This window comes from Rhinatrema bivittatum, chromosome 4, assembly GCF_901001135.1.
Source record: "Rhinatrema bivittatum chromosome 4, aRhiBiv1.1, whole genome shotgun sequence".
In the NCBI taxonomy this organism is placed as follows: Eukaryota; Metazoa; Chordata; class Amphibia; order Gymnophiona; family Rhinatrematidae; genus Rhinatrema; species Rhinatrema bivittatum.
This window is the reverse complement of record NC_042618.1, coordinates 184,312,146-185,361,416: the sequence shown is the minus strand read 5'-3', so window position 1 is coordinate 185,361,416 and position 1,049,271 is coordinate 184,312,146. Positions and strand designations below refer to the sequence as shown.

The 1,049,271-nt window shown below is 43.5% G+C and overlaps 4 protein-coding genes across 4 annotated transcripts; 2 read left to right on the top strand and 2 right to left on the bottom strand.

Moving 5' to 3' along the window:
- Nucleotides 1-15,090: 15,090 nt before the first annotated feature.
- PSMD12 (proteasome 26S subunit, non-ATPase 12) lies at nt 15,091-63,626 on the top strand. The gene is made up of 11 exons (XM_029599345.1): nt 15,091-15,324; nt 27,437-27,496; nt 41,623-41,751; nt 42,610-42,717; nt 43,959-44,063; nt 44,861-45,010; nt 45,162-45,296; nt 52,188-52,300; nt 52,586-52,760; nt 53,942-54,019; nt 63,012-63,626. Exons 1-11 carry the CDS (start codon nt 15,220-15,222, stop codon nt 63,219-63,221), a joined length of 1,368 nt encoding a protein of 455 aa, XP_029455205.1. The 5' UTR covers nt 15,091-15,219; the 3' UTR covers nt 63,222-63,626.
- Nucleotides 63,627-137,258: 73,632 nt separating this feature from the next.
- HELZ (helicase with zinc finger) lies at nt 137,259-776,574 on the top strand. Its single transcript, XM_029599344.1, is given in 32 exon segments — nt 137,259-137,671; nt 235,633-235,860; nt 250,824-250,860; nt 261,535-261,659; nt 272,150-272,206; nt 287,435-287,486; nt 288,188-288,257; nt 291,422-291,427; nt 294,215-294,413; nt 299,004-299,111; nt 319,719-320,016; nt 359,191-359,458; nt 384,293-384,626; nt 422,487-422,617; nt 424,261-424,440; nt 434,039-434,143; nt 476,134-476,312; nt 498,056-498,174; nt 504,867-505,012; nt 531,820-531,967; nt 564,588-564,771; nt 566,181-566,409; nt 579,876-580,080; nt 592,644-592,695; nt 593,492-593,679; nt 609,174-609,390; nt 610,219-610,295; nt 623,785-624,349; nt 644,757-644,994; nt 645,660-646,173; nt 744,556-744,808; nt 764,793-776,574. Coding segments are annotated over 31 exon segments (5,841 nt in total). The 5' UTR covers nt 137,259-137,671; nt 235,633-235,650; the 3' UTR covers nt 765,140-776,574.
- A 9,187-nt stretch (nt 776,575-785,761) lies between these two features.
- CACNG1 (calcium voltage-gated channel auxiliary subunit gamma 1) lies at nt 785,762-885,025 on the bottom strand. The gene is made up of 4 exons (XM_029599343.1): nt 884,698-885,025; nt 799,991-800,065; nt 795,659-795,796; nt 785,762-786,708 (listed from the first exon to the last, which is right to left on the bottom strand). Exons 1-4 carry the CDS (start codon nt 884,933-884,935, stop codon nt 786,482-786,484), a joined length of 678 nt encoding a protein of 225 aa, XP_029455203.1. The 5' UTR covers nt 884,936-885,025; the 3' UTR covers nt 785,762-786,481.
- A 35,741-nt stretch (nt 885,026-920,766) lies between these two features.
- CACNG4 (calcium voltage-gated channel auxiliary subunit gamma 4) lies at nt 920,767-1,031,151 on the bottom strand. The gene is made up of 4 exons (XM_029599342.1): nt 1,030,579-1,031,151; nt 934,516-934,599; nt 926,235-926,375; nt 920,767-923,172 (listed from the first exon to the last, which is right to left on the bottom strand). Exons 1-4 carry the CDS (start codon nt 1,030,799-1,030,801, stop codon nt 922,643-922,645), a joined length of 978 nt encoding a protein of 325 aa, XP_029455202.1. The 5' UTR covers nt 1,030,802-1,031,151; the 3' UTR covers nt 920,767-922,642.
- Between the last annotated feature and the right edge of the window lie 18,120 nt (nt 1,031,152-1,049,271).

Here is a 1,049,271-nt window from a genome sequence, read left to right as displayed (position 1 = left end):
CAACTGGCAGGCAGGGTTATAAGGACACACCCAGAGCACAGAGTGGACAGATAAGATGGACTGGGCCTGTCCGGAAAGCCAGCACTAGAGGGACCCCTGGTGGTGAGGCGGTTGCACTGCAGCCAAAACTGTAACAGTACCCCCTCCTCAAGGCCTCCCCCTCCTCCTGGGTCCCATCTTAGCAGGGGGTACTCAAAGATGAGATCTGGCCCCTCCGAGGGCAACAACAGCTGGAGCCATTCAACAGGCTCAGATGGCTGAGTTAGAAAGTCTGTTAATGGTACCGGTTTGAGCCCCTCCGGGGGTGGCAGCAGGACCGGTTTAGCAGGCTCTTCTCGGGGTAGTGCAGCAGGTTCAGGCCCCTCTCGGGATAAAACAGCAGGCTGGAACACCTCTCCGGGCGTTGTAGCAGGATCGGACCCCTCTCGGGGCGTTGTAGCAGGCTTGGCCCCCTCTTGGGGCGATGAAGCAGGCTTGGCCCCCTCTTGGGGCGATGTAGCAGGCTTGGCCCCCTCCTGGGGCGATGCAGCAGGCTTGGCCCCCTCCTGGGGCGAGGCAGCAGGCTTGGCCCCCTCCTGGGGCGAGGCAGCAGGCTTGGCCCCCTCTTGGGGCGAGGCAGCAGGCTTGGCCCCCTCCTGGGGTGATGCAGCAGGCTTGGCCCCCTCCTGGGGTGATGCAGCAGGCTTGACCCCCTCTTGGGGCGATGTAGCAGGCTTGGCCCCCTCTTGGGGCGATGCAGCAGGCTTGGCCCCCTTCTGGGGTGATGCAGCAGGCTTGGCCCCCTTCTGGGGTGATGCAGCAGGCTTGGCCCCCTCTTGGGGCGAGGCAGCAGGCTTGGCCCCCTCTTGGGGCGAGGCAGCAGGCTTGGTCCCCTCTTGGGGCGAGGCAGCAGGCTTGGCCCCCTCCTGGGGTGATGAAACAGGCTCAGATGGCAGAGCAGCAAGGTTTGAAGCAGTGCACATAGAAGACTCAAGTAGCACTGCTGTGGGCTTGATACCTCGAGCCACACTCTGAGGCTCCTTATTTTGTTTCTGGAGGAGCAGTTTAGAGAAGGCACAGGCAGTTCTAGGACGTCTAGGGAATGTGCTTGTTAGTGTCTCAACAGCAGCTGTGGGCAGCAGAGCCCTGCTAGAGTTAATCAACTCTCTCCGTTTGAGAGAAACTTGTTCCTGAGGCTCTAGCTCTGGTGTCACAGAAGCCTTCTTGGCCAGGTAAGTCCTGGGTTTTTCTATCCACAAACTGCCAGCAAAAATGTCTGTTTTAGTTGAGCCAAAAACAGAATACTGGTTAGGAGAGCTGATAGCTTTTTTTAATGGCACAGCTGGTCCTAGAGCAGAACACCGGGGGCAGGGTTTGCCTGGTGGTAACAAACACGGAAGACAGGAGCATTTCCACCACCCTGGTTTAGGAGCCAGACAGTTCAAACATTCCTGATAGACAGAGACATTTTTCTTGTTGCAATTATTGCATGACCAGTGTTCCTGACCAACAAGTTCACAGGCTAGACAGTTCTGATAGCTTGGATAATTCAAAGTCTGACAGGAATTGCAGGTATAAAACTTTAAAGAAGGAGGCATCTTGAATTAGTGAAAAAGTTGACTCACCGGCAGGACACAGACCATCTCTTCCCCTGGAAATTTGATGGCTTCGGCATACTGTTACGCTTGGGCTCCGGTCAGGAGGCGTGAACACCACCTAGCAGGGTGGCTCCAGGTGGAGAGAGACAGGAAGCTAGAAACAGTGTCTGGTTCCAGGCTGGGTCAAGGCAGGCAGCAATAAGCAGTGTCTAGTTCAGGCTGGGTCAGGGCAGGCGGCAATGAGCAGAGTCTAAGTTCAGGCTGGGTCGGGGCAGGCGGCAATGAGCAGAGTCTAAGTTCAGGCTGGGTCAGGGCAGGCGGCAATGAGCAGAGTCTAAGTTCAGGCTGGGTCAGGGCACAGTAAGCAGGGCAAGGCAGGTCAGAAGGCCCGTAGGCCACACACACACAGAAGACCCGTAGGCCACACACCATAAGCGGGGCAAGGCAGGTCAGAAGGCCCGTAGGCCACACACACACAGAAGGCCCGTAGGCCACACACCATAAGCGGGGCAAGGCAGGTCAGAAGGCCCGTAGGCTCCACACACACAGACAGAAGGCCCGTAGGCCACACACCATAAGCAGAGCAGGGCAGGTCAGAAGGCCCGTAGGCCACACACACACAGAAGGCCCGTAGGCCACACACCATAAGCAGGGCAGGTCAGAAGGCCCGTAGGCCACACACACACAGAAGGCCCGTAGGCCACACACCATAAGCAGAGCAGGCAGGTCAGAAGGCCCGTAGGCCACACATACACAGAAGGCCCGTAGGCCACACACCGTAGTCAGGGCAAGCAGGTCAGAAGGCCCATAGGCCACACATACACAGAAGGCCCGTAGGCCACACACCGTAAGCAGAGCAGGCAGGTCAGAAGGCCCGTAGGCCAGGTGAGAACAGCGAGGAAGGAGGCCCGAAGGCCGCGCAAGGAAAGGCCCGAAGGCCGCGCAAGGCTAGAGCAGGGAGCCCAGGTGAGCTCGATGCCGAAGCACCGAGGCAACTGGCAGGCAGGGTTATAAGGACACACCCAGAGCACAGAGTGGACAGATAAGATGGACTGGGCCTGTCCGGAAAGCCAGCACTAGAGGGACCCCTGGTGGTGAGGCGGTTGCACTGCAGCCAAAACTGTAACAGTTGGTTTGGAAACGCTGAGGCCCTCAGCACTCGGCACCGGAGGCAGCCATCTTGCCCAAAGAGAGTGAAAGGGGAGAAAAAGAGGTAAGGCAGAGCAGTCGCAGCCATCTGCGACCGACGGACGCAACTCCTACAAGAATTATTTTTTATTTTGTTTCATGATTTAAGCACCTCTTCCCAGCAAGTCCAAACTTAACACCAGTAGATGAAAGTTCTGCTGTCAGCACGCCCTCTGGACTGAGCATGCCTCCTATTCCTTTATTGCAATTCAGATCCTCTCGAGCTTGGATTCTATTCCCCAGAACCCACCTACCTCACTGTCCAGTTCTCTCTGCTTCTCTTATACGCTTCCCTCTTCTTTCCTTTCCTCTTTCCCATTTTAAGGTGTTCTTTATATTATCTATACTGTGAGACTGGGAAGTAAGGCAAGGCAGGGCAAGGCAAGAGCAAGGAGAGACAAGGCAGGAACATACCTAAGTGGGAACAGGGTAAGACAGGGATGCAGGGCAGGGTACAAACAGACTAGGTAGACCACTTGAATGCCTAAACAAGACACGGACCAGAAAGAAGGAACAAGCAGACATAAAACAGAGTAGAACCAGAACAGGATGGCTGCTGAGAGGCACAGACTGGACAGGACAAGGACAGGACAGGGATACCAGAACCAAGCAAGGAATACATAAACAAAGGCAAAGGACTAAAAGTAAACAAGGTACAGATAAGACAGACAACAGACAAGGAGACCTAACCAGATCACAAGACAAGACTAGAAGGCCCAAAGGCCATGAAGGAATGCAAGGAGGATGGAGGACAAGGCAAGAAGACCAAGGAGGCCACAAGGCAAGGCAAAATTAGAAGGCCCAAAGGCCACAAGGGATGGCAAGACCACAGGACAAGGTAAGAAGGCCATGGAGACTACAAGGCAAAGCAAGACAAAACTAGAAGGATCAAAGGCCATGCAGCAAGGTAAGAAGACCAATGAGGCTGCAGGACAAGGCAAGAAGGCCAAGGAGGCCACAAGGCAAAGGGAGGCAAGAAGGCCAAGGAGGCCACAGGACAAGGCTATAAGGCCAAGAGGGCCACAAGGCAAGGCAGGACAAGAGGCCACGAGGGAGTAACAAGGCAAAGAATCGAGTTGATTCGATGAGGCATTGAGTTGTGGGAGAGACAGGATTAAATAGGGCTGGCCTTGCTGCATCATGGAGCCACCAAGGATGTGGCTAGAGGGAGAGAACATGGCTGAGTGAGGACTTCTGCTGGTGTGTAGGAGGGGGTTGCCTAGCAGTCAGGAACATTTGCAGTTAGGAACCATTTTAGTCCCAAAGTTTTGCATTCCGAGTGGATTCCTAAACTGATTCATAGTATATCCAATTCAAAAAATCTAGCTTCTATGGTATCTATTTGGTATGACACCTTGACACAGGTGCTTGTTAATACTGCCCCAATTAAAGCTAAGCCTATGTTATGAATGCAATATGCTCCTTGTTTTAATGAATCCAGTAGGTAAAAAAAAAAAAAAGCATTAATTGTGCATGGCTAAACATTGAAACACACATTCTGCTTCTAATTTATCTTATTCTTCTATGATTACTGATTATCAAGAAGCTGTGATAGTGCAAAGAAGGATTCCTTTGCTGCAAAGATCAAAGCAACCTTTTCTTATTGTTCATACATTGTTCATACATTGATTCAGATACCTAGTAACTTTTATCATATCTCTTTGATTGCTACATGTGAAACATTTTGTTGCGCGTCCCGGCCGTGCTGGTGCCACGACCGGGCCTGCTCACCTTGGACGTCCCTCCACGGGCTCCGTTCCGTCCTCCCCAGCAGAAGCAGCTAGCTCTCGGCGTCCCCAGCACCTACCCCGAACGCCTCCGTCATCGCAGGCCTCTCAGCGGAGCTCACGCAGGGGCTCCGTGTCCTCAGTGTCCTTGGCCCCGACCCTAAGCACGCGCAGGGCCGGCGCTCCCTTATTTAAAGGGTCCAGGGAGGGAACCTCGGTGCGGACGCCCCCCGATGACATCACATAAGCGTCCTATATAAGGCGAGGGCCTTCCTCCAGTTCCTCGCCTTGGCAAATGGGTCATCACACTTGTGTGAAGCTAGTTGCCATCTTGTGGTCCTGTGGTTCTGCGTTCCCTGTGTCCTGCGTTCCTTGTTCCTGTGCTTGTTCTAGTGTTCCTGTGTTCCTTGTTCCAGTGCTTGTTCCAGTGTTCCTTGTTCCAGTGCTTATTCCAGTGTTCCTGTGTTCTTTGTTCCTGTGCTTGTTCCAGTGTTCCTGCGTTCCTGTGTTCCCATGGTCCTTCCTGTGTTCCAGCATCTGTTCCTGTTTCCTGTTCCACGCTCCGATACCCAGATTGTACCTTCTCAGACTGATACACGGTACTGACTTCAGCTTGCCTCTGACCACGTTTGGACCGCTGCCTGGAACTGACCTCTGCTTGCCACTGACCATGCTCGGACTGATACCTGGAACTGACCTCTACTTGCTTTGGTTGGCCACCCTCGGACGGATACCCTGGCTTTGACCCTTGCACTTCATTTGGACACTCTTTGCTTCTCCTGTGACTACCAGGTCTGCCTGCTCTGATGCTGCCCGTGGCCTTCTTCAAGATAGACCACTAGGTGCTGCCTATCCTGACCGGAGGACTTTCAGTTTCTGTCTCGTTCCAGTGGTCTCCGATACACTCTGTTCAGGTCTAGCTCATCTGTTCTCCACTAGCAGCGCACCCTTGCTCTTGGTGGGCACACCCCTCCGCTACCTCTCTGGGAGACCCTCAGAGGCCCACCTAAGCCCAGGTGGTCCGGGAATCCAAGGGCTCAACCCACGGACCCCCCCAGACTGTTATTGATGAAGCTCCAGCTAGCCTGTCTCCTCGTGTGCTCCGCCTCCTGGTGGCAGGCACCTTCTGGGAACCCTCAGAGGGCCATACCAATCCTGCGCCAGGCCAAAGGTCTACCTCCACCGCAACAGGTTGCCAAGGCCACGGACGCGGCGGAGTTCCCTGCCTTGCGGGCCATTCTGGGCCTGGTTACTCGTGTCCAGGAGCAGCAACAATTCACTGAGTCATTGGCCACCTCGGTAGAGAGACTACGATCACAACTCAAAGAGTCTGCCATGGCCAACCCCGGGACTCTAGCTAACAGCACTTCCTCTGCCTCATTGCCCTCATGGGCACTGCTGGCCCTCCCAGCTCCTACCCATTTCAATGGGGATTCTCATCTCTGCCAGGGTTTTATCAACCAGTGCTAAATGCAGTTTGCATTACAGCCTTCTTTATTCCCAGATGAAGTGACAAAGATCACCTTTATCTTATCTCGTTTGGAAGGGAAAGCCCTGGCATGGGCCTCCCCGCTGTGGGAGCGTTCTGACTCTGTACTCCAGCAGCTCCCACAATTCATTTCCACGTTCCGATGCACCTTCGATGATCCAGGCCGACAGGCACTCGCCAGCCACATCTCCTCCACCTCCGCCAGGGGTCCCACTCCCTCTCTGAATACACCATGGAGTTCCGAACCCTGGCTACGGAATTGGGATGACAGGAAGACTGCCTGAGGGCACTCTAACTCGAGGGCCTGTCACTCACTCTGAAAGACAAATTGGCAGCCCGAGAGATTCCCATGTTGGAGGACCTCATTGCTTTAGTTGGGCGGATTGACCATTGCCTCCGGGAATGGCACCAGGAAGTAAAAGCCAGCCGATGACCAGCCCTGGAACCACCTCGATCCGTTAGCCCCAGATCAAGGGCATCATCGGCAGTTTCCCCGCCAAAGGAAGAACCGATGCAAATAAAAACCGCGGTCTCTGCCTCTACTGTGGGGGTCCAGGTCACCTTATCCAGACTAGTCCGGTGTGTCCGGGAAACTCCAGAGCCTAAGCCCGGCGGGGGTCCCGAGCTTGGGCACTACAGTTACCGGCCCTCAACTTCTGCTGCCTGTCTCCCTCCTCAGGGAGGCACACTCCTTCTCCACCACCGCCCTCGTGGATACTGGGGCTGGTGGGAATTTCATTCTCGAGGAACTAGTTACACTACTCCAAATTCCTACACAACCCCTTGAGGTACCTTTGCGAATTGCCTCCATCCATGGAGAACCTCTACCTGTTCGCATCACCCATTGCACCCTTGCCATCTGACTGACCATAGGGGCTCTCCATGAAGAAGAGATAACCCTTCTGATCCTCAAGCGGTAAGTATACCCCATTGTCCTCGGTCTGCCATGGCTACAGTTGCACTCCCCACATTTCGATTGGGAGTCGCTCCAGCTTACCCAGTGGGGCCCCCGGTGCCAAACCCATTGTCTACGGCGGGTGTCCCTATCCGTTCCAGTGCTAACATCCACACCCCTTCCTGGGCTACCTCACCCTACATTGACTATCAAGACATCTTCTCCAAGCAACAAGCTGACATCTTACCCCCACTCTGGAAGTTCAACTGCCTGATCGAACTATTACCCGGCAGCACACCTCCCAAGGGCAGAACTTACCCGCTCTCACTTCCAGAGACCCAGGCTATGTCCGCCTATATTAAGGAAAACCTAGCCAAAGGTTTCATTAGACCCTCTACATCCCCAGCGGGTGCCGGGTTCTTTTTTGTGAAAAAGAAGAATGGTACATTAAGGCCGTGTATTGACTACCGAAGCCTGAACGCCGTCACCCGCAAAGATTGGTACCCACTGCCACTCATCAGTGAGCTGTTCGATCGGCTCCAGGGGGTTCAAATCTTTACCAAGTTGGGCCTACGTGGGGCCTATAATTTGGTCCGCATTCAACCCGAGGATATATGGAAAACCACGTTTAATACGCGGGATGGACACTACGAGTATGTAGTCCCTTTGGGCTATGCAACGCCCCTGACATCTTCCAGAGGATGATGAATTAGATCTTCCGAGACCTCCTATACTCCTTCGTTGTAGTCTATTTAGTTGACATCTTGATCTTTTCCAAAGATCTGGAATCCCATCGTTCTCATGTCCAGACCGTTCTTCAATGACTTAGGGACCACCATCTCTACGCCAAACTTGAAAAATGCCTTTTTGAACAGTCTAGTCTCCCATTCTTGGGGTACATCATTTCTAGTCAAGGATTCACTATGGACTCGGACAGACTCCAAGGTATTCATGACTGGCCTCAGTCAGTTGGTCTACGGGCCCTACAAAGGTTCTTAGGATTCACAAACTATAACTGTCACTTTATCGCAGACTACTCCATGCTGGCAGCTCCATTCACTGCCATGACTAAGAAGGGATGTGACCTCCGGGAGTGGAGTCCCATTCCGCATTCCAGGCACTTAAGGAGGCCTTCTGTACCAGCCCATGTCTCCGCCATCCAGATCCGAACTGCCCCTTCATCGTTGAGGTAGACGTGTCCGCCATTGGCGCCAGGGCGGTCCTCAGTCAATACTCCATGTTCTTTTTACTCCCACAAGTTTTCACCTGCAGAGCGCAACTATACAATTGGGGACAGTGAACTCCTGGCCGTGAAGTTGGCTCTCCAGGAGTGGCGTCCCTGGCTCGAGGGGGTCCAGCACAAGTTCACCATCTACACCGATCAAATCATTTAGAACATCTGAAAGAGGCTCAACTACTGAACGCAAGACCGGCCCGCTGGGCTCTCTTCTTCGCATGCTTCAACTTTGAACTACACTACCACCCGGCTGAAAAGAATCTCCATGCCAATGAACTCTCACGCTCTGTAGAGCCGGAGGATACCCCCGAAACTCCAGCTCATATCATAGATCCCACGTACATCTCCATCACAGTGACTACTACCATGCCTGCTGGTAAGACGGTGGTGCCTCGCCGCCTCTGAGAGCGAGTGCTTCGTTAGGCCCATGATTCCCATCTCGTTGGCCATCCCAGCCAGGCCCGAACCCTTGAGATGCTTCGCAGACAATACTAGTGGGCTACTATGACAAAGGACTCCCGTAACTACGTAGACTCTTGTCCTGTCTGCGCTCAACAAAAACCGCCTATCCCCAAGGCTTGGAAAGGTGCGAGGGTAAGACCGATTCTGAAAATTCTTCATTAAATCCTGATAATCTTATGAACTACCAGTCTGTTTTTTCATTACCTTTTCTTTCAAAGGTTATGGAAAGTGTTTTAAAACAACTGAGTTATTATTTGACCAGACATCAGTTATTAGATAATCTCCAGTTTGGTTTTAGTGCCGGTCACAGCTTCGTATTGTTCCGACGGTTATGCCCCTATCTATGGCCTTCAAATTTTAATCTGTAGTCCAAACCTTGGTACTAAATGTTGGGCTGAGGTGGGGTTGATGCAACTCGTAGGCGAAGTCCTACGGGTCCCCACCATCAGCAGGTGGAGTGGGCTAAAGCTAGAGGCCGCTGGAACTTCACCTATACCAGCCCTTGTTCCCCTTGTGTTGAGCTTTGGAGGCGCTAAAGCAAAGGAAGGGCTAATCCTTGAAAGTCCACGTCCAGAGGATAGGCGAGAGGAGGCATCACAGACAGGCGAGGATCAGATCCGGTGGCAAGTGGAAGTCGTGGCAAGCAACGTAGAACTCTCGACACAGGAAAGTCCATAGCGTAGTCGTTCAAAGCAAGGGTGAGGACACGGAGAAGGCAGGCATGGTCAATCAAAGCAATGGTCAGAGCACGGAGAAGGCAAGCGTGGTCAAGTGTAGCGGAGGTCCGGGGCTGGAGAGAAGCGGAAGAGTAGTCAGGCGTAGCGGAGGTCTGGGGCTGGAGAGAAGCTGAAGAGTAGTCAGGTGTAGCAAAGGTCTGGGGCTGGAGAGAAGCTGAAGAGTAGTCAGGTGTAACGGTGGTTAAATCCAAAGGGTCAGTCCAACACATAGACGAACAGGAACATGAAGAACAGGAACCGGGAGCCACAGGGAAACAGGAACACAACAAAGGACGATTCTCAGATCAGCAACAAGTACTCGGAATACAAGGAGACCTGTTGCAAAGGCAACGCTATGGAGCGAGTCCTGAGCTTTTATACGCTGAAGAGTCTGACGTCAGCGTCCGGGTCCGTGGCCTGATTCCCGCCACGAGCCCTTTAAAAGAACTAGTGATGCGCGCGCGCCTAGGGAGGGGAGCGGTGCTGATGGCGGCGTCTCTCCGCGGACCACGCGGAGAGGCCTGACAAACAGGGACATCTTAGCTAGCAACACTGGGTAGCGTGGCAGGGCCAGAGGCACTGGAGGGAACCCGAGGTCGGAGCTGGCGACCCACCACCGCCAGTGAAGAGGAGCCAGGAGCTGGAGTCCATCTGAAAAGGTGAGAGTGCCGCACCGCGGGTGGCATGCGTAACACTAAACAATTTTGATAATTGTAACTCTGTTTCTTTAAGTTTCCCAAATTCTACGAGAGCCCTTCAAATTGATCAAAATACTGCAGCCCGACACATTACCCTAATTTTGAAATCATTGCATTGGCTGCCTATTTTTTGGCAGGTAATGTTCAAAATATTGGTGTTAATTTTCAGTGTTCTACTTGTAGTCCCTGTTCCTATTAGAGTGCTACTGAAAAAAAAAAAAAAAAGGCATGGCTTGACACTAAGATCTCTTAGTCTTAACCTTATTCACTACATTTATGCGGACGATGTCCAGATTTTGATTCCCATAACAGAATCTATTAACAAATCCATCGCACTCTGGAACAACAGCTTACAAGCCATCACTAATCTCCTCAACAGTCTAAACCTGGTCATCAATGCCTCTAAGACTGAACTCCTCCTCATTTCCTCCAACCAAGAAAACCCCTCGTCACAGATCCATCACAAACACCTTCTCACCCACACTCATGTGAGAGACCTTGGAGTAATTATAGACAACCGTCTTAACCTAAAGAATATGATCAAAACCACAACTAAAGAGTGCTTCTACAGACTTCAAGTGTTAAAAAGACTCAAACCCCTCCTATTTTTTCATGACTTTAGGACTGTTCTTCAATCCCTAATATTTGCCAAAATTGACTACTGCAGCTCTCTCCTCATTGGCCTCCCCAACTCAACAACCAAGCCCTTACAGATGATACAAAACGCTGCAGCGAGAATTTTAACAAGCACCAACCAGAGAGACCACATTACGCCCGTCCTCCGTAATTTACATTGGTTACCAGTCAGTCACAGGGCTCTGCACAAAGCTTTATCTCTAATTCACAAATCAATTCATAGCTTCCTCCATCTTGACCTCGAATTCCCACTCAAACTCCACACTTCCAACAGACCAATGAGAGAAACCTACAAAGGAGCACTACAACCCCCACCTTCTAAAGCTACACGACTCATCTCTACCAGAGACCGAGCTTTTTCCACAGCAGGTCCAGCCATCTGGAACAACCTACCTGCAGAACTCAGAATGGAACCGATGCCTGTTATCGCCGCGGTCGCCGCGTCAGCGACCGGGCTCCTACCTACTCAGCTGGGTCCGGGGGTCTGCCGCAAGCCGCGGGAGCCAGGGCCGGCCTGGCCGCATGGCGGTGATCCTCCCTCGTGGAGGACGCTGCCGAGCTCGGGAGATGGCTCCGCCCCCGAAGGGGAACGCGCTGCGCGCGAGGGGCCGGCTTTTGACGGTCCAGCACCCGGATGTGCTGAACCGCCCCCTCTCTGACGTCAGCACCGGCGGGGAATTTAAGTCGCCTTCACTCCTTCCTACTTTGCCTTGCAACGAGTTCACTTCGGTGGATTAGTTGCTGCTCCAGGTGCCCCTGTTTCTGCTTGTCAGTCTCAGCATTCCAGTTTCCAGTTTCCTGTTGCCTGCTTTGATCCCGGATTGTCTTCTCGCTTCTGATTCCTGCTGCCTGCCTTGACCACGGATTGTTTCCTCGCTTCTGATTCCTGCTGCCTGCCTTGACCACGGATAGTTTTCTCGCTCCAGACTCCAGCTGCCTGCCTTGTTCACGGTGCGTCTCTCTCTCCTGCCTTCACGCCTGTTCCAGTTCCGGTCCGGGCCTTCCACGCCAGTCCTCGCCTAAGTCCCAGCGGTCCGGGTCCCTACGGGCTCCTCCTGGGGGGGCCTCGGACTTCCAGGGTGAAGCCACCTAAGTCCTAGCGACCCGGGCGTTCACAGCTCCTCTGGGGGCGTCACGGGTTTCCAGGCGAAGGTTCATCTACGGCTGTGCGTGTCTGCCTCCCGACCACTTCCCAGCAGGGGTCGGCCCAAGGATCCACTTTCGGATTTCAACAGTGCCTACCAACATTTAAAAAAAAACTCAAAACTTGGCTCTTCTTACAAGCCTTCCCTGATCCTTCAAACTTTCACTAGACAACTACAACTACTCAGCATTGAATTTGGAACTTCGCCCCTTCAATATTCTCATCAGTTACTAGTCTCCTAGTATTTTAATTTAATACATTCTTAAGGTTTCTCTTTTTCCAGCTGAATTCAGCTTCCTAGTTCATGGTCCTTGTTATTATGTAACTTTCTTACTTTTCTGCTTTACCTCCACTAATTATAAAAAGTTGTTCCTTTGTTATGTTATGTTACACTGATCTACCCCTGTTCGATGTAAACCGACCTGATATGGTATTTAACCTTGAAGGTCGGTATAGAAAAATGTTAAATAAATAAATAAATCTCAGGGCAAAAATGTATTAGAGATCCTATCTGTTAAACTATTTTGTTTACGTGAAACCTGTGATTGTACCTTTGTCGTTACCAGCCCTGAATTATGGAATAGTTTGCCTGATGATATTAGGTCTGAAATGCAAAAAATCTTTCAGAAAAAAGGTAAAGGCTTTTTTATTCAAACAGGAATTTAATAGACTAGTTGATTATGTGATTAATTGAACCCAGTATATATGTTGTCATTTTAGCAGGATATCCTGCTGTGCAAGTTTAACATTTTTATTTTATTGGTTTTTTTGTTTTTATGTAGATGTATTTTATATGATTATTAGTGCATAATTGTTCATTGCCTATGCATGTTTCACAGATGATTTATAAATCTTGTAAATAAGTAAATAAACACAGTAGTGTTATACTTAACGTGACCTGACCAGGCTTGAACTAATGCTTCAGAGAAATATTGCACAATTAGGATGCTCATAGATTCACTGTTTCTGATGTAAGGGTACTTGAGAAGGTTTTCTATGAAGCCAGACTAGTTTGGTGGTAGTGAAGAAAAGGATAATTCCAGCACAATGAGATTGCACTGATCAGACTTGTAAAAATAGCCAAGGGAAATAGCCAGGACTGTTGAAATGCTAAAATGTATGCTAAAGGTTAAAAAGTGTATTAAAGGTCAGCACTGAGTTTCATTTCTGCCTTCTGAGCTCAATTTACAAGAAATCATATGACTTACAAGAATCTAGTCTTATTAACATATATGAGATAAAATTATAATGCTAACTAGTTGGAAAATGTTATGTAAACAAAGTAACCTATCAGTGTGTAAATTTAGGGGAGGTGACATATTTAACTGACTGGAATGGCTAGAGAGCTGAGTCAGGGTTTTACTTTGCATTCGGGCCGATACAGTAAAATCGCGGGAGATCCACTCTCCTGTGCGCGCGATACAGTATTTTAATTTATTTGAATTAGGCTCGGCGGTAAAAAGAGGCTCTAGGGACACTAGCGCGTCCCTAGCGTCTCTTTTTTGATGGAAGTGGCGGCTGTCAGCAGGTTTGACAGCCGACGCTCAATTTTGCTGGCGTTGGTTCTCGAGCCCGCTGACAGCCACGGGTTCGGAAACTGGACGCTGGCTTAATTGAGCATCCGGTTTTCGACCCGCCAGCCGCAGGCCCATTTTAAATTTTTTTTTTTTTTTTTTTACTTTTTTAAACTTTCGGGACCTCTGACTTAATATCGCCATGATATTAAGTCGGAGGGTGCACAGAAAAGCAGTTTTTACTGCTTTTCTGTGCACTTTCCCAGTGCCCAGAGAAACTAGCGCCTACCCTTGGGTAGGCGCTAATTTCTAAAAGTAAAATGTGCGGCTTGGCTGCACATTTTGCTTTCTGAATTGCGCGGGAATACCTAATAGGGCCATCAACATGCATTTGCATGTTGCGGGCGCTATTAGGTTCGGGGGGGTTGGATGCGCATTTTGGATAAGGGGTAAAGCTAGTGCGTCCAAAACTCGTGTCTAAATGCCGGCTAACAGTGCGCTCTGTCCGAGTGCACTGTACTGTATTGGCCCAATTGTTTGGTAAGCTGCACTATTTTCCTATTATGAGATAGCTTATAATAAATGACTAAAGATTTTTCTCTTACTAACTGTTGGTATTCAGTGTTTACTAAAGCCCACAACACTAGTTTTAGTAAGAAGCATTGGCCTATTTGATAAAACATTGATATATCTCTAAAAGAACATCTATATGCTAAAAAGCTGACACTTTCAGGGCCACACACACAAACAAAACCTCTTCTCTCTCTCTACTATACAGTTATTTTGTAATGTGTTCAAAAATGCAGGACATATCCACATGTCTATGGCCCTGGTGTGCACAATGGGCACACAAACCACCTTACAATACTGACTCCACTGCCTAACATCATTTATTTATGTTTTGCACCTAAATTTTGAGAATATACATACACAGACCCACATAAATATATAGAACAACCCTAAAGTAGCATCTGTAATCTACATAATAGCAGATTGCTGTTTTTGTTTTGTAAATCCAGCAAAAAGCTGAATCCATGCCAAGCAGCAGGAAATAAAGCTCCTCTGTAAAAACATGCAGACCCCCAACCCCAGGCACGCCCTGTGTCTGCATCTTTCACGCAAATGTTTTTTTAAAATAACTTTATTTGTGGCCAGAAGGGCTGCATCACCGTAACCTGTATTTATTGTTCTTTTTTGGGTTTTTTTCTCGATAGAAGGCACAATAGCAGAAGGACTGCTTTTGCTCACAATAGGAAAGGAGGCAAGAGGGTTATACCAAGCAGCGTGTTTTTGTTTTTAAATAGTTATACACCAGTGCTGCCGTTTTGAAGCTTCAGCTAAATGTAAACACGGGAATGGCTAACGAAATAGGCCAAAGCTCCAAGACAAGCAAGGGAAAACTGAACAAGTGCTAAGCCAGCGTTCAGTGCTCGGCTTCTTAAGCCCACCTAGATGTCCCAACCTAGCCCTGTCCCCCAGTATGGCTATTGGCCACCACAATCAGCCTGATCTCAGCTGATCCTAAACTAGGGACCCTGGGCCAGGGCCAGATAGCTACGGTATTTTAAACTGGGGGGTGCCATGCCACACGGAAGCAGGAGGCATATTGGGTCCCCGGCTGCATTAGATTGCAGCAGCCGGAGATCTGTCACTCACCGCTCCATTACCATGGAGACCTACGCAACCGCAATCTCCTCCAATCGAGTCAGAGACCGGGCTCTAGAGTCATCATCTCTTAAGGTGTCCAACTCCCTGCCTGATTTATTTTTACCATAAAAAAAGGTATGGAGGAGGGTCCTTAGGAAAGACCCCAGTTTTGAAGGTAGCCTGCGACATTGCCTGACTGCAAATAGTGCTAGGAAGGCATCTGCAGCGGCTATCAGTGTGACTGGCTTCTTTTTATTATTTATTAGATTGAAAATAGCTATCTGAAGACATGGCCGACGACGCGGAAAGAGCGGACGGCAGGATTGTGAAAATGGAAGTGGATTACTGTTCGACGGTGGATCAGCAGTTGCCGGAGTGCGAGAAATTAGCCAGAGTAAGTGAATGGAAGGGCATGGGCTGAGTCATGGCGCCGGTCTAGGCCTTACTGCACGGATGCTCGTGGAAATAGAAGAACGGAGAGTGGTGTGCTTTCTGTTCTGGCAAAAGTCAAACGGAAGATTAACACATAGGAGGCTAAGAAACGTCCTTGTTCTGCATGCAACCCCGCAGATTCTTTTAGAAAAGGCGTTGCTTTGGCAGACCGGTTGCCTATGTTCTCTGGTAGGGTGACAAACCAGCCTGTGTGGGAGGAGTAATCTCATTTTTAGTTAAAATCGCTTTATTTTTTTTTAGGGCAGTTTTGAGTTCTGTTTATTTATTAAAACATTTATATGCCGTGGCTTACAGCGTCACATACATAGTTAAACATTAAAACGAACAAATGGGAAAGTAAAAACAAAATTTAATTTAAAAATTATAGCATAACCATTAGATGGTTCGGGAGTAGATTTAACATCCGTTTCACTGAAGGTTATTGAAAGGCCTGACCAAAATGAGAGGTTTTCCACTTCTGCCTAAAGTTTTTAAAGCCCGCCACCGCCTGCAAAACTTCAGGAAGATTGTTCCAAATCAAAAGACCAGCAACGGCAAACCATAGTCCCTTGATTCAGCTAGCCGAACAGACCTCCTCTATTCTAGGGAACATCCAACAAATACCATCCACGCGATCTTAATTTCCACTCAAGCCTGTGAATCAGGAGCAGTTAGCTAATGCATACCTGGGCATCATTATTTAATGCTCTATGGATCAAAGATAGAACCTTAAAAACTACTTGCCATTCACTTGGTAGCCCATGTAATGTGAAGAGTACAGGAATAATATGCTCAAAGGAACAGATACTAGTGAGAAAATGAGCCATTGAGTTCTGGACAACTGGTAAAGCTTGAATAGTGGAGGCAGGTGGTCCTAGAAAGGCTAGGTTAAAATTTAATACATGCAGCATAGCACAAAAGACATTAAGTTCCAAAAAAGGTTTCAAATAGTGAAGCAGTTGCAGTTTGAAAGAAAAGCTTGGTATTAAAGATTTTACATGGGCTTTAAAGAAAAGACCTTGATCAGAGAGAATTTATAGATTCCTAATCTCATCCACAAGAGGGATGTTAAAACCATCAAACTGTATGCTTAAAGGGCCCACCAGCTTAGACGACCTACTAAGCCTACTGATTTGTCTTATATTTAGGGCCAAACTGTTGTTTGCAAGCCAGCTTTTAATAGCCTAAAGATTTATTTATTTAGCCATTTTATATACCGTCGTTCCAAGTGAAGATCACAATGGTTTACATCATGACAAATATTATAGGTAAACAGTTACATTCACTTGATGTGTTCATATATCATACATTGACTGACGGAGGTGGTCAGGAGAGGAAGGATAAGAAGGGGGGGTAGCAGGATGAGGTAGCACTTTTAACACAGGGTGCAGGAGGGATATAAAGTAGGAAGAAGATGTATCAAATATATATATTTGGGCTGGGTTGGAAAGTAATGAGGTATTGAGTTCTTTAGTTAGGTTCATGATAAATTTGGCCATGAAGGAGCAAGTACTGATTGCAGAAAAGCTTTAGTTAGGTTGTAGGCATTTTGAAATAACAACATTTTAAGGTCACGTTTGAATATATTGATATAACACCCAAAGTAGTTTTCATGTCAGCAATTATAGAAAAAAAGATCTGTATGTGAGCATAAATTCTAGCAGAAAAAAATGCATTTCAATGGTTTTCTGACACATTTGTTGTTCTTGAGTTCTTGATGCTTATCCTGAAATGTTCTTTAGAATAGCATTGAAATATATACTTTTGTGGGGCGTTTTTTAATGTTTCTCTTTTTTTTTTTTTTTTTTTTTTACAAATGTGATATCTCTCACACGCCTCCACCCTCGGGAAAAAAATGAAGATGTGTGAAATCTGAGGAGCCCAGAACTGCTGCTTAGCTGGCTTTAAGGAATTGAGAACAGCATTTTGAATTTATAAGGAAAAAAATTATTTTTGTGTATCTTCTCTGGTAAACTGAGCACTCCCCTGGTGAGAGTAGGGTTGATGTTGGGCCTTGTATTATGTAAATCACTTTGTTAGTTTAGTATATCAACTGCTTTGGGTCCCTTTTAGTAAAAAGGTTATATAGAAATATGGCAGAAAAAGATCAGTCTGCCCATATATAAACATTAAGTACAATATAAAAATGTTAATTTATTCCCATGCATCTTGGTTGCAGTGAAAAAAAACATTCTCATTGTTGTAAAAAGTTGGAAAATATGGGTGTGTGCATTTTATCATTAGGATACATAGAAATAAAGGTCACGAGACAGGTTGTAGTTGAGGCCAGCTTTTGAGAACACTGTTTCTGACATTGGTTTATTGCAGAATAAGTCTGTTTCAGCAAAAATAACAGAGGCTGGTGGCACCTTATAGACTGATTTATTGAAGCATGAGCTTTCAAGGACAAGAGCCTTTGGATGATGCTTGACTATGCAAGTAAATAACACAGGTTACATTACAATGTTTAGGATAATGGTATTTATTTTTAAAACTGTAGAGAGATGGGAAGGAAAGAGACTGTGATGTGTTTGCAGCAGGTAAGAAAACCAGGGATGACAAACAGCAAAATTGATTTATTCCATTTTTATATTCTTCTATATTGCCAAATTCAAGGTGGATTACACTAGTATATATGTAATTGCATCAATAAAAACAGTACAATAAAACATAAAAAATCACATGACAAAAACAACAAACATTTATAAAAAAAAATAGGTATAACATCTTCACTGCATTTACCACTTAAAATACCAGGGAACCCACATACACTTTAGAAAAGAAAAAAAACCAAAACCTTCACTTTCTTCCTAAACCTTAAATAGTTGTCATCCTGATGCATAGATAAAGGCAACATATTCCATAGTGCTGGAACAGCTAAGGAAAAAGCAAGACGAGTAGTTTGTATTCAAAAGCAATTGCCTGGTGAGATAGTAAGCTGATTTTGTCGTTAAGTACACAAGTTGACACACACACTTTAAACTTATCTGCAAGACAATAATCTGCCACAGGAAAAGACAGGTATATATAATATGAGTTTGATCAATTTTTTAAATTTTGAATCTCTTGCATTGTTTGCTAGTTTTGAAGTTCCTTTTAGTATCTAGATTACAAAGTTATGGATGCAATGGCTTGGCCTGGAAAAAAGTTTCCCCACAAGAGCATCTGCTTTCTCTTTTTTTCTGTGGTGTTATCCTGTGAAGGATTATTCTATAATCTCTGACCCATTTTACCAACGTAGCATCCCTGTTCACATTTTTTAAACTTTCAGCTCATATAAGATGTGCATCCTAAATTGTATCCTTTTTTGAATAGTTTTTCCATATTGGTAGCTGTAGGGTCCTGTGGTATGTGCCAGCACAACTTGCAGCATGGTATCTTTCAGAGTTTTGTCCTATTTTCTTCTTTTTGACTGAGACTTGCTTCGTACTAGTTTTTGTTTTAGGGAATATTTCTTCATTGATTCATCCTCAGTTGTAGTGGCTATAGGTGTCTCTACATTTTCTTAGCTTTTCTTGCTCTAGGTTTTACGTTACTATGAGTATGAGGTACCTGCTCTGTGGCTTCCTTGTTCTTGAATTGCATTAATTTTTTCTCCTGTGATTTTAGTGGTGGTGCTTTTTTATTTGAAGGCTTCAGTTAAGGTTACACTTCTCAGAACTCTTGAGGAGTTTGGGTTTTTTTTGGGCCAGAACATATAGGATGGTGCTGTGTATAATGGACTTTTTATATACAAAGCTGGAGCTGTGAAAGTAGCTGCATCTGTGGGCTGGGTATCTATATACAAATATGTCGATGGTAATTGATTGAGATTTTGGTATTCAAAATTATTTTTCTCCATGGTGTAGTTTGTGTATTTTGAATCTGATTTGAAGGATGTAATGTTATAAAGTTGTAAATTGTTTAAAGTTTGTTTCTCCCCTCAGTCAAAATCATAACAATATCAGTGTATCTATAGCTAAAAGGTCTGTCATCCTGTCATTGATTTGAGTTCCTTGAAAAGGTTGGCATATTCTTGTTGTGCAATCAGGTTGAATTTAATTCTTTAATAGTTCTTGCTGTGTACTAGTTTTCCAGGGCAAAAATTGTTATATACAGCTACATCATTTGCATGGGACTGTTGCTGTATCATGATACTATATCTATTGTGACCAGGAAAGTGTTGGGCTATAGCTGTTTTGATGGTGGTTTTTTTTAATTTTTTTTTTATGCTGTTGGATTTTGATATAAAGGTTTGAACATCCTTCTAGTTCAGTTGTTTCCTGTACCAAAACCAGATTTGATTGGTTTGCAGGTTTTAGGTAGCATGTAAAAGGTACGAGAAGGATGGATTGGTATTAGATTTTTCGGTTGAGAATGTAACAGTTTCAGAACTGGAATACCTGATATATCCATCCATGTCAATGGGAGGAGGTGAATAAGTGCTGCCACTTCCCAAACAGAAAGGTTCATCCTATCCTAGTGAAACTGCTGGAGTGGGGTATATGCTGGTATCATAATCTAAGCATTAAGTTAGTGTAGGACTTAAGGCTCAGTGTAGCTTCCAGATGGTAGACCTAGGTACTAGCTAGCTAGGCCACTTCTGCAGCAAGTTATCAGTCAAAAGTGTTTGTTTTTCTTTGAGGACAAGGATGGCTAACTCTGGTCCTCGAGAGTCACAAACAGGCCAGGTTTTCAGGATATTCACAATGAATATGCATAAGATAGATTTGCATTCACTGCTCTCATATAGTAAGAGGCTGGGAATATGGTGCATGGTGCTAGATGGAGTCTGATTGGTCCAGAAGACACACAAGTTGTGTGCTCATTTAAATCAGAGCAGATTTTACTAAACTCAGTGGTTAGTAGCTTAATTACCTTTGTCAGATTCTCCCTTCATGGGAATCGGGCAGGATTACTCTGAAGGATTTTTTTGCAGAATTAGTCTGCAAGCACTGCCAAAAACTGACCACATGACTACTTATTTCATTAAACTCTAGGCACTGTACTGCAGTGCTGAAAGACAAGCTAACCAGAATTTAAACTTAATTCCTGTACCAGCCCAGCACTGAAGTTTTGATTAGTGGTTCTGTGAACACTACACATGCCAGTACAGTAGGGGGCATGCTAATTTTGAAAGTATTTATTTAACAAGGCCTAACCGTTAGTACCTTAACAGGCACGTGAGTTTATTTATTAATTGTGAAGTAGTTGCTTGAACAAACAATGTTTTTTCGAAACCACTTTAGTAAAGTGTTTGCAGATAGGCGTAGTTTAATGAGCACTGTAGGGGTATAAACCAAATCTGAGCCTTTGTATGTGTTGGTGAACAGTTGTAGCTTATGACATGCAGCAATCATCACATGAATTCGTAAGGAATTCTATTATTTTAATGTATGCGTGGTAACTTGGCTCAAATACAGGTATATTTTTTTTTCAGTTTGGGATAAATTCAGTGAGTGCTTCCACAAAGCAGGCCAGTGAAATATATTGGTCTGACTGCTGAAACAGTCAAGCAAGTCTGCAGTCCTAAGCAACTTGGGTGGGGAGGGTAGGTGCAGAGAGTCTCTCTTGATATTCATAAAACAAGATTTCTTTGGTCAGTCAGCCCTTGTTGCAGATCTTTTTTTTATTATTTTTTTTAGAGCAGCTCTAGCCAAAGCCCATGGACATTATCCACCAATCTGTGTTCTCTTCCTGAACATTCATGGAGGAGTCTTGCCATCAAGTAAACATTCTTTAAAGAGCTATTGGTTAATTTCAGTAGAAATTGGTTGAAAATGTAACTTGGTAGGTGTGTCCATGCAGGAAAAACTAGCAGTTTATTTTTTCTTTTCTCTGTTTTAGTTTGAGAGAGCTCTTTATTCTGTGATGGTAAAGGCCTTAGCTTGGGTGTCTTCTAGGTGAACATTTTATGTACTGAAGGATTGTCTAATAGGTTCTTACTAACAGAGCTCTTGAAGGTTTGTATATCTATAATAGTGAGCTAATATAAACTGAGGTCTTGCCACTTTGAGCTATGGACTTATTGTTAAAAGTCTATTTACATCTTTAGGCTATTGGAAGCCAATGTAGAGTGGGGCATACTGGATACATATGATCCTGACTGTCCCTTGCAGTGGCATTTTGTACTATTTGGAGGGCCCTTAAGGTGGTCCTAGGTATAAGGCATTACAGTAATCAGGCCATTTAGTATGTGTGTCGCAGTATGTTGTGAAGTCAGGTTGAAGATAAATAACGTTTTGCACAGGATTTACCTGAAGATTTAAGGATAGATTGAGTTCAAGCATAACACCAAGATACATACATGGTCAAGAAAGGAATAACCCAGTAAAATCTTTAAAGGGCTGGGAAGTGCACTCTGACAGTGATTATAAAATCAGCCCCCATCATGATATTAAGGCTCAATTGATATCAGAGAGCCATTGATTTTAAATCTTCCTGCATGCAGTTAGTAATTATGCAGTAGGCATTTCATGTCAGAACTAACTGGAGAAAAAAATTGAATATAATCTGCATACAGTCTGTAGTTTACCCCTATGTTTGCAAGGAGGCTGCAGCTTGGGATGTAGAAAGTGGTTAAAAAGAGTCCCAGATATTGAACATTGTGGAACTGTTTTGGATGGCATGAACCTTTGAAGATAATCGACCAAGTCTCACCTGGTACGTATTTCGGCTAGTAAGAAATAACAACATAAACCATTTTTTAAGGACATCTGCTGTTGTTGTTATACCCATGCATTGTAGTCTAGATAGCATGAGTTGATGGTTAATGGTTTCAAATGTGGCTGATAGATCTAATAGGATAAAAATTAAATTTGCACTTGTTTCAAAACTTTGAATGTCTAGGTTTGAAAAGTCGTGTTTTGGGTGTTGTGTGCCGATCTAAAGTCAAACTGGAATTGATTTAACTATTCTGTTCAGTATATTGCTGCCAGCGGTTTATAAACATCCTCTTTGATAACCTTTTGTTAAAAGTTTTTGTTTCTTTAGTAATACTGTGAAAGATTTACGAGTCATATCTGTTAGTGAAAATCATGATATTTTTAGACTTGGTGGTAACTTGAGTTAGATGTTTAACAGTATGAAGAGTTATTTGCATTATGAATCATTTTAGCAAAATGAATTTTCTTTTATGGTCAGAAAAGGTATTATATTTCTGCAAGATGGTCATGATAGCATGCAGCATTATGGGTGGAAGGGTCACTATACCATTTTCTTTCTGCACATCATAGTGCTCTTTTTACTTGTCTTGGCTCAGTATTAAACCCATAGGGCAGAATGAGCTCTGCAAAGGACAAAATCCTTTTAATATGGCAACTATATTCAAAGACCAAATTAATGAATCATACCAACCGCAACAAGGCTGTTGGTATTTTGATTCTCTAAATTTGTAAGTTCCAGAAAGCCACTGCTTTTTTTAGAGTTAATCAGGATCTATATCTCTTACACATCAGCCAACGGATTAGAGCATTCCCTTTCAGTATAGTGCCAGGAAGTTGTAAATTCACATGGATTAATTAATTGATCGGACCAGAGAACTTGCTTGAATAGCAAATTAGAGTATCCATTTAGAGGCAAAACCAGATCTTATGCAACATGTGGTCCAAGCAATGGGTCTGTTGATTAACAATTTTTAAAAATTCCGAAGCGTTCGTGATCTTCAAGAAGCCACTGCAATATGTGAATAATGGAATTTCATTCATGTGCAAATTAAAATTAAAACTATCTCATTCATATCTCCTAACCTGTCCGTACTGTCTCCAAATCTTTAATTTTCATCACTAGCAACACTAATTCAGTCTTGATTACAATCCTTTTCTCTTTGCTGACAACATCTAAATCATTGCTAGCTTTAACCCCAAGCCTTTTGTCTCCGACTGAATTCAGCACTTGTTTAACCAGGATTGCCAGGTGGCTCGTTTCCTTTAAATTAAAGGCAAACACCAATAAGTCCGAAGCAATCTGGTTTTCTCATAATGTGGATGGATCCAAAGACTCTCCCTTTTCCTATCTTGTTGGGCACCATCATCCAGCCCAAGGATTTCAGTTTACTATCTTAGGAATAAAGTTGGATTCCGTTCTCAATTTTTCTAGTGAGGTTTCAATCCCAGGTCAAAAATCCTGTTTTCTGTGACTGATCCACAGGGTAAGAAGACCCTATTTAAATGACCATGATCTCAAGACTTTAACATTTTGCCTTGACTATTGCAAGTCTTTATACCACAATCTTCCCTCATTTACTTCACAAGCTTCATGTCAGTACTGCTGCCAACCTAATTTATGGTAAAAACAAGTTTGATTGTGTTTCTCCTCTGTTGCAAGATTTACACTGGTTCCCAATTTCCAGTCATATCTTATTCAAACTAGGCTGTCTTACCTTCAGAGCCCTTCCCTGGGGCATTCCACTTTACTTAGCAAAAGTCTTAGCGCCCCATAAACCAGCCAGAACATTACGTTCTTCGCAACTAGAACTTCTTAGGCTTATTTATTTTAACAATTTATATTCCACTGATCCAGAAAGTACTCGCGAAACGTGATTTTCCTACCTAGCCTTCCATTAGCGCTGCAGTTGGGGAAAGCGACTTCCTAAAGTTCAGAAGAAGCAAACATCTGCTTTTTCTCAGGAGTTTATGAATCCCAATGGTCCACTGTTCTCTCTTCCTGATTCATTGTGCTTACTAACTGCAGGCAGTACTTTTTTGTGTGGTGGTAATTTTTTTTTATTTGTTTGTAATGAAGTGAAATACAGTTTTATTTTCCTTAATGTCAGCATTTTATTATCCATTTTATTTGGTTATCCTACTTTTTTTTTATTTTGTATTGCTTTGTGTTTAACTTGTAGTATTACTGTATTGATTATCTACCTTATAATGGGCCTCTGACCGACGGCCCGCAAATGCGCAGTAGAGAGCAGCTCTACCCCGCGCATGTGCGGGCCAGCACGTTGGTCAGAGCCGTGCGTGCCCGAAACAAAAAACATGGCGGTGGGGGCCGCAGGAGGCGGCGGCGGCCGCGAAGCAGGGATGAGGAGCAGAGGCGCCGCGCGTCGAGTGACACCCCCCCCCCCCCCCCCACCGGATCTGCCGGCAGGAGCAGCGCCGGCGCGCACGAGTGAACACCCCCCCCCCCCCCCCGAGATCTGCCAGCAGGAGAAGCAGCGGCGCCGTGCGCGAGGGACACCCCCCCCCCCCCGAGATCTGCCGGCGGGAGGAGAAGGTGGTGAGAGGGAAGGTGAGAGAGAGGGAGGTGACAGTGGAGGTGAGAGGGAGGGAGGGAGGGGGGGTGAGAGTGAAGGAGGAGGGAGAGGGAAGGAAACTGACCGAGCCCGTTGTTATGGGCTTAACGGCTAGTACTATATATTGTAATACTATATTACTCTGTCCATCACCTTGATTTTTACCAGAAGGGCAATTCATTGAATATAATAAACTGAACTAAACCTAAAATAATAATTATTCATGTTGACTCTAGCTGATGACAGAAACTCTTATCAAAGGAGAAACATTTTGTATAAAGCAAGCCATATATACCAAAGGCATATATACCAAACAAATACCCCAACCGGAGGCTTTCAGCAATAAAACTTGATTATGAGGATCAATCATGACCTCAACAAGGGATAGTGATGATTTCCTAAATAAAATTATTAGGCTATCACCTGGCTTAGGCAGGCGAAGTTAGTTTAACAGTACTTACTTGGTCAGTAGCATATAGCCACGAGTCGGTTATACTAACACATCAGCTTTGATTTAATTAGCATGTAAAAGATAGCTGGAACTTTTCCATGCATAGACCTTGCATTATTGGGTTGCGGACAGGTTGTGGTAGGTACTTCTTTTGTAATTTTAATATGTATTAATTGATTTATATTGTTATGCTCTTCGGGCCTGATGCAATAAATGTGCGCAGAAAACGGGCGCGCTGTGTTGAGCGCCCGCTTTCCCAACGAGCGCCCAGGCACCTCTCCTGGGTGCACAATGCAATGTTTAAATGAGGAGTTGCACTGCCAAGGAGGTGCTATGGACAGTTGTGTGCCCTTAGTGCCTCTTTGGCAGTGGGCACCCAGGAGAGGTGGCTGTCAGCGGGTTAGGAAGACAGACGCTCAATTTTACGAGCGTCCATTTTCCCTAACGAGTGCACAGCCATGGGTTAGGAAAATGGACGCTGGTTTTAATTGAGCGTCCATTACCCTAACCTGACTGCTGGCACTTTTTTTTTTGTTTTTTAAACCTTTTGGCTCCTCCGACTTAATATCGCCATGATATTGAGTCAGAGGATGTACAGAAAAGCAGTATTTTCTGCTTTTTTGTACAACTTTTTGGGCTCCTCAGAAATTAATGCCTTCTTGGCCCCTTTGTGTTGTAAAACCCATTGTAGCATGTGTTCCATGTAGGTTTGCCCAAAAAACGGCAGGAGTAAACCAACATTACATCCTTCTAATGCGAACCTACTATGTACTACCTAAAAATCCATAATTCTGGTGGAGATGTTTATTTTAATACTTTTTGGAGGGACTACAAAAATATTTTCTATTTTTAAAAGGGATGGACTGTAATCACTATTCCACTTGCTTAGTGGAGAGTGATTTTAAACTAATTTTTGATGCATTTTGCTTCTATTTTTCTTTGTGGATCGGTTTCTCAGTTAATGAAAGACTTTCACCTCATAATATCCAGAATTACAGGGTTTAAGGGTGCCATTGAACAAGAATTTTATACCAAAAGATAAAAGTAACATTTCATTACCATATTACCACCACTACTGCATGAAGGAAAAACATTGATGTGTAGCTATGAGTGAAATAGCAAGTTCCACTTTGCTTTCTCTGTAACTGTGATAACTTTGTAGTATTTGCCCTTGTCATCGGAGGGACTACAGCAGAAAATACTTAAGGAAAATGTTGAGACAGGAGGCCTTGCAGGAGAAAACAGACAGAAAATTAAAAAAAATAGGTGTGATTTGTACTTTTAATCTCAGCATTGGTGAAGGAAATGTCATTCAACAAATGAAGTGGATACAAAGGAGAATGATATTTAAAATTATTCCTAACAACATAATGTAGAATAGGGTTTTCTAGCATTGGCAAGGATATTTACTAACAGGCTAATTTTAAAACTCACGCACGTGCATCCATACACTTGTGTATCAGTGTGTAAGCGGAGATAGGCTTAAATTATAAATTATGTGTGCTTTTGGGCGCATATGATCTAAAATATGCCTACTATGTGTAAGTATGCTCCTAATTTTAAGAGGTTACTCAAGCAAACCTACTTTGTCTCTTCCATAGGACTTTGCTGGCTTTAACGTGCAAATGTAAACAGATTTTAAAACAAGCTTGCGCAAGGGACATTCCCATTTTTTTCAAATCAGTCCACCAGTTTGCCCAGACACTCACAAGGTCATCCAGACCCCTCTGGTTCTTCATCCTGCATCCCCCTCAGTTGACCCGGATACCCCACCTTGTTGCGTAAGCCCAAAAATGTGACATGAAGAGCAGACTTGCTCCTCATTCGGTGCGGCAGTAAAGTTACACAGCTAACAAGCTGCATGCTGCGGTTTTAAAAGACAGTCAGATGCGGAACAGTTGGGCCCCACCCTGGAACGCCCGAGCCCTGCCCCACAGCTCTGCTCCCTATTTTTGTTAAGCACAGACGTATACACGCATAACTTCAGACCTTTTAAAATACATGTTGCTCACACACAGCCCATATACGGTACTTGCATATGGGCTATTTAGCGCAAGCAACACTTTAAAAATTTGAGAGATCTTCCTGTATCTTAGCTGAGATGTAGGAGAAACCAACGTAAAAAAAAAAAAACCAGCTTCATTTAGACTTCTCTGAGTAACAGTTTGAAATAGGAGGATGAGGAAATCGTTGTAGAATTATAGAATGGTTAAACAGGATATCAGAATGTTATTGTCATGGGAAGATAAATTATTAGTGCCTGATGAGTGCGTCTGAGGCATCAGTAACAATGGTGTGAATCCTTGTTTCATTCGTATGCTCGGTGAATCCTTGCCTAACATTTTGCCCAACAGGATGTGAGACTCTTTGCTGTTCTAATATATACTTACTTGTGTGTCTCGATAGGAAGGAAGACTTCAAGAAGCAATTGAGATTCTGCTTTCTTTAGAAAAACAGACTCGAACGGTAAGCAGAACCATGCGCTGTGAAACAGGGGCAATATGTCTTGAATTTGGAAAGGGATCCGTGGCATCCCTAATATCTCCTTTTGGCGAGAAGATGAACAGACAACAGTTTGGTCCATTTTATTCATTTAGGCCGTTTCCTCCTCCTCCTCCTCGGTTAATTAGAACAAGGGCTGGGATCTGGCTCCAGGAACCTCCATTTTCAACTACTTGGGGATTGTTTGTTTTTCACCTGTTTTGTAGCCCCTCCCAACCTACTTTAGCCCAGTAATTGTAGTGATAGTCCCCGGTCGGGGGGGGCCATGCACCGGGGCTCTTTCCAGTATCCTGCAGTCATGGGCTCTAAACCTGGCCATCGGGTGTTACCACTGTGCATTGACTGGGACTCCTTTCTCTCAGAGGGATTGGAGTCGTATCCTCCTCCCCGGGCCATGCAGAGAGCGGAAGAACTAAACTTGGGTTCTCTGCATGGCAGTGCATAGCCCTACCACTGAGCCAGTCCTGTCAAAATGAATTATTTTTTATTTAAAATGTTTCTAAACAGCCTAAAGCAAACATGTACTTCTTCTCAGAAAAAGGAATGAAAAACAATTGTTATCAGACAAGTGTCTTCTTACAAAATGACTTGTAGATGAGCAGCAAAATAATTAAATAGATGTGAAATTTGACAGTGCGCTATTAAAATTAGGCCTTAATCTTCAAAGTCTGGTGAGTGGCAGTTTCATGTGCAGTAACTAGAGTTCATAAGATTGTAATGATTTCTTTCACAAGGTGACCTGACAGAACATTTTTTATTGTATTTTATTTAATGTTGGGGGTTGGTTTTTTTTTTTGGTTTTTTTTTTGCAATGCTATTTTTTTTTTTTTTTTTTGTAAACCCGCCTTGATAGTTCAAGGAAACTAAAGGCGGTATATAAGAATTTTAAAATATAATAAGAATTGCCATACTGGGTCAGACCAAGGGTCCATCAAGCCCAGTATCTTGTCTTCAACAGTGGCCAATCCAAGTCACAAGTACCTGGGAAGTACGCAAACATTAAATAAATCTCAAGCTACTATTGCTTATTAATTAATAGCAGTTTATGGATTTTTCCTCTAAGAACTTGTTCAAACCTTTTTTAAACCCAGATACACTAACTGCTGTAACCACATCCTCTGGCAATGAATTCCAGAGCTTAACTATGCGCTGAATGAAAGAATTTTGTTTTAAATGAGCTACTTGCTAACTTCATGGAGTGCCCCCTAATCCTTCTATTATCTGAGAGAGTAAATAACTGATTTATGTTAACTTTTACAAGTCCTTTCATGATTTTGTAGACTTCTATCATATCCCCCTCAGTTGTCTCTTCAAACTGAACAGCCCTAACTTCCTTAGCCTTACTTCATAAGGCAGCCATTCCATGCCACTTATCATTTAAATTCATTTAAGAGAATGTATTTTCCCTGTACGTACCCAGATCAGTTCAGACTCCTGAGTTTTGCCTCCCCTCCAGCAGATGGAGACAGAAGTTTTGACAGCCTCTGCCCTATACCCTGAGGTGTCACCAGCATTATTTGCTCTTTCATTGTAGACACTGAATCCAACTTCACTGCCCCTAATGAAGCCTTAAGAAACACGAGCCGTGTCGGGCCATGCGGTTTCAGATGGTGTTCAAGTCCTGCTATAATAAGTGTTCCATTACTGCTTAAAAAATAACAAACTAAAAAGAGTTTTCTAAAAAATGTTCCTTAATGAATGGACTAATATCTAAGTGGGGAAACCGATGATTAAAAGTTGAAAAACACAGTCATAGTTTTTCTAGTTACTGTAAAGCCTCTAAGCTGGCAACCAGCGGGCCATCACATAAAGAAGCCTGCCACACAGGCCACTCTCCTGTGCGCGCGATTCACTAAATTCATTTATTTAAATTAGGGCCCGTGGCAAAGAGAGGCGCTAGGGACACTAGCGCGTCCCTAGCGCCTCTTTTTTGACAGGAGTAGCGGCTGTCAGCGGGTTTGACAGCCGACGCTCAATTTTGCCGGCGTTGGTTCTCGAGCCCGCTGACAGCCACGGGTTCGGAAACCGGATACCGGCAAAATTGAGCGTCCGGTTTGCGAGCCGCGGGCCCATTTCAAATTTTTATTTATTTTTTTTAATTTTTTACTTTTTTTTTTTTTTTGTAAATTATCTTTATTGTGGTGACAAAATCAACAAACAAAGTCAACCATATAACTCCATTAGTCACATTTTCATATACCCACAGCTGCATGTACATTTTAGACAGAAAACAGGGTCTACAAATGCTGACGTCCAGCCACACTCTTATAGGCCAGAAAACAGCGATGGAAAAAACTCCAAAACGCTACATACATTTAAACTAGTCCCCAAACCCTCCCCCCCCCCCCCCCCCCTCGGGACATTGGTAGCAAGAAATTAAAAAAAAAAACCTAACAAGTACGGTCCGTAACCAAAAGGGAAATGCAGGAAGTCAGTCTCCCCGCAGGCTACCCCAACGGTAAGTCATTGAGGAGTAAACTGCGCACAGCAGGGGAGACAGAATTGAGATATGTTTCCCAGCGATTCACAAAATGTGCACAGGGCCGATACCACTCCACCTTAGCAATATGCTTATCCAACAGGCAAGTCTGATGTATTACATTTCGGAGTTGCGTTAAGGTGGGGGGGTCAGCTGTTATCCACTTTTGCAGAATACATTTCTTCGCTAACAAGATCACGAGACGAAACCACCACCTCGTAGTTGGTTTGGTAAAAATTATGCCTCGACTATCATCCCAAAGAAAAACATTAAAATGAAACGCAAAGCGTAGGGCACAGGTCCGTTGGAGATAGAGGTGCACCTGCTGCCAAAAGTAGCTAACCCGGGGGCAAGACCAAAACTGGTGACCCAAAGTACCTCGTGGGGTTCCACACTTTAAACAGCAACCCGTACCCCCTTTTCCCATCTTACTCGCCTGCGCTGGGGTCATATAAAATCTATGTAAAAACTTGAATTGCAGCTCCTTTAAAGGGAGTGGCACAGAGAAGAAAGCAGCACGTGAGAAACACTGGCGATAATAAGGTGTCGTAAGAAAAGTTCCCAATTCCCTATTCCATCCAGCCACCACCCTGTCCCACTTAGGAGAGTCCTGGTGGGCCTCTAACAAATTATACCAGAAAGAGAGCCTATGTCGTGTGGGGTCAGCCATATCCAGAAAGTCTGATTAAAAACTCCCAGGCGGGATGGTGTGGATCTGGCAAACGCAAGGCCTGTATATAGTGTCTGACCTGCAAATATGCATAAAAATGGGCCTTAGATAAGTCATACTGGTCTCGCAGCTGGTAAAAAGAAAACATTTGATTTGAGTCATCCACCAATTGCCAGACAGACCTGATACCTTTCTCATACCAATTACCAAAGACCCTGTCATGGATACCAGGCGGGAAATCAAAATTGCCCCGTAAGGGTAAAAAATGGGTTACTGCCCGGGGATACTTAAAACGCTGACAAGCCCATCGCCATGCCACATAAACCGGTCGAATTAACACACTTGCCCATAAATAGGCTGGGATTTGAGCCAGAGGTTTATGTAAAAGAAAAGCAAGGCTCAAAGGATGCACCCTTGCCTGCTCTACCAATAAGGGAGTATAGTAAGACGTTGTCATCAGCCAATCCGCAACATGGCGCATTTGACAGGCGACACTATAGACTTTTAAATCAGGGAGCCCCCAACCACCCCTTTTCCTGGATAAACGGAGGGCTTGCAGGGCGATCCTTGGCTTTTTACCCTGCCATAAAAATTTTCGTAGCTGAGCATCGTGGGCTTGTAAGTCCCGCTTCGCCCAAACAAGGGGAAGAAGTTGCATAGCATACAACCACTTAGGAAAGACAAGCATTTTATACAAAGCTATCCACCCAGCCAACGTGAGAGGCAGGTGAGCCCATCGAGTCAGCTGGTCCACAGTCTGCTTCATCAAGGCTTTAAAATTAAGGGGGTGTAACAAATGAGGAGTTTTGGGCAAAAGCACCCCCAGGTATTTAATATAATGAGTCGCCTGAGGGATGGGAAAATCGTCCGGTATCCATGTTTGGGAGCCAGGCATGGTCAGTAAGTACAAAGATTTGTCTAAGTTTAACTTGAGGCCAGCCAGCGAGCCATATCTGTCCATTTCCCCCATTAACGCCCTCCAGGATGTAGGTGGGGAGCTGAGATGCACAAGGAGATCATCCGCAAAGGCTACTAACTTATAAGAGGCAGACACCCCAGTGCGAGGCGGGATACTTCTAATTAATGCATTTTCCCGTATCTTATTCAACAAAGGTTCCAGGGCGAGAATAAATAAAAGCGGGGAAAGGGGGCAGCCCTGACGTGTTCCCCGGCATATAGGAAACGATTCTGTCAATGTGCCATTCAACAATATGGATGCAACCGGGCGATGATATAAGGCTTGAATCGCCAGTCGAAAATAACCAGTAATACCCAAGGCATCTAATACGGCGTACATAAAAGGCCATCCCACCCGATCGAACGCCTTTTCGGCGTCGAAACTAATAAGAATGGAGGGAATGTCTTGCCAGTGGCAAGATTCCAAAGAGGATAACACCTTCCTAACATTAGAGGAAGAACTGCGATCCTTAACAAAGCCAACCTGATCCTCATGTATTATACCAGGTAATAAAGTCGACAGGCGAGTCGCCATAACTTTCGCCAAAAGTTTCATGTCAAAATTTAGGAGAGAGATCAGCCTATAAGGCCGGCAGAGTAGGATCCCGTCCGTCCTTGGGTATGACTGTTATATACGCCTGATTGCGATATAGGGGAGAGGTCGGGTGTTCAATAAGATCATTGAGCATCCTTGCCAGTGGCAGAACAATGTGTGTAGAAAGAATTTTATAAAACTCAGCCGGGTACCCGTCAGGGCCCGGCGCTTTCAACGGCTTCGTCCTCTTTATGGCCAGCTGTAGTTCCTTTGGTTGAATCGGCTGATTTAGGATTTCTAACTGAGTGTCAAGTAAACGGGGGAGGCCAGATTGAGCAAGATAAGCTTCTATGGCCTCTGGTGGAGCGGAGTCAGCTCGGTAGAGCTGCCTATAATAATCACAGAAAAGTTCTCCCATGTCTTTGACCTTGTTTACAAGCGTACCAGTGGGCGTTTGTAACGCCACGATATGTGTTCTACTCCGCCAGGATTTAGTCATATTGGCTAAAAGCCTTCCAGATTTATTTCCCTGATGGTAATATTTTGCCCTAAAGTAAAAAGCGGATTTCCTCGCCCTGTCATAAAGTAGGGAATTTAGCTCATACATTACAGAGTGCAGCATCGATTTACAATATGGTGTGGGAGTCCTCTCATAATCACCCTTAGCTTTCCGTAAACGGCCCTCCAGCAGGCGTGTACGTGCCAGTTGAGCTTTGTGGGTATGAGCAGTATAAGCTATCACCGCCCCTCGGAGCACCGCCTTCGCGGTCTCCCAAAACAGCAACGGAGTAGTCTCGTGTTGCTTGTTATGAGTGACATAGTCAGTCCACTGCTGGAGTAGATATGTCCGAAAAGGGCCATCCCCGAGTAGTCGATGTGGGAAGCGCCAGAGCGATGGGGAGGAGTCCAAGGGCCCTACCAAAAAATCCAAAAACACAGGAGTGTGATCAGAGACCACCAATGGGCCCAGCTCCACCCTTAAAATCTGGGCAAAGTCCTTAACGCCAGCTAAGAGATAATCAAGTCTAGATCCCGTTCCATGGGCGCGGGATATATGCGTAAACTCCAAATCATAGGGGTGAAGTGTCCGCCAGGTATCAATTACATCTAAGGCTTGACAAACCAATGAAACCCCCTTCGACGAGGTATCCCCCGGGCCAGCTTTTTTAGTAGAGCGATCTAGGGTAGGATCTAAAACACAATTAAAATCCCCTCCAATCAAGAGATGCCCCTGGGAGTGAGTCGCCAACAAGGCTATCAAGCGGGTGTAGAAAGCATGCGTATAATTATTAGGAGCATACAAGTTACAAAGGGTAAAACTCTTGCCCTGCAATTGACATTGTAAAATAAGATATCTTCCCTCATCTGCTATCACTTTTTCCATATGAAAAGACAATTGCTTTCCAATCAAAATAGCTACCCCCGCCCCACGGGAAGAACTTTGAGCTGAAAAAACCTGCTGTACCCACATTCTGCGAAGATTTTGATGTTCGGAAGCGTCTAACTTCGTTTCCTGCAGAAACGCAATTTGCACCTGGTGGCGTTGTAAAGCTTGTAGCACCTTATATCTCTTAATCACAGAGCCAATCCCAGATACATTCCAGGATCCAAGTCTCATCACTGACTGAGACATCTCTAAATAGGCAAAAGGGGAGCAAAACAACGTGAACCATTATAAAGTCTCTGAGTTGGGGTCCCCCAGCCTAGACCCGAACCCAGGAGGCCACCTGCATCCCACAAGAATATGTACTGTACAGACCTAATAACGAAAAAAATTCCAATGTCCCGAGTCCCTAACCCCCCCTTCCCCTGACCCCATAACTTCCCTCGTAACAAACATTCCCATTCTCTAACCATAGAGAACCAGACTTCCTTCCGCATGGATCGCTCCCCCCCCCCCCCCCCCCCCCCCCCCCCCCATTAACCAGAGAAGAACAGGCAAACCAACATAGGAGACATGCCTTCCCACTATGAAACAGGCCCAAAAAGCAAAAGCAAAAAGGAAAATTATATAGGCGTAGGTAGGCATATAACTTTACAGGCTGAAAAGAAATAGAACCAGTCCAACAATGTGCGCGCTCCTGAAGGAGAAATAAAACAATACATAAGTCAGTAGAACTCGAGCAACCAGGAAGTCATTCAGCCCACAAAATGGTTGTCCATCTCAGTCTTCTCCACTGCTTGGAACATGGCGATCATTCAAAAAGTCACCACAGAATCAGCCACTCGGTAAATTTAAGGTATTCACGAATTGCTGAGCTGAGTCAGCCGACTCATAAAAGTGAGACTCATTCTGCCAAGTTATTCTCAGTTTGGCAGGGAATTGGAGCATAAAAGGAATTTTATGGCGCGCCAGATGAGTGCACACCGGCGAGAACGCTTTCCGCTGAGCTGCCACCAGAGCAGAGTAGTCCTGAAAAATCAAAATTGAGCTGCCCTGATATTCGATCTGCTTCTTCCTCCGATAGGCCAATAAAACATCCATCTTATGAGCAGAGTTCAAAAATTTGGCAATGACTGGGCGGGAACGCTGAGAGCCGGCTTGTCTCTGCCCTAATCGATGCGCGCGCTCTATTCTCAAAGGCCCATGAGTTTGCGGTAGTTCTAGTTCACGCAGGCCTTTCCTAACTCCAATTCCATCTAACTTCCTCCTTTCAACACGCTCCGCTAGCATTAGCGTTAATAGCCACCTCTTACAATGTTATTTATACTTATATATAACTATCTGACTTTCATTTCCCTTCTCATTCCAAGTTATTGTTTTCCTTGTTATTTGTAACTGCTTTTCTGCACTATTGTTTAAATGGTAAAGTTTATTATAATTACACCCCTGTTTCTTGTGAACCAGCATGATGGGACCACCGTCTTGAATGTTGGTATATAAAAAAGTTAAATAAAATAAAAATAGTGCCTGTGGGAGCCAAGATTCTAATAAACTCGGTAAGTCACTGTCCTTGAGAGCCTCAGGGAATCCAATAAAACGGAGATTTCCACGGCGGGAGCGATTTTCCAAATCGTCTAGTTTCTTTGCTTGTTTGTCCGCCTCCGTCCGCAGAGCCGTAACCTGAGTCTCCAGCGTTTGTAGTTGATCTTCCGCTGTCGAAATCCGGGTCTCAGCCTCAGTCAGCCGCCTCGTGGACTCCGTAAAAAGCTGGCTCATATCTTCAAATTTCTGATACAGCTTGTCAAATTTCTCGTCCAGCACAGCTACCACCACCTCAACTACCTCAGTGACCTTGCCATCCCGAACGTCTGGGGACGGGGGGGGAGCTGGTCGACGGCGCCATCTTGAGCTCAGTCTGGCGATACCTCTCCGGGCCTTTTCGTTGCGGTTTCGTCGCCATAGCCGCTCTGATATACAAGGTTCAGCTCACAAAAGCTCAGGACCAAATGTCCAAGTCCCTTTTAGCACAGATTCCAATGTCTAAAAGTGGAAAAACCGCCAAAGAGCGCCCTGAAAAATGCGCTAGGGGGGGAGGGAGGACGGAGCCCTGCAGAAACACGTCCTACTCCTCCACCATGCTACCGGAAGTCTCTTACTTTTTTTTTTAACTTTGGGGGCCTCCGACTTAATATCGCCATGATATTAAGTCGGAGGGTGCACAGAAAAGCAGTGTTTACTGCTTTTCTGTGCACTTCCCTGGCAGAAATTAACACCTCCCTTTTGGGTAGGCGCTAATTTCTTAAAGTAAAATGTGCGGCTTGGCTGCACATTTTACTTTATCGCGTGGGAATACCTAATAGGGCCATCAACAAGCATTTGCATGTTGCGGGTGCTATTAGGTTCGGGTGGGTTGGACGCGCGTTTTCGACGCGCTATTACCCCTTACTGAATAAGGGGTAAAGCTAGCGCGTCCAGTCGCGGGTTAACAGTGCGCTCTGTACTGTATCGGCCTGTTAGTTAGATTAGGTAAAAAAAAAAAATAATAATAAAAAGAAGAAATAAAGGGACATTACAGGATTTTGAGAAGAATTCCAAGTAAAAGGACTTGCAGATCCTTCAGCCTCCCAGGGGGTTGCCAGGTCCTGAGGGGACTATTCCCCCCTGGTATCTGAGGCTGCTGTGGTTGGGGGGTTGAGAACCCTATCACCAACTTAAGCAGCGCCTGGGGTGATCCTGGGGAGCCCGGATCACTCACCCCAGAGGGACCAGGACTCAGAGGAGGCAGGTTTTTTTTGTTATTTAAAAAAAAAAAAAAGAAGAATTCAAGCCGGTCGAGGTTTGTTTCTTGCACTCTCCCTTCCCTTGTTGTCCGTGGGTATTTTTGGAGCCGGCTGATTTTTCGTTCCCTGTTTCTCTGTGCCTGTGTGGGTCATGCTGCGGCGTTCGACCTGCCGCGTGTGTGGCTCTTCCGGGACGGCCTCTGCTCGGGCTGTCTGCCAGGAGGCAAGGGAACTTCTGCCGCGGCTGGGAGAATGATGCTCCGGGTGAGTTCTTCTGCGTCCCACACGTTTGGGAGCCTGCCGCCTCCATTTTCTCTCCTGTTCCCGCTGAGCACGGGAAGGGGCTCATTTTGCTGTTGCACAGGGACTTTAAGGCCCGCAGGGCTAATAAAAAGATCACTGCTGTCAAACCTGCCAGGTTGGATATGCCCCCTAAGGCCAAAAAGCGTCCCAGAGTTGAAGAGAGCAGAGGGGCCCCTAAGTCCAAGCGCCCATTACGATCAGGGGCGTCATGGGGATTTGGACACGTCCTCTGACTCCACGGACACGGATGTTCAGGATCCTTCATCTCAGCCCCGGAGGGGGATGGGGGACACGCAGAAGGGCTCAAGCCGTGAGTCGCATTGCATTGAGGGAGACTATCCAAAGGTGGTTCATCTTTTCAAGAGAGAGGAACTTGGGCTGCTTATTCCTGCTATTTTGGGGGAATTAGGGATCGAGGCTCAGCCCGAAGAGTCCAGGTTGGGCTCCATGGATCTGGTGTTGGGCCTGAGGGGTCCACCTACTTCTTTTCCCTTCCATTTTTCTGCTACGGACCTGTTTTGGGAATGGGACACCCCGGATTTGGGATTGAAGGTCTCTAAGGCGATAGATTGGCTATACCCTTTACCAGAGAAGGCTTTGGATCTCCTTAGGGTTCCAAAGGTGGATGCCACGGTGTCAGCGGTCATGAAAAAGACCACTCTCCCAGTTACAAGTTCCATGACCCTCAAGGATTTACAGGACCGGAAATTAGAACTGCAGCTCAAGAAGATTTTTGAAGTTTCGGCTCTGGGAGTCCGAGCAGCGATGTGCAGTAATTTTTCTATGAGAGCTGGCCTTCGCTGGGTACAGCAGCTGCAGGCCAATGAAGCACTGTTGGAGGAGGAAGCCCTTCAGGCGGGTCGCCTTGAGGTTGTGATAGCGTACAGTGCAAATGCCCTTTATGATCTCTTGAGAATGTCGGCCAGATCCATGGTTTCCGCGATCTCGGAGAAACTGGTCGGCGGATGTTTCTTCCAAAGCCCAGCTAGGTTCTTTGCCCTTTAAGGGCAACTTCCTGTTTGGCAAGGATCTGGAAGATATGATTCAATCCCTGGGGAGAATAAAGTTCACCGGCTTCCGTAGGATAGACCCCTGTCCAGAGGTTCCTTTTATTCTCTGTTTCGGTAGCGGGGGAGTCAGAGATCTCAGGCTCCTCGATCTGCTGCTTCCTCTTTTTAGACAAAATCCTAATAGACAGCAGTCTTGGTCGCAGTCCTTTCGAGGTCGACGCTTTGGCGGACCAGGTGGGACCCAATCGGCACAGGGAGGTAAGCCTCAGCAATGATGTGCTGCCGGTCCATTCATAGTTAGCGGTGGTAGGGGGCAGACTGTCTCTGTTTTACGAGGAGTGGACCAAACTCACATCGGACCAGTGGGTCCTCTCTGTGATAAGACACGGCTACGCTTTAGATTTTGCACGCTGGCACCGGTTTCTGGTCTCCCCATGTGGTTACACAGCAAAGCGGCGAGCAGTAAAAGGGACTTTGGCAGCGCTTTCTGCAGCTCAGCGCGATTGTACCGGTTCCTCCAAAGGAACAGCGGAAGGGGCGGTACTCCGTTTACTTTGTGGTACCAAAAAAGGAGGGTATGTTCAGGCCCATTCTCGATTTAAAGCGAGTCGACAGATGCCTTTGAATCCCTCTATTCCGCATCGAGACCTTGTGGTCCGTCATTGCCTCCGTATGAACAAGGGAGTTTCTGGCGTCCCTAGATCTGACAGAGGCATATTTACACACAGGGGTTTGGACAGATCACCAGACATTCCTCAGGTTCTCTATCCTGGGACATCATTATCAGTTCCAGGCTTTCCATTCAGGCTGGCTACTGCGCCCAGGATGTTCACCAAGATAATGGTGGTGGTGGTAGCTGCACAGCTGCGACGGGAAGGATTTCTAGTACATCCGTACTTGGACAATTGACTGATTCGGGCAAAATCGGAAGAAAGTTGCCGGTTGGCCATTCACCGTGTGCTTCAATTGTTGCAGAATCTGGGGTGGGTGGTCAACTTTGCCAAGAGTGGTCTGATCCCCTCCCAGTCATTGGAGTTCCTGGGAGCTCTCTTTGACACACAGCAGGGCAGAGTGTTCCACACGTCTGACCACATTGTCAGACTTCAAGGTGAAATTTGAGACTTGTTGTCCAAACATCCTCCACAAGTCTGGGATTACTTGCGGGTGCTGGGTTCCATGACATCTACTCTGGAGTTGGTTCTGTGGGCCTCTGCTCACATGCGCCCTTTACAGTCAGCCTTGCTTTCTCGGTGGAACCTAGTGTCCGAACAATTTTATCTGCTCCTGCCGCTGACCGGCCCCGCAAGGACCAGTCTGGATTGGTGGCTCTGCTGAGACAACTTGAGCTGAGGAGTACCTCTGGTGGTTCTCGAATGGATGGTAGATACCACGGATGCCAGTCTCTCCAGTTGGGGAGCGGTGGGTCTGAGGAAGTCTGTGCAGGGTCAATGTTCTCAAGAAGAGGCTCGGTCGATCAATCAACTGGAGACCAGAGCGGTACGCTTAGCATTGCAAGCCTTTGTGCCCTTCTCAGCGGGAAGTCCGTCAGGATCCTGTCCAACAACATTTACTCAGCATAGCGGCGTTCCACATAGCTGGGGTCGACAGTGTTCACGTGGATTTTCTCAGTTGGCACCGTCTCGATACAGGAGAATGGGAACTCACCGACGAGGCTTTTCAGTCCATCTGTGACAGAAGGGGTGCTCCCAGTATGGAACTGATGACGACGTTCAAGAATGCCAAGGCTCCCCGCTTCTTCAGTTGCCGAAGAGAGATAGACAGACAGGCACGGAGAGAGTAGATGCTCTAGTTCTTCCCTGGCCCTCAAACATCCTACTTTGTGTTTCCTCCTTAGCCTGTGATCGGCAAGTTGGTCAGGCGGGTGGAACTGCACCCGGCAGATGTGACTCTCATTGCTCCAGAGTGGCCGCGACATCCATGGTTTGCGGATCTGGTCAACCTGGCGGTGGAGAGACCATTGCGGTTTCAGGATCTCCCGAACCTTCTACATCAGGGGCCCGTCTGTTTCAACCGGGCAGATTGCTTTTGTCTAGCGGCATGGCGTTTGAGAGGCAAATTCTGAAAGGCAAAGGCTATTCGGATGTCATGGTGGCTACGCTTTTGAGATCCATTAAAACATCCACTTCCCTGTCTTATGTCCACTTATGGAAGGTCTTTGAATCCTGGTGCGTGGAACGTTAAGGTTGTTCCGACTCGGGCGTCTGTGTCAGATATTCTGTGTTTTTTGCAAGCCGGGCTAGCCAAAGGGTTGTCTTGTAGCTCCTTGAGGGTGCAAGTGGCAGCTCTTGGTTCTCTGCGCGGTACCTTACAAGGGGTGGCGGCGGCAGCAGCACATCCATATGTGGCTCATTTTCTTCGGGGAGCCAAGCACTTGCGCCCGCCGGTAAGGCATCCTTGTCCTTCATGGAGCCTAAACCTGATCCTTACTGCCTTGTGTGCTGCGCCCTTTGAGTCATTGAAAAAGGCAACGTTAAAAGACCTCACCTTAAAGGTGGTGTTTCTCATAGCTATTTCGTTGGCTCGGAGGGTGTCCGAGCTTCAGGCACTCTTGCAGAGAATCCTTCTTAAGGATTTCGGATTCGGGAGTATCGTTGTGAATGGTTCCGTCTTTCCTCCCTAAGATGGTTTCCACTTTCCATTTGAATAAATTAGTGGAACTGCCTTCTTTCTTAGACATGGACCGGTCGGATCATCTGTATAAGGATTTGAGAAAGCTGGATGTTCGCAGGGCTTTACTGCATTATTTGGAGGTCACAAACAGTTTTCACGTCTCGGATCATCTATTTGTGCTGCGGAATGGTCCGAAAAGAGGTAATATGGCATCTAAGACCACTATCGCCCACTGGCTGAAAGAGACTTACTTGCTGAGGGGTAAACCTTTACCGATTGGTATTCGGTGCTCATTCTACCCGTTCCCAGGCAGCTTCTTGGGTGGAATGTCAGCAGTTTTCACCACAAGAGATTTGCAGAGCTGCAACATGGAAGTCTCTACAAAAATTTGCGAGATGCTACAGGCTGTTGATGTACAGGCTCTGGGTTCGGGAGGCTTTAGAGAAGGTGTGCTGAGAGTGGGCCTCTCCGGATCCCATCCCAGGTAAGAAAATCTCTGGTACATCCCAGGAGTCTGGACTGATCCGGGTACATACAGGGAAAGGAAAATTGGTTCTTACCTGACTTTTCATTCCTGTAGTACCAAGGATCAGTCCAGAGTCCCTCCCGCGTAAGACATAGAGGTAATGGAGAGTCCACTCGTTCAACATTTGTTACTTCTATTCTGCAGATCAATCTTATATACCATGCTAATCGGGTTCTGTTCCCATTTGGGGTAGTGATCCATTTTAAGTTTGTTACTGTATATAGTTAGTTTGGTTTTGAACCATTCTGCTTTGTGACTGAGTAATACTGACGGACTGTGGGTGGCACCTCAGGGTGTAGGGCAGAGCCTGTCAAAACTTCTGTCTCCATCTGCTGGAGGGGAGGCAAAACCCAGGAGTCTGGACTGATCCGTGGTACTACAGGAACAAAAATTATCAGGTAAGAACCAATTTTCCTTTATTAAACTTAACTGCTCATCCCATCGATTGTGGTGGCTTACAAATTAAAACATATTGTCATAAAAGAACAAATATAGTATAAATTGTAGATCTAGGTGGCCGCATAAGAGTGAGATTATAACTCTGGCATGCACATGCTCTTACCTAGATGGATTCCTTTGCTAAATGGAAAAATGATATACTTATCCCTCTTATTTCAGTCTGTGAGCAAAACCTCTCCTCCCCAAAATGGGGATCTAGTATTGAAGAAAATGCCAAACTGCTGATTGTACAAGATATAATGCTACATGATTTACTGTAATACAGAGTGCTGGACATTCCAAACTAATTGCACAGTGAATAATATGATGATAGAACATGTACATCAACTATATCCCTACTCTCTCAACTTCCTCAGGCTTCTGACATGGTGTCTACATCTCGGATCTTGGTTGCTGTTGTAAAAATGTGCTATGAAGCTAAACAATGGGACTCTCTCAATGAAAATGTCATTCTTTTGTCAAAGAGGCGAAGTCAGCTAAAGCAAGTGAGTTTTTTTACAATTCGATCCCCCAACCTTTAGCTTTTTCTATATCACTATACTATAGTCTAATCCATGTCAATGTCGTCATCTGAGGGATGCCTCTAGATCAGACGCTTTTACACGAATCATCTACCACATCTAAATATTAAATTCATGTAGGAGGTTAGAAACAGTTTTTGTAGGTTTCCATGTAATCTGAGTCTCTCCAGTTCCTATTGTAGTTGGCTGTTTGTGTTGAAGAGATCATGCATCTGGTGTTCAGGAAAGTTGACTACTGTATTTTGGGGAGTTCTTTAGTGACTCATTGCTGCTGCTCTTAACTGCATTGCACTTTTTGCTTTTTACCTTTTTTCTTTCTGGTGCTAGTTTCTAGTATTAGTTTTGAGTCTTTACACAGATGTATTTCTTACCAAAGATGATGGTCTTTTTTCAAAGTGCAAAAAATAAAGGGCATCCTAACCAAATTTGTACACCAGTATTTTTACCCGAGCCACCATTTTAACATCACTGATGGTTCTGTCAATGACTTTGAGTGTGCAAGTTTTTGGTTTGGAGTAACAGCTATCAAGGTTTTATATTCTAAATCACTATTTTATGTCTCTTATCTTTTATATTTTCTGGACAATATCTTGAAACAACTGAAGGCCCGAGTACTAGGATATAATAGCAAGAACAGCAGACTATAGCAGAACACTATAAATATTCCTGTCTCTATCTGTTCTCAATATTATTGAAGTAAAACAAATCAAGTTACCATATTCAGTGTTTGGTTTCCTGTCTGAATCTAGATGGGAATATAACAAGCCTTGTGTCTTGACAGTTTTACTTCATTGTGTGTTTTTTACTGTTTGTATGAGGCAGGCAGTAGCTAAAATGGTCCAGCAGTGCTGTACGTATGTTGAAGAAATCACAGATCTGTCCATCAAATTACGGCTCATTGACACACTGCGCATGGTTACAGAAGGGAAGGTAAGTGTGGTAGGCAAAGGCTAGTATTCAAATGGGTTCAGTTGCCTAACTACAGAGTCAAGCGGCTGAATACCTGGGGATGCAGATTTCCCCTCATTGAGCTGCTAGATACAGCAGGGTAATGAGTGGGTATTTCTGCAGTTGGGACAAGGTTAGGAGAATGCTGATACTCAGTGTTAGCCAACTAAGTTTAGGCTCCTAACCTTGAATGCTATCATTGCTGATCTAAGCTTAGCCACATGTTGGAACATTTTCTACACAACCTATCCTACTAGGTTATGGCTGAAAATTAGTTTCTTAGTTGACTAAGTCAGGTGTTTGGCACCCACTACTGACCACTGGCTTCCCCTAGCAGTTATCTTGTTGCAGTGGTTTCTGTTCTAATTTGATTAGAGCTAAGGAATCAAAGGTTTATAAACCAACACCTTCACTAGAAATTATTTACTTTTAAAATCTCATAGGTATATGCTGCTTGTTTTAATAGCTTATGTTGAGAAGAGAAAAACAGTTTTGTTTTCAGGTTTAAAACTTTATAAAATTGTTTAAAGCCTGGTATGTTCCTTTTGTTTTTGTTTATATATTTTTTTTCCCCACTGCATAAAAGACTATCCTTTGTGTCCGAAAAGGTTTTATTTGGTAATCCGATGGGCTGATATGGAATTGTTTGGCTCACACAGCCCTTCTGTCAAATCACACATGATTGCAAGCAGGGATAGAAACCCAAGTTGCCTGGGCATCTAGAATTTGGCATCTGGTGCCTGCTGCTGTTTGGAGGTGCTGGGGAGAAGCATGGGTCCCCTGGGGCAGGAAAGAACATGGCAGAGAAGAGCAGTCATGGCTGTGTGTTGGAAGTACAGCATTTGCTGGTACAGAGAGGAAGAACCGCAGCCTGGAAGATCAGTGGCCATGAGAGCTAAGAGGAAAAGTAATAGCCCCAGGCTTAAAGGAACTACAGCCACTGGAGTGGAAAGGAAGGCCTAGGTGTGAGTAGTGGTGGCTGGAGTGGGGAATTAGTCCCCAGACTGCAGAGAAGAAAAGCCATTTGCAGTCTGCTCTTCATTTAGATTACAAGAAAGTGTATAATCTCATATGTCAAATTTTACATAGTTTCACATCATTAAAACTGTTTTGTTTTCCTGGCATATAGAAACGGTGTTTACATTCTAAAATCCTGTTAAGTTTTTTTTTTATATTTTCCATGCACTGTGAGTAAGGTTAAGTTTGCCTTTTCTTGCACGTAGATCTATGTAGAAATTGAGCGTGCTCGACTGACAAGGACATTGGCAGAGATAAAGGAACAGGACGGAAATGTGAAAGAGGCTGCTTCAATTTTGCAAGAACTTCAGGTGATCTGCCACTGACGGTAGTATGTGTGCTTGATTCTTGGATAATACTTTCCCTGCTTGGAGCAGCCCAGCTTGCAGTCTCGTGCTTGTTTTCTGCAGAGCTGATAATGTGATGAATTTTTATAAGATGGAAAGTTCCAGCAAATGGTAAAGCATGAATTACAGAAGCTAAGACAGAGATCAAACTTATTCTCTTGTCTGTTAACATTTAAATCTAATCATTGACCCATCAAACCAGTCCCAAGGCAGACTATATTAGTACTTCCATGCCACAGTCTTGGCATTGAGCAAGATTTCTTTTGTGTGACATCTTTAATCCTTAAAGCACTGCAGTTTGTTTGGTTGTTTTTTTTTCTTTTTCTTTCCTAGTCATCATAATTTAAAACTATTTTTTTATTATACATATATATAATTCATATCCATTTACTAAAAATCTGCATTTATTTTATAGCAAAACATTTTTTCAAACAATAACATGCAAAACATCAACTTAGTCATAGTACAAATAGCAAAGAACGATTGCAGGTGGTCTATTTATTTATTTTTAGAGATAAAATACTATTAACACATTTCCTTGAAGAAAGCTAACCTAAAAACCTTGAAAGTGTCTGTCAGTGCATGAGGCATGTTGATAAGCTGTGTGTGTGTGTGTGTGTGTGTGACGTTGTTGGTTTGTTCTTGAGAAACTGTTTTTAGGCTGGCACCTGTAAAATACAAGCCTCTTTATAAGTTGTATTTGCCATAAATGATTTGGGATTATACAGGAGTGACACACATTTTACCATTTCCTGTGTCAGGTTGAAACCTATGGCTCAATGGAAAAGAAAGAGAAAGTGGAATTTATCCTTGAGCAAATGAGACTGTGCCTTGCAGTTAAAGATTACATTCGAACTCAAATCATCAGCAAAAAAATCAACACCAAATTCTTTCAAGATGAAAACACTGAGGTAAAATTGAGGAAACAGTTTCAATTTTCTAAATTACTTTGGAAGAGAGATTTATTTTGAACTAATGTTTAGAGTTAAGTGCAAAATTGCTATTTTTTAAAGTTCTGTATATAGTTAGATTTTTTTTCCTTTTAAAATGTTTTGGTTTTAGAAATTGAAGCTGAAGTACTACAATTTAATGATTCAGTTGGATCAGCATGAAGGATCCTACTTATCTATTTGCAAGCACTACAGAGCTATTTATGACACTCCTTGCATCCAGGCTGAAAGTGAAAAGTGGCAACAGGTAAGTCAAAGGTTGATTATCACTAGAGACAAATATTATTTATCCAGTTTATGCAAGGTGTTCTTCTTCTGTTCTTTGTAGATGTAGAACAGTGTAATTGTCATGTTAGTCCACTTTCATACATAAAAAAATAAAGGTCCAAAAAAAAAAAAAAAAAAGCCGTAGGTGATACTTTTGTAGATGCACTAATTTAATGCATTTGACTAACTTGAGAGTTCCATCCCTTTATCAGGTTAGTGTAACATGAACTCATTTTGGTTTTCTTACCTTTTATTTCCACATACCTGTATAGAATGTTTGATATATCGGGCCCTGTGCTATCTGAAAAAATTAAATGTATAGCTGCTATTCTTAAGTCTGCAAAATAACTCTGCTTAGAGGTCTCTGTTTTAGGGGCACTTTGTTAATGGAATTGCTTTAACTTTTACTTGCATTTTTGGGCATTCTTTAGTCTGTTGCTTGTAATGTTGACTGTGCAAATGTTGCAAACATTTGCACAGTCCTGGGTGAACAGAATAAGGGATGAGGCAGTGAGAACATAAAGCGGTGCCATGTTGGGTCAGACCAGTGGTCCATGGAGCTCAGCATCCTGTCTCTGACATTGGCCAGTCCACGTCACTTGGAAGCACCCGGCAAATTCCAATAAAAGTCCATTCCACATTGCTTACTCACAGAAGAAAGAAGTGGAGACAACAAAGTCTATCTGGTTATAAATATTTATGGATCTGTCCTCAAAACTTTTCCAAACCTTTTTTAAACTCTGTTCTACTACCCTACAGTACACCTTGTGGGTGAATTAAGTAGCATTGTAACCCAAAGGAGTTTGTCTGCTCCATGTACCAACAGTAAGAAGACAAGTCCCCATTTAGTAACCATGAAAACACATTTTTTAAAAATGTGCTGCAGTAGAAGAATCTAGTGGGGGATAAGTCACAATACAATTGCTGGGGACAAAAAAAGGCTATGAAGTGTTTTGCCTCAGACTTCCCACTAATGAAAACCTACAACATGCTTTTCCAGCTAGGTACAGGAACAGGAAACAGCATAAGCACTGGCAAGTTAGATGGAAAGCATTAATAAGGAAGGCAAAGACAGAATTTGAAAAAAAGCTTGCTGTGGAAGCAAAAACTCATAAAAACATTTTCAGCCTGCGAGGGAGTCAGTTGGACCATTAGATCATCGAGGGGTAAAAAGGACATTAAGGGAGGACAAGGCCATAGCGAAGAAATTAAATTAATTCTTTGATTCAGTCTTTACTGAGGAAGATGTAAGTAGATACCCATGCCAGAAGTGTTATTTAAAGGTGAATATTCAGAGGAACTGAAATATCAATATACCTGGAAAATGTACTAGACAAACTAAAGAGTAGCAAATCACCAGGACCAGAAGGTATCCATCCCAGAGTGCTGAAAGAACTTAAAAAATGAAATTGTATTCAGTAATCTATAATCGATCATTAAAATCAGATACAGTAGCTGAAGATTGGTGGGTGGCCAATGTAAAGCCAGATATTAAGGTTTCCAGGTGCGACTGGTGAGCCTGATGTCTATACCGTGAAAAATGCATGAAATTACTGAACAAAAGATAGGCATAGTTTAATGGGACAAAGTCAACATGGGTTTAACCAAGGAGAGTCTTGCCTCACAAATTTGCTACAATTTCATTTTTGAAGATGTAAAGAAACATGGATAAATATAAGCTAGTTGATATAGAATATCTGGATTTTCAGAAAGTGTTGGACAAAGTACCTTGTGAGAGACTCTTGAGGAACTTAAGGCATGGGATAGGAGACAATGTTCTGTTGTAGGTTGAGAATTGGTTAAAAGATAGAAAAGATAGTAGGGCTAAATGGTCAGTCTTCTCAATGGAGAAATGTGAATAGTGGAGTGCCCCAGGGATCTGTGCCAGGACCACTGCTTTTTAATATATTTATAAATGACCTAGAGATGGGAACAATGAGTGAGGTGATCAAATCTGCTGATAATACGAAAGTATTCAAAGTTGTTAAATAACAAGAGGTTTGTGAAAAATTGCAAGAGGGCTTTGCAAGGCTGGGAGACTGAGCATCCAGATGGCAGATGACATTTAATGTGGACCAGTGCAAAGTGATGCATGTAGGGAAAAGCAACCCAAATTTATAGCTACACAATGCAATGTTCTACATTGGTAGTCACCACCCAGGAAAAGGATCTAGGCATCATCGTTGATATGTTGAAATCTTCTGTTCAGTGTGCAACAGCAGCCAATAAAGACAATAGAATGCTAGGAATTATTAGGAATGGAATGGAGAATAAAACAGAGAATATAATGCCTCTATATTGCGCCATGGTACGACGACAACTTGAGTATTGTGTGCAGTTCTGTCGCCATATCTCAAAATAGACATGGAGGAATTAGAAAAGGTACAGAGAATGGCAACCAAAATGATAAAGGAGATGGAACAATTTCCCTGTGAGGAAAGGCTAAAGATGTTAGGGCTCTTTAGCTTGGAGAAGAGACAGCTGAGGGGAGATAAGATTAGAGGTATTTAAAAATGAATGGAATGGAACAGGTAAATGCAATTTGATGGTTTACTCTTTCAAAAAGTACTAAGATCAATGGGACATTCAATGAAGTAGAAGTGGCCCAGACCAATTTGCTATGCGTATCTTGTCAAGCTGTCCAGCAGTGCTTCCATAACTGGGGTCAGACCCTGCTCTTCTAACACTCAGTTTTTCACTCGTCGCATAATTAAACTTTAGAATTCATTGCTGGATGATATGGCAAAAGCTGTTAGTGTAGCTGGGTTTCAGAAAGATTTAGAGAAGTTCCTGGAAGAAAAGTCCATAAACCATTATTAAGATTTCCAAGTGGTGCATTATCCTCTCACACTGAGAATGTTTCCCATGGTTGCTGCCAAAGAGGGAAGGGTTAGGTCGGCCTTCATAGTTGGTGATTCAATTATTAGGAATGTAGACAACTGGGTGGCTGGTGGGCATGAGGTCGCCTGGTGACATGCCTACCTGGTGCAAAGATGATGGACCTCACACATCACCTAGATAGGATTTTAGACAGTGCTGGGGAGGAGCTGGATGTCATGGTACATGTGGGCACCAACGACAGGAAAATGTGGGAGGGAGGTTCTGGAAGCCAAATTTAGGTTCTTAGGAAGAAAGCTGAAACCCAGAACCTCCAGGGTAGCATTCTCTGAAATGCTCCCTGTGCAGGTCACCAGAGGCAGGCAGAGCTCCAGAGTCTCAATGTGTGGATGAGACGATGGTGCAAGGAAGAGGGATTCAGTTTTGTATGGAACTGGGGAGCCTTTTGGGGAAGGGGGGAGTGTCTTCCAAAGGGATGGGCTCCACCTTAACCAGGGTGTAACCAAGCTGCTGGCGCTAAACTTTAAAAAGGAGAGAGTAGCTTTTAAACTAGAACAAAGGAGTGCATGGTTTGGGGGGAGGTATCTTCAAAGGATACTAATGAAGCATTAGAGTTGGGGCATCCCAACAGAGGTTCCAATAATAAGAAAAGTAGTCCAAGTGCCTATAATTAAAAACTCACCTGAGCTAAAAGATTCCAATTAATCCCTGTCATCTGAAAAGCAGAATGTAAATACAAACAAAAAACAAACTTTGAAATGTTTGTATGCTAATGCCAGAAGTCTAAGAAGTAAGATGGGAGAATTAGAATGTATAGCAGTGAATGATGACATAGACTTAATTGGCATCTCAGAGACATGGTAGAAGGAGGATAACCAATGGGACAGTGCTATACTGGGGTACAAATTATATCGCAATGACAGAAAGGAGCAAATTGGTAGCCGGGTGGTGCTTTATGTCCGGGATGGCATAGAGTCCAACAGGATAAACATCCTGCATGAGACTCAATAGGCAATCAATTCTTTATGGGTAGAAATCCCTTGTGTGTTGGAGAGAATAGTCCTAGGAGTATACTACCATCCACCTGGCCAAGATGGTGAGATGAACAGTGAAATGCTAAGAGAAATTAGGGAAGCTAGAGAGATAAAGATCCTGGATGGAATAAATGACAGTTTTATGAAGCAATTGGTTCAGGAACCAACGAGAGAGGGAGCAATTTTAGATCTTATTCTTAGTGCAACTCAGGAATTGATGAGAGAGGTAATGGTGGTGGGGCTGCTTAGCAATAGTGATCATAATATATGATCAAATCTGAATTAATGACTGGATGGGGGATACTAAGTAAATCCATGTCTCTAGCACTAAACTTTCAAAAGTTAGAGCTAGTAAAAAACTGAAAGATGCAGCTACAAAGGTGAAAAGTGTGCAACAGGTGTGAATATTGTAATAAATAAATAAATAAAAATAAATAACCATCTTAGAATCGCAGTCCAAATGTATTCCACTTATGAAGGAAGGCAAAACAATTACCAGCATGGTTAAAAGGTGAGGTGAAAGAGGCTATTTTAGCCAAAAGATCTTCATTCAAAAATTGCAAGAAGGATCCAACAGAAGAAAATAGGATAAAGCATAAGTATTGGCAAGTTAAATGTCAGACATTGATAAGACAGGCTAAGAGAATTTGAAAAGAAGTTGGCTATAGATGCAAAAACGCACAAGAAAAACTTTTTAAAATATATCGAAGCAGTAAGCATGCAAGGGAGTCGTTGGACCATTGGATGATGGATGATTAAACGATTTGTTTGCTTCGGTGTTTACTGAAGAGGATGCCGGAAAGATACCCATTCCGGAGAAAGTTTGCATGGGTGATTCAGATCAACTGATCCAAATCACGGGGAACCTGGAAGAAAGTGGTAGGCTTGATTAACAAACTGAGAGTAGTAAATCACCTGGACCAGATGATATACACCCCAGAGTTCTGAAAGAACTAAAAACATGAAATTTCAGACCTTTTCAATTAATTTGTAACCTGTCATTAAAATCATCTGATGTACCTGAAGATTGGAAGATGGCCAATGTAACCCTGATATTTAAAAAGGGCTTCAGGAGTGATCCGGGAAACTATAGGCTGGTGAGCCTGACTTCAGTGCCAGGAAAAATTGTGGAAACTATTATAAAAAATAAAATCACAAAACATTTTAGGTAGACATGGCTTGATGGGGTACAGCCAACATGGATTCACCCAAGGGAAGTATTGCCTCACAAATCTCCTACATTTTTTTTTGATGGGATGAATAACCGTGGACAAAGGTGAACCAGTAGATGTGGTATATTTGGATTTTCAGAAGGCGTTCGACAAAGTCCCGCACGAGAGGCTTCTAAGAAAACTAAAAAGTCATGGGATAGGAGGTGATGTCCTTTTGTGGCTTGCAAATTGGTTAAAAGGAAACAGAGTAGGATTAAATGCTCTGTTTTCACACTGGAAAAAGGTAAACAGTGGAGTGCCTCAGGGATCTGTACTTGGACCAGTGCTTTTTAATATACTTATAAATGATCTGGAAAGGGGTACAACGAGTGAGGTGATCAAATATTCGGTTGACACTAAATTATGCAGAGTAGTTAAATCTCAAACGGATTGTGATTCATTGCAGGAGGATCTTGGAAGATAGGGCTTCCAAATGGCAGATGAAATTTAATGTGGACAAGTGCAAAGCGATGCATATAAGGAAAAATAACCCTTGCTGTAATTACATTGTTAGGTTCTATCTTAGGAGGTACTACCCAAGATAGAGATCTAGGCGTCATAGTGGATAATACATTGAAATCGTCGGCTCAGTTGCTGTGATGATCAAAAAAGCAAACTTAATGTTAGGAATTATTAGGAAGGGAATGGAAAATAAAACAGAGGATGTCATAATGCCTCTGTATTGCTTCATTGTGAGACCGCACCTTGAATATTGTGTGCAATTCTGGTCACCACATCTCAAAAAGTGCAGAGAAGAGCAACCAAATTAAGGGACATGGAACAGCTTCCCTATGAGGAAAGGCTAAAGAAGTTAAGGCTGTTCAATTTGGAGAAGAGAAGGCTGGGGGGGGGGGGGGGGAAATATGATAGAAGTCTACAAAATCATGAAAGGACTTGAAAAAGTTAATGTAAATCAATTATTTACTCTGTTAATATAAGGACCAGGGGGCACTCCATGAAGTTAGCAAGTAGCTCATTTAAAACAAATCTAAGATTTTCTTTTTCACTCAGCACATAGTTAAGCTCTGGAATTCATTGCCAGAGGATGTGGTTACAGCAGTTAGTGTAACTGGGTTTAAAAGAGGTTTGGATAAGTTCCTAGAGGAAAAATCCATAAACTGCTATTACAGTAATAAATCAGAAACTACTATTGCTTATTAATCTAATGTTTGGGTACTTGGCAGTTACTTGTGACTTGGATTAGCCACTGTTGGAAACAGAATACTGGGCTTGATGGATCTTTTGATCTGACCCAGTATGGAAAATTTGATATTCTTATGTTGTTATATTGAAGGACTGCCAGTGGGCTGGCATATACACATTCTTAATATTTGGTGAAACTCTGCTGCGGGGAGGAAAAGATGCAAAAAAAAAAAAAATCAGCTGTTTATTTTCGTTAGTGGCCTGGTAGTTGCCTCTCGCTTTTTTCAGAAAAGGTCTTTGTTGGGCTATAGTACCATGAGCCCTCATTTGCAACTAATAGGGAGGGGGGGGATTTCCCTCCCCCCCCCTTTTTTTTTTTTTTTATAACCCCCTTTTAACTTAGCCCTGTCGTTACAATACCTCAACCCATGGCTCCATTTGGAATCTAGTTAATGAAGACCTAAAATCCAGCATTAGGTGTTGACATTGTGCAGTGACAGGGACTCCCTACTCCAGTGGCTGTTAATGTTGCCTCCATAGGATTCCCAATCCCAGCTGGCAACAATACTACCAGGCTTTTTTTTTTTTTTTTTTTTGTCTAACTATTCATTACCATTTTATTTCTTATTCTTTTGCTTCATTTAGGCTCTAAAGAGTGTGGTGCTTTATGTTATTCTGGCTCCCTATGACAATGAACAGTCAGATTTGGTACATAGAATAAATGGTGATAAAAAGCTGGAAGATATACCTAAATACAAGTGAGTATTTTTGCCTTTTGTGCATAGGTGTAGTTTCTTACTTTTTTTCCCCCCCTATTTTAAAAGCAGATCTGGGCTTTCTCAAGGGATGTGGGATCTGAATAAATCTGATAAATTGGGACTTTCAGCATACAGAACATTAATTTTCCTTCCTCCTCTGTAATATTTAGCAAGTAATAGTGATAAAATTGTTTTGCTTTTTGTGTTTCAATCCTTGCTGTTCATGTGTTAGAATGTATGCTTTTTTATTGGCTTACGATATTAATTTGATTTTCTGATTTACAGGGATCTCTTGAAGCTCTTCACCACTATGGAGCTGATGCGCTGGACCAACCTTGTGGAAAACTACGGAAAGGAGCTGAGGGAAGGGTCTCTTGATAGCATGGCTACAGATGTTTTTGGTTATACGGAGGAAGGGGAAAAAAGATGGAAAGATTTGAAGAACAGGGTGGTAGAGCATGTAAGTGCTTTGCAGAGACCGCAGTGAAACCTCCCAGGTTAAATGTGCCCTTTGGGTGGCAGATGTTTGAGCTGCTTGAGGCTTTTATAGTACAGATTTGCATGTGTAAGTGCGTACTAGAAATAAATTGAGCTAGCAGGTAATTGGTCAGTGCATCCGGTGGTTGTCTGTTGACAGCTGGTCCTAAGCACCAGTATTACTATCCATTCTATTGTAAGCTGTTTGGGTTTTTTTTTTTTTAAAGGGGGGCCCTGCACTTTACTTGTTGAGAAATAAAAAGGGACAATGCTTAAGTTTTCCAACCCTTTGTTTCTCCCTGAGAGTATGATACCTTTTGGAGGGTAATTCAGACAAGATTATAAGAACCTTGTAGTATGTATGAGCTAGTATAAATGGGACATTGCTAGGGACGTTTTCAGTAAATAAATCTGTGGAAAAAGAGGACAAACTTCCTATATGCCAACTTGGAGATCAGGTCATAAACTTATAACCTGTTTGTCCTCATTTCTTGAATTGTCTAACTGAAGAACTGGCTTTTGATTCTGTCATTCTTTTTAAAAAAAAAAAAATTGCTATTTATATATAACCTTCACTATAGAGGTTTATACATTGGGCAGGAATATTGCAGTATGTATAGCTTTAAACATTTTCGTAGCTTATGAAATGTTCCTTGGAAGAGCTTGCAATCAGAGTTGAAACTAAGAGAAGGGTATTGAAGTAAAATCAATACTGTTTTTGTTTTGTTTGGTTCAGCTGTTCCTCTTCCTGGGCTTCTAGCTGAATTTGGAAGCAAGGCTGGGATCTGATGCCATAAGCCTGCCTTAGCAACTCCCTATGAATTCTTTCACCTTATTTTATATCCCCTTCTAAGTTATTTTAGTCCAGTCAGCCCTCGGGAAAGGAGGGGTTCCCATGCACCAGGACTCCTTCCAAAACCCTGCAAATATTGGGTCTTAAATTGATCCAGTTGCTAGACATCACTGTGACCATAACCCCAGGTTCCCAGGAGCTATAAACGCAGCCTCTATTCTCTGGGCTGACTGGGGATGCCACAGAAGACCTGGGCCAAGAATCCACTTCCAGACTGGTCAGCAGAACCAGTATTTTGTGCTCTACCTTTAGTTTTGGATTTCTTTAGTTTGTGTAGGATAGTCATTGTTGTCTGTATGCTTCCATTCCAGAATATTAGAATAATGGCAAAGTATTATACAAGGATTACAATGAAGAGAATGGCACAGCTCCTGGACCTATCTATTGATGTAAGTACTGAATAATTGTCTAGATAATATACTTACATGTCTTTCTGGTCACAGAAAGGGGCAAACATGGTAAAAATGACTCTTGTACATAAAATGATGGCAGCTCTAGTTATTACAACTTTTAATCAAAAAATATAAATTTCCTAGCGTGTAGCAGATGGACTCAGGACCAATGGGGTATAGTGTACTCCTGCTAGCAGTTGGAGATGGATCAGATTTCAAACTGACGTTAGCCCTAGTACATATACCCCTGCAGGAAGTGCAGCTCTTCAGTATTTTCCGTCTCCATAGCAGTTAGGGACTCTGTGCTCGCTCGCACAGCGTTAGAATAAATTTACCAAAGAAAACCAAAATAAGAAGAAATCTTACCTCTACAGAGGAGCCCCGTTCTCCTGGAGTGACACCCATTGGGTCCCTCCCCCAGTTAGGAATTCCTGAGGTGATTTCCGCAATCCTTCTGAGGTAAGCCTCGGGCCAGCAGCTGACCCTCGGCAAGGACCTAGCCCCCGACATCAGGTGAGGCTGAGAGGCAGCGGGTGCAACTTCGAGTGCGGCGGTGAAGGTATTTTCCCTCTCCCCCCGCAGCCGGAGACTGCCCGGAATGAGACCGGGAAGCACTGAGACAAGGTAAGGTAGAAATCTATTTAAAAGTCTCCGGTCTCCGAAGCGCACAGGTCGCTAGCCAGCACCAGTGCCACCAGGTTGATCTGCCCTAGCAGGGCTAGACCCCGGTCAGATCCGAGGGTCCTCCCACGTGGAGACCCTCCGAGGTGGTCGCCATATTGTCCGCGTGGTCGCCGTCACCATTTTGATCTGTTCGCCGCCCTGTCTGCTGTCCCGATTCGGGCACACAGAGGCGAGCTGTGCGCACAAATATCTTGTGCGCACAACGTCGCGTGCCCAAGTTCCGTGCGCACAAGCAACGCGCATAGCCACACACTTACTGTGCCGGGCGCATAACTTCGATCTGCGCGCACAACTTCGCACCACAGCGCACAATTGTTTCTTACACGCGCAAACCATGGCACCACCGGAACAGAAACTCAAAGCTCAGGCCTTTGCCCAGCATGCCACATTAGAGCTGCGCAGCATGAGAAGGCCACGGCCCTGTGTATACAGTGCGAAGAGGCCCTAGGGGATCCAACTCATGGCCCTCCCCAGCCGGTACCAGGTTCCAGCCTTTTGAGCAGTACGCTGGACCTAGCACTGCACAGCGGGGACTCCCCCTCAAACGGGACTCCCCAGGGACATGGCGCCCCGTAGTCTAGACCCAGCGGCTTTCTCCTGGGTGGAATTCTTCAAAGGTCTGCATACCTTCATCCACATGCAACCAGGGCCCCCTATTATTCGGCCACAGGCTCCACCAGAGGACCTTAACATCCCGGGTCCCTCTATGCCCAGGGAAGTGATCCCAGCACCCAGAAGCTCCACCTTCGGGGGGATACTGACAACTCTGAGGATTCAGAACCCCTGGAGGAAGGGGAACTCCCTCCGTGGACAGAGCCCCTCCGAACCATGAGACGCTTCTTCACCAAGGACGAGCTTCCAGACCTGGTCAAACACAGCTTAAAAGAGCTTGCTATCCCAGGCACAAGTGCCTGGGGGGAACCTAAGACGTACCCACTACTTAAGGGACTCCGTCAGACCTCCCGCCATTTCCCACTATTACACGCCATCCAGCAACTAATTGACCTGGAATGGGATGCCCCAGAAACTACGTTCAAAGGAGGCCGGGATCTGGCAACCATGTACCCTCTGGACCCAGCCGCCAAAGATCTCCTGGCATGTCCGAAAGTGGACGCCATGGTCTGCACGGTCTCGAAGCACACTACTATCCCAGTGGAGGGAGGAGCAGCACTCAAGGATGCTCAAGACAGACGTCTGGAATCTATCCTCACAGTCCTTTGACGTCTCCGCTATGACTTTACAGATTGCGGCCTGCTGTGCCATGGTGACACGCGCCTGCTTAGCACAGACCAGGAACAACGCTCCTGGGGAGGCCCTGGAACCAGCAGTATCATTCCTTGCGGACGCCACTTCTGACCTGGTACTCATCTCAGCTAGAGGAATGTCATCCACCGTGGCAGCCAGAAGACAAATCTGGCTCTGAAACTGGTTGGCCGACACATCCTCCAAAACGAGACTCACAAGGATGCCTTTCAAGGGAACACTCCTGTTCAGAAGCGAACTAGAGAAACTAGCCAACAAATGGGGCGAGTCCCCACTGCCGCGGCTACCGGAGGACAGGAATAGGAGAAACCAGCGATCCTTCCCCCGAACCTCCAGGGGCAGAGGATCACATCACTTCAACCCATATAGAAGCACATATCAAGCAGCCCACCCCGCAGGCCGGAGCCATTCTTTTTGGAACAAGCATAACAAAAGGGGAGCCAGCTCGGGCTCAGGCCCCAGCCGCACCCCACAATGAAAATCAGCTGACCCGTCCAAAGGAAGAAGCCATAGGGCCCTATTCTACCAAAGATGGGTCGAGAGAACTTCGGACAAGTGGGTCCTATCCATCATTCGAGAGGGATATTACCTGGATTTCTACCACTTCCCTCCGGACAAGTTTGTGGAATCTCCCTGCCACAACCCTTCCAAGAGGATGGCAGTGGAAGCTACACTGACCAGATTGCTAGCCTTAGAGGCAATAACACCGGTGCCTCCACAACAAATAAATACTGGACATTATTCCATCTATTTTATCGTCCCCAAAAAAGAAGGAACGTTCAGACCCATCCTGGACCTTAAGGTAGTCAACAGTCACCTGAAGATCCCTCTCTTCCGCATGGAAACCCTATGCTCGGTAATAAGGGCGATACAATTGGGAGTTCCTTACATCCCTGGATCTGTCGGAGGCCTACCTACACATTCCGATCCATCAAGAGCATCAGCGTTTTCTATGCTTCTCAATCCTGAGCCGTCACTACCAGTTCCGGGCACTACCTTTCGGGTTAGCCACTGCACCCCGGACGTTCACCAAGATCATAGTGGTGGTGGTCAGCAACACTGAGGAAGGAAGGAATCCGCGTGCACCCTTATCTAGACGATTGGCTGATCAGGGTGAAATCCCCAGACAGAAACAAACAGGCAACCAACAGAGTGAAAACTCTACTGGAGAGCCTCGGGTGGGTGGTCAGCATAAACAAGAGCTGGCTGCAGCCCTCCCAATCCCTAGAATACTTGGGAGTCTGGCTTGACACCAAACAAGACAAGGTCATCCTGACACCGACAAGGAGATAAAAAATGATGACCCAGTTACGAACCCTGTTGCGCGAACTTTGCCACACAGCATGGGATTACCTACAAGTCCTCGGCCTCATGGCATCCATACTGGAAGTAGTGCCATGGGCACGAGCTCACATGAGACTCCCACAACACTCACTACTATCACGATGGAATCCACTGTCCCAGAACTACATGGTATGTCTTCAGCTCCCGGACAGAGTTCGGGCCCAACTACGATGGTGGCTACAAGAAGGCCATCTGAGCCAGGGAACGAGACTATCCTCACCAACCTGGATCCTACTCACCACAGATGCCAGCCTACGAGGATGGGGAGCACACTGCCAGGAGCTAACCACCCAAGGGCAATGGAATGAAGAAGAGTCTGGATGGAACATCAATCACCTAGAAGACTAGCCTGCCTACGGTTCGATCACAGACTCCGAGGCAGAGTGGTCAGAGTAATGTCGGACAATGTCACAACAGTGGCCTACATCAACCGTCAGGGAGGAACCAGAAGCCAACAGGTGTCTCTGGAAATAGACATCCTAATGTCATGGGCGGAAGTGAATCTGCAAGAGATCTCAGCCGTCCACATCGCCAGGAAAGACAATGTCGCTGTGGACTACCTCAGCAGAGAAAGTCTAGGTCCAGGAGAATGGAGACTGTCTACCACAGCATTCCTATTGATAGTAAACCATTGGGGAACACCAACCATGGACCTCCTGGCAAACTGGTCCAACGCCCAAGTACCCAGTTTCTTCAGCCACAGATGGGAACCCCAGTCCCAGGGAATCGATACCCTGGTACAGACCTGGCCACAGGAGACTGTTATATGCCTTCCCGCTGTGGCCCCTATTGGGTGCAATCATCCACAAGATAGAACACCACAGGGGACCAGTACTTCTAGTGGCCCCGGACTGGCCAAGAAGACCGTGGTACGCAGACATGCGAAGATTGCTGACAGGGAGCCCCCTTCCACTACCTCCACACAGGGACCGATCCTCCACGAGGATCTAGCTCGATTCTCTCTTACGGTCTGGCCATTGAGAGGACTCGCCTAAGGAAGAGCGGATACTCGGGGACTGTAATTGACACCCTACTCCAAGCACACAAGTTCTCCACATCCCTAACATACATAAGGATTTGGAGAGTATTCGAAGCCTGGTGTGAGGACCGCGACATCATACCACGCTCAGTCAAAATTCCTGCGATTTTGGAATTCCTGCAGAACAGCCTACAGGAGTGATTATCCCTCAACTCCATCAAGGTACAGGTGGCCGCATTGTCATGCTACGGAACCAAGAGCGAGGGTGGCGGCATAGTCTCTCACCCGGATGTCTCCAGATTTCTGAAAGGAGTCAAGCAGATCCGACCACCCCTGAAGTGGCCGGTGCCTCTTTGGAACCTCAGCCTGGTCCTAGATTTCCTAGCAGGAACCTCCTTCAGACCTCTCTGTGGCCTGTCTCTCCAACTATTAACACTGAAGACAGCCTTCCTGCTGGCAGTCTGTTCGGCCTGTATATGGAGTGGAGGAGTCACTTTACCCTCCATTGCCTCAGGTACAAACTTAGATTGTAAGCCCTCTTGGGACAGGGAAATACCTACAGTACCTGAATGTAATCCACTTTGAAGCGCTAAAAAAAAAAAGTGCGAAAAGCGGAATATAAATCTAAATTAAAAAAAATGTCTGAGCAACAAGCACTTTCCTGCTGAGAGCCGTTCCTCAGACTCACCCCAGGAACCATCCAGTTACGCACAGTGCCATCATTCCTCCCCAAAGTGGTGTCTCACTTCCATCTCACTACCATCGCCGGATAAGCATAAGAATTGGGAAGAGGCTCGACGTCTACGGCCATCTCAATGTCGGCAAGCTCCGAGTCCGATATCTGGAAAGGTCGGAATCCATCTAGTTGTCCTTCACAGTGGGAAGAAGCAAGGGGAAGCGGCCTCGCGAGCAACCATAGCCCGCTGGATCAAAGAAATCATCAAGGCGGCCTACGTAGAAGCAGGCAAGCCACCTCCTTTACAAGTCAAGGCCAATTCTACTAGAGCCCAGGCAGTGTCCTGGGCGGAAGACGAGATGCTGTCACCCGCCGAGATCTGCAGGGTCCTCCATCTACACCTTCTCCTGGATGTTGAGGCTCGGGAGGACACAGCATTTGCAAGGGCAGTACTAAGTGGGTCACGGGCAGCCCCCACCCGGTTCGGGAGTAGCTTTTATATATCCCATTGGTCCTGAGTCCATCTGCTACACGCTAGGAAGTGGAGAAAGTACTTACCTGGTAATTTCGTTTTCCTTAGTGTAGACAGATGGACCCAGCATCCCACCGATGGCTGCCGTTACTCATGGAATTCTCGGGGGACATCCCCGGGAGCAAGTGATTCACGGGTAAGCCATGCTTTCCTTCCTATCTTTGTGAGCGACATTGCGGACGGGATAGAAGGTAAGGTTTGTCTTTTTGCGGATGACACTAAGATCTGCAACAGAGTGGACACGCCGGAAGGAGTGGAGAGAATGAGACGGGATCTAAGGAAACTGGAAGAGTGGTCGAAGATATGGCAGCTGAGATTCAATGCCAAGAAGTGCAAAGTCATGCATATGGGGAGCGGAAATCCGAATGAACTGTATTCGATGGGGGGGGGGGAAAGGCTGACGTGCACGGAGCAGGAGAGGGACCTTGGGGTGATAGTGTCTAATGATATGAAGTCTGCGAAACAATGCGACAAGGCGATAGCAAAAGCCAGAAGAATGCTGGGCTGCATAGAGAGAGGAATATCGAGTAAGAAAAGGGAAGTGATTATTCCCTTGTACAGGTCCTTGGTGAGGCCTCACCTGGAGTACTGTGTTCAGTTCTGGAGACCGTATCTACAAAAAGACAAAGACAAGATGGAAGCGGTACAGAGAAGGGCGACCAGGAAGGTGGAGGATCTTCATCGCATGACGTACGAGGAGAGATTGAAGAATCTAAATATGTACACCCTGGAGGAAAGGAGGAGCAGAGGTGATATGATACAGACTTTCAGATACTTGAAAGGTTTTAATGATCCAAAGGCAACGACAAACCTTTACCATAAGAAAAAAATCAGCAGAACCAGGGGTCACGATTTGAAGCTCCAGGGAGGAAGATTCAGAACCAATGTCAGGAAGTATTTCTTCACGGAGAGGGTGGTGGATGCCTGGAATGCCCTTCCGGAGGAAGTGGTGAAGACCAGAACTGTGAAGGACTTCAAAGGGGCGTGGGATAAACACTGTGGATCCATAAAGTCAAGAGGCCGCCAATGAAGAGTGGGTGACTCGCCAGAATGATGGCTACTGCCTGGAGACAATACCCTTAGTCAATAAACATACACATGGTTACTGTGACTCCAACATCACTCTAAGATTCAACAGCAAGAGGAAATGTGGAAAAAAGGATTTGCACTCACAAAGACGGGAGTAGCTGGCTTGTTACGGCGGTTACTACCCCAAACCAAATATCCAAATTACTACCTCCACCTTCCTCTATTCCTGATGCCTTTCAACTAGCTTGATCACTCCATTCTTATACTTCACTTTCAATGCATATCCAGCATAGTTCTCTGCTTCAACAGCAGGGGAAATGAAAAACAGTTACTTCACACATCCAGCAGAGCTCTCTGCTTAAACGGCAGGGGAGAAGAAAAAAGGGTTCGCACTCACAAAGCGGGGAGTAGCTGGCTTGTTACGGCGGTTACTACCCCAAACCAAATGTACCTGATACTTCACTCTCGACGCATATCCAGCATGGCTCTCTACTTCAACGGCATGGGAGAAAGACTGATACATCACGAATTTCCAGCATAGCTCTCTGCTTCAACGGCAGGGGAGAAGATAAACAACCAATAAGGGCTGTATAACATAATCTGGGTAAAAACAAATAAGCATGGGTGTAGCTTGCTTATTGCGGCGGTTACTACTCCTACTACCTCTAACTAATCAAGCTAGATATTTCACTTGGATGCAGCTCCTCCACCGCTCTCTACATTAATGGCGGGGGTGGAAGGGAATTAGAACCAAGAGCTAAGAGAAACAGATAAGTATGGGAGAAGAAAAGAGGGAAGCTTGCTGGGCAGACTGGATGGGCCATTTGGTCTTCTTCTGCCGTCATTTCTATGTTTCTATGTTTCTATCTAGGACACCCATCCTACCTGGTGTCGACATTTCTCGGTTGAGGGCACTGGCGGTCTCCAGCTATAGCCAGTTCAACCAGTTCAAATTAATTAAGTTAACCAAGTTATAAAGTTAATCAAGTTATTCAAATTATTCAGCCATGCATATATCCACAATGCTTTTCAAGGAGAATAATGAAGAGCTGCACTTACTGCAGGGGTATATGTACTAGGGCTGACGTCAAATTGAAATCTGATCCATCTCCAACTGCTATCAGGAGTATACTATACCCATTGGTCCTGAGTCCATCTGTCTGCACTAAGGAAAACGAAATTATCAGGTAAGTAATTTCTCCATTTTATTTTTTCAGCCTATATAAAATTTTCTGTGAGCACTGGATGTTGGGATGTGTCTTTTAGTATAGATTACACTTTCTTGAATTATGTGTTTTTCTTATGTTGAATTGGGCTAGAAATTTTTGAAAATGGCAGTTTTAAGAAACGCCATATTGGATCAGACCAGCATCCTGTCTCCAACATTGGCCAATCCAGTTCACTATTTACCTGTAGATCCTAAAGACTAGATCCAATCCATTTTGCTCATAACCAGGATGAGCAGCATCTTTCCTCAAGTCTACAAGGCTAATAATGGTTTATGGACTCTTTCTCCAGGAACTTGGCTATGCTAACTGCTTTCACCACCTGTTTTGGCAATAAATTCTACAGTTTCATTGAACACTGAATGAAAAAAAAATTTCTGTGGTTTTGTTTTAAATGTGCTACCTATTAGCTGCATGGTGTGCCCCTAGTTCTAGTACAGTTTGACACACCGAATAGTGTGAAGGTATTTCATCATATCTAGGATGTCATTTGGCAACAAATGCTGGCCAGGGTATGGGATCTTGTATATTTGTAAACACCAAATTGACTAGTTCAGGAGTTTTATGTGTAAATATTGCACACAGTATTGCCTGACTGGTGTGGTGCCCTTTTTTTTTTTTTCCTCCCCTGTACTGAAAAATAAATAGAACAACATGCAGGGCCTGGTTTATTAATGCTTTTTCCCATTCTTTTTGTCTTTAGAGGAAAAAGCTTGGTAAATCGGCCCCATAGTGTGCATGTCTATTTTTGCTCTGGTTGTCAGTGGTGGGTAATTTTTTATTTTTTGTTTTGATCCCACAGTTTCCTCCTCTTACTGTTGAGCCTCCAGTTCAATTGGAACAGGGGCTGAGATCTAGCACCATAAGCCTTCATTCACAACTGCCTGAGGGTTGGGGTTTTTTTTTTTTTCCTCTTTAATATCCTCCTTCAACTTATTTTGGTTCAATCATTGCAGTGATAGTGCTCGGCTCAGATCCATGCACCAGAATTCCTTCCAGAACTCTGCAGTCATGGACCCCTAAATCTGGCCATTAGGTGTTGCTATTGCACAGTGACAGACTCCCTCCTCCCAGGGCCTGTGAACACTGCATCTGCAGCATCCTGAGCCCCAGCTGAGTAAGGAATTCAACCCAGGTCACTTTGCATGACTGCACAGAATGGACATTGAGCCATTTTTGGGGAGGGGGGTTGGGTTAATGGCTATTTTTTCTTTGTAGACTATTGCAATAAAATGTTTTGTTTTACTCCCTTACAGGAGTCTGAGGAGTTCCTGTCTAACTTGGTAGTGAACAAGACCATTTTTGCTAAAGTTGACAGGTTGGCGGGAATTATCAATTTCCAGAGACCTAAGGACCCAAATGATATCCTAAATGACTGGAGTCAGAAACTGAACTCTTTGATGGCATTAGTGAACAAAACAACACATCTCATAGCCAAAGAGGAAATGATACATAATCTGCAGTAAAGGACTCCTCACCTGAGTGCTTTTAAAGAAGGCATTTAAAACTGTAGTCCTAGAAAGACTGTACAAACTAGTATACATTTTTCCCTTGTCTCAAAATTTTGTTTTTTGAAGTTTTGTTGACCTTTTGCATTTCAGTAACTACTCTTTGTTTAAAACTGATTGCTCCCCCCCATGAGAGTTACTAAATTACAACTGTATTATTGACTCTGTAACCAACAGTTGTTTTGTGACTTATCCCCACTAGATTTTTCTACTGTAGCACTTTTTTTTTTTTTAAACATTTGTTTTCATAGTTACTTCTGTTTCTGAGGACAGAATGGAAGGGTGGGGGGTTAGTCTGTAGTATTCTGGCTGGTTATTTTAACAAATAAAATGTCGGGTAATGTAAAAAACATGATTCATTGTATTGTGTAGCAAGAAAAAAAACTAATATTGGCAAGTTAATGATCCTTTTATATTTGCCATTTTATTACACTTCTTTTCTTTTCTTGTCGCACCTGAGCTATATATTGGCAATTTCAGAATCCTTTTCAGAGGAGCTTCTATACAGAGGACAGTAGCATGACTGGTTTCTCAGTTGGGATGTACATGTACTTGTGAAAGCTACTGCTGAGAGTGGCTAGTGATGTCCTTAGTAGAACATCTTGATTAGGCAAGTAATGAAAGATAATGTGGGCTTAATATTTTGCAGTGAAAAATGCTGCTAAATAATTCTCTAGTGAATATCACACAAGTTGTTGTTCTCTAAGAGCTTGAGAAACTGCCCTCTGATTTTTCCTAGAATTAGAAAAAAAAATTAAGGTAAGATTTAGACTACACATTTCATTCTTTGTAGCTTGAAGTACTTATTTGAGTTCACCTAAGACATGTAAAAGCTGTAGAACTTTGCCCTCCTTCCTCGAAACTTGGGTTTTGCACAAAAGACTTTCCAAGTCTTGTAGTTCTAAGGGACCTTAGGGGCCAAGAATATGAACATAATTCTTTGCAAATCCATTATTTTTATTTATTTATTTTGACCCCCTTCCAGTTAAAATTCAGTTCTATAAAACAAATTCAGATTGACATGTACCATAACATAGTTTGGTAAAATTAATAACAATATGGGCTACTTTTTTTGGTGCCCTAATTTTCTAGATTGTGTGTAATTATATTGTAAAAGTATTAATTTATTCTTAAAAAAAAAAAAAAAGTGATTTTTAATTAATCCATGCTAGCTAGTAGAGACTGACAAATGCATTTGGCTCAGACTTTTAGTTAACAGTCACAAATTTTACATGTTTCTTAGCATTCAGACAGTGGGTTATGCACCTCTACCAGCTTATGGAGATGGAGCAAAGCTGACGTCACATTGCATATATACCCTTGCACTGACATCAGCCCACCTGTATTCTCCATCGCCAGCAAATGGTAGTCATGCATCTCCCTAATGGGGATTGTTTTAAAGAAAAAGGAGGGAATTAATTTGCCCCGCTCTCCTGTGGTGATACCTTATGGTCCCTCCTTCAGTCGAGTTTTCCTGAGGTGATATCTGTAGATCCCTCCCTCAGAGTGCCTCGTTTATGTAGCTGGTTTTCCAGCATGGACTTAGCTGTAGAGGAAGAAACGGCTGCGAAGCTACCGGGTACAGGAAGCCAAGCACAGCGGGGGAAGGCCTTTGCAGTCTTGCCCCGCAGCTGGAGACTGACTCTATACTCTGCCGAGAAGGTCTGAGCTCAGGTAAAGAGTTTTCAATTTAAAAAAAAAAAAAGGAAAGGAATGAGGATTTCTGAGCCTCAGCGTGCCAATCCGATGTCCATTCCTGCCACCGAGGGAGCTTGGGAAGTCGTAGCAGCCTGGTGGGTTGAGCTACCTTTTGGCTAGGCCCCACTCTCAGGCTCTGCTTACACACCATGTGGTAGGCCATGATGGCGTTTGTGTGCTTTTCTGCTCACGAGTCTGCTGAAAAAGTGTCTGACGTCTGTTCATGCTTGCGTGTCTGGGTGTGCACTCAGGTGGCGCCTACTTGAACCACGTATTGTGTGCCTATATTTTGGACACTTGTTGGAACAGACCTTGTTTTTGGGTGCCCTGTCCACATTTGCTTGTGTGGGTGTGCAGCTGGGCACACCATTGTCAGACGCCTTGGGAGTGTGCTGCTAGTAGGTGCTTACCTTTGTGCTGCGAGCCATAGTCAGGCATTCCCCCTAACTTGTCAGTGCTGCTTGGAGGCTCAGGGAGTGGTATCTCCGGCTGCTTTTACTGAACTTGGCCTTCCAAGTATGGTGCAGGAATGGGACTAGAGGAAGACCCGTCAGATGTCTTTACCTGGTTTTGGAGCTCCCCTAACTGGTTCGTCAGTGGTGAAAGGCAACTCAGTGGGCGCAGGACCAATGCCCCCTGGTTTTGGTATGGACCACTGTGGTGTTCGCACGCTTTTCTACACTTTTTTCTTCTTTTGGTACTTTTCTTTTTAATTTAGCCTATTTTTAAAAGTGCTGATTTATTTTAATATTGTTGTCAATTTGTTTTATTTTATTCTATTTTACTATTATGATTTCTCACAGGACAAGCAGGATGGTTGTCCTCACAAATGGGTGACATCGAGGATGGAGCCCACCACGGAAAACTTCTGTCAAAGTTTAAACAGAACTTTGACTGGCCCCTACTGGGCATGCCCAGCAAGGCACTGACCCTGCAGCCAGCAGGGGTCTCCCTTCAGTCTTCTTTTTTCCGCGCAGCAGTTGCCATGCGGTGAAAGGAGCTCTCTAACCACGTTCCTGACAGGAATCTGGAAATTAATTTCCTAAGAAAATTTGCCCCTCAGGGGTCTCCCTTCGACAAATTTTTTAGTCATCTTTCGGAACCCGGTAAGTTTTTTGCCTTCTTCCATCGACTGCCGTCGATTTTGGCCCTTGAGGCCTGTTGGCACTTACCGATCCCCCAGCCTAAATTTTGGCTTCCAGCCATGGCAACGGGGTTCCGCCGTTGTCCGGATTGTACCCGGACTATGTCCATCACAGACCCCCATAGGGTTTGTGTAATGTGTTTGGGTAGTGAGCATGATGTCCTGACTTGCACCAAATGTGCCTTAATGACACCCAAGGGTCGCAAAGCCAGGATGGAGAAGATGGGGCTCCTCTTCCATGCACCCACCCCAACGCCATCGATAGCATCGACGTCATCGGAACCGGCACCGTCGAAGTTGTACCATCATCGCCAACCCTCCGGTGACCGTCCGCCATCGATCGCTTCTCGGCCGTCGACTCCCGTCCCTTCCCCGGATGGGCGAGGGGATCGGAAAGAAAAGCATCGCCATCGACGGCACAAGTCTCGGCCTGTCGAGGATCCACAGCCATCGACCTCTGTTCAAGCCGAGCCACCGACAAAGAAGCCGCGAACAGACCGGACACCCTCCACGTCTCGTTCGCCGGCATCGAGGAAACCCTCACCCTCCCGGGGTGCGGGGGCCGTGATCCCACTGGTTACGGTGGTCCTTCCGGCCCTGCCTCAGCCTCCCTCTCCCGTTGAGCCGGGTATAGTTACCCCTGGTCTCCGGGCAGAACTGGACCGGCTGGTCCAGGAGGCCATCGAGAAAGCGATGAAGAAATTACAACCTCCATCGGCACCGTCTCCGGCACCGGTTCCAGTGCCGCCCCCAGCACCGACACCGGCACCGGCTTCGCCACCGAGGAGGGAACCGACCACCGAGCCGTTGGTACAAGCGTTAGCACTGCTACTCAGCCGTATGGAGGCGCTCATGACGGCCCTTCCATCGGTGATTCCAGTGCCATCGACAACACCACCGTCTCCGACTGGATTCTCATCGGCAGGAGAAACACCGTTTCGGATTCCCCCTTCCGGGGTGGTTCCATCGGTACCTCATGGCATTTCTCCACCGATATATCCTTCGGCTCCATCGATTCCGCGCCAGGCACCGATTCCATCGGCAGCACCGAAGCCATCGATGCCATTTCTGATTCCACCTACGGCACCGATTCCTCCTCTGTTTCCATCGATGCCCTCAGAACCTCAGCCAGGTCCATCGGGGCTTCAAGCCCCACATGATCCCTACGATACCTGGGGTGATGATGATACATCTTCTGACACAGATTTGCCTTCGCCGCCATCTCCTACAGAGAGTAGAAAAAGATCTCCTCCTGAGGATCTCTCTTTCATTAATTTTGTAAAAGAGATGTCAGAAGTTGTACCTTTTCAGTTACAATCTGAAGCCGATGATAGACACCAGATGATGGAACTACTTCAATTTCTGGATGCTCCAAAAATCATCGCTTCCATCCCTATACACCAGGTGTTTCTGGATCTGCTCAAGAAAAACTGGGAATCTCCTTCATCGGTGTCTCCAGTTAATAAGAAAGCTGACTCCACATACCTTGTCCAGTCAGCACCAGGTTTCCAAAAGCCTCAACTGGATCATCGCTCTGTTGTAGTTGAGTCTGCGCAGAAGAAGGCCAAGCGTCTTAAGCCACACTCTTCTACCCCACCTACCAGGGACAACAAGTTCCTGGATAGTGTGGGACGAAAAGTGTACCATGGAGCTATGTTGATTTCACGCATAGCTTCATATCAGCTCTATATGACTCAATACAACAGAGCTATCCTTAAGCAGATGCAAGACTACGCTGACACGTTACCGGACCAGTACCAACCGCAACTTCAAGCCCTTCTTCACAAGGGATTTGAGGCAGGGAAGCACGAGATTAGGACTGCCTACGATATATTCGATGCTTCCACGAAGGTTTCAGCCACAGCCATCTCAGCCAGACGTTGGGCTTGGTTAAAGTCATCCAACCTTCGCCCAGAGGTCCAAGATCGTCTTGCTGATTTACCCTGCTTAGGCGACAATTTGTTTGGAGAACAAATTCAACAGATTGTGGCAGAGTTAAAAGACCACCATGAGACGTTGAAACAACTCTCGTCTATCCCACCTGAGGTGACCTCCAAGCAACCGCAAAAGAAGGACTCTAAAAAGTCGTTCTTTCGACCACGTCGCTACTACCCTCCGTCAACTAGGGCTCGTCCTGTACGGTCCTCTAACAGGCCTCAGCCTCGTCAGCCGCGAAAGCAAAGGCCTACTGTAGCCCCACCTCCTGGGCCTGCGGCGGGCCTTTGACTTCCCTGTATTGAGCACAAGCCAACTCCCTCTTCCACACATCCCTGTGGGAGGTCGTCTGTACCACTTCTTACACCATTGGAAACAGATCACCTCAGATCAGTGGGTGCTAGCAATTATCACACAGGGTTACCACCTCAACTTTATAACACTTCCGCCAGACTCCCCGCCCCTTCAGGCATGGAGTCTAACCAGCCATTTGACTCAATTACAACAAGAAGTGTTCCTTCTTCTACAATCAAATGCTATAGAACCCGTCCCTCCTTGTCAACAAGGGAAAGGATTCTATTCCAGATACTTCCTAATACCAAAGAAATCAGGGGGGCTTCGTCCAATTCTGGACCTTCGAGCCCTCAACAAGTATCTGCAAAAAGAAAAGTTCAAGATGGTAACCCTGGGCGCCTTGCTCCCTCTGTTGAAAAAGGGGGATTGGCTGTGCTCTCTCGACCTCAAGGACGCTTATACCCACATTGCGATAACACAATCTCATCGCAAGTATCTGCGTTTTCTGATAGGCCACGACCATTATCAATACCGGGTACTACCTTTCGGTCTGGCATTTGCTCCACGAGTCTTTACCAAGTGTCTCGTAGTAGTAGCAGCATTTCTCAGGAAGGAAGGTGTCCACGTCTACCCCTATCTGGACGATTGGCTCATCAGGGCCTCTACCCCTCAGTTTGCTCAATCCTCCCTAAAATTGACAATTCACACACTCCTTTCCTTAGGGTTTCTTGTCAATTACGAGAAATCTTGCTTGGTCCCATCTCAGACCTTATCCTTCATTGGGGCAGACTTGGACACCTTACAGGCAAAAGCCTACCTTCCAATTCAACGAGTCCACACTCTCATGTCCTTAGCTCGCCAGCTCCAGTCGCAACACACTGCCACGGCTCGCCAGTTCCTCATTCTCCTAGGACACATGGCATCCTCGGTTCAAGTCACTCCCATGACCCGACTAGCCATGAGAGTAACGCAATGGACTCTACGACACCAATGGATTCAAGCTTTTCAGCCTCTGTCCTCCATTATCACAGTCACACAGGCGCTACGCCTATCCTTAACCTGGTGGACGACTCGGGTCAACCTCCTTCAGGGCTTACCCTTTCTTCCACCGGATCCGCAAGTAATCCTAACCACCGACGCTTCTCACATCGGTTGGGGAGCCCATGTGGACGACTTCCAAACCCAAGGGTTATGGTCCAAAGAGGAAGCCGAACACCAGATCAATTTCCTGGAACTTCGAGCAATCCGCTATGCGCTCCGAACTTTCAAAGATCATCTATTCCATCAGATAATCTTAATCCAGACGGACAACCAAGTGGCCATGTGGTACATAAACAAGCAGGGAGGCACAGGCTCCTTCCTTCTGTGTCAGGAAGCTGCGCAGATCTGGGCAGAAGCCCTCTCCCACTCCATGTACCTCAGGGCCACTTACTTGCCGGGAGTAGACAATGTATTGGCAGACCAGCTGAGCCGTGTCTTCCAACCACACGAGTGGTCACTCGATCCTCTGGTAGCGACCTCTCTGTTTCACAAGTGGGGTTCTCCCCGCATAGATTTCTTTGCGTCCCCTCAGAACCACAAAGTGGACGATTACTGCTCTCTCATTCGGAGCCAGCACTCTCGGCCGAGGGATGCATTCTCCCTCAAGTGGACAACCGGTATACTCTATGCATTCCCTCCACTTCCTCTTGTGTCAAAGACTCTCGTGAAGCTACGCCAGGACGGAGGAACCATGATCCTGATAGCACCTTACTGGCCACGCCAAGTATGGTTTCCAATACTCCAGGATCTCTCCATCCGCAGGCACATTCCTCTGGGAATGGACCCGCATCTTCTCACTCAAAACGACGGATGCCTCCTCCATCCCAACCTCCAAGCCTTGTCCCTGACGGCATGGATGTTGAAAGGTTAGTCCTTCAACCATTTAACCTTTCAGATTCAGTTTCTCGGGTCCTGATAGCTTCACGAAAGCCTTCCACAAGAAAGTCTTACTCATACAAATGGAAAAGGTACACATCATGGTGCACTTCTCAGTCCCTTGATCCCCTTTCCTGTCCACTCTCCAAATTCTTGGACTATTTATGGCATCTCTCTGAATCAGGTCTTAAAACCTCTTCTATCAGAATGCATGTCAGTGCGGTAGCCGCCTTCCATAAAGGTATTGGGGGTACTCCTATTTCAGTACAACCCCTAGTAACACGCTTTCTTAAGGGCTTACTCCATCTGAAGCCACCCTTACGTCCTCCGGCCCCATCTTGGGACCTTAATCTGGTTCTTGGTCGTCTTATGAAACCACCTTTCGAACCTCTGCACTCCTGTGAATTGAAGTATCTCACATGGAAAGTATTATTCCTGTTGGCTATTACTTCAGCTCGCAGGGTTAGTGAATTGCAGGCCCTAGTTACCTATCCGCCTTACACTAAGCTCCTGCAGGACCGGGCGGTACTCCGCACTCACCCTAAATTTTTACCTAAGGTAGTTTCTGAGTTTCATATTAATCAATCCATCATACTACCTATCTTTTTTCCCAGGCCCCACTCCAACTCCGGGGAACAGACTCTGCATACCCTAGACTGCAAACGAGCTCTAGCTTTTTATCTAGACCGTACAGTTGCTCACAGGAAGAGCACTCAATTATTTGTCTCTTTCCATCCTAACAAGTTAGGACATCCTGTGGGTAAGCAGGCTCTTTCCTCCTGGTTGGCGGACTGCATTTCTTTTTGCTATCAGCAAGCTGGCATTCCTTTTCAAGACCGTGTGAAAGCACACTCTGTGAGGGCCATGGCGACGTCAGTGGCACACCTTCGATCGGTGCCGCTTCCTGACATCTGCAAAGCTGCAACCTGGAGTTCTCTCCATACCTTTGCAGCCCACTATTGTTTGGACAAAGCTGGAAGACAGGACTCCATCTTCGGCCAATCTGTCTTGCGTAACCTTCTTCCAACGTGATGTACCAACACCCTTCCACCTTCCCAGTAGGGTGCGGATGCCCTTTACCAAATTCCACCCCAGTTGTTGTGCCTGTTGCACGTCATTGGGTGCATTTGGTGCAAATCAGGACATCCTCAGCTCGGTACTCACCCATTTGTGAGGACAACCATCCTGCTTGTCCTGTGAGAAAGCAAATGTTGCTTACCTGATGTAACAGGTGTTCTCACAGGACAGCAGGATGTTAGTCCTCACGAAACCCGCCCGCCACCCCGCGGTGTTGGGTTTGTTTTGTTTTTACTTTTTAGGCACTGCCTGTAGCTTTCAAAATCAGACTGAAGGGAGACCCCTGCTGGCTGCAGGGTCAGTGCCTTGCTGGGCATGCCCAGTAGGGGCCAGTCAAAGTTCTGTTTAAACTTTGACAGAAGTTTTCCGTGGTGGGCTCCATCCTCGATGTCACCCATTTGTGAGGACTAACATCCTGCTGTCCTGTGAGAACACCTGTTACATCAGGTAAGCAACATTTGCTATCTGTTATGTTTATGATATAATTGCCTGATTTTTTTTTCTTGTTTATGTTTTTATGGTTTTATGATTATGAATGTTTCCTTGTTTATCGCCTAGGCCTTTTGTGTTAAGACTATCCATAAATTTTAATAAATGTGTGCAAATCTTCCGTGAAACAGCTTGGTTTGAGCAGCCTTTTGGCTAGGCCCTGCTTGCATTGCTCAGTTGCCAAAGTGGTAGGCCTAAGACTTCAGGATCGCAAACCGCACATCCCCACACACCTGGTGCCGCGGATAAGCATCTGAGTATGTCTACACCTGCTGTGGGTCACGCTGATAGGAACCCAGGTGGCATGGATGATGAAGACAACTTACTCCCTGAAGGATGGGAAATTCCTCTGGGGTTGGAGCTGTATAGAACAAAGTTGCATTTGTTTCATAGAGGTGAGTTGTTGGCTCATATCGCCCAGGCACTGAAGATGCTGGGGGTGATGGGTGCTGATTCCATGTCTGATTCAAACAAGAATCCCATTTAGATTCCTTACATAAAGCATTATGATTGCTATTCAAGAATTGATTGATCTTGAATGGGGAACCTCAGAAGCTAATTTTAAAGGGGGACGAGCCTTGGTAGTGCTATACCCCCATGGATCCAGCAGAGAGAGAGAGAGCAGTTGCGCTTTCTGAAAGTAGATGGAAGCGTTTGTTTGTGACATCACCAAGCGGACTACTATCCCTATGGAAGGGGGAGTGGCTTGAAGGAAGCGCAGGATAGGAGAATTGAAGCTATCCTTAATCAGGCCTTGAGGCGGTGGCGATGAATTGCAGATGGCCTCTTGCTGTTCCCTGGTGGATCATTCTTGCTTGTTATCTCTCAGGAAGTCGATGAGTCTGGTTTGAATTGCAGAGCACTGCCCTCCAGCCTCATCACCCTGGATGCGCCCAATCTAGTCTGATCTCAGAAGCTAAGCAGGGTTGCTTGTCAGCTATGGCTGATAAATTGGTGCTGAGACAATTTCAAAGTCTAATCTTACAAAATGGCCTTTTAAAGGATCACTCTGGTTTGGGAGTGAGTTTAAAAAAAACAATGGCCAATAAGTGGGATGAGTCGTAGGTTCCTTGGTTACTAGAAGATTAAAAGCAGGTGCCATGCTCGTTCAGCGTGAGAGGTCGTGCTAAGGGTTTTCAAACATTTTCGACCCTACAGAGGAGCGGTTTCTCAGAGGGCTCGACCTTGTGTAGGTCTCAGTACTTTGTACAAGGCAGCCCAGACAGGGTGTGGGCTCAAGTGTTGATGCCCCTGCCCCCCGACCCTCTCAGTGAGGGTGTGCCCAACCCACTTCCAGAACGGAAAGTAAGGGGTTGCCTGTCTCTCTTTGTCAGAGGTGGATCGAGATCACGTCTAGTAAGTTCTAGAGGTGAAGAGAGATGGCTATGCTCTGGAGTTTCTCGACGTTCCTCGGGACTGTTTCATGGTGTCTCCCTGCAGCTCTCCCCAGAAGAGACAGGCAGCGGCATATACATTGTTTAGTCTCCTCAGCCTGCGGGTTGTGATCCTAGTGCCCATGTCACAAGAAAATATGGGCTGATAATCAGTTATTTCATTGTACCCGAGAAGAGTTAACTTCCTTGTAACCTGGATCTCAAGGGAGTCGACCAGCTTTTACAAGTGACTCGTTCCCGCTTGGAAATCTTATGCTCACTGATAATGGCAGTAAAGTTGGGAGTTTAAGTCTCTTGATTGTTAGAGGCACATCTGCATATTCCCATCCAGCTGGAGCATCAACGGTTTTCTGCGTTTCGCTGTTTTGGGGCAACATTATCAGTTTTTGAGCGCTACCCTTCAGTTTGACACCATGCCCAGGACCTTCTCTAAGTTAATGGGGGGGGGGGGTATGGGCAGTGTTGAGAGAGGATGGCATTCTGATCCACCTATACTTAAATGATTGGCTATTTCAGGCCAAGAGCCATGAAAGAGTTTTCAGGCTTCATGCAAAGTGATCAGCCTCCTTGCTAAAGGAACTAAGTTGAGTGGTGAATTTGGCCAAGAACAATCTGCAGCCATCCAAGACACTGGAGTATTTAGTGTTCTTTTAAACGCAAAGCAAGACAGGGTGTTTCTGCCGGAGATCCACATTCAGAAGCTGATGGCTCCAAGGGCGCATATGCGTCTTTTTCAGCACATACTGTGCACGTTGGAATCCACAGTCTCAGGACTACTTGATATGACTTCAGTTGCCGGTGGAGACCAGCATCCATCTGTAGTAATGTTTGCAAGTGGACCATCTAACGAAGGACTTTCCCCTATGAACACCGGATTGACTACTATGCATGACAGATGCGAGCCTCTAGGGTCAGGGGCACTGGAGTAGAGAGGAGTATCTCTGGAGTATCAATCAGATGGAAGCCTATGCCATTCAGTTAGCATGCTTAGAGTTCGGAACAGGTTGCAGGGTCAAATGGTCCAGATAATGTGGGACAATGTGACGACAGTGGCCTACATCAATCGGCAGGGAGGAACCAAGAGCTAGCAAGTGTTGCAGGAAATAGACCAACTTATGGAATGGGCAGAAGTACAACTTCAGGAGATCTCAGCCTCACACATTGCAGGAAAAGACAGTGTAAGAGCTGACTTTATCAGAGTCTGGATCCTGGAGAATGGGAATTGTACAACGAAGCATTCCAGCTCATAGTGGGCCACTGGGACTTCCCATTTCTAAGCTTGTTGGTGACATCACACAATGCAAAGTTTCCTCATCTCTTCAGTCACAAGAGAAATCTGAAGTTTTTGGGCATTGATATCCTTGTGCAAGAATGGCAGGAAGGTAAGCTTCTATATGCCCTTTCCCCATGGCCCATGTTGGTTAGGATGATTCGGAGGTTCGAGAGACACACAGGGTTTGTATTTCTGGTGGCGCCAGATTGGCCTAGGAGGCTGTGATATGCAGATCTTTGGAGGCTTCTGGTGGAATATCCTTTCCAATTACTGATCCACACTGATCTGCTATGGCAGGGACCTATTCTTCTCAAAGCTCTGACTTGATTTTTGTCTTACGGTGTGGCCCTTGAGAGGGCTTAGTTGCTGAAACATGGATAGTCCACTGCTGTGATTTCACCTTGCTTCGAGCATGAGTTATTCACTTCCTTAGCCTGTGTTCGCATTTGGCGAGTGTTTGAGGCTTGGTGTGAGGAGCTAGGGGTTCATCCTCTTTCGGTTAAAATCCCGCTCAGTTTGGATTTTTGCAGGATGGGTTATTTTAAAGGACTTGGCCCTTAATTCCTTGAAGGTACAGGTGGCAGCTCTTGCCAGTTTCTGAGGTCATGGGAATGGTGAATCCTTGTCGGCCCATCTAGTTGTGGCTTGGTTCTTGGAAGGAGTAAAGCATCTTCATCCCCCCCTTGTGGTTGCTGGTGCCCTTGTGGAGTCTTAATCTGGTTCTGGATTTCTGACTGTCCCACCTTTTCGACCACTGCGGAGCCCCCCTTCAAGGTTGCTTGCTAGAAGGACTGTTTTGCACGTAGAGTTCAGAACTGCGAGCTCTGTCTTGCCGGGAATTGTTTCTGAGAGTGGTTCCAGGGGCAGTCCAGCCACGAAGTTTTCCATTTCTTTTTTGCCGAAGGTGGTTTCGGATTTCACTTGAATCAATTCCTTGCCCACTCTGGACAGGGAAAGAGATGTGGATGAATTTCGCACTTTTGGACCTTTTGATATCAAGTGGATTATTATGAGGTATTGGAGATTTCTAAACCTCTCAGGAAGGATGGACCAGCTGTTTTGTACTTCTGATGGGAGTAAACAGAGTGAGATGGCGTCGTGGGCTATTATAGCCCGCTGAATTAAGGAGGTTATCACGGCCACGGGTTCTACTAGTTTCTACTAGGGATGTGAATCGTGTCCTCGATCGTCTTAACGATCGATTTCGGCTGGGAGGGGGAGGGAATCGTATTGTTGCCATTTGGGGGGGTAAAATATCGTGAAAAATCGTTAAAAATCGAAAAATCGAAAAACCGGCACATTAAAACCCCCTAAAACCCACCCCCGACCCTTTAAATTAAATCCCCCACCCAAATAACTTAAATAACCTGCGGGTCCAGCGGCGGTCCGGAACGGCAGCGGTCCGGAACGGGCTCCTGCTCCTGAATCTTGTCGTCTTCAGCCGGCGCCATTTTCCAAAATGGCGCCGAAAAATGGCGGCGGCCATAGACGAAAAAGATTGGACGGCAGGAGGTCCTTCCGGACCCCCGCTGGACTTTTGGCAAGTCTCGTGGGGGTCAGGAGGCCCCCCACAAGCTGGCCAAAAGTTCCTGGAGGTCCAGCGGGGGTCAGGGAGCGATTTCCCGCCGCGAATCGTTTTCGTACGGAAAATGGCGCCGGCAGGAGATCGACTGCAGGAGGTCGTTCAGCGAGGCGCCGGAACCCTCGCTGAACGACCTCCTGCAGTCGATCTCCTGCCGGCGCCATTTTCCGTACGAAAACGATTCGCGGCGGGAAATCGCTCCCTGACCCCCGCTGGACCTCCAGGAACTTTTGGCCAGCTTGTGGGGGGCCTCCTGACCCCCACGAGACTTGCCAAAAGTCCAGCGGGGGTCCGGAAGGACCTCCTGCCGTCCAATCTTTTTCGTCTATGGCCGCCGCCATTTTTCGGCGCCATTTTGGAAAATGGCGCCGGCTGAAGACGACAAGATTGAGGAGCAGGAGCCCGTTCCGGACCGCTGCCGTTCCGGACCGCCGCTGGACCCGCAGGTTATTTAAGTTATTGGGGGGGGGGTTCGGGAGGGTGGGGGATTTAATTTAAAGGGTCGGGGGTGGGTTTTAGGGGGTTTTAGTGTGCCGGCTCACGATTCTAACGATTTATAACGATAAATCGTTAGAATCTGTATTGTATTGTGTTCCATAACGGTTTAAGACGATATTAAAATTATCGGACGATAATTTTAATCGTCCTAAAACGATTCACATCCCTAGTTTCTACTAGGGCTCAGGCAGTGTCATGAGTGGAGATTAAATGGCTGTCTTCCATCGAGATTTGCCAAGCTGCGCCATGATTTTTCTTGTACAACTTCCAGACATTATCTCTTGGATGTGCAAGCCCAGGAGGACTCAGCCTTTGTGATGCAGTGTTGATTGGACCATGGGCAGCCTCCTGCCCTGTTTGGGAGTAGCTTTGCTACATCCCACTGTTGTAGATTAACCTGTCTGAATACTAAGAAAGGAGAAACTACTACTTACTTGATAACTTCCTTTTCTTTAATGAGGATAGGTTCATCCACCTTCTTACCTTTGACTGTTGGATGGTGGTGCTATTGTCATCCTGAGTGACTGCATTTCCGGGGATTACTGGTAAGTTCAAATCCATTCCCTAAATTAGTAATATTACACCCTTTGTCTGACTTCAATGTTTTTTTTCTGTTAACTGACTGAATGATTCTCTTTAATGGTTATGATCATATATTGTTTAGTTGTCAGCGGTTGGCTTTTGCAGAGAATCCTGACAGGCTGATGTCAATGCAGGGTTATATATACCGTGACGTCAGCTTTGCTCAGTCTCCATATGCTGGTAGAAGTGCATAACCCACTATTGTGGATTTACCTGTCATTAAAGAAAAGGAAATTATCAGGTAAGTAGTAATTTCTCCTTTAGCCATATTTTAGATTTCTCCATGTAACAGTAGTATACCAGCGACTAACATCAGTACACAACCACAATAAATTAACTGGGGTAAAAGTTAAGGATGGCATAAAGCTTTAACATATAAAAGTGAAATAGCTTATGATTATTTTAATACACTATAATTAGGGCTTCTGACTTCAGCTGTTTATAAATTGTAAATTTAGGTGTTTATTTTCCAGCTAATTAGGGATTCTTTGGAGTAAACACAAATACTGATTTTTGTTTTTGCAGCGCAAGTACTATTTGTTGGTACCTTTTTCCATTTCAATCAAATGCATACACTTGTGCAGGTGAGGAGTCATTAGTGTGGAAAAGACGCACAAAACAATGTGGAAGATCCAGGGTAGGCAACAGAGAAATGAAAGTTTCTCACAGGACAAGCAGGTTGGTAGTCCTCATGTATGGGTGACATCATCAGGATGGAGCCCAATCACGGAACACTTTTGTCAAAGTTTCTAGAACTTTGACTGGCACCTACTGGGCATGCCCAGCATGGTACTAACCCTGCATCCAGCAGGGTTCCCCCTTCAGTCTCTTTTTTTTTCCGCGTAGCAGTAGCCACACGGGTTAAGGAGCTCTCTAGAGATTCCTGACAGGAATTTTCCTCACGGAACTTATTTCCAAAATTTCAAAAAAATTCTACCCCATAGGGGTCCCCCCAATCGATTCCGTGGTCGTAAGGTAAGGCTTTACCCTCATTTGCAGTCTATGCCCGTCGAGTTTTCCCTTCGGGGCCTGCTGGCCATCGACTGCACCGCGGCTAAATTTTTGTCGAAGCCATGGCATCAGGTTTTCGTTGGTGCCCCAATTGTCCTCTGAAAATGTCCATCACAGACCCACATAGAGTCTGTGTGTTTGTTTGGGGTTGAACCACAACATCTTAACTTGCACCAAATGTGCCCAAATGACACTGAAGGGCCGCAAGGCCCGTTCAGAGAAGATGAAATTTCTTTTTCAGGCAACGCCACCAACTCCATCGAGCGCTTTGACATCATCTGAGCCGGTGCCATCAACCTCTCGGTCCACCTGGCGCCAACTACTCCGAAGGCATCGACTTCTTCCTCTTCGGCTCCGGAGAAGGACCGAGGAGAACATTGTGAAAAGCGTAGACACCGTCATCAGAAGGCTCAGTCCGCTGATCCAGGCAAGCCCTCGGTATCAGCGTCAACAGAGCCACCGACAAAGAAAACCCATCCAGAGAAGGCCCCATCCTCCTCTGCGACTGGGTCACTGAGGCGTTCCCCCACCTTCATTGGTGCCGGGAGCCACGACTCCACTTTCACCGGTGGACCCTCCGGCTATGCCAATGCTGCCTCCTACTCCGGAGCTGGAGTTCCACGCCCCAGGCTTCCGCAAGGAATTGGATCACATGATCTGAGTCCATTGGAACGGCACTGCAGGGCTTCCAGCCTCCATATACGCCGGCACCAATGCCAGCTCCAGTTGCTGACACGATTTCCACGGTACTCGCACCACTACTTGCCAGGCTGGATGCGTTGATTGGTGCCCTTCCACCGGTGGAACCAAGGATACCGGTATGTTAAACGCCTTCCACCCCGATTCGTTTGACATTGGATGATGAGGAAGCACAGAGGCCGGAACCTATGCCCGGGCCGTCTTGAATCTTGCCACCGACTCGCCCATTAATGTCATCAATACCGCATCGTCCTCCATCAATGCTGTCTGTGCCTCCTCCGATGCCGTTGGTGCCTAGACCTGATCCTTCAGGAATAGCACCATTACTGCCCTCTGGAGATCCTATGGGAGCAGGTGATCACCCTTACGATCCTTGGAACAATGATTCTTCCCAGGATTCTCATGATCTACCTACAGAGCATCTCCCCCTGAGGAGAGAAGATGTTCTCCTCCAGAGATCCTGTCCTTTATTAATTTTATAAAGGAAATGTCTGAAGCCATACCATTCCAACTTCAGACAGAAGAGGACTCCAGACACAAGATGTTGCTCCAATTCATAGATGCACCCAAGGAGATCATGTCCATACCTGTTCATGAAGTCCCCCTGGACTTGTTGAAGAGGAATTGGGAGCATCCAGGATCTGTACCACCAGTGAATCGAAAAACAGATGCCACCTACCTGGTACAGATGGCCCCTGGTTTCCAAAAACCACAGCTGGATCAACAGAGGTCCCTGGATGCATTTGGCTGTTGAGTTTTCCATGGCTCAATGCTTATTTCTCACATTGCTTCCTACCAGTTATACATGACCCAGTATAACAGGGACCTATTTAAAAAGATCCAGGAATTTTCTGAGTCTTTACCTGATCAGCTTCAGGATCGACTCAATACACCGGCTCAGAAGGGTCTAGATGCTGGCAAGCATGAGGTCTGCGCTGCCTATGACATTTTTGACACTGCTTCTAGGGTGTCCAGCGGGGATTAGTGCACGAAGATGGGCCTGGCTGAAGTCCTCTGACTTAAGACCAGAAGTACAGGATCGGTTGGCTGACCTGCCCTGCACTGGAGATAATCTCTTTGGGGACAAAATCCAGGAGACAGTAACACAGCTCAAAGACCACCACGAGATGTTATGCCAACTTTCGTCTGTGCCTTCTGATTTTCCGTCCACCTCTTAAAGGACATTCCAAAGAGACTCTTAAGTGGCTGTCCTTCAAGCCACGGAGATATTTATTTATTTATTTATTTATTGGCTTTTATATACCGATGTTCACGTACTAGTACATATCGCATCGGTTTGCAGAGAACTAAAGAGAGAAATTACATCGAACATGTGGGTACAAATAAGGCGAACTTTGTATGAATAATAGATAAAGCAAGGAACTTGTCTTACAACTGTTACAAGTAATAGTCCATTAAAGATAGTTATGGATAACAAAAAAAAAACTTAGATCTACATCAGACTTAGTAAGCATGAGTGGAGCATAACGCACATCTAACAATATTATCCTCCTGCTACTTGAGGTCGCATCTCCAGACCTTACCAGAAAGGTCAGGTCAGACAATCCAGGCCTCAGAAACTCAGCCAGCTCCTCCACCGGGCCCAGCTGCTGGATTTTGACTCCTCGCTGGAGAGCATAAGCCAACCTCCTCTACCGTCCATACCCGTCGGCGGTCAGTTGTGCCACTTCACCAACATATGGCACACGATGACGTCAGATCAGTGGGTACTTGCTGTACCAGGGGTGATCCAGGTAACTATAGACCAGTGAGCCTGGCACAGTCAACATGGAATTCCCCAAGGGAAGTCTTGCCTAACATCTTTCATTTTTTTGAAGGGGTTAATAAACATGTGGATAAAGGTGAACCGGTAGATGTAGTGTATTTGGATTTTCAGAAGGCGTTTGACAAAGTTCCTCATCAGAGGCTTGTACGAAAACTAAAAAGTCATGGGTTAGGAGGCGATGTCCTTTTGGGGATTACAGACTGGTTAAAAGACAGGAAACAGAGTAGGATTAAATGGTCAATTTTCTCAGTGGAAAAGGGTAAACAGTGGAGTGCCTCGAGATCTGTTCTTGGACCAGTGATTTTCAATATATATATATATATATATATATATATATATAAATGATCTGGAAAGGAATAAAAGTGAGTTTATCAAATTTGCGGATGATATAAAATTATTCAGAGTAGTTAAACCACAAGCGGATTGTGATACATTACAGGAGGACCTTGCAAGACTGGAAGATTGGGCATCCAAATGGCAGATGAAATTTCATGTGGACAAGTGCAAGGTATTGCATATAGGGAAAAATAACCCTTGCTGTAGTTACACGATGTTAGGTTCCATATTAGGAACTACCACCCAGGAAAAATATCTAGGCATCATAGTGGATAATACTTTAAAATCATTGGCTCAGTGTGCTGCAGCAGTCAAATAAGCAAACAGAATGTTAGGAATTATTAGGAAGGGAATGGTTAATAAAACGGAAAATGTCATAATGCCTCTGTATCGCTCCATGGTGAGACCGCACCTTGAATACTGTGTACAATTCTGGTCGCCGCATCTCAAAAAAGATATAGTTGCGATGGAGAAGGTACAGAGAAGGGCAACCAAAATGATAAAGGGGATGGAACAGCTCCCCTATGAGGAAAGGCTGAAGAGGTTAGGGCTGTTCAGCTTGGAGAAGAGACGGCTGAGGGGGGATATAATAGATGTCTTTAAGATCATGAGAGGTCTTGAACGATTAGATGTGACTCGGTTATTTACACTTTCGAATAATAGAAGGACTAGGGGGCATTCCATGAAGTTAGCAAGTAACACATTTAAGATTAATCGGAGAAAATTATTTTTCACTCAACGCACAATAAAGCTCTGGAATTTGTTGCCAGAGGATGTGGTGAGTGCAGTTAGTGTAGCTGGGTTCAAAAAAGGTTTGGATAAGTTCTTGGAGGAGAGGTCCATTAACTGCTATTAATCAAGTTTACTTAGGGAATAGCCACTGCTATTAATTGCATCAGTAGCATGTTTGGTTCTTGTGGCCTGGTTTGGCCTCTGTTGGAAACAGGATGCTCGGCTTGATGGACCCTTGGTCTGACCCAGCATGGCAATTTCTTATGTTCTTACTGACTCAAGGTTACCACCTCAACTTTCTATCTGTACCAGCAGACTCCCCACCTCAGCCAACGGTGGGAATCATCCGAACACTCCTCTCTTCTGGAGGAGGAGGTTTCAACCTGAGATCCCGGGCGATAGAACTGGTGCCCCTCTCCCAGCAGGGGCAGGGGTTCTATTCCCGGTATTTCCTCATTCCAAAAAAGTCAGGAGGCATTCGTCCAATCCTGGACCTGCGTGCCTCAAACAAGTATCTACAGAAGGAAAAGTTCAGGATGGTAACCTTGGGCTCTCTACTTCCTCTTCTGCAAAGAGGAGATTGGCTTTGCTATCTGGATCTTTAGGACGCGTACACACACATCTCAGTCAACTCCGTATTACTGCAAATTCCTTTGATTCCTAGTCAGCCCCCGGCACTTCCAGTATCGGGTACTGCCCTTCGGCCTTGCATCTGCACCTTGAGTCTTTACCAAGTGCCTTGTAATGGTCACGGCCTACCTGAGGTGTAAGGGTAGCCATGTTTACCCTTATCTTGATGATTGGCTGATAAGGGCTCCAACTCAAAAGGACGCACTAGCCTCCTTACCTCTAACTCTTTGCATGCATTGCTGTCTCTCAGATTTCTGATCAACTATCCCAAGTCCAGCCTAGTTCCATCTCAAGCCCTATGCTTCATAAGAGCCGACCTGGACACCATGCAGGTGAAAGCATTTCTCCCTCGGGATCGAGCTCGTACTCTTCATGTCCCTAGCGCAATGCCTCCAGGATCGAGATTACATGACAGCTCGTCATTTCCTCATTTTGCTGGGTCACATGGCATCCTCTGTACATGTCACTCCAATGGCATGCCTCGCCATGAGAGTCATGCAATGGACTCTGAAGTCCTAGTGGCTTCAGGCTTATCATTCAATGTCCTGCATTGTCCACGTTACCAAGCATCTCCGCCTGTCACTGGCCTGGTGGATGCGGCTCTCCAAACTTCTTAAAGGCCTTCCCTTTCAAATTCCAGAACCTCAAATTATCCTGACAACGGACGCCTCCAACCTAGGTTGGGGTGCTCATGTCGACGGCCTCCAGACTCAGGGAACCTAGTCTCCAGAGGAAGCCAAACATCAGATACATTTCCTGGAACTTCGGGCGATATGCCCTCAGTCTTTCAGGATTGCCTTTCCAACAAGGCCATCCTGATTCAAACAGACAACCAAGTGGCAATGTGCTACATTAACAAGCAAAGGGGAACCGGCTTCTACCTTCTGTGTCAGGAAGCTGCACAGTTATGGGTGTGGGCTCTTTCCCACTCCATGTACCTCAGAGCAACCTACTTGGCGAGCGTAGACAATGTTCTAGCAGACAAGTTGAGTTGAACCTTCCATCCGCACGCATGGTCTCTCAACCCCATGATAGCGGACACAATCTTTCAACGTTGGGGGTATCCACAAATAGACCTCTTTGCGTCCATCCACAACCGCAAAGTAGAGAACTTCTGCTCCCTCACTTTCGCCTTCTCATGGTTTAGCGGTCTCCTGTATGCGTACCCTCCACTTCCACTCGTATCGAAGACTCTCATGAAGTTACGAAGGGACAGGGGCTTAATGATTCTGATAGCCCCTCACTGGCCATGCCAAGTCTAGTTTCCAATCCTCTGGGACCTATCTGTTTGCCAGCACATCCCTTTAGGGGAGGATCCGCTTCTGATAACTCAGAACGATGGGTGCCTATGCCACCCCAACCTCCAGGCCCTATCCCTGATGGCCTGGATGTTGAAAGGTTAATACTCCAACCCCTTAACCTTTCGGAGTCTGTATCCCGAGTCCTGGTATCTTCACGAAAGTCTTCCACGAGACGCTCTTATTGTTCTAAGCGGAAAAGGTTTACAGTCTGGTGCACGTCAATGTCCTTAGACCCCTTCACTTGTTCCACCTTGAAGTTTCTGGACTATCTCTGGCATCTGTCAGAATCAGGCCTGAAAACTTCCTCTATAAGAGTGCATGTCAGTGCGGTAGCCGCTTTCCACAATGGCATGGGAGATGTGTCTATTTCGACACGGCCCTTAGTCACACGCTTCATGAGAGGTTTGCTCCACCTGAAACCTCCATTGCGCCCTCCAGCCCCCGCTTGGGACCTTAACCATGTTAAGGTCCCAAGCGGGGGCAGCTCATGAAACCTCTGTTTGAGCCTCTCCACTCCTGAGATCTCTGCTATCTCACCTGGAAAGTAATTTTTCTTCTCGCTATAACATCCGCTCGCAGAGTTAGTGAGTTACAGGCATTAGTCACCTACCCGCCTTACACTAAAATTCTACATGACAGAGTGGTCCTCCGTACACAAAGGTAGTGTCGGAATTTCATCTTAATCAATCCATCATCTTACCTACTTTTCTTTCCAAGGCCCCATTCAAACCCAGGAGAACAGGCTCTACGTTCCCTGGACTGCAAACGTGCCCTAGCTGACATGCAAGATTCCATTTTTGGCCAGTCTATCCTACGAAACTTATTCTCAGCTTAACCACCCAACATCCTATCAGGATGCCCTCCTACCCAAATCCATCCCTGTTGTTGTGCCTGTTGCACGTCTTTGGGTGCATTTGGTGCATTGGTCGGGCAACCTCAACTCACTCCTCACCCATATGTGAGGACTACCATCCAGCTTGTCCTGTGAGAAAGCAGAGTGCTTACCTATAACGGGTGTTCTCACAGGACAGCAGGATGTTAGTCCTCACGAAACCCGCCTGCCACCCCGCGGAGTTGGGTTTGCTTGTGATTTATTTTATTTTTCACATGTACTTCTTGCTATACACGAGGCTGAAGGGGGACCCCTGCTGGATGCAGGGTTAGTGCCATGCTGGGCATGCCCAGTAGGTGCAAGTCAAAGTTCTAGAAACTTTGACAAAAGTGTTCCGTGATTGGGCTCCATCCTGATGACTGACATCCTGCTGTCCTGTCAGAACACCTGTTACAGGTAAGCAACTCTGCTGTACTAGGAAAAGTGTTTTTATAGTGTTTAATAAATGCGTCTTAATTTTCTTTTTCATCGGGGGTATTTTATTGGTTTATTAGTTAAAACCTGAAATCAGAAGCCCTAACTATCATGTCAATGCACATTTTGAAGACAGGAAATTATCTGTATAGATTGTATAACTAATCTTTTTTTTTTTTAATTTATATTTTATTAGTTTTTCAAATGCATAACATCATCCAGCATTTCATTATGCACGTAAACAGTAATACATTGAATGAAAGAGACAACAGTCATTTTTACCACAATAAACAAGATAACAATTCATTATAATTCCCTTCCCCGCCAAAGCAAATAACTATAATAAAGCAAAATACAGCATCAGATTGCAACATGGTCATATGTGCTCATGGTATAGAGATGTAACAAACATATTGAGAGTGGTAACACTCAAAAGAAAGGAGTGTGTGTGTAAGATCAAGTAATCCGTGCAATAAGATAATTTCACAGAAACAACAAAGGAGCATATAAATAAAACAAAATCACCGATCAAACCACCACTCAAGAGATTGCCGTATCTTCATATGTTTCTGGTTCGATTTTTTTTTTTTTGTGAAACTGATATCCCCATATAAATTCTCCATAACTTATATAATCTCGTCCGCACATTGTTCTGAGGGCATAGTAACAGATCTCCACAACATTGCCAACTCACACCTGGCAGCAATAATAACAGGATGAGCAAGTTTCCAATGATCTGGTGAGATATCTACAGGTAGATTCAGGAGAGCATTCTCAGGCTCTAATGAAATCTGTACTCCCAAAATTTGATTTAAAATTTGAGTAATACAGGCCCAATAAGTAACTACTTTGGGATAAGTCTACCACATATGATAAAATGTGCCTACTTGACCACATCCCTTCCAGCACAGAGGGTTGTTAGCGGCCACAAATTTGTGTAGCCAGTCTGGAGAATAGTACCACCAAAATAAAAGCTTGCAACAATTTTCTGCTAGCGGTGTATATTGGGAACCCTTCTTGGTAGCCACAAAAATAGCATCCCATATGTCTGTAGGGAGAGGTCTACCAATTTCAGCTTCCCAAGCTTTCATGTATGTCAGTTTATTAGAGGGGTCTTTGTTAAAAAAATTATAGAGCCGTGATATCACCCTCTTCAAAGAATCTGCACAGTCGCACCAATGCTCTAATTGCGATTTACCCTTCTCTAGTTCCTGACCAATCCCCTCTGTCAAGAAAAAATGGCGAACTTGAAGGTAGGCAAATACATCCGTTGGGGGCAACTAGTATTGCTCTTTTAACAGTTGGAATGATACCATTGCTCCCTGTGTCCAAAGTTGGCCCAAACCATTAATGCCTTTTGCTGCCCAAGAGCGGAAAGATTTCAGTTGAACTCTGGTAGATAAAAGGGTATTTGCAAGTATACTTCAACTATAAAAATATTTCCGGTCCCCCTCTAAATATTTCTTCCAGGCCTCCCAATTTGTGATTGTGGTTTTAACTGGAAGTGGGATATGGTTTAATAGAAACCAAGACTTGCGAGGAAGCCAGAGGAGGGCTCTAAGGGGCATTCTGCCCACCAATGATTGTTCAATGACTCCCCATTGTTTTTGCTCCCCTTTATGGTGCAAATCCAGAGCTGCTCTTAGCTGAGCTGCCGCATAGTACCACCGTAAACTGGGTACTCCCAACCCACCTCTCAACCTAGGGCGATACATAATAGTTTGGGTTACTTTAGGTGGTCTTCGCCAAATGAAGGAGAAAATCTTCTGTTGCCAGTTTTTAAGAAGCATATTAGAGATGTGAATTGGTAGAGATTGAAAGATATATCCCAATTGGGTAGGACATTCATTTTAATTGAAGATATGAGACCAAACCAAGACAGGTATAGGCCAGACCAACGATCAAGATCTTGAAAAATTTTGGAAATGAGTGGTGGGTAATTTAAATGAAACAACTCATTGGGATCCTTGCTTATGTAAACCCCTAAATATTTGATCTTCTTAGAGGCCCAATGAAAAGGAAACACAGATTTTAATCTGTGCTGTTCCCCATAGGGAGCTGAGACATTTAATATCTCTGATTTTTCTACATTTAATTTAAAGTCTGGCACTGCTAAATTTCTGCAATTCTGATAATGTTTCCCCTAAGGTGTGTGCCAGACATGTGAGAGAGAAGAAAATGTCGTTGGCAAACATGGACATTTTATATTCGAGGTCCCTAATTTTAATGCCTTGAATCTGTGTATTAGTATGAACCTTAATGGCTAGGGGTTCTAAAAATAATGTAAATAATAATGGTGATGTGGCAACCTTGCCTTGTCCCCCTTTTTATCGGAAAAGTTTCAGAATACGTGCCACTGACTTTCACACGAGCCTTAGGGTCAGTATATAATTGCTGTAGGCAGTTTAGAAAATTTGGGCCAAAATGTATTTTCTGTAGTGTGCTAAATAGAAATGGCCAATGGACCATATCGAAGGCCTTCTTTGCATCTACTGATAACAAAACTGTTGGAATATCCTGATCTCATACCCACCAAATCAAGTCTACGATCTTCTGTATGTTATCAGCTGCCATTCTGCCAAGAATAAATCCCACTTGATCCGAATGCACCAATCTAGCCAATATTTTATTTAGGCGAGTTGCCATAATTTTGGCTAATAACCCAATATTAATAAGGGAGATTGGCCAATAAGACCTGCAGTTTGATAAATCCCGCCCTGTTTTGCCCAAGATAGTGATTCCTGCTGTGTTAGCCCCTTCTCCCAGTGATTTCCCCTCCCTTAAGTGATTAAAAAACCTCTGCATTGGGGCCACTAGAACTGTGGATAGGTTTTTAATAAAATAATGGGGTATATCTATCAAGCCCTGGACTTTTATTAGAGTTGAGACCCTTTATGGCCTCTGTGATTTCATCCTGAGAAATCTCTTGCTCCAGGTAATCTCGCTTTTTCTCCATCAAGTATGGAAGATCTATGTCTTGTAAATAGGATTCAATATGCTCTGTACAAATGGAGGCATTATCATTATAGAGGTCCCCATAAAATTGTTGGAATCGTTGTCTGTCGGGAGGGGAGGTAAGCAAACTCCCGTCCAAGCTGTGAATCTCAGTAATCTGAGATTGTCTGCTTTTTTTTTTTTTTTCTCAGATATCTAGCTAAAAGTCTCCCTGACCTGTTACCCCATTCAAATTTTTCTTGAGTTATTAGGAAAGTTTAGCTCTCAATTCTGTGACAGCCATATTTTGCAACTCTTCTCTGACTTTCTGTAATTTCACATAGGTAGTCTTTGCTAATGTTCTTCTATGGATTTCCGACAGTCTTGCTATATCATTTAATAATGCTTGTTTCAGCTTTTGCTTTTGTTTTTTGACATGCGAGCCTCTTGAAATTAGATGTCCCCTCACTACAACTTTCATGCAATCCCATATAACCCTAGGGTCGCCTTCATTCATGCAGAGAAATGATGTAATCTCCTCTTCTAATTGTTTGCAGTAAGCGTCATCTAATATCAGGGAATCATTTAGTTTCCAAGGGTGAAGGTCTTTCCCTGCAGCTAAATCCCCCCAGATCAAGGCCTATTAGGGCGCATGGTCTGACCATGTTATGGGATTAATATATACCGACAAAAAACGTTATGCACTTCACTTTTTTTCTTTTCAATGTGCAATGCAATTATAACTTTTTTGCTTTTTGTTAAAGGACCATCATAACACCCGTGGGCATACAGACTCATTTATAATCATGTATTGCCTCTTCGGGTCATACTTAATCATGGGTCCATGTCCTTTATTACTAAACACTTTTTCTTAGTTTTATCTGATTTTTGGGGGGTTTTCAAACTATATTTTCTTTAAAATTAGAGTAGAATGGTACCTTCCTTTGTGTGCTATTTCTTCAGTTTTCACTCGGTGCAACCGCACTCAGTACTTTTATTCGGAAGATCATTCAGAGACAGTTTTCTCTCGGAGGGCAATTAGCCCTGCTTCCGCCCGACGTACGTTTCGCTAGTGCTGCTTCAGGGGCTGTGCTCAACGTGAGTTCTCCCGAACTTTACACCGAAAGGTTCTGCTCCTCGTGTCCACTTGCTCTGCTTTACTGCTAGAAAGTGTTTTTTTGGACAAACAGTATAATTCAATTTAATTCTTTAGCGCACACACTATGAATGTTTGTGGGTGAATGGAATTCCAGCACTGACTTACCAGACCTTACCACCCTTTCTTCACTTATCGGCGTTTTAGGCGAGGCTGTCGCGAGAGTTCTAGTGTTTTTATGTCATGTATCACTCTACAGCTGTATGTGCGATTTGACTAAGTAAATGGATTCACATGAAGTGAATCCATTCTATTTCCTTGTTCAAGCCGTGTGGAATTACAGTGTTTAATTGGAAAATCCAGCGTTGCTCGCTCCGTCTGAGACGTTGAATCCTATTGCCTCGTCTCCAATGCATTGGTACTATTTCTAAAATAGTCCAGTGGATTTTGGCAAAAGTGTGATTTTTTTTGCTAAAAAATGGGCTACCAATGGTTCCTCTCTTCTTTTTGTGTTGATACAACATTTGTGCTCCGTGAGTCTGGTGCGGATGGCACATTTGGTCATGCCCACGTAAATCAATTGGCATGGACAATAAATGGCGTAAATCACAAAAGAGGTTTTGCATGTTGCTTGCGGTAGCAAAACTGTATGTCCTGATGAAGTGCCGATTGTGGTCTGAGTAGACTTTAGGCTGCACATGCAGCCTAAAGTCTACTCCCTAGCAGTAATTTGTCTATCAAATAATAATCAATTCATGAATATGAATGATGTGGGGGAGAGAAAAAGGTAACGTTTTTAATATATGGATTCTGCTGGCACCATACATCTACAAGATCCCATTTGGAAATAAGAGATCGGAGCCTTTTCCTGGGCATCCCAGTTCCCATATTAACTCCTCCAGAATTGTCTACTTGTGGGCTGAGTGTTAGGTTAAAGTCTCCCAATATAATTAGAGTGCCTTCTCCTTCCTTACGGGTCGATACAGTAAGGCCGCGTTAGAGTGCGGCAGTGCCAGGCGCACCTTCGTTTTCCCCACGCACTGTTCTGATCACATACCGCTCGATACTCTATTTAAATTGCTTGCAAATGCAAGCCGCGTATGCGAAGCGTTAGGCCCGCGCAACCCATTTTACTATATAGGCGCTTAATACAGCACCTATACAGTATCCTGGGTGCGCTGGTACCTGTCATTTCAAATGACATTTGAAATGACAGGCACCAGGAAGTGGATCCCAACTTTAACCCAGGAAAACCTAAAAACCGAAAATCCCCTCCTCCCGAAGCGGCTCGACATGTGCCAACTTACCTTTTGTTGCTTTTCAGCCCCTTCCCTTTTCTGCCGCCCTCCGGAGGGGACAGCCGGCGGCGAAAGCGGCTCGCAGCGTTCCTCCCTCCCTCCCCCCCCCCCCCCCCCCCCCCCGTGACTTCTCTGCATCCTATTTACAATATTAAACCATACCATTTGATGATCACTAGTGCTGAGATGATCTCCCACCCAGACATTAAAGACATTATCCCCGTTAGTGAGCACCAAGTAAAGTATCGCATCTTCCCTTGGTGGTTCCATTACCATTTGTTTGAAGAGAGCCCCTTGCAGGGCATCCACTATCTCTCTACTTCTGATACATTGGAGAATCTCTTCTGCGGAATCTATGTCCGGCAGGTTAAAATCTCCCATACTCCACTTCTCCCTTCTTTCCCACCTTCTGGATATCTTTGACCAAATCTCCATCTAGCTCTTCCATTTGAGTCTGAGGCCTGTAAACCACTCCAATAAAAATGGATGCACCATCATCCTTTTTTTTTTTTTTTTTTTTGACATAAAGAGCTTCTCCTCCCCCTTTTTTCTGACCTCTCTGTCCTTCCTTATCAAGTATACCCCAGTATGGCATGAGAATCAGTTTACCATGTCTCCATGATCGCAACAATGTCCACGTCTGCCTCCACCATTAAGGCCTGCAGGTCTGGGATTTTATTGCCCAAACTGCGAGCATTTGTAGTCATTATTTTCCAATTTTTCTCTCTTGTTTTGTTGCAATTCCCAAAAGAATTTTCTGGGTTTTTTTTTGAGTTGATTGATTTTTATTTTCTTCTCCCATTTCTGTATTGCTTGGGGGTGATGTCAATTTTATGGGCCAAATCCTGCCACCCCCATTCTTAATTTAAATGTCTGATAATATATGATCTGAATTTCTCACTTAGTATCCTCCTTCCTGCTACAGACAAATGCAGGCCATTCTTTCCATAAAGCTTTTTATTGCTCCATTCATGGCCCCAGCCTCCAATGTATCCAAAGCCACTTTTTCTGTACACTAGGTTTTGAACCAGGAACTGACATTATCTATAGGGCACAGCTTCTCTTTTCCCTTTCCATGAACCGATAGTACTTCCAAAAAGGCAATAGTCTTAGCAGTGTATTTTATCATCTTTCCTAGATTTTGGAAATCTTTTTATACTTCATGGCAGCCATTTCTATCGATGTCCTTGACCCCCAGATGGATGATTATGTTGATATCAAAGTTCTTACTTTCTTCTTCAATGACTTGGACTAACTGGTTTGTATTTCTTCTAGCTGAGGATCCTGGAAGGCATTTAACTGTTGTCACCATCAAAATGTGCTCCCAAATTGGTTCCTCTGATCGAGTTTCCCAGCAGAAGCAGCTTTCTTTTTTGACGTTTGTCTGTTGAAGAGCTTCTGGGTGCATTGGGTAATTTCACTTTTAGAAATCGCTTCAAAATGTAATGCTGAGGTTTCTTCATTTTCCAATGCAGAAAAAGCATTTTGTAAGGGTAATAGTAGGGAGAGTGGGTGTCTCTTCATCACAAGCCTTATTCTGCCAGAGCTCACTGTTATCCAGTTGCTCCTGGGTTTCTTAATCCTGGGTATTTGACATTTCTGGGGGAGTGGAGGTTGATGCACAGGATGCTGTAAAGTTGGGGAAGGTGGGTGTCTGTCACATGTCTTGTTCTACCAGAGCCCACTTTAAACCATTTTTTGTCCTGGGTTTCTGTAAGCTCTGTGGGAGATGGGTGAGAAATAGTGAATGGTTCAAGGAAGGAGAGGTTAACTGAATCCTGGACAATTCCTCTCTTAGATGAATCGGCTCCATTTTAATTGCAGACAGCTGAAGGCAAAACGGACAGCCTTTGATTCTCCAAATGGTAGGCCTTGGGAAATAATCTCTAATTCCTTAAAATCAAATAGATAAGGTAAGATAAAATGTATTCTCTAGCAAAGATTTTTTTTTTCGTATAGGCATGTGAAATGAAAATTTAAATATATTAGTGTAAGCCAGTAAAGATTAATAGGAAGAATGTGAAAATCAATCAAACCCTTTCCTCCCCCAGATAATTTTCAAAAGCCAATTTACTCACCTGAAGAAGGATTTATGTGCATAAATCTAATTTGAAAATTACTCTATAATGTTATTACTGTACTTTTATGCATATTTATTCATATATAGGTGAATTTTCACAGGAGTTACCTTGTAAATGTAGCATACTATTGTAGCGGTTTTCAAAAGCCATGTACCTGTGTTAAGTGCAGTTAATGCAGATAAAACCTATTGTAATGTATGGACTGGCTACGGCATCTGGAAAAGACAACAAAGAGAGCAGACTTGGCTGTACAGGTTAGGAACAAGGTTTATTTACAAGGAAAAAACAAGCAGAACAAAACAGTAGCTCCCCTTGCTTAAAATAATTCATACATAGACTAGGCAGGCATACCATGGGCTCGAAGTAGCTCCTGGTACTGCCTAACTCCTCTGGGCCTTGATCCCTTATAGTGTTAAGCAGGGAATCTCCCGGGACACAGAATCCTTTGCTCCTCTGTGCCTTAAGGTAGACCAGGGCAGATGGCTCAAGCTCTGATTATCACTGGGCTATAAGCTTCTGCACAGTTTCCTAGTGAAGTCCCGAAGAAGCTGATTGGTGAAACATGGCCATGTCAGGGGACTCTAAGGCTTAAGAATTCTATAACCAATACAGTGATGATAATAGCATAAAACTAATAAAGATGTTATTTTGAACTTGACATTTAGAAATCTCGTGATTGCACCAGATCATCAAAAATATTACTTTTAGATTTAAATTTATTTCCTCACATTTTCTTTGTTTACATTTGTAGTTAGGCATAAACCTTCTATAGTAGCTTGTCAGGCCTAGGAACACTCTACCTTCCCTTTGGTTTGTGGGATCGGTACCTTAGTAATCATCTCAATCTTCCTGGACTGTGGGTGAACTTGACCCTTCCCCAAAGAATAGCCCAGATATTGAACAACTTGTCCTCCCAACAAGCATTTCTTTGGGTTTTCTGTCAGCCCAGACCTGCCCACCCTTCCTCAAAGTGGAAAGTGTAGCTTGCAATTAGCTTAGGTGTGTCCTTCAAAATGGACTGTAGACTACTATGTTGTCCAGGTATGCGGCAGCATAGCCTTAGTGCGGGAGGAGTATACAGTTGACCAAGCATTGGAACATTGCGGGGGTTTCCATGGAGGTCAAAATGGTAGGACCGTAAACTGGAAGAGCCTAGCCGGTATCGAGAAGGCCATCTTCTCTTTTGCCATTGGTGTGAGGGGTAGTTGCCAGTATCTTTTGGCGAGGTCCATGTTTGAGATGAACTGATCCGATCCCAGACACTCGATCAGCTCATCCACCCTAGGCAGTAGGAGTGCATCCAGTTTGGAGACTTTATTTACTTTTTTAAAGTCCATACAAAATCTTATGCTCCCGTCCTGTTTCAGTACCAGGACTATAGGTGAAGACTAGTCACTATTAGATTCTTCTACAGCTCCAAGCTGGATCATTTTCTTCACTTCTGTTTTGATAATGCGATGCCTGGCTTCTGGAATCCGGTATGGTCACTGACATGCAATTGCCCCCTGCAGTTTAATGATATCATATTTGACCAAGCAAACTGGAGAAGATATCTGTATTCTGCTCAAGCAGCAGCTTTAAATCTGCTTCCTGGGAAATCGACAGCTCCTTCCTAAACAGCACCTGGGTCTGATCTACCTCAGGTCCAAGCTCTGGGCCGAATTCCCCTTGAACCAATCCACAATCCCGTGGAACCCATTTCTTTATTAGGTTGACATAGTAAATCTGAGGGTTTTTTTCTGTTTATCTGGCTGAGCCAAACTGGCTTTTTTCCAAGACCTCATAAGGCCCTTGCCAACGGGCGAGCAACTTGCTTTCAGAAGAAGGCAAGAGAATGAGGACCTGGCCTCCCGGCTGGAAGATTCTCTGAACTGTGGAACGATTGTATGCCTAAGTCTGAGCAGTCTGAGCTTTCTCCAAGCATAAGCGGACTGCCTCCCCGGCTTTATTTATTTATTTTTTTAAGGCGCTCCTGTATCTGTATGACATAGTCCATGAAATTCTATATGGGGTTTCCTTCATCCTTCCATGATTCTTGAGCCATGTCTTATGTTTCTTGGTCTTCTCCTATATAATAACTCAAAAAGTAAAAAGTCCATCGAGCTCTGGGGCACTTTGCAGATTGTGAATAGTACATAGGGCAGTAGCAAATCCCAATTATTGCCATCTTCATCTATGAATTTCCGCAATTTGCTTAGGCATCTGATGGAAGAGTTCCACGAGGCTGTCAGTCTGTGGATGGTACACTAATGAATGTAGAGTTTTCACCTTAAGTAGGTTGCAGAGTTGCTTCATTACTTTAGAGACCAATGGGGTTCCCTGATCTGTCAGGATCTCTTTAAGGAGCACCAGCCAAGAGAGCCTCCATTAGGGCCGTTGCCACTGTTGGGGTCTTCATTTTTCTCAGGGATGGTACCTTGGGGTATCTTGTAGCATAATCTAGGCTCATGAGAATATACTTATTACCTCAAGTTTTTTTCTCTAATGGCCCCATGAGGTTCATGGCCACCCTTTCAAAAGGGGTTTCAATTATGGTCATAGGAATGAGAGGTGCTGCCAGAACACTGGCAGATTTGGTGAGTTGGCAGGTAGGGCAGGACTGGCATTGCCACTGGACTTGTTAATATATCCACAGCCAATAGAATTGGGCCAATATTTTCTCTCATGTTTTTTCCTTGCCCAGGTGGCCCCCTAGGAGGTGACTATGTGCTAGCTGCTTGACTTTCTGGCGATAACACTTGGGAAGTAGAAGTTGCTCTATCCGCTCCCCTTCCATACTCCCCTTTATTACTTGGTATAGCTTGTCTCGTTTCATTATAAAATATGGAGGCTCAGGAGTGGTCACTGGAACCCCTTTACTGTCTATCCTCTGTAGGTGCTCCCTTGCCTACTTAAAAGGACTCCTCCCTCTGGGCGCATTTGAATCCCTCTGATTTACCCTCCCTTTCCCATTAAGGGGGTCATGACCCCTCAGGTTTAGTTAGGGAAAAGATAATGTCATTGCATACAAATAAATTTTAAACTGATCTTTCCCCAACTCCAATACCTTCAATATCCTGCGTACTGTGCACTACCGCAGCCAAGGGCTCCATACTTACTGCAAAGAGGAAGGGGGAGAGAGGACACCCCTGTGAGGTGCCTCTCTTAATGGGAAAATTCTCAGTGTAGCCATTGTTTATCTTTAAGCAGCCTGTGGGTCCCCCGATTTTATAGCTCTTTTCCCAAGACAAAAAGGGTCCACCCAACCCCATCTTTTCCATTACCGCAAATAAAAAGAGCTAATGTACACTGTCGAAGGCCTTTTCCGCGTCTATAAGATAGCAGGATCCCCCTTCAACCGGGCACAATGTATCAGGTCTACGATTTTCCTGATATTGTCAGCTATTGTTTGCCTAGGCATATAAAGCCAGTCTGATCTGAATGTATTAACTTCCCAATAACTCCTCTTAATCGAAGGGCTAAAATTTTTGCTAAAATTTTCAAATCAATATTAATAAAATATTGGTCTATATGACCCGCCGAGTGTTGGGTCCTTACCTGGCTTAGGAAGTATTGTTATGCCCGCTACATTGCCACAGGGAAATAGCCTGTCCCCATCTCTCAAGCAATTAAAGAGCTGAGTCAGGGGGGCCTTGAGTACATTTTTAAATCTTTTGTAAAATAGTGGTGTGAACCCATCAATCCCGGGGGCTTTTCCTAGCTTCAAATCCTTTATTGCCCAGTCTATCTCCACCTCAGAGATATTACGCTCTATTTGTTGCTGGCACAGAAAAGGGTGTTCTATTCTTCTTTCTAGGTATGTGGAAATATCCGCCTCGGAGGCTACCGTTTCTTGCGAATACAGCTCTTCATAAAATTGGGTAAATCTGTTCTGAATTGCCTTGGCCTCATATAACATATTCCCTTCTTTGTCCTTAATATGATAAGAGTTTTGCTTTTAATTGCTTAGTTTTCAACCTATTCTCCCACAGTTTGCTGCTTTTATCTCCCTGTTCATAGTACTGCTGTTTTAGCAAATCAAGCTGGTAAGCTATTTTGTCCATATCTAGTTGTTGTAGCTCCTTCCTCTCTTTTTTTTTTTTTTTTCTAATTGTGTAGCTAAATCCGACCTCTGATGTATTTTATGTTGCTTCTCCAAGTCTTGAAGCTCCTGCACTAAAGCCTAATCCTGACCTTTTCTTTTTTTAAGAAAAGAGCCCAACCCTATCAAATAGCCTCTAGTTACCACTTTGAGGCCCTCCCACACAGAAACTGGGGAAGAATCCTTGGTCTGATTAATGGATATATATTCCTCTGTTTCCTTCCTGAGCTGCCTTGCATATTTTTCTTCTTTTCAAAGCATATCATTGAAAATTTACACAAAATTACTTTGGTTTAGGCATTTTCCATTGGGCTATTGGAATGCAATATATATTTTTCTTACGAATTCCACATGTACATACTAGTCCAAATTATGCTGGCTCAGAATTGAATTTATACAATGCTCATGGGGGGAAGGGAAGAGGGAATAAGGTTTTGGGGTTAAAATTATGTACACTATGGTAAAATTTTGATATGATGCTTCCCCGAGGGGATGGAATCTTTCCATGTTGTTATGCAATGTGATATTCAATAAAATTATAAATGATAAAAAAAAACAAAAAAAAAACATATCATTGAGCCTCCAAAATGTTTTGCCTCAATCTTTATTGGCTGGGGACATCTTTCATTATACAGGAGCATGGTCCAACCATGTAATACTTTCTATTTCTGCTCCTAAGGGGCAGGATATTAAATCTTTAGATACCAGAAAGAAATCAGTCCTCGAATATAAGGAATGAGGATGTGAGTAAAAGATATAGTTCCTGCTTGTGGGAAATAGAAGATGCAATAGGTCTATCAATTGCCATTTTTTCATTAAATTTTTTAGGGATGCTCTGTCTTTCTTTCCCCCTCCCATAAAACCCTTAGAGGTATCTAGCAAAGGTGAACTTGTAATATTGAAATCTCCCGCAACAATAACACTTCCCTCCGTGTAATATCCCAGCCTACTGTTTATCTCATCCAGTAAAGTTTTCTGAATTGTATTAGGGCAGTATAAGTTCACCAGTGTATATCTGTTACCATTTATATTTGCATTTAGAATTATATAGCGGCCATTAGGGTCTTGATAACATTGAGAAACCTGTACTACTACATGCTGGGCAAATAATATCCCCACCCCACAATATCTGTGGTGGACAGTGGATGCTGCAAAAAACTGATATGGGAATTTGGCGGAGACTGAGCTGTTCATCCCTGCGGCGTAAGTGATTCTCCTGGATGAACACCACTGTAGCTTTTAAATGGTCAAGCTCCCTGTACAGCATTTGGTGTTTTTTAAGGGGGTATTTAATCCCTTTACATTAATAGTCACAAATTTTATGCTACTCATATTCACTACCTTGTACCCCCGCCCAAGCCTTCCTTAGCTGTTCCCTCTCGTCTAACTGTATTCCCTTGACCACCCATTGTCTTGGTTCTCCCCATCCTAACCTGATTATGTAAAACCAAAAAACTTCCTGAGCTCTGACCACGCCCTCCCCCTCCACCCTCTTAGCCCCGTCCACTATACCCGTAGACCCCTAAACAAGGAGGAAGGATCCATCTGGGTACTCCCTTCCCTAGCTTATTCGTTATTTCAACATAATTCAATTTTTTTCCCAAAAACTTTTTAAAGTAAGGTAGTAAAACAACTCTAAGCACCAGAACATATAAATCAATTTTGAACCATATCTAGATGTAGGAACCCACGTTCAGACCCATAAGTTGCAAACCTACTTATTGTGTATAGTGTTAATGTCTATCCATGTCTCGTAACCAGAGTCGCGGATCGTATCTTCGCAAGAAAATATGTCAACACTCCACTCCCCTGTTCAGTTCAAGGGAGGAGTGTCCGTTATTTCAAGGTGGTATTTTTCGTACTTGGTCAGTCTGTCCTCCAGAATGTTGGGTAAGGTGTCTCCCTCCTGGCCCGGCTCTCTTCCATTTGGGTGCCACCAGTGCAACCTCTTGTACCGTTAAGAGTCTCTAGATATGGTGGTGTTACTCCTGCCACCGACAGAATTGTGAAGGCCTCTTCGTTGGTTTTAATGTTGGAGGTTATCCCCTGATTTGTAAATGCCAGACCCCAAGGATATGGCCACCAATACCTGATGCATTCTTTTTGTAGTAGCGCTGTTAATGGTTGAAGCTTTCTTCTTTGTTTTAACATTGCTGGTGAAATGGATATTGAATATGGAGAGTTCATGTTCTTCCCACCTGAAAGGTGCCAGTTTCTGGGCGCATCTCATAAGCCTTTCCTTAACGAAAGCTGTGCATGCACACTATTATGTCTCTGGGGACATTTCGCAGGGCCCGACCCAGCGCTCTGTGCACTCTCTCAATCACCACTCCTGCATGACTGGAATCTGTTCCTGATTCTTCTAAAGCAACCAGCAGTGCGGAACAAATTGTATGGGCAACTTCCATGGTATTCGCATATTCTGGATTTTCTGGTAGTCCCCTTTTTCTTATATTGAACCACCGCAATCTATTCTCTAGATCTTCTATTTTTAGAAACATGTCTTCTTGTTTCTGGTGATATTCTTCCATAGCTGCCGCCATATTTGTAAGCTTAGTCCCTTGTTCCTCCACCATTACCTCTTCATCCTCTATTCTCGTTCCGAGATCCATCAAGTCTGTACGGAGATCCGCTATGGACAAACAAACGTCTTCCCTCAACGTATGAATATATTGTTTGAGATCTTGGAACCGGTTGTCAAAATCTTGCCTTGTTAACTTGTTTTTTAGCTCATCTTCTTCTGGGCTCACTCGCTCTTTCGCCAAGATCTCCGTGGCGGCCATATTGGACAAAGCCTCATGTCTCGATCCGCTCGCATCAAACAAAAAATAAATCAAATCGACTTGCTTTTTCTTACTGGTCATTGCGTCAAGTTCGATGCAGCTATTCCTGGAGCTCTTCGACTGTAATAACCACGATTAATGGGAAAATGCTTAATTTACCAGCAGAGGAGAGCAGTGAAGGAAGCTCATGTCCATTCTCACCAGACGACGTCAGTTCCTCTGATAAATGAGTGTTTAAAAGGGTTTGTTTGGTTTTTTTTGTTTTTTTTTTTAAACATTTTAGTATCTTTAGTAAGCTGTAAACTGAGAGATAAAGCATCTCACAGAGTAGGACCAAGTATGGAAACAGAGCGTTCATGATCTCTAATCTTGCTAACTGGGGAGGGGGGACATCAAGCAGGTTCTGACTTGAGGAGTGAACAGTACGAACTGGGATGTGAACACACAAAGTGGAGCTAATCCTCGGTGGTGATACGTTATTGAGAAGATTTTGGATGATTACTGCTGTCTTATGCTAGACCCTACACTGGACAGGCAGCCAATGTAAATGTTTGAGAACTGGAGAAATATGGTCATGTAAAGATGAGCGAGTAAATTGTCGAGCTGCAGAATTTTCGATGATTTGAAGGGGGTTGTAAAGTAGTCTGCAGCAAACCAGAGGCAATTACAATAATCAAAGCCTGAAGGACAGTGCAAAAGTTAGCTGGCTGTAGGGGGGGGGGGTCTTTGAGTGTTGTAAAAGCTTCAATTTCAAGAATGAGTTCTGGACAACTGACTTTTTACTTGCAGAATCATAGATAGTTTGGGGTCCAAAATTATTAAGAACATAAGAAAATGCCATACTGGGTCAGACCAGCATCCTGTTTCCAACAGTGGCCAATCCAGGCCATAAGAACCTGGCAGTACCAAAAAACTAAGTCTATTCCATGTTACCATTGCTAATGGCAGTGGCTATTCTCTAAGGGGCGGATTTTCAGAGCCCTGCTCGCGTAAATCCGCCCGGATTTACGCGAGCAGAGCCCTGCGCGCCGGTGCGCCTATTTTACATAGGCCCACCGGCGCGCGCAGAGCCCCGGGACTCGCGTAAGTCCCGGGGTTCTCCGAGGGGGGCGTGTCGGGGGCGGTCCCTGTCGGCGCGCCGTTTTGGGGGCGTGTCGGCAGCGTTTTGGGGGCGGGGTACGGGGGCATGGCTACGGCCCTGGGCGGTCCGGGGGCGTGGCCGCGCCCTCCGTACCCGCCCCCGGGTTGCGGCCCGGCGCGGAGGAGGCCCGCTGGCGCTCGGGGATTTACGCCTCCCTCCGGGAGGCGTAAATCCCCCAACAAAGGTAAGGGGGGGGGGTTAGACAGGGCCGGGCGTGGGTGGGTTAGGTAGAGGAAGGGAGGGGAAGGTTAGGGGAGGGTGTTAGAGGATTCCCTCCGAGGCCGCTCCGATTTCGGAGCGGCCTCGGAGGGAACGGGGGTAGGCCGCGCGGCTCGGCGCGCGCCGGCTATACAAAATTGATAGCCTTGCGCGCGCCGACCCAGGTTTTTTAGTAGATACGCGCGGCTCCGCGCGTATCTACTAAAATCCAGCTTACTTTTGTTTGCGCCTGGAGCGCAAACAAAAGTAAGCTATTCGCGGAGTTTTGAAGATCCGCCCCTTAGTGAACTTAATAGCAGGTAATGGACTTCTCCTCCAAGAACTTATCCAATCCTTTTTTAAACACAGCTATACTAACTGCACTAACCACATCCTCTGGCAACAAATTCCAGAGTTTAATTGTACGTTGAGTGAAGAAGAACTTTCTCCAATTAGTTTTAAATGTGCCCCATACTAACTTCATGGAGTGCCCCCTAGTCTTTCTACTATCCGAAAGAGTAAATAACCGATTCACATCTACCCGTTCTAGACCTCTCATGATTTTAAACATCTCTATCATATCCCCCCTCAGCCATCTCTTCTCCAAGCTGAAAAGTCTTAACCTCTTTAGTCTTTCCTCATAGGGGAGCTGTTCCATTCCCCTTATCATTTTGGTAGCCCTTCTTTGTACCTTCTCCATTGCAATTATATCTTTTTTGAGATGCGGCGACCAGAATTGTACACAGTATTCAAGGTGCGGTCTCACCATGGAGCGATACAGAGGCATTATGACATTTTCCGTTTTATTCACCATTCCCTTTCTAATAATTCCCAACATTCTGTTTGCTTTTTTGACTGCCGTAGCACACTGAACCGACGATTTCAATGTGTTATCCACTATGACGCCTAGATCTTTCTTGGGTTATAGCACCTAATATGGAACTCAACATTGTGTAATTATAGCATGGGTTATTTTTCCCTATATGCATCACCTTGCACTTATCCACATTAAATTTCATCTGCCATTTGGATGCCCAATTTTCCAGTCTCACAAGCTCTTCCTGCAATTTATCACAATCTGCTTGTGATTTAACTACTCTGAACAATTTTGTGTCATCTGCAAATTTGATTATCTCACTAGTCTTATTTCTTTTCAGTTCATTTATAAATATATTGAAAAGTAAGGGTCCCAATACAGATCCCTGAGGCACTCCACTGTCCACGCCCTTCCATTGAGAAAATTGTCCATTTAATCATACTCTGTTTCCTGTCTTTTAGCCAGTTTGCAATCCACGAAAGGACATCGCCACCTATCCCATGACTTACTTTTCCTAGAAGCCTCTCATGAGGAACTTTGTCAAACGCCTTCTGAAAATCCAAGTGTACTACATCTACCGGTTCACCTTTATCCACTTGTTTATTAACTCCTTCAAAAAAGTGAAGCAGATTTGTGAGGCAAGACGTGCCCTGGGTAAAGCCATGCTGACTTTGTGCCATTAAAACATGTCTTTCTATATGTTCTGTGATTTTGATGTTTAGAACACTTTCCACTATTTTTCCTGGCACCGAAGTCAGGCTAACCGGTCTGTAGTTTCCCAGATTGCCCCTGGAGCTCTTTTTAAATATTGGGGTTACATTTGCTATCCTCCAGTCTTCAGGTACAATGGATGATTTTAATGATAGGTTACAAATTTTTACTAATAGGTCTGAAATTTCATTTTTTAGTTCCTTCAGAACTCTGGGGTGTATACCATCCGGTCCTGGTGATTTACTACTCTTCAAATCACATACCTTTTGGGATAGCTGTATGGTATGCCCATTAAATGAAAAAGAGGAAGGAATACAAGGATGTGAATTGTGGTTGAGGACTCGGAAGCAAATACAAATCTGTAAGGTTGATTAACTCTCTGTGGGTGGAATATAGGACATTAAGGAGTGTCTGATGGCTCTTCCTCCTGGGCATTTGAACTATCCTGAATAATTTATCATCACCCTGTATATATTCCAAATAGACCCTTCTATAATGGTTGCTATTTAGTAAAATGTACAAAGCCTTTTGCCCTCTGGAACCCAAAAAGAGCAGGGGTGAATTGAGCCTGAAATATTCAGTAGGGAGTATATTTAGTAGTCGAATAAAATCAAAGCTCCTTTGTGATCCTTACGCCAGTGGTTCTGAACAGGTGTTTCATGAGGTTGAGGGAGGTGTGGCATAGGGTCAGCAGGAGGCTGTTGTCATCAGCCTAGGGGGAAGACAGTTAACTTTTTTCCCTTTATTTTGCCTGACAAGAGGCTGTTCTCACTTCCTTTTCCTCTTTCTGGCCCAGTGAGAAACTAATTCCTTCACCCAGATCAGAATGAGATATTGCCAACTCTTGCTCTTCTGGGCCTGACAGGATACCAACATTATCTTCCCCTGCTGGGCATGGGGTTATGCAACTGTGATACTCTCTTCATCCTGTGGGGTTTGGGGGGAAAGGAAGTTGGGGAGGCTGAGCAGGGAGAGGTGGAAGAGAGAGGGAGTGTGGGGGCTGCTTAGTAGGAAGAAGGGGGAGGAAGGGAGCAGGGGAGAGGGAACACAGGGAAGAAAATATGAGGGAGGGGTGTCTGGAATGCTGGGTAGGAATGTGAGTGTGAGAGGATGATTGAAGGAAGAAGTGAAATACCATGCTGGAGCAATTATGGAATTTACAAGATGCAAAAGCCTTAAAAAAAAATAATTTTTTTTTTGAAAACTTGGCTGTTCAAGCAAGCATTTCATTTATAAGTAGCAGTATCACACAATTCCAGCAATTACAGGAGGTATGTAGCTAAAGTAGTTTCTTTGTTTAATGCTATTTTTTGTATTCATGTTATGGATGCTATTTTTATTGTTTTGACTGATTTTTTTTTTTTTTTAATTTGTATATGTTAACTTTGTAAACCACTGCAACCTTGTTTGGAGCAGGCGATATAAAAGTATTTTATAAATAAAGTGATGGATAATGAGGGTATGGAGGGGGAGTGATGGGGGTGCAAGATCCATAATATGTCAGTTTTAGGAATGTTCATTTTGTACTTTGCTTAGTGTAGGAGGAAATGTTTTTCTGTTTCTAGTTCTCCAGTTTTGCACTGCATGCAGAATGGCTTTTTGAGGTTTCCATTCCATTGTTTGTCTCCACATTTGTATTTGTGGTATTTTATTCTGTATTTGGTGAAGGTCAGTTTGTGTTTTGTATGTGTGATCGAGGTGAGATTTTATTAACATGTAAGCATTTGTATCAGTCTTATTTCTTGTGTGTTCTCAATAAGACATGAATTGGTGATGTACTGCTGCCTTTTCATAGTTAGGGCTATTGCTGTTTGAGTTCTTGGACTTAACCTGCCATACCGTAACAGACTTTCTTCTAATGTAATGAGGTGGGTTTTTTTCTTCAGGTTTTGTATTCAGTGCGACTGATAGTAGAAAGCATTTCTGTTGCTATTACTTTGACACCAGAATCAAAATTCTCTTTTTTTTTTTTTGAGAGCATGTGCGTACAGTGAAATATCCTAGTTCTACTTTGTACCCATTGTTGGGGGTTCCTCTGGATGCAGAGTATATGTTTACATGTAGCCCTGTGACATTCAATGAGTTACAGATGTGAGCATCACTTTTCAGGTATGTACCCACAGAAAAAAAGATTAATACCCACTGTTCTAGGCCCATCTTTCTTCCCCTCCTCCACCCTTTGAGTTGGTTAAAAGAAATTCAAGATCAGAATGGCTGAGTTACCAAGCTGGTAACCTTTTTAAAAGCACAGATAAAAACCCTGCTTCAACACACGCTTGATTTTGATGCTTTGTGTTTCACATTGCCCATGATATATTTTCAGACTTTTGTTTTTCAGCAGGAGTGATGCAGTTGTAGTTCTCTCGCTTGGAACTGAGCGAGAGCTGCTGCTGGAATACAAGCAGACGGGAACAATATCAGATCACATCAGTGGCTGCAGGGTGCTGTTCTGTTTGCATTGCTTCAAGCAGAGTCGTAGCTAAGCAATGTGGTGCTTATGGCCAAGGGAAAAAAAACAACAACTGCACCCTCGCCCATTACACAACACATGATACCACGAGTTGGGAGACTGTTAAATGTTTGCACAGCCAATGTCCACAGCTGATGCAAGGGTATTAGAGGCCCTAGGAAAACTTTACAGCCTTGCACCCCCACCCCAGCACCCCCTCCTCACACACAGTTTAAAAATGTATGTATTTATAATAGATTTTACATGAAAAGAACATTCAAAGCACAGTCTTTTGAGTTAAAAATATCACTTACATTATGTACATTTTTATACACTGCTGTGGTGCCAACCTGCAAAAAAGCAAGAGACCCTTGGAACCCATATGATATTAGGCCTACTGTAATGTGTTTTGGGCATGGGCCCAAGAGAGCCACAAGAAAACAGAATTACAATGCAATAAAGTTTCTGTATCAAAACACGAACTGCCAGCACTCAAAAAGCAACAACTTTACTTATGAAAGTTAACACTGCAAATATTACACCGGGCCTAAAACAGTAATACACCACCTATTAGGAAAACAGAATAAACCAAGCTACTATAGATCCCTACATAGAAACTACACACTATTGGAATACCTCACTTCAGTCACGCACAAAAAACTCAGATAGATCCTTAAATACAGAATAGAGAGCGAGAGAGGCCATATAGTATACATAGAAATGTACAAACAAAAACTGAACTGGAAACCACAAGCCAAATTCTGTATGCACTGCAACAATGGAAAAAGCAGAAGCATTACCGTTCCTCATAAAACCAAGTTGGTAAAACCTTACCAATAAAAAGAATAATTCAAAACTAATGAATAGAAATAACATTCAATAATTAAAAACATATAAAAATGTTCCAAACATCAATAAAATATTTCAAAACAGACACATCAAATAACACCCAACAATTAAAACTAATAAGGATTTTTTAAAAATCCCCCATTATCCATACCTAGGATACTTTTGATTTCCAGATGCTCTGAAGTTCATGGATTAGGAGGCAGAGAAGGAAGTAGGATTGTTGTGTAGAAACATGCTTTCTCTCTCACACATACTCACATGATCTCTCTCCCATACATATACTCATGTGCTCTCTGTCTCCCGCACACATGCTCTCTCACTCTAATGTACCTACATGCTCTGTCTCCCCTTGAAGCAGCAGGCAGCAGCATTCTCCTCCTTCAGCCCCCACAGCCAAGGGAAAGACTTCCAGCCATGGGGGCCGACCCAGCTCTGACCTTGGACTTCTTCCGGCAGGGCAGGGTGTGGCCCCACTGAAATTGATAGCATGGTCAGTGGGGCCTTATTAAATGGGAAAGCAACGTGGCCCTGCCAAAATCAGCAGTGTGGCCAGAGGGGCCGTGCTGCTTTTCCACTTACTAAGGCCCTGCTGATCACACTGTCTATTTTTGGTGGGGCATGCTGCTTTTTTTTTTTCTCTTACTGGGGACCCGCCGGCCACACTGCTCTCGCTGGCACATGGCGGTGCTGTGGCACCTTTTGGTAGCGATGCCTATGCCTGTGGACATATTGGCCATAGGCACGCTACAGCTCTGGCTTTAGAAGCCAGAGAGGGCAGCTCTCCTCTGCATCACAGATGTCTTGAAATATCCTATAACAGAAAGAAGCTAGAACTTTCTTTATCAAGTGTAAAACAATATAATAATTGAGTGAGGCCAAGGCCTACTGTCACTCAGCTGTTGAATATATTTATTGCCCCTGCATTTCTTCTTCAGCAGCTCCTGCTCTCCCTTTTTCTGGCAGCTTGGATGCCATATCTGATGTCACTGCTCACAATGGAAAAGAACTGCATCTTCACCTAAGCTTAGAGTATGATACAGGGAATGTACAAATAGGATGAACAAAAGAAGCAATTATTGCCAAGGAGATGCATTGGTCATTGTTAAATATACTACACTGGAATCAAGGATGCTCACAGATGAACGCTATAAGGTATTTTAAAAGTAGAGCTGGGACATTTCTTATCACCTGTAACTCTAGTAATCCTGTTATACTAATGCTACTCTGAAGGAATTGTGAAAGCTAAGACTGATCCTCCGGATCAATACAAAATGTCTTGCCAACAAAGTAGTAACACATAGAGGTACTACTAGTAATAAGCAAGAGAGAATCGATTCGTTTACAGTGGAAATGAAATCAGCTGATTGGATTTCATCATGTCATCTTTTTTGCCAAGACCATTATATCCAGTGGAAAAAAAAGCAATTGGTAGGTTCTACATCTAACAAAGCCCAATTGTTGATGGCTTTCATTGATTATTCAGGGGTGTTCTGTGGAATCTGCTACTAGAAAGCAAAGTTGCATACTTGCAGCGGGTGTTCTTCATGGACAGCAGAACAAACAGCCATACAAGATGGGTGATATAATCCGATGGTGGTAAGCAACTGTTAAGAAGCGAGCCGGACCTTGCCTGTGCCCGCCTATCCCACGGCGCAGCAATGGCCACTGATGGCAGTAGGTTCCTCAGAGAAGAAGCGCAACAGGATATGGGTTCCATTGTAGCTCCTTCCCCCCCCCCCCCCCGTCACATCCAGCATCCTCCTCGCCAGAAGTTCCCACGCTGAGAGCGGGAACTTTGGAGATTTAAACGCTGCCTCTGCAACAGGCTTGCTTGTGCTGGTGCTTTGCTATTTTGAGTCTTTTTGTATCTGCCTCGAACCCTGCCTGGACTTGGATCTGGTTTGTCTGCTGCCTGCCTCGAATCCTGCCTGGACTAGGGTTGGTTGGTCTCTTGTCTATATCAAACCCTTGCGGGATCATTGATTGGCGTGGTGTCGAGCCCCGACATTATCCTTCAGTCTCTGCTCAGTCTTCAGCCTGAAGGTAAGACTGTAACTCTATTCCATTGGATCCACACATCCTAACAGCAACTTTGCTTTCTCTGTAGACAAGCATAACAAACAGCCACATAGGATGGGATTCCCCAGCTGAAGGTTGCTTTTCAATTCGTGTGTTGTGGGGTTTTTTTTGTGTTTGTTTTTTTTTGTGAAACCTATTGTGCAGAAAGTTGGGTATTTATTTTAAACATTTCTGAGGATATATTGTCCAAATATACTGTCCATGCATGACTCCTGTTCTAAACAGTAGGGTTGGGCAAAAGTGTGTATTGACCATGTGGCTACCTTGTACATACCCTGCATGGAAGCTGAATTTAGATATGTTTAGATATGTTGTGGTGACAGCTCTTGCTTCATGGGCCTTTTATTGGCTGTGGAATCTTGTAATTCATTGCTGAATAACAATGGGATATACACTGAGTTAGTCAGCTAGACAATTTGCTTTTTAACCAAATTTGCTTTTTAATTTTCACCAAAAGAGATGAATAGTTGTGTTGACTTTTATATGATTTAGTTATTTCTAGGTAGACTGGGAGAGCTCTTCTACAAAACATTTGGGACCTGATGAGGTTCATCCCAGGATACTGAGGGAGCTCAGAGATGTGCTGGAGGGGTCCGCTGTGTGACCTGTTCAATAGATCCCTAGAAACGGGAGTGGTGCCGAGTGATTGGAGAAGAGCGGTGGTAGTCCCGCTTCACAAGAGCAGAGAGGAGGATGGAAACTACAGGCCGGTTAGCCTCACCTCGGTGGTGGGACAGGTAATGGAGTCGCTGCTGAAAGAAAGAATAGTGAACTATCTACAGTCAGAAGAATTGCTGGACCAGAGGCAGCATGGATTCACCAGGGGAAGGTCCTGTCAGCCAAATCTGAATTGACTTTTTTGATTGGGTGACTAGGGAATTAGATCGAGGAAGAGTGCTCGATGTCATCTACTTGGATTTCAGCAAAGCTTTTGATACGGTCCCGTACAGGAGGCTTGTGAATAAAATGAGAAGCTTAGGAGTGGGTGCCAAGATGGTGGCCTGGATTGCAAACTGGTTGACTGACAGAAGACAATGTGTGATGGTAAATGGAACATACTCTGAAGACAGAGCGGTGTTAAGCGGAGTGCCCCAAGGATCGGTGTTGGGACCGGTCCTGTTCAATATCTTTGTGAGTGACATTGCGGACAGAATAGAAGCTAAGGTTTGTCTTTTTGCAGATGATACTAAGATCTGCAACAGAGTGGACACGCCAGAAGGAGTGGAGAAAATGAGATGGGATATAAGGAAGCTGGAAGAGTGGTCAAAGATATGGCAGCTGAGATTCAATGCCAAGAAGTGCAGAGTCATGCATATGGGGTGTGGAAATCTGAAAGAACTGTATTTGATGGGGGGTGAAGGACTGATGTGCACGGAGCAGGAGAGAGACCTTGGGGTGATAGTGTCTAACAATCTGAAGTCGGCAAAACAATGTGACAAGGCAATAGCTAAAGCCAGAAAAATGCTGGGCTGCATAGAGAGAGGAATATCTAGTAAGAGAAAGGAAGTGATGATCCCCTTGTACAGGGCCTTGGTGACGCCCCACCTGGAGTACTGTGTTCAGTTCTGGAGACCGTATCTCCAAAGGGACAGAGACAGGATAGAGGCGGTCCAGAGAAGGGCAACCAAAAAGGTGGATGGTCTTCATAAAATGACTTATGAGGAGAGATTGAAGAACCTAAATATGTACACCGTGGAGGAGAGGAGGAGCAGAGGTGATATGATACAGACTTTCAGATACTTGAAAGGTTTTAATAATCCATGGTCAACAACAAACCTTTTACGACGGAAAAAAATCAGTAGAACTAGGGGTCACGATTTGAAGCTCCAGGGAGGAAGACTCAGAACCAATGTCGGGAAGTATTTCTTCACGGAGAGGGTGGTAGATACCTGGAATGCCCTTCCGGAGGAAGTGGTGAAGACTAAAACTGTGAAGGATTTCAAAGGGGCATGGGATAAACACTGTGGATGCATAAAGGCTAGAGAATGGGAATGAAGGGTAGAGCCATGAGGGTGGCTTGCTGGAATGTTGGCTACTACCTGGTGATTACTACCCTTACTCAAAAAGCCTTTGCACGGTTAATGCAACCCCAACATTGCTCTCTGCTTCAACAGCAAGGGGAAATGAGGGAAAAAAGGATTTGCATTCAGATAACAGCCAAAAAGGACTGAACTTCACAATCTGGGTAAACAAATAAGCATGGGGTGGCTTGCTTATCACGGCAGTTACTACCCTAAACCAGTTAAGCCTGATACATCACTTTGAATGCACGTACAGTGCTGCTCTCTGCTTCATTGATAGGGGGAAATGAGAAAAACAGGATTTACATTCAGACAACATCCAACAAGGCATCGATCTGTGCAGTCTGGGTAAACAAGCATCGGGGTAACTTGCTTGATGCGGCGGTTACTGCCCTTAACCATAAGCCTTATGCTCACCTTTTATACAACTCCAACATTACTCTCTACATCAATGACAGGGGATGGCAGTAAATTTGAATCAAACAGTTACCAACAAGGGCCCTGAACTTGGTGGTTGATGAAACAGATAAGTGTGGATGCTTGCTGGGCAGACTAGATGGGCCGATTTGGTCTTTTTCTGCCGTCATTTCTATGTTTCTATTTAAAGCTTGCTCAGCTGGTGTCAGATGCAGCTTTGGAAAAATCAGCAGTGTTATTTTTTGGTTCAGATGGAACTGTGGAATGACTTTTAGTAGAAATTTGGGATGAGTTCTGAGCACTACTCTATTTTTTTTTTAATATATGGGTGTGTGGGAGAGTATGTAACTAGAGCTTGCAACTCACTAATTCTCCAAGCTAAAAAATATGGTTATTAGGAAAAAATGTCTTCCATGTGTCAAACTTCAATTCTGTTGTTACTATAGATTCAAATGGTGTTTTCATTAATTGCTGAAGTACTCTATTCAGTTCCCATTATGATGGAGACATTTTATTGGAGGTTTTAAATTATAAAGTCCATTACATATTTTTATATCAATGGATAACTAGATAAGCCACAGTGGCACTTAAATGTACTCTTACCGAGTTAGACTTTAAGCCTGAATTTACTAGATGCATTAGATGAATAGGTAATGTTGGGAATGAGCAGGTGATGGGGTCTGTCTATTTTGTCCATGACATCGGTGCCTAAATCTCTTACATTTTATAATTGCATACTTTCTAGTGGCTGGTTTCCTTGGGATAGGTGAAGTGTTTGAATTAGTTCACTTTCAACATTCAGGTTATTAATGATAGCGATTGGAGATTGGGATAGAGGACTGAACTTTTGAACTGGGTCAGGAGGTTTGGTATTAATAATAATAATCTGACTGATGGAGCTATTGCAAATCTTTGTAGCCAAGGAAACCCATGTTGGTATGGCCAGAATGGAGTTATTAGAATAATTATTCCCTTGTCACTTCTCAGTTTTAGAATTTTCTTTGCTGTTGATGGAATTGGTGGGAAAGTAATATAGTAGGCTTTCATTCCATGTTATGAATGCATCCATAGCTAGAGCTTGGTTGGTTAGTCTCTTGAAAAAATAAAGAAATAGTATGTGGTTGAATGTTGGTGCAAAGAGGTCCATGCTTTGAGGAACACAAAGTTTTAAAGAGGTACTGCAGTGTGTTGTTGAGTGACCACTCGTGCGGTTGAAGCTGACAGCTCAGTGTATCTGCCAGAGTAACGTCCTTTTCTGAGAGACAGATGGCAGAGAGATGCATTTTCCTTATGCTGCCCATTCCATATTGTCCAGGGCTTCCTTGCAAAGCAGGAAGGATCCTGTTCCACCGTTTATATTTAAAAAAAAAAAATTTAAAATCTCTATCTGACTGTATCATCAGCATTTTGTTCTTCAGCCAAGGTGTGAATACTTGTAGGCCATTGAAGATAGCTCTCATTTCTAGGATATTGATATGAAGAGTCTATTCTTGTTTGTATACAAATCAAATCGACATATGCTCACCATCTTTGATGGGCGTATCTATTGTCAATATTTCTGTATGTCTAATGAATGTATGTTTTGACCGGAAAGAAGGGTTCTCTTTTGTCCACCAGTTTAGGGAGTCCAGCAGATCTCTGGTTATTAGGATTTTGAGATTGAGTGGTTGAATATGTTGATTCCAATTGTTTTTTAGATGCCACTGTGCATGTCTCCTTTTGAGCCTTGCTTAATGGTATGCTCCTATGAATTCTAGTTTGATTTGGAATCAAGCTGGATTTCTGGAAATGTATCAGACATCCCAGATCATGTATTGATTTTATGACTTGGCATACAGCCCTTCTAGAGTTTCTGTAGAATGTGCTTGATATTAGCTAGTTGTCTAGGTATGGAAACAGGGGCATAGTGTTCATAGTGCACAGGCACCACCATCTTTAAAAGGGGAGTGCCATGCCCCACTGACTTTACATATTGTCACCATTCCCTGCATTCTACTTTCCTCTGTGCTTCCCCAAGTCTCATTCATCCCCTGCTCTTACCCTGCCCCAGTTGGCACTTCTAAGTCATCGTGTTGCAGCTTAAATGCGGGCGCCTCCTGCACCGAAATCATCTCCTGTTCAAATCATGGGTTCTGTATCTACAGAGGACTGCATAGTTCAAACATCTGCTGTTAGAACTGTGCAGAGTCTGCTTTCTCAGGGGTTTGCATTTCAGTTTTTGTTTGCACTTTTCTATTTTAATTTGTGGTCCCTTAATTTGTATTAGCTAAGGGTCAGTTTGTATTTTGTGTGTGTGTGTGAATGAAGTGAGGGATTCTGCTGGCATCTTGTATCTGGCTTGTTTTGTTTTTTTTGTTTTTTCCCAGTAGAAGGTGTATTGGTGTTCTAGGACCATCCTTACTCTTTAATGCAGCTGCCCAGGCTAGAGCTGTTCTGAAGCAATTTCTGTTCCTAAATTTTTTTTATTTTTTTTAATATAAAGTTCGATGTACTCTTAAGATGTTTGTTTATGAATCATAAAATTTGTTAGCTGTGTGTTGCTGTTTTGATGGGAATCAGTTAGGCCAGAATTTTCCAAACGCTAATGTTGCTGAGGGAATTGAGCCTGTTGTGAGGCTCTTTCCTGGACAAGCAAATGGCTTTTATTAGTCCACTGTGCAGTGTTTTCTGATTATTTTCTAGGTGGATTTGTTTAGCATTCAGTTGTAATTTAGTATATTGATCTACATCATTTAAGACATTACATAAAACTTTATTTAGAAACGTCTTCAGGATGCCAGAGATCCTCTAAGAATCTGGACAGTCTAAGTACAGTTGAATATCTCTATCTTCACTTGCCTTGTGTTGAGTTTTATTCCATGGTCAAATATGGTAAAAAAAAACAAAACAACAAACCAAAAACAGGTTAGAGAAAGCAAGCCTGTACTTTAAAGACAAAACTATGGCTTCTATTTTGCAAACTTCCTGAGCTATGTTTTTATGGTTGTTTGGCTGTTCTGAGTATGCATTAGGTTCTTCTGTCTGGCGTGAGCAGTGCCAGAATTTCATTGCACACTTCTTGTGAATAGATGGGCCTTGGAAGTCTACTGAAGGGGAGAAAGCGTGGGACCCTTATGCCTCATGCATGAGAACATGTCGTGTGCACGTTAAGGCAAGGAATAAAAAGGAGAGTGGCAGCTCTAGCCCTTCCTTCTTATGTGTGATCCAAGTGCATTATATTGGCTCAGCACTGTAATCAGAGGGCGGAACAGATGGTGAGCCTTTTAGTGGTGCTTCCATTAAAAATAGCCCATGTTCACTGTATCAGCATTTGCTCTCTTTTGGAACATTATGACAACAAAGGGACTTCTAAAAATGTTCTTTGTCTCAGAGGAGTCTGTATAGCAGTGCTCATAACACGATGCCACATTTTAAGCAACTGAGACTGATTTTACAGCCATATTTCTCTCCATGACACTTTTTTTTTTCTTTTTTTAAATGATGGGATACTTGTAAGAATATAACCTAGTGGTTTGTTAGTTTTCTTGAGTCCATTTACAGTATTCAGTTTTGAAATATTTTACTTATCAAATTTTTAATGACTTTTTGCTTAGTTGACATATAGTACACATGACATAGTAACACAGTGAATGATAGGAAATAAAATCCATTTGGTCCATCCATGCTGCCTGGTCTTCCACTGATGATGTTCTTAGAGTCTTGAAAGCATCCAGATATCCCATACTTTCATGAGTAATGATGTCACCAAGGCTTTATGTCTCTTTGTGTACAATTCATTATAGTTGACAGTGAAACAGAAGGGAGCAACCTCTCTGAACCTTGTTTGTTAATATGTTGCAGAGCTGCCCAGTGGCCTTTTTCTGTAGGGAGACCCTGTCAAGCCTGGCTTTTCAGCCCCCCCCCCCCCTTTTTTTTTTTTTAATGCATTTTGAAGCTTGGGCTGCTGTTATCAAATGGAAGAAGCAGGACTACAAAATCCAACATGCACTGGAATGCAAAATAAAAAACTAGAAATGACCAAAATTCTCCCTCTAGAAACTGACACCTCTAACCCTATTTCAGGCATACAGTATTTAGTTTATTGTCTGACTCCATGTCATCATTTACCTACTTTTATGCAGGGAATTTTAGGTCTGCTTTGCTTAGGAAAATTAGAATTATAAAATCCATGCTTTGCAAAAATAGATTAAAGGGCACACCAGCTAGGTAAGTTCCTAGGTGACCAACCTGTAAGAGGTGCTAAATATTGAATTGAAAGGATTCTAAGATGGCTGTGTTTCTCTATTTGGGCTGCATTTTTCTCTTACCTATGGTGAAGCATAAAGATAGACTAGGGTCTTCCCCTCTGATTCCAGTAGTCCCCCTGTCTCAAGGTCTATGGATTGTTTTGTGGTTTAACTGGATGGCCAAGACATGAGCCTTGGGAGGCAGCCATTGGAGTGCCTGGACAAGACAGGAGGTCCTCCAAGTGATCCTGGACTTGATGCATCTTTGAGCCCCCAGGTTAGGGCTGCTCTGCTAGTAGGAGAGCTCCCATCTGGGGCTGAGCTGCCTTAGTACAGGAAGATGATGTTGGAGCCTTCAGTGCTGCTGGAAGGCGTGAGTTTGGGGTTGTGTTTTGAGCTTGTTGTTCCCCCTTGTCAGATGGGAGTCCTGCTGGAGGAGTGGTGGTTCTTCAAGCTCAGGGATTTGAGTGGCCTTGTGGAACTGTGGTGTGCAGTGGAGGGTCTGGAGAGATTGTACCAGGTACACATGTGCAGGAATCCTCTATGGCTGAACTTTTTACTCTGCCTTGTCCTAAACAATTTAATATTGAATCTACTGGGGAGCCTCTTGTGGTAATGGGGCAAACTCTTTCTGCTCAAATGCAAAATGTTTCTTTGAAAATCGATCGAACAATGGCCATGGAAACGGAACATGAAACTGAGTTCAAAATTGTTGAATCTCGGCTGGAGCAAGTTGAAAAAAATTTCTTGGAGCAAAAGTCTTTAGTTGGTTCTCTTAATATGGACAATTTGGCTATGTCAAGGAAAATGGAGTCTTTGGAGAATTATTCTTGATGTTGTAATTTGTGTCATAAATTTTCCTAGACTTCCTTCAGTCTCTCCTGTGGAATTTTAAGAGATTTCTTACAGAATGTTAGAAACTTCCTGTGCAGAATATTCATCTATTACAAGGCTATATTATTATGTACCTCAATTTAGAAGGATTGGCTGAGGGTCAGCATATGGATCCTCGACAAGAAATGGATTTTTTTGAACTTGACAGGTTTTTTTTTTTGTTTTTGTTTTTTTGGAGCAGTCTGAAGAAGAATCTGTCATTTGCTACTTTGTTGGTGTCTCTGGCTTTTGATTCAGATAGGGAATTGTTGCTGCAGCTTTTCTTTAAAATTAAAAATGTTTCTGTCTTACATTGTAATATTAGGATGCTTCATCATATATCCAGGAGCACCCATAAGAGATGTTGGCAGTTTTTGCAGTTTTGCAGATAGGTGCTTTGTTTTTCCCTAAAATATTCTTGCAAATGTATTGTAAAGTTTCAATCTAACAAATGTTTTTTGATCCTCTCCAATTTACTGCATTTCTAGATGCTAGGAAAGATTTGAGACCTCCATAAGTTGAGTCATCTGTTATAGAATCAGTATGCATATTTACACCCTGGGATGGTAACTTAGAAACCAGACCGCGGGTGCACATGTGCGAGTACATGCCGGCCGCGCCAAAGGATGCAGGGCTTTATCTGTGCCCATGGTATAAATAGGCTGACGCATGTACATGTGTACACAATTTTATATGGACATGTACATGGGTGCGCAAATACTGCCTCTACCGCATAAATGGGAGGATTTTAGTAGACACGCGTACTGATGCAATTGCCAGTTTTCCCAGTTTGTTCCCAGTTCACCCAGGTAAAGGACAGGACTTCCTGACCCCCCCCCCCTAGTTAATTAGCTTCCCTTTTACCCTGTTAGCCCACACCCTTAAAACACTGCTGACTATCATAGTGTTTTTGTTTTAGGACTTACACGCCATCCATAGCAGAAGTAAAGTTGCGCAGTAGGGGACTCCGGTGCTCGCTTGTGTGCATAAGTATTTACGCTCTAGTTTCATTCATTAATGCTGGAAGGCCCATGCCCCACCCAGACCACGGCCCTCGCGCTTTTTTTCAAAAATGTTGTTTTGTGCGCGTACCGGGAGAATCCATGCATACGAGGGTGCCTTTTAAAATCCGCACATTGCCCAACTTTTGTGTCTATCTCCCGGCTTTGATGTATGCTGGCTTTTAAAATTCACTCCTTATTTGTTTTATAGCTTTGGCCTGGATCATCAGAGTTTTGCTTTTTTTCTTCTAAATTTGCATGGTCAGCTATAGAATCCTGTATTGTGGACCAGGACTGCAGTGTTATGTTAGTTGGTTTATTTAATTTAAATTTTCTTTGTTATTATATTGTGTATCACTGCTTTATTGCATTTCAAGTTTTTAACCTGTCTGTCAGACCAAATGTGTGCAACCTATGCCTGATGAACATTCATTGTTGTTTAACCTGAAATCCAGGCTTGTTTGCAACCCTTTGAGCACTAGGGTTGTGCACATCTGCATTAGAATAAAATCAGGCTGGCTGTCCCTTCTGAAGTGAAGTCATCTGGTAACCTTAAAACAGTAGCCTTCAACCCAATCCTATAGTTTATCTTAATAGTTTTCAGGATATCCACAATCAGGGGCATTAGAGAGGGGCTTGAAAATGATGATGATGTAGATGATTTCACTCAAAGATTCTTGGCCAGTATATTACAATGGAAGGAGAGGGAACTGAAACTGATGAGAACATAGCGTTCTTAGGCCAGGGAGAAATACATCCATAAGAACAACAAATATCATACCTTATATGTTATTACACTGAAGGCGCCGATATTGAAGAAATTAAGGGATCAAAAAACTTTGCCTTCGAGGGAACAAAGATTGAAATATTCAGTGATATATTGGCACTATCAGCAAGAGGAAAGAGATGAGAAATTTGATCGTAAGACTTAACAAAAGTAAATATGTTCAGTGGAAAAGGGATATCCACTCTCCATTTTCTTTACTGTGATCAAGAAAACTGTCCAGGCTGACAGTATTAGCCAGGGCTGTGCTGGTGAGCTGTGATGTAAAAATTCTGGAAAGAGGGCAGATTGCACCAGAGTTGTCACTGCTCATGCTGAGCTGGCTCAGGGCCAAACAGAGAGAGATTTCAGAGTAAAAGATCTGCTGATGGTGAGGAAATCTAAGAACAGAAAGTTCAGAGTCTGGGACAGTTTGTGAGACACAGCTCAATTTTTCCTAAATTTCCCAAGAGTCTGCCTTTCAGGTCTGGTCTGTAGGTGTTTGACTGGTTTCTCAGGCCTTGAGATCTGCTACTTCCCCCGCCACCTTTTTTTTTTTTTTTCTTTTTCTTTTGGGAGATAGGGAAGAGGTGATTATGGGAGAACAGAGAGGGAATATAGAAATTTAAAAGTGGAAGGGAAAGTGCGGCATGCGTGAGATAAAGTGAATGTGTTTATGTAGCTTTTGAAAGGCCTGATTACTGCTGGGTGGATGAGGGAGAGGAAGTTGTGGTTACTCAGATGTAGTGTTGGAAGGGGGGCAAGCAAAATAATAGCAGTGCTCCCCCCCCCCCCCAGTAGTGTAATAGGGCGAGGTATGTAATTGTAAGGGAAAATTTCCCTGCATCATCTAGGGGAAAGGTGATTAAAGGTGAATCACATGAGGACACTGGAGTGTATGAAATATTAGAAGATCAGATGACGAGAAGAGTCCAAGGTATTGTTTTATTTATGTTGATATCTGGTGGAGAGGGATGTGAGTGGAGGAAGTGAGAATGTGGGGAGGGCCAGGCATGTGCTTTAAGTAATTTGTGCTTAAAGGGCCTCAAATAAGAAGAGAAATGAACTTTGATACAAGAAACACATCTTTGGAAGAGAGCTTGGAATTTAACATGCAAAATAATTTCCCTAGATTTTCTTAGTGTTTAAATGGGGATGGAAGAGTGGTGTATTATAATAGCCGATACAGGTATGCTTGGATTTCAAGATATGATCTTTTAGTGGCTAAAAATAGGAAGAGGTTTGTTTGTTACTGGAAGTACTGTTGGAACCACACTTACTGTGGCGGTCATGAATGCCTCAAATATATGCAACAAGATAATTTTTTTCGAAGAAGGTTTTCCCATTACTGCAAACATTTGGTAAGGGAAACGGCCTAGGAGGGAATATCAATACAGCTATGCAACATTTTTTTTTGTTTTTGTTTTTTTAGATTGATCAGTAAAGTATTAATAGGAAGGACAGGAAAGCCAGGATGTGTTTGAACAATTATATGAAGCATTTACAGTTTCTTGATTCTTGGAATGAGATGAATAAGCAAAATAGGAGGGCTATACATTTTTTTCTCATATTTATATATGAAAATTTATTATATTTGTATTTCTAAAGAATTAAGGGAGGGTTTGGTGAGGGTGCATATTAGACCAATTACCTGGTTAAATGGAGTGGGTGGATATTCATTTCACATTTGATTGTGGAAGGTTATCATTTTGGAAATCAAATGATAGGATTTTGTTAAATAACCAAACACAGAAGGCAAATAAAGGAATATTTTGTCCTTGGTGATAACGAGGAGGAATTGAGAGGGATTTTGTGGGAGGCTTTTAAAGCAAGAATTAGGGGGTGCTTTAATTGCACTTGCTACTAAAAGAAAAAGGCTAATGACCGCTTCAACAAATAATTTGTCTAGGCAAATACAAATTAGAGTTGGAGCATAAAAGATCAGTCAACAGGACATTTGTAAGAGCGGTAAACATAATAGTGTACAAATGCAAAAACCTCAATATGAAAAAGGAAACAAAGCCGACTGGTTATTGTCATTAAAGTTAAGGAGATGGGCAAAAATCAATAATCAATTGTCAAAGACAATAAGGTATTCCAGAGGCAGGAGAGTTGTATTGAAAGTAATATTGCTGAACAACAACAAATAGATGTCTTTAAACTATGGGGACAGAAGCTGAGCCTGGCAATTGAACCCAAGTTCTCTGCATGGTAATACAGAGTCCACACAAGGGCTGGCCTATAATTTAAAAGAAACTTTACCAAGTGAGGTTCATTCCAGAAAGCATTAAAAAAAAAAAAAAGATGCAGAAAAAGTTATCTGAATATATTTGGAATTGTGAACATCTGAAAATTTCAGTATAGATGGCCATATGTTACTATGAATTCCTGTTTGCAGATATCCAATTTCATTCAAAAACAGAGAAGTAGTGGTGAGATGGAGGGGGTCAAAGTGGGATTTAAGAGCATTTTCATTAAACTAAAGGATTAATGTCATCCATAATGTAGAAACTTTACAGGATTTTAAACCTGATTATTGGGGAAAAAAAAAAAAAGGGATATGGATTTGGGTTTTCAGTTACATGAGACTCGGTGGGCCTTGATTTGGAAAAGAGCCAAAAAAAATGAGACGTTATGTAATTCTGGCAAAAATGAAGACCACAACGGGGACATGCCGGAGAGGTTCTGGGATGGATGGTAGATATGTACACCTGATGGAATTATACAGTTTTTTTTGACAGTTCTAAAAGAAGATTTAGTATAACATTAAGAAAATAACTTACACAGAAATTCTTTCTACTCTAGAGGTCTGGCTGATGGGGTTACCAGTGGATGGATATTGTCATTTGAAGGGTAGCTGGGTTTGCTATGGCCGCTTGGATTTCTACAGCGGCTAAAGGGAAATTTGTCTGGGAGTCCTCATACAAACAAGTGGGTGAATGGATTATGGGATTAATGCAGCAATGGAGAAATTAGCCTTAAATAGACGAAGACAAAACATAAGAATGCCATGCTGAGTTAGACTAAAGGTCCATCGAGCCCGGCATCCTGTCCGACAGTGGCCAATCCAGGTCCTAAGTACTGGCAAACCCCCATCAAGTAGATCTAATTCCTCTTACTCCCTCCCAGAGACAGCAAGTGTTTTCTTTAGTCTACCTGGCTAATGATATGTTAAGGACTTTTCCTCCAGGATCTTGTCTAAACCTTTTTTACTCCTCACTGGCAGGCTGATTCAGTAAAGTCCGCGGGAGAGCGGACGAATGCCCGCTCTCCCAGCGCGCGAGATTCAGTATTCAAATTAGGTGGCACAGTAGAAACAGGCAAAAGGAGGCGCTAGGGACACTAGCGCGTCCCTAGCGCCTCCTTTTAGCCCAGAGCGGTGGCTGTCAGCGGGTTTGACAGCCGACGCTCAATTTTGCAGGCATCAATTCTCGAGCCCGCTGACAGCCACGGGCTCGGAAACCGGACGCCGGCAAAATTGAGCATCCGGTTTTCGGCCCGACAGCCGCCAGCCCATTAAAAACATTTTTTTTTAACTTTTTTTATTCTTTGGGACCTCTGACTTAATATTGCCATGATATTAAGTTGGAGGGTGCACAGAAAAGCAGTTTTTACTGCTTTTCTGTGCACTTTCCCAGTGCTGGCAGAAACTAGCGCCTACCTTTGGGTAGGCACTAATTTCTTAAAGCAAAATGTGCGGCTTGGCTGCACATTTTACTTACTGTATCGCGCGGGAATACCTAATAGGGCCCTCAACATGCATTTGCATGTTGAGGGCACTATTAGGTGCTGCGGGTTGGACGCGCGTTTTCCTCCCCTTACTGAATAAGGGGTAAGGGAAAACGCGCGTCCAAAGGCAGGTTAACAGTGTGCTCCATTGGAGCGCACTGTACTGTATCGGCCTGTATGATAATCGCCTTGCCCACAACCTCTGGCAACAGATTCCACAGCTTGATAGTACGCTGAGTGAAAAAGTACTTTCTACTATTTCTTTTGAATCTGCTGGTTGTTAGTTTCATGGAATTTCTCCTTGTATTAGTATTTGAAAAGGGTAAATGACTGTTCTTTATTTACTTGTTCCACCACTCATGATTTTATCATGTCCGTTCTCAGCTCTCTCTTTTCCAAGATGAAGAGCTTTAACCTGTGTAGTCTCTCATCTTAGCAGAGATGTTCTATCCCCTTTATCACTTTTCTTGCCCTCCTCTGCACCTTTTCTGGTTCTGCTACTTCTTTCTTGAGATGAGGTAACCAGAACTGCATACATGCACCATGGCTTTATATAGATGCAATATGACATTTTCCATTTTATTCTCCATTCCTTTTTGGATCATTCCTAACATTCTATTTGCTTTTTTGATCGCCACTGCGCACTGATCTGAGGATTTCAACAAATTGCCCACAAGGATTCCGAGGTCTTTTTCCTGGGTAGTGACTCCCAATACAAAACCCAGCCACTTGTATCTGTAGTTGGGATTATTCTTCCTTATGTGCATCACTTTGCACTTTTCCACATTAAATTTCATCTGCCATTCAGTTGCCCAGTCTTCTAGTCTCACAAGTTCCTTGCAATCCAAGTTTTAACAAATTTGAAAAATTTTGTCTCATCTGCAAATTCAATCACCTCATTTGTAATTCCCTTTTCCAGATCATTTGTGAATATGTTGAACAGCACAGGCCCCAGTACCGATTCCTGTGGTACTCCATTAATGACTTTTCTGCATTAGGAAAACTGACCATCTAATACAACCATCAGTTTCTAGTCCTTTAACTAGTTACCAATCCACAATAGAACACTACCTCTTATCCCCCAACTTGGAAATTTCCTGAGGAATCTCACACGGGGACTTTGTCAAATGCCTTCTGAAAATCCAAATTCTCTATATTAACTGGCACAACTTTATCTGCATGTGTATTTATACCTTCAGAACATTCTAAAAGATTGGTAAGACAAGACAAGGGGAATATTTTTCTTAGTCTGGCAGCATTACTTGTGTGTGATGTACCCAAAGACCTTCAAAAGAATAGCTTATTTGGCTCAATAATAAACCAATTTGAGAAGTTGTTGCTTGGTAGCATCTCCAAATGTGAGACTAGTGAGTCTTGCTTTGTAGATATCTGCAATTAGGACACTGGTTTCTTCTCCTGTCTTGGATGGGTGGCATATACTTTTCTATAATTCCCAGTTCAGGGTATGTGTAGGAACTGCATAGCAGTTGCACATCTTTTTTTCTTGTTGTTTTTAATTGAGTGCTTCATTTTCCTTTTGTTTTCTTTTTACTTAGTTGATATATGCCATTGTTATTGATATGTCCTTGATATTATGAAAACTGATATTTTTAAGTAATGCCTTGTGATGTAACTGGAAAAAGTGAAGCAAAAATCAATATTTTTTTTATAAGGGGGATTTTTGGAATGGGCATATTTATCATGGATTAGAAAAAGATCATTAAGAATATTTTTAATTTTCTCATAGAAATATGACAGCAGAAAGACTGTATGGCTCATCCAATCTTTCTATCCATCCAGTTAATTTAGCATTATAATTCTTATCACTCCCTCAGAGATCCCCTGTATTTAACTAATGCTTCTTGATTTCAGATACTGTTTTTGTCTCCACTACTTCCACTGGGATGCTATTCCCATACATATACCACCCTCTCTACAAAGAAATATTTCCTAAGATTACTCCTGAGTCTAACACCTTTCAATCTCATTTCTTAACCTCTTGTTCTAGAGCCTCCTTTCCATTGCAAAAGGCTCTGCCTCCATAACATGCAAATCTTCTCTCATGTATATTCATTGTAGATACCCTGAAAACCCAACTGGCTGGGGGGTCCCCAGGACAGGATTGAGAACCACTGCCTTAAGGAGAAGCAAAAACACCAAAAAGAACCCCTCTGCCTGTTCAGTTGGACTCACTATATAAGTCCCTCTCTCCAGGTACAGCTACACTCCTTGGCCTGCTGTAAAAATAATCTCCGGCCACAGCGGAAGTCAGATACCAGGAAAAAAAAATGTTCCTTTTCTTTTTGGTGCGGTTCTCTGCCTGTGCAAGCCTTAGCCCAGAAAACCCACTACCTATAGCATATGGGCACTATGAAAGGTCTGTGGCTAAACAGAGACTAGACCCAAGCTAGATTCTGGCTCATTTTTCATCAACTTTTATTAAAAAAAACAATAGAAAAACAGCTCTGCAGTTCTTTAAACAAGAAAGCAACATTGTAGCTTACATCTAAACAGAACTGGCCTTCCCTAGGCTTCCTTCTTGTCTGTGGGGCCTACTCTTCCCTTCCAGGCCCCAACTCTTTATTCCCTCTCCCTAGGGAACTGCCCCTGGACCAGAATTCCTTGTTGCTGCAGGGCTTAAGGTAGATTGGGCGAGATCTCTGGAGCTGGTTCTTTAAGGTGTTCTGGGGGGTTTCTTCTGTATACACCTTCACAATCAGTGTCACAAGAACAAAAATTATATTTACTCAGAAAAGTGGTGCCATTTTTTTCCACTGATTTCTCCCATTTTTGTTCTTGTTGTAATAAAAAAAATTCCCAGGAAAAATTCCCAGGAAAATCAAATAAAATTGAAAATGAAGATCCCTAATTTTCCCCCTTTCATTTAGTCCAGCCATGGCAGCAACAGGTTTCTGGTTCAGAAGTGTGGGCTGCAGTTCTTTAGCGAATCTGGCACAAGTGCACTCTTAGAAGTTTATATACTAAAGTGTGTTAATGTGCACAAAAAAATCAGCCTAATGCAAAAATTATTAAAATGAGTTGTCTAGCATGCAAACATATGCTAAGCAATGCATGAATAATTAATACAGGTAACACAAATAATGTTAAGCATTTGCAATTTTTACTAAGCCACCAGGACTATAAAAACTTTACTGGACCTCATGAAGTGTAGTTAAGTTTTTTGTTACCTTATCAGGCTATTTATTTTATTTAAATTCTTTTACTATACCGATACTCAAGACCAGGTCTTATCGTACCGGTTTACAATAGAACAGGGGGAAAACCAATTAACATCTAGGTAGAAGGTAAAGTTACATTAAACAGGGAGCGTAAAGATGGGAGATGGAAGACAAGACAGATTTTAAACTATAACAACTGGAAAGTGATAAATATAATCAATAAAAAAACAATATATTAGTGAGACATAAACAGATTTATCCTAGGCGATAATTAACATGGTATGTCCAGTGGGAAGAGGAGAGGTGGGGAGGTGAGCAGGGGGGGGGGGGGGGGGTTGGTGTCAGGGCAGGGACAGGGAAATGGGGGGGGGGGGGGGGGATTAGGGAGAGGTCGAAGGGTGAGAGTCAGTGTTGGTTGAAAAAGGTTCCTTCAACGGTAGGCTTGTGCGAACAGCCAGGTTTTCAGTTTCTTTCTGAAGGCGAGATGGCATTGTTCCTGGCGTATGTCTTGGGGAAGCGAATTCCAATGGAGCGGACCTGCTGTCGAAAGTGCTCGCTTGTGAATAGAGTTGTGGATCGAGGATTTGTTGGGGGGGGGGGCCTTGAGCGAACCTTTGTAGGCGGTTCTGATCGGCCTTGCGGAAGTATGTAATTCGAGAGGGATGGTGAGTTGGAGTGTGGATTGCTGGTAGATGGATTTGTGGATGATAGTGAGAGCCTTGAAAAGTATTCTATATTGGATGGGTAGCCAGTGTAAGATTTTTAGGATTGGTGTGATATGTTCCTTACGACGTGTGGTTTGTAAGGATCCTGGCCGCTGCGTTTTGCAGCATCTGTAGAGGTTTGGTAGAAGAGGCGGGGAGACGGAAATAGTAGAGTGTTACAATAGTCGATCTTGAAACAGTATGGCTTGAAGCACTGAACGGAAATCCTGGAAGTGTAAGAGCGGTCCTTAGTTGCTTCAGGACCTGTAGCTTGAAGAAGCATTCTTTGGTTGTAGCGTTAATGAACTTTTTGAAATTCATTCTAGAGTCAAGGGTGGCCCAAAGGTCTCTGACCTGGCTTGCTAGTGGGATAATTGCATTATTGGCGAAGGGGTTGTTATCGCTAGGGGAGATAACCAGGAGTTCCGTTTTGGACGTATTTAGGACCAGGTTGAGACTCGAGAGAAGGTTGATGGCGATGTAAGCAGTTGTTCAAAAATTAGAGTAGAAGAGATGGGGTCCGAGATGGGGATTATGATTTGCACATTGTCCGCATATATAAAATGGGTGAGGTTGAGGCTATTGAGTAGCTGGCATAAAGGGAGTAGATATATATTGAACAGGGTAGGGGAAAGTGAAGAACCTTGTGGTACTCCTTGTTTTGAAGGAATGGGGTGGGATTCTTTGTCGTTTATTTTAACTTTGTAGTGCCTGTTGTTCAGAAAGGATTTAAACCAGTGCAGAGCCAGAGATGCCTATTTCCATTAGACGGTTGATGAGGATGGAATGATTTACCGTGTCGAACGCCACGGAAATATCGAGTAGGGCTAGAAGGTATGATTGTCCCTTGTCAAGGCCCATCAGGATGTTGTCCGTTAAAGAAAGAAGGAGGGATTCTGTGTTTGGGCGTTTCCTGAATCCGAATTGAGAAGGGTATAGAATATTGTGAGAGTCAAGGTAGTCTGTGAGTCGGATGTTGACAAGCTTTTCCATTAGTTTAGCTATAAAAGGTAGGTTTGCGATGGGGTGGAAATTTACAGGGTTGGTTGCGTCCAGGTTGGGTTTTTTTAGAAGGGTTTCAGCGAAGCAATTTTTAAAGAGTCAGGGACAGATCCTTGATTGAGGGAGCAATTTATGATGTCTGCCAGAGGTTTAGCAATGGTGTTAGGAATGGTGAGAAGGAGTTTGGTCGGTATTTGGTCCAATGGGTGTGAAGAGGGTTTCATTTTCTTTTTTATCGATTCTATTTCCAGGGATGATGTAGGTTCAAGAGATTCTAGCGTCTGTTTGTGGATAGTTGGTGAAGGACTTTGGCTTGGAGGTTGCGAGGGGATTGATGAAGTGTTGGATGTTGCCAGGGGGGGCAAGTAGGTTTTTTATTTTGTTGTCAAAGAATATTGCCAACTCTGTAGATTTGTTTTGGGCTGCTTCTTCTGAGAAGGTAGGGGGAATGGGGTGGTAAGGGCTGCCCACATATGAGAACAGAGTTTTTTGGGTCGTATAAGAAGCCGTGTATTTTTTTGGCGTAGAAATCTCGTTTGGTGCAGGTAATGGATGTCCTATAGATCATTGCTGTTTTGTAAGAAGCCAGTGAGGTAGGGGAGGGATCTTTCCGCCAGTGTTGTTCTTTGTGTTGTCGGTCTTGTTTGAGTTTTCTTAATTCAGTTGAGAACCAGGGTTTTTTGTTCGTCGCGGGCCGGGTTGATAACTTTTGAGGATAAGGGGCAGATTATGTTGCTACTGAGTGTGTGATGGTTTGCCAGGAGTTGATGCGTGTATCAGCATCAGAGAGGTCCAGTTTGGTTAGGTCTTGGCAAGGCTGTTGTTGAGAGTGTCCATGGAACAAGGTTTCCTGAACTGGATAGAGGATTTAGTAGCAATGGGGGTCTGTTTTTATTTTATGGATAATATAAATCTACTACTGAAATCACCTCCCACCCCTTCCCATCCACTCCCTGAAATCACCTCCCACCCCTTCCAATCCACTCCCTGAGTGAGCAAGAAATGCCCCTGATGTCCCAATCTTGTTGCCACAAATAAATGGACTCAAAGATCTGCACTTTTCGAGATTTGGTTTTAAAAGATATTGAGACCTGGAATCGTCATCTATCAAATCTTATGTCAATATGTCTTCCACTCAAAAGTCAGCATTACGAGAGTTAGCTAATAACCCCCAAATCATTGTTAAACCTGCAGATAAAGGGGGTGGTGTTTTATTTATTTATTTAGATTCTTTTTTTTATACCAAAGTATAGCAGAGTGCCTTCACTCCGGTTTACATTGAAACAAATTCATACATAAAACATGTTTATAACGCACAAACATATAAGTATTAAATAAATAACATCTCGGCAAAGGCAGAGTAGAACAGATTATAATAGAACAATTTACAAATCGGTCTAGATGATGCTTAGTTGTAGAGGTTTAGGAGAGTATTATAATGTAATATTGGAGAGAGTTATTCACAGGGAGCTGTTTAAGTTAGAAGAGAAGTAAAGGAAGAAAAGGGTCATGGGAAAAAGGGGAGAAAAATAAAAATAAATAAAAATAAATCAAAGAGAGTAAATAAGATATTAAATAATGCGAAAAGAGGGGGTTTGAAGTGAGAGGAACTACAGGGTGGGGAGGAGATGAAAAACTTTGAAATTTACAGTGGCGGAGATTCAAAATAAAGACTTAGGTTATCCAGATCAGACTGTGAATGATTGTCTAAATAACCATGTTTCCAGTTCTTTTTTGAAAGATTTGGAGTCTCTGATTGAACTTAGGTAATTTGGTATAGAGTTCCATTCTTTAGGTCCTGCTATGGAGAAGGCTCTATTCCTGGTGATGGATAGTTTCGCAGAGGATAGGGGGGGGGGATGATTAATTGCAATTTGCCAGTGGTCCTTGTAGAGCGAGGTGATTTGTGTATTGTGATCATATGGTCCAGGGAAGAATTGTCTCCTTTGTAAATTTCGTTATGTAGAATAGTTAATTCAAAATAGGGATCAATATATACAGACTTTAAATGACCAACTTTCTGATACAAAATATGATCAGTTATTGAGTTCAGATCCCTACCATTGAACTCCAGAATCTCATTAAAGATCTTTTGGATGAGAAGATGACATATTTTCTCACATATAAAGAAAGACTGTTTCTAATGGTACAATATCCTAGAATACCAATTTTATATGGAATTCCTAAGATTCACAAATCTGTGTTCAATCCTCCACTACGTCCTATTGTCTCTAGCAATGGCTCGCTTTTGGAACCTTTGGCTATTTTCTTGAATAATTTTTACAACCCCATGTTGAAAACATGAGATCATTTGTAAAAGATACCACACAGTTTATTAAATAAATTAGCCGCTTTACATCAGGCTTTTGAAGTCAATTATTTCGGTCTCAATGGATTGTTGTATCTTTATTATACAAATTTTGCCAAGATACAGCGTTGGATGTAATAGCTGAGACATTAGGGGGTCATCAGGCTTCCAGGATACAGATTTCTTTTTTGCTTCAAGTTGCAAGATTAGTTTTGAAACATAACTATTTTCAATTTGAAGGAAAGTTTTTATTTCAAATCCATGGCATCTGCCATGGGGTCTTCGGCTGCCCCCATCCATTGCTAATTTAGTGATGGATCGGATTGAATGACGGTATATTTATACATCTCCATTTTATTGACAAATTTCTTTTTGGATACGATATATAGATGACCTTTTATTTTTTTATTCGTCGGATGAACAATCTTTGAAACAATTTTTACTGTGGGTCAATACAATAGACTCACATCTAAAATTTACAATTGAATATAGTAGCAGCCAGATTAATTTCCTGGACATTTCAATAAGTATAAAGGATAGCCAACTTCATACAACAATATATTGAAAACCTATAGAGCACAACAATTTATTGAGATTTAATAGTTGTCATCCCAAAGCTTTCAAGAGGGGTTTGCCAGTAAGCCAATTTTTTAGGCTAAGGCGAATACGTTCAAATCATCAGGAATTTAAACGACAAGCACGAGATATGGCATACAGATTTTTCGAGAGAGGATATCCGTATGATGCTGTTCAGAAGGCTTATAAATGCGCGAGATATTCAGATCGAGCGACTTTGTTGGAATATCAGTCTAGAAAAAATGTGACCTCAGACGTATGTGTTCTTCAACACTCTGATAAATCCCATTTAATAGTAAATAGTATTAAGCGCCATTGGCACATTCTACAGTTACACTCCACAGTATTTGCAGATCTTACATTATTTTCGTATTCACGGGGCAAAAATATAAAAGAACATGTAGTTCATGCGGAGACTCGTATTAGAGACACTGAATTGAAGGAAGGATATCACGCTGTGTGTGGAGAATGCGATAGTGCATCCAATCAATTACTGGAGCAGATTGGCGACATCCTAATACGGGAGTAGTATATAAAAAAAGATCAACTACTAATTGTTTATCTACTAATGTAGTTTATTTAATCCAGTGTCCTTGTCCATCTATGTGGGATGGACAAGTAGACAGATCAAGATCCGTCTAAGAGAGCACCGCAGCAGGATAAACACGCTTAATATGGAAGCTCCCATGGTAAAACGTGTTCAAAATGATCATCAGTTTCAACATTTAAAATGGACAATAGGCCAAGTAATGTGTCCTGACCGCGGAAGTGATATTCAAACCAAGTTCAACTTTTTTGAGCAAAATGGATTTTTAAATTGTCCGCCCAAAGTCCGTATGGTATGAATGAAGCAGTATATTGGGCAAAGTTGATATGAGATCATAGACGCAGCGTGTCACAGCATTGGTTATGCAGGGATGGGAAGGTACCTATTGGCTGTTTCAGTATCCGAAGGTGGGTTTAAATGCCGCCTCGGAGTAATAACATGGAGGATCATTTTTGGGAAATGCTATGATGAAAGCTTACAGAAAGGGTGACAGCACAGAAGTATGAAGCATATGTATTTTAGTTAACAGACATGAGTTTTTTAACTTTATAGTCTGTTACATTTAACCATTCTATTTCATTGTAGAAGCAAACAAAAGTTGAAACATTGCTCCTGACGAAGCATTAAAGAAACACGAGCCGTTTGTCGGGCATATGATCACTCCTTCAGCGTTTTGGTCACTCAGAATTAAAGTATAAGTGTTATTCACTACACAATTAAAAAAAGTGTAACCAGGACGATGATTATAAGAATTGAGAACCGCAGATGAAAATAATCATGTGGTAAATTTCAGCGAGAGTAATCGTGCAAAGATTTTGAAAACTCTCCCATACAATATGAGGTCCGGTTACACATTATTAATAAATAAATGAATTCCCAGTTTGTTGGTGAAACTGATGTTTATATGTTATGAGATACACTAACCGGGCAGTTTTAGGTTATAACAAATGAATAAGAAACTATGATTCTCATTTACCACTCTGTTACCATGAACTGCAGGGCAAAAGAGTGGGTGAGGTCATTGGTGCCATGTTTTAGATCAGCAGAGCAGGCCATGAGGAATGGAGTACTACCTTCTGCCTCAATATACATCTGAAGACCTCTGAAGAAGTATGTGGATGGGATGGTTCAGGGCATAGGAGAAGGGCAAATCAGGAGTATTGGAACCACTGTTTTTCTCATTCCAGGTGTAGGGATCAGATGGGGCATTGGCAGCCCCCTTGCTGACTCTGGGTAGAGGCCCTTGTTCATCACTGCTGGGGAGAGGGAGGGGTGGAACTAGGCCTTGCTTGGGATTATTAGGAGGCATATTACTTTTGGTCTGGGATGCAATCATGGTACCCAATACCATGGCCATTAATGCAGAGAGGTGCTACCAGTGGCAGAGAATTGTGAATTATTGCTGCCAGTAACATATGCATAACTGGCCATGGTAAAACCCGCAGTTAATACCAAGTATACTGAAGTCTTTATGACCTTTAGTACACTGGATGTTAAATTAGTAGATAATGCTTGCATTTCACGTTAACAGATTATTACGTGGCTTAGTACATTGGCCCCTTAGTGGGTTAATAGGAGCTGAGCAATGGTTTTGACTCCGCCAGCTTAAGTAGCAGGAATCAAACCTGGGTTTCCTGCATGTGCAACTAGGCCAGCCACAAAGTAAGCAATTATAAATCTTCACTTTGCAGTTTTCTTCTCCATGATAAATAACTCTTTGTAAGTGGTGTAGCTGCTCAAGCTCATCCAACCAGGGCTGTCTGTTGGAGTAATGCTGTTGCAGGATCCTATCCCCATGAAAGCGAAGAAGATTGCCTCAGAAGCAAGGCCGACACGGGATCCCATCCCTGTGGTGGTGAAGAGGAGGGCCTCAGAGGCAGGAAGGAAAGTAGACTAGTAGAAAAGAACAGAATGAGAGAGACCCTGAAAAGGAATTAGGAATGACAGACAAGGAAAAGTGGGGAAAAAAGAGTCTGGGACCAAACTGATTAAGAAAAATACAAAGATCAGACAGCTTTGCTCTGTGTGCCTGCCTCTGTATATCACCACATGGCTCCCAGCCTGCCTCAGTCGTATTCTTCTGCATTGCAGGCTCCTTGACTATAGCCATTTTTGGCTACTTACTTTTTTGTGACTGCTTGCTGGAAAAAGGCAAGCGAAAGATGCCGAGACCGCCCGGATTTAAGTTCCTGTCCATGTGGAAAGGTGATGTTGGCAACAGATGGCCATAGCTTCTCTATGTCTGACTAGAGCCTGACCATGACCCATCCAACTGTAGGGACAGCTGGTCGCATGACCCGAGGGCATGCAGGCAGAGAACAGAGAAGATAAAGAAGATGAAAGAGGGATCTTGTGCTCTGGGACCATCCAAAGGATCCTCTCCGGGACACAGTTGGGAATCCCTGAGTTAAAAGGGCCTCCTCAATGGACCCTTTAGCCGACCCAAGAGAACCTGCAGAAGTGTGCCCATGTCTCTTCGATGCTGGAGGAGCCAGGGAAACTGCAGGTCTCCATGGTTTCAGGCAAGTCTTGGGCAAAAATGGGAGCTTCGAAGCATCGACTCACATGCCCGACGCACCAAGGTTGTTCCATCAACGTACATGCCTCGATGCACCGAAGCATTTGACTGACACATCGATGCACAATTCTGATACCCAATGTCGGACCGACGTGCACGTGTTGAGACATAAGAGAGACTGAACAGGAATGAAGCATCGAGGAGCATTTACCAAGGCACTGACGAAGTCTATCCCCGAAACATCAGACATCGGTGAGAAGTGCGTTGAAGCAAAAGGGGCATGCGGATAATTGGGTCCTGCATACTTCACCAATGGATAAGGGCCTGTCGCCAACAACCCAAGGGCCGGCCATTGGCACAGCCTCTATCCCAGATTTGGAGCTTGTGCTCTCGGATGGAGTGCCGACGTCGGTGCATGAGTTGGCGGGTTCATCCCACTCGTCCAGGGCCTGCTCGATTTGTCTTCAGTGTCAAGACGCAAGCGAGAGGGGTCATGTCTCCAAGATCCCTTGAGGGAAAGATGCAAGAAGGGGCCCTGTGTGATACAGGTGCCCACATGACCTGCAGGCCCTGATTCAGATATTCTGCTGGGAGCACTGCCCCCCAGAGGCCGACCACAGGGAACTCTGGCCTCACAGGTGGTGGCACAAATTTCACAGTTGCTGACACAGCTCCTTTCATCAGTGGAGCAAGACCACGATGAGAAGCAGGAAAAACATCTCCGGTACAAGAGCCCACCCTCACCAGGCGAAGGGACCGATCAACTGAAACTAAGCCCCTCCAGTGATGTGTCCCAACAAGTTTTGGGGAGTGAGTCACCATACACATCGGTGGGCTCTTCAGCAGGCTATCCCTCTGACCCCTCCAGAGGAACAGCCTCAGCTCATCTCCCTGCCAGAAGACCTATCCTACTCTGTTTGTGGAGAAGGTGGGGATTGTACTCAATCTGGAAATCAAGAAAGTGCCAGATCCCCAAGTGGAAGCTCTAGGCATACTTAAGATACTGGAAATGCCGGCGGAGCCAACTGCATTACCTTCACATGCAATGTTGGATGAAGTAATGACCAGAGCATGGCAATCTCCCTTCTCGGGACTGATCACATCATGAAAAACAGAAGTGAACTTTCGTATGCGCGAATCGCTCTTCTATATGGTTCAGCTTTCCATGCATCCATAGTGGTGGAATCAGCTATGAAGAGGGCGAATAAATCGTGGCTGCATTCCAATACCCCTCCACGGAAGGATAATAGGTATCTAGACACCTTTGGAAAATGCATTTTCTAGGCAGCAATGCTTAACACCAAGATACAACATCAATTTATATCACTCAGTACTTATACGAGTGACTCTAATCTTTGAAATCTGTAGTGAAGAGCGCTGACCCGATTGACACTCTACTGGGACAGTTGCATGCAATGAAGGAAGGCCTACGCCACCTACTCCGCACTATTTATGAAGCATTCGATATATCAGCCAGAACTTCCGCGGGTACTATTGCAGCTTGGCGTGGCTATGGGCAAGCACTATAAAGGAAGACGTCCATGAGAATCTCGCCAACCTCCCCTGTTTTCCAGACAGTCTCTTTGAGAAGAATTGAAGGAAACAGACGCTCAGCTGAAAGAACAGAACATCGTGGTGCAGTCCCTCACCCTCCAGAGAGAGCAACCAGCGGGTAGAGGGAACTATTCAACTTTTTGCAAAGGATACCCTCAATCACACACAGAAAGGACCTACTCTCTTTTTCCCGCAGCCATAGCAGACCCAAAGTTGGGGCAGACAACGCAATCCGCGTCAAATACGGGGGTTTGCGGACCCAACCTCCTCCAAGACCCAGCAGGAGAGTTCTAAAAGTGCTCAAACCATGGCCACCGATGATGGCAATGGGAAAGAAGGCATATTTTTACACTTTCAACCATCGCATCTGCAGACAATACCACTACAGCCAGATCAACGAGTGTCATTTCCAGTACACAGCACACCTTTCTGGGCACTTATTCCCGAATATCCCTGCCAAACATCCGGCAGGGATAGTGACCTGGCTCAGAGGACAGAGAATATAGCTACTCTTCTACCCCAAAATATGATTGCTAGTGGCTTAGAATCCACTCCATTGGTGATGCAGCCCATATATCACAAGCCGAATAATGGCCTTAGCCCCTGCAATGTCGTATATGCGTCTGCATATGTGTCAACCACAATAAGATCTAATCGTAAAGAAAAACCTCTGATACTGGCCGCATCCTCTGACATCAAGGGGGTTGGCCTATCAGCAGCCAGCTTATCAGGTTGGCTTAAACAGGAATATCCTCAGCGAAGACTAGGACAGCGGACTGACAATGCTTTACATAACCAGAGATAGAGTCTGGTTCATGAAGAATCAGCCAAGAGACTGGGCATATTTCGAAAGAGATGAAGAGGCTCATAATACCCCACAGTCTCGCTCTCATGACTCTGGGGCAAGCCCCGTACTGGACGGGCATCCATTAAGCTCACCTACCAATTGGGAACCTGCTAGCACAGGACGAAAGGTTCCTTCTCCACCACATGTACTAGTTCCTCTGCCTCAGAATGTGGAGGTTGAAAGGACAGTACTGACATACCTAAATTTATGCCCACCAATTCAAGATATATTGGTATCATCTAGGAAGTACTCCACTAGGAAAAATCATCAAGCCAAATGGGCCAGATATTCAAGTGGTGTGAAGAGCACATATTAGATCCTTTCTCCTGCCCGGCAGAGCGCCTTTTGGCATACCTTCACACACTGTTTCAGATGGGATTGGCAACGGCTTCTGTCAGAGTACACGTCAGTGCCATTGCAGCTTATCACCTTCCCATTGAGGGCTCGCCAGTGTCATGCCACCCACTCATGTCAAGATTCATGAAAGGCATTCTACATCTGTGCCCACCAGACCAGAAGCCGCCAGTGCCGTGGGATCTCAATTTAGTCTTAGAACAGTTAAAGCTCCCACCCTTTGAACCGATGGACAGTAGCCATATGAGATATCTCTCCTGGAAAGTCTGCTTCTTGGTCGCCTTGACCTCAGCAAGGAGGGTGAGCAAACTGCAGGCATTGGTTCACTACTCAATATACTTGGAGTTCCACCATGATAAGGTGACATTAAGGACTCACCCCTCCTTCCTTCCCAAAGTGGTATCAGCATTCCACCTTAACCAATCACCTTACCAACTTTCTTCTCGAAGCCGCATAACTCCGAGGCAGAAAGACGACTTCATACATTGGACTGTAAACGTGCCTTAACTTACTACAAGTGACGTACACATTTGGAGTCCAGGGCCTCACAACTTTGTCTCCTTTAACCCGAATGCTCCTGGTTTACCTGTCTTCAAGAGAACTATATTGTCTTGGATTTCCCAATGTATCCTGTTCTGTTACAAAAGAAGAGCGGAGAACTTGGTTACTTCACCAAGAGCTCACCAAGTCAGAGCAATGGCAACCTCTATTGTCCATCTATGCGAAGTACCTTTACAGGACATATGCAAAGCCGCCACATGGGCATCATTGCATACTTTCACCTCACACTACTCCCTCAATCAGCAGGCGGCTGCAGATGCAGTGGTGAGCCAAACCATCCTCTTGGCAGGAACATCTAAAGAGTCTGTCCGCAGTGACATGCCAGGTTGAGCACACCTTCCTGGGAACCAGACAGGACTATGCACCACGTCCAGAGACTACAGGGCACTCACCCTTCCAGCTGGGGACTCTCCAGATATCATGGCTAATTCAAGCTGCTTATCTGTGGGGGAAAAAAGCAAGCTTGCTTACCGCAAAGTGTTTTCCATGGATAACAGGGTGAATTAGCCATGCTAACCTGCCTGCCTCCCCGGACAGCCTCCTAAATGTGCAACTACAAGTTTAAATAACAGACTGAGGCAGGCTGGGAGCCACATGGTGAATAACAGAGGCAGGCACACAGGGAAGAGCTTTGAGGAGCTCCGCCACCTAGAGGACCGGAGGATGTTCCCCAGATATGGCTAATTCACCCTGCTATCCATGGAAAACACTGTTTATGGTAAGCAAACTTGCTGTTTTTTTTTTTTTTTATTTTGTTCTTTCTTCAGTATTCCACTGTTCAGAGAATGGTTTCTCAAGCTTTTTATTTCAGTTTTGTCTGCATGTTTCTAATTTGTAGTCCCTTATTTCGATATTAAGTAAAGGTCAGTCTCTGTTTTGCCTGTGTGAGACTGAGGTGTAGTTTCTCTATAAGAATTTGTAGCAGTCCATCTTGTTCTGTTTCCCCCAGAATTTGGTGTACTAATATCCTAGGGCCTGGTGTAGTATTTGCATTGCTGCTTTTCATAAAGTTGCTGTTTGAGTCCTGAGAGTCAGTGCTGTGACTGTATGGTATGGCAAGATCTGGACATCTCTCTTTTTTTGCAGGAATTTGTTACTTCACAAAATGTTTAGCAGCGGAGGAATATTTTTTGCTGAGGTGACACCAGAATTTGAATATATTTTTTTTCATGTCGGTTGTAATGTGAATTGTCCTAGATCTGCTCTATATCAGTTCTGATGATTAATGCTATTTTATTGTAGTTATGATTTCTGGCTTTCTGCAAAGAGGATTAATGAAAATACATTGCTTTTTATTTTATTACATGATTGATTTGATCTTGTTTTCTTTGCTTTTTACATGACATTTGTGCATTTATAAATTGCAATAAATATAAACTAAATACAGATTAATAAGGAATTTGTAATGCTGTAAGTGCTTGAAATAATTGAGATAAAATGTTATAAGTTCACACACGATGCATAATGGCTATTGCAAACTACTTACTGCACCCTACAATGGTTTCAATGGTTTTCTATGTGGCATTTATCAATAAGAATACAACTAGTAGGTCTCGGACCTACATGCCTACAGCCCACCCATGTTAACTTTGTGCTCACCCAAAAAATCAGTTCTGGCTATGCCACTGCTCTTTGTAGGAGAAAATAAGTGTTTTACTAAATTTTAAGAAAGTATAGCTCTATCATTCTTCTGTATATTTTGTCTAGACAGAATTATCTCTGTTTTAGTTTCAGGCTAACATGCCTTAGCTAGCCTGAAAGTAAAACAGGGCAGCCAAAAGATGAGATGTTTGTTTTTCTGTTGTACAAAGCATTCGTGAGTATAATAAAACAAAAATAAATAAAATATTGTTTGCACAGGTTTTCAAACAGATCTATCCTTTTATGTGAATGTTGCTTTTATAAACCGTTGTGATCTTCTTTTGGAATGACAGTATAGAAAATGCCTAAATAAATAAATGGTAGAAAAATAAAAATGTACAGATCATTTTGGTGTACCAGGTTTCACTTCAATTATAAATAATCTTACAAGCAAACTTTTACTTTATATTTATAAACTGCTTATCACATCTAAGATGCACTCTAACCATAATACAAAGCAACAAACACAGGAACAATGGTAATGTAAAGACAAACAAAAAAGCATGTGTTACTGTAGTTAAAATAGTAGATATCCCCATCCCCTCAGCCATCCATTCACCCTCAAGCATCCTACAACCTGGGGGACAAGCCACTCCTTCAGCATTCCTCCCAATCCCTCCCTACAGTATTTAACCTATAACCTACCTAAATACCGTAAGGTTAAACCGAGATGCCCCGCCTTCCACACAACTCTTCGCCACCTCCTCTCTGAATCCAACTAATCTCCTTCAGCTAAACTGAAAAAAAAAAAAATCCATATACATTCTCCAAAGCAGGAATCTAGACTCGTTTCCTCTCTCTAGATTTATTTATCAAAAGCATGCAGTCAAGATGTTGCATTATCATTTTTTTTAATAAGATAATAAAGGTGTATGGATATAGCGATGGGCCTGATCTTTTCCCTTATTCATTGGGAATGGGAGTAAAGTTTAAAAAAAAATCAGGCCCCCCTACAAGCCTGTCTATCTGCACGTATATACATATTTACAAGACAACACGACCTTGTTTTCTGTTTCTAAACATCTGAGCGTATTTCCTACAACAAATGTAATAGGAGCCCCGGAGGAGAAAGAGATAAGCAAAGAATAATAATAAGAGGAGCCACGGCTCCCCCTCTGTGAAGACTGCCACATTCCAGCCTTCCTTTTCTTTTGCTGGCTGTATCTCTTCCTCATTATTTTCTTGCAGCCCCCTTTTTTTGCTGGAGCCAGGCTGGGGGTCCGTGGGGGTGGGAAGGGGCCTTCCGGCCATCCTGCCGCTAAGTTTTGTTGACTTTAGTTTCTCTCGTGCCCTGCCCGCAGCTTCGGGGGAACTTACGGGCTTTTCCCACAATGCTTTGTGGGACGTTGACAAGTGGATCCAAGATGGCGTAGAAAGTAATGACAGGTAAGTCTCTCGACTTCCCGTTTTCCGTTTGGCTGCGCGCTGCCGGTGGCCGGGCTGGGTTGGAGCGGAGACGGCGGCGATGGGGGAAGGGGGTTCGCCGGCTTTCTCGGGTGGTGGGAGGACGGGACCGGGAAGGGGAGCGGGGGGGTGGCGGCGGCGGCGGCGGCCGGACGGGAAGGGGAGCCGGGCAAACGCGAGGCCTAAGGGCTGAGGGAGGGAGAGTTGCGGAGTAGGAGGGGGTGTTTTCGGAGGCACTGCGCCGGGCCGACGTGCGGACCCGGGGAGGCTCTGTTTATATTGGCGGCCGAGCCTTCTGCGTGCAAATAACTTTGCTCCGCGGCAAACCCGGCCGCTACGGAGGAGGGCCCGGCCTGCACGGGAAAAATAAAAACAGAAAAGAAAGTCAGACGGCTGCATCCGGGCGCTGGACGCACCGCTTGCCTTGGCTTTGGTGGTTGTTATGGGGTTCTTCGGAATTAACGGTGACTTCGTCGGGGTGGGAAAAGTGGCTTAGCTTTTGTTTCCTCGATTTGAAGTGCCGGAGACAGGCCGGCACATTTTGCTTTATTTTTTTTTTTTCTCCTCTTAGTGCCAACTTCACCCTCTGGAAGGAAGTTTTTGTTTATTTTTGGGGGGGCAGCAGTGACCATGCAGAGCGGCTGTGGTTTGCATAGTGCGTTTACTTTGAAATCACCTGAAAGGCGATAAACACTCCCTTAGTATTTTAACGAGAGCAGCCCCGATGAAGGCTGTAATGTGACTCTGCACTTGGAGAACATCCCTTTTATGTGTTTGTTCAGGCAATTCGAGGACAAAGGGAACATATTTTATGTAATGCTAAGCATATGTTTTAAGGCCTTTTTAAATGTGTTTTGCACTTGATTTTTCTATAGTGACTGCTTTGAGCACTTTTCTAGTTTAGTATGTGTGCAGCTTGGCAAAGCAGTTATTTCTGCTGTGAGGGAGGGAAACTGATAAACAAAAATGGAGAAAATACTTGCATTGTAGCAAGCTTGGATTGAGCAGGTCCAGGCACTATAAAAATATTGTAGGTTGCCCTTCAGTCTTTCATCAGAAGTTTAAAAGTGTTAGGTTTGTCAGTTATATTTGTATAGTTTCAGAACACTAGGTGTTTACTGTGCATTCCTTTCAACTGAGGTTGACGTGTTAACCACATGTACGGTATTAAAAAAACAAACAATATTTTAGTAAAATGTTAAGTGCTGCTCCATGATTGTTTTTTTTTTTTTAATAAAAGCATTGTGAAAAGTTAGGAATTTTTATGAATAATTGATACTTTTCACATTTGTTTACAGAAATACCTACAGTACCTAAATGTAATCTGCTTTGAAGTAGTTGACCAATGAAAGGCAGTGTGTATGTGTGTTTACACACACTATCTATTTGTGTATAAATGTGTGTGTGTTTGAGAAAACAATATAGGATACGAGTTTGACTAATAAATAATGTAGATAAAATTACAGTTTTTTTGCTTATGACCAACTGTGAAAATTTGGGCAGTTGTTCATCAGGTATAAAAATGATAAATTCAGCTATTATACCATAAATTTGTGCATAAAATGAGGAAGGTTTGAGCATGGTGATAGTTATCACTTTGTTTAGTTGTTAGTTCATGTTTAGCTTGTTTTTTAAGTCATCAGCTTAGTTCTGCTTTCCTAGCCATAATTATAGATTTGATGTTTCCAAGTTAGAATCTCAACATGGTTGGTTCAGCCTTTCATTCTGTTGACAGATAAAATGAGTGCAACCTCCAGTATTGTAGTAATAATGCTTGCCCATTTATAAAATGATTTGGACAGAAGTTTTATACAACATAAACATATTATGGTCCCCATAAACCTGAATTTTTTTAAAATTTGCTTTTTAGGTGTGAATTTAAGAAAAGCCTGGGTCCTAGTTACAGTATTGTTGGGAGTATGGGGATAGTGGTATTTGTAGTGTGAACATCATTTTTTTACAGAATAATGCTATGATTAATATATAATGCTCAGTAAAAAGTACTTTACCTGAAATTGGTAAAACACCCCTGTCTAAACATGTTCCTCATCTTTAACTTTACATTTTTTTATTACAGTTTTGAAATCAAACACTGATGATGTAATACAACCTAGAATCCAATTATATATTTGGGTAACATCATCCTTACCTCATTATGCATTGATCTGGTCAAGGAAGCAGAGCTCTCAAAACTAATTGCAAGTCTTACGAAAAGGTCTCATCTACTGCTTGTTAACAGACTTTTATTTCTACTCATCTAAGTAGACTAATAGGGTCACCACACAATATATAGAGCCCAGACTATGACACAGATTGAAAGGAGCACTATTGCTTAAATTTGTACCTTGTGTCTAATACACCCTGTTACTGTTGACAGTTGGCTTTTAAAACACATATTACTAAATGGTCTAAACTTAAAAAACCCCCCCAAAACAAAACCCCAATGTATGTATGTACTGTATATATGTAACACATAAGCAATGTCATGCTGGGTCAGATCAGAGGTCATAGCGTCTAGCATCTTTCTTTGACAGAGCCTTTCCTGGTCACTTGGATATACCCAGCAGATTATAAAGAACATTGGAACCAACTTTTCAAATTGATTGGGGGTGTTAAACTCAACACAAATTAGCCTTCCCTAGACACAGTGAAGAAGTTTGCACAATATTGGTGGTGCTCAAGCACCCACAGTGTCTGCCCCTATGCCGAAGAGGAAATCATTGCCTCTTGATCACTCCTAGAAGTAAGATATGTTAATCTGCCCCCCCACCGCCCCTCAAGTCTCTGTCTACTAGTTAATGGATTAGTTCTCTAAAAACTTGTTCAAACTTTTCTTAAACCCAGCTATAGTACTAGCATTTACTCCATCTGGCAACAAAATTTCACATTTTAAATGTGCATTGGCTGAACAATGTTTTCTTAAATTTGTTTTAAATCTGCCATCATTTAGTTTCATGGGGTGTCCCCTGTGTCCTCACAGTCTGCTTGTGTTTTAATTACTTTGAATAATGTTATGTCATCTGCAGATGTGATCACCTGATTCATTGCTTCCTATTCTAGATCATTAATGATTCTATTAAACAACACTGGTCACTGAAAAGATCTTTGGAACACTCCATATTTATCTCTCTTCATTGGGGAAGCTGACAATTAAGTTGTACTCTTTGTTTACAATCCTTTAAACAATTACTTTCCACATTAGGATATTACCTTCTATCCCATTACATTTTCATTTCCTGAGGAGTCTCTCATTAGGCACATTCTCACATGCATTTTTGAAATTCCAGATGGACTTGATTGACTTGTTGGCCCTTATTTACACCTTCAAATAGATTAGTAAGGAATGACTTTCCTTGGCTAAAATCCATGTTGGTTCTTCCTCATTAAACCATGTTAATCCATATGCCCTGTAATTCTGTTCTAAGCAGTAATGTCCGACCATTTTGCCAAGCATCAGCATCAGGCTCACTGGCCTATAACTTCCTAGATGACTCCTGGATCCCTTTTTAAAAATTGGTGTGAGGTACATGGCAGACTTTAATGATAATTGCAGATTATCAGTATCAGGCCTGCAATTTCATATTTTAAGTTCTTTCAGAACTTAGGGGTGAATACCCTTGCTACTGTTTAGTTTGCTGTACTGTGTTTTCCTGTTTCATAGGGGCCGATGTAATAAAATTTGCTGTACTTTCAGGCTTCTGAAAAAGGATTGGTCCTTTCACTGACAACTGAAAGTGGAGGTACTAATCTGTCATTAAGGGAACAGCCCTGCTTGGGGTTGCCTGAGGATGGATGGATTTTGGATCACTGGAACTGCTGTGGATAGGGTGTTGCCTAGGAATGGGGGGGATTTTGGATCACTGGAGCTATTGTGGACGGGAGGTTGCCTGGGCATGGGGGGATTTTGGATCACTGGAGCTAATCAAAAAAATTTTTTTAAGTGATTGAGAGTGGGGATTGGGAAGGGAGGGAGGACTTCATCCCACAGGTCCAATCAGACCCAACCTCTTTTTCGTGCCACTTGTCTACTGTGGGAAGTTTAATGCCTGTTTCTGAGCAGACGTTAATTTCTCATGGTAAATGGACATGCACTAAGCAGCCTCCTCCATAGTGTACCTGCTTGCATTGCAGGGCAATAACTAATTAGGCTTGTACCCTGCAATTTGCATGCATTTGCATTAAGCTTGCTGTGGGTTTTTTAATGCTAAGACCCTTGTATACCTAGGCAACGATAGTGCTGGAAAACCTGTGCTAAAATTGGAGTAAAAACCTGCAGTAAGTTCATTGTTAATTACATTGGCCCCATAGTGATTTGCTTTAGTTCCTTTGAAATCTACCTTCAAAGAATGGTTCTGGTGAGCATTCTTTGCAGTAAAGACTGAAGCATAAAATTTTAGTTTTCTCCTTTAGTGTTATCTCTGAACACTCCTTTTTATCCTTTAGTTATTTAACAGTCCCACTGGTACCTTGCAGGTTTATTTGCTTTTGATATACCTGAAAACTTTTTTTTTTTTTTTAAATATATTCGTGTTTTCCTCTTTGGCTAGTTTCCCCTCAGATTCTGTCTTGGCCTTTTCTATTAACATTTAACACTTAATTTGCCAGTGTTTATGCTTATTTCTATTTTTCACATTAGGACCTCATTTCCATTTTTTAATGGATTCTTTTTTGACTCAAATAACCTCTGTTATAGCACAATTTAACTATACTAGAAGTCATTTGTTAATTTTTTGACCTTTTAAAGTAGTGGAATATATTTTGTCTGGACTTCCAAGATATTTTTATATGATCTCCATGCCTCATTCAGGCTTTAAAAATAATTCAAAAGGTGATTTTTTTTTTTTTAAGATCAGCGGGCATGAATCCGTGTAGAACATGAACTGCGTGATTACAGAGTAAGAAATAAATGCACAGATACTTTGTGTTAATGTTCTAAAGGAAGATTTTATAGTTTTACTGTTAGAAAATTAAGAACATTAGAGAGAGTTTTGCAGTATATTCATCAAAAGATTTGGCCAGTTCTGTGGTACAGTGAGTGGAAGTTGAATAATTTGGCTCATGGGTTTGTTTGATCAGTCCACATGTGTATTGAGAACATCCTTTATCAAGGGCAGGACTGTTGACTTTGTTAATACTTTTCCATATATTGGCATGTCCCTGTTTCCTTCACCCATCTTAAACCCTCAGTGGTCTCTGCTGTCCTATCTCTCCCCAGGTGGTCTGCTTGGGTGACAAAGATTAATCTTGCTAATCCTAGGGATGCTTCTTCCAATGTGTTCCTCAGCATTGCTGGTTGTCCATTAGGGACTGCTTCTGGAGCAGCAGCTGTCCTCCCTCCCTCTCTGGGCTTGATCATGTAACTTCCACAACATGACCACATGCCCAGGCCTTGCTGGAATTGCTCAAAGGTAAAATTTGTTTTCATGCAAGGAAATAGAAGAGCACCAGATAATGCTCAGAAAGAAATAATTGTAGTGGTACACATATGTATTCAAACATTTTAAAAGTATTTTTGGACACTGATGAAGGATTGACATAAGCATTGTTTTTAATAAATTGAAGAAAATGTATTTTTTTTTTTAAATGGGGGGGAAAAAACAGTTTTGACTTGGATTGGCTCCATTTCTGTTAAGTATTTTGTGACTGACCTGGCCCCATGGAAGCTGTTTTGTTATGATTATGTCTCTGTTAAGGACATAACTGGTCTTACTGATATTTGTGGCACACATAGTAAGTCACAGAAAAATAGTTAATGGGGAGACCCTCTAAAGTCTGAAACTTTCATAAGTGTTATATTCCTTCTTATGAAAGTCCCTTATGAAGGACATAATGACAAAGATCAAGCTACATCTGTGGGAGCAATCAAGGTTACAATTATTTTATATGCCGGTTTACAAATCCTGGATGAGGGCAGTGAGAGAAGAAAGGTTAAGGAAACCACATAAAAAGGTTTAATATCCTGTTTAAACCCACACAATTTGATGATATTCATATATTTTTTTTAGTTTGGTTTTTGCTGCTTTATGCTATATTCACTAGGATATATTTACAGCCTTAAAGTAAGCTGTATATTAACATCTCATGCAATTGAACTGTAAAATAAATATGACCCTTTATTCAAGCATTCACAGAAAAGCAACCATGATAGTCCTGAAAGAAATAGCTCATATCTTCTGAACTGGTTGACTGATTGATTGGTTCTTGAATTGCTAGTCCTTTTCGAATCTGAGAAAGTTGCTTTCTCGTTCTCTGTGACTAGATCCTCATAGCTTACTATTTCTGTTTTTGAGCTGAAGTGTGAAATGTGATGCTATATAATTTCCGAGGCTTGACTTTTGTGCTGGCAAGGGAAATCTCCCTGGTTTTGTATAATCTATTACTTCTGTTTAAACAGTCCATCCTAAAATATGGACCTGAACTTTTGTGTTTATCCATTTACTGTTGGCAAAATGTACTTTAAAAAAAAGAAATAGACTTTTTTTATTTACAGTTTGCTCTTTATCCCATTTTTCTCTTCCTGTTCTTCTAGTCATCCTGTTTGGGCATGCCAACCTTAAACTCACTCACCTCTACCTTAGTTTCCTGCAACACCCTGTCCCAGAGAGACTGAGGTGACTGAGGCTGCTGCCAGTTAGTTTGGAAAGGTCCCTGAAATGGTGTTTATTAAGTGCCAATATTTGCTTCTCCTGGAGATATACTTTCTGACCCGAGAGAAGGCAGTAGGTGTTGCCTGTAGAAGTACCCAGAAGGGCTGTGACGATTTGTCTCTGACATACTCATTTCTAAATATATGAGGAAATCAAATCCAAGAATCTTCTAGTTGATTTGTGGAGCTAATCAGTACATTGTTCTGCTAGCCTATGGGTAGACAACTAAAACAGAAGCATAATAGTCCGTTGGGTAAAGGAAAGGAAAGTGTATGTAATGAGCAGAACTGTAGCTAGCCTATGGCCGAGCATGTTAAAAGAGAGTGTACGAGCGTGTTTGTTTGTCTCTATGATCATGTATGTGAGAGAAAGCATGGATAAAGTTTGTGCAAAACAACCTCCTCTCCTCTCCTGCTAATCCATTGCAATTTTGAGGCATCAGGAAATCAAAAAGTTTCCAGGTATGGAGAGCAGGAGATATTTTTTCATCCTTATTAGTTTTAATTATTACATGTTTGTAACAGCTGTTTTGAAATATTTTATTGGCATTTGTAAAGATTGTATGAGTTTTTAATTGTCGGATGTTCTATTCATCAGCTTTTTGAAATATTTACTTTTTATTTGTATGGTTTTACTTTTATGATTTATATTTCTTGTTTTTGTTTGTTTTGTGAGGAATGGTGATATTTCTGTATTTCCATTGTTGCATTGCATAGAGAGTCTGGCTTGTTGCGATTTCCAGTTCAGTTTTTCTCTGCATGTTTCTGTTTACATTTTATGGCATCTCTATTCAGTATTTGGTGAGGGTCTGTCTATTGTCCTGCATGTGTGAACAAGGTGAGGTTTTTTGCTAGCCTATAGTTTCTGTGTAAGGATCTATAGCATTTTGACTTCTATTTTCCTAATAGGAAGTGGTGATATTTTAAGGCCTGCTATAAGGTTTGAAGTGTTGCCTTTTAATAGGTAGGATTGTTACTGTTTGAGTACTGGCATTTGGCACTGTTTTGGTATGGGAGGTTTACTGTATTATAATTGTAATTCAGTTTACTCATGACTTTCTGAGAGCCAAGCTTACACCCAACATAATCTTACCATAGGTCTATCTAATACCAAATGGGTGCCAAGTGCCTTCTTTTTTTATTTTTTAACTTTTTTTGCACCATTTTCTTGCTGTCACCACAGCAGTGCATGGAAATATAATATACATGTGATATTTTTATATCTGAAAGCCCTTTTTCATGTAAAATCTGTTATAAATGCATCATTTTTAATTATTTGTGGGGAGGGCATGACTGGGAGTGGGGAGTACAAGGCTGTAAGGTCCACCTATGGTGCCTAATACTCCTGGGAAGATCGAAGGTTTGATGTGTTAAAGATAACTGTAGAAAATGAGAGAGGGGAGAGGAAGTGGAGGATATGCAGTAAGGGGAGTTCGAAAGAACAAGAAACTATTGAATGGAAGGACAAGAAGCCAAATAGCTGGAAATAGTAAAAAGAGCAACACACAGAGGGGGGAGATGGAGGACGCAATAGAAGGGAAAGTTGGGAAGGTGTAGGATTGGCACAGAGAACTGGAGGAAGAGAAAGGAAGATGAAATCTAAACTAGTGGATAGAGAGGCAGAGAGAGAAGAAAAGGGAAAGATCAGTATTAGAGATCTATTTATTTATTTTTAATTTTTATATACCGAAGTTCTTGTAAGAACTACAAATCACCCCAGTTTACATGAAACAATGAATTGCCCAAAAAAGAGGAGGGGGGGCTTTACATGGAACAAAAGAACAAATTGCCAATTTAACTTAGAACTAAATAAATCTTATAAATAAAATCTTATAAATAAAATCTAAGGGAGGAACTGAAAGGGGGAGATAGATGAAATGGAACTTGAACAGGAGATCCTGTAAAGGAGTTAGATCACCAGGAGGAAAGCAGAAAAAAGAGATGAAGACCAAAGTAATTAGAAAAATAAAATGTCCAGAGAGCAAGGGTAAAAAAAGCATTTTATGTTCAGTTTAATGAATGGGATATGTGAACTTTGGGAATGTGCGGTTCATGATATCTTTATTTTGCACAATTCAGAAGGAAATGCATTCTGTTTCTCTTTCTCTGGTGTTGCATGACATGCAGAATCTGGCTTCTTGGTGTTTCCAGTTTAGTTTTTGTTTGCATATTTCTAATTTCTAGTCATTTATTCTCTTTTTGTTGATGCTCTCTGGTTGACGACATCATGGCTTAAAGGCACACAGTCCATTTTTCAATCCCTATTGCTTAACTGGGGGTGTGTAGGTTTTTAATTGTATGAGTTGAATGGCTTTATTATCTGTAATTTTATATACTATTAATGTATGTATTGATGAGTTATTGTACCTTGCTTTGAACATTTGAGGAAGCGAGTAAAAAATGTTGAAATATAAATAAGGTAGAGATTACTAATCAGTTGGATACAAGTTAATGGTCAGTACTACTAGAGGTTAAGGATCACATCCATACAGACTGGTCCTACACAGATTATAAATAAGTGTTATATTTTAAATTAAAAAAAATAAGCCAGTTGGTACGTGCTGTGCACTACTATGCATCTGGTTTGATCTCTGGATCGATCACTTCCCAGGTAGACCAGGGCTGAGGATGTTGCGGAGGTAGTGTTCCCAGCCCCTGATGAGGAAGGAATCATGGCTATTATCTATGGATGATACCTAGTAATTGGATTGGGAGTCCATGATTGCAGGGATCTGAAGAGAAACCTAGGGCATGGCCCCCAGCTCAGGACTGCCACCATAACGTCTAGAGTAAATATAAGTTAGGAGAGGATACAAAATAAGGGGAAAAAAAAAGATCCCTCGTAGTTGTGAATGAAAGTTTATGGTGCCAGGAATTCTGTACTAGTTCTGATTGAGCTGGAAGCCTAAAGGAGCAGGATGAAAATGCCGGGTGAAAATAAAAATCAAAGCCCCTAACATTTAACAATAGGTTTCTTAGCTCGTGGTGGTGTATGTTGTGTTCATGGTGTGGTGCATGTTTTTACTTGGCCATAATTGCCAAATGTCCTGGCTGTGGCTCTAGTGATAAGTTTATTGCAAAATTCAAGAAAGCGCTGTAGTGGAAAAAAAAAATCCCTATTTCATACTATATTACAGCTAATGAGGTTAGCTGTAATATAGTATGAGGTTAGCTGTAATATAGTATGAAATAGTCATGCTTTTGAAGGCCATACACTTCCAAAAGATCAGTTCAAGATCTGAGTATTATTGTACATAGTAGAAACATAGGCGTAAGTATGAGTAGAAGGAAATATGAACCTGACTGCCTGGTTGTGTTCCATTTTCATAGTTTTCTAGATTGCTCTTGCATTTTTGGATACAATTTTATTTGGTTCCTGCTGGCTCTCTAACTTTCAGCGGTTAATGTGGAAGTATAGAAATAATTATGGATATCTTGCAGGATTAAGTAAAGGAAAGATACCATGTGATATGGTATGCATTAAAATATTTAGATCTGTGCTGTTCTTCATTTCATACCTCTAGGAAGCATCATGTAAAGGGCTTGCTATTAGGTGGTAACAATAAGTGTTTGTGTGTGAACTGATAATATAGCAAAAGATTTTCATGTGTCATGTCTTTTTAGCCCACAATTACATATAGGTAATGGTCTTCATCATTTTGTATCCCTTTGAAGTCTGTCCCTCCCCCACAAACCAAAATTGCCTCTTCTTAAAAACACCCCATCTATAAATCAAACATATGAAAAATACAAAATAAGGGATGTGGATAACCCAATAGCTATAAATGTTTGGTAATTGTGAAACAGGCATATACCATAGCTAAAGTTATGCCTTTAGACACGTAATATACTATTTTTAATTTGAAGTTTTTAGAAATCATTGTTTGTGTCCTTTTAATATTTTTTTGTTTTTATAATGCAAATAAAATCAAGCTTCCTTAAGTTCTTCTAAAGTGAAGAACTTTCAGGCAAAAGACTCTCTCTGGGAAGAAAGTATCAGTGAGCAGGTCAAAACTTATCTTAAATTGAAGAAAGCCGAGGTCTCGTTATACTTTGCCTCTTGCTTTTCCCCGATACTGATTGCCTGATGTCAGCGTTTTGACACGAATGTCTGCTTCAGGGGCTAGAGAGAGCTAAAGAAATCAAAATTAAATCAAACAATATAGCTTTAGATTTTAAAACTTACTGTTTTGTTATTGTTAATCTCTTTGGTGGCTGCCATTTTCAAAGCGTCTGGCATACATTCACTAAAGCAGTTTTAAAGGGACATGGGCCAAACCTGGCACATTCATCCGGGTAATATCAAAAAATTTTATTGGCAAACAGACAGGCTGCCGAATGCTCACTGAAGTGAATAGTTAGAAATGTAATGAGACCACAAAGTATTGAACTAGTATTGGAAGGATAAAAATAAAATCAAACTTATGTTAAACTGTATTCAGCTAATTCTTTGATTACCCCCAGTCAAATAGAGGAATATCTGGCCTAAGTGGATTTACCCACTATTATTAAACTTGAAAAACAATTTTTTGACAGACTTAACTTACTTAGAGGTAAATAACGTGATACGGGAACTGAAAGTAAATAATGTACCTGGGCTGATCGGGTATATGGCTTTTTTTTTTTAATAAATTCTCGTTCCAACTAATACCCATATTATTGAAATGGTTTAACTCTCTTAGAACTGGAAACTCCCTGCTAGCTAGCGCAAATGTAGACGGTATAACAATTTTGGCGAAACCGGGACGAGAACAGTCCCATTGTGGATCTTTTCGGCCCATCTATTTTTGATAAATGTGGACCTTAAGATTTTTGCTAAAGTATTAGCCATTTGAATGAAAATTTATGGCCTGGTTAATATACCAGGACCAAGCCGGATTTATTCTGGGGCGAATAGTGGCCGACAATGTATGTAAAATCATTGATTTAACTTGGTGGACTCGGGATAAAAAAATCTCAACTGTATCTTTGTCTGTGGATTCTGAAAAAGCATTCGACTTAGTACACTGGCCCTTTCTTTTTCGAATAATGGATAAAATGAATTTCAGCCCTCAGTTCATTTCTTGGCTCAATTATATTCTAATCCAACCGTGCGAGTAAAGGTGAATGGCTTGTAATCAGATCCTTTACAAATTCAACATGGGACAAGACAGGGTTGCCCGCTTTCTCCTTTATTATTCGCCCTATTTGTGGAGCCGCTGGTGTTGTATATATGAAAATCTGCTGAAATAGCGGGGATTCGAATAGGAGCAGAGGAGCATAAAATCTCCCTTTTTGCAGGCGATATATTATTTACCTTGATGAACCCCGAATAGTCTTTGCATGCTGCCGTAGCAATGCTAGAAGCTTTTAGTCAGGTGCTGGATTTAAACTAAATTTTGATAAATCAGAAGTGCTTAATATTACAGTTTGTGAAGACCTATTGCCTAAGTTAAAAACAATCTTTCCTTTTAAGTGGGCCAAAACAAAATTAAATACTTGGGAATATGGATTAGCAATAGCTATGCTGAGCTGTTTGACCTTAATTATAAACCTCTCTGGCAAACAATCTGTCGAGATCTTGATATTTGGGCCCCTTATAATCTGTCCTGGTTAGCGCGTATAGCTTCTGTCAAGATGAATGTGCTCCCAAGATTGAATTATTTTTTTCAATCTATCCCCATTCATATACCTGTTTCGATGCTTAAGTGTTGGCAGCGCAAAATATTTGCCTTTATTTGGAAGCGTAAACCCTCCAGGATAGCGAGATCAGTGTTGTATCAATATAAGCTTCAAGGGGGGTTAGGAGTGCCCAATCTCAAATGGTATTGCGTGGCTGCACAGTTATGCACCTTGATGGATTGGCATAAACTCAGTGAAATTAAAAGCTGGGTTCAAATAGAACAGATACCAGTGGGTCTTATGCCCTTATGGGCGATGGTTTGGCAGCCATGGAACACCTGGAGACCATTAGGGCATGTTCCCCCAACTACTAAACACACCCTATTGCTTTGGAAGAGATGGGGGTACACTTTATAGGTAAACACCGATATTTCTATAGTTCGGCAATTAATCATAATATTAGGTTTCCTCCTGGGCTGTCTCAGCACCAATCAAGATTTTGGAGGGCTAAGGGAATAAGAAAATTAAAAAATATTTGGGGACAGGAGGGGCCTTTTATCATTTTTGGACTTGAAAGAGAAATACAATCTATGAGATAGAGATCTATTTTATTATTTACAATTATGTTATTTCTTAAGAACATAAGAAATTGCCATACTGGGACAGTCTGAGGGTCCACCCAGCAGTGGCCAATCCAGGTTATACAAGTACCTGGCAAGTACCCAAATATTAAGTAGATCCCATGCTACTAATACCAGTAATAGCAGTGGCAATTTCCTAAGTCAAATTGATTAATAGCAATTACTGGGCTTTTCCTCCAAGAACTTATCCAAACCTTTTTTAAACCCAGCTACACTAACTGCACTAACCACATCCTCTGGCAACAAATTCCAGAGCTTAATTGTGCATTGAGTGAAAAAGAGTTTTCTCTGATTTGTTTTAAATGTGCTACTTGCTAATTTCATAGAGTGCCCCCTAGTCCTTCTATTATCTGAAAGAGCAAATAACCAATTCACATGTACCCATCTAGACCTCTCATTATTTTATAGACCTCTATCATATCCCCCCTCAGCCATCTCTTCTCCAAGTTGAACAGACCTAACCTCTTTAGCCTTTCCTTATAGGGGAGTCGTTCTATCCCCTTTATCATTTTGATCGTCCTTCTCTGAGCCTTATCCAGTGCACGTATATCTTTTTGAGATGTGGCGACCAGAATTTTATGCATTACTCAAGGTGTGGTCTCACTATGGAGTGATAGAGGCATTATGACATTTTGTATTTTATTCACCATTCCCTTCCTAATAACTCTTAACATTGTTTGTTTTTTTGACTGCCACAGCACACTGAGCTGATGATTTAAATGTATTATCCACTATGATGCCTAGATCTTTTTCCTGGATGGTAGCTCCTAATATGGAAAAGGTGACAGAGGACTTGAGTAAGGGAAAAACTCAATCTACTATGGTGACATCTCACTCCAATCCGAATACATAAGTTTCACCCTAATACAAATGATCTATGTGGGAAATTGTGTGGGGAAAGGGGTACTTTTTGGCATTTATGGTGGGGCTGCCGTAGATAGCCCTCTTTTGGAAGGCAGTGTTTGCCTTTATAGAAGAGGTCGTAGGCCAGCAGGTACTACTTACTCCCATTCATGTTTTATTAAAATTATCACCAGACTTACCCGCTCATGAAGGGTCTCCTACTCACCAAATCATACTATCTGCTTGTTGTGAATTAGCTTTATTTTGGAAATCAAGCGATATCCCAACCGTGGACAATGTTATAGATAGAACCGATAAGACATGTTTCGTATGTAAACTTACAACAGTTAAAAATCATCAGTTAACAAAATTTCATAAGATTTGGAATCCCTTCTGTAAGTGGAAGGCAAAAAATGCTCGTAGTTCACAAATTATGTAAGCCAGTTGTGATTGTCACTGTTAATTGTATATTTCCTAGAAAAGTTATTATAGATAGATGGATAATATTTGGATTATAAACTCCCACTAGTTATAACAATTATGTTTATTTGGGTGGGGTGGGGGAGGGGATTAACTTTTTCCAATGTCTTTTTTTTTTTTTTTGTTGCATAAAAGTACATGTAAGTGATTGTGATTGTACAATAATTGTTTTATTTGCTGATGAAAATAAACATTACAATTAAAAAAAAAAAAAAAAAAAAAAAAGTCAAACCACAAATTATTGAACTTCTATTAGGCTACATAGAATTCAATAAAATATAGACCAGTCTACTTCTTTGAGACCAAAAGGAACTTTAGTGTTCCAATTATAAATGCTAATTATAGTAAACGAAGCTCAAAATCACCACCTCTAGCAGAGTGTTGCAATTGTATCAGATAGGCTGCTTTAACATCCTCTACAGTGTGTGATGCCTCAAGCCAATGTGAAACTATGGGGGCTTCTGTTATTTGGTGTCTTATACAACGTAGGGGTTGTAATCATTGCCTGTAATCAAGCTGTATTTATGAAAACGCAGCATCTGAATTTTTCCGAACGTGTCTCCACACTATATTCGGCTGAATTGGTTAAATTTGTGCAACACATTGCTTCAAGAATATGCTGACGTTGCCGCGGTTGCAGCCTTATTAAATAAGGGACTTATACTCGACTGAGACGATCAGTATTTGTACATTACAGTTAATATAATTATAAGCCCTTGATGCAGCCCTAATTTTGGGCGAAACTCAGCCAGAGTTGGGCTATTTGGGAATTTTATGTTTTGTATTGTGCAACCTTTGTCTCCTTAATAAAAATATCCATGCAACTAAGATGACTAGTCTGAGTTAGTTTCATTTGCTTCCTGTACCTAAAGTATTTAGCACCCAGAGTGGATACTTTCTTTGGCACCCCCCCCCCCCCCCCCCAAGATTTACTTCTCCCTCCCCCCCCCCCCAGTGATTTCCAGTTCCCCTCTCCTTCAAACAGGCTCCCTTTCTCACGCACAAACATGCATGCTTCCTCACTTCCATACACACACACACGGACTGTCCCAGAAAGACACATGCTCACACACAGACACCAACACTCTCTCACTTTCTACACCACTCCCCATCAGAAATGCAGTAGCAGCTTCCACCTTCAGCCCTGTGACAGACAGGGTCTCTTCATTTTTTTTTTTTGAGGCTGCGTGGGGGCTGGTACAGCTCTGCTTCCTGCTCTTGCGGTGGGGAGGGAGCAGTGCTGTTGATGTTCCACGTGCAAACGCTAATGCTGCCTCTTCATGCAACCCGGGACACGTGCTGATCTTCCTTCTGCTTCGGGCCATGACTGCATGACCTTTCCATTTTCCTGCCCGAGCCAGCCAACTTCCTCTTCCGGGCCATGCGGGTGGGTAGAAGAAAAAACTATGCAGTTGCAGGTTCCAGACCCGTAGCTTACACTGGCCCTGCTTCCATTGCTCATGGCCTGGAGGCCTCCCTCTTCTTTTGCCACAAGTGGGATGGGCTCCGCTCGTGGCTGCCGACTTCCTGGTCAGGACCTCGCTCCTCCTGACTGTCACCCGTGCGGACCGCACCCTCTCCCCCCTTTAGATTGCCACTGCTGCTGGATCGCCCTTTTGCTGGTGGGGAGTGGGAATCCCGCCAGCACTTTGCAGTTGTGTGCCACTGGGTCCTTCCTTTTGCAGGCAGGGAGTGAGAACCCTGCCAGCACGTCACAATTTCGTGCTGCCGTGCGACCTTTCTTTTGCTGGCGGGCAGTGGAAACCCTGTCAGCATGTTGCTGCTCCACGCCACCAGCACTATAGGTTTTCCTGCTGCCAGAGTTTGCCTGAATGAAGGGTGAGGCGGCTGTTGCAGGTTTCAGGGGACACTTTTGCCGCCTCAGAATCTTGTTATCTGAAGTGGCCACCTCACCCTGCCTCATTATAGAATCGCCCCTGGGCAGGAGACAAAGTCTAATGAGTCTGCAGCTTTCTTCAATTTAAGATAAGTTTTGAGTTGCTCACTGATACTTTCTTTTCAGAGAGAGCCTTTTACCTGAAAGTTTTTCATTTTAGAAGAACTTAAGGATGCTTGATTTTATTTGCATTATAAAAACAAAAAAAAATATAAAAGGACACCTAAATAATGATTCCTAAAAATTTCAAATTAAAAATGGTATATTAAGTTTCTGAAGGCATAACCATAGCTATAGTATATGCCTGTTTCACAATTACCAAAGATTTGTAGCTATTGGGTTAATCACACCCCTTATTTTGTATTTTCATATGTCCCTTTTTTTTTTTTTTTTAATACAAATAGACCATTTAAAAACGTTTTTTCACTGAATTTTATGGACTGAGTCAAACCAGTGTGAAGTTGTTATAAAATCAAGAGAACTTGTAAGTTCTGGGATTTCTCTAAACTCAAGAATATTCTGTTTTCTGAGAAGAGTGTGTGTAAGCAGTGAGAGAGTGAATGTTTGAAGTTTTTAAAATATGTTGGATTCTTGTGATGAAGTGAGAGAGGTTGTGATGAAAATTAAGGTAGCTGATTGTTTAGCAGAGTTTAAAAGAGGTTTGGACAGGTCCCTGGATGAAAATTCCATAAATTGTTATTCTTTTTCTTCCTGCTAGACCAGTATGAACTAGTGTGATTTCTTGTGCCACGGCTGCTGGTGGGAGTGGACACACGTTTTCCATTGCGATACCACCGTGGCTATATGTGTGGTGTGGTCTTAGGCAGTTGCCAGTAACCTTACACTCCAGCAGTTGTGGATACAAGCTCTTGCTACAAAAAATGCGCACTTCCTGAGCCTAGCTGGTTGGGCAACTTGTGCTCCTGGGACAACAGCCCTGAGTTGCTGATTTTCACAGTTGAGCAGGCTCCTGGGGGCTCCTAGTAGAGGCACCCTCAGGGTGAATTGCTGTGTCCCTAGGGCCTGGTTGATTACCCTTACAAGGGAGGTTCCCAGGTGTGCACATTGGGGTACCTCTCTGGCATCCCTGGCCAGGGCTCACCTGAGACTCCCTCCATGCTCTGTCTTTCCTGCCTCCTGCTGCTTTGTTCTGTTTTCCTCCTCTTGCCTTGGCTGTTAAAACTTTATTGAAACCCCCCTCCCCTGAGGAGCCCCAGCTCATGTTGCAGAGAAACATCGAGTTGTGGGACCAAATGCAGGAATCAAGCAGGCTTCACTGGAGTAGGTGAGTAGATTTGACAGTGTCACCAGGGAGGGAAATGAGCACAACAGCATGACCACAGACAGCAGAGGGGTGTGTGTGCATGTGTTGTGTAGTGTTCTCAACTCCCATTTAAACAAAAAGCTTGATGTGGACCGTGGCTATGCTGCTTGCAGCATCCAAGCGACTTCCTAGTGTTGCAGTGTCTTTCTGCCCTGCCTGCATCTGGGAGCAGGGGCTGACTCTACCAGGTAGCACTGGAGCCTCCCCCCTCCTTGAGGACCTGGAACAAGTTGAAAGTCTTGCAGTACAGGCCCCACAAGAGCAGATGTAGGAGTAAAGTAGAGTTTTATTATGTACATCCTAACTTGTAAATCGTTTTGATCAACTTTGGGTGCAGAGGCGGTATATAAACAATTTTAAATAGAGTAACTCCTAGCATGTAGTTGTCCAATCCTCCCCCTCCCTTTAGGGGGGGCAAGTTAAAAAATATTCCCTGCTTTGGGGATAGGGACATAAAGGCAACTTATGGAAATTCCTCTTAATACACAGGGGTTCTCACCTAATTTTGTATTTGTAATGCATCAAGTGTTTCATGCTATGAAGGTCCTTCCCTACCCAGGGTGCCAAGAGGCCCAGGGACGCTCAAGGAGCTGGCGGCAAAGTGGCCAAGAATCGGTCCTACGACATGAGATTCTCTGGTTATCTTGGCCCTGCCAAAATCTAGAGAAGACTCTGAAGCAGGGAGAGGACTCTGGCTATATATCAGAGATTAATTCTGAAGGGGACGGTGAACACTTCTCTGAGGAAGAACAGTTTGCGGGCAGAAGACTCTTCTGGAAGAAGAATTAGCAGTGCTTATTGCTGCTGATCTAGCTGTCCTAAACATTTCAAATACAAAGAAGGAGGGACCCAATTTTGTTGGGCACCCAGAAGCTTTAGAAAGCTTTTCCTTTACATGAAGCCCTTAGGACTATGATGTTGACCGAATGGGGCTCTTTTCAAAGTGGTCTTAAAGGTGACCGAATCCTTAGTAAATGATATACCCTACATCTAGAAGAAAAAAATAATCTGTTAAGAATTCCTAGAGTGGATGTTCCAGTGTCAGCATCACACTTAAGATCATTCTAGTAGAGGATGGGACAGCCCTCAAGAAACCTACAAGATAGAAAGATCAAAGCAGTCCAGAAGCAGTTCTTTTTTACTAATGCAATGGCAATACAGACTTCTATTTGTGGGGGATATGTGGCTCTACCTTTAGCATGCAGTTGAAGAGCAGGCTTGCCTCCTTCGCAAGTACTGCTCTGTGGATGCCTCTCTGCTTGTTCACATATGCCATTGATGTGGCATTGTCCAACAGAACCCCGAGTGTCCTTCCTCTTATCCTATGATATGGTTCAGCAGTTCCCAGAAAACTTAAATAGATTTCTTGGATTCAGGGGCAGCAGACATCTTGTGTGACTTGGTCAGTATTTCCTTCTGAGCAGGGGGTGGCAGCTAGGAGGCTTCTCTGGCTGCGTAACTGGGCGGCAGACTACCTCTAGGGCCCAACTTTGTAAACTATCCTTCAGAGGAGGGACAACACTTTGGGGAGGACCTGGAGAAGCTAGCTAAGGACTCGGGGGAATCTAAACCTCAGAGTTTCCCAAAAGACAGAGCCTGCCTTGATGCATGAGGTTGGAGGCAGCATCAAGTTGTGACTTTAATGGGTTTAGACCTGCAAAAATGTCTCCTCCTTTCTCAGCCCTGGTCCAAGCCTTATGCCTTTTGAGAGGCTAGAAAGGGCGTTAGGGCCAATTGACAGCCCTTGTTTTCAGTCTATCAACCAAACCAATTATTCTGCCATCCAGCAGCTCTGAGCTGTCTGATTCGAAAGGAGCTCCCCATTTGTGTGAGCTGGCATCTGAGGTTAGGATGATCCATTCAGGTTGTTCCACCTGCATCCCCTTTTGTAAGTTCATGAGATACAACCACCAATACAGGCTTTTTCTCATTCATCAAATATAGGAATGTGGGACTCATAGTCCTGTGAGACTGGAGACCAGTAGGAGAGGAGAAATTGTTGCAATGGGCACATGTATGCCTCAGCCCAATGGAATAACTCGAGAGTAGATGTCATGAGTTCCAGAAGATATAGATAGTCCATACTCTGAACACTTCCTGTACCTGGAAGGCATGAACACAAGTAGTTAAGAGTATCCTCTTGTGGTCACACTTCCATCCACGATACTGAATAGGGCCCTCTAGGAATTCTATGGACTGAGAGGATAAGCTGCTCTTTGCCTAATTCACCACCTACCCTAGACATTCCAGAAGCTAGACAACTGCTACTGAAGCTTGGTGGCTCCCCTGAAAAGACTTGACACTGATGAAACAATCATCCAGATACAGGTGGACCATTATTCCGTTTACACAGTGCCACTGCTCTCACTATCACCACCTTGGTGAATGTTCTTGGAACAGTCACTAGCCCGAAGGGAAGAGCTTGAAATTGAAAATGCCTGCCTGAATGAGATATTTCTGATGAGTTTTCCATATAGGAGCGTGAAAATAAGCCTCCACTAAGATCCAGAGGTGAGAAATTCTCCTTTCCTTACTGCCATAATGACAGATCAAAACGTTTCCATTTGGAAATGGGGTATATGTAGGCATTAGTTGACCTCTTTTAGGTCCAAAACGGGTCAAAAGGAGCAGTTTTCTCTGGAAAACAGAGTACATTGAGCAGACCCCTTGCCCTCATTCGAGAAGAGGTACTAGGGTTATCGCTTTTAGGTTTTGTAGCTTTTTCAGGGTAGAGTTTAATCGCCTCTCTCTTGGCTGGAGAGGTGCAGGGGGAAACCATGAAGGTGCCCGGAACTGGCATGGTAAGCTCCAGGCAATATCTTCTCCCCACAATGTTTAACATCCATTGGTCTGTGATAATGGGAGATCGCTCTTGCTAAAACTGCAAAAGACCAGTATTTGTTCTGGAGGGGCTCGCTGAGCATCACTGGGACTGGCAATCACTGGGTGCCACTATAGTGGAGTACCTTTTTGCTTTTCTAGCCTCTCAAAAGGCATAAGGCTTGGACCAGGGCTGAGAAAGGAGGAGACTTTTTTGCAGGTCTAAACCCATTAAAGTCACAACTTGATGCTGCCTCCAACCTCATGCATCAAGGCAGGCTCTGTCTTTTGGGAAACTCTGAGGTTTAGATTCCCCCGAGTCCTTAGCTAGCTTCTCCAGGTCCTCCCCAAAGTGTTGTCCCTCCTCTGAAGGATAGTTTACAAAGTTGGGCCCTAGAGGTAGTCTGCCGCCCAGTTACACAGCCAGAGAAGCCTCCTAGCTGCCACCCCCTGCTCAGAAGGAAATACTGACCAAGTCACACAAGATGTCTGCTGCCCCTGAATCCAAGAAATCTATTTAAGTTTTCTGGGAACTGCTGAACCATATCATAGGATAAGAGGAAGGACACTCGGGGTTCTGTTGGACAATGCCACATCAATGGCATATGTGAACAAGCAGAGAGGCATCCACAGAGCAGAACTTGCGAAGGAGGCAAGCCTGCTCTTCAACTGGGCAGAACAGAATCTGTTATGCCTACCAGCAGCCCACATTGCAGGAATTGAGAACATTTGGGCAGAGTTCCTCAACAGGAACAGGCTGGTACCAGGGGAATAGGAATAGCAAAGAGGCCTTTCAACAGATAGTGTTCCAGTGGGGTCCTCTGTTAAAGGATCTGATAGCCAACAGATCAAACACTAAAGCCAGCAGATTCTTCAGCAGAAAAAGAGAGCAGGGATCCAGTGGAATAGATGCCATGATCAAATCATAGCCAAAGGGCTGTGCTCTATGTATTCCCTTCCTGGCCATTCATAGAGCAATAAAGATGATTGAAATTCATCCTCCAATAGTGATTCTAGTAGTTATTGTCTAGGCAAGACTACCATGATATGTGGGCTTGATGAGGATTTTAGATGATACTTCCATGAGTTTCCCCAGAGTCCAATCAGGATGGCAGACTCTGCTCTATTCTCACTTGAATGAGCAGTTATACAGAAAAGTTATACAGAGGCAGCCTCTATAATTAGATTGATGATGCTGAGAGGCATGTAGAGCCTCTAATCCCTATCTTCTGTTGGGATCTGGTGTATATTTGAGACCACCTTTTGCAATCTCAAAACCTTGCCTTGAAAGTAGATGTTGCCTTCTTGCAAAACGGTTTGGGCAAGTGCTTAGTTCTCAACGCTCTGAAGGTATAAGTGGCCTCCATATTCTGTTACCAGAGTACTATTGGGAGACTTTACACAGCAGTGCACCTGGACATAATCCGGGTCCCCCATTCAGACCAGTGTTCCCTCCTTGGGTCTTAACTTGATGCTAGATACTCTCATAGGCTTTCCCTTCGAACTGGTAAAACATGCATCTTTGAAGGATCTCTCCCTAAAGACAGCTTTTCTTCGTCACTGTCTGTTTGACTAGACATATCTTGGAGCTATAGGCCCTTTAATGCAGATACCTGTATTTAATGATCTCAGCAGATGCTGTTATCTTCCGACCGGTACCCTCCTTTCTACTTTTCCAGCCTTCAGAAATAAAAGGATCTGGAGGGATGGCAAGAAACTCCATCTCCTAGATGTAAGGTGCATCTTGTTAATGCATTTGAGAGTCACAAATCGTTTCTGAAAAATGGATAGATGATTTGTCCTGATTGTAGGCCCCCGGAAAGAGGAGGCAGCATCCAAAGCTGTTAGCCAGGTGGATCAAAGCGATTGCATTGGCTTACCTACTCAAAGGGTTGTAGATGGCTACAAGACATCTACATTCTCCATGGGATCAGACATTATCACGGGCAGAAGCATCTGCAATACCCCTAACTGAAATTTGCATAGCAGCCAGTTGACTGTTTTTGTATTCCTTTACAAGATTTTACAGGTTTGACATGGGGGTCGGCAGACTTGGCCTTTGGGGCAGGGGTTCTTAAGGCAGCCCTGTCTCTCCTGCCTAGTCTAGTTACAGCTTAAGTACCTCCCACTAGCAGATCTAGCAGGAAGAAAAGGAATGTAAAATTTAACCTTACCTGTTAATTTCCTTTTTGTGAGTCCTGCTAGACCAGTTTAGTTTCCGCCTGGAAACACAGGGGCTGCTAGGATGTATCAGACCATCGAAGTGAGCCACATTCTTTCTATCTTTCTCTCTCCCCTTTCCTGCCTCAGTTAGAGGATGGGGTCTTGAGCTTCCTCTGTAGCCTTTACAAAAAAAAAAAAAAAAAGGGGGGTTTCATTTTTTTTTCTTTTTGACATAAATACTTGTTTTCCTTTTTAGTTCCAGATTAAGTTCCTTCAATTTTGGTGGTTGTCTCATTGTTCTGACTAAAGACTACTGGCAACTGCCCAAGACCACCACCCCCCCTTATAGCCAGGGGAAAACGTGTGCCCTCTGTCTCTAATAGCTGTAGAGCGAGTAATCCCACTGGTTTTGCAGAAATCAAGGAAAGGAAATTAACAGGTAAGGTAAAATTTTACATTAGCCAGGTAAAACTGACAAAGCCAATGCTTATCCCCGAGAATGAGCAACAAGAAATTGATCTACTCTTGGAATCGTTCAAGTTACTTGTGACCCAGTTTGGCCATTTTCAGGTCAGAATTCTGGGCTTGATTGAACTTGTGTTTGATTCAGCATGGTATATCTTATGTAGCTGTATAAAATAAGATATTTTTGTATGCGGTTAACATTAGGGATGTGCACTCGATTTAAAACAAATGGTAATCCAGACCAAATTGTGCATATTTTTTGTTTAAAATTTATTTAATTTATATTCCACACTTTGGCACTTCAGAGTGGATTGCATTCAGGTTCTGGAGGTTCACCTTTCCCTGAAACAGATGCATAATTCCCTCCTGAAAATCCCGAAAATGTTCAGGTAAATTAATTTCAGAAAATAGTGCACATTATTTGTAATTAGTGTTGAACCGTTTTCCAAAAAACAAAGCCAAAAAGCCCACAAAATGAAAAACCGAATAAAAAAACTAAATAAACTGAAATGAAAAAAGTTCCTTCCACATTCCTAGGTTAGTGTGTTACCATTTAGTCTAATGTAAAAATTCACACTTAGGTCATGACTCAACAGAAAACGTCTATGCCAAACAGAACTCTAGTATTGTGGCCATTTGATTTATAAAGATTAAGGTGCTTGGTAGTCCTATGAGCCATTTAAAATTATAATATTTGACTAGGTATTAGTATGGGGATTGGGAGAAGAAAGAAGGGAATGTATTCTTCAGTTTTACTGGTATACATGCTGTCATTTGGATGATATATTTGTGGCAAATCTGTTTCATATACTGATAAGCATGTTTATGGTGCTTGACCAGGGTTTGTTGGAAGAGACTACAATAACCAGCCATTCCATTTTTCTTAGTAGATTAGATCAGTGGTTCTGAAAAGGTGTGATGGGACACACTGGGGTAGATTTTATAAATCTATGCGCGCGCGTACTTTTGTTCGTGCACCAGGCGCGAACAAAAGTATGCCGGAATTTATAAGATACGCGTGTGGCCGCGTGTATCTTATAAAATCCGGGGTCGGCGCTCGCAAGGGGGTATACATTTGTGCAACTTGCGCGTGCTGAGCCCTGCACGCGCTGCCTGTTCCCTCCGAGGCCGCTCCGAAATCGGAGCGGCCTCGGAGGGAACTTTCCTTCTACACCCCCACACCTTCCCCTCCCTAACCCACCCCCCCTGCCCTATCTAAACCTTCCCCCTACCTTTGTTGTCAAAGTTACGCCTGCCGGAGGGCTGCTGGCGCGCCATCACCCGACCCGGGGGGCTGGTCCGGAGGCCTTGACCACGCCCCCGACACGTCCCAACATGCCCCAAATTCTCACTGCCTACCCGACACGCCCCCCTTTGCGAAGCCCCGGGACTTACGCGCATTGCCGAGCCTATGCAAAATAGGCTTGGTGTGCACAAGATTTTTTTTTAAGGGTTACGCGCATAACTCTTTTAAAATCCGTCCCACTGTGTCTCTATATCTTAGGAGGTGTGTCGCAGGGCAAGCAGGAGGCTGCTCTCTCCTCATCAGCCTGGGTGGGAGCCGATCGACTTCTTTATTAGACCTGACAGGAGGCTACTCCTGCTTTCTTCTCCTTTTTTTGACATAGTGGGAGGCTGTTTTCTCCTTCATCCAGATCAGTGTAGGACATTACTAACTCCTGCTTTTCTGGGCCTGACAGGATATCAACTTTATCTTCCTCCGCTGGGCCTGGAAGTGATGCTGCTGATGCTCTTTTCACCTTATGATGCTGGGCAGGGAGAAGTAGAAGAGAGTGGGAGTGTGGGGATTGTTGAGCAGGAAGGGGTGGGAAAGAGGGGGGTCTGACTGGGTAGGAAGGGGAAGAGGGGAGGAAGAGGGCAGGAGAGTCAAGCAGGGGAGAGAGGGATTACAGGGAAGAGGATGCGAGGAGGTGGTAATGCTGGGCAGGGATATGAGTGTGAGGGGTTGATTGAAAAGGAATAATTGGAAGAACAGAGGAATAGAGCCATGGAGGGGGAGTGACAGAGTGCAAGAGCCATAATATGTCAGTTTTGGGAATGAGCATTTCTTCTGACTTTGTAGTTTGCTTAGTATAGGAGGAAATATGAGGTATGTTTTAAAGCCTTGTGCGCGCAAAAATGGCCACATACGTGAATTTTAAATAGCTGGGACTGATGGGCATAAACCCTAATTTTCCTCAGCCAGCATGTGTATGTTATACATATAATGGACCAAGAACAGGCTCTTGGGGTGATATTTTCTGGCGATCTGAAAATGGCGATGCAATATGACAAGGTGATAGCTAAAGCTAGAAGTCTGCCCAGCATCATAAGGTGAAATAGAGAAAGGAATAACCAGTAAGAAAAAGGAGGTGGGTAATGCCTTTGTACAGATCCTTGGTGAAGCCTCACTTGGAGTACTGTGTTCAGTTCTGGAGCCCTTATCTCAAAAGGGATAAAGTTAGGATGGAGGTGGTCCAGAGAAGGGTTACCAAAATAGTGTGAGGTCTGTTTCAGAAAACCTATGAGGAGAGACTGAAAGATATGAATATGTATACCCTGGAAGAGAGGAGGCGCAGGGGTGATATGATGCAGACCTTCAGATACCTAAAAGGGTTTAATGATGTGCAAACGTCAAACCTTTTCCGTTGGAAAGAAATCAGTAGAACAAGGGGTCACAAAATGAAACTCCAAGAAGACTGCCTCAGATCCAATATCAGAAAATATTTCTTCACAGAAAGGGTGGTGGATGCCTGGAATGCCCTTCCGGAGGATGTCGTGAAAACCAAAACAGTGAAGGAATTCAAAAGGGCATGGGATAAATACTGTGGAATCCTAAAAGTTAAAGGATGGAAATAAAGAAAAGAGTGCATTCAGTAACTTGATGGTGTGGTGGTTATTACCCTTAACCAAATAAGCCTTGCTACTGTAGATGCATTACTCCATCATTGCTCTCTGCTTCAGTGACATGGGGAGAAGGGGAACTGGATTTGTTCAGCAACCGAGGACCTGACTTTTATGGACTGGGGAAACACATAAGCATTGGGTAACCTACACGGCACAGGCTTACTGAGCACACTGGATGGACCATTTGTCCTTTTCTGCTGTCATTTCTACATTTCTATATTTCTCTGTGTTTGAATCTACTCTTGCATGAGGCAAACAGGGCTCATATGTTTCATAGAAAACTTGCTGGATACACAGCTACCACTATTAAGGTGACCTGTGCTGGCCATATTGTTGCTCTGAGGGTTAGTCTTGTAGAAAACCTTCCCCAGTCCTCAGGAATGGTGAGGGCTCATGAGTCACCCAGGCATGCAATCTAGGGTAGGAAGTTGCTTAAGGAAGGAAAATTGGGGTAGACAAAAATCGTGGGTCTTTTTTTTTTTTTTTAAAGTAATGACAGACTCTTAAGTCAGATTGGAAGTTTGGCTAGGAAGTGAAACAAATTATTACACAGCAGACAAGTGTTTCTTCTGTGGTAGAAGTCACTTTGTAAACATGAAACCTGATTACTTGTCTTATGAAGTAAACAGACATAACTTACCTTTTGCAAAATCCTAATGAGAGAATCTGTCAATTCAACATGAATTTCTGTAAATTTGAATAGATTTACCGTCCAAATTAAAAAAAATTCCATCCATGCAGAAAAGATTTCACAAATTCACCCACTTTTTAAACAATACAGTTTTCAGTAAAATATGATTTTTTTTTTTTAAATATTAAAATCTATTAAGCACAGGAGCAAGTCTGTCTTTTGTGTATCTCCAAGATGTCAGAATACGAACAAAATGGTGCAAATAAAGTTTAACAAGGGTACTTTGGAAGATGTCATCTTTAAAAATCTTATTAAATTTATCAGTTCTGTATAAAGTCAGCTCTGAACCACTAGTGATTAAAGATATTTTGCAAAATCATGCCCCACTGTTGCTACAACTGCTGATTGGTGTGAGAACTCCTCTAAAAGGTTTACAGCTGAGCACTGGCAAGTTAGCATTGGTTGAGAACAGAAGAAAAATTAATTATAATGAAGGGGTCATATAAAATTTCTTCATGGCCATGACCACAACACACAATTTTTCTGAAAACATTTTTGAAGAGAATTATTAGTACATGTTATAGACGTGGCTGCAGAGATTAATATAATAAGATAAGCCCATCCTGCAGAGGGAGTGGATAATAACCAATAATTTAAGATGAGAAAATTATTATTTTTTTTTTAATTTAAAAGTATTTCCCATGCTCTCCAAAGTTCAGGGTGGGGTACATAACTGGGCTGTATGATATAAAAAGGCAGAAGTCTGAATATTTGACATCACTTTTATATCTCTTTCACTTCTTTTTTTTTTTTTTGGCTTATTTGTTTCTTCCTGCTCCATTGGGCTTCCAACTCAATCAGAATCGACCTCTTGACCTTGGTGGCACAAGCCTTTATTCATAACTACCTGGGGTTTTTTCCTCTATTATATAACCTTGCCCCTACCTAGCCTGGTCATTGCAGTGACAGACTTAAGCCAGGGGTCCCAGACCGCTGCACCCTCTGCAACCTGGTATGCATGCATTTTAAGTCTGGCCACTAGGTCTCACTGTTGAGTGATGGCGATGACACCCTCCCCTTAGGGTCTGTAGAATCCTTATCTCCAGCCAGCCTAGGAAACTGAAGGTTTGTCTTTGGAGTTTATCCCAGGTCCTCCACATGGCATGGCCACTCACCTACTGAGCCAAACCTATCTTTTCAAATTTAGAACATAAGATATGCCATACTGGGTCAGACCAAGGGTCCATCAAGCCTAATATCCTGTCTTCAACAGTGGCCAATCAAAGTCACAAGTACCTGGCAAGTACCCAAACATTAAACAAGTCTCAAGCTACTATTGCTTATTAGTTAATAGCAGTTTATGGATTTTTCCTCTAGGAACTTATCCAAACCTTTTTTAAACCCAGCTACACTAATGCTGTAACCACATTCTCTGGCAATGAATTCCAGAGCTTAACTATGTGCTGAGTAAAAAAAAGAATTTTCTTCAATTTGTTTTAAGTGAGCTACTTGCAAACTTCATGGAATATCCCTTAGTCCTTCTATTATCTGAGAGAGTAAATAACCGATTTACATTAACTTATTAAAGTCCTTTCATAATTTTGTAGACCTCTTATCATATCCCCACCTCAGTCGTCTCTTCTCCAAACTGAACAGCTCTAACTTCTTTACCCTTACCTCATAGGGCAGCTGTTCCATGCCCCTAATCATTTTGGACACCCTTCTCTGCACTTCCTCCAGTGTAACTATATCGTTTTTTGAGATGTGGCGACCAGAATTGCACACAGTATTCAAGATGCGGTCTCACCATGGAGCATTGCAGAGGCATTATGACATCCATAATTTTATTTGCCATTCTGTTCTTAATAGTTCCTAATATACAGGCCGATACAGTACAGTGCGCTCTGGAGCGTACTGTTAACCTGTCATTGGAGGCACGTTTTCCCTTACCCCTTATTCGGTAAGGGGCGGAAAACGCACGTCCAACCCGCCAAACCTAATAGCGCCCTCGACATGCAGATGCATGTTGATGGCCCTATTAGGTATGCCCGCGTGATTCAGAAAGTAAAATGTGCAGCCAAGTCGCACATTTTACTTTCAGAAATTAGCGCCTACCCAAAGGTAGGCGCTAATTTCTTCGGGCACCGGGAAAGTGCACATAAAAAGCAGTAAAAACTGCTTTTCTGTGCACCCTCCGACTTAATATCATGGCGATATTAAGTCGGAGGTCCCAAAGGGTAAAAAAAAATTGAAGTCGGCCGGCGGCTGTCGGGTCGAAAACCGGACACTCAATTTTGCTGGCGTCCGGTTTCCGAGCCCGTAGCTGTCAGTGGGCTCGAGAATCGACGCCGGCAAAATAGAGCGTCGGCTGTCAAACCCGCTGACAGCCGCCGCTCCAGGCCAAAAGGAGGCGCAAGGGACACGCTAGTGTCCCTAGCGCCTCTTTTTGCCCATTTCTACCACCGGACCTAATTTAAATACTGCATCGTGCTCACAGGCGAGTGGCCTGTGCGTGCGCCGGGAGAGCGGGCATTTGCCTTGAGTGAAGACATTAAACCATGTCTATCTAAATATTTTGTGATTTTAAACAGTTTTGTGATTTTTCCTGGCACTGAAGTGAGGCTCACCAGACTGTAGTTTCCCGGATCACTCCTGGAGCCTTTTTTAAATATTGGGGTTAGACTGGCCATCTTCCAATCTTCAGGAACAACGGATGATTTTAATGATAGGTTACAAATTAACTGAAATAAGTCTGAAATTTCATTTTTTAGTTCTTTCAGAACCCTAGGGTATATGCCAACCGATCCAGGTGATTTATTACTCTTCAGTTAGTTAATCTGGCCTACCACATCTTCCAGGTTCACTATGGTTTGTTGCAGTTCAACTAAGTTATCACCCTTGAATACCATCTCCGGAACGGATATCTCCCCAATGTCCTCTTCAGTAAACACCGAAGCAAAGAGATCATTTAATCTTTCCATGATGGCCTTATCTTCCCTAAGTGCCCCTTTAACCCCTTGATCATCTAACGGTCCAACTGACTTCCTGGCAGGCTTTCTGCTTCGGATGTATTTAAAAAAGTTTTTATTGTTAGTTTCTGTTTCTACGACCAACTTCTTTTCAAATTCTCTCTTAGCCTGTGTTATCAATGTCTTACATTTAACTTGCCAGTGATTAAGCTTAATCCTATTTTCTTCTGATGGATCCTTCTTCCAATTTTTGAATGAAGATCTTTTAGCTAAAATAGCCTGTTGCACACTTTTTATCTTTGTAGCTGCACCTTTCAATTTTTTTTAAAACTATTTTTCTCATTTTATCAAGTTTCCATTTTGAAAGTTTAGTGCTACAGCTGTGGATTTACTTACTGTGCCCCTTCCAGTCATTAATTCAAATTTGATTATGTTATGATCACTATTGCCAAGCGGCCTTACCACCATTACCTCTCTCACCAAATCCTGCGCTCCACTGAGAATTAGATCTAAAACTGCTCCCCCTCTTGTCTGTTCCTGAACCAATTGCTCCGTAAAACTATTATTTATTCCATCCAGGAACTTTTTCTCTCTAGCATGTCCTGATGTTTCACTTACCCAGTCAATATTGGGGTAATTGAAATCTCCAATTATTACTGCACTACCAATTTGATTAGCTTCCCTAATTTCTCTTAATATTTCACTGTCCATCTCACTATCTTGGCCAGGTGGATGGTAGTTTACTCCTATGACTACACTCTTCCCCCAACACGCAAGGTATTTCTACCCATAAAGATTCTATTGTGCATTTAGTCTCATGCAGGATCTTTATTCTGTTGGACTCTGTCATCCTGGACATAAAGCGCCACCCTGCCACCAAGATGCTCCTCTCTGTCATTGCAATATAATTTGTACCCTAGTATAGCATTGTCCCATTGGTTATCCTCCTTCCACCATGTCTCTGAGATGCCAATTAAGTCTTTGTCATCATTCCCTGTTATACACTCTAATTCTCCCATCTTACTTCTTAGACTTCTGGCATTAGCATACAAACATTTCAAAGCGTGTTTTTTGTTTGCATTTACATTCTGGTTTTCAGTTGACAGGGATAAATTGGAATCTTTTAGCTCAGGTGAGTTTTTAATTATAGGCACTTGGACTACTTTTCTTATTAGTGGAACCTCTCTTTGGGATGCCCTAACTCTAATTAGTATCCTTTGAAGATACCTCCCTCTGAACAATGTGCTGCTGAGCGACTGTCTGCTTTCCCCTTTGATTTAGTTTAAAAGCTGCTCTATCTCCTTTTTAAAGGTTAGCACCAGGAGCCTAGTTAAGGTGGAGTCCATCACTTCAGAAAAGACTTCCCCTTTCCCAAAAGGTTCCTTACAAAACTGAATCCCTCTTCCTTGCACCATTGTCTCATCCACGCATTGAGATTCTGGAGCTCAGCCTGCTTCTGGGGACCTGCGTTGGAACAGGGAGTATTTCAGAGAATGCTACCCTGGAGGTTCTGGTTTTCAGCTTTCTACCTAAGAGCCTAAATTTGGCTTCCAGAATCTCCCTCCCACATTTTCCTATGTCGTTGGAGCCCAAGTGTACCACAACAGCCGGCTCCTCCCCAGCACTGTCTATAGAAAGAAAACCTATTTGGTGCCTTTATCAGTTTTCAGATAGTTTCTACATTCTCCTTAGATAAGAGAAATTTGAAGTGTTGGGTTAAGATATCCTAAAAATGAATGTGTGATTATTCTTAACAGTAAAAGTGTCTCTCAGTTACCAGTTTTGTAAGCCAGTAGGAATGAAACAGTAAGCACTTAAATAAAAGTTTTGTGGCTTCTCATATTGCTTTGTGAAGCTGGTATGGTTGTATTGTGACATCCTTGAAGAGTACCTCAAAGTCTTAGTCACAGATCAATTTATTCGTATTGTCTTTATTTAAAGATGGTTAGACCTATTCTTTTCCTTATTGAAATATTAAGTAATTATTTTCAAAGTAGGCTATCTAGTGGTGACATTTTGTGCACAGCTTAAAAGTCAGTTTTGGGGAGGCGAAAAATGAAGGAGCAAGAGACCTGCAGCAGAGGAATTCCAGGGGTGAGACTTGGTTCCGGCTCCGGCACTCTGCCGCGCTCCCTGTGACATCATCGAGGAGGGACCGACAGGAACTTTAAAAGTCGGCCCTCCTGCGGCGCGCAGCCGATGCCGGCGTGCCGCCCAAGCCGCGCGCGCCTAAGGGGCGCCTGTCAGGCCCATGAGACTTGAATGTTGTCCTTTCTCAGCTCATGAAGCCTCCTTTTGAACTGTTAGCTTTGATTAAGTTCTTGGTAGCAGTTACATTAGTCAGAAGAGTCAGTGTACTCCAAGTGCTCATTCACTATCCACCACATGTGCAATTCTTCTCCAACTGGGTTGTCCTCCATACTTGCCTGAAGTTTCTGCTGAAGGTCATCTCTACTTTTCATATTAATCAATCCATTGCACTGCCTACCTATCTTTCCAAGACTTCATGCTCATGAAGGGGATAAAACCAATGATACCTTGGACTGCAAAAGAGCCTTGGCTTACTACAAGTAACTAATTCATTTGCTTTGTTAGTCTTCTCAATTGTTCATGTCATTTGACTCTAACATTCGCCAAGCGTACATTGTCCAACTGGATAGCAGAATGCATTCAGCATTACTACACCTTAGCAGGTTTACAGATCACAGACTCTGTCAAAACTCATCAAGTAAAAGCTATGGCCTCTTCTGTTTCTCAGCTACAAGAAGTCCCCCTTGAAGACATCTGCAAAGCTGCAACCTGGTCATCAGTTCACACCTTTACATCCTATTATTGTCTGGGCAATCTCTCAAGGACTGACAGTAAATTCGGACAGGCAGTTTTGCATAACCTGTCTTCGCAGTAGTCTACTCTCCTCAGTGTGGAGTCCAGTTGCTTAATCAGTATGTGCTCTGCTGCAACCCTCAGTTTGGGATTCCCCACTTGTAATGGCTAATCCAGCCTGCTTATTGAAATAAAAAGCAAGTTTGCTTACCTACAGTGTTTTGTGTAGATAGGATTAATTAGTCATGAAATACCTGCCCGCTTCCCTGGAGAGTTGACTACATAGCTAGATTTAGCTCTGATATAGACTGAGAAGGCTCAAGAGGCAATGCTCATGTGGGAACTCCTGCACATGCTCATTAGGTGTTGTCAGATGACATCACCCAGATGTACTAGATAATTCATCCTGCCATCTACAGAAAACACTGTTAACAGCAAGCAATCTTGCATACATTTTTACTTATCTAAAATAGAATATGTAGATAGTGTTAGGCTAGTAGGAATCTAAACTGCTTACACTTAACCTGATTACTGTTTGGTGACTTGATGTTTATGTATGGGATGATGATGCTGCGTTAAAAGCTTTCATTTTTAATTATGTTGTTTAATCTTGGACATGCAATTTTTAAGCTGAACATGGATGCCCAGCTAGGATCTGTGGGGATTAAGCCCCATACCAATTATAGAAAAAATGCTGGAGAAGGAAAAAAAATGAGATCGCATGAAATATAGAATAGAAAACAAATTCTTTATTCTTATAAGAAATGTATTTTTTAAATTTTAGAAATTGTCGCATTTATTTGTATTTGATTTTTCATCTTTAATTTGAAGCCAAATCACAAAGCAGTTTACTCAATTCATATGTCAACTTTATGTGGAATATATCTTATAAATGAGATCATCTGATGCACTACCATCTTGCCTCCAATTTCTTTAAAGTCATGCAGAATTAAATTTAGTGCTTCTTGAAGAGAGGATTTTCAGAAACTGTTTAGATGTTGCAAAATTGTTTTAAATATTCTGTCACTCTACCATGTTTTTTGTGTATTGTCTATCCTGTCTTTTAGAATTGGACTTATTGCCTTAAGATTTTCAAACATGAGCTAGTGTAGGAAAGTGAAGCCGAAAGGGAAAAATATCTTAATTTGATGTTGTATATTCACTTTGATTTGAATTCCTGTTTGGGGAGAAGAATATTGAGTTTGAACTCTTTCAGTTAAATTATTCTTTAACTTGCAGTTATGCCTTAGCTCTTAACACATCTTTACATAATGAATTTTGTAATTTCTGATCAAGCATTTTATGTATGATAAAATTTTACAGTGATTAAGGGCTCTTGCTCTGACTTTTGATGGCCATTCTTTTGTGGATAACACAGAATGAGGGAGAAGAGAGACCTCGTTGTTATGATCCTGGACTGTTGAATCACTTTCTTAATGCTGTCCCAACTCTCTGTTCTTTATCTTTTGGTATGAATTTTTATCAATCTTTTTATCAATCTTATTTCTATTTCTATCTTATTTTGAAGGGCTATAACTGGGGGCATATAGGGCCTGATTTTAAAAAGCATTTACTCGAGTAAAACTGGGTTTTGCTCAAGTAAATGCACTTTGTGCGAGTAAGTTGTCTTTTGAAAATTGCTACAATATATGCCATTGAATTTTCCATAGGGTTTACTTGCATAAGTGTCCTTTACTTGAGTAAATGGCTTTTGGAAATTGCTACAAAAGTAGTTACATTTATGTGTGTAACTCCTTTTGAAAATTACCCCCATGTTGTTTTGAGGTTAACATATCTTTTATAGAATGGATACATCTTGCTCCATTTAATTAAGATACTGCACTGAAAATACATATGTGATAAAACAGGAAAGGAGTATAAGTAAAAACATTAGGGTCTAAAGAATTTTAGTGAAAGATGTGGAAAACTGAATGCATTATCTTCATGCTGCCTAGGACAGGGTTTTCACAAATAGTGTAGTGTCTTTTGATTTTATAAACCTACTTTTTTTTTTTTCCCTGAATGCGAACTAAAACTATCCATTAGAGTCGGGCTTTCCTCTTTAAATTGATTTGTTCATGATCTTATGGGAAAGACCCATGGGGAAGAAAACTGTTATATTTATCAGAAACTGCATGTTTCGGAGCCAGAAGGAAACTGTGAGTGAGAGAGTGGCAGCAGAGGGATACTTGAGTTTAGCCCGGAATGGTAAGGTAGGTTACCATTTCAGGTATGAACAATGCCATGTCTTGAGAGATTGAAAAATATATGCTAGCAGATCGCTTCTTGGTAAATTAAATAGTACCTGTGGGCCGGATTTTAAAAGGGTTACGCGCATAAGGTACACGCATAACCCTTTTAAAACCCCCCTGTGCGCGCCGAGCCTAAGTTCCGGGGCTTCGCAAGGGGGGCGTTCAGGGGGGGGGGGGGGCGTGTTGGCGTGGCGCCGGCCCGGGGGTGTGGTCGAGGCCTCCGGACCAGCCTCTAGGTCGGGTGATGGCGCACCAGCAGCCCGCTGGCGCGCGCAGAGTTACACCTGTTAAAGGCAGGCGTAACTTTAACAACAAAGGTAGGGGGAAGGTTTAGATAGGGCTGGGGGGGGTGGGTTAGGTAGGTGAAGGGAGGGGAAGGTGCGGGGGGGTAGAAGGAAAGTTCCCTCTGAGGCCGCTCCAATTTCGGAGCGGCCTCGGAGGGAACGGGCAGCACGTGCAGGGCTCGACGCACGAAAGTTGCACAAATGTGCACCCCCTTGTGCACGCTTATCTTATACGCTACGCGCGTATCTTATAAAATCCGGCATATTTTTGTTCGCGCGCACGTGTAGATTTATAAAATCTACCCCTGTGTGTTTAAATGATCAGTGAACATACATTCAGTGTATAGTGAAGTTGAGAGTTGATGGGTACTGAGTGCATGTCTTTTTTTTTTTTTTTTTTTTTTATTCTTTAATACTTAGGGCTCAGTTAATACGAGATTCTGATGTGGATGAAAAGGCCATAGCTTTATTTGAAGTTTCTCTGAGGACAAGCAGGATGGCAATTCTCACACATGAGTGATATCATCCTATGGAGCCCGGCATGGAAAACTTAAGTCAAATTTTCTAGAACTTTGACTAAGCCTCACTAAGCAGGCCCATAGAATGCATTATAAGAACATAAGAAATTGCCATGCTGGGTCAGGTCCATCAAGCCCAGCATCCTGTTTCCAACAGAGGCCAAACCAGGCCACAAGAACCTGGCACGTACCCAAACACCAAGTAGATCCCATGCTACTGATGCAATTAATAGTAGTGGCAATTCCCTAAGTAAACTTTATTAATAGCAGTTAATGGACTTCTCCAAGAACTTATCCAAACCTTTTTTGAACCCAGCTACGCTAACTACACTAACCACATCCTCTAGCAATAAATTCCAGAGCTTAATTGTGCGTTGAGTGAAAAAGAATTTTCTCCGATTAGTCTTAAATGTGCTACTTGCTAACTTCATGGAATACCCCCTAGTCCTTCTATTATCCGAAAATGTAAATAATCGCTTCACATCTACTCGTTCAAGAACTTTCATGATCTTTAAGACCTCTATCATATCCACACGGAATCCCTTCAGTCTTTTTTTCCATGAAACCTGGTGGTCACAGTTTGTGAGTCTCCTGTATCAGGACTTTATTTTCTCATTTTTGAGTTCCTATAAGAAATGATTCACTTCACTATTCATTGTGGGGTCCCATAATCTTCCCATAGTACCTCTAGATAGGTTTTTTGATGCTTCTTATGCTTCTTTATTTTCTTTTGCAGTTGGTTCCCTTCCAGGGTGGTGGTGCCTGTGGGCCCTCGATCCTTGCTGCCATTGAGTTCGACTTAGCATCCCTTTTATTTCATGTTGGCATGTCTTCGAGGTTCCAGCGATGCCCTCAATACATGAAGAACATGTCTATCATGGATCCCCATGATAGATGTGTTATCTGCTTGGGGGCATTACATGATACAAGTGCACACAGATGATCACCAAAAGGACGCCCGTCCTGCCTGGATCTGATTAAACATGTGTTTGGGCGTCAGAAGAACAACCCATCAGAATCTGAGGCATTGAAGGACCACAGAGCCACACCAATGCACCTCAAGTTATTGGCATCTGGGGGGCCATTGGCTCCCTCGAGTTCGAAAGCTGGTAGGGACGCTGGAGACAGGTCATCGCCCAGCTCCTCCCAGTTGAAGAAGGTATCTGGTTTCTCTTTATCTATTTCGGCACTGGGGATGAGCGATGCAGAGACTAAAGGAAAGCCGAAGAATCATCAACATCAATCAGTCCCCGTCGATGCACAGTGTTGAGTGCAGGGACTATCCAGATGTGGCTGAGAATCCCCTGAAGCGACCCCGCCATGAGGAGAGCTCATCCTTCAAGTTACCGGGGGGGGGGGGGGGGTTTAACCATGGTCTTCAGCGGTCTTGATGGTCAACTACTGATCCTCTTCTCTGTTTGAATAGTATGTGGCCATTCCTTCTGCCTCTCAGTTGGTCTTGGCATCGGTGATATTTGAGGAGGAGTTGGAGAGATGAGTGCAGCTAGCCATGGAAAAGGTGCTGCAGGTGTTCAGTGTTGGATCACAGATGGCACGGACACCAGCACAGTCTTTCCTCAAGCCGCTGCTCAGTTCACTGCAGGCACTCACTGGTATGCTACTGACACCTCTATCAGTGTCAGTGCTCGTTGCCTCTCCGATTCCCAGAAGAGCAATGGAGCCTAGTGCCAGCTGACCTGTTGGTCTTCCTGGGTTCCTAAGAGGAGGAAGCTCCCCTGAGGAAGCCATTGGCCTAGGAGTCCAGGCCCCACTACAAGTCACACTGGTCACTGAACTGCTGGCCACACTTGGGTACCTTGGGATCCCTCCCCTGGCAGTTGCAGTAGGTCAGAATCCATCTATTCCTGGTAGTGCATAGGCTCTGATGGTGATTTGGATTATGAGGCATCGGATGGTTTCCTCTATGATCCCTCTCCTCCCCTGGGCAGAAGGAAGTCTCCACTGGAGGACCTCTCTTTCGCAGGATTTGTGAGGTTGATGGCAAAGGCCATCTCATTTACTTTACAAATGGAGGACAACTCTAGATACAAGATGCTGGATATCCTCCAGTACATGGAGTCTCCTAAGGAGATCTTGGCAGTCCCGGTGCATGAGATCCTATAGGAGTTACTATTGAAGATGTGGGAGAACCCACTATCAGTGGCTTCTGTTAACAAGAAGGCAGACATTATTTATCTCGTCCAGAAGTCTCCTGGATTTGACAAACATCAGCACCCCCACCAGTCTGTGGTGGTCGAATCCTCTCTTGAGAAGGCCAAATGCTCTAGGAGCCAGTCAATGCCTTTGAGGAGGGGGACCCTAGAGCCTTGGAGACTCTTGGGAGAAAGGATTTTTTGTGTACCATGCCCTTTGCCCACATAGCGGCCTACTAGTTTTTTATAAGCCAATACATGCGGGACATTTTGAAGCAGGCGCAGGAGGTGGCCAACCAGTTTCCATAGAAGCGCAAGACTTCCTCCAGTTACTGGTGACCAAAGATCTAGAGTGATGTTTTTGAGGAGGCATTGAGTCTTTCCATAGGGATAGGGGCCCACAGATTGTGCGCCTCTGTTCTTTGTCTGGAAGTGCAGGAGTGACTTAATGACGTGCCGTATACAGGAGAAGATCTCTTCGGAGATCGGGTTAAGGATGTAGTGGCACAGAATCGTGATCACTGTACGATGTTCCAACAGCTCTCCACTTCTACTCTGGGCCCAATCTCCTTCTCTAGGAGTACCCGAGATCAGGAGAGAGGAAGTCTTTCTTCCATCTGAGGAGATACTATCCTCCGCCCTCTCGGTCCCTTGCTCAGCAGGCCCCTTGCAGCTGTCTCAGGTAGCAGAGGATGCCTAAGCCCCATTTTTCTTGTATTTAATTAAGTTTGAGAATGTTAGGTATATTTTCTATGAGCTTTTGCTTGACTATTAAGTTGACATTTAATGTGTGAAGGTGGGGGAAGCAATTCTTACTGATGTACCTGGCCTTGAGCTACCAATAAAAAGATGTGAACTAAATCTAAATAATGTGCTTCCAATGTATGTTGGATATATTGTGCAGGAGATATGGCGCTTGGTGGATGGATGTCATGCATTCTTGTTTAGTTTACTCTGCCAGTAGTTATACTTTTGTATTAGTTTTATTTTTTGGTTTATTTTATCTGCCTCATGGGCCGCCTTTTCAGTGGATTGCCTTATCTAGGGAGAATATATAAGAAGTATATGGATGGATTTTTCTTCTGTGTTTTTGTTTTCTGTTTAATTGCATTTACCATGTTTATTATGCTGTGTCAAGTTAGTCTTAATCTATCTTTTTTAGATCCTTAGGATATAGGCTACTACTCATACCTTTGGCTGGTGAGACTAGATTAGTTTGTTCTAATCAGATAGATAGTCTTTTAAATTCCTATTCTTTGGAATAGCCTACCAAAGACTTGGTTTGATTTCAGATTATCAAGTATATAGGAAATGGTTTAAATCTTGGTTATTTGGCCAGGTTTTTAGAGACATTTATTTGGGCAAAATGTCTATTTGTAATAATAGTTTTATGAGGCTGCTCCCAGGTGGATGTTTAATTTAAGTGCTATAATTTTGTTGAGGGTGTCTTGGTTTTTTGCATTGAGTAAATTGTGTTTTTATATTACTGAGCATGTTGTGTTTTGTAGTTTTATTTTTATGTTGGGGTGTTTTGTAACATTTTTATTATATTCTGCTTTCTAATTTTGTTACATTATTCTATTCACTTAGGGGTAGATTTTAAAAGGTGCGCGCGCTACCCGGCGCGCACACATGTATGCCCAATTTTATAAAATGCACGTGCAGGCACGCGCATTTTATAAAATTGGGGGTCGGCACGCGCGCGGGGGTGCACAATTGTTCACCTTGTGTGAGCCGAGCCACACTGCCTTCCCCCGTTCCCTTCCCCCCTAGCCTGACTTTCCCACCCCTTCCCCTAACCTTTCCTCCCCTAGCCCTACTCTAACCCCCCCTCCCTGACCTTTGTCTTACCTTTTGCGCCTGCCAGCAGCCTGCTGGCACGCAATCCTCCGACACAGCGGCAAATGGCTGCTCTGTCGGAGCCCTCTGATCCCGCCCCGGACCGCCCTGCCCCTTTAGTAAAGCCCCGGGACTTACATGCGTCCTGAGGCTTTACGCGCGTCGCCGGGCCTTTTGAAAATAGGCCTAGCGCGCGTAACTTTTTTAAAATCCAGCCCTTAAGGTATTTTGACAATTTATAAATAAAATAATTGGTTTAAAAAGAGGGCATGACCACTTTTGATATTGGGCATGTTGTTTTACAATACATCTCTGCATCTGAAAGAAAACATGTAAGATTTCTGAATGTAAATTACATTATTGTATTTAGAACATAAGGTATGCCATACTGGGTCAGACCAAGGGACCATCAAGCCTAGTATCCTGTCTCCAAAAGTGGCCAATCCAAGTCGCAAGTACCCAGACATTAAATATATCCTTTGTTACTAATACCGGCAATAAGCAGTGGCTATTCCCTATTGATTAATAGTGGTTTATGGACTTCTCCAGTAACTTATCCAAATCTTTTTTTAAACTCAGCTATACTAGATATCTCAACCACATCCTCTGGCAATGAAGTCCAGAGCTTAATTGTGAGTTTAGTGATAAAGATTTTTCTCTGATTTGTTTTAAATTTGCTACTTGCAAACTTCATGGAGTGCCCCCTAGTCCTTGTATTATCTGAAAAAGTAAATAACCATTTCACATTAACCTGTTCACGACCTTTCATGATTTAGACGTCTATCATATTCTCCCCCCCCCCCCCCCCCCCCCCATCCTCAGCTATCTCTTCTCCAAGCTGAACAGCCCTAACCTCTTTAGCCTTTCCTCATAAAGGAGCCATTCCATGCCCTTCATCATTTTGGTTGCCCTGCTCTGTACCTTCTCCATTGCAACTATATCTTTTTTGAGATGCGGCGACCAGAATTGCACACAGTATTCAAGGTGCGGTCTCACCATGGAGCGATATAGAGGCATTATGGCATCCTCCATTTTATTTGTCATTCCCTTCCTAATAATTCCTAACATTGTTTGCTTTTTTGACCACCACAGCACAATGAGACGATGATTTCAATGTAATATGAACTATGATGCCCAGATCTTTTTCCTGGGTGGTAATTCCTAAAATGGAACCTAACATAGTATAGCTACAGCATGGGTTATTTTTCCCTATATGTATCACCTTGCACTTGTCCACGTTATATTTCATCGTCATATGGACAACCGATCTTCCAGTCTTGCAAGATCCTCCTGCAATTTATCACAAACCATTTGTGATTTAACTACTCTGAATAATTTCGTGTCATCTGCAAATTTGATCTCCTCACTTACCTTACCTCTTTCCAGATCATTTATATAGATATATTAAAAAGCACCAGTCCAAGTACAGATCCCTGAGGCACTCCACTGTTTAACTTTTTCCACTGTGAAAACAGAGCATTTAATCCTACTCTCTTTTCCTGTCTTTTAACCAGTTTGCAATCCACAAAAGGATATCTCCTACTTTCCCATGAATTTTTGCAGTGCCAGGTTCTTCTCTGTGTCATGTAATTTTATATTTATTATTATCACTGTTGTGTGTGTGTGTGTGTATATATATATATATATATATATATATATGTATGTATATACACATTTATAATTCTCTCTCCCTTTTATTTCAGCATTTTAACCAACTTTATGTATCACCTTGGTAACACATGTACATATTTGCCTGAATTTTAAAAGCCCTGCGCACGGTAAAATTGGGGGTTAGGCGTGTGGTCAGGCCTTGTGCGTGCCACGTGCATTTTAGTACAGGCCCGGCCATGTGCGTAATTCCCGTTATGCGTCGAAGTGCCGGGCCAATTAAAAGGGGAGGGGCAGAGCAGGGGCTGGCCAGGACAGCGGTTATTAGGTCCTGTCCTGGGGAAGCGCGCGCTGGCAGCCGGCCAGCGCACGGAAGATACTTCTGCTCCTGAGAAGCAATAAGTATGAAAATAAAAAATTTGGGGATAGTTAGGGTAGGTTTAGGGGGCGGGGAGGAAGGTTAGGGAAGTTTCCTCCCAGTCCACTCCTTTATTGGAGTGGACTGGAAGGGAACTGGAGAAAAAAGCAAATCGCGTCGCCGCGTGTAATTAAAAAAAAATCCCCACCCGTGTGTGGAAGAGGCCACCCAACCGCACATGTGCGTGCGGGAATCCTATGTTATAAAATATCCGCGTCTATGTGCGTGTGCCTGGTACCGTGCGCACATGGATGTGTGCGAGGGCCTTTTAAAAACTACCCTTTGTCATGCTTATAAAGTTACCTTAATCTGAGAATTGAGGGTAGTGTTAGGTAGAAATGGAAAGTGTTTTTTTTTTTTTTTTTTAGAGCGAGCACCAGAGCAGTTAGCACATTCTGAAGATACTGAGTTCATTAAATATTCATTTATGCATTTTTCTTGTTCTGTAGTTTATAAATAGGATAACCTGAATTTAAAAAGGAAGGATCCAATATTAAAGAAAGTGGAATAGATCTATGGGCAATTCCAGTAATGGTTCTCATTTGGTCAGAGTACTCTTTATGTAAACATCATGTTTAATATCAGCACTTTGCAGAAGCTTATAAACATAAAAGAATGATATGACAAAGGTGGTTTTTTTTTCTTTTTTTGGGGGTGGGGTGGGGGAGGAGTCCTGGTAGTTTCCTCGGGCTTCCGTACAATTGGAACTGGCTTCTACTGTGTCTATGACATCTGAGTCTTCATTCATAACATCACTGGCATTTTCCCTCATTTTTAACCTCTTCCAGCTGTCACAGTGGCAATCTTAGGCTTTGGGTCATAGACTATAGCTCTCTCCAGGACTTAAATGTGCATGTGGCCTAAGAAGCCTATGCACTAAGCTGTGCTAAGCTTTAGCACATACACTAATTAACTTTTAGCACATACATTAAAACTATGTATGAACTCTTCAGTACAGACACATTTTCAATTATGCAAATAGCCATGGAAATGTAATGAAAACAAACAAAAGGAGACCTAAAAAGTCTTATAAGCTTATTCTGAAACTAACATAGTAGCTTTTAGTTTAAGTATATCACAAAAATATTTACAATTGTTTATGCCAAAATAAGCAATTTTTCAATGGTAATGGACAGAGAAACAATACATGCACATGACTGTGCTGAAGCTAAACAGAAAAATATACAGATGTATAGAAATAAATAAAAAAAACAATATAATAATTTTTATGTAGTTGGAAAATGTATGAGACTAATGGATATCAAAATCCCTGAAACAGGAAGCAAACATAACTCAAAAACGTCCTTGTGTCAATGTAATAGTGCTTGTATTGGGGAAATGGTTTCACAGAACTGATGATGTATAAATAAAGGAATTGGATAAATTTAAACATTGGGAAAAAAAGATGTGAACAAGGCTAATGAGAACTCTGATAGAAAATACAGGAGCTGGGTAAACAGATAGTGAAGGAAGTACTGCATTAGCCCCTAAGTGTGGTAAATGTGATATCTTAAACTTTCTCCGTCATCCACAGCAGTCTCAGCCCTGGTCAACCCCAAGAATAGAAGCTGGATTCAGAAATACCACTGAACCATTGGGCTAGCCATATTGCTCATTTGTAAGCTGTAGGTTATACAGGAAAAAAATATTCCTATAAACTGCCTTTCCACCTTCATAGGGTTATCTAAGGCTGTGTTCAAGCTTATAAATTCCATTATAATAAAAATATTGCACAAATAGAAAAAAATGCAAATGCATTATATTTAAAAACATGCCAATACTACAATACCAACAGACCATACTCACCAGCTCCAGTCCTTCACAAGCCACTTGCTCTCATACTAAACAATCCTATATTCTTCAACTCCGTGAACTGCACTCTGAGAAGATGGGCAAACTACAAGAGACAACACTGCATCCTGGCTGTTTAACAATAAAAGAACCAGTCAATCCATATATATTAAATAGCCAGAAACAGGTGCACTTTGACTTTCTTGTGTAAATTAATGCAATTGGTCTACAACACAATCTCAATTAGTAGACTATTCCATCAAATGGGGGGGGCAACACTCAAAAGCTTGCACTCGAGTATGCACTCCCCCCCCAAAACAAACTTGATTGTAGGTTTCTCCAGTAATGTTTCCTGTAACAAACGCAACTTCCTCTGTGAGCCACACTATTTAAATATCTCAGCCAGATAACTTAATCCTTTACCACTTTGCCACCTGGAGCATTAAGGTTTTAAATGTAACCCTGACTGCTAGCGGGAGTCAATATAGTACCTGAAACAAGGGGATTACGTTCTGCCTTTGTGATCTCTGCAAACTGATTTTTGCTGCTAAATGAGAGGGGGTAAAAGGGGCATACAGGAAAGACAAGACAAAAAAACAAAATATTATTTGCTTAGGTCTTTACTGAAGACAGGTTTGGGAAGGGGTTCCCAAACCTGTTGTAGAGGACCCCTAGCATGCAACGGTGGCAGTGTATGCAAATTTATCTCATGTATATTCATTGTAGATATCATGAAAAGCTGACTGGTTGGAGATCCTCCAGGATAGGTTTGGAAACTACTGCTGAAAAGGATATCGTGGAGATACCTATACCACATTCTTTGAAGGTGTTGATTTAGAGGAACTGAAGTCAATCACTGTGCACTGGCAAGGTGTAATTGTTAAACTCTGCGGGCTGCTCCCTCAAATCGCTGCACTCACCCTCCATGTCTTACCTGCTGGCTCCTAATATGGCATGATTCCTCCTGGCCTCTTTGTGGCAGGCTGCCACACTCCAGCATGGCGAGACAATGCTGATGCTTCGTGTGGCAGGACGCCGCCGACTCCTGCTAACCCCACTCCTCCTAGGGCATGTGTGCACCCAGTGTTTCCCTACTTATAGGTCCCATGGCTGGAAAAGCCTCATGGTACCTCCTGAAGACCTCACTTGCTCAGGCCTATAAAAGACCCTTGCTGACACTCCTTCAGTGCCTCAGCAATATGTCCCCTGACTCTTACAGTAGAGTGTGTTGCTTCAGCATCTTGTCTTCAGTTCCAGTGTCTTGTCTTCGGTACCAGTTTTGTCTTTGGTTCTCCTTGCCTGACATTCCCTGCCAATCTGTCCCTGCTTGCTTTTTGGACGGATACTCTGACATCAGCCTGATCCCGGTTACGCTTGACTGCTACCTGCTACTGACCACTGCCTGCCATTGTATACGCTTGACTGATGCCTGCCCTGCCCATCGCTCGGATTCGTCTGACCTCTGCTTCTATTCAGCTATCCTAGGACAACCGCCTTTAGCATCAGTAGAGGCGCCCCCACCTAAGACCTGCTGGCCCTGGCATCCAAAGGTTCAACCTGAGGGGAGCGAGGGCTGGTATAGGCAAAGCTCCAGCAGTGCTTTTGCTTTGTCTGGGTTCTCCTGCTGGTGGTGGGAATCTGCGGGGCTCCTCCCTGTAGGTTGTGCCAATCATACCTCGGCCCAAGGGTCCAGTAATGCAGCAATAATAGAGCAAATTGACAGACTAAAGAGTAACAAATCACTGGGTCCAGATGGTATACACTCCAGAGTTATGAAAGAACTAAAAAATGAAATTGTAGACTTATTACTAGTAATCTCTAACTTATTTAAAGCAGTCATTGAACCTGAGGACTGGAGAGTGACCAATATAAAGCCCTTTTTTAAAAAAGAGTTCTAGGGATGATCTGGGAAACGGACCGGCGAGCTTGATATTGTTAACCAGGTACAATGATAGAAGCTATTCTGAAGAACAAAAATACTGGCCATCTGGTTAGACATAGATTAATGGAGCAGAGCCAGCATGGATTTAGCAAATGGAAGCCTTGTCTTTCAAATCTTTTGGATTTTTTGAAAGGTTGATAAACATGAACAAAGGGGAGTAGGTTGATATAGTGTATCTGGATTTTCAAAAGGCATTTGATAAAGTTCCTTATGAGACATTCGTCAGGAAATTAGAGAGTCATTGGATAGGAGGCAATGTCCTATTGTGGATTGGTAACTGGTTAAAAGATAGGAGACAGAGTAGGACTGAATGATAATGTCTTACAATGTAGAAAAGATAAATAGTGGAATGTCCCAGGGATTTGTACAGGGACAGGAGCTTTTTAATATATTTATAAATAATTTGATAAAAGCAATGGAGTGAGATCAACTTTGCAGATAACACAAAATTGTTCAAAGTAGTTATAACACAAGCAAATTGAGAACTGCAAGAGGACCTTGCAAGAATGGGGGATTGGGTATCTAAATGGCAGATGAAATTTAATGAGGACAGGTACAAAGTGATGTAAATAGGGAAGAATAATCCAAATTATAGTTACATAGTGCTGGGTTCCTGTAGGAAATATCTGGTGTAGATAACCTTACAGTAGCTTATCAGATTTAACCAGTAACCTTATGAAACAAATTCATTAATTTTAGGGAACAGATAAATTAATTGTTTACCTCACAAAAGTGTCTTATTAGCAGCATAAATAAAAAGGAGTAATACTGTATAATTATTTCTTTTGTTTATTTGGTTTTGGTTTGTTACAGTTTTAGTTTTACAGTGCAACACTGTCATGTAAGATATTCAGAATTTATAAGTGTTATCTAAGCTCAACTGTGCACTTACAAATGATTCAATTGCCAAATTAGATTAGTCCAGTGGAAAGGTAATTTAAGCCAGTATTCTTACCCTCTATAGTATTGCACAAGTCTAGGGATCTGCCTCAACACCAAGAGTTAATCCAACAAAGCCCCTTTGATGGATGATAGATAAAACCCGAAAAGTCTCACAGACATCTCTGTGAGACATGTGGGCAGAAAAAGGATAAGATTCACTAATTGGCCAAAAGTCTTTCAAGGGATGTTGGCAAGAACAGCTGTTTCTCGGTTACGGAGCAGACTGTATTGAGTACCTGAAACTCAGTTTAGCTTGCAGATTTACTACAGCAGTTCTGTTAACACAATTCTCTTGGCAGAGCTTGAGGAATCTGTGTAAAAAGCCACGGGGAAAGCCCTTAGCAAAGGCTCTTTCGGATAGTGTCCCCAGGATAATGTCTATTCAGATAATATCAGATGTCCAAATCCATTTGGGTAACTCAGAGTCTCTCTTGATATTCAGTTCCATATGGGTCCACTGTAGATCCAGATTGGATATTGCTACCTCCTGTAGACACTGGATTGAAGGGATGCAAATGATGACATCTAGGCATCAATGCATAGGAATATTCTCATACGCTTAGAGTCCATCAGCAAAGCAGATATTTTAAGACAAATGGGAGAAAATATGTTTTTGTTCAGTGCATGATTAAACTCTGGAATTCGTTGCCAGAGGATGTGGTGAAAGTTGTTGGTGTTGCTGGGTTTAAAAACGGTTTGGACAAGTTCCTAGAAGAAAAGTCCATAAACCAATATGAAGGTGAACTTGAGGAAATCCACTTCTTATACCTGGGATAAGCAGCATGGAATCTTTCAAACTTTTGAGATCTTGTCAGGTTCTTGTGACCTGGTTTGGCCACTGTTAGAAACAGGATGCTGGCTGGACTTGATGGACCTTTGGTGTGACCCAGAATGGCAAATCTTATGTTCTTATATCAGTTGAACATGGAAATGCATGGAGAGCGAATTAGAGGATCTCGCTCTCTCCAGTGCATGCTTGGTTTTTGTATTTGATTATCTCAAATTGATATGGAGTGGTTGTCTTGTTTCTGCTGTGGCAGGAGGTACCTAAGGCCACACCCTCCTTATAGCTACTAGGTGTACCAGCAAACACGTTGAGACCCCCTACATCTGTTGCAAAATTCATAAGCTCAAGTATTGACCAGAATTCCAAAATATGAGCATATTGGAAAACTGCACTGGCTGCCTATTCAGTTTAGAATACACTATAAAGTATTAACACTGATTCATAAAATCATTTATGATACCAACACTACTTGGCTAGGAATGAGACTACATCTTTCTACCCCTCAACGTAGTCTATTCTCTACAAACAAAGCCTTGTTACATATTTCTTTTGTTCAGCAGGCTCATTTGGGCGAACTAAGGAACAGAGCTATTTCTGTTGTCAGTCTGCTTTTATGGAATTCAGTGCCTGAAGCCTTGGAGCTACAAGTTGAAATGAAAAAATTTAAAAAAGATTTAAAAACTTGGCTATTTAGGCAAGCATTTTATATTATTACAGGTTAATGATCATTAAATTGAGGGTTTTAAATGGTTTTAATATGCTGTTTTATTGTTTTAAGTGACATTTAGCTATGAATACTTTTTGTAGTTCTTGATCTATTTTACTAGGCATTTTTGGCTTGTACAAAGGTTTCTTAATTGATGGGGTCTGAAAGGATTGCATGTTTGTTTTTTATATTTTTATTTTAATAATATATTGTTATGGTCTTTATTATGGATGTTCTAACCGCTTTGATCATTTGAATATGCGATCTAAATGAAATTTTAAAATAAATACATGTAAGGTCACAAGGGAAAAAGGTGTATCTTCTGTCAGGCAGTACCCTTTGAATAACACCGCAGTTCTTTCTAAGCAGTCAGATTGAATCTGTTCATACCCTGGAGATATGAACAAAGAATTGTGATCAAAATTTTTCAAGCTGGATATTGTATTGACACTGTCCGAACCACAAAGGCAGCTGCAATATTGAGTCTTTCAAGTTGGAACAAATTGAGCATTAATGTCATAATCACACAGCTCAATAGACAGAGTGGGAGTAATACTTCGCACTATCTATTCTGCAGATAAACAAAGCCCCTGAGGCAGCTCTTGACAAAGAGCGAAACTCGGCCGGAGTTGGGCAATTTTCAATAAAGGTCTTTCTTACACACCGATCTCCACTTTTTTTTACTGCTACACAGCAACCTTGGATCGGCTTCCGATTTGTTTTCTGGATCCAAAAAAGATGTAACATAGTATATGACAGCAAATAAATACCAAAAAGGACTAACTAGTTTTCCCAATGTAAATTGGGAAAGCATCACTTTCTAAATAAATTTTTATTTATTTATTTATTTAACTTCTTTTTCTATACCGACACTCAAGACCAGGTCTTATCGTACCGGTTTACATTAGAACAAGGGGAAAAAACCAATTAACGTATAAGTGGAAATGAGAAGTTACATTAAAACAGGGAGAGTAAAAACATGGATGTCGGAAGATAGGACAGAATTAAGTAATCAAACAATAAGTTAACAAAAATTCCAAACTATAAATTAACATAAAACAATAAATTAGTAGTACAGACACAAAAAATTTGACACAAAAGGTAAATTAGACAGGTCTATAATTAACACGCAGACTTAGCTACAGTTCAGATTGTTTAAATACTGGCCAAATCACTGATTACCTTGAAGAGTTCCTTCTTAAAGTGACCCATTTGTAATATTTCTCACTCATATTAAAATATCAGAGAATTGCTTCATAATAAAAGTCAGACGTGGATTAAGACAACTCAAAGTAGCTCAAATTTTATTTTATTTTTTACAAATGGGATTTTATTTCAAGCAGTGGTACTGGGTGAAATGATCTAACCTGCATTCCTTCTACCCATATATTTGACTGGACGTATGGTAACAGATACAGAAAGGGTTTGAATTAGCACCAGATCTGCTTTAACCACTTAAGAGGCCCTGGTCAAACCTTTGTGGATGGGCCCCCTTAATTTTTTTTTTTCCATTTTTGGCTTTGCATTTTTAATTTAATTAATCGCCTTTTTCCTAATCCAACCTCAAGACAAGTCAGGTACAGTAGGTGGTTCCCTTCCTAAGAAGATTTACAATCTAAGAACCTGATTTGTTAAGGCTTTTACTCTCATTCTGTGTCTATGTGGAGAAAAACGCCTTGTAAATGAGGGCCTTAAATTTGTACCTGAGATAATGGAGGGTTAAGTGACTTCAAATAGTCAAAAGAAGCATCAGTGGGAGAAGAGGGATTTGAATCCCGGCTTCCCTGGTTCTTAGCCCTCTGCTGTAACCACTTGGCTACTAATGACCACCACAGCTCTAGTATTCGCCTTCTCTTCTTGCTGTCACCCCCTCCCCCTCCTCCAATCTGGTGCTGCCACCCGCTCAGGTTCTGTAATGGCAGGATGAGGCATCCACTTTAGGTGGCAACATTTTGGGAGCAGCAATAAGTATCTCCCCCACCTCAAAAAAAAAAAAAAAAAAAAAGCCCCTGCGGTGGCCGCCTTGCTCTTTTTTAAAATTTTCACGCCACTGTAGAGGCCCCCTTCAGCAGCATGAGATCACATGCTGGTGGAGTTCCCTCTCTCCTTCAGCATTAAGAAGGCCTCCATGGCAGAAGAAAAAGTCCTATGAGACCGCCAGCATATCTCCTGCAGCTGATGAATGAAGAAGAGTGAGAAGTCCAGAGTTTGTCTGTGTGTTTGAGAGACTGTTCATGAGAGAATGCCTCTGTGTGTGAGAAAGTGACTGCTTGTGTGTGTGTGTGTGTGTGTGTGTGTGAGAGAGAGAGTGACTTTGTGTAGGAAAGGTTGACTGCCTGTGTGAGTGCACCTTGGGGTAAATTTTACAAATTTGCGCACATGCATACTTTTTTTCGTGCACCAGGCGCAAACAAGAGTACGCGGGATTTTAATAGATCGGCGTATCGGCGACACATCGTGGCCTTTTCCAGTTTCCTCCCAGTCCTCTCTAAGGAGCGGACTGGGAGGGAACTTCCCTACCCCCTACCCTAACCTCTCTTCTCCTTCCCCTATCCTCCCTGCCCCTTATCCCCACCCCTTATCCCTAGCTAATCCCATTTCTGTTTTACCTTTTGCTCCTCAACAGGAGCAGTAGCAAGTTGCGTACACTGGCACATCAGGAAATGGCCGCTGTACCGGCGCCTCAAGCCCCACCCCCTGGACTGCCCCTTTCCTTCTGCCCAGCACTTCTGCACGTAACGGGAGTTATGCATGCAGCTGGGCCCCTTCTAAAATACGTGCAGCATGCACAAGGCCCAACCACACACATAAACCCCAAATTTTATGTGCGCAATGGATTAAAAATTAGCCCATTAGTGTTAGAATTCAGTTAGAGTCCAGTACCAGTAGTTGTTTATAAACCATAATGAGTTTATTTTTTTCCAAGTGCAAAGACAATCCACATGTTAATTCCTCAATTTTTCCTTTCTTCAGAGGGTCTGACAATGTCCCCCAAGACAGGAATTAAAATTCACTTGGTATAGCCTTTATACTAAAATAAAATAAACCAAACATGCCACATTTCCAGCTCTTCAGGGTTAGTGCAGTAGTTACTCATTCAGTTGTTGAAGATGATGTTAGCCTAGCTCACTGGGAACTTCAGCATTCATCCCAATCTTCTACCAGGCTTCTTAGAGACATTCATAGCTCAGGCATTCTATAAGTACAGATTGCTGCTGTTAGCATAACTCCCCAAAGTTTCAGCAATCATAAAGCAGTAAACCAAGGCACTCAGAAGCATCCAATTGAGCAATGATTCCCTTATTCCACTACTGACCAAGTAGAGAATCAGAAAATCTAGCACTTCTGTGATGAAATTTGGGCTCTCCTTTAACTTCTCTCTTCCTTGGCTCATAGGGAGTATACAGTTAAGTTTCATGCATGTCTTAGAGCAGCCCCTTAAAGCCAGTTCTAAATCAACCAAAATACAGAACATCTCTTAGGAGCTTTCTGGCTTCCCTGTAGCCTCTCTCTTAATTAACTTGGTTTGTAGAGGAGTATGCAGCTCAGTACATGGACAGCTCAAGACAGTCCTTTAAAGCAAGTTTTTTTTTTTTAATCCCAGAAGGTAAGAATAGTTTGTATTAAGGCTCTGGCTTTTCCTGCAGCTTGCTTCTCTCTCTCTCTCTCTCTTACGCATGTTGATGGCCTTATTAGTTAATTCCCGCGCGATACAGAAAGTAAAATGTGCAGCCAAGCCGCACATTTTACTTTCAGAAATTAATGCGTTAATTTCGGCCGGCACCGGGGAAGTGTACAGAAGAGCAGAAAAAAACTGCTTTTCTGTTCACCCTCCGACTTAATATCATAGCGATATTAAGTCGGAGGCCCCAAAATTTAAAAAAATTTAAAAAAAAAAAATTTAAATCGGCCGGCAGCCCATGGGTCGGAAGACAGACGCTCAATTTAGCCGGTGTCCGTTTTCCGAACCCGTAGCAGTCAGCGGGCTCGAGAACCGACGCAGGAAAAATTGAGCATCGGCTGTCAAACCCGCTGACAGCCGCCGCTCCTGTCAAAAAGGAGGCGCTAGTGTCCCTAGCGCCTCTTTTTACCACGGGCCCTAATTTGCATGTTCTTCCCCCCCCTGAATCGCACGCACAGGAGAGCGGGCGCTTGCCCGCTCTCCTGCGACTTTTACTGAATCAGCCTGTTAATTAGTCTGCAGGTGAGTATGTAGTGTGGCACAAGCACAAGTCAGGACAGTTTATTAAGCCAGTGTTTTAAACAAACCAAATAAACAGTTTTTGGAAATACTCTGGCTTGCAGTTTCCTTCTCTCACTCTCTCTTTCTTAATTAGCCTGCAGGTGAATAGTGCAGCACAAATGTCGCTTAAGATAGTCTTTTTTCCTTAAGCCAGGGTTTCAACAAAAGAAAAAATAACTTCCCAAAAGTTTCAGCTTTTACTTTTCCCCCCTTGGTACTTTCGATTAAAGCAGGTCCTCCTTTTTTCTTTTTTTTTTTTTTTAAATACTCCTTAACAACATATCATGACTTCTTGTAATACAGTTTAAAAGAAAAAAAAACACTTAAGTTTATCTTTTGGGCTAGAGTTACCCCATTTCCCATCTGGCTCTTCCTCATCATAGCCTCCTCCATGCTGAAGAGTCTCCAACCTGATTGTCTCCCTTCTGCGCTCTCCTTTTTTTATTCAGAGGCCAGCCTATTACTTCCAAGCAGGGGATGCTCCACCCCCTTCCCTTCCCTACTGTCAGTACTTCCAGGGGCAGAGTGCTAAGGCTCCTGGGGAATGTAGTTTCATTTGGCAGCCTTTGCCGCTGCTTATGTTTTCCTTTGCCTCGCCCCAAAGAGCTTTCATAAAAGTCTCAAAGCTTCCCTTTTATTACTCAAAGCGTAGGGACTTGCAATTAAGTAAATCACTATAGTATGAGAGTGTGGAGCATGGAATGATGACATGCTGGCAAAGTTTCCTCTCCAAACCCCAGCAATAGGAAGACCCCCTGCGGCAGAAGAAGTGGTCTTGCAGGTCACTGGCTTTTCCCCTGCAGCTGGCGGTCAAAGAGAGTGAAAGGTCCAGAGACTGTATGGTTCTTGCCCCAATATACCAGACACGAGACTCAGAGAAATTTTAATAATTTAGTAAAATGTTTATTATGGTAAATAAATGATTGGCAATCACAATATGTGTGTCTGGGAAAGAGAAATACAGTGTCAACAAGAAACATTAGAAGCCTTAAGATTCCTTCTTCTCTATGTCACAATCTTACAAGGCTTATATACATTTTTCTGGTTTCCTTTGCCAAGAATTGATCATTTCTAAATACATCATTCTGGCCTGGCTTCCTTTCCCTAGACCACCTGCATCCAGCATTCATTCTTTTTCTTTCGTGTCCAAATGTTTGTTATCTTTCTGTACTATCTCCCCACAGCTTGTAGGAAGACATCTATCATCTCTTATAAATGTCTGCGCTTTCCTTTTTAGTGGGTTTCCACACGGACCATAAATGTATCCTATGTGGGCCATTCCCATGTCCTTCACTTTCCGCTGACTTAGCCCACATCCTGCATTTGTCCTTACTGCTCAGGTGTACTGTCACATATTGGCACACAAGCTTAGTAGGACAAAGTTCAGCACTCAGCATTATCATTTCCCTCTTGAACCTTGGTGAACAAGGGCAGCATGAGAGAATGTAGCAGAGACTGGAGGGCATCATCAGACATCTGGCAGCAGTAACAGAGCTTAGGCCATAGCAGTTGAAAGGGAATCAATGCTATCCACAACCACCCTCCTATCAGTGACTCCTGCCTAATAAAATGTGGGATATAACACAGGGTAAGAAATCCAAACCTTTAGTCCATTGGTGTGTCTGTGTAATTGGTCATCACATGACCATCATCAATATTACCTAAGCCCCATCTAAGCTCGAGCACACCTGAAGTTTACCTGGCCTAGAAGTCTGGCCAATTTAAATCTTTAGCAAGTGCACCTCTGGGCTGCTGGAGCATCCACAGCAATTAATCTTAGTATCTTCTGTATATATATATATATATATATATATATATATCTAAAACTGTGAACGACTTCAAAGGGGCGTGGGATAAACACTGTGGATCCATCAGGTCTAGAGGGCGTGAATAAAGTGGAGGCAGCAAAACACTGCACGGAGCGGCAGTAGCCACAGAGGCATTCACGGAGCGGGATGCCAGTGGCCAGTAGTTGGTGTTCCACCTTCACGGAGCGGAAGGATGGAGGGCTGCTATCTCCAAAAAAAAAAAAATAAAAAAACAAAAAAATAAAAACAGGGGTGGGTAAGAGTATGGGGCAGGGGGGTGGCCTGCTTGTTACAGCGGTTGCTACCCCTAATTGAGCTGGATGTCACTTGGATGCAGATACGGAGCTGCTCTCTAAATTGGTGGTAGGGTGGAGGGGAATTAGGGCTGGAGGGTACTGGAAGCCAATAGTAACAGGTGGGAGAGAGAAAAAGGGAAAAAAATGGATAAAGTGCGTAGCTTGCTGGGCAGACTTGATGGGCCGTTTGCTCTTCTTCTGCCGTCATTTCTATGTTTCTATATATATATCTCCTGATGAGTTGGCTGTCCCCAAAAAGTCAGAGAAGTCAACTATGAGCACAGCTACCAGCATGGAGATCGCAATGGATAACACAAGATACTGAGATCAATCGCCATGTATGCTCGATCAGCCCACAGATGTACTTGCTAAAGATTTAAATTGGCCAGATGCCTATATATCTATATATATATATATATATATATAGATATATATATATACGCCACCTTTCATTGTGTGTTCAATGTCAAGCTTACTGCGCTCAGTATAGCCTGTGAAACAAAAGTTCCACATGTGCAGTTACTTGAGTGTCTCTCCACCCTACAATGAAGTATTGGCTTAGTTCCTTGTTTCTTAGCCGCTCTCACTGTGCACAGCTTACTACTCATATTTTAGGTATCCGGAACAGTTAAACTCAGGTGCATTAAATATATTCCCCTATCTGCTGGGGGTGCAATGCAAAAACAAAAAGCTCTGTGTCAAAAATCTATTGTAATTCTTTCTAAAAAGAAAAATTATCTGAATATTGAATGGGCATAGAGACAGAATATGTTGTTGACCATGAAGACAAAGATGCAGTGTCACCAGGACTAATAAAACTGCATTAATTCAGACATATTAACATGAAAATATAAATAATGACGTCTGCAAGTAGGCACATAACTAGATATTAACTTGGTATATCATAAAATATTTCGTTATGGCAATCAGTTATTACATATAAAATAAAGGTATATTGCTTCATAAAACAAAGAAAAACAGTATCTAAGTAAGGCCACCCCCCATTAGAACAAGAAAAACATGAAGACAGAACATTGGGCGTATAGTTTAGCACTTTTGTCCATAAAATGAAGGGTGCAAGATGTCTTCTGTGGCAAAGGATGGGATGATTCTTTTAGATCAATGACAAATGGTATATACAGTTCTCACAGTATGGCGCTTCTCTGACATTGAAGCATAGTCTTGTAACTCTCATTAGGCTAGATGTGTATGTTATGGATTAAGGCCCAATATAAGAGCAAACAATTCAAATTAACCAATAAGAAAATTCCATAATAAATGTCAATAACTCCCTGCATCTAATAATCCCTCCATACACTATTACTAATCTGCATAATATTCCCACTTTACTATGAGGTAACATACATTATTCAAAACCACAAACAACCTAGGTACTCAGACATTACACAGAGACACATATTTCACTTAACTGACTACATAAATTCATTCATTGCATTCTTCTAATCAAACACACAGACAACACATAAAGACAGACAACAAAAATTTGAGCTAAAAAATTAGACCAAAAATATTTGGATCGATGCAAAATGAAACAAAAGTCAGAATTAAAAAAAAAAAAAGAACGGATCTGTTTAAAATATTGGGGGAAATTCTTTAGATTCTGCATCTGGCAGAGCAGACATCATCTTGTTAACCTGTAGAAATCAAATCTCACATAGGAAGAAAAATTAATTCATCTTTTAAATCTAATCACATAGCAAGACAAAAACAGCTACAGGATACTTTTTCATTTCTAAATACTTAAAGTAGAACACTATTATGATTATTTTACACAATTTAAAAAAAGAATCCTATTCTGTTCTAATTACATGATTTTGATTTATTAAGCAAAGAAAGTAAAAAGGAAGCTTATCTAATCTCTTTTAGCAGATCTCTGTATAAACAGCTACAAACATTTGCTTTATTCAAAGATCACAGCATTGCGAAAATCAATTGTGTTTTTCAACTCATTCTGTGATACATGTTGTAACGTACAGAGTCCTTCACTAAATAACAGTATCTATAATATTTCATTACATATAATATGGATAAAAAATAAAAAAAACCTTATAAACACAATCACATAACAGGCATTCCGGTCTGTTGATTCAGGACCAAAACATACATTATATTCAGAGAAAATGGACAAGACAGCTGAACTTCCCTATTTCCTGATCAGAGCCTTTCACCTTCCTTATCTAACTCACATACAAGTATTTATCCAGTGTTTAAAGAAACCATATGTTGTTAGTTTCTATAGAAATTCAATGCTAGCCATTAAGAGAAATATAAATTCTCTGCTGTCACTTTGAGAAGTTACAGATTGCACTTCACTGCAAATGAAACTAGACTTTCTTAAACAATCTATTAAATTAAATTCATTTTCTGAAAAAAAAAAGCACCTCCCCACATTTTTAATTCCCCATCAGTCCATTCATAATTCTCAAACAGAAAAATCAGTTCATTTAAATGAGTTTTCTCTTCCATTTGTATTTGCGTGTGAGAAGCACTTTCAGTTTTACATATCCTCTGCTTCCTTTTATCTGCCAATTCAGTTAACTCTCCAGCTCCCTGTGTCCTTTCAAGTTTTAAAACTTCCATGGCAAGTGTAAATTGAGACTGAGCTGTAATTCTTGGAGTGGATTCCCACTCCAGCAATTCAGACATATTAACTTTTCAACTTCCAGGCTGACATAGAGCATTGGCCCCATTCTCCTCCCAGAGAAAGTAGCCCACCAGGCTCAGTATCAGTGCAAGGCTCCTCAATACTGATTAAGGATCCCAGTATTCCTCTCTCCTCTCACTTGGGACGCTCACCACCCTTGTCCCCATCATTTTATATCTTTATTTATTTATTTATTTTAAAACATTTCTTATCTGCCCTTCCTATGTTCAGGGTGGGTACAATATAATCATCATCGAAAGGTCTATCATCTGATGAACCGCAGGTACCTCCTGAGCACATATCTCCACCGGAGGACTTAACATACTCTAAATTTGTGGAGAAGATGGAGGAGTACATTGAAAAGTAAGATGCCAGACCCACGTGACGAGGTGTTTGGCATTCTAAAAATCCTGGATATTCCATCTGAACCTTCAGTACTACCTCCTCATGCAGTTTTGGATAAGGGACTACTGAAATCTTGGGACACCCTGCAGTCCAACCTGCCAGTAGCCAGGAAACTGGACCTAAAGTTTTGATTAAAAAAAAAATCCCAATGCTATGGAATGGTCCAACTGCCACATACATATGTAGTGGTAGAATCAGCCAAGAAGAAGGCAAAGAAGTCCAATCTTCATTTCAGTACGCTGCCGGGCAAAGACAGCAGAATCTTGGATGAGTTTAGACAGAGGGTGTTTCAAAGTTTGATATTGATATCTTGAATTGAGCAGCATCAATTCTATATGGTGCAGTACATCTATGAATCTCTTCAACAATTGAAACCCTTTGTCCGTTCGGAGTCAGGTGAACAAATATCACCTCAACCACTCCAGGATTTAGAAGAAGGTCTGAGGCATCTGTTAGGGTCGGTGTAAGAAGCGTTTGAAATGACATCACGCACATCTGCGACCTCCATTGCTGCGTGCTGTTCAGCATTACTAAGAGCCAGAGCAATAAGAGAAGATGTCCATGAAAAGCTTACTGACCTCCCTTGTTTAGGGGGCAATCTTTTTGGCAACATGCTAATGGAGACAGTAGCCCAAATGAAGGAACAGAATGTAGCAGTACAGTCCCTGACACAACAAACTGACTGACTTCCTGCATTCAGACGATACTACTCACAATATAAGAAGCCATACTTCCAGAGGAAGTCCTACAAGCAATATAGCCAATATTGCCCGCCCATGTACCAGCAACCACGTTCCCAGCAACAACAACCCTCTCAGAAAGGACGCAACATGATTGGAGACCACTGAAGCAGCAGTAGACTTCAAAGAACCAGCAGGGTTTTTAAAATCCAGCAGGCCACAGTCGCCATTTCTGGTCAGGGACAGAATTTCAAGTCATTACACAGCATGGTCCCAAATAACATCAGACTGCTAGGTAATGAACATCATTCAGTTCGGATACAACCTGGATTTCATCGCACCTCCAAATCTCCCTCACCTAGCCCTGCCCACTCAGGATATTTCTTACATTTCCCTCTTGCATCTGGAAGCAAGGAAGCTGCTGGCACAAAATGCCATCCAACATGTTCCACCAGCTTTCATTCACAGAGTTTTATTCCCAATATTTCCTCATCCTAAAACACAGGAAATCTTCACCCAATCTTAGATCTCGGTCCTCTCAATAAAACGCTGCAAAGGGAAAAATTCAAAATAACGCTCAAATCCATACTGCCTTCAATACAACCGAACTACTGGATGTGCTTACTCGATCTCAAAGATGCGTATGCACACATTCCAATACGCCCTTCATGTTGGCAGTACCTTTGCTTCCAGATATGAGGTGAGCACTACCAGTGCAAGGTGCTCCCACTCTCCTCTGCCCCGAGAATCTTTTACCAAGTGCATCTTCATTGCAAGGTACTGTGGATCTTTCTGTATCTCAGTGACTGGCTGATAGTGTCGCCAACAGCGGAAGCCCTTCAAGAGGATCTTCTTGCAAAAGTACATTGCCTAGAAGAGTTATTTATTATTTTATATTTTTTTATATACATTTTACATTCAGAGGGCTTACAATCTAAGTTTGTACCTGAGGCAATGGAGGGTAAAGTGACTTGCCCAAGGTCACAAGGAGCGACAGTGGGACTCGAACCCTGGTCTCCTGGTTCGTAGCCCACTGCTCTAACCACTAGGCTATTCCTTCTCCCGAGACAGTTGGGCTTCATAATCAATTTCAAGAAATCATTTCTTCAACAGCCTCAAATGATTCAGTTCATTGGCGCAACAATAGACTGCACCTGCACAAGAGCATTTCTCGCTCTACAAGTGATGCACCACACAGCAACGATGGTACACAAGTTCTAGTTCTGCTAGGCCATTTGGTGGCAGCCATTTATGTACTTTCGCTAACCAGACTGCAAATGAGAAGGTTGCAGTGGAGTTTGAAAGCACAATCGACGCATCGACTGCAGCCAGTGCCTACCAGAGTAATGCTAACAGACTCCATGAAACAGGACTTAGGCTTGTGGCTCAAGCCAAAAGTATTAAAAGAGGGAGCGCCCTTAAGACCAATCCCTCACCAACTGATTCTTGCAAGGAGGCTACCCTGATATGGGACTGGGCGACCAAGCATTCGATCACACTTCAAGTGACCTATTTGCCAGGTATAACGAATTTGCAGACAAGCTCAGCAGAATATTTCATCTACATGAATGGGAACTGGATCAGGAGGTGGCCGATGACTTCACGTGGTGGGGTCACCCAGACACGTACCTGTGCAACAGAACACATACAAAACTGCAGAGGTTTTGCTTCCTTCTGCCCAGTCCACAAAGACAGTTGCAAGATGTGTTTCTTTTATCATGGTCCACAGGTCTTCTGTATGCCTTTCCATCAATTCCACTCATTACACAGATAGTACAGAAGTGTATGCGGACAAGGCAGATATGATTCTGATAGTTCCAGCTTGGCCGAGACAGCCATGGTATGCTTATCTAGTACAATTCTCAATTTGACAACCAAGGTGGTTGGAGTATCGCCCAAATCTGTTAACTCAGGAAGACAGAACGCTCCTCCACCCACTTCTTCAATTGCTCCATCTCACGGCATGGAGATTGAACACGAAGTCTTAGCATACTTACATCTTCCAAGAAACACACAAAATGTTCTCCTCTCTTCTCAAACACTCTCCACTCGCTGCAACTATTCTTTTAAATGGAAACATTAAGCAGATTGGGGTAAATCACAATCAGTAGACCTTCTTGAATGCTCTCCTGAACACTTGCTAGACTACTTATACTATCTTTTCCAAAAGATAGACTCCGTCCTTAAACAGGCCTTTGAGGTATGAGAATAGTACTTCAGATGGTGGTGTGTTGCTGTATTGTGGTGAAATCTGGGCTCCATCTGGTACAGGATGCCCAGGATGAGGTCTCTTCGCTGTTGGAATCGGGAGCAGATTATTTGGTGGATACTGGCTATGATTTGGTGCATGGCATCTGGTATAACGGCTCAGCATCTTCTTTGAATGGAAGCCTGGGTGAGAGCTTGTGTCTGTAGGTGTGAATGGAAGCCTGGGTGAGAGCTTGTGTGTGTGGGTGTGAATGGATGCATGGGTAAGAGCTTGTGTGTGTGGGTGTGAATGGATGCATGGGTAAGAGCTTGTGTCTGTGGGTGTGAATGGGTGAGAGCTTGTTTGTGTGGGTGTGAATGGGCGAAAGGGTGAGAGCTGGTGTGAATGGGTGCGAAAGCTTTTGTGTGTGATTGAGAGCTTGTATATAAGAGAGCATGAGTGTGTTTGAGAGAGACTGGTCAGGAAGATGACTGATGTGAAAGAGACCGAGACTGGTCATGGGGTCTGATTGGGGATGTGTGTGTGTGTCTGAGTGACTGGTTGTGGGCGCTAAGGAAGAAGATTGAGGACAGAGCTTCAGCAGCCCTTGCTGCTTCTGGTGAGTGCTATTGGCCTGGAAGGGAAAGGAGTAGGAGAGTTGCTGGAGAGGGTAAGTAAAAGTGGCTTTTTAAATTTATTTTTCTTGATTGACTGCCATTTAAATTATTGGGTATTATACGATGTCTGCTGTTTTGAAATATTTTATTGATATTTGGACATGTTTTAATAATTTTTATGAGTTTTTAATTGTTGGATATTCTGTTCAGCAGCTGTTTTGTAACATTTTTAGTATAGCTTTACATTTCTTTCTGTGTGGGGCTCTATAGCAGCTTGGCTTATTCTGTTTTCCCAATAGGAAATGTATTAGTGTTTAGGGCCTGGTTTAATAGTTGTATTTCTTAGATAGGGTTGTTACTATTTGAGTGTGTTCCATAATATAGGCGTAACTTTGTGTGGATTAGTTTGTGTGCATTATTGCAAATCCTGAGAGTCTGTTATGTGCTATATTTCTCTTTCCATTTCTCTAGGTTCGCACTGCATGCAGAGTGGCTTTTTTGGTTTTCCATTCCAGTTTCTGTCTCCATATTTATAATTTGTGATTTTTCTGTACTTGGTGAAGGTCAGTTCTGGGTGTGTGACCGAGGTGAGGTCACACACCCAGAACTTGAAATAAGACTGTAGAGAAATTTGAAAATTTTGAAATTTGAAAATTTTCAAAACCAATCTGAAAACCTGGCTTTTTAAACAAGCTTTTTATAAAGATAAAGAGAAGGAGAAAAACAGATGAGGAATAAAGACGCACTAAAGTTAGAAGCTGTTATTTTTAACCTAACAATGCATTGTAATGGTAAAACCAAACCGCCTAAATGTTCCCAACAAACAAGCTTAACATACACACTTAGTTTATAATTATGAATTGTTACCGTACAATGATGGCACATAACCAGTTTGTAATCTATACCACCCATATGTTTCATTGCTGTGCCCTTATGTAAACCGTTGTGATGGTTAGCCAACTTAACGACGGTACAGAAAAGTTTTTAAATAAATAAATACATTTTACTAGCATGTAGGCATTTGTATCAATCTTATTTGTTGTGTTTTCTCAATAGGATATGCATTAGTGGTAAATTACTGTCTTTTCATAAGGAAGGCTATTATGCCTGGTAGTAAAGGGAGTTTGTTTTGCTTTTACTGAGATGTCATCAGAACCAGAATATCTTTTTTGTATGGCGAGTTGTACAGGGTAATGCCCTAGATCTGCTCTGCACTCATTGCTGGCTGTTGAGGGGATTCCTGTGGATGCAGAATGCATGTTTACATTTAGCCCCGTGATGGTCACATGTTCAGTGTGTCACGCATGTGAGAACAATCTGTCAGGTGTGTCCCGGCTAAAAAAAAAGTTGAGAACCACTGTCCTAAAGGACAGAGCTATGGCTCTGCCTCAAAGTTATTTTTCTCACAGTAGGTATCAAGATTCTTGAAGATTCAGGCAGAGCTGCAATTCTTCAGGAAAAAGGAACAGGTCTTTTTCCAGGTTTCAGTCCTTTCGTTCTAAGAAAGGAGAGAAGAACAGGCAGCAGGCTTTGACTTCTCCAAAACAACACAATAATTGCTTGGGAGCGCTATCTCAGGTAGCATAGATAGATGGATATCTGTCTATTCTTTCATAGATGGACCCAAATTACATTGCATTAATGGGACCTGGAGGTAATAAGAAATGGCTATGCTCTGGAAGTCACCCATCTCATTCCTGACGATTTTTTGGTGTCTCCTGACCACTCGGCTGTGAAAAGAGAGATGGTAAAAGCTACTCTGCAGAGGCTTCTTGACTTGAAGGCCATGATTCCGGTTACAAAGTCCAGGAAGGATGGGTACGCTGCTCCATTTACTTTGTTGCTCCAAAGAGGGAGGGTTATTTTCGCCCTATCCTGAACCTGAAGCTCACTTCAAGATGGAAATCTTAAGGTCCCTAATCATGGTGGTTCAGAGGGGGGAGAGTTTTTGACCTCCTTGGACCTAATGGAAGCTTATCTTCACATTCCAATCTGGAAGGATCACCAGCGTTTCTTCTAGTTTGCCGTGCTTGGTTGCTATTTTCAGTTTTAAGCATTATCCTTTGAATTAGCGACAGCCCCAACAACCTTCTCCAAAGTGATGGTGGTGCAAGCCTATGCAAGAAAGGGATTTTGGTGTATCCTTATCTGGATGATTGGCTGATAAGGGTGAAGATCTTTCAGGAGAACGTTTCTGCTTCTCAGTGGGTAGTCCAGGTGTTACAAATGGGCTGGATTGTTAATTTTTCATAAGTAATCTTCATCCTTCTCAAAATAGATTATCTGGGGCTCGTTTCAATATGAAGATAGGTCATGTACGTTTAACGAACCAAAGGATTCAGAAGTTGTGTGGACAGGTATGGGCATTGAGAGTGGCTAGAAACCCACCTGTGTTTACCTTCAGTCTCTCTGTTCCATGGCATTGGGCTTGGTCCTCATACTGTGGGCAAAGGCGCACATGCTTCCTTTTCAGAGGGCCTTACTTTGCAGGTAGAGTCCTCAAACTCAGGAATATTCGGTGAGATTGTGTTGCGTTCATGCCTATTCTCGCCCTCGCTCCACCCTCTCTACCTTTGTGGCGTCTCCCTTCGGCTCAGACGGACAGATACAGCTGCGGCTTCTCTCCGCCTCTTGGTCCCGGAATCCCCGGGCTGGCTTAATGCTACGGATCCGCCATGTTCCTGATGACGTAAAGGGTGCGCGCGCGCTCCAGACTTTGTACCAGCAAGGGCGCGAAGCTTCGGGGGCGTCCCCTCGTACTGACGTCATCCGTTTTCAATTTAAAAGGTCTTTGTTTGCTAACTACAAGCGAGTTAGCAAGGAACTCCAACGGGACTTACTTCGGCAGTCCACGCTACTTGCAACTACGTTCCGAGTCAGCAAGGGGAATTCTTCTCCACTGCTCGGCCTTTTCAAACTTACCAGGAGTACCTGCCCCTTGGGGGCTCCGCTCTCTTTATTCTTGATTTCAGATTGTTGGACGGGATCCGGTACTCGCTCCTCGAGGGCCTACGTTCCCGAAGACTCAGAAGACTCATATTGCCTGGAGGCGATCGCAGATGTGAACATAGTGAGTCCTATTACAGACAGGAACCGGTACTCGCTCCACGAGGGCCACTGTTCCTAATCGCTAAGGCTCCCTTCAGTCTAAGACGTTATCGCAGGTACGGAGATCGTGAGTTACCATTGCAGATTGCAGATAGGCCCTCGTGGAGCGAGTACTGATTCCTATGTTCCTAATTCCTTTCTCATACTCTCATCTTCCTCAGAAGATATCGCATACCTACATCTTATGGATTACTATTACAGATTAACAGATAGGAACCGGTATTCGCTCCATGAAGGCCTATGTTCCTAAATCTCTCCTAGCCTCTCTTCTATTCCAGAAGCCATCCCATACACAGTTATTGTGAGTTCTATTTCAGACTGCTTACAAGAACCAGTACTCGCCTGAGTCTCCTGTTCCTGAATACCGAAGACTCTGTTGCATATAGAAGACACTACAGAGATCTAGAATTGTGAATGTATCATCTATCACTGGTTATGCCCAGCATACCCTGTCTACTCACTATCTATAGTCTCTCCTTACAGCTCAGCAACTCAGAGATCGTTGTTCCAGTATCAGAGGGTCTTCAGCCCTGCCGGGCATATCAACTCACTTCTGCCACCTCTGGTGGTTCTAATTCCAGTCTAATAAAGAACTATCTGTGTTTATCTCAATACTCCAGCCTAGCCGGTGGTCCCTCTCAGGATCTCCACTTGAGGGCTCTGTCAACTGCCATTGACCCAAGGATTCACTATTTCTACTGAGTGTTATTCCTACACTAATAAGAGCGGTATCATCATCTACCACTCTGTGGGAGCCAACCCACATCAGACCATCACTCCTCTCTCTGCGGAAGCTGATCCATATCAGATAGCTATCTCCCCGTGGGAATCATACAGATTGCTGGTTCATCTTTCTACAGGAACAAGCATAACAGTTGCTACTCCTTCCCTCTGGAAGAGCAGAGCACTAACAGATTACTATTCCTTAGCAAGATCCGTAACAGAGTGCTACTTCGCCCCCCGGCGGGGTGATCGCTTATAGATTGTTAACTCCTCCTTCAACGGGAGTATCCAGCATCCAGATTCATAACAGATTACTAACTCCTCCCCTCTGGGGAGCTGGTCTCTAACAGATTGCCACTTCAGATTCCACAAAGCAGAGCTTGCAATGGTGACTGGATGTCAAGCACTTGGAATGGGGGGGGGGGGGGGGGGGAGGCGGGGGTGTGGACTTGGTCATCCCAGCCTGGATCATAGTGACGACGTGTTGGACTGGGAGGCGAAATGTCAGGAGCTGTTTGCTCAGGGTCAATGGACTCTTGGGGAGGTGGCCAGGGCTATTAGACTTCTCTTCTGCAAATTCATGCCTAGTCAGAGTGATGTCCGACAATGCCACAGTGGTGGTGTACATAAATCATCAAGGGGGAACTCTGAGCCCTCAGATGTTGTTGATGGACATTTTTTTCTCTTGGGCAGAAATGAATTTACAGGCCTTGTCGGCATCACGCATTGCAGGCATAGATAAATGCAAGAGGACTTCCTCAGCTACAGAATTATAGATACAGGGGAATGGTCCCTTTCTCAAGGAGCCTTCAGTCAGATTATCACAAAGTAGAATCTGCCCAACTATGATTTGATGGCAGACAGCCAGATTGCAAAGGTACAGTTGTACTTGTAAGTTTACATACCCGTGGCAGAATTTGTAAGATGTGTAGCATTTTAAGAAAACATGAGTGATCAGACAAAACACTTCTGTTAGTTTAATTTGAAACATATTAAAAATATTATGCATCACAGAATATCACAATTTTTAAACAAACTATAGCAATAAAGGAAATAATAAAATGGGCTTGTTCCAAAATAAGAACATAAGAACATAAGAAAATAAGAAAATGCCATACTGGGTCAGACCAGGTCCATCAAGCCAAGCATCCTGTTTCCAACAGTGGCCAATCCAGGCCATAAGAACCTGGCAAGTACCCAAAAACTAAGTCTATTCCATATTACCATTGCTAATGGCAGTGGCTATTCTCTAAGTGAACTTAATAGCAGGTAATGGATTTCTCCTCCATGAACTTATCCAATCCTTTTTTAAACACAGCTATACTAACTGCACTAACCACATCCTCTGGCAACAAATTCCAGAGTTTAATTGTGCGTTGAGTAAAAAAGAACTTTCTTTGATTAGTTTTAAATGTGTCCCATGCTAACTTCATGGCGTGCCCCCTAGACATTCTATTATCCGAAAGATTAAATAACCGATTCACATCTACCCATTCTAGACCTCTCATAATTTTAAACATCTCTATCATATCCCCCCTCAGCCGTCTCTTCTCCAAGCTGAAAAGTCCTAACCTCTTTAGTCTTTCCTCATAGAGGAGCTGTTCCATTCCCCTTATCATTTGGTAGCCCTTCTCTGTACCTTCTCCTTCGCAATTATATCTTTTTTGAGATGCGGCGACCAGAATTGTACACAGTATTCAAGGTGTGGTCTCACCATGGAGCGATACAGAGGCATTATGACATTTTCCGTTTTATTCATCATTCCTTTTCTAATAATTCCCAACATTCTGTTTGCTTTTTTGACTGCCGCAGCACACTGAACCAATGATTTCAACGTGTTATCCACTATGACGCCTAGATCTCTTTCTTGGGTTGTAGCACCTAATATGGAACCCAACATTGTGTAATTATAGCATGGGTTATTTTTCCCTATATGCATCACCTTGCACTTATCCACATTAAATTTCATCTGCCATTTGGATGCCCAATTTTCCAGTCTCACAAGGTCTTCCTGAAATTTATCACAATCTGCTTGTGATTTAACTACTGAACAATTTTGTGTCATCAGCAAATTTGATTATCTCACTCGTCGTATTTCTTTCCAGATCATTTATAAATATATTGAAAAGTAAGGGTCCCAATACAGATCCCCGAGGCACTCCACTGTCCACTCCCTTCCACTGAGAAAATTGTCCATTTAATCCTACTCTCTGTTTCCTGTCTTTTAGCCAGTTTGCAATCCACGAAAGGACATCGCCACCTATCCCATGACTTTTTACTTTTCCTAGAAGCCTCTCATGAGGAACTTTGTCAAACGCCTTCTGAAAATCCAAGTATACTACATCTACCGGTTCACCTTTATCCACATGTTTATTAACTCCTTCAAAAAAGTGAAGCAGATTTGTGAGGCAAGACTTGCCCTGGGTAAAGCCATGCTGACTTTGTTCCATTAAACCATGTCTTTCTATATGTTCTGTGATTTTGATGTTTAGAACACTTTCCACTTTTTTTCCTGGCACTGAAGTCAGGCTAACCGGTCTGTAGTTTCCCGGATCACCCCTGGAGCCCTTTTTAAATATTGGGGTTATATTTGCTATCCTCCAGTCTTCAGGTACAATGGATGATTTTAATGATAGGTTACAAATTTTTACTAATAGGTCTGAAATTTCATTTTTTAGTTCCTTCAGAACTCTGAGGTGTATACCATCCGGTCCAGGTGATTTACTACTCTTCAGTTTGTCAATCCGGCCTACCACATCTTCTAGGTTCACCGTGATTTGATTCAGTCCATCTGAATCATTACCCATGAAAACCTTCTCCATTACAGGTACCTCCCCAACATCCTCTTCAGTAAACACCGAAGCAAAGAAATCATTTAATCTTTCCGCGATGGCCTTATCTTCTCTAAGTGCCCCTTTAACCCCTCGATCATCTAACGGTCCAATTGACTCCCTCATAGGTTTTCTGCTTCGGATATATTTAAAAAAGTTTTTACTGTGAGTTTTTGCCTCTACAGCCAACTTCTTTTCAAATTCTCTCTTAGCCTGTCTTATCAATGTCTTACATTTAACCTGCCAATGTTTATGCTTTATCCTATTTTCTACTGTTGGATCCTTCTTCCAATTTTTGAATGAAGATCTTTTGGCTAAAATAGCTTCTTTCACCTCCCCTTTTAACCATGCCGGTAATCGTTTTGCCTTCTTTCCACCTTTCTTAATGTGTGGAATACATCTAGACTGTGCTTCTAGAATAGTATTTTTTTAACAATGACCACGCCTCTTGGACATTTTTTACTTTTGTAGCTGCTCCTTTCAGTTTTTTTCTAACAATTTTTCTCATTTTATCAAAATTTCCCTTTTGAAAGTTTAGCACGAGAGCCTTGGATTTGCACACTGTTCCTCTTCCAGTCATTAAATCAAATTTGATCATATTATGATCACTATTGCCAAGTGGCCCCACCACCGTTACCTCTCTCATCAAGTCCTGTGCTCCACTGAGAATTAGATCTAACATTGCTCCCTCTCTCGTCGGTTCCTGAACCAATTGCTCCATAAAGCTATCATTTATTCCATCCAGGAACGTTATCTCTCTAGCGAGTCCCGATGATACATTTACCCAGTCAATATTGGGGTAATTGAAGTCTCCCATTATTACTGCACTACCAATTTGGTTAGCTTCCCTGATTTCTCTTAGCATTTCACTGTCCATCTCACCATCTTGACCAAGTGGACGGTAGTATACCCCTATCACTATAGTCTTCCCCGATACACAAGGGATTTCTACCCATAAAGATTCAGTTTTGTATTTAGTCTTATGCAGGATGTTTATCCTGTTGGACTCTATGCCATCCCGGACATAAAGTGCCACACCTCCTCCCGGGTGCTCCTCTCTGTCATTGCGATATAATTTGTACCCCGGTATAGCACTGTCCCATTGGTTATCCTCTTTCCACCATGAGATGCCAATTAAGTCTATGTCATCATTCACTGTTATACATTCTAATTCTCCCATCTTACTTCTTAGACTTCTGGCATTAGCATACAAACATTTCAAAGTTTGTTTTTTGTTTGTATTTTCATTCTGCTTTTTAATTGATAGGGATAAGTTAGAATGTTTTTAGCTCAGGTGAATTTTTAGTTACAGGCACTTGGACTATTTTTCTAATTATTGGAACCTCACTGTCGGGATGCCCTAATTGTAATGCATCATTAGTATCCTTTGAAGATACCTTTCTCTGAACCATGCGCTGCTGAGGGACTGTCGGCTTTCCCCTTAGAGCAGCTTTTAAACTAGAACAATCTCCTTTTTAAAGGTTAGCGCCAGCAATCTGGTTCCACCCTGGTTAAGGTGGAGCCCATCCCTTCGGAAGAGACTCCCCCTTCCCCAAAAGGTTTCCCAGTTCCTAACAAAACTGAATCCCTCTTCCTTGCATCATCGTCTCATCCACGCATTGAGACTCCGGAGCTCTGTCTGCCTCTGGTGACCTGCGCGTGGAACAGGGAGCATTTCAGAAAATGCTACCCTGGAGGTTCTGGGTTTAAGCTTTCTACCTAAGAGCCTAAATTTGGCTTCCAGAACCTCCGTCCCACATTTTCCTATGTCGTTGGTGCCCACATGTACCACGACAGCCGGCTCCTCTCCAGCACTGTCTAAAATCCTATCTAGGTGACTCGTGAGGTCCGCCACCTTTGCACCAGGTAGGCATGTTACCAGGTGATCCTCACTTCCACCAGCCACCCAGCTATCTACATTCCTAATAATCGAATCACCAACTATGACGGCTGACCTAACCCTTCCCTCCTGGGCAGTAGGCCTTGGGGAGATATCCTCAGTGCAAAAGGACAATGCATCACCTGGAGAGCAGGTTCTTGCTACAGGATCCTTTCCTGCTGCACCTGGTTGGTGCTCTCCCATCATGAGACCTTCTTCCTCCAAGGCAGCACCAGGGCTGCCAGTCTGAAGTTGGGTCTTGACTACTATGTCCCTGAAGGTCTCATCTATATACCTCTCTGTCTGCCTCAGCTCCTCCAGGTCTGCCACTCTAGCCTCCAGAGATCGGACTCGTTCTCTGAGAGCCAGTAGCTCTTTGCATCGCAGGCACATGTACAACTTCTCACCGGTGGGTAAAAAATCATACATGTGACACTCTATGCAAAAGACTGAGAAGCCCCCCTCTTGCTGCTGGACTGCTGCCTTCATCTCAATTTTGATCAGTTCCTAGTTAAGTTTTAGTTTGCTATGGGAGTAGGAATGTGTCTAACGTCCTTTAAATGTATTAGTGAATTCACTATGTGTCTGGTAGTGGCCTTGCGGGGTCTGATCGAATTCTCAATAAAGTTTTTGTTGATGGGTGGTTTTTTTTTTTTTGTGAAAGTGGCACCTGCCTATAAATTAAGGGATGAGTTCGGGGTGGATGGGCGAGGGGTGGGAGGGTTAGGAAATCCAAACAGTCTAACTTCAGTTAGTCAGTCAGAGTGACTCACTGCTCTCTTGATTAACAAATGTTGGTCCCTATTCAAACCCAATCACACTACCTTAACACCTTTCCAAGGTGAGTAACTGAGCTGAACTATTCAACTTTTTTACTTAGGTCTCATCTATATACCTCTCTTATTTCTAGCTTCTGGCTACTTTTTTTTTTTTTTTTGTGGGGTTTTTTTTTTTAATACAAACACTGTTTATATTAAATACAAACACTCAGTTCTATAAAAGTCTGCAGAACACTCAGTTCTGCAGACTTTTAAAAATAAACACACTACCTACTGCTTACTAGCTACCTTATTGACTGACTATTTAAAAATACAGTCTAACTTGTTTATTCACTGCCTTTCTGACTATTAAAGGCACAAACACAGTAAATAATATTCCCAAATAGTTAACTTTGCCCCAATATTTTTAAAAAAGACAATGTCCTAAGCAAAAACATACTGATTCCTTTCAGCCACCAGCAAGGTGATCCTCTCCTCTCAGTGTTCCCACCAGAATGTGTTCCAAAGTTTGCATACCCTTAGTTCTTAATATTATGTATTGCCCCCTTTTGCATCAATGACAGCTTGTGATAGTTGTGAATGAGGCCCTTTATTTTCTTGTGTTATGTCGTCCATTCCTCTTGGCAAAAAGCTTTCAGATCCTGTAAATTCTTCGGTTGTCTGGCATAAACTGCATGTTTGAGTTCTCTCCAAAGTGGCTCAATGATGTTGAGGTCAAGAGACTGTGATGACTATTCTAGAACCTTCACTTCCTTCTGCTGCAGCTACTGAGGAGTTGACTTGGCCTTATTGTTTGGATCATTGTCATGTGGAAAGTACAAGTGCTTCCCACATGCAGCTTCCTGGCTGATGAATGCAAATTCTTCTCCAATATTTTCTGATAAGATGCTGCATTCAATGATATATGGATTTTTGGTAACTGCTCTGTGACAGACCTTTGTATCTTCTGACTTACAAGAGCCCACTGTTTCATGAGGATCCGGATTGATTTTGTTTCACAGTTTGGCTTTTGTCTTACTTTTCAGTTACCCATCTAAATGGCTTTTGAATTGACCTCAATATTATTAGTTGCAAGTACTTTTTTGTAGGGAATCTTTCTTATTGATTACTAAGGAAGGGGTCCAGAATTGTACAGTTCCCTCCTTCCTTTTGAAAGTCATCTCAGAGTTTCATTTGAATCAGGCATTCTCCTTGCCTTCTTTTAACAGGCAGGCTGTCTCTGAAGACTATGCACGCCTTCCCCCATTGAACGTGAGGAGGTACCTTTTGCGATATCTGAAAGTTGCTAGTGCTCTTAGGTGCTCTGATCATCTCTCTTTGCTTTGTATGGTGGAACGTGGAAGGGTGAGGCGGCCTCTCAGGCTACAGTTTCACATTGGATTATGGAGGTGATTATAACAGTTTATGTGAATGTTGGTGCTCCATTGCCAAAGCAAGTGCAGGATGTTTCCACAAAGACACAGGCTGTTTCCTGGTCAGAGTTGCGTTTGGTCTCTCCTTTGGAGATTAATAAGGTGGCGATGTGATTGTTTTTGCATACCTTCTCTAAGCATTACCACCTTGATGTCTTAGCTTGAGGGGAGGCTTCTTTTGCATTGGCACTGTTGCTATGGGCTGAAGCATCATCCTGCCTTATGAGGAAGTAGCTGGTCTGGCTGGGTCTGGATGTAGAGGAAGGTGAAATTACTACTTACCCTGATAATTTCCTTTCCTTTAATATAATTAGATCAGGCCAGCGCCCTCCCTATGCTGGTGCTGTATTTTGGAGTGTTTATATATTTTGTGCCTTCCTGAACAATTTGCTTGCAAGCAGAGTTGAAGATCAGGAGTATGAATATACCTTGCTGCAGGTAAGTGTTTTATAGTTTATTGCTGGGAGATCTCTGTCAATTCTACTTTCTTGTACTTCTGGAAGTCCACTAGTTTAAAAAAAAGAAAAAAATCCAAAGTGATGGTTTTTTGATAGTGAATGGTCTTGATCTTGTCCAAGGTTAGCTTTTTACAGGAGTACTGGCAGGCTGGTGGTAGCACTAAGTTATATAAGGGGTGACATCAGCAAGCCTATTGATCTCTGCCTCCATCTGCTGGTTGGCATGCATAACCCACTGGTCTGGCCTGGTTTGACTGTATTAAAGGAAAGGAAATGTCAGGTAAATAGTAATTTCACCTTTTATTTTGACTACAAAAAAGACATGCAGCTGTGAGAGAGCCCTCTGGAGTTTTCTATTTTACCTTTGGCTACAGTGCAAGATTTAGTTACCTCATTTGTATTTTATCTTTTTAAACATTTGAAGTTTTGTAGCTTTTTAATGTTTAATTCTGAGGCTATTGTATTAGCAGATTGTATATTTTTAACACAAAGTTATTCAACTTTGACATCAGAAAAAAATTAAATGACATTGATCTAGTAATTTAACACTTAAGATCTGAAAGGGTGTGATTTCTGTATTGGGCACTTGCCTGTAAATTGATTGTCATTGAATGCAATTGGATTTGGATAATTAGCAAGTAGTATAAATCAAAATATAATTATTTTAAATAATGGTGACTCATAGACTGCCTAACTTTGTGCCTCCATCCTAATGGGTAGAGGAGGGAGGTACAACGTGCAGGCACATGCACTTTTTTAGACATGCCTTTCTAGTCAAGCAGAGTTTTTGGCAAGAGGGATGACAGATTTCTGACAGAGAATGGGGGGGGGGGAGGAAATAGGAAGAGACTGTTTTATTTATTTTATGTGAAGATGGCAGCTGACAAAAAATGTCTTGCATAAACAAAGCAATAATCCCACTTCCTCTCTGAAGTATTTCCTTAAGAGCCTGGTTCACAAGCATGTAATAAAGTTTTTGAGGAATTTTTGATATTCAAATGAAATTTATTTTACTTTCTAGGACAAGAGTATTTACAACCTAAATATGAAGGAAAGTGGCAAAATCTTAAATAAAAGGAAAGAATTATTGTAAGGGCATGACATTTGCTTTTACCTAAGCATTGTTTTGTTCCTAGGCAACTGCTAGAATCCATAGAAATATAGGTGCCAATGATATCCCAGATACCGGGGTGTTTTTTTGTTTGCACAATATATTCTAATTGTGTATAAACATGGAAGCATAATACATAAATAGAGGCATGCTGCTATCTTGAATGTGTCATTCATGTGACTGGAAAAGTTTAAAAGTAGAGGAAGAGTAGTAGAAGTGGTGGTTGACAGAAGGAAGTGAGGGGGTAGTTGAGAAAAGAATGACTTGCATGCATTGGGTATGTATGTTTGTATTTAACTAATTCATGTTCTTCAAAGTTGACTGAATTTAAAACAGCAGTGCTACATTCAAGCTCAGTTTTTCTACAAATTTGTTTCCATTAAGAAGAACAGATGGGAATTAATACCAGGAGAAGACTCGCCACTGTTGAGCTGGTTTGGGATGTCCTTTTCTTGTTTGCTCTCTCTCTCCCCTCCTGCAGAGCAACTAGCACAGGCATCATCTGTCTGTGATAGACTGAGCCCATTTAACAGCTAGGCATGCATCGTGAGAGTGGGGGTTAACATGAAGAGTAGACATGCCACTGTTGAGCTTGTTTGGGATTTCCTTTCCTTGTTTACTCTTCCTCTCCCCTCCTGTGGTGCGACCATTGCTGACGTCATTTGCTTGCGACAGATCAGACCTATTAACAGCTAGGCTTGTGGTGCATAACTGCTGACATGCTGTTGAAGTGATATGCCAAAGGGAAGGACGCACCCCTAGGTGAAGAACTCCTGAGGAGACGAAAGAGCGATTTCTATTGATTTTGTCAGCTTCAATAGCGAAGAAAAGGAAGGGTAAGCCTTTTATTTCCTTTGATTCAAGGCTTTATAGATCAGCACTTTCAGTGGATCTTGGACCCATTGCCATTGTGACCTGATGAGGCCTCCTTTTGTTATGGGGTCTTTCTCAGTCTGGGTGTTAGTAGCCACTGCTTCAGCCCATTATATAGATGCACAGTGTGGCTTCATTGCATCCAAATCCCCCCGTATCTATTGGAAATGACCTTTAGACTAGCAAGGAAGATCCTGGGAGGAATCAGCCCAAATCACCAGATGCTATTATTCAGACTGATCAGTCTCAATTAACAGTTTGGGGGAGGGGGCTGGAGGGGACTGAGGCCTTAGAGAGCCCTTTTGTGAGGCATGGACAACATAATGTCCTTGATGTCTTAGGAACATCTTTCTGTGCTATTGATTCCACAGATTTTTCGTCCCCCTAAGGTGGATGATGATGTCTCTTCAGGGAAAGGTCTCACTTCCATTGTTTATTCTCCCTCCTAGTGTGGCATCTCCTGATATTGAAGAACCTGGGAATATATCTTTTATAGATGTACTAGCCTTTAAGCCCGTAACAACGGGCTACATTAAAAAATTTTTTTTTTCGGTCCATTTCCTTCCCACTCCCTCCCCTCTTCCTCTTCCCCCCCACCCTCCCCCTCTCCCCTTCCTCCCTCTCCCCCCCTCCCCTCTCCCCCCTCCCTCCCCCTCACTCTCTCCTCCTCTCCCTCTCTCCTCCTCTCCCTCTCTCCTCCCCCTCCCTCTCTCCTCCCTCCCTCTCCTCACTCTCTCCTCCCCTCCTCCCCCCTTCCCCTCACTCTCTCCTCCCCCTCTCCCCTTCCTCCCTCTCCCCCCTCTCCCCCCTTCCTCCCCCTCACTCTCTCCTCCTCTCCCTCTCTCCTCCCCCTCCCTCTCTCCTCCCCTCCCCTCCCCTCCCCCTCACTCTCTCCTCGCCTCTCCCCTCCCCCTCACTCTCTTCTCCCCTTCCCCTCCCCCTCCCCCTCACTCTCTCCTCCCCCTCCCCTTCCCCTCACTCTCTCCTCCCCCCTTCCCTTCCCCTCACTCTCTCCTCCCTCTCCTCAGTCACTCCCCCTCTCTCAATCCCCTCCCCTTTCAGATCATCCACAACCGGCAGACGGAACATCTCCGGGGGGGGTGGGGTCCCTCCCGCGCGCGCGGCGCCGCTACTGCTCCTCCCACTCCTGCTCCTTGCCGCCGCTCCTGCGGCCCCAGCGCCATTTTTTTCATCGCTGCTGCCGCCGCTACTGCACCTCCCGCTCCTGCTTCTCGCCGCTGCTCCTGCTCCTTGCCGCCGCTCCTGCTTCTTACCGCCGCCGCTCCTGTGGCCCCAGCGCCATTTTTTTTTTTCATGCACGCTCGGCTCTGACCGATGTGCTCGCCCGCGCATGCGCGGTAGAGCTGCTCTCTACTGCGCATTTGCGGGCCGTCGGTCAGAGCCCATTTATAAGGTAGATGACGGGTGGTTACAAGATTGGAAAAAACTTTCTCACTCTGTTTCTCAATTACATAAGTTTACTGGTGAGACACCAAGTCCAAATTAGAAGAGCATGAGTCACGATTAACTGATTTGGAGAGCTTGGTATCAGCTATAGGCCTCAGGTGCCTACTTTACAAGTCTTCAATGTAGTCCATATATTATGACCGTCGGTCACAGACAGCTGCGACCGCATCTACTCACGTCCTGCTTCCCTCTCCGGGCCTGCTCACGGTGGGGCTAGCCTCTTCCACTGCGTACCCCATGGTTCCTCGTGGTGGTTGGGACACCGCTGCCACCCACGCTGACTCTGGGTCTTTCTAGATGCGCGCGCACGTGCCACCGGGCCCTCTTTTGAAGCTTCTACAGTGGGAGCCTTGGGGTGTCCCTGTTTGATGATTTCATTGGATCAGGGTTCTTAAGCTCCACCTTCGCCCCCAGCTAGCCGACTTGGCAACGAGTTCCATCGCTATTCTACGAGCTCCTGTCTCCGTTGGACCTGTGGTGATGCTAACGGACCCTACTTGGACTCTGGACCCTGCCTGGTACCCGCTCCTCTGGGGCCAGCATGTGCACTCTACGGAGACTTGGTCTCCTGGCTTCCCCTGCTCCTCAGGCTGGCCCTGCGCCTTCCAGAAGTCCTTTATTGCTGGCTCTCCGCTCCTTGGGGCTGCCTCTGGGAATGCCTTCACCACTTGGGAGTTCTATCTCTGTGCTTCCCCGCTACTCTGGGCAGTGCCTACGTTCTACACTTGGGACTGTCAGTGCTTCCCCACTCCTCGGGGTAGTGCCTACATTCGATACCAGGGACCGTTGTGCTTCCCTGCTCCTCGAAGCAGTACCCTTGATTCAACCACTGGTCACTACCGGCACCTCCCGCTTCTCGGGCTGATCTACGTTATCATCTGGAGACCTGACTTGGGCTTCCCCGCTCCATGGATTAGCCTACGTCATCGCATCAGTACCTCCTTCGCTGTGCAGCTACGCCCCTCGGGGTTGCCTCTATGGAATACCTCCTGCACATCCTGTCTTGCACTTCCCGCTCCACGGGCCTGCCTAGCGCCAACCCCTTCAGAGTCTCTGCCCAGGTACTGATCTCCAGCCTGCTTACTTACTATGGGGATCCCTCCTTGCTGGGTCTCTTACCCCGTTCCTCGGGACCTCTCCACAGTTTCACCCGGAGCTCCCCACTGTGCCTGACCTCGTCTCCCGACGGTGTGGACCTGTGGGCTCCTCCCCACAGGTGGTAACAACTCTCACCTCGGGCCAAGGGTCCACAAACCCACTAAACATTTCACATATCAAGGATAATTTAACTCTTCATGATCAATTGGAAAGTTTGGAAAACTTTCAGAGAATGAGAAATTTATTATTTTTCAATTTTCCTTTGATTAGGCTGATGTCAGCACAGAAATTGTTTAAAAAATACTTGTGAGAAATTTTGAATATACTGAAGGAGAGGGCATCTGCCTTGTCTAAGATGTATTATATTCCTTGATTTAAGAAAGTTTCCACTGAGGTTGAAGGAGAGATGGATACTTTGCTTACAGATAGTCCTGATATTTCTGCATTCCTAGAAGCCTCTTTGGATGATATACCAGGTAGGGCTATTTTTTTTGGTATCTTTTGGTGTTGAGAAATATTTTAGAAATGAGGATTTTCTTTTTTGTGGACAGAAAATAAACTTTTCCTAATATTTATCATATAATGCAGCTTTGGAGGGAAGCAGTTCCTCCAGGTGTGGAGGAATTTGTTGACCCTTGGGACTATGATTTAATGCTAGCAGCTGCCACTTACTCCCCTGTCCGTTGACCCTTCAATTTTCTTTGTCCATACCTTCACCACCCCTCCTCAGTGTCCGTTATAATAATAACTACACATACTCTGTCTTTTGGTATAAATATGGCCGAAGCTTTTATTTTTAAACGGCATGATAACTTTTCTGGATACCTGAGCCGGTAGTATGTTTCCACCGCTGCATGAACCAAGCAAGGCAGCCTGACTCATTCGGCCCCTCGCCTTGTTCCCGAGCAAGGGGGCCATCTCCTTCTCGCCTCCTGGCGCTAACAGCTACCTCGCCATCCTGTGATGTCACCAGCAGCACTTGTAATCCTGCCCAACCGGCCTGGGTACCCTCCCCTCCCTCTCAGCTGCGACATAATCCCCAAACATTGTTAAGCATTGAATTTTGCTTACTAACATACAGGTCGATACAGTAACGTTCAGTTAAAGATTCCCCGTCTGTAACGTGCTGGGAGCGCACAATACAGACGAGTAAGGCGGTCCAGCAATACAGTCTCCAGTTTCACGCGTCCTTAGCGCTTCCTAAAATAAACACATAACCCTTTCCGCACCCAGCATGTAAATGAACGAAAAAGCTGTATATTGAAGGAATTAGCTATTCCCCTCCGATACTGTAACGGGCGCTGATATTATCTCCTCAGTAACCCGCTGTTCTGCCGCGGCCTTAACGTGCTAGTTTACCGCCTCCCCCTAGTAGGTGTTAGTGTAGTGTAAAAAAACATTGCTTACCCGCCCTGGTCCCCGGTCCAGCCGTCCGGTGTAGCCGGTCTCCAGCCCGTCCGGTCTCCTGCAGCCCCGTCCGGTCCCCTCCTCCCGAAGCAAAAAAAAAAAAAACCGAAAAAGTAGCAAGGCTCGGGCCTGCTATGGTAGTCCCTTCTCCCTTCCTCCCGATTTCGCGGGTAAGCGGCAGTGGGGGGGGGGGGGGGGGGGCAGCAGCGGCAGCGGGGGCAGCAAAGAAGCAAAAAAAGCGGCATCCGGGGGCGGCAGCGGGGGGGGGGGGCAGCGGGCTCCGGGTAGGTAGCAGCGGCAGCAGGGGGGGAGTGGCAGCGGGATCCGGGGGTTCGGCAGCAGGATCCAGGGGCGGCAGCAGCGAGAAGCAAAAAAAGCGGCATCCGGGATCCGGGGGCAGCAGCGGCAGCGGGGGGCAGCAGGATCCGGGGACAGCAGCGGCAGCGGGGGGGGGGGGGGGCAGCAAAGAAGCAAAAAAAGCGGCAGCGGGATCCGGGGGCAGCAGCGGCAGCGGGGGGGGCAGCGGGATCCGGGGGCGGCAGCGAGATCCGGCGTATTCGATCGGGCGGGTAGGTGGCAAGAAAAGATGGCCGCCTGCACGGGGGGAAGCGTGCAATTGGCCGCCAAACGTCGTGACGTCACGTCTTCAGCGGCCAATTGCACGCTTTCCCCGTGCAGGCGGCCATCTTTTCTTGCCACCTACCCGCCCGATCGAACACGCTGGATCTCGCTGCCCCCCCGCTGCCGCTGCTGCCCCCGGATCCCGGATGCCGCTTTTTTTGCTTCTTTGCTGCCCCCCCCGCTGCCCTGCTGCCCCCGGATCCCGGATGCCGCTTTTTTTGCTTCTCGCTGCTGCCGCCCCTGGATCCTGCTGCCGCTGCCGGATCCCCCGGATCCCGCTGCCGCTCCCCCCCTGCTGCCGCTGCTACCTACCCGCCGCTCCCGGATCCTGCTGCCGCCCCGGATCCCGCTGCCCCCCGCTGCCGCTGCTGCTCCCGGATGCCGCTTTTTTTACTTCTCGCCGCCGCCTGCCTGCCCGCCCACCCACCCACCGGCCGCCTGGACCCACGGCCCTCCGACAGGTATTTAAAAATTTTTTTATTTTTTATATAACACACAGGTTTTTGGTTTTTTGTTTTTTTACACTTTTTACACTTCCTGGTGCCTGTCATTTCAAATGTCATTTGAAATGACAGGTACCAGCGCACCCAGGTTACTGTATAGGCGCTGTATTAAGCGCCTATACAGTAAAATGGATTGCGCGGGCATAACCCTTCCCTAACGCTTCACAACCTCGGCATGCATTTGCATGCGATTAGGAGACAGTATCAGGCGCTAGGTCTAGAGAACTGTGCGTGCGGGGAGGAAGGGTGCGCCTGACACTGCCGCACTGTTTTTACTGCGGCCTTACTGTATCGACCTGATAGTTATACTAACTGTCAACAGTTAGTTATTGCATGTTATTGTATTCCTGCCCTTGGGCTGGGTGGGTGGGTTTTCCTCCTGCCTTGTGATCTGAAAAGGATCGCTCTTTAAAAGGGCTGCTAATGTCATCCTCAGGTGCGGCAGGCACGCCTTTACCGCGTCATAGCCTCAGGGCGGGGCTATGCTGCCGCTCTTTCTCTTCTCGTTGCGGCTCGAGGAAACGGGGAGGGGGGGCGGGGGAATTCCCCGGCTGCCCCATGCTTCCTGCGCTCCTCAGCCTCCCCCCCCTTGTGATTCTCTGTGTCGTGGGCGCGTGGCGGTCAGTGGTGGGGCTCTGGCCATGTGGCGCAGGCCCACCTATTAACGCTAGCAGCCGCCACTTACTCCCCTGTCCTTCAACCCTTCAATTTTTTTATCCATACCGTTACCACCCCTCCTCAGTGTTCGTTATAATAATAACTACACGTACTCCGTAACTACACATACTACCGAGCCGGTAGTATGTTTCTATCACTGCCCGCTACATGAACCAAACAAGGCAGCCTGACTCCTTGGGCCCCCTGCCTTGTTCCCAAGTAAGGGGGCCATCTCCTTCTCGCCTCCCAGCGCTGACCGCTACCCCGCCGTCCTGTGATGTCACCAGCACCACTTGTAATCCTGCCCAACCGGCCCGGGTATCCGCCAAGACACGAGGTAGGGAGGACCCTTGCCTCGTGTCCCCCCACTAATATATAAGCTGGGCCTTTTTACCTTACTGTCTTGTGCCTCGATGGCATCCTGTAGGGTATTATTGAATATGTCATATCTGATATCTGACAAGTGTGTTCCGTCCAGTCTGAACAACCCTGGGGACATATCGTCAGCCCATTGATGTCTTATCTGCAGCCCCTCCATTTTTTGTATCCATATCTCAATTTGGCGATTGACTTTCTTTCTTCCCTGACCCCATAATTTTGCATATTTCCATTTTGGCCTCGGTGTGATATCCGACCAGCATACCAAGTCATTCGGGTATAGATCAGTTATCTTGGCCAGGTCACTTTTTACCTTTTATACCAAGTGCTTGCATGTCCATGAACCCAAGTCATTGCCCCCCAGATGTAATATCATCACATCTGGAGCTGCCCTTGCGTGCCTTAGGTGCCATAAAAAGGACAATAACTGTTCCCATTGCATGCCCGATTTTCCCTTCCATTCGATGAGCCAACTTTTCAGTGCGATTTCAAATTCTGATGATGCAATTGCTGATAACTGTGTCCATAAAGTCCTCAGCATGTCATGTGTGATAGGATGTCTGCTATCCCTGGTGGGACCTACTCTTCTCGCCCATCCGGTCATCATCTTTTTGATGATGAATGCCTTAGTTGGGTCACCCAACTTGCGTGCTTTAGCCAAAAGCACCTGTCCCGTCAGGCATTTGATTACTGTGTTTCTTGATACTCCGTCCTCCTTTGCTGAGTCTATGTATTTGACGATCAGCTCCAGACTTATTGGGCCTTGTCGCCAACCGTTGTCTCCCAAGAACTTGGTCACTACTTTGTTTCCCCGGCAGTAAGAGTTCCAAGTAGATGGGGCGATAGATCTGCGTATTAATTCCCATGTGGTTGCAGACCAACTTTCCATAGGTGCGCTGGCATTGGTGTCCCTGTTTCGTCCGCTGTTGGTACCTGCTTACGAAACAAATGACATTTAGCACGAGATAATGCATCCACAGCGCCATTAAATATTCCCGGCACGTGCTTAGCCCACAGTGTAGTATTGTTTCTTAATGCCTCTAACACTATGTCCCTTAGCAAATTGACAACCATCGGGCACTTGGCCGATTGAGCATTTATTACCTGCACCACAGCTTGGTTGTCACACGAAAAGGTATTATGAAACCGTCCCAAAATCCTTGGGCTATCTTATGTGCCTTCTGTTGATTTGGGTATATGTCCAACCATGGCTGAATTGCTTCCAATCTGATGGGTGACGGTGCTTTGTCGAACTGTCCTTTCTCAAATTGCTTTAGGTTTACTCCCAGTCAACTGTTTTTTCGGGCATTTTGTCTTTGGGTGTGGTGCTGTACAGACGTGCTTAAATTTGCAATCCGGGAAGGTACATGCGGTCTTATTATAACGCCAGCATGTGTTATCCTGCACATGTGCCTGTCGTGCAAAGTGCCTAGTTGGCAATGTCCTTCTTGTTTTCCTTGCTCGTCCCTGATCTGTGGGTTTGTTGCATTCAGAGATTGACATCCTGGGTTCCCCATGTCATGAACTTATTCTCCTCCATTTTGTCCCGGAATTTCTCGTCATAGTTGAGCCATGCCCAACTGTTGTGTTCCTGGTACGCTTGTAAGATGGTAACTGCATAGCTCATAGCTCAACATGGGTCCATATTGCGGCTCGAGGAAATGGGGTGGGGCGGGCTGGGGGGATTCCCCTGCTGCCCTGTGCTTCCTGCGCCCCGCAGCCTCCCCGTGTCATGGGTGTGCGGCGGTCAATGGTGGGGCTCTGGCCATGCGGCGTAGGCCCACCTGTTTCCTTACATTTCCTTGAAAATGTTAATTACCTTCAAAAGAACTAGTTTATTTTTTCCGATCCATTGTATTTAGAAACTTTTCTTAGTGATAATGCTCTAGGGGATTGAAGTCTTTATTGTAATTATTCTATGGGTATTGATGTGATTGGTTTGGCTATAAGATTAGATGAAGCCTCTTTTTTTCCTTTTGTATTTTTACTTCTGAAAATGTTTTTCTCTCCTCCCCCCATTTACTTTAAGGATGGGGACTTGACACTGATTTCACATTGTTTATCTTTTTGCATTATTTTTTCTTTTTGGTTCTGGTCATTGTCATGACTTCTTGGTTTTATTTCATTTATTGTAAATGATTTACATTCCATAAAAATTAAATAAAAAAAAACCAACTAAAAGCCATGTTATAAAAAAGGTTTTGATCAATGATAAATGTTTTTGTGCATATAAATCACATTTTCCCAAAGGTGTGCAGGGCCTACACTAGCAAAATGTTAAACAACTGTAAAAAAACATATATATCATAGCATTTGACTTTTTTAGAGTGTAATCGTACTATAGTTCTTTTGGATGACAGGGAAGATATTTTGTGTTAAGTGAAAAAGAGACCTGGTGCAGTTGAAAAATTTGCTTCTTATCTGAAATCTTAAAAATGGCAATTGAATACATCTTCTGAAAAATTGGAAGGTGTTTATCTGCTTGACATTTGCTAGCATCATCAGCTGCAATCTCTTTACACACTGGAATAATTTCCTTCTGGACCAGCTTTTTGAATAGCTTCAACTTTGTTCTCAAGTGCTTTGATGTGGTTGAATGTTTGAGGCTCTCTGTGGCCTTCATTATACATTTTGACATTCAGAGCATTTCATTGCTTTTTTTTTTTTTTAATATTTGTGATGAAAGCCAAATCATATAGCTTGTTCTCCATCGTGTGCAAAGGAGACTTTCTTTTCAATTAATGAAATGTTTTAATTTCTCACTTTGAACACTTGCTGTAGATATGAAGCTCTGCTCAACCTATTTGCAGCATAAAAGTATCATCACGGTATTCTGCGTTTTGTTCCTTCAGAATGGTTAAGAACTGCCACTGGTTTATTATATAACATCAGATAACATTCAGGTTTTGCTACAAATTTTGGCATAGTGTGCATGTTTATTCTTGATTCAAAAATCACCAGGAGAATTATAGAAAGATTTTTTTCCCATATTTGTTTTTGAGTTCATACCAGCCTTACGGTTGTCATTTATTTAACTAAGTTTTGTGCCTTACCAAGCTGTAAGGCCCTTCCAACAGTAGTTAAACCACATGGTATTTCACCCAAGCCAAGCTCCAGCCCTCTGCTCTTATTTTTCAATTATTTTCCATTGATAAGCAGGTTGAATTAGTCATTATGTGTGGGTGATGTCATCTGGTGGCACCAAATGGACTCCTCTCCAAGCTAGTTGAGCTTTAAGCTCTACGCTCTACTGAGCATGTGCTCAGTCATTTTTTGTCAGAGTACAAGCATGGACATGTACTCATTTTCCTCATAATTTTTCTCTAAATTCTTAAAATTCAATAATTCTACCTTAGTATATTCCTTTTCAAGTTGCCCTGCTGCGCCTGCAGCACCCACAACAGCACTTTTCAGTGCTACTAAAAAAACCCCCAACACTTTATTTGAATCTGTTATTATTGTAGTAAGCAAACAAATTACAAGAGAGCCAATCAAATAACAACCATTACTGGTACACATTGAACTCTGATGCGCACCAGGGCAACTGAATCAAAGAACATTCGCTTACAGAATTTTCCTCACCCCCTTTCCCCCTCCCACCTCCCCTGGGTATCCCCTCCAAATCGAACTACAAAGCAAAGCAAGAGAAATCAAAAAGTTACATATTGAAAATTAGGTCCCTTACATATTGAAGAAACAGCCCTAAAAAAACAGCACCAGACTCTTAGCTTTAGGAGACAGCAATTGGATATTTTTGTCCCATATTGAGATAAATCGCAATTTACTTTTAAAAGATTTGACAGTATTCATATTTTAATTTGTATTAAAACATGTAAACTGTTTCTCCAAGCCCAATAAGCCAGACCCTCTCTGTCACACTATACAGAGAGCATAGCCTTTTTCTTCAACAACCACGCCTTCCTAAGGAAAAGACAGTGACTCCTATCAGTGATATCCAACACCTCTGTACAATCAAACAGCACTCCTCCTGGGGTGAACGAGAGGGAGCTATTTAAAATCCATTGCAAGTATCATTTCATTTTTCCTCAAAACACTTGAATAACTGAGCAAGACCAAAAATAATGACCCAAGTTTCCCCTAGCAGAAGAGCATTTAGGGCACATATCAGATTGCGACACTCCTGCTCAAAATAGTCTAGTTGGAGGTAAATACAGTCTCAGTAGGAATTTAGATTGCATTTCCCTCAAATTGGTATTCCCAACCAACTGTGGAATCCTCGCAAAGTAGGACAGTAATTGTCAGCCTACCAACTGGAATGGGAGCTCAGCCTTTCACGTTTCCAACAATAGATCTACTACAGGTGCAGTTTGGAGATCTAACAGTGCCTTATATAGGTTGGATACACTCATCCTTTTCTGCACCCCAATTTGAAAAAATTCTTCAATTTTTACCTTAAAGTCTTCCTTAAGATTATTTCTTATCAGCGATGGCCAATAATGTTGTAATTGAACACAAATTGCTGTCCTATAGACATCCCAAATTGGGTTTCCATTTCTTGAGAAGAAATGAGGTAACCTTCAAGAATCATCATTTGTGCCACATGGCATAACCCTCTCCGTGCTCATTAAATAAAAGATTTGGACTGTGACCCAGGTAAAACGTCCCCATTACCCTGAAGGGGTAGAAAAAAAAATAGATTCCTGATAGCTATGCTGAAACCCACTACAAAGAAATTGCCACGCCGTCCTGAGAGATAAAATAATCCATTTTTTAAAAATGTTATCTTTATTACTTTTTATCAAAAATTACAAAGAAAAAAACTTTGCAAATGCAATAATAGGCTGAACATGTGTTATCATAATCTAAACAGATAAAAGAAATTTTTAACTTTTCTTTTGAAATTTTTCTACACATATTCAGCACTTTTCATCATAAAGGTAATATGCAGGAGATTAAACATTGTAAATGAGGATTAATAAAAAAGAAATATTAACTAACTTACTACCACAGATATGAAAGGCTCCAACTTAATAATCTAATTACTTCCATCATTAATAGAAACTAGCATCCTAGCATTCAAGAATTCTTGTAATTGAGTGACTTCAAAGAAAAAATATATATTCCCATGCAGTTTTAATACACATTTACATGGATATTTAATAATCATTGTTGCACCTAAAGCAATAACATTAGGCTTTAACAAAAGAAAAGCCCTATGTCTAATCTATGTATTTCTAGCAAGGTAGGGGTAGATCCTAACCGAACCTCCCAGAAATAATGCACCCATATTCTAAAAATATGCCTGCATCACAGAATTCATTTCTTGTTGGGTCTGAAAAGTCACTAAAAGAGTAATACGTTCCACAATCTCAACTTGTGTTTCCTCTAAGTATCGGGTAAGATTTTGAAAATCAATGGGTTCCCTAGGAACACTATTGCTTATAGAGGTTTGTTTAAATGGTAAGTGTATTAATTTTTTTTTTAATTTCAAGAATATTGTCTAAAGGAATTTTTAAAGTTTTCTTCAGATATTTTTTAAAGGTAATCAACAAACTCTCCTCTTTCACCTTTGGAAAATTTAATATTCGAATATTTAAGTGTTTAATTGTTTTCTCAAGGAACTCCATTTTCCTAGATGTAGCAAATCTTTCTCGGGTAATAACCTCTGTTAAATCTTTTAAACCCTTTACCTCCCCTTCCAAGGATAGAATCTGTGTTCACTGTTCTGAAAGAATTCGCTGATGGTCTTGCGTTACAGAATCAAGCTTCTTAGAAACTTGCTGTAATATTTTTGATTGATCCTGAATACTATTTGCTAGTTTCTTCATTAAGGGGTAGATTTTATAAATGTACGCGCGGGCGTACTTTTGTTCGTGCACCAGGCGCGAACAAAAGTATGCTGGATTTTATAAGATACGCGCATAGCTTATAAAATCCGGGGTCGACGCGCGCAAGGGGGTGCACATTTGTGCAACCTGCGTGCGCCGAGCCCAGTGCGCGCTGCCTGTTCCCTCCGAGGCCGCTCCGAAATCGGAGCGGCCTCGGAGGGAACTTTCCTTCCACCTCCCCTCACCTTCCCCTCCCTTCCCCTACCTAACCCACCCCCCCAGTCCTATCTAAACCCCCCCTACCTTTGTTGGCAGATTTACGCCTGCGCCAGTGGGCTGCTGGTGCGCTATCACCTGACCCGGGGGCTGGTACGGAGGCCTCGACCACGCCCCCGGGCCGGCGCCACACCCCCAGGCCCGCCCCCGAAATGCCGCATCACTCGCGGCACGCCCCCGAAACGCCCGTCACTCGCGGCACGCCCCCCAACACGCCTCTCCATGCAAGCCCTGGGGCTTACGCGCGCCGCCGAGCCTATTTTGCATGTTTTATCAGATATAATGGTAATAAAAAGTTATCAGCATACAAAAAAAAAAAAATGGAGTGCCAATGGCGATACCCATTCCGCCTCCCAAATTCTGGGAGTATAAAATGATGGTCATAAAGCCAGTCTTTTAAGTGTCGCAGGACACAGACTATATTGTATCTCTCAAAATGAGGGAACCCCAGACCTCCTACTTTCCAACTACCCAATAATTGAGTAATAGCTATGTGAACCCTCTTGCCCCATCAGAGAAAAAATAAATGGCAAAACCTGTAAAACATAAAGCCACTGTGGCCATAATATCATTTTTAAAAGATTGATGTGGCTTGTCAGTGATAAAGGTAAAGATTTCCACAGCAACAACTTGTTCTTCATTTGTTTTAGTAAAGGAAGAACATTTAGATCATATAATTGAGCCAGATCCAAGGTAAGGACTATACCTAAATATATAAAAGACCCAGGTGGTCACCTTAACAGAAACATTCCCCCCCCCCCCCCCCCCCAAAGATTTAACGCACTGGGAAGATACTAAGGCTTCGGATTTTCCCATATTAAATTTAAAACCAGAAAAGGTCCCATATTGAGAAATTTCATCAAATAACCTAGCTAAGGAGTCATATGGCTTTGAAAGATGAGCCAATAGATCATCCGCAAAGGCCACAATTTTATACATCTGGTCTTTAATGAGAATTCCTACTATTCTATCATTAGCCTGTACCGATCTCAAAAGGGGCTCCAGAGCTAAAAGGAATAACAATAGAGAGAGAGGGCGGCCCTGACATGTCCTCCTTTGAATAGTAAACTCCTCTGTTAATTGGCCATTCATTAAAATTTGTGCCTTGAGAATAGAATATAACAAGTGCACAACATTAGAAAAAACCCTCGAAATCTCAAATTGTTCCAGCAGGCCCACCACCCAGCCCATCATGCTGCTAAACCAAAACAACTTTACGCTGCCTATCCTAGAACAGAGGGTGGAGAGTGTTATGTTGCCAGTAACTCCAACAAGAATTCTATTGGAGGTTCTTTTCTTGGAAATACTGGATCTGGTATGTTTCATAGTCCTATTCAAATCTAATAGTCCACCTATTCAGATGCAGGAAACCTATCCTCGTTTTGGAAGAGGATGTTCCACTTTCCATCCAGGCCAATGGAAACATTAGTTGCTTAACTAGATTGCAGGTTTGATGGGAAATCTCTTTATGTCCCTGACTAAGGAGATGGAAGGAACAATTCAACCTCACCTCTCCTTCCTCCATTACTGCGGTGCCTCCCCAGACCAGAGTCCCAATCTCGCCTATTGGCCTGAACATATCAGAACCCATATTTTGAGGTTCCTCGTCATCATCTTTTTGGTGAGAAACTCAGGGAAACGTTCATTTAGATTAAAGATCAGAACGTAGTAGGGCTATCTCTGGATTGCCTCTGAATAGCTCTCTACTTCAAGAAGTTCTTTCTTTGTGTGCAAGCGACCATACTTCTAAAGCGTCACTAATGATCTTTTCAGCAGTGCCATCTGTCAGCTCTTCCGACCCAGTGTCAGCTACTTCTAGCCAGACTTGCCAAAGGGATGTCGTCAGCCTAAAATCATGCAACAGGTCCAAACCTGGGCCAAGTTTTGATTCTTTCAAACAGTCCCCACCCCTCCATTCCAGTGGGGGGATGAATGCAGACCTTCTTACAAATGTAGTGTCAGATCACCATGGACCTCTGGGTCCTCAAAATCATGCAGTCTGGCTACTGTTTGCATTTCTCCCAGCTATTATCTCTCCCCCATTATGTACCTCGTAGTCCAGATCCTTGTCACCTATCACAGCTTTGCCTGGAGGTCCAATCCCTTCTTCAACAGCGAGTGATAGAGCTGATCACTGCATTCCAACATGGGTAGGGTTTCTACTCATGATGTTTCCTCATCCCCGGAAGTCACGAGGGTTGAGGCATATTCAGGACTTGAGACAGTTGAGTAAACATCTACTTTGAGATAAATTCAAAATGAATTCTCTCAGCATGATTCTTCTTACATACAGAAGGATGAATGGATATGTGTCCTGGATCTAAAAGATGCATATTTTCACATACCCATCCACCCTTCTACTGGTGCTAATTTCACTTTCTGGTAGATTCTTCCTACTACCAATACAAGGTACTCCCATTTGGCCTTTTGGGAGCTCCAAGAGTCTGTACAAAATCCCTCATAGTGTTAGCAGCTTATCTTTGTCATCAAGGAATACAAGTTTTCCAGTACATGGACGACTGGCTATTTATGACAAGTTCTCAAGAGGAGGTACACCGTTTTCTGCATAAGACTATTTGTCTCTTACAGTGACTGGGCTTCATAGTCAACTTCAAGAAAGGCCCACTCAGAGTCTCAAGTTCTTTGGAGTGTGAATAGACTCATTCCAGGAGAGAACCTTTTTACCTTCAGAAAGAGCAAACATTTCATCACTCATTCTCCTGTCCATACTCAACAGCCAGAGATTTTAAGACATGGTGGAGCCATCCATGTGGTCCTGCTGACTTGCCTCCATATATTTATTTCAAAAGATATTTTTTATCTGAGCACTATAAATTCATCTATATTGACAATAGTTGGGTCTATCAACTCTCTCAATGCCTGTGATTTTGTTTGATTTTTGTCATTGTTGATTGATTCTTATGTAATTTTATTATGGTTTTTGTTTGTACGCCACCCTGAACTTAGGAAGGGGTAGTAATAAATATTTTAAAATAAATCAGTCATCTTCCGTTGGGGCCTATGATTTCAGAGAGATTACTTATTCCAGCCATTACCAACTGTGGTACAAGTCACAAGGGACATGAGGTGGGAGTTGCAGTAATGGTTATGCCTCCTGATGTCTCAGAAGGAGCTCCTCTTCGGGTGCTCCCTTATCAAGTAACACTAATGACTGGCTCTTCCACCAAAGGATCCAACCAGGAATCAAGCTCTCCTGCAAGAACATAAGAAATTTCCATGCTGGGTCAGACCAAGGGTCCATCAAGCCCAGCATTCTGTTTCCATAGAGGCCAAACCAGGTCACAAGAACCTGGCAAGTACCCAAACACCAAGAAGATCCCATGCTACTGATGCAATTAATAGCAGTGGCTATTAGCTAAGTAAACTAACGCCAACATGCTGGCAGATCACCTCAGCAGAATATTTCATCCACATATCCATTCACTACAACAAACATTAGTATACATAACTGTTTGACTTATGGGAGTCTGTCATCAGTGAAATCTGTTTACCTCAGAACAGGAAACAAAATCAGTTTTGCTCAGTTTTACCCAGCAATCTCAGACTAGCTCAGGATATTTTCTTACTTGACTGGGTAACAAGCCTAATGTATGCTTTTCCACACATATCATTGATCACCAGAACAATACAGAAGTTTCTCCAAAATCACACTCATCTGATCCTTAGAGTTTCAGCATGGCTTAGATAGATATGGTTTACATATCAGCTTCAACTCTTCAGTAGTTCTGTCATACATCTGAGGATGGACCCTACATTGTTAATTCAAGACAAATGCTTTATCATAAACCTAACAACTTGGATGTTGAGCGCTTGATAATCCCAGATCGTGATCTTCCTAGAAACATACTGATCTCCTCCAAAAAACCATTGACTAGAAGAAATTATGCTTTCAAATGGAATAGATAATCCAAATGGTGCCATCAGAACTTTTTGGACTCGTTGTCTTTTGAACCTAAGTATTTGCTAAAGTACTTACTCTGTCTTTCGGATTTAGGTCTCGCCATCTCTTAAGTCCAAGTGCACCTTAGCATCATATCGACATACCGTGGACAGTAAGCCAATTTCTACTCATCCACAAATGTCTAAATTAATAAAGGGGCTATAGATTAGCAAACCTTCAGTGCAGAAACAGTGAGTCCCATGGGACCTGAATGTTGTTGTTTCTTGGCTCATGAAGCCTTCTTTCAAACTGTTAGCTTTACTTAAGTTTTCGACCTGGAAAGTACTGTTCTTCATAACGGCTATGTCAGCCAAAAGAGTCAGCAAACTGCAAGTGCTTGTTCAATATCCACCATACCTGTAATTCTTCCACAACAGGGTAGTCCTTTGTACTCAACTGAAATTTCTGCTAACAGTTGTCTCAGTTTTTCATATTAATCCATCATATTCCTACCTTTTTTCCAAGACCTCATGCCCATGAAGGGGAGAAAACCCTTCACACCTTGGACACAAAAGAGCCTTGCTTTTTATAACAAGAAACAAACTCAGCCATTTCATCAGTCTTCTCAGTTTTTCAAGTCATTCAACTCTTAACAGACTGGGCATGCCAGTCGCCAACCTTGTCCATCTGAATAGCAGAATGCATTCAACACTGCTACACTTTAGCAGGTTTACAGATCACAGACTGACAAAGCTTATCCAGTATGAGCTATGGCCTCTTCTGTTGCTCGCCTGCAAGAAGTATCCCTTGAAGACATCTGCAAAGCTGCAGCCTGATTGTTATTTCATACCTTTACATCCCATTATTGTCTGGATAATCTATCAAGAGCTGTCAGTAAATTTGGCAGTTTTGCATAACCTGTTCTCACAGTAGCCTACTGTCCACAGTAGAGTCTAGGTTAATTATTCAGTAAACACTCTATTGCAGCTCTCAGCTTGGGATTCCCCACACGTAAAAGGCTAATGCAGCCTGCTTATTGATGGAAAAAGCAAGTTTGCTTATCATTAATGGTGTTTTCCTTAGATAGGATGAATTAGCAATGGAATACTCACCCACCTTTCTGAGAGTTGACCTCATAGCTGGATTTAGTTCTTTTATAGTCTGAAGAGGCTCACAAGTCAGTGTCTGCATGGGAACTCCTGCACATGCTCAATAGAGCTTAAAGCTCTACCAGCTTGGAGAGATGAGTCCGTTCAGTGCTAGTGTATGATGTCACCCACAATTAATGGCTATTTCATCCTGATAGCTACAGAAAACACCATTTACAGTAAGCAAACTTGCTTTCTCTACTAAAAGATCGCTTTCCTTTCTTCTTCCTTCTCAGCTTTCTGCAAAGAGCCACCATGTATGCCTGTTGCATTTTTTCATTTCTCCTCTCAGATCTAAGTAACAAGCCATTTCTACACCTATTCTCTGCTATACCATTGATTGTTTCTATCACCAATTCCCTACTGGTTGGCAGTGCTTTTTCTTCAACACTTCTGGACTGCTAAGAGGTGAATTAAATAACTTAATAGGTTTTCAGTAATCCAATCTAACAAATTCCGTTAACTACTTCGGATGACCACCATTTCTCTAAAAAATTACCCTCATGACTGCATTCATGGTGGAAGATATGCTTTCACATGTTGACAACAGCATTGGAAAAATATTTCTGGCATGCAGAACTCTGATCAGCCCCTTAATTTTGGAAGTCCCTTTGTCTCATCAATAACCTTAGTGTCCATAGAAATTTTTGTTATTGTTATTTCTTAAATATTTGTTATGAAAGAGTATATCGGAATGCTATTTGAAATTGAAATACAATATCTAACATCTATATCTGGCCAGCATGGACAGACAGACAATGAAATAGTAACAGAAATTAGGGAAGCTAACAAAATTAACACAGTAATAATCATTGATTTCAATTACCTCGTTATTAACTGGGTAAATGTTACATCAGGACATGCAAAGGAGGTAAAGTTTCTAGATGAAATGTATGTGACTGCATTATGGAGCACTGGTACAGTAACCAGCAAGAGGGGGAGCTATTTTAGACCCAATCCTGAGTGGAATGCATGATTTAATGTGAGAGGTAAAATGGTGTTGGGTTCATTTGGCAATAGTGATCATAACATGATCAAATCTGACTTGATAACTGGAGGGAGGACACTAAGGAAATCTACTGCAATAGCATTTAATGTTCAAAAGGGAGACTATGGTAAAATGAGCAAAATGGTTAGGAAACAAAATGAAAGGTGCAACTGTAAAGGTTAAGAGTTTACATCAGGCATCTATGTTAAAAATTAATCTGGTCTAGACTTCCAAGATAGTATTTGTAAACACACAAACCTATTTTTTCCAGTGAAATAATCAAATTAGCCTCTAATCCAAAAGCTCACTGGTATCCAATTTCCTAATATTTTACTATTTTATTTAAGTTTTAATTTTTTTTCTAAGCTTATCATAATATGACTTTGAAATATCTCACTACTAAGAGCATTATTGTTTTCATGCTTTCAGCAGAGAGGTTTCCAAATATGTTTCTCAGAATGTTCTTACTCTTGTCTCTTAGTATATGTTGCTCCTGTCTACTGAGAGGAGATGTGCCCTATGGGCTGAGTCAGCCTCAGTGGCAACGCCTTGACGTGATCAGCAGAGGGTTTGTATAGTAGGGTGTTGCCTAACATTGATTTCTATAGCCCAGAGGCTATTTCTTTATAAATCTGCATCCATGGGGGTCTACCTCCTTGTATCCTTCATTTCTTTTGACTTTCTGTAGTTATGTCAAGGGAGAAGCCATGGTATGATTTGGTGTGTCTTAGCAACAAATATGAAATTCCTACGATTACCAAAATCAACACTCCATCAATCTCATATTAGTTCAGCTATCAACCGCACTTACTAAAACGCTGCCCTCATATGGAACCGCTTCATCACTCTTCTCATTGATCTGAAATAAATGCAGAACTTCTTAAATTGCTATAAACAAAGCTCCATCTATCTCATTTCCCATATTACCACCCTTCTTGACCACACTTACTATGCCACTAACACCATTACAAAACACTTGAGGGCATCATTCCTTCCTGACACGGAATCTTAAACACGCTTTTTGTTCTCTTCATGAACCAGCCTTACACCATCTTGTGGATACACACTCCTTCTGCGTCAATGAGCCTAACCCACCCCATACCACTATGCTTTTAAATCTCCCTAATCCAATCACGATACCCTACGAAGACTCACGTCAACGTGCTCACATCCGGGGACCGGAGCTCTCAACAAATGTTATTGCTGTCCACCTGCTCTATGCTTTTCATGCCTGTACTTATAATACTTTTTGTATAATGAACCTAACACTTCTACATTACTCTCTCTATTATCCACAATATTATACATCACATGCTGCCCCGCTGATAACCCAAACACACTCAAACCACGAATTCAATCACAATAGACTATGTGTGCACAAGAAGTGTACAACCCAAGAAATGAGGATTATTCTAAATGACACAGCTTATGAACCATAAAATGCATCCCATTCCACTGATTCATTAAGGCCCCACGGGTCTACCGTATTCCATTTATATATATATTTTTGCTCTACCTTTCTCAATATTTTCTTTTTACCCCCTTGATGCTGAATATGACATTGTTGGATCACAAAAAATTTAAGCTGTTCAATATCATGATTAGCTTCTTGCCAATGGGCTACAAGTGGTGCTCCTATTTTTCCAGTTCTTAACCTACTTTTGTGCTCAGTAATTCTAATTTTTATTTTTCTCTTGGTGTGACCTATATATAGTAGCCTGCATGGGCAGGTGATTGCATATATCAACATGCTAGAATTACATGTATATCTACCTTTAGTAATGTAGGGATACCTTATAGAAGAAACCTTAAAAGACTTGATAAGCACATTATCGCATACAGAGCATGACCCACAGGTATACTGTCCCCATAGATCTTAATCTTCATATGTTCCTCTATATGTAAGCATAGATCTTAGGTTCATGCCTTTTTTCATGGCAAAAATAGGAGGTTCTTCAAACCCGGGTAAGGTCTTAACTATGGCCCAGTGTTTAAAAATGCTTTAGAAGAGATTGGTAAACTGCATACAAGCCTTCTTAATTGGGTTACAAGATGTAACTAACAGGAAATTTTTCCTGTTTGCATATAAGGCTCTTATAAGCCTGTCTTATGCATCTATTAGGATACCCTCGCTTCTTAAATTTTTCCATTAATGTGTTAGCACATTTTTTGTACTCACCTACTGACGAACAATACGTCACGAGAAATTGACTTATGGGAATACTTTCTTTGAGCTTTTTGGGATGGAAACTTTGAAAATGTAGGGTGGTATTTCTGTCAGTTGGTTTAACATATATTGATGTATATACCTTCCTATTCCGTAATTGTATACTAATATCCAGATATGATAGTTGAGTAAAGCTAGATTGTAAAGTGAAGGTCAAATTAGAATCGCAAGAATTCATGTACTGCTCGAATCTATTCAATTCACTGGAATCCCCATTCTACACCCAGAACAGATCTATGTATTTCTTATAAAATCCCACATGTTGAAAAAATTCAGAAGCATACAAATATGTATCTTCATACAGGCCCACATATAGACAAGCCACTGAGGGGGCAAGCGGCGAACCCATCGGAATTCCTTTAATCTGTTTAAACAGCTTTCCTTGGAATTGAAAATAAAATTGTGAAATAACAATCTCAGCCAACTGTATCATAATAGATTTTCTTTGACCACTAATTTGTAATCTAGTAAGAGACATTTCTATGATGCTGAGGGCCTCCTTTTGGGGAATGTTCATATAAAGTGATGTGATATCGGCTGTAACTAGCCTACTTCCTTCTGATATATTATCCAGCTCCTCAATCATACTAATATATTCTGTAGTGTCTCTAACATAAGACTTGATGGTTTTGACTAGAGGTTGTAACATATTATCAATAAACTTGGCAGCTGCTTCGAAAACCGAAACCCTCCCTGAAACTATAGGTCTCCCTGGTGGTTTAACAAGAGATTTATGTATTTTGGGCACAAAGTAAATGTAGGGCGTACTAAATGACTCTACTTGCAAAAACCTCTTTTCCTTTTTTGATACTACAATCATGTACTGTTTTGTCTAGGATGTTAATCTGATTCATAATATCATACCCTGGATCATTATCAATTCTCTCATAAAAAGTAGGATTGTTCAGTTTTAGTAAGTGCGGTTGATAGCTGCGCTAATATGAGATTGATGGAGTGTTGATTTTGGTAATCGTAGGAATTTCATATTTGTTGCAGGTTTATGGAAAAAGGAGAGGACACGTTGAGGTGTTAAGTAGTGATATTAAAAAAAAAAAAGAGAGAAATAACCAGCCCGACGTGGGAGTACGATGGCGATTGAAATAGTCTGGATGTGAATTTTGTGAAGGAATGCATATTAATCCTTAAACCCGGTACTACTTATATAATGGGGTTGGTGGTAAATATTCACCAGTTTTGTATTAGTTAAATGTCTACTGAGATGCAGAAAGTGTGTTTATAATTAGGATTGTGTTTATTATATTGCAGACATCGCTATCACACATTGGACCACGAGTTATAATTAGAACTGTTAGCTTAAAAATTGGGTAAGAAGTTGATGCACGTTCAAGAATATGAGAGATTAATTTCCCTAAGGAAGCCCTGTGAGACAGGGTGAAACGAGACGCTTGTTGGACAGCAAGAGGATAGTATGATGTAATAACTCCTTGGAGTGCCTGTGAATATCATTGGTGTATTATGTAAGGAATATTGAATGAAAAACAGCTGGAGAACAGGGTACAATTATAGAACCAGGAGATATTGATCTTTACAAGTATTTCTGAATTGCTTGATATAATGATAAATGTACTATGAAAAACCAGCATTACAGTACAAAAATATATAGTGTGTCATCAGCAGATACAGACAAATTGAGACAACTGTGGTTGTACTTTGTAAAATACGTTTCAGTATGGATATGGTTTTATGTGAGGGATGTGTGAATGGTATGAATGGAATGATTGGAGGGTAAAGTATGGATGGGGGATATGTTATAGGATTTTAGGTACATACATAATGGGATTATATGGTAACATGGTCCATATGTGCAAAAAATTGTGTGTTTGAAACATTGTTGTAAACAGATTGTATAAAATAAAAAATACAGTATGGCATGTATATTTGCCTAGGCCCTCTGATTCAATATGTTGATGTATTCATCTTCAACATGGGAACGTAATTTCTACAAAAAGAACAGTAAACTTTGTAATCTTGAATATTTGGGATCAGCAAAATTCACATTGCTTATTGTAATCCCAAATTTCAGGAAAACGTCTGTGCCTACAATTGAACACTGGAGGGGACACATGCACGATATGGCATTGATTGAAAAACAAACCTTTCAGTTGCATGATAATATTGCAATGTATGATAAAGTGTGGGATCGTTACTGGGCATTTTATAATCATAGTCGGACTTAGATGTAGACATTACATACTATATTTTGTAGGATATATTGTTTTGAATAGGAAGATCTGAACAATATTTTACTGGACCTTCTCTGTATCGTTTGGTATGTTAATTAAAAGGTTTAAAATAAATTCTGGAAAACTAATGTATTTAAAGTGATTTTAAACATAAATATGAAATTATATGTTTGGTTTAGGTCAAAACCAATCAGAATCTATAAAGGTTAATCTTCTTTATTTGCCACTTCTTGACTATTTCCCCTGGGAAATATTAGCAAGTACTGCCCTACTATTTATTTATTTTATTTATTTAATAACTTTTATATACTGACGAACGTTGGGAACATCTCGTCGGTTTACACAGAACCGAACTTAGCAACAGCCTTTACAATTATTACATAATTATATAAGGAACATTAAAAAACATATAAATAACAGAGTAGGTTATACAAGATTATACAAATAGCAGATTAGATTATACAAGTAGAAATTATATACACTATATTTTGTCCTGATAAAATACACTTTAGAGAGGGGGGGGGGGTAGAAGGGAGGTGGAAAGTAAGTGGGGGGGAGAGGGAAGGAGAGAGGTTAGGAATTGGAGAGGGGGGGGTGAGAGAGATTGGTCTTCAGGGGGAGTGAGGGATTGTGTGAAAGTTAGGTGTAAGAGTGTTTGAAGAACCAGGTCTTAAGGTTTTGCCTGAATATTTTTGGGCAAGTCTCTTGGCGGAGGGAGGTGGGTAGCTTATTCCAAAGAAGCGGGCCTGCTAGGGATAGGGCCCTATCTGCTTAGTTTGGGTCTCAGAGTCATATATCTTATACTTGTCCACATTAAATCTCATCTGCTATATCTCTGCCCATTTGTAAATAAAGGAATTTTTGAAAGTTATGTGGAATATGTTTCCAAGTCCTGTACATCTGGCCCTTTTCTGGAAAAACAGCTGGACCTATCTGTGAAATGTTGAATTTGCTGATATGACCTTCCGGGCATTATAGTTTCATTGGTATGAAAACTTTGAACTCTTCATATGGGCAAACTATGAAATTCTAAATTATATTTTTATTGTTAAAAAAGTTTTTTTTTCTTTCTGAGTGTTATATAAAGTTATGGAAGCATTTCAGCATAGTTGGTTTTTGAGTTTGCAATTTTTAATTGATTCTTTAAGATGAGGCAAAAATAATGATCTTCCATTGTCTAGCCAGACTTAATTTTAGAATCAGAAAGATTCAACTCAATCCCGTATGGGCATTTTCATCCTGCCTGCAGTAGCATCACAGTTATGAGGTTTCTAGATAATAAACGTTTTTAGAGCTTATTCACTTCTGGTTTCTAGGATAGCAGCAAGCAAACTTTAGGCTATTCCTTGCTTCCATCCAGTCCGGACCAAGACTCCATTGATTGGGTCTCTCTTTTCCTGCAACTTGTGATCAGCTATTTGATATTGTCACTTAGAGGAGTTAATATTTTTCCATTTTCATAAGTTTCCAGAAGATTTGGTTGGGAACAAAACATGGTTTTGTCGATTTAGAAAACTGTTGTATGGAGTGAGTGTAGTTTAATATATACTGGTAATAGGCATGTGTTGCAGTAGCAAAAGTTTGTATTGAATGGCATAAGTTGATTGAGAAACATCACATTTTGCTTTGATAGATCTTGTTATATGGCTGTGGGCTGCTATTATCAGGGCTTATTGCACAGTTTGTAGTACTGTACAGTTGCAAACCTTCATAATGTTTGATTTGGTTTTTTTTGTTTTTTTTTCCTGTTAAGGATTTCTGTCCCTGAGTCATGGCAGACAGAAGACCAGAGAATTCATGTGAACAAGCATGTGAATCACTAAGAAGAAAGGAGTACGAGGTGGCAGTGAAGCACTGCACGGAGGCACTCATTTCTCTCAGCCAGTACCCTCTGACTCATTCCCCAGAAGCATGCCAGCCAGAAATTGACCGCATCAAAATTGAGAGTCGTCTTTATAGAATTGCCTCATTTTTACAGCTTGTGAGTTTGTCTGTGATAACTTTAAGCTTAAACTTATTATTGCTAGTAATGCTTTACAGTAGCATGAATCTGCTGCAGATGAAAATGTGATAAATCAATTAAAAAAAAAAATCCAAAGCATGAAAACTCCACATTTGGTTGTTTGAAAATTCTTTTTATGAGCAGGAGTTGCGCGTTGGTGTTTATTATTTAATAAATTTGATATACCACATGTAGCAAAAACATCCAAGTGGTTTACAGTTGAAAATTATGCATAATCATAAACAAAAAACAACAGTCAAGCAGTATCATAATATAAATACAAAGCACAAGTAAGCATACAAGACGCTAAGTATAACACTTGTTAGACAACTATTGACAATGTTCTATTACTACTAAAAGAAGAACTAACTAAAATTAAAACATAAAATAAATTCATACTATAAAATAAACACAAATATTTATTTATTTATATTCAGCTTGTTTAACAGTCATTCCAAGTGGATTACATACATATGACATTGACTGCAATATAAAACATATAACGTATATAAACTCATGCATAAAATAAAATAATCATTATGTAGTAATCCTATTACTGCTAAGCTAAAAGTTCTAAAAGGCCTCCAAAAATACACAGACAGTACCTCAGCATATTCTGCGAATGTCAATATAGAAAGGTCATTTCTAACAGTTGTTCACATGCTAATGTTTCTCCTTCGACAAGCAGGGCTGACTTAGCTATGTCATGTGGGTGATATCAGCAGATGGTGCCGAATGGACCCTTCTCTCTAGGTCAGTAGAGGTTTTTTACTCTGCTGAGTATGTGCAGCAGTTCCTGTGTGTTGCCTCATCATCCCCTCAGTCTTTGTTTGCACTGCTGCATGGCTGTGTACTCTTCTACCGCTTTTGGTATTTCTTCTAAGTTCTTACTAGTCTTTTTTTCAAAATGGCAGCCCCCAAAAGCAATTTTTAGTGCTAAGTTTAAAAAAAAAAAAAAAAATGGCGGCATTTTAAAATCGGAGACGCTGCACCTCTCCTGTTTCCTGTTCTTTTGTTTTGCTCCTTTTTGCTACCTTATCTACAGAGAAGAAAAGGAAGGCCAAAATTTGGGTTGTTCCATCTAGATCTGTTCTGTCACCTGTTGGTCCTATGGGATTGCTTTTTAGTTGCAGCAATGACTCCTGTTTCTATCCCTGTGGCAGGTTCACCTAGAAGGGAGATCTTCTTGGTGGGACTGGCTCTCAATTCATCGTCAAGGTTTGATCTTTCATCTTGCTCGGAATATTGTGTCATTCCTCAGACACAAACCTTGCCCAGCTACTTAAAAAAAACAAACCACCTTAAAACATGGCTATTCAGCCAAGCCTTCCCGGACACTTAATCTTCCCTCACTTGCAACCTCTCTTTCTCAAGTAAACTTTCCAATCAGACACCATTGTCCAGTTCATTATCTCCGTTGTTTTATCCAGTTTTCATCTCATTTGTTTTGAGATGATTTGCTTTGAGTTATCATGTAAGGATATGTTATGTTAGGTCCCGTTCTACTGTTAATTGCTACCTCTGTTCTTTGTATCGCCCTGAGCAAATGTTTTAGTTGCATTGTAAACCGTTGTGATATGTATATTTTACAGGAACATCAGTATAGAAAAGTTAAAAATAAATAAATAAATAAATTTCTGTGCAGCCTTTGCCAAGGCTTCAATCTCTTGGGCATTGCAGTTCAGACTGATGATGCTAGCAAGCAGATACAAAATGGAGCAGAGCAGTTTGGAGCCAGTTCGGCAGTGGCTGGAGATCAAGGCTGTTAAGTTCTTCAAGATACAGAGAAGGTTGTGCAGACAGTTATTCAGGTACCTGGAGAAGCTGAACCTATTGATGCAATTTCTTCAGACAGGGCTTCAAATTTGTTTTTTCCTGGAACTTATGTTGGGTAAACTTCCTTTAATTTTGTTAGATGAGCTTTGGTAGGCCATTTCCACAATGGGGAAACGCTAACTATCAGGTTTCTCAGTTTGTGGGGCAAGTTGATGAATTAAAGAGTAGAGGAGAGACCCATGAAAACCAGTTTAAGCAATGTCATGCCAAGATGGACGAAGTGCACAGTAATTGCATGAATGTTGAAGAATTAAAGAAAATCAGCAGTTGAGCAGGTTGAAAATTTGGTACAGTGAAAACCTTTTAAGGTTTTAAAATTTTCATCAGCTTTCCTCAGTGGCTCCTTTAAATATTTTTAGGCAGTGCTTGAATGATTGTAGTCTTTCCCTGCTGATTCTATTCCACCAGTTTATAGTGTATTCTATGACCCTTCGTATCTTAAAGCTGAAGCTCCAGTAGAGGATCTGGCTCTTCCTGAGTTTCAGATAGCATGGATTTTTATTTATTGCTTAAAAGATATAATCAAGTATTATCCCATTCAACAATGGTTGTGAATTTTGCTTTAGAATCTGATGCAGAATTGGTTTTTCAATCCTTTTTAGGTCTAGAGACAAGCTGTTTCATAATTCTAGAATCGGGGGTTTTCCTGAGGTACCTAGAGAGACTCAGAAAAAGAAACAGGCTTTTTTGCTCTGTAGGCCAAAAGTTTGCAGATTGGTATTTCTTTCTTTTTAAAAGATTTATACAAATGTCAAAAATTAGCAAGGGGTAAAATATATTTTTGAACCCTCTCAGCTTTCTATGTTCCTTTCTGATAAGTCATTTTCTATAACCCCTGATGTAACTTGAATGTGATGTTTATTGATATATTATTGTCTTTTGCTCTGCCTGTTTTCTTAGTTTTTCTTTATATATATATATATATATGTTTTTGGAAATTGGATCCCTTTATGTGAATTGTTGCATTCTTAGCTAGTATTGTCGTGCATTAACAAAAAATTGTCTGTTGGGTAAGGGCCCCACCCCAAGTGAGTTTAGGGCCTGCTTCTATGACTGCTTCATATCTTTGACATGAGGTCTGCTATAAATGCCTGAGTCCGGACCAAGACTCCATTGATTGTTACCATGGTGGACACATACCCTCGGGCACAGAAAACCTAAGCCTACAAAATGGCAGAACTCCTCAGGTCACTTAGTCAATAGAGCTGCTCTTCTTACCACTCCTCTGGTTCAAGTAAGAATTCCTTTAGGTAACTGCTTCATCAGGCCCCTCAGAATCTTCCGCTAATTCAGAGTCAAGCAAGGCATGAAAGTGTAGGGCAGCAGAGCCTGTTGTGTTTCCAATTATTGTTGCCTACAGGAGCCTTTTGAGGCTCCCAAGAGGAAGTGTTGCATTCCTTTTGGAGGACCAGGTAAAGCAATTTGCACTGCCAAAACACCTGGTGCCAACAAGGCATGACACTCTGAAGCATTCTACACTGGTGGTCCCTCCAGCATTCATAACTCTCAAAGCATTAATCCTCTGGGACTAGGTGAAGGTAACCTGGGAGATCTACAAAGGAGTTTCTTCCAGGTCCCTTCTTCATTCATGGCCTGCAAAACTTCGTTGTTACCCTCTCACCTCTTCTTCCTGTAGTTTAGACCAGCCAGGCCAGTGAAAGCTCAGAGTTCACATCCTTGCACCAGACTGGAATCCCCAGAGCCCATTGCCTTTAGTTTCTATGGGATCTGTAACAGACCAACTTTCCTTGAGTCCTTTGAGGGTCTCCAAGGAAGATGAGCTAATCCTGGTTTCAGAAGAGGATGTCTATTCCCCAGCCCAAAGGACACAGGATTCTGTGGACCAGACTGATGAGCTCCTTGATGGGAGATGACCAAGAAGACGCTCTTCAAACACTTCTGTTCAGGATGACTTGCTTATTCTCAAGAAGAGTCCCGTCACCATCTTCAGGGCCTCTACTAATGGCTCTGCCAGTGATCCCCAGCCTAGGCCTCTGATGGGACTTTCCAGCTGGCAGAGGATCTGGCAATATTTTGGAGGTTTAAGCTTGAGGTCTAGGCAATGCAGATTCCCACAGGGTTTTTCACCACTTGAGACAACAGAGACTTTTATCACGATTGCCTTCATCTTCATCGAGGTTGTGAGGCTATGTCCCTCACCCTACCTATGAGTCTGAGGAAGAGGGGTCTACTATAATCCCCTCTGACTCATTACCTGAGCACTCTTTTCCAACTGAAGAGCTCTCCTATTCCAAATCTTTGACTAAGATAGGCATGATGATAGGCGTCTGTGTTCTCAGAGATGTGTATCCTTGTGCAAAGGTGTTTTTTATTCTCCAGATATGGGAAACAACTTCAGAGCTTGCAGCCATCCCTATCCATAAGATCCTGCAAACTAAAATGTGAGACAATCTGTTATTCTGTCTACCGGTCTCTAGGAAGCTGGTCCTTAAGTACAGGGTCTAACAGACCTCAGGATTTGGGATGGTTCAGCTCCCCCATCACTCTGTGATTATGGAGTCTGCCCTGAAAAGTGCTAAGAAAACCTATCTTCCCCAACACCTGTCCTCCCACCACCCCATTCACCTCTTGGTAAGGACCCTTGGCTGTTGGACAGTTTTAGCCTTAAGGTGTTCCAAAGCTCCATGCTGAATGCTCAGATTGCAGCCCACCAGTGAGGTATATCTTAGATTTATGACAACAGAATGAGAATCTGCTATGGGAGAAGTTCAAGATGAATGCACTCCACATTATTCTTCCCGTCGTTCAACGCAGGGATGGATATGCGCATCCCAGTTCATTCTGCACATTGGAATTTCCTTTGCTTCATGGTGGTGGAGTCTCACTATCAGTACTGAGTCCTCTCCTCTAGCTTCTCAGCGGCATCAAGAGTCTTCATGAAGTGCTTAGCAGGGGTGGCGGTGGCGGCGTATCTGTCACTGAGGCATGTGTGTCTTCCCGTGTTTGTATGATTGTCTTCTCCCGGACATTTAAGACTGTCTTCTGAGACAAACCTGTCACGAGCCAGTCATCCTCTTTTAGTCCCTGGGATTCTTCATCAATTATCCCAAGTCAAATCATCCTTTCTCAACAAATCAAGTTCATTGGGGCTTGGATTGATTCTCTGTTAGAAAAAGAGTTCTTCCTTCCCGAGAGGGCCCTTTGCGGGCCTTAGCCCGTGAGCTCTCATGACATCCTCAAACTCCAGCTCAGTCCATTCTGGAGGTACTAGGCCAAATGACTGCAGCAGTTTTCAGTAGTGCCTCTCACTGTTTCAACATGAGGTCTCAACTGAAATGGGAATAGCTAACTCAGCTCCTGGCTCACCCAGTGATTAATAACCAGTGCAATGAAGCCATCTCTTGGCTGGTGGACAAATCTTGTGGAGGTGGAGTCTCCTCTGCTCCTCACATGACCACCGAGTGTTGGGGGGTACACATCAGCCCCACTCAAACTCGGAGAATGTTGTCTGTGTCAGAGCATCTGCTTCATATCAGCTTGTTGGAACTGAGAGCAATTTGACATGCTGAAAGAAGTTTTTTCGTCTTCTCCAAGGGATGAGAATTCTGATCCAAACAGTCAATTAGCGATGTTCTGTGTCAGTAAGCAGGTTGGCACGGGATCATTGATGCTTCATCAGGAAACCTGCTTCAAGCAGCCTATCTCCCAGGCATTGTGAACATGCTAGCAGACCTACTCAGTTGAATCTTTCTTTCTCATGAATGGGCACTGGATCAGTAAATGGCAAACATGCTGTTCATCCTCTGGGGCCGTCCCTCACGACCTGTTTGTGTTGGAGAGTAACAGAAAAGTCAGGAAATTTTGTTCAGTTCATTAAAGCAAGGGGAAAGGCTCTTTACACACTAGACTTCAAAAGGGCACTGGCCTATTATTTAAAGAGAACACAACCACATCATCAGGCCTTTCAGCTGTTTGTGTTGTATGATCTTTATAGACTGGGGATAGCAGTTGCTAAACGTACCATCTCCAAGTGCCTAGAAGACTGTATTGCGCATTGTTATGCACTAGCTGCCCTTCAGATTACGAACTCTGTCAAGACTTATCAAATCGGAGTCATTCTGCTTCACCTCAGACCTGCCTCTGTAGAAGACATCTGCAAAGCTGCATCTTGGTCGCCTGTTCACATCTTCACACTACTGTCTGGACGATCTTTCAAAAAATGTAATTTTGGACAAGCAGTTTTGCACAGCCTGTTCTCCCAGTAGTCCATTTTCCACAGGGCAGCTGGGTTGCTTTTTCACTAAGTGCTCTGCAATGCAACACTCAGCTTGGCACTTCCCACATGACATGGTTAATTCAGCCCTCCTTGTTGACAGAGAAAAGCATGTTTGCTTACTGTAAATGGTGTTCTCCGTAGACAGTAGGATGAATTTGCCATGCTAATACCCTCCTGCCTCTTGGAGAGTTGACTACCTCGCTAAAGTTAAGATACAAATGGACTGAAGAGCTCCTTAGTTATGTGTGTGGGAACTCCAACACATATTCAGAGTAAAAAAGCTCTACTGAGCTAGAGAGAAGGGTCCATTCGGTGCTGTTGGATGACGTCACCCAGGTGTCATAGCTATTTCATCCTGCTATCTACCATTTATGGTAAGCAAATGTGACTTTGTCATAAAAGTCCTAAAGTTATTTTGAAGGGGAAAATTTTGTTTCTGGAAATAACTAACTCAGGACATTATAACATAATTTGTTTAAACTAGCCTCAATGCCCAATAGAGCCAAAACATTGAAATTCTCTGAGGGAATTTTATAAAGATATGACGTGCTTCTTAAGTTCTCATTTAAATAAAATAGGACTAGAAAACTTATGTTTTACAGGACAGAGCTGAATGATGATTTATTACACAGCCTGAAGGGCTGATCTCTCTATTGAAGAGCAGAAGTAGTTACTTGGGCATTGATACACTAATCTACCAGATTTCCTGCAAAAGTTTACTACAGATGCAAATAAGCTCTGTAGCAAACTTTTGTAAGAAACGTAGCTGTGGGGCACAGCAGAAAAAAATAACCACACCTCAATGAGATGTAGTTATCTTTTTTGTGAAAACCGAGCTGTGAAGACATCTTTGCTCCCAAGTTTTTGCTGAATTCTGAATTAATGAGCTGCTTTGCATGATATTGGTGTGTGGTGTGTTTGCATATGAAACCCCATTTGGGAAAACAATTTGCACCTTAGTACATTGGCCTCTTGGTCTGGTTTCCTAATACCCACTCTTATCCATCTTGTAGTGATTTACCTCGTGAAAATGGAAGTAGTTACTGTACGAGTGTTGTTATTCAGTAAGGATGTGCATTTGTTTAAAACGAAACTGCAAAAATGCGACAAATAAGGCTAATTCATTTCATTTGGGGGCCCCAAAATGAATTGGGGGACCCTGCGAATGAAACAAATCTTATTTGTTTGTTTTGTTTTTAAACTAATGATTTTGCCCTAGGTCTAGGCCCGAAGCAGGGGCTTCGCCTAGGACATAGGCTGAGGCCCAAAGCAGGGGCTGTGGCCTCAGCTCAAGTGCGATGCTAGGAACTCGGCGGAGGCACAGGCTGACACTAGGCTTTGGCCAAGACCCCCAAAAATTAAACAAAAAGCACAAAAACTTAACTTATCCGTCGGATATCCGACAAAGGCTGGGTCCCAATGCTGGTGCCTAGGCCTGGTCCTGACACCGGGGCCTCGGTCTGGACCCAGGAACGATGCCGCGACCCGACCTGGTGGCCGAGTCCCGATACCGTTGCCTTGGCTGGGGCCCAAACCCAGGCCCGACGCTGGGGCCTCGACTGGGGCTCAGATCCAGGCCTGATGCCGCAGCCCGACCCGGAAGCCGGGTCCTGATTCCAGGGCCCAGACCCAGGCCTGACGCCGCAATCCGACCCAGAGGCCGGGTGCTGACGCTGGTGCCTTGACCTAAACCCAGGCCTGATGCCATGACCCGCCAGGGCTTGGAACCAGTCCTGATGCTGCAACCCGACCCGGAAACCACGTCCTGATGCCAGGGCCCGGACCCAGGCTTGATGCCATGATTTGACCTGGCAGCCGGGTCCCGATGCTGGGGGCTTCAGCCTGCACCCAGGCCCGATACTGTGGCCTCCCCTAGGGCATAGGCCGAGGCCCAAAGCAGGGGCTTTGGCCTAGGCCTGAGTGCAATGCTGGGGCCTCGGTGGAGGCTCGAGCTGACGCTGGGGCCTTGGCTGAAACCCCAAACAATTAAATAAAACAAAAATTTACATTATCCGCTGGGTATTAGACAAGGGCTGGGTCCTGACGCTGGGTCCTAGGCTGGGGTATGGACCCAGGCCTGACGTCGGGGCCTCTGCCCAGACCCGACACTGGGGCCTTGGCCAGAAGGCCGAGGCCCGATGCCTGGGCCTCAGCCCAGGGTCAGGCCTAGGCCTTAGAGCCTCTTCTTGGTCCTCTTTGTTCTTTGCACTTGCAAGCCAAATGACGCTGTCTGCTGGCGTTGTGCCCGAGTTAACTAGGCCTAGGCTGAGGCCGGGGGGGATTCTGGCCCAAGGCATTTTTTCAGATGGGAGGTCCTGGGAGGCCTTGTTTTCATTTTTTGGCTTTTTGGGGGTTTTTTTGTTTGATTTGTTTTTTTCTCATGAATGAAAATGAATTAAACAATCCACAAACCAAAATTTATGGGGAAAAAAACCTCCCAAAAACAAAACAAAAACTAATTTTTTTCTCTTGTGCATCCCTACTATTCAGCACTTCCCAGCAGATAGCTCAGCTTTCTACTGTGTCAAGATCTTTGATTGTAGTGTGTACAAAAATGGTTTTCTAGTCCTAAGAAAGATTTAACTTTTCTTAGAAATATTTTTAAGCAGACTGAATATAAAACTATGTAAGCGGAATGAAGAGAGGTTATTTGGACATTAACTTAATTGATGGCTCTTATGATAAAAGAAAAGGTATCTTACTAAAGTTGACTTTGTGGTCTGGTTATATAGTATGTCTGCTGTATAACTTCCAGTCTGGACTAAGTTTTTACTTTTTAACATTCCAAGTACTTAATGTGGGTTGTAAAACTTTAGTTACTCAATTGTTGGAGATATGGCAAGAAGGAACACAAGGAGATTTTCATAGACCAATTTTACTAGGCAGTAACTGCATCCAAAAAGATAGGTTGAGCACGTTTTGACCAGTTGGTACTGCTGTAGAAAAACACATGTTCAAATTGCAAATCTTTGTTACACAGCATGGAGAGACAGCATAAAAGGTAAAGTCCATTATGCAAATAATTATGTAGTTAAAAATGCACTGCCTATTACTCGGACAAAATGAACATAAGACAAAATCTGAAGTTAAGGCCTTGCTGAAATCAGTAGTGGTGAATGAAAAACTTGTGGTTTTGAATTACTATCATTATTCAGCTGTTCATCTGAATATTTATCATGGTGTGGAGTTTAGTGAATTGTAATCTAAGATCACGTATACAGGTTGCAAAAATCTGTTTAACTTAGTGGAGTCCACAGTTGTAATGGGGTCTGCTGTTTTTTTCCATCTCAGTTTGTATACAGTCTCAGATTATGAGCCAGTAAGCTTAACCTGACAATACTCAGATGATAGGTGGAAGTTTAGAATCATTTCTGAAATGACAGTCTTTTACTCATCTTTTAAGGAGGATCATCACAAGGATTGTTTTCTCAAGTTTCTCTCTTTAGGAGTAAAAGGTGATTAAAGCAACTAGGATCTGAAAAAGTGGTTTAAAGGCACTCAGTATTTCTTGTCCTTCTCTCCAATCACACTGCTAATCATTGGATGTCACTTGAAAACACCAGATTGGTTGCTAGGGGGGTATAAAGTAGAAGTCAGTGTGAAGGAAAGGGGAAACTGAGAGAATGTCTGTCTTTTTCATAGTGACAAGTTAATATGAATTTTTTTTTTTTTTAATGACGTGGGACTTCTTGTTTTGAAGTGTGATATTAGCAGTCCTTTATTTTAAGAATATTTCATGGCAGATATTAATTTCGTTGCACATAAAGAAATTTTAGTTTCAGGGAATAACCATCATTGCATGAGATAATTAAAGCCTGTTTAAGTTTCATTTAATTCAGTAAGAAATCAGTCTGTTCATTTGCTTAAGACTGTGGGATTGAATATCCAACACTTAACTAAACATATTGGGGCAGATATTTAAAAAAAAAAAAGCTGAGCTCCTAAATTTCGGCCTCTAAATTAGGGTCCTAAGTTAGGAACCTAGTTTCAGTCGAATGCAGGTACCTAAGTTTTCAGCTGAAAATTCACATACATTTAGAAGCTTAACAGGTAGGCTCCTAAATTTTAGGCCTGCTATTTATTTGCCTAGATTTAGCTTCCTAAATTAGGTGCCTAGTTCTGAAAATCAGTGCTAAGCTCCTAACTTTCAGGCCGATACAGTACAGTGCACTCCGATGGAGCGCACTGTTAGCCTGCCATTGAATGCGCGTTTTCCCTTACCCCTTATTCAGTAAGGGGAGGAAAACACGCCTACCCAAAGGTAGGCGCTAGTTTCTGCCGGCACCGGGAAAGTGCACAGAAAAGCAGTAAAAACTGCTTTTCTGTGCACCCTCCGACTTAATATCATAGCGATATTAAGTCGGAGGTCCCGAAGAGTAAAAAAAAGTTAAAAAAAAAAAAAAATTTAAATGGGCCGGCGGTTGTCGGGCCGAAAACCGGATGCTCAATTTTGCCGGCGTCCGGTTTCCGAGCCTGTGGCTGTCAGCGGGCTCGAGAACCGACGCCGGCAAAATTGAGCGTCGGCTGTCAAACCCGCTGACAGCCACCGCTCTGGGCTAAAAGGAGGCGCAATGGACGCGCTAGTGTCCCTAGCACCTCCTTTTGCCCCGTTTCTACCACACTACCTAATTTGAATACTGAATCGCGCGCGCCGGCGAGTGGGCGTTCGTCCGCTCTCCCGCGGACTTTACTGAATCAGCCTGTTTGTTTCCCTGCCTTAACTCCACCTATGTAGTGACCCACTTTTTAGGATCCTAAATTTAGGATCCTAATGAAACCAGGGGCCAAAATTTAGGCACTCAGCCCTAATAAATTTTGAAAAGGGCTAATTTAAGAGCCTAACTCCAAACGTTAGGAACCTAAACTCTTTGAAAATTGGCTCCTTATGTTTTCATTTCTAGTTTGGAAACTAAGATATAATGCTGAAAAATTCAGAGTTGTGCATTTAGGTTGGAAAAGCACAAGGGAGCAGTATAGTATGGTGGTGAAGATTTTCTCTGCTCAGAACGGAGAGTGGGGATCTTGGGCAACAGCAAAAGCCAGAAAGATGCTTGGATGCATAGGGAGTGGAACAGCCAGCAGGAAAAAGAGGTGGTATTGCTTTGGAGAGACCTCATTTAGAGTACTTTGGTCAATTCTGGAGACCGCATCTTCAAACGGATACAAACCAAATAGAGTCTCTCAGAGGACAGCTATTAAAATGATCCATGGTCGTCATTAAGCATATGGCAACAGACTTAAAAGTCTAAACATGTTTGCTAAGCATTCGAGTGGGATATGCAACTCTGCCAGCAAATGGAGGAGTAAAAGCTATAATAGACCCACCCCCAACATCAGCCCACCAGTATTCTCCGATGCCAGCAGATGGTGGACATGCATTTTCCTTTAGGAGATTGCCTGTGAGTAAAAAAAAAAAAAAAAAAAAAGAAAGAAGTTGGAAAGGAGCTGTATATGTAGTACTGCTTGCCTCCAGAGGTGATACCATGCGGTCCCTCCCTCAGTAGAGTGCCTCAGTCCGGTAGCCTTGACTTACAATGGACCTAAATTCCAAATAGTGGTTGCAGGCTGAGAGAGGCTCAGCGGTGAAGGCTTTAGCCCTCTCCCCCTACATCCAGGATCCCTTCTTACCTTCATCCAGATAGGGCTGAGCTCAGGTAAAACTTTTTTGACAAAAAAAAAAAAAAAATTCAGCCACAGGAAGACAGCATCAGAAGGGACTGTTTTCTTGGCATTCAGTTGTCCCGTCCATATCTCTGGGGAGTTCTGTGAGGTGAGGAGAGAGGGCAGGCATATGGTGGGTTGAGCAGCCGTTTGGCTAGGCCCCGCTTCCAGGCTTCTCCCATGTGGGCGCGCAATGGACCGTGGGGAACGTTTGCATGCTTTTTTGCTTTAGACCGTTGGCGCGTGCTTGCGCGTCCAGGTGTGCGCCTATTTTTGTTTGTGTGTGGAATTGGGCATTCTTCCTTCTGCATGCACATCTTGTGTTCCCAATTTAGGCATCGGTCCTGGGCACTCAGGCTGAGGTAGATCTTAAATAAGTACGCCAGATTTTATAAGATACGTGCGGCTGCGCAAAAAATCAGCAGCCTGTGCGTGCCGAGCCGCGCTGCCTGCCTCTGTTCCCTCCGAGGCCGCTCCGAAATCGGAGCGGCCTCAGAGGGAACTTTCCTTCCGCGTCCCCCCATCTTCCCCTATCTACCCCACCCCCCCAGCCCTACCTAAATCCCCCCCCCCCCACCTTTGTTGTGCAAGTTACGCCTGCTTGAAGCAGGCGTAACTTGCGTGTGCCACCTCGGCATCCCCCGGCACAGGCCGCAGTGCCGGGGGACTCGGGACCGCCCTCCCAGCCCGCCCCCAAACCGTCACCATGCCCCTGGACCCGCCCCGGACCGCCCCCTGACATGCCCCCGGACACGCCCCCTCCCACCCCTTTTACAAAGCCCCGGGACTTACGCACGTCCCGGGGCTTTGCGCATGCTGGCGGCCTATGCGCGAGTGCCCTGTGCGCGTAAGGCTTTTACAATCTAGCCCAATGTGTGTCCAGTAGGAGAGTGGCCTGGGTGCATCAGTTTGTACGCACATTTTTTGTGTGTACATATTAGGCATGTTTGTATGTGCAGGAAAGCTATGCTTGAGCCTTCATTGGACTGTGCGCTTATAGTATGGTGCCCACATTAGAGCCATTCAGCTGGAGCTTTATTAAACCTGTGTCAGCGCTGCCTGGATGCTTGGGAAAATGTGCCTCCTTCTGATTTTACTGACGATGGTCCATCTCCTTGGTCTGAGGGGAGTGAGGCCGAGGGAGACACTACAAGGGTGTCTCCTCCTCTGATTAGTCCACGGGTCCTCAGGATACACTGGCATGTAGGATGTCTTGTTCAGGCCTATGGGGCCTGGAATAGACCCAGCCTCCTTTTCCTGGGTGAAAGTTTTCCAAGGATTGCAGAAATTTTTACAGGGCTGGTCTGCTGAAGCAGCAGTTCCTACTAAGTTGGATCCAGGCACTCTGAGTGGTCCTCCGCTTATTTCCACAGTCAAGCGCAGTGTGGTCTGACAGAGCTTGATTGTAGGCTGATACCAATGATGACAGTGGGGGCTCCTGGTGAGGAAGGGGATATTCCCCCAGATTTGGAGCCCTATAGAACTCTTCTACGTTTCTTTCAAAGAGATGAGTTGCAGGGTCTCAGACCTTGAAGATCCTCGGAGTGGCTGGGCCTGACTCCCTGGGGACGCCGAAGAAGGACCCTATTTTGGTTACCCTGCGCAAGGCTTCTTGTTTCTTTTCCCTCTTGGATGAGATTCAGGAGTTGATTGATCTGGAATGGCATGTGCCAGAAGTGCCTTTAAAGGAGGTAGTGTCTCAGTGGGTCTGTATCCCTTTTGTTGCTGGAAAGGGATGCAAGGCAAACTAACCTCAGACGTCTTTGCCCTCATTTGGTGTGAGGGCCTGCTGTATGCATATTCTCCAGTTCCACTTGTCACGAAGACTTTGTTGAAGCTGACATAAGGACTATAATTTTCATAGTCCATTTTGGCTGAGACAGATTTGTTCCCAATTCTGCAGGAAATGTCCATCAGGGTTCTGATCAGCATGAGGAATTCCCCAAATCTCATCACTCAAGATCAAGGTCAGTTGTGCTGTTCCAACAATCAGGTCCATGGTTCTCATAACCTGGATGTTGAGAGGGTAATTGCATCCCCTGGATCTTGCAGAGGATGTGTAGGGACCTTCATTTTCATTTTGCGTGCAAATAAAAATATTAGAATCAAAAAAGGTTACTGATTTATTTTTTGTTTTAACATTGAAATTCCCAGGCAAAATAAAATAAAAACTGAAAATGAAATTCTCTAAGGATGTGTTTCGTGTTCTGTTTGCTTCAAGGAAGGAGTTCACAAGGAAGTCCTATGGACTGAAATGGAGGAGGTTTGCTTTGTGGTCTGTCTCTTTTTCTTGGTCCACACAAAAACTGCTTGATTACCTTTTACATTTGTCTGACTCACGAGTCAAGACCAACTCAGTAAGGGTTCTCCTCACTAAACTTGGCACTTTACCAACATATGGCTGGTAGAATCCTCTCTGGTTGTCTCCTCTCTGGTTCATGTGGGGCCTGCGTCATTTGAAGCCTCTCATTGATGGACTCTCTACCTGGGTAACATCAAGCTAGGTTGAGAGAACATTGTACAAATCTCATCGTTGTGTGAGTTTCCTCACTCCGAAGGATATCACATTTTCACAAGCGTGTACTGTTCTATTCGTATGTCTCACTCTGCATGTCAAAGTGGCCCCTAACCCCTACACTACTACCTGAACCTCACCTCTAGTTACTAGATGGGCCTCCTATAGTAGCATAAACAGCTGCTTACTATGGTGCCACCCCCCAGAGGTGCGCTCTCTCTCTCTCCCTCCTCCTTCCCTCTCGCCTCTCTCCTCTCCTCCCCTTCCCTCTCACATCTCAGGCCCCTCCCCAGCCTAAAAATGCCCAAAACACAATTTGTGAAAAAAATCGCAATTTGCGTTATGGGCATATTGCACAGCTTAACCCCAATGAAAAAGGCGTAGTTATTTTTGGTGTTAAAATTGTGCGATATCATGCATTATGGCTTCACAAAGTGCGAAGCCAGCCCACTTTTACAAAAATCTCGCCCCCGACTCCTCCCCTTTAAAAAATTACCATTGTACCAAGTGTTATGGTGCTTTTCGCATATGTTAAGGCATTTTTTGCATGCGAAAACACGCAATCGAAAACGCCATAAGGCGAGTTGGAAAATAACCCCCTAAATCCTATAGGCCGGCAAGCATCATGCAGACTAGCAATAAAAACTAAAATAATGACATTTGAATAACTGATGCTTTTTTTTTCATTTTCAGAAAAACTATGATCAAGCAGATGAAGACTGTAGGCATGGTATGTTGAAATTCTTAAACTTACTTGTGATTTGAAGACTAATATTGTTGATGCTACTTTTTTTTTTTTTTTTTTTAGTCCACAGTTTCCTCCTGCTTCAGTTAAGTTGGAACAAGGTTTGGATCTGGCACCATGAGCCTTGATTCGTAGTTACCCGGGGATTTATTCCTTCATTTTTATATCCGTTCACAGATCACTTTTAGTCTTGCCATTTCAGTGTCAGTCCTCAGCTGAGGGCCATGCACCAGGGCTCTTTCTAGAACCCTGCCTTCATGTACCCTAAATTCGGCCACTAGATGTCTTCATAGTGTGATGAGTATGACTCCCTCTCCTTGGGGGCACTGTGAGCATTGCCTCTGCAGCATCCCCAGCTTTCCCAAGGAGTGGAAGACTTGAGCACTGCCACCGAGCCATCAGACTAGCCTTACAGTACTAATTTTTTATGCTTTTTTGTTAAACTAAAAGGATAGTTTCCGAAACAAGTATAATTCCATTCTTGAAATCTCTTGGAAAGCACAAGATGGAATGAATCTAACTAGAAATCTGGGGTAGAGCAGTGTTTGTATTGGTCAACCATAAAATGATTGGCACAGACACTAAAGTGTCAGGATTGTGATATACTTGTGGCCTGTATGATGAGGATGTCTTATGTTCTGAACAATACACAGTTCTTGGGGAATGACCTAGTTCTGTCCTATCTAACTATTGTTCTGTGGAGAGTGAAGTTTAAGGATTATATAATTCTTGTCCTCTCACTCAATCTCTTGCATAGGGAATTAAAGGACACTGCATTTCCTATTTCCTTTGACCACCATCCTGGAGTTAGTTAAGATACTGAGCACATCATCCTTCTCTTCTGCAGGAATAAATGTTCATATGATACTCTTTAAAAGAGGCAGGCAAGTCCTTGCTTATCCATATCTTACCTCTAGCTCTCAGGTAGTTTGATTCCAGGAAGGGGGTGCAAAGGACCCTAGTACTGGAAAGGAGAGAGAAAATTGTTTTTTATTCAAGGTGGTTAGCTAATTCCTCCAAGCACTATGCATCAATAAACATTACTGTTCCTGTCTAGAGAAATGTTAACAAGTACATTATTATAGAAATTTTATACTAATAAAACACAAAACACAAAATCATTTATTTTAAACTTATAAGAACATAAGAAATTGCCATACTGGGTCAGACCAACAGTCCATCAAGCCCAGTATCATATTTCCAACAGAGGCCAATCCAGGCTACAAGAACCTGGCAAGTACCCAAACAGTAACTAGATCCCATGCTACTGATGCCAGTAATAACAGTGGCTATTCCCAGTACGTACCAGGATCAGTCCAGACAGCTGGGTTATGCCTCCCCTCCAGCAGATGGAGTCAGAGAGAAAACTGAAAGCACCCCCTAGATATACTGGTGTGCCTCCTGCGGTCCTTCAGTATATTCTCTGACTCCAGCAGATTGAGAGGCATAACCTGCGGTTCTGGTCTGGTCAGTTTCTCGGTACTGGGAAATAGAAAAAAAAAAAAAAAGGGGAGACAAGGGACAAGATCAATTGGTTCGTCTTTTCTGTCCTCTGTCTGCCTGTTTGTCTCTGTTAGTTTGTCTTGCGCTGCGAGTTTGTAGTTCAGTGTGGGGCAGGCTCGGAGGGTAATACCCTCCTCTTATTCCCGGGATAGAGTGTCCGTGTGGCTGGGGGAGAGCTTAACGGTGGGCCGGTCACCCTCCCCCCCCAATACCAGGGATTTGACCCTGAAGGGGGTTTAAAAAAAAAAAAAAAAAAAAAAGTTAAACTGAAGAGTCATTTAAGACCTGTTGGGGACAGGCAGTAAGCTCCCCTGCTTAACCCCGAATAAAAAGCCTGCCCGTGCCTTTCGGACCCCGGAGGGGGTGGCTAGTTCACCCGGCGCGCGTTCGCGTTCCGAATTTCTCCTCACCAGATTTTTGGCGCCTTTTTCGACGACAGTACAGGGCTCCCTCTTAGGATGCCGCGATCCTCGGCTTGCCGGACATGTGGGGAGGCGGGGGCGCGACTCTCCCGAGAGGGTCTCTGCCCCCGATGTATTCCCGGGGGTGAGGGACCCTCGGGGGGGCCGAGCGCTGCCCGCAGCCGCTCTCCTCGCCCCTCTGCGTCGCGGCACAGCAGCGCCTCCGGCAGCCGGTCTTCGGCCCCTCCTCCCTCGGGGAGGAGTGCGGTGGCCATCTTGGCCACGCGGCAGGATGATTTTTCAGCATCGGAGGAGGAGAACTCCCCTCCTCCCTCGCCGGACGCACGCAGCCCGCGCTCCCAGCCCGATGTGGGGTCTCCTCGAGGCCCCCCCTCGTCGGATGCCCCGAAGAAAGGTTTAAAAAGGTCAGTGCCGTTTTCGTCGGATTTTGTGCTTTTAATGCACAAGGCGTTTTTACAGGCAGAATCCGGCTAGGAGCCGGAGGTGCCCCCTCCCCCGAAGGTGCCCAAAACGACTTCCTTGCCCCGGGGGAGTCCGCCGGGGGTGGGGTCTGCCGGGGCTACGGCTCCCCGCCCGCGGGGGGGAGGAGCTGAGGACCTGAGCGATACAGGGGCCGCTCCAGAGTCCCTGGGGGCTCCGGATTTGCTGACGGCGGACGAGCAGGGGTCCGTAGAGGGGGATGACCCTCAGGTGCTCCGTTTGTTTGCTAAGGAGGAGTTAAGTGCCCTTATTCTCCACGTGCTGCAGGAGCTGGAATTAACGACGCCGCCTCAGGAGGCGGACTCGTCCACGGGGGATATCGCGATGGCAGGGCTTCGGGCCCCCCCTCAGACTTTTCCTTTCCATCACAAGGTCTTGCAGATTGTCTCGAAGGAATGGGAACTGCCAGAGGCTTCCCTGCGTGTGAATCGAGCCATGGATTCGGCCATAGATTCGGCTGTCACGGCTGTGGTCAAGCATACGACTGTCCCCGTGACGGGGGGTATAGCATTGAAGGACCTCCAAGACCGCAAGCTTGAGGTCTTATTGAAGCGTATTTTTGATGTGGCGGCACTGGGGGTCCGAGCGGCGGCTTGCAGCAGCCTTGTGCAGAGGGCCAACCTCCGCTGGGTTCAGCAGCTGCTGACCATGCAGGAGCTCCCTCCGGGCGAGGCTGAGCAGTCAAATTGTGTTGAAGCAGTGGTCGCTTATACAGCGGATGCCTTGTATGACTTGTTGCGCACATCGGCTCGCATTATGTCCTCGGCGGTCTCAGCCAGGAGGTTGCTGTGGCTCCGTCGTTGGTCGGCGGATGCCACCTCCAAGGCAAGGTTAGGTTCCTTCCCCTTCAAGGGCAAGTTGCTGTTTGGCGAGGAGCTGGATCAGCTCATTAAGGACCTGGGTGACAACAAAGTTTACAAGCTGCCGGAGGATAAGCCTCGGCAACCTCGGGCGTTTGGTAACGCCAGGGCTCGCTTTCGGGGGCAAAGGCGTTTCCGTGGGGGAAGAGGGGGTTCCTTTTCCCAGCGGCAGCAGGCGACGAGATCCCAGGCCTGGTCGTCGTCTTCCTTTCGCGGCAGGAGGCCTCTACGCGGAGGCTCCTCCCAAGGTTTTGCTGCCATCAAGCCCGCACAATGAAGGTGCGCGGGCCCACTCCTCCGTTCCCGTTATCGGAGGCCGGCTGTCCCGGTTCTGGGAGGAGTGGGTCAAAATTACTTCGGATCAATGGGTTCTCGACGTGGTTCGGTACGGCTACGAGTTGGATTTTGTACGTCCCCTCCGGGATCTCTTTATGGTATCGCTGTGCGGCCCGGTAGAAAAACAAGTAGCTATAGCCCAAACGGTCGCTCATCTACAGGCTCTGGGGGCGGTGGTTCCGGTTCCGCGGGACCAGCTTCGGACGGGTCGGTATTCCATATACTTCCTGGTTCCCAAGAAGGAGGGCACCTTCCGACCCATTCTGGATCTCAAAGGAGTAAACAAGGCGTTGCGTGTGCCTCGCTTCCGAATGGAGACCCTCCGGTCTGTTATTGCGGCCGTCCACAAGGGAGAATTTTTGGCTTCTTTGGACCTGACAGAGGCCTATCTACACATCGGAATAAGAGAACGGCATCAAAGGTACTTGAGGTTCATGGTGATGGGGGACCACTACCAGTTTTGCGCCCTCCCCTTCGGGTTGGCCACCGCGCCGAGGGTGTTCACCAAAGTTCTCGTGGTGGTAGCGGCTTCCCTCCGCCGGCAAGGCGTCCTTGTGCATCCTTATCTCGACGATTGGCTCATTCGAGCGAAGTTGCATGCGGCCTGCACCCGGGCGGTCTCCTTAGTGGTTCACCAGCTGCAGGAGTTGGGTTGGGTAGTCAACTTCGCGAAGAGCAGACTCGAACCGACCCAACAGCTGGAGTTCCTGGGAGCTCGGTTCGACACCTTGGTGGGCAAGGTTTTTCTTCCGCAGCAAAGCATGCTCAATCTCATGACTCAGGTACGGCGCCTGTTGGAGCTCGAGATTCCCACGGTCTGGGATTATTTACAAGTCATTGGTCATATGGTGTCTACTATGGAAATGGTACAATGGGCTTTTGCGCATATGCGTCCGTTACAAAGGGCACTTCTGTCTCGGTGGGATCCCCGCTCGGAGGAGTACGGGATAGAATTGCCTTTGCTGGAGCCGGCTCGCTCCAGTCTCTCTTGGTGGTTGACTCCAGATAATCTCCTACAGGGGGTGGACCTCGAACCCCCGTCTTGGTTGGTGGTGACAACGGATGCCAGCCTGTCGGGCTGGGGAGCGGTCTGCCAGTCCCGTGCAGTCCAGGGCACCTGGTCAGCACTCCAAGCGACTTGGTCCATCAACCGATTGGAGACCAGAGCGGTCCGCCTGGCCTTGCGTTGCCTCCTGCCACTGGTACGCGGACGAGCAGTAAGAGTTCTGTCGGACAATGCGACCACAGTGGCGTACATAAATCGACAAGGAGGCACGAAAAGCCGAGCAGTAGCGACAGAGGCGGCGCTGTTGATGTCCTGGGCGGAAAGGCACATAGAGCGTCTCGCGGCCACCCACATTGCCGGCGTGGACAACGTGCAGGCGGATTACCTCAGCCGGCAGCACCTAGATCCAGGAGAATGGGAGATCTCGTCGGAGGCGATGGCTCTCATCACGCGGCGTTGGGGGACCCCGCGCTTGGACCTCATGGCGACCCGTCGGAATGCAAAGGCGGTTCACTTCTTCAGCCGGAGGAGAGAGCACGCGTCAGAAGGGGTGGACGCGCTGGTCCTTCCGTGGCCTCGTCACATCCTTCTTTATGTGTTTCCTCCGTGGCCTCTGGTAGGGAAAGTGCTAAGACGCATAGAGTCCCATCACGGTCCGGTGATTCTCGTGGCTCCGGAATGGCCGCGGCGTCCGTGGTTCGCGGATCTGGTCAACTTGGCAGTCGACGGACCACTGCGTCTCGGGCATCTTCCCAATCTTCTTCGTCAGGGTCCAGTATTTTTCGATCTGGCGGATCATTTTTGTCTGGCGGCTTGGCTTATGAAAGGAAGCAGTTGAAGAAGAGAGGTTATTCGGATGCGGTGGTGTCTACTCTCCTTCAGGCGCGTCGGTCTTCCACTACACTCGCCTACACGAGGGTTTGGAAGGTCTTCCATGATTGGTGTGACACGGCGGGTGTCTCGACCAGACGTTCGTCCGTGGCGGATATCCTTATGTTTTTACAGGATGGCCTGAAGAAGGGGTTGGCGTATAATTCGCTGCGAGTTCAGGTGGCGGCTCTGGGCTGCTTGAGGGGTAAGGTCGAAGGCTCTTCCCTTGCGAGTCATCCAGATGTGGCACGGTTTTTGCGAGGGGTTAGAAACTTGCGTCCTCCCGTCAGGCTTCCCTGTCCGTCTTGGAACTTGAACTTGGTACTCCGTGGTTTGTGTGCGGCTCCATTTGAACCTATCAAGGCGGCTTCCTTAAAGGATCTGACTCTCAAGACGATTTTTCTTGTGGCCATTTCTTCGGCTCGCTGGGTTTCGGAGCTTCAGGCTCTCTCTTGTAGAGAACCTTTTTTGCGCATCTCGGCGTCGGGAGTTTCTCTACGAACTGTTCCTTCCTTCTTGCCTAAGGTGGTCTCCACGTTTCATGTCAACCAGACGGTGGAATTGCCTTCCTTTTCGGACGAGGACCTCCAGTCTTCTCAAGGTAGGGATTTGAGACGTCTCGATGTTCGACGGATTCTTTTGCGCTATTTGGAAGTTACCAACGAATTTCGAAAGTCGGATCACCTTTTCGTGTTGTGGAACGGTCCCAGGAAGGGGCTTCCAGCACGCTGGTTAAAGGGTGCTATTGCGTCTACGTATGTTGCCTGTGGTAAGCTGGTTCCCACTGGGCTAAAGGCTCATTCTCTGCGTTCTCAGGCAACTTCGTGGGCGGAGAATCACTTGGTCTCTTGTCAAGAGATTTGCAGGGCGGCCACGTGGAAATCCTGGCATACTTTTTCCAGGCATTATCGACTTGATGTCCGTGGCCCTCTTACAGAGTCCTTTGGGAGCAGTGTGATTCGAGCGGGACTCTCAGGGTCCCACCCCAGTTAAGGCGGCTCGGGTACATCCCAGCTGTCTGGACTGATCCTGGTATGTACTGGGAAAGGAAAATTAGGTTCTTACCTTTGCTAATTTTCGTTCCAGTAGTACCATGGATCAGTCCAGACGCCCGCCCTTGGTGCTTCTGGGAGTCCGCTCGTATTCTATCGTTTCCATTGCAGTTTTTTGTCTTGTGTCGGTCGCCACAGTGTCATGGGGCCGGTTGCCATTTTATAGTGTTCTTGTTGTACACTTGTGGTGTCCTGTTTGTTGTTTCTGGTTTTTACCTGTTTTCCAGGATGTGGCTACTTGATCTGGTCACTGTTTAAAAAAAAAAAAAAAAAAAATTTTGTGGGGGGACTTTGTGTGTAGTGCTTAAGTCATTCCTTCTGCTTTGATATCACATATACTGAAGGACCGCAGGAGGCACACCAGTATATCTAGGGGGTGCTTTCAGTTTTCTCTCTGACTCCATCTGCTGGAGGGGAGGCATAACCCAGCTGTCTGGACTGATCCATGGTACTACTGGAACGAAAATTAGCAAAGGTAAGAACCTAATTTTCCTTTCCCTAAGTCAGCTTGATTAATAGCAGTTAATGGACTTTTCCTCCAACAACTTATGCAAACCTTTTTTAAACCCAGCTACACTAACCACACTAACCACATCCTCTGGCAACATATTCCAAAACTTAATTGTGCGTTGAGTGAAAAATAATTTTCTCCGAATAACCAATTCACATTTACCCGTTCTAGAACACCCATGATTTTAAAGACCTCTATCATATCCACCCTCAGCTGTCTCTTCTCCAAGCTGAACAGCCCTAACCTTTCCTCATAGGGGAGCTGTTCCTTTCCCTTTATCATTTTGGTTGCCCTTCTCTGTACTTTCTCCACTGCAACTATATCTTTTTTGAGATGCATCGACCAGAATTGTAGTACTCAAGGTACTGTCTCACCGTAGAGCGATACAGAGGCATTATGACATTTTCCGTTTTATTCACCACTTCCTTCCTAATAATTCCTTACATTCTGTTTGCTTTTTTGACTGCCACAGCACATTGAGCCTACGATTTCAATGTATTATCCACTATGACGCCTAGATCTTTTTCCTGGGTGCTAGCTCTTAATATAGAACTTAACATTGTGTAACTACATCATGGAATATTTTTCTCTATATGCATCACCGTGCACTTGTCCACATTAAATTTCATCTGCCATTTGGATGCTCAATCTTCCAATCTCGCAAGGTCCTCCTACATTTTATCACAATCCGCTTGTGATTTCACTACTTTAATTAATTTTGTATCATCTGCAAATTTGATTACCTCACTTGTCGTATTCCTTTCTAGATCATTTATAAATATATTGAAAAGCACTGGTCAAAGTACAGATCCCTGAGGCACTCCACTGTTTACCCTTTTCCATTGAGAAAATTGACCATTTAATCCTACTTTCTTAACCAGTTTGTAATCCATAAAAGGACATGCCTCCTATCCCATGACTTTTTAGTTTTCTTAGAAGCCTCTCATGAGAGACTTTGTCAAACGCCTTCTGAAAATCCAAATATACTATATCTACCAGTTCACCTTTATCCACATGTTTATTAACCCCTTCAAAAAAATGAAGCAGATTTGTGAGGCAAGACTTCACTTGGGTAAATCCATGCTGACTGTGTCCATTAAACCATGTCTTTCTATATGCTCTGTGATTTTGATCTTTAGAAGTTTCCACTATTTTTTCCGGCACTGAAGTCAGGCTAACTGATCTGTAGTTTCCTGGATCACCGCTGGAGCCCTTTTTAAATATTGGGGTTACGTTGGCTACCCTCCAGTCTTCAGGTACAATGGATGATTTTAATGATAGGTTACAAATTTTAACTAATAGATCTGAAGTTTCATTTTTGAGTTCCTTCCGAACCATCCAGTCCAGCTGATTTGCTACTCTTTAGTTTGTTAATCTGGCCTACTACATCTTCCAGGTTCACAGTGATTTGGTTCAGTTCATCTGACTCATCACACTTGAAGCCATCTCCGGAACTGGTATCTCCTCAAAATTCTCATTAGTAAACACAGAAGCAAAGAATTCATTTAGTCTTTGTGCAATAGCCTTATCTTCCCTAAGAGCCCCTTTAACCCCTCGGTCATCTAACGGTCCAACCGACTTTCTCACAGGTTTCTTGCTTTGGATATTTTATGAAATTTTCAGCATTCTTCCTCATTCCTTGTATGATATGGATTCATTTGTATGCTACACTGGACTAGAATCCTATGTATCTGTCTGAGGAGGGCTTTTCATTTGTATGTTGTGTTAAAATTCAGAATCAAAACAATTTTTGAAGACAAAAGATCATTAGTCACATTAATTACAAATAGGCTTTAATTCTGGTTAACTTCCACTTCCATTTATACTCTAAAGTAGTGATTCCCAACTATTTTTGTGTTGCAGCACACCTGGCACAGGGTTCACTTCATTTTGGCACACCATCACCTTCACCATCCTCACCACCGCTTCTCTTTCCTCAGCATTGAAACCACTTTTTCTTCCCTTTCCCCTGGCTTCACCTTCTTTCCCATCCTTTTCCCTTCACCCCCCTTTGGTATGATCATCATCCCTTTCATTCTCCCTCCACACCTCCTGGCATCATTATCATCATCCTCTTTCCTCTCCCTCCACCCTTCTCTCCCCTGACGTAATCATCATCATCTCTACTCCCACTCCCTGGCAACATCATTATATTCCCTCCTCCTCTCCCTCTATTTCGCTTCTTATCCTCAACCTCCTGGCATTGTAATCACTTTCTCTTCCCTTTTCCTGGACATCATCATTCTCTTCCCTTCTCCCTCTCTCCACCTTCTTTGGCATAATCATCATTCCCTTTTTTCCCCCCTTCCTTCTCCATCCACCCCTCTCCCCCCACCTCCTAGCATCATCACTTTCCCTTTCCTTCCCTGTCTAACACTGACCTGGCATCATTACCTATCTTATCCTGTCCCTTCACCGTCCAAGGCACATTCAGCTGTTCCTTCTTCCTCCCTGCCCTGGAACTGGCAGAAGTGTGAGCAGCACTTATCTGATATTGCTTCTTCCTCCTGTGCCGGCTTCCTTCTGAAGTCCAAACTGCACAGAGCCAGTAGCTCTGGCAAGACTGCAAGGCCTTGTGCAGTTTGCATTGCAGAGTAAAGTCAGTAGAAGGGCAAGCAGGAGCAGCTGCAGATAAGCCCTGCTCTCTGACCCCCCCCCCCCCCCCACCTTCTGGCATGAGGGCATCCTGCCGGCCAGGAGGGAAAGAAAAAATGAAGACTGCAACTACGGCACACTGGTTAGGAAATGCACTAAAGTAATTTATACTCAGACATGCAAAACTAATAAATTGTATCACAAATTGTCATGATTTCGGCAGCATTATATCTTTAGATCCCCCTGTAATTAATTTTTTACAAAGGATCACTGAAGGCTCTATTCAGTTAAGGAAATTGGGAGGTTGGGAGGGAAATGTTTGCTAGTTAGGATGCAAAGAAAAAGCATTTTCCATTTTTACCTGGTGAGTACTGAGATTTGCCATGTTAACATTTGGAATGCTGCCTGGAGCACAGTAAATACAATAGCTTTATTGCTTACAAGATTTTGTGTACAATTATTGTCCAGTGTGCTCATTATGCACATTCATGCCAAATGTAAAAGCACACACCACAAAGAGAAAAAAAATGTAAAAGTTTACTTTCTTTTAGTGCAGCTTCGCCTCTTAACTGCCCAGCTGCCTTTGTTGCTCACTTATTCTTGTAACAAATTTCCAAATGATTGGAATGCATCTGTGTTATCTGTCTCCTAGCAGGTTTTTGTTAACTATTTGTAGATGTTTCCATTTTCTAGGGAGAAAACGTTTTTTTTTTGTTATTGTTTGTTGTGGTTTTGAATGACAGTGTTTCAAGAATGCTGAAGGGAAGGTGAAAATTTTCAGTCTGGCACATGCTATAGATATTCCACAGGGCTGACATACTATAGGCTTTAGAAGCTAATAAGTATTCTGGAAAGCAATGCATTTATAGTCTAAATTTAAATAGACATATAAAACCTGTCCATTATGCATTGACTGTGTATATAGTTTGTCTTGTGCGATGGTTTCTTGATTAACTTCGAAGTATTTATTTCATATAAGAGTGTCTGGCATTTTTCCAGTAGTGTTACTTTTTTTTAATTGCAGTTCTGGGAGAGGGACTGGCGAAGGGAGATGGCTCTTTCCATGCAGTGCTTTGCTGTATGCACCTGGAAGGGAAACTGAAAACTGTATCAAATGTTCTTTCTAAATCACTGGTGGGGGAATCATTGGTAAGTTGCTTTAGTTCTCTATATGCACTGAAAAAGTACAGTGTACAGTACCCATTGTGGCTTAGGATGCCTTATATTGGGGACAACTCTGGAGATCTAAAGGTCACCTGTAGCGTTTGTTTCTTGTTTCATGTTTTACTCCTTGATAAGTATGACTAAAGTAGAGGTTAGTACTCAGGAAGGGTGATGAGTGTTGGAAGGGAATTGTTGTTTGCCACATTGATGATGATATCTTATTGACTACCCACAAACCTGGATTAGAAGTAGCACTTGAGGAAACTGCATGCATCCTACTACCAGTCACAGAATGTCAGAGAGTTATCTATCCTGTACATGGTAGGAGATATGATAGTTAAACTGGGAAGACACAGGAGGTAAGTTAGAATAGTTTTATATTGAGAATTAGGTGGGGTGGGAGCAAGTAAGGAGCTGTGCCTTGTAGAAGAGGATAGAGAGAAAATAATAATTTTTTACTACAAAATAACATAAAAATAATGCAATAGAAAAAATGTGTTAGATGTTTGTAAGCATAATAATGTGTTTAGATTCTCTTCCATAAAAAGGATATTTTATAGCTTTTACCAATGTTTTGGAACCAATGCATTCATTTCAGATATCAGTATTTTGAAATCACTTGCCTGTGGGTAGTCCATTAGGAACAAAAGGCAATACCTGTGTATGGACATTTTCATTCTACATAGGTTTAAATTGTATGTGTAGACTTTCTTTCTAAACCTTGCACCCATGATTATCATAGGTGTCAGGAAACGTAGCTCAGTCTTCATTATAAAAGCATATATTTCTCTTTATTTATTTATTTGTTTATTTAAATTACTTATTCCGCTACTTCCAAAGAATATGTTCGGCATGGATTACAATTGAATATCCACAATAAAGTAATACAATAAAAACACTACATAAGCATAAAATAAACATATAAAACAAATATATATAAAACAAAATATACATGTGCAAAATTGTAAAATTTGGGTCAAGCTGCTTCACCAAAATACCTCAACAAACAACGTCTTCAAGTCCTTTCTGAATCTTTAAATCCTGTTCCTGCTGAAGCGCAACTGGCAATTTGTTCCATTCAGCAACTGCTGCTGAAGAAAACGCTCTTGCCCACATTTGAGCCCCACTAAATGTATACAGTTCTAATATTATTTTGTTTTTATTTTTGAAAGGATTAGATTAAAGTTTTAATTGTTTGTCCATTTTGTTTTTTCATTTCATAATTCTTCACATTTAGTATGTTTGTCTCTCTTATTGCTAGGCATCCTCTCTATAATATGAAATTAGTGTAAACCATGTGTTATGATCTATACCATTCTGCATTGTTCAGTGCCCAGTATTATGCTCTTATGCCTCTTCTCCACCCCTCCATACATATGTACTAAATTCACAACTTTCTTTATCTTCCTTGTGCCTTTGCAAAGAAAAAGTAGAATGTCAAAGGGAAATAAGGCATGTCAATCTTCACCAGTGGGTTTTGGACTTTTGCCATCAGATGGAGACTGAGCAAAAGCTGATGTCACGGCTACATAGTCCTGCCCCGACATCAGCTCACCAGTATTCTCTTGTCTCCAGCAGATGGTGGTCATGTATTTCCCTACAGGGAATTGCCTGTGAATAAAAGGTAAAGAAAGAAAAGAAGAACATAAAATAAGAACATAAGAAGTTGTCATACTGGGTCATACCATGGGTCCATCAAGCCCAGTATTCTATTTCCAACAGTGGCCAATCCAGGTTACAAGTACCTGGCAAGTACCTAAACATTAAATAGATCCCATGGCTACTAATTCTGGTAATAGCAGTGGCTATTCCCTAAGTCAGGTTGATTAGTAGCAGTTAATGGACTTCTCTTCTAAGAACTTGTCAAAACCTTTTTTAAACCCAGCTACACTAACTGCACTAACCACATCCTCTGACAATAAATTGTCAGTTTTCCTACTGGATCTGTTTCCTCAGCGTTTGGCCTTCCCTCTCATGTCTCTGGAGAGTTTTGTGAGGTGTGGAGGTAGTTCAGGCATGGCGAGTTGAGCAGCCTTTTGACTAGGTTCCATTCTTAGACTTCTCCCTATTTGAAACGTAGTAGGCCATGATGGTGATTTCACACATTTTTTTACTGTATGCCGTTGGCACGCGCATGGCGTCTATTGCTGACTGTGCATCCGAAATTGGGCGTCCTTTCTGGATGCACACATTGGGCGCCTAACTCGCGCGTTCCTTTGTGAGTGTGTGTACCTGGATGCCCGGTTTGTGCATCTAGTTTGGGCAGGCATACTATACGCATGTACCTGAATGCACATTTTTTGTGTGTCTCATTTTGAAACGCGGCTTTTATGCACAGGAACCTGACCGTACTTTTTTGTATGTCTAGCTGGGTGCATACCTATTCCTGACTGAGCACTTTACAACCATGGTGCCTGCGACGAAAAAGTCTAGGTGCGGATCTGTTTGTGCTACGTGCCACATCAGGGCGATACAGACAGAGATTTCTTTAAGCCTGTGACAGCACTGCCTGGATGCTTGTGGGGATTTACCTCCTTCAGATTTTGCCAACTATAGTCCATCTCCTCAGTCTGATGAGAGTGGGACCGAGGGCGACATGTTACAGGTGTCCACTTCTTCAGTTGATGCATGGGCTGACTCCTCAGGGGAAACTTGCTCTCAGGATGTCAGTTTCAGGCTTATTGGGCCTGAAATAGACTGACTTCCTTTTCCTTGGTGGAATTTTTCCAGGGATTACAGATCTTTCTGCAGGGGTTGTCATTTGAGCCGACATTACCTACTAGTTTAGGTCCGTGCACTCAGAGTTCTCCTGTACCTGTTACCATAGTCAAGTGCTGTAATGCATCATGGCCTGGCAAGACTCACATGCAGGTGGGTCAAGACACTGATGATGATAGGGTGGCTCTCCTGTTGAGGAAAGGGAGATTCCCTCAGATTTAGAGCCACATAGAACTCTTCTCCATTTCTTTCATAGAGATGAGTTGCTGAGCTTGATCTCTCAGACTTTGAAGACACTCGGAGTGGCTGGACTGACTCTTTGGGGTGCAGTAGAAGGACCCCATTTTGGTCACACTACACAAGGGTTCATGTTTCTTTCTCCTCCTGGATATGATTCAAGAGTTATTTGATCTGGAATGGAGTGCACCAGAGTCTTCCTTTAAAGCCTTGTCGGATATAAACCCCTTGGATCTGCAGGCCAGAGAGCAGTTGCATTTCCCTAAGGTGGATTCCTTGGTGTGTTCTGTCATGAAACAAACCACCATCCCGGAAGAGAGAGGTGCAGCTCTGAAGGATGCTCATGATAGAAGAACTGAGGCTGTCCCAAAGCAAGCCTTTGAGGCAGTGGCAATGAACTTACAAATTGCTTCTTGTTGTACCCTGGTAACTCAGGTTACCTTGCATCTTTTTCAAGAATCTGGCAGTGCCGATTCCAATAATGGACACATGGTAGAGCTGGGGGCTGCCTTCTTAGCTGCTGTGGGCTGTGACCTGTTTTGCACAGCTGCCAGAGTCATTGCTTCCATTATTGTGGCCAGGCGATAACTGTGACTGCACAACTGGTTGGTAGATACTATTTCAAAGTCCAATCTTACCAAGCTGCCCTTCAAGGGTTTGCTTTTATTTGCAATAAATTGGAAAAAATGGCAAGTAAATGGGGGAAAACCCTGGTCCCTCGCTTGCCAGAGGACAAGAAGCCAGTTTTCTGGACTTCTCAGGTGATTGGCTGCTCTCGAGACTACCAGTGTTTTTGACCTTATAGGAGAGGTTTTTCCCAGAGATTCTGCCCCTTCCGCAGATCTCAGTTTTTTCACCCCGAAGATCTCAAAAGGATGCAGGCTCTGGAAGTGGAGCCCCTAGATCTTCTCAATAATGATTTGCGGGCTCACTTGTTGGTGCAGGAGATGGGTGGCTGCCTATCTCATTTTTATCACGGGTGGGTCCAGATTACTTTGGATCGATGGTCCTCGAAGTGGTCCGGGACGGGGTATGCTCTAGAGATTCTTCACTTTCCTCCAGGTGCCTTTATGATAAGTTCTACTGTAAAGCCACTGTGGCTGCATTTCTGTTTAATGGTAACCGATGTGATGTTATTAATGAATGTCGGTATATAAAAACGTCGAATAAATAAATAAAATAAATGATATCTCCATGCAACTCCTCTCAGAAGAAGGTAGAAGTGGAAGCTACATTATAAAAGCTGTTGGAGCTGAAAGGTGTGATTCCCATTCCTGAATCACAGTAAAATACAGGCCATTATTCCATTTATTTTGCTGTGCCCATACTAGATCTGAAGGGCATTGACCATCTTTTACGAGTTACACATTTCAGGATGGAAATGGCAGTACGAGCGGATTCACATTGAGGCACCCCCCCCCCCCCCCCCCCCCCCCCCCGCATCTGATTGGGCTTTCCTTTCTGCAGTAGGTCTGTTAAAGGAGCAGTCAGGCTTGCGAATTGAGGAATAAATTTCCGATAATATTACGCTAAGCCCAAAAAAGCTTGGGCTTGTTTTTTTGTTCTGGGAACAGAAAATTCTATAATAGTGCCCACCTTTGGACCAGGGGTTTTATCATCCCATTCCCCACGACTTGTCCTAGGTATTTATTTATTTTATTTATTTATTTAACAACTTTTAACATACCGACGTTCGTAGGGCACATCATGCCGGTTTACAAATAACTAAAGCAGACAGAAATTACAATGAACATGGGAGGGGTGAGGGGAGCAGGCAAGAAAGGGGAAAAAGGGGGGGGGGGGGTAAGAGTATCAGAGGAAAAGTGCAGAAAGGCAAGAAGTGAGAGGAATAAACAAAAGGAATGGTTAGAAATATAGAAAAAAAACATATCTGCATTGAAATTCTTAAGTGACAAAATAAGGCGAGGTACATATTTACAAAACGTTTCGTTAGCTCAGCTGTATGGCGGAAGGCATATAGTAGAGAGGAAAGAAGGATGGGGGGCGAGAAAGGCACCTAGGGGGGCATAGGGTATAATGTTGGGGGGGGGGGGGGCAGAGGGGGTAATGCCAGGGTAAAAGGATAGAGAATGAGAGTTAGGTAAGATATATGATGGAGGATGGCAGCAGATATTTAACCTCCTGCTGTCCCAGAGTGCATTTCTTTGGATTCGCCTTCAATCCTGCTCACCTCAAGGCATCAAGGATAGCCTCTAGATACTACGTGCTTCACCCATGTTTTCGAATATTTGACCACATCATCCAGATAGGCCGTGGCATACTCCCAGTGAGGCCGCAACACAATATTCATAAGACATTGAAATACTTGAGGAGCCCCATGAACCCCAAATGAGAGTACCTTAAATTGATAGAGACCTTGGGGAGTGATAAACACTGTGCTTTCTTTAGATGTTTCTTCCAAAGGTGTCTGCCAATATTCTTTTGTTAGATCTAGGGTTGACAATTATCCAGCCCCCCCCCCCCCCCCAATTGCTCCAAAAGATTGTCGATACGTGTCATGGGGTATGCGTCAAACTGGGAGTTAGCATTAACTTGTCAAAAATCTATACAAAAACGTATGGAGCCATCTGACTTCAGTACTAACACAACCGGACTAGCCCATTCACTGGTGGACTATTCGAGTACTCCTAATTTAAGTATCTCTTCGATCTGTTCCTTTATTTCCTGTCTCTTGGCCTCGAGGATCCTATAGGGTATGGTAACAATGGTATGCTGCACCAATTTGGTCTGACCTGGTATGGAGGAAAACACATCACCAGCCCTGTTCACCAGATCCTCCAATTCTTCTTTTTGTTTGTTGGACAGGTTTTCTCCCAACCTAACCTGCTCAGAGTTCTGCAGGTTCCCCACCTCAGGGCCTAGTTCTTCCTCTTCTTCCCCATAAGTGACTAATAAAGAATCCCTTTCTTTCCAGGGTTTTAAAATGTTGACATGGTAAACTTGGGTCCGCTCTCGTCCCTGCCAGACCTCATAATCCACCTTCTCGAACCATTTCTTTATTACAAATGGCCCTTTCCATTTAGCCAATAGCTTATTTGGTGAGGTGGGCACTAAGACTAGCACTTTTTCCCCAGGTTGGAAGACCCTTTCCCTGCCCCCACCCCCCCCTTGTCATAATAAAGTCTCTGTTTTTCCTGCGCTTGCAGCAAATTAGCTTGAGCCATCTGTGCTATCTTCCGCAAATGGCTCCTTAGTTCACTAACATAACTGATTACGTTTACTTCCCAGATCTCTTTAACCATATCCAATACCCCTCTTGGTTGTCTTCCATACATTAATTCAAAGGGTGAGAACCCTGTAGAGGTTTGAGGTACCTCCCGGGCTGCGAAAAGTATGAGAGGAACTACCTTGTCCCAGTCCCGTCCCCCCCCATCCCCCTGGATGCACCATCATAGCATCGCCTTTAAGGTTTGGTTAAACTATTTCACTAGGCCATCAGTCGGGGTGGTATGCAGAAGTTCTAATATGTTTTATTCCGAACATGAAATTAGTGCCCCAGTCGGTTAGGATTTCTCAGGGGAATGCAACCTGGCAAAAGATATTCATTAGCTCTGTAGCTATTACCTGGGCTGAAGTGGGCCGTAAGAGGACTGCCCAGGGGAACCTAGTGGCATAGTCCTCCATTACCAATATGTAACCCTGTGTACTCTTTTCCAAAGGACCATCTATGTCTGTGGCTACACACCCACAAGGATCTGAAATTACTGGTAATGGAATAAGAGGGCTCTTGAGAGGCATCCAGGGAGAAACATTTTGACACTCAGGGCAAGAGGTGCAAAACTCTCGCACAGCCTGATGTATCCCTGCCCAGTAAAATCTAGCCAACAGTCAATGCAGCGTTCCCTGGCCTCCCAAATGCCCTGCGAGAGGGTGTGCGTGGGCTAGCATTAACATTTCTCCTTGAAATATCTTTGGGACCAATAACTGCCTTTGCGTTCCTTGCTCCCCGGGCCCCTTCTGTACGCTATACAATAAATCATTCTCTACCTCAAAATAAGTATATGATGCCAGAGCATTTTTATCCAACTTTTCCCTAAGACACTGTCCACTTTCTGTTTCTCTTGAAAATGAGGAAACTTCTTGAGCACCTCTACTCCCAGCCCTTCAACTCCTGCAAGTACCCCTGCTACCTCGCCCTGAAACAGTCCTGCTTTCTTTTCCCACCGCTGTTGTGCCCGGGGCTTCTGATCCTGCAAAGGGGAAACTTTGTTGTAAGTTCTTCTCCCCCTGTGCCGCCTGGGCCCTCATAGAGACCCAGGCCTCGTTGACTTGGTGTTATCCCTCTAGGCCTACCCAATCCCTTCCCATTATTAAAGGGAATGGCATCCTTTCTACCACTGTCACCCACAATGGGGTTTGTTGGTCCTCCCACTCAATCACCACTCTATAAAATGGATTAGACCGTATGTCTCCATGTACATGCTGAACTCTTACCCATCGTTTGTCCTGTTTCTGCCCATCTATTCCCTTCCAAACTCTTAAATTCTGGGCTAGGGGACCCGATATAAGGGACTGATTGCTCCCAGTATCTAGAATGGCTTTTAGCCATTGGCCTTTTATTTTTACAATCCGGTCAAAGACACTTGTTCCCACTATCCAGTATTCTTGGGTGAAGGTCCCCCTTTCGCATACGAGCAACCCATGTAGGGTCAATCTCGCTTGAAATGCCCCTCCTTCCCACAGGTAAAGCACTTGTAGATCCCTTTCCTCATGGGGGCCCCCTTCCCCTCCCAGAGCTCCATCATCCTTTTTCCGTCCATATCTTGGGGTTTATAATGACCTGACGTCCTTCCTAGTTCCAGGGTTCCTTTCCTTGGAATCACCTCTCTGGCCCCTTTTCCTCCACCTGGGGACCCTTCCCCCCCAATATGTGGGTTTAACCTTAAGAACATAAGAAAATGCCATACTGGGTCAGACCAAGGGTCCATCAAGCCCAGCATCCTGTTTCCAACAGTGGCCAATCCAGGCCATAAGAACCTGGCAAGTACCCAAAAACTAAGTCTATTCCATGTAACCATTGCTAATGGCAGTGGCTATTCTCTAAGTGAACTTAATAGCAGGTAATGGACTTCTCCTCCAAGAACTTATCCAATCCTTTTTTAAACACAGCTATACTAACTGCACTAACCACATCCTCTGGCAACAAATTCCAGAGTTTAATTGTGCGTTGAGTAAAAAAGAACTTTCTCCGATTAGTTTTAAATGTGCCCCATGCTAACTTCATGGAGTGCCCCCTAGTCTTTCTACTATCCGAAAGAGTAAATAACCGATTCACATCTACCCGTTCTAGACCTCTCATGATTTTAAACACCTCTATCATATCCCCCCCTCAGTCGTCTCTTCTCCAAGCTGAAAAGTCCTAACCTCTTTAGTCTTTCCTCATAGGGGAGTTGTTCCATTCCCCTTATCATTTTGGTAGCCCTTCTCTGTACCTTCTCCATCGCAATTATATCTTTTTTGAGATGCGGCGACCAGAAATGTACACAGTATTCAAGGTGTGGTCTCACCATGGAGCGATACAGAGGCATTATGATATTTTCTGTTTTATTCACCATTCCCTTTCTAATAATTCCCAACATTCTGTTTGCTTTTTTGACTGCCGCAGCACACTGTACCGACGATTTCAATGTGTTATCCACTATCACACCTAGATCTCTTTCTTGGGTTGTAGCAGCTAATATGGAACCCAACATTGTGTAATTATAGCATGGGTTATTTTTCCCTATATGCATCACCTTGCACTTATCCACATTAAATTTCATCTGCCATTTGGATGCCCAATTTTCCAGTCTCACAAGGTCTTCCTGCAATTTATCACAATCTGCTTGTGATTTAACTACTCTGAACAATTTTGTGTCATCTGCAAATTTGATTATATCACTTGTTGTATTTCTTTCCAGATCATTTATAAATATATTGAACAGTAAGGGTCCCAATACAGATCCCTGAGGCACTCCACTGTCCACTCCCTTCCACTGAGAAAATTGCCCATTTAATCCTACTCTCTGTTTCCTGTCTTTTAGCCAGTTTGCAATCCACGAAAGGACATCGCCACTTTTCCCATGACTTTTTACTTTTCCTAGAAGCCTCTCATGAGGAACTTTGTCAAACGCCTTCTGAAAATCCAAGTATACTATATCTACCGGTTCACCTTTATCCACATGTTTATTAACTCCTTCAAAAAAGTGAAGCAGGTTTGTGAGGCAAGACTTGCCCTGGGTAAAGCCATGCTGACTTTGTTCCATTAAACCATGTCTTTCTATATGTTCTGTGATTTTGATGTTTAGAACTTTTTAAAAACTTGTTATATAACAGGACACTGCGCAATAATAATGTTAAAATTTGCTATTTTACAAACCTGTCACATAACTGCTATAGTCCACTGGTTTGCCTTCCAGTGCTGTGCATCTGCTTTCTGTTCCATTTAAGATTGTTCTGGCAGCACCAGAAAAAAAGCAAGAGGAGGATAGCATGTGCTGGAAGTCAAGTCCACATACAGCTATGATGGACAGCTGCTTGAATCCCTTGGTCCCATGCTTATGTAAAAAAAATGGCTAATTTTAGAATAGTAATTTTTGGAGACACTTTTCCTTTCTGAAAAGGCTGCCAACTGATACATATTCTTTTTTTGGGAATGAACATGTGGAGGGTAATTGCCAGAAGATTTTTCTGTGTTAAGGGGTATTTATGTGTGAAAGCATGCCTTCTGAAAATTGCCTCCTCCTCACTCCCAGCGTTGGGGAAAGTATGCATGCAGGCCACAGCGTGTATACTTTTACCCTGCAGAGAAAAAGGGCAGGTCCAGGGTTGTCCTGATAAAGTATGCCTGGGGAGTTTATTTTTAACTCCCCATGCCTATTTCTCACATATGGACCTGGCCATGCTTATTGAAGCTTGGCTATTAACCATGGTCCATCCATATAGGTCTCCCCCAGCCTTCTTCGCAGCCCAATGCCATTGTGCCACTGATGTTTAGGGCTGTAACCACAGCTGTATGCAGTTTACCCAGTTCTTTTTCAGAGACCTGATTCTATCATACCACATGTTACCCCGTGCCTTCTTGGAAGACAATACAGTCTTATCACTGCTGGTTTGGACTGTAACAACCATTCTTTGCAAGTCATCCTAGACCTTCATTATCATCATTGCTTTAGTCATACTGACATCAGTTTATAGTAAATCACTGACTTACAGTAAGTTAGTATTCATTTGTAACCTTTAAAGAACTGGAGACATAACTTCACTTACTTATTCTAAACATTTGAAGGATGTATGCTGTGTGACTTGTATTATAGTATAGATCTCTGTAGTGGATGCAAGGAAGCAACAAAATTAGTATGATAGGAATTTTGAAATTATCTAAACAGCTAAAGTCATAAGTCTAGGCTAAAATTCCACTGAGTAACTACAAAAAAACTTGTGGAGTGACACACACCAGTAATATTGTGTTTTAGTATTTCTCTGGAACTCCAGCTATGTCCTCTTTCTCCTTCTCCTAGAACGGAATGGTAACGAAGGATCTGACAAGATTAAAAACGCTTCTTGCTGAAATAGAGGTAAGTGTTTTATGATCTATGCAATTCTATATTGGAAAAATTTAAAAACCTTGAAAATAATTGCATACATGAAAGCTCATCATATGAATTTGTAAGGTGGGGTTGGTAGGAACACAGGCAAAAATACCTGTTCTCCTAGGACAAGTAGGAAGTTGCTAGAAATTTTGACTAGCACACTGAGCATGCGTCCACACGGGGTCCCCCTTTGGTCTTGTATTTTTCTGCAAAGCTTTCATCTCGTGGTTGTGGAGCTCTGCTCTTTTCATCATTTTCTTCGTGATTACCGACTTCCTGCACCGGGGTCCCTCTTCCATCCCGGTCGGTGCCTCGGTAGGATTCCCGGCAGTGTTGCACGTCGTGGCCTCTGTTCATACACTACTTGCTGGCTCTTTTTTTATGGCATCGTCCGGTTTTCACTGATGTTCCTCGTGCCCACGGACCATGTCTATCATGCATCCACATGTGGTCTGTATCTTCTCTCTGGGTGCATCGTACGACATCCGAGTGTGTCGTCTTTGCGATCAAATGACCCCCAAAGATCGTCGAGCCCATCTGGACAAGATGAAGAAACTTTTTGGGTCCAGAAATTCTGTTTTCCCAGGACAAGCAGGATGGTAGTCCTCACATGTGGGTGACATCACTGGACGGAGCCCTATCACGGAAAACTTTTCTGTCAAAGTTTCTAGAACTTTTGACTGATACACTGAGCATGCCCAGCATGCCATAATCCCTGTAGCCACAGGGGTCTCCCTTCAATCTCTTTTTTTCCGCGCTGCAGTTTGCCTTGTGGTTAGGAGCTTTGTGAAAATTTTCTCACTACTTTTCCTCATGAATTCTTTACAAAAAGTTCCCTCATAGGGGTCTCCCATCGCAAAATTGCTTTCCTCGACGCTCAGTGAGTAATTTCCACCGTTTTTGGTCGGTTCAGACTTCCTCACCCTCGGTTTCCTGCAGGCCACCGACAGTTTTTGCGGCCCCTTTTTCCCAAAATGGCTACGGGCTTCAGGAAATGCCCAGAGTGTCTGCGTACGAAGGCAATTACAGACCCACATGATGTCTGTGTGTTGTGCCTCGGCTCAATACACGATGTTCGACGATGCCCAAGCTGTGCTCAAATGACCCCGAAGGGTAGGCGTGCCTAACTGGACCCCGAATGGTCAAGCTCCCTGCGCTTGACCATTCGGGTGCTGGAGTCCCTCGGTCTCAATCTTTTTTAAAGGTTTTGATATCTGGTTGTGTTCTTATTTCAATTGGTAATGTGTTCCAAAGGGCGGGGCTGGCTAAGGATATAGCTCTTTCACAAGTTTGTGTTCAGATGAGTGGATCTTAAATGAGGTATTTTGAGGAGGCCTTTGTTCGTTGATTCGAAGGTTCCTTTTTGGAGCGTGGGGTACAATGTATTTGCTCAGCCATAAGTTTTGTTGTCCTGTGATTATTTTATGAAGGATTGTTAGAAACTTTGTATTCTATTCTCCACAAGCATCTCGCCCCACACCTTTCCCTCCTACCTACAACAGCATCTCCCACCACCCTTTCCCTCCCTATCACTACCTTCCTCCCACACATCCCTTCCTCTCCCCTCCCCCCTCTACACTCCCTGCTCTCCTTACCATATTTATCCTCATCAACAAGCCATTATGTACATAATGTTATATACTATAGTCTAATGTTCCATGTACTCCTGTTAGTTCTGTTACAACTTGTATATTTATTACCATGTTATAATGTAAAATATTCTTGTTATATTTATTACCATGTTATAATGTAAAATATTCTTATATCTATTTAATACCATGTTTATAATGTAAAATAGGGCTGTTACCACCCTATTCCTTTAGTATCTGGAAACCGATGTGATATCTCGATCGAATGTCGGTATACAAAAGAAATAAATAAATAAATAAAATAAATATTCTGTATTTTATTGGGAGCCAGTGTAGAGAGATAAGGGTTGGCGTGATATGCTCGTGTTTCTTGTTCCTGTAATAATTCTGGCTGCTGTGTTCTGTAGTATTTGGAGCAGACGTATGGTAGTAAGGGGTAGGCCAAGGAGTAAAGCATTGCAGTAGTCGAGGTTGGAAATATAAGTTAGTTGTAGTACTGGTCTGAAATCCTTCTGTGTGAGAAAAGGTTTAAGACGCCTGAGTGTGAGTAATTTGTGGAATCCTTCTTTGATTTATTTGTTATGTGGGTTTTGTAAGATAGATCTTTGTCTACGGTTATTCCTAGGTTTTGAGCGTGGCTAACAGGAGAGATAAGAGTTTTAGGATCTTCCCATTTGGAGTGGTTGCATGGGAGCTTCACTGACTTTTTTGTCTAGGATTATTAATTCGGTTTTCTCAATGTGTATTATGAGTTTTATGGAAGATAGGCACTGTTTGATTTCTGCGAGATAGCTGGTTATACTCTTGTAAGTTCAACAAGCAGGGAGTTACGGGGTTGTTCCTCTTGTGTCAGGAGGCTGTTCAAAATTGGTCATGGGTGTATTCCCAGGGCATTCTGCTCTGAGCTGTGTACCTGGCCAGGTCGGAGAATGTAGTGGTGGACCGGCTGAGTCGAGTATTTCGTCCCCAAGCAGTTGGTGATTGCATCTTCTGTCTCTGGGGGAATCCCTGACATGGACCTCTTCGCCTCCCCCTGCAACAGCAAAGTGAGGCATTTCTGCTTCCTGTACTGGAGGGACAGCAAACCGGCCTCGGATGCCTTTGCCCGCCATTGGGACAAGGGCCTTCTATATGCATATCCTCCGCTTCCCCTGATGATGACTCTCCTGAAGCTCCAACAGGACAGGGGGACCATGATTCTCATTGCCCCTTGGCCGAGGCAATTCTAGTTCTCACTCCTACAATATCTCTCTCTCAGAGAGCTGATCAGTATGGGGACCTGATCAGGGCAGGCTGCTCCATCCAAACTTCAGGGTGATGTCTCTAACAGTTTGGATATCAAAAGACTAGTTCTGCATCACCTTGACCTCTGACAATGTATTTTGGGTCCTGGTAGCTTCCAGGAATTCTTATAGCCTGAAGTTGAAGAGGTTTTCCGTCTGGTGTGAGAGCCATGGCTTGGCTCCATTTTCCTGCTCCACTCCGAAGTTGCCTGACTTCTTGCTGCACCTTTCAGATGCTGGTTTAAAGACCAACTCAGTCAGAGTACATCTGAGTGCCATCGGTGCTTACCACCCGGGTGTTGACAGTTCGCTCGTCTCTGTGCAGCTCATAGCGGGGCAGTTTATGCGGGGTTTGCTTCAGCTGTTGTATCTGGGGACCTCAGCGTGATGTTGGCTCAGCTCATGCGAGAACCTTTTGAGCCATTGTGCTCCTGTGATCTGAAGTACCTGACCTGGAAGGTTCCTTCTTGGTTGCGGTCACTTCAGCGCGTAGTGTCGGTGAGCTTCAGGCATTGGTGATCTAAACGCTCTAAATTAAATTCTTTCATGATAGGGGTGGTATTACATACTCACCTGAAGTTCCTGCCTAAAGTGGTGACTGATTTTCATCTTAATCAGTCAATCATTCTGCCCACCTTTTTTCCCAGGTCTCACTTGCACCAGGGTGAACAGGCTCTGCACATCTTGGATTGCAAAAGAGCCTTAGCTTTCTTCTTCAAACGGACAGCAGGCCACAGGCAGTCCACGCGACTTTTTATCTCATTCAACAAGAATAGATTGGGAGTTATGGTTACCAAGAAAACACTGTCAAACTGGCTGGTGGATTATATTTCCTTTTCCTATGTGCAGCTTGAAGGCCATGGCAAGGCCTACTTGGTCAGAGCCATGGTGGCTTCGGTAGCCTACTTGTGTGCGGTTCCTGTAGCCAAATTCTGCAGAGCTTAGACTGTTCTTTCCACACCTTCACCGCCCATTACTGCTTGGACGTGGATGGCTGACACAACAGCAGTTTTGGCCAGTGTGTCCTTCGAAATCTTTTTCAGCTGTTAAACCCAACTCTTCCTGCCTAAGGCCCTTTTTTCTAGTTCAGGCTGTCTCCTTCTGTTACCACAGCACCTGTGTTGTTGTGCCCATTGGCATCTGGTTAGGTGTATGTTGGTCTTACCTGTTGTTTGGGGAGAGCCTGTAGCTATGCATTCACCCATGTGTGAGGACTACCATCCTGTATGTCCTAGGAGAAAGCAAAGTTGCTTACCTGTAATAGGTGTTCTCCTAGGACAGTAGGATGTTAGTCCTCACGAAACTCACCCACCACCCTGCGGAGTTGGGTTTCTCCTATGTTTGTTGTTTTATTTTTTCATAATTCTCTGTTACGAGACTGAAGGGGGACCCCGCTGGACGCACGGATATTGGCATGCTGGGCATGGTCAGTGTGCTAGTCAAAGTTTCTAGAAATTTTGAGATAAGTTTTCTGTGCCGGGCTCCATCCAATGATGTCACCCATGTGTGAGGACTAACATCCTGCTGTCCTGGGCGAACACCTGTTACAGGTAAGCAATTTTGCTTTCCTTGGGGGGGGGGGGGGGGCGCTGTACACATGGAACAGACTTCCTGTAAAAGTAGTTGGAGTAAGAAAAAAAAAAAAAAAAAAGGCAGAATTTAAGCATGCATGTGACAGACACAAAGGGGGACCTTAGTGGTGGGAATGGGAGAAAATCACTTTAGAAGCTGAATTGGCAGAGTGGATGACCAAGTGTGTTTTCTGTCGTCAACATCTATGTTTCTGATTAAGAGATCTGCAATGCTTCTAATCTCAATCTTAAAGCCATAAGGATTACCTATTTCTCCTATTTAAATTTAGTTACTGGTCAAATTGCTATCACTGCTATTGATTATGGAAAACAGAAAAAACATTGTAAGTAGCAATAATTGTGATGGAAATAAGTCATTTTTGTTAACTTAAGAAATGTTACATCCTCTTTCATGTATCTCATACATGACATCATGAAGTTAGATAGATAGATTCTAGGTGATTTCATCTGTTCCACAAATCTCATCATCAAGTGCATGTGTACCGGATTGAGAAAATAAGTCTTTTTATTATTCAGCTCTTTTAGTAGGATTGTATTAAAATATGTTTAATCTTTATTGGGACATGCATTTTAAATATACTTTTATTGATGATTACTCAAAGGGCAAGTAATTAAGTGTGGATAAAGATAAATATAAAAACAAAATTTGTTTTCCATTCCTTACTTGTGACAAATCTGTTTATCTTTTTTTTTTTTAATATATATTGTGGCTATGCACTAAAATGCACACTAAAGTTTAGCACATGCATGCTAAAGCAGTTCTTGTTGGGAGATGCACAATATTTTTTTGGCATATCTGTTTTAGTATTGTCTCTATAGTAAGGGCATAAAAATAGTGTAAACATTATCTCAAAAAGTATAGTGCTTACATTCTCAATGTCCCCCTCAGTGATTGACCCAATGTGAAAGACTTGGTTAGCACTGGGGATTTGATTCCTACTCTCCTTCTTCCACTTGCTTTTTCCAAAGTCCTTGCTCAGAAGATCAAAGGAGGTAGCATAAATTCCTCCTGCCTCTCTGCTGCCAAGATCCAAAATGGTGCCTGTTGGCTTAAGTGTAGAGCTCATAAGCTGGTAAAGTCTGTGATGTCATTCAGAGTGTTGATGTGCTCATGTGTACCAAAGAAAGGAGGACACAATTTACACATGAAATATTATGTAATATTTAATGGTTAATGTTTAAACAAATTTGTATCCTGTGCCCTCCAAAGTTTGGCGGATTATAATTAAAACATACATAATAAACATATAAAAGGTACTAAAACCAAAACAATACCAAGACTAACAGATTGATCAAAGTCTCCAAAGAAGTCATCTGTGTCCTCTGTCTGCCTGAGGCCATCACACAATGTCCGTGGTTGCAATCTCTGTGCCCAGATGACCCCCAAGGGCCGTCGGACATGTTTGGACAAGATGGAGAAGCTGTTTGGTCCTAAATATTCAGATCCGTCGTTGGCGTCTGGGACTTCTACCCCCGCTCAGAAAGGAAGTCCCGGCCTCGACCCTCTTGGATTCATCTCCTCTGCTGCTTCTCGGTCCCGAGGTGGGCAAGGGAGACCAGGTGCAGTCGATGTCGTCCCATTCAAGGTCAGGCCCTTTTCTGTCACTGTCGGTCTCAGGTAAAGACCGAGGTGAGCATCAGGAGAGGTCGAGGAAACATCGCCACCGTCCATCTTCCTCCAAGTTGGACTGCGGGCAGGCATCGACCGCATCAGTGCCTCCCCCGAAATGGTCTCTTGCGGAGGGAAGCGACTCCCTCCAGTCCTTCCGAGGACTCTTGGTGGCCTCCACTGGTGCCGGTGGAGGGTTCGGTGTCTCCCCATGACTCAGGGGACACTCCGATTCCGCTGCCTTTTCCTCCTCAAGCTGTTTCATCCTTGGCTGCTTTTAAAGAGGAGTTGGAGAGGCACGTGCGGTTGGTGGTTGGCTGAGCCCTGCAGGGCATCAAGCCTCCTGTTCCACCGGGACTGCCATAGGAGCTGACTCCAGTGGTGCTTGCACCTCTCCTGGAGTGGCTGGATATGCTACTTGGTATCTTGCTGACACAGCTGGCTCCGATGTCCCAAGCACCTTCGTGATTGAAGGGAGCATCGATTCTGCCACCATCGGTTCCCATTCCAGGTGAGCGATTCCTCAGACGAGGACAGGCCGTTGGAATCGGCGGTGCCTCACTTGCGCATGGCACCCTGCCAATCTCTGGCTCTACCGAGGCCATCGGGACCAATGCCCTCGGTGTCATTGGTGTCCCTGACGTTTCCAATGGATCCGATGGATCCATCGGTGCTCATACGGTCCCAAGCCCTTTCGGTACCCTTGGTTCCCTCTTCGGTTCTGACGGTGCCTGCATGGCCCCCTGGCTTAATGCTTAGGGCACAGTTGGACGCTCGGCCCCCCACGTCTCCAGACATGAAAAGTTAGGGGAAGCCCCTTAGGATCCCTGGGAAGGGGAGGTATCCGTTTCCTCCACCGAGGAATCGGAGGATTTGCCCTCGGAGCCCTCTCCTCTGGAAGAGCAACAGAAATCCCCCCCAGAGGATCTTTCCTTCGTTGGGTTCATTAAAACCATTGCGGAATCGGTGGCTTTCCAGCTGTTAACGGAGTAGGACTCTCGGCACAAGATGCTGGAGATCTTGCAGTTTTTGGATGCCCCAAAAGAGATGGTGGCTGTCCCAGTCCGTGACAACTTTAAGGAGCTGGTACCCCGACTCTGGGAGCACCCCATCTCAGTTCCTCCGGTGAACTGCAAAACGAATGCAGTTTATCTGGTCCAGCCCACCACCGGGTTCGCGCTCCGACAGCTCCCCCACCAATCGGTGGTGATGGAATTGGCCTTGAAGAAGGTGAAGAGGCTTTCCACTCATGCCTCAGCCCCCCTGGGCCAAGAGCATAGGGCTCTGGATGCTCTCGGAAGCCGGATGTTTCAAGGCACTATGTTAGTGGCCAGGATCGGTTGTTACCAACTCTATATGGGTCAGTACTCCAGGAACCTCTGGAAACAGGCCCAGGAGTTGGAGAAATGCCTCCCTCAGCAAATTCAGGAGGAATTTCAGAGGGTAGTGGAGCAGGGCCTTGAGTATGATAAACACAAGTTCTGCTCTGCGTCCAGGACCACTTAGCAAATTTGACTTGTACGGGTGAAAACCTGTTTGGGGACAGGATTAAAGAGGCGGTGGCACAACTGAAGGACTATCATGAGACCCTTCAACAGTTTTCAGCCAGTACTTCCGACACCAAGCCTCCCAAGAAGCCCCCTAGGCAGTATCTGAGGTAGCCTTTTTACTGGCTGTGGAAGTACTACCCACGGTTCCTAGAGCAAGACCTCAATGGTCTCTGGTGAGACTGAGGATGCGGCAACCTCATACGCCCCATCTGACCCCAGCCCTGCCACAGGATTTTGACTGCCGGCCAAGGAACATGAGTCAGCCTCCCCTGCCCCATGGTGTTGATTCCCCAGTGGGGGGTTGACTGCAGTTATTTGCAGACTGATGGACTTCGATTACAACAGACCTCTGGTCCTATCTATCATGCGCTAGGGGTACAGATTGCATTTCCAATGAGTTCCAGCCCACTGTCCTCCGTGTCCACGGTGGAAAGCAGTAGGGAACCTGTAGATACTTTGAGTAGAGCTCTCCGCCCTCTTAATGCTTTTAGAAAAAGCATTTTAGCACAGAAACCCTACTCTTCTCACTGTCAGTCACAGTTAAGAGAGGATTTGTTAATGGACACAGATACCTCCTCATACTACTTGATCTCTCTGCAGCATTTGAGACAGTCAACCACAAAAGTCTTATCCGAAGACTCACTGATATCAGGCTCAATGGCAAAACATTGCAATGGTTCACTTTCTATCTGAGCAATAGATCATTTCAGGTAAACATGAACAATTTTACATCCGATACAATAATGCTAGACACAGGAGTACCGCAAGGCTCCTCCCTCTCAGCTACCCTCTTTAATATATATATGCTTCCACTCTGCCACCTTCTGTCTGGACTAGGTTTAACCTACTATATTTATGCTGACGACATTCAGATTATCATACCGGATAATGACACATTAGAACAGACCTATAAAATAACTATGTACCTTAATATCATCAAACAATTACTAACTCAAATGAAACTTAGCTTAAATATTGACAAAACTGAAATCATTCTCCTTGAAAGGAAAATTTCCACATCCAGTCAAAATAGCACAATGCCGTACGAAGATTTATCAATTAAGCTAGGAGACAAAGTTCGAGATCTTGGTATGTGGATTGACCCCGAGCTCAACTTCAAAAAACACATATCAATCAAAATTAAAGAGGGATACAGTAAACTATTAATGCTAAGACGTCTGAAACCACTTTTAAATCCTAATGACTTTAGAACAGTTCTACAGTCAATCTTTACAGGCATAGATTATTGCAATCCTGCTCGGCCTGAAACAATCCACGATTTGGCCTCTGCAGATCCTTAAGAACTGAGCTGCCAGAATATTAACAGGTTTCAAAAAGAAGGAGCACATCACCCCAATACTGAAATTGCTGCATTGGCTTCCTATCGAAAACGTATCCAGTACAAAATACTTTGTATTTTACACAAAGCGATCTATGGGGAACAAGTTGAATGGTTAAATTCAGTCGTCCGGCTTCATATCCCTCAGCGGAACCTTAGATCAGCCAACAAAGGTTTATTGTCAATACAGTCTGTCTCTTCAGCTAGACTTACCACAGTTAGAGAGAGCTATATCACTGGCAGGTCCCAGATTATGGAACACCCTTCCATAATCTGAGGTTACAGGCCAATCTTGTTCAGAAAAAAATCTTAAAACCTGGTTATTCGAACAGGCATACAAAGAAGGCATTGGTTAAATTATCCCCATCTTTACTTTGCACAATCTGTTAATTTTAATTTCTTTTATGGATTGTTTTTTAGATCATGTCTTTCTCTCTATTTTATAGTTCTTAAGCTTGTTATTCACTTGTATATTATTTGTTTAATCATTAGAATATCTTGTTTTTATTCTATTATCAGTAATATATTAGGTTTATCAATTGTTGAAGACCTGTATTTTTCTCTTACTGATCCATGATTTTATCACCTGCTATTGTTTTATAATTTATTGATTTCTATGTACTATTTTAAATTTACTATAAACGTTGTGACGGCTAGCTCCAAACATCGGTATAAAAAAAAGCCAAATAAATAAATAAAGGCTTGGGCAGTCGAACCAGTTCCACCAAGCCAGCAGGGCGACGGGTTCTACTCCAGGTATTTCTTGATTCCCAAGAAAACTGGTGGCCTTTGGCCAATTCTGGACCTGAGGGCATTGAACCGGTTTCTGGTCAGAGAAAAGTTCAAAATGGTCTCACTTTGATTCCCCTCCTCAGGGCGGGAGACTGGCTCTGCTCCCTTGATCTCAAAGATGCCTGTGCCCATATCCCTGTTCTCTGGTGGATCGGCAATACTTGTGATTCCTGGTGGAAGTGAAACACTATCAGTACCGGGTGCTCCCTTCAACCTAGCAATAGTTGAGGCCTATCTTTGGAGGCGGAGGGTTCATGTCTTCTCTTACCTCGACGATTGGCTTATCAAGAGTGACTCCAGACAGGGGCCGCAGAGTGCCTTGCGAATCACAATCCGAGTCTTGGAAAATCTGGATTTTCTGATCAACTATCTGAAATCCCATCTCCAGCCATCATTACAACTGGACTTCATTGGGGCCCAGCTGGACACCGTTCAGAAAAAGGCCTTTCTATCTCAAGACAGGGTGGAGACCCTCTCTGCTCTCGCTCGGGTAGTCTCCAGTTGCTCCCATGTCTCAGCGCACCAGTTTCTTCGACTGCTGGGTCATATGGCGGTGATGGTGCACTCTACACCATTTGCTCGACTTCACATACGCCGGGCTTAGTGGACGTTATGCTCCCAGTGGTGTCAAGCCACCCAGGGTCTATGGGCTTGCGTCCTGATCACCATTCCCCTTCAGCAATCCCTCATGTGGTGGGCAACCCCATCAAATCTGGAAAAGGGGATTCCCTTCTGGAGCCTGCAGCCCCAGATTGTCCTCACCACGGATGCATCCCATATGGATTGGGGAGCCCATGTTGCAGACCTCCACACACAGAGTCTTTGGTCCTTGCAGGAGGTGCAGTCCCAGATCAACTTCCTGGAATTACGGGCGATCCAGTATGCCCTGCAGGTATTCAGAGAGCAAATGCTCAACAAAAGTGGTCCTTGTTCTGACCAGCAATCAGGTGGCTGTGTGTATCTGAACAAGCAGGGGGGAACAGGGTCGTACACCCTCTGTCTGGACGCAGTCCAAATCTGATCGTGGACCATTGTTAATGGCATTCTCAGGGCGGTGTACCTCCCCGGGGTGGACAATGTCCTTGCAGACTCCTTGAGCCAGGCTTTCTGACCTCATGAGTGGTCCCTCAATCAAGAGGCAGTGAACCACATCTTTGGCTTGTGGGGGACCCCAGACATGGACCTCTTTGCTTCCCTAGAGAACAAGAAAGTAGATTGCTTCTGCTCTCTGGACCAGATGAGCAGATGATCGATGTCCGATGCCTTTTCACTTCACTGGGGCATTGAGCTGCTATACGCTTACCCTCCCCTTCTGCTCATCTCAAAAACGCTCCAACAGGACCAGGGTACAATGATCCCGATTGCCTGGTTTCCACTTCTACGGGAGCTGGCCTTGTGCCCCCCCCCCCGATCCAGTTGAGGACTGTTCCGGATCTGATCTCTCAGGACCCAGGGCATTCTCCGCCACCCCAACCTCCAAGCCCTGTCTCTCACGGCTTGGATGTTCGCCGGGTAACTGTCCAGGCTTTAGGCCTTTCGGAGGGCGTATCGCGTGCCCTGTTGGAGTCTAGAAATCTCTCCATGAGAAAATCCTACAATCTCAAGTGGAAGTGGTTTTCGGCTTGGTGTGTGAGACACGAGCTGGATCCCTTCTCTTGTTTCCCACTGAAGCTTTTGGACTACCTATTGCACCTCTCCGAATCTGGTCTGCAGACCACATCAGTGAGGGTTCACTTTAGTGCCATTGGGGCATACCATCAGGGTAGGGATGGTACCTCCATTTCCACACATCTGCTTGTGGGGAGGTTCATGAAGGGCTTGTTACAACTTAAGCCCCCCACACAGCCGCCAGCAGTCTCCTGGGACCTCAGCGTCATCCTGTCTCAGCTCATAAAGGGTTCGTTTGAGCCATTGCCGTCCTGCGACCTGAAGAACCTATCATGGAAAGTTATCTTCTTGGTTGCGGTTGCAGCTCGCTCACCCTGTGCGATGAAGTAAGCTCTGGTGTCGTACCCGCCTTATACCAAATTTTGTCATAAGTTGGTTCTGGTACGCACCCGAAGTTGCATCCTAAGGTGGTCACAGAGTTCCATCTCAATCAGTCCATTGTGTTGCCTTCCTTTTTTCCAAGACCACACGCTCACCAGGGTGAATGGGCTTTGCACACATTGGGTTGTAAAAGGGCTCTGGTCTTTTACTTGGAACAGATGGCACCTCACCGCCTATCCACTCAGCTTTTTGTCTCCTTCGACAAAAACAGATTGGGGATCGCTGTGTCTAAGTAGACCTTATCCTGTTGGCTTGCAGATTATTTCCTTCTGCTACGCTCAGGCGGGCTTGTCTTGAAGGTCACGTCAAGGCTCATTCCATGCGAGCCGTATCAGTCTTGGTGGCTCACTTGCATGCAGTCCTCATTCACAAGATTTGTAGAGGGGCGACCTGGAGTTCTCACCACTTGTTTGCTTCATGTGGCCTGGATAAGGATGGCCGGCAGGACAGTCATTTTGGACAGTCCATCCTCCATAATCTCTTTCAGCCATAAAAATCCAACTCTCCCTCCGTGGGCCCTATCTGTGGGTGCAGGCCTGCTACTCTGGTTATTGCAGCTCTAGTTGTGCACGTTGGCGCCTGTTCTCTGCTCCGCATGTTGGGAGTGGCCTGGAGCTACATAATTACATAATCACCCATCTTGCTTGTCCTTGGAGAAATAGTTGCTTACCTATAACAGGTGTTCTCAAAGGACAGCAGGATGTTAGTCCTCACAAAACCCGCCCGCCACCCTGCAGAGTTTGGTTTCTCTCGGTTTATTTTATTTTTTCGCGAACACTGTTATAAGAGACTGAAGAAGGACCCCGCGTGGACGCGTGGTTAGTGGCATGCTGGTCGCCATCTGATGATGTCACCCATATGTGAGGACTAACATCCTTCTGTCCTTGGAGAATACCTGTTACAGGTAAGCAACTCTGCCTAGTTCTGGTAGCAAATTCCAAAGCACAGGTCTAGCCACTGAGAATGTCTGGTCATGGGTTTCAGCAAGATGCACAGATCATATTTATGGTATTTTCAATTTTCCCTGTCTAGTAGATCGTAGCACTTGAGGGAGTATATAAACCCTTAATATGGAATTAATCCATGGTGTGTCAGTATGATTGAAGAATTTATATACTAATATCAAGATCTTAAACTTCTCTCGCCACTGAAATTCGTCACTGAATTGGGAGCCAATGACGTGAGCCCAGGACAAGGGGTAATGTGTTCCTGTGGTTTTGTGCATGAATGATTTTGAAGAGACCTTAAATAACTCAATAGTAAACCAAGATAAGGTGAATTACAGTAATCGAAAGTATCAATACTTGATGAAAATCGTCTGACCTTAGGAGGACAAAGCAGTCTTAATTTATAAAAACCAGCAGAAACCACAGCTTTAAGATGAGACTGTGGTCGATGATAATATCCAGATTTTTTGCCTGAAGTTTGTGAACCTTCAAATACAAAGCCAGAAGGTGTATCTGCAATTAGAAATGTGGTTAATATGATCGCCTCAGTCTTACAAATGTTCAGCATGAGCTTGTTAGGGGACAACCAGTTTTGTTTTTTTTTATTATTATATTTATCTCTTTATTAATTTTTCCAAAACAATACAGATAAGTGTTTTATACCTTACCATAAGGTATAGCATATAAACAAATACATGCAAGAAAAGGGGACAACCTGTGTTTGATAGTGGACAGATATATAGATGCAAATTAAAATGTAGAAGCCAAAGATGATGACAGTGGGGTAAAAACCTATTATCAGCAGCGTAAATCTTATAATTTACTCCCAGCCCAGCAAGAAGGGGCAAGGTAGATGTTAAATAGCATTGCAAATAGGGTGGAGCCCTCGGGGACTCCAGTGGAAACTGAATAGCAAGCAGGGGTTTCTGAGGAAACCCTTATCTGCTGCTGCTGCTGCCATCTGTCAGGTATGAGTTGAACCACAATAGAACAATACAAGAAATCTCAATATTGGAAAACCTGGTCAGCAGTCTCTGATGATTTAAGGAGAAAAATCTTCAGAGGGACAGCCATGTTAGTCTGGTGTAGCAAAAATGACAGGAATCAAGTGGCATCTTAAGACTAACCAGTTTATTAAAGCATGAAATTTTGAGGACAGAGTCCACTTCATCAGATGCAACATAACTTAATCAAAGGATATAAATTGTGGGCCAAAAGGCCAGGGAGCAACTAAGTAGTACATAGGCTGAAATCTGAAGATGTTAAAACAATCATTTCATAGGGCTCAGATATATTTACCTCAGAAGGAGTCAATTTCAAGCCCTCTTTAAAAGCAGTTATTAAGCCACCACTTTTCCTTGCATGATGCCAGAATTAATTATGGAGTAACCAGAGGGGCAGATCTGATTATATAACACCATATCAGTCTCTGCCAACCAGGTTTCCGTAATGCTTAAGCAGTCTGCTGACTTATCTCGTAAGATATCATAGACAACAGGAAGCTTGCTTTTAATGGATTGAGCACTGACTAACATAATTATTAGTGCTGATAACATTATAGACATCATTGGAGCAGTTGAAACCAGAGCCAAATTAGTGTGGGTTGGTTGAAAGTAAAAAATGGGGCAATAGAAAGGTTGCCATACCTTCCGTATCCGACAAGTACCAGTATCATGGCTTCTGTAGGCTCCTTTGTCTCTCTTCCCCAAGAGCAGTAACAACAAAAAAGAAAGTGAAGAGTCCAGAACATTACAAAGGCTCTGTTAAGGTCACACAAAGGAACACCTTTGTGTTGTGCTCCTTCATGTACATGAAGAAATGTGTGCCTGCTGCTGGTGACCCCTGGGGCCTTTTCATCATCGCTCCTCCCAGTGACATCACCAAGGGGCCAGAAATTAAAGTGCAGGTCCTGAGAGAGAACCAAGGCCATCTAAAGAGCAGATAGCAGCAGATGGTCGGTGCTGGTCTGTGAGGTGGCTGAAGGCGACGACAGCTGTCCATTCCACGGGCTCTCTCAAAACAGCAGATGTTTATTCGATATGGGATTTGTTTCTAGAGAATGTGGTTCATACTAATATAGCTTATGGAAGTTATCAATGTGGAAATGACTTTCCTATTGGGTTCTACCAGGTACTCCCAAGTGATCTGGATTGGCTGCTGTTGGAGACAGGATGCTGGGCTTGTTGGACCATTGGTCTGACCTGGCATGACATTTCTAATGTTACCTGATATGTAGTAGTGCCATCATTTGCTGAATTGATTTTGCAGTTGGTTTAGTAGATTTTGTTTCTGTATTTAATATATATTTTTAATATTAATTTGATATTATATATACCTGATTTCCTATACAAAACTAAATTTTCACAAGACTAATAGAAGCACAGTATGTACTTGTAAAACAAGATCAAAATGTGCCTGTCTATTCCAAAGCTTGTGTTTTGTTTTGTTTTTTTTTAATTACAGGCTGCAGGCAGTAAAGTACCATCACGATACCATGTGGAAGACTTGGAAGATGGTAAGCACAAATGAATGGAATGCCAACTGAGTTGGGTGGCTTAAGTAACTTTTATTTTCCTTTCAAGATAAGATTAAGATGTTAAAATGTGCGATGTAAAACATATTTGTATACAGTATAATTTCAGATTTTAGTGGTGAAATCTATCTTTTGATGTATCCCTTTCAGTGTTCCCAAACAATTTTTTCTTCTCTCCTCATAGAAATCTTAGCTCTTTTTTAAGTGTTTTGCACTAGTGGATTTGAACCATCAGTTGGAAATATTTTGTCTAAAAATTTAGTCTTCGAGAGCCAAAATTAACCAGTCTAGATGTTCTTTATGGAATTCATTTTGAAAAAGCACTGAGTGATTTTAGGCCGGAAACCTCAAAAGTCTTAGGAAACTGCTACCTTCTAGATATAACATTAGATTATACTTTGACTAGCCCACCAGCAGAGGTACTACTGGTAACAGATTTCAAACAAATCCCCAGGTACTGATGGTAAAGGGCAAGGGAGGTGATGGAGTCTTGGTAGAAAGGGGCAGCTAGGCAGGTTCTGAGGACCCAGAAGTTATTATCAGCCAGCAGTTACCCTGTTACTGTGTATGTATATTATTGTGTTGAAGTTCAAAACTGGTCTTGCTGTTTTTTTTCCTGTTTTGGTAGATGTGAGATACCAAAAGAAAATTATTAACAGGAACTTGCCCCTTTTCATTTATAGGGTCCCAGGAAGGCTGGCAGTTCCGCCCTCCTCCTAGAGGAGTCACAGCAGTGAGGCAGTACACGATTATGTAAAACGGTAAAAAGGATGTACTTCTGTGTGCAGTGTTATGATAATCACATATTGTGTTAATTGAGTACATATGGGAGGGTGGCCATAGTTTCTCGATTACAGTCATCATGTGTTAAGTGATTAATAATTTGATAATTTAAGGGCTTTTATCATTAAAAGTATAACCTATCTTTAAAATTGTATTAGCGTATTAGTGTACTATGTGTTCAAAGACTTTGAACACAAGTACACTAATAGCTTTCACCACATCCTCTGGCAACGAATTCCAGAGTTTAATTATTCGTTGAGAAAAAATATTTTCTCTTATTAGTTTTAAATGTATTACTCAGTAACTTCATTGTATGTTCCCTGGTCTTTGTATTTGTCAAAAGAGTAAACAACTGATTAATATTTGCTTGTTCCATTCCACTCATTATTTTATAGACCTCTATCATTTCTCCCGTCAACCGTCTCTTCTCCAATCTGAAGAGTCCTAACTGCTTTAGCATTTCTTCACAGGAGAATTGTTCCAATCCCTTTATTTTGGTTGCCCTTCTTTGTACCTTGGGCATCCAAATGACAGTTGAAGTTTAATGTGGACAAGTGCAAAGTGATGCATATAGGGAAAAATAACCCTTGCTGTAGTTACACAATGTTAGGTTTCATATTAGGAATTCCCACCCAGGAAAAAGATCTAGACGTCATAGTGGATAATACATTAAAATCATCTCAGTGTGCTGCGGTGATAAAAAATCTAAACAGAATGTTAGGAATTATTAGGAAGAGAATGATGAACAAAATGGAGAAAGTCATAATGCATCTGTATCACTCTGTGGTGTGACTGGTTGCTGCATTTCAAAAAAGATATAGTTGCACTAGAGAAGATACAGAGAAGGGCGACCAAAATGGTAAAGGGGATGGAATGGCTCTACTTTGATGAAAGGCTAAATAGGTTAGGGTTGTTCAGCTTGGAGAAGAGACGTTTGAGGGGGGATATGATAGAAGTCTATAAAATCATAAAAGGACTTGAACGGGTAAATGTAAATCAGTTATTTACTCTTTTAGATAATACAAGGACTAGGGGACACTCAATGAAGTTAACAAGTAGCACAATTAAAACAAATTGAAGGAAATATTTTTCACTCAGTGCACAATTAAGCTCTGGAATTCATTGCCAGAGGATATGGTTAAAGAAGTTAGTGTAGCTGGATTTAAAAATAGGGTTGGATAAGTTCCTGGAGAAGTCCATAAACTGTTATTAATCAAGTTCATTTAGGGAATAGCCACTGCTTATTACTGGCTTTAGTAGTATGGGCTCTATTTAATGTTTGGGTACTTGCCAGGTACTTGTGAACTGGATTGGCCACTGTTGAAAACAGGATGCTGGGCTTGATGGATCCTTGGTGTGACCCAGTATGGCAGCTTCCACCCCCCCCATCAATTTATTCTTTGTCAGCTGTAGCATAATGCAAAAGCGCTTCAGCAACTGCATTCTGTCACATAGTAGTTATACTTTGCAGACAGAGTTTAAGATACTGACTTTTTTTTTCCCAAGGAATGATGTCACTTCCATTCATGATGCGAGTATTTTCTAGATGTATGTGTATTTTTACAGGATCCTCTCATGGGACTTACTCTAGTGCAAATAAATAAGTGAAGGATATCCGTTCCTCTTTTGGCAATCATTCTAAATTGTAAAAATATTTACATTTTCTTTTTTGTTGCTCTTTTTGTCCTGGCATCTTTAATATCTGCCGTAACAGTGCTAAGGAGCCATTATGATATTTCATTTTCAGCTATCTAGGTGTTTTCTCCAACTTCCATCCAATACTACTATCTCAGCAACAGTGCTTCAGCTGAAGGGCACAGACTGCTGCTCCTTCGGGAACCCGTCATATATGCACTCTAGAGCCAGCCAGTACGTGTTACTGTTAGACGATGGCTAGGAATCCCTTCTCAGATGACTTTGGTTACTGGCTCTCCAATACCATTCTTATAGTTCTTAAATGTGAAATTTAAACTTGGGGAAAATAGTTTCAATTTAATAATCAGTATATTAGAAAGTTTATTTCGACTCATGACAATATTTTTGCCTTATTTTTAATTTACTTTGTTAGGTAGCCTCTGTCTCTGTCTTGGTGATGATTTGCATTTTTAGCCATCGTATTAAAAATTAATCTTTCATTAACCATCTTTTTCTCTCTGTCATTGGATGACTGACTTGGAACTTGCTGTTCCTGCTCTTATTCAAATCATTTTGCATTCACCTTTGAGTCTGTGAGCTTTCAGATTCCAAGTAAGACATAATCCGGTACTGACCTTTTGTCTTTGATAAAAAAATATTCATCTGATTATACATACCAGATTTGAGTGTTTAAAAACCACCTTGTTATAAGCTTGTTTGAGCTGCTAAAATGGGGATTAAAAAAATCTCTGAAAGTTATCTCTTTTTGAAAGCAATTTTCAAACCTGTTTACATGGCTTCTTATATGACTAAAAGAGCTTGTTTGAAAATTGCCCACCCTATTTGTGCATAAAAGTATGCGTGGTGGTCCACAGAACGTGTAGTTTTCCTTGCATTCTCATGGAGGAGTTCCTGGGTGGGAATATGCAGGAGAGGCAACAATTTACATAGTTTTTTACATTTTGAAAACTCCTTGGTCTATGTGTGCCTGAAAAAAATATCTACAGAAAAAGCAGGTGTAAATTTCTGCGGGATGTATTTTCTTCGGCAATTTTCAAAGAGAAAAGTACACCATGTACTTTCCTTTGTGAGAAGTGGTGCAGGATCTGCGGATAAAAGCACCCGCAAACTTTGCAGCTGCCCACTCACTTTTGAAAATATCCCCTTTTATATCGCAGTGGTGTGTGTTGGCAGTTATTTTGTTGCATTTATTTTAGCACGTGGTTGTTTTCAGTTTTTATTTAACCCTAAAACGTCTGAGCCTGTTTTAGTATCACAAGGAGCGGCATTTAATTTTTAGCACTGGTGCAGCAGCAAAGATATTCAAAGAAGATCTGGTTCAGCATGATGTGAGATTCTTGTTGCTTCAGGTTGCCTGTTTGCTGCTGCACCATGATTTAGGAAGTTGTCCACAATTGTTATAGTCCCATTTTCAGGGTTTCACACTTCTGCTCAGCAGGGGGGTGAGTGGACTGTCTTGGCTGTTGAGCCCAGGGGAGAAGGCGGTGGCATCTTTTGTACTGATCAGAGAATCAGGCTTGACGGGAGAAAGCAACATCTCTGGCACCAGTCAGGGCCTGGATGTAGGGGGAGAACAAGGAGGAGGAGACCTCTTTGGTTCTGATCTGTACCTGGGAGGAGCGTAAAGGAGTTTGGATGGCATGAGGCGGGGGAGAGGGGAGAAGAAGAAGCAAGAGAGGGAAGGGGAGAAAAAATGAATATGAAAGGGGGAGGGAGGAAGGATTGGAGGAGGAGAGAGAGGGTCTGCCTCTGAGTAGAGTGGAGGACGTGGAAGGGGTGTGAAAGTAGAGGGGAGTGTGAGAGGATTGCTCCATTGGGGGAATTGAGAGGCATGTACTGGCTATGTTATAAATGCACTCACCATGTGCTCCCATTGCCTCTAACCTTCTCAAAACTCAAAGCAAATTATTGTAGGGGGTAGGAGGGAGGGCAGTAAATGTCCTTGACAAGTAAACCCTGGAGTAACTTTAGGAGCCCTGCCCACCTTACTAGTTTACAGCCTCCCTTGGGTAGTGTTGTATATCATTTGTTAGTCAATTAAATGAAAAAAAAAAAACCAAACCATTTAGTTTTAGATGGTTCTGTACACCTTAGTTGCAAGGTCAGGGTGCTGTATAAAAATTGGAAACCAGAAGTGATAGTTCAGTAGTTTATTTTTTTCATTTTCTTATTAAAATTCCCCTTTTTAACCAATTTGGGAATACTACAACACTATTACTGAGCAGTCTGCTTTTACAAAGCCTGTATCTAAACTAGTTTAACTAAGATCTTTTAGGGAGATTTGTATACAAAAAAAAAAAGTCAGTATCCTAGCAAGATGGTTTCAGTATGTAAAACAGCAAAGTACTTGACATTTTTGGTTGTGATAAATTTACCACATATTAAACTAGTCTTTTATACTTGAGAAATTAGTGTGTGCCCTCCTAGTTCCTTATGGAATGTTCTGGAAAGAAATTAGATAGCTACTTTTGGGACTAGGCGTGCAATCTAATTTTTGCATGACTAAAAGCCCTTGAAAGACATTTTTACTGCTTTGGGATTAGTAATTTGATGAGCTTCCATATTTGCAAAGGTTTTTTTTGTTTTTTTTGTGTGGAAGTTTGCCATCCCCTTTCTGAAATGAAAAGTTATCTAACATTGTTCTAAGTTTTGTCCTACCTTTCTTTTCCTGTAGTATAAAATAATTGTTCTTCTGAAAATGTGTGCAGAACACATGGCAAGGTGAAATTGAACTAGTGGCTTTTAATTGTGGTAATAATTTTTATGCAGTTTACTTGTTTATTTTCATTGTAGACAATGACCTTTAATACAGCTTACCATTAGTATTTCTTGTGTTACTATGAAGGGAAAAAGGGAAGCTTGTGGCTGTTGAATCAATTGAGTCTTTAGAAACCTTTTGCACGTTGTGTAATTTTATTTGCTTAACTCTTTTCTGTCATGTACTCTGTCGTCCAAATCACTGGAAGAGGGCCGGCTTGGTGGCTCAGTGACAATACTATGCACTACCATGCAGCGGGACTTGAGTTTGATTCCCAAACCAGGACTTTGCTTCCTAGGCCGGCTGCTGATGTTGCTGAGGCAGCTTTCACTGTCCCCAGGGGAAGGAAAACCACAGCCATCACTCAATGGTGACACCTAGTGGACATGCTCAGGCATCATGATTGCATGCTCTGGAGAGAAGCGTGATTATGTGGCCTTTGGCCATGTACTGTTGCTACAATGGCTGGTGTAAAGAGAAGGAATGCGATTATAAAATAGAGGGAGACTATCCCAGATAATTGCAAATGTTTATAGCTTTGGTTCCAGTTGAGCTGGAAGAATAGAGGAGGCAAAAACCACTATAACAAAAATAAAAATCACTGGGAGTATTCCAGCGAGTATAGCATGCAGTGCGGTTTAAAATCTGACAGGGCGATACAGTACAGTGCGCTCCGACAGAGCGCACTGTTAGCCTGCTCTTGGACGCACGTTTTCCCTTACCCCTTATTCAATAAGGGGAGGAAAACGTGCGTCCAACCCGCGGCACCTAATAGCGCCCTCAACATGCAAATGCATGTTGATAGCCCTATTAGTTATGCGCGCGGGATACAGAAAGTAAAATGTGCAGCCAAGCCGCACATTTTACTTTCAGAAATTAGCACCGACCCAAAGGTAGGCGCTAATTTCTTCCGGCACCGGGAAAGTGCACAGAAAAGCAGTAAAAACTGCTTTTCTGTGCACCCTCCGACTTAATATCATGGCGATATTAAGTCGGAGGTCCCGAAGAGTAAAAAAAAGTTTAATAAATAAATAAATAAATTAAATTTGAATTCGGCCTGCGGCTGTCGGGCCGAAAACTGGACGCACAATTTTGCCGGCGTCCGGTTTCCGAGCCCGTGGCTGTCAGCAAAATTGAGCATCGGCTGTCAAACCTGCTGACGACCGCCGCTCCGGGCTAAAAGGAGGCGCTGACGTGCTAGTGTCCCTAGCGCCTCCTTTTGCCCGATTCTACCGCACCACCTCATTTGCATACTGTATTGCGCGCACTGGCGAGTGGCCGGTGCGCGCGCCGGGAGAGCAGGCGTTCGTCCACTCTCCCGCGTTTTTACTGAATCGGTCTGTGAGTATTTTAAGTCCTCAAGTAGTGCCATTCAAATATGAGCTCGTTTGAATTTCAGTTATTATGATGCCATGATAGTGAAAGATGATATATTTTGGTGTATAGTAGATTCTTCTTTTTAAGAACGGACTTCTTATTGCACATGTATTCTTTTACAAATGTCTTTGTTTAGGTTTTTAGAACAAGGGATCTGCAGGTATGGTGCTCAGTGCACTTCCGCTCATTCTCAGGAAGAACTGACAGAATGGCAAAAACGGTATGCCTCACGGTTAATACGCTTAAAGCAACAGAAGGAGAGCAAGCAATTTTTGGGCAGTTATATGGAATCCTTGATTGAGAAATGGATGAACTCTTTATCTCCTGAGAAAGTGGTAAGGAAAGTAAATTAAAACTCTATATGATTTATAGTCCCAACTAATTAACTTGTTTTAACCCTGATAAGTATTGAATATAAAATCCAGTGCTCTTTTATTGATTTAAAAAAATCCATTAAACTATTTTCACTTTTGAATTTTAATAAAGCTTGTTTTTTAACTGACAAATTGGATATTAAGACAAACAAGATGGTAACAGGCAAAAGGGAAGGAGGAGGAAGTGGTGGAAAATGACCGATCAATTCTATGCGCTGTGTTTTCGCATGGCAGAATATTTTTTGCTTGCTTAAAGCTAAGCTGAGCACCAAGAGAGTTGGTGCCACCATTTATCAACCTTCGTATAAGAAGATGGCATTTGTTGATGACAGCTAAGGGGGTCTTTTATTGCACCGTGATATTTTATTGCTGTGGGGAGGGGAATTTTCTGAGGAGGGTGTTCCTGATATTTAGCCCTTCTCATGAAGAAAATATTATAGGGAAAGGGTAAAAACTCATGTTGGTGGCTCCCTTTGCACAGGGCCGCCATCTTCTAAAAGGCCAGCATCAGCCCAAACCTTCCTCTCCTACCTTGAAAACAGCCCCTTCCCCGGAATATTAGAAGACCCCTGCCCCACACCCTTTTGCCTCTAGAGGTGGCTTAAAAGAAAAACAATCATAAATTGCCAGTTTAAAATCACATGATGATACACTGCTCCCCTTTCCAAAAAAATCCCTCCTCCCAGCTCCACTATGAGGAAAGGCTAAAGAGGTTAGAGCTGTTCAGCTTGGAGAAGAGACGGCTGAGGGAGGATATAATAGAGGTCTTTAAAATCATGAGAGGTCTAGAGTGGGTAGATATAAATCGGTTATTAACACTTTCGGATAATAGAAGGACTAGGAGGCACTATATAAAGTTAGCAAGTAGCACATTTAAAACTAATTGGCGAAAATTCTTTTTCACTCAATGCACAATTAAGCTCTGGAATTTATTGTCAGAGGATATGGTTAGTGAAGTTAGTGTAGCTGAGTTTAAAACAGGCTTGGATAGGTTCTTGGAGGAGAAGTCCATTAACTTCTATTAATCAAGTTGACTTAGGGAATAGCCTCTGCACTACTGGCATCTGTAGCATGGGATCTTCTTGGTGTTTGGGTACTTGCCAGGCTCTTGTAGCCTGGATTGGCCACTGTTGGAAATAGGAAACTGGGCTGACTCAGTATGGCAATTTCTTAAGTTCTTATGTTCTCCCATCAAGAGCATCCTGCTCTTCTTCCCCAACCCCAGACCCCTCCCAACATTAAAAATAGGCCCTGGTAGTCTAGTGCAGTGGTTCTCAACTTTTTCCTGTCGTGATACACCTGACATACAGTGCTCACATACATGATGTGCTGCTTACAACAGTCTATGGCTGGACTATAAAAAGCCTTACTTTTATTGTTACGAATGACAGAAATTTCATAATTTTTATATAAGCTGTTGTAATGTGCCTAAGGATCAGGAAATTTTCACACTCAGTGATGGGTGAGGTTATACATGCTGATTTAGATAATAAGTTAAAGCTTTAAATCTTAGTTTAAATTTAAACAACAAATACATCACAAGTTTTACATAATTGATTATATATTATTTATATATATTTCTGTTTGGATGGATAGTTTTTAGACTTTCAGCCAGCAGAAAAGATGAAGCTTATAACAAGAAAACAAATACATTTTAACAATGAAATGAATCATTCACATTAGTAAGCAATACCACTTCTCACAGTATAAATAGAAACATGTAAACAGCATCCGAACTGGAAACTGCAACAAGCAATTAAGCAATGGAAAAACATAAACATCACCAATCTTCATAAATCCATTAAACAATAAAATTAAGAAATATAAATCAATCTAAGTGAACCATACTAATGAATGAATATTGCCAAAGAGCTGATGAATAGAATAATATCCAGTAATTAAGAACTGATATATATACAATTTAAATTTTTTTCCAAACAGCAATAAAATATTTCAAAATAGCGGACATATCAAACACCAAATAATTAAAAAACTAATAAGGATGGCAACATCTTCAGCTCTCCATACCAGAAACCTTTTGATTTCCATTCAGCTTGTTGTGGATTAGTGAGGGTAGCACAAACCTTTTTCACAGGCCAGAATCCGTGACAACCTGAATACAGGTGGAGTCAGAGTTAGGCAGTGATCAGGGCAGGCGGCGTTCAGATTGGTCAGAGTTAGGCAGCGGTCAGGGCAGGCGGTGTTCAGGTTAGTCAGGCAGGCAGCGGTCAGTGGCAAGCAGAGTTCAATCATAGATGAGATGCTCGCAGCGGTCAGAGGCAGGCAGAGTTCAATCGCAGATGAGAAACAGGCAGCGGTCAATGGCAGGCAGAGTTCATTTGTAGATGGGAAGCAGGCAGTGGTCTGTGGCAGGCGGAGTTCATTCGTAGACAAGAAGCAGGCAGTGGTTAGTGGCAGGCAGAGTTCAAACAGTTGATGTCTGGTAAGCTGCGGTCAGAGTCAAAGATCCATCCAAAGGCAGGCAGAACAGCTGGGCAGGCAGGGAGGCAAGGAAAAGAGAACTGAAGAATGGAAGAGACTGACCATTAAGACAAGACAAAGGAATTCGGGACCACAGACCAGGAAGTGACAAGACGAGGACCAGGAAGGCAGGAATGAAGATGAGGAACACACTGAGGCAACTTGCTGCTACCAATGAAGTCGACCTATTACCAAGGCACTGGAGAGGCATCTGCGGGGGCCTTTTATAGGCCTGAAAAATTTTGTTGCCTCCTGGCTTTTTCTGCCACTGGTTCTTTAAATTAGACAGGATTGGGCGCGCATGCGCCCTAGGAGGAGCAGGAACCAATGATGGCAGCGGTGTCCTGCCACATTTGTCAAGAGCAGCATCCTACTGCAACATGGTGCAACTTCCCGCCAAGTTTAGCGGAAGGGCAGTCTGGCAGAGTAGAACAGCAAGGGTCCGGATAGAGTGATAAGCACGACAGTTCAATCCGGCGAACACTGAACACGACAGTAGTCTACCATACACACACGCGCGCACACACACTCACACACAGGCTTCCATTCTCATACACACAGACATACACACTAGGCAGGCAGGCTTCCATTCTCATACACACACACACACACACACCAGGCAGGTAGGCAGGCTTCCATTCTCATACATACACACACACCAGGCAGGCAGGCAGGCAGGCTTCCATTCTCATACATACACACACACCAGGCAGGCAGGCAGGCTTCCATTCTCATACACACCCACCAGGCAGGCAGGTTTCCATTCTCATATACACACACACACACACACTCGCTCTCTCTCTCTCACTCTCACACACACACACAGGGCAGGCTTCCATTCTCTCGCTCGATCTCTCACTCTCTGTCTCACATATGCGCACGCACACACAGGCTTCCATTGTCATACACCCACACACACACACACACCAGGCAGGTTTCCATTCTCATACACACACACACCAGACAGGTTTCCATTCTTACATTCTCATACACACTCACGCACCAGGAAGGCTTCCATTCTCTTTCTCTCTCGCATGCACACACACACATACACAGGGAAGACTTCCATTCTCATACACGCACACACACGGCAGGCTTCATTCTCTCTCGTTCTCTCTCTCTCACACACACACACACACACACACACACACACACACACACACACACACACCAGGCAGGCTTCCATTCTTTCTTTCTCTCTCTCTCACACACACAAGGCAGGCTTCCTTTCTCTCTCTCTCTCTCTCACTTTCTTTCTCACACACCAGGCAGGCTTCCATTCTCATACACACGCACACAAGGCAGGCTTCCATTCTCACATGCACACACACACACATCACACACTTCCATTCTCACCATGCAAACACTACGCAGGCTTCCAGTCTATCTCTCTCTCTCTCTCTCTCACACACACCAGGCAGGCTTCCATTCTCTCAGACACACTCACACAATAGCCACGTGTTTTAAACTTGCAATTTGTGATTTTTTTTACTTCTAGGCCATCTCTAGAGGCAGCAAGGGAGTAAGAAGACCCTTGGGGGGTCTTTTCCACTTGGCTGAGGGCCCGATTTAGGGCCGCTGATGCCCTTTAAGAAACATCTTGGGGACATTGAGATGCGCATTAGCATCAAGATGCTCCTGTAAACAATTATCTACAACTACCGAGTTTTCGTTAAAATAACATTGCTTATTATTATTATTTTTTTTTTTTTGCGGAAAGCTGCTTTATTTTATTGTATAGGATTACCTATGCATTGGCTGCTTTGCACGCATTAGTAAACTTTTTGCATGTGATTGCATGGAAAGCAGCTAATTTCAATAGGGATTAGTTTTTAGGTCAAAATATCATACAGTATCACAACAATGTGATTATGATGTGATGAGCAATGTTTTATGTGCATAAATTCTGTTTTTCATTTGTTAATCACTTATTGCGGCATAGGAAATGTACCCCATAAGCCAGCTACATATTTTGTTACTGTTCAGAAACTCTTATAGGCTGATGATCAAGTTTTGTTTTGATTACAGAAATGTAATATTGCTTCCCCCCCCCCCCCTTTTGTTTTCTAGCTTAGTGAATGTGTAGAAGGAGTGAGGGTAGATCACAGTCCTGAACTATCTGTCACTGTAACCACCAAAAAATCTCATCAAATATGGATGTTTACTCTCAGTTGTAAGGTATGATTCCTAATTTACTTCCTTTTAAATTGTGTTTGTCTTATGCCCAACTTTTAGCAAGGTTATGTGTACATATGCAATAAAGAATAATAATCAGTTTGGAAGTCTCCAAAATATCAACCATTAAAAACCAATATCGAGCTGTGTTTTCTGAAGTATTTCTTTGCAGTGTTTGTATTTTTAAAATGTTATATAACATGTTTGTAGTGTAATAACTTTTTATTAGCATTTTAAATGATCCACACATTGGTGATAGTGAAGAAATTTGTTGGTTATTTTTAGTATCTGTGTTAACAGGGATAACAATAATAAAGTTAGGAGTAAAAAAAAGTGCAGTGAGCATCCATCTAGAAACAGCTTGAGTGCTGTATGATCATAAAGTATGCCTAAACCATCTTAAGGCCTGAGTTTTACAAAACAAATGTATGTTGAAATGACTTATTTTTGAAAATAGTTTGTATTCATGAATCTCAGACAGATTCTATTTCTGGAATATGATATTATATTGTTACAATATAATTTGCATACAATTCATCACAACACTGGTATTTTCTGTAATGTATCAAGTTAAAGGATCTATAGACCAGATCACTGTGCATTCCTCTGTCAAGAGGCACAAGATGCAGTTGCCTTGCTGGCTATTTGATTTTTATTTGGATTTATTTAAAAGTATTTATTATCTGCCCCCTCCTAACAATTTGGGGCGGGGTACAAGAAAACAAACACAGTAATTAAAAACAAATATAAATGAAGAAATACAACAGAGCACCGTATATACTCGTGTATAATTCATTCTCATGTATAAGTTGAGGGTGGTTTTTGGGCACCAAAATCAAGATTTACCTGTCACCTGTGGATAAGTTGAGGGTAAAACCTAGGGGACTTATGAAATGGTGACATCACACTCAGAAACAAACCGATAACGTAAGAAAATCGTTTTCAATCCCTCCCCCCCTCCCTCCCATGGCTGCCCTCCCTTTTCAATTCCTCCTCCCTCTTCCTATGGCTGCCCTCCAGTCCCTCCCTCCTTGGCTGCCCTCCCTGTTCAATCCTTCCTCCTCCCTATGGCTGCCCTCCCTGTTCAGTCCCTCCCTCTCTCGCATCATGGCTGCTCTCCCTGTTCAGTCCCTCCCTCCCTACATGGCTGCCCTCCCTATTCAATCCCTCCCTCCCTAATACTCACTGAAATTCCCTGGTGGTCCAGTGGGGGGCCCGGGAGCGATCTCCCACTCCTGGGCCATCAGCTGCCAGTAAATCCCTTGCCCCTTCCCTCCATGGCTGCCCTCCCTATTCAATCCCTCCCTCCCTCCCCCCCCCCCCCCCAAAGATGAAATCCCTGGTGGTCTAGCGGGGGGCCCAGGAGCGATCTCCCACTCCTGGGCCGTTGGCTGCCAGTAATCAAAATGGTGCCAGCCACCCTTTGCCCTTACCATGTTACAGGGGCTACCGGTGCCATTGGATGGCCCCTGTCACATGGTAAGGGCAAAAGGCCACCGGCGCCATTTTGATTACTGGCAGCCGACGGCCCAGGAGTGGGAGATCACTTCTGGGCCCCCCCCGCTAGACCACCAGGGATTTCAGTGCTTCTTTGGGGGGGGGGGGGAGTTGGGAGGGAGGGATTGAACAGGAGGGGGAGGGATTGAATAGGGAGGGCAGCCATGGAAGGAGGGGGCAAGGGATTTACTGGCAGCTGATGGCCCAGGGAGTGGGAGATCGCTCCCAGGCCCCCTGCTGGACCACCACGAACTATCAGTGAGTTTTTTTTGAGGGGAGGGCTGTATGTAATACGCATGTATAAGTCAAGCCAGCTTTTTTGTGCCTTTTTTCTGGCATAAATTTCTCGACTTATACGCGAGTATATATGGTATTTATGTCAGATGAAAAAAAACATACTTTAACCACAAGACATGGCTGCTGGATGGCTAATATTACAATGGTATGCTACAAATGAAAGTTCTTCAGAGTAATTTACAGAGGTGAATTATCAGGAAAGCCAGCTGAAATACGTGTGTCTTAAGTAGTTTAAACAATTTGGAGTCGCTAGTTAATCTTATCTTTTTTAAGAGGGAATTCCATAGAATGAAAAAGGCTGCTCCCTTGTCACCATAAGCCATGCAACGTTTGGAGAAGGGATATCAAAAAGATGTTGATCTGAGGAACGCAGGGTGCAAACTGGGGTGTGAATTGTTAATGTAGAGTGCATCCAAGGTGAAGTGATTTTATGAAGAAGATTTTGAATGATTACAGCAATTTTATATTGGATCCGATAATGAACAGGGAGCTAATGGAGTAATTAGAGAACCTGTGTTATATGAACACAAATATGTGTTCCAGTGAGTAATCGAGCAGAAGAGTTATAAGTCCCTTTACCCTCCATTGCCTCAGGTACAAATTTAGATTGTAAACCCTCTGGGGATAGGGAAATACCTACAGTCCTTGAATGTAAACCGATGTGAATAATAATAAAATAAATAAATATATTATTTGAAGCAGGCCTAATGTGGATTGTGGTAAACCTGCAAACAAGGAGTTGCAGTAATTGAGACCAGATAATATTAGAGCTTGTTCTAAATGGGGTTCAAGATAACTAAGTAGTTTCAACTTAAAGAATGAAGATCGAACAACTGATTCTATGAGGTTTCATGGAAAGTTTAGGGTCAAGGAGCACTCCAAGATTATGTTCTTTTTGAGAAAAATGAGAATCAGACCCATTATTGTAAAAAGCAGAGGATCTGGATAAGAAGCAGGTTGATCTAAGGAAAGAACTTCAGTCTTTTTGATGTTAAGGGAGAGCGTATTCTGAAAGAGCCAATCCCAGTACCTTAGACAATGAGAGAAGAACTGATTAGTTTCATGCCAGGTTGATTTCAACAGGAAGGTGAACTGGATGTCATCAGCATAAAGTTTAAATGATATACCAAGTTGGCCAAGAATCCAACATAAAGGGGCAAGATAAAAATTAAAAAGAACAGAAGAAAGAGCAACTGTGGAACACCAAACTGAATCTGATGCCATGATGACATGAAAGAATTAATCCTGATATGATAAGCTCAATTGGTCAAACAGGAAGAAAACTAATTGAGAATGGAGCCACCTATACCTAAATCATTCAGTCTTGATAACAGAATACTCTGATCTAAAGTATCAAACATGACACTGATATCCAACAATACAAGAATATATCCTGTGCTGGATTAAAATCCTCTATAAAAGATGTCAAGTAAAGAAATGAGCAATGGCTCAGTGTTATGTGCTTTATAGAAACCAAATTGTTGATCCAATAGTGAATTATCTTCCAGAAATAGTTACTTGACTAAGTACAGAGGGCTCAACCATCTTTGCGAGAAACGGAAGAGACAAAATTAGTCGATAATTGTTTAATTCTAAAATGTCAAGTGACGGCTTCTTTAGGAGTGGCCTAATAGAAGCTCTTTTTAAACAGTCAGGAAGATTAGCAGAAGATAATGAAAGATTGACAGTATCAGCAATAGCTCGACTAATTTAGTCTCGACAACACTTTAGTAATACAACTGAACATGGATCAAGAGCCCAGGTGGTACTATTCATAGAATGAATAGAATTAGCAATTTCTAATTGCGAAACTTCATCAAAATGATCCCAAATGATGGGAATATTTGCATTTACTGAAGTAAAAGCATCAGAATTGGCAAAAGGCGATGACAGTTTCAGAACCATATTGTCAAAATGTTTAGCAAAGGAATTGCATAGTGAATTAGAAACTGTAGAGATGGGAAAGCTATGAGGATTAGGAGAAACCCTGGTTAGAAATTTAACAGTATTGAAGAGTTGTTTTGCATTGTTGCATTATTTCCATTTGGCTGCAAAAGTGGCCTGTCTGTATGAATCTAAAATTTGCTTACAAAGACTAAAATTATCCACTGAAGGATATTTACATCACTTGGCTTCTGCTGTACGAATTTGTAGCTTGTGAATAGCTAATGAGTTAGTATACTAAGAGGCACAGTTAGATCTATGGAGTTTATGTACTTTTTTTGGGGTCAAGTTTGTCCATCATTATACTGATAGAGTTGTGCCATCTGTGAACAAGTTGTTCAATAGAATGTGAAACAGGAATTGACAAAAGATTATTCAGTTTTTCAGAAAATACTAAAGAATCAACATGAGAGCATCTATGAAATTCTGTAGATTCCTCAGGAGTGGAAGAGGATGCCGAATTGCGATTCAGTTACATTAATGAGCAAATGGTACAACCAAGGAATTTTGGAAATGTCTATATTGGCATTATTTATTGTGAAAAATGCACAATTAATAAAAATTAAATCTAGAGTATGACCAGCCCTATGAATAGGGCTATGAATAATTCTGCTCTCAACCACATTTATTGGGAAATGTGAGCCCTGAAAAGTGCTGGAGCACAGCTAAACAGAGTTTGTGTAAACAACAATATACTCCATTTTCTGAAAGGATAAAGTCTGTGTGAGTTTTAAAATTCAGAAGGTACTAATTGTTCAGAGGATTAAACAATGTCAGTTTGGCTCTAGGTTGGGGCTTGTATTGAATAGTTAACTCTGACTGTTTTTTTCAGTTAACCAGGCAGAATATTTGGAGCAAAGCATGAGATCAACACTATTAATTTAAATTTCTAATGAATCTGATAAAGACATTTTCTCTATAGTAAAGAGAGAGAAAATTCTTATATACTCTTCTGTGTTTTGGAAGTGACAGTTCCTTGGTTGAACGACTCAAATTCTTTTAACAAAATAATGTATGGAGTTTGTGTCAGGAATACCCCAATCCCAGATTTTAAATGCCAGTTTTATTTCCGGCTGAACTGAACATGATTAATTTAAAATACCTTTTCTTAAATGTATTTGCTGTCAAAGTATTTATGGAAGAATATATTGAAAGCAATATCATCTGATGGAGCCCGGCACAGAAAACTTACGTCAAAGTTTCTACAACTTTGGCTGAGCATCTCTGAACATGTTCATACATGCAATATTCCACGCATCCACAGGGGGGTCCCCTCAGTCTCTTCTTTTCCACATAGCCTCATGTCTCTCGGTTAGTGAGTCTCTCTACTTTTTGTGTTGTCTTCTACAGAAGTTTTTGGCGTGTTAAATTGCTTTTTTCCCGATTACTCGGGATCGCACAGTTTACATGGGATTCCACCTCCCCCCCTCCCCCCCTTGGTTCTCCGCTTATTGTCTTAGCCAGGGTTTTTTACTGTTTTGGTAAGAATCATTTTACAATTAATCCCCCTGGAGCGGCGATGCACTTGGTGCCCATTCGCCATCGAAGGCACATGCCAGCGATTTTGATATTATGTCCCTTTTCATTTGCGACACCATGTACTCATCGAGTTTTAAGTGGTGCTCTCGGTGCATTAGGACCATGTCTATCACGGATCCCCATGATAGATGTGTCCTCTGCTGGGGGCATCACATGACATCCGGGGTTGCAGCATGTGCGCCAAGATGAACTCTAAAGGGCATAAGACACGGCTCGATAAGATGGATTGCCTCTTTGGACCGGACAAAACTGATCCGTCAGCATAAGAGACATTGTCATCGAGGGACCTTGGAGCCACACCAATGGTTATTGAGCTATCGACATCTGTGGGGCCATTGGTTCCGTCGACATCGACAGCTTCCAGTGACATGGGAGATAGACCATCATCTGTCTCTTCCAGGCTGAAGACATCGTGTTTGCATTCTTCAGCCTCAGCACTGAGGATGGACCAATTTGAGCATCAAGGGAAGCTGAAGAAGCTTCGGCATTAGTATTTATTGATGCACAGTGCTGGGCACAGGGATGCATCAGCTTTAATTGTGAAGTCCCCAAAGCGACCCCGTGGTGAGGAGCGCCAGTCCTCCATCGATTCCAGGGGTTCACAGTGGTCTCCACTGGTCCCGATGCCTGCCACCGATCCTCCTCTCAGTTCTGAAGAGGATTTGGTTAACACCTCCTGGATCCCAGCCAGGTTTGGCATTGGCAATCTTTGAGGAGTTGGCTGGAGAGGCGTGTGCAGCTGGCCATGGAGAGGGCCATGCGTGGCCTCGGAGTTGCGGCACCAACGGCACCATCCATTCTCAAGCTGCTGCTCGAATCCCTGCATGCGCTCATCAGAGTGCTATCAACTCAGTCACCAGTGTTGGTACCTGGAGCTGTATCGATGCCCATTGGGACATCGGGGCAGCCACTGGCTAATCCAGTGGTTGTCCCTGATTCTTCGGAGAAGGAAGCTCCCTGGCGATAGGGGTGTTCTTGGGGTCCAGGCCCACCAGCCAGCTGAGTCAGTTTCCATACTGCTGGCTGGGGACCGAGCACCTCTGGCTCTGTCCCCTGTCTGACAGTGAGGATGAGGGGCCTTGTGACTCCTGGGGGGAATACTTTTCCAGTGTTTCAGACTGCCCCCCCCCTCAGAATTGCCGCCTCTTGACAAAAGAAAGAAATTTCCACCGGAAGACCTCTCCACAAGTTTCAGCCAGTTGATGGCAGAAGCCATCCCCTTTCAGTTACAGACAGAGGAGGATACCCGGCACAGGATGCTGGATGTTCTCCAGTAGGTAGAGCCTCCTAGCAGTCCCAGTGCATGACATCCTTTTGGAGTTATTCCTGAGAATGTGGCACACCACCTCTCGGTGCCTCTTGTCAATAGGAAGGTAAATGTGATGTATCTCCTCCAGAAGGCTTTCAGATTTAAGTGTCAGCTGCCACCCAATTGGTGGTGGTCAAATCTGCTCTCAGGAAGGCCAAGCGCATTTGGACCTATTCCTCAGCTCCCCTGGAGAAGGATCAGAGGGCCATGGATGCTCTTGGGAGAAAAGAGTTTCAGTTGCTATGCTTATCGCCCATATAACAGCCTATCAGCTTTTCATGGTCCAGCATATGCAGGACATCCTGAAGCCAGGTACAGGACGTGGCCGAGCAATTGCCTAAACAGCAGCAGGACACTCTTCAGTTGCTGTGCAGATGGACTCAGGACCAGTGGGTTTTGCTTCCCTGCCAGCAGATGGAGACAGAGCTAGCTGACCTCACAGTATATATACTCCTGCAGAGACCCCAGCCTCAGTATTCTCCATCTCCAGCAGATTGTGGACGTGCATCTCCCTACTTTGCTTTGCTTTGATGTTAAAAAAAAAAAAAGGAGAAATAAGGAAAATAATTTTGCTCTGCTCTCCTGCGGTGATACCAAAAGGTCCCTCCCCCAGTTGAGAATTCCAGAGATGATTTCCGTGGTCCCTCAAAATGAATGCCTTGGTCCAGTAGCTGGTTTTTTTCAGCCGGCATGGATTTAGCTTTTAAGCAGCTGAAAGGTAGCAGATGCAGAAAGCCAAGCCCAGCAGTGAAGGAAAATGCCCTCTCCTCCCACAGTCAGAGACCGTCTCTGTACTCAGTAAAGTAAGGCTGAGTTCAGGTAAGTTTGGGGGGAAAAAAAGAGATTGAAATACAGAGACAGTGAAGGAGGGTTTTTTTTTCCCTGTAGGGCTTCCTCTTTTTCCCGGTCTCCTTGCTCGGCGTGCCATTGTGACGTGAGCAGCCTCTATAGGCTAGGCCCCGCTCTGAGGCTTTTTTGCTGTGCCCCGCATGGTGGGCCTCAACGGCGTTTTGTATGTGTTCCTTAGGCTGCCCTCTACAGGATTGTTGGTTCGATGTGTGCGTCTAGTTGTGTGTCCAAGTTGTATATCCAAATTTTGGATGCTTAGGCAGGTCTGGTAGTGTGTGCGTCCAACTTAAGCTGCACCTTAAGTGGCCGTCTGTTTACGTGTATGCACAAGTTGAGCATTAGTGTGCGCTTAATTTTTTACAGTGCCTATGCTAGGGATGCCTAAGTCTTGGGCACCTAGGTGTTGAATGCCTAATTTTTGGATGCCTAGGTTGGACGCCTAGAATTTTTGAATGCCTCAAAAAACCCCAGAAAGCTAGATTCATGCTTCCAGCCACAATCGGCGCACTGCCTGTCTAATGGTGCCTATATCTAAGAAACCTCTTTGCACTGCCTGTCATATTCAGGCATCTCAACCAGGAGTGCCCACTGACTTGTGCTAGCACTGTTTGGAGGCTCGGGGAGGCTTATCTTTCTCTGATTTCACTAAACATGGTTCTTCCCAGCTGGATGTAGGCCTGGGCAAAGACTTTTCAGGTTTGGCACCTGATTTTGGAACTTCTCTAACTGGTTCTTCAGCAGGGGAAGACAGCTCAGTGAGTACACTTCAGGTATCTCCTGGTCTGGATACTTCTACATTTTCATGGGTAACATTTTTCCAGGGATTGTAATCCTTTCTACAAGCACAGTCCTCAGCCCCGTCCAATGCTCCCAGGTCAGAGTCGCAGGTGCAAACCTTGCCTGGACCTACTGGTAAACACCGGAGTACTCCTAGAGCAGCAGCAGGACTACCTGATAGAGATCTGGATGGCACAGATGATGACGCCGATCCGGACTCTTTGAGGATGGTGAAATTACTCCAGGATTAGAACTGTATAGGACTTCAGTGTGGGTTACATCATCCTATGGGACTTTGAAAGCTTTGAGCATGATGTACTGAGCATGTGCAGCCCCTAGCCACCTCCCTTTCTAATTTTTCTGCAGAACCTGCAAATCACGGATCTTTGCTGTCACAGCTATTGCAGTGAAAGTTTCTGGAACTTAGCTCATAGGGCCCTGTGGGTTTTGTTTTCTCCCTTGTGCATCTTTAGATACCTTTTGCTTGTTTTTTTTTTTTTTTTAATACTTCTGTCAACTGCATGGTGCGCGGACCTAGTGCCCAGTGAATCTGGTTGGAATTTTGTTTTACACTAATAAATAATGCTGCCCAGCAGCTTATGAGTTTTAATCTATCCCGCAGCCTTCGTATGTTTTTTTCTTTTGTTTATTGCCTCATGGAACCTGCAGTTCGCAGGGTCCCTGTGTGTTGGATTAGGCAGGATCGGATTTAAGATTATGGTGCACATAGGTAGAGGACCAGGTGTGGGGGGATTTTTTTCCCCCAAATTCAGACAGCAGCACATGGTGTCCCAGTTTTTGGGTGCCTTCAGAATGTGGTACCCAAGACACGTGTCTATGTTCCCTTTACCTAAATCTGGCCCTGGGGCTAGGCCACCAGCCTGGGGACTTGTCTGAGTTCTCATCCAGGCAGGAGATCTATGAGATTTAGTTTGACCCCTTGGCTTTGACAGAGGCCCAGGCTGCGAAGGATCCAGGATTGATTCCTCCCACATTGCTTTTATTCTGAGCGGGTCTGTGTGGGGTACCGGATGAAGGAACGTTTCCATGGGGGGTGAGCTCATTTTCCTCACATTCCTGGGGACTACACTAGTTTCTAAGGGCCAAGTTAATCATCACTTCTGGTGCCATGGATGATGTAGTCTTCTCTCTTGTCTGCTGATATGCTTTGGCAAGGCAGTCTCCAAGGAGGAGTGGGAGAGGCTGAGTAGAGGCAAAGGGCAAACTACTGATGGTGCCATGCCCTGACATTGGATACTCATGCATATTTAAATGCCAGAGCACCGGTGGGACTCAGCCTACTGGGCCATTGCATATCACCGACCTGAGGCACTGAGTGCCATGAAGCCCAGGGTGCTAGGGGCTGTTCAGCGTTGGTGCTACGTACCATCCAGCACCAGCCATCATAAGAGTGCAGTCAATTCTGTGGCTGCTGTAGACATGGGCACCATTAACATGGGGTGAAATAGAGCGCCATCAAGCATTGTGCAGTGCTGGGTGCCAACAAGCACTGCTGGGTGCCACCGAGTATTGCCAGTGCCAGGTGTCACTGAGTGTCACTAGGCACAGTCTGCCATGAGCACCTACCACAGCTGGGCACTAGGCGTTGATGGAATTGGCACTGGTAAAGTACACGATGAGTGCTTGTCGGTGTCATCTCAGAGCACTGACAGAGTCCCTATTTCCACAGGTGCAAAATCCTGTGGCATTACTGTTTCCATCTCTTAACAGAGAGATTCTTGGACTTATGCCTCAGGATATTCTTACCCTAGACTGGAGTCTGGGGTATTTATTAGATTTTACTTGAATCGTTCAGTTTACATGGCCATATGTATACTAAGAAGAAACTAGACCCTGTTGGTTAAGGCAGATTCAGTGTAAGCTCCCTGAGAGAACATTTATCAGGGAGTTAGTAAGATTGGGGAATTGCTCACTGTTGATCTGTACAGCTTAGGGGCTGCTTCTCTATCCCTGCAGCCCTGGAGTCTCGCTACTAATATATCTTCTACTCTGGCATCCGGAAGGGATTTCAGTGGAGAAACCGTAGTGTGAAAATAAACTGTCTTAACATATGGCTTTGAGGAAAGGTCCAAGAACTCTGTTTCGCCAGAAACCTGTTTATAGTGCTTTCTGCATTTTCATACATTGGGTAACCAATGCGATTCACTTTCACTTAAGTGAAATAGACATTTATTCTGCTGTATGGTAGATAAGTCTCAAAGAACAGTCTTGTATGTGATTTATACTGGTGGGCTTCAGTCAAAGCTCACTGCAGAGCCTTCGACTGTGTTGTGGGATCTCAGCACAATGCTTGGCTGGTGGTTAGAAGCTTTTTACATGCCTCTGTATTCTTGCATAATATCTGATCTGAGAGGTCAGGTTTTTATTAGTGATCACTCAGAAGGTGGAGTCTGCCACAGACCTTGGTGCCCTTCCAACATTATTTGACATTTTATCCAAGTAAATTGTTTCTATGCATATTTCTAGTCACTAACTATTGTCATTCATAAGTCTATAAAGGCAATCTATTGCTACTCTTCGAATACAAGTAATCCACAGTCTACCATCTGGAGGGCTCTAACGTCTATTCGTTTTCTTCCTGATATAAAAAAAACTGTAATGTCTATAGCCAAGAGCTCTATTTTTCCTGGTTAGTGAATTGTGCCCTATCTCTAGCCCAGGAGGACCTGGATCTAGTGGGGCATGTCAAAGCTCACTGTGCTGGAGCTCTGACTGCATCTGTTTTGAAGTGGCGAGGTGGGATTTTCACCACACATTCACCCCTGATTTGGCAAGGTCTCCTGATGTGAAACTGAATTTTAAACAGTCTATCCTAAGGAATGTCCGTGAGATGTAGAATCCAACTGAATACCCATCTACAGCCTGATATTGATCAGACTGCCTCCAAAAATAAATAAATAAATAAATAAAGGAGGGGGGAAAGCAAGATTATATGAGATTGGCCTATTGACTTTGAAAACAGTGCCTTTGACATTGTTTAGTTTTTCCTTTTTATTTGAGGCAGCCTGTAGCTTTGGAGTCCCCACATGAAGCCTGCTTGTCCTCTGAGAAATTGAAGTTACTTACCTTTATAGTAGTGGTTCTTCAATGACCAGCAGGATGTCAGTTCTCATAAAACCCTCTCATCTTCTCTTGGAGTTGGTTTTTCCAAATCTTAGCTTTATCATGGGTTGAAGGGGTCCTACCTAGGAGGCAGGGAGGTAGCTATGGGCTGCACATGCTCAGTAGAGCATGCTCAAATCGTCTAAAAGATTTGAATCAAAGTTCTGTGCTAGGCTTCATCGGACAATGTAACCCATATGTAAGGCCGGACATCTTACTGTCCATCAAAAAAAAACACTGTTACAGGTAAGTAACTTCACTGATTCCCCCATCCCTTCCATAAAAAGCATATTCTGATGGTTGTATGAACCCTCACTGACCTGAAAGTTGGAGGTGCACCCTGAGAACCACTTATTGACTAGCTGGGGCTGCCACTGAGGCACCCATGGTTTCCATCTATTATCCCAGGACAGGCAGGATGCTAGTCCTCACATATGGGTGACGTCACTGACGGAGCCCTATTCCGGAAAACTTTCTGTCAAAGTTTCTAGAAACTTGACTGGCATCCTGAGCCTAATGAGCATGCCCAGCATGCCATGATCCCTCGAGCCACAGGGGTCTCCCTTCAGTCTTCTTTTTCCCGCGAAGCCGTTAGCCTTGCGGTTCTAGGAGTCCCTATGTGGTGAATTTTCACCTTACAAAAAAGTTGATAAAAACTCGGAAAAACTTTAGACACCGTAGGGGTCTCCCTTTTTTCCATCGCGGTAAGTCTTAAAAACTTTTACGGTCGGTTCCGCGACCGTCAATCCGTGCCCGAAAGTAGTCGATGGCTGTCCGACTCTCATTATGGCTACGGGTTTCAAAAAGTACCCGAATTGTTGCCGCACCATGTCCATTACGGACCCACACATCGAGTGTGTACTCTGCCTCGGTGAGGGACACGACGTTTCGACGTGCCCAAGATGCACCAAGATGACGCCGAAAGGCAGAAGACTGCGGATGGAGAAAATGGAGCATTTGTTCCATCTCCAATTAATGCCATCGACATCGACGTCCACACAGTCATCTCCGGCTGGAGTGATCAGGAAGGTCGTCCTTAAAAAATTTAGATTGGATGAAGCAGGGGATCGGCCGTCACCGACCCCTTGAAAATCATCAATAAAATCTACGTCTGTCATCGAGAAGGGCGTCGAGCACAGGCAGAACCATCATCATCGGCATCTGAGGCCTTATGATCACGAAATCGATCCGATAACCGGAATTCCATTGACGGGTCTCGAATCAGCGCCGAAGAAACCTCGGAGAGAGGACGTTCCGTGTCCATTGAGGCCTTCCACTCCTAGGCGATCCCCACCGATATTGGTGCCGGGAACTGTACCTCCACAGGGCCCTGTGGAGGTACCAGTATCGCCTTCGCTGCCTCCCCCCATAGCTGCTCTGGTTTCACCAGCTATGCGGGCGGAACTGGACGGTTACTTCCGCCAGGCAGTTAGGGACGCGCTCCTGGACATGCCTCCAATGCCAGCACCGAGCACGATTCCGCCATCGAGACCAGAACCATCGCCAGTGCCGGTTCCACTCCCATCACCGGTGCCCATTCCGATGCCATTGCCGATTCCATCGCCGGTTCCACTCCATCCCCGGTTCCACTCCATCCCACACTGATGCCGATGCCGGATATGTCCTTTTTCGTGCCAATTTTAGCAAAATTGGACACACTTCTCGGTGCCATCCCGGTAAAATCACCAGATATACCGATGCCAACACCGAGGGAAGAAGAAATAGTAAAGGAAGTACCAATGCCTGAACCTCTCCCAGGTCCATCGGGAATCACATGCCCACGTCCATCGTTTTCTCCACTATTTCCGTCGAAGCCACTGGAGAAAACCATCGATGCCGTCGATGCCATCTCTTCCCATTCCATCGACGCCTCTTCGTCCACATTCACCGGACACTTGGGAGGATCCCAACACTGAATCTTCTTCAAAGGAAGTCATCTCAGGACCTTCTCCTCCAGAGGATCTTTCCTTCTCAAATTTCATTAAGGATATGGCTGACACCATCCCCTTTCAGCTTGAATCCGAAGAGGACACCAGGCAAAAAACTCTGGAAGTGTTACAGTTCGTGGACCCACCTAAAGAAGTCCTGGCAATTCCAGTTCACAAAGTCTTCATTGACTTGCAACACAAGCTATGGGAGCATCCCTGCATCATACCACCAGTGAATAAAAGAACTGATACTACATATCTCGTCCAGCATATCCCAGGCTTCCAAAAAACTCAACTACCTCATCAATCAGTAGTAGTTGAGTCAGCTCAAAAGAAGTAAAAAAGAATAAAGCCTCATTCATCTAATCCTCCTGGAAAAGACAACAGATTTTTAGATGCCATAGGCAGGAAAATGTTTCAGGGGTCCATGTTAGTTTCCAGAATTGCGTCCTACCAGCTATATATGACACACTATCAGCGTAATTTGTGGAAACAAATTCAAGAACTCTCTGAATCTCTCCCCCAGCAATTCCAAGATTCCTTCACTTCTATCATCCATAAGGGCCTGGAGGCTGGGAAACACGAAGTTCCTGCAGCTTACGATAGCTTTGAGACTTCATCAAGAATGTCTGCCACAGGTATAAGTGCATGCAGATGGGCCTGGCTCAAGGCCTCCGACCTGAGACCAGAAGTACATGAGAAACTTGCTGATCTCCCTTGCGCAGGGGACAATCTCTTTGGAGATAAAGTAAAGGAGGCAGTTTCTCAGCTAAAGGAACATTCGGAAACCTTGAGACAGCTTTCCTGTGCTCCTCAGGAGTCTCAAACATCGTCACGAAGACTCCCAAGGAAAGATTCAAAATGGCCATACTATAGGCCACGGCGGTACTATCCACCTCCTGCCCGTGGAAGGTCTTCTAGGCCAGCTCAAAGAACGCAGACCCGACAACTAAGAGCACCTAGAGCTCAACCCCCTCCGCAAACAGGGTCAACTTCTGGATTTTGAAATCACACCAGGGAACAGAAGCCTGTCTACCAATCCGACCCCAAGTTTGCCAGTAGGAGGTCGAATCACTTTCTTCCAACACAATTGGTCACACATCACCACAGACCAATGGGTACTCTCTATAACATTTCAAGGGTACCACCTGGACTTTCTCACTGTACCAAACAATACTCCACCCACCTAGTCTTGGACAGTAAACAATCAATCTACACTCTTACAAAAAGAATTATCCACCCTTCTGAGAGCCAGGGCCGTGGAACCAGTTCCCCGACCTCAGCAGGGCAGAGGATTCTACTCCCGTTATTTCCTCATTCCAAAGAAAACAGGAGGCCTATGTCCCATATTGGACCTCCGGAAACTCAACAAATACCTGAAAAAAGAGAAATTCAGGATGGTGTCATTGGGCACCATGCTACCTCTACTTCAAAAAGGAGATTGGCTCTGTTCTCTGGATCTTCAAGACGCTTACACTCACATTCCAATATTCCCTCCTCATCGCAAGTATCTGCGATTCCTCGTAGGAAGTCAACATTTCCAGTACAGGGTGCTACCATTCGGTCTTGCCTCAGCACCTCGAGTGTTCACAAAGTGCCTAGCAGTGGCAGCTGCCCACTTGCACAAGGAAGGCGTGCACGTGTTTCCTTACCTGGACGATTGGCTCATCAGAAGCCAAACAAGACAAGGAGCTCTCAACTCTCTCAAGCTCACAATAACTCTACTCCATTCGTTGGGATTCCTCATCAACTACCAGAAATCTCACTTCACACCATCTTACCTGCTACAATTCATTGGAGCAGAATTAAACATCATAACGTCAAAAGCTTGCTTTCCAAAAAACCGCACAGACACTCACCTCGTTAGCGGGCTCTCTTCGCGCACGTACTCGAATAACAGCTCATCAATGCCTCACTCTTCTGGGTCATATGGCCTCCACAGTTCACGTCACTCCTATGGCCAGACTAGCCAATGGACACTCAGAAGGCAGTAGATACAAGCCATTCAACCACTGTCTTATCCAATTCAAGTAACTCAACAACTACAGTCCTCGCTCCTATGGTGGACGAATGAGGACAACTTGCTCACAGGCCTACCTTTCCAGCAACCGATTACGCAAGTGACATTAACTACAGATGCATCCACCTTTGGCTGGGGAGCACACATTGGTCATCTGCAGACTCAAGATACTTGGACAAAACTCGAAGCTACATTTCAGATAAATTTCCTAGAGCTTCGAGCTATACGTTATGCGCTGCATGCATTCAAGGACTGCCTTTCCCACAAGACTGTTCTGATACAAACAGACAACACAGTAGCTATGTGGTACATCAACAAACAGGGAGGTACAGGCTCGTATCTCCTTTGTCAAGAGGCAGCTCAGATTTTGGACTGGGCCCTAACACACTCAATGTTTCTCTGGGCCACTTATCTAGCAGGCATCCACAACGTAGTGGCGGATCGCCTCAGTCGACACTTCCAACCTCACGAGTGGTCTCTGGATCCAAAAGTGGCGACCAAGATCTTTCAAGGTTGGGGGTCATCCAACAGTAGACCTCTTTGCATCACAAATGAATTACAAAGTGGACAATTTTTGCTCCCTCTAAGCAGAAAAACCACTTACCCAGGGACGCCTTTGCTCGCCACTGGAACTCAGGCCTTCTCTACGCATATCCCCCGATACCGCTAATAACCAAAACTCTAGTGAAGCTTCAGCAGGATAAAGGATCCATGATACTCATAGCCCCATATTGGCCTCAACAAGTATGGTTTCCAATACTTCTCAACCTCTCGATCAGCGATCCAATTCGCCTGGGCACAGAACCCACTCTCATAACTCAGGATCAGGGCAGGTTGCGACATCCCAACCTTTAATCCCTATCCCTAACAGCATGGATGTTGAAAGCTTGATCTTGCAACCACTCAATCTTTCAACTAATGTCTCTCAAGTGCTTGTAGCTTCACGTAAACCCTCCACACGAAAGAACTATCGTGCTAAATGGAAACGGTTTACCACGTGGTGCACACAAAATAGTGTCAACCCTTTTTCATGCACTACATCATCTTTATTAGACAATCTATGGCATATCTCAGACTCTGGTCTCCAGACCTCATCTGTAAGAGTACATTTAAGTGCAATCTCAGCTTATCACAACACCGTCGGAGATGCACCAATATCACTTTTACCTACATTAAATATGTGCCTACATGTAAACCGTTGCGATGGTATTTAACTTAGCAACTGTATAGAAAAGTTTTTAAATAAATAAATATCAGTGCAACCCCTCGTTAGTAGGTTTATGAGAGGTTTAATTCAACTTAAACCTCCACACCGACCACCGGTCACAGAATAGGACCTTAATGTAGTCTTAACAAGGCTCATGCTTTTTCTTTTTGAACCCATGGATTCCTGTGATGTTAAATTTCTCACTTGGAAGACTATCTTCTTAATAGCCATCACATCTGCTAGAAGGGTTAGCGAGTTACAAGCACTTGTCACATACTCACCCTACACAAAATTCTTACATGACCGAGTGGTACTCCTTACACACCCAAGATTTCTCCCCAAGGCAGTTACGGAATTCCACTTGAATCAATCCATCATCTTTCAACTTTCTTCCCAAAACCGCACTCTCACCAAGGAGAGAGGGCTTTATACACCTTGGACTATAAACGTGCGCTTGCGTACTACTTAGATCGCACTACAGCCCATAGGAAATCCACCCAGCTCTTTGTTTCTTTTGATCAAAACAAACCTGGAAAAGCGGTAGGCAAGCAAACTCTATCTAATTGGCTTGCAGATTGTATTCAATTTTGTTATGAAAAAGCAGGCCTTCCTCTCCAGGGGCGAGTAAAGGCTCACTCAGTAAGAGCAATGTCAACCTCAGTAGCACACTATCGTTCATTGTCAATAGCTGACATATGTAAAGCCGCAACATGGAGTTCTCTTCACACCTTTGCGGCTCACTACTGTCTCGACAAGGAAGGACGACAAGATTCAGCCTATGGACAATCTGTCTTAAAGAACTTGTTTCCAGCATAATCCAACTCCTTCCACATCCAAACTTTCATGATTTCAGGCTGCCTCATTCTTCCTAACAGTACACCAGTTGTTATGCCTGTTGCACAAGTTGTACGCTGTTGGTCCAATACAAAGATGACTCAACCTGTAGCTTGCAAATCACCCATATGTGAGGACTAGCATCCTGCTTGTCCTGGGATAAAGCAAAATTGCTTACCTTGTAATAGGTGTTATCCCAGGACAGCAGGATGTAGTCCTCACGAAACCCGCCCACCACCCCGCGGAGTTGGGTCCGATACGTTTTATTATTTTATTTTTGGCTAACGCTCATTGCTACAAACGAGACTGAAGGGAGACCCCTGTGGCTCGAGGGATCATGGCGTGCTGGGCATGCTCAGGATGCCAGTCAAATGTTTCTAGAAACTTTGACATAAAGTTTTCCGAAATAGGGCTCCGTCCGTGACGTCACCCGTATGTGAAGACTACATCCTGCTGTCCTGGGATAACACCTATTACAAGGTAAGCAATTTTGCTTTCTAGGGCCTGAGCACAGCACTTATGTATTACAGCCAGTCCTGATTTGAGGGAATCCAAACATAATCTGCCGCACCATGGTACTTCAGCCTGAGTTACAGGGCCAGCTCAGGCACTTTGTTTATGTATAGATTCTGCTGTGGATTATAGAAGCGGATTGCTATAGTGAAAATGTATAGCTTATGCAACCATGACACATCCAGGCCCTGCATACCTTACATTAAACACTCAGTAAACACATAGAGACAATTATTCAAATGGAAATTAAATAAGACCACAGCTTTCTTAATAATAAAACCCTGAAAATGGAGTTTAATTTGTGTACTTGAGATCTTGCATAATGTAGATGATGCTAAGACAAGGGAGAAGAGGATCGTACACCCAGCCCATACAAAGGAAGCAGAGCCAGAGCTCCATACAAGTAGAGCTGTCAACTGTCTGGACTTGTAATATAGACCAGCTGAGCATGACCGGCCTGTTGCCAAACCAAGACCTGTCTCCTAAGTGAGATGACTCCAGCCATTCTAGTGGGCCTTGTATATAAAAGTGTCCAATTATAGATGACTCTTCTCCCACTCTCCCCAACCTAAGGTTTGGGTACTTCTGCCTGACTGTACCATTTATATAACTAAATCAACAATATTAAATGGATTACAAAATGGCTTAATAACCATACTGAAATAATGATCAGACCTCATGGTCTAATACAAATACAACTAACTGTTCCTGCCCTGCATAGACTATATATATTTGGGTGAGTGTTCGGTGCAAGTGAGTGCCTGTCCCCCAGGAGGAAGGAGAAAGAAGCCGGGCCAGCCACTGTCCATGCCTCTTATCTTCCCCCAGCTTACCAACCTTGCTCTCCTCCCCCCACAACCAGCTGGCAGTAGGGTTGCTGTACCACAATGTGGGGGGGGGGGGAACCCCAAGGTAGATCCTGAGCCCGAAGAAGAAACATGCAGGCTGTGCAGGTGGCAGAGGTCATCTGTGACGGCTGGAAGTGAAGGCCTGCAAAACTGCGCAGGCAGATCTCTCCCCCCCCCCCCCCCCCCCCCCCCCCCCCCCCCCCCCCGAGACAGATAAGCAGTGGGCTGCACAGCACGGGCATCTGGTTACATGCAGCACCCATGCTCTTTGGATGGCACCAGTCTTATAGATTGTGCAGTGGAAGTTTATTAATGATCATCTAGTATAGTGCAGCTAAGAAATTCATTATTGAATATTGGTTTTAATTTTATTTTACTTGAGATGGCAGAATTTCTATATGCATTTGATACCTTTGTTTAGTTTGTACTCTGGTCATTGACTTCTATAATCTGTGAACTGGTTTACTAATCCTTTCTGATCATGTATTTCTTCTTTTTTTGTTTCGGAGGTATGCATCTTATTTTGCTTATGTTTCTGTTTATATTGGATAAGGTAAAGGAGCATCCTTTATTATTTTTCTTGAAAACAGATTAAAAAATAATTAAACATTTGAAGGGCTGTTTAAGATAGATGTTTTTATATGTTACTTAAACTCTTCCTTATTGATTTTTATTTGGATGTTGTTAAAATGTGTGTGGTATTGATTGTACATTAGTTTGAAGGCCACAGGCCAACCTCTGAGTGAACTCCTGTTTACTGTCTTGCACTGTGAAATGTTTATGAACAGGCAAGAGTCTGTTTATTTAGTTATTCCACTATGATGAGAAAACTAGCAATTAACTTATACTAAAGCCTGAGAGAGAAAGTGAAGGCCACACAGCTGTGTCTGAAATCTGATAAGAACTCAGAGAGAAGGAATGCCACTACTTTCACAAACATTTGTAGTGTATATGGAGAGACAGCAAGAAAGAGAGAGGAGAGAGAGAGAGAGGAGTTTTATAAGAGAGGTGTGCCGACACCATAGATAGTTTTCCCGGTTCATTCCCAGTTTGCCCAGTTAAGGGATAGGACTTCCCACACCACCTAGTTTAATAGTCTTCCTTTGCCCTATTAGCCCTGACCCTTAAAGGTCCACTGACTAGCCTAGAGGTTTTTATTTTATTACTTATACGTCATTCATAGCAGTAGTAAAGTTGCGCAGTAGGGGACCCTGGCACGTGCACATCTCTTGCTCTTCCTCCATCATGCCCATGCCCCACCCCCTTTTAAAAATGTTTGACTTGTGCGCATAGATACACATATATATGGGCAGCTTATAAAATCCTCTCAGCGCGTGCCAGCATGTATCTCCTAGCTTTGGCATGCATAGGGCTTTTAAAATTTGCCTTTAACATTTTGGCATGTGCGATTGATTTTAGCGTGCACTATTTTAAATAATGTGCACCAAATTAGAATGGTATGCACTAAAATCAACAGTGCTCATTAAAACAAAAAAATACAGCAGTTAGTGTAACTGGATTTAAAAAAGGTTTGGATAAGTTCCTAGAGGATAAATCCATAAACTTCTATGACTGTAATTAATAAGCAGTAGTAGTTTGTGATCTATCTAATGTTTGGTTATTTACCAGGTACTTGTGACTTGGATTGGCCACTGTTGGAAACAGGATACTGGGCTTGATGGACCCTTGGTCTGACCCAGTATGGCATTTCTTATGTTCTTATGTACATTGCTTTGAATGTTTTTTATCAGGAAAGTGGTATACATATTTTTTTAATAAATAGTATATGAACCATGGAACTGGCAATTTTTTCTCTTTTGTATAAATCTTGGAATAGGCTTGTGCAAGCTAATAATTTGTAGGATTTCAAACAAATTATTTTGATCTGTTTTGTGTAAAGAATGTTAACTTTCTTTTCATTCTAGCCTGCAAGAATGCTCTTCAGAGTAGCATTGCTGTACGATGCCCATCGCCCTCATTTCAGTATTGGTACAATATCTGCAGGAGATTGCACTACACAGGTATCTCAGGAGGTCCCAGAAAACTGTCAGGAGTGGATTGGCGGAAAAATGACTCAAAATGGAATAGATCATTGTATATATAAAATCAGTATAGCATTCAAGACTGAAATCTTTGGAACTTTTCGACAGACTGTAGTGTTCGACTTTGGGATGGAACCTGTACTCATGCAGAGAATTATGGTGGATGCTGCTTCAACAGAAGGTAATCCTTACTTTTTTTTAAATTAGTACAAAAGTGTGATATATATATATAATCAGAATAACACTCCTTCAGGAGTGGGGTACAAGCACATATTACTTCAACTCTTATTATATACTAAACAAATTTTCTTATAACAATATTCATACAAAGATATGATTCACATTTCTCAAGCATTAATTATACAAATCATCAAAAACAGTGTTTAATAATGCAATTAAAACATTATCTCTCTCACACCCATACATACTCAATCATACTTACACCACACTCATAAAATTCTCATTAAATTAATACTATCACAAATATTCAAAATGTTTCTTCTAATTATTCTCCCTATTATATCTGTCTCATGACTTAGTGGCAACAAAAACTCCCCTACTATTTACTTTTTTGATTCAAATTATATATGAACCCATATTATCCTCTTACTCAATATTTACTACCTCTGATGTCTTTAATCTCTTTAACGTATCCCCAACACAATTTTAATGCAATCTCATTGGATCCCAATGACAAAAATACCCTTTATAATTGCTCCTGCAATCTCATTGGATCCTGATGACAAAATTTATCTTTTGTAATTGCTCCCGACAGAGCCCTTGTTTCGCCTGGTGGCTTCTTCAGGGGAATCTTGAATATAATTCATATCAAAAAATAACTCTCCTCATTGGGAAGGAACTATTTCACGTTTGTTACTTGTTTCTTATGTGAATAACTTATATGTTGCGCTCGAACTTCGCAGCCACTTTACTGCATTGACACTGCAATGCTTGATGCTGTCATTCTTTCGTATATTCCAAAAGCTTCACTGGCTTTTTCATCACCTTCTTATTAGATATTCTTTCCTGCTTTTTAAATAGAAAGTGAACCTCTCATTCGAAACGCTACCAGCAGATTATTCTGTCTCCGACACACCTTCTTATTTAGCACGATATCCCCGGGCGGTTAACCTCCACACTCAAATCACTTCAACTCATAGCCATTGAACATTATTTCTCCCTCTGAGATGTTCACATCTTCAAAAAACCGGTTAAAGACATCAGAGGTATTAAATATTGAGTAAGAGGATAATATGAGTTCATATATAATTTGAATCAAAAAAGTAAATAGTGGGGGAGTTTTTGTTGCCACTAAGTCATGAGACAGATATAATAGGGAGAATAATTAGAAGAAACATTTTGAATATTTGTGATAGTATTAATTTAATGAGCATTTTATGAGTGTGGTGTAAGTATGATTGAGTATGTATGGGTGTGAGAGAGATAATGTTTTAATTGCATTATTAAACACTGTTTTTGATGATTTGTATAACTAATGCTTGAGAAATGTGAATCATATCTTTGTATTTATTTATTTATTTATTTTACAGACAGCTTTTCTATGCCGATATTAAAATACACATCATATCTGTTTACATTATAACAAAATGATGGAAAGTACAATAAACAGGGGAGGGGGAAACAGGACAACCGATAACTATGATATAGGAAGCAAGGAAGAAGCAAACTTAACAGAATGAAACCAATAAGGAGCGATAAAATAAAATAGAAAAGAGAATTTACAAAAATGCAACAGTATTACATAATTACATGATTCAGCAGGTTACTTTGGAACAATAAGGATAACATCGAAGGGCATAGGGGGGTAGAAGTCTGCGAGAATTAATCTGGGAAAGCCTGGTGGAAAAGCCATGTCTTTAGCATTTTTCGGAATTTGAAAGGGCATGGCTCCAGGTGGAGATTGAGAGGTAGAGTATTCCAGTGAGTGGGACCAGCAAATCGACAAGGCACGATCTCTTGTGGCTGTAAGTCGGGCTTTCTTAAGTGGGGGGACTTGTAATGTGCATTTGCGGTTCATTCTAGTAGGGCGGGAGGATTGTGTAAGTTTCAGTGATTCACTTAGCCATGAGGAGTTATGTTTGTGGATGGCTTTGTGTATGATGGTAATATTGTTCTAAGAAAATAAAATTTTTTAGTATATAATAAGAGTTGTTGAAGTAATATATGCTTGTACCCCATTCCTGAAGGAGTGTTATTCTGCTATTTAGTGTTAAGCACTGATTAGGTAGTAATATTGCCTAAATTTGGGGTGTTATATATATATATATATATATATATATATATATAAATTAAAATGTTTTAAATTATTTTGGGGTTTCAAAGAGAATGCCTTTACAGATTATTCCTGTCTGCTGTTTCAGACAAGTCAATGAATGGCTTCTTAATCATTTCTTTCAGTACAAGATTTTTCAGTGTGTACTTAATAACACAGTAAATGATGATAGATAAAAACCAAAGTGGCCTATTCAGTTCGACCACATGAGATTTGTCCACTTTGGGTAGTTGTGTATAAAAATTCCCTTATGAAATCCAGTGTCAACTCTTTCCCCATCCTCCCCAATATCCTTTACTTGACCTTTCAACTCTTTTCCTACCACTGCCCTCCGTTTCTATTCCAAGAGTGCCCAAAATCTGTTATAGTGATGGGCTCCAGCACTTTCGCTAGTAAACCATTTCTGGCTCTGCATCTTCTTAACTTTATTTCTTACAAAACCAATACTTGAACCAAAACAGAGTCCCCTGCTGTGTCTTATTCCCAAGTGTTGTAATAATCCCTACAGCCACTAAGTTTAGTAAAGTTGTTGTAAAATATCTGGCCTCCCTATGCTTACTGAAGTTTGGGTTCTAACTATGGACTCTCCATGCAGGGCACCTCAACCCTTTTGGTAGCCCAATATTGTTGTATCACTGTTCGATTCTCTGCAGGTTACTGCTAGTTTCACGAAGAGCTTAAATGCAGGAACCTAAATAGTGGGTGGGGAAAATATTAGGAGCCTAAATCTTGGCAAATGAATTACAGGCCTAAATTTAGGAAAATTTCATCTGAAAATAGTAAATTTAGGGTCCTAAATTTAGGAATTCAGGGTTTTGTTTTGTTTTTTTTTACTACCAGACTGTAATCTGTAGACGTTCTGATAGAACCACTTTTCTATGCCTCTGGTCACAAATCCCAGAGATAAAAGGAGCTAGTGCATTATCTTGACATCCCTGTGCTTTTTTAATTTAATTTTTGTTAACTAATTTAATTTTAAATTGTCACTGCATTCATCTGCTCCATTTGTGGTGGTGTGGTCCATGCACTCCACTGCTTGTGTGCTTTATAGGGTAATCATTGTTTTTCTAGAGTTAGAATTGTAATAAATATATTTATATACCAATTTACATACTAATTGCATATTAGCAAGGGACATCTACTATGCGGTAGATTTTTCTACTTAAATCTGTACCTGACGTTGTAACACATTTGAAATCTTAACGAGCCTAGTAAAATATCTGTAAGTTCAACAACATACATAGGCAACAAAACAAATTAATATATAAGACAGGTGAGAATGATTCTGGGATTTTCTGAGAAGGAACAACTAAAACACTAACAGGTTGCATTTACTGTTAGTATTTTAGTCATGGGCAAAGAAAGCTGCTTAAAACATTATTCTTTTAAAATTTAAAAACAAATAGTGTGGGCTGTCTTTTTTGATCACCAAACATTTTACTTTCACTAGAGAATGTTGCAGGTTTATTCACCACTTCTTATGGCCATAAAATGCTGCCAGTCCTGCTGGTGTTATGCTGAAAATGAAAATGTTGTAAAGACCATCGAAATGCTTAAAATATTACATAAAGATGATTCTCCAAGGACAAGTAGGATGGTAGTCCTCATAAATGGGTGACATCATCAGATGGAGCCCGACACGGAAAACTTCCAAGTCGGACCACGGGAAAGCATCAGCTGCATCTGTTCCTGCCCTGAAGCGGTCTCATGTGGAGGAAGCAATTCCCACTGGTCCTTCCGAGGACTCTTGTGGCCTCCACCAGTGCCGGTGGATGGTTCGGTGTCGCCCTGTGACTCAGGGGTCACTCAGATCCTGCTGCCGCCTCCTCCTCAGGCCGTTTTATCCTCAGCAGCTTTTGAGGAGGAGTTAAAGAGGCGCGGGCTGTTGGTGGTTGGCCGGGCCCTGCAGGGTATCGAGTCTCCGGTTCTACTGGGACCATCACTGCCGCAAGAGCCAACTCCAGTGGTGCTTGCGTCTCTCCTGGAGCGGCTGGATATGCTGCTCGATGTATTGCTGACGCAGCCAGCTCAGATGCCCCAAGCTTCTTCGCCGCCACTGGTACCCATTCTGGTGAGCGATTCCTCAGATGAGGAAGGGCCATCAGGGACAATGGTGCCCCGCTTGTACATGATGCCCTGACAACCTCTGGCTCTCCTGGGGCCCTTGGGACCAATATCTTTGGGACCATCGGGGTCCCCGGTGCTCTTGAAGGCGGTGGATCCATCGGCGCCCATGCGGCCCTGAGTCCTTCCAGTGCTATTGGTTCCGCCTTCGATTCCACCCGGGCCCACGCAGCCCCATGGCTTGATGCTTAAAAGCGCAGAGGAGCGCTCTACCCCCCCCCCCCCCCCCAGCACCTCCGGACGTTTGGAGCGAAGAGGAAGCTCCCTATGATCCCTGGGAAGTGGAGGCATCTTTTTCCTTCATAGAGTAATCAGAGGATTTGCCTTCAGAGCCCTCAATTTCTGAGGAGAGGCGGAAGTCCCGTCCCCCCGTCCCCCCAAGAGCTTTTCTTCATGGGGTTTGTTACAGCCATGGTGGAGTCTGTGCCTTTCCAGCTTTTAACGGCGCAGGATTCTCGGCACAAGATGTTGGAGGTTCTGCAATTTCTGGATGCTCTTAAGGAGAGGTGGTGGTAATTCCAGTTCATGACATCTCTAAGGAGCTGGTAACCCAACTTTGAATCGCAAAACGGATGCAGTCTATCTGGTCAAGCCTTCCACCGGGTTTGAACATTGACAACCCCCTCACCAATCGGTGGTGATGGAATCGGCCCTAAAGAAGGTGAAGAGGCTTCACACTCATGCCTCGGGCCCCCTGGGCCACGAGAATAGAGCACTGGATGCTCTTGGATGCCGAGTATTTCAAGGCTGTATGTTAGTGGCCAGGATCACTTGCTGTCAACTCTATATGGGTCCGTACTCCAGGAACCTCTGGAAACAAGCCCATGAGTTGGAGGAACGCCTCCAGGAACAATTTCAGGAGGAATTTTAGAAGGTTGTGCAGCAAGGCCTGGAATGTGATAAACACGAGGTCTGCTCTGCGTACGACATGTTCGAGATGGCTATGAGAATTGCCACAGCGGGAATTGGGGCTTTGTACATGGAGATGCTAGTTATTACAGATAGAGGGCATATAGCATCTCCCAGGAACACTTGTCTTTGACTCTTCTTTAAAAAGCCAAATAAACTAAATTTTAAACCTCTTGCTGAGTCGAAGTGTTCTTGTTGCCCTGGCCCTGAGTACAGAAATTATGTACATTTTGCCATATGGCTTGGCTGCACGCCTCCGATCTGCGCCCCGAAGTCCAGGACTGTCTGGCAGATCTGTCTTGTATGGGTGAGAACCTGTTCGGGGACAGGATCAAAGAGGCGATGGCACAACTGAAGGACTATCATGAAACCTTCAACAGTTGTTGGCCAGTACTTAAGACACCCAGCCATCCAGCAAAAAGGTTTCTAGACAGTATCCGAGGTGGCCTTTTTACCAGCCACGCAAGTACTACTCACTGGCCTCTAGATCGAGACCTCTGCCTCCATCAAGACCAAGGGCTCAGCAACCTTGTGTGCCCCATTTGATTCCGGCCCCAGCACAAAACGCCATCGTGGGATTTTGACTGGTGGCCAGGGAGTGTGAGCCAACTTCCCCTGCCATGTGGTGTCAACCCTCCACTGGGGGGCTGTCTGCAGTTATTCGCAAATCGATGGAAGTCGATTACATTGGACCTCTGGGTCCTGTTCATCGTATGGCCGGGGTACAAATTGTATTTCCAACGAGTTCCACCCCGCTTTCCTTTGTGTCCATGGTGGGAAGAAGTTCGGAACCAACATGTGCTTCGTGTAGAGCTCTCCACCTTCTTAATGGCTCGAGCAGTCGAACCAGTTCCGCCAAGCCAGCAAGGGGACGGGTTCTACTCCAGGTATTTCCTGATTCCCAAGAAATCTGGTGGCCTTTGCCCCATTCTAGATCTCAAGGTGTTGAACTGATTTCTGGTCAGAGGAAAATTAAAAAATGGTCTTGTTAGGCACTTTGATTCTCCTCCTTAAAGAAGGGGACTAGCTCTACTCCCTCGATCTCAAAGACGCACACGCTCATATCCCCATTTCTCCAGCGGATTGGAGATACCTATAATTCCTGGTAGAAGGGGAACACTACTAGTACCGCTTACTGCCCTTCTACCTAGCTTCAGCACCCCGGGTTTTTACAAAATGCCTGGCAGTATTGGGGGCCTATCATTGGATGTATGAGGGGTTTATGTCTTCCCTTACCTCGATGATTGGCTTATCAAAAGCAACTCCAGGCAGGGGGCTCCCTAAAACCCCTGGGAAGGGGAGGTATCATATCCTCCTCCGAGAAATTGGAAGGTTTGCCTTTCTAACCCTCTCCACTGGAGGAACGACTATGATCTCCCCGCGAGGATCTCTTCTTTGCGGGATTTGTTAAGGCAATGGCTGAATCAATGCCTTTCCAACAGATCAAGACTCCAGGCATAAAATGCTTGAGATCCTGCAATTCATAGATGCCTCGAAAGAGGTGGTGGCGGTACCAGTCCATGATATTTTCAAGGAGCTGGTACCAGTCCATGACATTTTCAAGGAGCTGGTGACGCGCCTGTGGGAGCATCCCATCTTGGTGCTGCCGGTTAACAGGAAGACGTCCACTGGGTTCGACCACTGTCAACTCCCCCCACCAGTGGGTGGTGGTAGAGTCAGCCCTGAAAAAGGCTAAAAGGATACGTACCCTTGCCTCCGCTCCTCCAGGGCGCGAGCATAAAGCTCTTGATCCATTGGGGCACCAAGTGTTTCAGGGCACCATGCTTACTGCCCTCATAGCTTGCTACAGCTTTACATGGGACAATATTCCTGGAACCTGTGGAATCAGGCCCTGAAATTTAGTGAGCATCTGCCTCAACAGTTCCTGGAGGACTTCCAATCTGTTGTCCAACAGGGCCTGGAGTGCGATAAGCACAAGGTTCGCTCGGTTTATGACATCTTCGAGGCAGCTATGAGGACTGCCATAGCGGGCATAGGAGCCCGACAGACGGCATGGCTACGGGCCTCCGACTTGAGCCCTGAGATCCAAGACTGTCTGGCGGACTTGCCATGTACGAGAGAGAACCTGTTTGGAGACAGAATTAAGGAGGCTGTGGCTGAGCCGAAAGACTACTAGGAGACCCTTCAGCAGTGGTCGGCTAGTACTTCTGACACCCAGCCTACCAGAAAACCCCCACGGCAATATCCTAAACGGCCTTTCTATCGGACTTGTAAATATTACCCACCCGCACCGAGGTCCAGGGCTCAAAGGCTTGTCCCCAAGTCAAGACAGAGACAGCCTAGGCCACCTCGGGCACTTAGAGTTCCACCTCGGAGCCCCGCCACAGGGTTTTTACTGGCGGCTAGGGAGCATGAGCCAGCCTTCTCCATGGGACCCCGCCCCCCTGTTGGGGGTCAACTCCAGCTATTCGCAGATCAGTGGATCTCGATCACATCGGACCTCTGGGAACTTTCCATCATCCTTCAGGGGTACAGGCTGCATTTCCAGCGACTTCCACCCCACTTCCCTCCATGTCCCAGGTGGGGAGTGGCAGGGGACTTATGGATACTTCGAGTGGAACTCTCCGCCCTTGTTCTTGCTCAGGCGGTCAAAACTATTCTGCCCAGCTAACGGGGTGAAAGATTCTACTCCAGGTATTTCCTAATCCCCAAGCAGACAGGTGGCCTCCAGCCCATTCTGGACCTGAGAGCTCTAAACCATTTCTTGGTAAAAGAAAAGTTCAAAATGGTCTCGCTGGGCACCTTGATTCCCTTTCTCAAGGCCGGGAGACTGGCTCTGCTCTCTCGATCTCAAAGACACGTACGCCCATATCCCCATCTTTCAGGCGGATCGGCAGTACCTGAGATTCCTGGTCGACGGGAATCACTATCGGTACCAAGTTCTGCCTTTTGGCAGGCATCTATGCCTCTGTTCTTCACAAAATGTCTGGCAGTTGTCGGTGCCCATCTTTGACGGCGGTGAATTCATGTTTTCCCCTCACTCGATGATTGGCTCATTAAGGGCAACTCCCGACAAGGGGCTCAGAGTGCCATCGCCTCATGATAGACACCCCGAAGACTCTGAGATTCTTGATCAACTATTCAAAATCCCATCTCCAGCCGTGTTTGCAACTGGACTTCATTGGGGTACGCCTGGACACTGTCCAAGCGAAGGCTTTCCTACCTCGGGACCCAGGGCAGAGACCCTCGCGGCTCTTGCCCGATTCAGCTCCAGTTTACCCCCATGACTCTGCTCACCAGCTCCTCTGACTGCTGGGCCATATGGCAGCGACGGTTCATGTTACCCCATTTGCTTGGCTACACATATGCAGGGCACAATGGGCATTGCACTCTCAATGGTGTCAAGCTATACAGTACCTGCGTGCTCATGTTCTAGTCATGACACGGTTGCAGCAGTCTCTCCAGTGGTGGACAATCCCCTTGAACCTGGAGCAGGGTTGCCCATTTTGGAGTGCTCAGCCCCAGGCCACATTCACCACCAACGCTTCTCAGATGGGGTGGTGAACACATGTTCTGGGCGTCCACACCCAAGGGTTCTGGACGGTACAGTTGCGGCTCCATATCAACTTCTTGGAGTTGCGAGCGATCCACTGTGTGTTCCAAAAGCAGCTCATGAACAAGTTGGTTCTGGTTCAGACCGACAATCAAGTGGCCATGCAGTACATGAACAAACAGGAGGGGATGGGTTCATTCCCCCTCTGTCAGGAGGCGGTCCATGTTTGGTCGTCGACCATCCAAAACAGCATCACCCTCCGAGCGGTGTACCTCCCCAGGGAGGACAACATTCTCGCCGATGCCTTGAGCCGGACATTCCAGCCGCCCGTATGGTCCCTCAGTCAGGAGGTAGAGAACCGCATCTTCTGCTCCTGGGGGACCCCAGACATAGACCTGTCTGCCACATTGGAAAACAGAAAAGTGTGCCGCTTCTGCTCCCTCGGCAGGAGGGGCAGGGGATTGATAGCGGATGCCTTCTCGATCCACTGAGGCACAGGGTTGCTATATGCTTACCCTCTCCTTCTCATATCCAAGACGCTTTAGAAGTTGCAGCAGGATCAGGGCTCCATGTTTCTGATCGCCTCCTGCTGGCCCTGGCAAGTCTGGTTCCTGACTCTTCAGGACCTGACTGGACGGCCCTGGACCTAATCACCCAGGATCAGGACAGGCTTTGCCACTCCAGCCTGCAAGCCTTGCTCTCATGGCTTGTATGTTGATCGGGTGATGGTATGGCCCCTTGGCCTATTGGAAGGGGTAGCTCATGCCATTCTGGAGTCCAGAAAACCTTCCACCAGAAAATCCTATAATCTGAAGTGGAAGCGGTTTTCAACATGGTGCAAGAGTCATGGTTTGGATCCCTTCTCTTGCTCCCCTGTGGCGCTCTTGGACTACCTGTTGTCCTTCTCTGAGTCTGGTCTACAGACCACGTCAGTGAGGGTTCACCTCAGTTCCATCGGGGCATACCATAGGGGTTCGGATGGTTCTGCAATTTCCTTCAATCCGATAGTGGGCCGATTCATGAGGGTCTTACTACAACTAAAGCCCTTCACTCGCCCCCTCCCCCAGCAGTTCCTGGATCTCAATGTAGTTCTCTTGCAACTCATGAAACCTCCATTTGAACCATTGCATTCTTGTGATATAAAGTACCTCTCCTGGAAGGTGATCTCTTGGTTGCGGTCACATCAGCTTGCAGGGTAGGTGAACTGCAAGCTCTGGTGTTGTACCTGCCTTATACGAAGTTTTGTCAAGACAAGGTGGTCCTATGGACATACCCGAAGTTCCTTCCCAAAGTGGTTTTGGAGTTCCATCTCAACCAGTCCATTGTATTGCCTTCTTTTTTCCCGAGACCTCATGCTCACCAAGGTGAATGTTCTCTACATACATTGGATTGCAAGAGGGCGCTTGCCTTTTACTTGGAACGGGACAGCGCCTCACCACATCTCCTCTCAGCTTTTTGTTTCTTTTGACAGAAACAGATTAGGAGTTGCCATCTCCAAGCAGATTCTATCCCACTGGCTACTGGATAGCATCGCTTTCTCTTACGCACAGGTGGGTTGCAGCTTGATGGCCACATCAAAGCTCACTCTGTCTGGGCCATATCGATCTCAGTGGCTCACTTGCGTGCAGTTCCCATCCACGAGATTTGCAGAGTGGCGATCTGGAGTTCCCTCCACATATTCACCTCGCATTATTGCCTGGACAAGGATGGCCGACAGGACAGTCATTTCGGACAGTCCGTCCTCCATAATCTCTTCCAACCATGAAAACCCAACTCTCCCTCCGTGGGCCCTATCTTTGGGCGCAGGCCTGCTCCTGTGGTTGTTGCAGCCCTAGTTGTCGTGCAACATGGCACCGGTTCTCTGCTGCACATGTTCGGAGAGGCTTGGAGCTACTTAACCATGTATGAGGACTACCATCCTGCTTGTCCTTGGAGAAAGCAGAGTTGCTTACCTGTAACAGGTGTTCTCCTAGGACGGCAGGGTGTTAGTCCTCACGAAACCCGGCCTGCCACCCCGCAGAGTTGTTTTTTCTCACGTTTTGTTATTTCATTTTTTTGCAAATTCTATATTATAAGACTGAAGAGGGACTCTACGTGGACACGTGGTTAACAGCATGCCTGCTGCTTATGATCGGAAAAATACTATCTCAAAAGTCACTTTTCATTTGTGTCTCATAAGATGCTCAAATTCTTTTCCTTTTCTTCCACGTACTTGAAAGTGTGCTACCGCACAAAGGGAAGCAGATCATAAGCAGCAGACACTGACATCTCTATGCAATTGTGAATGTTAAATACATTAGTAAAATCTGGACAACTGAGCCCCTGATGCAGCCGAAAAGGCGAATCTCAGCCAGAGTCGGGCATTCTCATTTCTAATCTGGATTAATTAGAATAAAATATTTTACTTTCCATGTCAACGGTCTTGTTTTGTTTGTTTTTACCCATATGTGAGGACTGACATCCTGCTGTCTTTGGCGAACACCTGTTACAGGTAAGCAACTCTGCTATCTTAGGAGTTACCACCCAGGAAAAACATTTAGGTGTCATAGTGGATAATACATTGAAATCATTGACTCAGTGTGCTGTGGCGATCATAAAGGCAAACAGAATGTTAGGAATTATTAAGAAAGGAATGGCAGCCATCAACTCCCTGATCACCAACCTCCAACTGGCACTCAATACCAGCAAAACCGAACTCATCTCCTCCAACTCTCCTCCCTCCCCCCCCCCCCCCCCGCTATCTAATGACCCCAAGCTCTCCATCACCACTGCCCAATCATCTGGTAGGGATCTTGGTGTCATCCTCGATCAACAATTAAACATGAAGAAATACGTTAACTCCATATTTAAAGATGGCTTTTTCAAACTTAATGTCTTAAAAAAACTGAAACCTCTACTATACACCCAAGATTTCCGCACAGTGATCCAAGCCACCATCCTCACCAAATTAGACTACTGTAACGCCCTTTTCCTTGGGCTCCCCTACTCCACGATAAAACCTTTACAGATGCTGCAAAATGCAACAGCTCGAATCCTCTCTAATACCCGCAAGAGTGACCATATCACCCCCATCCTCAAAGAGCTACACTGGCTCCTGATCCTCTCCCGCATCCATTACAAAACTCTGACCATTGTACATAAATCCCTCCATGTCTACAATTCTAACTGGCTCGACCTGCCTTTTAACCCCCACCAGACCTCAAGATCCATCAGAACAGCCAATAAAGGCACCCTAATCGTACCCCCACTTAAAACAGCCTGCCTCTCATCCACACGTGACCGCGCCTTCTCAATTGCTGGCCGGTCCCTCTGGAATGCTCTTCCCCTTACCCTGCACCTCGAACCATGCTCCATCAAATTTAAAAAGACGTTAAAAACCTGGTTATTTAAACGTTCCTACCCAGAATAGTATCTCCACTCCCTGCTCTGCCAGGTACGGCTATATTCTGATACTGCCTTCCTTGCGTTCCTTATGTTAAGTTTCCCTAGAGTTACTTTTTGTTGTATTTAACCTCTCCTTCAATGCTGCTCTCAAGTTACCACCTCTCCCAGTTCTTCCTCCCTGTTAACATGTAATTTCAGTTCTTTTGTTCAATTGTGAACCAGTATGATGTCCCTACTAATCCCGGTATATAAAAGCTGTTAAATAAATAAAATAAATAAAATAAAATGACAGATGTCATAATGCCTCTGTATCGCTCCATGGTGAGACTGCATTTTGAATATTGTGTGCAATTCTGATCGCCACATCTCAAAAAAGATATAGTTGCACTGGAGAAAGTGCAGAAAAGGGCGACCAAAATGATAAATGGCATGCCCTGTGAGGAAAGACTATGGAAGGTTAGGGCTGTTCAGTTTGGAGAAGAGATGGCTGAGGGGGGATATGATAGAGGTCCACAAAATCATGAAAGGACTTGAACAAGTTAATGTAAGCTGGTTATTTACTCTCAGATAATAGAAGGACTAAAGGGCACTCCTTGAAGTTAGCAAGTAACTCATTTAAAACAAATTGAAGAAAATTATTTTTCAGTCATAGTTAAGCTCTGGAATTAATTGCCTGAGGATGTGGTTATAGCAGTTAGTGTAACTGGGTTTAAAAAAGGTTTGGATGTTCCTAGAGGAAAAACTCATAAACTGCTATTAATTAATAAGCAATATTAGCTTGAGATTTATTTAATGTTTGGGTACTTGCCAGGTACTTGTGACTTGGATTGGCCACTGTTGGAAACAGGATACTGGGTTTGATGGACCCTTGGTCTGACCCAGCGTGGCATCTCTTATGTTCTTTTGTTCTTATAAGGAGGCTGTTTAGTGTCCTCTGTTTGCCATGTCCTTCTCTGTTTGGCTGAGAAGATGCACCATAGTGCAGATTTTACTATCATCCTCTGAAGGTAGAATGAACACCAAGAAACCATGGAAGGGTGATGTAGCTGTGGAAGGGCACCACTAATGTATTAATTTCAAGGAGCTTTAGACTAAGTAGTCTAATTTAATTTGGAAGTTTGAGAACTGCTGAGGTGGATCTGACTAATTTTCATAATTTAATTTCCCTCTGGTTGTTATGGTTCTGTCCATTAAAGCTGACCTTGGCAGTACAGTTAATAAGATGCAAGTATATTCTAATTTATGCATTCTTATTTATTAGAAATACATTCTGCCTCTAGGTCTTCATAGCTTTGATGTCTAGAATAATTTTGTGAAGGTAATCAGAAACTTTTGTTCAGTAATCATAGTGTCAATCATGCCATGGAGTTTTTAAGCACTACCGTCAAAACTACTGGTCTTTCAGAGCGGTGTACACCTTGTCTCTAGATCAAGGATCCCCACACTTTTCAACAGAAGGATCACATAGGACATTGCAAATCATTGTAAGGGCTAGGAGGCAGGTCCTCTTTTTAGATTTTGCTGAGCTAGGAGGGAGGAGGGGAGGAAGGGAATGAGCTCTTTGCGAGTTGTTTGCTGTAAAGGGTTGATGGGGGAGACAATGACAGGCCCTTTCAGTGATTTGAAATGTAGGAAAGGTGGGGAGGTTAGGTTGCAGGGTTCCCAGAGGTTTAGGAGTATGGCAGAGTGCTAGTAACTTTTCTAGATTTCTCAAAAGTTGGCAGTCTTGTCACATACCCAGCATCCTTGCCCCCTGCTTCTCCTTTTCCCCAGTATATGCCCGCCTAGAGAACTAGAGGGCAGAGAGGGAGGTGAATAGATGGCAGGATGGGTGTGTGTGTGTGGTGTGCTTTCTCTTGCTCCCTCTCTGCTTCCTTCCCTTTTCTCAGCCCTTCCTCCCACCCCTTCTCTGTTCCCCATTGTATTTTTTTTTTGCATTTGATGTATATTCTGCCTTTCAGACACTCCCCTCTTCCTATTCTCCTCTCACAATATGCCAGATTCATGGTTTGAGCAAAACAGCCCCCTCTGGGTATCCTAATCCAGGGAGATAGACCCAAACTTAGTATCTTGGTTTTAATAAGGATTTCTGCTCTGTACCCCTCCGTAGCAGCTTCCTTAGGGGGGGTGATGTCTAGAATACCCTCCCCCACAGTTCTAAAGAGATTGCAGCATGGTTGGGAACTCCAGGAACCACCATCCTTACCTGGCTTTTCTTGGCAGCCCCACAGAGAACCTAAGGCTTGGTACTGCCACTTCTTTCCTCCCTATGACCTTTATTGCCCTTCCCAGTGGCTGAAAACTTGTGGCTGTGCTACAGCCTCAATACCTGTCTTTGGCCCAAGAGGCTCCAACTGATCAACAAACAGCATCACCAGCAATGCAAAGCACATCCAGTCAGTGGTGGTTTTGCACTGGCATGCCCTACCTGCAGGGCTCTGACATGCTACTACCTGAACTTCCAATTTCAAGTATTTGAGCTGGCGGTAGCGGCGGAATGTGCTCTGTTGCCACCACTGCAGGCCAGATCAAACTCCTCCTGTCATCGCTGTTGCAGGCTGGATCAAGCTCTTTCTGCTGTTGCTGCTGAGGGTCGGATGGAGTTCAGCCAAGGTCTGCATCCAGCCCTTGGGCTTACTTTGGGGCCACTGATCTGGATAAATCAGTGCTAAAAATAGATCAAGAATGCAGGCATCCTAAAAGAAGACATTCATAAGACACATTGTTGGCCTAACTACATTTAACTTTTATATAGAATGCCAGTATCCATACTAAATATATAGGTGACTTTTCTACATGACTGAGCTTTATAAATAGATTAGCACAGAGGGATTGTCACCATTAAAACCCAGAATCGCTGGTGAAGCAATCCATTGTGCTATGGATTAAGCTAAAATGATTCATGGATACAACTGAAAATCAATACAAAAGTAAAGCAGGCAGGTTTTTTGAGGAAAAAAAAATATACTAAAGGGTGTGGTTAAAGAACTATATTTTAAGGCAATGTGCTAACTCATGAATTGGAATGAATCACCATATTTGTGATTGAAAGAGGGAGGGGGTATGTAATTTTTTTCGTCACTACAAATGCACAGTTCTTCTTTTTTCTTGCCTTTCCCTGGATTATCACTTAAACAGGCTGATGCAATATAGTGCGCTCAGGCTAGCGTACCGGGTAACACTTTATTGGACTTGTTTTGGATGCGCTAAAATAACTCTCGATGCACTATGGGTATTAGCGTGTCCAAAACTCACATTCAATCGAGCACATAGCTAACAGTGCTCATCACATGCAAATTCCATGTAGATGAGGCTATAGCTATTACCCCACGATGCCAAAAATTGCTGCACTGCCAAGCCCTTTTAACGTGGGAAATTTAATGCCTGCCATACAGAAAAGGTCACTGAAAAAAAAATTCCTGCTTTCTGCGATTCCTCCTGTTAGTATAGTCATGAAACTAAGTAGGAGGAACCACAAAAAGCAGAATCATACTGCACTCAAAGGCTCAATTAAAAAAAAATAATTCTGCTTTCTGTGGTTCCTCTTAGGGGGAGCCACAGAAAGCAGCATCTCCAATGTCTGGCCCAATTGGAACTCCTACCCAGCAGTAAGTGAAAGAGTGAATAAAGTAATATTAAGTGTCGGGCACGAATTATTCAGTTATGTCCTCCTTCACTTACTGCCGATTGGGCCATTCACTGTCACATGTCAGTGAAAGGACTAAAGGCTGTCCTGAAAGGGATTGGCCCCAAAAAGCACGGCGATCTATGAAAGCCATTAGGAAAAACAAAAGAGATAGATGCCTTTAGTCTTTTTCAATTCCTTTATTGAAGTGGAGACGTAAAAGAATGATATAGCCCGACTCTGGCCGAGTTTCGCCGCGTACTACGGCTGCCTCAGGGGCTTAATTGTACGTTCATGGACTCTTGATTATGGAACAGATATTAATGTCTGTCTGGTTTGTTGTTACAAGTGGAGACTCGTATCCATAAGTGGACTATAAGGAGTATTATTGATTTTCTGCTGCATTATATGACCACTGTGATGGTTTAATCCAGGAGCTATTAGATATATCGTATTCACGAGAATATGATTGACTGTACAAGCGATAAGATCTAATATTGTTGCGGATCAGACAGACATTAATATCTGTTCCATAATCAAGAGTCCATGAACGTACAATTAAGCCCCTGAGGCAGCCGTAGTACACGGCGAAACTCGGCCAGAGTCGGGCTATATCATTCTTTTACGTCTCCACTTCAATAAAGGAATTGAAAAAGACTAAAGGCATCTATCTCTTTTGTTTCTTCTGAAAGGGATCAGCTCTGCTGAGGGTGGGAGGGAACTCTGGCCAGGCAGTTGTGGATGCACAGCCATGTCTCCTGGGTGCTCGATGCAGAGTGCTAGGAATACGCAAAGTACCCATTGCATGCCCTTTTAGCACGGCAGCTCATTTGCCTAGTGTATTGAACGCCCAGGAAAGGTGGATGTGTGTGCATTCCAAAAACGTGTGCCCAGTTTGGACTTGCTTTTTACGTGATGATAGTGCATTGGCCTGAAAGAGAGCAAGATCTGTCACATAATCAGAAGAATATTAGATACCATAGACCACTAGTTGTCTTTCAACCTAATAAACTGTGTAAATGAGATGGGATGGTATGCACTAACACAAGTGGGATCAAGACATCTTAAGCAAAAACAAAATATTAGAGGCATAAACTACTTTTTGTATCTAATATGTCCCCAAAACGTCATGGACTGTCATGGCAAATAGAGCAAGCCCACATGTGTCAAACCATGAATCCAAAATCTAAAACCCAGGCACTCTGAAAGTAGATAAAATGAAGCACATTACAAACAGGAATTTTCCTTCGTTTTATCGACTCTAGCTGTGCCTGACTTTCAGATTTCAAATGCCTATTGGTCATAAATACTATAATATGCATTAGCTCCTGCTTTTGATAATGCAGAATTTGAGTCCAAAAGGATGAAATTCACACTAATTTATTTTTCACTGTTAGTTTTACTAATGAACTGCCCTAATATGTTAATATGTATTAGGGGAATTGCGGTGAAAAATGAAAGAATTCCCTTCTTCTGATGTATAAAATGCTGGGACAAGTATTTGCATTTGCTGGCAGAGAGAGCCAAAACAGGCGTGGAAGATCTCTTAAGGTTACAATGGCAAAGCACATAAATGTCTCCCCTCTCTACCACTGTCATGCTTTGCTTCATACTTCAGTTGCATTCAACCCAGCACTTCCACAGACCCAGCTCCTGCTGACTGGTGCTACTGCTGTTGCCAGAACAACTCCTATGGCTCCCAAGCTTGACTTTCTTCTTTTATCAATGCCAGTCTCAGAACAGCACCATGGCTCTTTGTATCTTAAGTTACCCCTCTTTACACATGCAGCTGTTGCCATGTTTGAGCCAACTACCGGATGTGTTCCCATTGCCACGACCTATCTCAGTTGTAGCTGACTCTCCTACAGCTCTGGCTCTCTTTTTGAGGCCCAAACTTGCTGCATACACAGATCATATTGGTGCCTCTGCCTTCTCCGTGGATAAGCATAACAAAGCAACCAATCAAGCTGGTGATGCCATCTGACTGTACCATGTCAGTTCTTTTTCTCTCCTAGCCCAGAAATTTCTTTCAGTATGTTCTGGGGATGCACGTGAGTTTCCATGTTAATATCGCCGCATGCCTCTCTGTGAGTCTTGTTTTGTCTGCATTACAAATGATAGACTATTCTCTCTCACCACTGTGATTCTTAAAGGACAACTTACAAAGAAGATCGGGAAGTCAGACTCCTCAGGATGACCTTGACAAGTGCTTCTGAATGAAAAGGGTAAACCCTTTTATATTTTGTGAGAAATGCAAGCACAAAATGGTTTTGGCAGACCATCATAGCCATTGCCTCATTGGACCATGATAGTTCAAATTGTGGCCTCTGTGAAAGAATGTTTCTGAAGGTAATTATCTACTGTGACCTTAAGCTACAGCATCAGTTTAAACTCTCATCAAAGCCAAGGGGATTGAAAAATCATTAAAAAAAAAAAAAAAAAAAAAAAAAAGAAAAAGTTGGCTTTAAAAACATATAAGAGGATCCAAGATGGCTGCAGAGGAATGAACGGCTGAACGCTGAGCTCCGGAGCGAAATACAATTTTTGGCTTTATTTCCTGGAATATTTTATCTTTCTTACCGGCTTTCGATAGCAGGATGCCCCATACAAAACGTAAAGCCAAAATTAGAGAAATTACATCTACACCGATTTCCTCCATCAGACAGCTCCGTATTGAGGAAGCTTTCGCCGGACTAGTGAGTGAACACCCCGAGGGCGGAGCTGCTGGCGGCTTAGGCAGAGAGCAGACGCCGAGCCCCCTGGCTTAAGAGACATCACTAAGCCTGGGTGCGCCTTCTACACCTGACCCACCGCTCGGGAGAATGTTTGCCGAGCAGAATTCACCTACTACGCCACAGGAAAGAACTGCTGAGGGGGCCGTGGTCCAGAGAAGGGGCGACGAAAGTTTCTCTCCTTCGGTGAGTCAGAGCATGCCTGGCTCCAGCGACCGACCAGACCCAGCATGGAGGCGAGTTGAGGAAGAAGGTGAGCCATTGGATAAGAGTAAAGGTGACAAGGGAATCCATGTTGTTTGTGGGGCTCCTGAACTTAATCCTAAAAATATAACATTAACTGAGATTATGAAAGCCATTACCTCTATGGAAAAATCTATTTTGCATTTGACTACAATGGTAAAAGAAAGTATTGAAAAGCATCAAGACACAGAAAGAAGAGTGGGAATTCTAGAGAATTCTGTTAAGGGATTTGAGCAAAAAATCATGGATGTAGAAAAAATTCAGGGGAACCTGATAAAATCTGAAAATATACAGATGGTAAAAATGGAAATTCTCGAGAATCATTTAAGAAGAAATAATATAAGGATATTGAATTTTCCCAAACTGAGGTTATTATCACATCGTGAATTATTCAAAAGTTATCTTCAGAATTTGCTAAAAATTCCAGAACAAAATTTTCCAACAATTGTCAGAATTTACTACTTGCCTCAGAGGGATAAAGAGAAAAATCCAGATCAAAAGGAAAATTCTTCGTATGATTTAACGGATATACTAGAAAAATCCCATGAGCTAACAGTGGAAGAAAGAGCTACTCTTTTTATACAATTTGCAACATCGTCTGATAGAGACTTAATTATGAAAACTTTCTTCCGTAATCAACATAAAAAATTTTATGGATATCCATTAAAGATTTTCCCGGATATAACGAAGAGTACTCAAATTAAAAGAAAAAAATTCATTGCCATGAGGGAAGAAGTTACTGCTAGAGGAGCAAAGTATATTCCCATGTTATTGTTTGTTAATTTATCAGAATTCACGATATATTTTCAGGGAACCAGAACAACTATGAGCTTACCTCGACTCCCACTCTGCTTAGTTCCAAGGGTTGAAGGTATAAATTTAGGGAAGACACTAGTTAATTTTGACGCAATCTGTAATAAATATTTGTTGATATTTCCTAAGTTGACTGCTTGTATCTGCATCTTGGATCCACAATTTCCTTTAATTGATAACACAGGGTAAAATTGTTTATACTTTTCTGTGATGTAGAATGTTCTTGAGATTATATGAGTAATTTCTTTTACTGGTGTTTAACTTCTGAACGATAAAAGTTCTGTATATTTGTTTTTGAAAAATCCAATAAATAAATAATTAAAAAAACAAAACAAAACATATAAGACCTCAGTTTAGCAAAAGTCAACATCACCTGCACTGAAAAGCCAAAGCAAGGATGGCTCTGAACAGTCAGTGCCAGGAAACATCATTGCCAAAACAGACCATGTGTGGACATTGGCACCGAAGAAGAATGGGGCAGAGACGTTAGTGCAGCAGAAACATGGCATACATGCCTCCACCCAGAGAGAATGGCATTGACTCATCTGTGTTAATAAATGATGCAGTTTGACACCAAAGAAGAATCATTTAGTGCCAAGAAAAATGGCACCAATTCACTGGCTGTGACTGAAAAAAATGCAGGAAAATTGGTGCACTAAAAAATATAGGTGCACTTTGCATATGTCTATTTCTAGAAGCTCTGGGGTAGATTTTTAAAAATGGCGCGTTCGCGTACTTTTGTTCACGCTCCAGGCGCAAACAAAAGTACGCTGGATTTTAGTAGATACGCGTGTAGCCACACGTATCTGCTAAAATCCAGGATCGGCGCGCGCAAGGCTGCCGATTTTGGGCAGCCGGCACTCGCCGAGCCGCGCAGGCTGCCTCCGTTCCCTCCGAGGCCGCTCCGAAATCGGAGCAGTCTCGAAGGGAACTCTCTTTCGCCCTCCCCTCCCCTTCCCCTCCCTTCCTCTACCTAACCCACCCCCCTGGCCCGATCTAAACCCCCCCCCCCCCATCCTTTGTCCGGGGATTTACGCCTCCCGGCGGGAGAAGTAAATCCCCGCGAGCTAGCGGGCCGCTAGCGCGCCGAGATGCGACCCGGGGGCGGTTCCGGAGGGCGCAGCCACGCCCCCGGACCGCAACCACGCCCCTGGGACCGCCCCCGAAACGCCGCGTCCCGCCCTCAAAACGCCGCATCGATTGGCCCCGCCCCCGACAAAAAACCCCGGGACTTACGCGAGTCCCGGGGCTCTGCGCGCGCCGGCAGGCCTATGGAAAATAGGCGCGCCGGCGTGCAAGGCCCTGCTCGCGTAAATCCGGGCGGATTTACGTGAGCAGGGCTCTTAAAATCTGCCCCTCTGTGTCTTCACCAATAAGGTTAGAGCTAGAATCATTACCCTCAACGAGCTGAGCAGACTCTATACTACATTACCCACTCTACCAGATTGTTATACGTTTGTTGAGAAACTGGACAGATTTTGTGAAAACTTATATGAAAGACTTGCCTGGGGTTGTTGTGCCTGGCCTGGCCCTCCTAAGCCCTTTCATCCCAGGCTCTGCTGCTAGGAGAGTGACTTTGGAAGAACTGCCCCCCCCCCCCCCCCCCCCCCGCTGGCTCCTGTATCAACAATGGTGCCCAGCCCCTCCCCCCGATGATGTCACCTTTCCGGGGGGGGGGGGGGGGTGAAGAGCCAGACTCCGGAGGCTCCATCACACGCATTAAGGAGCGCAATAAAGGAGTCCTTTGTGCACTCCTTCGTGCGCGTTGAGTGCAGCTGAGGACAGTGACTCTATTCAAAGAGCTGGACATCATGATTATTTTAATATTTCCTCTCTTATTGGCGAGGGCCGCTATGGTAACCTTGCCTCTCTTAAATACTATCACAGTTCTTGACCATCTCTTTTCTTAAAACGGTGTCCTTAGAAACACATAAAGGTTCCTCTGCTAATTCAATACTTTCTTTCAGCCTTATTAATGTGCAGTTGGTGAGGAGTAAGTTTCAGTTGGTTCACAATATTATTTTTCGTGAATGAATTGATTTTTGCTGTCTCACAGAATCCTGGTTATTGGACTCAGATGCTATTACGCTCAATCAAATTTGCCCATCTGGATATTCATTTGTGTCTTATCCTCGTCAAAAGAAAAGGAGTGGTGGTTTATTGGTGATTTACAAAGACATGGAAACTTAAAATGGAAACTTTTTGTCATGATTTTTTTCTGGAAATGCTCATAGTTTGTCAGTATTTTCTCCCTTTGTTTAATCTATGCTCTGCCCAAACTGCTCGCCAATAATCTGTCACCTCTGTTTGAACTTTTAATGCTCTCCAAGACTGATCTGAATACTATGATCATTCTTGGAGACTTTAATTTACAAATTGATATCTCACCTCCTCTACTGTATTGCTCTTTATTTCTTGAAATCATGGATTCTCTTGGTTGGCGTCAATTTCTGGACCTACTCACAAATTAGGCCATATCTTAGACCTTGTCTTTGTTAACAAGTGTATTTCTCAATCTGCCATTTCTTCTTTAACAGTTAGTCAAGTTCCATGGTCTGATCATTATTGGATTCAATTTTGCTTTCATACTCTCAATCCGTCTCAATATGGCTTTTGTTTTCATACTTTTTGTTTTCGTACTCTCAGTCCTTCTCAATATGGCTTTCGCAAATCACGCAACACAGAAACCCTCCTCAACTCCCTTACAGACCATATTATCATGGGCCTGGATAAAGGTCACTCATTTTTACTAGCCCTTCTAGACATCTCGGTAGCATTTGACACAGTCAACCACACCATCCTTCTTAATCGCCTCTTGGACATTGGACTAACAGGATCGGTTCACAGATGGTTCAGATCCTTTCTCACCAACAGAAGCTTCAAAGTCAAAATTAACAATAAAGAATCACCCATCATAAATTTTTCACTAGGTGTACCTCAAGGATCATCCTTTTCACCTACCCTTTTCAATTTTTACCTCTTCCCGCTTTGCCAGCTACTAACAGATCTAAACTTAATTCACTACCTCTACGCGGATGATGTGCAGATTCTGATTCCTGTAACTGAATCCATCTCAAAAACACTCACTTTCTGGAACAACTGCCTTCAATCCATCACCCACCTACTCACCAGCTTGAACCTGGTCCTTAATGCCGCAAAAACCGAACTCCTCTTTATCTCCTCCAACCACGACAATCTTCCCCCCACAGACCCACCCCAACACCCAGGTCACACATGTAAGAGACCTCGGAGTAATCCTCAACAACCGCCTAAACCTAAAGAAAGCTATTAACAACACGACCAAAGATTGTTTCTTTAAACTTCAAGTTTTAAAAAGGCTTAAACCCCTCCTTTATTTCCATGACTTCAGGACAGTCCTACAAACCATGCTCTTTGCCAAAATAGACTACTGCAACGCTCTCCTCCTGGGACTCTCCATCTCTACCACCAAACCTCTACGAATGCTACAGAACACTGCGGCCAGAATCTTGACTAACACCAACCGCGGAGAACACATCTCACCCATCCTCCGGAACTTACACTGGCTCCCAGTAAGCTACAGAATACTACACAAATCCCTCACCATACACAAAACCATCCACAAACAATTACAGCTAGACCTTGAAATCCCTTTCAGACTCCATACCTCTACCAGAGCCGTCAGAGAAGCATACAAAGGAACTCTGCAAGCCCCACCAACCAAAGCCACACATCTTACTATGACTAAAGACCGGGCATTCTCGACAGCAGGCCCGGCCATCTGGAATAACCTCCCCACAGACCTTAGACTGGAGTCCTGCCATTTAACATTTAGGAAAGAACTTAAGACCTGGCTATTCCGTCAAGCCTTCCAGTAATCCTCCGAAACATACAAATGGCCCTTGGCCATACCTCACCAGTTATGCTACCAGGATCCTCCTACTAAGTATTTAATACGTTTAATCGCCTAACTCCTAAGCTTATTGTTCTTTATCTGCCTCCCCTTACCCTATTTCCGGCTTTCTTAGCCTCCAAGTTATTCCACCTTGTTGATTGTAACTTTGCTCCATGTTTTTATCCCTTTGTTCTGTGTAAACTGATCTGATATGGTTATGACCATGAAGGTCGGTATAGAAAAGAGTTAAATAAAAATACTGCAACTAATTTATTTGCTAGTTCCCAGAACACTCCTAGTGTAGTTAAATGTAAAATTGATGCCAACCTGTTCTCTTCTACCATCACGTCAGCTACAACGATGTCTTTTTCTAATATTTTTAATTCAGTTGTTCAGTAGGATGACACACTTCTTTCAACTCAATAGCTCCCCTCAGATCCTTTTCTCTAAAGTCCTTTAAACCCCAGCCATGGCTTTCCACTGAAATTAAATCAGCTCGTCAGCACCTGAGAAGATCAGAACGTGCTTGGCGCAAGCGTCCTTCTTCTCATCTCACTCAGGCTTTCAGAACATCTCTTAAGATTTATCAAACCTGTATCTTGGAAGCCAAGTAAAGGTACTTCTATGCTTTAATAATGATGGTTATGACACGAAAGTTCTTTTCAATATCGTTAGACGCTTTACTAATTCAACATCGCTGAATCTGTGATTCTTTAATATTCTTTCTGCTGATTCTTTCCTCAAATTTTTCAACCTAAAGATTGAGAAACTTTGTCTCAATTTTGTCAGTATTCCAAAATGGTACTCTGAAGAAACCATCTCTCTCATACTGCCCTGGGAAAATGTTGACTATGTTTCTTCAATAGAAGTTTCCAATTTCATTACTAAATCCAATACCACAATTTGTCCACAAGCTGTTTGCTCTTCTTCATTGTTTAAAGCCGCTAAAGACACCTTGGCTCTTCTATTCACATGTTTAATTAAGCTGTCCCTAAATGAAAGTGGTGTTCCTGACAGCCTTAAACAGGCAGTAGTTCGTCCTTTGCTGAAAAAAAACTAATCTTGATCCCTCCGATCTGTCTAACTATAGGCCCATCTCATCATTACCTTTTTTCTCAAAAATTTTAGAAGCCTCATTCTTGACCCAGTTATCAGATCATGTCAAAAAATTTGAGGTTGTCGATCCCCATCAGTTTGGATTTTGCCGTGCTCTCAACACAGAACTTCTGCTTCTCTTCTTAACTGACACAATCGATGATGGCCATCAATTCATCTTAGTCTCCCTTGATATTTCTTCAGCTTTTGATACTGTGGATCATAATATTCTACTTTTTCGTCTACAGGAACCAGGTCTATCTGGCATGGTAATAAATTGGTTCCGTTCCTATTTATCGAATCGTACTCAATAAATAAAAATTCACAATGACTTTTCACCAGTTTCTCACATCAAAACCAGAGTCCCTCAAGGCTCTGCGCTCTCTTTACTACTGTTTAATATCTACTTTTTTCACTCCTATTCCCCTGCACCTCTCCGCCCCGCCCACCTGCTCCCCTCACCGCCCCTCCCCTCGCCCTCCAGGTCCTGACTTAAATCCCCCCTACTTAACTCTCTCCCCCTAGTATATTATTATTGTACATAAGCTATATTTGTATTTAACTATGTTTTTGCGTTTAATTACTTGTACAGCATAACCTTGGTTTCCCTTATCCCTCTACCCCCCCTTCCCCCCTCCCCCCCCTCCTAGTTCTTTTAGCAGTTTCATTGTAAAGCCCCTTCCCTCTACCCCCGCTCCCCCCCACCCACTAGTTCTTTTATTCAGTTTCAATGTAAAGCCCCGTTGGCCACTTTTTGTTCTATGGAAACCGATGTGATGTTTTCTTAACGAATGTCGGTATACAAAAACTTAAAAAAAATAAATAAAAAATTACTTAGCACCTCTCTGCAAAATTCTATTTTATTTGACAGATTCATACAAGTTATATGCAGATATTTAATTCCTCATTCATATTTGGTCAACTTGGGATGATACAGAAAGTCATATTAACATCTGCTTTTTCTCAATTAAGTCATGGCTGTGGAACATAAGAAATTAACACTTAACATGTCAAAAACTGAATTCCTTTCTTTATCTAGACCTTACACTTTTTTTCTCAATCAACCATTTGTATTAACTCCTCTCTTTTTACAATAAGCAACCAAGTTTAAAATCATGAGAGGTCTAGAAGGGGTAGATGTGAATTGGTTATTTACTCTTTCGGATAGTAGAAAGACTAGGGGGCACTCCATGAAGTTAGCATGGGGCACATTTAAAACTAATCGGAGAAAGTTCTTCTTCACTCAACGCACAATTAAACTCTGGAATTTGTTGTCAGAGGATGTGGTTAGTGCAGTTAATATAGCTGTGTTTAAAAAAGGATTGGATAAGTTCTTGGAGGAGAAGTCCATTACCTGCTATTAAGTTCACTTAGAGAATAGCCACTGCCATTAGCAATGGTTACATGGAATAGACTTAGTTTTTGGGTACTTGCCAGGTTCTTATGTCCTGGATTGGCCACTGTTGGAAACAGGATGCTGGGCTTGATGGACCCTTGGTCTGACCCAGTATGGCATTTTCTTATGTTCTTATGTTCTTAAGTCAAAAGTCTAGGAGTTGTTCTAGACAGCACCCTTTCATTCAAGCCTCAAATTAAACAGGTGATTAGACAAGGTTTTTTCAGACTCTGTCTACTCGCTGGTTTCAAAAAACCTTTTCCTTCAGGCCTTTATCTTTCAGGCCTTTATCTTTCCCATCATTGATTATTGTAACACACTCTATATTGGTCACCCATTCTCTACCTTATGACTCATTCAGTTACTCCTTAATTCATCTGCTCGGCTCCTGTCAGGTGCTAAGTGTTCTGATCACATAAACCTACTCTGATTAATCTTCATTGGTTATCCATTGCTGAATGCATCAAATATAAACTTGGCATGACATTGTATAAACTTATCAATGACGAATCCTGCCCCTAGACAAATTCTCTGCTCAAGTTTTATCAACCAACACATTCTCTATGCTCTTCACAGAGTAGCCTTCTTGAAGTTCCCTCACCAAAAATTTCACGCCTTCACATTACACGTGAATGCTCCTTCTTTGTAGCAGGCCCTCAATTTTGGAACTCACTTCTTTTTGAAATGCGGCAGTCCGATTCTATAAAAAATTTCAGAACTCTCATAAAAACATTTCTGTTCCCACTGGCTTATTTTTAATTTTATTTTGAAGTCCATTTTTAACGCATTTTTGTTTTATGCTGCATCATGATTTTATATTGTTCTTTTTATTACTTTTATGTGTGCTTTACTTATGTTTGGAATTTTTGTAAATCACCTAGACCACCTGTGTGTTAGGTGATTTATAAATCCAATAAAATGTAAATGCCTGTTAAAAAAAAAAAAAATCCTATATTCCAAAAGCCTATTTTAGAATGCTTAAGAGAAGAACTGGAATCTAAGCTTCCTGCCCCTTATCATTTGACCTAATTTTTATCCTGCTTAGCTTACCTGGAGGGTTATAAGCAGGATAAAAATTCTTTTAAATAAGCATATTAAAAAAATGATATACACAATATATACTATAACAAATTTACGTATCAACAATTATTTTAAATTGCATATCATTCTCATAAAATCACATAAAGCACCACACACACATTCATACTCAAACCCCCTCACACCTAAAAACAAAACATTTATCTCACATCGTGTTTCTCATATTGTAGCTTCTTCAGGGGAGAAATACCAATTACAATAAATCTGTACATCAGCGATCCATTAGACATACACAGAAAACATCAAATAAGGTGAATACATTTCAAATTTTCTAAGATGTATATAAATGTCTATAAGGACTTTTTCATTAGCCAATCAACCAATCCAAATGTTCATCATTGGGGCTTGTGTCTTCACATATTATCGAGAAACTCTCAAGCAGAAAGGCTTTACATTATCTCCTTGAGACCAAAACATCATCTCCCAGAACTCCTTCACAATGGATTTTAATACTTATCATCAAACACAGAAGAAAGACCAAATGCATCAAAATACTCACAGCTGCTAAAATGCCATCTTTATAAAGATGACACAAGCCCCAGAAGATTCTACCTATTCAGCATTCATCCAAAAAAGTCCGAGTCTCTACCCTTTAATATTAAGGAGGGAGAAGAAAACATCACTGAGTTAACAGGGGTTCTTCAATGCGTATAACCTTTAAATTAATTCAGGGTTGTCCTTATGTATCAAACCTTACAAGATGTACAGGCAAAATTATGGAAAACACCTTATTCCATAACCCTGTAAAATAGTATATGTTAGACCCTCCTTAAAAGTCCAAGACCAGGTATTTAGCCTGGTTCACCTTAAGACAGCCAGAAGAGGTATCCTGTTGCAGAATGTTTCCCTTGGGGAGAGGGATAAGATGCCAGGCCCCAGATGAGAGTTAAAGAAAGACAGAACTTTGCTGTAACTATATATCTGTAAACTGTTATATTTCTGTTGTCAGTACTTCTGAAGTAAGAAGGCTTTTGTTTAATTTGCTTAAAAATAATAAAACTCTGAAAAAAAGAATAGCCAGATTCCAGACTGCTCTGTCCTCCAGCAAGGCATTGACTGCTCATGCTGTGTTTCATATGGTGTAATTCAGTGGGATGTTCTGCTCTAAGCACCTGCACACACAGAGACCCACCTAGCAGCAAGGAAAGGAAGAATTTTTTTTCTTGGAAATCTGTCCTGCCTTAATTGTTTTCATGGAACAGGGACGTGTGCTGAAGGAGTTCTGCTCCAAAAGTGGCAGCACAGAGCAATGAACTTGTTAAAAAAAAATAATAAAAAAAAAAATAATTTCTGGGGTCTGGTTTCAGCTGCAGCCATGAGGTACAATACAGCAGGCAGAGGCAGGTATCCCCACCTGGTCAGGCAGGAAAAAAAAAAGTCAGAACCAGACAGGCTAGGATTATTATTTTTTTTTTTAACTTTTGAATAAGGCAAGGAACTGCCACAAGAAAAGTCTTTGTGGTGCCAAGGCTTAGTAGCTAACATGGAGTGATTAGTGGAGACCCTCGGTGAAAGGCAGCAGCAACTCCAGAGAGTGGTTCAAATTTTACATGAACAGGTTAACCAGCTATCCCAAGCAGTGCAAGCCACCACAATCTGGACAACCCAGATTGTGTTCTGACCATCATGCACAAATCCTTAAACAACTTAGCCCCAATTGATCTTACCTATCAGCTGCGCACCAACAAATCCACGAGACCGATTAGAAAAGCATACCAAGGCACCCTTTTTGTCCCTCAAGCCAAAACCTCGCTAAGGAATAGGGCACTATCCACTGCAGGTCCTACCCACTGGAACACACTCCCACCAGACCTCAGACAAGACCCCTGCCAGCATTCCTTCAAGAAAAAACTGAAAACATGGCTGTTCTGCCTAGCGTTTCCCTGATGGCTCACAGTTTACTTCCCTTGGCAACTATGATTTGTTCTATATGTTATCAATCCACCCTTAAACCCTCCCCTAAATCCACCAATTCTGGATCCACTGTTTCTCTTATCCTCCATCCCCGTGTCCTCCCTCCGACATCCTCCCCCCTGCACTCTAGCCCAAATTCATTCGATGCATTCAACTGCTTGTTTACTTTTAATTTTAATGGCTTTTTGCAAGGCATCTAGTATAAGATGTATACTTCAATACCATGTTACTTAAAGTTTTTTATATGTTCTTCGTTCTATGTAATGCTTTCGGGCAAGTTTAATTGTTTCACTGTAAACCGGTTTGATTTGTATCCAATGCAAGAAGATCGGTATATAAAAAAACCCATAAATAAATAAATAAATAAATAAATAACCCCATTGCCTCCGGTCTTATTTAAAATGAAGACAGAAAAAGACCCAAATCTTATCCTAAGGAATTTTGAAAGAACTGTTTGCATGGCTGGCTGGCCAGAAGCCACCAGGACAACATACCTAGCAAATTTGTTTATAGGCAAAAGTCAACCAGCTGTTCAAGCTGCTAATCCATATGAGAGAGCCAGATATTCATTCTGGAAAGGGTGGGTTACACAACTGAGACATACCAGCAACCTACAACCTGGGGAGAACCCATGGAGCCTTTTTCATCGACTAAAGGAGGTCAGATGGAAGTAGCTACAGAAAAAGGCAAAAGCAGGCCTCAAAGTAACCAACCAGGTCCTCCTGGAGCAGTTCCTGGAAGACCAACATATGTGGACGTGTGTGTGCCAGCACCCAGGGCTTATCCTGGAGAAAGCAGTGGAAGTGGCAGACATCTTCTATCAGACTTATTGATGCTAGAACTATTACGACGCTAGAAAAGCATCCTTCAATTGGTCCCCAACGCAACAGTGAGAGTGGAAGATCCCAGCAATGGTCCGCAGAGCATGACAACTCTGGTTCCATGCTCCAGTCACAGATCCCAGGCTTACCAGCTTGTTTTAAATGTGGGAAGATAGGTCAATTGGCCTAAGATGCTGCTACAGAGGGAGCAAACCTATGGACTTCAGCCTGGTGACACAGCCAGCACCAGATGTTAAAGTTCATTGCATTGTCATGACATCTCTGGAAATACTCCACAGGATATTGCAGATGTATACTGCCCAGAGGCAAAGATGGTCAGATCATGGAGACCGCACCGGAGAAGGAAATCTGAAACTTTACTGTTTCAACTGTGTATGGTGACATGTATCAGAGGGAGCTGTGGTTAGTCCAGGAACCCCCTGATTCCCCAGAAATGATGGGGGAGGGTAATCCTGGAGAATCCACTCAAAAACAGCTCCCTTGAGTTGGGCTGGAAGTATGTTATGGGTTTTGGAAGGGAAGGTACACTCAAGGGGACCCTGCACCTACTCTGCAAGGAAAAGAAATAGTCAGCCCCAGTTCAGGCGGGGAATGAGAAATAGGAATAGTGAATTACTTTACTGGGAATTAACCTGGATAGAGGCAGATGCTTGACCTGACAAGGTCAAGCTGAGGGAAAGGGTATGTAAAGGAGTGTATGTTAGACCTTTATTAAAGTCTAGGACAAGGCAGTTAGCCTGGTCTACCTTAAGATAGCCACATGGGAATCCTGGTTGCAGGGAGTTTCCCCTGTAAAGGGATAAGCAGGCGCCAGATGAGAGTAGAAGAAAGCCAGAACTTTGCTGAAATTACATATCTGTAAACTACTACATTTCTATTGCTAGTACTGCTGAGATAAGCAAGCTTTTTTGTTGGTTAGTTTGCTTAAAAATAAAATCCTAGCAAAGAATAGCTGGAGTCTAGACTGCTCTGTTCTCCGGCAAGGCAATGACTGCTCACACTGTGTTGCAAACCGCAGTAGCCATAATGTGGATATCAATTACAGGATGCAGAAACATTCGGGTCACAATAAGGTCCAGTTGCCACATGAATCGCTCATTGAGAATTGGCGATGAAGAAAGCCAAAAAGGCCAAGACATTCAAATATACTACTGGGAAAGATCTAAGAATACTTGATACCATAGGAAAGAGAGTATTCCAAGATGCAACTTTGTAGTCTAGAATAGAATCTCATCAGTTGCAGATGATTAATAGTTTAAAAAAGCTGAAGGATTATGCAAATAAACTGCCAGAAGAAGAACATAAAAAATTTGAGGTCATGGCTGATACAGAAGACTGCACAAGAATTATCACGCGCTCCATTTATGACATATTTGACACCTCTTCAAGAGTTTCAGCAACAGGCATAGTAGCCAATGGTTCCAGACATCTGGACTCAAGGAGAAGATTAATGAGACGTTAACAGACACCATAGGTGCAGAGGATAAATTGTTCGGGGACAAAATTAACAAAACAGTGCAATCCATCGAGAATCAAACCACAGCACTTCAATTGTTATCTCTTTCTCAGATGGATACATCCTCACAAAGAAGGTATTGGTAGGACATGTACAGAAAGCCTTTCTACTACATGCAAAAAAGAAGATACAACCCTTGTGTCTACTACAGGCAATATCCTTTATCATTACCACAGCCTCCGCAACCACAACAGCAAATGCAACAATTACAACCAAGGTAAAGTGTTGCGAGCATGGATGGGCACTTCAGAGCATGAGCCCCTGTCCCGCGACGGAACCTGCACAGCCCTGGGGTTGGCTATGGTCCATGCTGCTGGCAGGCGAGCGCATCTGGGAATGGGCTGGCTGAAACAGGAACCCTCTTGGCTAGGAAATAGGAACACTCTTAACTTGGACCAGGAACCCTTGGACATCCAGCACACTCCAGGAACTGAAAGCCTTTTCAGAATGCCTCTTGAAAGCGGTTTGAGCATGAGGACAGATGGAGACTGAGGACTGAGAAGATGACTCTGGAGACATGGACAAGTTGCTGAAGACTTGGACATGATGAAGGCTCAGGATGTGGAACATGACGAAGGTTCAGGACTTGGAAATATGACTAAGGCTCTGAGAGAGACCGGGACTACTGTGCACCCAACACAACCCTGGGGCTGGCCGGTACTGGACTCAAAGACTTGGAATAAGACAGAAGCTGGAACAAGAACTTCAAGGACCAGGGACAGGACTCAGGAACTCAGAACTCAGACTTTAAAACCAAAGAAGGACTTCCGAAGGCTTGAACTAGCAACAAAGACTCTGAAGACTCTAAATAGGACGAAGGCTTTGAACCAGGAACAATGCTAGGACTTGGATTCAGGAATAAGACAAAGAGACCATAGGAACCAGGAGAACTAGGAACATGAAACAGGAAACGCTGCGGTCCCTTTAAATTCTAAGCAGAGGTGCATGCACCTAGGGAGGCAGCACACTGTGACAGTGAATATCAGCAGGGTTTCAGGCCGCACAAAAAACATGGGTGTCATCGGATGGGGATAGGCTGCACAGGAAGCAAGCAGCGTTGGTGGCAGCTCCTGCCTTGGGGTGCAGTGGCAAGGCTGAAGTAGCATTGGCAGCATAGGTGGAGTTGGAAGATGAGTGAGGCTGCTCAAGGGGCCCTCCTTTGAGCAGAATCACAACAGTAAAGGGGTTGAGTCTGACAACAACAGAGGCAGGCTGAGCGGCCTATCCAGAGACTAGCACCAGGCTTTTGAATTGCAAGAACAATCCAAATCCATTTCCATACATACAAGTAGAGGGAACACTACAATTTTTCATAGAACGATAGTCACATCACTATGGATAAATTGGTATTAAAGATTATTCATCAAGAATATTACCCAAATTTCAAAAATCTACCACCACAAAAGCCCCTGCACCGTTATCAGCATTATTTAAAATTACAGCTGGAAGTATTATCCCAAGAGTTACAAGCACTTGTTCAATCAAAAGTAATTCAACCAGTCCCTTGTTGACAAGGGAAAGGATTTTTTTTTTTTAAATCTTATTTATTTATTTTATTTATTTGCAGTTTTTATATACTGACATTTGTTTAGTAACCTCACATCGGTTCACAATTAACAGAAACATTGCAGCTGTGCCAACTAGAACGAACATGTGCAACAGTATGTATACAATTGAAAAGAAAAACAGCATAGTGGTATCTTAATAATACATATTAATCCATAACAATTCACAAGAAACTTATAAATACCATCATTACTCCCTTGGCCCTCAAAGTGCAGGAGATCCACTCTAAGAAAAGACTAAATAAGGAAATAAATAATAAGCAACTATTTAATTTACAGAAAGCACTAGATAGGAATTATAAATTATTTAACAGAACAGTTTAGCATTTATGAGGTTACTCATGCACAGGGATCGGGCTACTTTCTGGTCTAGCGGTCACGCTATCATTTATAAACTTTTCTAGCTGAAACGGTTGAAAGAAAGTGTAACTTAACTCTTTAAATTTGACAAGGCACTTGCAGGGAAATCTGAGAAAAACTGCGCACCCAACTGTATTACTCTTGATTTTAACTCTAGGAATTGTTTTCGCCTTAACTGGGTTTCTTTAGAAAAATCAGGAAACATTTGAACTCTCAGACCCATATATAACTCCATTTTACTACGGAAATAAACTTTAAGGACCCAGTCCCTATCAGTGTCCAATAGGAAAGAAATTAACAATGTTGCTGGTTGAGCTTTTTCTTCAGCCAATGTTTCAAGAATTTCAGATAAGTTCAATGGGGACAATGTTTGCATTTCTCGACTTTCAGCGGGGCTTTTTCTTTTCGTAGGAAGGTAATAGATCTTTGATAGAGGGGGTAGCATAGCCTGAGACATTTTCAAATTCTCCATTGCATACTTATTCCACATTTCTACAGGAGAAACTGGAATCTTTTTTGGAAAATTGATTAACTTCAAGTTCTTACTTCTCATTTGGTTTTCCATGTTTTCAACTTTCCTCAAAAAATATAAATTATCTTTTACCATTCCAATATGTTGTTTTTTCACCTCCCCTATTTCTAGTTTTAATATATCCACTTGCTTTTTATTTTCTATAAATTCCTCTTTCAATTTTAGTATTTGCAGCTCCAATTGGGTCAGTTTTTTCACAATGGGTCTTATTTGCAGAGAAACATTTTTATTCAAAGTCTCAATCGCGATCCAAATGGATTCCAAGGAAAAAATGTCTGGTCTTACCATCGGGGCCAGGTCTGTCTCAAACTCCTGCAGTGTTCCTTCATCCATGTCTATTCCGTTCTGCCAGGCAGCAGTCCGTTCCCCAGCCTGAATCTTTCCTCGTCGGGATTCTCCTCCGTCTAACCCTGAAGTTGCTGGCTGTTCTGCGCTGGCTGGAGCTTCCTCCACTCCTTGCGGGATCTCCTCCCTGGTGTGACCCGGATACCGTTCCGGGTGGCTCAGGTTAGTCATCCGACTTGCAGCAGGGTTCTTGGGAGCTGTTCTCTCCGCTGGGGACAAAGATGTTATTGAGTCAAGGAAGGCGCCGGATGTAAGTGCCTCTCGTCGGCTATCTTCCAGCGACTCCGCTCTCAGTATATCAATTCCTCGGAGGATATGTTTGTCCATTGGCCCACGAATGATGCCTTGTGAAGAGGCCTCCAGATTCAGCCTCTCATGGGCAAGTCTTGCCACCCCCGGACCTTCCTTTAGGCACACATGTGCCCAAAGTCAGCGGTCTTGAAGAGCCTGTGGCGTCCTTGGATGACATCACAGCACTTTGCCCTGTAAAAAGGTTCCTCTAACATTCCATCCTTGCCTCAGCAAACAGGTCCCTTGCCTTGCTCCGGTCTTCAGCCTTGCTTCAGCTGCAACCCTGCTCCACGTCCACCTTCAACTTCAGCCTTAGCCTTGTCTGGGTTCTAGCCTTCGCCTGCTTCTCGGATCTGACTGTAGTCCCAGCCCTCTGGATCTAGTCATAGCCTGGCCTGTGCCAAGACTCATTCGCCGCCATTTATTTATTTTATTTATTTAGGCATTTTTATATACCGAACATATTGTATACACCTCATGTCGGTTTACATAGTTTAGTGGACAGTCTTTAACGAACTGTCCTAAAATCATTCAAGAGAGTAAAATAACAATAAATAAAATAAATATAAAAATAAACTAAAAAATACAATCACCCTGTAAAAACATATAAAATTATATCCTAATCATTCTAAAATAACCATAGGGCTTTGCTCCTGAGGTTGAGTCAATTGCACCACAGCAAGAAGGGCTCACGCTTCGTCACTCTCAACATCTAGGTGGCTTTCCCATTGTATAGCTCATTGTCATAGAAGCAAAAATCATCAAATTCCACAACCAGTAAAAACCAATCAGTTAAGAGCTGTTGCCACAACATTGCTCATTTAAACTCCTCATCCATACAGGACATTTGCAAAACAGCAACTTGGTCCATAATACATACTGCTACACAGCACTATTGTTTAAAGCAAGAATCTCGAGCAGATAGTAAATTTGGACACTGTGGGCCTGATTTACATGCTTAAGCTGGATTTACATGTGTAAATGCACTTTACCCGTGTAAGTGGGCTTTAGAAAAATGCTACAGTATATGCCATTAAATTGTCCATAGAATATTCACGTGTAAGTGCACTTCACGCACATAAATGGCTTTTGAAAACTGTTACAATAGTATCTTACATATATATGTGTAACTCTTTTGAAAATTCACCTGTTAGTGCTCAGCAGTGTTTTAAATCAATAACCAACTTCCTGCTCAATAGCTTGGGCTGCAAAAAAAAAAAAAAAAAAAAAAAAAGATTTAAAGGAGTAGCCCTTACCTGGGGAGACCTAGCTTCTGTGCCTGCTTTGTTATGCTTGTCCACAGAGAAAACGAAGTTGCTTACCTGTGACAGGTGTTCTCCATGGACAGCAGGGCAAACAGCCACACAATCTCTCCTTCCTCCCAGGGAAGTTGAATTCAAGCTTGGAAAAGGACTGAGGGAGAGGCGTGATGTGGCATTACCATGGGAACTCCCACTTATGCCAAGAATATACTCAAAGAACTTTCTGGACTAGGAATGAAAAAGAACTGTCATGGCACCGTCTGAGGACATCACCAGCTTGTGTAGCTGTTTGTTCTGCTGTCCACAGAGAACACCTTTTACAGGTAAACAACTTCACTTTCCAGCACTGCCTCAACTTGTTTCCTGCAGCTCCTTTCTGTTATTGGACCAGCTGCTATTTGTCTGACCCTGTGGTAGCCTAGTCCCTTAAAGGGTAGATTGGGTGAAGGTTGATAATACAGGATGGAGCGGAGCCCAAATTCCAGGGAGAAAGCATGTGGTCTGCTGACATAATCCAACAAGGGTTTAGTTTGACTAATAGGAAGCTTCCTTCTGCATGAGAGAGAAACAGGTTTTGACCAATAGAAAGCCCAGGGTTTGCTTTCACCCATCGGAAGCTTACTACAGTACTACAGACAGACAGACACTGGCTTTCATTATATAGGATAAAATGAAAAAATATAATGATCTTTTTAACTAAAGTATATACTCTAAACTCAAAATGTGGCATGTAGGCCCATCACATTAATAGTGTAGGTGCAAGATGTGAGCTTGATGAAGTTTTAATATTGTATTTTAGTACAAGGATTTCATAATCTTTGGATTTTAATAAACCACATTGCAGATATAAGAATATAAAACCATAAGATTTGTCATACTGGGTCAAACCAAAGGTCCATCAAGCTCAGTATCCTATTTTCAACAGTGGCCAATGCAGTGCCAGGATCCCAAAAGGTTGATAGATTCTGTATTGCTTATCCCAGGGATAAGCAGTGGATTTCCCTATCCATCTTGATAATGTTTTATGAACTTTTCTTCCAGAAACTTGTCCAAACCTTTTTTAAACCCAACTACACTAACAGCTTTTACCACATTCTCTGGCAACAAATTCCAGAGTTTAATTATGCATTTTCTCCTATTTTTAGGGACCAATTAAAACTCGCTTATCTGGAATAGTGATTGAAGCAAACTGTGCTATTAAGTAAATTTTTCCAGCAGAGATTTGCAGAACATTTGCTTGGAGTTTATCTTTTAATTTTACTACAGTTATTCTGCAGGAAGAAGATTATTTTATTTTTGGTTTATTTTGAGAAAAAGCTTCTTATGCTATTTATTTGTCAACTTATGTAAACCCCTTTAGCCCTGATTGCCCTTCTTTGGGGAAGACCTGGGGGCTATAGCTGAGGTACCATGGACTTTTATTTGTGATCACTGTGGGGCAGATTTTATAAATCTGCGTACACGCGTACTTTTGTTCGCGCACCAGGCGCGAACAAGAGTACGCGGGATTTCAGTAGATACGCGCGTATCCATTAAAATCCGGGGTCGGCGTGCGCAAGGCTGCCCAAAATCGGCAGCCTACGCGCGCCGAGCCGCGCAGCCTGCCTCCGTTCCCTCCGAGGCCGCTCCGAAATCGGAGCGGCCTCAGATGGAACTTTCCTTCGCCCACCCCTCACCTTCCCCTCCCTTCCCCTACCTAACCCACCCCCCCAGCCCTATCTAAACCTCCCCCTACCTCTATCACGAAAGTTACGCCTGCTCGAAGCAGGCGTAACTTTGCGCGCGCCGGGCTGGCTACCGCGCTCCATGTTCCGGTCCGGGGGCTGCTGTCATGCCCCCGGGCCGGAACTACACCCTGGACATGCCCCCGAAACTCCGCGTCACTCCCGGCATGCCCCCTGAAACGTCCCCCGACACGTCCCTCCATGTAAGCCCCGGGACTTACGCGCGCCGCCGAGCCTATGCAAAATAGGCTCGGCGCGCGCAGGGGGGATTTGGGGTAGGTTTTCGGGGGGTATGCGCGTACCCCTTTGAAAATCTACCCCTAAGGGTTTTGCACTGATTTTTGCCCACTTCCTCTCTGTAGTCTAGCCATTGTAATAACATGCCTTGTTAGGGAACCACAGAAAATGGCTACTTTTGAAAGCCAATATCTGTATAGACTAAACCTTACCTCTAGATTTTATTCATTTAAAAGAATTTATATCCCACATCTTCACAGTTTGAGGCAGGGAGCATACAGAAACATTCATAAAAGATGTTGCTCTTGTGCAATGGCTGGGATTTCATTTCCCTAGGGATTGTGAATGCATGGTTTTCCCCAGCATATGGGAACTTTACAGATTGTTCAGAATTTTAGCAAACACCTTGTGACCGTATAACTACAGTGCTTAAATCTCTCTGCCTTGGTTGCCTATTGAATGGTGTATAAAGTACAAAATCTCCATGATAGTTTACAAGCTACCAACAGCAATATAGCTCCTTAGATTGGTGCAATTTTATGGCTGTATGTGCCCACCCATGCTCTGCATTCTGCAGATAGTGGGCTCTTAGAGATTCCATCTTTTTGAACTGTTCACTTGACAGAGCATTTTCTGTTGAAGGTCCATTGCTCTGGAGTATTCTCCCCATCTATTTGTGGTCTATGTCTAATCCTACATTATTTAGGAAAACATTAAAACCATTTCTTTTTAAGATGGAACGTGGGGATGATTCTGTGTAGTACCAGGTATTTGTTATTTAGGAAAATGTGAAAAACCTTTTTGGTGCTCAGGGATGACTCCAGTACACAGTATCAGGTATTCTATTCATTTATGAATTCTTTGGTACTTATACTTTTGTTATGTATTTTTTTTTTTACCAGTAGGCTAATAGTGTCTGTTTCTCAGTTTTTACTTGCTTATTTTATTTTGATTTATCTGTTTGTTTTTATTATGTCTATTCTGTAATTTTTATATGTTATATTCTTTTAAGATTTTTTGTTTCTGTTTTATTAGTTTTTTATATTTTCTATGTATGTTTTGTTGTAATCCTCCTTGAACCATGGAATGTATGGAATGTAAATTATCTAAATTAAAATCTACTGCCAGGAATTTAACCCAGGAAACTTTGAATGTAAGTAAACAATACCTCTTGGTGCCACCTAAGTAATTTTAAATAATTACATCTAACATATTAAATAACCAAGATAGTGTTTACTGAATAATATATTGAGCACTAAACATGTTTTTTTTTCAGTGTTTTTAGTTGTATTATATTCTTCTGTGTGCATCTATGTATTAGTTGTGCTTGCATGTACCCAAGTATCTGGAGTTCCATAGTAGAGGTCATGGAGAATACATTTGGAAAGCTTATATTCTTACATCAGTTTGAGTAAAATATCACAAATAAGGTAGCAATCTAAATATGTATCTTCTCGCAGGAGAAAGTCATGTAATGTTGGGTGATAGGTTAGAATATGTCCCTTGTATGTATATATCTCATAGTTAACACTGTTTTGGGGCATATTCAAGTATATTAATAGATTCAAGAACTGTAGATTTCCTTATTTTATGCAACTTAACTTGGATACAACCCAGAAACCTTGCTTATGTAGGAAAATCACCTTTATTACATTTTTTTCATGCAGATCTTGAATACTTGATGTATGCACGACAACAGCTCTTAACCACAGCTAAGCGTTGGGATTCTACTTCTAAGACAATTGTAGATTTTGAGCCTAATGAAACTACTGAATTAGAGAAGAGCCTCCTTATCCGATACCAAATTCCTTTGTCAGCTGACCAACTTTTTACACAGTCTGTTCTGGATAAATCATTGACCAAGTCGAACTATCAGTCAAGATTGCATGACCTCCTGTACATTGAAGAAATAGCGCAGTATAAGGAAGTCAGCAAGTAAGTAAAGATTTTAATAGCTTTTATTGGTTTTCTTTTCAGAAAGCATGTAGTGTCTAGCTTTCTTGTTACATGAAAATGTACCTCAGTTTGGCTTAAAGTAAAAGACACAGCTATTTTTTCCATTCCATTGGCAGGATGGTAAGTTGGTGCAGAAACCTGGAAGTATGAATGTTAGTTAAAAGAAGAATAGATTGACAATGATGCATAATCAGATGAGTGGTAGCTTTTAAGATAGAAGTGAGCTAAATGCTTCAGAAACATAGGTCGAATGATGAATCCAGCGAAAACGGGGGTCGGGGGTGGGGGTGTGGGGTGTGGCGGGCCTCTGAAAGCCCACAGCCTTCGCACCACCACGGTGTGCTGGCTTTCGCACCGAATAGTGCCACCGTGAAAGGTGCTATTCGGCGTGCTACTGCCAATGATAACATTGGTAACGTTATTGCCGGCAGTGAAAACACCACCCACTCCTCCCCTCCCCCTAATTTGCATGCTATTGCCCACGAAAAGGGCCTTTTTGCGTGCGATAGAGTCTTATTGCACGCGATACAGCCATATCGCGTGCGATAAGCCTTTGATAAATGACCCCAGTAGTTGGTATGGATGGGCAGACTAGGTAGGCTGCACGGTCTTTTTCTGTCCATCATGTTTCTGTATTCCTATGATTTAAATTTCAAATGGCCCTACAAAGAAAAGCTGAATCATTTGTCTGTTAGTTATGGAAGCCAACACTGGCCCTTGGTACGAAGATTGCTAGTAAAGTAAGTTCTTGAGGTTCAGGACTGGGAGTGTGGTAGAGATTTTTATAAATGTGCTCAAACGGTGATGAAGATCAGTATCGGTGGACTTAAAGTTACCATCATCACCCTCTTCTCTTCTGAGCTTTCTGTGTAGTTGATTTCTTAGTTTCCTGCTGCTCAATTTCTTTTAGTTTGCAGCAAAAAAAAAATGGAAATGACGTAACAGCTCAGGAAGTTCAGAAGGTGTAAGAAAAGATAGAAAACTTTACAAGTTCTCTCTGGTATAAAGGGTTAATCTGTTGATGGCTGATGCTGAAATATGTTAAGATGTAAGAACTGTGCCTATTGTTTTCTTTTATTAAGGTCACGATTAAAAGGTTTTATTGCCAGCATCTCTCTACATGGTTCATTAATGGATTTAGCTGAATGCCATGTTTTTATTGCAAAATATGTCCTATGTAGTTCTTATGTCTAATGAATTAGAAACTCAGAGGTGTGTTATGATTTTTTTTTTTTGTTAAAAAAAAAATAAAATTCAGCTGTAGGGTATGGATTCCTTTTGCTATATTCAATGATCCAGCAGTCATTCCCTAGAGGAAATAGCATTGTCCACAGAATGATATATGGGCTTGGCAGCCAGTTCAACAATCCAGCAGACTACCACCTAGTGCTTTATAATAATGTTACTATACATTTTAATTTTAAAGTAAGTTATTGGAGAAATTATGTTTTCCTCTAAGGACTGATTAATCTGAAACATTTTAGATACTTCTCAGCATCTAGTTTTCATAGCATGTGAATTAGCAAAATTATTATATATAAGCCCAAGAGAGGTTTTGTTCCGCAAAAAATTAGTATTAATACAGTCACACAAAGCATGAATTATTATTATTATTATGTAACTGTCAAAAAAGTAATTATGCCTTTGTTTAGTTTATATGCAAGTGAATGGTAACTGGTACTTAGACTTATACATTAAATTAATTGAAAATGCGACCAGAACCTAATTTATAATGAAGATATTTCTATCAGTGCTTATTTATTTATTTATTAAAAGTATTTATATTCCGCTTATATCAGACTACAATTATTAAAAAACAGAAAAAAATATACATACAGACCATATTCAAAGTAAAGCAACAATAAATATAGGACAATTAAAAGCAATTGAAATTATACAGATGAAATAAAATTGAAAAAGAAAAAAAATTCTTATTGAGCAGCATAAAACATTAACTATTAAATTTCAATCCAATTGAAAGGCCTGTCTAAAAAAGTACGCTTTCACTTTTTTCTAAAAACACCGATGTCTTTGGTAACATGTAGTGTCAACGGTAATGCGTTCCAAAGGCTGGACCCTGCTACAGAGAACAACCTTTGACGTATCTCCTTTAAACGGGCGCTCTTAATGGAAAAAACTAACAATAAGGGGTCAGTTTTAAAAGGTGTGTGTCCATGTGCGAGCGGCTCCTGGCGTGCACACATGGATGCGCCAATTTTATAACATGCGTGCGCATGTGCGGGTGGGCTCCTCCACATGCGGAGGAGGGGGAGGGGTGTTTTTAATTTATTAAATTACATGTGGAAACGCGAGTAGGGCTTCCCCTAACCCTATCCTTCCTCCTTCTTTCCCTTTCCACCCTGACCCCTAAACTAACCCTACCTATCCCCAATTTTTTTATTTTTATACTTACTGCTCCTCTGGAGCAGAAGTAAACTCCGTGCGCCGGCTAGCTGCTGGCACGTGCTTCACTGGGACAGTGTCTAATTGCGCTGTCCTGGCCCACCCCCTCCCTGCCCAAAACATGCCTCCCAGCCCGTCCCTTTCAGTAGGCCCAGCACTTGTGAGCGTATTGGGGGGTTACACTTGTGGCCCGGCCCGTTCTAAAATGCGCCTGGCGATGCGTGTAACCCTCAATTTTACTGTACACAGGTCTTTGAAAATTCAGGCTTTAGTTCTGATCAGAGGAACGCAATCGATTGGGAGCATAAGATTGCAACATGTTTGTCAAATAACTTGGGCCATTCATATGCAATGCTTTAAAAATTAAAACTGCAAATTTAAATTTAATCCTATATTCAATTTGTAACCAATGTAGTTCAATAGGTTTTGGTGAAATATGTTCTCGTAACTGAGTGGCCATTATTAATCATGTAGCAGAGTTCCGCAAAGCTTTAATAGCCCATAAAGAAGTTGATGGTAACCCTAAAAAAACAGAATTACAGTAGTCAATGGTACAACCAACAAATGCCTGCACAATAGACTGAAATTCATTTATTTCTAGGATACGTTTCAAATGTATTAGAAGGCAGATTTTGAAATATCCAGATTTTAGTATTCGGGCCGTATGATCTTTGATGCTCAATCTATTATCAAATAATACATCGAGATTTCGTACAGAGTTTTTTGAATGGGACAGTGGACCCCAAAATAGCAAGCAAACTGATTTGATATCTGGATAAAAAGTCATGTTCACATGACTGATGACCTCAGTTTTATCTATATTGAGGATAAGATGGTTTATCATTAATCTCCTGAAAACACATAGAGATCCGATTCAGGATTAAACGTGGATCCCCTTTTACAATAAAATAAAGCTACAGATCATCTGCATAACATTCTAAATGGAATTCCAAGTGTATCCAGGAGTGAGCAAAGCAGTCTGAGATATACATTAAACAAGACTGCTGCCAGTACAGATCCTTGTGGTATCCTACCTTGTGGAAGAAGTATGTGAATAATTTGAAAAACTTAAAAAAATAATATTTTTTGTTTACAAAATGGATTTTAAAGACATTTTACTTGTCTTATAGTAATATTTTAATGTAAATGATAATTGTAGCAGTTACAGCAAATTATAAGCCTCATAAGGTATGAGCATTCAGATCACATATTTGTTTCCTAATTCCTAAAGGTTTTTTGCTCATTGGTAAGTGTGTTAAATATGTGCAACATTCTTATAACAAGATTTAAGCCATAGCCTTTTTAGTCAAGGGCTCTCTATGTTATTAGCTTACAACAATGATTTGGTTTATAAAAGATGAGACCTGAAGATCAAAATTTATCAAGTTGAACAGCCCTAAACTGAAAAAAAGGCATTGCTGTCAGTATATGATTGTTTTGGGGGGGGGGGGGGGGGTGTCTGGAACTGTACATTTTTATTAGTCTACTTTCCGAAGGAAGAAAAAGTAAGCATATAATTCCACCATGTCTGTGTCCATCTCTCTAATAACTTTTGTGTTTCATGTCCTATCCACACCATATTTTAGGTCATGACAGGGATCTAAGAGAATCCTGACACAGAGAGATTTTTGGAGCCACATATATGTGTTGGGACATGTGCAACCCGGAAAATAGGCTGGATTAGTTCTATGTGCAACTTATAGATTTTTTTTTTTTTTTTTAATTAAAAAAGATGTTTTAGTGTTGCTTGCCAGTGCTATCACATTAATGTTGCGCGCTGATGAATAGAAGAGTTTTTGTTTTGTAGAATGCTCATGGCATGTATCTACTGTGAGATGCCACACATTGCTTAGTGTGCTTAAGGGTGAATTTTAAAAGCTTGGCGTGCACATCAATTAGAGGATATGTGAATATGTTGGGCCGAGCGGATTTTAAAAGCCGCCCAGATATGTGCATTTCTACTGCTGCGCGCTCAAAAGTTTTTCCCAAAAAAGGGACGGGGTGTGGGCTGGTCTGGGTAGGGCATGTACGTTCCTGGATTTCACATTGAAATTAACATGTAAATACTTACATGCACCAGTATGCAAGGGTTCCCAGTCGCATAACTTTACTTCTGCTATGGATAGGGTGTAAGACATAAAACATAAAAAATAGATCAGTGGGGTTTTAAGGGCTGGGGCTAATGGGGGAAGGAGGGCTATTAAACTAGGGGGGTTTAGAAGTCCTATTCCTTAACTGAGAAAACGGGGAATGAACTGGGAAAATGGGCAATGACAGAGTGCATGACTATTAAAATGTTCCGTATGCAGTAGAAGTGGCATTTGCACGCTTACCGTATTTTTCGCACCATAAGACGCACCTAGGATTCAGAGGGGGGAAATTAAAAAAAAAATAAAATTTTTGTGCTAAACCGGCTCTGTCCCCGGGCTGGGCGTCTTATGGAGCAAATTAGGGGAGTGCATAACTTTTTTTTTTTCTCCCCATTTTGTTTTCTGGTCTGGGGAAGGCCATTTCGGTCCACTCCCCAGATCAGAAAACTTTTCTTTCTCTGGGAACCCCTCCATCCCAACCCTTTAAATTAATTAACAACCCCCCCACCCTCCTGACCCACCTCCAAGACCTGCCAAATTAATTTACCTCAACCCCCCACCCTCCTGACCCCCCCCAAGACCTGCCAAAAGTCCCTGGTGGTCCAGCGGGGGTCCAGGAGCGGTCCAGGAGCGATCTCCTGGGCTTGGGCTGTCGGCTGCCAGTAATCAAAATGGCGCCGACGGCCCTTTGCCCTTACTATGTCACTGGGGCCGACCAATGGCAGTGGTAGCCCCTGTGACATAGTAAGGGCAAAGGGCCATCGGCGCCATTTTGATTACTGGCAGCCGACGGCCCAAGCCCAGGAGATCGCTCCCGGACCGCTCCTGGACCACCCGCTGGACCACCAGGGATTTTTGGCAGGTCTTGGGGGGGTCAGGAGGGTGGGGGGTTGTAGTAAATTAAGTTGGCAGGTCTTGGTGGAGTCAGGAGGGTGGGGGAGTTTTGTTAGATTTTTAGTTTTTTTTTTTAATATTTGCTCCATAAGTCGCACATACATTTTCCCCCCACTTTTGGGGGGAAAAAAGTGCGTCTTATGGAGCGAAAAATACGGTAGTTGTGTACCCACTTAAAACTGAGCACCCGTGTGTGTGCACTCAGCCTATTTAATAACATGCGCATATACATACTTATGTTTTAAAATAGCCATGTCCCTGGGTGCGAGCCAGCAAACACGGGCATATGTGCGCCTGTGAACCGATTTAAAAGGTACTGTCCCAGGATGTATATATTTATTTAATTTGGAAAATTATCTTAGGAATTTTATAAGAGCAGGTAGGACTTCCTTATTTGTGGATGAAATAAAAATTCCCTCAGTACTTAATACTGTTGCTTCATATGGCTTACTTAGTAGATGGTTCTACAGATGCTTTGAACAGTAGCATATATTTCACTAAGTTTAATTGCATCCTCACTATTGTCAAACCTTTTACTTATTATATTTACATTTTGTTCAGGAAGAGAAGAAATAAGAATAAAACTTTTCATAATTTAGTAGACAGGTTTATTACAGGAGTTTACAGTTGACCAATTCGCCCATAGGTGTCACTGCAGCCAATGGAAATAGTATTATGATTTTTAAGTCAGTACTTGGCAAAGAGCTCAAGCTATCTTTTCAACAGTGAAGTTTGTATTATGGACAGTTTTAATTTTTCATTAGACAGGGTTTAAGCTAGTGTGCTCATCTGGAGCAGTGCTCATCTGGTGCAGTTTTTGCAGATTTGAAATCATTTGATCAGGCAATGACAGCTATAGCAACAAATCAATTGTTGCTGTATGCTCTAGAGCAGTGGTTCTCAACCTTTTTTCCATCATGACACACTTGACAGATGATGCTCATGTGCGTAACACATTGCACAATACATTTAACAGCTATACTAAAAAAGAAATCCTAGATTTTTTTTGTTGTTGAAAATGATGCAGGAAAAAGATACCATTCTTTAATTTCATTAACTACTTATAAAATCATTATTAAATGTTATTTTTTTCACAAAAGTTTTAATCTTTGCTTTCTGCATCAGTGAAAAATCTGAGACTGATATGTGTATTCAGCACACAGTTTTTCGATACAAACTCTTTCACTGTCAACCTCAGGAAGTTCTGACCTCTTCTGGAGTTTATACAGAGCAGATTTAGGAAATTTCCTCTACAACTCACCATATAAAAAATATTTTCAAATTCTGATATCCACTCACTAATAGTACTTCAAAATCCCTTTTCTGGCAGCCACTTTGTGAAATATCATGAAAACCTGCTAAAAAGACATTTAGAAATTATATAGCATACCAATCATATCATAAATATCACTAATAACCAGGACTTGAGCAGCAACACTAATATCACTAATAACCAGGACTTGAGCAGCAACAACCTTACCTATGAAAAAGCAAGACTGCAGGTATAGAACACAGTACACGTACTATTGGAAAAGCAAAGCCAGACTGTTCTAGATTCCTACACAGAATCTACATCCTAGTTAGCAGAATCTATCACCTCTGTCAAACATGCAGAATGCAGACTAACTCTTATCTAATACAGAATGAAAGACCATAAATTATAAACAAGCATACAGAGAAAAACTGAAACTCCAAGAAACGGGGAGGGGGGAGGTGCGGCGGGGTAGTGGGGCAGGATACAGCATGCCTGCAACATTTCTGGCTTGGATTGGTGGTGGCAGTGTTTGCCACGGTTGAGGGAAAAGCAGCAATAGGGAGCGGTGATGAGGAATTTTAAGTAACATCTCTTTACTCTGCACTCTCCTCAAGCAGCAAGCACATGTGGTATCTGTCATTTCAAATGTCATTTGAAATGACAGATACCAGGAAGTCGGGACCGCCAGCCCCCCTCCCCCCCCTCCCGAAGCAGGGCGCGAAAAGCAGCCTTGCTCCGGGAGGAGGGGAGAAGAGACCCCAAAAGTGATCTGTCAAGATCCCAAAAGTACAACTTACTTTTTTTTGCAGCCAGACCCGACCCGGACCCGGACCCGGACCCGACCCGACCGGCCAAGAAGGTATCGTGGCTCCCCTTTTTTTTTTTGCTTCGCCGCTGTCAGTCTGTTCTCCCTCCTCCCGGAGCAAGGCTGCTTTTCGCGCCCTGCTCCGGGAGGAGGGGAGAAGAGATGACAGCGGTGAAGCAAAAAAAAAAAAGGGGAGCAATTTTCCAAAAGCGACAATTTTGGGTTTTTTCCAAAAGCGACTTACTTTTGGGATCTGTCAAGATCCCAAAAAGTAAGTCGCTTTTGGGCACCTGCACAACTTACTTTTTTTTGCAGCCATCAGCAGGAACACATGGCGATCGTGGCTCCCGTAGCTCCCGTAGCTCCTCCCGACGAAGATGGCCGCCTGCACGGGGGAAAGCGTGCAATTGGCCGCTGAAGACGTGAAGTCACGACGTTTGGCGTCACAGGATGTGACGCCACATCTTGAGCGGCCAATTGCACGCTTTCCCCCGTGCAGGCGGCCATCATCGTCGGGAGGAGCTACGGGAGCTACGATCGCCATGTGTTCCTGCTGATGGCTGCAAAAAAAAGTAAGTTGTGCAGGCGCCCAAAAGCGACTTACTTTTTGGGATCTTGACAGATCCCAAAAGTAAGTCGCTTTTGGAAAAAACCCAAAATTGTCGCTTTTGGAAAATTGCTCCCCTTTTTTTTTTTTTGCTTCACCGCTGTCATCTCTTCTCCCCTCCTCCCGGAGCAGGGCGCGAAAAGCAGCCTTGCTGCGGGAGGAGGGAGAACAGACTGACAGCGGCGAAGCAAAAAAAAAAAAAAGGGGAGCCACGATACCTTCTTGGCCGGTCGGGTCTGGGTTCGGGGTCCGGGTCGGGTCCGGGCTGGGGGAAAGCTTGCCACCTACCCTTACCCCTCCCTCTACCGCAGGGGTCAGGGTAGGCGGTAAGTTAGCAGGTTAAACGCGCGACAAAACGGCAGGGAAAGGTAGCGATAGTCGGGGCGCGGGTTACGGGATGCTAGGGAATAGCTAATTTGCTCGTTTGCATGCAATATGTATGCCGCGTGCGGAAGGGGTTGGCTGGGGATTTTAGGACGCGGTAGGAGTAGGTTAAAGGGGATTCGGGATCGCAGGAAGGGCTAATGCGGCCGGAAAGTGAGTAGAGAGCCGGTTAGGAACGGGGAAACCGCGGACGCACTTTACAGGATAGACCTGAATGTTCTGTATGTCAAAAGTTTATATTTTGTTTTAATACCAAAAGTAGGGATGAGCTTTATTCTTAGCTCTCTTATACTTACTGCAAATACTACATACAAGCAACAAGACTTCTTTTCAAATATGCAATCTGAAGTGCGAGTCTGTAGGTCTTGGCTTCCTAAACTTTTAGCTAATGTGACCTTATTTTAGTACTTGAAAATTTATATGACCCCAGAGGATGACTCAAAATAAAAATTAGTAGGATGTGGTCCCCTTGGTCTGAACCCAGTATGGCATGTTCTTATGTTCTAATTGCTCCATTCTCTTCCTACCCACACTCCTACTTATTCCCTCTCTCAACCTCCAGTCACTCCTCTTTTAACCTCTTGTCTAGCAGAGCCCCTCTCTCAACCTCCACTCTACCAGTTGATTACCATTTTACATCCCCTAAGCCAATATAACTCCAAACTGTCATGCCATCCTCACCTATCCCCCATTCTCTCTGTCTTCTCCAGCCCTTCTCACTCACCCCTAGCTGATTCCCTCTAATTCCTCACCTTGTCTTACATCCCCCAGACAATTTTTGTATTCTTCTTCTCCTCTCATCCTTCACAGCCAATCCCTGTCCATCTGATCCATGACTCAAATCTCTCCTGCTTTTAATCCCTCCCTTCTAACAGCCCCTCTTCCAAACATCCCCCTGGCCAGGGACATTGGCAACATTTTCCTTTGGTCCCTGGATGACAGCTGGTTGGAAAAGTGCACAGGCTGATGACAGGGGCAACATTTTCTCTTGGGTAGGTTCAGTGGTGAGGGAGATAGGGACAGTAGCAGTCTTCAACAGCTCATGCACACTCAGCCCTCCACTTTGATCATAGCTGATCTGAAGCCTGCAGTAGCCTTGATTCCTCCTCATGTATGGCTTATTTTTGCCATAGAAACTATATTTGGGAAGGCCATCTCTTAGCCCTGGGAATAAAAAAAATATAGAAGGTTATACCTTTTTATTGAACTAACTTAATACATTTCTTGACTGGCTTTTGGTATGTATTAAGTTAGTCCAATGAAAAGGTATCCCCTTATACTTTTTGTTATTTGTTAACCTTTCATTTCCACATATTCAAATGGACTGACATGGCAACCACACTAATCCCTGGCAATGAGGAACAAGAAACAGATCAGCCACTGGGGATCTGCCGGGAACTTGTGACCTGAACTGACCACTGTCGGAGATGGATTGTGGTCTGATCCAGCATGGCATATCTTATGTTAGCATTTACCGCTTGGATACTCAGTCTTTGTGATTCTGTGATTAAGTATAATCCAACTATTTAATTCAGTTTCATTTTTATATATTATATTTTTTTCCATGGTATCAGGACTGTACCTTTTAGAGGGACACATGCAGCCACTCACAGAAAAGCCTACTTTGTAGAGGTTTTGTAATTTTCTCTATTCTTTTTAAGTTTGCTGCAGTTTTCCATGTGTAGCAAATTTACCTATTTGTGTTTTGTCATATTTGTTTCTTGCCTAAGTATCAAAGGTAGTTTAAGTAAGATACAGCATAAATAAGAACATCACCATGTAAATACAAAATAGCATAATAAAAGTAGCAAAAATAAATATATTGAAATGTGATTGTCATCCGCTACTAGGGGTCTCTAAACCTGATTGTAATCCACTTTGAAGTAGCTGTCCAATTGTGAAAGGCAGAATAGAAATTGAACATTAAATTAAAAATAGGGACAGGTTTTTGGTCACAGGAGACTAGATTGACGTTTGTATGATAGGGTATGCAGGACTTTAAAAAATTAATTACTAGTGTCTAATCTGCAACATTTTTGCAAATATTTGATGAAAAACCTCCGTAATTTTAAGGAAAATTGTTCACAGATATCCAGTGTCCCTGGTCTTCGTTAGTTATCATAAACTGAGAGAAAGTGCCACAAGGGGGTGCCATTGTGACGTAAAGGAAACATGTCTGTGTTCTCTCTGAAGCAGGTCAGTACCCGTGGCGTCTCTCATAGCCTTGCAAATATGGTTTCTAGAGCGCAGAGTCTCACAGAATGTCATTATTCAGTATTTTTTTTCTTGTAATTTCTAGTTTAGCAATTAAGGAAATTTAAGGTCAACAACACTATAAAAATATAAAGTGATACCTTTTTATTGGACTAACTTAATACATTTCTTGATTAGCTCTGGCAGCTGCATACCCTTCATCAGGTCAAAATAGAATGAGCTGATTAAAGGCAAAGAGTGATGTTTCTTGAATATACATGTGATCTCTGGATTACAGTAGAGTAGAGGTGTGAAGAAGGAAGAAAGGACGGGTATGAAATGTTAGGGTAGTCAGGATGACATGGAGCTAGGTTCTTATCTGATAATAAGTGAGGAAAACCATGTTTCTCTTATGTTGGATTTGAAATGCCTTATTTTAGTTTTGCATTTCTTATGTTCTTGGATAGTTCTGAATTTCCCTTTTAGTATGCTGATCATAAGGTCCTGAAAAAAATATTCCCTTACAGAGGTGTTACCTTCCTCCTCTTTGTGATGTTAGTTTCGTTACTTGTAATCATGTGTGTAACATGCCACACACAGGGGTCTTTGAGCATCTTCGTGCACAAGGGTGTAATATACAGAACGTTGGTTTGTTATCATTCAACTATACAGTGTCCAAAGCAAAATCTTATTTTTTAAAAATATTTTTGGCCTGTTAAAATAGATCTCATCCAATAAATATTTCATGAGAATTAAAATGTGTGCTTCCATCTATAAATCAAAAGCTGCCCATTTTTCCCTTTGTTTCTCAAGATTATTTGCTGTAATTATTTACATAGCTAGGAGCTCAAATGCTTTATTTAGCCTGATGTTCTCAGAGGAAGTTCTGGTTTGACCAATAGTTGCCCCTTTCAGATTGCTGTGATAAAAATGTATATGCATATTTAGCTCTTTGATAGTTCTTATTTCTATAGGGTAAAGACTCATTAAACCGCAAAGGACATCCCTGGAGACATTGCACACTATTACATCATTAATAATTTGAAAATATTTCCCCCAATGAGCAGGAAAGTTTGTAAAAGATCAAAATATTTGGAGAGTTGTCTACATTTCTCCAATGCTTGTCTGCTGTTGTTCATCTCTAGTTTTTCTTTTTGCCTAAGGTATATATCAATATTTATTAGTTTTCCAATCAGATTCTCTCTTTGAAGGTAGTATGTAGCTTGGCATGAAATTTCAGAGACTGGTTTCTCCTGTTAATTTGCAGTTTCTTTCTTTCTCTCAGATTTTTAAAAGATCATCAAATCCTTTGTCTTAGAGGAGTCACTATTATGATGTGTATTTTAGGAGATGCATTTCCTAACCTCCTGACCTGTTATGACATTCTACATTAAATTGCCTAACTCTTCTGTGAGATTTTCAACAGATTATCATTTTTCTTTTATGTTTTGTAATGTATAATTTGTAAATATATTGGAAACAAAAGTCCTTTGAAATTTTAATTGTTCTCATGTTTGCAGAAAAGATTTCACTGTGGTTCCCTGTACTGACTACTCTGTGCTTTGTAGTAATTCTGTTTAGTGTGTTAAGATTTCTTGTTGCAGCAGGTTAAATAGGAAAAGAGATGAGTATCTTCCAATTTTAAAACCTAAAAAAAACAAACTCATTATATAATTTTAATAAAAGTAGCAAGGGAAATGGATAGCTATTTCATATATTAACAGGTTGGCCTCCTCCCTTTTTTTGGGAAAAATTATATTCTGCATTATTTCCTTAAATAATTTCTATTTTTAGTTTTTCATTCTTTTTGTCCTAAAATCTGTCCAGTTGGGCCTGCCTTTGTTGTCTGGTAATGTGATGCAATTACCTGAACCATGGCAGCTGAATTTATCTTATATAATTGATGTTGCACTTGGAGGTGGACCCTTGTCCTGGAGCAGTGGAGAATGGCTCCCTGGTAGGGACCAAGAAGCACCTGCCCCCAGGGGGCGGAGTACTGGAGGAGACAGAGGCTAGGATGAGCTTCACCACTGGAAGCCCACGGTCGTTCCCCCCTCCCCCCCCGGGGTGGAGCCCGTAGGGACCTGGGCCGCTTGGACTTAGGTGGGCCTCGCAGGGTCTCCTGGAGAGGTAGTAGATAGGCATGCCCACGGACAGCAAGGGAGCAGGGTCGGACTCTAGGCTGTAGGTCTGGAGGAGCAAGGAAGACCAGAACAGCGTAGGCGTTGACAAGGCAAGGGACAGAGCCAGAATCAGGAGACGTAGTCAATGGAAGCCGAGGTCAGAATCTGAGGATCACTCCGAGAAGTAGTCAATGAGGCAGGGGTCAGATTCAGGAGGTCAGATGAGGTCAGGATTCAGGCAGCAGACAGAATGATCAAGGAGCAGGCCGAAGTCAATACCAGAGAGACAGTCCGAGGGAACTACCTGGGGAGACAGGACAGAAGTATGCTGGAACAGAAGGATGCTGTAAGGCTGGAACAGTAGAAGGCTGGGAGCAGTAGGACACTGGAACAAGGCTGGAACAAGACTGTGAACGTGGAGGCAAACTTGTACACTTACAGTGCCGACCCGATTGCCAAGGCAAGGAAGTGCAGGCAGGAACTTCCTTATGTAGTACGTTCAATCAGGGTGCACCGCGGAGCTAGGACCCGCCCCTGGGCCTAAAAGGGGCTGAGCGGTCCGAGCATGCGTGCGTAGGGATGTGGCCAACGCCACTGGAGACGTCGAATTCTGGCATGAGGCCTGGTGCGCAGTGAAAGGCCTGGGGACCGCCGCCATGGGACACCGAGGCCTGGAGGAGCTTGCGGCTGCCGCTGGGGAGGCCGACCTGTGACCTGCAGAGAAGCTAGTGAGGTGAGCAGGCCCATGCGTGGGCAGGGCGCGGACGGGGCGCGCAACAATTGATAATAGTTACTACCTTTCCACAGTAAGTACCTAGTCTTTTCTTGTTATTCCTGCTACCTTTGTTATCATATATTTATCTGCTTCCTACTCTTCATCTCCATGAACTATGCAGACTGAATTTTTATTTTTTTATAGCAAAAAAATAACTTGATGTAGTATTCATAGATAATTGTTAGCTATTCTGTATCTGATGAAACATTAAATCATAAATCATGTACAGTATAGAAATTTAATTTCTGTCCTTTCTTATAGTATGTTTAATTCTATAGTAAATCATATACTACCCAGGAAGTAAATACTTGCCAGCACAAAAAAAAATTCAAATTCAAACTTACAATATACAGTAGGCAAAATTTTTGTTTTGGCTCATTTATTTTTGTTGTAGGTCACCTCCATTTGTTTCATTAATTTCAAATGTTTTTTCATTTCCCATGAAAGTCAATGGGAGAAGCAATGCAGTTTATTTTGAGCTTCAAAATTGGGGTTTTCTAATCCGTTCTAATGAAACTTGTGATAGATAACATCAGAAGGGGGACGAGAGTTACAAGCCTCCAAGAATCTGGCAAAGTGGTACCAAAAAGTGGCATGAATAGCCTAAGGCACCATTATGGACCAAAAGGGTACAAGCAATAGCAGGAATTCTCAAAGGCATCATTAGAGGAACAGAGCAGCAGCAACATTGTCAAGAAAACTCCAGGGTTTCAAAAGAAGGCACCAATAACAGTGGCATGAACCCACAAAGGCAGCATGAGAAGCACAAAATGGCATCAAGACTGTCATGACATCCTAAGGCACCATGAAGGGGGGAGAAAAGGAACAATATTGGCAAAGAAAAAAAAACAAGCTCTGGTAGAGGGACAAAGCAGCACTAAGGATGGCATGAAGACTCAAGACTCCATGAGAGGTACAAAGCAGCCACTCATATTGGCAAGAGACCTCAAGGTGAAGAGTTTGGGGTGTGACAGCAGGACCCCAAGGTGTAAAGTTTGGGTATGGCAGAAAGACCCTTAAAGTGTAGCATGAGGAGTATGGCAGCCAGGCAGAGTGGCTGCAAGACCCCCCAAGGTGTGCATCAGGGGCATGGCAGAAAAGCAGAGTGGCAGCAAGAACCCAAAGATTAGAGTGCAGGGAATTGCAAAAGGCACAAAGGTATTAAAATACCCCAAGGATTAGAGGGCAGGACTCACAAACAGCCCAAAGGCATCACACCTCCCATGGCATAGAGTACAGGGAATTGCAAACAGTACAAAGGCATCAAAACCCCCAAGGATACATGAAAAGGGCAAAGGGAACCAACAGTAGTATGAGCAGGTAAAGATAGTAAAGGCAGCACCAACAATGGCATGAATATCCCTAAAGAAACCACAAAGTGGCAAAGTGGTATCCAAAGTGGCAGATTTTCACCATGGCACCAAGAGAATGCCAGGAGCAGGCAGGACAGGCTTATACAGCAAGGCATAAAACTAGAAAGGTGGGGGAGGGGAGAAGAAACACACATTTTTTTTCTTTTTTCTCATTTCTGTTTGGGGAACATAATATTCTATTGTGTAACCAAGAAAGGATCAGGGTAGGATAACTAGGCCAGGATTGTAGAGGGCTACAACAAAACAGGTGGAGAACCAGAAAAAAATGGGTTACAAAAAGAAACGTGTATTTTTTTTTCTTTTTTTCAAATTTTTATTTTGGGGACAAAACACCCCAGTATAATAATAATAAAAAAAGAAGTAGCATAGCAGACCTAGGCTGGGATCTAAGCAGCAAACAATATGAAGTTGATATCCAAGCATTGGTCTTCTGTCGAAATTCCTTTATTAAAGGTTGTATATTGTATGCATACCACTGTTTTGGATCCCTATGAACCATGACTCCTAGATATTTAATTTTCTCAATCGCTCACCACAGAGGAAATCCAGACCAACCTACCTCCAAATGCCTTATGTGTAACCCCTCAGATTTATTCAAATTAAATTTCAACCCTGAGAATTTCCCAAAATCTGTTATCAGTTGTAAAACCTGTGGAAGAGAGGATTTTGCCTCTGACAGGGTTATTAAAATATCATCCGCAAACATCAAGATTTTAGAGTTTAGAGGGCAAATGAAATGCCTTTAATAGATTCCTCCTGCTTGAGTCTCCTTATCGAAGGTTCCAAAGTTAAGAGAAAGCAAAGGTGATAAGGGACATCCCTGTCTGGTCCCACGGATATAAGGAGAATGCCTCCGAAAGTGCCCCATTAGCCTGAATATAGGCAAGCAAATTGGAATATAATTCCTGTATCGCTGCCAATATATATCCACTAAAACGAAATGCACCCAGTACAAATTGAAGGAGAGACCAGGAGACCCTGTCGAAGGCCATCTCCGCATCAAAGCTTACAGCCAGCAGATCTGAGACCCTATTAAACACACTCTCCTTCATCGCCAGTAACAACCGTTTAATATTAGCATTAGACTGTCTTCCAAAAACAAAACCTGACTGCTCCTAGGAAATTAAAGTACACACTTTAACCTATTTGCTAATAGTTTTGCATACATTTTTATGTCCAAGTTAAGTAAAGAAATAGGGCAGTAAGATGCAGGACAGCCTGGTTCTTTCCCTGGCTTGGGCAAAACTATCACCACTGCCTCCCGGGATGAGTCTGGCATGCTCCTAGATTGTACCATAGAATTTAAAAGACAGGAAAGTGGCTCCTGAATGTACTCAGTTAACACTTTATAAAAGAGAGCATGCAGACCATTCGGACCAGGAGACTTGAAGGATTTGAGTTCTTTGATAATGCACCCTATTTCCCCCTCTGTAATTGGTTGATTTAATTTCTGTAATCCTACTTCCCCGACCTGGGGCAAAAGTACCTTGGACATAAATGCGCCCCTTACTAAAAGATCCTCTGCCTCAGCAGAATACAAATCTTGATAAAACTCCTTGAAAACTTTCCCTATCCCCTTAGCGTCATAGCACCACTCTCCTTTGGCATCCTTTAAACCTTTGACACGTACTGAACCTCTCTGAGCTTTCACCAAGTTTGCCAGTAATCTACCAGACTTATTGCCATGCTGACACAGTTTGTGTTTTAAGGCAAACATGGAGTTTACTGCTCATTGATGAAGATGGTCATTTAATAGTTTTTGCGTAGTCAAAAACTCCACCCACTGAGCAAGCCCAGTGTTGTTAAAACGTTGCTTACAGACACTCAGACTGTGAGTGAGTTCTAAAATAATTCTATATATATATAAGGAAAAGTAACCCACACTGTAATTACATGGTGTTAGATTCCATATTAGAAGTTACAACCCATGAAAAGAATCTGAGCTTCATTGTGGACAAGACTTTTAAATCGTTGGCTCAGTATGCGGTGGTGGTCTTAAAAAAAAAAAAAAAAAAGGCAAATGCTTGGGCACGGGCTGAATGGTCCAGAGCTTGCGGGTAACCTGGTGCTGCATCCCAGTTCATCTCCTTTTCCTCCATCCCTTCCGCTATCGTGGGCTGCGGCCATTTCCCACTGCCCTATCCACGCACTTTTGTTTTGCATACCCATGCCAGGTAATGTAATTGGGTGGAGGCGACAGGTCACGGCCCAGTTACGTCGGGCTCCCTTTTTAAAGGCGAAGTCCTAGGGCAGCCCTTCTTCTTTTCAACTTCAGTGTTCGTTGCAGGAAGCAGAAGCCAAAACACCATTCCTGGGAGGTGGAGATCCCTCCCTTTCAGTTTCAGTCTTCAGATGTTGCTCAGGTCTGCCGATTTTTTTCTCCCTTGTTTCTAGCTTCAGGTTTACTGTGCTGGCCAAAGAACTGCATTTGCACCAGCCACATGGCAGTAAATTGTCCATAGAACTCTCTCTTTAGGAAGACAAACTCCTACACATGGCCCTCGATCCCCTCCTACCCCAAATCGTTCTCTATGAAGTGGATCATGCAGGTAACCTGATTTACAGCAATCTTTTCCTGCTTAAGTTCAGTGGCGGAGAGTGCCCAGTCTCACAACCTGCACTTGGGGTCAGGGGCCCATTCACTATGCCTCCAACTGGGATGTCAAATGATGAATTGACCGGGGAAATAGGTGGCAACATACAATCCACAGGGGAGGTGGTACCTGTGACAGTGACCAAAAGAAAATGCAAAACCAAGCGCAAGCACAGGGTCTCTCCCAGTTTGAGTAGCTCCAATGTCTCATCTGACTCGGACACCACATCAGAGGGTAGCCCACCACGGCCATCTGTGGAGTTAGAACAAGCATTCAGGGGCCCTCCAGCTCACATTCTTATCACAGCTATAGGAAAGTGTACCCAAAGCACTCTGGAAGAAGATAAAATGATGGAACTACATGGACATTTTCAGAGTGATGGAAGGAAGAAGTAGTTTTCAACTGTTTGGGAATTTATTTCCCATAGGTTCCTCTGATGCAGTCCCTATGGTGAAACACAGCTGTATCGGGGGACTGTATTTTATGAGATTGATTATGAAGCTTTAAATAAAATGATACCTTAGACACAATTGTAATATTATTTTTGCTTACTTGGAACAGCTCTATCTTTGGTCACGCACCTTGCTTTGTTGGATCTTCTGCAGTTCTCACTTATGTGAGAATGGACAGCCACTCATGAATCTTAAACTATCTTGTCAGATCTGCAAAGATGTCAGCAGACTGTATGGATCATAGGGCATTGATTTGTCCGCTGGGCTGCAAGGAGGGCCTGTGAACGCCTACTTGGTTCATTGAGGTGTTAACATTTTGTGGAATGGTAAGCGGGATATGCTTACCATTGCTTCATTGGCTTACCATATGCTTCATTGGCTGCCCATACACTTCAGAATAATCTACAATATATCTACATATGCATAATAAGCATATGGTAAGCATATGCTTACCATATGCTTCATTGGCTGCCCATACACTTCAGAATAATCTACAAGGCCATTCTCACCATTTTCAAAAACATCCATCAATTAGCTCCAATCGATCTCCATATCCCCCTCCGATTACACCACTCTACAAGACCGACAAGAGATGCTTACAAAGGTTCACTTCAAGTACCTCCAGCCAAAACTACCAGACACATCACGCTTAGAGATCGGGCATTCTCCACAGCCGGTCCAACTTTATGGAACTCTATTCCCCCAGATCTTAGAATGGAACCCAGCATCTCAACATTCAAGAAAAAACTCAAGACGTGGCTGTTCACGCAGGCATTTCCTAACTCCAACATTATTTAATCTCCCATCAATCAACACGTTTCGCTAGTAATAACGTTAATAAATGTTATTTATTCAATGCTATCTATACTTATATATAATTATCTGATCTTCATTTTCCTTCTCACTCCAAGTTATTGATTTCCTTGTTATATGTAACTGCTTTTTCTGCACTATTGTTCAAATTGTAAAGTTTTATTATTATTACACCCCTGTTTCTTGTGAACCAGCATGATGGGACTATCGTCCTGAATGTTGGTATATAAAAAAACTTAAATAAATAAATAAATAAAATATGCTTTGAAAGCAGCTTGTTTCTCTTTTGCACAGACAGAGTGATTTGTCGACTGTACCTGACGCTTTGGTATTACATTTTGGAGGCAATGACTTAGGCAGTCTTTTCTGTAAACAACTGTTTAAGATGATCAAGGATTTCATGTCTAAGATAGATGCTTGGTTCACAAGGACTTGCCTTTTCTTGTCTGACTTCATCCCATACCTAAAATGGTATGATGTGAAGTTTTGAGGGAGAGGGTGCAAGAGGGTAAACCACCAGATTGGTATGTGGGTGCAGAAGCTGGGAGGGCACTAGATTAGGCATGGATGGGCTGCATAAGATACATTTGACAGACATTGGTTATGATATTTTTAATATTGCGTTGCAGGAGGCTTTGGAGGACCTATTTTGTGTTACAGGAGATGGTCGCAGATGAGTGTTGGGGGGGCATGAGGGCTAGAATCCTTGTACTTCATGCCTATGGTGGGTACCCGAGCCATTGACAAGTTTCTTATTGCTGGAGATGTTTTGTTTTATTTTGGGTTTTTTTTGCCATGGTACCAGGTCAGCCATCAGCTGGCAAGAGGATGCTTTTATGGCAGAATGGTGAGGCATGGGATATACCTTGGAGGTGTGGCCCCCTTGCTTGGAAGCATGGCAAGGGGCTGGAGCAAAGATCACTGCCTTACTTGATATTCACGTTCAGTGGCAAAACTGGTGGGCATAGCCCAGTTCCTATACCACAGCTCGGATATGAATTTGTTAATATCGGTTTTTTATAATAAACTGTAGCCTGTACTTCCAATTCAAATTTTTCTTGTATGCATTCAGTATGTGTCTGGGACTTCATTCACTGAGGGATATGTAAGTGGGGGGAGGGGAGTTGTATCAGGCAGGCAGTTATTTCAGATGCCAGCTTTATGTTAGGAATTATTAGGAAAGGAATAGAGAATAAAATGGAGAAAGTCATAATACCGCAGTATCACTCCATGGTGAGACAGCACCTAGAATACTGTGTGCAATTCAGGTTGCCACATCTAAAAAAAATAATAAAATAAAAAGATATAGCTGAATGGGAAAAGATACAGAGAAGGGCAACCAACATGATAAAAGGGATGGAATGGCTTCCTTATGAGGAAAGGTTAAAGAGATTAGGACTGTTCAGCTTGGAAAGGAAATGGCTGGGGGGGGGGGGGGGGGGGGGGGTATGATAGAGGTTTATAAAATTGTGAATGGAATAGAATGGGTAAATGTGAATCAGTTATTTGCTCTTCAAATAATACAAAAATTAAGGGATGTTCCATGAAGTTAGCAAGTAGAACATTTAAAACAAATTAGAAAAAATTCTTTTGTACAATTAAGCTCTGAAATTCATTGTTGGAGGGTCTGCTAAAGGCAGCTAGTATAACTGGGTTTAAAAAAGATTTGAACAAATTCTTGGAGAAGTTCATAAACTGTTAAGCAGATAGACTTGGGAAAAGTCACTATTTTTTCTTGGGCATTAGCAACATGGGATCTCTTTACTGTTTGGAATTCTGCCAAGGTACTTGTGGCCTGGATTGGCCATTGTTGGAAACAGGATACTGGGCTTGATGGACTCTTGGTCTGACCCAGTATGGTAATTATTATATTCCTCTATGGTGAATTGCCACTGCAGAAGCATGGAAGAGGGCTTCTGGCTTGCAATCCGACTGGTGGAAGTGGCAGTGGGATCAGTTTTCAACCACTTTTCTCTGGCTTTTTCTTTGAGTAGCAGAGGGTCTCCAAGCTAATACTGCTACCCTTCCCTGATGCCAGTGCTTGTGGGTGCTGCTTCTGCAGGTGATGCATACCAGCATTTTTCATATGTCTATCATCTTCCCTTGACTGATGGCCTTATTGCAGGGAATTCACTGACCAAACAAAGGTTCTCACTCACTTTAAAATAATTCTAAAAATGGATGTCTTGCGTGATCTCTTCTCTGCATCCTTGGAGGCTGCTTCTGTCACTAGAGTTGTGCCTGAAGGTGGACTGTGAGGAAAATGGCCATGGGCATTGCTCTTGCTCTCTTTCTGCAGTGTCTGTTCTTCCTGATACTGACAGTGTTGCTCTCAACACTGTCAGTATCCTCTGTCTCCCCACCCATTACCTCACTGGAGGCTAAGACAATACTGATGAAACCTTCCAAATTTTCTTCAGTTATTAGCTCTTCAATTTTTGATTTAGGGATTCCCAGACAAGATTCTTCACCAGAATCAGTTGTTGAAAATAGCGACTTCATTGCCTGAGAAGCAGTAAGTATAGAAGACCATGCTGCTAGTTTTGGGTGTTACACCCCAAACTAGCTGCCCCTACCCCTGTCCCTGCCCTGCTAATGCTAGTCTTGGATATCTCTCCTGCCTTTTGACCATGCTGCAGAACAAGAGGGAGAGGAACAGGCGGCAGTGACACATGCTCTCCAAATTTCAAGTTCTTCTGGCTTGAGCTAGTTTCCACTGATGGTATTCTGTGGCTGAAAAAGGCTCTCAAGTTTAGGAGCAGGATTGCCTCTTTTCTTACTGTTACTAGTATTGCTTGTACCTCTTACAGGTTGGGCTGCCTCTGCAGCAAATTCTTTACACTTGCCATTCCCTCCTTTGCCCTTACACTTGCCATTCCCTCCTTTGCCCTTTCCTTGCATAATGGAATTTGCAGTGCCTACTGAGGGTTTTGATGTCACAAAAATAATTTATTTATACTGTACCACTACTCACAGTACAGCTCTAGTGTGTAGAAAATGTTTGTTTCCCACACACACACTCCTACCCTACCCCTAATAAACATACTTGTCAATTTTAAAAGCCTTACATGGGCCAAAATGGGAGATATGTGCGTGACTCAGCCTGGTGTATGCCATTCGAATTTTAAAGCCTGCGCAGTTTCGTGCGTATCTCCCAGTATGTGCATAAAAAGTTTTTCTCACCAAAAGTGGCGGGGCATGGTCTGGGCGAGGCATGGGTGGGCTGGAACTGCCCCATGAAGTCTGCTTGTGTTTACATGCTCAAGCGTGCATCGGGGTCCCGTACCACTTAACTTTATTTCTGCTATGGATGGCATGTAAGTCATGTAACAAAAAAAACTAAGCTGGTCAGCGGGGTTTTAAGGCTCGAGGCTAATAGGGTAAAGGGGAGGCAAGTTAGCTAGTTGGTTTAGGAAGTCCTCTCTTTTACCGGGCCGAACTGGAAACAAACTGGGGAAACAGGTAATTGCATTGGCGCACATAGCTACTAAAATTCCCCTCACTTACGCATTCGAGACACGCGCCAATATAAAATTGTGCTTCTATTCACTGCTATTAATCAAGTTGTCTTAGAGAATAGCCAGTGCTATTACTGGCATCAGTAGCATGGGATCTACTTAGTGTTTGGGTACTTATCAGGTACTTTGGGCCTGGATTGGCCAATGTTGGAAACAGGATGCTGGGCTTGTTGGACCCTTGGTCTGACCTAGTATGGCAATTTCTTATGTTTTATGTGTACATGCACAAATATGCACATGTTATAAAATCGCTGCGTTCATGTGCGCACGCTGGTAAATGCCTGTACATGTGCGCCCACATGTAGGTCTTAAATTTGACTTCATAGAAAGCAGTGTCACTGCCTCTATTTCTGTCACAGTGTGTGAGATACCACTGACTGCAGCAGAGAAGATCAGAAAAAATCCCTTTACCGGTGCAAAGCCTAATTTTAAACCTTTTTAATAACTCTGACCTGCTCCTGAAAAGAGATCCTTCTCAGCAAACTGCCAGAGAGCAAATAGAAAGTTTCTTGTACATGCTCAGCCCTTTTAGCAAGAGGACGTCAGTGTCACTTAATCCAGATGGCAGCTGTAGGCTAGCTAAAAAGATGTTTCACTCTAATTTGTCCTCCGATTATTCACCTTGTGAACTTGTCCCACCTTGGCTCCCAGCAGGCTCTGACATAACACAAGCAAGAATTGGTTGCTGTAGTTATCAATTAGACCCTACAGCTGTTGTTTGTTTGCTCAGCACAGCCATAGACTGAATGGGAAACATAAACAGATGAGATAAAAATTTTCATTTAAATTTGTGGGCACCCTCCATTTATTTTAGGGTTCATGAATGAAATTAAAATGGACTCGTGTATTGCATTTTATCCTTCTGTTTCAGATGAGTGCACATCCCTAGTGTACAGTCAGCTAGTTTTAAGTAATAGGATTTTTTTTGTGTGTATCTTGGAGCTCAGAGAAGAATTACTATAAGTTCTTAATAATTAAAAATATGCAACTCTATAGACCTGGGGTGACAAACTCTAGTCCTCAAGAGCAGCAAATAGATCAGGTTTTCGGGATATTCTCAGCTAATTTGAATAAGAGTCATTTTATGCACTGCCTCCATTGTATGGAAATGTATCTCATGCATATTTTTTGAGAATATCCTGAAAACCTGACCTGTATAGCTCTTGAGAGTCTGTTGGCTGTCCTTACTATTGACTGTATCAATTGAAGTTAATCAAACATTGTATGTTCTCAATAACACACTCAACTTAGTTACATGCAAAAATTGACAGGTGCCTACATCTTTAAAATCCCTCTACCCATTAGTACCATTTAACCAGTTTTCTTACAGCTGCAAAAAAAAGCATGAGGACCAGATAACTTGTAATTCCATGGGTAGGCATTTTAGGATATTATTTGCTTTTGTATGTATTTTAGACTGTTCTATTTATTGATGAGTTCTTTTAAGTATTAAGTTGATGAGTTCTTTTAAGTATTTTAGTGTATTGTTTTGTAGAAGTATTTTATATTGCTAATGTATTTTAAGTTTTAAATTGCTGTTGTGTTTATGAATGTATGATTTGTATTCTGCTTAGAATTGTAAGTAAGCGGGTTATAAGTTTTTAAAATAAAACTGTTGTATCACATTTTAGAATATTATGGGAAAGTTTGAAGTGCTGCTCAGTGTTTTCTACACAGATTACACTAGCAGAAGCCACTTTTATCATGAGAATGTTTTTCTGGTTAATGTTCTTTAAAAATACTGTAAAAATGTATAGATACTGATTCCAGTATAAAGGCAAATTCTCATTTGTGGGGGTTTGTTTTGTTTTTTTTTGGCCCTAATGATTCCTTCATATCATTAGGGCTTCCAATTCAATCAGAACCTGCCTGTAGGGGAGCCTTGGTACTATTAGCCTTAATTTGTAACTACCTAAGGTTTTTATCCTCTTCCTCTCTCCACTCTTAGTCCAACCATCCTAGCAACAATTCTCAGCCAGGGGCCACACATCATAGCATCTTTCACAACCTGATATATGTGCACCTTGAGTCTAACCAGTAGGTGTTATTGTTGGTTCCTGACTTGCGAATGCTGCCTGTAAAACATGGCACAATCTTTTTACTTACATTTCTCTTATGTTTAGGTGATCACACTTCTTTTGTACTAAAATATAACTAAATTGTTATCCAGGTAAAATTGAAGGGGGCCGGAAGGCTGAAAATTGTCTTTTCCCTTCTGTGGTTAAAAGTACCTGTGCTGCAGAAGGGCAGGACAGGGAAAGAGTGGGACCGGTAAGGAACGTGCTTGGATTTTGATTCAAAATACCCATGAATGCTTTATGGTTCAGACTTTGCACCTGCTGTAAAGTAGGTGCAAATAAGTACCCGTAATTTACTTGTGGGTATTGCTGAGGGTCTGCAAGCCCAATGTAAATTTAAAAAATTGCTCCCATAATTTTAAAGTTTGTGTAACCTTCTCTTATGTTGTACATTTAGTTCTATTGCTTCTAAAGCTAGTATAATAATTTTCATGCGCTGTCTTTGTTTTTATTTAGGTTTAACATAAAAGTGCAATTGCAGCTTGTAGCAAGCTTTATGCTCACTGGTGTGGCTGGAGGTGCAAAATATGCTCAAAATGGACAACTTTTTGGTCGCTTTAAGCTAACTGAAACACTTTCTGAAGACACTTTGGCTGGACGGCTGGTGATGACCAAAGTCAATGCTGTTTATTTATTGCCGGTCACTAAAGAAAAATCAGTACAGACACAGGGAACCAAAGAGAAGGTTTTTGAAGCAATTATTGAGGAGAAAACAAAAGACTTTATCTTTCTGCGGTTATGCAGGGATTGTTGTGAAGAACTCAAACTTCGAGCTGATCGTGAAATGCAGGTATTTATTAAATCTTGTTTTGCTTTTTACAAATCATTGTACTTTGTAACAAACTACAAATATACAAGTTTTTGTGGAAGGTGAGGTATTTACTGTGCTACTATAGCAAAGAATATAGATACAAAGGACATATGTAACATGGATAACAGGCCAGACATTTTTTCAAAGATACTTTTATATACCATCATAATGAGGTATTGCATGTTTTTTTTATATTTATTATTTAAATTTCTACTCCATTTCCTGTAGATCAGGGGCTTTCAACATCAACAAATAATACAATGCGACACAAAAATAAGACCAGATAAAAACAGTGCCTGACTATACAACACAGATTATGTACCACCTTTTATGATGCTTCAAAGTGGATTACATTCAATGAATTTATCACAATAAACATAATTGTTGTCAGGTATTAAAATATTACATATTCAGCAATTATTTCATATAGCGAACAGCTTCAAAAAGTTTCATGGACCCCCACACACTTCTCTTTAATTTTTTCATGCCATAACAAAAGAAATAATGATACACACCCCAGAATCATTCATAATGTATAAAACATTGTTATAAATTGAATACATAGGGCAATTTCCAAAGCTATTTAAAAATTGCACCCATAACTGAAGTTTGAGGTCAATGGAGAAAAGGAAGCAAGTTAAAAAAAAATTCCAGGTTGGCCACTTGGTGTGACTGACTGTAAATCAGCATCAGAACCTGCAGACCTACAATCTTAATTTTCAAATGGAAACTGCCCACAGAGTTTCCTTTTGAAAACTTGGGCTGGAGGGGGAAAGCCAGTATTTTGTTTGTGTGTACTTTTCATCTGCTTTGAAGCAGATGCAATGTACATATATGAAAATTTGCATGAGGATTTCAAAATCTCTGCACTTTCCTATCCCCAATCTAACCTTGCTTCTTTTTCCCCCTACAGTTAAAAATATGCATGCTATTCACAGTACAGGTATTTTTACCTTCAGTGGCAGAGAATAGCAATTTTCAAATTGCCTTTTTACATGAGTAAACAGGCATTTACCCACATACCCTCCCTGATAATTGACCCCCCCCCCCCCTTTAGGACCTACCTTTCTTTTATACTTTATTTTTTTTAATAATTCTTACAAATACGTACACAAAAATGATAGTTGCAAAATAATTTAGATTTTAGAAAAAGCAAAACAATAGCCTGCTTTTCAAAGGGAAGAAGGCTTATGAGTTCTCCGTATTTGTCCCCCTAAATCATTTTTGATCCTGATATTCAAAGCTATTTAGCCTGGTAAGTAGTGACTTATCCGGCGAATGGTAGCTACATTATATCCTGCTATGCTCAGTGGTCACCACTTATCCAGATAAGCCACTTATTCGGCTAAGTAGGTAGCCGAATAAGTCAGGGGTAGGCAATGGGCCTAACAGGGTGGAACTATTTAGCTGGATAAGTGTCGATGTTTGGACTTAACTGGATATGTTAGACCTGCCATAGAGCAGCTCTGACTTAGCATTTTGTACATGGATATTCAGCAGCATAGCCGCTGAACTTTCATACCCAGATAAGTCTATATATCAATATCTCTTGTATTTGTTATATCCAAATCTGGATGTTGTCCTATCTTCCCTTCTTCTTGGTCCCAGGCAGTCATCTTTCCCTTTTTCCCCTGGACCATCGTCTTCTCTCTACCTCTTCCAGCATGATTCTGAGGGTCTTCTCCTTCTCTCCCATGATAGGCTGCCATCCACTCTCACTCCCTCTAACCAGGTCAATCATGGATTCCTGTTTCCCTTTTTCCTCCACTTTTTCCTTCATTTTTCTCATTCCTTCTCTCTATCTTTCCCCTCCTACTGTCAACCCCAGTCCCATTTCCTCCTTTGAGCTATTCTAATCACTTTTCTCATGTAGCTCTCCTCATCTTTCATTTATTTATTTATTTTTTTTGCAATTAAAGTTTTTATTCATCACCAACAAACCAAATACAAAGTCTCACATAAGTTTTCCGTCGATAAGCAGGGCATTTAGCCATGCATACTGGGTGAAGTCATCCGTGATGTCACGAAGGCGGAGCTTTCTCTCTAAGCTCGAAGAGCTTTGAAGTGCACATGATCACAGCTTCCCGCGCTCCTCGAGCTTCCCCTCAGTTTTTGTTTTCCGCGGCACTGCACGGACATGTGGAACTCTCTCTCTCATCCCTCAGAAGACAAAAATTTCTTCAACTTAACGAAAAGGTGCCCAAGAGCCCGGGATTCAAATACTGTTCATGCGGTAAGATCATATTGGTGACTGACGGGCATAATTATTGTTATTTATGCCTTGGTCCCGATCATGATCAGGCCGCATGTAGAGACTGTGGAAGAATGTCCCTGCGGGCCAGAAGACAAAGGGCAGAGAAGATGGAGAGGCTGAGGCACTCATATGCCCCCTCTCCGGCAGATAAAAGGTCAACAAAGTCCTCCTCGGGTAAGCAAAAAACCCGGTCCGAGACTCCTCAATGCGCACATTCGGCTTCAGAGAGCCGTGCACCGCAGACTGCGTCGGCAACTGCGTGGATTGCATCGAGCGTCGCATTGGCAATGACGCATGCGCCGTCAAATCCAGTGTCGAGTCGCCCTTCACTGCCTTGTACAACGCCTTCAATGCATGCATCGACCCCATTGAAAATGGCAAAAGCCACGACGCATCACGACACATCTAACAAGTCTACGATGCAGTCCATTCATAAACATGACAAGACCACTCATACTCCTTCAGAGCAGCCAAAGATAGTCCCTGGACCGCCTGAAAAAACAGGAAAATCTACATCAAAAACAAAGCATGTTATACCTTACACTTACGCAAACAGGGCATAAACATTTTTCCTTATTTGGACGACTGGTTAATCATATCTTACGATATCCAGTTACTACGGAATCACATAGAATGCACACTCCTCTGTCTAGAAAAGTTAGGTTGGATAATAAACTATGAGAAATCTCAATCCAACCCAAAACATTCATTTCATAGGAGCAATCATCAAACCCCACTTTCCAGGGCCTTTCTACCTCCAGAAAGAATCCAAACTTTACGGTCCCTGGCTCAAAATCTATTGCATCGGAAAAAAGTTCCAGCTCGGCGTGTTATGGTGCTGTTAGGTCATATGGCCGCAGCAATTCATGAGGTCCAAAACACTCAACTCCACATAAGACGACTCCAGTGGGGTCTAAAATCTCAATGGAACCAACTCAACCAATGTCTTGCAAAGTTCAGGTTACAAGCTCCATGAAAAAGGATATCAGATGGTGGCTTCAACCATCTATTTTAGAGGAGGGAAGCCCACTCCAACACCCCGCTCATCAATTAATTCTCACCACAGATGCTTCAACAAAGGGATGGGGAGCACATCTCCTCCATCTGGAAACTCAGGGACTTTGGTCCACAGCCAAGAAAAAATTTCAAATAAATGTGTTAGAACTCAGAGCATTAAGAAACTCCCTACTGGCGTTCCAGACATGGATACAAGGAAAATCTCTGATGATCCATACCGACAATCAAGTAGCAATGTTTTATATAAACAAGGAGGATCCGATTCCTTGATTCTTTTTAAGGAGGCGGTTCAGATATGGAAGTGGGCGGAACACAACCAGATCTTCCTTCAAGCATGCTACCTATCGGGCCTTGCGAGTACAAGAGCAGACAAACTCAGCAGAGTTTTTCACCCACATGAGTGGTCGCTGAATCAAACAGAAGCAGACAAGATCTTCTCGTCCTGGGGAACTCCAGAGATAGATCTCTTTGCATCGGAAGAGAATCGAAAAGTAGAGAAATTTTGCTATCTGCTTCCCAGCACATACAGGACGTCGCAGGATGCATTCCTCATTTCGTGGAACAGAGGCTTGCTATACGTTTTTCCTCCCATCCCGCTAATCTCACGCACAAACCAGAAATGTATGGCAGATAAGGCAGACTTAATCCTCCTAGCCCCTGCATGGCCGAGACAGCCATGGTATGCCTATCTTCTTCATCTGTCAATAAATCCTCCAATGACACTGCCTAAGGACCCATTCCTCCTTTCGCAAGACAAGGGAACTCTAATTCACCTAATGCAATCCTCCCTCCTTTTAATGGCATGGAAATTGAATGGCAAATATTAAGCTCATTGGATCTCTCATCCAACATCACAGATGTTCTCATTGCAGTGAGAAAATCTTCCACCAGGCGTAACTATGCTTTCAAATGGAAGCGATACTCGATATGGTATGCCCTTCACAAACTCGACCCCTTTTTTTGTCCTCCAGCGTCACTATTGACTTATTTGCATAGTTTATCCCTTTCAGGACTATCAGTAACATCCATTAGAGTTCACCTTAGTGCTATAGCGGTTTACCATCTTTTGGAAAAGGGCGGCTCCATCTCATCCCATCCTTTGATTTCAAAGTTTATGAAGGGTTTGCTGCATGTACACCCGCCTATTAAGAAACCAATAGTGCCATGGGATATCAATTTAGTCCTGGAATCATTGATGAATCCACCATTTGAACCCATGTCAACCTCTTCACTAAAATTTCTAATCTGGAAAGTTCTTTTCCTGGTAGCTGTCACTTCTGCAAGAAGAGTAAGTGAACTCCAAGCACTGGTAATCAATTTTCCATATCTCCAATGTCAACACGATAAAGTGGTATTACGAACTCATCCTTCCTTTCTACAAAAGGTAGTTTCTCTTTTCACTTAAATGAAACAATCTCCTTACCAGTTTTTTGCCCGAAGCCACACTCTGACAATCGGAAAAAACTTCTTCATACCCTAGATTGTAAAAGAGCCTTAGCTTACTATAAAAATACCACTGAAGCAATCAGACGTTCATCGCAATTATTTGTTTCCTTCAACCCAAACAATCCAGGTCAACCAGTTTCGAAGCGAACTCTTTCAAACTGGCTAACAGCTTGTATCCAATACTGCTATTCTGCGAAATCTACGCCTCTTGACCGGCCCAGTTAAGACCCATCAAATCGCTTCCATTGTGCATATCCAGGGAGTGCCAATCCAAGACATTTGCAGGGCAGCGACCTGATCTTCCATTCATACATTTACTTCTCACTATTGCCTAGACCAGCAATCTGCGGCAGACTCCTCCTTAGGTTCTGCAATTCTATGTTCTGTTTCTAAATCATAACGGCTGTCCACGTTTCCACTGGTTGCAAAAAAAAAAAAAAAGCTTGGGCCTCCCAGTATGCATGGCTAAATGCCCTGCTTATCGACAGAAAAAAGCAAGTTTGCTTACCGTAAACGGTTTTTTCCGTAGATAGCAGGGAATTTAGCCATGCATTCCCTCCCACCTCCCTGGACAGCCATACTTCATTATAATACCTACACCAGCATTAGCCTGGAAAACCAACTGAGGGGAAGCTCGAGGAGCGCGGGAAGCCGTGATCATGCGCACTTCAAAGCTCTTCAAGCTTAGAGAGAAAGCTCCGCCTTCGTGACATCACGGATGACGTCACCCAGTATGCATGGCTAAATTCCCTGCCATCTACGGAAAAGACCGTTTACGGTAAGCAAACTTGCTTTACTCCAATCCACGTGTACATAGGAACATATCCCCACATGACTCAGTTAAATATTGCTATAACAGTATGCCATGTACGAATCTTAAATGTAATAAAACATAAGATACAGTACCTTTTATTCGCATGGTTTTACATCTTCTATTTTTTTTATAACTCCCACCCCACCCCACCCCAAACCAACCCCAAACCCCTTCCTAGTAACCTCTATTCCTCCCTTCTCTTATCATGCTTTATAACTCATAAAGGAGGTAACTAAACCAAATATGAATAATTCCTAACATGTGGGAAAGCAGCCTTAGCATCTTGTAACTATTCCTTCCATGCAACATAGGAATACCAGTATAATACTAAATTAGTCAACTGTTTCCTTTTCATTGCTGTTAATTTGTTCATATAATATATTTTGTTCAATCTTACACACCTTTGACAAAGAGGGAGTCCAAGGATCCTTCCAATTGCAAGCCATCTCACATCTGGCCACCAGAATAACTTGTGCTACAAATCAAATTTATTACTTTCAAAAGTAGGTACATTTAACAGAAAAAATACAGGATCTTTAGGAACCATCTTCCCCACAATATCATACATAAACTGCAAAATTGCATTTCAAAACTGCTCTATATCCAAACCCTGCCAACACACATGTAAGATGGTCCCCTTCTTGCCAGAACCTATCCAACACTTATTTCTAATTTGGGGTACAGCTTTTGTTGGCAATCTGGAGTCATGTACCACCAAAATAAAATGTTATATCCATTTTGAACAATATTAGCTGAGATAGAACTATTTTTCACAGATTGAAAACATATATCCGACTCCCTTTCACCCACTATTGATCCCAGGTCCCGTTCCCATGCCAAAATATGAGATGGTTTGTGGGCTAAATCTCCATTCATCAAAGTATATATTTTGGATATTCCTTGAGTCTCCATATGCCCTTGCCCACAAAAACCTTCAAAAAGAGATTACATTTCCTTAAAGTTTCAGATACCTCCCTTGATTTCAACCACTGCACAATCTGCATATAAAAATAATAGTCTGTATAATGTAAAAGCTTTCCAAATGGAATCAAAGTCCATAACCCGATTCCCATCTCATAATTACTGTATTCTAGAGCATCCCTTCTTTCTTCATCTAGTTGCAGCCACTGTCATCCCTTATCTTTCCACCTAGTTGCAACCGCTGTAGTATACCCTGGAGTGAATTCCCTATTATAATGAAAGGAAATTGTATGTCTCCTCTCCTTTCTGTCAGGCCAGTAGCAGAGTACATAGCAGTAGTGGGAAATGTTTTCCTCTGCTTTCCTCAGTGTGAAGAAGAGACTGCAAAGATTCTGAAAGCCACAATTGGCCCTTCTTCCCCACATCCTCAGGAAGTGCAGCTGCAGTCTATCTCTGTCTTCTCCACTTCCACTAAACATGTGGCAGTGTGGTTTGAGGCTTCTAATGGGTGCAGTCTCTTTCTGTCCCTTCTCTTCCTGATCTGCAGCAATGTGGGGTGAAGTTTTCGGGGCCATAATAGGCCCAACTCTTATTCTCCTGGCCTGTACCGAAGCCTGCTCATTTTCTCCCTAGCTGAACTTTCTTGCATCCCTTCTGGAAGACCCTCTGGGATAGTCTCACGGACCCCAAGTTAGGAACCACTGTGGTATAAGAAGTTGATGCTTCCTTTACCACAGTGCCATTCTTTTGTACAAAGATTATGGACAGATTTTGTAAAAGCATAATGAAAGAATTAAATAAGTACTTATGGTAAGTTCTACTTTTGCTTCTAATATCAGAGGTGATTTTATATTGCTATCTAATGCTGCTGAATGATTTTTCAGCCTATCCATTTCAGTAGTTTCTTTGGAAGATGCCTTGGATGATTCCTATTGATGTTTTGTGTCAGTCCCTTGTCAATATGATGTTTTATTGACAACATAACGATGCCGTGATATTTTGGTGCCACTGCTTTTTCAGCTGTATGTTTTAGCACCAACGTGTATTTGCCATGTTGATTTTTCGGCTCTGAGGTTGAAGAGAATTATGTACTATGATGTTTTGGTGCTGATGAATTTGATTGATTGCTTTTTTATTGAGCAATCCATTGAGGGGGGTTGATAATGCTTTTTCTGTGACATGATGATGCTTTTTTCTTACCATGCTCTTAATGAGCTTGAAAGCTTGTATTTGTGCCTGAGGACACGAAAAGAAAATGCCTGTGGGGACATTCTGCCACAGGGGCCACAATTTGCAATGTCAATGTCTGGTTTGAGATATCTAAGGCAAATGTTGTGTAGATTGGAAATTGCCGTTTTATGCTGACATTTCTGACAAGTCTTAAAATGACTTTTGTCCTTTTTCTTGCCAGACATCTGAAAAGTTGAAAATTTCAATGTAAAATTGTGAATTATCATGGTGGGTCATTGGAGCAGGATGTTATCTAACAGTTTGTGAAGCAGATAGAAACAGACTAAGGATAGGGCACGTGGCGATGCAAGCTAGGAACATCTGCATATGCTCAGGAACTAAAATAGAAATTTTTGAGTTATGAGAGAAGTAAAGCTCAACTCGGTGCCATAAGATGATGTCACCCATCTTGTGTGTCTGAATTGTGCTGCTTGGTCATGGAGAAGGGATATTAATAGAGATGTGCATTCATTTTCATTGGGTTTAGAAGTTTGTGCTTATATTTTTTATATGCATAAAATTTGATTTTGTATGTTGAAGTAAAGCCTTCATACATAAAATTCAATTTTAAGCATACATATAAACTACCAAAATAAATTAAATGAACCAAAAAATGAAATAAAAAATGATGGGCGAGATCATGTGATGTGGTAAGTCAGAGCAGACTTCTTTGATCTGGCTCTGGATGCCATCTCCCAGAAATTCAGTAAAATCTGCTGCATCCGGTGACAAAAACAGCTCAAGTTTGGTGAGTTTGGCTTATGTCTATAGATAAATACATGCAGAAATTGCCCTCTAAGATGCCCTTGAAAGGGGGAAAAAAAGACCAAGAAAAACCGCGGGAACTTGGTGAAAAAATGGTGGTTGAAATAGAGAAAGAAATGAGTCTTCTTTAAGCAACGAAGCGATTGCTGATCTTACTACTGCAGTAGTAGCTGCCCTAAACAGCAGATTCAATGCTATTTCAGAACAATTTACAGAACTCAAAGCCGTGATTACAGAACTCGGCCGGGAATAGACACAGTTGAAGGGAGAGTTTCCCTCCTGAAAGACGATTCATTAGCTCTTGCTAGTAAGTTGGCGGCGTTAAAAAAGAAAGTTGAGTCACAAGAGGTTAAAATAGAAGACCTAGAAAATCGATCTCGAAGGAGCAACATTAGATTAGTGGGGCTGACGGAAGGAAGTGAAGATCGAAAGCTGGTGGATTTTTTTGCAAAAATGGCTGCCTGAGGCCCTACACTTGCCAGAACTTCTGGGGGAACTTAAAATTGAAAGAGCACACAGATTGGGCAATAAATGTGTCAGGGAAGCTACACCACGTATTATAATAGCAAAAATTCTTAATTGGCACCATAAATAGCAGATTATGCAATCCTACCACAGATGCCATGCACTGGTCTATCAAGAAAAACTGATCCGTATCTTCCAGGATTATTCGCTAATAGTGTCCATGCAGCATAAAGAATTTACTCCTCTATGTGTGCAGTATTAGATCAAAAACAAATTACATTTGCACTGCAATTCCCTGCACAACTTTGCATTTGGCATGCAAGATCAGCACATATATTTGTATAAATATGTTTATTATTTATGATCATAAACAGAACAGACAATGATTGCACAATACCTAATCAACTCTACTAGACATAACAGTTCTAATTAGGGTTCCCTTCTCTTCCCCCACTCGTCCCTCCCTCCCCCCCTCATCCCCCTTGTTGTAACAAGCTATAATCGCTCATAGACAACATCCTCACTAATTCCAGAGAGATTAGAATGATACAGATGAAACAGTGCTACTATGTGATACATGCAAATAGTTACACCTCTGTTTCCAGTTTAAGAATATCCCGAGTATCTTTAGACAAGCTCTTAATATATGAGCCCCTAATAGCAAGGAACTTCTTAGTTCGATTCTGTTCCCTAACCCAGGTTCTATAATCCATCATCATTATCTTGAGCATTGATGTTGACCATGGCCCCAGTGTTGGGGCTGACGGCTGCAGCCAGTGAGTCAGAATACATTTTTTGGTATTCGCTAACACTTTATAGAGGAAGCAAACATTGTTGTCCGCCACAGATAAAGTATCAGGTAATAGCCCAAACAGACACAGCTGTACTTGCTTAGATGGAAAATCTCTCGACACTTTGCGAACCACCTGCCACACTTGATCCCAAAAAGTCTGAATTGCAGCGCAGTTCCATATGTTATGAAGTAGTGTGGCCTGTGGATGGGAGCATTTAAAACATTGGGGGGAGGTAGTAATTCCCATTTTATGGGCCCTGTACAGGAGATATCACACATCTGTGGGCCAGACATGGGTACTGATCCTGAAGATCCGCCGATACCGATAAATATCTGCAAAACACTCCCGCAAGTCAGCTACCTCCATCACCATTGAGGCCTCTCTATCCCATTTTGTGATAGTTTCTGCTAACAGCTTGGAGTCTACCGTTGTTTGTAAAAATGTATACATCATGGACAGTTTATAAGTGCTATGCTGATATATTAAGAGCAATTTTTGGAAGGCGGTAGATGTGAGCTGGCCAATCTGTTCAGTTAAAAGGGGTTTACATATATTTGATAAGCTGAAGGAAACTAAACACTTTATAAGTTGCTATGATTTTTTCTTTTTGAAACTCAGTTTCGCTCAGTTACTTTACAGCATAACCGGATTGTTCGTTTATTTAGATTGTTAATGTTGGGTCAATAAAGTTTTCACAATATTGAAGCCTAGCACTATCCCAAGAGGGCAGATGAGATTGATGTCATGGAAGTTTACTTTTTTGACTATGCCCAATGTCATTAAAGGGAAACAGGACTTGTGATGTTCCAGTTTGAGGCCAGAGAACAGCCCCCTTGGTTATCTGGTGGTGCCTGATTGATAGGAACCGCTGGAGGAGAACCTGAATCGTGTGGGCATCCAACTTGGGTTTTCGACAGAAGTGTTTCACAATCGTGATTCTGCCATAGATCGGCGAATTACACAGGCAGAAAATGCCTTTTAGAATGCGGATGGCATAAAACTTTCAAAAATCAGAAAGCTGGTACTGTCCCATGATAGTGGGAAAATCAGTGTCACTCAAAGAAAATAGAGCTTGCACTGCAGAAATCTCAGACTAACTGACAGGAAATCTGTCTATAGGCAGAGGCCTGATTAATGGGAACTGCCAGTTGAAACTCCGAACCAATTGGATACAACAGAATTTTTTGAAGGAGGAATTGTGGTCTTGAACTTCTATCTCAAGTCGGTGACTTAATCAGGCAAAACATTCTCCAAAGTTAGTACTGTGGTGCTGGCTGCATAAAACATCAATGGAGGAGAAAAAAAAAAAGTTGACTGACACAATGCTAGATTTGTGATAACGGCCCGAAACATTTTGTAGAGCCATATTGTAGACGACCCAGTGCTGTTATCGGGTGAAGATGGGGAGGACTTCTGCATTAAAATTTTGCAAATCAAGACCACCAATAAGATTTAAGACAGTCTTTGGGACAGAGCATATGTTACATTATATTTAACCTTTGCCTTTTACCAACTGTTTTCAATTATGAGTTATGTAATAGGAGGAATGAGCACTCTGATGCTAAAATATGCTCAGGAATTAAGGTAAAGTTGGAGGGATACCAGTGGAAAACGACCCTTTACGTTTTATTAGCTGTTGGGGGATGGCACCCGTACACCTCATGCTTGCTAAAGGGGAGCTTTTTGCTTTAGAGGGATGTAAAAGGAATTGGGCAAAGAGGGGAGGGGAGGCAAAAAGAAAAGGAGAGTTTGTCTGGGGAAAGTTTTAAAAAAGAAAAAAAAGAGAGGGGAATCCTAACTGGGAGAATTCTCAAGAAACTATTTGATACATCAGTATTGGCTAAAGTCCATTTTATAAATAATAATCAGATATTTATTATCCTGGTTTCTCAAAGGGGAGGGGAAAGCCTGGGTGCCCCAAATCTGTTGTTACAGGTTTTACAGTCTCATTTTAAGGTACAACTTCAAAATTAATATTACCTTGAGGTTCATCTCTTGGAATGTTAACGGGTTAGGATCACCAATTAAGAGGAAAAAAGTATTGCAAACTTTGAAAAGGCATACAGCCTCACTGGCTGTTTGCCAGTGAGAGTAAAAAATTAAAAAGGGGGTGGGTGAATGCTTGCTTTTTCTCGGCAGCCAAAGGCAGGAAAGCAGAAGTAATTATTCTAGTGAGTAAGAGTGTTCAGCTCCAAGATGATAAAGTAATACAGGATCCAGAGAGGAGATTCATAATTCTGATGGGAAAACTTAATGGGAAAAACATTACTATCTGTAATATATATGCTCCCAATGAGTGTAATCGCTTTTTTTTTTTTTTTAACAAATTTGGTAAATCTCCTAATTGGGAATATGAAGGGATCCCTGTTTCTGGTAGGAGATTTTAATTATGTAAGTGATCCCACTGTTGATAAATCTCTGTGATAAAACAGCAAAAAGGAAGGGGATCTCACATCTATGCAAAGAATTGCAATTAACAGACACCTGGCACCTATTGAACCCTGAAGTTAAAGATTATACACATGTTTCTAGGGTGCATAATTCCTTATCCTGGATTGATTATATTCTAACATTTCAGGATTTCTTCTCAAATATTATCAAAGCTATAATAGGTTTTCTTTCCATTTCAGACCACTTTCTTATCTGGCTAGATTTTTAACTATTGGGAGAGGGGAGGACAGAACAAATATGAAAGTTCCCCAGTTTCCTTCCCTCAGGGAGATACAGATTTTCAATCATTTCTTTGCAAGAAGTGGAAGGAGTTTGAGATGAATAACTCTCAACATATAAAGAATAATTGACTCATTTTTGGGAAACAAGTAAAGCTGTTCTTAGAGGGGAAATAATCTATCTGATTAGTAGGAATGCTAGATTGAATAAGTCAATTTTCCAACTTGAGGAGAAATAGAAAACAGCAAAAGAAATTTTAGTGTTGAAGAGGAGAATAATCTCTCCGTTTTGGAAATAAGGCTGGAAGATTCTTAGCTAATGCAGTAAAAGTATGGAAGGGGAAAACTTTTATCGAACAACTTCAAAATAAAGGGGGAATAACCACTAAAAGTGCAGATATTTGTAAAATTTGGAGGCAGTTCTATGAAAGGTTGTACTTTTGGTGGCTTTTGGAAGAAGATGTCTTTTTTCAAGATATATATAACTTTCCTGCATAACTGTACAATAGTTAGAATTTTTAAGTAGACCTATATAAACCTATGAGATTCTTCGGGTTATTAAGTCTAGTAAATCTGGCAAGGCCCCCAGGCTTGATGGTTTTTCTTATGCTTACTATAAGATTCTAAGCCAGCAAGTTGTGAGACCTATGAGTAATTTGTTTTTAGAAGCTCTTCAAAAAGAGGCTTCCTCTTCCCAATTTAGCAGAGCGTACATAACAGTTTTAGTTAAACTGGGGAAGGACCCACTTTCTCCGGCCTCATATAGACCCTTTCCCTATTCATTTGTGATTTAAAGATCTTCCCTAAAATTCTAGCAGAGAAGGTGAATTTGATAATACCAACCCTTATTTCTGACAATCAGGTAGGATTTATTAAAGGAAGAGTAGCTTGTTCATATATAGTAGGGTTAGTAACTGCAATGTCCAATTGTAAGACCAACAATATACAGGCAGTGGTGATAGGCTTTGACTCTGAAAAGGCCTTCGATAGGGTCTCCTGGCTGTATTTATTTTCAGTACTTGAGAGGTATGGCTTTACTGGAGACATCTTAAAATATATATCACATCTGTATAGATCTCCATTCTCAAATACTGCCAATGGTTATTAGTCAGAAGATTTTAGCATACAGAGGGGAGTGAAACAGGGCGGTCCCCTATCCCCACTACTATATATATTGGCAGTAGATCCCTTATTGAGAAAAATTGATAATGACAGGGCAATCCAGAGATTTATGAAAGAGGGTAAACCATTTAAAATAGCAGCCTTCGTAGGCGATGTTCTAGTTTTTCTCACTGAGCCTATGAAAGATGTTCCAAAAGTCCTAAAGCATCAGAATAACTTTGGGGAATTTGACTGATTGAAAATTAATCAGGAAAAGTCAGAAGGTTTAGATGTTCAGGGAGCATTGAAAGAAGCATGGGAAGGAGATTTTCCAGTATGTTGGTGGAAAAGGAAAAGAGATATTTGGGGATAAAGATCCCAACTGATATTACTAAGGTATATGAGGTAAATATGAAACCCTTGTTGAAAAATATGACAAATTCTCTGTCAGAATGGAGGAAGATGCCATTGTCTTTGATAGGTAGAATACACCAACTTAAAATGATGGAAATACGCAAGTGGCTGTATCTTATGCAAATGCTCCCTTTCTGGATTTGCAGGAAAGACCTTAGAGAAATAAATAGAAATATCAAACTTTTCCTATGGAAGGGGGAAAAGTTTAGAGTTCCGCTGTTATGTTTTGATATGGATGTGAACCCTGGGCCGAGGTGAGGCATGTCACCGCCCACAGGGAGGAGCCCTGTGGGCCTCACCATTGGTAGGCGTATTCTCAGTAGCTAGGACACAGCTGTAGTATAGACTTTATTATGGAAGAAAGAGAGAGTATAACTCGTGGAGCGGGCAATGCAGTTAAGTGCAGTTCTTGAGCAGAACCTGTGGAGCGGGTAATGCAGTCAGTTCTTGAGCTGTGGGATATACCCAGGGTGATACCTCAGATGAAACGATCCGGTAGTGGCCCGCAGCGCGGGGTACGCCAGACAGTCTTCTCAATAGAGTAGCAAATATCTCAGGTGTGCAGATCCGGTAGTGGTCCGCAGCATGGGGTACGCCGAAGATGACTGTACGAGGCAGATGGTGTTGAGGTAGTCTGAGGTCCTGGAGCTCAGAAGTACTTGAAGATGTAGAAACAATATCCCACAGCGCAGGGAAAGATGTAGCGAATCCTGCTGGTGAGAATGCGGTAGTGGCCCGAGGCAAGGGGTACAGGGAATCCCAGCAAGGCTTGGCAGAGATTAAGCTAAGTAGTACTCATGAGGCTTGGTTCCAGGAGATCAAGGCAGGAAGGCCCTCCGAGGAGCGGATAGCCTAGGAACGCGGAAGAGACCCCGAGGAGCGGGTGCTCAGAGCATTCACCACCGAGACAGGAACAGGAACCGGAAGTCCAAGGAGAAGCGGATTCAGCAACGAGAAGAACTCCTTGCTAACTCGTCTAAGCGTAGGGCCAGTCAGTTTAAATACAGCGAGGCAGTAATGTCATGTGGAGGGGATGCCCCCGCCATGACGTGTATTAAAGATGGCCCGTGCGCACGCTACGTAACTCCAGGAACAAGATGGCGGTCGGCATCGCCCAAGCTGTCCTGGGGACACCAGGGAGGTCGGCGTTCGCTGGTGGAGGCCGCCACTCTTCTGAGAATTGACAATGTAACAAGAAAAGAGGTGAGCATGAGAGGTTGCAGCCGTCTGCGACAGACAGGTGCAACAGTACCCCCCTTCTTAGGGCCCCTTCCCGGGTGTTTTGATTTCCTAGGATGGGAAACGTGGAATTGCCGGATCAACTCCTTGTCGAGGATGTTGCTTGCAGGCTCCCAACTATTCTCCTCGGGTCCAAATCCTTCCCAGGATATGAGGTACTCCCAGCGCCTTCCATGTTTTCTTACATCCAGTATATCCTCGACCTGATAGGTGATGTCCTCTTCAGCAGTAAGAGGTTGAGGCTCAGGATTCTTCCTTGAGAATTTCAAAAGGATGAGAAGTTTTAGAAGGGACATGTGGAAGGCATTGTGGATTCGCAATGAAGAAGGTAACTGTAGGCTGTAGGTGACGGAACCCAGGCGGCGGCGGACTGCAAAAGGCCCGATGTATCTAGGTGCAAATAGAGCAGAGGACAATCTTAAGCAGATGAAGTGGGTACTGAGCCATACCTAGTCTCTGGGTTGTAACTGTGGAGCTGTTCGATGGTGTGCGTCATAGAATTTCTTGGCCTTTTGTCCAGCTTTTTGCAGAAGGTCCTTGGTGTGTTGCCAGAGTTGATTCAGTTCTTGTGCTGACGCCTGGGCTGCGGGAGATGATACTGACAATGGCAGCGGTAGAGGAGGTAGAGGTTGACGTCCATAGACGAGTTGAAAGGGTGATGACCCTGTAGAAGCTGATGGATGAGAATTCAATGCAAACTCAGCCCATGGAAGTAACGGCCCAATTGCTTTGCCTGGAGTTAACATAGGTACAGAGAAACTGTTTTAGCGTGCGATTCGTTCTTTCAGTTTGTCCGTTTGCCTGAGGATGGTAAGCGCTAGTGAAATCCAGAGAGATGTCACCTTTTTTTGACAAAACTTTGCGGTGAACTGGACCCCTCTGTCGGAGAGGATATGTCTTGGCAAGCCATGGAGGTGAAAGACATGGCGGATGAATAGCTTTGCCAGTTCTGGAGCTGAAGGTAGCCCGGGTAGCACCATGAAATGGGCCATTTTAGAAAAACAGTCAACTGTGACCCAGATGGTGTTATTGCCGTCGGACTTAAGTAGGTAGACGATGAAGTCCGTCGCTATATATGTCCACGGTTCACTTGGAGTGGGTAGTGGCTGAAGAAGTCCCCAGGGATGACCAGGCAGTGGTTCTGTCTTGCACAAATAGGACATGACTCCACATAGGCCCAAACATCTTTTTTCATGGAGGGCCACCAGTAATACCTTTGTAGAGTAGCAAAGGTATGGGACTGTCCAGGATGACCTGTGAGCAGAGAGTCGTATCTTCTCCGGAGTGTCTGTGGGACCACTGTCTTCTCCTGTGAGTATCTTCTTCCGGAGTGTCTGTGGGACCACTGTCTTCCTGGCTGGAACCGTGTATGTAGCAGAGAGAGAAGTACCCTAGCAGGGTCGATGATGTGGCGTGGAGTGTCAGAGACATCTTCCATGGTTAAAGAACAGGACAGAGCATCCGCGTGAGTGTTCTTGTCCGCTGGGCGATACTTCAAGAGGAAATCGAAGCGGTTAAAAAATAATGACCAATGGGCCTGTCTGTGGTTCAGGTGCTGTGCTTATTCAGGTGGTCTGTCATTATGACATAGACTAGTATTAAGCATCATGCCTAAAATCATATAGTGTGATATAGGAAAGTACATTCTTCAGAGTTGAGCAGGCATGTTGAACAAACTTATGAGGTGTGCTTTAGTGCTTGCATTAGTCATTTGATCATTAAGATCAATAGTACTACCAGCATTAGGTATTTCTCACCTGGAAACCTCAACATGAATTGTAAGTGAGTGGGTAAAGGAGGTTTTAGTTTAACTTGACATTAAAGCATAAGGTTAAAGACTTCAGTATTGATTTTAAAAGGTTAAATCTTAATGTTTACTGCCTTGTAATGACTGAGAAAATTTATAAGACCCATAGACTGTGTGACTTTATTGCTTATGACATTTTCTTTCCTGACAATGTAACCCATATATTTATTAAAATTAATAGTAACATAGTAATGATGACAGAAAAAGACCAAAATGGTCCATCTAGTCTGCCCAGCAAGCTTCCCAAGGTAGTAACTGCCGCTCTGTGCAGGTTATCCCTATGTTTCTCTTAAGGGTAGTATCTGCTGCTCCATACAGGTTACCCCCCTATGTTTCTCTTAAGGGTAGTAACTGCCGCTCCGTGCAGGTTACCCCCATGCTTCTCTTAAGGGAAGTAACTGCCGCTCTGTGCTGGTTAAGCGTTTTTATTTATTCCCATCCTCTAGCCTTTTACGGATCCACAGTGTTTATCCCATTCCCCTTTGAAATCCTTCACAGTTTTAGTCTTCACCACTTCCTCCAGAAGGGCATTCCAGGTATCCACCACCCTCTCAGTGTAGAAATATTTCCTGTCATTGGTTCTAAGTCTTCCTCCCTGGAGTTTCAAATTGTGATCCCTAGTTATACTAAATTGTTTCCAATGGAAAAATTTTGTTGACGACCATGGGTCATTAAAACCTTTCAAGTATCTGAAGGCCTGTATCATATCACCCCCTCTCCTCCAGGGTATACATATTCAGGTTTTTCAACCTCTCCTCATAAGTCATTCGATGGAGACCACCCACCATTTTGGTCACCCTTCTCTGGACTGCCTCCATCCTGTCTCTGTCTCCTTTGAGATACAGTCTCCAGAACTGAACACAGTACTCCAGGTGAGGCCTGAGCAAGGACCTGTACAAGGGGATTATCACTTCCCTTTTCTTACTAGATATTCCTCTCTCTATGCAGCCCAGCAATCTTCTGGCTTTGTCGACTTCAGGTTGTTAGACACTATCACCCCAAGGCATCTCTCCTGCTCTGTGCGCATCGGCCCTTCACCCCCAATGCATATAGGGGTAGATTTTAAAAGGTGTGCGCGGGCGTACATGTGCACCTTGTGTGCGCCGAGCCGTGCTGCCTTCTCCCTTCTCCCTAGCCTGACCTTCCCACCCCTTCCCCATGCCTTCCCCCCCTAGCCCTACTCTAACCTCCCCTAACCTTTGTCTTACCTGCCGGCAATGGCCACTGTATCGGAGGCCTCTAGCCCTGCCCCCGGGTTGCCCCGCCCTCCCACCCTGCTCCAGGACCACCCCCTTAGTAAAGCCCCATGACTTACACTCATCCTGGGGCTTTCTGTGCGTTGCCAGGTTTACGCACTAGGGCTTTTAAAATCCGGCCCATAGTTCTTTCTTGGCATTGAATCCCAGCTGCCATATCTTCGACCACTCTTCCAGTGCTCTTCCCTGATCCAGTTCTCTAGTCACCCCATCAAAGAAATCAATTAGATTCGTCTGACAGGACCTTCCCCTGGTGAATCCATGCTGCTTCTAATTGAGAACACACTGGATTGTAGATAGTTCACTGTCTTTTCCTTCAGCAAAGTCTCTATTAATTTTCCCACCACTGAGGTGATGCTAACTGGCCTGTAGTTTCCAGCTCTTCTCTGCTCCACTCTTGTGAAGCGGGACCACCACTGCTCTTCTCCAGTCACTAGGCACTACACCCTTTTCCAAAGATCTATTGAACAGGTCACACATTGGGACCCGCCAGCACATCTCTGAGTTCCCTCAGTATTCTGGGGAGAGCCTCATCAGGCCCCATGGCTTTGTCCACTTTCAGTTTTCTTAGCTCTTCTCATACATTATCTTCCGTAAATGGAGTTTCATCTACTCCACCCCCTTCTACAGTCTTGATAACAAGTGACAGTCCTTCTCTGGGGTCTTCTTTTGTGAACACTGAACTGAAGTATTTGTTTAATATTTCTGCTAATTCATCATCTCTCTCCAGTCATTGATCCTTATCCCCTTTCAATTTCACTATACCACTATGGACCTTTCTCCTTTCTTTGATATATCTGAAAAATGTTTTGTCACCTCGCTTTATCTCCTTGGCAGTCCTTTCCTCTGCCTGACTTTTTGCTTTCTTGATTACTTTTTTCGTCTTTCTCAGTTTCACCAGGTAATCCTCCCTGTGTTCCGCTTGGGATTCTTTATATTTCTTAAAAGCTGCTTTTTTTGCTTTTATTACATCAGCCATCTCCTTTGTGAACCAGATTGGAATCTTATTTCTATTACTTTTATTTTTCTAACATACAGATTTGTTGCTTTTGTAATTGCTCCTTTTAATTTGGCCCACTGTTGTTCGACCTCTCCCATTTTCTCCCAGTCCAAGTTCTGCCTCAAGATATTTCCCCATTTCGACAAAGTCTGTTTTTTTGAAGTTTAAAACTCAGATCTTTGTGACACTTCTTCGGATCCTATTTGCAATATCAGACCATGCTGTTTGATGATCACTGGTGCTGAGGTGGGCACCCACCTGGACATTAGAGACATTATCCCTGTTAGTGAGCACTAGGTCAAGTAAAACTCCCTCCCTCATGGGTTTCATTACCATTTGTTTGAACAGAGCCCCTTGCAGGGCATCAACTATCTCTCTACTTCTGTTAGATTCTGCAGAAGGGATTCTCTAGTCCACGTCTGGCAGATTAAAGTCACCAACAATCAACACTTCCCTCTTTTTTCCCACCTTTATAATGTCTTTGCTCAGATCTCTGTCTAGTTCTTCCATTTGAGTCGGAGGCCTGTACACCACTCCAGTAAAAATGGATGTACCATCATCTTTTTTAGGACTGCCCATAATGCTTCATTACAGGGTTAAAACAAGTCCTGATCCTTGATGCATGGATCGTTTCTATAACTAATTTCCAAATACATAGCTTTTTAACCCTATTTTATGAGACAGCATCTCTCAATGAAGATCTGAGATATGAGCTGATGGGAGCTCATCATTTTCATTTTTCTTGACAAACCTCAGTTTTTTCTGTAGTTGGTTCTTCAGGTTCCATCTGTTCATCTCAGTCAAATCTATTAACCGAGCAGAAAGGACATGCTCAATTTCTCTACATATCACATTGGCAATAATGAGAAGTAGTGAAAAAAAAGCAGTTTCCTATAATTTTACTCATGATATTTTTACAGGGATATAATTACACACAGATTTTGCCATGGACAAACAGGACAAATCCAGCCACACAAGTGGCTGATGTAACTGCATAGTGCTGATTTCAGACATGCTTTTTCAGAGCTCAGAAAAAGTAAAAATCTTTTTGAACATGTATGGGAGTTCTATCCTGCCACTGCAATGCGAGTCCCCTCAGTCATTTTGCTTCTGTCTTTGTGAAAGGACCAGTCTCTCTCTCTTTCTTTTTTTATCTCTCTCTCAAGAGCTGCTGCATTTTTGCTTGTTTCAGAGTCTTTTCTTCATTTATCTTTATTTTCCTCAGCGTTAGTTTTCCTTTGGTTATTTTGCAAGTCTCACCCCAGCCACGCACCCTTATATTTTGGTTTCCCTTAAGGTCATCTACCATCAAGAGAATGTCTACTAAAAATTCAAGGTCTGATAAGACTCCATTTAAATTATGTAAGAAATTTGCCCACAAAATGGCCAGTTCAGATCTTCTAATTGTATAATTACACCAATATTTAAAGTAAAAAAAATGTAAAGTGCAAACAATAGATTGAATAAACAGCACTCACAATTATATTTCAATGAATTTCATTTGAAAAATATATTTATATAACTTGAGCCAAAAAAAAGTTTGTATATGGTGATAGGACCATTCGTAATGTCCGTACTTCTGCTTTAGATTATATGCCTCGGGTCAATTATAATCATCATAGTCCTATCTGCTGCCCTACGGCATCTGATTTTTTGAATTTTTTCAAGTATGTGCAGGTAAAAATAAAGAGCCTTACTATCCTTCAGTTCTAATCCTTGGTAGGTGCTCTTTCAAGTTGTCACATTATATGAAAATAAAGCTAGCCCGACATAGTACCATGCTTTGCTTAATGCTGCTTCAAGGGCATCTGGCTGAAGTTGTTGCTAATTTTCCAGTGCTTTCAGCTGTGAAGTTAAATGTGCATGTAAGAGAACACAAATTGCACATTGTCGTAATTCCTACTCAGTTTATAAAATATTACCTGCATGCTTAAACTGCAGCAATCCATATAGATGCTACCTCGCTCTTTCATCTAAAGGAATGGCGACATCCCTTTAATTGATTTCTCCTTTTCATATTAAATTGTGTGATGTCACAACATTACATCAAAGTTCTTATATGAAAGTGCTTAAGTAGTATCAGAGATTAATGTCTTATTGAGAATGGCAAAAGATTATTGAAACGAGTTCAATTTCTGAATTTAGCACAGCAGGGTATACTCTGTTGAGCCGAAAAATTCATGATTGTTCCCTTTGGCTCAGTGTTTTTACCCTGTCCACTTCCCGCCAATTTGCACATACATGGACCAGTATAGACCATTTAAGTTCTTCAAAGTAACATTGTTTCTCCAAGCAATTTAAAACAATTGGAGCATTCTCATGATGTGTTTTTATGCAACTTCTATGCTCAATCAAGCGGGTCTTAATTTTTCTTTTTGTTTTTCTAATATATCACAGGTTGCAAGGATAGATAATCAAAAAGATGATGAACATGGCTTGACATGACCCATTATATAGATCCTTAATTTGTTGACCATTTGATGGTATTGCATAATTGGTAGCCTATTTTTGCAAACAAATTTGGCATCAGTCACCACACTCAGGGAACTGTATCATATTGTATTTAACATAAGAAGATTGTAGGGGAGATTGAGCCATCTTTTCGCTGATGTTATATCCTCTTGAAAAAGTAAACATCAAACCTTCCCCTAGTACTGAATGATTTTGTAGTATGGGCCAATATTTAATGATATTACATATCTGGGGGGTCAGCATAGAATGTCTTACCATGCAAACTTGCTAATCTGAATCTTCTCTTGTTGCGGACGTCATTAGTAATTTGGTGTTACTTTATAGAACTCAGCGGTATGCATACTTTATTACATGACCAGAGATACCCCATTGCAATAATCGCTGAGCCATGATTTTTGCTTTGTATTTTGAATCCTGAATTTCAGAACCTAATCTTCTCAAGCAGAAGAATTGGCCCACAGATTTCTTTTTAAATAACTAGGATGAAAACTAGTGAACATGAGCAAATTGTTTCTTTTATTGGGTTTTCTGTAGAGTGTTGTGAATATATGTTATTGGTTCTTCTGGATCCATATGTCCAAAAACAGCATGGATCTTAATGGTTTATCTAATTGATTTATCCATTGATGGAATTCTTTGAATGATGTAGATCCCCCTCATTAAAAAAAAAAAAAATATCTATATATCACTTCCAACTCTGGATTGACTCCCACCATTTACTTGAATAATTATATTTTTTTTCAAAAGATAAGACATAGATGTTAGTGACATCTGGTGCCATAGCTGCTCCCATAGCTGTGCCTTGTGTTTGTAATAAATATTCAGTCTGAAATGAGAAACAATTCTTGCTTAATGCCAACTTGGCTAGGTCTGTAATGAATGATTTATGTATTTGCTATGGAAGGAGGACTCTTACTGAGAATCTCTTTTATGGTTTCCAATGCTTGTTCTTGGGGAATTACAGTATATAGTGACTCAATGTACATAGTCACTAGAATGTCATCCATTGTGACTTGTACTTGGCTTAGAAATTGCAGCATGTGGGTTGTATCTTTTATGGATGAAGTTACTGATGGCACAAATGGATTCAGAATGTGAACCAAAAAGATTACAATTAGTTCAAGAACAGATTCCTTTGCTGATACAATTGACTGTTCCAGGGAGGAAGTTACAGATTTATGTATTTTGATCTTCACCAGATTGGCCCAGAGCCCAAACACAATACAAAAAATTGTGATGCTTATAGGAAAATCCCAGAGTTCTCTCCTTCAGAGAGCTAAAATTGAAATTTCAACTCTCAGCTCTAGAGAACAAAAAGGGCTCGGTCAACCAGAATCAAAATCAGATAGAACAAAGTCCTCAAAGCAGAAGGAGAAAAATATCTTTCTTCTCCTGTGCTATATATGTGAGCAAGAAGAGATCTTCATTTGCCCCATCAATTTCCAGAAATCATTGAGCAGAATCTTATCTGGTGCTGAAGGCTTGGTGCAGAGGGCTTGGTGTAGAAAGCACTGTAACATTCTTTTGCACCGAGAACACCATTGAATGTTGGTGCAGAAGGCATTGAATCACTTTACTATGCTTGAACCATCGGCGCAGATCAGTGCTGGTAGTAGTAATTGCTTAGATGATATAAAACTTAAACATACTCTTTTGCTGTCTTCTCCACCAGTGCTAGTCCCAGAGTTGTCATAAACCTCTCATCTGTAAGAATGCCATCCATTGACACACAAGATGTGGATGGAGTTTGTGCATAAATATATGGCAAGTTTTCCATCCACTTACCAAAACAAAGGCAAAAAAATGACCATCTAATAAAAATTCAGTCAAAGAAAGATGTCAATAATTGTACAAAATTGTTTTAATTAAAACTTATACAAATTTTAAATACTTTTTACAAAACAATAAATCAATTATAATAAAACCAAAGAATAATTCACACTCAGTAATCTTAAAAAATGTACCAAATACAAAACAAGAGACTATACAGAAGTGCCCACAAAAAATACACACACAAACCAAACTCGCAAGCACATACAACGCTATAAAAAGTTTCATAGATTTTCTTCTTGCCAAGCAAATTGGTGAGGATAGAAAGGCAAAACGCCAAATGTCCACTTCAAAATCAGTAGCGACTTATAATATCCAACATGTTTCGCTATTAGCTGCTTCAGGGAGTTTACCACTACTATTGTTGGTCAGGATGCTTTTTATACTAGTTCACAAATTATAGTCCATCAAAAATCTGAGTAGGGTCTTCACTAATTCCCCATCTCCACATTTAAGGCAAGATATTCTTCAGGAACATAATATTCCAATGGGAATCATCACACATATCATCCCCTTGTCAACAGATTTCTCCTGTATCATCTCTAAAAAAAAAAAAAAACCCCCCCAAAAAACAAAACATAAAACATACAAAAAAACTACTCTCAAACAGCAAGACCTAAAAACATATCAAGACTAAATGTAATCCAAAACCTACCAAGATAAACAAGATGAATATACATAAAGAATGCCAACAAAATGGCTTCATCATTATATAGGAAGAGCAGCTTCCACTAAAAAGTCCAACCCCCTTAATTATCATTGGCTGTTAGGGAATACAAATACCTACATCTCGTTGGTTCCCATAGGAAAAAAAAATCAAAGAAACACATTTCATTTAATTTATTATTTATGTACCACAAGTACCAAACTTATATAGCAGATTAAGGCAGATCACAACAAAATAAAATAAATAAAAAGAATATTAAATCCCTCAAAACCTCTCTCCAAACCATCTATAAAATTCAATAATCTTTAACCACTATTAGCTCTGAGATCCTGCCGCCTCCCCCTTTTACTACCCCATTTCCTATACTGCCACCATTACCACAGCAACTCTTTATTGAAAAAGCCATGTTTTCACTTTCTTTCTGAAAACCAAGTAATCACTTTCTTGTCAAACCTCCTTAGGAGCAGAAATCTATAATTCCGCTTCAAACACTGAAAACATTCTTCTACGATTCTTCACTTTACCTATTTCCCTCCATGAAGGTGCTTATAAGCAATTTTCATTTCCTGACCTGAGCTTAAGAGCCTAAGAAATTGCCATGCTGGGTCAGACCAAGGGTCCATCAAGCCCAGCATCCTGTTTCCGACAGAGGCCAAATCAGGTTACAAGAACCTGGCAAGTACCCAAACACCAAGAAGATACCCAAACACACCCTCTGGAATTCCTTGCCCCCAAACCTACGCATGGAAACCTCCACACCCAAATTCAAGAAAAAACTCAAAACCTGGCTCTTCCTACAAGCCTACCCATCGCTATCTTCTCATGCTAAATCTTCCCCTTCTGTTACTTACTGTTAAAAATACCTCCTCACAATTGTCAGGCCTCCCTTTCTTCCCTAATTTTCAATCCCAATTTCAGAATCAGTAATTGTAACAAACTTATTATTTGAACCCTGTACATAACCTCTCCTATAGTGATTTTTATCCCCCTCTCCTAACGTAAGCTACCCCTAGTTGAAGTTATCAGCTAAAGTATTTGGTTTATTGATATATTCTTGTTGACTGTTCCTACTGTTCATGTAAAGGCCATGCCTATTTTATACTTTGGTTATAAGTTATATGTAAACCGATGCGATGTGCAAACGGATGTCGGTATATAAAATCATTAAAATAAAATAAATAAATAAATAAGAACCCATGTTACTGATGCCAGTAATAGCAGAGGCTATAACCCAACTTGATTAATAGCATTTAATGGACTTCTCCGCCAAGAACTTATCCAAACCTTTTTTAAACCCTAGATGGAATATACACTTTTAGCAGCTGACCCAAATAACCTTCCTCTCACTGCCTTAAAAATCAGTCATGATCTTAAACTTAATCCATTCTTTCACTGGAAGCTAACGTAACTGGTGTAACAAAGGGCCTGCACTCACTCTCCTTGAGCAGCCATAGATCAATCTAGCTGCCATATTCTGGACTATCTACAACTTAATGAATAGATCTTTCAGGCAATCCCATCAACATAGTGTTGCAGTAGTCCAGTTAAGGGGTAAAAGACACCTGTAGAACTTTATGAAAAGTAACAATAAAGATAGCAATGGTCATAACTGATGCAATTTAAAAAAACGCTCTGCAAAATTCCGGGGATGTGAGTATCCATGATAAAATCAAAATCTAAAATTACACCCAGATCCTGTACTATTTCATCTAGCCCTACTTCCTTCAGATCTACTTTTATTTTCAACAGGACTGAAGGGTCCTTAGCACTTTTATTAGCAGCATCTCCATTTTAGCTGCATTCAACAACTGATTAATGGTTGTCCAGTTTGAGATGTTCTGTAAACCCTCATTCACCTTATTCAGGGTTGTTTCCCAATCTTTCTGCAATTGTATATCATCAGCTTACAAAAAGCCCTTGAAACCTAAGGAATGAATTAACCTTCCCAATGGCCTCAAAAACAAATTAAGTAACAAAGGAGGCAATGTGGATCCCTGTGGCACTTCACACTTCATTTCAAAAGTCTCAGATAATATATCTCTCACAGTAACAACAGACATTCTTTCATTTTAAAATGAAAGAATCTATTGCACCACCTTCTTACCCACTCTTACCTGCTTCCAACAATATAGTGTGGTCCACTATATCAAAGGCACTTGACAAATCTAGCCAAAGTATCAAATTTGTTTCCCTTTTATCCCAAAGACGCAACACTTCTACATTTACTGAAGTTTATTTCTGTACTATATCCTCTTCTAAAACCTGATTGGTATTCATCAAAACCATTAATTTCCTTCAGGTCTATGGTATGTTGAACTACTACTTTCTCTGTCACTTTGGATAAAAAATATATTTGCCACTGAATGATAATTCATTCAGTTTGTCACTTGCAATGACTGTTTGTTCAACAACGGAATCAAAGAATTTTTCAACTTTGCAGGAAGTGTACTCTCCTTGCAGAGAATTTACAATCTGAACCAAAAACAAAATAAAGCAATCAACAAACATTTTAATCACAAACGATGGGCAAGGATCAAATAGACACCAAGTTGCTGTACAGCCTGATAAAATCCTATGTAACTCCATTGCATTCACTTCCTTCAATTGCAAACTAGGACCCCACTCTCCCAAAACCAAAGAAACACATTTCATTGGCTCTTAGGGGATACCAATAACTACATCTCATTGGTTCGCATACAAAGCAAAACCCAAAAAAACACATTTCATTGGCTCCCAGTTTTCCATCCATACCTTGCAGGTAGAACATAAACAATTTATTTTGGAAAAACTGGAGACATAATTGAGACCCATTGAAGATTCCAAATGAAAGTATCATGGGTTCCACTAGTGTTTAAGGAATGTCAGGAACAATTGTTAGACTCAGTCCAAGAGTCCATGTTGTTTCATATGTCTCCATCACTTATATCTCAGGAGCATTCAGTAGTTTCCATCTGATCATCCCAAAGCACGGTGCTTCTCATCAGCTTCAGTGATATGTCATACTCCCATTTTATTCAAAAAGTAGCTCATGTAGTTCTTTTCCATCTGGAGGAGGAAAAGCCTACTACAGGGAATCTTCCAGGAGTATTTGAAATTCTTGCAAGCGCCCAAACAATCCATGGTGGTACCAGTCAATGAAGCTCTACAGGGTCTGTAGTCCAAATTTGGCCGTCACATCCGAGTTCACCACCTGTAAATAGTTTAGAGGGATAAGGTGCAACCAGTCACAGGCAGAAACATCTTCCACACAGTCATAGAAGTAGCTCTGAAAAAATCAAAGAAGATGAAAATACCCTCTTCTCCTCCAGAAAAAGAGAGAAAGTTTTTGGATGTTTTAGCAAAAAAGATATTTCAAGCTACAGTTTTACAATCCAGAATATCAGCACACCAATTTCAGATGGTGCAATATCTGTACAATACTATTCTGAACATAAAAGAAACATAATCATCATTTCTGTCTGATAATTGACTACAGAATCACTCAAATTAATGAAGCAGAAGAATGCACAAAGCATCTCATAAAATCTGTCTAATGCATATATCATCTCATCATGGGCCTCAGCTACAGCTATAAGATTAAAGAGAGTAGCATGGCTTAAAGGTCTGCGGGAAGATGAGCCATGCACAGGCAAACATTTGTGCAGAGAAAAGGTTAATGAAGCGATGAACATGAGAAAGGAACAATGTACAACTTTACAAACACTGGGGAACTGTTAAAACAGAAAAAGGGGGGCAATATTAGCCTAATAGAAGGCAATTTTATTACCCATGAAGAAGATACCAGCCTTTTTCAGATTCTAGACAAAGGCCACAAATACAGCAAACCCTCCATTGCCTCAGGTACAAACTTAGATTGTAAGCCCTCTGGGGATAGGGAAATACCTACAGTACCTGAATGTAATCCAATTTGAAGTGTTGAAAAAAAGTTCAAAAAGCGGAATATAAATATCTAAATAAATAAATAAACAGCAAACAATTCTGTATCTACAACAGCAACCAAAGACATGTCTACAGGAACAGACTCAACAAAGAACCACCCAGCAGGCAATGTAGAAGTCTGGTCCTAATTTTTTACTTCTTCCATTGTGCCACATTCGATCTTTTACAAGATCTTCCAGTGGGAGGGGAAAGATTATTTTCAAACTTGGTGGTCTTTGATAATATCAGTCACCTGGGTTCTACAGGTAAATCAAACTAGTTATCTCAATTTTCAAAAGATTCTTCCAAGCAACCCATCACATATTTATATAGTACCTTTGGAGCAAATCCTGGTTTTCAAACAAGGAAATAGCCTCCTTATTGGCATGAATATAACAGAAACAACCCCAACTCCAGGGAGTGCTGATTGGAGAACCTTCATCTGATGATGGTAAGTTGGACTTGCTGGGAAAGAATGCTAAAATCTTTAAAAAAAACACCTAATTTTTTAAATAATTAAACTATTACTGGAGGTATTTATTATGTGTTAGTCTTTAAGGCTGGCTGTTTGCAAGTGTAAAAAATTGTGTGAATTTAGGGATAATAGTTTTTGGGTTAATTTTGTGAGTTTGTATGTTAGTGTTGTTGCTAGTGTTAAGAATTATAAGAGATTAAAGATAGTATTTTTTTGTAAGTATTAGTTTTGTGTGTTTGTTAAGGTCACTTACTTTATCTGAAAAGATAAGAGTACTGGTTCCTGAGCAACTAGTCACTAGTGGTTTTTGAAGGTGTAAATAAGCATGTACATAATGTGAGCCAGCTGATATAGTATATTTGGATTTTCAGAAGGCATTTGACAAATTACCCCATGAGAGACTCCTCAGGAAAATTGCTAAGTCATGGGATAGGAGGCAGTGTTCTATTATAGGTTGGTAACTGGTTAAAAAGCTTGAAACAAAGGGTAGGACTAAATGGTCAATTTTCCAAATGGAGAAAGATCATTAGTGGAACACCATAAGATCATTAGTGGAACACCATAGGACCTGTGATGTTTAACATATTCATCAAAGATTTGGAAAAGGGAATGCCAGAGTTTCTTTTTATACCTAGTCAGGTAGTCCTGGCTGCAGGACCTATAAAAGGAGTGCAGGAATTTCTAGACAGGATCCTAGGATGCAGCATGGTGCAGGAAGCTATACTGGAGGTGCTTGGACGTAGGGGGTTTTACACTTCAGATGGAAGAGGTTCTCAACTTTGTGTACTAACCACAATGCAGATTCCTTCAATTGTTCAATATTGGAAGTACTGCAATACCTTCTTGGCCTTTCGGAAGCAGCTTTGAAGACAGATCCCGTAAGAGTTTGAGTGCTATTATAGCGTATCATAATCACTGGGAAAGCCAACCAATTTTTCAACAACCTATGATATCAAGATTCATAAACAATCCGTTTCAATTAAATCCTCCTACTGGACATACTCCTACACAGTGGGACCTCTAGATATTCCTCTCTGCCTTAATGAATTCTCCCTTTGAATCTCTAGCAATAATAGACATTAAATTTTATTGCAAGATTTATTTTAATAGCAATTACTTCAGCTTGCACAGTAAGTTAGTTTCAAGAGCTAGTAATTCATTCTCCATACATGCAAATTTTCAAAAAACGAGCAGTACTGAGAATGCACCCTAAGTTTTTACCAAAGATCCCAGTTGCATTTAAACCAGTCCATAGTTTGGCCAGTTTTTCCCCCTGAAACTTTACATTTCTACAGCACAGGAAACTCTTCATTCCCTGGGCTTTATTATTTGGAAAGAGCAAAAAGTTTCAAAAATCATCCCACTTATTTGTTTCTTATGCTACAGCAACTGAAGGTTTTGCAATAAAGAAACACTGAGGTCCATATTCAGACACAGTTTGGCTAGCAAAGTTAGCTGGATAGAGTTATCTGACTAACTTTGGAGGTATATTCAATAATGTAGCAGTACTTTTGAATATAGCTGGCTAATTTAGTTAACCAGCTAACTATAGTCACCTAACTTTAGGACAGCTCTTTGGCCTGGCCAAACTTATAGGGTCATTCATCAAAATGCATTATGGCATTAACGCCATTAATGCGATAATCGTGTTACTGCATGGTGTGAATGCTCATTTTTTGAAGGGGTGGGATTGGGGAGGGGTTTGGGCCTGATTAATGAAAATGAGGGGCGATATTGCACTGTGCAATAGTATAATGCATGCTTTCGCATGGTTTTAACGCTGAAAATAACTACACCTTTTTTCCTGGCGTTAAGCTGTGTGATATGCCTGAAATGGCTGTAACGCAATTTGCGTTAAAGATTACAAATTACATTTCGGCCATTTCTGGATTGGGGGGGGTGGGGGAGAGAGCACCTCTGGGGAGGCCTTCACAGTATTCAACTATTTATATCACTATGGGAGGGCCAGCTAATAGCTCGAGGTGAGGTGTTGGTAGTGGTTTAGGGTTTAGGGGCCAATTTTACATACAGAGTGAGACATACGAACAGTATAGTACACCTTGGTGAAGATCTGACATCATATGGAGTGAGGAAAGTCTCACAAAGTTGAGATTTTGACTATGTTCTCTCGCCCTAGCTTGATAGTACCCTGTTATAGAGTCCATCAACTAGAGCGAAAGAGCATTGTAGAAATCTCAACTTTGTGAGACTTTCCTCACTCCATATGATGTCAGATCTTCACCGAGGTGTACTGTGCTGTTCGTACGTCTCACTCTGCATGTCAAACTGGCCCCTAAACCACCACCAACACCTCACCTCAAGCTATTAGCTGGCCCTCCTATAAAGATATAAATAGTTGACTGCTGTGAAGGCCTTATAAATAGTCTCTTTCTTTCTCTCTCTCTCTCATAATAGCTACCTTCCCGTCAGTTTGCGAGCTGTGAAATAGAAGTATTGCGTGGTGTGAAAACTTTACCGCACCCCGTGATACTAACTATGTGAAGTGCAGTGTTAGCACAGCTAAGTCATCTGTCTAATTCTGAATATCAGAGTTAGCTGGCTAACTTAACCAGCTAACTCAGCTCCTCCCAGTTATGTCTTTGGAAAACTTAGCCAGCTAAATTCTAGCCAGTTATCTTATTAGAAAATAGCTGGATAAATGCCTGAATATTCATTTAGCTGGCCAATTTTTGAGTTAGCCGGCTAAATGCTTTTGAATATAGACCTCTATGTTATTGAATTGCTATCCAGCTGTATTGCCCATTTTTACACACTTACAAGAAAACATCTTACTACCAAAGTAAAACCACATCAAATAAGACCATCTTCAATATCCATAGCTCATCTATATTCAGCTTCATTACCCGAAATCTGTAAAGCAGCTACTTGGTCTTCCATTCATAGTTTTACCAAACACTATTGTCTTGAGGAGATATCTCATAGATATGGTAACTTTGGTTAAGTAGTCCTAAGAAATCTCCTTCTAGTCACCATTTACCAGGTTGCAACTACTCTGCATCCATCAAGATTTTAATTTTTTCATTGCAGCCCTTAGCTTGGGAATCCCCACTTGTGTGGCTGGATTCGTCCTGTTTGTCCACAGGACAGTAAGACAAACCAGCCACGCAATCGCATCCTCCTCCCCATAGAGTTGAAACTGTTAGCTAGATATTAGATTGAGAGGGCTTGCACAGTGGAAGCAGCATGGAAACTTTCATGCATGCTCAAAGATTTTTAGTCTTTCTGAGCTCTGACAGAGCACATCTGAGATTGGCACCATGTGGTGCTGTAAGCCACTTGTCTTCAATAACTTTTATTGAACCAACATAAGAATAGTTCAAAGCTTTTCTGAGACAGGACTACTGTGGTCTCAAAAGCTGATGTAGTAATCCATTTTAGGATTATTCTTAGCTTGGTATTTAAACCTATAGAGAATCCAACCTATCCAGGGCAAAAGCAACTTCTGGGCATTTTTGTGTCTGAAAAGCTCATTTTTGTTTTGACTTAAAATGTTGTGTTAAATTTTTTGTTAAAATTGTCATTTCTGGAAGCTACAAAAGATAATAGGGCTTAGAATTCTTGCTATAGATGGGCCACTGACAATTTACTATGTCATTAATCATCGGTAAAAGTAGCACTCTTGTTTCTTTTTTCATCTTTTTTATAATTTCCTTCTTTATAGCATCAATAGGACATTTCTCACAGTGCAGTTTTAGGGATAATTGTGTTCCTTGGATAATTGAGGTAATTTGGCTTTAGACCCCAAACCCACTGTGCGCAATATTTTGTATCTCACTTCTTAACAATACTGCATGCTTTTAACATTGCCATTTATTTGGAGGCAAAAGAAGCAACTAAGAGCTTTTAAAATTAATAATCACAGTAGAACTGCACAAAAATTACAGGCTTATCTCTGTGCTATTAAATAGTATATTGTACTTTTTTATTGGTTGGAGTAACAGAGTAAGTCAAGCCTGCAGACTTTCTTGTTTGCAAATTTTAAAACTTTAAACTTGATTTTCATTATGTTCTAAACTTCCATAAATGTAAAATTACAAGTTTTGGTGAGTGTACTGATTTTGTCCTGGGAGCTTCTCTCCTTTTTGTTTTTTTCTTATCTTTTAATTCAATAGTGAATTTGTCTAAGTTCATTTATTATACAGCATTAATTCCATGTTTTAACTGTGGATAATAACTTGCTGTGTATGAAATTCATGTGTTTTAATTTTATTTTATTTATGAACATTTAATATTCTACCTTTTCCCAAATGGGTCACAAGGCAGTTTACATTAAAGATAAAGTACATTCAGCATTTGGTAGTATATACACTAGGATGGCCCTTAGTTGTATATGATTTTGTGAAATGAAATATTTTTCATCTCCCAATCCCCAAAATTGTTCCAATCCGTGTAAAGTACTCTCTGTAAAATTTCAGCTCAATCAGATAATATTAAAATGGCCCCCAAAGGCCCTGAAGATTCAGACTTTAACAAAATCGATATTTTTTATATTAAACTGGTTTTATCTTCTTTATCGTACTTTTTTCGAAAGAAGTATAGAATATGATTGAAAGAGAATTTAATTTGCAATTAAAACAATTCTTCTGGAAGCTTATAGAAGGCTGTGGAAGGTTCTAGAACCTTCTACAACCATCAAGAAAAATCTGAGATCTATATATAGATGGCTTCACTCAACAACTCTGTCAGTTCAATTCAAGTCTTATAGCCAGTGAGGCAGTTTTCGAAGTTCAGACCCAGATTTCAAGTTACAGTTCTATTCGTTAATATTTTAGTAAGTTCTCATATTAGTGAATTTGTGCTTTGCGAAGTGGTAGTTCATTTGTGTGATATAATGGCATCATCATTATCAAAGTCCACCTCGACTTTCGGGCTGCTTTCGGAAAGATTACAAATGTAGTCTCATCGGAAATGTAACAAACCACATTGTAGGAGTGAAACTACCTTCAAATTGGCAAGTACTCAGTGTTCTTTTCTTCAGTTTACGTGTTGTTAAATTATCAATCAAAGAAAGTGCAACCTTAGTTGTAAAAGAAGTTCTTGTTTTTTTGGGAAAACGGATGAATTCCCCCAAAACGAACTGAGCATTGCATTGAAAAAGTTATATCACTTCATAAAGAATAGCAAGATTTACAGAAGCAGTTGGGTAGAGACTCAGATGTGGAAGCGAAAAAACAAACGAAATTCCTGGATAAATTAGATGATTTATTCAATGTTGCTCATGAAAATGCATTAAACATCATTAAGAATGAAGAGGATAAGCAGTTATTATTGCAACGCAAGAAAGGACAACCAGGTTCCATGGCTGGCATTGATCCTAAAGCCAATGAAGAAGAAGACCAGGAACGCATAGAAAAGGAAACAGAGAGAAGAAAGAGAACTTAAGAGGAAATGGAACGATCTTATTACATTTTTATTGTTATTTCCATTTTAGATGTTATTTTGTAAAGTACTATTTTTCTTTTGGTTTCAAGTTTTGCTCAATATCTTTGCTAATTTTTATTTCATGTAAATAACTATCTGAAGAAAATAGTTATAAATAAAATTGTCTTTCGATTATGCTTGACTATTATTTTCCCAAACAATATTTGAAAATGAAATACAAAAGTTTTAAATAAGAAATACTAATTTTCAGTGAAATTTGAAACTTTAAGGCCTTTGGGGGGTCACCTTAAAATAGTTCAATTGAGTTGAAATTTGATAAGGAGCAGTTTTCATATATTGGAGCAAGATTAGGGGTTGGGAGCAAAGAATTTCAAAAGTTGAAAAATAAGGGCCACCCTAATATGCAGATATGAGGTACATTTAAGTAGTTATCTTAGGGCATAATAGTAAATATACGTAGATAAGACAGAACAAGAGAATATTTGGAGTATTGAGCAGCAATAAAATAATTAGCAATCATAAATAATGCTCACAAGGAATCCAGTTTTATAACAGCCAGCATGTACAAAGTACATATGGACTTCAGCACTAATTTTCAACATGGACTCGATCATGTAATCTGGTTTAAAAATTATTGGACTGTGTGTACCTTAGCGTGGCAATGGGGCACACATTTACACCTGCTATATGGCATACGTTTGAGAATTGACTGTACATGTGTAAATGATTTCTCCATTCCTGCTCTCACCCAGAAACACCTCTTTGCAACAGGGCAGATTTTCAAAGGGGTACGCGCGAAAACCTGCCCCAAGCTCCCCCTGTGTGCGCTGAGCCTATGTTGAATAGGCTCGGCGGCGCGCGCAAGCCCCAGGACGCGTGTAAGTCCCGGGGCTTTCCTGGGGGGCGTGTCGGGCGGCGTGTTGCAGTGGTGCTCCATCTAGGGGCGGGGCTGCGGGCGTGGTTCTGGCCCGGGGGTGTGTTGGGGGCAAGGCCGAGGCCTCTGAAACTGCTCCCGGGCCAGGGAATCGCATGCCGGCGCCCGGCGCGCGCAAGTTACGCCTGCCTCGGGCAGGCATAACTTGTCCAACAAAGGTACGGGGGGTTTAGATAGGGCTGGGCGGGTGGGTTAGGTAGGGGTAGGGAGGGAATGGAGGCAGGCTGCCGATTTTGGGCAGCCTTGTGCGCGCCAACCCCGAATTTTAAAGTATACATGTGGCTACGCGCGTATCTATTAAAATCCGGCGTACTTTTGTTTGCGCGGGCATAGTTTTTAAAAATCTACCCCAATATGCGTAAAAATACGTTCAAAATTGCGTTGGCTTAGACTTTTAAGCACACAACCCTACAACTTTCAGTAATTTTCAAAAGCCTATTTAAATGCATGTATGCTTTTGAAAATTTACCCCAAAGAATGTAAGTTGGTAGAACTTCATGGACTGCCGGTGGCAATGTGGGCACAGTTTAAGATGCTGGTGATATTATTTAAGGTATTTAGGGGTGACAGCCCACAGAATTTAAGGATTCTTGTAGAGGAGTATGTTCTGGTGCAGTCACTGCGGTCAGTTGATAAATCTCTTTTGGTTGATCTGTTTTTTTAAATTTAGCTGTTTACAGATGACTCACAATAGGGCCTTTTTGATGGATACTTCATGCTAGAATGCATTTCCTTTGGCCCTTTAAGAGGCATTTGATGAGTCCACTTTTAAAAAGAAATTAAAAGCTTTTATTTTTGTTGATTTAGTCACCTATTTGTTAGAAATTTCTGAATAGTTCAGGAACAAATATCTTGCATACTGTGTTTGCCTATATTTGATGGGTTTTTATTTAACAGTGATTTTATATGTATTTTACCGATGTATGTTTCTAGTATAATCCACCTTGAACAAGTTTTGTATTACATGGAATATGCATTTTTAAATAAATACTTTTTGCCATAAAAACACCATTAGTGGAAAAATAGACCTAGAATATGATTGCTGAGCTAGAATATGAAGGTTGCTTTTGTAAACCACGGTGATCTACTTTTGGAATGATGGTATATAAAGAACTTAAATAAACAAATAAAAATAGATCTGAACATAATCCATGTTAAATTAATTTTTTTCCAAATTCTTGATTCTTCCTGTAAGTGTACATAATGTGGTCCCAAGAATCTGGTGAATTGCAAAAAAGCTGCTTTAAAAAGCACTGTAGGTTCACAGTTTGATATACTGCGTCCTTTTTATTAAAAATTATGCATACTCTCTCAGATTATGAAAGTTTTAGCTGCTGCTGATGGCGCTAATCCCCTAATTAAATCATCTATTTATTCGCTATTCAAGGAATAGTATTGTTTCACCTACTGCTCAAATCTGGGCCTCTTTGAATCATGGTTGAAGATGCATATTCTATTACTGTTGCCAATGCTGCAAGTTGGGTGCAATTGATGGTGACCCAAGATCCATGATGGTTTTGTTTACTTTAGTTCTATAAGAACTTAAGAAATTGCCATGCTGGGTCAGACCAAGGGTCCATCAAGCCCAGCATCCTGTTTCCAACAGAGGCCAAATCAGGCCACAACAACCTGGCAATTACCCAAGCTCTATTAACTATTTTTTTTAACATTTGAGGATCAGTAGCAACTAAATCTTCTTACATTTAGGGATCCTCAGTTTAAAAAAGGAGGAGGTAAGATTTCATATTCCCTAAAGAAAATTAAAATTGATTGGGCAATAACATTTGAAATTAATATAGGTAAGATAATTGCTTGCTATGCATATGTTTTTAAATTATTTTTAAATTTATTTTAACATTATTTTAATCTGGTTTAAAAATTATTGGACTGTGTGTACCTTAGCTTGGCAATGGGGCACACATTTACACCTGCTATATGGCATACGTTTGAGAATTGACCGTACATGTGTAAATGATTTCTCCATCCCTGCTCTGCCCCAGAAACACCTCTTTGCAATGGGGCAGATTTTCAAAGGGGTACGCGTGAACCCCCCCGAAAACCTGCCCCAAGCTCCCCCTGCGCACGCCGAGCCTATGTTGAATAGGCTAGGCGGTGCGCACAAGTCCCGGGACGCGCGTATGTCCCGGGGCTTTCCTGGGGGGCATGTCAGGGGCGTGTCGCGGCAGCGTGTCATCCGGGGGCGGGGCCGCGGACGTGGTTCCAGCCCGGGGGTTTGGCCGAGGCCTCCGAAACCGCTCCTGGGCCGGGGAATCGTGCGCCGGCGGCCGGCCCGGCGTGCAAGTTACGCCTGCCTGCAGCTGCTAGCACCAACAGCCAAAATCCAGCAGCTGTTCCAATATCCTGAACTTCGCTCAAGTCAGTTAACAAAAAAAACTACTACCCATTTGGTCATTCATAGCAAAAATCAGGAAATCACTACTATGGATCCAATGAAAAAACAAAAATGTCCTGGGGTTGCAAACCACATCTGACTGGAGTGGCTATCTTGCTTTCTTGCTATGTGTAGTTTTGAAGTACTGTACAGCAATTATATTTCATGTGCATTTATCCTTATCAAATATTGTTAAAAAAAAAACAAACAAAAAAAACAACAACCCTGTACCTTGGAGGGTTATTAGGATTGACTAACTCCAGAAATTGGTACTCTAGTTAAAAGCAATTAAAATCTTGTGGAGAAAATTTTAATGTTTACTCATTTCAGGTTTACCTTTATGATTGATTACTAGTATATGCAGATACTCAAGCAAACTGTTCCGGTGGAAACTCATCTTGCTGTGACCTTAAGTATTCTGAGATCTTTACAAATATGTTGCCTAAATAGCTTGTTAGAGCTTGTTAAATTAGCAGTTCATGCATGCAGTTATGGTGGTTTTTCTGCTAAACCTGTCCATTGAATTTTTTTTTTGTTTTTTTTGTTGTTTTGGCAGGTTGAACTTCAGTTTCAATTAAATCGACTACCCCTGTGTGAAATGCATTATGCTTTGGATAGGATCAAGGATAATAGTATTCTCTTCCCAGATATCATCATGAGTCCACTCATACCGTGGAGTCCTAACAGGTATAAAAATGCAAATGATCCAACAGTTTTCTTCATGATATCCCATTATAGAGGCTCATTGTATCCTTTGTCCCATAGTCCAAGGGTAGTAGAAAGATTTTAAAGGCATGCACTGAATGTACTGTAACCAAGAAACTATACTGATGGTATTTATGATCCTATCCTGTCCCTTTCTTTACTTTATTGTTTAGAGCGTTGGTTCTCAGTCTTCCAGACACCTAGCCAGTCAGGTTTTCAGGATATCCACAATAAATATACATGAGACAGATTTTCATGCACTGCCTCCATGGTATGCAAATCTGTCCCATGCACATTCATTGTGGTATCTTGAAAACCTGGCTGGCTAGATGTGTCTTGAGGACTGGATTGAGAATCCCATTATAATATGCATTGTATTTGATTTAAAAAAAAAAAAATTTGAGTCCCTTTAAAATATGTAATCCTAGGCAAGTGTTTCCCAGACGTCTTCTTGAGGTACACCTAACTGGTCTATTTTTCATGATTGCTACAATAAATATGCATGAGATAGATTTGCATGCATTGAGTCTCCATTATATGCAAATATATTGTATGTATATTCATTATGGATGTCCTTAAAGTGTGCCTCCAGGAGAGGGTTATGAAACACTGTTCTAGACCTCATCAGCTAGGCATATATCACTTCTGCCCAAACAAGTACCATGTTTTTCCAATGACTAAACACAGTCCCAGACCTAAGTAACTCCAGTGGACTGACCCATGCAAACAGTGAGGCTTTAGTTTCCTGCTGTGAGCTATCATAAATAGTTTGGGGGTGTGTATATAATGTGTCCAACCACAGTGTTCTCTTAAATGTGATAGTTTTTATTCTGTTGACACACAGTACACTGTAGCAAGGGATATATGTTTTGTTGATAATTACTTAATAATCTAATGGAACTAGTTAACTTTAGAAACCAAATTTCTGAATCTTTTCTTCGAAAAGTACTCAGCTTAGTGAAGTATCCTTCTTAGTGTTTAAACTTTTTAAGACCATAATAAAATAAAACTTTTCCTTTTCACTGTGGAGCCACTCAGATATGTTTCTACATAATTCTGATGCAGCTTAAAGGAACAATATCTTAGAACTATTTTCATCACCAATAAATGTAACAAATCAATGCAGTGTTCTTAGACGTGTTTAGGACAGAGTTTCCAAAGGTTCCCTAAATAATAATTAAGTTTAGAAGGATAACATTATATACCTTGGGTCTGACCACATGGTTCAGACCACAACGTTCTGTGCTGCTGTGCAGGGGATCTGGGCAGATTTCATGTCCATTGGAGTCAGTCAGGTCTGGCAATGGAGGTGGTACACTCAGGTTTCAGGAGGGTGGCTTTTGTTGCAGTGATGGCCCCTATCAACTAATAAAGGTTGCACCTTGGAGGAGGTGCCCTTCCAGTCCTTGAGCCTATAAAGGATCTTAGTATTGACCTGGCATACCATTAAGGATGTGGGAGAAAGATGGAGAGAGCAAAAGGCAAAACAAAAAATAATAATAATTATATAGTACTTGCCCTGAATATAGACATTCATATTAAAAAATAAAGTGCTTTATTTGCTGTTTTATATAACTAAGAATTATGTAGCTGCATTTTAAGCAGTTTTGCTTTCTTCTGTGTAGGCAATGGGATGAGCTATTGGACCCTCGATTAAACACCAAGCAGAAGGAGGCTGTTTTGGCGATAACAACCCCACTTTCAATACAGCTACCTCCTGTTCTTATCATCGGTCCCTATGGGACAGGCAAAACATTCACTTTAGCTCAAGCAGTCAAGCACATACTCAAGCAACAGGATACCAGGTATAGAGAATACAAGATTGATTTAGAATCAGAATGTCACATTTCACTTCAAGGAGAAGTCAAAATTAAGAGCATGGAACATCCATCCAGCTTAGCAAAATCAATTGTTTTAATTGCCTTCATCAGCTTGCACACAAGGCACTATTAGTATATTGTTACGAGAAAATACTGGGTTAGCTCTTGGTATCACAATGAGCAGTAATTGCTTTTGTATTTTGGAAGTTTTTGCTACCATTATTTTTCACTCAATAAATTATAATCTATGCCAAGTGAAATTCTCTTGCTTATGATGTGGTCTTGTGTTCTTTTCAGTGACGTAGGTCTACTAGTTGTACTCTTATCGATAAAACTTTAGAGTGCGCACCTAAGTAGTTTTATCATGACTGATGCTTTAAGGTATTTAATTCAATTTCAAGCACTTACCAGCATTAAAAATACCTTATTAATCTGTATTAATTTATTTTATATTTATTGCAGTTTATAAATACACAGCATGTAAAAAGTAAACAAAGAGCATGTAACAAACATCAGATCCAATCATATAATAAACAAATATTAATGTATTCTTTTATGAATCCTCTTTCCAAAAATTCAGAAAATATAACTACAGGAAAACAGCATTAATCTTAATCATCATAATTTGCAACAAATGCAGAACAGATCTATTACATGCAAAAAAATATATTCAAATTCTGGCATCACCTTAGTATCAACAAAATAAACTGCTTCCAATGCCAAACATTTTGTGAAGTAAGACAAATCCCTACCAAAAAAAAAACAAACCCACCTAGAACCTTATCTACAAAAAGGCAGCAAAGGATTGCATTACATCAAGACCTAGAACACTAATATACCACCTAGTGAGCAAACAGAACAAGCTGAACTGCTACAAATCCCTACAGAGAAATTACATGCTAACCAAACTACTGTACTTTTGTCACACATGCACAACACAGACAGACTCTTACCCAATACATAATAAGGCAATACAAATTAAAAACAAACATGCAGACAAAACTGAAATGAAAAGCCTGAGAATCCAGACACTGTGAACACTGGAATACTGAAGAAACAGCAAAATACAAATATATAAGAAATGCATTCCCAAAGATGGCATATTTCAATCATTGAAAGTCAAAATAATTTTTTTTTACTTTTGTTGTCTGATTTTATTTTTCTAATCTGTTGGTCCCAGTCTTTTTGTTCTCTTTGTCTGTCTTTTCCTAATTCCTTTTTCAGTCTCTTTTATTCTGTTTCTTCTCTCTAATCTTGTCGTCTTTCCTTCCTCCTTCATACATACACACAGAAGCTCTCTCACACATATGCTTTCTCTCATACAAGCTCCCACTCTTGCATCCTCTCTCTCACATACACACAGGCTTCCATTCCCACACACACTGTCTCACTCAGGCAGCCACTATTATATGCTCTCTCACACATGCATGCTCCCACTCCCCCGTACACACTGGCTCTTGCTCTCACATACTGTCTTTTAAATGCAGGCTCCCATGCTCCCTCATAGACATACTCGAGCTCTCATTCGTACATTCTGTCTCACACACATGTTCACATTCCCACATAAACACACAGATTCTCACATGCAGGCTCACATACACAGGGTCTTATTCTCACAGCAGGCTGTTACTCCCACACATAGAGGCTCCCACTCTCATGCTGTCTCTTATAAGCAGGCTCCTATTTCAATACACATACGCTCCTTCACACACACACACACGGTCTCACTCCCACATGCTCTCTCTTTTAAACATACATTCTCTCGCACTCACATCCACATCCACAAAACTCTCTCTCTCTCACACACACACCTTCTCCATTCCCACGTGTTGTCTCTCATACACACATATACCCCCTACCCCCCAGGCAGGCTCCCATTTACACCTCCCATTCACACAAACACCCCCACCTCATGATAGACGTCCGTTCACATACAGGCAGGCTCCCATTCACACCTCCCCCTCCAGGCAGGCTTCCATTCACTCCACCCCCTCCAAGCAGTCTCCCATTCATACCCCCAACCCCACCCCGTGGCAGGCTTCCATTCACACTCACATACACACACGCAGGCAATCTCTCCATCAGGAGCAGAAGGGGGTCCCGTTCTGCTGCTGCTCCTTGTATGCTGACCTCTGCACTATACACAACTCTTGCAGTTAGTACTTCCTCTATTCTGATCTCAATCATCGTGAGATTCAGCATAGAGTATGTGCTAGCCGCAAGAGTCTGGAATGTTGTAGGGCTGGTATACAAGGAGGAGCGGTCAAAAGGGCTCTCTCCTGGTGGGGTTCTCTTCTCGACCTCCAGTTAGAAGGGGGTCCACTGATGGCCTCTTGGGTCTCTTCTTTCTTTGATTAGGGCCTCCCATGCCACATTTTCTTCCCGGAAGCCGGTGGGATGGGAACCACTGGTAGCCTTGCGGGACCGCCTCCTCTCATTGGGAAAAGGGTTCATCAGCGGCCTCCCGGGCCTCCTCCCCTCTTTGGCTGCTGCTCCGCTACCTCTCTTCAGTTGCCAGTAAGAAAAGTGTCCACCGACAGCTTTCCAGGCCACCTTCCCTCTTTGGCTGTAGCTCTACTGGCAGCGCCAGGCCTGTTCACAGGGGGCCCTATGATAGGGTCTCTCTTCTCGGACCACCAGACAATGCTAAATGGGTGGGTCTGAGCACAAAGTGGGTGGGCCAGGGCCCACCTAGGCCTACCCATGGTTACGCCACTGGTTCCTTCAGAAACTAAAGATCGTCTTGCGATGTTTTTTTTAGACCACGTTTTACTCATTAAATACATCCATTTGATATGAGATTGCAGTTGTGAGCTGGTAAATTTAATAGATCTGTAATATTGTTTTTGAGTTTCAACATTGGTTTATTTTAAAGAAAGCTGCAAATTTATGCTTTCTGTCAGAAGCAGCTTGTAGCTCATTGACAACAGAGTAATAAATAGCATATTTAGCTAATACATTTATCCAAAGTACTTTTCAGACAGATTGAGCAATTGTATTTTTATCCCAGGACAAGCAGGATGCTAGTCCTCACATATGGGGTGACGTCACTGATGGAGCCCTATCATGGAAAACTTTCTGTCAAAGTTTCTAGAAAATTTTAACTGGCACACTGAGCCCACTGAGCATGCCCAGCATGCCATGATCCCTCGAGCCACAGGGGTCTCCCTTCAGTCTTCATTTTTCTGTGCTGCAGTTAGCATCAAGGTGAAGGAGCCCTGAGTAAATCTCTTCTTACAAACTTGTGAATAAAAAAAGTTAAATTCTTTTTCAAATTTCATCCCCTACATAGGGGTCTTCCTCCGACCACCGGCCGGTGAGTAAAACGTTTTTCCCGCTCAATTTGAGTAACTTACTTTTTTAGTCAGAAGGCCATCAACGGCTGTTTGGCTTTCATTATGGCCACGGGCTTCAAAAAACGCCCGAACTGCACTCACACAATGTCGATCACCGACCCGCACGCTGAGTGTGTTTTGTGCCTAGGGCAATCGCATGATTTATTTATTTATTTATTAAAGGCTTTTATATACCGACTTTCTTGATACAAATCAAATCAACTCTATTTACATCGAACTAAGCAGTAACTATAACCAACCAATCAACAAGAGATATATTAAGAGGAGCATAAAGTTACATTATAACAAGGAAGCCTTAACTGGGAGTGGGAAAAAAAGAGAGGGAGAACAAGATAAAGTACTATATACAATGGAGTATGGGAAGGAGGCAAGGAGCTGACCTCATGATGACTAGTGAACGTAATTAGCGTTTGTTTATTTACATAAGAGATGGAACAGTTCTATGTTTCTTCCTGCCTGAAATGTGCAGAGATGACTGCCAAGGGCAGAAAGGCCGGACAGGAAATAATGGAACATCTTTTCCATATACAACTTATGCCTTCAACGTCGACCCAATTGTCTCCAGCTGGAGCGTCAAAACGATTAGTTATTCGTAAATGTTGCATGGATGGCTCCAGAGACCGACTATCCCCGACTCCGTCTGCGGCATCAGTAAAATCGACATCTGGGCTTGAAAAAGCCACAGAATATCGACAAAAATATTGTCATCGACATCGACGTACTTCGACGCCAGAGTCCTTGCTATTGCCAAGAGAACCATCACCAAAATGGCCTCGTTTACAAGAACTACCAAGGCCTACTACTCCGAGGCGTTCCCCACCTCCAAAGGTGTCTGGCATCAAGCCACCACAGGGCCCTGTGAAAGAGCCGATGATGCCTTCTCTGCCACCACCTATAGCTGCTCTGACTTCACCAGCTGTAAGGGAGGAACTGGATGGATTTATCCACCAGGCAGTGAGAGAAGCTCTCAGAAACCTTCGTCCATCGATAGACACCTCTGGAGCCGATGCCTGTACCGGTGCCTTCACTGATGCCGGTGCCTGTTCCAGTGCTGATGCCTACTCTGATGCCGATGCCAACTCCGATGCCGATACCGGATTTGTCAATATTCCAGCCACTGATGTCGAAGCTCGATGCCCTCATCGGAGTTCTTCCAGTGCAGCCCATTACTCCTATTCCAGTCTGTGACGATGATGCTTCCAGTACTTCTACCATCTGAACCTCAGCCGGGACCCTCCGGACTCTCCTGACCGAGAATTCTGGCCTCTCCATCAATGCCATTCTTTTCACCACAAAAACCATCAATGCCATCGAGACCTTCTCATGTTTCTCCTCCAAAGCATACTCCATTGGACTCTTGGGAAGATAGAGACACCGACACATCTTCAGAGGACTTCATGTCTGAACCGTCCCCTCCTGAAAACAGAAAAAAGTCACACCCAGAGGACCTGTCTTTTACCACTTTTGTAAAAGATATGGCTGACACTATTCCATTTAAACTAGTGTCTGAAGAGGATACTAGACAACAGACCTTAGAGGTCCTTCAGTTTGTAGAACCTCCTAAGGAAGTATTAACTATTCTGATACATGAGGTCCTGGTAGAACTACAGCACAGATTATGGGAACACCCATGCTCAGTTCCACCAGTAAATAGAAGGAATACCACCACCTGTCTGGTGCAACACATCCCCGGCTATCAGAGGGCCCAGCTTCCACATCAATCTGTGGTGGTGGAATCTGCTCAAAAACTCAAAGAGAGTACGGCCTCATTCATCGACTCCACCAGGAAAAGAACAAAAGTTCTTGGACACTCTGGGCAGGAAAGTCTTTCAAGGCTTGATGCTTACTTCCAGAATAGCGTCATATCAACTTTATATGATGCAATATCAGCATAATCTCTGGAAACAGATGCAGCAATTAGCTGAGACTCTGCCTCAACAGTATCAGGACTCAGCTAATGACATTATCCACAAAGGTTTGGAAGCAGGCAAGCATGAGGTCCGTGCTGCCTATGACAGTTTTGAAACCTCTTCATGAGTAGCGACAACTGTTATCAGTGCATGTCGTTGGGCCTGGCTCAAAGCTTCAGACCTCAGGCCTGAAGTTCAAGAAAAGCTGGTAGATTTACCTTGTGTGGGCGATAACCTTTTTGGAACAAGAGTTCAAGACGCAGTAGCCCAACTTAAAGAACACTCTGAAACTCTGCGTCAACTATATGCAGTCCCACAAGATAACTTCATCTGCCTCACGCCGCACGGCACGAAAGGATACCAGAAAACCTTACTATAGGCCACGTAGGTACTATCTACCAGCACCCCGTGATAGACCATCAAGCCCACTGCAAAGATCCCAGCCTAGACAACCCAGGGCTTCTAGGCCTCAACCTCCCCCTCAGACAGGCCCAGCATCAGGCTTTTGAAAAACAGCCAGAGGACAGCAGCCACTCCACCAACCCCAAACCAACCATACCAGTGGGAGGTCGAGTCTCTCTCTTTCACACCCATTGGTCAAATATCACAACAGATCAATGGGTACTATCAATTATAACACAAGGTTACCAACTGAATTTTCTCACAGTACCAAAAGACTCCCCACCACAGTCTCTTTGGATACACAAGGATCATATCACTCTTCTGCAAGCAGAATTATCCACCCTTCTGAGAGCCAGGGTCGTGGAACTAGTTCCCCGAACTCAGCAGGGCAGAGGATTCTACTCTTGCTATTTTCTCATTCCAGAGAAAACAGGAGGCCTACATCCCATCCGAGACCTCCGAAATCTCAACTAATTTCTATGAAAAGAGAAGTTCAGAATGATCTCCTTAGGCACTATGCTTCCCCTTCTTCAAGCAGGAGACTGGCTCTGTTCTCTGGATCTGCAAGACGCTTACGCTCACATTTTAATATTCCCTCCTCATCGCAAGTTTCTAAGTTTCCTGGTGGGTCATCAACACTACCAATACCGGATTCTGCCATTCGGACTTGCCTCAGCACCCCGAGTATTCACAAAGTGCCTAGCAGTAGCAACAGCTCATTTGCACAAGGAGAATGTACACGTTTTTCCTTACCTGGACGACTGGCTCATCAGAAGCCAGTCAAAGCAAGGAGCTCTCGTTTCTCTCAGGCACACAATCAATCTGCTACACTTGTTGGGATTTCTAATCAACTACCAAAAATCCCACCTCCTCCCATCTCGTCTACTACAGTTCATCGGAGCAGAATTGAACACCATAATATCAAGAGCCTTCCTCCCGGCCAACTGGGCAGAGACACTCTCCTCATTAGCAAACTCTCTGCGCTTAAAGAAACAGGCGACAGAACATCAATTTCTAACTCTGCTCGGCCACAAGGCCTCCACAGTTCATGTCACTCCTATGGCCAGATTGGCCATGAGAATAACACAATGGACTTTAAGATCACAGTGGACACAAGCCATTCAACCACTGTCGTCTCCAGTTCACATAACCCACCAACTAAATTCTTGTCTCCTCTGGTGGGCGAACAAGAACAACTTGCGCAAAGGCCTACCTTTCCAACAACCGGTTCCGCAAGTAACTTTAACTACAGATGCATCCACCTTAGGCTGGGGAGCTCACATACACAATCTCCAAACTCAAGGTACTTGGACAAAACTTGAAGCAACCTTTCAAATCAATTTCCTGGAGCTTCGAGCTATACTTTATGCTCTACATACGTTCAAGGACTGCCTTTCACACAAGAATGTTCTGATACAGACAACACAATTGCCATGTGGTACCTGAACAAACAGGGAGGTACGGGCTCGTATCTCCTTTGTCAAGAAGTCACACAGATTTGGGACTGGGTCCTGACACGTTCCATGTTTCTCCGGGCCACTTATCTGGCAGGCATTCACAATGTAGTGGCAGACCATCTCAGTCGGCAATTCCAACCTCACGATTGGTCCCTGGATCCCTTAGTAGCGACCAGGATATTTCAACGTTGGGGTCAACCAGCGATAGACCTCTTTGCATCCCAACTGAATCACAAAGTGGACAACTTTTGCTCCCTGCACAAACACAGAAATCAATTAGCCAGGGAAGCCTTTGCCCGCCCCTGGAATTCATGTCTTCTATACGCGTATCCCCCAATACCACTAATAACCAAGACTCTAGTAAAGCTACAACAGGACAAAGGGTCCATGATACTCATAGCCCCGTATTGGCCTCGACAAATGTGGTCCCCATACTTCTGGACCTCTCGATCAGGGAACCGATTCACCTGGGTACAGCTCCCACTCTCATAACTCAACATCAGGGCAGGCTGCGCCGTCCCAACCTTCAATCCCTATCTCTAACAGCCTGGATGCTGAAAGCTTAATCTTATAACCACTCAATCGTTCAACTAATGTCTCTCAAGTGCTTGTAGCTTCACGTAAGCCTTCCACACAAAAAAAACTATAGTTCAAAGTGTAAAAGATTCACCACGTGGTGTACACAGAAAAGTATTGACCCCCTTTTCTTGCTCCACTACATCTTTGTTAGATTATCTCTGGCACCTTTCAGACTCGGGTCTCTAGACCTTGTCAGTAAGGGTACATCTAAGTGCTATCTCAGCTTACCATCATACAATAGGGGATGCACCAATTTCAGTGCAACCCCTTGTCAGTAGATTTATGAGAGGTTTAATTCACCTTAAACCCCCATTATGGCTACCAGTCACTAACAAGACTCATGCGTTCTCCTTTCGAACCCATGGTTTCCTGCAATATTAAATTTTTTACATCTGCTAGAAGGGTTAGTGAGTTACAAGCACTTGTCACATACTCACCCTATACAAAATTCCTACATGACCGAGTAGTACCCCGTACTCATCCAAAATTCCTTCCCAAGGTAGTTACGGAATTCCACTTGAATCAGTCCATAGTCTTGCCCACATTCTTCCCAAAACCTCACTCTCACCAAGGTGAGAAGGTTTTGCACACCTTGGACTGTAAACGTGCATTTGCTTATTACCTAGATGCACTGCAGTCCATAGAAAATCCACTTAACTCTTTGTTTCTTTTGATCCAAACAAACCGGGTAAAGCAGTGGGCAAGCAAACTCTCTCCAACTGGCTTGCAGATTGTATAGAGTTCTGCTATGAAAAAGCAGGCCTTCCTCTCCAAGGGTGAGTAAAGGTGCACTCAGTAAGAGCAATGTCAACCTCAGTAGCACACTATCGTTCAGTGTCAATGGCTGACATATGTAAAGCAAAAAGAAAAGAAAGATATAAAAATTTCCTTTTATGATGTTATTCTGAACTTGATATGTAAAGCTGCAACATGGAGTTCCCTTCACACCTTGCAGCTCATTACTGTTTGGACAAAGAAGGACGACAAGATTCAGCCTACGTACAATCTGTTTTAAAAAACTTGTTTCCACCATAATCCCAACTCCTTCTACATCCAACCTGCTGTGATTTTAGGCTGCCTCAAGTTTTCCCAACGGTACTACAGTGTTGATCCACTACAAAATGACTCAGCCTATAGCTTGCTAATCACCCATAGGTGAGGACTGGCATCCTGCTTGTCCTGGGATAAAGCAAAATTGCTTACCTTGTAATAGGTGTTATCCCAGGACAGCAGGATGTCCTCATGAAACCCACCCGCCACCCCGTGGAGTTGGGTCCGATACGTTTTATTATTTTATTTTGCTAACGCTTATTGCTACACACGAGACTGAAGGGAGATCCCTGTGGCTCGAGGGATCATGGCATGCTGGGCATGCTCAGTGGGCTCAGTGTGCCAGTCAAAAGTTTCTAGAAACTTTGACAAAGTTTTCCGTGATAGGGCTGCGTCAGTGATGTCACCCCATATGTGAGGACTATAACCTGCTGTCCTGGGATAACACCTATTACAAGGTAAGCAATTTTGCTATATGCTTAAACGCATGTATGTTTTCAAGTTATTAAACACTTATTAACTGTAAAATAAAATTATTTCCATTTCAAACTGAATTTTGTGTGAACTCATGCATTTTATAGGTGTGTTCATTTCAGTCTTAATTGAAAACAATTAATTTGCCCTTCTAGGTTAACACATTAAATTCTGTATTAATTTCATGAATAAACTTAAAATATTTTTCAATTTTGATCACATCACATGAGTCTTGTAGGTTGTGCAATTTAATTCATTTAGGTAAAATTGACCAATATGTTCTTATTTTGAGCCTTCTGCTTTTGCTAATTACCATATGTTTCACTGGTTCCTTTCTTTGTGTTATGTATCCCAGCAGGATTCTTATTTGTACTCACTCTAACAGTGCTGCTGATCTCTACATAAAGGATTATCTGCATCCCTACGTAGAAGCAGGCAATCCCCAGGCAAGACCTCTCAGGTATTTCTCATGGCTAACTGAGTGAATATAATACACCTGATATGATTATGAAAATGTGTCTTTAGGGAGTTTTATGGAGCCACAAAGGAATTAAAATCTAGCTACTTAACAGCAATGGTTTTAAACAACTTTAAAGAATTCTGAATATGCAGAGTCATAAAAGTATACTATTAATATAATTTGATTTATAAAGTGATGGTACACAAGTGATTAAAGTAGGTCTTCAATGGAACATAGAAACTGAGAGCAGTTAAAGATCAAAGCAGCCCATCCAGTTGAGATTCGCCCACTTTAAATGTTCATATAAATTCCCACATGCAGTCCAACACCATTTTCTGTCGACAAGCAGGACTGAATTAGCCATTGGACGTGGGATATCTCTAGCTCAGTAAAGTGGGAGTTCCCATGCACATGCTGCCTTGTGAGTCCCTCGGTCTTTTTTTATCCAAGCTTCTGAACGGATATGTACTCTCTTAAAATTTGTTCTGTCTTCTGCATTTGCAGTCTATTTTCCGTATTTTCTTTTTGCCTCACTATCTCAACAACACCTCAGCAACACTTTTCAGTGCTACTGAAAAAATAGAAAAGAAAAGTGTAGAGATGTTTGGTTCTGAGAATGCCACAATGTGGCTTCAAAGATTGTGTCTGTGGCCACAAAATGTCCATCATTGATGGCCATAGCATCTGCTATAAGTGCCTGGGACATGATCACAAATCTGGCAGCTGGTGTGATTGTAGGAAGATGTCACCTAGATCCCAGCAAAACCAGGCATTGAAGATGGAGATGCTCTGCAGGTTGGTTAGTAGATGGAGCCATTTTTCCTCTCTGAGCAGGGCCTTCTCTGGCTCCCTTTTCACCGAGTCTAGCAAAAGTTCCTTGACCAGGGCTCCTCCCTCCTATGAAGCTGGACTCCAGTTATGCTGTAGCCCAAGGATGAAGCAAGGTGCTGAAGCTAGCATCTGCTCTCAAGCTTCATCCCTCTCAGGACCCATTGGCCCCAAAGAAGAAGTGTCATTTGCAGTCGACAGCATTAGTGTGGAAAGCAGCGCTGATGCACTTGCCCTCAGTGCAGAAATCTGTGGGGCGACCAGTGCCATTAGTGCAGATGGTGACCATAGTTCTGAGCCTCAATGAGGATTTTTCTCAGGAGCCCTCTTTGTTTTTGGAGCCTTTATCACCATCCCGCCTCCTGTTTTTAGGACCTCATCAGCATCATGTGCCTGGAGCACCCAGTCTGGGCCTCTCGCACTGCATCTGGAAATTTTAGACTCCATCTGATCCATTGTGCCCTAATGCAGGTTACCCAGGAGGAAGTGTCTGCCTTTTAAACTTTATATTTATTAAGTTTTATATCATAACAGAGTAAAACATCAAGCAAAGATACATGTAAAGATACATATTAAGAAAATAAAAAATAACAATGCAATGAATCTCAAGTTCTCATTATTAAAGGGAAACAAGAGAAAGGAAAAAAAGAGATAATAAGCAATGCTGCTAGTAGCTGTCCAAGCGAAACCTCCTGACCCAAAATATCTCAATTACCCTGAGCTTTAACCATCTGAAAAGTTTCTAAATGTAGAGGATCACAAAAGATAAACTTATTTTTCTGAAAAATCACTTCACTTCAGAAATAACAATGTACCCAAAACCAAGACTCGCTGTTTAAAATGCAAAAATTGTTGCAGTCTCATCTGAGTCTTCCTGCAAATGTTTGGAAAGATCAGGAATTTCTGACCACAGAACAAAGTATTTTTATATTTAAAATACTGTGAAAACACAATATGTTTGTCAGTATCTACAAAAGAAACAATAAGAGTACTACGAGTGGAAATATTATCTTGAGAAGATTGAAGGAAATTAGTCCTATCAGAACTATTAAAGGGAGCAAATAACTCAGAGGAGCCCTCAGCCGAATTAGGAACCTTGTGATAATATAACATGTAATAGCAATTGGAGAGCATAAAACCTTTGTCAGGAGAAAATTGCAAAATCTCAACAACATATGTCTTGAACAACTCCTGGCAGATAGAAACCTTGTTTTGGGGAAATTCAACAGGTGAAGATTCTTAGATCTCATCCAGTTTCTAAAAGGTTCTTGTCTAGAATGCAAAGCCAAACTGTCCTTAATTGCTGCAGTAGCGCTAGATTGCACTGATGTAATAGCAGCTGCATTGTATAGTGTTTGAGATTCTAGAATTTCAGTTCTCTGTTCTAAATCCAAACATTTTGCAGAAACCCCAAAAGAATATTGACATAGCTGGGGAACAAACTGGGACAAAGATGATTCCAAACTAGTGATAGCATTCAGTATATCTCATAGAGAAATTTCTGTAGATTCAGAAAGTTCATTTGAGGTTCTTCTACTATCAGAAACCTTGATGGGTAACACACGAAGAAGAAAGGAACCCCGTTGAGAGAACAGGCTTCTTCAGGATTAATGTTAAAATGAGGTATCACGTTCTCAGTTGAGGGATCCTTGAGAGAGGGCACCCTCGAAGGAGTGAGATCACCTCCAACTCCATGATCTGGGATTCCTGTTTCCTGTCCAGGAAAACCAGGTTTGGTTACATAGTTCCTCTCTTGATCCACACTTGACTGGAGATGGGTTAAACCAGGAGGTAGGTGTGTATCCAGTCTAAGAGAGGTGACTAAGCACCCAGTAGAAGAGTAAGGTAATGAAGAATCAAGATGAAAATCATTAGCGCCCATAGGACCCCTTACCAAAGTCTATGCCATCAGGGTAGTCATGATATGCCCCTTTCTTTTCCTTCCCATAACTTCAGCGAGAAATCGGAACCAAGAGGAATGCCCCTTAAATGCATGGCTTTGGTGTACTGGCTGTGTGCCTCTAGGCTGCTACTTGTGAGGGCTCTCTCATCACGCTCGATGATGTCAGTGCTTGTGGCATGCTACCATCCAGAGTTGCCATCTTCCTCCTTCCAACTGCAACAGGGAAGCACGAACTGCACAGGCAAGCTGATGTTCCTAGCTTAAAGTCACCAGGTTACCGCTTTTGAGGGCTTCCTCATCGCGCTCAATGATGTTGGCACTAGTGCCATGCTACCATCTAGGGCTACCTCCTCTTCCTTCTGACTGTAGCAGGGAAGCGCGGATGGCACAGGCAAGCCAGTGTCCCCCAGGAAGTCTCTACCTGGAGTTCAGTGCATGCGTCTCAAGGCAGAAAACCTATACTGGTTTTAGAAGGGGATATTTCTTCTCAACTCCAGTCCAGAAGACACATCAGTCCATCGACAGTGACAAGGGAGACAAGCAGATTGTGATAAATTGCAGGAAGACCTTGTGAGACTGGAAAATTGGGCATCCAAATGGCAGATGAAATTTAATGTGGATAAGTGCAAGGTGATGCATATAGGGAAAAATAACCCATGCTATAATTACACGATGTTTGGTTCCATATTAGGTGCTACAACCCAAGAAAGAGATCTAGGTGTCATAGTGGATAACACATTGAAATCGTCGGTTCAGTGTGCTGCGGCAGTCAAAAAAGCAAACAGAATGTTGGGAATTATTAGAAAAGGAATGATGAATAAAACGGAAAATGTCATAATGCCTCTGTATCGCTCCATGGTGAGACTGCACCTTGAATACTGTGTACAATTCTGGTCGCCGCATCTCAAAAAAGATATAATTGCGATGGAGAAGGTACAGAGAAGGGCTACCAAAATGATAAGGGGAATGGAACAACTCCCCTATGAGGAAAGACTAAAGAGGTTAGGACTTTTCAGCTTGGAGAAGAGACGACTGAGGGGGGATATGATAGAGGTGTTTAAAATCATGAGAGGTCTAGAACGGGTAGATGTGAATCGGTTATTTACTCTTTCGGATAGTAGAAAGACTAGGGGACACTCCATGAAGTTAGCATGGGGCACATTTAAAACTAATCGGAGAATGTTCTTTTTTACTCAACGCACAATTAAACTCTGGAATTTGTTGCCAGAGAATGTGGTTCGTGCAGTTAGTATAGCTGTGTTTAAAAAAGGATTGGATAAGTTCTTGGAGGAGAAGTCCATTACCTGCTATTAAGTTCACTTAGAGAATAGCCACTGCCATTAGCAATGGTTACATGGAATAGACTTAGTTTTTGGGTACTTGCCAGGTTCTTATGGCCTGGATTGGCCACTGTTGGAAACAGGATGCTGGGCTTGATGGACCCTTGGTCTGACCCAGTATGGCATTTTCTTATGTTCTTATGTTCTCATGTCCAGGGTGGTAGATTTGTTCTCTCAAAGGGAGTCCTTCCCACTTCCATGCCACAAGAACTCCCATCAGAAATCCCAGCTAGGAAGCTAGTCCCTCTCCATTGGGTAGGCCATCCTTCTCAGAGGAGGAATTCAGCCTTCATTCAGAGGATGAAGTGTGGGGCACAGCTAATTGGCATCTTCCCTGGGTGTTTTCCCCTCATAAACTACTGAGGTCTCCGCCCAGACTGCCATCTTCTTCATCTGGGTCATGGTTGGCATCCCTTCACCATTCGGCTCAGAAGAGGGGTCTATAGGGATTCCCTCAGACTCCTGTCATGATTTGCCAGAGCATTCATCCCCACCAGAAGACCTGTTAAACTCCAGATTCCTAGAAAAGTTGGGTAAGGCCATTAAAGTCAATGTCTGTAGGGACAAGGACCGCTATAAGGAAGTCTTCAGCCTACTTCAGATTTTGGAAACTCCTTCCTAGTCAGAAATAATCATAATTCATCAAATTCTGTGGGACCTGCAAATGAGAATGTGGGATAATCTGGCTTCCTGCTGCCCTCCCTCTTCCCAGAAGTAGCCAGGAAGCTGGATCTCAAATACAGAGGACAGCAAGCACTTGGTTTTAGCACAGTCCAACTGCCCCATCATTTGTTGGTGGTTGTGGAATCAGCTTTGAAGCTGACTAAGAAGACCTGGATATTTTCTAACACCTCACCTGGTAAGAACCTTAGGTTGCTGGAAAACTTCGGGAATAAAGTCTTCCAGAACTTGATGCTAAATGCCTGCAGTACTTAAAATGACTGCATCATTGTGTGCCTAGACAGGGAGCAAGAAGGGTTATCATAAGGCCCTTCTGGTTGCAGAAGAGTGTGAATGGCATCTTACTTCTCCTGTTGATGTATGAATCTTTTGACCCCATGGCAAGATCTTCTGCAGCAGCCATTGGATCATGTTGAATGGTCTGGTTGAGCGCCAGTAGTCTGCGGAAAGATGTTCATGACAAGTTGGTTAAAGTCCCATGTTCTGCAAAACAATCATTTTGTGGATAAGGCCAGAGAAGCTGTTGCCCAGATTAAGGAGCAGCATGCTGCCATTCAGTCCTTGTTGGCAGGAGCTGACCAACATTTTTCTTGTAGGTACACTTACATGGCGAGAGATGAAGAAATGGCAGAAATATTAAACAAATACTTCAGTTCGATGTTCATTAAAGAAGACCCTGGAAAAGGACTGTTGCTAGTTAACAAGAAAACGGAGGGGGCTGGACCAGAGGAAGGTCCTGTCAGACAAATATGATTGACTTTTTTGATTGGGTGACTAAGGAATTGGATCAAAGAAGAACACTCAATGTGATCTTCTTGGATTTGAGCACAGTTTTTGATATGGTCCCGCATAGGAGGCATTTGAATAAAATGAGAAGCTTGGGAGCGAACGCCAAGGTGATGGCCTAGATTACAAACTGGTTGACAGAAGAAATTGTGCGAAGGTAAATGGAACCTGCTCTGAAGAGAGAGCAGTGCTAAGCAGAGTATCACAAAGATCGATGTTGGGACCAGTCCTGTTCAATATCTTTGTGAGCGACATGGCAGAAGGGATAGAAGCTAAAGTTTGTCTTTTTGCGGATGATACTAAGATCTGCAACAGAGTGGACACGCCGGAAGGAGTAGAGAGAATGAGACATGATTTAAGGAATGTTGTATGGTGTTCAAAGATATGGCAGCTGGGATTCAATGCCAAGAAATACAGAGTCATGCATCTAGGATGTGGTAATCCAAAAGAGTTCATCTTGGGGGGTGAAGTCCTGTACATGGAGCAAGAGAGGGACCTTGGGGTGATTGTGTCTAGCAATCTGAAGTCAGCGAAGCAATGTGACAAGACGATAGCTGAAGCCAGAAGAATGATGGGCTGCATAGAGAGAAGAATAACCAGTAAGAAAAAGGAAGTGATAGTCCCCTTGTACAGGTCCTTGGTGAGGCCTCACCTGAAGTATTGTGATCAGTTCTGGAGACCATATTTCAAAAGGGACAGAAATGGTGGGGGTTCTCCTTCAAATGACTTATGAGGAGAGGTTGAAGGACCAAAATATGTATGCCCTGGAGGAGAGGAGATACAGGGGAGATATGATGCAGACTTTCAGATACCTGAAAGGTTTTAATGATGTACAATCGACAAACCTTTTCCACTGGAAAGAAGTCAGTAGAACTAGGGGTCACGTAATGAAACTCCAGGGAGGACAACTCAGAACCAATGTCAGGAAATATTTCTTCACAGAGAGGGTGGTGGATGCCTGGAATGCCCTGCCAGAGGAAGTGGTGAAGACAAAAACGGTGAAAGATTTCAGAGGGGCAGGGTATAAAGACTGGATCCTTAAAAACTAGAGGATGGAAATGAAGAAAAAACTGCATGTGGGTAACTTGCTGGTGTGGCGGTTACTACCCTTAATCATTAAGCCTTCATATTGTTGATGCAACTCCATTATTGCTCTCTGCTTTTACGGCATGGGGAAAAGGGGAATTAGATTCAGACAGCAACTAACAATGACATTGGATTTTATGTTTGGGGAAAACAAGCATGGGGGTAACTTGCTGATGTGTCTGTTACTACTCTTAACCATTATGCCTGATACTTTGAATGCAGCTCCAACATTGCTCTCTGCTTCAATGGCAAGAGGTAACAGGGAATTGGACTCAGAAAGCAACCAACAAAGGCCCTACTTTGACAATTTGGAAAACTAAGTAAGGGGGAGGGACTTGTATGGTGCAGCAGATGCTTCCATAAGCTTGCTGGGCAGACTGGATGGACCGGTTGGTCTTTTTCTGCCGTCATTTTCTATATATTTCTGCTTCCCTTTTAAGTGGTCCTTCTCCAGAGATGCCCCTTCTGCCAGTTTCAGCGATATTGTACCACTCCTGTGCTGCCACAGCAGCAGCTTCCAGCCTCTTGATGCCCGCATGAGAGAGGTCAGCCTAAAATGCCACTGCAGTCTCAGCCCAAAGTGGAGCCTAGCTTTTGACAAGTCTTGATTCACAGATCTCTATCCCTCCAGTAGGGGGAAGGAGTTAGCTGTTCTTCAACGAGTGGAAGAAGATTTACTTATTTATTTATTTAGGCGTTCTATATACCGTCGTTCCAAAAGAAGATCACAATGGTTTACAATATCAGCTTTCATATTCTTGGTCAACGATCACATACTGTGTCTCAACATTCACCTTCTAGATCAACACCACAGCAAATACATATTCTAGTTCATATTCATACACATCCTAGGATATCACAATAGCTAGTATATAATCTAGTTCATATTCATACATTTTCTAGGTCGACACAATAGTAAATACAAGTTCTAATTCTACTAATAATACATTTTACATCATTCATTACTTGTTGCTCATTCCACTAACATTATCTCTGGTACTGATGTTGAAGTTTTCAGCATATTGGTATTTTACGTTAAATCGTATACATTTCTAAAGAGCCATGTTTTCAGTTCATGCTTGAAACTCTTTCTTTCTGTTATCTGACGTAATTACTCTGGAAGTGAGTTCTACAACTTGGGGCCTGCTATGGAATACATTCAGTCTTATTTGCGTTAGGTGTGTGTTCTGAGTAGAAGGTACCATTAAAATTCATTTGTTTTGTGATCTTAGGTCTCTCTGTGGTGTGTAGTGTTGAACTGCACTCCTAAAAAAAAACATGGATTAATATTGTTGATGATATTGAAAATTAGAGTTAATACTTTATAATGAATTTTGGATTGTACAAGAAGCCAGCATAGTGCAATCAGCGAAGGGGTGATGTGTTAAAATTTCCTTGTCCCTAGTAAGAGTCTTGCAGAGGCATTTTGAAGTAACTGTAGTGGTTTTAGTAGACTTGAGGGTAGGCCTTTAAAGGGAGTTGCAGTAGTCTAAATTTGAAAATAGTGATTGTAAGACAGTGCGGAAGTCCTGTATTGTTAGCAAAGGTTTCAGTCGATGTAATATTCTCAGCTTGGAGTATCCTGTTTTGATTGATTTGCTTATATGCTTTTTCATAGTGAAGTTCTCGTCAATCTGAATTCCTAGGTCTCGTGCTTGATCTGAGGGAGTGTAATATTAGTAATTCCTAGGTCTAGGGATGGCGGTTTGATTATTGTGTTCTCTCCTTAACCACACAATTTCATTTTTTGGGGGGTTTAGAGTTAGTTTCAGTTGAGAAAGTTTGTTATATGGCCTTCATGTATGTTGACAGAGACGACACAGTTTTTTCAAATGTTTTGTCAAAAGGGATGTAAAATTGTATGTCATCTGCATATAGGAAGAAGTTGATTCCTAGATTTGCTAGTAATGCACATATGAGCAGCAGATAGATGTTGAATAGTGTGGCCGAGAGTACTGAACCTTGGGGTATGCCTGTATTGACTGGGAAGGTGTCTGAAATTTATTACCCAGTTTGACTTGGAATGTCCTATCTTTTAGGAAGGAAGAGAAACATTTTTTGACATTATCGTCTATTCCAATTTCTCTCAGCTGGTGGGATAGCAGGGTATGGTCAACTGTGTCAAATGCTGCTGTTAAATCTATTAGTACCAGGATATATGATTCATTTTTGTCAAAGCCTTATAGTACAGGGTCGGCTAAGGACATGAGCAGGGTTTCTGTTGAGCAATTTTTTTCTGAATCCGAAATGGTTTGGGTATAGTATATTGTTGTCTTCTAGGTAGTTCTCTAATTGTGATAAAACTGCTTTTTCTAGGACTTTCCCGATAAAATACAGGTTGGTTATTGTCGGCAATTGTCCCAATCATTGATTCTGCCAGTTTTATTTTTTAGAATTGGTTTAATCACAGCTTGTTTTGCCCTAACGGGGAACAATCCTTCTGCTAGCGAGTGGTTTATTATGGATGTGAATATTGGGGTTATTATGCTGTTTACTGTTTTCAGGGCACTTGCAGGGATAGGGTCCAGTGAGTGGGTAGCAGGCTTCACTTTTGTGATAAATTGGTTTACTTCAGATTTGATACTGGATCGAATGAGTTACATTTCACTTGATCACATTTTTCTTCAGGCTCTTTTGTTGGTATGCAGGGGGAGAATTGTGATTTAAGTGTATTGATTTTCTTTAACAATGAAGTAGCATATTCATTGCATGAGTTCTTTGTAAAGTCATAGTTGTTTGAGATGGAGGAGGTTGGGTCCTTGATTAAGTTTTTAACTATTTTTTTTTAATTATATATTTATTGATTTTTACAATAACACAGATAACTTTGTTTAGAAATACAGCAAAGGTTAACATATAAGCAAAATATTTCTTGCAATATATCGAAAAGCAATAAATTTCCTTTTACATTTTCCAAAGAAATATGGAGGGAGAGAGAAGAAACTATGAAGGAGAAATCTCAAGGAAAAATTAACAAAATTAAAGAAAGGCTCTCTGTTAGTACCCTCTTTCATACTTTACGTGACTACATTAGATAGTGGAGTGGACTTCTTGGCGTTTATGAAATCCCTTAAATGATCAGGATTATAAAACACATACACATTTCCTGAGTACCTAATTACACATCTAGCTGGATATCTTAGCAGAAACTCTGCTCCCAGTGTACGAACCTCTGGGCGCATTTTCAAGAAATCTCTCCTACGTAACTGGGTAACTCTAGACAAGTCAGGAAATATATGGACAAGCTCTCCCAAATAAGTAACGTTTAAAGCTTTAAAGTAATACTTCATAATCAATGTTTTATCATATTCTGAGTAAAGTGAAACAAACAACACCAATCTCTCTATTACTTCTAGGCCTGAGCTTTCTAAGTATTCAGACAGATTCTCAAAATCTCCTGTAGCCCCAACGGGGGATATCTGGATTGGACTCTGTCTCTGTTTTAGAAAAAGAATTTTCTTCGGGGTTGGTATCATTTCCTCCGGGATCTTTAAAATTTCCTTTAAATATCTTTTAAAAGTAATTAATGGCAATTCGCCACCTATCTTGGGAAAGTGCAAGATCCTTATATTCAATTATCTTAAATAATTCTCCACGGACTCAAGCCTCCGCATTGAGGCTACTTGTTCTTTTAAAGATGTCACAGTTCAGAAATCTGTTTCAAGTCATTTCTAACTTGTACTAAGTTACTGGTTTGTTCTTCACTCTCTCTTTTTAGCTGGTTTTCCAAAGAGGATATTTTCAGGGAGTTCTGATCCGTCTCTCGGGTATATTCATTAACTACCCGGTTCATTCCAACAATCAAGTCCCATAAGGACTCCATGGTTATAACAGCCGGTCTTATTACCTGTAGGGGATTTCTCTGACCACCTCCAGCTCCATTTCCTCCTCCATCCATCGATGTTGTTTGGGGTACTCTCCCGGTATCTTCCTCCCTCCTTACCGGGCTTTCCGGGGTCATGGGAGAAGGTGGTATGCTCCCCTGCCCAGTCACCTCGCCAGAACTTCCACCCAGTTGAGGAAAGACTGCAACTTCCTCCGCAGTCAACTCAGCATGTTCGGCAGAGGCTAGGGCGGTTGCCCTCGGCTGTTCTCGCGGTGTTGGCGGGGTCAATGATACTTCCCCAGGCGGTGACGACTCTCCTCTGCCGTTTCCGCCAGCGGGGCTCAAGACCCGAAGTGAGGGTATCGGCGTCGCATACTGCGGGATGACTCGCTGTCCAGTCGAAAGTGTGGGTTCGGGTGGATAAACCCTCACTTTGCCCTTTCTCTTGTGGGGCATTTTAGCTTCGGAAGGAAATTCTTCTACGGTAAGAGGAAATTCTGGGAGCGTCCGTAAGTGCGACCGCTCAGGGAGCCATCTTGGATCTCCAAGAAGTTTTTAACTATTTTGAAGAGTAGTTTTGAATTAAATATTACACCCGTGAATCTGTTTTGCGAAGTAGTCTTTTTTTGCTTTATTTGTTCATGGTATTTTGTTAATAGGGATTTGTATTTTTCTAGGGATCCATAGATTGGCATTTCCTCCATTGCTTTTCAGATTTTGTCAAGGTCTGTTTAGTGTGTCTTAGCTCTTCGCTATACCAATGTTTCTTTTGTTTATTTGTGTTGCTTTCATTTTGGAACTTTTTTTCTGGATTGATGATTTTATCCCAGGAGTCAAAAGATGAGAAGGCATTATCATGATTGAACTCAGTTATTTTATTTTTAATAGTTTCTTCAAGTGTTTCCAGTTCTATTTCTGTATGTGAAAGATTGATTATTATGTGAGTTTGAGGACCGCTGGGTCCTCAAAATTGTTTTCCTCAAAATAATTAGTTTGCACTTTTCTCAGGCCTCAACATTTCACTGCTATTTGGCCTTCAATCTGAATCCATCTCACTCAACCCAGCTTTGTATCAAGGTGGAGCCGCTGGTCAACCAGCAGGCAATAGAGCCAGTCCCTCTCAAAGATCATTACTTTCTTATCCCCAAGAAGTCATAGGGATTGAGACCCATCCTGGATTCACAAAGGTTGAACAGAGGGCTGTTACTGAAGAAGTTCAAAATGAATTCCTTCCACACTATCCTGTCCTTCATCCAGGGGAGAGATAGGATGTGTGCCCTGGATCTAAAGGATGTTTATATTCACATCCTCATCCTTCCGTCTCACTGAAAATTCCCCAGATTCATGGTGGAATCAGTTCACTACCAGTATGGGGTTCTCTTTTTCTGCCTTTCAACAAACCCTGGCAGTCTTCACGAAATGCCTGGCAGAGGTGGTGGCACATATTTGTTGTCAGAGAATGTTTGTTTTCCCTTACCGGGACAACTGGCTGGTGATGAGACCTTCTCAAGCAGAAGTGCTAGACTTCTTGCACAATACTGTCCAGTTCCTTCAGTTGCTGGGGTTTATCGTCAATTTCGCCAAGTTGAATCAAGTTCATTGGGGCATGGATAGACTTGTTAGAGGCGAAGGTGTTCCTCCCATCAGAAAAGGCAATCTGCCTATGTGCATTGGTCCAGAACTTGCTGTAGCGAGATCAAGTCCTGCCTGAACAGTTCTAATGGTCCTAGGACACAAGGCAGCAGCAGCAGTGAATGTTGTCCCCATGACTCCCCTGAACATGAGAATTCTTTATTGGAACCTCTGCTCCCAGTGGGCTCAGTTGCACCAATCCTTATCTTCCCCTATAAGGGTAACGTCCGAGATTAAAACATCCGTCCTTTAGAGGCAGAAACCAATGGCCCAGGAAGTAGGTTCTCCTCTTCAACTTTTACTTCATCTGGTCACACTGGCAACTGATATGTACACCAGGGGTTGGGACACGCATACATTTTCCTTACAATCTCAGGGAACTTGGTTGATGATGGAACGTCTGTTCCAAATCAACCTCTTAGAACTCTGAGCCAGTTGGCTTGCATTGAGAATATTCTCTCATCTTCTTCAGGGAAAGAGAATCTGATGCAAACCAAGAACCAAGTGGCAATTTTCCATGTGAACAAACAACGGGGCATAGGGTCTTGGATCCTGTGCCAGGAATTTTGGAGAATTTGAGAATGGGCTTTACGTCACAGGACTTTTCTGCAAGCATCATATCTTTCGGAGTTTCCAACACATTGGCAGATCTCCTCAGCTGAATTTTTTGACTCCAAGCGTAGTATCTGAACCAGGAGCAGTGTGCTGTCCCGTTATGGGCTATGGCTATTGTGCACCATGGATGACTACGATCTCAGGGGCCCTGTGCTGTTGGGATTGGGGGGCGTCTGAGTCCTGTTTATAATAGTCCCCATCTGGTTTTCTGCCCTAGTGGGGCTATTGTCAGCCATAGCTGCTGATGAGAGACACCATCGAGCTTGCCACATTGACGCCCTTGGACAAATAGATGAGCCAAGAGGGACAGTCGATGGTGCTGGTAGTCATTGGTTCCTTTGGGCATCAATGTGCTATGTTGGGGCTACAGAGTTTCTGCCTGCAGGCGCCCCTGGCATCCTTGGTACTGCCAGGCCATTGATGCCTTCAGGTACCAGTCGATCAGATCCTGATTTGGTCAAGCGCAGTCGAAGCCCTGGGTGCTGCGTCGTTTGGTGCCCTTGATGTGACCCTTCGTTGGTACATGCATCTGCGCTATGGGCCCTATGGGCACAGTCACCACTGCGGGCATCAGTGGATGTGGTTGGATGCCGCAAGACATAACCACAGGACTCCGTGGGCACAGTCGGTCGGCATGGAAATTGCTGCTATTGTTCCTTGAGGGAAACGAAGGTGAGCCTTTTCTGACACAGTTTCAAGGGTCGTGTCCAGCCTCTTGGAGCATTCTCAGAGGGTGACGCCATGACCACCCACCACCAGGCCATGTCCAGTGCACCAGTGGTCCTGGGACACCTTCGTGTCACTGTTCCTGTTCACGCCACTGTGAGATACTGTGACAGTGAAGCGCATTATGCACGGTCGGATACGACAAGGCATCTGTTCCGAGTGCCTCGGGCGTTGACAGACAGCATCTCCCTATCTGCAGTTCTGTCATTGGATTCTATCATTGTCACGTCATGGTATCTGCCTCCTCGTCAGTTCTGTACCGTAAAGTGCTGGGAAGCACTAGCGGAGAAGGCGTCATCACACACTGTTACTTGTCTTTTGGCAGCACTTAGCCACCTACTCCAGCAAGTGGATTCCACTGTATGAGTACTGGTCAGCATGTTTTTATAGCGAAGGGCTCTTTTTTTCTGGTTGCCCTCCTCTGTTTAGGTGTTTCCTTGTGTGTGTGTGTGTTTTTCCCTCATGGCGAGCACAACAGGTTGTGTGTCACAGCCACAGGACTGATCTAGGCCAGCATCCTGATTGAACCCTAAGGGTAATGGACACCGAGAGGGTAGTGTCAGGAGTCCTCTTCCTCAGAAGAGGAATATGTCTCTCGACCCCTCCTGTGTCACAAGCCACCTTCATGGGGAAGTCCTTGAGGTTTCATCCCTGGCATGTTTAGCTCTGAGCTGGAGTCTCGAATTTTGAATCGGCGCATCTCATAGGGGGCCGGGGCCAGGGCCAGGGAACAGCAGAGGCAATTGTTGGATCATTTTTGTTGGGGATCCTCCATTGATTACTGTGACCCAATCTTCTGAGAGTAGTTGCCAAGGAAGGGAGATTCCACTGAGTTCCCCTCTCGACACCCGATTGTCCACCCCTACAAAGGATGTCCCTCGTTCTTCATTCCCGGAGAAGGGATGTCACCTCTTCTACTGGTGGTTGCTCTCGGTTCTTCACGAGTGCTGAGAGCCGGTCGAGCGGTAGTGCTCTCCTTCAGTCACTCTTAAGGCACAGTGGATCTATTTAACAAGAGAGTCTCTCTGGAGTAGCTCCCAGGTAAACCTTCAGGGTTTCTCCCATCCAGGAGTCACCTTGATGCCTGCTGCAGTCAGTGGGCCGTTATGGCCGTCATTCTTACCTGTGGGACCTTGCCTCTTTGAGGTGGGTCCTAGGCCATCTACTTGGTGAGTATGCCTCTCAGTCTCTTCCCATATCTATGGCTAAGGGAGTTGGAGGATGAGGGACCCTGCAACAGAGGGTGCTGCTCTTGATTGCAGTGGCTTCCAAGCTATACTTCCCTATTTTGGAGATAACCCTGTCTATGGACAGGGGAGTCCTGGCTCATGCAACACTTGTTCCATTACGGAACCAAGTGCTTCTTTGGGGGAAGTATTTGCACTCATGGCTGGGGTATTGATACCTTTGCCATGTGCTTGGCGATCTATTCCGAGATCGTCCTGACCCTGCCTTGGTACCTTTCGGGTTTCTGGGCTGGTGGAGAAATTCTGTTTGGGTTGCATTTGGGGCAGCCTGGCTTACTGTCTCTTAGTGGAGTATTTCTGGATTTCTTCACTGGGGAATTCACTCTCAGTTCAGCTGTTCCAAGCAGGCTGAGGGCTCTGTCTCGGGGTAACTACCTGCTGGTATCAGCAGTGTGTGATTCACTTGGGGTTGGGATATACTACCTAGCGACTTGTGCTTACCCCAGCAGTCCAGTGGTCTGCCTCCTTGTGTTCTCGCTCCCTCCGACCTCCAGCTGGAATGTCAGGGGGAGGAAAAGCTAAGGCATTCGTGGTATATCTTAGTGAATACCTGCAGGGAAAGATACATCACGTTTTCCCTATATTGGCTCCGTCCAATACTGCTTTAGCTTTCTCACTTCACTAGGTTTCCCAAAGTGCCTTCCTGCTCACCTGACGAATCCTATAGACAGAATGCATGGTCCTGCCTTTGACAGGATGCAGTGTGGGTGAACTTCAGGCCTAAATTTTCTCCCTGCTCAGAAGTTTGGCTAGCGATCCATTCAGGGATTGCCGTTCATTCCCTGGAACCCCTGCCGCTATCCTGCTTGGTCTGGTGCTTCGGCACATAAGGTCTGTCTCAGACCCTGCTATTGTTGCTGATTATTCTCCAAGTGTTCCTTGGGCTTTTCTGCCCATTGTGCTTATCAGTCACACATGGGCACTCTTCTGCAGAGACATTTTGTCTTTTGGATGTCAGTGGACCACAGTTTCTTTCTGGTGAGTTCTCAGGCCCCAGCTGGGTTTTCGGTTGTCTTCTAATACCGAAGAAAACTGTGCAGTCTTCATCCAAGAGTCCTTCTCTTGTTTGCATCTCTAGGCTTTTCCTGTACCCAGGAGGTTCTAGGTCTACTTCATTGTAAGGGTTACTGTTCCAAACCCTGCTTGTTATGTTTTCCGTGATGCGGAATATGCTTCTGCTTGCACTCGTTTCACTCCTCTGCCTTAGGTGCCTCTGCTACTCATGAAGGTTTTGTGTCTCATTCATTTCTATGGTTTTTCTTTGTAGAACCCAATTCTTTTCCAGCCTGGACCCCTTGTGGGTTGGCTGCCTCACAGGCAAAAGGGAGATGGGTAGTGCTTCTGCACTGTGTGATTTCCCGCTTTGTCGTGCTCGGACAGCCAATAGCTAGGGATTCACCCATGTGTGAGGACTACCATCCTGCTTGTCCTCTGAGAAAGCAGAGTTGCTTACCTGTAGCAGATGTTCTCCAAGGACAGCAGGATGTTAGTTCTCACAAAACCTGTCCACCTCCCCTGAGAATTGGTTTTTCCATGTGTTAGCTATATCATGGACTGAGGAACTCTGCCTGGGGGCAGGGTGATGACTATAGCTGCACATTCTCAGTAGGGTATGTTGAAAGTTCTAGATTCTTTGAGATCAAAGTTCTGTGCTGGGCTTCATCTGATGATGTCACCCATGTGTGAGGACTAACATCCTGCTTTCTCGGAGAAAACCTGTTAAGGAAAGCAACTCTGCCTATTTTTTTGGTCCCATTACCAAAAACCCGCACCAAAAAATGCAAACTTTTCCTTATTTCTTTTTTTGTTTTTTTGTTATAATTATTATTTGTCAAAGAACTATAAAATAGTTCTTTGACAAAGAACTATTTACAAATTAATTAAAAAAAATATAAAATATAATAATTATAACAAAAAAACAAAAAAAGAAATAAGGAAAAGTTTGCATTTTTTGATGCGGGTTTTTGGTAATGTGATATTTGGTTTACCCCCACGTCAGTGGATAAAATTGAGATTATTTTTTTGGTCCAGCAGTTTGCTCCTGTGCCTTTAGGCTTCCAGCTGAATCAAAAGTAGACCTTTCAAAATCTACATGCCATGAGCTTTCATTCACAGTTATCTAGCACCTCCCTCCCTATTTTTAACCCCCTATCCCTCTAGCCCAGCCATAAAGCAACATTCATCTGACAGGGTCCACAACTGTGTTTCCCTCTGGAATCCAGTATGCATGAGTCTGGTCAAATAAATGTATCTTTTGAGCAGAGGTTGACATTTTTCTTTGTACTACAACACAGCATTCCTATCTTTGATCGGCCTGAGAATCAGAAGTCAAACTTGTGAATAAAACCCAAATTTCCTGCTTGGCAGTACCCCAGTGATATACACAATAACTTGAACATAGATATAAAAATATAAATGGGTCATAAATCTGTACATGCAATACCAGATTTAATGAATATATTTTTTGCCTTCTTCTGCTTGTGAATATTGAGATACTACGGTAGCTTTAGTATTACTTAAGGATTGATCAGGGGTTCTCATTTCCAGCCCTCGACAGACTGCAAGCAAGCCTGGTTTTTCAGAATGTCTTCAAAGAATATTCATTGTAACATTATCAGAATCCTAAAATATTGATAAATGGCAGCAGATAAAGATCAATTAGCTCATTCAGTCCGCTCAGTTTTTATTGGTTTACCCAGCTAAAGTTAAATCCCATTTGTCACATATAGAAGCTTAATACCATGCAGTATATTATTGCTTAATTAAATCAGTTTTTGAAGTCTTCTGCTTTGGGATGGATAAGCATAAAAGTTCCCATAATGAATCCTAGGCTCTCCCACCCTTCCATGTCTTTCTACCAAGCTTTTTAATAGTTTAAAGAGCTACCAAAATTAGCAAGTTTGTTTCCCTTTATGTCTCCATTATGTCATCATGACTGAGCTGGATGGTACCCAGCCACCACAAACCTACTGGAGTCAACCTGATTGTTTTCTGGGAGTTGTAGCTTGCTGGGTCTCACGGGCTATCCCTGAGGCTTGGAGTGTTGCTAGTTCATGCTTCCTTTATCTGCCCTTTGTTTTCTCTTTAGCAGCTCTCCCCTAGCATCTGTTCTCAAGGGAGTGAAGGGTGGGTTAGTTGCAATACTGCCCGTCCATTCAAGATACATTAGATATATTTGCATTCTCTTTGTCCAAAAACTAGTCTAATATATATTTTTGGTTCTTCTATAAATTTGACCTGTTTGGGGATCAGAGTTGAAAATCCCTAGTGTTGATACCCTCAAACCTAATTAATTCAGTGTTTTAATAACATTCTTTCTCCACGTCAAGCAGGATGGTAGTCCTCACAAGTGAGTGACATCATCCGATGCAGCTGCGAATTGTGCGCTCAAATGACCCCAAAGGCCGTCGGGCCAGGTAGGACAAGATGGAGAAAGTTTTTGGTTCAGGAAAATCCGAACCTTCCACTTCGGCATCAGTGTCATTGACGTCTAAGGACCGAGGAGAACTGTTCGTCCTCGATACCTTGATGACCACTCCTCCCCCGAGGCTTGCGGGGGAAAAAGGCTCCTGGGATCGCTCATTCTCTGTCTCCTCCAAATCACGGACTTCAGGATCGTCTTCCTCGTCCTTGGTGCCGGGGAAGGACCGGGCCGAGCACTGTGGGAGGTCTAGGAAGCACCATCACCAGTCCCCGTCTGCACGCGGTGCAGGGCTCGGGCTGACTACAGCGCTTGTCGCCTTGCCTCCAAAGCAGCCATGGTGAGAGGAGGCACCATCTTCCCTCGATGCCGGTGGCCCGAGGCCATCCACACCGGTCCTGGTGCAGGACGTCGATCCTCCTCGGGGCTCTGAGGAGGAGTTAGCCTCCTTCCTCCCTTCTCAGCCTGGCCTTTCATCGGAGGCTTTTGAGGTGGAGTTAGAACGTCGGGTGCGCCTGGCGGTGAAACATGTTTTGCACAATAGAGTGCCCCCGCCACTTGGGCTGGTGCCTTCTTCGATGCCGGTGCTGTCACCGGTACCCGCACCAATGCCACCTACGGTACCGAGGTTGTAACCGTTGTTGGACCGTCTTGCTGTCCTCCTGACCCAGTTACTGCCGGTGCCACGCGATTCCTCGGTGGGCCGTCGGGCACCAAAACGCAAGGCATCCGAGCTTGTTCTCGTAGGGGATTTCCCTGAGGAAGAGGGCCCCTCGATGTCCTCTGCTGCACAGGGCTCCCTTGTCCCCCGTTCAGCTCTACTGGGACAAGGGCCCAGGCCTTCAGGTCCCTCGATGTCCTTGGGTCCCTTGGTACCGCTACCTAGGGATGTGCCCCTATCTCTGGGTGGTTTGAGACAAGCCTGAGGGCCCGTACAACCCCTGGGGGGAGGACGCCTCTGGTGCTTCATCAGTGACTTCCGATGATCTTCCGTCAGATCCTTCCCCCTCGGAGGAGCGCTGCCATTCTCCACTAGAGATTCCAGGTCTTTCCATATCTGGACGACTGGCTGATCAAGAGTGGCACACAAGCAGGGGCATTGCGGCTCTACGCTGGAAATTTCAGATGTTGGAATTCCTGGGTTTTCTAATCAACTACCCAAAATCCAATTTCTGTCTGTGATCACGGCTGGATTTCATTGGAGCCATGTTTATGGTTTATTATTTTTATATACCGTCACATCGGCATGGCCTTCACAATGGTTCACATTCAATAACATAAAAGAAATACAAAATATTTATCAAATATAGTGGCATCTAAAATACGTTAAAAAGGACATAAAATTACATTTTAGATGCTAAAACAATAAATAATTTTAAGTAATAGTAATAATCCTAAAAAGCCGAAATACATGACAATCTACATAATATAAACACATTGCAACAAATAAAATAATAAAACTCATAAAAAAAAATCAAGGGATACATAACAATAAAGTAAAAACATTTTAAAAAACAATTTAGGCTAAAGATAGAAATAGAAAATAAAACTAAACCTTTGGATGCGACACAGGCGAAGGCCTTTTTGTTCCACATCAGGGCGCATGCACTGCTAACCCTGGTGAGGAGGTCCAAAACCACTGGCTGGTCTCTGCGCGGCGTATGCTGCCACATTTGGGGCACATGGCCGCGACGGTCCATGTTGCCCCGTTTGCCCGCTTGCATATGCGTTGGGCCAAGTGGAACCTACGCTCTCAATGGCGGCAGGCCACTCAGGGCCTTCAAGTCCACATCCAGGTTTCACCCTCTCTCAGGGCTTTCCTGGCTTGGTGGAGGTTCCTATCCAATCTGGAACAGAGGGTGCCCTTTCTGGTACGCGCTCTGGGCCTTCCTGGATTGGCTGTCCAACAAGGTGATCCTCATTCAGACAGACAATCAGGTGGCCATGTGGTATATAAACCAGCAAGGAGGGGCACCAGGTCCTTCCACCTTTGTCAGGCGGCGGTTCAGATCTGGAGCTGGGCCCTGTCTCAGGGGATATTGCTCCGGGCCGTGTCCTTGGCCGGTGCGGAGGTCACCCTAGCAGACAGGCTATGTTACACCTTCCGGCCCCACAAGTGTTCCATGAAGCAGGAGGTGGAGGACCAGATCTTCCGTCTCTGGGGAACCCTGGACATGGATTTGTTTGCCTCCCCCTGCAACAGGAAAGTTTCTCAGTACTGCTCCCTGTCTAGGTCAGACGGCCAGTCAGCCATGGATGCCTTTGCCTTCCACTGGGGGGCAGGCCTCCTGCATGCATACCCTCCAGTTCTGTTGGTGATGAAGATGCTTTTAAAGTTTCGCCAGGACCAGGGGACCATGATCCTCTTTGCCCCCCATTGGCCGAGACAGGTCTGGTTCCTGCTACTACGAGATCTTGCCCAGCGGGACCCAATCCGTCTGGGGACTGCCCCGACCTCCCTACACAGGCTCAGGACATGTTACGCCACCCCAACCTCCGGGCCCTGTCCCTCACGGCCTGGATGTTGAAAGGTTGATCCTGCAGCCTCTGAATCTCTCAGAGGACATGTCTCGGGTCCTGGTAGCCTCAAGAAAGCCTTCCACCAGGAAGTCTTATGCTTTGAAGTGGAGGAGGTTTGCAATCTGATGTGAGCAGAAGGGCCTCGATCCCTTCTCCTGTCCAACCTGGGAACTCATGGATTACCTGCTGCACCTTTCGGAGACCAGGCTTAAAACCAACTCCATTCAGGTGCACCTGAGTGCCATAGGTGCGTACCACCATGTGGTGGATGGCTCGCCCATCTCAGTCGAGCCCCTTATAGGGCGTTTCATGCGTGGATTGCTTCAACTGAGGCTTCCCCTATGGGCCCCCGCAGTGTCCTGGTACCTAAATGTGGTGCTGGCCCAATTAATGAAACCACTGTTTGAGCTGCTGCGCTCCTCTACTCTTAAGTATTTGACTTAGAAGGTCATATTCCTAAAAGCAATCATGTCGGCACACAGGTCAGTGAGCTGCATGCATTGGTGACTTATCCGCCCTACACAAGGTTTTTCCATGACCAGGTGGTCCTATGAAGTTCTTGTCAAAGGTGGTTACAGAATTGCACCTTAACCAGTCCATTGTCTTGCCCATCTTTTTTCCCCAGGCCTCATTCTAACCCAGGGAAAAGGGTGCTACACACAATGGATTGTAAAAGGGCCTTGGCCTTCTACCCGGACTAGACAGCAAGCCATAGACAATCCGTCCAGCTGTTTGTCTCTTATGACTCCAACTGGCTGGGTATGGCTGTTACCAAGCAGACACTTTCCACCTGGCTAGCTGAATGCATCGCCTTCTGCTATGACAGGCAGGGCTGCAACTGGTGGGCTACGTCACATCTCATTCTGTTAGGGCCATGGCCACTACTGTAGCCCACCTGCGTGCAGTTCCCCTGGGGGAGATCTGCAAGGCTGCGACGTAGAGTTCTCACTACACCTTCATGGCTCATTATTGTCTGATCAGGGACGCCGTCATGATAGCAGATTTGACCAGGCTGTCCTCAGAAATCTTTTTCAGCTGCGATTCCAACTCTTCCTACCTATGGCCCTATTTTGGGTTCAGGCTGTTCCTGATGTTACCAATAGCGCCTTTGTTGTTGTGCCCGTTGGCACCTAGTTTGGTGTCTATTGGTCTCGGGTCCAGCCTGTAGCTGGGGATTCACCCACATGTGAGGACTACCATCCTGCTTGTTCTTATAGAAAGTGAAGTTGCTTACCTGTAACAGGTGTTCTCCTAGGACAGCAGGATGTTAGTCCTCAGGAAACCTGGTTTGTGGCTTTATTTTTTCATGATCTACTTAAAAGACTGAAGAGACCCCGTGTGGATGCGTGGATAGTGGCATGGTTAACTTTGTCTCTCCAAATTCTTCAAAACAAAAAGTAGTTTTGATCCCACTATACTGAACTGTTATGCACTTACTTTTTATATGCATGTATTCTCCCTACACATGGATGCAATATCAGGAAAATATATTTATTACTTTTAGACAAGCATAAAAGTAAAACATTTTAAAATTTGTTGATCTTTTGGCACATATCTTTTTTCTGTCTTGGTATAAATTTCTAGGTTAAATGGAAGACTAGAAAAAGAGTCCGTTTTTTATTTATTTGATAAATGGGCATTGTAGCATTATTTCCTGATAAAGGTAATACTTAGGTAATATGCTTATGGAAAAATATATCTCATAAACAGGCCCATTCAATAATGTCCGCAGGAGAGCTGGCGCTCCGAGGTGAGCGCCCGCTTTCCCGACACATGCCTAGGCCCTTCTCCTGGGTGCGCAATTCTTGATTTAAATTCGGGCCCGCGCTAATGAGGCGCTAGGGACACTAATGCATCCCTAGCGCCTCCTTATTGGCGGAAGCGGCGGCTGTCAGCAGGTCTGAAAGCCGACACTTAATTTTACCGGCGTCGGTTGTGGAACCCGCTGACAGCCATGGGTTAGGAAAACGGACACTGGCAAAGTTGAGCATATATTTTCCAACCCGTGGGCAGATTTGTTTTTTTTTTTTTAAAATTTTTGGGGCCTCCGACTTAATATAGGAGGCATTAATTTCGGCACATTTTACTTTCTGTATTGCGGGTGACTAACTAATAGGCTCATCAACATGCATTTGCATGTGATGAGCGCTATTATTTTCGGGGGAGGGGTTGGCCAAAGCGGTTTCCACGCGCTATTACTACCCCTTACAGTATAAGGGGTAATAATAGAGCTTCAAAAACGTGCGGACAAATGGGGGCTAAACGGTGCGCTCGGCTGAGCGTACCGTTCTGTGTTGGCCTGAAAGGGAGAAAGAGGTGAAGTGATAAGCCATTGCAGAAGGGAATTAGGATCATTATAGTATGTTTTCTAATGATTTTTATTGGTTAATACATGACTCCAAGGAGGAAAAAAGAAACAGGAACTCCATGAATGACTTGTTATGAAGACTGATAACTGCCATTTACTATTTGAAGAAGGTTATGTAACATTTTGGGCTCTTAGTTTGGAAGAAGTCTCTGTCACAAGTCTGACAGCATAGTTCCCCCCCCTCCCCCCCTCCCCACTACTAGTGCTAAAAACTCTTAATATATGACAGCACCAAGGGTCCTTTCACAGTGGGACACCTGGTCAATTGCCTTCTTCCTCTCAATGATAAATATCTGAGAAATTATGTTGAAAAAAATTTGAGCAAAAGAATTGCAAAAGGTATAACTACATGAATAAAAGGGTATGGTGAATACAAAATATTTAAAAACCATAAACCAGTGTGTGCCAACCCTCTCCTAGAGGCACACCTAACCTGTTGGGTTTTCAGGATATCCATAATGAATAAGCATGAATAGCTTTATTTATTTATTTATTTAAAAACTTTTCTATACCGTTGTTAAGTTAGTTAACCATCACAACGGTTTACAGAAGGGCACAATAATGAGAAGTATGGGTGGTATAGATTACAAATTAGTCATGTGCCATCATAGTACGGTAACAATTTATAATAATAAACTAATTGTGTATGTTAAGCCTGATTGTTAGGAACATAATAGGCGATTTGGTGCGTCTATATCCATCAACTGTTTTTCTCCTCTTTATCTTTATAAAACGCTTGTTTAAAAAGCCAGGTTTTCAGATTAGTTTTGAAAATTTTCAAATTTCTCTGCAGTCTAATTTCTAGTGGCATGGTATTCCATAGTATGGGACCAGCCAGTGACAGTGCTCTTTCCCTTACTTGCGTGAGATGTGCTGATTTGACAGAGGGGATAGTTAGAAGAGCCTTATTCACAGATCTCAGGTTTCTCTGTGGAACATGTACGCGCAGTGCTGTGTTAAGCCAGTCAGCTTTTTCTTCGTGTATTAATTTATGGATTATACAAAGTGCCTTATATTGTATTCTTTGTTCAATTGGATGCCAATGAAGTTCAGCGAGTATTCCTGTAATGTGGTCACTTATTTTTTTGCCAGTCAAAATTCTAGCAACGGAATTTTGCAGTATTTGCAGAGGCCGAATCGTAGATTGAAGAAGTCCTAATAGCAGGGAATTACAATAATCTGTGCATGCGAATATCATTGCTTGTAGAACTGTGCGAAAATTGTTTATCGTTAACAGGTTTTAGTCTCCTCAGGATCATTAGTTTTGTGTATCCTTCCTTTATTTTCTGTGAGATGTGCTGTTTCATGTTTAGTTCAGGGTCAACTATTACGCCTAGATTCCTTATTTTTATTGCGAACTCAACAATTTTTTTTTTTTTATTGTGAGTGTTGGTTGTATATGGTGTGTGTTTTTACGTTCAAGGTGTAAGAACTCAGTTTTGTCAATGTTTATTACCAGTTCCATCTGGTTTAGGAGCTATTTGTTTATTTCAAGATACATATTGGCTAGTTTCATTGTTTCTTCACTGGTGTTTACAATGGGTATCAATAGATGTATATTGTCAGTGTATATGTAATGTATGATTCAGAGTCCAGCTAGTAGGTGACAAACTGGGAGGAGATAAATGTTAAAGAGTGTTGCAGACAGGGCTGATCCCTGTGGGACACCGGTTAGCAGTGTAACTTTGAGAGTGTATTTTTGATTTGTACCTGGAAACATCTGTTATTTAAGTATGACTCGAACCATTTCATTGTTTTATTAGTGAGTCCTATTTCTTTCAGTCTATTGATTAGAATTCTGTGATTTACAGTGTCAAATGCTGCGGAGAGATCTAATAGAACCAGAATGTAGTGTGTTCCTGTATCGAATCCTCTTAAGATATTATCTGATAGAGCTAATAGCAATGTTTCTGTGCTGTAGTGTTTGGGCATCCGTGTTGTGCTGGGTATAAGATGTTGTTATTTTTGAGGTGGTTTGTTAGTTGTTTTTGTACTGTTTTTTCGATTAGCTTGGCTATTGGGGTAGGTTGGAGACTGGTCTATAGTTGCTAAGATTTATGGGGTCGAGGTTCTTTTTCTTAATAATTGGTTTGATTATGGCTCCTTTCAAGGTATCTGGCATTACTCCTTCATCTAGTGAGAGGTTGATGATTTTAGTCAGTGATGGGGTTATTGTGTTGGCTAGTTTTTTTTAATTCTATAATGGGTATGGTGTCAATAACATGGGTAGCAGGGTTCAATTGATTTATCATTTTCTCGACTTCAAAATGTGATACTTCCTCAAATTCTGACCATATACTAACATCTCTAGTGGGCATCTTAATTTCTTGTTTTGTAGAGTTGGGGATTTTTTTTCTTAGGTTCTCAATTTTGTCTTTAAAGAATTGAGCTACCTCATTGCATTGGTTTTCTTGTAGAGTTAAGTGATTGTTTGTGTTGTCGCTTGTTAGGTTCTTTACTATGTTAAAAAGGGTTCTGACATTATTTGTAAATTTTTCTATTTTTGAACTGTAGTATTTCTTTTTGGTGTCTAAAATTGTTTTTTTGTAGTATGCTAGTTGTTTTCTGTATTTTGTTAAATTCTCAGTTTTGTTATTTTTCCATTTTTTTTCTTTTTTTCTAAGTATCCGTTTAACTTCTTTGATTTGTTCACTATACCATGGATTATTTAACTTTGGTTCTTTAATGCGGGCCGTTTTTAGAGGGTTTAGTTCATTAGCTAAAGCAGTGGTTCTGTTTAACCAGTAGGTTGTAGAATTGTGGGTATTTTCGTAGTTGATGTGTGTTAATCTTTCAGTTAGTTTGTCTGTAAGAATATCTGTGTTGAAAGGGGGGCGGTATGAGAATTCAGCTGGTTCAATGTTTTGTTTTTTTATTGGTCCTGTGTGCTTGATCTGAGAGTTAATGAGGAAGTGGTCTGACCAAGGGATTTGTGTGCATTCGGTTTTTATGTTTTCAAAGAGGCTACTGTTAATGAAAGTTAGGTCTAATGAGTGTCCAGCTATGCATGCATAGCCTGGATCTCCTATGCATGCAAGGCTATGCAAATCTATCTCATGCATATTCATGGTGGTTGTCCTGAAAACCTGACTGGTTAGGTACGCCTCCAAGATAAACACTAATTCCTGTGTAAAATATTTTACATTATAATGTATATGGTACTATGTGACCATTGAATCAGTTTTATCCCAGGACAAGCAGGATGGTAGTCCTCACGTATGGGTGATATCACCGGACAGAGCCCTATCACGGAAAACTTTCTGTCAAAGTTTCTAGAAACTTTTGACTGGCACACTGAGCCTACTGAGCATGCCCAGCGTGCCATTATCCCTCGAGCCACAGGGGTCTCCCTTCAGTCTCTTTTTTTTTCCGCGCTGAAGTTTGCCTTGCGGTTAGGAGCTCTGTGTGAATTCTCACATGATTTTTCCTCATGGAAAAAATATTTAGAATTTTTCAGAAAAACATCCCCTCATAGGGGTCTCCCATTTAAAATCTTTTTCTTCGACTCAGTGAGTAAAATACTCAGTTTTTGCAGTCGATACTGTTCTCACCGTCTCTCGGTGCCCACAGGCCGTCGACGGCTGTCAGGCCTCAAACTTTTGTTATTATGGCAACAGGTTTTGGAAAGTGCTCGGAGTGCCCCCGCACAGTGGGGTAGATTTTAAAAAAATGCGCGTTCGCATACTTTTGTTGGCGCACCAGTCGCAAACAAAAGTACGCTGGATTTTAGTAGATACGCGCGTATCTTCTAAAATCCAGGATCGGCGCGCGCAAGGCTGCCGATTTCGGGCGGTTCCGGAGGGCACGGCCACACCCCCGGACCGCCCCGGGCCGAAACCACGACCCCGGGCCCGCCCCCGAAACGCCGCGTCCCGCCCCCAAAATGCTGCGTCGGTCGGCCCCGCCCCCGACACGCCCCCAACAAAAACCCCGGGACTTACGTGAGTCCCGGGGCTCTGCGCGCGCCGGCAGACCTATGGAAAATAGGCGCGCCGGCGCGCAAGGCCCTGCTCGCGTAAATCCGGGCGGATTTACGCGAGCAGGGCTTTTAAAATCCGCCCCTATGTCAATAACTGATCCTCATGATGTGTGTGTCTTATGCCTTGGCCCTACACACGATGTCTCCTCATCTACTACATGTGCCGAAATGTCATCGAAAGGTAGGCTGGCTCGCCTGGAAAAAATGGAAACTCTGTTTAAACTTCAGTTGATTCCACCGACGTCGACACAATCTTCACCGGCAGGGTATCCAAAAAAGTAATAATAAAAAACCCGCCAGATACATGAAGGCAGTGGTGACCGCCTATCACTGACGCCATCAAAGACATCGACGAAATCGACCTCGGTGCTGGAAAAAGACCGGGCCGAGCACCGTGAAAAACATCGACACTGGCACTGAAGGGAATCCACACCCGGTGCTGGCACTGATTCCGGAGCGGCTTTGATGGCCATCAAGCCACCCCAAAGAGGACAAGGTTAGAGGAGCCAACTATGCCCTCGACACCAGAACATCCAAGGCGATCCTCACCGATATTGGTGCTGGGTACTGCGCCTCCACAGGGACCTGTGGAGGAGACAGTTCCGCCTAATCTGCTACCCCCTGTAGCTGCTCTGACCTCATCAGCTACACGGGAGGAACTGGATGGTTTTATCTGCCAGGCAGTCATCGATGCCCTTCGGGAACTACAACTGTCGGTGCCGGTCCTTATACCAGCACCGACGCTGGTGCTGGTTTAGGTCCTGGGATAAAACTGATTCAATGGTCACATAGTACCATATACATTATAATGTAAAATACTTACCAGGCTAGATACATTGATCGGTGCCCTACCGACACAGCCAGCGCCACCGACATCCAAACAACCGGTTCACCCTCCAAAGGACCCGATTCCTATTCCCGGATTGTTGGATGAAGAAGGCACAGACTCTGGTCCACAATCACCGATACCTCAACCGATGCCTGGACCATCAGGACTCTTGGGACCGAGACGTCCGCAAGTTTGCTCGATGCCATCGGTGCTACAACCATTTCCATTGATGCCATCAAAGCATACATCAAAACCATCGAAGGATCCATCGATGCCTTTACATCCTATAACACCAAGCTTCCTTCCTCGTCCGGTATCTCGAACAGAAACCTTCTCAGATACTTGGGAGGATGTGGACACTGACTCTTCGACAGAAGATATATTGTTAGAACCCTCTCCTCCAGAGGAAAGGAGAAAATCTCCTCCTGAAGACCTCTCCTTTTCAAATTTTATCAGAGAAATGTCAGAAACAATTCCATTTGATTTGATAATGGAAGAAGATACAAGACATAAGACATTGGAGGTACTACAATTCGTTGATGCTACAAAGGAAATCGTGGCTATTCCAGTATACGAAGTACTGGTAGACCTGCAGCATCGACTGTGGGTACATCCATGCACTGTTCCTCCAGTGAACAGAAGAACGGATGCCACTTACTTGGTGCAACACATACCCGGTTTCCAGAAACCACAACTACCACATCAGTCGGTAATTGTAGAGTCAGCACAAAAGAAGTAAAGGAGGCTTCGTCCCCATTCCTCAACACCTCCTGGAAAGGATCAAATGTTTCTGGACATTTTAGGACGCAAAATGTTCCAAGGCTCCATGCTGTTGTCAAGAATTGCCTCCTATCAGCTATGCATGACACAGTACCAAAGAAATCTGTGGAAACAAGTTCAGGAAGCAACAGAAACTCTTCCACAACAATATCAAGAATCTTTTAATACCATTATACATAAGGGCCTTGAGACTGGAAAGCACAAGGTCCGTGCAGCTTACGATTCATTTGAAACAGCCTCTCGAATGTCAGCAATGGGCATTAGTGCCAGGAGATGGGCATGGCTGAAAGCATCAGACCTCAGGCCTGAGGTTCAAGATAGGCTAGACAACTTGCCTTGCACCGTCGAAAATCAGTTTGGTGAAAAGGTTCAAGACACAGTTACACAACTTAAAGACCACAATGAAACTCTGCGTCAGTTATCGATGACCACTGCAGAAGCACTTTTTTCTGCCAGACGCTCATCTAGGAGAGACACTAAAAAACCATTCTACCGCCCATGTAGATATTACCCACCTGCTCCTCGTGGGAGAACAACTAAGCCACCTCAGAGAGGACATCCTAGGCAGCCTAAAACATCCAGAACCCAGCCTTCACCACAAACAGGCCAGACATCTGGATTTTGAAGAAATTCTAGAGAACAGCAGCCCCTCCAAAAATCCAAATCAAAATTTACCAGTAGGAGGTAGAGTCCATCATTTCATATCCAATTGGATGAACATCACCACAGATCAATGGGTAATTTCCATTATAACACATGGTTACCGTCTAAATTTTCTCATGGTACCCAAAAATTACCCACCCAACTCACTGTGGATACACAAAGATCATACAACTCTTCTAGAGTCAGAATTATCCACCCTTTTGAGCACAAGGGCTGTGGAACCTGTGCCCTGACCTCAGCAGGGCAGAGGATTCTACTCCCGCTATTTTCTCATTCCAAAGATAACAGGAGGCCTCTGCCCCATCTTAGACCTCCGCAATCTCAACAGATTTCTACGAAAAGAAAAGTTCAGAATGGTGTCCTTAGGCACCATGCTTCCCCTTTTACAAACAGGAGATTGGCTGTGTTCTCTGGATCTGCAAGACGCTTACGCTCATTCCAATTTTCCCTTCTCATCGCAAGTAGCTACGTTTCCTAGTGGGAAATCAACATTTTCAATACTGGCTCCTGGTTTTCGGACTTGCCTCAGCACCCCGTGTATTTACAAAGTGCCTAGCAGTAGCTGCAGCCCATCTACGCAAGAATCACATACACGTCTTTCCTTATCTGGACGACTGGCTCATCAAGAGCCAATCCAAGCAAGGAGCTTTCGACGCTCTCAAGTTAACTATCAATCGGCTACACTCTCTGGGATTTCTCATCAACTACAAAAAATCCCAGCTGACTCTATCTCACCTCCTCCTAACTTTCATTGGAGCAGAGTTGGATACCACCGTTGCAAAGGCCTTCTTGCCCATCGACCACGCAGACACACTCTCCAGACTAGCTATATCTCTGCGCACAAAGAAAACAGCTTCAGCCCATCAATTCCTAACACTGCTAGGACACGTCTTATTTTTTATTTATTTATTTATTTATTTATTTATTTATTTATTTATTTATAACTTTTATATACCGAGGTTCAATTAACAAGATTAATTATCACTTTGGTTTACATTACAACCAGCCAAAAAATAACAGAGACAAAGTCTTGTTTTGCAATGAACAGGGTAGAATAACCTGGAAGAAACAATGAACAGGGTAGAAATAACCTGGAAAACATAAAATGGGTGAGGCAAGTATGGAGAATAGGGTTTGTATAACTTGGGCGAACAGTGGGGAAATTAAATAGCAGAGGACTGAGAAGGCCTCAAGTTGAATAGTGTACACATGATGCGGATAAGAACCAAGGCTGAGGTGAGTAGTTATGGGAAGGCTTGTTTGAACAACAGAGTCTTAAGTCTCTTCTTAAAGGTGATTGGACATTGTTCCAGTCTTAGTTCAGGAGGGAGCAGGTTCCATTGCTTGGGGCCAGAGGCGGATAAAGCTCTTTTACTGAAGGAGTTCTTGATGGTGGGTGCTTGAAGAGAGCCTCTCTGGGCTAGTCTTATTGGACGGACTGAGGTGTGGAGTTGCAACGGTATTGTAAGATCCAGAGGAGTAATGTTGTGTATGGCTTTGTGAATGACTGTTAGTAGTTTATGAAGGATTCTAAACTTAATTGGTAGCCAATGTAGATTCTTTAAAATTGGAGTTATATGGTCCCTCTTATTGGATTTTGTGAGGATCCTGGCCGTGGCGTTCTGTAGTAGCTGGAGAGGTTTGAGTGAAATATCAGGCAGGCCGTGAAGGAGTGAATTACAATAGTCAGTTTTGGAAAATATGATGGCTTGTAAAACTGACCTAAAATCGTGGAAATGGAGGAGGGGTCTTAGTCGTTTTAGAACTTGGAGTTTAAAATAACACTCCTTTACTGTTTTGTTGATGAAGCCTGTCTTCAATGGTCCACGTCACTCCCATGGCCAGATTAGCCATGAGAATAACGCAATGGACTTTGAGATCAGTGGCTCCAAGCCATTCAACCACTGTCATCTCCAATTCAAATAACCCACCAGTTACGTCTGTCTCTTCTCTGGTGGAAGAACACGAGCAACTTGCTAGCAGGTTTACCCTTCCAACAACCAATTCCGCAAGTAACCTTAACCACAGATGCATCCACCTTAGGTTGGAGAGCTCATGTGAACAATCGTCAAACTCAAGGTACTTGGACAAAGCTCGAAGCAACATTTCAGATCAACTTCCTAGAGCTTCAAGCTATACGTTATGCTCTTTATGCATTCAAGGACTGCCTTTCTCACAAGACTGTTCTAATACAAACAGACAACACAGTTGCCATGTGGTACCTGAACAAACAAGGTGGCTTGGGCTCTTATCTCCTCTGCCAAGAAGCCGCACAGATCTGGGATTGGGCCCTAACACATTCCATGTTTCTCCGGGCCACTTATTTGGTAGGCATACACAATATAGTTGCAGATCGCCTCAGCCGTCAGTTCCATCCCCAAGAGTGGTCCCTGGATCTGGCAGTAACGACCAGAATTTTTCAACAATGTGGTCAACCAACAATAGACCTCTTTGCATCCAAACTGAATCACAAAGTGGATAGATTCTGCACCCTGCACAGGCAGAGAAACAAGTTAGCCATGGACGCCTTTGCTTGGCCCTGGAACTCAGGCCTTCTATATGCGTATCCCCCAATACCGCTGATAGCCAAAACTCTCGTGAAGCTACAACAGGACAAAGGGTCAGTGATACTCATAGCCCCGTATTGGCCTCGACAAGTATGGTTTCCCATACTTCTCGACCTCTCGATCAGAGAACCAATTCACCTGGGCACAGCGGCCACTCCCATAACTCAGAACCAAGGCATGTTACGCCATCTGAACCTTCAGACCCTATCCTTCACAGCCTGGATGTTGAAAGGTTGATCCTACAACTGCTCAGTCTTTCAACTAATGTCTCTCAAGTGCTAGTAGCTTCACGAAAGCCTTCCACACGAAAATGCTATAGTAGTGGCATAGATTCACCATATGGTGCACGCACAAAGGTATAGACCCTTTTTCCTACCCCACTCCATCTTTATTAGACTATCTCTGGCACCTTTCAGACTCTGGTCTCCAGACCTCTTCAGTGAAGGTATGCCTGAGTGCCATCTCAGCGTACCACAAAGGAGTTGGGGATGCCCCGGTAACAGCGCAACCCCTTGTGAGTAGATTTTTGAGGGGTCTATTACAACTTAAGCCTCCTTTACGGCCACCAGTTACTGAATGGGACCTAAATTTAGTACTCACAAGGCTCATGCGCTCTCCGTTTGAACCTATAGACTCCTGCGATGTTAAATTTTTACATGGAAAGGGCTCTTCCTAGTAGCCATTACATCTGCTAGAAGGGTTGTTGAGTTACAAGCACTTGTTACATGCTCACCCTATACCAGGTTCCTACATGATTGAGTGGTCCTCCGTACTCACCCTAAGTTCCTTCCCAAGGTGGTTACTGACTTCCACTTGAATCAGTCCGATAGTCTTGCCCACATTTTTCCCAAGGCCTCACTCTCACCAAGGTGGGAAGGTTTTACACACTTTGGACTGTAAACATGCACTTGCATTTTACTGGACCGCACTGCAGTCCATAGGAAATCCACCCAACTCTTTGTTTCTTTTGATAAAATCAAACCAGGAGTTGCTGTGGGCAAACAAACTCTCTCCAATTGGCTAGCAGACTGTATTACATTCTGCAATGACAAAGCAGGCCTTCCTCTTAAGGGACGAGTAAAGGCGCACTCAGTGAGAGCCATGGCAACCTCAGTAGCACACTACTGTTCAGTGCCGATTGCTGACATCTGCAAAGCTGCAACATGGAGCTCTCTTCACACATTTGCAGCCCATTACTGCTTGGACAAGGAAGGACGACAAGATTCAGCCTTTGGACAATCTGTCTTAAAGAACTTATTTCCAGTATAGTCCCAACTCCTTCCGTATCCAACCTGCTGTGATTTCAGGCTGCCTCATTTTTCCAACAGTACACCAGTTGTTATGCCTGTTGCACAAGTTGTACGCTGTTGGTCCAAAACAAATATGACGCAGCCTGTAGCTTACTAATCACCCATATGTGAGGGTTACCATCCTGCTTGTCCTGGGATAAAGCACAGTTGCTTACCTGTAACAGGTATTCTCCCAGGACAGCAGGATGTAACCCTCATGAAACCCACCTGCCATCCAGCGGAGTTGGGTCCACAACGTTTTATTGTTTTATTTTTCGCTCGCCCTTATTGCTACAAATGAGACTGAAGGGAGACCCCTGGGGCTCGAGGGATAATGGCATGCTGGGCATGCTCAGTAGGCTAGGTGTGCCAGTCAAAAGTTTCTAGAAACTTTGACAGAAAATTTTCCGTGATAGGGCTCTGTCCGGTGACGTCTCCCATATGTGAGGACTACATCCTGCTACCCTTGGATAACACCTGTTACAGGTAAGCAACACTGCTTTTCTTTTACTAGTATAGTGATAAAATCATGTACCACAAGCAGGTGTCAGATATGGTATCTTTTTTAGTTTTTAGTTGCAAATAAAACCTCAATCCAGAACTCAACCCTCAATTAATGTAGTTAAAATGGAGATATGCTTATCTCTTCATTTAGCTGAAAGAGACAATAATAAGCTCTGACTGTGTTATGAATCCTGCCCGCAATTCCCATGAGCAGGCTCCTTTCCATGTTGCTTGCTGCATTTTCCATCGCGGCACGGAGCTGCTGAAGTCGGGCCTTCACCACGGCCGGAGCCGCGGACTCTCTCCTCTTTTGGCCCGGAGGCCGCCCATCGGGTCTCCCTTCACGGCGGCAGGAACCGTGGACTTCTGCCTGCCTCCTCTTCACGGCTGGTGCCGCTGCCGCCGTCCTGGTCATCTTCGCGGCTGGAGGCCGCAAGCCTTGGTCTGGATTGGCGGCCAGAGCCGCCCTCGGGGCCTCCTGCAGTGGCAGGAGCTGCTGCCGTCGTCAGGGCCTGCCTCTAGGCCCAGCCCTGCTTCTTACGCTGACGTCGATGCAGGACCGCTGTCCATGGTCCTGCACAGCTTCCTGCTTCCTCTCTAGGCGCACGGCCGCTCCTCTCTTCAAGATTTAAAAGGCCCACGGCCGGATATGCCCTGGGTCCCACCTTCAGACTGTTTCCTGTACCAGCCCTATAAAAGGGCTGCTCCTGCATTTCGTCTTCGCCTTGCATCGGAGTTACTTCAGTCCTGGAGGCTTCTGCCTGCCAGCGCTCCATCAGGTCCTTAGTGTTCTTCGTGGAGCTCCTCGTCTCGTCTTCTTCTTGCCATGTCTTCGTTACCTGAGGCCCTCGTCCAGGTCTCCTGATGTCTCGTTGTCTGATGACTCGCTTCTTGGTGTTCCAGCCCTCCTTGGTGTTTTGCTCCTGTGCTCTTGAGCTTTCTGTTTTGCCAGCCGTGGATCTCCGGGTGACACGTCTCTATCTGTGGAGATGCTGGCAGTGGACTTCTGTCTTGTGCTCCTGAGCTGTCCTGTCCTGCCAGCCTTTGTGGTGCTCCGGATGACACCGGCTCCATAGTCGAAGTTCCGCCTCAGCTGGATTCCTTCCTGCGCTTGTTCCGCTCTCCATGTGGTCCCTGACCAGCCTCCTTGGACTGTGTAGGGCGCACAGTGGGGCAGGGTGGTCCGTGACCAGCCCATTGGGTTTGCCCATGAAGGTGGGCTAAGTAGGGCGCCCTGAGAGACAGTGCCAAGGTCTACCTTCCCAGCTTCTCGTCTCGTCTGGACTTCATCAAGTTCCTCGTCTCGTCTGTGATGCCATTGCATCAGCCCTCGTCTGTGATGTCATAGCCTCATGTCTTCGTGTCAAGGCCTCCATCTGCCCTCATCCTCAGGCCAGCCTGCTGCTCCATGCCGATTCTAAGCGGCAGGTCCGAAAGGGCTTGGAACGGTCGGAGGACTGTTCACCTTCCAACATCATCTTGTTGGCCTTGGGAGCTTGCAGGCCTGGCAGAGTGTAAGACCGTGTCTCTGCCATGCTGGGACACGCTGCCAACCCTCGGTTCGGTCCTGGATCCGTCTGGGGTCGGGCCGAGGCCCAAGGGCACACGAAAAACCCCTATGTAACAGACTGAAGTGATACAGGCTAAAAAAAAATTACTCTTCATCTGGACTTCCACACAGTAGGGAAAGATGACTCAATTCATGGTTGGTTAGCATTATTAGATAACAGAGGATTCATACTGAAGTCCATATCCTAGAGGAATCCCAACACAATGGGCAATCCGGCAGAACGAATGCCTGCTTCAGAGGCAGCAAATTACTTCAATTGAAAAAGAGTAGCAATATGTTACACTCAATGTAGTATTCTTTATAAAAGTATATACCACCAAAGACAGGAACCATATTCTGAAAATATTGCATATGTAAGTTTAAAGGGTAGCAAGCAAAGGGCCATTTTATATTAATCACTAACTGGCTGAATCTGCCCAGGAACATTTTCAGCTGGCTAAAAGTATGTGCGTACTTTCATAATGTGCGCACTTTTAGCTAAAGTAACAAGAGGCATCGCCAGGGACATAACTTGATTGGAGGAGAAAACTCCATGCTTACATTAAAGTTTTTTAAAAAAAAGTACGTACATAAAGGACACATGTACGTACATAAAGGACACATGTACTTTTAACCCCATAAGAAGTTGGAATATCAGATGGATTTGTGAGAATTAAGGAATAGGCACATAGAGTGCCAATTAGTTACCCTAATGAAAGTTTGACTCAGTCGTGCTTTACTAATTTGTGATTTCAGCCATATTTAAAGTGTCTTTTCTTAGTGTGACCTCCTGTTAAATTCTCAAAAAAAAAAAAGACAAGAGCGGATGTGGATGGGCCACTATATCCTCCTGTTAAATTCTCAAAAAAAAAAAAGACAAGAGCGGATGTGGATGGGCCACTATATCCTAAAATAATTTTCTGTTATGAGAACGGATTCTCTCCCCCCCCCCCCCCCTCCACCCACACTCAATCATGGGAAAATCTTGTAGACAGATGGACTCAGGACTAGTGGGTTTATGCTCCCCTGCCAGCAGATGGAGATGGAGCAAGCTGACGTCACAGTATATATTGTCCTGCAGTGATCCCAGTCTGCCAGTATTCTCCATCTGCAGCAGATGGTGGACATGCATCTCCCTGTGGGGATTGCTTCGATTTTTTCGGATGGAGAAATTTGAAATCTAAATTAAGGAAAAGAAAGCCCCACTCCTGCAATGATACCTAAAGGTCCCTCCCCAGTTGAGAATTCCTGAGGTGATTTCCGTGGTTCCTTAGAGGTGTGCCTTTGTCCGGTAGCTGGATTTCTCGACATGGACTTAGCTGCTACTTCAGCTGAAAGGTAGTGGGTGTAGGAGGCTGAGTGTAGTGTTGACGGCATCTTCCCCGGGAGCTGGAGACTGTCTCTGTACTCAGCCGGTAAGTACTGAGCTCAGGTAGGGTTTAAAAAGAAAAAGAGAGAGAGAAGTTTTACCTTTGAAACAGAGACAGAAGGGTTTCAGGACTTCCTCTGGTCTCCGTACTTGGCGTGCCATACTGATGTTTGTTCCTGCTCCTCTTGGGGTTGGGGAACTGGGCTGCCTAGTGGGTTGATGGTCCCCGGTGGGCTAGGCCCCTCAATTAGGCTTTTTTCTTGCACGTCGTATGGTAGGCGGTTTTTGCGTGCTCCTGAGCATGCTCTGCAGCCCTCTACAGGCTGTCAGTATGCACAGTGTGTTGGCTCTGCGCATGCGTTTTTGGGCGTGCTTTTTATGCACACATTTTAAACTGTTCACACGCTTAGTTTGGAGCACGAGTTATCGTTCGCCTTGCCACGCTTCCTTCTACGTGCTTATTTTTTGTGCGCATACCCCCTTTTGAGTGCGAGCCATTCAGATGTACGATTACTGCCACATTGGCACCAGTAAGCAAGAAGCCTAAGCATCTTCCTATTTGTATTGCCTTTCATATTAGAACTTCTTAGCTTGACCTGGCTTCTAACCTGTGTCAGCGCTGCTCAGACACTCATGGAGCGTTGTCATTGGATTTTGCTAAGCCTGGCTCCTCCCATTCTGATGATGGGTTGGTCACGTCCTTGACTGGAAGGATGCCAGACCTTGATTCTCCCTTGACTGACTCCTCCGCAGGTGAGGGCAATTCTGTGGGACCAGCTCCAGTTCTTTCTGGGCTTGGTTTGGATCAAGCTGCTTTTTCTTGGGTGGAATTTTTTCAAGGATTATAAGCCTTTCTTCAGATGCACTCTTCTGCTTCCCCCATGCCTGTCCAGTCAGACCCTCAGCTGGTGGTGGCTCCCTCTTCCAGTCCTATGCTTAAGCACTAGAGCTCGCCTCAGCTTCCTGCGAGTGTTCCCGACAGGAATCCGGATTGCACTGATGATGAAGTTGATCCTGATTCTCTGGAAGATGGGGAAATTCCTCCAGGACTGGAACCGTATTGAACCATGTTGCGGTTCTTATATATCGATGAACTGATGGTCCTGATTTCCCAGACCTTGAAACAACTGGGTGTCCCTGGTTCAGATGCCACGTCGGAGCCGAGGAAGAATCCCATTTTGGTTTTCTTATGTAAAGCCTCTTGCTTTTTCCCCATGATGGATGCCATTCAGGAATTGATTGATCTGGAATGGGATGCCCCAGAGGCAGATTTTAAAGGGGGTTGGACTTTGGAAGGCCTGTACCCCCTGGATCTGGCTGTGCGAGGGCATTTTCATTTTCCCAAACTGGATGCATTGGTATGTACTGTCTCTAAGTGGATGAGTATCCCCGTAGAGGGAGGAGTGGCCTTGAAGGATGTAGAAGGATTGAGGCTATGCTTAAGCAAGCCCTTGAGGCAGTGGCAATGACTTTACAGATTGTTTCCTGTTGTGTCCTAGTGGCACAATCTTGTCTGCTTCTCTCTCAGGGGGTTGATGAGTCTGGGGTTAATTCCAGAGTGGTTATGGAGCCTGCTGCTGCCTTTTTAGCAGATACAGGCTGTGATTTAGTCCAGACCTCAGCCAGAGGAATGGCTTTAGTGATAGCGGCCAGGCATCAGCTGACGCAGCCTCCAAAGCTAATCTTACCAAGATGTGCTTTAAAGGCTCACTTTTGTTTGGGAGTAAATGGCCAGTAAGTGGACTGAGTCTCCAGTTCCTCGTTTTCCAGAAGATAAGAAGCAGTTACAGCTCCCCTTTGGTATGAGGAGTCGTCTCTGGGGTGCCAAGCGGTTTCGTCCCTACAGAGGGTTGACCTTTCAGCAGACTTGGCCTTTCGGAAGGTCTCAGTCCTTTCATCTCTGATAGCCTAAGAGAGAAGTGGACTCGGGTGGCAGACCTTCCTGAGCTTCCCAGTGAAGGTTTGCCCCCCCCCCCCCCACCTTCCGGAACAAGTGATAGAGGAACATCTCTCTCTCTTTTATCGGAGGTGGTTCGAGATCACATCTGACCAGTGGGTTCTGGAGGTGATACGAGAAGGATATGCGCTGGAATTTCGCAGTATTCCTCGGGACGTATTCATGTTGTCCCCTTGCCCCTCCCCGCAAAAGAAGCAGGCAATGGAGTTCACGCTTCAAAGGTTGCTTAGGCTGAAGGCTGTGGTTCCGGTGACCATGTCGCAAGAAAGTATGGGACGATATTCCATTTATTTTGTTGTGCCCAAGAAGGGAGGGCTCCTTTTATCCCATCCTGGATCTCAAGAGGGTCAGCCTTCATTTGAAGGTGACTCATTTTCGCATGGAAACCTTTTGCTTTGTGATAATGGTGGTGCAGTCGGGGGAATTTCTGACCTCTCGAGATCTGTCAGAGGCTTACCTTCATATTCCTATCCGATTGGAACACCAACTCTTTCTACGCTTTGCAGTGTAGGGGCGCCATTATCAGTTTCAGGCACTGACTTTAGTCTAGCCACTGCTCCCAGAACATTTTCCAAGGTTATGGTGGTCGTAGCAGCGGCCTTGTGAAGAGAAGGGATCCTGGTGCCACCCGTATTTGGACAATTGGCTGATTTGAGCCATGTCTCAGGAAGAAAGCCACCTGATGACACACAAGGTGATCTCCTTATTGCAGGATCTCGGTTGGGTGGTGAAACTGACCAAGAGCAATCTTCAGCCATACCAGTCATTGGAGTATCTGGGGGTCCAGTTCAACATGGGACAGGACAAAGTTTTCCTACCGAAAGTTCGGATTCAGAAATTGATGTCTCAAGTGCATCAGTTGGTGAGCACCATACGCCCGACGGTGTGGTCCTACCTACAGGTGTTTGGCTTGCTGGTGGCAACCCTGGAAGTGGTGCCGTGGGCGAGGGTGCATATGTGTCCTCTTCAGTGCGCTTTGCTGTTTTGTTGGAACCCGCAGTCTCAGGACTCTGAGGTTCGGCTCCACTTGCCAATGGAAATCTGCCCCTACCTCAAGTGGTGGTTGCAGGAGGATCATCTAAGAAAGGGAGTTCCCTTGTCCTCTCCGACTTGGTTGGTACTCATGACAGATGTGAGTCTCCACGGTTGGGGAGCTCACTGTCTGGAGTTAACGGTCCAAGGGTGTTGGAATGCCGAAGAGTCCTGCTGGAACTTCAATCACCTGGAAGCCCGGGCGTACGGCTGGCATGCTTGCAGTTCAGCCACAGGCTGTGGGATCAAGCATTTCATGTGATGTTAGATAACACCACAACAGTGGCCTATATTAATTGCCAGGGAGGGACCAAGAGCCAGCAAGTGTAGCAGGAAATAGACCAGCTTATGGATTGGGCGGAAGGTGATCTGCAGATGATCTCGGCCTCTCTTATTGCAGGAAAAGACAACGTAAGAACAGATTTTCTCAGCAGGGAGGATCTGGACCCAGGAGAGTGGGTGTTGTCAGCCGAGGCATTTCAGCTGATTGTGGATTGCTAGAGCTTTCCATTCTTAGACCTGCTGGCAACTTCTCGTAGTTCAAAGGTTCCTCAGTTCTATAGTCGCAGGAGAGATCCGTGGTCAATGGGAACAGACAGTCTCATACAGGTCTGGCCGGAAGACAGATTGCTTTATGCCTTTCCTCCATAGCCCTTGCTGGGCAGGATAATTTGTAAGATCGAAGGCCACAGGGGGTTGGTACTCCTGGGGGCACCAGAATGGCCCAGTCGACCATGGTATGCAGATTTGTGAAGACTCCTGGTGGGGATCCCCCTTCCCCTTCTGCTGCACATGGATCTGTTAACAGCAGGGACCGGTATGAGGATCCAACTTGGTTCTGTCTTACAATTTAGCCCTTGAGAGGGATAAAACTCAGCTATCACTCAGCCTGTTGAAGCATGGCTATTCCTCTGCAGTGATTGCCACCTTACTCTGCGCTTGCAAGTTCTCCACTTCCATGGTTTATGTGCAGGTTTGGAGAGTTTTTGAGGCCTGGTGTGAGGAGCAGGGTCTTCTTCCTCGTTCAGTTGAGACATCACTCATTCTGGATTTTTTGCAGGATGGGTTGAATAAAGGGTTGGCCCTTAATTCCTTGAAGGTGCAGATTGTGACTCTTACTTGTTTCAGGGGCCAGATGAATGGTGGTTCATTGTCATCTCACCCTGATGTGATCTATTTTTTGACGGGAGTGAAGCATCTTAGGCCTCCCTTGAGGTTACCGGTTCCCTTGTGGAGTCTTAACTTGGTGCTGGATTTTTTGGCAGGCTCTACGTTCTGACCGCTGCGTAGCCTTTCCTTGCGGTTGTTGACCTTGAAGGCTGTGCTCCTGGTGGCTATATGTTCAGTGCGTCGAATTTCTGAGCTGCAGGCCTTGTCTTGCTGAGAGCCATTCCTTCGGGTGACTCTGGGGGCATTACAGCTGCATACTGTTACGTCCGTTTTGCCCACAGTAGTCTTGGACTTTCATTTGAATCAGTCTATCTCCTTGCCATCCCTGGATAAGGTTAGGGATGCGGAGGAATATTGCCTCTTGTGCTTCTTGGATGTCAAGCGACTTGTGCAGTATCTGGAGGTTTCTGAACCTTTTCGAAAGACGGATCGCCTGTTTGTTCTCCATGGTGGGAGTAAGCAGAGCGCTCTGGCTTTGTGGGCTACCTTAGCTCATTGGATTAAGGAGGTAGTCATGGCTGCATATGTGAATGCTGAAAAGCTGTTGCCTACTCAGGTTAGGGCTCATTCCACTAGGGCTCAGGCAGTGTCATGGGCGGAGGTTAGTTTGTTGTCTCCTATCGATGTCAGCCAAGCTGCGACATGGTCCTCCTTACATACTTTTTCCAGGTTTTATTGTCTGGATGTGCAGACCTGGGAGGATGTTGATTGGACCGTGGGCAGCCTCCCACCTTGTTGGGAAGTAGCTTTGTTACATCTCACTGGTCCTGAGTCCATCTGTCTACACGCTAGGAAATGGAGAAATTACTTGCCTGATAATTTCATTTTCCTTAATGTAGGCAGATGGACTCAGCTTACCACCCTCGGCTGCTGCGTGAGTGTGTCAATAGTCCTCCTGTGGGGATATGGATCCCAAGGGATTACTGGTAAGTGTTCATCCTGTCCCTAGCTTAGGGTACGTAGAATCATTTGTGAGTTCAGTGATTCTTGTTGGTTGAGTACAGTTCTGGTTGCCTGTTTTTAATCATGTTTTAATCAAGTATTTTGCTAGTCTGTCCACCGATCCTTTTGAAGAGAATACTGGCAGGCTGGACCCACTACAGGATTGTATGTACTGTGATGTTAGCTTGCTCCGTCTCCATTTGCTGGCTGGGGAGCATAAACCACTGGTCCTGAGTCTATCTGTCTACACCAAGGAAAACGAAATTATCAGGTAAGTAATTTCTCCATTAAAGTTTGCAATGCTAAGCTTGCCTTATCAGTCATTTGCTGGTGAATTGATCTACAAGTAGAAGCAGTACATGTTTTTTTTTTTCTTTCCAGGGTTTATTTCAGAAATCGATGGGTGAAAACTGTCCATCCAGTTGTGCATCAATACTGTTTGATTTCAAGCACGCGCTCCACCTTTCAGATGCCACAGAAAGAAGATATTGTTAGACACAGAGTAGTAGTTGTTACTTTGAGCACCTCACAGTATCTTTGTCAACTGGATCTTGAACCTGGTGAGTTATTTTTAATTAACTGTTATGATCTTGATACATCAGTGAATTTGTAGTGGTGCAAAAGATGTGGCCAAATTTTTGGCTCAGAAGAAATGACAGCAAAGTTTTTAAAATGGAACTGGCTCGGGGGCTTAGCAGCAGTAATACTCACTGCCATGCAGAGGGCCCTGCGTTTTATTCCAAGCTGACTGGGGATGAGGTTCCTGTGGAGGGAAACCTCAGCTATCACTCAGCACTGATACCTATTGACCAGACTCGGGGACCATGATTGCACAATCAGAAGGGAACATGACTTGGCTCAGGCTGTCACCATAATGGTTTAAGTGTGAGAGATGAATATAAATTAGGGGTAAAAAAATACTTCAGGTCATTGCGAATAAAGGCTCATAGAGACATTTCCCAGCCCTGGTTCTGATTAAAGTAGAAGAATAAAATAGTAGGAGAACAAAACTGGGCCAGATTAAAAAAAAAAGTGTATTGTTAGGTACCAGATTAAGTACCTGACCAGAAGTAAGGGCCTGTTGCATCCTGATAGTATTAGGATAGAAGTCTTCTATCCATAGAAGGCATTTGTTCCAAACAGTTATGGCAAAGACCTATTGCTTCTAGGGAGATAGGAATAAGAGACAGTCATATTTTATATGTGTTTTCTCTGGAGGGCCCAGCAGGTGTTTGTCAGAGCGTGCTAGAGAAACTATCAGAACACCTTAAGTACAGATCTTAGAGCTCTGGTCCTAGTCAACCTTCAGGCGAAGTGTTCTGGGTGCAGTATGTTCCTCTGAGCAGGAATACAGCTTAGACTCAGAGGAAAGCTAAGAGGGGCCCTGGGAAGATGAGAAGGCGGCTCTAGTTAAATATTGCTTTGTTGATGTTTTGTGAAGTACTGCAAGGTTAGCAGTTTCAGATTTATGTTAAATGCTGTGAAGAATAAAAGATTTGTGCAAAGAGAGGAGACAGAGTTCTGCATGTTTTTGGCCTCAGGCTAGCTTTAAACTGCTTGTGCTATACCACATATGGTGTCAGGTTGGGGATTTTCTGCACTATGTGACGGCACAGGCAGAAGCCCAAGGCCAAGAAGAGTGAGAGAGAAAAAAGTGTCAATGTTAAAAACTGTTTTCTCTAAAACAGTTCTATAGAGCAGATGCTGGTGTTACAGGAATCTGAATGATATAGCAGCCCAGAGCAGTGCTCTACCCAGAAATGAAGACGGGAAAGAGACACTTTTTTTCCCTAAGCTGAGAAATCTGGGCCTCATGAGACACTGGCCAGATTAACACAGTGTAGAAAGTGCACACAGAGAAGAGAATTTCAGAGGAGCCTGATTGCAGACACAACCTAAAGGTTTGGAGTTATAATGGGCCAAGGAAGGTATTTCTGCCCAGGTGGATAGTATACAAAAGTCAGTAAGTGCTGGACAAGCAAGACTTTTTTTTTTGTGTTGCCTTTTTCTGTTCTGGGAAGTAGATGAGAGGTTTGCTGGGATACTTTCCTGAACAGCCCTTGTGAAAACCCCTGTACTGCCTCATTGCTTCCCTGAAGGAAAAGGAAAAGTTTGTACCTATGGGAGAAAACAGGGCAGCCAAGAAAGCTGCTACCAGGATTCATGGAGGACATGGAAGCTTTTGGTCAATCTTTACTAGAGTGATACCGACAGCTGGAACACTGCTTTAAAGCCCATCAGCAGGCCTGAAAGCAGCAGATGCATACCTTGAGAGAAGAGCAGTAGAGACTACAGAGATTGTTGCAGGAGCTATCATAAGAACAGCCAATACCACAGGTGGAGAAGCAGCTGGAAACCATGGAGAAGGTGGAGAGAACTGAGGAAATAATGAAGCCAGAGAGCCCAGCCCAGGTGGAAAAACTGGAGGGGCCAACTCCAATCTGGAGAGTTCCAGAATTACTGCAGGTTGGTGGGGATCTCACCCAGTGCAGACACAATAGCCCCAGTGCAGAAGGAAGAGAAGCAGTCACCAGTTGAAAGTGAGACTGAGCAAACCTTCAGAAAGCTGGAGCAAGTTAATCAAGGCTGCAGGGATCATGAATCTCCAACAACAGTAACCTGGGTTCAGGGGATCCGGTAGCAGTTCTTTAACCTGGATGAGCCACTTTCAAAGGATCAGATGGCAGAACTCAAGGAGGATTTGTTCCTTGTTGGAGTTGACAGAGAAAACCCCAGGGCTACCAAGGAACTGGGATTGGTTATACACTCATGGGGGCAGGACCCCACAGAAGTCAAACTGTAGGAAGGGACTAATGACAAGGAGAAGACAGTTCCAGTTAAATACTGCTTTGTTGATGATGTTGTGTGAAATACTGCAAGGTAAGCAGATTTATGTTAAATGCTGTGAAGAATAAAGATTTGTGCAAAGAAGAGACAGAGTCCTGCATGTATTTGGCCTCTGGCAGGCTGTAAACTGCTTCTGCTATACCACAAGGTGTTACATAGAAACTTATTGGAAACCTCCGGCCATTGTGACCATGAGATACCATACTTTAATGTAAATGGCATGGCAAAAATAGGGAAAGATAAAGGAAAATTTAGCACTGATCTTTACACTCAAGTTAAAGAAGTTGGATTTCTGCAACTTTGGCTTCACATGAAAGAGAAAAGGCTGGTGCTGAGCAAGAATCGGGCTCTGCCTAATTGTTTGCTAATGAAAGAAAACTTGCTCTAAATCTAAAAAAAAAAAAAAAAAAGTACTGTTGGAAAGAGTTAAGAAAACCCCTTTAAACTTGTCATAAATGTATCGGCAAATAAAGCATTTATCTTCCTTACTTCAGTTCCCAGTGAACTTCATAAAGATAACTCTGTTAAGTGTATGTAGTGTGTGTTTATCAAGTAAAACTTATTACCCACTTACTGTCTAACACTCATGTCATAATGAAAAAAAAAAGAAAGCAGAATGTTACTTATCATTTACATGTCAATTATTGGAGATTGTTATAGCATATTGCAGTATGTTTTTTCACATTTTTATCGAGATTTTTAAATTTATAAGGCTGGAGCCCTAGTTTACAACTGTTCAGCAAGGTCAGAAATATTGTTACAGCAATTCTGAGGGTACGGAATTACAGCAAGAACATACAGCAAGAAGTGATTTTTCTGTTAATTTTCTCTTACCTTTATATGCCTCAGGTATTTTGTAATGCCTGAATTTTGAAAGATAGGTGACTTAAAGCCCTGGATGGCTATTGGACTAAGTGTATGCCTTGGAGAGGTTTACTGGTAACACAAAATGGATTGCTGCTCCTAATAATACATTTTTTTATAGTGTATTCTTTCTGCTTCTGGCACTTATGCCTTTAATGCTTGTATCACATAGCCAAAATATTTATTTTAAAAATGTATAATCCAAACTATCTATCATTCTAGATGGCTAACAAATCGACCATACATAATACAAAGAATATAAAATAAAAATAAAACAACAAAAACCCCCCATATAACATAACTATACATCATTTGTAGAATGTTGAGGTACTTCACTTAATTTCAAATTTTCATTTTATAAGAACATAAAAAGTGCCATGCTGGGTCAGACCAAGGTCCATCGAGCCCAGCATTCTATCTCCAATAGTGGCCAGTCCAGGTCACAAGTACCTGGCAGAGCCCCAATAGTTAAATCTGTTTTTTGTATCTCACTACCAGGAATAAGCACTGGCTTTCCCAAGTCTACTTGCCTATTCACAGTTTATAAACTATCAGGTCGATACAGTTATGCCGCGTTAGAAAGAGTGCGGCAGTGCCAGGCGCACCCTCGTTCCCCGCACGTACAGTTCTCTTCACCTACCGCTCGATATTCTCTTCAAATTGCATGCAAATGCATGTCGCGTCTGCGAAGCGTTAGGCGAAGGTTAGGCCCGCGCAACTCATTTTACTGTATAGAGCGCCTATACAGTATCCTCGGTGCGCGGGCCTAACGCTTCACGGCCACGCTGGTATCTGTCATTTCAAATGTCATTTCAAATGACATTTGAAATGACATTTGAAATGACAGGTACCAGGAAGTGGACAGTTATGTTCTCCGATGCTCGGCAAACTTTCCCCCAGCCCCCGCTCACCTGCCCTGGCCGCGTCCGGTCTCCGGTGCAGCCCCAGTCCTATCCCCTCCTCCCGAAGCAAAAAAAAAAAACCAAAAAACCGAAAAAGTAGCAAGAGAGCGAGGGGAGAGACGGGCAATCCTAGGCTCGGGCCTGCTAGTCCCTTCTCCTCTCCTCCCGAAGCAGGGCGCGAAAAGCAGCCTTGCTCCGGGAGGAGGCGGGGGGGCAGTTTAAAGCGACGAAGCGACTTACTTTTGCAGTCCCCCCCTCCGGACATCGGCGACGACCGCGGCTCCAGCCTCCAGCTGTCAGACAGACGCATCGCACGTGGGAAAGCGGCCCCTATGCGTGCAATTGGCTGCTCATGACGTGACGTCACGATGTTTGGCGTCACGGCATGTGACGTCACGTCTTGAGCAGCCAATTGCACGCATAGGGGCCGCTTTCCCACGTGCGATGCGTCTGTCTGACAGCTGGAGGCATGAGCCGCAGTCGTCGCCGATGTCCAGAGGGGGGGGGCTGCAAAAGTAAGTTGCTTCGTTGCTTTAAATTGCCCCCCCCCTCCTCCCGGAGCAAAGCTGCTTTTCGCACCCTGCTTCGGGAGGAGAGGAGAAGAGACTAGCAGGCCCGAGCCTAGGATTGCCCGGTCGTCGTCGCTGATGTCCGGAGGGGGGCTGCAAAAGTAAGTCGCTTCGTTGCTTTAAACTGCCCCCTCCTCCCGGAGCAAGGCTGCTTTTCGCGCCCTGCTTCGGGAGGAGAGGACAAGGGACTGGCAGGCCCGAGCGTAGGATTGCCCATCTCTCCCCTCGCTCTCTTGCTACTTTTTTTTCGGGGTTTTTTTTTTCTTCTTCTTCGGGAGGAGGGGACAGGACTGGGGCTGCACCGGAGACCGGACGTGCCAGGGCAGGTGAGCGGGGGCTGGGGGAAAGTTTGCCGCCTACCCTTACCCCTGCCTCTAACGCAGGGGTAAGGGTAGGCGGTAAGTTAGCAGGGTAAACGCGCGGCAAAACGGCAGGGTAAAAAAGCGATAGTCGGGGCGCGCGTTACTGTATGGGAGGGAATAGCTAATTCGCTCGTTTACATTTAATATACATGCCGCGTGTGGAAGGGGTTACCCGGGGATTTTAAGAGGCGGTAGGGATGAGTTAAAGGGGATAGTGTATCGCGGGAAGGGCTAACGCGGCCGGAAAGTGAGTAGAAGGCGAGTTAGGAGCAGGGTAACCGCGGCCGCACTTTACTTTATCGATCTGTATGTTAGCTGTTTTGACCATGTCCTCCCACAGCAGATTCCATAGCTTGATCGTATGCTAAGTGAAAAAAATACTTCCTACAATTTGTTTTAAATCTGCCCGTTGCTAGTCTCATGGAGTGTCCCCCTAATCATAGTGTTGTTTGAAAGGGTAAGTAACCGTTCCCTATTTACCCGTTCCACCTTACTCATGATTTTATAAATTTCAATCATATTCCCTCTATTTCTTTTCCAAGCTAAAGTGCCCTAATCTGTTTAGGCATTCTCCATAATGGAGCTTTTCCATCCCATGTATCATTTTCCTTGCTCTTTTCTGTACCTGTTCTATGTCTGCTGTGTCTTTTTTGAGTTGGGGTGGCCAAAAGCACACACAGCTCGAAGTGGATCTATACAAAGGTGTTATAATATTCTCAGTTTTGATCTCTTTTCCTTTCCAAATAATTCCTAACATGCTGTTTGCCTTCTTGACCTCCGCTGCACTCTGAGCCGAAGATTTCAAGGCCTCTGAGATCCTTTTCCTGGGTGGTGACTCCTAACATGGAACCCAGCATCGCGTACTTGTAGTTGGGATTATTTTTGCCTTTGTGCATTACTTTGCACTTGTCCACATTAAATTGCATCTGTCATTTAGAAGCCTAGTCTTCTAGTCTCACAAGGCCCTTCTGCAGTTCTTCACAGTTTGCTGCTGTTTTCAAAACAATTTTGTGTCATCTGCAAATTTGGTCACCTGATTCATCATTCCTTTCTCCAGATCATTTATGAATATGCTAAATAGCACATGTTCCAATACAGACCCCTGGGGCACTCCACTAATGACCTTTCTCTATTTGGAAAACTGACCATTTAGTCCTACCCTTTGTTTCCTGTCTTTTATCCAGTTACCAATCCTCAATAGGACATTGCCTTCAATCCCATGACCTCCCAATTTCCTGAGGAGTTTCTCATGAGGGACCTTGTCAAATGGCTTCTGAAAATCCAAATATACTGTATCACTAGATCAACCAGCTCACCTTTGACACATGTTTTACACCTTCAAATACTCTAGTAAATTGGTAAGGCAAGACTTCCCTCTGCAAAAACTATGTTGACTGTCCCCCATTAAACCATGTCTATTTATGTGGTCAGTAATTTTGTTTTTAAGACTAGCTTCAACCATTTTGCCTGGCACAGGCTTACTGGTTATAGTTTTCCAGATTACCCATAGAACCTTTTTTAAAAATTGATGTGTTGTTGGCCATCCTCCAGCCTTCTGGTAATATGGTTGTTTTAAATGATAGATTGCAAATCACCAGAAACAGGTCTGCAGTTTCATTTTTTTAGTTCCTTCAGTTCTCACAGGACAAGCAAGATGGTAGTCCTCACATATGGGTGACATCACAGGATGGAGCCCAATCACGGAACACTTCTGTCAAAGTTTCCAGAACTTTGACTGGCCCCTACTGGGCATGCCCAGAATGGCACTAACCCTGCAGCCAGCAGGGGTCCCCCTTCAGTCTTCTTTTTTCCACGCAGCAGTAGCCACATGGTTAAGGAGCTCTGCAGAGATTCCTGACAGGAATTTTCCTCACGGAATTACTAAAATTTAATTTACCCCACAGGGGTCCCTCCTTCAACTTTTTCAAGCCGCGGTACTCCGGTAAGTTTTACCCATTCTCCGTCGATTACTGTCGAGTTTGGCCCTCGCGGCCTACTGGCCGTCGACCGTACCACGGCTCAATTTTTTCGTTGCTATGGCGTCGGGGTTCTGCCGGTGCCCGGACTGTAATCACACCATGTCCATCACAGACCCCCACAAAGTCTGTGTAATGTGTCTCGGATGTGAGCACGATGTCCTAACCTGCACCAAATGTGCCCTAATGACACCAAAAGTTCGCAAGGCCAGAATGGAGAAAATGGAACTTCTCTTCTGTGCTCAAACCTCGACGCTGTCTATTGCATCGACGTCGTCAGAACCGGCACCGTCAACTTCGCGCCAGTATCGACCTCCAGCCGGTGACCGTCCGGCGTCGATGAAGTCTTGGCCTTTAACACCCTCTACTCCCCCTCAGGACCGTGGGAATCATAGAGATAAACATAGCCACCGGCATCGAAAGTCTTGGGCCATCGAGGGAGCGAAATCATCGACCTCACCATTGTCTGAGCCGCCGTCGAAGAAACCCCGTCCAGAAAAGGCACCGACCTTTTCGGTGACCGGGTCACCGAGTCGGCTGCCTCGGGTATTGGGAGTCGGCTGTCGGGTATTGGGAGTCAGGTATTGGGAGTCGGCTGTCGGGTATTGGGAGCCGCGACTCCTCCTTTAACGGTGGTCCCTCCGGCTATGCCTCTGCCTCCTTCTTCTGTTCCGGAGCTGGGGCTGCTTGCTCCAGGTCTCCGAGAAGAACTGGACCGGATAGTTCAGGAGGCCATCGACAAGGCGATGCATCGACTCCAGGTTCCTCCGGCACTGATACCGGTACCGATTGCGATACCGACCACTGATCCGATTCCAGCAGCGTTGACACCGCTGCTCTCGAGGATGGAAGCGCTCATGGCCGCTTTTCCACCGATGGACCCTGGGTCACCAATGGCTCCAGTGCCCTCCCCGCTTACTTTGTCATCGGGAGGAGAAACACCGTTCCGCATCCCTCCATCGGGATTTCTGCCGATGCCTCAGCCATCGATGCCGATACATCTGTCGGTGCCACCGATCCATCCATCAGTGCCGATACGTCCATCGGCGCCACCGAGCCATCCATCGATGCCTTCGATGCCTGCACCGGTGCCTTCGATGCCTTCATCGGTGCCTCCAGTTATTCCTTTGAGTCCTTCGGAGCCTAGACCAGGACCTTCAGGGATCCCACCGCCCCGTCCTCCTCTAGTCCCTAGAGGAGCAGGTGCTACCTTGACTGATAATTCTTCACCAGACACCGATGATTTGCCTTCACCACCTTCACCTACTGAAAGCAGAAAGCGTTCTCCTCCAGAGGACCTTTCCTTTATAAATTTTGTGAAGGAGATGTCTGAATTGGTTCCCTTCCAATTACAGATGGAACAGGACGATAGGCATCAAATGATGGAGTTGCTCCAATTCCTGGATGCTCCCTCGGAAATAACCTCCATCCTATCCACCAGGTTCTTCTGGATCTCCTCAAAAAGAACTGGGAACATCCTGGCTCTGTTGCTCCAGTCAACAGGAGAGCTGACACCACCTATCTCATACAGTCAGCTCCAGGCTTTCACAAACCTCAATTGGATCACCAATCTGTGGTTGTAGAATCTGCCCAGAAAATAGCAAGGAGATCAAAACCTCACACTTCTTTCCCCCAGGCAAGGAACAGAAATTTCTAGATGCCATTGGTTGCCGTGTCTTCCAGGGATCAATGCTCATCTCCAGAATTGCCGCTTATCAGCTCTATATGACCCAATATAATAGGGTCTTATTTAAGCAGATACAAGACTTGACGGACTCCCTGCCTCAGCAATTTCAAGATCAACTCCAAACCCTAGTAAACAAGGGTTTTGAGGCAGGCAAGCATGAGATCAGATCATCTTACGATATCTTTGAAAACTGCTACCAGGGTATCTGCAGCTGCTATCTCGGCAAGACGATGGGCCTGGCTCAAGTCTTCCGACCTTCGCCCTGAAGTACAAGACAGATTATCCGACCTGCCTTGTGTAGGAGATAATCTGTTTGGCGAGCAGATTCAACGATAGGTGGCGGAACTCAAGGACCATCATGAGACCCTAAGACAGCTCTCTCTGATGCCTTCTGAGTACTCTTCAAAACAGCCCTTCCGAAAGGACTCAAAGAAGTCATTCTTCCGCCCGAAGAAATCCTACCTGCCACCAGCTAGAACCCGTTCTACGAGACCGTTTCAAAAAACCCAGTCTCGTCAGACACAAAAACAAAAACCGCAAGCAACTCCTCAACCAGGTCCTGCTTCTGGTTTTTGACTCCTGCATAGAGAGCAGCTTCCATTGCCCCACATACCAGTGGGAGGTCAATTGTGCCATTTCAACAACAGGTGGCACTCGATCACCTAAGACCAGTGGGTCCTGGTGATAATTGCTCAGGGTTATCATCTGAACTTTCTCTCCATTCCACGGACTCCCCACCTCTACCAACGTGGAGAACATCCGATCACTCCATCCTTCTGGAACAGGAGGTCTCCCTCCTCCTTCAGTCCAAGGTAATAGAGCCAGTACCCTACTCTTAGCATGGCCTAGGGTTCTATTCCCGGTACTTTCTAATCCCCCAAAAACCAGGGGGGGGGGTGTTCGTCCAATTCTGGACCTAGGGGCTCTCAACAAGTACCTCCAGCGAGAGAAGTTCAAAATGGTAACCTTGGGCTCTCTTCTTCCTCTTCTACAAAGAGGAGACTGGCTCTGCTCTCTAGACCTCCAGGACGCATACACTCATATCGCGATAATTCCATCCCATTGCAAAAACCTGAGGTTTCTAGTAGGCCCCAAGCACTATCAGTACCGAATGCTTCCATTCGACCTCGCGTTTGCACCACGAGTCTTCACAAAATGCCTCGTCATAGTTGCAGCCTTCCTCAGGACTCAAGGTGTTCACGTCTACCCCTATCTAGACGATTGTTTAATCAGGGCTCCCACTCAGCAAGCTGCTCTGTCATCCCTACATCTTACCTTACACATTCTAATTTCGCTCGGATTTCTCGTCAACTATGACAAATCCTACTTTGTCCCATCTCAAACCTTATCGTTCATTGGGGCAGACTTGGACACCTTGCAGGCAAAGGCTTTTCTGCCTCGACAGCGAGCTCTCACTCTCGTGTCTCTTGCGCACCAGCTGCAGTGTGAGTACTCCACGACTGCACACCACTTGCTCATCCTCCTGGGACACATGACATCTTCAGTTCAGGTCACCTCAATTGCCTGCTTGGCCATGAGAGTCATGCAGTGGACTCTAAGGTCACAATGGACTCAATCCATTCAGCCCCTGTCGACCATTGTCCACGTAACCGACTTACTCCGTCAGTCTCTCGCCTGGTGGAGAAATCAGGTCAATCTCCTCCAAGGTTTGCCCTTTCAGGCTCCAGACCCTCAAATAACTCTCACCACCGATGCTTCCAACTTCAGCTGGGGAGCCCACGTGGCCGATCTGCAGACACAAGGATCTTGGTCTCCAGAGGAAGCCAAACACCAAATACATTTCCTGGAGCTTCGAGCAATCAGATATGCTCTCAGGGTATTTCAGGATCGCCTCTCCAATCAAGTTATCCTGATCCAGATGACAACCAGGTGGCCATGTGGTACATCAACAAACAGGGAGGGACGGGCTCCTAACTTCTGTGTCAGGAAGCTGCACGGATATGGGCGGAGGCCGTCTCCCACTCGATGTACCTCAGGGCCACCTACTTGCCGGGAGTGGACAATGTGTTGGCAGACAAGCTGAGTCGCACCTTTCAACCGCATGAGTGGTCTTTCAACCCCTCAGTAGCGAACTCGATCTTCCATCAATGGGGTTATCCTCAAATAGACCTCTTTGTGTCACCTCAAAATCGCAAAGTAGACAACTTCTGCTCTCTCACTCACAGCCAACACTATCAGCCAAGAGACGCGTTCTCCCTCTCATGGACAACCGGTCTCCTACATGCATTCCCTCAACTTCCACTTCTCTCGAAGGCCCTCATGACGTTACGTCAGGACAAGGGAACCATGATCCTGATAGCACATCACTGGCCGCGCCAAGTGTGGTTTCCAGTACTTCAGGATCTCTCCATTCGCAGGCACATTCCCTTGGGAAAGGACCTGCTTCTAATCACTCAAAACGGCGGGTGCCTACACCACCCCAATCTTCAAGCCTTGTCCCTGACAGCATGGATATTGAAAGGTTAATCCTTCAGCCACTTATCCTTTCTGAACAAGTTTCCCGTGTCCTGATTGCTTCACGGAAGCCTTCCACGAGAAAATCGTTTTCTTACAAATGGACCAGGTTTACGTCATGGTGCTCTTCTCAGTCCCTTGACCCCTTTACCTGTCCAATCACGAAGTTTCTGGACTATCTCTGGCACTTGTCAAAGTCAGGTCTAAAAACTTCCTCTATCAGGATGCATGTCAGTGCGCTAGCCGCCTTCCATAAAGGTGTCGGGGATGTTCCCATATTAGTACAACTCCTTGTAACACGTTTTTTGAAGGGCTTGCTTCACCTCAAGCCTCCTCTGCATCCTCCGGCCCCTTCTTGGGACCTCAACCTAGTTTTGGGTCGGCTCATGAAACCACCATTCGAGCCTCTTCGATCCTGGGACCTTCGATATCTCACATGGAAAGTGATTTTCCTTTTGGCAATCACTTCCTCTCGCAGAGTTAGTGAATCACAGGCTCTAGATACCTATCCGCCTTACACTAAACTTCTGAAGGACCTGGCAGTATTCCGCACTCACCCTAAATTCTTGCCTAAGGTAGTTTCGGAGTTTCATCTCAATCAATCCATTATACTACCTACCTTTTTGCCCAGGCCCCATTCCAATCCAGAGAGCAGGCTCTGCATACCCTTGACGGCAAACGGGCTCTAGCGTTCTACCTAGACCGTACAGTTGCCCACAGGGAAAGCACCCAATTGTTTGTCTCTTTCCATCCTATCAAATTGGGGCAGCCTGTGGGTAAGCAGACTCTCTTCTCCTGGTTGGCGGACTGCATATCCTTTTGCTATCAGCAAGCGGGCATTCCACTTCAAGACCGTGTTAAAGCACACTCTGTGAGGGCCATGGCAACTTCAGTAGCACACCTACGCTCTGTGCCACTTCCCTGACATTTGCAGGGCTGCCACCTGGAGTTCTCTCCATATCTTTACAGCCCATTATTGCTTAGACAAAGCTGGAAGACAAGATTCCATGTTCGGCCAGTCTGTCTTGCGCAACCTATTTACAACATGACGTACCAACACCCTTCCGCCTGCCCGGTGGGGTTCAGGATGCCCTCGGCCAAATTTCATCCCAGGCCTAGTGCCTTGCACGCCTGAGTACATTTGGTGCATACTCGGACATCCTCAGCTCGGTACTCACCCATATGTGAGGACTACCATCCTGCTTGTCCTGTGAGAAAGCAAATGTTGCTTACCTGTAACAGGTGTTTTCACAGGACAGCAGGATGTTAGTCCTCACGAAACCCGCCCGCCGCCCCGTGGTGTTGGGTTTGTAACGTTTTCTTATTTTATTTTCGGCATTACCTGAAGCTTTTTAACAAGACTCTGGAAACTTTGACAGAAGTGTTCCGTGATTGGGCTCCATCCTGTGCTGTCACCCATATGTGAGGACTAACATCCTGCTGTCCTGTGAGAACACATGTTACAGGTAAGCAACATTTGCTTTTTCGGCTCCTAATATTGCAGTTAGTGAAAGAAAAAAGAAAACACTCAGTCCTGATGATTTGTTAAGCTTTAGTCTATCAGTCTGAGGAGTTATGTCCTCTAGTTTTATGGTGATTTTATCTAGTCGCTAAAAGTTATCACTATCAAAAAATGTTTCCAGTGTGGGTATGAGTTTTACATTGTCCTCAATAAATACAGAGGCAAAGAATTTATTTAGTTTTTCTGTTCTTTGTCCTTCCTGGATGCACCCCTTTTACCATTCAGTCATCTATTGGCCCAACTGACTTCCTGACAGGCTTTTTGCTTCAAATGTGCTTGCAAAAGTTTTTATTACTTGTTTTTAATGTCTATTTCAAGCTTCTTTTCAAATTCTCTCTTAGCCTGCTTAGTTACTTTTTTACAACTGTTTTGCTGGTGCTTATTCTCGTCCCTATTTTCCTCATTTCAGCCTGCTTTCCATTCTTTGAATGATTCTCTTAGCGTTAATTACCTCTTTCACCTCACTGATAATCCACACTGGCAGTCATTTGATTTTACTTTGACCTTTTCTAATGGATGGAATTTATTTTGTGTGGGCCTTAATGATGGTCATTTTAAAGAATGCCCATGCCTCTTCCAAGTTTTTAATCTTGTAGTTTGCTTCTTTCATTTTTTTTTTTAACAAATTTCCTAATTTTATCATAGTCTCCCTTTTTATAGTTAAATGCTACTGCTGTAGTTTTCCTTAGTATTCACCCTCCAATGATTGTCAAATTTATTACATTATGATCACTCTTGCCAAGCGGATCCACCACCTTTTTCTGTTGCACCAGGTCCTGCATTACAAAGAGAACTAGGTCTAAAATAATTCTTCATTGGTTTGATGATCAACTGCTGCATGACACAGTCATTGATGATATCCAAGACCTTTACCTCACTTGCATATCCTGATGTGACACTTACCCAATCAATTCTCGGGTAATTGAAGTCTTCCATTATTATTGTGTAGCCCATTTTACTAGCCAATCTAATCTCTTTGGCACCCTGACGGAGTTGTTTTTTAAACTGGCTTCCAATAGGGAGAAGAGGTAATCAAGAAGTTTGCCAGTGGAACAAGAATATGGATCCAGACCACGTTGCTCACACCACACCGAAAACCTCTTATATTTTAGCCCATAGAACTTCCTAGTGGAAGGTTTTCGGGAAGCCACCAGGACTCAAGAGACATCATCTGAGAGGTTGAGGGGACGCAGGATCAGCCTCTCAACATCCAGGCCATGAGGGACAGGCCTGTAAGTTTGGATGCCGCAGCCGGCCCCAATCCTGAGTGATGAGATCTGGGAATGTCCCCAGTCTGATTGGTTCCCAGAAGGAAAGCATCTCGCAGAAGCAGGAACAAGACCTGCCTTGGCCAGTGCGGGGCCACCAGAATCATGGTACCCCAGTCCTGACAAAGCTTCAAGAGAGTCTTTAACACTAGCAGGATAGGAGGATACATGTATAGAAGGCCCTGGTCCCATCTGCAGGCAAAGGCATCTGAGGCTGGGGTAACCTCCACTTGAATCAGAGAGCAGAACTGAGCCACCTTGTTGTTGCTGGGGGCTGTGAACAGATCCATGTCCGGTGTTTCCCATAGACGGAAGATCCGGTTCGCTACCAACTGGCTCAGGGACCATTCGTGTGGCTGGAACGCTCGACTGAGCTGATCCGCAATCACGTTGTCTGTTCTGGCGAAGTACATGGCGTGGAACACCATCCCCAGGGACAGGGCCCAGAACCAGATCTGAACCACTTCCTTGCACAGGATGAACAATCTCGTGCTGCCCTGCTTGTTGATATATCTCATCGCGACCTGGTTGTCGATGTGGATCAAGAACATCTTGCTGGGCAACTGGTCCCGGAAAGCCCAGAGGGCGTACCTGATCGCTCGGAGCTCCAGGAAGTTGATTTAGCATTTGGTGGACCACAGGCCTTAGTTGTGGAGCTCCTGCACATGGGCTCCCAACCCCAGGTGGGAAGTGTCCATGATCAGCATGATCTGCACAGGGTGGGGGGGAGGGGGCGCTGAAATGGCAGCCCTCTCTCCAAGTCGGAGACTGTCTTCCACCACGACAGCGAGTCCCAAAGAGACTGCATTACCCAGATGCGAACTCCGAGGCTCTGAGTGGCCTGATGCCACTGAAACCTCAGATTCCACTGGGGCCTGTGCATATGAAAACATGCAAGGGGAGTAACCATGTTCCCACGCAGTCGCAACATGCGCCTGGCAGAGACCTGTTGGCTCCGCTGCACCTCCCCAGCTAGGGATGCCAAAGACAGTGCCCGGCTATGAGACAGGAAGGCTTTCGCCTGTGCCGTGTCCAGCAAGGTTCCAATGAAGTCTAGCTGCATCGACAGACTCAGGTGGGACTTTGGGTAGTTGATAATGAACCCCAAGGATTCCAGTACCTGGATGGTTAAGTGCAGGGAACGCTTTTCCCTCACCCAGGTGTTGCTCTTGACTAGCCAATCGTCCAAGTAGGGGGAAACCTGTACTCCTAATGTGCACAGGTGCGCCCCTCACCACAGCCAGCCACTTGGCAAAGACCCGTGGTACGGAGGCCAGACCGAATGGCAACACCAGATACTGAAAGTGGCGTACGCCCACCACAAACCTTAGACACTTCCTGTGTCCTTGGAAGATCTCGAGGTGGGTATTGGCATCCTTCAAGTTGAGGGAGCAAAGCCAGTCTCTTTTATGGAGGAGGGGAATCAAGGTGCCCAGAAAGATCATCTTGAACCTTTCTCTTTTTAGAAACTTGTTCAAGGCTCTCAGATCCAGGATAGGACGGAAGCCCCCAGTTTTCTTTGGAATCAGAAAATACCAGGCGTAGAACCCTCGTCCCAATCGCTCTGTTGGGACAGGCTCGACCACCCTGGCTGTTACTAGGGTGGAGAGCTCTGTCAAGAGAGTTTCCTGGCACGCTGATGGCCCTCAAAAAAGCGCTCGGAGAATCTGACAAAACACCCAGCAAATTCAGCCTGTATCCCCGGCACACCATGGACAGAACACACTGATCTGAAGTGCTGTCTGGCTATCGATCCACAAAGAATTGTAGCTGACCTCCGACTGGGGGGACCCTGGGCATGGGGATGGCCAGCTGGCTCTTGCTCCCTCCTAACCAGTCAAAACCCCATAGCAGGGCTAGGTTGGGGAGCTGGCTGTGGCTTGGGTGCTTGTTGCTGCCTGGAACGGCCTCGAGAACTCCCCCTCTGCAGGCAGAAGCAAGATGCGGGCGGATAGTACTTCTGCTGACAATAGAAGGATTGTTGTGGCCCTTGTCATGTTGACCTCCTGGCCGAAGACGGCGGGTCAGAGGTACTGGCAGAAAGATGCTGGTTGTGGTCGTCTCTCAACTGAGCCACCGCATTCCTCACCCTATCACCAAAAAGATTCTTGCCTGTACATGGTAAATCTGTGAGCCTTTCTTGTACCTCCAGCCAGAGGTCTGAGGCCTGGAGCCAAGCCACCCTGTGGGCGCCAAACCCGGGAGCCGCTACTCTTCCCGCCATTTCAAAAACATTGTACGTAGAGCGTACCTCATGCTTCTCACAGTCAAGGCCCTGATGCATGATCACCATTAGAGCATCCTGCTGCTGCTGCAGGGGAGAAGATTGGCCACTTCCTGAATCTATTTCCAGAGCTGGTAGAAGGCAATGCGGGCTATCAACATGGCACCCTGAAAAACCTTCCTACCCAGCGCATCCAGTGTCCTATGTTCTTGCCCTGGGAGAGTCGAGGCATGGGTCTGGGAGTGCTTAGCCTTTTTTAGCGCCGACTCAACGACCGACTGGTGGGGGAACTGATGCTCCTCATGTAATCCGCTTACTCTCTCCACAATCCAAGGCCTATTGAGCCTGATCTAGCTTACATAACTGTCCCAAGCTTCCTTCCCATAGAAAAAACCTTTCCTTGCCAGGTACAGAAAGGTTTCAGCTGATTACACTCTTGATGCTCTCACCCAGCTTGAATTTGATTGCTGAAGTCAGGACAGGCTCGATGTATTATTGTTGTGTCACTAGTTTGAAGATATACATGAGCCTGAAAAAAAAATAGACCCCATGACTTCTCCGATGATCTGTGCATAAATTCCTTAGGCTTACGTCTCCGGCATGAATGCTTGTGAACCCTCAGTCTCCATAACCAATATGTTGAGAATCCTGCATAAAATCCGCCACTCTCACTCTAAAATGTTTGTGTTGCGTCTGTCGGTCTCAGATGGCTTCGACCCTTGTGCCTCACCTTTTTCTCTGCTCTCCCCGCTAGCCTTGGGAAGATGGCTGCCGCCGCGTCTGCAAGCCGCGTCCTCCAGCATCGCCGGAATGGCTATGGCAAAGCCTCACGCCATGTTTCTCCTAAGGGCCTCCTGGGGTGTGCGCGCGCACGCCACCCACATCTTTATCCACGTCATGGCGGGAACCTTGGGAGCGTCCCCCTCGAGTGACATCACGCCATCCGGGTATTTAGCCTACGCTTGTTTGCTAGCTCGTTGAGTTGGCAAGGACTAGGATTGGATTGAAGGATTGGACTCGTTCGGTCTAAGCTACTCTGCCGCTTCCTTGCTGCCGCTGGAAGCCCTCTCTGCCCTTCGGGGTATACTCTAACCTGGGTACCTGCTCCTTGGGGGCCCTCTGCTTTCTTTCAGGTGCCTTACTGGGATCAGGTACTCTCTTCTCGAGGGCCTGCTCTCCCTGCCTCGGTGCCTGTTACCATCGACTTCTGCCTGGTGGAATCATCTACCTTACAGCTACCATCTAGTGAGTAATCTAATTCTCAGTCTGTCTCATCTACAGCTCTGCTGTGCTGGGAAACCTACACCTGGATATCCCTATACTATCTTGGTGAGACTGGTTCCCTCTGCCGAGGGTCCCTGGACTACTACCTCTGGTGGTATATATATGCTGTACAATAAAAGACAAAACTCTGTGTTTGTGCGACCTGAGTCTAGCCCAGTACTGTGCCTCCCCTCGGGGCTCCTCCCCGTGGGCGTGGTCATCTGCCACAGTACCCAAGAATCTACTCAAGCACCTCGAAACCATAACTTTTTGTGAACGATTAAACTGATAGTGGCCAACAAAGTAACAAAAACTCTTCCTGTCACCATGGCAAGTAGGAAACTGTATTTTTTCACATTTTTTTTTTTGCTGAATCTCCTCCTGTGCTGGGTTATTAAGGGAGCTCATAAATGTTTGCACTTCCTCCACACGGTCAAAACTCGTATGATCCCTTCATACCAAACTCGCAAATGAACCTGATACTAGAGCATAGACTGGATCTGTTTCTCTACCATTGTTTGGCAAATTGAGGTAAAATCTTTTTTTTGCAAAGAAACTTGAGAAGAGTAATCTTGAAATATTTGTACTTTTCTTGAAATATTCAAACTTTTTCTTGAAATTTCATTTCCTGACATTTTCTAAAGGCCTATAGCAAAGCTTGCTTGTGTGCAAAATTTAAAATGTTTGTCAAGAATTGGGGCCTGGTTTTCCCCTCCTTTCAAGTTCCCAGCCGGTACACCGTCTCAATCACTAGGCTGCCATGCAGATCAGTCACACCCAACGCCTCAGGCAGCCATTGTTCTAGTAACCCGGGAAGCTTACTTTCCTCTATCGATTCTGGTAAACCTACTATTCTAATATTACTTCGGTGGGAGCGATTTCCAAATCATCTAATTTTGTTTCCCTGGGTTTTGATTTTTTTCTCTAGCATTGCCACTTTTTTAGCTAGCGTCACTCTTTCATCTATGGAACTTAATTTTTCTGACAGACCGTGACAATCGCAGGAGTCAAATTGGCAATGGCGCTGCTATTGAGAACATTCCCCAAGGGCGTATCTACACTCACTGCCATTTTATCAACACCAGCTTTCGTTTTTTCCTTATCCCTTTTTGCTACTTTAGGTGGCATAACTCCTGGTGACTTGTTCATAAAACTATCAATGGACATAAGTCCGACTCACCCTGATAGTTTTCAGAAAGAGATTTTCTGTAAAACATGCTGATGGAAAGGGATTTCACAGGGAAGGTGCCCGGAGCTCAGAGTCACACATCCACCTGAGCTTAGCACATCACATGACCTCCCTATCTCCTTTTTAAAAGTTAGTGCCAGCAGCCTGGGTTCCACTCTGGATAAGGAGGAGCCTATCCCATTGGAATAGGCTTTTCCTTCCCCAGAATGTTCCCCAGTTCCTAACAAACCTAAAATCCTCTTCCCTACACCATTGTCTCATCCACGATGAGACTTTGGAGCTCAGCCTGCCTTTGAGCATGGAACACGGAGCATTTCTGAAAATGCAAGGCTGGAGGTTCTGGATTTCAATTTCCTACCTAAGAGCTTAAATTTAGCCTCCAGAAACTCCCTCCTGCACCTTCCTATGTCAGTGGTCCCCAGCTCCTCCCAAGCACTATCTAAATCTTATCTAGGTGGTGTGTGAGCTTCACTACCTTTGCACCAGACAGACATGTCACTAAGCAATCATGATGACCAACAGCTGCTCAGTTATCTACTCTCCTAATGATCGAATCACCCACAACAGCCATCCTATGTATTTATTTATTTATTCAGTTTTATATACCGATGTTTGGATTTTTACCTTCAGAATGGTTCACAATTTCTGTATATAATCAATAAATAGAAAGAATATTAAAAAGTAAATATTAAAAAGTCATAAATAGAAAAAATAGTTAAAAGATAAAAGTAATAAATTTAAATTAAGACATAACAAGAATAATAAAATAGATAAAATAATTAATAATCAGTTCATTAGTAGATTAAATTAGATTAAATAGCATTGAAATAAAATAGAATAAGAAAATAAAATTACTGGCTGACATCTGTTGCATACGCTTGTTCAAAAAGCTATGTTTTCAATGCTTTTTAAAAAAATTTCAAATCCTTCTGGAGCCTGAGCTCAACAGGTAAGGTGTTCTACAATTTTGGTCCAGCTAATGAAACAGCTCTTTCTCTGACAGATGTAAGTTTAGCAGATGCAACAGATGGTATAGTAAGGAGACCTTTATTAGCTGAACACAAGTTTCGTTGTGGAGTATGAATACGAATAACTGCGTTCATCCAATCAACGTAATCAGTATAAATCGCTTTGTGTATTAAACATAATGTTTTGTATTTAATTCTATACTCGACTGGCAACCAGTGGAGGGCAATTAAGACAGGAGTTATGTGATCTTGTTTATTGACTTCTGTAAGGATTTTTGCAGCAGAATTCTGAAGTATTTGAAGTGGACGAATTGTTGTTTGGGGGAGACCGAGAAATAATGAATTACAGTAGTCTATATTGGTGAATATTAAGGATTGAAGAACTGTTCTAAATTCATTATGGTTCAAAAGAGGTTTTACGCGTTGCAGTATTCGAAGTTTATAGTACCCTTCCTGTATTTTCATAGAGACGTTTTTTAAGACTGAGTTCTGGATCAAGCCAAATACCTAAATCCCGTACTTTACTCCCTAATGTAATAGTAGAGTTTTCTAGGACAAAAATTTTACATTGATCAGTAGGTGAAAGTTTACGTTCAAGTAGCATCCCTTCTCTTTAAAACTTGCACACATTAAAAGGATGTTTGTGGCGAGATACATTACAACATACACAGGGGTACATATTCAAAAGCTATTTAGATAGATAACTGAAAAGTTAACCATCTAAATGGACAAACCACAAATTTAAAACTCTTACCCAGCTATATTCTAGCCCGATGATGAGTTATCTGGCTAGAATATAACCGGGTAATAAGCCGGGGCGTTCCGGGAGGAGCAGAATAGCCGGTTTTCCTAACTGGCTAACTCTGGCTGCACTGTAGGGCAGGTCTAAAGTTAGCCGGGTATATTCAGCAGCGCAGCCACACTGCTAAATATCCCAATTAAGTTAGCTGGATAGGTGTATCCGGCTAACTTAACTAGCTGCTCAACTGCTGAATATCTACCCCACAGTATTTCATAAATGTAGATATCAGTCAACATGGTAGTTACATACAAAACATAAAAAAATGACTTGCAAATGCTTAATGTTACATCTGGAAAATATATGTTGCTCGAAGACATTCATACAGTCTTAAAAATTTATAGTACTCATAAAGCAGCTCATATAGTCTGAGGATGTCAATCTGCCAGTATGCTGGAAATAAAAAAAGAACAGTTTGAGGCTTCTTAAAAGTTGTTTGAAAGTCTGCCTAAATAAAAATGTTTGTAATGCTTTTTTGAAGGATTGAGTGGAAGCCATAGTTCGTAATTGTTCCAGCAAAGTGTTCCTAAAAGCTAAGGGGCAAATTTTAAAAGCCCTACGCTCGCCGAGCCTAGTTTGCATAGGCCCGGCATGCGCAAGCCCCGGGATACGCGTATGTCCCGGGGCTTGCGGGGGCGTGGCCAGAGGCCTCTGTAGGGCCTCTATGCCAGGGGATCACGTGCCGGCACTTGGCCGGCACACGCAACCTACGCCTACCCAGAGGCAGGCGCAACTTGCATAACAAAGGTATTGGGGGGGGGGGGGGGGGGTGTTTATGTAGGGTTGAGGAGCGGGTTAGGGAGGGGAAGGTGGGGGCGGAAGGAAACTTCCCTCCAAGGCTGCTCTGATTTCGGAACGGCCTCGGAAGGAACAGGGAAAGCCATCGAGGCTGCCCTAGGGCTTGGCGTGCGCAAATTGCGCGCCAACCTTGGATTTTATAACATGTGCGCGGCTGCGCACACATGTTATAAAATCGGGCGTAGATTTGTGCGCGCAGGTACTAAAATCTGGCCCTATACACACAAGATGGACTGATTTTTTTAATTTAGATTTATAACAGGATTTCTAATTGGTTCAGAGACAATGAAAGATGTAGAAACAGAAGGAGCTGTTCACTCCAGTGTAAACATTTGGTCATCCAACAGGTTCTAGTCAGTGTGATGATTTCACCTGGTTTCATTTGGCTTCTCATAACCATTTCATGAAACAGGTATAGATTAGCATTTTTGTTTCATAGCAATAAAATACCAGTGTCTTAGGAAAGTTGTCCTTTCCTCCAAATGTAATACTACTTGTAACCTTAAACTTTGTCAAATATAATTCTCTGGTAATTGCAATACATCTCCATTATAAACCCATATTTACATTTTATTGTTGTTTATTTTTAGGTTTCTTTACACACATTCTGTTAGATGAAGCTGCACAAGCCATGGAATGCGAGACCATCATGCCGCTAGCACTGGCTAATAAAAACACCAGAATTGTTTTAGCTGGAGATCACATGCAAGTAAGGCCTTGAAGAATTATGTGCATTTAATTAAACTATGTGATATCTGTATTTTAATTTAGGTGTGGGAAAAGGACAAATATTGGGATTGTAGAATGTTGCCATTGTAGCAAAAGGCACATTACTTTTACTTGATTCCTTATTTTGGTAAAGTTGCTACTATATATTTGTGTAGTTAAAGGAACCAATGTAGATATATTTTATGAGTTATGTAGATCAGTATTTCCCAACCTTTTCAAGCCCAAGTTACACATACACTAATATTGTGTGGCATACCTCCATGAAGCAGGCAGTGCAGGGAAAGAGAAGACTCATATGGCCAAAAGAAATGCCAGTGAAACCTTGAAAGATCCATCAGTCTCTTCCAAATTTTAAAGCATAGGGAGAGAGAGGGTGGAGACATGTATGAACCCATCACAATGGACCAGTTTCCTCTATATACAATGCAGTAGAAGAGAAAAAGTCTGTGTGGTGCAGGCAGCCGGTTCAGTTAGTTACCTTGACTGCCACATGTAGCTGCCACAGCTCTTCCATTCAGCTGTGCCCAACACTCAGTGAGTCACATCCAGTGCTCAGTGCACGCTCTCCCTGTCTAATTCAGCCTGGGGATTGAACAGAAGCTGGAAAAATTCAAAGGAGGAGGCTCAGGAAGAGGAGGACGAGGAGGTATTGTGTGCAGTGTGTCTGCTGCACAATGCAAGGCCATCTGTTTATGCCCCGCATGCTGCTCATTAATTACCACATGCTCATGCTGTAGTTAGAAAGAGGCATATATGATTATGCATGTTTTCAAAAAGAAGCTCCTGAAGGGTTTAAGAGACACTGCTGGTGTCTTTGTTGCTTCGAAGTACTGAGAGCAGCTTTCAGGTGCTGGTATGGATCCAAGCTTCAAGCAATGGTTTCCATGGCACACTTGATCAATTCTGAAGGCGCACAAGTATACTATAGCACACTGGCTGGTAAATACTGTTCCTGTTCATACCCATATCAGTACAGACTCCTGGTTTTGCATCCCTGCCAGCAGATGGAGACGGAGAAAGTTTCACTGACAACTGTGTATAACCTAGTGTGCTATCTGCAGTCCCCCCAGTATTTCTCTGTCTCCAGCAGATGATGTAAAACCTGCAGTCTGGAGAGGAAAAAAATATAAGGAAGAATAGAAGATTGCTGGATCCTCCCATGGGGTTGTGAGGTCCTGGTAGAGCCATCCTCCCTGGTTTAAGGTGGTGATCCTTTTTGCTGGCTCGATCATACAGTCTATGGGTTGGACATTTGATGGTCCAGATATCTCATCCCCCATGAGCCAGCATTGGGACACGCCAATAGCTCTGCACTGTCAACCCTGAGGAGCAAGGAAGCATATTTTTTATTTCCCATGAACCAGGGCTAGGTTGCTAATGTTTGTATAAAGTTTGTTTTTAAAATAAAAGAAAAGGAGCAATTGTCTCACGGTTTATTCTTGCAGTGCTGGGCTTGCGGTTATTCTTGGCAGCAACATTTAGTGCTTGAGTGGTAGGTCGGTGCAGAGCTGTTTTCCAGCTTCCCTCTGGTGAGTGCAGTGAGGTAGCAGCATGCGGCCCCAGCCACGTGATTATGGCACGCAGCAAGGCTTGCTGCACTTGCGGAGGATAGCGTTCGCATCTTAATCGAGCAGGCCTGTGCTCGGGATATGTAACCGGAGGAAAAAGGCACTTCAGGGAGGTCTGCTTCTTCTGTTGCTGCTTCTGAAGTCAACAAAGGTCTTGCGGGTGTCCAGGCTTGCCAAGGAGGGGGCCGTTGGCAGCGCGGGTACAATTTCCATATTAGCTTCTCCGGCAGGGCTGTTGGCAGGGGAGGCCAGGGGTTACCCACTGCGGCTGTCTCCCTCTGTTGCTGGTTCCAGGGAGGACCGGGGAAGTTCTAATTTTGATGATTTTTCCCTGGTTAGGGGAGACTTGGATCTGGATAGGGATTTGGATGGATCCCAGGCTTTTTCCACTGAGTTTATTTTGCTTATGCATAGGGCTTATTTAGCTGCACATCCAGCAGGAGATAATCCTAGGTCCAGGTCTCGATCCAGGGATGAAACCCGGCCCATGAAGAGCCCGTGCCAGTCAAAAGAAAGCATTTGAGAGTGTTCACAGTGTTCTAGGTCTTTCCTCGCCGGCAGGTGGAACTGAGGAGTATACTTATGACTCAGATGATCCAGAGGTTGCGACAATGGTTTCCCCAGGTGGAGGCCAGATGGTGGATGTGGCAGACCTGGTCGAAGGCACAGAGGAGGTTCCAGTGGCCGAAGGGGATGAACCCAAGGTTGTATGCCTTTTTCGTAGAGAGGAACTTTGGCCTTTGATTTCATCTGTGCTTCAGGAATTGGGTATTAAAGTTTCTCCGGAAGAATCAAAACTGGAGGGGACTTATCCCGTGTTGGATGGTTTGCATGGACCAGTGAAAGCCTTTCCCTTCCATAAGTCTTTGAAGAAGTTTGTAGTTCAGGAGTGGGACACTCCGGAAACCGGCTTAAGGGTTGGCAGAGCTATAGCGAAGCTTTATCCATTGCTGGAGGAGACATTGGAGCTTTTAGCATTCCTGAAGGTCAGTGCTTCCGTGTTGGAGATCATTAAGAAGACTACCATTCTGGTAGTGGGCTCGGCCATTCTAAGGAATGTGCAAGATCACAAGTTGGAGCTTCACCTCGAGGATTTTGATGTGTCTGACCTGGGCATAAGGGCCATAATTTGCAGCAGTTTTATGCAGAGGGCTTCTCTGCATTAGGTCCAGAAGTTGCAGGAGATGCATGCTGTGTTTGGGCTCAGCAGTGCAGCAGGCTAAACATTTAGAGGCAGCTGTGGTGTATAGGGCAGATGCCCTGTATGACCTGATCTGAACATCTTCCAGGATTACTGTGTCTGCAGTGTCGGCTAGGAGATTATGTGGTTATGGAATTGGACAATGGATGCTTAGCCAAATCTCAGCTGGGGGCTCTTCTGTTTAAGAGCAAACTATTGTTCAGAGAGGACTTGGAGCAGATCATGAAGCATCTGGGGGAGTTCAAATTTCATAAGTTGCCAGAAGATAAGCCAAGAGACAGATGATTTTTTCCTGCACGGGCATGGATTCAAGATAAGAGATTTCGCTAAGCAAAAGGTTCTTTGGGCCCTCAGAGGCAATCCATAGTCAGGCCTAGGACCTGAGTATGGATTGCCATCCCGAGACAACCCTGGTACGGGCACAGGAAACGTGAAGTCCTCACAATGAAGCAAAGATGGTCCACTCTTCGGTTCCGGCCATCGGAGGGCACTTGAAGCTCTTTTACAAGGAGTGGACCAAAATTACAGTGGACCAGTGGGTCCTAAGTGTGGTAAAAGATGGCTACATTAGAATTTGCTTGTCTGGTTCAAGACGCTTATATAGTTTCCCCTTGTACTCCTAATGCCAAATGGGTATCTTTTCAATTGACAGTGGACCGCTTGGGCATCTAGGGGCTATAGTGCCGATTTCTTGGCAGGAGCAAAGAATGGGTTCTGAAAAAGGAAGGAATATTTTGGCCAATTTTGGATTTAAAAAAGGTAAATTCTGCTCTCAAGTTCCTCATTTCTGCATGGAAACTCTGAGGTCAGTCATAGCAGAAGTACGCAAGAGGGAGTTCTTGGCGTCTCTCAACGTGACAGAGGAATATTTGCACATAGCCATCAAAACGGAGCACTGGAGGTTTCAGAGGTTCATGGTCCTAGGGGGATATTTTCAATTTTGAGTTCTTCCCTTTGGATTGGCAACGGCTCCATGTACCTTCACCAAAGTGATGGTGATGGTGGCAGCAGCCTTGCGAAGGGATGGTGTGTTGGTGCATTCATATCTAGACAACTGGCTCATTTGTGCAAAATCAGAGGAACTCTGTCAATACAGAAGGTACTGATATGGTTGAAGACTCTAGGATGGGTGGTGAATCTGTCAAAAAGCCACCTTGTCCCCTTTCAAACACTGGAGTATCTGGGAACTCGATGCAACACGAAGCAGGGAGAGTTTTTCTCATGGAGGAGCAGTTCTTGAAGTTGTAGGGTCAGATTTGACACCTGTTAGGGCCTTCAGTACCCAAGGATCGGGACCATTTACAAGTTCTAGCTCTATGGCATCAACATTGGAGTTAATGCATTGGACATTCGTGTATAGGCGGCCTCTTCTCTCCCGCTGGAATCTGTTATTGGAGGAGTTTCATCTTTCACTAGAGGGGGAAGGCAGGGACAGTCTTTCATGATGTCGTATTCACACCAATCTCGACGGTGCTGCGAAATTGGGTGGTAATCGCCACCAATGCTGCTCTCTAGGATTGGGTGGGGGGGAGTGTCAGGATCAGTCAGCGCAGGGCCAGTGGTTGAAACAGGAAGCCTCATGGTCTATCAATTGGTTAGAGTTGAGAGCCGTGCATTTCACATTACTTGCTTTTCTGCCACAGTTTTGCGACCATACAGTGCAGGCTCTATCGGATACCACAACGATGGTGGCTTACATCAACCATCAGGGCAGAACCAAGAGTCAGGCGGTAGCTCAAGAGGCCCAAAGGTTTCTCTGGGTGGAGCAGCACTTGGAGCGGCTGGCAGCATCTCATGTCACCTGGGTAGATAAAATTCAGGCAGATTTTCTCAGTCAAAGAAAACTAGACCCTGGGGAGTGGGAACTGTCAGTTGCAGCAATTCATCTTATTCACAGGAAATGGGGGTATTCCCATATGGACTTAATGGTGACCAGACAGAACACCAGTGCATGTCGGATTTACAGCTGCCGAAGAGAATATGGTGTAGAAAGAATCGATGCTCTGGTTCTGCCATGGCAGTGAGGAATTCTTTTTTGTTTTCTCTCCATGCCCACTAGTGGGCAAAGTGTTACAGTGGATAGAGAAACATCCGGGTAGCATGATTCTGTTGGCTCTGGAGTGGCCATGTCGACCATGGTTTGCAGATCTGATCAACATGGCCATAGATGGGCCGCTGAGGTTTGACCATCTGTCTAATCTTCTCCACCAGGGCCCAATATTTTCAGATAAGGCGCCTTTCTTCTGTCTTGTGGCCTGGCTTTTGAAACGAGATGACTGAGACAGAAGGGATATTCTGAAGCAGTTATTACCACTTTTTTGCAGGTCAGGTGACCTTTCACTTCCTTGGCATATGTCAGGGTTTGGAAAGTCTTTGAGTCCTGGTGTGCTGTTAACGAGGTGCAGTCTGTGCAGGCTACGGTCTTGCATATTTTGGCTTTTCCACAGGGAGGTTTGGTCAAAGAACTGGCCTTTAACTCTCTGAGAGTCCAGGTAGTGGCTTTGGACTGTCTCTGGGGTAAGGTTCATGGGTATCCTCTGTCCACATATCCAGATTTCATACAGTTTCTTCGGGGGGGCTAAGAATTTGCGTTCTCTGTGCAAAAGGTCTGTATGTCTTGGAATCTTAATCTGGTGCTTAGAGGAATGTGTGAGGCTCCGTTTGACCCACTAAGGAGAGCAACATTAAAGGACTTGACTCTTAAAGTGATTTTTCTGATAGCTATTTGTTCAGCCAGAAGAATCTCAGAGCTCCAGGCTTTGTCGTGTTGGGATCCCTTTCTGCAGATTTCTGATTCAGGGGTGTCATTCCGCATTGTGCCTTCTTTTCTGCCAAAGGTGGTTTCAGCTTTTCATCTTAGTCAGATGGTGAAACTCCCTGCTTTTCTGGGTTTGGATTTTTCCACGCCTCATGCAAGAGAGCTTAGGCTTTTGGATGTAAGGTGGGCATTAGTGAGATATTTGAAAGTTACTAATGATCTTCATAGATAAAATCACCTCTTTGAACTGTGGAGTGGTTCAGAGAAAGGAGGTAAAGCATCTAAGGTTACCATTGAGCAGTGGCTTAAGGAAGCAATTGGTCGACTTATATTTCTTAAGGTCATCCTGTACCTGAGGGTTTAAGGGCTCACTCGACACATTCTCAGTTGACCTCTTTGGTCGAGTCACAACAGGTGTCTCCGCAGGAAATTTGCAGGGCGGCTACTTGGAAGTCATTGCACACTTTTACTGGGCATTATCGCTTGAATGTCTAGGTTCTGGCTTCCATGTGCTTTGGTGAGTGTGTTCTACAAGTGGGACTCTCCAGGGCCCACCCTGTTTAAAGGAGCTTAGGTACATCCCAGGAGCCTGGACTGATCTGGATATGAACAGGAAATGAAAATTGGTTCTTATCTGCTAATTTTAATTCCTGGAATACCACAGATCAGTCCAGAGACCCGCCTACTGGCGGGGCGAGGGAGAGTTTGCCACTCATACTGATCGGTTATATATAGTGAAGAGTTGTTGGAGGTTTTCAATGCTGTTTGCTTATGTTACTGTTGAGAAACGAGTTTTCCATTTTGTTGGAATTTCATCTTCCTCCTGCTCGTTAGGGGGGAATTTTCATTTAGGATTCTTAGAGTTGCTGTCATCTTGGCTTGAGTATAGGTCAATACTGAGGGATTGCAGGTGGCACACTAGGTTATGTACAGTATCAGTGAAATTTTCTCTGTCTCCATCTGCTGTCAGGGATGGAAAACTAGGAGTCTGGATTGATCTGTGGTATTCCAGGAACGAAAATTAGCAGGTAAGAACCAGTTTTCCTATATTCACATCATTTGGAAATTCTACTATTTTAAAGCCTTGTAAAGGGCTTTTACTGCATGTATGGTTAATTAGTTTTGTCTCTGTGTGTGTATTACAGCTCAGTCCTTTCGTCTACAGCGAATTTGCCAGGGAGAGAAACCTTCATGTCTCATTACTTGATCGACTCTATGAGCACTATCCTGCAGAGTTTCCATGTAGGATCCTCCTGTGTGAAAATTATCGCTCCCATGAAGCTATCATCAAGTAGGTGTGAACTTTTCCACCATACCGCACTTGTGTTTGCCTGGTGTGAGAGAGCCTAGAATTGCAAAACTGTTATTCAAGAGGCAAATGTTATTGAAGTTGATGCTAAAAACTAATATAACATAATATGATTTATTTCCTTTTAATTTTTCTTATGTATTTTAAAATAAATTGGTGAGAAACTTACCATCCATTGATTGTAACAATAATAAAGTATGTTTTTTTTCTACAAGAAATGTTGGCCATTCCATTTTATTTGCTTATGTTTTGATCAAAAGAAAAAATAATTGTGCTTTATTTGGAGCAAGGTAGAGAAGAGCTATTGGAAGGTATTTAGTATGTCAGAGCTTTTAGTATTAAAAGAAAATTGCTTGAGACACTTGATAAGTGTACTGGCAAGAAATTGCATCCTTGCTTAATAACTTTGAAGGATTTTTCATTAATCATTTTATAGTCTTCTTTACTGTGTAGACAGTCACCTTTATAATTATGCTAGAAAGCAAAGTATTACATTAAGGATGATAGCCTTATTCAGAGCGTTTGTCTGGCTGAGTTTGGCACTTAAGAACATAAGAAATTGGCATGCTGGGTCAGACCAAGGGTCCATCAAGCACAGCATTCTGTTTCCAACAGAGGCCAAACCAGGCCACAAGAACCTGGCAATTACCCAAACACTAAGAAGATCCCATGCTACTGATGCAATTAATAGTAGTGGCTATTCCCTAAGTCAACTTGATTAATAGCCGTTAATGGACTTCTCCTCCAAGAACTTATCCAAAACTTTTTTGAACCCAGCTATACTAACTGCACTAACCACATCCTCTAGCGACAAATTCCAGAGCTTTATTGTGCGTTGAGTGAAAAAGAATTTTCTCTGATTAGTCTTAAATATGCTATTTGCTAACTTCATGGAATGCCCCCTAGTCCTTCTAATATTCGAAAGTGTAAATAACCGATTCACATCTACTCATTCAACACCTCTCGTGATCTTAAAGACCGCTATCATATCCCCCCTCAGCCGTCTCTTCTCCAAGCTGAACAGCCCTAACCTCTTCAGTCTTTCCTCATAGGGGAGCTGTTCCATCCCCTTTATCATTTTGGTTGCCCTTCTCTGTACCTTCTCCATCGCAACTATATCTTTTTTGAAATGCGGCGACTAGAATTGTACACAGTATTCAAGGTGCGGTCTCACCATGGAGCGATACAGAGGCATCATGATATTTTCTGTTTTATTAACCATTCCCTTCCTAATAATTCCTAACATTCTGTTTGCTTTTTTGACTGCTGCAGCACACTGAGCCGACAATTTTAAAGTATTATCCACTATGATGCCTAGATCTTTTTCCTGGGTGGTAGCTCCTATTATGGAACCTAACATCGTATAACTACAGCAAGAGTTATTTTTCCCTATATACAACACCTTGCACTTGTCCACATTAAATTTCATCTGCCATTTGAATGCCCAATCTTCCAGTCTTGCAAGGTCCTCCTATAATATATCAGCATCTACTCTGAATAATTTTGTATCGTCCGCAAATTTGATAACCTCACTCATCGTATTCCTTTCCAGATCATTTATATATATTATATTGAAAAGCACTGGTTCAAGTACAGATCACTGAGGCACTCCACTGTTTACACTTTTCCACTGAAAAAATTGACCATTTAATCCTACTCTCTGTTTCCTGTCTTTTAACTAGTTTGTAATCCACGAAAGGACATCGCCTCTTATCCCATGACCTTTTAGTTTTCTTAGAAGCCTCTCATGAGGGACTTTGTCAAACGCCTTCTGAAAATCCAAATATACTACATCTACCGGTTCACCTTTATCCACATGTTTATTAATCCCTTCAAAAAAATGAAGCAGATTTGTTAGGCAAGACTTCCCGTGAGTAAATCCATGTTGACTGTGTTCCATTAAACCATGTCTTTCTATATGCTCTATGATTTTGATCTTGAGAATAGTTTCCACTATTCTTCCTGGCACTGAAGTCTGGCTCACTGGTCTATAGTTACCCAGATCGCCCCTGGAGCCTTTTTTAAATATTGGGGTTACATTGGCCACCCTCCAGTCTTCAGGTACAATGGATGATTTTAATGATAGGTTACAAATTTTAACTAATAGATCAGAAATTTCATTTTTTAGTTCCTTCAGTACCTTAGGATGCATACCATCCGGTCCAGGTGATTTGCTACTTTCTAGTTTGTCAATCTGGCCTACTACATCTTCCAGGTTCACAGTGATTTCGTTCAGTTCGTCTGACTCATCACCCCTGAAAACCATCTCCGGAACTGGTATCTCTCCAACATCCTCATTAGTAAACACGGAAGCAAAGAATTAATTTAGTCTTTCTGCAATGGCCTTATCTTCCCTAAGATCCCCTTTAACCCCTCGGTCATCTAAATGTCCAACCGACTCCCTCACAGGTTTCTTGCTTCGGATATATTTTAAAACGTTTTTATTATGAGTTTTTGCTTCTGTGGCCAACTTCATTTCAAATTCTCTCTTCGCCTGTCTTATCAATTTTTTACACTTGACAGTTTTTGAAAAATGTTTGGTTTTTTTGTGGCTAAAATAGCCTCTTTTACCTCACCTTTTAACCATGCCTTCCTTCCACCTTTCTTAATGTGTGGAATACATATGGACTGCACCTCTAGGATTGTATTTTTAAACAATGTCCATGCCTGTTGAACACTTTTAACCTTTGCAGCTGCACCTTTTAGTTTTTTTCTATTTTCCTCATTTTATCAAAGTTTCCTTTTTGAAAGTTTAGTGTTAGAGCTGCAGATTTACTTATTTAGATTTATTTAGATTTATATTCCACTTTTCACAGTGCTTCAAAGTGGATTACATTCAAGTACTGTAGGTATTTCCCTATCCCCAGAGGGCTTACACTCTAAGTTTATACCTGAGGCAATGGAGGATAAAGTGACTTGCCCAAGGTCACAAGGAGTGACAGCGGGACTCAAACCCTAGTCTCCTGGTTTATAGCCCACTGCTCTAACCACTAGGCTGCTACTCCTCTCCACTGATTGTCCCCCTTCCAATTGTTAGTTTAAATTTGATCATGTTATGATCACTGTTGCCAAGTGGCCCCACCACTGTTACCTCTCTCTCCAAATCCTGCGTTCCACTAAGAATTAAATCTAAAATAGCTCCTTCTCTTCTTGGTTCCTGAACCAATTGCTCCATGAAGCAGTCATTTATTACATTCAGCAAGTTCTGATGTTACATTTACCCAGTCAATATTGAGGTAATTGAAATCTCCCATTATTATTGCAATGCCAAATTGGTTAGCTTCCCTGATTTCTCTTAGCATTTCATCATCTGTCTGACCATTTTGTCCAGGTGGACGGTAGTATACTCCTATCACTATACTCTTACCCAACACACATGGGATTTCTACCCATATAGATTCTATTGAGCATTTAGTCTCTTGTATGATCTTTATCCTGTTGGACTCTATACCCTCCCGGACATAAAGTGCCACACCCCCACCAAGTTGATCCTCCCTATCATTGCAATATAATTTGTACCCTGATATAGCACTGTCCCATTGGTTATCCTCCTTCCACCAAGTCTCTGTGATGCCAGTTATGTCAATCTCATCATTTGCTGCTATACACTCTAATTCTCCCATCTTACTTCTTAGACTTCTGGCATTGGCATACAGATATTTCAAAGTGTGTTTTTTGTTTGTATTAACAACCTGCTTTTCAGTTGTTAGGGATAATTCGGAAATCATTAGCTTCGGTGATTTTTTACATATAGGCGCATGGATTATGTTTGCTTTTAATGGAAGCTCTCTGTTGGGATGCCCTAACTCTCCTGTTTCATTAGTATCCTTCAAGGATACATTTCTCCAAACCATGCAGTACTGAGTGACTGTCTGCTTTCCCCCTTGTTCTAGTTTAAAAGCTGCTCTAGCTCCTTTTTTGAAAGTAAGTACCAGCAGTTTGGTTCCACTCTGGTTAAGGTGGAGTCCATCCTTTTGGAAAAGTCTCCCCTTTCCCCAAAGGTTTCCCCAGTTCCTTACAAAGCTGAATCCCTCTTCCCTGCACCATCGTCTCATCCACGCATTGAAACTCTGGAGCTCTGCCTGCCTCTGGGGACCTGCACGTGGAACAGGAAGCATTTCAGAGAATGCCACCCTGGAGGTTCTGGATTTCAGCTTCCTACCTAAAATCCTAAATTTTGCTTCCAGAACCTCTCTCCCACATTTTCCTATGTCGTTGGTGCCCACATGTACCACAACAGCCAGCTCCTCCCCAGCACTTAGCAGAACAAATGCTAGGATTTGAAAATCCTGCTAGTTAGACCACCCTTGACATAGCTGGATAAGATTTTAGCCAGCTGAAAACTTATTCGACAATGGCAGTTTGGTATGGGATCATTCCAGGTCGGAGTGATGCTATCTGACTAACATAGCTGGATAAATTTAGGTCTTCCGAAGAATGGCCCTAAAGTTAGCTGGGTTTATTTAGCAGTGTACCCATGTCAGTGATTGTCCCAGCTAATTTAGCTGGATAACTTGATAGTATTTTATTAGTTTGGCGCACTAGCCTTTGGGAAAACACAACATGCTGTGTGGCTAGACTAGATAATTTAAAGGAAAAATTGTGCTGATAGTTATGTAATACTTTATTATTATCTGAAGCTCTATTACAGTGGTGTTCAAAGATTGCCGCAAAGAATGTTGTGCTTCCTCTTCTTCTCCCGTAGCTATCACAGATTTCTTAGAAACAAAAAATGCTATTGTAACAACCGTTGTAATTTCTTTAGGTATCTTTAAAGATTCTAAGATATATTCCTTTAACATTTCAACTGGATTTAATCTCTTCACCACAGGGAAATTCACAAATCGAAGGTTTAAATAGCGGAGTGAGTTTTCTATATTTTCAAATTTTCTTTCAGCATTTACCTTAGCTTTTATTAAGGTCTCTTGTACTTTTCCCATTTTAGTAATCTTTTCCTCAAGTTTCTCCACTTTTTCCTTTTGAACTTTCACCACTTTTTCAATGTTTAAACCTCTTTTATTAGAGTCTAGAAAAGCCTGAGTCAAGGTAGTAACAGCAGATTTGATTGAAACCAGTGCATTCCATAAAGTGTCTAAAGTAACCATGGGAGGTTTTTGAAGAGAAAATACAGGTTTTGTTTGTAACTTTACCAGATCTTGGAGTGCTGTTTCTCCTACGTTGTCCCGCGCCGGCAAAGCTCTTTGGGGTAACGGAGTGGAGGTAGCCAATCCCTCCATTGCTCCTCTAGCTCCTCTGAACGCCATCTCCTCGCTATCTCCGTCGGGCCGATTGGGGGGGGGGGGCTTGCTCGCTCCTCTCCTCCTGCGAGTCTCGCGATGTTTCCTCCCCCTCTGCTCTTGTCTGACCTCCCGGGAGCGGTGGCGGTTCTGGAGCCCCAGGGCTGAGTGAGATTTCTTCGACCATGAGAGTCGACCCGAGCTCCTGGGTCTCTCCCTCCGCGGTCTTCACTCCCGGCGTTTTTGGGGTAAGATCAAAAAAATTCTCGATCTTTGCCTGCTGACTGCCTTCTTTTGAGATTATATTTTCTTTCAAACAAGCTTTACGCTTCATGTGAGACATTATAGAATTTCAAGAAGGGAAAAATAACCAAGGAATTATAAATTTCCAGGAACAAGTATAGAGAGAGCTCTTTATCTGCTTCTCATATGGCGGCCCCAGTGATTCCTGTGTTTTGTGGTCCTGGGGCAGCATTTCAAGTTTCAGGCTCTCCTGAAACTTGAAACTTCGTCAATGTGCACAGCGCTGTCTGGCAACAGCGCTGTGCACATTGACGAAGGTGATGGTAGTGGTAGCGGCGGCCCTCCGCAGGGAGATCTTAGTTCATCCTTACCTAGACAACTGGTTGATTTGAGGGAAATCGGAAGAAGAATGTTGACAGTTGGTGGGGAGAGTGCTGGATCAGTTGCAGGCCTTGGGCTGGGTGATCAATTGGGCAAAGAGCCACTTGTGCCCCACCCAAACAGAGTACCTGTGGGCGAGATTTGATATCTGCGTTGGAAAGGTTTTTCTCACCTCCAAGAGGATTCTGAAGTTGCAGAATCAGGTGTGACGATTTATAAGGATGGTAGTCCCCAAGGCTTGGGATTAACTTCAGGTGCTGGAGTCGATAGCGACTACCTTGGATTTGGTACCTTGGGCCTTTGCTCACATGTGTCCACTTCAGGGAGTGCTGCTCTTGCAATGGAATCCGTTATCAGAGGAGTTTCATCGATGGTTACCGTTGCTGGGAACATCCAGGTCCAGTCTCTTGTGGTGGCTGTTTTGGCCAAATTTGGAAAAGGGGATGAATCTGAAAATCCCGAGCTGGGTGGTGGTGACCACGGAGTGTCAGCCTCAAGGGTTGGGGAGCAATCTGCAGGGTTAGTCAGCCAGAGTGACTCACTGCTCTCTTGATTAACAAATGATGGTCCCTATTCAAATCCAATCACACTACCTCAACACCTTTCCAAGGTGAGTAACTGAGCTGAACTATTCAACTTTTTTACTTAGGTATACACTGCTCCTAGCTTATTTCTAGCTTCTGGATACTTTTTGTTTTTTGTTTTTTTTTTGTGGGGGTTTTTTTTTTCAATACAAACACTCAGTTTGTATTAAATACAAACACTCAGTTCTTTAAAAGTCTGCAGAACACTCAGTTCTGCAGACTTTTAAAAATAAACACACTACCTACTGCTTACTAGCTACCTTATTGACTGACTATTTAAAAATACAAACAGTCTTACTTGTATATTCACTGCCTTTCTGACTCTTAAAGGCACAAACACACTAAATAATATTCCCAAATAGTTAACTTTGCCCCAATACTTTTAAAAAAGACAATGTCCCAAGCAAAAACTTACTGATTCCTTTCAGCCACCAGCAAGGTGATCCTCTCCTCTCAGTGTTCCCACTGTGTGTGTATTTAGTCCTAGACAAACTGGTACCCAGGCTGGTACGGTAGTTGCCAGAGATCAAGCTACACCACCACTTCCACTGCCTACCATGATGAACAAGCAAGGCAGTATCGAACCCAGGCCCCCCCCTGCCTTGTCCCCAAGCAAGGGGGCCCCCGACCAGTGGCGTACAAAATGTCCCACCCTGCGCCGCCCAAGGCATCAGTCCAGTGCTAACCTGGACCGTGATGCCCACCTGCACTACATCTGAAATATCCCTTCTGACCAGGATAACTGCCACAGGTATGAGGTAGGGCATGCCCTTGCCTCATGCCTCCACCAATATCTAGCTGTGGCCAACATCAATCCCCAGCAACCATCCCTGCAGAGCCTCCTGCAGGGCGTTGTTGGATATATCCTAGCCAATGTACGAAAGATAGCTTCCATCTGACCTAAACACACCTTTAGCTTTGACATCCACCCATTCGGGCCTTACCTGGTGACCACCCAGCTTGTGGTTCCTTCATTGATCTTCTGGTTGACCTTCTTTCGTGCCCTCATCCACAATCTTGAATGCATGAACCAAGCATTTAACTTGGCCAAGTCATTCTTGATCCTCATAATTAGCTGCTCGCTTGATAGTTTGCCTCAGGTCATTGCTCCTTCAGTTGCTTTATGATGGCATTTGGGGCTTCTATTGAATCCCTCAAGTGCTGAAGAAAAGGGGCAAGAAATGGTCCCAGTGTGTACCTGGCTTACACATACATCTCTCAGCCATCCCATAGGTGCCAGTCCCAAGTGCAGTCCTTATGGGCGATTGAGTGCACTCCTGTCAGCCCCCGACATAGGTATTGACTGCTGTTGGTTTCCATCTTCCTATCTGCTGTTTGGTGTTGCTCCGAAAACCTGCTTGTGCCGCATTTGTGGTCGCTCCAATCCTAAAGCAGAGATATAGGACCCCCGCCTTGCCCCATGCAAGGAGGTCCCCTACCTGGCTTATGTAGTAAGCTGACCATGTGCAACCAGCTAACGATCCTATGAGGTCTCTGGTAGTCAGTGACAAATCCCATAGGAGGTTCGGGTCTTTAGATCCTGTCTCCTCCACTGTGTGTACCTGCTTGCGACTAATTTCCCCTTATCAGTGGGATAAGCATCTGCAATGCCCATTAGTAAGCCCCTGGTACGTGTCGCGCTCCAGTAGTGGCATTGCTGTGAAAATGGGCCATACCACCTCTAAGCAATTCTGCTAAGCACAGAGACACAGTGTATTGACGGATGAGGATGAGGAAGCCGCTAGATTTTTGCACCCGCATATGATTTGCTTATTCTGCAGATTAGCAAGTGTCTGGCTCAGGTGCGATAGCCATGCATCCAGGCGGTATCACCCAAACCTCCTCCGGAGGCGTCCTTGCGTGTATCAAGATCCCTGCTGGAAAGTGGAAGCTCCTTCCGCAAAGATACCCCATCGAATCGGCAGGGAAGGATATCCAAATGCGGATGCCATTGCGCATGGGTCGCAGTATCCTAATGAAGTGATAAGGCCTGCGTGCGCCTGGAGGCGCCGCTGCCTGCCTTCTGAGGAAAATCCTTCCCGTGGGTATCACTCTATGTGAGAAATTCAGGTTGCCCATGATGGGTTGCAAATCTTGGTAAGTCAGCTTTTCGCTCTTGCCGCTTTGCTGAACCTAACCTGCAACCTCACCATTTTTTCTTAAAGCAATCTGTATGTCATCTCTTCTGAGTCGAGCTTGATGTTGCGAAACGGATACAGTTGGTGGGGCCTTTGATCTTCTTCTGTTCTGAAGGGACTCTGAAATTGGTTGCCATAGCCTGAAAATCATGGGTGAGGTGTGAACAGCTGTTGGACTTGCTCAAGCCAATGAATAATAAACCATCAGGTAAAATATGAAGTTATGAACCCCGGAACGTTTGACCACTGCCCAATGCAAAAAGAGCTGAACAGTTCAAAATAAGCGCAAATCTTGGTAAGCTGACTTAGCAAGATTTGCAACCCATCTTGGGCAACCTGAATTTCCCATCTCGTTTTACTTATTCGCATCCGGTGCATATTCACCCTAAGGCTCTCATTACCTCCTCCCTACAGCTCAACTCTTGACCCAAACCTGAAGGAATGGCCACCCCAGCCAGTCTCTGTTGGCCTGCTGCTCAGGCCCAACCCTCTGCTCTAGGGAGGTGCCACATCACTAGCACCCACTGCACCGATGTGGCCCACCCCTAGAGAGTTCTCTGGGCCCCAACTCGGGCCCCCCCCCCCCCCCCCCCCCCCCCAAGGAGACCACAGCTCATGTCTCCACCACCTGCCCTAGGAGAGAGCCCCATGAATGCAACACCTCCTCCCCAAAACACCACCTTCTGACAATGATCCTGAGTCCACCATCCTGGAGTTCCACATGCTGTCTTTCCGCTCGGGAATCCTCCCCATATTCGAAAGGCTCATTCCCCATGCATTACCACCATCCCCCGAAAGGTGGCAAGAAGGGAAACCCCACCCCAGGTGGGACATGAACCCACAATCCTAGACTTAGAAGGCCCGTATCTTAGCCATAAGGTGATTGGGATTAAATGTACTAGCATCACTCCGCCGCACTATCCCCACAAGCCACAGACTAACTCCGAATCCAATGCCGATGGGGAAACCGCCAGAAAAGTGGCCTGTGTGAAACCAAAATGGCCCCTGCTCCACAATGCATGAAGATTATCTTCAAACAGAGAACCTGGTAGCAGTGGGATATGAAAACCCCCCCCACCCACCCCCTGAGAGACTGGAGCCTTAGACTGCTCGGCCATGCTACCTCGAAGAACAATGTGCACCTGGCTCAGATTGCAGCCGAGACATCACCAGTCTAAGTGAATAACAGTCCACCGCAGACCCTGGATTCTATAGGAGCATCAACTAGCATCCACCCATGTGAAAACCCCTTGGGTCAATCACGAAACGCCCCCCTGTTCCCCGCTCAGAACCCATACGTCCATGAGACTTCCATCCACCCAGTCTGGATGAACCCTGCCAATGAAGAGGATCCTCCAAGTGCACTCATGCCCTGTACTAACCTTTCTCCTCCTCCAGGCCACACGATCTGCCCCTGGGGTCTCCAGTGAAAAGGAATGACTGTCCTCTGTGATATGCAAGCAAAATTGGCTCCAGAGTACCTATATCGCCAGACAATAAGCAGGTTGTGGATTCCCAGCTTCCCTGTTTCAGGGCCCATCACTCTGACCACTAGGCTACTCCACTTCAAAACCCGCCCCAATAGCCTGACTAGCACCCACTTTCTACCTCCTGCTCCCTTCACCCAAGATGTATTCAAAATCACAGCCCTTGGCATCCCCGCCTAAGCCACCAGGTCAAGAACCCCTACATGAGACCCCAGTGGGGGCGGTAAAATCACCTTGATGCAGAGCCGCACCCCACTTGGCTCCGCAGCACTCCCCCACTAGGTAGAACCACCAGCCATACCAAAGGATGCAGCTCTGGTTGGAATACCAAGCCTTCCCTGAACCACCAGACAATTACTAGTTGGCCTTTATTCCTACCCGGTCTGGCACTCCGTTTCTCAAAGAAAAAAAATGGACTCTGAGACTTTCAGGTTAAAGCACCGTTCTTAAGTTTTTAACTTGTACACTCTATGGTAACAATACTTTTACCGGCCTTTCTTCTTTCCAGCTTGTTGCAAGCTTCCAAGTTCTCTCCCCCTGTTGATTGTAACTTTGACTTATTCCTACTTATTGTTATCTTTCGTTTACGTGAATTGTTACTCTAGTTTTTCCCTTTGTTAAACTGTAAACCGATCCGATATGGTAATTTACTATGAAGGTCGGTATAAAAAACTGTTAAATAAATAAATAAATAAATAAATAAATAAATACTAATCTACAAACTCCAAGAAATATGAAGCAACAATCAGAAAAATGAAGAAAGTCTACATTTCCAAATAAGTTGATAAGCTTCATTGGATGATTTTTCAACTAGTGTGAAAACTATTGAATCCCGAACCCCAAACACCATCTCCCATCTCTAATGACCTAGGAGCCCACGCACAGCAGCCTCCACCGGGGAAGACCCAGCCCCGAGTCCTGCTTTGGCCTCCCCGGCGCCAGGTCCCACCACTGTCCAGTGGTGCCGGACCCAGCCACCCAACACTTGACATGACCCTCAGCTCCCTGTCCCCAGTCCCTGGGCCTCTCATGGCCGCCCACGCCAGCTCCCGAGCGCCCCACCCAGACCCGATTCGTACCTGCAACTGCCAAGGTGCCTCTCATTCTATCGCTGGTTGGGATCTGAGAGGCCGGATACGCCTCGGTTGCAGCCTTTTAAACAGGCCATGAGGTCATTAGCCCACGACTGATCCTCCCTCTCCCTCCTCCCGGCCGCAACATTGTTGAGCCGGGCAGAGGTGGAAGGGAAGCCATGCCGCGGCTTGCCATGACACCGGAGCACCAGGGGCTGGACACAACTAGGCTGCACATGCGCAGCGCGCGGTTACAGGTGAGCTCCAGGGGCCCAGGCCCACTCATTTTCCCTTATTTACACAGTAGTTGGGGTGGTTGTTCTCTAATCTGGCTTGGGTACAGGTCAATACTGAGGGACTGTAGGTGGCACTCTAGGTTATGTAGCTGTGCCTCAAACACTTTGGTTCTCTGCATCCATCTGCTGGTAGGGATGCAAAACCCATTTATCTGGACTGATCTGTGGTACTTCAGGAACAAAATTAGCAAGCAAGAACCAATTTTCCTTTCTCTCTTCCCAGGTCAAATCTGATAAGATGAAATATTTCTTTTTATTATTTCCTTCCATTTTTATACCACATATTCTAAAACAGTTCAGTGTGATTTACAATATAGAAACATTAATATACAAAATATGCAGTACAGACTATATTTTAAAATGTTAATCTGCAAAGACAATCAATAAATTCACATCACAGTAATAAAACATCAAATAGATAATCTTACTATCCTACTGAGCAACTGCGAGCTTGTTGTGTCCGTCGCTGTCCGACATCTCTGCTACGCCCACCTTACCTCGTTGGCGACTCCCTCCAGGGTTGATGGAAGGCTAGCTGCTGCGGTGTCTCCAGGCTGTCCTCCTCCGACGTTCCTGGACTGGCTCAACGTTGCAAGCCACCATGTTGACCAGATGCCTAAGACCGTGCGCGCAGCCCGACTGATGTACCGGCATTGGCGCGAACCTCAGGGGCTTCTCCCTGAGATGATGTCATCAGCTCCAGATATTTAAGGTCTCAGTTTTTGCTAACAGGAGGAGTTAGCAAGGGTTCGCTTCCTCCAGGTCGCTGCGGATAGTATTCGCTCTCCGCAAACCTAGCTACTCTGCCTCTTCGAACTTCACTAGAAGTACCAGCTCCTCGGGGGCTTCGCTCTCTTTTTCTTTTCAGGTCGCAGTCCGGAACCAGTTCTTGCTCCTTGAGGGCCCACGTCCCGGACAAGCTCCTGAATACAACTTCTGCTAAGAAGTCATCGCTGCTTACAACATTAGTGAGTTTCCATCTATCTCTCAGAGCCTTCCCTGGGATCAGGTACTCACTCCTCGAGGGCCTACTGCATTCCAACTACTGGGCTGCCTTAAGAGACTTTGGTGTGAGTGTTATCATCAAGGACTTGTTCCAGAACTCTGCATATCCTATCTACTCACTTTCTTAGTTTCTCTACAGCTCAGCCACCTTGGGATCGCTGTTCCAATACCTGAGGGACTACAGCCCAGCTGGGCGCTTCCAACTCATTACTGCCATCTCTGGTGGTTTAATATATTGTCTAATAAAAGAACTAGTGTGTGTCTGTTTCCTATACTAAGCCTGACCAGTGGTCCCTCTCGGGAGCACCCCCGAGGGCGTGGTCACCTGCCAATGGTCCAAGGATCCACCCACAACTATTCTAAATAATAACATATTGCTATCTCCAGCAACTCCGTTAATAACAGATTGCTATCTCTCAGCTTTAACAATAGAGCTCTAATAACAGAGCTAGACAAACTAAAAATAGGATGGTATAATAAAACCTAACAAGAACAGACACCTAACATTAAATCTGATCCTATCTTACAATACTATGTAATAAAATATCAGTAATAAAGACAATTTCAGACATGGTTAAACCAGAGCAGAAGAGCCAAGCTTTACAGTGTTTCTTAAAAAAACATATAATCGGGTGATGTAGACGGTTTGTGCTGCCGCAGCTCCCATTTTGCTTTTTTCCTACTACCTATTTAAACCAAGTTTAGTCTTAGGAATTAATAAATCATACCGCGTAAGTGCAAGGGCAAGATCAGTGTATGCCCTTATACCATACGTCCACGCAGTGTCACTCTCCAGTCCCTCTGTTTTTTAGCCCTGTGGAAAACATTGTTTTTCGCGAGTTTATTCTTGTTGTTCCATCGCTGGGTTCCTCTCAGTTTCTTCCTCTAGTGACTCCTAGTCAGGGTTGCCATTTCGGCAAGACGCTGGGCCTGGCTCAAGTCTTCTGATCTTCGCCCAGAAGTACAAGACAGGCTCTCTGACCTGCCCTGTATAGGAGATAATCTATTCAGTGAACAAATTCAGCAAATTGTGGCTGAGTTAAAGGACCATCATGAGACCCTCAAACAGCTCTCATTGATGCCTTCTGACTTCCCTTCTAGACAGCCCTTCAAGAAGGACTCCAAGAAGTCATTCTTCCATCCAAGGAAGTACTATCCCCCACCAACAAGTTCCCGAGTTACGAGGCCTTATCAGAAATCTCAGCCTCGCCAGCCCCGGAAGCAAAAGCCACAAGCAGCTCCCCAGCCGGGGCCTGCTTCAGGTTTTTGACTTTCACTTGGAGAGCAGCAGCCTGATTCCTCTGCCAAGCATACCAGTGGGAGGCCGATTATGCCACTTCTATGGAATATGGCAATCAATCACAACCGACCAATGGGTGCTGGCAATCATTGCTCAAGGTTACCATCTGAATTTTCTTGCTGTTCCACCAGACTCCCCACCTCTACAAGCGTGAAGAGTAACTGACCACTCTGTCCTTCTGGAGCAGGAGGTTTCCCTTCTTCTCCAGTTAAGAGCAATAGAACCCGTTCCTCCTTTACAACAAGGCCTAGGGTTCTATTCCCGGTACTTTTTGATCCCCAAAAAATCCAGGGGGCTTCGTCCAATTTTGGACCTACGTGCCCTCAACAAGTACCTCCAGCGCGAAAAGTTCAAAATGGTAACCATGGGCTCGCTTCTACCTCTTCTACAAAGAGGAGACTGGCTCTGCTCTCTGGACCTCCAGGATGCAAACACCCACATCGCGATAGCTCCAGCTTATCGCAAGTATCTCTGGTTTTTAGTAGGCCCAAGGCACTATCAATACCGGGTGCTTCCATTCGGCCTAGCATTGGCACCACGAGTCTTTACCAAATGTCTCGTAGTTGTCGCAGCTTTTCTCAGGAAAGAAGGTGTTCACGTCTACCCCTATTTAGACGACTGGTTAATCAGGGCCCCATCCCAGCAAGCCGCTCGGTAGTCCCTGGATTTGACCCTACACACTCTAATTTCTCTAGGATTTCTTGTCAATTACGAGAAATCCTATTTAGCCCCATCTCAAACCTTGTCTTTCATTGGGGCAGACTTGGACACCTTACAGGCAAAAGCCTTTCTACCTCAACAACGAGTGCAAACCCTTGTGTTTCTCGCTCACCAGTTACAGTCTCAGTATACAGCAACGGCTCGGCAATTCCTTGTCCTTCTTGGACATATGGCGTCCTCAGTCCATCTCACTCCAATGGCCTACCTGGCCATGAGAGTCATGCATTGGACTCTGAAGTCACAATGGATTCAAGCGACTCAGCCTCTGTCAACCATTGTCCACATCACCGACGCACTCCGTCTGTCTCTCGCCTGGTGGAAAGATCAGAACAATCTCCTCCAGGGACTGCCCTTTCATCTACCAGATCCTCAACTCATTCTCACCACCGATGCTTCCAACCTCGGCTGGGGAGCTCATGTGAACGATCTACAGACACAAGGATCTTGGTCTCCAGAGGAAGCCAAACACCAGATAAATTTCCTGGAGCTTCTCAGAGCTTTTCAGGATTACCTATCAAATCACGTCATCCTAATTCAGACGGGCAATAAGGTGGCCATGTGGTACATCAACAAACAGGGAGGCACAGCTTCCTTCCTTCTGTGTCAGGAAGCTGCGCAGATTTGGGCGGAAGCGCTCTCCCGCTCGATGTACCTCAGGGCCACCTACTTGCCGGGAGTGCACAATGTCTTGGCAGACAAACTGAGTCGTGTCTTCCAACCGCACGAGTGGTCGCTCAATCCCTCGGTAGCGACCTCTCTCTTTCAGCAATGGGGTTATCCCCAAATAGACCTCTTTGCGTCCCCTCAGAACCACAAAGTAGACAATTACTGCTCCCTCATTCGGAGCGAGTGCTCTCAGCCCAGAGATGCATTCTCCCTCTCGAGGACAACCGGTCAGCTTTATGAATTCCCTCCACTTCCTCTTCTCTCGAAGACTCTCATGAAGCTCCGTCAGGACAAGGGAACCATGATTCTGATAGCACCTCACTGGCCACGCCAAGTATGGTTTCCAATACTCCAGGGTCTCTCCATCCGCAGGCATATTCACTTGGGAAAGGACCCGCTTCTGATCACTCAGAATGACGGATGTCTACGCCATCCCAATCTTCAGGCCTTGTCCCTGATGGCATGGATGTTGAAAGGCTAATCTTTCAGCCACTTAACCTTTCAGATTCGGTTTCTCATGTCCTGATTGCTTCGCGAAAGCCTTCCACAAGGAAATCTTATTCCTATAAATGGAAAAGGTACACATCATGGTGCACTTCGCAGTCCCTTGATCCCTTTTCCTGTCCAATCCCAAGGTTTTTGGACTATCTCTGGCATTTGTCTGAATCAGGTTTAAGAACCTCTTCAATCAGAATGCATGTCAGTGTGGTAGCCGCCTTCCATAAAGGTGTCGCGGATGTTCCTATATCGGTCCAACCCCTCGTAACACGTTTTCTTAAAGGTTTGCTCCATATCAAGCCACCTTTACGTCCTCCAGCCCCTTCTTGGGACCTTAATCTCATTCTCGGTTGGCTCAAGAAACCTCCGTTCGAGCCTCTTCACTCCTGTGACCTAAAATATCTCACATGGAAAGTGATTTTCCTTTTAGCTATCACTTCAGCTTGCAGGGTTAGTGAGTTACAGGCCCTAGTTACCTATCCGCCTTACACTAAACTCCTGCAGACCGGGCGGTACTCCGCACTCACCCTAAGTTTTTGCCTAAGGTAGTTTCGGAGTTTCACATTAATCAATCCATCATACTACCCACCTTCTTTCCCAGGCCCCACTCCAACCCAGGGGAACAGGCTCTGCATACCCTTGACTGTAAACGGGCTCTAGCATTCTACCTAGACCGTACAGTTGCCCACAGGAAGAGCACTCAGTTATTCGTATCTTTCCATCCCAACAAATTAGGGCAACCTGTGGGTAAACAGACTCTCTCCTCCTGGTTGGCGGACTGCATATCTTTTTGCTATCGGCAAGCAGGCATTCCTTTCCAAGATCGTGTTAAAGCACACTCTGTGAGGGCCATGGCGACTTCAGTAGCACACCTACGATCGGTGCCGCTTCCTGACATTTGCAGGGCTGCCACCTGGAGCTCACTCCACACTTTCGCAGCCCACTATTGCTTGGACAAAGCTGGAAGACAGGATTCCATCTTCGGCCAATCTGTCCTGCGTAACCTATTTCCAACGTGACGTACCAACACCCTTCCGCCTGCCCGGTGGGGTTCAGGATGCCCTCTACCAAATTCCACCCCAGTTGTTGTGCCTGTTGCATGCCGTTGGGTACATTTGGTGCATGTTCGGACATCCTCAGCTCGGTACTCACCCATATGTGAGGACTACCATCCTGTTTGTCCTGTGAGAAAGCAAATGTTGCTTACCTGTAACAGGTGTTCTCACAGGACAGCAGGATGTTAGTCCTCACGAAACCCGCCTGCCGCCCCACGGTGTTGGGTTCGTAACATTTTGTTGTTTTATTTTTCGGCACTGCCTGTAGCTATCAAATAAGACTGAAGGGGGACCCCTGCTGGCTGCAGGGTTAGTGCCATGCTGGGCATGCCCAGTAGGGGCCAGTCAAAGGTCTGGAAACTTTGACAGAAGTTTCCATGATTGGGCTCCATCCTGATGATGTCACCCATATGTGAGGACTAACATCCTGCTGTCCTGTGAGAACACCTGTTACATGTAAGCAACATTTGCTATATTTTAGATACCTTTGCACATAATAGCTATGGTTCAGTAAATTGTGATAAAATGTAGAATTTAAAGGAGCAGTTCAAGGAAAATCCTTTTAGATAGATTAGTTGTCATACTGGCAAAATCATTGTTTTCTTGTTCTGATTTATATTTCATGCCACAGGTATGCTATGTGTGTTAATTTTTGAAAAGTCCTCTTACTCAGCTATTCCCCACTATTATCAGACCGTCTACGCTGGAGTGTTTATTGTATTATATCACTGTCTCCTATTGCACGTCATTCTTCTTCCTTCTCTTTCCATTCTTACATATTTTAGATAGGGAGAAATAAAACGTTCATATTTTTCACTTTACTTTTTTTAAATTTCATATTGTATTTTTATAGACTTATTTTGTTATTGTGAAGCCATCATAAAACAGATTTGCTTCTTAACTCCACAAAGCTCCTAAAAGAAGAAAACAGTCTGTATATGTAGTGTTACTAGATTAAAACTATGCATTTTTAGTTTAACCTTCCTATTATAGATAGATATATATATATATATATATATATATATATATATATATATATATATAAAATTTATAATTGAAATAAAAGTTTTTGTATATAACCAATGAAAAAGTTTCGATTCATGGTGTTTATAATAATATAGATTGACGTGCTTTTTTCCATTCTCCATTGGGAATAATTTTTGTGTTTTATATATTTATATATATATATATATATATGTATATATATATATGTATATACATATGCATTATAACAATAAAGGTTAGAAATAAATCTAAAGCTATTTTTATTTACGGCACTAATCTGGTATGGTTTAAAAGCAGATGGGTAGGATTAGTGTAATCCATGCCCTGATCAGTTAATTAGGAATGTCATATACGCTTTCATTCTCCTTATTCCTTCTATACAACTGTTCTGTGTGTTCCACCATTCACAGTCTCCAGTAATTTCCCTGTTTTTCTTCCCACATCACTTCCCTTAGAGTGGGTATGTCAGTGCCATCCTGTGACTCAGAATGCAGCCTCCTTCAAAGCCATATCCTGTGCTTATCCAGTGTTTGCCTGTTATGTTTGGGACAAGCTGAAAACTGTTACTTCAGTAGCACTCCCAGTTCAATTCATTTTTCAAACTTTTTTTTAATAGCTACTTGACAAGAAACAAGTTTGCTTATCATAAACTATGTAATTCGTAAATAGCAGGATGAATTCGTCTTTAAAAGTGGGTAATATCCAGAGGTACCGAACAGACTCATCTCTCTAAGCTAGTAGAGCCTTGAGCACTACTAAGCATGTGCAGGAGTTCTCACGTGAGTCTCTCCAGTCTATACCAGAGCTAATCTAGCTATGTAGTCAATTCTCTAGGGTGGCGGTAAGCAAACTTGCTTTTTTTCATTGATAAGTAAGCCGAATTAGCCATTACATGTGGGGAGTCCCAAGCTGAGAGTTGCAGCGGAGTATTTACTTAGTAAACAACCCTGCCCTCATGGAGCGTGAACTACAACAAGATCAGATTTTGCAAATCTGCTTGTCCAAATTTACTGACAATCTTTTGAGAGGTTAACGAGACAGTCCGATGTAAAAGTATGACCAGAATACCAAGTTTCAGTTTTGCAAATATCTTCAATAGGTAATTCTTGAAGATGAGCAGTGGTTCTCACTTGATGAGCCTTTGTAGTCCTGCTAAGGTGTAGCAGTGAAAATAAAATACACTCAGCCAGCCAGATAGTTAAGGTATGATTGGTGATCACTACTCCTAGCCTGTTGTGATCGTTTGAGATGAATAGTTGGGAGGTTTTACAATGCGATTGAGTAAGTTTCTTTAATATGCTAAGGCCCTTTTGCAGTCTAGAGTATGTAGGGCTTTTTCATGTTCTTGCACATGGGGCCAAGGAAAGAAGGTAGGCAATACAATGGATTGATTGATACGGAAAGTCAAGATGACCTTTGCCAGAAATTAAGAATGAGTATGGAATCAGAATGCTCTTCCCTTACACAACAGGGTGAATCTCCATACTCATTCTTTTTTTTTTTTTTTTTAATTTTTTATTTAAAAAAAAAAAAAAAGAATGAGTATGGAGATTCACCCTGTTGTAGAAGAAATGCATGGATGGAGGATAGTGGACGAGAGCTTGGAGTTCTCTGTCTCTCCTAGCCAAAGTCACTGCAACAAGGAACACCACCTTCCACGTTAAATACTTCAGAGAAGCTGGCTCCAGTGACTTAAAGGGAAGATTCATTCAGGTCCCACGAAACAGGTAACCTTTGTACTTAGAGCTTGACATGCCATAGGCCTTTCATGAAACAAGAAATCTATGGATGAGTAGAGATTAGTTTGCTATCTACTCAAGTATGGTAATCTGCTATAGCACTGAGATGCACTCACACCGAAGAGATAGCAAGGCCTGAGTCAGATAGGTGGAGCAAGTATTCAGTAGGTTCTTATAATCGCAAGAAAATGTCTAAAGATTTTTGTTGACACCAACTGAATTATTTATTCCATGTGAAGGCATAGATTCTTTTATTTGAAGGTTTTCCACATAAGACTAGTATGTCCACAGTCTCTGTAGGTAAGTGAAGGTCAGCGATCACTAAACACTCAAAATTTAACTTGTGAGGTTGAGGTCCGAAAGGTGGATACAATGCCCTGTCTTCCTGAGTTAACAATACAGGTTTCATTCCAAGAGGTATGCGGGGGGACTGCTAGAAAGTTGTATGAGATATGCACACCAGATCTGTCTGGGCCTTGCTGGAGCTATAAGGATCAGACAAGCATGGTCCTGAAGAAATGGATTCACTGTTCTGGCAATCAGCAATAACTGTGGAAAAGCATACATGAGATTCTCTCCCCATTCAAGGGAGAAAGCATCTTGAGCTAGTCTGTGATGGCTTGGCAGAACTGAACAAAATTGATTTTGTTTTGTGTTCTAATGTGATGCAAAGAGGTCCACCAGTGGTAGACCCCATGAACTGAAGAGTTAGTCAGCCACTGATTGCTGTAGAGACCACTCGTGTGGTTGAAATACTCTGTTGAATTGACCTGCCATTATGTTGGAGAAGCCTGGCAGATAGGTGGCCTATAAAACACCTCGGTTTCTTTCCATCCTATTCCAGATTTTCAGGGCTTCCTGGCAGAAAGGCCGTGATTCTGTTCCTCCTTGACTGTTGACATAAAACATTACAACTTGGTTAGCTGTTTGAATCAGAATGCTCTTCCCTTGAAGATGTGCAAAGGTTGATAGTGCATATTTGCTTGCTCTCAACTCTAGAAGATTGATTTGATAGTGGCTGTCTTGAAGAGTCCAGATGCCATGTGTTTGAAGGGTTCTTATATGTGCTTCCCACACTTTGGGCAATGCATCTTGATAGGGGAGCGAGCATTCCCACACTTTGGGCAATGCACTTGATAGGGGAGCGAGCATTCCCACACTTTGGGCAATGCACTTGATAGGGGAGCGAGCATGGTTTCATGGTCGCTGTGAGTTGCACTTGAGATGACAGCGGTTGTGTTAATGCTACTGGGTATGTAGATCCCATTGGAGGTGATGGATGTGAAAATGGGTCAGTAGAACCACATGGATGGCCATTTCCTTGTGACCAAGGACTACCGGAAGCTGTCTGGTGAACGAATGTGTAGAAGAAAAAAGGATGAGCAATGTCATGTTGTTCGCTCAATCAAGAGACAGGAATGCTCTTTTCTGTATTGAGTTCATTCAGCCCCCAATGAATTTGAGTGTCTGAAAGGGCTCCATGCTTGATTTGTTGAAATTGATCAGGAAATCTAAGTGATGTAGAAGAGCTATGGTTGAGCTCAAAGAATGGAGCATTTGGTCCCTTGAGTTCGCTGTGATAAAGCCAAACATTCATGTACAGGAAGACTTGTACTTCCTGGCAACAAAGAAGAGCTGCCATTACTGTGAGGCAATTCATGAAGACCTCAAGGCTGATGAGAGGCCAAACAAGAGTACTCTGTACTGGTATTGGGAAGTATCTACCTGGAAGCAGAGGTAACACCAGTGCAAAAAATGGATGGCAATGTGAGCATATGCATAATTTAGATCAGAGTTTCCCAAACCTGTCCTGGAGGATCCCTAGCAAGTCGGGGTTTCAGGATATCCACAATGAATATGCATGAGATAAAACTTGCATGCCATGGAAGCCGTGCATGCAAATTTACCTCATGCATATTCATTATGGGTATCCTGACAACCTGACTGGCTGGAGGTCCTCCAGGATAGGTTTGGGAACCACTGCTGTAGATGTAAGGCACATATCTTCTGCATATAAGGCAGAATTGTGCTGAGGGATTCATTTTGAATTTCTCTTGGAATATGTTTTTTCAGGCATCTCAAATCTAGAATGGGCTGCAGTCCCCCCCCATCCGTCCGTCCCCCCCCCCCCCCCCCCACACACACACATTTTCTTGGAGATAAGGAAATGTCAGGAATAGAAACCCAGAGCATGTTCAGGCACTGGGATTGGTTCTATCTCTTGTTGCTGAAGTGACTGGACTTTGAATCAAAGCTGCAGTAAATGAGAGGGATGTGGATGGAGACTGGGAGAATTGCAACCAGTACCCAGACTGCTCAATTTGGAGGACCAGGGGCCCTGGTGATCCAACGCCATTTCTTCACAAAATGTTGGATTCTTTCCCCTGCTAGGAGAGTGAGAAACAGATTGTTCAGAGGGATCAAAAATTGGCCCCAGTTTGGACTGACCCTTATGCTGATGGCGTTCTTTGCAGAGGCCTCACCAGAAGGGGCAGCAAATAGTACTGTTGAAAAGACCAATAAAGCCTTCTTTGGAAGTATGGTCCTTTGTATAGGTAGAAGTGATATCAAACCATGCGGGCTGTTCAGGAGCCGTCGAGCATGACTACACTGCCACGCTCTGATCCTTTATCTGAGCAACTATCTCCTGGAGCTTTTTGCTGAAACGTTTGTCCCCCAAGCAGGAGATATCTACCAGTTTTTCATGAATGCTACTTGCTTGAAGCCACACCATATGTCTAGACCCAATAAAGGCAGAGGAGGTACCTGAAACGGAATCAAAGGAGTTACGTACTGTTCAGAGTAGATGGCGAATGCCCTCTTCCTCATACAGATGTAGTTGTAGATAATGGTCTTAGTCCATGGCTGATAAGAGAAGCTTTAACTTTTGAATGCAATCGTGAATATACTGCACCATGTAGAATTGATGGATAGTAATATGTACAGATAGTATTGCACTTTGAAAAATCTTCTTTCCAAAATTAACTTGAAGTTTATTGTCTTTTCCGAGGGAAAATTTGAGTGAATCCATGTCTTTCTTACTTTTTTCATAGCAGATTCAGCTACTATAGACTGGTGAGGCAGCTGGACGATGCTAAAATGTGTTGAGTGCCAGACCTTGCATTTCAGTTCCAACATTGTAGCTGTGGGAGTGACTGAAATGGTTTCCCACATTCTCATATGTAGAACATTGAGGATGTTATGAATTGGAAGGGCTGCTGGTTCGTCTGGAGTATCCAGTATTTGTAGAAGTTAAAGAATCTCAGAACATGACTCTTTATCTTTGTGGATATGGATACTCAGCACTGTACTCATCTTTTTGACACATTTAGAATAGGTGAGATTCTCTGGAGGCAAGGTATAGTCCAGAGGATCTTGAAGAGGACTGAAGGGTATGCAGGTAGAGTCTTCATCTGAGTCTAAAGGTATTGCACTTATCCAGTACTCCAATGATGAAGAGGGCGAGCCAGGAGATGCTTCTAGTTGACTAGGAAGGGGTGCAGACCTGGTGTAACTCCTCTGACCTAGTAGAAGCTGCTGCATTGGATGATGAAGAACCCCTGAGCAAGGGTTTTGATGATGAGTTCATCTCTATAGATTATAATGGGACTCTGGTCTCTGGTATCACCATAGCGATAATTTAAAGGAGCAGCTGGAAAGTTCCTTCTGTCTCCTTAGTCAAAGAAGTAAAGAAACTCTTCATAAAGTCTGCAGTTTGGTCAAATGACTGATTGTGTCCTCTATCCTGGTGTAAGTGGTGGGACATCCTCTTTTGAAACCAGGATAGACTCCTGCATGAGAACTGAAGCCTGTTAGAAAGTAGTGGCATTATGGAGGTGACTGGTTCTGCAGTTTCCAGACAAACTCCTGGGGGCGGCGCTAGAGCAGTACTTTCTTCCACAGATCTAGGATGGGCTATAGAGCTATGTAGGCTGAGATGGATGTTCAGTGGCTTCAGTGGGGTAGAATGTTTGGACACTTTGGATGCTTTGGTATGTCTTGACAGATCTTTTTAGACACACATCGAGGACTTTGGCGCAGGTTGACAAGATTGCATCAGTTGCATTGGAGCTGTGCCATGGGTCCTTGCACTGTGCATCTTGGGATTGTGTTATATAGGATTCTGAGCATCGTGCGACCTCAGGACAGATGCGTTGGAATGCATTGATACTGCATGCTTTTGTGGCCTCAGAGCATTGTGTCAAGTGCCCTGATGCGCCATCCGTCAGTTGGATCAATGGAAGATGCATTGGGCGAGTCGGTGCAACATATGCAGCCATTGCTGTTGGCGCTGATAATGGCCACATCTACTGTGCTGGTGCTGATTCACTGTGCTTAAAATGTTGGTGGTGGCTCCAGGGATTGATGCCTCTTTGACTTTGACACAGGGCGGCTGGTGGAACTCAACCTCAGGGCTTCGGCCTGAGTGGGTGGGGAGGTTTTGATGAGCTCTTGCTCAGTTATTTTCCTGGCAAAATGAAAAAAGCTGTACTGTGGGATGAGAGCCTACTGCGACTCTGGAGAAATGTACACAGTTCCTCGACGTGAAGCTCCCTGGATTCTTTGATTGTGGGAACATCCGTCCATATGCATAGCAGTTCTATTGGTCATGTTTGGATCGAGGCATCAGTTACCTGTTGGCGAGAAACATAATTTTGCCACAGATACAACTTTTGAAACCACAGATTTCTTCTTCTGTCCAAACATGGTAGAAGATAAGCCCACACTTTGGTGATATGGTGTATTTTTTGGTAGCACAGAATAGTGCTGTTGGGGCTGCAGAGGCAGTGAGGCAAATTAATAATAAGAAAAAGTATCAAATAGAAAAATGGTTTTAAAGATTTTTACAAGAAATTAGAGGTTAGACAAAGTTCACGTCCATGCAGAGCTTGGACAAAAAGTGACTGAGTAGACTGATGAAATAGCACATGCACAGGAACTCGACACATGCTCAAAACTTTATTAGCTTGGAGAGATGAGTCCATTTGGTGCCACCAGATGACACCCACATTTAATGGCTAATTCAGCCTGTGTATTGACATAAAATTTGCAGTTTAAGAAATAGTCTTTTACTGAATGTTGAAAAATACAGTTGTGCTCATAAGTTTACATACCCCTGGTGGAATTTGTAATATGTGTAGCATTTTAAGAAAACATGAGTGATGAAACAAAACACATCTATTATTTTTAATGTGTTTCAAATTCAACTATTTTATTCATCATAGAATAGCACAATCATTAAACAAACCATAGCAATAAAGGAAATAATAAAATGGTCCTGTTCAAAAGTTTACATACCCTTGAATGTTTGGGCTGATAATATACAAGTTAATACACAAAGGATGAGATGGCAGTGAAGGGCAGGTATCCACACCTGTGCCTTGTTTGATTGTAATTAGTATCTGTATATAAATAGTCAGTGAGTTTCTTGGCTCTTGAGAAACCCTTGTGCATTTCATCCAGGGCTGCACTGACTTTGGTGACTTTGGGAAAGCAAAAGAACTGTCAAAGGATCTGTGAACAAAAGTAATTCAACTTTATAAATCAGGAAAAGGATATAAAAAGATATCCAAAGATTTGAAAATGCCAATCAGTAATGTTCAAACTCTGATCAAAAAGTGGAAAATTATGAGTTCTGTTAATACCAAGGTAAACCAAGAAAGATTTCAGAGACAACTGCCAGAAAAATTTGTTGAGATGAAAAGAAAAACCCACAAGCAACTTCTGCTGAAGTATAGGCTTCTCTGAAACAGTGGTATGGGTGTTTCAGCATGTACATTAAGGAGATACTTGAACAAAAATAGGCTGCATAGTAGAGTCATGCTGCTCCAATGCCACAAAACAGCCTTCTTTCAATACTCCAAACAGTACCTAGAGAAGCCTCAAAATTTCTGGAACAAAATAATTTGGAGTGATGAGATCAAAATTGAACTTTATGGTCACAGCCATAAATACAATGTTTGGAGAGGAGTCAACACCATCCTTACTGTGAACCATGGAGGTGGATCTTTGCTGTTTTGAGGGTGTATGAGCTACAGTGGCACAGGGAATTTAGTCAAAATTGATGGCAGGATGAATATTGGAGGAAATTTGCATTTATCAGCCAGGAAGCTGTGCATGGGGCAAACTTGAACTTTCCAACATGAAATTGATCTGAAACATAAGGCCAGGTCGACCCTTTAGGGGCTGCAGCAGAAGAAAGTGAAAGCTCTGGAGTGGCCATCACAGACTCCTGACCTCAACATTGTTGAGCCACTTTGGGGAGAATTCAAACATGCAGTTCATGCTAGACAACCAAAGAATTTACAGGATCTGGAGGCTTTTTGTTTCACAACATGAGAAAATCAAGGGCCTCATTCACAACTACCACAAAAGACTTCATGTCGTCATTAATGCAAAAGAGAGCAATGCATGATATTAAGAACTAAGGTATGTAAACTTTTAAACTGGACCAATTTATTATTTCTTTTATTGCTATGGTTTGTTTAATGATTGTGCTATTTTGTGATGCATAAAATAGTTTAATTTGAAACACATTAAAAATAAAAGAAGGGTTTTGTCTGATCACTCATGTTTTCTTAAAATACTACACATCTTACAAACGGGCCGATACAGTAAAAAACACGGGAGAGCGCCCGCTCTCCTGTGCGCGCGATACAGTAAATACATTTATTTAAATTAGGCCCAGCGGTAAAAAGAGGCGCTAGGGACACTAGCGCGTCCCTAGTGCCTCTTTTCGGACAGGAGCGGCGGCTGTCAGCGGGTTTGACAGCCAACTCTCAATTTTGCCGGCGTCGGTTCTTGAGCCCACTGACAGCCACGGGTTCGGAAACCAGACGCCGGCAAAATTGAGCGTCCGGTTTTCAACCCGCTGTGCACTTTCCGTGCCCGGAGAAATTAGCGCCTACCTTTGGGTAGGCACTAATTTCTGAAAGTAAAATGTGCGGCTTGGCTGCACATTTTACTTACTGAATCGCACGGGAATACCTAATAGGACAATCAACATGCATTTGCATGTTGCGGGCGCTATTAGGTTCGGGGGGTTGGACGCGTGTTTTGGACGCGCTATTACCTTTATTGAATAAGGGGTAAAGCTAGCACGTTGAAAACGCGCGTCCAAATGCCGGCTAACAGTGGGCTCCGACGGCCTGAAAGTCTGCTAGAAGTATGTAAACTTATGAGCATAACTATAATTATCAGAATAGGCTTTTTTAAATAACTATTTCATTTCTTTTCATTCATTTATTAATATTTATTTATTTTTTTCCAGATAAAAATCACTCAAAGTGATCAACAACACAGTTATTTTACTTCCTTATCTGTGAATTGACATGTGTTTTTATACTGCTTTACTTTACGCAGTTACACATCAGAATTGTTCTATGAAGGTAAACTTATGGCTAGTGGGAAACAGCCCTCGCATAAAGATTTCTACCCGCTGACATTCTTCACAGCACGAGGAGAAGATGTCCAAGAAAAAAACAGTACTGCCTTTTACAATAATGCTGAGGTAAAAATTAACATTTATTTAGGTAAAATGAATTTAACTTGAAATATAAATTATAGTTTCATTTTCGTCTGCCTTGTTCCTCTTAAAAACTTAATTGTTGTAATACAGTCTACAAAATTTTCTTGTAACAAATAGCACACACTTAGTAATACTATCCATATTAGTATCCTATGTAATAATAACAGTTTCCATCTGTCATGGTCCTTCTCGTTGACCAATCAGCTTTTGAACCAGTTGCCAAGCAACCACATTATCAGTGTTGCTCAAAGCCTCCGTTTTGTTTCTCAAATTGCTGAAGAAGATTTCTGCTGCTCTCTCTGCATCCATATACACACTTGGGAATTGAGGCTGAATTGGGTGGGGGTGGGAGGAACTGAGGGTGGGGAGGAGGGAGGAGGAAAGGACTGCTGAGAATGAGGAGGAGATTAAGGGGGGGGGGGGGGGTGGCTGGGCTGTCAGTTCATCCTGCTGAGATAAGGGAGAAATTTGAAATTGGGAGCTGGGAGTGGGAGAGAACTGAGGATTGAACACACTCAGAATGCATGTGTACTATGCTGTGAAACTTTCAGTCTCTCAAATCCTGTCATTTGTGATAAGTGCTCTTCTAGTAAAATATTATTTGACCTTGTGCATATAATTTAATGCAATATCAGCAGCACAAAAAATCCTGTATATGGAACAAAACAATTTTTACAGCTTATATATGCTATAGTTTAGCTAACAGAATACAAGTCTCAAAGTTTTATATGCGGTAGAACTGAATGCCTGAAACTGTTTGGTAGATAAATGCTAAAGATCAGTGACTTGAGGACAAAAGTTATTTAGTAAAGATTGGTAATGGCATTGATTGCATCTGTAAGAGAATCAGCATATATTTCATAAATGAAAAAAGGTTGTGAGAGGTCTTAAAACAAAGAAAGTGAAGACAGCATTACAGTCATTATCGATTGAAAGTAGAGTTGTTAATGGCCAGAGTTGAAGGTTAGGGGCAAAAACATTTTGATAGTGACAAGAAAGACACGAACAGTAATGTTGTTAACATTCATCTACTATGGGGGGGGGGGGGGGGGGTCGTTTTAAAGAAGGCTGATATGCTTTCAATTGTCCAGTGTTGCAGTACTATATTCTGGCACTGTGAAGGAGTTGAAGGCTGTAACATCTGCATAAGAATAATCGAAGTGTAATTTTTTATTACTGATTTGCATTCTTGGTAAAACTAAATAGCATTTGTTAAAACATTGGGTTTCTATGCGATCAAAATGTCAATAATTAAATGTTTTAAAATTAGTTAAAAGAAAACCAACTAAGTTGTTGGATAGAAGTGATAAGCTTCATGGTGATAATTTTAGAACTGCCTGCATTTGTGCAAATTCTGTAGTTAACCACATTAATTTTCACTCTGACAATTATCCCAGAAAAACTACCTACACAGGGTTTACACCTGCTAAGTTGTGCGGATCATTTTTCCAGGAACCATTGCCTGCATACTTTTGAAAATGCAAAAGTATATTTCCTCTGCACTCAGGCAGGCCAAACCACACAAGTAGGTTGTTCACTCTACCAGCAGATGGAGACAGAGTAAAAGCTGACATCATGGACATATTGCTCTTGTTATGGGAACTGGCCGCTGTAGGCCGCAGCCTGCTCCCTCCACCTACTGCTGCGGCTGCCTGCCGCTTGCTAGCCCCAGGAGTCTCGCGGCCGCGGGGCGCCACAGTCGCCGTGCTCTCCCTGCGCCGGGCCTCTGGCACAGCTGCTCCTTCCCGGCCTTGCGCTCCTTCTGCACAGGGCCTTCGACGCTGTTGCTCCTTCCCAACTGCACGCTCCTTCCACGCAGTAACCCCGTCAGGCATCCAACACTGCTACTCCTTCTCGGCCGCACGCTCCCTCTGTACAGGGCCTAGGCCTCCGATGCTGCTGCTCCTTCTTGGCCTGGACGTGGTGGTGCCCGGTCCGGTCCCGCAGGGATGCCCCGTGCTCCTAGGCACACGCGCGGCCTCTGACATCATTTAAGGGAATCGCTAAGGGAGGTGCTAGGACTCCTCCCTCTTGACCTGGGACTATTTAAGGCAAGGCCTTCCTGCAAGCCTTCGCCTTGGCTACTCAGCTCCTGCTTGTGTTCCTAATAGTCCCATTCCTGTATTCGTGCTTCTGACCGGCTAGACCTCTGCTTGTTCCTGACCGCTGAGATTCGCTGCTTGCCAAGACCTCTGCTTGTTCCTGACCTCCGAGATTTGCTGCCTGCCAAGACCTCTGCTTGTACCTGACTTCCAAGATATTCTGCTTGCCAAGACCTCTGCTCATCCCTGACTTCTGAGACACACTGCTTGCCAAGACCTCAGCTTGTACCTGACCTCCAGCCAAGTCATCTGCCTTGCCTCACCAGCTCCTGCCTTCTACTCATCACTGCCTGCTAAGAGCTACACCTGCACCCGGACTCTGTCTCCTGAGGCCCCACATAAGTCCAGCCGGCCCCGGTACCCAAGGGCTCAACCTGAAGGGAACGTGGGCTGGTAGTGGTGAAGCATCCATGAGGTCTCGGGCTTCCCATTAGCCTCGCTTGCCAACGGTGGAGACCTGTGGGACTCCTCTTCACAGGTGGTACCAACTTCCCCTTGGCCTAAGGATCCATGTTCCGTAACAGCCCTGCCCCAACATGGCATGGCGGTCCAGAGGGAGGTCTGCGGCGCGGCTCGCCAGCCGCAACTGCCAGCTGAAGCGAGGTTCCCGGGTCTGAGGAGGCGGAGTCGGCCGAGCCGGTAGGTGGGGGGTTTGGCTACGGTCCCGTTCAGCCGACTTTCACAACAGAATGGAATGCACCAGATGCAAGCTTTAAAGGGGGGTATGCTTTGGCGAGTTTCTATCCCTTGGATCTGAAGGCAAGAGAGCAGTTGCGTTTCCTGAAGATGGATGTGCTGGTGTGTTATATTACTAAGTGGTCCATCATTCTGGTGTAAGGCGGGGCAGTTCTAAAGAATGCTCAGGTTAGAGAAAGTGAGGCTATCCTTAAGCAAGTCTTTCAGGCTTTGGCGATGAATTTGCAAATTGCTTCTTGTTGTTTCCTAGTGGCTCGAGGTAGTCTGTATCTCTCCCAGGAATCTGAGGGAGCGGGGACGGATAGCAGAGTCATAATGGAACCAGGAGCTGCCTTCTTATCTGATGCAGGCTGTGATCTTGCTCGCACTGACGCCAGAGGGGTTGCTTCTGAGATAGCGACAAGGCATCAGCTGTGGATGTTATAGGCCAGACTCCCCGAGCAACATCAGGAACATATTGCTCATTTTATATAAACAAGCAGGAAATTGTGGTGTCTGCAATGCTTTGCAGAGAAGTGCTCATGATATGGAGTTGGTCTGTCCCAAGAAACATCACATTATCTGTAGCCTATCTTCCAGGGAAATGCAATGTGTTTGCAGATGTCCTAAGCTGTCGGCTACAACTTCATGAATGGTCCCTTCATCAGTTAGTAGCTCAGAGCTATTCTAGTTCTGGGGGACACCAGAAATAACCTCTTCGCTACTCCTTGGAAACACAAGCTCCTCCTCTATTTTTCCAAACAGGCCAGTATTGGAGGCTTTGGCAATAGATGTGTTCCTCATTTACTGGTTCTCCAAAATGTAATGTATGCTTTTTCTCCAGTACCCCTCATCTAAAAAATGTTCAAGTTGAAAAGGGATGCAGGTGTAATGATGCTGGTAGTTCCATTCTGCCCTGGTCAGATTTGGCTCCTGTGGCTTCATAACTGGTCCAAGCTCCACCAGTCTTTCTTCCAATCTTTCCAGATCTCCTCACGTAGTTCAGAGGTTCTCTTCACCATCCCAATCTACAGTTGTTAGCACTCAGCTTGGATATTGAAAGCAACATAGTAATGTAGTAATACTACACAAAAGCCAACAGGTCTGTTAGAAGAGAAGTTTTTCCCAGTCCTGGGAACTGAATTCTATGATTCCCCAGGGATCAATACTTTCCACAACTTTAATATTTATCTTGCTTCTCTTGCCATCTTGATAGAGTACCAGGGTCTTTCATATGTGATATATGCTGAAAATATACAAATCTGTTGTCCTTTGGCTATTGCTCATTCTTAATTCATAGCTCATGTCAATATTTGTTTACAGGAAATCAAACAATGGCTGGCATATAGTAAGCTGAAACTAAATCATAACACCACCAAACTTTTATGGTTAAAAAGGCTGTACTGGTAATTAGATAGTCCTAAGTTCCACATAGTCACATGCCATCTCTCTAAGCAAGAAGTAAAACTTTTTGGAGTCTGGTTTAATTCAACTTTAACAGTGGGAAAACATATTAGTGTTAAAGTGAAAACTTGCTTTTTTCACCTGTGCAATATACACAATATCTTCGTCCATATCTGGATAAAGATGATCTTTGTACTTCAGTCCAGTTACTAGTCTATTCTTTGATTGGCCCTGACTAAATATCAAACCCACAGACAGATTCAAAACACAGCTGCTTGTTTGATTGCTATACAGCCAGTGCTTAAGATACTCTACCAGCTGCCTATCACTTACAGACTGGAATTCATGTTGTTGTGTATAGTTTTCCGCATTCTTCATGACCAGGCTGCATTGTATTTAGCAAAACTTATTTCTCGGTACCAGCCCAGTTGGGTCCTTTTATCTTCACAGCAAATATTACTGGCTACTCCTTGAATGCATTTAATGGAATCTAAGCACAATGCCTTTTCATGCATCGCACCCACTTTGTGGAATGCATTGCCTATTAATCTCAGATGAAAAGTAGATTATTATTTTGAAAACAATGTGAAACTTTTTTTTCTGATCTGTCTTTATGTAATTACATCGTGTTTCTGTTTTATTGTACATCTCTTTGTAAACCAATGGGAAAGATGCAGTTTATAAATCCAAAAATAAAAAAATGACTTTGCCATTTTCTGGACGAGTGAGAGAAGTTTTACTGGCTGCAAGGAAACTTGCCATAAATGCTCTTACAACTTTAAGTGGAACAGATTTTCATGTTGGTGCATTTCTATAGAAGAGAACCTCACATCTGCACTTCTACACTACCTTCTTCAATTAGCAAATACAGGTTTAAAATCAAATTCCATCAGAGTGGAGTGGAAGAGTATCCTAGTGGTTAGAGCAGTGGGCTATGAACCAGGGAAGCCAGGTTCAAATCCCACTGCTGCTTCTTGTTAACTTTGGGGAAGTCCCTTAATTTCCTAACCCCCCAATCCCCAAGCGCCCTTGCAAAGAAAACATAATGCTGTTTATGGACAGATTATGATCATAGTATATTATAATCTAGATAAGATAACATTACCAAAACAAACAGAATCCAACAGTAATATATTGGCAAACCTGAAAATGTATAAACCTGAGCTTGCCAAACCTGAAAATGTATAAACCTGAGCTTGCACTAATGCAGACGGTCATCTAAGCCATTGCAGCCTTAATTACGCTTGCTTTTACCTGGCCATAGAATCATAAGAATGAGCCTGCTGTAGGATAACACCACATCACCTAGCTAAAGGCCTGAAATACAGATTTTAGATGAGGACTGGACCACTAGCTTGCAAAGAATGCGATAGAAAGGCGCAGCAAAAAAAAAAGGCATGTCTCATAGGCGCAAAGCACACAGTTTCAAGCACCTGCATTAACAGCATCAGGGAATTGTAAGTAATGGGGCACCACCTGTCCTGGGGTGTTCCCTTAACACTTGCCTAGACCATCATTAGTCTTTTGACAGTGAAGTGGGCCATGGGGCTTTGTACATACAGTGCTTTCAAGAAGGGGCTAGACTCGGGAGTAATCTTAGAAAATATTTCTTTATAGAGAGGGTGGTGGATATGTAGAACAGCCTCCCAGTGGAAGTGGTGGAGACAAAAACAGTGTAATTACGGGGATAATTACAGGGGATCTCTAAGGAAATGATGAGAATTATATTGCTAAATTAATTGAATGGCTGGGCAGACTGGATGGCCATACGTCCTTTTTCTGCCATCATGTTTCTAAGAACGCTAAGCCTGCAGGGTGATTTGCACTGTACATATGGCTATGCTTGCTTTCTTATAGTGTAATATATGCTGTATCAGTGATTCCACCACCATAGACCAGATCACCACCCCACCCTCATTTAAAAGGAGTGTCTGAAAATAGGATAACACCTAGCAGTAACTCCTCCTTGTGTTCTCTGCCAGAGAGTCTATCATCTTCCAAACATCGGGGGACCAAGCTGCCATACCTCCACAGATACTGAATTGCTGACCTGATCTGCCTCCAGAGTAAGCACCTGAAAGAGGCCCACTTAAAGCAGGAGAGAAAATCAGCTACATTGTTTACCACACCCAAGACATGTGCTGCACAGAATGTGATTGTTATGCTGTAAGCAGGCGAGCATCAGATTCCTAAGAGGTGCATTTGCACCCAGTGACATAGCTGAGAGTCTGTTTCTGGGTTCGACCATGGACATATTGGCTGATCAGAAGATGCTGCTTGCATTGTCAAGTGATTTCCCCAGATCCTAAGGATGACTACAATTGGGAACAATTCCAGAAAGGTTAAGTTAAGTCCCTCATGATCCTGGTTTAATGTTACTCCTAGGGGCCAGTCCGTGGCACACCAGGCTCTCCTGAAGTATATGCTGAAACCTAGGTCCCTGGACACGAGTGTGCTGATGCAGTTGGGTGATTATTTGAAAAATTGTAAAGCACTTGATAAGAACATAAGAAATTGCCATGCTGGGTCAGACCAAGGGTCCATCAAGCTCAGCATCCTGTTTCCAACAGAGGCCAAACCAGTCCACAAGAACATGGCAATTACCCAAACACCAAGAAGATCCCATGCTACTGATGCAATTAATAGCAGTGGCTATTCCCTAAGTAAACTTGATTAATAGCAGTTAATGGACTTCTCCTCCAAGAACTTATCCAAACCTTTTTTGAACCCAGCACACTAACTGCACTAACCACATCCTCTGGCAACAAATTCCAGAGCTTAATTGTGCGTTGAGTGAAAAAGAATTTTCTCCGATTAGTCTTAAATATGCTACTTGCTAACTTCATGGAATGCCCCCTAGTCCTTCTATTATCCAAAAGTGTAAATAACCAATTCACGTCTACTCATTCAAGACCTCTCATGATCTTAAAGCCGTCTCTTCTCCAAGCTGAACAGCCCTAACCTCTTCAGCCTTTCCTCATAGGGGACCTGTTCCATCTCCTTTGTCATTTTGGTTGCCCTTCTCTGTACCTTCTCCATTGCAACTATATCTTTTTTGAGATGTGGCAACCAGAATTGTACACAGTATTCAAGGTGCGGTCTCACCATGGAGCGATACAGAGGCATTATGACATTTTCCGTTTTATTAACCATTCCCTTCCTAATAATTCCTAACATTCTGTTGCTTTTTTGACTGCTGCAGCACACTGAGCTGACAATTTTAAAGTATTATCCACTATGATGCCTAGATCTTTTTCTTGGGCAATAGTTCCTAATATGGAACTTAACAAGCAGGATGGTAGCCCTCACCTATGGGTGACATCACAGGATGGAGCCCAATCACGGAACACTTTTGTCAAAGTTTCCAGAACTTTGACTGGGCATGCCCAGCATGGCACTAACCCTGCAGCCAGCAGGGGTCCCCTTCAGTCTTCTTTTTTCCGCGCAGCAGTAGCCTCGTGGTTAAGGAGCTCTGCAGTGATTCCTGACAGGAATTTTCCTCACGGAATTACTAAAAGTTAATATGCCCCACAGGGATCCCTCCTTTAACTTTTTCAAGCCGCTGCACTCCGGTAAGTTTTTACCCGTTTTCCGTCGATTACCGTCAAGTTCGGCCGTCGACCGTACCGCGGCTCAATTTTTGCCATGGCTTCTGGGTTCCATTGGTGCCCAGACTGTAATCGCACCATATCCATTACAGACCCCCATAAAGTCTGTGTATTCCCTGTACGTACCAGGATCATTCCAGACTGTGGGTTATGTTCCCTGTCCAGCAGATGGAGTTAGAACCAAAAATTCCCAGGGGAGGACCTATATAGCCACGCCTCCCTCGCCTCAATCCTCAGTATAGTTCTAACTCCAGCAGATTGAGCAGGGGACATGGTGGTCCCCAGCACTTTTCTAGTTTTATTTTCTCTTTGAGGAATCAATTAAATAATATTAGATAAAGGTTTTCTTCTAAGGGATAGGTTCTGTAGTGTTCTGACAGGACCACTCCGTTCAAAGAGAGACACTGTTTTCCAGTCAGGAACTTGCTGACAGGCTGTGTTTTTTGCCTGTCACTTTATTTCTCTCTTCCTATCTCTTTGGTTTTTTTTTTCCTCATCCTTGGCTGGCTAGAGTGTGGTAAGTGTTATTTCTATTTCTTTTTCAGTCGTTGGTAGGAACAGGAATTTATGAGGGGTGAAAGTCTGTAGTGCCGACCGCTCCCCCTAGCCCCGGAGTTTTCCTTTTCCCCTCCTCCCTTTCAGGGAGTGATTGGAGTTCCCGCCCTGCAGCTCTGCGACGACCCATTCCCCGGAGCTGCTCACCGTCGGGACGGCGTTTTTCCCCGACGGTCTCTTGGGGACGGTGAGGGGTCCGGAGGCCAAAGAGTTTTATTAATTTGCCGCTTCAGTTGTTGCCGCACGCCGCAGCCGCCCCTCCCCCTCCCTCCCGCCGCGATGCAAAAATCGCCGAACGGCTCCGGAGCTCGGCACGGGCTTCAGCAGACCTCAGAGGGATTTTCTTCAGCTTTTCCTGAGGGGGGAGTATGGCTTACCTGGTAGGCAGCTTGGAGGAGAGTCGGCCCGCGCTGGCAGGAAGCGGCATGCCCCGTTTCCCCTCAGCGCGGAAACGGCGGCCATTTTCTCAGCTGACTCGGAGGCAGCTCTCTCTGAGGAGGACGTCGACGCTCCTCTCCAGGTTTCCTCTAACAGTATGGAGTTTCGGAGCGCAACGGACCAGGGCAGGCAAGGGGACGACGTCTCGGGGGGCCCCTCATCAGCACTTCCCGCTTTTTCGTTAGAATTCATTGTTTTAATGCACAAGGCATTTTTACAGAGCAGGGATCCGAATCTTGGAATTTGGGGTCCCCCTCCCCCCAAACTGGCCTGCTTGACACAGCTTTCGACGGCAGACCCTCCCTTAGGGAGGGCTTCTTTGCCCACAGGGGGTGCGGGGTCCACTCAGCCCCCCCCCCCGTGGTTCCTTTACCATTGCAACAACCGTCGGGGGATCCATGGCAAGATCCAGATGCGGATGATCCCTCCCTGGCGGCCCAGGTAGAAGGTGACGACCCGAGGGTCCTCCGTATTTTTCAAGCAGCGGAATTGGATGATCTCATCCCCCACATCCTCCAGGAAATGGACATTGACCCTCCTCCGGATCCTGTGGCTCAGGATCCGAAGATTAAGAAAGGGGATCGTCTCCTAGCGGGCTTACGACCTCTAGCGAAAGCTTTTCCCACGCATCACAACATCTTGCAATTGATTTCAAGGGAGTGGGATACTCCTGAGGCCAATCTTCGAGTCTGTCGAGCCATGGAAAAGTTATACCCTCTCCCCACTGATTTCTTGGAGATTCTTAAGGTTCCTGCTGTTGATTCAGCGGTATCCGCGGTCACGAAACATACTACCATCCCGGTCACGGGCGGGACGGCGTTGAAGGATGTCCAGGATCGCAAGCTCGAGGTTTACCTCAAGCGTATCTTCGAAGTTTCAGCGTTGGGGATGAGGGCTGCTATCTGCAGTTCCCTAGCACAGCGAGCAGCTCTGCGTTGGGTACAACAGCTTCTCACTTCCCAATCTTTGCCACAGGCAGAGACTATTCAGGCTGATAGACTTGAAGTGGTGGTTGCCTATGGAGCTGATGCTTTTTATGATCTGTTAAGGGTCCTCGCTCGTTCCATGGTGGCGGCGGTGTCCGCTCGTCGTCTTTTGTGGCTACGAAACTGGGCGGCAGATGCTTCGTCTAAGACACGCCTGAGTTCCCTTCCTTTCAAGGGTAGGTGCCTATTTGGGGAAGATTTGGATCAGATCATCAAATCTCTTAATGAGAATGCGGTGCACAAGCTACCAGAAGATCGTCCACATTCTTCTAGATCTTTTTATTCCTCCAGAAATAGGTAGCGGAATCAACGGAGGTCGCGTCCTACTAGACAGCAGACACCTCGGGCTCCTTCTACACGATCACACACCTGGAACCAGTCCTTTCGGGGGCGCCGCCACGGTAAGGATACTCAAGGGGCAGGTCCTTCCTCGAAGGCTTCACAATGATGCCAGAAGGACCCAAGAGGGGATCCCCCACCTGGGGGGTCGCCTTACTCTCTTTTACAAGGAGTGGGCCCAAATTACGTCGGATCAATGGGTGCTGGACATCTTAAGACAAGGCTACGTATTAGATTTTGTACACGAACCCCAAGATCATTTTCTGTTTTCTCCTTGCGGTTCCCGTCTCAAACAATTAGCAGTCCGACAGACTCTCGATCGTCTGCTACAGCTGGGGGCGATAGTACCGGTAGTGGCCTCCGATCTGGGAAAAGGTCATTATTCAATCTACTTCGTGGTTCCCAAGAAAGTGGGCACTTTTCGACCTATCCTGGATCTCAAGACGGTCAACAAGTTCTCAGAGTTCCTCGTTTTCGTATGGAAACGCTCCGTTCAGTGTTAGCAGCCGTGCATCCGGGAGAATTCTTGGCCTCTTTGGACCTTACAGAGGCATACCTTCACATCCCGATCCATCACCATCATCAGCACTTCTTACGCTTCAAGATTTTGGGACAGCATTTTCAGTTTCGTGCTCTCCCTTTTGGTCTGGTGACGGCTCCGCGTGTCTTCACCAAGATCATGGTAGTGGTGGCGGCGGCGCTCTGCAAGGAGGGTATCCTTGTACATCCCTATCTAGACGACTGGCTCATTCGGGCGAAGTCGAGGGCGCAGGGGTTACCGTGCTGTAGACAGGGTAGTACAGCTTCTTCAGTCTCTGGGATGGATCGTCAATTTCTCAAAGAGCAAACTGATACCATCCCAATCGCTGGATTTTCTGGGAGCACACTTCGACACCAGCCGAGCCAAGGTATTTCTGCACCCGGACAGAGCTCGGGCTCTGCGTGCTCAGGTAACACGGTTCATGGCACTAGTTGCTCCCACGGCGTGGGATTATCTCCAGGTACTGGGAACCATGGCCTCAACAATCAATTTGGTTCCGTGGGCCTTCGCTCATCTCAGGCCTCTCCAGAGGTCTCTACTTTCGCGATGGAACCCAGTGTCGAGAGATTTTCAAGCAGTACTGCCCATCCCGGATGTTGTCTTGCTCAGCTTACAGTGGTGGCTGGACCCTCAACAATTAGCTCAGGGTGTGTCTCTACAGAACCCGGATTGGGTGGTCGTCACCACGGATGCCAGTCTCACCGGCTGGGGGGTGGTCTGTCAGGACAGGTCTCTCCAAGGCCGATGGATGATGGAACAGTCCACTTGGCCCATCAATCGGCTGGAGACCAGAGCAGTCCGTCTAGCGCTGCAGGGGTTCTACCCACTGGTACGCAGTCGAGCGGTTCGGATTCTTTCGGACAATGCAACCACAGTGGCGTACATCAATCGCCAGGGGGGCACCAGAAGCCATCTAGTCTCGTTGGAGACCGACGAGTTGATGACATGGGCGGAGCTACACTTACAGCGGCTAGCGGCTTCGCACATAGCGGGCGTGGACAACGTTCAGGCAGATTTTCTCAGTCGACAACACCTGGATCCCGGAGAGTGGGAACTCTCAGAGGACGCAATGCGAAGGATAGTACAGCATTGGGGGAGACCCCATGTGGATCTAATGGCAACCGCGACAAATGCAAAGGCCGCCCGGTTCTTCAGCCGCAGGCGAGAGCGCGGCGCGGAAGGAGTCGACACGCTGGTTCTTCCCTGGCCTCGACAGTGTCTCCTGTATGTCTTTCCTCCGTGGCCTCTAGTGGGCAAGGTTATCCGACGGATAGAGACGCATCAAGGTCCGGTGATCCTAGTTGCACCAGAGTGGCCTCGTCGACCATGGTTTGCAGATCTTCTCAATCTGGCAGTAGACGGCCCTCTTCGGCTCAGTCATCTGCCACGTCTTCTTCGCCAAGGACCAATATTTTTCAAGGAGGCAGATCGCTTCTGTCTTGCGGCTTGGCTTTTGAGAGGCATCAATTGAGTCGGCTTGGATATCCAGAATCTGTCATCTCCACGCTCCTGAAAGCTAGGAAGACATCCACGTCGGTTACTTATGTCAGAGTATGGAAGGTTTTTGAGGAATGGTACGAGTCAAAATCGATTCTACCAACGCAGGCCTCGGTGACACATGTGCTTTCCTTCCTACAGGCTGGTCTGGATTTGGGCCTTGCCTATAATTCTCTTCGTGTGCAGGTGGCGGCGTTGGGAGCCTTCCTACGTAGTAATGACATGGAGCTCCTGGCCTCACATCCAGATATCCTACGTTTTCTAAAGGGGGTAAAACACTTGAAGCCTCCAATTAGGCCACCTTGTCCTTCTTGGAATCTCAATTTGGTACTCCGGGCTCTATGTGCACCGCCTTTTGAGCCTCTGACTTCGGCCACACTCAAGGATGTCACCCTTAAGACCATCTTCCTGGTGGCGATCAGCTCAGCACGTCGGATCTCTGAACTACAAGCTCTATCATGTAGGGAGCCATACCTTCGTTTCACGCCAGGGGGAGTATCCCTGCGGACAGTTCCATCTTTTCTGCCAAAGGTGGTCTCGACTTTCCATCTCAACCAATCGATAGAGCTTCCGTCATTTTTATCCTCTGATTCTTCTGACCTGCGTCGGTTGGATGTCCGACGTTCTTTGATAAATTATTTGGAGGTCACTAATGAATTTCGACTCTCCGATCATTTGTTTGTCCTTTGGTCGGGACCCAGGAAGGGTTGCATGGCATCCAAACAATCAATCGCTCGCTGGCTGAAAGGAGCGATTATAGCCGCATACATCGGAGTGGGTAAGTCTCCACCTTTAGCTGTTAAGGCGCATTCTCTCCGCGCTCAAGCGACGTCGTGGGCGGAAAGTTCTGCAGTTTCTTCTCAGGAAATCTGTAGGGCAGCCACATGGAAGTCTCTCCACACTTTCGCAAGACATTATCGTCTAAACATTCGCGCGCCGTCTCACGGTCAACTTGGAGACAGGGTCATACGGGCAGGGCTGTCCGCGACTCACCCATGATGGGGAAGCTTTGGTACATCCCACAGTCTGGAATGATCCTGGTACGTACAGGGAAAAGAAAATTATTCCTTACCTGCTAATTTTCGTTCCTGTAGTACCATGGATCATTCCAGACCCCTCCCTGGTTTTGGGGGTTCTTTGTGGGCCATCCCTGCTTTCCTGTCTTCACAATATTTTCACTCTGTATCTCTAGTTATTGTGAGCTGTGTCTTTGAACACAGTGCTGTTTGCAAGTTCTCAGTTACAGTTTTTTGAGTACAAGTTAGTTGCTGTCACTTACAGCTGTTATTTTTTCTCTATATTTTTGAGATTAATTGATTCCTCTGGTTCTGTCTCTTCTCGTCTTGGCTTTGCTAGTCCAGTTACTGAGGATTGAGGCGAGGGAGGCGTGGCTATATCGGTCCTCCCCTGGGAATTTTTGGTTCTAACTCCATCTGCTGGTCAGGGAACATAACCCACAGTCTGGAATGATCCATGGTACTACAGGAACAAAAATTAGCAGGTAAGGAATAATTTTCTTATGTGTCTTGGACAAGAGCACGATGTCTTGACCTGCACCAAATGCGCCCTAATGACACCAAAAGGTTGCAAGGCCAGAATGGAGAAGATGGAACTTCTCTTCCGTGCTCAAACCCCGACTCCGTCCATTGCATCGATGTCGTCAGAACCGGCTCCATCAACTTTGCGCCAGCATCGACCCCTGGACTGTGACCGTCTGGCGTCGACGACATCTTGGCCTTTGACACCTTCTACTCCCCCTCAGGACCGAGGGGATCGTAGAGACAAACATCGCCATCGACATCAAAAGTCTCGGACCATAGAGGGAGTGAAATCATCGACCTCGCCATTGTCCGCGCTGCCGTCGAAGAAACCCCGTCCAGAAAAGGCACCGACCTTTTCAGCAACTGGGTCACCGAGGCAACCCTCACCCGACAGGGTATCGGGAGCTGCGACTCCGCCTTTAACGATGGTCCCTCCGGCTATGCCTCTGCCTCCTTCTGTTCCGGAGCCGGGGCTGCTTGCTCCAGGTCTCCTAGAAAAACTGGACCGGATGGTTCAGGAGGCCATCGACAAGTTGATGCAATGACTCCAGGTTTCTCCGACACCGGTCCTGATTGTGGAACCGCCCACCAACCCGATTCTGGCAGCGTTGGCACCGCTACTCTCCAGGATGGAAGCGCTCATTGCTGCTTTTCCACCGATGGACCCCGGGTCGCCGATGGCTCCGGTGCCCTCCCCGCTTACTCTGTCATCGGGAGGAGAAGCACCGTTCCGCATCCCTCCATCAGGAGTTCTACCTCAGCTATCAATGCCGATACGTCCAGCACCACCGGTCCAACCATCGGTGCCGATACGCCCGTCGGTGCCACCGAGCCATCCATCAATGCCCTCAATGCCTGCGCTGGTGCCTTCGATGCCTTCATCGGTGCCTCCAATTATTCCTTCGATTCCTTCGGAGCCTAGACCAGGACCCTCGGGTATCCTACCACCCCGTCCTCCTCTAGTTTCTAGAGGGGCAGGTGCTGATCCCTATGATACCTGGACTGATGATTCCTCCCCAGACACCGATGATTTGCCTTGACCACCTTCACCCACTGAAAGTAGAAAGCGTTCACCCCCAGAGGACCTTTCCTTTATAAATTTTGTGAAGGAAATGTCTGAATTGGTTCCCTTCCAATTACAGACTGAACAGGATGATAGACATCAGATGATGGAGTTGCTACAATTCCTGGATGCTCCCAAGGAAATAACCTCCATCCCTAGCCACCAGGTTCTTCTGGATCTCCTCAAGAAGAACTGGGAACATCCTGGCTCCATTGCTCCTATCCACAGAAAAGCTGACACTGCCTATTTGGTGCTGTCAGCTCCGGGTTTTTAGAAAACTCAATTGGATCACCAATCTGTAGTGGTAGAATATGCACAGAAAAGAGCAAAGAGATCAAAGCCTCACACTTTGATCTCTTTGCTCTTTGATGTTTGTCTCTACGATTCCCCCTGGCAAGGAACAGAAGTTTCTAGATGCCACTGGTCGCCGTGTCTTCCAAGGATCAATGCTCATTTCCTGAATTGCTGCTTATCAGCTCTATATGACCCAATGTAATAGGGTCATTTTTAAGCAAATACAAGATTTCACAGACTCCCTGTCTCAGCAATTTCAAGATCAGCTCCAAACCCTAGTAAACAAGGGTTTTGAGGCAGGCAAGCATGAGATCAGATCATCTTTGACACTGCTACCTAGGGTATCTGCAGCCACTATTTCGGCAAGGAGATGGGCCTGGCTCAAATTTTCCGACCTTCGCCCTGAGGTACAAGACAGGTTATCCGACCTACCCTGTGTAGGAGATAATCTGTTTGGCGAACAGATTCAGCGGACGGTGGTGGAACTTAAGGACCATCATGAGACCCTAAGAACAGCTCTCTCTGATGCCTTCTGACTACTCTTCAAAACAGCCCTTCCAAAAGTACTCAAAGAAGTCATTCTTCCGCCCGAAGAAGTCCTACCCGCCACCAACCAGATCCCGTTCTACAAGACCTTTTCAGAATGCCCAGTCTCGTCAGACACGGAAACAAAATCCGCAAGCAGCTCCTCAACCAGGTCCTGCTTCCGGTTTTTGACTCCTGTATAGAGAGCAGCAGCCAGCTTCCATTGCCCCACATACCAGTGGGAGGTTGATTGTGCCATTTCAACAACAGGTGGCACTTGATCACCTCAGACCAGTGGGTCCTGGTGATAATTGCTCAGGGTTACCATCTGAACTTTCTCTCCGTGCCACTGGACTCCCCACCTCTACCGATGTGGAGAACATCCGATCACTCCATCCTTCTGGATCAGGAGGTCTCCCTCCTTCTCCAGTCCAAGGCAATAGAACCCATACCCTCCTCTCAGCATGGCCTAGGATTCTATTCCCGGTGCTTTCTAATCCCCAAAAAATCGGGAGGCGTTCGTCCTATTCTGGACCTACGGGCCCTCAACAAATACCTCCAGCGAGAGAAATTCTAAATGGTAACCTTAGGCTCGCTTCTTCCTCTTCTACAAAGAGGAGACTGGATCTGCTCTCTGGACCTCCAGGACGCATACACTCATATTGTGATAACTCCATCTCATCGCAAATACCTGTGGTTTCTAGTAGGCCCTAAGCACTATCAGTACCGAGTGCTTCCATTCGGCTTAGCGTCTGCGCCACGAGTCTTCACAAAATGCCTCGTAGTAGTTGCAGCCTTCCTCAGGACTCAAGGTGTTCACGTCTACCCCTATCTAGACGATTGGTTAATCAGGGCTCCCACTCAGCAAGCTGCTCTGTCGTCCCTCAATCTAACCTTACACACTCTAATCTCATTAGGATTTCTCATCAACTACAACAAATCCTACATAGTCCCATCTCAAACCTTGTCGTTCATTGGGGCAGACTTGGACACCTTGCAGGTAAAGGCTTTTCTGCCTCGACAGCGAGCTCTCACCCTCGTGTCTCTTGCGCACCGGCTGCAGTCTCAGCACTTTGCGACTGCACGCCACTTTCTCATCCTCCTGGGACACATGGCGTCCTCAGTTCAGGTCTCTCCAATGGCCCGTTTGGCCATAAGAGTCGTGCAGTGGACTCTAAGGTCCCAATGGACTCAAAGCATTCAGCCCCTGTCGACCATTGTCCACATAACCGACTTACTCCGTTAGTCTCTAGCCTGGTGGAAAAATCAGATCAATCTCCTCCAAGGCTTGCCCTTTCAGGCTCCACACCCTCAATTAACTCCCACCACCGATGCTTCCAACTTCGGCTGGGGATCCCATTTGGCCAATCTGCAGACACAAGGATCTTGGTCTCCAGAGGAAGCCAAACACCAAATAAATTTCCTGGAGCTTCGAGCAATCAGATATGCTCTCAGGGCATTTCAGGATCACCTCTCAAATCAAGTTATCCTGATCCAGATGGACAACCAGGTGGCCAGGTAGTACATCAACAAACAGGGAGGCACGGGCTCCTTCCTTCTGTGTCAGGAAGCTGCACAGATATGGGCGGAAGCTCTCTCCCATTCGATGTACCTCAGGGCCACCTACTTGCCGGGAGTGGACAATGTGTTGGCAGACAAGCTGGGTTGCATCTTTCAACCGCACGAGTGGTCTCTCAACCCCTCAGTAGCGAACTCCATCTTCCAACAATGGGGGATATCCTCAAATAGACCTCTTTGCGTCTCCTTAAAACCACAAAGTAGAGAACTTCTGCTCTCTCATTCACAGCAAACACTCTCAGTCCAGAGACGCATTTGCCCTCTTGTGGGCAACCGGTCTACTTTATGCATTCCCTCCACTTCCTCTTCTCTCGAAGACTCTCATGAAGTTACATCAGGACAAGGGAACCATGATCCTGATAGCACCTCACTGGCCACGCCAAGTGTGGTTTTCAATACTTCAGGATTTCTCCATTCGCAGGCACATTCCCTTAGGAAAGTACCCGCTTCTGATCACTCAAAACGACGGGTGCCTTCGCCACCCCAATCTTCAAGCCTTGTCCCTGACGGCATGGATGTTGACAGGTTAATCCTTCAGCCACTTAACCTTTCTGAACCAGTTTCCCGTGTCCTGATTGCTTCACGGAAGCCTTCCATGAGAAAATCTTACTCTTACAAATGGAACACGTTTATGTCATGGTGCTCTTCTCAGTCCCTTGACCCCTTTACCTGTCCTATCACGAAGTTTTTGGACTATCTCTGGCACTTATCAGAGTCAGGTCTAAAAACTTCTTCCATCAGAATGCATGTCAGTGTGTAAGCCGCCTTCCATAAATGTGTCGGGGATGTACCCATATCAGTACAACCCCTTGTAACAGGTTTTCTGAAGGGCTTGCTTCACCTCAAGCCGCCTCTGCGTCCTCCGGCCCCTTCTTGGGACCTCAATCTGGTTTTGGGTCGGCTCATGAAATCACCATTCGAGCCTCTTCAATCCTGTGACCTTCGATATCTCACATGGAAAGTGATTTTCCTTCTGGCAATCACTTCGGCTCGCAGAGTTAGTGAATTACTGGCTCCAGTTACATATCCGCCTTACACTAAACTTCTGCAGGACCGGGCAGTACTCCGCACTCACCCTAAATTTTTGCCTAAGGTAGTTTTGGACTTTCATCTCAATCAATCCATTTTACTACCTACCTTTTTTCCCAGGCCTCATTCCAATCCAGGAGAAGAGGCTCTGCATACCCTTGACTGTAAACGGGCTGTAGCATTCTATCTAGACCGTACAGCTGCCCACAGGGAAAGCACTCAACTGTTTGTCTCTTTCCATCCTAACAAGTTAGGGCAGCCTGTGGGTAAGCAGACTCTCTCCTCCTGGTTGGCGGACTGCATATCCTTTTGCTATCAGCAAGTGGGCATTCCATTTCAAGACCGTGTTAAAGCACACTCTGTGAGGGCAATGGCGACTTCAGTAGCACACCTACGATCGGTGCCGCTTCCTGACATTTGCAGGGCTGCCACTTGGAGTTCTCTCCACACCTTTGCAGCCACAAGGCCAGGAGACAAGATTCCATCTTCGGCCAGTCTGTCCTTCGTAACCTATTTCCAATGTGACATACCAACACCCTTCTGCCTGCCCGTTAGGGTTCAGGATGCCCTCGGCCAAAGTTTTATCCCAGTCCTAGTGCCTTGCACACCTGGGTACATTTGGTCCATTTATCAGACATCCTCAGCTCTGTACTCACCCATATGTGAGGACTACCATCCTGTTTGTCCTGTGAGAAAGCAAATGTTGCTTACCTGTAACAGGTGTTCTCACAGGACAGCTGGATGTTAGTCCTCACGAAACCTGCCCGCTGCCCCGCGGTGTTGGGTTTGTAACATTTTCTTATTTTATTTTTCGGTACTACCTGTAGCTTTTAAACAAGACTGAAGGAGGACCCCTGCTGGCTGCAGGGTTAGTGCCATGCTGGGCATGCCCAGTAGGGGCCAGTCAAAGTTCTGGAAAGTTTGACAAAAGTGTTCCGTGATTGGGTTCCATCCTGTGATGTCACCCATATGTGAGGACTAACATCCTGCTGTCCTGTGAGAACACCTGTTACAGATAAGCAACATTTGCTGATCATCAGTTAGGTTTTAAGACACATCATAGTACGGAGATGTTGTTATTGTTGCTTCTTGGTACTTTGTTTTATAACTTGGAGATTGGACAGTATGGGATTCTTGTCCAGTTACATATTTTGAGTGCTTTTGACACAGTCAAGCATGATATTCTTCTTATACATATCCATAGTATTGGGATATCTGGGGTGATATATAAATGATTTTGTTCCTTTTTACAAGGCAGGATGCAGAAGGTTCAGATGGGGGTACAGGTCTCTTTATAGAGGGAGTTGACCTCTGGAGTACCTCAGGGATCAGCCCTGTCTGCTATATTTCTTAGTTTATATCTTTCCCCTTTAGGGGTGATTCTCAAAGGGTTGGGACTGGTTTATTATCTGTATGCAGATGATGTACAATTTTATATTCCATGTGATGCGAATGGTATTTTTCCAGAAAATGTTTTACAGAAGTTTTTGACTGAGGTAAAAACTTGGTTAGCTAGAACTAGTTAATGCCTCATTATAATGAAAACTAAGCTTTTGTTGGTTGAAAAGAATCCCTCTGGCCAAAATTTGCCCCATTTTACGATTGAAGGAACTTTGATACTATTGTCTTCAGAGGTAAGAAACCTTGGTGTTTTATTAGATTTGCAGTTAACTATGTGCCCACAAGTAAAGCAGATGGCCAAGACATCTGCTTTACTTGTTGCACAAATCACTAAAGCAAATCACAAATCACTAAAGCAAATCACTAAAGCAAATCACAAATATGTTGCACAAATCACTAAAGCAACCCCCCCCCCCGTCTATACCAGACGAACAAGCTCTATCCAAGGCTAATGATCTCGCCTCTTTTTTCCAACAGAAGATCTCGAATACGCTAGCCCTCCTCCCTTCTATTACTACACCACTCATTTCAGACGGGAATCCTCACCCCCTCACGGGAGCCAAGTTCAATAGCTTCGAACCAATCTCCACCAAGGAGATTGAATCCCTCCTAAAAAGACAGAAACCATCTAGCCACCCAGCAGACAATATCCCGTCGAAACTCTTATTTCTCATCCCAAACACGATTTCCGGATCTCTGACAAGCATTATAAACTGCCTTCTAACTCAAGGGAGCTAAGAAACATAATTTAGACCCCAACGAATTAGTCAATTTCCGCCCCATCTCTAACCTCCCCTTCCTAGCCAAACTAACGGAGAAACTGGTAAACACCCAGCTTTGAGAGTATCTAGAAGATCACAACATCTTATACCCTTCGCAGTATGGCTTCCGCAAATCACGCAACACGGAAACCCTCCTCATCTCACTTACGGACCATATCATCATGGGATTAGACAAAGGCCACTCCTTTATACTAGTCCTGTTAGACATTTCGGCGGCATTTGACACCGTCAACCACTCCATCCTCCTGGATTGCCTAACAGACATTGGTATTTCCGGATCAGCTCATAGCTGGTTCAAGTCCTTCCTCTGCAATAGAACCTTTAAAGTCAAAATCAAAATAAAGAATCACCCTCAACAAAGTCCCCACTTGGTGTACCACAAGGATCCTCCTTATCTCCAACCCTTTTCAACATCTACCTCCTCCCCCTTTGCCATTTGCTAACTGATCTTAACCTTATTCACTACCTTTACGCAGACAACGTACAGATTCTGATCCCTATAACAGAATCTATCTCAAAAGCACTCTCCCACTGGAATAACTGCCTACTATCTATCACCAGTCTTCTCAACAGCTTAAACCTGGTATTCAATGCTTCGAAGACAGAGCTCCTCCTCATCTCTCCAAACCAAGATAACGTTCCCCCACCACACCCCCACCACACCCCGACAACACCCTTCTCACCCATACACATGTAAGAGACCTTGGGGTAATTCTCGACAATCGACTAAACTTAAAGAAAATGGTCAACACCACAACCAAAGACTGCTTCTACAGACTCCAGGTTCTAAAACGACTCAAACCACTCCTATTTTTCTACGTCTTCAGGACAGTTCTCCAATCCTTGCTATTTGCCAAAATTGACTACTGCAGTGCCCTCCTCCTAGGCCTCCCCAAATCTACCACTAAGCCACTGCAGATGATACAGAACGCCGCAGCGAGATTGCTGACCAACACTAACCATGGAGAACACATCGCACCCATCCTCAGAAACTTACATTGGTTACCAGTTAAGTTCAGAATCCTGCACAAATCTATCACCTTAATATACAAATCCATCCACAACCAACTTCACCTTGACCTCGAAATCCCCTTCAAACTTCATTCCACCAACAGACCAACTAGAGAAATTCACAAAGGAACTCTGCAATTTCCCCCAACTAAAGCCACACGCCTCACCTCGACCAAAGACCGAGCTTTCTCGACAGCAGGCCCATCCATCTGGAATAACATCCCCTCAGACCTCAGATTGGAACTCTGCCTCTTAACATTTAGGAAAAAACTCAAGACGTGGCTTTTCCGCCAAGCCTTCTCAGATCCCCCAGATACACACTAGTCTGTCCTTCTTCTCTGCCTGAACGATGGACCTTTCCTCTACCTGAACGATGGTCTCTGGTACTTCTAAGCACATGATGATTTAACCTGTTTTTCTCTATTGTATTATATTTATAATTATCGCCAGTTTCTAACCTCTCTTCCAGCTGATTAAGCTTCCAAGTTCATACCCCTTGTTTGAATGTAACTTTGCCTCTTCCACTTCACTTGATTATTTTATTTTATTCTAGTTGTCACTCCAGTTTTCTACCCTGTTCGATATAAACCGATCCGATATGGTTTTTTACTATGAAGGTCGGTATAGAAAAGTGTTAAATAAATAAATAAGACTGCTTTTTATAAATTGAAAATCTTAAGACCGCTAACATCCTGGTTACCAGCTGAACTATTTAGAACAGTGCTCCAGATTTTAGTATTAGGACATCTAGATTATTGCAGCAGTTTGTGTGTGGGGCTTCCAGATAAGTTATTGCATGTTTTACAATTGGTTCAACATGCAGCTGCACAGATACTCACGGGTTTATCAAAATATGCACTGCACTGGTTACCAGTCATATATATATCTAGATTTAAATTATTTGCACTTACATATAAATTAATATACTCAGAGAGTCCTTGCGTCCTTAAAAGAGAGGATTGGGTGGTACATATACTTCTGTCAGGTTTAAAGTCTCTAGGAATTCAAGCCACGGTTCTTTCTTGGTTTAAATCTTTTCTAACAAATCGCTACTTACAAATAAAAGTTAATAATTACACATCAGAACCCTATCCTTCTTTTTCTGGTGTTCCACAAGGTTCCTCTTTATCCCCATTACTTTTCAATATCTATTTACTTCCTCTTTGTCATATTCTCGCAGCTTTAAATGTGTAATTTCAAATTTATGCAGATGATATTCAATTGTCAGTTCCGTACTCATCTTCTTGGTCAGATACTCTTTCATCAGTTTCATTATATTTAGCTACAATAAATTCCTGGATGGACCATAATCGGTTAAAACTAAATCCTTCCAAAACTACTTTGACTTATTTATCCTTATTTATCCTCCATAAATAATTCAACATTAGGACCACCTTCTCAATTATTGTTTAAGGGCATTTCAATCCCCATTGGCTCTTCTACCAGCAGTTTAGGAGTTATAATTAACTCTGATCTTTCGATGGTTCTAGTGTCACTAGAAAATCCTTTTTTAAACTAAACTTATTAAAAAGAATCCATCCTTATTTGTTTCCTCAAGACTTTCGGACAGTTTTACAATCTTTAATTTTTTCGAGTTTAGATTACTGCAATGCTTTATTTTTAGGTTTACCGGACTCAGTCATTTTTCCATTATCAATTAATACAAAATTCAGCAGCTCGGATTTTATCTGGAGTTACTCGCCACTCACATATTTCTCCGATTCCTTTTTCCTATCATTGGTTACCAATTAAATATAGGGTTCAGTATAAAGTATTAAATATTATACATGCGCTTATCTATAATACAAACTCAGCATGGCTCTGTTCAAATTTACGTATTTACAAACCCGTAAGACAGCTCCGGTCATTCTCAAAAAATTTACTAGATATACCTACTGTTAAATTGGCTAGATTGGAACTAACCAGGAAAAGGGCCTTTTCAGTCGCCGGCCCTATTCTTTGGAATGCATTACCGGACTCTCTTCGTCTTACATCCTCTGCTTCACAATTCAAAAAAATGTTAAAAATTTATCTTTTTCAGAAAGCCTATAGTTCTTTAACCATTACATAATTTTGGTATCATTAACTTCTGGTTGTTTTTCATTATCACAACTTAATTTTACCATGCTTCCATATTTTAATAATTTTTACGGTTTCATGTTATTCATTAGTTTTTTTTCAGTTTTTAATTGTTTTTAGTGGTTTTGTTGCTGATATTGTCAATTTTTAATGATTGTTTTGGCGGTCAAAATTTTGTTATTTTATGTTATTTTTATGTATGTTTATTGTAAACCATTTTGATTAATTCTTTGAATTGTAAAGGCGGTATATAATAGGGATGTGAATCGTTTTAGGACGATTAAAATTATCGTCCGATAATTTTAATATCGTCTTAAACCGTTATGGAACACAATACAATAGAGATTCTAACGATTTATCGTTATAAATCGTTAGAATCGTGAGCCGGCACACTAAAACCCCCTAAAACCCACCCCCGACCCTTTAAATTAAATCCCCCACCCTATCGAACCCCCCCCCAAATGACTTAAATAACCTGCGGGTCCAGCGGCGGTCCGGAATGGCAGCGGTCCGGAACGGGCTCCTGCTACTGAATCTTGTTGTCTTCAGCCGGCGCCATTTTCCAAAATGGCGCCGAAAAATGGCGGCGGCCATAGACGAACACGATTGGACGGCAGGAGGTCCTTCCGGACCCCCGCTGGACTTTTGGCAAGTCTTCTGGGGGTCAGGAGGCCCCCCCCAAGCTGGCCAAAAGTTCCTGGAGGTCCAGCGGGGGTCAGGGAGCGATTTCCCGCCGCGAATCGTTTTCGTACGGAAAATGGCGCCGGCAGGAGATCGACTGCAGGAGGTCGTTCAGCGAGGCGCCGGAACCCGCGCTGAACGACCTCCTGCAGTCGATCTCCTGCCGGCACCATTTTCCGTACGAAAACGATTCGCGGCGGGAAATCGCTCCCTGACCCCCGCTGGACCTCCAGGAACTTTTGGCCAGCTTGGGGGGGGCCTCCTGACCCCCACAAGACTTGCCAAAAGTCCAGCGGGGGTCCGGAAGGACCTCCTGCCGTCCAATCGTGTTCGTCTATGGCCGCCGCCATTTTTCGGCGCCATTTTGGAAAATGGCGCCGGCTGAAGACAACAAGATTCAGTAGCAGGAGCCCGTTCCGGACCGCTGCCGTTCCGGACCGCCGCTGGACCCGCAGGTTATTTAAGTCATTTGGGGGGGGGTTCGGGAGGGTGGGGGATTTAATTTAAAGGGTCGGGGGTGGGTTTTAGGGGGTTTTAATGTGCCGGTTTTGCGATTTTACGTTTTTTTCGATTTTTCACGATATTTTACCCCCCCAAACGGCAACAATACGATTCCCTCCCCCTCCCAGCCGAAATCGATCGTTAAGACGATCGAGGACACGATTCACATCTCTAGTATATAAACATTATAAATAAATAAATAAATACATGCCCACATGCTCATTATGCTCTGAAGGTAAAAAGTTATTACAAGTTGCTGCTAATCAGGTTATATAAACATCAGTTTACGCATGCAAGGTCATTTTCTTTTATCTCACTGATGACATGGAATGAATTGCCATTGCAGCTCCGGGATATTAAGGCATTCAGAAAAGGTGTTAAGGCAATCTTGTTCAAGGAAATGCTTGATTAAAGTGTTGAGCCAGTATTAATTAATAAATTTTGTGAGTTTTTGTATGCTCCAAATATGTATATTTTAATATGTGTTTTGTATTAATGTTTTATGTTTTTACTATTGATTCACACCGAACACTTGGTGCAGGGAAGCTGTGGAATATATGATTTTAATAAATAAATACTTGTAAAGCTGCAACTGTTACTGCCTCTGGGAGAATCCTGCCATAAATGCTATCTCGTTGAATTCTTATAGGAAGTACTCCACACTTACAAATCCTGCTTAAGTGCTTTGGTATCCTTGATATGGTGATGCTTTCTCATGATATGTGCTCTAGTAACACCAACCTGCATACGAAAGCCCTCCCCATTGGGATGACATGGCAGGAGGCGATTTACATGCAAGGATGTCTCTACCAGTGAAGAAAAAGTCGTCCAAATAGTGTACCATGTTTGTGTATTCTGACTTCTGCTCAACTACCCAATGTACCAACGTGCTGAAATTCTCAAAATAGGCACATGAGATTGAGTGACCCATCGGGATACACTTGTTAAAGTAGTGTACTGGCCCTTGAATTTGAAACCTAAAAGGTGGAAGGAGTCGAGATGCAGTGGCAGGAGGCAAACGTCAGAATTGATGCCTGCCTTTGCCAAGTGTGCATGGTTGCCATCCCTCCGATGATGACTATGGCCTGGTCTAGTGATGCATAAGAGACCGCAAACAATTGCGGGTCAATCATGTTCTTCACCGATCTGCCTGCGGGATAGGACAGATTATGAATGAGATTGAACTTCCTGTGCTTCTTCTTTGGGACCATTCCCAATGGAGGCATATCACCATGTTAGTAAAGGGGGAGGGTCTGAAAGGGATCCCCACCCCTACCTAGGGCAATTTCCATATAAATTTTCTGCTTGACTGCTGCCTCTTGTGAAGCTAGCGAGAGTACATTGCTCAGGGGATATGGCTGAGCAAGAGGTTCCTGGGAGCAGGGGATGATAAAACCTTGTGTGAAGCCTGAGGCAATTTCCATGGCTCGAGCCCTTCGTGGGTATCGCTCAAGGCAGGGAGTCATGGCCTCAATGTTGACTGGAGACATTGCCAAATCCTTCAGGATTGCACAGCGGGTGAGGGGCCTGCTGCCTGCAATCTCTTGATACCCGGCACTGAGTAGCTGGTTGCGTGCCTTCAAGTTTTGCAGACATGCTTAAATTTACAATGCACCTATGAGCAGTGCCCAGCATTAAAGGCCTACATGTGTCCCCCAACCCTCCATTAAATGATGAGGCTCTGCCCTAGCGCCATTGATATCATAACTTGGCTTTTCCAAGTTCAACAACTTCTTCGTTTTCATCTCGACGAGCCAAAGTCCAAGACCCGGTGCTTCCATGAGATGGAGTTGTCCTCGGCCATGCTGCTCAGGAATTTGATGGCATAGTTCAGCCATGCCCACTCCTGAAATGCTTGTTAGTCTTCATTATGGTGTCCAAGTACCTAATCAAGTAAGGCACCTGCTCAGATTCATGTTCCACTATAACACTCATAATTTTGAGTTTTTTTGACATTGGCCTCCCTGCCAATGTCTTTGGCCTTGCTCTCACTGGCTCTACTGTCATGGTCTCTAATGAGCAAAGAAAAGATATCAACAAATTCCTGTCTCCTGATCTTACAGGCCATACCACAAACTAGTGTATTGATGCCATACAGGTTGTCCTGCTTGTGGAATACCGCTTATAATGCCTGCAAAGGTGCCAACACGAGGTTGCACATGTGTGCTGTAGCTCCCCTTTTGACTGCACACCACCACTCCGAACAACCCCCTCTGAGCCACCTTTATTAGCCTCCCTCCCAAGAAGAAGAGGGAGGCTAAAAAAATTGGCTCAGCCCTCAATTTCATGTCCTTGCAGGTGACTGCCCCAGATTGCTTCTTTGGGGGCATTGCAATGTTGCAGCTGCACTACTGAAAACAGAACACTGAGAAAAAACAAAAAGGTAATTTGAGGATCGCACTGCACTGCAAACGCATACGTGAACTGGAGTCCCACCCCATCCGGGTGTGTTAAGGCAGCTAAAGACTGTCTGCTGGCAAAGGCAATGGATTCCAGCTGCAATGGGGCTAATAGCAGGAACACCTGATCAGCCAACCCACTCTGGCAGACTGTGGGTTGTGGAAGGTGCCCACTTGCATCTAGCTGTGCTGCAAGCTATTAGTGCAATTGCCATTCTTTCTTCTTCTTCTTTTTTTTTTTTTTGCTTGTGCCATTTTGCAGGCTGAGGCAATATGCTTCCTGCCTTCATGCTTGGTACCTGACTCCCCACTCAATTTCAAGTCACAAGATGGCCAGCAAGGCCAAGATGCCACCATCCACAATACCGGAAGCCCCCAGCCATATGGCTGCCTGTTGTGAGTGATGCTCACAATGGCCTCAGTCTTTCTTGGCCCACCCAAGATGCCCTAGAGGTAAGAGACATATAATATAGCCGCAAATCCTTCCCAGAAATCACCAAGATAGCTGCCCTGCCTGCTCTAGCGACCATGCAGTTGGGACCTCTCAAGCCACGTGCTGATGCTTTCTTTTTTTTTTCTTCCTTTACCAGTCTGTCGTATATGCTCATCTTGTGATTTTTTGACCAGCTCTACACAGCCTGAGGATTCCCAATTGCCTTGAGGCTCAGCCCTCCCCAGCCCCAAGGATAGGACACCAGCATGGTGGCTGCAGATGTCTTCCTGAATGTCTGCCCCTCCTCATTGCTTTAGTCCTGCTTAGATCGGGGGGGGGGGGGAAGAAGACTACTATTAGATATTGCATATCTCCCCCATCCTAAAAGATCTCCATTGGCTCCCAGTAAACTTCAGGATCCTTCATAAATCACTGACAATTATCCACAAAAATATTCACCATCAGACTCCATTAGATCTTTCACACCCTCTCAAACTGCACTCGACGACCAGACCCTTAAGAGATGCTTACAAGGGATCCTTACATGTTCCCCCAATCAAAGTTGTACAACACGCAAACATCAGAGACAGGACATTCTCTACCACAGGACCCTCCATCTGGAACGCCATACCTCCGGACCTCAGGCAGGAAACCTGTCTACTAACTTTTAAAAAGAAATTAAAGACATGGCTATTCTGCCAAGCCTTCCCCGCCAATAGCCCAACAGCCTGATCTAGAATTATCATATCGCGTATGTAAATAAACAAACGCTAATCTTGCTCAAAAGTCATCACGAGATTCTGTCCCAGCCTCCCTCCCATACTCCATTGTATATAGTAATTTATTGTATATAGTAATTTATCTTCGTTCTCCCCCTCTTTTTTTCCTTCTCCCAGTTAAGGCAACCTTGTTAGAATGTAACTTTTATGCTCCTTCAAAATGTCACTTGTTGGAATGGTTGGTTATAGTTCTGCTTAGTTCGATGTAAACCGAGTTGATTTGATCTACATCAAGAAAGTCGGTATATAAAAGCCTTAAATAAATAAATAAACAAATAAATAAATACCTCTCACTATAGAAGGGGAACTCTTATGCACCAGCCCAGCTCTGACCTTGGCCATGACCCTTCTTCACCCTTTTATTTATTTATTTATTTTTGAGATTCATCCAACACATTGGCCCACGACACGCAGCATGTTTCCCTCCCACTGGAGAGACTGGCCTTCAGGGCTGAGCCATGCCACCCAATACCCCACAAACTAGTGGCCTCCGTGTGTTCAATCCCACCGCTAGCAGTACAGAATGCAGGCTGTACACAGGGTTCCATAGTCCCATCTTGTTCCTTCCTTCCTTTTTTTTTAAATATCTCTAACACTGCTGTCGAATTATCCTGCAATGCCGCCACCTGCCAAACAGATGGGGAAAGTCTCCCGACACCCACCCTGCACAAAAGCCGCTGCTTTGCAAAGCCAATCCCGGCCCTCTTGTTGACTAATGCCAGTAATGCCTGCCAAGGTAAAGAAGGGAGCTGGTACCATGGGAAGATAAATTCATGTGACTTAGCAAAGGAAAAATGGGCTGTTTTAATGCCAGCATGCCCTTTTAAATTCTGTGCCACCCACCGTGCTCCCAACCCCTCTTCCTTCGTATCTATCCCCCCTTCCCTGCTCCCACCCTGCAGGAACTAGGCACCCATATTGTACCTTGCTTCCTGAAGGGTGCGTCACAGGGTCTTAGTGGTCTATCCTCCATATATGCACATTTTTTTCAGATAAAGTCCTTTTGAGACTGCATTCAGTGTTCTTACCAAAGGTGGTTTCTCATTTCCAGTTAAACCAATGTGTTATCCTGCTAAGATTTATTTCCAAAACCTCACTCTTCCTCAAGGAAGCAAATGCTTCCTACTTTGGATTATTAAAGAGCCTTATTGTTTTGTAGTGACAGAACAGAGAATTGGAGGAAGTCTTCCCAGTTATTTCTTATGTTTGATGAAAATAGACAAGGATGTCCAGTTAAAAAGCAAACCCTCTCTTCCTGGCTTTTCCATTGCATCTGTTTGCTTTTCCTCTGTCACATACAGTGAAAGCACATCAGATCTGAGCTAGAGACTTCTGTAGCTCAGATGAGACCTGTTTCGGCATAGGTCTTCTGTAGAGCTGCTACATGGTCTTCAATCAGTACATTCCTGAATCATCATTGTTTAGATCAAGATTCCCACAGAGATTGCCTTGCTGGTCAGTTTTTCAAGGCAGCCTTCAGCTTGGGAATCCCCATTTGTGTGGCTGTTTATTCCACAGAGAAAACAAAGCTGCTTACCTGTACTCTGTGGACAGCAGAACAAATCAGCCACACAATCCCATTCACCTCCCAGAAGTTGAAGCTCAGCTTCCAAATAACTAAGGAGGACTCGTGCAGTAGACCAGGAATTCCTGCAATGCTTGTTCTTTTGGAGCTAGGAGAGAGAGCAAATTTTATACAATGGCGCCGTCAGACTACATCACCCACATGATAAGCAACTTTATTTATTTAGATTTTTATATTCCAATTTTCTCAGCATTTCAAAGCCCCAGAGGAATTACAATCTACGTTTGTACCTGAGGGTAAACTAACTTGCCCAAGGTCACAAGGAGCGACATTGGAACTTGAAGCTTGGTGTACTGGTTCGTAGCCCACTTCTGTAACCACTAGGCTACTCCTCCACTCCACTCCACTCTCTCTCTTTCTAGATTCCCACTATTAATATCTTTCAAGTCTGGCAGACTTAAGTATGAATGGAAATTGCCTGTCTAGCTTCCTGTAGAGCACTTGTTCTAAATCCGGTTCTCAGGACATACCTAGCCAGTCAGGTTTTCAGGATATCCACAAGGAGTTTGCACGAGATAGATTTGTGTACAATGGAGGCAGTACATCCAAATCCATCTCATGGTTTGATAACCCCTGCTGTAGAACATGCTGCACCTCAGAATGTCTCTTTAAAATAAATATTCCTTGAGAGTCAGATCTAACGCTAGGTGAAACTGGGTCATGTATTTCTGAAACTCCTCTTTTTTTTTATTCTTTTAAATTTGTTTGGGGCTTTTTAGCCCCTTCACACATCCAGTTACTTGTTACAGCTGCTTCCTTTCTTTGTTGGTTCTTTGTTCAAAAGCAGAGCATGAAGCTTTCTGTTGACTAGGTGTTGTGTATCACACGTACTCTGCACATGAAGTTAAACAAAAGTTGAATGCACTTGGTAGTGCTGTGGTTTTTTTTCTTGTATGTGTATAATGTTTGATATATACTTATTTGTGTGGCTGTGTAAAAAGAAACAAATAAAGATTTGGATGTATGTGTATATGTATGTATATATATATTAGGAATGTGCTTCTGTTTTCTTTACCAACATAAGTATTTTTGTTTCAATTTGCTTCTAAACTGAAAGGGTAAAATTCACAAAATTTCATTTTTTAATTTTTATTTTAGTGCACACTAAGTTAGTATGTAAGTTTAAAACTCAAATAGTGCACACTAAATCGAAAGTAATATGCACTAAGCAAAAAAGAAAGAGAGAAAACTTAATGAAACAAATGAAAAGGGAGGACAAACAAAACAAAATGAACCAAAAGTTTTATTGTTACAAACCTCTAACATATATAAGTATATACTGTAAACATACCCATATACATGAACACAAATATGAATAGGATATATAATTTTCTACATGTATCCAAGAAAAGGTTCAGTTGACATGCATACATCTGTATTTAATTATGTAATTGTATCCTTGCCTAATTTTTTTTTGTTTTGTTTTATTTTATAATATGTCTTGAGCAGTGCAGATCTAGAATTGTGTTTGGGTTGATGAGCAGTTAATTATGTTTATTTGCACTTTGAATAAATGCTGTAGGAAGATAACTGCAGATAATTTGCTATTCAGCTGCTGCTATGTGGCATTACATGGCCCATTTCTCAGCATAGTTATTACTTCTAAGTAAAATAAAATATGCTGTTTGAAATAGGAAAAATTAGAATATTGAGGGTTTAGTCATTGAACTAAAGTGCCTACGTTTCATATAAAATGCTTACTAATGGAACTGACTTTATGGTGTAATTTCCTAAATCTCTGTTTCCTTTCCTTTTAAGCAAAAGCAGAAATCTCAGTTGAAGGCTCTTGAATACCATTAAAAATTTGAAGACTTGTTTATCTTTCTGGTCAGGGCTGCTAGCTATAGAAATTATTTTCTGAACTTAAATGTAACTGTACAGGAAGAATTCTGTATACGTCCCATATTTGTCTACTTTCACATGGTTGAATGGAAAAGATGTGTGTTTGTGCATTTTTGGAAGGAAGTTTGAAGGGCAGAATGAACAAAAATCCAAGTCAAGAACAGGATGAGTTTGTGCTTCTGCATTATATTATAGTGCTTCTAGCTCCCAAGTGTACAGTGTTAGCCTTACTGCCTTCACTCCCAAGTGTACAGTCCCATGGCCCTGCTCCCTTTGCTCAAAGCTTCATGTTTGTGTGTGTGTGTGTGTATTTATTATTTATATAAACTTATATTCCGTTGAATTCTAATAAAATTGACCCAAGAGAATTACAATAAAAACATTCATAATTCAGTAAAAACAAACAAAACGTGTTTTATCTGTCTTGACTAGATTGTAAGCTCCAAGTATTAGGGACTGTATATTATGTGTGTCTTCCAGCATTTCATACGTCTAGTATGCGCAGTACAAATCATGATGTTTGGAGTTCTGTGTATACAGTATATTCAATAAACTGTCACATTGACACATTGGACCAGTCAGTTTTACCAGTTTGAAGAATTGTTTCTCTCATTTGTCTTGTTACAAGCTCTAACAGTGATTCTGTTTTCAGGAAGGTAAACTCCTCTGTAGAGCAAGGGGATGTCAAAAATGTATTCTTTTCTGCAGTCACAATTGGAACTTTTCTTCTTTAGCTTTCAATATAATTTTAAGGTGTTTTTTTATTTGCACTACAAAAATAAAATAAACAGTCTTTTAGAGCTAGATCTAAGTAAAAATATTTTGAGTATCTTTGATGCCAGTCTATATCTTACTCCCACTGCTGCCTAAAATGTCTGTTTGATGGGATCCTTCATAATGTTAATCAGACGTTTCCTGACCTCTTTTTTTTAAGGTGTTTGAAGTCGTAGAGCGTGTCGAAGAGCTAAGGAGGAAATGGCCTGTGGCTTGGGGAAAATTGGATGAGGGCAGTATTGGTGTAGTAACACCGTATGCTGATCAAGTGTTTCGAATTCGTGCAGAGCTTCGAAAAAAGAGGTTTATCTGATGTCAGTGTAGAAGGGTGCTGAATGTTCAGGGTGAGTATTAAATAAACCTGATATTCTGCTTGCAATTTATTGAAATTATAAGCTCTGATGGAAGTATCATCATTGCTTTCTTTTGTTTGATAGAGAAACTCAGAAAATATAGGAATATCCTTTTTAGGGAAGGAGAGAATTGTGTTTTGTGTATATCATAGAATGATTTCCAATTTACTAATAGTTATGATGTTTCACATGTGAGTTTGTTGAACTTTAGAACTGTTTATCTTTATGATGTAAGCAATGTTGATATAAAACTGCTTAACCATAAGAGAGCTGAACAAGTAACCAGTAATAGGGAAATAGTATACATTTGTTGTTTTCCTTTGCTTGGATGTTATAAAACATATGAGATGTATTTTTTGTTTGGAATTCTGTTTGTTGGAGCTCTAGTCTTGGTCACAGAGAATTAAGCTTAGCCACAGATCGAGTGTTCATTTTGCCTTATATGTAGGAAAGCCCAGCTTGGCCTTCCAGATTACATAATAACCATAAATAATGGTAGTTAAAGGCCAGTTGGTCTATCCATTCTGCTCAGTCTAGACTAAAAACATAAGTGCCATGCTGGATCAAATCAATGGTTCATTGAGCCCAGTATCCTATCTCCAACAGTGGTCAATCCAGATCTCTAGGAAGTACCCAGCAGATCCACAAAGAATAGATCTATTTCTTGTTGGCCACTTCCAGGAATAAGTGGTATATTCCTCATGTCTGGTTCTCTACCATTTTGAGTATATAAACATATAGACTCTCATCTTTAAACCAACATCCTTGCCATGTCTTTAACTTGACTGCTCAACCCTATTTTTACTGCTGCCTTTTATGTCTGTCCTAAGCTTGTTCAGATTCTATTAGAGTGTGCTGGCTTTAACCATCTCTGCCAGTAGGCTGATTTAGGCATTACCACCATTCTCTTTGATTTTTACAAGATCAATGATTAAATCAACATCCAGGGCCTTTTCCTTATGTTGGCACCCAATTTTGTAACAATCCTCACAACCATCAAAAATCTATAAGGTTGTCCAAAAACATTGGCCTCCAGTTGCTCATCAATGATTTGGTTACCCCAGCCTTGCAATTGTACCTTTGATCACTTCTGTTAGGGTTGTAACTGCTGCTTTGTGCGGGATACCTCAGATGCCTTGCAAGGCTTGATGCAGTGTATGTACTACTGTTAGAGTTGTAATCGGATTAGCTTACTTGGGGTTTTTACTAATGTAATACAAGTCTACTTACCAGAAAACTTGTGACTGGATCTGGAACTAAAGAACATTTATTGTTTAACAGATGAAGAAATGAATCAGTGTAATCAAAATTTTAAGGTTTTACGCAGTCCATTAGTGTGTGGTCATTTTTTTCAGTAGTACCTGCTAAGCTCTTAAATTATCTGTGCATTCTTTCCTTAGGAAAGCAGTTTAGAGTTTTATTTCTCAGCACGGTACGGACGCGGCATACTTGCAAACACAAGCAAACACCCATTAAAAGGAAGGAACAGTTATTGGAAGATTCCACAGAAGACCTAGATTATGGCTTTCTATCCAACTATAAACTTCTCAACACTGCCATCACCAGAGCACAGTCCCTAGTAGCTGTGGTAGGAGATCCTGTTGCTTTGTGTTCCATTGGAAGATGCAGGTAAAGTAGTTATGGTTAACAGTGTTATTAAATGCTTAAAACTGTTTTCATGTGTTTATAGAAGTTATTTATTAATTTTAATATAATTTCACTGTTCATAGTAACATAGTAGATAATGACAGAAAAAGACCACACTGCAAGGATATATCCCAGCAGTAAAAGCTTAACCCAGTTGTAGAAGATCCTCAGTGGGTTTGTACTGTTTTGGGTAAACAAAAATACAAGATCTAACAACAGACCCTTCCCCTTATGTTTTGCCACCAAGCTTTGTAATACTCTAAACAGCTACCAAAACTAGTAAGGCTATTAGCTGAATATCCAGTGTCTTAGGTCTCTGTGGCCTTCCTAGATACCTAGCCTCCACCACTTGCTAGTAATAACCTGGTTGGTTTCTGCGGTATTATAGCCTGTTTGTACCAACCCATAAAATCAAGGTAAATAAAATTGGAATAATTTTTTTTACTTTTTATTTATGCAATTTTTCAAATACACTCAAATCAAATTCTTGCTAGAAAAACATAGAATCAAACAGAAAAAAACCCCAATTCTAAACAGAAAAAAGAACAAATTTTGTTACATTAATACTTGATTCTAAATCAAGTCCTCAAAGAGGGGGATACAGTTACACAACTTCAGGATTAAACTAGAAGAAAAGAAAAAAAACCTGTGGTATTACCTCGGCACATTATACATAGCAGAACCAATATTTAACTCAGCGAGGAGGAACTGCAGGTTGACTAGTGCTCAGAAAGCTAGTTAACTGACTAGGGGCAAATAAAATATACGAATTCTCCTGAAACCTAATGTGACACTTGCACAGAAACTTAAGTAAAAATAGCACCGAGCTGCTGGACTTTAGGACTTAGTAAAAGAAATTGCCTACATTTCTTATTTGCTGTATAGCCGCATCCAGGAATACTCTAACTGTAAGTTGTAAAAATGACTCATTGCAATGTGGAAAGAAAATTCTCAAGAGCCAGTCTTGGTCTGGTTCTAAGACCAAGGAAATAGTCATGGTAGAAGGAATAACCAAAACAGAATCTGAATTTTCCAATAACTGAGTCACATTCAAATTCTCTTCAGCAGCCAGAATCGGAATCAAGTTTGTAAAACTGGAAACAGACCCTTCTTCTTTTTTCATGAAAGGAGGCAAATAGTAAATCTTAGAGACAGGAGAAATTGTTTGTTCAGGCAATTTCAAAACTTCTATGAGATAACTTTTAAACATCTCTTTTGGGGAGATTGATGAAAGTTTTGGAAAATTAATAAATCATACATTTTTGCTTTTAGCCTGATTGTCCAAATCCTTCAATTTTCTCTCAATGAAAGCCCTGTCTATAGTACACAGTCTTTCGCAAACTTTAGTTGTTTAAACTCTTCCTGTCTTGTGAAATTTGCTGTTCCAACAGTCTCAAAAGCTAATCACCGAACCCGACTGTTGAATTTTTATTTGCTACAAAAAATAATTTTAAAAATATGTTTTTGAGCATTACATTAAGGTGGATGATTGAACTGTCCAGATGGACCTTGCTTAAGTCAGCGAGACACATCAATTAGGCTTGCTAACACTTTTCTTTGTATTTTATAAAGTTACAAATTCAAAATGTATTTTTTGCAGACTATGTAAGAATCTCCCATTTTGGGCTCCCCCTTTTTTTTGTTTTAACTAGTTAAGAACGTCTCCCAGAAGCCAACTGGGTTGGTGCTGGCAGGCTGGTGGTGGCCAAGTACTGTCCAGCAAGGTGATAAGGAGAAAATAAGATAAAAAAAAAATGTGACCTAGTGACTACAGGCTTCACTTTTTCTTTTACCCATACTACTTAGTAGTATGGGTAAAAGTGCCTTTCTCCTCTGATTCCCTAAGTAAAATTTTTTCTTATGGTACAGAAATAACAGATTTTTTTTCCATTGATAAGTGTAATTGGCCATTACAATTGGGTTACGTCAACTGGTGGCACCGAATGGACTTAGTCTATCCAAGCTAGAAGAGCTTTGAGCTCCTCTAGGAAAAAGACCACAAATTTCTAGAGAACTTCAGCAGGAAAGATTTTCAAAATGCAATACTTTCAACTCACATATTTATCCACCAATTCTACATGGTACAGTATATTCATAACTACATTCAGAAACAAACCTTTCCTACCTGCTACTGAGTAAGGCAACTGCTATCCTAAACCATTCCTGGATGCAAAAGAGAGCATCTGCCATCTACTTCGATCGGTCTGCAACTCCTTTGATTCTATTTCACGTACCTCCTCAGCCTCCATTAGAGCTAGATGCATGGCATGGCTTCAAACTAGCAGCATCCGCAAGAACATCCATGAGAAACTGGCAGATCTCCCCTGCTCTGGGGATGATCTTATAAGTGAAAATCTCTTGGAAATATTTGCACAAATAAAGTACCAGAATGTGGTAATGTAATCGCTCTATATAGCTGCTGAACAGCTATATAGAGAGATTGAGACATTGAAATGTCACTTCTAGCCAAATAGATGACTATACTTCCACAGGCGGCCTTACCGGTCTTTTTAACAGTACTATCTGCTGCCCCTTCAGGCCCAGTGTCATCAACCACTTCTAGCCACGCATTGACAGAAAGAATACTGTCAGCCAAAATTCACACAGTAAGCCCAGTCCAAGCCAGGGCCTAGTTTTTAATCCCTCTAAACAGTCTTGTTTCCCTTTTTTTCAATAGGGGGGATTGGGAACAATTCAGCATTTCATGCAACAGTGGTGACAGATCATCAAGGACCTTTGGGTCCTCCAAATTGTGCAGCCTAGGTTACATTTTGAAGGGGTTAATAAACATGTGGATAAAAGTGAACCGGTAGATGTAGTGTATTTGGATTTTCAGAAGGGGTTTGACAAAGTCCCTCATGAGAGGCTTCTAAGAAAACTAAAAAGTCATGGGATAGGAGGCGATGTCCTTTTGTTGATTACAAACTGGTTAAAAGACAGGAACCAGAGAGTAGGATTAAATGGTCAATTTTTTCAGTGGAAAAGGGTAAATAGTGGAGTGCCTCAGGGATCTGTACCTGGACTGGTGCTTTTCAATATATATATAAATGATCTGGAAAGGAATACGATAAGTGAGGTTATCAAATTTGCGGATGATACAAAATTATTCAGAGTAGTTAAATCGCAAGCAGATTGTGATACATTACAGGAGGACCTTGCAAGACTGGAAGATTGGGCATCCAAATGGCAAATGAAATTTAATGTGGAAAAGTTCAAGGTGTTGCATATAGGGAAAAATAACCCTTGCTGTAGTTACACGATGTTAGGTTCCATATTAGGAGCTACCAACCAGGAAAAAGATCTAGGATAATATTTTAAAATCGTCGGCTCAGTGTGCTGCAGCAGTCAAAAAAGCAAACAGAATGTTAGGAATTATTAGGAAGGGAATGGTTAATAAAACAGAAAATGTCATAATGCCTCTATATCGCTCCATGGTGAGACCGCACCTGGAATACTGTGTACAATTCTGGTCGCCGCATCTCAAAAAAGATATAGTTGCGATGGAGAAGATACAGAGAAGGGCAACCAAAATGATAAAGGGGATGGATCAGCTCCCCTGTGAGAAAAGGCTGAAGAGGTTAGGGCTTTTCAGCTTAGAGAAGAGACAGCTGAGGGGGGATATGATAGAGGTCTTTAAGATCATGAGAGGTCTTGAACGAGTAGATGTGAATCGGTTATTTACACTTTCGAATAATAGAAGGACTAGGGGGCATTCCATGAAGTTAGCAAGTAGCACATTTAAGACTAATCGGAGAAAATTCTTTTTCACTCCGCACAATTAAGCTCTGGAATTTGTTGCCAGAGGATGTGGTTAGTGCAGTTAGTGTAGCTGGGTTCAAAAAAGGTTTGGATAAGTTCTTGGAGGAGAAGTCCATTGACAGCTATTAATCAAATTTACTTAGCGAATAGCCACTGCTATTAATTGCATCAGTGTTCACTACACAACAACCAACTGTGTTCCCTTGTGTCAACAATCTTCAACAACCGTGAATCAAGGGAACCCCTTAATGCGCGGTCTTGTAAGGTCACTATGTTTAGGGCAACCACTCTGTGGCTGTCCCCCTTTGTATAGCTCCCGATTTTATTCTTTATTTACTTAAATCAACATATTTTTTGTTTTTTTTGGTGTCGGGCAGGCGGGTCCGACCCCATAGGAGCGGTAACAATTAATTGACAATAAGAAGTATTTATGAAAACCTGAGTAGAAAAGCAGGAAAATCCCAGGCAGGTCGGACAAACAGCTGGGGAGTAGAAACAAAGCACAAAAAATCTAAAAAACAAAAAATAATATGTTGATTTAAGTAAATAAAGAATAAAATCGGGAGCTATACAAAGGGGGACAGCCACAGAGTGGTTGCCCTAAAGATAGCGACCGTACAAGACCGCGCATTAAGGGGTTCCATTAATTGCATCAGTGGCATGGGATCTTATTAGTGTTTGGGTAATTGCCAGGTTCTTGTGGCCTGGTTTGGCCTCTGTTGGAAACAGGATGCTGGGCTTGATGGACCCATGGTCTGACCCAGTATGGCAATTTCTTATGTTCTTATGTTCATTTCTCTCAGCCACTCTATCTTCCACATTGTTTGGTGCTCTATCCGGATTCATCTCATCTGCCGCTTCTTTGGAAGTCCAATCACTTATCCAACAACAAGCAATAGAGCCAATCCACACATCTCGACATACGCAGGGTTTCTATTCCTGATATTTCCTTGTCCCCAAGTAAATGGGGTATTGCGGTCCATGCTGGACTTGAGTCATTGGAACAAACGTATTTTATATAAGAACATAAATTGCTATACTGTATCAGATAAAGGGTCCCTCAAGCCCAGCATCCTGTTTCCAACAGTGACCAATCCAGGCTACAAGTACTTGGCAAGTAACCAAATACTAAGTAGATCCCATGCTACTGATGCCAGAAATAGCAGTGGCTATTTCTAAGTCACCTTGATTAATAGCAGTTAATGGACTTCTCCAAGAACTTATCCAAATATTTTTTTAAATCCAGCTACAGTAAGTGCACTAACCACTTCCTCTGGCAACAAATTCCAGAGCTTAATTGTGTGTCGAGTGAAAAATAATTTTCTCCAATTAGTTTTAAATGTGCTACTTGCTAACTTTATAGAGTACCCCCTAGTCCTCCTATTATCTGAAAGAGTAAATAACCGATTCACATTTACCCATTCTAGACCTCTCATGATTTTCAAGACCTGTATCATATCCCCATCAGCCGTCTCTTCTCCAAGCTGAACAGCCTTAAACTCTTTAGCCTTTTCTCATAGGGGAGCTGTTCCATCTCCTTTATAATTTTGGTCATCCTTCTCTGTAACTTCTCCATCACAACTATATCTTTTTTTAGATGCGGCGACCAGAATTGTACACAGTACTCAAGGTGCAGTCTCATCATGGAGCAATACAGAGGCATTATGACATTTTCTGTTTTATTCCTCATTCCCTTCCTAATAATTCATAACATTTTGTTTTCTTTTTTCACTGCCACAGCACACTGAGCCGACAATTTTAAAGTATTATCCACTATGACGCCTAGATCTTTTTCCTGGGCGGTAGCTCCTAATATGGAACCTAACATCATGTAACTACAGCATGGATTATTTTTTTCCTATATGCATCACCTTGCACTTGTCCACATTAAATTTCATCTGCCATTTGGATGCCCAATCTTCTAGTCTTGCAAGGTTGTCCTGCAATTTATCACAATCTGTTTGTGATTTAACTACTCTGAATAATTTTGTATCATCTCAAATTTGATTTCCTCACTCGTATTCTTTGCCAGATCATTTAAAAATATATTTAAAAGCACCAGTCCAAGTACAGATCCTTGAGTCACTCCACTGTTTACCCTTTTCCACTGAGAAAATTGACCATTTAATCTTACTCTCTGTTTCCTGTCTTTTAACCAGTTTGTAATCCACGAAAGGAAACCGCCTCCTATCCCATTACTTTTTAGTTTTCTTAGAAGCCTCTCATGAGGGACTTTGTCAAACACCTTCTGAAAATCCAGATACACTAATCTACTGGTTCACCTTTATTCACATGTTTATTAATTTATTTATTTGAAACATATTTGTCATCTGCCACGCCAACGATCATAGTGAGGTACGTAAAATATACATAATAAAAAAAATTATGATAACAAGACAAAAGTGACCAACCTATCAAATATGGGACGTAACTCATATAGCCAAGAAGATATTCATCAGGTTTCATAACAAAACAATAGTACATACAATTTTTAGACACTGCATAGTCAACTGGTGAAAGCTTGTTTATACAACCATATCTTTAGATTCTTTTTAAATTCTTTAATATCGACTGTAAGCCAAATATGTACTGGCATGGAATGCTACGTTAGAGGACCAGTCAAAAAGATTGTACACTCACGCACCACACCCATATGTGCTTGATGTATAGTAGGAACTACTAATAGGTCTCTGATTGTAGTGTTCATTGTGGGGCATATATATGAAGAACAGCACCCATATGGAGTTATTGTTGAAATGATTTTATGTAAAATGTTAATATTTTATTTTGAATTTTGAAGGGGATTTAACATAACTATTAACCAGTATAACATTGAGAAAGTAGGTATGATGTGATCATATCTGGAATGACCAGTTAGGACTTGGATTGCCGAGTTTTGTAGTAACTGAAGTGATCTTATTACACAATCAGATAAACGTAACAATAGTCAATCCCTGAGAATATTAATTGCAGTAACACCGTTCTGATGTCTGCAGGTTCTAGGAGAGGTTTTAATCTACATAGTATTCACAATTTGTAATATCTAGTTTTAATCAGGTTATTGATATGTATTTTCATGTTACGATTTGTATCAAGTAGTACTCCAAGTTTATGTACATAAGGAGATATGGTAATAGTATGATTACCAAACACAAACTTGGCTAAATCTTCATATATACTCTGAGAGAAATTCAAAATGAACTCCCTTGGCATGATTCTCCATTACATACAAAAGAACGAATAGATGTATGCCCTGGATCTAAAGGATGTTGGCACTATCTCTGTTTCCAGGTGGATTTTTCCTACTACCAGTACAAAGTAGCTCCCATTTGGCCTGTTGTCATCCCCGAGGGTATTTATGAAATGCCTCATGGTAGAGGTGGCTTATCTGCATTACCAAGGAGTACAAATGTTCCAGTAACTGGACAATTGGCGTATCACGGTGAAATCACGAGAGGAAGTTCTCCACTCCCTGTGCATAACAATATCTCTTCTGCATTGCTTAGGTTTTCTGATCAACTTCAGAACCCAAAGCCTGGAACCCACTCAGAGATTCAAATTCATTGGGGCTTGGATGGACTCGCTGCAGGAAAGAGCATTCCTGCCTCCTGATCGAGTGAACATCATGATATCACTCATCCAAATGCTAATGTCCTCTCAATGCACAACAGATAGAAGGCTGCTTATCCTTGATTATATAGCAGCGACAATCCATGTTGTCCTACGACCCACCTTCATATCTGTTACCTCCGGTGGGGTCTACTTACCAAGTGGGATGAACTAACTCAACCGCTATCGTCTCCAGTGCAAATAATGACAGTGTAACGGGAGTTGCGGTGGTGACTGTGCCCCTGAATTCGCTAGGAAGGAGCTCATCTTCTTTCACTCCCCTATCAAGTGGTACTGTGATAGATGTCGTCACCAAAGGATGGGGAGCGCACACTGGGAACCATTTGAACACTGGGCAAGAGAGCCATTGTCAGATCAATCTACTGGAGTTGAGAGTAATCAGACACACTCTGTCAGCATTTGTGCATCTCCTTCAAGGAAAGAGCATCCTAATTCAAAATTGGCAATCAAGTTGCCATGTTTTATGTCAACATTCAAGGAGGAAAGTGATCATGGCCTCTCTGTCAGGAAGCCCTAAAAATCTGGAATTGGGGAGAAAGAAATTGAGCTGTTCTGCCAGGCATCTCCACCACACTGTCAGATGGACTCAGCAGAGTATTTCAACAACACAAGTCAGTGGCCAACTAACTGCTTGGCTTATATGGTCCTCCAAGGATGGATCTATTTGCATCACAGCATAACACAAAACAAAATCAATTTTTCTCAGTTCTGCCTAGCGATCACAAACTACTTCAGGACATTTTCCTACCTCGACTGGGGGCAAAGCCTCATGTACAATTTTCCATTGTTACTGTTGATCACTAGAACAATCCATAAGGTTCTTCAGGACTCTGCTCAGCTGATCTTTTTTTTTTTAATAATCTAAAACTTTATTGAATTTCTTCAAAACAATTCAAGAATATTTAAGAAAAGAAATATATGGGTTATTACGGCCCCCAAAAGAAATGTAATATCTCAACATCAAATACAAAGTTCAAGCCACATTAAAGAGTAGCAGGGAGTCTAATTTAGGAAATGAAAAACAGAACATTTAAGCAAAAGAACTGGAGGGAGAGCAAAGGGTACATTATTTAAGATGCAACTATACCCACCAACCCAAAGAACCCCAATAATATATCAGCTCTTATCAGAGGTAAATGCTTCCAGATATAATGGATCGTAAAATACAAACTTATTACTCTGAAAAGTAACTAAGCATTTACATGGGAATTTAAGAAAAAAGGTCAGGCCAATTTACAGCACCTTCTCTTTTAAGGAAAGAAAATGCTTCTTTCTATTTTTGTTTCTCGTGAAACATCAGGAAATACTTGTCTTTTATTACCACAAAAGGAAAAATCATTTTTCAAACTATATTTCCGGAAGAAAATATCTTTGTCCTTTTCTAAGCTGAAAGAGACAATTAAGGTGGACATCTGGACTACCTTACACAGATGCTGTTGGTAATCCTCCACATTTTTTCTTTGCCTAGATAAATATATTTTTGAAACACAGAATTTGATCCTCAGAAAAACCCAAAACATCCTTTAAATATAATTTAAACATCTCATTAGGTGACAATAATATTGTAATAGGAACACTCAAAAATCTTACATTTTTTGACCGCATTTTATTTTCCAAAGCTTCTAAATGATAATGAATAATCAAACTATCTTTTATAGAGGATAATCCTGCATTTTGTACAGAAGTTAAAGCTACATTAAAATGTAGCATAGTAGCACCCCTAACGGCATTAACTAAGAAGGGAGCTAACACTAAGCAGTAGCCAGATGAAGCCATCCATGCCTTCAACGAATTGAAGAGGGCATTTTTGCAAGAGCCGTGTCTTCATCACCCCGATCCAGCTAGTCCATTTATCGTGGAAGTGGACGCCTCTGACTTCGCAGTAGGGGCGGTACTCAGCCAACACTCTCCTCAAGGGACTCTTCATCCCTGCTCTTTCTTCTCCTGCAAGTTTTCCCCCATGGAGAAGAATTATGGAATAGGAAACAAAGAACTGTTAGCCATCAAAATGGCTTTTGAAGAATGGAGACAATGGTTAGAGGGGGCACAACACCCCGTTACAGTTTACACCAACCATAAGAACCTTGAATTCCCTCAGTAAGGCTCAATGGCTAAACCCACGCCAGGCCCGGTGGACGCTTTTCTTCAGTCGTTTCGACTTCGTGCTACGTTACCGTCCCGCAGCTAAAAATGCACAAGCAGACGCACTTTCCAGGCTGCATGAGGCTGAAGATGCACCGGAGGTAACCCACTACATCTTGGATCCTGCCAAAGTCCAGCTAGCGGCTACTGACACTATACCACAAGGGAAGATGGTAGTTCCCCTCCGCCAGCGACCAAAAGTACTTGGTTGGGCCCATGACTCTCTTACTGCCGGCCATCCTGGCAGAACTCAAACCTTGCCGCTATTGTCCAGATACTATTGGTGGCCTCAGATGGCCCAGGATGTGAAGACCTATGTTGACTCTTGCCTGACTTGTGCGCAGCAAAAGCCCCTGCCTGGTCAGCCTTGGGGACTACTCCAGGCTCTTCCTGCCCCTCAGGAACCATGGACACATATTTCCACGGATTTTGTGGTAGACTTTCCTACCTCTTCTGGCAATCATGTGATATGGGTCGTGGTTGAAAGATTCTCTAAAATGGCACATTTTATTCCTCTACCAAAACTACCCTCCACTCCTGAATTGGCACGACTATTTCCTCTGCACATATTTCATCTGCAAGGCCTTCCCCGGCACATTGATTGCGATCAGGGCCCCCAATTTACTGCCAAATACTGGCGTGCCTTATGCAAGAAATTTGGGGTGCGCTTGGACTTCACCACAGCCTTTCACCCACAAGGGAATGGACAAGCCGAACAGCTGAATCAGGGGTTGAAGACCTTTCTCTCCGATCCTTCGTGGGAAGCCACCAAGATGATTGGTCTTCACTGTTACCTTGGGCGGAATTTTCCCACAACTCACATGTCCACTCTGCTACTGGATTGTCCCCGTTCCTAGTGGTCTATGGGAGGCATCCTAGGCCGCCATTACCATTGCCTCTGTCGGTACCCTCCCCTGCAGCACAACTCACTGCAGGCCAGATGCATGACCTATGGGAGACCACCAATGCTAAATTGCAAAAGGCTGCTGACTCTGCAAAATGCACTTCTGACAAGCATCTCCGTCCGGCTCCCCTCTTTAACTCGGAGGACCGGGTCTGGCTCAGCACTCGCCACATCCGTCTTCGGGTTCCATCCATGCGACTGGCATCCAAGTACATTGGTTCTTTTTCCATTGCTGAACGTCTGGGCCCAGTAACTTAACATCTATGACTCCCTTCCAGTCTCCGGATACACAATTCCTTCCATGTGTCTCTCTTGAAGCCGTTGGTGCTTTCTTCGTACCATACTGACCACCAAAAGCCCCGGAGGCAGTTTTGGAGGACAATCCAGTCTATCAGGTTCGGGAGGTCCTAGATGTTCGACGACACCATAGACATTGGGAGTATTTGATTGCCTGGGAAGGTTTCGGTGCTGAAGAAAACTCTTGGGAACCATCATCTAACATCCTGGACAAGTCCTTACTTCAGCACTTCCATCATACTCATCCTGGCAAGCCCGGTCCTTCCATGAGGGGGCGTAAGGGGGGATACTGTTGCGGCACCTGGCTGCGGCAGCCCCCAGCCAGGCCCCTCTACCTCTGCAGTCCGCCCGGCGTGGCGGCTCTCCCCCCATGGGAGGCCTAGAACGCTCAGCCACGTGGCTAGAGCAGCATCCTCTCAGGCAGCATCGGGGCCTCCCCTGACGTGCACGCGAGAGGCCTACGCCTCTTAAAGTGGCCGCGGCGGGAGAATCAGCCTGGCCCCGGAAGATGACGCCTATAGGAGGGGTATTTAAACTCCATTGCTGCTCACCTACTTTGCCTTTGCAATAGGTCTCCTCTGTTGCTACCTGGCTGTGCTCCTGCCTTGCCACCGAAGTTCCTGCCTTGCCTCTGAAGTTCCTGCCCTACTCCAGTTCCTGCCTTCGTTCCTATACCTGGTCCTTGGCTTGATCTCCAGGTTTGACCTCAGCTCGTCTTCTCATCTCTGCCTGTCTGCTGCCTGTCCTGACCTTTGGCCTGTGTCTTCATTCCATTGCTTCGCTGCCTGCCCCGGATCTTCTGCCTGGACTCCATTCCGTATCTTCGCTGCCTGCCCCGGATCTTCTGCCTGGACTTCACTCCGCTTCTTCATGGAGTTTCGGTTCCTGTCTCGCTGGGTGAACACTCTGAGTACCCACTCCTCGGGGCTGTCCTGCGTTCATAGGCTATCCGCTCCTCGGAGGGCCATCCTGCCTGATCCCTTGGAACCATTCCATGTGAGTTCTTCTCTTTACCAGCGCCACCTCCCGGAGACGAGTTCCATTGGGGGCAGTCCCTCGGTGGTCATCACCGCTCACTCCGGCTCAAGGGTCCACAACCGTAACAGTTTGCAAAGGCCATGGACTCAGTGGACTTGTCTAGCCTCCAGGCTATTCCGGGCCTGGCTCAATGACTATTGCAGCAGCAGCATTCCCTGGAAACCTTGTCCATCATAGTAGAGCGCCTGTCAACTCTCCTTACTGGATGATAAAGCCCTGGCCTGGGCATCTCCACTTTGGGAGTGTGGAGATTCTATTCTGGGAGACCTGCCTCGGTTCGTCCAGACATTCCATCAAGTATTCGATGAGCCGGGTCTCCAGTCTATTGCCACCTCTGAACTGCTTAACTTCCGCCAAGGCTCTCACACCCTGGCCGACTTCGCAGTAGAGTTCTGTACTTTGGCATCCGAACTGGGATGGCGTGATGACAGCCTGCGTGGTATCTTCCTAGAAGGATTGTCCACCCGCATAAAGGATGAGTTATCCGCGTGGGAGTTTCCGGGTGACCTCAAGGCACTCATTGAACAGGCAGGTTGGATCGATCGACGATTACAACAACGTGCTAAGGAATTTAAGCCAGCCCGTCGCTCAGTTCCCCTGGCCCCGACCTTTTCTCGCCCAGTGGTCGCTCCAACAACTTCTGGGACTTCGCCGGAATGCAGGGAGGAGCCTATGCAGCTAGGCCGTAGCCACCTGACAGCTGAAGAGAAACAACCGTAACATATGATGCATTGCTGTCTGTGGGTGGGTTTATCTGAGTGTGTGTCTCTCTGTTTGCCTGGTTTGTTGTGCTCTGTGTGATATGGTGTGTCTGCCTGTGTCTCTCTCTGTGACTGGGTGTATTGTGTGTCTACTGCTTAAAAAGATTGTTCCAGACAAACCAGTATGCTCTTAAAGTAAATTTCAGTCACAATTTTTTCTCCACATTTTTTGTAAAGTAAAATTAAAAACTGAAAAATGTTGCTTGCATGAGTATTCAACCCCTGTGCTGTGGAAGCTCCAAGTTTACAGAGACTAAAGATATTGCCCTAACAATTGATTTACAATTGGCCTCTACTTGTAAGTCATTTAAAAAAAAAAAAAAAAAAAAAGGGGTCAGCTTTTCTGAATAAGACCCCCTAATTCCAGAACCATGGGTCAGACTGTAAATCTGTAATGATTTACAGGTAGAGGCCAATTGTAAGTCAATTGTTAGGGCAATATATTTCATCTATGTAAACCTGGAGCTTCCACAGCGCAGGGGTGAATACTTATGCACGCAGCAGTTTTCAATTTTATTTTACAAAAAATGCAGAGAAATAATGAATTGTGGCTTTGAAATTTTATTTTAAGAGCATATTGGTTTGCAATAAACATACTGTCTGGAACAATCTGTGTGTCATTTGTAATCCCCCTTTTTAGGGGTCGAATAATTTTGCAAGCCACTGTGTGTGTGTGTGTATATATATAAATATATATAGACATACGTTTTTCTCTCTCTCTCTCTTGAGAGATATAGATAGTAGTAAGCAAAAATATGCCTTCAGGAGATCAAGAACAGCTTCCTTTAAAAAAAAAAAAAAAAAAAAAAGTTAATTTACTGTGGCACAAAATGTTCACAATTTTCTTGCAGCATATCAAAATTATTTGGCATTTGATTAACTAATTGTTCATAATGATTTTTATCTTTATATATTAGAAAATTTTGGGAGCGGTTTATCACTATATGTCATGAGAATGAAAGCCTGCATGGTATCACATTTGAACAGATCAAATCTCAGCTGGAGGCTTTGGAGTTAAAGAAAACCTATGTGCTGAATCCATTGGCTCCTGAGTTTATACCCCGGGCTTTAAGACAACAACATTCAGGAAACAGCAGCAAACAGCAGCAATCGCCACCAAAGGTAAAATTTAGCTGGTAATAAAAGTTGTCAGGCAGTGGGAGTGAGGATGGAAATGTGTGCTGAACACGACATAAAATGTCTATTCAACTATTTATTGCTTTCATTTAAATTGTTCTTGAGAGTGTGAACATAAGGGTTAGATTTAATTTCTGTTAATGTAAAATTATTTTTTTAACAGCTTTACAAAATGAGCATACAGGAAATGTATGTTACTGTAGCATAGAAGTCACTAGTCTGTGAGTGGCTGAGAATGGAATGATACAGTACTTTAATATCAAGCTTATTTAGGACTTTATTCACTCAAGTTGTCATGAAAATAAATCTTGGGCAGTGAAAAAAAAATGCATTACAGGCCTCAAATCGTCCATAAAATGAATTGAAGTCTTTGTTCTCAAGACTTTTGGAAAATCATTAAATCGACAATCAAGAAAAATGTTTGTGTGAACTAAGCTTCCTACCTTCTGGAGTGTAATCTGCACACACTGCTTTGGGAGTGGATTTATTTATTTATACATATTTATATTCTGCTTATAGCTAGAACGTGCTAAGCGTAATCTTTCTTTGTATGCGTATATAACTGTTTCCCTTATAACCAATGCAGTTTGCTCTTGGTTGCTGTGATTAAAGATCCACAGCAGTGGTACTCAAAATAGTTGATCTAGGGTGAATATAGTTACTTTGCCTGTAATTCAAGAACTGTCCAGTAATAGATATACTAGAATGATATACACCAAACATGTAAAAGCAATTTATTTTGATATTAGTTGGCAATATCAGGGAAGGTGAGTGAAACACTGAAGTGATTTAAGTGTGACTGATAACTTTTAATGGTTCAGAGCTCCGAATGGAAAAATATTTAAATTCATCCAGAGTCTTTCTTTTATTAGATTGTAAAATTTGGCATATTATGTTTCTATATATATTGCTTAAAGACTGGGAAAAATGTTTGTGTGTGTTTTTATTGGTAGTAACAAAACCACATTGTATTTATAGATAGAAAATAGATTGTGTCAACAGATTGTCTTTCCAATTATCAATTTTTGTTGACCATTCTTACCTTGAGTGCCAAATTTTGGCTGATAAAAATGATTTGAAAATGATGTCAAAATTTTGAAAGATGAAGCAAGAAAGATTTTGTATGGCATATGATGGTGGAATATATTGGATAAATATAATTAGTAACATAGTAGATGATGGCAGAAAAAGACCAATTGGTCCATCTAGTCTGTCCAGTTATTCCTAGCTACACTATAAGGATATATCTCAGCCGCAAGCTATAGAAGCTTCACTGGATATCACTCCTTATCCAATTCTTTTTTTTTTAATCCCTCATTGATTCTATACCATTCTTACTCCTGGGGGAATTCTGCTCAAAGAAATTTAAAATTCTGCAAACTTTATTTTGGTCAAAATAACTCACTTTAATGACAGTCTTTAAGTAATTACATTTTAAATTAATACAGAAAACGTTATTATTTAGAGATGCAGAATTTTAAATATTTTGAGCAGATTTTCCCTAGAAATTCACTGTAAGAGTGTCCCTTCCACTCGCTCTCCCTACTCCCCCGGCCACTTTGCCCTTTCAGGCCCCAACTCCTCCATCTGCCAGTATCTCTCCCCTCCAACTCTAGGCTCAACCCCTTCTACTCTATTGCCAGTCCCAGAGTTTGACCCCGTTCTCAGTACTGCCCCTCACACAGGCTCCCTCTCTCTAATACACATACACACACCCTCATACTGGCTCCCTCACTCTCTCGCACACACATCCCCTCATACAGGGCCCTCTCTTGCATACACACCCACACAAGCTTCCTTTCTCTCTCACGCATACATCCTCACATAGGCTACCTATGTCTCTCTCTTTATGCACACCTTCACACAGGCTCTGTCTCACACATACACAATCCCTTCACATACACACCAGCTCCCAATCTCTCACACACATACACACTCCTTTACAATCTCCTCATATAGGCTCCCACTCTCTGGCACTCATACTCAAGCATCCTCCCCTGCTCTCTCACCTCCCATGCTCTCTCTCCTTCTCTCCTTCTCACCCTCCTGCTCTTTCTCTCACCCTCCGCACCCCTCTCTCACCCTCCCCTCCCTGACCTTCCCCCTCTCTCACACCCCTCTTCCTGCTCTCTCACCCTCCCCTCTCCCATACCCCTCTCCCTGCTCTCTCACACCCCCTCCATTTCTCACACCTCTCCCCTTTCTCACACACACATTCACTCTCACCAAGGCCTTCATCTTCACCGCGTTGAGCGAATCCTGCGGCACACAGGGGCCTTCACCTTCGCAGCAAACATCGCGCTAGGGCCTTCATCTTCACACACTCCGTTCGCGGCATGCCAGGGTCTCCTCTGCCATTTTCTGCGCAGAATTTGGCAATTCTGCACAGGGGGGGAATTCTATGCAAATTCTGCACTCCACAGTAGCACAGAATTCTCCCAGGACTACATTCTGGGCAGATTAGCATACAAGATCCCATGCAGCCTAACACTCTGCCATGCTATATCTTACCACCAAGTTTTGTCATAATCTAAACAGCTACTTAAACTAGTGAGGCAGTTGCAAACATAATCGAACCTTCTAGGTCCCTATGGCCTTACTGGACAGTATCTGGCCACCACCAGACTGTTGGCACTGACCTGGTTGGTTTTGAAGTGTATTGATACCATTCTGACTACTCCATGGCCTGCAGTATGACTATATTTTACTGCTTTTATCTGCCTTTGGTTTTATTTTTATGACTTCTCCCCTTGTTTCTGTTCTTAAAAGAGTAAAGGGTGGTTTATTTACAATACTGCAACCTCCTGTTCCTACAACTGCCGTGGAATCTGACAGCAGATAATGGGCCATTAGGCACATCTAGTCTGTTCACTGTCATTCTTAGTGCACTGCCATAGACTACAGTTGATATTTGCCTTTTCCTTCACATATTTGCCTCTTGTTGTATTTGGAACTTGGTCTTAGTAGTACTCTGAACTTTGTAAGGGGCTGTATATCTCAGAATCACGAATTCTCCGAGAACAAGCTGGATGGTAGTCCTCACACATGGGTGACATAATCAGATGGAACCCTGACATGGAAAACTTATGTCAAAGTTTCTAGAATGTTGACTTGGCACACTGAGCATGCCCAGCATGCCCTGTACCACGTGTCCATGCAGAGTCCATCTTCATTCTCTCTTTTTCTGCGGAGCTGTAAGCATTGCGGTGTGAATGAGCTCACTTTGGCTTTTTGGCCTTGTGGAAAACTTTTCCCTTTTTTTTCCACTTTTTTTCACCTTTTCATGGGTTTTCCTCGCAGTGTTTGACGTCGGGTCCCTCTCATTGCTTCCCCGTAGTGTTCCTAGTCAGAGTTTGAGCCGCTTCTGGTAAGTTTCCTTTCACAGTCAATTCCCCCTCAGTGGCGGTGCCTCAGTGCCCACTGGCCATCAGCGCCCGCTGCCATTGATTTTGGTTTGTGTCCCTTTTATTGTGGCCTGTCATAGCCACATCTGGTTTTTGGCAATGCCCTTGGTTCCTGAGGACCAATTCCATTATGGACCCTCATGAGACATGTGTCCTCTGCCTGGGGCCATCACATGACATCCAGGGTTGCTGCTTATGCACCCAAATAACCCCAAAGGGAAGTCGTCTTCAGCTGAATAAGATGGAACAGCTCTTCGGGCCAAGGAAGACTGAGCCATTGGCATCAGCGGCATCGGCATCGAAGGACACAAGCACCATTAACATTGACGGGATCGTCCGTGCCATCGGCAGATAAGGGCGCCGAAGACCAACCACTGTTGATCTCCTCCAGGCCAAGGATGTCGGGTTCCTCGACATCGGCCTTATCCCCGGGGAAGGACCAGGCTGAATATCGAGGGAAACTGAAGACGCATTGGCACCGGTCCCAGTAAATGCACAGCGCCGAGATGCCCCCAAAGCGACCCCCACGGTAAGGTGTGCCAATCCTTCATTGAGTCCATGACAGTCTCCACCTCTCCACTGGTTCTGATGCCAGTCACCGTTTGCCTTGAGGGTCCAAAGAGGATCTGGCCATCCCTCCTTCCTCCCAGTGTTGGCAGCTGCTGGTTGAACAGGTGATGTAGGGCATTGGTGCTGAGGCACCAACTGCACCGGAACCTGTACCGTCCTTCCTGGAACTGCCACTGGAGAAGCTGAATGTGCTCATCGGTGTGTTACCAATACAGCTGGCATCAGTTTCCAGGATGGCATTGGTGCCTGTTGGGGCACCACAGCTCCACTTACCAATATGGTGGTCGTTGCTGATCCCTTTGAGGAGGAAGCTCCACCCAGGCTGGCAGAGGCACTGAGGCCTGTAGCATCCTGTCCAGTTATGCCACTGCTTGCATCTCTGGTTGAAGGCCGAGTGCCTAGGGCCCCATCCCCTGATACATACAGTGAGGATGAGGGTCCCTATGAGCCCTGATAGGATGATCCCTCAGTGTCCTCCTCCAAGGGCCTCTTGTCAGACCCTCCGTCTGAGGACTTAACCTTCACAGGGTTTGTGAGGGCAATGGCGGAGGCCATCCCATTTCAGTTATTAACAGAGGAGTATGCCAGGCACAAAATGCTTGAGATCCTCCAGTTCGTGAAGCCTCCTAAGGAGATAGTGGTGCATAATATCCTTAAGGAGTTGCTGCCAAGGATATGGGAACACCCACTCACACTTCCTCCTGTTAATAAGAAGGTTGACAGGGTTTACGTCGTCCAGAAGGCTGCTGGAATCGAACCTGCTCAAGAGAGACAAGTGTTTTCAGATGCATTCCTTGGCACCCCTGGGGAAGGAGCACAGGCCGATGGACACCCTTGAGAGAGAGGTTTCAAGGGGCCATGCTCATTGCCTGCATCACTTCCTATCAGCTCTACATGAGCCAGTACTCGCAGGACATCTGGAAGCAGTTGCAGGAGATGGCCAGGCAGCTGCCTTAACAGCAGCAGGGCACTCTCATGTTACTAGTGCATAAGTGCCTGGAGTGTGGAAAACATGAGGTCTGAGTGACCTATGAAGTTTTTGAGACGGTGTCGAGGGTCTCTGCAGCGGGAATTGGTGCCCACAGAATGGCATAGTTGCTGGCCTTGGATCTATAGCCGGAGGAAAAGAAACGACCTGCTCACGTGCTATGTACTGGGGAGAATCTCTTCGGAGATAGGGTGAAATGCAGTGGGCCAGCTTCAGGACTATCATGAAACCCTCCTACAACTCACCGCCAACTCTCCATTTCTGTCCTCCTCTGCTAGGAGGTCAGTGTGATCAGGGCATAGGAAGTCTTTCTTTTGCCAGAGGAGGTACTATCCTCTACCCCCTCACTTCTGCAACAGTATCAGGGCTCCTGTGGCTGTCCCAGGCAGCAGATAGTCCCTAAGTTCCAGCCAGCACCTCAGTCAACTCCAGGGATGGGGTTTTGACTGGGTTGTAGGGAGCGTAGGTCAGTCGCCTTACCTGGGACATTGGACCCTCTGGTCTGGGGCAGGCTGCTGTTCTTTGCAAACCAGTGGCCCAGTATAACCTTGGACCAGTGGGTTCTTTCCATCATCCGTCAAAGGTACCAATTGAATTTATTGGGTATCCTGCCAAATTGCCCTTTGAGCCCGTTTTGGGGGCTCGGTAGCACATCAGGAGGTGCTGCTAGTGGAGCTTTCCTCCCTCTTAACAGCCAGAGCGGTTGAGCCTGTCCCACCAGTGCAAAGAGGGCAGGAATTTTACTTCAGTAACTTCCTGATTCCAAAGAGAACAGGAGGACTCTGTCCCATCCTAGACCTAATGGCCTTGAACAGATTTTTCAAAAAAGAAAGGTTCAAGATAATTCTCTGGGCACCTTGTTCCCTCTTTTGGAAAGAGGAGACTGGGTATGCTGCTTGATTTTAAGGATGCTTACACTCACATCAAGATCTTCCCCACTCACAGGATGTATCTGCAATTTGTGGTGAGAAACAGCACTTCCAGTACCGGGTGTTGCCATTTGGGCTAGCACCAGCCCCACAAATCTTCACAAAATGCCTGGCCATAGTGGTGGCACACCTCTGTAGGCTGGGGGTACATGTTTTCCCTTATCTGGATGATTCGCTGGTCAAGAGCATAATTCAGGCAGGGACTGTCAAGTCCATGCGCTTGACCACCCGGGTGTTTGAGTCACTAGGATTCATCATCAACTACCCAAAATCCCATTTGGCGATCACCTCAATTGGACTTTATAGGAGCCCTGCTAGAGATGACTCAGGCCAAGGCCTTGCTGCCTTGTCAAAGGGCCATCACTTTAATGACCATCATGGCAGAAATTCAGCAGAGCCAGCAGATGTCAGCCCGGCACATGTTGAGACTTTTGAGCTATATGGCTGCAACCGTCCATTTCATTCCTTTGGTACAATTACATATGTGCAAATCCCAATAGACCCTGAGGTTACAGTGATACCAGGCCATGCAGAATCTCCAGGACTCATCCTGGTAGTGGGTGCTTTCAAATCTGGAATGAGGGATGGCTTTTCGAAGTTCTCCTATCAAAATGATCTGGAAAGGAATACGTTGAGTGAGGTTATCAAATTTGCGGATGATACAAAATTATTCAGAGTAGTTAAATCACAAGCGGATTGTGATACATTACAGGAAGACCTTGCAAGACTGAAAAATTGAGCATCCAAATGGCAGATGAAATTTAATGTGGACAAGTGCAAGGTGTTGCATATAGGGAAAAATAACCTTTGCTGTAGTTACACGATGTTAGGTTCCATATGTTTTTAAACTCCTTTAACTATTTTTATATGAGAGAAAATGACACTGAATAGACTTGACAATTACAAAGTGTGCTGCAGCAGTCAAAAAAGCAAACAGAATGTTAGGAATTATTAGGAAGGGAATGGTTAATAAAACGGAAAATGTCATAATGCCTCTATATCGCTCCATGGTGAGACCGCACCTGAAATACTGTGTACAATTCTGGTCGCCGCATCTCAAAAAAGATATAGTTGCTATGGAGAAGGTACAAAGAAGGGCAACCAAAATGATAAAGGGGATGGAACAGCTCCCCTATGAGGAAAGGCTGAAGAGGTTAGGGCTGATCAGCTTGGAGAAGAGACGGCTGAAGGAGGATATGATAGAGGTCTTTAAGATCATGAGAGGTCTTGAACAAGTAGATATGAATCAGTTATTTACACTTTCGAATAATAGAAGGACTAGTGGGCATTCCATGAAGTTAGCAAGTAGCACATTTAAGACTAAATGGAGAAAATTCTTTTTCACTCAACGCACAATAAAACTCTGGAATTTGTTGCCAGAGGATGTGGTTAGTGCAGTTAGTGTAGCTGGGTTCAAAAAAGGTTTGGATAAGTTCTTGGAGGAGAAGTCCATTAATGGCTATTAATCAAATTTACTTAGGGAATAGTCACTGCTATTAATTACATCAATGGCATGGGATCTTCTTAGTGTTTGGGTAATTGCCAGGTTCGGCCTCTGTTGGAAACAGGATGCTGGGCTTGATGGACCCAGCATCCTGACCCAGCAAGGCAATTTCTTATGTTCTTATGTTCTTAAAATTGTCCTTAACACAGATGCATTCACTCTGGGCTGGAAGCTCATGTAGTTGGGCTCTTCAACCAGGGTCTCTGTTCTGCTCAGGAAAGCTGTTGTCAAATCAACTTCCTGGAGCTTCAGGCAATCAGGTATGTGCTATGGGCTTGCAGAGATCGAAACAAAGTTGTCCTGATCCAAACTGACAGCCAGGTAGTGATGTGGTATGTCAACAAGCAGGGAGGTACGGGATCGAACCTCCTATGTCAGGAAGATCATGGGCCTTGTCCCACGGGATGGTGCTTAGGGCTGGGTACCTGGCCAGGAAGGACAGCATGATAGCAGACAGTCTGAGTCATGCCTTCAGACCCCATGAATGGTCCCTGAACCAGGGGGTGGCAATCGGATGTTTCGCCTCTGGGGGAGCCTGGACATAGATCTATTTGTGTCCTGTTACAACAGGAAGGTGCCTTGATTCTGCTCCCTGTACAGGTCAGATGGCAAACCAGCCTCTGACGCCCTTGCCTTTCATTGGGGCAAGGGTCTTATGTACGCGTATCCTCTGATTCCCTTAGTGGTGAAGACTCTCTTGAAGCTTCGCGAGGACAAGGGGACTATGATCCTCCTAGCCCCTTACTGGCTGAGACAGGTCTGGTTTCTACTCCTACAGGAGTTGTCCATCTGGAGACCAATCAGTTTGGGGACGTCCCTAGATCTCAACACGCAAGATGAAGGCAGGTTGCGACATCCCAATCTCCAGTTCCTGTCGCTCACAGCCTGGATGTTGAAAGGTTAATTCTGCAACCACTCTATCTTTTAGAGGAATTGTCTCAGGTCCTGGTGGCTTCTAGAAAGCCTTCCACTAGAAAGTCCTATGGACTGAAGTGGAGGAGGTTTTCCGTGTGGTGTCAACAGAAGGCCCTAGATCCATTCTCCTGCCCCACATAAAAACTGCTTGATTACCTTCTACACCTATTGGAAGTTGGCTTAAAAACCAACTCTGTTAAAGTCCATCTCAGTGCAATTGACTCGTACTACCATGTTGTAGATGGTAAGCTCATCTTTGTACAGCGTATAGTTGTACAATTGATGCGGGGCCTGCTTCAATTAAAGCCTCCCCTAAGGCCTCCTGCTATGTATTGGATCCTCATTGTGGTGTTAGCTCAGCTGGCGAAAGCTTTTTTTGAGCCACTGCGCACCTGGGACCTGAAGTACCTGACCTGGAAGGTCATATTTTTGGTGGCAGTCACCTCAGCACATAGAGTCAATGAGCTCCAGGCCTTAGTGACTTTTTTCACCTTACACTACTTTTTATCATGACTGGGTGGTCTTGGGTACATGCCTTAAGTTCCTGCCTAAGGTGGTGACAGACTTCTATCTTAACTAATCCATCGTCCTGCCAACATTCTTTCTCAGGCCCCATTCTCACCAAGGTGAATAAGCACTTCACAGTTTAGACTACAAGTGAGCCTTAGCCTTCTGTCTGGAGCGGAAGCCCATAGTCAGTCCACCCAATTTTTTATTTCTTTTCATAGGAATAGTTTGGACGTTGCCATTGCCAAACAGACACTATCCAATTGGCTAGCAGATTGCATCCACTTCTGTTATGTCCAGGCGAGACTGCATCTTGGGAGTCATGTCAAGGCTCATTCTGTCAGAGCCATGGCAGCATCATGGCCCACTTGTAAGCAGTTTCCATGGAGGAAATCTGCAAGGCTGCGACATGGAGTTCTTTCCATACATTCACATCTCACTATTGTCTGGATTTGAATGGTCAACATGACAGTAGGTTCAGCCATGCTGTCCTTTGGAATCTATTTGAGGTGTAGAACCCAACTCTCTCTGCTAGGGCACGTTGTTTGGGTTCAGGCTGTCTCCCCCCTCTATTACTTAATAGCACTGTTGTTTGCCCATTGTCATTTGATTGGGTGTCTTTTGGCCCCTTTTGTGTTGGGGAGCAGCCTGTAGCTAGGGATTCACCCATGTGGGAGGACTACCATCCTGTTTGTCCTTGGAAAAAGCAGAGTTGCTTACCCTGTAATAGATGTTTTCTGAGGACAGCAGGATGTTAGTCCTCACGAAACCCACCCACCACCCCGCAGAGTTGGGTTTCTCCTAATTTTTCATTTATATATATATATATATATATATATATATATATATATATATATATATATATATATATATATAGGTCTTTGTTATAAGACTGGAGAGGGACCCCACATGGATGCATGGTATAGGGCAGGCTGGGTATGCTTAGTGTGCCAAGTCAAAGTTCCAGAATCTTTGACTCTATTTTTTCCTTCTATATAAGTTAGGGCAAATTAGAGTATTTCTTGTGCTTATGCTTGCAAAATGCCAGTAGAAGGGCCAGCCCAGTGGTAGAGCTGCACACTATCATGTGAAGGAATCAGAATTTGATTCCTAGCCCAGGTCTTTCACTCCCTAGGTTGCTGAGGATGCTGCAGAGGAGGCTTTCGTTACCCTTGAGAGGAAGTAAATTATAATCATCGCATAATGGAAAGGTGAGTTGGGAGGAGATATAATATAGGAGAAAAATCCCTGGGTAGTTGAACATGAAGGCTAATGGTTCTAGATCCCAACCCTGGTTTCAAATTGAGCTGGAAGCCCAAAGGAGTAGGAGGAGACTGCCATGTATGTCCCCAAAGAATACTATTAGAAAATATGATTTACAGTATAGAAGGAAGACTTATTGATTCAGAAAAATGTCACCAAAGTCAGTTTTCCTCAATGATATTCCTATAAACATTGGCAGCTGGCCATTGTATGGGCTATTACCCTGACTTGTGTCACAATCTCATGTCAGCACTTTGGATGATGAATGACAGAGATGATGACCCACCATTTGACAGAAGCTAGCATTCTAAATCTGAGTTTTCATACAGTAATTATGATCCAACTGTTGTATGGTTTGTAATATCAGAATTTGCTTTCCTATATTGCTTGTCATTTTCTTAGATAAACCATGATACTTTCTACTTTGAAAGTTTATTTTTTTTCCATAGAGGTTTTGAGAAGCAGTTTAAATATTTTCATACTTAAAATATCATTTTACAGCTATGTTAAGTATAAACGTTATCTGATATGTTGTGAGAAATAATTCCTCCCTTAAAGATATTTGTACACAAAAGTCATTTGGAAAATTGAGGATAGATAAGTTTAACTCTCGGCTTCTTTGCCATAAGAAAAGGTTATTGTACCTTAATATTGAATTTAAAACTGTCTGGCAAAAATATGAAAGTGTTAGTTGCTGTCTTTTTAGTTTTACCTCACTTCTTATGGACTGTCATTAGTAAAAGAGAAGTGTTAACATTATCACTTATGAAAGATTGAAGGATTAAGCTGTAAGTCATTAAAATAATAGTTGTGATTCTCATGGGCTTTTTATGTATTTAAAAATAAAACTCTTAAGACTTAGTAGGGGGGATTTTGGTAAATACTGATTTTTGTGCAGATGTACTCTGTAATTTTGGTCCTGGAGAAACACCTGGCTATGACCGCAGATTTACAGTCCTTGAATCTTTAATGAAAAATTACACAGCTTTTACTGCCTGCCACTCTTCAAGCAGCTGCAGAATCTTGGCACAAAAACGAATTGTTCATGTATTATGCATCACACTTGATTATGCTGAAGAATATTTCCAAGTGTTGCATTCAGTGTGATACTTTAGTGTATGTTACATAACTAGTGAAAAGGATTCAGTTTAAACCAATGTTTGGCCTTTTCAGAAAAGACAGTTTCTTATTATACTGATTATGCTTTCAGCACACTATAAGCTTCTGTTTCAAAAATGCTTCAAGTTTATAGTTTAATATATTTTGATTTTGAGTTAGTTTTCTGTTCTGAACTTGAGGAATGAGCTTGGCATAGGACTTCATATTTTAATTCTGTTTCTGCAGAATATTTGAAGTTATGTTCCTTTAAATGTCATAACTATTTGATTTCATTACTTGATTTTGTTCATTTTCATTTAAAACAACACCTGAATTCTATTATTCTTAGGACATCTGTAGACAGTGGTGATAAGGGTGAAGGAAGAAGATGACCAGAGATCAAGTAGGATCTTTGGTGACCTGGCAGACTGAGTGGGCAAGAGGTTGACAACTGCTAAGTTAATAGTACATCTAGTCAAAGTCAAATATTTACCTTTTTGATTGATGTGCAATATTGTTTTAGAATAACAAGTCAGGTCTGTGTCTGCTTGTTGCTGACAACCATTAAGCATTAGTACCAACAAGGGTAGATTTTGCAATATGTTTTTTTAAGTAACCTAACTTAAAAATGTAGTATTAACTATTTATTTTCTCAAGAATATAATAAATTACTTTATTAGTTTGCAGTAAATAAATTATATTTTCCATCTAGATAATATCAAATGACTTCAAATATTGCTTTTGCAATGAACTCTCTTATCTAAAACAATACTTTTGCATGAAGTAAAAACAAAAAATATCAGTCTTCAAACTTAATCCTGAAAGCTTCTGCATGCCCAGTACTGAAAGTTACAATAGGATCTGATTGTGAGGTTTCAGAGAATCGATTATTGCTTTTCTGTATTAAAGCAGCAGTGTCTGCCTACTCATTGCAAAAATTAATTTCGCAAGTAGAAGGCTTAGACGAGAATAAGAAATGGAAGCATTTCTCCTAGTCGGATTGGTAGACATAAGAACAGTTCTTCAGGTTAGGAAAAATGATAGGCAGCTAGCTATAGCATCTCTTCCTCCGTGGCCTGTCAGACTCCCTGCCATCATGGGAAGACTATTTCAAAAACACCCAACTGATGCCTAAAATAGATGGAGCTGAGCTGAGAAGGGGCAGGAAATATGATAGCTCATTGCTCAGTCTTCTCTGAGTCTAGTTAATTGCTGTTTTTGAATTGACTGGTCAGCTTTGTTATAATAAATAAATAATAAGAAGCTTAGGTGTGGTATTTTAATTTACCCTTGCAGCAAATAGAAGGCATTGCTGTTTTAATTATGGTGATTCGATAAGTGAAATAATACTTAACTCATTTTTTTTCAAGGCTAAAGGCCATCATCATAACCAGAATGAGCACTTTCAAACTGATGGACTTGGTAAGGGTTTTTTTTGTTTGACTTTTTTTTTTTTTTTTTTAAAGTAAAAGTTATGCATATGTTAGCATTTTGTTTGGTTTATTAGCTTTTGAAGGTGTATTTTCATTTGGAAAAGGCTTTTATCCTCCTCATAAAGATCTCTGCCTGTGCTCGGAATTTGAATGTTTAAGGGCACATAAATTGAAGTTTTTGTGACACAGTATTTATTTTATTTATTGTTTAGATTAATTATCCAGTAGAACTGTAGAAAAAAATATAAACAGAGGAATTGTAATAAATTGTAAGTTCTGATGATTGTCTATGGTTCCGCATCTGATAACAGAAGAGAAACGTCCAGACTTGCACCTTCCATTTAGTTTCACTTCTGTTCCTTGGGTTGTGCTATTGATGGAATTTAATGGCCATTTGCCTAATACTAAATAATTTCCATAGCTGTCCCTCATAATTTTATGTCTTTAATCACAATATTGTGATTGCAAGCATGATCATGCTTTACACATTTGCTAGCAATTTAAAAAATAAAATTTCAAATTTTAAAAGATAAAAAAATTAAAAATTATACTTCTTAAAAAACACCTGTATCATGTAAAACTTTAGTAATTAACCTGTAGAATTTGTCTGGTCCTTGTGTAATACTTTTATTTTCTATCAAAGTAGAATTGTTTACAAAAAAACATTTTTGGAAAAAACAAGCCTTTACTTGAATTTAAAGCAATAGTTTGTAGATACTTTATATGGGTTTCCACATCCTCTTTTTTTTTTTTTTGCATTGTTTTTTTGTTGGTTTTTGTTTCAGTTCAGCAGCCTAATCCTTCTGTACTCATTGGCAATCCTATCCGAGCATATACTCCTCCCCTTGGACCTCACCCCGCCTTGGGAAAATCTCCAAGCCCCGTACAAAGGATAGATCCTCATACTGGGACAAGTATTCTTTACGTACCTGCTGTCTATGGAGGAAATATGGTTATGTCTGTGCCTTTAACTGTAAGCATTCTGTTATATTTTTTGGTCTTATAAGCTTGAACCTCTATACATAGATAAGCCACAAGGGCCGCTCTGGTGACCCGGTGTTAAATACTTTATGCTGCTGTGCAGGAGACAGGAATTCTTTCACACCACTCAGTTTCCTGCTCTTGAAAGAGAATGGGTCTGGGAGTGCTGATGAAGTAGCACTTGGAGCACCTGCAGGAGGAAGAGTCAGATACTGCTCAAATGAAACTAGTGGTAGCTTGCAAAAAAGCAGTATTGAATATAGTTCTGCAGAGTGCAACTTCCTGCCCGCTTGGTGACAGGAAGTTTCCTAGAACAAGAAACCGGTCAGAATGGTGTTTGTTTTGGAAAGGCAAGCTTACTTTGTAAAGAAATATTGTATTTACGAGTGAATATATTTCCCAACAAACATTTGCTGACAAGTATTGCATTTGTTGATGACCACTACATTTTGTTGACAGCCCACTTCTTTGCCCGCAACCATAAATTGCTGTTGTAATGCTGTTATATATTTCGTGATGGGATCAAGTTAATAGATATTGCTATTCTAATAACTATATCTCCTGATCTTATCACTGTATAACAAAATAATTTTATTATTGCAACGTAACTAGGTTTGTTGACATGCTCATTTTCTTCTTCTTATCCCCCTAAGAAACTGGTGCTACATTAAGAATGTCTCTTTAAAGTGGAATTTATATATTTTTTAATTTTTTCCAATATATTTATGTGACACATTCACTGTAGATAGATCTTTCTGGTGTCCAGACATAATATCTTTATTTTTCAAGAGTTTTTTTCTTTAAGATGTAATCTTAAGCCTATGCCCCTTTGATTGCTTGAGAGTTTATGATCCCAAAAGGAAGGTTTTATTTGGTGATTCTCACATCTTATAAAACTGCCCAAGAGTTTTTTGATACAGAACCATATTGTGGAAGTAGAAAATGAAAATTGCAGTTGTTCATGGTAAGCAATAGTGCCATCATAGGTATGACCATTTGCTGGGGGGTTTTTTTTGTTTTTGTTTGATTCAGTCTTGGGACAAAAATATCATTGCTGTGCTGACAACTACTCTCTTTTATTCTGAATTTTTTCACATTTTAAATTGTTACCTAACGCCCAGTTAGATACCAGTTAATTTATTCTGAATTCTGTTATTCCTAACTTTTCAGAACAATTAAAATAGCTATGTTTTGTGTATATGCGGTGTTAAAACATATGTTGATTTTTTAGTTAAGGTATTTGGTATGTGACAGTGAAGATGATAGGATATTACAGTGTTGCTGTAGGTGTACTGTAGGTGACTCAAGTAGGAAGTGCCATATACTACCATGCAGAAAATCTGGATTTGATTCCTGGGCCAGGATTCTTCTGCCTGGATTGGCAGAGACTAAAGTGGACTGAATATGCAAAGGGAACGGATATAAAAATAGGGAGGAATCCCCCACCAAAACAATAGTGTTGCTTTTTACTAGCGTTTGACCTAGTTGGTTAAATACCTAAAAACAATTAAATGATGAAGTTACTCCGATTGGCGAAAATATATTGGAGCTAGATTCACCTGATTTGAGGAATTTTAAATTGGTATATTCAATCAGAAATGGCGATAAATCTGGTTGAATGAGGCAAATGGCAGAATTTACAGTTACAGGAGGACTATGTCTGGTAAGAGGTGAGGAAAACAATGTACCTATTAAGTTGTTTTGTGTTTGACCATTTTAACTTTGAATATCTTATGTTACTAGATGATCAGAAATCACTATAGCTAGAAAATATACTACTAACTGCTCATTGACTACCTACATCCTCTTGTTCTGATCGAGCATATATACATAAAGCATGTAAAGAGACCCTCATGCATCGATCTTACTCCAGACACAGCCATGTGTCAATCACATCAATATCCCCATTTTAATTATAGGCCTCTGAGTCCACTTAATTTTTCAAATGTTCAAATGCAATAGCGTTTTTCACCGTCTTTATAAAACACTCATAAAGCTCCAGGTAGATACTTAAACTCTATATTTACCCAAACACATATTTCTTAAAAGCTGGTTATTCAAAGGTATTCCGTTTCTGTTGATCCAATACAGGTGCCATGCTTCAAATAATTCTGCTTGAAGGTTTTACTAAAAATGCTTCCGCCTGGATATCCAAGCTTTCTCACCCCCTTCTGAAAATATCACCCCTCACTTCCTCCATCCTTTCACTTTACAACTCTGAAAACAAATGCCAGCATGCCATCATAATAATGCAGTCTGAATTCTATATGTATATTCGGGCAACAACATCCCTAGCTCGTTCTGTACTGGTCTAATGAAGGAGGCATAGCTCTCAACATCAGTCACAAATCTATTAAGATAGTCCACTATAAGGGTATCACTTACAATTTGTTTGACCTTTATTTCTACAAATTTCAAATCCCGAAAATTGCTAGTTGGAAAAATAAGCTTCAACCATATACTGGCCTACACATTCCCTTTGACATTATCTTTTTTTCCGCAGCCTTAATCTTTTTTTAAAAATTTATTTTGATTTTTATGTAACAAATTCTATCATATCAGCAAGAAGAGAGAGTGAAGAATTTATACCACCAGCATATGATATACGAAGAAAGGAGAAAAAGATTTAATAGTTGTAGAGGGACTTATGCCTTGTTGAGCAACTAACCATGTAGATTCATCAAGTAACTATTATCAAGACATCAGCATAGACCATAAACAAGGTATAAACAAAGAATGAATCACTTAACTCAGACCACAGCTAATCATGCATTACCACTTATATTTCTTCATTGTTATCCCCCTTATCACCTTACTCTTAATAACTGTCACATAATACTCTGGAGGCTTTGTAAGCCAGGGCCTATCCAGAGGGCCCTTAGATTTTAGAGCATTAACAAAGGAAATAGCCTACTCAAGCATTACTATAAACCTCCTAACAGCCCCTGTGGGACAAGCTGTCCTAGCTATTGCTCAAGTAGAGCAGTTGCCTACTGGTTAGAGCAGTGGGGTATGAACCAGGGAAGCCACGGTTCAAATCTCACTGTCTTTCCTTGTGACTTTGGGCAAGTCACTTTATTCTCCATTGCCCCAGGTACAAAACTTAAGATTGTAAGCCCTCTAGGGATAGGGAAATACCTACAGTACCTGAATGTAATCCACTTTGAAGTGCCAAAAAAGCAGAATATAAAACATAAATACTGGCTGGAACTAGGATACATACATATCAGGATCTTTGGCTCCAGGCAAAGAACTAGCATAGCAATGTCTGGGCTAGAGAGGGTTATAAAAATAGGGGACCCCTTAGGTAGTTGTTTGTGAACGAACACTTATAACACCGTTGCCGAGTAAGGGTTGGTTTCTGCTTGAGCTAGAAGTCCAAAGGAGCAGGAGAAAATCCTCAGGCCAAAAATACAATAATAAATCTCCCAGCAAAAAAAGTTATTAATGTTAATAATACATTACTTTTAGAAATGCCATGGTGGAAGATTTTGTATCCTTGTGATATCTTTGGAATACCAAACTGCTGTAGTGAATAGAATACTGGTGGGCTGCAGGAGGCCTAGACTTGAATTGTAGGTTGTAGTTTTGTATAGAGGTTTGCAGAATGTTTTAGTTCACCATTGCTATTCTTTATTGGTAAAATCCATGGAGCCAGTTTCTATAGCCTTTTAGGACTTTATGAAGATCACAATGATGAATCAAAGAAGAATGTGCATCAAAATGGTATGCATGTCGCACACACTGGGCCAACAGAGCCTGCAATGCCATAGAGGTAGTCTGCTGGTTACCTCTATAAAACAGATGAGCAGAAATGTTCAAATGGTATATGAATAAAATGCAAGCAGAGTGTCTGATTATTAATTAACAATGAATTAGCAATGTATGGTAGTAACAGAATAAGGAAGCTTCATGTCTGTGTGGAATACAGAAAAGTTAATACATATTTCATGTAATTAAGGAGCAGAGATTTACGCCATCAGTAAGTTTATACCAAATATGAGAACTTTTGAAATTGTTTATAAAAATTACCTTAGTGTTTTATCCGTTTATTTATTGTTATGGTTAATGGTGTCTGGGTGGATCCTTGGACACTGTGGCAGCTGACCACGCCCACAGGGGGCAGCCCCATGAGGGACCATGGTGTCAGGCTAGACTCTGGACAGACAAACACAGAATTGAATCTTTCATTAAACAGTGTGAATGGCCACCAGAGGTGGCAGTAGTGAGTAGTGGTTGTAGATCCTCTGCAAGGCAATGCTGTAGTTGAAAGAGACTGAGAGTTATGAGCACACAATAAGATTAACATTGAGTCCCAATGTAGAAATTGGAGAAGCTCCGAGACAGGGAGAGCAGGCCCTCGAAGGGCGAGTACCTGATAACTTAGAGCAGAGAGACTCGGTAGCATTGTACTCACTTAGCAGTAACAGAGATTCCACTAGACGAGAGGTCTGGCACCGGAGCAGAGAGCAGGCCCTCGAGGAGCGAGTACCTAATTCCAGTGAAGCAGTACTGTGGAGAGAGATGGTTTCTGTACTCACTGATGGGAGCTGTAAGTTAGTTCTTCCAAGTAGAAGGGTAGAGGTTGCAGGCAGCGACACAAGGAACATGGGCCCTTGAGGAGCGAGTACCAGTTTCCTGATAGCACCTGAAAGAAGCAAAGAGGCCCCCGAGGAGCGGGTACCCATTATAGAGACCCCGAAGGGTAGTAAGAGTGGCAGAGTAGCTTAGGAACGGAGAGCGAATCCCATCTGTACGAATCCTTTTGCTAACTCAACGAGCTAGCAAATACTGTAGGCAGATATACCCAGAAGTCGTGACGTCAGAACAGGGGGATGTCCCTGAGGTTCGCGCCAACGTAGAGTTAAAGATGAGGGCGGCATGTGTGCGAGCACTCTAGAGGTATCTTGAAGGAGAATGGCGGGAGGCAGCACCAAAGCCGGTCCGGGGACGCTGGAGAGAACGGCAAGCAGACGCCACGGCGGCCATCAGTCCAAGGTGAGCGGGAGGAGCCGAGAGTAGAGAGAGGTAAGCGAGGCGAAGCCGTCGAAGACCGACGGACGCAACAGTACCCCCTTCAAAGGGCAGCCTGCGGTCCTTTTACCAGGTTTAGGTTTGTGTGGATGCATCTGATGAAACTGAAGAAGCATCTCCTTATCCAGGATATTTGCCATTGGCTCCCAAGAATTTTCCTCGGGGCCAAAACCTTCCCAAGACAGAAGGTATTCCCAAGTTTTGCCACATCTTCTTACATCCAGAATAGCTTCAACCTTATATTCAAGGTCGTCCTCTGTGTTAATAGAAGTTGGTGCTGGAGACTTGGATGAGAACTCACTGAGAATGAGTGGTTTCAAAAGTGAAACGTGGAATGCGTTGTGGATTTTCAATCCAGATGGTAGCTTCAGACTGTATGTAATGTTGCCAAGACGTCGGAGAATTGGAAACTGTCCAACGTAACGTGGAGCAAATAGAGTATAAAGTAACTTTAGTCTCAAATGCTTAGTTGACAGCCAGACTTTGTCACCAGGTTGAAATACAGGCGCATTAGAGTGATGAGTGTCGGATGATTTCTTTTCTCGCTCACCCGCTTTGATTAGCATGTCTTTAGTCTGAGTCCATGATTGATGGATATCATCAGCAGTGGATTGAGCTGCTGGGGATGACACTGAGAGAGTCAGTGGAAGTGGCGGTGAAGGTAGTCATCCATAAACCACTTCGAAAGCTGTTGATCAAGTGGATGACGCTGGATGTGAGTTAATGGCGAATTCTGCCCATGGCAACAGTTCGGCACAGTTATTCTGACGGCAACTCACATAGGCACGAATGAACTGTTTTAGGGTCCTATTCATCCTCTCAGTTTGGCCATTATCTTGGAGTCCAGCTGTCAAAACACTGCCTCTCACACAAACCTTTGTGCATACAGACAGCATAGTGGCAATGTGGTATTCCAACACACAAGCACGCACAGGCTCTTATCTGCTCTGCCAGGAGGCCGCGCAGCTCTAGGCCTCGGCCCTTGCACACTCCATGCATCTACGTGCCATTTATCTAATAAGCATACCGAACGCACTAGCAGACCATCTCAATAGATGTCTCCATCCTCACCAATGGTCTCTGAATCCATATGTAGCAAGCAAAATCTTCTAGCGCTGAGGTCAACCAACCTTTGACCTCTGCGTCCGAATCGAACCACAGACTCTACTCCCTACACATGCATTGAAATGTGTTCCCATGGATGCCTTTGCTCGCCCCTGCAACAAAGGCCTCCTACATGCATCTCTTCCGATACCGCTCATAGCCAAAACTCTAGTGATGCTACAGCAGGACAAGTTTCCAATGATTCTCACAACCACGTTCTGGCCTCGACAAGTATGCTCCCCATACTTCTCATCCTATCACTCTAGTACCCAATTTGCCTGCTTACAGGTCAGTTTCATAACACAGACTCACTGATATTCTCAGGTACTTGTACCTTCACAACAGCCTTCCACACGTAAATCTTACCATTCAAAGTGGGCAAGTTTTACCACATGGTGGGGTAGATTTTATAATTTAGTGCGAACGCGTACTTTTGTTCGCGCACCAGGCGTGAACAAGAGTACGCGGGATTTCAATAGATACGCGCGTAGCCATTAAAATCCGGGATCGGCCGCGCAGCCTGCCTCCGTTCCCTCCAAGGCCGCTCTGAAATCGGAGCGGCCTAGGAGGGAACTTTCTTTTGCTCTCCCCTCACCTTCCCCTCCCTTCCCCTACCTAACCCCCCCCCCCCCCCCCCCGGCCCTATCTAAACCCTCCCCTACCTTTATCGCTGGATTTACACCTGCTGGAGGCAGATGTAAATCTGCGCGCGCCAGCGGGCTGCTGGCGCGCCATCACCCGACCCGGGGGCTGTTCCGGAGGGCATGGCCACGCCCCCGGGCTGAAACCACGCCCGCGGCGCCGCCCCCAAAACGTCACGTCACCCGCGCCATGCCCCCGAAACACCGCGTCACGACCGCCGCGCCCCCGACACGCCTCTCCATGCAAGCCCCGGGACTTACGCGCGTCCTGGGGCTTGCGCGCGCCGCCGAGCCTATGCAAAATAGGCTCAGCGTGCGCAGGGGGGGCTTGGGGTAGGTTTTCGGGGGGTACGCGCGTATCCTACGCGCGTACCCCTTTGAAAATCTACCCCGGTGTGCACAAAAAGGTATTAGCCCCTTTTTCTGCACCACTCCATCTCTCTTACGCTATCTAGGATACCCCTCGTATTCTGGTCCCTAGACATCCTCCGCACGGGTACACCTCAGTTCCATTTTAGCGTACCGCCTTGGAGTAGGGGATGCCCGATTAACGGCTCAACCCCTTATGAGTCAGCTTATCATGGGTTCTCTACAGATTAAACTTCCTCTACGATCACTGGTTATGGAATGGAGCCTACATGTAATGCTTACAAGACACATACGTTCCCCGTTCGAGCCTTTACGTTCCTATAACTTTAAAATTCTAACATGGGAAATTCTTTTCCTCATAGCCATCACTTCTACTAAAAGGGTCAGTGAGTCGCAAGCCTTTGTTGCATACTCACCCGACCCTAGGTTTCTCCGTGACCGAGTGGTCCTCCATACTCACCCTAGTATTCTTCTTAAGGTAGACGCAGCCTCTCACCTTACTCAGAATATACTCTGCCACTATTTCCCAAGGCCTCTCTCTCCCCAGGGTGAGAGGGTTTTCCACACCTTGGACTGTAAGCGTGCACTTGCATTCTATCTAGACCACACCACACTCCATAAAAAATACAACCAACTCTTTCCTTCTTGACAAAGACAAGCTGCGAGTTCCAGTAGCAAACAAACACTCTCCAACTGACTAGTAGAAGGTATCGAATTCTGCTATGAGGCAGCAAGCCTTCCTCTCTAGGAATGAGTGCAGGCATATACTGTAACTGCCATGACAACATCAGTACCACACTATCATTCAGTACCAATTGCCGACATTTCCTAGGCTGCGACATGTAGCTCTCTTCACACATTCGCAGCCCTCTACTGCTTCGATATGGAAGTCTGTCAAGACTCTGCCTTTGGCCAACCTGTCTTGAAAAGCTTTCTTCCACTATAATCCCCAACTCCTTCCACAACCACCTGCTGTGATTTCAGGCTGCCTCATCATTGCCAATAGCACCCCAATTATTGTGCCTTTGCACGAGTTGTCTGCTATTGGCCTGTTGTAATTCGAGTCAGCCTGTAGCTTGCTAATCACCCATATGTGAGGACTACCATCCTGCTTGTCCTGGGAGAAAGAGTTGCTTACCTGTAACAGGTGTTCTCCCAGTACAGCAGGATGTAGTCCTCACGAAACCCACCCGCCACCCTGCGGAGTTTGGTCCGCTATCGTTTATTATTTTTTCGCTCACACTTTTTGCTACAAATGAGACTGAAGGGAGACCCCTGTGGACACAGGGATCATGGCATGCTCAGTGCACTCAGTGTGCCAGTCAAAGCTTTCTAGAAACTTTGACAGAAAAGTTTTCCATGATAGCGCTCCATCCAGTGACGTCACCCCCATATGTGAGGACTACATCCTGCTGTTCTGGGAGAACACCTGTTACAGGTAAGCAACTCTGCTGTCTAGAACGGGTAAATGTGAATCAGTTATTTACTGTTTCTGATAATAGAAAGACTATGGGGTACTCCATGAAGTTAGCATGTGGCACATTTAAAACTAATCGCACAATTAAATTCGTTGCCAGGGGATGTGCAGTTAGTGTAGCTGGGTTTAAAAAAGGATTGGATATGTTCTTGGAGGAAAAGTCCATCACCTGCTTTTAATTAAGTTGACTTAGAAAATAGACACAGCTATTACTAGCAACAGTACATGGGATAGTTTTTGGGAACTTGCCAGGTTCTTATGGCCTGGATTGGCCACTGTTGGAAACAGGATGCTGGGCTTGATGGACCCTTGGTCTGACCCAATATGGCATGTTCTTATGTTCTTAAGAGAAAATATTTTTTTACTTGACGCATAATTAAGTTCTGGAATACGTTGCTAGAGGATATGGTGAAAGCTCTTAGTTTAGCTGTGTTTTTAAAATGTTTGGACAAGTTCCTGGAGGAAAAGTCCATTAACCATTATTAAGGTAAATTTGCAGAAACCCACTGTTTATTCCTGGGATAAGCAGCTTGGAATCTATCTAACCCTTGGGATCCTGCCAAGTACTTGTGACCTGGCTTTGCCACTTTTGAAACAGGATACTGGCTTGATGGTACCCTTAATCTGACCCAGTATGGCAAGTCTTATGTTCTTGACAAATCAAAAAACAAAGAGCATAAAGTAGGTCCTGGAAATGAAAATCCACAAAACACAAAAGGCACCACCTCTCACTTGAAAATCACTTATTGGCACACTAAAAAACTAGGAAATGTGAATAAAGAAAAAAATTATTTATAAAGTAAGAGTCGCATCTGCAAGCCTGACGGCGTGTTCAGCCTAACCAGGGTGAACCATCCGGTCTATTCTTCATTTGCGGCTCTTACCCGGCCGTGAAGCCTGATAGTAAGTATTGTGGGCTATTAAGCCTGAAGGAATATATTTTGTAGATAACAAGTTTTTGTAAATTTTAAACAATGTCCCAATGTCCCGTTGATGTATACAAACAATCTCCCCGACAGCGGCCGGTGTTTCGCTGCGCAACTTGCAGCTTCATCAGGGGTAAAAATACCTTTTAAAGAAAAGAAGGCAGATAACAAACTCAATCAACTTGTATTACGGGAATGGTAAAAGATCATCACTTAACTTGTATTATCGCTGAGCCAACCTCCTCTTGTAACTGTCTGAACCAGACTGCAGGTCTCTCAATGATGTATTCTTGAATGTGGGACAGAGACCGATTACAACAGGGTAGAATGATTAAATAGCCCGCGCGAACTAAAGCATAATGATGTCATGACGCTTGATCGTCATGGTTACTGTGTCAACAAACTGGTGTCAAAGGAAAAATTGCAACTCTAAGGCTGAATTGAGACCATTTGGATGTACAGTGTCTAGCAAATGTATCCACCGCTGTTCCTCTTGTAATAGAGCTCCATTGAAATCACCCCCACGCCATGAGGGAAAAAGCTGTTTTAAGACACAGACACATAGAGATTCAAAACTATGAGCTTTCTCCAAACAATGTGTAACCAGAGGAGCTGTAGTACGTGCTTTATTCAGGCAAAGATCTATGCCTTATCATTCTGGTTTTTAGCTGTCTTCTTGTTTTGCCCACGTACCAAAGGTTACATGGACATTGAATCAGGTAAATGACTCCTGCAGATGTACAATCTGTCTTCTGTTTTAAAGACAGTGTGAAATTCAATCTGGAGAAAAAAAGAACTTCAGTGTCTTCATCACTTTGCACACAGAGCACGAGCCACAAGCGTTATGAGACCCTGTAATGCTTGTGTGTAGTGGTCTGCTTGAGTCTGAGTGCACTGACTGATCCCGTAAATTAGTGCCTCTAGTGTATGTGAACCGTGGGATGTGTTGGAACTCTGGATGAAGTTGCAAAATATGCCAATTATGCGCAATGATGTTTTTCATTTGGTGCGTCATAGAGGAAAAAGGAAGCACGCAGGTGAGATATCCGAATGTTCATCAGGTTTCTGTAGAAATAACCAATCTCTGTGTGCAAACTTGGCTTGCATGTAAGCTCGTCTGATACAGCGTGTTGGATAACCTCTCGCCGCAAATCTTGTGCTCAATAAGTGTGCTTGGACTTTAAAATCCGCTCTGGTGGTACAAAGCCGTTGGATCCGAAGAAATTGACTTACTGGCAAGTTTTCTCTGAGACTGCGAGGGTGGGCGCTAGTAGCCCACAATACTTACTATCAGGCTTCATGGCCGGGTAAGAGCTGCAAATGAAGACTAGACCGGACGGTTCACCCTGGTTAGGCTGAACATGTCGTCAGGCTTGCAGATGCGGCTCTTACTTTATAAATAATTTTTTTCTCTTTTTCTTTATTCACATTTCCTAGTTTTTTTAGTGCGCCAATAAGTGATTTTCAAGTGAGAGGTGGTGCCTTTTGTGTTTTGTGAAGTCTTATGTTCTTACATTCACAATGGCATCTGAAAGCTCAGTGGGATCAATGTATGCAGCCACTTTCCCACAAGGTGTGAACATTTCTAACAATCTCACCTAATCTCTTGCAAGATAGCCGAAAACTGTAAATCTGTTCAGGAGTCAATCCTTCCACCAACCTCAATTTCAGATTGCAGTAATGACAGATGTCTCCAGTTGGGGATGAAGAGCTCTTCTCAACAACTGTTGTTCTCAAGGAACTTATTCTTCACAGGAAAATGACTTCACATAAATCACCTAGCGCATAAAACTCCAGTGCTTTAAAAGTTTTCAATTCTTAGCTAAAAGAAAAGGTGGTTTTAACCTAGACAACCAAGTAGTATGTTCTATATCAAGAAATAAGGAAAAATGGGGTATTTCACACGAGGCATGCAAATTCTGGAAATGGGCAGTTTCCCAAGGAATTTTTCTGATAGCTGTCTAACTCCCTATAAACCAAAACCAAATATCAGACGAGCTATGTCGATACCTGCAACCATACAAGTGATCACTGAACAATGAAATAGAGCAAGAGCTTTTTCATCTTTGAGGTATTCCACAGATAGACCTCTTTACAATGCCATTAGACAGCACAGTTCCCATGTATTGTTCCAGGAGACCAGCAAGGAATTGTATGGCAATAGATGCCTTTTTGATTCCATAGAATCAAGGACTTCTTTATGCATTCCTTCCAATTCCTTTTATAGTTGAGACATGACAAAGGTCTAATGATTTTGATAGTCCTTTTTTGGCCTCATCACATTTGGTTTCCATGTCTTCAGCAGCTAGCTGTCCACAACCAATAAGATTTCATATATTCCCAGTCCTGATCACGCAATACAACGTAATATCCTTTATTCCAAATACAGTCACTAACTGCATGGATGTTGAAAGCCAATTGGCAGTTGCCTGCAGGAGTAACTAAGGATGTTTTAGCATCATGAAAACGCTTTACCAGAATATCTTACAAGTTTAAATGAAAAAGATTCTTGATCTGGTATTCTTGAATAAATCAAGATGTTTTAACTGACTTATTCCTCTCTTTCTTCAATATCTCTAAAAACTGTTTGACGCAGGTTTGAAAACTAGCTCATTCCGAGTTCATCTCAGTGCTATAGAAACATACCATAACAGTTCAAAAGGAATTCCCATCTCACAGTAGCCTATAGTTGCCAGATTCACAGAATGCTTAAAGATTCTCCCACACCTTGGGTCTAATAGTTCTTGCTCAGCTCATGGAATTGCCGTTGAACCTCTAGCCACAACAGATTTAAAATTCCTTTTGTGGAAAGTGTTGTCTTTAATAGCAGTAACTTCTTCCCACAGAGCAAGCTGATAATAATCATTAGTCTCTTCTTATAATCAAATTTACAGCAGATAGTTTTGAAAACTCACCCTAAGTTTCTACCAGAAGTGGTCTCTCAATTTCATCTAAATCAATCCATTGTATTATTGTTGTTTTTTCCAAGACTGTATCCCAGTAAGGTTGAGCAAGCTCTTCCTATCAGAGACTGCAGAAGAGCTTTATTTTATTTGACGAGAACGAAGGCTTATAGTAAGTCTTCACATCTCCTTCAGTTTAATCAAACAGGGGTATTTGGTTATGGAAAAAACTCTGTCCACTTGGATTTCAGATTTCATTTCTTATTGTTATGCTCAGCCGGGACAACAAGTTCAAAATAAGGTAAAAGCCCATCAAGTCAGGGCTGCCAACGTTTCCTTAGATCGTCTTTGCTCTGCTTCCATAAAAGATATCTGGAAGGCTGCTACAATGTCCTCTATCCAGACCTTCACAAATCATTACTGCCTGAGAATGCTTCATGTCAAGCAACAGTTTCAGTCAAGTATTCTCAAAAGCTTATTTAATCTCCCTCTGACACTAGCACAACACGAGTTGTATATTCTTTGCTGAAATACGAAAATAGCAAACAAATGCAGCCTTCAGCTTGGGAGTGCCTACTTGTGTGACTAAATATTGTCTTGCTTATTTACAGCGAAAATAAAGTTACTTATCTGGAACAGGTGTTCATCAAGGACAGCAGGACAAATCATCCATACAGTCCTACCAACTTCCCCTTAGAGCTGAAGGTTAGCTTGGTACAACTGAGGAGATTCATGCGGCAGCTGCATCAGAACCCCCTGTGCATGCTCAGAAAGACTTTCTTGGTCTTTCTGAGCTCCATCCGATAACATCACCTGTTTGCAAGGCTGATTTGTCCTGCTGCTACAGAGAAGCACACCTGTTACAGGGAAGAAACTTTGCTTTAGCCATGGACAAGTTAGGCAATAACGAAAGCCTTGATTTCTTCAGGTAAAATTCTGTTTTGTCTGTAGAAACAGCTTTCATTATTGCCCTGGCCATGTTCAACCCCCATCTTTCCAATATATTCATATGTATCTTTCTGTTTATAGAGAAAATTGCTAATTTGCACTGGCTCATGTTTCTGGCTGCTTCTGATGGACATTTAAGCTTTTACTTCTGTTAGAATTCACTCTCCAGACTAGTAGGAGCAGAATGCAAAACTTTTAATTTTCCTTTGAGATAGCCATGCAGTATATTTAGTCCTTTGTTACATCACAATTAGATTAGAGGTAATGCTAAAGTGATATCTGACTTTCCAGTTGCTTGTAGCAGTCTTTTTGGTTCAGTCACCATTAGATTCATGCTTCAGATAATCCTGTTTTGTGAACAAATATGAAAATGGTGCATTGTTAGTAGGCTTGTTTGCTTGGTGAGGTATTGCTTCCATAGATGGAAAATGATTAAAATTTGAAACATTTTAATTACAGCTACAAAGATAATTACTAACCATCCAGCATACTGAATTGTTAGTCATGTTTTTTACACATGTATTACTTTCAAATTAAACAATTCGGTTTGCAGTTTCTAATGCTAGTTGATAATGGTTCTTGGTTAAGAAAAATAGTCCAAGGAAAGGAACTGTATAGATGAATGTCCCTAGTGAGAATATTGTAATTTTGAGTACCTTTGAATCTTAAACTTTATGAATACAAGGTTCCATTGTCAAGGTGAATGTAGTTCAGTAACAGCCATAAAATACCATTTAATAAAACATAGTTAATCATTATTGCTCCTGGAACTATCAAAGGAGACTAGCTCTGTCTTCAAGATACAATAAGGCTGATGGTAGTAAACAAGCACTAAATTGTAGAATAATGTCAAGATAACAAAACAGAATTATAACTGAAAAGAGTAGGTTAATGGAAAACATCAAATGAAATGGTAAGACTAGAGTGTAGGATTAGTGTTATTTATTATTGGTTAATATCTGCTTGTAGTTTGTTTCACTCTTTTTATGGAACCTTATTTTTCTCTTCTTTCTTTACCTATCTACTGAATACCATTTTATATAAGAGATAGTATGAGTTTGTGTTGAGATAATTTATAAAATACATCTGCTAGTATCACCTGCCATATGGCATGAAACACACTGAATTTGAAGAATGGTGTGATAGTTTCACTAAAGGTCTTGTTGACAATGATGACATGGTCATTTTCCATAAATGATGATGGTGCAGTTTTTTCTTTTTACTAGTTCAGAAAAGCTTTCTTTCCAGGGTGGTATTGAAGGTCTTCATTTGCCAGGTTTCTTTAAAAGCAAGGCCAAAAGTGTTATCTTTGGAATATTTACGCATTTTATAATGTTTGCTCTGATTTTATTCTAAGTATATACAGTACTGTGATTTTATTTACAATTAACATTTAGTGCGCCATATATTTTTGATAGTTCCAAAAAGAACCAGTACTAGTTCTTCACGTTCTGGCCTTCTGGAATGACTGGAAGATAGTGCAGATATCACTAGTTGTTAATACAAGAGTGGGGATAAAAAAAAATAAAAGGAATGGTTTCACTGAGACACAGTAGGTCATTCCAACATATTTTACAGTCCCTTAAGGCAATGTGTTTCCAATTGCATTGGTTATTCTACATCTACATCACCCTTATATTCCCACCCTTATTATAGCTGCACAGTTCATATCCTTTGACACTAATCTATAATGTTGGCTTCTGTGTTATTGTTCATCTCTCCCTCTTCTCTTTATCTCTCTCTAGTCCTGCAGCATCATAGCCTCAGGCTGCATTCTCTACTGTATAGCATCAAGGCAACTCTCCCTACCCCTCAGACATCTCTCTTCCTTTATTTATTGGTTGATGTAGAATAATCAATGCAATTGAAAATGCATTTTGCCTTTAGAGATTATAAAATATGTTACAACGCACTACTGTTTTTCTAAAAAACAAAATATAAAAACCATGAACATGTTCTCTGGATTCTCTCTCTCCAAGCTCAAAGTTTTCTGTGGTTTCTTTCAACAGTGGTAGAACATGGTTTGTTTCCAATGTGCAATAGGCTATGGATTTTTAGAATTACTGTCGTTTTTAATTTTGTAGGTACCATGGGCGGGGTATCAGGGTAGGTTTGCAGTTGACCCTCGATTCGTGACTCATCCAGCTGCTATGGCATATAACATGAACCTTCTACAGGCACATGGGCGTGGTTCTCCTATACCTTATGGCCTTGGACATCATTCTCCCGTCAATATAACGCAACAGGGGCAGCAACAGCTTCAGCATCAAGACAAAGAGCAACATGAACAAAACCGAAATGGTGAGTCCTCATTTTCTGTAAATGCCTGAGTAACTGATATTTATGATTATTAAATCCAGTTTGAAGAAACAATTACATTTATATCCATGTCAACAGGATGTAAAAACACCAACTTTTGTTTTAAGAAAACTCATGCAGAAAACGTGCTTACCATTTAAATTTACTTAAAATTCTGTGTATTATTTTTCATAAAATGTTTCATTTGTATTAACTTGCTTATAGATTGAACTCATCAATAAATCATTCATATTGCTTACCAAAACTGAATGTAGAAATGAGAGAAGTAAATATGCTACTTTCTGTGACTAGGAAAGTACAAAACTTGGGTTGTTTTTTGATATACTGTTCTATATCAAGACAGAAAAAAATAGTCTGAACATTTCTGAAGAATATCAATTGAAATTAAAAAAAAGATTTGTTTTCAGTTTGAGAGACGTTGTATGGTTTTCTTCTCTAGTGGGAATAAAGTTCAAGTATCCGAGAAAGTTAATAGCCGATCATAATGTCCCATATTGTTCTCCATCAACAAGCAAGGTGACATCACCCATTTGTGTGGCTGATTCAACCTGCTGTCTATGGAGAACTCTCGTTACAGGTATGCAACTTCATTTTACTAATACTGGTAACCATACCAGAGGAGACATACTTCATATGTAATCCATGCTTGTTGTTTTCTCTTATAGTAATTGATCACATTACTTAAAAACTAATTAAGCATATTGTGAAAAATAAGGTGTGTCAAATTTTTTTAAATGAAAAATTTGAAGTTAAAGCTGTATGTTCATAACATTTTTGTAAATTCATCTAAAGCATTTGAACACATTGTAGGTAAAAATGAAAGCAATTTAGGATCAGACATGAATAAACTTCGGACCCCTGAGAAAAAACCTCCAGAACCCAAACAGGTATGCTTGTTGCTGGCTGCTAAAAGTTTAATATGTGTTGTTTATATCATTATATATATAAGGAAGAACTTGGATACAAAGAGCAATTTACCGTGTTTTTCGCTCCATAAGATGCACTTTTTTCCCCCCAAAAGTGGGGGGAAAATGTATGTGCGTCTTATGGAGCGAATATAAAAACAAACTAAAAATCTAACAAACCCCCCCACCCTCCTGACTCCCCCAAGACCTGCCACCTTAATTTTCTACAACCCTCCTGACCCCCCCCAAGACCTGCCAAAAGTCCCTGGTGGTCCAGCGGGGGTCCAGGAGTGGTCCGGGAGCGATCTCCTGGACTTGGGCCATCGGCTGCCAGTAATCAAAATGGCGCCGACGACCCTTTGCCTTTACTATATCACTGGGGCCGACCAATGGCAGCGGTAGCCCCTGTGACATAGTAAGGGCAAAGGGCCGTTGGCTGCCAGTAATCAAAATGGCACCGATGGCCCTTTGCCCTTACTTTGTCACAGGGGTTACCGCTGCCATTGGTCGGCCCCAGTGACATAGTAAGGGCAAAGGGCTGTCGGCGCCATTTTGATTACTGGCAGCCGACGCCCAAGCCCAGGAGATCGCTCCCGGTCCGCTCCTGGACCCCCGCTGGACCACCAGGGACTTTTGGCAGGTCTTGGGGGGGGTCAGGAGGGTGGGGAGTTGTTAATTAATTTAAAGGGTTGGGATGGGGTTTTTATTTGGGGGGGGGGGTGTTCCCAGAGAAAGTTTTCTGATCTGGGGAGTGGACCGAAAACAAAATGGGGAGAAAAAAAATGTTACGCACTCCCCTAATTTGCTCCATAAGACGCACAGACGCCCGGGGACAGAGCCAGTTTAGCACAAATTTTTTTTTTTTATTTTCCCCCTCTGAATCCTAGGTGCGTCTTATGGTCAGGTGCGTCTTATGGAGCGAAAAATACGGTAATTGGCTAATGAAAACTGAGGCAGATATAAAGTGGGAAGAAGCATGTTATAAACGCATTAATATACCCAATGTGTTCGTTCATGCTGGGAGAATCATTCTGATGAGGATGTTTGCAGCTTATGTGTCAATAGTTATAGTGGGAACACATTATTTTTCATTTTTTGCTTATCTGCATAGCTAACTTGGGATTTTAGCCCAAAAAAACTTGACTAGAAGAGTGATTGTTTTGCCACGTATTCACCCATTGCATACCATGCTCTAGAAATGAGTATCCTTTGATTGTATTTTGTTTGGTTTGTCAATTGTTGGAAGCTTCTGCCTTATTGGTCAGCAGTGCCTAGTAAATGTGCTTCTTATTCCTGCTGTTCCAGGAATGAGCAGTCTTGGATCTCAAATTCAGACCTGCTTGCAGCATGCCAAGATGCTGGGCTGACATGCAATTGAAATAACTTTGCTTTCATGCTGATGCTGAATAGAAACTGCTCATAGCAATTTGCTGCTGCTACTGCTGCATATCATTTCTATAGTGCTGCTAGATGTACACAAAACGACAGTCTCTAATCCCCTGCTGGATTCAAATCATAGGATCACTACTTTCTGAGCAACTCTGATACACCCTAGCAGAGTGTTCACAGGCAGCCAGTTACATAGATGAAAAATAGAATTTTAATATGACAGTGAATCTGCTGGGGTCTCTTGAATTGCTCGGATGGCATGATAAATCTTAGCAGGGCGTGGGAAAGCTACGGACAGGGTTCTTATGCACTAATATGCAAGTAGAGAATAAGTATTTTTTTCCTGTCGATAGCAGGACTGAATTAGACATGGTGTCTGGGCTGTCCTTCAGCGGCCCTTGAAGCAGAGCGTCTCTTAAAAATCACAGAGCTGTGCGTGTCTTCCTGCATGATCAAGCGCCATCTTCTCAGTCTTATTTCTTCCATGCTGCCATCCGCACACAGAGCGTTTTTCTCCTCTTCTCTGAGTTTTCCTGTGAAAAGAAGAACATCAACAGCTCTTTTCAGTGCTATCATGGTCCCCAAACTACCTAGCTTTAAGTACTGCCAGTGTGGAAAAGTTATGTGTGCCTGGGACCCAAACGTGACCAGTCTACTTGCCAAGAATGCAGTCGTATGTCACCCCGGGCACAGGGGCAGCACACCCAAAAAATTGTGCCCTTCAGAGAGGGGGGCGACAGCTCCTACGCCCCGATGTCAGAGTGCCACTCATCCCATTCCTCCCCAAGCCCAGAGTTGGACTGCCTGGAAAAGTAACGAAGTGATTCTTCCCTGGGGCCCCAGGATAAGAAAGCAACAAAGAGCCAGTTGGTGCAAGCCACCCCAGTGATCCCTCTCCTCCAGGACCCACAAGAGAGTGGGGCGTCGGGAGATGCATCGGTTGTCCAGGCCCAGGAGCTACGCCTGGCCGACACCAGCATCGAAGCACGCCAACCATGAAGGTCCTCATTAGAAGGAACCGACGCATCAATACAGGCATCGAAGCGCAAGCAACCAACTCTTCGGTGGAATGACGTCCTGGCATATGACACATTGAGCCGCCAGAGTACCACAACGCGGCAAAGTGTGCCTCCCAGAAGCCACACACACCATCGCAGGGCCAGGTTGACAGTGTTGACACATGTCCATGACGGGAAGCATCGGCCTATGAAGCATTCAACACAAGTGTCACACACATCTGCTCCGAAGCAGCAGAGTGGCGAGGCCCAGCATAAGAAGCAAAAGGATAGGCCTTCAGAGAAGAAAGGACCAGAGCAAAACTCCCAGGTTTTCTTTACACCTGAGGAACTCTGTGACCTGGAGTTTTCAGACGTAAACCTGCTCTCCAACTATCCTACCTCGGAAGCCTCCTCTGTCTCTTCAAGCCAGGTCTACTCCGACATCTCTTCTGTGTCCAAACTCAAAAGACTGTCACCCCAGATGCAAGAGCCCCTCTCAAAGCATCACAGGCCACCATATGAAGTGGTGCCTCGGCTCACTGCCCCCGCGGACCGGATTCTGATATCCTCCTAGCTGCATGCCTTGTACATCCACACAAAGAAATCTCACCATGGTTAGTGGGACAGAGTAAGCTAAGTCAGCTGCTCAGCACATCCCCACTGAAGGTGGTCTGGCTTCCCAGGTGATGTCGCAGATTTCCACAATTTTAAGTAACTTCTTCTCATCCTTGGAGTCACGCAGACTGGAGCATCCACCTACAAGCCCCTCTTCGGAGGAATTCTCCCCTGAGGATGAATCCCCTCCCCAACAGCAGGAAGAAGTTGTTCCGCAGGTAGGGAAGATGCCTCAGCCGTAGTTCTCCCCATAGCCAAGTTCATATCCGGATGTCTCTCCCCCCAGTTCTCCAGGATCATGAACCGGATTACCATCCGACCCACCCGAGGAGCCTCCAGAGCCCTCCTCACTGCCAGAAGATCTCTCCTTCTCAAATTTCATTGAGAAGGTTAATGCACATCTCAGCGTGGAGACCAGAAAGGTGCAAGACTCTAGGGCAGAGATCCTAGCCATGTTAATCATTTTGAAGGTGCTGGTTGAACCAACAGTGCTGCCTCCCCACGCAGACTAGATGTGGTCCTGGAAAAAACCTGTGAGCCCCCTTTCTCGAGTCTGGCCACATCCAGAAAGACGGATCTAAAATTTAGGATGAGAAAGTCTCCATACTACAGTGCGGTACAGCTCCCACACCCCTCCATCATGATAGTCAGCCATGAAAAAGGCAAAAAAACCTAGACTCCACTCTATTGCGCACCGCCAGGTAAGGACAATTGCTATTTCGATGACTTTGGGGGGAGGTCCTTCTAGTTTGCTATGCTGAACACAAAAATACACCAGTTTTATATCATCCAGTATCTCTATGAGTGCCTGCAGTCCATCAAGCCTCTATTTGAGGAAGGCACCTCCAGCGCAGGGCTGCCAAAACCGGTACTGGACATGAAAGAGGGGCTGTGCCACCTCCTCCACACCATCTACGAGTTGTTTGAAACATCATCCCGCACTTCATATTCAGCCATAGCGGCTCGTCAGATGGCCTGGTTAAGGGCCGGCACCATCCGGGAAGACAAACATGAGAAGTTAGATCTGCCATGTAAGGGTGACAACCTTTTTGGAGACAAGCTACGGGAGACGGTCTCACAACTAAAAGAGCAGTCTTATCCCTGGCCTCACCAAGTGCACACATCTGCAACCCAGAGGTATTATCCAAGCTACCATAAGCCAAGTTTCCAAAAGCGCCTGTTCAGGCCATACACCCCTTACAAAGCACCGTCGTTTCCACAGCCTAGACAGCAGGTGTAACAACCGCAGCCCAGGGGCATGCCTAGTGGCTAGCACCAGCAGAGACAGCCGTCAACCTCCACCCAGAAACCACCACAAAGTTTTTGAAGACAGCGGGGCCACCTCTTCCGCTCCCCATGGAGGACAGAGTAGCGCATTTCTTCAATGCTTGGGCAGCGATAACATCTGACCACTGGTGCTAGGAATTGTTCGCGGAGGCTACCATCTCAATTTCAAGGAGATTACATCTCTTCCTTGCCTAGCAGGTTTTCAGTGGGACCAGGAGCAGATGCAACTCCTGCAAACAGAGGTGTCCTCACTTCTTACTCGGCAGGCCGTACATCACACAGATGCAACAGGGGATTCTATTCCTCATACTTCCTAAGTCCCTAGAAATCAGGAGGCCTCCGCTCATTCTTATACTTACGGGCTCTCAACAAATTCCTCGGAAAGGAAAAATTCAAGATGATGTCCCTAAATTCTGTTCTCCCTTTTCTACAGCCCAGTTATTGGATGTGCTCGCTGGACTTCAAGGATGCCTACTCCCACATTCCGATGCACCATTCCTCATGGTGGTAATTGTGCTTCCAATCCAATGGGCAGCAGTACCCGTACAAGGTGCTCCCATTTGATCTATCTTCCACCCCGAGAGTCTTCACCAAGTGTTTAGCTGTGACCGACCTCAGACGAAAGGGGAGTCAGCTTTTCTCCTACCTGGACGATTGGCTTCTGGTGACTTCGGAGAAGACAACCCTCAAGTTTCACTTGAAGGACACGATCAACTGCTTGCAGTCACCGGGATTCATACTATGAGAAGTCCAGCCGACTCAGGTCCTGCAGTTCATCGGAGCGAAGATAGACACGGTGCTAGGGGAAGCTTTCTTGCCCAAAGATAGGGCCCAAACCCTGCGTGATCTGGCAGAATGATTACAGGCCTGTGCACAACCCTTTGCTCACCAGGTTTTAACCCTGCTGGGCCACATGGCAGCGGCAATATACGTGGTACCTCACACCGACTACACATGCGCTGCCTGCAATGGGGCTTGAAGTCTCAATGGATATAGTTCATTCAACAATTGTCAGACATAGTACTCCTCACCAGGGCCATGAAGACAGCCTAGTGGCTGTCCCCACTAACGCTCATAGAGGGAGCCCTGTTCCAAAGCCCAGTTCATGAATTAATTCTCACCACAGACGCTTCTAACAAGGGGTGGGGAGCCCATCTCAATCACCTAAAGATTCAGGGCTTGTGTTCGGTCTCAGAGCGTTACCGAGAGATAAACCTGCTGGAGTTACCGGTGGTTTGGAAAGCCCTTCTTATCTTTGTCAGCCAAGTTCAGGGCAAAAATGTCATGGGTCACATGGACAATCAGGTGGGCATGTTCTACATAATCAAAGAAGGAGGGTCAGGTTCCTGGATACTGTGCAAGGAGGCAATTCAATTTCTAGAATAGACAGAGAAACATTCTGTCTCCCTAAAAGCGACCTACCTTCCCGGAATTGTGAATTCTAAAGCGGACCGTCTCAGCAGAATATCTCACCCATACGAATGGTCTCTAAACAAGAGTGTGGTTGACAGGCTCTTCGACTGATGGGGTCTCCTGTGCATGGACCTCTTTGCAACAGTGGTCAACAGGAAAGTTTGCAGATTCTTCTCAGTGTTTCCAAGTCAAGAGAGATTCGCACATAATGCTTTTCTAGTCCCATGGATGGAAGACCGCCTCTATGCTTACCCTCGATACCACTCCTAAAAAATGCGTTGTGGACATCGTCAACCTGATCCTTATAGCCCCAGTGTGGCCGAGACATCCCCGGTACGCTTATCTGGTTTGGCTGTCCATTGCTCCCCCTATAGCACTGGGGGACAGAGCGGATCTGCTGACTCAGGATGGGGGAATATTGCTAACCCAATGCACTCCTCGCTTCATCTCACAGTGTGGAGGTTGAAAGGATACTATTAAACCACCTGGAAGTGTCATCAGAGGTCCAAAATGTCCTGATATCATCATGCAAGTTTTCCACTCGAAAGAACTTTCAGCTCAAGTGGCTTCGTTATGCAACCTGGTGCCATGGCAAACAGGTAGACCCATTCTCCTGTTCGCCAGAAACCCTCCTGGATTATCTTCACACGCTTTATCAGTCACCTGGTCAAGATGGTGAGACTGACAGTGAAATGCTAAGAGAAATTAGGGAAGCTAACCAAATTGGTAGTGCGGTAATAATGGGAGACTTCAATTACCCCAATATTGACTGGATAAATGTATCATCGGTACATGCTAGAGATATAAAGTTCCTGGATGGATTAAATGACATTTTTATGAAGCAGTTGGTTCAGGAACCGACAACACAGGTTGCAATTTTAGATCTAATTCTCAGTGGAGCACAGGATTTGGTGAGAGAGGTAACAGTGGTAAGGCCGCTTGGCAATAGTGATCATAATATGATCAAATTTGAATTAATGACTGGAAGGGGGACAGTAAGCAAATCCACGGCTCTTGTGCTAAACTTTCAAAAGGGAAACTTTGATAAAATGAGAAAAATTGTTAGAAGAAAACTGAAAGGAGCAGCTACAAAGGTAAAAAGTGTGCAAGAGGCATGGTCATTGTTAAAAAATACCATCCTAGAAGCACAGTCCAGATGTATTCCACACATTAAAAAAGTGGAAAGAAGGCAAAACGATTACCGGCATGATTAAAAGGGGAGGTGAAAGAAGCTATTTTAGCCAAAAGATCTTCATTCAAAAATTGGAAGAAGGATCCCACAGAAGAAAATAGGATAATGCATAAGCGTTGGCAAGTTAAATGTAAGACATTGATAAAACAGGCTAAGAGAGAATTTGAAAGGAAGTTGGCCGTAGAGGCAAAAACTCACAGTACTTTTTAAAATATATCCGAAGCAGAAAGCCTATGAAGGGAGTCAGTTGGATCGTTAGATGATCGAGGGGTTAAAGGGGCACTTAGAGAAGATAAGGCCATCGCGGAAAGATTAAATGATTTCTTTGCTTCGGTGTTTACTGAAGAGGATATTGGGGAGGTACCCGTACTGGAGAAGGTTTTCATGGGTAATGATTCAAATGGACTGAACCAAATCATGGTGAACCTAGAAGATTTGGTAGGCCTGATTGACATACTGAAGAGTAGTAAATCACCTGGACCGGATGGTATACACCCCAGGGTTCTGAAGGAACTCAAAAATGAAATGTCAGACCTATTAGTAAAAATTTGTAACCTATCATTAAAATCATCCATTGTACCTGAAGACTGGAGGATAGCTAATGTAACCCCAATATTGAAAAAGGGCTCCAGGGGCGATCCAGGAAACTACAGACCGGTTAGCCTCACATCAGTGCCAGGAAACATAGTGGAAAGTGTTCTAAACATTAAAATCACAGAACATATAGAAAGACATAGTTTAATGGAACAAAGTCAGCATGGCTGTACCCAAGGCAAGTCTTGCCTCACAAATCTGCTTCACCTTTTTGAAGGAGTTAATAAACATGTGGATAAAGGTGAACCGGTAGATGTAGTGTACTTCGATTTTCAGAAGGCGTTTGACAAAGTTCCTCATGAGAGGCTTCTAGGAAAAGTAAAAAGTCATGGGATAGGTGGCAATGTCCTTTCGTGGATTACAAACTGGCTAAAAGATAGGAAACAGAGAGTAGGATTAAATGGACAATTTTCTCAGTGGAATGAAGTGGGCAGTGGAGTGCCTCAAGGATCTGTTTTGGGACCCTTACTTTTCAATATATTTATAAATGATCTGGAAAGAAATACGACGAGTGAGGTAATCAAATTTGCAGATGATACAAAATTGTTCAGAGTAGTTAAATCACAAGCAGATTGTGATAAATTGCAGGAAGACCTTGTGAGACTGGAAAATTGGGCATCGAAATGGCAGATGAAATTTAATGTGGATAAGTGCAAGGTGATGCATATACTGAACAATAACCCATGCTATAGTTACACAATGTTAGGTTCCATATTAGGTGCTACCACCTAAGAAAGAGATCTAGGCATCATAGTGGATAACACATTGAAATCGTCGGTTCAGTGTGCTGCGGCAGTCAAAAAAGCAAACAGAATGTTGGGAATTATTAAAAAGGGAATGGTGAATAAAACGGAAAATGTCATAATGCCTCTGTATCGCTCCATGGTGAAACCACACCTTGAATACTGTGTACAATTCTGGTCGCCGCATCTCAAAAAAGATATAATTGTGATGGAGAAGGTACAGAGAAGGGCAACCAAAATGATAAGGGGAATGGAACAGCTCCCCTATGAGGAAAGACTAAAGAGGTTAGGACTTTTCAGCTTGGAGAAGAGATCGCTGAGGGGGGATATGATAGAGGTATTTAAAATCATGAGAGGTCTAGAACGGGTAGATGTGAATCGGTTTTTTACTCTTTCGGATAATAGAAATACTAGGGGGCACTCCATGAAGTTAGCATGTGGCACATTTAAAACTAATCGGAGAAAGTTCTTTTTCACTCAACGCACAATTAAACTCTGGAATTTGTTGCCAGAGGATGTGGTTAGTGCAGTTAGTATAGCTGTGTTTAAAAAAGGATTGGATAAGTTCTTGGAGGAGAAGTCCATTACCTGCTATTTATTAAGTTGATAGCCACTGCTATTACTAGCAACTGTAACATGGAATAGACTTAGTTTTTGGGTACTTGCCAGGTTCTTATGGCCTGGATTGGCCACTGTTGGAAACAGGATGCTGGGCTTGATGTACCCTTGGTCTGACCCAGTATGGCATGTTCTTAGGGTTGGCAACAGCCTCTTGTCAGGGTTCACATCAGTGCCATAGCAGCCTATCATCACCCACACAACGGCCTTCCAGTTTTGAACCACCCATTGGTCTCTCGGTTCATGAAGGGACTCTTGCGACTGAGCCCTCCGGTTCCCTGGGATCTTAATCTGGTGCTGGAACAGCTCATGCTCCCACCATTTGAACCTATGGACAGTTGCCATGTGAAGTATTTGACCTGGAAGATGGTATTCCTGGTCGCTCTGACTTCTGCAAGACAGGGTCAGTGAGCTGCAAGCCCTAGTTCACTCCCTCCAAATCTGCAGTTCAACCACGATAAGGTGACCTTGCGTACCCACCCCTCCTTCCTTCCTAAGGTAGTTTCAGCTTTCCATCTAAACCAAACCATAACATTGCCAACGTTCTTCCCAAAACCTCATGGCAGTGTTAGAGAACATCTTCTACATAATCTGGATTGCAAAAGAGCTCTGGCTTACTACAAACGTAGGACAAATGCTGACAAAAGAGCTTCACAACTCTTTGTCTCTTTCATTCCTAACGCACCTGGTCTACCAGTGGCAAAGAGAACCCTCTCAAGCTGGATAACCCAATGTATTAAATTCTGCTATTCCAAGTGTTCAGCAGAACTTCCTAGCAAAGTCAAGACATATCAAGTTCGGGCGGTTGCTGCTTTAATAGCGCACCTTTGCGTGACAGCAGGATTGCATGGCTGTGCACGGTAAGAACAGGTTGGGCAAGCAACAATCGCCTACAGTACTAAGGGAAGCCATCATAAGTCCAATAGCGTGCAAGAAGCAACCCTTTGCTGGGGACTCCCAGAGAGCATGGCTAATTCAGCCCTGCTAGCAACAGGAAAAAAGCAAGTTTGCTTACCATAATTGTTGTTTTCCATAGATAGCAGGATGAATTAGCCATGCTGATCCACCCGCCTTCCTGGTCAGCCTCCTGGACACAGCTCTGTGATTTCTAGGAAAAGCTCCGCCTCAAGGGCCGCCAGAGGACATCCCAGACAGCATGGTTAATTCATCTTGCTATTTATGGAAAACCCCATTTTCCTGTAAGCAAACTTGCTTTTCAGGTTGTTTTTTTTAATGCTGGACGATGTATAGTTTTATGAAATAGTACTGTAACATTTCAGCATGATCAATATTTACATAAACTGTCATTAGAAAGGAATTAAGACGGTCTCATAGAAAAATTGAATGTTCACAAAAGGTCCATTCACTAAATTTGATTCATTCAGATTTTGCAGAATCATTTTAAAGGTGATAGTTTACTTACTTACAGTACCTGACTCCAAATTTAGAAGTAGAAAACTATTGAGATGAGCTGTAGGAAATTGTATTGGAGCATGATGTATTTGTAACTCTGACAAGATGTTGCAAACAGTGACACAGCTGTTAACCTGTTCCAAGGGTTGCACAGATTTTATTCTGGTGAGATGTCAGAAATCATTAAACTGTATTATAGCTAAATGATTTTCTCTACTGTCTCATTCTAAAAATACGGTATATGCAAGTTGCTGCAGGTTGTTTACAGCAAGTCAGTGAAACTAGATATAACCATAAGATAATCAGTCTTTGCCATTCAATTAAGATGTATGCGTAAGAGGTTCAGCTGCCTGAGGTTGAGAGAATATATTTACAGTTACATGTTCTGAGCTGTGAAAGAAAAGTTAGCTAAAATCAGGTCAGTGAGGAGAAATTTTTTTCTATGAATACCAGGAGTAATTAGATTTAGAAAAGTCAAGTTGGAGTGTTCAGAGGGAAGACTATCTTCAAACTAACTAAGCAGTTAACTGGGTAAATTCCTCAAGCTGAAACTTGTCCTCTACTTATCAGCTAAAAATAATTTGTGCTGTTTTACAGCATCCCTACTTTTAGCTATGGAGAAAATAGGTAGGGCCGTGGGCAGAGAGGCAGATGCTACAAAGGGTTTTCATTTGTGTGATCCCCATGTGTACTTCATGAAATGTATCTTCATCATTGCAGTCCCTGCTGGCCCTAAATTTTGAAAGGAATCTCTGCCAGGCATTTTCATTTGAAAACTAGCATGTAGCTGCGCACATATAATCTACCTGCAACCTACTCCAGCAATCTCACAGTTGCCCCTTGATTGTTTAGATTAGTGATTCTCAACCTTTTTTCTGTCATAGCACCCCACTATCTTTACCATCAACACCTTCTCTTCCCTTCCATCTACCCCACTAACCTGGCATCATCCTCATCACCTTTCCACTTCCCTCTACCCCCTAGCATCATCACCACCCTTCCTTTCCTCTCTTCCCACTCCAGGCACCATCACCTTCCCTCTTCCTCCACCCCCTGGCAACATCCTCATCATCACTTGCCTTCCCTTCTCACCTGGCATCACCTTCTCTTCCTCTTTCTCCTCCACTCCCCTAGAATCATCTCCTTTTTATCCCTTCCCTCTCCCTGCACCCCTTGGCATCATCATTCCCTCTCGCTCTCCTCTCCTCCCCAACATCATCATTCCCTTTAACTCCCCTCCCAGGATTGTCATCATTCCTTCCCTCTTCCTCCACTCCCCAGCATCATCACCTTCTCCTAACTTCTATCTAGCTTCATCACATTATCTTCTTCTCTGTCATTATTAATTTCTTCCTTTTTCTTTCCCCTCACCCCTCTTCCTTAGCCCATCATCATCCCTTTCCTTTAACCCCTGGTATCATCATTCTCCCTTTCTTCTCCCCCCTCACCCCCAGCATCGCCTTCTCTTCTCTTTCCCTCCAACCCCTGGCACCATCACCTTCCCTTCCTTCTCTCTCTCTCCCTGCTATCATCATCAACCTCTTTCTCCCTCCATCCCTCTCCTTCTATCCTCTGGCATCATCACTTTTACTCTCTTTCAACCCCTGGCACCATCACCTCCCCTCCACGGCTACCTCTTTGGCATTATCACCTTCCCTTACTAGCCCCACTCCCTGGCATCATCATCTTTCATTCCTATCCTTTCCATTCCCTTCCCTCTCTCTCCACATCCTGTGGCACATTCATCTTTCCCTCCCTCTCACAATCCTTGGCACATTCAGCTCCCCCCCACACATCCATTTCCTGGAACCTGCAGAAGTTTGAGCAGTGCTTACTTTGGTGTTCCTCCTCTACCAAGGAGATTGCAAAGAAAAGCCAGCAGAGGGGGAAGCAGCAGCAGCAGCAGATACACATTGCTTTCTGACATTCTCTGCTGTTGGGAGGATATCCTGTGGCCTGGAAGAACATTTTTATCGCAGAACCTCGCCTTTTGATTGGGCTCTTTTTGCAGTGCACCTGCATTAAAGGCACATTGGGTAGGGAAACACTTCTTTAGATGGCTATAAAGAAATTGATATTTTTAAAATGCACTCTAGTATTTTTCAGAAGTGAATTTTCTGTGTACCCTTTCCCTCAGGCATTTGGAGACTGTTGTTGTCATAAATCACATAGAAATTGGAAATTTACTTGTCCCAAACACATTTATTTTTTTCGCCTTCCATTTGATATTTTGCCTTTTCCTAGGAAAGTCATAAGGTAGGTTAGAAAGAAGGATGTGAATTACAGTACATGTTTCTAGGGATGGGGAGAAGAAACAGGGAACATAAAACTGGAAATGGATTAAAGCAAAACTGTACAAGTAGCAATACATGGTGTATAGTGATTTCATAGTATAGGGAAAGATGCCTGGCAATAAAATGACACATAAAAGTAGAATACTGTTTTCATAGTTAAGGAAGGATACTTACAGGTAAGATGGATGGAAATGCAGAGTTGAGGAGAAGGCTTTGTTCCATTTTTTTGAAGAGTAACAGGTTTCCGTGCATAAGTCCTGTGGATATTATTACATAAGTTGGGAACAAAGTAACTGAGTGCATAAAGCCTTGTGCAGGCTAGCCTTGCTGTAGCTAGTGAAAGGGCGAGATAAAAGGGCCTGTCGAGAAGACCAAAGTTCTCTCATTGAGGTGTATATGGGCAACAGATGGGATAAGTACACTGGTGCTGTTTGGTTCAAGCATTTGAATACAATACAAATACATATTTTACTTATCCAGATCTAACAGAACGCAAAAGAATTGGAGACTAAAATAGCTAGACAGTATTATTTTAATGTATTATGAAAAATGTATTCTAGGAACTTTTATTAAATTGGTGCTTTGAAGCATGTTTAGATTTTTGGCAAAAAACCGAATAATATTTTAACTTACACGATTTGTGAGGGATTTTCTCTTGCATAACATCACCCAATATTAAAACATTTACTGTGTTTGCAGATGTCACGGGTTAGGGTGGCAGGCGGGAAACTGCAGAACTTTTGAGTTTCCTTGGGTCAGCTGCTGAATGGTTCATTGTAACAGGGAAGACCATACCAAGCAGTACTAGTCTAGCTAACCAATGATTTTGTAACTGGACCAAGAATCAAAATTAAACCAGTTCCTAAAAGATTTGTTTGTGCTTTGCAATTAAGAGTTTTATTTCATTTGCTCTAGGTTGATGTAGAAGGCAATTCACAGACTAGAAGCCCGGAATCTCGTTCCAGCATTGTTTTTCCTAATTCTAAATTTCATCGCAAAGATAATCTTAACCCCAGGCATTTGAACGTTCATCTTACTCCTCCACACCCACAGTATGCAGTTCCCAATCGCCACTTCCAGCACCTGTCCCAGATACCAAGACAGCCATATCCTGTGCAACAGCAACAAAATCTATTAACACCACAACAAAACCATCTGTCTGAACAGCAAAACCAAATGCCCCCTCAGCAAGGCCCAGTAGTTCAGCAGCACAACCATTTGAATCAACAGCCTCAACAACCACCATCACAGCTTTCGCCTGCCTTCCAGACAGGTCCCAACCATTCATTTTTTAACAACCCTTTGCCACATGGGCCCCAATCTCCTGGCCTAGATGCTGTAGTCCCAGAGCATCCCCCTATGCTTCAAGAAGTCAATAACCTTCTGAGGCCTGTTGCACAGCATAACTCTCTGCTGCCGTCACATTTGAACAATTTCATTGAAGAGAGCCCTTCAGGACTGGCTGTAGGGGAAGCTTTAGGTAGGTGGTTGTTTTTTTTTGTTTGTTTGTTTGTTTTTGCTTCATGAGAAGATTTAATTGGTGACTGGTAAAAATGAAAAGCTAATTTCTCAGAGGTTTCTGTGTTCTCCCAGGACAAGAAGGATGGTAGTCCTCACATGTGGGTGATGTCATCAGGCGGAGCCCTATTACAGAACACTGAGCATGCTCAGCATGCCATGATCCCTGTGTCCACAGGGGTCTCCCTTCAGTCTCTTTTTTTTCCACACTGCAGTTTGCCTCGTGTTTAGGAGTTCTGTGAGATTTTTCTCACAACTTTTCCTCACGGAAATACTTGAAGTTTTACTTCACAAATAATTTCCCTACACGGGTCTCCCTTCATGTACATTTCATCGACGCTCAGTGAGTACTATGCCCTGTTCTCCGTCGGTTCCTGTCACCTCACTATCGGTTCCCCCGGGTTACCAACCGAATTGCGGCCCTCCTTTCTCCCTAGGTCTGCCCCACGATGCCTGCGAGTGACTTTGCTGCGATCTTCCACCAGGTCCATCTGGGCTAGAGGGATTGGGGCATCCATGGTTCCCGTTGCGGTCGCCGTACATGCCCCCATCGATGCCCTCGTCAATGCCATCGATACTCCATCCATGCCTTAGTCGATGCTTCCATCTATGCCTTCGTCGATGCCTTCAATACTATTGAAACCGCCATCGATACCTTAATCGATGCCCTCAACTAAAGAAAACGCTCCATACTTCGGGTTCTCAACCAGAGCCCCGTGCAGTCCTTGGGCAAGAAACAATGCCAGGAGCAGTAGAGGCATGGTGACCGTCTGTCAGCAATGCCATCCATGACATCGGTGGCATCTTCCTCGGTGCTGGACAATGACCGGGCCGAGCACAGAGGGAAACATCATTACTGCCACAGTAACAGTCCATCACCGACGCCATTCTGGACATCGGTGGCAGTTTCCTCGCTGCTGGAGAATGACTGGGCCGAGCACTGAGGGAAACATTGTCACCGGCACCAGCATGGTTCCGCATTCGGTACCGGCACTGATACCGCACCAGCATCAATGTCCATTGAGCCAGTTGCAAAGCGGGCCCGGGTACAGGAGTCTCCATGCTCCTCTGCACCTGAGGCACCGGGGCGCTCCCCACCGACACCGGTGCCGGGTACTGAGCCAACACAGATTCATGTGGAAGTGCCAGTAACGCCTAGTCTGTTTCCCCCTGTAGCTGCACTACCTATACCAGCTTCCAGGGAGGAACTGGACATCCTCGTCCGTCAGGGGTCCTCGATGCCTTCCGGAATCTATTAACACCTGAGCCATCGATATTTGCTTCGTTGTGGCGCCTACCAACAACAGCCTAAGTCATCGACGCCAACTCGTCATCCTGAGCCTCCACGGACCCCTATACCTATCCTGGGATCCTCAAAGGGCGATGGGCACACTAATCCCACATCGTCACCAATCCCATCGAGACCTAAGTAAAGGACGTGTCTGAAATCATCGCTTTTGACCTGGTCACTAAAAAGGACCAGAAGTTTTCGGGAGGATCTAGGTCGTAACATCTTCCAAGAACCATATTAGTGTCACATATTGCTATATAGCAGCTATATTTGACACAACATCAAGGGAACCTGTCTGCCATCCACATGAAATTCAAGCAACATGTGATTGCATCGAAACGTCCTCCCATTGCCAGCAATAGGACTCCGTAGTAGATGGTAACCTGGCTTCCGGCCCCTGATTTACGGCCCGAAGTTCAAGATAAACTAGCTGATCTGCCATGCACCGCAGATAATCTCTTCGTGCACAAGGTCCAGCAGACAGTAGCTCAATTGCAAGACCATCGCGAGACCCTGCGACAGCTCTCTACATTTCTTGCACAGCAAAGAGGGATGCTAGAAGGACCTTTTACCGCTTCCGCGTGAGACCAACTGATATCCAGATCACACCAGCTCTGCCAGTCGGGCAGGCTCCTGGATTTTTCAACCTTGCCAGAGAACAGAACGCTCCATCCCACTGAGGACCAGGGCTCGGGATAATGTTTCCCAGATGCAACAAGGCAGAGGATTTTAATCCCGCTATTTCTTACTTTTAAAGAAAACAGGTGATCTCCGCCCATCCTGGACCTCAGAAATCTCAACAAATTTCTTCAGAAAGAAAAATTCAGAATGGTGTCTCGCGGCACCATGCTTCCCTTACTAAAACAAGGGGGTTGCCTCTATTCTCTGGACTTTCTATATGCTTCATAATGAGTCAACAACATTTTCAATACCAAGTTCTGCCATTCGAACTAGCTTCGACAACTTGTTAGTGATTAGAGCAGTTAGTGTAGCTGGGTTCAAAAAAGGTTTGGATAAGTTCTTGGAGGAGAAGTCTATTAACGGCTGTTAATCAAGTTTACTTAGGGAATAGCCACTGCTATTAATTGCATCAGTAGCATGGGATCTTCTTAGTGTTTGGGTAATTGCCAGGTTCTTGTGGCCTGGTTTGGCCTCTGTTGGAAACAGGATGCTGGGCTTGATGGACCCTTGGTCTGACCCAGCATGGCAAATGTCTTATGTTCTTGTGTATTTCACCAAATGCCTAGAAATGACTGCCGCTCATCTACAAAGAACAACAGCATTCACGCATTTCCTTACCTGGACGACTGCCTAATAAGGAGTCAATCCAAACAAGGAGCTCTAAATTCTCTAGGACTCACTATAAACCTACTACATTTGGCTGGGAATTCTGATCAACTACCATAAATCCCATATGGAGCAGATCTGGGCACTACAGTCGCAACGGCCTTCCTGCCCAACAACTGCGCAGACATCCTACCAAATTGTCCACATCTCTGCGCACATGCAACATAGCCTCTCTCAGCCCATCAATTCTTCCATTGCTGGGCCACATGGTTTCCATGATCCACGTCACTCCTATGGCCAGACTAGCCATGTGAAAAACTCAGTGGATTCTAAAATTTCAGTGGCTCTAAGCCATTCAACCGCTTTCATCCTTGATCCATATCACCGATCCTGTAACCAAATCCTCAGATGATCTTGGCCACGGTCTCATCCAATGGGTTGGAGAGCTCGTATCAACACCCTCCAAACCCAAAATGCATCGACTCCGCTCCATGAAAAGTCTCAAATCAACTTCCTGGAGCTTCAAGCCATGCGTTATGCCCTTTATGCCTTCAAACACTGCCTCTTACTTGTTCATACAGACAGACAACATAGTGGCAATGTGGTACTCGAACAAACAGGAATGCACAGGCTCTTATCTGCTCTGCCAGGAAGCTGCACAGTTCTGGGCCTGGGCCCTTGCACACTCCATGCATCTCTGGACCACTTATCTACAAACATACCGAACATACTAACAGACCATCTCAATCGATGTCTCCATCCCCATAAGTGGTCTCTGAATCCATGTGTAGCGAGCAAAATCTTCTAGCGCTGAGGTCAACCAACCATCAACCTCTTGCATCCGAATCAAACCACAGAGTGGACAGATTCTGCTCCCTACACAGGCTTCGAAATACGTTAGCCATGGGTGCCTTTGCTCGCCCCTGCAACAAAGGCCTCCTATATGTGTCTCTTCCAATACCGCTCATAGCCAAAACTCTCGTGAAGATACAGCAGAACAGGTTTTCAATGAATCTCATAACCCCGTACTGGCCTCGACAAGTATGCTTCCCCATACTTCTCAACCTATCACTCCAGGAACCAGTTCACCTGCCCACAGGTCAACCTCATAACAGACTCACTGATATTCTCAGGTACTTGTAACTTCACGAAAACCTTCCACACGTAAATCTTACCATTCAAAATGGGCAAGATTTACCAAATGGCGTGCACAAAAAGGTATTGGCCTCTTTTTCCTGCCCCACTCCATCTCTATTAGGCTATCTAGGATAGTTTTCGGATTCTGGTCCCCAGACATCCTCCGCACGGGTACACCTCAGTTCCATCTCAGTGTACCAACAGGGAGTAGGGGATGCCCTGTTAACGCTCAGCCCCTTATGAGTCTGCTTATCATGGGGTTTCTACAACCTAAGCCTCCTCTACGATCACTGGATATGGAATTGTGCCTAAATATATTGCTTACAAGGCTCATGTGTTCCCCGTTCGAGCCTTTGCATTCCTATAACATTAAAATTCTAACATGTAAAATTATTTTCCTCGTAACCATCACCTCTGCTAAAAGGGTCAAGTGAGTTACAAGCCCTTGTTGCATACTCACCCGACACTAGGTTCCTCCGTGACCGAGTGGTCCTCCGTACTCACCCTAAATTTCTTCTTAAAGTGGACACAGCCTCTCACCTTACTCAGTCTATAGTCTGCCCACTCTTTCCCAAGGCCTCACTCTCACCAGGGCAAGAGGGTTTTGCACACCTTGGACTGTAAGCGTATACTTGCATTCTATCTAGACTGCACTGCACTCCATAGGAAATCCACCCAACTCTTTGCTTCTTTGACAAAGACAAGCTGCGAGTTGCAGTGGGCAAACAAACTCTCTCCAACTGGCTAGCAGACCGTATTGAATTCTGCTATGAGGAAGCAGGCCTTCTTCTCCAGGGGTGAGTGCAGGCACATTTTGTAAGGGCCACGGCAACATCGGTAGCACACTATTGTTCAGTACCAATTGCCAACATCTGCTAGTCTGCAACATGTAGCTCTCTCCACACATTCGCAGCCCTCTACTGCTTAGATAAGGAAGTCTGTCAAGACTCTGCCTTTGGCCAATCTGTCTTAAAAAACTTTGTTCCAGTATAATCCCCAACTCCTTCCACAACCGTGACAGTCCAAGACAGAGTAATCTCTATCGCAGGCCCAAGCAACTGGAACACCTTGCCAGCTGAGTTGCGACTTGAACCTGAGTCAAAGAAATTCAAGAAAGCAGCTCCATCACTGCTCTCTACATTAATGGTGGGGGAGGAAGGGAAATAGAACCAAGAGCTAAAAGAAACAGATAAGTATGAGAGAAAAAATGTGTGAAGCTTGCTGGGCAGACTGGATGGGCCGTTTGGTCTTCTTCTGCCGTCATTTCTATGTTTCTATGTTTCTATGAAAATGTGGCTCTTTGAGCAAGCCTTTATAGATAATCCACAAGCATAGTTTTAAATTAAGAAGTAATTACCTCTGATTACTGTACTGTACATTTGAAGTTTTTTAATTGTGTTATATTTTGTACTGTATTTGATTATTGTTCCTTGACCGATGTATTTTAATGTTTTTTTTAAGGTCTTTTGTACACCGTTATGATGTAATTATGAATGACGGTATATAAAATCTTTTAAATAAAAATAAAAAAAATAAACAACCATCTGCTGTGATTTCAGGCTGCCTCATCATTGCCAATAGCACCCCAATTATTGTGCCTGCTGCAAGAGTTGTCTGCTATTGGCCTGTTGTAATATGAGTCAGCCTGTAGCTTGCTAATCACCCATATGGGAGAACTACCATCCTGCTTGTCCTGGGAGAAAGCAGAGTTGCTTACATGTAACAGGTGTTCTCCCAGGACAGTAGGATGTAGTCCTCATGAAACCCAACCACCACCCCACGGAGTTGGGTCCGCTTACGTTTATTATTTTATTTTTTCACTCGCGCTTTTTGCTACAAACGAGACTGAAGGGAGACCCCTGTAGACACAGGGATCATGGCATGCTAGGCATGCTCAGTGTGTTCCGTAATAGGGCTCCTCCTGATGACGTCACCCATATGTGAGGACTACATCCTGCTGTCCTGGGAGAACACCTGTTACAGGTAAGCAACTCTGCTTTCTTTCATTTTGGAGAACTGATGCAATGTATGTGTGCTAAAATAGCCTGTGGACTTTCCACACAACCTGGGCTATTGAAAATTGCCCCCCCCCCTAAGTTTCTTTAGTTTAATGCCATTAAGAATGCATTTTTATTGTGACAGAAGTCATAATTAAGTATTTGGTTATATGAATAATTTAAAATTATGCTAAAGTACATTTTTCTTAACATCTTGAAATTTGTAGCTCAGAAGTCCATTTGAATAACAGATCATGTAACCTTCTGGATGGCTTAATCTTAAAAAATTAGCTACTGTCCCCTTCTCTGGGTTCCAGCATGTTAAACTCTTACATTTGGAAGCCTCATTCAGTTCCATACTCAAGAACTTTCTTCAGACTGTAGCAAATGCTTCTGCCCTTTCCGTTCTCAGTTTCAGACCCCCTGGGCATACCTTATCCTAGAGCATATGCTGCTGCTCCTGTGACCTAAACTTTGAATTAGAGCCTATGCTGCCACCCCTTTTGTACTTGGCTTTATGCCCAACTGCCTGCCCCACCAATTAAATATTGCTGTGTCTGCTGCCACTACTACAGGTGAGTGAGTGCATCTGGAGTGTAAAATGATGGGAGTGGAAGGTCAGTAAATAGTCAAATCCTTGTGATGACACAATTTCCCAGGATAGTGTCTAAGGTGCACCGACAAAACTTTAAACTTCATAGTGTTTATCTTAAATTCATAGATTCCTTATGAGATTAGTTTAAATGTGTTTTTTCTATATCTTGAAAAACCTCTTAATATAATAGTAAAAGTGTCTTTTATTATAATGTGCCCTTTGATGTATAGTATAGAATACTTATGGACTCTTAGGACTATGTTAGAGTGTATTATGCATTTTGAGAGACCAGATGACTCCAGTAATATTTAGAGAACACAAAGAGCAAGGACTGCACTTAAACGAATCAATATGCAACACAATAGTACAGACAAATATCATAGTCCAAATCAAATTCACAAATGGGTATTTATTTTTTCAATTTTTGAACAGCAACTCCACTGGCTTAGAACATCACAAATTCAAGGGGGTCAAGTGCCACTCCCTGCCAGGTATGAATTCTATGTACTAAGTGCCTCTCCCTGCCAGGTATGAATTCTATGTACTAAGATCACAGCCTCGGCAAAACACGAATCCGTGTCAGGGTACCCCCTTGAATTTGTGATGTTCTAAGCCAGTGGAGTTGCCGTTCAAAAATTGAAAAAATAAATACCCATTTGTGAATTTGATTTGGACTATGACATTTGTCTGCACTATTGTGTTGCATATTGATCCAGTAATATTTAGACAGTTTCATCTTGCCATGTTTTGGGGACATTTTGTGTATTTACTCACATCCCAAAGCATTCTGGGATTTGTAGACCTGTATATAAAAGCTGAAAATTCCTGAAAGCTTTGAAAGACACTATACAGTGGCTTGCAAAAATGTTTGACCCTCTAAAAAGTCAGCAGATTGGTTGGAAGTGACGTCATCTGCCTAAGATGGCCGCTTGAAAATCTTCTCCGTCAATCTCCCTCATATTTTAAGATTTATCATCCGTCTTTCCACTACAAAAGCGAATAAATAGTGTGGTGAGATAGACCAACCTTAAGACAACATGTCCCTCTGGAAAAAAGCGATGGATTTGCAAAAATTCTCGTATGATGCCGGCAGATCAAGGTTTGCGGCCTTGGGGGAGTCAACACCTATGGCAGAGTTAGAGAATGAAGAGATGGCACTGGAGCTGATAATGGCAGTGCTGGAGGTTGAGGATAAACCGCTTACAAAAAAAGACTTTCAACGTGGTTTCAAGACATCAAGATGGAAATTCGGACGCTTAAGGAAGAGTTTCAAGAGACTCTGTCAGATATATGTGCTGATCTCATGGAACTTGGCAAAAGGGTTGAAGACACTGAAGGGCAACAAGAGGAACAGGCTTCTCAAATTAAATCTATACTATCAGCACAACGAGATCACCCATGTCCAAGAAGAAGTTGCATTAAAAATGGAGGATATAGAAAATAGAACACGCCGGAATAATCTGCGCATAAGAGGTCTACCTGAGGAAGCAGCTTATGCACATGTGCCACAAATTGCACAGCAAATATGTGAGGCGGTGTTGAAGGTAGTAACTTCATCGGAGGAAGAACACCTCTCCCAGATAGTAATTCAAAGAGCCCACAGGGCCCTGGGGGCCATATCAAGGAATGCACTGAGAGACATTGTTCTATTCATGAACAGCTTTCTAACTACGAAGGCGATTATGAGGGCCGCACGCAAGTTGGACAGAGTTGAATGGGAGGGACGTGAGCTTTTCTTCTATAATGATTTTTCTCTAGCTACTCTAAAAAGACGAGATATGCTACCACTAATGGCACTACTACGGAAGGAGAGAGACAAGTACCGATGGCTTTACACATGGGGCCTAGCTTTCACCACCAATGGAGAGAGTCAAAGGTGAAATCACTGGAAGAGGTGGCATCCATTATGGAGGCAGCGGGTCTCGAGCAGTTAACAGGCGAAAAGAAACGAGTGATGGAAGAGTCCCCACAGGAGCAAACGAAATGGCAGGAGGTCGCCATCTCAGAAGGAAATCAGCAGAAACGTCACTACAGTTGCCAACGGCGGAGTCACCGGGACATCAAGAACAACTCCCCACCTGAGCTACCTCCCCAGGAACTTGTGAGGCAAAACTTTAAGGTTAACATGCTTAATTTGGCAGGATTTCAGCGGTTCAGTGAGGAAACTGGGGAGTAACTATGTACAACTGAAAGACTGATTAGGATTGTGGTAGACATCATACTGAGTATATATGCTTGAAAGAAGGACGTTTAAATTCATAGCCAAGTTAAACAGGACAGCTGGGGGACGACACAAGTTATGGTATCGTTTTCTCATTTTTATCTGTTAATGATATGGGAAAAGATGGATGGTAATTATAAAAAAAAAAGGAAAACAAAAGTAAAGAACATCTTGAAATGGAGGGAGTGAAGAGGGATGAATCACTTTCTCAGGGTAGGTTTTTCCAGGGCTATGATGAATAAAAATATAGGGCAGAGAAATGGAGGAAGGGAGGTACAGGAGTTTCAAGGGAAACAAGGGGAGAAGGGAGGGAGAAGAAAGGAAAATAGAGGGAAGGGGACAGAATTTCTTAAATAGGTCATTTACAGGTTGGAGGCACTGTGATATTAAGGCAAAGGGATTTGCGAGAGAAGTTAATGGCTAAGATAAAGTTTGTGTCATTGAATTGAAAGGTCTTAACTCGCCATTTAAGCAGCAGATGCTGTTTATCCCTTCGCATCTTAGATGAAGGGATGAACGTTTGCTAATATCCAAGGGATTCCCACAACTGTTTTTCGCCTCCAATACACGCTTGAGTAAATAGTGGGATGAACATACTTTTTGCATCCTCCCTAAGAGTGCAGGTTAGAAAGGTCCGATCCAACCCCTCAGGCCGCTACTTGATGGTGCAGGCAGATATTAATAATATGAGATTTATACTAGTAAATGTTTATTGCCCAAATGTGGATCAAAGACAGGTATTGGACGAAATTGGGAAACAGCTGCTATTGCTTAATGATGGATATGTGGTGGTGGGGGGAGATTTCAATATGGTAGGAATGTCTAATCTAGACACCTCATCGGGGGTGACAGGTGTTTCAAAAAGAGACAGATTAATTGTCATTGAAACATCTAATAGAAACATGGCACTTAGTGGATATATGGAGAACAAAATACCCAGCTAGTAGAAATTATACTTTTTATTCCAGAACACATAATTCATATTCACGCCTGGATTATTTCCTTATAGATAGAGAACTGGTCCCCAAAACTAGAAAGGTGAATATAGAGAGCATAACATGGTCCGATCATGCTCCTATCTGGTGGGAAATAGAGCAGAGAGACTCGGAAGGAGGGAAAAAATACTGGAAACTTAATGATATACTACTCAAAGTTAAGGAATACAAGACAAAGATTCAAAAACAAATAGAGGAGTATATTACTACCAATGCAGGAGCAGAGCTATCCCGTATATCTGTATGGGAGGGTCTAAAAGTTACAATTAGGGGTTACTTGATTAGCCTGGGGTCCTATCACAAAAGGGAAAAGGAGAAGAAACGGAAAGAGTTGGAGCTTAAATTACACAATTTGGAGACAATCCATAAACAACACCCTGGGTCAATCCCTCTGAAAAGCTTAGAGGCAGGGAGGGCAGCTTTAAAAGATCTGGATGCAGGAGCAATAGCATATCATTTGGATTTAGTGAAACAAGAATACTATGAGTATGGAGATAAACTGAGTAAGCTATCAGCCCACAAGCTAAAAGGTCACCGTACAAAAGCATATATATATCGTATTAAAGATACTCAAGGCCAAATACAAACGGAGGCCAAGGCTACCAAGGACCATTTTGTGCAGTTTTACACGGAGCTTTATGAGAAGGAGAACACGTCATCCCAGTTGGATATAGGGAACTATTTAGAAGAGGTAAATCTCCCAGTGCTTTCCCCCAATGCGCAGGAGATGCTAGGCCGGCCAATCTCTATAGTGGAAGTAAAGGAAGCTATTAAAGGGCTGAAATCTGGAAAAGCACCAGGGCTGGATGGCTACACCCCATTATTTTATAAAACTTATGTAGAAATCTTAGCCACACCACTGATGCATATGTTTAACTCCATTAGAGAGGGGGGGCGGATATTGGCATATAGGAATATGGCTGGGATAACCGTTCTTCCTAAACCTGGCAAAGACGAGTCTAGTTGCGGATCTTACCGGTCTATTTCCTTGATCAATTTGGATCTCAAATTATTGGCAAAAATACTAGCCAATAGCCTACTTTCAGTGATAGGCACCCTTATCAAAGATGATCAGGCAGGCTTTATACCCGGGAGATTCACCTCAGATAATATACAGAAGATCCTCGATCTAATCTCTGTGGTCCAGCATAGGCACACTCCATCTTTGTTACTAACAATAGATGCAGAAAAAGCCTTCGCTAGGGTTCACTGGCCTTTTCTTTTAGCAGTAATGGATAAGATGGGGGTGGATGGGTACAAGAATTATATCGGGAACCCTTAGCATGCTTAAAAATAAATGGTAGTTACACCCAGCACTTTACCATTAAACGGAGAACAAGACAAGGGTGCCCACTATCACCTCTATTATTTGCACTTAGTGTGGAACCTCTATTTATTTATTTATTTTTATTTATTTAGAGCTTTTCTATACCGACATTCATGATACAATCATATCATGCCGGTTTACAGGTAACAGGGGGTGTAATAACCTTAAGCATTTAACAAATGGAAAGGAACAAAAGTTACAATAAAACAGGGTTGCTGGAACTGGGGGAGGAAGGAAACAAGAGTAGGAGTAACTTTACAGTAATTTTACAGTAAAAATTATTTACATTGTGCTGAAAGGTCTCTTAATAGTTTTCTTAATAGTTGTTGTTTTTGTGGTGACTAAGTTAGACTCGGGAAAGGCTTGTTTAAATAACCAAGTCTTAAGCCTCTTTCTAAAAGTTAGTAAACATGGTTCCAGTCTGAGATCAGGGGGTAAGGTATTCCATAGATATGGTCCCGCTGTAGAAAAGGCCCGATCTCTGAATGCTAGATGGTGAGTGGATTTAGATGGGGGAACAAGCAGCGGAAAGGGTTAGAAAATCTATGGAATAACAAGGAGTGGATATTGGAAAGCAACAATACAAAATTTCATTATATGCAGATGTAATTATTTTTATCTTGACTGCTCCTGATTTTTCCCTTTCAGAGGTGGCGGGAGAGTTGAAGGAATTTGGGAAGGTGTCCAGTTTTCAAGTAAACATGGACAAATAAAGATTTTGCCAATTGCCTTGACACCAACCCAATGCAGCAAGTTAAAGCAGGCTTATTCCTTTAAATGGACAAAAGGACCAGTTCACTATCTAGGGATAAATATAGTTTTAGATCAAAAGGACTTATTTAAAGTTAATTATGAGCCTCTATCCGGGGCACTTAAAGGAGATCTCAGCAAATGGGACAGACTTCAGTTTTCATGGATGGGCAGAATAGTGGTGATTAAGATGAATTATCTACCCAGGCTAAGCTACTTGTTCCAGGCGTTGCTATGTGTTCTAACAGATGCATATTTAAAAACACTGCAGCAACAGGTTTTTTCCTTTATATGGAAAAGACGCCCTCCCAGGGTTGCAAGAAAGGTTCTCTACAGAAAAAAAGCAGAAGGTGGCTTGGGTGTTCCTAATCTCCTACATTATTATATAGCTTCCCAATTACAGACAGTGGGGGAATGCCACATGGAACAGCAACAAAAGCAATGGATGACCATTGTGCAAACTATATTAAGATATACTCCAATAATTAGTTTATTTTGGAGACAAAAACTGGCAAATATAGGGGAATTAAATATCACACCTTCTCTGAGATGTACACTTGCACTTTGGACAAAATGGCGGTCAAAAGTAGTAAGGAAAGAAGGGGTGTCTTTTTCCATCCCCGATAAGATATCTGGAAGGCTTTTCCAGTGGTAGATCTTTAAAAAGTGGGAAAACAAGGAGATATGAAGGGTGGGTCAGATTTGGATGGCGGGCTCAATGATCCCTTTTGCAGAACTTCAGTCTGGGTATAGAATACCACATAAGGATTTCCTGGCATATGCACAGCTACGCCACTTTCTCAATACAAAAGAAGCTAAACAAGAACTGACTAAAGGGGCCTCTCTATTTGAGGTATTTTCATAATGACCCAAAAGCCGCCCAAATTGATCTCTAAAATCTATAAAGTATTAACAGATGAGGATCCTTACTCTGACCCTCACATTAAAGCATGGGAAGGAGATTTGAAGGCTCAATGGGACAAATCCAAGTGAGATGACGTTTTCAGAGGATAGGGAAAAATGTGGGGGCCAATTCCATGATTGAAAATAGATGGTACTTATATCCTGCCAAGCTAGCTAGGTGGTACCCTGCAATATCTGCTAAATGCTGGCATCAGTGCCAATCGATAGGTACTTTTTTCATGTGAGATAATACAGAAGTTTTGGCTTGGGGTTAGACAAATGGTTACAGAAATTCTAGGTTACGAGGTTCCCGCCCAACTAGAGGTGTGGCTACTGGAGGTATGCCAGAAAAACAACTTGACACCCCAAAGCCACCTTATTAATTTTGCTGCTACAGCCGCAAGCCAAGTGGTGGCCGCATGGTGGTCTCAGGGTGAAAAGCCTCCAAGATCTTTAGTAGTTAAAAAAATTAATGGGTATAAGAGGGATGGAAAAGATCTCAGCATTAAGACAAGACCAAGTAGCCAAATACGAGTTAATTTGGACACCTTTTGAAAAATGGCTGAAAGTACAGCAACTGTAGTATCCTTCATAAACCAATGTGCCAAATCCCAAAGGGTTTTGTAGTCCGAAAGTGGGTGATATACCCAGGGGAGAGGTTTAAAGAATCCCTGACCTGTAACAAAAAAGATGAGAAAGTGGGGGTTAAAAGGGGGGGATGGGAATGGGGAATAAACAAAAAAGAGAGGTTGGAGATTATACTATGTATATGTTGGATGTTGTTGATGTTTTGGAATTGTTCTGTATTACAACTCTCTCAATAAACAGTTAAACATAAAAAAAAAGTCAGCAGATTTGTGTGGATTACAAATGACACTTATAGAGCTTGTTCCAGACAGTATGTTTATTGCAAACCAGTATGCTCTTAAAGTAAATTTTCAAAGTGTGGCAAACTCCAGACATGTTTTGATGTGTTTTTTCTTCAGGAATGGCTTCTTTCTAGCCACCCTTCCATGCAGGCCAGTTGTATGCAGAGCTTTTGATATGGTTGACTGGTGCATCTCCAATCCAGTCTCAGTGTTTGAACTCTGTAGCTCCTTCAAAGTGATTGTTGGCTTCTCTGTGGCTTCCCTCACAAGTCTCCTTCTTGCTCTGATGCTGAGTTTTGAGGGATGGCCTTGTCTAGGCAGTGTCTGAGTGGTATGATGCAGCTTCCTTTTCTTAACAATTGATCCAGCAGTGTTCACTGGGATATCCAAGCACTTGGATATTATTTTGTAGCCTTTTCTATCTTTTGCATGTCTATAACTTTGTTAATTTCCTTAGAATGCTCCTTGATCTTCATTTTCAAAGATTTCCTTCACATTCACAGTCTGACCAGTGGTACTGGAATTGGGGAGGTCTTTTATCCATAAAAGCTGATCTTTTGTAATGATTCAGAGATAGAAACAAATTGTAAGCCAGTTGTTAGGGCAATATCTTTCATCTATGTAAACTTGGAGCTTCCACAGCACAGGGGTTGAATACCTATGCAAGCAGCATTTTTTCAGTTTTTAATTTTATTTTACAAAAAATGCAAATAATGGTGACTTTGAAAATTTACATTGAGCATACTGGTTTGCAATAAACATACTGTCTGGAGCAATGTGTGTAAATGTCATTTTCTTAGTGTCTAGTCAGATGAATCCAGAGCAAGTGGGTTATGCATTCCTACCAGCAGATGGAGATGGAGTAAACTGACGTCACAGTATATACACCCCTGCAGTTACATCAGCCTGCCAGTATTCTCTGTCTCCAGCAGATGGTGGATGTACATCTCCCCACTGGGGATTGCTTCATTTTAAAATAAAGGAGACTTAAGGATAAAATTTGCCCGCTCTCCTGAGGTGATACCAAATGGTCCCTCCCCCAGTTGAGAATTCCTGAGGTGATTTCCGTGGTCCCTCAGATGTGTGCCTTGGTCCGGTAGCTGGTTTTGCTGGCGTGGACTTAGCTGCTTGAGCAGCTGAAAGGCAGCAGGTGCAGGAAGTCGAGCACAGTGGTGACGGCACATGCCTTCTCTCCCTACAGCCGCAGACCGTCTCTGTGCTCAGCCAGGTATGGCTGAGCTCCGGTAAGTTAAAAAAAAAAAGGGATAGATACAGAGACTTAGCAGGAGGTTTTTTGTTGTACAGGGTTTCCTCCTCCCCTGGACTCCGTGCTTGGCGTACCAGTCCAACATTCATTCCGCTCTGTGGGAGGTCGAGGGACATGAGTAACCTTCTTAGGCTAGACTCCACTCCGAGGCTTTTCGCTGTACGCCATGTGGTAGGCTGCAACAGCTTTTCGCATGCTTTCTAAGGCTGCCCTCTACAGGATTGTGAGTTCAGCGTGTGCGACTTGCTGTGCATCCAGGTTGTGCGCCCAGTTTTTGGACGCATATTGGGGTTTTGTAGTCTGTGCGCCTACGTTAAGTGATGCATAGTGGCTGCCCACTTACCTATGCACACAAGTGGTACTGTGCGCTTATGTTTTTTGTGTGCTTAATTTTTGGCCGCCTAGGTAAGCGCCTAAGTGTTGGATGTATAATTTCTAGGCGTCTAGTTGAGCGCCTATCTCAATAAAACAAACAGCTAGACGCACCACTCAAGCCACCACTCAGCAAGTTGTCTGTCATCATGGCATCTGTGCCTAAGAAGCCTAAGCATCTTTCTCTTTACATTGCTTGTTATATACGGGCATCTCAGCCAGGAATGCCCGCTGATTTGTGCCAGCGCTCTTTGGAGGCACAGGGTGAATTGTCTTCCTTTGATTTCACAAAGCCTTGTTCTTCCCAGCCAGATGTGGATCTGGGTAAAGATGATTTAGGTGGTGCACCTGATTTTGGAATTCCCCTAACTGATTCCTCAGCAGGAGAAGGTAGCTCAGTGAGTACACCTCAGGTCCCTCACAGTCTGGATGCTTCTGCTTTTTCATGGGTAGAATATTTCCAGAGTGTGCAGTCCTCAGCCCTGTCCCATGCTCCTAGAGCAGAGGCGCAGGGGGAAAACCTTGCCTGGATTTTTTGTTGGGCGTCTGAGTACTCCTGGAGGGGCAGTGGGACCTCTGGATAGAGATCTGGACAGCACGGATGATGACGCCGATCCTGCCTCTCTTGAGGATGGTGAAATTCCCCTGGATTTAGAGCCGTATGGAACTATGTTGCAGTTCTTTCATGGAGATGAACTGCCAGCTCTGATTCCCAGATCTTGAAAATTGTTTGGAGTTCCTGGGGCAGATTCATTGTCTGAGCCAAAGAGAAATCCCATTTTGGTTTCCTTGCGTAAAGCCTCTGTTTTTTTTTCACCATGATAGAGGCCATTCAAGAATTGATTGAACTTGAGTGGGGCACCCCAGAGGCTATTTTCAAAGGAGGTTGGATTTTGGAAAGCCTGTACCCTCTGGATCCAGTGGTAAGAGAGCGTTTATGTTTTTCCCAAGGTGGAAATGCCCTTGTGTGTGCAGTCTCCAAGCGGACCACTGTTCCTGTGGAAGGAGAAGCGGCCTTGAAGTTTGCTCATGCTAAAAAGATTGGGACTATCCTTAAGCGAACATTTGAAGCAGTGGCATTAACCTTGCAAATCGCTTTTTGTTGTTGCTTGGTGGCTCACTCTTGTTTGCTTCTATCCCAGGAGGTTGATTACTCTGGGGTAAACGCCAGGGTAGTTGTGGAAACAGCTGCTGCCTTCTTGGCAGAGGCGGACTGTGATTTCGTCCACACTTCATTCAGCCAGAGGGGTGGCTCTGATAGTAGCGGTCAGGTGTCAGTTATGGTTGAGAAATTAGTCGACTGATGTGACCTCCAAGGCTAACCTCACCAAATTGCCCCTTAACGGCTCACTTTTGTTTGGCTGCAAGTTGGAGAAACTGGCCAGTAAGTGTGGCGAATCTCTGGTTCCTCGTTTGCCAGAGGATAAGAAGCAAGCACAGCGCTCCCTTCACATGAGAGGTTGTGCTAGAGGATCCAGTTGTTTTCAGTCTTGTAGAGGGGCGACCATCAGAGGACTCAACCCTTCAGTGGGTCTCAGTCCTTTCGTCCCTGACAACCCAGAATAGGTGCAGGCTTGGGTAGTGGAACCTCCCGAGCCTCCCAGTGAAGGTTTGCCAACCCACCCCCAGGAACAGAAGATAGGGGGATGCCTCTCTCTTTCTATCAGAGGTGGGTCGAAATCATATCTGATCAGTAGGTACTGGAGGTAATATGAGAGAAATATGTGCTGGGGTTTCTCAGTGTTCCTCGGGACGTGCTTATAGTGTCTCCCTGCCACTCACAAAAAAAAAAAAAAAACTGGCAATGGAAACTGCATTGGCAAGGCTCCTCAGTATGAAGGCTGTGGTCCCAGTGCCCACATCTCAAGAAAATACGGGACGATTTTCCATTATTTTGTTGTGACATAAAAGGAGGGAACTTTTTGTCCCATCCTCGACCTCAAAGGCATCAATTGTCATCTGTGAGTGAAGCATTTTCGCATGAAGACATTGCGCTCAGTGATAATGTCCGTGCAGTCAGGGGAATTTCTTACCTCTCTGGATCTGTCAGAGGCGTATCTCCACATTCCCATCCATCTAGAACATCAGTTCTTCCTGCGGTTCAGAGTTCTGGGAGCTACTTTCAGTTTCGGGCATTGCCCTTGGTCTGGCCACCGCTCCCAGAACCTATTCCAAGGTATTGGTGGTAGTTGTGGCAGAGTTGAGAGAGGATGGACTTCTAGTACACCTGTATTTGGATGACTCGCTGATTCGAGCCAAGTTGCTGAAAGAGAGCTGCATGGTGATTCACAAGGTGATTTCCCTGTTGCAGGAGCTCGACCGGGTGGTGAACCTACCCAAGAACAGTCTTCAACCTACTCAGTCGCTGGAATACCTGGGGTCTGTCTTGGTAGAATCTGCAGTCTTAGGTCTATTCGATTTGGCTCCACCTGCCAATGGAGGTCTTCTCCCACCTGCAGTGGTGGCTGCAGGCTGATCATCTTTGGAATGGAGTTTCGCTATCCCCTCCAGAGTGGATAGTCCTGACAGTGGATGTGAGTCTCCTTGGTTGAGGAGTTCACTATCAGGAGCTGATGGTGCAAGGACACTGGAGTGCAGAGAGTCTCTCAGGAACATCAATTGCCTGGAGGCCAGGGTGGTCCAGTTGGCATGTTTACAGTTCGGCGACAGGCTGCAAGGTCGCTCGGTCCACATAAAGTTGGACAATGCAATGATGGTGGCTTAAATCAATCGGCAGGGAGGTACCAAGAGCCAGCAAGTGTTGCAGGAAATAGCTTATCTTATAGAATGGGCAGAGGTTCATCTCCAGATGATCTCAGCCTTGCACATTGCAAGCTAAGACAATGTGAAAGCAGACTTTCTCAACAGGGAGAGTCTGGACCCAGGAGAGTAGGAATTGTCAGACGAGTTTCAGCTGATTCAGAATCACTGGGTCTCCTGTTCCTGGACCTATTGTCAACTTTGCGCACTACGTAAATTTCACAATTCTTCAGCCGCAGAAGAGACCTGAGGTCATTGGGAATCGATGCCCTAGTGCAGGAGTGGCCAGAAGACAAGTTGCTGTATGCCTTTCCTCCATGGCCCATGTTGAGCAGATTGATTCAAAGACTCGAATACCACAGAGGGATGGTGTTCATGGTTGCTCCAGATTGGCCCAGGAGACCGTGGCATGTAGATCTGCGGAAGTTTCTGGTATATTCGCCTCTTTAACTTCCGGCACACGCAGGAACCTGTTACAGCAGGGGCCTGTCCTTGACGGGGCTCGATTGCTGAAACGTGGACAATCTGCAGCAGTGATCTCTGCCTTGCTAAAAGCTAGAAAGTTCTCCACTTCCTTGGCCTATGTGTGGATTTAGAGAGTGTTTGAGGCCTGGTGTGAGGATTGCAGTTCTCTTCCTTGCTCAGTCAAGATACCATTCATTTTGGAATATTTGCAGGATGGCTTGACTAAAGGCTTGACCCTTTATTCTTTCAGGGTACAAGTAACTGCTCTTACCTGTTTCAGGGGTCCAGTCAATGGTGGATCCTTGTCGGCTCATTCTGATGTGGTCCATTTTCTGAAAGGAGTGGAACATCTTCATCCTCCTTTGCGTTTCCAGTGCCCCTATGGAGTCTCAGTTTGGTTTTGGTTTTGATAGGCCCTATGTTTCGACTGCTATGTACTCTGTCCTTGCACTTTCTGACCTTGATAACAGTATTCCTTGTGGCAAATTGTTCTGCGCATAAGGTTTTCGAGCTGCAGGCCTTGTCTTACCAGGAGCCATTTCTCCTTTTACCGAAAATGGTCTCTGAGTTTCAGCTGAACCAGTCCAACTCCCTACCATCTCTGGTCAGGGAGAGAAATGTAGAAAAGTCTCTTTGGTTGTGGCCCTTGGATGTCAAGCAGCATATTGTCTGGTATCCGGAGGTCACTGGACCTTTGCGTAGGTCAATTCACCTGTTTGTCCTCCATGGTGATACTAGACAGGGAGAGCCAGTTTCGCAGGCTACAATAGCTCGCTGGATTTAGGATGTAGTCACTACCACATACGAGGGTGCTGGGAAACTGTTAACTAGTCTGGTTCGGGCCCATTCCACTCGAGCTCAGGCAGTGTCATGGGAAGAAGTTAGATTATCTCCCATCATTTACTGAGCTGCGACATAGTTCTCCTTACACACCTTTCCAGGTATTATCGTCTGGATGTACAAGCCCAGGAGGATTCAGCCTTTGCACAATCAGTTTTATCTGGACCACAGGCAGCCCCACGCCCTATTCGGGAGAAGCTTGGGTACACCCCACTTGTTCTGGATTCATCTGACTAGACACTAAGAAATGAGAAATGACTACTTAACCTGATAATTTCTTTTTCTTTAGGACAGTCAGATGAATCCAGCTTCCTTCCCTTGGCTGCCATATGATTGTATAATGATCCTCCTGTGTGTCTACGTGTTACAGAGCTTACTGGTAAGTATTACTCTAGTCCCTAGACTAGTGTTATTACATTCTTGTCTGAGCTCAATGTTGCCTGTTGGCTGAGTATTGCAATAGTTAACTCTTTTTCATCAAGTTTTTTGCTAGTCTGTCCACAGATGCTTTTGAAGAAAATACTGGCAGGCTGATATAACTGCAGGGGGTGTATATACTGTGATGTCAGTTTACTCCGTCTCCATCTGCTGGTAGGAATGCATAACCCACTTGTTCTGGATTCATCTGACTGTCCTAAAGAAAAGGAAATAATCAGGTAAGTAGTAATTTCACATTGTAATCCACACAAATCTGCTGACTTTTTAGGGGGTCAAATAAATTTCAAGCCACTGTATCTATATTCATAGGCATTATCTGGGTACTCCACATTGTGACATGAGTGAACTCTCTTCAAAGCATAACACATATCTGGAGCAAGCAATTAGTCCCCTGTAACTTAAGCCATTAATGAGAATTTTCACATGCCAAAATGTTTCATCATTTGTTTGCAGTTAGTGCATTATCTGTAGATTATTATTCTTTATGACTGACTGAGACTGGGTGTGATGGTCCAAGCATGCCACCATTTTGGAACAGTTCTGTTTTTGTATAGTTTTAAAATTAAAAAAGTTATTGTGAAAAATAAATGGCTTATTTCCTTTTAGACCCTCAGTTTACATTAGATGTGTTTATTTTTATGTGCCACACCCAGGCATCTTATGTTTGTTTCAGCACTTCTAAGTAGTGCTACCAATTAAGAAATGCTATTCCATTTAGAAATCTAGAATAATCCTTGCAGTAATGTTGTTTATATTTTAATTTTGTCACAGTGGATACATTTGATTCCTGGTACTAGATCCTCAAACTAAGAGAGGGTATGGGTAAAATATGGCAAATTTTGCAATTGTTTACAGATCGCATACATGGGAATGTAGCCTTGGAAACATTAAGGCAACAGCAGCAAGCCAGGTTACAGCAATGGTCCGAACATAATGCCTTTCTCAACCAGGGCAATTTGCCATATCCACATCATCACCATCCTCACCTTCAACACATTTCCCAGCAACCAATGGGATTACCTCCTCAGCCAGTTAGGGCAAACTGGAAGCTTGCAAATAATGCTGAAGATGAAACTGATGCAGCATATTCAAGGTATTTGTCTTTTACATACAGAAAACATATTTTGTAAGAAAAAAATGTAACAGGTAGATTAGTTCATAATCAAATGTTTCTATTTTGTTGAGTGAAACGGCACTTCTGTTTGTCTCAAAAGTACTTAGGTTATTTTTTATACAGATATTTTAGTCTTTTTACTCTTTCTCCCCTCAGCTATCTCTGCTGTAGCCCTCTCCCACTGCACCCACAGGATAGTAGCATGTGTGTATGGCTTAAGGTGTCTTTGCAGGCATGAGAGGTGGCACCCTCAGTGCGGTTTGTGGACCAGCCAGAGCTGCCACAGTAGTAACAGCTGTCTCCCTTCCATCCCTGGGTTATGTAGAAATTTTTTTTTATTGTTTCTTACTTTCAGATTAAATGCTGAAAAATAGACAAGCTGTTAAGGGATAATCACCTCCCCCCAATTTTATCATATGTTAACACTCTAGCACATAGCATATTAGCATACAAATAAGTATCTATAAATATAAGTAAAATAATTGCAGTGAAAACTTTGATTTTGAAAAATCTGTTGGAAATTTGAAATCATGTTGAAATATTTGTAAAACTATTTACAGCAGTTCAATTTGTGAAATCGCTAAAATTGTACTGATGATCTTGTTCAGGTTGGTATCATGAGACCATTTATCTTTTTAATATAGATTTCAGGAATTCCTACGAGAATTATCCCATCGCGATCAGAGTGAAAACCGGGAACTTGCAGAAATGCCGCCTCCTCAGTCCAGACTGTTGCAATACAGACAAGTTCAGTCCAGAAGTCCACCAGCACTCCCTTCCCCATCAGCCATGTCCAACCATAGTGGTCCCTTTTCCAACTTCAGTGAAAACAACAGAGACATTGAACTGTCTGGCAATCCAGCATTTCGGCAACATCTGCCCCAAATATACAATGCCCCTTACTCCCTGCAGTCTGGACATATAACCCCACCTCCACTGAAGTACCTGCAACCCGATGGATCATGGACATATGCTAACCTACAACAGAATCACTTAATGGGGCAAGGCTTTCATTATGGTATGCCTCCGTTGCAACATAGGCCACAAAAGAACCCTTTTATACAATTACAGAATCATCAGCATCCAATTGGTCAGGAACCATTTCACCCATTGTCATCTCGAGCAGTATCTGCTTCTTCACTTCACAGCTTAGAAGAGGTATTTATTTACTTTTTAAATTTCTAGGTACAAGTTCAATGTAAATAATTAAATGCATGTGTGGCCTGATGGCCTAGTGATAATGCTGAGTGCTGCTTTGCAGCAAATTTGTTTAATTCTCAGGAGGTTCTAATCCTGTCAGATGGCAGGTGGTTGCATCTAAAAACACAGAAATTGTTGGCAAAAAATGGCCAGTTGGTTCAGGGCAAAGTGTATCATTTGCTATTCTAACAGCAGCAACCAGATGAAGGGAGACTTCCTCTAACTTGTCAGATTCAAGTGATTTAAGGAGGACTAAGGTTACACTTTAAATGCCAATAATAAAGGAAAATTACAGGATTTGGTTTAAAACAGTTCTTTGTCTTTGCTTATGATGGTAATGTAGAACAACAAATTGCTATTTAAAGCCCAAATCATATATTTTAAAGATTTTTACTTGAGAAAATTGCAAGTTATCTATTAAGGTAACAATATCTGGAAACAGTGAAGCACAGACTTTAAATGTTACTTTTTTATGCCTACTCCTAAAATTGCTGGAGAATATTTTTAGAGGGAATTTCATTTCTTTTATAAGCTTAAAGCAGCATTCTACATAATCTACTTTCTCAGTGGAGAAAAGTAAATTTTGGAGTGCCCCAGGGGCCATCACTGGGATTGTTGTTTCATTTATTCATTAACAATCTGGAAAAGGGAACAATGAGTGAAGTGATCAAGTTTTCAGGTATTACAAAAAATATTCAAATTTGTTATAACAAAGCAGACTGTGAAGAATTGCATAAGGACCTTGCCAAACTGGGGAATGGACATCTAAATGGCAGATGAAATTTAATGTAGACAAGTGCAAGTGACACACAGAGAAAATAATCCAAAATATAGGTGCATAGTGCTGGGTTCCATATTAGGTGTAACCACTCAAGATAAGGATCTTGGAGTCATTATGGATAATACATTGAAATTCTCAGCTCAGTGTGTGGCAGAGGGTAAAATAAGAAAACAGAATGTAGGTATTATTCGGTAAGGAATGGAGATTAAAACAGAATATCATAATAACTCTACCTCTATGGTACCACGTCACCCTGAGTATTGTGTATAGTTCTTGTTGCCCTTTCTCAAGAAAGATATAGCGGAACTACAAGAGGAAAGGAAAGGGCAACAAAAATAATAAATGGGATAGTAGGGGTGTGCATTCGTTTTCGCCGTATTGGCGATCCGCAACGTTGCACTATTCGTAGTATTCGTGGGGAAGCGAAACGTATTGCGATTCCCCACGAATACACGAATCTTCGCCAAATTATACAGCCACCTAAATAAAAATTTAAACAAACCCCCCACCCTCCTGAACCCCCCCAAGACTTACCAAAGCTCCCTGGTGGTCCAGCGGGGGGTCCAGGAGCCATCCCCTGCACTCACACCCTCGGTGCCGGTTTCATCATGGCGCCGATAGCCTTTGTCACAGGGGCTACCGGTGCCATTGGTCAGCCCCTGTCACATGGTCATCGGCGCCATCTTGTGCTCCTACCATGTGACAGGGGCTGACCAATGGCACCGGTAGCCTCTGTGACATTGTATGGGCAAAGGCTATCGGCGCCATTTTGAGTACTGGCATCGGACGGCCGGAGTGCAGGAGGTCGCTCCGGGACCCCCGTTGGACCCCCAGGGACTTTTGGCCAGCTTGGGGGGGGCCTCCTGACCCCCACAAGACTTGCCAAAAGTCCAGCGGGGGTCCGGGAACGACCTCCTGCATGCCGGCAGTCCGATGCCAGTACTCAAAATGGTGCCGATTGCCTTTGCCCTCACATGTCACAGGGATCGCCTGTGATTGCCTTTGCCCTCACATGTCACAGGGATCGCCTGTGACATGTGAGGGCAAAGGCAATCGGCGCCATTTTGAGTACTGGCATCGGACTGCCGGCATGCAGGAGGTCGTTCCCGGACCCCCGCTGGACTTTTGGCAAGTCTTGTGGGGGTCAGGAGGCCCCCCCAAGCTGGCCAAAAGTCCCTGGGGGTCCAACGGGGGTCCCGGAGCGACCTCCTGCACTCCGGCCGTCCGATGCCAGTACTCAAAATGGCGCCGATAGCCTTTGCCCATACAATGTCACAGGGGCTACCGGTGCCATTGGTCAGCCCCTGTCACATGGTAGGAGCACAAGATGGCGCCAATGACCATGTGACAGGGGCTGACCAATGGCACCGGTAGCCCCTGTGACAAAGGCTATCGGCGCCATGATGAAACCGGCACCAAGGGTGTGAGTGCAGGGGATGGCTCCTGGACCACCAGGGAGCTTTGGTAAGTCTTGGTGGGGGGGGGGGGTCAGGAGGGTGGGGGGTTGTAGTTAATTTTAATTTTAGCTGGGACACGAATAGAAATCGCCGTATTAACGCATCGGGGCGCCATACGGCCAAATGCAACATATCTGCTGCCCGACGAATCCGAATCACGAATGCAATGTATGGCGTCCCTCTGCACATCCCTACGGGATAGAACAGCTCCCTTATGATGAAAGGCTAAACCGGTTAGGGCTCTTTAGCTTGGAGAAAAGACTACTTAAAGGGGATATGAAAGAGGTTTATAAAATCACGAGTGAGGTGAACAGATAAATAGGGAACTGCTATTTACCCTTTTAAATAGGGAACACTCATCAAACTAGCAGATTTAAAACAAATTGTTGCAATTATTTTTTCACTTAATGCACAATTAAGCTGTAGATTTTGTTGCCAGAGGATATGATTAAAGCATCTCCCATAGCTAGGCTTAAAAGGGGTTTGGACATGTTCCTAGAAGAGAATTCCTTAAACATTAGACAGGTGTACTTGAGGGAACTCTGCTTATCCCTGGGAGTGAACAACAGCGAATTTGATCTTCTCTTTGGGTTCTGCCAAGTACTTCCTAATGACCTGGATTGGCTACTTTCTCTGCAATGGCATATTCTTATGTTCTAAAATTAATAATTATTGGAGGTACTTAAATGACATTTGTTACAAACAAACAATAAATTTACATGATTCCTTTTAATTTTCTTCTGCTATAAAACTTAAGTCTTCTCTTTAATAGATTTGAAAATATTTGGTCAGATGGCTACGATGTGTCTTTGCCACATCTTCTGCAATTTGTTTTCTCTCCAGTCTTTTAATAACCTCTAAATAAATATTCATAATGAATATTCATAAAATGTTTGCTTACATTTGGCCTAAAAACTAGGTTAATTTGCATAATAAATGAATTGTTACCCTGAAAACCAGAACTGAAGGGGCCAAGAGGACCAGATTTGAGAACAATTGCCTTGGTGCAATGGTTCTCAAATCAATCCTCGGGACCCTCTAATTGCTATAGTTTTCAGGGTATCCTTAATGAATATGCAAGAGATATATTTTCATACATTGAGTCTAAGAACCATGTTGCCATATGCAAATGCATTTCTTGCATTTTCATTAGGGATATCCTGAAAAACAAACTGGTTAGGGGGATCTTGAGAACTGTTTTGAAAACCACTGCTCTAGAACTGCCTAAAAGTTCATTCATCAGCAGGTGGCCCTAACATCTGCAGAAATCAACTATTCTCAGTTTCCTTTTAGTGCATTTAATACTTTTAGAGCACTCCTGACATCCATCCTCTTTATGGTGGTTCTTCTGGTAAAGCAAACTGATTTTGCTTTGTGGACTTCAAGGAGGCTTGCACCCACATGGACCAAGTGCAGCTCTACTCCAGTAACCAGTGATATGTCCTCCCTTTTGACTTGGTGTTGGCACCATATATCTGTAACATATTCTTAGTACGGATTGTGCCAGGGTTGTGTGTATGCATTTATTTCTCTACCTGGATAACTGGCTAATTAAGGACACCTCTTTAGCAGAGGCCAAGATATCCTTGCCAGTTCAGTCTCTTGTGTCAAGAGATTCACAGATTTGGTATTATCTAACAGATTAGTCTTAATTGCCATTCCCTCCTCATCCAGCCAGACCAGTCCAGATGCATGAGTTTTGTTCTCCAACCAGCAGATGGAGACAGAGAATGAAAGACTTGCTGACATTATCTTTTATAGGACCCTTGCTTTACTCAGCCTGCCAGTATTCCATGTCTCCAGCAGATGGTAGGCAAGCATATCCCGTGCTGTGTCTGAGACCTGGTGGTTATAGGTCATGTGTATAGAAATGTGGATTTTGACTAGCTCCTTGGGTGATTAGTCCTGGACTGATGCTCCTGGGTGAAAACCTTTTGACTTCCTCCCCTAGTGGAGCCTAGCCTTATGGCCAGGGAGCTTCCTTCTGGAACCAGGTCTGTGCAAGTGTGCTATGAGTACCTCTCCTCCCCATTTATTGGGTGACGTGGGGAGGGGGGGGGGTGATTACTCTCTTTTGTGCGATCTCTTCTGCAAGAGTTTCTTTATTTTTGCTTGTTTTTTCTCCTCCTTGTGCTGGGCAAGCTTAAAGTTTTTTTTTAAAGAAAAAGAAAGGGATCGAGCTGAGCTCTTCTTCAGTGGCAGCTTCACTGCAGGTTGCTTCCTGGAGCCATTTTTCTTTAGGAACAGGTGTTTCTGGTGTGTGTTCTTTTTCCTGAGCTCCAAGTTGAGTGGGAATGTTGGCATGGGAAAACGTCCCCACTCTGAAATGCTTGTATTGTGCATCAGGCTTGGCTGGGGGGAGGGAGGAATTGTGCAAGCTCTATATGGAGGAGAGGGAGAGATACGGGCACCCAGAATTGGTGCTTTTGGGGTAAGCCACTGCTGTGGAGGTCATCAGGCCAGCCGGTTCCCACTGGCAGGACTGCTTCTGCAACTAGACTGGCAGTCATGCTGAATCTATAGGAAGGGGGAAGCTCAGAGAAGGGCCCTTTCCCTTGCTTCCATAGCATTGAAGTTTATTTTGGTGGCTGCTTGGGATAAAGGGGCTGGTTTGAACAAGACCAGTGGGCTCTGTTTCTAAATTGCAGGAACTGTTGCCTGCATAGGCCTGGTCCCTCAGCAGCAGAAATTTTAAAATGTCTTCACCAGGCCTTTTGCCTGGGGCAGTCTGCAACTCCAGGAGCCTTGTATGCCTCTTCTTCCTCACAGGTCCCACAAGGTTCCCTCCCTTAGGAATTTGGAAAGAAGAGATCCAGGAAAGAAGTTGAAGAAGATTTGCAGGATATTTTATCCTCTGTATTTGAGCCTTCCATGGAAGATTTAGGGAAGTCTAAACTCAGTGGTCATGACAGTGAGGAAGAGGAGGAGTATGCCTCCATCAGGGGTAGCGGAACGCCTTTTTGGTTGGGAGGCCAACCAAGCTCCACCCCCTAGCTACATCCCCACTGCCAGTTTCTTATTTACATTTACAGTTAATGTCATTCTTTCTTATGTACATTATTTGCATAAATGATAGATTAGAATTATTAATTCCTAGACCTACCAATAAAATACTTGATGCTAGAAAACCACTAGGGTCTTCTTTCTACCTGCAGGCAGGGTTGGCCTGCCCCTAAGAAAAACAGCATTACTAAAGAAGTGTCAGTATTAAGTGACTATTCTGTACTATGTATTAGAAAGAAGATTATCAAGTACCAAGAGATGTAATCAGAGACCAAGAAAATGTGGCCCAAAGGTAATAAAATAGTCCTAATTTCTTGGGCACTATTCGCCTGATTAAAAAAAACTTCCAAGCTCACCTCGATATGTCACCCCAGCATTTGCCCCTGGGGAAGTGGGAGATGGTTGAATGGTGAGGGCTTGTGTGTGGTGGGCTTCTTCAGTGTCGATGCAAGAGTATTAGGCACTCTAGGTGAATCTTAAAGCCTTGTGGCCTCTCCCCTCAGCACACAATTAATAATTTTGGTTTTATAACAACAAAAGGGCATTCAAAGCATTAAAATTATCACTTACATTTACATACACTGCTGTGGTGCAAATGAGAAAATGCTGCAAAAGACATTTGGAACCCATATGGTATCAGGCCTATTGTAAAGTCTGTTGGGTTTGGCACTTGAACCTCATAAAGCCATATGTAAACTGACTACAATTACAATATACTAAACCTTCCATACAAAAAGAACACTAGCTACCAGCATTCAGACAGTAAAAACCCTACCTATAAAAATGCATTACTGCAAATATTACACCAGGCCTCAAAACACCAATACACATCCTATTAGGAAAACAGAACAAATCAGGCTACTATAAATCTCTACACAAAAATTACACAGTAACAGAATGCCTCACCTCCATCACACATGCAGAGCACAGACAGTCCCTCACCAAATATAGAATAGAGACCATAAAATATAAATAGAAACATGCAGGTAAAACTGAACCAGAAACAGGAACAAACCAGACTGTTTGCAGTGCAACAGTGGAAAAACAGAAACATTACTATTCTTCATAAAACATTAAACAATGCAATCAAGAAATATACATTTCAATCAGAATAGTAAAATCATACTGATAAAAATAGTAAATATTTCAAAACAGCTGACAAATAGAATAAAAGTCTACAAATAGCCATAAAATTGTTTAAAGAATTCATAAATATCAATAAAAATTTTCAAAACACCCAATAATTAAAGCTAATAAGGATAAAGAGATTCCTTACTCTCCATACCTGGGAACTTGATTTGCAATCACTCTGAGATTATTTTGGATTAGTGGGGGGGAGGTGGCTGTGCACAAACTTTGATGGACCCGAGAAACAAATCAGAAACCGATCCAAGATTGTTGTGTAGCGACAAAAAAGGAGGAGATCGGTGTGTAAAAAAAGAACCTTTTATGTCCATTCTCTCTCATAAACACACTCGCACTCACTATTCTCCCACTATGGAACGCACAAATAGCAGCAGGCTCCACCTTCAGCCTACAGAGCTGACTGGATGATGACTCCTTCCACCTTGGGGTATGGGTGAATGTAATTTTGCTCCTTCCTGCCATGGCGACTGCACCCTCTTTTTCCCCATCTGCACAGGCCCACAAGACACAGCTTCCTCTTCTGGGCCTATAAAGAAGGAAAAAACAAGGAGTCATAATTGTTGCAGCCTTGCCTCTGCTGTGCCACCCCCAAAATTGTGGTGCTGTAGGCAGTTGCCTAGTATTTCCACTGGCCCTGCACTCTCTCCCACTCACCCCCACCCTTTCTGTCTTACTCTCACCTCCCTCACACCACTTCCAGTTCCTCTTACTCGCATCTCCCCTTCCCTTTCCTCCCCTCATTCACATCTCTCTCCCCTCTCCTAACCTCTCTCACTCAACCTCTTTACTTCCATCCCCTCTCATTCAATCACCCCTTCTCTTTTCTCCCCTCTCACTTCCATCCCATCCCACTGACTTACTCATCTCTTCCCCTCCACTCCAGTCTCACTCACTGACTCCCTCCAGTCCCATCCCCTCTTCACACACACACACAGACATTCTCAATCTCTCTCACTCCTTCTCTTCTCTTCCCTCACACGCCATCCACCCACAGGGTCATCTTCTACCTCTTGGATGTGTCACCACCCTGTGCCGTTGTGGGTTCCTCCTGCTCACAGGGTGTGGGAACCCGCAGTCAGGTCATCATTTGGCGGTGCTGCTGTCACAACAGCTGGGATCTTTCTGCCTGCAGGTGGGGATGGCAGTCGGACAGGCGAGGACCTGGGTTGCTCACACTATTCTGACACCTATGTCGTTACTAACTTCTACTTGAAGAACATCACTAGATCTACAGTGAAAAGTCTCCAGTTTGGGTAAAATGTAGCTAAAACTATGTTGTTACATAGAGGTGTCAGCAAAACTGGTAAACATAATAGGTTGTTCATCAAGCCACGTTAGGGCCTCCTTGCACAATAAACATGGTCTAACACGCGATAGATGTGTGACGTTTATCGTGTCACACATTGGTATGTAAATATGATTATGCAAAAGCTAGAAAATTATGCAAATGAGGGATTCCTTCATTTCACAGAAAAATAACACATAGTAATGTGGAATTTAACATGGGAAATAACACCTTTTTGATTTGTGGTAGAGTGGAAAAAAGTTTTTATCACACCATAGCAGCCATTATTGTGGATCATGGCTATTATCATCTACACAGCCCTGGTGGGCCAATAAAAATAGCTTTTCTTACATACCTTGTCTTCCAAAAACTACAGTATAGGGGGAAGTGTACTAGTAGTGGGATACTGGCTGCTTCAGGTTGTTCAACAACTGCTACTACAACAGGCAAGGGAGGTTCCATAACCTCCTAGGGAAGTACCCGCACTGGAGACAGAGCTGTAAGCCCCACTGGTGGATTGTCTGGTCCCCGTCGGGGCTTGCTATGCAGGAGAACATGCAGGCAGTACATTGAGTGCATCTTTCATCCACGCACCACTTTGCTGGGGATGCCAGAGGACCACATGGTTATGAAGCATTGCCTCAGCTCTCAAGCTATCATGGAATTATATTAAGAACTCAGAGGGGATCTGGATCTGGTCACAGAAAGGTTCTGTGCTATACCATGCCTCACCAAACTATTGTGCACCCTGCATTTTATGACATCTGGCTCATTCCAAACAACAGTCAGAGTCATCAAGGGAATGTCCCAAGCATCGTTTTCCCATTGTGTGGGCCAGGTCCTAACAGCTATACATGGCCGCATTAATCATTACATTAGATTCCCTCATGAAAGGCAAGTCTTGCTGGACTTGAAGAAAGGATTTTATGCCATTGCCAACTTTTCAAATGTTCTGGGAGCTATTGTCTGTACTCATTTAGCCATCATCCCACTCCCATCAGTGTGCAAGTGGTCTATGTCGTTCAACTGCCATCCTTGACGTGGTTGCCAGGTACCCAGGAGTTGTGCACAATTCTTTTATAGTTAGGAATTCTGGCATGCTCGAACAGTTTGAAGGCAGCCTCTATGGTGACAGTTGGCTCATAGGTAGGCGCTCTTCTTTTTTCTATTGGCCCTCTCCAGCTATGTATTTACAGCAAATGGCAGAGGGGCTGTTGGGGATGTGACTGCATCAGTTACATGACAAGTGGCTTACACAGTTAGGTCAGTAAGCCATCATGCCAGGATTCAGCTTTCTGTCTCCATGCTGTAGAGGCTTACTATTTTTAGGTGTCCCTACAAAGCACTTTCCACTAAGATCAATATTTGACAGAGTACTATGGACTGTCAACTGGTCAGCTTAAAACAAGTGGCAGTTCAAATCCTCTCTCATGGAGCTTTGGAAAAGTCACTTGTTTACCCAAACCTATTTGGGCGCATGGTGCAGGGACTCTTAAGGTCAGATGTGCCCTGTTAGTGCTCTGTCGGTCCTTAGCTAATGGTGCCCATATCTGTATCCTGTCTGCAATGCTTTGGTTCTGACAGCCATGGGCCACAGTTTGTCTTCACCATCACAGGGGTATACGGGTTAAAGGGAAGCTGTGGGAGTAGCCTTTTGGGGACAGTCCTATTCAGTGTGCCATGTCTGACAATTGTGTATCTCTGCAGGACATACTGCTGAACAGCCAGGGACATGAACAATCATATCATGAGGTTGATATCTTTCTGCAATGATATATGTGACAGCTGTGATGTACAGCTTCGTGTTACAGGAATGCTAGAACTGGGTAGAGATTGCTTGCTTGTGAGTGACATGCACACATTTTGTATGCACCCTAGATGCTTTTTTCCATTTGTGAAGATCAGACACAGCATAACAAAGGGCTATAACGTACACATCGTGTTATAGTAAAAGGTGGCATGGACTAAGAGTTTGGAAATAATTTTTTATGCCTCTCATCAAACTAGAGCTTTGCTTCTAGTGTTTTATAGCATGCTGTGGGTTGGCAGCAAGATAACTAAGTCACGGATGTGAGTGATGCTGCAGTTCTCTCTTTGGCACAGGAGATACTGGCTATGGTTGCAGGACCTGAATTCTCACACCTCTCTCTCTTCTGAACATGCCAGTAGAAACGAGATACAATGAGACCTTATGTTCTACCCTTTGTTTCATAGAACACACCTTCAGAGTTCTCAAAAGTAGATTTCACTGTTTGGACAAAATGGAGGGAGCTTTAATGTATGCCCCACCCAGAGTAGTTGAGATAGTGCTGGTCTGATGTGTATTCCATAATCTGATCTACGGTGTGGCAACCCCGTAGACATTGTTTGTTTATTTATTTATTTATTTATTTATTTATAGAATCTTTTATACCGAGGTACGTATAGCTATACATCACCTCGGTTTACAGGGAACAATAAATTAGCAACAGGCTTTACATATAACAGTTTACATAGTAGAACAATAATCAGAAACAGGCTTTACATTAAACAGCAACAGTCTATACAAATAATAAAAATAATGGCATTCAAGGTAAATCTGTTCCAGATCTACCTGAGGATCACCCTTGTCACGCTACAGAAGCCAGGGAGACCGCAAGGACTAGCAGCCAGCTTCATCTTAGAAACATAGAAACATAGAAATGACGGCAGAAGAAGACCAAATGGCCCATCCAGTCTGCCCAGCAAGCTTCACTCATTTTTTCTCTCATACTTATCTGTTTCTCTTAGCTCTTGGTTCTATTTCCCTTCCACCCCCACCATAAATGTAGAGAGCGGTGATGGAGCTGCATCCAAGTGAAATATCTAGCTTGATTAGTTAGAGGTAGTAGGGGTAGTAACCGCCGCAATAAGCAAGCTACACCCATGCTTATTTGTTTTTACCCAGATTATGTTATACAGCCCTTATTGGTTGTTTATCTTCTCCCCTGCCGTTGAAGCCAGGAGCTATGCTGGATATGCGTGAAGTATCAGTTTTTTTCTTCTCCCCTGCCGTTGAAGCAGAGAGCTATGCTGGATATGCATCGAAAGTGAAGTATCAGGCACATTTGGTTTGGGGTAGTAACCGCCGTAACAAGCCAGCTACTCCCCGCTTTGTGAGTGTGAATCCTTTTTTCTTCTCCCCTGCCGTTGAAGTTATGCTGGATATGCGTGAAGTATCAGTTTTTCTTATCCCCTGCCGTTGAAGTAGAGAGCTATGCTGGAAATTCGTGATGTATCAGTCTTTCTCCCATGCCGTTGAAGCAGAGAGCCATGCTGGATATGCGTCGAGAGTGAAGTATCAGGTACGTTTGGTTTGGGGTAGTAACCACCGTAACAAGCCAGCTACTCCCCGTTTTGTGAGTTCAAACCCTTTTTTCTTCTCCCCTGCCGTTGAAGCAGAGAGCTCTGCTGGATGTGTGAAGTAACAGTTTTTCTTCTCCCCTGCCGTTGAAGCAGAGAACTATGCTGGATATGCATTGAAAGTGAAGTATAAGAATGGAGTGATCAAGCTAGTTGAAAGGCATCAGGAATAGAGGAAGGTGGAGGTAGTAATTTGGTTATTTGGTTTGGGGTAGTAACCACCGTAACAAGCCAGCTACTCCCGTCTTTGTGAGTGCAAATCCTTTTTTCCACATTTCCTCTTGCTGTTGAAGCTTAGAGTGATGTTGGAGTCACAGTAACCAGTTATACAATGCTACTTTGTTGGAGTCACAGTAATCAGTTATACAATGCTACTTTGCCTGTTAGTTCTCAGCTAGTCCTTCCCCTTCCATGGAAAGGAGTGGTTTGAGCTGGTCTCATCTCTATCTTTCTTTTACTCACAGGTCCTGTGTCTGGGTCAGTGTGTAACAGAAACCACTTAGGCCTAGTTAGGCAACAACGTGATAATGGAACAGTAGGTACAATAGACAGTAATAAACAAAGTAGATACAAACCTAACACCAAAGAGATGTGGTTGTCCTAATGTAATCAGATTGATTGTCAGTCCAAAAGAGTCATGTCTCACCATGGTGTTCATGTAGGACTGCCAGCACAATGTGCATTGCTTGCTATAACTTGTGCCTTCTTGCTTGCCTCGGTTACTCCTTTGACTCTGTCCTAGCCCTTACATGTTGGCCAGATATTTGCATAACTTTGCTAGAACTCCAGCAGGGCCTATGACATGGAGCCAAAAGCTCTATAAGTCATAGAAATCATAAGTAGCTCAGCTGCTTAAAGGCACAGCCTGATGCTACAACTTGACAGTTACAATCATCAATCACAGACTCAACATTTTACAACCAGATTCCCTAACTGACATTCATGTATATCTGAATATATCAACATGTACTTTGGATGCATAGTATCATATAGGCCTGCAAAGACACAGGTATCAGCACTGCCTCAGCTGTTTCTCAGGCAGTGCTGATATCTGAGTTCTCACATAGCAGGCCTCTTACAGCCTTTTGGGAAGCACATGTAAAAAATCATGGCAATCCCAAACTTCTCACAGGTCATTGCAAGCTATCAATCTCATAGGGGTTGCACATGACCATGTTGGGCCCTGCTGCACCTAGATAAGCAAACAGTCAACTCTCATGTACAGATGGTGAAGGCCTTTTCTCTTGGGCTGTCATGTTATGTTAGCTGTTCGGGGAGGCTATACGAGGATTCTGGTCTGATTATCTGAAGGTAGGATTGGGAATAGTATAGTGTCATGCCTTTACTTGTTGCTGAGTCATCTCTGAAATGTATAGGTCAGAGTTTATTTAGTGATGACAATAACAGCACCCACATGTTAACAAAAGGTTCATCTCATTGAGCCAAAGGCAAAGCAGTGCTAGAAGCTATTAACCTAGCCTGACATGCTCAGATAGCCATTGGGAAATATTGAGATGTCAGGGCGCAGCAAGGCCCTTTGCTTGTTCAACTCAGGACGAGTACTGTTGTCCTGCTTTATATAGGTACATAGAAAATCTGCTGAGTAGTTTGTTTGTTCTGTTTGCTAATAGCAGTTACAATCCTTATCCTAGAAGTGGGCAGCCTTAAAGCACAGGCTGAGGACTCCAGGGGAGACAAGCTAGTATAATAGTCATTTTCCAAGCAGAGTTGTGACCTTTCAGGTCTTTTCAGTTTTGAGGCCCTTGCTTGTCCACATGGCTGCCATGACTTTAGGCCAACATAGAGAGTTGCTGTCCCATCGGATGGGTCTCCTATGGTAGTTGTCCATTTTACACTTTGCGGATATAGAGACGAAGGCAGGTGTGCTGCTTGACTCTCAATTATCAGCTCTGTGCATAGCATTAAGGCAAGAGAAGGTGTCAGCTGATGGCCTCATAAACCAACAACAAGCTTCTTTCTGAAGCCTGCCACTGTGCAAAATGTATAGGCCAACTGCTCCCAGAGGTATCATGATGTCTTCAGCAGTTTGTGGTGTTATTTATTTATTTATTTATTTAAAATTTTTATATACCGGCATTCATGTTGCAAACACATCATGCCGGTTTACATATAACAGGGGTGTACAGTGAACAATTCAATAACCTATTTGTGTAGAAGGAAGCAGTTACAAATAACAAGGTAATAGAACTGGGAGGAGAGAAGAAAAGGGAGAGAATAACATTAGGTATAGGTATTTACATTAGTAATAACATTTTTACATGTGGAAGTGGTAGAATCTGGCTGAATAGAATTAATCGGTGTCCGGGAAAGCTTTTTTAAACAGCCAGGTCTTGAGTCTCTTCCTGAAGGTTGGGAGGCTGGGCTCCTGTCTAAGGTCCGGTGGGATGGAGTTCCATAGAAGGGGGCCGGCTGTTGAAAAGGCCCGATCTCTCAAGGTAATGTGTTTGGTAGTTTTGGCTGGGGGCACTTGAAGAGATCCTCTGAGTGTGTCTCTTGTTGGTCTGGAGGAGTTATAAATTTGGAATGGGGCTTGTAAGTCGAGTGGGGTGAGTTGATGGATGGTTTTGTATATTATGGAAAGAGATTTGTAGAGGATTCTAAAGTGAACAGGCAACCAGTGGAGATCTTTTAGGATTGGAGATATATGGTCCCTCCTCCTGGAGTTTGTCAGTAATCTTGCCGCAGCGTTTTGTAACATCTGGAGGGGTCTAGTATAGGAGGAAGGTAGGCCCAGAAGGATAGAGTTACAGTAATCGATCTTAGAAAAAATGATGGCTTGTAGAATGGTTCTGAAGTCCTGAGTGTGGAAGAGTGGTCTAATTCTTTTCAGAACTTGGAGTTTGTGGAAACAGTCCTTGGTGGTTCTGTTGATGGAAGCTTTAAGGTTCATCCGGTTATCAATTAATACTCCTAGATCTCTCACCTGTGTAGTAGTTGGGATAGTTGGAGGATTAGAGATGGCATTGTTATCTGGGGAGATGAGAAGCAGTTCTGTTTTAGAGGAGTTTAAAACTAGGTTTAGGTTAGCCAGGAGATGTTTAATTTCGAAGAGGCAGTTTTCCCAGTGAACCAATGTTTTTGTGTAGGATTCTTTAATGGGTATCACGATCTGGATGTCGTCGGCGTAGAGGAAATGTTTGAGGTTAAGGTTGGAGAGGAGTTGGCAGATAGGTAAAAGATAAATGTTAAAGAGTGTAGGTGACAGTGAGGAGCCCTGAGGGACTCCTATGGATGCGTCCATTCATGAAGATTCTTTGTTCTGTATCTTAACCTTGAAGCCTCTGTTGGAGAGAAAAGATTTAAACCATGAGAGAGCGGTGCCTGAGATACCTATAGAAGCCAGAATGGAAGTGAGAATGGAATGATTGACCGTATCAAAGGCGGCTGATAGGTCCAGTAGAATTAAGAGGAAGGATTGGCCTTTGTCAAGGCCCATTAATATGAAGTCAGACATGGAGATGAGGAGGGATTCTGTGTTCAGTGATTTGCGAAATCCGTATTGTGATTGGAATAGGATTTTGTTTTCTTCTATGTATTCGGAGAGTTGAGAAAGACAAGCAATTAGGGGCACATGAGGCCTGGAGGGGCCCATGTCTGTAACAGCAAAAAATCTGTGAATGTATATGCTTCTAACAAATGTCTGTCAGGCTGCCTGGGTAGACTATCTTCTGTGAGGAGTAATGACTCTGACTACCTCATTAGCAGGTAGGGACAACCTTTACACAGAATCATTGATGGCTGATGATGAACAGGCCAGGGCCAGCAGGTTTGGGCCTCAGTAGGTTACCAAAGTGCTGGAGGTAGTCTGTAAACAACAATGTACTAACTTGTGTGTCTGGGTAATGTTGCGGGAGTGGACCCTTGGCCCGAGGTGGAGTTGGTGTCAGGAAGCAGAGCTGAACAGAAAGCGGAGGCTGACTGGAGCTTCACCAATACCAGCCCTCATTTCCCTGCAGGTTGAGCCCTTGGGTATCAGGACCGGCTGGTCTTAGGTGGGCCTCTGCGTGGTTGATCCTCGAGAAGAGTGTCCAAGGCAAGGTGCCAGGAAACAGCAGAAAGGCAGGGTCCAACGGAGCGAGGTTGAAGACAAAGTCAGGTTCAAGTTGAAATCAGGACAGGCGGCTGGAGATAAGGTCAAAAGCGAGCAAGGGTCAGAGCCAGAATCTGTCCAAAGCGTGGTCAGGAACAAGCGAGGGTCAAAGCCAGGAATCCATCCAAAACGTAGTCAGGAACAGGAAACTGGTACTGGAACTCAGGAACAGGAACGCAGGACTGGAACAAACAAGCTCAGGAGCAGGAAACAGGAACACGATGGCGAAGCAACTAAGCACACGACAAGAAGCATGGAGACCTGTTGCCAAGGCAAGCTCTGTCTGTCAGAACTTTCCTTAAATAGTCCCAGAACAATGACATCATCGGGGAGGGCCAGCAGCCCTAGCCTACCTCGGGCCCTTTAGATGAGCTAGAGAGGCACACGCGCCTAGAGGAACCAGATGCGAGGGGCAGACTGCGGCGGCATCTTTGCCACGTTCCAAGGCCTGCCAGCGGCAGGCAGGGCCGCGAAGAGGAGAGCAGCACCAGAGCACCCCCTCCGCATCATCGGGGAGCTGGGGCCTGCCCCTGGCAAGGCGGAACAACGCCAGGTTAGAAAGGCCGGTCGCAGGCCCCGCGGCCGGCCGACGTAACAGGTGAGGGATGTGCTGTATTAGTCTCTATCTATATCTGTATCTAGGAGTGATGCAGGGCTCATAGCTATCGTCCTTACCTTACCAATGCATACACCAGAGCACACATTGGCTTTTGACACAAACAGTCCTGTGTTTCCATTCTCTCGAAGGATGCTACAGATATGCTAATGTCTAGGCAGGAAGAAAGTGACCTCATGCATTGTAACCAAATATTCCATCTTGACCTGATACTATGTATTCATTCAGTCGAGGGGGGGGGGGTGAAAATTGGCAGTGTAAGAGCTCAGATATGCAGTTCCTCTTTGTCGGATGAATAGATATCTGCCTGTTATTGGCAGTAAATTAGCACATTTTATTAACTCCCACAATGTAGCTTGCCCACTATGGCATACAGGCAAAGACCTACATACTTATGAGGCAAAGTGCAAGCTGATTGGGAAATGTGGTGGCATTAAATCAAGTTTAAGAATAGCATGGTGGTTATTAGTCTGCGTATGAGCGAACATTTGGTGTTGAAACAAATTTAAGAATGTTACGATGGTAATATAACCAGCCTTTTTTAAAAGGACTGATACATGGTTATTTCAGCAGATTTAACAAATGAGAACATGTAGGAGATCTTAACAGACCATTTGAATTGAATGCAAGTATCTATCCAAACTTTATAAAGAAGCTGGAAATAAGTTCAGGACACGAGATGGGCATTTGAATGAAGATCGGGACTATGTGACAAAATTTCCCTGAGGAAGCCCTGTGGTGTGGGGTGAAATGAGGCTCTCTTCGGAAGAGTGGAAGATTCATTTTGATAATGCGTCAGGTCTGAAGGGAAGAGTAAACATAGTATAAATGGTGACCCGTTAGGTTTGGAGGAGATAGATTTAAAATAACCATTTGTTAGGTCTAAAGGAAAGATTGAAAAATAAGTAGAAACATAACTTGTTAGGTTTTGGAGGACAAACAAATGCTTGTTTGGTTTAGTATCAACAATCCAAAAAGAGTCTGTTCAATGCAGCATAGAAAAGTGTTATGCGGTAATTAAAGACTTGATCGCCCATTAAGTATACTACATTTTAATATATGGGGGGTATTTTTTATATGAGGGTAATGTATGCATGAGGAGGTATGAGTGGTGTGAATGAAGGATAGTATGATTGTGGATATATGAGTATGATACTTGATGGTTTGCATTTGAAATGTTGGTATAATAGTGAACCTGTTTCTCTCATTTAAATGTTTGTATAATATTACAGTGGTCTGTGGTCTGTTTAAAAATGTTTTTCTGATCCAAATATATTTTATTTAATAAAGTAGAATTCACAGGTATAGATTGTTAGTGACCTCTGATTTTTGGTATAACATGGAAATGTGAGAGCACATTCCACCAGAGCACAGGCAACATCATGGATGGATCTTCATTTAGTTTCTTCTTCTGAGATATGTAGAGAGCACATGGTCTTCTCTGCATTCTTTTATAAAGCATTATCAGTTGGATGTCCAAGCTAGAATGGAGACTTCTTTTGGCTCAGCTGTCCTGAAAGCCGATTTTGCAGTTTTGCATCTGGTTGAAGGATAGCTTGGGTATGTCCCATGCATCTGGACCAGCCTTTCTGAAGCAGGGTTCCTTGAGAGATCATGATTGAAAAAAAATAAACATTGTTTTTTGAACTTTGCACACCATCCAGCATTTCACAGGAAAGCAATGAACATTTTGCTGTAGTTTTCAACTTCTTACATGTGGAGCAAATTTTGTCTTGTTTAACAAGCATTGAGAATAAGGACAGAAATTATCTCATTTCAGTTGAAGATGAAATCCGTGTGTGCTTATTTCAAGTTCGACACAGAATTAAGTATTTGTGCAGCAATAAACAAGCTCAGGTTTCACATTAAATAAGTCAATTTCATTCTTTATTTTTAGATTCAATAATAACACTTTTTATGCATATATAGGCCTATAAAAGAGATCAAGAGTTTTTAAAATTTATGGAGTGGGTTCTAAACAAAAAAAATAGGCTAATAAGTTGGCCAAAATAAACAGATCCACAGAAAAATATCATTCTGTACTCAAAAGAGCTTTGGCAATTATTAGATTATTATTCTACAATTTACTGATCATGCTAACTTACCATCAGCTTTAGATATAATCATTTTTATGCAGGGGTTCCCTGAAACCTAAAAATCATGTCAAGCATTCCTCCACAGTAAAAAGCTTGAGAAAGGTTGGTCTGAATGATGAGGGAAGGATAAATTTGGTCTTACCTGTTTTCCTTTCCTCGGGTCCAGTCAGACCAGTCCAGAACCTTCTCTAATTGCTAATATCCTTGTTCCTCTGGGGTTTCTAAGAGTGTTCTTTCATAGGTTTGTGCAACATGATCTGTGTGGTTTTCTTTTTGATGACCCATTCTGGGTCCATAGAGGTGAGTTCTTTATGAGTGTTGTAAAGTTCTGTTGTTATGAATGTTTTTATTTGCTGGTTTCCTGGAAGCCCTTGGTTTTCATGGCATTGGGAAATGTTGATTTCTTGATTAGCTTTTGCATAGACTACTGGCAGGCTGGGTGCACTATTGGGACCCTATAAGAGGTGATGTCAGCGAGCCTTTAATTCTCCGTCTTCATCTGCTGGCTTTCACTCCTGCCTTAACTGCATTAGTGTTAAATATATGAATTACATTTTCTTTTGTAAATAGTACTTTTGAGACTGTCTCAATATTGACCTGAATGTCTTATGATTATATATATCTGATTTTTTTAATGTGAGTAAAGACTATAAGAAAATAATCTTTCATTTTAGCAATTTAGAATGGCTAATCTTGAAAAAAGTTAAATTTCATGAAGTATTCATTTCAGATTAAACTTTAGATCTCTGCTATTACTAATGTAAATGCTAATGGTCATGCAGGACTGGGTATTTTCTCTGACCTGCCAACTTTTATATTTGATATTGTCACTAAATGTTGGCATGTTAAGACAACTATATCCCAGAATTCTCTACACCAGTTAATAATCATCTCAACAATGAACATCAGCAAAATTTCAGCATTTTGGTTGCATAACAGCAAGTCCTTTAAATTTCTTTGGATTTGTAGCTTCCAAACTGCACTGGAGCATCTCCAGTTATCAAGCTAAATAGATTTTAGTTATGATTTATAAGACATCAAAATTTATTTAGGATTTAGTATGTAGTTATGTGAGTGGGAATCAAGCTTATCTTGGTACTTTATAGATATGTGGTTACTGAATAGCCCAGAGAATCTCAGAATATCTTACAAATACAAAACGCAAAATCTTTCTTTTTTACAAGCTTTGTCTTTGCATTCCTTGAGAGCATTTTTGATAACAAAGAAACACCTGCAATTTCTTTTCTCTTCCCTTTACAGCACATGACATTTTAATTTTTTAAGATACTGATTTTTCAATGTACATAATTTTAGACTTTTTTGATGAATTTTCTGGAAAAGTTAATTTGTATTTATTTTTTACTAGTAAAATAGCAGCTGTTCCAGCATTTTTCTAAACACAGATGCCTTTTATTCGCAAGCAATGCCAGTCTATCACATTAATGTAAATGTTGGATGAGCCAGCTGGAAATATGAAGATTAGGTGCCTAGCAGCTATATTCTTCTTAATATTATTACTATGCCCATTTCTCTTGATGCTTTTATCTAGTACATCTTGTAGAGCATTTGTGCTTGAAATAATCAGAGTTTTCAACAAAGTTGCAGGTAAAGAAAGATAGAGAATGAGAGAAAAGAAATGAGCATGTCAAACTAAAGTGAGAAAGTATTTTATTATTTATTTACTTAAAAATATTTATATTCCGCCTATGCAACAAATGATATTCCAAGCAGATTACAATAAAATATTGACATCATTTGTCAGTAAAGACATAGTAGAGAACAGATGTGATTTGAGTATTGATAGAGCAGCAGAAAACTCAAGTATGGTAATCATTTGTTTGCTTACTGATGTAAACTAGTGGTCATATTTTATGGTTGCCATTAATCACTGAATACAATGTCTCTGAAGGTTTTTGGGCATGTTGCCCATGCTAAAAACTTGTAGCCACATCAGATTTTATGGTTGCTTTTCGCTATATAGTCAATCGATTTTTGCCATGAGTGTGGACCTAAATATAGCAAAGAAGAAAGTTGACCGGGTTAAAAATGGATGCTAGTTACAGAAATAAGTAGCAAATAAGTGAAAGTCACAAAGCTAACAATATAAGAAAAGTAGAGGCTGAGATTGGATAGTATGCTCAAGGAACTTGGAAAGAATAGGGAGTTGCAAACTTAGGGCTGGATTTTCTTTCTTCGCACGCCTTCCTGAATCGCAGGGTAACCGGGGGCGGTGGCGAAGTGGGGGCAGGCCTGTGAAAGCCAGCAGCGATCGCACCACTGCTGTGTTATCGCTGCCAGCTTTCGCACCCAATAGCACCACCTTTTACGAGGTGCTACTGGCGGCGATAAGGAGCCTTACCTTTTCGCCGTCTGCGAAGTTTCCGCGGCGTCCGCCCCGATGCCTCCTCTTCCAGTGCTGATGCCACCCCTACTCCGCCCCGATCTAGGTATTGCAAGCAAAAAGACCCTTTTTGCGTGCGATAGGGTTAGAAAATAACCCCCTTAGAGTGTAGTTATAAAATGAAAATGTTTGAGGAGGGTTTCTTGTCTAAGTAATTGCAGTGCTAGCCATATTTAAGATTGAAGTACTATACCACAGATCAGGGAGTAGTTTAACACAGCAAATGTGAAGAAATTGGACATAGTGAGATCCTGAAAGAATATAGCAATAAAATCCATAAACCCTAGTACAAGGCTTTCCAGAGCTGTCCTGATGACCCCACAGCCAATCAGGTTTTCAGAATATCCACAATGAGCATGCACAAGATAAAATTGTATGCATTGGTGAATCATTATTTGCACGTTTGAGAAACTCTACTCTGGCAGCAAAAATTGCTTATAGAATATCAAATGGAGATGCAGGAAAGAAATTGGGAACAGTCGAGTTTATGGAACCAGGCGAGGAAGGACGAGGGGTGGGCAAAGATGTTGGGGGAAGCGGCTGAAAATTAGTTCTTAACCTGTCAATCTTGTTGATAAAAGTTGATTAGTTCTTAACCTGTCAATCTTGTTGATAAAAGTTAACAAAATTAATAAGGGCAGATGGTAAAAGGGTGCCAGTTTTATGGATATTGAAGAAATTATCCGTGAATAACTTATGCTTAGTAGCAAGAAATCTGATTGAAAATGATGTGGTAGAATGATTGAAGAGAGATCAGTAGATATTTTCATTTTCTGATCCTGACACTTAGCAATGTGAAAGATAAACACAGGATAAGAGTGCGAGGGGATTGGGGGGAGTATCCTGAGAGTTCAGGACGAAGGAAGTGTGTATTTGGATGCCAGCAATATTTCATTCCTAGACTGGGACTAAGGACAGCCCCACCATTGGTTATTAAGATTGAATTTCCTGCATGGCACATACATTAGTAATGGCTTGCTAGTAGAATTGAAAATGCATGTATTGCTTCTTATTAAGAAAAGTTAAATTATTATTATTAAAGCTTTTACTTCACCAAATTCCAAAACCTCAGCAATGGCGGTAACAATACATAAAAATATTATCTGGACAAAAATAAAACATATGCATAATAAACATTTAGGAGCCAATAAGATAACTAAACAGCATCCTAGTTATCACAGTTCTGTGGCTTTGGTCCTAACTAAGGCACAACTAACCAAATAAAAATCATATTTAAAATGAATGTAAGTCATAATCTATAAATTAATTTTTTTTTAATTTTCTTTTTAAGTTTTCAAATAATTCCAAAGCATTTATAATCTTTGTACAGAAATTATTAGTAACTTTCCATGATATATCAACATCATTACATCAATTATCCCAGAGGAAAATATACTTTTAATTAGTCCACAAATAAAGCAGGGGCGGAGTAAGAAATATAGGAAGCCCCTTTTTACGTTAGAAATAACAAGAAAACACCAATAGCCTACTAAAGCTTTACCCATTATTACATTGCTAAGTTATAGGACTAACTAAGAGTGATGAAACATTCACCACCCTTCTCTGGGATTTAAGCCACGACTTAAGTTGTTCTGGGATCAGGAAAATATAAGTATTGTTGTTAAACTTAATAATGCATCTACACAGGTACCTGAGTTGGAAACTAGCATCCAATGCTTTTGTTTCCTGTCTTAATGACAAGAAACCTTTCCTGCACTCCTGCGTGGGTTTTGCCAGATCAGGAAAGATCTGGACAAATTGGCCCCTAAAATAGGCCCCCATATTTTGAAAATATTTCCTCATTATTAACCCCACATCATTCTCATAAATAAAGGAAATTAACAATGTGGCTCTCTCCACAATTCAGTGGTTGAAGATTCTGTCAAATTCCCAATATCTAGTTGATTATTTCTATTATCTCTCGAACGAGCATAAGGTAAAAAGTACACCTTGTTGAAGGACGGTATATCTTCAGAGGAAATATGTAATATCTCGCTCATATATTTCTTGAGCGTGACCCTCGGTAACTCTCCAATAATCTTAGGGAAATTTAACAGTCTTAAATTAAGTCTCCTGAGGCGATTTTCCAACAGCTCAGTTTTTCTGTTCAGAATGGTACAATCTTGAGTCACAACAGACTATATTTTGTGAAAGTCTTTAAGCTGATTCTCAATTAGCTGTATCTTATCTCCTTGTTCATTTTATTTACTGTTGTGGTCTTGTGTCACAATGTCCAATCTAGTAGAAATTTGGGCAATTTGTGCCATACAAGTCTGGAGGGCCACATTCTGCTGGGCCATTAATTCCCAAATTGAGTCCAATGTACCCACAGGCGATTTGGACAGCATCACAATTTCTAGTCTGCTCTCTTGCACTGACATTATTTCAGTATTAACTGGAACAGTCTTATCGCCTTCACATTGTTAGGTCCCCAAACTTCCAGCCGCACTCCGAAATGGATTGCCTCCTTGCCTCGTTGTTCCAGCTTCCGTTTCCACACTTGCCACTGCTCCCTCCATGGTTCCCTCCAGGCTCTGCATTCCCGAGGCTTCCAATGCAGTTTCTGGCGGTATAGACAAGGAGATTGCCTGAGGATTCCTTAGCATTGAAAGACTGAGTGAAAGTTCCCCAGATGAGACAGTGGCCTCCTTTCCAGTCTCGTCAGCGGGGATCAGCTTCTCCTCTTTCAGGTAAAGTTGCGCGCTCTCAATGATCGAATGCTGTCCCGCTGGGAGTGAGGGTGTTGAGGGAAAGACCCTCACTTTCCCTTTTCTTTTTGGGGGCATATTCTACTCTCAGTGAAGCTTTTCGAAGGAGAAATCAGCAGGAGCTCTGAGGCGTGCTGCTAGCGGGCGGCCATCTTGAAACTCCGCCCCCTCCATCTATAAATTCATTTAATTTGAAGTATCTAATATTAGCCTCCCAGGACCTCTGTGGAATCTGATAAATAAATCAGTCCTGTCACAACCTATTTAATCAAGATCTGAAACGGAGACCAGGTTTTATGCATAGTAGTCCATCCCTCCCATGGCCAATGCAATAAAACCCATGCTAAAATTGGATTTAAATTTAAACATGTTTTTTTAGCACTAGTATTACAAAAAATGGAGTTCTCGTGGGATGCAGTAATCTAATGGCATACAAATGCCCCATGAGTAGAAAAAAAGCATGCTATTTTGCATGCCTATTAGAACTGCAAATCTGCTGTATAGCGATAGAGGTCCAAGCAAGAGCAGAGGGGCTGGTTCGGCTGGTCCAGGCTTGGATTTGGTCACTGAGGTGAGGTCGGGCACTTAATAGTAATTCACTCCTTTCTGTCTACTGATTGGTCCCTCTACTGTCAGCTGACAGTGAAAGAACCAATCTTCTTTCAGATTGCTGTGCGTTCAGAATTCTGAAAGGGAATTGTTCCTTTTACTGACAAGTGACAGTGAAGGGACCAATCCTGTTGTCAGTGAGCGATCAGCCTTGCCGGAGGAAGTAAGACCTCTCCTGCTGGGGTTGTCTGTGGGAGGGAGTATTTTGGATGGCTGAGGCTGCTGCTATTACATGGCCTCCATAGATTGGAAGGGGTTCTGGAACTGTGAATTTCTTTTTAAAGTGAGTGAAAGTGGGGGGGGGGGGGGGCACTGAGAGGAGAGGATCATCTTGCTGGTGGCTGAAGAGGATTAGTAAGTATTGCTTTGGGAAATCTTAGAACTTAAAAAGTTTTGGGGAGAGGTAAACTATTGGGGTATATTCTTTAATGTGTCTGTGTGTGTGTGTTTGTTATAAAAAGCAAGCCAAAAGGTAAGAAATAGCTTAGAGTTTGTCTTTGTCTTTCCTCCCACCTACCCCTAGCTCATCCTTTGGTTTATAAGCAAGAAATACTTTCATATTAAAAATCAAGCAGCCTTTTATCTAAAACATAGGATTGCCCTAGCCCATAACAAAAGTTTAATTATCCCATTGCAGGTCACTACCAGATTAATAGTGAATATCCAATAAATTTAAAGGACACTAATTGTTTGTAGTCATACTCCCATAGCAACCTAAACTTAACTAGGAGCTGAACTAAATTAAGATGAAGGCAGCAGTCCAGCAATAGGAGGGGGATGGGGTCTTACTATCTTTTGCATCAAGTATGTGTGCACCCAGTGCAATGAGCTCCTGGTTCTCAGAGAACAAGTCCAATCTCTGGAGGTTAGAGTGGCAGACCTGGAGGAGCTTAGGCAGAAAGAGAGGTATATAAATGAGACCTTGAGGGATATAGTTGCCAAGTCCCAACTTCAGTCTAGCAGCTCCGGTGCTGCCTTGGAGGAGGAAGGTCTCCTGGTCAGAGAGCATCAACCTGGTGCAACAGGAAGTGATCCTGCTCTAGGTGATGCATTGTCCCCTCACACAGAGGATGTGTTTCCCAGGGCTTTTGCCCACGAGGAAAGGGTTAGGTCAGCCATCATAGTTGGTGATTCAATTATTAGAAATGTAGAGAGCTGGGTGGCTGGTGGATGTGAGGATCACCTGGTAACAATGTCTGTCTGGTGCGAAAGTGGCGGACCTTACACGTCACCTAGCTAATGTGGGCATCAATAACATAAGAAAATGTGAGAGGGATGTTCTGGAAGCTCTTGGGAAGAAAGCTGAAATCCAGAACCTCCAGGATAACATTCTCTGAAATGCTCCATGTTCCATGCGCAGGTCCTCAAGTCAGGCAGAGCTCCAGATGAGATAATGGTTCAAGGAAGAGGGATTCAGTTTTGTAAGGAATTGGGGAACCTTTTGGGGAAGGGGGAGTTTTTTCCCAAAGGAATGGGCTCTCTACCATAACCAGGGTGGAACTAGGCTTCTGATGCTAACCCTAAAAATGGAGATAAAGCAGCTTTTCAACTAGAACAAACAGAAAGCCGACAGTTGCTCAGCAGCACATGGTTCAGAGGGCGGTATTTATGAAGCAAGAGAGTTAGGGCATCCCAACATTGAGGTTCCAATAAAAGCAAAAGTAAAGAATCACCTGAGCTAAAAGATTCAAAATCATCCCTGTCAACTGAAAATCAGGCTGTTAATGCAAACAAAAAGCACACTTCGAAATGTCTGTTTGCCAATGCCAGAAGTCTAAGAGCAGCTTTTAAATTAGAACAAGGGGGAAAGCAGACAGTCACTCAGCAGTGCATGGTTCGGAGGAATGTGTCCTTGAAGGATATTATTAAAACAGGAGAGTTAGGACATCCCAATAGAGAGATTCCAATAAAAGCAAACGTAGTCAATGGGCCTATACGTAAAAAATCACCTGAGCTAAAGATTTTCAAATTAACCCTATCATCTGAAAAGCAGGTTGTTAATACAAACAAAAAACACACTTTGAAATGTCTGTAAGCCAATGCTAGAAGTCTAAGAAGTAAGACTGGAGAGTTAGAATGTATAGCAATAAATGATGAGATTGACATAATTGGCATATCACAGACCTGGCGGAAGGAAGATGACCAATGGGACAGTGCTATATCAGGGTACAAATTATATCACAATGATAGAGAGGATCAACTTGGTGGGGGTGTGGCACTTTATATCCGGGAGGATATAGAGTCTTAACAGGATAAAGATCATACAAGGGACTAAATGCTCAATAGAATCTATATGGGTAGAAATCCCATGCGTGTTGGGTAAGAGTATAGTGATAGGAGTATACTACCATCCACTGGACAAAATGGTCAGACAAATGATGAACTGTTAAGAGAAATCAGAGAAGCTAACCAATTTGGCAGGGGGGTAATAATGGGAGATTTCAATTACCCCAATATTGACTGGGTAAATGTAACATCAGGACATTCTAGAGACATAAAGTTCCTGAATGAAATAAACTACTTGTTTCATGGAGCAAATGTTTCAGGAACCAACAAGAGAAGGAACTATTTTTTATTTAATTCTTAGTGGAACGCAGAATTTGGTGAGAGATGTAACGATGGTGGGGCCACTTGGCAATAGTGATCATAACATGATCAAATTTGAACTAATAACTGGAAGGGTGACAATAACACTAAATTTTCAAAAGGGAAACTTTGATAAAATGAGGAAAATAGAAAAAAACTGAAAGGTACAGCTGCAAAGGTTAAAAGTGTTCAACAGGCATGGACATTGTTTAAAAATACTATCTTAGACACGCAGTCCAGATGTATTCCACGCATTAAGAAATGTAGAAGGAAGGCAAAATGATTACCGGTATGGTTAAAAGGTGAGGTGAAAGAGGCTATTTTAGCCAAAAAACACATCCTTCAAAAATTGGAAGAAGGATCCATCTGAAGAAAATAGGAAAAAGCATAAGCATTGTCAAGTTAAGTGTAAAACATTGATAAGACAGGCAAAGAGAAAATTTGAAATTAAGTTGGCCATAGAGGCAAAAACTCAAAATCAAAATTTTTAAAAATATATCTGAAGCAAGAAACCTGTGAGGAGTTGGTTGGACCATTAGATGACCGAGGGGTTAAAGGGGCTCTTAGGGAAGATAAGGCCATTGCAGAAAGACTAAATTAATACTTTGCTTCTGTGTTTACTAATGAGGATGTTGGGGAGATAACCAGTTCCGGAGATGGTTTTCAAGGTGATGAGTCAGATGAACTGAACCAAATCACTGTGGACCTGGAAGATGTAGTAGGCCAGATTGACAAACTAAAGAGTAGCAAATCACCTGGACCGGATGGTATGCATCCCAGGGTTTTGAAGGAACTCAAAAATGAAATTTTAGATCTATTAGTTAAAATTAGTAATCTATCCTTAAAATCATCAATTGTACCTGAAGACTGGAGGGTGGCCAATGTAACCCCAATATTTAAAAAGGGCTCCGGGGGTGATTCGGAAAACTATAGACCAGTGAGCCTGACTTCAGTGCCGGGAAAAATAGTGGAAACTATTCTAAAGATCAAAATCACAAGGCATATAGAAAGACATGGTTTAATGGAACACAGTCAACATGGATTTACCCAAGGAAAGTCTTGCCTAACAAATCTGCTTCATTTTTTTGAAGGGTTTAATAAACATGTGGATAAAGCTGAACCGGTAGATGTAGTGTATTTGGATTTTCAGAAGGCATTTGAAAAAGTGCCTCATGAGAGGCTTCTAAGAAAACTGAAAAGTATTGGGATAGGAGGAGTCCTTTTGTGGATTGCAAGCTGGTTAGAAGACAGGAAACATAGTAGGATTAAATAGTCTGTTTTCACAGTACAAAAAGGTAAATAATGTAGTGCCTCAAGGATCTGTACTTGGACCAGTGCTTTTTAATATATTTATAAAAGATCTGGAAAGAGGTACGACGAGTGAGATGATCAAATTTGCAGATGATGCAAAGTTATTCAGAGTAGTTGTCACAAGCAGATAGTGATAAATTGCATTAGGACTTTGTGAGACTGGAAGATTGGGCATTCATATGACAGAATGCATTTAATGTGGACAAGTGCAAGTTGATGCATTCAGGGAAAAATAACGCATGTTGTAGCTACGTGATGTTAGGTTCCATTTTAGGAGTTAACACCCAGGAAAAAGATCTGGGCATCCTAGTTGATATTCTCACAGGACAAGCAGGATGGTAGTCTTCACATATGGGTGACATCACAGGATGGAGCCCAATCACGGAACACTTTTGTCAAAGTTTCTAGAACTTTGACTGGCCCCTACTGGGCATGCCCAGCATGACACTAACCCTGCAGCCAGCAGGGGTCCCCCTTCAGTCTTCTTTTTTCCTCGCAGCAGTAGCCACGCGGTTAAGGAGCTCCACAGAGATTCCTGACAGGAATTTTCCTCACGGAATTACTAAAAAGTTTCATACCCCACAGGGGTCCCTCTTTCAAATTTTTGACTCCGCGGTACTCCGCTAAGTTTTTACCCGTTTTCGGTCGATTCCCGTCAAGTTTGCCCCTTGTAGCCTACTGGCCGTCGACCGTACCGCGGCTCGAGTGACCATGGCGTCGAGGTTCCGTCAGTGCCCGGACTGCAATCGCACCATGTCCATCACAGACCCTCATAAAGTCTGTGTAATGTGTCTCGGATGTGAGCACGATGTTCTGACCTGCACCAAATGTGCCCTAATGACACCCAAAGGTCGCAAGGCCAGAATGGAGAAGATGGAACTTCTCTTCCATGCTCAAACCCCGACGCTGTCCATTGCATCGACGTCGTCAGAACCGGCACCGTCGACTTCGCGACAGTATCGACCACCAGCCGGTGACCGTCCAGCCTCGACGGCTTTTCGGCCTTTAGCTCCCTCTACTCCCCCTCAGGATCAAGGGGATCGTAGAGAGCACCATCGACATCGGAAGCCTCAGACCATCGAGGGAGCGAAATCATCGACCTCGCCATCATCCTAGCCGCCGTCGAAGAAACCCCGTCCAGAAAAGGCACCGACCTTTTCGGCGACTGGGTCACCAAGGCAACCCTCACCTGAAAGGGGATTGGGAGCCGCGATTCCGCCTTTAATGGTGGTCCCTCCGGCTATGCCTCTGCCTCCTACTTCTGTTCCGGAGCCGGGGCTGCTTGCTACAGGTCTCCGAGAAGAACTGGACCGGCTGGTTCAGGAGGCCATCAACAAGGCGATGCATCGACTCCAAGTTCCTCCGGCACCAACATCGGTACCGATCATGGAACCGACCGCTGACCCGATTCCGGCAGCGTTGGCACCGCTGCTCTCGAAGATGGAAGTGCTCATCGCCGCTTTTCCACCGATGGATCTCGGTTCACCGACGGCTCTGGTGCCCTCTCCGCTTACCTTGTCATCAGGAGGAGAAACACCGTTCCGCATCCCTCCAACGGGAGTCCTACCGATTCCTCAGCCATCGATGCCGATACGTCCGTCGGCGCCACTGATCCATTTACAATATCTTTGACACTGCTACCAGGGTTTCTGCAGCTGCTATCTCTGCGAGAAGATGGGCCTGGCTCAAGTATTCGGACCTTCGCCCTGAAGTACAGGATAGATTGTCCGACCTGCCCTGTATGGGGGACAATCTGTTCGGCAAACAGATTCATCGAACGGTGGCGGAACTCAAGGACCATCATGAGACCCTGAGACAGCTCTCTCTGATGCCTTCTGATTATGCCTCCAAACAACCATTCAGGAAGGATACTAAAAAGTCATTCTTCCATCCAAAGAAGTCCTATCCACCACCGTCTAGGACTCGTTCCACGAGACCTTTCCATAAGGCCCCAATCTTGTCAGACATGAAAACAAAAGCCACAAGCAGATCCTCAGCTGGGCCCTGCTTCCGGTTTTTGACTCCTGCATAGAGAGCGGCGGCCAGCTTCCACTGCCTCAGATACCAGTGGGAGGTCAATTGTGCCATTTCCACAACAAGTGGCACACAATCACCTCAGACCAGTGGGTCCTCGCCATAATTTCTCATGGTTATCATCTGAACTTTCTCTCCATCCCACCGGACTTCCCACCTCGGCTGATGTGGGGAACATGCGACCACTCACCACTTCTGGAACAGGAGGTCTCCCTCCTCCTCCAGTCCAGAGCAATAGAATCAGTACCCTCTTCCCAATGAGGCCTAGGATTCTATTCCCGGTACTTTCTAATCCCCCAAAAATCAGGCGGCGTTCGTCCAATTCTGGACCTATATGCCCTCAGCAAGTACCTCCAATGAGAAAAGTTCAAGATGGTAACCTTGGGCTCCCTCCTTCCTCTTCTGCAAAAAGGAGACTGGCTCTGCTCTCTAGACCTCCAGGACACATTCACTCATATTGCGATAACTCCATTTCATTGGAAAATACCTGAGATTTCTGGTAGGCCCCAAGCACTATCAGTACCATGTGCTTCCATGTGCTTCCATTCAGCCTCACGTCTGCACCACAAGTCTTCACGAAATGTCTCATAGTAGTTGCAGCCTTCCTCAGGGCTCAAGGTGTTCACGTCTACCCCTATCTAGATGATTGGTTGATCAGGGCTCCCACTCAGCAAACTGCTCAGTCGTCCCTGCATCTTACCTTACACACCCTGATTTCGCTAGGATTTCTCATCAACTACGACAAATCCTACTTAGTCCCATCTCAAACCTTATCATTCATAGGGGAAGACTTGGACACCTTGCAGGCAAAGGCTTTTCTACCTCAACAAAGAGCTCTCACTCTTGTCTCTCTTGCACATCAGCTGCAGTCTCAGCGCTACACGGCTGCATGCCGATTTCTCATCCTACTGGGACACATGTCGTCCTCAGTTCAGGTCACCCCAATGGCCCGCCTAGCCATGAGTCATGCAGTGGACTCTAACGTCACAATGGACTCAATGCATTCAGCCCCTGTCGACCATTGCCCACGTCACCGACTCACTCCGTCAGTCTCTCGCCTGGTGGAAAAATCAGACCAATCTCCTCCAAGGCTTGCCCTTCCAACCTCCAGACCCTCAAATAATTCTCACCACCAATGCTTCCAATCTCGGCTGGGGAGCCCATGTGGCCAATCTGACACAAGGAAGTTGGTCTCCAGAGGAAGCCAAACACCAAATCAATTTCCTGGAGCTGCGAGCAATCAGATATGCTCTCAGGGTATTTCAGGATCGCCAACCAATCAGGTCATCCTGATTCAGACAGACAACCAGGTGGCCATGTGGTACGTCAACAAACAGGAAGGGACGGGCTCCTACCTTCTGTGTCAGGAAGCTGTGCAGATATGGCCAGAGGCCCTCTCCCACTCGATGTACCTCAGGGCCACCTACTTGCCGGGAGTGGACAATGTGTTAGTAGACAAGCTAAGTTGCTCCTTTCAACCGCACGAGTGGTCTCTAAACCTCGTAGTGGCCAAAACCGCAAAGTACAGAACTTTTGCTCTCTCACTCGCAGCCAATACTCACAACCAAGAGATGCGTTCTCCCCCTCGTGGGCGACAGGTCTCTTATATGCCTTCCCTCCACTTCCACTTCTCTCGAAGACTTTCGTGAAGTTACATCAGGACAAAGGAACCATGATCCTGATAGCACCTCACTGGCCTCGCCAAGTGTGATTTCCAATACTTCAGGATCTCTCCATTCGCAGGCACATTCCCTTGGGGAAGGACCCGCTTCTGATTATGCAAAACGACGGGTGCCTGCGCCACCCCAATCTGCAAGCCTTGTCCCTGACGGCATGGATGTTGAAAGGTTAATCCTTCAGCCACTTAACTTTTCCGAATCAGTTTCCCATGTCCTGATTGCTTCATGGAAGCCTTCTACAAGAAAATCTTATTCTTACAAATGGAACTGGTTTCAGTCATGGTGCTCTTCTCAATCCCTTGACCCCTTTACCTGTCCAATCACGAAGTTTCTGGACTATCTCTGGCACTTGTCGGAGTCAGGTTTAAAAACTTCCTCCATCAGAATGCATGTTAGTGTGGTGGCCGCCTTCCATAAAGGTGTTGGGGATGTTCCTATATCAGTACAACCCCTTGTAACATGTATTCTGAAGGGCTTGCTTCACCTCAAGCCTTCACTGCGTCCTTCGGCCCCTTCTTGGGACCTCAAACTGGTTTTAGGAAGGCTCATGAAACCACCATTCGAGCCTCTCCATTACTGTGAACTTTGCTATCTCACATGGAAAGTGATTTTCCTTTTGGCAATCACTTCGGCTCGCAGAGTTAGTGAGTTACAGGACTTAGTTACCTATCCGCCTTACACTAAACCTCTGCAAGACTGGGCAGTACTCCGCACTCACCCTAAGTTTTTGCCTAAGGTAGTGTCAGAGTTTCATCTCAATCAATCCATTATACTACCTACCTTTTTTCCCAGGCCCCATTCCAATCCAGGAGAGCAGGCTCTGCATACCCTTGACTGTAAATGGGCTCTAGCGTTCTACCTAGACCATACAGCTGCCCACAGGAAAAACATTAAATTGTTTGTCTCTTTCCATTCCACCAAATTAGGGCAGCCTGTGGGTAAGCAAACTCTCTCCTCCTGGTTAGCGGACTGCATATCCTTTTGCTATCAGCAAGCAGGCATTCCACTTCAAGACCGTGTTAAAGCACACTCTGTGAAGGGCCATGGCGACTTCAGTAGCACACCTATGATCGGTGCCACTTCCTGACATTTGCAGGGCTGCCACCTGGAGTTCTCTCCATACCTTTACAGCCCACTATTGCTTGGACAAAACCGGAAGACAAGATTCCATCTTCAGCCAATCTGTCCTGCATAACCTATTCACAACTTGACGTACCAACACCCTTTCGCCTGCCCGTTAGGGTTCAGGATGCCCTCGGCCAAATTCCACCCCAGTTGTTGTGCCTGTTGCACGTCTTGGGTACATTTCGTGCATACTCGGACATCCTCAGCTCGGACCCACTTATACATTTCCATGTGCTAAACACAAATGTGACTGTAAAAATGCAAAATTGGCTCTAGTTTTTTTGTAATATGCAATATTATAATTACATCTTGAACTGTATGCCAATAGCTCACTGGGCAACAAATTTTCACAAAAGTCATGTTACTGAAATGAAATTAGTCAATTCTTATACATTTCCATGTGCTAAACATGAATGTGACTGAGAAAATGCAAAATTGGCTCTAGTTTTTTTGTAATATGCAATAATATAATTACATCTTGAATTGTATGCCAATAGTAGGAGCCCTACGGTTAATACCATTTGAAAAATGAAGTCATAGACTACGTCTTAGATTTCTTTGCTTGTCTCTTGTACACCTGTTCGGGAGCATCTCCGCGGAGTGTCCAGCTGTAGTCAGCCAGCATGAATATTTCAAATGCTCACCCTTTCTGACTGGGCTTCATATAGTACACTGCTAACGTCAGCTTACTCAGCAGCAGCATGGCAGTAGAACTGCATTGCATCAGAAAATGATGTAATAAACTCTGGATGATGTGTGCATGATGGTATTATGCAATATGATGCAATATTACATCATTTTAGGCTTATTTATAGTCCTACTGGATAAATTTACATGACTAAACATAGAAAGTGAACTATATTAAATATCTTCAAAACGAGAGCCAATAAAAACTTTTCATGGTCATATTCGTGTTCAGCACATCAAGATACTACAGAGTAGGACCTTTTTAGGTCAGTAACACTTTCATTGTTGCCCAGTGGGCATGGTCCATCAAAGGTAATTCCACCTTCTTGGCTTGCTTAGAAGCATCATGCATGCAGAAAATGTCCAGTTTGATCCCTGAGTCAGGTCCTCTGCTGCTCAGGTCAGTTGGGTCTGGCAATGAGGATGCTGTTGAGGCAGCATTCACAGCCCCTGGTGGGAGGAAGTCATGGTCATTTTTCAAGGTGATAATTAAAGGCCAGATATATAGGGCCCATGATTGCAAAATTCTAGAAGGCTGCATTTAAAACTTGATCCTTGGTTTTCCTTAACTATGGTGGTCTTGACTGTACCATTTTTTCTAGGTAAATAAAGCTCTCAGAACTCTTTATTTATCTTATCTGTGTCTTGATCAGATTGTAAACTTCATGGAGCAGGAGCTGTCTACACACATATATGTCTATGCATGTCTTGTAGTGCTATATAAACGATTAGCACTAATAGCAGTAGTAACAACTCTAAATTTTCAGTGGCATTTCATTGTGATGCCTCTCTTTTGGCTTACAACAGTAGAGCACAGATGACTTCTGTTCTTTGATTTTCCATTTGTGCTTTTTTGCAGTCTGTTTAATTCAGTATAGCATGAATAGTGATATCAGGTGGTGGTATCTTTAGAAAAGATGAATATATATACATTCAGGGGAAAGAAACATTGTGGCTTATAATTTGAAGTGCTTGGGTTTTTGAAACTTGTGTGATCAAAAATCATTTGTGTTAGCAAGATATTATCTTTCAGTGCTCAGAGTTATGATATTCTATATCATAGCTTTTCATCGGAACATCTGGTTCCTTTGTGTTCTTAGAATTGAAGAATAACTGCTGGCAAGCTTTAGAATTTAAGGTTACAGTTTTATGCTGCGACAGGATGTGAGAAGCAGAGATAAAGGAAATGTTAAATATCATCACAAAGATAAGTTTCATTACTCGGGAGTTTTTGCAGAGCTATAAGCCCTGCTGCTTGAAATCCATGGCTCATGGTAGGAGAGGGAGGCCATTGCTAACACTGTATTAAGCTTTGCTCCCTTTTGTTAGCAAACTATGGGTATTCTGGTAACAGAAGTTGTATGGGGAATTTTAGCAAATGTATTTTTCATCTTTCATTTTGTTATTCAGAAAATGTAATTTCAGTTTCAGGTGAAGTCAGTTTTCTAAAATCACTAGTAGAGAATATCATTACTCATGACTGATGAGCTATACTATAAATTATGAGCAGGTTATTGTTCTTATGGCAACACATGCAAGTTAGAAGCTATACTAGTACTGATCAGTCTGTCCCTCAGCCATATTGGCAAGGCTACCAAAATTTATGTGTGAGACTTTTTTTTTTTAGATATACTAGCAAAAATGGGATTGTTAAAACTAGAGGTGAAATGGGGAAATAATATGTAGAGGCTGACAATGAAAAAAAAATGAAATTGCAAGTTCTTGGTGTAGGACCACAGAAAAGTGCCACAAATAGGAGTGGAAGTGAGGTAGAACTCTAACAATTTTCAGAAGATTGTGTTCATAAGGGGTAAGCAAAACTAAAAGTAGATAAAGCTATGGGGATGGATGGGATATTGCCAAAGGTATTAACAGGGCCGGTGCAAGGGTATTAGGCACCCTAGGCAAACCTTACAGTCTGGCACCCCCTCCCCATTCACAATTTTAAATTATGCATTTATAACATATTTTACATGAAAAATAACATTCTGAGGTAAAATTAATATACAAGTTGTTGTGATAATTTCATGCACTGTTGTGATGCCAACAAGAAAACTTTGCATCTTGGAATTCATATGGCATCATACCTATTATGATATATTTCAGCATGGTCCTCCCGTATCAACACAGTACTATCTGCCAACACTCAAAGAATAACAACCCTACCTATGAAAAAGAATACCAAAAATATTACACCAGAATCTAAAATATCAATACACCTCCTATCAGGAAAACAGAACAGGCCAAGCTCTACAGATCCCTACAGAAAACCACATGCTAAAAGAATGCTTCATCTCAGTCTTTGCATGCAGAACACAAACCCTCACCAAATACAGAATAAAGCCACATAAAGTATAAATAGAAATGTGCAGACAAAAACTGAACTGTAAAACGCATCACGCCAGACTCTATACAGTGTAACAATGGAAAAACAAAAATTTCACCATTCCTCGTGAAACAAATCAATAAAATCAAGATATATAAATCATTAATAATAAAATCATACAAATAAAATAATTTCAAAACAGCTGATGAATAGAATATCCAATAATTAAAGACTCATGCAAATTTTGAAAGCTTTACCAAACACCAATAAAATATTTCAAACAGCAGACACATCACATACTACCCAATAATTAAAATGGTAGTCAGAAATGAACTTAAAAAGCCACCTTTAGTTACCCTTTCCAGCAGTTCTCCTACTCCTTTCCCTTGCAGGCCATACCAGAAGCAGCAGTAGCTGCTGAAGCTGTCCTCACAGTCCTCTTCCTTAAGGACCACAACCAGTCTCTTCTCTCTCTCTCACACACACACACCAGTCACACCCTCAGGATCAGTTTCTGTCTCTCACACACCAGTCATCTCCCCAACTAGTCTCTCTCTCTCACACACACACACACACACACACACACACACACCAGTCATCTCCCTGATCAGTCTTTCTCACACATACACTCATCACCTCTCTGGCCAGTCTCTTTCAATCACACAATGCTCTCGCTCTCTCTTACTTACACACAGGCTTTCAATCACACACATGCTCTATTTCACTTACACACAAGCTGTCAATCACATACATGTTCTATCTCACTTACAAACAGGCTCACACACATGCCCTCTCTCACAGCCACAAGCCAACCAAAAACATGCTCCATCTCTCTCGCACACACACATTGACGCACAGAAGCACCCTCCCTGACTCACATATACACCACACACATACAGAAGCACCCTCCCTGACTCACATACACGAAGCACCCTCCCTGTCTCACATACACATTACACTCTCACAGAAGCACCTTGCTTTCAGACTTGCAGCATTTTTCACTTTTACTAAAAGTGAAAGTGATGCTCCCAACCGTTAAATAAGGAAACCACAAAGGAGAAATGACACCCTTCCTTCAGGTTCTGTCCTCCCAAGGGACAGCCACCCACACTGTACAGCTTCTCTTGTTTTAAGCTTTCAGGCAATAAAGCAAGTGTCTTTCTTCAAACTATCAGTCGTATGATGATTCATGTGGGAGATATGGAGCAGAAAGACATCCTTAGTCGGCTTCCCTTTTAAATGGGAAGATTCCAGTCTTAGTCATTTAAAAATATACATTTTCTAAAGGCTTAAAAAAAAAAGAAAAACAGTTTCAGATTCTATTCTAGTCTTCATGCTTAAATTATGCTTCCAAAAAAAAAAAAAAACCAAACCCCACCTGGCATCAGTATCTTAAATTTGTGATTTTGCTGAGATGAACATTTTAAATACTTTAATTTTTTTTGCTTTAGTATTTGTCTCTACCCACTTTAAGTTACATTTTATTTTCCAGAAGAGGGATGCTTAAAATTCAGTAATTTCATCTTTCATTCAACTTTTCAAAAGTTCAGGTATATGTATTATCATATTTCATTTTTTTAAACTGGCAGATTCCTTTCTCACATACACACACACTCACGGAAAGAAGATCGGCGCCAAGACTTAGGGGGCGCCGCGGCAGGCAGCCAGCTCCCGACTCGCCCTGCCTCCCCACCAGTGCCACCCTCCCGACACCCCCCTAGTGGTCCAGCAGAAGTCCCGGGAGCAATCTGCCGCTCCCGGGGCCTCGGCTGCCACTAAGCATGTAGGGGCTGAAGGCCACCGGCGCCATTTTGCTTAGTGGCAGCCGAGGCCCCGGGAGCGGCAGATCGCTCCCAAGACCTCCACTGGACCACTAGGGGGGTGTCGGGAGGGTGGCACTGGTGGGGAGGCAGGGCGAGTCGGGAGCTGGCTGCCTGCTGCGGCGCCCCCTAAGTCTCGGCGCTTGGCCTCCATCTAGGCGAGTCGGAGGCCGGCAGAATTTTGAAAGGGCACTTTTTGCCCTTTCAAAATTCTGCTGCCTGCCGCAGCACCCCTTAAGTCTCGGCACCCTAGGCATAGGCCTAGCTCGCCTAGTGGTTCCTCCGGCCCTGGGTATTAAGGGATCTTACAGAAGTTTTGGTAGCTCTGCTGTCTGACCTTGAAAATGGTTCCAAAGGACTGGAGACAGACGAGATAGTTCCTCTTCACAAAAGTGGAAGTAAGGATGAGTCTGAAAAGTGCAGGCCAGATAGTCTTCAGTGGTGTATAATTAATGGAATCTGTGCTAAAACAGAGGATAGTGCAGTTTTTGGAATGAAAGTGTTACAGGATCCAAGGCAGCATGCCTTTACCAGAGTTAGGTCTTAACAGATGCTCCTCTGTCCCTCCCTCTCTCCCACACATGCTCCCTCTCTCTAGTACACCTACACATACCCTCATACAGGCTCCCTCACTCTCTCGCACACACACGTCCCCTCATACATTGCCCCTCTCTCTTGCATACACACCCACAAAGCTCCCTTTCTCTCTCACACATACATCCTCACAGAGGCTAACTATGTCTCTCTCTCACGCACCCCTTCACACAGGCTGTGTCTCACACATACATAATCCCTTACACATACACAATCCCTTCACACAGGCTAGCACCCTCACATACACACGATCCCTTTTTCATACACACGTGCTCCCAGTCTCTCACACACATACACACTCCTTCACAATCTCCTCATATAGGCTCCCTCTCTCTGGCACCCACACTCAAGCATTCCCCCCGCCCTCACCTCCCGTGCTCTCTCTCACCCTCCCCTCCCCTCTCTCACCCTCCCCTTTCTCACACTCCTCTCCCTCACTTCTCACACACACACATTCACTCTCACCAAGACCTTCATCTTCTTCACGAGAGGCGCACACTCGCAGCACTGGGGGCCTTCATTTTCGCCGCAAGTGGCGCACATCCCATGGCACCGGGGGACCTTCATGTTTGCCGCAAACAGCGCTCGTCCCATAGCACCGGGGCCCTTCATTTTTGCCGCAAACGGTGCACATCCTGCGGCACCAGAGGCCTTCATTTTCGCGGCGAACAGCACACATCCCATGGCACCAGGGACCTTCATTTTCTCTGTGAATGGCGCACTGGGGCCTTCATCTTCGCACACTCTGTTCGTGGCATGCTAGGGTCTCCTCTGCCATTTTCTGTGCAGAATTGCCAAATTTTGCACAAATTCTGTGCTCCGCAGTAGCGCAGAATTCTCCCAGGACTAATATTCATTGCAGATATCCTGAAAACCTCACTGGCTGGGGATCCCCCAGAACTAGTATGTGAACCACTGATCTAGAATCTGGCAGCTAACATTTCATGCTAAAAGAAAATGTAAGGTCATGTATTTGATTTGCAAATACCCAAGGAAGCAGTACAGTCCTGTGCACATAAAGAGTAGGATCTGCGGGAGATCATATCTGATGAGCTTAAGGTGGCCAAATTGGTAGACAAGGCGATTCCAAAAGCCAGAAGGATGCTCGGATGCATATAGAAAGGAATAGCAAGAAAAAGGAAGTGATATTGCCTCTGTACAAGTCTCTTGTGAGACTTAATTGGAATACTATGTACAGTTAGACTACATTTTCAAACGGATATATACCAAATAGAGGTGGTCCATAGAGCAGCTACTAAAATGGTCAACAGTCTGCATCAGCATATGGGGAAAGACTTCAAATCTAAACGTGTATTCTGGATGAAAGGAGGGAAAGGGGCAATATAATAAAGATATTTAAATACTTCCAAGAAATCAATATACAGGAGGTGGGCTTCTTTCAACACAGAAGACTCTGGAACATGGGGTCGTGGGCAGAGGGTAAAAGAAGATGGACTCGAGAACTCAAAGAAAATATTTCTTTACAGAAAGGGTAGTGAATATATGGAACAGCCTTCCTTTGGAGGTTGTGGAGACAACGACAGTATCAAAATTCAAGAGAGCATGAGAGGAACAGAGGATATCTGAGGGAGAGGAAAAGACTATGGAGCCAATGCAATAATTATGCTCAGAAAACGGGTGCGCCTGTTTTCCTAACTTCCACCCAGCCACCTCTTCTGGCTGCGCGATTCAGTATTTAAATGAGGGGTTGCGCTGAAAAGGAGGTGCTAGGGGAAAATGTGCATCCCTAGCGCCTCCTCGGCATTGACCACCAGAAGAGGTGGCTGTCAAGCCAGTTGGGAAGATGGACGCTCAATCTATGAGCATCTGTTTTCTCCTGCTACTGGCATAGAAACGCACAAGGTACACGGCCTGGACCATGTATCTTGTGTGTGTATTGGGCATCCAGAATTTTTTTTTTTTTCAAAAACTTTTTTTTAAACTAAATACTGCTTTATTTGGTTCCTCCTTCTTAGTATCGCAACAATATTATTAGGAAAATCCCAGAAAGTAGGATTTTTCTTTTTTTTCAATGCTTCCTTGAGTGAGGCATACCAGGGCTGGTATAAAGTTTGCCATGTTGCAAGGGCGCATTGGTCGCGTGGAAAATCTATTGGATCAAGGGATTAGCTAATAGCCATATCTACATGAATTTACATGTGATGGACGCTATTAGCTAGGCAGTGATTTGAACATGCGTTTTGGATGCGCTAATCCCTGTATTGGATCGGGGGTTATGGACCGTGTCAAGCCGTGTGCAGCGGCTAGTACACAGTATTGCATCAGCCCCTATAAGGCTAACAGGAGCTGAGGATGGGCCCATATGGCCTTTATCTGCTGTTATTCTATGTTTTTATGAGTTAACTAATGTCTTGGATAGCCACATAGAAAATTAAAGCAAATGGCTGCTCTACCGCGCATTCAACTCAAATGCCAACATTTTAAATTGGATCAAAAATCACCTTAATCAAAAATGTTGATTTTGTTGAAGCAGTAATACGTTGTAAGTTAAGTTATAGTGAAATATCTTCACTATATCCCTAGTTCCATTGAACTTTATATTGTTACTTACCCTTGTGTTACCAGGGTACTTTGAGTCACAGTGTTTTTATTATTCAGGTAAAAACTTTACTTTTTATCTCCATAAAAAACTTTGAAAGACCTAATTCTGTGAAATACTATTTCTCTCTTATTGTTATAATGTTAATTGTGTACATATCTTGATTAATTGTAATAGCTTCTGTCAAAAATTTCATTTAGGTAGACAAAGCTAGTCCAAGAAAGGACTTTTAACTTCTTTTTAGCTGTCAAGTAGATGCTGTTTTCAACTTATTTACTATAAGAACATAAGAAGTTCCCACACTGAGTCAGACCGAGGGTCCATCAAGCCCTGCATCCTGTTTCTAACAGTGGCCAATCCAGGTTACATGGCAAGCACCCAAACATTAAACAGATCCCATACTACTAAAGTCTGTAATAAGCAGTGGTGGTTCCCTAAGTCAACCTGATTAATAGCAGTTTATGGACTTTGCCTCTAGGATCATATCCAAGCCTTTTTTTAAACCCTGCTTTACTAACTGCCTTAACCACATCCTCTGGCAATGAATTCCAGAGCTTAATTGTGTATTGAGTGAAAAATAATTTTTTCCGATTTGTTTTAAATGTGCTACTTGCTGACTTCATGGAGTGCTCCCTTGACCTTATATTCTCTGAGGACAAGCAGGATGGTAGTCCTGACACATGGGTGACGACATCAGATGGAGCCCCGACACAGAAAACATATGTCAAAGTTTCTAGAACTTAGACTTGGCATACTAAGCATGCCCTATACCAAGTATCCATGTGGGGTCTGTCTCCAGTCTCTCTTTTTTGTGGAGCTGTAAGCATCATGGTGTGAGTGAGCTCACTTTGGCTTTTGGGCCTTTTTGGAAAACTTTTTTCTCACTTTCCGCAGGTTTTTTCTTAGCGGTGTTCGATGCCGGGTCCCTCTTGGTGCTTTCCCGTAGTGTGCATAGTCAGGGTTTTCGACGCTTCTGGTAAGTTTCCTTTCACGGTCGATTCCCCCAAGGCAGAGATGCTTCAGTGCCCGCCAGCCATTGATACCCACCATTGATTTTGATTTTGTGACCCTTTTATTTCTTCCTGTCATGGCTACATCCGGTTTTCAGCGATGCCTCGGGTGCCCAATGACCATGTCCATTACATACCCCCACGTGATATGTGTCCTCTGCCTGGGGGCATCGAATGACATCCAGGGTTGCCGTTTGTGCGCACAAATGACCCCGAAGGAACGTCATCTTCGACTTGACAAGATGGAACAGCTCTTCAGGTCGAAGAATGAGCCATCGGCATCAGCATTGGCAGCATTACCATTGATGGACCCTGGAGCCACACCAATCGACACCACGCCTTCGACATTGGCAGGACTGACAGTTCCGTTGGTGCTGTTGGCAGATAGGGGCGCCAGATACCGACTACTATCGATTTTCTCCAGGCTAAGGACATCGGGTTCCTCGTCATCGGCCTCGGCACTGGGCAGAGCATTGAGGGAAGCTGAAGAAGCATCGGCACCAGTCCCAGTCGATGCACAGTGCCGGGCACAGGGATGCACCAGCTCATGCAATGCCCCCAAAGCGACCCTGTGGTGAGAAGCACCAGTCCTCCAATGGTGGTCCACGACGGTCTCCATCGGTCCTGATGCCAGTCGCCGATCCGCCTCTTTGGTCTGAAGAGGATTTGGCCACCCCTCCTCCTTCCCAGTTGGTGTTGGCATTGGCAACGTTTGAGGAGGAGCTGAAGCAGTGAGCCCAGTTGGCAGTGGAACAGATGCTGCAGGACATTGGTCCTGTGGTACCAATGGCTCTGGAGCCGGTATTATCCATCCTGGAACTGCTGCTGGAGAAGCTCAACGTACTCATCAGTGCGTTACCGACCCATCTGGCATCAGTCCCCAGGACGGCATTGGTGCCTGGCAGGGCACTGATGCCTCCCCCTACTGAAACAGTGGTCATTGCTGTTTCCTCTGAGGAGGACGCCCCACCCAGGCTGGCAGAGACACCGAGGTCTGTAGCTCCCCGTCCAGCTTTGCCGCTGCCTGCACCTCTGGACAAAGGCTAAGTGCCTAGGGCCCCATTCCCTGTGGCTTACAGTGAGGATGAGGGTCCCTATGACCCCTGAGGGGATGATACCTTGGAGTCCTCCTCGAGGGCCCTGATTGTCTCCCATCAGCCCTCCTTCAGAAGAGCAAAGGAAGTCTCCGCCTGAGGACTTATCCTTCGCAAGTTTTGCAAGGGTGATGGCGGAAGCCATCCTATTTGTTACTGATGGAGGAGGATGCCAGGCACAAAATGCCTGAGATCGTCTAGTTCGTGGAGCCTCCTAAGGAGATTGTGGAGGTTCCGGTACACGATATTCTTAAGGAGTTGCTGCTGCTGAGGATATGGGAACATTCCCTCCCAGTGCCTCTTGTTAACAAGAAGGCTGCCGAGGTCTACCTCATCCAGAAGGCTGCCGGATTTGACAAGCGTCAGATACCTCACCAGTTGGTAGTGGTTGAATCTGCTCTCAAAAGAGCCAAGTGTTCTCAGACTCATTCCTCGGCACCCCCAGAGAAGAACCACAAAGCGATGGACGCTCTTTGGAGGAAAGTGTTTTAGGGGGCCATGCTCATCAGCTCTACATGAGCCAGTATTCGCTGGACATCTGGAAGCAGGTGAAGGAAGTGATCGAGCAGCTGCTTCAACAGCAGCAGAACACCTTCATGTCACTGGTGCATAAGGGCCTGGAATGGGGGAAACATGAGGTCTGAGCGACCGATGTTTTTCAGATAACATTGAGGGTCTCTGCAGTGGGAATCAGAACCCACAGAATTGCATGGCTGCGGGCCTTGGATCTCTAACCAGAGGTACAGGAATGACTCGCCGACATGCTGTGCACTGGGGAGAATCTCTTCAGAGATACGGTGAGGGTTGCAGTGGCCCAGCTTTAAAACCACCATGAAACCCTCCAACAACTCTCTGCCAGCACTCTGGACCCATCCTCCTCTTCTAGGAGTTCGACAAGAATGGAACAGAAGAAGTCTTTCTTTCGCCAGAGAAAGTATCCTCCGCCCCCTCACTCCCGTCACCAGCATCAGGGCTCCCGTAGCCATCCCAGGCAGCAGAGAGTCCCTAAGCCCCAGCCGGCACCTCAGTCAACTCCAGGGATGGGATTTTGCCTTTCGTAGGGAGCATAGGCCAGTCGCTCATACCCAGGATATTGGAGCCTCTGGTCGGGGGCAGGCTGTGGTTCTTTGTGAACCAGTGGCCCAGTGTAACCTTCAGACCAGTGGATTCTTTCCATCATCCATCAAGGGTAGGAACTGAATCTATTGGGTGTCTCACCAAATTGCCCTCCATGCCCATTTTGGGGGCTGATAGTGCATCAGGAGGTACTGTTAGCGGAGCTCTCCTCCCTCTTAATGAGCCAGAGCGGTCGAGACTTCATAGGAGCCCTACTAGACACGGCTCAGGCCAAGGCCTTCCTGCTTCACTAAAAGGCTATCATTCTGACGACTGTTGCAGCAGAGATTCAGCAGAGCCAGCAGGTGTCAGTCTGGCACATGTTGAGGATGTTGGGCCATATGGCCGTAACCGTAGATATCACTCCTTTGGCACGATTGCATATGTGCAGAGCCCAATAGACTCTGAGGTTGCAGTGGCACCAGGCAGTGCAGAACCTCCAGGACTGCATCCGAGTCACCCCATCTCTCCAGGACTCATTGTCCTAATGGTGGGTAGTTTCAAATCTGAAATGGGGGATCTCTTTTCAAAGTTCTCCTACCCAAATTGTCCTAACCACAGATGCATCCACCCTGGACTGGGGAGCTCATGTACATGGGTCAACTTTACAATTCTTTTATAACCATCCCTAGGCTTGTGCCTTTCAACAACTTTGTCTTGGAGATCTTTGGACTGCTCCTTGGTGTTCGTGGTTAAGTCTTTACTTTGAAATATACTAGTCAGATGAGAGAATGAACAGAAACTGCTGAATTTATCATGTCGTCTTGTGAATTTAACAAGTGGGTCCAGTTATTTTGGTGTCTGTCTTTTGAAGGCAATTGGTTACACCAGAGTTTTAAGTATTTATAATTGTTACAGAATTATAAGAAGGGTGGACATTTATCCAATCATGCTATTCCATGTTTTTATTTCTACTTCTTTTTCTAAGAAATTCTGGAATATATTTTTCACTTAGCAGTTGTAAGGTAGGATGTGTGGATACATGGAACAAACACTGCTTTAATGTTTCCAGGTATAAAGCAACAAAATGTGAACATTTTGGAAGGGGCTGTAGACTTTTATAGAGTATATTTGTATTGGCTTTTATTTCTTCATGTCCAAGTGGACTAATATGGAGGTTGCACTAGTTTATCCAAACAATTTAAAAATAGTTTTGAGTTTATATAAGTTAGATGTTCATACTGACCTTGCAGTACAGAGTACTAGTATTTGTTTGTACCCCCTGTAATGGTTGAACCCGGATAACAGTTCCAAAGGCCATATTTCAAGTTAATAGTTTAGATGGACACTGTCATTGTGCATAATATTTATGTTCCGGGGTTTCCTGCACGGAGGGAAAGCTTCCTTTCAAGGCCCTCACATTGCTCTTTACTTTTCCCATAGGTAAGTCTCCTGCACACAGCACTGATAATCTCAGAGGATAACAAAGTCCCTACTCAATAAGACACATGAGAGTTGTTTGGTGGTTTCCAACATTTTGCTTTTACTGATAAGATACAATACTGAATTAAAGTCTTTACAATGGGGAATCTATTTCAAGTTGTTACAAATCATTTTAGTAAGTTTGTGGCCTCTTACAATCTTTCTTAAGTTTTAGATGTTAATTCAATTGAATCAGTTCTTTAAATTCTTTGTTACTTGATTTCTTCCCTCCCATTGGAAGGTAGGGCAAGTGTGGTACTTCCCTCCCAATGTAGATGAAGAATCATAGATTGTATTTTAAAGGTTTTAGTCTTTTATCTCATACCTCCTCTTGTAGTATCAAGGGTGATACCTTTTTCTTCTTTTCATTTTCAGTAGATATTCATGGGCCATTGATTAGGTCCATCTCCTCTCCTTCTCTCCCCTGTCTCCTTCCTCCTTCTGTCAGGATGGCTGGAAGTCATTCTCTCCTTGGATTCTGGTGATCTCAGTTCCCACTTGCAAGAAGGGAATCTCTTCCATTGGTTAGAATAGAAAACTCACAGTTTAATTGTGTCCAAAAAAATTTCAAACTCAAATAAGTTAAATGTGGCATGAGAGGGTGGAAAGAAACTCTCATCCAAAACAAAAGACTCCATGGAGCTTAAAGTTAACTTAGAAAAATGAGCGCACAGCTTAGGGCATGCTGCCTCCTTCAAAGCAAAAAGGATCCACAAGGGTAAAATGGTGATCTCTTTAGAAAACACTAAGGATACTACCATTGCTAGCTGCCACATGGGGGGATCTGTAGACTCCAATCTGTCTTTCCTCCTACCCCTATTAATAGGGGACTAACAGGATCCCTACATATATTTGTCCTGGAGAAAACTGGAGTCTTTCTAGGTTGTGATGCCTTTTCAAGGGCCAGCAGGAAAGATGATAATAGTACACGAGAGGTCTGTGAGTCTTAACCTCTCTTCTTTTTGGTGATCGTGTAAAGAGATTAGCTTCGAGTCTGACCCTGTGCCTCAGAATCTAGATTTTCCTCAGTTTGGTCCTATCAAAGATTTGTGTTGGTTAAGAACATAAGACATGCCATGCTGAGTCAGACCAAGGTCCACCAAGCCCAGCATCCTGTCTTTCACAGTGGCCAGTCCAGGTCGCAAGTACCCAATAGATCTTGAATAGTTGATCTGTTTCTTGTATCTCACTCCCAGAGATAATGCTGGCTTTCCCAAGTCTGTCTGGCTAATAAGTGTTTATGGGCTTTTCTTTCAGGAACTTGTCCAATCCTCTTTTGAACCCTGCTATGTTAGTTGCTTTGACCATGGTTTTCACTTTAATTTTTAAATTGCATCAGTAGTTTGAAAAGACTTAGCCATTCTTGTCATAATCTGTGTATTGTGCTCACATAATTCTAGTGTTTTTTGTCATCTGGTTGTTCCCTCCTGCTTCTTTGTAAATCCATCTCATTTGGAACAAGGACTGAGATCTGGTACCATGAGCCTTCATTCGCAACTGCTCAGGGATTCTCTCCCCTATTTTGTATCCCCCCCCCCCCCCCCCAGCATACCTAGTTTGGTCATTACAGCAATGGGTCCTGTGCCAGAACCCTGCAATCATGGCATCTGATTCTAGCCACTGGGTGTCACTCTTAAGCAATGACAATAATTCCCTGCTCTCCCAGGGGCCATGAATACTGCTGCCATAGTATCTCAGCCCCAGCTGATCCAGAAGCAGAATAACTGTTTCGGGGATCAAACTGGGGACTTTCTGCTTGGCTGTGTACCTCACTGCCACTGGGCTGGCCAACATGGCTCTTGTCTTGATGGAAGAGTCTTGCTTAAAATTTGCAGACTGTATTTCTTATCAACCATAATAGATAATAGAAGGACTAGGGGGCACTCCATGAAGTTAGCATGTAGCACATTTAAAACTAATTGGAGAAAGTTCTTTCTCACAGGACAAGCAGGATGGTAGTCCTCACATATGGGTGACATCATCAGGATGGAGCCCAATCACAGAAAACTTCTGTCAAAGTTTCCAGAACTTTGACTGGCCCCTACTGGGCATGCCCAGAATGGCACTAACCCTGCAGCCAGCAGGTGTCCCCCTTCAGTCTTCTTTTTTCCGCGCAGCAGTAGCGTCGCAGTTTAGGAGCTCTAAACATGTTCCTGACAGGATTTTTCCTCACGGACTTATTTAATATTATTTTGTCCCACAGGGGTCCCTCCTCTAACTTTTCTCAGGCCGCGGTACTCCGGTAAGTTTTTCACCGTTTTTCGTCGATTACCGTCGAGTTTGGCCCTCGCGGCCTACTAGCCGTCGACTGTACCGCGGCTCGATTTTTTCTATGGCCATGGCATTGGGTTTTCGTCGGTGCCCGGACTGTATTCGCACCATGTCTATCAGAGACCCTCATAGAGTCTGTGTAATGTGTTTAGGCCGTGAGCATGATGTCCTGACTGCACCAAATGTGCCCTCATGGCACCAAAAGGTCGCAAAGCCAGAATGGAGAAGATGGGACTCCTTTTCTGTGCTCACACCCCGACGCCGTCCATCGCATCGACGTCATCGGAACCGGCACCGTCGAAGTCGCACCACCATCGACAACCGTCCGGTGACCGACCGCCATCGACATCTTCACGGCCATCGACTCCTTCACGGCCATCGACTCCTGTTTCTCCCCCTCAAGATCGAGGGGATCAAAGAGAGAAACATCGGCATCGTAAGTCTCGGACCATCGAGGGAGCGAAATCATCGACCTCGCCACCGTCCAAGCCACCATCGAAGAATCCCCGTCCAGGAACGGCACGACCACTCCTGCGACCAGGACATCAAGGCCACCCTCACCCGATAGAGGTTTGGGAGTCGCGATTCCGCCTGTAAAGGTGGTCCCTCTGACTGTGCCTCAGCCTCCCTCTTCCATCACGGAGCCGGAGCTGATTGCCCCAGGTCTCCGGCAAGAACTGGACCGGCTGTTCCAGGATGCCATCGACAAAGCGATGCAACGACTCCAGGTCCCTCCGGCACCGACACCGGCACCGAGAGTGGAACCGGTCACCGACCCGATTCCAGCAGCGCTGGCACCACTGCTATCCCGGATGGAGGTGCTCATGACTGCCCTTCCACCGGTAATTCCCGGGTCTCCGATGGCCCCGGTGCGCTCCCCGATGACAGCTTCATCGGGAGGAGAAACACCGTTTCGCATTCCTCCTTCGGGGGTATTGCCTCAGCCATCGATGCCATGTCGTCCCTCGCCACCGATTCATTCATCGGGAGCGATACGCACATTGGCGCCATTGATGCCAGCACCGATGCCCCCCAGGGCATCCACGGTGCCCCCGGTGATTCCTTCGATTTTTCTCGGAGCCTCAGCCGGGCCCTTCGGGTATCCAACCCCCTTCTCGTCCTACAGGTCAGCCTACTGATCCTTATGACACCTGGGGTGATAATACTTCCACAGACACCGATGACTTACCTTCACCTTCCTCTCCTACTGAAAGTAGAAAGCTTTCTCCTCCAGAGGACCTCTCTTTCATTAATTTTGTGAAGGAAATGTCAGAATTGGTCCCTTTCCAGCTTCAGACGGAGCAAGATGATAGGCACCAGATGATGGAGCTTCTCCAATTCCTGGATGCCCCTAAAGTGATCACTTCTATTCCCATTCATCAAGTTCTTCTTGACCTCCTCAAAAAGAACTGGGAAAACCCTGGATCCATTGCCCCAGTACACAGAAAGGCTGACACTACTTATCTGGTACAGTCAGCCCCTGGCTTTCAAAAATCTCAGCTTGACCACCACTCACTTGTGGTGGAATCGGCTCAAAAGAAAGCAAAAAGGACGAAACCACACTCCTCTACCCCTCCTGTCAAGGAACACAAGTTCCTCGACAATATTGGTCGTCGAGTGTTCCAAGGGGCCATGCTTATCTCCAGGATTGCTTCTTACCAGCTGTACATGACCCAATACAACAGGGTCATTTTCAAGCAAATACAGGACTTCTCTGAAACCCTGCCTGACCAATTTCAAGAACATCTTCAAACCCTTGTCAACAAGGGGTTTGAGGCAGGAAAGCATGAGATAAGAACAGCTTACGATATCTTCGACACCTCCACTAGAGTGTCTGCAACTGCCATTTCGGCAAGACGCTGGGCCTGGCTCAAGTCTTCTGACCTTCGCCCAGAAGTACAAGACAGGCTCTCTGACCTACCCTGTATAGGAGATAATCTGTTCGGTGAACAGATTCAGCAAATAGTGGCTGAATTAAAGGACCATCATGAGACCCTCAAACAGCTCTCATCGATACCTTCTGACTTCCCTTCTAGACAGCCCTTCAAGAAGGACTCTAAGAAGTCATTCTTCCGCCCAAGGAAGTATTATCCTCCACCAACAAGGTCCCGAGTTATGAGGCCTTATCAGAAATCTCAGCCTCGCCAGCCCCGGAAGCAAAAGCCACAAGCAGCTCCCCAGCCAGGGCCTGCTTCAGGTTTTTGACGTTCCCTTGGAGAGCAGCAGCCTGGTCCCTCTTCCAGGCATACCAGTCGGAGGTCGATTGTGCCACTTTCACGGCATGTGGCAATCAATCACAACCGACCAATGGGTGCTAGCAATCATTGCTCAGGGTTACCACCTGAACTTTCTTGCTCTTCCACCGGAATCACCACCTCTATAAGCGTGGAGAGTAACCGACCTCTCTGTCCCTCTGGAGCAGGAGGTTTCTCTTCTTCTCCAGTTAAGAGCAATAGAACCCGTCCCTCTTTCACAACAAGGCCTAGGGTTCTATTCCCGGTACTTTTTGATCCCCGAGAAAATCTTATTCCTATAAATGGAAAAGGTACACATCATGGTGTTCTTCGCAATCCCTTGATCCCTTTTCCTGTCCAATCCCGAGGTTTTTGGACTATCTCTGGCATTTATCGGAATCAGGTCTAAAGACCTCTTCCATCAGAATGCATGTCAGTGCGGTAGCCGCCTTCCATAAAGGTGTCGGGGATGTCCCTATATCAGTACAACCCCTCGTAACACGTTTTCTGAAAGGCTTGCTCCATATCAAGCCACCTTTATGTCCTCCGGCCCCTTCTTGGGACCTTAACCTGGTTCTCAGGCGGCTCATGAAACCACCCTTCAAACCTCTTCACTCCTGTGACCTAAAATATCACACATGGAAAGTGATTTTCCTTTTGGCTATCACTTCAGCTCGCAGGCTTAGTGAGTTACAGGCCCTAGTTACCTGTCCGCCTTACACTAAACTCCTGCAGGACCGGGCGATACTCCACACTCACCCTAAGTTTTTGCCTAAGGTAGTTTCGGAGTTTCACATTAATCAATCCATCATACTACCTATCTTCTTTCCCAGGCCCCACTCCAACCCAGGGGAACAGGCTCTGCATACCCTTGACTGTAAACGGGCTCTAGCGTTCTACCTAGACCGTACAGTTGCCCACAGGAAGAGCACTCAGTTATTCGTCTCTTTCCATCCCAACAAACTAGGGCAACCTGTGGGTAAGCAGACTCTCTCCTCCTGGTTGGTGGACTGCATATCTTTTTGCTATCAGCAAGCAGGCATTCCTTTTCAAGACCGTGTTAAAGCACACTCTGTGAGGGCCATGGCGACTTCAGTAGCACACCTACGATCGGTGCCGCTTCCTGACATTTGCAGGGCTTCCACCTGGAGTTCTCTCCACACTTTCGCAGCCCATTATTGCCTAGACAAAGCCGGAAGACAAGATTCCATCTTCGGCCAATCTGTCCTGCATAACCTATTTCCAACGTGACGTACCAACACCCTTCCGCCTGCCCGGTGGGGTTCAGGATGCCCTCTACCAAATTCCACCTCAGTTGTTGTGCCTGTTGCACGCCGTTGGGTACATTTGGTGCGTGTTCGGACATCCTCAGCTCGGTACTCACCCATATGTGAGGACTACCATCCTGCTTGTCCTGTGAGAAAGCAAATGTTGCTTACCTGTAACAGTTGTTCTCACAGGACAGCAGGATGTTAGTCCTCACGAAACCTGCCTGCCGCCCCGCGGTGTTGGGTTCGTAACGTTTTGTTGTTTTATTTTTTCGGCACTGCCTGTAGCTATCAAATAAAACTGAAGGGGGACCCCTGCTGGCTGCAGGGTTAGTGCCATGCTGGGCATGCCCAGTAGGGGCCAGTCAAAGTTCTGAAAACTTTGACAGAAGTTTTCCGTGATTGGGCTCCATCCTGATGATGTCACCCATATGTGAGGACTAACATCCTGCTGTCCTGTGAGAACACCTGTTACAGGTAAGCAACATTTGCTTTTTCACTCAGAGCACAATTAAACTCTGGAATGGGTAAATGTGAATCAGTTATTTACTCTTTCAGATAATAGAAGTACTAGGGGGCACTCCATGAAGTTAGCAAGTGGCACATTTAAAACTAATCGGAGAAAGTTCTTTTTAACTCAACGTACAATTAAACTCTGGAATTTGTTGCTAGGGGATGTGGTTAGTGCAGTTAGTGTATCTGGGTTTAAAAAAGGATTGGATAAGTTCTTGGTGGAGAAGTCCATTTCCTGCTATTAATTAAGTTGACTTAGAAAATAGCCACTGCTATTACTAGCAACAGTAGCATGGGATAGACTTAGTTTTTGGGTACTTGCCAGGTTCTTTTGGCCTGGATTGTCCACTGTTGGAAACAGAATGCTGGGCTTGATGGACCCTTGGTCTGACCCAGTATGGCATGTTCTTATGTTTTTAGATAAATATAGTATTGATAAACAATAATAGTATCAATTTTAGTATTTAATAATTATTCCTTTTAATACATTTGTGGATAAGAACTGAAAAAAGTGGCAATTTATATAGATACTAGATTACCTAAAGGTTAAAATTCATAACTTGAGGATTAAATTTCTCCTTGTATGCTTCAACATGGCTGACAAAAAACTACCGGTAGGCCCTGACTCGTTAATGTCCTAAACTGAGAGACTGATGATCGATGCTCATTTCTGTGAAATCTAGAATCTTTTTAAAAGTGACTTGCTTTTAAAGGGCATGTCTTTGATGAATTTCTAATGAAGCTTTTTCTGCACTAGATTATTCCAACAGTATGCAACAGATTCATTAAAAGACTGTGTACTGCCTTGAAATGCTTCTTGAGTGCAACTTGTAGTGACTTATAAAGATGTGTAGGCAGACTGTTAGGTAATCTCCTACTTTGAAAATAAAGATCAAAGTCATACTTAGTGTCAGTTTTTAATGAAAGCAGGGGTACTTTGTGGATTTAGCAGCTGATTTTTAGTTCATGTTGTAATGAGCAGGGATTCATAACTAAGTTTCTAGAAGCAAAAGAAAAATAAACTTGATACATTTCGTGTCTTTACATTTTGATTCCTCAAATCAGTCTTTATGGTGATAACATGTCTTGTATATATCTTATCTCTCTCTCTCTTTCTCTCTCTCTCTCTCTCTCTATATATATATATATATATATATATATATATATATATATACACACACACGCATGTATATAAATATTTTTTAAACAATAGGGGGGATGCCAAGGTGTCCTATACTGACTGTAGGGTTGAATAAAAGGTAGTATTTGATTTTTGCCAAGAGAACTGCTTGGTTTCTCATGGAGAATAAATCAGATGGGAAAAAGAGGGCTAAGGTTACCCCTATCTGGATTGTGAGGATAAAATGTACCCCACTAGTGCTGAATCAGTATGCTTGGTCTGTGGAGTGGGGCAGAGTCGGAGAGCCAGGGGAGACTCTTGGATACTAGAGGGCAGAAGGGTGAGAAATATAGCAGAAAAAGACCATATGGCTCATCTAGTCTGCCCATCCATCTAATTTATCCTAACCCTTACAATTCTTATCACTCCTTTAGAAATCCCCTGCATTTATGCATTTCTTGAATTCAAATACTGTTGGGTTTTTTTAATCCACCTCCAGTGGGAGTCTGTTCCATGCATCTGTGACCCTCTCTGAAAATAAATATTTCCTAAGATTACTCCTGAGTCCACCCCATTTCACCCTCATCCCATGACCCCTTGTTCTAGAGTCTCCTTTCCATTGAAAAAGGGATAGCCTCCTATGCATGGAAATCTTTGAGATATTTAAATGTCTCAACCATATCTCCCCTATCTCACCTTCCCACTAGGATATACATGTTTAGATCTTTGAGTGTTTCCCCCTATGCTTTAGAACAAAAACCACTAAATGTTTTAGTAGCCACCCTCTGGACTGACTCCAACTGGTTTATATCCTATTGAAGGTGTGGTCTCCAGAATTGTACACATTATTCCAAATGAGGTCTCACCAGGGATCCATACAAGGGCATTATCACCTCCCTTTTTCTGCTGACCATTTCTCTCCCTATGCAACCAAGATTCTTTCTGGTTTTTGCTGTCACTTTAGCCATCTATTTGGCTATCTTAAGATCATCAGATACAATCATCCCCAGATCCCGTTCTTCTTTTGTGCTCAGAATATCTCCAATACTGTACCTGTCCCTTGGGTTATTTCAGACCAAATGCATTACTCTGCATTTTTTAGCATGAAATCTTAGCTACCAGTCTCTAGACCATTCCTCAAGCTTTGAAAGATCACTCCTCATGTTTTTCACATCTTCCTTCTTTCTATCTCAGGGATGACAAACTCCAGTCCTCGAGTGTGACAAACAGGCCAGGTTTTCAGGATATCTACAATGAATATGCATGAGATAGATTTGCATACAATGGAGGAAGTGCATGCAAACCTTTCTTATGCATATTCATTGCATTTATCATGAAAACCTGGCCTGTTTGTGGCACTGGAATTTGCCATCCCTGAACTACCCTGTTGCAGATTTTGGTGATATTAGCAAAAAGACAAACCATTCCCAACAATTCTTCCACTATGTTGCTCATGAAAATGTTGAAAAGAACCATTCCCAGAACTGATCCCTGAAGCACACCACTAGTAATACCCACCTACTCAGAGTAAACTCCATCTACCACCTTTTGTTGCCTCCTATTCAGCCAGTTTCTAACACAGTCAGTCCCTCTAGGTTGCATACCAAGGGTGCTCAGTATATTGAAAGAAATCCAAGTACACTATGTCAAGCACTCTCCTTTGATCCAACTCTCTGGTCACCCAATCAAAGAAATTGATCAGTTCGTCTGACAAGATTTACCTCTAGTAAACCGTGCTGCCTCAGATTTTTCAATCTATGGATTCCAGAAACTGCACTGTCCTCTGTTTTAGCAGTGATTCTATTAATTTGCTCACCATATAGGTCAGACTAATAGTTACAGTTACATTTTTTACATTTATTAAAATTTTATTTGTCACCTAACACAGAAAAGGTCTAGGCAACATACAAAAACAATCATAAATTCAAATAAAACAGACTAGATAACAAAAATAAGATGGCATACTGCAGAATGCTAAGATGGTGAGGAAGCTAAACCTAAGCCAATAGAAATAAACTTTTTTAAACAGGAAGGTTTTTAACAAACTTCTAAGCGTTTTTAAACAATTGCAGAGTCTAAGTTCCATAAAGAGAGAATTCCAAAGAACTGGACCTGCAATAGAGAATGCAGATTCCCTTATAAGGCATAGGTGAACACTTTTTAAAGATGGAACATCAAGGAGGACTCTCTAAGAAGATCTTAACTGATGTGAGAGTTGATACAATTTCAATAGAGCATTAAGCCATGGATAGGATCTCAAATTAAGGAGTTTGAACACAGCCTGATTTTGTAATCAATGTGTCGTAGCAGAGATAATCAGTGTAACTGTATAAAGATTGGAGTAACATGTTCAAAACGTTTGTTTCCAGAAATCTGATGTGCGGCTGCATTCAAAAGCAATTGCAGTGGCTGAATAGTAGAATCAAGGAGACCCAAGTAAAGTCCATTACAATAGTCAACAAGAGGAAAAATAGAAGCCTGCACAATAGTGCAAAACTCTGTAGCAGATGTTTTAAACCAGAAAGGTCTCCAAGCTTGTAGAAGCCACCCCCGACTACTGTCTTAATGTGTGTTCGAAATGTAAGATGTTGGATCGAGCAAAACATCCAAACTTTGATAGTTTGATTGATAGTGAAAGTAGAGCCATCAAGAGTGATGGAAGAATAATCAAGCATGGAATGCACTCTTTGAATAAGAAGAAATTCATTTTTATTGGTGTTGAGCGCTAATTTGTTCTGATGAAGCCTTAGTTTTATGGTGCTAATGCAGATTTGAATATGTTCAACAGTATCGTGCCAGGTGGGATGGAGACATATGAAGAACTGAATGTCATCTGCATAGATTTTATAACCATCAAAGTAGATAAAAATGTATAGATGGAGGGAAGGTAGGTATTGAAAAATGTGGAGGATAAGGCAGCCCTGAGGGATACCAGTCTTGAGGAAAGACCATTGAGAAACTTGATTTCTAATTTTAAATTGTTGAGACCGAGGAGAACCAGGCTAGAACGATCCTTCCTATACGCATGCCTGTAGGCGGTGGAGAAGAATGGAGTGGTCAATAGTATCAAAGACGGAAGAGATGTCTAGGGACACAAGGATGTAACAATGTCCATTATCTAAGCCACGTTTAAAGAAATCAGTCATGGAGAGCAATAACAGTTCAGTGCTATGATAATATCTAAAACCAAATTGATGAAGATTCAGGATTTCCTTGTTCTCAATAAATTCGGAGAGTTGTTTCAACACCACCAATTCCAATAATTTAGCCAGAAAGAGCAAGGAGGAAATCTGTCTGTAGTTATTTATATCTGACACATCCACATTAGATTTTTTTTGACAAGGGATGAACAACAGCTTTCTTCAAGGAAGCAGTAACATAACCTTGTTCAAGAGACAGATTGATAATAGAAGTGAGATGAGAAGAAATGGTGTCTTTATTAGCTTTAAATAGAGCAATAGAACAGTTGCCTACAGTGCAGGCAACATTGTTCATGGAAGACAAAACATGCTTAACTTCAAATTGAGATGTAGAAGAAAAAGTGGACCCGCACAGTGTAACATCTAAAACAGCATTACACGTGGAATTGCTAGAAAAACTTAATGTGGGGAAAAATCTTTGAAAGAGAGTCTGATGAAGAAATATCAGCAGAAAATAAAGAGTGAAAAGAGCCTCCAGTAAGGTTTTTTTTAGAGAGACCAAAAAATGCTTTTGGATTATAGCCCATCATCTTAATTTTTCTAGAGTAATAGTTCCTCTTGGCTTCTAACCAGCCTATATTTCCCATCCTCCTCCTTAGTTCCACTTTTATGAACAGGAACCACATCTGCCCCTCTCCAGTCCTCCAGAACTATTCCCAATTCTAAAGAAGCATTGAAAAGGTCACACAGTGGAGCTGCCAGAACTTAAAGATGTATCCCATTTAACACCATCGCCTTATCTACTTTGTTTAGTTAGTTTCTCACGAGCATACTGTTCTGAAAATCAGAGGTTTAATTCATTTCTAATCTTATTTGTGTTTGTTTCATGTAGTCCTACTCCAAGCCCTTCCACAGTGAACATTGAACGGAATTATTTGTTAAGCAACTTTGCTTATTCCTCATCAGCCTCTACATATACCTCCCCCTCACCTCAGAGTCTCTTAATGCCACTTTTACACTTCCTTCTGTCACTAACCTATCGAAAAATAAATGCATAAATAAGTCTTGTCCCCCTGTTTACCGTGTTTGATATTTTTTCTTTCGTTTGAATTTTTGTATTCCTGACTACTTTCCCAACTTCTCTTAGCTTTTCCAGATATTGTTGCCTATCTTCCACTTTCTGTAATCTCTTGTAGTTTATGAATACTAACCTTTTCTTCCTTACCTTTGTAGATACTTCTTTTTGAAAGCCATAGTGGCCACTTTTTCCTCTTACCTTTATTTACTTTCCTAACAAAAAGATTAGTTGACCTTTTTATATCTCCTTTTAGTTTTGCCCACTGCTCTTCTACTTCCCCTAGATTTTCCCAACCAGCTAACAACTGTTTGAGGTACTTCCCCATTTTAGCAAAATTAGTTTTCCTTGACTTAAATGAATCTTCATCTCTAATACTGAATCACACCATCCAGTGATCACTGAATCCCAGATGATCATAATTATAACATCAGAGATACTGTCCCCATTGGTAAGCACCAGGCCCAGTATCACTCCTTCCCATGTGGGTTCCGTTTAAGTTGACAAAACAATTCTCCTTGCAGAGAATCCAAGATCTCCTTGCTTCTAGAAGGCATTGCAGCTGGGATGTCCCAATCAACATCTGGCAGATTGAAATCCCCTAAATAGCACCTCCCCTTTCATAGCAATTTTGTGAATATTCTCATTAAATCTCAATCCATCTTTTTTTGTCTGTGATGAGGTCTGTATATTACACCAATATAAATAGATGTTCCATTCCCTGTTTCCAAATTAACCCATGATGCTGCCTCTTTACCTCATAAACCCTGCAATTCTGTTGCTTTAATAATATTTTTTTATATATAAATACACGCCCTCCTCCCTTCCTTCCTACTTGGTCCTTTCTGAATAGATTGTAGCCCAGTAGAACTATACCCCAGTCATGATTTTCTTTGTACAATGTCTCTGTGACAGCCACTACATCTAAGTCAACTTCTTCACTCACTGCTTCTAGATCCAGGACTTTATTTCCCATAAATGATGTAATTTTTTTAGTTGTTTTTGTTCCCTGTGAATGTTTTAATCACATAAACCACCCTGATCATGTTCGGAAGCACGGTATATAAATACTTGAAATAAATAAATACTGTGAGCTTTATTGTACATAGCTTTCCAGAAATTGCGCTTTTTTCCCTTTTTCTATAATGTTTTACTTACCTTAAGGATTTGTTCACCTCGATGATTCTTGTTATAAGTCTTTCTCAGTAGGTTTCTCAGTCTGTGCTGAAAGATGCTGTGCCCCTTCTTCAACAGGTGGACCCCATCTGCACTCAGCAGTATTTGAAACATCATCCCATGGTTCAGAGAGCCAAAATGCTCTCATCGACACCATCTATGCAGCCATTCATTTATCTCCAGAATGTGAGCTTCCCTGCCCAGGCCTTTATTCTTGACTGGGAGGATGGAGGAGAATACCACATGTGTACCTCTCTGCTTTACCCTCTCTCCCAGAGCCATGGAGTCACTTTTGATCCGATCTATGTGGTACCTGGTTATCATTCATGCCAACATGAATGAGCAACATCAGATAGTGGTCAATAGGCTTGAAAATTTAATCAATCTCTCCATTAACATCTTTGGATTGTAGCACCTGCAGACAGCACACTTCCCAGGGCAACATGTCTGGTTGCAGATGGATGCCTCCATGCCCTTCAGAAGTTAGTCACCAACCACCATTACCCTCTGCCTTCTAGATACAGTGTTGAGCCTGCAGCTTTGGGGTCTGAATGCTTTGGTTTCTCCTCATCCTGGGATGCTTTCTCCTCCTCCACATTCAGGTCTGCATACCAGTTTTTCAGCTCAAAAGAAATTAAAGTCAGGGTGCAGGGTCTAGTTGCCATAGTAATTTTGGTCCGACTGTCATCTCGTGATCCAGTTACACATTCCTCTCTGCTTGAGTTCTCTATCTTTGATGACTCATTAAGTATTTTATCGATGTAGTCCTCATTCTCTCTGATGCTTCTCAAGTCTTGCTACTTCCTCTCTGAGTTCTGCTACCTGTTTCCTGAGGGAGTCGATCTGCAGACATCTTTTACATTGACTGAGGTCCTCATGATGGATCAGGACATCTGTCTGGACAGTAATAGAAGTGATAACAGCGATGACAGCTTTGATGGTACAGTGTTTCCTGGCCATCCTTCAGTTGTTTGTAGCTTCTGGTACCATTTGAAAGAAATGAGAAAACCTGGTTACATAGCTAATTGACTCTTGTTTTGAAGTAATTCCCTGTTAGTGTATCAACTCAGTCCTCTCCTGCTGGAAGTCTGCAAGGCCTGTGGAAGCTGAAGTCTGGACTGGATTCTGGAGTCCTCTACCAAGGCTTCTGGGTGAAGTATGCAGATAAGCCTTCTGGTCCTTTCCTCCTGGAAGTGTGTGGGATCTGTGGGAGCTGAAGCCTGGACATTTCCCAATGTCTTTTGGAATCCTCTGGAGTCTTCTGCCAGGTTTCTGGGAGAAGTATACCTGTAAGGGTGTAGGTTGGACCATTAGATGACCGAGGGGTTAAATTGGCTCTTAGGGAAGATAAGGCCATTGCAGAAAGACTAAATGAATTCTTTGCTACCGTGTTTACTAATGAGGATGTTGGAGAGATACCAGTTCAGGAGATGATTTTCAAGGCTGATGAGTCAGATGAACTGAACCAAATCACTGTGAACCTGGAAGATGTAGTAGGCCAGATTGACAAACTAAAGAGTAGCAAATCACCTGAACTGGATGGTATGCATCCTAGGGTACTGAAGGAACTCAAAACTGAAATTTCTGATCTATTAATTAAAATTTGTAACCTATCATTAAAATCATCCATTGTACCTGAAGACTGGAGGGTGGCCAATGTAACCCCAGTATTTAAAAAGGGCTCCAGGGGCAATCTGGGTAACTATAGACCAGTGAGCCTGACTTCAGTGCCGGGAAAAATAGTGGAAACTATTCTAAAGATCAAAATCGTAGAGCATTGTGAAGGCTCACGGCCCGGGCTGTCCTGGTTGTCGTTCCTCTGTCTCTGGAACAGCTCTTTCCCAGAGCATAGATATCCCTGGAGTCCTTCAGCGGCCCGGAGCTCCCTGGGTTCCTGTCTCCACAGGCCCTGGTTTAGCTGGGCTTCTTGGGGGTTCTCCTTGTATGGAGTTGGGGGAGAAGCAGTCCCCAAACCCCAAAGATGACACAGAGAGAGAGAGAGAGATTCCTCAAAGCATTTTATAAAGCAAAACAGCTGAATCGTTACCTTTACATTCTTTACCTCCGTGGCTGAACAAATGACCCTGCCCCCGCCCTCCAGCACTCCTGCTCCCTAACTCACGTGCTGGAGCAAAGGTACTTTTTAAGTCCCCAAACCTCTCTGGTTCCACAGCAAACACCCCTGCCTTCCCGAGCACTTCCCCCTGTCTTCCTTTAGGGTACTCTGTATACGTTCCCCTTTTCTGTCTAGTCTGTATCCATGGGAGAGCTGGAAGATTCCTCTCCACCTGAACCTACCTCCATTTCCTCCTCCTCTTGCTCACTGGCCCTGGCCTTTTCTGGCCAGTCCCACCATGTAGGCACGCCCTCTTCCTCTAGCTCCATAGGAGCACCTGTGTCTGACTCATTAGTCCCTGCGTCTGCCACCTGCTCGCCTCCATGCTCTCCCCATGGGTCAGGTGGTGGTTCTAAGAACCTGGGACTTGTAGGTTTTCTTAACCTCCACTGCACCCCCTGCTGTCTGGTCTTAGTATTACTTGCTGCCTTATGGTGTCTTGCCTGTTCCTGACCGCGGCAGTGCTGCACTGCATCACAGCATATATAAAGACATGGTTTAATGGAACACAGTCAACATGGATTTACCCAAGGGAAGTCTTGCCTAACAAATCTGCTTCATTTTTTTGAAGGGGTTAATAAACATGTGGATAAAGTTGAACCAGTAGATGAAATGTATTTGGATTTTCAGAAGGCGTTTGACAAAGTCCCTCATAAGAGGCTTTGAAGAAAACTAAAAAGTCATGGGATAGGAGGCATTGTCCTTTTGTGGATTACAGACTGGTTAAAAGACAGGAAACAGAGTAGGATTAAATGGTCAATTTTCTCAGTGGAAAAGAGTAAACAGTGGAGTGCCTCAGGGACCGGTGCTTTTCAATCTACCATATATAAATGAGCTTGGACCGACGTGCCACAAATGCGCAGTAGAGAGGAGCCCTACTGAGCATGCGTGAGAGCACGTCGGTCAGAGGGGAGCCCAGCGGACGGCTGTCTTGGAAGCAGCGAGGAGGAGCAGCGGCGGCAGCACAGAAGGTCTCCGGGGGGGGGGGTCTCTCTCGTGTGCGGGAAGAAGCAGCGGCACAGATACAGAAATGGGAGGTTGCTGGGAGTCTCTCTCTCGCGCGCGCCTCATCACCGAGCCCGGTGGAGCGGCGCGCGCGAAAGAGAGATCCCCGGAGACCTCCCATTTCTGTGTCTGTGCCGCCGCCGCTGCTTCTCCTCGCGCGAGAGAGAGAGAGAGACACCCCCCCGGAGACCTCCAATGGAGGAGCAGCGGCGGCGGTTTAGTGTCAGGCGGGCCAGAGAGAAGAAGAGGGAGTGGAGGAGGGCTGAGGGAGAGGGACAGGGTTGTGGAGGAAGTGGGAGGGGAAGGAAGAGGATGTAAGTGGGGAGGGTAAAGTTGTGGAGTACAGAAGAAGGGAGTGGAGGATGGCTGAGGGAGAGGGAAGGGGTTGAGGTGGGAGGGGAAGGAAAGGGAAGATGAGAAGGGATGGAAGGAAGATGATGTAAGTGGGAAGGGTAAAGTGGAGTAGAGAAAAAGAGGGAGTGGAAGAGGGCTGAGGGAGAGGGAAGGGGTTGTGGAGGAGGTGGGAGGGAAAGGAAGAGGATGTGAGTAAATGGGGAGGGTAAAGTGGAGTACAGAAAAAGGGAATGGAGGAGGGCTGAGGGAGAGGGAAGGGGTTGAGGTGGGAGGGGAAGGAAAGGGAAGATGAGAAGGGATGGAAGGAAGAGGATGTGAGTAAGTGGGAAGGGTAAAGTGGAGTAGAGAAAAAGAGGACGTGGAGGAGGGCTGAGGGAGAGGGGAGAAGGGGAAGGAAAGGGAAGGTGAGTGGGGAAGGAAAAGGGAAGAGGATATGACTGAACAAGTGGGAAGGGTAAGAAGTTCTGAAGAAGAGAAAAAAGAGTGGAGGAAAGCTGGGAGAGGGAAGGAGTTGAGGTGGGAGGGGAAGGAAGAGGATGTGAGTAAGTGGGGAGGGTAAAGTTGGGGAGTACAGAAAAAGGGAGTGGAGGAGGGCTGAGGGAGAGGGTAGAAGGGGAAGGTGAGAGGGGAAGGAAAAGGGAAGAGGATATGACTGAACAAGTGGGAAGGGTAAGAAGTTCTGGAGAAGAGAAAAAAGAGTGGTGCAGGAGGGCTGGGAGAGGGAAGGGGTTGTGGAGGAGGTGAGAGGGGATGGAAGGAAAAGGGAAGTTGTGGAGAACAGAGCGGCTCTAACTGTGCCGGTCTGAACGATGGAATCTCGCCCGTTTTAAAGGGCTTAACTGCTAGTATATATATAAATGATCTGGAAAGGAATACGATGAGTGAGGTTATCAAATTTGCAGATACAAAATTATTCAAAGTAGTTAAATCACAAGCGGATAGTGATATATTACAGAGGACTTTGCAAGACTGGAAGTTTGGGCATCCAAATGGCAGATGAAATTTAATGTGGACAAGTGCAAGGTGTTACACATAGGGAAAAATAACCCTTGCTGTAGCTACACGATGTTAGGTTCCATATTAGGAGCTACCACCCAGGAAAAAGATCTAGGCACCATAGTGGATAATACTTTAAAATCGTCGGCTCAGTGTGCTGCAGCAGTCAAAAAAGCAAACAGAATGTTAGGAATTATTAGGAAGGGAATGGTTAATAAAATGGAAAATGTCATAATGACTCTATCGCTCCATGGTGAGACCGCACCTTGAATACTGTGTACAATTCTGGTCACCACATCTCAAAAAAGATATAGTTGCGATGGAGAAGGCACAGAGAAGGGCAACCAAAATAATAAAGGGGATGGAACAGCTCCCCAATGAGGAAAGGCTGAAGAGGTTAGGGCTGTTCAGCTTGGCTGAGGGGGGATATGATAGAGGTCTTTAAGATCATGAGACGTCTTGAACGAGTAGATGTGAATTGGTTATTTACACTTTCGGATAATAGAAGGACTAGGGGGGCATTCCATGAAGTTAGCAAGTAGCACATTTAAGACTAATCGGAGAAAATTCTTTTTCACTCAATGCGCAATTAAGCTCTGGAATTTGTTGCCAGAGGATGTGGTTAGTGCAGTTAGTGTAGCTGTGTTTAAAAAAGGATTGGATAAGTTCTTGGAGGAGAAGTCCATTAATGGCTATTAATCAAGTTTTCCTAGGGAATAGCCACTGCTATTAATTGCATCAGTAGCATGGGATCTTCTTGGTGTTTGGGTAATTGCCAGGTTCTTGTGGACTGGTTTGGCCTCTGTTGGAAACAGGATGCTGGGCTTGATGGGCCCTTGGTCTGACCCAGCATGGCAATTTATGTTCTTATGTTATATATTTCAGAAATACAAAATAAATTGCTGAGTTATAGAAAGCAAAATAATATTTCCAAAATGTGTAGCAAGTATTTGCAATTTGTCATTCATTTATTCTCTGAAAGCACTTGAAATCTTTACAGGAAGTGATTTGGAAACCAAATACAGTTATCTACATAGAAGTTTCTAAATTATTACCTCATAAAGTTAAAGAAGCATTTCTTAATCAGGATTACCTCTGTATAGCAAGAGTGTGTATTTTCTATACTCTTATATGTAAGATTAAGAAATGTGCCACGATTGTGTTCCCTTTTTTTCAGTGAGCTATCATCATACTTATATAATTGTTGTTTATAGAAACTATTGAAATATATAATTTATTTTATTCATGCCTCCACCCTATTCTATAGGGGATCAGAAAACATATAAGATGAACAGCTTATTCACACAGACTTCACATATGACATTACATAAACCCCCAAGTAAAATGGGAAGGAAAAACATTCAAAATAAAATGCAAAATTACTTGTGAAAAGTGAAAAGATTCATGAAAAGTTAAAAACAAAACCAAAACATCTGTTCAGAAAAGCAAAAAGCAACAAAAAAAAATAAATTTGAGATTAATTCTTTTTTTTCAAACAAGGATGGGGCAGGGAAACAAGGAATCTAATCTTTGATTTCTGGGGGGAAAAACATACAGTACAAAAAAATAAGACAGTGAATATACTTATTAGTGTACCTGATATGTGTACATACAGTTAATGTAGAAGAATAGGAACACCTTAGGGATTGGCACAAAAATAACAAAAATTCTATTAATTTTTCACAATTATATAAAATAATACAATATAGAAAAGGATTGTCTAGCACCAGATGTTGAAGATGGTAAAAGTCCAAAAATGTCTTTATGCAGAGTTGTTAGTGCTACAAAGTCTTTATAAATCCTGTGGGGGCAGGGATTTGTTCCAAATTGTAGGAGAAACTTATGTTTGAAATTATATGCAGCACAAATTTTGCTTAAGGAAGCTGTTCCATTATAAACCCATGTGAAATCAACTGTTCACTGCGTAGGCTATCATATTAAAGAGAGTGTAGAGTATTCATACATGCACTGGAAGTTCACTACTGAACATACCCCCATATTCTGTACAAACTCTCGCTTCTTTTGGACAGGTACACACGCACATACCATATTCATTTATTAGGTAACTATCTGAGAAAAAACTTAGCATGATTCTCCTCTTCCCAAGTTCTGTAAAAAGAGAAGGGGGAGGGGGGAAGATGATGGCATAAGTTTCTTAGGAGAGGGATAGAGAAGGATGGATGTTATCTTTTCTTTCTGTAATACAAATTTTTACATAAAATGTTAATTCAATTTATAAATCATATCCAAGGTAAGACAAAAATTCTTTGTTTTTAAACAAGGCAGGAAATACCTACTTCCTGTCCTGTATCTTCATCTGTGATACGTTACTTTATTAATTTATACAGAAGGGAATAAATCTTTCTGTTCTAGCTAAATAATTTTTTCTTAGGCAAATTAAATCATGTGTTTCATTCCCTCATTCTACAAAGGCCTTGCCAAGTGTAATTAAGTGAATGTTCAAAATGTTTCAAGTTAATATGTACAGGGAAAGAAGGGATGGAAAAAAATTTCAAGCAGAAAGACAGCAGAAAGAATATTTATTTTTTATGGCCAATTTAAAAGGTAGAGACCGATGCAAGCAAACGCAAGGAGAGAGAATAGTTTGCTACATAAATAATATTCTTATCTTGTACATACTTCCTACTCGTTCCAAACAAAAAGCTCAGTGCTAGTTGACTTGCCAAGCAAAAATTAGCACACAGACCATGAATTATACTTGAAAAGAAATGAAACAAAACAAACATTTACATATTGACCATCAGTTGGTACTTATCTTATAAACAACTGTTTTCTATTTATCAGTATTTCTAGCCTGTTTCTGTTTAATTTAGCTTCAAGACAGTGTAATATACTGTTTTCCATTTTCTCTGAGGTTGGCACTTTCTTTGTTCTCCTTGTCCTGTACATTTCCAAAGCAAACAAGCTTATTTTTGTTGTGAGGTGGTGTACTCTTATTCCTTAGAATAGTGTCCTCCTGTCACAGAAGGAGTGAGTACACTCTACCTATTGGTATTTGTCTGTGTGAAAGCACCCTACTGTTATACTTTTGAATTTACTGGATTCACTGCACTTACTTGAACACCAAGGTTTACTGGAATTACCGCACTTTCCCGCTAGTGACAGCGCGGACTGTTTTACCTCAGGATTTACTGGCGTTATTGGGCTGACCTATATAGCAGGATGCACTAGAATTACCAGGCTGACACTCTCACATGACATTCAATTCCCCCCCCCCCCCTTCCCCAGAGGGACCTAATGTCAGATGGTACTCATCATCCACTCATCATCAAGAAAAGCTGTCAATCTATCAATTCTTCTCTAATTTCATAGCAACAAAAATTAGTGAGAAATGAAACTAACACGCATCTTGGACAAGTTCTGAAATACACATCATTGGAATGGCAACATAAAGAGCAATCTCAAAATGATTGTTTAATTTAGACATGAAAATTGACTTTGTATCCAGTCTGCCAATGTGCCCTTGTAGTAACTGCTCATCTTCAATTTGCACATCTGAAGAAATAGAAATAAAGGTGTAAACACCAATAAACACAGTAGTATGGTCTGAAGCCAGCAACAATTTTCTCAAAACCAGTGGAAGTTATTCGAAGCTTAATGGATTGCTTAGCTCAGTCAGACTAAACACAAAACAGAACACTGACTGACACCACAAAGGACAACAAATATTACTTCTCACTTTCTCCTTCTGGAGCAAAACCCCTTTCAGTCACAACAGACTTAAAAATGACTTTCATACGGTACTATTCAGAGATGCTAAACAATTGCAGTTAGTCAACTTAAACATATCAGTAGTTTCAAGAAAAAAAAAAGAGCTTGACAGGGGGAAGAAATTAGCAAGTAGTTTCAGAGATGAGACACTTGGGAAAAGGAGACATGATTAAGAAGAAAACCTGGAATGGCTCATTACAATAACACTGGAATCTTGGGAGCCACGAATCCTGCTCACAGTGCCAAATTTGTTACAGGTTTGCTCAGTGGGTGTGGTAAAAATACATGGACACAAAGTGCTTGTATTATGCAGTCCCCTCTGACAAGATCTGCTATCCAAAGCACTATATGCCACACTCATACTGAGTCAATACAACTGGATGCCAGGATATGAGGTATTTTATTACTAATGCTAGATTATACTCCAGAAAGGCATGCAGTAAAGGTTAAATGCAGATAATAGCAAAAACAATAGTTGCAATAATGTAAAACAAATACTTTTCTTACAATTATTAGGAGGCTGAAGATTCCGTTTTATTTCTCCGTCTTTCCCTCTGCCATCTCCTCCCCTGCCTCTGTTAGTCTTTTCATCTGCACATCAGGAAGCATATTTTGAAAGACATATATAATTTCCCAGAGCATACTGGCTTTATTTATTTATTTATTTATTTTAAACTTTTCTATACTGACATTCATGTGCAAAAGAACATATCAGATCGGTTTACAGCGAACGAGAAACACATTAAACGAATGCATTACATCGAACAAGGGATAATTAAACTGGTATCAAAGGGGTTGCAAATGAGAAATAAGCATACATAAAGGGTATAAAACATACTTAAAGGGTATAAAACATACTTTAAGTGTACAGATAACAATAAGTTTAAATTTAAATTTAAACTCTTCTGATTCTAACTCCCTCACCATGGAGCCTGCACATCTGGTGTTTACTCTTGTTCTCACAATTGTTTTGCAGTCATGTAATGGGGGGTTGGTATGAGATAACAGTTCAATGAGGCCTACCTTCTAGATATATCCTAAACCAAGCTTATCAGACTTAGGCCAAGTAATACCATTACATGCCAATGACCAAGTTCTAGCAGACACAGTTTACAGCAATGTCAACAAAGGCAAGGGAATGAGTCTCTGTTAAGAAAAGGCCTCGAGCTAAAGCAGTGGTCAGGTGACTTTCTTCTAGGGTTCTATAACGGGATTAGCCTTTGAAAGTAAACAATTGTTTGATAGATAGTTAGAATCTGAAGAAGCAATTTGTATAGTCTCAAAAGCTATCACATCCTACTAAAGATTACATATAGGCAAGATTGAAAAAGATACTATAGAGTAAAAAGACTTGTCTGCCACTGGATGCCCAAGTAAGCAGCAGGAGGCTATCAGGCAAGAAACAGAATGATTTAAAAAAATAATGATTTTATCAGAATGGAACTCACCAGAGACTGTTGCGTCTGTCGGTCTCAGACGGCTTTCACCTCTGTGCCTTCCTTCTCTCTCCTCCTTGGGAAGATGGCTGCTGCCACATCTTCATACCGCTCTCTCCGGTGTCCCTGGATTGGCAACAGCGACGGTGTTCGCCATTATTTTCCTGAGGGCCTCCTAGGGTGCGCGCGCGCATGCCACCCACGTCTTTATCCACGTCATGGCGGGAACCTCGGGGGTGTCCCCTCCGAGTGACGTCATCACATTCTGGTATTTAGCCTGCCCTTCGTTTGCTAACAAACTGAGTTAGCAAGGATTGGATTGCCTCTGGTCTAAGCTGCTCTGCCACTTCCCAGCTGCCGCAGGAAGGTCTCTCTGCCCTTCGGGGCATTTCTTCACTAACCTGGGTACCCACTCCTCGGGGGCCCTTCTGCTCTATTTCAGGTACCTATCTTGGGATACTGGGTACTCGCTCCTCGAGAGCCTGCTGTCCCTAATCTGGTGCCTGCCATTGAACTTACTTCTGCCTGCCAGGACCTTCAAAAATACAGCTTTCTGCTTCAGTGAGTACTAACTCTTTCAGTCTGTCTCATCTTCAGCTTCAGTGCTCTGTGTCTACATCCAGGACCTGTCCCTGCTACGCCGTGCTGCCTATCACCTTCTTGAGTGAGAGACTGGTCTCTTCTGCTGAAGACTCCTGGATTACTTCACTGGGTTACCTTCACTGCTGCCCGCTTCTCGGGCAGTACCACCGAGCTGTACAATAATACAAATTCTCTGTGTCTGCGTGTATAGAGTCTAGCCTAGTACTGCGGTTCCTCACGGGGCTCCTCCCTGTGGGAGTGGCCATCACCGCAGTGCCCAAGAATCCACTCCAACACCTCATAATCATAACAGAGACTGATTTTAGATGTAAACAAAATTATTGAAAACTATACCCTCTACCTATAAAGGTACAAGAGCATTTATTTCAAATACCATGGGTTGATGCAATGGTCACAGCAGTGACCAGAAAAACAACTATTTCTATGGAAGGGGACACTGCAGTAAAGGACCCACAAGATAGAAAAATAGAACTCTTACAAAAATATGTGTTCACATCAAATGCCTTAGCTATTCTGATGACAATCTGTACAAGTTATGCATCTAGTACCCTACTAAGATGGATAGAGCAATTAAATGATGATGAGGAAGTTGCACAGCTTGAATCTGCAGCAGCTTATCTTTCTGATAGTTTTATAAGTGTCATCAAGATCTTCAACTTGTTGCACTTGGCAAATAAGACTACTATGTCCGTCTGATAAATTCTTACATCCAACCCTCACCGTCTCTTTGCCAACATTCAATTCCCTCCTCAAATTTTCCTCACCTCCCTCCTCCCCTTCACTCTCTGCCAGACTATGGCTGACTATTTCCATGACAAGATTCACAAAATTAGTCTTGAGTTCTCAACTAATTCACCTTTACCTTCCTCTCCCTCACTTCTTTCCTCTATCCTTCCCCTAGCTTCCGCCACTCTCTCCTACTTTACTGAAGAGTCAGTGGAGGGAACTGCTCATCTTCTTTCTTCCTCCAAACTCACTACTTGTTACTCTGACCCTGTCCCCAACCAGTTTCTCAGCTCCATTTCCAATGTATTCATCCTTTCCATCTGTCACATCCTCAATCTGTCACTCTCCACTTCTGCTGATCCTGCTGCCTTCAAACATGCTGTGATCATATCACTCCTTAAAAAATACATCACTGGATCCTACCTGTCCTGCCAACTATTATCCCAGCTCTCTTCTCCCTTTTTCCTCCAAACTACTTGGCTTTTCACTGCTGCTGTCTTGACTTTCTTAATCTCAAGCTATTCTTGATCTTCTCTAATCTGGTTTTTGCTCTCTACATTCAACTGAAACAGCCCTTGCCAAAATTTACAATAACCTGTTTATAGCTAAAGCCAAAGACTTCACTCGGTCTGCTGTTTTTGACACTGTTGATCACCACCTACTGCTTGATACTCTGTCCTTGCTTGGATTTTGGGACTCCATCCTGTCTTGGTTATCTTCTTACCTCTCCCATCACAATTTTAGCATTTCCTCTGGTATTTCCACCTCTACTCCCATTCCACTATCAATTGGTATGCATCAGGGTTCTGTCCTGGGCCCTCTTCTCTTCTCTCTGTATACTAATTCCTATGGTGCTTTGATTTCCTCTCATGGCTTTCAATACCATATTTATGCTAATGACTCCCAAAATAGCTTTCCTCACCAGAAATCCAGTCCTGAATCTCAGCCTGCTTGTCTGACATTGCTGCTTGTGTATCCCGCCACCACCTTAAACTCAACATGGCCAAGATGGAGCTCCAAATCTTTCCCCCCAAGCCCACCTCCCCTCTTCCTCCTTTCTCTGTTTCTGTGGATAACATAGTCATCATCCTAGACCTATCAGCCCATAACCTTGGAGTCCTGTTCAACTCCTCTTTCTCCTCCTCTACACATATCCAAAACATTGCTAAAATGTGCTGTTTCTTTCTCTATAACATTGCCAAAATGCATCCTTTCCTTTCTGAACACTCTACCAGAACATAAGAAATTGCCATGCTGGGTCAGACCAAGGGTCCATCAAGCCCAGCATCCTGTTTCCAACAGAGGCCAAAACCAGGCCACAAGAACCTGGCAATTACCCAAACACTAAGAAGATCCCATGCTACTGATGCAATTAATAGCAGTGGCTATTCCCTAAGTAAACTTGATTAATAGCCATTAATGGACTTCTCCTCCAAGAACTTATCCAAACCTTTTTTGAACCCAGCTACACTAACTGCACTAACCACATCCTCTGGCAACAAATTCCAGAGCTTTATTGTGCGTTGAGTGAAAAAGAATTTTCTCCAGAACCCTTATCTACTCTCTCATCTCTTCCTGCTTAGACTATTGCAACCTGTACCTCACAGGTCTCCTAGCAAGCCATCTCTCTCCACTGCAATCTGCCCTAAATTCAGCTGTGCAACTTACGTTTCACCAAAGTCACTATGCTCACATAACCCCTCTTCTAAAGTCGCTGCATTGACTCCCTGTCCTCTCACACATACAATTCAAACTCCTCTTTCTCACCTACAAATGCCTTCACCCTGCAGCACCTTCACTACCTCTCCTTTCTTATCTCTCTCTACATCCCTCCTCATGCACTTCACTCATTGGACAAGTCACTCCTCTCTATGCCCTTCTCTACTGCCAATTTCCGATTCCGTGCTTTCCACCTGACTGTGCCGTGTGCTTGGAATAGTCTTCCTGAGCTAATGTGTCATGCTTCCTCTATTGCCATGTTTAAATCCCATCTAAAGATTCACCTTTTTGAAACTGCTTTTAAATCTTATGCCTGATTGTATGCTTTTAGTCTTGTTAACTAACTGTCTTTCCTTTACTTTTTAATCATTGCCTTGCTTTATGAAATACCCCAAATCACTTGTCCTTAATGTTTGTCTTATTAGATTGTAAGCTGCATTGAGCAAGAACTGTCTTTTTGTATGTTTGTACAGCACTGAGTATGTTGTGTAACGCTATAGAAATATTTAGTAGTAATAGTAGAAGATTACTAAGGCTCCAACATTGCATCACTGATTCCTGGTCCAAATTGCATCTTTCTAGATTGCCTTTCAAATGAAGGCTTCTGTTTGGGGATGAGCTGGAAAAACTAATTAAAAGCCTAAGATAATCAAGGCCACAAAAACTACTAGAAGATAGAGTAAGACCTTATTATAGATTTAACAGAGGTCACGGTTAATTCTGTGATTCTAGAAGGCAGAGAAGTGGTAGTCAATTTTCTAGTCACCCTTTAAGATCTAGAAGAAGATTTCAGTCCTTTCGAGGAGCAAGAAAAACAAGACCTGATATAACCATAAGAACATGCCATACTGGGTCAGACCAAGGGTCCATCAAGCCCAGCATCCTGTTTCCAACAGTGGCCAATCCAGGCCATTAAGAACCTGGCAAGTACCCAAAAACTAAGTCTATCCCATGCTACTGATGCTAGTAATAGCAATGGCTATTTTCTAAGTCACCTTAATTAATAGCAGATAATGGACTTCTCCTCCAAGAACTTATCCAATCCTTTTTTAAACCCAGCTACACTAAATGCATTAACCACATCCCCTGGCAACAAATTCCAGAATTTGTGTGTTGAGTGACAAAGAACTTTCTCCAATTAGTTTTAAATGCCTCCTAGTCCTTCTATTATCTGAAAGAGTAAATAACCAATTCACATTTACCTGTTCTAGACCTCTCATGATTTTATATCATATCCCCACTCAGCCGTCTCTTCTCCAAGCTTGAACAGTCCTAACTTCTTTAGTCTTTCCTCATAGAGGAGCTGTTCCATCCCCTTTATCATTTTGGTCATCCTTCTCTGTGCCTTCTCCATTGCAATTATAACTTTTTTGAGATGTGGCAACCAGAATTGTACACAGTATTCAAGGTGTGGTCTCACCATGGAGAGATACAGAGGCTAAATTTTCCGTTTTATTCACCATTCCCTTTCTACTAATTCCCAACATTCTGTTTGCTTTTTTGACTGCCGCAGCACACTGAACCGACGATTTCAATGTGTTATCCACTATGATGCCTAGATCTCTTTCTTGGGTGGTAGCTCCTAATATGGAACCTAACATTGTGTAACTATAGAATGGGTTATTTTTCATTATGCATCACCTTGCATTTATCCACATTAAATTTCATCTGCCATTTGGATGCCCAATTTTCCAGTCTGACAAGGTCTTCCTGCAATTTATCACAATCTACTTGTGATGTAACCACTCTAAGTAATTTTGTATCATCTGCAAATTTGATTACCTCACTCGTCGTCTTCCTTTCCAGATCCTTTATAAATATATTGAAAAGCACGGGTCACAGTACAGATCCCTGAGGCACTCCACTGCCCACTCCATTTAATCCTACTCTCTGTTTAAGAACACAAGAACATGCCATACTGGGTCAGACCAAGGGAACATTAAGCCCAGCATCCTGTTTCCAACAGTGGCCAATCCAGGCCATAAGAACCTGGCAAGTACCCAAAAACTAAATCTATTCCATGTTACCATTGCTAGTAATAGCGGTGGTTATTATCTAAGTCAGCTTAATTAATAGCAGGTAATGGACTTCTCGTCCAAGAACTTATCCAATCCTTTTTTAAACACAACTATACTAACTGCACAACCCACATCTTCTGGCAACAAATTCCAGAGTTTAATTGTGCGTTGAGTGAAAAAAACTTTCTCCGATTAGTTTTAAATGTGCCCCATGCTAACTTCATGGAGTGCCCCCTAGACTTTCTATTATCTGAAAGAGTAAAAAACCGATTCACATCTACCCGTTCTAGACCTCTCATGATTTTAAACACCTCTATCATATCCCCCCTCAGCCGTCTCTTCTCCAAGCTGAAAAGTCCTAACCTCTTTAGTCTTTCCTCATAGGGGAGCTGTTCCATTCCCCTTATCATTTTGGTAGCCCTTCTCTGTACCTTCTCTATCGCAATTATATCTTTTTTGAGATGCGGCGACCAGAATTGTACACAGTATTCAAGGTGCGGTCTCACCATGGAGCGATACAGAGGCATTATGACATTTTCCGTTTTATTCACCATTCCCTTTCTAATAATTCCCAACATTCTGTTTGCTTTTTTGACTGCCGCAGCACACTGAACTGACGATTTCAATGTATTATCCACTATGACGCCTAGATCTCTTTCTTGGGTAGTAGCACCTAATATGGAACCTAACATTGTGTAACTATAGCATGGGTTATTTTTTCCTATATGCATCACCTTGCAATTTGTAATCCATAAAAGGACATCCCCACCTATCCCATGACTTTTTACTTTTCCTAGAAGCCTCTCATGAGAAACCTTTTCAAACGTCTTCTGAAAATCCAAATGCACTACATCTACCGGTTCATCTTTATCTACATGTTTATTAACCCCTTCAAAAAAGTAAAGCAGATTTGTGAGGAAAGACTTGCTTTGGGTAAAGCCATGCTGACTTTGTTCCATTAAGCCATGTCTTTCTATATGTTCTGTGATTTTGATATTTAGAACATTTTCCACCATTTTTCCTGGCACTGAAGTCAGGCTAACTGGTCTGTAGTTTCCCGGATCACCCCTGGAGCCCTTTTTAAATATTGGCGTTACATTAGCCACCCTCCAGTCTTCGGGTACAATGGATGATTTTAATGATAGGTTACAGCGCAGTTTTAACTCAGTACAATTCCTAATGAAGTCTCATGGATCCACTCTGTGATAAAGCCACTAGGTGGACACCTTCAACTATTTTACAAAGAGTAGATCCACATTACTACAACTAAGGGGTCTTAAATATATTCCAAAAACGATATTCCTTAGAGTTAGCAACAGCAGTGCTTCATGCTTTCATGGTTTCATCATGTACAATGCCAGCAAAGAAAGCTGCAGTTCAGGCAACATTTTCCAAATTACTAATGCTAGAGGCAATATGTCCTGTTCCTTAACAGGAGTGGGGATAAAGTTGTTCTCCTAGGACAAGCAGGATGGTAGTCCTCACAGATGGGTGACATCATCAGATGGAGCCCAACACGGAAACCTTTTGTCAAAGTTTCTAGAAACTAACTAGCAAACTGAGCATGCCTAGCATGCCACTATCCGCGTGTCCACGCAGGGTCCCCTTTCAGTCTCTTTTTTGTTCCACGGTGTTAATTGCCTTGCAGTTTTTGGAGCTCTGCTCTTCAAAATTTTCTTCTTCAGAATTTCTTGTTTTTTCAGCATCGGGTTCCCCATCTACGATCGGTGCCCCTTGGCAGCATCGATCGTAGGTTTTCTCTTTTTTGTCTCCTAGCGGTCGATTCCCGACATGTTGCTTCTCGGTGGCCGCTGGCCATCAACCACTCACCGGTTATTTTTTCATGGCGGTTTTCGGTTGTGCCCACGGACCATGTAGATTACTGATCTGCATGAGATCTGCATCCTCTGCCTGGGGGCATCGCATGACGTCCGAGGATGTCAGCTGTGTGATCAGATGACCCCACAAGACCGTTGTGTTTAGCTGGACAAAATAGAGAAGCTTTTTGATTCTAAAAAATCTACTCCATCCACGCAGGCATCAGGGACGTCGACACCTCGGGGCCAAGGGGAGCCCTTAGATATCTTGTCCCTCTCTGCACCCCCGACAGGATCGTCCCAAGAAAGAGGAGATGGTGATAGGCCCTCTCTGTCGCCGATGCTATCAAAAGCATCGGGATCTTGAGCATCCTCGCCAGGGAAGGACCAGGCCGAGCATCGAGGGAAATCTCGAAAGCACTGTCGCCGGTCACCGTTGGTGCATGGCTCTGGTGCAGCATCGGCAGCTGCAGTGCCACCACCAAAGCGACCCCAAGGTACAGAGGCCCCATCCTCTGATAAACCCAGGAGTCCCAGGCATTCCCCACCGATATCGGTGCAAGGCACCAAGCCTCCTCGGGGCTCCAAGGAGGCTCCGGTGATGCTTCATCCCCCTCCATCAGTCCTGGCTTCCCCAGACTTCCAGGAGGAGTTGGGCCACAGGGTACAGAGTGCGGTGCTCCAAGCTCTACAGGGTATCCAACCGCCCCCGGCCCCCATACCAGTGCCAGAGCCTGCGCCTTCTCTCTTGGGTGCCCCTGCTAGAGCATCTGGATGTCCTCCTCGGTATCCTTCTGACTTAACCAATGCCCAGGGGACCTTCAGTTCCCCAGTGGCCATCAATACCCTCTTCTGGAGTGATTCCCATTATCAGGTCCTCCGAGGAGGAAGATATGCCGCAGCCACCTGCACCATCAGGTCCTTTGATCCCGAACCAAGCCCATGCTTGGGGCTTCAGGAACCTCCCTAACATCTGTGCCTTTGCTGCCCTCGAGGCTACCGGTGCCATCACTGCCCAAGCCGAGTGGCTTTTACAGGGCTTCCCGAGCAGGCCCCCTATGACCCCTGAGGAGATAATATTTCAGACTCCTCTTCTGTGGACTCTGGTGACCTCCTCTCAGAGCCTTCACCACTGGATGAGAGATGTAGGTCTCCGGCCAGAGGACCTCTTCTTTGCGTGATTCGTCTGGGCCATGACCGAAGCCATTCCCTTCCAACTCCTCACCGAGGAGGATGCTTGTCACAAGATGCTGGAAGTTCTCGGTTTGTTGATGCGCCAAAGGAGGTAGTGGCTGTCCCAGTCCATGAGATCTTCAAGGAACTTTACCTGAGAATTTGAGAACATCCGGTGTCAGTTCCTCCTGTCAATAGGAAGGCAGATGCCATCTATTTGGTTCAACAGGCATTGGGATTTGAGAAGTGCCACCTCCCTCACCAATCAGTGGTGGTGGAGTCCACTCTCAAGAAAGCCAAGCAGTCCCGCATCCATGCCTCCACTCTCTGGGCTGAGATCACAGAGAGCTAGTATTCCTGGTGGCGCTGGACTGGCCCAGGCTTCTGTGGTATGCAGATCTGCGAAGACTCCTGGTGGAGACCCCCCTTCGTCTTCTGCCACACATGGATCTGTTTCAGCAGGGACCTGTTCTTCACGAGGATCCTACTCGGTTCTGTCTAACAGTTTGGCCCTTGAGAGGGCTCACCTGTTGAAGCGTGGATATTCTTCTGCAGTGATTGCCACCTTACTCCAGACTCAAAGTTCTCCAATTACTTAGCCTATTTGAGGTCTGGTGTGACGAGCATGGTATTCTTTCTCATTCAGTTAACATCCCACTCATTCTGGACTTTTTGCAGAATGGGTTGAATAAAGGATTGGCCCTTAATTCCTTGAAGGTTCAGGTTGTGGCTCTTGCTTGTTTCAGAGACTGGTGAATGGTGATTCCTTGTCGTCTCATCCTAATGTGGCTTGTTTTTTTAAGGGAATGAAGCATCTTAGGCCTCCCTTGAGGTTACCAGTTCCATTGTGGAATCTTAACTTGGTGCTTGACTTTTTTGTTGGGCCCTACGTTCTGACCACTGCGTCAGACCTTGAAGGAAGTGTTCCTGGTGGCTATATGTTCTGCGTGTCGAATTTCTGAGCTGCAGGCCTTGTCTTGCCAGGATCAGTTCCTTCAAGTGACTCCAAGGACATTGCAGCTGTGTACTATTCCATCCTTCTTGCCTAAGGTGGTCTCTGAATTTCATTTAAATCTATCCATTTCCATGCCATACCTGGATAAGGTCAGGTATGCAGAGGAGTATCAACTCCTGCGCCGCCCCCCCCCTCCCCCCTTGAATGTCAAGAGACTTGTCGTGCAGTATCTGGAGGTTTCTGAACCTTTCTGGAAGACGTATCGCCTGTTTGTCTTCCATGGTGGAAGTAAACAAGGTGCTCTGGCTTCGCGGGGTACCATAGATCATTGGATTAAGAAGGTGGTCACAGCTGCGTATGTGAAGGCTAAAAAGCCGTTGCCTACTCAGGTTCGGGCTCATTCCTCTAGGGCTCAGGCAGTGTCATGAGTGGAGGTTAGATTGTTGTCTCCCGTCGATATCTGCCGAGCTGCAACGTGGTCCTCCTTACATACTTTTTCCAGGTTTTATCATCTGGATGTGCAGGTCTGAGAGGATGCAGCCTTTGCACATGCAGTGTTGACTGGACCGTGGGCAGCTTCCCACCTTGTTCGGGAGTAGCTTTGCTACATCCCACTCGTCCTGAGTCCAACTGTCTGATTCTGAGACCCGCCCCCTCCCCTGACATCATCGCAAACAGAGCCGGGCAGTTTGAAAGGCACCAAGCAAGCACCCCTTCGTGCAACCCTTTGTGTTATTTCTTTAATATGCTCCTTGTTATACCTTTTGCTTAATTGTTAAGAACTTTGATTTTGATGGTTTTATTTTTGCAATCTCTTAGCCTCAGGTACAAAAATTTTAGATTGTAAGCCCTTTTAGGGGATAGTGAATTACCTATTGTACCTTATTGTAAACCGATGTGATATCTCTTTTTGAAATGAACATCGGTATATAAAAATCATAAATAAAAAAAAAACAAAACTGTCTACACGCTAGGCAATGGAGAAATTACTTATCTGATAATTTCATTTTCCTTAGTATAGACAGATGGATTCAGCTTCCCACCCTCTGCTGCCGAATGAGTGTGCCAGTAGTTCTCCTGTGGGCTCCAGGTCCCAAGGGATTACTGCCAAGTGTTCATCCAATCACTAGATTGGGGTACCTAGTTTCTTATGTGAGTTCAGTGTTTCTTGTTGGTTAAGTACAGTTATTACTCCTGGGGGAATTCTGCGCAAAATATTTTAAAATTCTGCGCACAAAAACTGAAAATTCTGCAAAATTCTGCAAACTTTATATAGATCAAAATAACACAATTTACATGACAGTCTTTAAGTAATTACAATATAAATTATTACAGAAAAAAGTTGTTACTTAAAGTTGCAGAATTTTAAATATTTTGAGCAGAATTTCCCTAGACATTCACTGTAAGAGTGTCCCTTCCTCTCGCTCTCCCTACTCCCGTGGTCAATTTGCCCTCTCAGGCCCCAACTCCTCCACCTGCCAATATCTCTCCCCTTCACCTCTAGGCTCAACCCCTTCCACTCTATTGCCAGTCCCAGACTTTGACCCTGTTCTCTGTACTGCCCCTCACACAGGCTCCCTCTGTCCCTCCATCTCTCACACACATGCTCCCTCTCTCTAATACACATACATACACCCTCATACAAGCTCCCTCACATACACAATCCCTTCACACAGGCTAGCACCCTCACATACACTCAATGGCTTTTTCAGACAAATGAGCTCCCAATCTCTCACACACATACACACTCCTTCACAATCTCCTCATATAGGCTCCCTCTCTCTGAAACCCACACTCAAGCATCCCCCCAGCCCCCCTCTCTTACCTCCCATGCTCTCTCTCACCCTCCTGCTCTCTGACACACCCTCCCCTCCCCCACACCCCTCCTCTCATATAGGCTCCCTCTCTGAAACCGACAAGCATCCCCCCACTCCCCCTCTTACCAACCCAGCCGTCTTTCACCCTCCCCCACAGACCCTCGTCTCTCTCACACACACATTCTCTCTCACCAGCATCCCCTTCCCCTCTCTCTGAAACTCACACTCAAGCATCCCCCCCCACCTACCCTCTCTTACCTCCCATGCTCTCTCTCACACCCTCCTGCTCTCCCCACCCCCTCTTACCAACCATGCTCTCTGTCACCCTCCCCTCTCTCACACACACATTCTCTCTCACCGGCATGCCGCGGGACGCCCTCCATTCACAGCATGCCAGGGTCTCCTCTGCTATTTTCTGCCTTGCTGCAATGCCCCCACTCTCCGTGTGCCACCTGTGCCCGCGATGACTTCGCTGTCCCGCGATGGTCGCTGTCCATGTGCTTCCGGTTTTGAATCCTCTTCCGGTGAGGGAGGAAATTGGCAAAGCAATGAGGGAGGAAATCTGCGAGGTGAGGGAGGAAATCTGCGGAAAGGTGGAGTTCTGCGCAAATTCTGCATTCCACAGTAACGCAGAATTCCCTCAGGAGTAAGTTATGGTTGTCTGTTTTTAATCAAGTTTTTTGCTAGTCTGTCCACATTTGCTTTTGAAGAGAATACTGGCAGGCTGGGGTCACTGCAGGGCTATATATACTGTGACGTCAGCTTGCTCCATCTCCATCTGCTGGCAGGGAAGCATAACCCACTGGTCCTGAGTCCAACAGTCTACACTAAGGAAAATGAAATTATCAGGTAAGTAATTTCTCCATTTTCTTCTTTCCCCTCTGTTGTTCAAAGGCAATCCTTAGCTAAGGATTCCTTCTTACAGGGACTGCTATCCTGCTTGTCCTCTGAGCAAGAAATGTTGTTTGTCTGTAACAGGTAGATAGCAGGATACTAATCCACCTAAAACCACCCATTGATCACTCGTGGGATTTGTTTTCTACCAAATAAGTTTTGGATAAGACTGAGAGAGGTGCCTTGCATAGTGGTAATGATGCAGATTGTCTCATTCACGCTCAATAAGAGCGTGGAAAAAGCTCTTGAAACTTCTAAAGAGTTCCAATCCTTGACACCATCGGGTAATGTCACGCACATATGTGGACTGTTATCTTGCTGTTCATGGAGAACACCTGTTATAAGTAAACAACTTTTCTTTGCCATCTTTGACTATTTTTCTCTTTCAGATGGAGCCTGTAGTTAGAAAGTGTGGTCTGTAGGATATAAAGCCTCATTTATATTATCACTGAGGTCCTGTATTCTTGACATTTGTGAAACTTAAATACTAGATTTACTAAAGTTCATTTACACGGTCATTAAAATGAATATTGACTTTTTTTGTACATAGAATCTCAGTCCCGTACAATACAAAGGATATAAGTGTCACTAAAAATTGGTGACAGTGCTTACCCACTTTTCAGTTAACTAAAGATTTTGAAAAAGTGACTTTTGGCAGCCATTTTTTTTTTATAATGCCTCTTTGTATTATTCCCTGTAGTAAAAAAAAAAAAAAAAAGTCCTGCATGAATAGTATTGCTTCCCCTAATATATGTCTAGCCATTAAGAGGGTAATTTTATAACTCACAGCATAGCAGTGAAGTCTACATTTGAACAATGCACATATTTTCACTTTGAAAATCCTTTCTTAATTGACCCGGTATGTGTGAAATTCTCCATACACCTACGGCTCCAGGCAGAGCATAACTTGTTTGTGGTAACTTACATGCTTACTTTCAAAAATATAAAAATATGTGCATAAGTCATATCCCCACCCCAACTCAGTCCTCTGAAACACCTACTCTCATTTCGGGTAAAAGTATGAGCAAAACCTGGCAACATGCATAAATTTATGCACACTGAGCATGGGGCTAATTTGTAAAGGCCATTTACCTGCACCAAACTGGGTTTTACGTATGTAAATGGCTTTGAAAACCCAGCCCTATGTGGCTGGGTTTTCAAAGCCACTCTGAAGCTTCCTCTGAGTCGTAGATCTACCTTGCAACACTCCAGTTCCTTGCCAGCACAATGTTAAAAAGTCCATGACAGCTTTAACTAGAATCTGTACCACAGTTCTATAATTATATTATCACAGGCACAATCTCTTGCATTTGTTATATACCAATAATATCTTTTCTGATGTCATCAAATAAAACAGCTTTCAAGCTGCTGTGGAACTTGAGAGTTACCCCTGTAAAATTATCAGCAGATAACTGTGAATTGAATATTGAGCAAGTAATCTTTTCATGGTTTCCTATCAAATTGACATTTTCATGTAAGCCTCTTTTCTGGGATAGTTCTTGTTCATGCATTAAGGGTATGTGAAAGCAGCTTGATAACTCTTACATCAAGCTACAAATCACAATTTTTGTACTGTTTTTGTTGCACTGTATCATATGTCAAAAATCCTTTTTTATTAGTTTTCCTAAGCTACAGTTCAAAGGAAATGCAACATTTAAAAGATAGTGAGTAGTATTAACAATGACTTTAAATAAGGCATTTACTGAATGTTAGCATTGTACCTGCCAGCTGAATTTGGCAGATATAAAAATCAGAACATTTATATATATATTTTTTACGTCAATAAGAAAGCTGAATTAGCCATTGCATGTTGGTAACATCCAGGGGCACCGAATGAACTCATATCTTCAAGCTTTAGAGCTTTTAGCTCCACTGAGCATATGTGGGAATTCTTGTGCGTGCATTGCCTTGTGAGCCTCCTCAGTCATTTTTTGTCCAAGCTAAAGCATGGGTGCGTACTTAGTCTGTCCTCTGTTTTTATTTCAATTTTGATTTTCCTAGCATGTAGACAGACTCACGACCAGAGGGTTTATGCTCCCCTGCCAGTAGATGAAGAGGGAGCAAGCTGACGTCATAGTATACAGTAAGTGGGGCGAGTCTCCGGTGCCTCGGTTGCTAGAGGTTGATAAACATTACAGCGCCCCTTTGGTATGTGGGGCCGTTTCCTGGGTTCCAGGCAGTTTCATCCCTTCAGAGGGACGACCTTTCAGCGGACTCAGCCTTTCGGTTGGTCTCAGTTCTTTCGTCCCCGGCAGCCCAAGAGAGAAACCGCCTCAGATGGCAAGGTGGGTCGGCAAACCTTCCTAATGAAGGTTTGCCGACCCACCTTCTGGAACAGGAAATAGGGGAACGTCTCTCTCTCTTTTATCTGAGGTAGGACGAGATCACGTCGGACCAGTGGGTCCTGGAGATGATACGTGAAGGGTATGCACTGGAATTTCGCAGTATTCCTTGGGACTTGTTCATGGTATCCTTTTGCCACTCCCTGAAGAAGAAGCAGGCAGTGGAGTTCACGCTTCAAAGGCTCCTCAGTCTGAGGGCTGTGGTTCCAGTGCCCATGTCTCAAGAAAGAATGGGGCGATATTCCATTTATTTTGTTGTGCCCAAGAAGGAGGGCCCCTTTTGTCCCATCTTGGATCTCAAGAGGGTCAACTGTCAATTGAAGGTGAATCATTTTCAAATGGAAATCTTACTCTCTTTAATAATGGCGGTGTAGTCGGAGGAATTTCTGGAACACTAACGCTTTCTACGCTTTGCAGTGTTGGGAGCGCCATTATCAGTTTTGGGCACAGCCTTTTAGTCTCACCACTGCTTTCAGAACATTTTCCAAGATTATGGTGGTGATACCGGTGGCCTTGCGAAAAAAAAAAGAATCCTGGTGCACCTGTATTTGGATGATTGGCTGATTCAATTCAAGTCTCAGGAAGAGAGCTGCCTGGTGACACACAAGGTGAACTCCTTATTGCAGGAGCTTGGTTGGATGGTGAACCTGACTAAGAGCAGTCTTCAACCATCCCAGTTGTTGGAGTATCTGGGAGTCCGGTTCGATATGGGACAAGACAGAGTTTGCGTACCGGAAGTTCAGATCCAGAGATTGATGTCTCAAGTGTGTCAGTTGATGAACACCATATGCCCAATGGTGTGGTCCTACTTACAGGTACCCGGTTTGATGGTAGTTACCCTGGAAGTGGTGCCGTGGGCAAGGGTGCATATGCATCCTCTTCAGCGCTCTCTGCTATCTCATTGGAACCTGCAATCTCAGGATTATACGGTTCGGCTCCACTTGCCGATGGAAATCTGCTCCCGCTTCCAGTGGTAGTTGCAGGAGGATCATCTGAGCAAGGGAGTTTCCTTGTTCTCTCCAGCCTGGTTGATACTCACGATAGATTTATTTATTTATTTATTTAACAGTTTTTTATACCGACCTTCATAGTAAATAACCATATCGGATCGGTTTACATTTTAACAAGGGAAAAACTGGAGTAACAGTTGTGAGTCTCCATGGTTGAAGGGCTCACTATCTGGAGTTAACAGCCCAGGGGTGCTGGAATGCCGAAGAGTCCCACTGGAACATCAATCCCTTGGAGGCCCGGCAGTACGGCTGGCATTCTTGCAGTTCAGCCACAGCCTGTGGGATCAAGTGTTCAAGTGATGTTGGACAATGCAACAGTGGTAGACTATATCAATTGCCAGAGAGGAACCAATAGCGAGCAAGTGTCGCAGGAAATAAACCAGCAAATGGAATGGGTGGAAGGTCATATGCAGATGATCTCAGCCTCTCACATTGCAGGAAAAGACAAAGTAAGAGCGGACTTCCTCAACAGGGAGAGTCTGGACCCAGGAGAGTGGGTGTTGTCAGCCAAGGCATTTCCTCTGATTGTGGACTTCTGGGGCCTTCCGTTCCTAGACCTGTTGGCGACTTCTCAAAATGTGAAGGTTCCTTGCTTCTACAGTCGCAAGAGAGATCAATGGTCCCTGGGAATAGACACTTTCAAACAGGTCTGGCCGGAAGACAGATTTCTTTATGCCTTTCCTCCGTAGCCCTTGCTGAGCAGGATAATTCGCAAGATCGAAGGCCATAAGGCGCTATTACTGCTGCTGGCGCCGGACTGGTCCAGGCATCTGTAGAATGCAGATTTGCGACGACTCCTGGTGGAGGCCCCCCCCCCCCCTTTGTCTTCTGCCACATGTGGATCTGCTTCAGCAGGGACCGGCTCTTCACGAGGATCCGACTCAATTCTGTCATACGGTTTGGCCCTTGAGAGGGCTCGCCTGGTAAAGCGTGGTTATTCCTCTGCGGTGATTGCCACTTTACTCCGCACTCGCAAGTTCTTCACTTCCTTGGCTTATGTGCGGGTTTGGAGAGTTTTTGAGGCCTGGTGTGAGGAGCAGGGTGTGGTTCCTCATTCAGTTAGATCCCTCTTATTCTGGATTTTTTGCATGATGGATTGAATAAAGGTTTCGCCCTGAATTCCTTGAAGGTGCAGGTTGCAGCTCTCGCCTGTTTCAGAGACCTGGTGAATGTTGTTTCCTTGTCGTCTCATCCTTATGTGGCCCATTTTTTGAAAAGAGTGAAACAACTTAGGCCTCCCTTGAGGTTACCCATTCCATTGTGGAGTCTTAATTTGGTGCTGGACTTTTTGACGACCCTACGTTCTGACCACTGCGTAGCCTTTCCTTATGATTGTTGACTTTGAAGACTGTGTTCCTGGTGGCTACATCTTCTGCATGTCGGATTTCTGAGCGGCAGGCATTGTCTTGCCGGGAGCAGTTCCTTTGGGTGACTCCAGGGTCATTACAGCTGCGTACTGTTCCATCCTTCTTGCTCAAGGTAGTCTCGGACTTTAATTTGAATCACTCCATCTCCTTTCCATCCCTGGATAAGTTCAGGGATGTGGAGGAGTTTCGCCTTTTGCGCTCCTTGGATGTTAAGCATCTTGTCGTGTAGTATCTGGAGTTCTCTGAGTCTTTTCAAAAGACGGATTGCCTATTTGTTCTCCATGGAGGGAGTAAGCAGGGCACTCCAGCTTCACAGGCTACCATAGCTCATTGGAATATGGAGGTGGTCACGGCCGCATATGTGGATGCTGGAAAGTCGTTGCCTACTCAGATTAGATCTCATTCCACTACGGCTCAGGCAGTGTCATGAGTGGAGGTAAGTCGGTTGTCTCTCATCGATATCTGCCAAGTTGCAATGTGATCTTCTTTACACACTTTTTCCAGGTTTTATCGTCTGGATGTGCAGGCCCGGAACGATGCGGCCTTTGCCTGTGCGGTGTTGACTGGACCGTAGGCAGCCTCCCACCCTGTTGAGGAGTAGCTTTGGTACATCGCACTCGTCCTGAGTCCTTCTGTCTACACGCTAGGAAATGGAGAAATTACTTACCTGATAATTTTGTTTTCCATAGTGTAAACAGATGGACTCGGCTTCCTGCCCTCAGCTGCCGCATGAATGTGTCAATAGTCCTCCTGTGGGGCTCTGGGTCCCAAGGGATTACTGGTAAGTTTCATCCAGTCCCTAGTTTAGGGTACCTAGAATCTTATGTGAGTTCCGTGTTTCTTGTTGGTTGAGTACAGTTCTGGTTACCTGTTTTTAATCATGTTTTTAATCAAGTTGTTTGCTAGTCTGTCCACATTAGCTTTTGAAGAGAATACTGACAGACTGGGGTCACAGCAGTTTTATGTATACTGTAGCAGGGGAGCATAAACCCACTGGTCCTGAGTCCATCTGTCTACACTAAGGAAAATGAAATTATCAAGTAATTTCTCCATTTTTTTCTCTTCTGAAATTCCTCCTGCCTTGCTTTGCTGCTTCTGCAACCACCAAAACAGTACTTTTAAGTTCTGCTTAAACAATTAATAAATTTAATAAGATGGAAAAAAGACTAGACTGCTGAAAATGATGACCCACAAGAAGTCCACAATTGCAAGTGGTTTCAGAAGTTGCCTGTGTGGGAAAAATCATGTCCCTCACCAGTGGATTCGAACTTTGCTAACATTGGGACCAGATCATGACCAGAAAGGACTGTTCAGATGTCCCTGCACTCAGAACATATGAAAGAATTGCTTAGATCTCAAAGGAGCAGCAGTCATTTTTCTGTAGTGCAGCATTATCTGCCTCTTTGGGAAAGCCCATGAGTCGCAAACTCTCAAAAACTTTTTCCACGAAGGCTGAGATTATAGGATTGAGTTCAGCTAGCCAGCAGTCACTGATCCACAAGTAGTATCATTCTCTTGAGCCATCCCCCATGCATCAAAGAAACACAAGCATCATAGAACATCAGTGCCAACACAGCGACTTTCTGTGGTGCCACCGGTACAGCAAGATGTGTCGAAGCACCAGTGCATTGATGGACCCCAGATCTGCATTGGCGCTTCCAACACATTGTGAGGCCAAGCACTCAAAGAACAGTGCACTGATGCAATTGAAGCCCATTGAGACACTTGATGCACGATGCACCAGCACTCCTGAGCCACGGTGTACTGATGCTCTCAATGCATGATGCATCCAAGCATTCGATGTCATCCGCACCAACGCAGCTTATAGCAATGTACCAATCATCGATGTACCAATGCAAGTTTCCCAACACATTTGACATGTGTGGATTCTTCCAATGTATGACTGTCTTCTCAGCATCATGTCCTGGTGCACCTGATGCAAGCTACAATCCATTTGACGGCTTGCTCCATGAGGTACTTGGGCCATACTCAAGCATACAGCCAACAGAGTCCTCCTCTGCATCACCCAGAGACTCTGCAACTTCATCTTGGGATCCAAGAGGTCTTCCAACACAACATTTTTCAGCTCATCCAAGGTCAACAGGTAAAGGAGTCAAAATATTCTTACTATCTCCATTGGTTCGAAGGCTGACACCCCCATGATTAATGGCAGAAGGTTTGCACCTACAGACGAGGGATCTGATCCTGGTTATCTTGCTGATCACCTCCATTAAGCCACTTGTTACATATCAAGAATCAATGCTAGTTTCATAGAAACATAGAAATGACGGCAGAAAAGGACCAACTGTCAATCCAGTCTGACCAGCAAGTTTATGGTAGTTTCTGCTGCACCATACAAGTCGCCCCTGTGCTTATCAGTTTCCCAGACCATTAAAGTCAAGGCCCTTGTTGGTTGCTGTTTGAATCCAATTCCTCATTTCCTCTAGCCATTGAAGCAGAGAGCAGTGTTGGAGTTGCATCAAAAGTTAACAGGCTTATTGGCCAAGGGTAGTAACAGCCGTGTCAGCAAGTTACCCCTATGCTTATTAGTTTTCCCAGATCACAAAATTCAATGGCCTTGTTGGTTTCTGTCTGAATCTAATTTCCCTTTTCCTCTTTTCCCCCAGTTGTTGAGGCAGAGAGCAATGATGGAGTTGCATCAACAGTATGAAGGATTATTGGTTAAGAGTTGTAACTGCCACACCAGCAAGTTACCCCCCCTATTCACTCATTTCTTCATTTCCATCCTGTAGCCTTTAGGGATCCACAGTGTTTATCCCATGCCCCTTTGAAATCATTCACTGTTTTTATCTTCACCACCTCCTCCAGAAGGGCATTCCAGGCATCCACCACCCTCTCCATGAAAAAATATTTCCTGATGTTGGTTCTGAGTCGTCCTCCCTGAAGTTTCCTTTCAAGACCCCTCATTCTACTGATTTCTTTCCAACGGAAAAGGTTTGTTGTTGTTTGTGCATTATTAAAACCTTTCAGGTTCAGAAGGTCTGTATCATATCTCCCCTGCACATCCTCTCCTCCAGGGTATATATATTTAGGTCCTTCAACCTCTCATCTTAAGTCAGTTGATGGAGAACCCACACCATTTTGGTCGCCCTTCTCTGGACCGCCTCCATTCTGTCTCTGTCGCTTTTGAGATACAGTCTACAGAACTGAACACAATATTCCAGGTGAGGTCTCACGAAGGACCTGTACAAGGGGATTATTACCTCCCTTTTTTTTTTTTTTTAATTAGTTTATCATTTCTCTATGCAGCCCAGCATTCTTCTGGCTTTAGCTATCGCCTTGTTACATTGCTTCGCCGTCCTCAGATTGCTAGGTACTATCACTCCAAGGTCCCTCTTTTGTTCCGTGCATCACATACCGCTCTTTTGGATTACCGCACCCCAGATGCATGACTCTGCACTTCTTGGCATTGAATCTCAGCTGCCATATCTTTGACCACAGTTCAAGCTTTCTTAAATCATGTCTCATTCTTTCAACTCCTTCCGGCGTGTCCACTCTGTTACAGATCTTAATGTCATCCACAAATAGACAAACTTACCTTCTACCCCTTCTGCAATGTCGCTCACAAAGATATTGAACTGAACCAGTCCCAACACCGATCCTTGTAGCACGCCGCTTAACACCGCCCTCTCTTCAGAGTAGGTTCCATTTACCATCACATGCTGTCTTCTGTCCGTTAACCAGTTTGTAATCGATGCCACCACCTTGGCACTCACTCCCATGCTTCTCATTTTATTCACAAGCCTCCTATGTGGGACCGTATCAAAAGCTTTGCTGATATCCAAGTAAATCACATTGAGCGCTCTTTCTCGATCCAACTCTAATCAAAAAATCAATTAGATTTGTCTGACAGGACCTTCCCCTAGTGAATACATGTTACCTCAAGTCCAGCAATCCTCCTGACTGCAGATAGTTCAGTATCGTATCCTTCAGCAGTGTCTCCATTAATTTTCCTACCACTGAGGTGAGGCTACTGGCCTGTAGTTTCCAGCCTCCTCTCTGCTACCACTCTTGTGGAGCAGGACCACCACCGCTCTTCTCCAATTACTCGGCACAACTTCTGTTTCCAGGGATCTGTTGAACAGGTCCTGCAGGGGACCTGCCAGCATATCTCTGAGCTCCCTCAGTATCCTAGGATGAACCTCATCTGGCCCCAAGGTCTTGTCCACTTTCAGCTTTCCTAGCTCTTCTGTAAACGGAGTTTCATCTACCCCATCTCTGTCAATGGCTGGTCATCCAGCAACGGTCCTTCTCCAGAGTCTTCTTTAGTCCCTCCACCAACCCTAGGCCAGAGGATACAGCAGTCTTACCAATATATAGTTGGGTTGGTGAAGTATTTTTTTGCATCACTTGCCCAGGAGACCAATAGAACTCTCCAGCCTCTTTTTTTCCACCATCTCATCAGCGGTTCCTGAGACTGGAGTCCCAAACTCACTTTTAGGGGTGCCTTTATCATCAGAACCTCTTCTCAGGGACTCCTTATCAACTCATTCACTTGCAGCTGTGTCTGGGCGCTCAGAAATCATAAGACAAGCCATTCCTCTGAAACCTCAAATAGAGAAATGCCTTTCATCCCCTTCTTCTTAGTGAACCAGAACTCTTAGGATCGGAAGACAAGTTCACTGGAATATTGTCCGATCCACTACCCGACCTTCTGGAGCATTCCTCGTTTCCAGATTTGTGGAGAAGTTTGCCCTTGCCCTGGATATTCAGATCTGTAAAGACAAAGACCCACAAGTGGAACTTCTTGGTTTACTCAATATCCTTGACAAACTGGCTGAACCTACGGTCTTACCATGTCTTAAAATTCTGAAGACTTGCTGATGAAGTTGTGGGAAATGCCCCTCTTGGTTCCTTCCATGTTTAGAAAACTAAATTTTAAGTGCCAAGTAAAACTGTCTGTTGGTTTAGGTGGAGTCCACCTACTGCATCAGTCAGTTTTTGTGGAGTCAGTTATGAAAAAAGGCAAAGAAACACATATTTACTCCAGTTCACCACTGGGTAAAAATCATAACCTACTTGTCAATTTCCTCAAAAAAGTATTCCAGACTACAATGCTGTCCACCCATATTGCTATTCACCAATATTATATGGTTCAATACATTCATGATTGCCTACAAAATCTGAAACCTTATTTACCTTTGTCTGACCAAAATACATTTCCATAGCCATTCTGGGATGCAGAAGAAGCTGTGTGGTAGCTTCTCCATTCGGTTTATGAAGTCTTTGATACTACCGCGAGAACCTCCGCCACCTCCATTAGAGCCAGATGTATGGCATGGCAATGAGCCATTTCCATCCTAGAGGACCTCCCATGCCTCAGAGACAGTCTCTTTATAGAGAAACTTCAAGAAATGGTCCCACAAAGAGACTAAAATGTAGCAAATCAGTCTCTATCTCTGGCTCTGAAACAGCCTGCTCAGTCACGACTTACCTACTACCCTATAAGAGTCAATACTTTCACAGGCGGCCTTTTCGGCCTTATCAACAGAATTGACTCCCGCCTCTTCCCCAACAATGTCAACATCTTCTAACCAGGCCCAGATAAAGGGAGTACTGGCAGCAAAAAAACTACCCAGTAGGCCCAATCTAAACCAGGGCCCAGTTTTTGATCCTGTCAACCAATACATTCCCAGTCTTTTTGGTAGCAGGATGAATTCAACATCTCCTTGACAAGTCGAATCAGGTAACCCAAGATTCTTGGGCCCTCAGCACTGAGCAGCATGGGTACTGGTTGCGTTTCTCCCAACTCCTATCCCTTCCTTACTACTCTCCACTTCCCATGTCCAGATCCCTCTCATCTGCCATAAATCTTGCAAGAAGTGCAATCTCTTCCCAACCACCTGGCAATGGAGATCCTCCCTGTTTTGCAAAACCAGCAGGGTTTCTACTCCAGATACTTCTTTATCCACAAGAAACAGGAGGATTACATCCAATCCTGGACTTGAGGCCTCTTGATAAACATATCCTTCAAGAGAGATTCAAAATTAACTCCCTCAGCACAATCCTCTCATTCATTCAACAAGGCAAATGGATGTGTGCTGTAAATATCAAGGATGCCGATACTCATGCTCCAGTTCACCTAGCCCTTTGCTGCTAGCTATGGTTCCAAGTGAAATTATCCCACTAACAATACTAGGTCCTTCCATTCAGCCTCTCTTCTGCTCTATGAGTATTCACAAAGTGCCTCACTGTAGTTGCAGTGCACCTTTGTTGCCAGGGAATACAGGTGTTCTCCTACCTAGTTGACTGGTTGTTAACAGTGAATTTTCAGAATCAGTTCTCCACTCTCTAAATACAACCATAACACTCCTGCAGAGCTTAAGATTCTTCATCAACTTCAAGAAGTCCAATCTGCAGCGCACTCAGATCCTACAGCTCATAGGTGCAACATATTAGACTTCTTGATTTAGATGGCTTTCTTAGCCAGCGACCAGAGATCAGTCATGCTCTCACTCATCCAGCCACTGTTTTCCAATCCATGATCCACAGCCAGGAAACTCACAATCATAGTAGGGCATATGGCTGCAACCATCCATATCATACCCTTAATTTGCTTCCGCGTGCAGTATTTACAGTGAGGTCTATGGTCCCAGTGGGATCAGCTAACTCAACCCCTCTCTTCAGTAATATGCAGCACACCATCAATGACGAGAGAATTGCACTGGTGTTGTCGACCTCACGAGTTATGGAATGGAGGCCACCTCAGCTTACCTCCACATCAGTTTATACTTATGATGGATGCCTCCACAAAAAGCTGGGGAGTACACGTGGAATCCCTCCATACCAGGGACTTTGGTCACTTCAGGAATCCCTCTATCAGATCTGTCTATTAGAGCTGTGAGCGATATGGCTCACCTCATCACATTCACCCATCTCTAAAGAAACAGCAGCATTCTGATTCAGACAGACAAGTAACAATATTATTTGTCAACAAACAGGGAAGAATGGGATCGTGGCTTCTTTGCCAAGAAGTCCTAAAAATCTGGAACTGGGCAGAATGCAGTCATTCAACTCTACAAGTGATTTATCTGCCAGGTATCTTAAACGTCCTATTGGATCATCTCAGCAGAGTTTTTCAACCACATGAGTAGACTCCAGCAATCAGTAGCAAACAAACTGTTCGACTTATAGGGTCTGCCAGCAGTGGATCTCTTTGCATTACAGCAAAACACAAAACTAAATAAATATTCTGCTCCATTCTTGCAAGCGACCTCAGACTTGCACAGGACATTTTCTTCTCAATTGTGGCCAAAGGCTCATGTACACTTTTCCACCAATACCTTTCAGTTCCAAAACAATATAGAAGCTTCCTCAGGATCAAGCCTGCCCGACCCCAATAGCACCTGCATGGCCTAGGCAAGTTTGGTGTGCGTATCTCATCAGACTTTCCAGCAGTCCTTCCATACTATTGGGATCAGACCCTGTTCTCCTAACACAAGACAACGAAATGCTCTTTCAACCCAGTCTCACAGCTCTCAACCTCACAGCATGTCTGTTGAGCATAGAGTGATTGCAAATCTTCAGCTACCATCAGAGATCGAAGACATCCTAGTATCCTCAAGTAAGCCTTCGAATTGAAATTATGCCTTCAAATGAAAAATTTTCAATCTGGAGTCAGCAGAATGCTTCTGATCCTTTTTCTTGTGAGTCTCCGCAATTATTGAAATACTTGCTCCATGTATCTCATTCAGAACTCACCACTTCCTCAGTAAGAGCTCATCTGAGTGCAGTTGCTGCATACCACTCCTTTGTGGATAACAAGCCCATCTCCATGCTTCCACTTGTATGCTATTTTATGAAAGGTTGAAAGGTTTTAGTGATCCAAAGATAATGACAAACCTTTTCCATGGAAAAAAAATCAGCAGAACCAGGGGTCACGATTTAAAACTCCAGGGAGGAAGACTCAGAACCAATGTCAGGAAGTATTTCTTCACGGAGAGGGTGGTGGATGCCTGGAATGACCTTCCGGAGGAAGTGGTGAAGACCAAAACTGTAAAGGACTTCAAAGGGGTGTGGGATAAATACTGTGGATCCATAAAGTGTAGTGGATGTGAATGAAGAGTGGGTGGCTCATGGGAACGACAGCTACTACCTGGTGATAATACCCTTATTCAATAAACATACGCACGGTTAATGCGACTCCAACATTGCTCTAAGCTTCAACGGCAATGAGGAAATGTGGGGAAAAAAGGATTTGCATTCACAAAAAAGCAGGGAGTAGCTTGCTTGTTACGGCGGTTACTACCCCAAACCAAATAAGCTTGATACTTCACTTTCAATGCATATACAGCATAGCTCTCTGCTTCATTGGCAAGAGAGAAAGACTGACACTACACTTTCAATGCATATCCAGCATAGCTCTCTGCTTCAACGGCAGGGGAGAAAGTTTGACACTTCACGCATATCCAGCATAGCCTTCTGCTTCAACGGCAGGGGAGCAAGACTGATACTTCACTTTCAATGCATAGCCAGCATGGCTCTCTGCTTCAACAGCAGGGGGAATGAAGAAAAGTGGATCTATATACAGACAGCAACCAACAAGGACTGAATTACATAGTCTGGATAAACAGATAAGCATGGGTGTAGCTTGCTTATTGCGGTGGTTAATACCCCTAATTAATTAAGCTATTTCACTTAGATGCAGTTCCAACACTGCTCTCTACATTAATGGCGGGGGTGGAAGGTAAATAGAATAAAAAAGGTTACTAAGAGCCAAGAGAAACAGATAAGTATGTGAGAGAAAAAAAAAGTGCGAAAGCTTGCTGGGCAGACTGGATGGGCCGTTTGGTTTTCTTCTGCCGTCATTTCTGTTTCTATGTCTCTGACATGTCTGCTTTAATGCATAGCCATGGTACCTAAGTTCTATGGTTTCACAGCCATGACAAGTACCACAGAATCTGGACCTTGCAACAGAAAACAGCTCATCAACTTGCATGCTGTTGATTCACATGATTCTGCCTTCTGTGCTGCAAGCTCACCTGTCCATCACCTCTTCCTGTACCGCCACCACTTTCCTATCCACTTCTTCACATTAGTGTGCCTGCTGCCTCCTGTGCAGTTGGCCACATGGTTCTCTGGGGCAACTTGTGCATAATCCAGTATATATTTGCTTTTATTCCTTGTCTTGGGACCAGACTCACACTGATTTTCCTTTGGAATAAATAAATATTTGTCTTTCAAAAATTATGTATTTTTTGTAACTGAAGTTATGATGAGCCATCATGCATTATTAAAGTTGTGTTTTCATTGGTTAGTGTTTTACAATATTTTGATGCTGCATTAAAGAATTTCAGCTCTTTCATATGATGCTGTGTCACTTGATTGATTTTACCCACTGAAATGAAATGATTTTTTATGAAGCAGTGGAAACATATGCATATAAACAGCAAAATCATATGGATGGTTTCAATGTGTTGTGCATGAAGTTAACTCTTTGTGCCTCATTCTTCAAGCTTTATAGTTAAAGATATCAGATATTTGCTGATAGAGGACAAAGAATAAGTGTATCTTTTTTAAAAGCTATTACATCACTCTGATCAGTTGACAAAAAAGGCAGCTGTATAATTGTTTCTTTGGGTTTTTCCCTCTGTGGTGTAGCTACCTGACTTTTATAAAACATGTAAATTGTCCTTTTTGAGGTATATCATTAACAATCAGAATAGTAGTCATGTTGCCAAAAAACATTGAAGGAAAATTGCTGTGCATTGATGTTCTTCTGTTCCCTTCTAAGCATAAAACTGAATTCAAAACTGCTAATTATTTTATTGATAAAGATTGTGGTTAGTGTCATTTTTAAAATTCTTATGTAACCTTTGCGTGCCTACTAACTACTGATGGGGCCATATAATAATTTGTCTCTTCCGGACTGGAATCACTCCTAACTCTCCCTTTCATAGGCTCTCCTTCCCCCGGGCCTGGATTCATTGTTGGTGGGGGGAAATATTCATCTTTAAGGGCTTGGAGTGACAGGTGTGCCATTTTGTAACTTCCATTCCCCTGGGAGAGGTGTTTTTTTTTTTCTTTCACTGTGTGCATGAGGAGTGCTAATAAAAGTGTCTTTGGGTTAGTGTCCAAAATTAACTCCTTTACTGATGGGTAATCAGGTGAAGTGACAGCACAATTAACAAAGTCTTCAGCACCACAGCAGTTTTCAGATTACAGTTCTTTTGCCTCAATCTGTGTAGGACTTTCTATTACCAGGACTGAGGGGCTCTCATTTTCCAGGGAGTGGAGGTAGCAAGGCTCCTGGGTGAGCAGGGTATCCTTTGTTGGGTCAGGAAAAACACCTCCAGTCTGGCAAAATAGGCAAAAAAAACAGTCTCTGCACAAGGAGTTCAACAATCCTCTCTCCCCAGGGCTTGAAGACTCTGAGAGGGTGTCCTCAAAGTTCTCACTTGTTCTTACTCACAGTTAGTTGATATTTCCAGTTCTCTTTCTCTCTGTCTTTCTGTGATTCCTGATGAAAGGGATTGTCTCAGAAACAATGCAGCTCTCGATGTTCCCTTGTAGGCCAAGAAGATGGGCAGCAAAATCTTCCTCCCTGTTCTTCTGCTTAACAAAAATTATTGTCCCAAAATGGAAGATAACACCAAAGTGTCCTTGCATCAGATCACCCCGAGACCTCCTTCCTCATGGAGAGTACAGAAGGACAGGTCTTCCTCACCCCAGGCCCCCAGGAACAGAGTTCCCTGTGCCCAGAACCCAGGTAACACCCAGGGGTCTCACAAGGCCCCCTGCAAAGAAAAAGTATTAATCCCAAAAACAACCCGGAGGTGCTCCAACCAGTCAGTTAATGGTCTGGAAGTGCAGCCTCCCAACCTTGCTTAGTCCCTCAGGCAGGGTTTGCCTGGGTTCTCCAAATAGGCCTGACAAAAATAACAGAGGAATAACTGTCTTATACTGTCCTATACTGCCACCTCTACTGTCCTGTACTGCCTCCTGTACTGAAAACCGAAAACACTGCCACCAGACTCTCAATAGAGACTCTCAATAGAGACTCTCAATAGACTCTCAGTAGAGTGGAAAGTGTTCTAAGCATCAAAATCACGGAACATATAGAAAGACATGGTTTAATGGAACAAAGTCAGCATGGCTTTACCCAAGGCAAGTCTTGCCTCACAAATCTGCTTCACATTTTTGAAGGAGTTAATAAACATGTGGATAAAGGTGAACCGGTAGATGTAGTGTACTTGGATTTTCAGAAGGCGTTTGATAAAGTTCCTCATGAGAGGCTTCTGGGAAAAGTAAAAAGTCATGGTATAGGTGGCGATGTCCTTTCGTGGATTACAAACTGGCTAAAAGACAGGAAGCAGAGAGTAGGATTAAATGGACAATTTTCTCAGTGGAAGGGAGTGGGCAGTGGAATGCCTCAGGGATCGGTATTGGAACCCTTACTTTTCAATATATTTATAAATGATCTGGAAAGAAATACGACGAGTGAGGTAATCAAATTTGCAGATGATACAAAATTGTTCAGAGTAGTTAAATCACAAGCAGATTGTGATAAATTGCAGGAAGACCTTGTGAGACTGGAAATGGCAGATGAAATGTAATGTGGATAAGTGCAAGGTGATGCATATAGGGAAAAATAACCCATGCTATAGTTACACAATGTTAGGTTCCATATTAGGTGCTACCACCCAAGAAAGAGATCTAGGCGTCATAGTGGATAACACTTTGAAATCGTCAGTTCAGTATGCTGCGGCAGTCAAAAAAGCAAACAGAATGTTGGGAATTATTAGGAAGGGAATGGTGAATAAAACGGAAAATGTCATAATGCCTCTGTATCGCTCCATGGTGAGACCCCACCTTGATTACTGTGTAAAATTCTGGTCGCCGCATCTCAAAAAAGATATAGTTGCGATGGAGAAGGTACAGAGAAGGGCGACCAAATTGATAAGGTGAATGGAACAGCTCCCCTATGAGGAAAGACTAAAGAGGTTAGGACTTTTCAGCTTGGAGAAGAGACGGCTGAGGGGGGATATGATAGAGGTGTTTAAAATCATGAGAGGTCTAGAACGGGTAGATGTGAATCGGTTATTTAGTCTTTCAGATAATAGAAAGACTAGGGGGCACTCCATGAAGTTAGCATGGGGCACATTTAAAACTAATCGGAGAAAGTTCTTCTTCACTCAACGCACAATTAAACTCTGGAATTTGTTGCCAGAGGACATGGTTAGTTCAGTTAGTATAGCTGTGTTTAAAAAAAGGATTGGATAAGTTCTTGGAGGAGAAGTCCATTACCTGCTATTAATTAAGTTGACTTAGAAAATAGCCACTGCTGTTACTAGCAACGGTAACATGAAATAGACTTCGCTTTTGGGTACTTGCCAGGTTCTTATGGCCTGGATTGGCCACTGTTGGAAACAGGATGCTGGGCTTGATGGACCCTTGGTCTGACCCAGTATGACATGTTCTTATGTTCTTTTGTTAACCTCAGGGGACTGACCATCTAGCACCCTCAAAGGGAGAGGCTGTACTAAATGGTGCCTCCTCACTCCTAATCCAACCTATACTGCCTAGCTGAAAGAGTTCTTCCAGGACATTAATGGTAATGAGTCTGGGAGGGCCATTACACTTAATTTAATCATATTTGTGTTGTAGCATTGGTTTCTTTTCCTGAAACAAGTATAATTGCATTATCACCTATTGTATAAACCCCTTGGCGCAGGTGTCAAAGTAATAGTAGCAGGCATATACTGAAATTGTAAAGTGTGTTAGGATTCGCTTTACGTGAAAAGTGCTACATAAATCCAAGTATTGTTATCCTGAAGCTCTGACTTCTCGTTGTATTAATAAAGAACTACAGCTTCTGTCAATTTCTTTTCCATTTTAACTTTTAATAGTGCATGCACTGCCTGATGTAATTTTTCAGTGGAAAGGAAGTTCTGGAGCAAGCAATTGCATCCTATGGCTCAAAAGGTGTAGATTCAGGAGTAATGTTAGAAAATATTTCTCCACAAAAAGGGTGATAGAGGCTTGGAACCATCTTCCATTGATGGTAGTGAAGACCAAAATGGTTTAAAGAAATCATAGGATAAGTACAGAGGAGCCTGATTTGCAAAGAAGGGAAGGAAATGCCAGAAATCAACCGTGGTCTATGAAAATGGCAACAAATTGGGAAGACTAGCTTATCTTACTGTCCTTATCTGCCGTCATATTCTATGTTCAATTAGTACTGTGGTCTTAATATAGTGCTAAGAAATTATAAAGAATGTTTTAACTAACTTCTGCACCCAAGAGATTAAGTAGAGTCCAGGTAAAGCACACATTGGATGTCTTAGTAGTATTAGAAGGGAGCCTTCTTTATTGTTTTTCTTTTTATTGACTTTGAACATAAGATCTGTCATTAATTACTTCTTTCCCCCTACAATATATATACAATATATATCAAAAGATAGACTCGTATTTGCTGGCAAGAAATATAGTTTTTTACCCATCTCCATTTTGCCCAAAATGCTTAATTGTTGCAAATAAGAGCATCATAACATGCATAATTCTCCAGGGGATTTTGTTTCTGGGTAAATATTCAGGCTAAAATGGCCTAAAATATATCCAAATCTTAGTTTGCAGGGTCACTCATGTTTTCACATTCTTTAGATCGGACATAAAACGAGTAGAGCATTTTTTCACAATTTATTCCTGTATATGGACTGTCTACTACTGTCCCCTCCCCCAGCCATTTCATGACAGGTACTTACCCTAATGCAAGAAAAGGAAAAAACTCTGCCTCTTAATGATTTATGTATGGCTTGAGTTATATTATGCTTGGATAAAAATGCTTTACAAATGACTACAATAAATCCAAGTTTGTAGTCTTAAAATATGGAATGCTTTGTGTTCTTGCTAAGACACACATACTTTCTCACATTTATGTCCTCAGTATGTAGTGCTCTTAAGTTAGTTATTGTTAAAGAAAGTGTTCTTTTTGGAAACATCACATATGCACACCAACTGCTATTGTAAACTTTTGGCAAAACTCTTCAAATGCTAAGAATTTGTACTACCTTGCTATTTTAGTTGCATCCAAAGACATTTTCTTGAAAAGACCAGCATGGTATTTCATCACCATGAGGCAGGTATGCATAGCAAACCTGCTGCATTTGAAACATTGTATGTTTGATTTTTTTTTTGTATGGGTAAATTGCATTTATAGTGGTAGAAAGTTTGTATCTTCAAATGCCACTCCTGAGCCCATTCCTAATGAGTATCCTGCTGCGGGTAGGACATTTGTAGGAGTTTCAGAAGCATTTCCCTGTGACCAGGGTCCATTTAACTCTATTACATGTTGCTGGAAAAAAGTGTTTTTGCTAGACTTTTTTGGGACTTATATGATTGAATCACAGATTTAAATTAAGTGTTATTGCTGCCAGGGATGCTGTATCAAAGGAATTTCTAAGAGAAATTATAAAAAATGTGTTTTGACACAACCAACCATGTATGAAAACTTGCAAGAACTTTAAATATCTTTCTTTTATACAGTATGAACCAAGAGGACCGGGCAGGCCATTATACCAAAGAAGAATCTCATCTAGTTCAGTCCAGGCTTGTCCTGAAGACTTAGGCACTCCTCAAGAAAGTCATGGTCAGTGTAAAGAGCTTCAGGATCATAATAATCAATCTTCATTCAAATATTCATCGCCTGAGTTATGGGTAAATGCTGCCACATCTGCCTCATATCAGAACATTCCATGCAATGGATCCAACAGAGCAGTGCCACCCAGGGACTTGTTAGGTAAGAAACAGCATGTCACTTCCCAATTTTTTCTTGATGCTTGACCATAACACTTATTTTTCCTGTTTTTGTAACTTTTTTCACAGCTCACCATTAAGTAGTGAGGGTGGGGAAGCACGTTTTTCAAAGGATTGTACTAGTAACAGTGTATTACTTACTATAAACAGTCTATAAGTGAAACACGGCATATCTGATCTAATAGCATAGCAAATGGTGACCCATCCACTCTTCCCAATTGTGCCACTCTACTTTTCTATCTAAGGATGTATCTTATCTGTGAGTGCTACAAATTTCATTGCTTGAAAGTTGTTATTTCTTATTCAAGTTCATTTTCTTGTCTCCCTTCTTTGGTTCTCTACCATTCTGTTAGATGATCATAACAACAGCAACACTTATTTTTATAGCACTATTGGACATATACAGCACTGTACAATGGTGATAAGTATTTTCCATCGATAAACAGGCTGAATAAGTATTACTTGTGTGTTATGTCATCCAGGAGCACCAAACAGACTTGTCATTCCTAGCTGGTAGAGCTTTGACCTCTACTGAGCATGCACAGGCATTCCCATGTGAGCCTCCTCAGTCAATTTTTGTCCAAGCACGGCATGAACGTGCATTCAGTCTCTCCAAATATTTTTTCTAAATCCTTTAAAATTTTTATTTTATTGTCATTATTTTCTTCACTTTTCCTATTTTTAGTTGCCTTGCTGCACTGCAGCACCCGCAACAGCACTTTTCAATGCTACAAAAAAAAGGGCTTTTGCCTCCTCAAAATGGCCGGGAAACCTACCATGAGCGGGTTCAAGAACTGCATTGGTGGTAAGGCCTTACCAAATGTTTTCCTTCTTTTATTCTGGACTATGATTAGGCAGTATGTTATGCCTGTGGACAGATATCCTATGTTCTCAATGCTCCAGGGCACACCACCTGGAGGAACTGTATAACAGAAACATAGAAATGACAGCAGAAGAAGACCAATCGGTCCATCCAGTCTGCCCAGCAAGCGTCACACTTCTTTTTTTCTCATACTTATCTGTTTCTCTTGGCTCTTAGTAAGCTTTGGTTCTATTTCCCTTTTACCCCCACTATTAATGTAGAGAGCAGTGATGGATCTGCTTCCAAGTGAAATATTAAGTTTGATTAGTTGGGTAAGCGGCAGCATAGCTCTCTGCCGTTGAAACAGAGAGCAATGCTGGATATGCGTGAAGTATTAGTTTTTCTTCTCCCCTGCCGTTGAAGCAGGGAGCCATGCTGGATATGCATTGAAAGTGAAGTATGCCTTGAAAGTCACATTAACTATCATCAAATATTGAAAAGCCTAATAATTGGTAATACCTATAGCCCATAAACCCATCCCTGTTTTGTTTTGGGTTTTTTTGTTTGTTTTTTTCTTTTTTTTTAATTGGGAGATGGCAGCCCTCCATCCTTCCGCTCTGTGAAGGTGGAACACCAACCACTGGCCACTGGCATCCCGCTCCGTGAATGCCTCTGTGGCTACTGCTGCTTCGTGCAGTGTTTTGCTGCCTACTCTTTATACGCGTCCTCTAGACCTGATGGATCCACAGTGTTTATCCCACGCCCCTTTGAAGTGCTTCACAGTTTTGGACTTCACCACTTCCTCCGGAAGTGGTGAAGTCTCTCAGAAGCTGCAGTGGATCCTCCTTCCGCAGTGCAGTGTTGTCTGCCTTGCCAAGACATGAGTTAAATGGAGCTCCTCAAAGATTCCCTCATAGGCCCAAATTGATGCCACAGGGTCATGCAATACAACGGTCTTGCATTAAACCGGAACCTGCATCAAAGAAGCACAAGTCAGCATCTGCACCATCAGCACAAGGCGCATTGACAAGCTCAATGAAAGGTGCAGAGATTCACATGATGAATTGATACTCTCAGTGCACTCGCACAGAAAGCATAGGCATGCCATCCTAAAGGTACATTAAGAAAAAACGAGTGTGATTGCCTATTTGAAACCAATCACTTCGATGCAGGCAATACACGTAGCGACAAAAAACTTCCTCGCTATGCACTCCATCAAAGTATTCAATGCACTGAGCCTGAATCAGAATCATCAAGCTGCATTACTTACACAACTGTATGCAAGCCACTTTAGGCTAGCTGCTGAAAAGGTCATCTTATCTTTGCCCTTTCCAGTTAGCACAGCCCTCATTCCTTTTAGGTTGATAGCAGAGGGCTTCTGTTTGGAGACTCCAGCTTTGGTATGCCTCATGCTGTCATTTGCTTCCAAAAAAAACTTCCTATTGAGTTACAGGAACGTATCCTTATCTCTGAAGAGGATGTTCCTCCATCTGCACCAGGTCAGAGGACATGTTAGTCGCTTGACCAGATTACCAGTCTAATGAAAAATCTCTATACATCTTCATCTATAGAGATGGAAATAATAATCCAGCTGCTTGTCTCCAGCATTGCTGCAGTGCTACCTCAGACTGGAGTCCCAATATCACTCATCAAGGTGAACACATCATCTGAACCCTTGATACCGGGTTCTTCGTCTTCCTACTCAGTGGCAGAGTTGCATGGCAACTGTAAGAGCCACCCAGTTCATCTTTGTCACTGGGATCCTGGATTAGTAAGTCCTTGCATTCAGCAGAAAGGTCCGTAAATATATTTTCTAACTAATGTCCAGATATGCCTGACTTGTTTTATTCAAAGTTCATAGAAAAGGTGCAGACAGTGTTTAGCTTCAAAGATCCCCAGCTTAGAAGTCTTTGGGCCCCTCCAGATATTGGATGCCACTTCAGTTCCAGCAGCTCACACAATCCACAGCATTCTACACTGGTTGCAGATGAGAATGTAGGAAACCCCTTCCCTGGCATTCCTGTGACTAGGAAACTGGATCTCAAATACAGACTCTAGAAATATCCGTGATTTGGAGTTATCCAAGTGTCACATTAGTCAGTTGGTATTGAGTCAGCCCTGAAAACTTTGCTAGACAATTTTGGCAAGAAAGTCTTCCAAAACTCCATGCTTCCTGCCCGTATCTATACACACCAGTTCTATATAGTGCAATACCCTCACAACTTTATTCATAATCTGAAGGCTTTTCTACAAACTGCAGAAGGAGGTTCTTCTTACCTACAGCTGCTTTTGATGCTTTGTGAGCCACTGTGGGTCTTGGTATCAGCAGCATATAAATACCAAATAAATAAATGAAGGCAAATGTGTACATTTGCCACCTTTTCTATTCAGTCTACAGATTTTTTTACTCTGTTTTCACACACCTCCTCGATTTCATTTAGAGCTCAGCATTTCACATGGCTCAGGACGCATAGCATCCGAGATGTCCATGAGAAGTTACCCAAACTACTTGATCTTAGTGACAAATTAAGAAACTGAATGTAATGGTCCAACCCTTCGAAGATCCCTGAGAGCTTCTACATTTACAAACAGTCATACTTTTACAGGCATCAGTTCCAGTTTTTTCAGCAGTGCCATCTACTGCTTTTTCTGACCCAGCGTCAGCATTATCAACCTAAGACAACAAGCGTAGCATACACCGGGGCCTAGCTATCCCTCTGAACTCCATTCCTCATGGAGACGTGGCTTCAGATAACCAAGGACCCCTGTGACCTCCAAACTATTTAGTCTGGATATCGTTTGCGTTTCTTCCAGCTACCATTCCTTCCACACTGCTCAACCCTAGAGTCACATCCTTCTCACTTAATGCACCTTTGCCAATATGTGCAATCCCTTCTTCACCAGTGAATGATAGAAGTAGTCCCTGCATCCCTGCATGGACAGGATTTCTACTCCCAATGTTTCCTCATCCTAAAAAAAAATTAGGAGAATTGAGGCACATTTTGGATCTGAGACCCTTGAACAAACATCTGCTTCAAGAGGAATTTGAAATGAATTCCCTCAGTATGATTTTTGCATCCAAAGGCAGGAATAGATATGCACTCTCAATCTGAAGGATGCATATGTTCATATAGCCATCCATCCTTCCCATTGGCACTTTCTTCGCTTCAAGGTGGGTTCCTCTCACTACCAGTACAAGGAACTCCCATTTGCCCTATCGTCAACTCTGAGAGTTTTTACCAAATGCCTTGCAGTAGTAGCTGCACACCTACGTCGTCTGCGGATTCAAGTTTTGCCATACCTGGACAACTGGCTAATCACAGTGAGAACATAAGATAGCAACTTAATTCACAGACAACCAGGTTGCTATGGTTTATGTCAGCAAACAGGGAGACAATAATGGCCTCTCTGCAAGGAAGCATTAAAGATTTGGGAATGTGCAACCAGGTATTGGCCTATTCTATATGCCACCTGTCTTCCAGCAATTTCCATCATGCTGCGACTGCCTCAGCAGAGTATTCCAACTGCACGAGTGATTCTTACAACAGTCAATAGCCAATTGTAAACCGGAGTGATAAGTAATTCTGTTACCTGAACTTTGGTATAAAAAAAGTTATTAATTAATTAATTAATTAATTAATTAATTAACTATCCAACTTAGGGGATGGCTGTCGATTGACCTCTTTGCATTGGAGCAGAACAGAAAACTAGATCTATTTTCCTCAGGTCTACCCACCGATCTCAGACTTGCTCAGGACCTTTCTTCCTTGATCAGGGTCAAGTCTCATGTGCATTTTTTCACCAGTACTACTGATTGCTAGAACAGTGCAAAAGCTGCTGCAAGACCATGCTTGCTTGATTCTTATAACTCCAGAATGGCCTAAACAGACATGCTTTGCATATCTAGTACAACTTTCCAGCAGTCTCCCCATATATCTGGGGACAGACCCTATGTTCACTCAGGACGAAAGAGTACTCTATCATTCAAATCTTCCATGCCTCAATCTATCAGCTTGGATGTTGAACGCTCAATCATTGCTCATCTGTCTTTGCCTTGAGTAATCAATTACCTTTTGGCTCCAGCTAGAAAGACATCCAGCAGAAAGAGTTCTCCCTTCAAATGGACATTGTCTATGAATGTACATCTCAGTGCCTTAGCAGCTTACCATGTTCAACTACATGCTAAACCCATCTCTATTCATCCACTGATATTGAGATTTATGAAAGGCTTCTGCCGCGTTAATCCCCTGACATGAAAACCTCTGCTTCCATGGTCCTTGCATATTGTCCTTTCTTAACTTATGAAGCCATCTTTCAGGCCTCTACAATTGGTTTTTCTTAAGTCCTGACCTGGAAAGTAGCATTCCACATCGCAGCTATCTCAACTACAAGAGTCAACAAGCTCCAAACGTGTGTCCACTATATGCCATACATGGAATTCTTCCATGATCAGGTAGTCCTTCCCACTCCCCTGAAATTTCTACCAAAGATTATCTCTGCTTTCCATATCTATAAATTTATCGTGCTATCTACCTTTTTTCCAAGACTGCATGTCCATGAAGGAGATAAAGCCTTTTATAGCTTAAACTATAAAAGAGCCTTTACTTAGTATAAGAGGAAAACTCAACCACATTGCTAGGCTTCCCATTTATTCATTCCATATGACTCTAACAGACTTGGCCTCACAGTTGCCAAGCATACAGGGGTAAATATTCAAAAGCCATTGACATGGATAACTGAAAAGCTATCCATTTAAATGGCTAATTTGGCAATTTCAGCCACTTATCCAGCTAAATCATAGCCAGATAACAATTTAGCTGGATATAAAAAGGGTGTTGTGAGTGAGTTCCGAGAAGGGGTTCAGTTATCCAGCTAACTTAGCTGAATATCTAGTGCATCCAGCTAATTTAGTCAGATAATGTTAGACTCACTTCAGAGCAGATCTAAAGCTATCCAGCCTCATGTTTCCAGAAAACAAGAATATTTTCCAGTACTCCACCAGGAAAGGATCCTAAGTTACTAGAAAATTGTGGTAAAAAAAAGTATTCCAGACTCTATGCTCCATACACAGATTTCTGCTCACCAATTCTACATGATTCAGTACTTACATGATTACATGCAAAAGCTGAAGCCATTCCTTCTATCAGGTGATACCGGCTCGGTATATCCATAATCGTTTCTAGATGCAGAAAAATGCATACGACTGCCCGCTCTTCTTTGGCCTCCGTAGGAGCACGTGGCAGGCTTTGTTACGTACCATCAGCTTGTGGGATGTTGTCTATGATAAGCTAGCAGAGACCATCTTTTCAGAGATAAGCTCAAGGAAACAGTTGCTCAAATCTAAAAGAATATGTGACACTCCAGTCTCTGTCAACCAGCACAAAGCAACAGTCTACTTCATGTCAACTGTACTACACTTTTAAAAGGCCATACTTCCAGAGACGCTTCTTCTGGCAATTTCAGAGATACTGAATCCCACCTCTGCTTCCGATGCACTAGCATCTTCCATCTCAAAGTTGACAGGATAATGCTTTCATCCTGAAGTGGCACAGCAGGCCCAACCAAGCCTGGGCCAAGTTTTTTATCATCCTCCAAACTCAACAATCATCCTCCCTGATAAGGGGGTGATCCAGGTCTACCTGAAGGAACAGTGCAAGATTACAAAAGACTGCTGAATATCAGTCTTTGGTAAAGTCTGGATACCTCTTAAGTTCTTCTCAACTTCCTGTGCTTCCTCATTGCTCAGCCTTCAATACGGATCCATCTCACTCAGCACAGCTCTACCTAGAGTTTTTTCTCAGTCAACAAGCAATAGAACCTGTTCCACTCAATCAGCATGTCCAGGGTTTCTACTCCTGTTCAGGGCCAGTGGAAGCACTTGGTGAACTAGGCGACTGCGTGGAGTGCCACAGGTTTAGAGGAGGGTCGCCTACTGCTCAGAATTGTACAAACAACATTCCTGACACCAGTGGCAGCTACAATACTATGGCAATTGGGCTTCTTTCCCATCCACAGGGACTGAAAGAGGAAATGTGTTGTGGGTCCACGCAGGTGGGAAGAAGGAGGTCACAGCTGGAAGGAGCAAAATAGACCCCTTAGGGCCAGAAGGAAAGACCCAGAGGTCACAGCATTACAGCATGAGCCGGGCCCAACTGGCTTCAAAAAGCAGAAGTAGCAGCAGCATTGACAGGCCTTCTCGGCCAAAGAGAGGAGGCATAGCAGCCTGTCGGGCCACAATGCCAAAGAGGGGTAAAGCAGCAGACCAGTCCGAATGGCCACAAAAAGGAAAAGTTGCAGTAGCAGCAGGCAGGCCTGGGCGGCCAAAAAGAAGAGCAGCAGCAGACACCCCATGTGGTCAAAGAGAGGATCTGCATCTGCTACTCTAGAGGTGGCTTCCTGATGACATGGGGGCTTAAGAAGAAAGCTGCTATTACTGCCTTCACCTTCTGGAGAGAGAAAAAATGAGTGGATGTGTGTGAGCATATGTATATGTGTATATGCATGTGAGAGAGCATGTGGAGGAGAGAGTTTGTGTTTGAGAGAGAGAGCATGAAGAAAAAAGAGAAAGCATGAGTACTTGTGTGAGAGCATGTAGAGAAGAGAGGGGGATGGGGAAGAGTGGATGTATGAGCTAGTGCAGGGGTGGCCAACTCTGGTCCTTGAAGCTGCAAACAGGCCAGGTTTTCAGGATATCCACAGTGAATATGCATGAGATAATTTATATACAATCGAAGAAGTGCATGCAAATCTACCTCATGCATATTCATTGTGGATTTCCTGAAAACCTGGCCTGTTTGTGGCTCTTGAAGAGCAGAATTGGCCACCCCTGAGCTAGTGTGAGTAAACGAGTATGTATGTGTTGGAGAGTGTGTACATGAGAGAGAGGAGAGAAAGTTTGTGCATTGCCACCGTCTCTCATTCCCAGGTATGGAGAGACAGGGATTTTTTTTATCCTTATCTTTAATTATTGGGTATTTGTATCTGCTGTTTTGAAATATTTTATTGGTGTTTGGGAAAGCTTTCAAAATTTGTATCATCTTCAATTATTGGATGTTATTCTGTTCATAAGCTGTTGTGAAATTCTTTTATAAGTATGATTTTACTATTATGATTAATGATTTATATTTCTTGATTTTATTGTTTGATGTTTTATGAGGAATGGTGGTGATTCTGTTTTTTCCATTGATTCACTGTATACAGAGTCAGATTTGTGTTTTACAGTTCAGTTTTTGTCTGTAACTTCTATTTATATTAATGGTCTCTTTATTCTGTATTTGATGAGGGTGTGTCTCTGTTCTGCATATGTGACTGAGGAGAAGTATTCTGGTGGCGTGTGGTTTCTCTGTAGAGATTTATAGTATCTTGGTTTGTTCTGTTTTCCTAATAGGTGTATTGGTGTTTTAGAGCTGGAGTATTTGCAATGTTGCCTTTTCATAGGTAGAGTTGTTACTATTTGAGTGTTGGTAGTTAGTGCTGTGTTAGTATGGGAGGGCTAAGCCTATTAGAATAGGCCTAATGATCAAAAACAAGAATAATGCATGCAAATAGGTTGTGAGTGTCCACCACAGTCAATGAAGCATTATCAAACATAAATGCAGACTTTATTCAAGAGTTTCAAAACAGCACAGTTTGAAATGGTTGGCAGAGCAGCGCGTACCCCAACACGGACCCATGTTTCACCCAGAGGTTGCAATGGGAGGGACTGAAGGGCAAACAGCTCAAGCTACAACATAGAGAATAAATAAATATAGGGTCTTGAAAACAGACATTTGAGGGGACATTAAAGAGATGGGAAACATACTGAGCAATGACACATACCTTTTACAAAGTGTTCATGTTACTTGACAAAGAAGCTCTTACCGATACTGACAGCACACAACGATTTCAAAACCAAAATGTTTGCCAAAAGAGGGTAGTCAATCAAAAACTGTTGGAGGGGATAGCCAATCAGAAACAAGGGTTACAAAGCTATACAGCTGGTACTGTGAGTGGGGATAGTCAATCAGAGGCTATAGGAAGTTAGCCCGTCAGAAACCAGGGTTGCAAACCTGTATAGCCAATTTTGTATGTGGGGGTAAAAATAACAGAGTTGCTAGATGTTAAGGAAAAGAAGAATCATAGAAAAATGGACCACTCAATATCCTGATTCAAGCTATCAGAGGATAGAGTGGAGTCTATGAAGCCAGCATTGTTCCCTTTGTGTCAGTAAATCAGAAAAATTACCTCCTCTCAAGGAGGGATTTGCCATATCAATCAGAAAAAAATTTAAGTCTGCAAGGGTATGTGAAGCATCTGACCAGTGTGACACTAAGGGTGCTTCAACGTGAGCAGTACATAGACAGAAGAGATGTTTGAAAATGCAAGTCTTAAGGGGCGTGTGGTTTTACCGAAGTGAAACAAAGAACAAAGCAAGGGTAATTGATGACACACACTTCTTTGGAGACACAGGTGGAGGAATGTTGGTAAGAGCTTCTTTATCAAGTAATATGAACGCTTTGTAAAAGGTATGAGTCGTTGCTCAGTATGTTTCCCATCTCTTTAGTGTCCCCTCAAATGTCTCTGTCTTTTAAGACCTTACATTTATTTATTCTTTGTTTATGTTGTAGCTTGAGCTGTTTGCCCTTCAGTCCCTTCGTCGCAGCCTCTGGGTGAGGCATGGATGCATGTCGGGGGATTCACCGCTCTGCCAACCATTTCAAATTGTGCTGTTTTAAAGCTCTTGAATAAAGTCTGCATTTATATTTGATAATAGTTTCGTTGATTGCAGTGGACACTCATAACTATTGCATACATTATTCTTGTGTTTTTGAATGCGTGATCACCTACTCCCCAACTTAGAATAGACCTAATACCAAATGGGTTCCAAGCATCTTTTTTTTTTATAGAGTTTTCTGGTTGGTACCACAGCAGTGCATGTAACTATCACAACATGTATATTATATTTTTTTTTACCTCAGAATGGTCTCTTTCATGTTACCAATGCATAATTTTAAATTGTGTGTGGTGAGGTCAGGGGGAGGGTTGCCAGTCTGTAAGGCTACCTAGGGCACCTAAAACCCTTGCACCGGCCCTTCTTCTGCTGCTACTTTATCCCCAAGAAAACTGGGAAATTGAGACCCATCCTGGATACAAGAAGTCTGATCAAGAATCTGCTCCAGGAGAAAATCAAATTAAACTCCCTTCACACAATTTTCCCCTTCATCCAGAAGAAGTAGTTGATGTGTGCTCTTGATTTGAAGGATGCTTATACTCATATCCCCATCCATTCCTGCTACTGGCTTTATCTATGCTTTTATGGTGGATTCCTATTACCAGTACCGAGTACTCTCATTCAGATTATCAGCGGCACAGAGGGTCTTCAACAAAAGCCTCACTGTAGTAGCAACACATCTTTGTCGTCAAGGCATCCAGGTCTTCCCTTATATAAACAATTAGCTAGTGATGGCAAACTCTCGGGAAGATGTTCTCGCCTCCCTGCAGAAGTCGATTCAACTCCTACAGTCATTAAACTTCCCACCCAGAAAATAAAATTCACAGGAGCGTGGATAGATTCCCTGCAAGAAAAAGCCTTTCTTCCGTCAGACTGGGCAAATATACTCAAAACCCTTGTATATAGACTGCTGAATGCAAATCGGACAGCAGCCAAGGACATTCTAATCATTCTGGGACACATGGCAACAGCAGTTCATGCAGTCCCAGTGACCCAACTCCACTTGCAATTTCTACAATGGGGCTTCCATGCTCAATGGAACTAATTAACTCAACCTTTGACGATCTTGGAGGATGTCTTGCTGGACATAAAACAGGAGCTTCTCTGCTGGCTACAATCCTTTATTCTGCAGGAAGAAGCACCAATTTATTTGCTTCCTCACAAAGTAGCATTGGCAACACAAAATAATGAAGAGATCACACAGGTCCCTTCCAAACGAAAGACAATTTCAGATCAATCTCGTAGAACTGTGAGCAATCAAAAACACTTTGACAACTTTCACGCTTCTCTACCAGGAGAAGAGCATTTTCATTCAAATCGACAAACAAGTAGCCATGTTCTATGTGAACAAACAAGCTGGCATGGGGTCATGAACTCTCTGCCAAGAGGTGATAGAGATACGGGAGTGGGCATACAAGCATCAAGCTGTCCTGTAAGCAACCTACCTTCCAGGGATTTCCACCATGTTAGCAGAGTATTTCACCTACTCGAATGGTCCCTGCAACAAGCAACTGCTAACATACTGTTCAGTCTTTGGGGACTTTCAGCATTCGACCTCTTTGCATCAGAGGAAAACAGAAAAGTGGAAAGATTTTGCTCCATTCTTCCCAATGAACTCAGATCTGCTCAGGATGCTTTTCTTTTCCACAAATTGTATTGATTACCATGACAGTGCAAAAAGTACTCAAGGACTGGGCCCAGCTGATTCTTATTGCACAAACATTGCCCAGACAAATATGGTTTGTGTATCTGGTACAGTTGTCTAGCATCCTTCAGATCCATTTCAGGGAAGATCCATCTTTACTGTCTATATCATCCAAACCTTTCCTTCCTCAATCTACAGCATGAAAATATGGTAGTATCTGCCAGGAAGACATTTATTAGAAGAGCTTACAGATTTAAATGGAAACTGTTCTCATTTTGATGCAACAGACTTCCTTGGACCCATTCATATATGAACCAAAAGACCTACTTAAGTAATTGCTGTCTGTGTTTTCCTCAGGTCTCAGTACTTCATCAGTGAGAATTTATCTCCATTCCATAGTGGCCTACAACTTCCAAATTGAGGATAGGCCAAACTTCACTCTTCCTTTGGTATCCAAGTTCAGGAAATTCTTGTGGCATACTAAACCTCCAGTTGTCAAACTTCCTGTTCCATGAGACCTGAATTTGGTTATGGCATAACTAATGAAGCAATGATTTGAACCACTGGAGTCTGCTTCTCAAATTTTTTACATGGAAACTATTATTCCTAGTCAGAATCACATCAGCCAGAAGAGTCTGCATGTAGCTCATTACTCTCCTTATTTGCAGTTCTTCCCCAATAGGGTGGTGCTCCACACGCATCCAGAGTTTCTACCAAAGTTGGTATCAGCTTTTCTTATAAATAAAGCCATCATCTTACTTACCTACATTCTTTTCGAGACCACATGCACAGGAAGGTGCAAAGTCCTTTCATTCCTTAGACTGTAAAAGAGACTTGGTTCACTATAGGAAAAGAACTCAGACACATATTCAGGCATCACAACTCTTTGTCTCTTATGATCCTAACTGTATGGACATAACAGTTGCCAAACAAACATTGTCCAGTTGGCTAGCAGACTATAATGCACATTATTATTATTATGTCCTTGCAAGCGTGCAGATCACAGACTCTATCAAGGCTCATTAAGTGAGAGCCATGGTCGCATCTGACGCTCATCTGTTAGATATCTGCAAAGCTGCAATTTGTCGTGAGTGCACATCTTCATATTCCATTACTGTCCGGGCAATATATAAAAAGTGACAGAAATTTGGACAAGCAGTTTTGTGTAACCTGTTCACCTAGTAGTCCACTCTCCATGGTGGAGTCTGGGTTGCTTATTCAGTAAATGCTGTGCTGCAGCCTTCAGCTTGGGACTCCCCACATGTCATGGATAATTCAGCCCTACTTGCCGACAGAGAAAGCAAGTTTGCTAACCAAAAATGGTTTTCTCAGTAGACAGCAGGATGAATTAGCCATGCTAAATACCCATATGCCCTCCTGGAGAGTTGACTGCTTTGCTATAAAATCGATTCAGGGGCTCATGAAACAATGCTTACATGGGAATTCCTGCAGATGCTCAGTAGAGCAAAGGTTCTCTGAGCTTAGAGAACAGTCCATTTGGCACCATTGTATGACATCACTCATTTGTCATATGGGGAACACTGTTTATGGTCAGTAAACTTGCTTTCCCCAAAGAGCTTACAGTTTAAGTGGGATTTGAACTCTGGCTTCCTTGGTTCTCAGCCTATTGCTGTAACTACTAGGCCACATTTCCTCCCATACTAGTTTTCATACTTAAACTAAAACCCAGACTACCACCTCAATACCCACTTCAAGTCCCGCTGTCGCTCCTTGTGACCTTGGGCAAGTCACTTTACCCTCCATTGCCTCAGGTACAAAACTTAGATTGTAAGCCCTCTGGGGATAGAGAAATACCTACAGTACCTGAATGTAAACCGATGTGATATCTCAGATCGAATGTCGGTATATAAAAATAATAAATAAAATAAATAAGTCTTTTACCCAACCTGTCAACCCTTTTTCTACCACTGCCCTCTGTGTCTGTCCCAAGCATGCTTTAATTCTCTCGCACTATTGGTTTCCACCACCTTTGCTGTGAGGTTATTTCAGACATCCCCCAACTTTTCAGTAAAGCAGTATTTTATTAAAAGAAAAGCTGTTCTTATATGTGAAAAATCCTTTTTAATGTCCTTAGATGAAAAATCATGATTTGTATTAGTTAACCACTTTTCTTGTCTGTAACTCAACAGGCAATTTGGAAATTTGATTTAATGCCATATGGTTGTAGTGATGGTACATTGAAGACCCAGGCACTCTTTATATTGCCACACTGTGGCTGCTAACTAGTATGGGAGGAAATGCCACACTGTGGCTGCTAACTAGTATGGGAGGAAATGTGCCTGACATCACTGAAAAAGTTCTTAGGTACAATGGAACTGCTTTAGAAAAAAATCACAGAAAGTTATATGTGTAGAAATGTGATGAGCATGACTGAACACAGCAAGGGCATGAAGATGCACAACAATATGGCTGAACAGCAGGTGTAGAGAAAAATTGCTCAATGTGGGAATTTTTAAATCTCCTTCAAACAAAAGTAAGTAGGTCAAAAGACAAGATGCGGGACTACTCCCACAAGCTAGAAACATGACCATGCATTGAAAGCACTCCCTAAAATATCTGTTGTTTTGCTAGTTTCATCCAGTAGAGTAGGGATATATCAAGTCTGTGTCCTATTTATTGGACATTATCCACATTTCATAGCAAATTTCTTAATACTGCTCAAACTAATGAACCATATATGATAATTGCATAGCTAGGTTTAATTTTTTATATTCTGTGAAGACCTAGATTATTAAGTTATTACATGACTATGGTACAAAGCAGGATTTCAGTCATTATAATGGTACCTGGCAATGTCTCATTTCTATTTTTATACAGCTAATATAATTATAGGACCTATGTTAGGCTAGAGTTGCAGTACCAGCAAGTAAATGCAACAAGCACAATGGCCCTATCTCCTGTTATTGATGGCATACTTTATTCTTTTGCCTTTCTTTTTCTTAAACTTTTTTTTAAATAAGATCAACAGGTTTTATTTTGACAGCTACTGGTATCTTTGGCATCTATAAAAGCCAGATGCTATCTGCTCAAAATATAGCTTTCTAAGAATGGTATGAGGATTTGCTGCTAGATCTTTCTCTGGAGCTCCTTCTGGAATATTCTAGGAGCCAGTTGATTAGCACAAGAAACAGTAGCTATACAAAGTCTATACCCCTTGAAAATTTTTCACATTTTGATGTATTAGTATATCTGACTTGTATGCATTTAAATACGGATTTTTTACCACTCATCAACATACTATTCTCTACAGCTTTCAGGGCCAAAAATGTTATATTGGAGGACAAAGCATATATAAAACTAAAATCCCTTGGATGAGTCTCCACCTTCCGAGTCAGTACTTGGTGGAAGCACCTTTGCCAGTAATTACAGTTGCGAACCTGTTGTGTTAGGTCTTTACCAACTTTGCATCCCTAAATTTGTCATCATTAGACACTTCTTTATTACAAAACTGTTCAAGCTCTGTCAAGCTCCTTGAGGAGCATTAGTGGGCAGCAATTTTCAAGTCATACCACAGATTGATGAATGGATTGAGGTTGAAACTCTGACTGGGCAGTTCCAGGACATTTGCCATTTTGTTCTTTAGCCACTCCAATGTAGCTCTGACTATGTGCTTCAAGTCATTGTCATGTTGAAAGATGAACTTCCATCTCAGTCTCAGTTTTCTTGCATACTTTCTTCAAGGACTTTTCTGTACTTTTCTCTATTCATTGTCCTTTCAATCCTGACAAGTGCCCAAATCCGTGCTGATGAGAAACATTCCTGCTACCACCATGCTTTCCAGTAGGGATGATGTTCTCTGCATGATGTGCTGTGTTGGGTTTGCACCAAATGTAGCACTTCACATTCAGGTCAAAAAGTTCTATTTTAGTTTCATCAAACCACAATATCACTGAGTGTTCCTGTGCATACTTCAAATAGGATTTATAGTGAGCTTTCTTGAGTAATGCCTTCCATCCTGCCATCCTGTCATTCAAACCAGATTTGAGTGCTTGGGATATTATTTTCATATACATACTTTACCAGTCTTGGCCATGGAAGCCTATAGCTCTTTCAAAGTTGCCAGTGATCTCTTGGTTGCCTTCCTGATCAGTCTCCTCATTGCTCGGTCATCCAGTTTGGTCTGATCTATGCAGGGTTTTGGTAGTGCCATCCATCTTCCATTTTTTAATATTAATTTTGACCATGCTACAAGAAATATTTATTTATAGCCATCCCTATAGCTATACCTTTCCACAATTTTGTCCTGGAGTTCTTTTGACACCTCCTCGGTCCTCATGGTTGGGAAATGCATTGCCCAGCAGAGAGAATCAATATGAACTGCTGAATTTATCCTGTCATCATGTGAATTAGTACAGTTTAACACAGTTGGGGTGAATTCTCTTGGTATATGCTTTTAAAGGTGATTGGTTACACCAGAGCTTTAAATATTTAGGATTGCTACCGACATATAATAAGGTGGTTGGATACTTATCCAAGCAAACTGCTCCATGTTTTTATTTCTACTTCATTTCTTAATGAATTCTGTAATATATTTTTCACTTGTCAATTGTGGGGTAGGATTTATATATACAGGGCACAAACACTATTTTAATGCAGTTTACATCCAGGCTATAAAGCAACAAAAGGTCAACATTTTGGAAGGAGATGTAGATAGGTGGCGATGTCCTTTCATGGATTGCAAACTGGCTAAAAGACAGTAAAAAGAGAGTAGGATTAAATGGACAATTTTCTCAGTGGAAGGGAGTGGATAGTGGAGTGCCTCAGGGATCTGTATTGGGACCCTTACTTTTCAATATATTTATAAATGATCTGGAAAGAAATACGATGAGTGAGATAATCAAATTTGCAGATGACACAAAATTGTTCAGAGTAGTTAAATCACAAGCAGATTGTGATAAATTGCAGGAAGACCTTGTGAGACTGGAAAATTGGGCATCCAAATGGCAGATGAAGGCTGTGATTGACTTTTGGCAGAGAGGGAGCACCCAGTGAGCTCTGATATTTCCTCTAACCTTTTCCTGCTAGCCCCAATGTCATTGGGAGGGGCCGAGGAGACGCCATAAGAGCGGCGTCAGAGATACCTGTTTGCTGTGATTGACTGTTGGCAGAGAGGGAGCACCCGATGATCTCCGAGATTTCCTCTAACCTTTTCCTGCTAGCCCCGACGTCATCGGGAGGGGCCGAGGAGACACCATAAGAGCGACATATCCTAGGTGTGCTACTGCTGCCGGCGCGCGCCTAAGGGGCGCGCGGCTTTGCTCGGCTTTGCTCGGCTTAGCTCGGTTAGAGAGGTTGGAGGGGAAACTCTGCCGGAGAAATCACCACCACAGAGGCAAGTAAATTGCATTGTTAGCGGGAACGAACTGCTTGCTGAATTGAATGCTATTAAGATTCTTGATAAGATGCCATCTAAACGGAAGGGGAAAATAAGGGTGTTTCCCTCAGTTCCCCCTCCGTCTCCTATTCAACAAGACATTGTTTCGTTTTATGACTGCGCCTGCATTAAATCCAGCATCTAAGGATACTGCTGACTCTGGCCTTTTGGGAGGACGGCTTGAGTCTATAGAGGAGGCATTGCTGAGTCCCAATCTAGATATACCACCATTATACAGGGCAGCTGAAGCTCTACTTGGAGGCACCTTAGAGGAACTCAGTATTTCTGAGTCAAAACCCCGATTAGAATTATTGGAGGTGGAGATGGAAAATCGACTGAGGCCGGAGAACAAGCCTCGGGTGGTGACCACATAGAGACTTTAAAGCACCCTGCGGTGGTTACACTGGAACTGTTATGGGATATGATGGCTAAAATGTCCAGCGATATAAAAGGGCTAGAGAAAAAAGTGGATATAGTAGCAGGGAAAAGTCAGCAGGATATAATGGAAATTCGAGATAATGTTAAAAATTCTGAGGAAAGAATTAAAATTTTAGAGGATAGGGAATAGAAGAATTCTGAATTTCAGGCAAGAGTAGTAAAAGATAGAGACTCGTTATCTAGACGAATTGAAATCTTTGAAAATAATAGTAAACGTTTAAATCTACGCCTACTCAACTTCCCTAGGGTAGTTAGGCAGGTACCGATGGAACCGTTAAAGAAATTTCTGGTGGAAGTATTGAGTTTTTCTGAAAATGAATTACCAGTAATTAGTTATTGCTTTTTTCTGCCAAAAAAAAATTTAAACTTCAATATAGAAGAGATGCCCTTTCAGGGCAATCTCACAAATTTTCTGGAAAGTATAAATAATCAAATAATAGATAGGGGTATACTGGTGGTTTCTTTTCTGAATTTGCTTGATATCAATAAAATTATGAAACAGTATTTTGGTAAATACCCTATTACTTTTCATGATAGTTTGGTAAAAATGTTTCCAGACCTATCTATTACTACACAGTTAAGGAGAAGAGAATTTCTGGTTTATAGGCAGGAAGTTTTATCAGTGGGATTTACATTTACCCTGCGATATCCCTGCAAATGTGTCATTAAGAAACAACAGGATATTTATATATTCTTTATCCCTGATCATTTAAAAACATTTGTTGAACAAAAGAGAATAGTTGAAATACCCTTACAGTCCAGTGAAACATAGAATTGTATATTGCAGGGTTATTTATTTATTTTTTGTTACAATGCTTAAATTCAGGTAGATGTTTTCTTTGTGTTTCTCCCTTATTTTGCTAAAGCCTCTGGAATATTAGATGTTGATTGAATGTGATTTTGTTTGATTACATCACAATTAGATAAAATAAATTGATACCGAAAGATTGAATTCTGATTTTGAAGTGATAATAATTATGATGCAAATAATGTAATTATTCATCTGTCTAATTTGAAAATCAATAAATATATAAATTAAAAAAACAAACAAATGGCAGATGAAATTTAATGTGGATAAGTGCAAGGTGATGCATATAGGGAAAACTAACCCATGCTATAATTACACAATGTTGGGTTCCATATTGGGAGCTACCACCCAAGAAGAGATCTAGGCGTCATAGTGGTTCAGTGTGCTGCGGCAGTCAAAAAAGCAAACAGAATGTTGGGAATTATTAGAAAGGGAATGGTGAATAAAACGGAAAATATCATAATGCCTCTGTATCGCTCCATGGTGAAGACCGCACCTTGAATACTGTGTATAATTCTGGTCGCCGCATCTCAAAAAAGATATAATTGCGATGGAGAAGGTACAGAGAAGGGCTACCAAAATGATAAGGGGAATGGAACAGCTCCCCTATGAGGAAAGACTAAAGAGGTTAGGACTTTTCAGCTTGGAGAAGAGACAGCTGAGGGGGGGGATATGATAGAGATGTTTAAAATCATGAGAGGTCTAGAACAGGTAGATGTGAATCAGTTATTTACTCTTTCGAATAATAGAAAGACTAGGGGGCACTCCATGAAGTTTGCATGGGGCACATTTAAAACTAATCAGAGAAAGTTCTTTTTTACTCAACGCACAATTAAACTTTGGAATTGTGGTTAGTGCAGTTAGTGTAGCTGTGTTTAAAAAAGGATTGGATAATTTCTTGGAGGAGAAGTCCATTACCTTCTATTAAGTTCACTTAGGGGCGGATTTTAAAAGGGCCTGCGCGCGTAAATCCTTCCGGATTTATACGCGCCTTAAGTCCCGGGGCTTTCGAAAAGGGCGGGATGGGGCGTGTCCGGGAAGCGTTCCCGAAAACGACGCGGCGTTTGGGGGCATGCCGCAGCATTTCGGGGGCGGGCCTGGGGGTGTGGCGCCGGCCCGGGGGCGTGGTTGAGGCCTCCGGACCAGCCCCCGGGACCGGAGGACGGAGCGGGGCTGCCGGCCGGCGCGCGCAAAGTTACACCTGCTGAAAGCAGGCTTAACTTTGTCGACAAAGGTAGGGGGGTTTAGATAGGGCCGGCGGGGTGGGTTAGGGAGGGGAAGGGAGGGGAAGGTGGGGGGAGGGCGGAGGGAACAGGCAGTGCGCGCTGGGCTCGGCACGTATCTTATAAAATCCAGCGTACTTTTGTTCGCGATCCCGTATTTTTTAAAGATCTACCCCTTAGAGAATAGCCACTGCCATTAGCAACGGTAACATGGAATAGACTTAGTTTTTGGGTACTTGCCAGGTTCTTTGGCCTGGATTGGCCACTGTTGGAAACAGGATGCTGGCTTGATGGACCCTTGGTCTGACCCAGTATGGCATGTTCTTATGTTCTTACTAGGGTAGATTTTAAAAAATTGCGCGATCACGTACTTTTGTTTGCGCACCAGGCACAAACGAAAGTACGCTGGATTTTATAAGATACGCACGTAGCCGCACATATCTTATAAAATCCGGGGTCGGCATGCGCAAGGGGGTGCACATTTGTGCAACCGATTTTGGAGCGGCCTCGGAGGGAACTTTCCTTCGCCCTCCCCCCACCTTCCCCTCCCTTCCCCTACCTAAACCCCCCCCCCTTACCTTTATTCCACGATTTACGCCTGCGTCTGCCGGCTGCCCCGCTCCGTGTTCCGGTCCCGGGGGCTGGTCCGGAGGCCGCGGTCACGCCCCTGGGCCGAAACCACGCCCGCGTCGCCGCCCCCGAAACGCCGCGTCATTCGGCCACACCCCCGACACGCCCCCTCCCCGCCCCTTTTAAAAAACCCAGGACTTACGCGCGTCCCGGGGCTCTGCACGCGCTGGCGGCCTATGCAAAATAGGTGCACCAGCACACAGGGCATTTAAAATCCGCCCCACTATCTATAATCACTGTAAATAAAATGATGTACATGTGCCTGTATCTGCTTTTTCCCTAACTAAAACCATATTCCTTTAATTCTTGTTCTTAGTTTCATCAAAAACAGGAAAAGCCTCTGAGGATCACCTGAAAGCTGAAACCATCCAGTTACCAAATTCCTTCAACTACAATGTACTGCAGCACCTCGGCCAGTTCCCACCTCTTATGCCCAACAAACAGATTGTTGAATCCAACAGCAGCAGCAGTGGCAGCAACAACCAGCAGAATGCTAGCGGGAACAAGCCTGCCATGTCCTACGCAAGTGCTCTGCGGGCACCACCAAAGCCCAAACCCCCACCTGAGCAGGCAAAAAAGAATAGTGATCCCTTATCTTTGTTTCAGGAACTTAGTTTAGGTAGTTCATCGGGTAACAATGGCTTCTATTCCTATTTTAAATAACCAGCTTAATTTGTTTTTGTAGCCAGAATTTCTTTTTAAGTTTTATTTGTGTTAATAGCGTAAGGTAGGTAGGCTTCACTAGTACTTGCAGATCTTCACTTTGTTTCTACTAGTAAATATATCACCAGTTAATTGCTTTGCTGCTAGACATGCAACTATTTTTTTTAAATATATATTCCATTTTATTTTGCAATTTTGATGTGGGTCAGAATTTTGATGGATTTTATGTAGAAAAGAACAAATATTTTTTAATTTGTGTAATGTAAAATATATGTTGCATTAGCTAGCAGCTAAGACGTTAACTGTTGTAACTATTAAAAAAACTAATAAAAAAAAGTTTGTCTAAGTTGTATTTTTAAAAAAAAATGTAAGTAGCATTTACATTAATTCAATAACATAAGCATTCAATTACTGGGTTTCTGTACCAGAAATGACCAGTTATGTAAAAAATGTATGTTATTTCTGCTTAAATTCATTTACTTTTTTTAAAATAAAGGTGCAGCATCTTCTAAATACTTTGTTTTATCCGCTATTTTTTTTTTTTTTTGGTTAAAGGATGCTGCATTTAAAGAACTTTCTGTTTTAGAGTATATAATGTGGTCTTGTCCCCTGCTTTCATTGGAGACACCAAATACCAATGTTTTGAAATGAAAAACACTGGTATACTTAAATGCTCTCTACATTTTATTTTCAGACAAGCTACAATTTAAGCTTGTTTTAATGTTAATTTGGTAGATTTTTTAAAAAAGAATCATGAACTTATAAATAAATAAATTTTTAGGTATGTTGGTGCTTAGTAGATTTAATAACTATTTTAAGGGAAAAAAATGTGTGAATTTAGTAAAGATACTTGTTTCTTTTCACTATGCATGTGTAAATGTTTGTAAACTGGCTCCCCCCTCCCCCCCACCACACCCTTTCCTCTTCATCCTCTTGTTCCCCCTTCACAGTGGTTAGGAGACTTGTCCTCCCAAAAAAAAAAAAAAGAAAGAAAAAAAAAAAGAAAAAGAGAAACAAAAAAAGAAAAAAGTTCCTCATCTCCTCTGGTAAAACTTTTGGTACATTATTTGATGTTTACATTAAAATGTGACAATATTGAAGAAATTTAAAATATTTTGCTAACTGTGTTCTTTAAGGAACATCATTATAACATTGAGCAGCAATTTAAAGTTAACAAAAAAAGCAATTTAAGGTTTGTCAAAGCTTTACCCAAGTTGTTTGAGTTCTGGAGTGGAGAAAATTAGCCTTTGTTTTATCACAATCAATTTTGCTTACAAAAAATGATGCATCTTAATTTTTCTAAGACCTCAAGTTGAGATTGAATTCTAGGGTATGCAAAATGGCTACATATCTTAAGACAAGAAATGGAAAATATTTGTCTTTCGAAATGTTTCATTACTGTTGAAGTAAGCAATATTTGTAGGCTTGCCAGATAAGATATAGTAATACCTCTTTTATCCTACAACATTCTCTTTGATTCAAGATTTTACTTCTATTTATAAAAAGACTGGTCGGGGTCCATTTGTAATATTTCCCTTGTTCATTAATGTTCAGGGTAATTGCCTACCAAATCCAGAGCTCTCCATTACTGGAGTAATCCATTCTTTGTTCTAAATACAATCAGTTTATACAGTCACTTGCTTGGTTTCATGTTTAAGCTGTGCGTCTTTACTTTGGAAGTCTAAAGTCTGCCTCTCTTCACTACAGAGATTTGGTTTTGTTTTACAACAATCAATTTCAGTATTTTAACAAAATACCTCACAGTAATTCTTTTTGCATTTAGTGGGTTTTCTAAGAGATAGTGAACAGCCTTGTGATAATCTACATCACAGAATTCATAGAGAAAATGGCAAAGAGCTCATCTGCACTTCTAGATTAAGAGATACAAAAAAGCTATTTCTGGCTACAAAATCATGCTTTCCTAGTACATAATTCAATATGTTTCTCCGTCAGTTGTTCCGAAATTTTTCTTAATGCAGATGTCTGAAGACATGTATCAAAAGAATGACAAAATTTTGGGATCTACTACAAAATATCAGATATGGGGGATGGATAATTTTCAGAAAATTGTTCTATGGAAAATTTTCCATTTGTAAAAATTTCATAAAATTCATTAGTAACAATGATGGATGTTGATGCACTACTAGGCAAGGTTGGTAATTTCAAGCTTTAAATGTGTTTTAGTATAATATTTAAATCACATTTATTGATTTCTTACCCCCCCCCCCCAATCAAATAATTCAACTACTTGGATACTTAAAAATAAACAACTTTGAGCATGGGAAATGTAAAATAATGTGGTGTTTTAACTTAAAATTTAGGTCAGATTATGGCATCAGGAAAATTTGCATAGTAATATTTTTTGATAATTTTATGCAAATAAGAAAATTTTCCAAATCAGAATTTTCTGTAAAACCCACATCGCCCCAAAACATATTCATAAATATTTTTTCATAACTTTCTATATTGCATTAATTCTGTTACCACTATAATTCTGCAGTGCCTCAAATTTTTGAAGTGATGACTCCTTCAGCTGGCCCTGTCAGTCTCCTTTGTATTTAAAAACACAAAAACATCTGTCTTGCTATCTTGATTTTTACTCTTGTTTTTCCTAGTTATCTTGGACTCCACTTGTGAAACACATCTTCATATAAGCAAATTCTAGACCCTAACTGGGCGTTTTATAGCATTAATATTATAAAATGCCATTTGCTTTTGGTGACTCATCCTAAACTGCTGGTATATCAGGCATAACTATATAAAAATGAAATCACTGAACTCATCTCCTAATTAGGGTCAATCTCCCTTTTCTTGCACTTCTATGGCGTACTTGGTAGCCTTCTCTGAGGGCAGGAAGAATGGCAGTCCTCACATGTGAGTGATGTCATATGGAGCCCGGCACAGAAATTTGATTTCAGAAGTTTTAGAAACTTTGACCATGCCCTACTGGGCATGTGCAGCATACTATACTACCTCATGTCCATGCGGGGGCTCCTTCTGTCCCATCTTTTCCTTAGAGCCCTTGGGACAGCGGCTAATGGTGTGGCCAGGCCCTTTTGAAAATGTGCACGGCACGGCCACACACGTACATGGTGATTTTTACATGCGTGGCCGATTTAAAATTCGGCCGTTTGTCTGATTCATATGGGGCTTACTTCACTTGAAGCCTCCCATAAAGCCTTCCATTGTGTCATGGGACCTCAGTGTGGTATTGACTCAGTTGATGAAAGCTCCCTTTGATCCTATAAACTCTTGTGAGCAGACGTATCTGACCTGGAAGGTCATATTTTAGATGGCACTCATTTTGACCTGCACCAGTGAACTGCAGGCCCTAGTAACTTATCCACCTTATACCAAGTTTTTTCACAATAGGATGGTTCTGTGCATGCATCCCAAGTTCCTGTTTGTAATAGTATCAGACTCCACCTTAACCAGTCAGTCATCCTTCTAACATTCTTTTTCATGCCGCATGTCCTCAAAGGGGAGAAACCCCTTTGAGGACATGCGGCAAGAAACCCCTTTGAGGACAGAACTGCAAGAAAGCCTTGGCCTTCTTTTTCAGAGTGGACCAAAGCTCTTAGAAAGTCCATCCAGCTTTTTGTTTCTTTTAACACCAACATCCCTGGAATTGCCATTGCCAAATGCATTCTTATCAAATTAGCTAGCAAATTGCATCACTTTTTGTTATGCCCAGGCAGGTCTGAATCTGATGAGCCAGGTCAAGACCCAGTATCAGTCATGGAGGCATTGGTAGCCCACCTAAAATCAGCCTCCATGGAGGAAATCTGAAAGGCTGCTACCTGGAGTTCTCTCCACACATTCACATTGCACTATTACTTGGACAGGGACTCCTATGCTACAGTAGGTTTGGCCAGTATGTCCTGAAGTCTTTGATGTAGAACCCAATTCCATTCCCCCTAGAACCCATTATTTGGTTCCAGGTTGCTCCTATAAAAAATATAGAAAATACAAAAATGGCTTTTGCCATAAAAATAGTTTTGCTTGTTGGCACTATTTTAGGTTTCTCCCCTTTCTTTATTCAGGGCAATTCTGTAGCTAGGGATGCCCAATGTGTGAGGCCTGCAATCCTGCCTGCCTGCTTACTTGTAAAAGATGGATTCCAAGAACTGCAGTATATCAGTCCTCGCCAAGTCCACCCACGTTCTCTTTAAGAACATAAGAACATGGCCATACTGGGTCAGATCAAGAGTCCATCAAGCATCCTGTTTCCAACAGTGGCCAATTCAGGCTACAAGTACCTGGCAAGTACCCAAAAACTAAGTATTTTCCATGCTACTGATGCTAGTAAAAGCAGTGGCTATTTTCTAAGTCTTGAAATAGCTTTCTCCAAGTCTAAGCTAAATTATAGGCTGAAAGGACCCACATATGACAGTGTAATGTGCTGCCCATGCCTGTTAGGGAATGCTCAAAGTTTCTCAAAACTTTGAAATCAAATTTCTGTGCCAGGCTCCATCTGATGTCGTCACCCATAGGTGAGGGCTGCCATCTTCCTGTCCTTGGAGAACACCTATTAAAGGTAGGCAACTGCTTTACTGGAATTAAGCCACACAGAAACAAACAGTATTGTTTGGCTAAGTTTATATTGAATTTTTAAGTTTTGGCAATAGCCATTATAATATAGATACAAATACTGTATTTCTAAATATAGAATTTACTGGCGTTAATATTACTAATTATGAGGTTTTCTGAATATATTTTATAGTTATTCAGTTCAGGCTATGATTGTAACATGGACAATGGAGTTAAGGGGTTTGTAGGGCTGAGCATAGCATGGCGAATGAATGATCTTGCTTGGGCAAGCAAACTAATTTGTTGGATCTCATATTGTGATTATCTGTAGACCTATACCTTTTCAATTGAGGATTTTATTTTTAATTGAATGGATGGTGTTTGCAAACTCATAAGGAGGGATACATTAGAAAGATTTTCAAAGTTTGCCCTGTAGTACATTGTGAAGCATTAGGTATAGGGCCTCCAGCACCTAGAGGGTACATGCACTCCAAAGATCATGTTATGTACTGGAACTTAAATTTGAAAGGCTTTGTTGTTGAAAGAAAAAATGTCAATTCTAATGCTCTCTCAGCTGAAATTTTAGTGTGGCTAGAGCACATTATGAACTCATTAAGCACTGGTAAAGCCTTTAAAGCTAGCTGGCAAATCAGTGCTTTGATTTTTTAACAACTGTATGAAAGTGCTATTATCTACACAGTATGTGGCAATAAAGGTTGCAAACTGCAGTGTACAGAGATCCTTGGTGAGGTGTTGATGTCACCAGTGCATCCAAGATGAGTCAATATTTATAAAAATGGATGCCAACACAAAAGGTTAAAACTGAATATATTCTTTTCTACTCCTATTCACAGAACCTGTCAAAAGAAATCTCTTCTAAGGTATATGAAAACAAAAAGGCTGGATAGTCCTCTGTTAAAAAAAAATGGATATTTAACCTATCAGTTATTGTTCTGAAAACCCTGACATTTTTGCAAAGTACTGTATTGCCATGCCATTCATAGTCAGCAAGCCAACATTTTCATACTGTCACTTTTTTAAATTAACTGGATCATTTAGTTGGTATAGATTACTGTAAAGCACTGTTCTCAGTTATGTCATCTGAGAATCTACCTGCAAATGCTAAAATCTCCAGTCTCGGTTTGCAAATTCTCATGAAACCATTCAAAATAACTTTAAGGACAAAATGTTTTGTGGATTATGTTTTCTTTTCTAGGTTTTGAATCCAGTATAATTGTTATATGGAACACAAACTGCATATAACTACTGAGTGGAGCTTAGAGGGTCCTGCCTTGTTGTCACACTTGATGGCAAACCACCAAAAATGTTCCTTAACATTTTAAGGTCCCTATGACAGCATAAAGTAGCAGTCCCTATTAGCTAGCCAGTCTTTTCAGTCAAGAGCTCAGTTTACCCAAAATCCTTTTGGTTTCTGGCATGCAAATAGTGAGGAAAAAAACCAAATTAGATCTGTTGTAAACGCAGATCCTTGAGAGAGATTAATTTTAAAAAATTAAAAAACTATATTGAAGACATGAATATATTGGGAGTGTGCAGGAAGTGAAACTGCCATTACTGTTAATGCCCTTCATGTGATTACAGATGTGTCCATAACTATTCACCCAAATACATTTCCTTCCAACAACTCTCAGACCTGATTATATTTACTCCTTCTCCAGTCCCCTATGAATCTATGCCAGGGTGCTGCCACAGATACACAGCTCCCATGGGAGCTTTAAATAGGAAAGTTAGCTGGGGATAACCGCCTTTTTTTTTTTTTTTTTTATCTCTATCAGATAACACTGCAGCAAATGTTTTAACACACTTCTCTATTTTTAAATACTGGCTTCAGTTTTCCACTCAAAAGCCACTTTTAAAGGGCCAGTGTCTCATTTCCCAGTCATCTTTTAAAAATTTTGACTAAGCTACATAAAATTTTGTATCATACATAGTCTTCTTGCACATTCATGCATGCACCATTGTGTATGTTTGTACTGATATATATATATATAGAGAGAGAGAGAGAGAGAGATGCCTCTCATCATTGTAAATAGTTATCCTGTTGACTTTTGCAACCTTTTTTAATTACTAGTGCTCAAACCAATCCTCAGGTCTGCCCAAATATTTGGATTTTCAGGATATCCCTATTAAATATGCTTGAGATACATGTGGTGTGGATGGACAGACTAGAAAATCCGTATTAGGGGTATTCTGAAAACCCAAATAGCTGAGGGAACCCGAAGACTAGTGTGATAACCATTTACTTAATCTGCCAGTCTACAATTTAGGGATTACACCCATACAAAGCATCAAAATGGATACAGAAAGAGGTCTACCCTCTGATTCCCTCCTCCCCACGCTCATACACATACACTTTCGACTCCAATTTGTGCAGTCCTGTTTGCTTGCTCCAATGTCACTTAGTTCCTAGACTGTCAATAGAAGAATGTGCAGGTAGGACACATCAAATACACATATGACCACAGCAATTATTATAAAATGAAATAGGATAGGCAGGAGGATCTTCCAAAAGCAATAGCTAGGCAAAGGTGGACAATCTTGACCCATGGCAAATACACTCAAAGCCACCATGGAGATCAGACAATGAGGGAAATAATGTGAGGGATGCAGCTTGACATCAAAGTAGTACTGCAGAGGAATGTATATGATCACTGACCCTTTAACACTGAAGAAAGAGATGAATCAACAAAGGATTTCAATAAAGGATCACTAGTATAGATAAGTTATATCACATATCCTACCTTATTACTCACTTGACTTATTGAAGAAAGATTTATGATTTGCGTGACTAAGTTATTGAACTTCCTGTTTCATAACCACTATAAAGACCTAATCCCAAGGTACCATAAGACACAAGTGGTGTTAGTATATCCTGTATTGTAGATGTGTTCAATCCTGTGTGGATGCTGTGGGTACCTGGTTCATCCATGAGAGAGGAATGATGGCACCGTGCTTCTGTGATATAGGCCACTAGCTCAATTATATTTGAACCTGAAAATGCTTTTGATCTCTTACCAAGGAAGCACTATTTTCACATTCTCCTGTCCTGAGGATAGTTTTCTGTCTGTTGTGCAAATATGTATGCACGTACATAGTATTCTCAGAGGGGTAGAGTAGAGAATGAAACTTCAGGGTAATGAAAAGCATGCATGTGTAGTGTCTGAGGGATTTTTCCTTTTTGATGTGCATTGCTGCTGAGGCAATGAGGACAAGGCAAAGTATGCAAATGGAATATAAGATGTTAAGCTTAAATTGTATTCTGCATGTGAACATTCCATAACTTCTATATATCATTGTTTTTAACATCTTTTTGTTTGACATTGTTTTATCTACCAAAAATGTTAAATTAATTTTTTTATTTTTTTTTTAGATAACCTTTTCCTATGGTTTCCTTTGCAGTCAAAGGGTACAAGTGATTTGAATGATTTTTAAATGAGGCAGTGTGTCGATGATATGTAGCCACGTGGTTAAGGCTTCTTATCTGTAATTTAAATTGACGTCCAAAAGGCTGGGGTAAGCTGCACCATATGGCTATGATTATAACCACAGGTTGGTTGGATAGTTTGGCCAATAGCCTCAATTGTTTTGGTAGCTGTTTTGAGTTTTTATAAAACTTTGTGATAAGACATGGACGGGGGTGTAGGTGTTGGATTAATTATGGGACTTGAAAAAAAAAAAAAAGGAAACAAGGCAGAGGTAGTGGAGGCAGCACTGTAACAAAATGTGAACATCCTTGGGACATCCTTGTGAACATCCTTGGGACAACTATAGGTCGCAGTAGTAGAAACAAGTTTGAGAGGATGTATAAAAGACACGGGGGAGCCCTTGTTGGTTTAAGTAGGAACCAGAGAAGAAAACTGAGCAGACTATATGGGCCAGTTGGTCCTTATCTGCTGCTGTCATCTACTTGTTTTTCCACCCAGTTTGTAATGTAGGTAAAATCAAGAGAGCTATTTGTATGTCCATGGAAAGAAAATGAGGGCCCTGCTTATTATAATGAAATCAAGAATGTTACACAATTCGGAATGGCAGCCAGCATAAAATTCCTACTTAAATGGGGATTATTTGGTTGCGCTGAGACATGCAGGGCCTCTGAGGCACATTTTCTAGTCACAGAATGTGATTATTTTTACTTTCTGCTAGAAATATTTCCAGGTTCTGATTTTGGGTGAATTGAGCTCTAAGACTAACTTTTAAACAGGCACATGGACACACATGGACACACATGGGTGCATGGTCATCAGCCCGCACCCTGGGATGCAGCCATTTTACAAATGGGCTAACCGTGGGCACATGTGCACTCAGTTTGCAATGGGCTTGCGCAAATGCCACTTCTACTGCATAAGTGGGGGGGGGGGTTAATAGACAAGCACACCGACACCATTGCCAGTTTTTCCACTTCGTTCCCAGTTTGCCCAGATAAGGAATAGGACTTCCAGACCCCTCTAGTGTAATAGCTTCCCTTCTCCCCTGTTAGTCCAGACCCCTAAAACCCTACTGACATGTCTAGATTTTTTATTTTATTACTCATACTCCATCTATAGCAGAAGTAAATTTGCATGGCAGGAGACCCTGGCGCATGCTTGTGCGCGTAAGTATTTACACCCTGGTTTCAATGTAAAATCCCGGAACACCCATGCCCCACCCAGACCATGCCCATGGCCTGCCCCTTTTTGGGAAAAATATTTTGTGCACGCATCAGGAGACACTCGCGTGTCTGGGTGGCTTTCAAAATCCACTCGGATTCGCATATCTCCCGGGTTTTGGCGAGCATCAGGCTTTTAAAATTCAACTTTAAGTGAGATTAGTTCCAGCAAGTTACACCGTGAGCCTCACTTCGTATGCCATTCTTCTTTATTGTGCCTTGTGGGTCATAGCCCTGGTTTTCTTGCTTTTTTTAAATTTTCAGATAAAGGTCAAGCCTAAAAAATAAGTACAGTGAAAAAAAAGCCGATGTGCCCAGGCTAACTGGAAAAATGTCCAGTTGACATGGACTGCTACTTTTATCCTAAAATATTATTTTGCTTGGTGGTGCTTTATAGCAGCATTCAGGTCCACTAATCTAACAAGTGTTAAGGCAAGTTCATGGCTACTCTTTATAATATCTTCTTATAGGACCTCCATGACCTTGCTTTTTTTTTTTACACTATAAAGTGCTGTTGTAATATGATTTGGGGAATAAACCAACACCACCTGATTTTTTATTACAAAGCCTGACAGATAATTTAATTTTATAATTAGGTGGGGCTGTGGAGCCTTAAATGCAGGTAGAAAGTGGCTAAAATTTTAAAAACTCAATACAAATTCATGTACTTAGAGAAAATAAAGCCAGCCTCCCCTTTCAATGCAGTGCAGCCATCCATCCATTGTCATTCAGTTGCGTGTGGAGACCTGCCTTTTGAAGAAAACGTGTTGCAACCTTCAGCTATTCCAATGACCAAATTAGCTGATCACCCACCCTCTTTTATAATTATAACTCCGTTAAGTCTGTGAATTTTCTTGTTGCACTCCTTTTAAAGATTAATAGTTACAGCAAATGTATTCTATTGCACTTAAATTGTATTTATAATAAACAGATGCATTTTAAAGAAATAAAATTAACCATGTTATATTTACACTGTGTCATTGCTCAATGTATCACTAAGGGCAACATGATTTCATTTAAATTGATTTTTATTTTTTTAGGAAAAAAATGTTTATCATGTAATATAGAGAAAAAGACTAAATAATTTCATTTTAATGTCATTCAGTCTTTAAGTTAAAATTGTGTTTAAAGCTCCAAAAAGGAACAGCAGTGACAAACGTACCCGTGCATTGCATAATTTGTATTAAAATAAGCACCCCACTACTCTACATCACGTCACACCTGCATATTCAATATAGAAAACATTTATTTGTAAATTGTGACTGATCTTTAAAGGAGGTAGGATCAATAAGTCTATTGTAGAGAAGGAAGGCAGTCTAGCATCACTCGCTGCATGCCTGCAGGTTCACGGTAGTCATGAGGCTATTCTGGCCCTGCTTTACTAACTACTTGTTACAGTTCACAAGGAACCAAGCAAACTTCTGCAGAAACATGGATCTGAGCCTGATCTAGTGTATACTTAAAAGTGCCTCTATACTGGCTAAAATGTCCAGTTCAGACTAAATGGCCTGGTTGCTTGGCAACTAAATAAGATGGTTTGTATGTGGGAAATGAAACCGTTTGACCGCCCAGTTCAGCTTAGTCAGTCCATAGCCTAGTTACTGCTTTTCAAATTGGTCTCGTTATGCAAATAATATTTGTGGGGTTTCTTTGTTTGCATCTCTTATATAAGCTATACAAAGAGAGAATGTTGTGTTAGCCCATCAAGGATAAAATTAGTTTAAAAAAAATTTAAAAAAACAACCCCACACACAGCTCAATCTATGGATAGATATATCTTTATAAAGCTAACAGATCTTTAAAGATGCAATCTTACAGGACTGCTAAGGTCCCCAGACATTGACTACTAATTAAAAAAGAAAAATATTTAACATCCACTGACATTGTTTGCTCTAGTGTCTGGGAGCAAATACAGAGGCAAACTATGATAATAAGTTGTGCAGCGCTTATGTACTGTGATAAGATAGTATAATTATGAGATGGCCCAAATTGTATTCTTCCTGCACATAACATCATCAGGTAGTCTGTTGGTGTACTTGTGTGATGAGGTAACAGGCACAGAAATTAGGAACATTTTCATGAGCTGTTAAAAATAGCGTACAGACCATTTCACGCCATCTAGTCCTCACAGACATAATATGCCCTTGTGTGAAATCTGTTTTTGAAAAAAAAAAAAAAAACTTAATAATAATAATGATCTTAAGTGTACAAAATTATTTTCTGTGAATAATAATCAGATGAAAATTATAATGAAGCAGGTTAGTGTATAGTAGCTATACTGGAATCACTCTGAAAGTAGACCACAGCTTAAACTTTTGGCTTTTTTCTTTTGCAGTGTATATATTGTATTTGATGTTGCAAATGATAAAATCATATTTATGGTCACTGATAATACATCAGCTAGTCATGATTAGAAACACCCACTTTGATTACTAGATAATGGTTAAATAAATGCTTACTGTTGGAAAATACATTTTTATTTAAATTTTTGGCTTATTTGGAAAATAGATTATTTGTAATTGTGCTTCATTTGCTTCTCAACAGTTTGTTAAAAGGTTTAATTGAATTTGAGTTTGGGATTATTTTTTTTGTTTTTGTTTTGGGGTTTTGTTTTTTTTTTTTTAAAGCTGATTTGTGTTCCATTCCCTGCCAATGATGCTTTTTCCCATTGTTAATGGCCGGTGATAACTAATCTGTTGGTTATTTTTGTAATTTTTATCTCGTGTTACTCTGGGTATTCCAGAAGATACAAAGCAATTTTCTGCTCTGCTTCTTCCCATTTTCCCCCTTGCCCTCTTTATTAAAGTATTTTATTGCAATTTCTCTGTCAGTGCTCTTTTTAGTGGGGGTGGGGAGGAGGGTAGAAGATTCAGAGAGGTCTCTTCAAGATTCAACAGTCTATCTCAGACCTTTTCTTTTCCAAACAGTCCTGGGCTTTAATAAGGCATTATTAAACTGTATAGGAGAATGGACTGTATAATTTCTACAGTGATTCCACAATGAAATTATCAATGTGTTTAAGAAAAAAAAAAAATAGCATTTCATATAAAATAGGATGTAGACCTTTAGAGGGTCATTTTTCATTAGCCCGCTTATTTGTTCTGAATTTTCACAATGGACTTATGTCTATAAAGCCACTTTGAAAATTCCCCAATTGTGCCGATGCATACGTGAACGTACGCCCAAGAACTGAAACCTGCTCCTGAATGGGTGGAGTTTTCTACATGTGCACATATGCGCATGTTTTGGAAAATCAAAAGCATGCACATAAATGCTATCCCTGCTGGAACACTTACAACCAGTGCAGGGAGTTAAATGTCTAATCAAGTTAAATGTATACTTTTCCCTGTATATCCCTTCTCCCCTCCCCACCAGATGATTTACATGCGTAATTTGGAGTTTATGTGCAGAAATTCTTAAAAAAAAAATAAATATTACCATCGAGGACAATTTTCAAAGCCATTCCTGCGGGTAAATAGTATTTACTTGAGTAAATTGGCCTCTCAGTATTGCCCAGCTAAAAATGCATGTGGGTTTCCATAGCATGCACACTTTAAGCGAGGTATAAAAGAGGCATTCTCATGGGCATGCGTAGATCAGGGGAGTGAAACGGCAGGCGTACATTCTATTTTCAAATGTATGGGATGCTATTGTGCCGCCTCTCGGCCACCCACACAAATAACAGATAGGAAGCACTTTGTGGCTGCTGATTTTTAAGGGGAAGTAGTGCAGATGGCTTCCCTTTGAAAACTAGCTGTATTGGACATGGGCTAAAAGTGCCCTCATGCAAAGCAAACACCACGGGCAATTCAGAATTGTCCCGTAAGGATATGTTGGAAATGACGTTAACTGCACTCAGGTGAGCTAGGACATGCAACCATGCCTTGGGTATCTGCATCACAATAATTATGTTTTACCTCAAAACGCTACACTCCCCTTTCTGTCTAATGCAGAATTACGGATAAAAGTAGTAAGTGTTTGTTTAGTCATTGTAGCTTATCTGTGTGCACCATGGGATAGATACTCTCTGAGAAGTATCATAATGAACATGTTGAATAGAAACTACTCCATCTCAATGCATTACAGTCACTAATTCGTAGCAATTTACATAATTTGAATACAAAGGGATTTTGCTTTCTTATAGGGGTGAGGGGGTGGCCCCTATTTTCTTTAAAATGTCAATGGGCAGAAGACCCTAGGGGAGCAGGGTTTTTTCCTGGTTATTTGTAAGCAGTTCATTTTGTCTTTGGTGCTTTTTCAGTGCTTGCAGTCCCGGCAGTAAGTTTTTATACAGTTGTGCATTATATGGGTTAACATATCAGGTACCATCAGGTAATCATTCTGTAATTTTAGGGTAAGGGGAAACACATGCATCTTCCAGTGGCATACAGTGTTTCCCAACTCTCCTGGAGGCATGCCTACCAGTTGGGTTTTCAGGATAATCCATAATGAATATACAAAAGTTAGATTTGCATTCTTTGGAGACCCAAGGCATGCAAATCTATCTCATACATATTCATTGTAGCAGTCCCAAAATCCTGACTTGCTAGATGCATCTCCAGAGGAGGATAGGGAAACACAACAATGCACTAAGCAATCCTGCTATTTGGAGCCAGCACTAGCATGAAAATAAAATTGTTTCCTTAAAACTAACACCTGAAAAAATCTGGCCAGTGCTCCCCTTTGTTTGGGGTTTGTTTGTTTTTTGAGAGAAAATGGGTCCTTGAGAGTGCTGAGATAACTACAGAAGTTTGTGATGTGAACACCACTGATTCATTATTTCAATATAGGATGGAATCAACATTACAAAAACAGAACCAGCAGCCAAGCAAATTTCAGCCAAACTACAGCAGTCCCTTACACTATTATATACAATGCATTTAGAAAGAGGTACGATTTTAAAAGGATTGTGCATGGCAAAACCTGGAGATACGCATGAGACTCGCAGATTGTAAAAGGGCCACGGCCACGCGCATATCTTCCAATACGTAGATAAAAAAGGTTTTCCAAAAAAGGGGTGGGATGTGGGCGTGGTCTGAGCGGGCTGGGACTGCACCATACAGTCAGTTATGTGCACTAGCATGCGCCGGGATCCCACAACCACGTAACTTGCTTCTGCTATGGGCTGCGTGTAAGTAAATAATTTTTTTAAAAAGGTAGTTAGTGGGGTTTTAAGGATCAGGGTTAGTAGGGTAAAAGGGAGGCTAGTTAGGGGGTTTAGGAAGTCCTCTTTTACTGGGGCAAACTGGGAAATAGGCCTATAATGCATCGCTGAGCACATCTACTAAAATCCCCCCCACTTATGCGCTCAAGACTATTCGCGCGCCTATGCACGTCAATTTAAAATCGTGCACGCATGTACGCGCAGGTAGCCGATTTTATAATATGAATGCATGCGTCACTTTGACAGTTACCGCTAAAGTATTCAGACCCTTTCACATTTTGTTACATTACAGCCTTATTCTAAAATGGATATGCATTTTTCTCTCCTCAATCTACACACAATACCCAATAACGACAAAGCAAAATCAGGTTTGTAAAGATTTGTGCAAATTTAAAAAATCGGAAATATCCCATTTACATAAGTAAATGACACTCAAAGTTGAGCTCAGGTACATCCTGTTTCCGTTGATCATCCTTGAGATGTTTTTCCCTTTTGATTGGAGTCCACCTGTGGTAAATTAAATTGATTGGACATGATTTGGAAAGGCACACACCCGTCTGTATAAGGTTTTGCAGTTGACAGTGCATGTCAAAGAAATTGTCTGTAGACCTCTGGGACAGGATTGTATCGAGGCACAGATCTGGGGAAGGGTACAAAAAATTGCTGCAGCATTGAAGATCCTGAAGAACACAGTAACCTGCATCAGAACCACCAGGACTCTTCTTAGAGCTGGCCACCCACCTGCCCAAACTGAGCAATCGTAGGAGAAGGGCCTTGCTCAGGGAGGTGACTAAGAACCCAATGGTCACTCTGAGTTCCGCTTTGGAGATAGGAGAACCTTCCAGAAGGACAACCATCTCTAGCACTCCACCAATCAGCCTTTATGGTAGAGTGGCCAAGTGGAAGCCACTCCTCAGTAAAAGGCACATGACAGCCCACTTGGAGTTTGCCCAAAGGCACTTAAAGAACTCTCAGAGCATGGGAAAAAAGATTCTTTGGTCTGATAAAACCAAGATTGAACTCTGGCCTGAATGCTAAGGATCATGTCTGGAGGAAACCAGGCACCGCTCATCACCTAGCAAATGCCATCCCTACAGTAAAGCATGGTAATGGCAGCATCATGCTGTGGGGATGTTTTTCAGCTGCTGGAACTGGTAGACTAGTCAGGATCATGGGAAAGATGAGCGGAGCAAAGTACTGAAAGATCCTTGCTGAAAACCTGCTCCAAAGCACTCAACCTCAGACTGGGGCGATAATTCACCTTCCAAAAGGACAATGACCCTAAGCAGACAACCAAGACATGCAGGAGTGGCTTCGGGACAAGACTGAATATCCTTGAGTGGCCCAGCCAGATCCCTGATTTGAACCCGAATATCTCTGGAGAGACCTGAAAATAGCTTGCATCAAAGCTTCTCATTCAACCTGACAGAGCTTGAGAGCATCTGCAGAGAAGAATGGGAGAAAATCCCCAAATCCAGGTGTGTCAAGATTGCAGCATCAGACCGAAGAAGACTGTAATCGCTGCAAAAGGTGCCTCAATGAAGTACTGAGTAAAGGGTGTTAATACTTATTTAAATGTGATATATCAGGTTTTACGGTAGTTTGTAATTAATTTGCCCAAACCTGATTTTGCTATGTCATTATGGGGTGTTGTGTGTAGATTGGTGGGGGGGGGGGGGGAGCATATTATCCATTTTGGAATAAGGCTGTAATGTAACAAAATTGGAAAAAGTGAAGGGGTTTGAATACTTTCTGAATGCACTGTATATAATTACACAATTCTATCCTAGAAGGCCGACCTCCCCCCACCTGCCCTCGAGAACGCTCTTTTCCTCAGTGGCTAAAAGTATGCATGCTGTTACACAGCACATGCACTTTCCCCAGCAGCTAGATGAATGTGTGCTGAGTCAGTGCTTGCAATTTTCCAAGGGGATAAAAGTGCACACACTGTTAGACTTTTATGCACACAGAGGCCAGGTCATGACCAGAATGCTACTTTAGATATTTAAATACATTTTTACCTTTGTGGAGAAGGCAGGAAATTACTATCTTTGCATCTCCTGAGAAAATCTTTTTTTTTTTTAGTATTATATTTTGTCTTTAAAAAATTAAGAGACAATTATGGGTGAGATACCAAAAGAAAATTAAATCCCATCAACACTGATATGTTTTTTTGGAGTGTGACTGACAGTAGTGACCAACACCAAAATGCAGCAAAATTAAGTATAGAAAAGTGACTTACACTCCTTTATGTTTAAAGCTCTGCTTTCTTTTAAACTCTACTGCTCTTCATTGTATTTGTTCCTCTTTCTTTTATTTTGTTTACATAAACTACATTTTCACTGGCGTTGTACGGTGTGTGTGGCAGTTCCTTGTTTGAGCTTCCAGCTCAATTGGAGCCAGAGCTCAGATCCAGCTCCATGAACCTTCATTTACAAATGCCCAAGGATTCCCCTCCCTCCCCCCCCCCCCCGCCCGCCCCCTCCCTTTATATGCCCCTTCCAACTCCTCTAGCCTAGCCTTTGCAGGGGCAATACTCGACCTGGTACAACATGCCCAAGACTCCTCCTGGAACTCTGCAATCTTGGACCCTTAGTCTGGCCACCAGGTGTCACCATTGTACAATCACTGAGACTCCCTCCCTCCTAGAGGCAGGGACCTGACTTGGGGAATAGAGTTATGATCCTGAAATTTAACCAACAATCTGGGCCAGCCTTGCAATACTTTTTTTTTTTTTAACAGAAGATGTAAACAGTATTATAATTTAAAAGCAAGAAGATTACTTGCTGAAAAAATAGAATAGTTGCTGCACCTTCTATTCTCTACATATTATATGTGGGGCATCCTTTTCACCACTTTGTTATTCTGGTCTCTACAGTTTTATAATTGCCATGTTCTCCTTTTAATAACTTCTCTCCCTTGTGGTCTCGCTTCAGTTTTCCTGCATTTTTACTAATGCATTTTGTTTATGTTTGGAAGCATTGCCAGTGACAGCAACACCAGTTTTTGTAAATTCATGATGGAATTTTTCAGAATTCTCAAATATTTCATCCCGAGAAGCAAATAGAAATCCCAGAGGAAAAGTTTTTAGGTTGGTGGCTATTCATACTATAACTACCTCAGTGAATTATTTAAAAAGAACTGCTGCTGCTATTAATAGGTTTTTTTTTTTCATGGTGGAGATGAACAAATGAAATTCAGCCTTATTGTTGAGTTGCTCATTGATGTTCCCATTCTAAATGAAGCACATGGGAGATAAAAGTTATTGTTTTCAAGTTTCTTGTGCTTATGTATTGTTTTTTTCTCCACGTCATTACTTGTTAAAGCATGTCGCACCACATTATCACCTCAACTGTACTTTCTTCCTGATTCCTTGCAAGTTGTTACAGCAGCAAATAGTAAAAGAGATTTCTGGCAGACACTTGCAATGTCACATGGTGAATTATGTCTGAAAGGCTGATTAAAAAGGCAGCGTAAACTTGCTCAAAGAAAACAGGGCGCAGTGGTGGCTTTGAACATTCTAAGGGAAACAAATTAGAAAAACATCCATCGAATCCCAGAAAATCCAGCACAGTGGTATCGAGGGTTCCAGAAAGAATCAGGTCCTGTTTAATTTTTGTTTCTTGACTGAACAGTTATAGATGGTATATCCTCATCTTTTTTTACGGTTGGAAATATATTGATTTTCTTAACGGCCATGCTTCTATTATTGCTACAGATATCTCTAGGTTTCTAATAGAAATGCTCATTACCTTTAAGCGCAAAACACATTTGTGGTGGATTCGATATGGTATGTAATACAGTAACTGGTGCTTTGCTCTCAGCGATAATTGTTTTTATGGTACCTCCATGATCCCTAGTTCAAATATGTTCCTTACCCATGCTGTCAGAACAATAGATGAATGAGGTATAGTCACCTATTTCTTGAACAAGAAGTCAACATTGTATATTATTATGGAAAAAAAAAGTGGCCAGATGTAGAAAATAAATCCAACATATACTGTGCTGATCATGTGCTGCAGAACTCTTGAGAAGAGAAATCTTATCCATCTGTGTGCCTGGGCTTTGCAATTAAGGCATATACCAAATCAACATAGTAAGGCGTGTACTTGTCTGGGAACCAAGAAAAGAAGGTTTTGTCATACTGTGTCACATTTATCTGGGCACGGCATAATCACAAAGATGGTTTTTTTAAATCTATCTTTCTGTCTAATCTTATTTTAAAGACACCTTATGAACATGAAAATCAGTTTATAAAAAGACCTTTGTATTTCTGACATGAGGCTTTTCTGCAACTTACATATCCTACCTGTTCCGCTAGCTAATTAAAATTGTGCCTACTGTACAGGGCATTAGAACTTTCCATGATTCTTTAAAGAGCTGGTGTCATTAGACCAGCAAATCTTATTGTTTTCAGTATAGTAGCTTTGGACAGAACCTTTTTCATCTTAGCATTCTCTTGTACTTATGCTTGAGTGCAAAGTCATTTAAATAAGTTAATATTAGAGACATAGAATCATAAAATATGTTGGCAGAAAAAGAACAGTTGGTCTACCCAGTGCCACTTGTTTAGCATTCTGTTACAGGTCTTACTTGATTTGTGGTCTTCTCACCTCCTTCGGCTTTGTCTATCCCATGCATACTTGAATTCTGCCACTGTTGATGCCCGTAACCACCTCTGGAAGCCTCTTTCCAGGTGGCCACCATGCTCTCAGTGAAAATATTTTCTCACATTTTTTTGAGCCTCCCTTAGGGTTTTCAGTCTCACTTTAAAAAAAGATGTTTGTGGCTAGCCTGGTGCTGTGCATGCCATGCAGAGCACATGGATTTGATTCCCAGCTCTGGTCTAAAACTCCCTGGGCTGTCTGGGGCTGGGAATGTTGCAGTCACCTAGTGGCTGGATTTAAGGTCCTTATATAATTACAGGATAAGGAAGGGAAGCCAGATGCATAGCCTCCTGTAGAGGATGTAGCTATGCTAATTGGGCTAGGTGAGTTGGGAGAGGAAATAAAATTCCTGGATAGATGCAAATGAAGATGTATGGTACTGAATCCCAACCCTCTTTCTGAATTAGCTGGTAGCTCTCCCCTCCCCCCCACCCCCTCCACTACCTTAAAGAATACAACAACAAATATTTAAAAGATCCAGAGATAAAATTACATACATATGTCATTTACTGAAGTAGAATTTCATGTCAGCTTAGTTGGTAGTGAGGAGTTCTGGTAGCTGATTTTGTCATAGAGAAAAACAGAATCTTTGCAGGACCTGATACCTTTTATTGGAGCAAGAAAAAAAAGAGATAGGGGCTGTTGCAATATTATACGCGGAAAGCAGGCGCTGACTTTTCAGCACCCGTTTTCTTAACGCACGCATGGCACCCGCAAGGGAGGGCGCCATGCAATAAACAAATTAGGGGGTTGCGCTAACAAGGACGCGCTAGGGTTGCGCGATCTTAGTGCCTCCTTGCTAACGCGACCCTGCAGTTTCCGGCGATCTGCCGGTTATGAACAACAGACGCCGATAAACTGTTTTCATCACTGCAGTCAGGCGGTTATGAAAATGGACGCCGAGTTTATCGGCGTCGGTTTTCATTACTGCAGTCAGCTGGTTATCTTCAATGCGGCTGGCTGAGTTATTTTTTTTACTTTTAAAGAAGTACAGAAAAGCAGTTTTTTCTGCTTTTTCTGTACTTTTTTTTTCAATGTGCACAGCTATTAACGCCTGCTCCAGGCAGGCATTAATATCTAAGTGATAAATGTGCGTCTGAGACGCACGTTTATTTTTTTGCATTTGGAGTGAATGAGTAATAGCCTCATTCACATGCATTTGCATGTAATGAGCGCTCTCTCATTCACTCTGTGTCGGACGCACGTTAATCAGGCACTAATCCCCCTATTGCATTAGGGGGTGGATTAGTGCCTATTTAACCTGCGTCCGCCTGAGGGTTATATAGTGCGCCCGGCCCCATGGTGTGGCACTTGAGCTTTCAAGATCACTATGGTCCCTTCTTCGGATGCAGCTGCTTCAGTCTAGCATTGAGATCTGAAGAAGGGACCTAGATAGGGTTTTGAAAACTCAAGTCGTCATCTTTGTTAGACCAATAAAAGTTCTCTTTAGATCCCAGATTGATTGCTTGGTATTCTGCTCACACACATTCTGCTCTGAAATAGAGGAGTGCTCCAAGGTGAGCTGCACAGAAACCAGGTTTAAGTAGTATTGAACAAGTTTAACTTAGCAGCATATTGATCACATTTGGATGCTGTTGGTTGCAGTGTGTTTATTCTCTTTAAGACATTGTACATATAACACAAAGACATAGGCTATGAAATTTTTATTTGAAACAAGCGAGTTAAATTCATCTCTGTCATTTCTCAGACATTCTTCATTAAAAAATAAAACATTTTAGAAAGTTCAGAAATTGAGCAGAATGCTCAGCTGATCCACTGTTTAACAACCAGACCTGCATCTTGCATATTGCTGCCATATCTACCACCATACTTATCCATTAAAGAAAAACCCTTAAACATACAAATATTCTTGCTGGTAAACAGTAAATTTTCTTAATCCTGGGTGCATCCTTTGTTATTACTTTGTTTACATTAATAGAAAATGTGTATTTTTAATGCTCAGAATGTATGACATTTGCCCTCCCTCTACTAAATGTGAAAAATAGGTATGGCTTATCCTTAATTGGCTCTAAAGAGTGCCATCATCGGGCTTCTATATATGTAATCAGCACATTACATCTTTAAAAGGTTCAGTCAATATTTCAGGAGCACAGGTTAGATCAAAAAAGTAATCTACTATAATATGGGAAGGGACCCAACGTACAAATGTAGCCCTGTGATTTTTATGACCACTCTTTTCTATTGAACCTATTCAGTCATCTGTTAACTTAAGAAACTTGGAGTCCTATCCTACCAGTCGTGTAAGTTTCTCACTTCCTGGCAGTGCTTCAGCAGCATTCCTAAACAGAACGTTTTTAGTTCTCTGGTTCTGCATCCATGCAAGTCTCCCATGGGTTTCTGGGCATGCGAGGCAAGGAGATTAAGAGGAGAGCAATTCCACAGATGAAGAGCAGCACAAAGGCTGCACAGGCACAAGCAAAAGACCAAGAATAATAGTATTCAATCCAGACAGTGTCCTCGCTGTCTACCATCCTCTTCACTGATTGTCTGATAACTTCAACAGCGATGATGATGCAAAGACCTGGAAAAGGAGAGATGAAATAAATAGTGCAATGTGGATATGGAAGAGGTTTGGTCTCCCTTATGCTCTTAATTCCATTTCTATGTCTGTTACCTCCAACCCCATCACAAGATGAAAGCACATGATGTGTCTTCTACCACAGATTCTAAAATCACTAATTAAGTGTAAAGAGGATAGACAGATAAACAAAAGTAAGAGTTGCATCAAAGCACAATCAGGTACTACTTCTGTCTCTTGTGAAAATCCTTAAGAGGATGGCTGGCTAATCCCTGGAGTTAAGTGAGAGTAACTCTTTACTTTGAAACCTGACGATCACTGATTCTCTGAGTAACTCTGAACAAAGCATTTTATCAGTCTGCATCTTAATTTACCCATGCAATGAACCTTAGCTTGCATGTCAAGGCCCTTGTGCATGCTAAAACTTGCAAGCTATGCTAGAAGGCCTTATCCACATTAAAGAGTTTGGTAAAGAAGTTAGAGTGAGCATACAAAAATGTGACAGTCCATGCATGCAAACGAAGGAACATTATATATACAACTGAGGGGTATACCGTGCTCACACTCCACGTTATTTAGTGACAGCTTGCTAATTGAGCATTGTTTATTATCTGCTAGGACTTGGTGTTAACATACTAATGTAAGCATGCTGCTTAGCAAGGGCAAGCTAAATATCATGATAACATTAAATTGATCATGCTGTGAAGAGGGCTCAGCCAATTGGAAACAAAGGCCCTAGAATACGAAGGCCACGGACAGGATTTTGCACAAATTGACAGAAAATTCATGTAACAAATATGTCTTCTCAAACAAAGCACTGACATTATGGAGCCTCTTCAAGCAATGCTCCATGCCTCACAATATACAAGAAAGAGATTTCATAATGACATGGAAATGGACAAGCTCCAAAGTAATGGCCTGATTCTCAGGTTTATTGTTAGGGTTAGTTTGGCCGCTCAGCACTGCAGGTTTTCCGAGACTTCATAGTGAACAAAAGTGTTTGTGTGGGTGGGGGGCCCAATCCCAACCCTGGCTAATCAGAAAAGCAGGGGGACTCCCACCCTCAAGGACAAGCAAATAGGCTCTCCAGGCCTTCTTCCAAACCCCTCCAAAAAAAGAAAGAAAGCTTTCACAGGGCACCAGCAGGACAGTGAAAAGGAAGGAGACACACTAACCCATTTTTGAGCACGTCAAAAAAAAATCCATCTTTGTATACTCAAGATGAATGTATTTCCAACAGGTTTCCAGAGGACACTGACATTGTTTGTGTAGGCAAAGATTACTAGCATTCAGAGGCTGAAGAGCAGTCTAAAACTCAAAAACTCTCTTTCAACTGAACAATTGGTTTGGTTTGCATGCAGAGTTCATGCCAATAAACTGAGGCAGTTGTGGATTGTATGGTGCAGCCATTGCAGTGCCTACACCGGTTTTTCCCAACCATTTCCTGGAGGACCTAACTTGTTGGATTTTTAGGATATGTCAAAACAGATCGCCAAAAGTACCAACTGAACATATCAGTGAGAGACGCTTACTGTGTGCTTGACACTCATAATAGGCTTCATTGTGCAGTGGTATCACTTTATGACTCAGCCTTATGTTTAATCATTGGTCAATTCCAAGTGAACATATATGTTTTTCTTTTTTATACATGCTATAAAGTTTCAACTTAACTTGAATGTAACACTGTTTTTATCCAATCAACTCTGAAGCCTCGCATTCTAAACAAGCTTGTTTTAGATGCGAGGCTTCACATTGGGTATTTGCCATAGTCCTTCACTTTTTCAAAGATACGGGGTTATGTGATTCATTTTTTGATGGGTATTAGGATATCCATAATGAATATGCATGAGATGGAGCTGAATACACTGGAGACCCAGCGAATGCAAATCTGTCTCATGCATATTTGTTGTGGCAATCCTGAAAACTTGACTAGCTTGATGTGCTTCCAGGAGAGAGTTGGGAAACACTGGTCTACACTATAGGGGGGGTTATAGAGCGGGGAATGGCCAGATGCTGGAGCTCTTGAGTCAGGGCAGCCAGATTCCTCTCTGTCTCACTCTTGCATGCTCCCAACTACATCTCTGTCACCACTCTTTGACGATCCTTGCTAGCACAGAAGACAGATGCTTCTAAATATGCAGTCCTATCAGTTTTCTGCTCTCATTTGACTTCCTCACCTGGAATGTACTCTGTCTCCCTCATATTCCCACAGCTTTGACAAGCAACCTCCATGTGCTAGGCTTAGCTGTATACCTGAAGAAAACTAGTAGGAGGAGCCAAGAGCAAAAAAAGAAGTAAGCATGCTCAGTTTAGTGTGCTCATGCTATTAGCATTCCCTCTGTAAGTAACATGCTCACACTATTTTTAGCCAATAGAGTTCCTGAACATACCCAGATCAGTCCAGATCAGTGGGTTGTGCATTCCTACCAGCAGATGGAGTCAGAGAACAATTAGAAGTTTGGGCACTGCTACATAACGAGAGTGCCACCTGCAGTCCCTCAGTATTTCTCTGACTCCAGCAGATGGTAGAGATGGAAACCTACAGTCTGTTAGTTATTAGGGAAAGGTTTTTTTCCTAGGATAGGCTAGTTTGTAGTTAGTAATGTAGCTTCCTGTGGTGTTAGGCACCTTCGTGGGCCATCCCTCAGTTGAAGTCAGGCGTCCAGGGGGGATTGGATACCTCTGCCTGTGTCTCACCCTCATCGGTGCCAGTGTCTCGATAACCAGAGGCTCCTGATTTCCTCGACTACTGAGGAGGCTCCTCTAACTCCTTCCCTCAGACTCCAACTCTGTCAGGGTAAAGTTTTCTTCAAAGAAGAAAGCAAGGACGAAGCCTTTCCAGGTAGGAGCAGTTCATTTGGGGGACAGATGTGCCGTTTAGTCGGCAGGCTAGCTAGAGTGATGAGCTTAACCCCGTGCAAAGGTTTTCTGACTGGAATGTTTTTCTTTTTTTTTTAGCCGACCGTGTTGCTGCTCGTTTTTCTCAATGGCACCCCGGCCTAAGTTGGGAACCTGGCGTGCGTGTCGGGCAGCCGAGCAGGCCATAAATGCTAATTCCCTGTGTTCTGCCTGTTCTTCAGGGCAGGAGGGAACTTCCTCGGGGGGAGCAGCAAGCAGGCAAGGGCTCCGGTCCTCCTCGCCAGGGGAGGGTAGCTCGCAGTGGCTGCCAGGGGAGGAGGAGGCCCATCCCATTTTTTTCTCCGGTGGACCAAATTCCCACTTTTGGGGATGACCCTGGGCCACGGACCCTCCTGCAGGGGGTGGTGTTGATTCAGAGGAGTTTTGCCCTGAGTTTATGCTCCTGGTGCATCAGGTGTTCCTGGCTTGGAAACAGGAGATCCTGAAGAGAGCAGCGCAGCCAGACCCTTTAGCAGTATCCACCAAAGGGGATACCCACGGGGTCCCTGGACCGCTATCACCCTGCAGGGGCTCACCAAGGGGCTCAAGGTGTGGATAGGTTGCTGGCCCCACTCAGGGATCCCAGAGACCCTGGGGCAGATCAGGATCCGGGACTAACCCAGTGATGGGTGATGTGATACAGGATGACCCGGATCAAGATGATCTCTCACCCTCAGAAGGCAATGAACTCCAGCATCATGCGCTTGTTTAAGCGAGAGGAGCTTCGACCTCTCATTCCTCAGATCTTGGAGGTCCTGGGGATCAAAGTTTCACAGGAGGAATCAGACAGTCCTGGATGGGATTTGGGGATTTGGGGTCCGACAACTTCCTTTCCATTACCTAAGAAGGTCCGCAAGCTAGTGAGCTGGGAGTGGGACTCGCTGGATGCGGGTTTAAAAGTGGGAAGACCCATGGCGAAAATTTACCCGCTAGCAGAGGATGTTTTGGATCTTCTAAAGATACCGAAGGTGGATGCGGCGGTGTCTGCCGTGACTAAGAAGACCACCATTCCTGTGGCCGGGGCCGCTGCGCTGAAGGACATTCAGGACCGCAAACTGGAGATTCATCTGAAGCGAGTCTTTGAGGTCTCAGCGCTGAGTCTCAGGACGGCGATTTGCGCCAGCCTCATGCAGAGAGCCTGTCTTTGGGTTCAGGAGGCAGCCACAACCCCCAGTCCCGACGGCAAGGGGCCTTTTCACGCCGCGCATTTGGAGGCAGGAGTTGCCTTTGTCACAGACGCGTTGTATTACTTGATTACTACCTCAGCGAGTAGTATGGTGTCTGTGGTTATGGCTCGTAGATTGCTCTGGTTGTGTAATTGGTCAGCAGACTTATCTGCTCTCAACTTTGTAACCTCTCCTTTAAGGGCAAGCTTCTCTTCGGAGAGGGTCTCGACCAGTTGGTGAAATTTCTGGGGGAGTCCAAGGGCAACCGATTGCCAGAGGATAAGAAACCTTTGGGTAAGGTTTTTCCCCCGCGGGCTTGTTTTCAGGATTTTCACAGATTTCGCCCTGGTAGGTCTTTAGCTCCTTCGGGGTCCAGGCCGGGTTCGGGATGTCAGCAGTACTTTCGTGGAGGACGGCGCCCAGGCAGACAGTCCACGGGCCAGGGTGCTGGTTGTGGAAAAACCTACCCAATGAAGGCAGGGGCACCCATTCTGTCGTAGAAGCTGTCAGAGGCAGATTGTCTCGAGTTTTCACACCCGGTGCGGGAGGCCTTTGTGGAGTCTCGCATCGCTTCTCGTCAAGCGCGAGGCAATACAGGGGATGCTACAACAGCTGCTCGATCTCCTGACCATTGTTCCAGTTCCTCTGGCGGAACAGGGCAAGGAATGGTATTCGGTCTACTTTGTTGTTCCCAAGAAAGAGGGCACCTTTTGTCCCATTCTGGATCTGCAGAAGGTGAACAAGTGTTTGCGAGCTCCCCGTTTTTGCATGGAGACGAGAACTGTGGTGGCTGCGGTATGCAGAGGAGAGTTTCTCGCATTGTTAGACCTCACCGAGGTGTATCTTCACATCCCGATTTGCCGGGTTCACCAGCGGTTCCTCCACTTCAAGGTGATGGGCCAACTTTTCCAGTTTCAAGCTCTTCCTTTCGGCCTGGCAACGGCTCCACGTACTTTCACCAAGGTCATGGTGGTCATGGCGGCGTTTCTGCGCAAGGAGGGAGTCCTTGTTCACCTGTATCTCGACAACTGGCTAATCCGAGCGAAGTCTCAGGAGGACTGTGTAAGATCAGTTCAGAGGGTGATGCTTACCTTGTAGTCACTCGGCTGGGTCATAAATGTCCAGAAGAGTCGTTTGGAGCCCACGTAGTCATTGGTCTATTTGGGAGCGCACTTCGACACTTTCCAAGGCAAGGTTTCTCTGGCAGCAGACCGTGTAACAAAGTTGCAGGATCAGGTCCAAGCCCTGCTTCAGAGGAAGAATCCGACAGTTTGGCATCACTTACAGGTTCTGGATCCATGGCCTCCACCTTGGATTTGGTCCCATGGGCGTTCGCTCATTTGCATCCGTTGCAGCGTGCGCTATTATCGCGGTGGAGTCCGGTGTTAGAAAAGTTCCATATACCGTAACCCCTCCTCCTAGAGTCCAGAGTCAGTCTATCATGGTGGCTTTCACGCAGCAACCTGGAACAGGGAGTAGACTTAGACCCTCCGAATTGGGTGGTTATCTCCATGGATGCCAGTCTATCCGGATGGGGTGCAGTCTGCCTCAACAAATCTGCCCAAGGGCTTTGGTCTCCAACGGAGAAATCCTGGTCCATCAACCGCCTCGAGATGAGGGCTGTCCGGCTGGCCCTCTGAGCATTTCTTGCTCTGGTCAAGGACACAATGGTTCGAATGTTCTCAGACAATGCAGCGACGGTAGCTTACATCAACTGGCAAGGTGGAACATGGAGTCTCGTGGTGGCATTGGAGGCGAGGCTATTGTTCGCTTGGGTGAAGCACATCTCAAAGGAATTGCCATGTCTCATGTCACGGGCGTGGAAAATGTACAGGCGGACTTCCTCAGCAGGCAACAGCTCGATCCGGGAGAGTGGGATTTAGCTCCCGAAGCATGGAACCTCATTTGCGCCAGGTGGGGCGTGCCTCAGTTGGATCTGATGGCAACTCAAGCCATTGCAAAGATGGAGTGCTTCTTCAGCTGTTGTCAAGAAATAGGCTCGGTAGGAATGGACGCTCTGGTTTGTCCGTGGCCCACGGGCATTCTTCTCTATGCCTTTCCTCCCTGGCCTCTCATCAGTTGGCTTCTACGACGCATAGAGCGGCATCCAGGCAGTGTAGTGTTGGTGGCTCCAGAGTGGCCGCGTCGCCCATGGTTCGCGGACATGGTGTAATTAGCCTTGGAAGGTCCTCTACAGCTGGCGCATCTTCCGCATCTACTCCGTCAGGGGCCCATATTTTCAGATCGGGAGGATCGCTTCTCTCTTGCGGCCTGGCTTTTGAGAAGTGGCGATTGCGATTGAGAGGATATTTCGAGCAGGTCATTTCCACTCTTTTTCAGGTGCGTCTGCCTTCTACTTCTATGGCCTATGTTAGGGTCTGGAGGTTATTTGAGGCATGGTGCCGCCAGCGCTCCTTGGATCTTTTGTCAGAGATTCCCCAGGTGTTGGACTTCCTGCAACAGAGGTTGACTAAAGGTTTAGTTTAGGGTTCAAGTGGCTGCCTTAGATGCCTTAAGGGGCAGAGTTCACGGTCGGTCACTGGCAGCGTATCCAGACATTTCGCGTTTTCTCAAAGGAGTAAAGCATTTACATCCTTCTGTACGCCCGTTATGTCCGGACTGGAGTTTGAACCTGATGCTTCGGGTGTTTTGTGGAGCCCCCTTTGAGCCTTTACGGAGGGCTTCCATTAAGGATTTGACCTTGAAGACTGTTTTCCTCATAGCCATTTGTTCTGCTCGGCGCATTTCAGAATTACAGGCTTTGTCGTGTCGAGATCCTTTTCTTAGGATTTTCGATGATAGAGTTTTGCTGTGCACGGTTCCTTCCTTCGTGCCCAAGGTGGTCTCTGCTTTTCATGTCAATTAGGCAGTGGATCTGCCAGGATTTCCAAACTGGTTCAGGGATTCTCAGGAGAAGGAACTTCATCTTTTGGATGTGCATCGCGTTCTTTTGCGCTATTTGGAGGTTACTAATGACTTCCGGCATTCGGACCATCTGTTTGTCTTGTTTGGGGGTCCTAAGAAGGGTGACAAGGCTTTGAAGGTGATGATTTCGCGCTGGATTAAGGAGGCTATTGCTGCGGCTTATGTTGCCCGTGGGCATCAGGTGCCCATGGATCTGAGAGCTCATTCCAATAGAGCCCAGGCTACCTCCTGGGCTGAGTGTCAGCTTCTGTCGCCTCAGGAGATCTGCAAAGTGGCGGTTTGGTCCTCCCTGCACACTTTCAACAAGCATTATCATTTAGATGTGAGGGCGCAAGATGAATCATCCTATGGGGAGGTTGTACTGCAAGCGGGTCTTTCGGGCTCCCGCTGTGTAGAGTAGCTTGGGTACATCCCACTGGTCTGGGTATGTTCAGGAAAGGAAAATTGGTTCTTACCTGCTAATTTTCGTTCCTGTGATACCACAGATCAGTCCAGAGACCTGTCCCCCTTTTCAGATTCTAAAAGACTACCTTGATAGGTGATATTTCCTGCAGAAACAATTTGGTCTTTTTACAAATGCTCCAGAAGGGACAAGTTCTGAAGTGGTTTAGTGGTTTGTTTTATTTGTTCCGGGCAAGAGGTTGGCGGTTAAGTTTTGGGTTCCAATCCTTTTCGCCTTTTTAAGTAAAGTTTGGTTGTTTAGGCTTGGGTACAGGTCAATACTGAGGGACAGCAGGTGGCACTCTCGTTATGTAGCAGTGCCCAAAGTTCTAATTGTTCTCTGACTCCATCTGCTGGTAGGAATGCATAACTCACTGGTCTGGACTGATCTGTGGTATTACAGGAATGAAAATTAGCAGGTAAGAACCAATTTTCCTATATATAGCTCCAAAGTTTTCTGTTTGTTTTGGGGTTTTTTTCATTTTGGGGGTTTTTGTTTTTATTTGGTTTGTTTAATGTTTTTTTTGTTTGTTTTGGTTCATTTACCAAACTGAAAAAAAAACCCCAAACCAATTAAAAAAAAAAAAAAACAGGCCTCCACTGGCCCTGACTGAGCCTTCCCAGGCCAAAAGACTGCCTGGGTCCATCTTCAAGGCCTAGGCTTGGGCTGGAGCCCTTCTCTATAAAGCTGATGGGGCCAGGGAGCTCCCACCCCGGCCCCCATTTATTTTCCTAGATCCTGCTGAAAATGAGCAAGAGCGAGGCCCAGTTACTCCTGCCTGGATCCCAGCACTTTAAAAATGGCACAGCTGCCTGTGCGATGGTGATGTAGTGATGGGCATACATCAAAAGATAGTGCCAGCTGCACCAGAGGAAGGTGCCAAAATGATGTCACTTCAGCAGTGTCCTCCAGGAGGACGCCACCATTTTCAAAGCACTGGGACACAGGCAGGAGCAACTGGGCCCTACTCCCGCCCTATTACAGCATGATCTGGGTAGGGGGCAAGTGGGGACTGGGTTGGGAGCTGCTTACACCCGGACAGTTTTTTGGCCAGGAAAGTCCAGCCAGAGCCACTGGAGGCTCTTTTTTTTTCATGCTACAAATATGAAAATATCTAAAAATTTGGGTATTTTCATAGGAGGCCTCATTCATTGCAGTGTTAGCATTTGTTAAAACTAATGCCCATCCCTATTAGCCAATGCATTTTCAGGTTTCTGTGCATGGGAATAGCATGAACATGCTTTTTCTGACATGTTTTATCTTTTTTGCATTGCTCATTAAGTGACTTTTTAATGAGCCCATGCTAAACTTATTTTGCATGAGTTTTATTGCATAGTCCCTTATCTTTGAGTAATAATATTGTTCTTTCTCCCCTTGAAAAATATCATGAAATTAAAATGCTAGGTACCCAGAAGGCATGCTGTGGTCTTATCTGGATCAAAGATACTGTATAAATCCATTTTAGACTCTCTTCTACCAAAATGAATGTGAATATAATTAAAAGGTCAGAAAAAGTTCTCACCTGCAAATGTATAAAACATTGCTGCTGGCTTTAGCAGATAGTCCCTCTTTTTATTGAAGGCCAAGAGGGTGCAGATGGTTGCCAGGATCATGAAACCAACCCCGATAATAGCTAAAGCTGCTGCTGAGATGCTGTATTCTATCGACACAAAATGTTAAAGAAAGTCTTTACATAAGATGGCAGTAATAATCTTAATCCTCACCATACCAGTAACTAAAAGTTTTTCACAAGAATGACTTTCCAAAGAAACATAGAAAACCATGGCAGATACTGACCACCAGGTCCAACCATTTTCTCTGTCTCCTTCAGTACTGCAGACCCTATTTGTTCTCCAGTTTTCCTATCACTTGACATTGGAGTAGGGGTTGACTTATTAATAACATAAGGAAACATTTCTTCAATGAAAGTGTGGTAGAGATATTTATTTATTTAAAACTTTTCTATACCGACATTCATATAAAATATCACATCGGTTTACATGAAACTCAGGTAGCTTAACACAAACGAAGAGGCAAAATTACAATAAACGGGGGGAAAAAAATTTGGAAATAGAAGGAAACAGAAATAGATTAAGATAGGGTAGTATGGCAGTAAGGGTGCCTATCTGGTGCATAATACAAATGGAGGAGGGTCTAGGAAGCTAGACCAGCTGTTGGTCTAAAGGAAGACTGATCAACTGTTGTTCTAATGGTAAAATAAGTGAAATAAAACGGTGATTTATATACAGTAATATATATAGCATAGGGTTATATACAAGGTTTATATACAGTTTATATACAGTTCAACTATTGGTCTAAAGGAGATATGCAGAGGAAGGATACTGATCTACTGTTCACCTAATCGGCTTATCCACATTTCCCCTGTCAGATTAAAGGAAAATATGTGGTGGGAGGAGACGGAGGTTAATGTAAAGTAGGCGGTATAACAAAGGATTGTATATAATGTTTATATACAGTTGATTATATAACATAGGGTTATAAGCAGGTTTATCTGCAAATTCGGAGGGAAGGAGTTCTATCTAAGAGGTCAAAGGAAAGGGGGGGTATAGATAAGATAGAGGGAAGGTTTACTTAGGGAGGTTACTTAAGAAGGCAAGGGGGGCGCAGTTAGGGGAGGATGGAAAAGGTGGAGGAAAATCTTAACGAGAGATGGGGGTTATAAACAGGTTGAGGGGGAATTCGGGGGAGGAGTACTAAGAGGTCAAGGGAAGGGGGCGAATAGGGAAGAACGGGAAAAGGTTAACTTAGGAAGGATTACTTGAGAAGGCTGGGGGGGTGGGGGCGGTGGCTCGGGGTGGAAGGTAAAGAAGAAGGAGAGTCATAATGAAAGAAGGGGGGGGAGAGGCTTCGTCAAGAGGGAAGTGGCTAGGAAGAGGCTAAGTGAAGGCTTGTTTAAAAAGCCATGTTTATAGTTTTGTTTTGTTTTTTCAAAGGTTTGGGTACAGTGTTCCAGGCATAGATCTGGAGGCAAGGAGTTGCATAACTTAGGACCTGGAAGAGCCTCCCATTGGATGTGGGGAAACAATGGTATCAGACTTCAAGAAAAAATGGGACAGACACAGAAGAACCACAGATGAGGAAGTGATAGGAAAACTGGAGAACAAGTAGGGTCTGCGGTACTGAAGCAGACAGAGAAAATGGTTGGACCTGGTGGTCAGTATCTGCCATGGTTTTCTATGTTTCTTTGAAAAGTCATTCTTGTGAAAAACCTTTAGTTTTAATCATTAAAGGTGACCCCGAGGGGTGAATATACAAGTGAAAATCATGAACTTGTTCAACCGCGGGGTGGTATGAAGGTCTGAAGTAAAACATAAAATATATACAATATAAAAATACCAAGTAAAAATATAAGTTAAGTATTTTCTGATACATAAAAAAGATAAGAGCTTGATACAACGTGTTTTCTAGTTACTGGAAAATACCCCATATCTGAGCCTCTCTAGATCTGATGGATTACCTGTTTCCATGAACTCTTTCATCACCAACCTGGGTACAGGAGCTAAATTGGGTAGTACTGGATAGATTGTTTTTATTTTGTGGTTTGTGTGTCTGGTCAGTAGCATTATTGGGTTATTGGTTAGACTGCTGCACTAAGGCGGACATCCATCGTCTTTGATCTTCCAGGTCAATCAGAATGTGCTGCAGCCCTGCACTCTTGATGTCAGGAAGGACTCAAGCTGAGCTGCCATGGGGGTTTTCATTTGTGGTCACTATGCTTTTTTCCTTCCATTTTAGTCCATCCACCTACATGGATAAATGCTTGGTTGCAGAGGCAGCGCATATCCAGCTGAGAATTCTATGTCACAGATGTCTCTGAAGCTTTGAGTAACTGTGCTATTAAGTCACATAGGTTCAGTTTTTCCCAATCCTTTCCTGGAGCACACCTATCTAGTGGGGTTTTCAGGATTGCCACAATGAATATACATGAGAGATTTGCATACACTGGGTCTTCAATGTATGAAAATCTATTTCATGCATATTCATTACCAATATCCTGAACACCTGTTTGGTCAGGTGCACTTCCAGGAGAGGGTTGGGAAACACTGCTAATGGGCAGTATTTTCTAGATCTGGTCATGTAGAAATCACAACATATTTGGTTTTCAAGATAACCAAACTATAGAAATCAAGTTGGCTCTTATACCTAATACATACAAATACATATCATGAATATTCATTGTGGATATTCAAAGCCAGACTTATTGGGAAACCAGTGCAATAGAATCAGGATTGATGGGGGAGGGGGGGGTGAAGAGATTTTCATATTAGGAGATATATGAAATTGAATAAATAAAGACATATTTGGATCACATGCATAGTAGCATGCAACATTGCTACCAGGTTTTTAGAAGCTTCTTTAAAAAAAATAAAAAAAAAAAACCACTGAGGGCTGGGCCAATGGTTTAATGGCAGTGCTGTGTATTCCTATGCAAAGCACCTGGGTTTCATTTCTAGGCCAGGACTGGGAATGATACTGAGGTGATATTCACAGCCACTCATGGGAAGGTAGTCTCAACCATCACTTAACTGTGACATCTAGTGGCCAGACTTAGGATCTACAGGAGCCATGAACTGGGCCCATGGCCAAAGGCTGTCACTGTGAGGGCTAGGCTGCATTGAGAGCATTGTCCCCTCAAAGCTGTGCACGTGTGTGTGCGCGCTCATACGTCATGGACCCTGCGCACATGGCAAAACACGAGACATCCCAATGATATTTGTATCGTTCTGGCTTGTAACGCATAAATTTGAACTCAACTTATAAAATGTTGCACAAAAGAAGATTTTTATGCACATGGCCTTTCAAAAATTTGAAGGAATGTTCATTGGGAGGTAGATATCAAAATGGAGTAGGGGTTAGAATCCCTTGGTATTTATGAATGAGGTCTTATGGCGATGTAGCCAAAGGCAGATTTCAATTGAGTTGGAAACCCAAAAAAATACTGAAAGAAACCGTCAGACCCAAACAGCTGCCCCCAAGCCCACCACCCCAACTAGGCTGATTATCTTGCATATGCTCTACTTTTCTCTTTCTATCTTCCATTAAGACTAATGAAACCAAATTTTTATATATGGTATTTCCATCAACATTCACAAAGCTGTCAGTCTTGCATGTAAAATAAATGGACACAGCAGCAGAGCCGAGAGAAGAGTATAACACGTAGGGGGGCAAATCACGTGACTTGGCTGATTTCTTAAGATTTTTTTTTTTTCATTTGCTTTAGCATAATGACATATAAAGCACTGGATAGGGAAATACCAACTGCACCTGAATGTAACCTGCCCTGAGCTGCCAATGAAAAGGGGTGAGCTGAAGTCGTCTTTTCCCAATTATTGTTGCACCACGTCTGCTACACTGTGCAAAGCCGCTTTGTTGAGAGTCAACAAATTAACTGTAGCGAGGGACCACTCTAGGGTGCATGCAAACTACCAGGGAAGTCAGGAATGGAAATGATTTACTGCCAGCAGAGGATGTAATTTACTGACAGAATTATATCAATATTGTTCTAAATGTCACCAGTCCCCTGCTACCAGGGCAGTATTTACCTACTATTGAGTGAATATTGCACTAAAAAGTAAGCGCCGTTGACTAGGCAGAGTTCATTTTACACGACCGACTGGAAAGTTATTCATTTTAAGCTGCAGCATGTGATCTTGTCTGAATCTATGGAAACTGAAGAGAAGAAAAAAAAAACACACCCTTCCCCAGTTCATCCAGCAGAGAGAGAAGTATTAAATCCCCTTTGGTTTCTTCTGCATTAATATGATGGTAATTGACACTCAGCTTTTAACATAATGGAATTCAACATTCAAAAAATCTTTGTGCAAATTCTTACCTTTTTGGGTAGTCACTTCAAATATCTCTTCATTCTCCCCGGAGGTGAAATGTTTGAAGTATGAACAGTTATGCTCTAAAAGAAAGAATGTGAGCAGCTTAATCTTCAGATTACAATAAATTACTCAATCAAAAGAGAAGCCAGGGAAATGAAGGGTGCATTTCATGCAGATGGAAGCGCATCGCAGTAAGAGCTCTGTTTTATTAGACAGGATACAAGAATCTTTAAGAAGGGACGTGTTGGGCAACTGGCAATAGAAATGATTTCACTTCCTCAGTAAATAGAATTGAAGGACAGGGTATCATCATCTCCACCAAGCTTGAGGAGTAAAATCCAAGGCATCGGTCAATCTGATGGTTTCCGTTGCCTGTATGGCACACAGTCTTCTAACCAGGGTTTCTCAACCCAGTCCTGAGGAGGACACAAGTATTCAGGATATCCGTAATGTATGTGCATAAGGTATCTTTGCATACAATGGAGGCAGTACATGCAGATCTATCTCATGCATGTTCACTGTGGACCTTGATCTGACCTAGTATCCACAATGAATATGCATAAAATAGAATTGCATGCACTGCCTCCATTATATGCAAATTACCTTATGCATATGCATTATGAACATCCTGAATACCAGGCCTGTTTGTGGTTCTTGAGGACCAGGGCTGGCCACCCTGCTATAAACTCTCTTTTCACTGGAATTAATTTAGATTGGGATAAAATACCTTTCAACAGTGTAATAATACTACTTATTTTTTTACAGTACTACTGGACATATGCAGTGCTTATAGAATGGTGATAAATATTCAGATATAATAAGTCCCTTCCCTCAAGGGCTTACGATCTAAGAGGTTGATTTTAAAAACATTGCTTGTGCAAAAATGCCAACATATACATGTATGTGGCTGCACATGAGCAATGCGGATTTTAAAAAGCCGCAAAGTATGCACGTATCAAAAATAAGAGGGTGGAAAAGGGCTGGGGCCAGCACTTACACACGTAACTCCGTATTTTAAAACCGGAGACTGCGGAGCACGGCGGCTTGTTATCCGCGTAACTTTACTGCTGCTCCTGATAAGGAGCAAGTCTGTAGATCTCGGGTTTTAGCGGTTACAGGACAGGACGAGGGGTCCGGATCAACTGGGGGTATGCAGGATGAAAAACCAGAGGGGTCTGGGCTAATTGGAAAAACTGGGTTGTCCCTCGCACGAGCATGTTTTAAAATCTGCCTACATACGCCCGTAAAAGCCTGCAAACTCCTAGGAAAGATCCGTGAAGTGCATTTTCTCAAGCAATCTCCTAAGACTAGGTGCGTTTTTATGCACAGGAGGTGTTTCTTTAAAAACATATGTATGCAAGTACGTGCACAATTTAAAATTGCAGGGTATTACCACTCAGGTGCTGATATGCGCATGTATGGGTGCACACACGTTTGTTTTCAAATTAGCTTGTAAGTGGTACCTGAGCCAATGGGAGATTAGGTGATTTACTCAAGGCCACAAGGAATGTCAGAGATGTGCTTTTGTACTAACCACTAGGCCAGGGCTTCCCAAACCTGTCCTGGGGACCCCACAGCCAGTCGGGTTTTCAGGATGTCCACAATGAATATGCATGAGATACCATGGAAATCCAGTATATGCAAATTGAAACTGATATCATGCATATTCATTGTGGATTTCCTGAAATCCCGACTTGCTTGTGGGGTCCCCTAGGACAGGTTTAGGAAGCCCTGCAATAAGCCATATCTTCTCTCCATGATGAATGGAAGTGAATTTAAAAAGCACAAGAAAAATATTACAGATAACCCTGTAACCCCATCTCACCCAGATTAGGGTGAGATGGGGTTACAGGGTTATCTGTAATATTTTTCAACAACCAAGGCATAGTTCTCTCTGAGCTGAGCAAACGGGCCTGCTCACCTCTCTGGTTCCACGGCAGATCCCAGGTCGGCCTCCCTAGCGGTAGCTGTGAGCTCTTCCAGGCCTCGGTGTCCTGCGGTGGCGGTCGCCGGGCCTTCCACTACGCACCAGGCCTCAAGCCAGAGCTCGGCATCCTCAGTGGTGTTGGCCATGCCCCTATGCGCGTGCGGACCAACTGGCCTCTTGTAGGGCCAGGGGCAGGTCCTAGCTCCACGGTGTGCCCTGATTGATTCCCTGATATAAGGAAGTCCCTGCCTGTACTTCCTTGCCTTGGCAATCGGGTTTGTACTTTGCTAGATTGTCACTGCATCTGAACCTTGTTCCAGTATTTTTCCAGTCTCGTTCCAGGATCCTTCTGTTCCAGCCTTGTTCCTGCATCCTAGTATTCCAGTGTCCTTCTGTTCCTGTTTCGTCTGTCCGTCTCCCCAGGTAGTACCTCCAGAATGTTTCACTGGTACTGACCTCGGCTGGCTCTTGACCTGCCTGCCTGCTGCCGGCCTTCTGACTTCAGCCTGCTCCTTGACCTGCCTGCCTTCTGACTTCAGCCTGCTCCTAGACCCGTCTGCCTGCTGTCTGCCTTCTGACCTCGGCCTGCCTGTGACCTCGTCTGACCTCCAGAACCTGACCCCTCCTTTGTTGACCACTCCTCGGACTGACCCCCGGAGTCTGACCATCTGCCTGCTCAACCATGTCTCCAGATTCTGGCTCTGTTCTTAGCCTTGTCATCACTTACGCTGTTCTGGTCCTCCTTGCTCCATCTGACCTCCAGTCTCGGACCTGACCACACTCCTCTTCTGTCTCTGGGCACGCCTGTCTACCATCTCTCCAGGAGACCCTGCGAGGCCCACCTAAGTCCAAGTGGCCCGGGTCCCTACAGGCTCCTCCCGGGGGGGACCTCGGGCTTCCAGTGGTGAAGCTAATTGAGGCCTCTGCTCCTCCAGTGCTCCGCCCCCTGGGGGCAGGTGCTTCCTGGTCCTACGAGGGAGCCATTCTCCACAGCTCCAGGACAAGGGTCCACCCCCGAGCACAACAGAGACCAGAAAGAAAGGAGCAAGAATAACCAAAAAAATAAGAGAAATAATGAGAAAACAATCACTGCAATATATCAAATTTAGCAGATTCTGCAACTAGTAACTTTTAGGTATGTGAATCCATTAAGGCCCTTAGTTGTGAAGGTTCGAAAAAGACATAATCAACATTAAGATGCTTCACTAAACACTTGCAGGGATAACGCAATGTAAATTGGGCTCCCTTTGACAAAACCTCAGATCTCATAGACAAAAAAATCTTTTCCCGCGATCTTGAGTCGTCCTAGTAATATCAGTATAAATCCACAATTTCTGGCCATAAAACAGAAGCAGCCTGTTACAAAGAAAATACCTAAACACAGTATTCCTATCTACCAAAAAAGCAAAAGATACAAGCAATGTGCCTGTTTTGGTAATCTCAGTCTCTTTGTGATAATTCAAGAATATTAGTCAAATCAAGGGATAAATCCTGAGGCTGGCTTCCACCTGTCACTTCCTCACTTTCAGGCTGATACAGAAAGAAACGCGGGAGAGCGGGTGAGTGCCCACTCTCCCGGCACGCGCACAGGCCAGTGTCCTGTGCGCGCAATCCAGTAAATAAAAATATGCTAATTAGAGCATGCGGTAAAAGGAGGCGTTAGGGACACTAGCGCGTCCCTAGCGCCTCCTTTTTGACAGAAGCAGCGGCTGTTAGCGGGTGTGACAGCCGATGCTCAATTTTGCCGGTATTGGTTCTCAGACCCGCTGACAGCCACGGGTTCGGAAACCGGACGCCAGCAAAATTGAGCGTCTGGTTTTCAACCCACGAGCCACGGGCTGATTTTAAATTTTTTTATTTTTAATTATTTTTTATTTTTGGGACCTCCGACTTAATATCGCCATGATATTAAGTCGGAGGGTGTACAGAAAAGCAGTTTTTACTGCTTTACTGGACACTTTCCCAGTGCCGAGAGAAATTAATGCCTACCTTTGGGTAGGCGCTAATTTCTGAAAGTACAATGTGTGGCTTGGCTGCACATTTTACTTTCTGAATCGCGCGGGAATAACTAATAGGGCCATCAACATGCATTTGCATGTTGTGGGCGCTATTAGTTTCGGGGGGGGGGGGGGGGGTTGGACGCGCGTTTTCGACGCGCTATTACCCCTTACTGAATAAGGGGTAAAGCTAGCTATTACGCGCTATTACCCCTTACTATTACGCGCTATTACCCCTTACTGAATAAGGGGTAAAGCTAGCGCGTCGAAAACGCGTATCCAACCGCGGGTTAACAGTGCGCTCCGCCGGAGCACACTGTACTGTATCGGCCTGTTTGTGGTAAATAACATGCCTTAGTTATAACAGGCATTGCAGCTGTAGTAATTTTCAAAACCTTGAAAAGTTCTACAGAAGCAATTAATTTTGTATAAGGAAAATTTAGAACTCTAAGACTGAGGCTTCGGAGGGAATTTTCAATATTTTCAAGTTTCTTTGAATGGATCAGCTCAGACTGAACCAACCCATTTTGAATTTTTTTTTTTAACAGAGGCAATACATGAGTCCAAAACATCCAGTTTAGCTTCCTGAGAATGAACTTGTTTTTCAATTGCCAAAATCTGATGATTAATATCCAAGGAAATCTTCGTTAAAGAAGAGAAAGAGATTTCAAAAGAAACCAATACATCCCATACCGCATCCAAAGTTATAACAGAGGATTTAGATTACTCTGATTTCACAACCAGGCTTTCCTGTATCACTTCACCTAGACTCGATGCAGTATCACCACCCAAGCTCCCAAGGGGGACTGGAGTCGAGGCCCAGGCCAGAGGACCTACTGCTCAAGGTGCCCCAGAGAGAGGAGAATTCTCCTCACCAGCAGAATCCAAATCTGCTGCCGCAGAACACAAAATGGGTCCACTGACCTCCTCCATAGCTGTTCCTTTTAAAACCGGGATCTCCAGACTCACCCCAGGAGAAACCAGCTGAGGCTCCAGACAATCCAACTGCCCCCAAGAGGGGGGAGATGGCATAATCGGCGCACCGGGGCTCAAAGAGATCTCCTCGGCCAGCATGTTCAGCATTCGCTCCACGACGAGTCCCGCAGCGACCATCGCTCCCGGACCAGAAGTCGGCGTTGTAGCAACATACCCCTCAATCCATGGCTGATGTAAGGCGGGTAGGGGAGAACTAGAAATGTTCTCCCTCACCTTAGCCTTGCGCTTATTATCAGGCATTAAGAAAGGTAATCCTAAAGAAAAATTGCAAATCAGGAAAGAGGGCTCTTGCACTGCTTTCTCATACAGCGGCCATCTTGGTCTTCCCTTGGGTTGAATATTTTTTATAATTTCCTGGGAAGGGAAGTTCATGTTCATGGTGGAATGAATATAAAGCCCACTTAGATTAATTTTCATTTAGATAAAAATTATTACTGATAATTATCAATATAGTATTTCTGAAATATTAATTTTACCTGATCCCAGGTAAGTAAATTATAGGTTTTTCATCCCATTCACTTGTGCTATTTGATATCAGATTTAGAGGAGTCTCTCTCTCAAATACTTTGTGGTAATAGTAATACAGCAATTATTGCATTTCCTACCTGCAACCACTGGGGGTGAGAGAGAAAGAGAGAGAGAAGGAGAGACTATCTTTAAGGCCCTTGTAGGAGTTAGTATTTATGCTACTATAGGAGGCCCACCTAGTAACTCGAGGTGAGGTTTAGGTAGTAGTGTAAGGGTTAGGGGCCACTTTGACATGCAGAGTGAGACATACAAACAGAACAGTGCACTCTTGTGAATATTTGATGTCTTTTGGAGTATGGAAACTCACACAATGATGAGATTTGTACAATGATCTCTCAACCTAGTTTGATGGACTTTCTACCTGGGTAACATCAAGCTAGGTTGAGAGAAGGCACGGCGGCAGCTCCCTGCCGCCACAGAGAGGGAGGATGACGTTGGAGGCCCCTGAGCCATGGAGGCACACAACAGCGGCGGCTCCGATTGCCGCAGACCACAGGTGGCAGCCCCAGGCTGCAAGAGACGGTGCCAGGGCGGCCTGGCGGCAGAGGTAAGAGGCTGCTCACTGCTAGGCCCATGAACAGCATCGCAACAGTGGGTTACCAGTCCTAGGGCAGGTGCACTGTTAAATGTTTTACCTTCTGAGAAATTAGGAAGATAATTTTTTTTACAAGGTTTGAGGAGGAATTCTTTAAAATAAGGGATAATTGTCAGAGATATGAGTTTAAGCAATAAAACAAATTACGGATGTAGAATGGAGCTTTATATAATTAAAGCCCAACACGATGTTCCATTTCACAGTTTATTATAGCCAAGTTGAGCTTTGCAATGCTGATCTTGGCAATTTCTTAGTATAAAGTTATGCTTCTTATGATGCCTAGGAATCTCGTATACCTATTCAAGAGGTACAAAACTGGACTTAAGAACATAAGAATTGCCATACTGGGTCAGAATGAGGGTCCATCAAGCCCAGTATTCTGTTTCCAAGCCAGATCACAAGTTCCTGGAAGCTTCCCAAATAGTATCTAGATCTTATGCTGCTAACATCCAGAGATAAACAATGACTTTCCCCAAGTCTACATGGTCAATAAATGTTTATGGACTTTTCTTCTAAGCTTATCCAAACAGTGGCATAACCAGAACTGATATTTTTGGTTGGGCCCAAGGTTATCTGGGTGGGATGTAGGCATACAGGTCTGAGCCCTACTAGTTGTACTCTTATTGATAAATAATGCCTTAGCATGCTCCCTACAATAGGTTTCTAAGTAGTCTACAACAGCCATTATGCATCATGAGTGAAACTATTTCAAATATTTTAACTCAATTATTTCAAGCACTTACCGACATTACAAATTAGAACATAAAAACATAAGATATGCCATACTGGGTCAGACCAAGGGTCCATCAAACCCAGTATCCTGTTTCCAACTGTGGCGAATCCAAGTCACAAGTACCTGGCAAGTACCCAAACATTAAATAGGATCACAAGCTACTATTGCTTATTAATTACGTAATAGAAGTTTATAGATTTATTATTATTTATTCCTTATTAATCTGTATTATTTTATTATGTTTATTGTAATTAATAAATACACAAGAATATCATGTAAAAAGCAAAGAACACATAAACATCAGATACAATCAATTATGTCATAAAACAAATATCAATGTATTCTTTCATGAATCCTCTTTCCAGAAAGGTAGAGATCATCATAACTACAATAAAATAGCAATAATCATAAGAACGGATGCAGAGCAGAACTACAACAGTTACATTACAACCCAACATGAAAAAAAGCCTATATTTAATTCTGGAATAACCTCAGCAAAAAAAAAAAAGACTCCCTCTACTGCTAAACATTTTGTGAAGTAACAAAAACCCCTGCAATTAAAAAAAAAAAAAAAGACACCTAGAACCTTTTCATACCATACAATCACAGCACTGACTCTCAGGACTCAAATAACAGCAACCTTATGGAAAAGCAGCAATGCAAATACTACATCAGGCCCTAGAACATTAATACATCACCTACTGGGGTAACAGAAAAAGCCAGACTGCTACAAATCTCTAAGGATAAATTAGGGTGGCCAATGTAACCCCAATATTTAAAATAGGCTCCAGGGGCGATCTGGGTAACTATAGCCCAGTGAGCCTGATTTCAGTGCCGGGAAAAATAGTGGAAACTCTTCTCAAGATCAAAATCGTAGAGCATATAGAAAGACATGATTTAATGGAACACAGTCAACATGAATTTACCCAGGGGAAGTCTTGCCTAACAAATCTGCTTTATTTTTTTGAAGGGGATAATAAACATGTGGATAAAGGTGAACCGGTAGATGTAATGTATTTGGATTTTCAGAAGGCATTTGACAAAGTCCCTCATGAGAGGCCTCTACAAAAACTAAAAAGTCATGGGATAGGAGGTGATGTCCTTTCGTGGATTACAAACTGGTTAAAAGATAAGAAACAGAGAGTAGGATTAAACAGTCAATTTTCTCAGTGGAAAAGGGTAAACAGTGGAGTGCCTCAGGGATCTGTACTTGGACCGGTGCTTTTCAATATATATATAAATGATCTGGAAAGGAATACGACAAGTGGGGTTATCAAATTTGTGGATGATACAAAATTATTCAGAGTAGTTAAATCACAAGCAGACTGTGATACATTACAGGAGGACCTTGCAAGACTGGAAGATTGGGCATCCAAATGGCAGACGAAATTTAATGTGGACAAGTGCAAGGTGTTGCATAGGGAAAAATAACCCTTGCTGTAGTTACACGATGTTAGGTTCCATAGTAGGAGCTACCACCCAGGAAAAAGATCTAGGCATCATAGTGGATAATACTTTAAAATTGTCGGCTCAGTGTGCTGCAGCAGTCAAAAAAGCAAACAGAATGTTAGGAATTATTAGGGAGGGAATGGTTAATAGAACGGAAAATGTCATAATGCCTCTATATCGCTCCATGATGAGACCGCACCTTGAATACTGTGTACAATTCTGGTCGCCGCATCTCAAAAAAGATATAGTTGCGATGGAGAAGTACAGAGAAGGGCAACCAAAATGATAAAGGGGATGGAACAGCTCCCCTATGAGGAAAGGCTGAAGGGTTAAGGGCTGTTCAGCTTAGAGAAGAGACGGCTGAGGGGGGATATGATAGAGTTCTTTAAGATCACGAGAGGTCTTGATCGAGTAGATGTGACTCGGTTATTTACACTTTCGAATAAAAGAAGGACTAGGGGGCATGCCATGAAGTTAGCAAGTAGCACATTTAAGAATAATCGGAGAAAATTCTTTTTCACTCAACGCACAATAAAGCTCTGGAATTTGTTGCCAGAGGATGTAGTTAGTGCAGTTAGTGTAGCTGGGTTCAAAAAAGGTTTGGATAAGTTCTTGGAGGAGAAGTCCATTAACTGCTATTAATCAAGTTTACTTAGGGAATAGCCACTGCTATTAATTGCATCAGTAGCATGGGATCTTCTTAGTGTTTGGGTAATTGCCAGGTTCTTGTGGCCTGGTGGTTTGGCCTCTGTTGGAAACAGGATGCTGGGCTTGATGGACCCTTGGTCTGACCCAGCATGGCAATTTCTTATGTTCTTATGTTCTTACATGCTAGCAGCAATATTGCAACTCAGTCACACACAGGCAGAACCCAGACTGACCCTTATCTAATACAGAAATAAGGGACTACAAATTAGAAATAGAAACATTAAAACAAAACTGAAATAGCCTGAGAGACTAGACTCTGAATAGTAGAACCTAAAGAGCAAAATACAAAAATATAAGAAATGCACATACCCAAAGATGGCATATTACAATTGCTAAAAACTCAAAATAATTTTTTTAGCTTTATTATCTGATCTTTTTATTGATCTAATCAGTTCCCAGTTTATTTTTCCACTTTAACCCTTGTCAGTCTTTTCCCAATTCCTTCTCCAAGGTCTCTTTCTGTTTCTTCACTCATTCTCTCTTCTTCCCTCACACACACATACAGAGGCTTTTGCTTTCTCTCACAGACTCCCTAACACACACAAGCTCTCACTCTCACATACTCTACCACACATACAAGCTCACTCTCTCACTCACACCCCCAGGCTCCCATTCTCAAATACACACACAAAACCCAGTCTCCCATTCTTACACACACAAACACTCACACGCAGCCTCCCAATCTTACACACACAAACACCTACACTCAGGCTCCCATTCTGATACCACACACACAACACAGGCTCCCATTCATACCCCCTCCCACAACACAGAATACCATTCTCACATACAAAACACACACACACACACACACACACATATACCTAGGCGTCCATTCTCACACATATAAACACCCAGGCTCCCATTCTTACACACATAAACACTCAGGTTCCCATTCTTACACACACACACACACAACCAGGCTCCCATTTTCACACACAAACACCCACATTCAGGCTCTCATTCTTACACACCCACATCCACATTCAGACTCCCATTCTTACACACACACACACACAACCCAGGTTCCTATTCTGACACGCGCACAACCAAGGTTCCCATTCTCACACACAAACTCTCACACTTGGGCTTCCATGCTCACATGCAAACACCCACACGTGGGCTCCCATACTCACAGACACCCACAAACTCAAGTCCTGCCTCCCACCAGCATAAGCACTCATCCTCCAGTGTCTCTGATATGCTGTTTCAAGTCCCACCTCCCTCTCCCACCAAGTAGCCAAAGTACCTGCTGTTTGGTACCCTCAAAGCAGCATTTGAAGTGGGCCACACCCACCCGGCTCCCTGGCCCGACAAAAAAGTGCAGTGCTACAGAGCATGGGAGCCTCAGCAAGCTGCTGCCAAGAGAGAGAGGAGATAGATAACCTGGAACCACCACTATTAAGGATGAATGCTGTTGCAATGGGGGGAGAGGGAGATTCTTCTTGTGGGTCTGGGGAGGGTAAGGGATGGGAGTAGAGGGAGGATCTGCTTAATATTCTTTTATTGTCCTGGTTTCTATCCACCATAATACACTCTGATATTTGCCCAGAAAAATGAGTCACTTTTTTCTACTGATTTTCTCCTTTTTTTTTTTATTGTCATAATTCACCCTTATAAATTCCTGTGAAAATAAAAAAAAACCCCAAAAAAACAAAAATGAAGGTCCCTGAGAGGTGGCTGCTGTATGTAGCCAGATATTCCGTGGCTGCCAATTAGCCAGAGAAGTCACTACTTATCCAGTTACATAGCACTGAAGTGAATATCAGCCTCTTTGTGAAGTAACACAAACCCCTGCAAGATAAAAACCACCTAGAATCTTGTCATTGCCCTTCTATTACAACACTAACTCTCAGGACTCAAAACAGCGGCAACTTTATCTATGAAAAGGCAGCAAGGCAAATAATACACCAGGCCCTAGAACACTAGTACACCATCTACTGGGCAAACAACAAGCCGGACTGCTACAAATCCCTACAGAGAAACTACAGACAAACAGAAATACTGCACCTCAGTCACATGTGTAGAACATAGCCAGAGCCTTACCTAATACAGAATAAAGGACTATAAATTAAAACAGAAACATTCAGACCAGTGGCGTAGCCACGGGTGGGCCTGGGTGGGCAGCTGCCCACCCAATTTAGACCCAGGCCCACCCAACTGACACCGGAACTGCAAGGCTGTCGCGGGATCCCATCCCCGCGACAGTGAAGAGGAGAACCCACGCCTCGCGCGCCATCACGGCACACGTGGGGAAGCGGTCCTACAACCATTTGGCCGACCGATCTTCCTGTTTGGGGGGGGGAGGAGAGCGGAAGCGCCGCGCACAGCTTCCGCTTCCTCCCCCCAGAGCAGGAAGATCAGCTGCCTCTCCTGCAGCCACTGGCCTCCTGCTATCTTGGGGCCGTATGGCCGACCGATCTTCCTGTTGGGGGGGGGGGGGGGGGAAGAAGAGCGGAAGCACCGCGCACAGCTTCCGCTTCCCCCCCCAGCAGGAAGATCGGTCGGCCGTATGGCTCGAAGATAGCAGGAGGCCAGTGGCTGCAGGAGAGGCAGCTGATCTTCCTGCTCTGGGGGGAGGAAGCGGAAGCTGTGCGCGGCGCTTCCGCTCTTCTTCCCCCCCCCCCCCAACAGGAAGATCGGTCGGCCATACGGCCCGAAAATAGCAGGAGGCCAGTGGCTGCAGGAGAGACAGCTGATCTTCCTGCTCTGGTGGGAGGAAGCGGAAGCTGTGTGCGGCGCTTCCGCTCTCCTCCCCCCCCCCCCCCCAAACAGGAAGATCGGTCGGCCATACGGCCCCAAGATAGCAGGAGGCCAGCTGATCTTAAACTGTGCACAGGCTTGAATGTGTATGTGAGGATGAGAATGGGAGCCTTGTGTGTGTGTGGGTGAAAATCAGACCCTGGGTGTGTATGGGAGTGAGAATGGAGTCTTGAATGTGTGTGGGTGATAATGGAAGCTTGAATATGTGGGTGAGGATGGAAGCTTGAATATGTGGGTGAGGATGGAAGCTTGAATATGTGGGTGAGGTTGGAAGCTTGAATGTGTGTATATATGGGTGAGGATGGAAGCTTGAATGTGTGTATATATGGGTGAGAATGGGAGCCTGGGTTTGTGTGGGTGAGAATGGAAGCTTGAATATGTGGGTGAGAATGGAAGCTTGAATATGTGGGTGAGGATGGAAGCTTGAATGTGTATATATATATGGGTGAGAATGGGAGCCTGGGTTTGTGTGTGTGGGTGAGAATGGAAGCTTGAATATGTGGGTAAGAATGGGTGCTTGAAAGTGTGTATGTGTGGGTGAGAATGGGACCTTAAATGTGTGTATGTGTGGGTGAGAATGGGAGAATGGGTTTGTGTGTGTGGATGAGAATGGGTGCCTGGATGTGCGTCTGTGTGTGCATAAGAATATAAGCCTGGGGAGGGGTGAGAAAGTGAGAGCTTGTATGTGTGTCTGCAGAGAATGTGAGCTGGGGGGGGGGGGGGGGAGCATATGAGAGTTAGAGCCTGAGTGTGTGAGGGAGTCTGTGAGAGAAAGCATTTATGTATATATGTGTGTGTGTGTGTGGAAGGGAAGAAGACAGTAGTAGAAAAGACACTGAAGAGGAATTAGGAAATGAGCGACAAGGGAAAAAATGGGAAAGAGAGACCAGGACCAACTGATTAGAAAAATACAAAGATCAGACAACAAAGGTAAAAAAAAAAAAATGTATATATATATATAGAGAGAGAGAGAGATGTTAGCAATTTAAATATGTCATCTTTGGGAATGTGCATTCTTATATTTTTGTATTTTGCTCTTTCTTAAGTATTCCACTGTTCAGACATTTTAGTTTCTCAGGCTTTCTATTTTGGCTTTATCTATATGTTTCTGTTTCTAATTTATAGTCTCTTATTTCTATATTAGGTAAGGGTCGGTCTCAGTTTTGCCTGTTTGTGACAGAAATGAGTATTTCTAGCATATAGTTTCTCTGTAGTAGTAGTCCAGCCTGTTCTGTTATTCCCGTAGGTGATGTATTAATGTTCTAGGGCCTGGTGTAGTATTTGCATTGCTGCTTTTTCATAAGGTTGCTGTTTGAATCCTGAGAGTCAGTGCTGTGATTGTTTGGCAAGGTTCCAGATGCCTCTTTCTTTGCAAGAGTTTGTTACTTCACAAAATAGCAGTGGAGGGTTATTTTTTGCTGAGATTACACCAGAATTTGAATTTTTTTTTTCATGTTACTTGTAATGTGAATTGCCGCAGCTTTGCGCTGCACCTGTTCTGATGATTAATTATATTTTATTGTATTTATGAAGATTTCTGGGTTTCGCAAAGATGGTTCATGAAAGAATACATTAATTTTTGTTTTATTATATGATTGGATTTGATTGTTTTCTATACTTGAAATAATTGAAGTAAATTATTTTAAAGTTTCATACATGACACATAATGGCTGTTGCAAACTACTTAGAAAGCCATTCTAGGGTGCAGTATATGGCATTATTTATCAGTAAGAAAACAACTAGTAGACCTGCATGCCTTGTGCCCACCTATGTTAACCTTGTGCCCACCCAAAAAATCAATTCTGGCTACGCCACTGATTCAGACACAACTGAAATGGAAAGCCTAGAATCCAGACACTGTGAACAGTGGAATACTGAAGAAAAAGTAAAATGTAAATATATAAGACATGCGCATTCCCAAAGATGGCATATTCCAATCACTCAAAGTCAAAATAAAATATATATTATATTTTTTTTAATACTTTATTTTCAGATTTTCCAATAATGATCCCATACAACAGCAGGTTTACTACAATTTAAGTACAACTTACCACCCCTAAGCCCCCTCTCTCCCTCCCCCCCCCCCAGCCCCCAGCAGGTGCACCGCTATAACAATGATTATGTTCACCCCGCATATCAAATAACTTCAGTAGCAGGCATATTGTCAGTTCCGATTACAAGTGTAATAGTAGAGAAGCAACAGTCACCTTGTCTATGCAGATTTCAAGGACACAGTAGACTAGTAGACAAGTATGAAAGGATACTTAATGAAGACTATGCGCATTCCCTGTGGCAGGATGCAAGGTGACCCTGAGCCGTGGTGCAAGAGGTCCATGGCTGTATTAGAGGGCAAAGACCCGACTCCGCGCGTTAGCATTAAGACAGAGCAGAAATGCAGACCATGTGTCCATGTATTTCTGATATTTAGCAGGAGTCGATTGCTTAGCTGTGAGATACTCTAAGAAAGCCGTACGGTGCAGTTTTACTCGCCAAACAGTCAGTGTGGGGGGTACGTCCTGCAGCCATACCTCTAAGATCGCCTTTTTTGCCAGCCAGAAAGCTATCTGCAGAAACTTCTGTTGGTTACGTGAAACTGCGTTCGGTCTTCCGTCCATCATCTCAAAAAGGCAGAACTTCGGATCCTCCGGGAGGGTAATATTTAAAACTGTGTTCAAGAAGTTCAGGAGATGACGCCAGAAGTCCCGTATCTTACGGCAGTCCCAGAATAGGTGAAATAAGGTGCCCACGTCAGTCAGACATTTAGGGCAAAGAGTGTTAGCGGTCAGCTTGGCCTTATAGGGCCAGACCCGGGAAACAAAAAGCCATCTGAGGAATTTATATTGAGTTTCCCTGAGGAGCATATTGTCTGAGACCTTAGGGAGGACCACCAGGCACTGCTTCAACATTTCATGTGTAATCCCAATATTCGTTTCCCTGGTCCAAACCTTCGCAAGGGCTTGCAAGAGACCCAAGGATGAGAGTCCCCCTAGCACTCGCTTCAGAGAGGCGCAGGTCACTGGTTGGCCCCACGGCATGGCAAAGAACTTCGCGAAGATGGCTGTATTGATGTTGCGGGAAATGGCTAGGAGTGCATGTTCAATGAAGTGTTGGACCTGTAAGTACATGTAAAATTCTTTATGCGACAGGCCAAACTCTCTTCTCAGGTCTTCAAAAGGGAGCTCGTGTCCAATGTCTCTCTGTAGATATTGAAGTAGAAACTCCAGTCCTTTAGATTCCCACTGGTTGAGTACCGAGGGGTCAAGTCCAGGGAGAAAGCCAGGATGTCCACGGATTGAAAGAAATGGTGATACCTCCCATGACACACCTAGTTTGTGGTAGAGGCTTTGCCATGCCGTTCTGCAGTGAAGTAAAAAAGGTTCCAAAATATAGCCTTGGGAAGTTGACCACCAGGCACCTGTAAAATGTTTTGGAGTTGGATGGGTCCACAGCATGCCTGTAATATGGGAACAGGGGTGAAATTTCAGAGCCCATTAAACAGTCCCAAACATGCCGGAGGAGACGTGCTACATTGTAATCCTGGATTCTTGGACAATCCATGCCTCCCTTTACCATTGGATACTGTAGAGTGGACAAGGAGATCCGCGCCCTCCTGCCCCGCCAAAGGCAAGCAGCCAGGCTTCTCTCTAGGGCCCTGACAGGCAGCATTTGAAGAACATAAAGCCATTGGGGAAACTCCATCATTTTAAATAGCTGAATTCTTCCGCTTAGTGAGAGGGGAAGAGTTCTCCATTGGTCCAGTCTGTCTATGGTCTTATGGAGCAGTTGCATTACATTGCAGCGATAAATATTGGCCACGTCGATGGGGATCTTTATGCCTAAGTACCGCATCTCCTTTTCCACCCAACGGAGCGGAAAGGGGCCCGGCTACCGCTGTTGCAATACTCCCATAACATCCAAGGCCTTGGACGTGTCGAGGTTAATTTTAAGTCCCAAGAAGGCACCAAAATGCCATTGATGTTCCATCACTCTAGGCAGGGACCTGGTGGGATCTGTTAGGAACACTAATACATCATCTGCAAAAGCAGCGATTTTAAAAGTTTCCCCTTGTACTTGAAAGCCCTTAATATCTGGGTCAGTATTTATTTTCCGAAGTAATAGGTCCAGGGACAATATGTATAGTAGGGGAGACAGGGGGCATCCCTGCCTAGTCCCCCGCTTTATATCAAAACAACTGGAAATATCCCCATTAGCCAGAATGCAGGATGTCGGGGCCTATAGCAGGGAGATGTTATGTATAAGAGCTTCTTCTAGCCCATACCATCTCAGTACTGAAAAGAGATATTCCCAGGTCACCCTATCGAATGCTTTCTCAGCATCAAACCCCACTGCCACTGCTGGCGTACCCCTAGTTCTGCAATGAGCCATTGCCATCCATAACCGAATAATATATTTACCTGCAGTCCAGTCTTTAACAAACCCACTTGTTCCTCAGATATTAGAGAGGGCAGAATCATATGGAGCCTGGTAGCAATAATTTTTGCGAACAATTTGATGTCATAATTTAAAAGAGAGATGGGCCGATATGACGCGGGGTGTAGATGGTCTTTCCCACTTTTGGGGAGGACCGTGATATATGCCAACGTGGCTTCCTTGGGAAAGGCCTCTTCATCGTGGTCTGTTTGAAAATACTCCCGGAGGTCCGCGCTTATTTCATCTCGCAGTATTTTATAGTACTCCGCATTGAAACCGTCTGGACCTGGAGCCTTATGTGCTGGACTGTCCTTTATCCCCATAGCAATTTCCTGGATATCAAATGGCCGTTTGAGCCAGTCTAATTGTTGGGGGGAGACTCTGGGCACTTGCAGTCCTTGAAAAAAAGCTCCTTCCTGCATTTCTGCCTTCTCCACCCTTTCCACGCTATACAGTTGTGCATAGAATTCCCTGAAAATGGCACAAATGGCCGCAGCTGAGCTCTGCTGCACTCCCTGGGCATCTCGCAGCGCATTGATATGAGTTTGCCCTCGGTGGGCTCTGACCAAAGTGGCCAAGAGCTTCCCAGCTTTATTGCCAAAGGATAGAGATGGTGCGATGCATTTAGCATATGTGTCTCTGTTTTCTGATGAATATAACTATTGAGGGATATAAGCACTTCCCTGTACGACTTTTTATTAAATTCAGAGGGCGCCTGAATTAAGCGGGCCTTTACCTGTCTTAACTCCCTTTCCAGCTCTAAAATGCATTGATTGAGGAGTCGAGCTTTGCGGATCACGAATGCTGTTATGACCCCCCTGCATGACCGCTTTACCCTGTTATGTTAGGGGAGGCCCTGAGAGGCCTTGCATTCTGTTATGTTATGGGAGGCCTTGAGAGCAATCCCAACTTGAGGGGAAAGTGTGTCCTTAGACCTCGGCATGATCCCAGACGAATCCAAGACAGCACCAAGGACTGGCGTGGCGTGTCCCAGCATGGGAGAAGACAAAGTCTGACCCTCTGCTGGACCTGCATGCTTCTGGAAGCCAACAACATTATATTGGTTAGTGAACAATACTCCGACCATTCCCAGCCCTTTCGGACCTGCCACTGTGTATCGGCAAGAAGCAGCAAGCCGGACTGAGGATGAGGGCAGACGGTGGCCTTGTGACACAGAAGACTTGAGACGAGACGAGAAAACACTGAAAGTGGATGAGGATCTTGGAAGACTCTCGACGAGACGAGGAACTTGGAAGACTCTAGGACGAGACGAGAAGCTGGGAAGGATAGACATTGGCACTGTCTCTCAGGGTGCCCTACACAGTCCACCCGCGGGACTGGTCGCAGACCACCCTGTCCCACTGTGCGCCCTACACAACCTGAAGAGGCTGATCACGGACCATGTGGAGAGCGGGACAAGAGCAGGAAGGGAATCCAGCTGAGACGAAACTCCAATGACAAGGCCGGTGTCATCCGGAGAACCAAAGGAGCTGGAAGGTCAAGAGAACTAGGAAACACAGGAAGAAATCCAGCTGAGACGAGACTCCAATGACGAAGCAAGGTGTCATTCGGAGAACCACAGGAGCTGGTGGATCCAGGAGAACTTGAAAACACAGGAAGAGAATCTAGCTAAGACGAGACTCCAATGATGAAGCGAAGTATCATCTGGAGAACCACAGGAGCTGGTAGATCCAGGAGAACTCGAAAGCACGGGAAATGGAACACCAGGAAACCTGAAACATCAGGAAGCCTGGACTAGGAACCTTGAAACATGAAGACATGGAACATCAGGAAGTCACAGGAAACAGCAAAGACACTGGAAGCACGACGAGACATGGAGCTCCAATGAAGAACGAAGACCTGACAGAGCGCTGGAAGACGAGTCTTCCAGAGACAAGTAACTCCAATGCAAGGCAAAGCTGAAATGTAGGAGAAGCCCTTTCAGAGGGTTGACACAGAAAGCAGTCCTTAGGTGGGGCCCAGGGCACATCCGGCCGTGGGCCCTTTAAATCTGGTAAGGAGGCGCGGCCACGCGCCTACAGCAGGAAACAGGAAGCTGTGCAGGACCATGGTCAGCGGCCCTGCACAGATGCTGACGAGGAAGAAGCAGGGCTGGGCCGAGAAGCAGGCCCCGACGTCAGCAGCGGCTCCTGCCGCTGCCGGAGAGATCAAAGGCGGCTCCGGCCGCCAGGAAAGACTGGGGACTGCAGCCTCCTGCCGCGAAGATGCTGCTGATGTTGGCAGCGGCCCCAGCCGCATTGAAGCACGGCGGCAGACCCACCGTGCCGGAGAGGCAGTCCAAAGTCCACAGCTCCTGCCGCAGTGAAGATGAACAGCTGACTGCAGCACCTGCCGCGAGGAACGTCGGCGGCTCTGTGCAGCATAGGTGAAGGCAGCATGGGAGGTAAAAGGCCTCTCGCGGGGAGAAGCTCCGCGGGCAGGAATCATAACATACCTGCAGCCCAGAATAGAAGTGGGTCAGCTTTATGCTGTGCATTGTTTAGGGTGTAATCCACCCATTTTTCCCTCAGATAGGCCTGAAAATTCAGATCTCATGCTAAATGCGAGGGGAACCTCCACCTACGCGGCCATCCCATTACCTCCCCCCAAGTTACTTCCATCCAGATCAAGGAATGATCAGAAAATTCTGGTAGCCCAATCTCCGCCCGTCGAACCCGAGGCAGTTCCCCCCTAGCAATGAGAATGTAATCTATCCTTGATAGTGTCAGATGGGCTCGGGATACATGCATATAATCCGCTTCCTCTGGATGGAGGGTTCGCCATATATCAAGAAGTTGTAAGTGATTACATAGATAGGAGATCCCCTTATTTTTCCCTAGAGCTGCGATAGCCGACTGTGAGGATTGGTCTAGGACAGGATCTGCCATGCAATTAAAATCACCTGCTACCATCATGGGGTCTTGAGCCACCCATACGAGTTCCTGCATTAGGGTGAAAAAGAATACGTGTGAGTATACGTTGGGGGCATATACACTACAGATAGTAAGGATCCGACCGCTAATTTTCCCTACTACAATTAGATAGTGGCCTATGTCATCCGCGATGGTGGAGAGCCACTCCCATGCCACTTGTTTGCCTATAAGAATTGCCACCCCCCCCCCCCCCTTTCCTGTGCACTGCTGGGGCCGCATATACTTCTCCCACCAGGTCTGATTTCAACTTGCAGTGTTCAGAGGCGGGTAGATGCATCTCCTGAACGCAGGCAACTTGCGCTTTGTATCTGCGTAAGGATGCTAACAATTTTGTGCACTTAATGGGGATCCTATGCTCGCCACATTCCATGAGACTAGTCGAACAGTTTCACCCATATTTAATCCAGTAAATTTCTACAAATATTGTTGAAAAAACTGTTTCTGTAACTTAGGGTTTGACTCCTCCCAGCCTAGAAGCCAAACCACTAGCCTTCCCTCCACCTCCTGATGGTAAAACATGAGGAACTTGCATCCTACATTGCACACTTGTTCACCTCGGGGCCATGAATCCCTTCCCCCCTCCCCTCCCTCTTTCCTTCTGAACCCATCCCCTTTAAACAGAGAGCCCCCCTAAAGGGAGGCATCGAGACCACATCACAATCCGGACCAGTCCCACCCCCCCCCCCTTTCCGGACTCACAACTTGGAACTTGTAATGAACAATTAACGATACTATATCAAAGTCCTTCTGTGGTTTTAGCTACTATCTAGCTGCGTTGCTTCAGCTTGGTTAATCGCAGCCGCAACAAAAAAGAAAAAGTCCCTACTTCTGGAGTCACCTCGATCACCATCCAAGGCCAATTTAGGCTTAGGTAGCCTGAGGTTCCACCTGAGAGTCCAGGAATTGTTGGGCGCTGGCCGCTGTTTCAAAGGAGCGCCAAGATCCGTTGTGCTCCATCTGCAGGATTGCGGGGTATTGAAGGGAGAATTGTATTCGTTTTTGAAACAGGGCATTGCAGACGGCTGAAAATTCTCTGTGTTTGGCAGACACCCTGGCCGAAAAGTCCTGGAAGATCAAGATTCTGGTGCCATCATGCTCTAAGCGCGCAGTCTTCCTATATGATTGGAGAATTAACATTTTGTGTGCATAATTGAGGAAACGCACAATAACCACTCGTGGCCTGACATATCCCGGCTGGCATGCCCCCAATCTGTGCACTCTTTCCACTGAATATTGACCTCTCAGGCTTTAAAGCCCTAGCGCATCCAGGAGCCCATCCCTCCATTAGGGGTGTCAGGTCACGGTCCGAGATGGATTCCGGGAGGCCCACGAACCTTAAGTTGTTCTGGCGGGACCTGTTCTCGAGGTCCTCCACTTTAGCCTCCAGCGTCTTGATCTGTTGCCCGAGGGTGTTCTTCTGCTGCTGCTGCATAGTCTGTGAGTCAGATTCAAGGTCCACAGTCTGGGTTTGGGTATCCTCCACCTGCCTCTTAATGTCGGCGAGAATTTCATTGCCTGCATTTATTTGTTGAGACAGAGCAGCAAATTGGGCGTCTAATGCCTGTACCACTGCATTTATTACTTCTTCTACCAGCGCCCCTGCCGCATTGGTCCTGCGCTGGCTCGGGCTCGGTGGCCCGTCGGCCATCTTGGATTCGGCCATCTTTCCCAGGAGCTTTTTGTCTCTCTGCGGCTTCCCCGACATCTCACTGCTGCTCTGCCAGAAGTCTGCTAGTTGGCGTTGGTTAGCCACGGAGGAGGTAGGGCTGTGTTCCCAGCTCCGAAAAAGTTGTGAAATTGCGACGATAATCAGCCCGTTTCAGGGGGGGACCGGGAGCGGGCAAGGCAAGCGTCCTACCATGCATCGGATCACGTGGTCTCCATATATATTTTTTTTACTTTTGATGTCTGTCCTTATTTTTCTAATTGGTTGGTCCTGGTCTCATTTTTCCCACTTTCTTCTTGTTTATCTTTTCCCAATTCCTTTTTCAGGAAAACATTTTTCCTTCTGTTTCTTTTCTCGCCTCCTGTCTTGTTTCCTTCCTCCTTCAAACACACACAGAGGCTCTCTCACACTTATTATTTCTCATAAGCCATCACCCTCGCATGCTCTCTCTTCTAAGAATATAAGAATTGACATACTGGGTCAGGCTGAGGGTCCATCATGCTCAGTACCCTGTTTCCAACAGTGGTCAATCCAGATCACAAGGACCTGGCAAAATCACAAACAGTAAATAGATTTCATGCTGCTGTCACGCAGCAAAGAAAATTCTAAAAAGAGGAGTTGATATGTACACTACAGTGTGTATATCAACTCCTTTTCATCACTTATAAGGTCAAAAATTCTTTAATGATGTCAATTTTACAATGGATTTCTCTGAATGTGTCTGTAACACCACTCCCCTAACCCCAATCCACCACCCGAAAACTCACCCCGAATCAAAGTGCCCCCTTACAATGGTCCATATATATATAGTATCAGACTGAGCCCTATCAAGAGTATCCTATCTCTCTTTCTCTCTCTCCTTCCAATGTTCACCAGACTCCTGTGCCTAACAACTTTCTGGGCAAAATTCACATACCTCTTGCACATATGTGGCAGTTTTTGCACGTGCAAGGCTTTTAAAGTCTACCTTTAAGTCTACTTGGTTAATAACAGTATATGGATTTCTCACAGGACAAGCAGGATGGTAGTCCTCACATATGGGTGACATCACAGGATGGAGCCCAATCACAGAACACTTTTGTCAAAGTTTCTAGAACTTTGACTAGCACCTACTGGGCATGCCTAGCATGGCACTAAACCTGCAGCCAGCAGGGGTCTCCCTTTTGTCTTCTTTTTTCCACACAGCAGTAACCACGCGGGTTAAGGAGCTCCACAGAGATTCCTGACAGGAATTTTCCTCACGGAATTACTAAAAACTTTCATACCTCACAGGGGTCCCTCTTTCAAATTTTTGACTCTGCGGTACTCCGGTAAGTTTTTACCCATTTTCGGTCAATTCCCGTCGAATTTGGCCCTCACGGCCTACTGGCCATCGAACGCACCACGGCTCAATTTTTCAAAGGCCATGGCGTCGGGGTTCTGTCGGTGCCCGGAATGTACTCACACCATGTCCATAACAGACCCTCATAAAGTCTGTGTAATGTGTCTCGGGTGCGAGCATGATGTCCTGACTTGCACCAAATGTGCCTTAATGACACCAAAAGGTCGCAAGGCCAGAATGGAGAAAATGGAACTTCTCTTCCATTCTCAAACTCCGACGCCGTCTATTGCATTGACGTCGTCTGAACCGGAACCGTCTACTTCGCTCCAGTATCGGCCACCGGCCGGTGACCGTCCGGCGTCGATGACTTCTCAGACTTTGACTACCTCTACTCCCCCTCAGGACTGAGGAGATCATAGAGAGAAACATCAGCATTGACACCGGAAGTCTCGGACCATCGAGGAAGGAAAATCATCGACCTTGCCATTGTCCGAGCCGCCATGGAAGAGACCCCGTCCAAAAAAGGCATCGACTGTTTCTGAGACCGGGTCACCGAGGCAACCCTCACCTGGACGGGTATCGGGAGCCGCGACTCTACCTTTACGGTGGTCCCTCCGGCTATGCCTCTGCCTCCTTCTTCCCTTCTGGAGCTGGGGCTGATTGCTCCAGGTCTCAGTGAAGAACTGGACCGGATGGTTCAGGAGGCCATTGATAAGGCGATGCACAGATTCCAAGTTCCCCCAGCACTAACCATCGATCCCATTCCGTCAGCTTTGGCACCGTTGCTCTCGAAGATGGAAGTGCTTATAGCTGCTTTTCCACCGATGGATCCAGGGTCACCGATGACTCCAGTACCTTCTCCGCTTACTCTGTCATCGGGAAGAGAAACACTGTTCCACATTCCTCCATTGGGAGTTCTGCCGATGCCTCAGCCATCAAAAACGCGCGTCCAATCGTGGGTTAACAGTGCGCTCTGCCGGAGCGCACTGTACTGTATTGGCCTGATCCTGCTGTCCTGTGAGAACACCTGTTACAGGTAAGCAACATTTGCTTTCTCTAGAAACTTTTTCCTCCTCCAAGTTATACATCCTTGTTATAATGTAACTTTACTCTCCTTCAAATTGTATTTACTGTTTGGTTGGTTATAGTTCCTAATTGTTTGATGTAAACCGAGTTGATTTGATTTGTATCAAGAAATTTGGTATAGAAAAGCCTTTAATAAATAAATAAATAAACTTGTCCAAATCTTTTTTTTAACTGAGCTATGCTAACTGCCTTAATCACATTCCAGAGCTTATCTGTGCGGAGTGAAAAAGAATTTTCTCCAATTTGTTTTGAATGTATTACTAACTTCATGGAGTGTTCCCTAGTCTTTGTATTTTTGAGAGAGTAAATACCCATTACATTTACCCATTCTATTCCACTCATGATTTTATAGACTTCTATCATACTCTCTTCATCCATCTCTTTTCCAAGCTGAACAACCCTAACCTTTTTAGCCTTTCTTCACAGGGGAGCTATTCCATCCCTTTTATCAATTTGGTTGCTCTTCTCTGTATCTTTTCCAATGCAACTATATCTTTTTTGAGATGCAGTGGCCAGAATTGTACACAGTATTCCAGGTGCAGTCTAACTGTGATACAGAAGCAATATAACGTTCTCCATTTTATTTTCCATTCTTTTCCTAATAATACCTAACATTCTGTTTGCTTTTTTGACAGCCACCACACAACAAACAGGATTTCAAAGTATTGTCCATTATGACACACAGTTCCTTTTCCTGGGGGCTAACTCCTAATATGGAACCTTAAATCTTGTAACTACAGTGTGGGTTACGTTTCCCCATGTGTATTACTTTGTTCAAATTTCATTTGTTCTACCATTTTGATGTCCAGTCATCTAGGCTTGCAAGAATCTCTTGTAATTTTTCACAATCTGCTTGTGATTTAACTACTCAGAATAATTTTGTGTCATCTGCAAAATTTGATCACCTTATTCATAGTTCACCCTTTCCAGATCATTTATAAATTTATTAAAAAGCACTCGTCCCAGTACAAATCCCTGAGGCACTCCACTGTTTACCCTTCTCCACTGAGAAAACTGACCATTTAGTCCTATTCTTTGTTTTCTATCTTTTAACCAATTTGCAATTCACAATACGAAATTGCTTCTTATCCTGTGATTTTTTAATTTTCTCAGGAGTCTCTCATGGGGCACTTTGTCACTCACACATACTAGCTCTCCACTCCCACATGCTTTCTATTTCACACACACACACACACACACAGGATCTCCACTTCTACATGCTTTCTCTCTCTCACATACACACATACAGGCTCCCTACCCCCACATTCTCTCTTTCTCACACACATATACAGTGTGTATATGTGTGTATATGTGTGCTACACATATACAGTGTATATATGTGTAGCAAAAAGCCCTCTCTTCTGGGCTTTTTGCTACAAAACATCCTCTTCTCGAGCCACCATGGGACAGGCTCCATGTTGACCCTGCGGCAGGGCCTCCATCCAACTGTGGGATGGGCTCTGCAGTAGCTCTGCGGCAGAGTCTCCTCTTCTTGTGTTGCCGCAGGATGGGCTCTGCAGCAAGCCTGTGACAGGGCCTTTTCTTTTCAGGCCACCACTGGATGAGCTTTGTGGCAACCCTGCAGCAGGGCCTTTCTTCTCGAGCCACTGGGCAGCACTGTTTGTGAAGGCTTGAGTCCAAAGTGCAAGGGCTGCAGCCAGCCACTCAGGCCCACCTGTGGCTATGCCACTGTTCCTGGCTCTTCCACGGTAAACACTTTGCAGAAATATATGTTAAGCAAGTTCTCTTTTTTTTTCTCAACTGCCTCTATATATTCTCTTTACCTCTGAGGCTTACAATGCCACTTTTGAACTTCCTCCTACCATTAACATATCTGAAAAAAGTTTGGCCTCCCCATTTTACCATATTTGCTGTTTTTTCTTCCATTTGAATCTTTGCATGCTTGACTCTTTCCCACCTTCTCCAGATATTATCACTGCGATCTCTTGTAGTTTTTGAAATACTAACTTTTTTCCCTTAAATTTTTACTACTTTAGAAAACCAGTAGCCTCTTTATTTACTTTCCTAACAAAAAGGTTAGTTGCCTTTATAATATCTCCTTTTAGTTTTGACCATTATTCTTCTGCTTCCCCTAGATTTTCTCATCCAGCTGATGACGCCTTGCGGTATACCCCCATTTTAACAAACTTAGTTTCCTTGAAGTCTAGGGCCCTCACTTTTGAATGAGCCTTCAATTCCTGCACTCTAATACCGAACCATACCATGCGGGGATCACTGGATCCCAGATGATCATCCACCACAACATCAGAAGCACTGTCCCTGTTGGGGAAGCACCAGGTCAGTAGGATGCTGAAGAAAGTCATGAAAAGCTCGAAGCAATGGGAGGGAGAAATGCAGGGATCAGACAGGCCGGGGCCAGCAGCCGGAGATGTCACATGAGCTCCCTGCAGCTGCTGTCCGTTTTGTGCACATTCTCCCCCTCCCAACTTCTTGACCTTCATTACCACAGCTCAGATAGGACTACAGGCAAGGAAACTGAACATGTCTTTCTGTAGCTTGTCACTAACATTTTTACCATTATCTAAAATGATGAATGTAATTTTATTTATTTTGACAAAGACAGCAAAATATGCCTTTCCCAATGGTCACTGGTCCTGAATTCCCTAAGCCCCGGGAATCCTGGTGCAGCAGTGTAATGCCATTATGGAGGGTTCATTTTTTAAAAATATTTATTTATAAACATGAGACAAGAATATTGTGCACCACCATAATCCATAAAAATAATATAAACTCAAAGAAACAGCAACTAACAGAGGAATCTTGTGTGTGCCTACCGAAACAGAAATCCCAACCTGTCGCACTGAGCAGATCTAAATATTACTATCTGTAATAGCCAACATTCAGAATAGCTTAAACCTGCAAGCTTAGGACATACCTGTACAGGTGATGTATTGTGGAATGACTCCCATGCTTTAACATAATCTTTGATACTCTCCTGTGCATAATTATTACATCCAATCATTCATATTGCATCCAGTCTACCATTTTATAAGGCATAATGTAATAAAGGTGTTGTGACCGTCGGTCTATGACGGCTTCACCCCGCCTACCTTGCTCTTCTTACGGCATCTCCCGCTCACCTCGGACTACTGGCTGCCACGGCATCTGTCTGCCGATCTCTCCATCGTCCCCGGACCGGCTTTGGTGCTGCTTCCCGCCATGCTCCTCCAAAGTACCATAGGGCACGCGCACGCTGCCCTCATCTTTATTTCCTCATTGTTGCGAACCTCAGGGGCGTCCCCCTGAGATGATGTCACGCTGCCAGGATATTTAAGCCTTCCTCTTTTGCTAGCTAATTGAGTTAGCAATGATTCGATTACGGATTCCTTTCTGGAACGATTATGGATGGGATTCGCTCTCCATACCGTAGCTACTCTGCCACTCCAGCGATATCTGGAACTCTTACTGCTAACGGGGTACCCGCACCTCGGGAGCCTCTTCTGCTTCTTTCAGGTGCCATCAGGAAACTAGTACTCGCTCCTCGAGGGCCAATGTTCCCTGAGACACTGCCTGCATCTACAATCCTTTCTACTTGGAAGACCTCACTAACAGTATCCATCTGTGAGTACAACTACCATCTATTCCACAGTACTGCTTCCCAGGAACCAGGTACTCGTTCCTTCAGGGCCTGCCCTCTGTTCCAGTGCCAGACCTCTCGTCTAGTGGAACCGCTGTGTGAGTACAATACCACGGAGTCTCCCTGCTCTAAGGGATCAGGTACTCGCTTCTCGAGTGCCTGCTCTCCCTTTCTCAGAGCTTCTCCTATTCTACCTGGGCCTCTGTATGTTTCTCACTGTGTACTCATAACTCTCAGTCTCTTTCCACTACAGCACAGCCAAGCAGAGGATCCGCTGTTCCAGCATCCTGTGGGATACTCGCCCAGCCGGGCTCAACATCTACTACTCACTACTGCCACCTCTGGTGGATTCCAAAACTGTTTAAATAAAGATTCAATCTGTGTTTGTGTGTCCAGAGTCTAGCCTGACACTTGCAGGCCATCCCATGCCCGGCCCGGCGCATTGCTGAACAAGACGCATTGGAGAAACTCACTACTGCGTTTCATCAGCTGCACGCACAGAAGAATTAAGGCTCTACTTCCAGTAATGAAGATCAGTTACCTGAAGAAACTGTAAAGACTACTATGCCTCTGGCTGCTCCAGTTCGTTTCTCTGGAGAGATTCAAAGAACTAGAGGCTTCTTAAACCAGTGCTGCATGCATTTTGCATTACAGCCCTCTCACTTCCCTACAGTCTACGCCAAGACTACTTACATTCTATCTTATCTTGATGGAAGGGCCTTGTCTTGGGCCTCTGCGCTGTGGGAATTCAAAGATCCTATCCTCCAGGATATTGATGGATTTATGGATTTGTTCAAATCCATTTTTGATGATCCTGCCCGACACACTGTTGCTGGTTCTGCTTTGGTGGACCTGAAGCAAGGCAACCATCCACTGGCTGATTTTGCTATAGAGTTCAAGACTCTTGCTACTGAATTATTTTGGGACCCTAGATGCCTGAGAACCCTCTTCTTCAGAGGTTTGGATTCCCGCTTGAAGGACGAGCTGGCCGCTCGTGAGACACCTGACTCGCTGGATGAGCTAGTGGCCTTAGCTACTAGAATTGATCACCGGCTTCGTGATAAAGTGCAAGAACTCAAGCCTGGTAAAGGACCTGTTCAGAAAGAAGTTCGTGCTAAGCCTGCACTCAGGATGGTCCCTGTAATGCCTGTGGCCAGTGGTGAAGAACCGATGCAACTTGGTCGCAGTCACCTGACATCCAAAGAGAGACTTCGGAAGCGGAATGGTTTGTGCATGTATTGTGGACAAGCTGGTCATGCAGTCCAAACATGCCCCATCTGTCTGGAAAACAGACGGGCCTAAGTCCTGCGGGAGGACTTTTCATAGGCCTTACTATGCCCTCTCCTCCGCTCTCTCTCCCTGTCTCTCTGATCTGCGGACAGTTGGAATTCCAAACCCTTGCCCTGGTGGACTCAGGGGCAGGAGGTAATTTTATTCTATGATGACTTGTGGAACATTTGAGGATTCCCCTCACCACTTTGAAGATTCCACTACTCCTATCATCTATTAATGGAAAGTCGTTACTGGGCGATGTTACCAGTTGTACCGAACCGGTAGTCCTCTGCACCGGAGCCCTCCATACTGAGTCAATTTCCTTCTTTGTGTTAGAGAAGGCCATGCACCCTATCATTCTGGGGTTACCCTGGTTGCAGCTGCACATGCCACAATTCAACTGGGCTACATTGGAGCTCTCCCGTTGGGGCCCAGAATGTCATGGCAAATGCCTAAAGGAGGTCTCTCCTATTCCCTGCATGCCTACTACTCCAGTGATGCCAAGGTTGCCACCTCAGTACGCATCATTCCATGATGTTTTCTCCAAAGAAGCTGCTGACATCCTTCTGCCACATAGATCTTATGACTGTGCCATAAGACTGAAACCTAACGCTGAACCTCCTAAGGGATGTGTCTACCCACTATCAGCGGTAGAGAACAAGGCCATGTCCGAGTACATCGAGGAAAACCTGCAAAAAGGTTTCATTAGACCATCTAAGTCTCCTGCGGGCGCAGATTTCTTCTTCGTGGGGAAGAAGGACGGAACCCTGCGTCCTTGTATCGACTATCGAGGTCTGAATGAGATCACGATTAAAGACCGATACCCCTTACCTCTGATCTTAGAGCTGTTTGATCGACTTCAAGGAGCCAAGATATTCTCGAAACTTGACCTAAAGGGAGCCTATAACTTGGTTTCTCACTGTGTACTCATAACTCTCAGTCTCTTTCCACTACAGCACAGCCAAGTAGAGGATCTGCTGTTCCAGCGTCCTGTGGGATACTTGCCCAGCCGGGCTCAACATCTACTACTCACTACTGCCACCTCTGGTGGTTTCCAAAACTGTTTAAATAAAAATTCAATCTGTGTTTGTGTGTCCAGAGTCTAGCCTGACACCGTGGTCCCTCACAGGGCTGCCCCCTTGTGGGCATGGTCAGCTGCCACAGTGTCCAAGTATCCACCCAAACACCAATAACCATAACAAAAGGGTACCACCTTCTTCTACCCAATAATGTAAAATACACACCTTGGCCAAGATTAAAGCCACTTGTTTAAATCAGGCATACTCTTTAGACACCTCTATATCTCGTATCCATGAACCCAACAAAATACATTGCCCCAGGGCCATGGGGCAGTGATGGAGTGGAGAGGAGGGGTTCGACTCTCACCCCCACCCCAAAATCATCTCTGTCGTCCTCCCCTACCTCCAAGCAACTCTAAAAAGAAAAATACGACAAGGGGCCTCTTACTGTCAATCGTACTCAATCAAGGCCTTTGGCACCCTTTCCCCTTCTCCCACACAGGCTTCCTGATACTATGGAAACCCAAGCGAGGGGTGGGGCTACCGCAGGGCCTTGCAAGCCTGCCCGGCAACAAGAGACCCCAAGCTTGGATTTTCTTTTTAGAATTGTATTGCTGCTACTGTTGGAGCTGAGCCCTGCCGCAACTTGGAAGCACGGTAAATATACATAAAGGGTAAATAACTACAACTCTCTATCCACTTGTCGTATAATTACACATAATATAGAGAGCCCAACAATAATACGTGAAATACACAAAATTTATTTAAAGATATCACACAAATATACCTATATAGACAATAAAACTGAACTAGCACACTCACACATTCATACCCACAAATTAAAAAATATGTTGTATTGAGATACAATGTATAACTTTGTTTATATTGCCAATTAAGTTTACAAATAAAATTTCAATTGAAACTCAATAAATTATTATAAGCTTTAAATTGGAATTGTGTACTGTTTGTGTCCGACAAAAGCAGATGCAAGATCTCTTCGTTTCACCCCCGTCTTTTGGGGCTTCCTCAGGGACTTATGTAAATATACACTTTACAAGTGTATTACCACACTGAATCACAACAATTTATTCAACCTCTTACACTTCGAACTCCTTACAAAATTCCTTCAACACAGCGTTCCCCTATATTCATTAATCATGACTCTCGGCCATCTGAATTTAGCGGCGTTTCTTTTAACCCTTATGGTTTTCTATACTTCCTTCCTTCTTACATGTCGATCAAATAGAAAACGCCAACCTATGATCTCAAGCCAAACATATTGTCTGATCGGAAGTGACGTAACACGACGTCACCCGCTGAGAAGAATTTTGTAAGGAGTTCGAAGTGTAAGAGGTTGAATAAATTGTTGTGATTCAGTGTGGTAATACACTTGTAAAGTGTATATTTACATCAGTCCCTGAGGAAGCCCCAAAAGACGGGGGTGAAACGAAGAGATCTTGCATCTGCTTTTGTCGGACACAAACAGTACACAATTCCAATTTAAAGCTTATAATAATTTATTGAGTTTCAATTGAAATTTTATTTGTAAACTTAATTGGCAATATAAACAAAGTTATACATTGTATCTCAATACAACATATTTTTTAATTTGTGGGTATGAATGTGTGAGTGTGCTAGTTCAGTTTTATTGTCTATATAGGTATATTTGTGTGATATCTTTAAATAAATTTTGGGCAACTTGGAAGCAGGCACGAATAGAAGTATAGAAGCAGTGGCAACGCTCCGGTGCCTATCAACATTTGGTGCCGGAGGCAGTTGCCTTTGATGCCTATGCCTAAATCTGTGCCTCGATGACCAGTAAATGTTGGTCAAACAGAGGCCACTTGTTTCACAGCATTAAACACCTTTTTCTAAAATTGAAATAACTTAGAACAGAAAGCAAACTTATATATCAAAGTGTCGTACTCAATTTTACACTTGACATATAATGGTGCTATACTCATTTTATGTGCTTTAACAGAATCAATATAACTATGATGTAATAGCTTAAATTGCATTTCTTGAAGTTTAGCAGCAATAGATACCTTATATAAGGAGTCAAAACAAAACATTAATTCCGATGAGTCTACCTCTACACCAAGGGTCGTTCACCAATAATTCAGTTTGGCCAGAGAATCAGTAGAGCATTTATACCAGAAAGAAAGAGAATTATTTTGCTTAGTTATATGCCTTATCACATCCTCTAGAGAATTTGGTTGAAACAATGTTTTATGTTTAGATTGCAGCGACTGAGTATAATGTCTTGCTTCTAAAAATGAATAACAATTTTGGTGAGGCTGCTTATAAATTTTGCCGTAATTTATCAAATGTCACAAGTGTTTTCTGCTGATCACAATAAAAATGTATGAGTTCACTTAAACCCTTCATGTTCCATTCTTTAAACATAGCATTTCACAAGGCTGGGACAAATCCAGGATTACCTACCAATCAGGCCGATACAGTAAAGTGTGGCCGCGGTTGCCCGTTTTTTAACCCGCTTTGGACGCACGTTTTGAACGCACAAGGCGGACCCGCGATTCAGTATCGGCTTTTACGCGTCCTTATCGCTTGCCGAAAAAGACGCGTATCCCTTTCCGCCCCCACATGTATATGATATGTTAATGATCGGATTAGCTATTCCGTTCGATAGAGTAGTGTGCGCCCAATTTATCGCCTTTTTAACCAGCTTATTTGCCGCGTCTTTAACCTGAATATTTACTGCCTACCCTGACCCTGGCGTTAGTGTGGTGTTCAGTCAGTTTCGTACCGGACAGCGCCATGGACAACAGGCATATACTGGCTCTGAGACAGAAAATTCTGTTTTAGTGGCTCCCCTAATATCATGGATGCCCGGATATAGGTGGGAGGGTCCATAGACGGAAGCCGCGACCTTGGACGTCCGGTCGGGCACTCAAGGCAGCGGGGCTTCCGATCATGGACGCCCGGATACAGGCGGGAGGGTCCATGAACAGAAGCCCCGAACTTGGACGTCCGGCTGGGCGCTCAAGGCAGCAAGGCCTCCGATCATGGACACCCGGATACAGGCGGGAGGGTCCATGAACGGAAGCCCTGAACTTGGACGTCCAGCCGGGCGCTCAAGGCAGCGGGGCTTCCAATCATGAACGCCCGGATACAGGCGGGAAGGTCCATGATCGGAAGCCGTGACCTTGGACGTCTGGCCGGGCGCTCAAGGCAGGTGGGAAGGTCCATGCGGGTGGTCTGTAGAAAAGAACCATCCACTTACCTGGTGGAATGACATTTCAAATGACAGGTACCAGCGCACCCTGGATACTGTATAGGCGCTGTGCTCTATACAGTAAAATGGATTGCGAATGCCTACCGCTTCATTGACATGCTTTGGATGCTCATTTACCACCGCTTGGATTTGCGTCTAATTTGAATACTAAATCAAGCGGCTTATGAACCAAAATGTTCACGCGCGAGCGGGCACCCGGCACTGCCGCACTTTTTCTTATGCGTCCTAACTGTATCGGCCCGAATGGGAGGAGACTGGTGACTGCAAATGGCATGCCCCACCATTTGCACATATATCTCCAAGCCACTGAAACTGGGCACACCAGTTTTCCTGGGATCATAATAGCTCTAGCATGCACCATCTCCATTAATGACCGTGATTTAACAACTATCGCCAAAAACCTAGGAGTACAACATTTATAATACTGGAGTACCATGAATAAAAAAAAAAATCCTTTTGACAGGCCACATTATAAAAATGAAAATCTGGCATATTTAATCCAGCATGCCTTTTACTTTTCACTAAGGTACTTTTCACCCAGTCCTAACTGAGAAGAGGAGACCCTGCTGCCACAAAAATGGAATAATAAGGGACATAAGGATTTTTTTTTATATCTCTGGTCATTAGCCAGAGTGGAAGCATTTGAAGTTTAGATAATGGTTTTAGCAGAAGTGTCATTTTATACCAAAGAGCGATAAAGACAATTCTGCCCAAGTTCTGATCTGATCTTGAAAATCATTGAGTGTAGAGGTAATGTGTAAAGGATATTAATTTTTACAATTCCGAGGAAACAATAAACCCAAATATTTAAGATGAGAGGTTTCCCATTTAAAGGAAAATGTATCATTCCATGCTAATTGCATTGTTAATGATATGGGCATAGCCTCTGGTTTATCATAGTTAATCTTCAACCCAGCAAAACTACCAACATATTTAAAAAGAAAATCTCAATGATTTTCAAAACAGAAAGGCCAGGTTTACCTACAAAAAGCAACACACCAGCAGCAAAAAGACATAGTTTACAGATATTGTCACTCATTTTAAAACCAGCAACTTCAGGAGTATTCCTAATTTTAATAGCCAGAGGCTCAATCAATAACATTGCATATAAGGAGGACAGAGGGCACCCTTGTCATGTTCCACTTTGTAAAGGGAAGGCAGAAGAAATCAGCTCATTAATTCTAATTCTTGCTTGCAAATTACACTATAACAAAGATATCCAGTTCACAAAGGAGGCTGGCAATCCAAACCCCCCAAAAGATACTTCCACTGGACGCAAGCAGATGCCTTCTCTGAATCAAGGCTGATAACCATGCCACCTTTATTTTCTGTGCCAGCTTTCTAGTGCTAGTCACCCCATCAAATGTCTACCCTTCATAACAACAAAATGAAGTTGCCTTGCTAATATGGATACCAAAATTTGAATACCCACATTAATCAGGGATATGGGATAATAGAACTGTTGCTAAAGTAGGCCTGTACCTTTCTTTGGAAACACTGTTATTAAGGCCTGATTCGCTTCCCCAGAATAGAATCCTCCTTTAAAGCAATGAAGGAGAGAGTCTACTAGGGTGACTATGCAGAATTCTGTAGAATTCATGGCCTAAGCCACCTATGCCCGCTGCTTTCCCCAACTCCAACTGACCTATAGCAACTTCAGCTTCTAATTTTTTTACTGGGGCTTCCAGCCAATTTTTTTTGTTTAGCATAATTTGTAAGCAGTGTCTCCTTTTGCAGCACAGAGATTCTTATAGAGCCTCATGAAAACTTGGAAAATATCAGAAATGGACAAAACCTACCTTACCAATCAGATCCTTCATTTTTTAAATATGTCTTGGCTAATGATTATTTATTTATTTATTTGTTTGTTTGTTTATTTATTTAATTAGAAGTTTTTCTATACCATCATTAAGTTATTTACCATCATAATGGTTTACAATAGGGCACAAATAGCAAAAAAATAGCAAAAAAAACTTTACAATGAAGGTGCCATTAATAATCGGTAACAATTGAATCGCTATAAACTATTTGATTTCTGACATAAGGTGTCTATTGGTACCTGTCTTTTGGGTGGGTACCTACGGTTTATTGTTATTTATGCTTATCAGTATGAGAAAGATAATTTCCAGGGATGTACCTGGAGATTATGTGTTAGGTGCTATATGCTGGCTCTTCCTTATCTGTTTTCCACATTCTCCTTGTAAAAAGCCTGTTTGAAAAGCCATGTTTGAGGTTTGTTTTGAACATTTTGAAATCTCTCTGCAGTCTTAGTTCTAGGGACATGGAGTTCCATAGGGTGGGACCCGCCAGTGATAGTGCACGCTCCCTCACCTGTGTTAGTCTTGCTGTTTTTACTGATGGGATGGTTAAGAGAGCTTTATTTGCTGATCTTAAATTTCTATGTGGAACATGTACTCGCAGTGCTGTGTTCAGCCATTCTGCTTTTTCGTCATGGATCAGTTTGTGTATTGTGCAAAGTGCTTTGAATTGAACTCTTTGTTCGATAGGTAGCCAATGTAGATCTGCTCATGTATCTGTGATGTGATCTCGTTTTCTTTTGCCTGTGAGGATTCTTGCCGCAGAGTTTTGTAATATTTGCAGTGGTCTTATTGTATGGTAGGCCCAGCAGTAATGCATTGCAATAATCAGTGCTCGCAAATATTAGTGCTTGGAGCACTGTGCGAAAGTTTGGTAGTGTCAGAAGTGGTTTTAGTTTCCTTAGTACCATTAGTTTGGCATACCCTTCTTTAACTTTTAGAGATATGTGCGGTTTGAGGCTTAGCTTTGTGTCTATTATAACGCCAAGGTTGTGTACCTTCTCTGCTAAATCGATTTTTTGATTGCTTTTGAGTATTATTAGAGTTTGAGTTATGTTTATGTTCTTTCTTTCTAAGTGTAGGAATTCGGTTTTCTCAATATTAATTACCAATTCCATTTGGTTTAAAAGCTGTTTGATTATTTCGAGATACATATTGCTTAAGCTTAGTGTTATTTCAATAGTGTCTTCAATTGGTAGGATTAATTGAATGTCATCGGCGTAGACATAGTGTATGATTCCTAGCCCTGTGAGGAGATGGCATAGTGATAACAGATAAATATTAAAGAATGTTACTGATAGTGATGATCCTTGGGGTACTCCTGTTTTTAGTGTCATTTTTTGGACAAAGTATTATTAATTTCTACTTGGAACACTCTGTTGCTAAGAAATGATTTAAACCATATGATTGTTTTGTTGTGTAGCCTATTTCCTCAAATCTTTTGATTAGTATTTCGTGATTCACTGTGTCAAATGCAGATGATAGATCAAGTAGTACGAGAATGTAATGTTTTCCGCTGTCGAATCCTCTTAGTATATTGTCTGTTAGTGCGAGTAAAAGTGTAAAGACCAAAAGCGCTAACAACCAACTTGCCTTATTCCCATACTTAAACAGATGACTATGAAACATTTGAATGGATTTTAATTCCCTTTAAATTCTTCCTACTGTCATCAGAAAGTCCTTCATTTCTGAAGTCATAAGTTTGATATGCTCTGCTTTCAGGCACTGTAACTGAGCTTTCAGCCTTAGAACTCTTTATCCCTTTCTTTATTTTTGGAGATAGTATAAGCAATAAATTCCCCTCTCATTGCTGCTTTGCCTGCAATCCAGACGATCTCTGGAGAAATCTCAAGAGCTACATTAAATCCTAAATAATTCTGCCACTTCTGTTTTAAAAACTCACAAAAAGTTTCATTATGTAAAAGAAAGGCATTCATGCATCACTGAAAAGCTAAAGATGAGACATGTTTAGTCTTAAGGGTGTCTGAAATTGGTGTATGATCTGATAACTTTGAAAGAAGTGCATGCATTACTCTGTACATAAATATAGAGGCGTGCATGCTCATGTGCTTTTATTTTATATCATACAGGAAATTATGCGCACATCATGGAAATCACTCACAATTTTACCTGCAAGATTACATGTGCACGTTCCACGTACATTTGTGTGAGTAACAAGTCTCACGCTCATGAGCGCTAACAGTTCATGGGAACACTGCCACAATGTATGATTTTCGGTTCCTCGAGGGCGTGCCATACAAGAAGTTCCTGCTCCAGCCCAGCAGCTGAATTTCACCACCAGGAACATCCAATGCCTGGCATCTCTGGCGATGGAACATGAGGCTCAACTGTTCTATGTCCTGGGTTTGTGACTAAACCTGAGATGCAATGAAAACACCTCTGCGCCTACTGCACACTTTTCAGCCGCAGTGCCTTGTACCCACGTGGAAGTGACTGCCTGTCAGCCTCGCTGCTTCTGCCATTCCTGGGTGTCTTGGCTTCCTGTTTATCATGCTAGCATCCCAGGCCCTGCTTCCTTTGCTGCTGGCGACCAGTGAAAGAGGAAGGTGAATAAATCAGGGGATTGGGGGGGGGGGGGGGGGAGAGAGAGTGAGATGAGGGATCAGAGGGATTCTGACATTTGAAAAATAAAAGCAGGTTGGGGGGGGGGCAGTCTGTGAGTGAAGTTATGGGAGAGAGTAGAGGAGGGGAGGATACAGGATTGGGTGTGATGATGAAGGGCCAGAGAAGACAGTGAGTAAGGACAGAACAGAGAGCAGGGGATCACTGACCTGGGATAGGGGCCTTAGGTCTATGAGGAGATGGTAGAAACAAGGGCCACAGGGAATTATATGGTGGGGGGGGGGGCATGGAAAAGGGGATGCAGATTCAGGCTCATGAAGGAACAGAGGAGGAAGGGGCTGAATACGCACAGCACCGTTCTCTCAATCTGCCTTCTCCACCTGAATTCTGTGATCCTGCATTCCCACCCCCCAGCTGCCCATGTACGCTAGATGTGTAAGGGTATTTTTAAAGGTATATTAAATACTGTTTGTCCCAGGAGTGCTACATGTGACATGTAAACCGGAGTGAAGGCAACTCTGCTATACCTCGGTATATAAAAAAATGCTAAATAAAAATAAATAAATAAAATCAAATAAATACTTCAATTGTGTTGCTAAAGATTTGCTATGCATATGTGTTTTAAAAATGTTGTTGTTAAGGAAATATATGCAGACAACTTCTCTCCAGCCTCACAAGGGCTTCGCTTACTGTTAAGCCCCAACTTTTTACGCTGATGGATGACATAAATAAATCAATAATAAGGTGCAGCGCAAAGCGCATAAGGATCCTTAAAGTTCAAATAGAAAATCCAGTCACTGCAATAGGTGCCAAGCAATGCCATCTTTTAATATATCAAAATATATCCTTGATATATTGTCATCAATTAGTTTGGGCTTTTTGTTCCTCCCCACACAGCTGGAGTGGCGAAACACAGTCCGTGTCGGAGGACCAACTTCTGTTTCTTTTAGCAAGGCAGCTAGGACCTGATCTAAGCAAAACAAGCAAGGGCGGTGGAGACCTTGACATGTGCTGGCAAGGCATGGCCCTTCTGGCTGATAGGTTGTAGGTCCTGCTGTAACTGCTGGCATAGATACAGTATGGTTTCCTTATTAAACCTGAACCTGCGCATCATTTGCTCCTCTGACAGATCTAAAAACTGTGCCCTAGTCCTATAGACCCTATGTGCAGGATACCTCTTCCTCCTCCTTGTCTCTCTCTCCCCCTCAGCCTTATAGACCTCAGTACCCATATGGTGATTAGGGTTATATTGAAGAGAGAGTCTTGCCCACAGTCTCATAACACCCAGTGTGTTCCAGTAATTCACCCTCCCACCCCCCCCTTATGGCCCTTTATATCCCTGTTTCCTCCAATCTGTTCCTCTAACCCCCCAGCCGAATGCAGTATGTTGCAGGTAGCTATCAGAATGGCCTTATCCCTGGTACTCTCACTACAACCCCCCCCCCCCCCCCATGTGACCAAGTCTGTTCCTGTTCCCACAATGTACGACCCAGTGTCCTCCAGTTGTTCCTAGTCCATACCTGATGTATTCCCTGGCCAATTCCCGGCATTCGCTGAGAGAAGGCAACCCAGAGAAAGCCAAGTCTCTATTCAAAAGTCTCTTTCGTGGCAGTACGCGAAACTGAGCTGTAGCAAATCTATGTGCGGGTATGTGGGTGCAGGCGTCACTTTTAAAGTACATGACATGTGTGCATATGGTCATGCCTAGGCCACATCTCTAACATTCCCCTTTTTTACACATGGTCTGTTGCTGCACACACGCATATACATGCATAAATCGCCCCTCTTTAAAATACGAGTTGTGTGTGTTCGGCCCATATACTTGTTTGTAAGAACATAAGAACATAAGAAAATGCCATACTGGGTCAGACCAAGGGTCCATCAAGCCCAGCATCCTGTTTCCAACAGTGGCCAATCCAGGCCATAAGAACCTGGCAAGTACCCAAAAACTAAGTCTATTCCATGTTACTGTTGCTAATGGCCGTGGCTATTCTCTAAGTGAACTTAATAGCAGGTAATGGACTTCTCCTCCAAGAACTTATCCAATCCTTTTTTAAACACAGCTATACTAACTGCACGAACCACATTCTCTGGCAACAAATTCCAGAGTTTAATTGTGAGTTGAGTAAAAAAGAACTTTCTCCGATTAGTTTTAAATGTGCCCCATGCTAACTTCATGGAGTGCCCCCTAGTCTTTCTACTATCCGAAAGAGTAAATAACCAATTCACATCTACCCATTCTAGACCTCTCATGATTTTAAACACCTCTATCATATCCCCCCTCAGTCGTCTCTTCTCCAAGCTGAAAAGTCCTAACCTCTTTAGTCTTTCCTCATAGGGGAGTTGTTCCATTCCCCTTATCATTTTGGTAGCCCTTCTCTGTACCTTCTCCATCGCAATTATATCTTTTTTGAGATGCGGCGACCAGAATTGTACACAGTATTCAAGGTGCGGTCTCACCATGGAGCGATACAGAGGCATTATGACATTTTCCGTTGTATTCACCATTCCTTTTCTAATAATTCCCAACATTCTGTTTGCTTTTTTGACTGCCGCAGCACACTGCACCGACGATTTCAATGTGTTATCCACTATGACACCTAGATCTCTTTCTTGGGTTGTAGCACCTAATATGGAACCCAACATTGTGTAATTATAGCATGGGTTATTTTTCCCTATATGCATCACCTTGCACTTATCCACATTAAATTTCATCTGCCATTTGGATGCCCAATTTTCCAGTCTCACAAGGTCTTCCTGCAATTTATCACAATCTGCTTGTGATTTAACTACTCTGAACAATTTTGTGTCATCTGCAAATTTGATTATCTCACTCGTCGTATTTCTTTCCAGATCATTTATAAATATATTGAACAGTAAGGGTCCCAATACAGATCCCTGAGGCACTCCACTGTCCACTCCCTTCCACTGAGAAAATTGCCCATTCAATCCTACTCTCTGTTTCCTGTCTTTTAGCCAGTTTGCAATCCACGAAAGGACATCGCCACCTATCCCATGACTTTTTACTTTTCCTAGAAGCCTCTCATGAGGAACTTTGTCAAACGCCTTCTGAAAATCCAAGTATACTATATCTACCGGTTCACCTTTATCCACATGTTTATTAACTCCTTCAAAAAAGTGAAGCAGATTTGTGAGGCAAAACTTGCCCTGGATAAAGCCATGCTGACTTTGTTCCATTAAACCATGTCTTTCTATATGTTCTGTGATTTTGATGTTTAGAACACTTTCCATTATTTTTCCTGGCACTGAAGTCAGGCTAACCGGTCTGTAGTTTCCCGGATCGCCCCTGGAGCCCTTTTTAAATATTGGGGTTACATTTGCTATTTGTACATTTGTACGGGCCTTTGTATGCAAGAAACTCTTTTAAAATTCACCTAGAAGTCCCTAATTCTGCTCTAACAATTTTAGAGAATGAGAAAGTTGAAAGGAAAAAAATAATAAATTGTAGCATAGCTATTGTGAAGTTTGGAATAAAAAGTGAAGTCTAATTCCTCTGGATGTAAAACTCGCCATACATCAAGCAATTATAATTCCTTCAGGAGAAAGTGTATTTCTTCTGAAAAGGTTTTAGCTCTACTCAATCGCGGAGGCTTAGCATTGTCTACAATAGCATTAAATCCTCCCCCATCAACAGAATATGGTCTGAGAATTGACTCATTTCAGTAAACAAGCGAGAACAGAACATTTGGAGCATAAACATTGCATAGCACGTACTTCTGATGATTAAGCGTTCCACTGACAGTGACAAAGCTACCATCACTGTCTGTAATCTTCTTTTTGATTACAAAGGATAGATCCTTATGAAACAAAGTAATGACTCCCCCGTTGTCTACTTATAAGCTTTGCCATTGAATCAGACCACAGGTCCACCAAGTCCAGTAACCTGTTTCCAACAGAGGCCAATCTAGGTCACAAGTAGCTGATAAGATGCCAAAAGGTCAATAAAGTTCATGCTGCTTATCCTAGGGTTAAAAAACAAGAAGAAAATACTACTTGCACTACCCATCCTTTTTTTGAATTTTTTATGTTCCTTATCCATTAAATGGGTTTCTTGTAAAAACACTGCATGTACGTTTTCCTTTTGAAAGGGCGTCAATATTTTTTTAGGTTTTACAGGAGGGTAAACACGGTCCACATTCATGGAAAATACATTAAGCTCACCAGTATAAGAAGAAAAGGACCACATTTGCTTGAGTTTTCCACCTGAATATGAGCCCATGCGACAGTTTCAATCCTAATAGAAAACGAACCTTAAATCGAACTGCTTCTGTACACCATTTATTTCAGTTAACCCACCATATCACATACATACCCAAACATCCACACACACAGAAACATATAATAGCAATATTCCTTTTCTTACAAAAACAAAAGCAGCTACAAATAAAACAAGATGATCCAAAGGACAGCATCTTCAGCACACTCTTCTTCGTATTTTGTTCCGAAGATAGTCCCTCAGAGTTATTCATTAATACTGTCATGTTGTTGTTTGGAGCCCAATAGAAAGGCTCTTCCAAGAAGGTTCTGAGTATGGATACCAAAAATAAAAAGAAACCAGAAATCTAGCCCAAAACTATGCCAGCATGTTACATCATATTCGGGCGTACTGTTATATGGCCATAATGAGATATCACTAGTCGTTCATGTCACTACTTTACAAAGAAAAGAAAAAGAAATGATGCGCTGATGAGTGGCCTCACCCAAAGTCCAGAAAATGTCTGAAGTTTCATTGTGGCGCAGTTAAATAAGATTTCCCTGTAATCAACTAGAAGATACCAGTGGATACAAATATATAAAATAAATATAGTATCCGATTAGTTTATGTAACCACTCAGCCAAAGGATATATAAATGTTATTCTAGTAATATTGGCCTGTATTGCAAAACACCAAAAATAAGCTACGGCCTTTCATGTCACTCGTATCTTGGCATCAACAAATCAAATAAACCAGGTTACAAAAGTATCTTAAAGCATATGATAAAGCTTATTCACCGCAGCACTTTTGCAATCTTAGCCGTGTTAAACGGCCGGCGCCATTTTGCGCAAAATGGCGCCGGCCGTACGGCAAAACGATTCGACTGCAGGAGGTTGTTCCGGACCCCCGCTGGACTTTTGGCAAGTCTTGTGGGGGTCAGGAGGCCCCCCCAAGCTGGCCAAAAGTCCCTGGGGGTCCAGCGGGGGTCCGGAACGACCTCCTGCAGTCGAATCGTTTTTCCGTACGGAAAAACAATTCGCGGTAGGAAATCGTTCAGGACCCCCGCTGGACTTTTGGCAAGTCTTGTGGGGGTCAGGAGGCCCCCCAAGCTGGCCAAAAGTCCCTGGGGGTCCAGCTGGGGTCCGGGAGCGATCTCCTACGCTCCTGACGTCGGGGGACAAAAAAACAAAATGGCGCCGGCGCTACCTTTGACCTGTCATATGACAGGTCAAAGGTAGCGCCGGCGCCATTTCTACAACGCACGGAGGACCGAGAGTAAAAGATCACACCGGGACCCTTCCTCTGGACCCCAGGTAATTTAAGGCATTTTGGGGGGGTTCGGGAGGGTGGGGGATTTATTTTAAAGGGTCAGGGTGGGTTTTAGGGGTTGTTTTAGTGTGCCGGTTTTCCCGCCCTCCCCCTTCCCCCGATTTATGATTTTTTAACGATAAATCGGGGGAATTATTATTGTATCGCGGCTCTAACGATTTTTGACGATTTAAAATATATCGGATGATATTTTAAATCGTCAAAAAACGATTCACATCCCTAATAACCAGTAAGTAAAAGGAAGTGATGATGCCCTTGTACAGGTCCTTGGTGAGGCCTCACCTGGAGTTTTGTGTTCAGTTCTGAAGTCCATATCTCAAAAAGAATAGAGACAGGATTGAGGCTGTCCAGAGAAGGGTGACAAAAATGGTGTGGTATTGGTATCAGAATACCTATGAGGAGAGGCTGAAGGTTCTGAATATGGACACTCTGGAAGAGAGGAGGTGCAGGGGAGATATGATACAGACCTTCAGATACCTAAAAGGTTTCAATGATATATGGTCTTCGAACCTTTTCTGATGGAAAGAAAATAATAGAACCTAGGGGTCATGAAATGAAACTCCAGGGGGATGATTCAGAATCAACATCAGGAAATATTTCTTCACAGAGAGGGTGATGGAGGCCTGGAATGCTCTTCCAGAGGAGGTGGTGAAGAAGAAAACAGTCAAAGAATTCAAAGGGGCATGAGATAAACACTGGATCTTTAAAGGTTAGAGGACGGAAATGAGATACTGTGGATGGGGATAACTTGCTGGGATGGCAGTTGGTACCCTTAGCAGAAGGCATGTAGATTATTACCCTTAACCCCCTTAATCAATATGCTCTGATGCTTTTAATGCAACTGAAACATTGCTCCCTGCTTAGATGGCAGGGGAAAAAGAGGAATTGGATTCAGATGACAACCAAAAGCCCCAACTTCCATGGCCTGGGATACTGATATGCAGTCAGAAGGGAAAAAGCAAAAGACTGCTTCTACAGCCAAGTCTTACAGGAAACGAAGAAATCATGCATGGAGGTAACTTGCTGGTGCAGCGGTTTATTACCCTTAATCAATGACCCTTGATACTTTTGATGCAACTCCAATATTACTTTCTGCTTCAACAGCAGGGGAAAAGGGAAACTGAATTCAGACAACAACCAACAAGAGCCCCGACTTTTATGGTCTGGGGAACTGATAAACATGGGGTTAACCTGCACAGAAGGCATGGGATTACTACCCTTAACCAATAAGCCTTGATGCTTTTGATGCAACTGCAACATCGCTCTCTGCTTCAAAGGGGGGGGAGGGTGGAGGGAAAGAGGAACTTGGATTCAGAGACAACCAACACGAGCCATGACTTTTTTTTTTACAGTCTAGGGTACTGATACACAGACATTAAGGAAAAAGCACAGGACTGCTTGTATGGCCAAGTTCATAAGCAAAGCACGTCACTGACTGATACATAGGGGGTAATCTGCACGGCATGGCAAATACTACCATGGGAAGCTTGATAGGCAGATTTGATGGTCCATTGGTCCTTTTCTGCTACTTTTCTATTTTTTATATGTGGTTAAGAGTGTTCATGATAAATGCCGTCTGATTAGATGGGTGATACAATCAAAATAATGAGCACACATCTAAACAGAGCATTACATTATCCGACTTTTTTGCTGAAGCACTAGGCCTGCCAGGTTTGGTATTTCTACCAATGATGACAGAAAAAGAGCAAAATTGGCCCATCCAGTCGCCCACTTGAGCCTCTTCATCTTTGGGTAGATGGAGCATACAAATTTCCATATACAACACCAACTCCCCAACTGCCCATCTTGTCTTTTACCTTTACCTACCACTGCGCTTTGATTGCAGAACAGAAGTGACCTAGCAATTACCTGACTGCTAACTGCATATAGTGACAGAGGCTCTTACTACCAGGTAAAAGCTTTTGAGTTAATTTTCAAAGTAATTACACCTATAAAATTAGCAGATGCACATGAAAGTAGCTTGTGCTCACAGACACGCTATTATTTTATAAACATCAAAAGTACTTAGGTATTTTTGGTTTCACATGCACATTTACTTGTGGCCTAAGAGTGTTACGGAGTGGTTTCAAGAGAACGGTGTGTGAAGTTGCTATTTTATAATAGATTTACGCAAATATTTAGGAAACTTCTTTGCTCAATTTTATATCTGCTGATTATCTAGTGCAATTGATATTGGACTTATCTGTTGCCTGCTATTGTTGGGTGGGAGGTCTGGGTGAACTGGGGGAATTCTCTGTAAACTGGAGACAGAATGGGTAAACTGGTGGAGGTATCAGCAAAATGGTGATTTCAATTCCATGCATATTTTTTTAAGTATATCTACTTCCATATATAATCAGGGTTTTACGTGAATAAGTTCTACTTAATTTAATTTAAAAAAAGTATAATTTGCTATTCTAAAATTCTTAGTGGGGTACAATAAAAATGATACATAATATTCTTAACATATAATAACAAGAATAAAAATACGATAAAAACATAAAAATAAAATCAAGACAAACAATCACAGCCCAAATCAGCCAATAAAATGCATCCTAATTTCAGCCTGGACATCAATGATGTTATAATTAAGGCTAAACTAGAATACCTGTTTAAACAGGCAACTCTTCCGTGCCTTCTTGAAAGTTTTTTGACAGGACATCATGTGTAACTGTTCCAGTAGTGTATCCCCCCCTGTACAGGACTGGCAACAGAGAAAGCCAGTCACATGTTTCAACCAAGTGCACAAGCTGGGGAGAAGGTACTTCCAGTAGGCCCCTATTGGCAGACCTTAAGATCTGTGAAGGACTATGGATACAAAAACAGCATTAATCCAGAGTTTTGCTATGTTATTCAACAATTTGCAGGGCTTAATTTGTGGGGGAACAGCCTGGAATAGACTTCCTGCACTTCTTTTCAGACTTAAGAGGCAGAGCAGGAAGTCTATTCCAGGCTGTTCCCCCACAAATTAAGCCCTGCAAATTGTTGAATAACATAGCAAAACTCTGGATTAATGCTGTTTTTGTATCCGTAGTCCACAGATACACCGGGGTCAGGGCAGGCGGCTTACATGGATGGTCAGATCCAGGTGGCAGGCAATCATGATTAAGTCCAGGCAAGAAGTCGAGATCCAGAGAGTTAGGTCAAAGGTGCATGAAGATACACAGAAGACACTGGACAAGATGGACTGGATAAGACTAGACGAGGAAAGGATGGAGAGACAAGGCTGGATGAGGCAAGGCTGATGAGACAAGGCTGGACGAGGCAAGGAATCAGGAACACTGGAATGCTGAGGCAACATGCACTGCTACTAAACAGGAGGTCCTTTGTTGAGGCAATGGCAGGGAACACAGGCTGTGTTTAAGTAGGGAAGTCCTTCTGACATCATCATCAGACGCCACCGTGCCTTTCCCGCCAAAGGCCCTTTAAATATAGGATATCTTGCCCTGGATATTCAGTGGGATAAACGTTTCACTGAATATCCCTGATTAAAGGAATCCAGCTAACTGTAGTCAGATAATTTTAAACCTAACTGACTAGATTTTGAATATCACCAGTTATAAAGTAATTTGGCTATAGTTAGCTGGATAACTTTTGTCTTAACCTGCTATACTGAAAAAAAATATAGCTGGTTAAGTGGAGTGGTAAGGCTTTAAAAAAAAAAAAAAAAAAGAAAAAAAATTTGCAGGCCTACTGGCCCTAATGTCTCCCACCCGAGATCCAATGCTCGTCTGCAGCCCCCCCCCCAAAAAAAATCCCCTTCCTTTTGTTAGAAAAATGTGCATGCCGCAGCCAATCCCAGTTTCACCCCCTTCCTTCCTCCTCAAACCCCCTGCTTTCAGGCCCCATCAAACGATCACAAAATGTATAATCTTCAGGCTCCCCACCTCCCGGTATCTTAATTTCTTTTATATTTCCATCCGGATCATAGTAGTCCTAGCATAGTGCTTATGGAGCCATGCCAGAAGACTACATTTCCAACGTAGCTGCTAAGCAACAGCAGAAGTGTCAGGCCTGGGTCATGGTAGGCCACTATCGCAATCCAGGCTGAAAAATAAAGGACATAAAAGAACCAGAAGGATGAGAGGAAGGTGGGGGGCTCTGGAGAATATAAGAACATAAGAAGTTGCCATACTGGGTAAGACCGAGAGTCCATCAAGACCAGCATCCTGTTTCCAACAGTGGCCAATCCACATACCCAAACATTAAATAACTGTTAACCAGATAGGCAAGGGAAATATTCAAAACAAAGCATTTAGACGGATAACTTGTGAGTTCTGTATCTAAATGGCTTTGACTATTGATCTCCCTGCTATTTAAACAAAACCTATCTTGGGGAGAGTGAGGAGCCATACCATCGACAATTCTAGAGGTCCTGGGTTGCTGTACATGGAGGACGCTCACTGACATAATCAGACGGGGAATACTGCTCCTTTAAAAACCTGATGGCAGCCTCCTTGGAAAAGTGAGAAGCCTTGCCATCAGTGATTCCAGAGTTTCCAATTTCCTAGGAATGAAAACCAGCCATTGATGTAATCAGACGGGGCCTTCTACCCCTTTAAAATCTCTTGCCCGGTGGCAACTTCCTTGGGAAAGTGAGGACCCTTACCATTGGCGATTCCAGAGATCCCAGGTTGCTTTGCATGGAGGATACTTGCTGTCATCATCAGATGGGTACTTCTGCTCCTTTAAAATCTCTTGCTTGGTGGTGTGTCAAAGCCGCATGCCAAAGGGCCACTCCTATGGAGTTGGATTTTGTTGCTCCTCAGGTATGCATTTCATAGAGTTGGTAGTATGGATAATAAAAGCAAGGGCAATGTTTGTCCTCTCCCTTCCAAGCCTTCTGCACTGTCTTCTCTTATCCAGTCAACTTTAAAAATGTTTCAGTTTCAAAGGAAAAATATTTTAGGATCTCAAGAGCTTGGTGCTTTGACCTCCGCTCCTCCAATATCATCTGTGTCATTGAGCCCTGATGACCTCTCTCTACTGCTGGCATCAGATACCATGTCTCCTTGAGCTGGAGTTGAGTTTGGGATGATAAGATCGTCTACTCCTTCTTCTATCCTTGGGGGCCGATTTTAAATTTTACGTGCGGGGGGGTACATTTACTGCTTGTGCACCTTGCGTGCCGCTTGTGCACCTTGCGTGCGCCGAGCCCAAGGGGAGCCCCAATGGCTTGCCACGTTCCCTCCAAGGCCGCTCTGAAATTGGAGCGGCCTTGGAGGGAACTTTTTTTTTGATCCCCCCCCCCCCCACCTTTCCCTCCCTTCCCTTATCTAACCCACCCCCCGGCCCTACCTAAATCCCCCCCCCCCCCCCCCACCTTATTCGATGGAGTTATGCCTGCGCCGGCAGGCATAACATGCACGCGCCAGTGGGTGAACCTCCAGCACGGCTGATGTGCCGGAGGACTTGGGAATGCCCCCGGCCCGCCGCCATGCCCCTGGCCCTGCCCTCGGCCCGCCACCATGCCCCCAGCCCCCACTCCTGATCCACCCATTTTCGAAAGCCCCAGGACATACGCGTGTCCTGGGGCGCACTCAGGGGTAGGTTTTCGGGGGTTACGCGTGTATCCCTTTGAAAATCTACCCCTTGGTGGAGAGCTTCCACTGTTTAGCAGGGTAATCTCAGATGATGCTATTGTTACCACAAGTATTTGATCAGGGAGAGGTGGCCCCTGCTGCCGTAGTGACATTGGATAGGTAATGGACTGCGATTATTCAACTTGAGAAATCTGTCTCTTCTTGTATGGATGCCGCATTGATGTCCCTTAGAACTCTGTCCTCTCAAGTAACGGCACATTCCAGGTTGACCAAGGTCCATTCAGAGAAGCTAGCTGAAAGATCTAATAGTGTTCTTCTATGTATGAATTTCAAGTTTTCTTAATGAATGATAAGTTACTCCATCAGAAATTAGAAAATCTAGGTAATTTCTCTAGGAAGTTAAATTTAAGATTCTTAAAGTTTTCACATTCATTAATTTCTCCTCTAGAGATATTACAAAAGTTTTAGCTTTAGTTTTTGAAATTTCCGAAAGATCTCATACCTGCCTTCTGTCTGATTCGGGTAGAAACCTGTTGATTGAAGAGAATGAGGAGAGAGTGGAACCAATGAATAAAAAATGTTGGCATCTCTGTTTATTTGGAATAATCCCAATAGGTGATTAATAATAGTGCTAGTCTATTGGTTTCTTTCAACCAGGAATCCGAGAGGCAAATGACTCTTAAGGACACCTGCTTCTTGGGCCATAAAATTGCTGACTTCCTTGATGTAGAATTTTCCTTTTAAGGAAACAAAAGGTGCTTGCCCTAGGGGTGACCTTCCTTTATAAGTTTCCTTGCAAATGTGGGATTAGGTTCCAGGGAATAAATGTGTTTTTAAATCCTCTACAAATGGAGGGATTTCTATGGAATAAGAGTAATTTGTCTTCTGTATCATAACATTTGAGTATCCTAAATTGGTAATATGCCTAGCTACAAAATAGTTTCCTTTATGAGGTCCACTGAATTACCTAAAAGTTTTCTTTCTTTATATTTGCAATTTTAATTCAAAGTTTGTGCTTTTATTTATACACATTTTAAAATTAGATAAAATGTAAACAAAACCTATCTTGCTTAAACCATAAGTTTACATTCTAAGTAATTAAAAAGTGATCTGATCATGTTATGCATGTATGTTTATAAAATAGGTAGTAAAAGTACACACTTTTAATGCATTGCTCATAATTGTATGTAATAAACATATGTGCATATTTTATAATCTGCATGGACCAGATGTGTGCAGGTTATAAAATACTACAGTAGATCTCTGCATGCCCATATACGTGTGTGCATATAGGGCCGCGCAGAGTTGTTTGAAAGTTATTCTCCCCGTGTATAAGAATAGTGCATTATGCCACACTTCTTGTCTGTGACAGAAAGCGCCAAGTCCTGTAGTTTGACAGTAAAAATGCACGGGAGACAGAAACATAACAGTAGGCATAAGGCAAAGAATCCAACAGCAAAGCCGACTAGGCCTCGTAGGTGAATGGCCAAACTAGAGAACCAGGAATAGAAAGAATCCCACCAAGATATAGACAACTCTCCTTTAAAATCACTAACTTGAAGTCTAGCTAAATCCTGTATCTTTTGCATAGCGTTGCATACAATGTCAAAATGATTTACCACAACTGTACAACATTCTGAACTATTTAACACGGTGCATAAGCCACCTTGAGCAGCAAGCATATAATCTAAGCCAAGTTATATCAACAAAACTGTCCACTTCTCTCCTCCCTGGGACTGAGGAGCAATCAACATATAAATCAACCATACACACCTCCAAGAGTTCTCACGGATCACTCCTTAGTTATATGAAATACAATATCTGTGTAATCCCTGATTATGGGGACGGGAATGAAGCCTGTTTGGCCGCATGGATTGCTAAATTAACACTGTTAATTCAAAGGAGCCTTCCAGTGACACGTTAGCTGCATAAACTTTTGCGCTGTCCCTGTGTTGATGTCCAGTAATTTGAGGGTAACATTAGCTCCCTTCTATTACTTTTTTCGACACAGTCCCTGTTCAGTGCAAAGTTCTAGTAACCGTATTGTTGTCTGCAGGAAGGCCCTTTTGTGTTCTTAACAGCTCATACATGGTATCCTTGGATAATGCTTCTGTTACCCAGCAAAAGCACCTCAGCCTGCAAAGAAGGCCTAGGCAGTGAATATATGCCATTAGACTCTGGATAAGGCTTTCTGAACCAGAACTGGGCAAGAGTGTGATGTCCTCAGAATTCAGATAATCCTCATCTAAATGAAACCAGTTCGGACAAAAACACATCCTATGCGTCATCTTCCACTTTCTCTTTACAGTAACTGACCCCAAGAAAAGGGATTTTTATCTAGCAAACTGGACATCAAGTATTAGCAATGCTCAGCAACCTAAGGGTCTCATTCTTACTTTTCTATCTGCAGGGGATTTTAAAGCCTGTAATATTTATACATTTTTTTATAGGATGTTCATTGTAATCCCTTATGATCCATGTTGTGTAATATAACATCCAAATGCCAATTAAGACAGAAAGGAAAAACAGATTAAAGAATAAAACCATTAGGACCTGAAAAAGCTCTCTGAACAAATATAAAACAAAATGATGAGAGAAAAAAATGGACCTGTGGAGGTCACAGAAGCCTGGAAAGAACAATCCTTTGAAACGTACTGTGATTTAGTGACAAAATAATGTCTTTTTTTTTATTGGCAAAGGAATTACAAACTCCATATGCACTCTCTCTCTCTCTCTTTCCAACAAATCACTCCATCCAGCAGTGGAAGAAATTGGACATAAACGCATTGCATGGCCATTCACCGCAAAAACTCTAAACTGCAGCCAGGCAAGAAAGATTTGTCATCCTAAACCCAGCGAAAAATCAGGGTGTTCATCTGCAGACTGGGTCTAACAAAATACAAATCAAAATCACCAAAAGAATGATCCAAGGAATCTCAGATAAAATAAAACCCCTGATATTGTGCCCCTTGTGCCCCATTCCTTAAAACTTTAAAATGTAAAATGGAGACTATAATCTAGGGCACTATTGTTTGTATCATGGTACAATCACCAACTTCACAATCATCATCTTCTCTTCCATGTCACCCCACCTCTGGCATCATCACCTTCCCTCTCCGACTATCTCTTCCTTTCTCTCTCTCCCACACCCTGGCATCATAACCATCCCTCTGCCTTGACCCTTCTGGCATCACCACCCACCTCTTCTTCCATCTCCCTTCACCCTTCTGGCATCATCATCACCTTCTCTTCCTTTTCTCCTGACATCACCTTGTTTCGTTCTCTCTCCACCCAATAGCATTATCACCACTTTTTCTTCTTTCTCTCTCCACCCCCCTGGCATCATCATCATCTTTAATCTTCTCTTTCCCGTGGCATCATCACTACCTTCTCTTTCCTTTCTCGCCACCCTTTTGGCATCATCACCACTTTTCCTCTCTCCCAACCTTTCTCCCTCCATCTCCTGGCATCATTACCATCTTCTCTCTCCACCCACCTGATATTATCATGATTTTCTTTTCCCGTCCCTCTCCACCCTTCTGGCATCATCACCACCTTCTCTTCCCTCTCCCCTAGTATCATCACCTTCTTCCCTTCTCTCTCCCTCCACCTCTGGCATCACAATCTTCTCTCTCTCTCTCTACCCCCTGGAATCATCTCCACTTTCTCTTCCCTTCCCTTCACCCCTCTGAGAACAATCATCATCTTAATCTTCCTTCTCCCCTGGCTTAATCACCTTCTTCCCTTCCCTCTTTTTTTTTTTTTTAAAGAACATGCCATACTGGGTCAGACCAAGGGTCCATCAAGCCCAGCATCCTGTTTCCAACAGTGGCCAATCCAGGCCATAAGAACCTGGCAAGTACCCAAAAACTAAGTCTATTCCATGTTACCTTTGCTAGTAATAGCAGTGGCTATTTTCTAAGTCAACTTAATTAATAGCAGGTAATAGACTTCTCCTCCAAGAACTTATCCAATCCTTTTTTAAACACAGCTATACTAACTGCACTAACCACATCTTCTGGCAACAAATCCAGAGTTTAATTGTGCATTGAATGAAAAAGAACTTTCTCCGATTAGTTTTAAATGTGCCACATGCTAACTTCATGGAATGCCCCCTAGTCTTTCTATTATCTGAAAGAGTAAAACCCTGATTCACATCTACCCGTTCTAGACCTCTCATTATTTTAAACACCTCTATCATATCCCCCCTCAGCCGTCTCTTCTCCAGGCTGAAAAGTCCTAACCTCTTTAGTCTTTCCTCATAGGGGAGCTGTTCCATTCCCTTTATCATTTTGGTCGCCCTTCTCTGTACCTTCTCCATCGCAATTATATGTTTTTTAAGATGCGGCGACCAGAATTGTACACAGTATTCAAGATGCGGTCTCACCATGGAGCGATACAGAGGCATTATGACATTTTCCGTTTTATTCACCATTCCCTTTCTAATAATTCCCAACATTCTGTTTGCTTTTTTGACTGCCACAGCACACTGAACCGACGATTTCAATGTGTTATCCACTATGACGCCTAGATCTCTTTCTTGGGTAGTAGCACCTAATATGGAACCTAACATTGTGTAACTATAGCATGGGTTATTTTTCCCTATATGCATCACCTTGCACTTGTCCACATTAAATTTCATCTGCCATTTTGATGCCCAATTTTCCAGCCTCACAAGGTCTTCCTGCAATTTATCACAATCTGCTTGTGATTTAACTACTCTGAACAATTTTGTATCATCTGCAAATTTGATTACCTCACTTGTCGTATTTCTTTCCAGATCATTTATAAATATATTGAAAAGTAAGGGTCCCAATACAGATCCCTGAGGCACTCCACTGCCCACTCCCTTCCACTGAGAAAATTGTCCATTTAATACTACTCTCTCTTTCCTGTCTTTTAGCCAGTTTGTAATCCACGAAAGAGCATCGCCACCTATCCCATGACTTTTTATTTTTCCTAGAAGCCTCTCATGAGGAACTTTGTCAAATGCCTTCTGAAAATCCAAGTACACTACATCTACAGGTTCACCTTTATCCACATGTTTATTAACTCCTTCAAAAAAGTGAAGCAGATTTGTAAAGCAAGACTTGCCTTGGGTAAAGCCATGCTGACTTTGTTCCATTAAACCATGTCTTTCTATATGTTCTGTGATTTTGATGTTTAGAATACTTTCCACTATTTTTCCTGGCACTGAAGTCAGGCTAACCGGTCTGTAGTTTCCTGGATCATCCCTGGAGCCCTTTTTTTAATATGGGGGTTACATTAGCTATCCTCCAGTCTTCAGGTACAATGGATGATTTTACATGTTTTTTTTACGGGTGACAGGTTACAAATTTTTACTAATAGGTCTGAAATTTCATTTTTTAGTTCCTTCAGAACTCTAGGGTGTATACCATCTGGTCCAGGTGATTAAGTTTGTTAATCAGGTCTACCACATCTTCTAGGTTCACCGTGATTTGGTTCAGTCCATCTGAATCATTACCCATGAAAACCTTCTCCAGTTCGGGTACCTCCCCAACATCCTCTTCAGTAAACACCAAAGAAAAGAAATCATTTAATCTTTCCGCGATGGCCTTATCTTCTCTAAGTGCCCCTTTAACCTCTCGATCATCTAACGGTCCAACTGACTCCCTCACAGGCTTTTTGCTTTGGCTATATTTTAAAAAGTTTTGACTGTGAGTTTTTGCCTCTACGGCCAACTTCTTTTCAAATTCTCTCTTAGCCTGTCTTACATTTAACTTGCCAACATTTATGTATTATCCTATTTTCTTCTGTTGGATTCTTCTTCCAATTTTTGAATGAAGATCTTTTGGCTACAATAGCTTCTTTCACTTTCCCTTTTAACATTGCCGGTTATCGTTTTGCCTTCTTTCCACCTTTCTTAATGTGTGGAATACATCTGGATTGTGCTTCTAGGATGGTATTTTTTAACAATGACCACGCCTCTTGCACACATTTTACTTTTGTAGCTGCTCCTTTCAGTTTTTTTCTAACTATTTTTCTCATTTTATCAAAGTTTCCCTTTTGAAAGTTTAGCATGAGAGCAGTGGATTTGCTTACTGTCCCCCTCCCAGTCATTAAATCAAATTTGATCATATTATGATCACTATTGCCAAACGGTCCCACCACCATTACCTCTCTCACCAAATCCTGTTCTCCACTGAGAATTAGATCTAAAATTGCTCCCTCTCTCGTCGGTTCCTGAACCAATTGCTCCATAAAGCTATCATTTATTCCATCCAGGAACTTTATCTCTCTAGCATGTCCCGATGATACATTTACTCAGTCAATACTGGGGTAATTGAAGTCTCCCATTATTACCGCACTACCAATTTGGTTAGCTTCCCTAATTTCTCTTAGCATTTCACTGTCAGTCTCACCATCTTGACCAGGTGGACGGTAGTATACTCCTATCACTATAGTCTTCCCCGACACACAAGGGATTTCTACCCATAAAGATTCAATTGTGCATTTAGTCTCGTGCAGGATGTTTATCCTGTTGGACTCTATGCCATCCCGGACATAAAGCACCACACCGCCTCCCGGGTGCTCCTCTCTGTCATTGTGATATAATTTGTACCCCGGTATAGCACTGTCCCATTGGTTGTCCTCCTTCCACCATGTCTCTGTGATGCCAATTAAGTCTATGTCATCATTCACTGCTATACATTCTAATTCTCCCATCTTACTTCTTAGACTTCTGGCATTAGCATACAAACATTTCAAAGTTTGTTTCTGCTTTTTCATTGATAGGGATAAGTTAGAATTTTTTAGCTCAGGTGAGTTTTTAGTTACAGGCACTTGGACTACTTTTCTTATTATTGGAACCTCACTGTCGGGATGCCCTAATTCTAATGCATCATTAGTATCCTTTGAAGATACCTCTCTCCGAACCATGTGCTGCTGAGCGACTGTCGGCTTTCCCCTTTGTTCTAGTTTAAAAGCTGCTCTCTCTCCTTCAACCCCTCTGGTATATCATCACCTTCCTTATCCAACCACCCAGCCTCGGTCTAGTCCTTGTCATCATCATCATCTTCCCTCTTTCCCACCCCCTGCCATCATTACCTTCCCTCCCTTCACTTCCCTGGCATCATCACCCTCCCTCTCCCCCACCCCATGGCACACTGATCTTTCCCTCCCACCACACTCCTTGGCACATTTAGTTGTTTCTCCCTCTCAACTCACTCACTCCCCTCGCCCCCCCCCCCCAAGCCAGCTCAAGTCTTAGCAGCACTTACCTGCTGCTGCAGCTTCCTCCTCTGCCAGCTTGCCTCTGCAATAGTAACAGCACAAGGCCAGCGAGTCTTGAAACGGAGAGCTAGCAGAGAAGGAAACAGCAGTGACAGCAGATAGGTGCTGCTCTCCGACGCCCTAAGTCCTGGTTTTGCAGATGTCCAAAAATGAATATGCATGAGTGGATATTTGTATCTATTTGGTCTAAGAATTAGGCTTATGCTAGATACATTCTGAAAAAAAGAATTGTGTGTGTCCCTCAAGGACTGGAGCTGTATATCTCTGCTCATTAACTGTTGCTGTGATAGAGCAGACAGTAGGATTCCTGCGCCTTCCTAGCTTGACGGAAAGGTCATCTTCACGCCAGTCTATAAAGGCCTTTCTCTCACACCAACGTCTGGGTCCCTTCAGTTTCCTAATCCAGGGAGACACCAGGTCCTCTGGCCAGAAAGTGTCCCTGGAACGTCCCATACATAGCTCTTTGTTAACTTAAGAAAAGGAAGCAATTTTTATTCTTGTCTGCCATGTACTTCAGCAGAACAAAGACTAGAAGAGCTGCTCCAGCTGTGAGACATTTAATGCCAATTAAGCCAGTTTTGCAGCTGACGTGGTAAAAAAGGTCCTTGAGCTTAAGGAAGCAATTTCTTTGTGACGCATTCCTGAATGTTATTGGTACTTGTTTTGAATGTTTTCTTCTCTATTCACCGTGTCTGGAAGCAGAGTCTATTAGGGATGTGCAACCCCAAAATTTTTAGTTTGATTCATTTTTTAATTTTAGGGTGTTTTTTATTTGTTTGTATTCAGTTTGTTTAATGGGTTGGGGTTTTTGTTTTTTTGGGGGGTTTTTTTTTGGGGGGGGGGGGGGTCGATTTGTTTACCAAAATGAAAAAAAAGCAATGAAAAAAACCCAAACCAATTTTAAAACATGACCTCCAGTGGCCCTGAATGGGCCTGACTGGACCTTTCTGGGTCAAAACACTATCCAAACCAAGCACTGAAACATGGCTCCAAGCCATGTACAGAGGTCTGTGCCTGGGCCAGGGCCTCCAGGTCCTCTGCTGTATCCTGGTACTTGAAAAATGACTCCATCCACCTTGAAAGATGGCTCCAAAGTGACATCACTTCAGCACCTTCCACCATTGCAGCCAGCAGATGCAGATTGACCTATCAGGCATCCTCCGCTGAGCTGGTCCATTTGGTCACATGACCTGTATTGTGTCCCCCATGCTCTGGTAAATGGCCCAGAAAAGCCACTACTGGAACCTGGCTAGTGGGGCCCCAAACAAGAAAAAAGAGGCTGCAGCCTGCCACCTGTGGCCAAAGAAGAAAAAGAGAGAGGCTTCAGGCCACCTCTGGAGCCAAGGCTGGCGGCGGTCAAAGAAGAAAATGAGAGAGGTTGCCAGTAGCTGAAACAAAAAATGAGGCTGTGTGTATGTGGGAAGGAACCTATTTGTGTGTGCCTACATGTGTCTGTGAGAGGGAGATAGAAGGAGCCTGTTGTGTGTGTGTGTGTGTGTGTGTGTGAAAGAGAAAGAAGGAGCCTGCTTGTGTGTGTGTGTGACAGTGAGAAGGATCCTGCTTATGTGTGTGCATGCGTGAGAGTGAGAAGGTGCCCGCTTGTGTTTGCCAGAATGAAAAGGAACCTGCTTGTGTGTGTGTGTGTGAATGAGAAAGAACCTGCTTGAGTGAGAAGGAACCTGCATGTATGTGTGTGTGTGTGTGAGTGAGAGAGAGAAGGCACCTGCTTTTGTGTGTGTGAAAGAGAAGGAGCCTGCTTGTATGTGTGTATGTGTGAGAGAGAGAGAGAGAGAAGCCTGCTTGTATGTGTGTGTATGAGAGAGAGACAGAGAAAAGGAGCCTGCTTGTGTGTGAGAGAGAGAGAAAGAACCTGTTTATGTGTGAGAGAGAGAGAAGGCGCTTACTTGTGTGTGTATATGTGAGTGAAAAAGAACCTGCTTGTGTGTATGTGTGCGTATGAGTGAGAAGGTGCCTGCTTGTGTTTGTAAGAGTGAGAAGGAACCTGTTTGTGAGTGTGAGAATGTGAAGGGGGCCTGCTTGTGTATGTGTGTATGTGAGAGACAGAGAGAAGGCATCTGCATGTATGTGTGTGTGAGAAAGAAAGAAAGGAGCCTGCTTGTGTGTGTTGTGTGTGTAAGAGACAGACAGGAGCCTGCTTGTGAGTGTGTGTGTGTGAAAGAGAGAGACAAGGAGCCTGCTTGTGTGTGTGTTTATGAGAGAGAGAGAAAGAAAGAAGGAGCCTGCTTGTGTGTGTGTATGAGAGAGATGGAGACAGAGTGAGAAGAAACCTGTTTGTATGTTTGTGGTGTGAGAGAGTGCTTGTTTATATATGTGTTTGAGGAAGGAGAAAGTTTAAACACCTTTCTCCTGCTAATCCGTGACAATCATGGAATGGCTGGAAATCAAACATTATCAGGTATAGAAAGCAGGGAATATTTTTTTATCCTTTCTAATTTTAATTATTGAGAGTTATTTGATGTGTTTCCCAAATCCAAAAAAAAAAATTTCTAAACATTCAACTTTTAAAGAATGAGAATTTTTATTTAAAGCTGATAGATGCACAGGTGAGTTTTTATCTAAAGCAGATATGTGACCAAGTAAGTTTTTATTTAAATAGAGAAGTGCGCAGGTGGTATTCTCTTCAATCCTCCCAGTTAAGAATAAAGCGTTTTGGCTTCCTAGATCATGGGATGATATTTCAAGGATTGCTGAGCCAGAGAAGAAGGGGGCACAGCATCTTGCAGCACAGAATGGCAAACCTTTTGAGGAGGGCTTTAAACTAGAATCATCAGGGATGGGTGAACAAAACCCTAAGGTAAGCAAGCAGGCTTCTTCTCTCAATCTCTCACACCACAAGCAGGCTCCTTTTCTCTGTCGCTCTCTCTCTCACATACGCACACACACAAGCAGGCTTCTTCTCTCAGTCTCTCACACCACAAGCAGGCTCCTTTTCTCTGTCGCTCTCTCTCTCACATACACGCACACACACAAGCAGGCTTCTTCTCTCAATCTCTCACACCACAAGCAGGCTCCTTTTCTCTGTCTCTCTCTCTCACATACGCACACACACAAGCAGGCTTCTTCTCTCAATCTCTCACACCACAAGCAGGCTCCTTTTCTCTGTCTCTCTCTCTCACATACGCACACACACAAACAGGCTTCTTCTCTCAGTCTCTCACATATGTTCTGCATGTGTGATTGAGGTGAGGCATTCCCCCAATAGGAAGTGTATTCGGGCTTTCAGAGGGTCAAACCCACACCCAACACACATCGCAGTAGTCCTAATACCATGTGGGTTCCAAGTGTCATGAAAAATATAAATGCATAACTCTTAACCGTGTGTGTGGAATGGGGTGGGAGTGGGGCCATGCATTGTGCAAGGCTATAAGGTTTGCCTGGGGCACCTAATACCCTTGCACCAGCCATTGGTACGGGGGAGGGGGGTGTCAGTTTTTAAAGCTTGCATTCCTGAAGGAAGCTGGGCTTTTTTTTTTTTTGGTGGGCCCAGGACAGAGAATGAATGACTATGGGGGTGGGGGGGGGGACAGCACAGTAATTGTTCGCACAGGGCAGCAAAAAAGCTAGCACAGGCCCTGTATCTGTTCCCTGTGTCCAATATATACGTCCATATCTTTTGGTGTATCAATCTGCTTTTGATCATACTTGGGAACTTTTGAATTCTGCTCACCCTGAGATTTCTCAAGATTAGCAGGGGGGAGGGGGGGAGCGGGAGGGAGAGCAGGGGGAGGGGGGAGGAGAGCAGGTACAGCTGCACAACAGACTTTCTCGCTTCCTTCCCCCAAACAAACAACAGGCATTCTTTACCACGGGCTCCTGCAAGCTTCACGCACAGGGCCGGTGCAAGGGTCTGCAGTGCCCTAGGCAGACCAATTTAACACTGCCCCCCCCCCCCCCCCCCCCCCGACACCTAACCCACCCCTGAATTAAAAGTGCTCTTCTTCCAGTGGTAGATATATAGATATCTATATATCTTGATTTATGTTCTCCCTCTTACAGTGCGCTCTCTCTCTCTCCCTGCTTCCCCCCTCCCCGGTTTCTCTTTCACGTCTGCCTCCCTTGGAGGCCCATGCCTAGGGCACCTGCCTGGTCCCTTGTGGCCTCTTCACCTCAGGTGTCTGCTGTTGCTGAAAATCGTCATTGCCCTACTCCGCCTGTGACATGAAGTGCAGCGAGAGGAAACAAGAGTGAGGTGGCAAAGTAAGAAATAGTGCCACCCGGAGATTTTATGCTGCTGCCCGCAGACCCGGTAATTTGTCTAAATCTCCGGAGACTCTGGGCTAGATTTGGAGAGTCCCCAGGTATGCTGATGATGAGGGCATTTTTAGCAGACATAAATAAGCTTTTATACACAGAGAGATGACCAGGACTTTCTCAAGAAAATATAAAAAGGATGGTCGCATTACTTCGATTCAAAACAAAAGTGACATTTCACAGTTAAAAGTTGGTAACATATGTCTTCACTTGACAAACAGTTGATTTTTTTTGTACTTGGTACATTTTCTATTTGTATATAGTTTAAATATTGTTTAAAAGCAGTCGGCCGGATTTTCAAATCTGCCGCACGCGTAAAAATCGCTACTTATGCGCGTGGCCGGGCCCTGCGCGCACGTTTTGCGCAGTTTAAAAACGGCCTGGCCACGCGCGTAAGTGGCAATAAGTGCATAAGTGCCGGGCCCTGACAAATGCGTGGGCCAGGTGTGGGGATGGGTGGTCCAGGGGACGGAGAGGGGTGGGCCGGGACAGCGCCATTCATCGCTGTCCCGGCGCACACAGGTTACTTCAGATTGGGCCTTAAAGTAACTTGAAGAAAAAAAAGGTAAAAAAAAAGGGGGGATTTAGAGGGTGGGGAGGAGAGGGGAAGGGAAAGGAGGTTAGGGTAGGGCGTAGGAAAGTTCCCTCCCAGTCCGCTCCAGTTTAGGAGGGAACTGCGGGAGCCCAGATCTCGTCGCCGCACGAATTTGCAAAATTTTACCCCCCTTGTAAGCACTGCCCGTACGGGTTACAAAATCGGCATGTCCATGTGTGCATGCCAGGTAGCACACGCATCTTTTAAAATCTACCCCAATGAGAATAGTTTGTATCCCCTTTTCCTTTCTCTCAGCTATTTTACTCTTCTCACAGCCCATGTCCCCGCTCTCTCTGCCCTCTCTGCTTCTTTCCCAGCCTCTCTTGCCCTCCCAGCCTATGTCTAATCCTTTCCCTCTCCTAAAGCTCCTTTTCCAGTCCCTCTTCCCCCTCACACTTCCTCACTGCCTCCTCTCCCAGCCAGAATTTCTCTTACAGCAATTTCCTCTCTCCCGGCCAGAATCTCTTTTTACAACCAGCCTTCCCATCTCTCAGCCTGCATTACCTCTGCTCCTTGCTCCAACTCCCAGCAGTTCTCTCAACCCCTATCTGACTCTCCTTATACTGTGTAGCTCCTCTATCAGCAGCCTCCCCATCTGCACTACACCTCAGGAAGCCTGTCTGTTTTACAGTGCTGCTGCTCTCTGCTCCCAATGCTGCCTAGCGTTCAGATATTCCACAGCCAACAGACTGCAACGGGAAATGGGAGCAGTATCAGAGGAGACGCAGGTGCTTCCTGCCTGCCTTCTCCTGTAGCCCATTGGTCAGACATTCCACAGCCAGCCAATAGGCTGCAGGGGGAGGCGGGAGCAATAGCAGGGAGCTAGGAACACTTCCTTACCGCCTAACGTTCAGCTCCCAATCAACAGGAATGCAAAAGACAATTTATGGGGTGGAGCTGGCACCTGTGGTTAAAGGTTTGGCAGCTAGGATTCAATGCCAAGAAGTGCAGACAAGTGGACTAACATGGGAGCCAGACTACCTTACCCAAGAAGTGTAGATTCATGGATTTGGAGTGTTGTAATCCAAAGGAGCTGTATGGGATCGTGGAGGCAAAAGATTGATCTCGGGATGATAATGTCTGATGATCTGAAGACAGTGAAGCAATGTGACTAGGTGGTGGCTGAGGCCAGAGGATTACTGAACTACATAGAGAGAGGCATAACCAGCAGGAAAAAGGAAGTAATAATGGCACTGGAGAACTGTATTCAGTTCTGGAGACTGTATCTAAGAAAAGACAGAGACAGGATGGAAGTGGTCCAGAGAAAAGCAATTAAAATGATGTGGGGTCTGCACTGAAAGGCTGATGAGGAGACTGGAGGACCTAAATATGTATACCCTGGAAAAGAGGAGAGATAGGGGAGATATAGTACAGACTTTTAAATTCCTGAAAGGTAGAAGTGATGCACAAGAATCAATCCTTTGCCGATGGAAAGTAAACTGTAGAACTAGAAGTCATGATCTGAAATTCCAAGTGGGTAGATTGAGAAACAACACCAAAAAATATTTCTTCATAGAAAGGGTGGTGGATTGTTAATTTCTTCTGTAAAAAATGGTGCCAGCCTGGATCTAGGCCATTTTGTGTGGAAGAAATTAACAATGGCACTGACCTCAGTCTGCCAACACCATTTGTATACATAACTCTAGTGGGATAGGAGCGACCAAGGATCACTTCTGCCCCATAAGGAGAAAGAAAATTATGGTAAGACGGTTTGGGGGAAGGCCAGATTTTTATTTTTCTGACAGGGCATGACTTTTTTTTTTATTACTTTTTGAATATTTTTGTGTTTTTTCTTCATTTTTTCTTTTATTCTCAATAAATGAAAAGAAGCAAAAAAAAAAAACCCAACACCCCAAAATGAAAAAAAAAAACCCCTACTTGCAAGCTCATGGGTATTAAGCTTGCAACTTTGTGAGGGTTTAATTATTGCCCATTATATCTGTCATATGAATTGCAAAAAAAAAAACAGAGGGACACCTCTGAGAAAATTTAGCCCTTCAACTTTTGGTAGGTGTTACTGACCAGGCTACAGTATGAGAAACAGCAGTGAAGACAGTGATGAGGACTCTTATTGAAGCCATAGGGAAATAGGAGTGTGCCTCGTTAAAAGGGGCAGGTTTGCATGCTTTATGTGTGTTTCTCTCGTGCAATTCTGTATGAAAAGTGCCTCATAAAACTGCACATCTAATCAAGTTACCTGGGCAACTAAGGGAAAGAAAATTAAACCACCAACACAAATGGACCTTTCTGTTTTGTTTTGTTTTTTGTTCATTGATCTACTATCTGTGAAACAGTAGCTTTGTTCATACTCATCTTTACAATCTGAGAGAAAAATCCTTCCCCTGCAGTCATCTGGGGGCCACTGGTGTCTGTTCACAGAGGGATAATAAAGAATTTAACCAGTGATAAGGCTGTTACCAGGTTGGTAATAGATCTTTTAATTATTTTATTCTGATAAATTATTACAAAAACTAAAAATATATTAACTAGGAATCTATCTTTTTTTTTACATACATACAAGAATATTTTGGCCATAAATATATATATAAACGTGCAGTTTATACATTTATAGGACTTCGGTACAGCTAACAGAAAATACCTGCAAAATGTATTGCCCTTTTGTGAATAGACCCCCTTCAAGCATATATGCAAACAAAAAAGTTTAGAAGTACTTCTTCTGGATTAAATTATTCTTAATGAAGAGGTGGCAGCTTATGATTTTTAGTACAATCTGTTTTTTTTTTGTTTCTTGTGAAATTTAGCACTGTTTAATGAATAGACTCCTATTTCTCAACTAGTCAGTTGCAATGAATTAACATTTTTATCCTACTATCCATCCAAAGGTAAAGAAGGCTTATGAGATTGTCATATGTGTGCTCCTAATAACTTTTTTGTCTAGGGTCCTATCCTCACTGAATTTTCAAGATACGTCAGGGCAGGGGACATTAGGACTCCAATAGGGTGTGTTTTGCAGATACACACATATGTGTGGACCGTGGATGCACGCGTGCACACACACGGGTCCCAGAAAGTAGGCTCTCTAGTTTTGGGTGGAGTTTGTCATCTGTTAAATATGGGGGAAACTGTCACCTCCAGGAAGGCAAGAGATGCTAGTACTAGCTGACGTGAGGGATAAAATATTTCTCTAACTTATCAAGTCCTAATCATGAGGCTAGTTCAAAAAGTCAGGTAGCTTGAAAAACACCATGTGAGAGACGGTAGAAAGAAATACCCTCAAAAGGAAATGTTCACCTGCAAATTAAATTTGTCCTGTAATTCCAGGGCTTTTATGCAAATGCCACTCAACCAGTGCTTCCCTTTCATCACCTTCCAGCTCTACCAGGAAGCTTTCATGGAAACATGTGGCTTTCTGCTATAATGCTGAAGGGTGTAGGAACACCTCTGAGAGAGAACAAATGAGAGAGACAGATACCATGCCTCAAATAAAGAAGATACTTTTGATCTGATGGCCTGTTTTCAGTAGCAATAATCAAAATATAATTTTACGGTCACCAAATGAATATAAAGAAAATTAAGAAAATACATTTGTATGAAAGAACACAATATAAAGGTGGGAGAATTGACCTTGCCTTGGCTATGTTGTTAAGGTCATATGTGATCCCATCCAGCAAAATCTTCCCGGAGTCAGGGATGGAGGATAGGAGATGGATGGATGCCATTTTTGGCACGTTTCCCTTTGCTCTGCTCATTTTCTGATGTTTTCATTTTAACCTTTCACTCCATAGATACTGACAAAGCAGCACAAGACTTCCTAGGAGGTTTTGGTGATGCCTGAAAGGACTTTGGAATTTAATAACATTTCATACATTCAAACCTGGAAGAATTCTCATATGTCAAAATAATGCAAACAAGGGAGAACATACCCTGTATGCATGATTTTCGACACTTTTCAACTTTTGCCTTCTTAAAAAAATAACTTCACCCATATCAGGGTGAGGTAATTTTCAATAGAATAGTTGTCCCTTTGCCTTTTCTATCAGGAGTCTGATCCTGATAGAAAAGTTATCTTGCCGCCATGTGGACAGATTTAAACACCGCATTTACGCCTTGTAGTCTAGAGTTAAAAAGTGCTAAAACGATGGTTCCTCTTAAATTTGCCACTTAATTTTTGGATTTTAAATAAGTAAATATAATATGGGGCTTGGCAAAGATCTATCTATTAACTTTGATACAGTAAGGTAGGGGATATATTTTATGAGGTTTATCTCCATTGATATACTTTCTTGACTGGACAGATTCTCTGCAAATGTTTTTCTAATCTGGTGTGTTTTGAAACTAGAGCATTTTAAAACCCCCAATAAGTTAATATCTTATAACTGGAGGTTAACAGAAGCAGTAAATATTCTGTGAATAGAGGGTGAAAATGTGATAATTCTTCCAATAAATGTCTATTGAGTTGTTGCAAGAGACTGAAATTAAATATGGATCAAAATTGAGAAATATCTGTGTGGTGAACACAAAAGATGATGCAGGTTAAACTAGGACTGGGGTAGCTGTCCTTAATTCACAATCTGCCTTGTAGGTTTATGTGATACAAAGGCATAACAATAGGATAACTCCAGTCCTCAGAGCATAAACCAAGCCAGTTAGGATCTCCACAATGAATATGCATGAGATAAATTTGCATGTGCTGCCTCCATTGTGTGAAATCTATCTCATGCATATCCATTGTGGATATCCTAAAAATCTGACTGGCTAGTGGGATGTGCAGCCCCAAAATTTTCATTTTGGTTCATTTTTTCATTTCGGGGGAGGGGGGGGGGGGGGTTGCTGAACCAAAAAAAAATAAAATTAAATGGAAAAAACCCCTCCAAAACAAACAAAAAAAAAAAATACAGAACCAATAAAAAACAAATGGGCATCCTGTGACCCTGGAAACTCCTTCCTGCCCAGCAAAAAGTGAACCAGGGACATGGAGCTGCCCAGCTGTGCCTTCCTGGGCCCTTCCGACTCCTACTTCCAGCACTCAAAACTAATCTAGCCTGGAACCTGGGCCCAGCTGGGGCCTCCCTGGGCATCTCCTGCTCCCCCCGCATTTAAATCTGCCAAGGCCAGGGAGCTCCCATCTCAGCCCCCGCTTACCCACTTCCCAGGTCCTGGATAATCTTAAAAGGCAGGAGTGAGGCCCATTCACTCTTACCCATGTTCCGGACCTTTAAAAATGGCACCATCCATCAGGAGGATGGAGCTGAAGTGATGTCATTTCGGGGCCTTCCTCCAGTGCAGTCAGTGATACTTAAAACTGGCGTCAGCCACATAACAGAGGACGGCACTGAAGCAACATCACTTTGATGTCCTCCTCCGGGCTGACGGCACCATTATTAAAGTTCCTGGACCTTGACAGGAGCCAAGTGAGTTTCAGTCCTACTTTTTAAGGCTTTCCAGGACCCAGAAAGAGGGTAAGTGGCGACCACAGTAGGGGCTCCTCAGCACTGGCAGATTAAAACCGGGGGGGGGGGGGGGGGGGGGGGGGGGTTAGGGGCTCTCTTTGGACTACATGACTTTTGTGGGCTAAATGTTGGGATCGAAGGGACCCAGGGAGAGGCCCAGCCAGACGGGCCCAGGCCCCAGGTTCACAATTGCAGGGCAGGAGGGGATTTCCAGGTTTGCAGGAGGCCCATTAAAAAAAAAAAAAAAAATGCAACAAATACAAAAATACCCCCAGCTTTTCAGGTATTTTCATTTTGAACAAACTGAATTAATTGTATTTATGCATTTGTTATAAATGAATGCCCTTCCTTACTGGCTAGGTGTGGCCTAAAGACTGAGTTGAGAATCCTTCTGCTATACCATTTGCAAGCTGTGATTCTAACCTTCCAATGTTAGAGATCTGTGACTTTCTTCAGACTAGGTTCATGGAAAGTTTGATGAACCGAGAAGGATTTTGTCAATAAACCTCTTATAAAGACAATTATAAGCAGATTTCAAAATTGTCCTCTGTTGGAAACAGGATGCTGGGCTTGCTGGACCCTTGGTCTGCCCCAGCATGGCAGTTTCTTATGTTCTTATGTTAACTCTCAATAGTATTTCAGAGGTGAATTGTAAGACCCATGTGTTTGCTGGCTCGCGCACATGGATGCGGTGATTTTATAACATATTTATTTATTTAAATCTTTTTCTATACTGTCGTTAAGGTGGGTACCGTCACAACGGTTTACATAAAGGCACATAATGCTATTGTAATCTTACATGTTACATGGGTGCCATACGGTTCGGTAACAGTTTTTAAGCAAGATTAATTATTAAATGAGGTTGAAAAAACATGTCTAGTTCAATTCTATAGCAGTTTGAGTACAGGACTCATTCTCTAATTGTAGCTTTATCCTTTACTGCAGAGTTCACTTAAAAACTACACACTTAGTGATTACTGTTGTGTGGTTGGGTGTTTCTTGTTCGTACCATGCACTTCCCTGGTTTCATTCTCCCTTCTCTTTTTGAAAAGCTTGTTTAAAGAGCCAGGTTTTTAGGTTTTTCCTAAATGTTTTGTTTTCTCTTTGTAATCTCAACTCCAAGGGCATGGAGTTCCATAGTATGGGACCTGCTAATGATAATGCTCTCTCTCTTACCTGTGTTAGTCTCGCTGTTTTGACTGATGGAATGGTTAGTTGTGCTTTGTTGGCTGATCTTAGGTTTCTGTTGGGGATGTGTACGCGAAGGGCGGTGTTAAGCCAGTCTGCGTTTTCGTTGTGTATTAATTTGTGTATGGTGCATAGTGTTTTGCACTTATATGCACATATACATGCGCCTCTTATAAAATTGACTATACCAGAGCCGTAGTGTGTCTATGGCCAATATGGCCGTGTCCAAAGGCGCCATAGTGCTGCCATGTGCCAAAGAGAACAGTGTGGCTGGTGGGTCCTCAGGAAAGGAAAAAGCGTGGCCCTGCCAGAATCAGTAGTGTTGCCAGTGAGGCTGCGCTGCTTCTTCACTTACTAAGGCCACGCCAACCACACGGTCTATTTTGCCGGGGCCACGCTGCTTTTCCACTTACTAAGGCCACGCTTACCACGCAGTCATTTTTGGCGGGTCCGCACTGCTTCAGAGGAGGAGGAGCGTGCCCTACTGGAAGTAGTCCAGTGCTAGAGCTGGTTTGGCCCCATGGCCAAAAGTTATTCCCTTGGCCACAGGGGCTGAAGAAGGAGACTGCTGCTGCCTGCTAAGTCAAGGAGGAAGTGAGTAGGAGAGAACATATATGCTTGTATGTGGGAGAGTGAGAGTGAAAGAAAGCATGTGTGCGAAAATGAGAGAGAGTATGTGTGCTTGTGTGTGGGAAAGTGAAAGCATGTGAGCATGTATGTGGGAGAGTGAGAGGGAGCATGTGTGCTTGTGTGTGGGAGAGTGAGAGAGCATGGGTGCTTGTGTGTGGGAAAGTGAAAGAGAGCATGTGAGCATGTATGTGGGAGAGTGAGAGGGAGCACATGTGCTTGTGTGTGGGAGAGTGAGAGAGCATGGGTGCTTGTGTGTGGGAAAGTGAAAGAGAGCATGTGAGCATGTATGTGGTGGGAGTGAGAGAGAGTATGTATGTATATGAGAGGGAGCATGTGTGTGCACAACTACCCCAGTTTTCCTTGGCCAGCACATGTGCTACTTTGCTACCCCTCTTCGGTAGCATGCCGATACAGAAAGACGCGCGGGAGAGCTGGTAAGGGCACAGGCCACTCTCCTGGGCGCGCGATTCAGGAGGGTGGCCTATGCAAATTAGGGCCCGCGGTAAAAGGAGGCGCTAGGGACACTAGCGGGTCCCTAGACTCTCCTTTTTGACAGGAGCGGCGGGTGTCAGTGGGTTTGACAGCCGACGCTCAATTTTGGCGGCGTCGGTTCTCAAACCCGCTGACAGCCACGGGTTCGGAAAACGGATGCCGGCATAATTGAGCGTCCGTCTTCCGACCTGAGGGCCGATTTTTAATTTATTTTTTTTTTTACTTTTGGGGCCTCCGACTTAATATCGCCATAATATTAAGTCGGAGGGTGTACAGAAAAGCAGTTTTTAGTTTACTGCTTTTCTGTACACTTCCCTAGTGCCGGCCGAAATTAACGCCTACCTTTGGGCAGGCGTTAATTTCTGAAAGTAAAATGTGCGGCTTAGCTGCACATTTTACTTTCTGTATCGCGCGGGAATAACTAATAGGGCCATCAACATGCATTTGCATGTTGCGGGCGCTATTAGTTTCGGGGGGTTGGATGCGCGTTTTTGACGTGCTATTACCCCTTACTGTATAAGGGGTAAAGCTAGCGCAATGTACTGTATCGGCCTGTAGGTGAGGGAGAGAGAGAGAGACTCTTTATAAGGCTCAGTCTGATATTCTATATATGGACCACTGTAAGGGGGCACTTTGATTCGCGGTGAGTTTTCGGAAGGTGGGGGTGGGGGGTGTTACAGACACATGCAGAGGTATCCATTGTAAAATTGACATCATAAAAGAATTTTAGACCTTACAAGCGATGGAAATTCTAACAAGAGGAGTTAATTTGACACTGCAATCTCTGCTTGCTGCATTGTACAAATCCACTCCTTTTCATCACTTAACGTGCGTACATGCATGCACGACTTTAAACTGACACGCGCATGTATGCGCAAATGCCGCCTCGATTGCGTTAAGTGTGTGGGGGGGGGATTTTAGTAGATATGCGCGATGACGCAATTATCTGTTTGGCCCAGTTCGTTCCCAGTTCGCCCAGTAAAGGAGAGGACTTCCTGAACGCTAACTTGCCTCCCTTTTATTCTGTTAACCCTGACCCTTAAAACCCCGCTGACTAGCCTAGTTTTTATTTTATTGCTTACACGCCATCCGTAGCGGAAGTAAAGTTACGTGGTAGGGGACCCTGGTGCGCATGCTTATGCAGGTAAATACTTCAGCGCAGACATCATGTTTGTTGAACTTTTGAATTTGTGTGCATCACAGGAGATCCGCGCATACTCGCGAGGTTTTTAAAACCCCTGCGCACCGGGCCAAGTCACGAGTGTAACTCCTGGCTTTTGGCACGCATAGTGCTTTTTAAAATCCATCGGTCAGTTTGACCGATGAATCTACTGTCAGATTTTCAGAAAAAAAAAAGATATTTGGGAATTTTTCAGATCGTATTTGAGCTTTTGGAATTTCCTTCAAATTTCACTCTAGTTTGGCTTGGAAAATTCAACAGATTTGATCAGATTTATCTGGGTGAAATTCAAAATGCCTGTCAAAACCTGAAATGGGCCCATTATTCGGACATCTCTGTTTCCCAGTGGTTGCGGTCAAAAGCGTTTCTATAAATCCCCAAAAATATTGAATTAATTGATGGAACAAATATTTTCAGTGATCATGATTTAATAATGCTTTCCAAAAATCCGGAGAGGAGAACGAAGATGGTAACAATGCAGAGCATTCTTCACCTTAAATGATTTATTTTTTTCATACTTAGAAAGCAAAAGGAGTGACTTTGGTTTCTGGCTAAATTTCAACCAGGCGTTTATTATTTGCATTTCTTTTTTTTTTTTTGTAAGCATGCCATTCCAAATAATGTTCAAGCCATCCTATAGCATTATTAGTAATTACGGTTAACTAAGTCCCTTCCCCAAACAGCTTACAATCGTGGGGCAGTGGAAGTGTCAGTGGGGGACGTGGGATTTGAACCCTAGTTCTCAGTACATTGCTCTAACCATTAGGCCAAGTTTTGGTTTTACAGTCTGGTCTATTTACTATGGTCGCTTTTTAAGAATCACAGTGCCAAAGTAATAAAAGCTTAACGTGTGTAAATAGCAAATAAATGTAATTTTTTCTAACAATAGACAATTTTACCCCTAAGGTGATATTGCCATAATTATAGTAAAGTTGCCTAACAGCATAGTAGAACGTGTTGGAATGAAATTTATGAAAGGAATTTGTCTGCACTAAGTATTTTGAATAGTTTTCCACAGTTGCTGCCTCCCCTCCACCATCTGCGTCTCACATTAGCTTTCATTAAAGAGTAATTACTCTTGGTTCTATTCCATAATGTCGGGCTTTTCGTGTTATTTTAGGAGCAGCATTCTCATCCCGAGGACATGAACGAACAAATGTGCCAAAACACAAGCCGTAGGTAGTAATGCACTTGGAAACTGCACTAATGGAAAGGCCCATTGGTGACAGGGCAAGAAGTGATAGGGCCTCAGCTGAAGCAGAGGTGATTTAGTTTGGTCATTAGGAACCAAGTTAACTAGGAAGGTGCTGCAATGGCTGTCGTTGAATGGTTTCTGCCAGATTAATGTGACCAGGATAGTTTGGGTACAGGAGATCCTGCCTGGAAACAATGGGGGCAGAGATGTAGGCTGGATGGCCTTTTAAGGATCCGTTTAATGCTGTTTTTTCACGATTCTATGACAACGTTTTCCCATCCTTTATACTAGATCAACGGGTTGCTAGCCTTTCCGTCCAGCCAGAGGGGCACAGGGCTTTAGAGCAAGGTGCAGAGATCCTGCATCTGTGGTGCAAATAAAAGGTCTGAAATAAAGTCCCATTCCACCTGAGTGGGTGGAGGTACAATTTATTTATTTATTTATTTATTTTTGTAGCTTTTAACCCAATCCTCTTACTTGTTTGCCTCGGTGCCTTGATTAGACTGTAACTTCCATGGAGCTGGGACGGTCTCTTGTGTTTTTCTGTACAGCACTGTGTACATCTGACAGCACTTTAAAAATAATGGAGAACAGGGCCAAATTTAACGTGATAGTGCCCATAAAGGGGTGTAGGGGAGCCCCCCCCTGAAAATCAGGTAGGGGTCCTGATTGGAAAGAAGTGAGCAGTGGTGAGGGTCCCCAGTTTTTCAGAATTTGACAACCTAGCGCATGCCTACGTTGTCTATGCCTAAATCGGACCCTGATTAATAGTCTAGAGCAGTGGTTCTCAACAGGTGTGCTGGGATGAGGTCCTGGGAGGTGTCGCAGGGCCAGCTGCCTCCTTATCAGCCCGGGTGGGAGTTGGTTGACTTCTCTTACACTGGGCCTGATGGGAGGCTCCTCTCACTTCCTTCTCTTCTCTTCTTTCTGGCCCAGTGGGAGGCTGTTTCCTCCTTCACCCAGATCAGAGGGAGACATTGCCAGCTCCTACTGTTTTGGGCCTGATGAGATGCAAACTTTATCTTCCCCTGCTGAGTCTGGGAGGGATCCTGCTGATGATCTCTTCACCCTGTGGAGGGTCGCGGGAGGGTGGGGGGGGGGGGGAGTATGGGTTGCAAGGAAGATGAAGGTGGAACGGAGAGGGAGTGTTGGGGCTGCAGAGCAGGAAGGGTTGGGAAACAGGGGGTCAGGGTAGCTGGGCAGGCAGGGAGATGGGCTGAAGGGGGTAGGGAGAGTCAAGCAGGAGAGAGAGGGAGCACAGGGAAGAGGATGTGGGGGGTCAGGAATGCTGGGCAGGGATGTGAGTGCGAGCGGATAATCGAAAGGGAGTATTTGAGAAAAGTGAAGGATGATGGAGGCATGGAAGGGGAGTGATGGGGTGCAAGAGCCATAATATGTCAGTTTGGGGAATGTGCATTTCTTCTATCTTTGTACTTTGCTTAGTGTAGGAGGATCTGTATTTCTGTTTCTCGCTCTCCAGTTTTGCACAACATGCAGGGTGGCTTTTTGAGGTTTCCATTCCAGTTTTTGTCTCCACATTTGTAATTTGTGGTCTCTTATTCTGTATTTGGTGAAGGTCAGATCTGTATGACTGAGGTGAGGTATTTTATAGTAGGTAGGGATAAATATCAATCTTCTTTGTTGCGTTCTCTCATTCTCAATAGGACATGCACGGGTGCTGCACTGCTGCCTTTTCATAGGTAGGGATATTGCTGTCTGAGCTCTTGGAATTAGTGTTGCAGTAGTTGGAAGGTTTGCCTCACATGTGCTGGGTGGATTTATTTTTCAGGTTTTGTGTTTTACAATGCGCCTGGTAGTAAGGGATTTTGTGTTTCTGTTACTGAGATAGCACCAGAATCAGAATATCTACTTTATATAAAGAGTTGTATTTCAAATATCCTAGTTCTGCTCTGCATCCAGTGTTTGGGGGGGGGGGGGGGTGTACAGGGTGTACAGATACCTTTTATGTTTAAAACTGCTGGAAAGTAAGAGTCCTTTAAAGGTGAACTTCCAACATCTGAAATGATATAATATCAAAGAAAACACAGCCAAAAGAAAATGAGAGAAACTGTACAAATGTAAAAATTGAATAGAAAATGTCAAAACAATAAAGTTTCTGTGATTTCCATAACTCCAAAAATAAAACAAAGGTTAGATTTTCAAGCAATAGTACTCAGAATTGCTTTTTTTGTTTTCTCACGGTTAAAAGGTGAATCATAAGAGCCCGGTGTGCATTAATTAAGGGATGCGCGAATAAGTCGGGCATGCACACGCTGACCGTATTTTTTAAAAGTGTCCACATTTGAGCGTAAATGCTGCAGCGCGTGCATCTCACAGTTTTTCAAGAATGGGTGGGTCCTGGGTGTGCCGGGGCCTGGCCAAGAGATGCGCATGTTAAATGCACACCCCAAAACACCCCGAGGTCCCCTGCCGTGTAACTTTATTTCTGTTATAAACGACGTGTAAGTTTAAAAAAAAAAAAAAAAAAATGCTCGAGCCATTTTGAAGGGGGTTTAAAGGGTCTGGGGTAACTGGACGGAGTACAGGCTATCAAACCAGAGGGCGCAGCCTGGAGGACCGGGCTGTTAACTGGGCAAATTGGTGGACGAACTGGTAAACTGGGCAGTGTCTGTGCGAGCCCCCTTTTAAAACTCCCTGACTTGCGTGATAGAAGCGGGATTTGCTTGCCCATGCGCGCGCCCACTTAAAATTTGGTGCACATGTGTGCGCGGCCAGGCTATTTTATAAAGTGCACATATATGCGCGCAAGTTATAAAATAACAGCATCCCTGGATGCAGACCAACATATGCGCACAAATGTATACCCAAGCACCGGTATGAAAGTTACCATCTAACAGGTAGATTTTTAAAATGTTGCTCGCGCAGAAAATGGTCCCATACATGTGAACCCTGAATCTTGCAAAGGCTTATCCTAGAGCTCGTTGCTGTGTTATCCTCATAACTTTACTGCTAGTCCTGATGAAGCAGGAGAGAGAGAGAGAGAGAGCCTCTGTTAGAGAGACAAAATGACACTCTATATATCTCCCACTTTCAAGTCAGGGTGGGTTTGGGGGGGAGGCGATGTTATATTGGTCTGCCTAGGGCGCAAGGGTCTGTAGACCCTTCTAACACCGCCCCACCCTGAGTTGAAAGTGCCCCTCTTACCAGGGCCGGTGCAAGGGTGTTAGGCGCCTTAGGCACTCTTCTGCCTTGCGCACCCCCTTCCCCACATCGCGCTGACCTCCCCAAGACTCACCCAAAGTCCCTGGTGTTCCAGCGGGGGACCCGGGCGTGATCTCCCGCTCCTGAGACGTCAGCTGCCAATGATCAAAATGGTGCTGGCGGCCTTTTCCCTTACCATATGACAGGGGGCTACCAGTGCCATTGGCTGGCCCCTGTCACATGGTAGGGGTCATCTATTGCCCCTACCATGTGACAGGGGCCAAGCCGGTAGTCGGGTAGGTTGAGGACGGACGGGGTCGCTCGTTGGTCGGCAGCAAGAGAGAGATGAGATAGCCTCGGCAGCGGCTGTCTCTTCTCTCTTGCTGCCAACCCTGGCGCCTTAGGCCCCCACCTAGTTCGCCTAGTGCTTCCGCTGGCCCTGCCTCTTACAGTGGGAGATTATAGTGTCATATTGTCTAACAGAGTCTCTCTCTTTCTCTACCCCCACACAAAAGTGTATCTTTGCTCGAGTGCCCAATACGGCGTTTATGGGTGCATGCACGGTCCTTTTAAAGTTGCAAATGTGTTAAGAATGATTGAGAAATGCTTTGAGTGTAGGGTTCTGGCAATGGCTGAGTGGTAAAATCCTCAGGTGTTTGTAACAGAAGGCTTATGGCACCAGATCCCGGCCCTGGTTCCCACTGAGCCCAAAGAAATTGCTTAGGGGTTTCCGAGGTGGTTATTCAATAGTAAGCGACAAATGAGGAAGTCGAGTACTGCACAGTCAAAGCTGAAGTAAAACTGGGTCCGTGCCATCTGACTTTTTCTTGTTTCATAAGCAGAATAGTTGTTCCCCACCATAAACTTTCTAGATGAAACCAAACTGAAGAATGAGGGACCATGTGTTGAAATGGTTATCGCACTCTAATTTTGACAGTTTGAGCTCTAGTTTTATTTCCCAGTGGGGCTTCTTACGGCGCTCCTCTAGCCATAAAAGCTGCACAGAGAGGGATTAGACTGGTCTTACCCCGTCTCCAGCCTTTTCGCTTACCGTGCACATTCAGGAGGAGCAGTCAGCAGTGTGGAGGCGCGGGTATGTAAGGTATGTTTGCTCCACACATGCACATGCTAATGTCTGTCAGGAAGGGGAGGGCACAGCCATGCATTACTCACCGCAGTCCTGTTTTATGGAGACAGCTGCAGATATGTGAATTTCCAGTTTAGTCATTCATACGCTCTAAATCTATCTTTCTGCAGATTTGCATATTTTATCCAGCTGACCAAATCTGATATACATAGTTTGTTTGTTTTTTTAATACTTCTCAAACCCTTCTCTAAAATATCTTAGCATACTGTGAGTGGCTATTTTTAAACTGAAGCTGTTTTAGGCTTACCAGAAGGCTGGGGTAACCGGGACAAGAACGGTCGTGGGTGCAGTCCAACCATTAGCAGGATGGTCGCACTAGGTTTTCCAAGAAGGCTAGGCTAGCCCACATGGAGCACTGGCAGCCAGGGTTATAACACTAACATTAATTAAATAAGTTTAAAACAATTTATATCCCACTGATTCCAATTAAGTTCATACCGGATAAACAACCCTACACACATAATAAAACAGCATTTAATAAAGAATAAATACATATCACATGATATGTACAGCATATAACTACAGAACAAAAGTGCTATCCGACAGATAAAGGCCCAAGTGGGTTTCTATCTGCCATCATTTACTGCGTGTATGTCTGTGGGGGAGGGGGGTGTTAATTTTTTTTAATTGCCAGCATTGGTGCAAAGGTCTGCAAGTACTTTTTACCTGCTCCCTTTGCCCTAGTCTTCAAAGTAAAAGGATGCTTGTACCTTCACTTTGACAGTTGTTTCATGAAAACGACCCGCCCCACGTTTACACCTGCTATTTTCTGTGAGTTATTTTCCCCCAAGGAAAAAAAAAACACGTGCAAGCCCCCTCCAGCCCCTCCCCCGGGGACACACCCCGCTCTCGCTGCGGGGTGGCGCTAGTCACAGGGCTTCACCCACCCTCAGGCTGGGCAACTTTCAAACAGCCCATTTCCAGGCGTAAATCTGTTTCTACCTGTGGAAAGGGCTTTCAAAATTACCCTCAAGGTGCTTATCTTTATATCAGGCCTTATTTGCTCTGCATCACCGAGTCCTAATAGTTATATCGCCCTAGTGTTGGAAATATATATAGAAAATTAGGAGCTGGGGATAATTTTTTTCTGTTTTGTTTACCTTTTCATGCTTTTTTCTTCCTTCCCTTTATTTTGGCTCTTCTGAATTTTAGGCACCAGGTGATGAATTTTAGAGTCCCGGTGATGTGACTTTTGCAGATTTTCTGACCCCGATGAATTCATTAAGTCTAGTGGTTAGAGAAGCAGGCTATGGACCAGGGAAACCAGGGTTCAAATCCTGATGACATTTCTTGTGACCTTGGGCACGACATTTCACCCTCTATTGCCTCAGGTACAAACTTAGGGGCCAATGCAATATAAAGCGCAGAAAGCGGGCGCTGAAAAGTCAGAGAAGCGGCAGGCGGACATGAGGCAAGGGCGGACGAAGACACTGGAACATGGTGATGAAGACTCTGATGAAGATAAGGATGAAGACGGACTCATACGATGATCAGATGGACTCAGACGATGATCAGACTCAGTTGAAATGAGAATCTGCACTGGATTGATAATGTGGCCGGGAGGATCAGGCGTGTCTTCTGCCTTGAAGGACCAAGAGAGGGCAACTGCTTGGGCATTCTTGGTTGCCAGCCTATATCTCACCTCAAAGTCGAAGCGGGTAAAAAACAGGGACCACTGGCTTGGCGGGCGTTCAGACATTCGACATGGCGGAGATGGTCCAAGTTCTTATGGTCGGTAAATACTGTAATGTGGTGTTGTGCTCCCTCCAACCATTGTCAACACTCTTCGAGTGCCATCTTTATGCCTAATAACTCCTTGTCTCCAATGCCATAGTTCTGTTCGGCAGGGGAGAATTTTTGGGAGAAGAAGGAGTAAGGCTGGAAGACCCCCCTTTGTCAGAGTGTTGACTCAACATGGCCCCCACCCCCATGGAGGAGGCGTTGACATTTAGAATGAAGGGGAGCATGGGATGTGGCTGGCAGAGACATGGTTCCTTGAGGAAAGCCTGCTTTAACTTGAAGAAGGTAGCAACTTCTTCAGGAGGCTATTCCTTGGTATTTGCCCTCTTGGTGAGAGCCGTGAGGGGTGCAGTGATCTGAGAGTAGGTAGGGATGAAGTGTCGATAGAAATTTGCAAATCCCAGGAATCTCTGTAAGGAGCAAAGACCAGAAGGTTGGGGCCAGTTCTGGATACAGGCTACCTTCTCTGGGTCCATGCTGAAGCCGTGCTAGAAATTATGTACCCTAAGAAGGGTAGGCACTCCTTCTGAAAAATGCACTGCTCTAGTTTAGCAAACAGTTTATTGGCCCATAATTGTTGGAGGACTTGGCAAATGTCCTGGTAATGGGATTGGAGATCTTTTGAAAAAGTAAGAATGTCATCGAGGCAGATCACCACGCAGACATACAGGAGATGCCTGAAGACCTCATTCAACATGTTTTGGAATACCACGGGGCATTGCACAAGCCATAAGGCCCAGTGACGTCAGCAGAGGGTGCCACGGAGGATTTCCCACCGCAGTTCCTTTAAATAAGGCTGACTCACACACGCACCTAGGGGCATTCATTCAGCTGAGTGGCATCCCCAGTGCAGCCTAGCCAGCGTGGCAGCCTGCCGCATCTCAGGTTGTGGGGCTGTTTCAGCGTCGGTGGTCCTTCCTCTGCCCAATGTTTGAGGTAAGTGAGGCCAGTTGTGGGGCAATCCCACAGCCTGCTGAGCACAACAATTCGTCTGCTAGGCTGCATCAACCACGCCACAACCAAAAGCTTACACTCCTGACAACAAGAGAGAATATTAGTCACAACATAAGAAAATCAATAGCTAATAATTTAACTTGCAATGGGAAAAGGCCTATCGTACTTCAAAACTATATAAACATGAACTTCATTACTGAGGAGAAGATGAAACCACAGGAGCAGGAGATCCCTGAATTGTCCTATCGATCAAAAATGTAACCAAATGAGAAGATTCATAAAATATGTATTTAACATCTTTATACTTAATTACGCATTTGCAAGGAACATGTAATCAAAATAATGTGACCAACTGGAAAACCCTTGGCTTCAGCAAAAACATAATTTCCTCTTGGCATGAGTCATCTTAGCCAAATCTGAAAACTTTTGTATCTTGAGGTCACAAAAAAGAGCCTCCTTATTTTGAAAAAAATAGTCTCATGAGACAGTCTCTATCAGAATCAAATGTCAAGTTAACTATTAATGTAGATGGAACCACTTGCTGCTCTTGTGATTTCTCCAAATAAGATTTCAGATCCAACACATCAAAAGAGTTTTGAGCCTCTAGCTATTTAGAGAAGGCTTCTATGCATTTTTAACAAAAGATGGCAGGAAATAAAGCCATGAAACAAGAGAATGAATATTTTCAGGCATTGAAGTACCTCAACTAAATATTTCTTCCACAGATCAGTGGAAGCCACAGATTTCATCTCAGAAAAATGTACAAGTTTTATATTTCTCCTGCGCACCACATTCTCCACCATCTGAAGCTTATTTTGGAACAATGTCTGTTGATTCTTGCATAAGTTTTTCTCAGATTCTACAACATCAAATCTCTGCTTACCTTGGGAAATATCCCTCTCATAATTCTAATGAACTACGGCAACTTCTTATTGTTGAATCAACAATTGCCCTAATTGTGAAGTCAGAGTAGCTATAGACTCCCATATTCCTTCCTAAGTAATAACTTGAGGTTTAGTTAACAAAAACCTGGGATGTGTTGGCTGGGACTGATTGAGGACATCAGATTTTGCACAGTCAGTGATCTTTCAACTATAGTAGCCCCTTCCACCAAATCCCCATCTCTTATGCCCTGGGGATTCCCCTCCACAATATTTGGACTCCTTTCACTTAAAGCAGCCACAGAAAAGTCCCCTTTACTACTGCTGGGAAAACTGGTATTACGGCTGTTGATGTCATCACCATAACCAGTGACATTAATCCTTGTAAGCCCCAGCTGTGGAGGGGATTCACGGAGTTCCTGGGACAAAAATACTGGCATGTCTGGAGAACCATTAGGAAAACAAAAAAGATAGATGCCTTGGTCTTTTTCAAATGTTTATTAAAGTAGAGAAGTGTTGTTTTTTTTTTATTTTGCCCGACTCAGGCCGAGTTTCGCAGCTCACACAGCCGCTGCCTCGGGGGTTTGAACACTCTCTGGGCTCAAATAAAGTTAAGATGATGTGGATCACACCAAATGACTAAGTAGGTGATTCACAGTAATAATGAATCTTATGTCACGCTGTCCAGTGCTCGGTCTTTACCCTGAAAGAGTAAAACATTTGAAAAAGACCAATGCATCTATCTTTTTTTGTTTTCCTAACGACTATTTTAGATCGCCTACCTCTTTGCTTTTTCGGACCATGTCTGGAGAACCAGGCAGCACACTTCCCCCCTGCTGAAGAACTCAGCGACACATCGCTGGGGCTTCTTACCACTGCTGCCTTCAACCACACCACATCGGCATCAATCAGATCCATCGGAGCTTGCAAAGGAGGAACCCCAGGGTAGGCACTTCCCCATAACAGATTGCAAGAAGAAAGAAAAAATAAGCAAGCACAAGGGCAGGCAAGATCTTTTGTGGTGGTTTAGCTACATGTGGCCTTCTTGACTTCTTCTACTCACCTAAAAAAAAAAAAAAAAGTACTTTCTCCCTATGTCCAGGCCTAGGAAACCTGACCAAGACTGAAGGTGAGGGGGTCGTCTATTTTAATACAATTGTGGGGTTTAGCCTGGGGAATGGCCTGGAAGAAAATTGAATTTTTAATCTCTTATTTTACCTTCAGCATTTATTGAATCATAATGTCTTGTCAGTTAAGCAATGGAAGGTCCGAGGGGGCACCATTGTTGGGCTGTGCTTAGGGTATCAGTTGGCCTTAAGCCAGTCTTGATTAAGAACATAAATATATTTTGAACCTTTACAATTAGAAAGGTTTATTTAATAAGAGAAAACATAAATATTTCTTTGACAAGATTTGTTGTTGTGATTTAGGGTGACTTTTGGAGTAGTTCTACATTGCAATTTTTGGATGGGTTATGGATTTATTAGATCTTAAGTTTATGACCCTGATTGGTAGTGACTAGCATTATTGTAAGCTTTATCTGTGTATAAAAGGCTTGCATCTGTTGGCCAGCAGATGGCGCCCTGTGCACTGTGCAAAGACAATATGCTCTGTCTGCAAAGCCCTGTCTTTCAAGCACACACACATATACACGCAAGCTCTTCTCTTACTTTGTTAATACATTAAAAGAATATGTATCTTTTCCACTTTTGTTTGGTTTTGAAAATTTACGTAAGCTGTGAACCAGACAATCTGAGCAACGCCAGGTACTTTTTGCTAACATGTTCTGTCTGCAAAAATTGTCTCTCAGGCTCCCACACACAGGCACACTCACACATAGTCACACATGGATAGATAAGCACACACACACATACATGCAGGCCCTTACACATACACACACACACATGCTCCCCACATACACAAAGTCCCACACATGCATTCACATACACACCACACCCCATTCACATATAAACGCACACACACACACAAGGCCCCTCTCACACACATATACACACACACAGGACATTTTCTTCAGGTGCCGCCAGACCCCTTCTTCCGGCGCCGCGTGATGAGGTCCGTGGCGGCCCTCTCCTTCTTTGACACAGTAGGATGGGAATCATGGCAGCCATCCTGCAGGCCTCAGGTATTGGCCAGCCCTGATTGTGTGATCCTGAGCCCCGAGTGGCTGAGCCATGGACCACCCATGCCTATGCCATTGTTATGAATTGTGAACTAGTTAAAAGACAGGAAATAGAGAGTAAAACTAACTGGTCAGTTCTCTGAATGTAGCATGGTAAATATTGTAGTGCCCCAGGGGTCTGTACTGGAACTGGTACTTTTTAATCTTCTTTTATAACAATTGCTATTTAGTGCTCTCTTGAATTGGGCAATGAGAGGCATCTAATATACTGTCAGTGTAGTTTATGAAAAAGTTCCCTACATTTCTATATGCTTACAGTTAATTACCTAACAAAATAAAACAATATTCATCATTTTCACTCTTGTTCGATTTTACAGTTTATAGCTGTTTATGGACCAGACAACCCGAGCAACGCTGGGCAGTTTTTGCTAGTGTTTCGGATATATCTGGTGATGTGGGCTGCTCTGTGAGCTTAAAGAATGTTATGCATTGAATTTTCTTAATTCATAACTTGAATTTGTTCTTTTTTTTTTGCTTAATATTGTTTCAGGTTTATTGTATGCTTGGCAATACATAATTGTGTACAAAATTTAAGGAACACCCCCCCCCCTTCCATCTTATATGGTCATTGCCAACCTTATGGATGAATATAATATGAAGCACTATTACACTGATCCTTATCAACCCCCATGCAGACATTACACTGATCCAAGTAAAGCATGAACCACACCTATAACCAAAAAGTGATTCTTCATCAAAGACCCTGCAAGTGTCTCACCAGTACCTGTAACGTGTGAAGGCAGCATGGGCAGCTGGAGAGCAGATCTTCAGCAAAACTCTACACAGATGTCTCACCGATCAGGTCCATTGCTGGGGATGATGCAAATTAGGGTAACTACCCCAGACCATATGATTCAATCTGCTTTCCCCCTTCCCCACCCCTCTACATGCTGGGAGGAGGATACCAGTGCTTTCTAATAGTGGCTGCCTCCTCTGCCTGCTTCAGTCTGGTCTGAACCTGGTAAGGCTGTGCATTCAAACTTCAGATTGAAGCTGGCAGGAGGAGGAGGCAGCTGCATTTAAGAAGCTGCCGTCCTCCTCTGCATGCGTGTGGGGGAAGGGGAGAGAGAGGATTATGCATTTCGGAGAGGATCCTGCTGGGCAGGGGGAGGGAGGGAGGGTCACAACCTCAGGCCTACTTGCTGATTTGCCCGGCATGGCCAACTGAAGATTGGATCTTTATCAGAACCCCATTCTTGTGTCACACAAGATACATATAAATCAGGAATGGTGCTGAAAACTGAAAATTGATCCTTTATCGCAGAAACCTGCAAGTAAAGCATAGGCAAATGCTATGGGTGTTCATCAGTGCCCCATGCATGCCCGACACCGATGCATGTAAAGCGTGAATTTGGCATGGGTTTTAGAAAAGTGGAACTTCATAAAAAATGTGATGAAACCTCTTCGCTGATACATGTGGAGCATGAATAGGACATGGACAGCGCTGAACAACAGATCCTTATCAGATTCCTATGTAGGTCTCGCACAAGTAAAGCTGAATGTATCACGGAGACAGCTCAAGTGGAATCAGAGCTAGTAAGGTTTGTAAATGAGAGGGGACCGAATATTTTATTTCATTTATTACTTGCATACTACCTCACCAGCTAACAGATCCTGCCTGAGGTGATGAACATAGACTAATCATGAGAAAACATAAAGAAAACCCCATCCTCCTAAGATAAAATACAAAATCAGAATAAACACTTTCCCCAGTACATGTTCCTTCTAGCCCCTTCTATCACACCCCAGCTTTCACAATCCCACCAAAATCCAGCCCATCCAACCCACCCCACAAAAAAACAAATTGCCCTTATAAAACCAGAGGCCGTCAGTGACAGCAGACAGAGTCCCCAATAACTCCTGTTCTCACCACTTATTTTACTGTGGAGTGAGTTGGGGGAACAGCCATGGTTTAACGTTTTTTTTCCTGAAGGCCCGGTAATTTTAGATTCCAGCCTTTATCCAGGTGTTTCAAAGGGAGGGGGGCGTGCCACAGAAAATGCCCTCTTTCAGAAGTTAACTTTCTGTTATCTCACAAAAGGAAGACACTTGCAATAAAGCTCCCTGACTAGATTTTACCATCCAACCTGGTTTATACCACAGAATAAAGAGGAGCCATTTGCCCTCATGGTTCTGAAAATAGGATGGGGGGGGGGGGGGGGCAGTTTAAGCTGGACTCGTGCCTTAACGGGAAGTGAAGGAAACTTTGCCAAGAAAAAGGGCTTGCACTCTGCCTCTAGGACCAGCCAAAGGTGGCTCTTGCTACAATATTCTGCATCAATTGCCACCAATGAACACATCCTGCTGGCAGCCCCACAAAGAAACAATTGCACTAGGCCAGCATAGGAATTCTGTACCGCTGGAACACCATTCTAAATACACTATTATCTGCAAAAGGATACAACTTCGGTATATGTCCAAGTTTCAGGAAAGCATTTGGAGACACCAGTGAAATATGGGAGCCTAGCTCAAAACTGGACCTGAGCCGCACTCCCAAATCTTTCACCTTGCAGGAACAGCAAGGAGAGGACTGGTTTAACCTATAACTCAAGAGAGGTCACAACCTGCTCTCCACCGATTTACAAAATCTCAATGTTTTTTTCCTTCATTTAGAGCCAGGTGGCTAGATCGAAGCCATTTAACACTTTCTTTTAATGGAAGGCATCTCTACTGCAGGATCTTTCCCAGCTGGACGACATCCAGACAGAAGTATTCCATTATGCCAGAAGTTTGGATGCTGCTCCCCAGAGGTAGCATAAAACTATTGAACAATAGCAGGGACCTGGATGAGCCATGAGGGTTCCCATACCCCATCCCTCTTAGACTAGATAAAGGGCTCCCATACCTCAATTTCAGAGAATCAAAGGATATCCACTCAATAACAATCCCAGTATCCCTCTTCATTTGCATCTGTCCAACAACCATGAGTGACAAAATCAAACACACTTGTTCTGCCTAGAAGAGCCTGAAAAACTACCCCTTCTTTAGCCCTACAATGAACAATCTCTTCAGCTGCTGATACTAATACAGTCTCTGAGCCGTGGCCAGTTCTAAACCCTGTGAAGCACAACTCCAACTACGCGCTATTCTCAAAAAACAGTCAACTGCATGGTAACAGATTTTCCAATGATTTTCGACAGTAACGGCATAATAGAAATGGGTCGATGGCTCTCACATTGTGCCGCATTTAGAGATGACTTTGTCAAGAAGGGGATTACGATACAGTGTTTGAGAGGAGAAAGTACATAACCTTGCAAGCTTCAACCTTTTGTTTAAAAAAAAAGTGCAAAAATGTTTTTTTTTAATTATATTACATAAAAAAAAAAAAGTGAAGAGACCTAACAGTAGGACTGAAAAAGCAAGCAGGAGATGCAAGAAACGGGCTGATCATTTGAATGGGACTGCTATTTGAATGTGATAAGTTAAAGCCATTTCTTTGACACAGTACATTAAATAGTATTTACAAGCGCTATCAACTCCAGGGCATGTTGAATCATAATTGTACGACAGCACATGGGCCAAATGTTTCTGGAAAGTCAGTGCACATTGCTATTGAATTTATGGGGGGGTGTTTCTTGCAATGCCCAAGTTTAAGACTGTAGAATGTTACCCCTCTGCCAGAAATGTGATTTCCCAAACCTGCTGTTGCTACTTGTCCAAAGTGCACTGCAGAGTGCCTTGTGAGCGCCTGCATAACTTGTGATCATCTAATGACTGTACAGAAAACTTTTTGCCTAGCATGAACGTTGCACAGATCCAAGTCCTGAAAGGAGGAAATCCCACTGTGAATAAGGTGCAATCTTCTGCTCACCTACTTTTCCTCCCCCCCCCACACACTCTATTTGACCAACTTCCTGCTTTCTTTTTTGAGTAAACAAAGAGACTTACCACCTGTTCTGAAGATCAATCTCTAAAAAACACATTGAGGGCAATTTTCCAGCTGCCTGCGTTGGTGCAATATCCATGCCTAGCTCTGTACTGCATGCTTTGCACCGGTTTTCAAAGGCAAAACGCATACAGACGTTCCCTTGGAAAATTTCCGTGAGTATGAAATAAGTCTGCTTGCTTGCGCCTGCTTTTTTTTTTTTTTTTTGCAAGTACAGTTTTGCTTGAAAAGTACACGTGAAAGATTGGAAGTGCCCATCCATGCGTGTGCTTTTCCTTCCTCCGAGCTAAACATGCCAACCCCTGCCCCCCCCCCCCTCGGGGAACGCTTCCTCTCGAGGCATCGTAAAGCCCAGCTACATGGGTTGTGCAACACTGCACCTACTTTTAATCACATGGAGGATGGGCAATTTTTAGACAGATAATTATTTGGATCAAATGCATTTAAAGCAGCATACATTTCTAGGAGAATTGTGCTCATTATATACTGTAGGGGGTTTGTATTCAGCTACAGGTAGAAGTTTACCAACACCTTATGAATCTACAATAAAAACCAAGGGACTCTGGAACAAAATATATAAATGACTGCGTGACCAAAGCACTGTTTCACTAAATACAATGGTAAATTGGAACAGGTATTTGACGTGAACTTGGTACTTTCCAGTAGAATATAGCGTTTAATAATATAAACAAGAATCCCACTTCTTTCTTAGCCACCTTTTGGGTACGTATTCAATAAGTATAAATAGAGATACCCTACCTCCAGGTAGACTCAGCGGTCCACATCCCTTGCCCTTGGGGTCCGGCTCTTGGATATATATCCGTTTTGTGCAGAACCGCCATAGCCCAAAATGAGCTGCATCACAGGTAGTGTTCAGTTTCTCGACTTTTGGACTTAACACTGCCCAATGATCTGTCACCACAGCTGCCAACATCAAGGATATTCCAACCAAGATAAAGCAGAAAGCGACCCTAATTTTGGTTGCCTTGCCTTCCATTGTGGTTGAGGTCGTGGATGTGGAGAATCAGAGCCTCTCGCTTCCCCTGTCTGCTGCTTCTCTTTGCCTGTGGTCAAGAATCTCTGCAAGTTAAGTGCTCACCCCCCCCAACTCTTGGCACGTCTAAGCACTTTCAAATGTCACTGGGACACAATTAAGCAGAGCGGCTTGTAGGCTGGAATGAACTCATGGCCATCTGGACAGCTGTTGAGGTATATCAGGAAGGTTTACAAGCAGACACGTGAGTGTGGATTCTATTAATGCATAGAATGAGTAAAGAAGAAGTGGCTAGCACTGCTCTGGTTACAGAACGTTCTTCCTTGATTTGCTTTGAGAATTTTATGATCCCAATGGTATCAATCTCGGTTGTTGGCTGAATGAAATTAATAATCGGATTTCTTGGACTGTGCTGTTATGCAACATATATATATATAGAGAGAGAGAGAGAGCACTGTAATCAAGCTATTTTTCCCCTTTCAATAATTATCAAGTGGATGGTCCAGAAGCTAAATACCCTGCTCCCTTGATATTATGTGAGGTTGTCAAAACATTACCTCTTAATTCAACCCACACAATGCCCATAAATATTTAGTAAGCTTAGTGGGGAAAGGAACTACCTTATACTTGGTAATGTAATTGTATGACTTGCAGTAATCATTGCATCCCTGTATTGACTCGTTACAGTCCTTCTCGTGTACAGTAACCTGAGTGTACTGTCTGCTTTATCAAAAACAATTCATAAGGCAGAGAGCTCTTTTAACAACTCTCCAGACCTGACTGACTAGGAATTTACTGCTATAGACCTAACCGTTATTAGTTTGACTATTGTCTGGTATCGCTGCCTTACAACCTAGGAGAAAACAAGCGAGCCATGGAGAAGAAGCAAAAGAAAGTCATAATTGGAAAATGGTTTTTTTTTTAACTGTTCCACAAAGCAAAGCTCTCCAAAGGCTTCTTTATCTGATTTGCCCTGCCTGTGAAGCAAATAGCAGGCGGTGTCCATTGGGCAATGTGGATAGGCCGGTGCAAGAACTGGAGAACGAAGGGAAATACAAATTGATGTGTTATGTGCAGTAAACCTCGCTTCGTTGTTTCGCATCTACAGTAATAGCAATGAGTACAAATTGTTACAGTATGATACCTTGTGAATATTGTGTGGGTGATTATGTTAGACACATTTAAAATGGCACAGATCCCCATGGGTACCAGTTCATTTTAAGAGCCAAGCTTCCACCAATGAACTGTATAATGAATGAATTGCAAAGTTTTAGGAGCCTGGAGAAAGCTGAAATATTAATAGGCTGTAATAGCCTGGATTGTACTGACTTAAGATGTTGCGGGACACATCTGGAGAAGGGACCTACATGATTCAAACAGCATCATCTTTTTATATTGGTCTGACAAAAGGTGTCACGACTAATGTAGGCATTCAACTCAGGTGTGAAGTGTTGGATAAAGCAGTGGTGCTCAAACCGGTCCTCATGAGCCTGCTAACCAGTCGGGTTTTCAGGATATCCCTAATGAATATGCATTAGATATTTGCAAGCATTGTATTGCCTCCAGTGTACATAAATATATCTCATGCTTATCCATTAGGGTTAACCTGAAAATCTGACTGGCTAAGGATGCATAGGACTGGTTTGAGCACTATTGTTATTGTTATTATTGTTATTATTATTATTATTTATTGGACTTGATATACTGCATGTAGAAATAAATTATCCAAGTGGCTTACATTAAAATAAATATAACAAATTACACAGTATCAAATTGTTACATAATATGTAAACAATTAACATTAAAATAAACAGAAAAATACAGATAAAATATATACTGGGACAGACACATGTAAAATAGGAATATTCAATCCAGCTCACGTTTTCTTGCCCAACAAACCCATACAGATTTTGTCTCAGTGAGTAGCACACTTTTCTTGAGAAGCATAACAATAAAATGTGAAAAATCACATACTGTCACTAAAATATCAATAACAAAGAAGCAAAAACCCTCTCCAATTAATGATCAATACAGCAAAAAGAGAGGAAAAAGGATACAAATCCCATATACTAAAAATTCTATATCATAAACAACTTATATGCTAGCAGATGACAATATCATCAATGATTGCCTCAAAGTTTCACTCTGCAGCCTCTCGCCACTCAATGGGCCGCAAGCCGTAATCGGTCACTGAAGCATTTTGTTATTTGTAATCATTTATTGTCATCATGCTGCAAAGTCATTACTTTAATTACTTTATTTTAATGTATGAAAAAAGTTATTTATTCTTTTAATTTATAAAGCTGTGATAATCCACCACTAAAGAAATCTAGATTTCTAGATTTCTTTAGTGGTGGATTATCACAGCTTTATAAATTAAAAGAATAAATAACTTTTTTCATACATTAAAATAAAGTAATTAAAGTAATGACTTTGCAGCATGATGACAATAAATGATTACAAATAACAAAATGCTTCAGTGACCGATTACGGCTTGCGGCCCATTGAGTGGCGAGAGGCTGCAGAGTGAAACTTTGAGGCAATCATTGATGATATTGTCATCTGCTAGCATATAAGTTGTTTATTATATAGAATTTTTAGTATATGGGATTTGTATCCTTTTTCCTCTCTTTTTGCTGTATTGATCACTAAAATATCAATGACATGCTCAGAGGTTCTCCAGACCAGGTTAGAGGGGTTTTTAAGGAATGTTTTATTTACTTTTGGCAAAAAACTAAGATCAAAGTAGTTTACAAAAACTAGCAACATAACATACAATTTATTTATTTTTATTTATTTATTTTAAAACTTTTCTATACCGTCGCTAAGTTATATACTGTCGCAACGGTTTACAAATAGGCACATAGACTAAGGTAAGTAGGATATCGTACATTCTAACAGGTGCCAATAAAGTTCGGTTACAATTTCATAAATAAAATCATTATTTGAGTAAAACATGAAACAGTCTCAAAACAATTTATATTCATAAACATAAATCAGAACTGAACACTTCATATAAACCATGACACACTAATGTTAACAAACAATATAAATAATAAAAGAAAGTATAATAAAAACAATGTACAAAATAGCTGCTAATTCATCTACAAATAAGGTAGGACCAATCAGCATCTCCCAAATCATTTTCCTCTGAGAAAGTAACATTATGGGGTAACTTTTTTGCAACTGGTCCTGTGCATTGTGCTATCTCCACACACAAAAGGGAGAATCAAACCCAACTTGTTACCTGGAGCATAGGTCCTGGATGTAAGAACTCTGTACAAACATGGACTTACAGTAATGAGATCATGAAGAAAACACCAGCATCTGAAATATGGTGTTATGGATGAATTGTTAAGATTAGCTGAAATTACATGATCCCAAATGAAAGGTGTATTTTATTGTACCATGCCTTAAATACTTAAGTAGGAAGCTGGGATAGAAATGGAATGGAATAGATGGATGGGAAGTGGAAGAATCCTGGCAGAAGATCTGGCCAACATGGAAAATGAGATTTGCAGTTATGTGCATATCTGGAAACTCGTCGGGTATCTATATGAATTGCAGGATCTCCAGAGAAACACTAGAAAGTTTGGCCTGGTGCAGGATTGGTCCGGCCCTCTGGTCGGACACAGAGAGCACCTGCCACCAGGAGGCGGAGCACACAAGGAGACAGAGGCTAACTGGAGTTTCACCAATAACAGGCCGGGGTTTCCGCAGGCTGAGCACTTGGGTACCCAGACCACCTGGATTTAGATGGGTCTCTGGTGGTCTCCCAGAGAGGTAGCGGAGGGGTGTGCCCACCACGAGCAAGGGTGTGTGGCTGATGCAGAGAGGATGAACTAGACCCGAGCTGGAAGCTCCGGAGACCTCAGGAAGGTTCTCCGGGCGAGACAAGCAGTGCCTGTGGGTCTAGTCACGTGGAGGCTGCGGTTGGTTTCCAAGCAGGTTAGTCCAATGGTCACAGTAGGCCAAAAGAGAGTGTCCGAGTGAAGCGCAAGGGTCAGAGCCAGAGTATCAGTCCAAGAGAGGTCAGCCAAAGCAGGGTTCGGTTCCAGGCGGCAGACAAGAGAATGGTCAGACAGGCAGTGGTCAGTTCCAGGCGGCAGGCAAGAGAATGGTCAGGCAGGCAGTGGTCAGTTCCAGGTGGCAGGCAAGAGAATGGTCAGGCAGGCAGTGGTTGGTTCCAGGTGGCAGACAAGAGAATGGTCAGGCAGGCAAAGGTCAGTACCAAAGATCAGTCTAGAGAGGTACTACCTGAAGGATACGGGAACACATGGAGCCACTGGGAACGGAAGACACAGGAACACAGAGACGCTGGAACAGGAGATGCTGGAACAGGAGACACTGAAATGCAAGGCAAACTAATACACCAACGGTGTCGACCCGATTGCCAAGGCGAGCTCCTGGGGACATGGCCTCACCTTAAGTAGTGAAAATACGTGACGTCATTGGGAGGCGCCCCTGTGGGTTTTCCTGCCTTGGGCCCTTTAAAGGGCTGCATGTTGGCCATGGGCGACTAGGGGCGTGGCCGACGCCGACGCCGACCCAAAGCCCCGACAGGAGCTCCACAGTGAGGCCTGTGAGGAAGATGGTGAGTGGGGAGCCCGAGGACGCTGTGAACTGGCTGTGGTCACAAGTGAAGGGTGCCTGGAGCTGGTTGAAGGGAGCGTGAGATGAGCAGGCCCGGCTGTGGTGCCAACGCGGCCGGGAAGCGCAACAGTACCCCCCCCCCCCTTCTAGGCCTCCCCCTTACCTCCTCCTAGGCTTCTCCGGGTGGTCCCGATGGAAATTTAGATTCAGGTTCTTATCATAAATGTTGTGTGAGGGTTCCCAGGAGTTTTCCTCTGGGCCGAAACCCCCCATGATAGGAGGTACTCCCAATGGCCATGACGACTTCGAACATCAAGGACCTACTTGACCTGCATGGTATTCTCAGGTTCCGCTCTATGCTGAGTAGGAGGAGGAGGCCTTCGGGAAGGCCAAGACAGGACTAGGGGCTTAAGTAATGACACGTGGAATGTGTTGATTCCCATGGAGGCAGAAAGTTGTAGCTGGTAAGTGACTGCTCCAATGCGTCGAAGAATAGGGAATGGCCCGATGAATCTGGGGGCCAGCCATTGAGACGGCAGTTGTAGTCGAATATGTTTCGTACTGAGCCAGACTTTCTGGCCAGGTCAGAAGAGTGGTGCAGCCCGACGATGGACGTCAGTAAAGCATTTGGCTCGCTCAGCTTCTTGATTTAGCCTCTCCTTCAATTGGTTCCAAAGTCTGCGTATAGTTTGTGCTGTAGACTGAGCTGCAGGTGAAGGTACAGTGAGAGGAACCAGTAGGGGTAAGCGTGGTTGGTGGCCAAAGACTACTGCAAAAGGTGAGACAGTAGCAGAGGCAATGTGAGTGTTATGGGATAGTTCTGTCCAGGGCAGGAGATCAGCCCAGTTATCTTGATGGTTGTTGACATATGATCAGAGGAATGCTGATTTGTCCTCTCGGCTTGGCCATTTGCTTGTGGATGATAGGCTGAGGTTAAGTTTAATGTAATACTGAACTTTAATTTAATTTAGTGAAGTTGGATTTTCTGTTCCCTGAGTCACTGGGGCTGGGGATGCTGCAGAGGCAGTGTTCATGTCTTTTGGGGGGGGGGGGGGGGGGGGGGGGCAGGGAGTCATGATCATTGCTCAGGGGTGACACCTAGTGGCAGGATTCAGTATCAATGATTGCAGGGTTCTAGAAGGAGCTCTGGTGACTGCCCCACCCCCTCCAGCCCAAGAAATCTTTGTAGGGCATGGAGGCCACTGGTTGAGGCCAATCTCGAATACCCTGGAGTTTATCGGGGACACTTGGTGAAGCCACAGTTGGAAATGATGTAGCCTAAAAATGGAAGACTGGGTTGTTCAAAGATACACTTTTCCAATTTCGCAAAGAGATGATGGTCTCTGAGACGTTGGAGGACCGTTTGGACGTGGGAATGATGGGAGTTTAAGTCTTTGGAGATTATTAGTATGTCATCCAGATAAATCACAACAAATGAGTATAAAAGGTCCCGGAAGATTTTGTTCATTAAACACTGAAATACTGCAGGGGCGTTGCAAAGCCCAAAGGGCATTACTACGTACTCGTAGTGGCCGTCTCTTGTGTTGAAGGCGGTCTTCCATATGTCTTCTGGTTAGATTCGCACAAGGTTATACACCCCTCGGAGATCCAATTTCGTGAAGATTTGTGCACCTTGCAGATGATCAAATAGTTCACTAATAAGTGGTAGTGGATACTGGTCCTTACGAGTTACTGCGTTCAACCATCTGTAGTCTGCAGGGTCTCAAGCTGCCGTCCTTCTTTATTACGAAGAAGAACCCGGCTCCTGCCGGGGAATTGGAGGGTCTAATGAATCCCTTATCCAAATTCTCTTTGATGTAAGCTGACATGGCTTTTGTTTCAGGAAGTGAAAGAGGATAGGTTCTGCCCTTGGGAGGCATGGTTCCAGGTAGTAATTCTATGGGGCAGTTAAATTCTCGGAGTGGAGGCAGAATGTCAGCATTTATTTTGGAGAACACATCCTTGAATTCCTCGTATAGAGCAGGTAACCCCAGAAGGGTTGATGTGTTTAGAACGACCATGGATGGAGACACTTGCCGTAAACAGTGGTTTTGACATTGAGGGCCCCACTGAGTTACTTGCAGGGATTGCCAGTCAAAGTGGGGTGCATGTAACTGGAGACAAGGAAGTCCAAGGACCACAGGATGCGTGGACCATTTCAGGATAAGGAGAGAGATTTCCTCGTCATGGAGGGTTCCAATGGTGAGGCGAATGGTCATGGTACAGTGAGTGATACGACCAGGAAGATGCGCTCCTTGAATCGAGGTGGTACTTCCAATCGTTGAGCTGAATCTGAAGAAGCTTGACAATATCCTCCATGATAAAATTTCCATTCACCCCAATGTCCACAAGGGTGGTGGTAGTGAAAGAACGGGTCTCCCCTAGGAGGGAAATTGGGAGCAACAGTTGAGGGCCTTCCCGAAAGTGCTCAAACTGCCAGACATATCCTCCAAGATGAACCAAGTTTATCAGGTCTGGACATACACTGGAGGAATCACGAGTGGGAATACCTGATTTCCTGGGAAGGCTATGGCCCAGAAGAGAACACATGGGAACCCACTTCGAACATTCTGGACAAGGGTCTTTTAAGGGTATTCCACGCCACTTACCCCAGAAGATCGAAACCTCCGGACGAAGGTGCTAAAGGTGGGAGTACTGTTAAACTTTTCAAGGAATATATGACGCATATTTTGAAAATTCCATCAGCCATTGTTAAGGTGTATTATATAGGGTCTAAGAAAGAACAAATAAAAAATCAGGAAAATATGGAGGAACAGAATTCCATAAATCAAGCTCTGAAATACTTCAAAGTTCTCAAGAACTAGAAGTAAAAAAAAGAGAGACCCTCTTGATAACCTTTGCTTTCATATCTGAAAGAGATAATATCATGAGATTTTTCTTTTGATCAAGACTGGCTACATTTTACGGACAAAAAGTTTGGTTGTACCCTGACCTTGCAAGGAGCACACAAATACGCAGGAGAAAATTCTTAGCTTTAAGACAGGATTTGTTATCTAAGGGGGGAAGTTTTACTTTAAAGTACCCAAAAGGCCCTTTAGTTGTTCCGGGTCAGAGAAAATAACATCATAGTTTTCTGATAATATATTAATCAGGGGGTCCAGTGTTTTCATTGTACTTTTCCATGGTATTAATTTGCTCCATATTTCTATGTCCTTCCTCATTTACCCATGATAAGATGGGGTACTTTGTTTTCTTTTATTAAAGATTAAGTTTACGCTAAAAAATGTTTCTGTAAACCTCATTTACACTTAAACAAGAAAGTATTATTGTAATATGTTTAGAATGCTAATAAAAATAAAATTATTAAAAAAAAAAAAAAGGTGGGAGTACTGTTACATTTGGCCAGCCGCGAACTTGCCCCATGGCCCACCGCTCTTACCTTCCCCAACTGGGGTTCCAAATACCATGGCAAAGACTCGGCAGGCCACCACCATGCTGAGGATGCCGCTCCGAGCAGGGGGCAGTCCTAGGCGCGTGTGTGTACGCTGCGGGAAGATTTAAAGGGCATGCGGCGGTAAAACCTCTGCGGCGCCCTCTGATGACGTCAGCGGGGCGCGGGTATTTAAACCCGGACCCAGCCAACATCAGATGCCTCAGCAACAGGTCTGACTCGTTGGCTCCTGACTCATTGGCTTCGGATTCTTCGCCTTCTTCTCGGATTGACTCTTGGCTGACCTTGGACCTCCTCCGGACTCCGCCTGGCTGCCGCCTGCCCTGACCTCTGGACTGTCTTTGTTCTTGCTGCTTGCCGCCTGCCCTGACCTCTGGTACCTCTTGACTTCACCTGCTGCCTATCTGACCTTCGCCTGGACTGACTGCTCTTCAGCAGATCTCCAGCCTCCACTGGATTCTTCGCTGCCCAGGGACCCACACCTAAGTTCAGCCAGCCCCAGCACCCAAGGGCTCAACCTGCGGGGAACAAGGGCTGGTATTGGTGAAAGTCCAACTGGGTCTCTACTCCAGCTAGGTCCGCCTGTGGACGGTAATGACCTGCAGGGCTCTGCCCTGCAGGTGGTGCCAACCTTGCCTCTACCTAAAGGTCCACTACCATAACAGATGGCTATCGGAAACCTGGCTGCCAGTAAGAGCTGACCGACCAATGGTCTATATTTTCAAGAACTGATGACCCAGCCCACTTCCCTAGCTGGCCTGTGAATGGCATTATGCACACCAGGAATCCCAGAATATCGGCAATTTCTTACGTGACTTGGATTTAGATCTTTCAATCTGAGAGATCCAAACATTCTGCCACAGGGGAAAGTCCCCCCCCCCCCCCCCCCCCAGTCCTCTCTCTCAGGCCTGCCTGAAGGGTGGACAAAATATTTCCTGCCAAATAAAAATCACAACACACCAAAACACTCCAAAAATCAGTAATCAATAAGACCAAGTCACCAGCCACTGGATGTGAGCTAGCAAATTACAAACATATGACCTATTTTGCCTGCTCAGCCACAACTACTCAGCTATAGAATTCCTACCACTCCCTCAACAAAGAGGTTTTAGCCCGTACTGAAAATAGAGGAAACTACAAAATTAAACCTCTTCCTTCAGACTCCAAACAAAAATACCACTCTGTACCTAGAAGTCACCTGTTAATATGCAGGCAGGAAACTACCATTGCAGCAATCTCCAGTGGGGGTGACTTGATGAGATGGAACATTCCTCTCCCCTTAACTCCTTGGTGCTATCACTAGACCAAATCTTTAGTAGAGATCCTAATGGGGTCTCTACATACAAAACCTTTCAGACCAAGATGATCTAAAGCTGTAATCTTGAGTGACTGTCCCAGATAGATTGAAATCTAAGAAAAACATAGCCACCATATTTCATTAAATAGATTTGAAGCCAGTACCAGGGGTTCAGATACAATTTTTCTAAGAAAATTATTCAAGTACTTTAAAAGTAACATTTTTAAAGGGAATTCCTTTGCTTCATTTCAGTTGCACTAACATGAAACAAAATTTTGTTTTGTGTCATTTCATTTTAAAAATGGCACAAAATGACATAAGAGATATCATTTAAAACAAATGCACATCCCTACAGAAAATTTCCCCTTTTATTCTGGCTAAAGTATTTATGGTATTCTGCAGCATACATACTTTTAGCCATGTTGAGGGGAGCTATTTCTAGAGACAGGGAGAGAGCAGAATAGGAAAGCAATGTGCGAAGATTGGATTTTCAAATTTACAGGCATTTATTTATTTATTTATTTTATTTAAAATGCCTATATTCCACCACTTCCAAATATAAAATTTGCCCAGGGCGGATTGTTTTTTAGCTAATTTTTTCCTACAGAAAAATATAGGTGCAAAGTCCATAGATACATCATACCCACCGCCCTTATAAATAATTTTCAAATTTGAAATTTAGCTACAAGATTCTTTAGGGATATGTGGCCTTTCTGAAAATTGCCCCTGTAGGTGTAAGAGGATGAAGAGAGCTCTAGATGAGGCTGTGTAAGAAGGGATGAAGTTAAGGCCAAGGGGACCCATTTACCTGTTGTACAAAGCTTGATAAACCTCTTCTGGGACCATGCATTATGAATGAATTCCATTTTCAATGACTGAACACCTGTCTCTTATCCGGTACAAAAATAGAATTGTGTGACATGACTTAGATTTCTCATTCCTTAGCTATAGCCAGGGGTTTTCCTGAAAGCTTAGAGCCTAATGAGCGTTTACTCAAAATCAGAAAAGGGATTCATTAAAAATTGAAGGCCTTTTCTTTTGAATTAGTCTTCTGTTAAATCCCACTCGACATCGATCGATTTCAAGAACTTCATTTTTTGTTGACTTCAAGATAATCAAACTCTGTAAGATTTTTTTACAGGTATTATCACAGAGGTAACACCTCTGTATAGTTTCTGTACCTCTGAAAAAGGGGCCTGTGTGGTCTTGAAAGCTCCTGAACTACAACATGACTGTGTTATTCTTATGTTGGTCCAATAAAACTATCACAGGCCTGAAAGGAATCCAGATTTAAGAGCAGAATGTTTATTCATTTTTACAGCATATTCCCACTAATAATTCCTTTACTCCATTGGTTCATAGTGGCCCCCAAGCAGATCTGGTTTTCAGAGGCCTAACTAAGATATGCAAATTAGTCTGATTCTTAGACCAAATTCATGTAACCATATCATGTATATTTGTTGTGGGTTTCCTGAATAACAGACCCGTTGCAAATTTTCAAGCTATGTAGGTCTGGGGTACACAGATTTCGATGCTAGCAAGTTTGACTCAGTCTTTTATCCTTCTGAAGTAGGCAATATGAGTACAGATGTTAATGGATAACATTTGTGTATTATATGTATGTAAAGGTTTCAAACACTACTTAATATAAGACTCAAAAAATAGCATGTAAACAAAATCACTGTAAATATAAGACCTGCTATATGAGAAATTCTTAGTGAGATCAAGATTTACCTTCATACGATGCTATTAATGCAATAGCTATCGTGTCTGTGAGCCATTGTTATTAGGCTTCATAAATCATTAGGTAACTTGATCACTTCTACACAGAGAAAATAAAAATAAGAATCTCCTTAGTTATTGTAAACTCACTTAACCTGCGGATACTAAGGCTGGAAGCTGATACATACTTGTGAAATGTCACGTCAGCGAACTGTTCTATGATGGGATTTTTGGTGCGGCTGGCTGTGGACGGTACACTGTCACTGCGATCCGGTCTGCTTCGCAATGAATTGGAAAATCACTCGTGCTGATCAAGGGTATTGCCAAGGTTTCATTCAAATGGCAAAAATTTCAATTCTGTGTTGCTGCAGGAGGTAATTGGACTGTGCAAACTGCACTATTTCACGAGTGTTCTGAGCCATGCGGAGGCTATCGCTGCAGAAGGCTGTAAAAATACACAGATATACCAAAAATTACAGTCTGTCCTGCTGATGTGTGTGGATTTGTTAAATAATAGCAATATTCACTGTGAAAAAACGGACGATATTGGCGGCTCTCAGCGATAAGAAGGTGCTACACCTTTAACCAGCGCGAAAACGCTGAGAAAAGCGCCATATTTAAAGGGAATCCCTTCGTGATGAGCGGATGACAAGCGGAGCCGGTGTGGAGTGATGTCACTGGCCAAAATAGAACGTGAAAAAATATTTACATTAAATGAGGGAAAACCACTCTATTTTATCATTGAGGCCAAAAGGTTCCAGAGTATTAAGACGATCCATGCATTTTCTTTTTGATTCAAAATACTGGCTCTGTCACCTCCTCTCCATGACGCTTGTACATGCTTAATGATTGCCCATTTAAAATCAGTGAATGTATGTCCATTGTCAATGCAGTGCTGGACTGCATTAGAGCATCCAGTCCAGAACCAAAAACCCACATAGTTGTAGGCCAAACACCATGTAGTAAATGTTCCTTCTGCTCCCAAGCTAATCAAGGCACCACGTGGTGCAATCCTAACACTGGATTCAAAGTCAAACTCAATAGTGATGTTAACTGTAATACCGATTTCGTGGTCTATGCCCTACAATGCCCATGCTCAAAAATATACATTGGACAGACTAAACGCAAGATCAGGATATGTCTCATCGAGCACAAGTGCAGGATAAATAATCAAGATATCAGGGCCCCTACAGTCCAGCACTTCATTGACAATGGACACACATTCAGCGATTTTAAATGGGCAATCATTGAGCATGTACAAGCGTCATGGAGAGGAGGTGACAGAGCCAGTATTTTGAATCAAAAAGAAAATGCATGGATCGCCTTAATACTCTGGAACCTTTTGGCCTCAATGATAAAATAGAGTGCTTTTCCCTCATTTAATGTAAATATTTTTTCGCGTTCTATTTTGGCCAGTGACATCACTCCACACCGGCTCCGCTTGTCATCCGCCCATCATGAAGGGTTTCCCTTTAAATATGGCGCTTTTCTCAGCGTTTTTGCGCCATTTAAAGGTGTAGCACCTTCATATCGCTGCGAGCCGCCAATATCGTCCATAATAAGTGTCTCCGTTTTTTCACAGTGAATATTGCTATTATTTAACAAATCCACACACATTGGCAGGACAGTTAGACTGTAATTTTTGGTATATCTGTGTACTTTTACAGCCTTCTGCAGCGATAGCCTCCGCATGGCTCAGAACACTCGTGAAATAGTGCAGTTTGCACAGTCCAATTACCTCCTGCAGCAACACAGAATTGAAATTTTTGCCATTTGAATGAAACCTTGGCAATACCCTTGATCAGCACGAGTGATTTTCCAATTCATCGCGAAGGAGACCGGATTGCAGTGACAGTGTACCGTCCACAGCCAGCCGCACCAAAAATCCCGTCATAGAACAGTTCGCTGACGTGACATTTCACAAGTATGTATCAGCTTCCAGCCTTAGTATCCGCAGGTTAAGTGAGTTTACAATAACTAAGGAGATTCTTATTTTTATTTTCTCTGTGTAGAAGTGATAAAGTTACCTAATGATTTATGAAGCCTAATAACAATGGCTCACAGACACGATAGCTATTGCATTAATAGCATTGTATGAAGGTAAATCTTAATCTCACTAAGAATTTCTCATATAGCAGGTCTTATATTTACAAGGTTTCAAACACTACATATAAGAATAGCATGTGGAGTGGTCCAATCCTTTCATTCTTGATTGAGAAGTTCATTGCACCTTGATTTGATGCCTTATTGGAGACAACTGAGAAAGAGAAAGAAGGTGAGATTCACATGGAAAGATTAGAATGCACTGTTACTTTTTTTTAATACCTCAATTAATAGGCTTGTATGCCAATGCAATTTTTGTATAGCATTGTATAGTCTAATTCTGTGTTCCAAATGCTTTTCATAATGAATTTGTTGGCTCTTAGCCCATTTGCCATCATGGGAATCCACTATAATTTGTCTGATTTATGCCTCTTGGGTCATATACATAATTCTAGAGAGCACTGGTTGACTAGCACTACACATAGCATTTTGGGATTTGTAGTCCTCTTTTTTCTGTTAATTAAATGGAACTCCATAAATGGATATTTAGCACTAAGATTTAAGAAATCTGGGACCATAAAAAAGTGTAGGTCAGAGGAGTCACGTGATGTGGTGAGCTGGGAAGGACGCTTCTTCCTGAGCTCCGGGTGCCATGCTTCTTCACTTTCTGACAATCACCCGAACCCTCTCTTTTTATAGGCAGTGTATCTCAACAATTACAGAGCACATGTCAATTGAGCCCTATATGAACAAATTTTCTCCGGGGATGCCCGCGCGGAGTGGAAAAAAAAGGTAAAGAGAGACCACACTCCGCAGTCAAAATGGTGGTGGCAGCAGCAGAGCATGAACTTGTGGTGGAACAGACCCCACAGGCTACGATCATCTGTAAAATCAGAGTGGTCGTCCTAGCTGCCCTAGATGAAAAGTTGGCTGGTATATCCTCTCAGTTGGAAGAAGTTAAAACCGCGACCACAGACTTCGGTCCCAAGTTTGACCAGGTCGAACACTATGATTCGGTGCTCGAAGATGATACACTAGCCACTACATCTAAAATAGCTGCCTTAGAAAAAGCCGTGATAGAGCAGGTGGCAAAACTGTACAATTTAGAAAACCGCTCAAGATGTTCAAACCTAAGATTTTTGGACTTACCCAAATCTATAGAACTGAGTCTGGGAGAAATCTTGGAAACATGGCTCTTGGATGCCCTGGGTCTTGAAGACATTAAAGTTCATTTCCATATTGAAAGGGCGCATCGCATTGAGGTGAAAAAAGACGGCGATTCCCGACCACGAGTTGTCATTGCAATGCGCATAAAGTATTAATTATGCAGGCTTTCTGCAAGTGTTAAGAAATGACTTACAGAAATCACAGGATCCGGATTTTTCAAGATTATTTGGCCAAGGTGGCCTCCCTTCATCTGAGTTTTTCACCTATCTGCTCAACCCTTTTTGCATGCCACATTCGATTCTTGATGCAATTTCGAGGCAAGTTGAGAGTCTGGTATTGTTGCACCTGGGTGGCGGTTGTGGACCCTTGACCTAGGCTGGTATTGATGCTCCCCGTGAGGGTTGAGCCCCCATGGGTCACCAGCACTAGGAGGCGAGACCTGAAATGAGCAGGGGCCAGCTGGAGCTTCGCCACTACCAGCCTTCGTCCCCCGCAGGTTGAGCCCGTGGGTACAGGGGCCGGCTGATCTTAGGTGGGGCCCCTGCGGAGACGCCGGTAGGCAGGGCGAGGTCTGAGTCAGAGGTCATAGGCAGGTGAGTAGCAGACAAGGATACGTCCGGTCTGAAGGTCGGGGCAAGTGGCAAGCAGGCGAAGTGATGTCTAGTCCGAAGGTTGGGGCAGGCGGTGGGCAGGCAAAGTGATGTCCAGTCCGAAGGTCAAGCCAGGGAGATCCGTCTGAAAGCAAGCAGGAGGAGAGGTCCGGAACAGGTGGAGGAAGGCAGGAACAGGTATGGGAAGGTGGAAGCAGGTACCGGGAGGCAAGAGCAGGAACAGGAGTACTGCGAAGAACACATTAGGAACATGAAGAAGAGACTCGTTGCCAAGTCGAGGAGAGATGTCTGTTGCCTGGTTTTAAAGGGCAGAGCCCTGACGTCAGCAGGAAGGGGCCAGTGGCATTTTCCCACCGCGGGCCCTTTAAATCTTTGCTGAAGGCGCGCGCCTAAGCAGAGAATCAGCCAGGGGGGCACTGGCAGCGTCCTGCACGCTGGTAGGCCTGCACCAGCAGTGAGGGAGGCCCTCCGGCCTCGGGGAATGGCACTGGGAGGCCCGGTCAGCGGGACACGGGCCGTGAGTACAACAGGTATGAGAGCAAGACCAGGGTGTTTGACAGCCCTGAAGAGGCCCAGTCCTTTGTTATTACATTTCCGGAAGGAATGAGTGACTGATCTCCGTAACCATTGGCTCTACAGGGAAGACTGAAGACTTGGTCCAGACAAACGGATCTGAGTCTATGGACCTTGCTGTTTCTCACTTTTCTTTTTTATCTTTGTTTCTGCTACTTGACAGCAAGGATCCAACTACATTGCTAGAGGAAAATGTCTCCCATGTATAGCAAAGAGACAGTGTTCATTTCTGAGTGGAAGGATGGCTGCGACAAACTATCTTAGATTCGATTTGTATGGTTTAACAATCCCAACAAATAACTCTTGGTAATTCTGGAGAATTTAAAATGTTACCTCCCTTTGTAAAATTCATACTGGACAAGAGTATACCTGTTAGTTTATTTCGAATGGGTTAGTGGCGTTTATTCCTAAGCTATATTTGTTTCTTTTTATTTTTCTATCTTTTGGGGGAACCGGATCATTCTCCTCTTGCAATAAGTTGGGCTGTGGCACCCGAACATGAAGATCGCATGACTCCAACCCTCTATTGTATTTGGGGGACACTTTTGATTTGTTGCATGTTGCAGGGAAGGGTAAAGTTCAGGGGAAGGGGTGGGAGGGGTACCAGGTAAAGGGGAATCTTAGAACACTACATTATTATGTGATCTGGATCATTTTAGAACCATGTCAACTCTCAGTTGGGGATAATCAAGGTCACCTATGGCAACTTTCTTGTCAGACACCATTCAAGGGGCATCTGGTCCTCTTGGATACACTCACCACCCTTTATTTACCACTCACCACAAGCTACCTGTATGTCCTTGCAAAATTTGTGGCGGGTGAGGCCTGGCTGGGAGCCCTGCATGCTACTGCACACTCATTGATATTCCATAAGACCCTATGGTCAATACTTCCCTTTTTGATGTAATGCACAGGGTAATTTCATGGAATATAAATGGCCTGGGCTCCCCTATCAAAAGGAAGAAAGTATTACAGCATCTGAGGCTATGTAAAGCGTCTGTAGCTTGTATCCAGGAAACCCATCTGTTGAAAAGTGAGAGTGAGAAATTGGTTAGAGAATGGGTGGGCTCGTGCTACTTTGACCCAGCCAAAGATAAGAAAGCAGGCATAGCCATTTTGATTAATAAAAACACTCCCTTTACAGTAACAAAATCCCTGGCAGACCCTAATGGAAGCTACGTTTTCCTTACGGGATGCTTGAATGGTAAAGATCTCACGATTTGCAACATTTATGCACCCAATGTCTATTCACACTCTTTCTTTGTTAACTTATATCAGACCGGTTAACTTTGTTAACCGGTCTGATATGAATCTTGTCATGAAGTTCGGTATAGAAAAATGTTAAATAAATAAATAAACTTATATAGTATGATAACATTTCATTCCCAGGGGACTCTCTTCCTTGTAGGAGATTTTAATACGGAACATGATCCCTCTCTCAATAAATGTCCATCATACTCTCAAGGAGGGACAATTAGGAGAAGAGGAGTAGCCTACCTTTGCCAGAGACTTGGGGTATTGGATATCTGGAGATCTTTACACCCAGGAGGAAGAGATTATATGCACGTCTCTAGGACCCACACATTTCTCTCATGAATAGACTACATTTTGGTTTCTAGGGAAATTTTCCCCTACATCATCAGAGCCGAGAATGGTTCTCAAGTAATTTCGGACCATGCCCATTTGGGCGGATTTTGCCCTCTCAGGTACAGAGGTATGGGATCACATATGGAAATTTCCTAGCTTTCTGAGCTCAGACCCAGAGTTTCTGTCTTTTTTAAAGAAAAGATGGGAGGAGTATACATTTCATAACCAACAGCATGTTATAACTCCTCAACTATTCTGGGAGGCGGGCAAGGCGGTGTTGAGGGGAGAAATTATTGCATTTTTAGATCTAGAAAGAAACAATTAAGCCAAACCATCCTTCAGTTAGAAGAAAATTTAGTTAGCTAAAGAGCGGTTGAGTCAATCCCCCACTAAAGAGAACAAAAATACCTATTATTCTATCTTAGAGTGCTTAAATGTACACCTTCACCGAAGTGCTCAGGAAAGCCTACAGGTTGCCAAGCACAACTTTTTCAGATTTGGGAAAAAGACAGGGAGACACATGGGGAACCTAGTTAGGATCTTATGGGGAAAAACAGTTATTGAGCGGATAAAGACAGCACACGGGAGAGCGGTATCCTCCAAATCAGAGGTAGTCAAACTCTATTATGAATCCCTCTATACTGATGATACCCTGGATGGGAAATCAGAGGAAGATAACTTTATCTCCGATTTGAATTTACCGGGGTTAACATTGGCCAAATTAGAGTTTCTGAATAGGCTGGTCCAATCCTTTGAGGTCCTCAATGCTGTCTCCACTACTAAAGTAGGCAAATCTCCCAGCCCAGATGGTCTTTCCTATGACTTTTACAAAGGGTTAAAGGCGCAGCTGGCAGCTCTCTTAAATGTGTCTACACAGATGCCCTGGGAAAAGGTTTTTTTCCAAAAGATTTTAATACGGCACACATTACGATATTGCAAAGCCAGGTAAAAGCCTCTTGCTGCCTTCTTCATATCACCCCATCTCATTACTTAACTGCAATTTTAAGATTCTGGCAAAGGTTCTGGCAGATAGACTTAGTTTGGTAATACCCGCATTTATTTCAGAACAACAAGTGGGGTTTGTCAAGGGTCAAACTGCTAGTACACGAATTATCAAACTAATCATTGCTATGCAAATATGCCAAAAATCCCAATTGCAGGCTTTGGCTATTGGCTTTGACTCAGATAAAGCTTTCGACTGGGTATCCTGGCCCTATTTTTATTCGGTGCTCAAAAGATTTGGGTTTGAGGGCAATATAATGACGTATATTACCCTTTTTTATTCCAACTCCTGCTCTTATATCATAGCTATTGGCTGCAAATCGAATAGCATAGCAATACGGCGGGGCGTGTAGCAAGGATGCCCGCTATCACTAATTCTGTACATCCTTTCCATAGACCCCCTTTTGAGGAAGATAGCCTCTAATACTAATATTACAGGCTTTAACCATGGAAAGATGTCCCTTCAGACTGCCACCTTTGCGGACGACATTCTAACCTTTCTTACTAACCCAATGAAGGCGCTACCCCATCTTCTTGCACTGCAGGAATCCTTTGGCCACTTTGCAGGCTTGAAAATTAATTGGGACAAATCTGAGGCTTTAGATATAAGTGGGAATGTTGCCCAAGTCTGGGTAGGCCAATTCCCATTGAAATGGGACCCAAAAGAAATGAAATATTTGGGAGGTAGAATTCTGGGCAATCTGAACTTGCTGCACAGGGTGAACATATCCCCCCTGATCAATTCAATGGCCAAATCGCTATCCAATTGGTGAACCCTACCTTTGTCACTTATAGGTAAGATCCAGTTACTAAAGATGATGATTGTCCTGAAATGGTTATACATTTTGCAAATGGTCCCCCTATGGTTAAACAAAAAGGATGTAAGAGAAATTAACCACATAATGTGTAACCTACTTTTGGAATGGTCAAAGAGCTCATCTTCCCTTTCAGGTCCTTTGTAAACCTCAGGAACAAGGAGGTTTGAATTGTCCAGATTTCCGATTATATAACCTAGCCTGTATGTTGAGAAGCATGAGGGAATTCATCCTAGAGTGGTCCTGTACAATCCCTTATGAGCACTTGACTCAATGGTTAGAGGTTCACTCTCTCAATTTCCTGCCACAAATAAAAGCTAAGTTGTTACCACCTGCCCTAAGAAAGCTATTAATAGTCCAATCCTGTAGGAAAGCTTGGTTCCACCTCTGTCATCTAACTGGCCATTCTGCTAAGATATCCCCCTTACTGACCATCTGTAACAATCTTATATTTCCCCCGGGGATAGGGCGATCAGCTTTTACTGCTTGGAGGGAAACGGATCTAACAAATGTATCTCAACTTTATTCAAATACTACGTAGCATTCAGGAACTGCAAGAGACGTTTCAGATCCCTCGTACAGATTTCTATGCCTATCTTCAAATTAGGCATTTTCTTCGGTCTTTTGGAGATACCCTCCAAGAATCTCCCTCGGCGAAAAGGTTAAGGGAAATAATAGTTGGAAACAAACTGCAAAAACCATCCATAGCTTTCTTTTGTAAGGAGCTACAGGAAGTCCTACCTGAGGAAGTATTATACCCACTTTTTTTAAAATGGCAAGAATGATCAGATTTCGGTCTTTTGTTTGTAGAGCTCAATGAGTGCTTTTTAGATATTTCGGATTTAACCAAGAATATCAATCTGAGAGAAACACTATTTATTTATTTATTTATTTATTTATGAGCTTTTATATACCGGCATTCATAGGACACATAATGTCAGTTTACAAGTAACTGTGAAAGGAGGAAATTACAATGAACAATGATAGAGGGCTAGCTATAGGGGAGGGGGAGGGTCGAGAACTGGGAGAATAGGGGAGGGAGGGGGGAAGAGGGAAGAAGCAGGGAGGAAGATAACCCAAAATTACAAAGGGCAGAAAAAATTAATAACAAAGCATGTCACAAATGTGTTAAACAGAATAAACTTATAAACAATTAAAAGCGAAACCTTTTGATATTATATACAGTAAGGCGATATGGCAAGTGGGCTAGGTGGGGGGGTGATGAAGCTGGAAGGGGGATGATCAGGGAGCTAGGTTGGTTCAATAAAATAAAATAAATTAATTAATAATTAACAATTAAATAAATAAAATAAATATATAAAATAGGAGAAACGTGTGCGGCAATTCTAGGGTTTCAGATCCCACTCCACCCAAATATTTGGCTATTTGGCAATTTTGCATGTGTTCAACCACAGTACGAGGTGAATGTCTGCTCCTTACTGTGGAAAATAGGCATGGTGGGCAAGAAGACCTTTTTGGCACATTGGAAAAGTGATATACTTCCCACTCAAGAGGCCTGGTTTGCCCGAATGGTAAAGATCTTTAATTATGTGTTTCTAACTACAGGCTCAAGCAGACACAAACGTATTTAATCCATACTGGACATATGGGGACTCTTCCAGGCATATTTAACCCCTGACACATGACCGAACATAGTGGTATCTACATAGTTGCTTTTCTATATATTTTTTTTAAATTTAATTTTATTGTATTTTATTTCACCCTATCTTATCTCTAGAGAACCCAATTGTGGCAATGAGAGGCTGACCCTACCCCGACTGTGTATGGGAATCTATCCTTGATTGCATGATGGTCCCCAGTTACTGGTTTACCTGAGGGGGAGGGGAAAAATCTGAAGCAGATTGCATGAAGTTTCTAAGATGTAAGATGGGGGGTCTACTACTATCTTTTTATTTGTCATCAGTAACTTGCATGGATACAATCATGGCCGACATGTCTTTTCTTTGAAGTTTATAATATATTCTAATATGTTAACAGTATATTTTCTCTTTTGCCCATGTACTGCTTCAAAATATTCAATAAAAAAGATGGAAAAAAAAAAAGAGTAGGTCAGTGATATTCACTTCCAGTCCTCAAAGGTCACAATTGTGTCAGGTTTTCAGGATAATTCTAATGAGTATGCATAAAATAGATTTGCATACAATTTAGGCAGTGTGCATGGAAATCTATGCATATCTATCTCATGCATATTCATTGGGGATATCCTGAAAACCTGAACTGTTTGCAGTCCTTGAGGACTGGAAGTGAATACCACTGGTGTAGGTGGACCTTATTATAGCAAATGGCCCACCCGCAGCTACTCTGCAACTTCATTATATCAAGGTTGGTGCAATGTCCTTTCTAAAAAGACTAGAAGAGATTGACAACTTGGTACACCGACAAGCTGATTCAGAAAGGTGCATTCAGTCGAACGCACCATTTTACCTGCCTTCAAAGCACATTTTCTGAGTGCAAGACTTACTGTCAATGCAGCAAAGAGTTTTGCACGCAAAAAACGTGTCCCCCTAAATGGGAATATTGTTTAGCACCTTCCTATGGAAATCCCATGCAAATGAGGGCATTAAGTATTACTCTCCAATGCAGTGAGGTGTGTTGGCCCAACTCAGATTTTCTTAGTGCTGTAAACCTAGCTCCAGGTCAGAGGTGGAGTTAAGTTTCCACTTAAAGCCCAAATTAAGGTGAAAGAAAGGCAAAAAAATGAAGTCAGGAACACATAGCCAGATGAGTTCTCATTAATCTGTCTATCGGCCCTTGTTCATTGCTACTTAGCCGGATAAATACTCTCTCCTGTCAGCCATAATACCCACTCCCGTCCCAAGGTAAAATGTGCATTCTGCCTATGCCTAATGCACATTCTCATTTTAATGCGCTTTTTTAAAACTCAGGGCCAATGCAATATCAAGCACGAAAAAAACATGCGTCCAAACTGGACGCACATTTTTCAACGTGCACACATCCACCCCTCCTGGATGCCCGATGCAATAGGCAAATGAGCTGCCATGCTGAAAAGGACACACTAGGGATAAATTGTACGTCCTTAGCGCATCCATGGCATTGGGCTCCCAGGAGATGTGGCTGTGTGTTGGTTAGGAAAATGGATGCTAACGAGCATCTGTTTTCCTAACCCGCACACAGCCAAAGGTTAGGGAAACGGACACTTGTAAATTGAGCATCCATTTTCCTAACCTGACCACCGTCAAGATGGTTTTTTTTTTCATGCATGCCTCCTGTGGTTCCTCTTACTTAATATCGGGAACCTCAGAAAAGCAGCAATTTCTGCTTTTTTTTCCGAGCATTAATTCTTGCATGTAAAAATATGCGCATCGGGCGCATGGTGACTTTTTGCATTGGGTGCAATAATTTATAGCCTCGTCTACATGGCATTTACAGGTGATGAGCACTATTAGCTATGAGCGCGTCTGGACGTGCATTTTGGACTCGCTAATACCCTTTTTGCATCGGGTGTTAAGCCTAGTGCATCCAAAACGCGCATGCAATCACGAGCTAACCTTTGCACTAGCCTGAGCGCACGATATTGCATCGGCCCCCACCCCCGATGCATTAGCCCAGCATCAGCCTGTGAGAACGCAGAGGGGCCAAGCAATTCATTTTCAGCAAGGAGACTTCTTTGCCTATTTCTGATTTTTGAGCTTGCATGTTGCATCCCCAGCGTGCGGTGGTATTTAGAAAATTAGAATCCCATGCGTTCTATTTTGAAATCGTCACCAGAGGTGCCAAAATGAAGCAGAAGAGATTGCCAGGAGGAGCCGACCTATACTTTCTCTGAAGAAACTGGGTCACTTGATACCAAGAGGTGACACTAAGTAAAGTTTTTTTTGGTTTTTTTTCCTTAACAGTTTCTTTGCTTCTCTAGACATGCTCCTAAGTGTGGAAATCAATAACAAGTGAACTCTGAGCACGCCGTTAATGAGGAGCTGTGGAACAGCACAGGGAGTCATAATTAGCTGCACGTCACTGCTGTGCCTGAGATACTGGTACGCTTCCCCCTTTTAGGCAAGGCTTAGAAAGCTTAAGATAAAAAAAAAAATACAACACTTGTAAATATTGTATATTTAAAATACCATACCTTGCCTTCTGTGGGATTTTTCTCTTTCTCCCTTTTGTCTGATAATGGCAGTTTTGATCTTAAAGGGCCAGTGCCAAATGTAAGAAAAGAAAGAGAAAGGGGGGGAGTATTTTATTAAAGCACACACAAGACCTTATGATGGCACTAGGAAGGAAAATGCGCAAGAGTGTTAAGGACCTCTAAGTTCTCTCGGTATAATTCTTTCCTGCACTTTTGTCCTAATAATCTTTACTGATTGCGGATTATTGGATAGCCGCATGCCATCAGGGACCGGAGGAGTATTAGCTATGGGGGTCCCTGGCCGTGTCCTTTTTTTGGGTCCACTCCCTACGGAGGGGAGGGCAGGGCTCCCTCTTCTTCTCTCCTGGTCCCCCTGGTCAGATCCTTCAGACCTTGGCATGCACGGGTAATGCTGTGCACTCAGGAGTTGTGCCAAGTGTGCTGCGTAACGAAGAGGGCGCGGCAAGCCAGAGAGAAGCTGCCTCGATGAGCCGGTGCCGATCTAGAGCCTTCCGTGCCTTGGTTTCACAGACTTTTAGCAAAAATTAAGACAGCTGCGTAACTAAGGACACGTGGAAGTGTTCCGGTCAGACTGTATCTGACATTTTCACCATCCGCTGATGTCTGCTGAAAGTGTTCCCATGCGGTGACCGGATGCGGGTGGGACCAGTTGCGTTTCGGAGGGCGCAGCCAGAGGGGTTTTATTTTCATTCCCAGCATTGTACACGAGTGCAGCCGTTGCGGGAGGAGTTCCGCTGGGCGTCCAGCCACACCCCCCTCTGTTTCTAAAAAGGTTCAAGCTTGAGATGATTTATACACTGTAATTGGAAGAAGGTCATGCACTGTTTCTATTTCCTACTAATGAGGGCTCTGACAGGATAAAGTGGTGAGGGAAGGGAATAAGCAATTAGCTCGAGTAATTAGGCTCTCCTGTTAGCTGTGCGAGCTGCTCACTGGTAGATTCATTGGTTTGGAGATGGAAGGTTGTAAGTTCAAAGAAACCTCAACATTTCTGGATGGAAAATAGGCAGCAGGGCCACCCTGGCGCAGTCAGGAAGAGAATCGCACAGGTTCAACAATTCCTTTCTCGGCTTTATTCTGGGATTCTTTGTCTTGAAGTAGTGTCAGAAAGCTCAGGGTACTAAGCCCCCCGCCCCCCAATCTGCAGGGCGTGATCCTTTCCTCATCCACCTGAGTTCAGTTGAGCTGATGCCAATGTTTGCCAACCCTATGGTGACCATGGCCCTCCCTCGCCGTGCTTCAGGGATGGGCTTTCCTTTGAAACAATAACAGGAAAGTTTGTTGAAATTTCCTTTTTGTTTTAAAAATGAAAGAAAAACAAATGTTGTTCCTTTTTAGTTTTATGTTTAAAAAAAAAAAGGTAGTAGCAGTCGGTCCTGAGGCCCCCCTTCCATGCCGCAAAAATTGTGATTCTTAAATAATAAATAAAGTCCCGCTGGGTCTTTTTCTCATACCCCAACTGCCCTAGTCACCTTGAACCCCCCCTCCCAGCACACCCACAATTGTAGGCATCTTCACAGGGAAGGAGTGATTACCAAATGTTCTTGCCATTCTGGTGCTCTGGTGCCATTTTGAATGGAGCATCTGGGCATTGCTCCTGCCCGGCGAAGATATTTATAATTGTGGGAAACTGTGAATGGGTAGGCGTGAAGAGGAAAAGGCCTGGCAGGACTTTATTTTTTGGAATCACTATTTTTGTGGAGGAGGACAGACTGACCCCTGGGTTGGCTACAATTGCCTTTTATTTTTTAAGCATGAAAAGAAAATTAAAAAAAAAGAAAATACAAAATAGAATGACCCCCCCCCCCCCCACCACCACCTCCAACAAAACAAAATCAAAATGAAACAACAAAATAAAAACCCATTGCATGCCCCTACCATCATGCGTGTATGTACTTTAACGAACTGGCATATGCAGGATATAATGAATTGACCTACAGCTGCTTAGACTTTTCTAGGTAGCCACTCACTTCTAGGTGGTAAGGACAATAATCCTGTTTCTAACTCCTATTACAAAGTCTTTTCTAGTGAACGAAATCTTAGAATGCTTGCATTTCTAATCTCAGCTATGAGAAATGCAACAGGAAGAGAATTAAAATTCAGGATGGATTTGAGTCTCTCCAAAGACAGCTTGTTAGCACTGGCATATACGGAGTGTGTGTGTATCTACTTAGTGGGTATTTACTTCTCTTCCATGTAGTCTCCTGTGCACTGTGCCAGGACTTTTAAAACACAAAGGGCAGTTGGCTGAAATGGAAGAGCCCAATGAGATGAATAGGAAAGGAGAAAGAAGAGAGAACTTGCATGGGGAACTCTCAAAAAATAAAAGGGCTCAAGGACATTCTCAGTTATCTGTTGCCCCTCCACCCCCCACGTACTGGATTCACTAGTACCAGAATTTTCCCCATAGAAATTAAAAAAAAAAAAAAAAGAGAGAGGTAATGTGCATTAATGCAAACTAGTCTTGCCCTGAGCAGCTGGGTTAGTCTGTGTGACCATCCATGCTGGAGTGGATTCAATTTATGCCACTGGCTTCACAAACTGAATAGCCCTCTGTTTGCGTCCTTCTTTCCTGTTACTTCAATGTCACCATTCAGGCCTGCATGTAGACAGCGGATCTGATTCATTCAGCTGTAGGGGTGGGGGGATTACTTTTGTTGTTTTTATTTTTTTTTTTTTTGACAATTTGTTTTGACGCTGCATAAGGGTGTGTGCACTTCCTGCTCCTTGGCTCGGACTGCTTTTTTTTTTTTTGATTGATATTAACTTCTGGCATGAGCTTAATGAAAAGAGGTTTCTTCTCTTTCTTCAACCAAATTTTTTTTTTTTTTTTTTTAATTACAAACTAACAAGTCTAAGAAAGTAGCTGCAGCTTAGGTCCACCAATCAAAATCTGCTTACACTGGGGGGGGGGGGGGGGGGGGCTGGCATAATCTGCTCTCTCCCATGAGTGTTTACCCTTATGTATAATTTATGGTACACCCATAGGACCAAGTGCCGTCTAATGACACAGATGTTTATCCATCTTGTCTTACATTAATGAACACCTTTATCACCAGCAAAAAAAATTTTCTATAAATATTTAATGCAGTATTCATAACTTCCATAAATGAATACATTTATGAATTTTTAATGCAACACCAAGGAGTAGAACACTTCAAAAAATGCATTTATTTTTAAAAAGGTTACTATCTTATACACAGTCATGATAGTGTGGCAAAAATGGATCCGTATGGGTCAGGATATTTAAGGACAGAGAAATACAAGCCTCAAGGGATGCGGAGAAATAGCCCTTGTGGATAGATGACAGGAAAATCAATACACTGTAGGAAAATACAGGTCTTATTTGCAGTAATTTACTAGTAAAAATGTAGACCGTGCGTATCATTGTGGTTCAACACATTGTTCATCCAATCCTGGAGAAAATGAAAGGATATGGTGTTTAAGGATAAAGAAATGCAAGACAAAGTAAACAAGAAAAAAAGAAAACAGGTCAATATTCATCAGTATACTAAAAAGAAACTGCAGTGTATTTGCTCAGGATGAATTCCAACCATGAACTAATATCTTCATTTTATCGTCTCAAAACTCAAATGGTAAAAGCCTGGAGACTTGCCATCAGAAACCTGAAAAAACACAACAACCCAAAGGGAATATTACAGAAACTGCCCGTGATGCCTTGCATCAGTGGGCAATGACATCTTGTTGCTGGGTGGACTATCTATCCTTTAGTTCCAGAACAGGTAGGCTGCCTTTGATGGGACCTACCCAGAGATGGACGACTGAAGAGCACATGCTTCAGCAGTCCGTTTGCAAGAACTCAAATTTGACACTGGAAAGGGATGAAGAAATAAAATACCCATTTGTTGACATGATTAGGTTAGCAATGGAAGGGTAGGATGATAAAAAGTAAAATTCTCCAAACATTTTAGTAAAGATTTGGTCCTTTTTCCAAATACTTTCACCAAAGTAGTCAGTAGTGACAATTTCCATAAAAAGCTGCAAAGGCTTGGAAAAATATGGCAAAATCAGTGGGCCATTTAAAATATGTTTCTGAGGCAAGATGGCAGCAGAGTGTAAGGCATGCTTTCTCTGACCTCCTGCTTGACTGGGTGTTGGGAAGTGGTAAAAATGTCAGTTTCTTCTCACTGAAGGTGTTTTGGTCTTTGCCTGCTGTTAATGATCACATTAGGAGCCAGGGTGGGTTCCCTGGTGTTTGAATGTAAGTGGTGCAGCCACAGACTTGAACTGGCATACATGGATTTTCAGGAGGTTGGGGAAATGACGCCCATGGTGTATAGAGGGAGGGGGGTGGGATGGGGTGGATAGGAGTTTCTTGTGGCATCTAAAGGGAGAAAAAAGGTAGTAAAGTGGTTCCCATAGCACCTGGGGTAGTTAATGAGCATCTCCCACGACATTTGATGGGTAGGGAGGGGAAGAGGAATTAGGAATGTCTGGTAATTGTGGTGGTCCTTGAAATGTCTGTGCTGTAGTTGCTTTCGAAAAAGCGAGCACTAACGTCTAGTGGGGGGGGGGGGGGGGTAATCCCTGCCTCCAATCTTGGTGGCGGCTGAATGGAAGATTTGGTTATCTCTCGCTGTTTCCTTTGTTTTTGTGCACAAATGAAGGGGGAGGTTAGAGTAGATCTGTGAATGTGAGGCTGCTGCTGGATTTTTTTGCAATGAAGATGCCTCGTTTGCTCTGTTGGCTCCTGCATGCCCCGTATTGCTCAAATGCTGCTGCTGCTGAATATTAATATTGTTAATCAGGGCTCGGTCTGGAAGAGTAAGATTTGGAAGGGAAAGGAAGGACAAACAGAAGAAAGAACTTTGAAGACATTCCCCCCTTTCTTGTCAATAATTAGATCTTTTTTGATTTAGCTGTATTGTACTGACCTAACTCTATTGCAGACGTAGAAAAAACAGTTGAACATTCCCATGAAATATGTAAGACTGATGATGGAGATTCCGAAAGCACAGAACCACATTCTGTTACTGTATGTCCTTAGGTAAGACATTTTAATTCCCCCATGCCCCTGGACTCAATTGAAAGCAAGGCCTTTGCTTTAATCTGACTTTCCAGCTCACAAATTGTATATTTTTTTTCCAATTAAAATAGAAAAATGTGATTCTTGAGGCAGTTAAGGGGGGAGGGAAGGGAATCCTAGTCACTGTGCGAAAGTGACTACTAGAGGCTGCATCTAGGGCCCATGGTTGCAGGGTTCAGGATGTAGCCATGGTTCACGGCCCCCAGTCAAAGATTGTTGTTGCGATAATTGGGCCGTGTGTTGGGAGGGCGATATAACATACAGTGGAAATCCTGGATAGCTGCAAATGAAGGCTGATGGTGCCAGGCCCCAGACCCAGTTCCGATTGATCTGGAAGCTCAAAGCAGCAGGAGGAGACTTGCCAGGCCAAAAAAAGAAAAAAAAAAGCTGTCCCTCAGAATGCTAAGAACAGCTGTTCCACAGTGTGTCAGGGAGCTCAGTTTGGTATAAACTTGGGGGTAGATTTTAAAAGAAGCGCGATCAGCCTACTTTTGCTTGCGCATCAGACTCAAGCAAAAGTACGCTGGATTTTAGTAGATACGCGCGGAGCCGCGCGTATCCACTAAAATCCTGGATCGGCGCGCGCAAGGCTATCGATTTTGTATAGCCTGCGCGCGCCGAGCCGCGCTGCCTCCCCCCGTTCCCTCCAAGGCCGCTCCGAAATTCGAGCGGCCTCGGAGGGAACTTTCCTTTGCCCTCCCCTCACCTTACCCTCCCTTCCCCTACCTAACCCACCCACCCGGCCCTGTCTACACCCCCCCCTTACCTTTGTCGGGGGATTTACGCCTCCCGGAGGGAGACGTAAATCCCCGCGCGCCAGCGGGCCTGCTGCGCGCCGGGCCGCGACCTGGGGGCGGGTACGGAGGGCGCGGCCACGCCCCCGGGCCGTAGCCACGCCCCGTACCCGCCCCCAAAACGCTGCCGACACGCCCCCGCAACGCCGCGCGCTCCGGCCCCGCCCCCCGACACGCCCCCCTCCGAGAACCCCGGGACGTACGCGAGTCCCGGGGCTCTGCGCGCGCCGGGAGGCCTATGTAAAATAGGCTTCCCGGCGCGCAGGGCCCTGCTCGCGTAAATCCGCCCGGTTTTGGGCGGATTTACGCGAGCAGGGCTCTGAAAATCCGCCCCTTGGTGTTTTTTTCCTTATGCCTTGTGGACAGAGTAGCCCTGTGAGCAAGTAGTTATAAAAAGAAACATTGTCCAGTGCAAATCAAGTTATCAGGGGATAGAGAGTGTAGCACTATGGAATTAATGGTAGCAGTAGCAATACTTTGCTAATAAGAATGGAACATGAGCCATCTGGACCATACTCGTCAAAACATAATTCTAAGCAGTTCCATTCTGAGTGTTTTGGGTTTTTTTTTCATGCTTCCCATTCCTCTTTCTCCCATATGACCAGGGAATACAAAAAAAACCACCTTTACTTTATAAGAGCAGACTACCCCAGGAAGTCTGAGTGGAGACGACTTCCTGCAGTATATGGCAACAACCATTTTTTTGTATGTTTTTTTTTTTTTAACAAAAAGTATTTTTTTACCTTTTATGAGCAGCATCATAATATTATTAATACCTTCAGGCCAATGAGATGTTTAGCTATCCAGCACAGAACTCAGCCTTTGTATATATCTGTCTTATGTTAATCACATAACTACACCTACAGTCTATAATGAAAGGTAAATTTAGAGCATTACCATCAATTAAACACATTCTGATCATCCGCTGCTCCGTGCAAGATATAGTCCCAACAGTTGAGACTCAGGCCCAGTACACACGATATAAAACAAACAAACAAAAAAAAATGGCACAAATATCCAAGTGTCTGTAGGTGTGAAACATACTTCCAACAAAGGTGATACTCCAAACAGAGGAGATTCCTGACACCACCTGTAGTGTGATGACTCAATCAGGATAACAGGAAATCATTCAAAACAGTGTACATACATTTTAAAAGACAACCCCAGAAATCCAATTGGTTGTTCCATGGAGCAAAGTTTTAAACTACAGCAAACATATAATGGGGATTAATTTCTACTTATCTGTGTAGTTACATATGGGAACAGTAAGTGTGGGGTACTTGGAAATACATAGCTACTACAACTATATGTTGATGAGTACTCACTAGGACACCCCAATGAAAGCTTTGTGCAAGCTACTATGTCTATTACAGTTGGTTCATGTTTAATGTTAAGATATATGAAAGCTGGAACTCTTATGAATAATTCTAACTTTAAAGTATGTGAGTTTAAAAAAAAACCAACATTGCTATCAAAGATTAATCTGAAAAATATGTGCGTATATATTAGACACACGGTATCAGATACAAAAGGGGTTGAATTAGCACAAGGTTCAAATCTGTGAGCAGCCGCACCAACCATCGAGGCTTCAATGTTGGCTGCTGTCCTTTTTTTTTTTTTTATTATACAATCCATAATTCAATCATCTTAACAACTAATTTAAAATGGAGAATACATGTCCCATTTACTTACCTCATGCTCGGAGCAGAAGTGGCTTGGCTGTAAAAATGAGTTTCCTTGTGAAATTTAAATATCAAAAGGGGAACAGGTTTGTGGGTCAATGTGATTGGAGGAGGAAGGGAAGAGGGCTGAGGGAAGAGTGTTTCTTAAAAGTAGCCGAGATGTCCTGGGAATTCACCAAAAATGTAGGAGGAATCCTACATTGCTAGGATCCTCATCTTTATCTTATACAAATTTCAAAGCTTGTTTTAATTCTTTTTAGGATTTCCAGTTTAATTAAATGTACTCCTTTAATTAAATTAATTTAGATGGGACAGTGTAAAAGCAGACTGAGTCAGGTATAAGATAACTAAATGTGAGAGACTCCCCCAGTGGAAAATGTTTTTGTTCTTTTTTAAAGATGATTGAATTATGAATGTATATGAAAAATACATGAATGGACAGTGGCCAGAGCTGAAGCCTTGACTAGTAGCATTGCTGCTCGCAGGTTTTGAACTTGTGCCAGTTCAACTCCTTTTTGTGTCGGTCATTGATCTGAAACATTAGCCACTAAGAGTTCACAGTAGGAAGACAACAGTGCCCTCAAAACTTTCCCCCTAGCTCAATTGTATTTTCAGGTATAAAATATGCTAATATTTTTTCCCTTCTTCAAAGCTGTAAATAGCCCCTGCATGACAAATATTATTCTTTTAAGAACCTCATAGTGCATTATAAAATAAATGAATGTCTGATGCAATTCATCCCCCATGTCCCTTCTTTAGAAAGAAACGAATTTGTTTACGAGGTCATGTGTACTGATTTGTTGTGTGGTACTTATTTAAAGTTATAACTAATGGAAATAGGAATAGGAAAGTCTTCGTTTCTGGGAAAAAAAGGCTTTTGCTGATTGCTTCTAATGCAGTAAACGATGGCAGAATAGGATCAGTTGGCCTACTCGGTCTGCCAGCTTGCTGCCTTCTGTAGTGCTCTACCTAAGGATAACTCCTAACTGTCAGCTATAAAACTTGACCGCCAGAGGTTATTGTTCATTATCTATGTTAAATATCCTTGTCATCGCTCTTTTGTCCTCTTCCTTTCTCTGTAGATGCGCATACATTTTCCCATATTTAGGGGTAGATTTTAAAAGGGCGTGGGCCGGATTTTAAGACGAACGCGCGGGCGTACATTTGTGCGCGCAACCTGGCGCGCACAAATGTACGCCTGAGTTTATAACATGTGCACGCAGCCGCGCACATGTTATAAAATCCGGGGTCGACGCACGCAAGGGGGTGCACACTAGTGCACCTTGCGCGCGCCGAGCCCTAGGGGAGCCCCGATGGCTTTCCTCGTTCTCTCCAAGGCCGCTCCAAAATCGAAATTGGAGCGGCCTCGGAGGGAACTTTCCTTCCGTCCCCCCACCTTCCCCTCCCTTCCCCTACCTAACCCCCCCCCCCAGGCCTACCTAAACCCCCCCAACCTTTATTTTATAAGTTGCGCCTACCTCCGGGCAGGCGTAGGTTGCGCACGCCAGCTGATGGCCGGCCCGCGATCCCAGGCACAGTGCCAAATGGCCACTGTTCCTAGAGGCTCCGGCCCTGCCCCCACCCTGCCCCTTTTTTCAAGCCCCGGGATTTACATGGGAAATAGGCCTGGCGCGCGTGACCCCCCCCCCTACGCCCGTAAATCCTCGAAAATCTGCCCCATGCGCGCTACCCGGCGTGCGCACATGTACACCCGATTTTATAACTTGCGCACGCAAGTTATAAAACCAGGGGTCGGCATGCACAAGAGGTTGCACAATTGTGCACCTTGGCACGCCGAGCCGCGCTGCCTTCCCCTGTTCCCTTCCCCCTAGCCTGATCTTCCCACCCCTTCCCCTAACCCCCCCCCCCCTGACTTTTATCTTACCTTTTGCTCCCGCCTCCGGACCGCCCCTTTAGTAAAGCCCCGGGACTTACACGCGTCCCAGGGCTTTACTCGCGTTGCCGGGCCTTTTTAAAATAGGCCCGGTGCGCATAACACCCCCCCCCCCCCTTCACGTGTAACCCCCCCCCCACCTTCACACGTAAGGCTTTTAAAATCCGGCCCTTAATCTACCACCCAGTCCCCCCTGCATGTCTGTTACCCAACCTCTTATTCCGCAAAGGCAAACTACTAATTTAGCCAGGACACTTTTTAATAATTTAAACCAGCATTAGATTATGGCTTTGGGATACTGGTTATCCCGATTTGCTCGCGTAAGAATTATAACAGTGCACACGCATAATAACCCAGAAGTGGACATGGAGGCGGGTATTTTATAAAGTATGTGCATACTCCATTTCTCAAAATACTTGCGGGCATGCTTGGCATCACCAGTTCACCTAGACTCTCCAGCACTTCACCCCAAACCCCCACCCAGACCTGCCACCCAAAAACTACAAACTAAAGGCAAGTCCGATTTCAATGGCACCAGTCTCTTAACAGGTGTAAAAATGTGTACGGACAAGGTTGGTAATGTATGTATGTATTCCACTTACAAAATAGCAACCAGTGTGTGTTCTTCCAAACCCTAAACGGCCCCTTTTTTTCCCATTAACGTCTACACACAACACTACAAGTATGTGCGCACATGTGAGGTTTATAAAATAGGATACGCTGCTATATGGGGCGGATTTTAAAACGAGCGCGAATAGCCTACTTTTGTTTGCGCTCCAGGCGCAAACAAAAGTACGCTGGATTTTAGTAGATACGCGCGGAGCCGCGCGTATCCGCTAAAATCCTGGATCGGCGCGCGCAAGGCTATCGATTTCGTATAGCTGGCGCGCGCCGAGCCGCGCAGCCTACCCCCGTTCCCTCCAAGGCCGCTCCGAAATCGGAGCGGCCTCGGAGGGAACTTTCCTTTGCCCTCCCCTCACCTTCCCCTCCCTTCCCCTCCCTAACCCACCCGCCCGGCCCTGTCTAACCCCCCCCCTTACCTTTGTCGGGGGATTTACGCCTCCCAGAGGGAGGCGTAAATCCCCGCGCGCTAGCGGGCCTCCTGCGCTCCGGCCGCGACCTGGGGGCGGGTACGGAGGGCGCGGCCACGCCCCCGTACCCGCCCCCGAAACGCTGCTGACACGCCCCCGAAACGCCGCGACGACCGGGCCCGCCCCCCGACACGCCCCCCTCGGAGAACCCCGGGACTTACGCGAGTCCCGGGGCTCTGTGCGCGCCGGGAGGCCTATGTAAAATAGGCTTCCCGGCGCGCAGGGCCCTGCTCACGTAAATCCGCCCGGTTTTGGGCGGATTTACGCGAGCAGGGCTCTGAAAATCCGCCCCTATGTGCGCATATATGCAGTTTTTGTGCGTGCCAACCCCATGCAATCTTTGAGAATTACCTCCAAAAGGATTTCAGAACGCGGCCCTGTCGTTATGTATATAAAATCAATAAAATGATTCAGATTCCTAATTGCGGCGGATTCCCCCAAGCTGTGTTTTTCTTGGGCCTTAGAGCACCCCTGAGGTATTACAGCTGTAAAACATTACAGAGCAAGTCACTGAGAAATGTTAACTGCAGTTAGGTACCACCGGCCCCTGCTCTGAAAAATTCCTGAGCCATGTAAATGTTCAAATATGTAGGGATAGTCGGCCCATGCCATATTTATCTCCTGCAATAAAAAAACAAAGGGTATTTGGGCTGGGCTGGAGGATATTCAGCCCTGTTTTGAGGAAGTTTGCCACTGTGCTTTTAAGAGGTTTTTGTACATAACCGAATCTCACAGAACAGAGGCCTTTCTGACAGATTTCCCCTTCTGAGACCCACATTGTGCTGTTAACCCCCCTTCCCCCCCCCCCCCTGCAATGTTAACTAAAAGATTGCAGACGTTCACCGTGCCGTGCTTGTTCTTGGCAGCCGGCTTCCCGCTTCCCCACATTTTGTTTTGAGACTGACTGGAAAGCCCCAGAATGCGTATGGTGCCAGGTGAAAACCAAGACTGGGCTGAAAGTGTGCCTGAGGGAATGGAGGTCAGGGGTGCGATGGCACCTTGCAAAATAGACTAGACCTGCAGACAACTGTTTCACTGAACCTGCTTTTTAAAATTTTAAAACTCAGATAGAAAAGCAAGCCTAAGAGCTTTAAAACGTAACCTTAAAGCTCATGTATGTGCGTATGATTCGCTCAAAAAAAAAAAGTGTCCCTGCTTCTTCTTCTTGCTGTCTTGTTCTGTAAAACAGAATGACTCCTGGAGCTCTCCATGCCGGGAGCTGGCAGAGAGCGGAAAACAAACAATCAGCTCACTATGACCTAGATTCATCATTTTGCATGAATGGCACCCTCGCTAAAAAAAAAGGGGTGAAATTAGGGACATTTTTGAGATACTGCACTGCATGGTAAATTTAGCTGAGAGAGAACAAAAGAACATAAGAAAATGCCATACTGGGTCAGACCAAGGGTCCATCAAGCCCAGCATCCTGTTTCCAACAGTGGCCAAACCAGGCCACAAGAACCTGGCAAGTACCCAAAAACTAAGTCTATCCAATGTAACCATTGCTAATGGCAGTGGCTATTCTCTAAGTGACTTAATAGCAGGTAATGGACTTCTCCTCCAAGAACTTATCCAATCCTTTTTTAAACACAGCTATACTAACTGCACTAACCACATCCTCTGGCAACAAATTCCAGAGTTTAATTGTGCGTTGAGTAAAAAAGAACTTTCTCCGATTAGTTTTAAATGTGCCACATGCTAACTTCATGGAGTGCCCCCTAGTCCTTCTATTATCCAAAAGAGTAAATAACCAATTCACATCTACCTGTTCTAGACCTCTCATGATTTTAAACACCTCTATCATATCCCCCCTCAGTTGTCTCTTCTCCAAGCTGAAAAGTCCTAACCTCTTTAGTCTTTCCTCATAGGGAGAGAGAACCTCTTTATAAGGCTCTCATATTAGTCAACTGTTTATACCACTGTAGAAGGGTCAACTAGTAACTCGGGGTGAGGTCTAGGGTTTGGGGGGCAGTTTTACATGCACAATCAGAGGTACGAACAGCACAGTACACATCAGTGAAGATTTGATGTGATTTGGAGTGAGGAAAGGGACACAAAGATGAGATTTGTACAATGTATTCTCGCCCTAGCTTGATAGCAGCTAGGTAGAAAGTGCATCAAACTAGGTCGAGAGTACAATGTACAAATCTCATCTTTGTATAACTTTCCTCACTCCAAATCGCATCAAAGCTTCACTGATGTGTACTGTGCTGTTCGTACCTCTGTGCATGTAAAAATGTCCCCAAAACCTCACCCCGAGTTACTAGTTGAACCTCCTACAGTGCTATAAATAGTTGACTAATATGTATGCCATTCTAGAGGTTCTCTCTCTCTCTATTCCACTCCCCTCCCCTCCCCTGCCCATTTCAGGCATATCTGACAGCATAACACCAGGAAAAAAAAGTGTAGTTATTTCCAGTGTTAAAAGGTGTGATAAAATGCGATAATGTGTGTTATGCTATCACACACAACATTAAACACCCCTCATTTTCATAAACTCCTCCCTTTAGACTTCATTTTAATAATTTGCATACGAATCTCGCAATGAGTTATTTATCGCATGTGTTATGGTGTTTTCGCGGGCATTGGGCCCTAACACCTGCAATAAGGCCCTAGCATGATTTGATAAATGACCCTATATGATCTTTGTGGACTGAATGTATAAATACTCTTGGGTTTTCATGTAAAGAAGATATTATACCCAAATCGAAACATTATTTTTTTCATTGTAATTGAATTTGAGTTTAATTTTTCGTATTTAAGGACTGCTTGGCTGTTGGACTTCCTTTCCTCATGCACAGGTGGTTTCCTGTTCATCACCCAGCTAACCCAGTTATATTCTTAAGCAATGTTGATGTTCTGACAGGTCACTAATCTGGAACCTTTTGGAACCATAGCAAATTAATCAGTCTTTTCCCCACTGCAAAATGGAGGCCACTGCTGGACCCGACTCAGTACGTTTTTAAGAAAATCATCACTGCTCGTAAGAGATGGATCCTCTGGAGCGCTATTTTCACAGAATCTCTGCAGCCTTTAGAGATGCACATTCATGTCAAAACAGTGTAGAACCAGTCATGCCTTGTGAAAACCCCAGTGGGTGAGATCTTAGTGGATCATTTCATGGTTACACACTTTCTGTTTTCTCAGTACTAGCAAAAATGGCAGGTAAAAATACTTTTGCAAATACTATTTAAAAATATAGAAAGCTAATTATAAACACATATCAAGTGAAAAACCTTGTTTTTTTAAAACCTGAACCTAGAATAAGTACTGCTTGTGTGTTTCTGTAAAGTATCTGTTTTCACAGAGAGTCTTCTTTTATAAATAAATAACTTAATTGGAGAGATATCACTTGAATTCAGTCTCCATGCTGAGAAATACTTCTGACCTACTTAAGGGTCTAGCATAAAGGAAGCTCAGGGAAGTCAAGGAGTTGAAGGCAGGAAGAAGGGTGGAGCTGCTGCTTCTCCCATGATTCTTGCTGTAGACCTTGGACTGCAGAAATTCATTGCAACCGACAACATTTTCCCCCTTGGAGTAGAATTTGCACATTTTCTTTTTCCTCCTCTCTCTGCTGTATCTGCAGCCTTCCATTATGTCCGTAACCCTTCACTGCATGTGCTCCCCGATATTCTAGCAGCATATTCCTGGCTGTGACACTAGAGGCAATGTCTCTACAGTCAGTAGTACCAATAATCCTTCTTATCCAGAACAATGCAAGTGTGCTCTTGTACACCTTCCCCTGGACAGTGCTGTTTCTAAGTTCTCTTGGAGAAAGTACTTTTTCAGTTACTCCCAGTCTCTCATCCAGTGGCCAGATTAGAAGCTGAATCTTGCCACCATTTTTAAGTGGTTGTCTGTTAGGTGTAGAGCTATTGCCCTAGGAAAGTATTTAAATTTTAGGGGCTACAATGTAATACAGTTTACTGCAGTTCGTTTACAGTTTGTTACTGAGTTGATTATGAATTTTTCCCAATTTTGTGAATTGTGTACTACAGTAGATAATGTGTGTCTTAGTTCATAAGACTGTATACTCTCGTCTGACACTTGGCAACCTAATTAAAACTCTGTGTCCAAACAGCGAAACAGTTCCATGTCAGCTCTCCGTTTCTATCAGTCTTCCTCTACATTTCCTTAGTATGGTAGATTCTTCACCAGCATATGATATATCTTTAGAAAAGAGGACAATTTCAAGAATCTAGTCCTCTTCAGAGAGGATGCATCCAGTCATGATGTAGAAAAGGTAATACTTCAAACGGGCGTGGTCCTGCGATTGACCATACTAATGTTAATCCCTTCTTTTTGAAAGCAGTTGTGGACTTGCAGAAAGCTGGCTTCTTGTTCCGGATCATAGCTTGCCGCTGTTGTCACTTTCAAGGGCTCCCTAGAGAGAGTATACATAGACAGCTCGCTCATGGGTATAGAACTGCCGATCTTCATGCCAACCGGTGACACATCCCTAGACGGGGAAGGTTCAGTGGATCGAGAACTGGATCTTGATCTCCTCCTCCTGTATCTGTAGCTTGGCATCCTGGCATATGGAGAGGAGGAAGACGTCTTGAGGAACTCCCTCTTTGACTTGAATCTCAACTCTTTATTCTTTTCAATGTAAATGTTCACAGCAAGTACACCTATGGTCTCTGCCACAATGAAGGACAGTGCGCCAAAGTAGAACGACCATCCATAACTGTACTGGTTCTTTTTGTCTTCATCCTTTTTGTCACTTGGGTCTCCTGCATTGCTGGATATGTAGACAATGATGCCTATGATGTTACTTAGACCTTAAAAAAAAAAAAAAAGCAAAAGTCATGGTTAGTTTATACTGTATAAGTGCTCACTGAATGCTGCAGAAAATACATTCAACATGGACATGGTATGAGTTCAGTGATGAAAGCATTAGGTTAACTGTAAGCATTCTTTTTCTTTCAAAATATATGCACAGTTTACACAATATGTTCATGTTTTATGCCTGTAAGGAAAAAAAAAAAAAGAGTACAGTGTTTGTTTTTCAGAGGGGGATTCATTTTCACCTCAAGCCATGCAAATTGATCAAGTGCTCTCTGGAATTAATATGTACAAGGTATATGTGCACACAGTAGATTTAGGTAACGTTACTCTGTATATGACTTTATTAGCCAAAAAGCCTGCTTGGTATTGTTTCCCCAGAACTGGAGCCACCTATCTCTTGGGTAATTAATGCTTGTTCTAAAAGTGCCAGAACTTAAGGCCAGTGATCCATTCTTAGAAATGGTACAGAATCAGCCTCAGCTTTTCCTTTCAGTCTCTTCCATTGTGCTTCAGCCCTGCAGATGATGCTTGTTGCTGATGTTTGATAAATGTAGTCTGTTCATTTTGTGTGTTTGTGTGACATGGACATGTAACATCTCAGTAACTGGAGTGAGAGCATAAACTCAGTTGAAAAGGCATGATCCCTACCCTGTATGTGTCTGTATGTGATCATGTAGCGGGACTTTACTCCCTAAACAAAATTAGATTAGATATACCCAATGATTAGTGTGGCCAGGGAAAATCCGTGTGGGGAGGGATCCTCCCGCTCTGCTTTGACCAAAGCTGTGATCATTTTCTTACTTGCCCCTTTCTAAAAATGCCACCCATATATTTTTTTTCTCCAAAGCTTTTTGACATTAATAAAATAACTTGATTTTACTCCTACTCGGGGTTGGTTTGCATCCTCTCCTCAGCTGGTTTCAAAATATCTTTTAATGCAACCTATTCAGCCACCCAGCTCCTCTCGTTTTCCTCTTATAAAATCTCTCTTCGCTTTCAGGATTGGCATCTTCATGGTAAAAGATTCTTGTTTTTGGTGATTGTTTAGTAACAATGAGTATTTTCGCTGATGGATTCTGAGAACAAAAGTCCTAAAACATATTCAAATGAGCTATGTTTAGCTCTCCACACAGCCGGAAGAGCATTTGACTTGTCGGTACTTACTGGCTTGCATGAGGCATACTTTTACAGTGCTGGAAATCTGCGTATGTTGTGCAGGGCGGGCGAAGGGTCATAGGTAGGATGGGTAAGTTTGGGAAAAGGGGGGGGTGTTTGGTGGTTGCACCTCTTTTGGGAGGTATAATAGTAACTAATATTGATGGTTTTACTCTTGTCGAGGTGAGGCAAAGTAAGAAGGATATCATTGTTTTCCAAAGTAATTGCATTACCGTGCCATGTCACCGAAGACTGGCTGGCTCATTGTGCCACCAGTGCAAGTCACTAGTGTCACTTCTTTGCAGCAATATGTTGCGATCACTGGAAGGAGAAGCCCCCCCCAGGCCAGAGTGCCAAGGCAAGCGGAGTTAACTAGGCACTGTCACCCACCCGATGAGGGGAGGGGGAGGGGGAGGAGGCTCTGTCTGCAAGGGTCATTTTCTCCTGTAGGGTCAAGGGTGTGGTGTGCAGGTGGAGGCCGAGCAGCAGGTGGGTACAAAAGGGGGCGAGCCAGGTGACTTGTCCTCTTTTCCCTTTCCTGCTACTGCCCATCCCCTCTATTTTTGTTGTCAATAATTTTAAATAGGGTTTGTTTTTTTTCATGCGGGGAAGTATTTATAAAAGGGGGTGCGTGTTTCTTATGTCACAGCTGGGGGGTACTTGAGCCGGTGAATGCACGAAGTAGTTTTGGCAAGGATGATACCGGGGCCCCAAGTGGCTGGCGCAGCCAGAGGCATGGACCGTTGCCCGGCCTGTGGTGGGTGGCAGTGTGGGGGGTGTGGGTTGGTCCCAGATGGCCGCGCCAACCACTACAATGGTCCGGCTAGTCCTGGGATGGCAGGCTGTATGGTAGCAGAGGAACGAGAAGACTCCACCGATAGGAAAATTGGAACTGGCTGAGGGCCAGTAATGTCACGCGTGTAAATATTTAATAAAGCTGCAGCCCGATTATACCAAAGAACAAAGCGTGGTGTGGTGTGGTGGTTTGGTAGTGGGCTGTAATGGTGACAGGTGGGGTGAAAGAGGGGAACTCACAGCTGCCTAAGTTAGAAGTCTTTCGGCTGGTGCTTTATGTAGGGGATGATTATGGCTCTATTGGGCTTTTGTTGAGCATTGTCAGATAACTGCAGATTAGCTGAGTCATTCCTGGGCATGTCGCTTTGCAATCAGGGACAGGGACCTCCAATCTACCTAAGACAAGCAGGTCTGAAGTTCTGTGTGTGCATCAGGATGGGGGCGCTCAAGTCAGAACATGATCTCTCTCTCTCTCTGAGAGTATTAAAAATCACTTTATCTCTATTAAAAATTTCTTAATCGTTAATGCCTTAGTTCTAAGTGATCTACAGAGAAAACATACATAATAAAACAATTAAAACAAGCATAAACAACCCATGCCAACATTACATCAAGACCAAGAAAATTAGTTATGAAAGGTTCCAAAAATAATATGCCAACCTGCAGGGATGGACTATGATCATCCCAAGCTATGAGTCCCCTATGAATGTCATAGAGTTGCTGTAGTTCAGTTCTGGCCCTGCTGTAACCTTTCAGCAGCCAGCGCTGTACAGCAAGGGGGTCCTCAAATCCAGTCCTCAAGATCCACAACTCAGCCAGGTTTTCAGGATTTCCAGAATGAATATGCATTAGGTCTGCTTGCAGATAATGGCGACAGTGCCTACAAGTAGATCCTAATGCATGTTCATTGTGGAAATCCTGCAAACCCGACGAGGGCCCCATTTTTACTAAGGTCCCTTCAGCTATTTCCTGTCTATAGCCAAACTCTGGACTTACAGTGAGTGGTGGATTTCTAGCTAGTGGTGCTTCAAATTAACTGTTCTGTTGGAAAGAAAAACAGAAAATCAATGTGGAAAAACAGTTTCTCTTTTCTTTTTTTTTTTACCTGCTGCTACGAACAGAATCCCAGCACTAAGGATAATGTTACTTTTACTGCTGTAAATCCTTCCGGCTCCAACACAGAGGCCTCCCAGCAACAGTAATATTGTACTTAGAATGGGAAATACACTGGAGGCACGAACTATGCCTGCAAACGAAAGAAATACAACAGACCATAATCAGTGCGGATATTTTACCAGACTCAGACAGGGAGATTATGGAGGCATTTGCACATCTCTCACTGCAGGTACTATTGCTGCAAAGCACATGCACAGCAGCAAGCTTTCTTAAGCCCAAACAACTCTGTTAGCCCTGTGGCCTATATAACAAGTATAAAGCAAGTTGCCCTACAAGCTTACTTTCATTTATTTAACTTGAGTACTTATATTTATTTATTTATTTAAGGTTTTTCTATACCTATATATATATATCTTCTCCTGGAGAGTTCTGGATTGGTGTCTGTGGATTGCAAGCAAGATTTCCTCCAACCATGATGCAGCATTTTTCGGAATAATTCTAATAACTAGATCACAAACATTCATCTAACCCAGTGAGCGTCCTGTCTCTGATAGTAGCCAGCAATGGATGCTAACAGGAATTAAGTATATAGGACAAGGAGTCTGTTCTGACCCTGTGGCGGTTTAGGGATGCATTCTTGACTGTTAGGTCGATCATAGGCATGATTGTCTTTCTAAGTCAGTGTTTCTCATCTCTCTCCAGGAGGCACACACAGCCAGCTGGCTTTTCAGGACTGCCACAATGAATATGTATGAGATAGGGGGAATGAAGAAATGTGGATCTATATTCAGGCAACAACCAACAAGGACTGAATTACATAGTCTGGATAAACAGATAAGCATGGGTGTAGCTTGCTTATTGCAGTGGTTAATACCCCTAACTAATTAAGCTATTTCACTTAGATGCAGTTCCAACACTGCTCTCTACATTAATGGCGGGGGGTGGAAGGGAAATAGAATAAAAAAGGTTACTAAGAGCCAAGAGTAACAGAAGTATGAGAGAGAGAAAAAAAGTGCAAAAGCTTGCTGGACAGACTGGATGGGCCGTTTGGTCTTCTTCTGCCGTCATTTCTATATGCCATTTCTAAATATGTTTCTATAGTCATTATGGATATCCTGAAAACCAGATCAGTTTTCAGGATATCTGGGAGAGGGCTGGGAAACACCATTCTAAGTAATAATTTGTTTCACATGGAAACCTTTTCTCCACCTTGAAACTTTGGACTACTCCACTGTGAAGGAGCTGACACTGGTAGAACAGGGCAAGCTTTAAGCATTGAAGGAAAAGCGTTGTTTTTCTTTCAACTCTTTCTATGTTTCTTAAAGTGTCAACAAGCTACAGTGTTTTGTGTTTTGTTTTGGCAATTACTGTTTCTGGTTTAGTGCAATTAATTTTTATTTTATTTTTAAGTTTAAATTGTAACTCAACTGACACATCCTCTAGGACAGCAATTCTCAACTGGTGTGTCGCCACGCACCGGCAGGTATGTCACATGCTACTCGCAGCCGGTGGGGCTGAAGATCGGAGTCACTGGTTGCTGCTGCCGGAGACCAGACCAGCGGAGCCGAAGAAATGAAGACCAGCGCTGCCGGCAGTGCTGAAGACTCGAAGACAGATGCTGCTGACCACTACTGGAGACCAGGCTGGTGGGGCCGAAGAAACAGACCGGTGCTGCTGGCCACCGCCGGAGACAAAGCCATTGGGGCCAAAGATCGGAGCCACTGGCTGCTGCCGCTGGAGACCAGGCCGGCGGGGCTGAAAAAACGAAGTCAGCACTGCTAGCCTCCATCGGAGACCAGGCTGGTGGGGCCGAAGATGAGCTGTTCACCTGGGGGCTTTTGTGCACGTGTGGTGTGTATTGGAGATCAGAAGGGTGCTTCTGTGTGTGTGTGGTGTGAATGTGAGGCAGGGAGGGTGCTTCTGTGTGTGTGTGGTGAGTATGTGAGAAAGGAATGGTGCTTCTGTGTGTGTGTGTGGTGAGTATGTGAGAAAGGAATGGTGCTTCTGTGTGTGTGTGGTCTGTATGTGAGACAGGGAAGGTGCTTCTGTGAGTGTGTAGTGTATATGTGAGACACTAAGGGTGCATCTGTGTGTGTGGTCTGTATGTGAGACAGGGAAGGTGCTTCTGTGTGTGTGTGGTGTGTATGTGAGGCAGGGAGGGTGCTTCTGTGTGTGTGAGGCAGGGAGGGTACTTCTGTGAGTGTGTAGTGTATATGTGAGACAGGGAGGGTGGTTGTGTGTGTGTGTGTGTGGTGTGTATGTGAGGCAGGGAGGGTGCTTCTGTGTGTGTGTGAGGCAGGGAGGGTACTTCTGTGAGTGTGTAGTGTATATGTGAGACAAGGAGGGTGCTTGTGTGTGTCAATGTGTGTGTGCGAGAGAGAGATGGAGCATGTTTTTGGCTGGCTGTGGCTGTGTGAGAGAGAGAGAGGGGGCATGTGTGTGATTGAGCCTGTTTGTAAGTGAGATAGAGAGAGCATTATGTGATTGAGAGAGTCTGGTCAGAGAGGTGACACGTGTATGTGTGAGAAAGACTGATCAGGGAGATGACTGATGTGTGTGTGTGTGTGTGACAGAGAGAGAGACTGGTTGGGGAGATGATTGGTGTGTGAGAGACAGAAACTGGTCCTGAGGGTGTGAGGTGTATGCGTGTGTGTATGTGTGAGAGAGAGAGAAGAGACTGGTTGTGGTCCCTATGGAAGAGGACCACAAGCACAGCTTCAGCAGCTACTGCTGCATCTGGTGTGGCCTGCAAAGGAGAGGAGTAGGAGAACTGCTGGAGAGGGTAAAGGTGGCTTTTTTAAAGTTCATTTTTCTTGATTGACTGCCATTTTAATTATTGGGTATTATGTGATGTGTCTGCTGTTTTGAAATATTTTATTGGTGTTTGAAGAATTTTTAATAATTTTTAAGAGTTTTTAAATTGTTAGATGTTCTGTTCATCAGCTGTTTTGAAACATTTTTTCATATAGTTTTTCAATTATTTCTGTGTGGGAATCTATAACAGCTTGGCTTTTTCTGTTTTCCTAATGGGAGGTGTATTGGTGTTTAGGACCTGGTTTAATATTTGTAGTGGTGCCTTTTTATAGGTAGGGTTGTTCTATTTGAGTGCATGCCAAAATGCAGGTGTAACTTTGTGCGGATTAGTTTGTGTGCATTATTGCAGATCCAGGGACTCAGGTGCTATATTTCTGTTTCCATTTCTCTAGGTTTGCACTGTATGTAGAGTGGCTTTTTTGGGGTTTTCATTCCAGTTTGTCTCCATATTTGTAATTTTTGATCTTTCTGTACTTGGTGAAGGTTGATCTTGTGTGTATGACCGAGATGAGATATTTTAACCTGCATGTAGGCACATAAAATACCTCATTTTATTTGTTGTGTTTTCTCAATTGGACATGCATTGGTGGTGAACTGCTGTCTTTTTATAAGTAGGGCTATTGTGCCTGGTAGTAGAGGGAGTTTGTGTTGCTGTTATTGAGATAACACTAGAATATCTTTTTTGTATGGTGAGTTGTACGGGGAATGTTCTAGTTCTGCTTTATACCCATTACTGAGGGATGGGAGTGGGATGGGGTTAGCTTTGTGACTGTCATGTGTTTAGTGTATCTCGCATGTGAGGACCATCTATCAGGTGTGTCCTGATAGAAAAAAGGTTCAAAATCACTGCTATAGGGAGTGAGATTTAGTTGGAAGTTTGGGATCTTATTATTGTTCTGTGGTTTTTAATTATATTTTCAATTAATTTTTTTATGAATCTGTTTTACTTGTAATATATATTTTAGGATGCTCTATATTATAATTATGAGTTGTATCTTACTATGTTGTAAGCCATTTTAGGTGGTCCTCTGGAACTGAGAAGGCAGGATGTAAGAGTAAAGATTAGAACAGATTAGAATCTAGAAAATTGGCAGTGTTATTGTTTATAATTGATGTTATCAGATAGGAAGAGGAAGAGCTCATCTACAAGTTTGTGCTCCATTTTCTCTCTGCAGTGAGCACTTGTATAAAAATAAATGACTTTTAACTATTAAATTGGGTAGAGAACATAGAAGCCAGAAGGGTTGGAGGAGTCACATACAGGAGTTGCAGAAGTTTCCTGGGAATGGTGACCCATTAGCAGAGGGTTCATTTTGAGTATTGGAGACATTCTTACCATATTGATGGCACAGCAGGATCTTTTCTTTTATCTAATTCTCAGATTTTCCTCTTTAAAGTACCAGGCTCTCTGTGCTGCATTATGGCATCCTGTATGCTGGGTGAAGCTACTTCAGAAATTACAGGTCTAGATTATCTAGAACATCTCAACATGCTGGGCATCCCAGTCAAGATCATACTGACTTATTTAGCTGTTTCTAGCCTATGAAATAGGCTCAGACTTGCTGAGAAAGAATGGTTCTGCAAATTCCTGCTGACAGTGACTGGAATTGGTAGCCCCCTCTGTTAAAGGCACACACTGAGTTAACTAGCTTCTAGCCTTTTGAGTCACTGTGTGCAGGCACAGAGAGTGAGGAATACTCTTTGCTGTCCCTGCATTTGAAGTGCTGGATACCATATACAGGAGATATATATAAATCTTAACAATTAAAATGGGTAGAAGGCCAGATTCATGAACCGCATTCTGTGAGATGAGGGCATGAATTGAAGACTTGAGTTATTTGGAAACAGTAGCAACTCAAACAAAGCCATGAAAAGGAAAAACAAATTAATGAAATTAAAAAAAAAAACCAACAACTCCATGGATGATGAATGCATGCATGGTCTTCTCCTACTTCAAAACTATGTGATGTGGTTAGTGTGAAGAGTTTGTATTTTGAGAGTTCAAATAGGCCAGCCAAAACATTTCATAAGAAGCTTTTTGGGCCATTACTCAGGCCAGCTTTTGTTTTCTGAATTACTCTGATTAGGGGCAAAGTGTCCTAAAACTTTTGACTTCAGAATAAAACCTGCCGGCATTGCTATATAAGCAGTTAACTGTAAACCATGATAACTTGCATTCTGGAGTCACTGGGTGATAAAATCTCCTAAGCCTCATCTGATGTAGAACATCCTGCAAAACCATTCATTAATGTCTTATCTAGAACCTTTTCAATGAATGTTTAATATAAAGGAAGGCAAGGTATTCCGTTATTTATTTTCATTAAATGTAACATCCTTCCCTTCTTTCCCATCCTTGTCATCAGGCCAGTCTCCCTTCCCTACTTTTAGATCAGAGGTGGCCAACTCTGATCCTCAAGAGCCACAAACGGGTCTGCTTTTCAGCATATCCATGAGATAGCTTTGCATGCACTGCCTCCATCAAATGCAAATCTCTGTCATGCATATTAATTGTGGATATCCTGAAAACTAGGCCTGTTTGCAGCTCTTGAGGACTAGAATTGACCTAGATTTTAGGATATCCCCAATGAATACACATGATATATCTGTGCATACATCAGCCTGGGTCTTAAACTCCAGTGTCCACAAAAATATCTCATGTATATTTATTGTGGACAGTTATATTATCGCTACATCATCAAGAACAGATTGCCCCATGTGTACAGTATAAAACCTTGTAATCCTTACTTAAATCAGAACTACATGTCCATACATTCAGGGGGACAAAAGCAAGGGCTGATGACCTGGAACCCCCTAGGTATCTCCTGAGGAATCTACACAATGCACAGAACATCCTGAACGTTCTAAAGTTCTCAGGTATCCTTTTCTGACTAGATTCAGTCTGTTTTAGCATAAAATGCTTAGTCAGATGACGTCAGTCATTTGACAGGCTAAATAATATACCATGTTTTACTGTACTCATTATCTGGATCTGTTTATAGGCTAAGAAGGGCAAAAACCTCAGATTACAAGCCAAAATTATATTGTTTTGGGCACATTTATTCACAAGAAATTTGTGGATGCTGCTTGAATTCAGACCCAAAAATGTATCCACTCATAGTACAATGCTCATGCTTACTTATTCATATATTAAAAAATGTCTCATTCGTTTTCTGTTCTCCAAGATATTGATTTATTTGTCACAGTAACAGAAGGTAAACTTAATCAACCTTTTCTTTTTTCAACTCAATTTTATCAACAGCTCGAATGGGGACAAAAAAATCCCACATTACACTCAATAAACAAACTTTTGAATATCGTAAATTAGAAAGTGGAATGGATTTTGACAAACTCCTCTGCTTTAACAGGGTCTATCTAAATGTTCTTACATAATACATTTATCAAATGATGCTCCGAATAGTGTAATTCATATTGAAAGGTTTGCACCCTGAATAATTTACAATGCAAATGAAGAGAGATCAAGGAAAACAGTCTGGGAAGTTGAATACTAGGAAGCTTTGGTGACTTATACCAGTGTTTCCCGACCCTCTTCTGGAGGCGTTCCTAATCAGTCTGGTTTTCAGGATATCCATAATGAATATGCATGAAATAGGTTTGCAAACACTGGGTCTCCAGTGATTACAAATCTCTCTCATACATATTCATTGTGGCAACCCTTGGGTGTTCCTGCAGGAAAGGGTTTGGAAGCACTCACTTATACTCAGGCCGATTCAGTACAGTGTGCTGAAGCCAAAAGCACCGTTAGCCCCCATTTGGAAGCGCATTTTAGACGAGCTATTATTACCCCTTATACAGTAAGGGGTAATAGCGCGTGGAAAACACGCGGCCAACCCCCCCGAAACTAATAGCGCTCATCACTTGCAAATGCATGTTGATGAGCCTATTAGTCCCGCGCGATACAGAAAGTAAAATGTGCAGCCAAGCCGCCCATTTTACTCTCTGAAATTAACGCCTACCCAAAGGCTGGCGTTAATTTCTGCCGGCACTGGGAAAGTGTACAGAAAAGCAGAAAAAATTGCTTTTCTGTAAACCTTCCGACTTAATATCATAGCGATATTAAATCGGAGGCCCCAAAAATAAAAAATAAAATAAAAAATCTACCCGCGGCCCGTGGGTTGGAAAACAGATGCTCAATTTTGCCGGTGTCCGTGTTCCAAACCTGTGGCTGTCAGCGGGTTCAACAACCGACGCCGGTAAAATTAAGCGTTGGCTGTCAAATCCGCTGACAGCCGCCGCTTCTGCCCACGGGCCCTCATTTGCATACTGAATCGCGCACCCAGGAGAGTGGCCTGGGCGCGCGTTGGGAAAGGGGGCGCTCGCCTCGGAGCGCCGGCTCTCCCGCGTGTTTTACTGAATCGGCCCGACTGTGAGGAACAGAGCTGAGATTTAAATGTGAGAGGATTGGGGAAAGGGGCTCTCATGTTTCACTGCTCTGGGTTCTAAGCCTCCAGCCACCCAAGCCTGGATCCTGCTTCTTTGCATGAATGCAGAGCTTTCTTTCTGCTGAGATCATAAGACTAGAATGCCCAGATGGGATAGGGTCGACCCGGAGAAGATGGTGACATAGTCCTGGGTTTTTCTGGAGACGGTCAGAATTGCGTCTCTCTCTGCAAGCACTGGGGCAAAACCAGGGCAAACTGGCAAGCGTCACTCTGAGGAAAGAAACATGAAAGCCTTTGGTGTTGTAAAAGCAATACAGGTGTGCTTTACTAAGCTTCAGTTCAAACCAACCTTTTGGGAGACAGAAAACCACTTAGTACACAAAAAACAGTGATTGACATTTACACTCGAGTCCACTCTGTTCTTTATTTAAGTAAAGATGGAATAAGCCCAAAATGAAATTAAGGAAAATTGTACCCTGGCCAAACGTATTTCAGTGTCACGAATGGAACACGAAAGGGGTTTGTGCCCAGTTTCTTTACTGTCCCAGGGGGCCTTCGATTCTGTAACTTTAGTTTTTGGTTCTGCCGGGGAGCTGGCAGCAGAGTGTCAGGAATGCTAGCTTTCTTTTATGTAAATACCTGCTGAAAACGTGAAAGAGCAGCCAGGAGCCAGTTTCTAAGTTTAACCCTTGCAGGATTAAAAAAAAAACACTTTGTCATTGCTCTAAGGAGGGGGAGGGGTTTGTGGTGGGGAGGGGGGGAGAAAGGAGGGCAGTGGTAGGGAATTAAATGCAGCATGTCTGCATTAAATGCTGCTGACTTGAAAGTCAGAAAATAGAACTGCGACCTAGCGTGAGCCATTGAAACAAAGCAAACGTCTGCATAGCCTCGCTTGGTCACACATTTAGGGAAAGCAAGACCTGGGCAATGGGGAGAAAACTGACCCCAGTACCACTGAGACATCTATTACCTATTTCAAGAAAGTTTTCAGTTTTTCTGCACGAGTTTAGGTGAAATAAAAAAATTCTATACAGATTTTTTTTTTTTTGTACTTACGCAAAAGATATTCTGAGCTATCGTGGTCATAATCATTATCCTCTGGAAAGTGATTGATTCGGAAACAATTTCCTTTATAAAGACCTAAAATAGCAGGAAATAATAAATAAAACGTAAGTGCCTTGCCATGCTTGGAAAAGGGACTATAGTTGCAGAAAACCTCTCCATTTAATTTTAGCTTCTTGCATGACGCCTTTGGTAACATTTTGCGCACCACTTTCTGTAAAACTCTTGTTTCACAAAACCTTGTTTTGCCAGGATGCAAAGAGGGTGAGTAGCCCAGAGGGTCTTTTCGAGTGCACCTCCATGGACGAAGGTCACTCTACAAACATGGAGCCTCTGGGTAGCCTGTGTTCCTGCCTGCTCACTGGTTATCAGGCCCACATTGCTGGGGAAAAATTACTTTGGGGCAAGTTTGGATTGCTTGCACGGGTGCATGTTGACATTTTTTTTTAACCACAAAATGCTGAATTGGCCAATCAAACTGATTGATTCTGTCCTTTATAGCAACAGGAACCTCCGTAGTTGACAAAGGAAGCCATAATGTGACCGCTTGATTGTGCAATCCACTGAGTAAACTATCATGTCAGGGGGGGTGTGGGGGGTGGGGGTGGCAGAAGGGCGCATTCATCCAGCTCCGCAAACTGGAAGGCCGATGCAATGAGGTGTGCTCAGCCCAACGCACAACTCTATTTGTGCTTGAATACACATTGGGGGCCGATGCAATAAAACTCGCTTAGAAAGCGGGCACTGAACAGTCAACGCCCACTCTCTTGATGTGCCCTCCCCCAAGGTGGGCACCATGCACTATATAAATGAGGGGGTCGTCTTAGCGCCTCCTTGCTAACGTGAACCCAATCAGTTTTCGTGACTGCCGTACGTCGGTCACGAAGACCCATGCCGAGTTTATGGGCGTCGGTTTTCCTTACCGGCGGACAGCCATGAAAACCGACGCCGATAAACCCGGCAAGGGTTTTCGTGACTACCGTTCGCCGCTGAAAACCAACGGCGAGCTTATCGGCGTCGGTTTTCGAAGCTGTCAGCCGGTAAGGAAAACAGACGCCCAAAAACTCGGCATTGGTTTTTAGCAGTGAACGGGGGTCACAAAAACTCGGCGTCGGTTTTTTATTTCTCATCTTTTTTTGATGTGCACAGCTATTAACGCCTGCTCCTGGCAGTTAATAGATGACAGTTAAATGTGCGTCCGAGACGCACATTTTTTTTTTTGCATCGGGAGTGAATGCCTAATAGCCTCATTCATATGCATTTGCATGTGATGAGCGCTATTAGATTCACTCCGAGTTGGACGCGCGTTGAATATGCGCTAATCCCCTTATTGCATTAGGGGCTTGATTAGCGCCTATTCTACCCGCGTCCGACTGCGGGTTAACAGTGCGCTCGGCTCAGCGCACCATATTGCATCGGCCCCATTTTGTGCAGGTAAAGCTTACTGCCAATGCAGGAAGGAGTTTTACATGCGCAAAATATGCATTGAAAACTGTGAGTCCTGCGTCGCGACCTTGCATAGAAATCCCATGCAACAGAGGGCATTAAGCAGAGCTCCTTGATACAGAGAGGTGTGCTGGTCCTAACCCAGGTTTTGTTACGGCTGGAAACTTTACTCCCGATCAGAGATGGAGTTAAGTTTCCGGCGCTGGAAAATCAGGGGTGCCAGAGATAGCGACTGAGCTACTATGGGGAGGGGCGGGGGCGGAGGCAGGCCCTGTGTGAAGCATTCCCAGCCAGAAAGCCTGCGGGCTTGTCACCATCACCCAGCGAAAACCTTTTGAGCGATCTGTGCCAAGCAAGCCCGTCCAGATCACTCATCAATCTGCTCGGGCTGTTCTTTCCACCAGACAGAAACAATGCAAAGAAACAGGTGCTCGCCTTCAAATCCAGCAACAAAAGCCAAACCTGAGGGGAGTTATAACAGCCGAGTGCCATATCTTTCATCTCTCCATAAAGTGAAGCCACTAAATTTGTCTCGGAAAGCAGCCTGCAATAATCAGATCTCTTTCCCCCCCCCCCCGTCTCCCGTTCAGCGGGGTCCTGCCAAGCTAAGCGCATGTTTTAACTTGTCATACACACACATTTTAACTCCCGATGCATTAACATAGCATTATCTTACTGCACCAGGAGTTTAAAAAATTCTGATCTTTGCAATAAAGGAACTGCATGCTGGATTTCAGCTTACAGTTTTAACGCAAAGATTATTGCATCAGTCTATGGGCCAGGATAAAGGAGGGGAGGGTTAATGCATCGGCAGAAGCCGCACTGGGGGGAGGCTTACCTGCTATGCCATAATCGTTATTTATTTATTTATAAACGTAGAGTCCGCATCTTCCGAATAAAACATTTGTCCAAGATGGATTACAGCAGTGCACACATAATAAAATTAAGACAGATAATCCACAGATTAAAATAACTGGTACACATCACTCTTCATTCAATTAAATGCCTCTTGAAAAAGATATGTTATGATGCCGAGATGAACCTGGAACGTGTGCTACAAGGCCAGCAGGAGGCTACTCTCTCCTCATCAGCCTGGGTGGGAACTGGCTGACTTTTCCTGCATTGGGCCCGATAGGAGGCTCCTCTCGCTTCCTTCTCCTCTTTCTGGCCTAGTGGGAAGCTGTTTCCTCCTTCACCCAGATGAGCGAGACGTCGCCAACTACTGTTCTTCTGAGCCTAATGGGATACTAACTTTATCATCCCCTGCTGGGCAATGGGGTTATGCTGAGGTTTCTCTCTCGGGAAGTGAGGTAATCAGATTTGCAGATGACACAAAATTGTTCAGAGTAGTTAAATCACAAGCAGACTGTGATAAATTGCAGGAGGACCTTGTGAGACTGGAAAATTGGGCATCGAAATGGCAGAAGAAATTTAATGTGGATAAGTGCAAGGTGAAGCATATAGGGAAAAATAACCCATGCTATAGTTACACAATGTTAGGTTCCATATTAGGTGCTACCACCCAAGAAAGAGATCTAGTCGTCATAGTGGATAACACATTGAAATCATCGGTTCAGTGTGCTGTGGCAGTCAAAAAAGCAAACAGAATGTTGGGAATTATTAGAAAGGGAATGGTGAATAAAACAGAAAATGTCATAATGTCTCTGTATCGCTCCATGGTGAGACCACACCTTGAATTCTGTGTACAATTCTGGTTGCCGCCATCTCAAAAAAGATATAGTTGCGATGGAGAAGGTTCAGCGAAGGGCGAACAAAATGATAAAGGGAATGGAACAGCTCCCCTATGAGGAAAGGCTGAAGAGGTTAGGACTTTTCAGCATGGAGAAGAGACGGCTAAGGGGGGATATGATAGAGGTGTTTAAAATCATGAGAGGTCTAGAACGGGTAGATGTGAATTGGTTATTTACTCTTTTGGATAATAGAAAGACTATGGGACACTCCATGAAGTTAGCATGGGGCACATTTAAAACTAATCGGAGAAAGTTCTTTTTCACTCATCGCACAATTAAACTCTGGAATTTGTTGCCAGAGGATGTGGTTCGTGCAGTTAGTATAGCTGTGTTTAAAAAAGGATTGGATAAGTTCTTGGAGGAGAAGTCCATTACCTGCTATTAAGTTCACTTAGAGAATAGCCACTGCCATTAGCAATGGTTACATGGAATAGACTTAGTGTTTGGGTAATTGCCAGGTTCTTGTGGCCTGGTTTGGCCACTGTTGGAAACAGGATGCTGGGCTTGATGGACCCTTGGCCTGATCCAGTATGGCATGTTCTTATGGGAGGGGGGGGGGGGTAAAAGGAGGTTGAGGATGCTGGGCGGTGAGACGTGGGAGAGAGGTGTTGGGGCTACTAAGCAGGAAGGCATGAGAAAGAGGGGGTCAGGGGGCAGAGAGTCAAGCAGGGGAGAGAGGGAGAGTGCGGGGGGGGGGGGAGGTGTTGGAAATGCCTGGTGGAGTGTGAGGGGTTGATTGAAAGGGAGTAATTGGGAGAAGTGAAGGATGATGGAGGCATGGAAGGGGAGTGATGGGATGCAAGAGCCATAATATGTCAGTTTGGGGAATGTACATTTCTATCTTTGTACTTTGCTTAGTGCAGGAGGAAATGATTTCTGTTTCTAGCTCTCCAGTTTTGCACAACATGCAGGGTGGCTTTTTGAGGTTTCCATTCCAGTTTTTATCTCCACATTTGTAATTTGTGGTCTCTTATTCTGTATTTAACGAAGGTCAGTTTGCCTGCGTTCTCTCTGTGACCTCAGACATTCCTTTTGATGAGATCACATTACCTATTTCCACATACATCCATAACCTAGGAGTCATTCTGGACTGCGAATTATCTTTCAAACCTTACCTTCAAGCTCTGGTAAAGGCAGCATTTTTAAGCTCCATTTACTGCACAGGTTAAAGCCTTATTTAGAGGCCGATAATTTTCGTACTGTTTTACAGGCGCTAGTGTTTAGTAGGCCGCATTATTGCAATTCGTCATTGATTGGGCTCCCCTCTCTGAGAGCTTTATAAAATGTGCAAAATGCCGAGGTGAGAATTCTTACTGGATGTAAGCTCCCCGGACGTTTTACTCCCGTTTTGTACACCCTTCATTGGCTCCCCATTGCATGGAGCATAACACACAAAGCTGCAGCAATAATCCAGAAATTGCTTACAAACAATTTTTTTTGCGACTATAGGTTCCCATATGCGCACTGCATTCGGCAAACACTGGCTTACTGGAAGTGCCCTCTTACTGAACTGCACACCTATCCGCGAACGGGCCTTTTCCATGGCAGGCTTGACCTTTTGGAACATCCTGCCTGCACAGTTAAGAACCATGCACAATCCAATGTTATCCTAGAAAGCCTTAAAGACTTTCCTTTTTAAGCAAGCGTTTGGCGCTGACGAATTATGATCTCAGCCCACTCGCGCTTGTTAGTTCCTATGGTTTTCTGTTGCTGTTATATTGATTTGCTTCTTTGTTACTTTTGTTTCTGTTTATCATTTATGTTTAGTTTGTCTTAATTGTTTTTATCTGAAACATGAGTTAATCTTTATGTATATTTATGGTTTTTACTCTTTGTATTTACATATTTTGCAAGTCTTCCTGTAATCCACCTTGAACTATGGATTAAGCAGGATAAAAATCTTTCAAAGAAATAAATAATGTATTTTATTAGCATGTAGGCATTTGTATTTGTCTTGTTGTGTGTTCTCAATAGGACATGCTTTGGTGGTGCACTGCTGCCTTTTCATAGGTAGGGCTGTTGCTGTTTGAGTCCTCAAAGTTAGAACTGTTTGGGTATTGCAGGTTTGCTACACATGTGCTGAATTATTTGGTTTTTTTCCTTCAGGTTTTGTATTTTACAGTGTGCTTACATTTAGCCCTGTGACGGTCATGGGTTCTGTGTGTCATGCATGTGAGCATCATCTGTCACTTGTGTACCGACAAAAAAAAGGCCGAGAACCACTGATCTATTCAATATTCAACTGAACAACTTCCTTCAATGTTGCTGACCATGTAGCCCCTCTTTTCAGGTCACTACAATGGCTCCCTGCCTGCTTCCACATTGACCTCAAGCTTTTCTTGCTCACCTACAAATGCATTCACTCTGCAGCTCCTCGTTACCTTACTTCTCTCTCCCTACACCCTTTCATATGGACTCCGTTCATCAGGCAAGTTGCTTATATTTGTGTCCTTTATTTCCACTGCCAACTCCTGACTCCTCACTTTCCACCTTGCTGTGCCATATACCTGACAGACTCAATGAGTCACTGCATGATGTTCCTTTGCTGGCTATAGTCTAGAAACTCAACTTTTTGAGGCTGCTTTTAAATTTTAACCACTGTTCTATAATAAATACATTTTCCCTAGACTTTCGTTTGTCATGCACGTTTGTCTTCACTAGATTGCAAGCTCCATGGAGCAAGGACTCTCTCTTATGTATATCTGTACAGTGCTGTGTACATGGAGAGGTGCTTTAGAGAGGATTAGTAGTAGGTCGTAATACTGCAATTGGCGTCAAGTCCCCAGTTCATGTTCAGGGACTATTTTAAAGATTCCATTGCATAGAAGTTTGGACTATTCCTGCCCATGCCTGAATACGCAAGATAAGTATATTTTACCTTTGCACATAAAAAAAATATTCAAACATGCTTCAGCTCAATGTAAGAGCTGGAATGGCTCCAAACTGTTTTGCAATGAGAGTCTTAAAGCATTTTCTGTTCATAGAAAGGCCAGAAACTGTAGAAGATAAACTAACCTTCACTCATGAGAGTGGTCCTTCCAGAAGAGTGGCTGAGGCACGCCACTGGGGCTATATTATGGAGGTTATTGTTTGCTCACGCTATGGAGAAGTTCAGGGCTTCTGTTTCCAATACTGTCAGTCAGTCTAGCACCTTTCACGAGCACTAAAAAATGAAGAATAAACAAATCTGACATTTTTCCTTGTTCCTAGTGTAAAAGGAACTAAGGATGCCTTGCATTTTGCTTTCCGTTGGCAGGCTATGCCTTTTTCACCTGCTTCTGTTGGAAAAGTTCAAAGACTCTTCAGCTTCTCCTGGAAGTGACAGATCTAACAGCTTATATGTTTGTTTGGTTTTTTTTTTTTTTTTTTTCACACAAGGTAATAAAAACAGTACGGTGGGAAAAGAAACCTCTTTTTATCTGCTGCTCCTGGAAGATGTCCCACTGGAGACGTTGTTCTTCTGACTCCTTTATCTTAGTGTGTGCTTTAAAACCTAAGAAATATATGATTCCCTTTTGGCTCCTTTCTCTTCCCATTGTCTGTGCTTTTTCTTCCTTAAAATACCATGCTGGTGCTTTTAAAACCTCCGGAAAGGACCGGCCACAGCAACAGCCTAACAAGGACTGCACTGCAAGGCCACTCTTGCCTCACACAAGCCTCAGCTGTCAATCTGCTGTCAAGCCCACACGGCTGCCATTGCTATACACTGATGTTAGTAGAAGATTGTGCAGTGATCTTGAACAATGGGTTTTGTCCTTTTATCTCCGTTTTCCACAAACTTGGCATTGAACATTTTAATATCCAGGGTCTCATTGGATCTTAGTCCATCCTCACTTAATGCTCCACATATTTTGTTTTTCACTTTTTCTATGTGTGTTCCAAAACTTTGTACCACTAGGTGTTCCAAATTTTGTGCTGGGGTATCCCAATTTGTGTTCATTTAGATTTACCATTTGCAGGAGCTCTTGCTGACCTTCGTCTTCTCACTGAAGGGTGGCCTGAGTCATGCTAATTTTTAAAAAGGGTACTGGAGTGATTCAGGAAATTAGATTGGTAAGCCTGATGTCAGTGCCAGGAAATATTATTACAATTTATTTTAAAAAACAAAATGACTAAACATATATAGAGAGACATAATTTAATGGGACAAAGTCAACATGGATTTAGCCAAGGGAAGTCTTGCCTCACTAATCTGCTACATTTTTAAAGATGTGAATAAACATGTGGCTAAAGATGAGCCAGTTGATATATCTGGATTTTCAGAAAGAATTTGACGAAGTCCCTCATGAGAGACTCCTGAAGAAATTTAAAAGTTGTGGGTTAAGAGGCAATGTTCTAATGTGGATTGAGACGTTGTTAAAAGATTTAAAAAAAAGAGCGTAGAGCGAAATGGTCAATTTTCTTAATGGAGAAAGGTGAGTATGGAGTACCCCAGCTCTGTACGAGGACCACTGCTTTTTAACATATTTATAAATGACATGGAAATGAGTGAAGTGAACAAATTTGTAGACGATACAAAATTATTTAAAGTTATGAAATCAAGAGAACTGTGAAATATTACAGGATGACCTTGCAAAAATGGAAGACTGGGCATCCAAAGGGCAGATGACATTTTGGGGTAGATTTGAAAACATACGCATGCGCGTCCATGTGCGTGCAGTTCCCGGTGCGCAAACACGGATGCGCCGATTTTATAACATTATAAAATCCGTTGGCCGCACGCCCATGTGCTCTGGATTTTATAATCCACGCGCGCATGGGAGAGGGGGGGGGGGGTGAATATTTGCAAGTTTCACGCGGATTGGGAGGGAATTTCCCTAACCCCCCTGCCTAACCCCCCTGCCTAACCCCCCTGCCTAACCTTCCCCGCCCCCTAAACCTAACCTACCTTTCCCCATTTTGTTTTATTTTCGTACTTACTGTTCCTCAGCGGTAGAAGTAAGTTACGCACGCCAGCCGGCTGCTGGTGCGAGCTTCCCCGGGGCAGCAGCTAATGGCCGCTGTCCCGGCCGGCCTCCATCCTGCCCCACCCCCTCCCTGCCCAGACCACGCCCCCCCGGCCCGCCTCTTTTTTTAAGGTCCAGCCCTTGTGCGCGTATCGTCACTTATGCGTGTGGCTGGGCCCTTTTGAGAATGCACGCAGCGTGTGCAGGGCCCGGACCAGCGCGCCGGGGCTTTTAAAATCCAGCCTTTAAAGCGGACAAGGGCAAAGTGATACATGGCGAGAAGAGCAACTCAAATTATAACTACAGATTGCAAGGTTCCACTTTAGGCGTCACCACCAGAAAATCCAGGCATCATCATGGTTAGCATTTTGAAATCCTCTGCTTAATGTGCAGCAGCGGCGGCCAGGAAAGCAAATAAGATGCTAGGAATTAATAGGAAAGGAATGGAGAATAAAATAAGAGAATATTGTAATGCTTCTGTATCGCTCCATGGTATGAATGCATCTTGAGTATTGTGCGCAAATCTGGTAACTGCATCCAAAAACAAAATGTAGCAGAATTAGAAAAGGTACAGAGAAAGGTGACCAAAATGATAAAGGAGGAGGAACGATTCCCTTATGAGGAAAGGCGAAAGAGATTCAGTTAGGAGAAGAGATTTTTGAGAGGAGATATGATAGAGAGCTATAAAAATCACGAGTGGAGAGGAACAGGTGGACATGAATCATGAGAACATAAGAAGTTGCCATCAAAGGTCCAACAAGCCCAGCGTCCTGTTTCCAACAGTGGCCAATCCAGGTTACAAGTACCTGGCAAGTACCCAAACATTAAACAGATCCCGTGCTACTAATGCCAGTAACAGCAGTGGCTATTCCCTAATAGCCTGATTTTAAATGCCCGGTGCATGTAAAAAAGGGGGCTTCCGCGTGTGGCCAGGCCTTGCATGCACTGCACGCATTTGAAAGGGGCCCAGCCATACCCATAACCCTCGTTACGCACACAAGAGCCAGGCCATAGAAAAGGGGCAGTCCGGGGGGTGGGACAGGGTGGAACTGGAGGTGGCTGGTGCAGCGGGCATTTGTCGTTGTGCCAGGGGATCGCGCAACTTACACCAGCTCAGGAGCAGGCGTAAGTTCTAAAACAAGTAAAAAAAAAAAAAAAGATAAAGCCTTCTAAGGGGTCGGGAGGAGAGGGGAAGAAGGAGGGAGGGTAGGTAGGGGGAGGGGGAAGGAAAGTTCTCTCCCAGTCTGCTCCTTAATTGAAGCAGTCCAGGGGTGTGGCGGAGCTGGAGGCGGCCGATGCAGCGGACATTTGCAAACTGTGAGGGAACTGGGGGAGGGCCGATCTCGTCACCGCGCTTAGATTGCAATTTTCAACCCCCCCCCTTGTGCGCACCACCCCCGATTTTATAACATGCACTCGCCAGCGCACGTGCAAGTTATAAAATCGCGCATCTATGTGTGTGCACCGGGTTGCACACACACATGGACCACGCGCACATTTTTTAAAAATGTTTCCCTTAGTCAACTTGATTAACAGCAGTTTATGGACTTCTCCTCCAGGGATTTATCCAAATCTTTTATAATCCCAGCTATACTAACTGCCTTTACCACATCATCTTATTTATTTATTTATTTATTGTTTTTGTTATACCGAGTTTCATGATAGGCATCACATCAACCCGGTTTACAAATAACAAGGAGTGTAAAGCATAACGTAACGTAAAAAACAATCTGGTAATGAATTCCAGAATTCATCTGGAATTCATCTGGTAATGAATTCCAGAGCTTAATTGTATATTGAGTGAAAAAGAATGTTCTCTGATTTGTTTTAAATGTGCTACTTGCTAACTTCAAGGTGTGCCCCCCCCCCCCCCCCCCTAGTCCTTCTGTTATCTGAAAGAGTAAATAAACGTTTCTCAGTCCTAACCTCTTCAGCCTTTCCCCATAAGGGAGCCATTCTATCCCCTTTATCATCTTGGTCGCACTTCTCAATTGTTTACTCTTTCAAAAAGTACAAAACTAGGGGACATGTATTAAACTTACTAGGTAATACATTTAAGACAAGTAGAAGAAAATATTTTTTTAATCAACACATAACTAAACTCTGAAATCCATTGATGGAGGAGGATTGGTGAAAGCTATTAGTGTGGCTGGGTTTAAAAAAGGTTTAGACGAGTTCCTCGAAGAAAAGTCTATAAACAATTATTAAGGTAGACTTGGGGAAATCCACTGCTTATCCCTGGGATAAGTAATATGTAATCTGTTGACCTTTTGGGATCCTGCCAGGTACTTGTGACCTGGATTGGCCCCTGTTGGAAAAACAGGATACCGGGTTTGATGGACCTTTGGTCTGACCTAGTATGGCAACTCTTATACCATATGTATTTCTTTAAAGCTAACACTGTCTATCCTATTCTGAATTTTCCAATGTACAATATTACCATGCTAACCATGAACATTTCTTATTGAATTTCTATAGGAATGTATGGGCATACTGCAACCTTGAACTATTTCCCATGTTTTGTCTAAGGCAGAAATATTCATGCTAATTGGTTGCAATCAATGATTCCTCTTTTATTCTCGATAGTGGATAGAAGCTGTTACATTTACACCCAATCTTGCTGTCAAATTGAGAAGTCTGCCCTGCAGCCTAAAGATCAGCTTTAAATTAATGTTACAGAAGCAAACATGACACAGACGTAGGTGTTCTAGCTTGGATCTGTCAACTTGCTCCGCAGCATCAGGGACATTTTGAATCTGTCCTAGTTTTCCCGACACCTTATCTGTAAGCATTTAGAATGTGTAGTCCTTAACCGGTCAATATATTAAATGCAAAATCGTAATAGCACAAGCTTCACATTTTTTAAGTAGCACATCAATAGAACATGATTACTTGTTAAGTTTAAAACACGTTGACATAAAGAATCAAATGCAAAGCAAACTATTATCTACTTTACTTTCGAATTCAAAAAAGTTAATGCTGAATTTAGTGCTCACAAGGCTGCTAGATTTACAGCACTGGAAACTGAAAGTTATCTTTAACCCACAGACCAGGCACAGCAGCAACAGTGGCCCCTGCAAGCTTCCCTACCCTAATCTACCCCACTAAAAGGTTCAGTCTGAAAATTGCCCAGCCTTAGCCCAGCAAAAAGGTACCTGCGGGGTACCACTGCACGGGGATGTTTAGCAGGGTTAAGAAGAAGTGTTTCAGGGGACTGGGGGGATGTTCTGAATGGGATTAGGGAAAAAAAAGCTCATATATGTTGCATTTTCAAATGTACACTTACTATTTCCCAACCAGAGTTAGCCAGCACAATAAACTGATGCAAGTCTGCGGCCCAGTTGTACCTATGGGCAATTTTCAAAGGTAAAGTATTTATTTATTATTTATGTTATTAGTTTTATAACCGTCATTTGGTAAAACCATCATAACAGTTTACAATTAAGCAGTGCAATTAATAATACAATAAATTATAAAATAAGAACAATAAAATGTATAAAACATTAGTGAAAACAGACTAAACATTGGAAATAAAAAAGTTACTCTTCACAATATAAATATTTGGACTTTGCATCTGGGTGGCCTGTTCTGAAAATTGCCCCCTTTTGTCATTAAAACATTTGCAAATTGTGCTTTGTCGTATTCCTTCACCCCTGTCCGTGGCTTTCCAAGAGCTTCTCAGGCAGAGATTGCTGAGGTCCTAGTGAGTAGTTTCCTTTTTAAAAATAAGGAAAGAGAAAAAGTAAACTTGAAGTGCATATTCTTTGCTGCAACATACTGTATAAAAATTGATATTCTTTATATAAGAGCAAGTGAGGCACAAGGAGTCCTGGTACAAATCCTCTCAGCTTGCTGGCCTGTCACCCAAACTGACTCCCTGAATCTGGGCTGAAAGTCTAACTCTTATAGTAAAAGGTTCCAAAAAAAAGAGCGAACAGTAATAGGATAATGGGCAACCCTACCATGTACCTCGACCTATGGCAAAGCAATCCCCATAACTGCCATTAACCTTCCCTTGAGCTTTTGGGGAATCATATAGCTTCTCAATCCAGTGGATTAAAAAAACACAAAAAAGACCAAACTGCATTTTCTGTAATATCTTGAACAGGAAAGACCAGTGCACCATGTCAAATGCTGTCTCTGCATCAACAGACAGTAAAATAGTAGGGGTATGTTCTTTACGTACCCACCATAACAAGTCAACAATTTTGCGAACATTATCTGCCGCTGAGCAATTGGGCATGAAGCCTACTTGATCATGGTGCACCAGCTGAGGTAAAATTCCATTCAGACATTCGGCTAGGACCCTAGCTAAAATCTTGAGGTCCAGATTAATTAAAGAGATCCCACAGAGGGTGGGATCCCTGCTAGGCTTTGCAATAACAGAAATGCCAGCCACATTAGAATTTATTGCAAGAGAGCCCTCCTCCCGGAGAAAACTGAACATGTAAGTCAAAGGAGCAACCAAAATATGGGAAAACCGCTTATAATAACCACTAGACAGCCCATCCAAACCCGGGGATTTGCCCACCTTCAGGTTCTTAATGACCTGCAAAACCTAGACTGTGCTGATTGGACCATCCAAAAAACTCTGTTCAGGGGTGAGGCAGGAGAGTGATATGGGATTAAGATATGGATCTATATCAGCATCAGCAATGGCTGCCTCTGTACTGTGAAGGGTGGTATAAAACTGTGTAAAGCAGTTCTGAATTTCTGCAGATTTACTAATCATATCCCTCTGTGCAGTTTTAACTTTGGCAATAGAACTCTGGATATGTAAAGCTTTTAGACTCCTTGCTAAATATCGGTCAGCCTTGTTCCCCCCTTCAAAATAATCCTGCTTAGCTAATTCTAGCCTATGGAGCAAAGTAGCGTCATCTTGTTACTGTAATTCTGATTGCGCTAGTGATAATCTGTGAAATACGGACTTGGATTGTGTCCACACGTGCACTCGCAATAACTGTGTTATCTCATTCAGTAGCTGAGACCGTTTAAATTCCATTGCCTTTTTGCAATGGGCAACCTGAGAAATTTAAAGGTCTCTCACTACGGTTGTAGAACAATCCCAAATCACATCCTTAGTTGTAGAAGTATGGGCTTGGAGCTGGAAATACTCTAGCATTTGCTCCCCTAGAGAATCAGCAAATGAGTCATCTTTTAACAAACTTTAGTTAAGACACCAAAATCGTTGACCACAATCCAAATTCTGAAAAGAAACATCCAGCCAAATTAGGTGCATGGTCGGACCAGGTAATGTTCCCTTGTCAACCCCTACTACTCGATTTTGCAACATTTTGTCAATAAGAAGATAATACGGGAATAAGATCCGTGGCATGATGAAAAATGATATATACTCGAGAGTTAGGGTATCTCCAAATATCAAGGAGACTCCACTGAGATATTAATGAGCAAAGCATTTTCCTCACCTCTTGTAAGGACAATGGCAATTGGTGCAAGTTATCTAGAATAGGATTTTTAGTAAGGTTAAAGTCTGCACCCAGGATTAAAAGCACTTTTGCATGAGAGAGTAAAATAGAATCCAGCAGTTCCAGAAATGTGGCTTGGTCAGTATTAGGAGAATATAAATTAACAAGTGTGAGTACAGCTCTACCCACTCTAATTTTTAACAATAAAAATCTGCCACCCAGGTCCAAAAGCTGAAAGAGCAATTTGAGGTAGATTTTAAAAACATACGCGCGCGCATACTTTTGTTCGCGCACCAGGCACGAACAAAAGTACGTTGGATTTTATAAGATACGCGCGTATCTTATAAAATCCGGGATCGGTGCGCGCAAGGGGGTGCACATTTGTGCAAGGGGGTGCACATTTGTGCAACTTGCGCGCGCTGAGCCCTGCGCGCGCTGCCCATTCCCTCTGAGGCCGCTCCAAAATCGGAGCGGCCTCGGAGGGAACTTTTTTCTACCTCCCCGCACCTTCCCTTCCCCTACCTAACCCACCCCCCCACCCGGCCCTATCTAGACCCCCACTACCTTTATCGGGCAGTAGTAACTTACGTGCGCCGGCGCGGCAGGCCCCGACACAGGCCGCTGTGTCGGGGCACTCGGACACGCCCCCGGACCGCCCAAACGCCCCCCCGGACACGCCCCTGATCCCTAACCGTGCCCTCCTGGCCACGCCCCCGACCACCCCTTTTTGCAAGCCCCGGGACTTATGCGCGTCCCGGGGCTTGCGCGCGCCGCCGAGCCTATGCAAAATAGGCTCGGCGCGCGCAGGGGGGGGTTTGGGGTAGGTTTTCGGGGGGTATGTTTTCGGGGGGTACGCGCGTACCCCTTTGAAAATCTACCTCACTGTGTGTAAAAAAAAAAAAAAAAATTGAAATCAAGATGGCCACATCAGAATACTTGACCCCTATGGTGCTAGTGCGGGTAGTCTTTATGTGAAAAGAGACGCTCATGCCTTTTCCGTAGGTGAGTCTTTGTAAAAATACAATGGAGGCTTTGTAGGTTGTTAGGTCCCTAAATAATAACTAGTGTTTCTGAAATGAATTGAGGCCTTTAACATTAAGTGAAAAAATCCTAGTCTCCATTAAACATTATAGAAGTCCACACCTCATGACCCCAGTTACCACTCTCTGGAGATATGTATAAAGAAAGCAAGTTCAATCTGCCCCAACAATGTATGTGTAGTAACAGTAGAGATAATAACCCCCCCCCCCCCCCCGCCAAATTCCCACCACCCAATTCACAATCCGCCCAACCTCCATAGCAGATCTGCCACCCCCGGGAGACATAAGTGAAAAACCAAGGTGGAATAGAAGCCAATTCCCCCGATCACCCAATAAAAATATCATGCAAGAAATAATAGTAATTTTCCATCAGTTAAGCTTGAAAAATGCAATAAATAGCATTGCAAAATGATCAATACAACAAGGACTACCTGCCAGACCAATAGTACTGCAAAAAATAGTGGCCAGGTTCAAAGAGAGACAATTAAAATTGCAAGAGGCAAATAGACAGTTCCACACGTCAACCCTGATCAGACAGAGCTGAACAAGAGTCCTCCAACTGCCAACGCAGCCTCCTACTTCCTTTCCCAGTGCGTTGCCATCTTGGGTAAGTATCCATTTTAGACGCTCCAGATGCCATCTTAGGTACAGGAAAGCTGACAGAAATATTTGCTTGCTTGAAAGCTTCCACAGCTTCTGGAACAGTTTTCACTTCTGTATGTTACACCCTTGACCATAAAATGTAAGCCAAAGGGGAAAGTCCACCAGTAACGGACTTGCACATCCCGCAGCGTACGGGTCACCTCCCACAGCTCGTAGCGCTTGTGAAGGGTAGATGGCGCAAGATCATGAAAAATTGCAATGGGGTGTCCTTACCACTGCCGTTTGGCCTGCTTATGTGCCGTTTCAAAGATGAGAGGTTTTTGGGCAAAACTGTGCACGCACAAAACTGTCTCTGGCCCGATTCTCCGGTTTAGGGCCCAATGCCCTGTGGGTACGTTCGATTTTCACCAACAGCATGAGGTCATCAGCAGTCAAGGCACCAGACCCCGTAGTTGAGAGTTTGAAGGTGCATATATTCAGTGCCACTGCCATGGCATCTTTGTTATCTTTAGTTTCGAACACCCTCCGAATTCTCAAATTGTACCATTGTGAGCAGTTTAAGCTTTTCCAATTTTTCAGTGAGAATTGCAGTCTTGTTTTGTATTTGCTTCTGCTGCGCCATTTAATTATTAATGGCATCAGCATGGCCTTCAATGCGAATGTTGAGCTCATCGACACAGGAGCCCAGGGCCACCAAATCATCCCAAACCTCTGATATGAATTCTAGAAGGTCTTTTTTGTGCTGCTTCATATCAGCTCGGAGCTCTAAAAACTAGCCCCTTAGTTCTTTTCTTGATGATAGATCAGTGGTGCCTCAGGTAGTGAAGGTACCAATACGGCATCTTCCTGAGCTGGGCCTCCTGTATCTTCTGCAGCCTGGCTTCCATCAGTGCCGAGAGATTCAGAGGTCTGTTTGCTAAACAAAAAAACTGTTTCAAGTCCGTAGTCTTTCGTTTAGTCGCCATCTATGGGGATTACCTTGGAGTATAACAGCCGAAGACTGCAAAAAACAAGCACATAGCAATGCTATAGGATGGAATTAGTGATCAGGAGTAGAGAGCTTCTCAGTTATGCATCCATCTTGGTTGGTCAAGGAAGAGCGCCCCCAGCAGGAGATGTTTTAATCCTTATTAGTTTTAATTATTGAGTGTAATTAGATGTTTTTTCTGTTTTGAAATATTTTATTGTTTTGTTTTTTTGATTAATGGATTTTTAAAAATATTTTATTGGTGTTTGGGAAATTTTGGATGTTCTTTTCATTAACTAGTTTGAAATATTTATTCTTTTTAAGAATATGATATTACTATTATGTTTTATATTGATTTTATTATTTAATGTTTTATGAAGAATGGTAATGTTTCTGTTTTTCCATTGTTGCTCTGCAAATAGAAGCTGGCTTGTTGTGGGTTCCAGTTCAATAGTTCTCAGCACATTCCTGTTTATACTTTCTGGACTCTTTATTCTGTATTCGGTCAGGGTCTGTCTGTATTCTGCATATGGGACCGAGATGAGCTATTTTACTGGCATGTAGTTCCTATGTAAGGATCTACAGCAGCCTGGCTTGTTCTGTTTTCCCAATAGGAGGTGCATTTGTGTTCTAGGGCCTGGTGAAATATTTGCAGTGTTGCCTTTTCATAGATAAGGTTGTTACTGTTTGAATGCTGGCAGTTAGGATTATTTTGGTATGGGAGGTTTTCTATATTGTAATGGTAATTACGTTTATTCATGGATTTTTGAGGTGCCATTATAAATTACATATGAGTTCCAAGTACCTTTTTTGTAGAGTTTTCTGGTTGGCACCACAGCAGTGCATGTAAATATAATATACATGTTGTAAGTGATATTTTGCCTTAGAAGACTGTACTTGTGAATGTATTTTTTCATGTAAAATTTGTTACAAATGCATAATTAAATTTTCTGTGGCTATAGAGGGTGTGGGAGTTTTGTGTGTGTGTGGGGGGGGGGAGGGATGCAAGGCTGTAAGGTTTCCCTAGGCTATGTAATACCCTTCCCTTGACCATGGGTTCTGTGAAGGAGTGGATGGGTGTCAGTTTTTAAAAATATTGATTGCTGGAGGGAGCTGGGCTTTATTTGACAGGCCTGGGACAGAGACTGAATGAATTGTGGGGGGAGGGAGTACAGTAATTATTCATACAGGGCAGCAACAAAGCTGGCTCCGGCCCTGAACCTGATGCACAGGCCCTCCATGACCAGGTGTGCATTCCGTGCATTTGCACAGGGTGGCACACACCGGGGGACAGCAGCAACAGAAGAGGACACAGCGCTGCCAGAGGAGCCAAACCCACCAGCTGCTGAAGAGGAAGAGAGGTCGCTGGCAGAGTTCAATCCGCTGGTGGCTGAAGAGAACGAGAGGCTGCCGGCAGCCGAAAATAAGGATTGGTGCGCCACGCTTCGGTGGCAGTGTTCCCTGTAATATGCTGTGTGTGCGCCCACGCACAATTTTTCCTGCTTCAACGCCAAACCCCCTCCCAAGAGCAGGAAGGCCAGCGGGTTGTGGTTGGGCCGAAGAGAAGAAGAGCCCACGTGTGGGGCTGTGATGGAACTCATCCCACCCAGGGCCGGTGCAAGGGGATTTGGCGCCCTAGGCGAGCCTTCTTCCTTGCGCCCCCCCCCCCCCCCCCCCCCCCCGGTCTCGGCCCCGACTCCTACCTCATTCTCAATCACGCCCGCTGACTGGGGTTTTCTGGGTCGCGAGCAGATTGGGCACTGCTTGCGGCCCGCCAAATCTCCACTCCTCTTTGCCACCACTTGCGGCCCCATATGGCTCGCACCCAGTGGCACACCAAGGGTCTCCAGTGCCCGGGGGCCAATGCATTTGTGTGCCACAGAAAATCAGTGGCATCTCTAGACAGAAGAATTTGTTTTGGGTGGGGGGGGGGGGGAGCCAAAATGACATTTCTTCATCACACCCACCTCTATAGCATGGATCCTGCTTTAAAATTGGTTATAAAAAAAAGTGTTGTTAAAAAAAGTCCAAAGGGTCTTCTGCATTATTTTAAAAAGCTGGCCAGTTTCACACTTCTAGTAAAACTACTATAAAATTATTTGATAGCCTCATTCAACTAATTCTATATGATTATGAGAATGAAGTCTGGAATATATAGGAAGGGACAGAATGTCAATACAAATCCTGCACCTCCAGTTCTGTATCTCTGTGCATCCACTGAAATTCCCCCAAACAATGGAGCTTGGATGTTTCCCTTACAGCTCATCATACTAAAAGATATTTTCAAATTCTGGTGTCACCTCACAGTAACAGCAGCACAAACACCTTCCACTGCCAGACACATTGTGAACTAACATAAAGCACCGCAAAAGAGACACCCAAAATCTATACTGCAATCCCATCATAACATAACAGTAATAACACCAAGGATTCAAACAATAATAACCCTACCTGTGAAAAAGCAAGGGTAAATATTACACTGGGTCCTAGAATACCAATACACCACCTACTGAGGAAACAAAACAAACCCGATTGCTATAGATCCCTATACAGACACTACATGCTAGCAGAATCTCTCATCGTGGTCACACACACAGAGCAGAGACAGACCCTCACCAAATACAGAATACAAAATAAAGGAGCACAAATTAGACAAAAACTGGAATGGAAACCCCAAGAAGCCAGACTCTGTGTATTAATAATGGAAAAACAGAACCACCATTCCTCATAAAACAAATAAAATCAAGAAACAAAGCATCAGTTATAATAGTAAAACCATACTAATAAAATATTTTAAAACTACTGATAAATAGAATTTCTATTAATTAAAATCATATACATTTTTTACAATTTCCCAAACACCAATAAAATATTTCAAAACAGTACATATATCAAATAACACACAATAATTAAAATTAATAAGGATTTTAAAAAGCCCCTGCTGTCCATACATGGGAGCTCTTGATTTCCAGTCACCCTGATATTGTCGAGGATTAGGAGGTTATCCTCTCTCTCTCACACATACTCACATGTCCATTCTCTCTCACACATACACTGTCACATACATACACATTCATGCTCTTATACCCAACCATAACCTCTCGCTCTCACAGACACTGACACACTCAGGCTCTAAGGCACTCTCTCCCCCTCCACACACACCCCCACACAAACTCTTACTCCCCTGGATTTTCTCATACACACTCATGCTCTCACTCTCACTGGCTCCCTCACATACATGACACAAACACACACTCCCAGGCAAGCTCCCACTCGTTCTCACACACACACACACACAGGCAAGCTCCTAGTCATTCTCACACTGAACCCCAGGCAGGCTCCCATTCCTTTTCACACCACTCCCTCCGCATCCCCCAGGCATGCACACATTCATTCTCACACACACAGACCCCCAGGCAGGCACCAATTTATTCTCACACACACCCATACACCACAAACAGGCAGGCACCTATTCTCACACATACAAACCCCAGGAAGACACCCATACATTCTCATTCACAGACACACCCTCAGGCAGGCACCCATGCATTCACACACATACACCCCCAGGCAGACTCCCATTCATACACATGCACACACTAAAGGCAGAGACCCCCTCTCTTTCTTTTGCCAGCAACCTCAGAGCCTCTCTCATTCTTCTGCTGCCACTGTCACTGCCGCTGTATGGCTATTGCGGAGGTGCTGATTGCTGCTATTGGCACTGAAGCCCATTCTGCTGCCTCCTCTGTGCAGGCCCCATGGGCTTCCAGTTCCTCTATGCTGATCTCGTACATTGTGAGATCCGCATAGAGAAAGTGCTACTCTTGCACATTCCCAAAGATTACATGTTCCAATCAGTAAAAAGTAATTTATTTCTTTTTACATTTGCTGTCTGATCTTAGTTTTCTAATCGGTTGGTCACAGGCTTTTTTTTTTTCCACCTTCCCTTTCTTATTTTTTTGCCAATTCCTTTTATAACATATTTATTTTCTCTCCATCTGTCTGCTTCCCTCAAACACACAGTCAGGTTCTCATTCTCACATGCTTTCTCTCTCTCACATACACAGGCACTCATTCTCACATGCTGTCCCTCATACAATCATTTATACAGTCTCTCTCTTGCACATGCTGTCTAACTCTCACTCCCACATGCTGTCTTGCTCAAGCACAGGTTCTCACTGTCACATGCTCTCTCTCATACAATCATTCCTACACACAGGCTCTCACTGTCACATGCTGACTCACACACACAGGCTCTCTCTCACTTCCACATGCTGTCCTGCTCAAGCACAGGCTCTCACTGTCACATGCTCTCTCTCATACAATCATTCCTACACATGGGCTCTCACTGTCACATGCTGACTCACACACACAGGCTCTCTCTCACTCCCACATGCTGTCTTGCTCAAGCACAGGCTCTCACTACCACATGCTGTCTCTCACACACACAAAGGCTCTCCCATGCTGTCTCTGCAAACATTCAGGTCTTCACTCACACACACAGTCTCTCAACTCATCTCATACACACTGTACAAACCCTCAGTCTCTCTCTCTCACCTCTGGGCCTCCTCTTCACGGGCCACTGCAGGATGGGCTCTGCAGCGGCCCCGGTCTTCTCGAGCCGCGCTGCTCCTCTTCTGTACGCGGCTGATGCTCCTCCTCTTTCCTGCCCGCGCGGCTCCGGCAACATTTTTCTTCCGGGGCCGCGCGGGCAGGAAGGAGGAGAAGTTCCTGCATTGGCTGATGCTCCTCCTCCTCCTTCCTGCCCGCGCGGCTCCGGCAGGAAGGAGGAGAAGTTCCTGCATTGGCTGATGCTCCTCCTCCTTCCTGCCCGCGCGGCTCCGGCAACATTTTTCTTCCGGGGCCGCGCGGGCAGGAAGGAGGAGAAGTTCCTGCATTGGCTGATGCTCCTCCTCCTCCTTCCTGCCCGCGCGGCTCCGGCAACATTTTTCTTCCGGGGCCGCGCGGGCAGGAAGGAGGAGAAGTTCCTGCATTGGCTGATGTTCCTCCTCCTTGCTTCTCCTCCTTCCTGCCCGCGCGGCTCCGGCAACATTTTTCTTCCGGGGCCGCGCGGGCAGGAAGGAGGAGTAGCACCAGCATGTTTAGACGCGACTGTACCACGGCCCTGCGATCTTCTTGCTGTGTGTATCTGCCATTGGGATGACGTCCACCGGCGGCCATTGGCCGTCAGCGGCTCGGCGCCCCCTAATGCTCAGCGCCCTAGGCGATCGCCTAGTTCGCCTAGTGCTTCCACCGGCCCTGATCCCACCACAGCTTGAAGAGAAGAGTAGTTCGCAAGGCCTTGGTGGAACTCATCCCACCAGGCCCAAAGACAAGAGGAGGCCATGAATGTGTGTGTCTGAGTCTGTGTGACAGCTTATGTATATGTGTATGTCTATGTGCGAGTCAGTGTATGTCTGTGTGAAAGCATTTGTGTGTGTGTGTATGTGTGAGACAGCCAGTATGCATGTATGTGTCTGTATGAAAGCTTGTGTGTCTTTGTGAAAGCCTGTATGAATGACTGTGTCTGTGACAGCCTCTATGCATGTGTGTGTATGAGAGCCTGTGTGTACATGCGCCTGTGAGAGCCTATGTATCACATTATAGGCTCTCACAGGCATGCGCACACACACATTGGTGTCTGTGAGGGAGAAAGGGAGGATGTGTAAGAACACAGACATGTATATGAGATGTGTGAGAGAATCAATGTGTTCGTCTATGGGTGTGAGTGTGTGAGAGAGAAAGAGAAGATAAAGTTTGTGTGGCTCTATCTCCCCGAATTGACAAAAATCTTAGGGTGACGAATTCAAAACATCACAGGTATGGAGAGCAGGAGATTTTTAAATCCTTATTAGTTTTAATTATTCGGTGTAATTTGTTTTTACTGTTATGAAATATTTTACTGTTTTTTGGGGAAATATTAAAACATTTTTTAATTATTGGATTTTTTAAAATATTGTATTGGTGTTTGGGAATTTTGGATATTCTATTCATTAACTAGTTTGAAATATTGTTTTTATGCATATGATTTTACTATTATGTTTTATATTTCTTGATTTTATTATTTAATGTTTTCTGAAGAATGGTAATGTTTCTGTTTTTCCATTATTGCTCTCATATAGAGGCTGGCTTGTTGTGGGTTCCAGTTCAGTTCTTCTCAGCACGTTTCTGTTTATACTTCTGGACTCTATTCTGTATTTGGTCAGGATCTGACTGTATTCTGCATGTGTGACTGAGATGAGCTATTTTGCGGGCATGTAGTTTCTATATAGGGATCTATAGCAGTCTGGCTTGTTCTATTTTCCCATTAGGAGATGTATTTGTGTCATTGGGCCTGATGTAATATGTGCAGTATTGCCTTTTCATAGATAAGGTTGTTACTGTTTGAGTGCTGGCAGTTAGGATTGTTTTGGTATGGGAGGTTTACTGTATTGTAATGGTAATTACGTTTATTCATGGCTTTCTGAGGTGCCATTATAAATTCCATAGGAACTCCGTCTTTTTGTAGAGTTTTCTGGTTGGTACCACAGCAGTGCATATAAATATAATATATATGTTTTAAGTGATATTTTGCCTCAGAAGACTGAACTTTCGAATGTTCTTTTTCATGTACAATTTGTTACAAGTGCATATTTAAATTCTGTGTGGCTATAGAGGATGTGGAAGTTTGGGAAGAGGGGGATGCAAGGCTGTAAGGTTTCCCTAGGCTATGTAATACCCTTCCCTTGACCATGGGTTCTGTGGAGGAGTGGATGGGTGTCAGTTTTCTAAAATATAGATTGCAGGAGGGAGCTGGGCTTTATGTGATGGCCCTGGGACAGAGACTGAATGAATCGTGGGGGGGCACACAGTAATTGTTCGCACAGGGCAGCAACAAAGCTAGCACCAGCCCTGCAGATGCAGGATATGTGTGAATCCCCCTTCACCTGATGTTATTTTAATGATGATATATTTATATTGGTCTGTTGGTTTTAATCATATGAATGTTTTATTGTGAACCACTTTGGTTTAAAATGGTATAGAAGAAATTTTAAATAAAATAAAATGCAAACTGCACTGCTGTCTCTTTATAAAATTCCTGCTGGTAATTTCTCTTTTATTTGATTCAAGCTTTAATATAAAACAACACATGAACTAAAAGAAAAAAAAAACCAGGATGGCTGTTGTCAGTGGCAATATGAATATATATATATATTGTAAGCATGGTACAAAGGAACATTTATAAATGTTACTTTGAATTACATTAATAATAAGAGAAACTATTGCTGAAAACTGTGATTTGACATAATACACGGCTAATAAATGTACAGGCTGAGACTGAACTTCAAAATAATTTTGGTTAAAATACTAAAACAAACAGATGAAACAGAAAATTGCACACCAGACGTTGTCTGTATATTGCATGACAGCAAAAGGATTAGAAAGAAAATGATTTACTTTTCTGCTTGCTGTTGCTAGCTGAAACCAGAGGAATGGCAAAAAATTTCAATGCTCTGTATTTTAGCTTTAATTAATCCTGGTGTGTTTTCCCATCAGCAAAGACTGAGATTGGAACATTTAACCTATTGTTCTTAAGTGCAGAGAATTCACTTTCCTGTTCCATCCACTGATTTAAAAACGCAGACTATGACGGCAGATAAAGACCACTGGGCTCATCTCGTCTGCCCATGCTCCCCCTCTTTTGCAGTATTGAAAACTCTTCTTGACCCCCTACTATCACCTCCCTTGCAATGACAGTATCCTGTGTTCTTATCCCATACTTTCTTGAATTCTGATGCTGTTTTTACCTCCACTGGGAGTCTGTTCCATTCATCCACCACCCTTTCTGTGAAGAAATATTTTCTTACGTTACCTTCTTGCAGTCTCACACCATGACCCTTTGTTCTAGAACTTTCTTTCCACTGAACAAATGCTTGCCTCATATATGTAATGCATTTGTTTGTATTTGAATGCCTCTCTCATGTCCATCTTTCACTCTTCTAATCTAGATTATATAGTATATATCTTTATCGTGTTCTCCTCCGAGGACCGCTAGAAGTATTACTTTACAGATGTTAAACAATACTGGGTCATTTAGTATGCTGCAGGCAGCATAGCAAGAGAAAGAATGCATGCAGTACAAAGGGTGGAAGCAAGCTTATGACTACCATATGGATTTACAAAGATACTATGAAGAAATGGATTGCAGTTTGGGGTTATCCTTATGGGAGCAAATTAGTGCGACTGCCCTGTACCTCACGCTTTGGGGGCCCCGACACCCACTGTGGTAGCCTCACCCCTAGCGTTATAGCTTCCTGTTGGCATGCAGGCCCAGCTGCACACATCGGCATTCTGGGGCCCTGCTCTGACCGATTTACTTCAGGCTCCCGAGAGTCAGCCCTGGTGCAGATTGCATAAACGTAAATAAGGAATATTATATAGCAGAGAGAATGCGATTTTAGAAAATACAGGAGAATATATTTCATCTAGACTCCCTACATTACAGACGCCTTTAAAAGAAATGAACTTTAAAATGTAGCAGCCTTGGAAACTGGTTGTTTTGAAATTCTTCCTCAAAGTTTCCTCTAAGATACAGATCTACACACTAGGGATGTGAATCGTTTTTTGATGATTTAAAATATCGTCCGATATATTTTAAATCGTCAAAAATCGTTAGAGCCGCGATACAACAACAATTCCCCCGATTTATCGTCAAAAAATCGTAAATCGGGGGAAGGGGGAGGGGAAGGGGGAGGGCGGGAAAACCGGTACACTAAAACAACCCTAAAACCCACCCAGACCCTTTAAAATAAATCCCCCACCCTCCCGAACCCCCCCAAAATGCCTTAAATTACCTGGGGTCCAGAGGAAGGGTCCCGGTGTGATCTTTTACTCTCGGACCTCCGGTGCTTGTAGAAATGGCACCACCTTTGGTTTTTCCGTACGGAAAAACGATTCGCGGCAGGAAATCGCTCCCGGACCCCCGCTGGACCCCCAGGGACTTTTGGCCAGCTTGGGGGGCCTCCTGACCCCCACAAGACTTGCCAAAAGTCCAGCGGGGGTCCGGAACGACCTCCTGCAGTCGAATCGTGTTGTCTACGGCCGGCGCCATTTTGCGCTGCTTGCGGCGCAAAATGGCGCCGGCCGTAGACAACACGATTTTGGGTATACAGCTGGGTTTTTGTGGCTTTGTGGGGAGTTCTTTTTTTTTATAGTCCGGAGCACATAAAGACTTAACACCAGCCCTGGGGCTGGCATTAAGTTTCTCTTGTTAAAATGTGTGCATCGGGGGGGGGGGGGTAATAGCTAATAACCTCATCTACATGAATTTACATGTGGTGAGCGCTATTAGCTACACACTGGTTTAGAAGCACATTTTGGACGCGCTAATCCCTTATTGCATCAGGTGTTAGCCTAGCATGTCCAAAATGCGCATTCAAGAGCTCATTAGCCTGTACACCAGGCTCAGCACACAATATAGTATCGGTCTGATAGCTTGTAGAAACCTGACTTCACTAGCTGGGATATGTGTGCTTTCATATCGTATCTTCTATCCAGTGTATTGCCTAGGTCAGGGGTGCTCAACACGGTCCTATGGGCCCCCCAGGTGGTCAGGTTTTCAGGATATCCCTAATGAATATGCATGAGATTTATTTGCATGCACTAACTCCTGTGTGTGCAAATATTCCTCATGCATATTCATTAGGGATATCCTGAAAACCCAGCTGGCTAGGGGGGCCCATAAGACTGGTTTGAGCACCCTTGCCCTAGGTCACGAACACTAGAGAAACAAATAATCTGACCTTCAAATTTAAAAGAAGGATATTTACCTACTACTGTTTTTCTCAACAATATAATAATTTAGATTTTCACTACATTCAATGATAGTTTATTAAAAATACTATCATTTTATTGCAGATAAATACACTTCAAACAGTTTAAAAAGAGTGTTCAATCAAATTTTCAACTGGAATAAAAAATATGTCATCAGCAAAAATGTGAAAGTTCAAACTGAGGCCACCTAGGAGCTTGCATAGGGGAGCCATATACTGTATATTTTAAACAAGGACATGAATAAAGAGGAGCCCCGAGACACACCTGTCTTCAGTGGAGCCCAAAGGACTCGTTTCCTATTTTTACTTACACTGAACGACCTAATAAAAAGTATTAAACCATTTTAAAACCTGCCCTGAAATTCCAAATTCTTCAAGGCGAGCCACTAAAATAGAATGATCAACTGTACTGAATGCAGCTGACAAATCTAACATTGCTAAAATATGTTTGCCCATTGTTGGTAAAATGTATAGAAACAGTGTATTTAATTAATGGTATTTTTTTCTTTTTTTGAACTGCTTCATTTGATTTTGTTACCCTTATTTTGGACTCTTTTTTCCTATGATACACGTGGTTAATAGAATTACAGAACAATAGTTTGTACTTTAAAATTATGCTGTATTGATGATGATTTTCATTTCTGTAAGAATTGACCTTGTTAAGATGTTAAAAGTAATACAAATAAAATTTAAAAAAAATTTTTTCCCATTGTCGAAACCTCTGCATAAAATGTCAGTTATTGATAATAATAGGCTTTCAGTAGAATGATTTTTTTTTTCTGAAACCACATTGATTTGGATTGAATAAATGATTTTCACTACTTTTTCAATATTTTTTACAAGGAAAGGCAGGGAAGAAATAGGTCTGTAGTTTTCCAGTTTAGAAGAGTCTGAAGAAGACCTGCTTCAGCAGTGGGAGGATGGAAGCAATATTTAGAGTATCTGAGGCTTCCTCTTCCCTTAACAATGAGTTCTTAATTTTAGTGGTACTAGGGGATAAATCTTTAGCTAACACTTTCACAGGGTTATTTTTCAAAACACGATGGGCCGTTATCCCACACGCTAATGCCCGCATCGCAACTTTAAAATTTAAATGAGGGAAAGGGCATTTGGGTGGGGTTTAAAAAATTTAGGGCCAGCAGTACCATCGGAAATAACTACACCTTTCCCATTGGCAGTACTGGGGCGAAAGTGTCAGCACATCTGCAACCGCGGCGTGCGAAACCGCACTGCTGCGATGCGGCCGGCTGCACAGTTTCACCCCACCCCTTTTTTCCCCCCCATGGATGATCATTCCGCTATATTTATAGTGAAATGAAAAATCTAGGGCTCAGAGAGTTAGCTGAGATCGGATCGAAAGGAGAGTAAGAGGAATTAGTTTTTAATATGAAGGCTTCTATTGCATTATCTGAGAGGAGAGACAAACAATCCCAATTAACGTCAGGTTTCTCTCTAATTTTAATAATCTTGTCATTAGTCGGAGGGAATTTTGAATATAGCTAGTCTACTTTTTCTAAAAAGAATTATAAGAATTTGATGCAATTTGCAGGTACAAGAACTAACATCTGCTTTCTTACCAGAGTTAAAATTGGTAAGAGATTGCACTGTGGAGAATCGAGCCTTTGGGTTGAATATCCGAACATGAATCTTTTCTGAAAAATTCATGGTAAATTAATAACTAGTCTCTATATAAACTCAGGTTGACCTCAGATTTATCTTTTCTCCACTTGTGTTCAGATTTTCTCAGTATCCTCTTTTCATGACTAAGGGCTTTTGTATACCAAGGGACCTTTGGTCTTTTTTATTTTCTTTAATTATTATAGTTTGAACTGGAGCTAATTCATCAGCTGTGGTCAATAGAATAGAACTCCATTCATTCACTGCTTTTTGGATATTCTCGCTTTTTAACTGATTAACTCGGGCAGGTAATATTTCTTTCAATTTGTCATTGTCAATATATTTCTGCTTATGAAGAACACTTAGGCTTAGTTACAATATGGCAAGGTGGTGCATGAGATTTTAATGAAATGGAAATCAATTTATAGTCGGATCAAGGCGCAACTATTATAAGAAGATCTAGACAATGCATATCGAAATAGGAACTGTTCAGAAAAACTAGATCTGGGAAAATCAGGATGGCATCCTAGAGGTAGGACGCTGAAACTCTGAGCTCCTGTTGGGATTCTTCTTTTACCAATGGGGAAGAAGCAGAAAGGGGAAGTTACTCACCCACTGGTTCAACTACCTTCCACCTTTACTCAGCTGTCAATATTTCCATTTGTTTCTTCAGAGTTTTTTGCCCCCACTCCCGGGTCAGTGCCTCTTGTTACCGGGATGGGAGAAGGAAGCCTCTCCCCAGTCTGAGGCCGAGGTCTCTCTCAGCCCAGAGCAGCGTAGAATACTCCCACAGCCTGAGCTATTGGCTTCTCCTGGAGTTGGACTCCTCACTGACAGGGCGAACCCAGATGTGGAAGAGTTGCTAGGAGTTGGAGCAGCTCCGCTCAGCTACCGGGTATGCAGAGGCCAATGGCTTCCTCTTCTGTTGGAGGTGGATGGGAGAAGGAAGCCTCTCCCCAGTCTGAGGCCGAGGTCTCTCTCAGCCCAGAGCAGCGTAGAATACTCCCACAGCCTGAGCTATTGGCTTCTCCTGGAGTTGGACTCCTCACTGACAGGGCGAACCCAGATGTGGAAGAGTTGCTAGGAGTTGGAGCAGCTCCGCTCAGCTACCGGGTATGCAGAGGCCAATGGCTTCCTCTTCTGTTGGAGGTGGATGGGAGCAGTTGCAGGAGATGTGGAGGGATGTTTCCTTGATGCCAGGTGCCTCAGGAGAGGTTTGAACATCTATGGGAGCATTTTTGCTTAGCCTTCCATTCTCTACCTCTGCATCCGAGATGCTCCTCTGCGGAGCAAGAGGTGAGATCTCTCTTGAATCTATTTGGAATGCTATTTGCACTATGAATCGAATCTCCTATGAGAGATAATAAATATCACATTGAAAGAGTGGAGCAATCTGTCAAAGTTTTCTCTGAGATACTTTCTGCTTGTGAAGGAAGGTTAACGTGGGTCCAGGCTAATCATGAAAGTCTGCAAAAGGACTTGGTTACTCCAGGAAAATTGTTCAAGAGATACATGCTGGAGATTTTAAAGTTCACCCCAGAAGTATTACCACCTCTAAATAAAGATTTTTTTATCTTCCTCAGAAAAGCGTATAACTGCTATTGAAATGCAAATTGAAGCTGGGCAAGAGCAGCTGAATATAGACACCGTAGTACTGTCGGCTCATCTACAGATGAGGTGACTTCTCGGGCCATCTTGTTGGTATCTTTCGTCTTTGAGTCTGATATGAACTCTGTAATGCGCCTTTTCTTTAGAAATAAGGAATGTTTGTTTATGAGCCAAAAGATGTGGTGTTTCCCAGATGTATCTTTTGAAACATAGGCCAGACTTAAAGCAATACCTGCAGATGAAGGAGGATGTGCTTAATATTTGTGGTGAATCTTTTGGTTTCTCTACAAGTGCCTTGTAAAATTTGAAAATAAAGGTTACATATTTTTTGAGCCTTTACAACTGAAAACATTTCTTGATGCAGAATTTGCTGTTGGTGCTGTTAACATTTCCACTTAGGATGTGTTATAAACTTTCCTAGATTCGAGGAATGATCCTTTTCTTATGCCTATTTCATTGTTTTATTTTGGCTTCCTTATAAGTTCTGATTTCCCCCAACTCATTGTGGGCTTAAAAGAGGATTATTAGAGATATTGTAGTTTGTTTATTACTATTTTGTGTTTGCCGAACATCTCTGTAACCTATTTTCTTTAACAAATATTAATGTATTGATATTATCTGTTAAACATGAATAAATATATAGTTAAAAAAAATCATAAACTAGATCTAGCATGTGACCTGCTCTATCAGTTACTCCTGGGGGAATTCTGCACAAAACAATTCTGCGTAATTCTGCAAACTTTATATTGGTCAAAATAACACAATTTACATGACAGTCTTTAAGTAATTACATTTTAAATTAATACAGAAAAAAGTTATTACTTAAAGTTGTAGAATTTTAAATATTTTGAGCAGAATTGTCCTAGGAATTCACTGTAAGTGTCCCTTACACACATACACACACCCACCCTCATACAGGCTCCCTCACTCTCTCGCACACACACACATCCCCTCATACAGGGCCCTCTCTCTTGCATACACACCCACACAAGCTCCCTTTCTCTTTCACACTTACATCCTCACACAGGCTACCTATGTCTCTCTCTCATGCAGCCCTTCGCACAGGCTCTGTCTCACACATACACAATCCCATCACACAGGCTAGCACCCTCACATACACACGATCCCTTTTTCATACACGAGCTCCCAATCTCTCACACACATACACACTCCTTCACAATCTCCTCATATAGGCTCCCTGTCTCTGAAACCCACACTCGAGCATCCCCCCAGCCCCCCTCCCATGCTCTCTCTCACACCCTCCTGCTCTCTCTTACCCTCCCCACACCCCCTCTTACCAACCATGCTGTCACCCTCCCCTCTCTCACACACGCATTCTCTCTCACCGGCATCCCCCCCCATGCTCGCTCTCACCCTCCCCTCCCCAACACATTCTCTCTCACTGGTATGCCACGGGACGCGCTCCGTTCACGGTGAAGATGAAGGTCCAGCGCGCCATTCGCAGCAAAAAGGGAAGGCCCCCCGTGTGCCGCGGGACACGCTCCGTTCGCAGTGAAGATGAAGGCCTGGAACGCCATTCGCAGCGCACGGGGGCCTTCCCTTTTTGCCGTGAACGGCGCACCAGGCCTTCATCTTCGCCGCGAACGAAAGCGCGTCCTGTGTGCCGCGGGACGCGTTCCGTTCACAGCATGCCGGGGTCTCCTCTGCTATTTTCTGCACAGTAGCGCAGAATTCCCCCAGGAGTAATCAGTAGGGCCAGTAACAGCAAGGTCCCATCCTAGTGCCTGTTAGGAGTCGAAAAAGGTCTCACAGGGTGGGGATAAAAGAAAGGAATCCAGGAGGAGATTGAAATCACCAACAATAATTGTTGAGGCCATATCAAGTTTTAAATCAGAGAGCAATTCAATTAAAGGTGACATATTGTGATGAAGCAGCCGAGGAGGGCAATAAACTAAACAAACATTAACCCTTTCAGGCTTTAACAGTAGGACCTCAAAAGGAGAGACAATAAAAACATCAGTCTGTTTTGATATATAATCAATAACCATCGCCCTCTCCTCCCAGTTCTAGGCAGTGATATGCAAGATTACTCTGGAGTACTACAGCATGAAGAGGACAAACTGGAGCATGTACTTCATGAAATGAAATAATGACCTAACAGTAAAACATCCCCATCCGTTATTACTTTCAAACTAGAGCAAATGATCCATTTGAACACACCAGAATGATTTCAGCATTGGTGAAATACTGATCAGACTTTTTAAAAATTTTTTGCCTTACAATTTCCTCTTAAGGCTTCCAGCTCAATTCGAAGCTTCCTCTCTTGGGCTACAGCGCCTTGAGCCTTCGATTGCCACTACCTGGAGTTTTTCATTGCCCTTATTTTGTGCCCTCTCCCAACACCCTTAGCTCAGTCATTGCAATGACTGTCCTGGGCCAAAGGCCGTGGGCACCCAGGCTCTTTCTGGAACCTTGCAATCATGGGACTGGCCACTAGGTGTCTCAGCAGCATCCCCAGCCCTGAGTGACCCAGGGAGTGGTGGAATACCTGTGGGGCTGTATTTCCATATCGCTGGTAGGGCCACATTCGAGCTATGGCCCCTGTTACAGTTAACACCAGAGAATCGAACCCAAGTCCTCTACAAGGCAGTGCACAGCACTTGACTCACCAGTTTGGCCCTGTATTTAAATATTTCTTTTATTATACTTGTTTCAGAAAAAAAGTTTTCCTTACATGTGTGTGTGTGTGTGTTTGCATTTCTCTGCAAAGAGATATTACAGTTGCTAGACAACTATATCATTTGGAACAAAACATGTAGCTTCTAAAGACCCAGACCAGGGCTATCTTTTCGTTCCATGTAAACCGGACTGATTTGTATTGTATACAGGAATTCCGGTATATAAAAAAAAAATTAAAAATAAATAAATAAATAAAATAAAGACCAGCTAGACTGACACCTTAGCAATTGCTATTATAAGGAATCCTTTACTAAATACCGTGGTTTATGCTGTTGTTAATCATGGAAGGTGAAAGTCTGAAGCTCCTAATGTGCATTCTAATGCCCTACGCTACCTCCTACTTGAATTTGGTGCCAATGTGAGAGGAAGGCAGCATAAACCAGGAGAAATATGGCAGCCTTTTTAAACGTAGTCCAATATGTGACCCTCTGCTTTATTTCCATTTAGAGTATGGCTTGAGTTCTGTATGACAACCTTCTTGTGAAGTTAAGCAATGATTTTGCTTTGCAAATCTGTAACTGCTGAAAGAAGCAGACCTTTGCTGGAGACCTGGAACATCAATGAGAGCCCAGCAGTCCCTCAAGACAACTGCCCGACGCTGGCTGCTGGCCTTGTTAGCAGCTGATATTGTATTTCTTAAAGAAATTAGTCAGAAATCTCTCGAAGCCAGGTCTTTCCACTCACATCAGTCCAGACTTTTGAGTGAATGTCTGCTCTTCTAGCCTTCCACCAATATGACGACTTAATTGGGAACATTATGAGTGCAAAATGGGACTCCGTGCCGTGAGGAGGGAGATGGAAATAACCAGGGCTCACGTTTGGGAGGAGAGGCAGTGGACACAAGGGTGACAGAGAAGCCTGGATTTCAGACTGAAGCCTGGAGGGTCTGTGCACTAAGCATTTTCCCCAGAGATGCAAAAGAAATGGGAAAACCCCTTTACTACGTCAGGCTCCGGTCCACTACTAGTGAACATGTACTTAGCAGAATGAAGACGTTCAGAAAGGGCATATGATGTCCGGACGTTGCTGTGTGCTTTTTATTTTAATTAAATTTTTGCCCCCCGCTGTTCTTGATATTGAAAGTTGCGGAAACTCCGTTTTCCTGCAAAAGTGGACATTACGTGCAAGTCAAGTGACCAGAAAGCAGCTTCAGGCTTCAGTCTGTGTACCGCAGCCAGACACCTGCCTACACAGTAAATAAACAAATGTTATTGCTCACTGATGAAACAAGCAGCAGGGGAAAGAATAGCAGAAATTGTGTATTCTTTTCAAATGCTTTTCTGTCCCTGAAATTTAATATGTTTTCTCCCCAGATAAAATGCACAGGATTACTTGCTAACATAACAGAGGTTTTAGACAGAGCCTTAGCTCCAGTAATTGGAAAGCACTTACCTGCTAGCATGCCTCGCCGCTTTCACTTAAAGGGAACGCATCCTTTCAGCGCAGAGGCACATTGATGCCCGGATCCTAAGTCTTCATTGCATTTGCAGACTTGGCTGCTTTTGCCCTTAAAAGTTGTTCTGATAAACGATAACCTCAATTACCTCAAGAAACTGTCTCCTTTGTTCTAATTAAACAATTTAACGGATCTGGCATATCACATGTGGAATGGAAGGAAGGGCTGTGAGATACGGAGGACGGAGAACGGCTCTTCCACCAGAAGAAGAGAGTGGGTTTTTCACAAATGTGATTACCATAATGCCTCTAGGCTCTCTTTGACTTCTTTATGCTCTGAAACAAAACATTCCCAGACTACTAAAATACTTAAAGCTGAGGCAGAGTGATAGGAAAATGATTGCACTTGTATCAGAATCTAATTTCATTATTCATTCAATAATACTTAAATGAGTACGTCGCACACACTTTCACTGTAAAACCTAACATGAAATGACTTTGCTTTACTCCAGACAAAGGCTTGCAAAACGCTACTAGAAATGTTTCAGCAGAGGGTGCCCTGTAAGTGGTGTCGGCTTCTTTGCTTTCCTTATTCAGTATGGGAGATTGGTTCCTTAGCCTCCCAAAATATACCAGATACAGTGGGACTTACGTAGTGACACGCAGTGGTGTCCTGCAATAGAAAGGCCCAATCATTTCAATCCCTTCTCTCTTTCCTTTATATTTCAACTGGTTTTACATTAAAATCAGATAGCGCTGTGATTATTTTTTTTTTACCCTATGTTCATTTTATTTTAATAGTGCTCTTTTTCCTACCTTTCTTTTTCGCCTATGGATTTGTTTCATTCTCTCTCTATTCACTCCATACCTTTTTAAAATTCATATTAATTCTGAAAGTGCAAAACAAGTCTAACTGGCTAAAGGCAGGAAATAGAGTAGGATTAAATGAAACAGAAAACCAACAAAAAAACAAGCCAAAGTAACCTCCAACCAAAAACAAAATTTGGGGTCCTTGCCACAGTCGGGGGAAAAAAAAGCCACCCCCACAAAACCCTTCCTGGACCCTCACTGATTCCCCGCACCTCCCTTACTTCCTGGGATCTTCGTACGCCGAGTTGTCTTCCTTCACAAGGCAGGAGTGTTCTCCAGTCACTCCTGTGCCACCAGTGGTACAACTGCAAATGGTGCCAGCAAACTGAAGCCAGCACCATCATCAGTTTTTTTCCACACAGGCAAATGGCACCAGCCTGGCTCAGCTCAACACCATTTTCTTATTTGGGAGAAATTGACGACGGCACTAGCTTCAGTCCTGCCAGTGCCATTTGCAATTGCGTCATTGACAGGGCACACACAAACCGTGGGGGGGGGGGGGGGGGGGTGTCACTCCTGCCCTATGTAAAAAAGACAGACTTCGTGTAAGAAGCATTACAAATTGCTCAGCATATCGCAGCTAGTATTCTCACAGGTGCCCAACTACTGTGAGCACGTGGCACCAGTCCTCTTTGCGTTACATTGGTTGTCCATAGAATGGCAGATAAAGTGTAAGGTCGCTACTCATTAATAAGCCTGATACTTCAAATAAGCCTGATACTTCAAATAAGCCTGATACTTCACGTTCAACCCATATCCAGCATAGCTCTCTGCTTCAACGGCAGGGGAGAAGAAAAACTGATACTTCACGCATATCCAGCATAGCTCCCTGCTTCAACGGCAGGGGAGAAGAAAAACTGATACTTCACGCATATCCAGCATAGCTCTCTGCTTCAACGGCAGGGGAGAAGAAAAAAGGATTCGCACTCACAAAGCGGGGAGTAGCTGGCTTGTTACGGCGGTTACTACCCCAAACCAAATAAGCCTGATACTTCACGTTCAACCCATATCCAGCATAGCTCCCTGCTTCAACGGCAGGGGAGAAGAAAAACTGATACTTCACGCATATCCAGCATAGCTCCCTGCTTCAACAGCAGGGGAGAAGAAAAACAACCAATAAGGGCTGAATAACATAGTCTGGGTAAAACAAATAAGCATGGGTGTAGCTTGCTTATTGCGGCGGTTACTTCCCCTACTACCCCCAACTAATCAAGCTTGATATTTCACTTGGATGCAGCTCCATCACTGCTCTCTACATTAATGGTGGGGGTGGAAGGGAAATTGAACCATAGAGCTAAGAGAAACAGATAAGTATGAGAGAAAAATGTGTGAAGCTTGCTGGGCAGACTGGATGGGCCGTTTGGTCTTCTTCTGCCGTCATTTCTATGTTTCTATGTTTCTATTAATCGTGATGTGGCTCATTGGATCAGTGCCACCTTGCCTGTGTATGTCCCGGCCCACAGCAGCAAAAAAAAAACAAAAAACCAGGCCTCCTGAAAGTTCCATTGGTTCTAACAATTCGTCTTGTTCAGGCTCGGGACTGCGCTTTTTCAGTGGCAAGCCCCACATTCTGGAACCACCCTCCCTGCATAGCTGCGATGCTTTATCTAAGAAAGCACTGAGGACCTTTTTGTTTTCGACGGCTCTTGGTGAAGAATCCATTTAGTACCACACCTTATACTTTTTAATCTGTTATATATCTTTTTGATCTTTATACATACAGGGCCAGATTTTCAAAAGGTTACGTGCGCCGGGCCTATTTTTTAAAAGGCCCGGCGGTGCGCATAAAGCCCCGGGACGTGTGTGTCTCGGGGCTTTACATAAGGGCGGGGTGTGGGCGGGGCCAGAGGCCTGCAACACAGCAGCCATTGCCGCTGTGTTGAGGGATTGGGTGCCGGCAGCCTGCCGGCGCGCACAAAAGATAGGATAAAACTTTTGGGGGCGGGGTTAGAGTAGGGCTGGGGGGGGGGGAGGGATCAGAGGAAGGCAGCGCGGCTCGGCACACACAAGGTGCACAATTGTGCACTCCCTTGAGTGCGCCAACCCCGGATTTTATAACATGCGCTCGCATGTTATAAAATCGGGCATACATGTGCATGCGCCGGGTAGGCTGCGCACGCATGTTATAAAATCTACCCCACAGTTTTTATTTTGTATTCTTCTACGCCTAAGCTTTACCTATCGTTGGGTTTCTTATTTTAATTTGTTCATTCAGTTTTATATATATCTTTTTATTTCATGGTTATTGCTTTATGTTTTTATCATTCGTCTAGGTCATTTGTACATTTTATATTTTTATTATGAATGTTTTCAATGTAAAATATGTGGAATATAAATCTTGTAAAATAAAGAAGAAGATCCAGGGAGGCTGAGAGGGGACTGAGGGAGGACCTGCGAGGAATCAGTATGTTCTTTTTTTGGGGAGGGAAGGGTGTTTTGCACTAGTGTACCCTGTTTTTAAAACACAACTCATGAAAACAATTTAATTTGTTTTGCATTTGTTTCATTTTAAAATCAAAATGAAACAAAATGAGAAATTGTATTAAAATTTCTCATTTTGTTTCCAACAAATGCCCATCTGTAGTGGAGTTGCTCCAGGGATCTGTACTGGAACCAGTGCTTTTTAACTTATTCATTAATGATCTGGAAAAGGAAGCAAAGAGCAAGGTGGTCAATTATTTATTTATTTATTTTTATTCTGCCTTTCAGCCACTTCAGAGCAGATTACATTCGGGTGCTGTAGGTATTTCTCTGCAGATGACAGAATTACTCAGAATAGTTTAAAACATGAGCAGACCGTGAGTAACTGCAGTAGGACCTTGCAACACTGGGGAGCTGGCCTCGGCAAGAACAGCAGGATGCATTGGGCCTGAGCAGGAAGGAGAGATGCATAGGGGATAAGGGATAGGAGGAAAGAGCAGGGACTCTCAGGACAATTATAATTAAGCTCCCACAGGCTGGACTCCTCCTTTTCCCCCATTTAAGATCACCTGGACTGCCATTGATCCTGGTAATGGCTCTGTGTAATATGGAAAAGTGCATAGTAATACAGACACAGAGAGAAATAATCCTAACTATAGGGATGCAATTCTGATTTCCATAGTAGGAGTCAGGAAAAAGACCTTGGAGTCCCTGGCTCACTGTGCAGCAGAGGTCAAATAAGCAAATAGGTTGTTAACAGCAATTATTCAGAAAGGAATAGAGAATAACATGGAGAATGTCATAATGCCTCTGTATAGATCTATTGTGTGACTGCACTGTGAGTATTGTGTGCAGTTCAGGTCGCCCCCATCTCAAAACGATATAGCGAAACTAGAAAAGGAGCAGAGAAGGGCAACAAAAAATGATAAAGGGGATGGAATGGCTCCCCTATGATGAGAGGCTATACAGGTTGGGGCTCTTCAGCGTGGAAGAAAGAAGAATGAGAGGGGATATGACAGAAGTTTATAAAATAATGAGTGGAGTGTAATGGGTAAATAGGGAATGGTTATTTACACTTTCAAATAATACTAAAACAAGGGGACATGCCATGAAACTAACAACTAGCAGATTTAAAACAAATTGTATAAAGTATTTTTTTCACTCAGCAAACAATTAAGCTATTGAATCTGTTGCCAGAGGACGTAGTCAAAGCTTATAAGAGGTTTGGACAAGTTCATGGAGGATAAGTCAAACAATTATTAGCCAGATAAACTGGGAAAACCATTATTTATCCCTGAAAGTGACCAAAAGGGATGTGCATTTGTTTGAATCGAATGGGTAAAATGCAACAAAGTAGACCATTTAATTTCCTTTGTGGACCCTCTGGAACAAATGGCAGGTCTCAAATTTAAACAACAATTTTTCTTTCATTTGTTAATGTTTCCTATTCAAGTCTATGGCCCATTGAAAAGTTCTGCAGCAAGACTGTGAACTATAACAGCCATTCAATTCCTGTGTGAGGTAGCAGCCTGGCTGGAGCCAAGATGAGAGAAAAAGGCAAGTAGAAGGATGGAGCACCAATCAAGATGAAGCATTTTTTTTTAACTAGCCTATAACTGGTATCTGGATCAAGTGATGCTGATGTCCTCCCTCTGAAAGGTCTGATCATGTGCAAGAAACTCCATTTTGTCTGTTGGAGTCTTCTTGTGGTTTCAGAGGGTCTCCTGTGCCCGGGGGGAGGGGCCCAGTGCATTTGTGTTGCCTCCCCTGCGCCCTCCTTTGTAGAAATGCTTGTGGTTACAGCAGGTCATACTAATACAAACACCAGAAAAGAAAGTAACTGACAGACTATTGTGAGCTACCTATAGGTTAAAAACGTCCTTGCCTCTAGACAAGCCGCCAATAGAGTTTTCTTTTGTGCCTTCCCTCTGAGGTACTGCGAGTAAACAAAAAGAGCCTTTGATAAAAAAAAAACGAGATTGAGAGTCAGGGACTGTGATGTAAATTTTCTAAATTCTTCCAAAATTTCCAATTTTTCACTTCTTACCATCAGGAAAAAAGGAAAAAAACATTCCAAATTTGTTCTATTTTTCAGACCTGCACACATTATTGCAGTCTCATTATAGCACACTGCTTATCCCCTCACCAAATACAGAATAATTACTAATTAGAAGGAGAAAGGTGGAAACAAAACCTGAATTGAAAATGCTAAAAAACCAGACTGCCTGCAATACAACATCAGAAAAATAAATAAAAATTGCATTTTCCCTGTACTTTAAAAAAAAATAAAAATATTCAGATGCACATTTCCCAAAAATGACCCAGAGAAAATCAAATTCTTCCCACTTCCCGTCTCAGAGAAACAGAAGTAATAGCAGTCCTACTCTCCCAGTCCCCAGCAGACTTGCTCCCTAGTCCTCTCTCCCCTCCCAGCCATTCATATACACTGCAATAATGCAAAAACAGATACATCACCATTCCTCAAAACAAAATCAAGAAATATAAATCAATTATAATAGCAAACCATACTAATAAAAATAGTATTTCAAAGCAGATAACTATAGAGCCTATAATAAGAACAAGAATAAAAAAAATAAACTTTAAACATTTCCAAAAAAATGAATAAAATATTTCAATATAATAAATAAGGATAAAGGGTAATACAATACAATAATAAGGATAAAAAATGTCCTCCTCTCCATACCTGCGAACATTTGATTTTCAGTCACCCTGAGATTGTCGTAGGTTGGGGAGAGCAGGGAACATACACACACACACACCCCTAGTTTTTTTGCTCCCCTGTGCAAACAATTACTGCACTGCTGGAACCTCCTCATTCTGTTTTTTTTTAATGCTTAATTTGTTTTTTCTTTTTTGAATCAGGGCCAGTGCAAGGTATTAGGCACCCAAAATGAATCTTACAGCTTTGTGCCTGACCTTCCTTCCCACCATGGCCCTCTGTATATATAATTTAAAATTCTGCATTTATACTAAAAGATTTTATATGAAAAAGGACACTCAAAGTATAGTCTTTTGAAGTAAAAGCATCACATCCTAAGAACATGCCATACTGGGTCAGACCAAGGGTCCAGCATTCTGTCTCCAACAGTGACCAATCCAGGCCATAAGAACCTGGCAAGTACCCAAAAACTAAGTCTATTCCATGCTACTGTTGTTAGTAATAGCAGTGGCTATTTTCTAAGTCAACTTAATTAATAGCAGGTAATGGACTTCTCCTCCAAGAACTTATCCAATCCTTTTTTAAACCCAGCTACACTAACTGCACTAACCACATCCCCTGGCAACAAATTCCAGAGTTTAATTGTGCATTGAGTGAAAAATAACTTTCTCCGATTAGTCTTAAATGTGCCACATGCTAACTTCATGGAGTGCCCCCTAGTCCTTCTATTATCCAAAGAGTAAATAACCGATTCACATTTACCTGTTCTAGACCTCATGATTTTAAACACCTCTATCATATCCCCCCATCGCATGTATATTATATTTACATGCACTGCTCTGGTGTCAACCAGAATACCCTACATAAAAGCCAAAAAGACACATGAAACATATGGTATCAGGACTATTGTAACGCATATAGGATGTGTGCTTGGTCATCAGAAAGCCATGAGTAAATTCAATTTCAATTACAATATAATGAACTTCCCATTCCAAAATAGCTCTAACTGCAAACATTACACCAGGCTCTAAAACACCAATACACCTTTTATTAGGAAAATAGAACAAGCCAAGCTGCTATAGAACCCTACTTAGAAAGGACACGTTAGCAGAATACTTAAACTCAGTTGTACATGCAGAACAAAGACCTCACCAAATTCAAAATAAAGGGCTGGATTTTAAAAGCCCTGAGCGCGTAAATCCGGCCGGATTTACGTGCGCAGGGCACTCACGCGCCGGCGTGCCTATTTTGCATAGCCCCGGGACGCCCATAAGTCCCGGGGCTTCATAAAAGGGGTGGGAGGGGGCATGTCGGGGGGGTCAGGGGGTGGTTTGGGGCAGGTCTGGGAGGGTGGCGCCAGCCCGGGGGCGTGGCCGAGGCCTCCTGACCAGCCCCCGGGTCGGGTGATGGCGCGCCAGCAGCCCACTGGCGCGCGCAGATTTACACCTGCCTCGGGTAGGCGTAAATCTGCCGACAAAGGTAGGGGGGTGGAAGGAAAGTTCCCTCCGAGGCCGCTCCGATTTCAGAGCGGCCTCGGAGGGAGCAGGCACTGAGCGCCGGGCTTGGCGCGCGCAGGTTGCACAAATGTGCACCCCCTTGCGCGCGCTGACCCCGGATTTTATAAGATACGCACGGCTACGCGCATATCTTATAAAAATCCAGCGTACTTTTGTTCACGCGTGTTGCGCGAACAAAAGTACATGCGCGAGCGCTGTTTTTGAAAATGTACCCCAAAGTGACTATAAAGTATAAAAGAAAAAATGCGGACAAAAACTGAACTGGAAACCACAACAAACCAGACTCTGTGCAACAATGGAAGAGCAGAAACATCATCACTCCTCAAAATAATACAATCAAGAACTATAAAACTATATACTAAAAATATATATTTCAAAACAGCTGACGAATAGAACAACATCCAATAATTAAAAACTCATGTACAAATTTTTAAAAATGTCCTAAATATCAATAAAATATTTCAAAAAGCAAGTACATCATATAGCCAATTAATTAAATCAATAAGGATAAAAAAAAACTGCTCACTCTCCATACCTGGGAAGTTTAGACTTCCAGTCACCGTAAGATTGTCGTGGATTAGTGGGAAGGGGAAAGCAGGTGCACAAACTTTCTCTTCTGTTATAAACTTACACATGCTCCTTCTCTCTCAGGCAAATATACTTACTTTCACACACACACTTCCTCTCTCTCAGGCACATATGGTTTTACACACACACACACACACACACACACACACACTCTCCCACTTTCTCAGGCACACATACACATGCTCTCTCTCAGGCACACATGCTTACCCATACACTCATACACACGCTTCCTCTCTAGCAGGCGGGCAAGGCTCGATGCAAGGCTCAATCCCCTGGCAGCCACGGAGTCTCCTCCATTTGGGCCGCCAGGCAGGACGCGATACCCCGGCAGCGTGGGGCCTCCTCCATTTGGGGCGCTAGGTGGGATGGGATCCCTCGGCGGCTGTAGTGCCTCCTCCAGTTGGGCCATCTGGCAGGATGGAATCCCCGGCGGCGGTGGGCCTCTTCCATTTGGGCCAGCAAGCCAGGGCCTCCTCCAGTTGGGCCGCTGGGCAGGATGGGATTCCCAGCAGCCATGGGTCTCTTTTCTCCTTCGACCGCGGTGGGTTGAATTCCATGGCCCTGCTGCTCTTACTGCGCCGTGGAGGGGGGGGGGGGGGGTATGGGGGCAAGCTGTATCCGGTAGAGCACATGCGCAGTTTAGGGAACATTTGCCAGCGGCCATGGGTCTACTTCAGTTCAGCTGCCAGGTGGGATGGAATCCCACCTGGCAGAGCTCCTGCCGCTGCTGGCACCCTTTTGCCCTTTTCAGTCCTTAAGGCTATTTATGCTGTTTTTGGTGCTACTTTCTCCCCTCCCCCCCCTTCTAATGATATCTACCCACAAGTTTCATTAGAATTGATTAGAAAGCCCGAATTCTGGAGCTCAAAATAGGCTGCATTACTTCCTCCATTGACTTTAGTGGAAAACAAAAAAAATGAATGGAATGGATTCACAAAATTGTTTTGGGGTTTTTTTTTTTGTTTGTTTGAAATGAACCAAACAAATGGAGGTGACCTATGAAACAAATGAACTGAAACAAAAAAAAAAAAGTTCTTCTGCACATCCTCAGTAAGCAAAAAGAAATAGAACTACTTTTTAGCATCTGCTGGGTACTCGGGACCTGAACTGGCCGCTGCCAGACACAGGATGCCTGGCTTCATGGACTTTGGTCTATCACGGCACAGCATCTCTTATGCTTTTTTTGCCAGCACACTGAGCTGAGAATTTCAAAGGAATCCTAAAATGGAATCCAGGATTATGTGCCTGTAATTGGAATTATTTGTCTCTTTGCACTTATCCACATTAAATCTCTGACCCAGATTGGTGGTACTTATGTTCTTTAAACACTGAGGGCATACAAGAATTGTGTGTGATAATTTATATTGTATGACTGTGAGTGTATGATGGTATTTTATTAAAATGGACATACTGAATGAAGCATCTTTTCTAATTAATGGAATATGTGCTCAGAGGTTACAAGAGTCTCCTTGAATTATTTTCCATGAATTTCTTTTGATTACACAGACAGCATGCCACAGGCATCCTGTTCCTCTTAATATAACTCTATTTGCTTCCTTATACACATGTAAAAACAGTTCCATTTTAGCAATAATAATGCCATATACTACATTCAAGTTTGAGTCCCTTAAAAATAAACTGTTGACTCACTTGATTGCATGCACAAAAACCAATGCAAAAAATAAACTGTCATGTTATCCACTAAAACCCACTTTTTTCCTATTCTAATAACATGCTAAGTGAGCTTTAAGGTTACATCCTCCTCTGAAGGCCATGCCAGACCACCGGCCACTGGCCCCAGTCTGCCTCATCCACTCCTGAAGTCACATGTAGCTCCAATGGCTCATACTGCTGCTAAACCATGCAGTTGGATTGCTCTCCTCTTGCTGTGTGGCATCTAATTTAAGAGTAGTGCAATATAATCTTATTCCGTTTTATATCAAATCAATCATACAACTATATCTATTACATTTTGCATTTTTTGGAAATATTTACACAAATAATATAGTAATTATACTGACACATGATAATATCACCTTGATGTAAACCATTGTGATGGTAAATAACTTGACGACGGTATAAAAAACTATTAAATAAAATAAATAAATCATAAAAGAATAATGAACTATAATACGAGCTTTAGAAAGAGAATTTGAGCAAGTAATGACGCATGGAAGGTCATTCTTAGGAAAGGGTTCAAGAAACATGGCTAACTTATATAGTACAGACGTGTTATTTGGGTAATTCAAAGTAACAGTACTGTGATGTAATAATAAACTAGCACCCCACTATGGATCTTCTAATATTAGCATTCTGATTCCCATGGAGGCATGGTGGTTTTTCATGATTTTATTTAGAAATTGATTTTTATGGTATTATGTGTTTTCTTTGTTTCTATTGTCTACTGTGTTTGCATTTTTATCTGTTATTTATTATGTAATTGCTTTTATGATATGATGTTGCATTTGTTTTGATTTGTTATATATTGATTTTATGATCTGAAATAGCAGATCTATTACTAGTAATTTCTAACCTATCATTACAATCATGTATTGTACTTGAAGACTGGAGGGTGGACAATGTAACACCTGCCTTTTGAAAGGGCTTCAGGAGTGATCCAGGAAACTATAGATTGGTAAACTTGACATCAGTGCCAGGAAAACTGTAGAAAATATTCTACAGAACAAAATTACAGAACATATAGATAGATATAGTTTAATGGGACACAGCCAATATTTATTTAACCAAGTGAAGTCTTGCCTTATCAAGTTGCTACATTTCTTTAAAGGGGTTAATAAATGTGGATAATGGTGAGCCAGTGGATATAGTGTTTTGGGATTTTTCAGAAGGTATTAGACAAGATACCTCATGAGAGACTCTAGAGAAAATTAAAAAGTCATAGGATAGAAGGCAATGTCTAAGTGGATTGTGAACTGGTAAAGACACAAGAAACAGGGCATAGGATTTAAATAGTTATCTCAATGGAGGAGAGTAAATAGTGGAGTACCCCAAGGATCTGTACTGGTGTTGGTGCTTTTTAATATATTCATAAATGATCTGGGAAAGAGAAAGTGAGGTGATCAAATTTGCAGACAACACAAAATTATTTCAAGTTGTTATATCACAAGCAGATTGTGAGAAATGATGATACTGGAAGACTAGGCATCCAAATGGCAGATGAAATTTAATGTGGACAAGTACAAAGTGATGCACATAGGGAAAAGTAACCCACGTTGTAGGTACACGATGTTAGGTTCCATATTAGGAGCTACCACCCAGGACTGGGAGGATGCTGGAGTTCCCAAACTGAGCCTGCGGTTTCTAGCATTTCCTTCCTGCCTTTGTGACCTGATCTACATTTGCCACTGGAGTCTGAGTTCTAGCTCACTCCTAGCCCAGAAAAGCATTAAGCCTTGCCCACTGATATCATCATGTAGGGGTATAGAAAGACTGGGACGGCACCAGTGGGATGCACACCTCTTTTGTGAGCACAGAATGCAACAAAGGAGTTTGTCCCTTTATGTGCATGTTTGTCCATGCTGAGTGCCCTGAGTGTTGTTGGGTGCAATATAGTGTGTCCTTGAAGTCTTTTATGAGATCAGAAGAGTTTAAAATGTTATCTTCTGTTTCAAATGATGTTAGTTTCTCCTATCTCAATAATTTTTAAGTTTATTTGTCATGTTTTGTATACCGTCATTCGGTTTCGCCATCAGAACGGTTTACAGAATTTGGTAAGCGTGTGTTAATTAAAAAAAACAAAACATTACAACGTATTGTCATCAAATCAGTTTACAAATTCGTGATAAGTTATGGTTAGTTGTTATAACGTGCTCATACAAGTGGGATGGGGTTACAGGGTGAGGTAGTTGGGTAGGAAAGCAAATGGGATGAGTCAAACAAGTCAGTTAGTAAAACAGGCTTTCAGATTGGACATATAGTTAATATGCAGTTAAATATGCTTTTTAGGCTAGTTATAAATGTCTTAGAATTTCGAGAGGTCATAGATATGTCGCTGTTCATGGGATGGACTGTAGTTTCTTGTTGCTGGTATGCATTGGTGTATGGCAGTGCGGTTGATGGTGTGAGTTTGCGTAGGCTTTGGTGAACAGCCAGGTTTTCAGTTCTTTTTTGAAGGTTTTTAAGTTGGGTTGCGTTCTTAGTTCAGTTGACAGTGAGTTCCATAGTGAGGGGCTGGCGATGGATATAGCTCTTTCACGGGTTGTATTTAGTAGTGTGTTTCTGGCTGGAGGGATTTTGAGGAGGCCTTTAATCTTTAAGCGTAAATCTCGTTTCGGAGTATGGTGTTCAATGGTTTTGCTTAGCCAGTTGGATTGTTGTCCTATGATTAGTTTATGCAGGATTGTTAGTGCTTTGTAGTCTATTCGATATTTTATTGGGAGCCAGTGTAGTGATGTGAGAGTTGGCGTAATGTGTTCATGAATCTTTGTTCCGGTTAGGATTCTGGCGGCTGCATTCTGCAGGATTTGGAGTGGGCGGATAGTTGCGAGTGGTAGGCCCAGAAGTAGGGCATTGCAGTAGTCAAGGTTGGCGAAGATGAGTAGCTGGAGGACAGTTCTGAAGTCATCCTGTGAAAGGAAAGGTTTAAGGTGTCTGAGGGTAAGTAGTTTGTGGTATCCTTCCTTAATCTTGTTAGTTATGTGGATTTTGAATGATAGGTCTTTGTCTATGGTGATTCCTAGGTTTCGAGAATGCATGACAGGGGAGATTGAAGTTAAAGTTGTTATCACAGAATTAGTCAGAGTAGATATTTGAAGTCATTAGATCTAGACTGAATCATATATATATTCCATTGTATTCAGGCTCTGCTATTCCATCTCATTTGTCTATATATCTGATAAATGCAAGATCAATAAAGAGCAAAATAGTGGTGTTTTTCAATCTTTTTATGGATAATCAGCTAGATATTTTTTTGTATAACTGAGTCTTGGCTTTTCAATTCTGACTATGCTTTGCTTGCACAATTATGTCCTGCTAATTATTCTGATTTCTCTAAACCTCGATCAGGTAGACAAGGTGGGGGGCTTGCTAATATTAGTTAAAGAATCATTTTCATTATCTACAATCTGACTGACCTTTTTTTGTCCTTGGACCTTTAGAGAATGCCTATTTTATTGTCCCCCTGCAGTACTGACTGCTAGTTATTCTTCTTTAATAAAGTGAGTTATGGAGATTAAGCTAGAACTAAACAATATTATTGTCCTGCATGATTTGAATCTACATATGGATGAATCCCCTTTATTAGCTGTCTGAGTTGATTTTTTGGCAGCAATGTCTGCCTTGGGTAGAAATCAGTATGTACATGAATCCACCCATTGGCTTGGTCATACTCAATTTTTGAGTAATAAATTAACTTTAATCTCATCTCCTAATGTCAAGGTTCAGGATGTATCATGGAGTAATCATTATTTAATAACGTTAGAGACAGATTTTTTTCTATCTTCTAACAAAAATATTGTTACCAGTCAACAGTATCTAAAGTGAGGACATACTGATTTATCTACACTCTGCTTTTTGGCACTTCAGAGTGGATTACATTCAGGTACTATTTCCCTATCCCCAGAGGGATTATAGTGTAACTGGGTCATTCATCAAAATGCATTAGAGCCTGAACGCGTGTCAAACGGCTCTAATGCGTGCGATAAATAACACAACGCATCTTAGTATGTAAATTTTACATTTTGTATGCAAGTGGGAGGAGTTAATGGAGATAAGGGTCTGCTAGTGTGGAATATGGTAGAGTATCACGGGATTTAACATCTGAAATAACTACACATTTTTTTTCTTTGCGTTGTCCTTGCGTTACTGGTGCAAAAATGTTTTTATCATACAACTGCGGCCGTTATACATATATATCTGTGAGAGAGAGAAAAAGAGAGAGAACTTTAATAGGGTGAATAGGACTCTATATTTAAAGTAGCACTGTAGATGGGCACATTCAATGCAGTCTCAAAACTGCATTATAACAAATCAACTCCTCTTGTTGTACCTTTCAGTGATTCAAATGATAGAAATTCTTCAATGACATCAAATTTACACTTAATTCTTTTGATTGTGTATGAACCCCCCCCCCCCACCCCCCACCCTGAGTTGAATGTGCACATCTAAAGTGCTACTTATATATAGAGAAGTCCTATTCACCCTATCAACTTGCTCTCTTAGCAACGCGATAACTGCTGTGGTTGTGCAATCAAAACAAATATGTGATAATGTACCATGTGTTGTGATATTTGTCTATGCAATATGGTAAGTCTACAATTTGCCTAACCACACCCATTTTTTTTTTAAATTGCGAGTGCCATTTCTGCTACCATTTATAGCATTTTGATGAATCTAGGGGTAAATTTGTACCTGAGGCAATGGAGGGTAAAGTGACTTGCCCAAGGTCACAAGGAGTGACAGTGGGATTTGAACCCTGGTTTCCTGCTCACTGCTCTAACCACTAGGCTACTCCTTAGATCATCTTCACACTATTTGGTTACCATGACCAGATAATTTGGCTTTGAAGGATGTTAATGATGCAGTTGGAATAGATCTTTACAGGTGGTTGTTGAAGAGGTCGCCCCATTGCAATCTATTAAGTTTAGAATAGCTAACTGGATCCCTTGCTTCTCCTCAACAATAACAGGATCACAAATCCAGCATCTTGAGCGTCATTGGCTAAACTTCATTCTTTTGAAGCATTATCTGATTATAACTACACTCTGGATCAGTGTGTGAAGGTTACTGAGGCAAAAAAGGCCTGTATTTATAAAAGAATTCAAGAGGTTGGCAATAATTCAAGTGAATTATTTCACGTGATGTCCCATTTAATAAATTGCCCTCGCTGTTCTTTACTATCTTTTTCTAGTTCTTCTGCTGCCTTACATCCTAATAATGTATTTGCAAATTTTTTACAAAAAAGTTTGTTCATTTTTGTGCTGGTTTGAAACCCAGTTCTGATATTTTTACTTTGCAATGGGTATCTTTCAAAGTTAGGTGAGAAAAATTTGATTATGTTTCCAAGAAGGAGAAAACTGATATTGTGAAGGCAATGAACCATCCTAATTGTCCATCGAATCTTTGTGATATTGTTGATGACATTAGTGTTCCTTTGACTCAATTTGTCAATGCTTCTCTGAATGAGGATCATTTACCAGTTTTTTTTAAAGTGAGCTTCTGCTTGTCCTTTACTCATAAAACCTTAGTTGGATCAGACCAGTCCCAGTAGTTTTCGCCCAGTTTCTTCCATCTCTTTTGTAATGAAAGTTATTGAGACTGCTGTTTTTAAACAGCTACACAATTTATTGGATATGCATATTATCCTTGACACATATCAGTTTGGATTCCACTCTAAATTTAGTGCTAAATCTTTAATTTTATCCAGTCTTAGTATTTTCTGCAGGGGATTTGAATCTGGCACTGATTTCATCTTATTGTTGTTAGATGTCTCAGCTGCTCTTGTACCTGTTGCGATCCCTCCCGCGGCCAGAGCCACGGGAGGTCTCTTACCTCCGTGGCTGGAGGCCGCTTGCATCCCCGGAGAAGTCCATTACCTGCTATTAAGTTGACTTAGAAAATAGCCACAGCTATTACTAGCAACGGTAACATGGAATAGACTTAGTTTTTGGGTACTTGCCAGGTTCTTATGGCCTGGATTGGCCACTGTTGGAGACAGGATGCTGGGCTTGATGGACCCTTGGTCTGACCCAGTATGGCATGTTCTTATGGACTTTCCTAAGCGACAGGAGCCGCCCGAGTGTTGCTCCAGCCAGCCCGACTCCCGACACCATCTTGTCCCGCGGCCTGGAGGCCGCATCCCTGGACTCCTCTTCGCGGCTCAGGCTGTTGCCCATGCCGCCCCTCAACAGGCCTGGAGGCCTGCTCTGCAGTGGCAGGAATGCCGCCTTGCTCCGTCTCCCATGTCGGGGCCTGCACGGCCCAGCTCCGGCTCCTCCCTGCTTCAGCATCTGCATGGCTGCTGTCCAGGGTCCTGCTGACTTCCTCTTCCTGCTCCTCCTAAGGGGCAGGCCCGCAGCTCTCTTCCCTACTTATAGGGCCAGCCAGGTGTGGCCCCCTGGAGACTCTTCCCTGGGTGTTGTTCTTCAAGCCCTACAAAAGGGCTCCTCACTCATTCGGTCTTTGCTTCGGCAAGGGGCTTAGTCCTCCCAAGGACTCCTCATCTCCAGCTCCTGCCTGGCATCTCTGATCTTCATCCATGGATCTTCTTGTATGCTCCGTTCCAGTCCTGATGCTCCAGGTCCTGAACTACCCGTGCCTCCGGAGGTTCCTTGCTTTTAATCCGAGTTCCAGGTTCCACGTTTTATCTACTTCTGAATTCAGTCCTGACTCCGGAGGATTCAAGGGGTTGCTTCACTCCTATGCAATGAGACCTCCCGAGCTTGCCCCGCTCCCCACCTGGTCCGCGACCAGCCATTGGGATATGTAGGGCGTGTTGGGGACAGCGTGGTCCATGATCAGCCTCCGGGCTGTGTAGGATACCTGAGGGCCTTGCTCGCTCCCTCTGTGTCTTTGTCCAAGTCTTCCTCATCTACTCCAAGTCTTCAAGGACTTTCCTAGTCTATTCCAAGTCTTCATGCCTGCTCCAAGTCTTCAAGGACTTTGTCTGTCCTAGCCTCCCAGACCTGGACTGGTTTCACCGCAAGGGTACACACTCTCCTCATCCCACACTGGAGAGCTCCCAGTTGCGCTCCGTCCAATTGCAGTGCAACAATACCCTTGATCATGATGTTTTATTGACCTGTCTATGTGAAATCAGGATAGGTGGAATTGTTTTGGCTTTGTTCAAATCATATTTGCTGATCATCTTCAGCATGTATGATACAATTCACTTGCTCCTAAATCTGTTTCTATTTGTGACTGGTGTTCCAAGACTTTTCACTCTCCGCTACTTTGATTAATGTTTATCTCCATCCAGTTTGTAAGTTACTGTCTGCCCTAGTCCTGCAGTATAGAATATACACTGATGACATCCAATCTTTCTTCCCAGTCACATCTGATATTAAAACAAGCTTAAGTTTAATTTTGATCTGCCTGTATAGTATTAAAGCCTGGCTAACCAGTAGTAGGTTAGTTTTGAACTTTGAAAAGACAGATTATTAGACTTTGTAGATCTACCAGACCTAACAGTCCTACCAGTTTTCAATTCAAGTGTTTTTCCATCCCGATTGTGAATGAGGAAAAGAACTTTGTAATTATTTTGTTCCGGGTTAATCTTTTAAAGCCCATGTTAAATCTCTGGTGCGGACTTCTTTTTTTAAATTATGCATGTTTCATAATTTAAAGTCATTTTTACAACCATACGATTTCTGTATTTATTCAGGCTTTAGTTTTGGCTGGATTAGACTACTATAATTCAATTTATCTGGGTTTTCCCTCATCTACTTTACAGGGTATTCAGAAATTGGCAGCCCATGTACTCACCAGGTCATGCCGGTTTGTTCACATTATACCTATTCTTTTCTCCTTGCATTGGCTTCTGATAAAATGGAAAATCACATTTAAAATATTAACCTGGATTCACAAAGTATTGAGCAATGATGTTCCTCTCTGTATAAGCTCCCTGTTGAAGATTTGCCGGCCCAAAAGAAATCTGAGATCTGCGGGACAGTGTTTGCTGGATATTCCTTCTGCTCAGATAATGTGGCTTGTGGAATCCAGATCGATTGTTTGCGGTTTCAGGGTCTACTATTTGGCATATTCTTCCTCTGACTTTGCAGAGAGAAGCTTGATCAACACTTTCAAAAAGATTTTGAAAACCTTTCTTTATGATCAGGCCTTTTAACAATATATGTAAGTTTTAAAAAGCTGTTTTACAGAAAGGTGATGTGGTCAGGTTGTAGTTTTCCAGGTTGGGATAGGGATGGTAAATTTCAAACGGGTGCACATCGGCACATATATGCCAGCGCACACAGAGATATGCAGCAATTTTATAACTTGCGCACACAAATGTGCATTCATTATTAAACAGACTGGCTGCGCATACATGTGTGCACAATTTTAAGTGTGCGCATGCCCAGGCACATAAATCAGGTTTGTACTGCATAAGTCAGGGTATTTTAAAACCGGTGTGTGTCCACATCATGACCAGTTTCTACCAGTTTTAGTAGAATATGTCCACCAGTACGCCAAGAGTTGAGCTAGGTCCTCCAAACTCCCCTGGTTTAATAGTCTGCACCCCCTCGCTACCCCAAACTCTTTTAAACCCCTCCAAAATGGCAGGGATTTTTTTTGTTTCTTTTACAGTTACACCTCCTCCATAGCAGAAGTTAAATAATGTGACAGAGGCCCTAGGCATGCAACTTGGGCGTGTAAGTACGGTATATACATGCACATCTCTTGGCCACGTCCTGAAACATCCATGCCCCGCCCAGACCATGCGCCTTGTTGAAAATGAGTGAGATGTGCGCGCAGCGGGAGATACATGCGCATCTGGGTGGCTTTTAAAATTTGGTCGGCGCATGCAAACCCAACTTGTGCGTGCATCCCCCAACTGACTTGCATGTCGGGCTTTTAAAATCTACCTCATAATGGGGGTCATTTCGCATGCGATACCTTGATCGGGGCGGGTTCTGGGCAGCGTCCGCACCAGAAGGGGAGGAGTTGGGGCAACACCAGGGCGGACGCCGCGAAGACATCGCTGACGGCGAAAAGGTAAGGAGCCTTATTGCCGTCAGTAACGCAGCCAATAGCTACATCTTTCATGGTGGTGCTATTGGTTTGCGTAAGCCAGCAGCGATAGCACCACGGTGGTGCGATTGCTGCCGGCTTTCACAGGCCCACCCCCCGCTTCGCCTCTGCCCCCCCCCCCCCGTTACCGCCAGATTTTCTAAGTTCTCCGAACTTAGAAAATCCAGGCCAATATACATGGTATGCATTTTGTTTTATCTGTATTTAGTTTTGGTTTTAATGAATTGAAGTCTATTTATGTATGCTTTATTGTAAGACACTTAGAATTGTGGAAATGCAATATAAAAATGTATCGCTCTATCACAATTGCATCTAGGATTACTGTGTGCAGTTTTGATCGCCAGATTTCAAAAAAGATATAGTGAAACTGGAAAAGGTACAGAGAAGGGCAACGAAAATGATAAAGGGAACAGTTCCTCTATGAGGAAAGGCTAAAGAGGTTAAGGCTCTTCAGTTTAGAGAAGAGATGGCAGAAGGGAGATAGAAGTCTATAAAATAATGAACAGAGTGCAACAGGAACAGTTTACACTTTCAAAAAATAAAAAAAAGACTAGGGGACACTCCATGAAGTTACTAAGTAGCATTTGTTTTCACTCAACGCACAATTAAGCTCTGGAATTCATTGCCAAAGGATGTAGTAAAGGCAGCTGGATCACAGGGGCAGAAAAGTTCCTGGAGGAAAAGTCCATAAATCGTTATTAACCTGGAAGACTCGAGGAGGCCCACCGCTTATCCGTGGGTGTAAGCAACATGGAATCTCTCTATTATCTGAGATCCTGCCAGGTGTTTGTGACCTGCCACTGTTGGAAATGGGACACCAAGCTTGATGACCCTTGGGCTGACCCAGTATGACAGTTCTATGAACCTGCAAATTTGTAAGTCATCTGAGGCAGTCCTTTGATAGGGCATCAATTTAAATGTAAGCCAATAAATTAATTTTGACATAATTGCCTTGTTGTTATGGTATTTCATTGGGGTAGAAAAAGAAGATCCAGGCACTCCAAATTAATAGAAAAATGTAATTCATGTATAATCCAGTGTGTAGGTCCTAATATGGGACCTTCAGCAGAGATACTGACGAAGGCCCTGTTTTAGGACCAAAATGGTGGAATATAGATTTAGGTTGGGGGTTTTTTCGCTTACTCTGTTTTTAGTGCCTGATTCTATTTTACATTTTGCTGTTTTGGGGCATTCCACCATCTCCATTATTTTCTATTTTGATCTTTTTATTTACGGCACTTAATACGGCACTACATTTACCATGTACCACAAAGAAATCTCAGATTGGCTAATAAGGCATTACTGACTGTTCCATCACTTAAGACAGCACGACTGACCCAGGTAAGGGACTGAGCTCTGTCCTTAGCAGGCCCTAATTTGTGGAATGCAATGCCCCTTGAGGTAAGACTACAAAGAAACTACAAATTATTTAAAGGAATTTTAAGAACCTGGCTTTTTAAACAAGCTTTTTATAGTGAGAATGGAGATAGCAAATAAAGGGCTGTGCATATTAGAATTTTATGGCTACAAGATTGACTGGCGAATTTAAGCACTTAAAGAATTTTAATTTGTGTACATCTTTTATTTTCTGTTAGTCTTAACACTTTTATTTTATGATATTAATTTTATGAAAGGGTTTACGTTTTTTACATGTAGATTCCATTTCACATGTATTTAAGAACCAAGGGAATAGAACTAGCTCAAATAGATCTTATATGATATTGCTTTGTAACCGCATTTTAATGGAATGGAACTTTTATATTTTATCTCATTTTAGTTATTTAATGTTATTTTATGTGCCTTGATGTAAACCGTTGTGATAGTAAATAGCTTAACGACGGTATATAAAACTATAAAATAAAATAAATAATACTTATTAAACATGTTTATATTCTGTCAATAACAGAGCTCTTGTGCTAAATGGATTACAGAGTAAATAAAGCATATAAAACAATGAATAAACAAATTAACAGAAGTAACTAACCAAACACAATTATTAAAATAAACAATTACATAAACAAATTCTGAGCTGTATATACAGCTGTCACGTTACCTTCATGGACGTGAGAAAGCAGATTTAAATAAGAGAGCTTCAACTGTTTATGAAAAACAACTAAGTCATCTATTACAAGCAAAACTTCTGTTAAGGTGTTCCATAAATAAGGGCCCCTTAAATGAAAGGCTCGGATCCATGTCTTGGCACGTCAAGAAGTCTTAACAGACGAGACCTCAGGTAAAAATGTTTCAGAGGAGCGCAAGGGTCAGGAGGTCGTATATGATTTCAGCAAACTATTATTACAGAGATAGGTCTTGTCAGAAGAATCTAATCAATTTTTTTTTGATTGGTGACAGATAGTTAGGTCGGGGAGAGTGCTAAACTGTGATTTCAGCTCAGGCAATTTATAAAATAAACTAAGGGGCTGACGCAATAAAGTGCACCCAGCACGGGTTTACACGTGGTTGGACGCACATTTTGGACGCGTTAGACCAGCACCTGATGCAATAAAGAGATTAGCGTGTCCAAAACACATGCCCAAACAAATGCATAGCCAATGGCTATTACCCCCTGATGTAGTAAATTGCTGGTCGCCCAATGCACACTTTTTATTGCAGCAAATTTAACTCCAGCCCCAGAGGTGGCATTAAGTCAATCCGCGAGTCAAGGGCACAGGAGAAATTTAAATAAAATACGGTCCTTTGTGGTTCCTCCTACATAGTATCATTGCGATATTTAAATCTACCGCTTGCGGTGTTTAAGAATAAAGATATAATGCAATGGTTTGATGCAAAAAAACCCCCAACATTCTGTATGCACAGTACACACACTGCAGGCCGATTTCACCCCTTGCTATTGTGCTTGTATATTGGGCAAAAAATCAACCTGAAGCAGGATAAAATGGACGCTCGTATTGAGAGCCCGTTGCAATTGTGGGCGCCCGATGCATTTGAGCGCTAGGGATGCAGAATTCTTTCCTAGTGGGTCCCTTTTTACTGTTTAAACATTGCATTGGATGCCCAGGAGACATGGCTGTGCGTACATTAGGGAAAAGGGAGCTCAATATGAGCGCCTGTTTTAACAAGTGACTTATTGCATCGGCCTGATAGCGCTCTAGGTATGAGCCTAAAAGTGACTGACTAGGTTTGAAACTGGTTGAGTAGGAAGTGACAGAGTTAGCAGTAAATGGAGGTCATTCAGAGAACAGGGAGGTTACCAGGTGGTGTCCCGCAGGGATCAGTCCTCGGTTCGGTTCTCTTAAACATTTTTGTCAGTGACAGTGCAGAAGGCCTATTGGGAGAGGTTTGCCTTTTTGCAGATGACACCAAAACCTGCAACAAGGTAATCAGCCAGGAAGGTTGTTTTTATTATTGGTTTTGTGTGAATTGTTTTTATTGTTGTTCAGACATTTTATGTATGTGATGCTGTAAACCGCATTGAAAATATTTTTTTTTTAAATTTTTCGGTAAATAAGCTTTTAAATAAATAATTAAAGGTGTGGAAAACATGAGGAGGGATCTAGTGAAGCTTGAGAAATAGTCTGCAGTTTGGCAGCAAAAATGTAAAAGCTAAAAAGTGAAGAACTGTGCATTTGGGTTGCGAAAACCCAAAGGAACAGTGCAGTATAGAGGATGAAGTTGTGTGCACAAAACAAGAGCAGGATCTGGGAGTGATGGTATCTGATGATCTTAAGGTGGCCAAATGTCATGGACTTGCTCTGGCAAAGCCAAAAAAGGTATCATGCTTAGGCTCCTGATCAGCTTCAGAGCAGCCAAGGTATTACTACTGAAAAGGTGGTGCAGGTGGTTTTCTGCCTGAAGCAGCTGCCTTTCCCTGCAGGTTGGGCCCTTGAGTGCAAGTGGCTGCCAGGACTTGCAGGGCGGGGGAGGGGGGGGGGGAGGTGTTGATCACTGGGGAGAACTCAGGCAGGAGTCGGACCTTCAACAAAGACTAGGAACCAGGAGTGAGACAGGAACCTGGATCAGAAGCAGGAGCCAGGGAACAAGGCAGGAACAGCCAGCAGATTCCCAGAGCAAGCTCTAAGACCAGCAAGAGTGTCTTATATTCAGCCCTGTTTTTGGCACACCCAATGCTGGTCCAATGGGAGCCTGTAGAGGCATGTCTAGCTTTCTCTAACCCAAAAGATAAATAGAATATGATTCCTTGAACAGCCAGCAGCCTCTACAGCTCTGCTGCGAGGTCTCCCAGCCTTGACCACCCATAGGCCATGAGTTTGATCCCCATTGGCCCTGACACCAAACAGCAAAAGCCAAAAGGATTCTTAGGTGCATAAGAAGAGAAATAGCCAGCAAGAAAAAAAGAGATGATTCTGCATAAGGCTCTGGTGAGACCTCATTTGGAGTACTGTTGTATAGTTCTGGAGACTGCACCTTCCAAAGGATATAAACCAAAGAGTCAGTCCAGAAGGCAGCTACTAAAATGGTCAATAGCCTTCATCATAAAGAGCACATGGACAGACAAAGATCTAAACATGCATACCCCAGATGGAAAAGGGAGCTATGCTAGAGACACTTAAATATTACTGGACAATTCAGTAGAATATGTAGGAAATGAAGCTGTTAACAACTGTATACTGTAGACAAAACCAATACAGATTTTTATTTTTACCCCTGTATAAATCTATTAAGAGGTGACATACAATCTATATTGTATGTACAAGACTTTAAACTTGGATTAAGCTTAAATCTTAAATTCAAGGCTTGCATTCTTCCTCGTTGTGCAGCAGTATCACATCTATCACTGTTGTGTGCCTTCACTGAGTCATCCCTTGCTGTTGTCTGCAAGTAAAGGCTACAGCTCCAAGCAGAAATAATGTGTTGTTTGCGCATAACCTTTCCAAGACATTTGAAATATCTTACATGTACAGCTGTCTGCACTATGAAGCAAAATGCAAGACTACAGCATAGTTTCAACTCTTGAGTTCTGAGTCTACCAGACTAATAGCTGTATTAAAAGCTGATGCAGACAGAGCAGATCTTAAAGGTCCCGTCCAGCAATAAATATTGGCCTGTGTAATGTGCTGTATGTGTTCAAGACTCAGATCGTTTGATTGGACAAGTCCCTGTGTATGCAATGATATTTATTGCTGAATGGGGCCCTAGTGACTTTATCTTGGGCATAAAATGAGAAACCAATCTGTGGTGAGACAGATTCAAGTAACTTGATCTACTGCTATTGTACTATGTAGCACTATGACCTTGCCCTCTACTCCAACATTTATTTTATCTCAGCCGTGGGTAGGGCAGCATATGGAATTCTGTTATTGCTATTTAAACATTGGCACAAAAATGATTGCTTATCTTGGCACCTGTCCCTACATTTATACCATCATATGACTCATTGCCAAAGCTCCATCAATTTCTTGTCAGGAAAATTTTGTTTGGATATTTGTCATTCTTTCATTAACAAGCTCTGTTTCTGTGTTACAAATGCAAAAGATGGTTTTTTTTCTATATGCATAATACCATTTAGCTGAAAAAAAAGTGTGGCAAAGCCCATGCTTACACTTTCAGAGGGTCTTATGTACTAAAGAGCATTAAAAATACACTTTAACCTGTGTTTTTAATGCACTTTACTCTCCCTTTGTGAGCTCAGAATTTACTAATGGGTGTTAAACTGTACAACAAAATGGCGCCGCCTCAGAGCCACACAACAAAATGGCGCCGGCCTCAGAGCCACACAACAAAATGGCGCCGGCCTCAGAGCCACACAGCAAAATGGAGCCAGCCTCAGAGCCAGCTGCTGCCATTTTCAAATCAGGAGCTGGCAGGGCAAGAGTGACTGGGAATCACTTCTGCCCCCTTTCTACTTTGGAAACCGCTGTGCAAGGGGTAAGCGTGTTCCAGGGAGAAAGACTGTTTCTCTTCTTTTTTTTTATGTAATGCTTATTTTAATTCAGCAAACAAAAAGCAAACGTTAAGCAAACCAAAACCCAAATAATACTGCAACCTCTGTCGAAACAAAGGGTCTGAGACAAAAAAAGCTAGGCCCCTAAATTAGGTTCCTAAGTCTGGTGACAATTTTCAGTTGAACGTAGGAACCTAAAGGGTAAATATTCAATGCCATTTAGATGAAAAACACACAAGTTCTCCATCTAAATGGCAAGTTTCTGAATATTGAGCTATTTATCCGGCTAAAATCTAGCTGGATAAAAAAAAAAAAAAAAAGGTGTTCCAGAGGTGTTTTGGGGAGGAGTTAAATTATCTGATTATCCTAGCTGAATTTCAGTGCCATCTGGCTAAGTTAACCAGATAACTTTAGACACACTTGAGAGAAGGTCGAAAGTTATTCGGCCTTGTGTGACCAGATAACTTTCTACTTGACCGGATATCTTCAAAATATATTAAAAAAAAAAAAAAAAAAAGAAGAAGAAGAGGCCTGTGGCCTGATTCTCCCTCTCCCCACCTCCCATATTTCATCTATAGACTTGTTGAACCATGCCCTCTCCCACTCCTTAATCCCGTCCTAAATGTAACAAGGATGTTCCTGGTCCACAGGTCAGGTCAGCTCAGGGCCCCCCCAGCCCCTTCCTCGGTTCTGTTAATAAAATTAAATTGTGCTGCCTCCAGATCCTCCTACCCACCTGCAGCCCAAGTGTCCCACGCCTCATCCCCCCACCTCCCCCAGACCCCTCCCTCCCCCGGGCATGAACTTAACCCACTCCCAGTGCTCGGGCGCTGCTTCTGGCACAAGCAGTTGCCGGAAGTATAAACTGCTCAGTTTACGTTTGTGACAGAAGCAGCGCCGGAAGCGGGTAAGTTCTGGGGAGGTGCGGGGCGAGACATTCGGAGAGCAGGTAGGTGGAAGGGTCTGACGGCAGCACGATTTCATTTTATTAATACAATTGGGGAAGGGGCTGCGGGGGGAGGCCCCGATCTAAAACATCTTTGTTACATTGACAGTGGGTTTAGGGGGGGGGGGGGGGATCGCATGGCCTGACAAGGTCGTGTATGAAATATGAAGGAGTCAGGAGGAAGAAAATTGGGCCTCAGGCTCCTTTTTTTTTTTTTCTTCAGTGCTCCCTAACTGGATATATTTTGAAGATATCTGGTTAAGTAGCAAGTTATCCGGCTAAACAGGGCCGTGTAACTAAAAAAAACCTAACCAATTATATTTAAGCAGCCAGATAGGGTTTTTTAGTTATCTAGCTCGTAACTTTTCAGCTGAAAATTCACAAATTTAGAGGCCTAAAACTTAGGGCTGCCATTCATTTGCCTTGATTACAACTCCTAGGTTAGGAGGCGTATTTCTGAAAAGCAGGGCTAAGCACGTAACTTTATTTTCCCGCCCTAACTATATCCCTTTAGCCACCCTAAATTTAGGGACCTAGTGAAACTAGGATCCTAAAGGTAGGTACTCAGCTCTAGCAAATTTTCAAAAGGGTCGATTTAGGCTCCTACTTTTAGGTATTAAGTATTGTTTTATAAATGTGCATGCATAATACAAATAGGATTCAAAAATCTTGTCTGATGAATGTGTGATCTGTGATTTTTAGAGGGTAAACTGCCAATAAAAATTAAGAAATACATAAATGTATAAATTAAAAGAAATCTAAACTGCATTGGTGGAAGATAATTTCTGAAATGGTTGGCTAGATTGAACTAGGATGTTCCCCTTACTACTCACTCACCATAGGGGGGGGGGGGGAAATCTAATTTTGTTGTCCCCTCAGTTATAATAACAAACTCCTATTGCCAGCCATTTTTTGAAGTACCACAAACTCTGTGAAAACAATATATATAGCATACCTGCCATACGAGAACATAATACTAACTGCTAGAGCATGAACAGCAACATCCTTATCTGAGAAAGCAACACTGTAAATATTCCACCAAGCCTTAAAGCACCAAAATATTCCAGCTTTAGTTTTGTTTAATATATTAAATATATTACCCTTCAAAAGATAATCAGAGTGGTTTACAATTTAAAATAAACTACAGCATCACTCATAAAAACCCACAACACCAATTACAACAAATGAAAGTAAGGAGGGGATATGGTGACACAGCAGTGAACAGCAGAGCAAAGAAGAATTCAGTTTTTGTTACCATATTTCTATTTCTAATTTGCGGTCACAGGGATGGTAACTTTCAAACCGTTGCGCTGGCGCACATTGACACATGCCCAGAAAGGTGGCCATTTTATAATTTGAGTGCACATATGTGCGCACATTGAGGCAGATTTTATAAATCTGCGCACACGCGTACTTTTGTTCGCGCATCAGGCGCGAACCAGAGTACGCGGGATTTCAATTGATACGCGCGTAGCCGCGCATATCCATTAAAATCCGGGGTCGGCGCAACCTGCCTCCGTTCCCTTCCCCTACCTAACCCACCCCCCCCCCGATCTAAACCTCCCCCCTACCTCTATCCCGAAAGTTACGCCTGCTGAAAGCAGGCATAACTTTGCGCGTGCCGGGCCAGCTGCCGCGCTCCATGTTCCGGTCCGGGGGCTGGTCCGGGGGCCGCTGTCACGCCCCCAGGCTGGAACCACGCCCCGGACACACCCCTGAAACACTGCATCACTCCGGACACCCCCCCGAAATGCCGCATCACTCCCGACACGCCCCCTGACACGCCCCTCCATGCAAGCCCCGGGACTTATGCGCGTCCCGGGGCTTGCATGCGCCGCCGAGCCTATGCAAAATAGGCTCGGGGTAGGTTTTCGGGGGGTATGCGCAAACCCCTTTGAAAATCTGCCCCACTGTAAAATAGACAGGGCCCACGCACATATGCGCACAGGCACCCAGCCATGTAAATTGGGTTTTTACTGCATCCATATCATGACCAGTTTCACCAGTTTATCCACCAGTTCACCCAGTCTATAGTTAGGTCCTCCAACCCCCCCCGGTTTACTAGCGTGCACTCCCCCCAGACCTTTTAAACCCCTCCGAAATAGCTGTTTTGGGGGGGGGGGGGTTACAGTTCTCCCTCCTCCACAGCAGAAGTAAAACTACAGGACCGAGGAGCTAGGCGCACACGGGGGCATGTAAGAATTTTCAGGCCCCACTCTGAAATGTCCAGGCCTCACCCAGCCCATGCTCATGCCATACTCCTTTTTGACACTGAGTGTGATGTGCGTGCAGCAGGAGGTACACACGTATCGGAGCGCAGCTTTCTATTTTCCCACACACAGCTCTTTAATATTTTCCTCATGTTGCCTTGAATTTTTAAGCGTTATTAATAATACTCACTAACTTGCTTTTTAAAATGCACTCAGCGCTGAATTTGGTGTTTAAATATACATTAACGTATTAACAATCGCTTAGTAAATAGGCCCATGAATGCAATTTCTTCCGGGCTTTCCACGTAATGGAAAAAACCAAGAGACACTAGCTCGCTCGGGTCAGTTGTACCAAAGAGTATCCCCTATTTATTTATTTAGGCAGTTTGTATACCGAACATATCATATGCACTTCACGTCAGTTTACATAAATATTGGATAAGTCATTAACACTTTATCCCAAAAACTCGTAATAAAATGAAATTAAAAACCCCTAGTCTGGGTTTGAGAAACTGTTTCATACAAATGGCCCCCTATAATTTTAAACAGTGAAGCCGGATTGCCAGGGGCTTCTAGGTCACTGATAGCGTGTAGAGTCAGATATGACTTCTGACCCGCTCCCTTCCCCACTAAATCTATTTCCAGTTTTCTCTCAAAGGCAGGACAACAAGAAAAAAACACCTGAAACATCTGGTAACCCTATGAAATAATATAAGCAGTGTTCAATATTCTGCCATACTGGGCTTTACTGAGGAACATTCTAAGCACATATTGTGCTGGAATGTCATAGGCTGAGGACCAGAGAAACATTCTGAGCAGGACTACATTTAAGAAAATTTCTACTTTACAGCAGCTTGTTTCTGTAGGTAGTGGCTTGTCGGGAATATGTAGAAATGAGGGGCAACAAACAAGCTGTAGGTGAGACCCTTTCATTGGACAATCTCAAGTCATCTGTGGCAGTTGAATGAAAAGGTCTTACCTACAACGTATTTATTGCCTCTCATATCTACGTATTCTAGTGGACTGACTCGGTCACTTTGCTACCTACAGAAACAAACTTCTTGCTGCAGTAAATTAGGGATTTTCTTAAGATGCAGCAACGCTCAAAGTGTGTCTTTAGTCCTCAGTCTGTGTGTACTGTAGAATATGGGCTTCAATGTTAAAGGACACCAAATATGGGCACTAGGAAGACAGAGAATAAACATCTTTAGTGAAAATGCTCAGATGTGAACAGCTCCAGGGAAAGCCTTCCCAGAGTAGATGCTGCCTTGTTGTCATTGCTTTTCAAGGAGCCATGAGGTCAGAGATAGGGTCAGGCTGGCAAAGTGAAGCTCCCATTCTCATTCCAGCAGTGCATTCTAATTAGAAGCTGGCAGAAGAGAGATATCACTTTGCTCTCACCTCCCACTTTAAGCTAGCATAAAGTAAGTTCTTAATTATTCATTTATGGTTGTAACTTTGTTTTTTTTCTTTTTAAGATTGTATTTTTTTTAATTCATGTCTGTGAATTTGATTCATGCTTTGTCACGTGTGCTTTTGAATTGACAGAGATGAGAAAAGTTCAGAATATGAGAGACTTATGTGGAAAATGTTCAAGTTTTTGGCAGGACCAGATACTGCTACTCACAGCCTATCTGGGCGAGGAGGATCACATAGAAATACCAACCAAAAAAATAGTAGAATACTTAGTTGTTCACGTGTTGACTCTTCCTCAACCTTTTCGGGGTGATGAGTTAATTGGTGTAACCATTCAATGTGAATTTTGAGCCAGACTGCGAAATTTTAAATCTGTGGCATGAAGTATTTTTTTTCCTAAAGAGATGTTACTTCACACATAGAAACAGACATGGGATGTCTACAATGAATTACATTGGGGCCCTTTTAATTCACATTTGAAATGTTGGAGCTCACAAGAGCTTGGCATGGGCTACAAGCTTTTGACTAGTGTGACTAGCCCTTAGAAAAGATATGTATTTATTTTGTTTATTTTATAGCTCACTTAAACTAAGGATGCACTCAGAGCGAGGGACAACAAATATAATATGAGTGTAACTCATGACTCCGGCAAGCCTCAGAGAGTCAAGGGGCACTCGCAATACCGGGGCTAAGTCTCTGCTCATAATGTGTTGTTCTCTCGTTCCCTGGTGGGAGGATTCTTTGTGGAATAGAAGGATTAATCTCCTAGGTCATAGGCATCAACACTTTAGTCCTTGCATGAGTGCTAATAAGCCAGATACCGCGATGGTGCTCCAACATGAACTCTACTGATGAAATAGTTCAAAAATGAAAATACGGCACTTTGTACAAGTCTTCCAGTGATAATATACACAAAGCAGGTTCAAAATAATGAATCTGTGATCCCTTGATCTATCCCCTCAGGGTCTCTTCTTTATCCTTGAAAAGAATGTGGAGCCTCCAGGGGTCAAACTGTGGAACATGGGCTGTTTCTCTTCCAGTTTATTTCCACATGCAAGATCTGCAGCTCTCAAAATCCATAAACAGTTATTAGCCAGGTAGACTTGGGAAAGCCAGTGCTCCTACGTGGGAACGAGATACAAGAAACACATCAACTATTTGGGGTCTGCCGGGTTCCTGTGAGCCGTACTGGCCACTGTCAGAGATGGGATGCTGGGCTGAGGGGACCTTGGGTCTGATGCGGCAGGACACTTCCTACGTTATCTCCATCTCCCAGGCATCCTGGGGACACCTCTTCAGCTGTTTGATGTGGCAGAGCATCCAGAATGGCAGCAGAGATTCTCCTTCCTCCTCCCAGTGATGATACCGTCTAGGTATCCGGTCCTCCTCCTCCAGTTTTGCCAGATGAGCAAAAGAATCCCTCGGACTGAGGAGCACGAAGATAACTTGGGGGAAAAGAAAAAAAAAAGTTCTCCTCTGTGCTCACTGCAGCTGATGGGTAGGAAGCATGGATCAAAAGCTCCTCCCAACAACAACAACAAAAAAAAAATCATTTAAACTACTCCAAAATCTCTTAGCGACCACCGTGTATATAAACTGGAAATTAATCTCTTACTTTCTAACAGGTGAATTTTACAAGGCCAGCATGCACCAAAACCGGGAGGAACGCGAATGTAGCCCCCTCTTAAAGTACAAGTCAGGTACGGAGGGGGACAAAGTTATTTGTAAGTTCTTTGGGGCAGGGACCTTGGCTAGCTTTTACTTCTCCTCCCATCCCAAGGTGTAGGTCCTTCGGGCTAGTGGTGGAAGGAATCCTCTCCGGTCCCAGTACGGGGTGACTAGTATGGCACAAAAATCTAAGTTGGCACAGAGTATTAATGTCTCTCTCTCTCAGGGCTCTTTGTGGGCACCAGATGGGTGTCCTCCCTTGAATGTGGATCTTTTGCTCTCAGTTAGTAGATTAATCTTCTGGTGGGATCCCTGGTGGTAGGAATCCTTGCAGACTGCTGTACTTGGCAGAAAAACACTTCCTCCCCAACTTAAACAACTGCAGGAATCTGCGGCAACGGATCACCGCATTTGTTGGGCAGATCTTCCTTAAACACTGTTGCAAGACCTATTAGTATCCCAAAAAGCGATCTGGGTTACATGACTATATTGGGCCAGCACGTGCCGAGTGGATTTTAAAAGCCGCCCGAGTGTGCACGTATCTCCCGCTGTGCATACAAATGAAATGTTCCGAAAAAGGGGCAGGGCGTGGGCCTTCCTGGACGTCATCTTCAGATCTGCCCATAAACACTTCCGCACACAGGCTCATGCCGCGTAACTGTACTTCTGCTATGGAGGACGTGTAAAAAATAAAAGATAGACAGATAGATCGGTGGGGTTTTAAGGGTCAGGCAGAACAGGAGAGAAGAGAGGCTATTAGACTAGTGCTGTTTCAAAGTCCTATCCCTAACCTGGGCGAACTGAGAATAAACTGGGAAAACTGGTAATGGATTAGTGCGCGTCTATTAAATCCCCCCACTTACGCAGTAGAAGTGGCATTTGTACGCGACCAATTAAAATTGCTCACACGTGCGCGCATTCAGGCTTATATTATGCAAGCACGTATGTGCTTATGTTATAAAATATATACTCATACACATAGAGAATTATGTAAACATTTCAATGTTGTGCAATAATTGTATTTTTCTATCAAACTTGTGAAGAATTACATCATTAAAATACACCAATCAATCACTCTCCATTCATACATTTCTTGCCATATGTTATAAAATAGCCACATCCCTGGGTGCGGGCCGACAAATGCATGCGTGAGGAAAATAGGAGAAAGCATAAGCACGGGCAAAGTTAAATGTAAAAACGCTGATAAGGCGGGCTAAAAGAGAATTTGAAAAGATGCTGGCCATAGAGGCAAAAACTCAGAATAAAAATTTTTTTACAATATATCCGAAGCAGGCAGCCTGAGAGGGAGTCGGTGGTAATCTCTGCAGTTTTGGTTACCTCATCTCAAAAAAAAGATACAGTTGCACTGGAAAAGGGACAGAGAACTGCAAACCAAAATGATAAAGGGGATGGTACGGCTCCCCTATGAGGAAAGGCTAAAGAGGTTGGGTCTGTTCAGCTTGGAGAAGAGACGGCTGAGAGGGGATATTGTAGAGGTCTATAAAATCACGAGTGGAATAGAACGGGTAAATGTAAATCGGTTATTTACCCTTGAAAAAAAATAAAATACAAAGACTAGGGGGCACTCCATGAAGTTAGTAACAGATTCAAAACAAATCGGAGAAAATTATTTTTCATTCAACGCACAATTAAGCTCTGGAATTCATTATCAGAGGATGTGATGAAAGCAGTAAGCGTAGCTGGGTTTAGAAAAGGTTTGGACAGATTACTGGAGGAGAAATCAATAAACTGTTATATTAACCAAGTAGACTTACCACTGCATGATAGCAGCATGAGATCTATTTACCGTTTAGGATCTTGCCAGGTATCTGTGACCTGGATTGGCAACTACTGGAAAGAGGATGCTGGGCTTGTTGGACCCATGGTCTCACCCAGCATGGCAAATTCTTAAGTTCTTATTCTGTGGCAAATGTTTACACCCCTTGTTAATTGTAAACCAGCATGATGTGATTGTATCATGAATGCCAGTATAGAAAAGCTCTAAATAAATAAATTCCCTCTCCCACCAGGGGCTGTGGACACCGCCTCTGCAGCATCCCCAGCTAATGTGAACTGGGAATCAAACCCAGCCATTGGGCCAGTTCAATGCTGGGATTCTGTTGGCGGTCACTATTATTAGTGTAAACCCCCAACTCCAGGTGCGGGTTGCTACCCGATGAGGCCATGAAAATATTTGTTGTGCTCATGGGGACAGGAACCTTTCCCAGGCTAGCTTGACCTCTGACTCTTTCTTCCAGGGCCTGGATTCTTGGACAAATTGGGGGGGGGGGGGGGGGGGGGAATGACTCCCAGGGCCCCGAGTGCTAAGGGTGACTCTCTTGTCTCCTTTATTATTTCCCTGGAGCAACCAATGTATGTCTGTCCCACAGTGTGCTGGGCTTGTCCAAACGAATCTTTACTGATGAAAACGAAACTGGCACAATCTTAATTTGCAGCAGCACAATGATTTCTCTTGTTACAATTTCCTCCTTAATCTGTGCAGGAAGGTCAAAGCGCCAGCCAGGGGAAATCCTACCCTCCAGGGCTTGGGGTGGGCAGGGTGTTCTTTTGATGGGCAGAACCGTCCCTTCCAACTGGCAAGGATATTTTGTTGCAGCCTCTCTCTCTCCCCAGGGTTTGGAAGCACCGGTTGGGTGACCTGGCTTTGCCTTTACTCACAGTTTGTTGGATTAGTCTTGGTTACTGTCGCAGTCCTTGTTCTTTTCTTTCGGGTCCCGGATGGGAGGGATCCCTTGGAGCAGGATTCTTAACGCTCCCCGGCAGGAAGGAAGGGCAGTCACCTGGACCTTGAAACGAGGTTTATCAAAAACTCAGGAAAACTCTGGGGTGGCCCACAGCGGGTCACCGACACCCCCTTCCTCACTGAGGCTTAAGGAGGGCAGCTCTGCCCTAGCCTGCTCAGGCCCAGACCCAGGGCTCCCCGTTCCCTGAGCCTGGGAGCTGAACAGGCTCCAGAGAGGCCCCAAAACTTAAAGGGTATCAGTTAAAAATAAATAAAATAAAATAAAAAAGACCCAGAGGGGAAATGCCCAACCAGCCCGGAGAGTGGACTGGAAAGGAAAACCCTCTTTCGACCCTGGCCAGGACCACCAAACAGGGCTTGCCTGGCTGAACCCGGCTGGGTCTGTAAAATAACAAAAATCTAACCCCTCTCTACCTTCTGTGCTCAGTACTAAACCCAAAGGACAGCCTCGTCAGCTGTAGCTGGGGAGCTATTATAGATATATATATATATATATATCTATATATCTATCTATATATATCTATATCTATATATATAGCATTGCTAGTGGGATGGCCATGGGAAAGCCCGCAGAAGGAGGGACCTGCATCTGCATGGACCTCCCAAAATCCATCCTACTCTGACTGACACTGTCACTAAATCCCCAGGGCTTACTGGTAACCTGAGAAGTGCCCCAGCTATACTAGTAAAGTCCATTTTCAGCTTTTCAGTGGCAGGGGACCCGGGAGTCCACGCTCACAACTGCCGAAAGACTGACATTTAAAAATATTGAAAAATACTTGAGAAAAAAGATCCCTTCCAGAGTCCCTCGTGAGCTCCATTCATCCAAAAAACTCTGAACCTGGAAAACTTTCCAAGAAACAGTAAGCAATCAGATCCTGTGTTTAGGAAAACAACTGGGTGTCAAGGGTAAAGGAGCTGAGGGAAGGGACTGGCCTCCTGCTTCTGAGCCACTGGTTGGCTATGCAAAAGAAAACTAAGCACAGATCCGCAAACCCTGCCCCGAGAAACTGGATTGGTCCTCTGAGCTCACCAAAGATGACTGCTGGGAACAATACATGGTTCCTGGCAATTTAACATCAATAAAAAAATAAAATAAAATAAGGCTCCGGGGGTGACCCAAGTAATTACAGATCAGTGAGCCTGACATTAGTGCCTGGTAAATACTTGAAAGCTTATTGCTAAGAACAAAATTATTAAACACAAGGATAAACATGGTTTAAGGGGGAAGGGCCAGCAGGGTTTAGCAAAGGTAGCTCACGCCTTACTAATCTATTTGCATTCTTTGAAGGTGTGAGTATGCAGGAGGACAAAGGAGGGTCAGATGGCACAGTGTAACACCCTTATCCTCAGGGTTATCTTCGGAGGCTGCAGAGGGTGGTGAGTTACACTGCTGCAGCCCCAGGAAGAATAAAAGTCCACCGGGGATCATCAACTGGGGACCAGACTGTGTCTGGAAGACCCAAAGGAAAACTTACCGTGCAATAAAGTTCAAGGTCCACACCGTTAGTTGGTCCCAAAAGAAATTGAATTTTAGTTGTAAATCCAAATCCAAATGTCAAGACAGCAGGAAACAACAGTAGAATCTTGAACGGAATAACTGGATACAATCCCACAAAAATGAAACAAATTCAATAATCTTTCACTCTTCTCTGAGTAGGAGGAATCCCACTCACAACTCTTCTCTAACCCCATGGCCTTCGGGTTAGTATCATAGTTCTTTCACTGGAGCTTTCCCAGACAAAGAGTTACTCTTACATAGAAACATAGAAGTGACGGCAGAAGAAGACCAAACGGCCCATCCAGTCTGCCCAGCAAGCTTTCACACCTATTTGTTTTCATAATCTGTTACTCTGACCGCTGAGGTCAGGGCCCTTATTGGTAACTTTTTGGTTCCAATTCCCTTCCACCCCCACCATCGATGCAGACAGCAGTGCTAGAGCTGCATCTAAGTGAAGTATCTAGCTAATTGGTTTGGGGTAGTAACCGCCATAATAAGCAAGCTACTCCCGTTTGTTTACCCTGCATGTGCAATTCAGCCATTGTTGGTTGTCTGAATAAAAATCCTCTTTACTTAATTCCCTCTGTTGCTGAAGCAGTGAGCTGCGCTGGATACTTATTCCAAGTCAAGAATCATGCTTAATTGATTCGTGGTAGTAGCCACCGTAACAAGCAAGCTACACCCATGCTTATTTGTTTACCCAGACTATGTAATTCATTCCTTGTTGGTTGATGCTGATATAAATCATCTTTTCTTCATTCTCTCTACCGTTGAAGCAGAGAGCTATGTTGGATGTGCATTGCAAGTGAAGTATCAGGCTTAATTAATTTGGGGTAGTAACTGCCGTAACAAGCCAGCTACTCCCATGCTTATTTGTTTACCCAGACTATGTAATTCATTCCTTGTTGGTTGATGCTGAATATAAATCATCTTTTCTTCATTTTCCCTGCTGTTGAAGGAGACAGCTATGCTGGATGTGCATTGAAAGTGAAGTATCAGGCTTATTTGATTTGGGGTAGTAACCGCCGTAACAAGCAAGCTACTCTCCTGCTTTTTTGTGGATGCAAATCCTTTTTTCCACATTTCCTCTTGCCGTTGAAGCATAGAGCAATATTGGAGTCGCATTAACTGTGTGTATGTTTATTGAATAAGGATATTAATCTCCAGGTAGTAGCCGTCATTTCCGCAAGCAAGCCACCCCTTGCCTCTTCTCTTCATTCACATCCTCTAGACTTTATGGATCCACAGTGTTTATCCCACGCCCCTTTGAAATCCTTCACAGTTTTGGTCTTCAGCACTTCCTCCAGAAGGGCATTCCAGGCATCCACCACCCTCTCCGTGAAGAAATACTTCCTGACATTGGTTCTGAGTCTTCCTCCCTGGAGTTTTAAATCGTGACCCCTAGTTCTGCTGATTTCTTTGCAACGGAAAAGGTTTGTCATTGTCTTTGGATCATTAAAACCTTTCAAGTATCTGAAAGTTTGAATCATATCACCCCTGCTCCTCCTTTCCTCCAGGGTCTACATATTTAGATTCTTCAATCTCTCCTCATAAGTCATTCTATGAAGACCTTCCACCTTTTTGGTCACCCTTCTCTGGACCGCCTCCATCCTGTCTCTGTCCCTTCGGAGATACGGTCTCCAGAACTGAACACAGTACTCCAGGTGAGGCCTCACCAAGGACCTGTACAAGGGGATTATCACTTCCCTTTTCTTACTCGATATTCCTCTCTCTATGCAGCCCAGCATTCTTCTGGCTTTAGCTATCGCCTTGTCACATTGTTTCGCCAACTTCAGATCATTAGAGACTATAACCCCAAGGTCTCTCTCCTGCTCCGTACATATCAGCCCTACTCCCCCCATCGAATACAGTTCTTTCGGATTTCCACACCCCATGTGCATGACTCTGCACTTCTTGGCATTGAATCTCAGCTGCCATATCTTTGACCATTCTTCCAGCTTCCTTAAATCCCGTCTCATTCTCTCCACTCCTTCCGGCGTGTCCACTCTGTTGCAGATCTTAGTGTCATCCGCAAAAAGACAAATCTTACCTTCTATCCCGTCCGCAATGTCGCTCACAAAGATATTGAACAGGACCGGTCCCAACACCGATCCCTGCGGCACTCCACTCAACACCGCTCTCTCTTCAGAGTAAGTTCCATTTACCATCACACATTGTTTTCTGTCCGTCAACCAGTTTGCAATCCAGGTCACCACCTTGGCACTCACTCCTAAGCTTCTTACTCTTTTCTTTCATAGGGTGTCCTCCCTCTTGTAGGCCACCAAAAACCCTGGTCTTCAGCTTAGAATCTTTCCTTTGCTTCAGAAATCAATGGATGTCTCGCAAGCCCTCTTAGGATCCACAAAAATCACCTAACTGTTGCCAGGGGGCATCTTACATGGACTCTCACCCCATTCCCCTGTGGCGGGAAATTACCTCCTCTCATTACTACCTTATCTCCTGCATCACCTCATCCTTTCCAGCACCAGTTCTCTACATTCCTTGGCACCCCTCCCCTAAACAGGAAGGGTAACGGCAAAGCACACGGCCCTGCGGTTTGCATGAGCTCTGCACTAGCAGAATTCTCTGACCTCTTACTGAACTCTCTGTAAACCTAAAGAGCAGGAACCCTCCAGAAACTCTAGTGGCAAAATGGGGGATCTAGGGTAACCATTATTCTCTAAGTATACTTAGCAAAATACACTCAAGGCATAGACATTAAACCCCTTCTTCATGCAGAACACTTGCAAAGGATTGGATCCATCTCTATTGGTTCCTATGTCCAGTATAGGGCAGCACCTAGGATTCAAAAGTTAAATATACACTACACCTGTAAATAAATCACAATTAGTACATAACACTCCATAATACAAACACATATTTCCGCTGAACAGGGAGATTGGCATATAACATTTAACACACCCTCACAATAACAATACTTCTTATGGTTTTGAGAGGAATCCCAAAACATATGGAATCAATTGAAACACTAGGACTTTTGATACTCAAACTCTACCTAGAATGACATGAATTGCAGTGCTACCTGGATTCGAGGGGGTCTTAGATTCAGTCACCTTCAGCAGCTAAGAACATGAAACCTCCACTGATCACAGTGGAATCAGCAGGGAACCACAGAAAAATCCCTTGCCCAGTGCATGGCACCAGAGTCAGCATCCATCAATCCTTGGGGAATTGATAATAACATCCAAAATAGAAAACAATAGACACTGCTCGCCTGAGGAACATACTGAAAGGTATCCTCTTAAGCAGAGAGAATACCGAATACCCAAATGGTGCTGGCTTCCAGTGGAGAGCCGCTACTCCTCCATCGCCACCTAGAACAGGTTGACTCCCTTGGGAAGAGTCACCACGTCTTCTTCCATCTCCTAAAAGAAACAGGTTAAACCGTCTTCTGGGAAACACAGGTTAATACAGGAGAAAATGAAGCAAGAGACAAAGAAGACAGAGAACAGACATTTTGGAACCTTTTGAATCTTTATAGGGTTTTTCTTTCCTTTTTCACTATTTTTCTTAAATTAATGCAATATCCAGATTCAAAAGATTAGAGAAATAAAGAGTGCCATTTTTCTTTCTGCAGCTAACAAATAACATTAGTCACTTAGGCAAATGGTTCAGGGGTCCATAAATCAATCGTAATCTTCTTGCCTTCTGACTCACTGGTTCCTGAGCCAGTCAGTCAATCGGCTTCAGGGATGAATTCCCAACAGAAGAAAATGTCCAAAGGACGCTTCTGGTCACAGCCACTAATTTCCATGCCGATAACATCTCAGCACCTGAAAAAAAAATCACAAACTTACACAAAGAAATGTCCCTTCAGGCCAACTGGACCCTTGGAAATCCAAGCTTGCAATGGCAAGAAAACAGTGTGCAACAGATAATTACTTAAACTGGGGCAGCCTCAGATTAAGGGCTATACCAAGCCAGGTCAGGAATCTGAACAGTAAACCCTCCTGGCAGGATTCTTGTCACAAACATCCATTAGGCTTCACAATCTCCATGGCGTGTTTTTTTTATACAGCACCCAATCTTCCATTGCTTGCACTGGGCCTTGATAGTGTCTTGAATCATCGGGTGGTCACGTGCTAAACCCCTGTAACAAACATCCTGCTTGATTTGGTAATAAATTTCATCAGACACCCACTTGTCTCTTTTGATCTCCACGCTACTCATGATGTAAGTGGTACATATGGATAAGATAAGAGTAACCCCAGTACTTAGATACCATCCCGTGCACCCATTGTACCTTCTCGACCAGTTAATCAGTTGTCTTTGTCCTGGACACCTGGGAGCGAGCAACAGATCCTTTAGTATGGCTTTGATGATGAGTATGGTAGATAGATTTACCTCCAGAACATAAGGGGGCATTATCGCACCTGAAGGCCTATTTCTCTCTCGCTCACCTTGATATTCACTGGTGATTGACTGCTGATCCCAATCAGGAATGGCAATGGTCCAGCCTGGGAATATGCCAGATGTGGAAGCTTGTTCCACTAGGGTTCCCACCACCAAGTTCACATAGTCTTGTACGGTTTCTAACTTGGGCAGCCCAATGCAAACTTCCTTCTTTATAGTACGGATACAGCTGCTGGTAATGGGAGGTTACATCAGACGCAGGCAAGCTCTTTGCCTCCCAAGACTCCACCCTGTCAGCCCAAGTGGGTACAGGTTCGCTGTCTGGCCCCAATACCTCTTCACGCAACCACTGTATTTCTTTGCCACAGCCTCGGTTTTCTTCTGGGGTACCTCCCACCCCCACAAGCGGTAAGGCTGGTTGTAAAATGCTCTTGGGTTCCCCTCGTGATTCACCACTACCATGCTGGCTAGCAATGCAAGGGACCACGGCGGTAGACTTGCTTCCCTGACCTACAGGTTCCAACTGACTCCCAGACTCGAACTCAACTCCCTTTGATTTTCTCACTTCAAGTCCCTCCAGGGTGGCGATCACCAATTGTGGTCCGATAGTGAGGGTCTACAGAGCTAAGATGCTTGCGCCACTCTGATGCTCTTATACTCCATTTCCGGCGGGGTCCTGACCCCTCTGGATCCCGTCCTCTGTCCTCCTGGATTCTCTTCTTCTGGCACTGCACCAGGCAATCCTGGCAAATAGGCTGTAAAACCAGACGGAGTCTCAAAGGTTGATAGCAGCAACAGTTCAGCATGCTGTTCTCGGTGAAAAAGATGGTCCAAGCAAAGCACACACTGCAACACTACTGGTCTGGGTTCTTGAATGTGGTGACATCAGGAACACTCTACTTGAGCCACTGAAGCTCAATCCTCAATGCCCAGCAGCAACCAGTTGTTCAGGTGATTATAGACACTGTGAAACACAGACTCGCTCTGCTATAAAGATGGCACCAGCTTTCATGCACTCCCTGCATGCTCTTTTAGGGCACATTAAGGGAGCAGATAGGGCTGTTTCCTGCAGGTTCATCAAGGACGTCCTCCCAATCCCAGTGGTTGATGGATGCGAGCACACCGTATTCAAGTGCAAAGTTGCAGAAAGGCCATCCGCAGGAATGACGGCCATCTTGAAAAATTTGTGGGAAGCATCCAAAAGTAGAAAAATAGTGAAAAAACAGGCAAAATCTGGCAATCCTTTAAACCAGAGCTTTCCAAACTTTTCATGTTGGTGACACACTTTTTAGACAAACATAATTTCGGGACACAGTAATTCAGTCTACTAGCAAACCAGAGGTTGTATGCAGTGTAACAAAGGAAAAAAGAAACATCACCCATCCTTATAAAACAAATCAAGAAATATAAAATCATCAGCAGTAAAACTGTACTAACAAAAAGAACATATTTCGAAACAGCTGATGAGTGGAATATCCAATAATTAAAAACTCATATAAAACATTTCCAGATACCAACAAAATATTTCAAAATAGCAGACACAAAGACCCAGTAATGAAAAATAATAAGGATACAAACATTTTTTTGCTCTGCATACCTGGGAACGTTTGATATCCAGGTCTCCTGAGATTGTTCTGAATTAGCAGGAGGAGGGGTGGTTTGCTTGGAACTTTCTCCTCTCTCAGTCACATACCAGCGCTCTCTCTCACACTGGCTCTCAATGACACACCTATACACACATGCTCTCAGTACTCACATATACACATGTTTTTTCTCTCTCACTTATATAGGCTCTTAATTACACATTTACACACATGCTATCTTTTCACGCTTACACACACACAGGCTTTCAATCACACACATACATGCTGTCTTTTTCTCTCACACACAGACTCTCATTCACATGCTTACAAACATGTCCTCTCTTTCTCTCATTTACACACAGGCTCTCAATCACATACTCACATGCTCCCTCACCTAAATCAGCTCTCAATCACACACAGACACACATGGTCTCTCTCTCTCATTTAAACACAGGCTCTCAATCACATACTCACATGCTCCATCACCTAAACCAGCTCTCAATCACACACAGACACACATGGTCTCTCAATCACACACAGACACACATGGGGGGGGGAGAGAGAGAGTGAATGAGCGAGCCGCTCATTCACTCTCTCTCCCCCCCACCCCCACCCCGGGAACTCGCAGCAGCAGCAGCCTCCTCCCAACGCTAACCTCTTCATTTTCAGCCCTCGCGGAGGCGGAGTCCCATCGGCCGCGGTTGAAGCTCTTCATTTTCCTCCGAGCCGCGCTGCAGTCTTCTTTTCTTCGGGCCGATGCCGAGCGCACTAGCGTGGCCTCTTCTTGCCACGCAGGCACCCGATACTCTCCACTTCCTCTTCCGGGGGGGGGGGGGGGGGAAGAAGAGAGCACGCCGGTGCCGCTGACTCCAGCTGTCCTGCCGCGTTCCGCCCGGGCGGAGGAGGACCGGGGAGCAGCTGGGTCAGCGGGAAAGTGTGGCGACTGTCTGCGAGCCAGATGCAGCCCTCAAAAGAGCCATATCTGGCTCGGAGCCATGGGTTCCTGGCCCCTGCACTTGCCGGTGTGTCACGTGCACCGGGCTTGCACGACACACCGGCACACCTCAGGCGACACAGTAAAGTGTCGCGACACACACTTTGGAAAGCTCTGCTTTAAACCAACCTTCAGAACTGAGTATGGACTCAATTTCTTCACTTCCCTTGAGTCCCTTTTCGGGTGCCACTTACGTAATCCAATTTTCCTCAGGTTCACTTTCAGAGGCTGCAGAGATAGTGAGTTACACTTATGCAGCCCTGGGAACAGCAAAGGTCCACCAGGGATCTCCAAGTGGGGACCAGACTGTCTCTGGGAGGCCCAAGGGAAGACTGACCATGCATCAAAGTTCAAGGTCCACACTGTTAGTTGGTTCCATAAGAAATAGATTTTTTTTGTAAACCCAAATCTAAATAAGATAGCGAGAAACAACCATAGAATCTTGAATGGAATAACTGGATACAGTCCCACAAAAATGAATCATTTAATAATCTTTCACTCTTCACTGAGTAGAAAGAATCTGACTCATACTCGTCTCTAACCACACAGCTTTTGGGGTAGCACCATAATCAAGCCCGGCGCTACCAGGTGTGCAAACCATGCAATTGCACAGGGCGGCACACCCAGTAGAGTGGCATTGGAAGCAGGGAGAGGCCCATGCTGCCTCCAGTGAACCAAATCCCACCAGTGGCGGAAAAGCAAGAGGCCCATGCTGCCACCGGTGGACCCAATCCCACTGGCAGTGGAAGAAGCAAAAGACCTGTACTGCCACTGGTGAACCCAATCCTACCAGCAGCGGAAGAAGCAGGAGGCCTGCGGTGCCACCAGTGGACCCAATCCTACCGGCAGCAGAAGACGCAGGAATGCCATAGCAAAAAAGGAAGCCTGATCTACAGCTCCTCCTTATGTGCTGGCCCCACGGTATTCAACATTCGCGGTGCTAGCACTTCCTATATTCTCATCTCGTAATGCACAAGATGAGAATACAGGAAGTGCTGGCACTGTGAGTGTTGAATTACCGTGGGGAGTTGTAGAACGGCTGCTCTCCACAAAGAAGGTGGTACATGCTGGCAGCAGCAGCAGCAAAGGAGGAATGACCCATGGACCCTGACTGCGTGGTCTGCATGTGTGTGTGTGTGTGAGTGAATGGGAGGCTGCCTGGGAAGAGTGGGTGTGAGAAAGGGAGCTTGCCTGGGATGGGTGTATGTGTGTGAAAGGGAGCCTGCCTAGGACGAGAGTGAGTGTCTTTTTATGTGAATTGGAAGCCTGCCTAGGATAAGAACATGCCATACTGGGTCACACCAAGGGTCCATCAAGCCCAGCATCCTGTTTCCAACAGTGGCCAATCCAGGCTACAAGTACTTGGCAAGTACCTAAAAACTAAGTTCATCTCATGCTACTGATGCTAGTAATAGCAGTGGCTATTTTCTAAGTCAGCTTGATTAATAGCAGGTAATGGACTTCTCCAAGAACTCATCCAAACCTTTTTTAAACCCAGCTACACTAACTGCATCCCCTGAAACAAATTCGTTGAGTGAAAAAGAACTTTCTCTGATTAGTTTTAAATGTGCTACATGCTAACTTCATGGACAGCCCCCTAGTCCTTCTATTATCTGAAAGAATAAATAACTGATTTACATTTACCAGTTCTAGACCTCTCATGACTTTAAATACCTAAGAACATGCCATACTGGTTCAGACCAAGGGTCCATCAAGGATGGGAGTGTGTGTCTTTTTATGTGAACTGGGAGCCTGCCTGGAATGGATGGGTGGGTCTGTGTGAATGAGAGCCTGCCTGGGATGGTGGGGGTATGTGTGTGTGTGTGTGTGTGTGCACACATGCATGCATGGAAGCCCTTCTGGGATGGGCAGGTGATGTGTGTGTGAGTATGGGAGCCTGCCTGGGATTTGGGTGGATGTGAAATCTGCCTGGGTGTGCGAGTGAGTGAGAGAGAAAAAATAAGGGCTGCAGGTGGATTCCAACCTGTCAGCAGTTGAAATGAAGATGAGAGCCTGGGGCTTCTGGCAGATCCCAATCAAAGAAGAGCTGGAGATGTCTGCAGGTTTATCTAAGAGGGAGTGTATGCGTGTATATGTTTGTGTGTGTATATAAGAAAGAAAGAGAGGAGAATGTTTGTGCATCCTACGCCTCACTAATCCACGACAATATCAGGGTGACTGGAAATCAAAAGTTCCCAAGTATGGAGAGTGTGATTTTTTTTTTAAATCCTTTTTAGTTTTATTTTTCAGGTGTTATTTGATGTGTCTGCTGTTTTGAAATATTTTATTGGTGTTTGGGACATTTATAAAACTTGCATATGTTTTTAATTATTTGATATTTTGTTCATCAGCTTTTTTGAAATATTATTATTAGTATGTTTTTAGTATTGTGATTATGTATTTATTTTGTTTGATTTTTGAGGAATGGTGATGGTTCTATTTTTTCATTGTTGCACTGCTTAGAGAGTCTGGCTTCTTGCGGTTTCCAGTTCAGTTTTTGTCTGCACATTTGTATTTCTACTTTATGGTTGCTCTTTTCTGTATTTGGTGAGGGTCTGTTTATGTTCTGCATGTGTAACTGAGGTGAAGCATTTTCCTCATAGAAAGTGTATTCGGGATTTCAGAGGGTCAAGTCCACACCCAACAGACATCACAACAAGCCTAATATCAATTGGGTTCCAAGTGTCTTTTTTTTGCAGGACTTTCTGGTTGGCATCACAGCAGTGCATGTAAATATAAAGTAAGTGATATTTTTACCTCAGAAATATAAATGCATAACTCTTAACTGTGTGTGTGTAATGGGGTGGGGGCATTGTGCAAGGCTATAAGGTTCGCCTGGGACACCTAATACCCTTGCAGCAGCCATGGGTTTGGGGTGTGTGTGTGTGTGTGTCAGTTTTTAAAGTTTGTATCACTGAAGGGAGCTGGATTTTTTTTTTTTGTGGGCCCAGGACAGAGAATGAATGAACAGGAGGGGGAGGGCAGCGCAGGAATTGTTTGCAGAAGGCAGGAAAAAAGCTAGCACCTACCCTGATCGTAATCAGAAAATTCTTTCACTGGAGCTTTCCCAGAAAAAAGAATTACCCTTTTGTCAGATAGGTTGTCCTCCCTCTAGTAGACTACCAAACATCCTGGTCTTCAGCTTTGAATCTTTCCAGTTCTTTGCTTCAGAAATCTATGGATGCCTCGCAAGCCCTGTTTCCTCTCAGGGCTCAAAAATAACCCCTAACAGATGCCATGGGGTATCTTATATAGACTCTCACACTATCCCCCCCCCCATCATGGTGAGAGTCTATCTTATATAGACTCTCACACTATCCCCCCCCCCATCATGGTGAGAGTCTATCTTATATAGACTCTCACACTATCCCCCCCCCCACCCATCATGGTGAGAGTCTATCTTATATAGACTCTCACACTATCCCCCCCCCCATCATGGTGAGAGTCTATCTTATATAGACTCTCACACTATCCCCCCCCCCCATCATGGTGAGAGTCTATCTTATATAGACTCTCACACTATCCCCCCGGGAAATTACCTCCTCTCATTACTACCTTATCTCCTATATCACCTCATCCTTTCCAGCACCAGTCCTCTACATCCCTTTGCACCCCTCCCCTGAACAGGAAGGGTAATTGCAAAGCGCACGGCCCTGCAGTTTGCATGAGCTCTGCACTAGCAGAACTCTCTGACCTCTTACTGAACTCTCTGTAAATATGAAGAGCAGGAACCCTCCAGAAACCCTCTAGAAGCATTTAGTGACCCTAGGAAGGGTTACAATAGTGTATTTGGATTTTAAGAAGGTGTTTGATAAAGTCCCTCATGAGAGACTCCTCAAGAAACTAAAAAGTCTACTCAATGAAGCTGCGGCTGGCTGGAAGATGTGATCTTTCCTGTCTTCTGTCTCTGCCACCTGATTCATTGCCAGTTCAGAGAAATAGCTAGGGGGGACGACACACTTCTTGTCTCTCATACATTAAGATATGGAGAGCACTACATAGAAAGATTTGATCTGCTGCTGGACTGGTTTCCACTTTGTCTTCTCTGAGAGGAAATCCATGCCTGTCTGTACACACTTATAGCAGGGATGTGGTGGACTGCTGGAGGGTGGGGCCGAAGTTTGTTGGACAGTTATGGGAGGAAGGGAGTGCAGAGTATAAATCTTTTTCAGACCTCCATTCTAACTATGGGGGTGCGGGATGGATCCCTGATTTTCCACATGAGATTGCCTGATAGATCTTTGGCGTCATCAGGATGAGTCTGGGAACCTGCTATTCCGTCATTATTTGAGAAGGTTTTTCTACAGGATGACGTACCCAGGTGGCTCTCCCAGCCGTATAAGGCCATTTTGGGGGACATGCTTGCTCAGGTTCCTCCTCTTGCTTGTATTGCGCAGTAGAACAGGGACCTCCAGTTAGCTTTAACTGAAGCAGAGTCACACAAAATGTCACGTTGCATATGGAGAGTGGAGTTGATGGTGAGGCTGCTACGCCATACTTATCGTTACCTTCTCTTTTATACTGTTTTCTTGCCTGGGTCCTCCAGGATGTGCTGGCGGGGACATGGCCTTGAAGGGTCCAATTATGACATGTGGGTGGACCTGTCGTTTGCTCTTGGCCTTTTGGGGCAGTCTGGGTGGGATGATATCTACTACTTTGGGAGGTACCTTCTCTCTTTCACCAGGACTTTGTCTGTTGGGGGCCTGAGGAGATCATAGCTTGGCTACCTCTAAAAGAATTTTGGTGGATCAATGGATACATACGGGCAGATTTACTATTGCATTACTTTGGAAGACAGCTCCATCTCTTGAGGAGTAGCATAAATAAATATATGAAATAGCATTAAGAAAAAAGTTAAACCTTCATGTTGAAAAACAACATGATGATGTATGATAAGTTTTAGAAAAGTTTTTGGGAGTACTAGGCAAAATGAAGTGTATAAAATCTGCTGTTATTTCTCTTTTGAGAGTATATGTATTCTGTTTTGTGTTCTTGTCACCTGTCTTGGATTTCTGTTTCTCGTGTGGAGTTGTGCTGCTCTTGTTTAAATAAACAGTTATAAAAAAAAAAAAAGAAACTACAAAGTCATAGAATAGGAAGTAAGGTCTTACTGTAGGAAGGTAATTGGTTATAAGATAGGAAATGAAAAGTAGGACTAAATGGTCAGTTTTCCCAATGGAAAGCGATAACTAGCAGAGTGCCTCAGGAACTGATATTGGGACCTGGGCTGTTTAACTTATTCATAAATGATGTGGAAAAGGAAGCAACAAGTGACATGATCGGATTTGCAGAGGGCACAAAGATATTCAAAATAGTTAAACACACAAGGAGAGCATGAGGAACTGCAGAAGAACCTTGCCAGACCTGAGGACTGGGTACCTTATTGGCAGATGAACCTAGGGAAAGATAATCCTAACTACAGGTACATGATATTAGATTCCATATTTGCAGTCACTATCCAGGAAAAGGATCTTATTGCCATTATGGACAATACATTTAAATCCTCAACATAGTGTGCAGCAGTGGTCAAAAAAGCCAATAGAATGTTATGAATTATTCAGAATGGAATAGAGAACAAAATTGAGAACTTTATAATGCCTCTGTTCTAGATCTATGGTGCAACCATATCTTGAGTTCTGCACTCAGTTCCAATTGCTCCATTTCAAAAAACGATATAGTGGAACTACAGTGCATCTTCTACAGTCCCACTATATCTTTTTTGAGATGGGACAATTAGACCTGAATGTAATGCTCAAGATATGGTTGCACCATATCTTGCAATAAAAATAATAAAAAGGATGGAATAGCTCCCTTATGAAGAAAGGCTAAACAGATTAGGACTCTTTAGCATGGAAAAAGACAGAGGGGGATATGACAGAGGTTTATGAAATCACGAGTAGGGTGAAACAAATATATAGGAAATGGTTATTTACTCTTTCAGATAATAAAACTGTATTATTTTTGCACTGAGTGCACAGCTGAATTATGGAATTGGTTGCTGGAGGATGTGGGCAAGGCATCTGGCATGGGCTGAGTTTTTACAAAGGCTATGGACAAGCTCCTGGAAGAGACAATTATTCGCCCATTAGACTTGGAGAAAGTCACTACTTATCTCTGGGAGTGGGAAGCAAAAAACAGATTAGTCGTTGGTATCATCTAGATACTTCCTAGAGATCCGGACCGGCCACTGTTGGAAACAGGATGCTGGGATTGATGGACCCTTGGGTCTGACCCAGCATAGCACTTCCTATGTTCTTAATTGAAGGCTAGGAGGGTCATCCTGAGAGAACCCAGAGGAGACCAGTAAGCAGGATCGTTGTGAGGCCAAATAGTGGCCTGGGTGATCTGGGGAGCATCCCCCCTCTTAGGCCGCAGCCAGCTGGGAGAGAGGGTGTCCCTCTCTGATGATGCAGTTGGCCTGCCAGCCAGTCCCCTAGCAATGAACTAGTGGGTGGACCTGCTGGAGCTCTCCTTCCCTGCAGCGCACAGAAGTGAAGGCACCAGATTTTCCAAACAGCATCACATGCTGGCACCTTTCCCCACCACACCAACACCCCAGGTCTGGCACCTCAAGGGGTTCAGCCTGTGAATCTTGTATTTAAAAGCACATTTTGTCTATGCCTATGGAGGTGAAGAGTGGATTTACTGTTGTATCCAGTTTTTGTAATAAATATATTTCAGGAGACGTATCTTAGTATCCAATGAGATTCGGTCTAATAGACTTGATTTCTTCTAGACATCATACCTTCAGGCAGTAAGCTTTTTCGAGTAATAATTCTGACAATTTTTAGTTACTATAATGGCCCATAGGAACCATGCATAGTGCAGAAGATGCCTTTGGGAAATGGAATAGACAGAGAGAAAGCCACCGCATTATTGAACATTACAGTTGGGGACAGGGGAAAATGTTCAGTTATTTGTGCTCTGTGTTGCAAAAGGAATTATTTCTAGTATATGAACAGAAAAGGGCTGATCTGAGATCCACAGTCTGGAACTAGGGAGGACATCAAATTTAAATTACTATTACTTTATGCAGGGATCAGGCAAAGAAAATAACAAAAAATGAAAATATATAAAAGGGGCTGTTATTCTGGGGTTTTTTTTTTTTTAGCATGAGGAATATGATTTTGTTATGTATGATTTTGTGTTGGCTTAGTCTCAATGGATTGTCTCATCCCCTGCTGCTTGAGAAATGCACACTATCTGAAAACTAGAAAAATGAGCTTTGACAGTTGAATGTCAGTGCTTTGTTACTGCCATGCTCAGAATCGCGCTACGGCAAGTGTTTTTCCCATTGGGCAGCACTTCTGCCTGGCTGCTGTGAATCGCTGAATAAATGTTTACACTACATATTGGACACACTGGGTATTATGATGTGGCTGTGGGTATTGCTCAGCCAAGAGGCTACTTGACTGACATGGATGCCTCCTTTTGGCATGGTCGCACCAATACATCAATGATTAGGCAAATCCCACAAAAATCACAAGCTTTACATTTTTTTTGAAGATGCTCCTTTCAGGTTGTGCATTACATGGCCTTTGTAACAGGTATAGTATGAGAGTGGATAGATTGGATAAGTTTACTTCTAACTGTAATCTGAGTAAACATGAGTATAACAACTGGCGATTCGTATTGCTTATAGAGAGATAATTTATTAATTTATTTATTTAGGGAAACCTCATTAGGCTTTCACCATTGGATATAATTTGGAACTTTCCAGTAATGGGAGTAGAGGATTCAGTGAGTGATGTATATGGTCTATCCCCACCAGGAGTGTCCCTTTTAACTAATTTATATACTAAGGGGTGGATTTTAAAAGAATACGCAATTTTATAACATGTGCGCGCAGGTTATAAAATCGGGGGACGGCGCGCGCAAGGGGGTGCACATTTGCGCAACCTGCGTGCGCCGACGCCCGCAGCCTTCCACAGTTCCCTACCCCGAGTACTAACCTTCCTACCCCCCCCCCCCCAATCTTTGTCTTACCTTTTGCGCCTGCTTTGAGAAGGCGCAGATTGCGCGCACAGGCACCCTGCTGATATGCGATTCTCCCGGCACAGCAGCAAATAGCCGCTGTGCCGGGCATCTCTGGCCCCGCCCCTCCAGAGACCGCCCCTTTAAGCAATCCCTGACTTACACGCATGGCCGGGCCTTTGAAAATAGTCCCGGCGCACATAGTTCTTTTAAAATCTACCCCTATATGTGTGTGTCAACATCTTGAATGAGTGAAGAAAGGCAGCAAGGATGCTGGTCTGCTTTCTGAAGAGGCCACTTTTCTTTCCACAAGGCTCAGTAGGCCTGTCCTTCTGTTTTGTACAAGTGAGAGAGACTCCTTTGTTTTCTTCACAAAGGGAGGAAAACTCGCTCTAATTGTTGACTGCACTATTGGAATCTTGACTTCTAGTTCTGTGATTCTGACATCAACCGTTCTCAACCATAAGAGCCAGAATATTTGATGTCTTCCTCTGGGTTGTTGTAACTTAATATTTCATATATCATTCAATGTGATATAGGTCTCTCATTGTTACTATAGTCATCTGGCAAAGTGCTCTCTCATCCTTGAATGCTCATGCCTCAATAAATCAGTTGTCCAGTGGTATTCGCTTTCGTTCTTTGAGGGCTGTAAACAGGTCAGGTTTTCAGGATCTCTCTGACAAATATGCATCAGATAGAACTGCATACAACTGAGGCAGTGTGTATGTATATCTATCTCATGGATATTCATTAGGGATATCCTGAAAACTTGACCTGCTCGCAGGCTTTGAGGATTGGAAGTAAATATGACGCTAAACAGAAGGCATGGGGTAACCTGCACAAAGCAGCAATTACAACCCTAAATACCTTTCTGGGCAGACTGGATGGACCTTTTGGTATTTATCTGTCATCATTTACTACCTTCCTATGACTATGTGATCAGCTTCATAGTCATTTTTGCTCTTACTAACATGGCTATGCTTCTGGAATATTATTGCATGTTTTAAATGAATCTGGAAAATCTTATCTTGTGGTAGATATGTATTTATTGCACAATGTTGTATATTTTAACTCATTGTGAGGATGTGTTAAAGAATGATTTTCTTTGATGCTGTCCTATCCTAAACCAAGCTATAATACGTCACAGAGAGACAACATACATTAAAATATAATTTATCATTTATTAGAAATCACAAGGTATTCACCTATCTAAACATTTTAAAATCTGAACTCACACATTCAACCACCATTCATACACCAACATAAAAATCTATATTGCACAAACAATATTCAACAATCCTAAATTACAATTAACACATATACATCATTGTTACTACTTTAAAGTATCGTATCCAATTTTTTCAAATATTTCTTGGCTTGAATATTGTTTGTGCAATATAGATTTTTATGTTGGTGTATGAATGGTGGTTGAATGTGTGAGTTCAGATTTTAAAATGTTTAGATAGGTGAATACCTTGTGATTTCTAATAAATGATAAATTATATTTTAATGTATGTTGTCTCTCTGTGACGTATTATAGCTTATGGGCCACCAGAGAGTTGTATAAAAAGAATTTCCCTCTGTTTAATTACCTATCCTAAACCAAACCATGTTCAGTATCAAGATATACGGCGTGAGAAGAGCACTGAGCTCCATGAATACTGTTTGATATATCCTTTGCTAGTATTATGAAATTGACTATATCTGATGATAGATCATTAAAAAAAAAACAAAAAAACTCCAAGAAAATATAATCTAATGCATTGTAACAGCATCAAAGCGCTATATAAATTATATGATCCACAAGATATAAACAGTCATAATTTAACAACATAAGCTGTGGTATAGTTAGTTACCCATTTTTGCTGTCTGCTTGCACATGATTTAACAATGGTAATGACTGTATCTATTCAAACTGATTCTTGAGAGGAAAGGAAGGTGTTCCTTGATTCCTTGTCTGCTCTGGAAAAGGTGTTAAATATATGACTTTGGCTCAGCTCCATTTGGAAGCATTTTGCTTTCCAAAAAACCAAAGCAAAATGACTAAGAAAGGTTTCCCTCTTCAAGGTGGAGTTGTCTTATTTTTTACTTTCAAAACCTAGGAGATGCTTCCAAATTTGATTTCATTCAGCTTCTTGGCTTCCACCTCCAAAAAAAAATTTAACCGTAGCTCTGGATAACTATAAAATGAGGCTTAACAAAAGTGATTCAGGGTTACCACCAGCTATTGGGGGTGGGAGAATCTTACAGCGCCAGACCACACACAGACACCATCGATCGCACACATCCTGAAAGACTGCACGGCACATCTCATAGCAGGTACTTTTCTTGTTTAACAAGTGGATTAGAGTTGGTGTTGTCTACCATTTATTCAATTTGTAGTATTATTGGTTATAGACAGAAAAGGAAGCATTCACTCCAACAATTTAAAGATATATGCAACATACATTTTAAAAATAATTCATTAAATACCAGAACATTAAGACAAGAGGCGGGTGGCACCTTATAGACTTAACCCATTAATTGAGACATAAGCTTTCAAGGACAGAGTCCACTTCATCAGATACATTTCACATTACCATGCACTGGCTTATTTTCCCAGGTTGCATGCAAGTTTGTTCATAATTAAAACGTTTCTTGTCCTGAAAATTGCTCTTCTGTATAACAGTGATGTGTGTACCACCTTCAAATCTACTGTATACAGTGCATGCAGGTTTTATATTTTGCTTTTAAATTATAAAACCACTAATCAATTTATGAACTTTTTCTCGAAAGGAGTAATAGGCAGGGCTTATAAGTTTGGGCTCAGAAAATATTCCTGAGCACATGTGATACTGGACTCTACGAAGAAGAATGAACCACAACATGGAAACTGTGAAGATCCATTTTGCCAAGTTGTGTTAACTGAATTAGGCACACTAGAGTTAAAATGCCAAGAGCATTTTTGCAGAAAGAAAAAACTACTGACTTTTAAAAAGCGAAAAAAAAAAAAAAAAGAGAGACACAGCTCCAAAGCTTCAGGAAAAACCAACAGCTTATTTTTTCGAAGCTATGCTCTCATCTATAGCTGGAAGTATTTGTTGACCGTGGGTACAATCTGAAGGTCACCCATAGCATGGGGCACTGATGCCCTCCCACATCACTGAATCTGACACACACTCTTGAAATTAAAAGTGGCTGCATCTTTACAGACTGTATTACAAAAAAAAACAAACTTAATAAGTGATGCTAGATATGCAGCCCACAGTTCACAATGTGTACATTTCCAACAACTGTATAATTAACTTGACACTTAGAGCCTGCTCTGGGGCCAACTGTACTATTTAATGTGTGTTTAGTCCACCTTGTGCCCACTGTTGAGGGGACGCATTGCTTGTCTAGACACACGTGGGACATTCTCATACTAAGTTAAAAAGCTTGATGCCAGAAAACCAGACATTATCGGGTCAGTTTAAAATCCCCGGCGTGCACGAATACCGGGAGATACGCATGTGGCCGAGCCGCATGCGCACCGCACGCATTTTCCAAGCAACCCAGCCATGCTCGTATCTCCCAGTATGCATGGACGTGCCGGGGGGCAGGCTGGCAGCTGGCCGGCGCGCAGAACTTATTTCTGCTTGTGAGAGCAGGTAAGTTTTAAAACAAAAAAAAATTTAGGTGAGTTGAGGGAGTTAGGGGTTGGGACGGAGAGGGGAAAAGGGAGGAAGGATAGTTAGGGGATTAGGGAAGTTCCCTCCCAGTCCGCTCCTTTATTGGAGCGGACTGGAAGGGAACTGGGGAAGGACCGATCGCGTCGCTGCGTGCTTTTAAATAAAATCCCCCTCCCCCCTTATGCGCACGAGTGGGCACCCGTGCGCACACTGGATCAGATTTTATAACATCCGTGCGGCGACATGCGCGTGTTATACAATTGCCGCTTCCATGCGCCCGCGTCAGGAACTGCGCAGGCAACCTTTTTAAAATTTACCTTTATGGTACAAGAGAAAAACACAAGAATGTTATTGCTTGAATACCAAGAGACTACTCTGAACTCTTCTGATTAACAAGTACCAAAAGATGGAAATGGAGACCAGGAAAATGTGGCAGAAACATACCGAAATAACCCAACTGTCTGACGCACCACTGGCCTGATTGAAAAGAACTTCAGAGCACACCTTGATTCTTTCCCTGTGTATATTTACACCTTATGAGTTCCAGAAGAAGGCTCTCTTTACAACAATGCAAGTTTTAAGAAAGTTCAGAGCTGGTGCTAGATTTTATGGTGCCCTGTGCAAACAATTAGGGGTAGATTTTTTTAAAAAGCGCGATCACGTACTTTTGTTCGCGCAGCAGGCGCAAACAAAAGTACGCTGGATTTTATAAGATACGAGCATAGCCGCGAGTATCTTATAAAATCTGGGATCAGCGCGCACAAGGCCACCGATTTTGGGGAGCCTGCACACGCCGAGCCGCGCAGCCTGCCTCCGTTCCCTCCGAGGCCGCTCCGAAATCGGAGCGGCCTCGGAGGGAATTTTCTTTCGCCCTCCCCTCACCTTCCCCTCCCAGCCCTATCTAAAAACCCCCCTTACCTTTGTCCCTAGATTTGAGCCTGCTAGAAGCAGACTGCTGGCGCGCCGTCATCCGACCCGGGGGCTGGTCCGGAGGCCTCGACCACGCCCCTGGGCCAGCACCACGCCCCCGGTCCCGCCCCTGAAATGCAGCTTCATTCGGCCCCACCCCCGACACGCCCCCTCCAAAAAAAAACGGGACTTACGCGTGTCCCGGGGCTCTGCGCGCGCCGGCGGCCTATGCAAAATAGGCCGCCGGCGCGCGAGGGCCCTGCTCGCGTAAATCCGCCTGGATTTACGCGAGCAGGGCTTTTAAAATCCGCCCGTTATTGTGCTGCCTCCCCCCTAACTGCTTTCATTCGCTCTCTGTCTTAGGCAACCATAGAAAGCCCAGCTCCTTCCAGAGACCTAAACTTTAAAAACTGTTACCCACCACCCTCCAGGTCTTCACCCCCCTCCCCTGGAACCCATGGCCAATGCAAGAATATTAGGTGCCCTAGGCAAACCTTATACCCTTTGCATCGCTCCCCCCCCCCCCCCCACACACCTCCCTGCACATTATGGGCTGGATTTTAAAAGGGTTACGCGTGTAACCGGCCTTATGCACGCCAGGCCTATTTTAAAAAGGCCCGGCGGTGCACGTAAAGCCCCGGGAGGCGTGTAAGTCCCGGGGCTTGCAAAAAGGGGCAGCGAGGTGGAGGGGAAGGGGCGGGGTCAGGCTCCCGCACAGCGACCAAATTTGCCGCTGTGCAGGGGATCGCGCGCTGGCAGTCAGCCCAGAGGCAGGTGCAAAAGGTAAAACAACATTTTTGAGGGGGGTTAGAGTAGGACTGGGGGAGGAACATAAGAACATAAGAACATAAGAAAATGCCATACTGGGTCAGACCAAGGGTCCATCAAGCCCAGCATCCTGTTTCCAACAGTGGCCAATCCAGGCCATAAGAACCTGGCAAGTACCCAAAAACTAAGTCTATTCCATGTAACCATTGCTAATGGCAGTGGCTATTCTCTAAGTGAACTTAATAGCAGGTAATGGACTTCTCCTCCAAGAACTTATCCAATCCTTTTTTAAACACAGCTACACTAACTGCACGAACCACATTCTCTGGCAACAAATTCCAGAGTTTAATTGTGCGTTGAGTAAAAAAGAACTTTCTCCGATTAGTTTTAAATGTGCCCCATGCTAACTTCATGGAGTGTCCCCTAGTCTTTCTACTATCCGAAAGAGTAAATAACCGATTCACATCTACCCGTTCTAGACCTCTCATGATTTTAAACACCTCTATCATATCCCCCCTCAGTCGTCTCTTCTCCAAGCTGAAAAGTCCTAACCTCTTTAGTCTTTCCTCATAGGGGAGTTGTTCCATTCCCCTTATCATTTTGGTAGCCCTTCTCTGTACCTTCTCCATCGCAATTATATCTTTTTTGAGATGCGGCGACCAGAATTGTACACAGTATTCAAGGTGCGGTCTCACCATGGAGCGATACAGAGGCATTATAACATTTGGAAAGGTTAGAGGAAGGGGTGGGAAGGTCAGGTTAGGGGGGAGGGAACAGGGGAAGGCAGCACGGCTCGGCGCACGCAAGGTGCACAATTGTGCACCCCCTTGCAGGCACTGACCCCTGATTTTATAACTTGCGCATGCAAGTTATAAAATCGGGTGTACATGTGCGCGCCTGGGTAGCGAGCGCACACGTACGTCCACACGCAACCTTTTAAAATCTACCCCTATGCATTTATAATAACAGATTTTACAAGAAATAATATTCAAAGTACAGTCTTCTGAGATAAAAATATCACAACATGTGTATTCTATTTACACGTACTACTATGCTGCCAACCAGAAAAGCCTGCAAAAAAGACGCTTGGAACAGATATGGCATTAGGGTTATTGTAATACGTGATAGGTGAGGGCACCCTCAGAAAGCCATGAGTAAATGACAATTAAAATATAACAAACCTACCACACCAAAACAGCATTAACTGCCAGCACTTAAAAAGTAACAAGCTTACCTATGAAGAGGCAAAACTGCAAATATTACACCAGGCCCTAAAAGACCAATACGCCTTCTATTAGGAAAACAGAACAAACCGATTCCTACACGCAGAAGACCTCGCCTTGGTCTCACTTGCAGAACACAGGCAGATCCTCACCAAATACAGAAAAAAATAAAAAAACAAAGTATAATAGAAACATACAGGCAAAAACTGAACTGGAAACTGCTATGTCAGACTCTGTGTGTAGTACAACAAAGGGAAAACAGAACCATCACCAATCCTCAGCCATCAGGACAATAAAAGCAAGAAATATAATAAATATATTAATCCTAATGGTATAAACATACCAATAAAGAATATTTCAAAACAGCTGATTTAATGGAAGATCCAATAATTAAAATATACAATACTGTCTCATACACACACATTCTCCCACTTACATATGTTCAGATGCACATGCTCCTTCTTACATACACATGCTCAAACACACACACTCACCCTCTCCCACACACACGCAGAGAAACACACGCTCACATATGCTCCCTCTTACATGCACATACTCACATACATACACAAGATCCTTCTCTCTCACACATACATGCTCAGACACATACATGCACGCACACACACACACACACACACACAAAGAGAAGTGGCAGGCTGGACTCCCACCCACTGTGCTTCAATACCCCAACCTTTCCTGATATAATTTGCATAATTTACTGCTCAAAAGAACTTGCTACTTACTATTTAGACCTCTTAGTCCTTCTCACTAGAGCTTGGTCTCTGCACTTGTCTCGGGACTCCCTCTCTCACACACAGACACATATGCTCAGACACACACACAGCAGCTCCCTCTCCCACACATACTAAGGTTTCTCTCAGCAGCCCGGAGCCCTCCTCTTCTTCAATTCCGCCAAGGGGCAGATTGGGAACTGCCTGGTGGTCTTTTTTTTCTTTTGGCCGTGTGGCTGACTGGGAATCACCTGCGGCTCTTTCATCTTAGCCATGTGGTGGGTTGACAACCACCAGGCGGCCACGTAGCTCTCTCATCTCGGCCATGCAGCGGGGTGGGAAACTGCTGGGCGGCCCCGCAGCTCTCTTATCTCAGCTACGCAGCAGGTTGTCAACTGACAGGCAGCCTCACGGTTCTCTCATCTCGGCCGCACGATGGACTGACAACCACCAGGTGGCCCCAGACCACTGAACAGCTTTGTGGCATTGGCTTCTTCAGGCCCCCTGATGGGTTCCTGCCAGGTGGGCAGTGGCCTCTCTCTCATTTTGGGCGCTTGGTGGATTGCAGTCCAGAGGCGGCAGCGGCATTCTTTCATTTTGGCTGCTGGCCCTGCGGCTTTCTCTTGACGTTGGGCCCCGGTACCGCCCAGGCTGCCGCCCCCTTCGGCCCACCACCCTGTGCAAGGGGGTTGCGTTAGCCCTGTAAGAAAGTCACTAGCAGTCAATTTCAAAAAAAGAGTGCAATCTGTATCCAACATATCCTGGCTTACGAGTGAAGTTCATTCCTGCCCTGGTGTGTGCAAATCAGATCCATTTGTGGATATTAACTGAGAGAATCCATTAAGTTTTCCCAGCCTGCTACAGAGCCCATCTGTTTCTGACCTGCCGCACTGAAGCCCGTTTTCTTCTAGTTGTATAACTCGCTGCCACACGGGTCCCAGATGCTCTTGACCAGCCCAAGTTTTCCTCTGCTGCTTCATGCCCAAGGTTGCTTTGAACTCTTGTCAACTCAAGGATGATGCATGCCAAGGCGAGGCCCGGGTCTTGCAGAGCTCCACCGCGAGCAGCGGCGCCTGCTTACTCTGGCACGCTCTCAATATGCAGCTGCCCATCTACCCTGGCTCTACACGTCCGAAGCCTCAATCTCTTTCCAGACCATGTTAAAGACAGAACTGTCCGAAAGCACAAAGGGAGAGCACACACATTTAGATAAACAGCAACAGAATAATGTGCGGCAAATAATTATACTGAGCAATAACAGTTTAACAAACAAAACAATTTTTTATTTTACTTGTGCACACATCGATGTGTGCACAAGTAAAATAAAAAATTGTTTTGTTTGTTAAACTGTTATTGCTCAGTATAATTATTTGCCGCACATTATTCTGTTGCTAAAGACAGAACTGTCACCAGGGAGCACAGCACTGCCACCCCTCTGCAGCACTCAACCCTCCCCTGCTCCCATGCTACCTGCCCCCGACCGAACCGTGATGGGTCACCATTGACTCTGGCAGTATATTGGTGGGTCTTGGGCAGGATGCTGAAAGGGGCCGGGCAGTGCGTGGCTCGCTCCTCTCGCCTCCATCCCTTGGTGGGAGCCCATCTTACCCATCTGTACTGATGACCCTGACCGAAGATGTTTGTGTCAGTCCCTGAATGGTTACCCCTCTCCTCCCCCCGTTATTCTTACAAAGCCCTCTACAACTGGTTGATGGGACATACCAGACAGTCAACCCCCTCCAGCCTTACAAAGCAGGCACGTGCAAATCCAAAGCCACAATGTCGTCTGGTTTTCAGGATGAGATCTATTTCTATGTATGTGGTAAGAAACAGGTGCGATCGATAGTGTTGGTTACACTGAAAACCAAACTCACAGAACAGATTTATATTAAAATCACTGCTTTTCTTAATAATCTTCTTCTTGTTCTTTCTTGCATAAGACGTGCCATGCTGGGTCAGATCAACATCTATCGAGCCCGGCATCCTTTCTCCGAAACAAGGTACGTGCCTTAGTTGGTCCCAGGGTGTTCCTCTTCTGTACAGCCACGTAACCTCTACTCTGCCTGCCAAATCAAGGCATTCCTCGTCCTCATATTATCTTTCCAAAGACATTTATGGAATGTCTGTTACATTTGGTTGCAAGTCCAGAGTATGGTTTCTCAGGCTCCTATCCACCTGTACGAAAAGGTTTAATCCCACTCAGTCAAACCTGAAACCCTGGCCAGGTGAGAATCATTATTTCCTTATGTTCCCCCTCCTAGCTGATGACTCCTAGCCCCAGTTCTCTTCATTGCCTGCACTGCCTTATAGGTCCTAAAGTTACTAACTGTGTAGCCTATGGTCTGATTTCATCATAAGTTGGTGTTATTTTTTACAATGCATCAGAACCCCTTTACTTTTAGTTTCTGGTTTTTTTTCTACTTTTAGTTTATTGCTTCACCTTTTTAATCTGAGAGTTACAGCAGGGCACTCAAATTTGTGTAAGGTCAGCCAGGGATGCACCTCCCCAGACTTCTGCAAGGTGTACCCGAGTCTTAGGTTTTGAAGCATGAAGTAATGATTTATTAGACAATTTTAAGCATTACAAGCCTCAGAAATTAGGATTTTTTCTTAATCATGGCAGCACAATACATATGCATCATTTCCTTCTGAGTTATTTACATGTTTATTATTGCTTGTTGATACAGAGGCTTGGTGGCACCTTCTAGACTAACAGATCTATTGAGGCACAAGTTTTTGAGGATAAGAGTTCACTTTGTGCTTATGCCTCAATAAATCTGTTAGCCCAAAACAGAGGTCCCCAAACTTTTTTAAATAAAGGGCCACAAACATTGCCAGGGTGGATTTGATGAGTTTTGATGAGCAGGGAGGGGGGGGGAGTTTTGCCCCTCCCTGTATTTTAAAATGCTGCAGAAAGGGGGCAGGGTGAGGCAGGGTCCCCACAGAGGTCTGGTAGGTAAAGTGCCAGTAATAATGCTCCTAGGAAGCTGGCAACCCTGCCACAGCCATGGAGACCCTACCACCTGGCTCCCCCCCCCCTATCTGCATCTGTCCCTTGGGGGTGTGGGGGTGAATGGCAGGGTGATGTGTTTAATGCACACTCTCTCCCACTCATTCGCCCCCTCCAAGTGCTCTTTCTTCCCTCCCCTTTATCTCTCTCCTCCATCCCCTCTCATCCCTTCTTTCACTCCCCCCCCCCTCCTCAAACCAGACCCCCTCATCTCGGGCAGGACTTCTCTTCTGCCGGGGGGGGGGGTTTGGGGACCTCACTGCACTGACCATTTCTCCTGCCATCCCCCCCCCCTGAGATTTCCTTTCTTGCCAGCAGGGGTTGAGCACCCTACCAGCACTGGTCATTTCCCCACCACCGTGTGAGACTCTCTTGCTGGCGGGAGTTGGGGACCCCCCCCCCTGCCTACACTGACCACTGCCCCTGACATCTGAGCCTCTCTCTTGTGCTGGCAAGGGTTGAAGACCGAGCCAGCGCTGGCTGCTGCTTGAATCTTTTTCTCTCGCTTGCTGGTCGGAGATGGGGTCCCTACCAGTCATGGTTGCTGCTCTCACAAGTTTTCCTCTCTTGCTGGTGGGGGTTGGGCGCCCCCATCAACACTGGCTGCTTTCTCTGCCAACATGTGTGGTTTAAAAAAAAACAACAAAAACCAAAACAACAACAACAAAACAAAAGTTAACCTTGCTCCATGGGCCAATGTGTTCGTGAGCAGGAAAGTGCCAGAAAAAAAAAATGCTTGGGGGGGGGGGGGGGGGGAAGACACCTTTAGAAGTACTGTACTGATTTATCTTTAGAAGTTTTTCTTAAAAGTAAAGCAGCAGAAAGGGTTACTTAACAATAATTGCATCTATCTGCTGAAATCATGCTTCCTCCCCCATCCACCTAACTTAACACCCACTCGGAGCTAAGCTATCAACTAAAGAAACGCATATACTCCTTTCCTAGCAAAACCGGGCATATTTTTTTCCGGATTCTTTAAAATATAAAACCCAAACAGGTTGAATTGCTTCAGAAGTACTTTTTGTTTGACGTACACCCATCCAATTTATACACCTTCCTCAATCTCTTAAATGTCCTTTTTTAACCATCTGGGTAGCACCAGTGCTTTGATGCTGGCCGATCGCATAGCCTCCTCGCTTTAAATAAAATCACAGAAAAGGCCCAGAACATTTCATTTCTTTAAAAGGTTGAATAGGAGCGCCCCACTGACACAAACCTGAAGTCTGACACTAGTTTGATCTTAAGCTCTGCATATTATAGCGCCGAGGTCTCCTTGTGATTCAGGCAACTGCATCCTTCGCTTTTTTTTTTTTTTCCCCCTCTGCTCCTTTTATACTGGAAGGATGCACAGCTCGCTCATGCTAGCCACGGATGTTTTAAGTCAGTATAATAACCTACAGCTTGTTTGGCGACTTTTATTTCTACCTTAAATAATGCACCTTAGAACAGAACATATTGATAAGTATCTGGGAGGTTGTACCCTCTTACCTTGTTACCTGCCTATCAATTATTTCATTCAAGCTGTGCATTATTCAGCCCCTCACACACCCCCCCAAAAAAAACCAGACCAGCTCAAAAGCCCCCTTTCTCTGATCTGTTTGACGAAATCATGGTATGTCCTGCTAAGAGGGGAAAAGCCGAATCGTCGGAGACAATTTTGGGGGGGTTTTTTTATCCCTCAGCATAGAGAGTCTGAGCGAAACAGCCACCGCTGGACTTTCCAAGAGCGCTAACGCGCTCCCCATCAACTTTTTCCTCGCATCCCAGGGGCCTGGCACTGAACTCGTCCCACCTCCTCCCCCCACATTGCTGCGATCCAGGCATTCCCTGTGCAACAGTTAAGAGAAGATTTTTGCTCCCCGGAAGGGAGTGCTTCAGACACCCCCGTGCATGCACACACACGCACGCGTTTCGGTTACCCTTCCCGAGTTTAAATAACCGAGACTTATTAACCTCAGACATAAGAGGAGGCTTGCATTTCAGGCAGAGGATCCCGAAGACTGACCTGGCTCAATCCATCGCACTGTGCCTGGCAAGGTTCCCATAGCAATCGTACAGATAACCGGTTGCCGAGCAACGGCATCAAATACGAGACGGGTTTTACCTCTTTCGATTCGTTTTGGGACTCAAGCGCTTCCCAGACTTGAAATATTTTATTCCAGCATCTGCTGCCTCTGCCGCCGGCTCTCCAAATATCTGCTGCACACAACAAGCATGAGCACCCCCCCCCCCCCCTAGCTCTCTCTCTCTCTTCACTTTTCTGCTTTCTCTTTCGTCTCCGGGCTCAGTCACAGAGGGACCCGTTCTGTCGTTTGCCCAAGTTTCAGCAGAAAAAAAAATGAAAACGAAAACGAAAAGAAAAAAAGACAAGGCACGGTACCTTCAATACAGCAGATCCTCCAGAGTCCCGAGTGGGTGAGGTCCCCCTTCGCCTTCTTGGGCTGGCTCTGGCTCTCGTCCATGCTGGCGTTGGTGCTGTTACAGATGTGCGCCCGCGAGTAGAGCCAGTAGTCGGTGCCGATGGCGATGGTCATCAGGCTGAAGGCGGCGAAGGCGCCCGCCGTGGTGAGCAGCATCTGCACGCCGCGCTCACACCAGCCCATGGTGCCTCATCGTCCGGCACAGCCCATCCTTCTCGGGGGTGGGGGGGGGGGGGGTGGGTGAGCGCCGGCCGCGGCTCTCAGAGCCTCAGAGCAGCAGCAGCAGCCTCTGCCCGGCCGCCTGCCCCCGGCTTCCCTCCGGGCGCCCTGGCCGCGTCGGCGCGCATGGCTCAGCGCAAAGAAACCCAAACGGCATGGGGGAGCGCCAAAGTGCAAGGCTCGCCCGCACTCCCCGAGAGAGAGAAAAAAAAAAAGTGCTCCCGGCTCCCCCCCCCTTCTGCAGCAGAGGCGAGGCGAGGCAAGACTTTGGGAAGCGCGCGCTCCACTCGCGTGCTCCACCCTGCACCCCCGAACTCCAGACTCTCAGGAGTCGGAGAGGGCTCCGGATGACGCTCAGCTTCCCCTCTCCCTGCCCCTCCCAGGGGTGGGGAGAAAAAAAAAAGAATGCATATGCAAAGAAGAGGGGTGGAGACAGCTTCAGCAAGCACCCAGGGGGAAAATGCCCCCCCCCCCACCTCAGACTCAGACCCACCCCCTAAGAGATTTTCTTCTAGTGTTTGTTTTTCACTGAGGGGGGGGACCGGTGTGCTGCAGCCGCCGGCATTTAAACTTTATAGCTGTGACTTGAATCCAGCAAAGCTTGCAAATCACCTTCTGTGGGTCCTTTTTCAATGATATCGCAGCATTTATCTATCACTAATGTATTTATTAACTATGCTTAAAGTGAGAATACGATAATAAACCAATACAGTCCCTACCAGACTATTATAAGACTTGTTTCCGTCTGTTCTCCCTTCTATTTTGGATTGGAAATAAACTACGGTAGAGAACTAGAGATGGCCAAATCCGGTTCTCATTCAAGAGCCACAAACGGGCCTGATTTTTCAGGATATCCACAACGAATATATACGAGATGAATCTGCAGGCGCTGTCTCTCTTGCGTGCATATCCTGGCCTGAATTATGGCATTCAGAGAGAGGTGTGCTCCTGGATATGTGGTTGGAGGTGAGAAGGCGTCTTGTTTCGGTTCTGCTCTACTCGGTTCATGCTCTCCCACAAAACCGAGCTGAATGGGAATCAGTTCTCCTTGTCCCCGGGTACCATAGCGCAAACCTACTCAGATTATCCATAGCCATCCAGGGCTCCCACACTCCTGCTGACTAGAAGCAGACAATTCCTTCTCCCTTCAGTTCATTTCTTGGTCTGCGCTCTTCCAGACAGGCTTGTTCTCACCCCGGCAATACTTTCTGATGACATCTAATCTCGCTGTCCCACGGTATGTGGGGATCCTTTCGGAAGGGTCATGAAGGGTGGCAGGTTGGGTGTTCCTTTGGTCCAACTAACCCTCTGGGAAAGTCAAGTGCAGGGGAATTTCAGGGCCTATGCACTAATGCTGTGCTGTGCAGAGTGCACCTATGCTATGGTTCAGGCGCTTGTAGCATACCTGCATTATGCAATCATTGCTTTATTACATTCGGCCGATGCAGTAAAATGCGCTCAGGCTGAGCGGACTGTTTGGCCGCGAGTTTTCGACATATTTTTACCCCTTGTACAGTAAGGGCTAATAGCGCGTGGAAAACGCACAGCCAACCCCCCCCCACCCCCCGAAACTAATAGCGCCTGCAACATGCAAATGCATGTTGATGGGCTTATTAGTCATTCCCGCGCGATACAGAAAGTAACGCCTGCCAAAGACAGGAGTTAATTTCGGCCGGCACCAGGAAAGTGTACAGAAAAGCAGAAAAAAACTGCTTTTCTGTATACCCTCCGACTTAATATCATAGCGATATTAAGTTGGAGGCCCCCAAAATTTAAAAAAATCCAAAATTTAAAAAAAAAAAATTTAAATCTGCCCGCCGGTTGGAAGACGGATGCTCAATTTTGCCAGCATCCGTTTTCCGAACCCGTGGCCGTCAGCGGGTTCGAGAACCTACGCTGGTAAAATTGAGTGTCAGCTGTCAAACCCGCTGACAGCCGCCGCTCCTGTCAAAAAGGCATCCCTAGCGCCTCCTTTTACCACAGACCCTAATTTGCATGCGGGCCGTTACTGAATCGCGCGCCCAGGACACTGGCCTGTGCGCGCGTCGGGAGAGCGGGCCCTCGCCGGCTCTCCCACGACTTTTACTGTAGATTTTAGTGTATCCTTAGTACAAAGGCTCCTTGCATGACTGGTAGCCAATAGAAGAGGAGGCTTGATGTAGCTATGAATTGCTGCTCTCCCCCCTGCTTACCCAGGAGGGGAATGAGCAGCAGCAGACATTACCCTGTCAAGGGAGTGGGCGCAGGAAAGATGATCAGGTGATTAAACTGATGGGAGGGGGACAGAGACAAACAGGAAACAGAAGGGAGAGAGAGGACCAGGAACAGAATGTGGGGGGTGGGTGGGGGGGAAATACTTGGGAGAATGAAGACAGAGGGTGAGAAATGGAGATGCAGAGAGGGACATATGAGGAAGGAGCGTGTGGGGATGAGGGAAGAGTGGGTTAGGCCAGGGAGAAAAGATGATAAAAGTAGAACAAAGGAGCAGAAAGAAAAGAAACTGAAATGAAGCAAAGAATGTGGACTTAGTAAGGGAGGAGAAGCCTGAGGTGAAGGATAAAAGGAGAAGCCTGTAGACTAGAGGATGAAAGACACGTGGCAAGATGAGAGGAGGGGTGGGAGGGTCTGAAAGGGGGGGGGGAGGAAGCTGGAGGGCTGAGAGGAGAGGAGCGATGGAGGTAGATGGGAACGCAGGAATGAGATGAAGGAAAACGGTATCAAATGTGGTGGATGATTTTTAGGGCTGTGCATGGGAAAAGATTACATTTTGTTTCTTACCTATTTTCATTTTTACACATTTTGGTTTGTGTGGTGGCACCAGAACTGCCTTACTGGTTAAGGGGGCAAGAAGCCCCAAGGAAAAAAAAAGAAAAAACTGCCCTCCCCCTCCCCACACAACACTGTCTCTCCCATCCCTTTCCCCTGAAAAAATGTGCAGTGTTAAACCCTTCCTCCATCCAAAAAGTGGAAAACGGGCCCCCTCTGCAGCCCCCACCCCTGAACTCCCCTTACCCTAAATTGAATTTTGTGCCCCCCCCCCCCGGCCGGGACAGGATCGACCCCCAGTTGCTTCTCCTCATTCAAACCTGCACTGGCTTAACCCGGAGAGAGAGGGGAGGGGGCAGACGCTGTGGAAAGGGGTAAAAAAGACTGAGGGCAGATGGAGCAGAGAGGGAGAAAAGTGGAGGGCCGGTGGATGCAAGGTGTAAGAGGCATGGGGGGATATGAAAGGAGGCGTTAATAGGGATGAGGAACAGAATGAACATAGAGGGGCAGGAGGAGGGGGTGGGAGACAAACAATACATGCACATTTCATTCCATTCCTTAACAAAAAAAACATTATTTGCCACTGCTATAAAAAAAAGAAGGCCCCACTCCGATCCCCAGCCCTTGAACCCTCTTACCATATTTTTCCTTCTTCGTGGAGCAGGAGTGGTCCCCGCCGGTCGCTTCCACCTCGGAGGTGAAACTTAAGACATCGCCCCGGCAGATGGAGGCCGTAGAAGTCGGTTCTGATCCAGCTGGAACCCTAACGGAGCAGCGCGAAACTGCTGGCCCCAAAGAATAAAGGATCCCCCCCCCCACCTCTCCCCACCCCCCACTAGTGCAGACTGCCAGCAGGGTGAGTGTGTAACGACCCCAGGAAGGGGGAGAGATGCGACCCCAGTGATCGGGAAATCATCGCTCCCCGAGGCCTGGGCCCCAGATTTCGGACTCCCACGGACTTGCTGGGTGACCCCCTGGGGCCAACTCGCGTTCCCTCCCCGCGGCTCCGAGAGCCACTCGCGAGCCTTCGTCCGCCTTTCCCCCTCACCGAGTGCCTATTCGTCTTCCTCCCGAGCAAGGCCCCATGCTCAGCCGTGCAAAAGTTTGCCTTGGTCAGGACTGGTGAGGAGGAGGGCGAGGCAGCGCACAGCTGCGGAAAGACCACCCGGCAGCCCGGCTGTTTCTGCCAGGAGATGTCCCGCAGGTAGATTGTTGGCTTCCTGTCTCGGAAGGCATAAAATGGTCATGCGGTTTGGTTTATTGCAGACGACAGGGCGGCGGCCTACCCGCTGCCCGGCGATGGAGGGAAACGGCTGCAGCTCTCCCAGAGGCGCGAGTGCAGGGTTTCAGCTGCTCCCGGCGGATGCATGAAGTCTGCTGCTCTGAGGAAGGGACATCTGTCGCAGACTAAATATTTAAAAAAAGAGCATTTTTTTTAATTTCTATTTTTTTTGCAGAGACAGATTAGATGCATACATATTTAATGCCGCTGCTGGACCTATTTGGAAGCCGAAAAGCTATAAAGCTACCGCCACGATTTGGCGACATTTCTGCGAATTTGCCTTTTTGCACTGAACATGCAAAACAAAAACAAAACAAAACAGAAGGCTGTTTGCGTCCCTTTCGCTGTCAGGTACGAGCCCAGGGCCGAGCAGGCTGGGATCATTACACGGGCAGAGAGAACGGGCCTGGGTTTGTTGTCAGCTTCCTGGGCTGGGGGGCAGCTCAGGGACCCCCTCCCCAGATGCCTCCCAGCTTGCTGGATGGCCTGGGAGATTCCCCGGTCCAGCATGGGGGGGGGAGGGCTGACTGGCGCCATTAGGCATCTACAGGGCCCCTGTGCCCCTTCCAGCCCACAGCAGAAGGAATAAACATCTATGTAAACAGGGCCGATCCTCTGCCTCCTGCTCGCCAACGTGGTTGCCCTGTCAGGGACACAGGTCAGAAAACCGCTTTCAAGTGAGACCTTTTGGTTGGGCCAACTCGATTCGTTTGTGGCTGACTTTCCGGAGTTCAGTCTCTTGCTTTCTCATTAGCTCGGAGCAAGCCTCTCTCTCTCTCTCTCTCTCTCTGGTATTTGAATACTGATTGAACCGCCACCGGTAGTAAATAATTCTGCGAGAGAGATTCAGCCTGTTCCAGTCTACGCCTCTTAAGCAGAATGGCACCGCAACCTGGGAGAAATAACACCAAGCGTGGCCGAGGCTGGCGGCCGCTTCGCTTTCAGCAGACAAATAAGCAGCTGGCTTACCCTCTGCAGAGATGAAATGAGGAGCGGGCTGCTTTCTGCCACTCTGGCCTCCGCTGTTGCACGATTTATTGCTGTGCTGCGAACCTTGGTTGGTATTTCCGCTTGATAATGAATAGACCATTTGGGTTTTATCTGCCGTCATTTACTATGTTACTCTAACTAGAAATGGATTAAAGTTCCACTTCGGCGCCCATTAAACTAAACAAGCATGGCTGAAAATAAATTGTCTTATCTACTGTACAGATATATGTCGATGTATTAGATGGGCAACAGAGAGGGCATGAGTCTCTTCGCTTGCGGGCCGATTCAGTAAAAACGCGGGAGAGCGGACGAACACCTGCTCTCCCGGTGCGCGCGATTCAGTATTCAAATTAGGTGGTGCGGTAGAAACGGGCAAAAGGAGGCGCTAGGGACACTAGCGCGTCCCTAGCGCCTCCTTTTGACCCCGAGCGGCGGCTGTCAGCGGGTTTGACAGCCGACGCTCAGTTTTGCCGGCGTGGGTTCTCGAGCCCGCTGACAGCCACAGGTTTGGAAACCGGACGCCGGCAAAATTGAGCGTCCGGTTTTCGGCCCGACAGCTGCTGGCCCAATTTACATTTTTTTCTTTTTTTTTTTTATTACTTTTTACACCCTTCGGGATCTCCGACTTAATATCGCCATGATATGCTTTTCTGTGCACTTTCCCGGTGCCGGCAGAAACTAGCGCCTACCTTTGGGTAGGCGCTAATTTCTTAGTGTAAAATGTGCGGCTTGGCTGCACATTTTACTTACTGTATCCCGCGCACATATCTAATAGGGCCATCAACATGCATTTGTACTGTATCGGCCTGTTGGTTAGGATTAGTCTATCATGATCTTCTGCTAGGATCTTTGTCTACCTGCTTTCTAGCTCCAACAGCATTAAAATACCGTTTCCTCTAGTTACTGATCCCATCTCCCACCTAGGGACCTGGTATTTGGGGGACCTATCTGGCCTATACCAATAGCAACATGTTATACTGGCATACAGCAATCTTACATAAGAACATAACTTATGCTATCCTGGGTCAGACCAAGGGTCCATCAGACCCAGTATCCTGTCTTCAACAGTGGCCAATCCAATTCACAAGTAGCTGGCAAGTACCCAAACATTATTTATTTATGTATTTATTTACAGGTTTTTATATACCGGTATTAGTGAGGACATCATACCGGTTTATAAATGAACAGCAGGATTGAAATTACATTGTAACAGGGGAGAGGAACTGGGAGGGAGGTAACATAAGAGCAGCATTGAAAGAAAGGTTATATACAAAGGGGTGTAAACACAAAGAGGAACTTAAACTACAGTATCATACATTTAATAGATCCCATGCTACTAATGCCGACAACTAGCAGTGGCTGTACCCTGTTGATTAATAGTAGCTTATGAACTTCTCCTCCAGGAAATTATCCGAGCATTTTTAAACCCAGCTACATTAACTGCCTTAACTACATTCACCAGCAACGAATTCAAGAACTTAATTGTGTTGAGTGAAAAATAATTTTCTCTGATTTGTTTTAAATGTGCTACTTGCTAACTTCCTGGAGTGCCCGCTAGTCCTTGTATTATCTGAAAAGTAAATAACCAATTTACATTTACCCATTCAAATCCTTTCATGATTTTGTAGACCTAAGAACATAAGAATATGCTATACTGGGTCAGACCAAGAGTCCATCAAGCCCAGCATCCTGTTTCCAACAGTGGCCAATCCAGGCCATAAGAACCTGGCAAGTACCCAAAAACTAAGTCTATTCCATGTTACCGTTGCTAGTAATATCCCTCCTCAGCTGTCTCTTCTCCTAATTTCTTTAGCCTTTCCTCATAGGGGAGATGTTCCACGCCCTTTATCATTTTGGTCTCCCTTCTCTGTACTTTTCTCTAGATGCAGTGACCAGAATTGCACACAGTATTCAAGGTGTGGCCTCACCATGGAGCGATTCAGAGGCTTTATTTGACATTCCCTTCCTAATAATCGCTAACATTCTGTTTGCTTTTTTGACCACCACAGCACACTATGATGCCCAGAACTTTTTCCTGGGTGGTAGCTCCTAAAATGGAACCTAACATTGTGAAACTACAGCAAGGGTTATTTTTCCCTATATGCATCACCTTGCCCTTGTCCACATTATATTTCATCTGCCAGATGGATGCCAAGTCTTCCATTCTCACAAAGTCCTCCTGCAATTTATCACAATCCACTTGTGATTTAACTACTCTGAAAAATGTTGTCATTTGCAAATTTGATCACTTCACTCATCGTATTCCTTTCCAGATCATTTATAAATATATTGAAAAGCACTGGTCCAAGTACAGATCCTTGAGGCACTCCACTGTTTACCTTTTTGCACTGTAGAAACAGACTATTTAATCCTGCTCTCTGTTTCCTGTCTTATAGCCAGTTTGTAATCCACGAAAGGACATTGCCTCCTATCCCATTACTTTTTAGTTTTCTTATAAGCCTGAGGGACTTTGTCAAACGCCTTCTGAAAATCCAGATACACCACATCTACCAGTTCATCTTTACCCACATGCTTATTCACCCCTTCAAAAAAATGTAGCAGATTTGTGAGGCAAGACTTCCCTTGGGTAAATCCATGCTGGCTGTGTCCCATTATATCATGTCTGTCTATATATTCTGTGATTTTATTATTTATAATAGTTTCCACAATTTTTCCAGGCAGCGAAGTCAGGCTGACTGGTCTATAATTTCCCAGATCACCTCTGGAGCCCTTTTTATGTATCGGGATTATATTGGCTACACCCAGTCTTCAGATACAATGTATGAATTTAATGATAGGTCTGAAATTTCATTTTTTGAGTCTTTCAAAATCCTGGGATGGATACCATCCAGTCCAGGTGATTTGCTAATCTTCAGTTTGTCAGTCTGGTCAGTTCATTGGAATTGTCACCCTCGAAAACTGTCTCTGGAACCAGGGCCGGTGCAAGCACCAGGCAAACCAGGCCTGGGCCTAGGGCACTGACCATTAGGAGACGCAAGCCATGTGGGGCCACGAGCGGCGGCAGCAAAGAGGAGTGAGATTCAGCAGGCTGCGAGCAGCGCCCAACCTGCTTGTGGCCCAGAAAACCGAGAATGAGGTAGGAGTCTGAGTCGGGGCCAAGACCGGGGGGGGGGGGGGGGGGGGTGTGGAGCGGGCACAAGGTGCCTAGGGTGTGCAAACCCCTTGCACGGCCCTGTCTGAAATGGTTATCTCCCCAACTTCCTCCTTAATAAACACCGAAGCAAAAAATTAATTTAGTCTTTCCACGATAACCTTATTTTCCCTAAGGGGCAGATTTAAAAAAACTACGCCCGCGCGTACTTTTGTTCGTGAGACCGGCGCAAACAAAAGTATGCCAGATTTTAATAGATACGCGTGTAGCCGCGCGTATCTTTTAAAATCTGGGGTTGGCGTGCGCAAGGCTGTGCAAAATCAGCAGCCTGAGCGCGCCGAGCCGCGCAGCCTGCCTCCGTTCTCTCCGAGGCCGCTCCGAAATTGGAGCAGCCTCGGAGGGAACTTTCCTTCCACTCCCCCCCCCTCCCCCGCACCTTCCCCTACCTAATCTTCTGGGCGTATCCCAGGCTTTCTTGAGCTCCAGTGCTGTTCTTCCCCCCCTCCCCCATCACTTCCCCTGAGTGACTTTTCCATCCATCCACCTACCCATCCACCCACCCTTTCTGTAAAGAAACATTTTGTTATTCCCGAGTCTGCCACTCCCCTTTCAGAATTTGCTAGTATGCAAGTATTAAAGGAAGTGAAAGCAAACGCACTGAACAGAAATACAGTGAACCGGGATCCTGATGTGCTAAGTGGGACAGGATGGGTCACATGGTTTGCAACATGGATTGTGTACATTGTAATGTGTAAATGACTGAGGTGTCAGAACGTTTGAAGTACTTTGATAACTTTTAATACATTTAAATGCACGTAAAAATAGCTAGGAAAGTTCTAGCCCCCTTTGATGATTGACACTAAACAGTCATGTATTGACAAGGCACACTGATTCAAAGATGGCGCATGGTATTGCTTTTAATTCTCCTAAAATTTATTTCAGACAAAATACTCGTCTTGGTTAGACCTCAGGGAAACGCCTGCTGGAACATGACATGGTAACATTGACTGAGATTGCATGCACAACAATAGTCGCCAGGTTTATCCTTCAAACAGGCCGATACAGTACAGTGCGCTCCGATGTTAGCCCACATTTGGCCACGCGTTTTCGACGCGCTATTTTTACCCCTTATACAATAAGGGGTAATAGCACGTCGAAAACGTGCGGCCAACACCCCCCCCCCCCCCTGAAACTAATAGCGCCCACAACATGCAAATGCATGTTGATGGCCCTGTTAAATATTCCCGCACGATACAGAAAGTAAAATGTGCAGACAAGCCACACATTTTAATTTCGGCCGGCACCGGGGAAGTGTACAGAAAAGCAGAAAAAACTGCTTTTCTGTGCACCCTCCGACTTAATATCATAGCGATATTAAGTCGGAGGCCCCAAAAAAAAAAAAAAATTTAATTAAAAAAAAATGTAAAATGTGCCCACGGCCCGCAGGTCGGAAGACGGATGCTGAATGATGCTGGTGTCCGTTTTCTGAACCCATGGCTCTCAGCAGATTTGAGAACCGATGCCGGAAAAATTGAGCATCAGCTGTCAAACCCGCTGACAGCCGCCGCTCCTGTCAAAAAGGAGGCGCTAGGGATGCGCTAGTGTCCCTAGCGCCTCTTTTTACTGCGGGCCCTCATTTAAATTTTTATTTATTTATTTAACACTTTTCTATACCGACCTTCATGAAAAAATTTCATATCAGATCGGTTTTCATGTAACAGAGGGTATAACTTAAACATAATTAACCAGAAGCGGAAGTTACATATAACAAGGGTAGATAACTAGGGGGCTAGGCTAGTCAGAGGTAAAGGACAGAGTAACAAAAAACAAGATAAGGCATTGAGACAAAGAAATAGCGGCTTAGTATACCGTCTAAGCATGGCGGGGCGTTAGCCAGGAAAGCAGAGTCCTGACTGGTTGACAATTAATGGCTCAGTAAGTTATGGGAAGGCCTGGAGGAAGAGCCAGGTCTTAAGTTTTTTTTCGGAAGGTTCGAGGGCAGGGTTCTAGTCTGAGGTCTGAGGGCATATTGTTCCAAATGGTTGGACCCGCTGTAGAGAATGCTCGTTCTTTTGTGGATGATAGGCGCGTGGATTTCGTTGGGGGAACTTGCAGGGTACCTTTGTACGCTTCTCTTATAGGTCTTGAGGATGAGTATAGTTTGAATGGAATCTGGAGGTCTAGTTGTTGCTGATTGTGTATGGTTTTATGAATTGTGGTGAGGGCCTTGTGTAATATTCTATATTTTATTGGCAGCCAATGAATACTTGATCGCGCGCCCAGGAGAGTGACCTGGGCGCGCGTTGGGAGGGGAGAGCGGGCACTCGCCTCGGAGCGCCGGCTCTCCCGCGGGATTTACTGTATCGGCCCGATAAGTAGGCCTGAGCAGCAGATCCATAGTCTAGTCCAGTCCATGTCTTCCATTCAGCTGGGGGGGGGGGGGGGGGAAGACTTGTATGGAGGAATTTAAAAAAAACCCTGACAAATCTTGGAATTAAACAGTGGATGTGCTCTGTAATGCGGCAAAGGTTTATCTTTTAATCTCTTAAATGGAATCCTGCAGGTAATCTTCTCCCCACATTGCTGCACCACCCCTCAGTGGTACCAGCTTCCTGGTTTTGCATTGTTTTATGCTGCTCTCTTCCTCCTCAAGATGGACCTTGGATTGTGGTCCACACTCCCCTCCTCCCCACTCAGCATCTGGGTATTTTACTGTTGTGACTGGAGATCTGATTAAAATGATCCAGGAGTGCTGGGGGAAAAAAACCTCAAAGTTCTTGATTGCTCTGAGGGTTTCTTTAGATCATTTTAATATAATCTCAGGCCATGATTCAGCAAGACCCGCCCTACAGTAAACACCCATGATCCAAGATGGCGCATTTCTCACCTGCCTCTTCTCGTTTTTATTTGGCGTTTTCCTTTTCATGGATTCCAGTTGTCTAAAATATATGAAAGACATACAGGCTGATACAGAAAGGTGCGTTCAGCCAAGCACACCTTTCTGCCTGCACTTCAGCGCACATTTTCTGTGTGCAAGACTTTACTGCCAATGCCGCAAGGAGCTCTGCACGCAGAACATGCGTGTCCCTAAACAGTTCTGCTGGGTACCCTCACATGGAAATTCCCTTGCAAATGAGGCGTTAAGCAGTACTCCTCCATGCAGAGAGACTGCTTTTGGCCAGCATGCTTTTTTTTAGCGCTGGAAACTTAACCCCTGGGTCAGAGCTGGAGTTACGTTTCCAGTGTTGCTGCGCTGGACTTAAAACCCTTAAAAAAGTGGGGAAAAAAAGTGAAAAAATTCCAGAACACTTAGCTGGATAAGTACAGACTTAGGGTAAGTGGTGGCATGTGCAGTTAATGCATGTTTTTTTTTAACTCCCAATGCATTTGCATAGCATTAGCTTACTGCACTGGGAGTTTAACAAAAATGTAATCTGAGCTTTAAAAATGTGAAAACCAGCACACAGTTTCTTAACACTCAGATTATTGCATCAGCCTGATAGAGGGCAATTTTCAAAGTAATTTCTGCGGGTTAAATTGCCCTGTCTGAAAATCTCCTCTTTAGAGGGGCTAAAGGTACATATAGGATTCTGCAGCACATGCACTTGTAGTCATGCCGGGGGGGTCGTTTTCAAGCTAATAGAGGGAAACCACAAGTTGACAGTAGATTTCCAAACATCTGCACACTATTATGCCCTGTTCGGTCCCCCTGCACAAACAGCAGGTGCAAAACACAGGTACCTTTCGTGTGTGCGGCTTGATCTAATTTTCAAAAAAAGAAACTCTCTAGTTATTGGAAAATATGCACACTAAACGTGCCTGTGCAACTATGCAGGTGGTGTGAAAATTGCCCATGTGCTTTTAAGTTACTAAAATACATCTGCAGAGGCTTGCAGTATAAAGCAGGAAATTACATAATCCCTGAACTGGCTCCATTTCTGCTGGTCAGGCTCATCTGGTCTTGGTTTTTACCCTGTTGCATGCATGGACTTCCACTTCCGAGTTCCCTAAAAAGCAGCCAGGAACTACAAGACCATGCGTTCAATGGGATAAAACCAGGACCGGATCAGCCTGACCAGCAGACATGGAGTCAGCTAGGAGCCCCTACAAAAAGCCTGCAGATGTCAGGGAGGGGCAATGATGTTCCAGGTTCGGACTTTCATCAGCACACTTTCTGTATGTGGAATAAACTTCTGCGGTTTCTTATTTTGGAAAGGTTGAAGCAGGGGTCCCAAAATGCAGGAGAGTGTGCATGTAATTACCAGGATTGGATTCAAATTGGAGGGCACTGCAGGGGTTGACTACCCTACCCAGCTGATCAGCCAGCATCAAAGATGCCCTCTGAAGCCTCCCACACACCCCCCACCTCCACCCCAGCACTGGCCCTCAAATAAATCCTGAAAAAAATTCCAAGTAACACCACAAAACAGCATTTCCAGGACTCTAAAGCCTGAGCACATCTGACTGCTTTATCCCCTCCCCCCCGCTTGCCAATAATTCTACTGTGGAGAAATGAATGTGCAGTGTCCCCTCCCTTCCCCCGCCCCAGTTCTAACTTTCATAATGTAAAACCGGGAGCGCTCCAGATTGTTTGATAGACGCATGCAGCGCACCTCAATAATGTGCTGGCATGGCCCAATTAAATTATGCAGCGGCTCGCGGGACCTCTCAATGCTGGGACGCAGGATATTACATTACCGGCCAAATGGTAAATTTTGTTTTGCTTTTATTGTTGGCCGCTGCCATCAGCATTAGAGACACAGCGTTATTACTCCTCACATATCCAGGGGGCCTTGTAGGATTATTTGGCGGAGACTAGAATCATTTTTCAGAGATCAATTTACCTCCAGCTTACAGGGCTCCCGCTCTGCGGCGAGTGCTTGTGTATCCCTGGCAGTAATGATGTATTTGAGAAGGGACTGTCTTGTTTTGTCGGTGGTTGATAAAGATGTGAGAATGAAACAGTGCAGAGGAGGGGAAAGGAGGTACCAGCCAAGTGCTTGAAATACCATAAATGCTCCCTCCACCCACTGAAGCACAGTCCAGTATGAAGGGGTGGTTCTATCATTAGGCACAGACAGGTGGACACCTCAGGTAGCAAAATTTGGGGAGCACCAAAATGTGTCTCCTAACCCCGAAAATATTCCTGCAGCAACTGCCTCAGCATGCTGCAGACATGTTTACTAAAGGTACCCGCAGCCCAAAGAGAGGTCCAGCGCGACTGCGATGGATCCCATCCTGCTGTGGCTGGGCCACAGTGGACCCCAATCTCTCCGTGGCCCAAAAAGAGGCCCAGCTGTGATGAACCCCAGTCTGCCGCAGCTTGAAAAGCAGCAGGGCTGAGGAAGACCTCATCCCACCGCAGCCTGAATAAAGGCCCAGCCATGGCCTGAAGAAGAGAGGGGCAGGCCCACAGTGAGTGAGTGTGTGTGGTGTGTGTAAAACAGAGTGAGAGCCTATGCTGAATGGGTGTAAGAATAAGTGAGAGCCTGTGTGCATATGTGTTTATGAGAGAGATAGAGATAGTGTATGTGAATGCGTGCCTGTGTGCATGTGTGAGTGTGTATGTATGAGAGAGGGAGAGTGTGCGAAAGAACCTGTATGCATATGTGTGTGTATATATGATAGCAGGTGTAAGTGAAAGTCTGTGTGTGTGTGCGTGGGAGAGAGGGTGTGAGCGAGAGCTCATGTGCATGTGTGTGAGAGAGAGAGAGGGCATGTGAATGAAAGCTTGTGAGCATGTGTGTGTGTGTGTGTGAGAGAAAGAGCCTGTATGCATGTATGTAAACCGTTGTGATGGCGAAACTGAACAATGGTATATAAAACTCGATAAATTAAATAAATATATAAATGTGTGTGAAAACGAAAGAGGGTTTGTTTGAGAGCCTGTTTGCATGTGCAAGTGTGAGTGTGTGCGAGAGAGAGAGAAAGTGTGCATGAGAGCCTGTATGTGTGTGTGTGTGTGCACGAGAGAGAGAAGGTGTGATTGAGAGCATGTATGTATATGTGAGAGAAAAATTGGGTGTGTGTGCATGTATGTGTGTGAGGAAAGTCTATATGCATGAGTGGGGGTGTGAGAGAGAGAGTTTGTGTGAGAGTCTGAGTGAATGTGTGAGACAGAGGGTGTGCATGTTAGCCTGTGTGCATGTGTGTGAAAGAGAGAGGGTATGTATAAGTCTGGGTGCGAGAAATAGAGGATAAAGTTTGTGCGGCACCCTTCCCCCAGTACAGGACAATCTCAGAGTGACTGGAAATCAAAAGATCCCAGGTGTGGAAAGTGGGGAATTCTTTTTATTCCTAATAGTTTTAATTGTTGGGTGTTATTTGATGTGTCTGCTATTTTGAAATATTTGGTTTTTTGATGATTTAAAAAAACTTTGTTTAATTATTGAATAATGTTCAGTTCGGCAGCTGCTTTGAAATATTTATTCTCTTAATGTAGTTTTATATTACGATTGATGTGTTCTATTTCTTGATTTATTTTATGAGGCATGATAGTGTTTTTGCTGTTCCATTGCTGTTCCATTGTTGCACTGCATACAGAGTCTGGCTTCTTGCAATTTCCAGTTCAGATGACTGAGGTGAGGTATTCTGCTGGTATGTTGTTTCTGTGTAGGGATCTATAGCAGCCTGGCTTGTTCTGTTTTTCTAATAGAAGGTGTATTAATGTTGATCTAATATTTTCAGTGTTGCCTTTTTCATATGTAGGGTTGTTACTGTTTGAGTGCTGGCATTTAGTACTGTTTTGCTACGGAAGGTTTACTATAATTGTAAAGCAATTTACTGATGGCTTTCTGAGGGCCAAGCCCCTGTCATACGCACTTTACAATAAGCCTAATACCATTTGGGTTCCAAGTGTCTTTTTTGCAGGTTTTTCGGTTGGCACTGCAACAGTGCATGTAAAAATAATATGCATGTTGTTGTGATAGTTTTACCTCAGAAGACTATACATACCCTTTTTCATGTAAAATCTGTTACTACAAATGTGCAATTTTTGTGTGTAGTGAGGGCTGGAAAGGCGGGGCACGCAAGGCTGTAAAAGTTTGCCTATGACACCTAATACGCTTGCACCAACCTGGAGAGAGTCTGCCACACACAACCCTCCACCCCATTCATCCATGTCCCACTGCTCCAGGGGGGAAATGGTAGAAGGCAGGTGGTAGGGTTCCTGGTAGTGTGGCGAGGCTGCCAGCTTCTATCTGCCACCCCTCTGGAAACTCTGACCCTCACTTTCTCCCTTTTGTGGCATTTTAAATCACTGACAGGACCAGACTCCAAGGGGACACTCCCTTCCCCTTGGCCTTCTCAATGATTTGACCTATGCCGTGCCTTTGGTGGGGGAGGGGGGAGGAGAGTGGCATCTCATCTCTTGCCTCAGGCAGCAGATTGCCTTGAGCTGCCCCTGTTTGTGTGTTGGGGTTGTAGCAATGAGGGGTAAGGCAGAAGGGAGAAGGATAGAGGCGTAGGGGTGGGGGTTGACTGGGAGGGTTTAATTGGAAGAAGCTAAGTGAAAATGCTTTCAAAGTGAGAATCCAGGGTAAAAATTAATGAGGTGGTGTTGGTGAAGAGAGGCGAGCAGGGGCCCCCAGTCTAAGGGTAATATTAAATAGGGGCAGTATATCATCCTCCATTTCTTTCTCTCTATCTTTTATATCATGGCAGACTTCAAGATTTAATCCTTTTTAATCAAATGCTTTATTCTAAATAAAAATAAATCTCTTTCTGGAATATGCATGTTTTTCCTTGTATTTGTGAGCGCTGAACAGTGAAGCAGTGTATGGCAAGATGACGATCAAAAACGAATAAGCTTGAGTTGACATCCTCTGGATGCCTCACTGCAGCATAGGGACCATGCTCCACATGCATTGGGAAGCTGAGTTTTATATACTGCACCCTACAAAAATTGCTTGGGGGCAACTCACAGAAACACATTCATATTAAAACCTATTCAAGAAGACGTTCATCAGAATAAAGAATAAAATATTTATTTTAAGTAATGTAAAACCTCTGTTTTTCTTTCAGATGACTAACATGAGCTAAGAAAGTAACAGCTCTGCATTCATCATATAAGATGGTGTACTAGCCTGTGTTGTCAAAGGCCTTTTTAAACAGAAAAGTCTTAAGATTTTGTTTAAACACTTTTGTGCTTCAATTAACCGCAGAGAGTTAGGTAACGCATTCCAGAGGCTAGGGCTTGAGATTGAAAATGTGCATTTTCTGTTGAGATGTATTCTTGCTATTTTTGGTGTTGCAAAGTCTAATAAATGTTTGTCTGCAGATCAAAGTTGTCTGGAAGGTTTATAAATTCGGAGAGAAGTACATAATCAGATAGAGGAATTATTATGGAGTAAATTGGGAATCAAGATTAAGGTTTTATATTGACTTCAGAAGAGGATTGGTAAATGTTACGATTTCGCCTGCTGTGTAGCCTCATCATACCCTTAACTCAGACGACTATGATGCCTCCCCACCTGCAGAGGCCTCCAATGAGCTCTGCTCCTAGTCACCTAAGCCATCTCCTCACAGGGCATCCAACGCACCCTGTGGTACAGCCTCCTATCCACCAGGAGTCCTCAGCGAACCTAGTTCTCAGCCTTGCCAAACTCCTCTATGCATACACCATACCCAAACTCCAGTTTTACATAACCCAGCCTTACCAAACACTCCTCGCTTATACATGGAGTTGCCCTTGGCTCCTTGTCCTGGCCTCTGTTTCCTTGCTTGCCTTGCAGCCTTCTCAGGCCTACTTTGCCTTGTGCCATCCGGACCTTCATGTTCCTTGCAGCCCATTCAGGCCTACCTTTGCCTTGTGGCCTCTGGGCCTTCTTGCTCTTTCCCTTGCTCTGTGATCTATCTAGGCCTTGCCCCTCAGAGTCTTTCCTTGCCTAGCGCTCTATGGGCTTCCTGTATCGATGCCTTTGAGCGTTTATGTTCCTTGTTTCATGTTGTCCTTGTCTCACCCTGTCCTATCTTGCCTTTGTCCAGTCCTTGCCTGCACTCGAGCCCCAGTTCCAGTCCCTACCTGCACTCTGTTCCAGTTCAAGCTCCAGTTCTTATCTGTTCTCACCATGATGGACTGCCGCCGCAGCCAAGTCCTACTGTCCCCCAGATTCCCAAGGGCCCAAACTGTGGGGAAGGGGGCTAGCTTGGCAGAAGACTGGCCCTTGGCCTGACCTGCTGTCCTGTACCTTTCCCCGGTTGGTGTACCCCGAGCCCAGTCCAGCAATTCATGATAATAACCAGTATAGTGAAAAAAGGATAGGAGATATGTGATCTCGGTGGTTTGAGTTTGTTATGATGCGGGCTGCAGAATTTTGAATTAGTTGTAACAGATGAATTGTATAATAAGTTAAACCTGAATATAAAGAGTTACAATAATCAAGTCTGGTGAGTAATAGTGCTTGCAGTACCACACGGAAATCAGTCTAATTTAGTAGAGGTTTCAGAAGTTTTAGGAGTTGTAATTTGTAGAAAGAGGATTTGACAATGGATGATATGTGAAGTGTCATTGAGAGCAAGGGGTCTAGACTTACCCCAATATTACGGGCTTTTTGCACAATAGAAATACGATAGCCATCAATTGTTATAAAGTTAGGAGAAGACTGTGATAGTTTTGCTATTGCTGATAGGCGAATAATTTCCGTTTTAGCAGTATTAAGTTTGAGATGGTTATGGGATAACCTAACGTTAACTGAGTTGATGCAAAGTTATAGAAAGGATAAGGTATTGGCCCATGATGTATCATAGGGAATGAGATCATTATTGATCATTAAGGTTAAATCCTTCAAGACACATTGTCTGATGAGATGCAAGGTTACTTCCATAGCAGCCCTGCACCCCCAGCCCTCCCATTCCCATTTAGTATCCAACCCGCCACACCCACTCCCACCCCGAAGACGATTCAGTATTTTAACATCACTAACAAAGGATTAATGCAGTTTCGTATGGTACTTCTAACTTTGACTCACACCCATTTATTCTGAGCACCCCTTTCTACCCAGAATAACATTTCTTTTTTTTTTTTTTTTACATATGTTTATTGAAGCAAAAGTAAAGTACAAATCACAAGTTATAACAGACTTAAGAGAACGATGACAATAACAGCTTTGACACGAAACATGCTACTTTAACAATCTATTTGCTTCATCACTTTGTAATCTTTTCTCTACTTGCATGTTCCCATGTCAAACCCATTCATCCTTCCACGTTTCTGAATTCAGCATCGCTATTGTATATATGGTGGAGGGGAGGGACGTTTCTTGCTTTGCTCAGTCATGAGAAATG

Excerpts from the sequence above, each read along its gene's own strand:
- PSMD12 (XM_029599345.1), top strand. The coding sequence starts at position 15,220 with ATGGCCGACGACGCGGAAAGAGCGGACGGCAGGATTGTGAAAATGGAA. Across the intron at positions 27,497-41,622 it reads TAGAAAAACAGACTCGAACG|GCTTCTGACATGGTGTCTAC; the intron begins GTAAGCAGAACC and ends CAACTTCCTCAG. Across the intron at positions 45,297-52,187 it reads AAAGTGAAAAGTGGCAACAG|GCTCTAAAGAGTGTGGTGCT; the intron begins GTAAGTCAAAGG and ends TGCTTCATTTAG.
- CACNG1 (XM_029599343.1), bottom strand. The coding sequence starts at position 884,935 with ATGGAAGGCAAGGCAACCAAAATTAGGGTCGCTTTCTGCTTTATCTTG. Across the intron at positions 800,066-884,697 it reads ACCGCTGAGTCTACCTGGAG|AGCATAACTGTTCATACTTC; the intron begins GTAGGGTATCTC and ends TCTTTCTTTTAG. Across the intron at positions 795,797-799,990 it reads TGAAGTGACTACCCAAAAAG|AATACAGCATCTCAGCAGCA; the intron begins GTAAGAATTTGC and ends TTGTGTCGATAG.
- CACNG4 (XM_029599342.1), bottom strand. The coding sequence starts at position 1,030,801 with ATGGGCTGGTGTGAGCGCGGCGTGCAGATGCTGCTCACCACGGCGGGC. Across the intron at positions 934,600-1,030,578 it reads GAGGATCTGCTGTATTGAAG|GTCTTTATAAAGGAAATTGT; the intron begins GTACCGTGCCTT and ends CTGCTATTTTAG. Across the intron at positions 926,376-934,515 it reads TAGCTCAGAATATCTTTTGC|GCATAGTTCGTGCCTCCAGT; the intron begins GTAAGTACAAAA and ends TTTCGTTTGCAG.